At 45.4% G+C, this 1153433-nt stretch overlaps 2 protein-coding genes across 2 annotated transcripts; both read left to right on the top strand.

The window, feature by feature from the left end:
• Window positions 1-62746: 62746 nt before the first annotated feature.
• Window positions 62747-389536, top strand: LTA4H (leukotriene A4 hydrolase). The gene is made up of 19 exons (XM_069229606.1): window positions 62747-62972; window positions 149015-149145; window positions 155094-155214; window positions 182382-182450; window positions 192357-192461; window positions 198801-198853; window positions 244698-244770; window positions 247951-248091; window positions 251355-251378; window positions 263708-263778; window positions 287787-287898; window positions 302633-302777; window positions 305749-305852; window positions 323989-324059; window positions 329844-329898; window positions 365047-365142; window positions 366839-366921; window positions 376620-376724; window positions 388791-389536. Exons 1-19 carry the CDS (start codon window positions 62826-62828, stop codon window positions 388927-388929), a joined length of 1845 nt encoding a protein of 614 aa, XP_069085707.1. The 5' UTR covers window positions 62747-62825; the 3' UTR covers window positions 388930-389536.
• A 190055-nt stretch (window positions 389537-579591) lies between these two features.
• Window positions 579592-1146190, top strand: LOC138287201 (sodium-coupled monocarboxylate transporter 1-like). Its single transcript, XM_069227561.1, has 16 exons — window positions 579592-579942; window positions 781977-782042; window positions 801560-801611; window positions 826395-826462; window positions 863091-863245; window positions 867279-867419; window positions 885445-885574; window positions 898596-898684; window positions 901690-901802; window positions 964516-964583; window positions 983748-983834; window positions 988960-989189; window positions 1092618-1092721; window positions 1118205-1118610; window positions 1119839-1119968; window positions 1145993-1146190. Exons 1-16 carry the CDS (start codon window positions 579592-579594, stop codon window positions 1146188-1146190), a joined length of 2388 nt encoding a protein of 795 aa, XP_069083662.1.
• The last annotated feature ends 7243 nt before the right edge of the window (window positions 1146191-1153433 follow it).

Here is a 1153433-nt window from a genome sequence, read left to right as displayed (position 1 = left end):
ATGATGTTGTAGGCCTTGGATTGGGATGGGGGGAGGCGGACTCTTTGGGTTCTGCCGGTGAGGAAGGATGCGGTCCATTCGAGGGCCTGGTCTTGGATTCCTGCTTCGAGGAGGCGGATTTTCAGAGTGTGGTGACAGACAGTGTCAAAGGCGGCCGATAGGTCTAGGAGGATGAGGGCTGATGTTTCTCCATTGTCGAGGTGGCTTCTGATGTCGTCTGTGGCGGCGAGGAGGGCGGTCTCGGTGCTGTGGTTTCGTCTGAAGCCGGACTGGGAGGGGTCGAGGATGTTGTTGTCTTTGAGATACAGAGTAAGCTGTGTGTTGACGATTTTCTCAATGACCTTCGCCGGGAAAGGGAGCTGGGAGATGGGCCGGAAGTTCTTCAGGTCTTTGGGGTCCGCCTTTGGTTTTTTGAGAAGAGCGCTGATTTCGGCATGTTTCCATCTTTCCGGGAATCTTGCAGTTTCGAAGGAGATGTTGATTATCTTCCGTAGGTGTGGTGCGATGGCTGTGTCTGCTTTGTTGAAAATGTGGTGTGGGCAGGGGTCTGATGGTGATCCGGAGTGGATGGAATTCATGGTCTTGCGAGTTTCGTCGTCGCTGATGCTGGTCCAGGAGGTCAGACGGATGGAGCGGGTGGAGTTCGTGGAGGCATCCACTCACCCCCTCCTTGCCAGGATGAAGCACACTGGGCACAAAGCCCCCTCCAGAACCAGTGGAGAAGCCATCCGCTAGCTAGACTGTGGCTTTGCACTCCCCAGGACCAAGCAGTGGGAAAACCACCCACTAGAGAGCCTGTGGCTTTGCACTCCCCAGGACCAAGCAGTGGGCAAACCACCCACTAGAGAGACTGTGGCCTTGCACTCCCTAGGACATTGCAGAGGGCATGTAGCCCCCTCCAGGAGCAGTGGCATTTTACCATCTTCTGGTTGAGGTGCCCCCCTTTCCCTTCCCCCTGAGGTGCCTGTGTATCTTCGACCTGATGCCCCAGCAGTGTTCTCTCTGTATTGTGGCAGGACTCAAGTGTGGCCTTTGCCGATGTGTTATGGCCCTGTGGGCCACAGACATTTTGGACTGGGCATTGTCCCTCCATTTGTATATATTGTAGATACTGTTTTGTGCTTTAACCCCTAGTGCTGCTGTGCCCAGGACGTAACCATTATGTCCTGTGCACAGAGCCCAGAGGGAGCGCTCTCGCTCCCTCTGTGGGGTTCCCCCCCACCCCCCCAAGTCAGGGATGGAAGGGGAAGCCCTTCCCCTCCCCTCCCACCCCCGACCCCCCCCAACCCCCCCTGTGTCGTCAGCGCGCGAGCGCGCGCTGATTAGTCACAGGGTCTCCCCCATCACAGGTTTCAAAAGCCGGATTGCTTGCAATCCGGCTTTTGAAACCCCACTAGACACCAGAAACCTCTAGGCACCAGGGACCTTTTTTTTTTTTTTTTTTTTAGTGATGATTTCTTTTTTTTTTAGGTGGGGAGCGATCCCTTAGGCAAGGGTCGCTCCCCTACGGGGCAATATATATTTAGGCCATTTCTGCCCCCCTTGTGGGCAGATTGGCATATTTTGATGAGGCCAATCTGCCCCCAAGGGGGGCAGAAACCATTAGACACCAGGGAGTTTGTTTTTGCGCGCGAATTTCACGCAACGGGAGCGACCCCTTTGGCAAGGGTCGCTCCCAGGGGGGGCATTTTTTTGGGAAGGCCTTTTCTGCCCCCCCTGGGGACAGATCGGCCTATTATTAGGCCGATCTGCCCCCAGGGGGGGCAGAAACCTCTAGGCACCAGGGATCTTTTTTTTTTTTTTTCTTTTTGTTATGTTTTCTTTTTTTTTTAGGTGGGGAGCGACCCCTTAGGCAAGGGTCGCTCCCCTACGGGGCAATATATATTTAGGCCATTTCTGCCCCCCTTGGGGGCAGATTGGCATATTTTGATGAGGCCAATCTGCCCCCAAGGGGGGCAGAAACCATTAGACACCAGGGAGTTTGTTTTTGCGCGCGAATTTCACGCAACGGGAGCGACCCCTTTGGCAAGGGTCGCTCCCAGGGGGGCATTTTTTTGGGAAGGCCTTTTCTGCCCCCCCTGGGGACAGATCGGCCTATTATTAGGCCGATCTGCCCCCAGGGGGGGCAGAAACCTCTAGGCACCAGGGACCTTTTATTTTTATTTTATTTTTGTTATGTTTTCTTTTTTTTTTAGGTGGGGAGCGACCCCTTAGGCAAGGGTCGCTCCCCTAGGGGGCAAATCATATTTAGGCCATTTCTGCCCCCCTTGGGGGCAGATTGGCCTATTTTGATGAGGCCAATCTGCCCCCAAGGGGGGCAGAAACCATTAGACACCAGGGAGGTTTTTTTTTGCGTGAATTTCACGCAAGGGGAGCGACCCCTTAGGCAAGGGTCGCTCCCTGGGGGGGGGATTATTTTAGGCCATTTCTGCCCCCCTGGGGGGGGTAGATCAGCCTATTTTGATTCGGCTGATCTGCCCCCAAGGGGGGCAGAAACCACTAGGCACCAGGGATTTTTTTGTTTTTCTGTTTTACAGATGGGGAGCGACCCCCTTGGACAAGGGTCGCTCCCCTGGAGGGGCAAAATGTATTTAGGCCATTTCTGCCCGCTTTGGGGGCAGATCGGCCGATTTTAGGTCAATCTGCCCCCAAGGGGGGCAGAAACCACTAGGCAGCAGGGATCTTTTTTTTGCGCCGTCACACAAGGGGAGCGACCTTGTAGTCAAGGGTCGCTCCCCGGGGGGGGTGGGGGGTGGGGGGGCCAAATTATTTTAGGCCATCTCTGCCCCCCTTGGGGGCAGATCGGCCTATTGGTATTAGGCCGATCTACCCCCAGGGGGGGCCGAAACCTCTAGGCGCCAGGGCAAATGTTTTTTTTTTTTTTTTTTTTTTTTTAGAGATGGGCAGCGACCCATCAGGCAAGGGTCGCTCCCCTGGGGGGCAAATTGTATTTAGACCATTTCTGCCCCCCTTGGGGGCAGATTGGTCGATTTTAGGTCAATCTGCCCCAAGGGGTCAGAAACCACTAGGCACCGGGGATTTGTTTTTTGGCGCCAATGTCACACAAGGGGAGCGACCCCGTAGGCAAGGGTCGCTCCGGGGGGTGGGGGGGGTGGGTGTTCGGGGGCAAATTTATTTTAGGTTATTTGGCCTATTATTAGGCCGATCTGCCCCCAGGGGGGGCAGAAACCTGTAGGCGTCAGGGCAATTATTATTATTATTATATTTTAGTTTTTTTTGTTTTTTTAGAGATGGGGAGCGACCCATCAGACAAGGGTCGCTCCCCTGGGGGACAAACTGTGTTTAGACCATTTCTGCCCCACCTGGGGGCAGATTGGTCATTTTGGGTCAATCTGCCCCAAGGGGGCAGAAACCTCTAGGCACCGGGATTTGTTTTTTGGCGCCAATGTCACGCAGGGGGAGCGACCCCGTAGGCAAGGGTCGCTCCGGGGGGTGGGGGGGTGGGTGTTCGGGGGCAAATTTATTTTGGGTTATTTCTGCCCCCCCTGGGGGCAGATCGGCCTATTATTAGGCCGATCTGCCCCCAGGGGGGGCAGAAACCTGTAGGCGCCAGGGCAATTATTATTATTATTTTTTTTTTTTTTTTGTTTGTTTTTTTAGAGATGGGGAGCGACCCATCAGACAAGGGTCGCTCCCCTGGGGGGCAAACTGTGTTTAGACCATTTCTGCCCCCCTTGGGGGCAGATTGGTCGATTTTAGGTCAATCTGCCCCAAGGGGGCAGAAACCACTAGGCACCGGGATTTGTTTTTTGGCGCCAATGTCACGCAGGGGGAGCGACCCCGTAGGCAATGGTCGCTCCGGGGGGGGGGGGGGGTGAGGGTTCAGGGGGCAAATTTATTTTAGGCCATTTCTGCCCCCCCTGAGGGCAGATCGGCCTATTATTAGGCCGATCTGCCCCCAGGGGGGGCAGAAACCTCTTGTTGCCAGAGCAAATATTTTTTTTGTGTTTTTTTTTTTTTGTTTGGTTTTTTTTAGAGATGGGGAGCGACCCATCAGGCAAGGGTCGCTCCCCTGGGGGGCAAATTGTGTTTAGACCATTTCTGCCCCCCTTGGGGGCAGATTGGTCGATTTTAGGTCAATCTGCCCCAAGGGGGCAGAAGCCACTAGGCACCGGGGATTTGTTTTTTGGCGCCAATGTCACGCAGGGGGAGCGACCCCGTAGGCAAGGGTCGCTCCGGGGGGGGGAGGGAACGGGGGGGTGTTCGGGGGGCAAATTTATTTTAGGCCTTTTCTGCCCCCCCTGGGGACAGATCGGCCTATTATTAGGCCGATCTGCCCCCAGGGGGGGCAGAAACCTCTAGGCACCAGGGATCTTTTTTTTTTTTTTTCTTTTTGTTATGTTTTCTTTTTTTTTTAGGTGGGGAGCGACCCCTTAGGCAAGGGTCGCTCCCCTACGGGGCAATATATATTTAGGCCATTTCTGCCCCCCTTGGGGGCAGATTGGCATATTTTGATGAGGCCAATCTGCCCCCAAGGGGGGCAGAAACCATTAGACACCAGGGAGTTTGTTTTTGCGCGCGAATTTCACGCAACGGGAGCGACCCCTTTGGCAAGGGTCGCTCCCAGGGGGGCATTTTTTTGGGAAGGCCTTTTCTGCCCCCCCTGGGGACAGATCGGCCTATTATTAGGCCGATCTGCCCCCAGGGGGGGCAGAAACCTCTAGGCACCAGGGACCTTTTATTTTTATTTTATTTTTGTTATGTTTTCTTTTTTTTTTAGGTGGGGAGCGACCCCTTAGGCAAGGGTCGCTCCCCTAGGGGGCAAATCATATTTAGGCCATTTCTGCCCCCCTTGGGGGCAGATTGGCCTATTTTGATGAGGCCAATCTGCCCCCAAGGGGGGCAGAAACCATTAGACACCAGGGAGGTTTTTTTTTTGCGTGAATTTCACGCAAGGGGAGCGACCCCTTAGGCAAGGGTCGCTCCCTGGGGGGGGGATTATTTTAGGCCATTTCTGCCCCCCTGGGGGGGGTAGATCAGCCTATTTTGATTCGGCTGATCTGCCCCCAAGGGGGGCAGAAACCACTAGGCACCAGGGATTTTTTTGTTTTTCTGTTTTACAGATGGGGAGCGACCCCCTTGGACAAGGGTCGCTCCCCTGGAGGGGCAAAATGTATTTAGGCCATTTCTGCCCGCTTTGGGGGCAGATCGGCCGATTTTAGGTCAATCTGCCCCCAAGGGGGGCAGAAACCACTAGGCAGCAGGGATCTTTTTTTTGCGCCGTCACACAAGGGGAGCGACCTTGTAGTCAAGGGTCGCTCCCCGGGGGGGTGGGGGGTGGGGGGGCCAAATTATTTTAGGCCATCTCTGCCCCCCTTGGGGGCAGATCGGCCTATTGGTATTAGGCCGATCTACCCCCAGGGGGGGCCGAAACCTCTAGGCGCCAGGGCAAATGTTTTTTTTTTTTTTTTTTTTTTTTTTAGAGATGGGCAGCGACCCATCAGGCAAGGGTCGCTCCCCTGGGGGGCAAATTGTATTTAGACCATTTCTGCCCCCCTTGGGGGCAGATTGGTCGATTTTAGGTCAATCTGCCCCAAGGGGTCAGAAACCACTAGGCACCGGGGATTTGTTTTTTGGCGCCAATGTCACACAAGGGGAGCGACCCCGTAGGCAAGGGTCGCTCCGGGGGGTGGGGGGGGTGGGTGTTCGGGGGCAAATTTATTTTAGGTTATTTGGCCTATTATTAGGCCGATCTGCCCCCAGGGGGGGCAGAAACCTGTAGGCGCCAGGGCAATTATTATTATTATTATATTTTAGTTTTTTTTGTTTTTTTAGAGATGGGGAGCGACCCATCAGACAAGGGTCGCTCCCCTGGGGGACAAACTGTGTTTAGACCATTTCTGCCCCACCTGGGGGCAGATTGGTCATTTTGGGTCAATCTGCCCCAAGGGGGCAGAAACCTCTAGGCACCGGGATTTGTTTTTTGGCGCCAATGTCACGCAGGGGGAGCGACCCCGTAGGCAAGGGTCGCTCCGGGGGGTGGGGGGGTGGGTGTTCGGGGGCAAATTTATTTTAGGTTATTTCTGCCCCCCCTGGGGGCAGATCGGCCTATTATTAGGCCGATCTGCCCCCAGGGGGGGCAGAAACCTGTAGGCGCCAGGGCAATTATTATTATTATTATTATTTTTTTTTTGTTTATTTTTTTAGAGATGGGGAGCGACCCATCAGACAAGGGTCGCTCCCCTGGGGGGCAAACTGTGTTTAGACCATTTCTGCCCCCCTTGGGGGCAGATTGGTCGATTTTAGGTCAATCTGCCCCAAGGGGGCAGAAACCACTAGGCACCGGGATTTGTTTTTTGGCGCCAATGTCACGCAGGGGGAGCGACCCCGTAGGCAATGGTCGCTCCGGGGGGGGGGGGGGGGGGTGAGGGTTCAGGGGGCAAATTTATTTTAGGCCATTTCTGCCCCCCCTGAGGGCAGATCGGCCTATTATTAGGCCGATCTGCCCCCAGGGGGGGCAGAAACCTCTTGTTGCCAGAGCAAATATTTTTTTTGTGTTTTTTTTTTTTTGTTTGGTTTTTTTTAGAGATGGGGAGCGACCCATCAGGCAAGGGTCGCTCCCCTGGGGGGCAAATTGTGTTTAGACCATTTCTGCCCCCCTTGGGGGCAGATTGGTCGATTTTAGGTCAATCTGCCCCAAGGGGGCAGAAGCCACTAGGCACCGGGGATTTGTTTTTTGGCGCCAATGTCACGCAGGGGGAGCGACCCCGTAGGCAAGGGTCGCTCCGGGGGGGGGAGGGAACGGGGGGGTGTTCGGGGGGCAAATTTATTTTAGGCCATTTCTGCCCCCCCCTGGGGGCAGATCGGCCTATTATTAGGCGGATCTGCCCCCAGGGGGGGCAGAAACCTCTTGTTGCCAGGGCAAATTTTTTTTAGTGTTTTTTTTTTAGTTTGTTTGTTTTTTTAGAGATGGGGAGCGACCCATCAGACAAGGGTCGCTCCCCTGGGGGGCAAACTGTGTTTAGACCATTTCTGCCCCCCTTGGGGGCAGATTGGTTGATTTTAGGTCAATCTGCCCCAAGGGGGCAGAAACCACTAGGCACCGGGGATTTGTTTTTTGGCGCCAATGTCACGCAGGGGGAGCGACCCCGTAGGCAATGGTCGTTCCGGGGGGGGCTTCAGGGGGCAAATTTATTTTAGGCCATTTCTGCCCCCCCTGGGGGCAGATCGGCCTATTATTAGGCGGATCTGCCCCCAGGGGGGGCAGAAACCTCTTGTTGCCAGGGCACATTTTTTTTGTGTGTTTTTTTTTTGTTTGTTTGTTTTTTTTTAGAGATGGGGAGCGACCCATCAGGCAAGGGTCGCTCCCCTGGGGGGCAAATTGTGTTTAGACCATTTCTGCCCCCCTTGGGGGCAGATTGGTCGATTTTAGGTCAATCTGCCCCAAGGGGGCAGAAACCACTAGGCACCGGGGATTTGTTTTTTGGCGCCAATGTCACGCAGGGGGAGCGACCCCGTAGGCAAGGGTCGCTCCGGGGGGGGGGGCGGGGGGGTGTTCGGGGGCAAATTTATTTTAGGGCATTTCCCCCCCCCCTGGGGCCGGCTGAGCTAGAGGCCAAAATCCACATGTAGGCACTTTGCAAAAAACACCTCTGTTTTCTGTGAAAAAATATGTTGTGTCCACGTTGTGTTTTGGGCCATTTCCTTTCGTGGGCGCTAGGCCTACCCACACAAGTGAGGTACCATTTTTATGGAGAGACTTAGGGGAACGCTGGGTGGAAGGAAATTTGTGGCTCCTCTCAGATTCCAGAACTTTCTGTCACCGAAATGTGAGGAACATGTGTTTTTTGGCCAGATTTTGATGTTTGCAAAGGATTCTGGGTAACAGAACCTGGTCCCAGCCACACAAGTCACCCCATCTTGGATTCCCCTAGGTCTCTAGTTTTCAGAAATGCACAGGTTTGGTAGGTTTCCCTAGGTGGCGGCTGAGCTACAGGCCAAAATCCACAGGTAGGCACTTTGCTAAAAACAGGTCTATTTTCTGTGATGTGTCCACGTTGCGCTTTGGGGCGTTTCCTGTCGCGGGCGCTAGGCCTACCCACACAAGTGAGGTATCATTTTTATAGGGAGACGTGGGGGAACGCTGGGTGGAAGGAAATTTGTGGCTCCTCTCAGATTCCAGAACTTTCTGCCACAGAAATGTGAGGAACATGTGTTTTTTTAGCCACATTTTGAGGTTTGCAAAGGATTCTGGGTAACAGAACCTGGTCCCAGACACACAAGTCACCCCATCTTGGATTCCCCCAGGTCTCTAGTTTTCAGAAATGCACAGGTTTGGTAGGTTTCCCTAGGTGGCGGCTGAGCTACAGGCCAAAATCTACAGGTAGGCACTTTGCAAAAAACACCTCTGTTTTCCCTCAAAAATTTGGTTGTGTCCACGTTGCGCTTTGGGGCGTTTCCTGTCGTGGGCGCTAGGCCTACCCACACAAGTGAGGTATCATTTTTATCGGGAGACGTGGGGGAACGCTGGGTGGAAGGAAATTGGTGGCTCCTCTCAGATTCCAGAACTTTCTGCCACAGAAATGTGAGGAACATGTGTTTTTTTAGCCAAATTTTGAGGTTTGCAAAGGATTCTGGGTAACAGAACCTGGTCCCAGCCACACAAGTCACCCCATCTTGGATTCCCCTAGGTCTCTAGTTTTCAGAAATGCACAGGTTTGGTAGGTTTCCCTAGGTGGCGGCTGAGCTACAGGCCAAAATCCACAGGTAGGCACTTTGCTAAAAACAGGTCTGTTTTCTGTGATGTGTCCACGTTGCGCTTTGGGGCGTTTCCTGTCGCGGGCGATAGGCCTACCCACACAAGTGAGGTATCATTTTTATCGGGAGACGTGGGGGAACGCTGGGTGGAAGGAACTTTGTGGCTCCTCTCAGATTCCAGAACTTTCTGCCACAGAAATGTGAGGAACATGTGTTTTTTTAGCCACGATTTGAGGTTTGCAAAGGATTCTGGGTAACAGAACCTGGTCCCAGCCACACAAGTCACCCCATCTTGGATTCCCCTAGGTCTCTAGTTTTCAGAAATGCACAGGTTTGGTAGGTTTCCCTAGGTGGCGGCTGAGCTACAGGCCAAAATCTACAGGTAGGCACTTTGCAAAAACCACCTCTGTTTTCCTTCAAAAATTTGGCTGTGTCCACGTTGCGCTTTGGGGCGTTTCCTGTCGCGGGCGCTAGGCCTACCCACACAAGTGAGGTATCATTTTTATCAGGAGACGTGGGGGAACGCTGGGTGGAAGGAAATTTGTGGCTCCTCTCAGATTCCAGAACTTTCTGCCACAGAAATGTGAGGAACATGTGTTTTTTTAGCCAAATTTTGAGGTTTGCAAAGGATTCTGGGTAACAGAACCTGGTCCCAGCCACACAAGTCACCCCATCTTCGATTCCCCCAGGTCTCTAGTTTTCAAAAATGCACATGTTTGGTAGGTTTCCCTAGGTGGCGGCTGAGCTACAGGCCAAAATCTACAGGTAGGCACTTTGCAAAAAACACCTCTGTTTTCCTTCAAAAATTTGGCTGTGTCCACGTTGCGCTTTGGGGCGTTTCCTGTCGCGGGCGCTAGGCCTACCCACACAAGTGAGGTATCATTTTTATCGGGAGATGTGGGGGAACGCTGGGTGGAAGGAAATTTGTGGCTCCTCTCAGATTCTAGAACTTTCTGCCACAGAAATGTGAGGAACATGTGTTTTTTTAGCCAAATTTTGAGGTTTGCAAAGGATTCTGGGTAACAGAACCTGGTCCGAGCCACACAAGTCACCCTATCTTGGATTCCCCTAGGTCTCTAGTTTTCAGAAATGCACAGGTTTGGTAGGTTTCCCTAGGTGGCGGCTGAGCTACAGGCCAAAATCTACAGGTAGGCACTTTGCTAAAAACAGGTCTGTTTTCTGTGATGTGTCCAAGTTGCGCTTTGGGGCGTTTCCTGTCGCGGGCGCTAGGCCTACCCACACAAGTGAGGTATCATTTTTTTCAGGAGACGTGGGGGAACGCTGGGTGGAAGGAAATGTGTGGCTCCTTTCAGATTCCAGAACTTTCTGCCACAGAAATGTGAGGAACATGTGTTTTCTTAGCCAAATTTTGAGGTTTGCAAAGGATTCTGGGTAACAGAACCTGGTCCCAGCCACACAAGTCACCCCATCTTGGATTCCCCTAGGTCTCTAGTTTTCAGAAATGCACAGGTTTGGTAGGTTTCCCTAGGTGGCGGCTGAGCTACAGGCCAAAATCTACAGGTAGGCACTTTGCTAAAAACAGGTCTGTTTTCTGTGATGTGTCCACGTTGTGTTTTGGGGCGTATCCTGTCGCGGGCGCTAGGCCTACCCACACAAGTGAGGTATCATTTTTATCGGGAGACTTGGGGGAACATAGAATAGCAAAACAAGTGTTATTGACCATTGTTTTTCTCTACATTTTTCCCTTCCAAATGTAAGACAGTGTGTAAAAAAGACATCTATTTGAGAAATGCCCTGTAATTCACATGCTAGTATGGGCACCCTGGAATTCAGAGATGTGCAAATACCCACTGCTTCTCAACACCTTATCTTGTGCCCATTTTGGAAATACAAAGGTTTTCTTGATAGCTATTTTTTACTCTTTATATTTCAGCAAATGAATTGCTGTATACCCGGCATAGAATGAAAACCCACTGCAGGGTGCAGGTCATTTATTGGCTCTGGGTACCTAGAGTTCTTGATGAACCTACAAGCCCTATATATCCCCGCAACCAGAAGAGTCCAGCAGACGTAACGGTATATTGCTTTCGAAAATCTGACATTGCAGGAAAAACTTACAGAGTAAAACTTAGAGAAAAATTGATGTTTTTTTCACCTCAATTTCAATATTTTTCTTTTTCAGTTGTTATTTTCTGTAGGAAACCCTTGTAGGATCTACACAAATTACCCCTTGCTGAATTCAGAATTTTGTCTACTTTTCAGAAATGTTGCGGTTTCTGGGATCCAGCATTGGTTTCATGCCCATTTCTGTCACTGACTGGAAGGAGGCTGAAAGCACAAAAAATCGTAAAAATAGGGTATGTCCCAGTAAAATGCCAAAATTGTGTTGAAAAATTGGGTTTTCTGATTCAAGTCTGCCTGTTCCTGAAAGCTGGGAAGCTGGTGATTTTATCACCGCAAACCCTTTGTTGATGCCCTTTTCAGGGAAAAAACCACAAGCCTTCTTCTGCAGCCCATTTTTCCAATTTTTTAAAAAAAAACGAAATTTTCACTGTTTTTTGGCTAATTTCTTGGCCTCCTTCTGGGGAACCCACAAAGTCTGGGTACCTCTAGAATCCCTAGGATGTTGGAAAAAAAGGACGCAAATTTGGCGTGGGTAGCTTACGTGAACAAAAAGTTATGAGGGCCTAAGCGCGAACTGCTCCAAATAGCCAAAAAAAGGCTCGGCACAGGAGGGGGAAAAGGCCTGGCAGCGAAGGGGTTAAGGACGTATTTCTCGAAATGTATATTATTACACTAGCTTTACTCACTTCTTTTTGTCCTTGCGTTATTCCTGAGGGGTACGGGGTGGATATGTAATGTTGTTGCATATGTTTGTGTTTATGGTGTTGGGGGTGGGGGTGTTGTGTGTTGCGTGTGTGTGTCACTCTCTTTTTCCTCCCCCCCCGCTTGTGTGCTAGGTGCGGTACTCACCGTGGTCATCTTCGCCGCCGTTTGTGTTCCTGGTGTAGGAGGAGGTATACCAGCATGCGGAAGTTCTGCAGTTCGGGCTCCATGGTGTCGTGGTTCTTCCTTGAGTGTCGAGAAGTGAGTCGTTTCCCTTCTGTGTACTGTTTCCGCCATGCTTTTGATGGCGTTGGTACCACCCCGGAAAAGCTAGCGCATTTGGCTTGCTGTAATACTGTGGGCAGTACATTGTCTTCTGCCTGGCTGTTGGCGGTTACCACTGCGGTGCTTGTTGCTACCGCCCTGGCGGTCAGTGTGTTAAAGTGGCTGTCTATGTTGGCGGTTTCCGCCTTGGTCAAAATTCCATTTTTTTTACTGCCAGCCTGTTGGCGGTATTACCGCCACTTTACCGCCGACCGCCCGAGTTGTAATGAGGGCTAGAATGTCACTTCTGTTCCAAGGGACATGGTCAAAATTTCCTCCTGTAATCTCTCACATGGGTAGAATTTTCACTGGGTCCTCAATCTGCAGCTTATTTGCAGTAAGATTCGCAGTATCCCTTTTCTTCTTGTCTCTTTTCTTCCCCCATCTGCCTTACCATTTGTCTAATGCTCCCCATGTTTGGATGCTTTGTATCAATTCCCTAAGGTGAATTTTCATTCCTGGTATTTTCATGTTATCAAAATCTAATCTGTAACTCGTCTTCAAGTGCTTCGTCCTCTCAATCTCTATGTCATATTTCTCTTCTAGGTCTAATAATTTCTAATGCACTATTCCTGCTTTGCTAGTAATCAGCTTGCATAGGTAACGCAACTCGTCTTCCTTGAATGTATCAATCCTGTCTAACCACATGGTTCCTTCCATAAGGTCTTCTGCCTCTAGTCTTAGCTTGGTCAAATTCAGGGCACTTCCACTTCGTCCGCTAGGATCTCCTTGAGTACAACTCAACCTCTCTAACCATTCAGTTAACTGCTGAGCTGTCAACCCCTGTAACACAACATTGTTGTGACTCACACCTGCACTTGTTGTAATGTTAGATTTGGGGTTTCTGGTGTCACCATGCTTGGATTTTGACCTATATATGATCTCACCTCGTTATTCGGAGGAGTCCTGAAAGGACTTAAATTAATTAACAGACCTGTTGTCATTCTTGCATTCGAGTTGTATCTCTCCCTCTCTGCACTCGGATTCACAGACTTCTGCTCATTGTTCTCGTTATTGCCCTGGGCGAACAATGGTATGATTGGACCTATGATAACGTGTACTAACTGCATCTGGTCTTGGCCTGACATTAGGGTCTCTTGGGTGCACTATTCCTGTAATCTGATTTGTCAAGGTGAACATTTCTGCTATCCTGTTATGGGGGTGTCTCTTGGGACCGTCTGTGACTGTATCAGGGATATCAAATTCGGGGTTGACTCTATCTGGACCAATGTTGGCTTCTGGTAAACTTGTCCCATTGGTACTATCAAGTTTGTTGCAGTATCTATAATGGGTACATCAGGGTAAATTCTGGGAATATCCATTTGTGGCATAGGCCTTTAAACTGCCAAAGTAACTGGTGAATTGAGGCTAACCTGTATCTGGCTCTGGGTTGATTCAACTGATATTGGGGCTGTAAGATCTACACTGGTGTTTGAACTTTTCTCATGTGCTGCACATGGCGGGGACGATTTCTCAATTCCTGTAAAATGAATTCATCATCATCTGACTCTTCTTTGTGTGTCGAAGACTTCCTAGATTCTGTGGATTTCTGCTCTTTGTTATTAGAATGATACAAATCCCTCTTTCTTGTGCATTTTCTAGCTTCATTTTCATTCTCTTGTGTAATTGCAGGAAACAACTCAATTCCCTGTAAAGTCTTGGTTCTCCAAAATTTCTGATACTGTCCCATTTAGCCTCTGCTAGTGTCTTTTCATCTTTTCTCATTCTCCTCTCGAATTTCAATTGCTGTTGCTGTCTAGCCACTAGTTCCCAAATTGCTAAACCTTCGAACTGTGCTGGTCTCGGAAGAGGTTTCAAATCATATAATACTCTCCTCGAATTCTCTAGGCTCCTCAGATTAAATGTTCCATGGGCAGTGTTAGAAATGGGGTCTTTGGTTGACAGTCAGGTTACCCCCTGTTCAAGCAAGGACCCTCACTCTAGTCAGGGTAAAAGAGAATCACCCTCAGCTAACCCCTGCTTACCCCCTTGGTAGCTTGGCAGATAAGTAGGCTTAACTTCAGAGTGCTAGGTGTAAAGTATTTGTACCAACACACACAGTAACTTAATGAAAACACTACAAAATGACACAACACAGGTTTAGAAAAATAGGAAATATTTATCCAAACAAAACAAGACCAAAACGACAAAAATCCACCATACACAAGTCAGGTTATCAATAAAAATGCAAAAAGAGTCTTTAAGTAGTTTTAAACACACACTAGCGCTGCTAGAGTGAAAATGTACCCGGTGCACGTCAAAAATAACCCTGCACGGGCGGGTGTGCGTCAAAAATAACTCCGCACGGCGGTACGTGAGTCGAAAATCCAGCCGCACGATGATCCGAAAATCCCGCAGCGCAGGTTGTGATCTCCCAGCCTCCATCAGCGATGCTGCGCGTCGTTTCTCCTGCTCCGTGCGTCGATTCTTCGGTCGCGTTTCCTGCGAGCGTAGTTTCTCAGCTGTGGAGCCGGCGGTGCGTCGTTTTTTCAGCCGCAGATCAGATTTGCGTCAATCTTTTCCCCGCACGGTGCTCTGTGCGTGGATTTTCTTGTCTTTAGGCTGCCAGCTTCTCCTTTCAGGGTCCCAGGAACTGGATGGGCACCACAGGGCAGAGTAGGAGTCTCTCCAGAGACTCCAGGTGCTGGCAGAGAGAAGTCTTTGCTGTCCCTGAGACTTCATACAACAGGAGGCAAGCTCTAGATCAAGCCCTTGGAGATTTCTTCTCAAGATGGAAGGCACACAAAGTCCAGTCTTTGCCCTCTTACTCTGGCAGAAGCAGCAACTGCAGGATAGCTCCACAAAGCAGTCACAGGCAGAGCAGCTCTTCTTCCTCAGCTATTCAGCTCTTCTCCAGGCAGAGGTTCCTCTTGGTTCCAAAAGTGTTTCTAAAGTCTGTGGTTTTGGGTGCCCTTTTTATACCCAATTTCTCCTTTGAAGTAGGCCTACTTCAAAGTAAAGTCTCTTTGGAATGTGAAATCCTGCCTTGCCCAGGCCAAGCCCCAGACACTCACCAGGGGGTTGGAGACTGCATTGTGTGAGGGCAGGCACAGCCCTTTCAGGTGTGAATGACCACTCCTCCCCTCCCTCCTAGCACAGACTGCTCATCAGGATATGCAGGCTACACCCCAGCTCCCTTTGTGTCACTGTCTAGTGTGAGGTGCAACCAGCCCAACTGTCAAACTGACCCAGACAGGGAATCCACAAACAGGCAGAGTCACAGAAATGGTATAAGCAAGAAAATGCTCACTTTCTAAAAGTGGCATTTTCAAACACACAATCTTAAAATCAACTTTACTAAAAGATGTATTTGATTTACAGGCCCTGGGCACCTCTAGTGCACTGTACTAGGGACTTACTAATAAATCAAATATGCCAATCATGGATAAGCCAATTACATACACATTTTGTAAAGGAACACTTGCACTTTAGCACTGGTTAGCAGTGGTAAAGTGCCCAGAGTGACAAAAACAGTAAAATCAGAGTCCATCACACATAAACAACCTGGGGAACAGAGGCAAAAAGTTAAGGGAGACCACGCCAAGGATGAAAAGTCTAACACGTGTCCCCCCCAGCTGAAAGTGGGGAGCAACTACCCAACCTCATGGGAGTTCTCATCACTAAGGCGGAAGAACCTGGACAGACCATCAGCATTGGCGTGCTCTGTACCAGGACGGTGTTCCACTGTAAAGTCCATCCCCTGTAGGGAAATGGACCACCTCAACAGTTTTGGATTCTCACCCCTCATCTGCATTAACCATCTGAGGGGCCTGTGGTCGGTCTGAACTCGGCAGTGAGTCCCAAACAAGTAGGGTCTTAGCTTCTTCAGTGTCCAGACCACAGCAAACGCTTCACGTTCTATGGCACTCCACCTACGTTACCTGGGTAGTAACCTCCTGCTAATGAAGGCTACGGGTTGATCTAGGCCCTCTTCATTAAGCTGTGAGAGTACTGCTCCAATACCATGCTCTGGGGCGTCTGTTTGCACAACAAACTCCTTGGAGTAGTCAGGTGCCTTCAGCACAGGTGCTGTGCACATAGCAGCTTTCAGGGCATCAAAAGCGTTCTGGCAAGCCTCTGTCCAGATCACTTTCCTGGGTTGCTTCTTAGAAGTCAACTCAGTTAAGGGGGTAACAATGGTACCATATCCCTTTACAAACCTCCTGTAATATCCTGTGAGACCTAAAAAGGTTCTCACTTCAGTCTGGGTCTTGGGAGGCTCCCAAGCCAAAATCGTGTCAATCTTAGGCTGTAGGGGTGCCACCTGGCCACTCCCCACCTGGTGTCCTAAGTACACCACAGAACCCTGCCCTATTTGGCATTTGCTCGCCTTAATAGTGAGGCCTGCCTTCTGCAGGGCCTCAAACACTCTCCAGAGGTGTTGCAGGTGTTCCTCCCATGTGGAACTAAACACAGCAATGTCGTCCAGGTAGGCGGCACTGAACTCATCCAGTCCTGCCAACACTTGGTTGACCAACCTCTGAAAGGTGGCAGGGGCATTCTTCATCCCAAATGGCATCACTTTAAATTGAAAGTGTCCATCTGGTGTAGAGAATGCTGACCTCTCCTTGGCCCCCTCAGTTAAGGCAATCTGCCAGTACCCAGATGTTAAATCAAACGTACTGAGGTACTTGGCAGCTCCTAACCGGTCAATGAGCTCCTCAGCTCGGGGGATGGGGTGTGCGTCAGTCTTGCTGACCACATTGAGTCCCTGGTAGTCCACACAGAACCTGAGTTCTGGGGTGGCACCAGGTGCAGCAGCCTTGGGGACCAATACCACTGGGCTGGCCCAAGGACTGCTGGAGTGCTCAATAACCCCTAGGGTAAGCATTTTCGATACCTCATCCTTAATGCATGCCCTGTCCCTGTCAGTCACCCTGTAAACCTTCTGTTTAATAGGTGTACTGTCCCCAGTGTCCACATCATGTGTGCACAAGTGTGGGACTCCTGGGATCAGGGAAAACAGTGAGGAAAACTGTCCCAACACGTGGCGACAGTCACCTTGCTGCTCCTCAGGGGGAGAGGATCACTCCCTCCACTGACCCATCTTTTTCTCGTGCATACAGGAGGTCAGGAAGAGGCTCACTCTCCTCCTCTACCCCATCATCTGTCGCAAGGAGCATGGACAGTTCAGTCTGCTCAAAGTGAGAGGTTTGAGGCGGTTGACATGCAGGACCCTTAAAGGGTTCCTTGGAGAGCGCAATTCCACCAGGTAGGTGACTTCACTCTTGCGCTCCACCACCTCAAATGGCCCAGTCCACTTATCCTGGAGCGCCCTAGGCTCCACTGGTGCCATCACCCACACTTTTTGACCAGGTTGAAACTCGACCAGAGTGGCATTCTGGTCATACCACCGTTTCATTTCCTCCTGGCTTGCTTCCAGGTTCTCCTGAGCGAGACTCCTGAAGCGGGCAGTCTGGTTTCTCAAAGCCAGCATATAACTGAATACATCCTGGGGGGGTTTACTAGGAGCTTTCTCCAAAGCTTCCTTAACCAGACTCAAAGGTCCCCTCACAGGGTGGCCATAAATCAGCTCAAAGGGACTAAACCCAAGTCCCTTTGGAGGCACCTCCCTGTAGGCGAACAGAAGGCATGGCAAGAGGACGTCCCACTTCCGCCTCAAGGGCTCTGACAGGCCCATGATCATGCCTTTTAAGGCGCGGTTGAATCTCTCAACCAGACCGTTACTTTGGGGGTGGTAAGGGGTGGTGAACTTGTAGGTTACCCCACACTACTTCCACAGAGACTTCATATACATGGATATGAAGTTGGTACCCCTATCGGATACCATTTCCTTGGGGAACCCCATGAGGGTAAAAACCTCCATCAAAGCACGACCCACCACAGGGAAAGTGATTGATCTCAAAGGAATGGCTTCTTGGTACTGGGTGGCATGGTCCACCAAGACCAGAATAAACCTGTTGCCCATGGCTGTCTTGGGATCCAGAGGCCCCACAATGTCAATGCCTACCCTCTCAAAGGGAGTACTGACAACAGGCAATGGTTGGAGGGGAGCCTTACATTTCCTCCCACTCTTGGCACTTGCCTGACAAGTCTGACAAGACCTGCAATGTGCATCTGAGTGCCTGCGCATTAGGGGCCAGTAAAAGTGGGTGACAAGCCTCTCAAAGGTCTTGTCCTGCCCCAAATGTCCAGCTAAAGGCACATCATGAGCCAACCCCAGTAGGGAGGCCCTGAAGCACTGGGGTACCACCAGCACACAGGCTGACCCAGGCTCAGGAACCTTAGGCTCGCTATACAGGAGGTCATCCTCCCAATAAATCAGGTGTGATCCTGGCTCCTTGCCAGCCGCCTGGTCTGCAGCCTGCTGCCGCAAACCTTCCAAAGTAGGGCATGTCTTCTGTGCTGCACAGAATGCTTCCCTGGTGGGCCCCCCTTCCTGCTGCCACTGCGACAGCTCAGGGACCTCCCCCAGTTCAGCCACCTGTTCCCCTGTAGGCTCCGGGGCGTCACCCTCAGGCTCCGCCTCCTCCCGGACCGTGGGAACTTCTGGGGCCAGTTTCCCGCGCCCCCCTGCCCTTCCTCTTCTTGGCGGTCCCCTGGGCCACTGTTTCAGGCTCCAGGGGCTCTTGATTAACCTGACGGGCTGCCATTGACCGGGTGGATACGCATACCCACCCAGGCAGAGCCAACATCTCCAAGTGAGACCTGTGTTCCACCTCCTTCCAAGGGGAATCCTTCAGGTCATTGCCTAGCAAACAATCAACAGGCATGGTTGGACTCACAGCTACCTTCAAGGAACCTGAGACACCCCCCCCATTCAAAGGGAACCTGCGCCACTCTGCACAGGCGCTCTGAGTTGTCCACTGCAACTACTTGGTGAAGTAACCGGGGATCAATCTGCTCTTCAGACACCAGCTGACTCCTCACTGTAGTCACACTGGCTCCTGTGTCTCTCAGAGCCTCCACCCTCTGTCCATTAATGGTCACCCACTGCCTGTACTTCTTAGTGTTTTCAGACACTAGGGTTCTCTGGACCATCTCACTGTCCCTTAGTGAGACAAGGGTCATCTCAGCTGGTTCCCACCCACCTGAAACCAACTCCTCCCCAAGTGCTACACTGGCCAAACCCTGGGACAGTGCACCAGTGGGTGCCAGTGTACTTTTGGGGCATTTGGGGTCCCCCCTCACATGACCCACCTGGTCACATGCATAGCACTTACGTGGGGGACCACCTGCCACTGGCTTCCCTTTGGAGAACCATGGCTTCTTTTCACTAGGGGGGTTGGGAATCCTTACCCTGGGAATCAGTTTGGGTCCCTTTAGAGAACTCCCCCTGTATACCCTTACCCCCCCCCATTTCTTCCGACAGGGACCTTGCCCACCCTTGGCGTGGTCTCCCCCATAACTCTTTTGGACCCTGGTGCTCTCCCAGCGGTCCGCTTCCTGTGCAAGCTTCCTGGGGTCAGTCAGCTTGCTGTCAATCAGGTGCTGGCGCAGCTATGGAAAACATAAACTGTACAAGTGCTCCCAAGCAATCAGATTGTAAATCCCCTCATATGTAGTTACCTTACTGCCCTTCACCCAACCATCCAGTGACCTGCAATAAGAATCAACACATTCCAACCATGTTTGGGATTCCTTCTTCTTGTAGGACCTAAACTTATCCTTGTACTGCTCAGGGGTAAGACCATACCTTGTAAGCAAGGCATCCTTCATTTTAGAGTAGGTGAGATTCTGAGCATCCCCTAAGGCTGTCAGTGTATCCCTCCCCTCTGCCTCAAAGTGCTTCCACAGAGCCGCCCCCCAATGAGCTTCAGGGACCAGATTCATGTGGAGAGCAGACTCATACCCCTTGAACCACAAGTATATGTCATCCTCCCTCTTGTAATCTTTCACAAGGTCTTTAGGAATGTGAACCCTCCTCTCAGGCTGCACTGTAGGGTTGCTGCCACTATCTCTACTGGACTGGCTTCTATGATCCATCTCTTTCAAGCTAAGCTCATGAGCCATCTGTATCTTCCTCTCCTCAAGAGCTAGCCTTCTCTGCTCCAATTGGTACTCCCTTTCTGCCTGTCTGTCCTGCAACTCTTCAGGTGTCAGACCCTTGGATGAAACACTGCTACCTGCCCTGGAGACCTTCTCCCTGGACAAAACAGGCCCACCCACAATACCATTGTGTACTGAACACTCTTCATCATCCTCCTCATCTTCCTCATCCTCTGTGCGCCCTTCAGTGCTCTTGGCTGTCACCAAGGCCCTCAGTGCCTTTTGCAGCTCCTCCTTCCTGGATGAGCTCTTAATGGGACAGTCAAAACTTTTACAGAACTGCTTCAACTGAGCTTTGGTATAACTCTCCAATTTCTCAAGGTCAAAGTCAGCTCCAACTGATGCATTTCCAGGATGGGACATGATGAAGATTCAAAACAAGTGCAAAGTTCCAAAGGCAGAAAAACAAGTTCCCAAATGAAGTTCCAAAGAAAGTCAATCAAGGAATCAGCGGGGGAAAAAATGGAAGTAGAACAAAAAAAGTCCCAAAGAGAAAAAATCAAAAGATCACCAAACAAGTAGTATGTGGTCAAGTAGTGGTCTGAACTCAAACAGTAGTGTACACTTAATTACTGTATGTCAAGTACAAATACAAGTCCAAATCCCAACCGCTGATCACCAATATTAGAAATGGGGTCTTTGGTCGACAGTCAGGTTACCCCCTGTTCAAGCAAGGACCCTCACTCTAGTCAGGGTAAAAGAGAATCACCCTCAGCTAACCCCTGCTTACCCCCTTGGTAGCTTGGCAGAGCAGTAGGCTTAACTTCAGAGTGCTAGGTGTAAAGTATTTGTAACAACATACAAAGTAACTCAATGAAAACACTACAAAATGACACAACACAGGTTTAGAAAAATAGGAAATATTTATCTAAACAAAACAAGACCAAAACTAAAAAAATCCACCATACACAAGTCAAGTTATCAATAAAAATGCAAAAAGAGTCTTTAAGTAGTTTTAAACACACACTAGTGCTGCTAGAGTGAAAATGTACCTGGTGCGCGTCAAAAATAACCCCGCACAGGTGGGTGTGCATCCAAAATAACTCCGCACGGCGGTACGTGAGTCGAAAATCCAACCGCATGATGATCCGAAAATCCTGCAGCGCAGGTTGTGATCATCCAGCCTCCGTCAGCGATGTTGCGCGTCGTTTCTCCTGCTCCGTGCGTCACTTCTTCGGTCGCGTTTCCTGCGAGCGTCGTTTCTCAGCTGCGGAGCCGGCGGTGCTTCGTTTTTTCAGCCTCATATCGGATTTGTGTCAATCTTTTCCCCGCACGGCGCTCTGTGCGTAAATTTTCTTGTCTTTAGGCTGCCAGCTTCTCCTTTCAGGGTCCCAGGAACTGGATGGGCACCACAGGGCAGAGTAGGAGTCTCTCCAGGTGCTGGCAGAGAGAAGTCTTTGCTGTCCCTGAGACTTCAAACAACAGGAGGCAAGCTCTAGATCAAGCCCTTGGAGATTTCTTCTCAAGATGGAAGGCACACAAAGTCCAGTCTTTGCCCTCTTACTCTGGCAGAAGCAGCAACTGCAGGATAGCTCCACAAAGCACAGTCACAGGCAGGGCAGCTCTTCTTCCTCAGCTATTCAGCTCTTCTCCAGGCAGATGTTCCTCTTGGTTCCAGAAGTGTTTCTAAAGTCTGTGGTTTTGGGTGCCCTTTTTATACCCAATTTCTCCTTTGAAGTAGGCCTACTTCAAAGTAAAGTCTCTTTGGAATGTGAAATCCTGCCTTGCCCAGGCCAAGCCCCAGACACTCACCAGGGGATTGGAGACTGCATTGTGTGAGGGCAGACACAGCCCTTTCAGGTGTGAATGACCACTCCTCCTCTCCCTCCTAGCACAGATGGCGCATCAGGATATGAAGGCTACACCCCAGCTCCCTTTGTGTCACTGTCTAGTGTGAGGTGCAACCAGCCCAACTGTCAAACTGACTCAGACAGGGAATCCACAAACAGGCAGAGTCAAATGGTATAAACAAGAAAATGCTCACTTTCTAAAAGTGGCATTTTCAAACACACAATCTTAAAATCAACTTTACTAAAAGATGTATTTTTAAATTGTGACCTCAGAGACCCCAAACTCCACATGTCCATCCGCTCCCAAAGGGAATCTACACTTTAATCAGATTTAAAGGTAGCCCCCATGTTAACCTATGAGACGGACAGGCTTTGCAACAGTGAAAAACGAATATAGCAATATTTCACTGTCAGGACATATAAAACACATTATTATGGGGGTCATTATAACCCTGGCGGACGGTGTTAAAGCGGCGGTAAGACCGCCAACAGGCCGGTGGTAAAAAAATTGCAATTACGACCGTGGCGGAAACTGCCAACAAAGACAGCCACTTTAACACTCCGACCGCCACGGCGGTACAAACAAACAGCTTGGCGGTCACCGCCAACAGACAGGTGGGAGACAATGTACCACCCACACTATTATGACAGGCTAATCCGCCACCTTTTCTGGGGCGGATTCACCGCGGATAAAAACACGGTGGAAACAGGAATCCCGAAGGAAAAACGCTCACCTCTACACACCCCACGAGGAACGAGGACACCATGGAACCAGAACTCCAAATTCTACCTGCGATAGTCTTCCTGCTCCTCTACCAGGAGCACGAACGCCGGCGGCGAAGACCACGGTGAGTACTGCACCTACGACACAGGGGAGGGGGGAGGCAAAAAACAGGGGGACACACACACGCAACACCCCCACCCCTACCCTCACCCACTACAACACACACACTAATACATGTTGATAGATTACAGTTACACCCCCCCAAACCCCCCGGAAGATTGCAAAGATGAAAGGAAATTAGTGTAACCATTGTAATATATTAAAATCCAGGACGCAAAAATATATACAGTATACATTATAAACAAATATATACACCAATAATACAAGTCCAGGTATTGCACCATTTATAAAATTAAAATGAATACATTTGCACACGTGAAAGTGACATAAAAAAACCAATCCAGTTACAATAGTGTGTTCAGATTCTATTACATATATAGTATAGAGAAAAGAAAATACAATAGTCAAAATAATACAAACCAAACATCAATCAAAATTTATATCCCAAATGTGGGTTCCACAATAATCAATCCAAAATATATTTATTTTTTTGTCTACTCCACAGTCGACAAATAGTTATCACCAGTTCCAATTACGTATCCTCATATTGATCAATCCCAAAAATACTTATGACAACTCCACAGTCCAAAACAGTTTTCATCAATTCAAATTAAATTCCTGTGGGTAAATCCAAAGTTACCAAATCCGTCCAGCAACAATTCTCCTTTGTCCTTATTGTCTTATCCCTTAGTCCTTTGTCAACACGTGTTTCATCCGGGGAGTATCCCTAGATTTCATCAGGACTTCCTATAATAGCATTATACACATGGTATTATATAATACATATATTATATATTCTAAACATTTCCCAATTTATATTGTGAAAAAAGAAATTTTTTGACAAAAGATTTTCCACTCTGCAGTGAGAATCTATATAGGTCCCTTATCAATAATTGTGACAAGTTTGACATTTTCCATCCACATTTTAAAAATCTATGGGGGTCATTCTGACCCCGGCGGTCTAAGACCGCCGGGGCCAGGGTCGGCGGGAGCACCGCCGACAGGCCGGCGGTGCCCCGCAGGGCATTCTGACCGCGGCGGTTCGGCCGCGGTCAGAAGAGGCAAACCGGCGGTCTTCCGCCGGTTTACCGCTGCCCTTAGAATCCCCCATGGCGGCGCAGCTTGCTGCGCCGCCATGGGGGATTCTGACACCCCCTACCGCCATCCTGTTCCTGGCGGTTCGCCCGCCAGGAACAGGATGGCGGTAGGGGGTGCCGCGGGGTCCCTGGGGGCCCCTGCCGTGCCCATGCCAATGGCATGGGCACGGCAGGGGCCCCCGTAAGAGGGCCCCGCAAAGTATTTCAGTGTCTGCTAAGCAGACACTGAAATACGCGACGGGTGCAACTGCACCCGTCGCACCCCTGCAACTCCGCCGGCTCAATTCTGAGCCGGCGTCCTCGTTGCAGGGGCATTTCCTCTGGGCCGGCGGGCGCTCTTTTGGAGAGCGCCCGCCGGCCCAGAGGAAATGTCTAAATGGCCGCCGCGGTCTTTTGACCGCGGTGCGGTCATTCAGCGGCGGTACCTTGGCGGACGGCCTCCGCCGTCCGCCAGGGTCATAATCAGGCCCTATATGCCTTGTGTAAAAAACAGTTACTCGTGCATCAAAGTATACATGCAATCCTCTTACAAAATAAAAGAAGTGCACATCCCATATATAAAATACCCCATTTCTTTATATAGTGTATTCCTAGTGGATGCTCCCCCACAAAACCAAATTACATAAGCTATATTTTGGCTACTCGTACCTTCACAATATCCTTGATCATTATAAACGCTCCATATCGTCCTTTACAGCTGTTCCGTTTAATCCTTATGTCCTACTTAGACACAGGTAAAGTATTTGTTTGTAAGCAGCATCCTAGCATACTACATTATTGTGATAGACATGTGTATTGCACTTACCTAGTATATCTATATCTCCCTTGTATCTCCAATCGTTGCTCTAGTGTTCTAAATATCCCTGTAAAATCATGTCAGAAGTAAACTATTTGAGTATCCTTGTACTTACAGTATATTTATGACTTCCACCATGCGTTAATATACTGCAACTACTCATGAACCCTATGTCATGCGCTTACCTGAAAATTATCCTAATTGTACGCGAGTACGCTGCAATATTGCCGTCCTGTCCAGCTCCGATATTTTAAACCGAAGCTCCGTAGCTTCCGACTATTTGTACGTCCCCCTCTGTAATAGAAATAGAGGACGGACTACACGTATTACTGAACCGTTTCCGGAATTGTAAACACTAAAGACGGACTACATTTTTTGTTTTCCTATGCTGATCGGTACTATTTCTTAATATTATTAACTGAAGCTGTAACGTTCTCCATTATAAAAATAGATGTTTATAGTGGTTAATATCAAAGTTGCTAATTTTTTCAACAGCTTCCTCCTTTGTTCCTTTATCCTAAAATTTATATCTCACATGTTACAGTGTGCATTATATAATAAATATATTACATATATTACATCGACATAAGTGTATAACATTAACATTAACATTATGTTATGACGAATTTATATAGTCCAGTACCTGTGTGTTCCCTATAGTATACTGAACTGTATTCTTATAAGACAAATGTGATATATCTAAATTGGTGTATTATACTCTACAAGACATGTCTCAAATGGTCCTAAATAGTTCGTGAGATAGAATTTAATCACACTTTCTCCAGGACTACTTGTCCCCTAGAATATATTCCATTTCATAATCTGTGTTTAAACCCCATTCAACTGCTCCTAGTCTCATAATCCATTTCGATTCCCTCCTCCTTAACTCCAATTGTCTATTGCCCCCCGTGGGTTTATTTCACAATGATCAAAACCTATAAATGTAAACATTTTGTGAACACCCTGTACTGTAAAAACTTTCATATGGGATGCTATAGGATAACGTTCATCCCCTTGGTTAATTGCCCTCCAATGTTCCAAAATTCTGACTTTCAAAGGCCGAATCGTACTGCCAATATATATTCTATCACACACACATATGAGCATATATACAACGAATTTCGTATTACAATCGATATGCGATCTTATAAATATCTTTTCACCTCTAATGCCCTCCAGATCCTTTTTTGGTTGCCATGCCCATTTACATACTGTGCATGATCCACATTTAAAGAAGCCAAAATTCCGCTTCATAAGCCAATCTTTTGTAGTTTTATCCACCAAATAACTTGGACTAAGCATATTATTAAGGGTGTTTCCTCTTCTATATACCACTTCTGGTTTATTTCCTATAAATTTCTTGAGTATCTCATCTCGACTTAGTAAAGACCAATGCTTATTCATAATTTTTATTAGTTTTTGAGAATTTTCCGTATAATCCAATATGATTCTAATTTTGTGTTCCCTATTCCGTGCAATATCCTTCTTGCGGCTTGTGCCTAGATCCAGTGTCTGTCTACGGGGTATTTTTCGCACCTTTTGTAGAGATTTTTTTATGAGTGTTTCAGAATAACCCCTGGCTATAAATCTTTGTCCCATATTTCTAATTTGTTCTTGGAATTCTTCATTCTTACTACAGTTTCTCCTCACTCTTATCATCTCTCCTAATGGTATAGCCTCGATTTGATGTCGAGGATGGGCACTAGTGGCGTGCAGCAAAGTGTTACAAGCAGTTGGTTTGCGATATAACCTACTTTCAATTTTGTCACACTCTATGTATAATTCCACATCAAGGAATTCCAAATGAGTTTCACTGTATTTACATGTAAACTTAATATTCGCTTCATTCGTGTGTAAATACCTACAGAACTCTTGTAACATTGATTCATCACCTGTCCATAGCATAAAACAATCATCAATGTACCGTCCCCAGTATAAAATATATGTGTGCCATCTTGCTGCACCCGGGCCCCATAACCATGTTTCTTCTAACCACCCCATAAATAGGTTAGCATATGATGGGGAAAATTTGGATCCCATTGCAACTCCCTGTTTTTGTTTAAACCATTCCCTCTTAAATAGAAAGTAATTGTTATTCAATATGAAATCTATCAGATTTACAATCATCTTAGTATGTTCTAAATAGTGTGCTGCTCTTCTATTCAAAAAATGTTCTAGGGGTCATGAGTAGTTGCAGTATATTAACGCATGGTGGAAGTCATAAATATAAGTACAAGGATACTCAAATAGTTTACTTCTGACATGATTTTACAGGGATATTTAGAACACTAGAGCAACGATTGGAGATACAATGGAGATATAGATATACTAGGTAAGTGCAATACACATGTCTATCACAATAATGTAGTATGCTAGGATGCTGCTTACAAACAAATACTTTACCTGTGTCTAAGTAGGACATAAGGATTAAACGGAACAGCTGTAAAGGACGATATGGAGCGTTTATAATGATCAAGGATATTGTGAAGGTACGAGTAGCCAAAATATAGCTTATGTAATTTGGTTTTGTGGGGGAGCATCCACTAGGAATACACTATATAAAGAAATGGGGTATTTTATATATGGGATGTGCACTTCTTTTATTTTGTAAGAGGATTGCATGTATACTTTGATGCACGAGTAACTGTTTTTTACACAAGGCATATAGATTTTTTAAATGTGGATGGAAAATGTCAAACTTGTCACAATTATTGATAAGGGACCTATATAGATTCTCACTGCAGAGTGGAAAATCTTTTGTCAAAAAAATTATTTTTTCACAATATAAATTGGGAAATGTTTAGAATATATAATATATGTATTATATAATACCATGTGTATAATGCTATTATAGGAAGTCCTGATGAAATCCAGGGATACTCCCCGGATGAAACACGTGTTGACAAAGGACTAAGGGATAAGACAATAAGGACAAAGGAGAATTGTTGCTGGACGGATTTGGTAACTTTGGATTTACCCACAGGAATTTAATTTGAATTGATGAAAACTGTTTTGGACTGTGGAGCTGTCATAAGTATTTTTGGGAGTGATCAATATGAGGATACGTAATTGGAACTGGTGATAACTATTTGTCGACTGTGGAGTAGACAAAAAAATAAATATATTTTGGATTGATTATTGTGGAACCCACATTTGGGATATAAATTTTGATTGATGTTTGGTTTGTATTATTTTGACTATTGTATTTTCTTTTCTCTATACTATATATATAATAGAATCTGAACACACTATTGTAACTGGATTGGTTTTTTTATGTCACTTTCACGTGTGCAAATGTATTCATTTTCATTTTAGATAACATGCTGTTATCATTTTAGGGGGTATAGAGGGTTTGACCCCTGTCATTTGCACCGTTTGATATAGTGGAGTTGGAGTACTACGGAGTTAGAGTAGGAAGCGCCCATTACTCATCATTCACCCTCTGTATTTGATGTATTGCACCATTTATAGTCCGTGGACCACTGGGCCCAAAATGCATGGGCGAGGCCCACACTCGATACAGGATCAAAACAGAGAGAACACTGCAGGGGCATCAGATAGAAATACAACAGGCACCTCAGGGGGAAGGGAAGGGGGGGCACCTCAGCCGGATGAGTGCACAAAGCCAGATCCACGAGGAGGCTCAATGCCCACTGTTCAATCCTGGGGAGTGCAAAGCCACAGTCTCTCAAGTCTCTACAGTGGGTGGGTTGCCCACTGTTCAATCCTGGGGAGTGCAAAGCCACAGTCTCTCAAGTCTCTACAGTGGGTGGGTTGCCCACTGTTCAATCCTGGGGAGTGCAAAGCCACAGTCTCACAAGTCTCTACAGTGGGTGGGTTGCCCACTGCCATATCCTGGGGAGTGCAAAGCCACAGTCTCTCAAGTGGATAACAGTCTCCACTGGTTCTGGAGGGGGACTGGTGCCCAGAGTGCTTCATCCTGTGAAGGACAGAGGTAGTGGATGACAGTCTCCACTGGTTCTGGAGGGGGACTGGTGCCCAGAGTGCATCACTCACCCCGTGACGGACCCAGTTCCGTCAGTGCCCCTGCCGCTCATGGGCTAGCGGTGCTTGAGTTGGCGGTGCCCTGTTCAGCGGTGCTTGATTTGGCGGTGCCCTGTTCAGCGGTGCTTGATTTGGCTGTGCCCTGTTCAGCGGTGCTTGATTTGGCGGTGCCCTGTTCAGCGGTGCTTGAGTTGGCGGTGCCCGGCCCAGCGGTGCTTGTGCTGGCGGTCCTTCATGGCCCCAGCGGTGCTTGTGCTGGCAGTCCTTCATGGCCCAGCGGTGCTTGCGCTGGCGGTCCTTCATGGCCCAGCAGGGCTTGTGCTGGCGGTCCTTCATGGCCCAGCGGGGCTTGTGCTGGCGGTCCTTCATGGCCCAGCGGGGCTTGTGCTGGCAGTGGCCTCCTGGGCAGCTGGGCTGGGGCTGGCGGGGCCCTCCTGGGCAGCTGGGCTGGGGCTGGCGGGCCCTCCTGGGCAGCTGGGCTGGGGCTGGCGGCAGCCTCCTGGGCAGCGGGGATGATGGCGGTCTTCTCTGCCGTGCAGCTTTTCCCAGACTTGCCGGGTTTCTTGTGGCCCTTCCCCACCTTGGGAGGTGTAACAGCTGACTCCCACCGGGACCCCTGGGAGCGGCTTTGGTGGCTGGAGTCTTCCCCCTCTACCGCCGGGCACTGGCCAACTTCTGATGCTTCACGGGGGGACTGGCTGTGCTGTGCCTCTGTGCCACACTGCCTGTCCTGGTGACCGGTGCACTCCACATACCTGTGACAACAGGCACCACTGGTCCCGTAGATGTTGTGGCTGAGGTGCTACTTCAGGAACTATGAGATGGACGGGATGGGGGAGGTGTGGGAAAAAGGTCAAGGCTGGACAGGAAAATTCTTTTGGACACACTGGGACGGGTAGCTGGAGGGGGTTTGGGAGTGGAGGAAGAGGTGGTGGTAGTAGGAGGTGTACGTTTGGTGACTTTGGGTGCAGGTGCATGCGCTGGAGGCTGTCGTGAGGTGGATGGCTGTTGGGTGGGTGTGTGCCTGCGTTTGTGTATCTTGGGAGAGGGCGTCACAGACACACTGGGAAAGGACACAGGGGACGTGGGGGGGTGACTGCACGTGAGCGAGGTGTGCTGGTGGGTGTGCTGGTGAGGGACATAGTGGCTGTAGAGGTAGTGCATGCAGGTGTGAGTGTAGACGAGACTGGGAGGGAGACGACGAGGAGGGGGACACAGTGGAGGCAGTGGATGTTGGTGTGTCTGCATGTGTGTGTTGCTTGCGTGAGTACCTGTGGGACGTGTGGTGCTTATATTTGCCTGAGCTTCCCTTGTGTGTTGAGGTGTGTGCAGGCTGGTCTGATGGTGTGCTTGGGATAGGCAGAGGTACAGGGGATTGGGTCTGGGTGGAGGAAGTTGGAGGGGGGAGGCTACAGACGGGGACAATGGCTGCCATCAGTGCTGAGGCCAGAGTTTGAAAAGCTCGGTGAAGGGCCGCCTGACCAGAATGAATGCCCTCCAGGAATGCATTAGTTTGTTGCAAATGCCTTTCTACACTCTGGATGGCATTCAAAATGGTAGACTGCCCAACAGTGAGGGACCTGAGGAGGTCAATGGTCTCCTCACTGAGGGCAGCAGGGGTGACTGGGGCAGGGCCTGAGGTGACTGGGGCGAAGGTAATGCCCACCCTCCTGGGTGGGAGGGCAGTGCTGGTAGGGGGGTGGTGGCTGTACCTGTAGATGCAGGGGGCACAGATGTTGCCGCCACCACAAGGGAGCTCCCATTAGAGGACGAGTCCGTGTCGCTGGTGTCAGCTCCTGTCCCCGCCGTGGAGCTCCCCTCGCCCTCCGTCCCACTGGTGAATTCCGAGTCTGTAGTCTCGCCCTCCAGGGCCATGTGGGATGCAGCTCCCTCGTGCTTCGGTGCCACTGCTCCTCCGCCTGATGATGCTAATGCACACAAGAACAGGAAGACCAAAAAAAGGGGGGGAGACAGAAGAAAGACATGTTGAGTGCATGGATTACTGCTACCGTTGGCGGACAAGACAGACACAGAGGCCCCCTGCACTACGCCGCGCTCTTGGGCTCCACAGTGCAATTCCTGAGAAATGCCCTACAAGGCTATGGACGACATCTGCACACATAGATGACACAGGGGCATGAATGCCTGTACTTGGCACTCTACAGAGGTGGGGTGGGGGGCCACAGGGCCATGCCTTACGGAGGGGCCTAGCCTACGGAACTCGCCCTGGCCTATGGAAACCCACAGCCCTCCCCCCCCACCCAGACAACTCCACTGCGTGCAAAGTCAGCTGAATGAGAGTGTACTCACCCCCTTGTGTCTGGTGTGATACCCTCAAGCGCCCATCCAACTCCGGGTAGGCCACCGCCAGGATCCTGAATATCAGGGGGGTCATGGTTCGACGGGCACCCCTCCCACGTTGGGAGGCCATCCCCAGCTGAGCCTCCGCCGTCTTCTTGCTCCAGCGGCGAATGTCTTCCCATCTTTTCCGGCAGTGGGTGCTCCGTCTGTGGTAGACCCCCAGGGTCCGGACGTCCTTGGCGATGGCACGCCAAATATCTTTCTTCTGGTGGGCGCTGACCTACATGAAATATACAGGGGAAGAAGAGAAGTCATTACCAACTGCACTGTCAAAGTGAGTGGCCCCCATCCCTACCCTTGCCATGTGGTACATGCACTCACCGTCTTACATGCACGCAGCACTCTGCCCCCTTCCTTCTTACATCCAGCCATCTCCACACAGGCATAGCCCATACAACATGCTCCCTGTGTACTTACCTGTTTGTCTGGAGGACCGTAGAGTAGGGTGTACTGGGGGAGGACCCCATCAACGAGCTTCTCCAACTCCTCCGATGTGAAGGCAGGGGCCCTTTCCCCAGACGCAAAAGCCATTGTCTCTTCCAGACTGAGGTCACAGCAGCACTTGCAGTGTAGGTCCTCTCCTGTCGAAGATCAGGTATTGAGTGATTGAAGTGATAAAAAATGGCGGTCACGTCCGCGGCGGTCACGTCCGCGGCGGTGCGTACCATCACCGCCGGCGTACATCGTCATTGGCTCCTGGGACCCATAGTGTCCAATGTTAACCAATGCAGCATTGCGCTGCGGTCTCCGACCGCCTACCGCAACGGTGTACAATGCCAGCGCAGTTAGCTCACATCCCATTGTCCCACTTTAGAGGTCAGGCAGCCGCCATTTCAGGGGCCCACATGGCCTCATTTTCAACTGCATCACACATACCTAGGCCTAGTCTCAACACACATACAGGCCACCTTTTGTGTATGATTGGTGTTCTGTGTAAACTGTGGGTACGTACCTCTGAGTTGTTTGACTCTGTGCTCGCTGTTGTCCTTCATAGGCACCGTCCGCTGGGACATGTGAGGAGATGGCGGCATCCTCTGGTGTACCGACCGTTGGTGGACCTGTCCACAATGGAGGAGCGACATTTGATAATCACCTACAGGTTTGACCGTGCCACAATCCAGGAACTGTGTACCCAGTTGGAGCCAGACCTGATGTCAGCAATCCGCCATCCCACAGGAATCCCCCCTCAAGTGCAGGTGCTGTCAGTGCTCCATTTTCTTGCAAGTGGGTCATTTCAAACAACTGTGGCCATGGCATCAGGGATGTCCCAGCCTATGTTTTCCAACGTATTGTCCAGAGTGTTGTCTGCTCTTCTGAAACAAATGCGGAGCTACATCGTTTTCCCTCAGGTGGAGGATTTGCCTACAGTGAAAGGTGATTTCTATGCCCTGGGACATATCCCCAACATCATAGGTGCCATTGATGAGACCCATGTGGCTTTGGTCCCCCCCCACAGGAGTGAACAGGTGTACAGAAACCGGAAGAGTTATCATTCTATGAATGTACAGATGGTATGTTTGGTAGACCAGTACATCTCCCATGTGAATGCCATGTTCCCTGGCTCAGTGCATGACTCCTACATCCTGCGGAATAGCAGCATCCCTTATGTGATGTGTCAACTCCAGAGGCACCGTGTGTGGCTATTAGGTGAGCCCCTGGAAGCAAGACAGTGGGAATGGTTGTCTGGGGTTATCCCTACAGGCTAGTGTGTGTCTAACAGTTGTCCCTCGCCATTTGCAGGTGACTCTGGGTACCCCAATCTGTCATGGCTACTGACCCCAGTGAGGAATCCCAGGACCAGGGCAGAGGAACACTACAATGAGGCCCATGGGTGAACTAGGAGGGTGATCGAGCGGACCTTCGGCCTCCTGAAGGCCAGGTTCAGGTGCCTGCATATGACAGGTGGATCCCTATTGTACTCACCAAAGAAGGTGTGCCAGATCATCGTGGCCTGCTGTATGCTTCACAACTTGGCTTTGCGATGACAGGTGCCATTTCTGCAGGAGGATAATCCAGATGGCGGTGTTGTGGCAGCTGTGGAGCCTGTGGACAGTGATGAGGATGAAGCAGAGGAAGAAGACATGCAGAACAGGGACTCAGTGATCCAGCAATATTTCCAGTGAAACACAGGTGAGAATACAATCCTGCCTACTACATGTACTTTCACACTACTACCTCTATCCTGTCTGTCGTTTTCACCCAGTGTATGGTAACTGAGTTGTCACTTTCCCTTACGGGTTCACAGATGTGGGTCCCACTGTGTGTCATCTTCTTAAATTCCTCATGGACTTGAGCTGTGTGACATAGGTATGTTGACATTACTATTTCAAAAACATTTTGTCACTGTAATTGCAAATACACTATTTCGAAATCACAGACAGACTCCAGATCATTTTGTGCTTTAGGTGTGTTTATTTAAATGCAAAATATTGGAAGGGGAAGTTAAATGGTGAGGGGTGATGGCGGAGGAGTGTCCATGGCAGAGTCCAGTCTATTAGTCTCACAGGTGCATTGCCCATATGGGCATAGGAAGTGTAGCTGTGGCAGTTTAATTATGGATAGGGTGACAAAGTGGGACAGTAGGATGACAATCAGGGTGGTCTCATTTCTTGGCGGGGGTCTTGGCATCGTTCTCTGTCTTGTTCCTGGATCTCAGGGACCGTTTGCGGGGTGGTTCTCCGTCTGCAGGGAGTGGGGTGCTGGTGTGCTGGTCCCGTGGCGGGGCGTCTTGTCCACTAGCGCCGGCGGAGGTGGTGGGCAGTTCATCGTCCATGCTAGTGTCAGGGGCCCCTTGTAGTGCCACAGTGTCCCTCCTGGTGTTGAGTACTTCCGTCAGCACCCCTATGATGGTGCCCAGGGTTGAGCTGATGGTTCTGAGTTCCTCCCTGAAGCCCAAATACTGTTCCTCCTGCATGCGCTGGGTCTCATGAAACTTGGCCAGTACCGTTGCCATCGTCTCCTGGGAGTGGTGGTATGCTCCCATGATGGAGGAGAGGGCCTCATGGAGAGTGGGTTCCCTTGGCCTGTCCGCCCCCTGTCGCACGGCAGCCCTCCCAGTTCCCCTGTGTTCCTGGGCCTCCATCCCCTGGACCGTGTGCCCACTGCCACTCCCCCCCAGGTCCCTGTTGTTGTTGGGGTGGTGGGTTATCCTGGGTTCCCTGTAGTGGTGGACACACAGCTGATTGACGTGTCCTGGGGACGGAGGTATGGGCCCGCTGGGTGGGTGCTGTGCTGGTGTTTCCAGAGGGGGGAAGGTCTGTGGTGGCCTGTGCCTGTGTGAGGGGAACCGACTGTCCAGAGGTGTCCGATGGTCCGGGCTGGTCATCTAGATCCAGTTGGACAGAGGTGCTGTCATCACTGTGGGCCTCTTCTGTGGGTGGAGTGGACATGTCTGGACCCTCCTGTCCGGTGATGTTGGGTAGGGGTCCTGCAGGGGTGGAAAGGCATGATTATTGCATCTGTGTGTGCCATGGTGTGTAATGGGTGGGTGACCGTGTACTCCAGTGCTGGCATTCCTGTGTGGGAGCTTGTGTGATGATGGTTTAGGGGGGTGTATGGCTATGTGCAGTGTGCATGCTTTAGTGATGGGTGTCCATGCTTTGTTGTTGCATGCAGGGCTTGGTGTTGGGATGGGTGGTTTGTGATATTGGTACATTTGTGAGGAGTTGGTGTGATGGGGGTGAGGGCGAGGGTGGGGGTATGTGATAGCATGCAGGTAGGGTGGGGGATGTAATAGTAAAGTTTTGAGTTACCAGAGTCCATTCCTCCAGCTACTCCTGTGAGGCCCTCAGGATGCAGAATCGCCAAGACCTGCTCCTCCCATGTTGTTAGTTGTGGGGGAGGAGGTGGGGGTCCGCCGCCAGTCTGCTGAACCGCCAGGTGGTGTCTTGAGACCACGGAACGCACCTTCCCCCTTAGGTCGTTCCACCTTTTCCTGATGTCCTCCCGATTTCTTGGGTGTTGTCCCACTGCATTGACCCTGTCCACTATTCTTCGCCATAGCTCCATCTTCCTTGCAATTGAGGTTTGCTGCACCTGTGATCCTAATAGCTGTGGCTCTACCCGGACGATTTCCTCCACCATGACCCTGAGCTCCTCCTCCGAGAACCTGGGGTGTCTTTGCCGTGCCATGGGGTGGTGTAGGTGATTGGGTAAGTGGGTACACTTGCCAAGTCGAATTTACAGTTAAAACTGGACACACAGACACTGCATTGGCAGGTCTGAGACATGATTACAGAGCTACTTATGTGGGTGGCACAACCAGTGCTGCAGGCCCACTAGTAGCATTTGATTTACAGGCCCTGGGCACCTCTAGTGCACTGTACTAGGGACTTACTAATAAATCAAATATGCCAATCATGGATAAGCCAATTACATACACATTTTGTAAAGGAACACTTGCACTTTAGCACTGGTTAGCAGTGGTAAAGTGCCCAGAGTGACAAAAACAGTAAAATCAGAGTCCAGCACACATCAACAACCTGGGGAACAGAGGCAAAAAGTTAAGGGAGACCACGCCAAGGATGAAAAGTCGAACAGGCAGGAAACGCTAAGCTCCCATCTTACTCTGTCCCTTTGCACCACTGTTTCAGCCAAAGACCTGGTGCAGCACCCTGCTCTTCGAATACAATATAGGCAGGTGTACCTTCAGGCAGTGTAATTTCTCCTATTCTCGTTGGAATGCATGTATCTCCCCTTAGGGCACTCGTCAAAGCTTTGAAAAATTTCAGCTCCGGTTATTTTATGCTACTTTCAATCAAATCAGGAAGTGACTTTCAATCCTAAAATCCTTTTTGCTGACTTTCTCAACCAAAGACGCTTCACGGTTGTCCGCCAATCCGTGAGCTACCCTTCTCACTAACCGACTTAGCCCAGCGTGGCTCCAATGGCGTCACACTCACACATGCAGAGGCTGACAAACTCTTTTGGCTTGTCCTCCTAAACTCAGTCTCACGCAACTAAAACAAAATTATTGCAAGCACTAAACAAAATCAAAACCCAATTCGCCATTTACTACAGCTAGGGTAACACAATCGCTTCCAAAACCTTATGGATTTTTTACTGACGGCCTTTCACTCTAGCAGCTACTCTTTCTTTCTCAGTTTCCCTGATTCGCAAGCAAAATTAGACCTGCAAATTTTACATAGGACTCGTCAAGTCTCAGTCGAAAACCTTTCACTCACTTTAACACGCACGCTCAAGTTTGTCAGCCATGCCTGATTGACCTATTACACCAGACAAATTACAACAATAAACCAAGTGTCTCATATACCTTTCAATATACTCTGGAGTCTTAGACCACACAGGGTCCATATACCAACAACCACCTGGACAATTTTTGAGAACAAAGCACCACACACATGTGAAGTTTGACGACTTCCCTACTCTCGCACTTCGGAGTACGCAAACTGCTCCAACAATTTCATATGGAGTATGCAAACTCCTTAAACCCTCACAAACATCACAATTCACCGTGATTTGCATAAGCTGTGCAAGCGCAAAACCTGTTCCATTCACACTGTCACTAGAATGCCAAGAGCATACTCAAACAATCATTGTCAGGCTCCAAGGGTCTGGGAAAGTAATTTTAAGTTCTTATAGAAACATTTTCTCTCCACTTTGTATCATCGAATCTGAAAATCTTAACTTTCACCAGTTTCTCTTACCCAATCTGCGAAATACCTTCTCTCTTTAGGGGATTAACCATTACCCTACTACCATCTCTGGGGACTAGCTAGTTCTCAAGGTGAACTTTTGTGGTGGCCTCTTAAGGAGACCTAACTATCCTACTCTCTTACCTTCTCTAGAGGGCAAATGCAAATGGCTGACCTTATGATGATGATGAGCTCTTAAGGAGACAAACCATGTACCGGGCCTTTATGATGGGCTTTTAAGGAGAGAAACCATGTACCAGGCCTTTATGATGGGCTCTTAAAGAGACTAACCATCCTCTGCTACCATTTCTGTTAGCACATCACACCTTATTTGGTTTCTTATCTTTAATTCATAAGGGGACACGTTAGAGGTTCGATGGACCTTTTGACTGTGCAAAGAATAAATCCCACCACAGGACTCAATTTCAATGCAAATCATCAACAATATCAATAATCTTTGGAGTCAGTAATCTTACGCACCATGACCCCTTTGATCATGAATAACCACACCTTTCTTGTAAGAGTTAGAGTATTTATTTCCCTATATTAACAATACTAATATCACGCAACTTTGTCTCAAAATCAGATGATATACGTACATAAACAACACTGGTTGACCAAATCTTCTAAAGAATCTCAATTTAACCAAAGCATGAAGTACTACGAACTCTAGAGTCACCGTACAAATCAATAGTAGAAACAATTGTGCATAGAAATAACATACATTTAGATTCAGCAACTGAGTAACATCAATTATTTATTAATAGCAACCTACTAGCATTTAAGGACATCCGTCACTAACCTTCTGATTAGAATAGCATATTTGGACTTCATGCAAAACAATTTAGTCAACACAAATTTGGAAAAACATCTAACTATGGCTCTATCGAAATAGCAGTTGGTACCAAGGAACAAAAGACAAATTACATCAAACACAATAAAAGTTGATAATGCCTCTCTTGAGTATGGATCAGCAAGCTGCGACTGTCTTCGACAATTGGACATCAGATCGGTCAGCATAAGCAACGGGCCATGAGTGGAAATGGTTCAGAACTGGGGACTCTAAACTATCTGAACCGTTTGTAAAGCATAGTTTAAGGATCAGTTTTCAGCATCAGAACTTTAATCAATAAAGTTAAAGATAGAATTCTCTAGGTACAAGAATCAAATAGTAATGAGCACGCCTCTTCGGTGGAAAACAGAAAATGAGCGATTTTCTCTCTGTACAGACGGACTAAGTTAAAATTATCTAGAACACTTCCCACGTTGCCATTGGTCAAAGAATCGTACGTTTACATTTAGTCCAATGAAAGTAGAATTTCAAATTTAAGATATAACTAAGTTGCCTTTCACATGTCGATGAGTGGCTCCTCTTCTCCTGTTCCCATCGTCAAACTCGTCAGGTAACAATTTTGTATCTCTCTGTCCTTTAGTCAGTGCATCCATTGTTAGCTCCTGGGAACATCACTTTCTCACACACTAAACCTTACATTGTTACTTCTACTAGTAAAAGATTTTCTAACAAGCAGTTTCTCATGAGAACGTTAACCATTTGCTAGCATTTGGTCAACTCAGTGAAACAATACAAGCATTAATTTCTCTAGACAGCCATTTTATGTGAATTATTTGAACAGTGCAACTTAACATGAGGCTGTGCAACTAGGCCCCAGACATCAATAACTTAATGCCTACAATTAATAAAGCAAATACATAATACAAAATCATTAATATAACACACTACTACATTAATCGAAAGATGAGCACATCAATTCATTTTAATAAGCAATTAATAAGGACACTTTGTGAATACTGGCAGCCACTCAAGTGGGCACACTTTCCAAGCTGTGCATTATTTATCTATATTAAGTCATTCTCTATGGAGATTCAACATTCATATTATTTGAATATGTATTAGTAAAAAAAATTGTGTTCACATCTCCACAGTAAAAAGACAGCTGAAATAGAACACACATAAAAGAAGAACTATCTTTGCAAAGAGGCCTGTGCTTTGAAACATTGCTTCCTATACTGAGATCTAAAAAAGACCAATGAACAACTAAAAATGGCCTGAATCCCTTTATTTTCTCACAAAACACCAGCCTCTAATCTGCCATGGTAGAATATCCCCTTTCTTCAAAGGGACTAGGGGACTTTTTCTCAATATATGCTCATCACGCAGAACACATCAATATAACACTAAACGATCCTCTCTAGGATGTAGCACTTACCATGATACTCCTTATCAGCATTTACATGTCTTTGCCTAGAGAGCTGCGAATTGACGAGTGACCAGTGAATCATTTATCAGTACTCTTAAATCTTCATCTGAGCACAAATCTCTCAGAAGTGGCTATTAGGTAATATAAAATTTAGCATAATTTGTTGAGACTTTCACAATGTACGGAGTGGTGGGGTAGTGATCAAGCTATACAGATACTGTGGCTACATGGTTTGAAATTCTTCCAATAGAACATGGCACTATTGGAATTAAAGATGTCTTACTATTGGTTGGATTGTAAACCTAGGGGTATAGGAAGTGCAAAACTTCTTGCGGACACATCCCGGTGCTCAGACCCAGTGGTTATTTATAGACTGGTAAATGCCCAATTTAGACTGTGTATTTATGTAGACACTCTGAACAGGACGGATGGGACCTCTGCCATTTTTTCAAAATAACCTCTATTGTCTTTTCATGAAAGAACCAACACAATCAGAGACAAGAATGTACTTACAAACAAAGATTTTTATAGATATAAACAAAGACTTTAGTGACCTTAAGGGACAAAGGACGGTTAGAATATCGAAGAATGATTTAACCACAATTTGTTTCATAGCAGGGCCTAACACACATTCTCCTGATCCAACCAACATGCTTAGCCAGGTTGATGTGCAGTTGATGTGCACCAGAGCCCAGATTTACTAAAAAAATAAATCATGAAACGCAGCACATCAAGTAAAATGGCTGCATTTTGCTACGTTGCATGAACAGGAGGGAACAGAACAGCACCATATCTACTAAGATGTGGCAATGTTTTCCTCTCTGCATTGGCACACTTATGGTGCCATGCCCCAACACAGACCCCTTTATGCCATAGTGCAAAGGTGTTTGCATTGTGGTAAGCATAGTTTTTGTACTGGAAGGGGTCCCTTCTAGTAATAAAAGCTATGCATTGAGGTGTTTTCAATTTTGCAAGTGCTGTAGAATGCAGCACATATGTAAAGGGGAACAAACAAGGAGAAAGGAAGACTGCCTCAAGGTACAGCAGTCCAATACCCAGACCTAAGGGTTGGAAGTCTCAAAATGTTTAGGGGAAGAGGCGGGAAGATGTACTGTGATGGGGCGCATGGAGCCGCGCCGGACCGGACGTACCCTGGGGGCACTGTTTCGCATACCGGGGTAGAGGGGTAGAGGTGCAGGGGGCGGATCCTCAGGAACCCAGAAGACGCCAGAAAGAAGAAAAAGGACGACAGTGGGGAGATGAAGGAAGGCAGGTCGGAGGAGCCGATGAGTAGAACGAACCCAACGGAGAACAAGGAAACACCGAAGAGGACAAAGGCAGCCGACGTGAGACGACGACAACAACAGAGGAGAAGACGGAAAACAGAGGGGGGAAGCAGGGAGCACTCATGTGGACCCCGCATCCGGAAGAGTGAGATGGAGCCCACGAGAAGGAGCCGGCCACGTTCCAGGAGGAGCATGGCCCCACCAGGTACGTCCCACGAGCCGGGAGGGGGGAGAGAGGGAAAGTAAAAGAAAGCAAAAGTCACTATTGTTTATTTACTACATAGACCACTTAAAGCACTGAAAGGACATAATAAGGAAAGGCACGGGTGAAGGAAAACGGGACACTAACATAAAAGAAAGACAGGATATCACAAAAGAAGGCATGTAAGGAGCCAGGATAAACTAGAGTGAGAGGGCTACAGAGAAAGAGAATAGTAGAAGATTCACCAAGAAACTAATAAAGCACGGAAGAAAAGGGGCACAGGAAAGTACAAGAAAGAAAACAGAAAAGAGGAAAAATAGCCAGAGAGGAAAGAGCAATACATACCATAACAACAAACGTACCTTGTTAAACGGGCTTCCTATTTTCTCTCCCTCTCACGGTGAAAGAGCTTCTGGATCCCTGAAACAGAGAAGAGGAACTAAGGAACATGGAAGAAAGAAAGGAAGAATAGAGACGACAGACATACAGACAAGTAGAAAGAGAGGAAGAAAAATGAAATACAACAAGAGGGAAAAAAGGAGAGACAATTGTTAAAAAAGACAAATAAAAAGGAAAACGTAAACTTAATCTGTGTACTTACGTATCCATTTGTACTTACCTGTCACACGAACAAAATGGCAACCCTCATGATGCAAAGAACAAGACAGTTGACTGGGTCACAGAAGCTGGCTGAGTTTCAGGAGTATAGAGGAAATGATGCAAGATGGTTTAAAAACGGGCCACTCTTCAGAATATTGCTTGAATTAAATCCAGCAGCTAGTAAGTCTTTGAGATCAGTGGGTCCCTTCTAGGACAAAGAGCCTTTCCCTCGTGGGCAAGCATGAAAGAGGTTTCCTTTAAACCCTTATTCACATAGAAGACCAAAATCAGAAAAGTGTTGCAATCACTGGATTATCATAAAGTGGGTACAGGCTGAGTTTGCAGAGCATCCTGCACTGCCTCATGCACCAAGCATGGGCATTTAGAGGCGTGTCTCCCTGTCTACAAAGAACCAGAGAAGGAGACACTTTATCCTCTGGATAAATCCCTTAAAGTTCCCCATTTTCACATTTACTTATCCCCGGTTTCAGTAATTTTCAGGAGGAACAGCTAATGTGGAGGAAGGGTGGGCTACATAGCTCAAGACCATTGAGCTCAGCTGAGGGAGCATCCTTCCCTGTGGTAAAATGTGCCTTCTGGTGACGTTATAGTGGGATTGCAGATACCTGAATCAGAAACTGTTGGACTTTGTGCCTTACGCAGGGTTATCCCCAGTCTTTTTGCCTCCTTCCTCCTGGTTTTTCTGACCTCTCGCTGTTGGCTCTAGGACTCTGAGCACTTTATCACTGCTGACCAGTGCTAAAGTGCATGTGCTCTCCCATCTAAAGTTGGTATGATTGGCTTATACCTAATTGGCATATTTAATTTACCTATAAGTCCCTTGTACAGTGGTATCTCTATACCCAGGGCCTGTAAATTAAATACTACTAGTGGGCCTACAGAGCTGCTTGCGCCACCCACTGAAGTAGACTTTCAAACCTGTCTCAGGCCTGCTAGCGCAGGGCCTGTGTGCGCAGTTTTCTGCCACTGGGACCTGGCATCTAAATTTACTTGCCAGGCCAAGAACTCCCCTTTTACTACATGTAAGTCACCCATAAGGTACGCCGTAGCTAGCCCTATGGGCAGGGTGCCATGTATGTAGAAAGGCAGGACATGTGCCATATTGCATGGCCTGTCCTAGTAGTGACAAACAGCCTAACTTGGTATCTCACTGCTGTGAGGGCTGCCTTCTCATAGGATTGCATTAGAAATGCCCTGCCTTATGTGTAAGGGGTATTGTCTGATTTATGAGGGGTAGCGTAGGCGTGTTTGGTATGGTTGTGATGGTGATAATAAATGCTGCTTACTGGTGTGGGTGTATTTTTTATTACTATCACAGAAATGTCACTTCTAGAAAGTGCGCATTTATCTGTGCTTATGACTCTGGTGTTTTGCAGCTTGACTCCAATCCACGTCTGGGCAGAGTGACAGTTGGGGCTTTGTGCATACTTTTCAGACAGCCTGTACACAGGGAGGGTGGAGGTGTCACAGAGGTGCATCTGCATACTGAATAGTCTTCCTGGGCTGAGAGAAGGGAGAGGCGGGGCACACCTGCATTTGTAAAGACTGTGCCCTGGCCTCACACAATAGGGTCGTTAACCCCCCACTGATGTTTGGAGCATGTGCTGAAAGGAGAGAGGGGGCACTCCCAGAACCAGTTGTAACTGGCTGGAACCTCCCTACCATTGTAAAACACTGTAAGAACTGACTATAAGTACAGGGGAATTTTCCCCACAATTTGGAGACTCTTGGAATCATCTTGGAACTGGACACCAAAGGCTGAAAGGACTCACCAGGAACCGCCATGGACTGCTGCTGCTGTGCTGACCTGTGACCTGCCTGGTCACTGTGAAGGACTTGCCACTTGCTGCCTTTCCCTTGTGCTGGCCTGTAGCTGGGCCCTCCACCTGAGGACCTTGTCTTAAGATTCTGCTCCTCAGGGGCAGGGTGCTGTGGCCCCTGCATCCATTTCTTCACAAGGGGTGCTTCTCCGTGGTTGCGGCTGCCATAGCGCTGATTGCAGCGCGCTTATGGAGCCTTGGGAGCTCTTCGGCTCCTTGCTGCATTGTGCCCCTTTAAATAAGATCACCGCAACAGCCCGGGAAGCTGGAAGAACACTCGCGCACCGCATCCGGTGCAGGCGAGTGTCTGCTCGGGCCCCAGGAGGAGTCCGATCTTCTTGTGGCTTAACAACAGGACCAGGGGAAGGCGTGGGGAGTGTCCCCTTCCCCCTAGCCTCTGCGTTAGGAGCAGGACGCTCCTTTTCTGCTGTTAGGTAAAACGGGCATTATTGTGGGCCCCCCCCTTGGTGGAGGCCCAGAGATTGCAGGTCCCGGGAGGGGCCTGTCATTAAACCGGAAGGGGTGCGTGGTGCCCCCCTCCTGCCCTAAATTGTTTTTGCTGGCTTTGGCCCCCCCTCGTGAGGGCCGGTTGAGGACCTGGGGGCCCCCAGTAATCACGGTCCCCAGAGGGGCCTGTCTATAAAAGAGAGGAGGTGCATGTCACCCTCCTCTGACCCCAAAGTATAAGGGAGGCCCCCGTTTTGCGCACAGGAACGCCGGGGACCCCATTGTTCGCCTTATAGGCACTGGAGGTGCCTTCATCCAACCAGGTACTGTTTAAAGGACCAATATAGTTGCAATCCAAAGTTCTTTCTACAGACTTTTGTTTGATTCATATATTACCTACCTGCGTTTGATGTTTTTACATATGTGTATGCAAATGTTCCTTTTATGGACATGCTTGCTAATATGTTTTTCTAACTTGCCATATGTTTTCTAATGTTCCTACTATGGGCATTTTATGATATTCTTATGACAAGTGCTGTGATGTAATAACGTGTTTTCCTGACTACTGCTTATGTTGCAGAATACTGAGTAACCTGTGTGTTATGTGTGACTACTGCTAGGTTGCAGAGTAACTAATGTGTAACGTTCTGACAACTGCTAAGGTAGCAGGATAGTACTGATATGTGATGTTTGGTCTGATAATTGCCTTGTGTACAATACAGTATATATTTTCATATAATCTGGTGTTGTGTTTCCTTTGTGGTGGGGATATTGCGTCACGTGTGTTGTGTGTGTTGTGCAAACGCTTTACACATTGCCTCTGGGTTAAGCCTGACTGCTCGTGCCAAGCTACCAAGGGGGTGAGCAGGGGTTATCTTGGACCTGTAACTCCCTTGCCCTGACTAGAGTGGGTAAGTTCTGCCTGGCTGAGGTGCATACCCTAGCCAACCAGAAACCCCATTTCTAACAGAAACAAATCAGGACTAGGTACTCTGTCTCTATTGGCATTACAAAAGATCTGAGCTTTGTTGGTCTAAAGCTTCAGATAGGTGTTCAAACTGAATCATCTGCTCTTCTGGGCAACTGAATGCCTTTCTCCATTGTAGGTTACCTGAGTTGCATTACAGTACAAGTAGGCACTCTCTTCGGTGTGGTCTTTCCCTTGAGCTACTTCCGAAGTGTCTATTCTGAATTGAGGCTGAGATTCGACTGCCCAGTCACCCCTAAGGTTGGAGAGACTGGCATCACCAGTAGGCCATGAGTGGGGCATCATATCCTCCTTGTCTAAGGTCTGCGTAAAAGCTGCATGCTTCATTATAAGTGCCTGGCACATCGTGGATTTCCTTGGGAGGTGCAGAGAGAGCCATACAGAGATGTAACTGGCAAGGGTGACCCGTAGCTTACTCAAAAGGCAATGTATGCCTTTTGAAGTTGGATTTTGGAAGGGTATTCCATAAAATATCCTTTCCAACTTTTAAAGTTTTACTTCCAAGTTCTTCGCAGACTTATTGTGCAAAATGTACATTTAGACTCGGCATTCAATCTCAAATTTCACCTGGGAGCATTGAAGGAGACCTGCTGTCCTAAGTAGGTGATAGCTTATCCGTTAATCATTTCCACATGAGACACAGAACACAAACCTGAGTTAGCAATTCAAACTATTAACAATACCCTGATATTCATGTATGTGCCTCACACAAATTAGCCTAACGGCTGATTTTGAAATGTTTGTATCCAAAACAATAATTTATTGGAGATGTCCGAGTACTGAGATATTTAGTTGTGGACAGAGGAGAATACTACTACATGCACCAAAAGACCAATATGTTTTCCCTCAACGAGATGGCTCACCCTAGTGAGTAAGGTCCCAAAAGATCCCTATCACCTGGAAGTCTCCTGGGGTTCCATACTGTCCCCTCTCTCCATCAACCACTACCCAGAGCCACTTAATTCTCTACTAGCAGACAACTGCATCAATATTCAGAAATATGCCAATAATACACAGCTTTACTTTAAAGTCTCCTTTGTTTCAAGCATCTAAACACCACATATACAGATACATACCGACCTTCTCCCTTTGCTCAATATTTTGACAAGATCCAAGATTTAAAACTCAAAGGATGACAGGCCAGTTTATTGGCAAAACTATTAGCATACATTGTCAGGGTTGAACACGTGCATGGTTGAAAAAACAATATGGCTGATTAACTGTCAATATTAGCAGTGGAGAATATGGATGAATAAGACTTGAAATTGAAAAATGTATTGTGCAGGTACGGGGGACAGTTATGAGTGGAGAAGAGAGCATGGGTGTACATGAAGTGGAAAAGGGTCCATTGTTAAAAAATATGATGAAGTATGTCAAAAAGGGTTGGCCCAAAGACTAAAACCTGCAAGTAGAATTACAATTGTATATAAAGATGGCTGAAGAGTCGTCCCCAGACGATAACAGATTGGCACCAGGTTACACATTAATTCCCCCTTCCTCTTTTGTAAAAGGGTTGTTGAAGCTGTATATAGTGGACATTCAGGCGTTAATGGCACCATAAAAATGGTCAGAAAAGATTATAAGAGGCTTGGAATAAAGTGGAAAGGATTTTCAAAGGTTTTGGAAGGTACAGCAATAGTGTTAAGTGCTTGGTCAAAGAGGTACCTGTGGAGGGTATGGTATCATGTCCTGCCGCAGTGTGGCAAAAAATTGAGGCAGAGTTTTTGAGCAACAACCAAAGGGAGTAAAAAGGAATATTTAAAGTCTGCGTGTGAAATCTCTCTAATACACATATAACCAAAAAACAGATAGCACAGCATTCATCAAAATACAAATTGACAAGATTGTCCAAACACAGGATGTGTCCTGTAAACACCTAGAAATATAAATAATCTTCACTTTAAAGACAACACATTATAGGGGAACCAGCATAAACAAATACTTTTTTTTTATTTTGGAAAAAAGTGTATTTAACACCTGACAGAAGCAACACAAAGTCGGCCTGGTCTGAATAATCCAATTGAATTCCCATATTTATCATCATCATCAGTGTTCAAAGATATCCCTACCTGTCACCTCCTAAGTGTTGCTATACTGTCCATGAGTTCTACCTCCTGATATAGACCCTGCCTATGCAGTGCTGAGTGATGCTGCTGCCTTATGCTCAGGACCCTACCTATACCCATAACTATACTTAATGATGTGCACACTGGAGCCACTTACACTAAACAACCCTGTCTTCTACCTTAAACATGCCAGACTTATACAACCACAAAAACAATATTATTGGTGTGTCTAGATTAAGTATTAACACATTTAATGAAATCACATACCACTGTGAAGACCTTTTGGGGCTTCTTGAACTTGCCTTTATGCATGAGATATTTTATAGTGACAGTTGATCACATATTGAGGTGGGTGGAAATAAGCCTGTTGTAGAACCTGTAATGAAGAATGTTATTGAGTTATTTTAGGATATAATTCTAAAAGAAGGAATTCCAGAGGTAATTCTTTCAGATGTTGGGCTGCAATTGTCTCATCAGATGAAGAATGTTCTCTGAAAATGCTAAATTAGAAACATTAGGACAGCACACAATCACCCACTGAACAATGGAAAACTTGAACCTTTCAGTGTTTGTGGAATGCTTCCAGGGTGTATATAGTAACAATATGGATGTTTGAGGGCTTTAAAAAAGGTTGTGTTTGGTCTTACTGAGCTACTCCTCAGGTGTTCCCCGGGAAGTCTCCTTTTGAGTAATGAATAGAAAAAGAGTAGTTTCAGAGTTGTGTCCATCCTTGAATGGTAAAGGCTATGGATCAAGAGTAGAGTGCCATAGGAATGTGGAAAGGGGCTTAGCTCAGGTAAGATACTGAGTGTAGAAATAAAATATGCAAAAAGGAGAAGATAGAACATCAATGTAGATTGACGACTGATGACTGGATAAGATTCAGTAGCCCTGTTTTGGTTAAGAAAGGGATATCTACATTCTCTGATTGTGTATGGTTGCACATGTTCAGGGGAATTCTGTGAGACTGTTGGATGGAGGTTGCTGGGATGTTTTGCATGTGGCTTTAGCACTCCAAAGGGAGGCAAGGGGTGTGAGGGTACTTGCCGAGTGTGCAAGTGAAGGTGACAGGGAGAATCAATTTTAGATTGGGTCAAATGAGAACGAATCAACGAAATCCCCTACGAATATGCTGTATGGGTAGGAGTTGATAGGTGTGAAAAGGAGTCTGCGCTCCAAAAGAAGAACTTGCAAAATTAGTGGTTATGTGATAGACATTGCTGCAATGAGTTAGGGATTTCTCTTTTTTTCATTTTGCAGCTTCCTAAATGGGATGGAAGCTTTTAGACATACAGGTGTAGTGGATCCTGATCAGGTTTCTTTAGCAAAGCTAGTGAATTTGTTTCCCTCACTTTATCTGGGTATTAAGGCCTTAATAGATATTGTCTAAGGCAATATTTAATATTGAATTAAGTCATTATTAGATATTGTCAGATTTTCTGATAAAGATTCAGGGCCATATTTATACTTTTCGACGCACAACTGCGCCAACGCAGTTGTGCGTCAAAAAATCTAACGCCATTCTGAAGCGCCATGCGGGCGCCGTATTTATTCAATGACGTTAGCCGGCGTTAGCCGGCGGAGCTGCCTGGTGTGCGTCAAAAAAAATTACTTACACCAGGCAGCGCCGGCGTAGGGGAATATGGAGCTTGGGCGTCAAAAAATGGGGCAAGTCAGGCTGAGGCTAAATTTTCGCCTCAACCCGATTTGCGCCATTTGTTTTGACTCCCAACCCCCATTGAAATGACTCCTGTCTTAGCAAAGACAGGAGTCATGCCCCCTTGCCCAATGGCCATGCCCAGGGGACTCATGTCCCCTGGGCATGGTCAGTGGGCATAGTGGCATGTAGGGGGGCACAAATCAGGCCCCCCTATGCCACAAAAAAATAATAAAAAAAATACTTACCTTAAGTTCCCTGGGATGGGTCCCTCCAACCTTGGGCGTCCTCCTGGGGTGGGCAAGGGTGGCAGGGGGTGTCCCTGGGGGCATGGGAGGGCACCTCTGGGCTCCTTCCGAGCCCACAGGTCCCTTAACGCCTGCCCTGACCAGGTGCTAAAAAACGACGCAAAAGCAGCTGGACGTAATTTTTTTTGACCCGCCCACTCCCGGGCGTCATTTTTGCCCTGGAGTATAAATACGGCGCACATGCCTCAGAGTCATTTTTTAGACGGGAACGCCTACCTTGCATATCATTAACGCAAAGTAGGTGTCCACGCTAAAAAATGACGCAAACTCCATGAACTTTGGCGCTAGACGCATCTAACGCCAAAGTATAAATATGGAGTTAGTTTTGCGTCGGATTTGCGCAAAAAAAACCAACGCAATTCCGGCACAAACAGAGTATAAATATGTCCCTCAGTGCTTTCCTTAAATGATAAATAAGATAAGTGATCTACAAGTGATCCAGAAGCTTCCCTACCCTTGACACTGGTCAAAACATCTGTGTTGATTAACAATGAAAAATAATGGACACAATTGGTAGGAATAGAGAGGGCATGAAACAGAAGATGTTCATTTCTACAGCTAAATGTCTAAAGTGTTTTAAAAAACAAAGGTTAGCAGGACATTACACAACTCAACAAAGTTATAGTCCTTGATCCACTATGAGATGATCTCTTGTCAGCTCTCCGTGTAATTATTTTGATCATTTTATGCAGGTGAATTCCGGTACACCTAATGTTGCTTTTGTGCAGATAATTGATCTAGCAAGTTCTCCAGACACTCTGAAATTATACGAGGTGATTTGTATCTATTATAGTGCTCTGAAAAGATATATTTTCTAACTGCTTTGAAAACACAAACCGACACAGAGCTTGGTTTTCCCACCACTCTGGTTTAGTTGGATTAAAAATAAAGTATATTCTACAGTAAATCAGCACGTTATCAGAATGTATTGTGGATTCTAAAGTAAAAAAACAATTTACAGAAGGGGAGTGGGCCCTGGGGGGCAATTTTATTTTAGGCTATTTCTGCCCACCTTGGGGGCAGATTGGCCTATTTTTATTAGGACAATCTGTCCCCAAGGGGGCAGAAAACACTAGACACCAGGGATTTTTTTTTGTTGCATCAATTTCACACAAGAGGAGCAACCCTGGGGGGCAAATTCTTTTTAGCCGACTTAAAATGCCTATTCTAAACTATTTATTACAGAATACATTTATTAGGGGATGTTACACCACCCCTCACCAAAGCTACACCCCTGCCTGGAGGGACCGGGCTCACTTAACCCCTTGGGTGCCCAGGAGGTAATGGTTATGTCCTCTGCAGCACCTCTCGGGTGCCGAGGACGTAACAGTTACTTCCTGCACCCGGCCCAAGGGGGAGCACTAGCGCTCCCCCGTGGGCCTCCCACCCCTCTCTCCTGGGCAGGTATGGAAGGGGAATCGCTTCCCCTTCCACCCTGACCCCTCCCCAGTGACGTCTGCTTACGTCAGAGGCCACCCCCTTCATCCTGGAAGCTCAGCTTCCAGAGCTTTGGGGCAGGCAGAGGACATGAAAGGAAAGGAAAGGCCTTTCCTTTTCTTTAATGTCTGTCTGAGCATTTCTGCAGCATGATCGGGAAGCGAACAGGCTGCTGAAATGCCCACTAGACACCAGGGATTTTTGTTTTGTTTTGAAATAGACATGAGGGGTGCGACCCCTTGAGCAAGGGTCGCTCCACGGGGGACAATTTTTTTATTAGGCCTTCTCTGCCCCCCAATGGGGGCGGATAGGCCTATTATAATTAGGCCTTCTCTGCCCCCAGGGGGTGCAGAAGCCACTAGACACCAGGGATTTTTTTATGCCAGTCTCACGTTGTATTTTAGGCCACTTCTGCCCCCCTTGGGGTCAGATCGGCCTATTTTAATTAGGCCAATCTTCCCCGAAGGGGGGTAGAAACCATGAGGCACCAGGGATTTAAAAAAAAAAAAACTATTTACAGAAGGGGAGTGACCCTTTAGGCAAGGGTCGCTGCACTGGGGGTCAATTTTATTTTAGGCTATTTCTGCCCACCTTGGGGGCAGATCGATCTATTTTTATTAGGCCAATCTGTCCCCAAGGGGGCAGAAACCACTAGACACCAGGGATTTTGTTTTTGCTTCAATTTCAAGCAAGAGGAGAAACCTCTTAGACAAGGGTCGCTCCCCTGGGGGGGGCAAATTCTTTTTAGCCCATTTCTGCTCCCCTTGGGGGCAGATCGGCCTATTTTTATTAGACTAATCTTCCCCCAAATGGGCAGAAACCACTAGGAACCAGGGATTTCTTTATTTTTTTATTTTTTACAGATGGGGAGCGACCCCTTAGGCAAGGGTCGCTCCCCTGGGGGGGCAAATTTGTTTTAGGCCATTTCTGCCCCCCTTGAGGGCAGATCAGTCTATTTCTATTAGGCGCCAGGGATTGGTGTGTGTGTGTTTTGTTTGGGGGGACAGCCCCTTGGGCAAGGGTCGCTCCCCATGGGGGCACATTACTGTTGGCCATTTCTGCTCCCTTTGGGGGCAGATCGGCCTATTTTTGTAAGGCCCATCTGCCCCCAAGGGGGGCAGAAAGCCCAGCAGAGACCAGTGAAGATTTATTTTCAAAAATAGAGGGTGGAGTTCTGGCCATACCCCATCCCAAATAAATGGGGACAAAGTTGATCTGCCCACCGGTGGGCATATGGGGCAATTACCCCGATCCACTTCCCGGGGGGCAGAAAGCCCACTAGATGCCAGGGAATTGAAAAAAAAAATAGTAGTATGGTGGCTACCAACCAGTATGGGCATGGTTATGTGCCCACCCCAACTAAAGGGGGGTAACAGTCTTTCAGCTCTCCCCCTGCACACTAAAAGATCTTATCCCAACAGCAAGCAAGGGGACATTTGATTATTTTTTGGGGTTTTGGTTTTACATTTGGGCCATGAGAGCTTGTCTAACTCTCAAAATCGTCCCACTTGGAATGCTAACGGTTGCACTTTTTGGACTTTGGGACTCTGCCATGTAGAAAAATCTACGATAGCCTAGACATATCTGAAACTAAACATGTGGGAAAATTTTTATTTTTTTGCTAAATTTGAGGTTTGCTAAGGTTTCTGGGTAAGAAAATACTGGGGGATCCATGCAAGTCACACCTCCCAAGACTCCCTCGGGTGTCTAGTTTTCAGAAATGCCTGGGTTTGGTAGGTTTCCCTAGATGGCTGCTGAGCCCAGGACCAAAAACGCAAGTGCATCCCCCCGCCCCCCAAAAAAACAGGTAGGTTTGTATTTGATAATTTTGAGGTGCCAATGTAGTGTTTTGGGGCATTTCCTGTTGCGAGCACTAGGCCTACCCACATAAGTGAGGTACCATTTTTAACGGGAGACCTTGGCGAATGCTGGGTAGAAGGGAGTTTGTGGCTCTCCTCAGATTCCAGAACTTTGCAGCACTGAGTTATGAGGAAAAAGTGTTTTATTGCCAAATTTTGAGGTTTGCAAAGGATTCTGGTTAACAGAACCAGGTGAGACTCCCACAAGTCACCTCATTCTGAATTCCTCTGGGTGTCTAGTTTTTCGTAAATGCATAGGTTTGCTAGGTTTCCCTAGGTGCCAGCTGAGCTAGAGGCCAAAATCCACAGCTAAGCACTTTGCAAAAAACAGGTCAGTTTTCTTTGGGAAAATGTGATGTGTCCATGTTGTGGTTTGAGTCATTTCCTGTTGCAGGCACTAGGCCTACCCACACAAGTAAGATACCATTTTTATCGGGAGACTTGGGGGAATGCTGGGTGGAAGGAAATTTGTGGCTCCTCACAGATTCCAGAACTTTCTGTAACCGAAATATGAGGAAAAAGTGTTTTTTGGGCCTAATTTTGAGGTTTGCTAAGGATTCTGGGTAAAAGAATCTGGTGAGAGCCCCACAAGTCACCCCTTCCTGGATTCCCCTAGGGTTGTAGGTTTCCCTAGGGGCCAGCTGAGCTAGAGGCCAAACTCCACAGCTAGGCACTTTCCAAAAAACATGTCAGATTTCTATGTAAAAATGTGATGCATCAATGTTGTGTTTCCTGCTGCGGGCGTCAGGCCCACCCACACAACTGAGGTACCATTTTTATTGGGAGACTTAGGGGAACACAGAATAGAACAGGTGTTATTGCCCCTTGCTTTTCTCGACATTTTTTCTTTCCAAATGCAAGACAGTGGGTAAAAAAAGACATCTATTTAAGAAATGCCCTGTAATTCACATGCTAGTATGCGGACCCCAGAATTCAGAGGTGTGCAAATAATCACTGCTTCCCCCAACATATTATTTTGTGCCCATTTTGGAAATACAAAGGTTTTCTTTATATCTATTTTTCACTCTTTATATTTTACCGAATGAATTGCTGTATACACGGTATACAATGAAAACCCATTGCAAGGTGCAGTTCATTTATTCGCTCTAGGTACTTAGGGATCTTGATGAATCTACAAGCCCTATATAATATCTCCGCAAAGAGAAGAGTCCAGCAGACGTAACGGTATATTGCTTTAAAAAATCTGCCATAGCTTAAAAAAGTTATAGAAGAAAACGTGGACAGAAATGGCTCTTTTTTTTCTCCGCAATTTAAATATTTTTAGGGGCGAGTGCAAAGAACTCCGTCCCGTGTTGTAATCTCTCTTCGGGCTTCAACCACGCCCATGTCACGTCAGTCACTTGCATTGGTTTGTGGGCTTGCCTTTTAAAATATACTTGCTTTCATTAGTGAAAGGCATGCATAAATCATCCCTTTTCCGGTGTTTAGCCCTCCTCGAGCGCAGCAACCAAGTACTGAAAACATACGAGGTTCCACATTTTCCGTCCGGTTTCTTGACTACTTTTTCTCTTTTTTCGCAGCGTGATCTCGCTGGGCAGAAGTCGAGCGCTTTGTATGACATCGACCTTGTTACATAGTTAATTGCACTTTTGCCGGTTACGTAGATAATTGCACTTTTGCCGGTTACATAGATAATTGCACTTTTGCCGATAGGTTTCACTATGAGTGAACTTTTATTTCCCTTTGTGTGCCTGCTTTGCACTGATGGAGGCCGTCAGCTCGCTTATGTGAAACTTTTACTATGCAGTTTATATGGCAAGAAAAGTCCAGTTAGTTATGTGAAACTGTTTTATTTTCAATTTCAATTTATGCGGCAGGAAACCGGTTAGGAGTTTACAGTGCTAATTGCTCTAGCTCAAGCAAACGCAGGTCCCATTGCATTGCAAATGCTTGTTTTATTTTAGCTGTTATTTTCTGTAGGAAAACCTTGAAGGATCTACACAAATGACATCTTTCTGAATTCAGAATTTTGTCAACTTTTCAGAAATGTTTCGCTGTCTGGGATCCAACATTGGTTTCACACCCATTTCTGTCACTAACTGGAAGGAGGCTGAAAGCACAAAAAATAGTAAAAATGGGGTATGTCCCAGTAAAATGCCACAATTGTGTTGAAAAATGTGGATTTCTGATTCAAGTCTGCCTGTTCCTGAAATCTGGGAAAATGGTAATTTTTTACACCGGAAACCCCTTGTTGATGCAATTTTCAGGGGAAAAACCACAAGCTTTCTTCTGTAGCCCTTTTTGCCCATTTTAAAAAAGAAACGACATTTCCGCTATATTTTGGTTAATATTTTAGTCTCCTACAGGGGAACCCATAAACTCTGGGTACCTCTGGAATCCCTAGGATGCTGGGAAAAAAGGACGCAAATTTGGCTTGGGTAGCTTATGTGGACAAAACGTTATGAGGACCTAAGCGCGAACTGACCCAAATAGCCAAAAAAAAGGCCTGGCACCTGAGGGGGGGAGGGCCTGGCAGCGAAGGAAAAACCCTTGCACATACCCATGCCTACTTATCTTTGTATATATGGCTATGTCAAAATAAATGTGTGGATGCATTGGAATACCCATGCACCACCCATGAAACTCCTCCTTGACACATACTAATGCAAGGCAGCGCAGCGTGCTTTGTTGTGTTACTTTTTTTTTTTTAAGCCACACAAATAAATACTTGTGTCACTTTGTAAATACTAACCAAGTATTTTTTATCTGGGCTGAGTCACAAAAGTGACACAACCCCAAAGCAAATTGTTTGTAAATCATGGCCCTATTCTATACTATTATAGGAACACACAGAATAAAAGAGGCAGAACTTTTATTGCAAGTAGTGCAGCGTCGTTTTCTGCTGAGTGCAGCACTGTGTTTTCACAAACTGTTTTACTCTGCACCGCAGGTAAGCCTCTCAATTAAATAGCATTTCTCTGCTTCCACGTCAGACAAAATCGAGATTGTTGAATAACATTTTAAATAGACTCTGCTGAAGCGATAAGCTTTTCGCAGGAAATATTTGTTTTTTGTTTAGCAGTAGCTCCCGTTTTATAGTTATATATGTTAAAATGTTATCAAAGCAGCAGTAGAACCAGTGAATGTGCCGCATATTTGCCTTTCTTTGAACTTCGCCGACACTGCTGCATAGTTTGGCCCACTGCTTTAAGTGGGATGATCGGGACACACTTACAGTGACACTAATTATTAGTGTAAAAGGTCATTTATTTAGGACAGGATTTAACCAGATTACATCATTTAACTTTCAACGTATACCCCAACATTAAAGAACCCCAACTCTTTAAGATTTCCTTGCTCATCTTTCTCTCTTCCAAACCCGCGTTTCGCTTCCCCTCCCTAGACACTCCCCTATTCCTTTCATGCCCTACTTGCTTCGTGCATCCCCCCCCACTCTGAGCCTTCACCTCCTTGTTTTTCCCCTTGGAAGGGTGGTCAAGCCCGCATCTGGCTCTCCACCCTCCCCCATCTACTGCCTTACCCTATATCAACACCTGCCCTAACTGACGCTCAGCAACCCCTCCTAGCCCCCTCTCATAGCACCCCGTGTCGCCATCTCCCCTCCTACTTATTTCAAATGCCAGGTGAGTGCGTGGCCAAATTCCGCCCCGCACAAAGGTCGGCGCCGAAAGAGGCCGATCCCTCCTCCCACCCTCCCTTTTAACCCTTACAATAGACCCTAAACCCTCCCCCACTTACCTGTGGCCTATCCCGATCCGTTGCGCCACTTCCTGTCCTCCCGAACGTGCCAGCGGAGAGACTAGAGCAAGTCACTCTCTCCGCGGGCCCCTCCATCGGGACACACTTACAGTGACACCAATCATTAGTGTAAAAGGTCATTTATTTAGGACAGGATTTAACCAGATGACATCATTTAACTTTCAACGTATACCCCAACATTAAAGAACCCCAACTCTTCAAGATTTCCTTGCTCATCTTTCTCTCTTCCAAACCTGCGTTTCGCTTCCCCTCCCATAGACACTTCCCTATTCCTTTCATGCCCTACTTGCTTCGTGCATCCTCCCCCACTCTGATCCTTCACCTCCTTCTTTTACCCCTTGGAAGGGTGGTCAAGCCCGCATCTGGCTCTCCACCCTCCTCCATCTACTGCCAACCAGCAAAACCCACTTGGCGTTTTGCTGTCCCACCCTGGGAAAAACACTTTTTTTTGTTGTTGAAAAAAACACTGTAACCTCAACCCCTATGCTTGTTCCCTGAACCACAACTTCTCTCCCCATAACTCCCCTACCAACAACCTCAACTCTGTTAAATAATATGCATTTCCCACTTGAGACAAGTGCACCCCGTCCACTCTGAACAGTGCCTCATCTTGTTCCTTGATGTCTGCATGCTTCAAAACCTTAATCCCTTGCGCCCAACAAAACACCCTCATAGCCCTTTTCAATTTCTTGCGAGCCCGCTCCATGGCTCCATGTTTTACTGCCCCTCTCCAAACTCGTCTGGGCACAAACTCCGTCCATACCAAACAGGTACCGTGTAATCTCTGTTTTAGGAGTTCCAGATCTCTCTGCGTGTGTTGAATTAGTGTGAGCCCTGACAGCTTCATGAGGTCATTTTCCCCCAGATGAATCAGCAGCAAATCAGGACATCCCCATTCCAGCAAGCTAGCAGTAATAAACGGAAGCAGACTTCCCCACCTCATGCCGCTTTTGCCCCACCAGAAAACTTAATTATGTCTGCTAGGGAGTCCCATCGCCCTGCTGTAAATTTGTTTCTCAGCAGACTTCGCCGCCCAGTGAATAAAGGAATGGCCGACCAGCCATGTCACCATCTTGTCCTTCTGTGGTTCAGCCACACATCCTGCAAAGAAAAAGCACTGTAGAGGTTGTCTCAGAGCAAAAAACCCCAACCCAATGTGCATCAACCAACTAACCCTGCCTGCTCTCAGTAAAAATGCATTACGGCCTCACATAGCGCCCGCAGCATCTAGATTTCCATCTACCTATGGCCCTAATTCTAGCCCAGCCCCATCCCAAATGGGCCGCCGCTGTAGCTGCCCCAATCCTGAATGAATGCGTGCCAAAATCCATTGGTTGCCCACCTGTCCATTTCAGAGCCATCCTCAAAACCTGCTACAGCTGTTAGGCTAGTAAGCTTAGCCCCTGTCCCATGTACAAACACACCATTCTCCACTGTCAGGTGTTGCCTCTGCTTAAAACTCATCCATTCCCCCACCGGGCACGCCGACACATCCCTACCCTTGTCGAGCCATACCCATTACCCTTTCCCCAACTGGTCAGTCTTCAAACGCCTAAGCCAAATACCCACACGATCCCCATGCATACAAACTTCCTTGACCTTCACCACAACCCCTTTGCCTACCCCCAGCAATTCAGACACTCGGAATGCTCCAAAAAACATCCAAACCATACACAGGTGGAATAACGCCAATTCATACTCATCAGTGCAGCATACCGGCAGCACATGCAATAGCTCTAGAAAGTAGTTCAAAAGTGATGGGCTCTCTGGCTGACCTACCCGAACTAGCCCTAACCCTGCCCCAGCCTTTCAACATCTTACCCATCAAATCATTACGCGCTGGATCGGAACCAACAAAAAGTTTCCCGTAAAAGGAAACCCCAGCCAACTTTCCCCCGATTACCGCTGGAGATAAACCCTCCTCAATCAGAAAAAGCACAAAGCACAGCACGCGTGAATCAAGATCGTGCGGTCCTTGTGACCAAAAATTGCCCAAACACAACTCGGAAGATTGAAACTCCAACCATGCAAGCCTGTAACTCCGCCAAGTGGATACCGCTAAGGACATCCACCCAGCCCCGTGATCATCACGCCCCCCACTCCCAAATATCTGCCGGGACCGCAGTCTTGCTCTGCTCCGCTCCTGGGGCCAATTCGCGAAAACGTTGCTACTGTGAACGAGACAGGGAATCTGCAATCTTGTTGTAAACCCCAGGTATGTGTGCAGCTTTGAAAATAACATTTAAAGATAAACAACGAAGCATAAACTGGCGCAATAAGCGCAAAACTCTGAGGTCCCTTGCTAGCTGTCTTTTGACTAATGCAACGACTGTCATATTGTCCACCTGAAAAACCACTATCCTGTTAGCTAGTTCCTGCCCCCAAACTGCCAGGGCCACCAGAAGTGGAAAGAACTCAAGGAAGGCAATACTCCTCCCTTGCTGCAGCCATTGCGTGGGCCATTGTTCCGCGCACCACCTACCGTCCCTGTAAAGTCCGAAGCCAGAAGCTCCGGCTGCGTCGGAAAAAATTTGGACTTGCCACACTGTGTCAGTGTCACAGAACGACATGTATACCCCATTGAAGTCTGCCAGAAAGGCTTCCCACACCTTAATGTCTTCTCTCAGACCCATTGAGACTTGTATCCTGTGATGTAGCAGCACAGCCCCCGACATAGCTAACCCCAATCGCCTACAGAAAGTCCTTTCTCCCCTCACGACCCTGCACGCAAAATTAAGGTAGCCCAACAGCTTTTGAGCAGTTCGCAGGTCCATCTTGCAAAGCACCCGCACCATGGCCAGAAAATCCAGCATCTCTTTTACTTTCGGGGCCAGCAACCTAGCCATCAAAGTGTTCGCGTCCAATTCTATGCCCAGAAAGGTTAAGACTGACAGCGGCCCTTCCATCTTTTCTGGAGCCAAAGGCACTCCCGTCCGCTGAGCTAGTTCCTGAAAGGCTGTCAACGCCCGCCCACAGGCCCCAGAAGTGGCTGTCCCTACAAATAGAAAATCATCCAAATAGTGGGCCACCGTCCGGTGGCCACTTTGTCTGATAAAAACCCACTGTACGAAGGTACTGAAGGTTTCAAAAAGTGCGCAGGAGATTGCACAACCCATGGGCAGCACCCTGTCAACATAAATGGTGCCATCCAGTTGCATACCCAGGAGATCAAAATCCGTTGGGTGTATCGGTAGCAACCTGAAAGCAGACTGGATGTTGCATTTTGCCATCTCAGCACCTCGCCCACACCTTCTGACCAACCTGATGGCATCATCCACGGAGGCGTAGACCACTTTAGTGTCCTCTGGTGCGATAAAATCATTGACCGACGCTCCTTCTGGCCATGACAAATGATGAATCAGCCGGAACTCGCCTGGTGCCTTTTTGGGCACCACCCCCAAGGGGGATATCATCAAGTGGGCACTTGGCCAGTCGTAAAATGGCCCTGCAATTCTCCCAAGCGACACTTCTTTTGCCAATTTTGCCCGCACCACCTGTGGCTGTTCTTTGGCAGACCGCAAGTTGTCTGCCCATCTCCTACCTCGGGGACCCTGGTAGCCCACCCGGAAACCTTCTCGAAAACCCCACTCCAACTTACAAGCCTTATCGGAATCTGGATAAATGCGTAACCAAGGGAGCAGGGTCTCCAGCCTAATTGGCGTAGGACCCTTTTGGTGCATTAGCACCCTGCATGCCCCGTCCTTTGGACGCCCTCCATTGCTCTGCTGGGCTGGAGAGGGAGAAACATTGGGTGACTGGATGACGGCCCCCGCACTTGGAGCAGTCATGTTTAAACCTACAGGGCTGCCGTGAACAGAAACCTTTATTGAAGTTCCAACAAGCCCCGGTGGTGGGCACCGGGGTCTTGTTACCCACGCCCGCCCCTCCTTGGACGGGACTGAAAAGGCTTGTAGACTACAGGCAACCCACTTACAGTATGCGTGGACACAGAGGATTGAGCCAAAGCCATCCATTGCATCCATAGTTCTGGATCTACATCCCCCCATGGCTTCTCAGGATTGACGCTCACCCTAGCCGTGAACTCTTCATCATAGCTCAGCCATGCGATACCTCCAAAATGCATCTACGCCTTCCATATGATATCGGTATAATTGAAAAGCGCTATGGCCCTGTCTGGGTATTTTTCACAATAAATGCTGGCAAAGATCAAAAAGGCTGATGTCCAATTATCCATCGTGATTGGAACACTGGGCCTGCGTGCTAGTTCCCAATACTCTTCCTTGGATCCCTCCTTGGCCTGGATATCCCTATGCAGGAGCTTAAAAACATCCACATATTCGTGTTTCCAAATTCTCGCTTTGGTTTTGTCCGCACATGTGATCCCAGGGGCATGGCCAAACCCATGTAAGGGAGCCGCTTCCTATGACTTCCCCCCTCCTTGTCATCAGCCCCTGTAACCTCCCCTGCCTTCTGAGTGACCGTATCTGTAACCATTATGGAAGGGGCCTCCTTAGCCTGAGTCGTGTCTCCATCTTGCCCTATCCCAACCATGGTTGTCTCAAGCACTGAGCCGTCCCCCACACCAATGGACTTGCGCTTGCATGAACCACTGGCGACCTCCCCATCACCCCAAACCAACCACCATCTCCCCTTACCTCTACCCTGTGCCCCTAAAGGCCGTGCAACCTTCTTCAAAATCCGACCCGCGCCATCCCTTAGCGCACTCCAGTTGGCCCATCAGCTGATCCGGTGTCCTGTAAAACAAAAACAGAAGAGGTTGCGCCGCACTTGCGCCCTTGCCCCCCCCCTTTGACACCACTCACCTCCTCCTCACGAATCTCTCCTTCTTCCCATTCATCCCCTTCTTCATCATAATTGAGCTCAACCTCCTCATCAACATCCCACTCACACCTGTTCACGACATTGCCCTTCGGTTTTGCCGACATCTCATCGGTTACTTCTTGCCCCACATGGCGCAAACCATCCGTGTGATACCCACGATCCAGCGGTGTAGAGAAGGCCGCCGAAGACCCCTCTATTGCTTCAGACCAACGTGTCAGGGCCGTGTTGCGCCCTGTTGGTGTCGCCTTCCTTCTGCCAACCTCAGCTGCTGGCATTATTCTGCTTCTCCCCACGTGGCCGTGTGCGCCACTGGGGCTTCCCGCGCCGACTGGCCCTCCGGCCGCACAAGCCTCCTGACCCCTCCCTTCCTCTACCTGTGGCACCCATACCCAACTACCGGCACCTGAACCAGACGGCTGTGGCCCCCTGACGTCAGGTCCCTTCATCGCCCTCTTACTCAGCCTGCCCCGGGCCCCTGCCTCCTCCCAGTCGTTCCACAACTGGGCCCATCTTGGCTCAGTTTCTGTGACAACCCGGTGTTGTTCTCTGATCCTGGCTTCCAAGTCCCACACCTCTGCCTGGTCCCAACCTCCCTGCACCACAGTACCTGCCAGCGATGGGCCCCCAGGCCCCTCCCCCGCCCCAACCTTGGGCTTCTTGCCTTGCCTGTTCGCTGTCCTGGGTTTGGCGGCCCCCCTTTGCCCTTTGCAGTGTATTTTCCACGTTATTTGACCGGGCCCCCAATGAGGGCTGGGTCCTCCCTGGGGCACAGGACAAGTCCAAGGGGGCCCACACACTACTGGGCCCAGGCATGGGCTGACCACCTATCTCTGTGCGAGAATCAGGGCCCTCACCCCTAACCATAATCATCTGGTCCCCTGGGGACCCAACTTGCGAACGAACTGGGCCTGCCTCACCCATGGCCCCCTCTGGCTCATGGCCTGCAACCCCCACATTATGGAGCTGGGGGCTTGGGGCGCTTCGCGCTCGCCCCCCTGAAGGGTTGGATGACTCCTGGGGCCCCTACCCCTCCCTGTCCCCTTCCCTCTCCGGTGAATTACTTGCGGCAATGACTTCCGCTACCCGGCTCGACGCGGCCCTCGTCGGCCGCATCATAATAACCCAGGCCTGGTCCAGGACCCCAGGCCTGAGTAGGTCAGATCGGCCGGCTTCGCCCAAGACACAAAGCGCGGCCTTTACCGCTTCAGCGTTGTGGCTGGTTGCCATGGCGCTGAGCGGTGATAGTGGCGGAGAGCCATGTGTGCAATTTCAAACAAGGCCGTAAGCCTCGCTAACACCAGAACAAAACGTAAACCTTGCTCACTCGCCTGGATTATAACACACCCCACTGACGCCAAATTCCGCCCCGCACAAAGGTCGGTGCGGAAAGAGGCCGATCCCTCCTCCCACCTCCCCTTTTAACCCTCAGACCTTAAACCCTCCCCCACTTACCTGTGGCCTATCCCGATCCTCTACGCCACTTCCTGTCCTCCAGAACGTGCCCGCAGAGAGACTAGAGCGAGTCTCTCTCTCCGCGGCCCGCTCCAAAACGTACTAGCGAGTGCTTGCGTGCATGCGTGCATGTGTGTGTCCATAAAAGGGGCAGGGCTTTTTTAATTAAGAGTGTGTCTTACACATATAAACAAATTTGTAGAGAGTGCCACCCTACCCACACATGCATCGAATTGCAACTGCAGTGGCATACATGACCATGGCTCTGTGCGCTTTGCAGAGAGACCAAGCAATGGATGACCACGTATTCAGAGCACCTTTTCATCTCTGAGAGGCACTGAGAGAAACTCGCAACCTAGTTGTGCTCCGTTATAAACCCTTGGATGCGACTTAATTCAAACTATACACTAGACGAGAGAATTTGGTGCCTGAAAAAAACACAACATCCTGGATAAAGCACACAATAATAGGTAATACACGATTAAGTAAAGCATGTAAAACATTTGCAGGAATGACATGGATTACCTTAAAATATTTTACACTAGTAAAGAAATCGAGTGTTTTGCATGAAGAGTTAATGAAGTGCGTACAAGGCCTAAAAGGGACCCGTTTCATTGTCCGTTTTAAATTACTTCGCGGTCTAAAACTCGAGGGACCCGGCCACTTAAAAGCCCTGATTTGGTCCCCCACTGGTGTATAATTCCACTGCCCTGGTTATCGTCCATCTGTCAAAGCACTTGAATAACGAGTCTTAATATTACCCAACTCAATCTCCCACTTCCTAGACCGGGGGCTAGGGGGTGGCGCCCGCCTCACAGACAAAGGGGAAGGTTTAGAGGCCAGGCCAAACAAGTCAACATTTTGGAAGACGAAAGGGGAAGATTTAAAAAAAAAAGCACTCGGGAGATTGTGTTTTCCTTATGTATTTGTATTGAAAATTAGGCAAATTCAGGCGGGAGACAACCAAATTAAAGGCACTTGTATCCTTGAGAGTTCCCCTTCGGGATCGGGTTTATTATCATGTACACTAACTGAACCCACCAAGATGGAGATCTTTAATCTTTATGTTGGGCACATGTAGACCTCAGCAAAGCAGGCATAGCTACATTTGCTAATGAAGTTCATGTTTTCATCGCAAACACAACATTGCTAAGTTCTCTTATTTACTCGCCAACTTCTAATTATAAACATGACAACTATCATTAGTGCCGCATGAATAACGAGCGCAGACGGAAAGGTCCATGAGCTTTGTCTCTTTTCCGCCTCTGAATGGAGAAGGTTTGGGTGGAACGTCCGTACATTTCAGTCCCGTTTGATGTCCCTAACTAATTCAATGGGTCGCCAACTCCAGTGAGGCGCCGCCCTCTGGGACAGACGCTGGATCCAGTGAAGGGCCGGGGAAGGGAGGGGAGGGAAGAAGAAACGATGGGCGGAGCGGTCGTGCCGGTCACGTGCTTGTCGCGCCGCTGAAGCTCCTGCAATATATTCTGGCCGCCAGGCGAAGGAGTTGCTTTCGTTTGCGCGACACCCACAATGGCAGACCCCAGCTCCTTCTCTGATACCGAGCAGTTCATCACCAAGCATCTACACCTCCACTTCCACGTGGATTTCAGCAGCAGCGTCATACGGGGGGATGTTGCCTTGACCGTGGAATCTCAGCAGGATGGTCTCTGCACACTGGTAACGTCTGATCTGCTTTTAGCATGCGTTGCTAGCGCTCTTGCATGCCAGACACCGGTATGCAGCACAATTACGCTTCTCAGTAAGGGAGGGAACCATGGCGGGAGCAGCCAGATGGTGCTAAAGTTCTATTGATAATCCACGAAGGAGTGGGTTTTGTTTTAGAGAGAATATGGAGAAAAGTTTACATACACACCCCCCCACCCCCACTGAACCCTTTTTTTTGGCTATTTCGGACAGTTCACTTTTAGTTTGTATACATAAGGTATCCACGCCAATTTTTCATATTTTTTTCCAACAATTTAGGTATTCAAAAGTTGCCCGTGGTTCGTGGACTGAGAAAAAAGCCAAAATATAGCTGATTTAGAGCACTTTCCCCTTGTTTTTCACAAAATTCCAAGTGTCAGCCCCCCCCCCCCCATAAATGGCATCCAGAAACTGTTTGCCATACTAAAGCCACCAGCTTTTATGAACATGCAGAGCTGAATAAAAAACTGAGTTTTGTACCACAGTTTTAGCATTTTTCTAAGAGGTAGCATATATGTCCTATTTTTTATGTTGGAAAACAGCGTGAAACCCATAGGTGATGCAGAAAAGGTATACATTTCTGAAAAGTAGACACAATTCTGAATTCAGCAAGAGGGCATCAAGGTTTTCCCATGAAAACTAACTGTTGAAATAAAGAAATATTGAAAATGAGTAGGACAAAATATTCTTGTGTGACAACATTTTCATCTGTAACTTTTTGTCACAATGGCCGATTGACAAAAGCAATATGTTATTACAGCCGCTAGACCCATCTGTTTACAGGGACATATAGGGTTTGTATGTTCTCCAGGAATCCAAGGTACCCAGAGCCAACAACTGGGCCACACCGTACAATAGTTTTTCATTAAGTACCAACTATAGATCAATTGTGATAGCAAAAGAGGCAGAGTGAACAGGCATTTGCAATGCAATGTGTCTTGCGTTTGCTCGAGTTAGTTATTACAGTTGTAAATTCCTAACTGGCCTTTTCTTGCCACATAAATTGAAAATGAAAAGTAAAACAGTTGACAGAAGCAAGTCAATTCAAAGCGCCACGGCCGGCATGAGCATGAGGGCGAGTTATTGGCTCCCTAAGTGAATGTCTAGAAAGGATTGCTGCAGGGATGGAAGGCAAACTGGAGGAGGGACCATCACACTCTGTAACAGGAGGAAGCGTGACGTAGTGTGATGGCCAACAAAAATGTTCACTTAGTGAAATAGCCTGGGAGGGAACTCAGCAAAGAAAGGAGGAAGCATTTAAGACCAGCACAACAAAGAATGAATAGCAAGAGTGGTTGTGGTTAAAAGCCCACAGAGAGATTACAAAAGGCAAGAGCGCTTGTGCGCTCGACAATAAAAAAAAAATGCTTTATTTAAAAGGAATCAAAGACATGGTGGTCTGCTGGCCTCAGCAGGGCACTATCCCTGTGATATTTTGAAATTCCCAATGGGTTGCAAAGTGACACCTATCTTATGAATATTAATGAGGTAGGTCTATTTGCGACCCAATGGGAATCACAAAATGTGTCAGAGACACAATAATAAATAGGTGTTTGTGATTACCAATTAGTGAATCTCAAAATTTGCTATTTGGTAATCACAAAGCTAAACCTACATTAATCTGGCCACTTAATGCTAGGTGTCAGGCTTGCGCTATTCACATGCTTTCACTGTAAATTGAAGTGTCACAGTACAGTTTATAGTGTACTTGACACCTGTCTTGCTTTGTGCGTTCTTATGTGTTGATTCCTACCTCAAGTGGTGTTTGGTTGGTCCTTGCTTGTGTCATAAACCAGCTGAACCTGCCCCAAGTTGGGTCTCTGTCAGGAAGTCGAACATGTACAGGTCTCTTGTGCAAGAACAAGACATACCAACATATCACAGATAATGTTTCATTTATTTATTGGTACTACAGTAACATTCACTTTCACTGATCTGCACAGCCTACATCATATGTTGACTATAAAATAATTTAGTTTATATGATTTTTTACGACTTTGACAAAATTCTTAACATTCATTGTTGTCACCTGCACTCTTGCCTCTGAGAAACCTTTAATTTGATAGTCATATTTGGGAACATTTAGGTACGTATGTCATGCTGAACTATCTTCCGACTTCACTCTGATTCAATCTGTGCAATGAGAGCAACAAGATGGGTTATAAAAGTTAAATTGAAGAAATATTATTGTTGACTGTCAGGTGAATAGTATGGGTTATTTTTGCTGTACTGTCTTAATTTTGGCACAAATGTGATGATTGAAAGTACAGGACCGGAAGGGGTAATGAACATCAGAAAGCTGCACGTCTACTACAAAGCTGTGGCCATTACCTTTGTGTTAAGTAATACGGGGAGTGAGTGGACAGAACAGGTCTTGCCGAGGAGAACCGAAAATTCTTCTCGTTTCTTGAAGGGACCAGCACCACACTTGCACTTAAGCCAGCCATACGCAGGGAGGGAAGTGGGATTTAGTGAAAGAGAACCGACTTACTTTTATTTTGAGTGCCTCTACTGGGAAGGTAGATGAGCTGTCAGCAACCTGCCTTTGTAATGACTATTTTAAGGTTAAATATTAACAGACCTGTTCTAACCTTGCCCCATTTCTCTGCATGGACTTTTGCATTGCTAGCTGGTGTTTACTTCTGTTTAGCTCAAACGTTTTTCATTTTGTTAGTAAACAAAATCACAGTTGCAAATTATAAAGAGCAACATTTTCAAGTGGTACCAAAATAATACGAATGATAAGATAAACATGAAAAAAGATAAGGAGAAGGTAAAAAGGAAACCAACATTATTGCCTCACATTTAAACAAAGCTCTAATGAAGTTAGCAGAGCAGCCCAAGAAGATGTATGGTCCCCAATAAAGATAAGCAATGCCATGTGTGCGATGTCATGAGTGCTGGCAGGGATGGGCCCTGGAGAGAGAGAGCGAGAGACTTTCTGCAATGCAAGGGCATATGGTGTTTCTTTAGTAAAATAAGCTGATTTTATGAGCCCTGTATGGTGTTTCTTTAGTGAAATAAGCTTATCTTAGGAGCCATGTGAGGACAGCACTGGATAGAGCGTCAGACCCTGATGCAGAGATCTGGCCCAGGGCCAGGGTTCAATCCCCGCCTCAGCGGGTTTTGGGCTCAATTCCCTTGGACCAGATAATTCTCGCCTCAGTGCCTAATCTAATTAATGGGTCCCACTCTGTAACTCTGGGTAATAGCTTGCTTAATCTCCTCACCGGCCCTGACACAGCTTGGATGCCTGGCTTCACCTTGGGGGTTGCCCAGGAGTGGGCGCCTTACAGGGAAAAGCCAGGAGGGGTTCCACAGCGGTATGTAAATCAAATGCTACTAGTGGGCCTGCAGCACTGGTTGTGCCACCCAAATTAGTAGCCCTGTAAACATGGCTCAGACGTGTCACTGCAGTGTCTGTGTGTGCAGTTTTAAACTGCCAATTCGACTTGGCAAGTGTACCCACTTGCTAGGCCTAAACCATCCCTTTTTAAACATGTAAGGCATTCTAAGGTAGGCCCTAGGTAGCTCCATGAGCAGGGTGCAGTATATTTTACAGGGGTGTGGAATTTATTAAAATATCTACTTGTCCAGGGGACAGGTTGCTTCTCAAATCTACTTGTCCTGTAAAAAGATCTACTTGTCCCTTTGGTGCCATGTAGTGTGGCGACAAATTATGGCAGCAATTAATAGCCTCTCTGATTATGCCAGGGCTACTACCATAGTAGGGCTTGAATACTTGGAGTTTCAATCCCTACTGCAGCAATTTCCTTATTTTGCCACCTTTCTGCAGATCTGCATACTGGGGCTGGAGGAAGCAGTAAGCAATAGTTCCAGGGCTGGAATGCCTTTGAGTCTGCAAACCTACTAACCTGCATGTTTTAAAGATTTTTACCAGCTTCTCTCTAATATTTTCCCATAATAAGAAAGGTTGGACATTTACTCCTGACAATGGCAGAATTAGAACTTCTTCCAGGGTTGGGAAGAAAGTGGCTGGAGGGAAAATGAACTTGCAAATGCTCAATAGATTTTCACATGAGCAAATCTACACATCGTATTTACCCACGCTAAAATACAGTTCACAAATATTTTATAGGGGTACGACATATACCATGGGTGCACTTTTGTGACTTTCTTTAAGAATTTGGGGCCACAAGTAGGTAGGTTCAGATTTGTGACTTGCAAATTGCGAGTCGCAAATCCGAATGTAGGATGGTGTCCTTGACACCATCTGTGATTCGCAAGGGCTTCGCAAATGCCCACATCATGAATAATCATGAGGTGGGTCGCAATTTGCGACCCCCTCACGAATGGTGGCCTGCTGGAGACAGCAGACCACCATGTCTGTGACTGCTTTTCAATAAAGCAGTTTTTTTTGTAATTCCTTAAAGGAAAACGAGATGCATAACAAAAACGAAAAATGAAAAGTTTTCGTTTCATTTTTTCAGAGCAGGCAGTGGTCCACAGGACCACTGCTTGCTCTGAAAAAATGTTTACAGTGACATTCACAATGGGAAAGGGGTCCCATGGGGATCCCTTCCCTTTTGCGAAAGTGTTAGTACCCATTTGAAATGGGTGCAAACTGCGATTGGTTTGCGCCCGCGTTCGCAAAACAATCCTACATTGCACTGCGAGTTGCAATTAGGAAGGGAACACCCCTTACTAATTGCGAGTCGCAAACCTGTTTTGTGATTCGGTAACCAGGTTACTGAATCGCAAAACTGGGTTTGTGCATCGCAATGTGCTTTTTGCACGTCGCAAACAGTGAAAGTCGCTGTTTGCGACATGCAAAAAGCTACCTACATGTGGGTCTTGGTCCCTAATTAGGTCTGTTGTTAACAAAGACATTTTGTTTTTATTAAACTTCTATTTCTCTCTCTTTTGGCTGGCTTTACTGTGAGTGAACGCATTCTGCTCTTCCACAAGGAGCATATTGCCACACAAAGTAGTTTTGTTCAGTGTCAGGAACTACAGTGGCAATCAGTGACGTAACGAAACTGGAGGGTGCCCCTTTGCAAAGAACATGGAGGAGCCCCCTCTCCAGACTCACTCAGGGCAGGTGCTGTGCTGACGGGGCCTCCTGGAGGGCGGCTGCGGGGCCTTTGTTATGCTGCTGGTGGCAACGTGTGCTTTAAGAGTTCAAAAACTTTTTGGGGGGGTTTTGCCAATGTTTGTTACAATGTTGAGGGCCTGGTAGCTCCCACAACAATAAAGTGTTACAAAAGCCATGTCAAAACAAGACACGCATTGATGAAACTAAAAGACTTATAAAAATATGTCAGATCAGTTGGCTTTGTCAGTTTTTGTTTATTTTCATGCTTCCCATAATCGTGTTGAAAATGGTTACACTGATTTTCCATTAGAAATATTTTTGGGAAATACTAGCATGCATCAACACATTTTACTAAATGACACTTCATTTGCATATAATCAGAGAGCATTCTGGGAGCATTATACTTAGCCTCTTAGCCTAAACTTTTCAAACATGTGTGTACATGTTTTTTTGTTTTGTACTGGAACAACGTCAGTAGTGAAGTGTGACCTTAAAACATTTATTTACAGCACGCACCCTAATAATGAAGGCTTTCAAATAATGAACCATAAATACAAGTTCGAACAGCATTATCTTTTGGAAACACATTACCTCAACTGCAGAGAGTTCAACTCTCTGTAAACAGGCAGCCAAAGGGTTTGTGCTGCAGGGGGTTGGGCCTACTTGTCCCAAGGACAAAGTAAACATAAAAACTTGTTGCCCTTGACCCCAAAGAAGATGTCCCGGGCGTCGGGCGATAGGAATTCCACATCCCTGTTTTAAAGGTGGGACACGTACTGATATTTTACGTGTCCTGACAGTGAAATACTGCCAAATTCTGCTTTCAGTGTTGTAAGGCCTATCGCTCTCATAGGTTAACATGGGAGCTGCCTTTAAATATTATTAAAGTGCAGATTCCCTTTGGGAGCAGATAGACATGTAGAGTTTGGGGGGTCTCTGAACTCACAATTTAAAAATACATCTAGTGAAGTTGGTTTTTAGTTTGGGTGTTTGAAAATGCCACTTGTAGAAAGTAGGCATTTTCTTGCTTAAACCATTCTGTGACTCTGCTTGTTTGTGTATTCCCTGTCTGGGTCAGACTGACAGTTTGGCTGTTCGCACCTCTCCTCTAGACAGTGACACAAAGGGAGCTGGGGTGTAACCTGCATATCCTGATGGGCCGTCTGGGCTGAAGGGAGGAGTAGTCACTCACACCTGAAAGGGCTGTGCCTGCCCTTACACAATGCAGTCTCCAACCCCCTGGTGTGTGTCTGGGGCCTGGCCTGGGCAAGGCAGAATCTTGAAAACAACAGAGACTTCTCTTTGAAGTATGCCTACTTAAAAGGCAGAAAAGGGTATAAGAAGAGCACACAAAACCCCTGAAAATCAGATCACTTCTGGAACCAAGAGGAACCTCTGCCAAGGAGAAGGAGGAGTACTGCCCCTTTGCCTCTGACTGTGCTTTCTGGGTTGGCTTGCAGTAGCTGCTTCTGCCTGAGAGAGGACAGTCTTACTTTTGTGTGACTTCCCACTGGTGAAGAATCTCCAAGGGCTTGAACTGAGCTTGCCTTCTGTTATTGAAGTCTCAGGGACAACAAAGGCTTCTCTCTGCCAGCACTTGGGCTTTCTGCTGAGAGTCCTGCCTGCCAAGTGATGCCCTAACCTGTCTCTGGACCCTTGAAAGGTGCAGCTGGTGGAAAAGGACATAAATCCATGCAATGACAGCCGTGTGGGGAAACGTTTGATGCACCACCTGCCTCACAGCTGATAAATGACGTGCCGCTTGCCTCGCAGCTAAAATCAACGGTCCACCTACATTGCGGCTGAGAGATCGGCACAACGTGGGTCGAGAAACGACGTGCAACACCCGTAGCAGCTGCTGTTACAAGCCCCCACGCAGCGCGGTTTCTTGACACTGCAACCAGATTTCATTGCAACATCTCTGGGCGCGAAAAATCAGTACAAAGCCTGCCCAGACCCGAGGTAGCCATCTGGATCGACGCAAAGCTCTCTTGCAGGAGAGAAGAAACAACGTACGCCAACCCGACCAGAGGAGGAACGATGCACTGTCTCGCTTGCGAATGAGAAATCAACGCATCGCTGGCCTTTTCCGACATACACTTACCCGTGCAGCTTTATTTTGAAGCTACCCAGGTACTTTTGTGCGCTAGCAACTTTCTCACTATTTTCTAAGGATTTAAGACTTATTCTTTTTAAAATTCATATCTTGACTTGAGTATGTAGGATTTTTGTAGTTTTGGTCTTGTTTTGTTTAGATAAATATTACCTATTTGTCTAAACCTGTGTTGTCATTTTGTAGCATTTTCACTTAGTTACTGTGTTTGGTGGCACAAATACTTTATACATTGCTTCTGAAGTTAAGCCTGCCTGCTCGTGCCAAGCTACCAAGGGGGTGGGCGGGGGTTAACTGATGGTGATTCTCCTTTACCCTGACTAGAGTGAGGGTTCTTGCTTGGACAGGGGGTAACCTGACTGCCAACCAAAGACCCCATTTCTAACATTAAGTATACACCAGGTCGAACGCCAGCACCTCAAAATGGGTATCAAGAAAACGTAAGTATTTCTGAAATGGGCACAAGATATAGAGTTTAGAAGCAGTGGTTATTTGTTCATATCTGAATTTGTGGGTACCCCTACTAGCGTATGATTTTGAGGATATTTTTCAAATGTCATCTTTCATATACACTGACTTAAAATTTAAAGGCACAAATGCAGCAAAATCCAATTGGTAATAACAAATGTTCTACTATTCTATGCTCACACAAGTCTCCATATTAAAAATGGTACCTCACTTGTGTGGGCAGACCTAATGCCTGCAACAGGAAATGGCCCAGAATGCAACATGGACGCATCACATTTTTCCACCAAAAACGGACTTTTTTTTACCCCCAATGGGGGTAGCTCTAAATTTCGGACCCCAGCTTAGCCACAAGTTAGGGACACCTAGCCAGCCTGTACATTTTTTAAAACTAGACACTGCGGGGTATCCAAGGTGGGCTGACTTATGTGGGCCTCACCAGGGTATTTTTTATTGTTTTTTTTTTTTTACCCAGAATCCCTTGCAAACTGACTGAAAAACACATTTTCCTCACATTTCTGTGATGTAAAGTTCTGGAATCTGGAGGAAGTCACAAAATTCCTTCAACCCAACATTCCCTCTTCAACAGACCCTCTTTTTCCGATCTGGTTAGCTCTAGACCTTGGACTCTAGCTCAGCTGGCACCTAGGGAAATATAGCCAACCTGCAAATGTTTGGAAACTAGACACCTAGGGGTGTCCGGAGTGGGCAGACTTGCATGGGTCTCACCAGGTTGTTTTATCAGAATCCCTTGCAAACCTCAAACTTTGACTAAAAACATATTTTTCTCCCATTTCTGTGAAGGAAAGTTCTGGAATCCGGGGAATCCTTCCACCTGACATTCCTACAAGTCTCACAATAAAAATGGTACCTCACTTGTCTGGGTAGACCTAGTGCCCTTTTTCTGATGTGGATATCTCTAGATTTTATACCTTGGTGCAGCAGGCACCCAGGGAAATCTAGTCAACCCGTACATTTTTCAAAGCTAGACACCTAGGGGAATCCAGGAGGGTGTGTGATTATTGTGGATCCCTTTAGGCTTTACTACCCACAATGCCCTTCAAACCTTTCCTGAAATCACACATTATCCTTCCTTATATTTCTGTGATGGAAACTTCAGGAATCCTCAAAATTCCTACTCTTCACCATTGCCCCACCTATGCCAATAAAAAACACTGCCCCACTTGTGTGGCTGGACCAAGTGCTGTGACAGTAACAGATCAAACCAAGGACAATGGGAATGCTTAGAGGGAGACTCCCATTGACCTCGGTTGGATCCGTTCCTGTCGCTCGCACTAGACCCAGCCACACAAGTGGGGCTGAATTTGTATCGGCACAGGTGGGGCCCAATGTACCCTGATTGCTGCTGTATTTCACAGCTCAAACAGCAGCCATGGGGCCAATTTCTTTTCTTGCACTATGGCCCATGAACCAAATGGCTATGCATGTTGTACCTCTTTTGTGTTGTGAAGACCGATATTAAACTCCTCACTATAGAAAAGACAAAATGATTTGCATTGCTTGTTTGTATTAATGTGAATGAAAGAGTGAAGCCCTACAAAATAGGTTTCTTTTTGTGAAAAAGCAACTTTTAAATTGGATTAGGCGACTGTAAACATATACAACATAGCACTGTGCATGCTGGGGTTTTGAACCCAAAATGGCTGCGTTAAGACTACAAGTCCACAATGTAACCTGCTGTTGGATGAAAAGTGAGGAATGGCAGATGGTATTACGTGACGAGCTACTGGAATTACGCAGCAGTTGTTAAACTTTTGTAGCCAGGAAAGGGAATGTATTTATGTGGCGTAATACTGCACAATTTCTGACAGTATTATTCCTTTATTTTGTAACTGTAGGAAGTATTAAAGGTGTCTGGCCAACGCCATGCCACATAGGAAACATTATTTACCACTCCATCATTTCCACGCTTGCCTTTACATGCATGAATTTACCACATATAGTAAGTAGATGTAAAATAACAATTTGTAAAGGGTGGTCATTTCAGGGTTTAGAGGAGACTAGTGGTAAAGGGAGGCAAGGGTAATTTTTAGCATTTGGTGGCAAGGGTAGTTAAGGGTTTAGGAGTGGGCGGTGGTAATGGGAAGTAAAGGTAATTTTAGGATTTAGGGCTGGGTAATGATAAAGGGAGGTAACAGTAATTTTAGGATTTGGTTGGGTAGTGGTAAAGGGAGGTAACAGTCAATTTAGGATTCTGGGTGGGTATTGGTATAAGGAGCTAGGGGTAATTTTAGTGGTGGGTAGTGGTAAAGATAGGTAAGGAGTAAATTAAAAACAGGGGGAAAAATAAATGTTTTTTTACCTTACATATACTTGCTATGTGTGGCAAAAGGCATGAGGCATGTGTGGTAAAGGCGTACATTGTAATTCATACATCTGTGATGCATTTGTACCAGTTAACATCTTAATACTGCTGCCAGGAACTTAAAGGTTCAGAATTGCAAGTAGTGCTTCTTGGTTAAAACATTTGAGTTAGAAACACATTTTTTCTTTTGCAGAAATATTCAAATGATGGCGCAGATGATGCATTATGAGGCAGATGAGGAAAATGCATAATTCCAGTGGCCCTATTTGTATGATATAGTGCTATCTGACAGACTTGAAAATACAAACGAAATAGAAGTGTGTTCCTAACTTTCTGCAAGGAGCTGAATGTACTAAGTAAATTCAGTTTCCGCATTCTTTCTTTCAGACAATTGCCGGTTAAACAGCAAGCCTCCTTCTGCTAATGGGCTAACATAATAACCCCCGGGGTACACAGATTGTGTACTAAAAAGAGAGATTTACCAGAGCAATGAAAGAAGCAGCAGGAAAAGTGTCTGAGAAGAGAAAAACCCAGCAGTGCGTGCTGCCTAGAACAAGTGTAGCACAGTTGCAGGTGCTGCGCAGCGAGGACTGCCAATACTATAGACAGGGCCACTGGAATTATGTGATTCTGTGGCTGCTGCTTTTTTCACATAATTGAAGGATTTGTTGAATTTGCTATATAACCCATCATCTGACAAATAATCTGCAGATTTTAACACATTTATCGAAAGTTAGGATAAATGTGGCAATATTTTTTCACACACATTGGAAAACCAATCAATCAATCAATGAGGGATTTGTAAAGCCCTGCTACACACCCGTGAGGGTCTCAAGAAGGGGGTGGGGGCTGCTGAGGATCAGTTGAAGAGCGAGGTCCTTCCTCAACTGAGGGGGATTACCTGAGGTGGATGGGGAGGCTGTTCCAGGTCTTGGTGGCGATGTGAGAGCAGGATCTTCTTCCGGCTGTGGTTTTCTAGATGTTGGGGATATTGGCGAGGGCCTGGTCGTTGGAACGGAGTTGTCTGGCGGGAGTGTAGAAGGAGAGTCTGTGGTTGAGGTAAGCTGGTCCGGCATCATGTAGGACCTTGTAGGCGTGGATCAGGAGCTTGAAGGTGATTCTCTTGTCAATAGGCAGCCAGTGTAGGTATCTCAGAAGGGTGGAGATGTGGCTGTGTCATGGGGTGTTCTTGATGAGACGTCGGAGGCGTTCTGGATGCTGTTTTGCTTCACTAATGACTGAGCTGAAACACTCATGCACTGACAAAAATCTCTTGAATGCGCTTAGTCCAAAGAAGACATTTATTATTTCACTACTTAAGATTTCTAAAAGGAGATTAGCATGCTGAGAGCACACGTTAAAAACTGGTCACATCAATGACATGAAAGAATGTACAAATGATTCTCCACTGCAATATACACAGCAAATATATGTATCTATATTATAATGTAATGCGCAAATAATGAATTAAAAAATATGCATCACCAAGAGAAAAGTGCATCACTGCTTCATCTCCCTCCTATTCATCATCAGATCGCAAGATCCCACAATCGATAGAGGAGAGAGAGAGATTAATGATCCTAACAGGAAGGATGGCACACTCCAGCGTCCTGGATGTGCCTGAGATCTGAAAACACTCTGTCCGCGGTCCATCTGGTCTCGGCCTCTTATACTTCGAACAAACAGAGGAAAAGTCTAGAACCTCTCTCTCCCTGCAGAAGTTTATTTATTAAAAAAATGATGATTGCTCTAGGCCTGCTTTGAAAATAACACGTCGGGACTTGGCCACAATCTTAAGGTGCCAATTTAAAGCAAGTCCTTTTCCTGTCGTCTGAGTACGTTCTTATCAGCCTACGCCCTTGGTGGGGAAAAAAACACAAAGAATAAAAACGTGCACATTGTACAATGTGGAAAACTACTTGCAGCTTTTAACATAGCAGTGACTAATTCTAAAATAAAGTCAATAGGCAAAATGAAGTTGGTGGTCACTAATGTGACAGTGTACTACCAGGCCAAGTGCAACTTGAAGTCAGTGGTCAAAACCCACATATCATTACAGATGCGTTGTAGTCTTTTCCGGGTCTTGGCGGTGGTTCCGGCGTAGAGTGCATTGCCGTAGTCGAGGTGGCTGCTGACGAGGCCCTGGGTGACTGTCCTTCTAGCTTTAGTCGGGATCCAATTGTAGATTTTTCTAAGCATGCGCAGGGTGTGGAAGCAACCCGTTTGCAGACTAACTGGCCATCCTTCAGTTGCTTATTTATGTATTTTGTTGTTAACCGGTCCGTGCATCGGACGGCTGGGAGCCATCTGACACCACGGTGCCCATGTGCATAGGGCGGCTCCAGGCGGTCCACACACACAGCACTAGAAATCCCTCTGGTGAGGGCACAGGAGGGATTTCCTTTACAAAGAAGCAGCCTTGAGAGCTGGGGAAGAGGTTCCCAGCTCCTGAGGCTGTTTCTTTTTTTTCTAGGGAAATGCAGATCAGCACACGCTAACGTAATTGTCTTGAAAATGACAGTGTACTGAGCCAATCGTCTCCTTTCACTTTCTCTGTATCGGTGCTCGTGTAGCTATCTCAGCCCCCCGAACGACGGGAAAGGTATCGTTGAAAAAGGGAGAATCTCTCCTTCTCAATGGTACCTTTCCCAAGTGGATCCCTGCTTGGCGATTGCCCAAGGAAGGCAATCCCCAAGCAGGGATCCACTCCACTAGACACCAGGGAGGGGGAGCAGCCCCTTGGGCAAGGGCTTTTGCTCCCCAGTTTTATTTTACCATAATTCAGTCTTACTGCCCCCTTCCTCCCCCGAGCAGCAGATAGGGGCATTAGGCCCCAATCTGCTTCACCCCCGGCGGGCAGAAAGCCCTCTAGTACACCAGGAAATATATTTAGTGTAGGGGTGAGGGCTGCCCATGTTTGGCCTGTTAATGGTCCCATCTCCCCCCAAAAAATGGGCACAGTCTTTCTGGGCAGATGAGGGCAGAAAGCCCGCTAGCACCAGGGATTTGTTTTATTAGTGTATGGGTGGGGGCTGCCCAGTATGGGCATGACAATGACCCCTCTGCTCCCCCCCCCTTCCCAAACAAATGGGCACACTCTTTCAGCCCCACTTGGAGGAGCAGATGGGGGCAAAAGCCCCCATATGCTTCACTGTTGGGGGTGGGGCTACTAGGCACCAGGGTCTATTAGGGGTTGAGCTGCCCTGAAAGGGCACGGCAATACCTCCCCCTCAAAGTGAGAACATTCTTTCTGCCCCCCTGCTGACTAAAGTATCTAATCTCATCCCTATGGCAAGCAAAAGGAGATTGGACTCTTGGGTGGTGGTTTCACATATGGGCCAGCAGAGCTTGCTTGACTCCCAATATCGTCCCACTTGCAATGGAGAGTCTGTGAACCAGCAACTGCTGTACCAATGGAAACTAAGCCCATGACACCATGGGCAGCAGCAAGGCAACCTTGCTAAACACAAAGAATAAATAAAAGACTAACCCACTAAAGATGGATTGAGAGGAGTTAACTTCTTAAGGCTCCCATTGACCTTGGCTCCCCTGCAAGGGCTGCCATTGACCTTGGTTTGATCCCAGTACTTTTGTGGGCGGTAGGCCCAGTCACTCAAGTGGTGCAGTGTTGTTTTTGGCTCAAGGGAGGTACCGCTGGGTGATAACCATTTCGTGGATCCCTGCAGATTCTGTAAGTTTCCATCACAGACATGTAAGGAAAATGCTTGATTTCAGGCAATGTTTGAGGTTTGCAGGTTTGTGGGTAAGAAAACCTCATAAGATCCATGCAAGGCACCACACCTTGGAATCACCTGGTTGTCTAGTTTTCAAAAATGTCTGTGGTTCATAGGTTTGCATAGATATTGCCACAGCACGGCCCAAATGTGCAGCTACCCCCATTGCTCATCTATCAATGAATCACTTTAGCGCCTTTTGTGTTGTCGTTTTTTGGCTCACCCACATAAGCGGAGTACTGTTCCAAGAACGTGTGGGAACTCATGGTGGTAGCAAATATGTGGCTCTCTGCAGATTCCAGAACTTTCTGTCACAGAAACGTGCGAAAATGTGTTTTGTTTATATTTTTTTTCTTAACCAAAGTTTTGAGATTTGCAAGGGATTCTGCTTTAAAAAGCCCAGTGAGAGCCACACACAAGTCACCCAACACTGGATTACCCTAGTTTAAAAAAACAATTTGCATGTTTGCTAGGTTTCCCTATGTGCCGGGTGAGCTAAGACCCAAAATCCAAAACTTTAAAAAAAAAAAAAAAAAGGGAGGGGGGAAGAGGGGGTGGTTCAGTTTTGAGTGAAAAAGTGTGATGTATCGGGTTGCGTTTTAGGCCGTTTGCTGTGGTGGGCACTAGGTCTACCCCCCTACAAGTGAGGTACCATTTTTATCAGGTGAGTTAAGGGAATGCTGGGTGGAAGGAAGATGTCTCCCTGCAGATTCCAGAACTTTCCATCACAGAAATGTGTGTGTTTTTTTTTTTTGTTTAAATTTTTTTTTACAAAGTTTGAGGTTTGCAAAGGATTCTGAGTAAAAAATACTGGTGCAAACCACGCAAGGCATTCGACGCTGGATTCCCCCATGTGTCCACAGCTACCCACATTGTAGGGGGAAGTGTCAGTGGAAAAATGTGTTGCGTCCATATTGTGGTTAAGCACGTTTCCTATTGTGGGCACTACGCCTAGCCACACAAGCGAGGCACCATTTTTATTGGAAGACATGGGAATATACAGAAGTAGATCATTTGGTATTATTGATTGGATTTCACTGCATTTAAGACTTCCAAATGTAAGGCAATTTTTTTTTTTTTTTTTAAAGCATTTTGAAAAATACCGCCTATATATTAGTACGGATGCCCACAAATTCAGAGATATACAAATAACCACTGTTCCTGTATGTCCCTGTTTTAGAAACACATATGTTTCTCCATACCCATTTTTCACTCCAGATATTTCACCATATGATTCGGTCTAATGTCAGTACACAAACAAAAATCATTCTGCGGTGCAGCTCAGTTGTTGGCTCTGGATACCTTTTTGTTCTTGGAGAACCTACAAAAACCCTATTTATCCCCACAACAAGAATGGTTTAGCAAACATAATGGTATATTGGTTTTCTAAATTCGCCATTGTGACTAAACATAGATGAAATTATTGCCGAAAATGGCAGTTTTTTCCCTACACCTTTTCAGTATTTATTTATTTATTTATTTCAAAAATTTGTTTCTCTGAGAAAACTTTAAGGGATCTACACATATGACCCTTTGCTGAATTTGGAATTTTTGTATACTTTCCAGAAAACCGTAGCTTTCCTGGATCACCCATTGATGTCTTGCTGGTTTCCACCACAAACTGGAAGTAGATTGAGTGCACAAAAATATGAAAAATGAACTGCATCTTTGAAAAGTGTCAAAACTGTGGTAAAAAATTAAGTTCTTTTATTCCGCTCCGCATGTTCCTGAAAGCTGGGAAGATAGTGTCTTTAGCACAGCAAACTATTTGTTGATGCCATTTTTAGGGGAAAAAGCACACACTGTTATCCTGGGCACTTTTTTCCAATATTTCTGAAAAAACTAAAAAAATAAATATATGTTGCCTATTTGTTGGTACCCTTTAGGGGAATCTACAAACCATGAGTACTTTTTAGAATCCCAGGATTTTGGTTTAAAAAAAAAAAAAAAAAAGGATGAAAAGTTGGTGTGGATACTTTTCATTAGGGGGTGGTGGAAGTAAGGTTATGGAGCTCTAAGCGCAAACTACCCCAAATAGCCCAAAAAGGGTTCAGGGGTGGGGAGGTTTTGGGGGTGAAGGCCCAGCAGTTGAGAGGTTAATGCTCTGTTGTATGTTGGACGGTCAAGGAATGGACACTGCTTCTCTTTTCCATCACCATGTTTGGACAATCGAATACTATCCCTACAGCGTCAGGTGTCCCCCTCAGGACTACTGGTCTTGGTATCTGATATCAAATATTGTGAAATAATCCCTGATTCATATGGCCTGTTATGCAAGTGCAGTCTATCTATCATTTTGTTTTTCTATAATATGGGGCACCGGAGTGGAAAGAAGATAGAACAGGTGCATCTTACGCAAAAACACTGCAAGCTTTTGCCCTTCAGAGGACTGTTATAACTAGAACAGCAGCAGAGTAAGATTTTTCCTATCACCGGACATACACAAACCAGGCAGCAGCAGTGTAAGCTTTGCTTCTTCCCAAAACAGGTGTTGCGTGGCAGTAGCAAAGTAACTTCCCCCCTCATAGAAAGTCTAATCTTCTATTCTCCGCAGAACAAATTCATAAGGCCAGACGAGTACAAGGTTTCATCGCTCATAGAATATGCACAGTTAAGTCATGAGTGGCATCTAAGTTACAGATTTGAGTACTGCAAAGCTGATGCATTACTGACTCAAAAGACTTTTTACTTGGATGGTGAGTAAGTATGGGAGTTTTGCCACCATTCTCATTTAAGTGATATTCCATGTCCGCATCTTGAAAGTTTGCTGCTGTTGCTCGGAGACCTGCTGTCACTATTGTAAAACCTGACATCATATCCTGCAGTCTTGTTGCTGTCACTTCCTTTAGATCCAGCTGCTGACATTCACACGCATATTTGTCAACTGACGTTAGACCTCGACGATCTAGCCCGCACTATACCAATACAGAGACCTTCCCTTCTCATGCTGTGAAAGTGGACGCAGGGAGTAAAATATGCCCAGTATGGCCCATGTAATGACAAAAGGGCAAAAAAAAACAAAACAAAAAAAAACAAGTATATGTTGGTCTTTTGTACTCCTACACCATTTCCTCTTCCTGACTATAATCCCCTTCATTCTTTGTGATGTTTTTTTTCTTTTTCTCTTTCTGTCTAGCCTCTATCTGTAGCCATTCTCTCCATTCCTAGCTTTTCCCTCCCCTGTCCCCTTTCACTACATTTCTGGCATGTGCACCTCTTTGGTTTACATTTCTATCCTTTCTCAGTTTCTTCTCGTTTTCCCTTGCTTCATCTTCAATTATCTTTTCACCCTTTCCCCTTACCTTGAACAAACTCACATTCTTCATTCACATCTGCCCGTCTCTTGCTTTGCTCTGTTCTGTCCATTTTAATATATTATACGTTCTATTTCGCTCTATCTCTTACGCTTTCTTTCTCATTCATAGTTTTATCTACTACTTCTGTCTTCACCATCTAGGGCCAGCACAAGTATGATCACCATTCCTAGTCCCAGGTACAATTTTTTCTGTACCTCCCAGTTTAGCTGTGGTGACACAGTTACTGCTTCTTCTGGAAATATGAGTTCCCTCCGCTTGCTGGTGGTAGCCTATCCATAAACCTTGTTTTCTCTTCCTCAAAAATTGGCCCAGCTCTAATGCCTCACACTGTACTCTGTTCCACTATTTCTCGTTGTTTTATCATTCACCCCCCATTATTTTTAAACGCATGAGCCTCACACTTTTTCTTCTCAAGCCTCTACGCTCTATTCCCTATTTCACGTACCCTCCCTCACTTTTCGTTCACATATAGATTTCTGCCCATCCTCTGAAACCCTGCTCTCTCTCTTTCTCACTTCTCTCTAGCCCAGCACACCCTTGCTGAAAATCCTTTCACTATTCTCTAATACACGTCTTTCTCACATCTTGCTTTTCACATATCTTCACCTTTTAACAACATTCCTTCAAAGCTCCTCTTTTCTGACCCAAACAACCTTCTTGCAAACCCATTTAACACCCCCACCCACACGTACACCTTTTCCTCTCTATGACATGCTCCTACATGCTCCTCTCACAAACATGTGCAGACATTCAATCTTTCAAATTCTTTCCCTCGAAAACCCGACTTAGTTGCCCTTCTCATACACTCAATCTCTCAAACACGGCCTTCTCCTGCTTGTATCATTCTTTCTCAGCTATTTCTCACACGTTTTTGCTCAGTACCTTAAACAAATGCAGACACTTGACGGTGGCTGTGTTTTTGTTTCTTGCCACCAGTTTTAATATTAAATTATCATTTTTGAAAATTACACTGGTGAAAACCAATCTATATTCCATAGTTTGTCCGATTTAGAGGCCCAACTGATGAGGTGCAAAGAAAACGCCTATACGGAATTGTGGACTTTAATCAGCGCACTGATGATTTCACGAGGAAACTTGGATACTTACTTGAGGAATTTGGAGCAAGATGAAAGTTTGTGGCCATTTCCATATAATGGATTTATGTTATATCGTGTTCCACGTATTGAGAAGGAGCCATAAACTAGTAGTTCATTGTTATTTGGAGCAACCCAGCTGCAGCTTAAGTAACACAGTTCTGGACAGGCACACATTTGCCAACCTCTTCAAAAATAGTTTGACTGAACGAGCACCAGGCGCTATGCAGTTCCATCTTTTTCTCCTAAATGTTGTAGAGAGATGGACAAAGCTTTAAGAGGTATGAAAATAGTGGGTTGGGGGTCTCTAAAAGGAGCATGGCCTATGTAGTTAAGAATGTGGCTTTAACATGTGCAATACATTTCTGTGATTCTGAAAAGTGTGCCACAATTGCAACTAGAATATGTTCCAGTTGCTCTGTGATCTCATCAGAGAGGTCAATGATTGGATGAGCGTATATTTTAAACACCATTTTGACCCCCTTGCTGGCACTGTAAGAAACTCTCAAAATCTTCAGCCTCAGCTACAGACCTCAATCGTGGGCCATTATAAACACCTGGAGGTGACTCCGTTGTTTGTTGACCTATTTCTTGTGCCTCTCAGCCACCTCCTGCTGGGTTGGGACTATGTCCCCCAGCAGGCACTGTCAGAGCCAGGAGGTAGCAGGAGCCATATGCTAGAAAGCACCTTTCAAGTACAGTGGCGCTGGATACGCCTATTTGTTTGGGACCCGGTTCTTGTGCCTCTCAGCTGCCTCCTGCTGGGGTGAGACTACGTCCCCCTGCAGGCACTATCAGAGCCAGGAGAAGGGAAGAGAAGCCATGAGCTATAAAGTGCATTTCTAGTACCGCAGCATGGGATGCGCCCAGGCCAAGACCGGGCCCATCTTCGCCCAGAATAAGCTGGGCCCGGACACCCCCTTTTGATGATTTTCAAAAGGTACAACTTAATATTAAGTTTGTTGTTCATTCATTGACTAACTGAGGGTACCTGCCGGAGGATGGGGAAATATAAGGCCTGCTCACCAGCAAAGGGCGGGAATACGCCGAATACACTTGACTGCTTTATTAGGAAGGCTTTTGGAGCTATAGATAGAAACTGCACATGTAGAATGACAGCTATCAGTTGCTTCAACTTCTAGGTTATTAACCTCTTCCGATTTATTGATCCAGACTGAGACTGGAAATGTTACCAACTCCGCTTCCAACGCAGTATCTTCTGTGGGTGGACATATTGGGGATTGTTCCTCCAGATGAACCTAAGGATCACAATGTTGATTTATTGCTTGGTGATGATCTTCAAGCTAGCAATAGTGTGATAATTTCCCCTTCAGTGTCTGTGCCCGTAGCTAAAAGGAAGAGGTGTCCACGTTGGAAGAAAGGGACTCTCCAATCAGAAACCAATCCAATCATGCCACTATTAACTGTCACCTCTGCCCTACTGTGAACAAGGCCTTTTTTCACCCTGAGTTTTTGGCTTGCATGAAGGGGTTGCTGGAGAATTTGTTAGTACCCATTACTAAATGTTTGGAATCAATTGAAGATACTCCATGGACACAGCTTGTGAACCCGGGGGTAAGGGAATGGGCCCTGGAAACTTGAGTTGTATATTCTATTTCTCGGAGTCCGCCCAAAGGGATTATACTGTAACTGCTAATAATAATAATAGAGGCCAGGGCTCAGGCCACAATATGGCGCAAAGTCATAAACAGCAAGAATTTTGCCTTTCCACTCGGGCATCTGCAGTTATCAGGGCACCTGGTGTTCCTGATAGATCTGATGCAGGTCCAGCGCCAATGTTACGGAGCCATATTGTAACTAATATGCAAGGAGATGTCTGTCTTGCCTTGTGCCTTTCGACTTCAGATCAAGAGAGGAACAATGTGATCCTCGGGTGCCCAAACGATATAGCAATGAATTTACCCCCAGCCTACTGTGCGTACGTTTCGGTAATGGTGAATGTCCAGCTTCTGACCGGAACAATTGCAGAACAAAGTCCTTCACTGGCTGCATACTAATTTTATTTTCCCAGTAGTTCAAGCTAATCAAATTCTGATGACGAGACGACTGGGATGGACTGGCCCTGCAGAAAGGTTGCTTAAGGGAGACTGTATCATTATTAATTTTGAACAGCATAGTCAAGTGGGAGAGGTGTTGGCGAGAGCAGGGTCATTCACCCCTATTGGTAATAACATTGCACTTCTTCCCTTGGATTTCTTTTACAGGCACATTAATCGTGGTCCACAACATTCTGGTCTTTGTTTGCAAAGACATTATAACTCCCATTCTTCTGCTCTTATAATCTCATTATCAAATAGGCTCCATGTTTTGTGCTCTTTGCAGGAAAATGACTGATTAATTAGTCACTCAGGCTTTAGCCCCTTCTAGGTCAGCTGGTGGTGCCATGGGTCCTTATTGTTATCAGGGGATAGTCCACCAGGGGGTGGCCCTAGTAGTAGTAGGCTCTTGTTGCCAGCTGATATAGGAATATGTAATTATAGGGTAATTGGGAAGACAGTGCCTCCAGAGCCCCTGGGTGCCCCATTGATCAACAAAGTAGAGCCACACCTACCTAAAGTTCGTTAGGAGCAGGGATGTAGTGGGCAGAATATGTCTCACTTTTTTTTTCATCCTGGAATGTCTTGGGATCTGAAGTAAACGTGACTCTCCTGAATGGCTTAATATTATTTCAGGTTCCGGTATTATTTGTGTACAAGAGACTTGGTGTGTTAACCCAATTCACATAGAAGGATTTATGTTGTTTTTTTCTGTATGCCACTCCTTCCTCTGCTGGCCATGCAAAAGGGGACCTATAGATACTGGTGTCAAATTTGATTTGCTATCAGTCACAGTAAAGAAGGTGGTTCCTCTTTTATCTTATGCACTGTTTCTTTAGCTGGGTTCAAATGGGAGCCAGAACTGCTTGTGGTTAATTACTACAAAAATGATTTTGATGCTACTGGGACTAATGTAGTCCATTCATTAGATGCTGGAATTGAGGCACCACTAAAACTAGTCCATTCTAGGTATTTGATTCTGTGGGCTGGGGATTTTAATATCCACAGATGCACCCTTACTCTACTAAACGTGTGTGTGTGTGTGTGTGTGTGTTAAACGATGTTATGGGGGATGGAATTCTTCATTTTTGTCACACTGAATGTAGGTCAGCTTTGAATATATTAATACTTAAATATGATCTTATCTTATTGGGAAGTTGTGATTTAGACAGTGATTTTTATACTCATACCATGCCCATACTATTATTGCTCATGCATTGGTATCTTATTATGCAAGGAATCTGATAAGGTCTATAGATAGCATAAGAAATATAGGACGTTTTTTATTGGGTATACGTCAATTACAAATGTGATGACTTTTAGCTATATTGAAATTTTATTTAGTAGCACGTGTTCATGGGGCCAACTAATCTCAAACTTATGACTCCGGATGAAACAAATTTGTGAAGGTATCTTTAGCTTTGCACACAAAATAGGTTCCCGTCAATTCAGGGAAATGCTTGAAATCTATTAAGCAAGAGGGTTGGCTACGGTCACCTATGAAGGGGGCCTGTGGGGCTATGCACCGTGCAGTTTACTGCAGACAGAGGAAAATTCTTTCCTTAGGCGACTTTTGTGTATTCCAGCTTCTACACCCTCATTTATGGCTCATAGGGAGGATGGGCTGGGCTTTGTGAAAGAAAGATATTCTAGTAACCAAACCCATTCTCCTGTGGCATTCCATCTGGTCTAAACCAGAAACTGTTTTTACTAAATCCATCTGAGGAAGCAAATGTTTTTTTTATTATATGTCAAATGCACTTAATGAGGAATGTCAACCCTATCTGACACGGGCGGTAAATCCTCAGCATCGTTTTGTTTTAACTAGGTTATGGATGGGCACTGCGCATCACTTACTTGCCTTTCCTGATGTGAGGGAGCGATCATAAGTCTTGATCCCTTGTCCCTGCGATGGTGTATCAGCACAAAGCACATTGCACTTTATTTTGTTCTGTGGTTTCTATGAGGAATAGAGAAGGGCATTTTAAGACCTATTTTTATTGCGGAAGGTATTAGGAACTATAAGGCAGTTATTTGTTACATTCTTGCACTCGAAAATCCACTTGTTTGTATCTACCTGAATGTAAAGTGCAGTACTAAAGCAAACAAGGGAATATCTGTGACCATATAATTTATACACCAGGGGCCGGAACATGTTTTAGTTTCTTTTTAATGGACGTTTTTCTAGTAGCCAGCGTATTGTTTGGATGATGTCACCTGCCTTATTTGTTTTCTCTGTTACTTTTTTTCCACTTTTCTGGAGCAGACAAAGCCTCAGAAAATACCCCTAAATAGGTATTCAAACTCTAGCACAAAATCATTGTTGTCCAGTTGTTGTTATAACGCCTTTATTAAAACAGGTGGGCTTTCATCTTCTGCTGAAAGCACTTTAATTATTTTTACATGATCTTCCTCTGGCCAATCATTCTGTTTGATGGACATTGATCAGCCAAGGTCTGCCTCCTCCTCGGTCTTTGCTTTTTGATGAATCTTTGGTTTGCTGTGCAGGTTAAAGTCCTTGTTCGTTTCTGCTTGAGTAACACTTTTGAGGGCATTTTCCTGACGTGTCTTATGCTCGGTCGATGCTGTTTAAACATAATTATTGCAGCCAGCGATACCCTCTCTGTGATAGGTGAACTATGATGCAACCGAGGCCCCTTAACTACTGCTGCACTTTGGATCTTAAGTATCCTGGGGGGAGGCGATTACGCATAAGATTGCAGCGATCGATTCCTGAGCTGTCTTTCAACTCTGCTGGGTGTGAGGTCCTTTTCTCCCCAAGTGTCAGTGCAGTCGTTTATTTTGTCAACCTTCATATTCTAGTAGCTGGCAAAAAAACTCCACTTCTGCAAGTGAGCCACAAAGTGAAGTTGACAAGATAAGTGACACTGGTGGACTAATGCAAAAAGATCTGCTTTAGTAGTCTTCCAGTAAAGCTTACAAGCAGGTTGTCAGGAGCTTAGAATCAAGAAACAGGCAGCTAGAGGGGACATGTGAAGCCTGTATGACAAGCAGAAGCATTCTACTGGTCCATGTGGGACCTACTGTTCCATGTGGCATGCGCAGGGCAATATAGAATATGTTGCTTGGTTAACTTGAGAAGCTGGCCCCTCACTGCACTTTCGCCACAGTTATCCGCTCAACCCTTTCTGAAACAATCTACCAATAGAAGCACAACACGAAAAGACATTGTGGCAGGACACGGCAAGTGCAGGGTCCAAAGCTGCACTAAGCTTAGCTTTGAGAGCGTTGCCAAAGTACCTCCTTTGCGGGGTGCATCTGGAAAATGAGGTCTTGTGGGGGTAGTACATGCCTGAGTGGAAACACTGGAGTGCAATGGGCATATCACACACAGTGGCTGATCTCTTAAAACAGACAGCATTTAGCCAGGGCCACGGGAATTATGCAGTTCTGCGACGGTTGCATGTTCTGCATAACTATGGATTTGTCGCATTTCCCACATAATCCATAATTTTCTGCATAATCTGCAGATTTTACAAAAAACGCCTAGCTCCATCGGATCAAAAGTAAATAAAAAATGGGGTAACATGTTCCCACGGAGTGGAATGCCCTTTGCAAAAGTTGACTGGTCATCTTTCAATTAATAGTTACTGTATTAGTACTGGTACTAATGGGGTGAAATCTTTTCCTAGGCAGTGTTAGCATGTGAAGAAATAAAATAATGAAGTTGTGCTGTCACAAAATGTGCAGATTACTCTGCAAAATATGCCCTTTCCTGCTGCATAATTTAGTCAACTGTGCCACATAATATGGTCCTTCCCTGATGCATAATTCCAGTGTTATTGCCCTGGTCAAAAGGGTTAGAGGGTTTTGCCTCATTGCTTTGAAGCATAGTTCCAGTGGCCCTGCGGATATCACTACTGAAATGTCACAAATAATGAAATAACTATGAGAGGGTGTGGTATCTGCTAACATTCTTAAATTCCTCAGCACAGCAATTATTCGAAGCCTCAAATTACTAAAATGTGAAAATGGGAACCAAATATATGGTAGAGGTTTGGCAATTGTGATTCACAGTTGTTTGTTTTTCTTGTCGGCAAACATATCAGAAATGTATTTTTTTTTTCATGTCGGTAGAATTATCAGAAATGTGTGCTTGTGTGTTTTTTTTATTTTTTTTTCTGTCCCGTTAGCTTAACAGTTTTCAGCAGTTTTCAAGTGTTTCGTTTTTATCTTCAAAGTCTTACATGCAATATTCCATAAATATTGCGCTCTGGTATGTTTTCAGAGCTATATGGCAAGTCTGGCTTCACTTGGATATATTATAAGAAGGGAATTTCTTTCCGGTTTACGGTTAGAGAACATATTTCTTTAGGCATAAATGCGCCTTTGCGATTGTGACTCTTTATCAGCACCAGCAATTTTACGTCTTTGTTGTAGCCTCACAATTAAAGAAGAAAACAATAATTCTCATACTAAAGCGTTGCAAAGTTTGTCACTACACAAGGTTATGAAGCTAATAAGCTTTGAAGAAAAGTTTTTGGGTACATTTATTTTTTTGGCGAGAGAATTCTCCTGCAAAAAAGTGTATTTTGCTTTTGTTTTCTCCCTTTAAAATATTTTTTTTTCTAATGTTCATGAACTTTGTGATGTGTTCTGAGATTTAAGAGACTTAGCAAACCAGCGAAGGCCAATGTTGCGAATTCAAATATTTTTACTTAAGATCTTAAACAGCCCAAACTATCTTACATGTTGGGTTACATCCAGGCATAAATCAGTATTGAAAATCTAGAGCAGTCACAAATGCATACATGGTATGAGAGGGTGGTAAATGATTAAACTGGGACGCTCTGATACGATGCCTAGGAAATTATGGGGCAAATTTAACAACACTTTTTAGATTGTTATTGTTTGAACATGTTTTTCTTCAATATTTAAAAATATTTAGAGTTGGAGAGATGCATATCTGGTGAATATCTGAAAATAGACCTACTAGATTTACGACTATGACAGATTCAAAGGCATGCTATCTAGTGATAGGAGGGGGAGGAGTGGGCAGGGTTTGTGAAAGACAGAAAATATGAGCTGATGAGCCCCTAAGAGGAAGGGTTATCTTTACCAAAGGGATAAAGTTAGAGTAGGGCCAGCAGTCCCAAACAGACCACAGAAACCCCTGATAGCCCGTGCTTTGATTGTGCATCAATGAGCAGGGTAGCAAAATATCTGCTGAGTGGTCCGATATCATGAACGACCCCTTCACCACTCCTGTGTTTTTTTTTGTTGTTGTTGTTTTTTTTTTTAATAGGCCAGAACACTTTGCATAGGGGACTGGCATTGTAAAACCCATATATATTCAGGCAGTTTTTAAAAGTACTAGCATACAAGGTTAAGTTGGCTGAAAGGCCAGGACTGTCCAAAGGTGTAACACTTGACTTGGGTCCTCATGGCAGCTATGATCAGTCAAGGGCATTGTCTTTAGGGGGGGTCAGGGTCAGCAAAGTTGTTCGCAGACATAGCAGATCCATGTTCACAATCTAACACCAAGTGAGTCCTCACAGGCCTGAAGACAACAATTCTGAAGTTTCTCTTGGCCACCATAGACCGAGGATACAAGGTAAATAAATGCCTTGACACCATCAATTTGGCAACTATTCCGGATTTTCTCAAAGAAAACATTTAGTTATTTCAATGAATTCATACAGTTCTGCCAAAATATTACATTTTCTCTTTTTTTGTAACATCAGCATCCTTTCTCACGTTACACAGAATGAGCTAAACAATTACCACATAAGATTTATTAACGTTTCCTGTCTTGTTCGATAGCTAGAACAAATATTGTTACTTATCATTATACATGTTCTTCGTCTTCAATACATTAGGACATTCATCATCACGTCAGCCTCATAGGAAAAATTGAGGTCAGCGGAAACAGAATAAGCAAATGATTTTCCTCTATTGCTGCAAAAACGAATCTTCAGGCCTAGTCTAGCTGAGAAAGCCTTTATACACGCTAATACACTTACAAAACCTATTGCACGCCTTACAATTTCAAATCGGGTATACAAAGCAAATTATGTAATTGCAAACATCATTTACAACATACTAGAACACAATTTTAAACGAACATTTATTTTCTGCACACATGCAACTCACATTAATAATTTAATTTAAAACATTATAAGTATGATGAATTCATGTACATTTAGTACTTCTAATTTGCTTCATTTCTACTGTTTCTCTTAAAAATAATACTTTCAAAGTTAATTCATGTCAGTAATTCACTCAAATATAATTGCGCTATGTCTGCAAGTTAAAACGTGATGTCATATACAAATGGAAGACACATTGTCCACCATATTTCAAATGTGTACATTTTGCATTTCTACGTTCATTTCTCTGTTAGGCTTTTAAATGAAGATTTGTAAGTCACCTTCTAACTTCTGTGCCACTAATGTATTAGTAAAATTCGACCTCTAACAAGAACATGCAGAGAACGGTGTTGGAACATTATGTGTTGTACTTAATTACCACCTGCCTCTGCGTGTTGGTGGGTGACTGAGTATACCGCCTGTACTTCCCAATGAAACATTGACCCCTTTAGTTGTGTGCGAGTGCCAGAAAAGCAAAGCTCTCTGCCAGGCGGCACAATTATCTAGCGGAGAATGGTGTCGTACTACTCTGTCAGAGTTTGGGACTAATTTGGAATTTATTTACGTGCACTTCTCATAAGTGCGACTGTTTATCATGATGACACTTTTCATGAGCGCTACTGTGTGCCCTGCACTCTCTGACTTATTTTGCATGTTGTGCTGCTCCTCCTCTTGTGCTGCGTGTCCCTTCTGCCGCTTACGTGCCCCTGCCATTGCCCCCATTCAGTGTATGTGTGTCAAAGCGAAGGTGGCAGTAGGCCCAGCCCTTAACTAGAAGGAAACCTTAGAAGCAAGTCAAACAACTTTACCGGATGGGAGAGATTGGTGCTAAAATTGTATGCGTCGTTTATAGACTACTTGGATATGTATCTGTGGACGCTTTTTACAATCACAACTGTTTTTCAAAACAGAGCTTTTCACGAGCGCTACTGTTGCCCGCACTTTTGTACTCTTTGTGCATGCCGTGCTACTTCTCCCCTAGCTCCTCTTATGCTGCGCATCCCTTCTGCCACTTAGCGTGTCCTGTCCTTTTTTGCTTACTAGGTTGTTGGGGGTAAGAACAGGTAGCGAAGCTCACTAGTATACACTCACCTGTAGTATTGCACTTATCTCTTTAAATCTCCCTAGGCATTTCCGTACCGTAACCCCCAAATTACCATCTGGTCAGCGCAGTTCCCACAGTGTAAAAGTGACACCAAATATTGCAAACTCTCCATCATCAGCAGGATTCTGAAAACATTTAACTCTCACATACTTTCTCTAATAAGTGTTGCAGCCAGTTACCAAATTCACCTGTGTCTCGCATATTTTACATTTAAATTTATTTGAAGATTGAGAGTCTGAGGTCCACCCACATATCTCCATGTGTTTATTGCCACTGTATTTGAAAGGCACGCCCTTTTGAACCACATGCACTCGCACTGTGCCTCAAAAAAAAAACACAGGAGTGCCATATCAGCTTTTCCCTGGGCTCTCTCTGCGTCATTACAGCGCAAGCGCATAGGGCGCTCTGCAGATATTCAAAGTCTGCATGGTTGGGATTACGTTAGTTTCATCCTTCAAAATGCCCATGTAACTCAAGTTGCGAAAAAATAAAATAAAAAAAGGTTGCGAAAAATAAACGGGCTCTCGCTGTTGTACTGACTTGCTTAATTGTTCTTTTTGCATGCAACTTTTTTCCCCTTCAACAAACTGTTTGGCTAGTTTAAGAACTGGAATGTGTTGTCTTTCAACAGAGATATCAGCCATAGAAAAATGAAAATAACACAATTTTAATTGAAAGCCACTTCGCTGTTTCCATTTGGTGACAGTGGACACTTGGAAATGCAGAGCTTGGCTAGAGCAAAGAGTACTAAAAGAACTCCTATGCTGAGGCAACCCCCACATACATCCAATCCACACCACAGAATTCTACATCTTCCACAGCACGTAACTAAACTCCACCACACACCTTTTCACAACTAAAAAAAAAACAGTCCACATAATTGCAATCTGTAAGAATCAGTCCCACTCCACATGATTCCAGTAAACTCAATGACACATAGTTACTGTGCACATCTTCACTACACACCATGCCACATAATTCCACTACACAAATCCACTCCACACCACAGAATTCCACAACTAACAATTCCAATCCAACCCACATAATTCCACTACATGCCACATACATATACTCCATAGCACATGGGTTAAAGACATTGGGCCTTATTACGACCCTAGCGTTCTGAGGACTGCCAGGGTCGCCATGGTGATCAGACCGTCGCCAGTGTGGCTATCAGACCGCTACATTACAACCGTTGTGATTGCGCCACGTTCGGACCGTCAGCACCGCCAGTTTTCTTCCATAGGAGGGGCTGGCAGTCCTAATCCGCCAGGGCAGCGCTGCATGCAGCGACGCCTTGGGGATTACGACCACCTTCTCTCCCAGGGTTTACATGCTGGTAACACTGCCATGTAACTGGTGGCAGAGATGGGGTGCAGTGCAGGGGTCCCCCTGGCCAGCCCAGTTGCGATGTTCACTGTCTGCAAAGCAGACAGTGTACATTGCGACAGATGCTGGTGCACCCTACGCACAACAGCATTACCACCAGCTCTATTATGAGCCGGGGACAATGCTGTTTGGCGTTTCCTGCTGGACGAGCGGGCGGATAAATTTTTTCCGCCCACTGACCCAGCGGGAAACTCTTAATGGGCCTGCGGAAAGGCAGCCGCATTGGTGGCAACCTGCCTGTTGGGACTTCAGCAGATGGGCATTTCCATCCACCAAAGTTGTAATGACCCCCTTTGTCATTTACAACGCCAATAATGCTACCTCGAGCACATGCAAGACCTATTGCATTTCCAAGGCTTGTTTATATGTTATGTTTTACTGGCTGCACTTTTACAGTTCCTATCTCAAATGCACGACATCATAGCTACTTAATTGTCTAGGGTTGCTGCCAGTCTTTATACGCTGAGCAAAGAACAACTGACCATTCAGCTTAACGAAAAATAGCACCCATTCATACCCATAACACCTGCAAAGATTTGTTTTTGAAGGATCCAACAGATTTTACGTTAACCTTAGCCAACCCAAACCTCTGCTAAGCTAGACATTTAACAAATGCCTGTTAAGCTTAAAAAACCAATCATCCAACCATCCATACACTTCCAATCATTAGAAGTCCCAGAACTGTCTAAAAAGTCTGCTAGTGTTACGAAAGGGGTTTGGAGCCATACTTTTGTTATGAAGTGATCTACAAATATTGAAATCTAATGCACTAATATTGGCCAGCTAACACCACAGTGAAACTAATTATTTCAAAATCCATTATGAGTGTGTGATGAGCCTATTGAATGTACAATCAATTTTTGGATCCTGTATGACTGACAGTACTTTATATTTTTACTTTATTAATTTTTGCCACATTGTCCTGCAAATTAGGTGACCATGTTCTTTCACCGGGTAGACAAGTATTATTCACTCCTTTACTCAAGTACACATCTACTAACGCTGACTGTTCAGGTTCAACCTATACAGGATTTTAACCTGTGAGATTTTAGATATATTCTTTAACTTCGTTTACCTATTTTATTGAGTTTGTAAATCCTGCTCAGGGCTTTAGAAACCACAGGTATTGTCTGTTCTGTAATACTGTGACCTGTTTTCCAAAGTGCTGTGCAGGTTTCGTCTCTCGTACCTCTAAATATTTTCGCCACCAGTTTAACTATCGCATAGTTCGAGGCAGCTCATACATGATAATTCACATGAAACTACTACGGAAGTCTTGAAACAAAATCCCAAACATACGCTCTTGGACCGAAGTGCAAAAAGGAAGTTTGTATGTTCCATAATATTTAATGCCAAATGTAAGTTTAAAATAATGTAGCATTCAGAGAATCCAGATTCTGTGATGTACTTGGGCTCGAGCCTCAGCAGTGTTTGAACTCATGGGTTCATAAAAGCACCCCTAAAGCCTGGCTGTGTGAGGTAACAGGGGTGCCAACAGATGAGCTTTCTTTTCATCCTTGACATTCAGAGGCATTTGATTGCTGCTGCTGCTACATAGCATGACAACAGGAGGTTTTTGGTGCATCGTTTGTATTTTCTGAAAATTCTGGCTCTGGCACATTGTTTGTAATCTCTGCAATGATCATTGTATGTAATCTTTGCTTCCTTGGCACACCATGAAAGTACTGGAATAGTTCTTTATCACCTTTTCAGATCCTATTGCTATTAAGCATTTATGTGAAATTTATTTTCAACATTTTCTTGAGTGTCGCACCCTGAAAATTCCTGGAAGGAAGTTTGATTCAAATCCCTTGAATTCAGGCCAACAATTACACCCCACCATTGTTAAAAATCACTAGCCTCCACTCGTGAACAAATGTGGGAGGGAGCAGATAGGGCAGTTTTTGAGTGGAAAAGGGCCGGGAGCAGAGCTTTGAAAAATACATTAACAGCGTTGTCCAATCTTAAAATGGATACATTTGCAAACGTGAATAAGAGAGCCATACTCATAGTCTACCTGTAATTTGTCTCAATGTATATTCAAATTTTGGTCATGTGATCTGGGCTTTTTCAATATTTTGTGGACCTGGCTCCCATCGTAGTATTTTATCACATCACAATTGTGTGGGTAATAACACTTTGGTCATGCTCATATTTTACTGTGCTGCAAATAGTTCATGCTAATTTATTCACATACTCACATGAAAAATTAACTCTCCAAGTTAATGCACATTCAAAGGTAAATTTGCAGCAGTGCCTTGGGCACCTAGTGCAGTAACACAGTTACCAACATACATTTTTATAGTTGATTTACAGAGAAACTAACCGATGCTGACACCCTGCATCTTTACCTGCAAAGCGTGTATCTCACTTGAGGACTGAGTGTATCACAAATATTTATTACTATATATATATATATATATATATATATATATATATATATATATATATGAGAGACACATACATATATATATATAATAATCAGTGCTTGTCTTTCTAAACGTTTTAGCAGTTGTGGTTTCTAATTGAGGGCTATGGGGCTACGCCTCTCAGAAACTCCTACATCTTTTTTGCAAAAAATATTAAATACATTGATTTACTTAGAGCTATGATTTCAGATCGTATCGCTAAATAAATCCATGTATTAAAGTTTTGACTGCCTGTCCCAAGTTGCCTGCCCAGCCTCGCTCTGAAGAAGAAGCCAGGCAGTAAATCAGCTTTCTGCAATGTGACACACAAGGTAGGCCTTGCCTTTCTAGAGCCCTTCAGTAAGGGAGTCTATAGTGAGATCAGCTATAGGCCAGTGATGCTGCTGGCGTCATGGTTTCGGACGTGGCAGGCTGCATCACTGCATGCAGCCAGTAGTCGTTCACAGGCATAGATTCCACCCTTTCGGATTTGTCACTGGGTAGGAAGGGATGCAAGCGCCATGCTGTAAGCGAGATTTAGTGCCTTGTCCTTGGTAATGGTAACTGTTAATGCTAAGCTTGTGTTGGGTACATTGTGCTGAAATGTCTGGTCACGGTGACCTCTCCCACTGTGACACACCATGCTGCGGTTGTAGATTGCAGGCCCTTTTAGAACTGGAGCTTCTGTTTTGTTTCTCAGCTAAGTTGATCCAAAAGTCGTGCAGGGCTTTTGCTCCGTGGTGAAGCTGACCAAGATATTCTCATCTCTTGAGGGAGTCAAGCTCAAAGGGAGGAATATGTGCATATAGTGTCCTGATCTGTGAAATACCAGAAAAATGTAAAAATAAATAAATGGTATGGGTATGCATGCCTAAAATATGGCGCACCAACTTGATGCTGATTAGGGTCCTAATTTATTTAGGTTGATTTTCGCAGTGGTTCTAGAATGTTTTATCCCCACTGCATGTTTAGATTTTAAAGACAGTTCGACATGCTGGATGTTAGATGTGTGTGGTTGTGTATTTCTGTGGATGTGACACTGTCGTACGGCATTAAAACTAACATTGAAATGTGTCCTTATCTAACCCTGTATTCATGACCTTAACGTTAATGACCAAAATAATGATTGATTTCCAAACCGTGAATGTTAAAAACGTCAAGATAATGAATGTCGGTGATTTAGTGCCTGTTTCTATTTCATGTGTTTTACTAAATCTTGCATTCCCTAAGAGTGTTGGCTATTTCCACCACACTGTGTTTTTTTGCGCACCTTATTACTTCTGGATAGTGCATACTTTGAACTGGGCCGTTCCAGCTGTTTATGATGGGCCGTTATTGAGAGCTCTGACGCTAAGGCCGAAGGCTGTGCGAATTTTTCACAATGTCTGTCAGTGGGTTGGCCTTTCTGCAGTGCACAGAGCAATGGCCACGTATTCCAATCGAGATTGAGATTCTGTGTAAATGTGTGCAGAGAGGGTACACAGTTGTCAAAATATTAACAAGGCGAAAATAAAGGAAAATAAAGTGCTTACATGTGAGTGAGCGCAGTATATGTTTGAAGATGTTGAAGTGAAGGAGATGCGAGGAAGTGCATTCAGGATTGAGTGCAATGAGGGTGCTGAAGAAGAAAGAGGTTTAAGTTATGTAAATGGATTATATGTGGCGAGAAAAGGCCCTTGATGTCAAAGTGCACAAAACTGAAAACCAATACTCCTTCCACACACCTCACAAATATTTAATTCACAATATGACAATTTCAGAATGGAAATCTTTTCAGTATTAGCTGTTTACTACAAAATCATCGTTTTTACCCGTTTATCTTGAACTAGTAACCATTTACAAAGCTAATAGTACTGACAGGTTTTATGTGTATGTAAGTTGTGTTATATCTGGATGCAATAACTGAAAGCTGAGAGGGAAACTAAAGTACTGGTTGGTTGGGAGGTGTACTATGGGAACCACAGAATTTAGTTCACATGTTGAAGCCACGCCGCATTGAGCTAGCCACACTTTTTTCATACCACTTAAGGCTGGTGATAATTTCATTTTGAAAGCTTGCTTCCTCCTGGTCACCCCACGCGGATTTTAGATCTTTCACAGTTCCTTCTCACTCAGCTCAGTCTTTAATGTTGACGAATCAGAATGTTTTAAATAGGCCTTAGTTTGTATTTGAGGACCTGCGTTTAGTTGCTGTTGGCTGTAGCTGTTTCCTATTTTACTGTTGTTATGCAATTTGCGGTGAAAACACCAGACGTTTGGATAATGAGGTTTTTGTTGGCTACCGTCCAAAGGTGTGGTCTTGGCAAATTTCAGGCTTTTTTCCAGTAGTCCACTCACTGTGTTAACTTTTAGTTAGTTTGCAAGAAACTTGAATACGGATAAATCTTCTGTATTTTCTCTGACCGTTGCTCGTTACATTCAATGGTTGGGGTCCACTAAGAAAAAAAACCTGTGATCCTGAATGCAGCTGGGTGAGAAAGAAGTTAGTGAGTGTGGGGACGAGGCCAAAGGCATGTCTAATAAGATCAACATAATTTGTAAGTATTTTGTTGGTCTTTCACCTTCAGGTAACTGCTCACAAAATAGTTCATACCATTTAGTCAGTGGGAACCACACGATTACTCACAGGCTAAGATAGGCTGCTGCAAAATGCGCAGAAATGTTTAAGTTCACGATAAAGTATTTACAAAATACAGATTTTCTTAATACAGACTAAATGTAGTTCAGACATTTTCATAACTGAATTACAAGCTTGCACTCTACAGGTCTTCTGATGAGACCTTTAAACTACCTCTCCAAAAGAATAATTCTTTGTCATCATACATTTTCAACTGACTCCATTTAAAGCCAGTAGAGGCTTCCAACAGCCTTTTACGTTTGCAGGGAAACCAGCTGCACATTTTAAAAATTCTTTTAGGGAGTAGGAACCATGGCGAGAAAGCTTGTTTCTTGTTTAGCTATCTAGCCCTCCCTGCCCTTACAATTCAGCCGAGGCATCTCAGCTGTTATCATTAACTGTCCCGTGACGGGTGTCTTAACAAAAAGTAGGGGAAAGGTTTTTGTTAGATTGAATATAAATAAATAAATATATATATAATATAGACGTCTTGCTCCACAGATCCCTCCTACTTTGACCTCTGGTTATTGGTCAACACCGTTCCCCGTACTTTAAGTGTAATAAAAAAAAAAAGGTGTTGGAGCCCTCAATCAGATGTGGCTTGAAGAAGCCTTTACACAAGGTGTGCCCTATATAATTAATACATTTGAAATAGCATCAAGTGTTAGATAGGATTCATAAATGGGGCCTCCCTGGAAGAAGTATAATCAAAATCAGCAGGACGTTTTATACAACAACAATTTATATTTCACCTTTTTCCAGAGCCAAAAGCAATAAAAACAAGCACTGGCAAAGCCAAATGCTAGGGAGCGACAACTGTCAACCTTTTAGATTTGTACGTTTTTTTAAATATTTTTTTTATTTGGGGGGGGCTGGTGGGCTCTCGCCAATATAAACAAAAACACGTTTTAGTGAAAAATTGCACATTGCCGTAATATCCCTAGCATTAGAAGAACATACTGTTTGTGGATGTGCTCTATGTGCAATATTTTGCATAGTGGATCTTTTGCCAAGCTACGGCTATCAGAGGGTACACTCAGGATTTCATGGGTCACATTGTACCTCATTCACCATAGCTGGGTACCACATGCCGATAATCTTGCAGGTAATCTACACCTCACTCACTGCATCAAGGTACACCTCGTTGAGGTTTTCACAGGGTGCATTATACCTCACACAGTAAAGCAAGGGACCTAATGCCAAAGATTTTATAGATAACGTTAGACATCACTCGCCTTCACAGGCACTGCATGCCTAGAAACCTATTCCTCATACAGCAATAGCACACATTATTTATGTTTCCTGTAGGGGAGCTGTGAGGGTTGCAATAAATATTGCTATACCTGGTTAAAGTTTGTGCTTGATTAAGGAGAAAACATCACAGTACACCCTGGACATGCAGGATGTGGCGATTTGGGGGCGGGGACTGTAAAGAGGCAGGGCACAAGTCCATGGTACATGGAGCCAGACCGTGTCTACCCACACCGCCCTGCCAAGAAGTTGGGCTTTGGAGGGGAGGTGGGATGGGGACTGTAAAGAGGCAGGGCACAAGTCCAGGGTATATGCAGATAGACAGTGTCTACCCAGTCTTTTCACAGGGTGGACACTGTCCACCCCGCCAAGAAGTTGGGCCTGACAGAAATATGCTGAACTTGTCATGGTCTTTTCAGATACCGGAACACATTCACAGCGCCTGCTCGTTGTCTGCTTTCATTCTAAGCAGCAACATGCAAGCAAGATACCTTTTTTATTTTACATGTCAGGTGGGCCCAAAATAAAGGCCGAAGTTAAGGGACCAGCAGACCTCCTCTTTTTTTTTTTTTGGAGCATCCTCCCTGGGAGCTATCTGTAGCCTCACACCTAGAAATAAATACAGTGGAGGTGAAACAAAGGCACACAGCTTACTACTTCACAGGCACACGAAAAGGGAATGCTTTTTTCTTCAGTCCCTGCATATAAGAGATATATGTGGGTGCACTGTAAGAATGTCAGATGTGTTGGTCAGTCCCAGTATTTAAACAAATATTAATTTAAAAACCACTATTTTGTCTTTTAAAGCGCTAGCCATCCCTATCCAGGGTGTTGGAGCGCTTTACATCACACATACACGTTATACATCGAAAATAAAACTCCTGTATATTAATGTACAGGATGCGTTACATAAGACAGTATAGGTTACAAGAGTCAAAGTCACATGTCGTTCATAGCTCACTGTGCTACATTAGTATGATTACAATTTATGAACTGCAAGAAACAAAAGGACCTTTGTGTTAAAAGCAGTAACCCGCTTACCTAGCTACATAAAATAAAAATGTGTCACTGGCATGTTAAATGATATGTTTCGCAGGAGACAAATTTATTGTCTATGCTACCTTGCTTCAAAACCGTGATTGGACAAAACACAGATCTGTTCAGCAAGTCATTAACCTCCAGAGTTACCTTACTATTTTGTTATTCCTTGAGATTTACTTGCACATAAAGAGCTATGAAATAGTTAACTTATACCATAAGATATTTTACAATGCAGACTTTGCAACCAATTAAGCAGAACAGATTTACTGCCAAGTTTCTCTTTGTTGCCAATTTCTTTGTGGCAGAGATTTAAAAAAAGAATGTGTACGTTGAGTACCAGATTTTGCATCTGATAGGGTCCATTTCTTAGCACAAACTTGACACCAAATCTAATTTACCAAATATTGTAATGCACTCAGATGTACCCATGAAAGACCTGCTAAACAAATGTGCAAGGTCTTAAGATTTGATGTCCCTTCCTGAGAGGTCATGGGGTGTGATGCCGCTTCCTGTCATACCACGTGCAGTGTCACGCTCCGTGATGTCACATACCATGTGACTTGAATGCTGCCTGTCTTGGTTAGTCCCCCGCTTTTTTTTTTTTTTTTTTTTTTTTTTTAGGACTTGTACCCTGCAGGGAGTGGATGTGGCCTGACGACCAGAGCTCCAGAGTTTGGAACTAGGCAATGGGGTTTGAGTTTCTGCGTTGGCTGAGCATCCTGAGTTTTTGGACAAATCATGTTTTCTTTTCTTTGTGTGTAAAAATAAAATGAATCCCACCATGTGTAATGTTATCTGGTGCTCATGCAAAGTGCTCCCATGCCCTTGTGCCACGTTACATATATAGATATATATAAAATTTATAGCGGTGATGTTGTTTCTGCATGGGTTGACACGTACAGATCAGGTGGCACTCAAGTGAGCATTCCTTACATGCCGTTAAGTATTATAATCAAAGCTCTCTACCGCAACACATTGGCCCACAGAAGGGGGACTAGAAAGGATATGGCTATTTAAAGGAGGTATAAAATAAAAAGCTTCAGCCTTGGTGGAGGTGTCCTTGTGAGTGACGTGGTACAGCCTGAATGGCTGTTGCCAATGGAGGGCACCCTAGAAGCTACTCTGTTGAGCACATAAATAAAACTGTAGCTTTGCTGCGTGCTGGAGGAAGTTGCAGCCATGCTTCAACCTCATTGAACTGGAAATATAAGCTCTCCAGAGGACTGGTCTGCAACACGTTGGTTGTGATTGCAGAAATGGACTGTTTTCATGTCTGCATTTGCTCTTTCTTGATGTGAAACCACGCAGTAAATGCGCAGAATGCCGTTGCCCACAGTGAAGTTAGCCAGTGGCTGAAGTGGGTTGACCTCTTGCCCCATGCTGGAGTGGGCTGAAGAAATCTGTGAATGTCACAATAGCTAACCACTGAATGAACAGAGATGGCACCTAAACACAAGTACATTAGACTCCTGATTTTAGTAAAAGCCAGAAAGTCTTTGGCTAAGGCTAGACATACTGATAAGGTAAGTTTAAAAGTAAGTGGCAAGACCTTAGTTATTCATTTGAACTTCAATAATGCTTTAAGCCATGGAGCAGCAATGGTAAGCAGCAGTAGCCACTGGTCACTCAGTCTTTATGCCAGAAATCAATTTCTGGTGACATTGTGTTGCAGTACTAGCATGTCATGGGCAGGAAGGTAGAGGTTTTTTTTCTTGAGGCACTGAATGACTGACACAGGGCCAAATATGGTACCCTTATTCTATGTCCATTTTTTTAACATTGCTAAGGCCCAGCCCAGCGACCTGGCTCTAATGAAGCACAGACTGCGCCATCCGTTTAACTTACAACTGATTGTTTTTTAATTTTTTTGACCATGCTGAACTGATGTCTGATCCATGCATAGCAATGTTAAAATTATTCGGTCAGATACATTTTGTTGTCCAGCAATAAGCCAGTTCAGTAAGAAATGCATAACCTGAAAGTTTGTAGTTTGTAGTGCGCAGTAGAATTGTCACCAGTCGAGATGCCAATCACAATAACTCCTTTATAAATGTATACGTCATCTTCAGTAGACTTGCTCATCACATCACCATTGCAAACACCTTAAAGTCTGGGGAGGAATCCTGCCTCAATAATACGTTGTCTCTATAAAGACCATCCTTAAACCTCACATAAATAAACATAACCCCAAATGCACTAAGGGTCTGCCTGTCCATTCTCAACACTTGCCCTTTATGTTCGAAGATCACCTGCCTTTATCATGTTTTGTTCCCATATTCCAGCTTCCTTTCTTCTCAGACGTCTTAACATCCTTCAAAGCTCACTTCTCCTTACCAAAGCCAGCTGAGCCTGAACTGGTTGCGCATTGTAAGCTGTCCTCATGATGTTGCAATAAAAGCTTGTAGACTTGTTCTGCTGCTTGCAAAACACCTGGTACCGTAGACAAACACGACTGCTGTACATAGCAGCAGCATTTGTATTTAGTTATTTGCGCGTTCCTGCTGTGCTGTTTATTAGCTCCCCTTGTCATTTACTCTGTGTGCTTGTGACTCTTTTACTCAGTATGTGGCTTAATATGCTTGTATCCTTTTAAACCACCATCGGTTTCCATTTGCTTGTTTGTTGCCTACTCCTGCCATCCCTTGTTGTTGCTTGCCCTTCTTCTCACCCCCTCCTCTTCGCTTCTCAAGTTATTCACTTTCATCCACGTCTCAGCACATGTGTTTTGGAGCCCCCCCCCCCCCCCACCCCAGACAAGCATGACTTCTGTGCATAGCAGCAGCATTTGTATTTAGTTATTTCCGCGCACCTGCTGAGCGTGCCCAGCAGCTCCCCTAGTCATTTACTCTCCGTGCTAGTGACCATTCTTTATTTAATATGTGGCTTAAATTGCTTGTATCCCCTTGAGTCGACATTTGTCCTGTTTTTAATATTTCAAATTAATTTTGAAAATGAAATTAATGGTATTTCCTACTGTTGTAATAAAGACAAATCCAATAATCTTCAAGTGTATTTTCCTTCTCTACAGCTCGATCTTCAAACAGCCTTTCACCTCACAGCTCCAACATTCTATCACGAGCTTCTGCTCATGTTCTATTCCATTATGGAACACTTTAAGTCCTGAGAACTGGAGGGGTGGTGGAGCATACTATTGAACATATTAAGTACTCATATAAATACATAAAAATAATTACATATTAATTAGCTAATAAATTAAACAAGATTACAACACATCTTCCATCCTGATGATGACAAAGCAAATGCTTGGATGTTCAAAGGGAAGATAAGTGAAAGTGGGAACAAAGAGACATCATAGTCCTTATGCCAGATAGGAGTTCAGATAAGTCTGCTACATGTCCTTTCAAAGGTGGCCATTTCAGTACTTTGATTTGATTTCTCATTTCCACTCCTGTTGCTTTCATGGGAGATTCTTCTATCAGGATTAGTAGGGACATGTTGTAGGAAGTTGGCTCTGTATGTGCTATTTCAAAGTAAGGAATAGCATGCACAGAGTCCAAGGGTTCCCCTTAGAGGCAAAATAATGGTAAAAAGAGATAATACTAATGCTCTATTTTGTGGTAGTGTGGTCGAGCAGTAGGCTTATCAAAGGAGTAGTGTTAAGCATTTGTTGTACATACACACAGGCAATAAATGAGGAACACACACTCAGAGACAAATCCAGCCAATAGGTTTTGTTATAGAAAAATATATTTTCTTAGTTTATTTTAAGAACCACAGGTTCAAATTTTACATGTAATATCTCATTTGAAAGGTATTGCAGGTAAGTACTCTAGGAACTTTGAATCATTACTTTAGCATGTATACTTTTTACATAAAACACAATAAGCTGTTTTAAAAGTGGACACACTGCAATTTTCATAGTTCCTGGGGGAGGTAAGTTTTTGTTAGTTTTGTCAGGTAAGTAAATCACTTACAAGTCTCAGGTTTGGGTCCAAGGTAGCCCACCGTTGGGGGTTCAGAGCAACCCCAAAGTTATCACACCAGCAGCTCAGGGCCGGTCAGGTGCAAAGGTCAAAGAGGTGCCCAAAACACATAGGCGTCAATGGAGAGAAGGGGGTGCCCCGGTTCCAGTCTGCCAGCAGGTAAGTACCCGTGTCTTCGGAGGGCAGACCAGGGGGGTTTTGTAGGGCACCGGGGGGGACACGAGTCAGCACAGAAAGTACACCCTCAGCAGCGCAGGGGCTGCCGGGTGCAGTGTGCAAACACGCGTCGGGTTCACAATGGTTTTCAATGAGAGATCAAGGGATCTCTTCAGCGTCGCAGGCAGGCAAGGGGGGGGCTCCTCGGGGTAGCCACCACCTGGGCAAGGGAGAGGGCTTCCTGGGGGTCACTCCTGCACCGAAGTTCCGTTCCTTTAGGTGCTGGGGGCTGCGGGTGCAGGGTCTTTTCCAGCCGTCGTGAAATGGAGTTCAGACAGTCGCGGTCAGGGGGGGCCTGGAGATTCCCTCTGCAGGCGTCGCTGTGGGGGCTCAGGGGGGACAACTTTGGTTACTCACAGTCGTAGAGTCGCCGGAGGGTCCTCCCTGAGTTGTTTGTTCTCCACCAGTCCACCAGTCGAGTCGGGGTCGCCGGGTGCAGTGTTGCAAGTCTCACGCTTCTTGCGGGGAGTTGCAGGGGTCTTTAAATCTGCTCCTTGTAACAAAGTTGCAGTTCTTTTGGAGCAGTGCCGCTGTCCTCGGGAGTTTCTTGTCTTTTTCGAAGCAGGGCAGTCCTCAGAGGATTCAGAGGTCGCTGGTCCCTTGGAAAGCGTCGCTGGAGCAGGTTTCTTTGGAAGGCAGGAGACAGGCCGGTAAGTCTGCGGCCAAGGCAGTTGGTGTCTTCTGTTCTTCCTCTGCAGGGGTTTTTCAGCTCAGCTTCTTGTTAGTTGCAGGAATCTGTTTTTCTAGGTTCAGGGGAGCCCTTAAATACTAAATTTAAGGGCGTGTTTAGGTCTGGGGGGTTAGTAGCCAATGGCTACTAGCCCTGAGGGTGAGTACACCCTCTTTGTGCCTCCTCCCAAGGGGAGGGAGTCACATCCCTAATCCTATTGGGGGAATCCTCCATCTGCAAGATGGAGGATTTCTAAAAGTTAGTCACTTCAGCTCAGGACACCTTAGGGGCTGTCCTGACTGGCCAGTGACTCCTCCTTGTTGTTTTCTTTGTTTCCTCCAGCCTTGCCGCCAAAAGTGGGGGCCGTAGCCAGAGGGGGCGGGCTACTCCACTAAGCTGGAGTGTCCTGCGGTGCTGTGACAAAGGGGTGAGCCTTTGAGGCTCACCGCCAGGTGTTACAGCTCCTGCCTGGGGGAGGTGTTAGCATCTCCACCCAGTGCAGGCTTTGTTACTGGCCTCAGAGTGACAAAGGCACTCTCCCCATGGGGCCAGCAACATGTCTCTAGTGTGGCAGGCTGCTGGAACCAGTCAGCCTACACGGATAGTCGGTTAGGTTTCAGGGGGCACCTCTAAGGTGCCCTCTGGGGTGTATTTTACAATAAAATGTACACTGGCATCAGTGTGCATTTATTGTGCTGAGAAGTTTGATACCAAACTTCCCAGTTTTCAGTGTAGCCATTATGGTGCTGTGGAGTTCGTGTAAAACAGACTCCCAGACCATATACTCTTATGGCTACCCTGCACTTACAATGTCTAAGGTTTTGCTTAGACACTGTAGGGGCACAGTGCTCATGCACTGGTGCCCTCACCTATGGTATAGTGCACCCTGCCTTAGGGCTGTAAGGCCTGCTAGAGGGGTGTCTTACCTATACTGCATAGGTAGTGAGAGGCTGGCATGGCACCCTGAGGGGAGTGCCATGTCGACTTACTCATTTTGTTCTCACTAGCACACACAAGCTGGTAAGCAGGGTGTCTGTGCTGAGTGAGGGGTCTCTAGGGTGGCATAAGACATGCTGCAGCCCTTAGAGACCTTCCCTGGCATCAGGGCCCTTGGTACCAGAGGTACCAGTTTCAAGGGACTTATCTGGATGCCAGGGTGTGCCAATTGTGGAATCAAAAGTACAGGTTAGGGAAAGAACACTGGTGCTGGGGCCTGGTTAGCAGGCCTCAGCACACTTTCAATTCAAAACATAGCATCAGCAAAGGCAAAAAGTCAGGGGGTAACCATGCCAAGGAGGCATTTCCTTACACATGTTGTTTGACAATCCTATCCAGACTCCAACATTGGCCATTTTCTAATACTACCACATAGTGCTTGACCTTGCTGATTTGAATGGGTCCCATATATTTCGTGGCCCTTGTTCCCAACACTGGTCTTTTGACATACAACCAATCTCCCTCCTTCCATAATCGATTTTTTTTTTTGTGTGCCATGTTTGAGATCATAATGTATTTTATACTTGTTTTTGTGTAAGGAAATCTGATTTTTGTTATCAGTAAAAACACCACATTTTATCCCCGCCGCCCAACCACGTGGGAAAGAACTTTGTGCTAGGTTTCCTGCATGGGGCAATTTTTGTAATGGAGTTGAGAGTGGTGTGGTACGCCCATAGCATGTCTCTTATGGCATTTTCCACATTTAAACGATTAATGCTGGCGAGTTGGATACATTCCTTGATCATGCGGTTGATTCTTTCAACCAAGCCATTTGCACATGGGCAATACAAAGCAGTTGTAAGGTGGTTAATGTTAAGTTGCAAGGAAATCTTTCATCGTAGACGAGGTCAGTTGAACACCATTATCTGTGATGAGAGAGGCGGGGATGCCCTCAGTCGAGAACACATCCTTCAAAAATGTATTACTGAATCAGTGGTGATTTGATTGCCCATTCTTGCACAGATCCAATGAGAATGGTAATCAATAAGCACAAAGGCATACGGTTTTGGTACTCCTGACATGTTGATTGGCCCAATGATGTCTAGGGCTAATTTTTCCCAAGGTTTGCTTGGGATGGAGACAGGGGAAATAGGAGTTTTGCGAATGACTCTAGATTTATCGCTACTCGCACAGATCCTACAATCTCCTACTTCACTTTCCACCATAGAATCCATACCAGTGAACCAAAACTCTTCTTGAATGCGTGACTTGGTTAAACTTCTGCCCAAGTGACCCTTGTGGGCAAGCATAACAATCTTTTTTCTTAAAGTAGCTCGGGGAATTATTTTGTCATTTCTTAACAGGAAGTTATTGTTTTTACTAATCTCATACCTAACCTCCCAGTAGCCTTTGATAGTGTCATTGACGTCCTTTCTCGAGTTAGGCCAACCTTCTTTAATGAATTCTTTTAGCATAGATAAGGACTTAATCTTGCTGATACGCAGCAACCCATTCATCTCTGGAGATAGTGGGAATAGTGAGTAACATAACCGGGGTACTCTGGAGTTTCAAAGTCCTCTTTTATATCCAGAGGAACTCTGGATAGAAAGTCAACAGCATAGTTTTTATCACCAGGGAGAAATTCCACTTTGAAACAGAAACTTTCAAGGCCCAGGATCCATCTGTCGATCCTAGGAGTACTGTTAGTTGACCCTTTTGTGGAGAATATGTACACTAGCGGTTTATGATTTGTACGAATGGTGAACTGAATACCCCGATGGAAGAATTTAAAATGTTTGACAGCCCAGAAGCAGGCTAGGGCCTCTCTCTCTCTCTATAACAGAGTCCACCTTGTTAAGGGCCCTTGAGGCAAAGGCAACAATTCTTTCTTTGCCCTCAATAAATTGTGATAAGGTTGCACTGAAGCCTTGTTTACTAGCATCCGTAGAAAGGATAGTTTTTCTTTTCGGATCAAAGGAGCATAGATAGGGTGCTGCTTGAAAAGCATTGTCATGGCTCTCAGACCACTGATAGGGAGTCATGTGTGAGTTCAGAGAAGTTCTTAACGTATTTCGCCATGAACTCTGCTAGACCCAAAAATGACGTTAAGTTCTTCTTTATTACCGGGTGCTTTAGCTTTTTTAACTGCTTCCACTAAGCACATCTCTGGTTTGAAACCATCCTTCGAAATAGTATGCCCTAAGTAATCTACTGCATTCACACCAATTTGGCATTTCTCTTTTTTTAAAGTGAGACCAGCAACTTTCAATTTGTTGAGCACAGCTTTTAAATTAATGTTGTGTTCAACTGATTCTCCATAAATTAGGATATCATCCTGGAAGCAAAGGGTTTTTATTTGCATCGCACAGGATGTGTTGCATGATCTTCTGAAAAACTGCTGCGGCTGACGCCAACCTAAAAGGCATTCTATTGAACATAAAAGAGCCTAGAGGAGTGGTAAAAGCCGTTAACCATTTGGAATCCGGGTGTAGCTCCACCTGGTGATAAGCATTGGACAAATCCAGGACTAAGAAACATACTGCCTCACCCATGGTAGCTAACATTTCATGGATTCTGGGGAGAGGATGTCTCTCAACCCAGATGTTCTTGTTCAGGTCACGAACATCAGTACAAACTCTGATGTCATCGGTGTGATATTTTTTTTATTTTATTTTTTACATTTTTTATTGTTCTGTGATTACAATGGGGGCTAGTCATTCAGAACTATCAATGGGCTGTATTATGCTCAAGGATTCCAACCTGTTAAGCTCCCTGCAAGAGCCTCTTTAAGTAAAAATGGTATAGGTCTGGTCTTGTGTACCACAGGTTTCTAGTTAGGTGTTAGCTTTATTTTGTGCTGGAAGTCTTTAAGCAATCCCAGCTTTTCATTAAAGACTTCAGAAAATTCTTGAAAAATATGTGCAGCCCTGTTAGATTCATTAATGACCGAAACCTGCTCCGAATTGCTCGGATCCAGCTTGATTCCAAGTTCCTTTTGGCGTTGCCATCCTAATAAGTTGGATCCTTCCTGCACAACATAAATTTTCCCAACAGTGGAGCGATCTTTGAAGGAAATAAGGGCTTTGAACATACCTTTAAGTGGAATCGGGTCTTTGTTTGTAACCCCTAGGATTAACATCTGGGGTATGCAGTTTTATTGCCTGCGCACCCTCCATCTTATAAAAATCGGAAACATTTAGTAAAGTGAAAGGTGAGCATCAGTCTGCAAAAGCTTTAAACGGATTCTTATCAATGTAAATTGTGCATTCGGGGTACTGAGTGGTAACAACCTCCTCATTTTTAATTTGTAAAATAATTTTTTTGATTTCTTGGTGGTTCTCTTCTACTTTTTTATTGTCATTATGTTTGTCATTTTTAGAAAGATCTCTACATACCCTTGCAAAATGACCTTTTCTACCGCATTTCCTGCATGAGCCTGTACTGGCTTGACAAAAATAGGAGTTAGCAAGATGGTTGTTGCTTCCACAGCGATAACATTTTAGATTTATATTTGAATTGAGGCGTGATTTGTCACCACTCCTAATTTTAAGTATGGTATCATCTGTTTTGTTTTCTTTGATTTCCGAAACTTGCTTTAAAAATGTCGGGGCTTTGATTTCCTGTAAACCGATAGCTGTGTGTTCAATGGATTTATCAATTTCAATAGCTTCTTTTAAATCAGGTTGTTTTTGTAACCGCTTCTCTTGTATCTTATGATGCAACGTACTAACTGATCACGAATGAGGGAATCATTAAGAGCCCCAAAGTCGCATAATGTGCTTAAACCTCTTAATGACGCTACATAGTTATGCTTTCTTGTTTCCCTTGAGTGCGACAAAAGAATCTGTGGCGTTCTAACACTATATTTACTCTATCACCAAATTGTTTTTCTAATTTAACGTAAGTGAGTTCATATTCGTCACAGTCATCATCAAGTTCTGGTTCCGGTAGGGAATCATATATTTTCCTGCCATGAGTACCTAAATTCTGCAGTTATATGTGTTGTTTCCTGACTGCGCTAAATTTGTCACCCCCAATTGCAATTAAATAGGATTCAAAATTTTTTACCCAGTCTTTCCAAGGAATGTTAGGTTCCCCCATTTCATTCAGGAATGGAATGGGTTGAGACATGCTGGCTGCGGCCATAATGAAATTAAGAAAACACAGTAAATATGGTTAGGTTTGCACAAAAGGTCCCCTCACCGGGTACCTGTATTAATAACGGGGAAAAACTGCTACATTAAAAAAAAAAAAATTAAAGGATAGTAAATGTAACATTTAGTTGCTTAATAATTTTTAAATGAAATTCTTAGAAGTAATAGTCACAGCGTGAGTCAGATGAAATGAAAAGACAGAATTACAACATGAAAGAGGCTGCCGCAGGATATAACGAGGCTGAAGTGGTGTGTAGCTCATCAAAATGCTGAGTGAAACGATCGTCCGAAGAAATATAAAAGTCATTACCTTATACTTCCGATGGAGTAAAGGAAAGGGGTAGAGAAGGAAGTGCCCCCTGCGCACTGTAACTCGTCACCACTGTTGTAATAAAGACAAATCCAATAATCTTCAAGTGCGAGTCTTTATTTTCCTTCTCTACTGCTCCATCTTCAAACAGCCTTCCACCTCACGGCTCCAACATTCTATCATGAGCTTCTGCTCACATTCTATTCCATTATGGAACACTCTAAGTCCTGGAACTGGAGGGGAGGTGGAGCATACTATTGAACATATTAGGTACTCATATAAATACATAATAAAATACATAAAACAATTATTTATTAATTAGCTAATAAATTAAACAAGATTACAACACTACTAAATGAAATAATATGACAGATCCAATGCATTCGTTCGTAGGGACCTGGCTACAGTGTTAAAAAAAACAATCAGCTTTTCAAAACAAAGTACTTTGGCGCCATAGCAAGAGTTCTGCCAGTGATTATTCTCAATGGCTCCGCACAAGTAGATTTAGAAAACTAGAAAATAATGAAGCACTTGTACATCGAAGTAGATTCTAGTTTTGTATTAAGGGCATCTGTTTGGCAGCATGTCTACTCTCACATAGAGCAGCGACAAGGGACCCTTGTTTGAAAACCTTGTTGCCACTGGGATGGTATCTGCATTGCAGGAGGTGTTTGTATGCAGTGACTGGAAGGAAGTGTACAGCTTAAACTGGTCATGCCATGATAGCGTGCTGCTAACCATGCTCCTAATGTTATTGGGGGCGCTGAACAGAGCCTGGAATTTGTGACTCTGCAAGTGGAGATTTTAGGGCACAGGCATTTTGTGCAATAAGACGGAGACACAACTCTGTATAGCTCAAAACACCAGCTTATTAGGATAGGCTTGAAGTCATCAAATTAATTACTTATTTACAAAGGTACATCAACCAAAACATTCTCTCTAATACATAATAGTTCCCCCTCCCTTAACATCTTCCAAACTTTGTAAAAATTCCCCAGAAAAAATAAACTCTCCTTACCTCGCAGCATAATCTTTCATCTTACATTAGCAGTCTTTACCTTGCTGCATTACCTGTGTGTGTGTGTGTCACTCACTCACTCACTCTCTCACACACACACACACACACACACACACACACACCCTAACAAATGTCTTCATCCTTTTGACCTCTCTCAAAAAGGGGGTTGGTGCACCTGCACTAGGCTCTCTGTTCTTCGTACATTCCCCATAAAAAATGTTCCAACCAGGAAAACCCTGAGACGGTGATTTGCTACTCCACCCCTCAGTCCAAATACACCCACTAGAACTCCAGGTAAGGATGTCGTTGGTCTGGCGCAGGTGGGTGGGAAGAGTGTTCCACGTTTTGGCAGCGAGGTGCAAGAATGACCTACCGCCGGTTGTATTTATGTGGACACGTTGGACGGTTGCGAGGGCAAGGTCGACGGAGCAGAGATGCCAGGTTGGGGTGTAGAAGGAGAGTTGTCTGAGGTATTCGGGTCCGGTGTTGTGCAGCGCTTTGTTGAGTGTGGGTGAGGAGTTTCAAGGTGATTCTCTTGTTGGCTGGAGCCAGTGCAGTTTTTTCAGGTGGTCTGTGATGTGGCATTGGCGTGGGATGTCCAGGATGAGGTGCACAGAGGTATTCTGGATACGTGGCAGCCTCTTCTGGAGTTTGGCCATGGTTCCTGCGCAGAGGGCATTACCGTAGTCCAGCTTGCTGCTTACGAGGGCTTGGGTGACCTTTCTTCTGGTTCGATGGGTATCCATTTGTAGATCTTTCGGAGCATGCAGAGAATGTTGAAGTAGGAGGAGGAGATTGCGTTGACTTACTGGGTCATAGATAGTGAAGGGTCCAGGATCAATCCTAGGTTGCGTGAGTGGTCGGTGGGAGTCGAAGCGGTTCCGAGAATGTCAGGCCACCAGGAGTCATCTCATGCGGAGCGGATGGAGCCGAAGATGAGGACTTCTGTCTTGTTAGAATTGAGTTTGAGGCAGCTGCTCTTCATCCATTCGGCGATGGCCTTCATTCCTTCGTGGAGTTAGGTCTTGGCGGAGTCCTTGGTGAGGGAGAGGATCAGCTGGGTGTCATCGGCGTATGAGATTATGTTGAGGTTGTGGGATTGGGCGATGTTAGCGAGCGGGCCATGTAGATGTTGAAGAGGGTCGGGCTGAGGGACGAACCCTGGGGTATGCTGCAGATGATTTTGGTGGCCTTCGAGCGGAATGGGGGGGGGGAGGTGGACTCTCCCTGGTTCTACCGGTGAGAAAGGAGGTGACCCAGTCCAGGGCTCTGTAGCGGATTCCAGCATTGCTGAGGCGTGAGTGTAGGGTGTGGTGGCAGACGGTGTTGAACGTGGCCGAGAGGTCCAGGATGATGAGGGCTGCGGTTTCGTCGCTGTTCAGTATGGTTCTGATGTCATCGGTTGCGGCGATGAGGGCGGTTACCGTACTGTGGTTGCTGCGGAATCCAGATTGGGAAGGGTCCAGAGTGCGGTTCTCCTCAAGGAAGCGGGTCAGTTGTCTGTTGACAGCCTTCTTGATGACTTTTGCTGGGAAGGGGAGCAGGGAGATAGGACGGAGGTTCTTGAGGTCCTTTGGGTCCGCCTTGGTGTTTTTGCGGAAGGCGTTGATCTCTGCTTGTTTCCAGCTCTCCGGGAGGGTGGCAGACTCAAAGGAGAGGTGACGATCTTCCGTAGTTGGGGTGCGATGACAGAGCTTGGTTTGTTGAGGATGTGGTGAGGGCAGGGGTCAGATGGAGAGCCAGAGTGGATGGTGTTGATGATTTCTATGGTGGTGTTGTTGTTGAAGGGGGTGCAGGAGAGCAGAAGGCTGGTTGGAGGTGCATCTGTGGTGTTGGTGGTTGCCGGGTGGGTCTGGGTGCTGAAGCTGTCGTGGATGTCTGCAATCTTGCAGTGGAAGTAGGAGGCTTAGGAGTCGCAGAGGTCTTGGGATGTCGTTGCCGTTGGAACTGGGGTTGGAGAGTTTCTTCACAACTTTGAAGAGCTCCTTGTGGCTGTGTGCGTTGTTGTTGATTCGGTCTTTGAAGGCTGTTCTTTTGGCGGCTCGGATGAGCTGGTGGGGTCTGTGGATGGCATTTTTGAAGGCTGTGAGGTCAAGAGTCTGATCTTGGCGCCACTTTGTTTCTAGTCTCCGGCAGCTTTGCTTTAGATTTGTGGAGGCCGGCGGTAAACCAGAAGGCTTTTCTGTTGGTACATCTGTTGGAGGGATTCTTGATTGGGGTGAGAGAATTTGCACAGGTGTTGACCCATTGCATGAATTTGCGGGCAGCTGCATCAGTGTCGGTGGTGTTGATGGATGGGTTTTGGGAGAGGGTGGCGATAAGTTGGTCTTCAGTGACCTTGGTTCAACTGCGCTGGGGGATCTGTTGTTGGTTGTTTGTTTCTTGAAGGAGAAGTGGATGCAGCGGTGGTCTCTTCAGTGGAGTTCGGTGGTGTGGCTGAAAGAGACGTGATTGCTGACGGAGAAAATAGGGTCGAGTGTGTGTCCTGCGGAGTGGGTTTGTGTCGTGACCAGCTGTTTGAGGCCGAGGTTGGAGAGGTTGTCGAGCAGGCTGGCGGTGTTGTTGACGTTGGTGTTCTCGAGGTGAAAGTTTAAGTCTCAGAGGAGTATGTAGTCAGTGGATGCAAGAGCGTGTGTGCTGATGATGTCAGTAATGGAGTCGCTGAACTGCTGTTGTGGGCCGGGGGCCTGAGGCGAGGGTCCCTCAGAGGGTGGTGTTTGGGTCAGTGTGGATTTGGAAGTGCAGGTGTTCGGCATTGCTGAGGGTGTCTTTGGTGTTGGTCATGATCCTGAGGGTGTTCTTGTGGATGATGGGGATGCCTCCTCCTGGTTTGTTGGAGCGGTCCCTGCGGGTGATCTTGTAGCCGACCGAGATGGCTATGGCGATGTCAGGTGCTGAGGAGTGGTTCATCCAGGTCTCCGTCAGGAAGGTGATGTCTGGGGAGGCTGAGTTGGGTAGATTCCATAGCTCTACTGCGTGCTTGTGGATGGAGTGGGTGTTGAGGAGGATAGATCTGAGATAGTTGCGTCCTGCCTTGGTGGGTGGGTCGTTGGCGTGGAGGCTGGTGAAGGTGCAGTTCCGGCAGGAGATGGGTCCGTGGGTGGTCTGCCGGGAGGCTTGAAGGCAGGCGGGAGAGCGCCCGATGTTGAGGGCAGGGAGGGTGGCGTCGTCATAGTGAAGATGTGCGTGGTTGGGGGGGGAGCCAGGGGTTCTGGCGTTGGGTGCGGGACAGGCGCAGACGGGCTTGCCTTTGGAGAGAGCGAAAGTGAGAGAGAAATGAGGAAAAGGAGCACTAAGGGACAGTAGTGAAGCAGAGAGCAAAGCAAATCAAAAGGAGAGAGGCAGAAGGTAGCTTAGTAGGAAAGCAGAGCTCTTTCACTAGACATGAGGGATGAGGCACAGGCAGAAGCCTGCGGGTGGATGAGGGGCTTGAACTCCTTACAGGAGTCAGGAGTTCGGAGGAGCCAGGGAAAGAGCTCTACTTACTGGGTGGAGCCACAGGAGGCAGAGCAGTGCACTGACCAGGTCAGTAAGTTTCATAGCACCCCTCCAGTGCCTCTAGTACAAATTCAGTCCATACCATGCTTGTTCTAGCCCACATGTTCCTAATCAACTGTAAATCTTCCTTCATCTGCTAAATTAAAATCAAATCTGAAAGTTGAACTAAATAATTTCCCGAAGATGGATGATCAACACCATCTCCTGTAGCAAACACTACTGCCAGCAATGAGAACAAACCACCCCACCTGGTTCCACTCTTGCCTATCCAGAAAGCTGTGTCTGCTGTTTGGAAGCTGTTTTAGTAAAACAATCCATATCAAAATAACATAACAAACAATAGATACAAAAATATAGGCATGGTGCATAACTCAAGTTGTGATGTATTTCTTACAACACAGAGTTCCAACTACCTATTCTACTAATTTCTCGCCATGAAAAACTCAACCTTTCCACTTTCATTGGTGCAGTTATTCTAAAAGCGTGTGTACCACATCTCTCCTTGTCAAAACCTAAATGGTCCAAAGCCATTCTCATGACAGCCAGCAAGTTACATGCTGTCACCTGGGACCCATTTGGATTCCCGAATATCTCCTCACCATTCTTTCCTGGGTATTGCAAAAAAGCTCTTACTCAGAGTTCTGCTACCTCTCCTGCACATAGCCAAATATATCTGCCTCTCCCGTCCTGATCCATTTTTGACATTCTCAGCCAAATCCTCAATCTAGCACCCTCATAAAAAACTTCACCATGAAATATACCTGGTCAACTCTAAAGCCAAATAATTCAGAAAATCTAAATGCAATAAAAAACATTCAAATCCATTGCCAAACAAAACTGTTTGATTTCAAAAACGTCAACAGCCAAGAAACGTAATTTATAACTTTGCCAATAATTCTACTGTCACAGGTTCCCTTAAACTAGCCCTGTCACCCCTCTCTCTGCCCCAACCACCTAGAACTCTTCTAACCAGGTCATCCTCTGCAAAATGTCTGCCAATTTACTCTTGATGTTTGTGTGTGACAACCCCTTATCTATTAAACGTATCACAAACCTGATGATGCCATTTTCCTTTTCTCTGCGCACCATTTCCATTCCGTCAGGCGTAAAACACCTAAACTGTACGACCATCTGTCTAAAAAGGTAAATAAGGACCACATCTGGGCATACCCTCGTCTCAGCATACCAGACTCACTTAGGCCGACAAATGCAAAAAGAACAGATGATGGACAAAATGCTGAACAGTGTCAAACATTCACTCCCAGTCAGAGAAGTGGGCCCAAATTCTTTGTTTTTTTTGCCCACCATGCCGTATCAATTTGGACAGAGCCCAGGGTGATGAGGGTTGATACTCCAAAACCGGTCCAAGGATGCTTGTTTCCAGTCCAGGGAGGACCTGATCTGGCAGTTCTGACTGGCCTTTTTCCATGGGGAGCGGCGTCAAGACTGATTTGCCTATGGCTGGTTCCAAACTGGGGTGGCATGGTGAGAAAGAAAACTATGGATTTAACCCAGATCTGTGACTCTGGGTGAGTGTGTTACATTGCACAGCCTTGCTCCCATCATTGTTTTGTGTTGCTATAGTTGCCCTAAGTTGGAAGTGTACTCCCAGACTTGGGTCATGTACTCATTGTGCCACTGGATTCAAGCTAGCCTGGCTGCATTGCCCTCCTCCAACGAATAGCCCCAGAGAGGTGGTGGCACCCAGGGCTGGGGGTCTGTAATATTTAAATTGAGCCCCGAGGGAGGTGTTGGTCTCCAGGGCTGCAGGGTGGGAGGCATTGGAGAGAGAGAGACTGGGCGGGCCCTCACATTTTATTAAACAATGTGCCCTGGGGGGCGTTCTCTGGGGCTGCGAGGGCCCCCCCTGCATTCATGGGAGAGGAGGAATGGCGGGCACCCCCCATGCATTTTATTAAACAATGTCCCTGGGGAGGTGGCGGTCCCCAGGGCTGCGGGGGCCGGGTGGTTCTCCCATCTGCAAAATGATAATGTCCCTTGACCTGGCCCACCCAGGGCTTCACTAAAAGAAATGCAAAAGTCCACTTAAAAAAAAAAAAAAAACATCCGCTGTGTCTCCTGCCAAAAAATCCCAAATGAAAAATGTTTTTTTGCTGTCTGGGGAGAGGTCATGGGGGGAGGCGGGTTCTGTCGGAGGCCCCAACACCAGGGCCAAGGGGTCAGGGTGTCCCTACCCTGGATTCCTTTTGGCCTTTTTTTTTTCTTTCTGGGACTCTGCTGAAGCCAAGTCCGAACATGGATGCCAACACTTTCTTTTTGAAGTGTTGGCAGCCAGTCGGATCTGAGCACAAGATTGGAGGCGGTTTGCGGGGCCTTCACGTCTAATCGAAAATAATCTGCCTCACTCTAATACAGCAACCAACTCAATCTAATCCACCCCACTCCATGCCAACCCACTTAATTCCACCTCACTCCAATCCAATCCACTGTAGTCCAATCCAATCTAATCCACTCTTGTCCCATCCATTCCACCACATCAATCCAATCATTCCCCACTCCAATCCACCCCACTTGACTTCAGTCCACCCCACTCTAGTTCAATCAAATCCACCCCACATCAACCCAGTCCATCCACTGAACACCAGTCCAATCAAATCCACCCCACTCAATTCCAGTCCAGCTAGCTCTAACCCATTTCAACCCACTCTGCTTCAGCCCACCCCATTCTACTCCACTCTACTCCAGTCCACCACACTTTCCCCCAATCCACACAATCCCAGTTCAGTCCACCTGACTCCAATCCACTCCTGTCCAGTTCACCTTGAACCACCCCACTCCAATCCATTACAGTCCACCTTAATCCTTAGCCCCCCGCTGATTGGCTCTTGATCCACATATATTCCAGACCTACCATGCAGTCCGCACCAGAGCGGCCTGGCTCCGGCATGTAGGTACCCCCCCTTGGTATTCCCTTTGGAGTGGTAAGTGAGGCCCCTTTGGGGCCCGTTTCCTTTCTCTTTTTTTCTGTTTATTCCCTGTTTCCCCTCCCTTCTGCAGCCCTTCGCTCTCCCTCCACCCCCTTCTCTTTTCCCCATTTCCTGCTTCCTTGTCTCTCTTTTTCCCATGTGCTTTTCCTCTGGTTTAAGCTTGGTTCTCTTCTGTTTACTTTTTCCCTTAAGTCTTGTGCTTCCTCTTTTCATCTCATGACCCTTCACCTCTATCCTTCCTAATCCCTTTAATCTCCCCAGAGTGTGACTACAATGGAAACCCCCACCCCGGCACTAGCCAGACCAGAGGCAGATTGCCCCTTACTCTGGGGTAAGTCACCCTTGCATGTGTTTGTGAGTGCTTGGCACAATTTGTTCACATTTTTGCTGTGTGCTTTGCAGTGGTTTGCCACGGTTTTTTCACCCCATATATTTTCTGAACTATCAGTGGCTTATCTATTGATGCATTTATTTTTATCTACTACAGGCCTACCCCACCGTGAACTACTCGTTCAGGTAGGCCATACACATTTTTCACTTTTTGAGTACCCCACTTACTGTGTGTGCTCAGACCCTGACCTACCAGCACTGAGTGAGGGCAGAAACATGTTGGTCATCCACTTTTTCTTTTAGACTCCAAGAGACATTACTCTCCAACGAGCCTTTCCCCCTTAGTTTTAGCCTTACCAGCATGCACCTTTATTAAAATTAGCAGAAGCCACTGGCGACATGCTTGGTAATTTTATTATTCACCCCTTCTGGATCAATGTAACTATCCAGCCAGTTTAATTTCAGCACTCCCTCGGGTTCTTTTAACCACGAGGTCGAGTCCGCCCAAGTAGTATCATCTTACTTGGGTGGGGCTAGGTGGTCATATGATGAAGCAAGACACTATTATGTGTGTGAGACCACCTAGTCCGTAAGGGAAATCCCACTTCCCCCTGTAGGACAACACAGCACCCCCTAGCTTGGACATTCTTCCAACTATGACTTCCCGACCTGAGGATCTATAGTGACCTTATTAACACCACTGTAAAAAGACTGACCTAGTCTTATCTTCAGTTCCTACTACCCCACACCATTAGTGATGATACACCTTAATCCACCCCACTCCTGTCCAATCCACCTCACTGCAAACCACTTTAATCCAACCCACCCCACACCAATTGAATCCACCCAAACCAATCCATCCACCCCACTCCAATTCATTTTAACCCACTCCAGCCCACTACACTCCAATCCACTCCGCTCTAGTCCACCCCAATTTAATCCAGTCCAGTCTAATCCACCCCAGTCCTAACACTTCAGTCCACCCCACCCACCCCAGTCTAATCACCCCACTTGAATCCACCTCTCCTATTTCAATGCACCGTACCCTACTCGATCCACCTACCCCTCTATACTCCAGTGCAATCTGCCCCATTCTGCTCCAGTCCACCCCACTCTACACCAATCCACCCCACTCTACACCAATCCAGTCTACCCCACTCTACTCCAATCCGCCCCACTATCTCAGTCCACTCTAACCCACTCCATGCCACGACACTCTGCCACTGAACCATTGAACTCTACTCTCCTCCACTCGGCTGTACAACACTACTCCCCCTACTCCACTCTACAACACTCTTCCTCCCCCACTCCACTCTAAAACACTTCACACGACTAACATTTAGCCTTGCTGAACAGCAGCCACACTGATGAACAGCATGGCAAAAACACATTTAAAAGCCAGTAGCTCTGGTGTAGGTGAGACCTTTTGGCTTTGCCAGTGGTTTCTCATTTTTGTGAACATAGATGATTCAAAACATGTGCACTAGATTTTCAATAAAGATCACAGCCTCTGGAACTAATTCTGTAAACTGATCCTTTTGTGTACTTGTGATTAAGGTTATCCTTTATTCTTTTCCCATTTAGTTTGTATCTAGTTCCTTTCCAAGTAGAAAATACAAGGTTTCCTGCCAGATCAAGCTCCAGAAATTGTATCTGCCTAGAGTTACATACCTACTAACCTCACAGTACATTCTGGGAGCAGGCCAAGGCATGGCTTTACCATGGAAACTCTAAGCCATCCTCAGAAGTCCAGAGACATGGATACGGAGCACAAAGAGGTCATGCAGTACTTCAGCAGAAGCAGGAGGAAAAATGTTTAAGTAGCCAAACTTAGAATTGAAGCAGGGTGTGCTTCCGAGGACCCTACCTATGTGATTATTTGCATCTGTTTGATCTACCTTTTATACCACCTCCCCATCTTGTCCATTCTTGCTAGCTTCCACCAACAGTACTATAAATGTAAGATGATCGCAAGTCTGAGTGAGTGCTGAAATAAGTGTACCCAGGTCCGCTTTGGAGTTTCTTGATCATGGTTTGCAGTGCAGAGGTCCAACTCACAGTTTACTCGCGTAATGGTAAGATTCATACAAGTTGAAGAGTGCTGCCAAAGGCATAGAGTGTGCAGGGGACCTGGGTCAGGCAGCAGCTCCCTTATTAGTTCCGGCTAATCCAGGAGATTAGCAAGTAAGACCCTTAGAAACGTGAAACTTCAAGTTCCACGATACATACCTGCATTGTTCATGGAAAATGGTAGTTTATCATCCCTTCTTAATTAAACAGTCTAAACTGTATTAGGTTGCATTCCAGTTATACCACAGTACTAGGGTTCCATCAAAGTAAACATTAAAGAGTCAATGGAGACCTATTGGTCTTTTGTTTGGTTTACCGTCCACCTCATGGGGGACACGCAATTCTCAACCTCCTAATCTATTCCCTTTTAAGTTGCATCAGACAAAACCCATTTAGTGCTCCTAATCAATTTAAATTCTCATTTGGAAATAGTTCACTAGACACTTACCCAAACGTTTTGTGAGATTTTCCCATCATTTGGTTGAAAATTCTCCTCCTTTTCCCACTTACTGTTGGGTTATTCAGATACTGCATACATAACTACTCCTGTGAGACCAATCATCCCTTTTCTTTTCCTTGGACTGATCATGGAGGCATACCTTTCTCCTATAGTTTCATGCATGTGCGCAACAATACTACTTATTTTAACCTGAACAAAGAATATACTGAACATGACCTAAGAGGAAGGCATCCACTGAAGATCTTGTTTTCACGGGAGGTTTCTACCCAGACCACTTTGGAACCGGAGACCTCGCTTTTTTTTTTTTTTTTTTAAATAAATAAATAAAAAATTCACGTCTTTATGTGCATCAGAGCAGAGCAGGTGCCTCTGGTGGCGAGACTGTAATCCTGCTTGAACCAAGGATTTACAGATTGACTCATGCCTGCAAATCTTATATTAAAGAAAAAAACACAAACCGCTTTTATTTCATTTTTTTTACTCATAAGATCTTTTGGATCTCAACATCCGTACAGCTATTTTCGGTGTCATTTGTAAGCTTAAGAATCCAAGTTAGAGATTATGGTATAGGGTTTTACTAATTTGTTTTGCAAATGAAACTGCTATTTCTTTGACCCTGAAAGATCAACTGAGGGATAAGCAGTCTTTAAACAACTTTTTCCATTGTGATGAATTGTTTTCATGGTCCCTTTTTAACCACTGAAATGTTCTGTTCCATTGTTCACTCTAGTAGACCCAGGAGTTCTCCATTCAATGAGCTTTGCATAAAACTACACAAGAGCCTGTACTATGGAAGCTCTGATACATACAGCCATCATCAATACCTCCATAGCATCAGGAATCCTTCTGGGAGTCTCAAACTGGCATTAGTTGTGACAAAATATAGATTATCTGTTCTATTAGGCCATCGCAGTTTTGGGATCAACAGTTTGTTCCATCTCCCTGGGCCAAAAAATAGCTTTCTCTACAAATGTAATAAATCTTGAGGTAAAGTTAGACCCAGCTCTAAACCATGATAAACCAGGTTAATGTATAAGTAAAATCTTGCCATTTTCCAATTAGCTCATTGAAATGCATGCTGTGCCTGTTTATATTTTGGCTCAACAGAAAGTATTGATACCAGCATGTCCTCATTAGTACATCTTAGTATATCTTGGCCTTCCCACTTCATGGATTCGGAAGCCATAAAAGGTACAGAATTCTGCTCCCATATTCGGGGCCCTATCTCAAGCTTAGCGATCATACTTCTCCTTCATTGGCTTCATTATATTGCATCTCGGTATAAGACTTAATTGATTTCAAATCTATGTGTCTTCTACACAAAGCACTGTTTTCTGATCACTACTCTTCACTTAGTTCTTGTCTCAGCATCTATAAGCTGTCCCTTGTTTTAAGATTAAGACAAACTCTTGATGAAAGTTCCCAGGTTCAGTCTTAAATCCTTTTGAGGTTGTGCCTCTCCTACACAGCTGAATTCTTTCCACTGGATCTGAACCAAAAACCTGACTCACCAATGGAAGGATGCTGTCTGCTAACCATGAATAGAGACTGAATATATAAGGAGGATTTGTAAATCTGTACAGTGTACAGTGATTATAAATGTAATGTGTTTTGTCAGTGATGATCAGTACAGAGAATCCAGTGATAAGGAGAAGAGCTACCCCTTATCGATTCTTACTTGCAGGAGATATGACACTTTAGATGGACATTTGGAATCCATTTCTCAACCGCTACCAGGGCTTCACTTAGTTCCTTTTTAGGATCAGGTGTCTCTTATCAAGCTGCCTCTCTTTGAATAAGCTGGCAGTTTCTCGGCTTTCAGTAGTCATTATACACCAATAATCTTAACGGTTTAGTCCCCTGTTCCTACCGGCGCCATCTTTTCTATTCCTTGTCTCATGCCTATATTTATATTCTGTGTTGTGACGCAGTATATTTTGAATGCTCCGTGTTCTAGACCGTTGGCTCAGCCTGCCTTTTTCTGTTCCAGGGGTTCAAACATTAAGGAGTTTTCATGTACTCTCCAACATTCAACAAATTTCTCAAGGTGCCAGTCGTGCCAGTCTGCATGGAGAAGCTTTGAAGGCTGGATATTACTAAAAACGCAGGATTTTAGAGAAAACTAAAGAGAAATAGTCTGTGACTAATAAATGGGCACACTGGCCTACTAAAAGACATAGCTACAGAAACATGTTTAGTGTGCATTTTCTTTCTGCTGTTAATCTTTTACAGGTTTGTTTTGGAATGTACCATTTGCTGCATGAACTGAACGTGTTTTTAAAACAGATTACTAACACTTGCTTAATATTGAGTTTTTCACATCGAATTTAAGCGAAGCACAAGTAGAACGATGTCTTGTGCAGTAGCAAGCTTTGGCAAAGCCAAGTTCTCGGCAAACCTAAAGCTTTTGGTGTTGTCAATGTTTTAGCATTGCTGAATAGCACTTACATCTTGTCTAGCAACACTGTTCACTTTAGCACATCTTGGGCCAGATGTAGCAAATGTTTTTCTCCATTCTGTGTTTGTACATATGGCCCCTTGTGTACATCAGGATTTTGCACACAAATTTCAGATGTTCTTCAATATATTGTTGGTAATAAAAGTGCATTTCCCCTCTCATAGACTACTGATCTACATCTGTTGGTATATATAATTGCCCCATATAGTCATCATAGACATTTTTGCTTTCCTTCACTATAGTTACTAGCAGTACACCCTATTTCTAAAACAAAAATAAAATAGTTGATAGAACATGGAATTACCCTTCATCCTAGCTGACCCTTATCATACCTGCTTGAGTTTGTGCCACTGCCACTGTGGGCCCATCCAAATATGTAGACACGGAACTTAATAATGTCACCAGCCATGGTACTATACCGCTAGATGTAATGGGAACTGCAGTCTCAGCTTACATGGGACATTAAGGAATATTGAAAATGTCCCTGAAGATCGTGCCGAGTACATATTCATGAAAGTAGTTACAGTGTATAGAAAGCACATGTAAACCAACATTCAGCTTACATCAACTTTAGTTATTTTTAGCATCTAGTCTCAATGAGCATAGTGCTTGATGTAATGACGTCCCCGTGCCATAACGTTTCACCACTTAGTGAAATGGAACTTGCAGTTCCAAACATCCAAGGGCTAAAACAATGTCAAAAGTTTTTCTGTGATACTACAAAAATACTAAAAAGATCCTCAAAAAATGCATGAAATGACTGGCTGTATCAGTGAAGTTGGAGAAATGGAAATTTGTTTTGCCTCGCACTTGCACACACAAACTTCCTGCACCCCCTCAAGTGGGTGATCAGTTTAAATGGTGGAGGTATCTGGGAATCATGTACTGGAGGGCAGTTTGGAGGAAAAGAAAAATGGGAGCAGGAGGGCAGGAAGTTAAAGTAAAAAAAATAAAAAAATAAAAATACAGCAAATGGAGAACAAAGCGAGTGAAAACACAAGCTTTCGTGTGAAGTACTCAAAAGCATAGAACAAAGTAGCTCCTAAATGTGAGCAGTGGATGGATACAAGTATGATAGAAGTACTTGGTCCATGCTCTGGAGGGGGTTGAACTCAAGTCATGATGCACACATGCCATGGAGCAACAAAAATGAAGGATAAGAGAGCGACGAAGCAGCTGACAAATGGTAAGCCTATGAGTGGGCTGAAGCCCGACGAGTTGTATACAACAGTCTCTTTGAGACAGCGCATGCGCGGTGTGGTCGAGACCTAAAAATAAAGGCCCATAATCATGGTGAGTAATCAGAAAAAAATACCTCTTGTGTGACCTGTGGCTGACAGAAAGGCCTCATGGACCCTATCCGAGTCAGACTGTGTCACCGACTTTGCACACCAGCACTCACAAAATGTGTTGGCTCCATGAAAGGTTTACAGCAGTGCTTTCAGATAGCTTTTATAACAGCATGAGGTCCCAATGTAGTCTTTAAACTGAAAGGAAATTCATTCAGGCTGACCAATAGGAGCAGCATAGAAATACTCACTGTAAAAATATTTTTCTGGAAAATCATGTTTCCAGAAGGAAAGGATTTATAGTAAACCGCGACCTTCCTATGAATAACTTTTAGGACGTCTGATCTGGACAAGGTGTTGTTTATTTGGCCAGTACTGGCTTTTTTATATTTCCCCTTTGTCCCTCGCTTCTCGAACTTCGAAACCCTACTCCTCCCTGTCTCTCAACTAATGCTTTCTTGAACTTGTAGGCCCACTCTAGACAATTCAGAAACATGGAAGCCATTTTAAGTTTGAAGCTGTCAAAGTTCCAAATATGGGGCCAGATTTACTAACTCATTAAATGGTCGCAATCCTTGCAATTCAGTAAATCGTAGGATTTGCAACCAGTAAATGTGCTTTTTAAATGTACTAAACCCATTTAGTGGTTCAGTAATGAGTTACTGAATCACTAAATGGGTTTAGGAAACCATAAAAAATCATTGTATGAAAGGTGTATGTTTAGGGCAACTCATCCAAATACTTAATCCTTATGGTATGTATTATTGTTGTGTCCTAAAAAGTCTTCAAAACTACATTTCTTTTTTTTTATTGTTTACAAAAAAACAAACAATCAAAGACATGGTGATCTGATGATTTCAGACCACCGTCCCTGTGATGGCAAAAGATTGCAGTGAGTCAGAATGTATAGCCTACCACATTGAAATGCGTGAGATGGGTTGGATGCAGTCTGACTACGAATCAGATTGTTAAGAACTAACCTATTAATACATAGATCAGTTCTGAAAAATCTTTACGGGTTGTAAAAATACCAGTTGTTAAATGCGTGCAGTATTTTGTGTCCAGATCTTAATGTATATATGGCCCATGTTACATAAAAATCACAAGGTAAACTACCTCATGTGTCTACTTTTCAAATAGTATCATTCACCTACTGATAAAAGCATGAGATACTCATATTCTGTACCCCTGCTTTTTATTTATAGCTACAAATCACATACCTTCTATGTCGCTCAAAAAGAATTGACAAATTGTGATCAAGTAGAAAACATGAGGTATACAAAGAAAGTGACGGGTGGAATGTTTGAATTAATCTTAGCCACTCGAGCTGCATCCCAATTCATCATTAATTTGTACTCCATGCCACCTCAGTTTGGATTCCGCTATATGCAAATCAGTCTTGACCCAGCTCCAGCTGGAACAGTCCAGCCCGAACTGCCATGCCAGGTACTCCCTGCACCATATAGGTTCATCTGCCTGACATAGCTTGGTTCCACTGACAATGGATTGGGATGTTGCCCTGAGTAATTGCTAGAGGCTGAGATTATTTCAAGCATTCCACCCGTCACTTTCTGTATACTTTAGTATGTCGCCCTAAGTGGGACAGTATGCCCAAAAATGGGTCCTGTGCATTCTGTCACTGGAACCAACCTGCACTAGGCTGATGAGCCCATAACTAGGGACGAAACCAGTCCTGGTTTGCTTGTGTGTTCCGGTCCAGGGAGGATGTAGCTAGGCAGTTTAGGCTGAACTGTGCCCATTAAAACTTGGTCAAGCCTGATTTGCATCTCGCAGGGTCAAAACTGAGGTGACAGGATGTGCAACTATCAGTGGACTGGGATGCAGCCTCGAGTAATTACCAGTGGTTGCGATTAATTCAAGCATTCCATCCATCACTTTTTGTATACTTTAGCAAGTAAAAAACATGGCAGTGGAACTGTGCGTACGCAAAGGTTATAAGTGTGATACAAACTGATCTTTTAAGCTTCCGTAAGTCAGTACTCTTGATTCTTTTTTTAAAAAGAAAGGCTGCTGTTTCCTGCCATGGTGCTCATTTTCTTTTAAGGGAATCATCTTGTTCTAATCTAAAGCAAGGCACCCTCCATTGTGAGAGGACATCCACAGTGTCAATGGGTTATTAGTCTATGCCAACATGAAGCAGCCATATTGATACTCGTGTTTTAAGGTGCCAGACTGCAATCCAAAGTTTTAGACTTCACATACTGCTTGGCATCTGAGCAATGACACTATGTTGCTCTACCTGGAATCAGGTGGTGAAATTCGTACACCATCGTTCCGAAATTCTGCAATGAGCAATAAAGTGACACTACACTGCAACACTTCATAGCTAATGGAGTGCAGCAAAGGTCACTAGCACTAGAAATTGTGCAAAGGCTCCGACAAATAACTTTGTCTATCTTATCCCTTTCATGCTGCTGGCTCAGCAAAGAAACAAACCGTGCCAGTTCTCTCGGTTCAAAGTTCACTGGGAAAGTCAGCACACCAAGCAAGGCTGATTAAACAAAAACAGTAATCGATGAAAATAATCTTAAAATGTACTAACTTAATAACAATAAAGTGTTTCAAACCCAACAACCTGGCTTGAATGTTAACATCAAATGGTTTGTACTGTGGACTAAACAGATGCTTCAAGCATTAAATGTTATTTACTGCATAACAGTGTAAACTTAATGTTAACATACTCCCATATCGTTTCTTTCATAAGCTGGCAAATGGGCCATGAACTGAAAGGAAATCTTCAGTACAGGTGCTACCAGTCAGAGAACCTTGGCGCAAAAAAATAGGGCGTATGGGACGATATTACAGGACTCTGAACAGGCCATCTCCTTTTTAGAGGGGGAGCTGGAATTACAAGTGCAAGAAGCAGACAGGGAAGCCCTCACACAAGGTCATTTTAGCTGCCGCTGTAGAAGCAAGAGTTGAGGCTAGGTGGGAGGCAAGTAACTTAGAACACTTTGAGTACAGCGAGATTGCAGGGAAACGTTTGGCATGGAAAATTAAGACAGACTTGGATAGAAATGAGGTGGGGGAGATCAGATGTAACACAACCGGAAGAGTACTGAAGGAGATTGCAGAAATACTTTGTAGACTTTGTTGGGTCACTGTACACTGAAGATTAAGTAAAAACAGTACCTCAAAGGTTTGAATGGTTGAAAGAGTTGCAGATTAATAAACCTACAGGGTGGGAGAAGGAAGAGCTAGATGCAACAATGACATCAGAGGAGGTATTGCAGGCTATCCGTAAGGTTAAAAAAAAAAAGGAAAGGCGGCAGGACCGAATGGGTTGCCTAATGAGTTAAACCACTGTGTGAAGGAGGTGAGTAAGCTTGTTTTGACACAATTATTTGATACCTTTTTCGGAGGAGACATCTTACTTCCAAAATCATGGGATGAGGCTTTGATCACATTGATTTTTAAAACCAGGTAAAGATCCTGCAATGTGTGAATTGTACAGGCCAATCTCTCTGCTAAATAATAATTATAAGTTATTCTCCAGTATTCTAGCAAAATGACTGGGAAATATGGCCGGGAAATTGATTGTGGAAGATCAAAAGGGATTTTTAAAGGGGAGATACATGCACGATCTATCTCATGAACTAATCAGATCTATAGATCTGGCAACCGCTTACAAAACCCCTCTTGCAGTAATTACTTTAGATGCCACCAAGACTTTTTACAGGGTTAACTGGGAATACCTACACTCTGTTTTGAAGTATTACAATTTAAGTGAACACTTTTGTAGAGTTCCTAAGGATATTTATAAAACTCCTGCAAGTAGAATATTGTTACATGTGAATTTAACTACGGCTGCTAGGATCTCCAGGAGGACCAGACAGGGGTGTCCACTTTCTCCATTATTGTTTAATTTATAGATTGAGCCGCGTGCAGAAAAAATAAGGAAAGCTTGTTTATCAACCCTTTTTTTTATGCGCAGGTTGGGAAAAGAAATGTTTATTATATGCTGATGATATAATGTTCTACACAAGTAAGCTACGCCCTACCCTGGAAAGTTAAGAGAGCTTGACATCAGAGTTTGGGTAGGCTTCAGGATATGTAGTTTATATATCTAAAAAGGACATTTTCACCTGGAATATGGAGGAAACACACAGTCAAATTAAAAATAATTTTTAATATTTGGGCGTTAACATTAGTAACAATATGGAAGAAACTGCCGAGGCTAGCTTCAGTAGCGTCATGAAAGAGGTCAACAGGTTGTTTTTAAGTTGCGCTCATCTTTTGTTATCTTTGTACGGAAGACCTAATTTAATTAAAATGTCTATTCTCCCAAAATTCACTACTCTTTTTAACATGATCCCTCTATATTTTAAGAAGGTCTGGATACAAAAGTTGCAAGGGAAAATAGACTCCTTCATTTGGGCATCAAAAGGAATTAGAATTAAAAGGAAAACATTGAGAAGGAAATATGATAAGGGCGGAATAGCACTTGGGAATATCCAACTGTACCCTTGGGCCTTCCAGCTAAAAAATGCAAAGGAGCTGTTATCTGGCAACACAATGCTGAATGGCATAGTAGGAGGTGGTTTGAAATTAATGTATAAATTTGGCCACCCATGATTTTACAAAAAAGTGAGATTGAAAACCTTGCAGGCAGCTGCTCAGCTATGGGCCCAGATACGGAAAGCCACAAACCTAGGATACTATAATAAGTATGCCCCTTTGTGGGATTCCCCAGGAGCGCCAGACTTTCTAAAAGACAGGCTGGCATGTCTTTGAGGGATGCAGGTATTACAGAATGGGGTCAGTTGCTGTAAAATAGGAACATTCTTTCATGGGAGGAACTTGTGATTAAGACCCAGGGGGACCTATCAAGATTCAAATACCATCAATTGCAGAGCTGGACACAATCTTTATGAGAGGAGTGAATTGACACCAACGAATTGGAGGAGGAGCTGGCTGAAGGTCTTACTCGGAAGAAGTGGCAATTTATTATAGTTAATTTTTAGGCGCTTTAGATCAGGACAAGGATTCAGCAGTCTTCACGTGTGGGGATGTTTTCCCAAACTAAAATATCTCCCAGTTATGGCTGACATCATGGTGTTTTTTTTTTTTTTTATCCAGTGGTAAAACCAGCGCATTTAAGAAGAAAACATCTTTTTACTTTCCACAGGTTTTATTATACTCCCAAGAAATTGACAAAATTTAGAGAAAAGGACAGTCCGGTTTGCAGAAAATGTGGTCTAAGTAAGTGAGATGACGTACATATGCTCGTTTTTTGTCCCCTACGTTCAGGCTTTTTGGGTAGACGTCAGCAGAGTAATAAAGGAGATTCTTTCCTGGCAGACGGACATAGGCCCGTAACTGGTTATTTTCGGCTGGTCACTTAAAGCAACTGGCTTAAATAAGTGTAAAGAAGATTTATTGTTTTACCTGACGCTTCCGGGTAGAAGGGAAATATGTAGGCAATGGATATCTTCAAAGGCTCCTACCAAGACGGAATGGCTAAATGCAGTAGCAAGATAGATTCTTGACGCACCCACGCAAAAAAGTCTGTGATGATGTGGACCCCCCTGGTTAGAGTGGCTGGAGAGAAAGGCGGGAGACCCTTCCAACATGCTATTGCAAGACAAAATGTCTGATGATTAAAGCCGTATGGGGTTAAGATGTAACTTTCGTCTTGTACCCTCCTGGGTTCCTTACTTCTTTTTTTTTTTTTTTTTGAGAACCATGGTCCCCTCGGGCCGACTACCATACTAACAGGGAAAGATCTTGGGGATCAGTATGAAAAGCACTAAAGGCAAATGAGGACACAAAAAAAAAAAGGTTCAGACAGAACCTGAGTTCTTAAAATGTTGGCACCTCTGTACCCAAAGGACATCAGCCCTATATAGATGCTCACAACGCTGTTCTTTCATCAGCAGGCCCAACAAAATAATTCTCATGAACCTTTCCATGTCTGTATAAAAGTTGAAGACCTGAGGTATCTACATGGTAGAGAGAAATAGAATGTTCCCCATTCTGGAAGAGCAGGTAGTACGGACATGCTCGCTGCACAGTGGACACAAGTAAAAGACAGAACTTGCATTAAAAGCCAAGTAACTTCATCTTTACTAGATTATTAAAAACAAAATATCAATACTGTGAGTTCCATTTTGGGACAGTCTTCGGACTCTTCCAGATCGTATGTCCCTACATCTCTAAACATGCAGGAGGTTCAATGCAGTATCTCTTTCTACCCTCAAGCTACAAGTGGTTTTGTGTATCATTACATCTCCATCTAAATGCTTCCACTGCACTGCATGAATTATATTGTTTTCATGAGAAGCAGCTTTAGACATAGACTGTTTGGTGAATAGAGAAGCCATCTTGAAAATAATACACCCTTCACTGAACGTAATTCATTGTGCATGGTATGCCCTTAAGAGCATCTCTCAACTTAAACATATGGACCAGTTAAAGTGCACTTTAACAACCCTCATGACATTTGTGATATTCTGTCATTTTGCACATCATTGAAAAGGGGTTAATGATGTTTTACAAAATCGCATGAGAGTGCTAAAAGACGGTGTTTGGTGCCATTAAAAATATTCCGGTGAATTAAAGCATACCACTTCCCTTACCAACATTATTATAAATGTGGTTGTTTATACGCCTCAATGGTTTTCTAAGTCCTTGCCAGGACTCAAGTGCCAGTATAACCCTAAAATGGATCGCTTATTGGGACTTGCTTTAAAAACGGGGATGGCCTGACCCCAGGGTGACATCCAGAAAGCCCCAAGCGACAGCATCTTTTCTTTATCAGTCAACACCAAAAGGTGCAATCTGGTGAGACCTCGAGCAGCCATCTTGAGGCACGACTGCACCTATTACAAACTGAAAACCCATGTGTGGCCATATATCTAAAGCTCTTTACGAGCTTGAAACATTTCTCATTTATTTAATTGTGATACTGAGAAGCTATCCTTCACCATTTTTCCTGCTTTCAGTATTAATGAAGGGGTTCAGTGAGGAGGGGCATTGAGGCGTAGTCTGCTTCCACTTTTCCATCTCCTTACTTGCACCCATACTCGAAACAAATGACTAAGTTTCCATGATTAATAGAGGACCACTGCGTATGGGTCTGTGTGAACCGTTAATTGCTATCCAAATGAGGTTTAATTGCTGCTATTGGCTATAGCCGCTCGTAAGAACATGCTGTGTGAATTTCAGGTTCGAATAATTGAGGGAAACATTTTCTATCGTTATCATTATGCATACATTATTAAAACACACCTAATTTCAGACACAGTATTATTTTTCTCTGGTGTCCGTCCCTAAAGTATGTAATATACTGTGGAAAATTGGAGGCTTTGAATCTCTGTTTTGTGATATAATGACAAACTATCCTTCCCTGTTCGTCTTTGATTTTAGAATATGTTTAAGCCACACGTTTCTTAATCCATTTTAAAATGAACAGGAAAAACAAAATTCACTGTGTCTTTACCTTGGCCCGGCAGCACGTAACCTCTGATGTACCCAACATAATGTAACCAGCAGTAGCTCGTGTACGCCTTGGTGAATACCCGCAACACTTCGAGCCTCCTGCAAAAGCACCCAGTCTATGGAGTCGTTCAAGATTAAATGCTTTGTACTCGGTATTGGCAACCTAAACACTGTCAGGTGTGCTCTGTCCTGGCTGAAAACTTGTGTGGCATAAGGACAGCCCTTTTTAGGTTTTGGCTGTATAGCGCACATGCGCTGCTTGCGAAAGCTATTGTAAGTATAATATGGGCTTACAGCCCACCCCATACTTACCATTAGTTACCATTGGTTGGCTCCCACGTGCTCTCATCTCCTTGCTTCTGATTGGTTAGAGCCTCCTGCTGCTTCCACTTTCTCTTCTGTGTTTGCCTGAGGTTCGGTCATAAATGGAGCTTGGACAAAGTATAGTTTCTGGTTTCTGCTGTGAGGGTCCTTCAACTGGACAGAGCTTGTACAGGTACTTCATTTTTGTTTTTAGTTGGGCACTCCTTAAGACCTTAAGAGTGCAAGTGTTTGCAGTCTCCATCTACCCCTCTCACCTCTCCCGTCCTAGTAGTTTGCCCCATCCCTCCCAATCCCTTCCCATTCATTGTTGCCATCCATCTCGCCCCCTCCCAGACCTCACCAACATTACTACAGCAAGTACTATGACTGCCCGCAGTTGCCACACCCCAGCACTTTGTTTTATTTACTTTACGCCATCCTTAAGAACTCTGACAAAGCCTAATAGCTCATGCATAGCTAGCTATTTGTGTTTGTTAATGCTTTTTTTACAGAAGGCACAGCAGCGTGAAATTAAAACAAAGTATTTTTTAAGTCTGTCTTTTTTTCAGCATGATTTATTTGTTTATTGTTTAATACTGCACCAACTTCACCCAACATGATTTCAGTATGCTGTTTCTAACGAGGGAACGAAACACCAGCAATCTGTTCTGTTATTCGCATGATCCTTTGTACTCATTTACTGCTTACGCATGTACCACTTCTCCTGGAAGGCTGATCCCTTCATTCACCATTGTTCTGTGAACGGAGGGGCAGGGATGTGGAATTCCTACAGCCCGATGTCCAGGATTTATTGGTTAGGGTGAAGGGCAACACGTTTTCAGGGTTATTTTGTCCTTGGGACAAGTAGCCCCAACCCACTGCAGCACAACCTTTTGGATGCTTATTTACATTACCACAGTATGGGGAAGGGAATTGTCTGCAGTTTAAGCAATATTTCTGTCAATACGTTAATGCTGTCTAAACTTGTATTTATAGTTCATTAATGCAAAGCCTTTATTATTAGTGTGAGGGCTCTAAATAAATGTTGTAAGCTTGGAATGCACTACTGACAGAGGTTCCAGTAACACATGGTTGCAAAATTTAACAAAATAGAGGCTACGTATAATGCTCCCATAGTGCTCTCTGATTAGATGCAGATATTTGCAGAGGCTTGAAAGCATTACTGGTGATTCTTTGCTTTCAAAATAATGTTCACAAAAAATGCAACTAAGGAAAACTTTTCAAAGTAGTTTAGCAACTTTTAGGTGTACCATTTCTCTGAAGTATCATTTAGTAAAATGTGTTGATGGCATGCAGGTATTTCCCAAAAAATATTTGTAATGGAAAGGCGGTGTAACCAGTTTCAACAAGGTTATGAGAAACCTAAAAGTAAACAAGCATTGGCAAAACCAATTGGTCAGAGATTGCTCGTCAGGTTTCGGTTTTGTCAAAGCGTGTCTTGTTTTGACGTGGCTTTTGTAAAACTTTATTGTTGTGGGACCTGCTGGGCCCTCCCCATTAATTCACATATTCGCAAACAGCAAAAATATTTTTCGTCTCAAAAAGCACACATTGCCACAGTAGTTTCTGACACTGAACATAACACATTTGTGTGCCGGTACTCTCCTTGTGAAAGATCAGATTGCGATCATTCACAGGTAAGTCAGTCGATAGATGAATGGAGAGAGAATTTTAATAAACACAAAAGGTCTTGTTTAATGCCAGACCTAATTAGGGGCCCAATCTTTAAAGGAAGTTACATAAGTGAATCTATGGTTTAGGTCTTTGCACTTGTGCAGATTTATGTATTTTGTGAATTCACAAGAATTTAAAGAAGTAGACCAGGTAATCACTGTTAGAACTACTTGTGATCTGTATTTTAGCACAAGCAAACATGCATGTCTAGAACTGCTCATGCAAACATCAACCGAGCATTGACAAGTTCACTTTCCCTCCAACCACTTTTTCCCCAACACTGGAAGAGGTTTTACTTCTGACCATATCAAGGGTATGTTTCTAACCTTTCTCAGCATGGGTAATTATTGGAAAAATACCCTTAAATCATGCAAGTTAGTATGTTTGCACGGACTCAAAAGTAAGGCCCTGTCACTATTGCTTACAGCTACCTCCAGCCGCAGCATGTAGATTGTTGGAAAGGTGGAAAAATAGTGAAATTGCTAGTATGCAAGCTCTTCTGTGGTATTAGCTCTAGCATAATCAGAGAGGTTAATATGAGAGCTCTTATATAATGATATTGCTGCCATCATTTGTCACTGCACTTCATGGTACCAAAACGACAAGTATATTTTTCTACAGAACAATTAGATGTATAAAGCAACCTGTCCCATTGACAACTAGATATTATATTAAGTTCCACACCACTTCAAGGGGCCTCTATTGTTAAACCTCCCCCCTCCACATCCAGCCGCCGAGCACTCTCCTTTCACGGGCCCCTCGTCTGTCCTTGCAGTAAGGACCTCTCTAGGAGTGTGACTGCCTTTCCACCCCCTCCAAAGTGTGCAGGCCAGGAAGCAACAATCTGGCGCTTGGAAACCCATCAAATTAAATAAAATATAGTTTAGTCTCTGTGTATGAATTCCATGACGATGTTGGTGTGACTTTTCAGTCTAATATCCGTTTAGCATGGTACAGATGTTCTGTTTCTCTCTGGGAGTTACGGAGGAGGGTCAGGGTTAAAGAGTTTTGGCCCTTGTGGATCTTTGCACAACGTTTGTTTACATTTTCATTCATGATCCGACAATATTTCTAATTTGGCCTTCCTCCCTCCTATACCTTTTTCTTTCTTTCACTTTAACATCTCATTGGTGCACCTTAATATGCTTCTTAATGGACTTTGTTGGGATGAAAAGCGACGCTGAGAGCTCCAGGACTCAAAGCTATCTGAGGTGCTTTATGAAACCAGATGTCAGCCATAGGAATATTAGTTTGCTGAGTTACCTTGCCTATATTTCACCCTATGACTCAGTTTACGCATATGGCCACACTAGTTGCATTAACCCAGTGATTTACCTCACTAAAAATGAAAACATGTGCCCTGCGGATTACCCCCTTTTCTCTACAGCAGAAAGTTTAAATCAGTGAACTATATTCACAAATCTTCTTCAGGAGAAAATGCTCCTCGATCATTGACGTCCCTCAGTGCTGAGCCTGGCCTCTCTCTACATCAGAAGGTAGCAAGCATTTGCCTATTCCTGGTGGGGTGCTTATGGAGTTGCCTTTTTTCCCCTAAAACAAGCGTTGGCAACGTAAATTGCTTTTGCCTCCGCTAAATCTATTTATTTTTTCAATGTTTTTTTAACATGTACACAGCAGCTGTGTAACATGGCTTGAACTAGAAAAAACATAACACTATAATGCTGCTACATTGTCCACGTCAACATTGAATTACAGATAGAATTCACATAGGAGAAACCTATTGACTCTGCCAATGCTTATTTTATTAATCTGTTATTCAGGCAGTATACCAAAATCCTCCTGTTTCCATCTTCTTTTGTAGTTCAGTTACTCAAGTTCATGTACATGCTGGTCCTGTCACCTACAGTCCCACTCACAACCACCCCAGGACCCGCTATGTCAGAAAACATGACGTGTGCTTTCAGTTTGTTACAACAAAGAACTTTCATTTAGTAATCCCTTATAGTTAACTTGGTAAAGTGAATGTCAAACGTCCTCCTAATCTTACCATATATTAATCCTAAAATACAATGAAAAATTAGTTCTGCTTAACAGCATTTGTGGGAAAATGCACCGCTGCCTATGAGGAGGAGCCGCCCTTGCTCGAAGCTTAAATGCTGCTTGTGATTCTGCATGCTCAAAGAGAAACATGCTCTGCTGAGTGTCCTGAGCAATCAGGCTTGCCTTATATTACATAAACCATTCACTCGGGGAGCTTTACAAATCATGCAGCACTTTCTCAGTTTTCTACTTTCCAGTTAGACGATTCAAACATAATGAGTTTAAATGCAGAAAAATGTGCCTCCTTATAGGTGAAATAATTAAATACATCAGAGGATTATTTTTTATACATGTCACACCATGTAGGTAAATAACATTTTATTGCAAGCACTAATACACCTCTTGTAAGAAACTGGATTATTAAGTCTGGTGGGTGACTAACCACCTCAAGGAATAAGCACAACCCTTGTTAGAGTGAACACAAAGTTACTAAATTAGCCTGAGCTCAACCCCATGGTAGCTATGCACAGATCAAACATGCTTAACTTAAGGCAGTTTCTAAAGTATTAATGCAGTACCAAATCAGTAATAAAGTCAACAAAAATTAGAAACCAAATTAGAGTAACATTTATTAAACAAAATGCCACAGATTCAATAAGGGAAATGAGAGCAATATATTAGTTTACAATTCAAGTAGTAAAAGCATCAAAAAGCACAAAGGGCCAATCATAGTCACTGACTGCAGTAGACTAGGACCTCAGCATAATTTGAGGCTGACTGCGATGGAGCATAGGTCAGATACACCAACCAGGTTTGTCCTGGTCAAACGTTTTACCTTCTTACTTGGTCATTTTAGGTCCCAATCCACCACCAGAGTATACTTTTAAAGAATCCCAGGACCTCGGGGAGGCCTTTAGAGACTCACAGGGTGCCAAGCTGAGGTTAACCTCGGATCCACTCCAGATCCAGTTGCCACCGGTCACCTGGGCAGTTGCAGGAAACACGTCATGTAGCTTGTTGTATCCCTCTAACTTGTACAGGATGTCCGCCATATGACCCTTAAAATCCACTTCTTTGCCCTCTACAAGAAGAAGCAACAGGTCCAGTCCTCCAGGGCTCCTCTCAGGACACAGACATCAAGTCCAGACCTCTTCTGTTCTTCCTCAGGTCTAGTAGTGTTCTGAAGTGGCTGCATGGAGGTGCCACATTCATTCCTGACACTAGTTAGTGGATCAGAATGACTCCTGGACGCTTCCTTAGACATGGGATAAAGGTCACTGGGCCTGCTCACCCACTTTGGGCATTTTCAAGATGGCAAATGTCTTTAGCCACACTAAACTTGGGCTCAGAGGGCTTGAGGTGTTTTTGGGGAATGTACTGTGTCAGTCCTAGTCTCCTCCAAAATCTAACACTAAACTCTCGTTTGGATCTTGTTTACTGATAATAAACCACAGACAGACGTCTGGTAGGACAAAAGCAGGATTTTTCAGCAACCAGTCAGTGAATACACAAAAATTGGCATCCTGTTCCCTTCCCTTCCCTTCAAGTGTTACCCTAGTGTTACATGTGAACCCAGCAGACATGTCAAGTAAGATTTGACACTGCCAAAAAAATGCTCACTGCCCCCACGTCATTCACAACTATTCATAGGTTAATCTGTCGCATGGAGGTGGCAGAGGATTATGCTAGTTAGCCTTCTGACAGTTCAGGAAGCTGAAGGGTTACATTCTAAAATCTACCTTTCCTTATTCTCTATTAAAGATCCAACTTTACTTGAATTAGATTTTAATAATTATTACTATTAACCGTTTAATTATTTTTCTAGCTTGTCCCATTCCCGAGATACAGAATTAGGACTGTAATCTGTATTCTAGTTTTCTCTATGAGCCAGCCAGCCTTCCTACAGTGAATATAGCTTTTGGGTGCTTGTCACTGGGAGGACTTGTTAACTTTAAATGTATTCATGTGATACTTTTAAATACCATCCACCTTGCTTTGTAAGCTACAGGGCCTACGTAGAGCTAACTTCTTAATATTTAATAGGGAGGTTTTGATCTTTCAAAATGGTTTATTGCAAGAGGTCAAATTGCAGTTTTCACACTGCTACACTATTAGGCCTGAAGCCATGGTCTACACTAACTGTAGCGGATGGCACAATAGGCGCTGCAGTCCACCAGTGGCATTTAACTTACAGGCCCAGAGTACACTTTATGGCATATACCATGAACTTACAGGCAAGTTAAACATGCCAGTTAGGAGTGTAACAATGTCTTCATGTTGAAAGGAGGAGCACAGGCATTTTACCCCTGCTAGAGTCAGCAAAAATATAGAGTCCAGCAAAAGGCAAAACATTTTGGGTGACCACACAGAAAAAATTGATTTTCTATGTCACTGTTCTTCAAAACATCTAATTATATGCAACTCAATAAGTGTGCCAATCAAGACACACACTACATTGTGATGTGTGTTTTGAGGCCTGTAGATATTGTTAGAACTTTGCCTGACAATACCTTTTTCTTCCAATGCACAAGGCGATCAGATGATTTTCTTGCCACGCCAGCTTCCACCCCTTGCAGTGGGTATTGTATGCCTTGCACAGTTCAGGTGTGCTCCATAACCCAGATTTGACATTACCTTTTCTTAAATGAAACGGACCTCCAGAGACACCCACGTTTTGTTGAGTTTCTTGCATAAGAGAGGAGACCACTATCGCCATACCCAACATAGCTTGTTTCCAACTGTTTGCCAGTTTCTTCTAAATGCACACTACTCACAGGACATTTCTGACAAGTCCTTGAAGAAAAGAGATACCGTTCAGGGCTACTAGGGCAGACCACAGCAGGCAAAAGTATTTATGCAATAGAGTCAAAACTGCAGTTTGCTTGGTTGGACTAGGGCTCATTTTTCAGTTGCTTACTCTATTGATTTGGTTGTTATCTAATGCCATGTGATTTTGCTACCACACATTCGATATCAGCCTGATAACTTGTATTGCTCTTCATGAGCACTTTGCCCTGCAATTGCCTTGCAGTTTAGATTAAGTTCCAAACTGCCTTAACACAGAGAATCTTGCACGTTCCTTAATAATTGTGACACTGAACTGAAGTGAAGGTTCAACCTCTTTTCATCATTCTTATCCATATTTTCCTTACATTGTAGTAATGTTTTTCATAGGTGAATAATTACACTGAATAAATACTGATAACCATTCCCAGCGCCTGTACTAGCACTTAAAATCCCCAGATTTTGCTGGCTCTCAAAGAACCTACAAGGGCAGTCTTAGAAAGTGTTTAAAAAAAGGGACACCAAAGCTCCTTAATAAAAGTTTGCGTCTGACATTTTTCAGTCCATAAGCAGATGGCGAATGCCTACTCAAAAATATTCTTCCTTGAGGATAAGGAAACCATTTGTTGGCTCACGCAAGAAGCAAAACTTGATTCATGAGCATTTTCTGTGATCACTAGCAATGCGACTGCCAGAGAACAGCATGCCACGTGGCCAGAGAATGAGTTTTGTTTAAGTATCTGTAAATTGTGACTGTGTGTGACATTTCCTTCTGCTTTAGGACAAGTAGGAAACGGTGGGAGGAGGGTAAGGCAAAATGCCTTACGAAGCAACATTGTAACATCCCAAAATACCAGAGTATTAACTGTATCTCAGATCACTTTAAATCCGTTTATACATTGATATTTTGCTGTTCACTAAAGTGTGTATAAATGGGATAAAGAAAGACACCCACTAGTTTAGCTTGACTCCAAAATGTGGAGAAAAAAAAAATCTAATCTTGCAAATGTGGACTCAAAGGCAGGACTAGGGTTGGGAAAAGTTAGGAGGATGAGCAAGATCAGCCATATAGGTCAGTGCAGTTCTTTAAAATGTATTAGCAATCTAAAAAAATATTTTCATGTAGAGGAGCCTCGTGGTGCCCTAAAACTGTTAAGAGAAGAAAGCTTCGTATTAAAGTAATAAGCCAACCTTACAAAAAAAAAGTCGAACTAAAAGAACAGACTGTCAGAAGTACAGGTTGCCTCTCCTAAATGGTAGCGGCAGTCTGTACGGGGAGGCTGATTAGAGAAAGTGGGAGGGTGTGAGAAAGTAGATGCGGATGTGAGCATGGATTTAGGGCAAAACCGAGAAAGAGGTGGATGGGGAGGAATGAGGAACGGATATTGGGTGCTACATCGAAAGGATGATAGTTCTAAGAGTGAGTATAAGAGTTTGTGTGTTGAGTGTATGGAGCAAGAGTGCATGGGGGTAAGAGTCAACCCATGACCAGAAGAACGGAGGGAAGCAATGAAATGCAAAGAACCAGAAGGTTTGTCAGTGACTTACAGACTTTAAAGTTTATATTACAAAAACTGAGCACAGGCGGGTTTCTGTTGTTTTTCAACCCATGAAATGTGTTGCTTTTAATTGTAAAATGTATTTTTGAATTCTCATCTAATATGAAACTGGTGGTTCCTAAACATATGATTTGGGGCCATATGTACGAACACATTTTCCCATAGACACAGAATGGGTAAAACCCTTTGATACATCTGGCCCTTGGCATCCTAAAAGGTTTGCTTGGAAAAATGGAGTCTGTTATTTCCTCAAACATAAACCTCGGTAGTCTATGCCACTGAAAGTCAATCTTAGTTTTCAATCTTAGTTTTGTTAAGAAGATATGGCCAAGAGTGATCTAATAATGAGACTACATGAAACAGATTAAGAAAACCCTGATTTTGTTATAGATTTGAAGTGTTAAGAAAACATTAAAATGCCTGTGTGTTTTTTTTGTTTTTTTTTAAGATCTTGGGATCTGTTTTGATTGTCTTATTTAAAAATCGATAAACAAATTGAAAACTAAGAGCACATATTGTTTTGTTCAATGGGGAAAACAACAGTTAAATATGTATTACTTTGGCTTTTTTTAAAGTGATAAATCATAGGCTGCTTCCAAGGTGTTAGAGCTAAATAGTGCAGGTAAAAATTAATGAAATGGGCAAAGAATTCTAATTTTGGCTCCAAATTTCCCCCTCTCTTTCTCTAGCCCCTTTTTCTTTCCTTATCCAAGTAAAATTCCAAAATGACATGTGATTTTGATTTACCATCTTCCCTTGAATTACAACAACCCCTTAACATACAATATAATAGATGGGAAAATGACACATTGGGAAGTGATGTTTGGCCCACGTCACCTTAAAATTTGTTCATCTTCTATTCATCAAGTATAATAGTCTAAGAATGCAAGGAATCAAAATCTGAAAAAAACACCCATGCAAAAAGGATGTGTGTAAAAAAAACAAAAAAACAAAAAAAAAAAAACATTACAGCTTCACATACTACCTGAACTATTTGCCTTATAAAGAAAGTAACAAATAAAGTGTGGGGCTCTGTTTATAGACATAAGGAGGGTAAAAGTCTGTTGTCCTCCACCCAACTTCTAGTTGGTAAGAGAATGCAGTGAGTTGGTGCCATCTGTGTGCTCGCAACCGTTCAAGTATGGCACAAACAGTAAAGTTCCCCCATCACCACTGGCCTATTGAAGGGGTATCCGCTAGTGCAGAAGGTACTGAGGTTACCCGAGGGTGAGCAAAGGCCACTGCCTAACTCCCCCAGGTGACTTCAGGCAACTGACACAGGCCACATGACTTTGGGACAGGGGTGGGCTGGGGGACACTTAAGGGATGGGGCTTAGGATAGAAGTATATTTGTGGGGGGTTGAGGGACTATCCGACCTTCTTGTGGATTCCATTTTGTAAGTGGGAAGCAGGATAAAATTCAGTCATGTATATTAATTGAATTAATTTTGGGTGATTTTTCATGAGGCCAGTGGTAATTTTCCTAAAGCTATGGGAAGCGACACATGTGAGGTTGCTAGAGTGACCATGCGCATGCTGTGCGCATCTGGTAGGGATAATCTTCTGAGGTCCAGGATTTTGGAACAAGCCTGTGTAGGCATGGCTAGGTTGGTGAAGAGTGACATTCAATCTGCATTTCATTTACTGTTCATCCAGAAGATTTTTCATTACTAGGGATGCAGTTTGGGGGAACCATTTTCATTGACCAAGTGCTCCTAAAGGGCTGTGCCATTTCTTGTGCCCTTTAGAGATGTTTGGCATCTTTTTTGCAGTGGGCTTTTGCATGATCTAGTGGCCAGTCTTTGGGTTGTCAACTATAAGGATGGTGTTCTGTTTGTGGGCAGAAGGGAGACCAGTGAATGCCGACGGGCTCTACACTGCCTTGAGGTGTTAGCACAGTATTTGTCTTCTCAGCTGCTGGCGGAACACCAAGAGGCTCAAATTATATCTTTGACTTTTTTGGGAATTGAACTGGATACGGTGCAAATGATCACTAAGCTACCTGACAGTAAGGTGGATGAGATGCAGGTTTTCTTGGACTTGATAATTATTGAAAGGATGGTGATGTTACGTACTGCCCAGAACCTCCTTGGATACTTGAAATTTGCTTGTAAAGTGGTCAGAGCAGAATTGGCTTTCTGCAGGGGATGGGTTTTGTAATGGCGAGTGCTTCTTTGCTCCATAATAGAGTGCAGATTTCTATGGCTGTGAGGGCAAATTTGTATATTTGGAATAATTTTTTGGATGACATTAATGGAGTCTCCATTGGTTTTCTGGTGGACAAACTGTCAGGTGCAGATGTTTTAGGGTGCTGCTAGAGCAAGAGGTTTTGGAATTTTATGTGATGGTAGGTGGTGTGCCAAAGTATGAAGAAGTAGAGCCTTTTTAGAATATTTTTCCGTTATTGGGGGCTCGGAAGGTTTGCAAGCGTGACCTGGAAACCAGAACAGTGTTGTTCAATGCAGACATGACAGTTGTAAAATTAGTAAACAGACAAACGGCAAGGGATGTGAGTTTTACAGATGCTGAGGAAAGTTGTGTTACTGTGTCTGCAATCAAATATTATATTTAAAGCTAGACACGTGTTTGGAGCGAGCAATAATGTAGCAGACGCTTTGTCTCCTTCGTAGTGGCAGAGATTTTGCATGTTGGCCCAAGCAGCAGAAGAGAAAACAGATGTGAAACTGAACATCTGGGCATGGGGGGCTTGAGAATAATGGATTTGGTTTCAGCATCAACAAAAATAACTTATCTACAAGCATGGCAGAAGTTGCAATTGTAATTTATATATTGTTTACTACCCCAGACGAGGTGCTAAAGCGCTTCGTGGCAACCATCAGGCTACTCTGGAACCCAGCGCTGGATTAGTGGTGCATTAGTAGAGGGAAATATAAATTGGTATTGGGAGTAGTAGGAGTGTGGTAGACATGTGAGCCAGTTAGTTGAATGAATGGGATAAAGGATGGCAAGAGGAGGGAAGATTATAGGAAGGATTGTTTGAGTTCAAAGTAGTAAAAGAGGTTTGGGAGGAGTCAGAGAGCCTGTTAGTTTGAACAATAGGATAAAGGGTGGATAGAGATGGAAAGAGTTTGGAAAAGGTTATTTGGGAGTTGATAGTAGTAAAGAGCTTTGGGATGAGTCGGAGTGGAGGTAGGGGATGTTTTGAAAGAGAAATAGGATAAGCCATAGAGTGATGGTTTAGTAAGATCTATTTACTCCCCCTCTTCATGCAGTGGGAGGAAAATATATAAATATGTAGATACATAACCACATATAAGACGCATACATACAAAAGAAGTTTAACATGATATGCATATGGAATATTAGGATATTTAAAATTGCACTAGACAAAGTCCCATATGTACAACCATGGATAAATATTTAAAAAGTCAGGATTTACATTGTTGCTGTAAATTACGTTTATTTTTTTATTTTATTTTTATGTAATTACTTTATAAAAAATTATATTTGTCTCCCAATGTTTCACTAGTGAAATACTTACAGATCCAATTTCAGATTGGGGCAGGGCAGATTGCATTGGAGTGGGGTAGTGGAGCAGGGCAGATTGTACTGGAGTAGGGGGATTGGAGCAGGCTAGATTGTTTTGGATTGGAGTGGGGCAGGTTGTTTTGGATTGGAGTGGGGCCGATGGTTTTGGATTGGAGTGGGGCAGGTTGTTTTGGATTGGAGTGGGGCCGATGGTTTTGGATTGGAGTTGGGTTGATGGTTTTTGATTGGAGTGGGGTTGATGGTTTTCATGAGTCAAAAGTGAGAAAAGAGGACTTTATAGAATAAAATAAAAAGTTCACTATAGAAAACACAACTTCACAATTTTGTTTGTTCTGCTGGCCATGATTTTGCTAGTTGTGCACCTTTTGTTTGCAGGGCGCTAGAAGTTAAAAGAAGAAAATAGCACTTTAATCACGCCGTGAGCAGTGGATGGCACTGATTGATTCAGTTGAATTAATCAGTAAGTGTTCCCTGCTAAACAGACGGGAACGGAGATGATGATATGGCCTCCAGTGACAAATTGTGAGGCTGTAAAGAAGAGTGACAGGCAAGCCAATAAATGGTAAGCCATGGGCGGGCTCCAAGCCCTCTTCTAACTACAACGGTGTCTAACTAGAGCATGCTATCGCAGGCTCGACCCGAAAAACATTGTGGGACCGTTTGACCGAGGTCACTAAACATAACTTCCACAGAGGGAGAGGTGTTGAGCATCTCATCTGTGTTAAGCTTTATGACTCGAAACACTAACACAACTGCCACCTTCAGGTCCTGGACCAAGGGTACTAGGGTAACTTCTGCCTCAAGGCTACAAGGTGGAAAAACAACTTGAGGGAATTATTAGTTTTGAAGCACATAAAGCTTGTCTCTAATAAGCAGCAGGTATGATCTTTAGGGGTGCTTTAAAATTAGGGGCACCGCAACCTGTGTTTAAAAAAAAAAAAAAAAAAAATTGTGCAGGGGAGCCACCACGGCAGATATAAAATGATGGGGAAAAAATCCCCTGGTCTTTAATTCTTCCAAAGCTTATGCTCAGACTTGCTCAGACTATAGTTATATCCCAACATTTCCCTGCAGAACATTTATTAGGAAAAATGTTTTTCTGGAACTTTTACAAATCAAAACAAATTATGGAATGTTTCTTGTGAAATATGTTTGAGACTTGGCTTTGAATTGTTCACCGGGGAAATGAACAAACACATAATTCGATTCACAAGGTATGTTTGGAATGTTTTGGCATTAAAACGCAGAGAGAGATTCTCGTGATACTTGTTTGCCGTGTCTTGGAAAAAAGGTCGCATCTACATACAGCTCGCATGACATTGTTACATATTTATGGCAGGCAGCATTTTCCATAATTTTAAATCTCTCCATTTTAACAAATCTTAACTACTTAAATCATCACACAAAGCATGATTATACACTACTTGTTAAACAACCTATTTGGGGATGGAGGTGTGTATTTATAGCTCTGTTCTTTAAAAATGCATATTGAAGTCCAAGTTGTGCAAAAGCAGTTTTTCTTTTTTCAATTAAATATTTTCTTTTTCACAGTTGTAATTTAGGCCATCTCATGTGTTCCCATGATCCCTGGTCTCAGGTTCAGCAGGTTTTGCAGGTTTAGCAGGAGGAAAATCAACCGAAATTGAAGCTACTGTTTTTTTTAAATACTTATTTTGCTTCCTGTGGAGTACAATACTTCAGGGCGTTTCTGGGGTTTAGCGGAATCTGTTAATAACATAGTCAAATTTAGGGCATGAAATGACGAGCAACAGGTTTGTAACCCAACCTAGACAACAGAACAATGAAGCATTTTTAGCTGGCAACTGTGATTTGTGTATAGTTTCTGAATGACCTAAATGTACATATGTGGGAATCTCCTTAATTGTGAAAGTGTGTTGTTGGTGACTTGATTTGGTCAGCAGTTCCGTTTTGTTGACTGTGGGCCTTATTTAGAGTTTGGTAGATGAGATACGCTGGTCCAAACATGGTGGATGTCCTTTCAACTTTATTCTATGTGCATTCTAGCCTATGGTGTTTGTAATACAGATGGTGGACTAGCTGATAAATTTAGATGAAGTATTCCAGTGCTTTAACTGGGCAGGTACTGTCCAGTACTCAGTACATTAACTTTTTTTTAACAGGAGAGTACCTGCACTTCTTAGCACTGTTGCAATATATTTAATGGGAGAGTACTGGCCCTTTCAGGAGCCAACAGGTACTCTGAACAGTGAGTCTCTGCACTTTTATAGTTCCATTTAAAGCACTGAAGTATCCCATCCTCCAAAGTCTAAAAAATGCTCTGAAATATGAAGGTGTTAACACAAGTGTGTGTTTATGTGTGTGCATGCTTCAGACACACAGATTAAAATCCATATGTGCACAAAAACACTCTTTTGCTCGTGTCACACATGCTGCTGGTAACTTATGTTCCCTCTAGGCTGACTTCCATCGCCCAGACTTTCTCTGGGAGAGCGCTCTGCGCTCCCACGACTAAGAGACAACATAAGTAATACTTTGCCCACACATGTTTACAAAGATGCGTAGGCTTGAAAACATCCTTTTTTAGGTCGAGCTTAGGCAGCACACATGTGCTGTCTTCAAGACATGCTGTGTTCAGTCTATGGGCTTTAACCACGCCCACTGTTGCCATTTGTTCTTTGCTGCGCTTGTCTTAAATGCTTCTTTTTTATTAGTGCATTTTTGCAAATGTCCCTCTTTTGTGTGCTTAGTTCCCTCCCAGGCGATTTCACTGAGAGAACATTTTTGTTGACCGTCGCACTAAGTTCATGCGCCTCATGCTTCCTCCTGTTAGTGTGCGATGGCCCCTCCTCCCTCCTCCTTTCTGGGCATTGCAGCCTTGGTGTTCATTTGGTTGTCCATAGCAATGTATTCATAGCACACCAGTGAAAACTCCACGTTTAGAAAGGTTTAGTTTGTTCTTGTGTCTCTGCTTGGCTATACTTAATTGATGTTTCCCAAGCCACTTTTCCCTCTACTGCTGTTTTCGAGATAATTTGCTATATGTGCATGTTTTTCACTCTTCCTCATTTTAAAGTCCTCTAAACAGTGCTGGAAGCTGCTTCTCCGGACCGGTCTGCAATTACTCATTGTAAGTCCTCTAGTCAGTGCTGCTAGCTGTTTCTCTGGTCCCTTTGGTAATTCCTCATTCTACGCCCTCTTAAGCAGTGCTGCTAGCTGCTTTTCTGGTCCTGTCAGTAATTTCTCATTCTAAATCCTCTAGACAATGCTGCAAGTTGCTTCTATGGTCTCGGTGGTAAATTCTCATTCTTAGTGCTCTAGAAAGTGCTGCTAGCTTCTTCTCTGGTCTCATCGCTAATTCCTCATTCTACGTTCTCTAGAAAATGCTGCTAGCTGCTTCTCTGGACCGGTCTGTATTACTCATTCTAATTCTTCTAGGCAGTGTGGCTAACTGCTTCTCTTATCCCATTGGTAATTCCTCATTCTGAGCCATTTTAAGCAATGCTTGTAGCTGCTTCCCTGGTCCCAGTGATAGTTCCTCAGTCTTAGTCCTGTAGACAATGCTGCAGCTGCTTCTCTGGTCTCAGTGGTAATTCTTCATTCTTAGTGCTCTAGGAAGTGCTGCTTCTCTGGTCCTATTGGTAATTCCTCTAGACGATGCTGCAAAATGCTTCTCTAATCTGGTTGGTAATTCCTCAATCTTAGTCCTGTAGACAGTGCTGCAGCTGCTTCTGATTTCAGTAGTAATTTCTCATTCTAAGTCCTCTAGACAGGAGACAGTGCTGCAGCTGCTTCTCTGGTCTCAGTGGTAATTCCTCACTCTCAGTGCGCTAGGAAGTGCTGCTAGCTGCTTCTCTAGTTCCATCAGAAATTTCTCATTCAAAGTCCTCTAGGCAGTGCTGCTAGCTGCTTCTTTGGTCCCAGTGATAATTACTCTTTCAAAGTCCTCTTGACAGTGCTGGTAGCTACTGCTCTGGTCCTAGTGGTAATTCCTCATTCTTAGTCCTCTAGAAAGTGCTGATAGCTGCTTCTCTGTTCCTGTTGGTAACTCCTCCATTCTAAGTCCTCTAGGCAGTGCTGCAGCTGTGTCTCTGTTCCCACTCGTAATTCCCCATTCCTAGTCCTCTAGGCAGTGCTGCAGCTGTGTCTCTGTTCCCACTCGTAATTCCCCATTCCTAATCCTCTAGGCAGTACTGCAGCTGTGTATCTGTTTGCACATCCTATGCACTCCAAACCAAAACACATATGTAAAATACATTGTTGTATACAACGCCAATAGCTCTAACTCTCACAAATGCGAGACCTATTGCATTGGAAATGCTTTTTTTCTTTTTTGTTTGTGACCAGCGGCACTCTACGTCATCGACTAAAAACAAAGGGGCTGCTGCTTCCATTCATTTATTTAAGAATGAAGTGCTTCAAGCAGAAGGACAACTGCACTCAGTGTGAAATAAACACCTAATTGTGATTGTATTTCACACAGTTATGACATCTTGAGTATGATTAGTTTGCTCTAAGAAAACAGGAGCTGTATTCATGTGTATTTTTTCTATTTACAGGTCATATCCCCTACAAGAAATAAATGGGAACATGTTTTTCAAATGCTTAGCCAGTATCAACTTGCCAGTTGCACAGAATTCTCTTAGACCCTGTGCACCAGCAGAACAGTGAAAATAGTGTTATATAAATTATACAGCAAACATCACTTAAAATATGATCCATTCAAATTTTTAAAAAATGTATACTTCTTTAACATGTGAAAGCTTTGACATTAATATGTTCCTTTATAGCACCGTACTTAGAAGAAGGTGTTAAAAATGATAGTTTTTACACATGAACCATCAGTGAGCTAAGAGGCAAGGCAGTTATCATGTAAACCCTGTACATGGCCCAGTTTAATTTAGAGCAACATTATATAGTCTATTAAATCAGACAAAATTGTTTTTTTATATACACAACTAGTACTCTGAACGCACATATTTGAAAGTGCTTTCTTATAAGGAGTTTTTGTAAAATGAAATACTGAAGCAGGGAAGCCACAATTTATCCAGGCTTTCTGGTTTCACTTTGTACAAATGAGTCGCTAAATCATTATCTGTCTTACTTTTTTTATGTTAAGGCTTTTACCTCTGTGTATTTTTAGTGTAGCGCAAGTTCAACCAAAGAAATTGGAGCACTTTACAGGAGCACCTGTTACATTACATAAGGTCACATAAATTTTTTAGGCATGAGGAGAGTAATTGATATGGTCAGAATCATAGGCCGTTGAGCCAACACTGAGACTCTAACCTAGTTCTCCCGTTCCAAAGTTGGTAGCTCTGGCCGTAAAAAGACATCCTAATTAGAGGGAGAAGTGCAGGCAGAAGCCAGATGAAAGCCTGGCTGGTGATGAGCTTGAGGTTCTAACAAGACCTTGCGCTGAACCAGGCTTCAGGAGTGCAGATATGGGCTTGAGATATTAAGGAGGAAAAGAAAGTAGAAAAAGGAGGAACGTGGACAAGTGGATGAGACTTGGATTTGAAGTAGAGAGCATAAAGGACGAAGAGATAGCGCAAGAACATGGCGAAAGGAAAGGCAGAATGGAAAGAAAGATGGAAGAGTGGAGAAAAGATAATGCGTTATGCAAAAAAAGGTATAGGCTAAGAGAAAAAAACAAGGACACAAGTAAAAAAAGAAACATGGAGACGGAAGAGGGATATTTTGAGGGAAGGGAGAGGGAAGATTTGAGTGTAGAGAGAAAAAAGATGCATTTATGGAGAGGATGAGCTATAGAATTGAGTTAGTAAAAAAAAAAGTCAATATGCAAGAAATGGAGAGGAAGAGAAAGGGAGGGGAGTCAGTTGCAGTAAGGAGAGGAGAAAGAAGTGAAAGAAAGCAGGCAAAGATGACATGAACAACCAAAATTGAGTCTGAGGACAAAGAGATGATAAGGAGTTAGGAGACAAAGAAAGAAGCAAGATGAATGAAAGAGAAGCATAGTCCAGATAAAGATTTGATCGGGAAAGGGTGGAATGAGCAGTAAGTTGTAACCTGCTATGCCCCATGACATCAAAACTCAACCCACCTCCTATTCTCTTATAGGAAATATGTAAAAACACATCTCCTTCATTGTCTCTTGAATTACTGTCTTGTTTTTCTGCCGAAAGCTATGTACAGTCTCACTAACTGCAGATGTTTAGTCTGTTGACTGTGGTACTTTCTAAACTATTTCTCTGTAGAGTGCCTTAATGTTATGTGTTGAAGAATCACTTTATAAAACATTAATAAATACATTCATATATCAAACTTTGTGTGTTTTATTGCAGCCTCAGCATAAGTATGATGTGTTTTTTCTTTTAGGTGTTGGATACAAAGGACCTTACAATCCACAAGATTGTTGTTAATGGCCAAAATGCTAACTTCACTCTTGGAGAGATTCACAGCTTCAAAGGAACACCTCTGAAAGTCACTCTACCATTTGAACTAACACGGTATGTTTTTGATGATGTTATATTTTAGAAAGGTTATTTAATAAAGTAGGACTGTATTCATAAAGATTTGTTCAGATGTTGCAACTGATTTCTCGTGTTTGGAGTGCAATTTAAATTTAAATTGAAAAACTATGCTAATATCATAATTATTTACTACATTTGGCAAGTCTTCTTGATTCCCTTTGGTCCTCGAAAACAAAGGTAGGGATTGAACTTTTAAATTTAAAATTTATAAGAATTTATTTCGGTATCAGTGTTTGCCATCTATGTATTATTCGTAGTCTGCACTGTTACTGTGGTCCAAGCCATAGAATACTTTAATAAATTCAAAACAAATTTGAGGAAAAAGTTTGTCTATTCATGGGTTCACAAAAAAATATATATGTTTTTTTCCAATGGCCATTCCTTCCCTGGAAACAGACTGCCTTTGACAGGAGCAAATTTGCTTTTGTTGCAGGATGGGAAATAACCTGCTAGAGTATCCGACTGTTTGTAGACTGTAGGAGTTTGTGGATGTGTTTTTGTTTTTTCAGGTTCCCTCATACAAGAACACCCAAGGTGCTTGCTCCTAACCCTAAATTTGCAACTGTTTCATCTTCCTTCGTATTTTTTGCCATATGAGAAAGATGCCCGTGTTTATAAGTGCACTTCGTGAACGTAAAAGTGCACCAATCCTGGCCCTGCCTTGCGAGCTAATGTTTACAAAGCAGTCTCTTACCAAAATTTGACATGGAATTAGAAAATGTGGTAAGAATGAGCTCCTTTGAGCTTTCTCTCAAAGTCTTATATTATGTATCTTTATTGGGGTTATTTTCATAATACCTAAATTAAAAAGAAACAGCTGCTCTTTTCCAATCCCTTTTAGCACCATGCCATGCACAGACTTATCCTCTAATGTTTGCTCAATAACACAAAACAAAAGTGGCACACAGACCAACTAGATATTCAGCTAGTTACTGGAGTGATCTTTATACCTGAAGTAATGAACATAAATACAAAAAAGAAAACTAAACTGAGATAATAGATGCTTGTGGTAACTTCAGTAATGAGTACAATGTGAATGAATGACCGGGGACCCTCATCTAATATGGCAGTCAAATTGGAAAAAATGAGGAAAGACTGCCTAACACTCGGTGCCTGGCAGGGCTTGGGGAAACACGAAACCAGACAGACCCGGACAGCACACAGGAGGGGATCAGAGCGCATAAGATATAAGTGCAGTGCAAATAAACAATGTAAGCAGTTAATATTGCTTGATCTACTCAAAACCACACATGCCTTATTTAGAGAGATGAAGGTGGCTAACAAAGGTATTTTTACAAAAGTATGCCAGTTTGGAGGCTTCCTCTAGGCCCAGTCTAGGAGTTTGAACTGGGATAAATAATCTGCACAGAGTCCATTGTCTGGTAAAACGACGTAAAATGTGTACCGATGGCAGCTCGCACAAGCAGGGGATTCAAAAGCTGCTGGCAACCCATGTAATATAGAACAAAGCATACCACAGTCATTTGTTGTTTATCTCACTTGCACAGTGACATTTGGAAATTCCTAATCCTCATCTTTGAATGTACTATCTAATGGGGGGTGGTTTCTTTAAAACCTAGTTACAAGTATACCTTACAGTGAAAACATGTCAAGCACACAGTAAATCATAGTTTTATTCTGTGCATCACATGTATGACTAGTCCATGCAATACAGATATATAGCATTACACTTAAGGTGAGGTTATTTTTATTGCACAATTGTTAATTTGCTATCTTCTAAAATATTCAGAGTGCAGAATTTTAGTGCATTTTTTTATAGTAGTGCGAGCATCAGCCAAAATGTGTTTCACCCCTTCTGACGTCTGTGGCTGTTTGAAGGCTGGAAATGTGATAACATACAAAATATCATAAGGTAGTTCCAAGAATTGCAGAATAATATACATAATCCTAAAATTCCAAGCTATATAAATATTTGCAATAGTGATCACGCAAACTTGTGGCACAGCAGACTGTGAAAGCTAAAGGTTTTTAAAGGTGAAAAGAAAAATGTGACCAGAATTTGCAGTACAGTTACCTTCTGGTTCTTAGTGACGGTAATGACAGTAGGTGTGTGATTTTTGACCCTGTGAATACCATAGTCGATTGTGAAGGGGTCTTTGGGTTTGTCAGCAAACTTCAGTATCATCAGCATGAAGTTCTTATGCCAGTAACGATTGGCTGAGGAATTGTCAAGAACTGGATGCTGTGTTGGTCTGTTGTGTCACCTTTTTGTTTACCAGAGTAAAGGGTCGCTCCTCCCAGTAGGCACATAGCCTACACGTAACGAGTATATTATGTGAAAGGGGTCAAGTTGACTTCTTGAAAGGGTCTTTGATACCAGGGAATCTCTACAAAAGGGGAAAATACCCATTAGTAGTCCTGTAGCTTTTCATTGAGGATGACGATTAGAACTGAAGAATCTGCAAGGCACCAAACTCCTCCTGTCACCAGAAAGGAGAAAATAAGGAAGCAAGAATCCAGATGAAGAAATAGAGAAGACAGCCCCCTTAAAGGTAAGATCTGGGACAGAAATAGTAGCAAGGGGTTCAAAGAACATGTTGAAAAATAAGGGTCACAATACTGTGTGACACATCTTCCCCTCGTGACTGTCTCATTTATATATGATTAAACAGCATTTGACATCACAGGAAAAGAATCCAAATCCATCCAAGATTAGGAATCTCGTATAAGGTTATGTAGTCATTATCTTGAAAAAGGCTGGTTATAAGGATTTTGCACACACCTTTTCGGAAACTCATGGCATTGGTTTGAAAGTCAAAGACTGAGCCCACGTTCTACATTCTCTGTTCCACACTGTATTCCAGGACCCTACAACCACCTTTCATTCCTGTTGCTCTAGGCATCTTGTGGCGACCCCATACCTGCTGACAAAGACGAGACAGACCCTGAATCTCATCATCGCACTTTTATATTGATCATTTGGTTCTGAGCTTAGTTTTAAGTAAGAGAAAAAGTGAGGGTGGGATTGTTATAAAACGAGCTGCCAGTATGATCCTCTATTTCTTGCTGTTCACGCAGTTACCATTCTGTTTCTTTGTTGTGTTAACAATTCACATCATGTGCACTAGGACAGTATTTTAATTTTAAAAAATAAATCTTTAAAATGTTCCCATGGTTTCCTAGTATTCTTGGGTGTACTCTTCCTTAATGAAAGTTGATTTAGCCTTCTACTTACTATCTCTGATCTCTCATGATTGATTGTTACCGGAAACATCTTACTCAGACATTGCTGAGCGAGTTGTGGGGAGTCCAGCTGGTTTTCTGTTTTGGGTTGGCACATTGACCAAATCCTTAGTGACGGCGTAATCGAGAATTGTGGTCTGTGTTCTAGAGAATTTAGAAAATGTATTATTTGGTTTCCAACGTGGCACATAGATTTTTTCAGATCCTTGAGAAATTTTGGTTGGCACTTTGTAGAAATCAAATATTACAGTTATCAGAGGTGTCCATTGTAATATTGGGAACTTCCTTCAATTTATATAGAGACTTCCTATTTGCTGTAGATCTGTCATGCACTTGCCTTTAAAACGTTATTCGCTATTTTGATTTGTGGTGTTTGAATCTCATGTACATTAAATGTTCATGGTGCAAATTCCTGTTCTGTTAGGGGTACATTTTCAGGGAACCAGTCACACAACTTCTTCATGCTAGGGGGGAATCCTAACACGGGGGTTGCTGTAACAGTTTCTGCAAATGCACATGCTGCTTACCTTTTTGAAATATTTTACTCGCGGGTGGAGATTGATTTCATTTAGCCCAATACCAGGAACTTTCATAAATATAGACCTGCAGCGTTGCTATTTAATTATGAACCCTATAGTGACAGTTAGGATATCAAAAAGACCAACCATGGTTTGGTGGCCGATTATTCCATGTGGTGCAAGTCATTAGAACGGGTCCCTGAAGTAATGAAGGGGGTTTCTTGGTCCATGTTGGCTTGGTATACCCCACACGCTGACACAGTAAACTTAACACTTGTAGAAGTAAGGCAGAAAGCAAAACAGAAATCATGGACTTGTCCCCCCTCAATGCAGGAATCCAGTATGAGCAGATATCATTTGAAAGACTGTGAAAAAATCAAAAAGTCGGATCGGTCTTTGTATTCTTCCCATTCTTTTCAGGACTCTGGGGACACTGAAGAAGTGGACGGCCAAAGTATCTCAGAAAAGACTAATATATCAAGCAGAAAAGTGAATAAGTATGTGAAACAGACCTTAGTATGAAGTAGGAAGAGAAAAGTTCAGACTTAAAGACTCAATTTTAGAAAAAGAATGTGGAAGGTGTAGCAAAAAAAAGCATGCCCTGCAAACTACGGACACATTTGCAGAACGGGACTTGGGTGTTAGCAATTCTGGACAGCGAAGCAGAAAAGACATTAGCTCACCTGACTCCTAAGGAGCACCTGGTGGAAACTCCAACTAAAGGATTTATGCAAGTTTAAAGACCGCATGGACATGTAAACCCTCCATGTAGAGTTCATGACGCAGCAATACAAATTGACGGGGATATTTTTGCACAAAGATAGCCAATACATTCTGGCCTCATTTATCTGATGCCCATGACCTCATTCTTGCAGATGCTGAATTGCCTCCTAATTTTATAAATGAAGCAGCTCGAAGTGAGGAAGTGATAATACAAGCATTTTCCCCCTCAGTACCTGAGGATGTCAGGGAAAATATGCATGTGAAAGGATTTTGAAACTGGCTTCTGTGTTGTAAACAGATCAGTGGGGGGGATAGAACCAAGGATCTGTTTCACATGCAGTTCTCTTAAGGAGTGAGCCCCTGGTACATGCTCAGTATCCTTTCAAGCCATAAGCTAAGCACAATAAAAAGGCTATTTTAAATCAGCAAAAATATCAGGATATAATAGTGCCTTGTGGATCTTTATGAACACTCATTAGCATGGTGGCATGGTCCTATGCTAACGAGGGAAACAATTTGCCTCTTCCCCATGGTATGGATGCAGACGCAAAAGCAAAGAGACCCTCAAGAGGCACACGGACTGTAGGCTACAAAGATGTGGCCCACAGTCAGTGTGCCCCCTTCTACTCTCACCCTCATGGAGGACCCCTGCAGTTGGGGCAAGGGGTTCTTACAGACAACCTAGCTATCCCACCTGAGGGTGGAGGTCTGCAGGAGAATCTCTGTCCCTCCTGCAAGTGCAGGCTGGATATTGCCTGCACTGTGAAACAACAGACCAACTGCTTCAGTTAAACAGTCTATCAGAAATGCACTGTCACCAGGCACGGTCCTTATTTGCGCTCAGCACACCTAGTTAAAGGTGTGTCGCAGCTCCATTGGGTGGTGCGCCATACTCTAACAGAGCTCTGATGTGATTCAATGGAGACATAATGGAAAGCATATTTAATTACAAGTTGAAGCTTTTAAGTATGCTGTCTTAATATTGGAGTGTACCTGTTCATTTTTAAAAGTGAAAAGTTTGTTTTTTGCTCTGATTGAAGTTATTTGCATTGTCTTGCCAAAAATGGCAAGCATCTGTGTTACAGAGCTTTATAGTTTGTGTGTCATTATAGGGACCAATATTTGCGTTTTTGCTAACATTGACCAGTTACGTTTGCGATGTAACACATAGTGCTTTATTTCTTGAAATTTTGTTAGGTCCTCTTCCTAGATAGTCTCATAACATGACAACACTGAAGAAAACTGGGTATGTACATACTAATTGTTAGAGAACTTTGTGCAGCGTGTCGTACCACACTTATGCCAATCTAAGAACTGTTATAGCTAGATGCTGCCTTTACTCCAAAGTAATGGTAGTAAATTTACTTGTGACCTGTGCATCACAGCAGGTGTAGAGACCAAATCACCATTTGAATAGCTGCAATTTAATTATTTAATTTAAATACGGTGTTTTTAATTGTAGTAATGTTGTTTATACAGGGGACAAGATGCCATTGTGGAAATTTCATATGACACGTCACCCAAATCATCTGCTCTGCAGTGGCTTACTCCCGAACTCACTGCTGGAAAGAAGCACCCATATCTCTTCAGCCAGTGCCAGGTGACAAATAATTTTTCTATTCAACTACGGACTGGTAAGAAATATAAGCTCTCCATAGTTGAATTTTTGAAGTTGTTATTGGTCATGTCATCAACAGGAACATTTTCAGATGCATATGCTTAAATAAGTGTAAAACACAAGTGCTCATTATTGGATTTTGTTTTGTGGTTTAAATCTTGAGAATAACCATGTAGAGTGAAAAAGTGTTTATTTTTTTCTGCAAGAAACCTTTTCAGTTTCACCTTTTACATATTTTTAGTTTTTCTGTTGTTCCTTTTACCACTTTAATCACCTTAAGTTCCGTGTCTCTAAGCAAATAGGTAACTTTTAGCGAGACAGCTCTCTACAATTTAATCTTGCATTATTTTTTCCCCTGAAACATACAAAAAAGTGATGGGTGAAATTGATTAATCAGCTAGTGGTTATTACTCAGGCTGCATCCCAGCCCATTATTATTTTGCCCTCCATGGAAATCAGTTTTGACTGTGCTCCAATTGGAATAGTCTATCCTGAACTGGCAGATCCTCCTTCAACAGGAACACAAGCAATCCAAGAGCTGTTTTGCCCTTATTATGGCTCGCATGTCTGTACAGCTTGGATCCAGTGGCACAGTGTGCACATCAGGGCATACCTGTCTCACCTAGGAAGTCACACTAAAGTACACAGCGAAGTGATACATGGAATGCGTGAATTACTCTGTCACTGGTGATTACTCAGGGCCATATCCCAGTGTATTGTTATTTTGTACACCATGCCACCTCAGTGTGGACCCCTGCATATGCAAATTAGTCTTGATCCTGCTCCAGTAGGAGCAGTCCAGCATTAACCCACCTGTTCCCATGAGGAGCGGAGCCAATGCTAATTTGCATAAGGCTGTCATTTGTCTAGAGTGGAATGGTGGGTAAAAAAAAAAAAAAAACGGCGGACAGGAATGTAGCCCGAGCGATTGCCAGTGGCTGAGATTAATACAAGCGTTCCATCCATCACCTTGTTGTTGTTCACAACATCCAGGATATGTAATACATACCTTGAATAGTTTGTCATCCTAGACAGTCTCAGAAAGTAATTGGTTGCAGGACTGTAGAAAGAAAAAGAACAAATGTTAGAGATCGAATTGGGAGTCTAAGGCCCTTATTACGACCTTGCCAGAGGGGTTTCCTCCATCACAAATTTGGCAGCTATTCCGTCCGCCATGTTATGATCTCCATTGAACATAATGGAATCATAATACGACAGACTGGATAGCCGCCACATTTGTAATGGCTGAAACCCCTCCATCAAGGTTCTAATAAGGTCCTTAATTCCTAAAACCTGGTGTATCTTTGTTCTTAGCTTTGCTAATTTGTTTAATGTGTTGGATTACATTGTACAGAATTCCAAGCCATTGCCCCCTGCATGGTGAAATCTTCTGCACCAATATTTGCCACTGCAGAGATAGAAGAGAAGAAGGTGCTCTCCATATAGTTGTGTGTTTGTGAGGGGTGTCTGTATTCTGTTTATCTTGTAGGTGTCCTCAGTTGGTGCCATTAACAACTGTGTGGAAAAGAAAGAAATCTAATCAGAATTAAAACTTTGATTGGTGCTCCAGTGGAGCTTTTTGAGGCAGTGGGTTCTTTTGATTCATATAGTAGGATTCTTAATTCAGTGTAAGCAAAGATAAGCATAGCATTAGGTACTGCACAAGTCAATTACATATGTTTATCAGATATTACATATTTTTTGTGTCAAGGGAAGGGTTGAATTCAAGTGACCTTCTTTGTAATACTGGGGTTTACCGATTGGTTAGATGATTGTGTCGTAGTTTCGACTCTTGCTCTGGGCAAGACTGCTGGTTTAAGGATGACAGTACTTTTGTTTGTAGGCGACTGCGTCTTTCCTACAACAAGTCGCAACTGTTATCCCAACCTTACCGGCTCACTAGCAGCACCTCACCAGAAATGCAATAGTAAAAGGTGATTTATGGCAGCCGTTTACGCATGGACTCGAAAATAAGACATCTCAGGGAGTGTCGTGGTTAAACAGATATATTATGTCTCATACAAACACAGGCAATGACACAGATGCAGTAAAGTTATAATAGTTTTTTATTTAACATAACTGCAAGATGCCCTCTGGTCGGAATCCCTCTGATTATCTGTCTAAAGTGTGATGTATTTATATAGATCTACAAGGTCCCCTGAAGTAGGTGTATTCCTAAACAATAGATAACAGGCATGCTTGGGACGGCAATTAATATCAACAATCCCTCGAAAGTATAGAGAGGGAAAATCCCTAAGTGTGAATACCTACTGTTTGTTTGTCTTTGGTGCTTGATCTTGACGCCTTGGCACGGTGACACTGATAATGTAAATCATAACAAGTGGCCTAACTATAAACAAGGCAGCCATCTTAGAATAAATAAATAATTAAATGGGCTAAGACAGAGCAAGCTAAGTAGGTTAAAAGTCACTAGGTGACGGGGGCACGAGTCTACAAGCCAGAGGCTAAGCTAACTCCTGCTATCCCATTAAAACGAACTAGGATTCACTACAATTGTATGATGGCCGTGTATCTTTTGATGCTGGAGAATACCCATTTTTTGGATGGTCATATGAAAGCAAGCGAGAGGAGGATAGATGGTGGTCTTCAATGATCTGGATCTCAGTGTGGAACTTTGAAAGAAACTCAGACAGTCATGATTATTACTAAAGCACTTGGTGATGCGTTAAATGTGTGTGAATGTAATGTTGCCTATCAATTAGGACAGGACCATCTTCCACTTATAAAACAGTGTCATGTGCATATGTGGTCAGAAGGTAATAAAACGTCCTACATTGCTGAGATCAGTTTAGACAAAAGCAAGTTGAGCATCATGATGCTATTAATTTTCCCTGTGAAAGAAGGCTAGAGAAAAATACCAGTCAAGCAACGATTTTTGTTGGTGTTCTTATTTCCCTTTCGTAGTTGATGAAACTCAGCAGACCTATGAAATAACAGTTTCCTTTTCTTTTATGTTATTTTTTTTGGTTGGTTTTGGTTGGTGGGGAGTGTTATGTCATTACTGTTCTCAAACTACTTATCTAAGAAGGTGCCAAATAAGGTTTGGAATGGCATTCTTGACTCAGGTGGTTGATTCATCACTACTTTTAAACCTAATTGTTTGCCTTCAACACACTCCCATGTCACCTTATATTTTTTGTGGGAAACTGGCCTCAGGTTTTGGAGCGGTGTCCCATCAAGGGGACCTAGAGTGTCGTATAGCCATGCTAAAGGTGTTCTCAAGATAGCTGTTGTCACTCTCCTTTGGGGAGCATTCTGACGCTATACCAGCAATTCAGAGCCCATTAGCATCATCTGATAATTGTTAAAACGAGCATTTTTTCCCCAATATTTAACATCAAGCAAGTAGTCATAATGACATTGGTTGCTTGCTGATGGCATAAATTCCTGACTAATCAAAGACATCAAGCAGTATTGTACATAGATCATGACCATTGTCACAGCAGGCCTGTGCATACAGGTAATATTGAACCTATGAAAAGAGGTTAAACTTGACACTAAGCTGGTCCAAAATGTCCATTCCATGGGTCCCATACCTTGTTGAATTTCCGTAGACCTCCCCTTCTGGCATACAAAGACTTCTTGTTAGCCATCTACCAGTCTTTGTACATCAAGAATCAGTTTGGCTGTCCTGTGGTCGTGCAGTACTCTTTCTCCAAACCACTTATTCCACATCTAATAATCATGTAAGGTATTTATTAGAGGCTTGTTTTTAATTTATTCTTAGGTTAATCACTTTGGCCATTTGATCTGGTGAAATACTGGAGACCAAAATATCTAGTCTTTCATTTTATCTCAAAACTAGTGTGTACAATCTATAGTTTGTCTCTGGTTTATGCACAGTTCTGGCATTCCATATCGTAGTGGAGCACCCCAGTGTACAGGCATGATTTTCATGTGCACTAAGGTAAAAGAAAACACATAATATATGTAGATCTCAAAAAGCCATTCAAAACTTTTTCTATCCTTTTTTGACATTTTTTTCATAAATGGTTTAAATAGTGTACACTGATGTCCGATGCATAGCATCATGTGTTATACATTCATTTATTTTAACCATTTTTTTATTTTATTTTTTATAGTAAGGCAAATAATGCAAAGGTTGGATAACATCCGGACATATATGATTATCATTATCCGTGCACACAATCCTATATGGTTGGATTGCATTATACTAGAGTACGTATTGTAGTAGGAGGCATTGGTTCAACATTGCACAATCATATAGCCTTGTTATGAACATATAAAACTAACAGGTCATAACATGCATTTAGAAAGTAAGGATCTCTATATAATATCCATTGGCTATTCGGCACTCGTTGACAGGGGCGGGTTGGCAGATGGTTTTATTGGGGGTGGGTAGGAAACCACGGTCCCTCGTTCCAGCCAGGAGGGGCATTCTCCAGGGTCTTGTGATCAAGGAGGGCGGGAGAAGAGGTGTGTACGTCTGGGGGAAAGAGGGGCTTGAGGATCTTGCAAAGCCCTCTAACCTCTTCTTTCCTAAGGGCATGTGATTCTGCCTTATCCCGTTTCAGTGTTGATGCAACGCAAATTGTTATGGTTGCATGCCTTTCCACCACATAGCAATAGCTCTTCTGATCATAAGTAGGGCTAAGTCGATGAATCTATCGTTGACACTGTTCAACGTCTTACGTTAGAACAATTCTAAAAGGCCTATTTCCATTGTACAGAGATTTTCCCTACTCTTAATTGTTGTTAGTGTGTCTGTTACCGATTTCCATAGCATCTGCGCTTCTGGACATGTCCAGAGCATATGCTCCATATTGGCATTGTGAGCGTTGCATCTCCGACATTGGGATGGGCTGCCATATATTCTGTGTAAGAGTGCAGGTGTAAGATACGCCCTGTGCAGGATGTTACATTTTATGTATCGGAAGCAAGCCTTGCAGGAGTGGATACATACGTATGTGGTCTCATTCTTTTTGTGTGAAGTCATTGCCAATATCTCGTTCCCAGCATTGTCTGAGGTGTTGTAGGATGTCGTGTGGGGTTTTGGCTCATGCACGCGTGAGTTGTGTGACTAGGCGCCTTCCATTCCCCATCACGCGGAGGGCATGGTCTTGGGTGTGTGTGTCAGATTCTGTGTCAGCAATCTGCCAGTTTCTCTTTAGCTCTGCTAGTAGGGTTTGGTGAGCTAGAGACTGCCCTTTCGGTAAGTTGTGAGTGGCGCTGAGCTGGTCGAATGGAATGAGGGTAGAGTCATGAAATAGTGCACCCAGGATGTCCACTCGCTCTGTTTACCAGAGTTCCAATCCCTCTCTCCCAAGAAGTTCCCAAAGGGAATGTATCGCACTAATACTGATCTCAGAGGAGTACGGTGTTTGTGTCTGGGTGAGCATGAGGCTTCTGTTGTAACTATTGTATGCAATGATCAATAGCTGGCTGGATTGCAGTGGGAGTTTCCCTGTAGGCAACAGCAATTCGTGTACTGAGCGGCATGCAGGTGTCGGCCTGCCAGTCACTGAGAAGGCCACTGAAGCTGTGCCACCAGATAATAGTGCTTAGAATAGGAGCCCCTTGTTCACCTCTGTCCACTGGGAGTTGGAGATTACGCAAGGCAACATGGTAGCGCCCTTTATTGCAGATGAAGGTGCCAACATACTATGCAGTGTGTGAAACGTGGAACTCTGTATATGTAATGGCAAGTTGTGGAAGTAATAGAGGAGGCGATGGAGCATAACCATTTTGGATAATGCTACCCGGCCTTGTACTGTGGCAGGGTACTCCAGGATGTCAATTGTGGCCATAAGGTGGTGATAGATCAGGTGAGATTGCCATCTAGTTACTCCCTAGCGAAATGTTCACAATTCCCATTTTAGTATGTTGCGGTGAGCAGGCCGGATGAATGTGGAACAAACATGCCTTTGCCCAGTTCACTTCTAATCCAGTGGCCTGGCGAAATTCTGTCAGTATTATTTCTATGTTGCCTACCCCCTGATGGATGCCACAGATATAAAAAAAGGACCTCAGCAGCATAAAGGGAGGTGGAATACCCCAGGTTTCACCTTCCTGTTGCAAACAGTGGGCCAGGGGGTCCATTGCCAATGCAAACAGGAACAGTGACAAGAGACATTCTTGCTGTGTCCCTCTACTTATCTCTATTGGTGTAGAGATGATTTGGCCTGTCCTTATGTGGGCCGCTAGGGCATTGTAGAGTAAGCGGCTGAGACTTAATAAACGTTTCGGTCGACTGAGGCGTGAGACCACTGTGAACATCTAATTCCAATACACGTATCAAATGCGCGTTCCAGATCTATCAGCAAGCAGGCAGCGTACGGCCAGTGTGGTGGGGCTAGTTCCAATATGCGATGCAGTCTACGGCTGTTTAGGGTAGTGGCGTGGCAGGGGGTAGAACTGTTTTGGTCAGTGTGTACCAGGTGTGACATGGTCTCTGCGAGACGACCAGCTAGTGTTTTTCTACGTATTTCATAGTCTGTAACTAGCATTGATAATGGGTAATACAGAATCACCTCCAGCGGGTCTTTATTGGGTTTTAGCAGGGAAGCTATAAGGGACTCACACAATGTGGGTGGCATTCTCCCCTCTGCGAGGGCTGCTTGGCACACCCAGTTTAGGCACTAGTATGTTGTTGTAGGCTTTATCAAACTCTACTGGTAGGCCATCTAAGCCTGAAGTTCTACCCGTGGACATCATGCTGATGGATGCTGTTAGCTCCTGCTTAGTGAAGGGACAATTGCAGCTTTTTACCGGCCATTTGATCAGGTGTTGGTAACATCACACCTTCCTAAAAGGTCTGTATAACAGCAAACCGATCTTTGTGGGGTGGATCACAGAGTGTCTTGTAATAGGAGGTAAATGTGGCATGTTTATCTACCTGGATAGTGACCGGGTGGGTCGGAGTTTGGTTGATCACAGTGATTGGTGTGGTGGGGTGTGTACTTTGGAGGAGCCATGCAAGTAGGCAACCAGACTTGTCGTCCTCTGCATGCATTTTGGCTTGATAGACCCTGATATCTTAGCATCGCAGCAGAGTTATCAGCTGGGCATGGCAGTGCCAGGACATCGCGGGAGTCCGCTCCAGGTCGTCCCTTACCCCCACCACTGCGTTGATGCTTTGGCCTCTAAGGGCCACTTTTAATGCCTCCCATTCTGCAGGTCTGGACGTTGCTGTGCCCCAGTTATCTGCTATATACTGTGTCAGTGTATCTCAAACTAAGTCGCAAAATTCACTGTCTTCTAGAAGGGCCGGTTTTAGGCACCAGGTGGGAACTGGTGACCGGCAGGGGATTATGGTCGGAGAAGGTCCGGCCTAAATATTCCATGACTTCTACCAACGCATGCATGGGTAGATGGCACAATATCTGGTCCAGTCTTACATGTAAATTAGGGGGCAGGGAATAGTATGAATAATCTTTAGTGTCCAGATATAGGACACACCAGCAGTCCAGGAGTGACCAGTGGGTGAGCCATTGTGTGAGGTTCGCTGCAGTTGCTACTACGGTGGGTGTGAGCGGTCCAGGACAGGGTCGAGTACACTGTTAAAGTCCCCACCTATGATCCATGGTATATTCTCCCACTTTGTGAGGATCACCGAGATACGGGCAAAAAAGCTTTGTTGGATCATGTTAGGAGCATATATGCTGCCCCGTAGGAGCTGTTGACTGTCATGTGGACAGTCCACAAATATATATCTGCCCTCAGGATCTGCCTCCATGGCAATGGATTTGAAAGGGACTCTCTAGTACACCCATATTAGAGCCCCACGCGCAAACCCAGAGTATGTAGTGCAGCAGCATTGTCCACACCATTGTTTTTGTAGTTTTACATCTTTGCCCCCTCACTACTTGGGTTTCCTGAAGAAGGACTATCTGTGTTTTGTGTTGGTGTATGTATTGTTGTATTAAGTGTTTTAGCGCTGTCCCCATTCCCCTCAAATTCCAGGTAAGTACTTGTATTTTAGTCATGACTTGTGAGTGAAATGGAGAGGGGTATGTGCACCCGGTACCAGTAGCCTATGCAGTGTATGACCTGTAAACAAAAGAAACATTAACTCGATCCCAACTCCCCTTCCAGGGTGTGCATTGGGATGGCGATCACTCAAACAACGAGCAATAATACCCATAATATGGGAAATCTATGTGTTGAGCCTTTCACCAACAAGGGTTAATGGTCCAGGGTATGGGAGGGGGGATGTAGACAATCTCAGAAGCGTGTATTCAAGTCGTAAACGAAGCAGGTGGAGGGTTGGTAGTTCCGATGGCTCAGCTGACCCATTTTGCTTTGTAAATGGTAATTACTATAAGGTAGGCCAGTGTCAGTGAGTAGGCATGTAGCCCCCTTGGGATGGAAGGGGGTTTGATCTCGAAGCATGACTGAGGCAGTGTATGGCTTTATGGGCCTTGTTGGGGGGGCAGGAGAGGGAGAGAATGCGCTGTTGTTGGTCTTTTGCCTGAGCCAGGGAAGAAGCCCCCTCCGCTCGTGGCATGGAGTCTTCTCTGTTCCTTTGCTGTCGCTGCCATCTCTGTTTCCCTGTCCCAGTGTTCTGCACCGGAGTTGTCTGGGTGGTTGATTCATACCGGTGCTGGTGCACCTAGTCACAGGCATCAGTGGATTCTATAAAGAAGCAGTGTCTGATTAAAAATAACTTTTAGTTTTGCTGGGTGCAGTAGGGAATATGAGAGTCCCAGTTGTCACAGACGTCTTTTGACTCCCATGAAGGATGCCCCCTGCCATTGCACTTGCAAAGTGTAATCAGGGAAGAGGAGTATGTTCACATTTTCATAGCGAATGGGGCTGGAGTTACGGACTTCTCTCAGGATAGACTCTTTGTCTCTGAAATTTAGGCGACGGAGCACCACCGGTCTAGTAAGTGACCCCATCGGTATTCTTCATGCTGTTACTCTATGAACACGCTCCATTTGATAGTGTGGGGAAAGGGCGACTGGGGCTACTAACTAGGTCAGCCACTGTTCGAAGAAAGATACCGGTTCATTTTCCTCTGCCCCCTCGGGGAAGACAACAATCCAAAGTTTATTTTGACAGGATCACCCTTCGGAATCTTCTACGCGGTGCTCCAGCTCCAACAGTGAGTTGCAATATTGCATTTAACAAGTGATAAGTTTGGATTGGGAGCTCAAATGAATTGTAATTTAAAATCCTCTTTAATCGTAAAGTCGGATTTCAGATCACAATTCAGAAAATGCCACTTATAGGAAGTTTTCATTTTTTTTTTGTCCCAACCTATTGTGCCTTGTTTTGGTGTACTGGGTCTCATGACTGTGAATTGTCCTGCTGTTGAGATTTTTGTATTGTTTCCAGACAGTAACACAAAAGGGGTCTAGGTGTGAACGCAATGGGCTATCTTGTCAGGATGGCTGCGGTAGTAGCCCTATGCAGCCCCACTTACAGTTCACTGGGTTTTGCCTCCTGCACACACAAAGGAACCTGACACCAGGCCTACCCTGTCTTTTGATACCCCCAGACAATTTGGAGCCTTTCCAGAGGAAGAGGAAGAATTTTCCACAACCAGATGTTTGGGTTGGACAAGGACAACTTTAACCCTCCCCACTAACCCCAGAAAACCACCACCACACACAGACAAAGGCTGGCACCAAGTATAAATATTGGATTTACAGAGCCACTGTTTTGAATACTTATGGACCTGTTTACAGAAGAAGGGCTACCCAATTTCTGGAAAGACTTCCTTGCTGTCTGAGAAGAAATACTGGATCTGTTTGCTTCTGTCCCACTCTACAGGGACTTCAAGCATCAGTTGGCTGACCTCCTGTGTGAGCTCCAGGGGCACCACAATCTTCAGAGGTCTCCCTTTAATTGCAATTTTCCAGCCTACCTGCTGCAGATGGGCCTCCAACTGAATGTGCCTGAGCCCTGCTGGCATTAGTCCCTATTCCGCAAGAGCTGCCTCCCCAGGTCCTGGTTCATTGGCTGGCATGACCGTGAACTCCTAAAAAAAATAAAAAGGTTAAAATCCTGAAGTTTGGGCTCCTCATGACCACGAATGGGCCCGATTTGTGCCATGTCTCTGCCACCTGTGACGACTAGCAATACAAAGCTTCTTTAAGGCGTGCTCTTCATATTATAGCAACCACGAATGATGACTGTCAATGTGAGAGCCGCACTTCATGGTACAACAATGACAGCCTATAATGACATCAATGCCACAGAAACAGGCCGCAACACCCAACTCGCTCTTTGGGTTACTGCAATGACTATCAGTGACACTGTGTTCCTCACAGCCTCCTCTGATGGTAACTTATCAGAGGGACTAACTTGTTCCCTGTATCTGACATGTGTACCATCATGGTCGGCCTGAACGTTGTGACTTTCCACGCAGTATAGTGTGACCAGTGAGAGTGGCGATTTGTGCTTTTAGGCGCTATTTTACTAAAGCTTTAAAACTTAATATCTCCGATACTACTGAATGGAATTTTGTCATTCTGGCATTACTTTATTAACATGTACTCCTATTTTGTTTTATTGGTTTGGGATTTTTCTTGTGTTATGTTTTCACTGTATTACTGTTTGTGTGCTTCATAAATACTTCACACATTCCCTCTAAGTTAAGCCTGACTGCTTTTGTGCCAAGATACAAGAAGGGTAAGCACTGGTTAGTTTAATGACATTTGCGGTTCACTTTGACAAGGATTGTGGTTGATGCCACAGTGTTGCTTCCACCCACCACAACTAATAATCCAATTTCTTACAATTCCTCATTGTTGACAGTCATGATTGCCGCTATTCCCACAGAAACAAGAATCAATAACTTCTTCTAAGGCAATTCATCTGAGCTTAGTGCACCTGGTACCTCTGCTCAACCTGAAAAGGCGTCAGTAAGTTAGGTACATATATGCAAGTATTGTGGGACTTGATTATCTGTTTTAACTGTTCATATTCTTATCTGCTCAGCCAGATCGCACTCCAAGGCATCTGTTTCCCATCAGGATATCTCGGGGTTCTTTGGTTATGCCATCTGATCACTATCAAGCGTGGGCTTGAAGAGTATGACATGAAGATTGCTATCATAACTTCCTCCACTGGTTCTAGCCATTCTCCTTTTTTGTTGACGTTGCATATTTTGGAATTTACAATAACACACTTGGCATGGACACAGTTCATTCTAGAATTTGCAGAAGTTTCTTACTATTCAGGTAAGAGAGACTTGGTAATTCAGACTGCACCCAGGCCATTAGCACCCTTTACTAGTGAGGGAAAGGGCATTGACTTATCACCTTTGGGCCTTTTAGCATAGGAGGCACACAATTTTCCTGCTGACCCCCCACCAGAAACACTTTGGAGTCTTCACTGCTCCTTTATAAGAGCACTTACACTCATCCATTTCTCTAAGTTTCAGAGTCAAGTTAATGTGTAAATTTTGTGTGCATTAGCATCACACAAATATTCTGTAAGATAAATATTCTACTAACACAAAATAAACTTTAACATGTAATCTAATGGGACGGGTACAAAAATACAGATAAAAAGTTTAAAAAATAAAATAAAAAAATAAATGCCATTATCCTTGTGCTTCCCAGACAGCATCTATCATTAAATACACTTTCTAAACATGTATGCATTTGAGAACAAGTTCATCAGTAGAGACTAATGTGTTTCAGTATTGCTCTAAATTTCTTTAAATGCTGAGCATACCCATAAAAATGTTTAAAAGATTGATCACCAGGAAGCCTCCAGGGCCACTAACTCTTAAAACCAGCCCAGCTTTTGTACAGTTGTCAAGGGTCTAATGGAAACTTATACAGAAATATTCTACACGATACGCAGTTTTGAAAAGACAGTCATGCGCTGCTGCTTAGCAGATGTCAAATAACTAAAATACTGTACATGCCCTAGTTTAATTCTGGATGCACTATGGAAACCCTTAATAAAATGTAAATTTCTTTATTCTCAAGGGCAGTTTGTTATACAATTATAGTTTTTAGAAGTGGAATACTGCCAAGCCATCCCCATCTCAAATTTCTCGTTCACATTATCTATATATCTAACATGCATGTTCCGTAGGAAGACATTTTATCACAGAAAATAGGTTTTAAAGTAATTAAATCTGGTAATTGACATTGCCTAATTGAGGTGAGCTTATTATAGTAGATCTTTCTGGTAGGACAACCTCTGCCATCCGCCCCATCTAAATTCAAATGACTGCCTGCGACGTAAAATTAAAGGAATTAAAATATATCTTTAAAACATTGCCTTGGTGGTTTTCAACCTGTTGTTGAAAGTCCCTTTATGTTCTAGGGCACTATAACATAAAATGGCATTGACCTTTGTGTGGAAGAATGTAAGAATGGAGGTGGGAGATACCACCTCATGAGAAAGATAAACTCCCTTGACACCCCTCACTCTGACACCTTCACTTCAATTTTGCCTTCCACAGCAATGTATTGTTGGTTGTCACTCCCAAATAATTGTATTGTAGCACACAATCATTTTTGACCCCTCTAAAGTGGCTGCCATTTTTTTTAAATAATCTGTGCCAAATGTCACATTTTTAGTTTTACCAAGATTGAGGGTGACATAAAATGTCTTTCACAGGACCATTGCATGATTTTTAATATATATTGAAGCCCTATATGGGATATACAGCATATCATTTTACAGACCATAAAGGTGGGATATTGAGGTAAGATTTAGTTTTATCAAAAACAATGTGAGGAGTTCACATGTAAACAAATTAAGCAGAGGGTCAGGATGCACCCAGTCATACACCGTTCTCAGTTTTAATCCTATCCGAATAAGACCTGCCGCTGCTGAGCTGCATCCTGACCCAAGTGTTACAATGCAGGCTCATTGAGAAGCAAGTGAAAACCATTAGTGTTGATTTCCCACATGAGAAGGCTGTACAGTTTTGTATGACTAATTCTTCAGCCTTAAAGACTTTCTAAATCACTTCAGACAATTCCCCTTCCACTTTTTAGCTTTTGATTTGTATTAATACTTGTGGGTTCAGGCAGCTGGTTAATGTTCCACAATATATTCACAGGTATCTTCAGCCTTAGACAGTTTAATCAAGAAGTGCCATACCACTGCATGATGTTTCAATCTTGGTTTGTCAGAGACTTTTTCAAAAGGTACTTCTCCAAGTGCAACTGGCAGCAAATTCATTAGTTTGGTTACAGAGCTGGAAGGGACGGTAGCATTCTCTGCCCTTCTCTTGAGCTTGCGGTCTTGATTTGTTTGTATCCCTCTACCTCTCTTTCACATGAAGTCTTTCATGCTGTTTTTCACTAGGTTTTTCTGAGCTGTTGTAACTGATAGAGACAACTTCCTGCAGATTCCTTACCTTAAAATTCTCCCCAGGCGCCAGACTAGATCTGGAAAAAACTTTTCAGCAGTTCCTATGCACTACGGTAGAAGGTGCCATGCGACTCTGTATCGATGTTGTCCAACGGATATGACATCGACGGAGTCCATATAATCCCTTCTCCAACGCGCTGACGCCAGTCTCTTCTTTTCCGCTCTGCAAAGCGGATCTGGAGAAGCCTCTGGTCATTTAATGAGCCTCCTTTTTTACCGTTTTCTGTTCTGTTGGTTGGAACAGTGTGTATGCCTTCTGGCTTTAAACATTGTGGGTCCTTGTCAGTCACAGGGCCACCCACCTTGGCTCTGAGGATTGCGATGCCTGTCAACATCTGAAGCCGAAAGTGTTGAGGGACCGGCAGATGAATCTCCTTGCGGCACGGCTCTCGCAGTCTTCCCAGGACTCTCGGTGGAATCCTTCTGCATCCAAGGTCCATCTGTGTGAATGCTCCAGGAGCTGTTCGCATGTGGCTCCATCAACATCTCAAGGTAAGCGGCGTCCACTGTTGAAGTCGTGCCATCCTCCGACTTCAGCTCCTCCACGCGGCTCTTCTCATTCTTCTGAAGAAGAGTCCGTGCCGGAGTCCAACCCGCACCTTCCTGTTTTTCCTGGCACCGGGATGACTCTGGTCCAGATGATGGACTATTACAGATCCCTGCACACAAATTTGGGTTTACTACTTCCCCTGGAGTGCCTTCGGATCCCAATGAGGTGGAGGGTGTCCTGAGGGGATCTTCACTGGCGCGTTCGCCCTCTGTGCCCATTGGGCCACCTGACTCCACCTCCGGAGTTGTTTTGGCGCCAGTGCACAGCCTTCTACGGCTTCCACCTCCTGCGTCTGACACTTCCCTGCTGACTCCATTGTTGGTGTTGAGTTTTTCTTTGCCGACTTGGTGGTGGTAGTACAGTTGACTTCGATGGTAGTCTCACCCAAGTCAGTCGACGAACCTTCCGACATCGAGGTCTCACCCCCACAGCGTTGGTTGCTGTCGATCCTGACACCGGGAGCAGTGGAGTCGGCCATCTCTGATTCTTGCCCTATGCCTTCTGGAGCCCATCCTCTAGTTTCCCAGTCAGAGGGGCATGGTTTGGATTATCAACCTCCACTTTTCGACACTATTTCAAATACACAATCGTATCGGTTATTTGAATTGAATAGTGCTAGTGACCTGGTTCCTCCCCAGCCTCCAAACTACTGTCGCCCCCCTGGGTTGGCTTCAGAGGCAAGTTCTGCTCTTGTAGATATGTCAAAACGTGTTTCGGATGGGTTGGATTTACGATTCTACAATTGTCTACGGACCCTTTACTTGATGTCCTACATCCTGAACAGTCTTCTGTAGAGCCTGTTCTTCCTTATTGTGAGATTCTTTACAATATCCTCTTGGGGGTTTGAGCCCAGCAAGAATCTGGCCTTCCTGTGGAATGCTGTATTTCACATAGACACAGACCAGCCCCCGAGGATCCATCTTGCCTCTGTCGGCTTCCGACTACTCAAAGCTTAGTGGTGAAAGCTGCTTTAACTGCACAGTCTTACTTGCGTCCCTCCAGAGTGAGAGACCAGGCAGCTTGACGCTTCTGGTAGGCGTATTTTCGCTTCATCTAGCTCTCCCCTACATTTTGTCAACACTTGTGTCTTTGCTCGCTTCTCCCACGTCTTGTGAAACTCAGTGGAGCGTATTTTGCCTTCTCTCCTTGAGGAGGCTCGGAATATTTGGTTCCCTTAGTATGGGATGGTCAGCGAGCTGCCAAGTTTAATATCAGATGTGGTATATATACCACAGATTCTGTTGGAAGGGTTATGGCCTCTTCAATGGGTCTATGTCGGTGGGCTTGGTTGCGTCCGTCCCTGAGGCTGTGCAGGCAACTTTACTTGACATGCCTTTTGATGGCACCTCACTTTTTGGTGCGCTTGCGGACTCTGCTTTACTCCGATTTAGAGGTGCTCAAGGTAGTACACAGTTTTAACGCCTCCTGGTGGTACAGGGTCTCACTCTGTATTGGTTTCTTACCATGGTTCAGGGCAGTTTTTATTGCCCTGTTGATTTTCTGTACGCCCATAGGGGTAGTGTGCATTTTTTCCTTAAACCAGTACAACACCTCGTGTGGTGTTCCTACCCGCTGCAGGCGCTTTTTATTCTTATGTTCACACTGCCTAAAACACAAGTTGGTGTTCCTGCGTTTGCAGGTGTTGTTATTCTTTTTCCACTGTTGTGGACAGGTTCCATTAATTCTTTGTGACCCTGTTTGGGTCTGGTAACTCTTAAAGGGGGGTTTTCTGTTGTCTCTGCTAATGGGCTTGTCCCTTAAAAGATTGTACTCTCTACGGGGTTCTTCTTTGTGTGAGTCATTTGCAGTTCCCTGCTCTTTGGAGCGATAGGTGTAGGCTTTTAGCCATACTTCTATGTTTAACTGTTCCCTTCTGGGAACTTGTTAGATGCTTCTTTTGGGAGTAGTAGTTACTTTATAGTTCCTTCCATTAGTAAGGACTCCACCGGTGCATTCGATTTCCCCTCCCCCCCCATTTTTCAGGGGAACAACCTATGTTTTTAGGAATGTCCTTTTCCACTGGTGCAGTGGGAAGCACTGTTTTTGCATTCAAATCCATGTTCTAGAACCCCTGTTTTTTTTTTTTGGTACATCTTCGATTTGAAGTGTCCCTCTTTCTGTCTTTATTATGTACGACCTACTTGTTTTCGTACATTTGTGGGGCAAATTCTGTCGCCCTTGTAGTGCACTGGTATCCTCTTGGTGCACTGACACACATGCTTTTTGGCTGGCCATGTGCCACAGCCATCCTTATCTTCTTCAGGGTAGTTGTAGTCCTTTTTCTGACCTTTCTGCCTGATCCTGGATTTGGGGGGGAGGGCAGTTGTGCGTTTTTTTTTTTCTTCTTTGCTGCTTCCGTTTTTCCACAATGTCAGCGTGCGTACTTTTTCCCCCCCTGTCCTGCTCTGTGTAGGTTCAGGGCTTCAGTCCTCTGCATATGGGTTCAGTCGCTATCCCTTTAGGGTTTCTCCCTCCTTGGGATTCTTTCCTCTTATTTGAGACCTTGGTCACCTTGGAATTCGAATCCTAGCCCTTGCTGAATACTTTCTGTGACAATTCATGAAGGTAGTCATGTCTTCCCCTTCTCTCGGACATTTAATTCTTTCTAACCAAATATTGTTTTGTTCCTTCGCGCTGTGGCCCACTAGTAAAGACATTTGCATTTGTCCTTGAAGACTCCTGCAGGTGCAGTGTTCGAATCCCATTCTGGTAGTCGACGTCAACTATACCTTACATTTCAGGTTATTTTATTATTCGGTCCACATTTGGACCACTTTCTTTTATGCAGGTTTTGTCCTTCCGGGACTCTCCCCTTTTTTCCTTGTGTCCTTTCTTTAGCATTTTTTTTTCTGTCTGCAGGACGTATCATTGCCTTTATCTTGGCCTTTCTATGGTTGGTGTCTTCTCCTGTGGCGATTTTCGTCTTGATGTTAACCTTGTTTCATATACCGCAAGGTTTCTGTTGTTTTCTATCAGCAGGTTGTTCTGTCAGCCTCTTTCATGTTTTTAGTCTGCTAGCATTGTTTTTCCTGCTTTGACGGCTTTTTTTCTTCCTTGAAAGGTGCGATATTCTCTCTCCCCTCTTTTATTTTGCTACTGTGTTGCTGTTTGCTCAACCCTTTTCTTTCTATATTTTCTTTTTGTGTGTGTGTGTGTGTGTGTGTGTGTGTATATATGTGTATATATATATATATATATATATATATATATATATATAATAGGTCTACGTCTTTATAGTTATATTTACATGTGTGTCTAACTAGGTTCTATACATATCGATAGATACATTACACGAACACATCCATGTCATTACATCTATATGTTTACATGTGGGTGTTTCGGCATATATCTATTCCAATGTCCTAATTTCTCCATCACATATCGTGCATATGGCATGCCTTTTGTGTCCCCTGTCAACCCTTTCATTGTGTGTTACAGTTCTGTTACACCTCTCTACAGGTTCTCCATTTGTATTCCTGGAGGTGTGCGCTCTATCTTTCGAGTTGCTATCCCTACCAGCGTGGAGTTGTCTGCTTGTTGCTGGTTTTGCCTGCGCATCCAAGGTTGAGGCAGCATGCATGCATCGCTCATCCTTTTTTCGTGTCGTCTGTGGATCCCCTTTGTTATTTGTTCCATCCCAGTTATCTGAGTAACTGTTGCAATGGTCTTGCACCTTAGTCCTCAGCTCTTCAGTTGTACAGCTCCTACCTTCGAGCTATACATGTTTAATTTCCTATTGCTTCTTGTTTACCAACAGATTCATTTTTCATTGCCATGTGAAATGCTTCCCATGGCGTCCCATGCCTTCTGACATGTTCTGTGGGTCTTTCCACTGCTCTTCTGGTGAGATGAATGTTCTTTCTCATCTTGTCTCTGTCGTGACTGGTCTACTCCGCCTTCAGTTAGACCAGTCGCTTATATGTGAGACTTGAATAGGATATGTTCACAGACCCACCTCCTGGGCTGATATTGCTTTGTTATCTAATTCTAAGTTAAGGAATTTGCGGCAGGTGGTCTCTATCAGATGTCCTTACCTTCGGTAACAGCTTATCTAGTAGAGTCAGATTCCTTACTGACCCAACCATCCTCCCCGTTCTGCAAACTATTTTAATTTCACCTCAGTATCCCTTTCTTGGTATTATCTTACCGATTTTGTAGTTGTAATTCAAATTTAGATCTCTCTCTCGTTGTCACGCAGCGTGTCTGAGGAGGTATAATATGGACTCCGGCAACGTCATATCCAGTGGAATATGTCAATGCAGAGTCACATGGCGCCCTCTACGGCATGCAGAGGTACTGCTGAAAAGTTTTTTCTGGATCTTATGTGGCACCTGGGGAGAATTCTAAGGCAAGTATTCTGCGGCTAGTCTAGGACTCTACCAGATAAGGCATTAAGTGCCACTGTTGGCATGGTTTCCCCCCCCCCCTCCCAAATACACACACTTTTTGCCTTGTGTTGATACCAACTGTGAATGAAAGTGGGCTGGGACCCTGCTTACCAGGCCCAAGCCCCAGTGTTCTTTCCCTAAAACTGTACCTTTGTTTTCACAATTGGCACAACCCTGGCAAAAGTTAAGTCCCTTGCAAAAGGTACCCATGGTACCAAGGGCCCTGTGGCCAGGGAAGGGCTCTAAGGACATGTATTATGCCACCCTAGGGGACCCCTCATCAAGCACATACACACTGCCTTGCAGCTTGTGTGTGCTGGCGAGGAGAAAAAATACAAAGTCTACATGGCATCCCTCTCAGGGTGCCATGCCCACAAATCACTGCCTCTGGCATAGGTAAGTCACCTCTCCAGCAGGCCTTACAGCCCTAGGGCAAGGTGCACTATACCGCAGGTGAGGGCATAGCTGCATGAGCAATATGCCCCTACAGTGTCTAAGTCAATTCTTAGACATTGTAAGTGCAGTGTGGCCATATTGAGTATATGGTCTGGGAGTTTGCAATTACGAACTCCACAGCTTCATAATGGCTTTACTGAATACTGGGGAGTTTGGTACCAAACTTATCAGCACAATAAACCCACAATGATGCCAGTGTGGGGTTAATTGAAAAATGCACACACTGCTAGTGTAGGACTGCCCGGTCTGTGCCAGCCTGCAACTTTCAGACAAGTTTCTGACCACACGGGATGAGTGCCTTTGTGCACTCTCTGGTCAGAAACAAAGCCTCTCCTGTGTGGAGGTGCTTCTCACCTCCCCCCTGCCGGAACTGTAACACCTGGCGGTGAGCCTCCAAGGCTCAAGCCTCGGATTACAGTGCCCCAGGGCACTCCAGCTACTGGAGATGACCCCCCGGGACAAAGCCCCACTTTTGCAGCATGTCCGGCAGGACAATTATCAAAAACAGGGAGGAGTGACCACTCCAGCCAGGACCACCCCTAAGATGTCCAGGGCTGAGGTGAGCCCCCCTCCCTGCAGAATCCTCCATCTTGGTTTGGAGGACAGGGAACAATAGGATTAGGATTGTACCCCCCCTGGCCCCCCCAAAGGGAGTGGGCACAAGGAGGGTGTAGCCACCCTCAGAGACAGTAGCCATTGGCTACTGCTCTCTGACCCCTGAAACACCCTTAAATCTAGGATTTAAGAGCATCCCTGAACCCAGCCACCAGATTCCAGGTGACCTACAAGAAGGACTGATTAGCTAAAACCCCCAGCGCAGAAGAAGGAAGACGACAACTGCTTTGGCCCCAGCCCTACTAGCCTGTCTCCTGCTTCAAAGAACCTACAAAAGAACAGTGAAGCGTCCAGCGGGTCCAGCGACCTCTGCCAAGCTCCAGAGGACTACCCTGCACCCAAAAGGACCAAGAACTCCAGAGGAGAGCGGCCCTGTCTAAGAAAAACCAATAACCAAGGACTCCCACCTCACTCCAAATGCATGAGTCATAACCACTCTGCACCTGACACTCACATCCCATGTCTAGGTGGCCCAACCAGCTAGAGGGAATCCTCAGGCGGTGCTGAGCAAGTGCCCATCCTGGGTTGACCTTTCCACCCCTCCACGACGACGCCTGCAGAGGGAATCCCGAAGACCCCCTGACTGCAAAGCTCCGGACGAAGATATCCGATGCCTAAAGACACACTGCACCTGCAGGCCCCAGGCCTTGGAGAAACCAACACCCGGTGCAGTCACGTCCAGCAGGCGGCCCTCCTCCGTGTCTGACCGGGGGGTGTCCAAGACACCCCCATGGACCTCGCCTGCAGCCTCTTAGTGACCCCTGGGGTCTCCTCATAGACCAGCATTGAAAACCCAACGTCCTGTTTGCACCCTGCACCCAGCCGCCTCTGTGCCGCTGAGGGTGTGTGTTTGATTTCTACTTGTGGCCCCTTCAGTGCTCTTCTAATCCCCCCTAATCTGCCCTCCGAGTAGGGGTTACTTACCTGCAGGCAGACCGGATTTCGAGTACCCACCTGTCTCGATAGGAGCCCACGTTAAAATTGCTCATCTTTGACCTCTGCACCTGGCCGGCCCCATGTTGCTGGTGGGTGTTCGGGGTTAACTTGAACCCCAACCGGTGGACTTCCTAAAACCCTAAGACTGAAACTGTAAGTGTTGTACTTACCTGTAAAACTTAACATTTCTTCCCCCAGGAAAATTGCAGTGTCCATTTTTAAAACAGATTATAGCCAATAATTCAAAAACTGTATTACTTGCCAATTTATAACAAAGTACTGTTGATACCTGTATGAAACACAAATGTGTTGAAGTACTTACCTGCAACTTGAATCTTGTGGTTCTTAAAAATAAATTAAGAAAATATATTTTTGCTAGATAAAAACCATTGCTCTGGAGTTAAGCCATTGAGTGTGTGCTTCTTCTGTTGTCTGTGTGTGTGCACTACCCTCTGATAAGCCCAACTGCTCGACCACACTACCACAAAAGAGAGCATTAGTATTATCTACTTTAGCCTCTGTTAAGGCTCCGGGGAACCCCTGGACTCGGTGCACATTATATCTCACTTTGATATAGTACATCCAGAGCCAGCTTCCTACAGCGTTAACAGAGGTAAGTAACGTGTTTGTTTGGACTTTTTTACGGTCTTCAACATTCATATTGTGGTGGCCCTCTTTTGGCCCCAGTATTTTTTTCCTGGCTTGTTGACGACTTAAATATTTTTTGGCTTTCATGTTGATTTCCTGTTTCTGGTTTCCCTTCTTTACTTGCCAACCTTTACAGATGTGCGCAGTGCATTTTTTATACTGCCTAAACTAAAAAAAAAAAAATATGGTATTATGTATGGTATGACAAGTGCATGCAGTATTTGCCTTCCAGCACTGAATATGCATGTGGCGCGAATCAATAGATGTAGAGTGTAGATTGTCTGTTTATTGGCTTTTAACCATTGACATCTGATGTTAAGTCATTACGATGAAATGGGACCTCTCAGTCTTGGCTCACTTCGTGTTAAGAAACCAGAAAGATAAGTGGACACAACATTAAATAAGAAAAAATCACCCTCCGAAGACACTTTACATCTTGGCTAACCGTGCCTTCAAATGCAGTGTCTCTGAACAGAGGAACACCTTGTGAAGTTTATTTGATGTGGCACAAGAAAATGGCAATCTATATTTCGAACTTTCAAACATGTGCTTTCAAATCTCATTTATAGACCGAAGTTAGCAATTCAGACAAGTGAATGAAATGTCCACCTGCGATGGCAGTCTGCATGACAAAATGTGAAATTTCAATAAATTGTGAACTACCTAAAATTCTTGCATCTGACATTGACCATGAATACGGCAATACACACTGCCCATTGCAACACAGAAAGATGATGGATGGAGTGCTGAAACTTTTCAAACACTCACCCCCAGTCACAGATCTGGGTTCAGTCCATTGTTCTTTTGCTCACCCTGCTACCTCAGTTTGGACACAGCTATATGCAAATCCGTCTTGACCCTGCTCCCCATGGGAACAGTCCAGCCCGAACTGTCAGTCCAGGTCCTCCCTGAACCTCAAACAGGCATCCGGGGACATGGGTAGCAAAAAACGATGGATTTAGGTTCAGATCTCTGTACTGGGGGTGTACGTTTGACATTTTACAGCATTCAGTCCATCACTTTTTGAAATACACACTGCCCATACAGGATGCCACTTTCCTTTATCACATGAAGATGCATATTATTTGCATACAAGCTGAATTAGATTACATCATGATACTTTAACTGCAGGTTCTGCTAAGTCATTAATTTCTAGATGTCCTTTATCTAATGGACAGTCTGCCTGATGAATGCACAAAAGACTTTTCCACCAGTCCTTCCGGAAACTGATAAAAACCTGGCTTTTCTTAACTTGGAGCCATCTCAACCGGGATTCAGTGAGCGTTCTGATTCCAGTCCAGCTCTTGTAGTACTGTAGAGTGTAAACTTAATATGTACCTATTGGTGTGATCAGCTAGAACTACTCTGTGCAGGCCATTGCATAATGAGATGGTACAGAGTGCAGCATCAACCAATTACTTGGCCTTTTGCTCTTGGTACAGATGCCAGCTTGTGGTTATGATTTATCCAGTGGACAGTCTAAGAATTCCGTGTATTGGGGTTAGACTGTTTAACAAGATAGTACAAACCTGGGGCTGCAGCAGGTTCATTAGAACCAGTACCAGTACTTACTACAGCTTACCTTAGTCATGAATTGAGTCGTATTCCTCTAAACACTAGTTCTGATTTTGTGAAATAGCCTAGCCTAATAACCATTACTTGGGGCAGCTGAACATAAGATGAACCAAATCTGTCAATTTCCTGCTGTGAAATATTGATTCTGGTTACTCTTTTTAACCAGTAAGGGGCGATACCCTGCTAGTGATAAAACATCCCAAATTTGTAGGAAAGATCCATTCATTATAGAAGTCAACGGAATAGTGACTCTCTGCAATGCTTAATAAAAGTAGAAGGGATCTGAATAAATGCAAAGGTGGAAATGGCCATAAATGAGAACATAGATAGTGGGATGGAGTTCACAGGTTCACCTGCGGTGTGCAGGCTGGATCCTCGTGCCCTTGGAAGTCTCATGCTTCACCTGGCCATGAGGGAACTCGGAGTCTGCTAAGGGGGCCTGGGTGTGTGGCCTGGGGCCGTAAATGAGAGGGGAGGGGGGTGGGCGAAATTTGAGTTTGAATCTGAGGGCATGGCTGCAGGAGGCAAGCATGAGTGGCTCTGGGGCCCTGGATTCTGACTGCTGATGATGCATGAAGCACTGCTAAATGTCTGATATGGGGTCATTGTTGTCTGTCTTCATCCGAGCTGTAGCGGGCATTGATGTTTAGACATGTAGATGCTGGGATGAAAATTGTACGGAATGAACACTGTTTAAATCCCCCCACACAGAGCGTTAGTGTTCATTTCTACTAAAACACTGTTTTGAGGCACGGTTCATTTGGTTGTGTACGGACTAGACTCCCTGTGCGATTTATTAAAATATCAAACAAAGCTGTGCAGATTGTGCTAGTCAGAGCAGATTTTTATTTTGTGTTTGATTGTAGTAATGAGTGTCCAGAGACAGTTGAATGAGACATAAGAAGGTTTGACATGACGTTTTGAAATAGTGTAAAATCAAAAAATGAAATTCCCTGTGCAATGAAAGATTTAACATGATGGGCATGACATTTTTACCTTCTTGGCAGTTCTAGACCCTAGCTTCTTGTTTTAGCGCTAACAGTATTTTTCGGCTCGATTTTTATTTCTTGCCTCTGGTTGGTGCAAGTTGGCTGCTCAGCAGACAGGTGGGATTCTCACGAAAACTTTTAGACAGAATGTAACTAAAACATTTTTGGCATCCTAGAAAGGGTGGTCAAGAAGAGGTTCTGCAAGTTGATTGTTTAACTTTTTCAGATCTTCAAATGCAATGCTACTAGAAAGATGGACATTTGGTCTGTGAGAACAAACAAATGAAGGCAATGTGTCATTCTAACTGATAGAAGACTGAAGGAATGGAGAAACCGTAAATTTTCAGAGAAATAGGCCGATGGTGTGTACTGCCTAGAGGATCTTTGACTATCGAGGGTAGGGAACTCCAGTTAGTAACAGCTCTGCCAACTGTGCCTGAAAGGTTTGCTTGTGATTGGACTCACCAGGGGAGAATTTTGATCCCTGAAGTGGCCAGACCCCCTTATATTTTTTGACTTGTTATGGGACCTTAGCGCAGTAGATGTGGCCCGCTTTGGTTACCTCTAGCATGTACAGCTGCTGAAAGACATGTTAAATTATTCAGAGATATGGCATCATGATGTGGTATTATGTTTGTGTTTTGTATGTGTTGGCTTTGTCTTGGCTAGGCTACAACACGTTCTTTTGTCGTTCTTTTTACTAACATGGATTTGGCTCAGATGAGAGTATGAGTATGTTTTATGGATGTCTGCTCTGTGCATCTGCCCCCCTCCACCCGTATTTGCCTGACGCCTGCAATGACAGCCTCTTTTTACTTTTCCTCCATGTACTGAGTTACACCTTTGCTTTGACTTAAGTATCCGGAAATTGACTTTTAGTATTAGGGTTTAAAATCTTGAACCGTTATAAGAAATTAATTTGTGTTGTGTACTCTGATTCATGGTTAAAGTAATTCTACTGCAAATAGCGTACTCATATTTGATTTAAATTAAAATCAATTTTCGTTATGATTAAATTGCTGGACATTAAATTTAAAACAAATGAGTAATATATTTTAAAAAATGTGTTTCGGTTATCATTGGGATTAGAATCCGGTTTTATGTAGTTCAGTTAAATCTAGGGTTAGCAGAATTAATCTAATATGATTTAAGGTAATTTAATGTAAACATACTCATATGTTTAGTGCTTCATTCGGATTACAGTGGGGCTAATATTTTGTATTGTAATTAAACAGCTCAGAAATAGAGAGGGTCGGAATTTTCTAAAATAAAAATTAAATATATTGCTTTTATGGTTGGGTATAGGTAGTATTAATGCAATATAATGTAAACAGAATTCAAAATAAACTTTAGTAGTATTGCTGAGGTTTAGAGTTGGGGCTAGTTAACAAAGTGAAGACAAAGTAAAAGCTATTTCAGACTTATGGTTAGTTGGAGAAGTAGAGTTAAGGGAAGTAAAGATGGTAGTCCTAAAGGCTTACAACCTTTGTATGAATTGTATTTAATCTCCAGAATTGTGCAGTGATGTGCCATAGGAATATCCTGTATCTACTGCTTCTTTCTAAAATGGCGTGGGATTCACACCCTCTGAAAGATCTCACCATATCATCTTTGTTCATTCCGTTGTACGTTTCAGTATCTGTGTTTTTAGAAAAGGTTGAGGCCTACGTGGCCTTGCACAATGGCTTATTATATTCCATTGGCGGCTATCTGTCTTCACCTGCAGTGACCTCCATCTACTTGCCTAGTATTTTTTCTACTTAATTACGTTTCCAGGGCCTTTCCATTTTTGTGAAACTAGGAATGTTTTATGACAATCTGAGGAATGTCGGTTGCTTTCAAGTATTTTACTCGGGGCTTCGAAAGTTAATTCATAATTTTGATATGCTGAATGTTGTTTTTCAACTTCTTTCCACTGCCTCATGCCTCAATATCACAAGCATAGGGATAGCCAAAAGGTCTCACCTTTGGGACCTTATAAGTGTTTAACTATGCAGCACATTATCCTGGGTGCTGTGATGGTTGAGATTGAAGCTGTGCAGTTGCTACAAACAAAACTAAAAAAATGCCAATTGTCCTAGAGAGAGGATGTGGCATAACATTTAGACCTGCCGACTTTGGAACTGGGAAGCCAGGTTCGAGTCTCGGTGTCTGCTCTCCCGGTGTGATTTAAAAAAAAAAAAAAAAAAAATAGAAACGTAATTTTCAATTCAAAGAGCAGTTAATTGAAAATGTACAATAATATGAAACATGAAGCATGGCGTAGTTTTTGGAAAATGTACAATAATATGAAACATGAAGCATAGCACCAAGCCTCGTGGGCCCCAAAAACATATCGGGAATTAAAGTTTGTTTACAGACGCATGCATAGCTACATTCTGGTTGGCAAATGACATCAGCTCAGTGCGTTTCCCCGAACACACACCAAGTGCCCTGGCAAATGGCGTCAGCTGAGGGCGTTTCCCTGGACACAAACCAAATGCCCAGAAACTAACCATTGCGAAACGGAGCAGAACACTAGCAAGAAGCTACCAAAACAAGATGAGGCAAAAGAAAAAAGTAGTGCGCTGACACTAACCTATATGCGCTGTTGAGCAATAATCTATGTAACAGGGTCAGTCTCTAGGACGGGAACAAAACAGCCAAAAGGCAGGACAATGGTAAAGCATTTACCAAGGAAATAAAAGGAATTTTGTAAGGCAAGACAAGGAACGAATAAAAGTGATGGGCGTGGTGAAAGCCCACAGAAGTAGATTACAGCATGTCGAGAGACAATGCACGTGCGGTGCCTAGGCTCGACCTAAAATGCTAGTTGTTGGAATTTTGTTTTTGAGAGAACCCAGATCCACTAAGGACCAATAAGTCTCGTTTGAGGGAGAAGAATGTTGCTATTGTGGTTATTTTTGAGTGTTGCTCTGGTGCTTCTTTTTGACAAAGTTATAATGGAACATTTGCTAAAATGTTGCAAGCTCGCCAATCTTACTGTGTAAGGGAGTGGACTCCTGCATTCACTTGTGTAGTTGTTAACCAAATTCCAAAGGTTTGTTTTGCAAAACTCTCTCTCTTCTCTCTCCTCCTCCTCGCTCTCTCTCTCCTCACCATCTCCTCCCCTCACCATCTCCTCCCCTCTACTCACCATCTCCTCCCCTCTGTCTCTTTCCCTCTGCCCCTGCCTCTCCTTCTCTCTCCCTGTCCCTCTCCCTTTCCCTCTCTGTCTGCCTCTCCCTCTCTCTCTCTGCCTCTCCCTTTCTCTCTTCCTCTCCTCTCTCTTTCCTTTTTTTTCTCACTCTCGGTGCCCCCCAGACCCTCAACCCCCCCGCCCCCCAATGGTATTTCATGACTGGGGGTCATTCTGGTATCTTTCTTCTCAGCACACAATACAAATGCATCCCTACAGTAGGATTCCTGATGTAAGGTTGGAAGTAGGGATTGAATGAAAAACATGCATAATCTGTTCAATAAACGTGTACGTCCTATTTTATTGACATCACACTGAGAGAACAGAATTGTACAGTATTAATGAAAAGTTAACTCGCTTTGTACTTTTTTGTTTTACATTTCGTCTTTCCTCTGCCGCTTTAATTGCCATATAAATAGTTTAGTTGGTGTATTTTAAATTACATGATGCCAACGTTAAATTGGAATTTTTTGTATTCTCAGGCTACCCATTGCAGAACTATTATCCCTTGTCAAGACACACCTTCAGCAAAACTTACTTACTATGCTCAGGTAAATGATACTATGAGGTATGGGGCATTTATTTTCTATACATTTGTATTCCCAGTTAATAGCTTCACCATGCTGTACGGTATTTAAGGATGAATGTGCAAGAACTAATACAGCGTGACCTTTGCAATGAGCATAATCCGTTTCTGAGACCAAAACATTCAAAATATGTCATTATTTGCACCTTGGGTGGTCCGTTAAAGGAAGGCAGCAGTGTAAAGCCAGAGTAGATCATGATCTCAAATTTACATCCAAGTATTGAGACGTGTTATTTATACAAGACAGAAATCTGCTGTCCTGGGGCGATCTAGAAGCAGTTAAGGGAGGAAATCGGGAGGAGGTGGGGCTGTAACACTATTCTATACCAGGGTTTTCATGTAGTGCTGAATGCTCTATTTACACTGCACATGTATCTGTTTGTATTGTGGTGTTTTGTCCCACAAAGTCTTTGATTTGGTCTTTTCACCTTCACGTAAACTATTGTGTGCTTTTTTCATATCCCTCCGTCAGAGATGGAAATAAGTTCAGGGGTCTATTCATCACCAGTGAACAAGTCTTGTGGCGTGTTTATGTTTTCATGGTGCTCATGATGTCTTATGTCTTAGCTAATGAAGTCCTCAGACACTTCTCTGCCCCTGAACACTAAGGGACTCATTACGACTTTGGCGGGTGGAAAAGGCGGCTTGCCAAACTCCAGCGGTCAGGAGACCGCCAGTGCGGACTCCTTCCTGCTGGCCCGATCACAGCTTCCGACCGATAGCCCAGCGGGAAACACACAACAACATTGACACTAGCTTGTAATGCGGCCGGTGGCAATGCTGTTGTGTGTCGGGTGCACCTGCACCCGTCGCGCAAATCACTGTCTGCTAAGCAGCTGAATATCTTCTTGTTTGTCTCTAAAGCACAGACTCCTGACTTTGAGCAGTGCTAAATAGAAAGGTGAAATGAATAAATAAGTTGAAGCATGTGTGGCTGTAGATAACCATGCTTAGCATAATCCTTCCATCTAGTGTTTGGCTCAGATGTGTGCAAGTTGTTTTTCATCAAAGAAACTCTTTTGAGTCGCAAGGTAGAATGACTCCTCCCCTTGCTGGTTATGAGCATGGTCTTTGATCCCATTGTTAAATTATTTATTCTGCCGTCTGGTTTGGATGTGTGCTCTTCTGCTCTGGTTTGACACAGTCGCCGCTTACTCTTTTCCAAGCTCTACTGTCAGTATTGTTGTCGATTGCAGCATTTCTCAGTCTCCTTGTCCCTTTATTGACGTTGACTTTGTTGGGGCTACTCCACCACTGCCCCGGTAGTCCTTTACTGTACGGGGTGGATTTCATACCTTTGACATTCCCTCCACAGCATGTCCAATCAGTGGTGGAACAGGCGCACTTCTGCATCTGTCCTCGCCGCCACTCCAATTATCCACGCACCGTTCTCCACCAGGTATTTAACTTGTACCTCTCCCATAAACACATGGAGGTTACCGGCCAGGCCTGAAAGTCCTTTGGGTCGAAGAAGATGCTGCATGACTGTCGAGCTTGACTCCTCGAAGTCCCGCTGCAGCGTAAAAGCTACTCCAGACCTCTTTGGACCCAGGGACCATGAAGAGAAGGCACAGGCCCATTTGTCGGCTGCTGATTAAGGCATCTTCTCCCCCAAGGGTAGCTCTGAACTGGAGATGCAGGATCTCACACCAGGTCAAGCCGTGAGTGCTGAGTTTCCTCCACCCTGACCCCAGCAGACCACCACAAAGGGTCGCCTACCTACCTCAGACTGGTCAAAGACTATTGTTGGGTCACCACTGTTTCCGGGCCCTGGTCGGCACTGATTGGCTACATCAGACACACCTAGCCTCAACGCAGAAAAAACAGCAATGACCGCACGCTCCCAAACAGACTCCTCCTCCATCGGATTAGAGACTATATTCAGAGCCACGTTCCTCAGCCTCGAAACACTGATGCACCTCGGTGCTAAAAATTCCAGCTCTGGACCCGAAATCCTCTGCACTGAAAATACTACGCGTGGAAAACTTACTTCGATGTCCGAGCCAAATTTCTACCCCTTTGGCAAGCATGCACATGGTTCTGGGCCTGTGAAACCGGCTCTTCAACAGCTGCAAGAGGAGATAAACTCCAGACTGAAACACATCATGATACACCTTGGCACTGGTCGTATCATTAACAGACCACTTCATTCCGGTGCACAGCCAGCTAAAAGGCAATTATCATTTAAATAAGCTTTGGAAGTCCCAACACCACCAAAACAGAAAGAAGGTGAAAAAAGCTGCCATTAGCGCATGCTGTGCACCACACATAGTCGCTTCCACCTTCACCTATAGAACCCACAATATACTCTCCAGAGGGTTCCACCAACTGTTAACCAGGGGGTCAAGGGGAGGGAAGAGGTTGAGTTTTTCATCATACCACACGATGACCTGCCGGACATCTATGATCCAGACCCTCCGGACAATACAGACCCCGATCTGTATCCCACTAACCCTCTCCCCCAGACAACACTACCGCCTACGACGACCTGATAGGCAGAGCGGACTCCTCACTCAAAGTCCAGCTGCACACAGCCTTTAGAGGGCGATCTCTTATTTGAGACTCTCTCCTCCAGCCAGTGCTCTGCACAATACCTGCTGATGCTGAAAGACTTGCTGAGCCACACATATTCAACTACCCTGTTAGGTTGCAGGTCATCACACCCAGGGCTGACAAAAAATACAAAGCGTCACCCAGCAACCCCCACATACATAAAAAGGCAACTCCCATCCGAATCATTGGTCGTAACCACGGCACGCAAGATGGCTAACACAATCTTCTGTTGAGGCACCCCCACCAGATATAGAGAGCAAAAAATTTGATGCTGTGGTAAGAGGGTGGCTGCCCAGTCCGCCAACCACTGAAGGAGTGCTAAAGTCATTGGCCTCCTATCCTTCTACGGTTGGGCCCACTGCGATGAGATGGAGGAGATCGTCCAACATCTCCCAGAAGAACACAAGAGGCGGCATGCCAGATTACTTCAGAAGGTAAGTTAATTTCAAACACCACTATTCGCTGCACCCTCGATGCTCCAGCTACAGCCGCTAGAGGCATGCATTCTAGTGTCCTCCTTCAGAGACATGCCCGGCTTCGAGTATCAGGTTCTAAACCTGAGGTCCAGTAAAAGCTTTTGCTTCTTCCCTTCAACGGGAACACCTTTTTGGTCCCCAGGTGAACACCCTCCTGGAAGAAATAAAGAAAGATAATAAGACAGCCAAGGCCATGGGGGGGGTTGCAGACACCATCGCAAAGTGGCTCCTTATGCTGCTCCTCTTACTATGGAGGATCTAAAACCACCCTTCCCTGAGGCATCTACCTCTGATCAGCATCCTCGGGCACAGACCAACTCGCCCAGGAGATACATCAGACTTTATTATAAGGGCAATAATTCCAATGGTAAAGGACGGTGTCACCAACCCTCCCGCCACCACCCCCAAACCTTGACTTGCCAACCATTCCTCCTGACCTTACTACACCTGTCTGGGTCGAATACAATGGTTCTTTCCCGACTGGTGGAATATCACCTGTGACCAGTGGGTGTTGGATATTAACCAAAATGCTTATTGTCTGGAGCTCACTTCCACAATTCCAAACATTCCACCTCGCAAACACAAACTCTCATCAAAACAGTTGCTCAAGGAATAAGTTGAGGCACGCCTCAGAAAAGGGGCCATAGAACCAGTGCCAGTACACCAGCAAGGCACAGTAGTCTATTGACTTTACTTTCTTAGACCTCAGACCCCTAAATGTATACATTCTTTCAGAGCACTTTCACATAGTCACTCTTCAAGATGTCATTATGTTACTGCAATAAGACACCTTCATGGCCGCATGTGACTTGGTGGACACCTATTTCCACATTCTAATTCATTCAGCACATTTTCTGATACCTTAGGTTCATAATAAACTGGCGACATTTCCAATTCAATGTGCTCCCCTTTGGGGTCACAGCTGCCCCCAGAATCTTCACCAGATATCTTGCACTAGTAGACAAAACATACATCTTTCCATATTTAGAATATTAACTCATCAAACGTGCAACTCATCAAAAGTGCTTTTAACACACTCTGGCCACAATATGCCCTCTTCATCCACTAGGCTTTACCCTCAATTCAATAAAAACCCACCTCCAACCCCTTAGAAAAACAACTCTACCTGGGAGCAATCCTCGACTCGCAACGGGGATAGCCTACCCTAATGCTGCCCGGATTCAGTCCTTCCAGGCGCTCATTTCCCAGTTGCAATCTTATCAGGAGGTAAGTGAGGACAGTCATGCGTCGGCATAGCTGTAGTACCTCATGCCGGACTCAACATATGTCTCTTGCAAGAGTGCTTTGAGCACCAATGGACTTAAGTGGAGGGTCAGTTGGAAGATCTAGTGTTGGTTGGCTGTCAAGCTTGCCACTCTGCAGTGGTGGAACACCAACAAACTACTAAAAGGGCAGCCTTTCCTAGACACAGTTCCACAGAGAACGATAACAATGGACTCCTCCCTCACATCCAAAGATGCTGGACACTCAGCGAGAGACCTCTCCATATCAATGACCGAGAATTGCTACCTGTTAACCTGGCGCTCAAAGTTTTCCTTCCCCAACTGATTGGCAAGGTAGTCCTGATCAAAACAGACAACATGACTGCCATGTATTATCTCCAAAAGCAGTGGGGCACCAGGTCCCCTCAGCTGTTTAATCTATCCCAGGCCATTTAGAGGTGGGCTCTCCAATACAACATTGACCAGTTAGCAGACTACGTCCCGGGAGCAGACAACAGCTTTGCAGGTGACCTCAGCAGAAGTCGTTTACAAGTGGGAACTCCACCCGCAAGTCCTCCTCCCATACTTCTGGCGGGGGTCACACAGAAATTTACCTTTTTGCCACAGCAGAAAGGCCAAATACCCAACCTTCGCCTCTAGGTCCCCACAGTCCAGGAGCAACTCACTATGAATGAGTTAGTCCAGGATATTTGCTTCCCACCTCTCCCACTGCTTTAGTTTGTGGATCGCAAACTTCAGCAGAAATCTTTCACCCTCATCCTAGTGGCTCCCACATGGGCGTGGCAACCATGGTTCACCACATGACTAAAACTCTCAGTAGTTCCCCTCGAGATACTGCCCAATAGGCAGACCTTCACAGGAGAGAAATCAGATACCCAGACCCCAAGGTCCTTCAACCTTGTTATCTGGCTCCTGAAGTCCTAGAATTTGGTTATTTAAAATTCCCACAACTTTGTATGGACTTTCTTAAAGAAGCACACTGGCCCACTACTCGGGCCTGTTATGCAGTGAAGGGGAAAAGATTTGTTCACTGTTGTCATTCCTAACACATTAATCCTTTAGTAGCTGAGGTGCAAGACATTGTCTGTTACTTATTTCATTTACATACCTCTGGTTAACTTTTACATCTGGAAGTCTACACCTAATATCTACAACACACTCCCTATTCAGGATTCCTGTCATTAAAAACTTTGTGGAAGGTCCTAAGTCATTCCTCCTGGTGTGCCACAAGCTCCCACGTGGAATCTCAATATTGTATTAACAAGATTAATGGCCCTCCATTTAAGCCCCTCAGCTCCTGCCTCCTCCAGTTTTTATCCTGGAAGAGAACATTCCTGGTTGCTATCATTTCACTCAGACATGTCTGTGAGCATCAGGTATTAACTTTAGAAAAACCCTTCTCCACCTATATAGAGATAGGGTGGTACCACATGCCAGTCTTAAATTTCTTCCGAATATGGTGTCTCAGTTCAAACTTAGCTTTCAAGCTGGCAGTATTTTTCCCCAACCTGAGTCAACTAGCCATTATTTTTTATATCGATACAACCTAATCATTTGGGAAAACACAGCAATTCTTTGTCGCCTTTTCAAAACCACACGAAGGAAGGGCCATTTCTAAATCGGGCATTGCATGTCTTTCCTATCCCTCCTAGAGCTTACTCCACTCACAAAAAAACGAGCTTCAATGGCCTTCCTAGGAAATATACCTATAGCTGACAGTGGCAAAGCAGCTACTTGGTATACACCGCATACATTTACAAAAAATTACAGTGTAGATGTGCTGGCCAGTCAACAAGCCAATGTTGGCCAAGCAGTTCTGTGTATACTAGTTCAAACAACTGTAGCCCCCACAAGTTAACCTCCGCTTGTGGAGGAAGACTGATTTACGTGCTAAGCATGTGAATCTACAGCCACACATGCCTTGAACAAAAAATGTTACTTACCCAGTAAGCATTTGTTAGTGGCATGTAGTGCTGTAGATTCACATGCATGCATCCTCCTCCCCATACACCTGTGTTTTGTTACAGTTACACTTATGAGTTAGCACAAATTCCTTTAGAATGGATGTAGGAAGGTAGCCTCTTTCTAGCCTTGTTACCCCCACTTTTGGCCTGTTTGTGAGTATATGTCAGGGTGTTTTCACTGTCTCACTGGGATCCTGCTAGCCAGGGCCCAGTGTTCATAGTGAAAACCCTATGTTGTCAGTGTGTTTGTTATGTGTCACTGGGATCCTGCTAGCCAGGACCCCAGTGCTCATAAGTTTATGGCCTATATGTGTTCCCTGTGTGGTGCCTAACTGTATCACTGAGGCTCTGCTAACCAGAACCTCCGTGTTTATGCTCTCTATGCTTTCTACAATTGTCACTGCAGGCTAATGACTAATTTTACCAATTCTCATTGGCACACTGGTACACCCATATAATGCCCTTGTATATGGTACTTAGGTACCCAGGGTATTGGGGTTCCAGTAGATCCCTATGGGCTGCAGCATTTCTTTTGCCACCCATAGGGAGCTCAGGCAATTCTTACACAGGCCTGCCACTGCAGCTTGAGTGAAATAACGTACACGTTATTTCACAGCCATTTTCCACTGCACATAAGTAACTTATAAGTCACCTATATGTCTAACCCTCACTTGGTGAAGGTTGGGTGCCAAGCTACTTAGTGTGTGGTCACCCTGGCACTAGCCCAGGTGCCCCCACATTGTTCAGGGCAAATTCCCCGGACTTTGTGAGTGCGGGGACTCCATTACACGCGTGCACTATACATAGGTCACTACCTATGTATAGCGTCACAATGGTAGCTCCGAACACTGCCATGTAACATGTCTAAGATCATGAAATTGTCCCCCCAATACCCTTCTGGTATTGGGGGGACAATTCCATGATCCCCTGGGTCTCTAGCACAGAACCCGGGTACTGCCAAACTGCCTTTCCGGGGTTTCCACTGCAGCTGCTGCTGCCAACGCCTCGGACAGGATTCTGCCCTCCTGGGGTCTGGGCAGCCCCGGCCCAGGAAGGCAGAACAAAGGATTTCCTCTGAGAGAGGGTGTTACACCCTCTCCCTTTGGAAATAGGTGTGAAGGGCTGGGGAGGAGTAGCCTCCCCCAGCCTCTGGAAATGCTTTGATGGGCACAGATGGTGCCCATCTCTGCATAAGCCAGTCTACACCGGTTCAGGGATCCCCCAGCCCTGCTCTGGCGCGAAACTGGACAAAGGAAAGGGACGTGACCACTCCCCTGACCAGTACCTCCCAGGGGAGGTCCCCCGAGCTCCTCCAGTGTGTCCCAGACCTCTGCCATCTTGGAAACAGAGGTGTTGGGGCACACTGGACTGCTCTGAGTGGCCAGTGTCAGCAGGTGATGTCAGAGACCCCCTCTGATAGGCTCTTACCTCTCTTGGTAGCCAAACCTCCTTTTCTGGCTATTTAGGGTCTCTCCTCTGGGGTATTCTTCAGATAACAAATGCAAGAGCTCACCAGAGTTCCTCTGCACTTCCCTCTTTGACTTCTGCCAAGGATTGAACGCTGACTGCTCCAGGACGCCAGCAAAACCGCAACAAAGTAGCAAGACGACTACCAGCAACATTGTAGCGCCTAATCCTGCCGGCTTTCTCAACTGTTTTCTGGTGGTGCATGCTCTGGGGGGGTCATCTGCTTTCACCCTGCACTGGAAGCCAAGAAGAAATCTCCCGTGGGTCGACGGAATCTTCCCCCTGCTAACGCAGGCACCAAAAGACTACATCACCGGTTCTCTGGATCCCCTCTCATCCTGACGAGCGTGGTCCCTGGAACACAGGAACTCTATCCAAGTGACTCCCACAGTCCAGTGATCCTTCAGTCCAAGTTTGGTGGAGGTAAGTCCTTGCCTCCCCACGCTAGACTGAAAACCTGTGTAGTGCGTGATTTGCAGCTGCTCCGGCTTCTGTGCACTTCTCCAAGGATTCCTTCGTGCACAGCCTAGCCTGGGTCCCCAGCACTCCATCCTGCAGTGCTCAACCTTCTGAGTTGGACTCCGACGTCGTGGGACCCTCCTTTGTGACTCTGAGCCAGCTCTGGTTCACAAACCTTCTAAGTGCCTGCTCCGGTACTTCTGCGGGTGTTGCCTGCTTCTGTGGGGGCTCTCTGAGTTGCTGAGCGCCCCCTCTGTCTCCTCCTCCAAGGGGCGACATTCTGGTCCTTCCTGGTCCCCCCCCCCCCCAACACTATCGTGACTCTTGGACTTGGTCCCCTTGCCTTGCAGGTCCTCGGGTCCAGGAATCCATCTTCAGTGCTTTGCTGGTGTTTGTGGTTCTTGCAGAATCCCCCTATCATGATCATTGTGTCCTTTTGGGGTAGTAGGTGTACTTTACTCCTACTTTTCAGGGTCTTGGGGTGGAGTATCTTGGACACCCTGACTGTTTTCTTACAGTCCCAGCGACCCTCTACAAGCTTCCATAGGTCTGGGATCCATTTGTGATTTGCATTCCACTTTTGGAGTATATGGTTTGTGTTACCCCTAGACCTATGTTCACCTATTGCATCCTATTGTAATTCTACACTGTTTGCATTACTTTTCTTACTCTTACTTACCTGTTTTGGGTTTGTGTACATATAACTTGTGTATACTACTTACCTTCTTACTGAGGGTACTCACTGAGATACTTTTGGCATATTGTCATAAAAATAAAGTACCTTTATTTTTAGTAACTCTGTGTATTGTGTTTTCTTATGATATTGTGCTATATGATATAAGTGGTATAGTAGGCGCTTTGCATGTCTCCTAGTTCAGCCTAAGCTTTGCCATAGCTACCTTCTATCAGCCTAAGCTGCTAGAAACGCCTCTATTCTACTAATAAGGGATAACTGGACCTGGCACAGGGTGTAAGTACCACAAGGTACCCACTATAAGCCAGGCCAGCCTCCTGCAATGGACTTCTAACTATTCTTCACTATTCTTCACTCTCCAATTTCATCCACCTTGTGCGAAAACAATGTAACGATGGAGTCGATGACCATGCTCATTACCAGCAAGAGAAGGAGTCACTCTACCTTGTGGCTTTAAAGACTTTCTTTGAAGAAAAAAAACAACTTTGACACCAAGCCCAACACTAGATGGCAGGCTTATGCTAAGCATGTTAATCTACAGCACTACATGCTATGAACAGATGCTTACTGGGTAGGTAATATTTTCCATATTCCTTGCGCAGGCAACAAAGTCAGACAATCTTCATTCATTTTACTGTCTTCTCTAAGGTTGGGCTTGGCAATCTTATTCTCTGTAACACCGATGTCCCATGTTTCTGTGGTTTCAGCCACATATAGGATAAACCCAGCGTGCCTAGATAAATTGGTAATTGATAGATAAACTATCTATCCATGGATTCATGCTGGTCAGAATGTTTATAAAGTATTCTGACAGCAGTGAGCTATAAGCTACCAGCTGAGAAACGCTCTAGTATTTATTTTTATGCAGTGGACGTAAATTCAACCTTTGAAGACCTCAGAGTAACAATTGCAGATAGATGGTTACTTTAAGGAACCGGGTCATATTCAAGGAAAATGTATATGCAAATCTCCGTTTAGGATCTGTGTAGATAATCTTGTTTTTTTCTCTTTTAGGTATCTGTTCCAAAAGGGCTGGTGGCTCTTATGAGTGCTATTCAAGATGGGGCAGCAGCTGATCCAACAGACGCAAATCGGACAGTTTACCGTTTTCGACAAAATGTAAGGTTTTTGAAGTTGCTAGATCCATCACAGCAATAGTTCAACTCTAGGGCATTCGAAAAATAAAAAAATGACTTCTTAATCACCACGCTACAAGTGTAATAAAGTGGAAATCACTGTTCTCCTCTTATTAGTTTAAGACTCAAATATTGCACTTTTAAAACTTCTGAAAGTATAATTTATTTCCAGTATAGTGATGCTATCAGTAGTTGTTTGAACTAGAGAACATGTGATTTAAGTATGAAAAGGGATGTGTAATATCATTGTATAATCCCTGCAAAGAGTTGTTAAATTGAAAAACAAGCAACGCTTTTGCTAATAGTTTGAGAAAGCCTTGAGGGTAGAATAAAATATTTCACAAAAGTAAATCTTTATTTATTCAAAGATGTATTTTTTTTTTTTTTTCATCATTAACAGTTGTAAGTGGGATTTTTTTTTAACATGATCTCTTGAAAAGCAAGGACCATTTTACCAACATTGTTCCAATAATTTAAATCACTCCGATGCAGAACTATCATTCCAGAGCAAGTCTGTATTGAAATAAAATCTTAAATCTGCTACAGTTACATGAAGTATGATTTCGAATTGCATCTATTCCAGATTACATATTGTAGAGGTTGAACTCAAGCAAGAGCGTGGATTTCAAAGAAAGGTTACTGCATAGGGAAGTAGTGGCTCTTGCCCTTCGGCCCAGGTGTGTGAAACTCCTAATTAAAGTATGGGCCTCAATTTGGGGCATCAACTGAGCTATTGGTTACCTCGAACACGTGCGTTGCATGTGGCTCTTCAACAGGCATCACGGTTGTGGAAACCTAGCCAATAGATTTACATGAGCAAAGGGATGGAGCAATAGCTGGCCCTCTCACAGGCAAAGACCTCCCCCGCATCACTGTCTCCCCTGCTTATGAGCGGAGATTGCGTGGGTGTCCGTGCCATAAGCGGAGGGGAATGGACATGGACAGGGCACATTTGTTTTTTTTTTTTCATAAGTTTTTTTGCTCTCCAAACCGACGCATTGATTACAAAACCTTCCCACAATGCCAGCAGCCTTGTCTAGGCCCCCTGCTGCCCCGCTTAGTGTGGGTATTAGCACTTTACTCAGCCGTACCCACCAGGCTCTGGTAGGCCCCCCATTTGCCCCAGAATCCGTCCTATTTGTGGTGGCAACCAGTTGCAATGTAAATTGTTTTCTCCAGCTTTGCTCACCAATGCATGCCCTTGCTCCAGGCCGCCAGAGGAGGTGCAGTGGAGGCTATATCTTTTGGCTAGCAGTGTGCCCATCAAACAATCCTGTCCTAACCCCCCCACCCCCTGCATCCTCCCATGTCCTCCAGGATGCCAGGTAGTGCAAGCAAAGGGTTTGCCTCCATTTGCTGCCACACCACCACAGACAGTATTCAGAGGGCCTGTGTCCGAAAGTGCTGTATAAAAAGACAGGCCCATACCACATAATAGGTCTCCTCTGTACTCCTGGCAGCATAAGCACTCAGAAGAAGGGCACAGCGGGCCTTCCAGAGACGCTCAGGTGTGACATATGCCTGATTTAGGTGCTTAGATCAAACAAGGTGGATGTGTGCCATACAGGCATCCCGCCAGTTCCCCTCCAGTGGACCCACCCACTCTTCCCACCGTTCCCTCATTGTGTCCAACCAGATAGGGGAGTGTGCGACTAGAACTTTGTATATTTGTGAGATTCCTTCTTTTCCAGAGTGGCCCATCTGCACCCAAGCCTCGAGGAGACTATAACAGGGACCTCGCCCAGGACATCTTAATGCTCAGACAGGCCGTGCCGTAGCTGTAGGTAATGGAAAAACTGGGGTTTGTGCATTCAAAACTCAGTGTGCAGCTCTTGAAAGGAGCGAATATAGTTCGTGTCCCACACATCTCCCAGGTGCCCCGGTCCCATCCATGGAAACCCTCGAGGTTTTCCACTTGTGCCAGCCATCTCCTGTTCACGGGGGAGTTTCTAGTGTACGTTTATGGTGCCAGCCCATCCAGCGCACTGCCGCCCTCCAAGCCTGGAAGACTGTCTTGGTCAGTTCGGGTAGGTGTGTGGTGAATGGCGCTCCATATAAAATATGCATTATGTTTTCGAGCCCAATCAGTGCTATTTCCCCCCTGATACGCCGAATCCTCGGTCCCCGTGTAATCAGTTGTTTACCGTCAGGAGTTGCGCCGCCCAGTAGTATAGACGAATGTCTGTCATTGCAAGTTTGCCATCGTAAGTGGCCTTAACACATTTGTCAAGTGCAATCCTGGGGGGGCCTATTAGCCCAAAGGAATTGATTTGCCATTGATGCCAGAGTGTTACACCACAACTGCAGTACCTGGAGGGGGACGTTTCGTAGTGCATAAAGCAACCTTGGGAGTGTCATCTTAAATAGGTTAAGATGACCATAAGCTTAAGGGCAGTTTGTTCCATCGGGCCATGTTCTCCCGAGCTGTGTGCAGCACAGTGTGAAGGTTCAGGCTCCACGTTAGCTCAGGCTCCCATGCCATTTGTATACCTAGGTCTAGGAAGCTATGGCAGCAAGTAGGGATCCCAGAATGCCAGGCTTCTTCCTGCCGGCCCCCCCCCCCCTCATAGGGGAACCAAGAGGGATTGGTCCCAATGCACCCTGAGGCAGGAGGCTGAGCCAAAGGTGGTAAGGATGTGAATCAACTGGGTCCCCAGCTCAGCAGGCCGCGAGAGGTACAGAAGGATGTCTTCCTCATACAAGGCAATTCTATTGTCTGTCGCCACCCCCCTGTCAAAGCCCCACACCTGCACATCGCACCAGACCCAAGTCACTAGTGACTCGGTAGCCAGTGCAAAAAGGAGGGGTCCAGGGGCGGCCCTGCCACGTGCCCCTTTGGATAGGAAATCTGGGGGAAAATACTCCATTTACTCTCACCTGGGCCTGAGGAGCTGCATACAGCACCCTGACGTAGGCCCGCAACCGTGGACTGAACTGCATCTGGACCAGACTTTCTTCTAAGAACTACCAGTGCAGAATGTCAAACGCGTTCTCAAAGTCTATAAGCAGCAGTGCCACAGTTTTCCACCCCTCTCCCCGCCCCCCACCGCTTCCCCAGTGTTTTAGCATAGAGTCTGACCTCTGTAATAATGAGGGAGATGGAGCGGTCCGAGGGATGGCCCAGCTTAGGCAAGACCACCACTGTGGCCAAATCGATCTTCGACGGGAAGCGTCACTTAGTGACGAGAGCGCCCCTTGGTGACCTCTTCCACAAAAATGTCAGAATGGGGGGAGAAGCTGAACAGGGAGCTTTCGGTAGTAGTCCACTGAGAAGATGTCCAGCCCTGGAGTCTTGCCTGAGTTAAGATCGGAGAGCTCTTCCCCCACCTTCTTGAGAGTGAGCGTCGAGATATCAGCCACCAAGGGACTATCAGTCTCACATGCCCGGCAGGACTGCTCCGCATATAGGTTCCCATAAAAATGAGCAGAGACAGTTGCATCAGCTTGACGCCACCAGCACCCTGTTCTCATCCCGTATCCTGGGGACTGTACTGGTCTCCACATCTTTGGTGGCCAACCAGAAGAGTAGTTTGTCTGACTTTTCCCACCCATTCATACACTCCCTGGTGGAGGCCATCCAACATTTGCGGGCCTCTCGTCAGGTGGGTGGCACAAATTTATAACAGCTTTCACCTTACCCAGCTAGGGCCAGCTTTGGTGGGTATGCGATTGGTGCAGCAGCATCTGGCCCCAAGCTCGGGAGGGGTGCTGCATTTAGGTTCTGTGTGTGCCCAGTTTCAGGCAACAATAAAAATGTCAAGATCATTTTGGTGATTAATATTCCTGCTGGAGAGAGAATGGAGTTTAGTTGCACTTTCACTCATCATAAAGTAGCATAGAGGTTTAATGCCACTGCTGCAAAGAACGTGTACCTTGCTGATCACAGAACTGTATTTAATGTGGATAGCGCTGGGTTACTGCTTTTGTCCCAGTGATTCTTTCGTTACTTGCTGTTCAAAAGTTACAATCTTAGTATAGTGCAGTGTCATATGAACTGTCATCAAACAGCTGCATGCGATCTTGCAGGTATAAGTCACAACGTGATTCCTACGCCTTGTCACCTCATTGTCTTATGTAATGTTTCTTATAGACTGATTTACACATGTATAATTCATTGTCCCTGTATGATTGTGTATCAAATCAAATCAAATCATTAACATTTATAAAGCACGCTACTCACCTGTGCGGGTCTCAAGGCGCTAGGGGAAGGGGGGGGGTTACTGCTGCTCGAAAAGCCAGGTTTTTAGGAGTCTCTGGGTGTAAAGTGCTCTGACACCCACTACTGGTATGAGTAGCGTTACAAACAAAATGGAATGTTTGTAAGTTAGAGGCTATGGAGAGATGAAGGGGCTATGGAGATGAAGGGCACTTTTGGAGGGTGGTAGTGAGGGAATCTGTGGTGGAGGTCATTGTGGAGGTTGACAAAAAAAGGTTGTTGCTCCAGGCGCCACCACCGCTAGAGCCGGCCCTATACCTAACTGACCGGCTGTCCCTGCTTTTGAGCACCTGAGCCAGCTGTGTGTATGCAGGTGTTTGTTTAGGGCGGATTGGGTCTCAGGCAGGTTCACTCTGGCCGAGACCTTGTTATATTTTGGGCACCCCCCCTGCATACAGGTAACTTTCACATATTTTGTGCATTATTGATACAATTCTGGCTAATTATTATTTGTGGCTCATTCTTCACATATTGCAGACATTATTGGCAAAATTGTACTTGTTGACATAACTGTGGTGGTAAAGGTAAAAAAAAGGTGTCCATCATTGATATATTATGGTTTTTGTGTTTGTAAAAAATAAAATTCATCTACATCTAGCATTAAAGTGCCTACATTTGACATATTTTCAAAATGTGTGAAGTTTCCATCTCTGGCTTAATAGCATTCATTCCTAACGCATTGTGGGCATTTCAACATAGCTGTGGCACTCTGATGCATAATTATGCCTCGCCTTTTGCCCATTCTTGAATATGTGTATAGCTCTTTATTATATAACTTTCTCTGGTATTTTTGGTTTTAGATTTACAGTTTTATAAAGTACGCACAAGGTAAACCAGGGAGAAGAGTACTTTATTTAAACTAAACTTAGAAACTGCATTGATGAAAATTGCACAGAATCCAGAAAACAATACTCCACAAAAACACTAGGTGGCGAGCAATTTTTAGATAGAATACAGGAAAAAAAAATCAGAGCACATCTAGAGGTGAAGAAACACATTGACTAAATACGAAGGGGCTGTTTGCATGGATGTCGCATATGCACATAGTATCAGACGGTAGTTTACACTGTAGGTGTGTTAAAATGGTTTAAAGATTTCTATGCCCCATGCTTCCAAAAAAATTTTGTTGACTTGAAAGGTGGCCTGAAACCTCCCTTTAAGACTCCATGTGAAGCAACCAAACAAATTCATTGAAGATGTCTGATCCAGTCGAATCTTGAAATTTGAAAGTCTAAGTTTTAAATGGGGGTAGTCTTTTTCATACCAACTCATCATCTGGTCCCGGTGACACTCTTCTTATTTTGGGAGGCGTTGGTCCTACCTTAAGGACCTTTCAAAAATTGACCAGTTTCAGATGACCTTCTCAAAGCTAATTCAGTTGGCCTGTCTCTGCCAACGTTTCTGTAATCTGTTTAGGACAGAGAAGTGAGACCTCTTCTAGACAAGAACCCTACCATCTGTTTTTCAAAAGGCAGCAAAAGCTGTGTATAGTGGAACACACCACGTTTTGGAAATGAGTTGTATGGAAATCTGCTGTTGGAATGGGTAGGGAACTGGAACAGCAGAAAGCAGGAGTTGGTGGTAAGGCTGCCATTCCTTTACAGGGAAATTAAAATCCTGTCAATGCCATGATAAGATATTCTACAAAAGAAGGGAACAATCAAAATTGTTAAATGTGACAGTCTGGATTGTGTAAGACTAGTAGACAGGGAAGAGACTGTTTCAAAAAGCAGCCACTCATAAAGGCAGTAAGTAGGCGTTGGGAGAGACAGACTTAAGTTGGTGACTGTATAGGGTCAGAGGCAAACATGTAGAGTAGAATCAATTGTACCTAGACTGTTTCTCTGCAGCCATATTTTATAGATCTATGATCCTGCAAAGGCGCTCCTGTTAAATACTTCCCTGCACAGCACTGCCTGCTTAGTCACTGAAATAGATGTCCCTGTCTCGCAGCACAGTGTTATACACATTTTAAAGATGCAGATTATTTGGTTTAAGAACAAAGTGTTTAATAGCCAAAGTGTCCACTCAGGCATGATTTATTTTTTTTACAGTTTAATGTCCTATTCTGTTATTGAACCTTTGTGCTTATTTCTGTCTTTTTAGATCCCCATACCCTGCTACTTGATTGCTTTGGTTGTTGGGGCTTTGGAAAGCAGGTTAGTTATTTCATGCTTATTAGCATTTACCTTTCAAATTACACAATTGTCATATGTAAAAAAGTGCTGATTCCCCTCCCACTGACCGTTTTTATGCAATAACCTGTGTACTACAGATGCTTGCATTGTGGTTACAACCAAGGGTTTTACCATTAATGGTTTTGTGAATGTTAAATAGCCCTACATAATTATGTTGTATCCTGCTTTGAGTAGTATAATAGCATGATGATCTCTTCTGGTGTTGATGTCACCTATATCCCTCAGATTAATAGTGAGCAGGAGAAGACAAGCCAGTATTTCGAACATGAAATGAAGGGAATTGCTCTTTGACATCATAAATAAATTAATCTTTTAGTTTTAAATGCTAAAATATCATGTATGATTGTATAAAACTTTAAATAGATGGTTTGTCGAAATTGTTTTGTTTGCTCAATATCTTTCATTGCTTCATTAGAGAACTTGTTGATATTGTGAAATCCACACTATCCTTATTGGTAATGCTTTTTTTAATTGTCTCATGGCCCATGTAAAAAGCAGCCTGGAAGGTCTTCCACCAAACACTTCTAAATAAAAGCTCACCTTTGATCATATCATTTCACCACCTACCATCTGTTATCTAATGTTTCTTTCCTGTTGAAATTGCCAAGGTGCCCCCCACACAGTTACAGTTGTATATGACCATCATTTGGCTCTATAGATACCTGCAATCAAGCTTACATCCTGTCTGGCTCATGGACAACTGACATTTGTTGAAGTGCAAGGTAACAATATGCAGGGTTTAAGTTTGGGAGCAGCTGCACTACTCAAACGACCTGCGTTCTTTGATTCCCTTGACCTCACCAATCTGATTCAGCAAGTAGGTGGGGCCTGACAACACAACTAACTAGGTTGTTTCCTTTTTGTTAAGCTGAATGGGATGCCTAGCCATGAAGGGTTTTGAATATGAATGGATTCTGATCACTTGTGGTGTTTGTGCAACACACCTTTGTTTTAAGGTTAATGTCTAGAACAGGGGTCTCCAACCTTTTCTGTACAGAGAGCTATTGCTGATCATTGAAAAGCGTTGTGAGCTACTGAAGGCCGAGAAACTTGTGCATTGGCACCAGACACCCCCTTACCCAGCTTCCTTTACTTTAAACCTAATATCCTTGTGTTAGAAATGGGGTCTTTGGTTGACAGTCAGGTTACCCCCTGTTCAAGCAAGGACCCTCACTCTAGTTAGGATAAAAGAGAATCACCCTCAGCTAACCCCTGCTTACCCCCTTGGTAGCTTGGCAGAGCAGTAGGCTTAACCTCAGAGTGCTGGGCGTAAAGTATTTGTACCAACACACACAGTAACTTAATGAAAACACTACAAAATGACACAACACCAGTTTAGAAAAATAGGAAATATTTATCTAGACAAAACAAGACCAAAACGACAAAAATCCAACATACACAAGTCAAGTTATGATTTTTTTAAAGGTTTAAAATAAAAAGAGTCTTTAGGTAGTTGTAACACCACACTAGCGCTGCTAGCGTGAAAATGTACCTGGTTTGCGTCAAAAATAACCCCGCACGGGCGGTGTGCGTCGAAAGTAACCCTGCACGGCTGTGTGCGTCGAAAACAACTCGGCACGGCGGTGCGCGTTGAAAAAGCCAGCCACACGACGATCCGAAAGTCCCGCGGCGCAGGGTGCGATCTCTCAGCCTCCGTCAGCGATGCTGCGCGTCGTTTCTCCTGCTCCGGGCGTCGGTTTTTCGGTCGCGTTTCCTGCGGCGTCGTTTCTCAGCTGCGGAACCGGCGTCGCGTCGTTTTCTCAGCCGCGATCGGATTCGCGTCGATCTTTTCTCCGCACGGTGCTCGGTGCGTGTATTTTTGTCCTTAGGCTGCCAGCCTCTCCTTTCAGGGTCCCAGGAACTGGAAGGGCACCACAGAGCAGAGTAGGGGTCTCTCCAGAGACTCCAGGTGCTGGCAGGAAGAAGTCTTTGCTATCCCTGAGACTTCAACAACAGGAGGCAAGCTCTACATCAAGCCCTTGGAGATTTCTTCTTCAAGATGGAAGGCACACAAAGTCCAGTCTTTGCCCTCTTACTCAGGCAGAAGCAGCACTGCAGGAAAGCTCCACAAAGCACAGTCACAGGCAGGGCAGCACTTGTTCCTCAGTGATCAGCTCTTCTCCAGGCAGAGGTTCCTCTTGATTCCAGAAGTGTTTCTAAAGTTTGTAAGTTTGGGTGCCCTTCTTATATCCATTTTAGTCTTTGAAGTCACCTTCCTTCAAAGGGGACTCACACCTTCTTGTGAAATCCTGCCTTGCCCAGGCAAGGCCTCAGACACACACCAGGGGGTTGGAGACAGCATTGTCAGAGGCAGGCACAGTCCTTTCAGATGAGAGTGACCACTCCACCCCTCCCTCCTAGCAGAGATGGCTAATCAGGAAATGCAGATTACACCCCAGCTCCCTTTGTGTCACTGTCTGGTGTGAGGTGAAAAACAACCCAACTGTCAAACTGACCCAGACAGGGAATCCACAAACAAGGCAGAGTCACAGAATGGTTTAAGCAAGAAAATGCTCACTTTCTAAAAGTGGCATTTCCAAACTCACAATCTTAAAATCAACTTTACTAAAAGATGTATTTTCAAATTGTGAGTTCAGGGATCCCAAACTCCACATGTCCATCTACTCTCTAGGGGAATCTACACTTTAATCATGTTTAAAGGTAGCCCCCATATTATCCTATGAGAGAGACAGACCTTGCAACAGTGAAAACGAAATTGGCAGTATTTCACTGTCAGGACATATAAACCACATTACTATATGTCCTACCTTATCCATACACTGCACCCTGCCCTTGGGGCTACCTAGGGCCTACCTTAGGGGTGCCTTACATGTAAGGAAAGGGAAGGTTTAGGCCTGGCAAGTGGGTACACTTGCCAAGTCGAATTTACAGTGTAAAAATACACATACAGACACTGCAGTGGCAGGTCTGAGACATGATTACAGAGCTACTTATGTGGGGGGCACAACCAGTGCTGCAGGCCCACTAGTAGCATTTGATTTACAGGCCCTGGCACCTCTAGTGCACCTTACTAGGGACTTACTAGTAAATCAAATATGCCAATCATGGATAAACCACTTACATACAATTTAAACAGGAGAGCATATGCACTTTAGCGCTGATTAGCAGTGGTAAAGTGCTCAGAGTTGAAAAGCCAACAGCAACATGTCAGAAAAATATAGGAGGCAGGAGGCAAAAAAGTCTGGGGATGACCCTGCATAAGCAAAAGTCCAACACGACCCCCTACCAGCCTAAAGCCAGGGGAGAACAATCAATACCTTGATGTACTTCCCTGATTGGGGCGATAGAACAGGGACCCAGGCCCACAACAGCAGGGGCATGCTCCAGTTCTACGCCTTCCTGACTCCAGTTGGATCCCTCTGTCCATACTCTCAGGGCCCACTAAGCTAACCCATGGGGAACCCTTCTCCACATCTACAGACACCATCTGTGCAACACCTAACTTTACTTTGCTCACAGATGTATTGCAATGGGCAGATAGTACCACCAGGGCCAACACAGTGGTGTTGCCCACTCCACCCCTGGGGTGTGACTCTCGTCCTTCCCCCCCCAGGGGCAACTCTGTCCACCAGGACAGCAAGCCACAGTGGCCCCAGACAACTGTCAGGGATGAGAGCCCGACCTCAGGCCTCTCTAACCACTGTGACTGTGGAGAGTGGGGGGTGGTAGCCCCAGGTGCCTGGCACCCTTTGACCACTCTCTCTTCCACCAGGTCAGGGATGACAACCTGACCCTGGTCCTCCCCTCTGGGGCTCTGTAACCTCCCTACAGAAGCGGCACCCCCAGAGTCAAAAACTGTCAGGGTGCTTGTAGAAGCAGTCCTGCACAATTCTTCCATCAGTGCAGGGATGTTAACCTGCAACTGATCCTCCAACCTGGGGTCTGTACCTTCAGGTTGGACCAGGGCCAGGGGTGAGGCTTCCCTCCCCCTGCCCTCTCTTCTGGGGTCCTGAACCACCCAACTAGGAGTGGCCCCCCCAGAAGACAACATGGTAGGGGCACTGTTAGCAGTAGCCCCTTCCTCCAGGTCAGGGGGGACACCCTTAACCTGGCCTCCCAATCCAGGGTCTGTACCCACAGACTGGATCACTGCCTGGCAACCCAGGACTTCCTGGGGGGCATACCTACCCCCTACCAGGTCAGAGTTTACCCTCTGAACCTGGTCATCCAACCCAGGGTCACCACCCTGCGGTTGAACCACTGCCTGGCACACCAGGACTTCCTTGGGAGCACTCTTACCCCCCATCAGGTCAGAGTTTACCCCCTGAACCTGATCATTCAACCCAGAGTCACCACCCTGCGGTTGAACCATTGCCTGGCACACCAGGACTTCCAGGGGGGCACACTTACCCCCCTCAAGGGACACACTGTCCCGAAGGGCCACACAAGAGTCGGGCTGGCGCAGGTCTCCTGACCTCTGCCCATCTGACAGAGTCTGGATTCCCCCCAACCCAGAAATGGCCTCACCAAGGTCATTCATGGGGGGCTCTGCTCTCAGAGCTGACCCCTGACCCTCCAGGTTCTCCACTGGGGTCCGCAACCCCCTCTCAACCCTCTGTCTGGACTTCTGCACCCCCTCACTAGGAGTGGTACTGCCAGACACCAGAACTGGTGGGACGCTGGCTACAGCGGCCCCCCCAAGTTCTCCTGACACTGTGGGGTCTCCCTCAACAGATGGCCCTATGGTACAGGCTAGGCTCCCCTCCTGGTGTTCCCGCAGGGAACCCTCCAGGACCTGGGACCGGATCTCGGGCACCTTGGGCCTCAACCCATCCCCATTCCCTCTCCTCTGAGACTGGACATGGGGTCCCTCACCCATCCCACTACACTGGGACCTACCTGGGACACTACAATCCTTCCCTACCTCACCTGGTTGGGAACTACCTAGACCACTCCTCTCAGGAGCACCCCCAAATGCCTCTTCAGACTCTCTGGTACTCACCCAGAAGTCTGCCTCCATTGTAAGCTCCCTGGGGTCAGAGAACTCACACTCCACCTGGTGTTGGCATAGCTCTGGAAAATAAGGACTAGACATATGCTCTCCAGCAATTACATCATTCAGCCCCTCACATGAATTAACCAAAGTACCCTTCACCCAACCATCCAGTGACTCTGCTTTGACAAAGCACCCCACATCACCCTCCTGAGACTGGTGAGACAGTACCTGACTGTCCCTGACACTCAACCCACACTCTTCTGGGATGTCTTCACACTCCATAACCAGGACTTCTACCTGGGGGGAACCCCTCTCCCTGTCACTCTCACCTAGAGTCAGTAGAGTGTCCCTCCCACCAGTAGGAATATGACTCCCCATGCCAGTTCCCCAATCCACCTCAGGGACCCTGTGCATCACTGGAGCTACCTCATACCCCTGAACCTCCTGGCGTGTGTTAACTCCCTCCTTCAAGTAGGGCACCACCTCTCTGGGCATGTGCACTTCTGCAGCATCACTGGATATACAATTGTTGCTGCCACCATTCCAGCTGGACTCAGCCCTCATGACTTCCAGCTCTTTCAATTTAAGCTCGTAAGCATAAATCATTTTTTTAATCTCTAAGTTCCTCCTCCTTTCTTCCAACTCTTCCCACTTGTCATACTCCCTTTGCATCCACAACTTTTCTGCCTCCAACCGGCGAACCCTTTCTGCCTGTCTGTCCTGTAACTCTTCAGGAGTCAGACCCTTGGGTGACACCCTGATACCCCTCCTGGGGACCCTCCCCCCAGGCGTAACAGGTACCTCCACTACACCACTGTGTATCCTCTGCACTTCCCCACCCACATTCTCCTCCTCTGTGTGCCCTCCAGCCTTCTTGATTGTCACCTCGGCCCTCTGTGCCTGTTGCAGCTCCCCCTCCCTGGTGGAGCTCTCAGTGGGACAGTCAAGATCTTTAAGGAACTGTTTCAATTGAGCAACTGAGTACTCCTTCAGTTTCTCCATTTCAAACACAGCTCCAGCTGTTGCATCTCCAGATTGAGACATGATGGTCACAAGTGCAAAGTTCCAAAGGCAGAAAAAAAAGATAATTTCCCAATGAAGTAAAAAGAATCAGTCAAGGGATCAGCAAAATCATGGAAGTAGAATAAAAAGAGTCCTTAAGAGAAAAATCAAAAGATCACCAAACAAGTAGTATGTGGTCACGTAGTGGTCTGAGATCAAAACAGTAGTGTACACTCAATTACTGTATGTCAAGTACAAATACAAGTCCAATCCCGACCGCTGGTCACCAATGTTAGAAATGGGGTCTTTGGTTGACAGTCAGGTTACCCCCTGTTCAAGCAAGGACCCTCACTCTAGTTAGGATAAAAGAGAATCACCCTCAGCTAACCCCTGCTTACCCCCTTGGTAGCTTGGCAGAGCAGTAGGCTTAACCTCAGAGTGCTGGGCGTAAAGTATTTGTACCAACACACACAGTAACTTAATGAAAACACTACAAAATGACACAACACCAGTTTAGAAAAATAGGAAATATTTATCTAGACAAAACAAGACCAAAACGACAAAAATCCAACATACACAAGTCAAGTTATGATTTTTTTAAAGGTTTAAAATAAAAAGAGTCTTTAGGTAGTTGTAACACCACACTAGCGCTGCTAGCGTGAAAATGTACCTGGTTTGCGTCAAAAATAACCCCGCACGGGCGGTGTGCGTCGAAAGTAACCCTGCACGGCTGTGTGCGTCGAAAACAACTCGGCACGGCGGTGCGCGTTGAAAAAGCCAGCCACACGACGATCCGAAAGTCCCGCGGCGCAGGGTGCGATCTCTCAGCCTCCGTCAGCGATGCTGCGCGTCGTTTCTCCTGCTCCGGGCGTCGGTTTTTCGGTCGCGTTTCCTGCGGCGTCGTTTCTCAGCTGCGGAACCGGCGTCGCGTCGTTTTCTCAGCCGCGATCGGATTCGCGTCGATCTTTTCTCCGCACGGTGCTCGGTGCGTGTATTTTTGTCCTTAGGCTGCCAGCCTCTCCTTTCAGGGTCCCAGGAACTGGAAGGGCACCACAGAGCAGAGTAGGGGTCTCTCCAGAGACTCCAGGTGCTGGCAGGAAGAAGTCTTTGCTATCCCTGAGACTTCAACAACAGGAGGCAAGCTCTACATCAAGCCCTTGGAGATTTCTTCTTCAAGATGGAAGGCACACAAAGTCCAGTCTTTGCCCTCTTACTCAGGCAGAAGCAGCACTGCAGGAAAGCTCCACAAAGCACAGTCACAGGCAGGGCAGCACTTGTTCCTCAGTGATCAGCTCTTCTCCAGGCAGAGGTTCCTCTTGATTCCAGAAGTGTTTCTAAAGTTTGTAAGTTTGGGTGCCCTTCTTATATCCATTTTAGTCTTTGAAGTCACCTTCCTTCAAAGGGGACTCACACCTTCTTGTGAAATCCTGCCTTGCCCAGGCAAGGCCTCAGACACACACCAGGGGGTTGGAGACAGCATTGTCAGAGGCAGGCACAGTCCTTTCAGATGAGAGTGACCACTCCACCCCTCCCTCCTAGCAGAGATGGCTAATCAGGAAATGCAGATTACACCCCAGCTCCCTTTGTGTCACTGTCTGGTGTGAGGTGAAAAACAACCCAACTGTCAAACTGACCCAGACAGGGAATCCACAAACAAGGCAGAGTCACAGAATGGTTTAAGCAAGAAAATGCTCACTTTCTAAAAGTGGCATTTCCAAACTCACAATCTTAAAATCAACTTTACTAAAAGATGTATTTTCAAATTGTGAGTTCAGGGATCCCAAACTCCACATGTCCATCTACTCTCTAGGGGAATCTACACTTTAATCATGTTTAAAGGTAGCCCCCATATTATCCTATGAGAGAGACAGACCTTGCAACAGTGAAAACGAAATTGGCAGTATTTCACTGTCAGGACATATAAACCACATTACTATATGTCCTACCTTATCCATACACTGCACCCTGCCCTTGGGGCTACCTAGGGCCTACCTTAGGGGTGCCTTACATGTAAGGAAAGGGAAGGTTTAGGCCTGGCAAGTGGGTACACTTGCCAAGTCGAATTTACAGTGTAAAAATACACATACAGACACTGCAGTGGCAGGTCTGAGACATGATTACAGAGCTACTTATGTGGGGGGCACAACCAGTGCTGCAGGCCCACTAGTAGCATTTGATTTACAGGCCCTGGCACCTCTAGTGCACCTTACTAGGGACTTACTAGTAAATCAAATATGCCAATCATGGATAAACCACTTACATACAATTTAAACAGGAGAGCATATGCACTTTAGCGCTGATTAGCAGTGGTAAAGTGCTCAGAGTTGAAAAGCCAACAGCAACATGTCAGAAAAATATAGGAGGCAGGAGGCAAAAAAGTCTGGGGATGACCCTGCATAAGCAAAAGTCCAACACCTTGCAACCCAAAACTATGCTTTCAACAACATACTGTGACTAGGGATCCTATGACAGGGCTGCCATCTGCATCAGTGTGTAGCCTCTAGGGATGTATGAACATGTGTGTGAATGAATGGGATATATATGTATAGGTGACTGAAAGTCTGTGTCGTATGTACTTGAGGCATAGGACATAGCTCTTGCCGTAGATGGCACTGTTACATGTACAACACAAACATACAACCATATTTTATTAAATATGAGAAATTTAAAGTGCAGAAAAATGTTTGCAGTAAGGAGCAATTTTCGGCACTTTAAATTGTTTCCATTTTAAAAAATGGCCGTATTTTTCAGTTATAAATAAGGCAGCATGTCTACCACCCACTATGAGCAAAATGCCTGCTGTGTGTAAATGCCACAATTTGAAATGGGAGAAAATTCAACTGAAGAGTTCACTTTGTTTATATACATTCCATTAAACTCATTTTATTTTTGACTGACGCCAAAGTGTTGCATTTACAAACAGCAGGCATTTTGCTCCCAGTGGCCTGGAGACATGGTGCCATAGTTATTACAAAAAAAATACAGTCACTGGTTTAAATGGGAGAAATTTAAAGTGAAAAAACACGCTTCATAAAACATAAGTACGAGTTTGACGGATGGGAAAGCCTGTCCGCCAAACTCCCGTACGGTTGGCTGCCGCCTTTGTGGCAACCACTCTGCCGGACCCATTAGGAGTTTCCTGCTAGGTCGGCGGGCGGAAACCTCGATTTCTGCCTGCTGGCCTAGTGGGAAACAGGCTTCAGCATTGTCTTTGGCTCGTAATCGAGCCGGCGGCAATGCTGTAGCAAAGCAGACAGTGAACATTGCAAGGCTGCTGTCAGGAAGGGGGGGGGGGCTGCACTGCCCATGCCAAGTGCATGGGCAGTTGCAGGGCTCCCCTGAGGCCCCCTGCATCTGTTCTCCATCAGCCTTTTCATGGTGGAGAAATTACGATCTCTGCCACCGCCAGATCCGGGTGCTGGCAGTCTGACTGCCAGGGTCTTAATGTGGTGTTCTGACTGCCTCTGCAGCGGCGGTCCTGACCCCTACTGGGAGGCTGGTGGTCTGAAGACCGCCAGCCTCATAATGAGTTCCTGAGACTTATTTTGCTTAATTGAAAGTAGAGAAAAACTTTAAGCTTTAATGTTTCATAGAAACATTTTTCTCCATTTTAAATTTCCCCCTTTTAAAAAAGAGTGTTTCTCAGTTATAAATATGGCACCGTGTATACCAGCCATTGGGAGCAAGATTCCTGCTGTTTGTAATTGCCGCACTTTGAAATGGGGGAAAATTAAAATGAAGGGTTAACGCAGTAATTAACTTTTCACTATAATTTTACCTCAGTTAAAAGCATTCAGAATCATCATTTTGTTCTCACACTCCGATATTGAGTTGATGGCATTTTTTTAATTTAAGAGTTAAATACCTCTTTGCTTCAGTATCTAACCTCTGTGACCCATCAGGGTGGAGCACTGCTTATTACCAGGCTCTGCTGTCAGCTGCCTGATAATAATGTAAAATAAACACAACCTTTACTTAACTTTACAAGTCAAATGCAACACTTATTTATTGCAGTCTTTAGTTTAAAAATGAACTCAAGGCTGAGAGATACTCTGAAGGTGTGAGCTACAGGTAACTCATGATCGGCTGGTTGGGGACACCTGGTCTAGATCTACCACAAAAGTCTTAATGACTAAGACAACACTCATATTATCTGTGGGTTCATTTATGTATTGTGTGAGCCAGCTTGAGAGAAGATCTGTTTGTACTCTTTTGCATTAAATTGGTTGTTCCCAGGGCTGTGGACTGTTCAATTCCTATCTTACAGCTGGACTGTCCTACCTTTGCCAAGGAAAAAACTGTAGGAGTCATTTTAGAATCTTTCCTTTCATTAGTGGGGCACACAAATGGAACTGTTTGCTTGTGGAAATATCAAGTTGTTCAAAATGATTGGCCTCTGCCTATGTTGTAAACATTTTGCCCCAGAAACTTGTGCTATCATTGGCACCAAACGATTTCTTATTGTAATGAATTATGAATGGTTTTGCTCAAACACTTGCTGCAATGATCACATGTTGGTTCAATATTGGCTTCTAACATAGTCACTGCAGCATGACAGTTGATTCATGACACTCATTTTCCAGTATTTGCATTAACTGTATAAATACTGGCTACCTCTTTCCTTTTGAAATTGAGAGTTTCAGAACCTGCCTCTCTGAAAGAGGAACTGCAGTTGTATCATCCTTTTCGGATGCTGAGATGCAAGGAGAAGTGCCTATTATCTCCTTCATGTTTGAAATGAGTCCGAACCAGTGGAAGATCTTTTTCAAATCAGGCTGTAGAAGCCTATTTTAGCCTTCCTGATGTCATATGGAAAATGTAGATTTTTCTTCGGTTTGAAGATAATTTAAATGTATTCCTATTTAGGTCGGACGTGGCAGTGCTGTCTGCAAGACATGTTTTATTGAATATGGGCTTTTAAACACACCTACTCTTGCAATTCGTCCTTTGTTGTGATTAACTTAAATGCTTCACTTTTATTGGTGCATTGTGCTAAATGTCCCTCCTTTTGCCTGCTACAATTCCTGCCCAGGGAATTTCACTAAGAGAACCTTTTTGTTGGCCATCACACAGAGTAAAGCTTCCTCCTGTCCTCCTCCTTCCTGTGGCAGCGTGTGATGGCCCCTCCTCCCATCTGGTTTCAGTTTTGAAAGTGTATTTGAAAGTAACTTATTTTTTAATGTAAACTGCTTTTTATTGTTTTCCTAGTGTAGTTGCCTTAGTTCAAAGAAACGGGGCCACTCTTGTTCGTGCCTCATTCACATTGCAATCAGGCCGCATGATCAGGGCCCTTCATAATGAGGGCAAACTAACGACTGCTTTTTGCTGAGAGAATTAAAGGTGTCTGCAAACGGTAAAATTATTGTAAGAGCTTTTATGCAGAGGAAAGTAGTACATTCCAGCATGGCTGATGTGTAGTAGCAGCCGTTCTTCTTCGTCTTGTATTGCCTGTCTTCAAATTTAGTTTTAGCCAAGCTGTTTTTGATATTTTGACTTTCTTGTGAGCTGTATGCATTGTTAGGCTGACAATTGCTTCTGATTGGTGCTGTAGGACAGGTGTGCTTTTCTTCCTGAGGGCGCTGTTGCTTCCTGTGTGAGCCCAGCAGAGCCAAATCAGCTGAGCAACAGAATGGTAGGCGCTGTTCCGTGCCTGAGGGAGGTGATATTTCTGCGGAGAGTTTCTCTCCTACTACTTTCCAGGGGACTTGGGAGAGAATAACATACATCAGAGGTTCATTGGCCAGGCCTTGGCCTGCAAGGCTAGCATGGGCCCGGGAATCTAGTGCCCGCCACATGATCTGAGCATGCTCGTCATCGCATAACAGTTTAATGACTTCCCATTGTGCAAGGGCTCAGTCTGCTGAGAAGCGTAGGGTAGGTGTGCGCAAACGGGCACTCTCTGTTCGTTATATTGTCTGACTTTGACCCTCCCCGCAATCACACAGTATGTGCGCTGCAGGTGTTCCAGTTTCCAGGCATATAGGGAAAAAATGCAGTAGGTAGAGAGAGGCATAAAATATTGCATGAGATGATTCAACTCAACGCACAACCAAACCATCCTTATTATCAACATCTACAGACCTACAGGGGGCCAGAAGAAGAATAGTACCTATGTTGCCAGCTAAGATAATTGTAAGAGTTCTGCCCAGGAATTTTCTTACCAAATAACATGCTTGCTCAAATTACATTATACAATGCTAGCCATACAGGAAATAGAAGTTATGTATAAAAACACTAAGACCTAACGTGCAAGAACAAAAAAGTGATGGATAGAATTCTTGTATACATTTTAGCCCCTAATGATTACTATATGCCACATTCCTGTCCAGGGTATTTTCGCTCCCTCTTCCACAACAGACCGGGAACAAACCATGTGCAAATGGGTTTTGGCGCTGCTCTTGCAGTCCGTCCCAAAGTTGTTGGTCTTGCTGTGATGGCAATGGTCCAGCATAAACCGCCTGCCTAGTTACGTCCCTTTTTGAGGGGAACACAAACAAAACTCACTGAAAGATATTTACTCCTGGCTCCTCCCGGTCTGAAGTAGCATAGTGGACTAAAAATGATTGTCACTGGCTGAGACTCTATGCAAGTATTCCACCCACACCCTTCGTTTTTATGTTTTTATGTGACATCCTAAGTGCTTTGGGCACGCTATGACTTGGATATTATGCTTTCGTCCCATAGGCTCCAAGCTGCATCTCTCTGCTTTCATTATGCAGATACTGCCAGTTACCTTCGCTAACCACTTCAATTTAGAATGGAGAGTACTGTTGCGTCTCAACAGGGGTGCAATACTTTAATTGAAGATTCCTGGCAATTTTCAGCAGTAAACAGTTACTCTGGGATAGTGAGTACTGCATATTTATATTTATATGTTCGATGGCATCTGTCGCTGTAGATACGCATGTTATGCAATAGCTCGCCATCTGGTGTTGGGCCGGAGTGTTACAAGTTGTTTTTCTTCGAAGAAGTCTTTCGAGTCACGGGACCGAGTGACTCCTCCTTCTGTCTCCATTGCGCATGGGCGTCGACTCCATCCTCGATTGTTTTTTTTCCGCCATCGGGTTCGGACGTGTTTCTGTCGCTCCGTGTTTCGGAACGGAAAAATAGCTAAATTTCGGAAGATTTTCGTCGGTATTGTTGCGTTCGGGTTCGGCGTAGTTAGATTCAACACCGCGTCGAAGGATCGAAGAGCTCCGGTGCCCTTCGGGGTAGTTTTTTCGATCCCCCGTCGGGGCCTGGTCGGCCCGACCGCGTGCTGAAGAACGCCGATGGAACGGACCCCGTTCCGTTTCTGCCCCAAATGCCACAATAAATACCCCTACACAGACCAACACTTGGTCTGCAACCTGTGCCTGTCACCTGAGCACAGCGAAGACACCTGCGAGGCCTGTCGTGCGTTCCGGTCCCGAAAAACACTCCGAGACCGTCGAGCCAGAAGACTTCAGATGGCGTCCACGCCGACAGCCCAACGGGAGTTCGAGGAACAAGAAGAGGAAGGTACCTTCTCGATTCAAGACTCGGACTCCGAAGGATTCGACGATACACAAACCGTGAGTAAGACGTCGAAATCCACTCACAGGAACATTTACAAGGCCCAGGGGACGCCACTGCCACCAGGCCATGGCTCCACCCATAAATTCGGTGACCGGCCGTCGGCACCGAAAAAGGCCCAAACAGTGCCGAGATCGTCCGACTCCGGTCGAGACACCGGCACACAGCCTTCTCGGGACCGAGAAAGTGCTGGAGACAAGCGTCGACACCGAGATGCCGGTGCTGACACGGCTCGACGCCGAGACAGCGGGCCTGACGAAGATCGGCGCCGAGAGGTTTCGGCCCCGAAAAAGAAAAAAGTCACCTCGGAGCCGAAAAAGGACGCTGGCAGGGTTTCGGTACCGAAACAAGCTGCAACCGACCCAGCTTCAGGCTCTTATACAGAAGAGCACTCGCTAACCTCACAAATGCAAAAGCATAGGTTTGAGGAAGAGCTACAATCAACGGATGTGGACCATTCGCAAAAGCGTATTTTCATACAGCAGGGGACAGGAAAAATAAGCACCCTTCCCCCTATTAGAAGAAAGAGAAGGTTGGAGTTCCAGACTGAACAGACACCACAACCAAAAGTGGTGAAAAGAGTTACTCCACCACCCTCTCCACCGCCCGTGATTAACGTCTCACCAGCACAAACTCCATCACACTCCCCAGCTCACACCACCATGAGCCAGGGTGACCAAGATCAGGACGCATGGGACCTATACGACGCCCCAGTGTCAGATAACAGTCCGGAGGCATACCCTACCAAGCCATCTCCACCAGAGGACAGCACTGCGTACTCTCAAGTGGTGGCCAGAGCTGCGCAATTTCACAATGTAAGCCTCCACTCAGAACAGGTCGAGGATGATTTTTTATTCAACACACTCTCCTCCACCCACAGCTCATACCAAAGCCTACCTATGCTCCCTGGTATGCTCCGGCACGCAAAAGAAATCTTTAAGGAGCCGGTCAAAAGTAGGGCAATCACACCAAGGGTGGAAAAAAAGTATAAAGCGCCTCCTACGGACCCAGTTTTCATCACTACACAGCTGCCACCAGACTCTGTCGTTGTAGGAGCAGCTAGAAAAAGAGCCAACTCCCACACATCTGGAGATGCACCACCCCCAGATAAAGAAAGCCGCAAGTTCGACGCAGCTGGTAAAAGAGTCGCAGCACAAGCTGCAAACCAGTGGCGCATCGCAAACTCCCAGGCCCTACTTGCGCGCTATGACAGAGCCCATTGGGATGAGATGCAACATCTCATTGAACATCTGCCCAAGGATCTACAAAATAGGGCAAAACAGGTGGTTGAAGAGGGACAGACCATTTCTAACAACCAGATCCGCTCCTCCATGGACGCTGCAGATACAGCTGCACGGACAATTAATACATCTGTAACTATCAGAAGGCATGCATGGCTCAGAACGTCTGGCTTTAAACCAGAGATTCAGCAAGCAGTTCTCAATATGCCTTTTAACGAAAAGGAACTGTTCGGCCCAGAAGTGGACACAGCTATTGAGAAACTCAAAAAAGACACAGACACTGCCAAAGCCATGGGCGCACTCTACTCCCCGCAGAGCAGAGGAAATTACAGCACGTTTCGTAAAACACCCTTTAGAGGGGGGTTTCGGGGTCAGAGCACACAAGCCAGCACCTCACAGACAACACCGTCCAGTTACCAGGGACAGTATAGAGGAGGTTTTCGGGGACAATATAGAGGAGGGCAATTCCCTAGAAATAGAGGAAGATTTCAGAGCCCCAAAACCCCTACTACTAAACAGTGACTCACATGTCACTCACCCCCTCCACACAACACCAGTGGGGGGAAGAATAAGTCAGTACTACAAAGCATGGGAGAAAATCACTACAGACACTTGGGTTCTAGCAATTATCCAACATGGTTATTGCATAGAATTTCTACAATTCCCTCCAAACATACCACCAAAAGCACAGAATTTGTCAAAACATCATTCCAATTGCCTGGAGATAGAAGTGCAGGCACTATTGCAAAAGAACGCAATCGAACTAGTGCCAAACACACAAATAAACACAGGAGTTTACTCACTGTACTTTCTGATACCAAAGAAAGACAAAACACTGAGACCAATCCTAGACCTCAGAGTAGTGAATACTTTTGTCAAATCAGACCACTTTCACATGGTCACACTACAGGAAGTATTACCATTGCTAAAACTGCACGACTACATGGCAACTTTAGACCTCAAGGATGCTTATTTCCATATACCAATACACCCATCGCACAGGAAATACCTAAGGTTTGTATTCAAAGGAATACATTATCAATTCAAGGTACTGCCTTTCGGATTAACAACCGCACCAAGAGTCTTTACCAAATGTCTAGCGGTAGTCGCTGCACACATAAGAAGGCAGCAAATACATGTGTTCCCATATTTGGACGACTGGCTAATCAAAGCCCATTCGCTCATAGAGTGCTCAAATCACACAAATCAGATCATACAAACCCTCTTCAAACTCGGGTTCACCGTCAACATCACAAAATCCAACATTCTGCCGCGCAAGGTACAACAATACCTAGGAGCCATAATAGACACATCAAAGGGAGTAGCCACTCCAAGTCCACAAAGAATTCTAAATTTCAACACCATCATACAACGCATGTATCCAACACAAAGGATACAAGCAAAGATGGTGTTACAACTCCTAGGCATGATGTCTTCATGCATAGCCATTGTCCCAAACGCAAGACTGCACATGAGGCCCTTACAACAGTGCCTAGCATCACAGTGGTCTCAAGCACAGGGTCACCTTCTAGATCTGGTGTTAATAGACCGCCAAACTTACCTCTCGCTTCTGTGGTGGAACAACATAAATTTAAACAAAGGGCGGCCTTTCCAAGACCCAGTGCCACAATACGTAATAACAACAGATGCTTCCATGACAGGGTGGGGAGCACACCTCGATCAACACAGCATACAAGGACAATGGAACATACATCAAACAAAACTGCATATCAATCACCTAGAACTTCTAGCAGTTTTTCAAGCACTAAAAGCTTTCCAACCAATAATAGTTCACAAATACATTCTCGTCAAAACAGACAACATGACAACAATGTATTATTTAAACAAACAAGGGGGGACGCACTCCACGCAGTTAAGCCTGCTAGCACAAAAAATTTGGCGTTGGGCAATTCACAACCAAATTCGCCTAATAGCACAATTTATACCAGGGATCCAAAATCAACTCGCAGACAATCTCTCTCGAGATCACCAACAGGTCCACGAATGGGAAATTCACCCCCAAATTCTGAACACTTATTTCAAACTCTGGGGAACACCTCAGATAGACTTGTTTGCGACGAAGGAGAACGCAAAATGCCAAAACTTCGCATCCAGATACCCACACAAACAGTCCCAAGGCAATGCCCTATGGATGAACTGGTCAGGGATATTTGCTTACGCTTTTCCTCCTCTCCCTCTCCTTCCTTACCTGGTAAACAAACTCAGTCAAAACAAACTCAAACTCATATTAATAGCACCAACTTGGGCAAGGCAACCCTGGTACACAACGCTGCTAGACCTATCAGTAGTACCCTGCATCAAATTGCCCAACAGGCCAGATCTGCTCACACAACACAACCAAAAGATCAGACACCCAGATCCAGCATCGCTGAATCTAGCAATCTGGCTCCTGAAATCCTAGAATTCGGGCACTTACAACTTACCCAAGAATGTATGGAAGTCATAAAGCAAGCCAGAAGGCCATCCACCAGGCACTGCTATGCAAGTAAATGGAAGAGGTTTGTTTGCTACTGCCATATTAATCAAATACAACCATTACACACAACTCCAGAACATGTAGTGGGTTACTTGCTTCACTTACAGAAATCTAACCTGGCTTTCTCTTCCATTAAAATACACCTTGCAGCAATATCTGCATACCTGCAGACTACCTATTCAACTTCCCTATATAAGATACCAGTCATTAAAGCATTCATGGAGGGACTTAGGAGAATTATACCACCAAGAACACCACCTGTTCCTTCATGGAACCTAAATGTGGTCCTAACTAGACTTATGGGTCCACCTTTTGAACCCATGCACTCCTGCGAAATACAGTTCCTAACCTGGAAGGTGGCATTTCTCATCGCCATTACTTCCCTAAGAAGAGTAAGCGAGATTCAGGCGTTTACTATACAAGAACCTTTTATACAACTTCACAAAAATAAGGTCATCCTAAGGACCAATCCTAAATTTTTGCCAAAGGTTATTTCACCGTTCCATCTAAATCAAACAGTGGAACTTCCAGTGTTCTTTCCACAGCCAGATACCGTAGCTGAAAGGGCACTACATACGTTAGATGTCAAAAGAGCATTGATGTATTACATTGACAGAACAAAGAACATCAGAAAGACTAAACAACTATTTATTGCATTTCAAAAACCTCATGCAGGAAACCCAATATCAAAACAAGGTATAGCCAGATGGATAGTTAAATGCATCCAGATCTGCTACCTAAAAGCCAAACGACAGCTGCCCATTACACCAAGGGCACACTCAACCAGGAAAAAAGGTGCTACCATGGCCTTTCTAGGAAACATCCCAATGCAAGAAATATGTAAGGCAGCCACATGGTCTACGCCTCACACATTCACCAAGCACTACTGTGTAGACGTGTTATCCGCACAACAAGCCACAGTAGGTCAAGCCGTATTAAGAACATTATTTCAAACTACTTCCACTCCTACAGGCTGATCCACCGCTTTTGGGGAGATAACTGCTTACTAGTCTATGCATAACATGCGTATCTACAGCGACAGATGCCATCGAACTGAAAATGTCACTTACCCAGTGTACATCTGTTCGTGGCATCAGTCGCAGTAGATTCGCATGTGCCCACCCGCCTCCCCGGGAGCCTGTAGCAGTTTGGAAGTTACCTTCAACTATTTGTATATGTATCATCTCAACCTTAAGTAGGTACATACTTAGTCACTCCATTGCATGGGCACTTTTACTACAATACAACTCCTACCTCACCCTCTGCGGGGAAAAACAATCGAGGATGGAGTCGACGCCCATGCGCAATGGAGACAGAAGGAGGAGTCACTCGGTCCCGTGACTCGAAAGACTTCTTCGAAGAAAAACAACTTGTAACACTCCGGCCCAACACCAGATGGCGAGCTATTGCATAACATGCGAATCTACTGTGACTGATGCCACGAACAGATGTACACTGGGTAAGTGACATTTTCATTATATTTCTTGCAGTGACCAATGAGGACTAACAACGTGGCTGTATCTGGCCTTAGTTGGTTGTGTTCCCATGCAGTGGGTATATGAACTGGCAATTCCGGCTGGACTATGCCTGTTTGAGCATGGTCAAGATTGGTCATGTCTGGAGTGGCACAGTGGGCAAAAAGAAAATGTACTGGAATGTGGCCTAGCAATTGCCAATTGGCTGATATTGTTACAGCATACATTTTCGCAGTTATTATTTCTAACTATAGACTCAATTCTGATTAAACAGTTTGCTTTTATATCTCAATAAGTCATTTAATGCCCTCTGATACAACCGAAAATAAAACTTTAGTTTCTATACCAGACTTTTTATCTATGCGAAAATATATTGTTTAATGTTAATTGATATAGGATTTCCTATGTCAATCGTGCCAAAGGCTAAACCTTTTCACTTGGTTTTGATGAGTAATACTTCATTTATTCTCATCACAGAGGACAAGATGTATCTTTCATTGAGACCAACCCATTTGAAGGAATGGCATTGTGCTATAAAATAGATTTATTATCTTCAAAGGAGCACTTCTAATATGATTTTTCAAATGCGACATTCATATTTGTGAAAATGCATTAAAACTGATAGTTCAGTCGAAAATAGTAACACATGAAAAACACAGACGTATTTTGCAGAATAATATCAGTTCTAGAATTCTTGTTTTGTTTTTCAAATACATCATCCAATTGTCATCTTAAAACTTTGAATATGACTTCCTAACATTTCCCTCTGTAACTATTTAATTTTTTTTCCGAATGATTTGCTCAAGTATATTTTGTTTCTGTTGCTTTCTTTTCTTTAAACTTGGTCATTTTCACGATTATTTCAGCCGCCTTCCTTCCTTGTCTTCAGTCAGCACCTTCCTTCTACTAAGGCTGGGCATAGACTAAGTTGCTTCTCTTGGCTTCTATTAGCACGGGTGATGGAAACCTAGTTTTCGGCATTATTTGTCGAATCTTGTCCGAGTTATGTGTCACTTCTCAAAATACTGACAAACACTTGTTCTACACTGCTGGTCCCAATCTATAAAGAACATTTATGTTGGATAGTGTCACTTTTTTTTAAACCTGCAACAGTTTTTTCAGGCACAGCCAAGCTTTATAACACAGGAGCCTGAATACATTGTAAATTGTCCAGATATCTGATGCAGCATTTGTTTTCCAAATTAGTGTAGAAATAAAAAATAAAAAAAACACTTGGGCACGTTTTTTCTTTCATCACCAATAGTGGAATTAGATTAAAAAAAAAAAAAACACAGGCCCAAAGGCCAGGAGACAGCAGCTGTGTATTTGTATTTTCTTTGTCAAACATTTTTGTTTGAAGTCTGTATGTCACCTATGGTTTAAACTTTGTGAATTATGGCAAATAATCCACATGTATGATGCCACTCTCGTAGTTTATGGGTTTTAAATTTTCCTGTCTGCACAGCCAAACATAAGAATTTTATCTATTGTAGTCCTTTTCAGTGTGTTTATTTATGATACGGAACTCCCATGGAGGTCCACATAAAACATACATATAAAAAGACAGTAGAATAGGAAACCAAAACCTTCATGTACAATTTACATTCCCCATTTTTACAAAGTCATTTGATAATCAAATTAATACACACTTTAAAAACATTTTAAACATTTTTACTTTTTTTAAAGCAGAACATTTCATTTGGGGGAGCAAAGAAGGCCTGCAGAACTTCAGATAAAGTACGTAGGGAAAGTTGAAGACAAATAGGGCGTAACCACCTACGTCAAAATAACAGCAAGGCTGGACAGATGAAAACAACCTGATTCAGGTCTTGATTACCATTTTGACAGAAATTACAAATAGCTGAAGATCCATAACATTTAGCCCGTAAGGGATTGAGAGGGAGCAGCCCCTATCATAATAGGAGCCAGAATCGTATGACCCCGTGAGTGAGGGACCAGCTAAGAAAGGGCTGCATTTTCTCCAATATTGTAGTGTTAGTTAAAGATTGGAAAAGCAGCCTGTGTGCACAGGCCTTCTTATTCAGGCAAAGGCCTGCAGAACAGGTTGCTTGCCTAATGGATTTTAGCTTTAGCAGAGGAAGTGTATAAATAGAGGCAGGTTCTAACTGTAATAGATCTGTGGCATGTGTGAAATTACGGCCAATGGTGTATTTTGCCCTGCTGCCAGCTAAGATTTATTTTTTTAACAGAGACCTCAGAGAATCATTACCACTATTCATCAAACTAACCACCCAGCGTACAACCCCGGGCAGTCCTTGCACAAATGCACTTCGCAAGCCCATCTCAAGCCTTAGGGATGCTGCTGAGAGGGCCGAGTTTATGGATGTTAGGTTCCTCAGGACGTGGCCCTCTAGTTTATCTAAAAAAAAAAAAACAGTTGGAAACTCCTACATTCTAGGCCATAAAGTAAGGAGGGAGGTAACTTTGCTCGATAAACCTACAGGAGATGTTTAAAATGTCTTCTACCAGTTGCCCTGTAGAGGGCATTCAAGCCGTTAGCTTGAGAAAGAGCCTTGCGTTGGTTATGTTCTAGGTGCGCCCTGTCGCTGAGGTTCCCGCAAAAATATTTACCCAAGAAAATGAGTTTACCCTTTCAAGTTTTTGAGCTCCCAATGACCAGCAGTAATTACCATATTTGAGCTTTTTTTTACAGTGAAAACACAGAATTTTGCTTTTGGAGCAGTTTATTTTTTTTAAATGGACTGTGAATTGCCATAAGGCTTAGAGGAGATTGTTTAGCCCTTTAGGTGTATGATCCAGAATGATTATATCGTCAGCATAGAGCAAACAGGATATTGGTCTTCCTCCCAATATGGGGGCAAAACCTCGTCCCGAGTTAAGTGAGAGGGTAAATCAGAAATGTACAAGGAAAATAGCAGCAGGGCCAACATTCACCCTTGTTTTAAACCATTCTGAGTTGGGATTTTTTGGGACAAGCCTCTATCTCCCCCCAACAACTCCCTACACCAGGTGGAGGAATAGAGGGCAAGTGCCAGATCTAAAAGGATACCTGGCATGCCTAAAGTTGAGAGTTTTCTCCATAGCTTGGCCCGGTCTACTTTATCTAATGCTGTAGAGAAATCGATAAAGGCTGCATAAATTAACCCCCCACTTCTCTCAGAGACGTATTTCTTATTTATTACCTAGAGGGCTGAGATGTTATCAATTGTACAATGCTTTTTTCCGAAGCCAGATTGTTCCACAGGGATGATTTTGTTCTTCTCTGCCCAGTCACTAATCTGAGAAAGCAAATATTTAGCAAATATTTTGCCTACCGCATCGAGCAGAGCGATCTGGCGGTAGTTTACGGGACAGCTACGGTCCCCCTTCTTAAATAGAGGGACTATAATACTATAATACTACCCTTACAGGACGGGGAAATTTTTCTAGTTTCATAGTAGCACTGGAAGACCTGGTACAAGCTTTTACTCCAGGTAAGAATATCATGTTTTATTACCAGCACGGGGATTTCATCAGGACCCATTGCTGCTGAGCTGCGCATGCCTCTAGTGGCATCCTCAATTTCTTTTCTGGATGGGTGAGTATATGAGGGGTCATTACTAGCTGGCAGAAGCTCCACAGGTATAAAAGTGGACCAACTTGTTCTTGTTTTGTTGATGACCGTTGGAAGTGATCTAGCCCTCGAACCACACCCATCTGCTACCAATAACCAGAATCGCCTTGAATTGCGTTAAAAGCTGTTTCTCTTACATTAATCCAGAATCTGTCAATTGCATCTCTTTTTAGACGCGTTCTTAAACATCTCCTTTTTAATAGGCCCAGCTTAATATGCCTTTCTGAGGTGTATTTCCTGTATTGTGTGCGATAAGGGTATTGATTTCTCTGTTCAGGGAAAGGAGGGGACGGGGTTTTACTGTATGCTTGTTTTGGGCCTTCTGGTGGATGATTATAGGTAGCTGCTGCATAAAAACTCTGAGAATTTCTCCAGATCATTACCTGCCCATTTTTAGAGATTACCAGAGACAATCTTTAGAATAACTTCCATCCCCTTAATCATGTCAGGACGAATGCGTTCTACCATTTTTAATATTAAATTTTTATTTCGACCCATCTAGGTTCCAGGTACCAGCAGGGAGAACTTTCAGGTCAATAGATACTACCAGAGTATTATGATCTCTGAGTACTGTCTCTGTCATTTTTATGTCATGTACCAAGGAGAATGTCTGATAGCTGGTTACCACATAATCTAGAAGAGCTGTGTCCCCCTGTGAGTTATGCGTATAATGGGCTGGTGAATCGGAGGAAAGTCTACCATTTGCTATGATACAGTTGCTTGTTTTGAAGTGCTCAAGGAGAAGCTTCCCACGCTTATCAGTTCTTATTTTATGGGGAAAGATACAAGTGGGAATTCCGAATGCTTCCTCTTTGTCCTCATCACAGAACTGTAAAAGGGTGGGGTTAGAAATGTTTACAATTTAAGTCTCTAACCATAGCAATTCAAGTTGCAGGCTCCCTGTTGCAAAGCTCTTTAATAAATAGAAATATCTTAACCAAGAGGCTATCATTTGAGGCTCCAGGGGGGATATAGGAGTTTACCAACGCCAGGGGAGCTCCATCAGAACCCTCTTCAACACCATATAAAATTATAACCAGAAACAGATTGCTAGGATCCCTAAGAGATTCGTAACGGCAATTAAGTTTATTGGACAGCAGGCAGGCTACTCCACCCTTGTCCTGGCCTCTCTTTGAGGGGGTAGCGTTACAACAAAGAGAGTAATATTTGTCGCACAAGTACTCCCCGGTAGACCAAGACTCTTGTTAGCATTTAAATAATTCAAAAATTCAATTTTTCCCTCTTATGTTTTATACCAGCAACGTTCCAGGATACGATGGTGAGCTCATTGCTAATATGATGGTACTGTTGGATAGGACATTATGGAAGAGCTGCTTAACCCCTTCGCTGCCAGTCCTTTTCCCCCTCCTGTGCCGAGCCTTTTTTTGGCTATTTGGGGCCCTCATAACTTTTTGTTCACATAAGCTACCCACGCCAAACTTGCGTCCTTTTTTTCCAACATCCTAGGGATTCTAGAGGTACCCAGACTTTGTGGGTTCCCCAGAAGGAGGCCAAGAAATTTGCCAAAATACAGTGAAAATTTCGTTTTTTTTAAAAAAATGGGGAAATCGGGCTGCAGAAGAAGGCTTGTGTTTTTTTTCCCCTGAAAACGGCATCAACAAAGGGTTTGCGGAGCTAAAATCACCAGCTTCCCAGCTTTCAGGAACAGGTTAGACTTGAATCAGAAAACCCAATTTTTCAACACAATTTTGGCATTTTGCTGGGACGTACCCCATTTTTAAGATTTTTTGTGCTTTCAGCCTCCTTCCAGTCAGTGACATAAATGGGCGTGAAACCAATGCTGGATCCCAGAAACCGAAACATTTCTGAAAAGTAGACAAAATTCTGAATTCAGCAAGGGGTAATTTGTGTAGATCCTACAAGGGTTTCCTACAGAAAATAACAACTGAAAAAAAAAAAGATTGAAATTGAGGTGAAAAAAACTGCAATTTTTCTCTACCGTTTTACTCTAACCTTTTCCTGCAATGTCAGATTTTTGAAAGCAATATACCGTTACGTCTGCTGGACTCTTCTGGTATATATACGGCTTGTAGGTTCATCAAGAACTCTAGGTACCCAGAGCCAATAAATGAGCTGCACCCTGCAGTGGGTTTTCATTCTATACCGGGTATACAGCAATTCATTTGCTGAAATATAAAGAGTGAAAAATTGCTATCAAGAAAACCTTTGTATTTCCAAAATGGGCACAAGATAAGGTGTTGAGGAGCAGTGGTTATTTGCACATCTCTGAATTCCGGGGTGACCATACTAGCATGTGAATTACAGGGCATTTCTCAAATAGATGTCTTTTTTACACACTCTCTTATATTTGGAAGGAAACAATGTAGAGAAAGACAAGGGGCAATAACACTTGTTTTGCTAATCTATGTTCCCCCAAGTCTCCCGATAAAAATGATACCTCACTTGTGTGGGTAGGCCTAGCGCCCGCGACAGGAAATGCCCCAAAACGCAACGTGGACACATCACATTTTTTTTAAAGAAAACAGAGGTGTTTTTTGCAAAGTGCTTACCTGTAGATTTTGGCCTCTAGCTCAGCCGGCACCTGGGGAAACCTAGCAAACCAGCGCATTTTTGAAAACTAGAAACCCAGGGGAATCCAAGATGGGGTGACTTGTGGGGCTCTGATCAGGTTCTGTTACCCAGAATCCTTTGCAAACATCAAAATTTGGCCAAAAAAACACTTTTTCCTCTCATTTCGGTGACAGAAAGTTCTGGAATCTGAGAGGAGCCACAAATTTCCTTCCACCCAGCGTTCCCCCAAGTCTCTCGATAAAAATGGTACCTCACTTGTGTGGGTAGGCCTAGCGCCCACGAAAGGAAATGGCCCAAAACACAACGTGGACACATCACATTTTTTCACAGAAAACAGAGGTGTTTTTTGCAAAGTGCCTACCTGTGGATATTGGCCTCTACCTCAGCCGACCCTTCTGTAAAACAAAAAATCCCTGGTGCCTAGTGGTTTCTGCCCCCCTTGGGGGCAGATCGGCCTAATCAAAATAGGCTGATATACCCCCCAGGGGGGCAGAAATGGCCTAAAATAATTCCCCCCCTCAACCTAGGGGAGCGACCCTTGCCTAAGGGGTCGCTCCCCTTACGTGAAATTCACGTTAAAAAAAAAAAACTCCCTGGTGTCTAGTGGTTTCTGCCCCCCTTGGGGGCAGATCGGCCTAATCAAAATAGGCCAATCTGCCCCCAAGGGGGGCAGAAATCGCCTAAATATAATTTGCCCCCTCGGGGAGCGACCCTTGCCTAAGGGGTCGCTCCCCACACCTAAAACAAGAAAGTAAAAAAAAAACAAAAAAAATGATCCCTGGTGCCTAGAGGTTTCTGCCCCCACTGGGGGCAGATCGGCCTAATAATAGGCCGATCTGACCCCAGGGGGGCAGAAAAGGCCTTCCCAAAAAATGCCCCCCCTGGGAGCGACCCTTGCCCAAGGGGTCGCTTCTTATGTCCAATAAAAAAAAAAAAAAACCTTGGTGTCTAGTGGGCGTTTCAAAAGCCGGATTGCTTGACGCTTGGAGAGACTTCAAAGGGAAGGAAATACATTTCCTTCCCTTTGAAGCCTCTCCGGGCCTCCCCCACGTGATTGAAAGAGAACTGCAAAGCATTTCTCTTTCGCGCGCTGATGTCACAGGGGGTGTGGGGGGGGTCAGGGGTGGAAGGGGAAGTGCTTCCCCTTCCATCCCTGACTTGGGGGGGTGGAGGGAACCCCACAGAGGGAGCGCTAGCGCTCCCTCTGGGCTCTGTGACCAGGACTTAATGGTTACATCCTGGGCACAGCAGCACTGTGCCTCAAGACGTAACCATTACGTCCTGGGCACAGAACCGGTTAAGGCAGCAGGTAACTAATTCCAGGAAAAGGTGTTGGCACTTGAGTCTAGGGGCCTGCTTTAGCGCTGGTGGCCCCCTGTGCAACAGTCTATTTTGGCACTCCCCACCCCATGACCACCTTATCGGATTCCCTCACTACCACCCGGCAAATGTGCCTCATATCTCTTCATAGCCCCCCTTTGACATACATTCACTTGTTTTGAAGCGCTGGTAAAGGATGGCTTTACTAATCCACTCAGCTGTCCACGTAAAAATATAGAGCCAGATGTATCAAAAATCTGATTTGCATTTCTTAAATAGTGAATTTTAAGAAATCATTACTTAAGAAATGCAAAATGGGATGTATAAATTTTGCGATTCGTTAATAGCGATTTCTTAAAATTCGCAAACGCTATTACCGAATCACAAATAGAGAATGGGACTCCATTCAACCCTATGGACCTGTAGGCCCATAGGTGCGAATGTTTTTGCATTTCCCAATTTGCAAATTCCAGTTAGGAATTTGCAAATTAGTTAATGCAAACCCCAGGGTGCTGGGGCCTAAGGGCCCCTCTGATGCACCCCAAAAAATATTTGCGGAAATGTGAAGCACACACATGCCTTAGGGGCATGTGTGCGCTACACGTCAATTTTGCTAATTCATTTATAATGCATTTTTAAAATTTGCACATGCTTACCACCAAACTTTAATTTGTGGTAATTGTATTTCCTAAATGCCCAGTTCGCATTTAGGAAATGCTTGATACATGTGCTTTGGAAATCGCAAATAGGAATTCTCTATTTGCCATTTCCTATTTAGAAAATCGCAATTTGCGATTCTCTAAATGGGGTTGCAATTTTAAGGAATCGCTATTTTAGCGATTCCTTAAAATTGCACTGCGAATGCCTTTCATACATTGTGAAAGGCATGTTTGCATTCGCTAACGGCCAAATTTTGCGATGCGCACCGTTTGCGAATGCAAAAACGTTTCATACATGTGGCCCATAGTTCTGTTCTTTGCCGCAGGCATATCAACCATCTACGTTACTTTATGGTGAATCAAAGCTGCCGCTAGACAAAACTCCCATATCTCTCCCTAGCAGGAACATTAATCATAAGATGTATCTTGACATTTTAATTGTTTCCTGAAGGCTGGACGTACAAGGACCTTTTCAGCAGGTGCTTTTAAATTTCAAGTTCCTTAAGTCATTGCTAAACACAGCACCCCCCTGAGGTCATCACCCCCCCCCCCCGCAATCCAGCTCAGCACCCGGTGCAGCCGCACCGCTCGCACCACCCTAAAGCCAGCCCTGGGTAAACTCTTTGGGTGGGGTCCCTAAGTGACACCTGCCTGCCATGCTTCCCTAAAGAGATTATTAAACCCTGATGTCTAAGAGGGTAGATGTCGGGGTTACTTAGGTATGGAGGAATAAACCCGCATGGGAACACTGTGAATCCTTACCAGCGGGCATGCTCCCAGCCTCCCTCAGAACAGGAACAACATCAATACCTTTATATTGCAGCCGCTCAGAATTATTAAAAACAATTTTGACTATCAGTAAAAGAACACTCTTGTTATTGGGCCAAAACCTGAGTCCTCCATAGATACCACGTTTATGTCATTACTTTCGATTAGTCTAAGCGACTCTATCTCCGAAAAACATTTTAAAAGTAGAGATCTATTTAAATATAGGTCTGTATCAAACAGAAGCATAAAATCTAGAACCAGAGTGTCCACTGAATTGAGTCTCTTCTTCCTTCTTGTGCATGGTGACTGGTCCGGCCAGGGCTTAAGCCATGTTGGGGCCCCAAATGGTTTCGGCAGGGGTTTCAAGGGTGGCATACTTGGTTTTGATGGTGGCATGTTTTGACTCATGGTTGGGCTATTCATGCTTGCCTTCGAGGAAATTAAAGAAGAGTATCCAGTACTCTAGGTTCAGAGATCGAAGTATGGAGATGTCGAACAGGATCGTATGGGGGTAAAGGTTCTTGTGGCTGGGGAGGGGGGAATGCCTCAATGAAACGCACCTTTCTTCAACTTTTTTTTAGAATTTTTCGAGTCCGTTTTTTTAGCCCTTTCGCAGTTCTTCTTTAAACATGTAGGCTTTCGCATTGAAGAACAGATATTAGCTTTTAGGCAGACTTTAAAAATCAGGAATACTTCCTGTACTATGCTTTGGGGTTCACAATTCAGGCTTTTATTTAGAGAAACGTCACTCAACACAAATCTGATAGACTACTGGGCTGTCTGTAGAAGCTGAGTTTGTGGGTAGTACCTTAATCTGATGCTTACCGGCCTGGTAGCAAAAGTCATTCCCAATATGGGAACCCTTTGTCTTTGCAATACAAGGCCATGCTGAAACAACTCCTTTATATAATGTGATCAGTTCGTGGATACCTCCTTTGTTAGCGATTAGTTCTTTTAGTATAGTTGTAACAGTGTCAAAGATGCAGTCAGATCCCCCATCAAATTTTTCTCATAGGTTTAAAATAGATGACAGGAGTCTCTCTAGGTTAAGGAGAGAGAGGAGGAAACCTGAGTATTTTGATCCGGGGGGTTGCTTGGTAGATTAACATTTATGCTCAAATCGGGAGTCGCTGAGAGTTGGGAGCAAAGTGAAGGATGGTTAGAGGGAGTACTGCTAAAGAGCTGCAGGCCCGTGGACAACGGTAGGGGAGAAGATTGAAAACTGTTCACCCCCTATTGAGGACCATATCTTTTAAATAATTCTAAGTCCAGGTCTGGAAGCTTGAAGTCATCCAACCGATGTACCAAATCAACACTTTTGGGGGAGAGGGGTGTGGGGTGGTGGGGCCCTCCTCTACAGTACCCATGGGCAAACCCTCCCTGTTATAGTAAAGACAGACGGAGTTGCATGCAGAAGGGTGGAGGAGTCTGTGGGGTGGTGAAACTGCTTTACGCAAGCCTCAGTGTGGGAGAGGTCTACTAGGGAAACAATGGAGTTTTGAATGATCTTTTCAGAGATGATACACGGGTGCAGTGGTTCACTCAGCGGCATTAGGAGTGACTGTTGCCGGAGGGCCTAGTGTCAGAGGATTCCAATAGGACCTTCTCGTTTTCCCAGAAGGAAAAAATTTGATTTCCACATTTCAGCCCCGGGGCTACTGCTCCCTTGTTGCGGAGAGGGTTAGAATTGATTTTGGAACAAGACCTCCCGGGAGTAAGTGACCTGATCTCAATTTTTTGGCAGTCATTGTGCCTTTGCCAATGTTTATCAGTCATAGATGTTGCTTCCCTCTTTCCCTTGGCATCTGTGTGACATTCCGGGGATCAAAAGTAAGATGCATTGCTTTGAAGGATTTCAATCAAGTGTGTATTTACAGTACAGGTAGCGGCACCCTTTTTCCAAGTTAGAGTAGGCAAGGATTTGGGCGATGCAGAGGGTGAGGGGTGGAGGAAAGTAAAGAAGAAGGGCAACAAGCTGCGCCTCGAGAGACCCGTGGCCCCTTCTGTTGCCCAGACACTGCCGTCCTCTCCTGTATGTTACCACCCCTGTGTCGCAGTAGAAGCCCCTTGGACTACCCGAGGCTCCCAGCAATCTTCTACCTCTTTTTCCAGATGTACAGCACCTCTGCTGTATGCCTGAATTGTTGAATTTGCTGCAAGCGTCTTCTCTGATGGCTGGTCTCAATGGTTAGGGCTCCGCGATCACGGTTCACTTTTCCCTATAGAGGCAATCTGTAGGAACCGCCCAATTCACTGGTCCGAAGTGCAGCAACCCTCCACAGTCTCAGATTCTCTGTTGCTCTGATTGAAGCTTGTGAGCCAGTGCCTCCCAGCCTGTGACCCAAGTTGCTGCGCCTCTGAAATGCGGGCCACACTGGCAGCAGGCCAGCTGCACAGCCTGCTCAGCACCCTCAGTAGGCCGCCTGGCCCACAACTCCATGACTCCTCTGTGTGGGCAGTGCCGGCCTGTGCTGCGGGAGTGTTGGAGCGTGCCGTGGGGCAAGAGAGCATCCGTACGGCACCCACTCCTTCCGACCTCCACTTGATGCTGCCGGTGGTCTGTGAGCAGCCTCATGGCCTCCCGGCTCCTTAATCCGCAACTTCACAGGAGTGGCACAATGGCGGTGGCCGTGCATAGGAGTCCGGGAGGCTGGTGGAGCTGACGGGCGGCAGGTGAGCAGCCTCCGCGGCACAGTAGGGCAGACAGGTGGCTGACATCCAAGCCTCCCAGCCACTCAGACCATGGCACCAGGTTACCGCGGCTCTGCTCCAAGCAGCCAGTGGGCTGCCGACGATGAGCTGCCTGACACCTGCCTCACGGCTCTCGGCTCGCTGCTCACAGTCGCAGCGTCTCTGCATCACGACGTCTCGACTACGCGCCTCCAAAACAGGATCACTTCAGTCACTTTATTTCTCTGTAGCTCTTGCCAGCTATCTACTGTAGTCCTACAAGCTGTGTACTCTCTGCCCAGTTCGACCAAACATTATTTTGGATTGAGTCTGGATGTGCAAAATACACTAGAAAAGAACCCCACTAGTTTTGTTAATGTTTTGAACACTCCTCAACCTAAACTCCATTCACTTGTAGCTTTTTGAAAGCAGGTATTGAAGTTTTGATTTGTGTCCCCCGACCAGGAAAATATTGGGTTGCTTTGAAAGGTTCTTCTGATCTTGTTGTGGGTTGCCCGCACTGTCTTGCACCAAAGACTTGTGACTGTAGCTAGAGCGCTGTGTACTGATTTTGAAGCATAAAAAAAGCATGTGAGACCTGGTTCCTGGGGTTCCATGGCAGTCACTGGCTAATTTGCACCAGTTGTTGCCTGACGTTCATTACCACTGCACCCCAAATGCAAAATTGTGTTCCTTCAGCACGACGCAGTCTTTCTGACTGTCATCTCTGGGTCCCCACACTTGGTTGGGTGAGAACCCAAAATAGTAACCTCTCCCACCCTTCATTGTGTTTTTAAGCTCTCTCACAGCTGGAGCTTTTGTTTTGCAGCTGGGAATAGCTTGTATTTTAAGGGTCTTCTTTGTATAGTATTGCAGTAGACCGGCTAGGCCTCAAAATGTGTAAGGCACTACGCCCTCTAGGGGCTACATATATGGTAACGCTGCATTATTTTCTGCTACTCTGTTTTCATGTTGTGCTCTCTAGGGACTGACTATATGGTTAATAATTGATTACGTTGCTTCCAAATTCTATTTCTATTAAGGTGTCCTTAAAGGGTTGTTCTGAGCATTACAGAAAGACACTACAATATTTGCTGCTCTCGGAAACTTGCCCCGCAACGCTTTGCAGTGCATTCTTTTTACAAAACAGTTTTGCCCATTACTCACCACATGTACTCTTTCTGTCTAGGTCATCTCTAAGTCCCCACACTAGATTGGTCGGAGGGGAACCCCCAAAATAATAATATAAAACAATAAAATAAATAATGGCAATTTCTTCATTTTTGCTGCAGGTAGAGGAAGAAGGTAAATGGAAGTGCTTTAGTTATATGCAGGGCCACTAGAAGTTAGTGGCGGAGAAGAGCAAATTATGCAGCAGGGTTGACCAATATATATGGCAAGAAAAGTCCAGTTATGCATTTACGCCAATAGCCCTAACTCAAGGAAATGCAAGACCTATTGCATTGCAAATGTTTGTGTTACCTATGTCCATTGTCGTCTTCACTTTCAATCCGTTCTTGGAGGGCCTAAGCGGGTTCTTTACCTGTCAGTTCACAAATTCTAGCAGAAAACGTGCATGTTGCTTAACTATTTTCACATCAGTAAACATTTACTATCTGCCAGTTCTATGTAGTGGGCCTCAAATTAAGTGGCAAACGGTCTGGTGAGCCTTGTGAAGGGAGGGTGAAAGGCATCCTGACGCTTCTATTGTAAATTACACCATCTTTTGTTTTGGTTTCTTCTTCCTCGCTGAGAAGAATGAAAGTGAACTTTTTGTGCTGGAGTGTGCTTCTATTGTGCACGGTTTGCTACACTAGGTTCTAGCATAGATCAGGATAAGTTCATTATTTAAAGCAATGCAACTTTATGTGCAACTTTGTCATTAAAGATTAAACTTTTTCTTAAAATAGATATTTATTTAAGCATAACCCAACCGATCATCATATCTGCATAGTGTCCAATGGCATTTGCCACTGTGGTTGTAGGAGTATAACCATTAATCTGAAAAGCAATAAACAATTAAATATAAGCAGCATGAGGTGTGTGGCTCTCTGAAAAATCATCAGGAGGCGAGGGTGTGGTGGGGAGGGAGCGCGGTCAAGGGAGGGAGAAGGGGTGACCAAGCACTTTTCCTGCAATGTTGTTAATTGGGGCCGTCAGCATTAGCATTTGGGCACAGAGTAACTTCCAAGTGAATTATTATTTGCTTTGTGTGACTTATGTTGTCTATGAGGAGAAGGGGAGGGGGTACAATCGCAGTGTTTCCTGCTTCAAAGTGTCTAAGCATGCTTTCCGGACGGCCTGTCATCAGTTTTAGCTTCTATTGCCTCCAAGTATTTCTGCAAATGTGGGGGGTGAGATGGCGTTGGGCGTCCTGTCCCAGCACTTTGCAACGCCTCTTGCTCAGCACGTATGAGTGTAGATCATTTAGCCACTGTCGAATATATAAGGCCGTAGCAGGTTTCCAGCTCATGGCTATCCTGGGCTTAGCTAAAGCAAACGCTAGGTCAGTAAATTTGATGACTGGCTTACTTACTACAGAATGAGAAGTAACGCCTAGTAGGAAGTGCAGTGCGTCCTTTTGGAGTGGAGAGCTCAAGGCCTCCCATAGAATCTCCATTATTCCACCCCAGTATGACTTTAGCTGGGGACAGTTCCAGACCATGTGTATTAAGTTTGCCTTGTCGGCCCGGCAGAGCAGACAGGAGTCCAGGACCCTCGGATACATTTTCGACAATCTCTCGGGGGTAAGGTAAGTGTGATGGAAATAATTAAAGCCTGGTATTCGCTGAAATGAATCTCCGTACCATCAAACTCTGTGTCCTTTGTTTGTCTATGACCATATTATTAAGTGCTGCGTCCCAGTAATCTCAGGGACAATGGAGTGGTGTCTCTGTATCCGTACGTAGAGAGTTGTACGAGTGCATGAGTACCCGGCAACCACCCCGATGCGTAAATAGTACTTAAAGAAATAATCCGGTGTCTGGTTCATCGTGGGTTCTGTGCCAAACCCTATGTAGATGTCTTGTGAGCGTGTCATACATAAGGAATGAATAGGTGGAATGCCATAGTCATCCACCAAGCTATTAAGTATACAGAGGATCTTGTCATTAAAGAGGTCGCACCCAAGTCGTGGGACAGGCTTCCGACCATGAGTTTGCATCAGGTCTGGATGCCAGCCCATGGAAGACCGCGGTAAGGATGTCCAGAACGGGAGAGAGGATCTTGTGAGTGTCGTGCCCAAATTGCTGCAAACCAAGTCCTTATCGGAATAGGAGACTCGAATCCCCAGGTATTTTAATGAATGACAGGCCCATGGGAGCCGAGTGTTCAGTAGCACTCACCGTTGGTGTGTGGAAAGAGCCGTCAGGGGGTGCAAATGGGACTTGTCCTATTTAATCCTCAATCCGAAGGCTAGTCCAAATTGGTGCAGCAGTTCCATAAGCCTTGGGATGACTGTTCTGTGATCCCGTAGGTACACCAAGGCATCGTCTGCATACAAAGAGATTATATGCCAGCAATTTGCGTATATACCCCAATGTGAAGCCTGCCTCCGGAGTGCGCGTGCGAGTGGCTCCATAGCCAATGCAAAAGCGGAATGGGTCCGAGATTGTGTTGCTCGTTTTCACCCTAGTGAGGAGCGAGTTGTACAGTAACGCCATCCATTCAAGAAATCTGGGCCCTCCCCCGAACCTCGTAAGGACTTCCACTAAGTAATCCCACCTTAGTGTGTTGAACGCCTTTTCTGTGTCAAGCGACATGAGCAAGGGGCGGACGCCAGAAGGTTGTTCCCAGTCCGTTAACATGAAATGGTGGCGCAGATTAACAAACTTGTTTCTGCCAGGTATAAACCAGTTTTGATCATGATGTATCGCATGCTGTGCAATGGGAACATCAAAGATTAAACTTGCGGTGTCCGGCCCAGTATGGCGCCGGAAATGTTAAATCTACTGCTCCGCTCCGAGGCTTAGCAGGACCTCCCGCTGCATCCTGCGGCTGATGGACGGAGGATTCGGGTGGTTTCTGCGGTTGCAGTGCCATGTGATGCCAGGAGTATATGTTACAGTGAGTGTCATGCATTCCCAAGATAGCAACTGCAGTGTAGGCCACGTGGCTGCAGGACAATTGATGCTACAGACCTGGCCAAAGTGGCACTGAGACAGAGAGCCAGGCTCGAAACGCTGATATCAGTGAGGGGCTCTGGTCCTTGGGTTGCGGCTTGGTTAAATGGCACTAAAAGAGAGAGCCTGCAAGGCGAACGCTGAAACTGAGGGCCCAGAAGATTTCAGCATCCAGTATTACTGAGCTTGTTGGTGGGAGAGGAAGGACTATCTGGGCGTGTGAGGCTCGACATGCTAGAGTACACCAAAGATTGACATAGAGCACTTGACCCTGAAACTGTATTGACTGAGACAAAGATGAGGCCAGAGAAGAGGGACAGCGTAGTGCATAGTGTTATTTATTTCTACTATACACTATATGCCAAAAACCTGACAGCTCCCCCAAGACCGTTGGGCATATCTGTGTCTGTCATGCCTTCCAAAGATTTCACAAACGGACAAGGAGGAACGTGAAAAAGCCACTAAAAGCCAAATAAGAAATTTTGAAAGCTGTAAGTAAGCAACTTCCAAAAGTGCTGAGGCTTGATTCCTTTCTTGTGATATTTTAGAAACGTTGCAAGTCAGATGCTGCCATTGATGCACCGGGTTTACCTCAAAATCCTCGAAATGGGTCTGGCTGCCGTCTGAAATGGCCGCCTCAACGTAGAGCTCCGAGGCTGAGGGGGATTTCCCAAACAGCTGTCAAAAAGCCTCCTTGGAGTCAGAATGAAAGGAAATATACATACGATAACAGCACATAACTCTGAAGTTATTTTCAAAGTAAGAAATGCCAGTTAAAACGGAGCTACAAATCACCTGAACACAGCCCCTCAGCTGAGCAAAGACCAACACTTTCTGTCAGGACACAGAGTCAGCTGCTGAAGAGATAAGGGGCTTTCTTCATGTTTAAACTGGGAGGCTGCACCAGGGGAATTAAATTACTGTTGACCTTTGGTTGAACTCTCCACACAGCACTGGGAAGCCTCTGACAAGTCTCAACTCTGAGGTATTTTCTCTTCGCTTAACTGTTCAGACTCCATTACCTGAATGTGTGAGCACAGGATTTTCCTGTCAGCCCAGTGTGTGGAGCAAATGTAGTTCGGTAAGTGAGTGTTGTACACCATTTCTGCAGCTGAGAGAGTCTGTGAAAGTTACTCATTCTGTCAGGAAATACAGCCAGTTTCTTAACAGATAAGTGGAATTCCCTTTCTTAAAAGTTGAAAGTCTGCTGTAGGGGAAACATATGGACTTTCACTTCTGAGGTATTTCTCTTCATTTGACAGTTTAGAGTCTGCTACGCAATTAAGTAAATGCTGGAATTCCTATCAGCAGAGGGAGTAAAGCGAATTTGAACAGGCAGGCAAAACATGTGAGCTATTTCTGATGCACTGATTCTCGGGGTCACCTGTCTGAAAGCATTCAGTCATTATTTTTTTTAAATGATAGAAGTCTGTGGCAAAAACTAATTCTGTCAGGAAACACAGCCAGCTGCTGATGAGATAAGTGAAAAGGCTGCTGGAAGAGAAGCCTCTGACAACTCTCAACTCTGAGGTATTTCTCGTCACTTAACTGTTCAGGATCCATTACGTGATTATGTAAGCGCAGGAATTTCTTGTCTACAGGTGTGTGGCGTAAATACAGTTTGGCAAGTGAGTGTTGTACACCATTCCTACAGCTGAGAGAGTTTGTGAAAATGACTCATTCTATCAGGAAACACAGACAGTTTCTGAAGAGATATGTGAAATTCCTTTCCTTGAATGTCGAAAGGCAGCTGTATGAGAAGCATATAAACGTTCACTTCTGAGATATTTTTCTAAATTTGACAATTCAGACTCTACTACGAAATTACATAAACGCCGGAATTCCTATCAGCAGAGGGGGTAAAGTGAATTTGGGTAGGCAGGCGAAAACTTCACAACATTTCTGATGCACTGTTTCTCACGACACCTGCTTGAAAACATATAGCCATAATTTTAAAATCCCAGATGTCTGTCACCATTTACAGTGTTAATATCTACCTACTTTGTGAGTCAATTAGATATCATATTTGATTACTAAGCTGTACTTATTTATTGTCTTCTCTAACATTAAAATATAACAGTATGGCCAGTGGAAAATCTAATAGAAAGCCTTTGTTTACACAAATAGTAGGGAACACTGTACTTCCAGGCACGTCTACTACTGTCCCACAAGACATTGCTTCTATGGACCTTATTTTAAAAGAGATCTCTGCCGTGGGACAAAGATTGGGATCTATGGATGTAAAAATTTCAGATCTCGCAACAGAAATGAAGACAATACGGATGGATCTAAACTCTTTTCATACCAAAGTGGAAATTTTAGATCAAAGAACCACTTTTTTGGAAGATAAATTAGATAATGCAGAGTATTGGGGTCCGGATATCTGGCACCTAAAACAAAAAGTTATAGATTTGGAAGACAGGGCCCGAAGAAATAACATTCGTTTTTATGGAATTCCAGAAAAAATGGAAGTCAATGATGTGAAGAACTTGCTAGTAACTTTAATACCGCGGCTACTGAACATATCTTTTGAGCATCCCCTTGAGTTGCAGAGAGCTCACAGAATTCGATCAAGAACTTCAACTTCAATTCTTGAATCTAGACCTAGATCGATTATAGCATGCCTCTTACGTCATGAACAGGTCCGCCAAATATTAACAGCTGCTCGTAAACATGGTCCGTATGACTTGGAAGGCCATAAAGTATTTATTGCTGCAGACTTCTCCACTGAAACCAATGCCAAACGAAAAGCGTTCCTGCAACTTAGGCCAAGACTTCGCAAATGGGATATCAAATATGGTCTTTTAGAACCTGCCACAATGTGGATCACAATGGATGGGAACTCAAGGTATTACACAGAGCCTGAGGATCTGGTACGCTTCCTGGACAGTTTGGATGACCAACATATGGACTCAACGCCACTGGTCAAAACATCTATGAATAGTCCGCTTCAATTACAGAAAGATCCACAAAGCCATTGCACCGGTAGAATACATTTCCGTACCTTTAAGAAACAGTTTGACAGAGATAAAGCAGTCCACTGCGTAAAGTCACTCACACAGGAAAATCCCAGAGACAAATCGAGATCACCTCTAAAGTCACCCACGTCTTTTAACAAAGTAACTGATGCTCAACCTTCCACTATCACTTCTTCCAGCTAGATGAGTATATTTATACATGCTATGTATTAATATAATGTTATTAGTGTTTTACTACAGTTACTAATTCTGATGGATATGATTTATTTCCTATCCTCATATATTGCTGTTCAATAACCATGTACATTTCCTACTGTGTTTGTATTTGCAGATTTTCTCTTGGATAGATTTTATAACTCCATGGAGTGGTTTTTCTTATTTATTTACCATGAGTGGTTTTCCTTTCCTCCCCTCCAGAGTCTGGGTTTCGAATTGAGGCTTAGACCCACCGACGAAAGATACATATTATTTGATCTGCAGTGTTCTTTAACATTCTTGCATTTAGAACGGTGTACTTACACCATTTAGAGTTTAGTGTTAACAATATTTTATGATTATAGTTCCACATATTGGTTTCAGGTTTACTATACTCCAGATAGTTTTTTTTTTTGTTTCCCTCCAGTAAGTTCTCATTATCACATTACCATATAATTTATCTACTTCCTTTTCCCTTTTTTAGCATTTTGACTCTGTTGCACACAGTACAAATATACTCTAACATTTTTAGTCATCATCATGACAGTCCTATGCAAATTGTCTCTCTCAATGTTAATGGCTTTACTAATTACATTAAAAGGAAGAAAATTCTTTCCTATTTAGCCTCCAAACATACTGACATTGCTCTCATCCAGGAGACTCATCTATCAGATATAGAATCAGAAAAATTAAAACGAGATTGGGTAGGCCAGATTCTTTACAGCTGCAAATCCCCTTCTCACATATCAGGAGATGCTACATCCCACACTACTACTAGAAAAAGTGGTGTAGCCATTCTAATACGGAAAACACTGCAATGCCAAATACTTCAGTCATGGTCAGATGAGGATGGTAGATTTGTTTTAGCGAAGCTTAAAGTTGGTAACAATATATTAGGAGTGGGTTCCATTTATGCCCCTGTTGGGACTAAAGCCCCTTTTTTCCTTCATCTAAATAGAATTCTAACAGAAATGGGAATTTCCAGAATAGTTTTGGGAGGCGATTGGAATCTTGCGCCAGATGTGATCTTAGACAGAACAGGTCCCCTGGACACAACTCATGGTAGAGATAGAGCCATACTCGGAGATATCAGAGAAGATCATGGTTTGATCGATATCTGGCGTTTACTACATCCATCAGATAAGGGGTTTACATATCACTCGACAGTACATGATTCCCATTCTAGAATAGATTACTTCCTTATTTCATATTCTATTACACCACAAGTACTAGATTGTGATATTTTAGAAATTGCACTGTCAGATCACGCTCCTATCAGTCTCCAGCTTGATTGGGGTCTGAAACGCCCTTGTAGGAAACCATGGCGATTAAAAATATAGCGCTACAAACTACCGGCAGAAAAGTCACAATTACAATCACATTTGACTACTTATATGAAAGATAACAAAGGATCAGTTTCTTCTCCACAAATCTTATGGGCAGCCGCAAAAGCCACTATTAGGGGACAAATTATGAGGGATTCTGCCATAACAAATAAACGCAGAATAGAACAACAGGCCATTTTGGAAAATGATATCAAAACACTGACACATACTCATTTTAGTAATCCAACTGAAGCTTCCAGATGCAGATTGGAAAAAGCTAAGATGGAACTTAATACACTATATACTTCCAAAGCAGAATATATGCTATATAGACTTAAGGCTCGCAATTATGAACAAGGAGAAAAAGCAGGTCGTTTACTAGCGGCACGATTAAAACAGCGAGAAGCTATGACTGCTATTCTAGCTATATATAACCCTGAGGGTAAACTAATAACTGAGACTCAAGCAATAGCTAATACGTTTGCAGATTATTATACCAAGTTATATAGTTCAGAAGTTGATGATGACCTCCTCAAAGAACAGGAATTCTTTGATAAAATAACACTCCCCTGTCTCAATGAACAGGACCGGCTCATACTGACTGGCGAATTAACAAAGGATGAAATTGCGCAAGCAATCTCCAGTCTCCCATACAATAAAGCACCGGGAGAAGATGGTTTTCCTGGGGAATTTTACTGTTGGGTAAAACCAGAAGCAATAGATGTCCTTTATGAGGTTTATAAAGAAGCAGAGGAAACTGGTAGTCTCTCCTCACTCTCAAATAAAGCTATCATAACTGTCCTTCCCAAACTTGAGAAAGATCCATTATACTGCAGTAACTATCGTCCGATATCTCTTCTGAATACAGATTCAAAGCTATTAGCCACCATTCTTGCCAAAAGACTCAAACAAGTTATCTCTAAACTCATACATAATTCTCAAGTTGGATTCATGCCAGGCAGAAACTCTCGTAGCCATCTCCGCACTTTGGCTCACATACTTTGGTTTTCCAAGGATGCTGGAGAAGACAGAGTAGCATTATCCTTAGATGCAGAGAAGGCCTTTGACCGCATTGAATGGAGTTATATGTTCCGTACATTGCATAGGTTGGGATTAGGTGATGATTTTATCTCTAAGGTTAAATGGTTATACAAGACACCATCTGCACAAGTGAATTGTGGGGGTTTCCTTTCAAAAACCTTTTTAGTGCAAAGAGGTACCCGCCAGGGTTGCCCTTTATCGCCCCTCTTATTTCTTCTTGCACTTGAACCACTAGCTGCAGCAGTAAGACAGTGTTCACAAATAGCAGGCATTCCTACACCAGCAGGCATCTCAAAACTACTTCTATACGCGGATGACATATTACTCACACTTACAGATCTACCTACTTCACTCTCGGCACTCATGTCTACTATTTCTCACTTCTCAAACATTTCTGGATACAAAGTCAATTGGAATAAGAGTGAAGCTCTCCCATTGTCCCGGGGCACAACAAAAGCAGCTATCTTAGGCTACAATTTTCAATGGAAAGCGGATCGCCTGAAGTATCTAGGTATTTATATCAACACTGGTTTAGAACGTATGATTCAAGATAACTTAGATCCACTCATTGCTAAAACGAAGTCAGAATATGAAAAATGGTCCCATCTTAACCTGTCCTTTTGGGGTAGAGTCCAGGCAGTGAAAATGATTATAGTGCCTCGTTTCACATATGTTTTAGGTATGTTACCTTTGACAGTTAAAATATCAATACTGCGAGACATTGACAAAGGTATTAAAACCTTTATTTGGGGATCTCTGAGACCTAGACTCAAAATCTCCAAACTGATTGCTCACAGGCGATCTGGTAGCCTTAGTTTACCATGCATTGAACATTACTATACAGCCCTCCATTTATCTCAATTGGTTTATCTTTGGCCAATACAGGATGACCCCCCCACTATGGGTTCTCATTGAAAAGCAATCTTTACAGGTATCTTCAGGTTTGCAAATGTTGTATACTCATAAATCACCTGCTTTACAAAGTTCTAACCCTATTATTCAGTCTATGCTTAAGATTTGGATACACTCCCACAAACTCCTTAAGAGTAATCCAAGGCTACATAATAAGGCTCCCATATGGCATAACGCTGATATTAGAATAGGGAAACAGACAATTTCCTGGGATACATGGGAGAGAGCAGGTATTCTAATGCTGGATCATTTATTCACTTTAGAAGGCAAGCTTAAAACCTTTACGATGCTTCAGATAGAATTTCAACTCCCTAGCTCTCAAAAGGGGAAATACTTACAATTGAAACAAGCTCTACTTAGTAGACTAGGACCATTTCCGTGGATACCTGAGGATTCCCCAGTCGTACAATACTTAAAAACTTGGGGGAAATTGAAAGGAGCGGTCTCTGGATTTTATAATCTCATTGTGCATAAACTACATTCATCACCATTACTAGCACAACTCCACGTCAAATGGCAAGGATTACTTAATGTAGCGTATTCCAATGAGGACTGGACGGATGTTGTTATGAACATGGATAAAGGAATCAGAGAGGCAAGAATGAAATTTACTCTTTTCAAAATTCTTCATAATTGGTACTGGTCACCACAAAAACTCAAGGCAGCAGGTTTACTACACCATTCTACCTGTTGGAGGTGTTCTCATGAGGACTGTGATATCCTACACATTTTATTTCAATGTCCAGTTTTGACGGAATACTGGTCTTCTATAACTTCCTCTATACACAGAGCTATACATGTGCCCATTCCTTTAACAGAAAAATTAGTTATATTACATGATGTTACTGATCTCCCAAATCTAACAAACCATACAAGACGATTGATTGCTATTGCACTCACTGTAGCAAAAATTTGTATATTACGACATTGGAGAACACCACAATGTCCTACACATGATGAATGGCTTATTGAAATGTAAAACATGGCATCATATGAAAAGCTGATTTACAGATTGCAAGATAATGTTGGGATTTTCATCCAAATTTGGAAACCCTTTCTAGCTAATACATATTCTATTAATATTCACACGTAAACGTTTTCTCATTCTTTGTCTCCTATCTTTATTAAGACTTTTTTATTATTGTTTTGAGTCATGCTGTTATTAAGACAATTGACATCTCGCCCATTAACACTGTTATTTTAAGTAGGACTTACTGTTCACCAATTCAACACTGTTGAATTGGCAGGAATATCTCCATTTGAAATGTTATATATGTGGATTTGCATGATATTACTATCTCGACTGTCTTCTAACAACCTATAATATATGGTTTAATACATATTGCATAATTCTTTCTTTCCAGATTTTCTGTTATAGGTCTACTTCGAAGAGTTAATGCATAGTTGGATGCCTTATAAATAATCTCATATATTGCATTTACTGATATATGTATGTTTTTTTTTTGTTTTTTTTTGTGTTTAGAAATCTGAGAAGTTAATATTTCATAATATTTTTCATATATGGCCATCATTTGATGTATTGTTTCTCTATTTAACACAGTCTGTATATTGACATGTACTTCTCAATAAACATATAAAAGGGAAAAAAAAAAAATCCTTGAAATGAGAAAGTAACACAAATATTGCTCTAAGTCAGTGATGGCCCTAATTTTAAAGCTCGGTAAGCATGCGGTCGGTTGTACCTCATATCGACCTATTTCCTTACTAAATACTGATAAAATATTAACCAAGATGACCTCACTGCAGCTTCAGGGGATTCAAAAAATGCCGGTCTCCCTGGATGCTGAAAAAGTAGATTGGTACGCGAGTTATACCTTGAAGAGACAGAGGGAAGGCGGATAGTAGCAGGATCCTGGAAGCCCACAGCAAGAATGTGGCTAAATACCACTTTCGCCAGAGTAATCCTGATAGGAGAGCTCAGCTGGGATGTCTTCTATCACTGCATGTATTTGCCCCACCTCTAGAAAGCCTGGTACAAAGGCTTCGAAATAATATACATGAAAAGGAGGTCCAGGTTTGCTGCCGACATTTTTTTCTCCACAACAGACCCCAAAAATATGATGGAAGAACTTGAGGAAACCTAGCTAATATCAGACTTTTACGATTAACTTAAATAAAAAGCAGATTGTGGCAATCTCAGTCTTCAAAGACAATATTCAGGAGCTGGCGGTATAGACTCATTTGAAATTGGCAGAGACCTCAGTTAGATATTTGGAGATGGACTTGGCCAAAACAATAGCTGAAACCAATATACGATGATATCAATCTGTGGGGGTCTGACTAAGGCGTAGAAAGCTAAACTTGTGAGCTGGAAAAATAAGATGCTTTCTTGGCTGTTTTGAATTGCTTCACTTAAAATGCCTATATTGCTGAAACATATTGCAAACATTGGTGCTCTGTATTAAATGGACCACAAGTGAAAAGAGCTAGGCTAGTCAAAGAACACTGCAATCTCTCCGTTAAGGAAGAACGTTTGGGAAGTTTCGAAGTTGCTTCGATATTACCCTGCATCCTACCTGAGATATCCTATGGTGTGGCCAAGGAGGGAACAGGAAAAAGCCTGGTTCAGAATAGACTGTGCAGTAGACCCCAGGGACACATAGAAATCCCCTGCTGTATAGTTCACCTGTCACAAGTGCCAACCTGAGAGTTTGGGATGCAGTGTGCGCCCATTTGAGCTTGACGTCTCATCCTTCACCCAACTGTGGGGAATAAAGAGTTTGCACCAGGGACTGATAGGCGTGCTTCTGGGGCTGGCTGGAAGGGGATGCAAAACACTGCAAGATTTTCTTTTTTATTGCCAGGGTGATCAAGCTCTTGGAGCAGGCACAGGAAGAATGCAGGCTTTCGGAGTTGGAGCACTATCGGTAAACAAAAGCCCAAGACTGGTACTAAACCTTCATTTAGAGAAAGTGACATGAGCAGGGACACCCTTCTCTGTTGACGTCAGTGTTTGCCCAGTGGTTGCTGAACGGTGATCTTTCCCTCTGCCCCTTACCACTCTGCCGATGGGAATTCGCCAATCTATTTTATTTAATGAGGTGCTGCAGTTCAGGCAGCGAAATGCCCTTTGGCAAGAATGATGAGGCAACAGGCCGTTTATTGGTGTTGAGAAACATAGTATATCCCACGTTTGACATTTTAGTGTTCAGTAGGAAACCCTGAAAGCTACCACTTCAATGGCACAATATACAAATGAGGGTCACTAGTGGGGCTGCGCATGCTGCGGAATGGCAAGAAATTCTACATAAAATGTACTATCGGTTGCACTACACGTCTGATAAACTGGGGTGAATAGGGCCCCTGGGGGCAGAGGATGTAGAATATTTGGTACTCAGACATATTTAATGTGCCCCTTTTGGGAGTGCATGCTCCATGTTATCCAAGAGAGATCTGGTTCCCATATAGCAGAATGCCCAGACGTGTTACTGCTTGGAAGCCAACCCGATGAAGTATATCCTTTGTTCGCCCAGAAGAGGTAAAATTGTTGCCATCTACTGTTGTCAACTAAACAAGCAATTTTGGGGTCCTGGGGGCTGTGGTAGTGCCAGTGGATGCTATGTAGATGGCTACGGTTTGGTGGGTGTTTGCTGCGGAGAAGATGACATTGAAAGCTCGAGGGAAAGAGAAAAAGTGTTGAGAGCAATGGCGCAATATGCTGCAAAATCTGTAGAGTAACTTTAAGGAATTCCTATGCTCTGTCCTAACATGAGGCTGCTACAGATCCAGGAGGAATAAATCCAGGATTATTATCACAAGACCAGGAAAGAAATCTGTTGATCACGATACAGCACTATGCGATCACTCAGTCGGACGTCAATCTATAATCGGGTCCGCGGATCAGATGAAAAAGGTGGGGAAGGACGTCACTCTCGTATCTTGTGGCTCAAGCATGGCATCAGCTCCTGCTCTCTCGCCGCAAGATTAGGGGGTAAATCCCTTCAGGAAAGTAGTTCTTGGCTATTCGATCTGGATTTTTGAGGGGCACCACTCTGAACTGGGAGAATTGTCTCAGTTTCTTATTGTTAGAACACTCTCCCACAGTAGGTGTCGCGCTTTATAAATCGTCTGATTGATTGATTGAGATGGTGCTGGCTATGAATAGTCCTGTTCAATTTAGCGTATAGAGGAGAAGGAATGGCCGTACCATGCTGTAAGTTTCTCAATACACAGTGTGAACGATTATGAATATAATGGAAGTGGGAGACAGAGGTGACTGGAATGGGGAGGAGTGTTGATTCTTTACCATTGCTGACATATTGTCTGTGTCGTATATTACTGAAACATGCAATATGTATTTAAGAAAAAGACTACCCTCTGCCTTGGTAAACAATCACATGAAGCCCCAAGCAGGACAAGGGGACTCTGTACTTGTTAAACATACACTGCAGACTTGTACTGACAAAGCAGCTTTAAAGGAGGGTCTTTTTTTAGCGTTCATTGTTTTGTGTGTTTGCTTTAGTGTTTGGAATTAAAAAGGTGAATGGGTATTGGGGAGGATGTGCATATTCACTTTAGTATTTGTGACTTGATTCTGGGTCAAAAAACCTTGATGAAGGGCGGAGGAGAGCAGGTATACCATGGCATTGAAATGCAGTCCTCAAAGAAAGTCTTTTATCCTTCCCCAGAGAAACGGTTGGACGAAACAATTTAATTTTCTTTCTTGCAACAAAAATTCAGCATGACAAGAGATTGCACTAGGTTTTGGAATTTTTCATCTGTGGCCACTATTGCATCAAGATAGTATTTAAAATTCTGGAGACCTGTCAATACAAAACCATTTAGTAGAGCGTTTTTTGGTCTTATTATTGTTCTGGATTTGGTTATTATTTTTCTAGTTTTCTAGTGCTACATACTTTTAACTCTACAGTTTTTGCTCATGGTTGTTTGCTGTAAATCACTGTAATTTGTTACCCAACAGAAAGATCGGACCAAGGACTCTGGTGTGGTCTGAGCGAGAGCTGGTGGACGAAGCTGCCTATGAATTTGCAGAGGTTGGTCAATAAAGTAAAATTGTGTCCAATATTTGTAAGCTTCTTTGCATAGAACTGATTATTGCAACACCGTTGTTTTTCTATTTAGGACGTTATGCCCTTACAGAGTGGATCGTTTGAATGCCCTTATAGCCCGCTACAGTGGGCTATGCCAGCCTGTAAAGGCCCGCTCCCTTCTTAAAGGCCCTCCCTTTTGGCTCAGACCTTTAACCCTGGAGCAGGTGTTTAATGGCAGGTGTAGCTCGCTGCGGTGGCCTATAAGATGATATCAAACATATAGCTACATAGCTCTCATGCTAATAGACTCAATATCCATTTTACCTACGAAATGCTGTAAAGGAATGACACGATTCTGCTTTTGAAAGGTTCATGCAGTGCAATGAGTTTGTCCTCGCATATCTGTCTAAATGTGAGTTGGAATTCAGGCAGGTGTGTCAGACTCTGGTTTTAATTGCTTAAAGCTTTTGTTGTAGTTTTTCCGGCTAAGAAAAAATATTTTAAACCTGGTAATATTACTTGAGATTATGCCATTACATCGAAACCTGAACAGACAAATACATTTACAGAGACTGAATTTGTTACAATGAAAAACGTAGGTTTTGTACAAGAATGTAAAAAAAGTTAGAAATAACAAAAATAATAAACATATGCATTGAGTGCCCTGTTATGGAAAGAAAATGCCAAACAATATTTCTAGTTTATAATTAGATTATTATTTTGCGAGCATGAAGGTGTGCTTGACAGACCCCCATTTTGACTCCAAAACCTATCTCCTAGGACCTTACCTAATCCTGTTCTCATCTGTTAGGGGTATTTTAAACACCGATACCACTACATATTCCACAAGCATAGTTGACTCCCATTGAGTAACTAAAGGATTCATTGCTGGTGATGAAACGTATCACTCTTAATAGGTCCTTCACAACTGTCCTTTATCCGTTTTTGGCCTCATTACAAGTTTCCAGATAATCCTAATTCAAGCTGAAACTGGAATTTCCACCAGAGTTTGGCATAAGGTGTACTGAAAACCTGTATCTTAGAATTTTGACTCTTCCTCAAAAAAATACTCCTACTTTTGACAGGTGAAATGTGACAAAATCCACAGAAACAGTAATATCTGCAGAAATCAGTTCAAACATAGACCCCAAGTAATGTTATTTCAAGTGGTAAAACCTTTAGTGGTGTGATACCATCGAAACCCCTTTTATAGCCCACGGTAAAGGTCCTTCCGGTTTAGAGTCTGTCCGCTTTTTCATTCTCTTCCTCCGACTCACATTTTCAGGAGGAACTGATGCTCCTGCTTGAAGTAGTATCACAATCCAAAACGTAGAGGTGTTCTTTTCCTTTGTGCTTATCCACAACATGGTGGATTTTGTTTCCTTCTCTGCTCATTTAGCCCTTCTTGCACCCTCTGCTGTCTTTAATAAAACAGTCAACGCCTTTACTGCCTGTCGATCTTGTCAACCTCGTCTGAATGCTTTCTCTTTCTGGAGGCCATTTTCAGCGCCATATACAATCTTCTCCACTTAACAATAAGACTTCCATGTGAAATGTTTGCATGCGTGACCAACTAACCCGAAGGCTGTGGATGGGTATTAAGCCACTATGTCTAAGCTTTGTTCACACTCATTGTTCATGAGACTCCTGACCTTTGAGACACATGCCTCAACTTTCTTTTCCATGCTTTTCAGTCAAGGCAGCCCTCTTTTTCCTGACGTTCTAAAGTAAATCACACAAACTTTCTCTGCCATGCTCCTTTGAGAGTTCAGAAACCTTTTCCACCCATTAAACAAAGCTACCACTGAAACGAGCCTTTCAGTGGTAGAACTCGCATATAGTAGCGCTTCAGTTGATGATGGCAAGACTAACAGAAACCTTGTCTGTGATGTAAATTATCCTTTCACCTTAAAGAGCACCAGTTCTTGCAGGACACTTGCCAGTGAAGGATTCACACAGAACTAAACTCAAATGGCTGTTGTGGTTCTCATAGCCTGCAGCAACTCTCTCTGCCTTCTCTACGTGTAGAACATGTGCATTCTTCAATCACAAGACAGAAGATGGCGGCTGTGAAACATACACACATTTGTACTACCCTCCTCATTAATGTGAGATAACTGGAGGTCTTACCAGAGGCCGTTTTTCCAAAGGTACACATATTGCATTACTGGACAACCCATGCTCTGCCCAGCCAACAGACTCTAAACTTAACAGCTGAGAAACCCTAAAAAGCTGTAACACACATCCTATAAAGACTCCACCTGTAATCCTGTAGTAACTGAGGCAATATTACACAGTCAGTGTTTGAGATATTAAATCAAGTGTAGGACATAAAGAGTAACTTCCGTAAGCTCCCCCTGTACAAACCGAGCCATACAGCCTCATCAAACATTGAAAACCGAGCTCACACCGGTCACAGAACTTGCCAAAACATTCTGCTGAACAATAAGCTAAAGACTGAACCTGTAGGATCTCACTTGACAGGTGGACAGCAATCTCTGATGGAATTGCAGATGCAGTAGCAAGACGTTAGTTATAGTATATATGGGAGAAAGTACCCTGTACTATATGATCAGAATCTAGCAAGACACCAAGGAGTTCCATGACCATATGGAGGGACGAGGCCGAGTGTATTTGAGTGATAGACTTCTTTCTCTAACTTATAATAATAAAAGCTACTGTCATTTATTCTAAACTTGAGATGTCTCCCATTTACCTGATTTATTTGATTTTTTTTTTTTTTTGGGGTGGGGTGAGATTTCTTTGAAAAATTTTAGGAGTGAAATACGCTGAGTATAACTTAAAAAACAATCCCTATTTTTACAAAGTATGCAACTAAGAAGCCAAGGACTTGCCTAAGTGAATTATCTGTGGAGAAGATGTGCGGGGAGAGGGGGTGTGTGAAATGGTAATGTCATTTGACTGCTTCATTTTCCTAAATGGTGTGCTGCATTGAACTAGGGGAGAGATGGGATTTTCATTTGAGCGCTTGCTTTTCTTAAATTGCATACAGCATAGAACATGTTAACTTCATTCTGTTGTTTGAATATGAGAACTCAATGTAAATTACACAAAACCTGTCATCTTATACACTTATTTAAGTCAAACCTTTCTATTTTTAAAGTAAATAAAACGTAACAAGTTAAATGAGACGTGTATCTAATTCTAAAATACACTTTTCAGACAGAAGCTATGTTGAAAGTGGCTGAAGGATTGGCTGGACATTATGTGTGGGGGCAGTATGACCTCTTGGTCCTGCCACCTTCATTTCCTTATGGCGGTATGGAGAATCCTTGTTTAACGTTTGTCACCCCTACTCTATTGGTAAGTTATCCAATAATTATGGCACGTTCATATGTTTACACTTGGATATTTCTGTCAGATGTTTTTAAAACCTAGTAAGACAAGATGGTATTGTGAAGAAGTTAAGATGTGGAATACAACTGTAGTTTGGGTTCCTAAGAATTGCCATTCTTCTCCATATATTGTTTGGCATATACATATTTAGCTTTAACTATAAACCTTTACTGCCCAAGGTGTTTTGAGACTTGCTATTTTGCTTTTTTCCACCTGCATTTTTCTTACCATTCATTGGCGTCATTGTCGTCCTTTGCTGCCTCCTCAATGGCCATGTGTTACTTCCTTTTCTTTTTGTAGACCATGAACCAAAATTCAATTGGTTCATCTTAATTATTTTCTGTCCACCTCTTGTGCTCTGATTGAGGCACTCTTGCTTCCCCCCTCCCACCCACCCCTTCTCAGTCTTGCTCCCACCCTCCCACCCACCCCTTCTCAGTCTTGCTCCCACCCCTTCTCAGTCTTGCTTTCCCCCTCCCACCCACCCACCCCTTCTCAGTCTTGCTTTCCCCCTCCCACACACCCACCCCTTCTCAGTCTTGCTTTCCCCCTCCCACCCACCCACCCCTTCTCAGTCTTGCTTCCCCCCTCCCACCCACCCACCCCTTCTCAGTCTTGCTTCCCCCCTCCCACCCCTTCTCAGTCTTGCTTCCCCCCTCCCACCTACCCACCCCTTCTCAGTCTTGCTTCCCCCCCTCCCACCCACCCACCCCTTCTCAGTCTTGCTTCCCCCCTCCCACCCACCCACCCCTCCTCAGTCTTGCTTCCCCCCTCCCACCCACCCACCCCTCCTCAGTCTTGCTTCCCCCTCCCACCCACCCCTCCTCAGTCTTGCTTCCCCCTCCCACCCACCCCTCCTCAGTCTTGCTTCCCCCTCCCACCCACCCCTCCTCAGTCTTGCTTCCCTCCTCAGTCTTGCTTCCCCCTCCCACCCACCCCTTCTCAGTCTTGCTTCCCGCTTCCCACCCACCCCTTCTCAGTCTTGCTTCCCACCCCTTCTCAGTTCTCAGTCTTGCTTCCCCCCCCTCCCACCCACTCCTTCTCAGTTCTCAGTCGTGCTTCCCCCCCCTCCCACCCCTTCTTAGTATTGCTTCCCCCCCTCGATCCCATCTCTACTCCCCTCCCGGATATGCCACCCCACTCAGTACCACCTTGGTTTACTCCACTCAATTGTCCTTGTATTTATATAGCGCTTACTACCCTTGACAAGGTTTTAAAGCACTTTGAGGCATGCCACTCCACTCTGCTTCACATAATGGCACTCCTCTTCACTCACTGCCACTCCAAGCCACATATCACTGTACTGCACAGTGCTACTCCACACAGTGCCACCGCACTTCATGCCTTACAGTTAATTTCAATGCCACCCAGTGACTCCACTTCATGCCATACAGTGCTACTCCACTTGCCAATGCGTGTTTCTCAACTCTGATCTTCCTTCTTAACTCTTGTATAGTGTCCTCACACGTCTCGGAGTGTCCACACTTGGAATAGTCTCCATGTTTATCTCCCGTTTATTCCTAATCTCCTGCAAACGTCTCAAAACCTTGCATTTGACCGCTAACCCCTACTGCTAGTTCCTCCTTTGCAGTTGCTGATGTGCACAGCATGGTAACTCCTTCGGTAGCAGTGCGCTTTAGAAGTTTGTAATTCAATCTTCATGTATGTGCGTTGGAAAAATCCACAAATTGCCATCACTGCTGGTGGAAATTCAGTCGGAATACGTGCGAACTCCAGTGTACCTCGTTGGTAGGGGTGGATTGTCAGTACTCTTGCTTTCTATAAGACCTGGCGGTGCATTCACTGATTGGATTTCTGATGGTTCAGTTGTTTTAAAGAAATTAAGACGATAGTCTCCTATTTAGCCTCATGCTGGGAAATGAAAAGTGCCACCATTGCAGCATATGCATTAATGACCTTCATATACTGGCTGTTCCTTCGACGAGTCAGTTTACGGAGTCCCCTTATCCACTTCAAGCAGTCTTTAGCCCCGCTACCCTAAACGGTGTTTTTTTATTTTTATTTTTTAACCAGGCCTTTCTAGATCATTTGTGGCGTGGAGTAAATGTTGTTACCCAGAAGCTGCACAATGTCCCTCAGTGGTTAAATTAATCAGCAGCTGCTGTGGCACTGATGGCTACTGTTTTAGGAGTATCCACACCTACATATTGGTGTCCTTTCCTGTCCCTTAACATGGGCAATCGCCCTCATTTTGACGCCCATAAATTATCACAGAAATCTTCAGAAGTCTTGAAGTAGACATACCCTGCTCTGCCTCCTTATTCGAAGTTTTGCAGTTTCCTGCTCGTCAGTCTTGTGAATTTAAGAGACATCCCGAAGGTTTAACGAAAAAGTTACGTGTATCACAGATTTTTTTAGCACGATAGTCTTTCTCAGATTTAGGTGCATCACCCCCAAGGGGAGGAAGGAGTACTAAGCTATTTTTCTCTGCTGCGTCTGTAGCATTGAAAATAACAACAGTGGTTCTTAACCTAGGACACTTGGCGATCTGCGACTGCTTACAAAATTAAATAATAATAATAGATTAATAAAGCATATATAATTAAAGGCAAAACTGAAAATGTTAAAATTGTGTAGATGTAAAGGAATTTGAAATTTGAGACTAAAATTCAAATTTGTATCCTCTCATTGATTAGTGGGAGCAGTGCTGATGCATCGAACAGAATATAGTATGGGCTCAATTGAATTTGGAAAAGCTCCAACCTTCCTAATAAAATGAAAACGAATTTTTTATATTGGTTTGCAAATTAAAGTACACTTTTCGTCATTTGTGTTTGATATATGCTTTTTCTGTATTTTTGTGTATTTGTTTGTGGACCAAATCCTCAAAAATACCTAGGCTCGGGTCCCCGGCTTCCATTAATGACTGGGGTGGGGGAGGTAGAGAGAGGCGGAGTCTCCGGATTCCAGTAATTACTCTATAGCAGCGATTCAAGTCCTCTCTGTGGCTGAATTGTTCAGGACTGAATATTACTTAGTTTTTGCAACCAAACGACGGTCAAGAATAGAATGGTAGAAAAACTGAACCTTCATCTAAAAACCAGACAGGACATCCAGCAGCGTGAAGCGCGGTTATCCTGCTGTTACTTTACTAGACAGTCGCCTTGTATCCACTACAAAATATGTAACATTTTTGTTGACATGAGTTTGCATGAAAATAAAATTAACCAAGTCGTTCACTGATTGTTTTCTCCGTTTGTTTTTTACAGGCAGGTGACAGATCCTTATCGAATGTAAGTATGCAGTTCTGCATCGGGGGGGGGGGGGGGGTGGGGGGGGGGAGTTTTTCATGTCTATCTGCCCTTAGAACAGAATTCATTGGGTGATGGTAGATGGGAACAGCTCCTCCTACCCCCCATAAGAAAACAAGAAAAAAGGGAACTTGGCCAGACGTAATAACATTGTTAGAGAAACCATCAAGTACACTTGAAACAAAGCAGAACATGGTGGACATTTTGTGGAGATTCTCATTACTCTATTTTAATTAGATTCCTCATTGGAATATTATCACAACTGAAAATATATTCGTTATCTTATATTCTGTTGGTCACTTTTGATGTTCGCTGCTTTTTCTTCCTGTTTAAAATATCTTTTGTTACAAACCAGGCCATCAGAAGCGAGGGTGCTCTTTCGGCCTGAAGCGTTCACTGTCTCATAGAAGAGCACCTTTAATGGTCAGCAGGCACAAGCGCATTTTAATTGAGCCTCTTGGAGAATTGAGGCTTGGGAATGCGGACGAGATAGAAAATTTGGGATCTGGGTGTGAAGATCAGATCACAGGGATGGTCTACGGCCAAAGTCCACAAAGTCCGCGGAGAGCAGAAAGATCCAAGAAAAAAACCCCAGACATACAAGCAGTCTTGTCCTGAAAGAACAATGAGACGCAAATAAGTGGTGCAGAAGAAACAATCCAGTGCAGTGACTGAGAGAACTTACTTTTTCATGCTAATCACAAGCAACAAATTCAGTTGGAGGATAAACAAGGCTGGTGAAACTCCGTACCATTTCTAAATACCAGACAAAATCCCAAGTGCCCATGGTCCCCTGTTTCTGAACCAAGAAATATGTATGCTAAAAAAGGAAATTAAGTGAACAGGTCTCTTTCGCCTCAAAAGAAGCAATTACATGTAACGAATGTACAGAGCACAACTGGCAAAAGGGAAAACGTTTTATGGTGGGGGAGGATTTATGACATCCCAAAACACACCACAAGAACCACTTATGAATCTCATTGGGGTTGGCACAGATGTTTTGATCTTATCTGCATACCGCTGTGATTTGGTATTAGGAAGGGACGCCTTTGACTCGCCCCTTCCTAATACCGAATCATTATGTAGTCTCAATTAAATTGGAATTCCTACATTCCAAAATGCATTCTTGTGATCGCAAATAGCCCGTTGGGCCGTTTGGGATTGCAAAAATGCATGATGCATTTGTCCCTAAATTCCTAAAGGTAGAGAAACACTAATTAGAACAAAATGAGTGCGAGTAACAAAGAAAAGTGGCATTAGATGAAAAATTGGTTATAACGAAAGAGCTGAATACCTAGACTGAAAGAGGTGCAGCAGCGAGCTTGAGTATCATATGAAATAGTATGAATCAAACCAATGTAAAACTCCACCAATGTTGTCTAGTTGCCAACGCATACAACATTGCTTGAGCTCCTCAATCTTAACAAGGCTCGACATGTGGGCTCAACTCTGTACCAAGCATCAGGGAATGTCAAGGGTTAGTTGGACCAACTCAAAAGTAAATGAACAATGAAAAGGCATCAAACAGGTGCATCAAACCACTATTTGTGTTTAAAACCGAAGTTTTGAGAAACACAAGATTTCATTGTTTTTCCCAGAATCTACCTGATCTCAAAGTGACTACACAAAGTAAATTCATAGATGCCAAACCCAAGCCCACAATAGAGGGCAAAAGACAGAAGCCGCCTCTGCATGTTCTGAATGTTCCCAAGCATTACAAGCTGTTTGGTGACAATTGTGGATCTAGTTGTGACTCTTACTGATAAACCTAACCTGTACAAACCCAACACTTGTTTGCAGGGGGTCATAGTGACTAAAGAGAATGAAATTCAAGTGCAGGTCTGTGGATCTGGCATTTGTGGTAGTGAAAAGACGATGAATTGGAGGGCAACAATACCCCCCAGATTATTAAAATGGGCTGTTTTCACACAAAAATGGCGCATAATAAGGAATAGCAAAATAACTGTCTGGGATTCCATCTTCGCCACATTTGCAGAATTAAATGACAAGAACTCTCCTAAATTTTGATTCTAAGCAAGAAATTAACATGTAGCGACTGATGGATTAGCAGGCTTCTGCTTCTTGTCAGCACATCTATACATGTCCTTTCATCACAAAATGCAGCTCAGCCCTGGAGTCATGTAACCGCTATGAGACACTAAACCATGTGGATCAGAGAGCTGCAACCTCCTGAGGTGACATGGCTTACTACAGAACTAAAGGGACTGACAATAAAAGGGTATGCAGGCACCTACAGGGCAGAATCACCCTAACCCCCTCTCCCTGACCAAATTATTAAAGAACTTTAATAGATAATGACCTATATACGTAATTAAATATTTACAGAATGCACAATCTAAAATAAATCATGTATGTTTACATTCTTCTTAACTGTAGGTTCATAACATGCTCACTGTTAACCTCTAACAACAGGCTAATGACTTGATGGGTGCTATGAGGCTAAATCTAGTCACTTGAAACGGAAAGCAGAATCTGAGGTATCCTGTAAAAATTACCCCAAATCCTCTCGGTCTTTGGAAGATGTTAATCCACCTGCAGATCAGTCTCTCTAGGCTCCCTGGATGCCATTACCATAATTTATTTTAGATATTGCCCTAGTGTTGGTGTAGAATACGTTTTATTTGGACCCCACCTGGGCAGCGACAAACATTTTCTACAGTTAGCTGTTACAACTGAGATCTCTAAGACCCCCACAAAGTGAGGACAGTTTTGCAGATGTTGCAAGGTTGTATCCAGAAGACACCTTAAAGGAAGACCAGATACGGTTTACTGTAACGGTCCACTTTTTGGGCAGGACTAGTGTACGTATACACTGTCAGAATTTCGCTGATAGCATCTCCAGTAGATCGAATTAGAATGAAGGACAGTCAAGCAGTTGCTCCATGGACAAGTGCGGAATTTTGAAGAAACTGAATGTTCGATGGCATGTGTGGCTGTACACATGCTTTGCATAAGTTCGCCATCTAGTGTTGGGTCTGGAGTGTTACAAACTGTTTTTGTTTGAAGAATCTTTTCAAGCCACAGGATTGACTGACGCCTACTCTTGGTGATACTGCACGTGGGCATTGAGTCCTTTGTTAGATTGTTTTCTCTACTCCGTCTGGTTCGGACGTGTGTTCCGGTTTTTCCGCAGCGCAGTCTACTTCGAAATGTTCTCTTCTGTCTTTTTTTCAGCAGTGGTATTGTACTCCGATAGGGTTTCTCTATTTTGTGCAGTCAGTCTGAATTTCTGCTCCGGTAGCCGGCTCACCATCCTTCGGGGCACCCTTGCCCATCTCGGGCTCACTCCTCCAGGTGGCATTGGACTATGTAGGGCTAATGGAAGATACTTCATTTCGTTTTTTCCCTTGATACCACTTTAAATTTCCCCACACCAACCAACGTCTGGTGTGTAATTTGTGCCTCTCCCAGGACCACAGCGAACAGAATTGCGATGCCTGCCTTTACTTTCGATCCAAGAAGACGCTCCGAGACCGAAAAACTTGTTGATTGGAGATGGCATCCAAGACACCAGACGACCCGCCAGAAATCTTAGTAGAAGTGCACACGTAGGAGGAGCCAGAACAGGAGGAAGCCTTCTCTATAGAAGACTGAGTCGGACGTGCAATCTGACATTGAGAGCCAATCGGTCACCTCCTCGCAACCTGTGAGTAGAACAACCCCTACTCCCTATTCAAAGACATTAAGAAAAGCCCCAGCAGGGCTAGAAAAATCCACTCGACCACTCGCATTGGCGAGTCTTATTTGATCGGGTTGAGTTATTTTTAATACTTACTCGTCCCTTCTGACGAGTTGACCCTGAACAGGTGTTCTGTTCATTTGAAAAGTGGAGGGGCAATAAAAGATGCCTTTAAATCTTGTTCTTATGTCACATTTGCTCTGTGTTCAGACAGAGGTAAAAAGTCAGTTTTTCTTACAATTAATTTTCCTTCTGACTGCAGAGTTCCAGGACTATGTAAGGTGAAATGTGTGCTCTGCTGCTTAGAATGTAAATTAAAAAGATATAGGATGTCAGTATTTTCCTGACACACAACATTTAAATGACTAAGTCAGCAGTGCAAACACTTCAAAATATATTTCAGTACTTGTGAAGGCCCTTTTTTTATATTTCTGAATGATGAAAAATCAATTTTCACAGATTAATACACTATAGTTTTATCAATAAAGCTTCAAGTTAGTGGAGAGGTTTTTGGACATTTCTTGGAAAGTTACTGTGTGTAGATGACGATATGTTACCACATCATGGTTTAGTAATATATTTATTAAAATTGAGTGTTTAAACAAAATGAGAAACACTCCTGCCCTGATGGCAATGTTGTTAGTAACTAAGCGAAGTCCTAGGTTATGTGGGCCAGACCTCATGGGTATGTAGGCTAGATTCTTGTGATGCATGAAGCAAACGTTAGTCTTCTTAATCAAACAAAAGAGTTTTTTTTGTTCTGCAGAAATTCTGAGCTCACATATTTGAAGGTGCAATCATATGTGAGAATTAAGAAAAAGGGGACTCTGTAAACTATTTGCCTAGGATCACACAATTTAAGACCTGTTTACGGGTCAAGTACATTAGGTCAAGTAGATTATTTAAGTTACTTGACCTGCAGGTCTAGTAACATTTTTATGATTTTTCGAGCCCTGTTCAGAAGCAGGTCGCCGACCACCACTGCTTTCGGGCCATGGTCGAATTCGAAAATCTCCTTCAGATGCCCCGCCTTTCACCCCGGCGCCGAAGATAGCTAAGACCACGACGTCTTCGGCATCGACCTTCGGCTCGCCAGCATCACGTACAGCTTTGGGGTTAAGAACAGCCATCGACCCGAAAGCTTCGTCACAGAGCAAAAAAGCATCCACATCATCGTCCGAGCTGACTGCTTCGCACCGACCAAAGACTTTGATAACAAAAGACTGGTCTCATAAAGACTCTAGACGTTCTTCCAATACAACTTCACCAGTGGAGCCAATTTTAGAGATTATGGACGCTCAGTGCCAGCTTCATATTCAGAAAGGATCAGGGAGAATTATTACTTTCCCCTGTTCCAATTAAAAGGAAGTTAAACTTTGAGGAGGCTTTGGACACTGCTCCTTCCCAAAGAAGGCTTCAGAGGACAAGGCTTCAATAAGACCCCTGCCTTCTCCACCTCATTCTCCAGTTCTTCCTTCCACCCCTTCACCACCTCCTCAATCTCCTACAACACCTTTTCAACCACAGTTGTCACCACAGGGTCCACCAGCACCACTAGAGGATGATTTGGGTAACAAACCACAGGAGCTAGATCCATGGGATTCATATGACCCAGATCCTATTTTGCCAAATGACTCACATCTATAACCCTGCATGACCTTCACCACTCAAAGACACAACATCTTAGCAGTTGATGGCAAAGGCAGGAGCATTTCACAGTGTACAGCTACACGCTGAACCTACTGAACAGTATTTTCTCTTTGACACCCTTACTACAACACACAAAGAAAGTCAATTCCTCTCCATGCTACTCAGCATGCACAGACATGCTAATGACATCTTTAAAGAAACTGTAAGGCCCTGAGTTAGCACACCTAGGATAGATAAAAAAAAACACAAACCAGCACTTTCAGACCTTCTTTTTATACGGGCTCAAATCCCTCCAGACTCCGTAGTGGTGAGGACTGCACGAAAACGTGCTAATAGTCCATCTGCAGGAGAGTCGCACCCTCTCGACAAAGAGAGCAAGGAAATAGATGCAGTGGGGAAAGAGTAGCAGCACAAGGTGTCAATCATTGGTGTATCACCAGTTTGCCAGCACTATTAGCACAGTACGACAGGGCCCACTGGGACAAAATGGAGGATCTCCTTCAGTACTTCCCAGAGGAACATCGCAAAAGGACGCAAGAGATAGTATCAGGTCAAACTATCGTCAATAACTGTATTTGTTGCGCAACAGATGCGCAGATACAGTAGCACGCAGCATTAACACAAGCATCATACGCAGGCATGCTTGACTTAGGTGTTCAGGCTTCAAGCCAGAAATACAGCAGGCAGTACTCCACATGCCATTTGATAGGGAACACTTATTCGGCCAGCAAGTGGATACCACAATAGAAAAACTCCAGTCGGTTTGTTCAATTATCCAACATGGTTGTTGTCTGGAGCTCACTTCCACTCCACCAAAAATTCTCCCTCCCACTCAAATTCTCACAATAACACCTTACTCTGCTAAAAGAAAAGGTACAATCTCTTCTTTTCAAAAGGGCTATATAACCAGTCCCCTTCTCACAGCAAGGATTGTTAGAATATTCCCTATACTTCCCCATACCAAAGAAGGACGGGCCACTCAGGCCAATTCTAGATCTCAGAACATTAAATCTCTACATTCTCTCAGAGCATTTCCATATGGTCACTCACCAAGATGTGATTCCACTGTTACAGCAAGGTGACTTTGACAGTGTTGGATATAAAGGTCACTTACTTTCATATTTCCACTCACCAAGCACATCGCAAATATCTCAGATTTGTAATTGTGGGAAAACATTATCAGTTCATGGTGTTACATTTTGGGGTCACAACCTCTCCCAGTGTCTTCACAAAGTATCTAGCAGTAGTTGCTGCATATCTCAGATGTAAACACATTCATGTATTCCCTTACTTGGGCAGTTGGCTCATTAAAGCCAGTACATTACAACCCTGTCAAAGTCGCACTCAGCTGACAGTGGATCTCCTTCACACTCTGGGATACATGATCAACTTTCTCAAATCCAATCTCCAACCTTTGCAGACACAGCCTTATCTAGGAGCAGTGCTCAGTGCACAGATAGGGTTATCATATCCAAGTCCAACTTGGATTCTAACTTTTCAAACTATAATTTCCCAGTTACAACAACACCGCACTTACACAATGAAGACAGTGATGCGGCTATTAGGAATGATGGCGTCTTGCATTGTTATCGTACCTCATGCCAGACTGCACATGCGTCCCCTACAGCAGTGTCTGTCTCATCAGTGGTCTCAGTCACAGGGTCATCTTGAAGATCTAGTGTTGTTGGACTGCCAGACTCGCAACTCTCTGCCATGATGGAATTCTGCCAACCTCTCCAGGGGGCAGCCCTTTCTGGACCATATGTCTCATATCACTCTGACTACAGATGCATCACAGACAGGTTGGGGAGCTCACCTCACCAACCTCACAGTACAAGTTCTACGGGATCCCATTCAACAAACTTCACATACCAATAATGGCTTTTCTTTCACAACTCCCGCACAAAGTGGTTCTAGTCTGTACAGACAACATGACAACCATGTGATCTGCAAAAACAAGGGGGAGCACATTCTCCTCAGTTGCCACATCTTGCTCAACCAATTTGGAAATGGGCATTCACCACCTCATTCGCTTAGTGGCAGAGTATCTCACAGGCATGGCCAGCCATTTTGCAGAACTACTCAGCTCAGCAGGATGCAGCAACAAGTCCACGGATGGGAACTCCACCCACAAGTCCTACAGCAGTACTTCCTGAAGTGGGGAACACCTCAAATAGAGCTCCTCGTCGCTGCAGAAAATACAAAATGCCAAAGCTTTGTGTCCAGAAACTCACACCCTCAGTCCAGGAGGGGCAATGCTCTATGGATGAATTGGTCAGGAATATTTGCTTATGCTTTTCTGCCTTTCCCTCTCATTCCATCTCTAGGATTTGCAGGATTAGGCCCCGGCTCGGGCCCACTTCTTTTGTGCTCACCATAATGTGCCTAAATCACCACCCATGCGTCCAGTCCCAATCTGCCAGGACTTGCATCCTAACACATGCCCTCAAACAAACTTAACCACCCCATAGCTCCCTCCTCCACACACACACACCCTATCACCTCATGCTGCGGGCTCAGAACTACCTACCTCCCCAATGCCTGAGATGCCCCAATGTCATAACTATAACCAGAGGTTAGTCTCTGAAAGAGGGTGAAATGTGTCCCATAAATTGACCCCCAGTAGGTCTGCCCCAGCTGCATGTCTGACTAGGTGTGATGACTTGTCATACCAAACTAGGATCATTGTCTTCATAAGTCTGCCGTCATGGTAGTCACTTCAGGCAGGTCCTCCTCCTAGTCTCCGCTCATTTTGGAGCCTGCAGAGCTGGCCCCTGATTCTTCTGCAGACTGTACCAGTTCCACCCACCCACCTAATGCTTATGCATAGGGTGTGGTCCTACTGCAATACCGCCTTCACTGTCGCCCTGTTGGACTCTGCCTAATCTTTCCTCTGAGCTGATTTTGACATGTGGCGTGGCCCAAGCCACGACATAGGTACTCACCAGCCGTCATGTACCCGGTAGTCCTATGCATCTGGCATTTTTCAACCCCTGCCCTCCAGACATGTCCAAGTTTCAGCTGCTGTTTTGAAAAACTGGGAGCAATCCATATCTATAATCCGCAGCCTGGCTTGATAAAGGCACAATTACTTTAAGTTTAAAGTGCATAATTGCCATTTCATCGCTATCAATGACTCTTCCTGGCATTGTACTGCTTTGGTATAGTCAGGGCATATATTTACTGGTCTACCCTCCACTAGCCAGGGCCTGTGTGTGCGGGTGCATTGCATAATGTTGTAATTGTCCCGAAAATTGACCACTACTGCCCTCAAAGGGGCCCCCCGGTCGTGGTGGACCACCCAGCACCCTATGGGTTCTTTCCACCGTGAACAGCTTGGAGACCTTGCCCTCCATGACTACCTTAGCAACGAGTCCTCCATGTGCAGTTCTACACTAGGACCCTGAGGCCATTTTCTGGGTGGCCCACTACTTGCATGCTGCTGCGCTGGGAGTGTCCTTCTGCATTTTCCATTCTCTCCTGGAGGCGCACCACTGATTGCTGCAGGGATTGTATCTGTTTATTGTGGTCCCGGTCAGTGGGCTGCAGTTGTGCCACAGCGGATTCCATCTCGTCCATCCTGTTGCCCAACTTTTTGTGGTCCGCTCTGAGAATCCCCAGGTCTAGAGCGACTGAGATTTTATTTTCTAACGCACTTTGGTGTCCCCAATAGTAGCCAATGTTTCTGCTGTGAAAGTTTCCAGGCCAGAGTCTGACGGGCGTTGGTCTGTGGGGATGTCCCCTGGTCTTGTCCCACTTCAGCCAGGACCCCTGTTGTGTTGCTTTAGCGCGCACCATGTCAGGTGCCACATGGTTCAGTGCCTCCAGATCACACAGAGCTCAGGGCCCACCAGTCACTGAGGTTCACCTCCACGACCCAGCCATGTGCTGTCTTAACCCTCCTCCTTCAAGGGGCCGACTACTCGTCCCCTGGATGGAAGCTCCGAGGCCACACCGACAACCGGGCCCAGCAGGACAGCCATCCCCAGCCTGCACAAGCGCCCCTAGCTCACCTCCCTTGTACCTGGTACCTGTAGATCACTGCTGCCACCCCACTGGGCCTCCCTGCCACCTCCGTCACAGAGTTTTGGAACGTATCCTCTTTCTTGGCATGTTTACCCCCATTTTCTGCCTGTTGTCGGTGTGTTTGACTGTGTTCAGTGGGATCCTGCCAACCAGGACCCCATTGATTATGCTCTCTCCCTGTAAATTTGTTTGCTTGGACCACACACATCCCACATTTGGCATACTGGTGCCCCCTTGTAAGTCCCTAGTATACGGTACCCAGGGAATTGGGGCACCCCCATGGCCTGCAGCATGTATTATGCCACCCATGGGGAGCCCATGCAAAATGGATCTACAGGCCTGCTATTTCAGTCTGCGTGAAAGGGTGTATGCACTCTTTTCACTACAAGGTCACTACACCAGGTCACTGTAAGTCACCCCTGTGGAAGGCCCTCATAGCCCAGAAGGCGGGGTGCGAGTACCTGTGTGTGAGGACACCCCTGCATGGGCAGAGGTGCCCCCACGAACTCCAGCTCCATTTTCTTGGACTTCGTGAGTGCAGGGATGCCATTTTACGTGTGTACTGGACATAGGTCACTACCTATGTCCAGCTGCATAATGGTAACTCAGAACCTAGGCATGTTTGGTATCAAACATGTCAGAATCATACCTCAATATTGTTGCTAGTATTGGAAGTATGATTCCATGCACTCTGGGGGCTCCGTAGAGGAACCCTAACATTTCTCCTGCCAGCTTTCTGGGGTTTTCCAAGCAGCCCAAGCTGCTGCCACCCCTCAAACTGGTTTCTCTACCCCTGCTGCTTGATCATCTCAAGCCCAGAAAGGCAGAACAAAGGATTTCCTTTGGGAGAGGGGGGAAACACCCTCTCCCTTTGGAAATAGGTGTAACATGGCTTGGGAGGGGTATCCTCCCCAAGCCACTGGTATGCTTTCAAGGGCACATTGCATAAACCAGTATGCACCGCTTCAGGGACCTCCAGTCCCTGCTCTGGCGCAAAACTGGACAATGGAAAGGGGAGTGACGACTCCCCGTCCATCTCCACCCCAAGGGTGGTGTCCAGAGCGCCTCCTGGAGGTCCCTTGATTCTGCCATCTTGAATCCAAGGTGGGCAGAGGCCTCTGGGAGCAGTTGAGTGGCCAGGTCAGACAGGTGACGTCCGAGCCCCCTCCTGATAGATGGTCACCTGGCTAGGTGACCGGTCCCCCTTCCAGGGCTATTTAGGGTCTCCCTATTGGGTGGGCCCTCATATTCGGCTAGCAAGATTCCGGCAGTGCTCCTCTGCAATCTCTAATTTGACTTCTAGCCACTGGAACTGCAACTGGACCCTCCAGGAACCGACAATCTGCATCCACGACGAGGACTCTGCTTGCAACATTGTTTCCACTGCTCCTTCCAGCTTCTGCAACATTTTCCCAGTTGTGCATGCTCTGAGGGCAGCAAGTCTTCAGTCTGCACGAGAAGGAAGAAAGAATCTCCCTTGGAGTGAAGGAGTCACTCCCCTGCATCCGCAGGCACAACAGCAACAACGATGGGCTGCATGGATCTCCTCTCATCCTGAGCTGCGTGGATCCTGCATCATGGGTGGTTGTCAGGAATAGTCCTGTTGATCCTCTCTGCCAGCTGTCCAACTTTGGTGGAGGAAAGTCTTTGCCTTCCTACGCAGGACAGTACCGACGTGCACCATGTCTCTTGCAGCTACCAAGGCTTGTTGGCATCACCTCCAAGGGATCTTCAGGCTTCATGTAGCCCCAGCCTCCAGCACTCTTCTCTGTGACGCACAGCCCTCTGCGTGCTTCTGCTGAGGCTTGGGACTCTTCTTTGCTGCATGGGCTCCTCTGCGACTCTTGGTTCCTCTTCCAGTGGGTCTCCTGTAGGGGCTGCCTTTTCTTCCATGCTCTCTCTGCCTTGCTGTGGGTCCCTCTAGGACTCCCCCGTGGGTTGAGTCCTCCCGGTCCTTTCTGGTCCCCAGCAGCTCCACTTTTGCTTCTTCATGACTTCTGCCTTTGCCCAGGCTTGTTGGTGGCTTTTCCACACCGCTAACGGACTGCAATCTTCCATCCGGCGTGGGACATAGACTGCATCCTCCAGAAACTCTTCAATGACTCCAGGGCTGCATTGTTTACTGTCTTCGTCCCGCCGTCGACCAACTCCTGCAACCACATATGGGTGGGTAGTGGCCTTCTGTGACTTCTGGACTTGATCCCCTTCTTCCACAGGTCTTCCTTTTCAGGAATCTCATTTTTAATCCATTTTTTTTTTGTACACTGTTTGAGCTTCCCCTAGGGTCGCTATTGTCTATAGCTATTGCACTGTTTTCTGCTGCTATTTTTGCCTATGTCTGATTACTATTTTGTGTGTTACTTACCTCCTGTTGGGTTAATTGCCTATCTAGTATTTTTGGTAATTGTGTCACTAAAATAAAGTACCTTTTCTCTCATGTGTGTAAGTGCTGTGTGACTACAGTGGTATTGCATGAGCTTTGCATGTCTTCTAGATAAGGCTTGGCTGCTTATCCATAGCTACCACTAGAGATCCTGGCATCTAGACACTGCCTACACTACACTAATAGAGGATACCTGGTATAAGGTGTAAGTACCTAGGTACCCACCACACACCATGCCAGCTTCCTACAGAAACCCTTCTGAGAAACAAAGAATCAGAATGCAGGTGGAGTTAATGCACAGTATGGCTACGCCGTCTCATTTCCCAATAATTATTTCTTCCCGAAGAGTAGGAAACTAGGAGAAATCAGGAAGTTGTTAGTTGTTTGAAGATAGTTATGTTTCCTTAGAATGTTTCCTAGAAATAAAATTATTCTGCAAACAAACAGAACAAAAGTGAATTTATTACAGTTTTTTTGGGTCTTTCGCTTGTTTACAAAACCGCTAATTGACTTATTTTTATGTGACATTTTGTTCTTTGTTTCATACTTTAGGTAATTGCACATGAAATCGCACATAGCTGGACAGGAAACCTAGTTACAAACAAAACATGGGAACATTTTTGGTATGTTGATGTTTGAAATTTAGACATCCATGTAAAATATCTTATGCAATTCTGGATTTCTCTTTACTTTTCATTCCAAAATGTACCGAACAGTAGTAATTTTTCTTTGCAGAATCCAAGGTACAATATAATTCATTATCAATCAACAACAATTGTAATGTTTTTTTCAAGTGTTGATTAATAAACCTTCATCTTTGGTGCTGTAACTGACATGAAATGGCATGGAAATTCTATTACGTGGTCAGCGACCCATGAAGTAAACAAAACCTCTTCCACTTTGCAAGAGGTGTGAATAGTAATATTGGAGGCAGTGACTTTGAAATTCCTCCTTGTCATTACTACTGTGACTTCGGTTTAATCTGCAATCTTTAAAAACATACACAACCAACAATTTCACTCATACTACATTCGGCAAAAAGGAAATCTCTAAGCAGTGTTCCAAAACCTTTTGGTTTGTTTAATCTACTTTGCAATAATTGTTTGACTTCTTAAGGTCAGCCAGCACATGCCTTTGTTCTCCTGTCATGTCTACTTTCCGGGGAAATGGATCATCAGACAAGGTTGCAGATTTTATACCTGTACCCTGTCATTCCTTCTGTAACATCAGATATACTTAATATGAAATTTAAGGGAGGCTAAAAGCTCATTGGCCTAGAGGTCATGTAGTGAATCAGAAAAAGAGTCCGCAAATATTTTTAACTCTCTGTCCATTTGAGAAGAAAACTGGAGATGTAAATGCTTCTCTAGTTATATCCCAGCTTGTTGCCATTTCAAAAACTAAATTTTTTGCCAAGATTCAGTTGTTGGTGGGTTCTCCTCTCTCTCTCTCTCTCTCTCTTGCTCACTTTCTCTCAATCTTGAGATGGAAGAGCCAATATAACTTTGCAGTGATGTGGGTTTTCCTTTACACCATTTCTTTATAAACCAAATTGTATTGCTTTTTAAAAACAAAATAAAGACAGTGATTACCCTTACAGCGTTCCAGGTCAAGTACAGCACACTCATGAACATCATATACAATATTAGCATACAAGTCATTCCAGCCCATAATTTGGGTCCATTATTTGCCCCAGAGTTTCTTGTGCTAGTGTGGACACCCCATCGCCATATATATCTGTTCTTCCAGTTTGGTGCACCAGTCCATCGTCCTACGCCAGGCCGTTAACAGAGGAGGATTCGCCAACGCCTGGGCAATGTCTCTTTGCAATCAGTGTTCCTAGTAAAGATAGTGTGCACCACCAAGGTGAGCCACCCGCAGTGATGGGTCTGTGGTGCTCTTCAGTACCCATGGGAGGGTGTGGAAGATGGCTACTCAATATTTCGTGATTGCCCAACAGGACCATACCACATGGAAGAGGTCTCCCCCCTCTGTTCCGCATCTCAAAAAGGCAGAGGGAGGAGGGAGACATCTTGCTCTCCGCAGGCGCATCAAGATCAGATGGGTTATATGCACAAAATTAATTTGAACCAGACAAAGTCTGGAAGAGATTGCCAACTCCCTTGGCACCATCAAGACCTCCCTCCATTCACCATCTTCCAGGGAGCCCACTCACGCTTCCCACTTCATTCTCAAGGGGGCAGAGAGATCCGGCGAGCTGATGACTAAAGATTTATAAAAGTGAGATATCCCTCCCTGTCTCAGCGTGTATATCCTCAATATCATCAATTGTGCTTCCAGGGTGCTGACTCTGGGGCCACACCAATAGAGTCCTTGTAAGGTATGGCAGATCTGTAAAAATTTGTAAAATTGGGATCGGTTAAAGTTGAAGTCTGCCTAAAGTTCCTGCTAGGACCGCATGTGGGAAAAATCCCCCAGCCTAGAGACACGCATGAGATCCCACCTACTGAACGCCTCAAGTTGCACTGTCTAACCCAGCCAACTACCCTTTCAATGTGATTTTCCTGTCCCACCCAGAACCACTCTGTGCTGACCTCCACTCTTGAAATACCACTTTGGAAAGCTATGGCAGGGCACGCAAGATCAGTGCACAGTATACATGCTTGGGATATTGTCACATCCCAGAAGATCTCTTTAGTGAGGAAGGCTGGGAACTACTCAGCTCCCCTGAAGCAAGTCATTTAGAGCCACCAGTTGCGAGGCCCAGGAGTAGAACCATATGTCTACTGTCGCCATTCCCCTGTTGAATGTGGATTGAGTACCCTTACTGAATGCAATAAATGAGACCTGGTGGACTCATAGAAAGGACTGCACCCTCTCCTGGACTTCCAGAAACAACTCCAGAGAGATTGCATGTGAGACGTTTTGAAGAACATATAAAAAGCACAGCAGAACCATTGTCTTAAAAAGTGCAACTCTACCCCAGATGAGTGGGAACTATGCCTGCTTCTCCAGGTCCCTTTGCATCCTGTCAACTAGGGAGGCAAATTTAGTGGTCCATGCGAGGGGCGGCAGCAGAGTTACAATGCCTAGATATTGGAAACTCAACTAGTGTACTAAAATCTGGATCTGCCAGCTCGTTGGTCTCATAGCCTCATTCAAGGGCACCAAGAGGAACTTGATCCAATTAACCTGCAAACCGGAGGCCTGCCCAAACAACTCCAACATCTGGAGAAGAAGTGGTCCTGTGGATTCTAGAAGGGCCATAAACAGCAAAATGTCATCTGCATAAAGTGATATGCAGTCTTCCAAGCCATTCCCTCAGTAGAACCCTCACGCCTGCGCATAGCATCTCACCCACTCTGCCAGGGGCACCATTGCCAGGGCAGTTATTAAGGCAGACAATGGGCAAACCTATCTGGTGCCCTGTTGTATCTGGAAGGGCTGCGGTTTGAGGCTGGTAGAGAGGACTTGTATATAAGAGATGAATCAAGGCCCGAAACTGATATAGCCCAGCACGTCCCCCCCAAAAAATCCAATCTAGGGAGTCGGAGGTCTTTTCAGAATATATGAGCAAGAATGCCCACCTGTCTGCCATGCACCATCGATATGCTATTTCTGTGTGCACCGTACAAATACAATCCCTGGTACTGTGCTAAGGCATAAAACCACATTGGTCCGGGTGTACTAGTGCCAGTATAATCCAGAGGAGCCTTTTTGCCAACATTTTGGCGTATGATTTAACCACACTATTAATGAGGGAAGTCGGCGGTTGTAAAGAAATGGCTCCCTGTTGCAGTTACCCCCCACTTTTTGCCTGATACTGATGCTGACTTGACTGAGAAGTGTGCTGGGACCCTGCTAACCAGGCCCCAGCACCAGTGTTCTTTCACCTAAAATGTACCATTGTCTCCACAATTGGCACAACCCTGGCACCCAGGTAAGTCCCTTATAACTGGTACCCCTGGTACCAAGGGCCCTGATGCCAGGGAAGGTCTCTAAGGGCTGCAGCATGTCTTATGCCACCCCAGGGACCCCTCACTCAGCACAGACACACTGCTTGCCAGCTTGTGTGTGCTGGTGGGAAGAAAACTCCGCTCAGGGTGCCATGCCAACCTCACACTGCCTGTGGCATAGGTAAGTCACCCCTCTAGCAGGCCTTACAGCCCTAAGGCAGGGTGCACTATACCACAGGTGAGGGCATAGGTGCATGAGCACTATGCCCCTACAGTGTCTAAGCAAAACCTTAGACATTGTAAGTGCAGAGTAGCCATAAGAGCATATGGTCTGGGAGTCTGTCATGCACGAACTCCACAGCGCCATAATGGCTACACTGAAAACTGTGATGTTTGGTATCAAACTTCTCAGCACAATAAATGCACACTGATGCCAGTGTACATTTTATTGTAACATACACCCCAGAGGGCACCTTAGAGGTGCCCCCTGAAACCTTAACCGACTATCCGTGTAGGCTGACTGGTTTTAGCAGCCTGCCACACATCAGAAATGTTGCTGGCCACATGGGGAGAGTGCCTTTGTCACTCTGTGGCTAGTAACAAAGCCTGTACTGGGTGGAGATGCTTATCACCTCCGCCTGCAGGAACTGTAACACCTGGCGGTGAGCCTCAAAGGCTCACCCCCTTTGTTACAGCACCCCAGGGCACTCCAGCTAGTGGAGTTGCCCGCCCCCTCCGGCCACGGCCCCACTTTTGGCGGCAAGGCCGGAGGAGATAATGAGAAAAACAAGGAGGAGTCACTGGCCAGTCAGGACAGCCCCTAAGGTGTCCTGAGCTGAGGTGACTCTAACTTTTAGAAATCCTCCATCTTGCAGATGGAGGATTCCCCCAATAGGATTAGGGATGTGCCCCCCTCCCCTCAGGGAGGAGGCACAAAGAGGGTGTAGCCACCCTCAGGGCTAGTAGCCATTGGCTACTCACCCCCCAGACCTAAACACACCCCTAAATTCAGTATTTAGGGGCTCCCCAGAACCTAGCAACCTAAGAAGAAGAGGACTGCTGAACTGAAAAATCTGCAGAGAAGACGGAGACACCAACTGCTTTGGCCCCAGCTCTACCGGCCTGTCTCCCCACTTCTAAAGACACTGCTCCAGCGACGCTTTCCACAGGGACCAGCGACCTCTGAAGCCTCAGAGGACTGCCCTGCATCTAGAAGGACCAAGAACTCCAGAGGACAGCGGCTCTGTTCACCAAAGACTGCAACTTTGCAACAAAGAAGCAACTTTGAAACAACTTGCGTTTCCCGCCGGAAGCGTGAGACTTGGCACTCTGCAACCGACGCCCCCGGCTCGACTTGTGGAGAACAACCACTTCAGGGAGGACTCCCCGGCGATTGCGAGACTGTGAGTAGCCAGAGTTGCCCCCCTGACCCCCACAGCGACACCTGCAGAGGGAATCCCGAGGCTCCCCCTGACCGCGACTGCCTGCTTCTAAGAACCCGACGCCTGGTAGGGACACTGCACCCGCAGCCCCCAGGACCTGAAGGATCCGACCTCCAGTGCAGGAGTGACCCCCAGGTGGCCCTCTCCCTTGCCCAGGTGGTGGCTACCCCGAGGAGCCCCCCTTGCCTGCCTGCATCGCTGAAGAGACCCCTTGGTCTCCCATTGATTTCAATTACAAACCCGACGCTTGTTTGCACACTGCACCCGGCCGCCCCCGTGCCGCTGAGGGTGTACTTTCTGTGTGGACTTGTGCCCCCCCCCCCCCCCCCCAACCCCCCCGGTGCCCTACAAAACCCCTCTGGTCTGCCCTCCGAAGACGTGGGTACTTACCTGCTGGCAGACTCGAACCGGGGCACCCCCTTCTCCATTGAAGCCTATGCATTTTGGACACCACTTTGACCTCTGCACCTGACCGGCCCTGAGCTGCTGGTGTGGTAACTTTGGGGTTGCTCTGAACCCCAAACGGTGGGCTACCTTGGACCCAAACTTGAACCCTGTAGGTGGTTTACCGTACCTGCAAAAACTAACAAACTCTTACTCCCCCCAGGAACTGTTGAAAATTGCACTAAGTGTCTAGTTTTAAAATAGCTATATGTGATTTATGTGAAAACTGTATATGCTATTTGGCTAATTCAAAGTTCCTAAAGTACCTACCTGCAATACCTTTCATTTGAAGTATTACATGTAAATCTTGAACCTGTGGTTCCTAAAATAAACTAAGAAAATATATTTTTCTAAACAAAAACCTATTGGCCTGGAATTGTCTCCGAGTGTGTGTTCCTCATTTATTACTTGTGTATGTATAACAAATGCTTAACACTACTCCTTTGATAAGCCTACTGCTCGACCACACTACCACAAAATAGAGCATTAGAATTACCGCTTTTTGCCACTATCTTACCTCTAAGGGGAACCCTTGGACTCTGTGCATACTATTCCTTACTTTGAAATAGTGAATACAGAGCCAGCTTCCTACAAGGAGCCTGAAACATTGCACGGGGGCCTAGTTGGGGACAGAGAGCCTGCATCTGAAATTTCTGTTTTAGATAAACTTTTCTGAATGCCCTCTGTTTTATTTTGAAAAAAGCTAACCAGTTGAATATACCACTTTGCCGAAGGAACCTTACTCCGATGTCAGGCAGCCAGATCTGTGAAGCTTTTCACTGCTATGAAAATTTCTCATGGTTGGTTTTCTGCCCTTTCTATCCTCCCCTCATAAATTTTCCTTTCAGTGTAATTAATTAGATCTGAGTAAATCGTACAATTCGTACGCTAGATAGGTGTATTACAGAGGAGATTTGGTGCACCAAGGAAATTTCTCAACGTAATTACAAATTATCCAAATTATATGAAACGGTGCGCTACTATGGGAAACACACCCTAACCCCAGTTGCTGACTGAAATCAATCAGGCTACCTATATGCACGCTGAGGCATCCGTCGCCCTAGAGTAAGTTACCAGTTATAAAAATCACTCGTGTGTTAGTGTATTTATCCTACATGCGTAACCACTCACCTATTTAAATAATGAGAATACAAAAATATACACAATGAGCATGTCAAGTAAACCTTAAATCTTCTATTTAAATATCTAATTAATGTCCATTCCCACATTCAAAAAACTCCTTTCACAAACTAAACAAAATTAAAGTCCAATTTCATCAGTCCATCTCCTTAAGAATAAACTGGAAACATCAGGGTTGTTCCATGTGTTGCCACTGTCCATTAGATTTTTACTTCAATTGATACATTGATCCTCAAGGTTGATTAAAATAGATCAACAAGTCCAAGTTCTTTAAAACGACTACTCAGCCAACACGTGTTTCGTCATTTGACTTCCTCAGGGCTGGAATTTAGTCGCATCTCATATATTTTAAAATTCTGGAAACCAAGAGCCATTTAAAGGAAAACACAGTCTTTTAATATAATGTTATTAAAAAAATTAACCAATCCATAGTATCTTAGTGTCATCAGGCAAATTCATCTCCAAAAGAAACTACGTGAGTAAGTGTACTGAGTGACTCCGATAATTCTGAGAGTTTTCCATTCCTGATATTAACATGCACCCAATCCGTGGTTACCCTAATACATGCACTAAAAATCACCACGTTGTGAATTAGAGAAAAAACAAAATATGCATGCGCTCCAAATGTCTTAAAATATAGGAAAGAAGAAAGGGGAACCTAATACAAGGACAGAGAATTAAAGTTAGCCCTCATATGAAACTACACCTCAATTTGTTGTCACAGCACCAATAAATAGGAAGAGCCGTGCACCCTAGGTACCTGAAATGACCCCGGGAATACGAGCCCGGTCTGAAATTCCCTCAAGGTAATCCAATATACTGTCTAAGTGAAGTTACTAATCAGTAGTTCTTCCCCTGTCACCATTACTCTATAGTTGTCGTCTTCAATCTGCTCATTAATTCATCTCCAGAGATTGTTCTGTAACAAAAGATTTTATTTAGGAATTGTCTAGATATTTATAAATACTGTCACCCTCCTTATTTTGTACTAAATCCACAAATATTGTTTGTAACCACACAGACTGAGGCACCAACATTAGACTTTACAAACACGAACATAACTAATCCGATGCCTTCCCAGAAACGTTTTAACTTTCATCTCATTCTCCAATACAGATATTGATTGCACCTCCATAGTGTGCCTGTCAAATTAATGACAAAGCACGAACAACCGCCATGCCCTACATTACCCTAATTAACCAGTCTGCCTCATATCACCGCTACAACTCGGACAATTACTCTAAGATGTCCAATTCCATCAATTTTATCTGCCGCTTACCTCAGAACACTCTACAAAAATGGAACGTCGGTCAATATACCGGTATCCTTCCTCTCGTCGCCGAACGCTCATATAACCGCCGAGACCGGCGTTGCCTTCCTCCATTAATGAAGGCTCCACCTCCAACAAAATAGTAAAAGAACTAATCTTCTAGTATTCTACTAGAACTAGACAACGGACTACAGCCATTGCAATGCCTATTCACTCTCCTTCTATAATAACGATAAGGTATAAGATGAAGGATCCCCTTTTTTAAAAGTAAATAATAACACTCTCCCCTTCCTAACAGGCCAATAATTGCGCGCATATTTCTTTGTTAACTGTAACCTTAAAAATTCCTAAATATATTGCAGTATGTATAAACAATAAGACATTCAACTAAACTGTTCAAAGATATAGTCCCGCCCACCCATTGGTATTGAGACAACAAACCATTGTTACTTGAAGCTGTGAGAATTAGTTAATATAAAGTTGCCACCTAGAAAGTACACAATACGGCAGTAGAGTGTAAAAGGATGCACAGTCAAAGGAGAAAAATGTGAGAGAAAAGTAAAATATTAAAACCTGTTATATAATGTCACCACGTAGAATGTTACAAATACTGTCCAACACAGTAATAACAGATGTCACAGCGATTCACAAATCATAATACAACATTTTTTATAAACAGAACATTCAAAGAAGAGACAACATCACACAAGCTGTGTGCTTAGAAAGTTTCAAGTTGTGCCCAATAATGTGAAGACTGTCTTTTCACCCTATAATGTCACAATGACTCACAGTTCATAATTAATTCAAACCAAATCATGCCAATAGAACATCATCACATGAACTGTGTCCCAAGCAAATCACCCCACAATCAAATGCCATATTATCAACACTATTACATAAAAACTACAATCCACCCTCCTTCAAAGTAGTACATTCAGTCACCCAGGGAGTATTCTAATTCTCTATCTGTGTTCAATCCATCTTCTACTGCCCTTAATCTCATAATACACATTGCTTCCCTTCTACGTAATGTTAATTCCCTATTTCCTTAAATTTTAAGTGCTATTTTATACATGTCCCTGTCCTCAGTGTTATAGTTTTGTCGCCAAGCTCTTTCAGCCTTCATTGCAGCGTCAGTGCCCTCACTATTTGTTTAACAGCATCAAAAGACTTGCGTTCCTGTTGAAATCACCAGGTGTAATCAGGAAAGAAAAGAATTGTGGTGAATTGGAACCACACTCCAGCACCATCTTGACGTTATGGGCAGAGAGGTGCCCTGGAAGGGGGTTTCACTGTCAATAAACGGTGAGCTCGCTCAATAACAAAAGAGGACAGCAGCTTTTCCCTTGGGCCCAAGTTAAAATCCAGTCCTCCAACAAATCAATTTCCCTGGGGCTGCCCCTTCAGCTTCCTAATGGAAAGCTGTGAAGCAAAGGTTGTTCCTGTGGGCTTGATTCTTTGTGTCTCCTGCACATTCCTCCTGGATACAAGTTACATCAGTTAAGCAAACCACTTCTGCCTTAAGCACTGCTTCTTAGTCTTCTAGGTCAGAGATGCATATCCTCCACCCACATTATGCTGTCCACAAAGTTGTGAATGTCCTGCAGCAAGAACACCACATCTGTCCTAACCTCCCCAGTCTTATTCTCCAATACTGTGCGAGAAGCTTGGATGACTTGTAGGATCTAATTGACATCTGAGTCCCAACATGCTGCACTGCAGTCTCCTGTTCCCCGAGAGTGGTGAATTTGTCAGTTTTCATTTGTGCCTGGAGTGGAGGGGACATTCTTCTTCTCATGTTGCCCCTCGCTATCAGATCTTTCCTCCCCTATATCTCTGCTGGGCACTCGGAGAGACGTGGGATGTTGATATCCTGCTTGTAGCTGCCCACCTACTGGGTGTCATTCTGGACACTGGGAGGGTAGTGGCACTGACCCACTTATCCCAGAGCCAGAACTGTGGTCCGGGCAGCGTGAGAAATGGGGGAGACAGCTGAATTGTGTGGTGTGCTTTCCATTGCATTGTTCTATGGGCTCCATGATCCCAGGAGATCTGTCCCTCGGTCTCCTCTACATCTCAGCGGGTGCCAGGTTCCCACACTGTCCCCGCTGGCAGCTTTAGGGTCACCCCACGGGCTTTCATCAAGGACTGCTATCTCCATTGTTCCTTCCACTTCCAACCCTGCTAACAGCAGGACTGTGCCACACCCTGGGCTCACATTGCAGGCTCCTACTGCTGTTGCTCTATCAATGATTAGGCCAATCCTTGACTCCTGGGAGCCAGACACCGGGTGCCTCTCCTCCCTCCTGTTGGGATCTCAGGTTCTGACTCCCTCTCAGTTAAGGTGTCGCCCGCCGCTGCTCTTTTTTCAGCCACAGTGTGATGCATAGCCAAAGGCCCCAAACCACTCACGACTGTGCTACCTCCTCCATATGCATTCTCCCAGCACCACCAAAAGGGGTCTGCTGGGGTGTTCCTCCACATGTTCCATTGCTTCTAGGGGCCATAAAGCACATAGGATTCAGGCAGATTCGAGTACCAGGGGCCTGGGAGATAGCCAGAGGCCGTCTGCCATCTTGGCCACCCCCGTCACGCCTCCCTTTACGTACTTTTTAATGCTACCACTGAAAATGCAAGTTTTGGTTGGCCTTGCCTTCTGTGTTTTTTTTGTTTGGCCCAGTTCAGCACTCTAGTTGCATCATACCCTGCAGGAAGGCACTGGTGACCAGTACCTCACTCAGTTAACACATACCTTCACCTACAGACTAATCTCCTTGCTTTCCTGAGGAGCAAATAATGTATTCATATGGATCGCATTTCTGAGTCTGGGTCCCATGCTCACTATGCCACCAGATTCAAGCTAGCCGGGCTGAAGAGGGGTGATACTCCGAAACTGGTCCCAGGATGCTTATTTCTGGTCCAGGGAGGACCTGGTCTGGCAGTTCGGGCTGGGCTGTTCCCATCGGGAACAGGGTCAAGACTGATTTGCATTTGACTGGGTCCAAACTGGAATGGTATGGTGAGCAAAAAAACTGATGGATTAAACCCAGATCTGTGACTGGGGGTGAATGTTTGATTTGTTCTACATTCCGTCCATCAACTGTTCTTTTTGCGTTGGTCCACGGGTTGTGACAGCAGCTGATCAAGCCGAGGCTTCCGCTGACTGTTTGCTGGTTTCCTCTGGGTCCACTGGGGAGGGTCCTGAATCCCACAAAATCCAACCTCCACTCCCTGTGTTAGCCTATGGGATGACTGAGTGGGTAACTACATTGCACCTGATCGCTGGGAATACTTACCTTTGGTGTTTCTATCTATCCCCAGCCCCTAGCTATCACGCTTACCTTGGTTGGGTTCACTATTTCACATTCCCCTTTCTTAGTATATGGTTTGGCCCTCCCATACGGCCCTGTATATTTTATGCTATTTCTGTTGGTTATTTAGTGTATATATTGTGTGTAGATGTCTCCAAAGAGAGATATACCAATGCTAGTATAGTAGAAGTGCAGTAATAAACTTTCCTTTATTTTTGCAGCACTTGTGTGGTTCTTTCTTGTGAGTGAGTTACTGTCTGACTACTGTGGTATTGCAAGTGCTTTACATTCCTCCTGGATAAGCTTCCGGTGCTCGCCTCACATACCCCTAGAGAGCTTTTGCTATCTGGACACTACTCACTATCTCTAAAGGTTTCCTGGACTCAGCATAGGGTGCCACACTACAGGTAAACACAGTAAACTGAGCCAGCCTCCTACATATACTTTCCTCAGTCTGAGAGTCTGCCCTGTACTGCAAGTTGAGATACACTGTGAGCAGCACAGGAAATGTGCACACTCGCTTTGTTAACAGTAGCTTTGGCACATGTGTAGTATTACTGTGAGAAATTGGGTTGTTGGTTGACTGGGGTGCGAGCCCTGTTCAGGCAGCCACCACAATCCTTGTCAGATTAAGGCACAAGCAAACCCCAAATTAACCTGTGCTCAACCCTCTCGTAGCTTGGCACAGAGCAGTTAGGCTTAACTTAGAAGTATTGTGTAAGTTATTTGTGCAACATTTCAAACAGTGAAAACACCCCACAAAAAGGAGCTCTGTGTCAGTCGTCATCCATGCCAGATGAAGTTGCGGGTTCTCTATAGGCACCATCCCGGTGTGCTGATGTTAGTTCTTTTATTTCTGTGCCAGCTAGCACTGATCTAAAGAGAGCTACCCGTCAGCCACTTTTTGGCTGGCCTTTTTTCTATTTTTCTACTCTTGGTGTGTCGAGGATTTCATTGCGGAAGGCTGAGTTTAAGCCCTGTGGGTCGTGTCATCGGGTGGTGTCAGTGACGGCTGCGCACCTCGTGTGTCTTTGGTGCCTGGAGCGCGACCATGGCCCGAAGTCTTGCTCAGAGTGTTGAGCCATGGATCCAAAGGAGGGAGCGATTCCTGAAGCTGATGCTGACGCTTGATTCTGCGCAGGTCGAGGTCCCAGTTGAGAAGGTTACGGGAGTGGTCGCGGAGTCCCAGTCAGAAGAAGACAAAGCGCTCATCGACTTCTCCTTGTCCATCGACCTCTGCTGAGCCTGCATCGGGCCAAGACTGCGCCTCCCCGAGTTTCTGGGAGCCGGAGCGACGCCTGCCCAATTGAAAGAGTTCTATAAGGCCATACGCCCTGCGGAGTTGGAAGGGGCCCCTTCGGGTTCCAAGCCAGCAGCTTTGCCCTTAGCTCCGAGGGGCACCCATGGATCCATGCCTGGATCTGGACTGGCGCTGGTCGTACCACCTCTACCTTCCCCCCAATGCCTGTCTCAATGACAACATTTCTGGCGCTGCCCGAGCCTTCAAGCTCTGACATCCGCATTCTTATGCTGATTCAACACAGACCCTTGAGTGGAATCAGGGTTGGGCAGTGTACAGCCATGTCAGAGCATAGATATCTGCTTCTAAGACAGCCACCCTCTGCCTATCGTGAAGAGACGTATCACGCATGAGCTGCCCTCTAATCGTGGCCTTTGCCGCCCCCCAGAACATCTGTGCGGATTCCATCGAGCCTCTATTGTTGAGATAAGTCTGGACATGAAGGCAGAGGTGCTACATCCTCTCGGACTGCATGTAGTAAGTCGCATTAAACCACGAGGGCTTCTGAATCTGCCAGGTCAGACTCCAGTGCAGCTGAAACTGATGGGGGAATGATCAGAGAGAGCCTGCCGGGATATGAACATCTGATACCAGCGGGGTGAGGGAGTGCAAGACTAGCAAGAAGTCCAGCCTGCACTGCATACCTGGACTGTGGACAGGCAGTTATACAACTTATTGGTCGGGTGCAGAAGCTGCCAGATGTTGAGTAGACCATAGTCTTCCTGGATGTCACACAAGATGGCCCTGTCCACGTTAGCCACCCAATCATTTGGTCCGGTGCAGTCAAGGACAACATCCACAGCCAAGTTCCATTTGCTGCCCAACAGGACAAGTGCATAACCTAGTTTGGCAAGGACACGTCTCAGGCGGAGATGATGGTGTACAAGGGCGTATATCAAAGCCACACAAACAACTATCCAAGATCCTGAGGCAGGCAAAAATATACAGTTCGGTGGCATGTGTAGCTGCAGATACACATGTTGTGCATAGTCCGCCGTCTGGTGTTGGGTCGGAGTGTTACAAGTTGTATTTGTTCGAAGAAGTCTTTTCGAGTCCCGAGACCGAGGGACTCCTCCTCCTTAGTTCCATTGCGCATGGGCGTCGACTCCATGTTAGATTGTTTTTTTTCCGCCATCGGGTTCGGACGTGTTCCTTTTCGCTCCGGGTTTCGGGACGGAAAGATAGTCTTAACTTCGGAAAACTACGTCGGTATTGTTTCGCTCGGTATCGGGTAAGAATAGAATCGACACTGAATTGTGAAGAGCTCCGGTAGCCCTTCGGGGTAATTTCGATCCCCGTCGGGGCCTGGTCGGCCCGACCGCGTGTAACATCGACACTGATGGAACGGACCCGTTCCGATTCTGTCCTAAATGCCACAATAAATATCCATATACAGACCAACATTTGGTCTGTAACTTGTGCCTGTCGCCCGAGCACAAGGAAGAAACGTGTGAGGCTTGTCGTGCGTTTCGGTCCCGAAAAACGCTCCGTGACCGGCGAGCCAGAAGATTGCAGATGGCGTCCACGCCGACAGGCCACCGAGAGTTCGAGGGACAAGGAGAAGAAGAGGAAGCCTTCTCCATCCATGAATCGGACTCAGAGGAATTCGACGTCGAAGAAACCGTGAGTAAGACGTCGAAGCAAGCACCACACAAGAAAACAGACTAGGCCCAGGGGACGCCACTGCCAACAGGCCATGGCTCAACCCATAAAGTAGGTGACCGTCCATCGGCACCGAAAAAGGCCGAACTGGTGCCGAGATCGTCCGACTCGGGTCGAGACACAGGCACGCAGAAATCTCGGGACCGAGAAAGTGCTGCCGAAAAAGATCGACGCCAGCGGAACCGAAGCTGCTCGACGCAGAGACAGCGGCACCGAGGAAGATCGACGCCGAGAAAGCTCAACGCCGAAAAAGAAAAAATTCTCCTTGGAGCCGAAAACAAGCAGAGACACAGTTTCGGTGCCAAAACGACCAGCAACCGAACCAACTGCCAGCTCATATACAGAGGAACAATCACTGTCCTCTCAAATGCGCAAACACAGATTTGAAGAAGAGTTACAGACCACTGATGTAGACCACACACAAAAGCGGATCTTCATACAAAGTGGGACAGGGAAGATCAGCACTCTTCCCCCAATCAGGAGAAAAAGGAGACTCGAGTTCCAAACACAAGAACAAACACCACAAAAAATGGTGAAGAAGGTAACTCCGCCACCCTCTCCTCCACCTGTAACTCACACATCACCGGCACAGACTCTGTCACATTCACCGGCTCATACCACCATGAGCCAAGACGACCAGGACGCTTGGGACCTATACGACGCCCCAGTATCAGACAATAGTCCTGAGTCGTACCCTACCAAGCCCTCACCACCTGAGGACAGCACAGCGTGTGCACAGGTGGTAGCTAGGGCAGCAGAATTCCATAACGTGTCGTTACACGCAGAACCTGTCGAGGATGACTTCCTTTTCAACACCCTCTCCTCCACCCATAGCTCCTACCAAAGCCTACCTATGCTTCCAGGAATGCTAAGGCACGCAAAGCAGATCTTCAAAAACCTGTCAAAAGTAGAGCGATTACTCCAAGGGTGGAGAAAAAATATAAAGCACCGCCCACGGACCCTGCTTTTATCACCTCACAACTGCCACCAGATTCAGTCGTGGTAGGGGCAGCTCGCAAGAGAGCCAACTCGCACACATCAGGCGATGCACCACCTCCAGATAAAGAGAGCCGCAAGTTCGACGCAGCTGGGAAAAGGGTTGCAGTACAAGCTGCAAACCAGTGGCGCATCGCGAACTCTCAGGCGCTCCTAGCGCGATATGATAGAGCCCATTGGGACGAGATGCAGCATCTCATCGAGCATCTACCCAAAGAATTTCAAAAACGGGCAAAACAAGTGGTTGAGGAGGGACAAAACATCTCCAATAACCAAATACGCTCCTCTATCGACGCAGCGGACACAGCGGCATGAACAATAAATACCGCAGTAACCATAAGAAGGCACGCATGGTTGCGCACATCTGGCTTTAAACCGGAAATACAGCAAGTGGTGCTCAATATGCCGTTCAATGAACAACAATTGTTTGGACCCGAAGTGGACACGGCAATTGAGAAATTGAAAAAGGACACGGACACAGCCAAGGCCATGAGCGCACTCTATTCCCCGCAGGGCAGAGGCACTTTCGGCACCTTCCGCAAAACAACCTTCAGAGGGGGGTTTCGGGGTCAAGCCACACAAGCCAGCACCTCACAATCTACACCGTCTACCTACCAGGGACAGTACCAAAGGGGAGGCTTTCGGGGCCAGTATAGAGGAGGACAATTCCCTAGAAACCGGGGAAAATTTCAAAGTACAAAAACCCCTGCAACCAAACAGTGACTCACAAGTCACTCAACCCCTTCACACAACATCAGTGGGGGGAAGACTAAGTCAGTTTTACAAATCTTGGGAGGAGATAACAACAGACACTTGGGTCTTAGCAATTATCCGACATGGTTATTGCATAGAATTTCTCCAACTCCCTCCAAATGTCCCACCAAAAACACAGAATATGTCAAAACAGCATTTAGACCTTCTAGGACTAGAAGTTCAAGCATTACTGCTAAAGGACGCAATAGAATTGGTACCATGTACACAAATAAACACAGGAGTTTACTCACTGTACTTTCTAATACCAAAAAAGGACAAAACACTGAGACCAATCCTAGATCTCAGAACACTAAACACCTACATCAAATCAGAACACTTTCACATGGTCACGCTACAAGACGTGTTACCACTGCTAAAGCAACAAGACTACATGACAACCGTAGATCTAAAGGACGCATATTTCCATATACCGATACATCCCTTGCACAGGAAATACCTAAGGTTCGTATTCAAGGGAATACATTACCAATTCAAAGTGTTGCCGTTCGGTATCACAACCGCACCAAGAGTATTTACAAAATGCCTAGCAGTAGTAGCTGCACACATCAGAAGGCAGCATATACACGTATTCCCGTACCTAGACGATTGGCTAATCCAGACCAACTCCCTCACAAAGTGTTCACACCACACAGATTATGTCATACAAACCCTCTACAAACTCGGTTTCTCCATCAACTATACAAAATCTCACATTCTGCCGTGCAAAACACAGCAATACTTAGGAGCGACAATCAACACAACAAAGGGAATAGCCACTCCAAGTCCACAAAGGGTTCAAAATTTTCACAAGGTTATACAGTACAAGCCATGTATCCAACACAAAAGATACAGGCAAAGACGGTATTAAAACTCCTAGGCATGATGTCCTCATGCATAGCCATTGTCCCAAACGCAAGACTTCACATGAGGCCCTTACAACAGTGCCTAGCATCACAGTGGTCACATGCACAGGGTCACCTTCTAGATCTGGTGTTGATAGACCGCCAAACATACATCTCGCTTCTATGGTGGAACAGTATAAATTTAAACAAAGGGCGGCCTTTCCAAGACCCAGTGCCACAATACGTGATAACAACAGATGCTTCCATGACAGGGTGGGGAGCAATCAACACAGCATCCAAGGACAATGGGACGTACATCGAACAAAGCTGCATATAAATCACCTCGAATTGTTAGCAGTATTCCTAGCGTTGAAAGCATTTCAACCCATCATAACCCACAAATACATTCTTGTCAAAACAGACAACATGACAACAATGTATTATCTAAACAAACAGGGGGGAACACACTCGACACAGCTGTGCCTCCTGGCACAGAAGATATGGCAATGGGCAATTCACAACCACATTCGCCTAATAGCACAATTTATTCCAGGGATCCAAAATCAACTAGCAGACAATCTCTCTCGAAATCACCAACAGGTCCACGAATGGGAGATTCACCCCCAAATTCTAAACACTTACTTCAAAATTTGGGGGACACCTCAAATAGACCTATTTGCAACAAAGGAGAACGCAAAATGCCAAAACTTCGCATCCAGGTACCCACACAGGCAGTCTCAAGGCAATGCTCTATGGATGAACTGGTCAGGGATATTTGCGTACGCTTTTCCCCCTCTCCCTCTCCTTCCATATCTAGTAAACAAATTGAGTCAAAACAAACTCAAACTCATACTAATAGCACCAACATGGGCAAGACAACCTTGGTACACAACACTACTAGACCTGTCAGTAGTACCCCATGTCAGGTTGCCCAACAGACCAGATCTGTTAACACAACACAAACAACAGATCAGGCATCCAAACCCAGCATCGCTGAATCTAGCAATCTGGCTCCTGAGATCCTAGAATTCGGACATTTAAACCTCACCCAAGAATGTATGGAAGTCATAAAACAAGCTAGAAGACCATCCACTAGACACTGCTATGCAAGCAAATGGAAAAGATTTGTTTGCTACTGCCATAATAATCAAGTTAAACCATTACATGCATCTCCAAAGGATATAGTGGGATACTTGCTATATTTACAAAATCAAATCTAGCCTTCTCTTCCATAAAGATACACCTCGCAGCAATATCTGCATACCTGCAAATTACCCATTCAACTTCACTATTTAGGATACCTGTCATTAAAGCGTTTATGGAAGGCCTGCAAAGAATTATACCACCAAGAACACCACCTGTTCCTTCATGGAACCTCAACATCATCTTAACAAGACTCATGGGCCCACCTTTTGAACCCATGCACTCTTGCGAAATGCAATTCTTAACGTGGAAGGTTGCATTTCTCATTGCCATCACATCTCTAAGAAGAGTAAGTGAAATTCAGGCGTTTACTTTACAAGAACCTTTTATTCAAATACACAAAAATAAGGTGGTCCTAAGAACCAATCCAAAATTTTTACCAAAAGTTATTTCACCGTTCCACTTAAATCAAACGGTAGAACTACCAGTGTTCTTCCCACAGCCAGACTCAGTAGCTGAAAGGGCACTACATACATTAGACATCAGAAGAGCACTAATGTACTACATTGACAGAACAAAAGAAATTAGGAAAACAAAACAACTGTTTATTGCATTTCAAAAACCTCATACAGGAAACCCAATATCAAAACAGGGTATAGCCAGATGGATAGTTAAGTGCATCCAAACCTGCTACCTTAAAGCAAAGAGAGAACTGCCCATTACACCAAGGGCACATTCAACCAGAAAGAAAGGCGCTACCATGGCCTTCCTAGGAAACATTCCAATGAACGAGATATGTAAGGCAGCCACATGGTCTACGCCTCACCCATTTACTAAGCACTACTGTGTAGACGTGCTATCCGCACAACAAGCCACAGTAGGTCAAGCCGTACTAAGAACTTTATTTCAGACTACTTCCACTCCTACAGGCTGAGCCACCGCTTTTGGGGAGATAACTGCTTACTAGTCTATGCACAACATGTGTATCTGCAGCTACACATGCCACCGAACGGAAAATGTCACTTACCCAGTGTACATCTGTTCGTGGCATTAGTCGCTGCAGATTCACATGTGCCCACCCGCCTCCCCGGGAGCCTGTAGCCGTTTGGAAGTTATCTTCAACATTTGTACATTTGTAAATATATTACTTAAACCTTAGTTGGTACATACTTATTTATTCCATTGCATGGGCACTATTACTAACATACACAACTCCTACCTCACCCTCTGCGGGGAAAACAATCTAACATGGAGTCGACGCCCATGCGCAATGGAACAAAGGAGGAGGAGTCCCTCGGTCTCGGGACTCGAAAAGACTTCTTCGAACAAAAACAACTTGTAACACTCCGACCCAACACCAGACGGCGGACTATGCACAACATGTGAATCTGCAGCGACTAATGCCACGAACAGATGTACACTGGGTAAGTGACATTTTCCTTCCCTCCGGGTCCTTTCACGTTTTCAAGACACAGGGATGAGAGTGTCACAGCAAGACGGCCACCCTACTTTTGCTCAGTGGGAGGGGCATCCCTGGTTGGCTATCATAGGGGTAGCTGCTGTGAATGACCATTGTGCCTGAGTTTGGGCCGGTTTATCAGACTCGGCCAGTGAGATGAGTCTCCTGCATCAAGTCAGTATCAGCCTGCTGACGTTCCAGGACAGAACCGTCGGGGGCGACGCCGTGGGCTTCAGGGAATAGCAGGTTAGAGGAGAATGAGTGAACCAGACTAGTGGGAGGTCAGTGGAGCACGTAGAAGGGGCGAGGAGAGGGGGCTGCCAAGAAGGGTGATAGGGGAGGAAAAAAGATAAGAGGAGATGGAGTGGCTGGAAGTGATGAGGGAGGCGAGGAAGGGTAGATGGGGGTGGAGGTGAGAGCTAGGGAGATAGGGGTGTGGAGTCCGATAACAGGAATAGAAAAGAGGGAAGATCAGGGTGGGAAACCAAGAACACTTTAGTCGGGAGTTGAGAACATGCATAACTACTGGGTCCTGAATGCCCAACTGGGTTAGAAACAAGAACCTGACGAGTGGTATGTCCGGGGAGAGATAGGGTAATTAAAGGGAGGAGGAAAATGTAGAGATGGAAGCACCAAGCATGTTATGGCCAGTGGGAGAAGGAAGAGGAGGGCTGGTGGGAGGAGTGGCAGAGCGGAAACAACAGGGACACAGCTGGGGTAGGTGCAAAGGACCCCCTAACCTCCCTGACAAACACCATCATAAAGGTTCAAATGGCAGGCAACATCAAAAACAACATCATCAAACATTGTCATCATCAGTGAACCCCTGCCATACACCGCTGACTCCCCAATGCACTGCACCACAAAAATAAATAAACATTGCAACAATACATAGCCGGTAACCAGCAACAAACTGGGAAGAAGCATATATGTAATGATAAAGAATCCAATTATTAAAACACAACAGGATAATCTCAACTTGTCGGTATAGGTGGATGTCGAAGGGGTCGTCCGGGGGTCTTTGACTGCTTAGGAAGGGGTCTCTGGCATCTTCAGCAAGAGCAGGATTTATCTCTTCCCACCTCCTGAGTGAGTTCTTCAACTGCCCTGATGGCTGTCCTTCCTGCTGTGAAAGTGAGAATTGAGGTTCCTGGCTGGATGTTGGCCCAGCAGTGCTAGGGTAGTGTCCATGTCAGACTCCTGGAAAGAGCGAAAGAAAACTTGAAGATCTTTGGGGTCCAGGAAGCCTCAGGGTTTGCCATCCATGTTGATTCACATGTGAGCCGGTTCAAATGAGCCAAACTCGATGTCACACCTGCACACAGCCAGACGCAGGGCTAGAAAAGCACGTCTCTTATCACTGGTCTCCTGGGAAAAATTTGTGGCCATGTGTATCCTATGGCCTTAGTAGTTGTAGGGGCCATGGTCAGAATTTGCCTGGTCTCGGAGTGCTGGAGGAAGCGTGCTTTGAGAGGGTGAGGCTTGCCAGAGTCAAGAGGCCGGCGGGTCTGGATGTGATGGGCCTGCTGTATCTCAAGGGGGAGGGGTGAAGAACAGGCCCATGAGGCACAGGAGGATGTCACAGAGGTAGTGCCCCCGCAATATCCTGCTCCACCCCCTCTAGGAAGCCAAAAAAACAGTTCTCGTCCCTCCACCCCTGTCCTTGAGATCAGTGACCTTGGGGCAGAGGTTCTCAACAATCATTATGCACAACTGCAGCGCAGCAAATACGGTTCTCCACTCCATCCAGCCGATATTGGAACATCCTGATGGATTTTGTATCTGTATTGAGGTCTGCGATCTCAGCATCCATGAGTTCCAGCTTGTGCAGACTGCTATGATTTCCTGCAAATTGCGGTCCGTCCGGGTGTGTCTGTGGAGCCGGCGCGGGATGTTTTGTGTTGGGCCATGCCGGCAGTAAAAGGCAACTGGCTGGATGCCTTCGTGGAGGCCATGGGCAGCAGGAGCTGGGTGTGACACGAAGGGAAGGGGGTTTGAGGAGCCCCGTGTCAACGACCCTGCAACAGGCCAGGTGCAAAAGTACAAGGGAGAGCAGGGGCCCTATGTGGGCCAGTCAGATACAGAGCATTAGCCATCTGGGCACAGAGCGAGGGCCAGCGGGCCTACCCAGCATAGTGAGGCTGCGGGGTCCAGAAGACACGTGAGGGAGGGCCACCAGTGGGCCACAGGAGGGAGCAGAGGCAGGTTCCAGACCTTCGTACCAATCTTAGAGACCTTCCAGCATCTGAAGATGATGGGCCCACTATCACCAGGCTGAGGACAGCAGCCAACAGTCAGTAGAGGCTGAAGGGGGACAGTCTGAAAAGCGGTGGGAGGTAGACAGCCAGCCCCAGTAAACCGCACAGGGAACCCTCCGAGTGTCGGCAACTGGGCTATCCCTTGTGTCCGCCATTAGGCTCCTGCTCCACATTTCAGGAAACACAGCCCTAAAATGGCGATGGCAGAGAGGGCTGGCCCAAGGCCCTATGAAGATATTATTGCGCTCAGTGGTCACAGAGCCATTGTCCCATTGGTTGGAACCCCAGACAAAAGGGGTGGGAGGAGGGGAAGGGCCTGCAAAGTGCAGGGCAAGGAGGCCCCTGCTGTGATGTGTCTGCCTCTTGGCAGCAGTGTGCTGGATCCTCGAGATGATGCGGCTGACCCACGTCCAATGGAAAGCCACCAGGAGAAAGGCCCTCAGGATCGGGGGGGCACCAGAAAACAAAAGGGTGGCTGCGCGGATTTCAAGCGGGTGAAGCCGCATCCATGCTGGCTTCCCACTTATAAGCCCCATAGCTGATCGGGCACAGACAACCCCCCGGGGGCCTGGAAGAGGCTGCTGCAGCAGCAGACGGCATACGTAATGATGGAGGGCTGACACACAGGAAGACTGGGTCAAGTGGCCCCTGTAGGAAGTCCGCTGGCTCCAAGTAGCTAGTAGGCTGGAGCTGAGACTGGGCCGGCCCCGGGACGAGGAATACTGCCTTTGCACTGACAACCCATGTGTTGTTGGTGTGGCTGCTCAGGCCCACTGACCCTGCTAAGCAGCAAGAGGGAGGCTACTGAGGCTGCCATCCATGCCTGCGTTAGTGGGAGGCTTAGCTACTGCAAGATGCGGGCAGATGGTGTCCCCGAACTTGTGGAAAACTGCTCAGGCAGCCCGTGGCAAACAGGAGCTCCAGTGATAAGTGGCCATCATTGTTGGCGGCCAAGCTCCGCCCCCTCGGCATCCAAGCTCCACCCCCCACTACTACCATTTAATTTACGGGCCCTTGCACATATTGTGCCACTTTGCTAGGGACTTACAAGTAAATTAAATATGGCAATTGCATATAAGCTAATCTTAACAGGTTTTGAGGCAAGAGCACATACACTTTAGGACTAGTTAGCAGAAGTAAAGCGCACAGAGTGCTAAGGCCAACAAAAACGATTTCAGCAAAAACGGAAGAGTGAAGACAAAATGTCTGGGGATGACGCTGCAGAAAGGACCAAGCCCAACAATTACTTACATAATAGCATTTTTCCTGGGTGTTGTGAATGGCAAGTGCTTTTGAGATACTATTTCTTTTTCCCAAAAATAGGAGCCTGGGAGTCTTGTGTGTAGTTAAGTAGCTGGTGGTCAGTTTGTTCCTGTTACTTTTCCTTCCCTGAGAGTAATTTGATGGCTTGGCAATAGTTATGTTTGGTCTTCATTTCATAAACCCTTGACACATTTAAATAGACATAGTAGTACTGTGAATAAGAGCATGCCTTTCACTTCTGTAGGATGCAATTTGGAGGCTAGTGGCGGCCCGTCCTTTGGGGCGGAGGGGCCACGCCCCCCCACCTTTTGCCCCCCATGAAGAGTGTCTGTCAGGATGAACAAAGGTCCGCCTGACAGACACTCTTCATGTTCAGCTCAGGAAGCCAGGAGCAGACATGCGCGATTTGCGCAGACTCCTGGCTGCCTGAGCTGAACTTTGCTGGGCTGAGGAGGTCACAGCTCCTATGGCCGTGACCTCCTCGGCCCAGCAAAGGTGCCTCCAGGCCCTCCCCTGGGTGCCGAGGAAAGCGTCACCAATTGACACTCTCCCTGGGTGCTTCAGTTTAAGCCCTGAAGTGCCCAGGGCGAGTGTCAATCAGTGATACTTCTTCGTCACAGTGTGGGGTGGGGTCAGCAGTCTCACTGACCCCATCCCACTCTGTGACGAGGCTGGGACTGCTGCTTTCCCTCATTGGCTGACCTATGGTCAGCCAATGAGGGAAGGCAGGAGTCCCAACCCTCCTGGGACCTGGAGGCCGAAGGTAAGTGTGTGTGAGTGTGATGGTTCAAATTGAATGTTTGGTGTGTGCGTGCATGTTTGAATGGTATGAATGTTGTTAATGGATGTGCATGCGTGAAAGAATGAGTGTGTGTGATGTTTTAAAATGAATGTTGGGTGCGTGATTGCATGTTTGAATGGTATGAGTGTTGTTATTGGTTGTGCGTGTCGGTGTGTGAAAGAATGAGTGTGTGTGTGTGTGTGCCCCGCCCGCCCCTCTCCCTCCTAAAGCTGCCAGCCACCACTGCTAGTGGCTTTAGTTGGAGCCAACACTGCTTAGGGTGGGCTTCACAACGCAGATTTACCCTGTGTGCCCTTTCCATTTGAGCGCATTGAAAATCATCTTGTAGGGAGAAATGTCCCTGTATCTAACCACATTTTTTTTCTTTTTTATAAAACAAATCTATTTTGTGGCGGTTTGTTTTTTATAATACAAAATAAAGAGGGCAGCTGGCTGCTACATCAAGTGCCCCCGCCATTCATTCCGGACAAAGGCTTTCTTTGTGTGTTGGCAGAAGCACTTTCAGCCCAAATTAACCACCAGTGCAGAAGTAAACCCTTAGTAATAAAAGCTGGTACTGCCTACTGCACTTTTCCTTCCTACTGATTGGCAGCACAGAAGCACACATCTAATACTCCATCTCTTACCAGGTTGAATGAAGGTCACACAGTTTACCTGGAACGAAGAATTGGGGGTCGACTGTTCAGTGAAGAATTTAGAAATTTCCAAGCTGTGGGAGGCTGGAAGGAGCTTCAAAATTCAGTAAGTGTGCATGGTGTAATTGAAAAACGATTGCAATTTTTTTACATTATTATCGAAACATAGACACACCTTAGTTGGCTTTGCCTGGAAAAATCAGATACCTGAACGTCTGTGATTAATTAACTCTTAAACAGCTTTCTTTATTTTTGCCTTACTTCGTGGATTGCACTCCAACCAGTTCAAAAGATCTGTAATTTAGGCATGACCTTAAACAAAAATGTCACATTTTCTCTTCACAGAAAAGCACATTTTATCAACTATGGTCAATGCAGATTATTTTCTCTTTCCTTCAATTACCCCAATATATTTTGCTAGTCTTCACCATGGTACACTTTTAGGTTGATTTCTGCCGAAGCATTTTTACAGGTCTTGCTGAAAAACCACTAAACAAAATGAAGCAAAAATGGCTCATATGCGCTTTAAGCACCACTGCCACACCCAGATCACTACACAGGCTGCCTGTCAAAGAGCGAGCCCACTTAAAAACTAACTGGATTGTTCTCAGAGGTAACTTTCACTTGAGAGTAATTTGTGTGTAATTGACCCTTTCCCTTTTGAGTAAGCTTACTACTTTAGCTATTTACGAACACAAGGTGTAAAGTTACTCAAAAATGTAGATTTAATTTATGAGATTAAGTTATCACTGCCAAAAAGAAACAGTTGTAAGTCTAGCATCACACATAGCCAATCACTGATACTACTAAACCCTCTGATAGAAAATAGAGGCGACAGGGACAAAACATATAAGAAGTAATGTTAATTTTTTTGCGGCAGTGTGGCCAAGATGGTTGACTGAGTAAATCACAAAAACTCTGAGCTCTGCAGCCCTCAGCGCCGTGACAATAATCCTGTGTACACCGAGAGCCCCAATAGGAATGATCAAGCCCCCAAGATTACCTGGACTTGCTGAAGATGCAGAGTACCCCCTTCTCAACTCCTCCTGGCCACTGCGGTTCCAGAGTGCATGCTCTCACTGGATGGCACACATCCCCCTCCGCCTTCTCTACACTCGGACGGCGCTGATTCTGCAGGCCGCAAAACAACTTACCAGAGAACTGCGGTAGCTCCAACCCGGTTACCTTCTGCCATAGCAGAGACCAGGCGAAGTAACTTATGTGGCCGCCCGACATCCCTGAAGGCCGAAGCTACACTGGAGCTACAGGTAAGGCCTACTCTGTGCTTAACCCCGGTGGCCGACTGACAACACAATCGCGCCCTGTCCGACTTCCCTCAACCGTTGCCCCTTCAATATACCTGTATGTTGAAAGGATGACTCTCCGTCGGCAGGCGGAGCCTTCAGACCAACTGCAGACGGCAACTGCGCTTGAGGCCCGACTCCACAGGAATCCACGAGAATTGGGGACGACATACAGTAGGTCCTATTTGCTACACATCCTCAAGTGAGATATTGACTGCAATCCTCTCAGAGGAGATGCCTACTGGTTCTACGCTACCATAATTATCCAACCTACCCTGTATTAACAGTCTGAGGCCTCAAAATACATAGCGCCAACACAGAAAACAACAGGACAGAGGGGAACGTTCCTAAGGCCGAAGAGAACGAAGGAGACAGGCCTGCACTATTACCTGATCACGGTAGTAGATTATTGAGCTCTGCCTGCGAACACCAATAAAAGGCATTTAATTCCCAGCTTGATAGTGCCAAATATTTTCCAGTGGGCCTTTGAAATGCCTTAGACCGTATTGAGTGCAGATTCCTTAAACTGTTGTACCTATGCGAACAGGAACTGTTAACGCTTCCCAAAGACTATAAACCGTAGGGACTTGGGCATAGGCAGATACCGCACCACCAGGAAACAGCCCCAGTCGGGCCCCTATCAACTCGCCTGTATTTAAGTTTTGCCTCTCGCCTGGTGTAGGCGCTTCAGAGTCCTAACCACATAAATATAGACTTGATGTGCTGCCAATTCCTGTTAGCAAACCCGTATCTATTCCAATAAGGAGGACACCTAGTATCCCACTGGGGTTACCATCTGGCACTTGAATTTAAACAGCACATAGCAAAGTGTATCTCAAAATAGTACCAGGGACCAGACCCTTGACAGTTCACTTTCTGTCTGCCACCTGCACCAGCAGGCACAACGCTCAACATGGGACGCACAAGGAATGATAAGACCTCAGCGCAAACGCATGGAACTCGGGAAGACCAAATGGGGGGGTGGAGAGATGAGTACCTCGAATGAATACCTGACAAACATGTTAGCAGAACACACTCGCAAGTTTGAACTATTAATCACAGTTCTTGACATTAAATCCATGCTGGGTTCAAAGATCATCATGCTGCACATAGATATGGGGCATATGCGCGAAGACAATAAGAAATTATAAGAACAAGTGGACAATACAGAATCATTACTGGCTTCCCTCCGCCCCTCTGTTACAGATATGGAGAAACACCTACAGTCACAACAAGATGAAGTCACCTTCCTTCAGAAACGGATAGATGACCAGAAGGGTAGATCAGGGTGTAATAATGTGAGGATAGTGGGCCTGCCCGGAAAAGTTGAAGGCCCAAGCATGGAATTATACCTTGAAGACTGGTTTACCAACACCATCTGAAAGGGCAAACAGTCGGCATTCTTCTCCGTTGAGCGAGCCCACAGGATCCTAGGCAAACCCCGTCATCCGGGAGCGCCTCCCCGCCCTGTGGTAGCCCGTCTCTTTAATTACAGAGATACAGACCATATTCTGCATGTGACCATGGATGATTAACAGCTGTCAGGTAAACATCTACCCTAACTTCACTATGGAAGTACAAAGGCGCAGATCCTCCTTCTTGGCCATCAAGAAATGCCTGCGAGACAATGGTATTAAATATGCCATGCAGTTTCCTGCCACCCTCAGACTCGTGCATGATGGTACAGCTATTTTCTGTGCCATACTGGAAGATGCCTGGAACTGGCTAGAGCGCAAAGGTATCACGTCTATTCCCTGTGAAGAGAAAGATAATATCCACTAAATGAAAGTACAATGCAGCTGTAGGCTCTGTCCCATTCAACGCGTCATTGGCCCATCCAGGAAACAAGCTGCTAAAGATAGAGCCTGGGTGATTGCTGGGATGAGCAACAAGTGGCAACTCTTCCGACCAAAGAATCTGAATCGGGCAGTGTCGCTGAGGGACTTCTGTGAGCACCCGAAGCTTAGCTCTACCCACTACTGGGAGGAGGCGCAGCAGTTACCCCTTAAACAGGTGAAGACTTGGTATAAACAGTTGGGTAATACCTGAGGTTGACCCTTTTCGCCACTTCTTGTGAGTATGTTAGTGGGGGTTGACGAACAAGATCTGCAGCGTATAGAATGGCTGAGGGCTGTGGACTTGCCTACACAATGTGATAGATAGCTGCATACCTACAATGCACCCCCCTTCTAAGACGTTGCAGTGACTCTACAGTAAACTAGTGACTTCACTAAAGTTGTTTTTGCATCACAGTGCTTATGGCTGTGTGCCTGTTGGTAGACCGAACCGGAGTTGGAAGTTCTTCATACCTTTTTTTTTTTATGGTTTATTGGTATACAACAGTATTGGATGCAACAGAGGCGGGTGGGAGGGAGCGGGTTTGGGGACGCACAGGGGGGCGTTGACATATGGTTATGCAGCACACTGTAAAGTCATTGTCCACTAATAAAATAACACAAGGGGCACCAATCCTCCTTGTATCCTGGAATTAAGCAGGTTGGTCAATTGCAAGAAAAGATTCCAAGTTCATCAATACTTGCGTAGGCGCATGATCCAGATAGCGTTACTCCAAGAAACACACCTCATAGCCCCAGCATTAGAAGCCACGTGTAAACGTTGGAGGGGAACAGTAGTGGGTATGACCTACTCCAACTATGCTAGAGGAGTCATAATATGGGTGGCTCCTGGGGTACCACTAGCGATCCTACACACTATAACAGTCCCAGAAGGGAGGTATGTGATATTGGAGGGACTTCTAGATGGGACACTCTCTGACACTGATCTCCCTATGTGCCCCAATAGTAACCAAGCGCTATTGTACACTCCTTAACCCCAGCACTCCTGCAGAACGCCTTGGCCCCTGGCTATTGGGGTGGAGACTTTAATTGCTCTCCGGACTCCATCCTACACCAGTCCTGTCTGCCAATTCCAGGGACTCAATCCATCGCTCTTACACACCACTTACAGAGATGGGCCACTAACAACCAAGTTGTGGATGCTTGGCATAGACTACACTCTAGCACCAGGGAATACTCCTAATCAGGCCTACATGATCTACATACAAAAATAGATTTTTTTGTTGGACCCCTGACACACTCAAGAAGGTGGTATACCTTGGGAGAACAATATCGGACCACTGTCCTCTGCAAGTGTAGCTGTGCTGGGGACAAAAACGCCCACGTATCACGACCTGGCGCCTCCCCGTGTGTGCCTTATATGATGCATCATTTTGCACTAAGCTTGCTGACCATATAAAACAATAATTTCAAGTAAACGCGAACACATCTTCAAACATTGGTATAGAGTTGGGCGCATTCAAAGCGGTAATCAGTGGATATGCAATTAAAGCAGTATACAGGGTCAAATTAGCTCTTCGTGAAGGACTTCATACATTGGAGGCAGACATTAAGAGCTATGAAAAACTTCTACTGGTTGATCTGACAGCCGCCACCCCCTAAGGTCAGTCCAAACTTGCGTAGAAGGCATCACTGGAAAAATTTAGCTCCTTTGATTATCTGGAATACCTAGTCAAAAGCACAAGGAGGGCGATAAGGCTAGCAGACTATTGGCATGTCTCCTCCGGTTGGACTCACCCAGATCCCGGATTATGGCAATTCATGATACAACAGGACTCCTGCTCAATACACAGGAGGATGTAAATGCTGCCTTCCAGTCCTATTATTCCAAACTTTATTCAGCCCCATCACAAGGAGATCTCGGTGATAATTTCCTTACTGGAGGAATTAAATCTCCCAGAGATAAAAGCCTACCAGTGGGCAGACTTGGAGGCACCCCTTACAGAATCTTAAATAACTGAAGAGATTACACAGATGGCACGCGGTAAGGCACCTGGCGCCGACGGCTGGCCATGTGGCATTTTACTCCACCTTTCATTCTCAGCTAACCCCCACCTCCTTAAGCTCTGCACAGAGGCTTACACAGTAGGCAAGTTACCCCCCCCCCATACATTAAGAGAGGCAGTGTTGGTGGTTGGTGCTACCTAAGTCAGATGGAGAACCATTGTTGCTAAGCTCCTACCGCCCCCTTTCATTATTGAATACAGACTACAAACTCCTTGGTAAAGTGTTAGCCAACCGTCTCATTCCTGTGATAAAACATGACATACACTTCGATCAAGACAGGTTTATTTCTGGCAGGAACCTATGTCGTCTGATCTCACTAATGGATTGGGCACATGCAACAGGTACCCACCCATGGGTTGCGCCTCTTGACATAGAGAAGGCATTGGATACCCTGGAAAGGCAATAACTCAAGGAAGTTCTGTGCAGATTTGGAATCTGCCCCAGATTCCTGACATGGGTATCACTGTTCTATAATTCGCCACTAGCCCGAGTGAAAACCGGTGCAACTTTCTGACCCATTCATTATCGAATATGGCACTCAACAGGGTCGCCCCATATCACAGATTATCATAGTGCTGGCAATGGAACCCTTGGCATGTGCACTTCAGAACCAGGCACCTAACAGGGACTCTACTCAGGCGATCGCTGGCACTTAATATCAATCTATGCTGACAATGCACTAGTATACCTTCTGAATGACAGTGCAATATTCTCACACCTTATGGCATTACTAGGGCGATTTGGAGACGCCTCTGGGTTACATGTAAATTGGGATAAATCTGTTATTCCCACTGGCATCCCTAACAGTATAACAACAACAAGCCCTCCTGCACACTTAACTTCCCTTGTCTGACGACTCAATTAAATACTTGGGGGTACGGGTGTATCATGCACATAGGGATCTGGTGGAGGGCAATCTGGATAGGGTAATAACAGGGCCAAGACTCCCTACCATTCTGGATGGCCTTACCACTTTTACCCTATGGGATGTGTTGCTATCTCTAAAATGCTACTCTTCCCCAGATTACAGTATTTTTTCTCAGCCCTCCCTATTCTAGAGCCCCAAACGTTATTTAAAGACCCATTCTAACTCCTAACCTCCTTAATATGGGGTAAGGGAAGAAGACGTGTTGCGCTCGCTAAACTATATGCACCGTTGGAAAGGGGTGGTTTGGGCGCACCTAAATATGAATGCTACTACACAGCTGCTCAACTCCAGTGGCCCACTCACTGGATAGTGAACCACAATTTGACCGAATTAAGTATACAATTTGGGGAATCGCACTTGACCCGGGTACTAAGCTGGCTATGGGGATTTGACATAGGGACCACTAAGGCTGCCGAAAACATTCTAATGTGAACAGCAAAGGTGTGCTGGATCAGATACGTGGTCAAACCTTGCCGTCACCAAAATCCCCCCCCCCCTCACTACACTCTGGAATTTCCTCTATAGGTGATGTCTGATTGCGTAGACCTTAGCAGCAGGCCGGACACACACTGATGGACGGAAACTTGACTCACAACAATGGGGGACCTGTTCAGTGATAAAATACTCTGCACATTGGACAGTTTAGAGGCTGGTCATGGTATACTCTGAGGCTCCTTCTTAATCTATGCCTCATTAATGAGACATCTTTATAGAGTTTGGCACAGAACGCATGATGAACCGAACACCTTGAAGACTATCCAGGTAATGTTGACCCACTGGGCTAGCCGCCGTGCTATCACATGGTTATAGACAGCAATACGCGAAGACAGGGGTACATCACTCCTTTTGCTATGCAATTATTGGGACGAAGTGCTTGACACAACACTTACGAACAAACAATAGGCGCAGTGTCTGGCAATGCCAATATTTATCTCCATAAATGCCCTCCTTAAATACACACAGTTTACTTATTTACATCATGCGTACCTCACACCCATGAGACTGTTCCATATGTATCCAGGATCTCCATGCTCCTGCTCTGGATGCCAGGATTCTGATGCTGAGTTTGCACACAAGGTTCGGGTGTGCTCCCCGCTTACTCCCTACTGGAAAGGGGTGGCGGACCGTCTTACTGAGATCTTGGGCTGCACGCTTACGATAAATGCTCCAAATTTTCTATTGAGAGGCACACTCCGTTCAGCAGCCCGAAAATCCCTAAACACATTTTTTGATTTAGCGCAGAATAGCATGAAATGGAAATCGACCGCAGCTCCACCACCAAAATCTGAACAAGAGACTCTCAAAAATATAGACCGGGGGCCCGAGGCCCAACTAACCCCCCAAACAGTCAAAAATACTTGGAAATTGTGGAAGACAAATTTATCACTGTGCCACACTGATCATCAACCTTTGCAGAGTGTAATTAAATTAAGAGCAAAATATCTATAATTCCCCCTCCCCCTCGTGAGACTATCTCCCCCTTTGTGCTGAGCCAATACTTCATAGAACAGATATCAACCTGCCCCCGGGATAGCACAGTGGCACTACTCCCTCCACCTTCTTTCCATTGTCATGGGGGGTAATTATGCATCCACAGTATACCAGTTGGAATTGTTAATTAATATTATAATAGAACTATCTTAATTAGGGTTTGAAATGTACTTGAAATGGCTCGATGCAAAAAAGATATGGTATCTTGAATTCTCACCATACTCGTAGATACAGTGGTGCGTATAAGAAATGTACTAACACACTGACAATGATACCCAATATAAATGTTTTGCTTGCTATGTGACTCACTAATTAAATTGCTAATAAATATATATTTGAAAAAAATATTAAATTATTTGCAGCAGTTTAATATCAGTAAATATAATTTAGTGTTAAAAATGTATAAAAATACATTTTATTTTTAAATTATAAAACAGTGAATGACTTTCGTGAATTTATAAATTAGTATAACATGTTTTTTTAATTTAACTAAAAACCACTTTTAATTTTATACATCACATTTAAATGCTAATAGTGCATGATATTTTTTACTTTGAGTTTTTTTATTTAAACTTCAGAAAAATAATTCTAATTGATTTAAATTAACAATATAAGCTAAAATGAAGTTAATGTAATTTTTTCTTTACTCAACGTTTAAACTAATTAAAATGAATTTACAATAATAGTTAACATAAAATTGTTTTTGCTAATTTATTATAAAGTTTAATAAATGTTTTAAATGTTCCCTGTGATTTACCATAGGGAGATCTTAACCCTGAATGTTGATCCTTCCTATGGTAAAGTATAGGAAAAAGTAAAAAAGCTAAAAATAAACAAAAGTGCCACATAGTGACAGACCAACTGCTAAGATGAACTGATCAATTTTTAATTTATGATTGCTATTGTAAGACGTTAAAATGAAAATAATTAAATGAATCTTTGACCTAGACGGTGTTAATGTGTGTTAAAATGTCAAAATAGTGAAATAATTCAACTTCGAAATGTGCTTTATTGCGCTGCCTTTTTTACCACAGCATTATGTCACCCCTTCTGTTTCATTTGGTCCTCCATTTCCTCAAAATTCCAGTGACTTTGTATATACCAGTGATAAAAGTAGGGACGTTTTCCTTTCTTTTATTAAGGCAATAATGCATAGTGATATTGTGTTCTTTCGTCCTATTCTCCATTTCTACTCTCTCACATTACCAAACTCAAATGAGCTGTCAAATGGGATCATTGGTATTTACCCTAATGCCTCTTTCCCATTATAGCAAGGATGTTTTGAGATTGTGTTTCTCTGAACCTCCATGTAGCTACAAACAAATTAAACTACTGAAAGGATTCTTTGGTAAAAGGTGTGAGTGAAATAGTTTAAATATGTAAGCATTTTGTCCACAGTAGGGGTTTACAGTGTCATCAGATGTCTGTTCACTCCAATAGTGGTGTGTGGGAATGAGGAGAGGGGTTAGTCTAAAACAACAGTTGCAGGGGTTACCAAAAATCTGCGTGATCTGCAAATCACATGTGAAACCCAATGTAGTTCTGCACACGAATGCAAGTATCCAGATTATTGCATTTTTAAAATCTGATCATCAGACGTGGCAAATAATACTTTTTTTTTTTTTTTGGCTTCTCTGCATGATTGGGGAATTGCAACATTTGTATGTCATACAGTAGGATAGCATTGAAGGCTTTAGCTGTGTACAGTCTGCAAGAAGAAAATATTGAAGCCACAAAGCCGCTCAGTTAGCTGGCACGTTCAGAAAAGGTCTGCTTCTAACACTCATTCACTCAACTCATTTTCAAACAGTCCTATATCTCCTCCCAAAGCAATATAGAATACCTCAGAAATTAACTAAAAAAACTATATTCAAACACAAAGAGGATAGCACTCTAAAACTCTTCCTTATTAGAACAAATGCCTTATAATAGACATTCACACCACACCTATTGCTATGGTAAACACTTTTATTTGTCTTGGAAAGTACAGTCCAATGGTAAGGTGAAAAATAATATCATCTACTGAAACGTTTGCCTGCTCCATCAGAATAGCGACAACTAGAATGGCTTTACCAGCTCAAATTACTTTTAATTGTTTAAAATGGGATTTCACCAATATTGTGATGTGAACTTATTTGCAATGAGAATAAAGTCATTGCACTTTTATTTATTTTTTACTCTATTCAATATCTGTGTCAGTTTTGAGAGTGATATTAGTTTTTTAATGTAAATCCAAAGAGCTTTCGTTACTATATATATATATATATATATATATACATATATATATATATATATATATATTTTTTTTTTTTACCCAAAAAATATTGTTGCAGTCCATTAGACCTGGCGCCCTTGGCGTGATTTCCCCCCTAACCTTTTGCTTTTAACCCTCCTGTTTGCTAACTTCATTGTTATTGGCTTTAGGACTCTGCACCCTCTACTACTGCTAACTAGGGCTATAGTTCTTGTGCGGTCTCCTTAAAACATGGTAAAATTGGCTTCTCCTCAATTTACATATTTAATTTACTTGTCCATAGTAAAGTGGAACTACATGTGCCCGGGCTTGTGAATTTAATGCTTGTAGTGGGCCTGCATTGCTGATTGTGCCACCCACTTAAGTAGAACTTTAAACATGTCTCAGGCTTGCCATTGCAGCCTGTGTGCCGTTTTAAACTGCCAGTTCGACCTGGCAAAATAACCCTTTTGCCAGGCTCCAAACTTCTTTTTTAATACATATGTCACCCCTAGGTTAGGCCCTGAACAGCCCAGAGGGCAGGGTGCAGTGTGTTTGAAAGGTAGGGCATGTACTATTAAGTTTTACATGTTCTGGTAGTGAAAAGCTCTTAAATTTGTTTAATACTACAGGGCCTACTTCTCCTGTAGGATAACATTGGTGTTACCATATTACATTAAATAAGCTATAATTTTCAAATGGGAACAGGTAGTTAGATCATATTTGGGTCTTTGGAATTGTAATGAAAAATCCTAACTCATAGTGAAGTTGGATTTTAATTACAATTTTGAAAATGACACTTTTAAAAAGTTGGCATTTTCTTGCATTTGCCATTTGGTGCCTGTAGCCTGTCTCTGGGTCACATGACTGGGTTTAGTTGAAAGTTGAGCTTTGTGTATTCCCCCTAGACACTCACACAAAAGATGGCTTGGTGTACCTGGATGGGCCATCACTGGCAGGATTGAGGGGAGGACCTGGGAACAGCCGCACCTACTCTTGAATAGGATGTGTTCTGCTTCCACTCGAATGACTGCGTACCCCACGTGGATAGTCTGGACCCAGGGTGAGGAAGGCACAGCACCTGTACACTTCAAAGGCAACCGTCTAGAAGCTTATCCCACTTCCAAGGCACAACTACGTATAAATATTTGACTTTAGTACCAAACCTTCAGTACACTTCTGTACCTGTAGTTACTCTGCCAGAAAGGACTGCTGCCCTGCTGTGCTGACCTGCTACCCTCTGGTCTAGGTGAGAAGGACTGGACCTGCATCTCTTGAACACAGAACACCTTAGTGACTCCAAGGCTAGCTGGCTGACTCCAACAACCTTGACCCCAGCACTTGGATTCTACCATCTGTGAGTCTACCCTGCCAAGTGGTGCTACCCCAGTTCCGGACCCTTGGAAGTGGGCCTAAGGTCTCGGCCGGCCTCTGTGGATCCAATGGAACCGACGTATCCACTCAACTGCACGGCACAAACCTGAGCAGAACAGACGCATTGTGGTATCTGCAGGGATCTTCCCCATGCAAAGAAACGCACCACATCACAAGGTTCATTTCCCCAAGACTGACAGATTGCCAGACTTCGCATTGGAAACCCTTGTCAGCAGGATCCTTGACAACGCTGAAGGACCTCGCATCGCAGCCTCGCCGCATCTTCAAACCAATGCATCACTTGGAGTGTGAGACAGGATTTAAGATTCTTTATTTAGAGGGCCTAACTGCGTCCCTGTAGCCAACTTTGTCCCAGTCTGGCGTGACCAGATATCCATAGCTGGTGCTTTGTGATTTTTGGTGCTAGTTCAACTGAAATCTTTAAATTTACATATCTCTTGTCCTACGGATTGGATTTTTGTTGGTTTTGTTTTGTTTAATTTATTGTAAATCACTCTATTTTTCTAACCTGGTGTAGGATCCTTTTTTGTATGATGTTTTCACTTTATTACTGTTTTAAGAGGTGCATAAATACTTTACACATTAAACCTGACTTCTCTCTGCCAATCTACCAGAGTGCACAGGTTAATTTGGGGTTGGCTTATGCCTCAACCTGATGAAGTTTGTGGTTGCTTCTTGACCAGGACACCCACCTCAGTCAAGCAGTATCACAATTTCTAACAGAATGTCTTTCATATTTTACTTCTGCCTACCACAGCATGGGGCAATGGTTCAGCCCACTTCAGAAGTGGCTCCACACCCTGTGAATGAGGGCATTTAGCCTCTGCATGATGTGTGCATCTTTCTAAAAAGTAGTACCCTCCTTTGAATGGTGGTCGACCAGTTTCATTTAATTTATTTCCTATTTACCTACTTTTTTCATGTATTCACTTTTGGGAGCTGCAGGGTACTAGAAAAACATTCTACCAGATCCTTCCTGCTGCTCACAGTGTGCAATATCTGTGCGAGCACTACTGGCAGCCACCTTGAAAAAAGGCCTTGCAAAACCATTCTACAATGGCTGCCTGTGCATCTGCAAGTGCGGCATGATTGTGGATGCAGAGATGGACATATTTTAAATGTTTTTCATATACTTTAGTAAAAGCCATTCAAAGATGGACAGTGGTACACACAAACTCATGTACATGCACAGGAAGAAAATAAGAATTTGCAGAGCCATTAGTTGGGCAGCCAAATACATTCCTACTTGCTTTGCCAATACTTGTTCAATTTTCGATCAGAGCTTACTGAACACTCAAAATACAGCCACCATGGGTTTCTGAGCTTTCTATGTCTAGACCATGCTGAGTGTTTACATTATTGTCACCTGTCCCAAAGCTCTGACTTACCATGACCTTTTAGAAAGAGGAAGTGCTGATTGATAAATGCTGAATAACTAACATCTAAACCTGCAGAGGAAACTAAAATGTAGTGCTGCTCCTTTCTGGGTCCCACCTGTTGATACTGAGGATTCAAAATGTAAGCAGAAGATTAGGAGTGGTTTCTGGAAGCTTTGTTCTCCTCAACGAAATTTGAATTTCTTGGCATTGCAATGTAAATTTGGTTAATAAAACCTTTAAAGTCTTTCCAAAATATTTCGAAATTATGCCTGACTGACCTGTGTCAGAAAACGTTAGTTGAAGTAGACTCCTTCTGAGTTTACTCAATAATATTTAATATTCTGAGCTTCAGCTCATTGAATCTTTATCTCTACTCTATATGCTGGCAAATGTAATTTATTTACTTCACCAGTGCTTCATATTTCTTCACTAGTGCTATGTGCTTTGTATGAGAACATACATTTTGCTATTCTATGCCTGAGCATGATCCATCTTTTCTGAAGATTTATACTTATTTTGCAGCCACTAGCCACTTGTTTGCATGCTTGATGAGTAGAGCTTTGAGACAGAGGAAGAGGAGGGCCATGTTTTAATATATATATCTTATTGAAATTTTATCTGGTGTGCTTAAAATCCTAATCATTAGTATCAAAATGGTAAATTGACATTGGGCTGTGTTTGACAAAGTGCATTGGATCATTTCTCAATTTTGAAATCAATGTTTTGAACTCATTACCCTTCTGTAAAGCTTGGTTTCTGTACCCATGTTCCATCTAATACGGAGAAGGGCACTGCATTTTCCTTTTTAATGATCAGTGCGATTCAGGCTATTGACTTTCACCAACGTGATTGGTACCTTAACTTGTTAAAGGCACCTGTACAGGAACCCATAGATATTATAAAGAGGAACAGAAACTATAGATTGGGGAGAGGCGGGAGGTCCTCCATTGTTCTGCTCAAAATCCTTTCAGAATTTGTATCTCCATCCTCCAAATATGATGTCTAAATTGCCTATAGTGCTTTCATATTAGGTATTTCCTGAACAGGCAATGTTTGCTCTGCATGTTCTAACTGATTTTACATTGATGACCTAGATATTTAAAGAATACATGCAGTCTTGAATCTGAGCAATGATGAATATTTTAAACATGCATTCCTTCACTAATGTTCCTTGAATATTTTGGTAAGTAATTGTTGAAGTACTTTGAATTATTGGTTTACTAATTTGCAAGGAAGATGGGTGGGAACTGGTTTAAGGCAAGACCTCAAAACTAACAGTGTACATCCACTCTTTCGCAATGCCCACAGCAACTAGGCTAACTAAATAAGAAAACTTGTGGACGTACGGAAATTTTACTCCTTTCTGCTTATGGTGGCTTATGGTGCTTTACCTGAATGGGTAAACGGAACTAGTACAGTATGAATATTAGCTCTTTGAATTTTCATAACTCATACTTTTCTTCCCATGTCCTGGAACAAATCTGCAGTTTGCACCAATCACAAGTCAAAGATTTAACCCTTTAATCATGCTGACATTAAAATGTGAATAAAGCCATTTCTTATATTCTCAAAAGTGCTAATTCAGCAGCATGTTTGTGCTTAAATACATCCTGCCTTTCTTCATCACCTTCCAAGGCCTTTCATTCTTTATACTCTTTCACTAGTGAAAAGAATTGAGTAATTTCTGTTCAACAATTTTTCCTTTTGAGTGTATACTGACTCTAATGGAGAAGAACGTCTGGCCTCTTTCACTGTATAGATAACCTAAGCATTTGATATAAAATATGTCCTGCTATACTATGTTAAATGATAAACGGCATCCTTTCTGTACATTCACCAGTTGCTATTGTGTACTTGGTTTCAGCCTTGGATCCCAAGGGCAATCCTAGAGTAAAGCTGTCATATAGCCTCATGTTGATAGGTGTATCAATCATCCACTTTTGGGCTTTCAATCAAATACACCTGTCTGTGTGATAGGCTGTTGAAAATTGTATGTTTTTGTTAAGTATTTAACAAACTTATCCACAAACTGTTGTAGTGCCAGGGGCCTACCCTTTCATAAGCCGAGAAAAAACACGCTAGGCAGCTCACCAGTAACACCTTCTCTGGCTCAGTTGTCAACTTCTAACTCTAAGGAGACGAAACGGTACATATTTCTACTTTCAAATGACTAATTTGTTTTGAATTACACATGCACGCTGTGTCTTATTTCAAGGTGTGAGTTTTTATTTTCAATTTCTGTTACAGATAGATACATTTGGAGCTACCAATCCTGTTACTAATTTGATCCCTAATCTAAAGGGTGTAGACCCAGATGCTGCATATTCTTCTGTCCCATATGAGAAAGGGTTTGCTTTACTCTTCCACCTGGAACAGCTTCTTGGAGGACCGGGTAAGAACTATTCTGATTTTTTAAGTATATCTAGCTAGAAAGAACTCGCTTTAGCAATATATAACTTGCAAATTTAAGTTTCCTTTTAAAACTGGGAACTGATTATTAACTTTACATATTAAGCTAGGCTTTTCAAAAGTACCTCCTTTGTGATGGGCATAATAAAAGATAACATGCATTGATTATGCCTTTGTCTTTTCTCTCCTGAAGAGGTTACACAAATTTAGTGATCAAGCACTTGACATTCTCACGGAGGATTGATGAACATGACAGATTGTTTGATACATCCTCCATGAATGTCCTGGAGGCTACCAAAGCCAAGTTTGAAGCAGGATACAGCAAAGACTATGGCTGTCATTACGACCCTGATAGTGTACAGACTGCCAGGGCCACAGTAGTGGTCTGACCGCCTAAAAGGTGGTGGTCCGACCGCTTTGGCGGTGGTCAGACCGCCATGTTCTGACTGTGGCTGTTCGGCCACAGTGGGACAGCCAGCACCGCCAGTTTCCACCACTGGAGGGACTGGCGGTCCTAACCTGCCAGGACAGCGATGCATGCAGCGCCACCCTGGTAATTACGACCCCCCGGTCCGCCAGCTTTTACATGGCGGTTACACTGCCATGTAAAAGCTGGTGGAGGCAGGGTGCAGGGGGCCCCATGAGGGCCCCTGCATTGCCCTTGCATTTGGCATGGGCAGTGCAGGGGCCCCCATGGACAGCCATGTCTCACTTTTCACTGTCTGGTAAGCAGAAAGTGAAAAATGTGACAGGTGCTGTTGCACCCAACGCACCGCAACATTGCGTCCGCCTCCTTCATGAGCTGGCTTCAGTGTTATGGGCTGTTCCCTGCCGGGCCAGCGGGCGGAAACCCAGTGTTTGCCCGCTGACCCAGTGGGGACCTTGTAATGAGGCTCGTGGGAAGGCGGCCGTACTGGCAGCAACCTGACTGCTGGAGTCATATGTTGTGGGTGTGACGTGAATTATTCCATATCAGGTATTCATATTGACTGATGCTGTGCATTATGGGTAATGTAGTCTGTCTCTCATACCTAAGCTTTTAGTTAAAACCTCCGTTTTTTTTTCTTTAGAACCTTCCTGGACTATCAAAAATATATTTGAATAAAAAATAATTTTAAATAAGGATGGCACTTACATAATGGCAATACATACTTTCAGAGACGCCCCTTTAAGAAAAACTTTATTCACTACATACAAAGTTACAATAAAACGAAATATTATATATTTCAGCTTAATCAGACAACCCCAACAGAAGCAAAGCATGTTGATGAATCCCCTCGTCATAAGGAAGCAGAAACACAAGATTCTGTGATACCACCTCATACACAAACAGTTATCCACACATCAGCAACACCGTCCCTGTAGTAACAAAACCATCAATAACTATCACCCTGCAGTTCCATACGTCTTCCTACACCATCCTTTCTATTATTTGAAAGAGAAACCAGACCATTTAGGCATACAGTGAGGGCCAGATATAGTGAAGGCAGAGAAGTTTCTTCTCCAGCCCATTTCCATGCATTTGGAATAATCAAGACTGAGAACTCAAGGACATAGTATATGGCTACCTCAGAATTGAGTGGAAAAGAGGCAATGTTTGATGAAACAATGCCAGAACAAAATGCATGTGTAAGCGCTTACTTTCAAGAACTGACAATGGATGTAAAGTATATCTGCACACAAATGTCTGTACAGCGGCATCAGCAGAGGCACATCAACCATTGACTTTGAATGATTTGAATGCTCTGGTAATTGGTTGGCTATAGCCACTGCAACTTTGTGTTCAAAGAAATGCAAACATGCGGGTAAAGCTAGTCAGTCTGTGGCCACCCCATCTGTGACTAGATGCCTGCAGCACCCTGATGTCGCACCTGATAGCCAAAGTTACACCTGCAAGGTCCGTGAGGAACACTCATCAAACACTCAGTTTTAGTATTTAGCTTTCCAAACCCTCAGTTAACCACCTCTCACTTCTGAACCACCTATGACATAAGGTAAGGGGCCGGTTAATAAATCTGGTCTAGAGCAATAGTTCTGGACCCTTGAGGATGAGCATTGCTTCATACAGAGGTCTCTCTTGCATTCCGCATCCCAGGACGGTAGTAGTAGATCCTTCTGTCTTCAGACTTGTACCTACCAAATCCTCTTCATTAAAACTGTGCTTATCATTGTCTTTTATTCTTTTTACCCTAGACCGCCTTCAGCAGTTCCATCTACTAAAACTTTGTGCTTCAAAATTGAATTCCCATTATTTGTATTTCTGTTTAAAGGATATTACCAAATACTGTAGTAATAACTCTATTATTAATAGAAATAAAGAAAACAGTAAGTGGATGTTAGTATAGATCTAAATAAATTAAGCATTTAATGCTGCAGTGACACATGCTATTACTCAGCTCATTGGTACTCATTGTAACAGGCATTATGCAAAAATCTTTACACTACCCAAGAAGCATATTATCTTGAAAAAATGCTAAAAGAATCAAGAAATTGTGGGTTGAGAGGCAAGGGTCTCCACCGAAACACACCCTGCCAAATAACAGTAAAAGTAGCCATGGTGACCAGCATAAATTAAAGAACAAAATTGTTGTAACAAAGTGTAGGTAATTGGTTGGCTTTATTTTCCCATAGATCTGTTGTCTCATACTTAAGCGTGCAAGATTGAATGAAAAAGCAGTGACTTTAACTTATAATTGTATGGTTACAAATGATTGCTACTGAAGTATCAAACCAACTGAAATAGTAAGGCATTTTAAAATCAGGAAATAATAAAAGTAAAAATTTAGATGTGCTAACTTTTCTGTTGATAAGCATTTGGTTTGATACTGTTGATTTATGAATATGTTGAATGGATAATTCTCCGTTGGTGTTTTGCACATCTGTCGAATTTACATTTCTGATGTATTTGACTTGTAAGTACTCTTGTTTTCTGTCTTTATTGCTCTGGTTTCTAGATGTCTTTATGGGGTTTGTAAAGGCATACATTCAGAGATTTGCCTACAAGAGTGTAGTGACAGATGATTGGAAGACATTCCTGTACACTTATTTTAAAGACAAGGTAGGTCTGTTCATTTTAGATTGTTCGTCATTTTGTATAGAAAGAACATTTAAACAGTAACTTGGCCATCTCGTTCAGAAAATGTGACTACTAATCTATTAGATTACAAAACGTCTTAACATATTGATCTGCATCCCATACATCCTGCATTAAATATTGTGTTAGAGGGCAACAGTAGTGTCACATTTTGGAGCACAGGTCAACACACACATAATAAGAATACAGTCAGTAAAATACCCTATTAAAGTGTTTCCCAAAGTGTGGGTTGCGACTGACTTGTGGGTCACAAGCTGATTTTTGGTAGGTTGCGAACGTCAGCAATAAACAAAAATGCCTTTAAATGCTGTGTTTAAATGGTCACATTTGCCAGTGATTCAAAGGTAGAGATCAAATGTCAGGCTGCTTTATACTTTGAACATAGGGACTGGTGTTTACTTTTCTTTCTCTGACTGCAAAGTGAGAAGAGTTTTTAAAGTGAAATATGTCACATGTAGGATATATATATATTTTTTTGCAATACATAACATGTAAATACCTGTACATAAACTATGCATCCAGCAGTTAAGACAACAGAAATGAAGTACTTTTTGGTAATTCTGACGTGTGCTGGAAACAGGGAGATTTTAATAGGATAAAAACAACATAAATGCACTTGGTCATGCACAATGATAAATACTCACAGAAACCCAATTTTCACACATTATCAGTTGTGTGCTGTATAGTTTTATAAGTTAACTGCATGTCTGTGCCAGTTTAGTGGATATTTGAATGGAAAATGTGCTGTCTGTAAATGACAGTGTGCTAGCAGATGATACTATTAGTTACGTTCAAAAATCTCCCTGCCTCATGTCCATTAAATGTATGTGGGTCTCAAAAGGTTGTAGTTCTGAAAACTTTGGGAACCACTGTCCTATGGTATGAGAAAGGGCTACCACCTACCTTGCTGCGATAACATATATTCAAGCACAGTTCTGTAGAACAAATCTGCTTGTAGATAAAGCTACAAAGTAGCCACTTCCCAGAAATTTCTGCTTGGAACAGACTTGGAAACCTATAGCTGAAAGTGGTTCACTGACCTACATGGCCAATTTCATAAGGCACCCAAGAGCCTTGCTATGTCCTTACCTGCCCCAAAGCACCACAGTTTTCTAGCATATACTCACTTCAGAGTAGGATACATGTGCACCAAGTACAGGCCAAAAAAGTGGGTCACTAAGTTTGCAGTAGTATCTGCCTGAAATGCAACCAGTGGTGAACACCAAGAAGATTGACATAGATTTCAATCTTTGGTGACGTTTCTGAATATGACTCAGTACCTTGCAATTCCAGGTCATGCCTTTCAGGGAAATAGATGATGACTGTGACACCTCCATTTAATATTGATGCCTCTCTTTTAATGGTTCTTTAAAACAACAGGGTGCTAGACCCCTATGCCAATAACACATTTTGAAAATCCACTTATGAGGATGGAACCATTACTATAGATGCATTTACATATTGAGCAACTTCAGTCCAGTCTTTTTACTGATGTCGTCCCACGCACATGGTTTGCGGAGGTACTTGCAGAGGTACCTTTAAACTCCAATAATACATTAACTGAACTCAAAAGAGCCTTGAGAAATATACAGTTCCACCTCATTGGTGGCTTCTAGATAATTTAAGTGACCCTTGCTAACGCGGACATACTTTCCACGTATTGCTGACATAAGAAACTAGTAGTTCAGGCATACTTTACCAAGCAGAAGCCTAACACACACCCCCCTTCCTTCAACCGGGAGTCCAAATGTCTGGATGCATTTTTGCCCTAACAGCTTTGGCTTAATACTCCCTTGTGCTTTGTGCAGGAACCTTTTTAGCATTAATCAGTCATCAGCATAATCCGCATCTGCATGTGGCAATTCCTGTATCTTTTTCAAGATGGCTAAATTTACAATGCAATGCCAAGAAGTCTGGAATGAGCACCCATATAGTCTGGGTTACTCTATGTATATACCTATGATCTGCAGACACCATGCATTGATTTACTGGCTTTTCTGGGAGCATCCAGGCCAAATTGCTAGGCATGATTTTTGATGGGGAACACATCTTTGGTGAGAAAGCATTTGGAACTGTAGAGCAAATCAAGATGAGCCATCTACAGCCTCGATGAAGGGACTGGCTTCTCCAGCTACAAGATTTCACCATAGATTCAGAAGGAATGAAGATTATGCCATCAGGCCAACCAGCTGGCTAAGCCATCTTCACTGTTTAAGATGTGGCAGTGGTTCATTTAGGGATGCCAGGCTCAATGTAACTAATTTTCGGCCTCCACACCCAATATACAAAAAACACACACACAGTGTGGAATTCCTATAGCCCAATGCCCAGGACATATTGTTTGGGTTCAAGGACAACACGTTTTCATGTTTAACTCGTCCTTGGGACAAATAGGCCAAACCCCCGCAGCTCAAACCCTTTGGCTGGCATTTTACAGAGAAGGCTTTTTGCAGTTGAGGTAATATGTGTATTCATATGTTAATGCTGTTTGAACTTGTATTGATGGTTTATTATTGAAAAGCTGTTACTATGAGAGTGAATACTTAAAACAAAAATGGTGTAAGATCACACTGAACTACTGACAGTGATTCCAGTAAACAAAATGTGTGTACACATTTGAAAAGTTTAACAATCTGAGGCTGCGTATAATGCTCCCAGAATGCTCTCTGATTAGATGCAAATGTTTGCAGAAGCTTGCAAGCAAGATTGATGATTCTTTGCTTTCAAAATAAAATGTTCAGAAAAAATGCAAGTAGGTAAAAAAACTTTTGCTAAATTACTGAAATGTTATGTACTATTTCCTAGAAGTATCATTTAGTAAACTGTGTCGATGCATGCTAGTTTTTCCAAAAAATATTCATAATGGAAAATCAGTGTAACCGTTTTCAACAAGATTATGGGAAACATGAAAATAAACGAGTACTGGCAAAGCCAATCGATCCGACATTGGTGGTCAGTCTTTTGGTTTTGTCAATGCATGTCTTTTTTGACATGGCTTTTGTAAAACTTTACTATTGTGGGAGCTGCCAGGCTCTCACCATTGTATCAATCATTGTTAAAAAGCACATGTTGCCACAGTAGTTCCTGGCACTGAACAAAGCTACTTTGTGCGCCAGTATGCTCCTTGTGGAAGAGCAGAACGCTATGACTCGCAGTAAAGCCAGCCGATAGATGGCTAGAGCAAGAAATCGAATTTTAAGAAAAGCAAAATGTCTTGGTTAACACCAGACCTAATTGGGGGCCAAATTCTTAAAGAAAGTCACAGAAGTGCCCCCATTGTGTACGTCTTGGCATTGGTGGCTTTCATTAATTCACAAGAATTTACAGAAGTAGAACAGGAATTCATACCCATAGAAAATATTTTTTAACTGTATTTTAGCACAAGCAACTATGCATGTGCAGATTTGCTCATGCAAAAATCTGTTGAGTATTTACACGTTCACTTTCCCTCCCACTACTTTTTTCCCCAACCATGAAAGAACTTCTACTTCTGCTCTTGTCAGGAGAAAATGTCCAACCTTTCTCAGTATGGGAAAAGATTAGATAAGAGCAGGTGAAAATCAATAAAACATGCATTTTAGTAGATTAGCACTGACTCAAAGGCATTCCAGCCCTAGAAATATTGCTTACTGCTTCCTCCAACCCCAGTTTGTAGCTTTCCGGGAAGGTGGCAAAATAAGATAGTATTCGAGCCCTACTGTAGTATTGGAATAATCAGATAGGCTATTAGAGGTCTTCCATAATGAGATTGCAGAAATAATTTGTTGCCGCACTATATGGCACCAAAGGCACAAGTAATTTTTTTTTTTTTTACACAAGTAGATTTATGAAGCAGCTTGTTCTGTGGACAGGTACATTTCTTCCTTGCTTGGGAAAACTGCAGCCTGAAAAGCTCTTACTCACCAGAGAGGTTGGGGTAGCTAATCCAGATACTTCACTATTGCCATGAAAGGGGAAGGCTTTTGGCCCATTCTGGATCTGAGATTTCTGAAAAAAATAAAAACAAAAACAAAATCCTCAAAAAGGAGAGGTTCAAAGGTCCGCTCTGATCTCCATTGTAGGGGCTCAATAATAGCACGACTGGTTTGTTTACCTGGATCTCCAGGATTTACAATGTAATACCCATATTGAAAACAAGTATTGGCAAGTCCTTATATTTGTGGGGGTTGAGTAACACTACAAGTTTGGCATCTTGGACAAGAGTCTGTATAGTCCCAAAGTGTTCACAAAGTCAGTGGCAATGGGGATAGCTCATCTATACTTCCAGGGATCCTTATTTAAACAACTGACTGGTGAAGACATTCTGGACTTGGTGCAGCTGTCCTACACATTAATCGCCCTTGTGCAAGAGATATTTTTCTCAATCAACAGGATAAAATCATGCCTTATCTCTTAACAGATACTGCTGTTCTTTGAGGTGCTCCCACACACACATTCCATAAAGACTTTCCCCACTGCTTAACCAGTTCCAAAACCTTTGTCTTCAGCCCAAGAGGGAGCAAAGTGAAAGGAATGCAAAGAATGCAGCAATCTTAGTCTGAGTAATACATTTATTAAGGCACTTCCCAAGTTACACAAAGATAATGATGTGAGCAACACACGTGCAACTCTTAAAATAATTACACCAGTGGAGTAATAATAATCAAAGGAAATGCAATACATCAACAATATATATATATATATATATATATATGTTCGATGGCATGTGTAGCTGCAGATACACATGCTGTGCACAGTCTGCCATCTGGTGTTGGGCTCAGAGTGTTACAAGTTGTTTTTCTTCGAAGAAGTCTTTTCGAGTCACGAGACCGAGGGACTCCTCCCATTTCGACTCCATTGCGCATGGGCGTTGACTCCATCTTAGATTGTTTTTTTTCCGCCATCGGGTTCGGACGTGTTCCTTTTCGCTCCGTGTTTCGGGTCGGAAAGTTAGTTAGAATCTCGGAAAAAACGTCGGTATTGTTTGCGTTCGGTATCGGGTTAGTTACAACAGATCGACATCGAATTTAGAAGAGTTCCGGTGGCCCTTCGGGGTTCTTTTCGATCCCCCGTCTGGCCTGGTCGGCCCGGCCACGTGTGAATTCAAGGCTGATGGAACGGACCCCATTCCGCTTCTGTCCAAAATGCCATAACAAGTATCCGTATACGGATCAGCATCTGGTCTGTAACTTGTGCTTGTCCCCAGAGCACAAGGAAGATACTTGTGAGGCCTGTCGAGCGTTTCGGTCCAGAAAAACGTTAAGAGACCGAAGAGCCAGAAGACTGCAGATGGCGTCGACGCCGGCAGAACAAGAGCGTTTCGAGGAAGAAGAGGAAGCTTTCTCTATCCAAGAGTCGGACTCGGAAGAGCTCGAGGCCAAAGAAACGCCGAAAACCATGAGTAAGACGTCGAAACATAAGACTCACGAGAAGTCAACAAAAGCCCAGGGGACGCCACCGCCAACAGGCCATGGCTTAACCCAAACAAGCGGTGACCGAGCCAAGGCACCAAAAAAGGGCACGCTGGTGTCGAAGTCATCCGACTCCGGTCGAGATACCGCCACACAGCAATCTCGGACCCGAGACATCGGCTCTGAGAAATTTCGGCACCGTCACAGCGGCACCGAACAAATTCGGCATCGAGACACCACCACGCCGAAAATTACAAAGGTTTCTTCGGAGCCTAAAAAGACCTCCGAAAAAGTTTCGGTTCCGAAACATCCAGCCTCGGAGCCGAAAACAGGTTCCTATACAGAGGAACAAGGATTGGCCTCCCAAATGAAAAAACATAGATTTGGAGAGGAACTTCAAGCTGTAGAGCCAGACTATACTCAAAGGAGGCTCCACATTCATCAAGACACAGGGAAGATAACCACTCTTCCTCCAATTAAAATAAAAAGAAAACTTGCCTTTCACGAAAAGGACAACGAGCCACAGGCAAAGGTGGCAAAGAAAACAACTCCACCACCTTCTCCACCACCATCAGTGCACACATCACCAGTAGCAACTCCTCCACTGATGCACTCCCCGACTCATACTGCCATGAGTCAAGATAATTCTGATGCATGGGACCTTTACGATGCTCCAGTATCGGACAACAGCCCAGACTCGTACCCTACCAGGCCGTCCCCTCCTGAGGACAGTACATCTTACACACAAGTGATCGCAAGGGCAGCTGCTTTCCATAACGTCACCTTGCATTCAGAACCAATTGAGGATGACTTCTTGTTTAACACACTAACCTCCACTCATAGCCAGTACCAAAGACTACCTATGCTCCCAGGAATGCTAAAACATTCAAAACAAATCTTTCAGGATCCTGTTAAAGGCCGAGCCATAACTCCAAGAGTGGAGAAAAAGTACAAGCCACCGCCAACAGATCCTGTTTATATTACAACGCAGTTAACTCCAGACTCAGTAGTTGTCGGGGCAGCTCGTAAGAGAGCAAACTCTCATACCTCGGGAGATGCACCACCTCCAGACAAAGAGAGTCGCAAATTTGATGCTGCGGGCAAAAGGGTTGCAGCACAAGCAGCAAACCAGTGACGCATTGCCAATTCACAAGTGCTTTTGGCAAGATATGACAGCGCTCACTGGGATGAGATGCAACATTTGATAGAACACTTACCCAAGGAGTTCCAAAAAAGAGCACAACAAGTGGTGGAAGAAGGACAAAGTATCTCTAATAATCAGATACGGTCTTCAATGGATGCAGCAGATACGGCTGCAAGGACAGTAAATACTGCAATAACAATAAGAAGGCACGCATGGCTCCGCACGTCAGGTTTCAAGCCGGAAATTCAACAAGCCGTGCTCAATATGCCATTTAATGAACAGCAGTTGTTTGGGCCGGAAGCCGACACTGCTATTGAGAAACTCAAGAAGGACACTGATACGGCAAAAGCCATGGGCTCACTCTACTCCCCGCAGAGCAGAGGCACCTTTCGCAAAACACCTTTTAGGGGAGGGTTTCGAGGACAACCTACAGAAACCACAACATCACAAACAAGGCCCACTTACCAAAGCCAATATCAGCGGGGAAGTTTTCGGGGGCAATATAGAGGGGGACAATTCCAAAGAGGTAGAGGAAAATTCCAAAGCCCCAAAAGTCCTCAAAATAAGCAGTGACTCACAAGTCACCCATCCCCATCACATAACACCTGTGGGGGGAAGATTAAGCCAATTTTACAAACATTGGGAGGAGATAACAACAGATACTTGGGTACTAGCAATTATTCAGTATGGTTATTGCATAGAATTTCGAGAATTCCCTCCAACAGTCCCACCGAAAACACACAGTATGTCGAAACAACATATAAATCTTCTAGGATTAGAAGTTCAAGCATTGCTCCAAAAAGAGGCAATAGAATTAGTACCAAAACAAGAACTAAACACAGGAGTTTACTCACTGTACTTTCTAATACCCAAAAAAGACAAAACTCTAAGACCTATACTAGATCTCAGAATATTAAATACATACATCAAATCAGACCACTTTCACATGGTTACATTACAAGAAGTAATCCCACTGCTCAAACAGCAAGACTACATGACAACACTGGATCTAAAGGATGCATATTTCCATATACCAATACATCCTCCACACAGAAAGTACCTAAGGTTTGTATTCCAAGGGATACATTACCAATTCAAAGTGTTGCCATTCGGAATAACAACTGCGCCAAGAGTTTTTACAAAATGTCTAGCAGTAGTAGCTGCACATATCAGAAGGCAACAAATAAATGTGTTCCCGTACCTAGACGATTAGTTAATCAAAACCAACACGCAAAAACAGTGTTCACAACACACAAATTACGTCATAGAAACCCTACACAAACTTGGTTTCTCAATCAATTACTCAAAGTCACACCTTCTGCTGTGTCAAACACAGCAATACCTAGGAGCAACAATCAACACACTAAAAGGAATTGCCACTCCAAGTCCACAAAGAGTCCAAACATTCAAAAATGTAATACAAGCCATGTATCCAAACCAAAAGATACAGGTCAAATTAGTAATGAAACTCCTAGGCATGATGTCCTCATGCATAGCCATTGTCCCAAACGCAAGGTTGCACATGCGGCCCTTACAACAGTGCCTAGCATCACAGTGGTCACAAGCACAGGGTCAACTTCTAGATCTGGTGTTGATAGACCGCCAAACATACATCTCGCTTCAATGGTGGAACAGTATAAATTTAAACCAAGGGCGGCCTTTTCAAGACCCAGTGCCACAATGCGTAATAACGACAGATGCATCCATGACAGGGTGGGGAGCACACCTCAATCAGCACAGCATCCAAGGTCAATGGGACATTCAGCAAAAACAGTTTCATATAAACCACTTAGAACTGTTAGCAGTGTTTCTAGCTCTGAAAGCATTTCAACCCATAATAACCCACAAATACACTCTTGTCAAAACAGACAACATGACAACAATGTATTACCTAAACAAACAGGGAGGAACACACTCGACACAGTTGTGTCTCCTAACACAAAAAATATGGCATTGGGCGATTCATAACCACATTCGCCTAATAGCACAATTTATTCCAGGGATTCAGAATCAGTTAGCAGACAATCTCTCTCGGGATCACCAACAGATCCAAGAATGGGAAATTCGCCCCCAAATACTGAACACTTACTTCAGAATGTGGGGAACGCCACAAATAGATCTATTTGCAACAAAAGAAAACTCAAAATGCCAAAACTTCGCATCCAGGTACCCACAACATCAGTCTCAGGGCAATGCACTATGGATGAACTGGTCAGGGATATTTGCGTGCGCTTTTCCCCCTCTCCCACTTCTTCCATATCTAGTAAACAAGTTGAGTCAAAACAAACTCAAACTCATACTAATAGCACCAACATGGGCAAGGCAACCTTGGTACACAACACAACTAGACCTTTCAGTAGTACCTCATATCAAACTGCCAAACAGACCAGATCTGTTAACACAACACAAACAACAGATCAGACATCTAAATCCAGCATCGCTGAATCTAGCAATTTGGCTCCTGAAATCCTAGAATTCGGGCACTTAGACCTCACACAGGAATGTATGGAGGTCATAAAACAGGCTAGAAAACCTACCACAACATACTGTTATGCAAATAAGTGGAAAAGATTTGTTTATTACTGCCATAATAATCAAATTCAACCTTTACACGCATCTGCAAAAGAGATAGTAGGATACTTACTACATTTGCAGAAATCTAAACTAGCTTTCTCTTCCATTAAAATACATCTTACGGCAATTTCAGCTTACCTGCAAATTACGCACTCAACATCACTATTTAGGATACCAGTCATAAAAGCATTTATGGAAGGCCTAAAGAGAATTATACCACCAAGAACACCACCAGTTCCTTCATGGAACCTCAACATTGTCTTAACACGACTCATGGGTCCACCTTTTGAGCCCATGCACTCTTGTGAAATGCAATACTTAACGTGGAAAGTTGCATTTTTAATTGCCATCACATCTCTAAGAAGAGTGAGTGAGATTCAAGCATTTACCATTCAAGAACCATTTATTCAAATACACAAAAATAAAGTTGTTCTACGGACCAATCCTAAATTTTTACCAAAAGTAATCTCACCGTTCCACTTGAATCAAACGGTAGAATTACCAGTGTTCTTCCCACAGCCAGATTCTGTAGCTGAAAGAGCACTACATACATTAGACATCAAAAGGGCACTAATGTACTACATTGACAGAACGAAACTAATTCGAAAGACAAAACAACTATTTATCGCCTTTCAAAAACCTCATACAGGAAATCCTATTTCAAAACAAGGCATTGCTAGATGGATAGTTAAGTGCATTCAAACCTGCTATCTTAAAGCTAAAAGAGAACTGCCTATTACACCAAAGGCACACTCCACCAGAAAGAAAGGTGCTACCATGGCCTTTCTGGGAAATATTCCAATGAACGAAATATGTAAGGCAGCAACATGGTCTACGCCTCATACATTTACCAAGCACTACTGTGTAGATGTGTTAACTGCACAACAGGCAACAGTAGGTCAAGCTGTACTAAGAACATTATTTCAAACTGCTTCAACTCCTACAGGCTGAACCACCGCTTTTTGGGGAGATAGCTGCTTATTAGTCTATGCACAGCATGTGTATCTGCAGCTACACATGCCATCGAACGGAAAATGTCACTTACCCAGTGTACATCTGTTTGTGGCATTAGTCGCTGCAGATTCACATGTGCCCACCCGCCTCCCCGGGAGCCTGTAGCCGTTTAGAAGTAGATCTTAAACACTTGTTCATTTATAAATATATTACTTGAAACTTCATTATGTACATATGCATTCACTCCATTGCATGGGCACTATTACTAGCATATACAACTCCTACCTCACCCTCTGTGGGGAAAACAGTCTAAGATGAAACCTCTCAGTTTTCAAGCTTTCCCACCTTATATATTTTAAACAAACCTAAAAGGAAGGTTCTAAAACCCCCCCACCCCCTCCTTTTGAGTAAGTTGTGAAATTCAAGTGCTGGCAGTACCAGGTCAGTGTTGAAAAAACACAATAGAGACTGGCCATACCTCACTGAGTATTTCCAAGACCGAGCTGTACCCTACTCTACCATAAACATTCTCAGCCTGGTACATCCTTATCTGTATTGCTCCCTCATGTTCTGTTCCTTTCCTTGGTGAGAAAAAGTGAACACATGTTAGCAAGCTGTGCGCAGAAAAATACCTGTGCCACCAATGTGATGGGGTTTGAAGCTAAGCACAAATTGGAGTCAGTGGTCAAGATGAAGCCAATACAAATAGCATTACAATCCTTCTGTCAGATGTCCATTCAGTTAGCCATATCTGTTCCCCGATAGGTGAAGCTGATGGCCTCTCACATCTTTCTGGTCATTAGCCTTGATTCTGGCTGCAGCATCTGCAGTATGTCTTGAAAGAGCAGTAAAATAACTTTTTAGGCAATCTTGAGGATGACATTAATTTGCCTCTGATCGAGATAATGCCTAAGCCTCCCGAAGGAATGCTTTCAGTGAGCAGCCTTTCTTTCTGTCACAAGCAACAGTTATGACAGAAGTTACCCTGTTGGGATGGGAAGCTCACTTAGGCATCCCTGGCAACAGTGGCGTTTAGTCCCCGTTGGACTGCCAACTGCAGATCACGATGATGGAATTGAGGGCCTTATGCCTGCAAATGACAGGTTTTCGTTTCAGGCTATGTGAACAGCAAGTGTACATCTTGACAGACAAGATTGCTGCAAGGTTTTTTGTAAGGAAGTAAATGAGACATAGCATAGAAGGCAATCTGCAAAGGCATGATGCTCCTTTGAAGAGTTTGTCTAATCAAAATTGGTCTGCCAGCATTCTATACAGTAGGGACTTAGAATCTATAGTCAGTCTCCTTGAGCTGGCTATCTCCTTCAGTGATGAATGGGAGATTTTGTAGAATGTTGTTCATGCAATTTTTAGCAGTTGGGTGGCACAAGAGTTGGTTGCCTTTGCAGTGGCAGACATCAAGTTATGTTCCATTATTTGCACCCTGAAAAAGGATGCTCCCTAGCTCTCTGGACCCTCAAGCCTGGACTGGTCCTTCATATTTCAATGCACATTTGCTCTGATTCTTCTGATCCAACTAGTTTTTTGGAAGACAGTACAGCACAGGGGATGCATTATTCCATATGCCCTAAAACTTTATTTGTTGCAGTGCAGGGGCCATATGGTGGACCATACGTAGCCTCTTTATAGTTTCAGGCCTGGCCCCTGGGACTCTAGTACAGGCACTAAATCATATCCCCTCACACCAAAGGTCAGTCCTAACGCCTATAAATTTAATCAGCCACTTAAAGACTGGAGTAAATAAATGGAATGAGGTTTCTTCAGAGCACAGGACTAATCCCAATGACTAACAATAATCCCTGAAAAAATTGTTATCTTGGGTTCATAAGCAGTGTGCTGTCCGTTATAAAGCGCTTCAGTGTCTCATCAGAGGTAATAAGCAGTATATAAATGCAGTTACATTACAACATATAACCCTCCTGGCCCACACTAATCCCCTAACATTCAGCACTCAAGCAGTCGAATGTAGTTCATGTAGACTGCTTAATAATTTCCCTTTACTGCTTGCCACTCTCACACTCACATAAGTCAAAACTCCTATAAGTCATGCTCATTTTTCGCTACTGTACAAGTCAACTCCACAGCAAGAAACCACCAATCAACAACAAACAGGCATGGAATAACTGAAGGAATCTACATCTGTTGGCCAAGGGAGAGCTTTAATTAATTCCACCACTGCAGGTCCCAGCAAGCTATATACTGTAACTGCTTCTTGACATATGATGATGATAATCAGATAAGGGGATATATCATCAAAGTCCATTCCACCATATCCCTCCACCATACTTTACTCCAACCTATCCCTGCTCAGGACCATAAACTTTAAACAAAATATCTAGATTGAACAACCCACTGCATTAACCAGCTAAATGGATTCTTACCATAAAAAATACCATAAACGGACCTGCAAAGCTGCCAGCCTATTGAAACCAATTAGCTGTTCTAGCTCTGTCTCAGTTCTTCATCCATCACACTGCTAAATGCTGTGTCCTATTATAGATTAACTCAGTGGCATCATGCTTGACATGGAAACATGCTCCTTTTCATCAGAGCTGTTCTGGATGCAGTGCACTTTTGGACTTCTCCTCAAGAGCGCCGAGCGGCAAGTCCAGGATATTCAAGCTATGATACCAATGTTTCAGCCTCTCTCCTGGATTTTGGTGAGAATGACTGAGGCTGCTGGGCCTCATGGCCTCCTGAAACCTGTTGGTGAATCATACCAGATGGCAAATGTGAGCTCTGCAGTGGGACCTGAAGTTCTAGTGGGTGCAGCATTAGGGGAATCTCTCCGACATGGTATAGATCTCGGAGGAAACTGCTCGAGATCTGCAGTGGTGGCCAGTGAACCGCGATTGGGTCAAAAGCAGATCCCGCTCCCTTCTCCAACCAGAGGTGACAATAGTGACAGATGCACCACTCCTGGACTGGGGTGGCCATCTGGGACAGGCAGAGATCAGAGGCACCTAATCTCCAGTTGAGTCCGGACTCCACATCAACCTGTTGGAGCTCTGGTCGATCAGGCTAGCGTTGAAAGCATTTCTGCCCTCTCTCAAGGGAAAGGCAGAGCAGATGTGTGAGAAAACAGGGCTGATTGCAGAGGCCCCCTAACTTTTTGCCCCCATTTTCCACTTTTTGCTGGTGTTTTCCTGACTCTGATGATGCCCTGGGTACTGCTAACCAGTCCCAGGACCTGTGCTCGGTGTAAAATCAATATGCAAATTAGGCTAATTATAATTGGCTAAGTTAACCTACCTATAAGTCCCTAGTATATGGTAGGGCATGTAGGTTTAGGGACCACAGCATAGGTAGTGAGGTGCCCAGTTTCATTTTAAAGGCAGGCTTGCCTTGCTGGCTGCTTGTAAATTAAAGTTTATGCAAATTCGACTTTAGAATTAAAAGTAGTTCCAAAGTCTTAAACTACCTTATTGTTACATATAAGTCACCCCTAAGGTGTGCCCTATGTGCCCCTAGGGCTGGGTGCCATGCAACTATAAGCAGTGACCTTATAAAAATAGTTTTATAAGCCCTGGTGAGGTAAAAACAGCCAAATTCGTGTTTTCCTCATTGTAGTGAATGGCCTTCATAGGCTAGAATGGGGAGACTTTATTTTAATTTTGAAAGTCCCCTTAAATGACGGATACCAAGAGTTTGGTATCAAATTAATTGTTATAATAAATCCCACAACTTCCAGTTGTTGGATTTAATATAACTTGTTCAGGTAAAGAGTTTTAAACTTTACCTGAAAAGTTGCCAATTTCAGCCCTGCATTGTTTTTGCTGTTGTGCTCTGATTGGCCAGCCTCTAGCAGCCTGGCCAGGCTACCTTGATGAGGTGTGAAGTGGCCTGGCTTCACACAAAGGAATGTGCCTGTGGGAGGGAATCTCCCCTCAGCAGATGGTGAGGCAGGAAGGGGAAGGGCTGACAAACTGGTCTTCAAAGGCAGAGAAGGACATTTGGAGCAACCAGCAACACCCCCACATCCTGCAACCCCAGACAATTAGGTGCCCCCTTGATTAGATTAGGAGAGGGCAGGAGAGGGGTGTGTTTATGATTTTTAGCCACACCAGTGGGTGGGCTCAACCAGATGTAACCTCCAAAAATCAGATTCAGCCATGATGGATTTTTGGAGAATGTTGCCTCCTGGGGTTGATTTTTGCCACACTTCCCAGGAAGTGGTCATCACAGGGGGAAGGACCTTGTACTTGATTGGAGAACCAGGACCCCCCTGCTTTTCACCCATGAGCAAGGATAAAACTGGCAGACCTGCACCCACACCTTAGTTCCCTAACACATCCAACAAGGAAGAACTACAGAAGAAGGACTGCCCTGCTGGACCCCTGGCCTGCAGCTGGAACCTGCAATCAGAAGGACTGCACCAGCTGCACACCTGGGCTTCACCACAAGAAGGACTTTGCCTGGCTTCAACTGGTTCAAGGAGGGACTCTCTGTTTGCTACAGGTGAAAAAGTGCTAACCAGAGTCCCCTGCACCAACTCCTGAAGAAAGCGACCAGCCGACCACTGTCCAGTGGGCAAAAAGGAGTTTGCACCAGGTGCATTCTGGGAGTTGTAGTCTGCACCCCCCAAGGACCATCTCAGAACTTCTGGACCCTTGGGGTGAGCTGTGGACCTCAAAAGAACCTTAAAAGGACATCTGGGAGAAGCCCCAGAAGTTTGGAGAACTTTTGAAAAAAAGCTCCATAGAGGGACCGACCCGCCACGGCAACTCTAGCCCGCTTGCCTCAACCGCGACCCTGCCTGATTTTCTGGTTCGTCCCGGTAAAGAAAATCTCTGAAAAACAGACTAAGGCCCTCATTCTAACTCTGGCGGGCAGCGGTTGCCGCCCGCCAGACGGGAAGCGCCATTTGGCCGCCACGCGGCCAAAATACCGCTTCCCGCATTCTAACATTCCCGCTGGGCCGGCGGGCGCTAAGCAAGTTAGCGCCAGCCGGCCCAGCGGGAATGAGGGCCGCAACACAGGAGCCGGCTCCGAATGGAGCCGGCGGCGGTGCGACGGGTGCAGTTGCACCCGTCGCGCTTTTCACTGTCTGCTAAGCAGACAGTGAAAAGCCGCCCTGGGCCCTGTTAGGGGACCCCTGCACTGCCCATGCCAGTGGCATGGGCAGTGCAGGGGGCCCCAGGACACCCGTTCCCGCCAGCCTCTTCCTGGCGGTGAAAACCGCCAGAACAGGCTGGCGGGAAGGGGGTCAGAATCCCCAAGGCAGCGCTGCCCTGGCGGATTCGCCCAGCCGGGGGTAAACCGCCGGGGAAACCGCCGGCCCCGGTTTTCTGACCGCGGCTTTACTGCCGCGGTCCGAAGGTAAAAAGTTGACTGGGACCTCCCAGCCAGCGTATCCGAGGAAGGCTCCAGGGACGTCGGATCAAGATCCAGGTTTACCCCGGTCGAAGGATTTTCACCTCGAAAAAACGACTAAGTCCAAAGGTAAAAATCTCCACCGAGGATTCCCGCAACGCGTATCCGGAGAAGGGCTCCAGGAGGTCGGATTGGACTGGCAGGTTCGTCCCGCTGAAGAAAATCTTCGAAAAAGAGACTAAGTGTGAAGGTAAACTTTTAACCGAGGCCTCCTGTAGCCGAGCAGGGCTCCATCGCGGTCGGCCTGAAACTTTGACTTTGCCCCGGTCGAGGTGCAACCAGATGACCCGATTGGCGCTTTTTGTTTCTAGGTGCTAATAAAATAATAATTCTTTAAAAATTCATATCTCCGGTTCCCTTTATCCGATGTTATTCGTTTTGGTGTCATTTTAAAGATAAAAATATAATCTATTTTTATAAATTGGTTTGGGATTTTTAAACTGTTTCCTGTGTTTTATTTCAATACTGTTTTGTGATATTTGATTGCTTTACACTCGGTCTCCTAAGTTAAGCCTTGACGCTCGTTGCCAAGCTACCAAGGGTTGAGCTGGGTTTAATTTACTGAGACCTAACTGGACCTAAGTGGAGGTTAGTGGCCTATTGCTAAGTGTAGGTACCTACCTGCCCTTACCAATAACCCATTTTCCAACAAGATGTTCACGGACAACACTACTGCCATGTGATACTGAAACAAGCAAACAGTACCATTATGTAGCTGTGTCCAGTACACAGGAAAAATGGCTTCCCCGAACTTACGAAGTCCAGTGCATTGGAACTGAAGTTCGTAGGGGCACCCATGCTCATGCAGGGGTGCCCTCACACATAAGAACCTGCACCCGGCTCTCTGGGCTAGGGGGACCTACCATACGGGTGATTTACACTGACCTGGTGCAGTGACCAGCAGTGAAAGGGTGCATGCACCTTTTAGCTCAGGCTGCAATGGCAGGCCTGCAGACACAGTTTGCATGGGATCCCATGGGTGGCATAATACATGCTGCAGCTCATGGGGGACCCCTGGTGTACCAATACCCTGGGTACTTGAGTACCATATAATAGGGACTTACAAGGGTACTAATTGTGGGGGGTAAAGGTTACCATAGCAACCATATTTAGAGGACAGAACACAATTATTGGGGTCCTGGTTACTAGGATCCCAGTGAAAACAATCTAAGCACACTGATAAACAGGCAAAAAGTGGGGGTAACCATGCCAAAAAGAGTGACTTTCCTACACCTTGGAAATGGGGAGAAGGTGCTAAAGGTTTACCTTTGAAGTCCCCATGCAGCCAGCCTTCCTTTCATGGTTCCAGACTAACGCCAGGGGGTATGCAGCCCTTTGTGTGGAGGCAGGACACAACCTATTCAGGTGTAAGTGGGGCTATGCCCAGCTCCTCTCTCCCATCCTGCCAGTGATGGCTCCTCCAGCCACATTTAAACTCCCCATTGTGCATGGCTTCCTAGAAGAAATACACAAAGATCAACTGTCATCTGTACCCAGTCTTGTGACCGGAGACAGGCACCAGGCACTAATTGCCTTAGCTAGGAAAATGACAACTTCCTAAAAAAGCATTTTCAAAATCGTAATTTAAATTCAGACTTAAACATAAAGCAGGATTTTAAACTCCAGTTCCAAAGACTCCAAACACGAACTGGTCACATGTTCCCATTTGAAAATTACACATAAAATGTAATAAGGTAACTACAATGTTATCCTATTGGAGAGGTGGGCCTTGCAATAGTGAAAAAAGAATTTAGCAGTTTTTCACTAACGGGACATACAACTTAAAAATAATTGCCCTACTTTTTAAATGCATTGCATCCTGCCCTCTGGAATGTCCAGGCCCTTCTACGGGGGTGGTTGATACGTATTAATAAGGAAAGCTTGGATTTAGCAAAAAGTTTGTTTTGCCTAGTCGAAATGGCAGTTTAAACTGCATGCACAGGCTGCAATTGCAGGCCTGAGACATTTTTAAAGAGCTACTTAAGTGGGTGGCACTATCAGTGCTGCGGGCCCACTAGTAGCATGTATTTTGCTGGCCCTGGATACATCTAGTACCCCTTTACTAGGGACTTATGAGTAAATTAAATATGCCAATTGGGATGAGCCAGTGTTACATGAAGGGAGCACATGCACTTTAGCACTAGCTAGTAGTTGTACAATGTGGAGAGTCACAAGGCTAGCAAAAGCAAGATCAGCAAAAAATATGGAGGAGGAAGGGAAAAGGTTTTTAAGGGTTAGACCACCCAAAGGCAGATCTAATATGTACCAACTCGTTATAACATCGAAGGGCCACCAACTTTCCCAATGGGGCTTTTATTGTCTTTAAAATGTACTCAGAATGAGTGAAGTAGTTCCAAGTACAGTACAGAATAGAAATATCCAGAATGTACGTCCCAGAGGGCCGACTGCTTACTCTGAATGAAAGGATTCGAAATTAAGTTAATTTCCACTTTTATCCTGCTATCCACCTTTCTGTACTAATCAGTACATCTCTAGCACTTCGTACACCATAATAACCCATTGTTTGTCACAGAAAAGGCCAGATAGACTTAAAGCAGGCAGCAAAATGGTGTTTGTTGTTCTGCCTACTTGAAGTATGTTTAAAATGTCAGAGAAGTACCTTATGGTAACTGTGTTTTTTTGATAGATTGATGTCCTTGACAAAGTTGACTGGAAGGCTTGGATGCATACACCAGGAATGCCACCGGTCAAGCCCAAGTAAGTACAAAGTACAGTATCTGCTTCTTTGAAATATGCTCAGTACCTTTAATTGGCAACCATGATGAACAATTAATTGACAGAAAAATAAAAGTCCGAAAATATTCCCTATGTTAACATGTTTTTGAGGGGATTTTATAGAAGCTTACAAATTATAATCAGAACACACGAAACTAGTCACTGACAAAAGGCATGTTTTCCACAAGGCAGTTTTTCCCCTTATGCCTTCTAAACTCACTCTGAAAAAATATGTGGTTGATGACGCTTCTGGCTTCTCCCAATTTCTAGTCTTAGGTGTGTGTGTAACATTATTCAGCATAAAGGTTTTCTGCTTATTGCCCCATTAAAAGCAGTAGGGACAGCGGAGTGGAGGCACAGGCTCAGTCATACAGTGCAGTATACCTAGTCCCTTTTGCCACACCCATTCTTCCCCAATCCCCGTCCAAATACTCCCCTCATATTCTTATGGGCCACACCACTACCCAGTTTAAGAACGTCCTGTGCCATATATTTCCTTACACTCTGTCCTTTCTGCACATCTTAAACATTGAAAAAATGCAAACCTTTGGTAACCTCCTCAGCCTGCCTTCCTTGGGTGTGCCCCCTTTATGTGGCATATGGATGTCCTGTGGGGATATTTACCTTCTGACAGGAAGACTCTGTTCCCGTCATCTCTGTTGGCTTGCATCTCTCCCACAGCCCCACCCGGATTCATAAAACCAAGCACCTATTATTCAGACTGACCTTTGACCCTGGCCAAGTCAGCGGGGTGTCAGCCTGCAAGCCAGGAGTAAGTCAGCCTGTGCACTTTTTGCAGTCATGCAGGATGGAATCCAGTTGCCCTCCCAAGTTGGGCAGATAGGAAAACTTCTTGAGAGCCTTGTCTGGGAAAAACCCAAATCTTGGTTAGATTTTAAAATTAAAACAGTGCTCACAAGGAAGAAATTCATAGGAATAGGGCGCTCACAGTAAGTCCATATAGTAATAGTACAAGGTATTTGTGGCACGGTGCACTTGGCAAGAGGATCTTCCTTAATCCTCCAATGTTTCAAGGGAAACTGACAGTGACAAAACAGATGTCAGGGCACTCATGAATCCATAATTAGAAGTTAGTAATGTATCCACTCTTCATTGTATAATGACAACAATCTTATAAGTGGACTCTGAGATCTACACAAGATTGTTGTCATTATACAATGAAGAGTGGATACATTACTAACTTCTAATTATGGATTCATGAGTGCCCTGACACTTGGTTAGATTTTACTAAGAATAAACAGTGGGCATGGGCAGAAAAAAAGTTCACCCAAACCTCACTGACTCTTTATATCGGATAGCACCCAAACATCGCTAAAACAATTCAGAACGTGTCTTCAAATAAAGCTGATGAGCTTTGTATATTGCTTTCCCCATGGGAACTCACCTTGTTCAGAGGAGACTTGCTGAAACTTCCACCCATCATGCATTGAGGGAGAAGGGAATGTGTTCTGATGAGACATCTATCTGTCATCTCAGAATGCTACATAATGCTGTAGATTCACATGTCCGAAGGTCCCCGAGGAGGACTGAAATTTCCTGTGACTGCAGTGGGTCACCTGACCCTACATCTGCTAGCAACTGGGAAAATTAGTGCCTTCTAGTGTCCCCATCCAGTGTGTTTGCCATTGTTCATGTTGCCTTGCCTCCATTGCAGATTATGTGAGATTGTAAGAGCTTTCTGATTTCCCTTATACTACCAAATATGTCCTAGAGCCAACTCCTTAAATATTTCACTCACAGCGTAAATGTCATAAGCCTTGGGGAAATACTTTCTAGCCCACAGTCTTTCTGCAATAGTCCTCGTTTAAGGGGCCAGCTAGTCAACTGTGCGGGATGCTCTGTACTGATTCAAGTGATTTAATGGCTTTCTTCTGATTTTCTCTCTACAGGAAAGGGGAAAGTTTCTTGGTTTCATGCCCCCTTTGTCCCCCCCCCCCCATCCGCCCCCCCCCCCGTTTGTCTTACAAAACATTTTCATTACCACCTCCTACTTCCTCGACATCATAGGACCATGTCCACTTGCCTGGAGTACAAAAGGTGGGGTACACAAGTTCCCCGATCTTGTTTACCACATTCTCCCTGCTCCATCTGGTACCTCCCTCTAGCTTTTCCCCACTCATTCTTTGAGATTTTATTGACTGTACTGTTGGGCCCTTCCTTATAGAAATCTACAATTACAATGTTCACTCTGACACTATTAAACTTCCAGAAAAAGCTGAAGTCTCACCTGCTTGGGTAGGCAATGTTTTTAGACTAGCGACTAAACCCATGTTCAGGGTAGAAGGCTCTTTATAAATGCTGTCACTCACTACATTGAAAGTGGTTGCATGTATGCTGTACTGTCCAGGTCTGGGCTCCATGTCTGGAATGACCTCTCTTAACTATACCTTCTCTTTTCTGTGTAATTGTGGTGTTTGGTATGTTGTTGTCAGCCTCATACTCCTTGCAACTTCATTTCACCTGTGTTGTCTGCTGCCCATGCAGATTTTGTTGGAATATTCCGGTGGCCTTCCCCTAGTCCCATTCACATCCTCCTTACTGCTGCTTGTCATACTGCATAGTGTTGGCTGTCCCTGGTCACCTCCATGTCTTGCCTGTGCCGTTGCCCTGACCCCACCAACTAACCCCTGCGGCACACACTGAGTTAAAAAAGAGCTTCCACTACTATCCAAGTAATGAAGTAGCAGGTCTGCTCACCAGTGTTCCCTCGACCAGGGAGTCAGCCTTCCACACTTAGCATTCTTGAAGCCCATCTGGCACCCAGTCATTGTCCTCGCCACACCCACCAGACAGGAGCTTCCTACTAAATTGACGAACTAATGTTTTACTCCTTGTGTCTTGTGGGTCACCACATATTCCGACTGATATATTTTCTTTCTTTTCACAAACTGATTCTGCCTACTTCAGAAATCTTACCTAAAGTGTTTGCTCATTTTGCTCGTCAGTTTGGTTGACAGTTTACCCACCTGTCTGTGGTTCAGGTCACCTCACCATCAAAAACATTTTACTGCACGGTATGATGGAGGATACTGGACCCCACTGTGGCCCTGAGTACAGTTTTTTTCATTTATTTATTTACAGTATACAACTCAAAAACATTCCATTTGGAGTCCCAGTAACATCTCCGGCTGTGCCACAATCACCATTGTAACAGTTTGGGCATTAAACATATCATCACACCCTCTCATATATCACCCCCCTCCCAAGAGTCAGCAACTGTTCCCCTAAGGTTGGTAGCCACTTCCTGGAAGTACAAAATACCCCGGCCTCAATCCCAACTTCTCCACAACAGCGCATCATACCATTCCCAAACCCTGCTGTGTTAAAGCACCCTAGTGCATGAAACCCCTTTTAAAGGTAAAATAAAAAAAAAACATGAAAAGGTGCCTAAGGGGAGTCTCATGTCGTCTTTTGCCTCCAGGTTCCTGATCTATACATCCCAAGATGTAACCCCGGTCCGAAGCCCCTCTGCCAGAATATCTACCTCAGCCTTCGCTCATTTTAACAAAATGCGGAGCCAGCACTTCACTTCTGGAGCTATCAGAGACTTCCACGCCATTGAGATTGGCTGCTTATATAAGATAAACACGACGTCAAGGAACCTGGCCAGCAAACAAGATTCAAGGGTGACCACATCAATGTAGTCAACCTGGGCAAAGGTAGTCATCGCTAACTTCTCTCACGCCCACCCAATCACCAGACACTCCCACACCATATGAAGAAAACCTGCTTTAGGAAACCGCATCTAGGGCATCCTGAATTTGCGTTGGGGTACATGCATGCTATGCGATGTGCTGTGACAGATTTTTGGTGCAGGTAGTTAATTTGGGTAAAGTGAAAGCAGGAATTCCAGGAGACATCCCATAACCTCCTGCAGGGCCTGGGCCCACTGTTTGTTTGAAACTGTTTTTGAAGAGACATAGTTCAGCAGTCTCTGCTCCCAGCCTGGCATCTGTCTATGGGCCTGTAGAGCAAGATAAGGAGCTGGTATAACCTTACGTCTGTGGATTGGTAGAGCGAGATAAAGAGCCATTATAACATTACGCATGCTGCCATAGGACAACATCTTGTAGAGTGGCAGGGCATCAGGAGGCTCAGTGCGTCCTCAGTGTGAGATAACCCCATGATGTACACCATTATACATCTGGAATTGTCCCACTAGTATGCCGAATGCATCAATATGGTCCTGGAAGTACCAAAGACTACCCTCCCCATAAAGGTATCCTACATGTGAAATACCAGCCTCCCTCCAGCCCGTTATGTTGTGATGCCTAATAACCTCCTGCATAGCCTTCATGTGCCAAACAGGGATCAAGGGTAAGCATAGGGGATGTGTTTTCGTACCATGGATATATTTCTGCCATCTGTACCAGGCGATCCACATCTGACGCTTCTCACCCAGGAAGTGGGATCTGGGGATTGAGAGCCAAATGTAGATATATATCCCATCCAAGAGACGCTGGACGTCTACCTTCTCAGTGCACTCAGCCATACCGAGCCATCACAGCTGCCACAGTAACTGAATGGCCGAATAGTTCAATTCATAATTGTGCGTACCAAGGCCACCCTCATGGAGCGGTGTATACAATTTGTTGAGCAGCCTACTGCATACCCATACCCCCTCCAATGAGAGCGAGTTTGGATCAGAAAACTTGTGGTGACGGCGAGTGGGAGGGCCACAAAATAATATAACCGCTTTGGCAGTACAAGCATTTCTGATATTGTCACCCAGCCCTGCGGAGATAGTGGGAGCAACGTCCAAAACAGTATTGATCAATGCACCGAGCTCAGCGCCCTGTACACATTTCCCTACAAGAGATCACAATCCGGGTGATGAATCTGTATGCAAAGATTTTGAGCTAATGTGTCAAATTGCCACAGGATCCGCGAGTGGGCCAGTCCCCCATATCTTACGCTAACAACCCCCTCCCCCCCAACACACAGACACACACACGCTCGCACACACACACACAAACACACGTCGTGTTCAGGAATTGGGCGGAGGGAGGAACATGCAAGACTAGTCCCAATTCACCTTTAGGTCCAACTTAGAGCACAGTTCTTGTTTATCAGTATTTCCTGATCCTTGCTCCTTCCTTTGGAGTAAGGAATTAAAGTGTGTTTTCCAAGTAAATAGTTGATAACGTTTACAGACAGAAAATGCTCTGTTACTTGCACTACCTATTGCCATTAACTCACTTTGTTTCATGTTTCTGCCTGGATTGCTTGGCCCATCACCCTCATTGACAGCTTTAAGTGGGAAGTATGGATACTCACTGCCCCTACCACATCTCAAATCTGTGCTAGAAGCACGCACTTGAAAACACTGATGTTCATTCCTTACTTGACTTTCAGTTGAGACTGAAGGAAGAACAGCAAGAGAAGTATGATGTGGTCTTGTTTCAGGTATTTCATGAGCCTTGCTCTAGTGATGAGGAGTTGAAGTAGTAACCTTGTACTTTCTGCGTAGCATGACTGCAAACTAGGTACTCTGCATTGACGCTCACTCAGAGGCGCATGTGTGATACCAGCGCTTCCACCAGATCTTTAGTTCAAAAGGAACTGGCATGAGATGCCTAAGGAATCATGCGTGTGACTCAGTGGACAGTTGTGTGTATTGCAACTCAAGAAAATCTTTCAGAACTACTCAAGAACAAAAGAACATTTTAAAACCCTTCTCAGGTTAACTCATCTGTAATATGGGAACTGCAAATGAATATCCGCATCCTTTTTTGTTTCTTGCAGCTATGATATGACCATGGCAAATGCCTGTATCAAGCTGAGCCAAAGATGGAGCAAAGTAAGTTTGTAAAAAATGTTAGATTTTGATCTGCCATCTTGTTCTCTCATTATGAAAGTTGGTGAAACAGATATACAGACTGTCTTGAAGTTTATTTTTTGTATTTAATAATTTCACTTTCAAAATGAGCTGCTTCTCTTTTGCGAACACTCAAAAATTGCTGTTTATTTGGAAATTATTTTTGTCTTTTTCTCTTTAAGAGGAACACTCCTCCTGTACGCTGGCTTACCTCTGCACTTCACCTCCAGCCTTGCTCCTTTATTTTACTTCTATCTTTCTTAGCTACAACCTTAATGGCAAATTCATGAAGGTGCTTTCCTTAAAATGACTTCTGCCAAGGCAAACAACAGACCCCTGGCATTGACAGGAAAAACAAATTCACAATATTGTCTCTTTCGTGTCCCTTCAGCAAAAACGGAGTCTTTTATTTGTTATATTTTGACTTGGGATCTATCACAAAACCATGCATCAAAAGAAAGTGTACCATCCCATTCAGTTCCTCTCTTCGTTCAGTGAGGTGGCCACACTAATGTCAGCGGAGATGTGGCTGGGCCTGAGCAGATGAGAATGAGCTATTGCTTGCACTCATAGACACCAATACTGATGTGCAGAACCCAAGCAGATTTCCAAAGTTTAGGATTAGGAGGCAGGTCAGGACACTTTCTGAGCCCCCTGTGATGACTGTTTGTAGCCACTATGGCTTCTCTCTCCACTGTGTACTATGTTTGGTCTTCTCTGAGTTGTGTCTGTGCAGGAGGCACATAGTCCCTCATTTTAACTTTAGCAGTAAAAACTGCCTACCGCCGCGGCAAAGGCCACCAAAAGACCGTCGCCGCGGCTACCAACCGTCCGCCATGTTATGACCACAGCTGGATTTCCACCACAAGAATGGTGGAAATCTGGCTGTGGCCATGCCAGCAGATGGCGGTAAGGTGGCTGTGCTACCACCAGTAGCGCCACTCCAGTAGACCGCCGCCAGCCGTATTATGAAAAATAATACGGCCTGGCGGTGTTCTGCTGGCAGTAGCAGCGCCACATCCTGTCTCCTGCCAGATGACCCCCTGGATCCAGGTAAGTTGGGTCTCCGACAGGGGAGGGGGGTGGGGGCGTGTGTATGTGTGTGCGTGTATGTGGGTGTGTGTTGTGTTGAATGCGTGTGTGCATGCATGGAAGTGTGAGTGTGTGTATTTTGTGAAATGTTAATGCGTGTCTGCATGTATGATTGGAAGTGTGTGCAGATGTGTGTGTGTGTGTGCGCGGATGTATGCATGTGTGGATGAGTGTGTGCATGCGTGTGTGTGTGAATGGAGAGACGTGGATGTGGGGGGGGCAACTGGAAAGGTGGGGAAATGGGGGTAACTGGAGAGGTGGGGGGGTAACTGGAGAGGTGGGGGGGGAGACCCCTATCAATGACAGGGAAGGAATTCCCTGTCACTGATATGGCCTATCACCATGGTTTTCGTGGCGTTACGAACTCCATGAAAACCATGGCGGTAGGCAGGGTCATTATCCCGCAGGTGGAACAATGGCGGCCGCTGGGCTGGAGATGACCATCTCCAGCCCGGCGGCTGTTATCGCTGTGGCGGTCGTAGTGGTACATTGGCAGGTTGGCTTCAGACAACCCGCCAATGTCATAACGTGGCAGTAAGTACCGCCAGCCTGTTGGTGGTACTTACCGCCACATTATCGCCGACCGCCTGGGGTCGTAATGAGCCCCACAATCTTAGATCAGAATTGTCAAGGCAACGATGTGTTATAGGGAAAGTGGGTGTCTGCTGGAGATGAAAACAGTGTTGTTGTTCAGGCTAGGTTTGCTCTCACCCTTCTGTGTCTGGTATGAGCTACTTCCGACAAGTCCCATACCCCATATTAACCCCCTTAACTGATGAGGGTTTTTTACCCCAGTGCTGAGCCCTTTTTTGGCTATTTGAGGTAGGTATCCATCCTAAATGGTCGTCCTTTTATTACAACTTTAAGGTAGTCTAAAGATTCCCAGGGTTTTGTATTTCCCTGGAGGAGGACCGTGAAAATATGCAAAGTATAGCTTTATAGCATAACAGGAAAAAGTGCTCTGCAAAAAAAGTTTCTGTAGGTTTTCCTGAAAACACATTGCATCAATAGGTTTGATTTGCGACAGTCCCAGGAATTTTAAAGGTACATAGGGTTTGTGGAGAGGGAGGGAGGCTGAGAAAATTTGTCAAAATATAGATACTTTTTCTAAATATGCTCTGCCAAAAATTTATCTGTAATTTGCTGTGCTAAAATCATCATCTTCCCAGCTTTCAGGAACATTCAGAGCTGTATTAAAAACATTTTATATCACAGTTTTGTCATTTGTCTAAGAAATAGCCCATTTTTGAAAATGTTTGTGCTTTCGACCTACTTTCAGTTTTCAGTAGCAACAAGTGTGAAACCCATTGGTGATCCCGTAAAGCTATAGATTTCTGAAAAACAAAATATGAATTCATCAAAGTGTCATTTGTGTAGACTCCTCAGAGTATTCCCAAAGAAGCTCAACTATTGAAATAAAAAAAAGTTACATTGAGTAGGAAAAAACGGACAGCATTTTTATCTGCAGGTTCTTGTCACAGTAGCTGATTCACAAAAGCAATATATCATTACGTCCACTAGACCTTTCTGGTTGTAGGGATATAGGATTTTGTAAGGCATCAAAAAATCCAAGGTACCCAAGAGTCACCAACTTAAATGAAGCTTACAATCATTTTTCATTGTGTAACAAGTACACAGCGATTCATATGGTAAAGTATATAGTGTGAAAAACGGATTTCGAGGAAACCCACGTTCTTCTGAAATGTAAACCAGATATTGCGTTTAGGAGAAGTGGGTATTTGTACATCTCTGAATTTGTGGATACCCATACTCGCATGCGATTCAGAGGGCATTTTTCTAAATGTCTTTTTTACACACTGGCTTACGTTTGGAAGGCACAGATGCAGAGAAATCCAATTGGTAATAACAAATGTTCTACTATTCTGTATTCTCACATGTCTCCTGATACGACCTGTACCTCACTCGTGTGGGTAGGCATAGTGCCTGAGACAGGAAATTGCCTAAAATGACACAAAACATTTTTGCAATGTGGGTAGTTATGGATTTTAGATCCTACTTCATATGTCACCTAGGGGAAACATAGGAAACCTGCCCAGTTTTGAAAAATAGACACACGGGTCGAATCCAGGGGTGGGGTCACTTGAAAACCCCAGGTTTTATTACTCAGAAGCCCTTGAAAATCTCCTTGCTTGAGTAAAAACACATATTTTCCTCACATTTCTTTGAGGAAAGCTTATCGAATCTACTGGAAGACAAACATTTCCTACCACCCAGCATTCACCCAAGTCTCCTGATAAAAATCCTACCTCACTTGTGTGGGTAGGTCTATTGCCTGTCAAAGGAAAGGGCCCAGAACTTAACATGAACACGCTGCTGTCACCCATGGAAAGCCAACAAACGTGCAAATTTTTAAAAACTAGACAACCAGGATAGTCCAGGAGTGCATGACTTACATGGCTCTCACCAGGTAATTTTACTCAAAAGCCTATGCAAACCTCAAATTCTGATTAAAAACACTTAACTTACCTTTTCTCCATATTTCTGTGAGGAAAGCTTCTGAAATCTGTGGGCAACCACCTATTTGCCAACCACCCACCATTACACCAAGTCTCCTGATTAAAAATAGTACCCCACTTGTGTGGGTAGGCCTATTGCCCACAGGAGGAAATGGACCAAAATGCAACATACACATCACATTTTTTGACCCTTTTTTGCAGTGTTGGTAGCTGAAGGATTTTGGGCCCTAGCTCAGTCAGCACCTATGGAAGCTTAGCAAACCTGCACATTTTCAAAAACAAAAAAAGCAGGGGTGTCCGGGAATGTGTGGCTCTCACTATTTAATTTTAACCATAAGCCCCTAAAGCCCTTGCAAATCTGAAACTTTGGCTAAAAATACACATTTTTCTCACATGTCTATGACATAAAGTTCTGGAATCTTCGGGTAGCCATACATTTCCCACCACCCAGAGTTTCCACGCGTCTCTCGATGAGAACAGTATCCCACTTGCGTGGGTGGGCCATGAAAGTGCCACACAAAGGGCACTAGAGCTCTGCCTGGAGATACCAGTAATAGGGATAGCTGCAGCATTTGTGTCTGTGCTCGCTCACCACCGATGAAAACCTACCAACCCTATACAATTTTGAAAAGAAAACACCCAGGCGTTTCCATGGGGATGTGGCTTGTGTCGATCCCACAAGACTTTCCTAGCCACAGTGCCTGCAAACCTCTAAAATCACTCAGTCACAACAATCTTTATTTGGCTAGAGACAGCCATAAAAGAAAATAATCATATAAATACACATTTTAAAAATTAGCAAAGTCCCCTGTGTATCAGCAAAAGCAGATAAAATAACAATGCACGGTTAAAAACACTTTCCCGACAGCCTGTATAATAAATATCTCAAAATCGATCAATACATTTCTGATGTCAATATGAACAAAATTCAGCAGCTTTCCTTGTAATAAAATCACTACAAATAAAACCTTAAAGTTACAGTCCTGATTCATTCCTTTTCCTTATAGGAACAGCACTCTATAAAATTTAAAACAGTGGGGCAAATATCTAATGTGTCTTAACTTCTGTAAAAATATCACTACTAACTTTGTATGATCTAATGTTAGCTTGGCAAAGAATAGCAACCAAAAACGAGTATCGTGGGTTTAAATTTATTGTGCACAAGAGTATAAGTTGACAGGTTCTTTGCCTTGAGTCACTATCACAAGAGCATTATGGCAGATTCCTCAAAAAAAGGTCCCCTGGATAGTGAAGGCTGTGATAAAGTGCAATGTGCTCAACCTAAAATGAGTTAAAAGAAAGCATTGGCAGGGATTCATTGTAGGTAGTACATAGGGTTCGATCTCATGGATGTCCAAATAGCAGAATTCTGGAATATACTTGAAATAGTTGCAGCATGTTCCTACCTTAGCTCCATACAGTATTCCTGGAAACACTGCTTGATTTTAGCTTTGCAACTTCAGTCAATCTCCCTAGGGTTATTACACGTTTCTGGAGCTTTCAGTTGGTAAAACATTTTCTTGACATATACAAGCCACGGTATGCGGTGCAAGTTATCAAGTGAGACAGTATGCATGAAAATCTCTTACTAAGCCTGCTTCCTGCTTGGACCTGTAGTTTATCCATAAATTCAGCGGGGCAAGGCTAATCGCATCCTCCATGTAAATTAAGCCTAGTTCCTTGTGGCCAATCATGAATACGGTACATCTTGGGGCAGACAATCATCTGCAAATGTAACCGTTTTCTCTGTGTTGCACATATCTGCTTTGCAGTAGCCCCTAAGGCCAGCCCTATATGTCCCAACAGGTATATACCTGCTCTTGTAAATAGTAATTAATTCTTTGACTAGTTTCTGATGCAGTTTGTGTGCAATCTGAAAACTGGTTCCTTGGTTTTGCTAAAGATTTCGTACTGTTTCTTAATCTAATCATAGGTGTCCATGTCAGGGAGGAATTAAATAGAATCCCCAGGTAATTAAGATTCTTGGGTCTTCCTAGCCTGGACCCTTCCAGCCAGTGAGTAATTTTTGTCTTGGCTGTACCATGCATCATTACAAAGGATTTAGTGAAATTTACCTTTAGATCTACAGGTTTAATAAAGTTTGGCGGCCATTCGCTGTTCTTGAAATAAGGGCCGCATCATCGGCATATAGTAGAATGGGAATAAAGCGATTTTCCATCCACTGCAAATCAGTACCCTTTTCCAGTAAAAATGTGTTTACATTATTTAAATATGGCAATAAGAGAAAAGGTGCTGTGATTCATCCTTGTTGAACACCTCTATGTGTTCTAACAGATGAGGTTAACTCGCCTGTAGTGCCAAATCAAATTGAGGTTTCAGCGTGTAAACATTTTACCATTATTAACAGTTTTTTTTTGTGTGGTTTACCAAATCAAAAGCACTTGAGAAATCCATGAATTCTAAATGGAGGCCCTCCCCTCCCTTCTTTGTTAAAACATATTACCCCGCCACAAGATACAGATTTAAGCATTGTTCCGATGTATTGATCCCGTGGCGAAAACTAAACTGGGCTTCAAATAAGATCTTATTTTCTTCTGCACAGGCTTCTAGTTGTGACCAGATAAGCCGACCTAGGATCTTAGCACTTGGATCTGTTAAAGAAATTGGGTGGTAACAACTAGGCAGACTTAGTTTGCCCTTCTTAAAGATTGGTACAGTAATCACACTGTCCCAGGAATGATGTGGGAGCCAACCTATTACGGCAACTTTAAGTACTTTTCTTAAATAAAGGGGCTCATTAGGAAATATTAGATTTTAAAATATATATGGGAACTCCATTGGGCCCCAGTGCCTTTCTACCAACACTCCTTGATATTGCCTCAACCACTTCCTCAATACTTACTGTGTTACTGAGGCCTCAGGTCTATCTCAAATAAGAGCACCACATCCATTAAATCAAATTCTATCCTTTCTGTAAGAAAAGTATCAGAGTAGTACTGCACCCAGGTATCAGCAGATATTAGGGACTCCAACTTGGGGAGTTCAGGAGTCCACAAAAAAAGATTGGCTCACTACCTCCCAAAACATCATAGGATCCTTCGTCCTACTTGCTTCTGACAAATCTTCTCAGGCTTTGTCCTATCTCATTCTTACGTTCTTCTAATGCACGTTTATAAATGCGGCAAGCTTGCTTAATCTTTGAGAGACATCTGGGGTTCAAGTGAAAGGCTGATCTTAACTGTTTATGGGCAGCTGAGTAGGTGGCCTCATAGAACCTAAAATATTTTACCTCAGCTTAGACTGGTTCTGAAATTAATATTTCCAAGACAGACACATATTATTAAAACTTTGTTGGATACCATATGGATCAGACCCAGCTGAGAGGCATGTTGAAAAATCCACCTGATTTGCAACAATAAGTTTGCAGATCAATACTTCTGGAGTCACTGTGTTCCATTTTATTCTGAAGCCTTTGAATGTTGAATATTCACAGTTTGGAGACTTTCCATTTGAATCTGACTTATTCAGAATAATATCCAAAGAAGTAGTAAGAGGATTATTATCTCTACAACACATATTATTAATGTCAATTTCCTTGAAAAGGGAGCAGGGTTCAAATGAAATCATTATGAAATCAATTATACTTTCCTACGCCCACCATTATAAGTTGGCATTTTCAGAGTGTCCATCTTATTTAAGGACACAAATATTTCACTATTAGCCCACATAAGGATTCACCATGCCCGGCATGGGAGAAGTACATAATTTCATTATTTCTCTGGTCCATATACCACACACTCATTGACCACTGAACTTACAAACAAAAATGTTAAAATACCCAGCCCAAATCAACAAGGTTGTACACAATCAAAAGAGGTCTGAAGGGAAAGAAGTGTTACTAGGAAAAAGGTGAGGGCCACACTTGATTTACTTGAATCATAGTGATGGTAACAGATGAAGGGACCAGTCCTCTCTTTGCTCTACCTGGTATTGAAGGGGTGGCATGTTGAAAAAAGCCATAGAAGCCATCAGTGTAAAAATCTTCCCTCATCTGTGACGCCTGACAGCAGATAATTTCCAACTTGTTCACAGAGGATAACCAGTAGTTGATATGTCATTTAGAACAAGCTCCTGATATATTCCAGGAGATAAAAGCTAAATCCTCCTTAAACTCAGGAGACGGTTGCTTGTGGTCATCATTAACATTAGTAGCCAGATTTAATACATCATCTGCAGGGGATTCAGGTGAGGTGATTTGGGCAGGTTAAGTTGGGAAATAGTTGTCAACTATTTAGCCCTTTGAGTGGTGTAAAATTATTTGTAATGGCAACATTATAACCCCTCTCCAGGTCCTTCTCTGCTTCACTCACCCTATCTGGCAATCAGGGTCTATTCCATAGGAGTCTATAATAATACCCTAAGGGACCCACCTGAATGCCAGCCCGATCTGAGGTTAAACCATATAGTTTATGGAGCAAATGCCCCAAGACTAGAGGGTCCTTGAAATTCACTATAGCACAATCTCCTTTTGAACCCTTTTTTTTGTGGACTAATCCATCCCACCCTTCAAGCCAGTGGAATCTGGTGCTGAAGGTCACACTGTGGTCCCCACTTAGAATTTGGCCAATAAACAACTTTATGTTTTAGCGATAAGCCTTATCCTCCTTAAAATCCACTCTCTTTGCTGGTACATCTTCCAAAACGATAACATAGGTTATGCAGTCGGGTGGTAAGTGTAATATACCATTGCAGTAATATAATTTTTGAGTCTCTAAGACAGGGGCATCATGTTGTTTCTGGTTGTTCTGTCCTCCAGGGTATGAAGACACAATCATTTGTGCCCAGAAATGTGGTGTCCTTGGCTTGATTTGCAACCTCAGAGGGAGACCTTGATGAGCATGATTGTGTTTCCATATAACTGGGTCTTCTTGGGCCCTCCTTGTTGGGTGCTAATGGATATCCCCTGGCTGGTACAGTTTCAGCTATGTTCTCAGTTTACAACTAACTTACTGACAAAAATCTGCCATGATTTGCTCAACCTTTAAAAAAAAAAAAAAAAAAAAAAAACAGCACATGAGTTTATAGCTTGTTTCCAAATATCCTTCAGAGCCTCTGAGCTAATATTTCCAGAGTGGCCCGTAGCCACTCCCCCTGCTTCCATATTGGGGTTCCTTGTTGATTTCTCTGTCTAAGTTTGGAATGAGCGGTCATAGCTCAACTGTTGTCTTTTCTGGTACTTAGCCGCTCCCTCTTTGCTCTTTTTCTTTTCTAGTATGGGGTAAATAAGCTCACATTAATGCCCTCCATTTCAGTTTCTATATCGGAGTTTTATTGTGGAAGTGGGTTCTCCACTATAATAGTGCCCAATCCAGCATTACTCTCAGCTACATGGTTTTGAGTTTCTACATTTCCAATTATGACTCTTGCTTCTAAATGGAATTGTATGTGATTGTCACCTAACAGCACCTATTCTTTGTTCTAAGGATTCAGAATGCCCATAACAGAGTTCAAATAGTTTGTGATAGTAGCTCCTGTTTTTGAACCCTCTGCTAGACTGGGTTTGATTTTAGTCCTCGCAGCTTTTCTCTTCCCCGTCATAAATGAACAGAAACAAAATCAAAAGTAAGCATTATTCCTTAATTAAAGGTTTGAGGGTCCCAGGGCCAAGAGAGGTGTCCCAGTCCGGCCTCCTCCGGGAGCAGACGGTCCCGCTCTTGGCCTGGTCTTTGACCGGGTTTGTGCTGCACTCTAGGGATCCTTACTGCCCTTAATAGCACCCGCCAGTGCTTCTGTCTGTAATTTCCGCCTTCTGCTGAGCAGGGAGGTCTGGGACTTGGAGTCCCAGCCCCTCGCTGGTCGAATCTGCAGGCAAGAGCAGAATAAAAGCACCCTGTATTGCAGGGATCCTTACTGCCCTGAATTGCGCTCTCAGGTGCCTCTGTCTGTAGTCCACGCCTGTCCACTGAGCAGGGAGGCCTGAGGCTTGGGGTCCTGACCACCCAGCAATACCACACTTGTGTCAATAAAAATGCCTCCCCACTTGTGTGGCTGGACCGCAACGGGAACAAAACACGGACAGTGGAAGTCAGGGTAGTAGGACATTTGTGAATACCTGCAGATACTAGAACTTTCTGTCACAGGAATGTTAGGAAAATGTGTATCTTTATCCAAAGTTTGAGGCTTGCGTGAGCTTCTGGGTACAGTTACCTAGAGAGAGACATGAAAATCATGCACCTGTGGACACCCCTGATAGTCTAGTTTTCAAAAACCTGCAGGTTTTCCAGGTTTCCCTAGTTGACAGCTGAGCTAAGGCACAAAATCCACAGCCACCAACATTGCAAAAAAAAAAAAAGTCAGTTCTCAATGGAAAATTTTGATGTGTCCATGTTGCATTTCCAATTGTGAGCGCTAGGGTCACCCACAAAAATTGTGTTCCATTTTTATTTGGAGACACTAGGGTTATTAAGCTGAGTGGTTATCAAGTTGTGGATCTTAACCAATTCTAGAAATTTCCAACTAAAAATATTTAAAAATGAGAGATCTTTGCCATTTACGCTTTTTCAAGTATTGCAGGGCATTACGGAAAAGTGAGCGAATCAGTGCAAGTTACACCATCCTGGGCACCTCCTGATGTTTAGTGTGCAAAAAAACAAACAGGAGTTCTTACTGCAGGCCATATTTAAATTTTGTCTGACTGTGTATTCTCCGCAGCCCTGGTGGAGGACTTAACGTCCACCAGGCCGAGACTGCTCTGCCCGGCAAATTTAGAAATGACTGCTGGCAGACCACATCAATCTGTTTTTTTGGTTTTTTTTTTTTTTTTTAAGGGTTTTATGCGCAGCTCCCTCAACATGATGGAACTTATTTCCCATGGCAGGTAGTGAAGAGTATAAGAAACTGTGCTGTAACATCTTAGGCCCACGTTAAAACAATGGCGGTAAGTGCTGCCTACCGCTGCGGCGATGCCTGCCAAAAGACCGTCGCCGCGGCTAACAGCCGTCCGCCAGATTATGACCACAGCTGGATTTCCACCACAAGAAGGGCGGAAATCCGGCTGTGGCCATACTGGCGGATGGTGTTAAGGTGGCGCTGCTACCACCAGCCTCGCCACGCCAGTAGACCGCCATCAGCTGAATTATGTCAGATAATACGGCCTGGTGGTGTTCTGCTGGCGGTAGCAGCGCCCCATCCCGTCCCCTGCCGAAAGACCCACTGGATCCAGGTAAGTTGGCTGACAGGGGAGGGGGGTCGGGGGTGTTGTGTGTGGGGGGTGTATGAATGTGTGCGTGAATGCAAATGTATGTTTAGTGCTGTATGCGTGCATGTATTCATGTGTGCGAATGCGTGTAAAGATGGATATGTGAATGCGTGTCAGTGTGAATGTGGTACGGATGTGTGCATGAATAAATCAATGCATGCGTGTATGAATGCGTGTATGCCTGTGTGAGTGAGAGTGTGTATGCGTGTCTGTTTGTGTGTGTGTATATGGGGGGTGGGGAATTGGAAGGGGGGAGCATGGATGGGGAAGGGTGTGAGGGGCGTCTGGGGAGTGTTTAGGGGTAGGGGGCCTCCTGTCAGTAACAGGGAAGGACTTCCCTGTCACTGATGGGGCCTATCGCCATGGTTTTCATGGCGTTATGAACATGACGGAAACCATGGAGGTAGGCAGGGCCAAAATGCTTGAGGCAGTACAATAGCGGCCACCGGGCTGGAGATAATTATCTCCAGCCCGGCGGCTGCTCCTGCCATGGGGGTCGGAGTGGTACATTGGCGGGTTGTCTGAAGCCAACCCGCCAATGTCATAATGTGGCGGTATGTCCTGCCAGCCCTGTTGCCAGTACTTCCGCCACATTATCCCGACTGCCGGGATCAAACTGACCCCCTTAATCTTTTGATGTATGCAATTTCCCTTCATTCTTGCTCCTGTGGTTATTTTTTTACTTCATCCCAGATAGAGAGGAACTGAGCCATGAGTTATCTGTATTTTATCAGTGGGATGGCTTAACTTTTGTACATTCAATGTCAAGAAACCACTGATGACTTAGGGCATGATTTAGATCCTTGCGGTGTTACCACCAAGCCGCGTCGGAGGCGGATCTGAAAAGAGCATCTAGTTGAAGGTGTTACGGCGTCGTATTTAGATGTAATAGCTCTTCAAGTGGAGGACTGGCTAAGGATCGCTGACATGGAGGCAACAGGACCCAATAGACTTCATACAGTGGCAGGTACTGTAGGAAGTTGGCTCTGTATGCACTATTTCAAAGTAAGGAATAGTATGCACCGAGTCCAAGGGTTCCCCTTAGAGGTAAGATAGTGGCAAAAAGAGATAATACTAATGCTCTATTTTGTGGTAGTGTGGTCGAGCAGTAGGCTTATCAAAGGAGTAGTGTTAAGCATTTGTTGTACATACACACAGGCAATAAATGAGGAACACACACTCAGAGACAAAACCAGCCAATAGGTTTGGTTATAGAAAAATATCTTTTCTTAGTTTATTTTAAGAACCACAGGTTCAAATTCTACATGTAATATCTCATTTGAAAGGTATTGCAGGTAAGTACTTCAGGAACTTTAAATCATTACACTAGCATGAATACTTTTTACATAAAACACAATAAGCTGTTTTAAAAGTGGACACAGTGCAATTTTCACAGTTCCTGGGGGAGGTAAGTTTTTGTTAGTTTTCACAGGTAAGTAAGTCACTTACAGGTTTCAGTTTTTGGTCCAAGGTAGCCCACCGTTGGGGGTTCAGAGCAACCCCAAAGTTACCACACCAGCAGCTCAGGGCCGGTCAGGTGCAGAGGTCAAAGAGGTGCCCAAAACGCATAGGCTTCAATAGAGAGAAGGGGGTGCCCCGGTTCTGGTCTGCCAGCAGGTAAGTACCCGCGTCTTCGGAGGGCAGACCAGGGGGGTTTTGTAGGGCACCGGGGGGTACACAAGTTCACACAAAAAGTACACCCTCAGCGGCACTGGGGCGGCCGGGTGCAGTGTAGAAACACGCGTCGGGTTTCCAATGGTTCAATGAGAGATCAAGGGATCTCTTCAGCGTCGCAGGCAGGCAAAGGGGGGGCTCCTCGGGGTAGCCACCACCTGGGCAAGGGAGAGGGCCTCCTGGGGGTCACTCCTGCACAGGAGTTCCGTTCCTTTAGGTACTGGGGGCTGCGGGTGCAGGGTCTTTTCCAGCCGTCGGGAAATGGAGTTCAGGCAGTCGCGGTCAGGGGGAGCCTCGGGATTCCCTCTGCAGGCGTCGCTGTGGGGGCTCAGGGGGGACAACTTTGGTTACTCACGGACTCGGAGTCGCCGGAGGGTCCTCCCTGAGGTGTTGGTTCTCCACCAGTCGAGTCGGGGTCGCCGGGTGCAGTGTTGCAAGTCTCACGCTTCTTACGGGGAGTTGCAGGGGGTCTTTAAAGCTGCTCCTTGAAACAAAGTTGCAGTTCTTTTGGAGCAGTGCCACTGTCCTCTGGAGTTTCTTGGTCTCTTGGAAATAGGGCAGTCCTCTGAGGATTCAGAGGTCGCTGGTCCTGGAGAAAGCGTCGCTGGAGCAGGGTTCTTTAGAAGGCAGGAGACAGGCCGGTAGGACTGGGGCCAAAGCAGTTGGTGTCTTCTTTCTTCTTCTGCAGGGGTTTTCAGCTCAGCAGTCTTCTTCTTCGGTAAGTTGCAGGAATCTAGATTCTTAGGTTCAGGGAAGCCCTTAAATACTAAATTTAAGGGCGTGTTTAGGTCTGGGGGGTTAGTAGCCAATGGCTACTAGCCCTGAGGGTGGGTACACCCTCTTTGTGCCTCCTCCCAAGGGGAGGGGGTCACATCCCTAATCCTATTGGGGAATCCTCCATCTGCAAGATGGAGGATTTCTAAAAGTTAGAGTCACTTCAGCTCAGGACACCTTAGGGGCTGTCCTGACTGGCCAGTGACTCCTCCTTGTTATTCTCATTATTTTCTCCGGCCTTGCCGCCAAAAGTGGGGGCCGTGGCCGGAGGGGGCGGGCAACTCCACTAGCTGGAGTGTCCTGCGGTGCTGGAACAAAGGGGTGAGCCTTTGAGGCTCACCGCCAGGTGTTACAGCTCCTGCCTGGGGGAGGTGTTAGCATCTCCACCCAGTGCAGGCTTTGTTACTGGCCTCAGAGTGACAAAGGCACTCTTCCCATGGGGCCAGCAACATGTCTCGGTTGTGGCAGGCTGCTGGAACCAGTCAGCCTACACTGAACAATTGGGTAAAATACAGGGGGCATCTCTAAGATGCTCTCTGTGTGCATTTTTTAATAAATCCAACACTGGCATCAGTGTGGGTTTATTATTCTGAGAGGTTTGATACCAAACTTCCCAGTATTCAGTGTAGCCATTATGGAGCTGTGGAGTTCGTTTTTGACAGACTCCCCAGACCATATACTCTTATGGCTACCCTGCACTTACAATGTTTAAGGTTTTGCTTAGACACTGTAGGGGCATAGTGCTCATGCACCTATGCCCTCACCTGTGGTATAGTGCACCCTGCCTTAGGGCTGTAAGGCCAGCTAGAGGGGTGACTTACCTATGCCACAAGCAGTGTGAGGTTGGCATGGCACCCTGAGGGGAGTGCCATGTCGACTTAGTCATTTTCTCCCCACTAGCACACACAAGCTGGCAAGCAGTGTGTCTGTGCTGAGTGAGGGGTCCCTAGGGTGGCATAAGACATGCTGCAGCCCTTAGAGACCTTCCCTGGCATCAGGGCCCTTGGTACCAGGGGTACCAGTTACAAGGGACTTACCTGGGTGCCAGGGTTGTGCCAATTGTGGAGACAATGGTACATTTTAGGTGAAAGAACACTGGTGCTGGGGCCTGGTTAGCAGGGTCCCAGCACACTTCTCAGTCAAGTCAGCATCAGTATCAGGCAAAAAGTGGGGGGCAACTGCAACAGGGAGCCATTTCTTTACACAAGCCCCCCCCAGCCCACAGGCCAGGAGACTCAGCCAAAGCTGGGAGAGTCTTCCTAGTCTGTCAGGCGAGGAAGAGTAGAGGAAATAGGCTGGTTTGTTGCAGGGCCTACTCTGCCTTACATCCTCCTGTTCAGGTCATTCCCTCTGGGGAACTGACCCACTTCCACAGTGATAGGACCTAGTCTGAATTGCCGCTTGTCTGTGTCTTTAATGTCTCCACCCATTCTCTCTATTTTGGGGTTAGAGGTATCCACCTCTGCTAATCTTATCTTAGCCAGGGTCACCCCTAGCTTACCCAAAGAGGTTACCCAGAGCTGGAGTAACCCCACCATGACCAACAGGGTCAGGGGGCCTAACTTGCTATTTGGCATGGGGTCTGACCACCATGCCAAGGATAGTGCAGCCATAAAGGCTAACACCCAGCAGAGGCCACTGACAGCTGTCAGTGCCCAGAACCACACCTTTAGCTCTTCACCTACAAGGGAAGGGGCTAAGTTACAGGCTTCTTTGGGTTCAGGGTGCCTGTCTGCTGTATTAGAGTGGGGGCTTACCACATCTTGTAGTAAACACCCTTTTTCCACTCTTTCTTCTGTTAGCTGAGGAGCCACCCACTCAGGCTTAACAGTTGCCTGACTAGCCAGGACTTCTTGTGGGTCAGGTTGGACTTTACCAGTGCCACTTTTGGAGTTCTCCCCTACTGGAGCAGAATTTCCTTGGCTTGCTGGAACCTTGGCTAAAGGTTGCCCACCCTTCCTACACTGTTTTCTTTTCTTTTTCTTCTGGGGCCTACTTGCATTTACTGCAGAGGCAGGAACTCCAGAATCCTTGGGAGAGGATTGGCACTGGACCAGTTCCTCTCTTGGGCTCTGACTAACCTCTGGGTAGTCATTTCCAAGGAGACAATCAAGGGGGAGGTCTGTACTGACTACCACCCTTCTCCAGCTAAAAGTCCCACCCACTTCTATGGGCACAAAAGCCACAGGCCTATCAGTGACCCTGTCTGGGCTAACTCTCACTCTGGCCATCTCACCTGGGATGTACTGGTTTGAGAACACCAGCCTGTCATGCACAATAGTGTGACTGGCACAAGTGTCTCTCAGGGCAGTGGCTGGGATTCCATTCACCAGTAGGTGGTGGAAGTGTCTACTTCCCTCTGGAATCTCCAACTCACCTGTTGGGCCCTTTTTCCAGTTGAAGGCTATGAAGACCTCCTCATCTGAGGAGTCATCCCCAATGGCTACACTGGTCACCCCTGGGATTTTGCTAGGGGGGTTGTTTTTGGGACAAGAAGTGTCCTTGGTGTGGTGCCCTGTCTGTCTACAGTTATGGCACCATGCCTTAGTGGCATCCCAGTTCTTACCCTGGTACCCACCTTTGTTTTGGGTTGTGTCTCGGGGCCCACCCACCTGGTCTGGTTTTTGGGGGCCTACAGAGGACTCTTTTTCTTTGCTTCTAGTGTCACCCACTTTCTCTTGGGGAGGCTTTGTAACCCCTTTCTTTTGGTCACCCCCAGTGGAAGTTTTGGTTACCCTAGTCTTGACCCAGTGGTCCGCCTTCTTTCCCAATTCTTGGGGAGAAATTGGTCCTAGGTCTACCAGATACTGATGCAACTTTTCATTGAAGCAGTTACTTAAAATGTGTTCTTTCATAAACAAATTATAAAGCCCAACATAGTCATGCACTTCATTTCCAGTTACCCAACCATCCAGTGTTTTCACTGAGTAGTCTACAAAATCAACCCAGGTCTGGCTCGAGGATTTTTGAGCCCCCCTGAATCTAATTCTATACTCATCAGTGGAGAATCCAAAGCCCTCAATCAGGGTACCCTTCATGAGGTCATAGGATTCTACATCTTTTCCAGAGAGTGTGAGGAGTCTATCCCTACACTTTCCAGTGAACATTTCCCAAAGGAGAGCACCCCAGTGAGATTTGCTTACTTTTCTGGTTACACAAGCCCTCTCAAAAGCTGTGAACCATTTGGTGATGTCATCACCATCTTCATATTTAGTTACAATCCCTTTAGGGATTTTCAACATGTCAGGAGAATCTCTGACCCTATTTATGTTGCTGCCACCATTGATGGGTCCTAGGCCCATCTCTTGTCTTTCCCTTTCTATGGCTAGGATCTCTCTTTCCAAAGCCAATCTTTTGGCCATCCTGGCTAACTGGACGTCCTCTTCACTGGAGTTATCCTCAGTGATTTCAGAGAGGTTGGTCCCTCCTGTGAGGGAACCAGCATATCTGACTATGATTTGTGGAGTCAGGGCTTGAGAGGCCCTGTCTTCCCTAGATAGGACTGGTAGGGGGGGAATCACCCTCCAAGTCACTATCATCATCCTCTGAGTTGCCATCCTCAGAGGGGTTGGCCTTTTCAAACTCTGGCAACAGCTCCTGGAGCTGTAGTTTGGAAGGTCTGGGGCCCATTACTATTTTCTTTATTTTACAGAGTGACCTTAGCTCCCTCATCTTAAGATGGAGGTAAGGTGTGGTGTCGAGTTCCACCACATTCATCTCTGCACTAGACATTATGCTTCTAAAAGTTGGAATACTTTTTAAGAATCTTAAAATTAGTTCTAGAATCTAATTCAAACTTTTACCAAACTTTTAAACTCTAAAAGAAATGCTAAACAGGATCTAACACAAGGCCCTAGCAGGTCTTTTAAGAATTTAGAAAAATTTCAAATTGCAAAAAATCAAGTTCTAATGACAATTTTTGGAATTTGTCATGTGATCAGGTATTGGCTGAGTAGTCCAGCAAATGCAAAGTCTTGTACCCCACCGCTGATCCACCAATGTAGGAAGTTGGCTCTGTATGCACTATTTCAAAGTAAGGAATAGTATGCACAGAGTCCAAGGGTTCCCCTTAGAGGTAAGATAGTGGCAAAAAGAGATAATACTAATGCTCTATTTTGTAGTAGTGTGGTCGAGCAGTAGGCTTATCAAAGGAGTAGTGTTAAGCATTTGTTGTACATACACACAGGCAATAAATGAGGAACACACACTCAGAGACAAATCCAGCCAATAGGTTTGGTTATAGAAAAATATCTTTTCTTAGTTTATTTTAAGAACCACAGGTTCAAATTCTACATGTAATATCTCATTTGAAAGGTATTGCAGGTAAGTACTTCAGGAACTTTAAATCATTACACTAGCATGAATACGTTTTACATAAAACACAATAAGCTGTTTTAAAAGTGGACACTTAGTGCAATTTTCACAGTTCCTGGGGGAGGTAAGTTTTTGTTAGTTTTCACAGGTAAGTAAGTCACTTACAGGTTTCAGTTTTTGGTCCAGGGTAGCCCACCGTTGGGGGTTCAGAGCAACCCCAAAGTTACCACACCAGCAGCTCAGGGCCGGTCAGGTGCAGAGGTCAAAGAGGTGCCCAAAATGCATAGGCTTCAATGGAGAGAAGGGGGTGCCCCGGTTCCGGTCTGCCAGCAGGTAAGTACCCGCGTCTTCGGAGGGCAGACCAGGGGGGTTTTGTAGGGCACCGGGGGGGACACAAGTTCACACAAAAAGTACACCCTCAGCGGCACTGGGGCGGCCGGGTGCAGTGTAGAAACACGCGTCGGGTTTCCAATGGTTCAATGAGAGATCAAGGGATCTCTTCAGCGTCGCAGGCAGGCAAAGGGGGGGCTCCTCGGGGTAGCCACCACCTGGGCAAGGGAGAGGGCCTCCTGGGGGTCACTCCTGCACAGGAGTTCCGTTCCTTTAGGTGCTGGGGGCTGCGGGTGCAGGGTCTTTTCCAGCCGTCGGGAAATGGAGGGGGAGCCTCGGGATTCCCTCTGCAGGCGTCGCTGTGGGGGTTCAGGGGGGACAACTTTGGTTACTCACAGACTCGGAGTCGCCGGAGGGTCCTCCCTGAGGTGTTGGTTCTCCACAAGTCGAGTCGGGGTCGCCGGGTGCAGTGTTGCAAGTCTCACGCTTCTTGCGGGGAGTTGCAGGGGGTCTTTAAAGCTGCTCCTTGAAACAAAGTTGCAGTTCTTTTGGAGCAGTGCCGCTGTCCTCTGGAGTTTCTTGGTCTCTTGGAAGTAGGGCAGTCCTCTGAGGATTCAGAGGTCGCTGGTCCTGGAGAAAGCGTCGCTGGAGCAGGGTTCTTTAGAAGGCAGGAGACAGGCCGGTAGGACTGGGGCCAAAGCAGTTGGTGTCTTCTTTCTTCTTATGCAGGGGTTTTCAGCTCAGCAGTCTTCTTCTTCGGTAAGTTGCAGGAATCTAGATTCTTAGGTTCAGGGAAGCCCTTAAATACTAAATTTAAGGGCGTGTTTAGGTCTGGGGGGTTAGTAGCCAATGGCTACTAGCCCTGAGGGTGGGTACACCCTCTTTGTGCCTCCTCCCAAGGGGAGGGGGTCATATCCCTAATCCTATTGGGGAATCCTCCATCTGCAAGATGGAGGATTTCTAAAAGTTAGAGTCACTTCAGCTCAGGACACCTTAGGGGCTGTCCTGACTGGCCAGTGACTCCTCCTTGTTATTCTCATTATTTTCTCCGGCCTTGCCGCCAAAAGTGGGGGCCGTGGCCGGAGGGGGTGGGCAACTCCACTAGCTGGAGTGTCCTGCGGTGCTGGAACAAAGGGGTGAGCCTTTGAGGCTCACCGCCAGGTGTTACAGCTCCTGCCTGGGGGAGGTGTTAGCATCTCCACCCAGTGCAGGCTTTGTTACTGGCCTCAGAGTGACAAAGGCACTCTCCCCATGGGGCCAGCAACATGTCTCGGTTGTGGCAGGCTGCTGGAACCAGTCAGCCTACACTGAACAATTGGGTAAAATACAGGGGGCAACTCTAAGATGCTCTCTGTGTGCATTTTTTAATAAATCCAACACTGGCATCAGTGTGGGTTTATTATTCTGAGAAGTTTGATACCAAACTTCCCAGTATTCAGTGTAGCCATTATGGAGCTGTGGAGTTCGTTTTTGACAGACTCCCCAGACCATATACTCTTATGGCTACCCTGCACTTACAATGTCTAAGGTTTTGCTTAGACACTGTAGGGGCATAGTGCTCATGCACCTATGCCCTCACCTGTGGTATAGTGCACCCTGCCTTAGGGCTGTAAGGCCAGCTAGAGGGGTGACTTACCTATGCCACAAGCAGTGTGAGGTTGGCATGGCACCCTGAGGGGAGTGCCATGTCGACTTAGTCATTTTCTCCCCACTAGCACACACAAGCTGGCAAGCAGTGTGTCTGTGCTGAGTGAGGGGTCCCTAGGGTGGCATAAGACATGCTGCAGCCCTTAGAGACCTTCCCTGGCATCAGGGCCCTTGGTACCAGGGGTACCAGTTACAAGGGACTTACCTGGGTGCCAGGGTTGTGCCAATTGTGGAGACAATGGTACATTTTAGGTGAAAGAACACTGGTGCTGGGGCCTGGTTAGCAGGGTCCCAGCACACTTCTCAGTCAAGTCAGCATCAGTATCAGGCAAAAAGTGGGGGGTAACTGCAACAGGGAGCCATTTCTTTACAGGTACTATAGAGTACAGGTAAGTGACTGACACACACACACATTGTGCCTTAGCCATAAGTGTCCCCCTGCACTACACAGTACCATCATCCATTACAATTCTAACACAACCCGTACATGCCAAAAACACACATTGACATACATCCATGACGCAACACACACACAATTGGCACTGAACCCACACACAACATAATCACAACAATCAACATAATTATGCACTCAGCTACACAACACACTCACATACAAGCACAACTATGCATATAACATCAAGGTCTGCCACACAGCAACAACACTCACCTGAATGTGTCACACAGCATACACAACATCATTCTCATATGCAGGTGATGCACATACAGACACAACCACACAACTCACTTCAGCTCATTCCACCTCAGCCAGCCAATCCACATACATACACACACACACACACACACACACACACACTGACTCACATACGCAAAAGATAGCACAAACCTACCAGGACAGGCCCCCTTGCAGTGCGCACACATGGACTCTGTTGTCAAGTGCGAGTGTACTGTCATTGTGGTGCCAGCATAGATTTGTCAATGAAAGATGACACTACAAGTTATGTATGTAGGCAATATATGTTGTGCAAGTGTGTCCCAAGCACTGTGTGACCCACTCGTGTCCCCGATACATGCATGTCGCAGTGATTTAAAAAAATAAAATTACTGTGACATGTATATGCCTGCTGTTGTCCCGACCCCTTGTGCAGTGCCCACTCAACGTACCCTGGTAGTGTGGGTTTCCTACCTTTGAGTTCAGTGATGGAGGAGAGTGGGGGTTTATCAGAGCTGGGAGGGTTGTGGTTTCCCCATTGGCAGCAGTGACAGCAGGTGATATCCAGTCAAGAGTCAGGTGGAATGGAGAAAAAAGGTGAGTTTTCACCCACTTTCTCCCCCCAGTCTGCCAACTCGGAAGTGGAGGTACGACCATCACTTTTTGCTTGGTGGTAAGGCAAATGCAAACCTGCACTGAGGGAAAGGTGAATGGGGACCCGCCAGCAGCCACTTTTCCCTCTCCCGCCATCAACGCAGCCAGTGTTTCTTGGCAGAGGTGGCGGTTTGAAGGCAAGCTTACGGTTATAGGACCAACAACATCTTAATATGGCAGGCGGACTGTTTTGGCGGTGGACAGGTTTTCAGTCAAAAAAGTCAATGGTGGGACCTTCGAAGTTGAACATTCTGTCATTGTCTCTATTCACAAAAGTCTGCAACCAACAGTTGTGGCATTCTCGATTCTGGGGGTTACCATGCTCGTCACAGTAGAGTAATGATTGTAGTAAAATCAATATCAAAGGCACCTGTATCTCATTGTTAAGCCCTGTCAAAAAACTCAAAAGCTGCAACAGCTGTCAAACGTTGCCACTTCCCCATATCCAGTAGTCAGCCTTTCAACATAGGCACTCCAAGAAAATGTGCCTTGGCTACCTATTCAGTGAGCAGTGCAAGTTTGTCCACTGACTCTTTTGGTTATGCTGAACTGCGAATCTTGAAATCCAACTTTCTATATGTTCTAAATGTGGACATTGAATCATCCAGCTCATTATTATTAATTGGCTTCGCCTTACCCTTCTGCAGTAAAGCACATTTATAGTCTGAGAAAGAATGTAAATGAGTAAGGTTTATGCATTCTCTTTTGACACAAAGTAGCCAATCATTGGCTCTATTCTGAATCATCTTCCTTTATTTCGGAGCAATTATTTCTTACATGAGCAAAATGAAACCATATTGGTTAATGATCTTGTAACACTGTTGTAAAACGTTTCCTGGGGAAAGAGTAAAATGGTTATATAACCTAGCATGTTAGTGCAATGCAGACTCTTTTATAACTTTGTATCTCTTTCTCATTAGACCAAATAGCACCCCTCCCTGAAATCAACAAGACACCAGGACAAAGACTCCACCGAAAATATTTATTTTTCTTTTACTTTTTCTTGCAGATGTGCTTCTAGAGCTCTTGGACTGTAAAAGTCTAATCAATTGTCATTTGTTTCTAGTGACATGAATCCTCTTCTACTACTTTAGCAGAACCTCTACTGCCGATGCTGCTTCAAATTCGACCGGAACCACAGGGTTTCTCTTTGCACCAAGTTGCATGAGAACGACTTGAGGTTTGGTGGATGGCTGGGGGCACTATGGAGAAAACACCCTCACGATTTTGCTCCAAGTGCTACAGTAAATTCCTGTGGTCAGACCATCACCAGGTTTGCAATCTTTGCTTGCACACAGACCCCAACGAATTGAGCTGTTAACTTATCAGACCTTCAAAAACAAAACTACTGTTAGAAAGAGATGAGAGCATGTGATGGCTACTTCTAACCACAGATTTTTTGCCTTTAAAATGTTCTCAGGTTGCAGACTGGATCTGGAAAACCTCAACAAGATTGTTCCCCTGTGCCAGCATGTGGCATTGTGCTGCACCGCGTTGGCTCCATATCACATGGGAAGTAACAGAATGGAGTGGCATATAAGCACCACCCTTGTGTGTTGACATATGTTCCTTTCTATCCGTGCCTTCCGATGCAGATCCAGAGTTAGTCTCTCAACTGTTGTTGTTTCCAGATCTGTTAGAAAGGGAAACATGCCCCCTCTAAAAATGACAAACTTCAGTTAAGAGCTCTGAAGTTGGATTACCGAAGATGGCACTCACCCCTATGCCATTAGGCCCCTTGGGACCTCTTACCGGGTCCATATTGAATCCAGTACAGTCTTTAACACCAGCTCTAAGATTTACATCTGCTTTTGTCGCACTAAAGCCAATACTAACTCCACCAGCGGAAGACCCCATTACGTTAGCCATGTCAAATCCGGAAACAATATCTGAGTGAACTTGACTGATGTTGCGGTAAGAGATTACAGAAGTGCAACCTTGTATTTTACCACCTGCTAACAGGGCACCTCTACCACGATGCAGCCATGAGCAGATGCTCCACACTACTTTTGGCTCTGATTCTTACCTTATACAGAAACAAAGTGAGCCCCTCAGGAGACAGATGAGGAAGAAGGGGTGGGCTACTCCCCTCTTCGCTATACTGATGATGCTCTATACTTGACTTATACAAAATACCTGTGCACCTCCCTTGAAACAGAGCTTTACTAGCCACATGGCCAGCAATGGAGGAAAGTGCCTCTCTTTAAGTGGATATCTGGAAGGCAGCTGAGGTGTCAGATCTGCAGTTGCCCTCCATTGAGATAAAAACAGTGTCTTGAATTCACAGATGCAGCTTGTTTTTTGGGCAGTTACATAAATGCTCTATGGACATGGCCAGTGAGATCATGTCTGTGGTCCCAGAAGACCTCAGAGCTTCTTGGGCTCACACTTTATGTGGTTGGTAGGATGCAGTGAAGTATGTAATCCGTGCATGCATGGATGCCTGATTGTATTGGCACCAGGGCTATGCTTTTAAGGCATGCATGAATGAGGTCAACTGGATTTCCTGACCATGTACAAGTATCCTTAATGGATACTCCCTTTGATTGGTTCTGACTTCTGGGGGATGTGGGGTGGAGGGGGGGAGGGGGTGAGGGGTAGGGGATGGCAGGGCAGACTGTAGAGATTTAAAGACTGTGGAGCTCCTGCATGGTATTTGATGCCAGCAGGGCAATTGTCCTATGAGTTTAAAAACTCCAGGGCTGTTTCAGGGGCCTAGCCTACAAGCAGTGCCAGACGTTCCAGCCAGTGGTACAGCAGACCGCCAGACCATTTGGGGTTGTGGACATGGCACCGGCATTGCCAATTTCCCCTACCCCCTGCAACAGATACCAAGGCATTTGAGGTTGTCCTCAACGGCTCATGACCGTCTGGTGGATGGCAGTACATATGGATCTTCCATGTCATTCAAAGAGGCTATGCTCTACCCTTATTGTTCTCCCAGCCCTATTTTCCTCCCACTCAAGAATGCATTTCAGAGGCCACTTGACAGTCCTAATGCAGGAGGTAAATCTTTACTCTCCAGTGGTGCCTTTCAGTAGTTACTGGTCTTAGGGAAAGGTGAGGGATGCTATTCATGTAACTTTATCATTCTAAAACAGTATGGGGGCCTCTGGCCTAAATGAGACCTGTGTCCGGAATGACAAATTCAAAATGCTCATGCTGGCTCACAACCTCTTCATCCTAGACCCAAGAGACTGGATGGTGCCCCTGGAATTTCAGGACGCATATTTACCCATCCTACCATCCCTTAGTGGTGTTCAAGGACTTTTCTTCAACGCTGCGAGTCCGGGATATTGAGGACATGTTTCTGAAGTTTCAAAATAAGTCCTCTATCTCAGTTAGTATCGCTCTGTGGCTTTGTGCATCCTCTTCATCCACACCAGGTGGCAGATGCAAGCTCCACAACACAACCTCAGATTCTAGTGGGCTCAGTATCAGAGCTGCCTCTCTGACTCCACTGGAGTCTCAAGGGAGACAGCTCAGGCTCTGCAGTGTTGGTTGTCAATCTGACCACAGCAGGCTGATATCCCTTCTACTTTTGGAGTTCAGTTGTGACAGACTTATTGCAGTTGGGTTTGTGGGTTTGTCAACCAGGGGAGGTGGAGATCCGAGGCCTCTGGGTTCTGATGGAGAATTAGCTTGTTTGAAATTTAGCTGATCTGCTTGGTCCTCAAAGCGTTCCTGCTTTCCCTCAAAGAGGGTATGTGCATGTTCTATGGGACAACACTACCTCCAAGTGGTACTGCAACAAGCTTGGTGGAGTAGGATCTTGGGCTTTCTGCAATGAGGCTCTGCAAATTTGGAGATGAATGTAACGTCAGGACATCTTTCTGGGCCCCAACCACTTGATAGTGTCCCTGACCAGGTGTCGTCTGGCAGATCACAAGTGGTGTCTCCATCCAGAGGCCCCTTCAAACACTGGGGAGAATTGGATAGATCTATTTGGCACCTTCAAGAATGTGTCAGCAACTTTGTGGCTGGAATGAAGCAAGGGACTCTTACACACCTTCCTACCAGAACCTCTAGTATCTCGGGTTCTGAAGAAGATAATTAAAGACCGGGGCAAGTAGACTTGATTGCTTCAGACTTGGCCAGGAGAACGGGGCTTCTGAGCATTTCCACTTCAGGGGGTACCTCCTGTGTCAGCAGCAGGGCATGTGCCTGCGTCATAATCTCCACAACTTACAGCTCTCTGCTTGAAGACTGGAGTGAGAGTACTGCAGAAGAAGCTCTCCAGATCAAGTCCTGTGTTTTGAGATATTCTAAAGGTGATCAATCTGCAGTTACAGAGGATCCATCAGAAAGAATGATACAACAGGTAAGTAACTTATTCAGTGTGTGCATTATGAAATGCAGATCAAGAACCTTAGAGGGTTGCCATCATCTCCGGACCTGAGGACATTGAATGAACCTACTCTGTAACGGAACAGCAGTCTGGTATTACAGTGACTCAATTGGATTGCATTCCCGAAATGCTTTCATTAGAGGGCTCTGACTATGAGTCAGAACAGTCTTTAGGGACACTAGTCAAAACAGCAATAAATAAACCAACACCTCAGATACCATCTATGGATCGTCCCCTCAGAGCTTAACCTCAAATGAGTTTTGAAGCAAGAATAAGTGCAGGACTCTCAAGAGCTTTGCTTCAAGCCTGGATGCTCTGCCAAAGAAGCCTCAACAGTTGGCTCTGGCCACAGTCACCTTGTTTGGCACCAAGGATCACTCTGCGCCAGGTAGGCCTCAAGTCAGGGAAACTAAGCCTGTCCACAGCTTCGCAACCCAGAGTCGCTGAACTGACACCTTCAGCACTAAGAAACCCTAGCCACATCTACCAGGACAGCTAATGTCCGGCAAAGAAGAAACTACATTCACCACCCAGCCTAGGAAGATTCTGGCTTGCCAGCCACAAAACATGCCAGACCTAACATCTTTGAACAAGAGAGAGCTCACCTTTGAGGTAGTTGTTTCTGATGAACTGTACACATTCCCTCCGCCAAGTAGATAAAGACCTATACAAGAAGAAAAGAGCTGTCTACAGCGAGAGGTGAGAATTGTTGCAGAAAAGGGCAATACAGAGTACCCCTGAAAGAAATCAACCAGGGAAATTACTCCACATACTTTCTGATACCAAAACAAGACTGGTCGCTATGGCCTATAATAGATCTCCGCTTCTTAAATAAGATCATGAAGACACATGACTTCAAAATGACAATGCTGCAAGATGTCATTCCGCAGCTTCAGCAGGGAGATTATATGGCGACCATAGACCTAAAGGATGGTTATTTACTCATCCGTATGAACCACAAGCACAAAAAGTATTGCACTTTGTTATAGGCAAGATACACTGCCAATTCAGGGTGCTGCCATTCAGAATGAAATCAGCACCCAGATTGTTTACAAAATGCCTAGCAGCAGTTGCAGCACACCTGAGAAGGAAGAAATACATGTGTAGCCTTACTTAGATGACTGGCTGGTAAAGGCAAACTCCCTACACTAGTGCAGAAACGGCATAAAAACAGTGATAACTGCACTCCACAGAGAGGTTTTTAATAGACATGGAAAGATCGTCACCCATACCAGAACAAGAGAAGCTCTTCCTGGGAGCAAGTATCAACACAGTAGATGTAAAATCTTACCCTTCTGAAAAGAGGATACTGGTGATGCCAGAAGAAACTTGCCAGTACCAGAAGGGCCTGTCTGTCAGGAAGAACTGCAGGGAAAATGCTGGGAATGATGGCTTCCTGCATAACACTAATACCATATGGAAGGTTACACATAAGATCAATACAGAAATGTGTCCAGGGCCACTGGAGCTGCTACGTGGAGATGGGAAGATCTAGTGGCTGTTATGTAAACAGTGCAGGAGAAAATGTTGTGGTGGAACAAAACAAATATATCCGGAAGACCCTTCTTATCACCAACTCCAGCAGTGACCATCACTACACACCTTGCATACGGGATGGGGAGCTCATATGGGGAACCTCGAGTTTAGAGGGAAACCAGAAGAGGCAGTAGAACACAAAATTTTAATGGAGCTAAAAACAGCATTCCAGCTTTAAAAGCCTTTCAGAGCAGCTTTGGGGAAAATCAATACAAATTCAAACCTACAACACAATGACAATGTTGTACCTCATTCTTTTGAGGCTAGAACAAGGGTTCTGGTGATGGGCTATACAGAGACAAAAAACATAACAGCAATACATCTACTGGGGAAGGACAATGTAGAGGCAGACAAGCTGAGCAGACAGACATCCACCTTACATGAGTGGGAACTGAATTAAACTGTAATTCAAAAGGTGTTCAGAAGATGGGGGACACCAGAAATAGACTTTTTTGCAATACTAGAAAACGCTAAATGCTAATCCTTTGTGTTCAGACATCCGCACCAACACTCCTTGATGAAAGCACTGTCAATATACTAGTCGGGAAGATTTGCTTATGATTTCCCCCAATCCTACTTTTATTAGTAAAAAACAAATGCAGACAGTCATATATGACTTTAGCACTCGTCACCCCCACAAGGGGTCTCAGACCATATAGAGATGGCATGCAACAATGTGCTGAGACTACCAATGTTACAAGATCTGCTTTTCATGCAAGGGAGAGGAGGATTTGCCCATTTCAGAACCATACATGTAAATATACAAGGGTAGGGTAGTCATGAGAACCAGCCCACATTTCCTACCAAAGGTCATATCCGAGTTTCACATAAACCAGACAATCCAAATACTGTGTTTCTTTGGAAAACCAAAGACTGGCATAAAGAGCACTACATACACTAGATGCCCGATGGACAATAATGTATTAAATGGAGAAAACAAAGCCACACAGGAAAGATAAACAGCTCTTTGTATCATTCTTAGACAATAACAAAAGAAAAACAGTCACTAAGAACACCATTGCAAAGTGGATTACTCAAACAATCCAAATGCGCCTCAGGATCTCTGGCGTCTAATTAGAGAGCTCATTTGACACATAAGAAAGGAGCTACAGTAGTCTTCATGGCACATGTTCAATTAAATGAAATATGAATTGCAGCCACTTGGATTGTCAGTGCACACTTTCACAAAACACTACTGCAACGATGTGCAGATGAACAGGGAGGCAAAAGTGGGACAGAGAGTACTGAAACATTTGTTTAGAAGTCCCATTTTATCTCCAACTCAGCCTCCACAATAAAGAAAACTGCTACAAAATCGATGGACAGCATGTGAATCCAAAAAAGATTCATGCTGCAAAACTAAATGGTTGCTTAACTGTAGGAGTAGTTTTGCAGCTTAAAGAATTATTTGGATTTACATGCATCCCATCTGCCTCCCCTGGAAATGAGGCAAGCAGTAGTTAGCAATGGACTTAAAGAATATGCAGGCAAGAGGAAGACCATTAAGCACTGAATTAAACAGAGGGTAGCTTAAAAAAAAAAAAGAAGAACTTGTAGATGGCGGCCAAGGATGGAAACTTCCAAGGAGAGGCATTTGATGTCAGGAGGGCATGGACTAGGCACCAAATAGTAGAGACAGTCACCTTTCAAAAGACAGAAAAGGAAAGAGAAGGACTAATATACAAGAATAGAGTTCCAGGCTAAGTGATGGAATAATGCACAGAATGTGAATCTAGAAAATTCTTCAAGCTGCAAATCTACTCCTACAGATAAGTAACCTTGTGTTAAACATACCCATGTATCCAGTGTATCATATGGCCACCACTGCCATGAAGTCACTGTGCACCTAGGGAGTTCACAAAATGTCACTGCACATCAGCACAGCAAGACCATTCATGTGTTTCCATGCCTTGGCAACTGACTGATCATGAGCCACAAACAATGCCTACCATACAGACAGCCGTGTCTCCTCTTCACATGCTTGGTATCACTGTCAACATCAAAAAGTCACATCTCTGCCTGCAGCACATACAACCCTTTTTGTGGCAGTGAAAAATCTGGCAATAGGCAAAGCCTATCCCAAGTAGAAGGTATTGATGACATTTCGGAGGCTGCTCCCTATCTATTAAATGTTATGTTGTCCAGCAGTGAGAACAGTCATGAAGTTCTTGTGGGTGATGGTGACATGCATTGTGATAATGCCACAAGCTCGACTGCACATGCAACCATTGCAGGAGTGTCCGTCAGGACACTGGTCACAAGCGCAAAGTCAAGTGGAATGACGAGAATTAGTTACAGAGCACCCTATCTGTTGACCCTCGAGTACAGGTGACCATTACCATAGATTGAACACTTGCATGGTGGGGTGATCATCTAGACCACTTGATAGTTCAGGGTACCTGAATGCAGCAGTGGTAGAAAATGCAGCACTCAGCATTTTACAAGCTGATTTCAACAAGACAGGGCTAGTTCGAACAGACAACATGACTGTAGTGTATCACATCCTAAAACAAGGAGGCACTCACCCACCTCAACTTTGAGCATTGGCACAGTCAATATGGCATTGGCCAATGCTCATCACATTTTCCTCCTTCTGGATCATGTGCCTGGGGTAGACAACCACTTTGTGGGCCTGTTAAGCAGACTGCATCAACAAGTGGGATATGAAACTCAAGTACTTTTCCAGTTCCTTCGTAAGTGGCGGACACCCACAATTGATATGTTTGCCACTGCAGAAAACGCAAAATGCCCAGGTTTCACCTCCAGTTACCCTTTCCGTCATTCCATGGGCACTGTACCATTGATGAACTAGATGGAAATATTTGCCTGTGCTCCACTATGTCATCCCAAATTCAGACAAACCTCCATGGTGCTCAGTCTCATCACTCTGATGTGGGTAAGGCAGCCATGGCACTCGATGTTATGTGAAATGTCGGTCTACTCGCAAAATAATTTGCCCTTGAGAGCAGAACTGTTAGCTCAGCATCCGGGTTCAGCTGAGACATCTAAATCTCATGGAAATGAACCTTGCGATCAGACACCTGAGATCTTAAGGTTTAATTATCTGGCAAAAGGTTTCAGAATATTGCATGCTCATTTTGTGTGAAGCTTGCAGATCTACTACTCAGGTTTGCTATGTTGCAAAATGTAAATGATTGCTACGTACTTCAAGGACAGACCTATACAACGAATGCAATAATCTGTTCAGAAGATTATCTGCTGCCTGTTACACTTCCAAATGTTAGAATTGGCATACACATCTATTTGCCCTCATCTGGCAGTGAAACAGACAAAACAGGGCCTGATTTAGAGTTTGGCTGACAAGGTATTGTGTTGCAAATGTGACGGAGTGCCCTGTCTGCAAGCCCTTGATCCACCCGCCTCATCTTAGAGACAGACAGACCTTAAATATTCCTTCAATGGATCCCCCGTTGGCTTTGTTGATAGAATACTTCCTTCAACGTCCTGAAGGAGTAGGACCCTTCAAAGGAAAGACATTACACTGCTCGCTCTGTTTATGGTAGACAGGGTAATAACTTTTTTCCCTGTTCACCACTACCAGGAAAAACCTGGCCATGAGGGCCAAGAAAAAAACAATGACCACCTACACCCCGGTGAGAGAGCTCCAGAGGTGTGGGGGTCATTCGTTTTTTTTGTTTTTCAGAAACGGATTCCATTTTTAGGAGTTTGTTTCTGAAAACCAAAAAACTCCTTGCCATCTACCAAACCTTTAATACACTGAAAGGAACTGCTGTGACTGCGGTTTCTCTGCGGGTTACAGAATTTATTGCCCAGCTTGTGGTCCTCTCTAAATTTGGCAGGCGCAGTACTGCTGAGATGGTGGCGGTAATGTTCTCTTCCATTCCAACTGACACTATTCAGTCTGCCAAACGCTAAATCAGGGCTATAGATCTTTGAGATTCCAGTGCCTACAACATTAATGGAAGGACTTCAGTCATTTATCTAAGAACAACACTGGTTCCTAGGTGAAACCTTAATGTGAGCCTCAAAACACTCCGATCTTCTGCTGAGCCTTTGCATGCACTATCTCTCATCGATAGTAGCATTAATCATAGCAATCTATTCTCTGCACAGTGTTAGTGAGTTGTAGGACCTTAAAAGTGAAGTCATCTTTCATCCTATTTCATAAAGAATTTGCATTTCCTGCCAAAGGTTGTCTCTCCATTCCGTGACAATCAGACTATTGATTTACCTGCTTTCTTTCCACACACTTGCACTGTGGCAGAAAGAGCATTACACGTACTAAATGTAAAGAAGGCTCCAGTGTATTACACCAACATATTAAGTCCATTCACACAAACAGACAACTTTTTATTGCATTTGCAAAACCTCACCTAGGAAATTCAGTCTCCAAGATTTACATTCAAATGCATTGAAGTATGTTATGCTAAGGCAAAGCATACTCTTCTTAGTGTCTAGAGCACATTCTACTCATAAAAAAGGAGCCACAATGGCTTTCCTGTGAAACCTAACACTGTCAAACATATGTACAGCTGTAACATGGTCCACTATGCATATGTTCACAAAACTTTACTGTGGACTTTCATGCTTGATTAGTGGCACTGTTCGGGCAAACTGTCCTTAAAATGTTATTCCACACCCTGCCTCATCTACTCTAAAGTTGCCACTTCACAGAGAGAACACTGCTCTCCAGCCTATGCAGAGACTGTGATCCGCAGTGACATGCTACAAATGGAAAATGTTACTTATCTTCGATCTGTTTGTAGCTTGTAATGCTGTTGATTTACCTACTCCCTTCTACCTCCCAGGATGCGAGCTGATGCATTGTATGCTATACGTTACATACACTATGAGTTCTTTCACAATTCTTCTTTACACATTTACAGCCCTGTTCCACATCACTTTTACTCACATGTTGGGGGTGAAAATACAATCTCAGATGGAGTCTTTGACCTAGGACATTTTGGATTACAGGGAAGGATCATAAGTCAAGTAACCTTAAAAGCAAAACTTATACTTCAAACTAAAAAGATTTGTAACATCCACATCTAACACTGAATGGCAGAACTGTGAAGAGCATGGAATCTGGAGCACTAGATGCTACAGATAGTTACAATTGTCCTTTCAAATAGCTACACTTTTTTGTTTCCTGGTTATTTTTTTACAACAATGGTGTGCCCGCTGTCCTTTCTTCCTTCCAACATCATTTCTGATGCTACTCTTTTAATGTTTTCTATCTATTTTGGTTAACACTACCTTCATCTTCCAAGTTTTCAATCTGTTCTGCAATCTTTGAAATTCTGCCACACATTTAAGGCTTTAAATGTGTTTTTGTAGGTTATTGCTCAAGGAGAAGGGCAAATAATGGACTTTTGTCTTGTCACTTATAAGTGTGGATTATTTTGGGCTGCGTTATTTCAAGTGGGAGTTGGGTAATCACGCTGTATAGAATGTTTGCAACATGTGTAGCTTGAGATTTATGTGCATGCACTTGGGATCCAATGTTGGACTTTGAAAATTACAAACTATTTTTATTTAAATAAGTTCTTTAGGTGATTTTTCACTTTTTCTCTAAAACCCACAATACAACAGGACAGATACTCCATTTTAGAATGTGTTTTGCGTTATGAGCAAATTTAAGTAGAGGTGCAAAGCTGTATAACGTCTATGTAATGTGGTAGCACACAAATGGTATTCCAAAATATACAGCGTTATCCAAACCCACATCCAGACAGGTGGGAATGTGCGTGTGTGTCTGTATTACAAGCCACAAACAGATCGGTACAGGTTATTAACTTTCCGTTTACAGCATGTGTAGCTGCAAGTTACATATGTTGCATAGGCTGAAAAGCAGTACCCACTTTTAGGTCGAGCGTGTAAGCGCTTTGGCCTGTTGTAAGTATTGTGGGCTTTTAGCCATGCCTACTGGACGCCCATGACTTTCACTCGTTCGTGGGCTTACCTTTCACAAATCCTTTGGCATCATTTGTAAATGCTTTACGTTTGTCCCTCCTTGGGGCGGTTTTCTTTCCGCCTTGCAGTCTGCCCCTTTTACATGGATAATTGCGTGATTGCTGATACCTTTGACTGCAAGTGAACTTATTTTTCTTTTTGTGTCTCTCCTTCGTGCTCATGGCAGCCATGGCGCTTTGAATCGGTTTGCTTATATCAACTGTTTTACTTTTCATTTTCAATTTAAGTGGCAAGAAAAGTCCAGTTAGGAATTTACAACACTAAAAGCTCTAACTTGAAAACGAGACCCACTGCATTGAAAATGGTTGTTCATAGTGGTGTCCCACAAACAGAAGACTTGTAAAACAATATATTAAAAACAGTTTGACCCAATTGTGTTTTTGGCGTACCTGAATGTCCATACATATTGAGTGAATCTATGGATAGCCGACTACGTAGTGGCTTTGCAAATGGCTTGTTTCCTATGAAAGTCATAAAGGCCTCCAATATTTGGGCATGGTTCTCTACAGCAGTGTAAACTTGGCCTTAGAGGAGCAGTTGTGACAGCACTTTACAAACCACATGGCTATTCCTGATTTAGAAAATTGGGTTGCCGAAGTGTGGCTGTGATAATGCAACGGACAGTTTTGTATTCCTAATGCGTTTAGTATTATATTCATAGTACATTAGATCAATTCAAATATATCTACATCACTACTAGCTGCAAACATATTGTTACAGGTAAGTAACTTTTTTGTTTGTGATCAGTGATGGTTTAGCCCAGTGGGCCTTGTTTCAACTGGAAGTACATGTTATTTTGCTCTCGGTCGACAGAAATTGCTATATTGCATATACTTTGCTGCTGTCTTTTCTTGATTCATGTTTTAAGAGGAGCTTCGGAAACTCTCTATAATGGCTATCCATAGTAAAAGATATAATATGACATGTTACATTGTACCTAAACAGTAAAAATGTTAGTTAATGGAATGTAGAGCACTTTCTCTTACATTATCAAGTTTGCTTCCATCGTATTGAACCTTACCACACCATTGACAGGTCATCAGACTCCACACTGTAGAATGATGGCCCTACTTGTCACTATGGCACATTGTGATCTTTGATGTCATATCATCACCCTCTAACTCTAAATGGCCATTTCTAAACCTGTTGTGTGCTATGCTGTTGGGTCAAAGTGGGCAAGATCATTTTTCTAAAGTTAGGTGGATTTTTTTGTTTAGACGCCACGTTTTTCCATTAATCCTATATGTGACTAGTATTTTTGATTTAGATCTCAAACGTAGGAGATATTAGTCTCATATTAGACATTGTGGACTATTTTCTTATTACAGATGTGTTCTGATGTCAAAATGCGACTGCAGCAAGAATTATTACAAAGTGAAGAGATGTGGCACCGCATACTCATCTTGCACTACAGTCAAAACGTTTCCTGTTTGCGATTTCACTCACTGAAAGAAAGGAGTCAGTTCAATGACAATAACAGTATGACTTGCGAGGGGCCATATACTCTAGTACCATAAAATCCTGTGCGTGAGAGGGCCTGCAAGCAGCATTGCCACCTCCTGCATGCTAGTGACATGTTATGGGATAACATACTCCCAACCTGGCACATTTTAGGGGTAGAGTAGCCCGCCTTGGTGTTTTGTGGCCTGCTCTGTGACTTTTAGTATCCTTATACTGTAGAGATGTTGATATATCATCCAATATATTTACATTGTTACACTTTTTCTTAACGGAAATGTCTTATTTTTTGGGCAATCTTAAGCTGTGTTTTGCCGTTTCTCCTTTTAAAGGTTGTCCTATTAATATCTAACTGACTTTATTTAGAGACTGTGTTTGCCAGCTCCCTTTGAATAGTATTAAATTGCAGTCAGATCTTGCGGTTAAAGGCAAGCCCACTTGGACTCAACATCTTGTATCACATCTTCTATTGGTTCCCATACTGTAGTGTGTGTGCACCATGTTACATCCAAAATAATTAAATTGCGTTGTCTTAGTTGCCTGGCTTAAGTCTTAGTGAGCTCACCTTTTCAACCCTTTTTTAATGTTCCTCCTCTGTGTGGGCTACTATGATTGAAGATGTCAGGTGCCAGCTCGTTTCAAGGGATCTTAATAGTTAAACGTTTTTGCTGGGGAATAGTCTTTCTACCTGCAACCTATTTATATAGAAGTGTCCAGCTGATCACATATGAACTTAAAACCAGCATTTTGCTTCTGATTGGAAAGCCCTGGTTAAACATAGAGCACACCAAATTGCCATAAAGCAGCCTAGCATTACACGCTGCTGGTAAATACTTGAAAGGAGCTTTTCTGTTACTATTTATGTCATTAGGACTTTCTGATACTATTTGTATTCTGATGCTGTTTATATATATATTGCAAATTAAAGTTCTCCATATGCCCTATTTTGAAAACAAAACTTAGCCTTACTTTTATTTTTTAGGCCACAGAGTCTGACTTGAGTACCTTTTCTACTACCGAAATTGATGCTTTGTCTTCGCAGCAGCGCATTGAATTCCTAGCACTGCTGCTGCATGAGGTACGTTTGGTTAAATGGCTTTCAAAATACTCTAATGTGCTCATTACTTTTACTAGAAGTATTGCTTTTAGAATTTAACAAAATGGTGTAAAGATATTTGACAAATTAGGCGTGTAGACAAAAGCAGAAAGTGTTAACTGAAAGTCCGGAATGAGATGATATTTTTGAATACTGCACAGAAAGATGTTAAGTGTTGACAGAGTTTGAGGTCAGAAATCCATGGGATTCAAAGTTATGGACATTTGGAAGGAGGCACTTCTGTGAACTGAACTGTGAAAACAGTTAAGGAACCAGTATTTAGTTTTTTTAAATATGTTTTTACTGCATTTTCGTTTCTCACCATGCTTTGTGAACAATCAACAGTTACTGCATAGGCTTGGGACACAGACAAGCAACATTAACAGTCAGATACACAGTGCAAACCACAACCTCCCTCCCAAGCTTCCGTTCCTCGAGGATACTGAGATGCAGCAGCCCCTGTATCTAACCTGGGCTCTTGTTTTCAGTGGGACAGTAAATGCTTCTCAACGTAGCACACACACCCAAACTAGAACATAATTTGGTCTCGTGGAGCGACATCCCAATGAACAGCAAGTCAATATTTGCCAACATTTACACCTATGGGAGGATGGTATGGATCATTTGGGTCAGGCACCACAGCCAGCCAAGGCTGCCACTTCCCACTGCTATTCAGGGTGGGTCCTGTTAATCACGGTCGCTCATTTTATCCGCTTATATGAGCACATAGGTGTCCTCACCACCGATGCACATCTCCCGTGATGGCAACAGCCTCAGCTACTGCCATCTTGTGCACTGCTTGGATAATAACCAGCATTTATAATTGTATTTAAATAATTTTGTTTGTCTAGGGGAGGCATTTCATGTGTGCATGTGTATGTGATGTACTGAAGGATTCCTGACAGGCATAACAGTTTTTACCATTGTGTAATTCTGTATCATGGTGTGTAGAACTACTCTGTAGTAAGTACCACACTAGGAACTGGGAATCGTCAAAAGAATGTATGGTTAGCCTTGTACGTTTTTGAACGCCCATACACCAGTGACACTGTGGCCATTTACAAGCTCCAATCCAATTGTTTCCCATTGTGGAAATGGTTAGGGTTTTACTCCATGAAAGGTTTGGAGTAACTCCTCTTCTAGGGTGGGAAGGGGGAATGGAATACCTCGAACTTTGAATGGAATGTAGGGGCAGGGTGCTCTGCACAAGGAAACAGGTTTGCCTGTAGAGAGAAAACAAATACATTCCACAACCCCACCCAAACATTGTAAATTAACCTTTATGCATTATGGAAGTGGGAGCACTGGGAATGTGTCACAGTACACCTGGAATCCTGCACCTTTCACTGAGTTTTAGGTGTACTACTTTTACATTTTTGTTAAATAGGGGCTGGAGAGGGGGGTTTGGGGAGTGAAAAAGTACAGTCAGGTTGAGAAATAAATCTTCTCATACTTAAATACTTTTTTGTGACACTCATCCTGTGTGCATTGGCCACTGGGTGTACCTCCAGTGCCCATTTTCATTGCTTTTAATGGGAATCTGTGGTAGGGTGAGAATGCTAGGTATTGACTGGAACCTCTATTCTGTTTGTGGACAGCATAGGTCTGAAATATTTTTTTTTTCCTTTTAATCAATTTGTTTAATCCATTGAATATTTTTGTTTTTATCCATTGCTAGGCTCCACTTCCAGTGACTCATGTGAAGCGAATGCAAGAAGTTTATAAGTTTAATGGCGTGAAAAACTCAGAAATAAGATTCAGGTTTGTTGTATTTGTAACCACCGAACACAGATTAGTTTCATAGCCCTCTACAAATATTGTGGCTCCTTACATATGCCGTATACTGTTTGGAAATGTAATTTTAGCATTTCAATGAGATTATTTCACCTTTCATGTTACCTGTATAGTGAGTTCTCAGGGTGAAACACTCATGCATCTTATTGATGGCGCAGAACATCCAGGGCCTGATTCAGAAAGAGTTTGCTGTGAGTAGGTGTGAGTTACTCCTGGAGCACTCCAAGCCTACTCCTGTACTCCAGGAGTAAGCCATAGAGTCTAAGGCTGCAAATCTGCTCCCAGGTCTTTGTTTTGGGATAGTATGCATTCATCAGATATTCATGATTTTGGATATCTAATCAGTGAGCGTTACAATTGTTAGCATGTATCTTCTGTGACCTATAGTTGCGCCTCCCAATTTGTCAGCTTTTTGATTTTTAGTCTCTTGATATGATGTGTTGTGTTCTGCCAAGTGTGTGTTGAAAAATCATAAATGCCTGTTTTTACATCTGCATCTACAATATCTGGAAGGCTTTTCTCCCCTCCCAAAATATGTTTGCACTAGTTATTAGTGCTACAGTTTGAGAGGGTCGTACGGCATCAGCATGCTTGAATTAATCTAAGCCACTGACAATCACTCTGACTGTATTCCAGTGCATGATTGTTTGCTTACAGAAGACCTAAATAGGGTGAAACCGATCTGCAGTTGCTTGTTCTCCCATCTGAAGGGGACCTGGCCTGGTATTTCGGGCTGGAGCACTCCAATTTGAGCAGGACCAGCAATAATCTGCTTAAGGTGAGTCTTTATCTAGAATGACAGCGTCTGGAAAGCAATCAGCAGTGGCTGGGCATAATTCAAGTATTCCTTCCAGTACTCTTGATTTTGATATAGGCACCCCACATGCGGCAGGTATGCCTAGATGTTGGTCCCGTGCTCACTGTGCCATAAGACCTAACCTATACCTCACTGAGGAGTCAGAAGTAGGTCGAAAATGGTGTGGGGTTGCTTGTGTTCCCATGTAGAGGGCGCTTGGCCCGGCAGTTGAGGCTGGACTTTTCCTTTTCGTCCAGGACCAACTCTAATTTGAATAAGGCAGCTCTCTGTCTTGAATGTTACTATTGGTGAAAAACGAGTCAGGAATGCGGTCCTAAGTGATTGCCAGTGTCTGAATTTAATTCAGGCATTCGTTCCATCATTCACCCTGTTGGTTTTGCAGTGTCTCGTTTCTAAAACATTATCTATCTATAATGAAAGTATGATGATGAATGCCACAATGACAAAACATAAAATTGGTAAATGTCAATAATAACAAAATAATGGTTAAACAGCATCACACTTTTATCACAAAATCATAAAGGAAATGATCCTGCAACAGGAGTTCATTGGCAGTGTGACTATAAAGGCAATCTCTGCACAATAAGGTATCAAAGGCAACATTAGAAAAACAGGTAAACCACATCTGTTGTGGTTGAGCTGCATAAATTGTGGTTTAGGGGTAACCATAGGTTGTCAGTGAATGCAAAAACAATTTCCATTAAAGAACAAATTACTATACTACAAATCCCCTCTCTATCTGAACAAGCAAATGTTTGAAATCCGCTGATTCGCCGAGCTATTTTCTCCAAGCAGTATTATTGTCTGTTGCAAAGAGATTTAACAAGAGTGAACCTTGAACTTCAATTTAACAGTTGGATTTATTCTAGGAAATAGATAAGACAAAACACCACCTCCTCTTCTCACTCTGACTTGAAGTCCTTTTATGATTGTGCTAGGCTAGAAAACACACATTTTAACCTTATCTTGTGATTGTGAGAGATTTGGTTGTGAAGTGGGAATGGATTGAGGGTACTTCATGGAGTAGTCATAAGATCAGAAACATCTTAGACTGATTTCCATGCTGCCTCCTGTGACATGTTTGTGTATTTTCATGTATTAGTAGATTTTATTAAGCAGCTGTCATGTAAGTTCACATCCATGTTTGAATATTTAAAAATCAAAAACTATCCCGATTGATTCAGTTGGTAAGGGGCGTGGGAAGCACTGTCTGAGGTGTGTTGTATGACATTAAGGAATAAGTTGGGAAAAGGGGTTTCTAATTCTGGGTGAAATGCATCCTAAAATGAATGGCTGATATTTGTCTACTGACCACTTATTTCCTTCTTGAAGCATATTTTCCATTCAGTTCTCAGAAATGTTAATTTAAGAAGACTGTTGTAAGTCTGCCTTCGCCAGTGATATTCACAGGAACTCCGCTAGCAAGATACTGTTATCTAAATAGTGATCTAAAGTCTGTTCTTATGAAAATGTCCCCAGCTTTCTCTTTTTTATTTTTATTTTATTTATTTTTATTTTTAGAAACAATTCTGCAGTGATGCTGTAATTTGTTTGTTGTCATGACTCATTCAGATAGTCTTAAAGCTAATGGCCACCGTTAGCTTCTTTCATTCAATTTGGTCTTCTTTGCAGCAGTTATATCTCAAAGGAAGGTTAGTAACCTTGCTGTAGTCTGAGCTGTAAAACTGCATGAAACCTTTCTGAAAGATGAGGTGTATCTTTCATATATGTTAGATCAATCCCTTCCAAGGCTTCACTGGCCATAAGTAGTAATGCGCTGTATATTTTGGGAGTAAGGTGTACGTTTACGTTGTTCCTTGATATGGCTAAAGAATAGAAATCCTTTCCAGAATTGGTCTCTAGGTGCTGATTAACTAATAATTTGAAGCTTGACAAGTCAGTACTATCTTATATTGCATGGACGACGTTCCAGATTAATGCAGGTTGAATGAAGAACCCATGTATGCCCGTTGACATAGTTTTGAATGCAGGCGTAATTATAAATTAGTCTTTTGCTCTTCTAAGTAAGTGTGAGGGATGATTGTTACATATTGTTGTGAATAAGTAGGCCTTTGATAGTTTGATTAGACATCTGAAAGTCAGGCATACCATTGTTAAGGTGGCCCTTTCCTTAATGCGCTGCCAAGTTAGGGGCCTTCTGGCCTCAAAGACGTGCTGAAACATTTCTGTACTCAGGGTTATGCTTTAAACAAGGTCAATAAATCTTTTCACCCAGCATAATGGCGTGGAGACATAGGGAACAACCTTCACAATCAAATCAATTAGAGTGGCAATATGATCAGTGTGGCCACACAAGAAAAACTCCAGTCTGAAAAAGCTAAAGGGTTTAATTACAACTTTAGACTCGGTCATGTAGACCATTCTCAAGACAGAGTTATAAAAATAGAAAATCACTAAGGTTTGACCAAGCCAGCGAACAAATATTAAAACAAACTAACATCAAAAGGACTAAACATTCAACAATACTGGTGCAAAACATCAAAAGGACAATCTGTGGAACAGAAAACAAGCACTGCTCAGTTTTTAAGGATCAAAGCAATTTAAAAGTTTTCTAAGCTTAGCTAGCTACGGCAAGGGAAAACCCTACAGATCAGCAAATCAAAAGTTAACATATGCTTGGCGAGAACACATGCGGGCAAAAGGTAAAAAGAAAAAGGACAAAAAGATTTTGGGAAAATGACATCTGGGACAAAAGATAGGTAGCTAAAGTTGGCAAAAAGAAAGTAAAAAGAGAAAGCATTAGCATTTCAGAAGCTCGATCAAGAATCTTGTTATTGGGGATAGGGGAAAATGTTCTAAATGCCAGCAAAGCATGTCAAAGAAGGGGTAAGGGTAGAGAGCACTGTACCTCTGAGTCCAAGGGTTGAGCAAGCAGGACGAGAAAGATCTGACCAAAATACAATGGTTCGCCCATCCATCACTGCATATGAGGTGTAAGGTGTACCTGTCCAATCATAGGCAGTCATGCAACATAGGACTGCAACATCAATGAAGATTCCCATTATCAACATGTGAAAATATCCATCTTAGCTCATCCATGCAGGTTGAAACATTCGTATACATAGTCCATTCCACAGTTCCTGAATGTACTGGGCTCAAGGTCAGTTTCTCAGGCTCACTATGTCCAAAACAATAGAGCACGGATCATCAAGCTAGGTTCTCATGGAACGAAGTCTGAAAGAAAAGTTCCCTTTAGCGAGAATGACTAAAAATGTTTATACGCAGTCAGAAATAGGGCCTTGCAGGCCTCACTTAGGCTAAGCAAAGTGAATTTAAATGGCACATACGTTTATGGAAATAATGCACCTATGACATTTAAAATTATAAATTCAATATTAATAAGCCTTGTCAGTGTTCAATGTTACAGTAGATTTAAAATGAAATAACTCACATTGCATTGAGTGTGGGGCAGAAATACATTCTTCAACTTTTTCATGTAACCTTTAAGCCTTTTCTCTTCAGAAAACTATTATCATTTTAGTGCATACTATTAGTAAAAGCCATGAAAAAAACATAGAACTGAATTATTTGATTTACATGACGTTTAAAGACTATACCACAAAAGTTTAGTCAGTAAACTACAGTGAGTACACATTAAAACAGTCTTTCAGTACACCATTTTACAACAATTCTGTTAGTACTTTGAGTAACAAAAGGCACAGAATGTCACATATAATTGATTACTGTGATGTCTACGGTAGCTATAACATTTTTGCTACATCAGATGTGATCCCTCTTTTGGAGTCCACAGATTATTTTATGGCTGGAGTTGTGCCCACCTGGAGCCTATGCCACATTGTATTATGAATGGCAGTAAATTAGACTTTATAAAATCCTAGATAGGAGTTAATTGGTACTGATTTTTTTTAAATTACTTATTAAGTTTTACGATTCCTAAAAATAGAAACCATGCTTGTGTTGACAATATTGAGTATACAAGTTTTGTGATGTCTGTTTTAGCATTACAGAACAAAAAGAATTCTAGTTGTGGGAGGTAAAGCTTTGAGCATACTAAACAATTAAAGCATGACAAACAGCTATTGGTGTAGTTGTGGAACAGTAGGGATGGTGTTGAACTGCTGTGAATGACTAGGCCAAGAGGTGCTGACGCATGGTGAATGAGGGCTGTAGGAATGTCAAAGGATTGCTTGATGAGAGGTGTGGGGAGGTCTTGGTTTTTAATGTAGCACTGGAGAGTGCTATTGGACGCTGTATCTGTCTGGTGTGGTATGATGCAGGATTTTCACATAAAAGCTCTGCTAAAGGCCCGCAGACGGTGTAATTGGGGATGGGGTTTGATGTCAACTGGAGGATTATGGCAGTTGGTCTAGGACAGACAAATCAGCGGTGTATCTCCCTTGCTTGCCCAGATGTTGTCCCACTCACTAGCTATTGAGTGTTGTAGGGACCTTTAGTATCCCCACTGTGCAAGTGTGTTAATTTCTGCCTGGGCCCACTTCAAGTCTGTCTGATGCCAGGTTGTGAACAGGGATGGCACCGCTGCCTTCTAGCATCAAGTAATAACACACTTACCCAAGAAGAGTTCTAGGTCCACAAATCAACTTGCAGCTGAGTTAGACCCAGAGAGCAGGACTCACAAGTATCTGAGTGGGCATGCCTTTACAGGATGCCAGAATTTGTATAATATTTGGCAAAAACGTAAACAAGGATGGGAGCTCCACATCATATGATGAAAATCTGATGCTGTAGTTAAACATTGTGTACAGAAGGCTGTAGCGCTGGGAAAATCATAAGAGGTAATTTTGTATTGATTATGTCAAGAAAGTAGAGGGAGTACTATTTTCAATGGTTAAAGTCGAAGAACTTCCTTACCATCAAATTGACCTGTGCTTACATGAAACTATTGGTATCAGAAACGACACCTAGTTTTCTGGTATGATGGTAATTTGTACGTCCAGTTATGGCAGAGACAGTTCCTTCCTCACCACATGGTTTTGTGGGCTGAATTTGATTGTTTCCATCATGGCTTCATTAGGCTATCGGATGTCTTCTTACATCCATGCCTTGAGGTCCAAGCAGTAGGATTGCACATGTAAGTAATTGCGGTGGGACTGCTTTGTGATGTACAGTTGAGTGTTTTCAAAGCACGAGTGACACTGTCACATAGGTATTATTAATTATCAAATAATTTAGCCTAGAAGGTGTTAAACACTACAGGTGAAATAGTGTCCATGGATTCCAATGAGCAATATTTGCTTCTTTTGGCAAAATGGGCCTCACCTTGACTCTGTGCCCTCCATGTCAAAAGGGATATAAACTATTACTGTCTCTGTGGATATTCCTTTTAAAACAAGGACATGCTCCACTGTGTCAAATACACTGACCAAGGCATTCTCAGTCTTAACCTGAGGTCTAAACCCAGATTGTTAGGGAGAAATGTGTTGATGTTGATCAAGAATGTTCCAGAATTGACAGACCACAGTATGTTTGTGCAAGCATGACTAATATTGACAAGAGAAGTGATTGGTTGAAAATGACCAAAGACATTGGGGTGTAGGTGAGAGTGTTTGAATAGTAGGACTATTAAGTTTTTTTGCGTTTAAAGGATAAAAATACTTCAAAGATTGAAAGGTTTTGGGCAATAAGAGAGTTGTGGCTAGCGCTGGATCGAATGTTGAGTCTGTTGTCTTTAACTCAGACAGGAGACCATGTTTGAGTAAATCGTTTGCTGGACAAAGCGAAAAGATTTTTGAACATTTTACTCCTTTTTGGTGGTTGTCTGCATTGGATAGGATTCTCTCTGGGAAATATAGTTAATATGGCAGTGACTAGCATCAGTGCTTTAAAGTTTGCCTCTGAAATCTCTCTGTTGGGCACAGTCACAGACAGTATTCAAATTCATTGAACTCAGGCAAAGTCAGACTCTTTGGCAATCAAAAGTCATCTTTCAAATAGGGGATTCTGTGATGTGCCCACTTATTCAGCTCTGTGCACTTTCTGGAAACGTTAATGCTTTGGTGCCTCATACACATGTAGTGTACACGTAATACACTATTATCTATGCAGCATGTGCACATGGATTAATGTTGATGCTGCCAAGTTATCTATTTTTGGGTATGTTTTTCAGTTCTTTACGCACAAGAGACAGATGTAGTAAGCTAAAGTTACCCGTGTTTGGAGTCTTTTATTAGTATGCATACTCTCTGTCCTCAGTCGAGATAATGACTGGCTCTTGGGTGTGTGTGCACAGGCTTGAGAAGAGGCAGCAGCAGGAGAGAGCACGCAGAAAAATACCCACAATTTGCACTCTGTCTCTTTTAGTGAAGAGAAGCAGTTTTAGGTCCTAAGTCAATGTGACACTAGGTTTCTGGGCATAAAACTATGATTACCCAAGGCACAGTAACATTAAAATGTGTTGATTTCAAAGTTCCATTCTGAGATGAGACTTAAAAAAAACAAAATGACTACGTCCTATTTCAATGTATTTCTTCCAAATAGTGACAAAGTCCCATTCTGAGATGGGCCTTTGTGCCAGATATGGAAGTTAGATTTAGTCACACCTTTGCTCAAGAAAGCAAATGCCGACACTAAGATTTTGTCTAACTTCAGACCCATTTCCCTGCTTCCTGTTCTGGCCAACATTTTGGAAAAATTAGTCAACCAGAAATTCATAGACTATTTAGAATCGTCCAAACGCCATAGTTTTCAATCCGGTTTTAGACCATGACATTTCATAGAGTCTTCTCTCCTGGAAGTCTCAGAATCAATCAGGAATGTACTAGATAATGGAAACAATGTGGTGTTCATTCCCTTAGGTGTGTCAGTGCCATTCTACACGATATTGCTTGACATCTTACTACAGTGCCTGGCAGAGATTGGAATCTGTGTTGGGCCAGAGCATGGTTGACATCTTTTTTAGGAAATAGGAAACAAGTGGTAATTAAGGGTTTGTTTAGATCAAATACAAACCTACTGAAATATGGTGTTCCTCAGGGTTCGTACCTGAGCCCTACATTGTTCATCTATACATGTCTTTCCTGATTTCACTTGTGAAATCCTTTGGTATCCCTACTATGTCCTATTCCAGTGATACCCAACTGACCTTGTCGCTCAACAATAATTCCTCATTTTCTGAAGATAGTTTTAAAAACTGTCATCCCCAAGTCATCAATTGGATGAATGATATTCACTTAAAAGGTAACGTGGACAAAACAGAACTTCTATGTTTTGGTAACAAGAACCAGTGTTCTGCTTTGGCTTGGTGGCCGGATAATCTTTCAAAGCCTCCCCCTCCCGCAGAGGTACCAAAGACCCATGAAGTGAAGTTTGATAATGATCTTTCTTTCCGTCCTCATGTCAGTAGTCTCGGGGATGTGCCTCTCTTTGATTGAATCTTTAAAAATGTTCTTTTAGTTCCTTACTGTCATTTCACAGAAATCTGTGGCCCAGGCCCTGATCACGTCACGGCTCAACTATTGTAATAGTCCCTACCTGGGTATATCTAAATACATTGTCAAAAAATGGCAGCCCATCTAAGATGCTGCAGTCAGATTGGTCCTTAATTTGCCTTGACGATGTTCTACCTCAAAAGGACTAAGGGAACTCCATGGGCTGCTTGTAGAGAAGCAGATTTTGTTCAAATCTTTGACTCTAGTATACAGGGCGCTCTATAAGACTGGCCCTAAATTTCTTTCTGACCACTTCGTGCCTTATTACCCCCACAGAACTTTAAGATCAGCTCATAACAAATTGCAGAGATCCTTTTCTGTATTGAGGGCAAAGGCTTGGAACCAGCTCCCTCTTAATTTAAGACAAGTGGAAAATGATGCCATGTTTAGACAGTCTCTTAAAACTTTTCTTTTCTCAGCCCTCATTCAGGGTACCCGCTAATCGAATGTGAGATTAAACGTTTTACCTAGTTCTAGGGTTTCAGTACAGAGATGCTGTGTTTCTGGGGTGATTGCTGCGCTTTATAAATAACTAATTTAATTTCATTTTAATTCAAAGCCCACACAGAATACAGTGGTTGAGTGTACAGTTTTCGCTAAAACTGTAGTATGAACATTTATAGAAAAACAACTGATATAAACCACTTATCAAAACACCAAATAATTTCTCTTCATGAAAAAAAGAAATGAATTGAAGTATATTGTTGAAAACATTGGAAAAACCTATATAACATGAAAAAATGTTTAGTTGTTACAAACAACTTGGAGTCAAAGAAGTAGGAGGGGTAGAGGAAGGAGTAAGTGGGAGAATGAAAACTTGTAGGAAAAAGGAGAAAGATATTGGAGGGAAATATGAAATGCATTTAAAAATAGGTGAAGGCGGTTGGCAGGGGTCCACCAAAAAGTAAAATAGAGGAAGGAAGGAAGGAAGAAAATGGAGTGAGATGTAGGTATCTTGGTAGGGAGGAAATGATGTAGGGAGGCTTCACAGGATCAGAGGGGACTGGTGTATGTCCCTGGAACAGTAATTCAAAATACAAATGAAGTGTCCTTCTTGACAGGATGTCGGAAGGAAAAAATAACCCACTCAAACCTTGCAAAAATCTAATCAAGATGTCTCCATATTGATGATTGTTGACATTCACACCTTAAAGTGTGTAAAAGGCAGTGTGGCCAAAAACATAAGACATTTTATTAATAATTTTTTAAGCAAATTGTAAATTGTATTCATCCTCAAAACCTCGATAAAGAAGTTTAGATTAAATGGATTCTGAGAATTGGTATTCTCTGAATTTGTTTTTTGTTTAATCATACACTTATGGAAGTTTGTTACTTGGTACTTCACAAGTAACTTGTGTTAATTATTGTCACCATAATTGTGCTTATAGGTCAATATTTGGTTGTGTTTACATTTTCAGGTGGTTACGTCTCTGCATTAGAGCAAAGTGGGAAGAGGCAATTCCATTAGCTCTGCAAATGGCCACAGAACAAGGTAGAATGAAGTTTACTCGGCCTCTGTTTAAGTAAGTGCACGAACAATGTTAGTGTTTTAATTATTGAATCCAGGATATGCAAATGAATTGTATGTATTTTTATATACTAACAATTACATGAACGTGTTGTGACTTCTTCCTTCGGAATGTACTTCTCTCCATAAGAGGGACTGCATTGAGTGAGGTAATTTAAATGTATCTGATAGACTTTTAGTTGCAAATTCTTTACCAATGAATTTCCCCCAGGTGTCAGCTTGATCCAGAGAATTTTCTGAACAGTACCCCTGCACGCCGTTGCGTGGCGTTGATTAGCTCTGTGTCAGTTATCAGCTGCACCCGAAAAGGGCGTCACGGATCCTTAATAGGGGCTCTGACCAGTGATGTAACAACAAGTTTCATGGGGCACCCTTCAGTACAGTGCACTGTGAAAGGGTGGCAGGCCCGTGACTAAGTCTAGGGAGAGGGGTGCCCCCTCCAGGTACTTTGCAGGGGAGCCCTCTCAAGTTTCGTTGCACCACTGGCACTGACGTCCGCTCTTTTCTTTCCTTTAATTTTTTTCTTTTTACCTTTTTCAATTTTTTTTGTGTTTTCTACTCCTGGTGCGTCAAGGATTTCATTGAGTAAGGCTGGATTTAAGCCCTACGGGTCGTGTCATCGGGGGATGAACAGATCTGCACCTGTGTGTCTTTGGTGCCTGGAGCGTGACCACGACTTGAAGTTGTTCTACAAAGGCTTTGACGGAGCAGTCCCTGACTCTGATGGTGGCCTGACTCTCGACTCCACAAGTCGAGGTCCCGGTTGAGAGAATGGTCCCGGGAGCAGTCGGAGAGTCCTCTATCCCCGTCATCCCACTCCAAGTCCCCGGGATGATTGGGTAAGTTGAGGCACAAGAAGAAGAGGAAGAAGTCGAAGCATTCTTCCACTTCTCCTTGTCTATCGGCTGACGACACTCTAGGCATTGTTCTGACGGACCTGGGCAGACTCCGCGCCTCCCTGAGTTTCCGGGAGCTGAAGCGTCCCCTGCCCAACTTCGTAAATTGTACGAGGCCATGAGCCTCATTTTTGGGTAAGCCGACTCCATTGGAGCACCTTTGGGCCCCATGGAGTCAGAAGGGGCCCCTTCAGGTTCCACTCTAGTGGCTGCGGCCTCTGCACCAAGGGGAACCAAGGACCTGATTCCAGACTGGTGTCAGTCGTACCACCCTGGCCTTTCCCGAAGACCCAATGCTACTGATGCCGCCCATGCCCACGAGTGGCTCCATCCCCATTCTCATTACAGCCACCCACATGGGTGCCGTACAATGCAGAGGCCCGCAGGAGCCTTGCCCCCTGTGTGGGATCCTGAACCCCTTTCCTGTGGGATAGATTACAGGAATGGGAGGGGGTCACTGGACCCTTTCAAATACCAGCTCCAAGACCTTATGGACTGGCATACAGACTTCGGTAAGGCCAGCGGACTGGATACTTCTCCAGATACTGCCATGCTTTCTCCTCCTCCTGTGGCTACAGAGGTGGGGTCGTCCTACCCAATGGTGGCGAGAAAAGTAGTTGAGGTCCTGGACCTTGGGTTGTCTTTGGTGGCAGTCAGACCAAACCTCCTGCCAGACGTGCTTCAGCTGAGGGTTTCCTTCTCTGAACCAATGCTCCCCTTCAGTGAAGTCCTTATGGATGTTCTACTGGGTACCTGCTCCAAACCCAGCACAGAGTCTCCTGTGAACAGGAAAATTGCCTGCCATCGCCCCGTTCTGGTGGACCCAAGCTTTCTCACGCAACACCCCACCCCTGAGAGCTTGGGTATTCAAGCCTCCACTTCCCAGGGCACGTTCCCTTCCACACCCTTGGATGGGGAATCCAAAAGGTTGGATACACTTGGGAAGATTATTTTTTCTTCCTCCAGCCTAGCATTGTGAACACTGCATGCCTCTTGAGTGGTGATTCCCACATGCTTTTGGATATGATTGCACAAGTGCTGCCACAGGTCCCGGAGGAGGCTCTGGCTGTACTCTCTCAGGCAGTTGCCAATGGCCGAGACTCAGCAAGGTTAACTATCCGTTGTGGGCTGGAAGCGACTAACTCACTAGGCAGAGCGGTTAAGTTGACAGTGGCCCTGAGGCACAACACCTGGTTGAGGACATCTGGCTTTTCAAGGGATGTCCAGGCTCCCTTGAAGGACATGCCCTTTGATGGCACCCATCTCTTTGGAGACCAGGCAGACTCTGTGCTCAAGCGATTAAAGTCTTGGGCCTCATGGCAGCTCCACTACATCCCTCCCCCCAGTCTGCCTTTCACCCCTTAGAAGGCTATGGAAGAGGGGCCTCCAACCGCATTCATTCCCAGCCAGACACCATGCAGGGCATGCTGCCCGCCTCTGCATGGCCAAGAGTGTGGGATCCACCGAACTCATGGATCACAAAGCCAGTGGTCTAGCCAGTCCACTCCCCCTCCTCCTCTGCAGCACCCTCTAAGCCTTCCTAGTCTGACTCCCCACCAAGAACCAGTCGGAGACCGGATTTGCCATCACCTACTCCGCTGGCAATCCATCATGTCAGTAGGGTGGGTTTTCCAGATAGACTGAAGCGGCTACTCCATCCCCTTATAGACTACCCCTCCATCCAGGCCACCATCATACGATCGGATAATGGAGGATCACCCGTCCCTTCTCCACATGGAAGTTATGGCTCTTAGCCAAGGTAGCCATAGAGAGGGTTCCATTGACAGATGTAGGTTGTGGTTGCTATTCCTGTCACTTTCTGGTGCTCAAAAAGGACAATGGCCTCCACCCAATCCTAGACCTTCGATTCCTCAAGAAGGAGAAGTTCAAAATGCTGACTCTGGCTCAGGTTTTATCTGCCCTACACCTAGGAGACTGGACGGTAGCGTTGGACTCGCAGGACGCTTATTTTCATATTCTCGTCCTTCCTGCCCACAGATGTTACGTGAGGTTCATGGTAGGCCACAAGCATTTTCAGTTCACTGTGCTTCCTTTTGGCCTTACAAGTGCCCTTTGGGTGTTCACCAAGGCGATGGCAGTGGTCACACTCATCTGTTCAGATAAGGGGTTTCAGTCTTCACCTATCTCGACGACTGGCTGTTGAAGGCGGGCTCGCCCCAGGCTGTCGTCTCCTACCTCCAACTATGGCGACCTCCTGCATTCGCTGGGTTTCACTATAAACTTGCCAAAGTCACACTTGGCTCACTTTCAGGCGCTCCCTTTCATCAGAGCTGTTCTGGACACAGTGCAGTTTTGGGCCTTTCCTCCCGAGTGGCGGGTCCAGGATATTCAGGTTATGATACTGATGTTTCAGCCTCTTTCCTGGATTTTGGTGAGTGACTCTGAGGCTGCTGGGCCTCATGGCATATGCTCACTCTACAGTGGGGCCTGAAGTTCCAGTGGGCGCAGCATCTGGGGAATCTGTCTGACAAGGTCTAGATCTCGGAGGAAACTGCGCATGATCTGCAGTGGAGGTTAACGAACCACGATTGGGTCAGAGGCAGATCCCTCTTCCTTGCCAAACCAGATCTGACAGTAGTGACAGATGCATCACTCCTAGGATGGGGTGGCCACGTGGGGGAGGCGGAGATCAGAAGTGACTGATCTCTGGCAGGGTCCAGGCTCCACATCAGTCTTCTGGAGTTCAGGGCAATCAGGCTTGCATTGAAAGCTTTCCTTTTCTCTCTCAAAGGGAAAGTGGTGCAGGTGTTCAGACAACACCACTGCCATGTGGCACTGCAACAAGCATGGCAGGGTGGGGTCGTGGACTCTTTCTCAGGAGACTCTGCACCTCTGGACTTGGCTGGAATGTCAGGGCATATCCCTGGTGGTTCAACATCTGGTGGGCTCTCTAAACACCAAAGCAGACAAACTCGTTCAATGCATGGTCGATCACGAATGGAGGTTGGCGCAAGGTCTCTTTCAGCAATGGGGAGAGCCTTGGTTAGATCTGTTCGCCTTCTCAGAGAATGTATAATGTTAGCTGTTTTGTGCGCTGGAGTTTCCAAGGTGGCACTCACTTGGCGACGCTTTTTGTCTCGAGTGAAACTCAGGCCTCCTGTACGCCTTTCAACCAATACCACTTCTGCCTAGAGTTCCCAAGGAGATCAAGTACGACTGTGCCCAAGTAATTCTTGTGGCTCTGGACTGGGCACAACTAGTATTGTATCCTGAGCTTCTGAGCATGACCATCGATCCTCCACTCAGACTGCTTCTTCGGAAGGATCTTCTGTTGCAGCAGCAGAGGACAGTTCCCACCTGAACCTGTCCACTGTCCGCCTTCTTGCGTGGAGATTGAGTGGAGTCAGTTGACAGCTTTCGACCTTCCGCCTGAAGTCTGTAATTTTAGCTTGGCAGTCAGGCGTCCCTCCACCAAAAAGGTATACACCTGTCATTGGACAAATATGTGGCATGGTGTACCAACAAGTCTGTTAATCCCTTTTCTGCACCTCTGTCTGAGGTTCTTTTGTTCGTACTATCTTGACCAGCAGGGCTCTGCTTTGGGCACCCTTATAGGTTCTATGTCTGCTATCTCTGCTTTCCTCAGACTTCCAGATCAACCCCCCCTTGTTTAAATCTCCCATTGTTGGGAGATTCCTTATGGATCTCACCCACATGTTTCTGCCTACCCAGTTCATAATGCCCCAGTGGGATCTGAACTTGGTACTCACATTCCTTAAATGTTCTCCTTTTGAGCCCGTCATAATTGCCCTCTGTGGCTTCTCACTTTAAAAACAGCCTTTCTTGTAGCCATCACCTCTGCATGTAAAGCGAGTGAGCTGTAATCTCTTTCTTCGAAGCCACCCTTCATCTCTGTCCATCCTGACAGAGTGGTGCTTCGTACCAAGGACATATTCTAGTTGCCGATTCTTTACCACCCACCCATCCTCCCAGCTCTGCGAACTGATTTCTAGGGACAGACCTCCCTTTCAGGGCCCATAGTTTTGGTGCACCAGTCTGTGTTCTTCATGGCTCTGCACTTCTGGCGTGGAAAGTCGTGAAAAGAAACTGACGTCAGCACACCGGGGTGGCACCTATAAATGGCTGCCACGTCATCACAACACCAACAACGGACGTGGAGTCAACCAACGCCACCTGATGACCCGCAAGGGTATTGCTCGAAGAAAAATCTCTGCATCCAGTCTGACGCCTGGGGGAAATTCTAAGGCAAGGAATCTGCAACTAGAATATGTCTCTACCAGATAATTTGTTACCAAAGGTAAGTAACCTGTTTATGTGTGTATGTATTTATTTATGTGATTTGTAAGGTGCCCACACTGTTGGGCAGTTTGATTTTGGATAAAGTTAACAAAGGAGGTCTGCTAGAGCAGAAACTACAGTGAGGAGGCATATCATATTTGGGGGTGATCCAGTCACAATAAGTCTGAAGCAAGGCATACTAGTAGCTGACTTACAAGAGTAATTCCAAAGTGCATGAGGTCATCTTTTAGGGGTTGTGGACAGGCTAGCCTTGGATATGTACGGATCGACTCCTATAACGTGTCCATTTTATTATTTTACAGAATGTCAGTAGGGTCTAGGTGGATAAACTTTGGTGTTGGGCTTTTTTAGAAGGTGTGGGCATGCTAGATAAAGTAATCTGTGACAGGGAAGAAAAGAGCTCTAGCATAAGAGTCACTGCTTTTACGTCTTGATTATTAATTACTAGTTGACCATTACAAAGATCTCCTATCAGCCTGGATATGGTTAGTGCACTTCAGTTTAAAGGCTAGGCAGAGAGCGACATGTTGAGGTTTCTATAGCTCTGCCAGCGTTTTTACCGTTAATCTCTGTATATTTAGTGTTCAGTGATTTAGAAAAAATCACTATTTCAACCATTGCAGAGCTTTACTGTGTGAGAAGCAAATATAATGTTCCCTAAAGGATATTCATTCACAAGGATACGAACAAAAGATTGCCATTGAAAAAGATTTTCAAATTGTGAATCTTCGGGTTTGAGGATGGTGAGAAGATTATATGATGCAATGAGTAAAACCTGAAAACCATGGGATTTAAGGACCTGTGAGTAGGAAGAGGTCTAATTTTGGTACCCTGAGGCAACAGCAATTTGGCTGCGTCTAGTCTTGAATATGTGTTAGATTACTGCGTCATTGTCAGACTTCTGGGAGCCAATTTGAAATCTGCTCCTCGGGTTATATCCCAGGCAGGATTCGGACTCTCTCTTCATGTATGATTCCCTGCAGCAGCATCAGCATCCCATGCTCCTGGAGAAAAGGGAACTTAAGTCTGTGAAAGAGAAAATTAAAACAGTGAGTAACTTGAGCTTTCAGAGACCATTGATACGATTATGGGAGTTTCTGACACTAAGGCATAGTCTTGGTCCTTTTGTTTCAGTATTTTGTTGAATATAAAACAGCTGTCTTTTGGGAGGCATTTATCGCAGTTTTCTGGGTCTAGTCCCTTCTGGCAGACCCTTCCTGAGAGCTACACAATGTGAGATCCTAATCTTCATCTTCAACGAGGGTGTATTGTCCTTCACTGCATCAGATTAGACCATCTTCTGTCAGTTACAACAAAAAAGTAATCCTGGTGCTCTGGGAGCCCACAGTCTTGCAGTTATTTCCTGCTCGTCCTCGGTGCCAGGAAAACCTTCACTCCTTTCTAACAAATGATGAATGCGTATTAGAGTAACTGGCTCGAAAGATCCTTTAGAAGGGATAAGCTAGTATGCTAGGCAGCGTGCTCTCTCCCACTTTTGTGATTGGTTCCTTGTTGAGTTCTTAGACTGACATGTTCAATGGGAGGAACATGTGCTTTAGTAGTGGCGCAGAAATCTAAGAAGAATGTGAGCAGCATTGCCAGCACCCCAATATATATAGGGTTACTCCCTATTGAAGGCCACATATCGTAAAATGTGTCTAGCGATACACAGCACTGGCTGCACTAACAATGGTGAATACTGAAGACTCATCTAAAGTGTTATTGTGTGCTGCATTTACCACAGTGCATCTAGTCGAATTGTGTGCTACGATGCCAAGCCACGTGCTCCCTCCTGCCTTTCTGTGATTGGCTTCTTGTGGAGTTGTTTAGCTGTCGAGCTGTGGGATGCACCTGTGCTCTACGAGTGGTACAGAAACCTGAAGACTAAGCAGCATTGTCAGCATCCCAAAATTTAAATTGCTACTATACTGAAGGGCAGGTATCCTGAAAAAGGTGTCTAGAGGTACGCAACACTGGCTGCACCAACAGTGGTGAAGACTAAAGACTTTCAACTAATGTGAGTGTTTTAATGCACTACATTTACTACAGTGCATCTGGTATACCAGTCAATGTGCTCCCGCCCACTATTGTTATTCCATGCGTGTTCTTCAATCAGCCCCATCAGGAAATCAACCAATGCTGTCCATCTTGTGCAGAGCTCCTCTCTTTGGAGTTCAGGAGAGCTCGTGCACAAGTTTCATATTGGAGAATACATTCTTTGCCTCTCTTCTCTTTAGCTAACTTGGTAAAAGAAAAGCAATAAATCCAAAGGTATTTTTTGATTTGAGAAAATTCGAGAGTTGTAAAAAAAAAAAAAAATAGGTGATGACGACTAGTTCTTATTTTCCCAGCCATGAACAAAGATTGCTTGGATGCCCATCACTTAGGGGATGCAGACTTTCACAAGTTATGGAGTTATTCTTGCGGGAAATTGTTTTACTACTAGTTCTAAGCCTTGCTACTTTGTCTCAATATTTCTTCAGCGGTTTTTATCAAATGTGTCATCACGTTCCCCTTCATAATGAAAGGCTGAAGGTACATTTTATGATTTGGAGTGTGCTGCTGAAATCAGTGAGAAGGCAGTTAAGAATTTGAATGTGCTGGCCAATCTCTGTTGCTCTCAGTAAACCTGGAGAGCGCATGCGTTCTCGAAGACGTCGTCCCACAGTTCATAGCGGTAATGAATTCTCATCTGGAGGGAGCCGGCCACCACCACAGACATCCTGAAACTCGGATGTGCTAAGTGTGGGTTAAGTGCACTCAACAGTTCTGCAGATGCAAGCCCAGCGTCTGTAAGCCGAGAGAGCTGCATAAACCTACTCCAGTTCAGAAAGGACCATGGTTTAGGGATAGTTTAGAATACCCTTTGAGAAATCTACATTTCTACAAGCCTGTGAATTGGTGTAGGTTTGCGAGCTTGGGAATCTACTTTCTTGTACATCTCTGAGCCACTGACGGAATGAATGTAATGCTCCAGCAGAGCAGTGCTCAGTCACTATGCTCTGCACTTCACGGAGAAGCTGTCCTTCACCTCGAACCAGGTGCAGCTCCAAACCTTTTACTCTTAAGAGCTTTGCATTTCTCAAAGTCCATTTTGCTAATTGTGTAAAATTATTAGCACGACTGGTCCTTTAATGGCTTAACTGTTTTTCTTTTCTTCCATCAATGAGGAATTGACCATCATACAGCCCCTATAGAACCAACGAATGTTTATTACCTGGGTTGTCATTCACTCTTCCATATTATTTGGAGAGACTGTGACTCTGAGCAGTGATGTCGGTCCTCTTAAATTTTACCTGGCCCTTGCTCGAGGAACTGGAAAAGCTATTTCTGCAGTTCCTGCGTTCGAATTTGTGAATCTGAGTTTGTATTTGTTCAGGTCAGAATACCCAAAGTTAACTATAAGATCTCAAAGGCATTCCTTCTTTTCAAGGGTATTTAATATTGACAACTAAGAGCCTGATTTAGAGTTTGGTGGATGGATACTTTGTTACAAATGTGACTGATACTCTGTCCGCCTTATTACTAGTGCATTATTAGTGCATTATTTCTTCAGGTGCTTGTTTTGAGGCCGACTGGATAGCTTTCACATTTTTGATGGAATTCTATCCGCCAAACTCCAACTCAGGCACTTAAGGCCAGATGTACAACCTTTTGTTTTGTGACTTGCAATTTGCGATCCATTTGGGAATCGCGAATTGTGAGTCGCAAAACAAAATGTACAACACTGTTAAGTACACTGTTTGCGATTCCCAATGGGTCGCAAATGACCTACCTCATATATTCACGAGGTAGGTTGCAATTTACGAACCCATTGGGAATGACCGCTCTCACAAGGATGGTGGCCTGCTACGGACAGCAAACCACCATGTCTGTGAATGTTTTTTAAATAAAGCAGATTGTGTTTTTTTTAATGTATCTAATTTTCCTTAAAGAAAAATGAGCTGCATTTCAAAAAGAAAAAGGTAAAGTTTTCTTTTCATTTTTTCAGAGTAAACAATGGGTCCGTGGACCACTGCCTGCTCTGAAAAAATATTTTCGCTACTGTTCATAAAGGGGAAGGGTCTCTTGGGGACCCCTTCCCATTTGTGAATGGGTTAACACCAATGTGAAATTGGCCCTGAAAACACCCCTTCCTAATACTGAATCACAAAACCCAAACTACGATTCGGTAACAAGTTATTGAATCACAATTTGGACTTTGTAAATCCCCTCAAAAAATGTTCTAGTCGCAAATGGGCCGACTCTGTGAATCGGCTCATCGTACAGATTTTTAGTCTTTCATGAGAAACAGAAGGTATCAGAATATGAATCTTTTGGACCAGCAAATCGTTTGCTTATTTTGTGGAATTACTATGATCATTTACTTGTGGTAGAGTATTTCAAGAGACTCAGATTGTGAATGGTGTCATTATGATATTGCAATTTCATTTCAAGCTAGCTTTTCCATTCTTAGTTACTTGATTCTGGCAGCATCGGTACTATATTTGTATGGACGTAGTGTTCTGATCTTGACAGATGCTGCCAAACCAGTTCAGTAAATCGGTAAGCCAGACTGGGCCATCTGCTGAACTTTTCAATTTGGCCTTGGTCCAGCTGGGTAGGAGAGGCTGCAAACATATGTTATTTATGGTATAATACCTCGTAATGAAAGGTCTGTAATTAAATATTTACAGACTTTTGTCTGAGAAACATTTATTGTAGAATGTGGTGGACATTTTGGGCGAAGCTTGTTATGAGACTGTCAATGATGCTCCAGTGCTTGATATCACATTCTGAGAGCTCCTAAGCTGTCATTATGATTCTTTGTGTAGGAAAGTAACAAGCATTGGCAATGCCAATAGGTCTCGCCTATGCAAGAGTGATTGGTTTTGGCAATGTGTTTCAGCCATGTTGTATATCAGCGTGGCTGCTGTTCAGCATGGCTAAAAGCTAGTGGAGTGTCATGGAGTGGAGTGTCGTAGACAGGAATGGAGCGAGTGGAAAAGAGTGAAGAGGTGTAGAGTGGAGGGGCATAGAGTGTTGTGGAGTGGGATGGCATGTAGTGGTGTACAAGGGAGCAGAGTGGACTAGTGTGGCATAGGGTGAAGTGGCTTGGAGTGTCGTGGAGTGGTGTGGCATGGAGTGGCATAGAATGGAGTGTCATGGAGTAGTGTATTAAGTGGAGTGGCTTAGGTTGCGGTGACATGGATTAGAGCATCATGGAGTGTCATAAAGTGGAGGGGCATACGGTAGAATAGATTGGCATGGAGTCTCATAGAGTGTTGCAGAGTAGAGAGGTGTTGCTTTGAGTGGAGTATGCATAGTGTGGTAGCTCACTGCCATCACAGCAAACACATTTTCAGTTAAAATGACTATTACATTTGCACAGACATAGTTTTACTGATAAAAGTATACAGCACACAAACAATGATATGTGGAAATAGGCATCACCTATTTATTTGTGTTATGCTTATTAAAATATTTGTTTCCATCACTCATCAGAATTACAAAAAAGTGTGCTTCATTTGTGCTTTCTGTGGTACAAAATAATAATATCCTCCAGCCTATGACCAGCAGGATTGTTATATAAATCCTCTTACTTTGTAGTGGAGAAGGAAAAGTAAACACCAGGCTCCCTAGAAGACAAAAGTCAAACATTTAAATTTCATCTTTGAATGCACAGTGGAAGACCATATAAAAGCAAAATGTTAAAGCCTGTCAACTGCTTGTTAACCATTGAATTCCAGCATGAGTATTTTGGGGGTCTTTCAGCCCCCACACACTCCTCTACTTTCAGTGCCTATGGCGTGGGTGCAAATTTGAGGGGGGGTGTTTAATTTATGCTGTTAGTAAAAAGCACTGTCTACAAGCTTGTTAATTGTGGTCCGAGTATTGTTCCTCACAGGCATCTAGTAGTAGCAGAGATGAGTTGAATCAGTCAAGCAGAAAGTGAGCACTCGTGGAAGAATACAAGTAGCCAGTCAAAGAGGTGGTAAACAGGCTATGCTCTGTGGAAGGGTAAAGATATGCTGAACAACTTAAAACAAATAAAGCCAGCAAATAGAAAGCAATCAAATGTGAGTTACAAACCTCAAAGCCAATGGTTAGCTATGGGCAGAATGCATTCCCAGTGAAGTTTTCAGAATGTCCCCAATGAGTCTTTTGCAGGGAGCTTCTAAGCTTTGACTTAAAAACAAGTAGAGTGCCAATATGTTCACAGCTCTGGTATTCATGTGAATGGTAAAACACATTTGCATTGAGTTTTCCCTAGTATAGAGAAATGAGAACTAATCTTGTGCGTTATAATGAAACCCGTCCTATATCTTGCCCAGTTTTTGGAGGCTGCTATCTTGCCCATCAACTAATGAGCATCCTTAGGTATAAGAGGGGGTTGGTACAGTTCTCAAGTAGAGACCACCTGAGGTGAGATCAGGAAGCTGACAGTATACCAGTTTTCAGACAGGCTGCGTTTTACTTTTTATACGCTATCCTACGATTTAAGATTGGCTGCTCTTAATTCTGTATATCGTGTATAATCTTTACCTGAGTTGCCTCTGCTGATGACTGGAAGAGATAACGGGTTATTTTTGGTAAACCACAGTTATTTTTGCAAGCTCAGCCTTAATCGCCTTCATATGTAGGATCGCTTACGTGTAAACTAATGCTATTTAGTTAAAGCCGTATATTTAGGTATTTTTGTTAGCCCAGCAGTAGGTTAAACTATGAGTGGACTTTCTTTCAAATATGTTAAATTAAGTGGCCAGATACATTTCTGACCCGTTGCTGACTAGTAAATCAGATTATAACTCATTCTTCACAGCTCTTTAATGTGTTCAGTGACCATGCTGTAAATGCCGTTTTGCGTGCCATTAATATGTTCGGACGTATTTGTTTCCTTACAGGGACATCTATAACTTCGAAAAGGCCCGCACACAAGCTGTCAACGCGTATCTTAAGAACAGACCCTTCATGCACCCAGTGACGGCCATGCTTGTGGGGAAAGACTTGCAGGTGGACCCCGCACAAACAACTGCTTTTTAAGGGACAAGATGGCGCCAATAAACGAAGTTATATCATGCCAAGTGGATTTCTTACACCTGCAAAACTCATAACTGTTTAAAGCACTAACACTAATATTGTTTGTCGAATGTACAAGCTGGCATTTTGTAATGTACATTAATATCAGATTAATACAAAGATGAGAACTGTGTAACTTTGCCCTTAAGCGAGCAGACGTGAAGTGAGCTTTTGCAGTTTTTTAAAAGTATGTTATTATCCTGCATTTACTTATAATACAGCTCCAATGCACACGTATTTATACATTGCACAGCCGTAGGTTGAGTTAAAATAAGGTAGACTGACAGCACGCTGATATGAAATGCAGTAGTTGCACAAATGTATGCTTTGCCCCTGAGCTGACCTGCAGAATTGGACAACCTGTTTCAATTTCTCTGAGACAAATGGCATCCACATTATGGTTTTTATCGTGCAGTCTTAAAACGGTTGTGATATTTATCAATTTTAAGAGTCATTAATGAAGTAGCAGTTTTAATATAAACTTAAAAGACAAAAACAAAACTTCTGGTACCCTTTGTAATCAAATTCAATCCCTTCATCTCTGGATCAAATTAAACATTTTTAAAGACAATTATTTCTCTGTATGAGCGTTTATTTTTTAATATGCTATATGCAAGCATAGCTAAAAATCTAATTAGTAAATACGATTTTGGGTATGATGTACAAGATGATTTAGTTGACTGAAACCCGGAATTACAGAGTTTGCAACTGCTAAATCACCTCTTCTGATATACCAACACTTTTTGCGATTTGGAAAACTTTTTCTGAATCACAAAATGTGTTGAACCCCATACCAGCATGCAGCTTGAAAGGGGCGTGTTAAAGACGTTATTACCAAATTGTGAGTTAGTAAGGTATTAGTTGTTTGCAACGTTAATCCCAGACACAAACCATTGGCTCCCAAATTGGGGTGGTAATTGACTAGGGACTTGGATACTTTGCAGGGAGGTGGGTGGGGTGTTGGGAATGGCTAGACAGTCTAGAGGACCACTGTCTGCTTCCACTGAATTGTTTCAAAAGTGAAAACTTTTTTCTTTTTAAGGCAGGGCGGGTTTCTCTAAGGAACCTGGACTCACACCCTGCAACCCCACCCCCCCAAAAAAAAATCTTTCACATGGATGATGGTCAGTTGTCCCTTGTGGGCTACCATCCGTGTGATTGTAGCCAATCACGTAGGTTTCGAATTGCAACCTTCATAATTTTTATTAATAATCGTTTTAGAAAAAAGGGCAACCCATTAACCCCTTGGTAGCTCAAATATCAATATCTTTAAAAGTGTAAAGCAAAATCTTTGTGTGTTTATCGACTGAAATTAGTCTTAGTTGATGTGGCTCCGCTGAAGGAATATAGTGGGAAACGCAGTCGGCGGTCTACTCGTAAGTAGGTTAACTCTGAGGTAAGTTCCAGTGGATAAACACACAAAGTTTTTTCTTTATGCTAGTCGGGGTGAAATACTAAGTGACTAAGTCCACGAGTATCGAATATTTTTTGTCTTTTATTGTGGGTCATCATGAAACTCCTGTAATATCCAGTGTCTTGAAGGTGGTCTCATGTACAAATGGCACCCAAGACCGAAACGTCGACGTCTGCTCCACCTCCCATAAAATAATTCATGATCTTTGGATCAAATGAGATTGAAGGACAGGTTTTATTTTTATAGAGTGTACTTCACATACATTGATCTATGTTGTTTCAAGAAGGCTCCTTTGTTTCAATGGACATGATGTTGATGTATAGTGGGTGTGTTTATTGTATGAACCCTGTAACTAAACACAATACAATTCTTTTCTCTGAAATATATAGTTTGCGTATGCCTGAATGTACTTTTCAGATTTATATAACTATCTTTGGTTGTCTTTTGAATAATTATTTCAGACACCAATCTTCATTGATATTTATGAGTTCATAAATAATCCCCTTGTCAGCAATTTACCTTCTGAAATAATTGTATTAATAAGGAAATTTGTTCTTCGCCCCTCTGCGATATTTTTACTGACCTATTTGATCTATTTGTACACAGATTGTGTTTGCAAAAAATTGGTGAGCAATTTGCACCTACGTTTTGTAAATATGGTCTTTGTACTTCAGGCCCCAAGTTCTTTGGAGATGGCTGGAATCTTTTGACCAGTGTTTTGAAGAATCTGAATCTACACCAGCGAGTTTGCAATGATCCAGTACTGAAACAAATCGGCCTTTTGTCCTCTTTTGTATTCTGCACATGTCCTCGCCACGCTCGCCATCAGCTAGATCCACACAGCACTCGTTAAGGCATGACTTAAGCTACCTCAGCAATGCTTTGCACATCTTCAACCCAACATGCTCCTTCCTCATCAGCTGTGTCCCCATGACCTTGTACCACGCTGTGCACACAAGGGTGCACGGGTGAAGGACCACCTATATTTGGGGGAACAGAGGGAAAGTATGTCAAGCAAGTAACTGCACACACCATGGCCTGGAGGTTGAAAGTGAGGCTTGCGGGCGCTGCCTTGGAGAGCTGTTAGTTACACGGAAGGAGACTGAAATGCACATTTTGCTCTGTTTCTCATGGCGAATATCTGTAAATAGAACATGATCTCGGGAATTTTAATAGTGCCATCGTCCCCTGCTCTCAGATTTGATTGGGGTAGTATCGTAGGTATAGCTCATAATTATTCAGTCAGGCACCAGTGGCCTCAGTGTGAATCTGAAGTTACTTTAGGTCAGCCGTATCACAAGTAAAATTGAAGGAAGTTCCCCTCCAAGCTTACTACAAAGACCCGGCAAAGAGTTGAAGTTGTGAATAAGGACCTAGTGGATCAAAGCTAGTTACACACTCTTCCGATCATCATCTCAGTCACACAACGCTTGGTTAAACTAGAATTCTGGGATATGAAGTGTCTGACACTAGCGCTGTACAACAATAGAATGTATGGCTTCTGCCTTCCCGGTTTCACCCTCTCACCCAGAGTTTACTGCGCATAGGTATTGGCTTGAAATTAGATCTGCTCAAGTTCAAATGATCAGTATATCCAAAAACCAGACACTTTGACATCCAATATGGGCATAATTTGCTTGTCCAGATAAAGAAAGATGTTGGAGACTATACTTCTGCCTTCATGGTTAAACCTCTGCCTCTTTTCTTGTAAGCTGTAAAAACTGATTTTCTTATTGGCATTCATAAAAGGGGAAAATAGCTATGGGGCTGGGGCTTGGTTTCATTCAGACTAGGTGTGTCCAACCAGTTGGTGAGCTACCAGTAGCTCCGTGACCCCTTCACAGTAGCTTGCAGCCCTGAGTTCACTTTTAAATAAGCACAGGGTACAATTTCCTTTTATAGTTAAGGGGAGGCTTTGTTTATTTTACATTGTTATCAACAGTATGCAGATAGCAGGGCCTGATAATGAGCAGTGCTCAGTCAGATTTATGTCACAGGCTTGGGCTGGAACACAGAGGTGAAGAACTGAAGCACTGAGGTATTCAACCCACAAATAAAAGTCTTGTCAGCTCAATATTCGAGCCTGAGAACAAAATTATGCTTTTGAATGCTTTTAAATGGGAGAGCATTAAAATGAAAAGTTACCCTATTGATTATGTTAACTCTTCATTTAAATGTATTCCCATTTCAAAGTGTCACATTTACAAACAGCAGGCCTCTTGCTCCCAGTGGCCAGTTGACATAGTGCCATATGTATAACTAAAAATATAGTCATTTTGTTTATGGGAGAAATGTAAAGTGCAGAAAAATGTTCTAAATTATGAACATATTTTCAGGAAATAAAAAAAAAATGGTTGTAAGTTTGTATTATGCATGTAACAATACCACATATGGGAAAAAGCATGTCCTGTGCCACTAGTAAATACGACATAGGCTCTCTGTCACCCATACACATAGACAGCATTCATACGCACACATGTTCAGAATCACCCATACACATATACCACATTCAGACACACACATGTTCATACATCCCGAAAGACCGTATTCTCACGGTTGTATGGACAGAATCGCGCATGGCAAAACCATGCATGGCTTGACAACGCGGTTGGAACCACGACCGCGTTTTTACCATGCATGCCTTTACAATAAATTTCATTGTAAAAGTATGCTTAATAAAGGTACATGTGGTTGGTAGCGCCATGTGTAGTTGTGTGATACAACCTTCTCGCCCCCGCCGTAAACCCTAAAACCTGTTTTGTCCTAAACAGTACCTAACCCTGTCCTAAAAACTACCCAGGGCATTGGGTTTCCAGGAGATCCTTATGGGCTGCAGCCTTTCTTTTGCCACCCATAAGGAGCTCATACAAACCTTTCTTCAGAACTGCCACTGCAGCCTGAGTGAAATAGTGCACACACTATTTCACAGCCATTTTTCACTGCACCAGGTAACTTATGTCACCTATATGTCTAACCTTAATTTACTGAAGGCTAGGTGCAAAGTTATTGTGTGTGAGGGCACCCTTGCACTAGCAAAGGTGCCCACACGTTGTCCAGGGCCAATTCCCCGGACTTTGTGAGTGCGGGGGCACCATTATAAGCGTGCACTACATATATGTCAATACATATATGTAGCTTCACAATGTTAACTCTGAATATGGCCATGTGAGGTGTCTAAGATTATGGAAGTGAACCCTCAATCCAAATCTGGTGTTGAGGGGCCAATTCCATGCACCTTGGGGGCTCCACCATGGACCCCCAGTACTGCCAAACCAACTCTCTGAAGTTTCCACTGCAGCCCCAGCTGCTGCTACCTCACAGACAGCTTTCTGCCCTCCTGGGGATTGAGCAACTAAATCCCAGGAGCCAGTCCCCCCTCATGGCTATTTAGGGTCTCTTCTCTGGGTGTTTCCTCAGATTCGGTTTCCAAGATTCCTTCAGGACTCCTCTGCTTCAGCTTCTATCTGTCGGATTAACTGCAGACTGCTCCAGGAACCGCTGTAACTGCAACAAAGTATGCAGGAAGACTCTTGTGACCTGCAAATTCAGCTCCAGCCAGCAATTGCAACAGTTTCCAAGTTGTGCACGCTCTGAGGACTGTCTGCCTCACCCTGCACCAGCAGAACCGAAGAACCAAATGAATCTCCCATAGAGTGACAGAGTCACATCCCTGCTTCAGCAGGCACCTCTCTGCGACGACAACCGGTACTCTGGGTCTCCTCTCCTGTCGACAAGCATGATCCCTGGAACACAGGTGGTGGACCAAAGTCCCAAGGTCCAGCTTTCCAAATTTGGTGGAGGTAAGAGCTTGCGTTCCTGTGCAGCGACAGTACTAATTTGCTCCGCATCTTCTGCAGCTCCTAGGGTTTCTTTGCACTTCTTCCAAAAGTTCTTTGTGCACAGTGTAGCTCAGGTCCCCAGCACTCCATCCTGCGATGCACAGCTCTTTGAGCTGTCCTCCGGCGGCGTGGGATCCTCCAGTGTAGTGCTGCGACAACCGCACTTTGCAACTCCTTTGTCCCCGTGTTCTGGGACTCCCGTGGGCGCTGCCTGCTCTTCTGAGGTTCTCGCTAAAGTGCTGAGAGCCCCCTCTGTCTCCTCAGTCCTAGTGGAGACCCCCAGGTCCCTCCTGGGTCCAGGCAGCTCCTCTTTGACGCAAACCACGTACTTGCGTGAACCAAGGCTTGTTGGTGGAATCCAGCGACTCAGTCTGCATCCAACTCCTCGACGTGGGACATCTCTTGCACCAAGCAGGAACCCGCAGCTATCTTCTTTGGTGCAGTTCTGTACTATTCTCCAAACCTGAGAATCCACTTTTGCACCTTCTTCCAGGTGGGCAGGGGCTCCTGTTCTTCCTGGACTCTTCTTTGACTTCTGGACTTGGTCTCCTCTCCACAGGTCTTCAGGTCCAGGAATCCATCGTTGGTTGCTTGCAGTCTTGCTTGGTTCTTGCATAATTCTTCATGACAACTTGTAGTGTGTTCTGAGGAATCTTGCAGTACTTTACTCCTGCTTTCCTGGGCTCTGGGGTGGGGTACTTTACTTACCTTTGGTGTTTTCCTAGACTCCCAGCGCCCTTCCACACACTACACTTGCCTAAGGGGGAATTCAACATTTGCATTCCACTATTTTAGTATATGGTTTGTGTTGCCCCTAGGTCTGTTGTAATCTATTGTATTGCCTACTGTTGACACTATTCTATGACTGTTTACTTACCTGATTTTGGTTACTAGTGTATATATTGTGTATAATACTTACCTCCAGAGGAGTATTTCCTCTAAGATATTTTTGGCCTTGTGTCACTAAAATAAAGTACCTTTATTTTTGATAATACTGAGTATTGTCTTTTATTGTGTATAAGTAATGTGTAACTATAGTGGTACTGCAAGAGCTTTGCATGTCTCCTAGTTCAGCCTTGGCTGCTCTGCTACAGCTACCCCTAGACAGCCTGGCTTCTAGATACGGCCTACATTTCACTAATAAGGGATAACTGGACCTGGTATAAGGTGTAAGTACCTTAGGTACCCACTACAAACTAGGACGGCCTCCTATAAGTGGAGCCCTAACTCACATCCATTAGAACGAGCCACTCCTGTGTTCCAGGCACAGATTTTGCCACCTCTGAGGCCAGGGGTTGTAAAGGCAGTGCCAGGGGTTGCAAGAGGCAAGCCAATGACGATCATGTCTACGCAAGCAGTGTGTGTTTGCCCTGTGCCTGCTGAAGACTGGTGTGGCTCTTCCCTTCCTTCGTCCTGTACCTCTTTCTTGTTGGTAAGTTACTGAATTGCGGACGTTTATGCAAGTGTTATGAGGAAGAAGGAGAAATTAGACCCCATGCATGCCCTGTGTGGGTTTCTGACCGTAAAGCGCTACGGAGGAATAAGGAGAAATTGGACCTAAGTTGCTGACAGTATTGCAAACTTCTTACTCTCTGCCAGGCACCGTGTCCCACCCTCCCAAACAAGGGTCACAGGACAGGGTATGGTATTCCACATTTGCAATACAGTGCACCATAGAGGTCATTAGTACAATAGGGTCAACATTTTTGATGCTATTGTGGTACTTTGCTGTACCAGTATCACACATTTGTATGCTAATGCTGGAAAGCACAGGGAGGCCCATTGAATATAATTGGTGTGTCAATTTAATGCCTTCTTTAAGCAGGCATTAAAAATGACTGACAAAATGGCGCAATGAAACATTGTAAATTTCACTGTGCCATTTTTATTTTGTCCTCCCTGCGCTGGAAAAATCCACTTGCATACATGCCTTGTGCCCTAAGGACCTTTTAGGGGTCTTTAGCTGTTGAGTGCTAAAAATATTTAATTTACCTACCACAGCTCACCTACGATGCACACCTAGAAACCACCACACCTTTCATTTCAACTTACTGTACCATACTATACCTACTATAGCTGACCTACCATATGGAGTTACTTTACTTACCTTCCATCCCTACATACCATACCTGCCATATCTCCCTATCTAATCACACCTCACCCCCTCTACCATACCTAAGCTACCAATGGAGCTACTATATTGTACCTATCATACCCATCATTCCTAATTTATCATGCCTATCAACCTACCAAACCTACCATGCCTAACCTAGCATACCTACCATACTTAGCCTACTACCTATTACCTACCCTATTATGAGACGAGATGGATTCTGGAGGGCTTTGATGATCTTATACACATCCGTTCTGCATACCCTGGTGTCTGTTTTGTGGGGGCAAGACCCAATACCTGCCTGTAATGACTGGTGCATTAACCAACCCACATAATGAATGGGTCAGGTAAAAATGCACTGAATTAACTAATGATGGACTGCCTTGTTATAGTCATATTGGGAGTGTTTAATGTAACAGTTGTTTGTCTAGTTATTAGAAATCATAGTAGACCATACATAACTGTAACAATACTTTTTTATATAGTTATGTAGCAGGTCTACAGTGTTTTTTCCGGTTTTTCAAGTATGGATTGCATTATATACGGTTGGGGGTGGTGTGCAGAAGGGCTAAAAGTGACATAGCACATACCTTCAACAATTTTAGACTTTTAACTTTCTCAATGGTGTTGTCAAATGGCAGTTACAGGAACTAGCATGTGCTTAAATTTCACACTGCTTGTTAGTTGCTCCTAAAGGGATCTCTCAACAACTCCTGGGATAGTTTTTTGCTCCTAGACCACTATCAGGCACTTTTTATTAAAGATTAATGGTCTCTGGTAAGGCTGATACAAGCCACATACCTTCAGAGCAGAATTTGAAACTGTAGTTATGTCTCGCATTTGTGTTTTTTCAATGCAGCCCCTTTTTCCTTAAAGGTGATACTGCTATTTTAAAAAAAGTGTTTACTTATTCTTTAAAGTTTGTTTGAAATTGAGAAAGTGGCTGTGTCCCCCTACATTTTTATTTTTACTTTTAAAAATGGCAAGAGGCTCCAAAGGGGACCACTTCCCTTTTGTGAATGCATTACCACCCCATGTCAGGATTCAGTAATTTTTCAGAGGTTTGAGACAAGATTTCAGCTGCAAAATATTGATATATCACATATCATTTTTCAATTTGGAAGGGACGCCTACGAAATGCTGCTTCTAAATTGGGAATCTGTATCTATTGGCAATGCCATTTTAGGAGTCTTTAAACGTTTAGGGACTCCTAAAATGGGATTAGTACACAGTAAAAACCTAGTTTCCGAATTACAACGTTTGCAACCTCAACATAGGTTAGTATATTAGGTTCTTGGTTCTTTAAGAAGCTTTCTTTCGTTTATCTGTAAATGTTTTGTTTTGTGAAGCGTGGTGTTAGACCTGTTAGCCTTATTGTGGCCCCCATACTTTTTGCCTTCTCCCCTCCTGTTTTGCTGAATTTGCTTTTGTTGGCCTTAGGACTGGTACATTTGGCTTACACCTGATGGCAAATTTAATTTCTTTATAAGTCCCCAGTAAAGTGCTATACCATATACACAGGGCTGGTAAATTAAATGCTGGTAGGTGGGCTGTAGCACCACTTAACTAGCCCTTAAAACATGTTGTGGGCCTGCCATTGAAGCCTGTGTGCAGTTTTACACTGCTAACCCAGCTTGGCAAAAATAACCTTTTGCCAAGCCCGAAACTCCTTTTAATTCATATGTCACCCCTAGGGTAGGCCCTAAACAGAAAATAGGTTATGGGCATGTTGTGGTAGTGAAAAACGCACTAATTCATTGTTCGCTAATTCTGCCGTAGGATAACATTGGGTTTGCCATATTACATTTAATACATTATAACTTTTGTCTGGGAACAGATAGGAGTACAATGTTTGTTGTCTAGGAATTGTTTTTTAAATCCTTCTTCAATGATAAAATCAGACTTTAAGTCACAGTCCTGAAAATGCCACTTTTGGAAACATGGAATTTTCTTGCCCTGAACATTTAGTGTCTGTTTCCTGGGTCACGCGACTAGCTATATTTGGCAATTGGCCATTGTGTATTCCTCCCAGACAGTCGCACAAAAGGGGGATTGATTTTGGCAGAATGGGTCATCCTGACAGGATGAGAGAGGCAGAACTGTGCACAGCCCCACTTACACTTCAAAGAAGCTGCCTCAGCCTACACACGAAGAACTTCCCACTAGCCTTTTGTAACCACAGACACTCTGGGACCAGAGCAGAAAGGAAGGAAAATCCACCACCATCTGTTGGGGGAAAACACTAGAAGTTTCTTTCACTTCAAAGCTGGCATCAGGTATAAATATTGGACCCTCAGACTTACTCTTCAGTTCACTCTTGGACTTCATGAGGACTCTGAGACAGAAAAGGCTCCAATCATCTTAAACCCGCACCTGGCCCCTGCCTGCATGAAGTCCTGACCCACCAAGTTGTGCCCATTGAGTCCTGGACCCTTGGAAGTAGAAGCTGGAGGCCCAAATACCCAAATCCAAACCTTGGGACTTTTGCCAATTTTCTGCTAAGATGTGTGAGAACCAAGAGGAGACTAGGACCATCCTGCTCACCAATCCACCTGAGGTGTATCTCCGGTTTGCCTTACTTTACAGTAGCTCTCCCTACGTACAAATCCTCTTAAGCAGCTCTTCAATGGAAGGGTATCGAGCCTCCTGGAGCCCTCGTTGTCTACAGCTTGCAGCTGCGTCCCGCTGGAGATTTAGAACTTCCAAAAAAGCGACTAAGACCCTCATTATGAACATGGCGGTCTGGGCCGCCATATAAAGAACATGGCAGAACCGCTACTTTTGAAACGCCGCCAGGCTCCCACCACCAGGCAGCCTGGCGGTTGGCAGCGTTTCATATCCGACAGGGCAGCGTTGCAAGTAGCGCTGCCCGCCGGATAATGAGTTAGGTTCCACCAAGGCTGGTGGAATGGGTGACTCGGGGCCCCCGTGGGAGCCCCTGCACTGCCCATGCACTTGTCATGGGCAGTGCAGGGGCCTTCATGCACAGCCCCATCGCGCATTTCACTGTCCGCTGCACCCACCACACTAATACATTGCCGCCGGCTCCATTTGGAGCCGGCGGCAATGTTCAGGCCCAGCTGAATGTTCTTTATGTGGCCGGCAGGGGGTTCTGCGTGCTGGCAGTCTTCTGTTGACCATCAGCGCTGAACTCAGTGGGTTTTCCCGCCGAGTTCGTAATGAGGGCCTAAGTCCGAAAGTTGAAATCTTCATTGTAAGTTCGTCCAGCGGCTCCTCGATGACTATGCCTCCTCCTCGGGCACTGCCAGCTGCCTTGCCCAGCTAAACCTTACCTTCTTAGATAGTTTTCCTCAGAATTTTTCTAAGGTAAATGGAGACAGGGCCTAATTTACCATGTGTGTCCGAACCATGCTCCATAGCTGTTGGCCATAACTTTCCACTTTGCCCTGGTCTTGCTCGACTAGATGTTTGCGGTTGGCTCTTTGAACTTTTAGGTATTAGTTTGCACTAACATACAAGTTTTTCTCCTTCGGTAACGATGTATCTGGTAGAGACTCATTTTAGTTGCAGATTCCTTACCTTAGAAATTCCCTTAAGCGTCAGACTGTGTCCGGAGATTTTTCTCTGAGCAGTACCCCTGCGCGCCGTTTGGTGGCCTCGGTCAACTCCGCGAGTGTCGTTGTTGCTGTGATGACATTCTGGTTGTATATTGGCACCACCCGGGCACGCTGACATCAGTTTCTTTTCATGAAGAACACTGAGAATGGTGCGCCAAACGGGGGCCCTTATACAGAAGTTCCTGTCCCTAGAAATCAGTTGGCAGTGCGGGGAGGATGGGCAGGTCGGTAAGGAATCTGCAACTAGAATGTCTCTACCAAATATATTGTTACCAAAGGTAAATAACTTGTATATCTGATAGAGACTTCTAGTTGCAGATTCCTTACCTTAGAATAGATGCCTGAGCAATACCATCCCTGGTGGTGGGCTGCGATCCAAGATCACACCAAAAAGTCCTACAGGACCGAATGCCAAAGTAGCCATCTCTGCGGACTTGACTGTCCAGGCAGTAATGCTTGGTGAACATATGTAAAGACACCCACATTACTGCCTGGCAGATATCCAGGACTGGAACTCCGCTTGCTAATGCTATGGTGGCAGCAGTTGCTCTAGTTGAATGAGCGTGAAAACCCTTAGGGTGCTGCTTTTTAACCAAAGCGTAGCACATTTTGATGCAGAGGACTCCTGATCGTGAGATGGTCCTCTTGTGCACTGCCTTTCCTTTCTATGCACCCACATAACCTGCAAAGAATTGATCGTCCACCAGGAAATCTGTGGTTCGATTTAGGTAGAATGCCAATGCTCTTTTTGGTTCCAGATGGTGGAGTCTCTCCTCATGAGGGGGATGTGTGGGTGTGTAAAAGTAGGCAAGGTGGTAGATTGGCCTACATGAAAATGTGTCGCCAATTTGGGAAGAAACGAAGCCCTGGTACCCAGCACCACTTTGTCCGGATGCATTGCTAGGAATGGTGGCTTCGAAGAAAGAGCCTGAAGCTCATTCACTCTGTGAGCAGAGGTGATGGCAATCAAGAAGGCAGTTTTAAGGGCTAAGAGCCGTAGAGTACAGTTGTAGACCGGCTCGAAAGGAGCACACATGAGGTATGTAAGGGCCAGGTTCACATCTCGCTGGGGCATTAAGAATGGCACAGGAGGAAACGTGTGAGGCCTTTAAGAAACCTCCCAACAATGGGAGATTTGAATAGAGAAGGTTGATGTGGTAGCTTTAAGAAGGCTGAGAGAGCAGACAAATATCCCTTGAGGGTGCCCAGAGCAGAGCCCTCCTGGGCAAGAGAGAGAATAAAGAGGAGAAACTCAGAGAGGTGCAGAGAGGGGATCAACAGACTTGTTGATACGCAATGGCACACATTTCTTCCAGCGACAGACGTATACTGTTTTGGTGGAGGAACATTACGGACTTTGGGTGGAAGATCAAAAGCCTTCAACTGCCGCCGCTCAATCTCCACGCAATTTGACAGAGACTGGACAGGTTAGAGTGGATAACTGTCCCCTGCTGCTGCGACAGAAGATCCTCCCAAAGGGGCAGTTTGATCAGAGGATCGATGGCCATGCTCAATAGCTTGAGGTACCAGACTCTCCGTGCCCAGTCCAGAGCCACCAGGATTACTTGAGCCCGGTCTTGCTTGATCTTCATCAGAACTTTGGGCAGGAGTAGTACTGGAGGGAAGGCGTACAGGAGGCCTGAGCCCCACTCGATGACGAAAAGCATTCCGAGCGAGTGCCACCTTGGAAACTCCAACACGCAAAACAGCTGACATTGCTTGTTCTCTGCGGAGGCGAACACATCTAACCAAGGTTCTTCCTACTGCTCAAAGAGACCTTACGCCACCTCCGGATGGAGATGCCATTCGTGATCGACTATGCATCAATGGCTGAGTTTGTCTGCTCCGAAGTTCAGAGAGCCTGTCAGATGTTGAACCACCAGAGAAATGCCCTGGCATTCCAGCCATGTTCAGAGGCGCAGAGCCTCTTGACAAAGGGTCCACAACCCTACTTCGCCCTGCTTGTTGTAGTACCACATGGCAGTAGTGCTGTCAGTGAACACCTGTACCATTTTCCCTTTGAGAGAGGGAAGAAATGCTTTCAATGCAAATCAGATCACCCAGAGTTCCAAAAGGTTGATGGGGAGCCCGGACTCTGCTGGAGACCAGAGGCCTCTGATCTCCACCTCTCCCATGTGCCACCCCCATCCCAGGAGTGACGCATCTGTCACTACTGAGATCTGGTTGGGTAGGGGAGAGGCAACTGCCGTTGACCCAATCAGGATTCGACAACCACCACTGCAGGTCTTTCGCAGGTGTTTCGCAGTTCCCTCGAGATCTGAACGATGTTGGAGAGATTCGCCTGTTGCTGCACCCACTGGAATTTCAGGTCTCACTGCAGAACCTGCATATGCCATCTGGCATTTTGGACCAGCAGGAGGCCATGAGGCCCAGCAGCCTCAGTCATTCTCGCCCAATCCAGGATAGAGGCTGAAACATTGGTATATCCCGAATATCCTGGACTCGCTTTTCGGGAGGATAAGCCAGAAACTGCACTGTGTCCAGAATAGCTCCGATGAAAAAGAGCATCTGAGAGAGAGTCAGATGTGACTTAGGCACGTTTATAGTGAACCCCAGCAAATGCAAGAGGTTTGCCGTAGGTTGGAGGTGGGAAACAACTTTCTGGGGCGTGTCCGCCTTTAATAGCCAGTTGTCGAGGTAGAGGAAGACTGGAACCCCTAACCTGTGCAGATGAGCTGCAACCACTCCCATCACTTTCGTGAACAACCGAGGGGTGCTGGTAATGCCAAAGGGGAGCATGGTGAACTAAAAGTGCTCGTGATCTACCACAAATCAAATGTAACATCTGTGGGACGGCAAGAGGGGAATGTGAAAATAGGCATCCTGCAAGTCCAACGCTATTATCCAGTCTCCAGGGTTCAGGGCAGAAAGGATTAGCATTAGCTAGGGTTAGCATTTTGAACTTTTCCCTTGTGAGGAAAAGATTGAGGGACTGAAGACCTAGGATAGGGCACCAGAAAGTAGCAGGAATAACCACCAAGGCCTTCTTCTGTTGAGGGACCCTCTCTATGGCTCCCTTGGCCAAGAGAGCCTTGACCTCCTTGCGGAGAAGTGCCATATGATCCTCTGATAGATGATCGAATGATGTGGCATGGCTGGAGAAGTTTTGAAGGGGAGGGAGTAATCCCTTCAGACGATTTGCAAGACCCACCTGTCGGTGATAATGTATTCCCAGTGGGGCAGGTGATGTCAAATCCTGCCGCCAACTGGTCCCGGATGTTCGGATGTACTAGGAAGGTTTGAAGGCAGAGGAGGAGGTGAGGGTGGACTTGATGGCCCCCTGACTCCCTGATCCACGAGCTCGTGGGATCCCGTGTCCACACCTTGCAGGGGCTGTACAGCATGCACAGGTCAGTGGCCTGGTGGAAAGGAACGTAGTTGGGTGCCCCTTCCTTAGCCACAAAAGAGGCAAAAGGTGGACTGTTGGGGGTGAGGAGCAGCTGCGAGGCCAAGGGACCAAGCTGTAGCCTGGGAATCTTTGAAGCATTCAAGCGCTGAGTTCCCCTTGTCTCCGAAGGGACAGGTGCCATCAAAGGGCATGTCCATCGAGGGTTGCTGGACATTTCCAGAGAAGCCAGACATCCTCAACCAGGCGTGGGGTCTCAATGCCACCATCCATGCAACCGATCTGCCCAGTGAGTCGGTCGTATCCAGTCCACAACAAATCATGAACTTTGCTGCATCCCTCCCATCTGTAATGGCTTGGGAGAGAATGGTCCGGGCCTCCTCTGGAACTCTAGGCAGCACTTGTGCGATTGTAGCCCAGAGAGAATGGGAATAGCGGCCCAAAAGGCATGCGGTGTTCACGGATCACTGCACTAGACTGGCGGAGGAAAACATCTTCTTCCCATGGTTGCCCAGTCTTTAATTCCCTGTTGGTGGAGCGGTAGGAAATGTGCCAGAGGAGGACGAGGCCTGGATGACAAGGCTCTCAGGTGTGTGGTGCTGGGTCAGGAATTTTGGGTCAGTCAGCGCAGGCTGATGGGAGCGAGCAACCGTCCTATTCACAGGAGTCTCTGCTGGGTCTGGACCAGATACCCAGAAGGATGTCCGTAAGTGCTTAATTGAAGGGAAGGAGGGGATCTGAGTTGGAGGCCGCAGGCTGAAGCACTTTGGTCAGGAGGTTAGTCCTGACCTCCACAGAAGGAAGCTCAAGGTCCAAAACCTCAGCAGCCCTTCTCGCCACCATTGAGTAGGACGCTCCCTCCTCCCTAGCCACGGTAGGGGGAGAAAGCATGCCAGCATCAGTGGAGGTGTACAGCCCGCTGGCATCACGTAAATCCTGAACTCAGTCCATTTCAGGGTCAAGCTGGTATTCTAAAGGGTCTAGCGACCCCTCTGCACCATCCCCATATGTCTGTACCCATAGCAGTAGGTGTCAGGATCAATCCTGGGCCCAGGAGAGCCCATGCAAAATGGAATCTGTGTCGAGGGAAGCTGTTGCGGGTCATCTGGAATTAGTATAGGGTTGACGTTGATTGTGGGCCCAACTGATGCCGGGAGTGTCGACATCTGGCCCGACGCCAGGGAAGGTCACGTTGGCACTACCGGCATCGGGACGGACCTGACGCAGATCCAGAGTTGCCCTCTAGAGTCAGGCCGAAGCCAACGCATTGAAACCTTAGGGGGCCCTCACCAAATCCACTGGGCTCAAAGGTGGGTCGGTCTGCCCAAATATGAGCTGCATAGTCTCATAAAATTCCTTGAGTTGGGCAGGGGTGGTGCCGGCTCACAGAAAATCGTGGAGGCACGGAGCGGACCCAGACAGAGGCTCCAAAGACAGAGGCCTACTGTAGAGCCTTGACGCTCTTCCTGCATCGCGTCATCTGAGCGATGAGGTGAAGTCAAAGAATGTTTGGCCTTCTTCGACTTCTTGAGACCCGAGTGTCCATATGACTTTGATGACGAAGAGTGGTGATGACTCTGCAGCCGGTCTCCTGACCTTCCTCTCGAACGAGACCGGGAACAACACAGAGTCGAGTGCTGGGCTGCCATGAGCTTCAGGGACCGCTCCCATCAAAGCCTTCGGGTTCATGGCCCGACACTCGAAGCACGACTTTGGATCATGGTCGCTCTCCAGACACCAGAGGCACACGAGGTGCGGATCCGTCACCGGAATTCGGTGACAGGAGTCGCAGGGCTTGAATCCGGTCTTCCACAACATCCCTTGACTCATCCAAAACTCGTCAAAAACTAATCAACAAAAGTTTTGCAGTTAGTAAAAAAAATGATTGGGTTAGCTCTTCTCCAGATCTGCACATAGGCTGGAGCAGAAAGAAAAGAACTGATATCAGCGGGCCGAGGTGGCACCTATACACGATGGCGATGTCATCACGGCGACCACGACACCCGCGGAGTCGACAGGCGCTACCTAACGGCGTGCAGGGGTACTGCTTGAAGAAAAATCTCTGGATCCAGTCTGACACCTGGAGGAAATTCTAGTGTAAGGAATCTGCAACTAGAAGTCTTGTTCAGATATTAAAAATTCTTAACTCCGGTTCTAATAATTGGATTTTTTTCTATTTCGGTGTCACATAATTCATTACATTTTATTAGATTTTTCTTAATTGGTGTTTTTTTGTTTTTAGTTTTGTGTTTTCACTTAACTACCATTTACGTGCTACATAAATTACACACTGTCTTCAAGTTAAGGGTTGTTGCTTTTGTGCCAGGCTACCAGACGGTTAAGCACAGGTTAGTTTAGTGACTTTTTGTCGTTCATCCTGACCAGGATTGTGGCTGTTGCTTGAGTGGAGTTGCACTATCCCTCAACCAACCACACAATTTCTCACACGTGGCAGCTGGATATTCCAATTCTTTTTGAAGAATAGGCAGTCCTAAAAATATTTTATTATCAAACTACTTTCTCAAAACAAGATTACGATATGACATCTTTCATCTACAGAAGGCTTTTGTACGAACTGTTGTTCTAAATCTTGTTGTACTTATCGTTTATAGACTCTCCTGCCCAATACTAGTCTTCTCCCACTTGCTGCTTGACCTCACCTTTTTTAAATATTTACAACCAAAAAGAGTATAGCTTTTCTCTCTCACAATGTTGACTTTTGTCATTTTATTGTCCATGGTAATACTTGATAATTGGAATGCAATTCAAAAGCAGACCTAATAAAAATATAACTAAAAAATCACAGCCACAATATATGCCTTACATTCATGCATGAACATCTTCCTACACAAATTTCAGCCTATTTCCTGCCAAAGTCACTTTGAACGTTTTGTAGAGCAGAGTTAATTTACTATTCATCTGACAGTTCTAGTTTTTATGGGGCTAAGAATAATTAATACATTGAAATGTCAAAATGTTTTGAAAGGAGATATGTTTGAATGCAAACAATTTGGTAGTAGATATTTTTGAGTCTATGCTATTGTTGAATGTAATAAGTTAACTTATTCATAGTATGTCTAGATCAAGGGGACAAATGAGTAACTAGTTTGTTAAAATGTCTAAAAGTGTAATGTAAATGTTTTAATAAAGGCATTCTCCTTGTAAGGGAATTGTAGTAAAGATACTCTCTAATAATGCAGAAGCCATAATTGTTAATACTAAAATGTCACAATCTGACTGACTGCTGGACGGGCAGTATCCTTTGCAGATGCCCCTGAGGTATACCCTCCTTAATCAGTTCTTGGGTGATATTGCAGGAACATGAGCATGCCAGCTCCTCTTTTTCCTCCTGCATAGACACTGTGTGTGTGCTCATGGGACTTTCCCTGCAGCTGGAAAATGGTCTCTGCCCTCTTTCTCAGGTGTGAATTATGTTGCCTACAGTGAGAAATTGGGTTGTTGGTTGACTGGGCTGTGAGCCCTGGTGTAGGAAGCTGGCTCTATATATACACTAAATCAAATTGAGATATAGGCCCTCATTACGACCCTGGCGCCGCGGCACGCAGGAGCAACGCCGACAGGCCGGCGGTGCCCCGCGGGGCATTCTGACCGCGGCGGCTTAGCCGCGGTCAGAGAAGGGAAACCGGCGGTCTCCCGCCGGTTTCCCAAGCTGCGCCGGCTTGGGGATTCTGACTCCCCCTCCCGCCATCCAGTTCCTGGCGGGTCTCCCGCCGGGAACCGGATGGCGGGAGGGGGAGTCGCGGGGCCCCTGGGGGCCCCTGCAGTGCCCATGCCAACGGCATGGGCACTGCAGGGGCCCCCATAAGAGGGCCCCAAAATGTATTTCACTGTCTGCATAGCAGACAGTGAAATACGCGACGGGTGCAGTAGCACCCGTCGCACCTTCCCACTCCGCCGGCTCGATTACGAGCCGGCTTCATGGTGGGAAGGTCGTTTTCCCCTGGGCTGGCGGGCGGCCTTTCGGCGGAAAACTCGGAAGACCGCGGCGGAAAACTCTGAATACCCGCCGCGGTCTTCCGACCGCGGTGCGGTATTCACGACGCGCAACTTTGGCAGGCGGCCTCCGCCGCCCGCCAAAGTTGTAATGAGGGCCATAGTGTGCACAGAGTCCAGGGTTTCCACAGAGCCTTAACAGATGCTAAAGTAGATAATACTATTGTTCTCTTTTGTGGTACTGTGGTCGAGCAGTTAGGCTTATCAGAGGGTAGTGTAAAGCAATTGTCGTACACACACAGGCAATAAATGAAGCACATACTCAATGACTAACACCAGGCCAATGTTTTTTATATAGCAACAATATATTTTTGTTACTATATTTCTATAACCACAAGATTCAGTTTGCAGGTAAGTACATTTGTAAGTAAATAGCCAACATATGCATCAACACCACTAAGTTTTGATTTGGCAAATAAAACGGTTTTCAATAAAATAGCAAATATCTGTTTCAAAATTCGACAGTGCAATTCTCAGACAGTTATGGGGGGAAGAAAAGTTAGCACAGTTTCAAGGTAAGTACAAGACTTACAGTTCCAGTCTTCGTGGGTTAGGATGTCCACAGGTTGGGGTTCAAGTTAACCCCAAACCCCCATCACCAGCAACATGGGGACGGCTGGGTGCAGAGGTCAAAGTTGAGATAGATTTAACATCGGCTCCTATGGCTTATCAACTTGCTAACTTAAGGGAGCCTTCTTAAACAGGAAACAGATGGGAAGCACCCTGCCTCACACGCTAGCATGCAGTCAGCCCCATTGCGTCATTGTAAATGCAGTACAAGATTGTTTTTAATCCATGAAGTAATCTGTAGTTTTTCACCTTAGTAGGTGCAGCTACTGATGTATATCTCTGGACACGTGTTTCTGGGTTTAGCCCTTCATCAGCAGAGAGCATCTTTGTCTGTGGGGTTGCTGGAAATGGATTTTGTCTGCAGGCATTGGAGAGGAGGGTTCAACCCAGAGTGGACACTAGTTCAGAATCGCCTGAGGACCAGCTCTAGTCAGTTGGGCCACCTGGACACAGGCCAATGGTGTTGGGTGCAGAGTGGGCAGAACTCGCAGATTCGGGGTGGCTCTCAAGTCCTTTGCTGGAGTTTCTCTCTGGACAGGGGTGACATCTGTGTCCTCTGGGGTGCAGGCACTCCTCTTGAGGCTTTTAACAGGTCTCTGGTCCTGCAGGATGCGTCATCTCTTTGTAGCAGGGGCTTCAGAAGCTGGAGACAGGCCAGTACGGATGGGGTCAAAGCAGTTGGTGTCTTCAGTCTTTTTTGCTGGAGGTCAGCTTAGCAGTCCTTCGTTCTTCTTGTTGTCTTCTTGAGGTCGCCAGGAATCTGACGAGCTAGGTTTAGGGGAGCCCTCAAATCCTGGATTTAGGGACGTTTCAGGGGTCAGAGGGCAGTAGCCAATGGCAACTGTCCTGGAGGGTGGCTACACCCTTCTGGTGTCCACTCCCTTTGTGGGGGGGGTGGGGGGGGTGACACAGACCTAACCCTATTGGTCCCTGTCCTCCAAACCAAGATGGAGGATTTTTGCAAGGAGGGGGTCACTTCAGCTCTGGACACCTTTGGGGTGGTCCCAGCTCAAGTGGTCACTCCTTGATTTTCCCAACTTCCACGCTGAACTTACTGCCAAAAGTGGGGCTTTGTCCAAAGGGCAGGCATCTCCACTAGCTGGAGTGCCATGGGGCACTGTAGCAAGAGGCCTGAGCCTTTGAGACTCTTACCGCCAGGTGTTACAGTTCCTGCAGGGGGGAGGTGTGAACGCAATTGATGGGATGCATCAGTTTTCTCTACGCAACAGCGGCGATGCAGCAGTTCCAAGATGCGGTGCAAGTTTCCGATCCTTCAACGTGCAGGGGCATACAATGCAAAGGCAGGTCTTGAGGATGTGTTGGGCAGTTGAGGATATGTGTCGATTCCGATGAGCGCAGAGGTGGCGATGGTAAGTGTTGGGTTTGTTGTCGAGACTGCCATTGGTGATGTGAGGACCTTGTGCCAAGGAAAAACGCTGCAGTGTCTGCTCAGAAGACGATGCATTGGCTTTAAGATGTGAGGTGCAGCAGTGATGCGAGTCTGGTTGTACCAGTTCTGACCCACACAGTAGATATGATGCGTCCGTTTTCTCCACGCAATAGCAGCGATGCGTCTATTCTGCTTCCGCAGCAGTGGATGCATTGGTTTGGCTGGAGCAAGCATCTAAGGCCCACTTTCAAATGTCCAGGACAGGGCTGGCACCACTTGTCAGGGCAAACTCACAGATGGCAGAATACAGGTGCCGGAGCAGGGTGGTTGGAAGTCTGTTATGTCCCTGAAACTTCAGATCAGGAGGCCAGTCAACTAGCCCTTTGAGTCACTATGAGTTCTGGCTTACAGAGATTCAGGTCCAGTCCTCCTTACTCCCAGGCAAAAGGGCAGCAGGCACAGGTCAGCACAGCAAAGCAAAAGTCCAGCAAGCAGTAGTCCAACAGAGTGGCAGGCCTTCAGCAGCACAGAAGTCATTCTTCCTAGCAGAGGATCCACGGTTCTAGAAGTGTATTGAAGTGGTGGTGTATGCCTAGTGGTGCCTTTGATGTGGGGGAGACTTCAAAGACATGCCTTTGAAGTGCACAGATGTCCTGCCCTGGCTCCAGACCCACTTTGTGTGTGGACAGAACACATCCTATTCAGGGGTAATTGAGGCTGTGCCTGGCTTCTCCCTCCCAACATGCTCAGGATAGTCCATCAGAACACAGATGGCCCATCAAGTCAAAACCTAAGCTCCCTTAGTTTGTAGCTATCTAGGGGGAAATACACAGAACCCAGCTGCCCCGACCCAGACATGTGATCAGAGACAGGCAGCAGGCACCAGATAGCTAAGACAAGGAAATGCCAACTTTCTAAAAGTGGAATTTTCAGAACTGTATAATATGACTTCCAGATTGTGAATTACATTTATAAGCTGTAATAAGGTAATCCGTATTTTAGCCGATGGGTGAAATAGGCCTTGCAGTGGTGAAAAATGAATTTAAGAGTTTTTCCCCACTAGGACACGTAAAAGTAAATGTCCAACTTTTTTAATACAGTACACCCTCGCCCTGGGACTGTTTGGGCCTACCTTAGAGGTGACCTATATGATTTAAAATGAAGGTTTAGGCCTGGCAGAAGGTTGATGTTGTCAGGTCAACGTGGCAGCTTAGAACTGTACACGAAGGCTCTTCAGTGGCAGGCCTGAGACACGATTAGAAGGTTATTTAAGTGTGTGGCACAATCGGTGCTGCAGGCCCACTAGTATGTTTAATTACAGGCCAAGGGCCTGTAAAGCAGTGTACTAGGGACTTACAAGTACATTAAAAATGCCAATTGGGGATAAGCCAATGTTACCACATTTTAGGGAAAGAGCACAGGCACTTTAGCACTGGTAAGCAGTGGTAAAGTGTGCTGAATCTGAAGGTCTGCAAAAACAGGAGGTCTGAAGGCAAAACGCTGGAGGAAACCACACCAACGATGCCAGGTCTAACAACTCCTCACTATGAAACTTGTATTTATGCCTATTATCTAACAGGTAATGTCACCTCAACAAAAGTGCTGCAAGTAGGATGATTGGAGACACGGCCTGCTATGAAAACCAGGAAATGCTATCTGCTAGCCACACATTGTCACACCCAATTGAAACTCCAAGTAAAGGTCATGCCCAATCCCTATTTACTGCCTTGTCTGCAGCTTTTGAAAACGAAAAAGTGCAATAGAGTTTACAATATTATTAAGAGGTAGGAATATACCTTATGAAGCAGCGAAGTTGCCATATGTTGATAGCTAGTCATTAAGATAATTGAGCTCTCTCACAGCCAATAAGCGGAGTAGTCTGGTTCATAAGGTAGCTGACAGCCGTATTGTCATCACTGGCACCATCCCCAAAGACAACAATTAAGACAGCATTGTTGTTAGGGTGGACTTTATTTCTCATATTGTCTCATACCAAGTTGCACACAAATGGAGTGAAGGGTTGCTGTACTGCCGTTCTAATTGTTCTCAGATTTTTGCCTTATTGCATTGGTTCTGTAAGGTGTATGATAGCCAAACTACATCTGTTCTCTGCTTAGGGTGTAGTAGGAGACCACGGTGGCACTGATGTTAAAATTGAGAAGACGAATGACTAAATGCACCTTTATTGTTGCTTTTTATATCAAACCCTTGCAAGATTAAAGAAACAGGTGCTTGTTCACTCATCCATAAAGATGTAGCGTTATTATGTTTTAGCACTACAGTGAGGAACTGTCTTGCAGTTCCTTTGAGACTGTCTTACACGTCCTTCGAGACTGGTAATATAGGCCCACTTACGTACCCCCAGTTATATATTAAGGGATATGATAATTTTGAGAGACACTGTGGAATGGAAAGATTCCTTTTTTACCATCAGTCAGTCAGATAATACTTTCTCGCTGAGATTGGAATTTCCCAGATACTATGTTTGTGAAAATAGAGGATTTCAGATGAGAAAAGATAAGAATACCTATATATTCTTTGAGAGATGATATTCTGTGTCACAGAGCTTCACAATTTGAACATACTACTACCAGCAAACTGCCATCCATTAAGTCAAGCGTTAGCCGACCTCATGTATACTTTTAGTATACTTATGGCTTATAGCGATTTCATTTGTTGGTTGCAGTGTACTTTAAAGATTCTTGCTCAATAGTGGTCTGTTCTGCCTTTTTCTCCCTCCTTTTTTAGTTTCAGAGCAGTGACCAACTACTATATTATTCCACTTTGGTTTCTTTATCTGTTGCTGTGACGGATTACTTTTGTCATTTCTTTGTTGCTCACTTTTCACTGTGGGTGTTTTAGGCTGGTAGCGGCCTGCGTTTTATTGCAGCATTCTATTCCTCCCATGTTGCTGACATTTGTTTTGGCTTTATTCCAGTGCTGCACTTGTTTACCCTAGGCTTCTAAAATAAGCTTATTTTACAAAAGGAACACCCGGTGCCTAAACATTTAGCTCACTGCTCACGAAAGCCACAATATGCCCTTTCTAGTAGAAAGTAGCTAAACCGAAAGTCACAAGATGCCCTTTCTGGTAGAATGTAGCTAAACCTAGAAGCAATGATGTGAAACTTGCAGAGTCTCTCTCTTCAGCCCTCAGAGAAATCCGCACACAGGGCATTGATTATCTCCTTTATTGGGGCCATAAATCTCAGGCTGCTCTGCTATTGTTAACTTCATTAGAGCTTTGTTGAAATGTTGGCCAAAAATGCTTGCAAGACTTTTCATTCTGTTAACATACAAATAAAAATAAAAATACTTTTCCAGCCTTGTTTGAATGCATGCTAAGTGCCACTACCTGACTGTTTTATTTTCAAAAAAAGCCAAACCGCGTAGATTTGTCAGTGCTTGTTAAAAATCTAGTACTGGGGGATTTAGGAGGAATCATCTATGGGAACAAAAATTCCCACCTGAGGTGCTTTCAAATCCTCTGTTCTTTGGATATTGTAATGACATCACAGGAAGACATGCCCTAGATCAAACCGGGAATGCGAGTGCAAAGCCTTTAGAGAAGATCTTGTTCTTCCATCAATCTAGAAGCCCTTTGATTCCTCAATCAATCAATCAATGCATTTATAGAGCGCGCTACTCACCCGAGAGGGTCTCAAGGCGCTGGGGGGGGGGTTACTGCTGCTCGAAAAGCCATGTCTTGAGGCGTTTCCTGAAGGCGAGATGGTCCTGGGTAGTTCTTAGGTGTGCGGGGAGGGAGTTCCATGCTTTGGCTGCCAGGTAGGGGAAGGATTTTCCTCCTGCAGTGGTTCTGCGGATACGTGGGACGGTGGCGAGGGCGAGGCTGGCTGAGAGAAGCTGACGGGTGGGCGTGTAGAACGAGAGGCGGCTGTTGAGGTATTCGGGGCCCATGTTGTGGAGAGCTTTGTGTGCGTGGGTGAGGAGCCTGAAGGTGATCCTCTTGTTGACGGGGAGTCAGTGCAGGTGGTTCAGGTGGGCGGATATGTGCCTGTGGCGAGGGATGTCGAGGATGAAGCGTGCGGAGGCGTTCTGTATGCGTTGGAAACGTTTCTGTAGCTTTGCGGTGGTCCCTGCGTATAGGGTGTTTCCGTAGTCCAGACGGCTTGTGACGAGGGCATGGGTAACTGTCTTTCTGGTTTCGGCGGGGATCCATCGGAAGATTTTTCAGAGCATGCGTAGGGTGTTGAAGCATGATGACGAGACGGCGTTGACTTGCTTGGTCATAGTGAGGAGGGGGTCCAGGATGAATCTGAGGTTGCATGCGTGGTCTGAGGGGGTTGGTGCAGTGCCCAGAGCCGTGGGCCACCAGGAGTCGTCCCAGGCGGAAGGGGATTGTCCGAGGATGAGGACCTCCGTCTTGTCTGAGTTCAGCTTTAGGCGGCTGAGCTTCATCCATTCCGTGACGTCTTTCATTCCTTCCTGTAGGTTGATTTTGGCGGTGGTTGGGTCTTTGGTGAGGGAGGGTATCAGCTGGGTGTCGTCGGCGTAGGAGATGATGTTGATGTTGTGTTTGCGTGCGATGTCGGTGAGGGGGCTCATGTAGATATTGAAGAGGGTTGGGCTGAGCGAGGAAGCTTGGGGTACGCCGCAGATGATCTCGGTGGGTTCTGAGCGGAAGGGCGGGAGGTAGACTCTTTGGGTTCTGTCGGAGAGGAACGAGATGATCCGGTCAAGGGACTGTCCTAGGATTCCAGTGGAGCGGAGGCGGGTTGTTAGGGTGCGATGGCACACGGTGTCGAAGGCAGCCGAGAGGTCCAGGAGGATGAGGGCGGTTGTTTCTCCGTTGTCCATCAGAGTTCTGATGTCATCGGTGACTGTGATGAGGGCGGTTTCTGTGCTGTGGTTGTACCGAAATCCTGATTGGGAAGGGTCGAGCGAGTTGTTAGCTTCAAGAAAATTGGTCAGCTGCTTGTTGACGGTCTTCTCGATGACCTTGGCCGGGAAGGGGAGAAGAGAGATGGGGCGGAAGTTCTTCAGGTCATTGGGGTCAGCCGTGGGTTTTTTCAGGAGGGCGTTGACTTCCCGCGTGTTTCCAGCTCTCGCGGAAGGTGGCAGATGAGAATGAACTGTTGATGATGCTCCGGAGATAGGGGGCGATGATGGAGTCGGCTTTGTTGAAGATGGGATGGGGGCCCGGGTCTGAGGGGGAGCCGGAGTGGATGGTGTTCATGGTGATTCTGGTCTCCTCACAGCTGATGGGGGTCCAGGCGTTGACGGTAGTGGTGGGGGCTGTTGGTTCGGTGGTGGGCGGCGGGGTCTGGGGTCCGAAGCTGTTGTGTAGGTCTGCGATCTTTCGGTGGAAGAACGTAGCAAAGGAGTTGCAGAGTTCTTGTGAGGGCGTGATGAAGTTGGAGCTGGCGCTGGGGTTGGAGAGCTCTTTGACGATGTTGAAGAGTTCTTTGCTGTTGTGGGTGTTTTTGTCTAGTCGCTCTTTGAATGATGTCCTTTTGGTGGAGCGGATCAGCTGGTGGTGTTCACGGGTGGCGATCTTGAGGGCTGAAATGTTTTCTGTGGTGCGTTCTCTGCGCCAGGCTTTTTCGAGGGTACGGCAGGATTTCTTGGATTCTTTGAGGGCGTCCTTGAACCACAGGGGTTTCCTGATGCTGGTCCCGTTTGGGTGGCTTTTAAGTGGAGCGAGGTTTTCGGCACAGTTGGTGATCCACTGTGTGAGGCTGAGGGCTCCGTTGTTGGCGTCAGTGGTGATGGCTGGTGGGTTTTGGTTCAGTGTTGAGAGGAGCTGCTCTGTGGAGATTTTGCTCCAGTGTCTGCGGGGGATTTGTTGTGTGCGATGGTGGTGGGTCTCCCGTTTGAAGGTGAAGTGGACGCATCTGTGGTCTGTCCAGTGAAGTTCAGAGGAGTGGCTGAAGGATATGTGGTTGCTGGCAGAGAAGATGGGGTTGAGCGTGTGGCCTGTGGTGTGGGTGGGGGTGTTCACCAGTTGCTTGAGTCCGAGGTTGGCGAGGTTGGCGAGCAGGGTGGTGGTGTTGTTGTCGTTGTTTTTCTCCAGGTGGAAGTTCAGGTCCCCGAGGAGGATGTAGTCTGGAGAGGCTAGGGCGTGCGGGTTGATGAAATCTGTGATGGTTTCGCTGAATTGGGCGCGTGGGCCCGGGGGCCTGTAGACGAGAGTTCCTCTGAGGGTGGTTCTGGGGTTGGTGTGGATCTGGAAGTGTACGTGTTCGGCGGTGAGGGGGGTGTCTTCGGTGGTGGTCGTGATGTTGATGGAGTTCCTGTAGATGATGGCAATTCCTCCACCGGTTTGGTTGATGCGGCCCTTCCGGGCGATCTTGTAGACGTCGGGGATGGCTATGGTGATGTCAGGAGCCGAGGAGGCGTTCATCCAGGTTTCTGTGATGAAGGTGACGTCTGGTGCTGTTGTGTCCAGGAGGTCCCATAGTTCAATGGCGTGCTTGTGGACGGAGCGTGTGTTGAGGAGGATGCACATTAGGTGGTTGTTGGTGCGAGGGCCGGTGGGAGGTCTGCAGGCTCGGTGGAATGTGTACTTGCAGGCTTGACAGGTGAAGGGTCCATGAGTACGTTTAGGGCTGGCTTGGTAGCAGGTGGCTGTTCGTCCAGGGTTGAGGGTGTTGAGGGAGGCGTCGTCGTATCTTAGTCGGGTGTTTTGAGCGCGGTGGGGGCCAGGGGTTCTGGCGCTGGGCGCAGTCCAGGCGCAGACAGGCTTGCCTTTGGCGCGCCTGCAGCCGCGGAGCGGCCGCCATAAGAGGGAAGGGGGGAGGAGGGGTCAGCTGGGAGGTGGGAGGGAGGACAGCGAATGGGAGCAGGGGGGGCGGGCCGCACGGGTGGCAGCGGTGGGGAAAAGCGGGAAAAAGCGGGAAAGCGCACAGAAAAAGAAAAAGAAACAGTGGAAAGCAAAGAGCAAAAGGGAAATGGCAAGAAACAGTCGAAGGTCAAGAGAAGAACCTGAAATACCTCAACACCCTAGCAAGGCGTGGCAGGGGCCTGGGCAGGCGGAGCTGCAGTGGCGGGGAAGCGACCTACCCGAGGGTCAAGGGTCGCTCCTTCCTTGGTTGTTTATTCTTTTATAGAAAGAGGCTATGAAATGGAGAAAACAATAGGATGGGATCTGATGGTTTGAAGTGGCACCTCTATAGATTTATTCTAAGTCCCTGCCAGTCCTGTTGTGTTCTACGGTTCTTAACTGGTAAAAATAAAATGTGCGCGGGTGCCCAAAGCTCTGCTCTAAAAGGCTGGTGCTATTAATGAGCACCAAGGTTGTGTAGTCTTGACTCCGCCTCATGCCTCTTTCAGACTTTCTCTTCCTCTTTCATTCCCCTTTGTGGCCTTTTTTCATCTCTTGCACTCGGTAAATGTCCAATGAGGAAAAATAAGTGCTGGTCTCTAAAAAAGGAGTGCCAGTAGCTCCCACCGGCAACCACTGGTTCAAATTAAGCAGTGGCGCTGTTTCAACCGCAGCCCGTACGATTGCGTTCTAGAAGTGAAATTGAAGATGGGTGGAATTCCAACATGTGATCTCAGAAAGCAAAAAAGAGTGAATAAGTGCTTAGGCCTGATAATCTGCCTTCCATTTTAAATGACATAATCTAATATCACAACATAGTTCAAATATTTCAATTACAACATATCGTTTACATAGAATGTTCTCTGTTGTCTTGTTTTTAGTAGCGCACAGACCAGGCAGACTGGAATCTGATCTTCTAAGGGGGACAGGGAGTTAAGTGGTCCGTATGTCAGAGGGGATATGTGTATGTAATTTATTCTCTAGCAAACGTCCCATATTTTTCATGAACACCACGATTACTTTTAGGAAAGTTTTCTACATTTGGGTTTTCAAACGAAAATCGTGACTGTGGCATACCTTCGGAAGTGTTTCAAGGGAGTAAGATCGCCAACGTCGATCCTTTTTGAAAGTCAAGAAGAAAACACTTTTCTTGTTGACTCACAAGAAAACAGCACATCCATTGTCAGTACCAATGATACTCATGAAGTGATACTGCCAGTTCCGTGGAAAACCAGGCCAGGACACAGAAGCTTGCGCGCGGGAGCCTCGCCAGTCTAAGAGTAGGCGAAGAATAGGAAACTGCACAAGATTTAATTGATGGAATAAACTGTTTTTCCACTCATTCCTTACACACGCTGGCAACTCAGTTGGTGAGAGCTCATGTGGCTGGGATCCGTGTCCAACCTTGATGTAAAAGATTTCAGTTTGGGTCCGTGAAATGAGTATGTTTCAATGGGCCAATAACAACGCCTGTCATTTAATGTATTGTTAAGTTCTAAAACTGCGGTGGTGGGCATTACATAAAACACATAGAATTATGGACACAGTAAAAATACACTGCTCCTACCCTGAACAAACAGGTCCAGGGCCTATGCGTCTCAGGAATACCTTTAACCTGCCCACATTCCTCCTCAGCCATGTTACCTTCTTCCCTATGGTAACGGTCACGGAAAAACCTTATTGTATGATTACTTAAAACCATTACATAAATGCAAATTCAAAGGCTAAAATGCGCAGAACGAATAAGAAATATTAAAATTAATTCCTCTGCTGTTCAACTTCAGTTCCTAAAAAAACATTTGATTAAAAAATATGAATAGAAACAACCGGCTTGGTCTAAAGTTGGTCTAAAGTGCAAAGGGCCCTGGGCAGCTGTTTACCGGATGGACACGGCACTTGTTACTCAAGGAGCTACACCCTGGTGAAGTGGGGGGTGGGTCTGTATCCGAATTTCCCAGCAGGTGTGATGCGGTCCCCAGAGTAGGAGGTTTTGCGCCTCTTTAACAGTGTGGACGCCACAATGTGAAAAGACTGATCTCAGAAGCCTGCCTCAGGCATTATAAAGTGTTGTCCAAGGCATAACAAATGAGCTCCATTTTAAGTGGCACAGAGGGCGTCGTACCACGCTGGTAAGACATTTCCAGCCAACGTTCAACTCTTTGATTGGGAGTGGCACCAACCTGGCCCAAAGTATTCGTTTTAGGCAGTGTTTGCCCAATGCTACATGCAGGTATAATTTTCTGGTCTGGGTTGAGTTAAGATGTTATTAATGGAGAGTATATGCCCTTCTCCAATAGGGCTTTGATATCAATTTCTATTGAGAAATGGTTCAGTTGCTTCTTTATGGAGGCTTTAATGACAGAGTAAGGGATCCAGTCACCCTATTGGTTACATATTTCAGCATTTTCGATTAAAAGTATTCTCTCTTTATGGACATATTTTTAACATACTTGTATTTTTCCGTGAGTTAAACTATGGATGAATGGGTTACAGTTCTGCTGTTCATGCCCTTGTTTATGACATTGTATATCATTCTTTCGGATGCCCCACTATTGGGAGATATTGTGTGTAGGAAACAGCGAGCTGGCCCTTCCTGTATAGTGTTTTCAGTTTTCATGCAAGATAGTCTGACATGTCAGTGTTTCTATTAGGGGTCAGTGCATCCTTGGCACAAGCAAACTTGCCAAGCATGGAAGCCGTTGACTGATAAGAGGTGAATGTAACTTGCTGATCATGTTTTTGTCAAGATTTAAAAGCGCAGGACTGAAATTCTAGTGCATAGGGCAGAAATGGCGAATTAGGCACACGACTTTCGATTTGTCTTCTACAAATGACACAAAAGACACCCAACTAAAGGTGGATCCACATCCCACCCTCTCCCCGAGATATTTGCAAAAACTTTACTTTGCAGCTTGTCTCGTTGAGACACTTTAGGAAACTGTAGGGCGTATTCACTAAGTGATTTTAGAGCATGGAAAGTAGTACCCCTATAGCACTCTTTTACATACTCACATACATTTGTGATCTTACTTCAAAACATCTACAATGAAATAGGAATATTCAGGGAATATAATATACAAATACTGCAAATAGAAATGACAGTGCCCTCTTTACAATTACCCTAAAAGGGAGTTGAACGTTTCAGGCCAATTCAAAGGCATGTGAGACTTCATATAGTGGTACCTCTGTAGTACAACATTTGATTAGAGTTGCCCCGTCGCGTTTTTTTTTCCATCAGCCTGGCTTTTATTTTAAAGTTCTGTGTCAGTAAAAATGTTAGGAAAACCAGTGGAATTTGGTATTTTTTCCTATCTAAAACATAAACATCAAACACATAAAGAAACAATTTGAAATGTATTTGAGAACTGTCTACATCGTTTTAGAATGTGTATTGGAGCAAAAAGAGGGACACAATCGCACTTGCCATGTTACAAAAGAATTCTAACAATTAATCACGACCTATTTTTCATCTATAAGATCAAGGCTGTTCCAGATTAGGAAAACATAATCAAATGGCAAGTTTTTAATAAGAAAGATGGCAACCCTCAATACCTCCCACAATGGAAGCCCGCTGACTGACTTTGCCACCATCTCTGGACTCAGAGTTAGCCGGACCAACTCGTGTCTCTTTCCCTTTAACACACATACTTCAGACTCGCTGTAGAATGAGAACGGCATCCAACCTGCGTGGCAGCAGTCTGCGTTTTGCTATCTGGGGTATACATTTACCACACACCCCAGGACCTTCTGAAGGGTAATCTGGTTCTTGCTGTCTCTGTATTGCTGGCACAGATGTCATTTTGGCAGACGCTACCGCTGTCAGTGGCGGGAAAGGTGGCTCTGACAAAAATGGTGGCCCTGAAGATACTTTTGTATTTTGCCAACTTTCCTCTTTTTATACACCATCCCTTCTTTGTTCTTTAGACTGTAGGGTGGATGATCTAATTTGGCACAGTATGCGTCGCAGAGTAGCACTACTCAAGATTTGTCTCCCTAAGGACAGAGGCGGGCTCAGAGTTCCCAACCTCGAACATGACTATTTGACCTCCCAACTCCAATGGGTGTTGCGCTGGTTTGCACGTTGCGATCTGGCGAACACCGCAACACATCCCCCTGCCTGGGATTTGGAGCGGTTGCTTACCACATTCCATCCCCTTCCTAGGACTCCAATAGCGAATGCGCCTCTCCTCCAGGTCGCTTACCGTTGTTACTGCAGGGGCCTGTTTGGTACCCGAGCAACCAGACTATACACTCCAGAACTCCCATCACCTGGTATGCCGCGTGGACACGGATTACTTTTCTTAGATAGCGAATACTATGGCACACAGTGTGCTTGCATAGTATAGGCGACTTACACTGTGATGGAATACTCTCCATTGCGGACTTATTGGCTGGCTCCAGACTCCCAGGGGACCAGTTCTTACTACATGCTTCCTCTTTTGGTGCCCTGAGCCAGTCTTTGGGAGAGATACAACTGGAACCCACACAACATTTTGTCATTCAACACCTACATTTTCTGGGTGCAGGCCACCAGACTTGATGGTTAGCTGGAATCTGCATACAGCATTAACCTTCACCACATTGCGAAGACACTGGGACACGGATCTAGGCCTTCCTTGTACTGACAGCAAGGGGCAACTTCATATACCCTACCCTTCCTTAGTGTCCTAAAACCCCTCCTCCTCTCCATTTTTTCCACACTACACCATGCATTCATTCAAACATCTGGATCTCCCACATCACTCGACACTAATGTGGTACCCTCCAGATATGCGATCTTTCTGCTGCTTCACTCAGTCAACTTAAACGAGTGTAGTCTTTATTAAGTTCTTCAGTGTTTTCATTCACTTATTTTTATTTATCGAACTGGCGCCACGTCACTAATTGTAACTGCATTTTTGGCACTTCTGCCTTCCAAGAGACCCTGCTTCTGTGTATTTACTAATTGCAGTGTTTCTGTACCTGTGGTCTTAGCTGGCATCTGCATACAGGCACCTAACCGTAATTGATCGCAATGCCAACATTTATTGCACTGTTTACACATACTCTTCTGGACGTATGACTTTTATAAACACGCTGATTCAACGTGGAGTACACGGACCAACTTGGCTTCGCTGCGCTCCGTTTGGGCTTATCATGGCCTTCTACATTCCATCATGATTCTTTCTACTTGATGCCCTGAGTTTTTCCTGAGAAACCACGTTACAGTGATTTGCTGTTCCATTTTACTTGTGAACGCCACCTCTTCTTCGCTGGACTTTGATATTTCGGTCCTCTCACGTATGATTTCATCTTCATGCATTATACTTTGCCCTGAAAAAGTCCTTTGGACGAAAAACGTGTTGCTGTTTTGTGCATTGTTTTACTCATCGGAAATAAAGATTATTCATTGGAAGAAGAAGAAGAATTTCTTTATGGACTTTGCTATATGATTGTTTGGACTACCTTTTGGAGTGCTCTGGTATTTTTGCTTAATGACTTTTATACACACCTGTTGGTAACGTGTCCTATTATACTGAACTGGAATCTTAAAAAATGTTAATAAATGTTTAAAAAAAAAAAAAAAGCACCCCTACTTCCCATGCTCTTAAGTGAGTGAATCAGCCTCAGTGAAGTAGAGGAACTATTCTGCTGATCAGCTCAGGATGATGGCGTCCTTCTGTCCACCAGCTACGAAGCATATTTTACACTATAAGAGAATCTTGCACCGGCTATAAATCACATCATGTCCGCGCTAGGTGAAGGAAGGGGGACGCGTTTGACAGCAGTGGCGACACATCAAACTTCGACATTCATTTTAATGTTTTTGTCTCTTTTGAAAGTTCCCTAGTAGAGGTTCCAGAAAACAGGGGGAAACATAGTTTTGTTGATATAAAACATGGAACAGTGCTCCAGTTCATTTTCCACTCATAACACCTGCCTCAGAAAATAGGGGCAACCCCCATAATTAAAGAGAGAACCAGACTATCAGTTTGTCTTTGGCCCACTATTCCTACCTCAGTTGTACCGGGTGCTCACCTCACCATGACTCTTACAGCAAGCACCCACTAAGATCACAGGCAAAAACATTACCCTGTTGCTCTGAGTGAGATCTGTCAGGAACCAAAATCAGATGGATACCACCACACCTTACTTAAGCCACTTGAAGGGACGCAAAGCTTGAACTTCACCCGTGAAACTCCTACCATCTCCACACACGTTTGGCTGTTGGGTAGGGTTTTAATAGTTCTTCGAGTCCCTTTTTCCCTTTGCATTCTGAGACTTGTGCTTTTGAATAATTCTAACAAACCTCTGACCCTGCATGCAAAGTGCAGGTAGGTAAATACCAGGATTGTGAGATTGGCGGAAGTATTATACATAACCTTTGTTCACTTGGTACTTAGGCTTTAAAAACACTTTAAAAGAACTTTGATGCACATTTCTGAAACCTTTGAAAGGGGGATGCAGCAACTCAGCTTGGTAGCAACCTCTACAAAGCAACCCCTTCATCTCTGCCACGTATTACAAGCAGAGGTTGTACCAATAGTAAAAAGAATAAAATGAATACTGCAGATCATCTGCATTTTCTGCATGATCACCCCAAATTTTTCACATTGGCTGGGCCCTATTTTATTGATGGTGTTTAGACTCTGAACTCTGGGGCACTACTGTTTAGTGGCCAATGTCTGATCCCTAAAACATAGAGAGTTTGGCTAATCTCTGATTGACACATGTAACTTTTCTACAAGGCAATAGTGTACGGTGCAGAAATACACTCATGGCATGAAAAATAGTTGTCTCCTGTGGACTGCAGCACTTATTGTGCCATCCACCAGAGCAACAGAAAAAAGGCTTAAGGCCTACCCTGTGTAGCCTGACTGCTGCTGTGTAAAATTTGCTAAATGACCTGTTAACATAACCTTTTTGGCAAGTAGAAATCTCTCTTTTAAATATTAGCAACCCACCCCTTTGTACGCTTTGTACTGCACAAGGTAGAGTGCATGGTGATTAAAAGTGGGACTTGTTGAAAATGAATGTTGCCATGTCCCGACAGTGACAATGCCCCAAATGGTATTTTCACTGTGACAGGCCTAGGTGTCCTATGCGCAAAAACAGATTACAGACTAAAAGTACTAACGTCACATCTCGGGAAAGGCACCAGCTAGAATAATAATTAAAACACTATTTTTGATAGTTATTAAAATCAATTTAAATGGCAGATTTGTATTAAACATTAAGGAAAGGTAACTTCTAGAAATTTACTTTTTCCCTGCCTTAGGCTCCCGTAGCTTGCACTACTGCTGTGCTGTATATGGTGTAGGAGGGAAGCTTGCACTGTTGCCTGCACTGTATCTGTTCCTTGTGTAAGGGAAGATTGCATTGCACATTTTCTGAGAGGGAAGCTTGCACTGGTGCTGTGCTGTATCTGCTATGTGTGAGGGAAACTTGCACTGCTGCTGTGCTTTATCTGATTTGTGTGAGGGAAGCTTGAACTGCTGCTGCCTGTGCTGTATCTGCTCTGTGTGTGAGGGAAGCTTGCACTGCTGCTGTATCTGCTATGCGTGAGGGAAGCTTGCACTGCTGCTTCCTGTGCTGTATCTGCTGTGTGTGTGAAGGAAGCTTAAACTGCTGTCCTGCTATATCTGCTGATTGTGTGGGAACTTTGCACTGCTGCTGCCTGTGCTGTATCTGCTGTGTATGAGGGAGGCTTGCACTGCTGTTTGTACTGTATCTGCTTTGTGTGAGGGAAGCATGCACAGCTGCTGCCTGTACTGTATCTGCTGTATGTGAGGGAAGCTTGCATGGTACCTTCTCCATGAGGGATGCTTGCATTGTACCTTCTGTGTGAGGGATGCTCGCATTGTACCTTCTCTGTGAGGGAAGCCTGCATTGTACCTTCTCTGCAAGGGAAGCTTGCACAGCTGCTGTGCAGTTTCGGGTGTGTGTGAGGGAAGCTTACACTGCTGCTGCCTGTGCTGTATCTGCTGTGTGTGAGGGAAGCATGCACTGCTGCTGTGCTGTTGCTGCCCTGTGTGTAAGGGAAGCTTGCATTACTGCTGTGCTGTATCTGCTGTGTGTGAGGGAAGCTTGCACTGCTGCTGCCTGTGCTGTATCTGCTGCGTGTAAAGGAACCTTGCACTGCTGCTGTACTGTATCTGTGCTGTGTGTGAGGGAGGTTTGCACTGCTGCCTGTACTGTATCTACTGTGTATGAGGGAAGTTGTACTTTCTCTGCAAGGGAGCATTCACTGATGCCTGTGCTGAATCTGCTTTGTGTGAGGAAAGCATGCACTGCATGTACTGTATCCGCTGTGTGTAAGGGAAGCTTGCATGGTCAATTCTCTGCGAGGGAAGCCTGCATTGTACCTTCTCTGTGACAGAAGCTTGCATTCTATCTTCTTTGTGAAGGAAGCTTGCATCATATCTTCCGTGAGAGGGAAGCATGCGTTGGACCTTCTGTGTGAAGGAAGCTAGCTTTGTACCTTCCCTGTGAGAGAAGCTTGCATTGTACCTTCTCTGTGAGGGACACTTGCATTGTACCTTCTGTGTGAGGGAAGCTTGCATTGAACCTTCTATGGGAGGGACACTTGCATTGTACTTTCTGCGTGAGGTAAGCTTCCACAAGTTCCTAAATAAACTACATCTCCCTCTCTAACTTTCTTTCTATCTATTCTATGCAGCTCTCACTCATATATTCACCATGCTACATAATTCCACTACGCAAATACACTCTATACCACACAATTCTACAATGCACAATTACACAAGTAACAATTAAAATACACACTACAAATTTCCACTCCACACCACATATATCCCCACACACTCCAAACCAAAACAGATAAATAAAATACATTGCCATTTTCAATGCCAATAGCTCTAACTCTCGCAAATGCGAGACCTATTGCATTGCAAATGCTTGTTTTGAATGTTTCACTTCATTAAAAAATGCACTTATATTAGTAACACGTCCACATAAACACATGTAAGGACTCACTGTATACTCAGGCCCATATTTATACTTTTTGACGCCAAACTGCGCTAACGCAGTTTAGCATCAAAAAAATTAGCGCCGGCTAACGCCATTCTGAAGCGCCATGCGGGCGCCGTATTTATTGAATGACGTTAGCCGGCGTTAGCCGCCGGCGCCGTCTGGTGTGCGTTAAAAAAAACGACGTACACCAGGCAGCGCCGGCGTATGGGGATATGGGGCTTGGGCGTCAAGAAATGGGGCAAGTCAGGTTGAGGCAATTTTTTCGCCTCAACCCGATTTGCGCCATTTTTTTTCACTCCCAACCCCCATAGAAATGACTCCTGTCTTAGCAAAGACAGGAGTCATGCCCCCTTGCCCAATGGCCATGCCCAGGGGACTTCTGTCCCCTGGGCATGGTCATTGGGCATAGTGGCATGTAGGGGGGCACAAATCAGGCCCCCCTATGCCACAAAAAAATTTAAAAAAAACACTTACCTGAACTTACCTTAATGTCCCTGGGATGGGTCCCTCCAGCCTTGGGTGTCCTTCTGGGATGGGCAAGGGTGACAGGGGGTGTCCCTGGGGGCATGGGAGGGCACCTCTGGGCTCCTTCAGAGCCCACAGGTCCCTTAACGCCTGCCTTTTGCAGGCGCTAAAAAACGGCGCAAAAGCGGCCGTACGTCATTTTTTTTGACCCGCCCACTCCCGGGCGTGATTTTTGCCGGGGAGTATAAATCCGACGCACATGCCTCAGAGTCGATTTTTTAGACGGGAACGCCTACCTTGCATATAATTAACGCAAAGTAGGTGTCCACGCTAAAAAATGACGCAAACTCCATGGACTTTGGCGCTAGACGCGTCTAACGCCAAAGTATAAATATGGAGTTAGTTTTGCGTCGAAATTGCGTAAAAAAAAAACGACGCAATTCCGGCGCAAACGGAGTATAAATATGCCCCTCAATATGTATGCCTCTTTGTAGGTGTGGTACGGAACTGCAGCACCCTGCTTATCAATGAATACAAATGACGCCAGAAGGAAACATTATAGTAGCACTTCTGTCCAGAACCATACAAGGTTTGGATCTTCTCCATCGTACTTATCTTTACTAGGATATAAAACAGCAATGGGAGAAGAACTTCCTGATAAAAAAGGAGGGAAAGGGTCTTCTTAAGTGTGCTGTTTCCTGGTGCGCCATAATGCAGTCTCACCATCAAGAACCCTAGCAACATTACAGCAAGTCCTGAGTTCTTAACTAATTTTCGATAATCTCATTGCAACAGCAGTCTGTTCTTCTGCAGTCCAGATTACGTCATGCTCCGTGGGGTGCCTTTTAAGCTCTAATGCTTGTTTGATTTCCACTTGAAAAGATTATGGCCCTCATTGCAACCCTGGCGGTAAATCTGGCTTACCACCATGCTGAAGGCTGCCAAAATACCGTGGCCGCAGTGGAAATCCGCTACAGGTATTATGACCCACATCTCGTAATCCACCACAATACAGACACCCACACAAGTCCGCCACACCAAAGGTCAGTGATGAACTGGCGATAGCAAAACCCACACCGTCACGCCAACAAGAATACGCCCACACTATCACGACCCACAAATCGACGCGGCGGTCTTTCAACCACGGTAATCCATTGGCGGTACACACTGCTGCGCTCAAAATACACACACACTTACAAAACACAACCACATTGGACAATTAGAAATACACACACACGATACGCATACATACCCCACACCCACACACTCACAACACTATAAAACACACACCCACATTACCCACAACCACTTATGACGACATTTTGTGAAGAAGCAGAGAGAGAGAATAGCAAACACTACACCAGCATCCACAGGCACACAACACCATCACTCATACAACATCCACGCACCTCAAACAATACACCCCAACACAACACATCACACAGCACAACAAACATCACCTCACACATTACCTACACCACATCATGGCACCTCAAAAACACCCCAGGTTTTCTGAGGAGGAGGTCAGGGTCATGGTGGAGGAAATCATCCGGGTAGAGCCAGAGCTTTTCTGATCACAGGTGCAGCACACCTCCATTACTAGGAAGATGGAGCTATGGCGGATAATCGTCAACAGGGTCAACGCAGTGGGACAGCACCCAAGAACATGACATCAGGAAGAGGTGGAAGGTACATTCAGTGGTATCCAGAAACCAGGTAGCAGTACCGAGGACTGGCGGTGGACCCCCACCTCCTCCCCCACAACTAACAACATGGGAGGAGCAAGTCTTGGCAATACTGCATTCCGAGGGCCTCACAGGAGTAGCAGGAGGACTGGACTCTGGTAAGTCATATCTTAACTACCATATCCCCCCACCCCACCCCACCTGCATGCCATCACATACCCCCACCCTTACCCCATCACTCCAACACCTCACATATGCCCCACTATCACAACCCAATACCAAGTCCTGCATGCAACACCAAGGCATGGACACCCATTACCAAAGCATGTCCAGTACAGATACCCACACAAACCCCAAAACACTAATCACACAATGGCAAACACAACAATGCAAGCACAGGAGTAGAGGGTAACTCACCCAATGCACAAGATGGCATGCACAGATACAATAACTATGCATTTACACCCCAACAGGACCCCTACCCAACGTCACCGGACAGGAGGTGCCAGACATATCCAGTCCCCCCACAGAAGAGCCCCACAGTGACGACAGCAGCTCTGCACGTCTGTTTCAAGATGACCAGCCCGGCCCATCAGGGACCTCTTGACAGTGGTTCCCCTGCCACTGTCACAAACCACCACAGAGCCTTCACCCTCAGGAAACACTAGCACAGCACCCAACCAGTGGGCCCATACCTCTGTACCCAGGACACGTCAATCAGCAGTGTGTCCACCACTACAGGGACTCCAGGCAAACCTACCAACCCAAGACAATCAGGGACCTGGGGTCAGTGGCAGTGGGCATACGGCTCAGGGGACAGAGGCCCAGGATAACAGGGAAACTGGGAGGACTGCTGTGCGACAGGGGGAGGACAGGTTCAGGGAACCCACTCCCCACGAGGCACTCTCCAACATCATGGGAGCATACCATCATTCCCAGGAGACCATGGGCACGGTACTGGCCAAGTTTCAGGAGACCCAGTGACTTGAAGTCCATCAACACCACCCTGGTCACCATTGCAGGGGTGCTGGCAGACCTGGCCAACACCATGAGGGGCACAGTGGCACACAAACGTGCCCCTGACACTAGCCTGAATGATGAATAGCCATCCACCTCTGCCGGCGCTAGTGGACAGGAGGCCCGCCATGGGAACAACAGGCCACCAGCACCCTACCCCTTGCAGAAGGAGAACCACTCCGCAAACGGTCCCTGAGATCCAGGCAAAAGACAGAGAACATTGCCAAGACCCCGCCAGGAAATAACACCCTCCTGATTGTCACCCTTTTGCCCCACTTTGTCACCCTGACAACTTTGAACTGCCATTGCTCCACTTCCTATGCCCACTTGGACAATGCACCTGTGAGACCAAGAGACTGAACTCTACCATGGACATTCCTCCACCATCACCCCAGCACATTGCACACTCCCCTCCACTTATTAGCACAGAAATAAACACCCTTGAATCACAAATCAATCTGGAGTCAGTATGTACTTTCACAAATGTGTAATTGCAACCTCTCAGAAATATAGCAATGTCAATGTTCTTGTTCACATACCAATGTTACACAGTTGTTTGGCATCAGTAAACATAGCAGAGGGCACAAAGTGGGACCTAGATCTGTGAAATGGAAAGGCAAAGTGACATGTCAGGGTCCATACACAGAGGTAAAAAGGCAGATTCATGCAATGTCCTACAGTAGTATGATATGTGAGAAGCAGTGCCATCCTCCTACCTGTGTCTCACTGGAAGTATTGCATGATGATATTGTTTTGGTTGTCTATGTCTTCTTCTTCTGCCTCCTCTTCTTCACTGTCCACAGGCTCCACAGCTGCCACAAGATCAGCATCAGGCCCATCCTCCTGCAGAAAAGGCACCTGGCGTCGCAAAGCCAGGTTGTGCAACATACAGCATGCCACGAATATCTGGCACACCTTCTTCGGTGAGTAGTACAGGGAGCCACCTGTCACATGGAGGCACAGGAATCTGGCCTTCAGGAGGCCGAAGGTGCGCTCTATTATCCTCCTAGTTCACCCTTGTGCCTCATTGTAGCGTTCCTCTGCCCTTGTCCTGGGATTCTGCACTGGGGTCAGTAGCCATGACAGCTTGGGTGTCACCAGAGTCACCTGCAAATATCGTGGGGTATCTGTTGGACATACACCAACCCTTAGGGACTCTCCCATACCCAGACACCTATTCATACTGTGTGGGGACCTTGTTCTCGCCTATTAGCCACACACAGTGCCTCTGGAGTTGCCCCATCACATAAGGGATGCTGCTATTCCTCAAAATGTAAGCGTCATGCACAGAGCCAGGATACTTGACATTCACATGGGAGATGTACTGGTCTGCCAAACACACCTTCTGCACATTCATAGAATGGTAGCTTTTGCGGTTTCTGTACACCTGTTCATTCCTGTGGGGGGGGGGGGACAAATGCCACATGTGTACCATCAATGGCACCAATGGTGTTGGGGATATGTCCCAGGGCATAGAAGTCACCTTTCACTGTGGGCAAATCCTCCACCTGAGGGAAAACGATGTAGCTGCGCATGTGTTTCAGCAGGGCAGATAACACTCTGGACAACACGTTAGAGAATATTGGCCGTGACATCCCTGATGCCATGGCCACTGTTGTTTGAAAGGAACCACTGGCCAAGAAATGGAGTACTGACAGGACTTGCACTAGAGGGGGGATTCCTGTGGGATGGCAGATAGCTGACATCAGGTCTGGCTCCAACTGGGCACACAGTTCATGGATTGTGGCACGATCAAGTCTGTATGTGATAATGATGTGTCTGTCTTCCATTGTCGACAGGTCCACCAGGGGTTTGTACACCGTAGGATGCCGCCATCTCATCACCTGCCCCAGCAGATGTGCCCTATGGAGGAGAAGGGTGAGCAGAGGGTCATACACCACATAGGTTTCACAAGGCTGTTTAGCACAATTGTGATATAATCGGTGTGTGCCTTTGTCTGTCCGTATTCCTGGCCAAAAGTGCTGTGCCGCAGTTAGTTGGCCTGCCATGTGGCCCCCTGAAATGGCGGCTGCCTGACCTGGAAGGAGGGACAAGGGGAAATGAGGTAACTGTGCTGGCGTTGTGCAGCGTCGCGGTAGGCGGTCGAAGACCGCAGCGCAATTCAGCATTGGTTATCATTGGGCCCTATGGGTTCCAGGAGCCAATGACGATGTACGCCGGTGGTGACGGTACGCACCGCCGTGGACGTGACCGTCATTTTCTATCTGTTAACTCACTTGATACCTGACCTTCAACAGAAGAGGACCTACACCACAAGTGCTGCTGTGACCTGAGTCTGGAAGCGACAATGGCTACTGTGTCTGGGGAAAGGGCCCCTGCCTTCACTGCAGAGGAGTTGGACAAACTGGTGGATGGGGTCCTCCTCCAGTACACACTACTCTACGGTCCTCCAGACAAACAGGTGAGTAAACTGTGTGCATGGTGCATGGAGTGTCGTGGATGGAAGAGACGGCGGGGCACAAGCCAGCATATGAGGATGGTGAGTGCATGTTTTTCTGGGCCAGGTTGGGAGGTCTGTGGGCAATGAGTGAAAAGAACTGGACGGGGGAGTAACATCCATTCCTACTTCACTATTCCTCTAGGTCAGCGCCCACCAGAAGAAGGGTATTTAGCGTGCCATCGCCAAGGAAGTGCGGACCCTCGGGGTCTACCATAGACGGAGCATCCACTGCGCAAAAGATGGGAGGACCTTCGCAGCTGGACCAAGAAGACGGCGGAGGCCCAGCTGGGGTTGGCCTCCCAACGTGGAAGGGGTGCCCATCGCACCATGACCCCCCCTGATGTACCGGATCCTGGCGGTGGCTTATCCTGAGTTGGATTTAGGCTTTAGGGCATCACAGCAGCCACAAGGGGTGAGTACAGTCTCATTCAGCTGACTCTGTGCGCTTAATGAGGTGTCTGGATGAGGGAAGTGGGCTGTGGGTTCCCCTAGGCCAGGGCAAACGTGCCAGGGTAGGTCCATTGTTAGGCAGGCTCTGTGGCACTACAACCCCAACAGTGGTAGTGGCCATCTACACCTAGTCAGGATCCTGTGGGTTCCAGCTGTGCATCAAATGGGTCTAGGCAGAGTCCCCCATGGGCATGTGCTTTTCCCCTGAACTGTTAGTCCATCGCCTAGTGCATAGGGCTGCTCCCTTTGTGTTGTGTCCGCCAACGGTAGTGGTGTTGCAGGCATTGACCATGTGTCTCTTCTGTCTTCCCCCCTTTTTGTTTTGTTACCCTGTCTTTGTGTGCATTAGCATCATCTGGCAGAGGAGCATTGGCACCGGAGCTGGAGGAAGCTGCAACCCACATGGCCCAGGAGGGTGAATTTACGGAGTCTAAATGCACTGAATGCAGTGGGACGGAGGGCGAGGGGAGCTCCATGACGGGGACAGGATAACACCAGCGACAGCGACTCCTCTACTGATAGGAGCTCCCTTGCAGTGGCGGGCACCTCTGTGCCCACCGCAACAACAGGTACAGCCGCCACCCCACTACCAGCATTGCTCTCCCAGCAGCCCCTCATCGAGTTTCCTGTGCCCGCTCACCCAGGAGGGTGGGCATCTCCTTTGCCCCAGGCACCTCAGGCCCTGCCCCAGTCAGTCCTGCTGCCCTCAGTGAGGAGGCTATTACTTCCTGAGATCCTGCACTGTTGGGCAGTCAACCATTCTGAATGCCATCCAGGGTGTCGAGAGGCATTTGCAGCAAACAAATGCATACCTGGAGGGCATTCATTCTGGTGTGGCAGCCCAACAGAGAGCATTTCAGGCTCTGGCCTCAGCACAGATGGCAGCCATTGTCCCTGTGTCCAGCCTCCCCCCTCCAACTTCCACTACCCAGACCCAATCTCCTGTACCTCAGCCTATCCCAAACACACCATCAGACCAGCATGCACACTCCTCAACACACAAGAGTGGACATGGCAAACAGAAGCACCACACATCCCACAGGCACTCACACAAGCACCATACCCATGCAGACACACCAACATCCACTGCCCCCACTGTGTCCCCCTCCTCCACGTCCTCCTCCTCCCTCCCTGTCTCGTCTCCACTCACACCTGCATGCACTACATACTCATCCACTAACTCCATCACCAGCACACCCATCACCACACACCGCTCACGTGCACTCACCACCCCCACTACGATGCACACGTCCCCTGTGTCCTCTCACAGTGTGTCTGTGAGCCCTCCTCCCAAACTACACAAACGCAGGCACACACCCACCCAACAGCCATCCACCTCACAACACCCTCCGGCCCATGCACCTTCACCCAAATTCATCTAATGTACACTTCCTACAACCACTGCCTCTTCCTCCACTCCCAAACCCCCTCCATCTTCCCATCCCAGTGTGTCTAAAAAACTTTTCCTGGCTCACATTGACCTCTTCTCTACACCTGCCCCCCCATCCTTCCCCTAGGACGAGGATGTCCACGTCCCAGTCCAGCACCTTAGCCACCGAATCCTCCAGCACTGTGGTCTCAGCAAGTCCTGTAGTATCGTGGGCGGCACCCATCAGGGCTGCCAATGTGCCCCCTAACGAGGCCAAGGATCAGCCCATTCCGCCACCTGCCAAGGTGAAGAAGGGGCCCACATGCCGTACTGAAAAGCCGCACCAACCACCCAGCAAGGCCTCCTCCAAGCCAAAAGGGGACAGTGCCAAGGGCCCAGCAGAGACATCCAAGGTGAGGAAGGGACACAAGGCTAAGTTGAAGTCAGCACAGGGCTCGGAGCCTCCGGCTGAGGGACTAGTGTCACCCCTTCTGGCAAACAGAACAGCAACCTGTACGGCGGTGGACACCGCCACCTGCACGCCACCTGCACCACCACCTGCACGTCTGCTGCCTCAGCAACAGTCCCCAGCATCATCCCCAGTGGACAGCCGTCCGAGGCTGCAGAAGACCGGCACATGCACCACCGGCAGCATCTCCGCCACAGACACCTCCGCAACCACCGCCACCAGCCCCGCGACGTGCACAGACAGTGCCACCACATTCGACATGGCAAACATTCCCAGTGGACAGCCGTCCGAGGCTGCAGGAGACATCCTGGAGCCTGCACAGCGTACATGAGGCACCATAACCAGCACTGGCAGTACCAGCAGTTGGCAGGCAAAGTCGCCAAAGGGTGGAGTGTGTCTCTGAGTCCATAGAGTATCATGCTACCTGTTCCCAGGCAATCATGTGGCACACACACCCAGGTGTGGGAATTGGAAATGCCACACTGTATGTGCAGCACTCTGGGCACAAAGCCCCCTCCAGAACCAGTGGAGAAAAGCATCAACTACTCCGTCTTTGGCAGGATGAAGCATTCTGGGCACAAAGCCCACTCCAGAACCAGTGGATAAAAGCATCAACTACCCCAGTCCTTGGCAGGATGAAGCACTCTGGGCACAAAGCCCCCTCCAGAACCAGTGGAGAAAAGCATCCATTACCCCAGTCCTTGGCAGGATGAAGCACACTGGGCACAAAGCCCCCTCCAGAACCAGTGGAACATGTCACCAACTTGAGAGACTGTGGTTTTGCACTCCCCAGGACCAATCAGTGGGCAAACCACCCACTTGAGAGACTTGTGAGACTGTGGCTTTGCACTCCCCAGGAACAATCAGTGGGCAAACCACCCACTTGAGAGACTTGTGAGACTGTGGCTTTGCACTCCCCAGGACCAATCAGTGGGCAAACCACCCACTTGAGAGACTTGAGAGACTGTGGCTTTGCACTCCCCAGTACCAATCAATGGGCATGGAGCCCCCTCGTGGAGCAGTGGCGTCATCCCTTTATCCGGCTGAAGTGCCCCCCTCCCCTTCTCCCTGAGGAGCCTGTTTATTTACGAGCTGATGCCCCAGCGGTGTTCTCTCCGTTTCGAGTCAGGTATCATGTGTGGGCTTCGCCCATGCATTTTGGGACCAGTGGTCCACGGACAATGATTGAAACACTATCCGGACTTGTGGAGTTGCTGTACATATTTGTATATACTGATGATTTAAAGTTATCTTGGCCTATCTGAATTTTCGATGATTACACTCGTTACAATCATTTCATTTTGTTCTTGCGTTCTTCCATGGGGGTACGGGGTGTAAATGTAATGTTGATGCATGTTTTTTTGTGTATGTTGTTCTGGGTGAGGGTTTTGCGTGTTGCGTGTGTGTGTCACTCTCTTTATCCTCCACCCTCCCCTGTGTGCTAGGTGCAGTACTCACCGTGGTCGTCGCCGCCGTCTTTGCTGCTCCTGGTAGAAGTGGAGGTAAACCAACATTGGTAGCACCTGTAACTCTGGCTCCATGGCATTCTGGTTCCTTGTTGGGTGTCGAGAGGTGAGTGGTTTCCATTCCAAAGACTGTTTCCGCCATGCTTTTGATGGAGTTGGTACCACCCCGGAAAAGGTGGCAGATAGGCCTGTTGTAATACAGTGGGCGGTACATTGTGTTCCGCCTGTCTGTTGGCGGTTACCGCCACAGTGTTTGTTTCTTACCGCCGTGGCGGTCGGAGTGTTAAAGTGGCTGTCTGTGTTGGCGGTGTCCGCCATGGTCGTGATTCCATTTTTTTTACCGCCGGCCTGTTGACGGTATTACTGCCGCATTAACACCGACCGCCAAGGTTGTAATGACGGCCTATGTCTCTTCAAATTCTGCACTGTTAAAAATGTTTTAAATAGAAAAGATAATACAAATATCAACCGTGAAAAAATCGTGATAACACAGGATAAGAAAGAAATAGCAGCAATAGTATAATATATATTTCAGCTATTTAATATATACACATTTAAAAATATATAAATAACATCATAGTTTAAGACCAGCAACACAGAGATAAAGTTGATTATATTTAAATGAACAATATGAGTTAAAAAGAAAACGTTACATCCCATGCAGATTATACTTTAGAAGCACTTTACAATCTACGTTTCATTAAGGCACCTTGGGGCATATTTATACTCTCTCTGTGCCGAATGTGTGTCAAAAATTTTGACAGTCATTCGGCGCAAACCTTGCCCCATATTTAAACTTTGGCGCCCGAGCCTGCGGATGTCAAAATCCCACCGTGTGCGTCATTTTCTGGATGCAGGAAACAGTCTTGCAGTAATCATATGCAAAGTATGCGTTCCCGTCCAAAAAATGACTTAAACGCCCGTGCGTCATATTTATGCTTTCGGGCAAAAATCCTGCACGGCAGGGAGGCAGAGGCGGAAAATGACGCACAACCCGAATTGCGTCAAAAATTAACGCCTGGGTCAGGGCAGGTGTTAAAATGGGGCAAACACACCTGTATTTAATCAGAACACACAGAAGCAACAGCAGAGCAGCAAAAAGGGAGACATAGAGGTGCTTCTCATCCAGTGTGCACGTAGACGCAGAGCACAGCAACAACAACAGAAGCTACCACAACACCAGCAGGGACCCCAAAGGCAACACAAAAGGTAGGAGAGGATATTCCGCACCAGGACAACCCTTCATGGCCTCAGGGAACATGACATAATCCAGAGGTACAGATTGAACTGGCAAGCCATTCAGCAGCTGCTGCGCAACATTGAGCCACAATTGGCACCCAGCTTGCTGACACCCCGCACCATCCCAACAGAAGCCAAGCTGCTAGCTGTACTTCACATGTTGGCAAGTGGCTCCTTTTAAACCACTGGCGCCCTGGTTGCCGGGATATCACAGCCATCATTCTCTGCCTTCTTGCCCAAAGTGCAGGATGCCATCATCGGACTCACACCCCGCCACATCTGCTTCCCAAACACACAGTAGAAGCAGCAGGAGACCAAACAGGGGTTTTACCTCATTAATGGATTCCCACACGTCCTTGGTGCCATTGACTGCGCACATGTACGCCTTGTGCCACCGGCTGCAACTGAACACCTATACCGCAACAGGAAGCACACATACTCCATCAATGTGCAGGCCATTGTGAATCGCCAAGGATTGATCACCAATATTGTGGCTAAGTATCCTGGGAGTGTCCATGACTCATTCATCTTCCGTCACTGTACCATCAATCAACACTTCCAGGATGGACGATATGGCAATAGACTACTTGTTGGTAAGTACAGAAACCTACTTATATACACACAGCACAGCAACCCTCTAGGACACACAACACATACACCACGACAGCAACATGTGGACAGGAACCCACTGAGGTTGTGACACCGCTAGCCATGTTTGACAGGTCTGCAGTGAACCTGTCACACATCTGAAATCAGTGTACAGTCTAATGTCAATACGTGAATGATCACAACGTATGGAGAGGTTTGGCTAATTGTCCCCTTGCAAAATGTAAGCGTCTCACTGATGTTTAAATTAATCCATTGCATATGTCTAAAGGGATGGGATGTCCAGGGTACATAGATGCTAACGTGTTACCACCACTGTCAAATTGAATCTGTGTATGGAACTATCATCTCACCCCCAGTGTAGACACAGGGACACCTGTATCACAAGTCACAATGCTAAGGAGTGCACACTGTACTGCAAATCCCAAAACATACAGCTGACAACCGGTCAGCAGGCAAACACTCGTTCAGCCAAGGAAACAACCCAGTGCAGATGGTGAATCCTAGAAGCCTAGGAATCAACACAATAACACAAAAGAGCCACAGACAACACAAGACAACTACTGCCATGCAAGGTGATATGAATGGGGCAAGCTACGTCAACATGATCCCAATCATTTTCTCTTTCAGCTGATCAGGGGTATGGGATCCAGCCATGGATTATGACACCATTTGGCAACCCAAGCACTGCAGCAGAGCGTGCCTACAATGAGGCACATAGGAGGACACGCACCATAGTTGAGAGGACCCTTGGCATACTCAAGTCGAGATTCAGGTGCCTTGACATCACTGGTAGCAGCCTCCCATATTCACCAGAAATGGTCTGTAAGATCATTTTAACATGTGCCATCCTGCACAACATTTGTATTCGAAGGAACATTCCCCTATTAGAACCAGAGACACAAATGCCTGAAGAGGAGGAAGAGGAGGATGCTGGCCTGCAACATGAGGGGGCACAACAAAACACAGATGCTGGATTGCGTAGGCGCCAACATATTGTGAATAATTTCTTTTGAAACAACTCACCATCACCACTGTAGCAACATATGTAAATAAACACCGATAATAATCACCATATGATTGTGTTATGATGGCTCATCATTTTTGCTCACCTTTTTTCTCTAACTATCAGAATAAGAGTGTAGCCTCATGGAGCATTGCTGACATACTGATCACCACACAGAAAATTCCAAAGGAATTGTGATGCGTATTATACAACATTCACATACACACACACTGTAAATGACATATATCCTGTACATTTCACCTTTGAAGGGCAATAGCAGAGGACCACACCTATTTCACACATACATGTTGGCAACATGGTTCATCGCAGCATATGGCACACAACTAAGACACCATCAGTCAATAAGGGAAAAAAATGCTGCATACTTGAGGCAGTGGATGTGCATTGGTAACAGGAATGTATGACCAGACCCTTGACAGCAGTAAGTCGTACTGCACCTATCTTTGAAAGGACTATCTGTGACTAGAGTTCCATATAAGCAGAACATAGACAGCAAAAGTGCCACACCTATGACAAGCATTGCACACATGACATGCCATGTACATGTCAGCCCATGCCCTAACTCCTGACACACCCATGCTCCTGGTCTCACCCCACCTGTCTTAAGAGGTCCCTGGAATGGTAATATGTGTACCCAGATATTCCCTCCTCTACACACACACAGACTAACAATAGTAATCCAGTGTGCTTCACCCTTTTGTATGGTATGCCATAGTCCTACTACATCTGACTGCATGGACGTCAGGTCAAATAATGCACTGGCTTGTAGTTTCTAAGCCCTGTTATCAGCTGTAGATTGCTTCCCATGTGAAAGGTACTGTTGGCCATTTGAACTCAAATCTCACCTCCAGGACTTGTAAGAAACTGATGCAGCACACACCTGTGAGCACCTCCATGCAGACCACCCATTTGAACATGCACTGCCCTTGCAGATGCTTGGAACAGCATAGAAGCTGCCATTTTGTCGATTACACGGTTATGAATTGCTAGAAAAATAAGCTGTGTAACACAGCCCTTAGGTTTGTGTGTCACCTTCCAAAACACTATGTCAACTGTCTTGTTCTTCATCCGACCAGTCTTAGTCAGACCACTGAGTATGTACCTTGTGAAATTGCTGGATCCTGATTGACCCTGCATCCTGTCAGCCTGACTGGCACCTGTCTGTGTGTTACCCTAAAGGTTCCTTGTGGCTACATATGTAGCATACTTGCTTTCCCAACCCTCACATTCCCCCCGGGTATTTTGTCAGGTGCCTCCTCAATGCACACTCAAATACATTGTATAGCATAATCTGCTTTTTTATTGTAACATAATTGTGAACTTGTCTCCAAATACCCAAATCATGGCCTATCCCTTGTCTGGGTCTCATGTATGCATGAGTGACAAAGTTTGACAGTGTACCAGGGCCGAATGCAGGGATTGGGTATGGTGCCTCCAGCAGAACCAGCAACCTCTGATAATCTGCATGAAAATTCCACACGTTAGGACCCTGACAGTTCACACGCTGAATCAGATTGCTCACAACATATTGATGGCCTGTGCGTGCTGAATAGCTGCAAGATTAATCAACACAGAGGCTATGATGTTCCCAGATGCAGTGGGAACTTTACAGGCCAGCCTGTGTACAAATGTAGTAATGACACCTGCCGGAACATGACTCCTGAGATATGATCTCACTCAGCACACCAAGGTTGCCCTGCTGACAGTCTCATAACACGTCTGCAGTGACAGGGTGGGACCATCCTCATGTAGGTTCTCATGTCCTCATTGGCTTTACTTCCATTGGTCTCCGAAGGATACTCAGTAGATACAGGGATAGCCGCCACTGACTCATGATGAGACCTGGACGTAACTGTGACAACATAGACCCCTACAAATATTCAGGATCAACATTGGACCACACACATGAACCTGATACCTCTGTGCAATTGATCCATGGAAATATGTGGCCATGTGCTGCCTCGTCTGCTGGTACACCACTGCCACAGGAGAGTTGTGGCTCAGTCACATGACCACAACTGTGGCGTCATATTACATTTGTGGTTCACCTTTAGCTTTCCGTGTCAATAATTTGGTACCCACTTAGTCTGTACATGTGCCTGACTCACAATGGGTTCACCAACAAGTGCCTAGGAAGCAGTATCCAAATTTCCAGGACATGTGATGGGCAAATTTTGGACCATTGACATGAACAAGCGTCTGCCATCTATCCGATGCATGCTTTGTCATTTGTGCTGTCTACGTTACCCAAAATCTTGGAAGTGCACACAACTGATGTTGCTACATGTATGACTAACACATGTCCTCACTCATTTCCACACTGACTTGCATCTGAGGGTTGGACACATTGACTTCACATTCATACAAGCATATGTGAAATAATGCATCTTGTGATGTACACACACTGGGTCAACAACTACATTAGTAGCCAATGCACACACATTGAGCCATAGGCATTGAGGTATTGTACTTATGTGCGTCACATTGCTATCCTCTCCTGACGCCAAACATGCCCAATTTGTGCAATACATATTTGTAGGCCACACATATGGCCATCTAGTGTGTCAGCCAAGAGTGAAAAACCTGTTAATGAAGTAGTGCATCATAGTCTGCAGTAGTATGATGTCTAACATGTACCCATACACCGTCAAGACCAAAGTGGGTGCAATCAGCCTATCTCAGTTGTGTCACAAATGTTACATAACATTAAAATGGTAAAATGACCCAAACCCAGTTAATGCCCTGAAATTTTGACGCATACGTGTCAAAAAATGACACTTAGGCCCGAAAAACGACGCATAATGCCCTGAAAACACCATTGACTCTTCCACACTGTAACTCAGAATCTTCTAGACTGTGTGGCTGTGTTGAGAGTTTTGTCTGGTTAAATTGTGCTTTTGTCTCCTTGTCATTTTGTGAATAAAATATTGTTCTTGAATCCTGTCTGAGTCTTTATTGTGTACAATTGTGTTGTATTTTCTTGTCTTTCTTGTTTTTGGGAGTCTGTTGTGGGTAGTGATAGTTTAGGTCTAGTTGGGCTGTTTTAGTTGTTTCGTTTAAGTTTTTCATATTCTACTTTCCCCCTATTCTCCTTTGCTCCCCTTTATCCCATATTTCCCTTTTTCTGCTAAGATGTTGGGTAGGCCTCGTCTTGGCAAGATGGGTGAGGAAAAGCTTGGTGGTTTCATATGGCTGGTGTGCCATTTCCTCCCCCTTATGATTGAGGCAGGTGGGCGGGTAGGGTATCACACTGAGGCACGGAGGCTCCGGTGGGGAAAGGTCTTGCATCACCTGCAACACATTTATCGGACACCAAGGAATGACCACCAGCTGAAGCACCGCTGGGCTGACCTCATCTCCAGGGAGCAAGGTCTGCTGGACCACCTGGGCATTGTGATTGGTGGCCCTGTTGGTGAGTACAAATCATGTACATGTGCACGATTAAATGCTCTGTAGTGACATCAGATGATTGTACAGTGTCTGCAGGCAATGTTGTTGAGTGTGTGGAGTGCTTTGGAAACATAAAGGGTCATTTATGTACTATGTTAAGGACTGAATACTTTTGCTTAATGTAAGTTGTTGCCGCCTTTGTGTCAAGCAGCAACACAAATCAGGAGCAAATTATGTATAGATATAGGTCACATTTGCCTATGAGGTATAGATTTTCCAAATCATTACCAACATTTGTTGACGCAACAGCTAGACTGACTTTTGAAACACTACATGAGGCTGAAAATAAGTGCAGGCTTCATGTCAATTGATGACAGCAATGTGGCCCAAACATATGTCTCATGTGTGTCTGGTGAGTGTGTAAGGAAAGCGATCACGGAAATTCTAATAATCTTAGGGATTATTGTGGCCCTTCTTCATTTCGGATACATGTCAGATCTGGATTTGGAGACATAGGTAACAAGTTCAAGCTGCCCTCAGCTAACATCTTAGACTGGTATTTGGTGTTTGTTGTTCCACCTTTCGTTTACAGATGGCTGGGCAAAGGTATGCACATGGGTTCATATCTTTATGGTTGGTGCAACTCATCATAGCTGGGCCACATCAAATGAAGAAACTGTAACAACATGAGGGCTTACAACTGTCCCTGACCCTCTGTACATTGTACCTGTGTCTCATAATTTTGTCATGGGCACAATAGCTGTTTGTCTGGTAATGCACTCCTCAAGGAAAGTGGCTCTGGATGTCTCTCTTGGATACACATGATGAGACAAATACACTCCATTATTATGTCTGCTCACTAATGAAGGAGCATGTTTGCCACCACATGATAGTGAGGGCCACTGCATGTGCGCAGATATGTGTGTAAAACTCAAAGGAGACGCATGGTATATACATGTTAGCCGTGCTATATCGGATGTAGTATCATCATGTCTGAGTGCCTTTACTTACTTATGTAATCTTACACATAGTATTTGTCTTTGGAATTGTTGGACAGTGCACATAATTTGAGCACATTTCTCCTTTCCATGCCTTACAGGTGGACCCGCACCCTACACTGTTGGCAAGGTGGCTACATTCGAGGACCCAGACAACTCCAGTAAGTATTGATATGTCTGTTATGTGTTGTGTTTGCTGGTGATGTGTGATGGACTCCTGTGTGTTTAACACATAGCAAGGTGCGATGCGCTGGCCAATAATTTGTTTTGTTCCATGAGTGGGTTTTCATTTTATCACCATCTTTGAATTAGCCAATCCTTATCCTCTTGCCTTATTTAGGGATTCTAGGTCAGTCCTGTAGGCCCCGCAAAGTGAATGGGGATGAGTCATGTGGATAACACTTGTATCAGCAAGAGTCGCACTGGACCTAATCTGTGATTTAGTCAGCCTGTCAGACCCACATTCTACCAGAATGGGGCTGCTAAATGCTTACCCACAGACTTCTGCTTCCCGATTCAATAATGTACTTATTAAACTGTAGGTTGAACTTCCTAGCAGCATGTAGCTCCACATGTAGTGCTACAAGTATGTGGCACTAGAGTGCAATGGCCTAGGTGTGCATGCAACCCATGGCCAGGGGTATTCTTGCATCTCTGTGTTTGTTGTAAGTCATGGCTTACTGGAAGTATATGATGCGGACGAAGGTCTGCATTTCCAGACATGTGTGGCGCTGGGATTGGTCAAGGGTTTGCTGTCTCCTATTTGTAGATACACCTTACCTGTGGTGTGTGTATAGAGCCAAACACATGTCCAGCTTTCCTAAGCTTCCTGGGTGTCCATGTTATTTGCAATTGTTAGTTGTTAGTCCAACCCCCCACCCTCAAACACAGGCATGGGTTTGTGAATAGTGTACCTAGGACTGATGATACAAGTTTGGTACACAGACATGAAAATCAGTGGATCTTTTGTCTGAACCTAGTATACACACTCATTTTTCCCACATGAGTGCTATACTAGCAAGTCCATTTACAACTTGCAGTTCATGTGGCCCTAGGATTTCCATCCCGTACAATGACATTTGTAGCCCTGGCATTGGCGGAGGATGTGCTGCATGATTGTTAGCTGACAACTGGCAGAACTATGATGCCAAAACATGCCAGTTGTTACCCATCTTGTAGCCTTTGGATGTGCTATGTGTGATAGAAGCTTTGTAGGCTGGCCTGCCATGTACGTCCTCATGGACAATCAATGATCTGTATGATGATATGAGCTGTTACAAGTACGGTAGATGTATTGTCTGATTTACTTCTTGTGCCATTTCACACAATGCAGTTCCTAATGTTAGTTTTTCAATTTGACTTCACAGCTGTAAATATGACACCCATCCAGGTGCAGGAATTTCAAAGGCGGGCAATGAGGTATCAGCACATACTTCAGGTAGAGTCTGGGTACCGAAGAATGGCCCGCAGATACCGGCACGAACGTGCCTCTGGAGCCTGGAGGGCATTCCCACAAGGCGGCTCTTCTTTGCTCACCACAGCCACCACCAGCACCACCACCACTATCACCCAGGTGGCACCACCAACAGCTGGGACCGTAGTGGCAACCCCCTCAGCAAGTGCTCCAGGCCCTGGCACAGCACCACCGGCAGGGCAGCCCACAGCCATGGACACTACACGGCCCCACACTTCCTCAGCTGGCACCCAGACCACCCCAGCTACAGCTATTGACCCTGCTGCTTTTGGTGAGATGCTGCGTAAATTGGTCCGTGTCCTGCATAAAATGAGTCGACTGCGGCAGGAGGTGCAACATGTAAACCGGTGGGTGCGGTCAATCAAGTGGACCTTCCGGAGGGCCAACCTATAGACATGTTGACGGACATGATTCCCTCCCCTCCTTCCTCTTTCCTTATTCTTATACTTTGTGGGCTTAGTGTTAGGTTAGTATAGGCTGTTAGTTTAGTTAGTGTTAGTGGGTGGGGGGTCCTGATTATTTATACTGTTTCTTTTTAAGTGTGTGGGTGGGTGGGGGGCAATGTTGGGGTTCTTGTGTGTTTAAAAAAAATATATATATAAAAAAATACATAAAAAAAAAATATATATATATATATATTTGTTTAGTATAGGATAGTATGTGTTTAGGTTAGTATCTGTTGTCCTCCATGTGTCCCGTCTCATAAGGGGGGTGGGAGGTTGATGTCTAGACATTTCATTAAATGTGATAAATAAGTTTAGCTTAGGTTAGTTAGGGACAGTTGTGGGTAATGAGTAGTTAGGGCAGATTAGGGTAGGTAAGGCTTTTCCATGAGTTTTCTCTTCTGTTTTTACAGTTTAATAAATATGTAGTAAACCCTTTACAGTATGTGTGACATGCTTGTAGATCAGGGCCTTGGCATGAGTGTACATGATTTCTTTTGTATTACAATTTGTGTCCTATGCTACAAACAAATCCCAAATGAGCTGTAACATTGGCAGCTACCCCAAAGCAACCTTGCAAAGATTAGACCATTCATTGCAACCACCAATCACAGTTACTATGGATACCAACATGTTTTTTTTCAATAAGTATGTTTTCAATGTCACATACAGTGCTTCCAGATTTGGTATTAGGGACACTGTGTTATGTCTGACTGCAGTCTGATGTTCAAGGAAACCCTTATAAGGTGAGTGGTAGTAAGCACTCTTGTAGGATAGTGTTCATGACTCACATAGATCATTTGTTACACTGTTCAGCATGATTACTTATTTGGATGTAAACTCAGACACCTCCATTCATGCAGTTTGGTGACTGTTCGCTTAGATTTGTGGGCAATGTTATATGTGTTAGTTTTGCATGAAGGCAACATTTTGCAGGCACTATTTAATGGCTTAGATATCCCTTGAGGAAGCATTATTCTGTCCAACACAGCATTATGGTGTATAATTTCTCGATTCATCAGATATTACCCTCAGGAAGGGCAGAGTATAGTAGAATCCAGGCCACTGTGCATAGTTAGCAGACTACATTATTTCAGGACAGTTGTATTGACAAGCTATGTAATTTGACAGGAGGCAAAATTCAGTGGTCTGCTGCACGGCTGATGTGTCACATTACACAGAGACAAAGTGGTTGTGTAAGTGCTATTTATTGAAAAGTGCTGTAGTGCTATATGTACATTGTCCATGATTGTGAGTCCAATATAGTGACATCTTCCATTGTGATCCTACACAAGTGCTAAAGGACAATTCATTGGACATGCTGGGGTGATGCGGCAGACAGTGCCGAGGGATAGGATTTGCCAATGAGTAAGTGAGAGACAATCACAAGGCAGGCTGACAAGATATACAGTGGTTTGCAGAACAGTGCTTGAGTACAGTTGTTGCAAGACTGACATGTTATGAAGTGCAGGACCTTGGTAATAGGTGGCCATGTGGCAGGGACTAGTGCTTCCGGGTACTTTTGCGTGTGAAGGTGATCTGATCCATGTCTTCATCTTCTGATGTGTGTGTTGCCTCCTCTGTCCTTGGTGGTGGTGGTTGTTAAGGGGCAACACACACCTCAGTGTTTGAAGACGTGGAGTCAGACATCCCGGTAGCTGCTACCTGTGGGGGTCTTAAGGGCAGTACTGCTGCAAGGAGGATCTGCTGGTTCTTAAGAATAGCAGCCAAATCACGATGGTAGGCAGCCAGGTCGGCCCTGAGGGGGTCATGATTGCATTTGTGCATGCAGTGGAAGGTTTGGGGTGCAAGGTGTTATGGCAACTCCCTTACTGTAGTGGTGAATTCCTTTACAGTTTGTTGTAGTCCTTGCAGGATGGATGTTAGCGCTTGCATGGCTGCTGTCTGATCTGCAAATGACATCATGCACGAACGCATCCCCTCAAGGCTGGCTGCCATATTTTGCATCCCCACCCGCACCTCCTTGGCCAGCTCCTGCTGTACTCCGACTACAGTTCTCTCAAAGCTGGTGCCTGTGTCATCTGAGTCCTCAGCTGTATTGGAGCTGGCAGGTCTTACAGTTGGGGTGGTGGGTGGGTCCTCAGTGATGGCTGCTTGTTCTGTGTTCCTCCTTGTGACAGAAGGTGGGGTCTGGAGGGTTCCAAGGACATCTTGGAGGGTCTGGTGGCTGATGTTTGTCAGCTCGTCATCCATGTCATCAGGGTTGTCCTGGACAGGCATATCCGCAGGAGATCCATCATCCTCTGCAATGAAATAGGGTACAATTAGTGTGTCTGTGTTGTGGCATTAGTGATGTGGCATGCCTGCCTTGTGATGATTTCACATTGTGATCTTGGTTCCTGTTCATTGATCCAGTCTTTCAGATGGGCATTCACCCAGGCCTATGCCCCACCTGCATGTCACATGTATTGTGGTAAGTTATTAGACTTGTTGGCATCATCTCCTCTAGGTGTTGGTTTTGGCCAAATAGTGATTTGCCACCTTCTTGTCCTACTCAACCCTCTGTCTACATCCATTCTCATGGTGAGACCTTTCACTGGCTGTGGGTGCTCTGATGGCACTAGCAGCACACTTAACAATCTGGACCTGCCCCATGCTCTGATCTTTCACATCCACTTATATGTAGTTGAAATGAAGCGTATACTATGCATAACATTGTTATTGCACAATATGGATGTCAGCATTGGTAATGTGTACAGCTGATGTAGGGGAATGTGTGGTACATTGGATTGCCCTGATAGTCGTGGCAGTGTCCTATTTCCTCCTCTGAATGTGCAGGTGTATTTCAGTGACCAGTTACATGTGTCCTCCCCCTCAATGCTGTTGTCTGAGCAGTATGACATTTGGGATGTTGCATTGTGACCCAGGCACAGGATGGACCCTGACATATGCAGCATGGGTGTGACCTTAGTGCTGTGTAGCTCCTAATGTTGATGACATTGGCTGATGTTTGCGGCAACTATGGGCATTCACATTTGACAGGACTGGAACATTTGTCTTGTTTCAGGGGATTGTTAACGTTGTCATCCTAAACCCTCTAATTTAGGTGTGTATGATCCATAGGAACGTTACTGCCATTGGCTACTTGAGCTGCACACACAGCAGAGGTGGTAGTGGCAAATGTTGTCACTGTTACATTCCAGTTGTCGGTATGGCTAGAGGTTGCTAATTGGGCCCTAGTTAATGTAGGGGGTATAGTGGCTGACGTGTGACAGGATATCAGTGTGACATTGTGCTCTTCCCTCCTGGCGTGGCTTTACCTTTGCTACATCGTTGGCATGGCAGCATACCCCCATGGAACTGTTGTTGGTGTTGTGTTATGGTGTGCCCCAGCTTTTCTCTGTACAGGCCATGCCCCCATGCCGTATCCCTTTACCAATGCCACTCCATGTATATGATGACTTCCATGCATTTTGTAGTCGGTATCCCCCCCGGTTGTAGATGACATTAGTGCATTTTATTTCCCCATGCGACTTACCCTGCATGTGCGTTATCTCCTGGTAATCTGCGCTGTCCTGTCCTTGAATCCCTGTGACAATCTCCTCAGGGATGACGGCTGCCACCATCTCCTCCATGTGGTCCAGGGCCTCCTGGTGTGCTGGACTCCCACCTCCAGTCTGCAGTGCTGCCTTCCTGTTCCTGGCCATCTTTTCCTTGGTCCTGCACTTGCAGTCATGCCAGCGTTTCTTGCACTCGATGACTGTTCTGCGTACTTCTGCCCCACTGTTAATCTTGTCAACAATTTCTTGCCATATTGCCTCTCTCCTACTGATTGGCAACTTTAAGGTGAAAAACAGTTGGTGCTGGTGTTCCGTCACGTCTTTTACCAGGATTTCCTGCTCCTCTGCACTGAAGCGACACTTTCTTTTCTTCTTCTCCCTGTCCTGGGTCTTGTGTGTGTCCTCCTGGCTGGTTCCTGGTCTGTTGTCATCTTCCTGGGGTCTGTATAGGCATCTGGGATCCATTTTGGCTCTCCTCTGCTGAAATGGCTGTGTTTGCGGGGAATTTTGACACTATTGCATCAAAAAATGCTGCATATCCGGTTTGCAGTGTCGTAAATCGTCTCACAGTCATTTCCGCCGCGTTAACGTCGTTTTCCTTTACGATGTGACGCTGTGTTGTACGTCAAAAAGAAATTACTTACACCTGTGGTTTCCGCCTCCGTGCGTCAAAGTATAAATTTTACACCCGCACGGCGCAGAGTAATGGCGTTAGCCGGCGGTAATATTTTTGACGCAAAACTGCATCTGTGCCGTTTTGCGTCAAAAAGTATAAATATGGCCCTTTATTTCCATGAATCAACAGCCTGAGCTAACTTGACTTCGATAGAAGCAATTGACAGCATGAAGAGATGGGTTCCCATACCTGTCTCGATTGTCTTTCTAGACTATTTTGAATAGTGGTCATTTCCATACCATACCAATATCTACGAACTATGACCACCATTGAGAAATATTTGGTGGATCTGCCGGTAACCAAGCTTTCGGAAGACAAAGTTGGACCATTAAAATCATAAAGAAAGCTATACCTGCATAAGTGGATGGACTGCCTGCTACATAAACCGGTACCATCATCTTAGCAGTAATAGTAAATGGTGTTCTGCAGATATGGCTTATTTCTGCCAACTTAAACACAAAAGAATGTAATTGATTAAAACATGACAAAGATACAAACCATATCTGCTTTGTGAGAGGATGGTTCTGACTACCTGGTCTGCCCTGATTTTCTTTTCTTTTGGATCACCTGGTTTTTGATCTTTTACTGTGAGGGAGCCTCATAGTTTGGGACTCACCCACAGTAAACTCATGGTAAAACAGACTGCATGTGTCTACCGCTGATGCCGCCTTGTTAAGCCAAGGCTGCTGTGCTGCAGAAAGGGTAGGAGGCCCAGGGCTGGTTACATGTGATTATGTGTGCACATATGTGTGCACCCGTGTGAGGGCTGCACGGGGAGGATTCCTGTTGTGTGCAGCTCAAGATCTGCACCTAGGTAGCCTGGTGCAGAAGGGACGATGCAGAGTGGGTGGTGACCTGAAGTAGGCCTCATGAGATGGGTGAACACACATGTGAGGGATAGTCAGTGTGCTTACTGTCTTCATTGTAGTGAAACTCCATTAAATTTGAAATGGGAAAGGCTGGCCTAGGGCGCAACTTCAGTGCCCTAGGCCAGAGTCACACCAATATGCACTATAACCTGTATGAAAAGAATAATGCAGTAGGTTATAAAAGCATACCGGTACAGCTTAGGGGTCATCCAGAATTGACATCTTTCTCTGACTCAGGTCAGGCTTAGGGCCAATTATTGATCTGTCCAACTGCAGAGGCAGGGCCTTTCATCAATGAGCCAGCTCTCATTCCGTGCCAGGAACCGGGCCTGCCCCGGGCCATGCAAAATGAGCTGAAGATCATCAAGAACGCCCCCCCCCGGGCCTGAGATATATGCATCCAAATTTTGCTTACCTTTGACCCCTGCCGGGCAGGGAAGCACATGGGCCTCCACCGCTGTGCTGGAATCCTGCCCCCGGGGTGGGTTAGGGCTCAGGGCTGCCCCCAAAGAAGAATGGAACCAGGAAGCACCGTTGCACATCCCTGGCAAAGATGCAGATTTGAGGGAGCGCCATTGCGCTCCCTTGAGAAGATGAGTGGGGCCCCGGACCCTATACTGAACCCCACAAAGAAGCCAAGTCGGGGAATGCCATCATGCCCTCGTGAAGATGGTGAAAGGGGCCCCAGACCCCAATCCCAGAGCCCCACGAGGAAGCATAGTCTTGCTTCACATGATGATGGCTGCAAACTGAGGGTGGGACTGGCGGCCGAAAAGGAAGTTGGGGAGCGCCACTGCGCTCCCCATCAAGAAGGCCAGTGGGGGCCCAGAATCCCATCCCTGGGCCCAATGGTGCCAGGAAGGTGGGGGGGGGGCTGCCGCACTCCCCCCATTGCAATCCAGCCACAGCACCACATGCGTCTGCCCCAGGAGCGGGTCGGCTAAATGCAGAGCTGGCTCCTGTGGCAGCACATGAAGGTGATGGGCAGGCAGGGAGCCAGTGAGAGCAGCCGGGGTGGGAACTCCGAGCTGCTTTCCAAAAATGTGAAGGCCAGGGTGTGTCCGAGTGGGACCGGACACCCCTCAACAAAAAACAAGAAGGAAATCCCCACAGCAGCTCTCCCTAGAGCAGCGGGATATGCAAGCTCTGTGAGGGAATGCCCCGTAATGCCTTGCAAGACAGTAATGTAGAGAGGCCCAGAGGAGAGCATTTTGGCACAGTGGTGACACCTAGCTGAGCAGGGTGACCACCAAAATCATTACTACTTGCCGTGGGAGCAGCAGGAGGAGCACAGCCTTTTCCCCAGAAGTTATCAACTGTCCCCACCCTTAGTTTCAGGGAACTTTGAAATGATTACCCTCTCAAGAATTTCAATGTGTTTCAAAGCCAGACCCAGCTGGAACTTTTGTTTTAGGGTGGTGAAACTATGCCCTCTAGGGGTGAAGATCATTGCTGCAGTCCTTGCTGCCTGAATGGTGATAACAACAGATTGTTAAAGTGGTGAATGGTGATAACAACAGATTGTTATAGTGGTGAACATTCTCTAGGTGTGAACATCTGTAATTACATGTGTTGTTGCAGCAATGGAGTCCATTAGAGACTATGTTAAAATGGTTGCATTTATGCTAAATGTGATTCAGAATGTATGGCTGTGACGTTGTGGCCAGTGATATGATTTGTGTAGGGTCATATGAAAAGGCACCCTCTAGGGGTGAAAGATAGTATTAAAGATGGTGTTACATAATGATTAACAACCAAGTGATGTCCTTTAGGGACTGTGTCAACTGTGCAGCATTTTTATGTTGATTTCATGTGGAATATGATGAACCTTTGCCCAATCCCTTTCTGCGTAGATCCTGCGTAGATCATGCTGAGGGTAATCCTAACAGTGCAAACCACTCCAACCCACCTAAACATGCTCCTTTTTGATGCTTATTTGAGTAATGAGACTGACAGCCACTAGTGATCAAAATATATGCACGTTATTGCCAGTCTTAGGTGCTCTCACTCTAAGTTACAGTCAAATATTGCATTGGAATGCAAGTGAATGTTCTGCAATGTGGGATGCTGGTTTTTATCTCCCTTTGGGAGAGACAAGAATGATTATACATTGTCATCTAAAAGCAATTAGTATTTGTATTTGGTATTTATAAAGTGCATTAGGCCCAAACAGGTATCAATATTAATCAACACAAATTAGGTCAATTTGGGGGAAGTATATGCCTAAACTCCCATGGCAATTGAAAAAATATACTAAAAAATAATAATAAGACCTTAATCTTTTGAGAGAATATAAGATGACCCCAAATTAATTTTGTCACCATTTATTATTCAATCTAATAAAAAATATATCTTTTGATCATAAGGACTTCAATTTCGAATAGGTGCTCCCAAGGTTATACGACGCAGTGAAAGTGATAAAGTGATATGCGTGCCAAAGTGTTATATACAATATATACAAATGTGTCTAAAACATATAGAAAAAGAGCAAACTTCAATAAGACCCCTTCATTCCAGGTGTCTTGAAGTTGCTCATACATAATCCACATAAAATGTAGTCAACGTTTCGACCCTATATCAAGACATAAATCTTTGGCGGGTCATCCTCAGGACTGAATAATTCTTTTAGCCGGAAACATCTATTATTTTTCGCATAAGTATTGTTATGGGCGATTCATAGAATACGTCTCTTCACTTTTTTTTTATAATAACCGGTATCAAAGCGCTAAGTGCAGAAAAAAAGAAGCCAGAAGGAAGCCCTATACAGAAAAAAAAATCCCCCAGGGAAAGCAGACAGAGAGCACCCTAAGCTGCAGCAAACAGCCACATTTTGACTGCCCTGTGAAACATTATATCTGAGTTTGCCCCTCTGATGTCATTTGACAGTTATTCCAGAGCATGGCTGCTGCCACAGACAAGGCTCTTTCACCCAATCTGGCCTTCTTAAACCTTGGTACATTCATCTTCTTTTTGCTCACAGATCTCAATAGTCGATTTGGGGCTTACCAGGTGAAGGTATCCCTGAGGTATCTGGGGCCTGATTGATGAAGAGTTGTATACACTAGGCATAAAGCCTTAAAACTGACCTGTTTCCTAATCAGGAACCAGTGCAGGGCTCTCAAACCCTCCTTCACCAAATGGCTCTTGGGTAATCCTCGGACTAAGGGATGCTGCATTTTGAATTAGTTGGAGTTTATTAAGGGAGTGTTGTGTAGCATTTAAATACTGGGCATTACAGTAGTCCAGGTGTGAGGTAATAAACACCAGCTCTACAGGAATGCTGAGCTCCCCTGGAATAAAGTGGAGGACCTTTCTCAGCATCTTGAGTATGTGGCAGGAACTCACAGTCCTGCTAACCTGGCACTCAAAAGTCAAAGCATTATCAAAGAAGATTCCAAGGGCCATATTTATACTTTTCGACGCACAACTGCGCCAATGCAGTTGTGCGTCAAAAAAGTTAACGCCGGCTAACGCCATTCTGAAGCGCCATGCGGGCGCCGTATTTATTCAATGACGTTAGCCGGCGTTAGCCGGCGGAGCTGCCTGGTGTGCGTGAAAAAAATGACTTATACCAGGCAGCGCCGGCGTAGGGGAAAATGGAGCTTGGGCGTCAAAAAATGGGGCAAGTCAGGCTGAGGCAAAATTTTCGCCTCAACCCGATTTGCGCCATTTTTTTTTACTCCCAACCCCCATTGAAATGACTCCTGTCTTAGCAAAGAAGGGAGTCATGCCCCCTTGCCCAATGGCCATGCCCAGGGGACTTATGTCCCCTGGGCATGGTCATTGGGCATAGTGGCATGTAGGGGGGCACAAATCAGGCCCCCCTATGCCACAAAAAAAAAAAAAAAAATACTTACCAGCACTTAACTTAATGTCCCAGGGGTGGGTCCCTCCATCCTTGGGCGTCCTCCTGGGGTGGGCAAGGGTGGCAGGGGGTGTCCCTGGGGACATGGGAGGGCACCTCTGGGCTCCTTCCGAGCCCACAGGTCCCTTAATGCCTGCCCTGACCAGGCGCTAAAAAATGACGCAAAAGCGGCTGGACGTCATTTTTTTTGACCCGCCCACTCCCGGGCGTCATTTTTGCCCGGGAGTATAAATACGCCGCACATGCCTCGGAGTCATTTTTTAGACGGGAACGCCTACCTTGCATATCATTAACGCAAGGAAGGTGTCCACGCTAAAAAATGACGCAAACTCCATGAACTTTGGCGCTAGATGCGTCTAACGGCAAAGTATAAATATGGAGTTTGTTTTGCGTCGAATTTGAGTAAAAAAAAACGACGCAAATCCGGCGCAAACAGAGTATAAATATGGCCCCAAGTTTCTTTGCTTCCTTTACAAGGACAGGTAAAGGTCCACATATGTCCAGCCACCAGCTACTATTCCCAATGGAGCCATTGACAAAGAAAACCAAGATTTCCGTTTTTTCTCCATTCATTTTCAGTCAATCTTTTTTCATCCAGATGTTAGTCTCTGTCATGCAGGATTTAAAGCTAGTACCAACCTCTGTCTAATCCTTGCCAACCGAAATGATAATATGTCCAGCCACCAGCTACCATTCCCAATGGAGCCATTGACAAGGAAAACCAAGATTCAATTTTTTTCTCCATTCATCTTCAGTCAATTTTTCTTCATCCATCTCTGTCATGCAGGATTTAAAGCTAGTACCAACCTCTGTCTAATCTTGCCAACCGAAGTGATGATCTGTGTGTCATCAGCATAGAAGGACACTTGAAAGCCCCAGGACTGTATCAGCTGTGCCAGTGGGGTGACATAAAGATTGAACAGAGTCGGGCTGAGGAATGAGCCCTGCAGAACCCCACAGGGTAGTTGAAATGGCATGCTCTAAAATCTCCACAGCTCACTATACTTGTCCTATTCATAAGAAAGGTCTCTATCAACAGGAGAGGCTTGTCCCTCAATCCAGCCTTTCGCAGCCTACTCACCAACAGAGATGGAGAGATGATGTTGAAGACTGTAGACAGATCCAGCATTACAAGAATAGCTGCTCCGCCTTGATCCACCTCGTGCTGGATGTAGTCTGTCGCAGTATTCATGGTGGACTCAGTGCTTTGGTTGTTTCTGAAACCATGCTACGAAAGGTTAAAGCATTCATTCTCAGCAAGCAAGTGGGCAAGTTCTTTATTAAAATGTTTCTCCAATATTTTGGCTGGGACCGGCAATAATGAGATGGGGCAGAGATTCTTCAGATCATTTGCCTCTCCATTCATTTTTCTCTTGAGAGGAATAATGATAGCCTCCTTCCAACTCCGTGGGTATTCCCCTGTAGTCAACACCTGTGCATAGATATGGTGTTGGAGGACTAGCGTCATTTTTTGGAAGGGAACACCTTCCAAAAAATTACGCTAACTCAGATATTTTGATGCTAGACAGGTCTAGACTCAAAATATAAATATGGAGTTAATTTAGCACCACTTTATCGTAAAAAAGAAAATGACCAGTGCCCCCAGGACAACCCTAACAGAACCAGTGCCAGCCAGGGAGTCCCATGTAAGTGACCCCCAGTGGCACACAACAGTTAAGCGCGTGTACTTATGCAGGATGGGCTCCCTCCACTTGTAGTGTCCCTGTGGTGTGAGTGATGGTGATGCTGGGTTTGGGGTGGGCCTCTATATGTCCAAAATAGTGACACCATGGTGGACTCCATGGTGTTTTTCATAGAAATGTGCCTAACATCACTTTAACGCCTGGTCTGACCAGGCGTTAAAATTTGGTGCTAATTGGCGTTAGCGTAATTTTTTGCATTCTCCTCCTTAGTGTGCGTCGTTTTAGTTTTGGGAGGTAAATGGGGTGCTGTAGGGCTAGAGTAATTTTTTGGAAGGGAACGCCTACCTTGCATATCATTGTTGCAATATGGCGCAAGGTGGGCTGGCACTTTCCAAAAAATGATTCTAACTCAGATATTTTGACGCTAGACCGGTCTAGCATAAAAATATAAATATGGAGTTAAGTTAGCTCTGCTTTAGCGTAAAAAAAAATGACGCTAAGGCAGTGCAAACTTTCCATAAATATGGGCCCAAGTATTGCCTAGTTTGTCCTCGTTCCCTGTGATGAAGTATGAGTTGTTCCCATCAAGGCAGCCTAAAGTGCGCTAATGCAGGGAGAGAGGAAAACAGTGCCACATCTTAGGAGATATGGTGCCATTCTGCCTTCTCTATTTCTCACAATGCAGTGCAGCAGCTTTTGTTGCTGAGCCTCGTTGAGTGAAAACCTTGTTAATCTTCCCCTAAGTGTCTTGCCACACAGCTATGGTCAGTAAATATCAAACTTCAATGTGTTTCTAGATACTGAGACTCACTCATGTCAAGGGGGCAGTGGTGGTAGGGTTAGCAGGGGGAGTGATAGCTCTAGAAAGCAACAGCGAGAGTATAGAGGCATTCCATGATGCATTTGTTGAAGCCTGTGAAATATGACCCAACTTGTCTAGATTTCTTTCTTCATTATGTTGGTTTGTAGGCAGTACTTGCAGAGGGTTCAAGCTGAATATTTTCACCTGGGCTCTTTTGGTCAGTTCTTTCCTCCTGATGCCTTTTTATGGGCACCCGCATCTATATAACTCCTGCAGCCTGCTGTGCTGGCTGTACATTACCAAGTCAAATGCCAGAGCAATTTGCAGATGATACTCTTTTCTCTTTCATATCTAACAGGGAAGTGGTAAAGTACTGGCATTTCTAAAAAAATACAACAATCATCAATAAATTGAGCATTGCGCCTTAGCCTAAATTGAGTGTACAAAAAAAAATTGTACACATATTGCGACAACAGCAAAAATGGTGATTTTATATTTTTTTTATATGTCCAAACTGGGAGTGTTGCAAGATTTTCATTTTGAGACAGGTACTTCCTTTGTGGTTTTCATCTGGTCTTTTAGCAGAAATCCTAAACTTCCTGTTAGAAGGCGAATGCTTTATTGCTGTTCCGAAATTAATATGCTAGAAAAAGTATGTTACTGTACAACGATGGTTCTTAACCTGTGGTCCGGGGACCCCTGGAGATTTGCGACACTGACTCGGGGGGTGCACAACTACTTAGAAAATTAAATTATAATAACAGATTATTAAAGTATATAGAAATAAAGAAGCAAAATGTAAAATTGTCATTTTTGAAAAGTTCCATAAATCTGAAAGAATTTGAAATTCAAGGCTAAAAATGAAGGTGGTATCCTCAGTTTGATTCATGGGAGCTGTGGAAATGCATCAAACAGAATATAGTATGGACTACTGATGGCCTCAGTTGAATTTAGAAAGATTACAACACAAAAGGGAGAGTAACAGGAGTGGTTCAACCCCACACTAACTCTCAATTAGACTAGAAAGTCACAATACCACTAAAAGTGCGGGGTGTAAGACTGTAAGAAACTCGACTATGATAAGCCCAGTTCTAGAAGAGCTAGCTAAGCGCGTAGTTACCAGGTGGAGAGATACGTATCGGGTGGATGTGGTTTGGGTTGTGTCTAACAGACGGAGTTCCCTTTACGGACTAGGTGGTCTCACACACATTATAGTGTCATGCTTCATCATTTGACCACCTAGCCCCACCCAGGTAAGATGATACTACCTGGTCGGACTCAACCTCGTTGTTAAAAGAACTTGCGAGGGAGTGCTGAAATTTAAATCTGACTGGATATTTACAGGGATCCAGATAGGGTGTAGATAAAATTACCTTACAAGTCACCTAATGCGGCCAGGAATTGATTTAATGTAGGTGTATGTAGGTAAGATTAAAATCTATGTTAGGGACTTAATGAGATTAATGACTCAAGGAGTCTAAAAAATCAGGGACCAACATGTTTCTGCCCACACTAAGAGCTGGAAGGTCTGGGGCATTCGTCAGGGTCATGGATCCTCTAAAGCTGAAGGCATGAAAGCATGCTTAGCAGGAAAAGTGAAATAATGGTGGGTTCTCTGTGGGTAGGCCCTGTGCCTCAAGGCGGATTGCCTCTGGTCTGGGAGTTAACGGAGGGAGGGTTTCCCTTATAGTCACACTCACTCCAAAGGAAATACCTGGTAGGAGTACCTGTTGTCCATGTCCCGAGCAGCTATGTTCATACACCTACATTAAATCAATTCCTGACCGCATTAGGTGACTTGTAGGGTCTGGGAGCTGCTGTTCAAAAGAGCCATCGTTTGCACTTCACATCATCACCACAGCTTCCTCAGCAACCTGTTAGTTGTCGACAAATGTGACAGCGGGAAATGCCTGGTTATCAATCTCAAACACTTCAATGAGTGGGTGGTGTACCACCACTCCAAATTGGAGGGCATTCAACTCCTACATGATCTACTCCTTGCCAGTGAGTGATTGGTGCATTTGGATCCAAAGGACGCCTATCTAACGGACCTGTTTTTCCACCTCATCGTCGCGTTCTCTAATTCCAATGGCACCACGCCACTTATGCATTCATAACCTTCCCCTTCACAATCCAGTGGTGGAATGCCTCGGAGCCAGGGGCATCCATCTCATCTATTGTAACATAAGGAGAGAGTATCGGGAGTAATCTAACCCCACACTATCTCCTGTTTGAACTAGAGACTGTCAACACACCAAGTGTGTGGCGTCCATCTCATCATCTACCTGGACAATCTCCTCTTGATGTACCAAGACCAGCAGTCCCTGACGCTGCACCTTCAATGGACGGCAGCAGTCCCTGGGGTTTCAGAAGTCAGTACTGTCGCCATGCAGTCCCTCGTCATCTTAGGATTTGTGGTCAACTCAGTTCAATCCACCCTCAGTCTCTCCTCCAGAAAGGTGTCCAATATATGACATGAGCTGACTTGCGTCCTAGCCAAACTAGTAATATCTCTTCAGCAGATCCCCGGGTGTCAGTCTTCTCTAGCCCTCTTTCCAGGCCATTTTCCCTTGCCCCTTGTGTTACTGCACCCTTCATTGTATCAAGATCTCCCATCTGTGGAAGGACCAGACCTATTCGCAGTGCGAGCCTCTTTCTGACGAAGGCAGAAATCTGTTGGTGGCTAGCACACATGGAGGTGTGAAACGGTTGCTAAATCTTTGGATCCCAACCAGATCTGGTTATAGAGTCGGATGGCAGTGGAGTAGGATGGGGTGCACGTTGTAGGAAGTTTTCCACAGGTGGAAAATGGTCTGAAGAAGAGAGTTTGCTTCACATCTATTGCTTGGAGCTGATGGCCGTCTTTTTGGGTGTCAAGTGTTGGACGAAAGATTGGGTTCAGTGCAATGTCCTCCTCAAGATGGACAATGTGGCAGCAGTCCTTTACATTAACCACCTCGAGGGATGTGTCCCAAAATTCTATTTGATCTGGCCAGAAGTTTTTGGGATTGCTGTCTGGAGAACCAGATTTTGGTCACAACAGAACACCTTCTAGGCTTGGACAATCGAATGGCGGATTGGCAGTCCTCTTATCCAAGGGATCTCAGCCTTTGGAAGTTGGATTCCTCAGTCTTTCAGGTGCTGAGCTCTCAATGAGGCACTTTTCGGTAGACCTCTTTGAGTCCCTTCTGAATCATCAAATGTTGCTACAGGTACTTCAGCTGGAGACAGAACTCTTCAGCTCAAGCTACAGACACATTCCAGCAGTATTGAGAGAAACAGAAAGGTTATGCTTTTCCTCCCTTCTTGATGATAATGCGAATGCCAACCCAGGTGCGTCACCACTGGGCGGAGATCATGGTAGTCACTCCCCTTTGGAGATCTCAAGTGTGGTTTCCAGTTCTGAAGGAACTTTCATGGGATTCTCCAATCCATCTACCTGTTTCCACATCTCCTCAGGGATTTGCTCAAAAATCCTCACCATCTAGTTCTGGAGGGTTCTCTGAGCCTGAGGGCATGGAGGAGCATTGGCATGTCCCAAGCCTGTCGGTCCAGGCTGCGGGCCTCCTCTCCAAGGCATGGATAGGATACACAATTAAAAGATATCAATCAGCTTGGTCCAAATGGATGGGTTGGTGTTGTCAATGAAACGTGGATCCTGTGAGGGCTTCCACTGTCCACATCTTAAACTTTCTTGCCTCTGTAGCTGCAATGGTATGGCTTATAGAACGGTCAACACCTTTCGTTCAGCGCTATTGGCAGGACATCTCCCGATAGATGGTCACCCGGTGGGTGAGAATCCGCTGACTCAGAAATTCCTTTGTGAGTTTGACTCTCTGCTCCCCCTGCTCCACGTTATTCAGCCCTTTTGGACATGAATGCACTGCTTAACCTTTTTCTCTCTTGGCCAAGTAACAGGCATCTTTCCCAGAAGCACTTGTTGGCCAAACTAGCATCTCTCTTATGCTTAATCTCTTGTCGAAGAGTCTCCGGCGTCAGGGCGTTAGACATCACTGGCCGGGTTTTTACTCCAGAAGGAGTGACTTTTTACGTTTTTAGGAGGAATAAAACTGATTCCAAAATAATCTCCGACTCAACTTTTCCAGATTCCCTGAAATTGTCCGGTGAAATGCTTGAAATCCTACGAATCTGACTGAAGAATTCCGTCTTCCTGGGGAACGGCAGCTTGTTATTGCTCTTACACAACCTCACAGAGCCGTCTCCTCTCCCACTATCGCCAGGTGGGTGAAATGGGCCATGCAAGAGGAGTTTGGAGCCTATTCTACCAGAGGGACTATGGCCTTTAGGGCTTTATTTTTGGGAGTTCAATTAGAAGATATCATGAATGTAGCAGATTGGTCTTTAGACTCTGGCCCGTATTTATACTTTTTGACGCTAAACTGCGCTAACGCAGTTTAGCGTCAAAAAGTTTAGCGCCGGCTAACGCCATTCTGAAGCGCCATGCGGGCGCCGTATTTATTGAATGGCGTTAGCCGGCGCTAGCAGACCGGCGCTGCCTGGTGTGCGTGGAAAAAAACCACGTACACCAGGCAGCGCCGGCATTGGGGAAAATGGCGTTAGGGCATCTTAAAAATGGTGCAAGTCAGGTTGACGCTAAAAAATCGCCTCCACCCGATTTGCGCCATTTTTAACGACGCCCAGACGCCATTTACATGACTCCTGTCTTAGTAAAGACAGGAGTCATGCCCCCTTGCCCAATGGCCATGCCCAGGGGACTTATGTCCCCTGGGCATGGTCATTGGGCATTGAGGCATGTAGGGGGGCACAAATCAGGCCCCCCTATGCCAAAAAAATAAATACAAAAAAAAAAAATTATACTTACCTGAACTTACCTGAATGTCCCTGGGATGGGTCCCTCCATCCTTGGGTGTCCTCCTGGGCTGGGCAAGGGTGGCAGGGGGGGTCCCTGGGGGCATGGGAGGGCAGCTGTGGGCTCATTTTGAGCCAACAGGTCCCTTAACGCCTGCCCTGACCCAGGCGTTAAAAAGAGGCGCAAATGCGGGGTTTTTTGCCCCGCCTACTCCCGGGCGTGATTTTTGCCCGGGAGTATAAATACGACGCATTTGTGTCGCAGTCATTTTTTTGGACGGGAACGCCTACCTTGCATCTCATTAACGCAAGGAAGGCGTTCACGCAAAAAAATGACGCTCTTTCCTCATACTTTGGCGCTAGATGCGTCTAACGCCAAAGTATAAATAAAACTACGCTAATTCGGCGCAAACGGAGTATAAATATGCCCCTCTGTCTTTAATAACTTTTACTTTAAGTCTCTTCATTCTATGGCATCTTTGGTGGTGAAGAAACTTTGAACTAGCATAATCCTGGGCTCTGGGTCTGACACAGAATATAAAATTTCCTAGCCTTCATAACGGAATGTTTCTGGGGTCGTGGATCAATTATGCCCCAGATCAGAGAATGTTTCATACTGTATGTTAGCAACCCTTTTACGATTGTATTTTCTTATGATTAGAGTCAATAGTATTATTACTCCTGGTTATCTCTGTGTTGATTTACAATTGCTTTCCAACTCACATGCTTGTTGGGTTTCTTGTGGGTGGCTTATTCTTACAGTTTCCTCTTCTTTCATAGGAAATGATTTGGGCATGCAGGAATAGCAGTTTACGTCTGGCTTCTCGTCGTTCGAAGAAAGAGAAAAGGTCTGGGCTGATAAGCTCCAATTTGGACTTCGAGCATTCTGATTGGTGTATTTGTTTTGATTAAATCTATCCCTGATGTTCATGGGAATTGTTGTTTGCATTGGTTTTCATGGCTGCTATTTTAATAAAGCGACCAAAAAAAGCACAATCCTCACCTCTGTGTCCATAATAGAACTGAAACATTCTGTTATGAAAGCTAGGAAATGTTATATATTGTATTGAGGTTCAAATCATTAAAGCTGCTTGAGCCACTTCCCAGCCTTCATTATTGACTCACTGCGGGGGTCCTGGGTTCCAATAATGATTCATTTGGGTCCCCGGATTCCACTAATGATTAGGTGGGGATCTATGGATGTCAAAGGGTTATGAACCACTGCCGTAAAACACTCCTGACAAGCATATCCAGTTTTGATCAACATTTTTGACTTGTCTGCTTCAAAATCAGAGTTGTTCCCTTTTCATACATGGGGGATATTTTGATACATTTCTGCAGCAACTCATCTTGCTTTAAGAGTTTCAATTGAGTTAGAAGGCAGGATAAATTTGACTCTTCATACATTTCTGGCATGCCTAGTGAGACTCAATTTTCTCTACAATTAAACTTAAACATACTTTTTTCTTGTTATTAACATTCAGCACATTGAGAACACAAAGGCCAGGGCACACCCAACGTAAAGCTTCGTGTAGTAGATCCAAGTGGTAATTCAAGAATTGAGTCGAAGTCCAGGCAAACAGGTGATACAGGATATTTATTGTAGGTGAGAACAAGTGGTCAGAGTTCCAGTCAGATGACCAAATACAATATAAGTCCAAAACAGCAAAAACAGCCGACACGTGTTTCGTCTTCAAGACTTTGTCAAGGCTTCAGCTATGCGGACACATAAAATGAAGAGAAATGTAAAGGAGTCCCGAAAGTTTGTTTGGAAGATGTAAAGAAGAATTTCAGCTCCTGATGAACCAATCAAATGGAGTACAGGTAGCAACAAGGGCTATGATAATCCTGGAAAGTATAAGGAGTCATACCGTGCCGGTCACACCGGTATTGGTAAATTTACCAAACAAACTTGTGACTGTGAGTGGCTGAATTTCATTGAGTGAGTGAGTGTGTGAGTGGCTGTACAGGTGGGTGAGTGGGTGTGAGATTGCTTGTCTGGATAAGTGAAAGAGTGTCAGTGTATTGGTGATTGAGTTGGTGAATCAGTGACTGTATCGGTGAGTCAGTGGGTGAATGAATGGTTGTAAGTATAAGTGATTGGCTGTGTCAGTTACTGTATGGGAGAGAGAGTAGGTGTATGAGTGGCCGTGTGCTAAAGTGAGTGGGTGTGTTCGTTTTTATATGGGAGAATGAATGGATGTGTGAGTACTTGTGTTGGTGAGTGTGTGGGTGTGTGAGTGGCTACATTGGTGACTGACTGGGTGTATTAGTGCCTCTACATGTGAGTGAGTGGCTCTGTGAATGGTTGTATAGTTCAGTAGTTGGGTGCGTAAGTGACTGTATTGATGAGTGAGTGGCTGTGTCAGTGACTATATGGGTGAGCGTGTGGGTGTGTGAGTAATTTACAGGTGATTGACTGGATGTGTCAGTAGATGAGTGATCTATTAATGGGCTTTGTGAGTGGTTGTATGGGGGTATGAGTGGGTGTGTCAGTGGGTGTATGGGTGTATGGGTGTATGTGTAGGTGTGTAAGTAGCTGTCAGAGTCTGTGAATACCTCAGTTAGTACTGTATGGGTGACTCAGTGGTTGTGTCAGTGGCTGTTAGAGTGAATGAGTGTCTGTATGTCACTAGTTTTATGCATCCGTGAATAAGTATGTAAGTAGATGTATGTATGTAGCTGTACAGGAGTTTGTATGAGCAGATGAGCGTTTGTGTGGATGATGTCATCAGTGCTGTCGTCAATGATGTAATTTTAGATGTAATCAATGATGTCACTGACTGTGTTATGAATGATGTAATATGTGAGGTCATAAGCAGTGCATTACAGGAGCGAAAGTTATAGTTGGCTCAGGTAACTATAACTGCTGAATTTCTTAGGTTTTACACCAGTAAATTCAGAACATAACTATAACATCCCTGTAACCTTTGCTTTTTTCAGTGAATTTTTAAGGTTTTAATTCCATTTCCTAACTTTAATGGCCCTGTAACCTTTGTTTTCTTCAGTGAATTCCCATGTTTTTTTTTCAATTCAAATTCCTAAATATAACCTCTCTATAAGTTTTTTTTTTTTTAGTAAATGTGTTTGCTGGTGTAATGACAAATAAGGTGGTTCTTTATGTATTTATTTTTCAAGAAAGTATTTTCATTGTGTACTGATCTGACATAATATATTATGTATGAATTGGTTGGTAGAAAACAGTAATTAAGTTAGAGCAGTGGTTCCCAAACTTTTTCAACCCGCGGCTCCCTTCACCTATATTGGCCATTGCCCGCGACTCCCCATGATGTCACTTTTTTTTCGGGTAGGCGATGTAAGCCCAGCCTCAGGATTACTTCCATTTTTCTCCTGCAAATAATTGGGATGAAGGCAATGAAGGTATTATCATATTGGTAACAAAATAAAAATAGAAGTTGTTTACTTTAAGATTTTATTTTATTCAGTTAAGTCAGAAACAATACAATATTAAGGGCCAAAAATGTTTCTATGAATTAGCAACCTTTTTTGAATGTCCAAAAAATGTAGCCACATCTCCCCTCTGTGTCACACTTGCTATCCTCCATGCACATATTTTCTTCTCTGTTTACAACGTCATTACTTTGCCTTGACCACACACACCTCACACCTCACCTTTGGAGCACCCATTTTGCCTTCAATCTGGACATTTTCTCATCTAACATTACTTAACAGTACTTGATCATTCATCAGTGCTTAATTTGTGCTTGTTTCCGGTGCACAGCACCAGCACTTATTTTTTAGGGCCGGCACTTATTTTTCTGCCTCAAGCATTTACTGCGAGCAAAAGACACATATGGGAAAGACTGAGGAAGAGAAAAAGCAAAATAGTGTCACAATGGGAGAAAACAGAAAGCTGCAAGAGCGAGCTGAAGGGGCAGGGAGTGGCTTTAAAATCATTGAAGAGGCTTGAGATGGCTTCAGGATTACACTGCCTCAGTATTCCGTTTTCCCACATTTAATTGCAGCAGCCACATGTTTAAGAGGAAGGCTTTGGGCACTGGCACATTTTTATTTACAAATTAAGCACTGTCGTTCACACTCCCACTCTGCAGTTTCTAAATTATTTCAAAGCCTTCAGCTTTTGATAACTGTGCTTTCCAAGTTCCACTCGGTCTGTACCTCCCATAGCCGTTTTTCTGGCCTCCCAACGAAAATTGCCTTTCCTTGGCAGTAAGACTCAGTAAGTAATCTGATTTGGGCATGCAAGTGAGGGAGGACTGTGGGCCTGTAATTTATTTTGGACAATTTAAATAGCATTTTTTAAACACAAATGGGGAAAAAAGGAAAGGCGTGCTTTATAATGAGAAAAGGGCGTCATGACCAACCAAATTGGCCGACACTGAAATAACTAATTTCTGTTTTTTGTAGTTCAACAAAATAATTAAGGTATGGAAACAGATCATGTGCTCCAGTAGTTATACTTAAAATCAGTAAAAATAGCCCCATTACATACAATTTCATACTACTGTTTCTTTTTTGGGCGCAAACCATTCAGTAATAAAAATGTAAATATGTAAATGTGATTGTATTTAGCGGCATGCTACAAAAATTAAGAATTTTCTTTAACATCAATGGTGCATCATAAATCTCCCCTGCAAGTCCGTGGAGTGCACGCAACTTGACCCCGACTTCTCCTAGCAAATTAACTTGGTTCTTTCCAAATAAACTATTTTCCTGTTTTTCAGACGGGGCTCCCAGGGGAATGGTTTTGTGAAGCAGCAAAGGCCGTGCGCGAGGGAGCAGATAGAAACGGGATAATTGTGAATAATGCTGTCGTTTATAAGACTCTGTAAACACTGTTATCAAAGCCGCCTAGATGCAGCGCAGGATAAGAGGAGCCCCATTTAATTACCACACCGGTGCTGGTTAGGAGAATTTTCTGTGCATTCCTGAAATCTCCGGTCCTGCCATGCCCTATCTCTCATTCTAGATTCTCCAGAGTATAATAATACTTACCTGATTTTCCTAAATTCGACAAGGAACTTCAGGCAAACACGTTGGATGTGCGCACCGTCGGATGTGCACACTTCAACGAGCATGGCCTGATCACACTGCTGTCTTCGGAATTGCTGCACCCCTTGCAATGCCTAAGAAGCGAATTCTCTGATAATGTAATCATGCTGAGTGAAACCATGCTCCAGAGGCAAGACGTTGACAGGTGGGGCTTATGTAACTCCCCCACATGAAATGCCAAATGAGTTACTTGCCGCAAAATACTTTTTACCTCATCCTAAGAGATAATTTATAAACTGTGCACATAAATCTTTTAAATTGTTCCCATCATGTTTCCAAAATGCACGCGGCGCCCCCGGCAACTTCTAACGGCGCACCTGGGTGCCGCGGCGCACAGTTTGGGAACCACTGAGTTAGAGGAATTCCAAACAATATGTAAAGGGAATTAACTTTATTTGTACTAACTATTACAATAGGATAGATATTTATTCCACAGCTAATAAATTTTGTGAAAAAAATTTGGATCCATGGAATTTCCAAGGACCCGCAACCTGCCTAGTGAATGAACTCGATGGTTTTTCATCTGACCACGTGTTAGTGTGTGTGTTAGGATCTGCATATTCACCAATTTACCTAATAAATTGATTTTGCCTGTAATAGTTTGTAAATTAAAATATAGTTTAGCTTGGATGTACTGCAGACCTACTAAGAGGTTGTAGTATTTATTTATATAGAATTAAGGTACTTTGAAGATTTGTCAAATCCGCGGATTTGTCGCAACATCTGCAGAGTCGGGGAAAAAACTGAAGTCCTATCTTCCTATTGGTTCATCAGAATCACACCCAGGCTTTCAAACAAACCACACCCAACAGTCATTTTGCTGTTATCTATTCCTAAAGAAGGCTGCATTTTGTTACTTGGGAGTGCAAATGGCAGAAAGTGGAGCTATTGAGAGGTCTCCTATCAGGGAGTAAGAGGATGAACATCTACTTGAAGGACAGAAAAAAGAACATTATGTGTGGAGGTGGTGCATCATTTCTGGTTCTGAGAGGAAAGCTTGTGCCAGATACGAGAGGGAACTCTATGCAGAAAAAACCTTTCTAGAGGCACGGATGAAGTATAGTTATGGTACTTGTACTATCTGGAAACGTTTGAAAACATACCATGAGTGAACATATCTGCGCTACAGAAGAGAGAAACTTGCTGATCCTACTGCACCACGTCCATTTTCTTCTACAGGTGCTCCAGCTTTGCAAAATGTATCTATCTCATCAATTTGCAATGAGCTCAAAGAGATGGTGATCCATTGTGACAAGTGCCAAGAACTTGTTCTTAAGACAAATACTGATATCATCAGTATGCTTGAAAAGGTGAAGAGCCATCGCTGTTAATGTATTTTAGTTATTTTTCAGTTACCAAAACACGTTTTTCCAATATGCAACAGTTTTGCATACAGTTTTTTTATCATAAATGTTGGTTTGTTAACCCTTTTCTAAAAAAAAAAGCACTCCAGAAAAAAAAATTCAAAAGGAAATGTTTGGTAAAACTTAAAAAACAACAAAGGTTCTGTTTAGAACTGCCATATATTCTACAAAGAGCTGTGTCCTTGTTTTTTTTATCTAGCCTACGGAGGTTAGTGTCTCGCTGTGTAAGTTTATGTATCAGTGTGCTCATGGGTGTCTCAGTGTATGCATCACTATGTCCCTCGGTGTGTCAGTGTATACATCACTATATATGTGGATGTGTTAGAGTATCCATTAGAGTGACTCTGTATCTCTCAGCGTATGCATAAGTGTGTGATTAAGTGTGTCAGTATATGCATTGCATAAATCAGTATGTACCTTGATGTGCTAGAGTATGCATTAGTGTGTCCTTGGGTTTCCGTGTATGCATCAATGTGTGCATGGGTGTGGTAGTTTAGGCATCAGTGTGTGACTGGGGGTGTCAGTGAATACAGCAGTGTATGCCTGGCTGTGTCAGTGTATGCATCAGTGCGTGTCTGGATCTGTAAGTGCATGAATCAGTGTGTGCTTGGATCTGTCAGTATGTGCATGAGTGTGTCCCTACATGTGTCAGTGTATGCATCAGTGTGTCTCTGGATGTGGTAGTGTATGCATAAGTGTGTCTATGAAAGGGCTAGTGTAGGTTTCATTGTGTGTATGGCTGTGTCAGTGTATGTATCAGTATGTTCGTGAGTGTGTCAGTGTATGGGTCAGTGTGTGCATGGATGTATCACTGTATAAATCAGTGTCTACATGGGTGTGTTGGAGTATGCATTACTGTGTCCCTGGGTATGTGTATGTATCCAACAATGTGTGCTTGGGTGTGGTAGTGTATGCATCAGCGTGTCATTGGGTAGGTTAGTGAATGCAGCAGTGTATGCCTGGCTCTGTTAGTGTATGCATCAGTGTGTTCCTGGATCTGTAAGTGTATGCACCAATCATAAGTGTGTTGTTACATATGTTACTCTATGCATCAGTGTATGCACAAATTGATTTGTGTATGCTTTAGTGTGTCCCATAGTGTCAGCGTATGCATCAGTGGGTGCCTGGGTGGGATAGCATATGCATCAGTGTGTGCCTGGGTGTAGAAGTGTATGTATCAGTGTGTGCTTGGCTGTATCACTGTATGCATCAGTGTCTGCTTGAATGTGTTTGTGTATCCATCAGTGTGTGTATGGATGTGTTGCTGCATGTATCAGTGTGTGTCTGGGTGTGTGAGATATAATTAGTTACTTACATTAGCATAGTAAATAGATCCTATAATCTGTATAAAAAGAGAAAACATAACTAAAAGATAATTTGATATTGATAACTTATGTATAACGAAGTGGCAACCTTTAATACAAATATTGCAATATATTGCAAGAAAGAACATTTTAGATTTCTGTATAAAAATGTAAAACTTTACTTAAGCATGTCACATTCCCTTCTCCACTGTTCTCAGTTTCTATGTTTGCACTATAAATTAAGTGCATATAGATACTCATCCTTGAACAGTGGAGAGAAAAAACAGTCACATTGACTTAAAAAAAACCATAGGTATATAGCATGGTATTCAAAATTAACATTACTACGTCTGAGAAGGAAGCCTGTGCCAGACATGTGGAGTGCACTCTGTCTGAAATAACCTTTCTAGAGGCACAGAGAAAAAGTAAGTTATGGTACTTATACTATGTGAGAACAAATGACAACTTACCATGAGCGAACATATCTGCATTACATGAAGAATACAAATGCTCATCCTTCTGTGCCAGATCCATCTTTTTTGTGGGTGCTCCAGCTCAAGGAGGTGGTGATCCATTGTACCAAGGGCCAAGATCCATTGTGTTAGGGGCCAAGAACTTGTGCTTAAAAAACACAGACATAATCACTATACTTAAAAAAGTGAAGACTCGCTGCTGGCAACTTATTTGACTTATTTTTCAGTTACCAAAACACATTTTTCCAACATTAACATCACTATGTATGACACTTATTACAAATATTAACCAAACTTTTTAGGACTACTGGTCACATTTTATAAAGTATATTGTAGCTTTACAATATAATTAATGTTTATGAATCATAGTAGTACCAAAAAAGGGGCCTAAAGACATTAGCTTTGGTAGGCTATCTGATGTCATAAAGTACAGTACTCCATTGAGGAGGAGAAGAGTATATCTCTGGTGTTCTTATCTCAATTATTTTCCACCTGTTCTTGAAACAGAAGTTTGGCAGCCTTCCTTTGAACCTTTTGTAGGTGTTTGTTCTAGTTCAAAGTTTATAATCTCCATTTCCAGTTTACTACTACAACTGGGTTTCCATCCAAGATAAAGAACAGTTGAACATTTTCAATCCTTTAGAAAGCCATCACCCTTGTTAGGCCGTATGATGTCTTATTTTGTTGTATAAAAATGCCACACATGTATTATTGCATTTCTCCAGTACTAATCCTCATTAAAACTTTGATTGAAGAAACAGACGGTAAGAATTTGGTAGTTTATAGGGTAATCTCTGTTTAAATGTAAGTTTATCATTACACTCTGTCCATCCCGCTGTGTTGTTTTTATATAGATGGTATCATGTCCAGATGTAACACTTACACTGTCAGGCCTGCAAACTCGAATATGCTCCAGAACCCACATCTGTGTTTAGTAAAGTGTGCCCCTAAGCAAATCACATGCCCTTGCATGGGCCAATGATTGTTGTTGCCTTTGAGAAATGTTTACCTGAGCCAATGCTTGTTTTAGAACTCATGTAGGAATCTGGGGCACGTGTCAACTTGTTGTCTGAGCTTGTGGCATCCTCATGACTTAGTCTGGGTGTGGCCAGGTACAGCAGCCTCATGACTCAGACTGGATGTGGCCAGGTAACTCAGCCTGGGTGTGGCCAGGTGCAGCAGATATTTAAAGCAACACCAGTCTTGAGGTGATTGCTTGTTGTCAGAGGTCTTCAGATGCAGAATTGGATTCTCTGCTCCTCTGCGCTTGTTCCTGGATCGTCTATTCTACAGCCCAGCGTCACGGATGCCGATCCTAGAAAAGAAGAAATCAAGAAGATTAGCATCATAGAAGGTGGTAACACATTGAAAGGCTTCTTACTGGTTATCTTTGATAGTTGATTTCCGGATGTTCAGACGGGCACTGCGCACTAGAAGGGCATGTTATCAGTGTCCTTGGTTACTTGAATACTTGCTGTCTGCCGAATAATAATGCTCATTGTTGTTAGCTTGCAATGACAGTACAGATTTCAGCGCGTGTTGGACAATTGTTATTTTAACGATGAACTATGAACATGTTTGTTATAGTTGAGTTTTATGTAGCATTTTTGTTATACCAATCTTACCTATGATAAAGAACACTCAGTGCTTGGCACATGCTAGTTTCAAAACGTGAATCAAAGGTCTGTTATTTCCATGTTTTATTGTCACTATGAAGTAACAGTGATGACACCAATTACATACGAAAGTGAGCTTTAGTATATTAACCATATGCTCTCAGTGTGGTTAAAACACTGATCTGTGCTCTTTCTGATACTAACAAGCTGCACTGATTAATCCCTGAATATTTGAGAAATCTAAATACTTAAGAATTGATTTTCATTCTTTATCGCCTGTTATATGTCTATGATTGTGAGTGTGACTGTATTTTGGAAAGTTTCATCAAGACCCAACGAGCAAGATGTACACTGTATTTCTAGAACACTTTAGGCAGGTCTTCCAGTGGGGCCACATTGACTTGGGAACAAGGTGGGAATACATGTAGATAGTATAGAAGGCTAAACATTGTATTTGGTTGCAGGTTCCATACTGTTTCTTGAAGATCCCTAGAGAGAGAGGAGAGCCATTGTAAAGAAATGGCTCCCTGTTGCAGTTACCCCCCACTTTTTGCCTGATAATGATGCTGACTTGACTGAGAAGTGTGCTGGGACCCTGCTAACCAGGCCCCAGCACCAGTGTTCTTTCACTTAAATTGTACCATTGCCTCCACAATTGGCACAACCCTGGCACCAAGGTAAGTCCCTTGTAACTGGTACCCCTGGTACCAAGGGCCCTGATGCCAGGGAAGGTCTCTAAGGGCTGCAGCATGTCTTATGCCACCCTGGGGACCCCTCACTCAGCACAGACACACTGCTTGCCAGCTTGTGTGTGCTGGTGGGGAGAAAATGACTAAGTCGACATGGCACTCCCCTCAGGGTGCCATGCCAGCCTCACACTGCCTGTGGCATAGGTAAGTCACCCCTCTTGCAGGCCTTACAGCCCTAAGGCAGGGTGCACTATACCACAGGTGAGGGCATAGGTGCATGAGCACTATGCCCCTACAGTGTCTAAGCAAAACCTTAGACATTGTAAGTGCAGAGTAGCCATAAGAGTATATGGTCTGGGAGTCTGTCAAAAACGAACTCCACAGCTCCATAATGGCTACACTGAATACTGGGATGTTTGGCATCAAACTTCTCAGAATAATAAACCCACATTGATGCCAGTGTTGGATTTATTAAAAAGAGGGCATCTTAGAGATGCCCCCTGTATTTTACCCAATTGTTTAGTGCAGGACTGACTGGTCTCTGCCAGCCTGCTGCTGAGAGACGAGTTTCTGACCCCATGCGGTGAGAGCCTTTGTGCTCTCTGAGGACAGAAACAAAGCCTGCTCTGGGTGGAGGTGCTTCACACCTCCCCCCTGCAGGAACTGTAACACCTAGCAGTGAGCTTCAAAGGCTCAAGCTTCGTGTTACAATGCCCCAGGGCACTCCAGCTAGTGGAGATGCCCACCCCCTGGACCCAGCCGCCACTTTTGGCGGCAAGTCCAGGAGAGATAATGAGAAAAACAAGGAGGAGTCACTGGCCAGTCAGGACAGCCCCTAAGGTGTCCTGAGCTGAGGTGACTCTGACTTTTAGAAATCCTCCATCTTGCAGATGGAGGATTCCCCCAATAGGATTAGGGATGTGCCCCCCTCCCCTCAGGGAGGAGGCACAAAGAGGGTATACCTACCCTCAGAGCTAGTAGCCATTGGCTACTAACCCCCCAGACCTAAACACACCCTTAAATGTAGTATTTAAGGGCTCCCCAGAACCAAGGAACTCAGATTCCTGCAACTTACAGAAGAAGAGGACTGCTGAGCTGAAAAACCCTGCAGAGAAGAAGAAGACACCAACTGCTTTGGCCCCAGCCCTACCGGCCTGTCTCCCTCCTTCAGAAGAAACCTGCTCCAGCGACGCTTTCCCTGGGACCAGTGACCTCAGAATACTCAGAGGACTGCCCTGCTTCCAAGAGACCAAGAAACTCCAGAGAACAGCGGCTCTGTGCAACAAAGACTGCAACTTTGTTTCCAGAGGAGCAGATTTAAAGACCCCTGCAATCCCCGCAAGAAGCGTGAGACTTGCAACACTGCACCCGGCGACCCCGACTCGACTGGTGGAGAAACAACGTTACAGGGAGGACCCCCGCTGACTCCGAGACTGTGAGTAACCAAAGTTGTCCCCCCTGAGCCCCCACAGCGACGCCTGCAGAGGGAATCCCGAGGCTCCCCCTGACCGCGACTGGCTGACTCTAAAATCCCGATGCCTGGAAAAGACCCTGCACCCGCAGCCCCCAGGACCTGAAGGATCGGAACTCCAGTGCAGGAGTGACCCCCAGGAGACCCTCTCCCTTGCCCAGGTGGTGGCTACCCCGAGGAGCCCCCCCCTTGCCTGCCTGCACCGCTGAAGAGACCCCTTGGTCTCCCATTGATTCCCATTGGAAACCCAACGCTTGTTTGCACACTGCACCCTGCCGCCCCCGCGCTGCTGAGGGTGTACTTTTTGTGTGCACTTGTGTCCCCCCCGGTGCCCTACAAAACCCCTCTGGTCTGCCCTCCGAAGACGCGGGTACTTACCTGCTGGCAGACTGGAACCGGGGCACCCCCTTCTCTCCATTGAAGCCTATGTGTTTTGGGCACCACTTTGAACTCTGCACCTGACTGGCCCTGAGCTGCTGGTGTGGTGACTTTGGGGTTGCTCTGAACCCCCAACGGTGGGCTACCTTGGACCCCAATTTGAACCCCGTAGGTGGTTTACTTACCGGCAAGAACTAACATTATTTTACCTCCCCCAGGAACTGTGAAAATTGCACTGTGTCCACTTTTAAAACGGCGAAATGTGTTTCATGTAAAAAGTATATATGCTATTGTGATTATTCACGTTCCTAGAGTACCTACCTGCAATACCTTTCAAATGAGATATTACATGTAGAATTTGAACCTGTGGTTCTTAAAATAAACTAAGAAAATATATTTTTCTATAACAAAAACCTATTGGCCTGGAATTGTTTCTGAGTGTGTGTTCCTCATTTATTGCTGTGTGTATGTACAACAAATGCTTAACACTACTCCTTTGATAAGCCTACTGCTCGACCACACTACCACAAAATAGAGCGTTAGTATTATCTCTTTTTGCCACTATCTTATCTCTAAGGGGAACCCTTGGGCTCTGTGCATACTATTCCTTACTTTGAAATAGTGCATACAGAGCCAACTTCCTACAGCCATCAAAAGTGGTAACGGGGTCCCTGCCAGGGACACCTAATTTGTGGGAATTGGCAAACAGTAGTTTTAGTATATTGGTTACATGAAAAGTGTTATTTGACTAAATGTTTAATTCATCATAGGAGATACATGCTCTTCGTAGACCAACGCTAGCCATCCTGATCCTGCCAGATGATGTGCATGTTTCTATCTCTCTCATCCATCCCCTTCCCCCGGAACATTCCTGTGCCGATCACATACAAGTACGCAACGTCTAGGTGGAGTTGGGAACAAACAACTTAGGTCAGCTTTGTGTCTCCGTGGGGCAAGCAGGTTAGTGCTCAAAATACACCTTCATGGAAAATAGTAGCTGTACAAGTGTATGTTGTATTAGAAATTGAAATTTGTCCTGATTTAAAGTTTGTAATTAAAGTTTCCATCTGCATTGCATCGCTGTAGCATTAAGATGATATACATGATAGTTCTTCTTATGTTCAGGGTTGATAGCAGATCTGACTTGCATTTTGTGCAAGTATTATTCTGTGATGCATCTTTAAACACTTTGTCAAAACTGACAGTTTTAAAGGCTGGTAGAGTTAAGTAGATATTACATTTTGAATATATGTCTGTTTTAGAAGAAAAGGAACAATTTTCACAGTCAGGCTGCCATGAGTTACTTCGTCCAAATAGGTCATCAATAGGTACCATCTCTTCTTCTAAGTTATCAAATACGACCATCAAGAATTCTTGTGCATCTTCCTGAGTGTTTTGTGGGAAATGTACAGATCCACTGCACATATCAACCATATCTCCAATATGAAAATCACTAGACAAGCTTTGTAACAATATATAGAGTGCAGAGCATAATTTTTTATTCGTATTCTGTTTAATTGCATGACCCACAGAAGGTAAAGAGAACAGTGCATTGAAAGTTACATTGGCATAGCAGTTGACTCCAGATACGTTTGAAAACTGATAACCTAAATCTTCACCACCTTTCCTATTTTTTTTTTCTCCAATACTTCTTTGTTTGGTTTTTGTTTCTTTTTCTCAGAGACGTCAGTATGATCCTTCAGAATCTTTCATTCTGGTAATAATCTAGGTTTCTCATAGAGTGGGTACTCTCCTAAATGAGGTGCATATGGCTTTCTCAAATGGTTTTACCCTATCACACAACTTGAATCAGCATTCACTTTACTGTCATCAAGCTCTATTAGATATAAACCGGACAAAGTTCTAACCCGTGATAAAGCTATATACGGCATTCTTTCCTTGAATACAGTACTACCAATGTTAATAAATGCAGAGTCTACACTTAGGCCTTGAGACTTATGAATTATTACAGCATATGCTAAACAAATTGGCTCACATTTTAAACATATGAAAACATAGAAGTTCACCAGTTATAGTTACCTCAAGTAACTATAACTCACACCCCCACCATGCACAGGTATGTGATCAATAATTTTAATGCAGATTTTACAGTGACTTTATCAATGATTTTATCAAAGGTGTCAGGAGTGCCGTAATTTGTGGGATAATTAGCAGTGCATGTTGAGGGTGCGAGTTATAGTTACCTTAGGGAATGAGTTATAGGTACTTGAGGTAACTCTGACTATAACTGGTGAATTTCTATTGTTTCGTATGTTTAAAATGTGAGCCTAACAACCACCGCCACGCATGGCTAAGGGCTAAGGGCTTGGCATCTGGCCAGGCCCTGAAGTCAACCCCCTATAAGCACCCAATCTTGCACAGCCTTCACCCATGTGCAAGGGAGGTTGCCTGGAAGACCTGGCATGCAGCCAGACCCTGCGGCCAACACCCCTTAACCACCCAAACCCACGGTGTGCACAGCCCTTTAGCTGTGCACCGCGAGAGTCGGACAGGGCTTCTCTGAGTGTGAGAATAAGTCTGAGAGGGTGTATCTGGGTTGGAAGTGGCTGTCAGATTGTCTGTCTGGGTGTGAGAGTGCGTACATCAGAGTTTTAGTGGGTGCGTCAGTGTGTGCGCGGGTCTGTGACTTGGTGCATGAGGGTGTCAGTGGGTTCGTGAGTGGGTGCATGAGTGCCTGAGTGGGTCTGTGTGTGGGTGCTTACTGTCTGTGTGGGGGTGTGAGTTGGAGAAATTGACTGAAAGAGAGAAAAAGAAAGTGAGAAGGAAAGAGATATTTTTTTAGGCTTTAATATCTCATATACTTAGAATGATATAGTTGTGTTCGATTTAAAATAAAAAATGTGTTTATCATGATAAAGAATATATAATTTTTTAAAAAGGTAAATGAGTCCAGATGGACTCAAACTCCCAAAGCTCAGTCTGAAGGTGGCGATCTCTGGGACACCAGGAGGTGGCCAGGAGGACCCCCCTGCTTTTTCACAGAAAAGCCCCTGGGACTTTGACCCACCCAGGGGCATTATATTAACAACGCTTCATTTAAAAAAAAAATCTATGGTGGATCCGCAACTCCACTTGTAAAATAAAAAAAAATGCTTTTTAGCCTTTTAGCCCTGGGGGGTCCCTTTGGGATCCCACCACCAGAGCTAAGGGGTCAGGGTATCTATCTCTGGCCCCTTTTTTTTATTTTTATTTTTTACTTTTTCTTGGGACTTGGCTTTCGCCGAGTCCCTTGATGGCTGACAACACTTCAACTAAATCTGTTGTTGAAGTGTTTTCAGCAAATCAGATCTCTGCACGAGACTAGGAGGGGTTGCGGATCCTTTGTGTCCCTAGATATACAAATTTGAATTTTCTTTAATGTCTCTAAATCTACTGAATGGATTTATACCAAAACAAAAAAGGTCACTTTCTGGAACAGGAGCTACCATCCTGCTAAATTTGGTGTAATTCCGTCAAGCAGTTTTTGTGCTATTATTGTTCAAAATCCCTAATGAAAAATGAATGGGGAAAACGTGTTTTAGCACCCTCCCTTTTTATTACCCCCCCACCCCCCCCCAAGACAGATCACCCAGAAACTTTCCAGGCAGCAGCTGACGGGACTGGCACATTTTTTGGGAAAGTTTTGTGAAGATTTGTTAAGTGGCGTCAAAGATATAGGCAAGTAAAAAAACGCTTTTTATATAGAAACTACGTCCTAGCATCCTAGCATACACTAGGTTGTATATATATATATATATATATATATATATATATATCCCTACTGGCAATAGCTGCAATAGTCAGTATGTAGTTAATTCCTACAGATAAAGTGTTTTTTTGTTTTGTTAATAACTTTAGCACTGTTTGACAAATCTTCCCAAAGTTTGCAAAAGTAGGATGCTACTCACTTCAGCTGCTGTTTGGACAGTTTTCGAGTGAATTCCCAAAGCGTGTTTTCCCCATGCACTTTTCCATAGAGATTTTTCAAACGACTACAGCCCTTACCGCTGAACAGAATGACATCAAATTTGGCAGAAATCTACATCTTGGCCCAAAACGATCTCTTTGTGTGATCTGGTGTAAATCCATTCAGTAGTTTTGGAGTTATTAAAGGAAAAATAAATATTTATATTTAGGGACGTTAAGGGTGCGCGGAGCCCAGAGATCTCAAAATGAGATCTGATTGGCTGCCACCACTTCAACCAGGAAGTGGTGGCAGCCATCTTGGGACTCAGACTCAGCTGTAAAAAAATAAAAATAAATAGAAGGGGGCAGGGTAGGATTACCCTGACCCCCCTAGGCCTAGTAGTGGGGTCCATATGGACCCCGCTGGGGTCCCAAAACATTTTTTTAATTTGTTCAGTGAATTCACGGAGGATCTGCAAATCCATGGCAAAGATTTTTTTAAATGCGCCTTATTTTTTTATTTGCCCCCCGGGTGGCCTAGGTCCCGGGATTTTTTTTTTTATTATATAGGGGAAGAGGGTGCATGTGGCCTCCTAAGGCCGATCACATCTCAGCCGATCCCCCTGTGTCTAGCCGATATTAAAGAATGAGAGGGGGGCTGTGTGGCCCCCCTGGCAGGCCAATTTCAGGCCCCTCGGGATCCCCATCACTCTGGGCCCGGCCAAATGTGACAATGAGGAAGGGCACCACACGGCTCTCCTCCTGTACCGATTTCGGCTCCGGGGACCTCGTCCCCTGGGGTCTGGCCAATATAGATAACATGGAGGGGACCACATGGCTCCTCTCCCTGGGCTGTGTTCGGCCCTGGGGCCCAGCTGTGCAATAGAAAGAGAGGGGAGCTGCGCAGCCCCTCTCCCAGAGCCACTAAAGGCCCTAGGGACCCCTTCCCCCAGGGTCGCGCTCCTGCAATGTCCCGGGGTAGAGACACCCAACTCAAACTCATGCCCTAAGTTAACTATAATACGCATCCTCACCATGCACTGCTAATTACCCCACATATTACATCACTCATGACATCTTCTATGACATCATTGATAATATTACAGCAAAATTAGCAATAAAATTATTGATGAGAAAACTATTCATGACGGGGTGCAAGTTATAATTACCTTAGAGCACAAGTTATAGTTTCTTAAGATAAGTATAACTATAACTGTTGAATTTCCATGGTTTTGTGCATGTAAAATCTGAACCTAACTATAACATCCTTGTAACCTTCTATTTTTAGTGTATATTTATACCTACAGATATATAAATATATATATATCTATATATATATATATATATATATATATATATATATATATATAAATATATATATAGATATATATATATACATATCACTGGTTGCTGTCCCTAGTAACCTCTGCAAGCATGCACTATTTCAATATTTGAATCACCCATTAGTAGTACCTTCTCACTTAGCCGTCATGGAATTGAAGCACTCTGCAATAAAATATATTTTTCTTTAGTGGAAGTATGCCCAACCCATTTTAAGGACACTATAATTGCATGACTAACACACATTGTTCCAGTTTGGACAGATTTAAGCTGTAAATTGACAGCTGTTATAATTTCACTCCGTTTATTCTGGGCGTTTGAAACTCTTAAGCAGCAACCGATTATGTGTTAGTTGCAGTGGAGACCTCCGCGCATCTCAAGGGGAGGGGTGGGCGTGGAGAAACGGGGACGGGTGAAAGAAAAATAATAATAATTTTTAAAAAGTACGTGACCCAACGCGTCTGCCTGCCGCCTCACTCTTCTTCTCTTCTGGTGTCCCAGCAGTCCCTGGGGAACCCGCACAGGCTCCCCATGCAATCCTGGTGCTGCTCTCTTGTTATGCCTAGCATGAAAGCAGCGCCACGATTGGTCTGAGTGGCTTGGTCTGCCGCTCAGACACTGCATGGTGGTCTGAGCAGTTTTTCCAACCCGGCTGTGTAACACAGCCAGGTTGGAGAAACCTAAATGTACATGTGTGTTTGGCCGGCCTTGGACGGCCAGCCAAACACACATGTGCACTTAGGTGCACTCCAATCCCTCTACCCCCCTCCCATGGTCCAGCCCACCCCTCCCTGCACAGGCTGCTGGCAGAGTCGGCAGTTAAAAAATACAACGATAGTAAACTATCGTTTTATTTTTCAGATGCTGGCTTAGCCAAGGGCGTGGCGCTTCTTCGCCATTGCGAAGGAGCCGCCCCTGTAAAATGACTTTTTTTAAGCAGTAACCGCTGCGTGCACGCTCAGATGAAGGCCTGGCATATATCGTAAGTGGGTCTCCTGAAGTAAATCTTATCTGTAATGGTCCTATCTTTAACCGAGTTTAAGTTCCCCGTTTCAAACGGATTAAATGAAAACTGATTAATCAGAAAATAAATTGCTAAAACATTGCTGCAGTAACCTGAACATTTTTTAGAGTAAAAAAGTCACCCCAGTCAGAAAATGTGCAATTAAAATACAGAAAGGGGAAAACACGGCATTACTTACCTTTCTGTCAATCACTTGAAGGTGTGACACTCAGGCCTCATATATCCAAGGAACATTTTGCAAAGGTGTGCGTGCCTGTATGGTGGGAGAGCAAATAGGAAAATGAGCTGCACTGTCATTTATTACCCAATTTTCCAAGCATTCTTCTTGCTCGTCGATCGGTAATGGAAATAGTAATACAGTCATTTCTGTTGTCTTTTCAGCATGTTCTAAATCGGGGCTTTGCCCTCTTTGCCTTTATTTCCCCGACCTCATTTGGTCGTGGGTCTTTTAGGATCTCGACTGCCATTTATTTCTTATATACCGAGGATACTGGAGAATTGTATGTGCTCTAGAAATGCTTAGCAACAACATGCTAGGTATGTGTTAGGATTATCCAAGTTAGGCCCATGAGATCAACTTCCATCTATATTTTCAGGATATGGATATATACATAAGAAGATCTGAATTAATCTTAAAGGCAATCATTTACTGACACATCGATTATCCTGAAAATGTGGCATGGATCGGGCCTTCGTGACACCCCTAGTCTTTGCCAAATAACGCTTAGTTGGTGTTGCATAAAGTAACGTTCCCTTTTTATTAATAAAGCTTTTGTTCACAGATGTTTCATTGCTTTGAAAACGGCTCTAGAGATCTATTTCTTTAAGCAGCAACACTTCCTTCTACCATAATTTTGACGTGACATCACGCAGTAACAACCCCTTGGGAAAAGGAAAGGCAAGTTAAGCCTGTGAGGCAATCTATGTATCATTATTTAAAATAACACCCAGCAGGAAGGGAAAATGCTAGAAATGAAAGAAACAATCCCAGATACTAAACACAAACTGATTCAAGCCTACACAAGGAGACGTAAACATAAGAATAACACTGGTAGTGATGACGCAGAAACGAAGGTTTTACATTTATTAGCGCATAAACGTAGTGCCGCAATAATCAAGTGTGACTTTAACCCAACTAATAAAGATTGTACGGGGACAAATGTGCCCTCAGAGTAGTTCGCCAACATTTATAAGCGTGCTTTATATAACGTGATGTATTAGAATTGTACTAATCTGACATAACCGTAAACGTGTGCCATGATTTGCTTGTTTGAAATGTTTTAACTTAGCATAACTTTAGTGGAGGCTTCGGCCTAGTTGCCTTGTCTCACGGTTTAGATGCTCGTGTTTTTCTAATGTGCTAATAAAACGTGTATTCTTGCTTGAAGCTGTACTTTTCCAGTGAGATCGGTTCACATGCTTATCTTTAAGGTTTCGTGCCAGCCTGGCATCTTCTTCTTTGCTCCAAGGTCAATCTGCAGGTGCAGACAATGGAAGCTCTGAAAGTGAGTTAATTGGTAAAATATGTTGCAACTTACGTTCCCGACTCCAAGGATAATGTATGCCTAGGTAGAAGCTTGTGAATTGCTGTTTTTGATTGGACAATTTGAAGCCAACCTATGAACCCTCCAATGGAAGACCCTACTGGATTTGAACTGTTGTTTATTTAAACCTGGTGCACAAGAAGAAAGCAGCCATTAGCCATTACCCATTGCACCCATTGAGGACATTATTGCCCATTGCAGCCATTATGGCCCATCTTGCCGACCTCGTCATTTTGCCATCTTCTACGATGCCAATTGATGTTCGACGCCATTTTGAATGAGACTTTGATGCTTTCTCTAATCGAGAGAAAGAGACTTTAAGTAATTCTCGCCCTAGAGACTTTAACTTCGATTTGCCCCTTTGCATAAAGTAGTAGTTTTGTCCTTTTATCTTGCCGCTGTGAGGCAATTGCCCCGTCCACCCTGCCCCTTTGGCCCCGTCCCATGCTGATCGAAACCGGTACCTGTGAGACGAAGACTTCCTTGAATGCTGATTGAATTTGGTAAATATGAAAGGAAAATGTACAATTGCATTGTGTTTCTTTTTAGGTAACCAACTGCTGATTTTTGATAAGAGCCCTAGTTAGGAGTTTTCCAAATCAATGTTGCTAAATTGTTTTTGCATGAAATCCCACATGCAGATGCTAATTTGAGGTTAGATGAGGATTCATTTGTCGCACGATACAATTTGAGACCTTGTTATGCTGACTAATGTATGCAATTAGCCCATTACAGATTATAGTTTTGGTGGTTTGCGTTGCTATCATTGAATGCATTGTTATTCAAATGCTGCATAGATTGCATCTTTTTCGCCGTTATGGACAGCTATTAATGTTCATTTACATATATCATTTGGTGTTGAGACACATTTATATCGTGCTAGCTTTGTTAATATAGGGAAATAAATTCATTAACTTTGAATAAACTGGTGTGGTTATTCATGGCCGGAAGGTCATGGTTCGCCGAAATGTTTTCTGGATTAATTGTGAAGTGTCATGTTGATCAGGGCATTGCTTATGTTCGTTATTGATTATTGATTTGATTAAATTGACTAATCTCGGGTGAAGAGAGCCCCACTTGGTCAAAAGATTCATCGACCCAAGAGCGTCCAAATACAGGTAATTTATTAGGACGGAACGCTCTATCAGTAGTCCAATTATTTTCCACTTGATAGGGGTGAAAACTGAATCTATGCTAGTTTACATACAACATACAGGATCGTGGGAAAAGCAGAGGCCAAGGAACAGAGACTGGAGCAAACACAAAACAAACCAAACAAGCATGGACAATGCCAATAGGTCTAGCTTTGAAGGAATGTTGTATGGTAATGTGAAGCATTACAAGTAAATAGGATGGGAATGAACGTGTATTTGTGTGGAACGAAAGAACATAGAAAAATATTGATGTAGGTTAAAAGGTCCAATAACAGTTGTACTGTCGTGCCAGACCTAAAAATGTACATAAGGTAATAACTTCCCTCCTCCCATCTGTGCTGTTGTCAGAGACAAACAACATGAATTAACTAGTTACTCAAGGCTTTTTAATAACATTACAAAGTCATGTATGTGTCTCTAAAAGTTCAAGCCCATGCAGCTGTATAAATAAACATAATAATCCCAGCTATGTGCAGGGCAAGCACTAATTTGTGGAAGCACACAGCTTCTGCCCATTCAAAACATGTACTCCTTGCTCCTTTTGGTGGGTGGACCGTAGCCAAAGACCCTCTCATGGTGATTCTGGCATAATTTTCTGGTGACTGCTCAGCTATCAAGCCAAACCTTACAAAGGTGAAGGTACAACAGGTAGCTACGAAGGGGAGAGCAGCATCAAGATGACATTAAGCCAATAGCTCTAAGCTTTCCTGAATTAATACATTCACATTTAAAAAGAAACAGTACAATTGTGAGGCTCAGCATATTTAGGGGCAGATTGATGAAAAGTGGCCCTGCACCTAGTGCATCACCACTTTTCCAGTGCCCCTTACCGCCCCCTAACGCCACCATGTATGCACCGTATTTAATATACGTTGCCCCATGGCGGTAGGTAGGGAACTAGCGTAATATTTTTTATGCTAGTTCGTCACTTACTTTGCAGGATTACCATCAAAAATGTTGACGCTAATCCTGCCAAGCCCTTTGAGGCAATGATGTGCCTCCTTTTAACACCTGCTCTGAGTAAGCGTTGAAAGTGCTGAAAAAAATGATGCAAAGAAAAGATTTATTTGCGCCATTTTTTAGGCCCTCCTAACAGGGGAACACCCCCTTTGCATACATTATGCCTGGCGCAAAGGGTTACAAAGTGGCATAATGCATGCAGTGTGCCACTTTGTAAATTTGGTGCGTAGATTTTGGCCTTGTGGGCCACATTAGTGTAAAAAAAATGACACTAATGTGGCGCAAGGAGGTGCTATGGGCCTAAAGGTTGTTTATGCTTATACCACTAAATCATAACCACACAGGGTGTACCCAACGCACACTGAGAAAGATTTGGATATATCTACATATTTCATTTACCTATAGTCTAACTATAAGCATTGCAATGCACACATTCCATGTAAATGATAAATTGTGAATTGTAAATATCTTTATAGTCAAGCATGTGTTTATCTCAGAAATATCGATTTTTTTAATCAATATTATAGGATAAATACTATAAGAATAAGTACAATGTATTATCTCAAGACAGGTTTCCCCGAAGCATCATTTATTTATTCACTGCTTTCACAAACGTTCTGTACATAAGTTATACCACATGGTGAACTAGATATTATCAAATACATTATTACAACTATAGATGCATGTCTGTTAAGAAATAGGCCAGGAAATGCAAGTGGCAGACGTTGTGAAATGAAAGCCATTATGGAAGATGAACCTGGTATCTCAGTACATTTAAGGAACGATAAAGAAAGCAAAAAGGTGAGCAAGTGTTATGGAACAGAAAATGACACCCTGAAGTAAAGATAGAAGGGGGTTGAACTTTCAGTTAATTTAAAGCATGCAATTTATTGGCTTTTACAACTCTGTAGTGCATGCTCCTTCTCTTATTTTGTGATGCAGTTTGGTATTTTTTCCTTTGCTCTCAAATACATGTGCTTGCTTGAGCTTTCACCAAAACTGTTTTGTACAGAATGCAATTTGGTGTGTTCTCGATATTACACTTTTTTTTAAATTGGTGCATGCTTGTTGGACCTGGCCAATTCCGCAAGGTCATCCCGTTTTTTTGCCTTGCATTTCTGAATCCGCTTCGCTGGTTTTAAGACTGTACACACAGTGATGAAGTGTTTGTACTCTCCCCTCCAAACATGGTAAAATTGTCCTACACGTGAATGGTCCATATAATTTACTTATAGGTCCCTAGTATATTGTACTACATGTACCCAGGGCCTGTAGATTAAATGTATGGACTGCAGGACTCATTGTGCCACCCACTAAAGTAGAACTTTAAAGCATCCTTCATGCCTGCCACTGCAGCCTGTAGTGCCATTTTAAACTGGCATTTCAACATAGCAAAATAAATCCACAGAGCCCTTGGAACCGCTTGTAACTAAAGAGGGAGACCTGGCTTACCTAACAGCCCTGCTAAGTACCACACATCAAGCATTAGTCTTACTCATTTCAGCGTGGTGGTCCGCATTACCGCACTAAAATGGAAATCCTCAGCTGTCAAGTGGAGCGCTGCTATAATGCACGTGATCGACTGAGCTGCAGTGGCCGTCAGTGCGGTGTGTGCTGCTCCCAGCAGGCAGAGGCCTGGCTAAGGGGACTCACTAGATCTGCTCTCAGCTCTCCGATAGTACTCCCGCCCACTGTGCGAGCGGGCGGCATTTCAAATCATTAAGTTTTGGCTACGCTTATTAAAGTCTAAGGCCCATATTTATACTTTTTTAGCGCCGCATTTGCGCTGCTTTTTTGACGCAAAAGCGGCGCAAACTTATAAAATACAATAGTATTTTGTAAGTTTGCGCCACTTTAGTATAAATATGGGCCTAAATGTGCAGAATCTGTGGCTTTGCCGCTTGCACTGCGATGAGGGTGGAGGAGCTGAGATGATCGACCTCCAGCGCGACCCAACGCCAGCCGCAACTGACTTTTTACGTCGTCAGTGCTAGGCTCAGCTGTGCAGGGCAAGCCGGCCTGAGAGCTGGTGACACTCTTGCCACAGCTGGCAGTGAAGCTTAAACATGGATCTACTCTGGATGGCATCTCACCCGCCCAACTCGACCACAGGCAGGCCCAGAGGCTGCCTCATGAGTCACTAAGGCAGCGCCGGGGAACGCCAGTCGCCATGAGAGTAGGTGCAGCAATATAGAAGTTGCTCACCGGGCAAATGATTGACGGCACCGCAGCAGCGCTATACATCCATCGCTAGTGGGACTCCACCCAGCCCACCAGGCCGTGGTGCCGGCAGGCCGGCTCAGCTGCCCAGTGACGACCATGACGTATCACTTAGTAAGTGGCAAGTGCCTGAGAGCCGGTGATATAATTGAAAAGATGTACTTAATAATTAGTAAACACTTCTGTGACTGCCATGTATAAATTGCTGTTAGACTGAGCCATGATGATGTGCATTATGGACTCGCTCTCATGTCAGTACTTGCAGTAATGACACACTGTGCAGAGTACTGTGAAGAAGGGTCAGTGATTAATACGAGTAATGGTTTTATCTTTCTCCAAGGTATCCATTTGTCTGCCTCCCGTTGGAAGTGTACCTATACTGCCAAGCACTGCCTGTGCAAGACTTGTTTAATGTTTAATATCATGGTTACACATTTGCTTAACAGTACGACCAGGTTACAAGGCAACTAGGTTAGTGAAATGCCCTTCCGTTTCTGGTGCTTTGCAGCAGTTTTAACATCTTCTTAGAGTTTCTCGTTGCTCAAATTAGTGTAATTTCTGATATTGATACGTTTTCCTCATCTTCATTGCTTGATTTTTCTCGCAAGATAGTGTCACTCATAGTTGTTGAATTGTCACTCCTAATTACACTGAAATTATGAAAATGTCACACATAGCAATCTGAAACCTTGGCAGCTATGGCACTAGGGGCTTAAAAACAAATAGATATAGCTTGAGATCTGGGGAGCCATATAAACAGGGATAGATTAGCGCTGTGGAGAGAGGAAAATTGTGTGACTGTCAGGTTTAAGTCTGGAAAGAGGGCTGGAGGGACTGGTAGGAAAACAAATAAAGGTTAGAAATAAAACCCGTATAAAATCAAAGGTATATAAGGAGGTTAGAACTGGCTTGGAAAGTCGAAACAGGCAGCAGCAGAGGGCAAAATCTACTATTAAAAGGACCCCTGTTGCTTTGGTCTTTCTAAAAAGTGAATACTGAGTACAGGATGGAAAGAGGTAGTTTGAAGGGATCAATGAGAGACCAAGCATTAGAAAACCTGAGATAAAACACCATGGAGGTAGTTACCGGTGTTATCAGGTCAGGGAGACATGAAACAGTGAACTTGGCTATTACATCTACCCATAGGTATGAGCCCTTTGGCACTCTGGCAGCAGAGGATGCCAAGAGGTGTGACATTGAGTGGGGTGCAACATGAAGAGAGCCAGGGCTGCACTCCTCAACAGTGGATGCAGCACCTCATAAGACTGTGGGGATCAACGAGGAAGACATTATTCAGAAAATGCACATAAGTCTCTCAGCAGAAATGAAGAAGGGTTTTGAAATCTCAGAAGCAATTAAAAAAGAAATACAGAACACCTGTGCAGGGTTTGAGAAGAAGTTAGATAGTTGAGCCACATGTACTGAAATGCTAGACAAGCTAGTTCTGATGCTAAACACTCATGGCAGCAATAGTTCAGAAATTTAGCCTCTAAAACAAAAGATAATGCAAGAAGGAATAATCTAAGAATTTGTAGGGTATCGGAAGGTGGTAGAAGGTAACGACCTTAAGGACTTTCTAGTGAGTCTGCTACAATAGGCAGTGCTATGGGCAGATGCTTTGATACATTTGTATCAGGACATTCAGAGGGTACAACAAGACCCTTTTAAACCTACGCTCGGTCATAAGAGGCTTTGGAAGATTCTTGTGAACTTTCTACCATATTTGGTGAAAGAGCAGATCCTAGGCGCTGCCTTAAAGCTAAGGGTGTTACAGGCTAGAAACTTTCCTTCTGTATACGTTCAGATCTCTCGAAGGCAGCTGGGTAAGTGTGTTCATAAATCAAAGGAGCTGGAGGCTAAAGCTCAGGTAAACTTCCCCACCTTGCTCAAAGTTTTGTAGAACAATGAGATGTATAGTTTTAGGGCGCCTGAGGATGTGGATCAGTTTATTTAGAACAAAGGAAACATAATGAGAGGAAAGGGGAAGACATTACTGTGGAGAATATGAGGTTTAGGTCTCTGCAGACCAGCTCAAAACACGCCATTAGGATAATTTCAAATAGGGTGGTGGGGTCCCTGGGTGGGCGTGGGATACACGAGGTGCGGAGCATACGGGAGAAAATAGAAAAAAAAGATAGGTCCTCAAGTGTTTATTGTTTCTGCACGGCTCACTGTGTATGCTTTAACCACACTGGGCAGTAAAATGTGGCTGACTAAGGGTTAGTCCGTATCAATTTTAATGTAATTCTATACTTAAAAGATCAGAATACTCCTGTAACGATATTGCAGAAAACTTAACTTTTCAGAATGTGTAGCACTTTTTAACAAACAGAAATGGCTCCGCCAGGTAGTTTGCACAACCCAAACATCTGTACAACGGGGTGGCATTATTGGTAAGGCAACAGTTGTGTGGGGAAATTTTGGAGTCACGAGTTGATGACAAGGGTAGGTAGGTAATAATAAAGATCAGGACATTTTCAAGAAACTTTATCTGTGTTGGTTACTATGGTTCCAGTACTGATAACCCAAGCCCCATAAAAGTAAATCTTCTCTACAATTTTGGATTCCCATCATTTGATCACCATGGGCTGTGATTTGAATATTCTGTTGAATAACATACTGGATAGATCCACCTTGTAAGCAAGTGCGACATCCCAAGTCACTCACATACTTATTCTTCTTCAGAAAAGAACTGTGGCTTAGCAATGTTTCGAGGTTGAGAGCTGGGAGCACTTAAGAGTACACTTATCACTGCATGAAGTATGGTCATTACTCTTGTTTTGATTTCTTTCTAATAGGTAACAATGACGTGGACAATGTAAGCCATACTGAACATCGCCCACATTTGCCATGGTCTATATGGAACTTGATATTAAACAACAACAAGGGAAGAAATCAAGATGGGCCCTAAGAAGAAGAATTGTCAGGCCACTCACCTGGGAAACTTGCCCGCAGAGGCGATATTGGATTCTAATAAGGTGATAGGCCCCCGGCAGGTCTAATTTTGTATTTATGGTGGACTTTCGCACTGATATCTGTTCTTCACTGTTACCTTATTGGGCACCGTATAGTCTATGCAGGCGCGTAGATCACCATTCTTCTCTAGGACAAAGAAGAGGGGAAAGGAAACAGGAGAGTTGAAATGACAAATGAAGCCTAAGGCTAACAATACGTCCAGCTATTGCTTTAAATATTTGGTCTTGTTTTCTGATAGGGCATAGAAGAGACTACATGGTAAATTGGCCCCTGTGATTAGATGAATTCAACAGTAAAAACCCCTATGAAGGGGTAGTTGCGTGGCTTTCTTTTCATCAAACACATCCTGAAAATCTGAGTATTCTCTTTGAAGAAAATATGGGGAATCTGGAGCACCTACTGTGCATGTTTGGGGTGAGGTTATATCTTGTGCAGTGTTATAACCATTAGTACGACAGTATGATGACCCCAGGGTCCCCTGACATAATGCCCAGTCGATGAGGCGATAATGGAGTTGTAGCCAGGGTATCCCCAGAATGGCTCCAATGTGGGTGCATCTTTCAGATTGAAAGACAGGGTTTCAATCTGCCGATTTCAACAAACCAGGGTTATAGGAACGATTTGATAGGTAATCAATCCTGATTACAAGTCCTTGTCATCAACTGCCCTTGCTACCTCTGGTTCTTGTTATTTAACTAGAGGAATATTTAAAGAACTGGCCAAGTTTAAACCAAGAAATTCCTGGTAGGTCCAGAATCCAGGACAATAGGCAGAATCTTAAATTGTTGTGGGGGAAACATCATAGTGACTGAAATAGTTAGATTACGTGGAATTTCACCTATGGTATGAGACATGCATTGTGAGGTCAGAGTATTTGATTTTCTCAACCAGTTGAGCTCAGTGCTGATCGAGCTTGCTAGCTTTTCCTGATTATTTTCTGTGATGACTGCTATCTTTTTTTGAGCCTCTTTTGGTTTGGCGGTACAATCACGGGTGAAGTGCCCAGCTTTGCCACAATATAAGCATACATTTGGTTTTCTCTGCCATTCCTTTTCACTATTAGATAATGGTCCTCTTGTTTCCCCAATCTGCGTGGGTTCTACAGAGTCATGTGTTTTACTGTCAGTCTCCTTTCACTCAGGCCGAACCGCCAAGAAGTTTGGTCACCTTTACATTACGTAAGTCGATGATCTAACCTGACAACTACGTCAATAAATTCTGACCAATCGGTAGGGGAGGTCAACAATGTGAGTCAAGGAGTCTTTTAGTTCCTCTTCAAGTCCCCTGTAGAATAGTGAAGTTTGTTTTTCTTCGGGAAATTGTGTCTCAGGCACTAATCTACGAAAGGTTGTGATGTAAGCAAGTAGATCTTTTCCTTGCTGTAAATTTAGAAGCTCATTATCACTTGCCTGATTAAAAGTGTGCTTGGCAAATAAACGTTGCATGGTATTTCAAAACGTAGTATAGTCATGCAATAATGGGTTGTTGTTCTCGATAAGAGTTATTGCCCAGTTCATGGCATTACCCCCTAGGTAAGAGATGATAAATGCAATCTGAGCAGTATCAGAGGGGAAGGCACCAGGTTTACATAGAAATTGTAGTTGACACTGACTCCAGAATGCAGCAAATTTGTGCTATCTCCAAAAAAGCATTCTGGTGGAGCATGTGGAATGGGGGTAAGTGTGTGTACAGTAACATTAACCAGGGACATTCCTTCATTCCCCGATGACTGTATTGTTCAAGATTCCACGCTCCCACTGGGGCTTTCTTCACTACCGGAGATTTCGGGCAATGCCTGGGCTAAGTCTTGGGCGTTTAGCACCTTGAGTGAGTCCATATTGTCTAGGGGGAAAGAATTGTAGTGGTTTGGCTTTCTGTCAGGCCACTCACCGGGAGAACTTGTCTACAGAGACGATATTGGACCCTACTCTCTCTCAACACAATGCCCGACCAAGGAATGATGACCTCAAATAAGGCACTGTTCTAGAAGGGAGGGGGGTCAAGACAAAATCATAAAAGAGACAGACTCATGCCCTCTGAGTGGTGTCTAGCTCACTGTTCTTTTCAGAAATACCCCCAGTGTCCTTTCAGGGTGTGCAGAAAAGTCAACTAAAGGGAAGGAACGCACACACTATATTAGAATTGGCATGCACTAACATAATTAGTTCAAATAACATTGGAGCAATGAAAGTACATACACTCAGAGATGCTTATGACAACACACAAAATATGTACTCCTTTAGTCCTTGGGCAATAGAAATTCCCACAACTTCCATGAGCTTCGGGTAACAGTTCACATCTTCCCTGGCAGCATATTACGCTATATGCTCTTGTTATGTGGCTGTTCTTTATTTTGAATTCTCTTTTTCTCTATAAAAGTTCACAAATTGTCTTGAACTTCCAGCAGATAGCTTGGAAGTCTTATGCCTGGATTATTCACAAGCCTTGAAGTCTTTTTATTTTTGTAGAATTGTTCCGGATGAGAAACAAAGAGTAGTGAACTAACCTTGTTTTCTCTTCTTTTGCTTTGTCCTTCCTTTCATTGCAGGTCACGTCCTGACATGTTGGAATGACCAACGGGTCGTTTCCTGAATGCCTGCATCCATTAACAGAATTCCCTGCCATCGCTCACAATAGGTCTTTTTTGGAATGCGGGGATCAGAGAAGTCCGATGAGCTGCTCAGAGATGTCTGCAGGTGTGCAGATGTCACTGAGTCAGGCTAAGAAGCTTTGATCAGGGTGCAGAGGGGTGATGATCCAGGAGAGTCGAAGGGAGGATGAGGGTATTTTATCGGGAAATGAAGCCAAGGACCCGACTGGGGTTTGACTGAGTATTTATAGGTAGATAGTACTTTCTAGATGGGGGATATGAATCACTCTGGAAAGTCCCTGACTGGAAAGTCCCTGTCTGCATTCACTTTCAGACAGTGCAAATACTTAATTTAAGGTGTGTGAGATTGAGGGGCAGCTACATGATTTATTACGCGATGGGTACAGAACATAAGATACATGCCTGGGGGCAGGACTTAGTGATCTTAACAAGAATCCTACTAGAAAAAGATGGAATTCAAAAATTGAGGGAGGATACCAAGGACTTTCTTTGATCAAAATTTGGTAACTGCTGGCATTCACATTATCTGGGGTGCTTATAGATTATTCCTAAGGGGACGGGTCTTGGGGGCAGTTTCTCATCTTAATAGAATGAGGAGAAGTTGCATAGAGGCTGGAAAAACAAATAATGGGTATTCAACATAACTTGAACTAATTTACTTTGGGCGAGAAGAAGCAGACACAGTTATTGCAGGATCGTTGTATGGCACAAGATGCCTTTAAAGTCAAATGGAAGTATAGATGAAAAAAAGATGGAAGGCTAGCAAGGTCGCTCACATTGAATATGGTGAGACGTGGAAAAGTGCTGGCCTGGAAAGCATGAACCAAACGGAATAGAAGTTATATAAAAAAAGGTATAGGTGGCAGTATAAATGCCACTGTAAACACTACTCAGGAAATAGGAAAAACATTTTTTGCTTTTTTAGTTAACTTGTCTAGAGATTAATCCACCCCTGATATCTAAGAGCTAGTGAACTGGTTATGACAGAAGCACTTACATAAATTAGATCATGAACAACAGTGGGCATTGGGTCATGAAATAAGTGAAACTGAGATTATTGATGCACTAAAGATGAGTAAGAAATGGAAATCCCCAGTGCTGGATGGTATCCCAACACAGATTTATGTTAAACCAGTGGAAATAATAATCCCAGTTCTGAAGGTGCTGTTTATTAAAATCATGGTAGGAGCTAATCAAATTCTACCTTCATGGCAGGAAAGTACTAGCTCTCTAATTTGGAAACCAAACTAGCCACTCAACAAATGTGTATCTTAGAGGCCAACATCATCTTATTGCTATCCTGCTAAAGAGGCTAGCTCAACAAGTAAAATCATTAGCCAATGAGGATCAAAAAGATTTTATTCCTGGACAATATCTGCACAAGTTGACATACACCCTGAAAGGCTCTATAGCTCTGGCTACTACCCATTCTGGTGATTATGTAGTTGGGGGTACATGTGATTAAAGACTTAGGGAAACTCCAGCGACAAGTTGAAAGAAGGTGGTGAGAGAGATCAAAATGTTCTTTATCAAGTGGACAAATTTGCCACTGGTGGTACATGAACAGGCCGACCTGGTCAAGATGGTAGTCCTACCAAACACGCTTTCTGGAGGCGGCGGCGGCAGCTGACAGGGCAGGAGCCCTTTAAATTCATTCCAGCGCTCCCGCCTCGCGGGACGCGCTTTCTGGTGACGGCGGCGGCAGCTGACAGGGCAGGAGCCCTTTAAATTCATTCCAGCGCTCCCACCTCGCGGGACACTCTTTCTGGAGGTGGCGGCGGCAGCTGACATGGCAGGAGCCCTTTAAATTAATTCCAGCGCTCCCGCCTCGCGGGACGTGCTTTCTGGAGGCGGCGGCGGCAGCTGACAGGGCAGGAGCCCTTTAAATTCATTCCAGCACTCCCACCTCGCGGGACGCGCGCAGGCGGCGCCCGGGCCAAGGGCGGGCCCGTCCTTCGCCCCGTCATCGACCGGAAGAGGCTGAGCTGGGCCCCCCTCTAACATTTCTTCTTCTCGTTCTGTGGTAAATTCTCTTGGAAGTTGCAAAAGGTGCTGTGGGAGATCGCCATCTAAAATGGGGAAGAGAAAGATTAACTTGCAAATGGGGGAAGGTAAGCCCAGCTCTATCCAGTCCATCCTCTGTGATGGGGTCCATTGAATCTGAACTAGAGCAATTAGAAGAAAGGATTGGGGCTGTCCGAAACACTGTTCAGCAGCCCCGTTGGGACCTATTGTCCACATAACTACTAATTCAAATGATGGGTTACCTCCTTTGGCTTCGCCTATCAACATAACACAATCTGCTCAATGTAATATGCCCCCTCCAGTTTTTCCCAAACTCCCGGTCCAAAGTGTCAACTCGGCCCTGGAACACTCCCCGGCACTCTCTCCACCAATGAAGAAGAGGAGGGCGGGCAAAAAGGCCAGGAATACAAAAAAGACGTTAGGCTTAAAAAATCATTCACATATTTTACCGGCACTTAGTCCTAATGAATCACCTGTTTTGGTCTCAACGAACGAATATCCTAAAAAATACGAAGTTCATAGCGACCCTTTTGATGTAATAGACTCCATACTTAAATCTTTTTGCGCTACTCTAGAGGAAAAACTTACTACCATGATAACCAAAAAACTAGATTGTTTTTGTAATAGCGTTCTTAGTACCCTTACTCAGTTACCAAATTCAGAAGTACCGAGCAAGGAAACGGTACCGACCCGGGTTGTGGCAGCAAATGCAAACCAATTACCCATATTGACACCTTATGATGCCGGTATGACTAGAACTTTGGCTATATCCAGCTTAGGAAATGCTCTGACTAGTTTGCCACAAGCAACTCCTAAAGAAGCCACTTTCCCTGGCCCAAATTGTCCATTGCCGAATAATTTTACAAATCAAGTGGATGTAATGCATCTTCCTCCCGATTGTATTCCTTATGTTTTGGTGTTATCAAATGTACCTCCTCTAGATAGCAATAAAAAAGAAGACACCCAAGCGTTGATCAGGAAGTCTGCCCACTGGCTGAAATCTAAATTTAAGGCCAAATATCATCTGAATAATAAGATCCTTATGGCACTTAGAGTGAGGCAGGTGGGCTATCGAAGAAATAGGGACAATGGAGACTGTGTCGTAATTAATTTTGCCAACCTGTGCTCAGTTGATAATCTCTTGGCAAACTCAGATCGTTCTTATTTCCCAGATAAAGGGATACAAATCCACTCGTTACGCCACTTTTACGACCTTTCTCTTCTTTCCCAACGTACTAGCGCCGTCCCTAGCTCTTATAGTTTAGCCCCGTTTAGGCCATACGCGCCTGTAAATGTTCCCACCAGCAATTGTCCTCTGTCTTCTAGTTTTCTTGACGAAAATGATTCACTTAAGGTTATTAACAGTCCGGGTCACAAAAACTTGTTGAGATTCCCTAAATATTCCAACGTGTACAGGGAATGTGAAGGGGAGCATTATTGATTTTATTCTTATTGGCTCCCCAGATTATCATTTAATTCGTGATTTTAAGATAATCCCTCATTGTGCCAGTGACCACAACCCTCTGTGTATCAACCTAGACTTAATTATAGATCAGGTACCCAGGGATAAGGGCTTGAGAAAAAATATTACTTTCCATGTAAACTCCGGTTTACGCTTGAACTGGGATAGAATAAATCCAATGATTTTTAATCAAGAAATCATAAGATCTAGATTTGACTCTATTAACATATGTTTATCTCAGCAGCCTGACCATGATCTTATTGTTCAAGAATTTGAAATTCTAAGTAATGCCATTTCACACGCCCTGGTGGTGGACAGGCCTACTACGGGCTTGCCCGGCCATAAATGGTTTGACTCTGCATGTTCTATCGCCCATAAAAAATTAAAGGATACCCTTAAATCAGTTCCTTCGTCTCGTCACTTAATTAAAAATGTCAGGGCCGAGTATAAGGCCACTTTGGAAAAAAGAAAATCAGAGATAAGGTCTAAGGCATGGGAAGAGCTTCAGGCTGCGGCAAATCTGAAGGATTCCTCAAAATTCTGGAAAGTGGTCAACCATTGGTATTTTACGGATAGTAACACAAAGGTTGACTACTCTTTTATTGTTGAAGAAGTATGGTTGAACCACTTTAGGAAAGTATTCGATCCAGAAAATGATCTCCAAATTAGGGAGGATAACATCAATAACCGGACTAATACAGACCCCAATATTAATGCCTTAGATATTTCTTTTGACCTACATGAGATCCTTGGAGCCATAACCCGCTCTAAACAAGGGAAGCCCCCCGTCCCTGATGGTGTTACTGTTGACATTTTTAAATCCATGCCCAATCTCTGGGGCCCTTTAGTAACAAATGTTTTAAGAAATGTTGTCAAAACTAATATACCCTCCTCTTGGAAATTGGCAATTATTATCCCTATTTTAAAAAAAGGCAATAGGCAAGACCCTTCCTGCTACAGACCTATATCTTTGATTGACTCCACAGCTAAGATTTTGGGTAGTGTGATTTTATCTCGCCTGGAGGACTGGGTGCTACAGACACAAATTTTGTCTCCAATTCAATTTGGTTTTCGACCTGGTTTGGGAACAGTCGAGCAAGTATTAAATCTGCATCTTATACTTAACAAATATGTAACTGCCAAAAGGGAGCCAATTCACATGGCTTTTATTGATTTATCCAGCGCCTTTGATTTGGTAAACAGGGAGAAGCTGTGGCAAATCATGGAAACTCTGGGATGCGATGTATCTCTACTGGATCTTATAAAGCGCCTTCACATGGATTTAAAGATGTCAGTTCAGTATGGCCCATCGGGACAGAGAACTGCCCCCATTTCCTCTTTTAGGGGAGTGCGACAGGGATGTGGGCTTTATGATTTTTTGACAAAAAATGGGAAGGACGTGCCAAAGATGGGTCAGAGATTGCTCCCAGTTTTACTATATGCAGATGATGCTGTACTTATTGCACACACTGCAAATGGTTTAAAAGGCTTGCTGGATCTTTTTTTGGACTTCATGTTGGACTTAGATTTAAAAGTAAATTATTCTAAGATATTTGCTATGACATGTGGCCCCCGAAATACAAAATCTAAAACATTTACTATGGGGGGCAATATCATTAATAAGGTGAGGGATTTCTGTTATTTAGGCATGCATATAAGCTCTACTATGCTTTGGAACACTCACCTCAAATTTAAGACTCAGCAAATCTCAAGGAATACTGAAGCAATTTTTCGTTTTACTCGTAAACTAGGCCACAGACCGTCTTCCCAGATTATGACGCTATATAACTCAAAGTGTGTCTCAGCAGCCCTTTATGGGGCTGGAGTCTGGGGTTACATTAAAATACCCACTCTCCAATGTACTGAAAATAAATTTATGCGCAGACTATTGATGGTACCTAAGTGTATAGCAAACATCATTATCCACGAGGAAGTGGGCCAATGCTTTTTAGAGGACTCGGTTTCTATTGCCCCCCTTCTGTTGTGGATTAGATGTTGGACGAATCCAGCCGCTAGTCTTGTGCGGGAATGTATTACGGAATGCACTCAATTGGCTAACTCGAATAGGATTCCATGGCTTTCGTATTTGCGATCATCTTTTGATAAGCTGGGGCTAAGGCATATGTATGAGGAACTGCAAATGCTAACTAATACTGCAAAGCCCCTGTTGAAAGCTCGGCATTCTGAGCATACTTTGCACAAAAGACTTTATAGCTGTCTTAACTTGAATTCTTTAGATTCTTATATCCAGATTGATACGGTTTTATATATTGAACCTTATTTGACTTGGTTTTCATGCCCAAAAATATATTCTCTTCTAACCTCTTTTAGACTAAATTTGATTCATTTTAAGGTGGCCTTTTCCGAGCAATGTACCTGGCAAAAAGATTTACCACCTTGCCCTTGTGATGCCAGCTCAAAACAAAGTACTCCTCATTTTTTCTTCTTTTGTTCTCTTTACGCCTCCCCTAGAAATTCCTTCATTTTACCTATTTTACGTACTCTAAGATCAATCCATTATAAGGAAGCTTTGATACATTTTCAGAAATTACCAAATGAAAAAAATTGCTATCAGGTTTTAAACTTTATTAGATCATCTATAGTTATTAGGAACCGGTATTAACATTCTGTAATTTACCAATTTTATTCTATGCTGATTTTTAAATCTTATTTTAAATTTCAGAATTATATACTCTATATGTGTGGTTTAGCATAGTTTCTAGTTTAGTGGAAGAAATGTTTTTTTTATTTTAGGGTATTTAAACAGTTCTCTTTTAGTACTAAATTGCATGAAATTAGTAAACGTTCTGATAAGAATATTGGAATATTTATTAAGGAGGAACATGGTTAAGATTATTCTGTCATCTTTTTCTTTGACAATATATGTAAGATGTATTCTGACTGTTTGTTTTTCGGAAATTTGATTTAAATTTCTACTTTTATGGCATCTGCCGAATAAAGTTATTTGACTGACTGACTAGTCCTACCAAAGCTAACCTTCCTGTTTGATAATATATCTCTGACATTTGATCAGAATGTATTATGAAACATACAAGGGGTTATAAGCAGTTTTGCCTGGGCTTCAAGAGGGGTCAGTCAGTGTGCCATGGAAGAGGTTGAGGAGGAAATTGGCTAATGGAGGTTTGCGTTTACCAGATATTCTGCTGTATTGTTGGGCATTCTAATTAAAAAATTGCAGGATGCTCATTGGCCACCAGACATGAGTACAATTGTCAAAATGTTGCATTGTATGACAAGGTATTTCTGAAACAAGTTTCATGTATAGGTTTGGGTCAGGATGAAAATTCTACAGCCAGTATCTAGGTTATGGTTCGAAATAAGGAATATTTTAAAAATTCCATACCTTAGTACATTGCTGCCAGTCTGGGATTGTAAAGTGTAAAGAAGGAATTGGTTAAGAGATGGGGTGACCTGTGGTGCGAACGTAAACCACTAACGTAGGTACAGTGGATGGAACAAACTGACAGCTCAATTTCAGCCTTTAAGTACATATGCATAACCTTGTGTTTAAAGCAACAGGACAAGCGTAAAGCCAAGCCAAAACAGATGGAAAAGGACATGCAAAAGCTCGGGCCTAAGGAGAAAGAAGTTGCCACTTGGCATGGGTATCTGATCACAGCTTTGGCTGAGGACTCTAAGCTGATATATGCACCTTGACTTGCAGACCTGCCGCACAGAGACATTAAAGATTTATGGCAAGTATCTTTGAACTTACTGTACACTACGGTTTAGCCTGCTACCCTCAAAAAGAACCATTTTTCTACTCCACGCAGATGTTATTGGACACCTTTGGAGATGGCACGGATTATCAGAAATGAGAATAGTAGATATAAAAGGTGCGAGTTTCAGGAAGGTAAAAATATACATATGTTTTGAGACTGTAACGCCCTGGGATCCTTTTGGTGACCTGTGGGTAATGTACTAAAAAATATTGATAAGTGATAATGTCAGTTTGGGAAAGGATAAAGAAATGCTTCTTCCACTCATTTGAATTGTGATTTAAAATCCTCTATAATGGTACAGTCAGGATTTACGTTATTATTCTGAAATTGTAACTTTTAGAAAGTTGGAATTTCCTCCCTAAACCAAATGTGCTTTTCTTCCAATGTCCAGGGACATATGACTGTGAATGGCTGTCCTGTGTTGTGTCAAAGAGGTCAAAACAGGCCTGGGTGTAGTAGGGGGTAGGTCTCCCTGACAGGATTGCTGTAGAAGAGTTGTTGCCTACCCTGATTGTACTTCAGAGGACCCTGCCTGCAGCGCACACAAAGGAACGTGACACCCGGCCTGCCCTTGCCCCCCTAGCTAGGGTGGAGCCAATTCCAGGAAGGAGGGAAGAACTGGCCAGAACTATTTAGGGAGTAGGCCAGAGATTGCCCCATAGAAAGGCTGGCACTGGGTATAAAAGTGCCCCCCTCAGAACCTCTCACTAGAACAATCCTGGACCTGTAGAAGATTCAGAAGGAGCACTGCCCTTCTATCTGAAGAACAGCCTGCTTGCCTTGAACTCAGGATCCCTGGAAATGACTCAGAGAGTCAATTGGCCGACCTCCCATTTGTGCTTCAGGGACACTATAAGCTTCCAGAGGTCTTCCCTGCAACTTCCCAGCTGACCAGCACCAACTGGACCTACCTGAGCCCTGATCCTGGCCTCTGCTGGAGTGAGGCCAGATCTGCAAGAGGTGCTTCCAGGTCCTTAGCTGGCATGAGAGTGCACTTCCTCTGTTTAAAATCTACAAACTCTGCACTCCAGGTCAAAATTTGGAAGTTTAGGTCTCTTCTCAACCACAAGTGGGCTCCTCCTGACAGTATTGGCCAGTACATCTCCTGCCAATGCAAAGTTTCGACTGGGACCTGCCCTGTGTGCCAAACAGTGACCACTCATTTCTCCCATCAATGCAAAGCTCCCATGACGACTGCTCTTTGTGCTGACAATAACTTCCTTGTGGCTTCTGCCATTGTAAGGCTCCAGATGAGGCTCTTTACATGGACATGGACACTGAGAAGGTACACTGGTTCATCACCATCAGCCTGAAACTGTGACTTTGACCAGGTATATCCAAGAGTGGTCCTTTGTGCTTTCTGGTGCTATTTTCAACTGAAACTTTAAAAAATCATAACTCCAGTGCTAATTATTGTTTTCTTATCTTTTTGGTGTAATTTGTTTTTTTTTTTAAGTTACTCTATTTTCCTAAATTGGTTTGGGATTTTCCTTGTGTTGTGTTTTCACTTTATTAAGAGCAAATACTGTACACATTGCCTGTAACTTAAGCCTGACTGTTTTTGTACCACCATACGAGAGTGTTAAACACAGATTTATCATAGGTTTATTTAACAACTTTTGTGGGTCTCTCTGAAAAGGACTGTATTTTTTACGCGAGTAGGGCTCTTATACCTCTCAACAAGTAACTCAATTCTTACAGTCATGCTGCAGAGTGGGCATACGCATCTGGGCTTGCACCAATTGTGGCAGGTGCCTCTAGTGAGATAGCTGGCTGATAGCGGTGACTTCACTTCAGTTAATTTATGGGGCAGCAACACATGGACCTGCTGTTCTTATCAGCATTGTGGTGAACAGCTCTATGTACAAAGGGACGTGGGATGCAAACATCACACTGGCACAAATTTGGCAGCGTCATGAGTGTACCACCTTCAACAGTGCAGTGCAGCAGTCATAATTGGCTCAGCCCTGAAGCAAGACTCGGAGCGAAAATAGAAAAGCAAGGACAGGTACCTGGACAGGTTCTAGTGTCTGCCTGGACATCCCAAATCCATAGTGGCTTTTGCACCCAATCTTCACACAAACACGACTTCAGCTAGAAAGAGCATACCAGCATATCAGGTATTTGCAGAGGAATGAGAGAAATTGATGGCAGCCTTTCCATCTAGCTTCACGACTGCAAAATATTTATATGAGCTTGATCAATAAAAGAAAACTGGAGAAGAAATAAAAAAGCATTTTCATTTAATATCACCCACACAGGATGTTAAGATCAGATCTTTTCTGAACTGGCTGAATCCCCCTGTTGTCACACAGCCATCCAGGGGCGTTGCCAACCCCCCGCTTTAGCAGCTACATGGGGGTGAGGTTTGTGACGGGTCTCTTCTGTCTGCAACTCGGCAGACAAAGGCTCATAATGAAAGCAAAAGGTTGGGAAGGCGAGTGAGGGAAAGGATGGATGGATATGTGAGTGAAATAGTGGATGGGTGGTTGAGTGAAGGTGTGGGTGGATAGATGCATGGCTGAATGGTTGGAGGTAAAGATGATTGAGTGAAAGGGAGGAAGGATGAATGAGTGAAAGAGTGAATGGATACGTGCATGAATGATGAGAGAAAGAGTGAATAAATGAGTGCTGGATTGATGAGTGAAAGGGTAAATGGATTGATAGATGAGTGAATGGATGGATGGACTGGGTGAAAGGGTAAATGGATGAATGAGTGGGTGGATCCGTCAAAGAGTGGATGGTTGAGTAAGGATGGATGACTGAGTGAAAGGGTAAATGCATGGATGAGTGAAAGGTAGGATTGAGGATGTATGGAATGAAAGGATGGATGGATGAGTGAAATGGTAGCTGGATGAGCAAAGGGATGCATGGATGACTGAAAGGATGGATGGATCAATGGATGAAATGGGCGATGCATAAGTGAAAGGATGGATGACTGAGTGAAATGAATGATACGTTTGATGGGTAGATTTGAAGATATTTAGATGGGTTTGGATATGGATGGACGGAACGGTGACAGACAATGTTGGATGAAAGACTGAATGGAATGTGAAGGTGAAATGGTGGATATCAGCAGGTGGACAGAAGGATGAAAAAATAAATGGATATATGTGGAAGAGACAAGCAAGCTCTAATGCGGAGGGTCACGATGACTTGCTTTGCTTGCTGGCTGCCATAAGAGCTTTAGGTCAAAGTCGGGATATTTTAGTTTTCTGGCTATTCCCTTGCAGCCCCCAGTAACTCGCACAGGAATCCTCCGGTCTAAGATTCAGGATCTTTGCGTTCTGCACATGAGACACAGGTCTTCAAGCTCGTGACCGTATGACTAGGCTTCAGCATGACGTTTCTCCAGTGTGTCTCAATCTTTTTCTTGCTCCTTTTGTACCATGCAATAGAGGCTCTTAGCACACATGCTCTTTGTTTCAAGATACTATATTATTCTGTCCTGGTAGCTTGTTAGCACATTATGAGCTTTACCAACACTTGACCTTCTTAGCACCCTGGGCATCAAACACACCTGCACCAGAGAAGGAATTGTATTCTGCCTTTCTTTGGGCACAGTCAGTAATCTGGCTTCCCCAGTTTATGTTAACATTAGAAAATAATATGATGCAAGCATCCTCCTTGTGCTATTGTGATGACAATCTTATTCACCAGAATCTGCTACTGCAAGAATTGTGTGTACAACTTGGCATATTTATAGATTAAAGATTAATCTTTTTGTTGAAATTTTTAAAGCTTCAGGGCACCACACCTAGACATTTCCTAATTTTGCCAACACTCATGATTCAAATCATAGGGGAACTCTTAAGAGGCATTCCAATCGCACACTTTTTCTTTCTCAGAAAAGACTGCTGTCATCCGTGCTAATTAGAACTTTGATGGGCCTTCCTGGTTGTAACACTCCATTCAGCAAGGGTTCACGCTAGTTTAAGTAACTTTTACATGTGCCTGCCCAGCCAAAGTAGGGAACAGCCTTTACCACACAGGCATTACAACGCAATGCCTTTCCCACGCAAGGTAAGTACTGTATATGTCTGTGTATGAGGTCTTTGGTTGGCAGTCAAGTTGCCCCCTGTCCAAGGAAGGACCCTCACTTTAGTCAGGGCAAAGGAGAAACACACCCAGTTAACCCCGGCTGTAGCTTGGCACGAGCAGAAAGGCTTAACTCAGAGGCAAAGTAAAGTATTTGAACCAACATACACAGTAATACACTGAAACACTACAAAATGGACACCACACAGGTTTAGAAAAATAGTAATATTTATCTAAATAAAACAAGACCAAATGTGATAAAAATCCTCAATACACAATTAAAAATATGACTTTAGCAATTAAAAACACAAAAATAGTTCCTAGAGGCACAAATGCTGCAATCTAATAAGTAAAAGCGGTGTCGGGACAGAGTTGTTTCCCACAACACAATGCCACTTGCACCGTTTAGATAGTCACACGGATCCCCAAGTATAGTACCTTAGCAAAACATGTGGAAAACAGGCCGGTGTACGGAGTCAGGGGGCGAGGTGTCGCTGGATCCGAGGCGGCGATGGTTCCGGTGCTGCGGGGCAAAGGAGCAGAGGTGTCACGAAGAGGCATTGGGTCCTTGCTGCAGAGTGGGGAAGGTGAAGCGGCGTCAGTTGCGAGGAGTCAGTCCCTTGGCACCTCCGGTAAAGATTAAGACCGGCGACGTCACAATGCTATGGGGCAACCTCATGGGGTCGCGATCATGTCACAGGGTCACAGGCACTGCGACTGAGTCGGGTGTCATGAACGTCTGGTGTACGACACTCCAACTCATGAGTTTGTGCAGACGTCATTGGCTGAAGCGACGTTGGGCCTACGTTGACAGTGGGGTCGTCACGCCTCGGTGAGGTCCACAGATCCAGGTGTAGGCGGCGTTGGGATAGAGTAGAATAGGGTAGAACAGTTTAGGTACTGAAATGGCACCCTCTGGCAAACTAGAGTCCATAGCATGCAGACTCAGAGACTGATGGGTGAAGCCTTTGCTGTCCCTGAGGCTTCAAAAACAGGAGGCAAGCTCAGTCCAAGCCCTTGGAGATACTCTCAAGCAAGAATGCACAACAAAGTCCAGTCTTTGTCCCCTTTCACAAGCAGAAGTAGCAACTGCAGGGTAGCCCAACAAAGCACAGTCACTGGCAGGGGCAGCACTTCTCCTCAGCTCTTCAGCTCTTCTCCTGGCAGAGGGTCCTCTTGAATCCTTGAAGTAATCTAAAGTCTGAGATTTTGGGTCCAATACTAATACCCCTTTCTGCTTTGAAGTTGCCCAACTTCAAAGAAAAGTATCTGTTGATTACAGGATACTGCCTTGCCCAGGCCTAGCTTCAGACACACACCAGGCGGTTGTAGACTGCATTGTGTGAGGGCAGGCACAGCCCCTTCAGGTGTAAGTGACCACTCCTCCCTCCACTCTAGCCCAGATGGCCCATCAGGATATGCAGGTTACACCCCAGAACCCTTTGTGTCACTGTCTAGTGGAGATGCACAAACATCCCAACTGTCAGTCTGACCCATACAAGGAATCCACAAACAGGCAGAGTCACAGAATGGTTTAAGCAAGAAAATGCCTACTTTTTGAAGGCAGCATTTTCAAACTAACAAACCAAAAACCTGCTTCACTAAATGATGTATCTGCTCTCAAGGTAAACTGCACATTAAGCATATTTAAATGCAGCCCCCATGTTAACGTATGAGAGAGATAGACCTTACAACAGTGAAACCCACATTTGGCAATATTTCACTGTTGGGACATGTAAAACACACACCAGTACATGCCCTACCTTTAATATACACTGCACTCTGCCCATGGGGCTACCTTGGGCCTACCTTAGGGGTGCTTTATATGAATAAAGAGAGAAGGTTTGGGACTGGCAAGTGGGTACACGTGCCAGGTCAAATTGTCAGTTTAAAACTGCACACACAGACACTGCAGTGGCAGGTCTGTACCATGTTTACAGGGCTACTCGTGTGTGGCACAATCAGTGCTGTAGGCCCACTAGTAAACACACATAAATGATGGACAGAATGCGGAACCAGTCAAACATTCAGCCCCAGTCACAGACCTGGGTTTAATCCATCAATTCTTTTTCTCACCATGCCACCCCAGTTTGGACCCGGTCATATGCAAATCAGTCTTGATCCTGTTCCCCATCGAACAGTCCAGCCCGAACTGTCAGGCCAGGTCCTCCCTGGACCAGAAACAAGCATCCTGGGACCGGTTTCAGGGTATCACCCTTCATCAGCCAGGCTAGCTTGAATCCAGTAGCACAGTGAGCCCAGACTCACATGCAAAAAGAAGCATTGCAACTGTCTGACCTCAACCTGACTAGAAAGTTGCAACCACCATTTTATTTCACAGGACACAGTCTCAAGGGGTGAAAATTCAAATTGAAAGTGGCACATGGGGGCAGGGTGAAGGTACCCTGACCCCAGGGGAGTGCTATAGGTGTGTTTTAGGGGCAAATTATAGGTGTAATATAATTTTGCATCACGGCATGTGATATTCTTGAACATTCGTGAATTTTTATGAATTTCTACTAATTAGTTGCAAAATATCCCCAGATATGGAAAATTTTGAAAGAAAAACCACAGACTCATTCATACACAAATTCATTCACTCACACACCCACTCAGATACACATGCACCCACTCAGACTCACTCGTAGACTCACACACCCACTATCAGACCCACTCAGACACTCACACACCCACTCACACATCCACTGACAGAGGCAAGCCCTGTGCCCAAGCCCGGTGGTGCAACTGTGCATGGCGAAGACGTGAGTTATAGCTACCTTAGGGTGGGAGGTATACTTATTTGAAAGAGCTCTAACTGTAACTACCCAATTTCTATGGTTTTGTACGAGTAAATTCAGAACTTAACTATAGCTTCACTGTAACCTTTGTTTTTTTAAGTGAATACAAATATATATATATATATATATATATATACATATATATGTATATATATATATATTTTTTTTTTTTTAACAGAGTGGATGTAGCCACTTTATAGTTAGAGTTCCTGAAGTTAGGAATTCCTCAGATTTTTCATAATTAATAACTTTGTGCCTATTTCATGTAATGCCACAAACATTTTCAGGCCATTTTTTGCATTCTACAATGACTGATGTTGCAATGTTTTGCAATGATTGATCAAGAGTGTGCAAAAATAAAAGGGGGGGTCCCAAAACAAGTTTTTTCACCAATTAATTTTCCGTAGACTCTTTTTATCTAAAAATAGGGGTGGGATCCATCGATTAAAAACTATAAGTAATATATTTATATGAACATATACATATTGCAGAGTGATGGTAGCCACTCTGTAGTTATAGTTAGGGTCACCAGGGGTAGAGATTTGTTTATTTTTGTTCCTTAATAACTTTTCACCTGTTTGATGAGTGTCGGCGAGACTTTGCAGACCTGGGGTACCTGTTTCATTCTCAGAGGACTGAACTTTTTGCAGCATTTGGTGAAGGTGGTGCAAAGAAAAAAGAGGGGTCGCAAAACAGCCTTGAAGTCCAAGCATTTTCCATAGACCATTGTATTTTATGTAGCGCAAGAACTGTTAGTTGAATTTTGATGAAATTTGTCATCATTATATATTAGGGTGTACAGATGATTCTGTAGGGTAGTGCAGGTAAGTAGAGTAGGTAGTTTCTAAGTTATAAGGTATTTTAACTTAGTGTTATTTGTTGTTGTGGTAGTACTACAGTAATACATAGGAATGGTAAGGGATTATCTGATTGGCTAATATGTACTTTTCCAAAACATTAAGACAGCCTTGTTGTTTTTCACACCAGTTCGCCTGTGTTTTGTGTTACACCTTAAGAATAACTTGATAAAGTGCTTTGTCTTTTTCTTAATTATTAACAGTTTAGTATAGTGGTAATAGGTAGGGAAAAATATTTAAAAGTCAATGTATACTTTTTTAAAAGAATTTTGGAGTACCGTGGTACTACCTCAAATGTTTCTACAGATTACCACAGTACCATAAAACTAATTTAGAAAACAGAAGCCAGATAGTTTTTGACTTACAAATGTGAGGATGAGGTTGGCTCTTAAAAGACACTTTGATCAGAAGTGTTTAGATTGGATTTATATATGATTTAGCAGCAATTGTTCAATGCTATTAAGGAACACATTTTTGCTATCTGAGGTGAAATGTACACCATCTCCACAATATAGAAAAGGGCAGCATATTTACGAGAAGCTTGCGCCACCGAGAGGGTCACTTTTGTTGACCAGCCAGCGGCACTAGCCTCTCAACCATAGAGATGAAGCCTCTCAACTCCACTTTGTATGGCTTTGCATGGCCTCATAGATATAGGTTAAGACAAAGTTTTACTCTGTGCCACGGAGTTGTTCCATGGGTATTGCAGTGAGTTTTTCCACACAACACTCATGGATTTTGACACTGCCACATGTTTACTTAATCATGCAAACCTGGGCTAGTGGCCAAACCTTACGCCTCCCGAGAGCAGGAGTAACAAGGAGAAGTATTTTCATTTCTCCTCGTTTTCCCTCTTTCCATGGGTGCTGCATTCTGCAGCACACATAGAAAGAGGAAAACACCTCTATGGATTGTTTTACTGCAGGAAGTTGTACCTTTCTGCACAAAAACAATCATGCATGCAACTGAGACACCCTTGCAGCATGGTGCAAGGGTGCCTGCAGTGGTGCTAGGCTGCCAACATGGCACCATCATAGGGGAAAAGGACTGAAATGCAGTGTATTTCATAAATACAGTGCATTCCTGCCCATTCACTTTGGTGTAGGGCAGCAGAGCTAGATGACTTGTTGTGCTGCCCTAAGCCAAATTCCCATAAATATGCCACTAGGTTTGGAAAAAATGGAACACTTGCTGTGATCTCAATAAATGCAGACACTGCTTTGTTAATACGGCTGCAGTTTTTTTAATACTTTACAGCATTTGCAAATGAGTACTTCCATTTTACCATTTTGCAAATATTTACAAACACAAAATGAGTTTGAGGAAATAGAGTCATTAAAGACTGAAACCAGCATTCATGTCTATTTTGATTTGCACACTATTGAGGTGACCTATTTCATTGCCTCCACAATTAATAATTACAAACTGCAGATGCTCACAACCAGTAGGAGATGAAAGGAGAGGTAAAATGTTATTTCACCTAAAATCTCTTTCAGCCACCCATGTTCCATGAACATTTGGCAAAGCTAAATTATGGTCAACACCACACTTTTTAGCATATTCCCTAGCCCAAAAGATATAGCTCTGTCCAATTGTCCACATATAAACCATCTTAATTGAAGACTACCAAAAAGGTTGATAAAATACTACATGAATCAATGAAAGTAGCATATGTTGGTGGAACATTGTCCAATTACATCATTTTTAAGAGATGACAGTTTTGAAACAACCACTGTGACTGGTTATATGTAATATTGGGCTACTAACATAGCCCAAATAAAAGAAGCACACTGAATAACAAATAATCTAGCTTCATAATTTAATAGTATACCTACAGCTATGTGAGAGAGAATTTAAGTCACATAGCATAGAAACCAATACAGTAGACTTGTAGAAGGGAAAGCCACCATTTACATGCTATTGTTTTGGTGATTTGCTGCAAAGATGTGAAAGTGAGGACACTTTAATCACACAATGCTGAAAACTAATAGTATTGAACGTAACAAATATAATTCAGCTGTAACAAAGATTGTTATTGGATTATATTTTGTATTGGGGTACAAACCTAGCCCAATACTATCAGACTTATGTAAAGAGCACTGAGAGTAGGTGGACCGCTATAGTACAGATCAAGACCTTGGAAAAAGACCTACTTCTTTATATATATGAATGTGAAATTATTACCAACAGAATTGGTTTGTGTTGTACAGTCGTACAAGAAGGGAGAGCATTAGAAATATTATATGTAAACAGTTTAAAAATAGAGAACTTGCCAATTTGCTCCAAAATTACCCCTGTGCCAGAAACAATACTGCCAGACTAAAACATAAACAATATGTTCATCATATTGTGGAGAAATTGTTTGATGTAAGATTAAAATTATTTATTTTAACTACGAATTGCATGAAAACACTGATACGTTTAATTTTGACATATACACTATATGCTAGCGAACAAATGAACGTGTAAAACTTTTGTAACATATTTGGAGGCTGTTGAAGACACATGTCCAGTACTGAATCATGCTTTCATGAACAGGCTTGCCATCCACACACAAATTTGGTCATATCTGTAAATAATGAAGAACATTGCTATGACGTTATGCATGGATCTGTGGTAGGGTTAGAAAAAAAAGTTTAAAAAAAAGTAAAGCTCCGGCAGGGCAAGCCTCTCATAAAAATGCCCGCTTATCTATATTGTGGAGATTGGACCAGTTTAAACAGCATGTTGAGGAGAAAGCTACTAAATATCCTGTTTACCAATATAATTGTACTTATATACGTAATAGTCAAATGAAATCCATGGAAAAAATACAACGGTTAATTAACAGTTTTCAGAAAACACATCTGCAAAACAAATTAAGATTTTGCAAAAAATGGACAAATGCCCATTTACAAATATTACCCAGCAAAATAGTCAATTGTTTTAGGCTGCCTTTGAAATTAAATGTGTAATTCAACTTTCCATGACAATAAAATGCGTTTGAATCATTCAAGTATGAGACAACTTGTACACACTTTATACTTCTTTAAAGGGCCAGCCATACAATGGGAGCAAATTAATGCTCTACTACACTATAATCCACAGAAGGTTCTCTCAAACTATGTTCAATCACAATACTTGGGTGTGAAATCAAAAATTTCGGAGCGTCCCTATGTTGCAAACTCACAAATTAGTTCAGACAATCCAAGTATGGACTTCAGGGATTATGAATTTGATAGTTTGCAAAGCAATGAAAATATTTCAGAAATTCCAAATAAAGTATGAATGTGCTGTAGACAGACATATCATGCCAAAGAAACTAAATAAATTGATTTGCTGCAAGAAACAGACAGAGAAGACAGTAGCTTGGCAAAAAGTCATGATTTAGCTGATTGTTGAAAACAGATATACTTTTTGTGCTGATCAAATCATATGTTATTAGTGCCTTGGAAAACTGGACCACAAGTTTGTGCCTTCACATACAATTCACAATAATTTTGAGATTCACCCCATGCCTTCAGAATTACACAATTTAAATTAATATGAAAGTATATTAATTCAAACTCTACATCAATTTAAAACTATTATTAGAATACAACCTAAATCTGGGAAATTATAACTACAAGAATTAATATTGGTGCTAAAAGAGAAGGTTGTTTTTCTGCCATTAGATTTTACAAATAATGTTGAAACTGTAGAAGTACAGCACAAGTTAGAACAACCTTTAGAGGTTTTAGTTAATGGAGTTCCAACAAAAGATCAAATAAATTGGTAAGAATTAATAAGCATTTCCAAAGTGCAAGATGCTATTTCATATCTCTTACAAAATACCATACCCTACCAAAATATGGAAATTAATGACTTCATCAATAACCTAGGCCTAAATGCAGCTGGAAGTCCAGATGGAAGTAATTAACAGGGTGTGGCCACACCCTGAGGCCTGACAGTTCTACAGGGAGCAGGGAGAGACCCAGACACACTGTCACAGACACAAGGAAGGAGGAGAACACAACACCATGGTTGCAGAGGAGATCAAGGATGCTGGAGGCAGCAGGAAGCGAAAAATAAAATTTTCTGCGGGGTAGTTGGAGGTCGTCACTGAGAAATGTGTGGCCAACCTTGACAGGATGTTTGGAAAGGCTTCTTTTTGGTTGCTGAATCCAGAAAAACAAAGGCCCATATTTATACTGTACTTTTTTAGTGCCGCATTTGCGCCATTTTTTGATGCAAAAGCGCCGCAAACTTACAAACTACAATTGTATTTTGTAAGTTTGCACCGCTTTTGCGTCAAAAAGCGGCGCAAATGCGGCGCTAAAAAAGTATAAATATGGGCTTAAATCTGGAAGGACATTCAGGAAAAAAGGAATGCCGTGGGAGTCACACTGAGAACCATCTTGGAGCTGCGCAAGAGGTGGTACCTCCTGCGCTCCAGAGCAAAAGAGAGGCTGACCAGCAGGATGGGTGACGGGTGTGCGACAGGAGGGGGACCATTCACCCAACCGCCACCGACTGCCATGAGGGCACACTGGAACCTGCCAGTGTCTCAGAAGTTGGAGATATAGACACCTCACTCCCGGCAGCCACCAGCCAGGGTAAGCTACATACCTGTATGTTGTATGTAGACTACACTGTTAGGCAAACCACAGCAGAGAACACAAAGATTGGACTACTCCAGTCAGTTTTTTCAACCACTCATCCAATGCATTTTTGGAGCTGTAGTGCACTCCATCTTCATGCTCTATTGTATGCCAATGGCCACATGTAACAATCTGCCTTAACTCCTATAGCACAAACACACAAATCACAACTTTTTTTTGTCCAAAACAGTAATATTTATTCCTACTCAATATGTATCCAACAGATCCAAGCCCTGATACAGACACTGTAGCAGCTACAGATCAACAGATGAAGCCGACAATAACACAGTCCCCTGGCCCTCCACCTCCACACCAACAGCAGTGAGACATAAGACCACACCACTGCCCAGCTTCCATGACAGTGAAGGAGAGCACTCCTCCACAGCTGATAATGCAAGAGCTAACCAAAGTCCAGGCAGAATGGCCTCTGTGTCCACTCCGTCAGCTGCAGCAAGTACAGCCACATATGGTGGTTCGGAAAGGGCAATTATCAGAACTCAGCTCCTTCACAATAGAAAAAACAGTGGTGTGATCAGGGAGCTGCAGCACCTCACCAAAACAGTTGAGAAGGGGTAGGAGCACTGGACCAGTGCAATGGAGAGGGAGCACACGCAGCAGCGCCTGCGTCATAGACAATTAATGGCCAGATTTGATGCCCACACCAGTGCAATGAACCAGCTGGCCAATGCCACCTCCAGACTGGCCAGATGTACAATTAACATTCAGACTGAAATGTCACATTGCTGCCAGGATGTTGCCAGGGGTCTTGTGCAGGTGACAACGGCACTTGAAACTCTTCAGACCCACATTTGCACCCTGCCAGCCAACCGACCACCCCTGGGGAGAGAGGATGGGTCAAGTATAAGTGGGATGTCCATACTGGACACCTGTGCCACCATGAATGTTCCCCAACAACAACCAGAAACTGACCCTGATATGTCTGTAGCCGTGGGCTCATTGTGACTGGGAAGAGGAGTAGAGGAAGGGGACTCAAAAAATAGACAGACTTGACACATTCCATGTTGTTCACTTTTTGCATGCATGTAATTATTTTCTATGTACATATTGTTTTTGTAACAACATTGACCCCTGAATTAAAGGTAGTAATCACTTTGTACCCCAAGCACTAAGCCAAGTGTGAGTTATCTCCTTGATAAGATAACATGTCATTCTTTACCTCAGAAGTAGTTGTTGCTGATATCTGTGCATCTAGCCCATCCTTCACCTGCATGGCCGCCATCCTGTTGTGCTGGTAGAAGCTGTAGTTCATCATCTGATTCACCGGATGATTCAGGTTCAATAGTGACATCCTGTAGTCCCATTTGCATTGCTATGTTGTGCAACATTGCACAGGTTGCTATTATCTTACAGAATATTGGAGGGACAGGGAGATTACTGAATGGTCCAGTGTACAGCCTCCCTACCTTAAGTACAAATAAATAAAGTACACTGTTCCACAAAAGAGACCACAGGTCCAAAGGGCACTTCTAGAAGTAGAAGAAAAGGCCCTTACACACCCAATGAATGTCATCCTTCATCATTGGGCCTGCTCCTCGTTGGGCTGGCACTGCAATGTCCGATGGGCCCCACGAGGGGGCTCTTTGCCAGAGATCTTTTTAAATGTGTGCTGTGGTTGAGTGTAGGAGTAGATTCAGACCTCAGAGTGTGTGCTGTTCCTGTTCCTATACATATATATTCTTTGGCTGAAGGGGGGCATATGGCAATATGTGTTCCATCCACGCAGCCAATTACATTAAGGAACTGTGTCATCCTATAGAAAGTGCATTTTGTCTGCTGCAATGTTTGTGGGATATTTAGGAAGAAGATATATTGGTGCATCTTAACCACCATTATATCAAGAAATATGTGGAGGAACGTACATAATGAGCTTTGTGTCCCCCCTCCTGCCTCTGCTATAACTGACTGGTTGCTCCCTGTCGCAAGTAGTTGTAGACAACATAATACCTGCATGTGGGGAAGTATGGGGTGGCTATACATTGTAGGGGCCTAAAACTGGGACTGTATATCAGTTATCAGGTTAAGTATGACCTGGTTAGGCAATCTATATCTGTCTATTATCTCCTCATCTGTCATATTAAATAGGGTCACCCTCACCCTAAAAAACCTCTTTCATCTCCTCCTCCTGTCCCTCAGGGCCTGGTTCCTCATTCGCCTTGCTGGATGTATAATGCCACCATTCTGGATGAGCCAGATGCATTTTGGGGCTCTTTTCATAGTTTGCACATGGTTACCACATGTTTTAGTTTGATGGTAATTGCATTTCTTAAATGGGCTTTTTCAGCTCAGTGGCTAATTGCGATTTTTTAATACATTTCTTATTTTTGCGATTTCTTAAATGCGATTCCTGCAGCGTAGAAATCGCATTTAGCAAGTGGCTTTTAGGCATTTGTACATACCGAATGTGGTTTTTGCACTTCTTAACAGACCAAAATAGAGATTCGGTCCGTTAAGAAATGCAAAATCCTTTAGTACATCTGGCCCCTAGTGAATTATGTTCTTTGGATACAATGTTTGCAGATTTTGTAATCACTAATTTCAGACTAAGGGCCACATCACGAGTTTGGCAGTCGGACCACTAGACCAACATGTTGCCGATCCTGAAAAGATGGCAGTTTTAGCGGTCTTTCAGACCACCCTATTATGAGTCATACAGGCAGGACCGCCGACCACCCACCAAAAAAGGCAGACTGCCAGCGACACAGCGGCCTGGAAATAGGCAGTGTGACCTCCAGCGTCGACAACACTGCGACCAACCACTGACCTTATTACAGGCACATAGGTGCTGTGGTGGACCCCATGGTGGTCAGCCAATGGCGGTCCGCACCACAGTGGTCCGGGGTCAGCAAAGTAATGCACAACTGCACATTGGATGAATTTGGAAACAGCATAGCTGACACACATTGCCACACTGGACACACCTGCAGTGGACACTATGAAACACACCACTTCACAGGCCACAATCCTTTGCATTTCCCCTGTAAGACAACGAAGCCCGAGCACCTTTTTTGTAGCATACATAGATTAAGCATCCCTTTTACTCACCATCCCATAGAACACCCCGTACACATTTTTGCCCATTCACACCCTAGTGCAGTTACCCTGTTAAGCAAGTCCCAGTCGCCCGTTTTATTTCTTTTTTCCACAATGTCATGTTCCAAAAAATCCCAGTTTTTCTGAAGATTTGTTACAAGTCATGGTGGATTAAATCATAAAAGTATAGCCACAATTGTTTGGAGCACAAGTCCAGCATACTCATTTCAGTAGGAAAATGGAAAAATAGAAATGTGAGACAGGATCGACAGAATGAAATGTGAGACAGGATCGACAGAGTGAATGCTGTAGGCACCACCCTGATCACAAGGGAGGATATCAAGAAGAGTTGGAACAACTTCAGGGGCATGGTCCATTCCCTGGTCTCAAAGGCACCATCTGCAGGCCACGAAGACTGTTGGTGGCCCCTCCAGTGCCCCATTACATCTTGTTCCCTGGGAGGATAAGGTCTTGACAGGAATGCATGGGGGAGTGGAGTCTGGTAAGTTACAACACTAAACATGTCACCAAAATGCAATGTATTGCATGCTCATAGCTCACCTTTTGCCTCATTTGCTGTTACTTCACTCACCAACCCGGTGTTCACCTGTCCAAAGACCTCCATTGGGCAACTCACAATTGAAGTGTACTCACCTGGGGAGATGACATTTGTATAGTTTGTGTAGTAAAGGGACTGACATGACTCCAACTCCTAGTAGGCACTGTTTCACTAACTCCAAACACCAGACCAGTGGTCACTTGGCTAAAGACCCCTGTTTTATATCTATCAATTTAAGGGTACACCTGGAAGATAACATTTGTCAAGTGTGTGTGTAGTACAGGTACTAACATGACTACAACTCCCAGCAGACACTATTCCTGTAACTATAAACACTACCACAGTGGTCACATGCTACAACACATCTGTTAGTGAACTCATAATTGCAGTGTACTCATCATGGGGGAGAACATTGGTCAAGTGTGTGTAGTAGAGAATGTGACCTGACTGAAACTCACAGGAGTCATTGTTTCTCTAACTCCAACCACCAGCACAGTGGTATATGCCCCAATACATCTGTTTCACAATTATCAATTGCAGTGTACTCATCTGGGGGGATAACATTTGTATAGTGTGTGTAGTAGAGAGAGTGACATGACTGCAAATCACAGGAGGTACTGTTTATATAACCCCAATCACCAGCCCAGTGTTCCCTTGTCCAAATACCCCTGTTTGTCATCTCCCAAATAAAGGTTACTCACCCGGGGGATAACATTGATCATGTGTGTGAAGTATATGGAATTACCTGACTGCAACTAACAGGAGGCACTTTTTCTCTGACTCAAAACACCAGAACAGTGTTCACTAATTGAAAGACCCCTGTTTGGCCACTCTCAATGTTTACTCAGCAGGGAGGCTGCTATTTGTATAGTGTGTGTAGTAGAGGGAGTGACATGACTGCTAAGGCCAGGAGGCTCTGTTACTGTTACACCACTCACAAGCCTAGTGCCCTCTTTTCCAAAGACTCCTGTTTGGTAACTCGCACATGAAGTTTACTCACCAGGGGAGGAAATATTTGTATAGTGTGTGTAGTACAGGGAGTGACATGACTGCAAGTCCCAGGAGGCTCTGTTACTATCACTCCGTCCACCAGTCCAGTGTTCTCTTCTCCAAATACCCTTATTTGGTAACTCACAAACGAAGTATACTCACCTGGGGGATGACATTTTTCAAGTGTATGAAGTAAAGGGAGTGACATTCTGCTAGGGACACAAGACTGTGGTCCAGATTTAAGCTCTAGCATCACACTAGCATAATTTGTTTACTCTAATGTAATGTTCGGCTTAAAAAATCAATGCACCAGATTTACAATGCATGCATTGTGCCACTTTGTAACTCCTTGCACCACATTATGCCTGAGCTTGTTAAGGGGGATTGAAAAAATGGTGCAAAGAAATCCAAAAGATTTCTTCGCACCATTTTTTGCGGCATTTTAATGCCTGCACAGAGCAGGAGTTAAAGGGAGGTACACCGTTATTTATTATGGGCCTTCATGTGCTTTGCAGGATTAGTGACAACATTTTTTATGCTAATCTTGCAAAGTGCCAAACTAGCATCAAAAATGTTAACGCTAGTTGCCTAACCACTACCATGGTGCGCCATATCTTAAATATGGGACACACATGGTGGCATTAGGAGGGCGCAAGAAAAGTGGCGCTGCATTGGGCGCAGTGCCACTTTTCTTAAATCTGCCCCTCTGGTTCTCTAACTCCAAACACAAGCCCAGGGTTCACATGCCCAAATATCCATGTCTGTTAACTCTCAATTGAAGTGTACTCACCTCGGAGGATCCCATTTGTATAGTGGTTGGAAGTAGAGGGAGTGATTGGAATGCAAAGCCCAATAGGCCCTGTTTCTCTAACCCCAACCACTAAACCAGTGTTCACTTGCCCAAATCCATCTATTAGTGAACTCTCAAATTAAGTTTACTCACCTGGCAGGATAACATTGGGCAAGTGTGTGTAGTATAGATAGTGACATGACTGCAGCTCCCAGGAAGCACTGTTTCTCTAACTCCAAACACCAGACCAGTAGTCACTTCTCCAAATACCCTTGCTTGTTTACTCACCTGGGAGTGACCAAGATACAGATCATGTTCAACTCTGAGATGTGTCTGGCTACCTAGCTCCATCTTGACCTGCTAACCCAAGATGAAACTATTGAGGACAGGAAGGACAGTTTACCCAGTGCGCAAAACAGTGATCCCAAAGGCCTCAAGATACATACCCAGAACTGTATTGGCAGCAGACACATTCACAATGCACTGACCAATACTGCACAGAACTGTATTGGCAGCAGACACAGTCACACTGCACTGACCACATAATGATGCCTCCAGTCACAGATACAACAAACTCCTAGGTCTGCCTGCATTACAATTAACTAGGCCTCAAAATAGCCAAAGACATATCTTGCCTAGACACTGTTTTGCCTGCACTGGTGGCAAGATGGCAATCTCTGGCCATCCTCCCAAGGGCTAATGATCTGCACATTTCAGCAGCTGCTTTAGTCATAAAGATCTAGCATGCTCCACAAATGTCATGTCAATGCAACCAATACCATGTGTACAAGGTCTCTGCTTAATGTAACACTAAACTGTTGGAGGTAGATGTCACGGTACAACCAGTAACATTGCATATTTCACATCAACAAGGAGAAGAAGGAGGAAGAAGACACTCCTGGACATCTGGATGTTCTGGCTCATCTCGGCAACCTGGTCAGACACCAACAGTGAGTCTCACTGTGGCCACATCAACACTTCCCAGCCCGATTGCCTCAACATCACAGGCAGCCAAACCTGTGTACCAAGCAGGGTGTCTATCATCTCGTGCCCCCAAGTCCTGGATCCTGAGTTGCAGTGCAACACTTCAGAAAATTAGGTTCCAGGATCCAGTAGGAGAGGGCACCATGTGGCAAGGGCACAGGCCTGTGGGCATAAGGTGCATGGGAGGGATGCTGTGGGCCAGAGGGGTGAGGCCACTGGGATGCTCCTGGCCAGAAAAACATCAGCCACCTCTTGGGGGTCTATCAGGAGTCCCAAGGCGTGATGGGCCAAGTCTTGACCGAACTCCAGGAATCAAGCAGCTACAGTGAGACATCCGTAGGGACATGTGAAAACAGATGGAGGCCCACATTACCAGCATGGCCTCCTTAGCAGAGGCAATGAGGGACATATACACAGTCCTGAGCAGGGCTTTTCCAAGCTAATCTTTCTCTTCCCTTGGCTCCAGAAACATCAACATTGGTGCCAGTCACTGAGAGGGAGACCCTGCCAGGGGAGGAACCTGCCTCAGACACCACTGCCTCCGTAGCAGCCCCCCTCATACAAGCAGGGACAACCAGAAAAGAATCCAGGCAGTGCGGATGGCAAGACACCCACCACTGCCAACAAGTGTGGGTTGCCCACTGCCATATCCTGGGGAGTGCAAAGCCACAGTCTCTCAAGTGGATAACAGTCTCCACTGGTTCTGGAGGGGGCATGGTGCCCAGAGTGCTTCATCCTGCTAAGGACAGAGGTAGTGGATGTATCTCTCCACTGGTTCTGGAGGGGGCATGGTGCCCAGAGTGCTTCATCCTGCTAAGGACAGAGGTAGTGGATGTATCTCTCCACTGGTTCTGGAGGGGGCATGGTCCCCATAGTGCTTCATTCTGCCAGTGACGGACTCAGTAGCGTCAGTGCCCTTGGCGCTCATGGGCCAGCGTTGCTTGAGGCGGCGGTGCCCTGTTCAGCAGTGCTTGAGACGGCGGTGCCCTGTTCAGCGTTGCTTGAGACGGCGGTGCCCTGTTCAGCGGTGCTTGAGACGGCGGTGCCCTGTTCAGCGGTGCTTGAGATGGCGGTGCCCTATTCACCGTTGCTTGAGGCGGCGGTGCCCTGTTCAGCGGTGCTTGAGACGGCGGTGCCCTGTTCAGCAGTGCTTGAGACGGCGGTGCCCTGTTCAGCGTTGATTGAGGTGGCGGTGCCCTGTTCAGCATTGCTTGAGGAGGCGGTGCCCTGTTCAGCGGTGCTTGAGACGGCGGTGCCCTGTTCAGTGGTGCTTGAGACGGCGGTGCCCTGTTCAGCGGTGCTTGAGACGGTGGTGCCCTGTTCAGCGGTGCTTGAGATGGCGGTGCCCTGTTCAGCGGTGCTTGGAGCGGCGGGCTCCTTTGCAGTGACGCAGCTGCTGGCGGTCCTCTCTGTCCCAGCGGGGCTTGTGCTGGCGGTCCTCTCTGTCCCAGCGGGGCTTGTGCTGGCGGTCCTCTCTGTCCCAGCGGGGCTTGTGCTGGCGGTCCTCTCTTGCCCAGCGGGGCTTGTGCTGGCGGTCCTCTCTAGCCCCGCTGGGCATGCTGGCGGTCCTCTCTAGCCCCGCGGGGCTTGTGCTGGCGGTCCTCTCTGGCCCAGCGGGGATGATGGCTGTGGCCTCCTGGTCAGCGGGATGATGGCTGTGGCATCCTGGGCAGTGGGGATGATGGCGGTCTCCTCCGCCGTGCTGCTCTTCCCAGACTTTCCTGCTTTTTTTGTGGCCCTTCCCCACCTTGGAAGGTGTCGCAGCTGACTCCACACTCCCACCGGGACCCCTGTGAGCAGCTTTCGTGGCTGGAGTCTTCCCCCTCTCCCGCCGGGCACTGGCCAACTTCTGATGTTTCACAGGTGGTGGACTGTCTGTGCTGTGGCTCCGTGCCACACTGGCTGCCCTGATGGCCGGTGCACTCCATATTCTGGTGACTACAGGCACCACTGGTCCCGGAGATGTTGTGGCTGAGGTGCTAGTTCGGGACCTAGGAGACGGACGGGGTGGGGGAGGTGTGGGAAAGAGGTCAAGGTTGGACAGGAAAAGTTTTTGGGAGACACTGGGACGGGTAGCTGGAGGGGGTTTGGGAGTGGAGGAAGAGGTTGTGGTTGTAGGAGGTGTTCGTTTACTGAATTTGTGTGAAGGTGCATGCACTGTAGGCTGTCATGAGGTGGATGGCTGTTGGGTGGGTGTGTGCCTGCGTTTGTGTATCTTAGGAGGTGGCGTCACAGACACACTGGGAGAGGACACAGGGGACGTGTGAATGGTAGTGGGGGTGGTGACTGCACGTGAGCGGGGTGTGCTGGTGGGTGTGCTGGTGATGGCAGTAGTGGCTGTAGATGTAGTGCATGCAGGTGTGAGTGTAGACGAGACTGGGAGGGAGGAGGGAGACGAGGAGGAGGGGGACACAGTGGAGGCAGTGGATGTTGGTGTGTCTGCATGTGTGTGATGCTTGTGTGAGTGCCTGTGGGATGTGTGGTGCTTATGTTTGCCTGAGCTTCACTTGTGTGTTGACGTGTGTGCATGCTGGTCTAGAGGTGTGCTTGGGATAGGCTGGGGTACAGGGGATTGGGTCTGGGTGGAGGAAGTTGGAGGGGGGAGGCTAGATACAGTGACAATGGCTGCCATCAGTGCTGAGGCCAGAGTCTGAAAAGCTTGCTGAAGGGCCGCCTGACCAGAATGAATGCCCTCCAGGAATGCATTGGTTTGTTGCAACTGCCTTTCGACACCCTGGATGGCATTCAAAATGGTAGACTGCCCAACAGTGAGGGACCTGAGGAGGTCAATGGCCTCCTCACTGAGGGCAGCATGGGTGACTGGGGCAGGGCCTGAGGTGCCTGGGGCGAAGGTGATGCCCGCACTCCCGGGTGAGCGGGCACGGGGCAAAGGCTGAGGGGCTGCTCGGAGGGTGGTGCTGGTAGGGGGGTGGCAGCTGTACCTGTAGATGGGGGGGCCACAGATGTTGCCGCCACCACAAGGGAGCTCCCATCAGAGGACGAGTCCGTGTCGCTGGTCTCAGCTCCTGTCCCCGCCGTAGCGCTCCCCTCGCCTTCCGTCCCACTGGTGAAGTCCGAGTCCGTAGTGTGGCCCTCCATGGCCATGTGGGATGCAGCCCCCTTGTGCTCCGGTGCCACTGCTCCTCCGCCTGATGATGCTAATGCACACAAGAACAGGGAGACCACAAAAAGGGGGGTGGACAGAAGAAAGACATGTTGAGTGCATGCATTACCGCTACCATTGGCGGACACGACAGACACAGAAGCCCCCTGCACTACGCCGCGCTCTTGGGCTCCACTGTTCAATTCCTGGGAAATGGCCTACTAGGCTATGAACGTCTTCTGCACACATGGATGGCACAGGGGCATGACTAGGTGTACTTGGCACTCTACAGAGGTGGGGTGGGGTGCCACATGGCCTGCCTTACGGAGGGACCTTGCCTACGGAACTCGCCCTGGCCTAGGGAAACCCACAGCCCACCTCCCCCACCCAGACCCCTCCACTGCATGCAAAAACAGCAGGATGAGAGTGTACTCACCCCCTTGTGGCTGCTGTGATTGCCTCAAGCGCCCACCCAACTCCGGGTACGCCACCGCCAGGATCCAGAACATCAGGGGGGTCATGGTGCGACCGGCATCCCTCCCACGTTGGGAGGCCATCCCCAGCAGAGCCTCCGCCGTCTTCTTGCTCCAGCGGCAAGTGTCTTCCCATCTTTTCCGGCAGTGGGTGCTCCGTCTGTGGTAGACTCACAGGGTCCGGACGTCCTTGGAGATGGCATGCCAAATATATTTTTTCTGGTGGGCGCTGACCTACATGATTTGTACAGGGGGAAGAGAAACTTGTTACCAACTGCACTGTCACAGTCATTGGCCCCCATCCCTACCCTTGCCATGTGGCACATGCTCTCACCGTTGTTTCATGCACGCCGCACTCTCCCCCCTTCCTTCTTACATCCACCCCTCTCCACCCAGGCATAGCCCTAACAGCATGCTCCCAGTGTACTTGCCTGTTTGTCTGGAGGTCCATAGAGTAGCGTGTATTGGGGTAGGACCCCATCCATGAGTTTCTCCAACTCCTCTGATGTGAAGGCAGGGGCCCTTTCCCCAGACACTCGAGCCATTGTCTCTTCCAGACCGAGGTCTCAGCAGCACTTGCAGTGTAGGTCCTCTCCTGTCGAAGATCAGGTATCGAGTGATTGAACAGATAGAAAATGGCGGTCACGTCCGCGAAGGTGCATACCGTCACTGCCGGTGTACATCGTCATTGGCTCCTGGGACCCATAGGGTCCGATGTTAACCAATGCAGCATTGCGCCGCGGTCTTCGACCGCCTACCGTGACGGTGTACAACGCCAGCGCAGTTACCTCACATCCCATTGTCTCAATTTACAGGTCAGGCAGCCGTCATTTCAGGGGCCCACATGGCGTCATTTTTAACTGCGTCACACATACCTAGGCCTAGACTCAAGACACATACAGGCCACATTTTTTATTATGATTGGTGTTCTGTGTGAGCTGTGGGTACGTACCTCTGAGTTGTTTGACTCTGTGCTCGCTGTTGTCCTTCATAGGCACCGTCCGCTGGGGCATGTGAGGAGATGGCGGCATCCTCCGGTGTACCGACCGTTGGTGGACCTGTCGACAATGGAGGAAAGACATGTGATCATCACCTACAGGCTTGACCGTGCCACAATCCAGGAACTGTGTACCCAGTTGGAGCCAGACCTGATGTCAGCTTTCCGCCATCCCGCAGGAATCCCCCCTCAAGTGCAGGTGCTGTCAGTGCTCCATTTCCTTGAAAGTGGGTCATTTCAAACAACAGTGGCCATAGCATCAGGGATGTCCCAGCCTATGTTTTCCAACGTGTTGTCCAGAGTGTTGTCTGCCCTGCTGAAACACATGCGGAGCTACATCGTTTTCCCTCAGGTGGAGGATTTGCCTACAGTGAAAGGTGATTTCTATGCCCTGGGACATATCCTTAACATCATAGGTGCCATTGATGGGACACATGTGGCTTTGGCTCCTCCCCACTAGAGTGTACAGGTGTACAGAAACTGGAAGAGTTATCATTCTATGAATGTACAGATGGTATGTTTGGCCGACCAGTACATCTCCCATGTGAATGCCAAGTTCCCTGGCTCAGTGCATGACGCTTACATCCTGTGGAATAGCAGCATCCCTTATGTGATGGGTCAACTCCAGAGGCACTGTGTGTGGCTATTAGGTGAGCACCTGGAAGCAAGACAGTGGGAATGGTTGTCTGGGTCTGGGGATATCCCTACAGGTTAGTGTGTGTCTAACAGTTGTCCCTCACCATTTGCAGGTGACTCTGGTTACCCCAACCTGTCATGGCTACTGACCCCAGTGAGGAATCCCAGGACAAGGGCAGAGGAACGCTACAATGAGGCCCATGGGCGAACTAGGAGGGTGATCGAGCGGACCTTCGGCCTCCTGAAGGCCAGGTTCAGGTGCCTCCACATGACAGGTGGTTCCCTATTCTACTCACCAAAGAAGGTGTGCCAGATCATTGTGGCCTGCTGTATGCTTCACAACTTGGCTTTGCGACAACAGGTGCCTTTTCTGCAGGAGGATGGTCCAGATGACGGTGTTGTTGCAGCTGTGGAGCCTGTGGACAGTGAAGACGAGGAAGCAGAAGAAGAAGACATGGACAACAGGGACTCAGTGATCCAGCAATATTTCCAGTGAAACACAGGTAAGAATACAAACCTGCCTACTACATGTACTTTAACACTACTACCTCTCAACTGTCTGTCGTTTTCACCCAGTGTATGGTCACTGAGTTGTCACTTTCCCTTACGATTTCGCAGATGTGGGTCCCAATGTGTGACATCTGCTTTGATTCCTCATGGACTAAAGCTGTGTGACATAGGTATGTTGATATTACAAATGAAAGAGCTTTTTGTCACAGTAATTGCTAATACAGTATTCCCAAATCACAGACTGACTCCAGATTGTTGTGTGATTTATGGGTGTTTATTTTAGTGCTCAATATTGGAGGGGGTAGCAAAATGGTGAGGGGTGATGGCGGAGGAATGTCCATGGCAGAGTCCAGTCTCTTAGTCTCACAGGTGCATTGCCCTAATGGGCATAGGAAGTGGAGCTGGGGCAGTTTAAGGATGGACAGGGTGACAAAGTGGGACAGTAGGATGACATTCAGGGTGGTCTCATTTCTTGGCAGGGGTCTTGGAATCGTTCTCTGTCTTTGTCCTGGATCTCAGGGACCGTTTGCGAGGTGATTCTCCCTCTGCAGGGGGTGGGGTGCTGGTGTGGTGGTCCTGTGGCGGTGCCTCCTGTCCACAAGCGCCGGCAGAGGTGGTGGGCAGTTCATCGTCCAGGCTAGTGTCAGGGGCCACTTGTAGTGCCACAGTGTCCCTCCTGGTGTTAAGTACTTCCTTCAGCACCCCTTCGATGGTGCCCAGGGTGGAATTGATGGCTCTGAGTTCCTCCCTGAAGCCCACATACTGTTCCTCCTGCAGGCGCTGGGTCTCCTGAAACTTGTCCAGTACCGTTGCCATCGTCTCCTGGGAGTGGTGGTAGGCTCCCATGATGTTGGAGAGGGCCTCGTGGAGAGTGGGTTCCCTGGGCCTGTCCGCCCCCTGTCGCACAGCAGCCCTCCCAGTTCCCCTGTGTTCCTTGGCCTCCGTCCCCTGGACTGTGTGCCCACTGCCACTGCCCCCAGATCCCTGTTGTTGTTGTGGTGGTGGGTTAGCCTGGGTTCCCTGTAGTGGTGGACACACTGCTGATTGACGCGTCCTGGGGACGGAGGGATGGGCTTGCTGGGTGCGTGCTGTGCTGGTGTTTCCAGAGGGGGGAACCTCTGTGGTGGCCTGTGACTGGGTGAGGGGAACCGACTGTCCCGAGGTCCCCGATGGGCTGGGCTGGTCATCTAGATCCAGTTGGACAGAGGTGCTGTCGTAACTGTGGGCCTCTTCTGTTGGTGGTGTGGACATGTGTGGACCCTCCAGTCCGGTGACGTTGGGTAGGGGTCCTGCAGGGGTATAAAAAGATGTTTATTACATCTGTGTGTGCCATGGTGTGCAATGGGTGGGTGACCGTGTACCCCAGTGCTTGCATTCCTGTGTGGGTCCTTGTGTGATGCTGGTTTAGGGGGGTGTATGGGTATGTGCAGTGGGCATGCTTTAGTGATGGGTGTCCATGCTTTGTTGTTGCATGCAGGGCTTGGGTTTGGGATGTGTGGTTTGTGATGTTGGGACATTTGTGAGCAGTTAGAGTGATGGGGGTGAGGGTGGGGGTATGTGCTGGCATGCAGGTAGGGTGGGGGATGTAATAGTTAAGATTTGACTAACCGGAGTCCATTCCTCCACCTACTCCTGCGAGGCCCTCAGGATGCAGAACCGCCAAGACCTGCTCCTCCCATGTTGTTAGTTGTGGGGGAGGAGGTGGGGGTCCGCCGCCAGTCCGCTGAACGCACCTTCACCCGTAGGCCGTTCCACCTCTTCCTGATGTCCTCCCGATTTCTTGGGTGCTGTCCCACTGCGTTGACCCTGTCCACTATTCTTCGCCATAGCTCCATCTTCCTTTCAACGGAGGTGTGCTGCACCTGTGCTGTGGCTCTACGTGGACGATTTCCTCCACCATGACCCTGAGCTCCTCCTCCGAGAACCTGGGGTGTCTTTGCCGTGCCATGGGGTGGTGTAGGTGATGTGTGGGGTGGTGTGTGGGGTGATAAGTGTGCTGATATGTAGTGGTGTGTAGTGTCAGGTGCGTAGAAGTTATGTGGGTGATGGTGTTGTGTGCCTGTTGATGCTAGTATTGTTGATGGTGGTGTCTCTCTGTGGCCTTCTCTCAGTAATTGTGGTCGTAGGGGTTTGTGGGTGATGTGGGTGTGTGTTTTATATTGTATTGGGTGTGTGGGAGTGGTGTGTGTATCAGCTGTGTTTTGTATATGTGTGTGTATTTTGAGCGCGGCGGTGTGTACCGCAAATGGAATACCGCGGTTGAAAGACTGCCGCGTGGATTCGTGGGTTGTGATAGTGTGGGCGTATATTTCTGTTGGCGTGACGGTGGAGGTTTTGTTTTCGCCAGTTTATCACTGACCTTTGGTGTGGCGGACTTGTGTGGGTGTCTGAATTTTGGCGGGTTCCGTGCTGTGGGTCGTAATATCTGTGGCGGAATGCCGCGGCAGTGTGTTGGCGGTCTTCTGCACGGCGGTAAGCGGCTTTTACCGCCAATGTTGTAATGACCGCCTCTATGTCTGGACTTTTTGAAACACGAATATATGACTTATACTGAGTCAAGGTACATATTCCAAGGCACAGCCTGCCAGACCACGGAAGGAAAGGACTTGTCAGACTTTGTCCTGTAGAATAGGCAAACATTAAGGTGGATGATGTCACCAGCTTATGTCTTATCACATACCACACCAAAGTATTCCAACATCACATAATCCAAGATACAGACAGATCGCAGTACAACAGTCCCTGATCACATGCCCAACATAACCCAATTTCCCATGTATCTGGTGGTATGACACAAACATATGCCAGTGTTCTAGCACAGGCACTGTGGCCTGCAATGATGAAACACATCTACTGCTACATACAAGTCACACAAGAAGAGTGTTTAGCCAATGTGAAAGAAAAATAACTTGGTCGCAATCTATGACTACATATTTCATGCCCACATGATGACACACATGATGCAGTTGGCCCACCGTAGCACACAAAATAAGTCAATGTGCACTTTTGAACTTTCACCAAAACACTGTGAAAGCTGTCTTGGCACAGGTCTTACACACTCAAAATTTACTGGAACAATCCATAACCACTTTGTATGTAAGAACAACATCAGATACCTGCCACTGTCACAACTCGGAAATGTCCACATGAGGATGTCATGGTGAAGGTATCTGTACAAAGACAAAACAAGGAGTATAGGCTTGAAAACATACCTATTACACAAATCAAGCATCTGGAAATGAAATTGCATTGCAAGGAAAATGACACAAACAAAGCAACATCCTCAAGCTGGGGATATGTCAAAAACAAACTCATCAAGCAGCCTTTGGCTGAATGTTGCAGAGTATCAGCTCCCTAGCTGTTTCTAAAACAGGCAAATCCACACATTCTCACAACTAGAGTTCATTGTACAGCAACAGTCATTACATCACATGACATACTTACACTCATGAACAGTAGATGAGATGCTCCCGCAAGTCAGCTGCTTCCTCTTCACCACTGTCATCCTCGCTTGGCATTTTAGGAGTCTTACCCGGTGACACTGCAGGCTCCCCCTCCTCTGGGATGTACAGGATATTCCTGCGCAGGGCGATTTTGTGGAGCATGCATTATGCCACAGTGATCTGACAAACTTTCCCAGGTGAGTAGAGGAGGGCTCCACCAGTCTGGTCCAGACACCTAAATCGGGCCTTCAGGAGCCCAAAAGCTCAATCCACTACCCACCATGTTCTTCCATAGGCCTCCTTGAAGCAGGCTTCCCCTGACGTAGTTGGATTCCTTAGTAGTGTCACCAACCAAGGACGGTTTGAATATGCGGAATCTACCATTAAGGTATAGGACATAAGTGAATCAATGAGTCCCTCACTTCATGATTGTAGCACCTGACATTGAACACATTCAATCAGGACAGTTGTGACTTACCAACCAGCCAGTCCCTCTCTGGGTACAGTTGTGACATCAGCTGGGGTATGGTGCTGCTCTGCATTATGAAAGAATCATGGGCTGAGCGCTGATAATGGGCACAGACATGACATGTAAAGATAAGCCAAACAGACAACTTGTACAATGATGGAATGGAAGTTCTTTCTGTTATGATAAACCTGATCATTGGCGTACAGTGGTACCAAGTCAATATGTGTGCAATCAATGGCTCCCACCACATGTGGGAGACGGGTAAAACCCTAAAAGTCAGCCTTCACCTTGGCTAAATCCTTACTTGAGGGAAACCGGACATAGCTGTCAAAGTGTTTCAACATTGTTGAGAGGACATCCTTCAACACCAGACTGAACATTGGTTGGTACATACCAGCAGATAGGGCCTCTGTATGTTGGAAGGACCCTGTGGCTAGGAAGTGCAATACTGACATGACTTGTACAAAGGGTGGTATGTTGGTTGAATAACTATTAGCTGGCATCAGATCTGGCTCCAACTGATGACATACATCCGCTAATGTTTGCCGATCCAGACATGATAATGTGCCATTGCTCCATGGTCTGAAGTTCTGGCAGTGGATGGTAGACAGGAGGTTGTTACATCCTCCCTCTCCCACGGTACCTTTGTGTGACAAGACATGATTTCTAACATTAGTCAGTATGTCCACAGCAACATACATGACGCATGTCAATTTTATCATGTGACAAAGTATTTCTGACTGTATAGACATGGCACCCAGTACACATCACAACAGGCAACTACACAGCGTCACATGTGACCCCCATGGTTTTCAACACATGTGTCCACAACATGGATTTGGACCAAACTCAAAGATGTGCAACACATATCCCCCTCAAAATGTGACTGTATATTCAAATCGCCAAAGTGACCGTCGGCAGTGGTGGACTGTGCCCATCTGCTAAATGCCATCTGTACCCTGCAACATACTACAATGGTGGTTGAATAGACAGACCTACATGAAAAGACAGGAGAAGGATGTTTGTGAGGTAAAACACATGTTTTGTGGGTGTGACACAGTTTATAAAGCCCAATACAGCATTTCAGGTTGCCAAAATGATTGATGCCTGACCTACTCCACTGGACATTAGAAACGGCCCGCCACCGCCGGCGTATGGTGTCATGGCGGCATTCAGTTGCAACGGCGGCTGACAACGTTGTTGCTACTGGCATTCGCAGCCCAATGGCTGTATCCGCTGGTAGTGACGACTGCGTACGTAGCGGACGTGATTGCCATGTTCTACAGATTCACTCACTTGACTCCTGATACTGCTGCCAGCAACACCTCCACAACCTGAGCTACTGCGTGCCGCCTCTGGGAGCAATCACGCCATGTCCAGCAGGTGATAGGGCCCCTGCCTTCTCTGCAGAGGAGCTGGAGAGGCTTGTTGCTGAGGTCAAACTCCTGTATGGACAGCTCTATAGCTCACCAGAGGAGCAGGTAAGTACCTCATCTGCACAATGTTATGTGTACTTCACCATCCTTTTTCTCTTCACAGGCTACAATGTGCCCCTGTGTGTGCCAGTTAGACTTTTGCGTGCCTGTTGTTGCAGTCTGTGTGGCATCAGTGGGATATACAATGTGCAGGTATTGCTGGCCAGTACCGTATGTTAAGTTCAGTCACGTTGTGTTTTGTGAGGTTTGTGGGGTCCTAGACCATCCTTGTGTTGGATGCACATACCTAGGTAAAGAGACATTACTGTTATCCAATGAGATTTCTTTCTCCATGATTGTTGTAAGTGTTGGACAACATGTATGTGCATTACAGCATGAGCTGTGTATGCATCTTGCATGAGTCATTTGAGAATCATGTGAGCAATGTGTATACTGCCACAGATCTTTCATCCATCTGGCCTTGCAAAACTGTTGTATGGAAGACATATCATGACTCAGTCTGCCTTTTTTTTAAAACATATTTTATTGGCATTTCAAATACACAAAGCAAACTGAGGGTTACAGACATTTGTTATACAGTGTACACCATCCTGGTTATTATGTGTTATACGTCACATATACCCTTCTCTGTTGGAAACTAGCTAACATTGCAATATATACTCTGCACCTTGCATCTACTACTTAGTAAGCATAGTTTACCGCCCCATTTGCATATTGTGTATATTTAAGTGCTTTGCTCTAAAGGTAATGATGCTTAAGTGGTCCTAACTTCTTCAGCGTCTGTGGGTTGTGATAAGTAAGTGTCAGGGTTACTCAGATCAGGTTCTTTCAAGCAGTCAACAAGATGGTCCCAGGCCCTATCTTTATCAGTGGTGTAATGTCCTTTCACCACTTCCTCATATAACACCCTCCCTTCCAGTTCCCCCCACAGCAGCAAAGTTTTCTTACATCTGTCTATTCAAGGGCTCTTGGGAGCCTTCCACTGCACTGTGATTTCCCTTTTGGCTATTATGAAAGCCAGATCTATAAATTTAGTTGTCAGTTTGAGTGAGTTGGGGTGCAGGAAACCCCCCAGTAGGCCATTCATAGGAGTGGTCGGCATTCGTCTTTCTGTCACTTCAGATGTGCAGTGAAATACTCTCTCCCAGTAGTGTGACTGCCTTCACCTTGCCACTTATTGTACATAGGCCCTCATTACAACCCTGGCGGTCGGTGATAAAGTGGTGGTAATACGGTCAATAGGCCAGAGGTAAAAAAAATGGAATTATGACCATGTCGGAAACCACCAACACAGACAGCCACTTTAACACTCCGACCGCCACGGCGGTAGCAACAAGCACCGCAGCAGTAACCGCCAACAGCCAGGCGGAAGATAATGTACCGCCCACCGTATTACAACAGGCCAATCCGCCAGCTTTTCCGAGGTGGTACCAACGCCATCAAAAGCACTGCGGAAACAGTACACTGAAGGGAAACGACTGACCTCTCGACACTCAAGGAAGAACCACAACGCCGTGGAGCCCGAGCTGCACATTTTGCCAATGCTGGTATACCTCCTCATACACCAGGAACACGAACGCCTGCGAAGACGACCACAGTGAGTACTGCACCTAGCACACAAGGGAGAGGGGGAGGAAAAAGAGAGTGACACACTCATGCAACACCCCCACCCCTACCCTCACCCCCAACACCACACACACAAACAGATGCAACAACATTACATATACACCCCGTAACCCTCAGGAATAACGCAAGGACAAAAGAAATGGATTAAAATGAGTGGTATAGCACAAATGTTAGATAAATACGTCCTTAAATCAATAAACAGTATATACAATATATACAAAAGGAGGGACAATGCCCACTCCAAAATGTCCGTGGCCCACGGGCCATAACACATAGGCCAAGGTCACACTTGACTCCTGCCTCAATACGGAGAGAACACTGCAGGAGCATCAGGTTGAAAACACACAGGCACCTCAGGGGGACTGGGAATGGGGGGGGGCACCTCAGCCCGAAGATGGTACTACACCACTGCTCCTGGAGGGGGCTACATGCCCACGGCTTGGTCCTGAGGAGTGCATAGTCAAAGTCTCTGGAGTGGGTGGGTTGCCCACTGCTTGGTCCTGGGAAGTGCAAAGCCACAGTCTCTCTAGTCGGTGGGTTGCCCATTGCTTGGTCCTAGGGAGTGCAAAGCCACAGTCTCTCTAGTGGGTGGGTTGCCCACTGCTTGATCCTGGGGAGTGCAAAGCCACAGTCTCTCTAGTGGGTGGTTTGACCACTGCTTGGTCCTGGGGAGTGCAAAGCCACAGTCTCTCTAGTGGGTGGGTTGCACACTACTTGGTCCTGGGGAGTGCAAGGCCACAGTCTCTGGAGTGGGTGGGATCCCACTGCTTGGTCCTGGGGAGTGCAAAGCCACAGTCTCTCTAGTGGGTGGTTTACCCACTGCTTGGTCCTGGGGAGTGCAAAGCTACAGTCTCTGGAGTGGGTGGGTTGCCCACTGCTTAATCCTGGGGAGTGCAAGGCCACAGTCTCTGGAGTGTATGCCTTCTTCCACTGGTTCTGGAGGGGGCTTTGTGCCCAGTGTGCTTCATCCTGCCAAGGAGGGGGTGAGTGGATGCCTTCTTCCACTGGTTCTGGAGGGGGCATAGTGCCTAGTGTGCTTATTCCTGCCAAGGAGGGGGTGAGTGGATACCTTCTTCCACTGGTTCTGAAGGGGGCTTTGTGCCCAGTGTGCTTCATCCTGCCAAGGAGGGGGTGAGTGGATGCCTTCTTCCACTGGTTCTGGAGGGGGCTTTGTGCCCAGTGTGCTTCATCCTGCCAAGGAGGGGGTGAGTGGATGCCTTCTTCCACTGGTTCTGGAGGGGGCTTTGTGCCCAGTGTGCTTCATCCTGCCAAGGAGGGGGTGAGTGGATGCCTTCTTCCACTGGTTCTGGAGGGGGCTTTGTGCCCAGTGTGCTTCATCCTGCCAAGGAGGGGGTGAGTGGATGCCTTCTTCCACTGGTTCTAGAGGGGGCATAGTGCCCAGTGTGCGTCATCCTGCCGAGGAGGGGGTGAGTGGATGCCTTCATCCTGGATGGTGCAAGGTCACAGTCTCTCACCTGGGTGTCACACCTACAGGTGTTGCAGGGGCCGACGCACTGCAGCACATGTAGTCACGACTACACACTGCTCGCCGGCGTGATGGCTGCTCAGTGGATGGCAGTTGCGGGGCAGGCGGCGGTGCAGGTGGCAGTGCTGGCCACGGTGCAGGTGGCGGTGCTGGCCGCGGTGCAGGTGGCGGTGGTGTCAGTGGTAGGGGGAGGCTCCTGCCCTTCCCCTGCAGCCTTGGACGGCTGCAGTGCCATGGCTGGTGTTGTGTGCCCCTTCCAGCTGGTCTACCTTTCCTGCCCTTGCTGGCTGGTGGTGCCTCCTTCCCCTTGCTGGCTGGTGTCCCCTTCTTGCCCTTGCTAGGTGGCGGCCCCTTCTTGCCCTTGGCAGATGGTGCAGGCACACTGGCTGTGCTGACGGGTGCCTACTTGGAGCCTCTCACACCTGCAGTAGCTGCAGAAACCACAGTGGCCATGGACTGGGTGGCTGAGGTGCTGGGCTGGGTTCTGGCCACCCTGGCCCAAGTGAAGGACGGGAGTGGGAGGGGTACAGAATAGGTCAAGGGTGGTGAGGAAAAGCTTCTTAGAGACACTGGGGCGGGAAGAGGGTGAAGGTTTGGGAGTGGAGGAAGAGGGAGTGGTTGTAGGAGGTGTATTTCTGCTGTGTTTGGGTGCAGGTTCATGGGCTGGATGCTGTTGTGAGGTGGATGGCTGTTGGGTGTCTGATTGCGTGCGTTTGTGTACTTTGGGAGGAGGGGTCACAGACACAGTGGGCGAGGACAAAGGGGACGTGTGCATGGATGTGGGGGTGGTGACTGCCAGTGAGGGGCGTGTAGTGATAGGTGTGCTGGTGATGGAGGTAGTGGATGAGGATGTAGTGCATGCAGGTGTGAGTGGAGACGCTACTGGGAGTGAGGTGGGCGAGGAGTAGGAGGGGGACACAGTGGAGGCATTGGATGTTGGTGTGTCTGCATTTGGATGGTGCTTGTGTGAGTGCCTGTGGGATGAAGTGTGGTGCTTGTGTTTGCCTGAGCCACTTCTGTGTGTTGATTTGTGTGAATGCAGGTCTGAAGGTGTGCTTGGGATAGGCTGGGGTTGAGGGGATTGGGACTGGGTAGAGGAAGTTGGAGGGGGAGGCTGGAGACAGGGACAATGGCTGCCATCAGTGAGTTGGCCAGAGCCTGAAATGTTCTCTGTTGGGCCGCCAAACCAGAGTGAATGCCCTCCAGGTATGCATTTGTTTGTTGCAAATGCCCTGCTAGACCCTGGATGGCATTCAGTGTGGTTGACTGCCCAACAGAGAGGGATCTCAGGAGGTCAATAGCCTCCTCACTGGGGGCAGCAGGGCTGACTGGGGCAGGGCCTGAGGTGCCTGTGGCGAACGAGATGCCCACCCTCCTGGGTAAGCGGGCACTGGAAACACACTGAGGGGGCTGCTGGGAGGGCGGTGCTGGTATGGGGGTGGCGGCTGTACCTGTAGTTGGGGTGGGCACAGAGGTGTCCGCCACCGCTGGGGAACTTCCATCGGAGGAGGAGTCGCTGTCCGTACTGTCCCCTCCTGTCTCCGTCGTGGTGCTCCCCTAGCCCTCCGTCCAACTGGTGCCCTCACCATCGGTGGATTCGGCCTCCAGGCCCATGTGGGATGCAGCTCCTTCCGTCGCCGGTGCCTATGCTCCTCCGCCAGATGATGCTGATACACACAAGGACAGGGTGACAAAGCAAAAAGGGGGGGGGGGGAAGAGACAGAGGATACACTTGGTCAATGCCAGCAACAACACCACCGTTGGCATACACATCTCATAGGGAACAGCCCTGTGCACTAGGCCATGCACTACCAGTTACAATGCTAGTCACCAGCCCCTGGGGTACAATACCTAACGCCATTAGCTGCACACCTGAAACTCACAGGACCCTACCCAGTAGTAGATGCCCACTAACATTATTGGGGTTGGAGTGCATCTAAGCTTGCCCATCATGGAACCTACCCTGCCATGTTCGCCCTGGTCTAGGGGCACCCACAGCCCACATCCCCACCCAGGTAACACCTTAACGCGTGCAAAGTCATGAATCTGAATCTGTACTCACCCCCTTGTGGCTGCTGTGATGCCTTCAACTCCGGATAGGCCACCGCCAGGATGCAAAACATCAGGGGGATCAGGGTACGACTGGCACCCCTTCCTCGTTGGGAGGCCAGCCCCAGCTGGGCCTCCACCATCTTCTTTGCCCAGCCGCGCAGGTCCTCCCACCGTTTGCGGCAGTGGGTGCTCCGCCTGTCAAAGACCCCCAGGGTCTGCACCTCTTTGACGATAGCACGGCAAATACCCTTTTTCTGATGGGCGCTGACCTGCAGAAAAAAATACAGCAGAAAAGGTATCATTCATACCGTCCGGACTGTCATACTCATGTCCCAACATGTACCTCCCCTCCCCTCACGCACATACATTAACCACCATACATGCAGCACTCTGCCCAGGACCCCTCAGCACCCCCTACACGAGGCTTAAACACAGCACTCCATACATTCATGCCCCACGCATCATGCTCACAGTGTACCCACCTGCTGGTCTGGAGGACTATAAAGTAAACGGTACTGGGTAGGACCCCATCCACCAGTCTCTCCAACTCCTCTGAAGTGAAGTCAGGGGCCCTTTCCCCAGACACTCGAGCCATGGTTGCTTCCTGACACAGGTCACAGCAGCACTTGCAGTGTAGGTCCTCTCCTGTTGAAGGTCAGGTAGCAAGTGAGTGAACAGATAGAAAGTGGTGGTCACGTCCGCAGCGGTGTGTACCGTCACCGCCGGCGTACATCACCATTGGCTCGTGGAAACCGCAGGCCCCAATGATAACCGACCTCGGTCGACCTCCGCCCGCAACGGCGCACAACTCCAGTGGAATTACCTCATTTCCACTTGTCCCTCCTCACAGGTCAGGCAGCCGCCATTTCAGGGGGGCACAGGCCATGGCACCTAACTGCGTCACACCAGACATAGGCACATCAACTGACTTACAAGTTCACATACTGTTTCTGTAAAACAAAAATAGCATATTAATCTGAGTATATGTTTTAATATGACCTTCTGCTCACTGTTTTTCACCCTAGAGTTCAACCGCTGAGGATGAATAGGAGATGGAGACATACCCCCGTGTACAGACCCCTGGTGGACCTGGTGACAATGGAGGACAGGCACATTATCCTAACCTACATACTTGATAGGGCCACAATCCAAGAGCTGTGTGCCCAATTAGAGCCAGACCTGATCTCAGCTATCCTCCACCCCACTGGTATCCCACCTCTTGTGGAGGTCCTGCCAGTGCTCCATTTCTTGACAAGTGGGTCCTTCCAAGCGACAGTGGCCATGGCAGCAGGGATGTCACAGCCTATGTTCTCAAACGTGCTGACCATGGTGTTGTCTGCCCTGATGAAACACATGCGCAGCTACATCGTATTACCCCAGGTGGATGCTTTGGCCACAGTGAAGGCTGACTTCTATGCAATGGGACATATCCCCAACATCATTGGTGCCATTGATGGTACACATATTGCCTTTGTCCCCCCCCCCCGGAGAAATGAATAGGTGATCAGAAATCGAAAGAGCTTTCACTCTCTGAATGTGCAGATGGTGTGTTTGGCAGACCAGTACATCTCCCATGTCAATGCAAAGTATCCTGGGTCTGTCCATGATGCCTTTATCTTGAGGAATAGCAGCATCCCATATGTGATGTCTCAACTCCAGAGACACAGGGTGTGGCTAATAGGTGAGCCCATGGTCCCCACCCAGTTGATGTAGGTATATGGGTGTGGGGTTGGCCCTAAGGGTGAGTGTGTGGCTAACAGGTATCCCTCGATATTTACAGGTGACTCTGGTTACCCCAAACTCTCATGGCTACTGACCAAAGTGAGGAATGCCAGGACAAGGGCAGAGGAACGTTACAATGAGACAAATGGGCGAACAAGGAGGATCATTGAGCGCACCTTTGGCCTCCTGAAGGCCAGATTCCGGTTCCTCCATCTAACAGGTGGATCCCTGTACTACTCACCCAAGAAGGTGTTCCTGATCATTGTTGCATGTACCTGGCCTTGAGATGCCAGGTGCCTTTTCTGCAGGAGTATGAGCCTGGAGATGGTCGTGTGGCAGCGGTGGAGCCTGTGGACAGTGACGAAGAGGAGGCAGAGGAAGAAGACATGGACAACAGAAATACTATAATTCAACAGTACTTCCAGTGACACTCAGGTAAGACAGTGTTACTTCACCTTCCATTGCAGTTTTGTTTGGACATTGTACATGGCAGCCTGATTTACCTATTTCTATGGCCACTTACTGTACCATTTGGCATCTCTATTTTCAGATATCTGTGCCCCACTCTGGCTCATGGTGTGTTTACTGCTGCCCACTACAGGTCATACCTATGTAAATATAACTGTACATTTGAATTGCAATGTTTACAGCTTGTTAAACTACTACATATTTCAATCAATTGACCGACTCCATACTTGTATTAGTTCCAAGGGTGTTTATTTCTGTTATAATAAGTGTAGGGGGTATTGCAATGGGCTGGGTTGATGGTGGAGAAATGTCCAGGATAGAGTCCAGTCTATTGGTATCACAGATGCATTGTCCAAGGGGGCATAGGAAGTGGAGCAATATCAGTTCACGGTGGACAGGGTGACAGAGTGGGACACAAGGGTGGCATTCAGGGGAGTCTTATCTCCTGGCGGGGGTTTTGGCAATGTTCTCTGGCTTCTGTCTGGATCACAGGGACCTTTTGCGTGGTGGTTCTCCTTCTGCAGGGTCAGGGGTGCTGGTGGCCTGTTGTTCCTGTGGCAGGCCCTCCTGTCCACTAGTGTCAGTGGAGATGGAGGGCTGTTCTTTGGTGTGGCTAGTGTCAGGGGCCTGTTGGTGTGCCTCTGCCTCCCTCATGGTGTTGGCCATGTCTGCCAGCACCCCTGCAATGGTGACCAGGGTGATGTGGATGTCTCTCAGGTCCTCCCTGATCCCCAGGTACTGTTCCTCTTGCAGCCGTTGGGTCTCCTTCAGCTTGGCCAGTATCTGGCCCATGGTCTCCTGGGAATGGTGGTATGCTCCCAGGTTGTTGGTGAGTGCCTCGTGGAGAGTCGGTTCCTTGGGCCTGTCCTCCCCCTGTTGCACAGCAGTCCTCCCAGCTTCCCTGTTGTCCTGTGCCTCTGTCCCCTGAACCATGTGCCCACTGACCCCAGGTCCCTGATTGTCCTGTGTTTGTGGGGTTGCCTGGGGTCCCTGTAGTGGTGGACACACTGCTGATTGACGTGTCCTGGGGACAGAGGGATGGGCCCGCTGGGTGGGTGCTGTGGTGGTGTTTCCTGAGGGGGAGGCTCTGTGGTGGTTTGGGAATGTGGCTGGGTCACCGACTGTCCAGAGGACCCTGATGGGCCAGGTTGGTCAACCTAATCCAGGCGTGCAGAGCTGCTGTTATCACTGTGGGCCTCTTCTGGGGAGGGACTGGATGTGGCTGGCACCTTCTCTCCGGTGACATTGTGTGGGGGTCCTGTGGGGATGTAAATGCAGTGTTATTGTTTCTGCATGTGACATCTTGTGCATGGGTATGTTTCCCTCTATGGTTGTTATTAGCAAGGCAGCTTTGGTGTGATTTGTGATTTAGTTGGGTAAGTGATTGCCACTAGTGTGCATGCTGTGGTGATGGGTATCCATGCAGGTCTGTGATGGGGTCCATGCATTGGTGTAGCATGCAGGGCTTGGTAGTGGGATGGGTGGGTTGTGATGGTGGGGTATATGTGAGGTGGTGGAGTGATGGGGGTGAGGGTAGGGGTAGGAGTTTGTGACGGAATGCAGGTAGGGGGGGGGATAAAGTAGTAAAGATTTTACTTACCAGAGCCCAGTCCTCCTGCTACTCCTGCCAGGCCCTTAGGATGCAGTATTCTCAAGACTTGCTCCTCCCATGTTGTTAGTTGTGGGGGAGGAGGTGGGGGTCCACCGCAGTCCTCTGTACGCTATCTGGTGTCTTGAAACCACGGAACGCACCTTCCCCCGTAGGTCGTTCTACCTCTTCCTGATGTCATCCCTTGTTCTGGGGTGCTGTCCCACGGCGTTGACCCTGTCCACGACTCTCCGCCATAGCTCCATCTTCCTAGCAATGGTCGTCTGCTGCACCTGTGATCCGAATAGCTCTGGCTCTACCCGGATAATTTTCTCCACCATGCCCCTTAGCTCCTCCTCTTAGAACCTGGGGTGTCTTTCTGGTGCCATGGGTGTAGTGTGAGTGGTGTGTGTGTGGGTGTGTGGGGTGATGTGTTGGGGTATGTGCTGTGAGGTGCATGGATGGTGTATGGGTGATGGTGTTTTGTGGCTCTGATTCAGTGGGTGCTCCTGGCTTGTCTCTCTCTCAGTTGTCAAATTCTTTGGGTCGTAAAGGATTGTGGGTAGTGTGGGTGTGTGTTTTATATTGGTGTGGGTGTGTGTGTGTGTGTGGTGTGTGTATGTATGTCAGGTGTGTGTAGTTTGAATTGTCCAATGTGGTGGTGTTTTGTTAGTGTGTGTATATTATGATCGCAGCGGTCTGTACCACCAATGGTTTACTGCGGTTGAATGTCCGCCGCAATGATTAGTGGGTCATGATGCTATGGGTGTATTTCTGTTGGCGTAATGGTGTGGGTTTTGGTACCGCCAGTTTATCACTGACCTTTGGTGTGGCAGACTTGTGTGTGTGTCTGTATAGTGGCGGATTTCTATGTGTGGGTCATAATACGTGTAGCGGTATACCGCCGCGGTCGCGGTATGTTGGCGACAGTCAGCATGGTGGTAAGCGGCTCTTACCGCCAATGCCATAATGAAGGCCATAGTCTCTGGCAGCCCAAGTGTTGTTGGGGTTCTGTGGGTCCCTTTCCCCAATGTCGTCTAATTATGGTAACTAGTGCTCTGTACAGTAGGAATTGGACTGTGGTAGCCCATAGTCTTCTGTTAGGTCCTGAAAGGACAAGAGCTGCCGGACCTATAAAGGTCTCCCAGGATGGTAATTTTGTGTTCCGCCCATCCGGATATTCCCCTGAGGCCTGCCCCCATTGGCAAGGTTACTAGGCATCTCAGCGGAAGTTCTGGGGCGTATGGTGACGGTGTCTGAGTACGTTGCAGACTTCGCAACCAGCAGCGCCTTAATATTTGTAGTTTTGCTGAATCTTCCGGGTGGGCTTGTGTGGGTGACATTAGGATGCGAAGTAGTGCAAGGAAGGGTGGGGCATTGTGGGTAATCTTTCCATCAGGCTGAGTTTGTGCATGGAGCCATTGTGCAAACCATTGGAGTTGCCACGCTAGATAATATATTTCCATGTCTGGGGCAGGTAGTCCCCTCTCTCCAATTGGGTGCTCCAGTTTGCTCAGGGACACTCTGCACCTACCCTTTACCCATATGTGTTCAAGCATTATAGTGTTTAGTTCACGGAAGAGGGATCATGGATGAAGGATCGGCAAGGTAGTGAAAAAGTCAAGTATTTGCTGCAATACCACCATTTAAGCTACTGCTATATGGCCCGCTACTGAGAGCGGGAGTGTCCTCCAGAATGCCACACTTCCCTTAATTGCTGCAACCACATTCCCCTCCAGTAAGTCACAGGGTTCATGATAAATTTGTACTCCAATATACTAAGCCCCATGGTTCATGAGGTGGGGGTGTGTGTCGGTGCAGTAGGAAGATATGGGTGTTCTGACAGTTTCTTTGGAGGCCTGAGAGGGTCCCAAAGTGTTCAAGTAGTGTGATAGCCCCTTGTAGTTCTGAGCCATCGATGCTGGGAAAAGAATCATATCATCTGCATATAACGCTATATTATGTGGGTTCCCATGTACTACTAGCCCATTGTAGAAATCCCCAACTCTGGCTACATGTCCACCGCTACTGCAAATAAGAGGGGGAGAGAGGGCAACCTTGTCTCGAACTTCTGCCCATTACATAGGGCTCTGATATTCTCTAGCCATTTTGCTCAGGCTGTTTGCGCCGCGTACAGTAATTTGGTCCAGTTGATCAATCTCAATACCATCTTCTCCATAGCCTGATATAGGTAGTACCACCACAGGCTACCAAAAAACTTTTCTATGTCAATGGCTATTATCACTGCTTCATCCGTCCATGGCTGTTGGGGGCACAGGAGGAAATGAGCCGTCGTATGTTGATGGCTGTATTTTGGTGCGGGATGAAGCCAGTTTGAACCGGGTGGATAAATTTAAGTATATGTGGAAGGAGGCGTGTGGCCAGAATTCTACTCAGGATTTTGTCATCCATGTTCGGCATGGGTAATGGACAGTATAGACACACTTCTGTAGCTGGTTTGCCGAATTTTTAGTAATGGTATTACTAAGGCCTCATTCATCGTGGGTGGGAGACAACCTATTTCTAGTGCCTCTGTATAGAGTTTAGGGGCCAGTTCATCCCTGTACGTGGCATAGAACTCCACTGGGAGTCCATCTGCACCTGGCACTTTTCCTTTTGTCATGGTTTTGATAGCTGGTCGGACCTCAGGAATGGTTATCGGTCCCCTAGCCCCCTGCTCATTCTACTCTTGTAGTTGTGAGAGGTTCTCTATGTCTAATAGTTGCAGTTGGGAGGGAGAAAGGTTAGCCCCAGGTGATGCATATAAGGAGGTGTAGTATTCAGCAAATCTAGTATTTATATCGTCCTGGCGAGACAACTGCTCAGTGTTTGCAGCCTCTATTTCTAATATCAGGATGTTATTGGGGCAGGGTTCACCACCAGGCCAATAGGGTCCCAGCTTTGTCACTTTCAGGGTGTGCCCGCATCATATAGACTCCATGGTTAAAGCATCTCAGCTTCTTCACAGAAACTGCTACTTCCTCTTTTGCATCCATTAACTGTGGTCCAAGGGCAGGTTAATTTAGCCTTTCACTTTCCAAGGAGCAAAGGACCTCTTTGTTTTCAATATCATGTGCCAGAGTATGCCTGGCTCTCACCACCTCGGCTACGCATTTGCCTCTGATTACTGTATTAAAATTCTCCCATTCTATTGCACCAGTTTTGGTGGATGTTGCGTTAACCGTAAAGTAAGTATGGATGGATCCCCCAATGACGCTAAGTTGGTATATAAGGGTGGTCTCTTTGCCATGCAAGCATAAGCAATAGGGAATTGTGACTGGATAGTGTTCTACATAAGTACTCCGATGACTGAACAGTTCTGTGGACATCTGGAGTTGTCAGGAAGGTGTTGAGCCTAACATGAAGATCATGAAGCCCTGAGTAAAAGGAATAATCTCTCTCATCAGGGTTCATTTGTCTCCAAGAGTCTACTGGGTTCCAATTGTTTTGCCTTTCTTGGATTTGGATGCCCGTGCCACTGGGGGCTACCCAATGGGGATAGGACCTGTCAAGGCAGGTGTCGGAGATGCAGTTATAGTCTCACCCTTGGATTATTGCTCATGTCAGGAATGGGACTATAATTCCAGACAGACTAGTGAGAAAGGTTCCGTGGTCATGGTTAGGTGTCTTATGTCACCACTATTGTGAGGTCTTGGCCTACTTAACGGCCCGATACCAGGACATATTGACCGTCCGGATCAATGAATTCTCTGGTATCTTGGAAAGGGACTCGTCGGCGAATCCATATTAGAACCCCGCTAGCAAAGGCAGAATAAGTTGTGGCATATAACTGACCTCACCATTGCCTCTTGAGAGCATCGGGTTCCAGAGCAGTGAGGTGCGTCTCTTGGATCAATGCTATGTAGACCCCTCTCCTCTTCAGGTAGGAGTATATTTTGTAAAGTGTTGACATGTTGTTGAATCCCCTAACATTCCAGCAGATAAAGTTATAGGCTATTGAGGATGCCATGGGAACATTTTAATATAGAACAAGCATAAGTGAGGGTGGCGGGAGTGGGCCCTCCATCTTGGCCTTGGTGCAGGTAGGCTATGTGTGAATGGTAGTGAGTGTGCAGATGCAAGTCTAGAACAGTTCCCTAAAAACACAACTATAACATGAACTACCCAACTTCCCTTCCCCAGGACAAGGAAATGAAACTTTACCATCCAAAACCGCTTGTGAAGCAGTAGCATTCATGCACTTTTGTAAGTGCACAATTTTTAATGAGTGTGGGGCGGGAAGAGCTCAGTTCGTGCTCTCCTAGCATCACATCACATCAATTAGGCTGTTAGTGGTATTGCAGTACCCCCACCCGATACATCTTTGAAATCCCCAGGCATATTAGATGAACTGTGTGCCATAGAAGCAAATACCAACATACATGGGTTAGACCTGCAGCAATGGTCCTCTAGTGTTCTAGGTCTGGGTTGTAAGATGAGGTCCGCGCTTCTGAATTAAATGTTTACATTACACATTAGCTTCCTCATTATTTAGCAGTAGTGGCAGTGTCATATAGACTTCAGTTACTTAAATTATTTCATCTGATGTTCTGGGAGTCACCACCAGCAGTAGGTCCTTAGAGTCGATGGAGGAGATCGAGGTACAGTCAAAATTCAAAGCTTTATGTGAATTGTTGTCTATTTTCTGGGAAGGGTTCAGAGTGGCCCCTCTAAGAGCAGTCGCCACCTCCACTGCTTTCCTACGTTCTTGCAGGGCTTGGTTGTGTGAGGGGGCTGCACTACTTCTGCTCCTCGTAATTTTCCGTGCTTGTTTCTTGGCTGTCGGTTCCAGACTACTTGGTTCTCTGAGTCCAGCCAGTCTCAGAGTTGCTGGGGAAATGTAAAAAATAGTGCTCTATCCTTATGTGTCACCCGGAGATGGGTAGTAATTACAAGGCATATGGGATCCCCAAGGTCTGTCAGTTTCTTCTTTGCTTCAATGTATGAGGCTCTTTGTTTCTGGACGTCTGTGGTAAAGTCAGGGAAAATCATGATGCAATTATTTTCCACCAGGATTTCTTTCTTTTGTCTCGCCTTAACCAAGATGTAGTCTCGGTCATTAAAGTGTAGGAGCTTAGCTATGACCAGTCGGGGAGGTGTGCCTGGTGGTGGTGGTGGAGATAGTACTCAATGGGCACGTTCAAGCACGTAGTAGGGAGAAAGTCCCTCTGGTGCTACGATGTCGCGATCCACTACTCCAGAAAGTCCATCATGTCTGGTTTCATCCGATCAATCCTTTCTGGCAATCCTATTATTCTTATGTTGCTCCTCCTGGACCTGTTTTTCGAGCCTGCTGCTTGCTCCTCCAGTGTCTTCACTTTGTTCTCCATTATATTCATGCATTCTCTAAATTAGTGGATATCTGGCGGTAAATCTTCTAGGGTGCTTTCTATAGAGCCTCCTATGGTCATCACATAGTATACCCATATCCATTGCTATTGTGTCTATTTTGAGTTCTAACACCTCTCTGGATGCTGCAATAGCCTGCAATATTGTGTCTAGGGTCAACTCTGGATGGTATCCAGGGTGAGCGTAAGAGGTGGGCATTCTATCCAGAGCTGATGATGATTGTGGGCTGTTTGAGCACCCTTGCTCTGTGCTATCCTTCTTCTTTAGTGCTTTGCTCATGGTGAAGGGGTGGTGGGGCACATTGGGGCACCACTATACTAGTCTCAGTGGGTCAATGATCTCTAGAGAGGGCTTTGTTAAGTGCACCACAGATCCCACCCACCCCCGGCAGTGCTACCCTATACTGTTGCAGACTGCGTGGCCGTCCCAATGCTGAGAAACAACATGATGGTGGCAGAATAGCAGCTGATTCCGGGGTTAGTATAAGTTGTCAGGCAGGGTAGCTGTTGACACATACCTTGGGGGTGGTGATAGTTCCCCACTACGCAGGAGGCACCATCGTGACAGGGTCACTTGAGTAATTTCTGCCCCGTGTCGGGGCTGAATGTGAGGGGAGCGTCCCCCACAATACTTGAAGAGTCTGGTACAGAAGCAACGTGATTCCCTCTGGCGCACGGGCCCATGTGGTGAGCGTTCAGTCCTCTAACTGAAATCAAGAAGCACCTCTAGTGAAGGTAGCCTGGCTTTATTCGGCGCACCATGGGGAGGTAACGCAGGTGTGGGGGTGGTATCAAGAGCAGTTCCACAGGCCTCCGCAGGCCTGGTAAAGTTCACCCTCCCCACCTCCATTCAATCAGGTCTGTTCTCTGCTTGTTACTTGTAGAGTTATTCAGCACTGATCCTAGGCCCCTGCTGCCAAGTGTTGCCCAGACTCACCTCGTGCCTGCTGTCTTCCTCTGGTATATGTTCGGGCTCTGCCGAAGACTTTCCCCATCAGTATGCGAAGTCGTCAGTTCTCACAGCCATTTCCAAGTTGTCCAGGGATAGGGCTCCATGGAGGTGAGGCCCGGGCTGGAGGCACTGATCCTAGTTGTAGCCCCCTTTCTCCTTCTGTGTGCTGCTGTGATGGGGGAAATATGGCAGCTCACAGGGGCCTTCATCTGTGCTGCTCACTGTTCTCCCTCCTCTTCTGCCCCGACAGGCCCACCACTGGGAAGTCTCTTGGTGAGTGCCCCCATTTTGGAGCCTACGTCTTTGGTTGCATTGTTCACTGCAGTGGTATATTTAAGGCTACTGGGTTGGATTTGTGTCACTGCAGTGCAGGACGCCCAGGGAACACATTCAATGCCTGGGGCCCTCATCACCAGACGGGGAGCAAGGTTTGGGCAAATGGCAGAGTTCAGCTGGGAGAACCGCGAAATGCATGTTATTCTGTTTGCGTCAAGCCATGCCCCCCTGACTCACTCTGCCCTTCAGGTTGCCACGCACACCATATTCCAAACTGCTGATGGCCACATGATGTACTGTCATGCATGGAAGTGATGGGAATGGTGTAGGTTCTGTCTGCTCAGCCTGCAGAGACTGGGGCCTGTCAAATGTATCTCCCAGTGTGGGACCTAGTCCAGGCTGTGGAAGAGTCTGCATAGTAATGCAACTGTGGCACTGTGTCCACTCCCTCTAGCCCAGCAGATCCTGGCATGTGGCCAAAATGATGCTATAGTAACAAAACCTGCCCTGAATGCCTCAGTCCTTTGACTAGATTAGGAATGGGTACAGAGGTAAATCATTAAACTAGTACATATGTGCATTTTGCATCATTGTCAATGTGCATCTTTGACTCATTATAGGTCCCTTACTTCCACAGCTCTGTTATCACCTTCACATATGTCATATTTGTCCTATACAGGCTTAACCCACAAATGACAGTCCCACAGTGCAGACAGTGTGTTGATTTCTGGGAGACCATGATATGTGACTCAGTAGCGTGGTCACAAAGCAGAAACTGTATAATGCATGCCTTCGTATGTTGGATGCCATCTCTGTAGGATAGACCATATGTACAAAGGACTGTTTAGTGGCACAGGTGCATACCACAGAACCCACTCCCTGAAGTGGCATGCATTTGTTAAGCCACATGTCCACACATGGAAAAGGAGGACACTTTCTGTACTCACCATGCCAACCCCTTGATTGTTATTCAAGTGTAATCATAAGGTTTGTACTATGGCAGTTGCATGTAGTGACTGTATGCATTGAGTCAATCTCACAGAGTATGAATGTGTTGGTCCATTCGAGCTTAATGAGTTTACCCTTCAGAAGCCACATAGGTGTGTAGTGTTTCATTGTGGCTCACATCACTATGCTGGTTGCTGGAGCAGGGGCTACCTGAGGTCAGTAAGCTTGCCTAGTCATTGTAGACCATGAGCAGGATAGTGGGTAAGTCTGCAGATGGAAATACATCTGTCTCTGCACGTGTGGGCTTGTGTGTTTCACACTTGAGGAGTGTTAACAAATTAAAAAGTTCTAGCTTGGTGTTTCTGACATGTATGTGACTCAACCATTTGTGCAAAAACTTGTGATTGTAGTCACCTGATTTGTCTTTTGAATCCATGCAGGTCAACGCCCATCAAAAGAAGGATCTATGGAGTGCAGTTGCCCGGAAGGTGCGGACCCTGGGGGTCCACAGCCAGCCGAGCGCCCACTGTCGGAAGAGGTGGGAGGACCTGAGATGCTGGGCCCGAAGATTGTGGAGGACCAGCTGGGGATGTCCTCCCAATGTGGGCAGGGTACATGTCGGACCGTGACCCCCCCAATGGCCTACATATTGGCAGCTGCCTATCCAGACCATGATGGGCGTTTGAGGACAGCACAGCAGCCATAAAGTGGTGAGTACAGGGCATATTCCTGCCTGTCACACTGCCAAGTGAATATGTGAGGTTCTCATAGCTCACCCTGACAATTAGGTATGAGCCAGGTGTGACACAGTTGATGAGTGACTATTTTTGTAGATATGTCATGTGTTGCATACTGTTATGCCTTTTCTACTGGCCAGGGACCTAGGACACAACTGTGTTCAATCCACAAACATTTTGCTCTCCAGGCAAAACATATGACTGTGTACATTGATCAATCAAGAACTGTTTGTTGTTGTAGTAGGTGTAATTTCTATGCAACAGACCACTACTCCTCAGTGTTACAGGCCGAAAGAAAGGTAGTGATGGATCACTGTCCTCAGCCGTGTATTTGGTGAAAGGAGTATATTGGTCTCTGCCACCCAGAGGCTACTTGTCTTCATTGTATGACGGGTGCTGATGCCTCTCTACTGGCTGTAATATGAAGATGGCTATCATACATGTGGCACTGCATAGATTTTTTTGAGGTGCAGCTATAGATCAATACTTTCCCTTGGTAAGCGGGGAATGCCTATAAGATTTATGTGCCATCACTGTTGCCAACATTTCTTGTCCCTACATGTCAGCATGTGTCCCTTTCTCTTTTGAAAAACATTTGTAAACTGCTGTTTCATGCATGGTCTTCTTGTGTTGAGGGGATAATTTCTGTATTCCTTCACATATATGTGCATGCCAACCTGTGTGTGTAGTAGGGCATTTACAATGGGGGTACATTTTGTGTTGTGCCACATACAGGAGTGTGTCACCATTGATTATTTGCTGACACATACCCTCACTCTCCATAGCATATCATTTGGTATGTACAACTGCAGTAGCAATGAGGGGCATGATGGGTAGCCCTAGAGCTGTTACCTACAATGTGCATTTCCATGCCATTGATGTAGAATCATGTAGCAAAGTGCACTGCACATGTGTAAAGAGGAAGGTTTGTAACCTGAATGTTGGCATGCATCATGGACTGACTTGCAGTTATGTTGGAATCACATGTGTTTATGTACAAGCATTCATCCACAGACATCTGGGTTTGCGTGACCAAAATGGAGACAATGATGTAGCTTTCAATTGGGCAACATGTTGATGGCCTTCTACAAGTACTTTTTATGGTAAGGAGTGCCATTGTGTTGTGGAGTCATATCTACCTGACATTTTGCACATTGTGTCTACAGTGTACATTTCCATGACAAATGTGTGACATATCTGAGCAACATTAGCACTACCTCTGTGACTCCACTGGGTCAAATTTCACTTGGTGAGGTGTGCATTGTGGAGCTGTTTTCAGTGTGACATGATTAGTTCCATGTTACCTTTTCCAGGCTATTGTGCTGTTGTCAGCAACATGGCATGTTCTGGGAGCATCATTTCATATTGGTGTGTTATTTTGTGCGTGACAAATAGATGTCTGCATGACCTTGTGTGTGAGCTGTGGAAATGCAGTTGGCATTGACCTACTATTGTTTGACAACAGTTAACTGAGGTATGCTCCATGAGGCAAAGCATTGAAGGTGATGTGGTCTCCTACCTGTTCATTGGTTACTGTGATTGCACAACTTCAGCCATGCAAATATGGTTGTCTGTGATCCTGATTTTCCTGTGGGCAGCTGTTGGGAGTTCATGTGGAATGCATGCATATGGTATGGTACATGTATGGGCCACTTAGGTGGAGTTTGTTGCTGGGGTCTATGTGACATCATGGTAATGTTTGCCAATCACAACTGTTGTTCAAGTGTGATCATGGACCCTATTTCTCTTTGTATTTGCAGCATCAGCCCAGGAAGCGAAGGAGACAGGGCACAGCCGAGTGTGGAAGCATCGGGCCACAGGACCTCGGGTCAAGACACCACCGACACAGAGGGACCCAGTGGCTCAAAGGCTGTGGGGGGTGCCACAGGGAAGACTGGATCTACATCCTCATCATAATCAGATTCTTCCTCCAGTGGCCACTCCCTAGTGGAGGTGGACCCATCACAACATACTGCTGTGTCATCTTTGTCCACCAACCCAACTTCTATAGCCACCCTCCCTGTTGCTCCCCACCCAGTTGGCCGTGCCCGCTCACCCAAGATGATGGGCGTCTCCTTTGCCACAGGCACCTCTACCCCAGCCCCTGTTACCCCTGCTGCCCTCAGCGAGAAGGCTATTGACATCCTGAGGAGTATCTCTATGGGTCAGACAGCCATTGTAAATGCTAGCCAGGGGTTCTCCACCCAACTGCAGAAGACAAACGCATTAGTGGAGGGCATTCATAGTGCAATGTCTGGCCTACAGAGATCTTTTCAGGTGCTGGCCTCCTCAGTGACAGCAGCCAGTTACCCCCCCACCTCCTGCCCCCTCCACCTCCATTTTCCCAATCCAAATCCCCCATTCTCCTAAGTATCCCAAGCACACAGACCAATCCCCATGCATACACCTTAACACACAAGAGTAGCACACATAAACACCATCACCACAAAACACACCAGCATACAAGCACTCACCAGGCAACTATACACACAACATCAACCACCAGTTCCCATTGGAACCCCTCACCACCCCCACCATACCACACACTACATCAAGTTAACCCACAGGCACCACAACAACAGTCAATGACACACGCACCATACCCGCAGACACCACCCCACATTACCCAGCACCACCACCTCCAGCCCTCCAAGACACTCAAATGCCCACACTCACACACACAACAGACGCCACCCAAACCCAAGCATACCTCACACATGCACACACCCAAGACAACCACTCCCTCGACCTATAAATCCCTGCCCCCTTCTGCTGACCATCCCTGTGTTCCCAAGAAAGTTTTTTGTTTGAGCTTGACCTTTCCCTGACCACCCCCACCCCAAGGATGATTCCTGAGGTGCCTGCCTGCCCACTTCATGCCCCTTCCTGTGGCAGTTCCTGGCAGTAAAGGGGTGAAGTGAGAGCACAATGATATGCATGAACAATTGCATATGGACTAGCCAATGGCCTTAATTCTGAGGAATTCCCAGTTAATAAACCGAAACAGTTTTTTGGGGTACACATTTGTCCTACAATTCCATTTCTACATTTATGTTGTTCCTGAGTAACTTCTGCCTGCTGAGATGTAGTGGTTGGATCACCACAGTCACAGTGGCGGTGTGCAACCTCACAATGTGTCCGGTGGACACTGTCTCTGCCGGCCTGTTTGTGCAGCCTTGTGACCGCGGTGGTCTGTGTTGCCTGGCGGTGCCGGCAGAACCACGGCAGTCTTTGCTCCATAGGCCCACATGACTCGTAATACGGTAGTCCGACTGCCACGCCAACCCGATGGCGGTCAGACCGCCAAACTTGTAATGAGGCCCTATGCTTATTCTTAACAAATTAAACTTAACATCTCCTAGGAGAGGTTGTTGCTTTCTTTTGGATAAAAGAGTATCACGCAAAAGGTGCACCTCATATTCATATGTTCTTATGGATAAGTAATGCTCCAAAGTTTGACTATGACTCAGATGAATCTGTTCTTAATTGTATTGGCTTGTGATATTCCAAGCAAAGACAAAAATAATAAACTTTTTGAACAATTTAGAACATTTCAAAGTCATAAATGCAGGAAGTACTGCTTACAGAAATTTTAAAACAAACCTAAACAGTGCACAATATTTCCTTTTAGGCTCCTGAGACCAATTCTAAATAAAGGAAGAGTCAACAACCTTGTGTCTTGTGTTAGGCATGTTGATAAAGAAAAGTCTCCTAAAAACACATATAATTTAAAAAGGGGACATGCATCACAGTGGATCAATGATTACAGCCCTTAAGTACTAAATATATAAAATTCTAATATGGGTATACAATTTTTTGCAGATACTTCTACTGCTGTAGCTCGTTATGCATTTTCATAAATTACAAAAGCTGAAAAAACAGACAAGTATGGGAAAAGATATTTGCAGAGTAATCTTTAACTAAAAGGCTGCATCGATTTAGCCTTCAAATGCTATCTCACAGAGAGGTGAGCATTCATGAAGCATGCAACTGTTTAAGCTCTTCAAGTTTATATGCTAAATCTCACACTATTATGTGGTTTAGCTTAGGATCAGCCTCTTCTGGAAGAATGATTTTAAAAAGTTTGCCAGAAATTGAATATCTTAATTATTGATTTCACTGCTAGCCAAATTTTAATTTCTGACCCTCTTTTATTGTACTGCTATTATTTTTCATCATGGAGAAAACTGCTTCAGGACATTATGCAATACATTTAAGGAACAATATGAGATGGACTAAATGTGATTGCACTAAGTTAACCTTTAAACACAGATTGACTAAAAATTTGCACAAGAGTTCCCTGCTTATTCAACTCCAAAATTCAAATTTAAGGTACAACCCCAGACAAATCAGGAATATGAACTCAATGTAGTACATAATGGCAATCAGTAGATATGTCATTATGTGGCCTAGCATGCTTGATGACTTTGTTAGAAATCTACTGGTTTAAGTGCAAAATTGAGTAACTTTGCATTATGTGCTTTCATACTTTTAGTAAAAGTGGGAGTTGAATAAGCACACCATTTAAACTTGTTTTTTCCACAATAAATTTGATTTGTGTTTCGTCCCAGTGTTTGATGATGACCACAATATGATGCTTATCTGCTCCTTTTTAGGTGGTAAATGAAAACATATGTTGCAGCTTTATTGTTCCTACTATCTGAGAAGCACTAAATAAATGTAGGTTTCATTTATAAAATATGTTCTCAGCAAACTATTCACATTATATTTAACTAATTTAGTTCTCTTATTTAACAAAAATGTAATAGTAAAAACATTTTTTTTTAAATACACCACTACTACTCCCAGCGGAACATAACAACAACCTAAAATACTTAAAATTAAATAGTGGTACCTCTCAGGAACTTAGCCAACCTCTTAAAAAAGTACACATTTAGATGAAGTTAGTATGATTTCCAACTTAATGATGGCTTATGTTCACTTACTATGACAGAAATACTGAAAACTTCTTATGATATTCTGTTTTGAGGGAAACGTGATAGTTTTGGTGATCTACTTCACCTTATTCCTGTAAAATGGGAGCCAATTTTTAAAACATTGACAGAAAAAGAAAGTAGAAACTCATTAGGAAGTATAGGTAATGTTAATATTAGGTTTCTCATATAGTGAACTTCCACAAAATATGAGACAAGCAAATGATGAGGAAAATGGAAAAGTTGTATAGATATTAGGCTAGGCATTATATCCAAAGAGGCAAAAATATGCTTAACAGAAGAACTATACATAGTTGTGTATGTTTTGGGCCATTTGCTAGGCTGTTCGCACCATGAATGAAATGTATCTACATTGCTGGGCTGTGTCTATGGGACAATGTGTTAATTTGTAAGCTAGTGTGAGGTTTGCTAAGCATTGATTTATAGCAAGCATGTAGACTTTGGTTGATTTGAAAGCAGTGCGTGAACAGTGCTCCTACCAGGCATGTGTGAGAGTTGCACGAGCCACTTTATCTTTTTGGGATGTGCAGCAGCATGTACTATTCTAATGCAATGTATGTCTTGAGGCCAAGAACAAACACAGCTTTTTGCGTTAAAGGCAGTCAACGTGGCTTGCTCATGTGAAGCTGTCTAGTGTCAAACCTTGTTTCGAAATTCCAAGCTTTATTTTAACATAGAGGCAGTAGGATTGAATGTTGTATCGTAGCATCTTCAACATGGTGGTCCTTGGGCTGTGTCATGAATGTGTTGCATAGATTCACAATTCACAATGAATCATTTTACTTGTGTTAGCTGAAATTGCGCTCCCTTTTATTTCAAAATAAATTTGATTGTATCATGATATCACCTTTATTTGTTCCCTACAGTACTGATAAAGCTAGTGGGTGTGAAACACTTGTTGGGACTGTGAAAGCATTAAACAATCAATAATATCTTTAACTTAATAGAAGCAGACAAAAAAATGCAAACCTAGATTATCTATACAGTTGACCTTATTCCTGAAAAATGGGAGCCAATTGTTAAAACATTGACAGAAAAAGAAAGTAGAAACTCATTAGGAATTATAGGTAATGTTAATATTTGGTTTCTCATATAGTGAACTTCCACAAAATATGAGACAAGCAAATGATGAGGAATATGGAAAAGTTTTAAAGATATTAGGCTAGGAATGATATCCAAAGAGGCAAAAATATGCTTAACAGAAGAACTACACATTGTTGTGTATGTTTTGGGCCATTTGCTAGGCTGTTCACACCATGAATGAAATGTATCTATATTGCTGGGCTGTGTCTATGGGACAATGTGTTAATTTGTAAGCCAGTGTGAGGTCTGCTAAGCATTGATTTTAAGCAAGCATGTAGACTTTGGTTTATTTGAAAGCAGTGCAGGAACTGTGCTCCTACCAGGCATGTGTGAGAGTTGCACGAGCCACTTTATCTTTTTGGGATGTGCAGCAGCATGTACTATTCTAATGCAATGTATGTCTTGAGGCCAAGAACAAACACAGCTTTTTGCGTTAAAGGCAGTCAACGTGGCTTGTTCATATGATGCTGTCTAGTGTCAAACCTTGTTTCGAAATTCCAAGCTTTATTTTAACATAGAGGCAGTAGGATTGAATGTTGTATCGTAGCATCTTTAACATGGTGGTCCTTGGGCTGTGTCATGGATGTGTTGCCTAGATTCATGTGGTATCCTAGGAATCTGGGTGCGTGTGTGTCCGGCACGAGACGAAGGTGAGAATGTTGTGTTTGCTCGAGATGCGGCTTGTGGAATGTGAGAGCGACAGTTGAAGGGGAGAGAAGAGGACGTTGGTTGGTGTAGGGCTAATCGTTTGGCGTATTACTTAAATAAATCATCACCACTTCATTTAACCTTTGGTGTTGTTCGTGACTACCTCTCTGCCGCCCCTCTTACATTGGTGACGAGGTGAAAGTGGAACTGTTTGGCTTCTGTGGAGTCTGCGGAGGGGGAACGGTAGGCAGCTCTGGATTAATCTTTATTGTACTAGCGCCAAGAGCCCTGACAACACGTCTGTGGATCTTCGTGGATCACGCCCAGGTATTTCATTTCGTGCTGGCGTGTTTATTTTATTTTAATTGGCTTCAGTTACCCTTCGAGTTTCGGCGCGCGAGAGCCAAACGCGCAACCCCAGCAACAGCAGCCATAGAAATAACGCGTCTCGTGCTAGAGGTTTATACCTCGCCAGGAACTCACGCGCACCCCGACAACAGCAACTTTTGACGCTCATTGACATTTTGTGTCATCTACTGAGGCCAGTCTGCTCAGGTAACCGTAACCTACAGACAGCCTTCATCTGTTCCTGTTTATTTCTCTGCAATATAGGTAGTCACGTTTCTGCAATAGAGGGTCATCATTAATTTCGGTGCCACTTCTTAATTCAGGTTTAAACAGCTTTAATTAATTGCTTGCCCTTTTAAACTATTTAAAGTTACTTGGTCTCAACCTGTCGATTGTGGAGTTGTCTTTCACTGGTCATCATGCAGAATGTTCCTGCTGCACGTTTTTTTTTAACCTCTCCTGGTGACCCACCCATATCATGGCAAAAGTGGAAAAAGGTTTTTAACAACTATGCTAGGGTGTGTGGCACTTCATTAAGTGCTGAAAGGAAGACTTCACTTTTAATGCACTGTTTAGGCACTGAGGGCCAAGAAGTCTTTGAAAACCTTCCTGATCTTTCAGATACAGACTCTACTGGCCTCAACGAATTTTATATTTGTCTAAAGAAACTGGACCTGCATTACTTACCAAAAGTAAGTACAGTTCTTGAAAGATACCAATTTGGAAAAAGGATGCAACGCCAAGGTGAAACAATGGAACAATATATTACTGAGCTGAGAAGGCTTGCTTCTACCTGTGCTTTTGGAAATTCTTATGAGGAACGTTTGAGGGATCAATTCATGCTTGGCTGCTCCTTGGAAAAAGCAAAGGAGAGCATGTGGCAAAAGGACAACCCATCTCTAGATGAGGTTCTAGTGTTAGCTAGAACCTGTGAACACTCCAAGAAATGTGTTGAGGTACTTCGAAAAGACTCTACTGTATTTGACACAACAAGGGATGAAGGAGCGTCGGTGAAAGTAATACATTGCAATAACACTGACAGTAAAGTTGGTGGAGAATCAGTAAAGTCAAAGAAAACATTTGCTGGGAAGTGTTTTAGGTGTGGGAATGTTGGTCACATGGCCAATAACAAGGAATGTCCTGCCTGGAAAATACTCTGTAGGAACTGTGGTAGAGTTGGTCATCTTACTAGATGTTGCAGGGTGAAGAATAACACAAAGAAAATAAGAGAGGTGTGGTGTGATGGTGACACAGATGGTGCTGAAGCAGTGAATGTTGTTCAGGTTCTACAAACTAGTATTGGGTCTTTTGATGGTCCTGTAGAGTCAATCTTGGTTAATGGTAAATCCCTCAAAATTTTATTTGATTCTGGGGCAAAACTTACTTTGATACCTAAAATATTTTATGATCAGTATTTAAAGGGGACAGTCGACTTGTTAAAACCTGATGTGTTACCTAAGGGTTATGGTGGCGAGCCAATCAAGTTGTTGGGTTACTTTTGGGGAACGGTAGAGTTTAGGGAGCGTGTCATTCAAGCAAAAGTGTACGTCTCTGTAAAAGGGGACTCTTTAATTAGTTGGTTTCATCAACGTGATCTCAGAGTTTTGCTTGATCTAAATGAAGACCCACCTGTTAGGCTGAAGGATAACCACACAGTTCAGTCTGTTTCGGAAGATGTGGGGGTTTGGGTGAAGGAGTTTCCAGATGTGTTTAGCAGGAAATTAGGCTGTCTGAAAAACTATGTACACAAAATTAGGCTAAAGCCTGGTGCACAGCCGAAGGCAGCGAAAGTGAGAAATGTACCTCTGTTGGTGAGGGATAAGATGAATGCTGAGATCGATAAGCTCATCATGAATGGGATTATTCAAGAGGTTGAGGCTTCAGAATGGGTGGCACCAGTTGTTATGGCAAGGAAGTCCAACGGCGAAGCTAGGCTCTGTGTTGATCTGAGAGATCTAAACAAGTCAGTCATCATAGACCACTATCCTCTTCCAAATATTACAGAGTTGTTGTGTTCGCTGTGTGGGGCAAGTCACTTCTCAACCCTAGATTTGACCTCTGCTTACCATCAAATTAATTTGCATAATTCTTCCCAGGAACTTACTACTTTTATAACACCTTTTGGCACATTCAAGTTCTTAAGAATGCCGTTTGGGTTGATTTCTGCAGCATCTGTTTTTCAGAGGGCCATGGAAAGGATTTTGAGAGGCATGGAAGGGGTGAAAGTATTTCAAGATGACCTTTTAATCACAGGGACTAATCTAGCAGAACACAACAAGAGACTGAGGATGGTTTTAGAGAAGCTACGAGACAATGGCCTGACTCTCAAAGCTGAGAAGTGTAAGATAAATATTCCCAACATTGAGTACTTAGGTCATGAGATTTCGGTGAAAGGAATTCGCCCCAAGGAAAGTTTAGTCAATACTATAAAAAAATTACCCAGTCCACAAAATAAAGAAGAACTTGTAAAATTCCTAGGCATGGCGGAGTTTTATAATAAGTTTGTCCCACGCTTTGCTGAAAGAACTTATTACATGAGACAATTGTTAAAGAAAAAAGCAGAATTTAAGTGGGATCAGGTATGTGAAAAGGAGTATCGGGACATCAAGGTGAGCTTGGATAAGGCAGCAGATTTAGGGAACTTTGATGCACACGATGAGATTATTGTGATGACTGATGCCAGTTCTAAGGGTCTTGGGGCGGTTTTGTTACAGAAAAAACATGGTCAAATGAGGACTATTCTTTTTGCATCCAGATGTTTGAAGGGAGCTGAATTCAATTATTCGGTTGTTGAAAAAGAGGCGCTTAGTGTCTTTTGGGCAGTAAGAAAACTGAGGAAATTTTTGTGGAGACATAGATTTCAGATTGTGACTGACCACAAACCTCTGGTAGAGGTATTTACAAAAAAAAGGAATAGAGTTGATCTCACATAGAATCAGGAAGTGGGTAGTGGCATTGCAAGAATTTGTATTTGTAATCTCTTATATGCCGGGGACATTAAATGTTCAGGCTGATTGTCTGTCGAGGTTGTGTCCAGACACGGGAAAAGATGATGAGATCATTGAAAGAGGGTGTTTTGCGGACATTGTAGCTGACGAGGAGATAAAGGTCTGCGTTGTCACTGAGGGAACAATCTCAGAACCAATGTGGTTGGATGAATTGTCGAAAGCCGTCACGTTGCAGGATGTAGTGAGTAAAATTACAAATGGTTGGGGTGTCAAAGAGAAATTGTGTGAAGAATTAACAGGTTACTGGCAGGTCAGAAATGAATTGTCCGTAGTTGGTGGGTTATTGATGAGAGGCAGCAAGTTGGTTCCACCAACTAGCTTGAGAAAGAATCTTGTTAATTTTGCTCACTCAAGCCACTTGGGCATCTTGAAAACAAAGGAGAGATTAAGGAACGCCTACTGGTGGCCTGCCATGGACATCATGGTGGAAAGGGAAGTGAGGAACTGCAGTGAGTGCGCTTGTTCAGATAAGGTATTAAAGTGTAGGGTTCAGCCCATGGTCATACGTGAGGAATCTTCCGGTCCCTGGGTTGACATAGCCTTGGACATTTTAGGCCCAATTAAACTGAAGTCTGTTGACCGGTATATTTTAGTCTGCATTGACATGTTCTCCCGTTGGCCAGAAGTCAGATTTGTGAATTCGGTTGAATCAAGAGACATAATTAATTTTCTTGATGACCTGTTCGAAAGAGAGGGCTTTCCCTCTACTTTACTGACCGACAATGGGGTGCAGTTTGTTTCTGATGCAACAGAGTCCTTTTTAAGAGAAAGGAATGTGGTTCACAAAAGAACTGCTCTTTATCACCCAGAGGCTAATGGTGTTGTTGAGCGCTTTATAAAAGTGCTGAAACAATGCATGCAATTAGCACTTATTAATAATATTGAGTGGGAGGGTGAAGTAAAAAAAAAAGGTTCGGGAGTATCGTTTGACACCACATTCCACTACAGGGGTGACTCCTTTTCAGTTATTCAAAGGTAGAGTTCCTTACAGTGAGATTGAACCCAAATGGGTTAATGAGAAAAGAAAAGAGGTCAGTGATCAGGTTGATACCATTGAAGGTTGGAGAGAGAGAGAGAGAGGTGAAAGAGAGAAGAAAGTTGAGGTATGATGAGCGAAAAGCTGTTAAAAGAACTGTATTGCATGAAGGGGATTTTGTTAAGATAAGATCTCCAAGGAAGGAGGGAAAACCATCTAAGTTCAAGGGTCCATTTAACGTCATAAGACTGTTTAGGAATGCAGTGAAAACAGAAGATCATAGGATATGGAATCTGAATAGGGTGGCTAAGTGTTCGGGACCCGATGTAGAAGTTCATGACTCTCAAGGTATCTCACTGGATGTTCCTGCTCAAGATATCTGTATCACTCCAGGTGTTACTAAAATACGAGGCCCAGCTGAAACTCGACCAAAAAGGAATGTTTCAAAACCATCATGGTTCAGGGACTATGTAAAATGAACTGTGAAATGAACTGTGTTCTGTGACATCTTTATGGACTTTGTGATGCAATGTTCGTTCAATTTGTCTTAGTTTGTAAGCAATATTAATTGTTCAAGGGCCATGGGTAGTTTGTATTTAGGTATGTTAAATATATATATTTTTTTATTTTGGTTATTCTGATATGGGGAAGGTGGTGTGGTATCCTAGGAATCTGGGTGCGTGCGTGTCCGGCACGAGACGAAGGTGAGAATGTTGTGTTTGCTCGAGATGCGGCTTGTGGAATGTGAGAGCGACAGTTGAAGGGGAGAGAAGAGGACGTTGGTTGGTGTAGGGCTAATTGTTTGGCGTATTACTTAAATAAATCATCACCACTTCATTTAACCTTTGGTGTTGTTCGTGACTACCTCTCTGCCGCCCCTCTTACAATTCACAATTCACAATGAATTATTTTACTTGTGTTAGCTGAAATTGCGCTGCCTTTTATTTCAAAATAAATTTGATTGTATCATGATATCACCTTTATTTGTTCCCTACAGTACTGATAAAGCTAGTGTGTGTGAAACACTTGTTGGGACTGTGAAAGCATTAAACAATCAATAATATCTTTAACTTAATAGAAGCAGACAAAAAAATGCAAACCTAAATATCTATACAGTTGACTTGTAGTTTCATCAATATTTACAGTGATGAACAACTGGACTAGAAAATATCAGGAAAGACAGCAAAAAGCAATAAGGTTCAAAATAAAAGAACGAATGAATGTTTAACAATCTTCAAATATACTTTTAATTCGTTTGTAGAAGTTCAATTACACAATAGCCTACAGGCTGCACGGAATCCATTTGCGCCAAACTCAATATAAATGAATGTCAAGGCACGTAGAGAGAAATGCATATTTGTTTCCAAGATTGACTTGCAGTACTGTTGGCTAAATGCACAGGAAACCGTCTAATGAACGTCTAATGAAATTAGCACCATCATGTACAGACAAACAGGTCTTCCTTGTGTTAGGCCTCAGGCCTATCACTCTTGTAGCAACACTGGCAAAAGTCTGTCCGTTTACAAAGAAACACGAGGGTGAGGCACACATGCAGTCCTCAGTGAGGAAGGAATGGCGGTAGAGAAAAACAAGTTTGGGGATACCTAGCAAAAACAATCCCACTCCCAAGATCTAGCAGTTGATGACGTCAGTGATGGTGCTGTGTCCTTCTATTAACTAAACTGTTTAGGAACTTAAGGGGCATACTGAAACCTGAGGCGGCTCCTCTGCCTAGTACATGGAGGAGCCTCCACTGGCAACCAGATAGTTTCAGGGTGTGATGACAGTTGACTTAGGGTGCCTCTTAAGGACCAGGAGCCTTGGCGACTGGTCCGAGGGGCTGTGGGACCCTATGTCATGCCCTGTCCTGTACCATATCTTGCCTCCTTTCTGCTTCGAACTCCTCCAACAACTCCTGTCGGCAATTTCGTCTCTTTTCTGGCTTCAAGAGAAGGTCTACCACTGACCCACATCCTCCACCACATCAATAATGCCTCTACATCATCCTTGTTACCTGCCCATACCTCTCTAGGAAAATTTCTCTAGCTCTGCCACCCACTCTCCCTCTCCCACTTGTGACTTGTCAGAACAGATGTCCACCATCTAATCATTCTGATTGACCTCACTAGCGAGAACACAAAGAAACACCTAGGCAGGGCTACAAATACAACCGCGAAAATCATATCTAAACTATGGAAGAAAAAATACTACTCCTAGATACTAATTTAAAAAATCTAAAATCAAATTTCCTTCAACTTGAACTCTCTTTTTCACTAACTCCTCTCTCCCTGCACTCTCGTTCTTTCCTATTCTCTTGCTCTCTCTCCCTATCCTAGCTTCCTCTCCCCTTCACTCCACTTCACTCTCCGGGTGTGGGTCAGTTCAGCCTCATGATCCCGCATCTTAGCTAAACCCATAGGAGTTACGGGGCTTGTCTAGGAACCGGACTCCGACCCAAACTACTGCATCGCACAAGAAGGATTATGGACAATTGGTGTTCTTGCGAGGTTTAAGTCACACCCTTCGATCTCCAAGAACCACATGGAGCATCATAAATCTCCAAAGGATGCTTGTGGGACCATGTGGACCAACCATAAACCTCCAAGGGACGATGCGCAAGGGCAAGTGCATTGACTTTTAGGCAAGTATAAGCAGGGATGTAGCTTAAAGGGGGGTATTAGCACTGTTACACCACCCTTATAAATGCACTTTCCAGTAAAAAGTTGGTTACAGATACTTTCAGTCGGTGTGGTATGGTGTCTGTCACATTTCACAAGGAATTTTCACATAAACACAGACAAAAGTGCACACACTCTACTCTGCTTTGAACGTCTTCAAAATGTTGATTATTTTGCAAAATATTATGGCCCTCATTATGACCCTGGCGGTGAGTGATAAAGTGGTGGTAATACCGCCAACAGGCTGGCAGTAACTGCCGTCAAATTATGACCATGGAGGTGATAACTCCCATAGACAGCCAATGTACCACACTAACTGCCGGTGCGGAAACAACACTCACCACAGCGTTAGCCGCCAACAGCCAGGCGGAAGACAAAGTACCACCCACCATATTAAGACACCACAATCCACCACGTTTTCCGGGGCGGTACCAATGCCATCAAAAGCCTGGTGGAAACGCATCACAGAACAGAAAAAACTCACCATCGGAGACACAGGGAAGAACAACATCGTCATGGAACCCGAACTTCAAGTCTTTCCGATGCTCTTCTACGTTATGCTCCACCTGGAACACCAACGCCGACGATGACGGTGAGTACAGCCACCTAGCACACAAGTGAGGGAGGGAGAAAAACGAGAGTGACACACACACGCACAACACACACCCGACAAACACATACCATATGCACAACCAGCTGCACATGAAAAACAATTTGCACCCGATACACAGCAGACTAATGCCAGGAATGCATCAAGGTGAATGTATTGAGATCAACAGCTAATAAATAATCGAAGTGTCCGTGAAACAGATATGCACAAATGTACACAAAGGGACACCGCCCAGTCCAATGTTCAAAGGGCCCACATGGCCACAGGGCACAGTCCAAGACCCAACTCGAATCCTGATTTCATCCGGATAGAACTCTGCAGGGGCATCAGTTTGCAAGTGGGCAGGCACCTCACGGGGTGGGGGGTGGAAGGCACGTCAGCCGAAGTCGGGAACAAGCCCACTGGTTCTAGATGGGGCTCCATGCCCATATCTCTTTGCTGGGGAGTGAAAGGTCACAGTCTCTGGAGTAAGTGACTTTCTCACTGATTCTGGAGGGGGCTCCATGCCCATTTCTCTGTGCTGGGGTGTGCAAAGCCACAGTCTCTCAGGTGGGTGACTTTCCCACTGGTTCTGAAGGGGGCTTCATGCCCATTTCACTCTGCTGGGGAGTGCAAGGCCACAGTCTCTGGAGTGGGTGACTTTCCCACTGGTTCTGGAGGGGGCTCCATGCCTATTTCTCTGTGCTGGGGAGTTCAAGGCCACAGTTTCTCAGGTGGGCGACTTTCCCAATGGTTCTGGAGGGCACCCTCGTACAGCAGTCCCTGTAGGGTGGCCTACATGGCTTCCATTGGTGGTGATGGCTGCACATTGGTGGCAGATGGAGGTGCGTCCTGGGCAGCCTCTGCAGGTGGTGATGGCTGCACATTGGTGGCAGATGGAGGTGCCTCCAGGGCAGCCTCTGCAGGTGATGATGGCTGCACATTGGTGGCAGATGGAGGTGCCCCCTGGGCAGCCTCTGCTGGTGGTGATGGCTGCACTTCCTCAGCTGGCAGTGAGGGCCCCGTGACCACTGGTGGTGGTGGAGATGTCAACCTGACAGCCTCCGCTGGAGTAGAGGGCTTCTTCATCTCCATGACAAAGGATGTGGAATCCTTACCCTTCCTGGCAGGGGTTGAGGGCTTCTTCCCCTTCAAAGCAGGAGGTGCAGGCTCCTTCCCCTTCATGGCAGGAGGCGTGGGATCCTTCCCCTTCATGGCTGGAGGTGTGGGATCCTTCCCCTTCTTGGCTAGTGGAGTGGGATCCTTCACTGACTTTCCACCACGACTAGGTGGTGCCACCACTGTCCGCGTTGACTGTTTGGCTGAGGTGCTCGGCTGGGTCGTTGGGACCCTGCTCTTTCGGGCAGGACGGGGGGAAGGAAGAGGTCAAGTTGGGCAAGGAAAAGCTTCTTACGGACGGTGGGGTGGGAGGAGGGATGGGAGTGGAGGTTGAGGGAGTGGTTGTAGGAGGTGTATGTCTGCTGGATTTGGGTGCAGGTGTATGGGCAGTATGCTGATGTGAGATGGATGGCTGTTGGGAGTGTGAGTGCTTGCGTTTGTGTCCTCTAGGAGGGGGGACAGACAGGGTGGGAGAGGGCACAGGGGACGCATGCATGGATGTTGTGGAGGTGTCTGCTAGTGAGGTGTGTGTGCTGATGCTGGTGGTGGATGTTGGTGCAGTGCATGCAGGTGTGAGTGTGGATGTCACTGGGAGGGAGGTGGAGGAGGGGAGACAGTGGAGGTAGTGGATGTCATTGTGTTTGCAACTGTCTGGTGTTTGCATAAGTGCTTGTGGAATGACGTGTGGTGCCTGAGTTTGCCTGTGCTACTCTTGGGGTTTGTCTTGTGTGCATGCTCGTCAGTATGTGTGCATGGGATGGGTTGGGGTTGAGGAGACTGGGATTTGGAAGTGGTAGTTGGAGGGGGGACAGTAGAAACAGGGACAATGGCTGCCATCAGAGAGGAGGCCAGAGCCCAAATCGATATCTGTTGGGCCGCCAATCTACCGTGGATGCCTTCCAGGAAAGTATTGCATTGCTGCATCTGGGATGCCAGCCCCTGGATGCCATTCACAATGGTTGATTGCCCTCCAGAGATGGATCTCAGGAGGTCAATAGCCTCCTCACTCAGGGCAGCAGGGCTCACTGGGGCAGGGCCTGAGGGGCCTGGGTTGAAGGAGATGCCCACCCTCCTGGGTGAGCGGGCATGGGCAACTCGCTGAGGGGCTACTGGGCGGGTTGTGCTGGTACGAAGGGTGGCGGCGGTACCTGCAGCTGGGGTGGTCACAGAGGTGTCTGCCACCACCAGGGAGCTTCCATCGGAGGAGGTATCTGAGTCTGTGTTGTCACCTCCTGTCTCTGCCGTGGTGCTCCTGTCGCCCTCCGTCCCACTGATTCCCTTGGCGCGGTGGACTCTGCCTCCAGGGTCCTGTGGGATGCAGCTCCCTCTGTCGCCCGTGCCCCTGCTCCTCCGCCAGATGATGTTAATGCACACATGGACAGGATGACCGAACAAAAATGGGGGAGAGAGAGAAAAAGGAAATACTGGGTCAATTACTGCACCAACACCACAGTTGGCATACACAGCACTGTCACACACAGGGATCAGGCTTCAGCACTTTGCATTGCACTGCCAGTGATTTGGCTAGATGCTAAGGCAAGATAAGGGCCACACACCGCCAACTGCACCCCTCCTGGTACCCACAAAGCCCTGCCTGAAATGGAATGCTAACAAGCTAGGTTACCTGCATTTGCCATACACCCAATAACCTAGAGTTGACCCACACTGCAATGTCTGGCCTGGCCTTAGGGGCACCCACTAACTCACATCCACCACCTGAATCCCACCCCACCTGCCAAAGTTTAGAATAATACCCACTGTACTCACCTCCTTGTGGCTGCTGTGATTCCCTCAAGCGCCCATCCAGCTCTGGGTAGGCCACCGCCAGTATGCGGGCCATCAGGGGGGTCAGGTTCCGATGGGCCCCCCTTCCTCGTTGGGAGGCCATCCCCAGCTGGGCCTCCGCGGTCTTCCGTGCCCAGCGTCTCAGGTCCTCCCACCGTTTCCAACAGTGGGTACTCCCCTGCCATAGACCCTCATGGTCTGCACGTCCTTGGCGATGGCACGCCATAATCCCTTCTTTTGATGGGTGCTGTCCTGCAAAGGTAATACAAAAAGGAGAACACCATTAAACAAACAATCCAGCCTGTCACACATATGTTCCACCAATCCCGTTTCCATCACCATTGGCACACACATCGCCTGGCGCACACCATGTACACCACCACAAGACATTCCCCCCACCTCCCCGATGACACGATGCCTGCACACACATCTCCATGCATCCTTCCCACATACATCATGCCCAAAGTGTACTCACCTGTTGGTCTGGAGGCCCATACAGCAGTCCGTACTGGGGTAGGACCCCATCCACCAGTCAGTCGCTCCATCTCCTCCGAAGTGGAGGCAGGGGCCCTTTCCTCGGTCACACGGGCCATGGTGGGTTCCAGACACAGGTCACAGCAGCACACGCAATGTAGGTATTCTCCTGTTAAAGGTCAGGAAACAAGTGAGAACTCAGATATAAAATGGCGGTCACGTCCGTGGCGGTGTACACCGTCCCAGCCGGCGCAAATCCCCATTAGCCACTGTCCTCCATAGAGCCCCATATTATCCAATGAGCAACTGCACGGCGGTGCAAGACCGCCTTCCGCCACAACTGCCAAAGTCGGCGGAATCACCTCACTTCCACCTGTCCCTACATACAGGACAGGCAGTCGCCATTTCGGGGGGGGGGCAACGGTCATACCGACATTAACTGCGTCATAGCCTAGATTAGGACATACCTTGCCATTCCCACTGCCTCCTAACATAAATGCACCATGTACACTGAAGTTGTGGTTCCATTGCTCAAATTGTGACAGCCTACTCACTCTTGTGTCCCTTAGATACCTACCGCTGTGGATGAATAGGAGGTGGCGACATACCCCCGTGTACAGACCCCTTATGGACTTGGCTACACTGGAGGACAGGCACTTATTCCTCACTTATATACTGGACAGGGCCACAATCACAGAGCTGTGTGCCCAATTGGAGTCTGACCTGATATCTGCTATCCTTCATCCGACTGGGATCCTCCCTCTTGTGCAACTGCTATCAGTGCTCCATTTCTTGGCAACTGGTTCTTCCCAATGAACATTGGGCTTGGCAGCAGGAACGTCACAGCCAGTGTTCTCAATTGTGCTGGCAAGAGTGTTGTCTGCCCTGGTAAAACACATGTGCAGCTACATTTCTTTCCCCCAGGTGGAAGATTTGGCCACTGTGAAGGCCGGATTCTATGCAATGGGACATATCCCCAAATATTATTGGGGCGATTGACCGGACACATATTGCGTTAGTCCCCCCGCCAGAATGAACAGGTTTTCAGGAATTGTAAGAGATTCCACTCACTGAATGTGCAAATGGTGTGCCTGGTGGACCAGTACATCTCCCACATCAATGCTAAGTATCCTGGATCGGTGCATGATGCCTTTGTTCTGAGGAATAGCAGCATCCCAAATGCGATGGCCCAACTACAGAGGCACAGGGTGTGGCTAATAGGTGAGCCTTGGTCCCCACCCACTGCATGTTAGTGTATGCCTTCAGGTGTCATCTCCAAATCAAATCATTGTGTGAGGCTAAATGTGGTCCCTCAATATTTGCAGGTGACTCTGGCTACCCAAACCTATCGTGGCTGCTGACCCCTGTATGGAATGCCAGGACAGGGGCAGAGGAACGTTTTAATGAGGCACATGGGCGAACCAGACGGATCATAGAGAGGACCTTTGTGCTCCGGAAGGCCAGGTACAGGTGCCTCCATTTGACAGGTGGATCCCTGTGCTACTCACCCGAGAAGCTCTGCCAGATAGTAGTGGCATGCTGCATGTTGCACAACCTGGCCCTCAGACAGCATGTACCCTTTCTACAGGAGGAGGAGACTGGAGATGCCCCTGTGGCAGCGGTAGACCCTGAGGACAGTGAGGATGAAGAGGCAGAGGATGAGGACAACCGAACATCAGTTATCAGTCAATACTTCCAATGACACACAGGTGAGACAGAGCAACTGACCATTCCTATGACTATTGGTGTATTCTGTGTGACTGTAGCATGATGGCATTAACTTCCTTTGCATCTCACCTTACTGTATCCTATGGCTTGTCATTTTACAGATGTTGGTGATATGACAACGGTGTACTGATGTGCTGACTACAGACAGATACAGATCCTTATTTCTATGCTCTCATAGTGTTCAAATCATTTCCACTAGATGTGACTGTTTCCATAAATGCCCATTTTCAAAACATAAAACACTAGTAGTCAAGTTATGTTCAAGGTTGTTTATTGTAGTGCTAAGAATTTGAGGGGAAAGTGCAATGGAATGGGGTGATGATGGAAGAAAGTCTAGGGTATTGTTCCAGTCTGTTTGTAGCACAGGGCCAGTGTCCAAGTGGCCATAGGAAAGGGAGCAAAGGCATTTCACAGTGGACAAAGTGACTGTGTGGGACACAAGGGGGACAATCAGGAGAGTCTCATTTCCTGGCGGTGGTCTTGGCAATTCACCTTTTGCAGGACGAGGGGTGGTGCTGGCCTGTGGGTCCTGTGGCGGGGCCTCCTGCCCACTAACTGAGTGGAAGTGGAGGGCTGGTCAATGGACTGGCTAGTGGTAGGGACCCGCTGCTGTGCTTTTGCCTCCCTCTGTCTGTCAACACCCCTGCTATGGAGATCAGGGTGGTGTTAATGGCCTGCAAGTACTCCCTGATCCCCTGATACTGTCCCTCCTGCAGCCACCTGTTCTCCTGCACGTTGTCAGGGATCTGGCCCATCGTGTCCTGGGAATGTTGGTATGCTCCCAGGATCTCGGAGAGTGCCTCCTGGAGAGTCGGTTACCTGGTTCTGTCCTCCACCTGGTGCACAGCAGTCCTCCCAGTGTCCCTGTTGGCCTGTGCCCCTCTCCCCTGAATGGTGTGCCCACTGCCACTGATGCCAGATCCCTGATTGTCTTGGGTAAGAGGTGTGTCCTGGTGTCCCTGTACAGGTGGGCACACTGCTGATTGACGTGTCCTAGGGACAGAGGTGTGGGTACGCTGGGTGGGTGCTGTGGTGTTGGACACTGATGGGGGAGGCTCTGTGGTGGACTGTGAGTGGGCTGGGGTGACCGGCTGTCCAGTGGTCCCTGATGGGCCAGGTTGTTGATCCAGATCCTGAAGTCCAGAGTTACTGTCATCGCTGGGGGCATCTTCTGTTGGGGGACTGGTTCGTCGTGGTACCTCCTCTCTGCTGACATTGGATGGGGAACCTGTGGGGATGTAAGTGATGTATTATGTTTCATGTCTGTGACATATTGTACATCCTGGCAATGGATATCAGCTGTACCTGTGCTCCAAACAGCTGTGGCTCTACCCTGACAATTTCCTCCACCATGACCCTTAACTCCTCATCAGTGAAACGTGGGTGCCTTTGTGGGGACATGGGTGTTGTGTTGTGTGTGTTGGTGAGGTGAGAGTGTGTTGAGTAATGTGGTGGGGTGTGTGTTGAGGGGTGCGTGAGGGATGTATGGGTGTAAGTGGTGTGTGTCTAGTTGTCGCAGTGGTCTTGGTGTCAGTCTGGTGGCAATAATTTGTATTCGTAAAAGGGTTGTGGGTAATGTGGGTGTGTGTTTTATAGTGCTGTGGGTAGGTGTTTTTTTGTATTGGCAATGTAGTGTTGTTTTGTATGTGGGTGTCCATTCTGAGCCAGGCGGTATGTACCGCCAATGGTTTACCGCCGTTTAATGTTCGCTGTGGTGATTCGTGGGTCATAATGTGATGGATGTTGTATTGTTGGCATAACAGTATGGGTGTTGAGACCGCCACATTATCACTGGCGGATTTGTGTATGTGTCTGTATTCTGTCGGATTGGTGTGTGTGTCTCATAATATGGCGAACGGATATTCACCAACACAGCGGTATGATGGCGGCCATCACCGCAGTGTAAGTGGGATTTATCGCCAATTTCATAATGAGGGCCTGTGTTTTTTCTCACTTACTACCCCTACCAATCCACATTTGTCCCCAATTCCACTGTCCAAGTATCTTCTCTCATGTGCTCTGTTTGTCCTATGATTTGTACTTTAACATTATGTGCCAGCGTCATTGTTTGAAAATCTGAAGCTCACACCCTCCAGGCTTACTGACCAAGCTACGCCCGAGTCCAAGAATGTGTTACTGGGACTGCATGCCACTTTTTTGTCCCTCTCTTTTTATGGTGCAGCAACACTTGTCTCATGAGCTCTAATGAAAGTGAAATATGGCATAAAAGGTATGCTTTTTATTTTTTACCATTTTAAATTCCTTCGAACATTCTGAGTGCACAGATTTATATGAAAATAGTATTTACTTTTAATGACAATTGTGGTCAACCTCCAGCGAATTACGCAATTGTTCTTGATTTTTCTTATTGCTTTTTTCTTAAATACATTTTTATTATCTTCGAGCTTGTTAGAAATGGGGTCTTTGGTTGGCAGTCAGGTTACCCCATGTCTAAGCAAGGACCCTCCCTCTAGTCAGGCGAAGGAGAAACACACCTGGTTAAGCCCAACTAACCTCCTTGGTAGCTTGGCATGAGCAGGCAGGCTTAACTCAGAAGCAATGTGTAAAGTATTTGTACCAACACACACAGTAATACAGTGAAACCACCACAAAATGAACATCACACCAGGTTAGAAAATAGGTAATATTTATCTGAATCAAACAAGACCAAAACATCAAAAATCCAACATACACAAGTTAAAATATGAATTTTCAAAAGAATAAGAGTTTTATTCTATAGAAAACAATTGAAGCGTTGATTTGCACAAAGTACCTGGTTAGCGTCAAAAACAAAGCAGCACGGGCGAGCGTGTGTTGGAAAAGGCAGTGATGCGTTGATTCCTTCATCGCAAGGGAGGCCGTGCATTATTTCTTCTCTGGTCAGCGATGCATTGTTTTTCTCCCTTGCAAGAGAGCGATGCGTCGATTTCCGGACGGGGCTCCTCGGATCCAGGCAGAGTCGGGTTGACTTTGACGCCCAGGGACGATGCGTGGAAAATCCTGTCGCATGGTGTTAGAAAACCGCACTGCGTGGGATTTGGGTCATTATCAGCAGCCGCAAGTGGGTGTTGCGCATCATTTCTCCAGCCGCGATGCATCGATCTCCCAGCCTCTATGCAGGTGGAGCGTCGATTTTAGCCATGAAGCTGGTGGCACGGCGTTTATCTGCCGAGTTGCAGATGGTGTGTCAAAAATGTCCCTAAACAGCGTTGTGTGCGTGGATTTTCAGCTCTTGTTTGCCAACTTCACCTTTCAAGGGCCCAGAGACTGGATAAGGCACCACTTGGCAGGGCAGGAGTCTCAGCAGAGAGTCCAAATGTTAGCAGAGGAAGTCTTTGATGGCCCTGAGGCTTCAAAACAGGAGGCAAGCTCAGTTCAAGCCCTTGGAGATTCTTCACAAGCAGGAATATACCACAAAGTCCAGTCTTTGTCCCCTTTCACAGGCAGAAGCAGCAACTGCAGGATACCCCAACAAAGCACAGTCACAGGCAGGGCCAGCACTTCTCCTCAGTTCTTCTCCTTGGCAGAGGTTCCTCTTGAATCCAGAAGTGATCTTGAAAAAATCTAAAGTCTGGGGTTTTGGGTCCACTACTTATACCCCTTTCTGCCTTTTGAAGTAGACCAAATTTCAAAGGACAGTCTCTGTTGTTCACAAGATCCTGCCTTGCCCAGGCCAGGCCCCAGAGACACAACAGGGGGTTGGAGACTGCATTGTGAGAGGGCAGGCACATCCCATTCAGGTGTAAGTGACCACTCCTCCCTCCACTCTACCATAGAGGATATGCAGGCTACACACCAGCTCCATTTGTCTCACTGTCTAGAGGGGATTCACAAACAGCCCAGCTGTCAAACTAACCCAGAGAGGCAATTCACAAACAGGCAGAGTCACAGAATGGTTTAAGCAAGAAAATGCCTACTTTCTAAAAGTGGCATTTTCAAACTATCAATCTAAAAACCACCTTCACTAAAAGATGTATTTTTAAATTGTGAGTTCAGAGACCCCAAACACCTTTTTTTTCTATCTGCTCTCAAAGGGAATCTGCACTTTAAGGATATTTAAAGGCAGCCCACATGTTAAACGATGAGAGAGATAGACCTTGCAACAGTGAAAACTGAATTTAGCTGTATTTCACTGTTAGGACATGTAACACACATCAGTACATGTCCCACTTTTAACCTACACTGCACCCTGCCCATGGGGTTACCTAGGGCCTACCTTAGGGGTACCTTACATGTATAAAAAGGGAAGGTTTAGGCCTGGCAAGTGGGTACACTTGCTAAGTCGAATTGGCAGTTTAAACTGCCCACACAGACACTGCAATGGCAGGTCTGAGGCATGTTTATAGGGCTACTTATGTGGATGGCCCTAAGCACCTCTAGTGCACTTTACTAGGGACTTACTAGTAAGTCAAATATGCCAGTCATTGATAACCCAAACAAACATACAATTTACACAGACAGCATATGCACTTTAGCACTGGGTAGCAGTGGTAAAGTGTACAGAGTCCCAAAGCCAACAAAAGCAAGTCAGAAAAACTAGGAGGAAGGAGGCAAAATGTTTTAGGGATGACCCTGCAAAAAGGGCTATTTCCAACAGAGCTCATCAAGACACATCAACCAATATGCAAAATTGTACAAGTTTCGGATCAGTTAATGAGTCACTGAAACTGATGAGGAAACAAAAAAGATTACCCAATTACCTCAGTCATATCCCATACCCTCTGGTTGGGCCAGCTTTAGCGCTGGTGGCGCTCGGTGTGACAATCTTTTTTGACAACATCCCCCTCTCCAAATGACCTCCCTCCCCATTAATTACCTCACTACCACCCTCCAACAGTGTCCCACATCTCTCCGTAGCCCCTCTCTCACATGCATTTAACCAATTTTAAAGTGCATAACAGTGTAGGGTGTCAGAGCACTTTAAATCACACACAGAGTATACAGAGACAATGAATCATGATGTGTAAACCAGTGTTTAGGAAATGTTACATAATACAATGAGGATTTCAAGGTGTAGGAATCACATGCCATCCATACTAGTAGATGGTTTGTTTTAAAAGTGTTTGGTCTGGAGAAGCACAAATCAAACGTACCATGATTGGGGTTGCCATTACTAATAAGAATGTATTTCTAGCCAAAGTAAGCCTTTTTAGCAGCATTATGGTAATGAAAGACTGGGGAAAACATAAGAGTCCAAGTCTATTCCTTGCAGTTGGCAGTCCTTTGATGACGGTTTGTGAGAAACTGGCACCTTGTTGGAGTACCCCCCACACTTTTAGCCTGGTTTCTGGATGGAACTTGGACAGGAGTGCACTGTGAACCCGCTAACCAGATTCCTAGTGTTCTCTCCCTAGCAATTGCAAATGTTTTGATTCAATTGGCAACACCTTTAGCTATCACTGTAAATCCCTAGTAGGTGGTAGTTAGGTACACAGGGCATGGGGTACTAAGGGTAGGTCCTGAGGGCAGCAGCACAGATTGTGCCATCCTCTAGGGCCATGCATTCAGGTGCAATCAGCACTGCTTTGCAGGCTGAGTGTCCTTGTGCAATCTCAAAATGCAAACTCGACATGGCACACAGCCTAAGTGCCCTGTCCATTGTACACTGCATGCATTGTAGGTAAGACACCCCTCTGGCAGGCCTTCTAGCCCTAAGGCAGGGTACACTATACTGTATGTGAGGGCATAGCTGCATGAGCAATATGCCCCTACTATGTCCTTGCCAAACCTGGGACATAGTAAGTGAACAGAGCAGCCATTTTAAATGCATATGCTGGACACTGGTCAGTATGAGTTTCCCAGCTACATGATGGCTACTCTAAACCCGGTGTTGTTTGGTATCAAACAACTCAGAATGATAAATCCAAACTGGTACCAGTATTGGATTTATTACAAAATGTACCCAGGGGTCAACTGGTACCAGTATTGGATTTATAAAAAAATGTACCCAGGGGTCACCTTTGAGGTGCCCCCTGCAAACGTTAACTACCCAGGCTTGGTTTCTGGCCAGTCAAAACCAGCCTGCTACCACCAGACAAGAGTCAGAATTTAAATTTAAAAAGTACTTCCACAATTTTTATGATCTTGGTCTTAAACATTTTATAAAAATCCGAAGTATTTTTGTAAATTGGTCCTGAGTTATTCTTTTGCATGTGTGTCGTGCTTTATAGATACTGTGAGTACAATAAATGCTTTGTACTTCTCCAAGATTAGCTTAACTGCACAACCAAGCTACCATAAAAATTGGAGCATTAGGTGGTCTAGTTTTTACCCAAGTAAACCAATGTGTGGTTGCCCAGACAACCTGCACAGAGTGCCTAGCTTTTCACACTACATAAATGGACAGCCTCCTACACAGGTCATAGCTCACTGTGCTATATTAGGATTGTAACTTATTAATTGCAAGTAACAAAATGATGTCTGTGACAAAAGCAGTAACCCACTGAGCTATTTCCCATAAAATACAATTCCTTGAGCTGCATGCTACACATTCTGTGCAGCAGGCATATTAACCCTCTGCACTACTTTATGATGAGTCTGAGTTGAGATAAAACCTTCTCTCTATCCAGCAGGAACATTAATCACCAGAGTTAGCTTGACATTTTTATTGCTGCCCAAAATCTGTGGACACACAAGCAACTCTCCAGCAGGTGGTTTTAAACCCATAAGTTATTTCTACAAATAGTGCCCTGAGGTTAGCACCAGGTGCAGCTGCACCGGTCGCACTCCGCTAGAGCCGGCCTTGCCCTCTGGTAATAGCATTGTGGCACAACCGTATGCAGTAGGGCAATGCCCGTACAGATAACATGGTGATAAACCAGCTAGTACGCTAGTGCCATATTCATGTGCAATAACCAAAAGTGAGAACAAATACAATACCCAATGCCACAGTCCTCTAGACATTATCTAGTGTTTGACCTCGGATATGGTGGCTTATCATCAGCCTTGGGTGCTAGGTCACTCAACCATGAGTCACCTTCTCTGGACAAACATTTTTCATCTGGCTTATTATACTTAAACCACTGCTGTCTTTATTTTGCTCCTCTTCAGTCTATGGTAGTGTAGCTGGAACGAGATACTGCTCCACTAAAATCCACCCATAACACTGAGGCAAGTCTCAAGTTGCAGTGATAAAGATGGATATTGTGGTCCTCTAAGTACCTGGTATAAAGAGAGAGAGAGTCTTAAGCAGATGCCATTATCTTACAATGAGCAAAATAAGAGCAACAACTCTCGAAAATGTCTCCCTAGCATTTTAGATTTTATTTTCTATACTTAAGCACAATTTATTATATGGAAAGTTCAATGTTTTTATATAGCATCATATATGAGGGTGTAGCAAATATGTTTTTTGTCAAACTCTTTGCTGAATGTATTATTCCCTAATCCTTGTAGTAATTCTATTTTAATTATCCTAAACTATATTAACACACGCCTCAATATGAACGTTGTAAAAAAACAAGTTTGTTCGTCAGCTTATTGGGGAGTAGTCCTTTATTTAATATGCACTTTTTACCTCCTTTGAGCGTTGACTTAAAAACCATGGTTTACATTGCAGTTGTCAGGAGTGAGTTGAGCATATCAAGAGTAATTCGTGCAGGCCAGATCTACTTTTTATTACAACTGCGTTTTTTCCTCAGGGCCTATGCAACATTACTTTAGAATGCTATAGTTCTTCAAATCGTAGCAAAATATTGAAATAGTGGGCCATTGTAGGAGGCTGGCCTGGCTTGTAGTGGGTACCAGAGGTACTTACACCTTGTGCCAGGTCCAGTTATCCCTTATTAGTGTAGAAGAGGTGTTTCTAGCAGCTTAGGCTGATAGAAGGTAGCTATGGCAAAGCAGCTTAGGCTGAACTAGGGGACATGTAAAGCTCCTACTATACCACTGGTGTCATATGCACAATATCATAAGAAAACACAATACACAGAAGTACTAAAAATAAAGGTACTTTATTTTTATGACAATATGCCAAAAGTATCTCAGTGAGTACCCTCAGTATGAGGATAAGTCATATACACAAGATATATGTACACAAACCAAAATTATGCAGGTAATAGCAAGAAAAGTAATGCAAGCAGTGTAAAGTTACAATACATTGCAATAGGAGCACATAGGTATAGGGGCAACACAAACCATATACTCCAAAAGTGGAATGCGAACCATGAATGGACCGCAAACCTATGTGAGCTTGTAGAGGGTCGCTGGGACTGTAAGAAAACAGTGAGGGTTAGAAAAATAGCCCACCCCAAGACCCTGAAAGGTACGTGTAAAGTGCACCTACTACCCCCAGGGAGCACAGAAGTCGTGATAGGGGGATTCTGCAGGAAGAACAAACACCAGCAATGAAACAACAGTGGATTTCCGGACCTGAGTACCTGTAAAACAAGGGGACCAAGTCCAATAGTCGCGACAGTGTCGAGAGTGGGCAGGAGCCCAGGAAATGCCAGCTGAGGGTGCAAGGAAGCTGCCACCTGTTGGAAGAAGCTTGGAGTTCTGCAAGAAAGAAGAGGACTAGAAACTTCCCCTTTGGAGGATGGATGTCCCACGTCGTGAAGAAGCTTGCAGAGGTGTTCCCACACAGAAAGACCGCAAACAAGCCTTGCTAGCTGCAAGGATTGCGGTTAGGGTTTTTGGATGCTGCTGTGCCCCAGGAGGGACCAGGATGTTGCCACTTGGATGAGGAGACAGAGGGGTCACCCAGCAAGGCATGGAGCCCTCACAGAAGCAGGCATCACCCGCAGAAGTACCTAAACAGGCACTTGGAAGAAGAGTGAACCGGAGTCCACGCAAAGTCACAAAAGGGAGTCTCACGACGCCGGAGGACAACTCAGAAGGTTGTAAACTGCAGGTTAGAATGTCAGGGACCCAGGCTTGGCTGTGCATGAAGGAAATCCTGGAAGAGTGCACAGGAGCCGGAGCAGCTGCAAATCACGTGGTACCAAGCAATGCAGTCTAACGTGGGGAGGCAAGGACTTATCTCCACCAAACTTGGACTGAAGAGTCACTGGACTGTGGGAGTCACTTGGACAGAGTTGCTGAGTTCCAGGGACCACGCTCGTTGTGCTGAGAGGGGACCCAGAGGACCGGTGATGCAGTCTTTTGTTGCCTGCGGATGCAGGGGGAAGATTCCGTCGACCCACAGGAGATTTCGTCAGAGCTCCTGGTGCAGAGAGGAGGCAGGATACCCCCAGAGCATGCGCCACCTGGAAACATTCGAGAAGCTGGCAGGATGAAGCGATACAAGGTTGCTAGTAGTCGTCTTTGCTACTTTGTTGCGGTTTTGCAGGCGTCCTGAGCAGTCAGCGGTCGATCCTTTGGTAGAAGGTGAAGAGGGAGATGCAGAGGAACTCTGATGAGCTCTTGCATTCGTTATCTGGTGAGATTTCCAAAGCAGAGACCCTAAATAGCCAGGAAAGGAGGTTTGGCTAACTAGGAAGGAGGATTGGCTACCAAGAAAGGTAAGAGCCTATCAGAAGGAGCCTCTGACGTCACCTGCTGGCACTGGCCACTCAGAGCAGTCCAGTGTGCCACAGACACCTCTGTTTCCAAGATGGCAGAGGTCTAGGATACACTGGAGGAGCTCTGGGCACCTCCGCTGGGAGGTGCAGGTCAGGGGAGTGGTCACTCCCCTTTCCTTTGTCCAGTTTCGCGCCAGAGCAGGGCTGGGGGATCCCTGAACAGGTGTAGACTGGCGTATGCAGAGATGGGCACCATCTGTGCCCATCAAAGCATTTTCAGAGGCTGGGGGAGGCTACTCCTCCCCAGCCTTCACAACTATTTCCAAAGGGAGAGGATGTTACACCCTCTCTCAGAGGAAGTCCTTTGTTCTGCCTTCCTGGGCCAGGGCTGCCTGGACCCCTGGAGGGCACAAACCTGTCTGAGGGGTTGGCAGCAGTAGCAGCTGCGGTGGAGACCCCTGAAAGGCAGTTTGGCAGTACCCAGGTTCTGTGCTAGAGACCCGGGGGATCATGGAATTGTCACCCCAATGCCAGAATGGCATTGGGGTGACAATTCCATGATCTTAGACATGTTACATGGCCATGTTCGGAGTTACCATTGTGACGCTGTACATAGGTAGTGACCTATGTACAGTGCACGCGTGTAATGGTGTCCCCGCACTCACAAAGTCCGGGGAATTTGCCCTGAACGATGTGGGGGCACCTTGGCTAGTGCCAGGGTGCCCACACACTAAGTAACTTTGCACCCAACCTTCACCAGGTGAAGGTTAGACATATAGGTGACTTGTAAGTTACTTAAGTGCAGTGGTAAATGGCTGTGAAATAACGTGGACGTTATTTCACTCGGGCTGCACTGGCATGCCTGTGTAAGAATTGTCAGAGCTCCCTATGGGTGGCAAAGGAAATGCTGCAACTCATAGGGATCTCCTGGAACCCCAATACCCTGGGTACCTCAGTACCATATACTAGGGAATTATATGGGTGTACCAGTATGCCATTGTGAATTGGTAAATTTAGTCACTAGCCTGTTAGTGACAAATTTGGAAAGCAGAGAGAGCATAACCACTGAGGTTCTGATTAGCAGAGCCTCAGTGAGACAGTTAGGCATCACACAGGGAACACATACAGGGCACATACTTATGAGCACTGGGGCCCTGTCTGGCAGGGTCCCAGTGACACATAGACTAAAACAACATATATACAGTGAAATATGGGGGTAACATGCCAGGCAAGATGGTACTTTCCTACAGCCATCAAGAGGTTAAAAAAACAGAAGGAGAGACCGTCATCGTTTTTACTCCCTGGAAGTCTTGCGTTGCTCACCTTGTTCTGAAAATGGCGGTCCAGAGATTCATTGATACCTTTTCTGCATGGGACTACGTAGTTTTGGCTACAGTGCTGGTCATCTCTGCAGCTATTGGGCTATATCATGGATTTGCTCATGGTGGCCGAAGGACGACTTCACAGTTCCTGACTGGGGAAAGGGCCATGACTGCCATTCCGGTGTCCACGTCTCTCACCTCCAGTTTCATGTCCGCAGTGACCGTCCTGGGTTCGCCCGCTGACGTGTACCGATATAGAGCAATATTTGCCCTTTTTGGTATTTCCTATACTCGTTCGAGCATTATTACTGCTGAGATTTTCCTCCCTGTTTTTTACCGATTGGGAATTACTAGTACCTATGAGGTAGGAGATTGCTTAGAACATTATTAAATGTCAGTTCTCATATCATGTCTCAATAATAACTAATCTTGAATGATATACTATGTGCATCACAAAATCTAAATAAAACCTGCTTTTAGTGTACACCCAGAAATTACTAAAAACTATTGTCTTACATATTACTTACTCAGAGAGAAATCCAGTATAGCCTTTGACAAAACAATGTTGTCTACATCTTCCACTTGCTGTTTATTTTAATGAGTTTCCAATACAGGAACGTTAGAAATCATTGTTCATGGCAATATTCTAAAAGTGACCTGTATGGTGCTGTAAAACGCAAAACGCATTGGTTTTTGGTAATCATTTCATTGTGAATGTGGGTGGAGTTGTAGAGAGCTACATATAAAGGTGTAAAGGTTGTGTGCTTCACCTAAAACTGGGGTTCTCTCTCTCTCTCGTGCACGCTCTCTCTCTCTCTCTATATATATATATATATATAAATATGTATATATATATATCTATTTGTGAGACACTGGCACCTTTTTGGAGTACCCCCCACAATTTTAGCCTGGTTTCTGGATGGAACTTGGACAGGAGTGTACTGGGACCCTGCTAACCATGTCCCCAGTGACAGTGTTCTCTCCCTAGCAATCGCAAAGGTGTTGATTCAATTGGCAACACCTTTAGCTGCCACTGTAAATCCCTAGTAAGTGGTAGTTAGGTACACAGGGCATGGGGTACTAATGGTAGGCCCTGAGGGCAGCAGCACAGATTGTGCCACCCTCTAGGGCCAGCACAGATTGTGCCACCCTCTAGGGCCATGCATTCAGGTGCCCTCACTACCGCCATTGCAGGCTGAGTGTCCTGGTGCAATCCCAAAATGCAAACTCGACAAGGCACACAGCCTGTGTGCCCTGTCCACTGTACACTGCATGCATTGTAGGTAAGACACCCCTCTGGCAGGCCTTCTAGCCCTAAGGCAGGGTACACTCTACTGTATGTGAGGGCATAGCTGCATGAGAAATATGCCCCTACTATGTCCCTGCCAAACCTGGGACATAGTAAGTTAACAGAGCAGCCATTTTAAATGCACATGCTGGACACTGGTCAGTATGAGTTTCCCAGATACATGATGGCTACTCTAAACCCGGGGTTGTTGGCTATCATACAACTCAGAATGATAAATCCAAACTAGTACCAGTATTGGATTTATTACAAAATGTACCCAGGGGTCACCTTTGAGGTGCCCCCTGCAAAAGTTAACTACCCTGGCATGGTTGCTGGCCAGTCACAACCAGCCTGCTACCACCAGACAAGAGTCAGAATCCCTGGGGTGACAGATGCTGCTCTCTGGGATTCAGAACAAAGCCCTTCCTGGGTGGAGGTGGTACACCCCCTCCCTCAGGAATGTGCACTGCCCTAATAACGAGTTTCAAAGGGCTTACTGCCCTTGAAACTCAACCCCCAGGCCTGCTGCTGGCAGCAGATGGCTGCCCCCATTGCAAACCCCCACTTTTGGTGAGAGCAACGGCAGGAAATGAGACAAAGGACAGGAAGAACGGTCAGTCCTGGCTTGCACCAACCCTAAGGTGTTGCATGCGAGGTGACCTCTCCATTTCATTTTCCTCCATCTTGCATGGAAGGAAAATGGCCAGTCAGGTGTAGAAAGTGACCTCCCTTGAGAGGAAGTGGTCACTTACTGGCTGTAGCCACCCTAAGGTAGATGACCCATTGGTCACTACTAGGTTCCCCCTAATACTCCCACTAAATACAATATTTAGTGGGCATCCGTAGACTAAGAAATCGGATTCCATGGACAAAAGAAGACCATGAACAAAGAAGACCCAAGGCTCGAGAACTGAAGTTCTACTGCACCAAGAAAAGGTGTCAGACCCTGCCTGCTGCACCCAGGACTCGACAATCACCGCTGCGGGGTTGCTTGGACATCAGACAGACTCTACAAACCCCCAAAGGACTTCCGCTCTTTGAAGATCGGCAGAGATCTCCCTCCAGAGTGAAAGCATCACTCTACAACCCCAAGGAACCAAAGATCCAGTGAAGGCCACTTCACTGACTGGCTGCTGACCAAGGAACCAGACACCGCAGCAGACCAAACTTCACCCGTCGGACCAGGAGGACAAAACCAGTGTGCCAAGCTTGGTGGCACTGTGACCTCCAGTAGCCCCAGGTACTGGTCACCTCAAGTAGAACACCCAGAATGACAGTCTACTCGGGATGGAAAAAGGACAAGGAGGAATCCCTATTCGAGGGACTTCAGGAACCACCTGGACTTCCCACCAGAGTTCCCCTGCTGACCTGCCAGCAATCCTCAAAGTAACCTACCTCCTGTTTCCAAGGGCACCTTTGTGCACAGCTCCTGGCTCACTGATTCGCTCTGCACCCGGTTGTCTTGTGGCCTGCACCGAAGATCCTGCTGTGCCATAAAGGTCCCACACCTTGTGACCTCAACACCCCAAGGGGACCCGCTGGATTTAACTTTGTCTGCCTGTGCAGTGCTTTTCCAATTAGTCCCCCGCAGTGGCCTGGCACCAGCTCCATCCACTTTCTGCAGCAGCTCCCGCCAGAATCAGGAGTCGCCCAAACTTGTCCAGCTGGTCTAGGGTACCCATTGACGACCTCGTCGACCTCGACATACCTGTAAAAGGACACATTGGTAAACACATTTCCTGATTGCTTGTGAATTTTAAAAGTATTTCTCTATTGATTCCCATGGTGCGAGATTACTCACAAAGGGCCTGATTTAAGGAAAGTGGCGCTGCACTCAGTACAGCGCCACTTTCCTCGCGCCCCTTAGCTCCCTAATAATGCCACCATGCATGCGCTGTATCTAAGATAACATTTTTGACGCTAGTTCAGAGCTTTGCAGGATTAGCGTCAAAAATGTTGACGCAAATCCTGCAAAGCCCATTGAGGCCCACTGTAAACAATGGTGTGCATCCTTTTAACGCCTGCCCTGAGCAGGCGTTAAAAGTGCCGAAAAAAATGACACAGAAAAATCTCCTAGATTTCTTTATGCCATTTTTTCAGTCACCTATAACGGGAGAACGCCCCCTTTGCATACATTATGCCTGGCACAGGCATAATGTAGCACAAAGGGTTACAAAGTGGCGCAATGCATGCATTGCGCCACTTTGTAAATTTGGCACCGTGATTTTGGCCTCGTTGCGCCACATTATTGTAAAAAAAAAAAATTACACTAATGTGGTGCAAGGAGGTTCTAGGGGCTCTTAAATCTGCCCCTAAAGACTAACTTTTTTCAAACTTTAAAAATTCATAATTTAAAAAGTACTTCCACGATTTTGATGATCTTGGCCTTAAACATTTTATAAAAATCTGAAGTATTTTTGTAAATTTGTCTTGAGTTATTCTTTTGCATGTGTGTCGTGCTTTATAGATACTGTGATTACAATAAATGCTCTGTACTTCTCCAAGATTAGCTTAACTGTACGACCAAGCTACCATACAAATTGGAGCATTAGGTGGTCTAGTTTTTACCTCTGTAAACCAATGTGTGGTTGCCTAGACACCCTGCACAGAGTGCCTAGCTTTGCACACTACATAAAGGGCCAGCCTCCTACACAGGTCAAAGCTCACTGTGCTATATTAGGACTGTAACTTATGAATTGCAAGTAACAAAATGATGTCTGTGACAAAAGCAGTAACCCACTGAGCTATTTCCCATAAAATACAATTCTGTGAGCTGCATGGTACACATTCTGTGCAGCAGGCATATTGACCCTCTGCACTACTTTATGATAAGTCTGAGTTGCCACTAGATAAAACTTTCTCTCTATCCAGCAGGAACATTAATCACCAGAGTTAGCTTGACATTTTTATTGCTGCCCAAAAACTGTGGACACACAAGCAACTCTCCAGCAGGTGGTTTTAAACCCATAAGTTATTTTTACAAATAGTGATTAGCACCAGGTGCAGCTGCACCGGTCGCACTCCCCTAGAGCCGGCCTTGTCCTCTGGTAATAGCAGTGTGGCACAACCGTATGCAGTAGGGCAATGCCCATACAGATAACATGGTGATAAACCAGCTAGTACACTAGTGCCATATTAATGTGCAATAGCCAAAAGTGAGAACAAATACAATACCCAATGCCACAGTCCTCTAGACATTATCTAGTGTTTGACCTCGGATATGGTGGCTTATCATCAGTCTTGGGTGCTAGGTCACTCAACCATGAGTCACCTTCTCTGGACAAAGATTTTTCATCTGGCTTATTATACTTAAACCACTGCTGTCTTTATTTTGCTCCTCTTCAGTCTATGGTAGTGTAGCTGGAACGAGATACTGCTCCACTAACATTCACCCATAACACTGAGGCAAGTCTCAAGTTGCAGTGATAAAGATGGATATTGTGGTCCTCTAAGTACCTGGTATAAAGAGACAGATTCTTAAGCAGATGCCATTATCTTACAATGAGCAAAATAAGAGCAAAAACTCTCGAAAATGTCTCCCCAGCATTTTAGTTTTTATTTTCTATACTTAAGCACAATTTATTATATGCACAGTTCAATGTTTTTATATGGCATCATATATCAGGGTGTAGCAAATATGTTTTTTGTCAAACTCTTTGCTGAATTTATTATTCCCTAATCCTTGTAGTAATTCTATTTTAATTATCCTAAACTATATTAACACACGCCTCAATATGAATGTTGTAAAACAACAAGTTTGTTCGTCAGCTTATTGGGGAGGAGTCCTTTATTTAATATGCAATTTTTTACTCCTTTGTGTGTTGACTTAAAAGCCATGGTTTACATTGCAGTTGTCAGGAGTAAGTTGAGCATATCAAGAGTAACTCGTGCAGAACAGATCCACTTTCTATTAACAACTGCGTTTTCTCCTCAGGGCCTATGCGACATTATTTTAGAATGCTATAATTCTTCAAATCGTAGCGAAATATTGAGACAGTGCACCATAAAGAAGATTCTTCTGTGGTTGAAAAAACAGAAGGCACGAAAGTCATCGTTTTTACTCCCTGGAAGTCTTGCGTTCACCTTGTTCTGAACTGTATTGGAAAATGGCGGTCCAGAGATTCATTGATACCTTTTCTGCATGGGACTACGTAGTTTTGGCTGCAGTGCTGGTCATCTCTGCAGCTATTGGGCTATATCATGGATTTGCTCACGGTGGCCAAAGGACGACTTCACAGTTCCTGACTGGGGAAAGGGCCATGACTGCCATTCCGGTGTCCATGTCTCTCACCTCCAGTTTCATGTCCGCAGTGACCGTCCTGGGTTCGCCCGCTGACGTGTACCGATATGGAGCAATATTTGCCCTTTTTGCTATTTCCTATACTCTTGCGAGCATCATTACTGCTGAGATTTTCCTCCCTGTTTTTTACCGATTGGGAATTACTAGTACCTATGAGGTAGGAGATTGTTTAGAACATTGTTAAATGTCAGTTCTCATATCATGTCTCGATAATAACTAATCTTCTATGATATACTATGTGCATCACAAAATCTACATAAAACCTGCTTTTAGTGTACACCCAGAAATTACTAAAAACTATTGTCTTACTTATTGCTTACTCAGAGAGAAATCCAGTATAGCCTTTGACAAAACAATGCTGTCTATTTCTTCCATTTGCTGTTTATTTTAATGAGTTTCGAATACAGGAATGTTAGAAATCATTGTTCATGTCAATCTTCTAAAAGTGACCTGTGTGGTGCTGTAAGACGCAAAACGCATTGGTTTTTGGTAATCATTTCATTGTGAATGTGTGTGGTGTTGTAAAGAGCTCCATATGAAGGTGTAAAGGTCATGTGCTTCACCTAAAACTAGGGTTCTCTCTCTCGCGCATCTCACACACATTACCTGGGTAGTTATAATTAGGATTGTGTTTCCATAGGAAATTCCTTTTTGTGTTGCTGAAAACTTTGCTTTGCTACCGTTTGACGAATCTCCACAAAAAATTCCAAAAAAGGGCTACTTTTTGACTAGTTTGTGCATCAAAAGTTTCAGGGTGATCCAGCAAGTTTGTTCCAAGAAAATGAGGAGTCCCAAAACTCATTTTCCCCATTCATATTCCCATAGGATCGTAAGACAGGTACAGCCCAAACCTCTGAATAGATTTACACCATACCTTGTAGAATGCTAGATCTTGGTCCAGAAAAGTGCCTTTTGTGATTCGGTGTAAATTTGTTTAATAGTTTTTGAGCAGGTAATGCTTAAAACAGTTGCCTATATCAAGCTGTGGAAGATCTGTAGAGCCAATAGAAGCTAAAATCTGCTGCAACTATATTGGTAAGGATGTGGCGGCAGACATCTTAGGACTCAGTTCAAAGCCAGAAAAATGTTTTTTTAAAAGCCATTAAGGGGCCTGTTAGAGAGTACCCTGATGCCCTAGGCCTGGTGGTGGGGTCGTGAAGGGAATCCGCCAGGGGCCAAAAACATTTTTATTATGCTGAATTTGTGACACAATTAACCCCTTCGCTGCCAGGCCTTTTCCCCCTCCTGTGCCAGGCCTTTTTTTGCCTATTTGGGGCAGTTCGCGCTTAGGCCCTCATAACTTTTTGTCCACATAAGCTAACCAAGCCAAATTTGCGTCCTTTTTTTCCAACATCCTAGGGATTCTAGAGGTACCCAGACTTTGTGGGTTCCCCTGAAGGAGGCCAAGAAATTGGCCAAAATACAGTGAAAATTTCGTTTTTTTCAAAAAAATTTGAAAAAGTGGCTGCAGAAGAAGGCTTGTGGTTTTTCCCCTGAAAATGGCATCAACAAAGGGTTTGCGGTGCTAAACTCAGCAGCTTCCCAGCTTTCAGGAACAGGCAGACTTGAATCAGAAAACCCAATTTTTCAACACAATTTTGGCATTTTACTGGGGCATACCCCATTTGTGCAATTTTTTGTGCTTTCAGCCTCCTTCCAGTCAGTGACAGGAATAGTCATGAAACCAATGCTGGATCCCAGAAACCTAAACATTTCTGAAAAGTAGACAAAATTCTGAATTCAGCAAGGGGTCATTTGTGTAGATCCTACAAGGGTTTCCTACAGAAAATAACAGCTGAAAAAGAAAAATATTGAAATTGAGGTGAAAAAACCATCAATTTTTCTCTACGTTTTACTCTGTAACTTTTCCCTGCAATGTCAGATTATCGAAAGCAATATACCGTTACGTCTGCTGGACTCCTCTGGTTGTGGGGATATATAGGGTTTGTAGGTTCATCAAGAACCCGAGGAACCCAGAGCCAATAAATGAGCTGCACCCTGCAGTGCGTTTTCATTCTATACCGGGTATACAGCAATTCAATTGCTGAAATATAAGGAGTAAAAAATTGCAATCAAGAAAACCTTTCCATTTCCAAAAAGGGCACAAGATAAGGTGTTGAGGAGCAGTGGTTATTTGCACATCTCTGAATTCCGGGGTGACCATAGTAGCACGTGAATTACAGGGAATTTCTCAAATAGATGTCTTTTTTACACACACTCCTATATTTGGAAGGAAAAAATGTAGAGAAAGACAAGGGGCAATAGTACTTGTTTTGCTAATCTATGTTCCCCCAAGTCTCCTGATAAAAATGGTACCTCACTTGTGTGGGTAGGCCTAGCACCCGCGACAGGATATGCCCCAAAACACAACGTGGACACATCACAGAAAACAGAGCTGTTTTTAGCAAAGTGACTACCTGTAGATTTTGGCCTCTAGCTCAGCCGCCACCGAGGGAAACCTACCAAACCTGTGCATTTCTGAAAACTAGAGACCTAGGGGAATCCAAGGAGGGGTGACTTGTGTGGCTCGGACCAGGTTCTGTTACCCAGAATCCTTTGCAAACCTCAAAATTTGGCTAAAAAAACACATGTTCCTCACATTTCTGTGGCAGAAAGTTCTGGAATCTGAGAGGAGCCACAAATTTCCTTCCACCCAGCGTTCCCCCACGTCTCCCGATAAAAATGATACCTCACTTGTGTGGGTAGGCCTAGCACCCGCGACAGGATATGCCCCAAAACACAACGTGGACACATCACAGAAAACAGAGCTGTTTTTAGCAAAGTGACTACCTGTAGATTTTGGCCTCTAGCTCAGCCGCCACCTAGGGAAACCTACCAAACCTGTGCATTTCTGAAAACTAGAGACCTAGGGGAATCCAAGGAGGGGTGACTTGTGTGGCTCGGACCAGGTTCTGTTCCCCAGAATCCTTTGCAAACCTCAAAATTTGGCTAAAAAAACACATGTTCCTCACATTTCTGTGGCAGAAAGTTCTGGAATCTGAGAGGAGCCACAAATTTCCTTCCACCCAGCGTTCCCCCACGTCTCCCGATAAAAATGATACCTCACTTGTGTGGGTAGGCCTCGCGCCCGCGACAGGATATGCCCCAAAACACAACGTGGACATATCACAGAAAACAGAGCTGTTTTTAGCAAAGTGACTACCTGTAGATTTTGGCCTCTAGCTCAGCCGCCACCTAGGGAAACCTACCAAACCTGTGCATTTCTGAAAACTAGAGACCTAGGGGAATCCAAGGAGGGGTGACTTGCGGGGCTCGGACCAGGTTCTGTTACCCAGAATCCTTTGCAAACCTCAAAATTTGGCTAAAAAAACACATGTTCCTCACATTTCTGTGGCAGAAAGTTCTGGAATCTGAGAGGAGCCACAAATTTCCTTCCACCCAGCGTTCCCCCACGTCTCCCGATAAAAATGATACCTCACTTGTGTGGGTGGGCCTAGCACCCGCGACAGGATATGCCCCAAAACACAACGTGGACACATCACAGAAAACAGAGCTGTTTTTAGCAAAGTGACTACCTGTAGATTTTGGCCTCTAGCTCAGCCGCCACCTAGAGAAACCTACCAAACCTGTGCATTTCTGAAAACTAGAGACCTAGGGGAATCCAAGGAGGGGTGACTTGTGTGGCTCGGACCAGGTTCTGTTACCCAGAATCCTTTGCAAACCTCAAAATTTGGCTAAAAAAACACATGATCCTCACATTTCTGTGGCAGAAAGTTCTGGAATCTGAGAGGAGCCACAAATTTCCTTCCACCCAGCGTTCCCCCACGTCTCCCGATAAAAATGATACCTCACTTGTGTGGGTAGGCCTAGCGCCCGCGACAGGATATGCCCCAAAACACAACGTGGACATATCACAGAAAACAGAGCTGTTTTTAGCAAAGTGACTACCTGTAGATTTTGGCCTCTAGCTCAGCCGCCACCTAGGGAAACCTACCAAACCTGTGCATTTCTGAAAACTAGAGACCTAGGGAAATCCAAGGAGGGGTGACTTGCGGGGCTCGGACCAGGTTCTGTTACCCAGAATCCTTTGCAAACCTCAAAATTTGGCTAAAAAAACACATGTTCCTCACATTTCTGTGGCAGAAAGTTCTGGAATCTGAGAGGAGCCACAAATTTCCTTCCACCCAACGTTCCCCCACGTCTCCCGATAAAAATGATACCTCACTTGTGTGGGTAGGCCTCGCGCCCGCGACAGGATATGCCCCAAAACACAACGTGGACATATCACAGAAAACAGAGCTGTTTTTAGCAAAGTGACTACCTGTAGATTTTGGCCTCTAGCTCAGCCGCCACCTAGGGAAACCTACCAAACCTGTGCATTTCTGAAAACTAGAGACCTAGGGGAATCCAAGGAGGGGTGACTTGCGGGGCTCGGACCAGGTTCTGTTACCCAGAATCCTTTGCAAATCTCAAAATTTGGCTAAAAAAACACATGTTCCTCACATTTCTGTGGCAGAAAGTTCTGGAATCTGAGAGGAGCCACAAATTTCCTTCCACCCAGTGTTCCCCCACGTCTCCCGATAAAAATGATACCTCACTTGTGTGGGTAGGCCTAGCGCCCGCGACAGGATATGCCCCAAAACACAACGTGGACATATCACAGAAAACAGAGCTGTTTTTAGCAAAGTGACTACCTGTAGATTTTGGCCTCTAGCTCAGCCGCCACCTAGGGAAACCTACCAAACCTGTACATTTCTGAAAACTAGAGACCTAGGGGAATCCAAGGAGGGGTGACTTGTGTGGCTCGGACCAGGTTCTGTTACCCAGAATCCTTTGCAAACCTCAAAATTTGGCTAAAAAAACACATGTCCCTCACATTTCTGTGGCAGAAAGTTCTGGAATCTGAGAGGAGCTACAAATTTCCTTCCACCCAGCGTTCCCCCAAGTCTCCCGATAAAAATGATACCTCACTTGCGTGGGTAGGCCTAGCGCCGGCGACAGGAAACACCCCAAAGCGCAACGTGGACACATCCTAAATTTTGGAAAAAAACAGAGGTGTTTTTTGCGAAGTGCCTACCTGTAGATTTTGGCCTCTAGCTCAGCCGGCACCTAGGGAAACCTACCAAACCTGTGCATTTCTGAAAACTAGAGACCTAGGGGAATCCAAGGAGGGGTGACTTGCGGGGCTCGGACCAGGTTCTGTTACCCAGAATCCTTTGCAAACCTCAAAATTTGGCTAAAAATACACATGTTACTCACATTTCTGTGGCAGAAAGTTCTGGAATTTGAGAGGAGCCACAAATTTCCTTCTACCCAGCGTTCCCCCAAGTCTCCCGATAAAAATGATACCTCACTTGCGTGGGTAGGCCTAGCGCCGGCGACAGGAAACACCCCAAAGCGCAACGTGGACACATCCTAAATTTTGGAAAAAAACAGAGGTGTTTTTTGCGAAGTTCCTACCTGTAGATTTTGGCGTCTAGCTCAGCCGGCACCTAGGGAAACCTACCAAACCTGTGCATTTCTGAAAACTAGAGACCTAGGGGAATCCAAGGAGGGGTGACTTGCGGGGCTCGGACCAGGTTCTGTTACCCAGAATCCTTTGCAAACCTCAAAATTTGGCTAAAAATACACATGTTACTCACATTTCTGTGGCAGAAAGTTCTGGAATCTGAGAGGAGCCACAAATTTCCTTCCACCCAGCGTTCCCCCAAGTCTCCCGATAAAAATGATACCTCACTTGCGTGGGTAGGCCTAGCGCCGGCGACAGGAAACACCCCAAAGCGCAACGTGGACACATCCTAAATTTTGGAAAAAAACAGAGGTGTTTTTTGCGAAGTGCCTACCTGTAGATTTTGGCCTCTAGCTCAGCCGGCACCTAGGGAAACCTACCAAACCTGTGCATTTCTGAAAACTAGAGACCTAGGGGAATCCAAGGAGGGGTGACTTGCGGGGCTCGGACCAGGTTCTGTTACCCAGAATCCTTTGCAAACCTCAAAATTTGGCTAAAAAAACACATGTCCCTCACATTTCTGTGGCTGAAAGTTCTGGAATCTGAGAGGAGCTACAAATTTCCTTCCACCCAGCGTTCCCCCAAGTCTCCCGATAAAAATGATACCTCACTTGCGTGGGTAGGCCTAGCGCCGGCGACAGGAAACACCCCAAAGCGCAACGTGGACACATCCTAAATTTTGGAAAAAAACAGAGGTGTTTTTTGCGAAGTGCCTACCTGTAGATTTTGGCCTCTAGCTCAGCCGGCACCTAGGGAAACCTACCAAACCTGTGCATTTCTGAAAACTAGAGACCTAGGGGAATCCAAGGAGGGGTGACTTGCGGGGCTCGGACCAGGTTCTGTTACCCAGAATCCTTTGCAAACCTCAAAATTTGGCTAAAAATACACATGTTACTCACATTTCTGTGGCAGAAAGTTCTGGAATTTGAGAGGAGCCACAAATTTCCTTCTACCCAGCGTTCCCCCAAGTCTCCCGATAAAAATGATACCTCACTTGCGTGGGTAGGCCTAGCGCCGGCGACAGGAAACACCCCAAAGCGCAACGTGGACACATCCTAAATTTTGGAAAAAAACAGAGGTGTTTTTTGCGAAGTGCCTACCTGTAGATTTTGGCCTCTAGCTCAGCCGGCACCTAGGGAAACCTACCAAACCTGTGCATTTCTGAAAACTAGAGACCTAGGGGAATCCAAGGAGGGGTGACTTGCAGGGCTCGGACCAGGTTCTGTTACCCAGAATCCTTTGCAAACCTCAAAATTTGGCTAAAAAAACACATGTCCCTCACATTTCTGTGGCAGAAAGTTCTGGAATCTGAGAGGAGCTACAAATTTCCTTCCACCCAGCGTTCCCCCAAGTCTCCCGATAAAAATGATACCTCACTTGCGTGGGTAGGCCTAGCGCCGGCGACAGGAAACACCCCAAAGCGCAACGTGGACACATCCTAAATTTTGGAAAAAAACAGAGGTGTTTTTTGCGAAGTTCCTACCTGTAGATTTTGGCGTCTAGCTCAGCCGGCACCTAGGGAAACCTACCAAACCTGTTCATTTCTGAAAACTAGAGACCTAGGGGAATCCAAGGAGGGGTGACTTGCGGGGCTCGGACCAGGTTCTGTTACCCAGAATCCTTTGCAAACCTCAAAATTTGGCTAAAAATACACATGTTACTCACATTTCTGTGGCAGAAAGTTCTGGAATCTGAGAGGAGCCACAAATTTCCTTCTACCCAGCGTTCCCCCAAGTCTCCCTATAAAAATTATACCTCACTTGTGTGGGTAGGACTAGCGCCCATGAAAGGAAAGGGCCCAAAACACAACGTGGACACATCACATTTTTATATAAAAAGCAGTGCCTACCTGTGGATTTTGGCGTGTAGCTCAGCCGACAACTGAGGAAACCTAGCAAACCAGTGCATTTTTGAAAACTAGAAACCCAGGGGAATCCAAGATGGGGTGACTTGCGGGGCTCTGACCAGGTTAAGTTACCCAGAATCCTTTGCAAACATCAAAATTTGGCCCAAAAAACACTTTTTCCTCTCATTTCGGTGACAGAAAGTTCTGGAATCTGAGAGGAGCCACAAATTTCCTTCCACCCAGCGTTCCCCTAAGTCTCTCGATAAAAACGGTACATCACTTCTGTGGGTAGGCCTAGCGCCCACAAAAGGAAATGGCCCAAAACACAACGTGGACACAACATATTTTTTCACAGAAAACAGAGGTCTTTTTTGCAAGGTGCCTACCTGTGGTGTTTGGCCTGTAGCTCAGCCGGCCCCGGGGGGGGCAGAAATGGCCTAAAATAAATTTGCCCCCCCAACACCCCCCCCCCCCCCGGGAGCGACTCTTGCCTACGGGGTCGCTCCCCCTGCGTGACATTGGCGCCAAAAAACAAATCCCCGGTGCCTAGTGGTTTCTGCCCCCTTGGGGGCAGATTGACCTAAAATTGGCCAATCTGCCCCCAGGGGGGCAGAAATGGTCTAAATACAATTTGCCCCCCCAGGGGAGCGACCCTTGCCTGATGGGTCGCTCCCCATCTCTAAAAAAAGAAAAAAAACAAAAAAAAAAAACACAAAAAATAAATTGCCCTGGTGCCTAGAGTGTTCTGCCCCCCCCCCCCCCGGGGGCAGTTCGGCCTAATAATAGGCCGATCTGTCCCCCGGGGGGGCAGAAATGGCCTAAAATAAATTTGCCCCCCCAACCCCCCCCCCCCCCCCCGGGAGCGACTCTTGCCTACGGAGTCGCTCCCCATGCGTGACATTGGCGCCAAAAAACAAATCCCCGGTGCCTAGTGGTTTCTGCCCCCTTGGGGGCAGATTGACCTAAAATTGGCCAATCTGCCCCCAGGGGGGCAGAAATGGTCTAAATACAATTTGCCCCCCCAGGGGAGCGACCCTTGCCTGATGGGTCACTCCCCATCTCTAAAAAAAGAAACAACAAAAAAAAAAAAACACAAAAAAAAAATTGCCCTGGTGCCTACAGTGTTCTGCCCCCCCCCCCCCGGGGCAGTTCGGCCTAATAATAGGCCGATCTGTCCCCCGGGGGGGCAGAAATGGCCTAAAATGAATTTGCCCCCCAACCCCCACCCCCCCCCGGGAGCGACCCTTGCCTACGGGGTCGCTCCCCCTGCGTGACATTGGCGCCAAAAAACAAATCCCCGGTGCCTAGTGGTTTCTGCCCCCTTGGGGGCAGATTGACCTAAAATTGGCCAATCTGCCCCCAGGGGGGCAGAAATGGTCTAAATACAATTTGCCCCCCCAGGGGAGCGACCCTTGCCTGATGGGTCGCTCCCCATCTCTAAAAAAAGAAACAACAAAAAAAAAAAAACACAAAAAAAAAATTGCCCTGGTGCCTAGAGTGTTCTGCCCCCCCCCTGGGGGCAGTTCGGCCTAATAATAGGCCGATCTGTCCCCCGGGGGGGCAGAAATTGCCTAAAATAAATTTGCCCCCCCAACCCCCATCCCCCCCGCCGGGAGCGACCCTTGCCTACGGGGTCGCTCCCCCTGCGTGACATTGGCGCCAAAAAACAAATCCCCGGTGCCTAGTGGTTTCTGCCCCCTTGGGGGCAGATTGACCTAAAATTGGCCAATCTGCCCCCAGGGGGGCAGAAATGGTCTAAATACAATTTGCCCCCCCAGGGGAGCGACCCTTGCCTGATGGGTCGCTCCCCATCTCTAAAAAAAGAAACAAGAAAAAAAAACACACAAAAAAAAAATTGCCCTGGCGCCTAGAGTGTTCTGCCCCCCCCCGGGGGGCAGTTCGGCCTAATAATAGGCCGATCTGTCCCCCGGGGGGCAGAAATGGCCTAAAATAAATTTGCCCCCCCAACCCCCACCCCCCCCCCGGGAGCGACCCTTGCCTACGGGGTCGCTCCCCCTGCGTGACATTGGCGCCAAAAAACAAATCCCCGGTGTCTAGTGGTTTCTGCCCCCTTGGGGGCAGATTGTCCTAAAATTGGCCAATCTGACCCCAGGGGGGCAGAAATGGTCTAAATACAATTTGCCCCCCCAGGGGAGCGACCCTTGCCTGATGGGTCGCACCCCATCTCTAAAAAAAGAAACAACAAAAAAAAACACACAAAAAAAAAATTGCCCTGGCGCCTAGAGTGTTCTGCCCCCCCCCGGGGGGCAGTTCGGCCTAATAATAGGCCGATCTGTCCCCTGGGGGGGCAGAAATGGCCTAAAATAAATTTGCCCCCCAACCCCCCCCCCCCCCCCCCGGGAGCGACCCTTGCCTACGGGGTCGCTCCCCCTGCGTGACATTGGTGCCAAAAAACAAATCCCCGGTGCCTAGTGGTTTCTGCCCCCTTGGGGGCAGATTGACCTAAAATTGGCCAATCTGCCCCCAGGGGGGCAGAAATGGTCTAAATACAATTTGCCCCCCCAGGGGAGCGACCCTTGCCTGATGGGTCGCTCCCCATCTCTAAAAAAAGAAACAACAAAAAAAAAAAAACAAAAAAAAAAATTGCCCTGGCGCCTAGAGTGTTCTGCCCCCCCCGGGGGCAGTTCGGCCTAATAATAGGCCGATCTGTCCCCCGGGGGGGCAGAAATGGCCTAAAATAAATTTGCCCCCCCAACCCCCACCCCCCCCCCCGGGAGCGACCCTTGCCTACGGGGTCGCTCCCCCTGCGTGACATTGGCGCCAAAAAACAAATCCCCGGTGCCTAGTGGTTTCTGCCCCCTTGGGGGCAGATTGACCTAAAATTGGCCAATCTGCCCCCAGGGGGGCAGAAATGGTCTAAATACAATTTGCCCCCCCAGGGGAGCGACCCTTGCCTCATGGGTCGCTCCCCATCTCTAAAAAAAGAAACAACAACAAAAAAAAAACACAAAAAAAAAATTGCCCTGCCGCCTAGAGTGTTCTGCCCCCCCCCCCCCCCCCGGGGGCAGTTCGGCCTAATAATAGGCCGATCTGTCCCCCGGGGGGGCAGAAATGGCCTAAAATAAATTTGCCCCCCCAACCCCCACCCCCCCCCGGAGCGACCCTTGCCTACGGGGTCGCTCCCCCTGCGTGACATTGGCGCCAAAAAACAAATCCCCGGTGCCTAGTGGTTTCTGCCCCCTTGGGGGCAGATTGACCTAAAATTGGCCAATCTGCCCCCAGGGGGGCAGAAATGGTCTAAATACAATTTGCCCCCCCAGGGGAGCGACCCTTGCCTGATGGGTCGCTCCCCATCTCTAAAAACAAGAAACAACAAAAAAAAAAAACACAAAAAAAAAATTGCCCTGGTGCCTAGAGTGTTCTGCCCCCCCCCCCCCCCCGGGGGCAGTTCGGCCTAATAATAGGCCGATCTGTCCCCCGGGGGGGCAGAAATGGCCTAAAATAAATTTGCCCCCCCAACCCCCACCCCCCCCCACCGGGAGCGACCCTTGCCTACGGGGTCGCTCCCCCTGCGTGACATTGGCGCCAAAAAACAAATCCCCGGTGCCTAGTGGTTTCTGCCCCCTTGGGGGCAGATTGACCTAAAATCGGCCAATCTGCCCCCAGGGGGGCAGAAATGGTCTAAATACAATTTGCCCCCCAGGGGAGCGACCCTTGCCTGATGGGTCGCTCCCCATCTCTAAAAAAAAAAAAAAGAAAAAAAAAAAAAAAAAAAAAAAAAAATTTGCCCTGGCGCCTAGAGGTTTCTTCCCCCCCTGGGGGCAGATCGGCCTAATAATAGGCCGATCTGCCCCCAGGGGGGGCAGAAAAGGCCTTCCCAAAAAATTGCCCCCCCTGGGAGCGACCCTTGCCAAAGGGGTCGCTTTGTTGCGTGACATTCGCACGCGCAAAAACAAGCTCCCTGGTGTCTAATGGTTTCTGCCCCCCTTGGGGGCAGATTGGCCTTATCAAAATAGGCCAATCTGCCCCCAAGGGGGGCAGAAATGGCCTAAATATATATTGCCCCGTAGGGGAGCGACCCTTGCCTAAGGGATCGCTCCCCACCTAAAAAAAAAGAATTCATCTAAAAAAAAAAAAAAAAAAAAAAAGGTCCCTGGTGCCTAGAGGTTTCTGCCCCCCCTGGGGGCAGATCGGCCTAATAATAGGCCAATCTGCCCCCAGGGGGGGCAGAAAAGGCCTTCCTAAAAAAATGCCCCCCTGGGAGCGACCCTTGCCCAAGGGGTCGCTCCCTTTTGCCAATTTCAAGAAAAAAAAAAAAATCCCTGGTGTCTAGTGGTGTTTCAAAAGCCGGATTGCAAGCAATCCGGCTTTTGAAACCTGTGAGAGACTTCAAAGGGAAGGAAATACATTTCCTTCCCTTTGAAGCCTCTCGGGGCCTCCCCCATGGGATTGAAAAAGAAATGCAAAAGCATTTCTTTTTCAATCGCGCTGGAAGCTCTGCTTCCAGCGCGATGGGGGAGACCCTGTGACTAATCAGCGCGCGCTCGCGCGCTGACGTCACAGGGGGGGTTGGGGGGGTCGGGGTGGGAGGGGAAGGGCTTCCCCTTCCATCCCTGACTTGGGGGGGTGGGGGGGAACCCCACAGAGGGAGCGAGAGCGCTCCCTCTGGGCTCTGTGCACAGGACGTAATGGTTACGTCCTGGGCACAGCAGCACTGTGCCTCAGGACGTAACCATTACGTCCTGGGCACAGAAGGGGTTAAAAAAGAAATATGAGCTCCAGTGCTACTCTTTAAAAACCCTCCTGGGGGGGCAGCACAAATTATGTCTGTAAGGGAGTGGGACATGTGGCCCACCTACCCAAGTCTCTCTGAGGCCCCAGGGATCCCATTCTCCAGGGCTGATGAGTAAATGATGGGAGGGGGGCACAGTCTCTAAATTATAGTACCGTTTATGTCTTCTGCACACATCCCAGATCATTGGAGCGTGCAGCCCACAATATATTGTATTTGTGACCATCTAGTGTCCGGCTACCCCTAGGTCATGACTGCATATCAAGGAGCTGTCAAGAGAATCTGGTTTGTGTTCTTTCGGAGAGTCCACTAAGTTGTCCCATACCCTGGCTTTGCCTGTTGAGCAACGACCCCTCCTCACCTCCAGAAACAGGACTGCTCTCTCATATCCCAACCACAATATAAGGGCCTCTCTCTACTTGCCCACCTGATGGCCCTAAGCTTCTTTCATTGCATTGTGATCGCATGTTTTGCGAGAATCAGGGCTAGGTCCATGAGCTTAGTGGTCACTTTGTGTTTGGTTGTGGAAGCCTCCCATGCCTGCGGAGTATGGGGGATCATCTGCTCAGTAATTTAATTGATGCACTCTACTACCCCTTCCGAGAATTCAAGCAGAGATGGACTGGCCCACACCATGTGTAGCATCTCACCGCTGCTTTCTCCACATCTGGGGCAGGTTGCCAGTGGTGCTCCAAACGGCCACATGATTTTCCCCCAGGTAAGGTATGCCCCTATGTAAGTAAGAAAGGTTTATTAACTTAAATCTGGCATTGCTTGAGATTGTATGTATGTTAGATAATATCATGGTCCCGTTTGCATCTGTGATCGGTTGTGTGCAGTCCTCCCATTTTTGTTGCAACTCTACCAATGGGGTAATGATGTCTTCCCACAGTGCTTGATATAGGTTAGTGACTGCTCTAGTCTTGTCATTTGTTGTGTAAAGGACCTGACTACACTGATGAGCTTAGAGCTCTGCTGTTCCCATTCTCCAGTGGTCCTGCAGTGCCCCTACCACTGCCTAATGCACCAAAAACTGCCCTCGGGAGTTCGAACATCTCAGAAAGATCATTGAATGTCAGTAGCTCCCCATTCCTATAAAGGTCTCCAATTCAGGAAATGTGAAATGTTGACCATTCCTTCAGGTTTCACAGAGCTCCCCTCTCATCGAAGACCTCCAGTCCCCTCAACAGAATGTCAGGAGAGTATGATATGTGGGTTCTGGTGCACTACAGGCAGCGCTGCAAGCAGCGATGGTACACCTGCAATTCCTTTGGTCCCCCTGCAATGGGGCATCTGGGAGTCATGAGGATCTGAAGCAATAAATGGAGAACTGGGGCTCCTCCAGGAGCGTCTCCACCAGGTTGGAATTGCAAATGGAGCTACTGGTTGAGCCACTGGAACTGAGCCGCTAGATAATAAGCCTCAAGGTCTGGTGCTGCCATTCCCCCTTCGGACATAGGCTGGGGCAACTTGGCCATTGCAACCCTACACCTACCCATTCCCCAGGTAAGCTCGACCAGTAACAAGTTCATCTCTTTGAACATTCTACGGGGGATGGAAATCGGTAGTGTGGGATAAAAGTAAAGCATTCAGAGGAGTGCCACCATTTCCACAATGGCAGTCCGTCCCACCACATAAAAGGGGAGAGTTTTTTAAAAACCCACATTTGCACAGTGTTCTGATGGCTGCCTCAATGTTGTTGATATTTTATGCAAGTCACTTTCCAGAAAAGCCTGCGCAGGTCCCAGGATTGGGGAATGTGGCGACACAGGGGGGAACAGATGCAATGTTCGCCAAATAATGTAGAGGCCAGAGCTATCACTGAAAAACTTCTGTAGCAATATTCCCTCTTGCAGATCATCTTTTACTTTGCGGAGAAACAAAAGTATGTCATCTGCATAATGCTCGATTTGCTGGGAGATTTCCTGTTGCTCCAGACCCTGGTAGAATGCCCCCAAGCATGCCCTGCTAGCCAGTGGCTCGACTGCAATGGCAAACAATGGTGGGGAGAGGAGGCACCCCTTCCGACCATGCACAAGTAGATATTACTCTTCTGGTTCAAACCTACATTGTGGGCTCTGTGTAGAGGAGTTTCCTCGACTGAGGGAAGCCCAGTCCTACCCCCATCTTTTCATCATCTGGTATAAATAGTCCCATTGTAGGCTGTCAAATGCCTTTTCAATATCAACAGAGACTATCACTGCTCTACTCTCATCTGGGTATGTAGTCTCCATTATCAAGAGGAGTCAGCAGATATTAAGTGCCATGTTTCGTTCCAGGCTAAACCCGGATTGGGCAGCATGTATAAGCATGGGAATGTGTGGTGAGAGTCTGGTAGCTAATATGCGATTCAGGATCTTATGCCCGTGTTTAGCTTTGACAGTGGATGATATGCTGTAACATCTTGGGGTTGGGGGGATCATCCTGGTTCTAATAGGGGAATTACTAAGGCTTTGCTGGTGGTAGTTGGTAAATGTCTCACCTCTTGGGTGGCAGCAAAGAGCTCAACTAGCTTTTGTGCTAAGCCCTCCTCATAAGTGACATAAAATTCCACTGGTAATCAATCCATCCTGGGAACTTTGCCCTGGGCCATAGATTTCAAGGCAACACAGATTTCTTGTATTGTGATGGGACGTCCTAAGTCCCCAGCCTCTTCTTCCCTCAAGAGCGGTAATTATGCAGGTCTTAGTCAGCAGTGGGTTCCTGTGATGGTTAAAGGGGGTCATATAAGGTGGTATAAGATTCCTCAAACCTATGATTAATGTTGTTCTGTCTGTAAAGGCTTTCTCCTGTTGTAGCTTCCACTTCCAGTATTAGCTTGCTTCTGGATGTGGGGTTGGTGAGCCATGCTGGAAGCGTTCCTGCTCTGTCAGGCTCAGTGTGAGTATGAATCATATATTCACAGTGGTCAAAGCAGGCACAACTCTCTGTGCCAGTCGCCAGTAGCTCTTTTGTGACCAGGAGTTGTTGTTTCAGCTCTGGATTTCAGGACTTCTCCAGCTGACACAAGGTTCTCTCTTGTGTTTCTGCCTCGTGTACCAAGGTATGCTGCACCCCCACCACTTCAGCAATGCACCTGCCAGGTATCACTGATTTGAAGGCATCCCACTCAATCAAAGGAGATGTTGTTGAATGTGCATTATTCATAAAGTAGGTCAAAATGGCCTTCCAAATGGACTGGCGGAATACGGGATCCTTTAGATTTTCAACTAGCAGGCATCAGTAAGGGACTCATGGGTGCTCCCTATGCCAGACCAGTGAGAGTAATATTGGGTTGTGGTCAGAGACCATGCTGCAGAGGTATTCCGTGTGATGGACAGTCCTGTGCCCCATCAGGGAACAGAGAAATGTGTACAAATGTACGTGCAGGTCATGCATCCCTGAGTAGAATGAGTAGTCTCTAAACCAGGGGTTAAGTAGCCTCCAGGAGTCTATGAGGCCCCACCTCTGCTGCCAGTCCAAGAATGACCACACTAGTCGTATTATTGGGGAATCTCCAAACAGTATATGGGAGTGATTGAGAATCAGGTCAGCTATACATTTGTAGTCTCCACCAGGTAAGATGGACGGCATCAGGTGTGGGGCCAGGGCCCAGGACAAGTCAGTCAGGAACCCATACTGATACCTACTATGGTCAGGTCACAGCCTGCAAAGCAGCATGATACCAGGACATATCTTGCAAAAGGCTCAATTAACTCGCTAATCTTCTGGAATGGTAATCCAGGGAAGAACCACACCAGGACCCCCCTGGCAAATGCTGAATAGGTTGTGGAATACACCTGTCCCCTCCACTGCTTGCCCAGGCCAGCCCTCTCTGGACCAGTGAGGTGGGTCTACTGTAACAAAGCAAAATGGGCTCCTCATCTGTTTAAGTACGTATGAATCTTGTAGTGCTTGGCCATACTGTTTAGCCCCTGATAATTCCAGCTAATGAAATTAAGGGGCATATTTATACTCTCACAATCAGTTAGGAGCACACCTGCCTAACATCCCAGCAAATAATCTGCCCCATTGCATCATGATAAATGTAGTTTCCTCAAAAAACGAACTCAGTTACTTTTAAATATTTCACCTCTAAATAGGTGCAGCCTTTGCTGTGCATCTCTGGACACATGTGTTTCTGGGTTAATCCCTTCTTCAGCAGAGAAAAAGTTTGCGGGGTGCTGGAAATGCTGCCATTAATCATCCGGTTTCAATACCTCTTCACTGGCATGCTCCAGAGCTCGTCAGCCCAGTGGCTCAAGGGAGCCTTTTTAAAGTCACAATCAGTTAGGAGCACACCTGCCTAACATCCCAGCAAATAATCTGCCCCATTGCATCATGATAAATGTAGTTTCCTCAAAAAACGAACTCAGTTACTTTTAAATATTTCACCTCTAAATAGGTGCAGCCTTTGCTGTGCATCTCTGGACACATGTGTTTCTGGGTTAATCCCTTCTTCAGCAGAGAAAAAGTTTGCGGGGTGCTGGAAATGCTGCCATTAATCATCCGGTTTCAATACCTCTTCACTGGCATGCTCCAGAGCTCGTCAGCCCAGTGGCTCAAGGGAGCCTTTTTAAAGTCACAATCAGTTAGGAGCACACCTGCCTAACATCCCAGCAAATAATCTGCCCCATTGCATCATGATAAATGTAGTTTCCTCAAAAAACGAACTCAGTTACTTTTAAATATTTCACCTCTAAATAGGTGCAGCCTTTGCTGTGCATCTCTGGACACATGTGTTTCTGGGTTAATCCCTTCTTCAGCAGAGAAAAAGTTTGCGGGGTGCTGGAAATGCTGCCATTAATCATCCGGTTTCAATACCTCTTCACTGGCATGCTCCAGAGCTCGTCAGCCCAGTGGCTCAAGGGAGCCTTTTTAAAGTCACAATCAGTTAGGAGCACACCTGCCTAACATCCCAGCAAATAATCTGCCCCATTGCATCATGATAAATGTAGTTTCCTCAAAAAACGAACTCAGTTACTTTTAAATATTTCACCTCTAAATAGGTGCAGCCTTTGCTGTGCATCTCTGGACACATGTGTTTCTGGGTTAATCCCTTCTTCAGCAGAGAAAAAGTTTGCGGGGTGCTGGAAATGCTGCCATTAATCATCCGGTTTCAATACCTCTTCACTGGCATGCTCCAGAGCTCGTCAGCCCAGTGGCTCAAGGGAGCCTTTTTAAAGTCACAATCAGTTAGGAGCACACCTGCCTAACATCCCAGCAAATAATCTGCCCCATTGCATCATGATAAATGTAGTTTCCTCAAAAAACGAACTCAGTTACTTTTAAATATTTCACCTCTAAATAGGTGCAGCCTTTGCTGTGCATCTCTGGACACATGTGTTTCTGGGTTAATCCCTTCTTCAGCAGAGAAAAAGTTTGCGGGGTGCTGGAAATGCTGCCATTAATCATCCGGTTTCAATACCTCTTCACTGGCATGCTCCAGAGCTCGTCAGCCCAGTGGCTCAAGGGAGCCTTTTTAAAGTCACAATCAGTTAGGAGCACACCTGCCTAACATCCCAGCAAATAATCTGCCCCATTGCATCATGATAAATGTAGTTTCCTCAAAAAACGAACTCAGTTACTTTTAAATATTTCACCTCTAAATAGGTGCAGCCTTTGCTGTGCATCTCTGGACACATGTGTTTCTGGGTTAATCCCTTCTTCAGCAGAGAAAAAGTTTGCGGGGTGCTGGAAATGCTGCCATTAATCATCCGGTTTCAATACCTCTTCACTGGCATGCTCCAGAGCTCGTCAGCCCAGTGGCTCAAGGGAGCCTTTTTAAAGTCACAATCAGTTAGGAGCACACCTGCCTAACATCCCAGCAAATAATCTGCCCCATTGCATCATGATAAATGTAGTTTCCTCAAAAAATATTTATACTCTGTTTGCGCTGGAATTGCGTAGTTTTTTTTGACGCAATTCCGACGCAAAACTAACTCCATATTTATACTTTGGCGTTAGACGCGTCTAGCGCCAAAGTCCATGGAGTTTGCGTCATTTTTTAGCGTGGACACCTACTTTGCGTTAATGATATGCAAGGTAGGCGTTCCCGTCTAAAAAATTGACTCCGAGGCATGTGCGCCGTATTTACACTCCCGCATGGCCATTGGGCAAGGGGGCATGACTCCTGTCTTTGCTAAGACAGGAGTCATTTCAATGGGGGTTGGGAGTCGAAAAAAATGGCGCAAATCGGGTTGAGGCGAAAAATTTGCCTCAGCCTGACTTGCCCCATTTTTTGGCGCCCAAGCTCCATATCCCCCTACGCCGGCGCTGCCTGGTGTACGTCGTTTTTTTTCACGCACACCAGGCAGCGCCGGCGGCTAACGCCGGCTAACGTCATTGAATAAATACGGCGCCCGCATGGCGCTTCAGAATGGCGTTAGCCGTCGCTAATTTTTTTGACGCAAAACTGCGTTAGCGCAGTTTTGCGTCAAAAAGTATAAATATGGCCCTAAATGTCATGGAGGCCGCCATGTGAAAGCTTCAAAGCAGCACTCTGGGTCAGCCAGCCCAGGGCTTCAACTTTTAAAGGAGCTAGTGGTCTAATACCACTGTGCAAAGTTTGTAATGATGGAGGCAAAGGCAGTACAACAAATAGTCCCCTTAAAACAAGCAACAATTCCCCAACTACCCAACCGTGGGATAAGAAGAAAAGGCCTCCACACCTTAACCATCAGTCCGTGAACAATCAATTCTGCACTCCTCATCTGCAAAGCAGGGGGGTGCTATTGAGGAGGTACCTCCAGGATTCACTTCCCACAATCAGGAACCGGTAGGCATAATTCAGCTCAGTCCTGACCCAACAAAGCATGCCCAGCAACCTGTCACAGCTCGTTCCCTTTGTTGTTCGCACCAGCGGTGATGGACATCTCTCAGCAGCCCCAAGTCTATTACCATTGTGTCTGTTTTCAGCTCAAGCACCTCTCGTGACGCAGATATTGTAAGATAGTGTCCAGAGTCTCCACACTATGTCGCACATTTGAGGACATTTCCTCAAATGGCTTAGCCATAATTGCGAGGGTCTTTTTTCTTTGAGTACTTGCCCATCTTGTTATGATCAAAGAGGTAGCAGGCGGGGGGCCCAGCTGTACTTCCAATGTTACTGGTTTTGAGATTCAACAGGGGTTCTGCCCCACATGGTGATATGTGGAAGGTCTGGAGGCTCGGACAGCCCCGCCAGCCCACAAACTTGTAGTCGCAGCTCTGCTAACTGGTGAGTGTATGGGTGCGCTGGGAGAGCTTAACGTCAATGCAATCTGTGCAAGACTGGCTCTATGGGGGAAGGCAGTGCTTCTTCCCTCAGACCACGGGGCAGAGAAGGGCAGGTAGGCTCCCCCAACCTCTCCGGACAAGCATCCCTTCGCAGGTTGTGTCATCGCCCCAGGCCTCAAAGGCAGTCACCAGTAATAGGCTGTTGTTGTCTTTCCATCGCATGGGTCGCAGTTAAGATCCCACCCTATTTCTCTATATAATCTCAGCACTGGCAGGCCCCATCACCCTTCTTCACAGACTCCAGGGCCCAATTTGTCCTCCTATGTTGTCATGTGACAGTACCCAGCTGGGCTCTCTTGAGAAGTGCCACCCCCAGAGTTCCACTGGGTTCCTCACCACCTTGCATTGTGTGGAGCTGGTAGTAGTCCTGTACTGAAGTGCTGCCTGCAGTTCAGGAAGGAAGTTGTAACAACAAGCCAGGCAGGGCAGTGCCTGTGTTAAGAAGCCATTGGAGGCCCACTGCTCAATGCAAAGTAATCAGCTGCACTAGGGGAGGTCACCAGTGCCCCTCCTCAGGAGTGCTGTAGGAATCACAGTCTCACCCTCACTATCTTGACATTCCTTGCTGCGCCTATAAGCAAATGGGAGGGCCCTTAGGGGAGCGGCTCCTGCCTCCCACTATTGCAGTCTGAGTTGTGTGAACACAGGAGTCTCCCCAAGTCTACTACTGGCTAGTAGATCAATTGGGCTCTTATGGGGAATGTGGTTGCACTGGCCTCTTCAGTAAGCCCAGCACTCGTTCCTCAGGGCCTGATTTCGAGTTTGGGAGAGGGGTGTTACTCCGTCACAAACATGACGTATATCTCCTCCCTGTATTACAATTCTATTATAGCCTATGGAACTTGTAATATGGTGGACGAGATATCCATCACATTTGTGACAGTCACACCTCTGCCAAACTCAAAATCAGGCCCTTAGTCTACTGGGCCCCAGTGGCGGTTAACAATTGTGCCACACCTACTTCGGGTAGCCACCCAGGGATTGATCTCAGCCCTCCTGCTGTAGTGTGTCGTGTTGTGTCCTCATGGGCACTTTCCCCTCCCTGTCATGTCATGAGGGGGTGCTCAGGGGGAGCAGAAATGTCCTGACCATTTCAGCTGGCTCTGCCTCCGCACCCTCCAAGTCCCCATTCTCCCAGGTCCTACTGGTTTTTTTTGGCTGTGTGGCGCTCACAATTATGTGGATACTTACAGGGCTACAGCACAGTGCAGTAGGTGTCTGGCCTCTTCAGAAGTCCACCCACTACTCCGCTCCCAGGAACTGGCCTCAGAGGCCTCTGCAGTCTCACTACAAAATCCTCCTCGTGGCTCTATGAGGGCTGGAGCTGTGCCCCACAGGTAATTTCCAGAGCCAGTTCCACTTTCATGGGACCTTTCTCCCCTGTTTCAGGTCTGGCAGCCCTCGGCACTGGCTCACGAGCGACATTGCACCCTCTCTCATGCCACCATTTTGGAGGAAGCATCCTCACACTGTTCTGCGACGGCTTCTATGTAGCAGCTCCAGCGGGATGTCATTGTGCCCAGCTCTCAGATCCAGAGCTCAGTGGCCATTGCAGGGTTCACCCCTATAATTTAAGGAGTCGGTAGATCAGGATGGTGGAGTTGGGCCAGGAGCGCCATAACTCATGTCTTACTGCAATGGCATCAGGCCATGTCCCCTCCTGACCCACTCATGATGGTGTATTCATCCTAATACATGGTGAGATTCCCCCCTCCCAATGCAGCTCACACTGGACAGCCTGGTACGTTAGACTCATTTGGACCTTAAAGATTTGGGGATATTCGACGACCTTAAGTTACTATCAGGGACGGCCGTCTCTTTAAAAGCTTTATGTTCTCCTTTGTGTTTCTTTCTACCTCAGGCTTACTTATTTTACAAGTCCTGATGAAGATCCTCTTATCCCTTTAAGGGATCAAAACATTGTTGACTAATACCACAGACCCTTCTTTTCGATTGTATATAGAAATGGGTTGTGTGCTTACTTCATGATGCACAGCTCTTCCATCACAGATTTGTCATTTGTGTGTATCACTTCCATAAGAGCACTGAGTATGTTTCACTGCACACCCACTGTGCCTTCAATATAAAAAATTAGATTTTTTTTTTCTTATTATTTTATCATTTTGAACACTAATACAGATAACCATTTGGTACACGCATATGATTCTGATAGGTTCTTCCTTGGGACCAATTTGTAGCATATTCTTTAGCCCTGTGGATAAAGCTGTGTCCTAAAATCCAGAGTTGACCCGTGTTGCAGTATGGAGATACCAGCCACAACCGGAGTGTGCAACAGAATGAGTAATCTTCAGGAGGAACATGGAGTTAGATAAGAGGGCAAAAACGGAAGGGCGGAAAAAATAGACATGCTATTGGCAGATTGTCAGTTAAAAAATAGATTAGACTGTAAGCAACTGTTGTTTGTATGGTGTACACTTATTGGTTAAAAAGTATGATTTTTTTTAAAGGAGTATGCTATTGGGTGCAGTTTTGAAATGTATATGTATATTTGCGTATTTGCTGAGGACGGTTTTTTTGGTGGAAGATGAAAGCTGTTTTGTGTTTATGAACTTTTGACCTGGGTTTTAGTTAGCAAGCTATCACATATAGGTTACCTAGAAACTGTACTGCAGGAGTGTAAAAGGAGAGAGGGTGTACTCTGTCCTGGTAGTATAAGTTTGCCTTGGCTATAAAGTTTCTTAAATATAGATATGGTTTAAATAAGAAGAACATCTGTAGAAGTTAAATGTAGTGTGCTGCACTTGTGAAAGTTTGCATTGAAGGTGCTTTAAACATCCACAAACTGAATGTACATTGTAAAGTATAGTTTAGAAAGATGAAAAGGGGTGTTAATGTATATATTTTTAATTTTAGTGGATTGTTTTAAAATTCTTCTATGATTCCACAAGGATCTTGTGAGAGTCGGTTGCAAGCTTCTGCAACGTGAAGCTTGCTGTGCAGGCTCTGTATGATCCCGTGAGACTCCTGCGAGTCACATTGAAATTTACCAAGTGACCTTGATATGAGGACTTTTCACAATCCTGTGAGAGTCCCTCAAGATTGTTTGGACAGGACAAGGACAACGTGTGAAGCAGGGCAGTGCAACTTCCATAAAGTGTATTAAATAACCACAAAACAAAAGAAATAAAGCACAGCTTTTCCATGTTACAAATTATGTTAAACTAATAGCTTAGAAAGATTATTGCAGGGGTTTGTGGTACATGTTGTACGTGTACTGTGGAGGCAATATATTTGCTATGTCAAGTTTCCAAACTGAGCTAATATCAAGATCAGCCAATAGTTGTTATCCCCACTACATGACTGAAAAAACTACAATGTGATTGGCTGCAAGGTTTGAAGGTTCAGATGCTCACATCTCTTGCATGACGACATACAGATGAGATTGTCTTTGGTGGTGTGGAGGGGAAGCAACTGTAATCTCTTTGGCTTGCGCTCAGAAGAGGTGGTGTGATTTGGGAGCAAAAGAATTTGGTGTATTCAGCTACCCTCAAGATACAGTTTCTTTTGCAGGTACTTGAAAATATAGTGTAATTAATGTATGGAGCCTGTGACTTAATATTTAAATAATGTATATTATTTTAAGTGCAGTTTAAAATTGTGTGTGTATTAAGGGACTGATGGTTATTTATCACATTTAAAACATAATTGGCAAACATGGTAATTAGAAATCCAATAATAATGTTAAAAAATGAATGTTGAAAATAATAGCGACGTATTGGTGTTCTGGAGATAATTGTACTTTTCAATTTGTAATGTGTATTTATTTCATTGTGTTTGCTGTTGTTGACATTTCAAAATTATAGCAAAATTAAGTGCTATATACAAATGAACAGTGTTTGCTGTACAACCTTAGCTGAGCTTATGTGTAGTACATTGTTGAATTCGTAGGTGGTCATTGAGTGATTTCAGTATTGATGTCTTTCAGTAGTTGTTGATGTTTTGTGGAACGGTTTCTGGTTGGCTATGGTATGCACTTAACCCCTTCGCTGCCAGGCCTTTTCCCCCTCAGATGCCAGGCCTTTTTTGGGCTATTTGGGGCAGGGCGCGCTTAGGCCCTCATAACTTTTTGTTCACATAAGCTACCCACGCCAAATATGCGTCCTTTTTTTCCAACATCCTAGGGATTCTAGAGGTACCCAGACTTTGTGGGTTCCCCTGAAGGAGACCAAGAAATTAGCCAAAATACAGTAAAAAATTAGTTTAAAAATAAAAAAAGGGAAAAAAGGGCTGCAGAAGAAGGCTTGTTGTTTTTTCCCTGAAATTCAACAAAGAGTTTGCAGTGCTAAAATCACCAGCTTCCCAGCTTTCAGGAACAGGCAGACTTGAATCAGAAAACCCAATTTTTCAACACAATTTTGGCATTTTACTGGGACATACCCCATTTTTACGATTTTTTGTGCTTTCAGCCTCCTTCCAGTCAGTAACAGAAATGGGTGTGAAACCAATGCTGGATCCCAGAAACCTAAACATTTCTGAAAAGTAGACAGAATTCTGAAGTCAGCAATGGGTAATTTGTGTAGATCCTACAAGGGTTTCCTACAGAAAATAACAACTGAAATAAAAAAATATTGAAATTGAGGTGAAAAAGACAGCCATTTTTCTCTACAGTTTACTCTGTAACTTTTTCCTGCAATGTCAGATTTTTGAACGCAATATACGGTTACATCTGCTGGACTCTTCTGGTTGCGGGGATATATAGGGCTTGTAGGTTCATCAAGAACCCTAAGTACCCAGAGCAAATAAATGAGCTGCACATCTGTGAACTCTGGGGTGCCCATAGTAGCATGTGAATTACAGGGCATTTCTCAAATAGACGTCTTTTTTGCACACTGTCTTATATTTGGAAGGAAAAAATGTAGAGAAAGACAAGGGGCAATAACACTTGTTTTGCTATTCTATGCTCCCCCAAGTCTCCCGATAAAAATGGTACCTCACTTGTGTGGGTAGGCCTAGCGCCCGCAACAGGAAATTCCCCAAAACACAATGTGGACACATAAAATTTTCCCAAAGAAAACAGAGGTGTTTTTTGCAAAGTGCCTACCTGTGGATTTTGGCCTCTAGCTCAGCCGGCACCTAGGGAAACCTACCAAACCTGTGCATTTTTGAAAACTAGAGACCTAGGGGAATCCAAGACGGGGGGACTTGTGGGGCTCTCACCAGGTTCTGTTACCTAGAATCTTTCGCAAACCTCAAAATGTGGCTAAAAAAACACTTTTTCCTCACAGTTCGGTGACAAAAGTTCTGGAATCTGTGAGGAGCCACAAATTTCCTTCCACCCAGTGTTCCCCCAAGTCTCCGGATAAAAATGGTACCTCCCTTGTGTGGATAGGCCTTCTGCTCGCAACAGGAAATGCCCCAAAACACTATCTGGACACATCAAAATGATCAAATAGAAAGCTACCTGTTTTTGCGGGGGCACCTACGTTTTTGGTCCTGGGCTCAGCGGCCATCTAGGGAAACATACCAAACCCAGACATTTCTGAAAACTAGACACCCGAGGGATTCAAGGGAGGTGTGACTTGCGTGGATACCCCAATGTTTTCTCACCCAGAATCCTCAGCAAACCTCAAATTTAACTAAAAAATCACATTTTCCCCACATTTCTGTGTGGGATCACTGCACCAGGACAAATTTCCTACCACCCAACGTTCCCCTTAGTCTCCCGGTAAAAATGATACCTCACTTGTGTAGGTGGGCCAAGTGTTTGTGACAGGGAAGAGCCAAAAACACGTCGAAATTGAGGGGGAACCAAAGTGGGTCCAAAAGGGCAGTTTGAAACAAAACATTTTTAGGTTGACAAGTGCAGCAGAAATGTTATCGGTATACTGTAGATGAGAAAATGCTGGGTGGTAGGAATTTTGTGGATTCTTGCAGATTCCGGAAGGTTCCATCACAAAAATGTGTGCTTTCCAGCAATGTTGTAGATTTGCAGGGCATTGTGGGTAAGGAAATGGTGCGGGGTGCATCTGAAGCACACCACCCTGGAATCAATTAGATGTTTAGTTTTCAGATGTGTCTAGGTCTTGTGGATTTTTCTACATGGCAGCGTCCCAAAGTAAAAAAAAGTGTAGCCCTCACCCTTCCAAGTGGGACGATTTTGAGAGTTACCAAGCTCTCATAGCCCAAATGTAAAACAAAAAACAAAAAAATCAAATGTCCTCTTGCTTGCCATGGGATAAGATGTTTTAGTGTGTGGGGGAGAGCTGAATGACGTTAGCCCCTTCAGTTCGGGTGAGGGCATAACCAGGCCCATACTGGTTGGTAGTCACCACCCCACAATTTTTTATTTTATTTCATGGGATCTAGTAGACTTTTTGCCCCCTGGGGTGTGGATCGGGGTAATTGCCCCATCTGCCCACTGGTGGGCAGAACAACATTGGCCCCATTTATATGGGGTGGGGTATGGCCATAACCCCACCCTCTTATTTTGAAAAAAAAATCTTCCCCGGTCTCTGGTGAGCTTTCTTCCCCCCTTGGGGGCAGATGGGCCTTCCAAAAATAGGCCAATCTGCCCCCAACGGGGGCAGATATGGGCAACAGTAATGTGTCCCCATGGGGAGCGACCCTTGCCCAAGGGGCTGCCCCCCTAGACAAAACACACACATACACACACACCAATCCCTGGTGTCTAGTGGTTTCAGCCCCCCTTCGGGGCAGATTGGCCTAACAAAAATAGGCCGATCTGCCCCCAAGGGGGCAGATATGGCCTAAATACAATTTGTCCTCCAGGGGAGCGACCCTTGCCTAAGGGGTCGCTCCCCATACATAAAAACATAAAGTAAATAAAAATATATATATATGCCTGGTGTCTAGAGGTTTCTGCCCCCCGAAATGGCCTAAACACAATTTGGCCCCCCAGGGAGCGACCCTTGCCTTAGGGGTAGCTCCCTGCACATAAAAGAAAAGAAAACAAATCCCTGACTAGTGGGCATTTCTGCCCCCCCTCGGGGCAGATCGGCCTCATTATATTAGGCCGATCTGCCCCGAGGAGGGGCAGAAATGGCCTAAAAATTATTTGGCCCCCTAGGGAGCGACCCTTACCCAAGGGGCCGCTCCCCTCATGTAAAAAAAAAAAAAATGAAGTCCCTATTGTCTAGTGGCCATTTCTGCTGCCCGATCGCGAAGATGACTTCGAAAGAAAGGAAAAGCCTTTCTTTTCTTCCGATGTCTCTCCCGCCCCCTCCTCCCAAGCGGAATAGAAAAGCTAAGCATTACTCTTCCGCATTGCGCTGGAAGCATGCTTCCAGTGCGATGGGAGGCGACCTCTGATGAGGTCAGCACGCGATCGTGTGCTGATGTCATCAGACGTCACTGGGGGGGATCGGGGTGAAAGGGGAAGCGATTCCCCTTTCATCCCTGACGGGGTGTTTGGGTGGGGGGCCCACGGGGGAATGCTAGCGCTTCCCCCGTTGGCCCGGTGCAAGACGAGGTGGTCTCGTCCCAGGCACACGGGAACCGTGTGCTGGGACGAGACCACCTCGTCCAAGGCACCGTAGGGGTTAAGCCAGGCAGAACCCACCACTCTAGTCAGGGCAAGTAAGTTAGATAACCTGTGCTCACCCTATGGTAGCTCGGCGCTGAGCAGCCAGGCTTATCCTCAGAGGCAATGTGTAAAGTATTTGCGCAATAAGCTCACACGAGGAACACAATGTCTACATTACAAAAGAGACTTCACACAGGATAATATATAAAAATATTTATATTATAAACATATCACCATGTCAAAACGACATGAATCATAAATACTGTGCAAGTGATGCAAATACAGCCATACTACTCATGACCCTGAACAATGCAGGACAAGAACCCAGATTGTTACATTACTTAGGGCACGTAATGTAACAAACCATGCAGGTCAGATTATGAAATGCCACCCGATTTACACTGGATAACCACAGGGCATGATGCAGTCAAAGAAGATTCCCAAATGATAAACCTCCTCCATGTGGGATCAGAACCATGCCCCCTCAGGTCAGTCAAAAGTCATCTGAAGCCCGTGGTACAACTGTAGGAGCACACACTCAGGGGACACACTCAGGGAATTCTCAGGAGACCTTGTGTAGTTTGTCAGAGCCACCCACAAAGAAGCGCAGGACTGCTTTCCTCTTCCCCTGGGCCTGTACTCCTTGTGAGGGTTGGCGCAACCGCGGGGGGTTGCCTCCAGTCATGGGCAATCCCACTTGGTGCTAGGGAAGGCTCCGGCAGGCTCAGCTGCAAGCGCACAGCTACAGTGAATTATAGTGCCTCCTTGGGGCACAGCGGAATGATACAATGCTCCCCTCGGCTTATCAACTCCCTCGTACAGCTGTCACTTCTCCCTTGGGCCACGCTGATGGAGGATTCTGTAGGGAGGCACTGTACTCACAAAAAGAAGGAGGGCGGCTTTTCCAACTGTGCAGGCATCCGTGCGGTCTCGTGCTCACGATGTGAAGGCAGGTGTGGCTTTCCTTGCCATGTGGCCATCAGTGATGTCCAGTGATCTCGGAGGGAGAAGCGGATGAGACTTTCCTTGCCAGACCAGTGCAACTGACACAGCATGCTCCAATAGCGCTCTACAGAGTTGGTCGGGCAGGGGAAAAGACACAGAGCGCTCAGTGACTCAGCGCACACTAATTATCCAGAGCAAGTCACGGGGGAAAACAAAGGTCACAAGAAATCACCTTCAGCACTTCTATAGCCCTCAGGGGCTTGGTAGGTCTGCCCCACACTGGCCTTTGCAAATGCTCCACAGCCGGGGCAGATGGAGGAATCTTTTAATGCCCTGAGATTCCTGAAGAACAGGGGGGCAAGCAAATAAAGCCGTCCTTGGGGAACACTGGATGCGGGGCACAAAAGAGGGCAGCAGGCCATCAGGGTCCTCATAGCACAGTGGCGGTCCTTCGGTCAACACTACAAAACAAGAAGTTCCAATGGAAGTCTCTCCTGGCAGCACAGCAGCCCTCTGGCAATGTGCAGCATGTAAAGCCAGCAGCGTCTAGTTACAAGTCCCACGCAGTGTCTGAAATCATGGGATCAGAGCCCCTGTACGTATACTACAAAATGTCTTTGATATAGGGGTGACTTCAAAGGAACCCTTTCAAGCGTACAACACACCCCTTTCCAGCCAGCCCTGGCTCCAGATATCACTAAGAGGGGTAAATCTTGTGTGAGGACAGGATACAACCTATACAAATGTAGAGTGTGAACGACTTCCACCCTCTCCCAGACCACGAAGACTATCAGTATGCAGATTAATGCAGCTATATCCCCTGTCATACCCAGCCCTTCCTCTATTGTGGCTGTCTGGAAAGTATGCACCAAATGTAGCTGTCACTCAGCCCTAGGTGCAGATTGGAGTCAGGCTGCAAAGCACATTGAGTTATCAGCACAGATAAATGCTCACTTTCTAAAAGTGGCATTCTAAAATGGTATTGTAAACTCCAACTACACCAGTAAGTGGGATTTCTCACTACCATTCCAAATATACCAAACATGGCAACACTATTTCTTTTAGATCAGATTTTACCACTTAAACGTGTATAAAAGAACTCCCAATGCTTATCTATAAGAGGAGCAGCCCTCACTGTAGTGAAAAGCAAAAATAGGCTGTTTGCCACTACTAGGACACGCAAAACATAAGAGTACATGTCCTACCTTTTACTTACACAGCACCCTGCCTATGGGGCTACCTAGGGCCTAACTAAGGGGTGACTTAGGTGTAATAAAAAGGGAGTTTAGGACTTGTCAACTAATTTTAAATGCCAAGTTAAGGTGGCAGTAAACTGCACACGCAGGCCTTGCAATGGCAGGCTTGAGACAGGTTTGAAAGGCTACTTCTGTGGGTGGCACAATCAGTGCTGCAGGCCCACTAGTAGCATTTAATTTATAGACCCTGGGTATATGGCATCCAGGTAAATCAAATATGCCAAAGCCAGTCATCCCATGCTTTAGGGGAAAGAGCACATGTACTTTAGCACTGATCAGCAGTGGTAAAGTGCCCAGAGTACTAAAGCCAACAAAAAAGGTCAGAAAATAGGAGGAAGGCAAACATTTTTGGGTGACCCTGCAAAAAGGGGCAGGTCCAATAGACACTATGGGGGTCATTATGACCCCGGCGGACGGCGTTAATATGGAGGTAAGTACTGCCAACAGGCTAATGGTACTTTTCTCCAGATTAAGACATTGGCAGTTTGGCGTGGGAGCACTTGTAATAGCTTATACTATGATTAGAGTGAATAGGAGTGAGGGTGTTCCAAAAAGAAGATCAAAAACTCCTGCCACTCGGGAGAACCTTTGTTTAATACTTATTCCTGTGGTGGTATGATTAAAAGTGGGGTAAATAGAAAGGAAAAGGTTATATTATGAACCTGCCTTTCAAATTGCTGTCTACATGTTTCAAGCATACCCCTAGGCTTTTCATCAGGACCATTAGCACCTCCCTAGTGCCACTCCTTACAAATAATCTATAGTGTTAGTACACACCTAATGTGCATATAATAAAGGTATTACTACACCTATTTGTGTGCTTGATTCAGATAATTTACCTGAAATTTACAAGGAGGAGAGTTAGCCTGCCCAACGCAGTACATTGCTGTCTGCACATAAAGTTTGTGCCTTTCCAATCTTAATATCACCTTCAAATGTGAAATGCACTTGTGATGAAAAGATACATGGAGGTGATTGCACTCAGTGATAGATGACCAAAACACATAACAAACAAAACAAAATGACATTGCACACTTAAGTAGTGTGGACAGATAGGGGGTCATTACGACCTTGGTGGGCCGCCCGCCAAGATCTGACCGCCATGCGGCCGCCAATGCAGCCGCACCCCCGCCGCGGCCATTTGGAGATCCCCGCTAGGCCGGCGGGCGGAAACCTGGTTTCTGCCCGCCGGCCCAGCGGGGATCACGGCCGCAACATAGGAGCCGGCTCCAAATGGAGCCGGCGGTGTTGCGGCCGTGCGACGGGTGCAGTTTTACCCGTCGCGCTTTTCCCTGTCTGCATAGCAGACAGTGAAAAGCTGCATGGGGCCTTGTCAGGGGGCCCCTGCACTGCCCATGCCATTGGCATGGGCAGTGCAGTGGCCCCCAGGGGCCCCATGACTCCCCGTTCCGCCAGCCTTTTCCTGGCGGTGCAAACCGCCAGAAAAAGGCTGGCGGTCGGGGACTCGTGATCCCCTGGGCAGCGCTGCAAGCAGGTCGTAATATGCCTGGAAGCACCGCCAGCCTGTTGGTGGTGCTTCCGTCGTTTTAGCCCTGGCGGTCCCGAACCGCCAGGGTCAAAATGAACCCCATAATATATTCGGGTCATCATGGATACTCTGGTGGGGTGGTGGGATTGTAGTCACACTCTGTGAATGAGAACCATTAGTAATTGGCAAATGGTGGTGGTCCCACTGTGGAGTTACCTACGCTGCAGTTTGGGAAAAGTGCCCCATACTCACTACTCCAAAGCTCCTCTCCCACCTCTGATCCTACTTAGTTCCTGCCTGTGTTCAAATGTTGATATGCGGCCGGGGCGTGGTGTATTTAAACACAGAGTAAACCGCTTGTCTAGCGGCTGGGTCCTTGTTACCTCGTGTGCACAGCAACTAAACCGCCTAGTGAATACAAGATGGCGGCTAGTTTTTGGAACACACGCAGATCATTTATTAGGCCTCCTCTTGGTTTTGGGTGGTTACCCAAATGCCTGTAAAGAAAAGCCGGCAATGTATGGAAGTTGCTGCCAGGCTTCCTAGAAAGATTGCGTTCATGTGGGGACCCGGGCTAAGGTATAATTAGCCCTAAAACTGTGGGAAATGAGGAAGATGTATGTCAATGTCTAATGGCAAAAAAAATATAAAATATTATATTATAAAGCAGGGCAATGACCCTCTGATTGGTGGGGAATTATTGATGATGGGCTGAGATCAATAGTAACAAAAAACAGTTTTATACATATAGAAAACTGTTGACCTCATCTATAGTTAGTTTGAAGTGGTCACCTGTGGGACCTGTGCTTCATACAAATACAGAGTGATTGGGATCCCTATGTGTGTGGGATTTTATAATTCAACAAAAGGGTATTGTACCTAGAGGAGTTCCTAATATCCTCAATTGTTGCATGAATTTAGTTGACTCCAAGGAATATTATCATTTAACTCTTTCGTATTAGTTTCCAACTTGTAAATCCAACGTTGTTCCTTGTTGAACAACCTTGGTTCATAGTTGTGTTCTTCTTTCAGGTGTTCTAAAACCACCCACCTGTAGTCTTGTACTTCGTGCCCCTTTTCCAGGGAATGAGTTGACATTTTGATGGAGGCCTTCTTGCACATCAAGTAGCTACAGTCTCCACATATCTGTGTCCTTGTCTTGCGGGTGGTCATGCCTATATAATGAAGGTTGCATGAGCATGTTATTAAGTACACCACTCTCTGTGTGTTACAGTTAGAGAACTCCCTTAGTTCCCATGTTGTGTCATTATTGAAAGTTATTATTGATCTCCTGTAGACACAGCATTTGTTTTGAAGAGAAGGCAGTGTATTCTGATTTTAAACAGAATGAGATGTTTGGATAAACTGGTTAATTCACTTCAAAAGAAGTGTTTGCCAAAAGCTGCAAGTTAATAAAACAACTGTTTTCCAGGAAGAGTGGAAAGACACTTCAAGTACTAAGCCATTTTTAATGAGAAAAGTAAATTACAGGCAAATATTTTGGTTTTTGCTATTGATCCAAATGCACATGAAATGCATGAATAGACAAAGAAAACATAGTGCCAAGAAACATAGAAGAAGATATAACTGATGTAATCTTAGGACAAGGTCCTTGGGCACCAATTTATGAGTAGAAATGCAGGAACATTTCCAACATTAGACAACAGTCTATTGAGAAACAAATTATTCTTAAGTATGTACAGCAGAGGAACGTGGAGACAAAAGATCAAACTACTTCAATGCCTTGATCCTTGTTGAGTTAGAAGGCTGAAAAACCTTCAAAGACATTTGTTGGCTTGTTTATCAAGCAGCTTGGTGACAGCACTGTCCATCATTTACGGATGCTGTCTGTGCACCAAACAAAAATGTGCAACATAGTAAGAAGGTTGCACTTTGTTAAGAATCCAGCTCTTCACGTTCAAAAATGAAAGAACACATTATTAAGAGATAGTCATTCAGAACTGACCTCTGTTATAGATGATATTAAGCTGACATACATTGGCATTTGAAAGGCCAATTAAAGAAAATGAGGAGATTGTGGATATTAACAATAACATTTTGAATTCTAACTATGTTTTTGAAATGTTTATAATGCAAATCGTAGCATTTGCTGCAACACCTATAGAAATTCCTGATAAAGTTTGTGTCTGTTGAAGGCATACTCCTACAAAGCACAAACAAAAAATATATATTTGTGAGAAAATAAAAGACACTAATACAGTAGTTTAAACTGGCTCTTTAAAGCTGAAGATTGTTTTGACTTGTGTAAACGCAAGATGGCATGTAAATATTGTATGGACAAACTTGATGATAATAAAAAGCCTGCAAAAGGTGTTCATAATAAGTTAGAACTTTTTCCCATTCCTCCTGAGCTTCAACACCTCATCCAGACAGTGCATTCATTCCAAGCAATTGTTAGAATGCATACAAAAAAATAAGAAATTACCACCTTCTGAATTATTAAAATGTTCAAAAGAAAAGGTTGAATGTTTGCCTTTGAATATGATGGAGAACATTAAAGCTATAGGTCTAGATCAGAGGAAAAAGAACCATTAGTGGTTCAAGTAAATGGAGTGCCTAATAAAGATTTTCAAAAATGGCAGGAACTTTTATGCATTGACAGGGTTAAAAAGGTGCGTAATACTTTAAACTTGAAAATGTGTTTGTACAAAGATGTTGATGTAAAAGGACAGGTAAGATGCATCACAACAGACACCTCAAGGTTCGTCTGGTCAGCTTGAATGAGATGACTTAGGTAAAGCCGAAGACTTATGTGAACATTACTGCATTTATCCTCTAAACTTCAGAGATACGATGAGTGATGCTTCAGATTTGTACCAAATGAAGTAAGCACAAGGAGAAGTGGTGAATGTGTAGGAAAAGAGCTTAGAAGCAAGGAGTTTTCCTATTTTATTCCCATCTGGAGAAGGTGGCAGTTACTATGAACGTCCATTACAGATTGCAAGATCAGAATATAGATCAATTAGACTATATTCTGAAGATGCCCAATTAGCCAAACTATTCTGTTCATTTTCCATCTTTTGTTTGAAAGTGATATCTCAGTCCTACTTTATGCTGTAGTCCATGTTATGAAACCCTGGACTCAGTTCACAGATATAACTGCCAGAGATTTTGGTAAAAAAAAAAGAACATAGAAAAGATGGAGTTCTAGAGAGTAACCAGATAAACATCATGCCTTACCAAAGTGGTACGAATGAGCACTGGTTCTGCCACAACATTGAGTTACAGGGCATGATGGGCAATCTAGGTAAACCCATTTAGTCATTTTGAGATGTGCAGAATATGCTTGGGATGATCTTCATGACTTCCTTAGGCTAGCTAATTCAAACATTGCAGACATTAATTTTAAAATCCCTGGGGAATTGTGTTCAATTGATCTTGCAAATGTTTGTAGGCACTTAAAACATAGATTGGAAGCCATACTCTACTTTATCTATAACAAAAAGAATCCGCAACTAAGTGACATCCTGGACTTTTTCTGAAGTTAAGAAAAACAAGCTGGAGGTGGAGCACATATTCATATGTTATTGTGGGTGAATGATGCACCAAAGTCTGGACAAGATAGTGATGAATCAGTGTTATCTTTCACTGAGTAGTATGTAAGATGTGAGATACCTGAAGATTCTCAGAACAGAACTCTTAGCCAACAAGTCTTTCATATCCAATCCCATAAATGTGGGATTATTGCAGACGGATGTAAAGAGCAAAAGGGAACTATCAGACTAAGGGCCTAATTTAGGTCTTGGCGGAGGGAACTACTCTATCACAAATGTGACAGATATCCCGTCTGCCGTATTACGATCCCATTATCACCTATGGGGATCGTAATACAGCGGACACGACAGCGTCACATTTGTGATGGAGTGTTCCCTCTGCCAAGACCTAAATCAGGCCCTTAGTGTTGTTTCGGATTCCCTAGGCCTGCAACCTTAAAAAGACAAGTAAACTGTTTTATGTCAGCAAGAAGGTGCACTGCTGCTGGTAAATCACCTAAGAATGCATACATAACCAGAAGTGAGGTGTCAAAACATATTGATTTTTACAATCCTGTCACCCTGTCTATGTAAAATTCCAACATGGATATGCAGTTTGTAGAAGACAATTCAATTGCTGTTGCTCAATATGTCACTTCATGCATACAATCTGAAAAGGCAGAAATGGAGGAAAATGGGAAGAAGTAGCAGTACAGAAGTCTTTGAATAAAAAGCTTTACAGTTACCGTTTAAAGATGCTTTCTCACTGAGAAATTGGATCTTATGAAGTTTGCGATAAATTGAGTTCTGCTAGCTTATATGGCAAGTCAAAATCCATAGTTTGGGTAAGTTTAGGCCAATCATTAGGGGTGGCCAGATCTCGCAGAGTTTTACTCCACAGAATTTGTCAGCGGAATTCCTTGGAGCTACATAAAAACTAAGCAAGAGTCTGCAGAGTTCAGCCCATCCCAAAATCTTATTTTAAACCTCTACAAGTGCAGTCCTTGATTAACGTTCTTGAGTAAAAACACAACTTCTTAACCAAAGTTGAGCAGGCATCTTTGAAAATGTCCACAAGATTAAGCTATTTGTTCATGTACAAGCACAGCTAAATTATGGGCGAACAGTCTTGAATGCTTGTGGGGATAACTGTCTCAAATGGACCAGCACCACACCCGCAAAACTCGTCAGATCCCACCTGTAAGATGCTTGCTGACCCAAATACAATAATAGATTTGATTACTGGTGGCAGAGATGTGCCTTCTCCGTCACTTGACCAACTTACCCCGGGGCGATTAAAGGAGCCTGGTCAGTCCTTTTGTTTCGATGGTTTTTCTCTTTTTAACCACCAAGTTCCCACCATGAGGAACTTCGTGCTCTGTGAGACTCCCTGTGACTGTAAAGCACCAGAGGATTTCCTTTGGATCCCAATCTGGAAGTTTCAGACAAAACTGCATCTAGCCATGCAGGGTGTTTCCTCTGCACTGCGCTCTATGATCACTTGTAACCCCTCCCCTCAGGTTTCTCCAACAAAGGGATTGGGGTAGGAAGTGAAACCCAACATGGCCAATTAATCAGAGTATGAGGAAGGTCCTTTTTTCAAGCTGGCTCACTAACCTGCGAATCACAGGGAGTCCAGGCCAGTCTGCATCCCAATGGATCAGAGTGCTATGTTCATGAGTGTACTGGGCCTTGAGGCACTGTATAGGATATGACCCTCAATGCAGCTCACTGCCCCAGGCAGAGCAGTGGTGGACAGTGAGGTACATCTGAGGAGCAACTAATGATTTGAACTGATGGGGGTTCATAGATCAGGGATCAGGCACATCTCACTGAGATGCCTCATTCAGTAAACACACCTCTACTGGCAGCTGCTGAAGTCTCACTTTTCTTCAGTTCATAATTGCAGTGGTTGGTGCAGCCTCCTACAGCGGGAGTACTTCACTGCATGACTCCAGCACATCGTTGGTCTCCTGCTTTGCACTTCCCAAACTGCATTTGGGAAGATGTGAACTGCATGTACAGTGTCATCTGCAATACATCAGGCCTGGATTGTAGTCCAGTGCTGACTAATTCTGCTGGCGGGGCAGAGCTGCAGAATATATTAGTTATTCTGCATTGCAAGAGTAACACAGAATTAATAAATTCCTCTGATTCCGCACACCCCTACCTATCGCCAATAAGAAAATGTGTGTTGAAGTTATTTCCAGAGCTTGAGTATCTTGCTCAGTTTGACCAAGACAGCATTGCATAGTTACAATCGATATGACGGACATCTATTACTCTAATTAAAGTGTCAACTTAAACTCTTAGGGCCTTATTTATACATTTTGCACCAGCTTGCACCATTTTCTAGCACCAGCTGGGCACCATATTTATGGAATGGGTCAAGCAGGTGCAAAGGGTAGGCTAGCGTAAAAAAATGAAGTTAGGCAGGTTAGAGTCAAAATAAATGACTCTAAGCAGATTAGCGTCATTTTTTGACGCTAAGGGGCATATTTATACTCTGTTTGCACTGAATTAGTGTCAATTGTTTTTACTCTAATTCGGTGCAAATCTAACTCCATATTTATACTTTGGTGCTAGACCCGTCTAGCGCCAAATTTATGGAGTTAAAGTCATTTTTTGGAAGTGGAAACCTACCTTGCCTTAATGAGATGCAAGGTAGGCGTTCCCGTGCAAAAAATGACTCTATGGCCTTAACTCCATATTTAGGGGCATATTTATACTCTGAGGCATATTTATACTCTGTTTGCACTGAATTAGTGTCATTTTTTTTAACTCTAATTCAGTGCAAAACTAACTCCATATTTATACTTTGGTGCTAGACCCGTCTAGCACCAAGGCCCTGATTTATAATTTTTTTGCGCCGCATTAACTGAGGATACTGCAGTAAATAAGGACAGTAGTGAGCCAGGCCCTGCATCCAACTTCCCCTCCCCTCAAAACCCCCACCACGCATTGTGATGGGCATCTTACTTTACATTAAAAAACCCTATAAATTAATAGGAAAAAACACAGGTTACAGGGATGTTATAGTTTGGAAATAGAATTTTAAAAACCTTAGAAATGTACTAAAAAACAAAGGTTACTGGAACATTATAGTTAGGTTCAGATTTTACACACAGGACACTGTAGAAATTCAGCTGTTATAGTTAGAGTTATTTAAAGTAACTATACTCATGCCCTAAGGTAACTATCATTCGTACCCTTGCCATGCGCTGAAATAATACATCATTCATGACATCTTCATTGACATCATTGATAATATCACTGTTTCATTTGTAGTAAAATTATTGATGAGAAAACTGTGCATGGCGATGGTGCGAGTTATAATTACCTTAAGGCACGAGTTATAGTTACTTGAAATACCTCTAACTATAACAGCTGAATTTCTATGTTTTTGTGTGTGTAAAATCTGAAACTAACTATAACGTCCTTTTTTAGTGAATATATATCGCCACTAGGTAGTTATAGTTAGGACCATGTTTCCATTGACTTACCGATATCTTTGGCACTGCTTGACGAATCTTCACAAACTTTTCTCCAAAAAAGTTTCACAGTGATTCTTTTTGCACGCGGAAAGTTTTGGTGTGATCTGTCAAGCGGAGACCGAAAAAAAAGGGGATAAAAAAACATTACGTTTCCCATGGTAATTCCCATACGGCCTCTATACACATCTAGAGCCCGAACCACTGGATGGAATTACACCAAATTTGGAAGAAAGGTAGCTTTTGGAATGCAGATCATGCTTTCACTTATTTGGTGTAATTCTGTTCAGTAGTTATTGGCATATGTAAAGAAAACCAAATTTGTTTATCTCTGGCTGATTTTACTGAACTCGTGATGTAGTCACAAATACGCACAACAAAGGGAATTTTGTGATTGGCTGGCCACACCCAGACCAGAAAGTTGTGGCCACCATTTTATATACCGGGTCATGATCCCCGGGGCTGAAAAGTGGTATTAAAATACGGATAACGGGTGAGAGTGGGTTAGTCTGACCCTTGGCCATAATATACTAGTGTTTGTAGGTAAAGATAAGGTGTAAAAAGTATGTTTTTGGACACCACTCCGATATTTGCAAATACGTCGTGCCGCTCAGCGTGGCCCCCGTGTACCATTGCGATGAATTTGCAAAAACTGACGCAGCAAAAAAAAGTGGGAAAGTATCAGATCGATTATATCGTTCAGTGACACCAGTAGTGAGGCACTCATGCTTGCCCTCACAGATGTACTCAGGTACTGATCCACACAGTCAGAGACACACTGAGACCCTGAGGCACTGACTCACAGACTGAGTCAGACCCTCAAGCACTCACTCACAGACCTAATCAAACCGTTATGCAGTCACTCAGACACTCACTGACACCCTTATGCTCTCACTCATTGATGCAATTAGACTCTTCTTCACTCACACACCCACTCAGATGCTCATTCACTCACTCACAGACCCAATTAGACTTTGATGCACTTACACAGAAACCCATCCACGAGTGTCATGCACACAGTCAGATACACACCCAGACCCTTATGCATTGACTCACATACCCACTTACACCATTATGCACTCAGTGACAGTCTCACTGACACCCTTTTGCACTCACTCACAGATTCACTTACTCTCACGCACTCATTCATACACGCACTCAGACCCTTGTGCATTCACTCACAGACCCATTTAGACTGTCATGCACTCAATCACAGACCCAATGAGACTTTCATGCATTCACTCAGAAACCCACTCAGTGTCATGCGCACAGACACACTAAGATCCTGATGCACTTACTCACAGATCCACTCTGACTCTCACGCACTCACTCACACAGCCACTCAGACCCTTATGCACTCACTTACAGACCCATCTAGAGCCTTACGCACTCACTCACAGACCCAATCAGGCTGTTATGCACTCACTCACAGACTCACTGACACCCTTATGCACTCACTCACAGATGCAGTTGGACTCTCATGCACTCACTCACACACCCACTCAGACCGTCATGCACTCACTCACAGACCCACCTACACCATTACTCATTCACTCACAGACACAATCAGACTTTCATGCACTCACTCAGAAACCCACTCGGAGTGTATGCACACAGTCAAAGAAACACAGACTCTCGTACATTCACTCACAGACCCACTCATACCCTTATGCACACTGTGACAGACTCACTGACACCCTTATGTAGTCACTCATAGATCCACTTAGACTCTCCTGCACTCACTCATACACCCACACAAGCCCTCATGCACTCACTCACAGACATACTCATTTACAGACACACTCAGACCCTCAGTCACTTTATATATATACTATATAAATAGTCATTTAAACTTAGGTAAATGTAGTGGGAGATATTCATATATGTTTATGTTGAGTATCTTACAATGTTAAAATGGAGGTCTGATTTTCCAATTTTTTAAAATATAAACTTATTATTTTTGAGAGGGTTGGTGTGTATTGAAAGCCTGCTTTTGTTTTACGTTTTCACTGCATAGTCGTGACTACTGCGACATCATCGTGAATATTTTGAAAAATTGAAAAAATACATTGATTAAGAAAATTAACAAGAGTTTTGGGCAGTAGGGTGGCCCTGTCAAGAGCCTTTGAGTTTATTGTAACTATGTTATAGTCACATGTAAGCACGGATGCAGAGTTTTAAGTTGGAAAGAAAAACTCTGTTGCCTTCATCTGTAAAATGGACACAGTCACTTCTATATATACCATTTCTATCAAAGCAGATATTGTTCTTGTATATACAGCCCATGTTATGGTCTCTCAGGAATGCAGAAACAGTTTTGTTAACATGTTTTATAGCTTTGTCAGTCTGACAACTGAATTGATTTCACCACTTCTGTTTTTTCCTTCGACATATGTTGGAGTACACAAAGACAGAGTGAGGGAAAAGTCTCATCAATTGTACAAAGGTATCCTTCATTAGGATTTCCAGTCCGACACCAGTCAGTGTGCCCAGGTCATTACCCCCACAGTGCACAATCGTGAGGTCAGGGGGTTGAAAATCTGTAATGCTTTCAACCAAAGGCAGCAATTGTTTCCACTTTAACCCTCTGTGGCCAGTCCAATTAAAACCCACTTTAGTCAAACCCAGGTCCCTGTCAGTAGCACTCTTTCTAGCAGTCTCCTTAGCCCAAAACACATAGCTGTACCCAACAATTCACACTTTAAGCATTGTGAAGTGAAGCAGCAGCAGCAGTCAGGAGGAGGCTGGAGCTAAATGAGGCAGTTTTGAAAATGGGATACAGTTAAAATGGATGTGTGATTTTTTTTTAAAAAACATACTTTTGATTGTGTACTGTAAATATGCACGTAACTGAACTTAGATTGTATCGTGAAATAAAAAGTAAGTAGATTTTTCATTGGCTGTGGCAAAATGTAAATGTGCACTGCAGAGTTTGATATGCTTTGGAATCTGTACAGTAAACTACACCAGTTATAGCTCATTGTGTAAGAAAAATGTCCCTTCTAGAATGTACAGTGAACCTCTGACCTAGTAGGTCTAGTGTGTTGCTATGCAGACTGTGCTAAGGCTGTATCGGGGAAAGGGTCTTGAAGCGACAGTTGTTTCTATGAAAAAACTAAAACGGTTTCTAGCAAATATTTTATGAGAATGATTTATTTTCCTACTAAGGAATGTGTGAAAGTGTTAAATATACACTTCAAGTGATAAAACTAGCACAAATACACAAGAGAAGCCTACCATACTGAGCTTCTTTAGAAAATTACATGAAAGGGTTAACAGATAGTAGCCATTCAGAACTTGCCTTGCAAAAGAAAAAAAATAAAGGTATGCTTTTATTTGCTGTAATGTGCAATATCACACAGTGCAAAGTGCAAAAGGTTGCCATTCATGGTTGCTAAGTGTGAGAGTATTGACCCTTTCTTATGCTCAGTTTTCTCAGTTGCTGAGAGTACTGAAACTATTAGATAACAGATAAGAAGAAGAAATCTGGAATATATTATTTTTCAGGTATGTTAATTGTATTTGAATGTGACTAAAACATATTATTTTAACATTATTAAACAGAGTCTAATGAATATAGAAATTTAATTAAACTAGATAAAATGATTGATGACTAGTAGGTCTTTATGTGGTTTGATTGAGAGATATGTTCTTTAAAGTAGTAATGATTTACACGTGTAGTACTAGAGTACTGGTCCTAGTATAATATGTAGCTTATGAATCTGGGTCAGGTTTTCTAGTAGTTTCTCTGTTTATAGTATAACACTGCAAGCTTCTCATGTAATGTGCAAGCTATTTGTAAAGTACCAATCCTATGTTTTTGTACATTTTAGTGATCTCAGAGATATGCTGTATGTATGTTATAAAGGGTGGTATTTGGGTTTAAAATATGGGACATCTTTATTGGATGTGGACAATATACGTTTATTGAGCTATGTATGTTAGTACTGACAGAATGTTTTCATGTATGTAGCGGCATACTGTTTTTTGGTATGTGACAGTTACTAGTGCAGGTGTAGTGTGTGTTGTGCCACTGTGCAGGGGATTAGTCCTACAGAATGCTTTCCAAACCCAAACTTATGTTTTACTACTAATTTGTCAAGTGTTTAATATGATGTAGGTACCATTTACCATTTATTTAATTGTTATTAGCCTATCCGGCCTTAACAATAATCACACAATAGATATCAATCCATCAAACTCAATAAAAATCACATTGAATAAAACATCTCAGTAAAAAGGAAACTATGCTTGAATTTTTGATTTAACATGTACCAAAATGTGTCCAATTTACCATACATATCGTAAAACCTGATTTGACCATAATTTACATAAAAACTTAACTTATTCTAAAAAAACGTTATAAATCTAATATTTAAAATGTCTTATTCTGGAACGAATCATTTGGGACCTTGCAGTGCCTTCCAACCATTTAATAAAAGCCTGAGGCCTAACCCAGTTTTACACTACCCTGCACCGATTTCCCAAGCTACATAGCTACGGGATAACATAGGCTATTGTGCCTATGCCAACTGTGGGTGCATTGATAGACGTAATTTCCATGCTTCCAAGATATAAGTTGAAACCTTTGTCACAATGTATTTCTCATCTGAACGCATACATAGCGCTTCCGCCTCCTTGCACTTCCTAACTCCCTAAGATCTGAAAAGTGGACGAAGGTACAGTTTACGGAGTTTGAGCGTAAAGTGGCATAATAAAAGGAAGTGGGAAAGTGTTTCCGGACCACCATGAAGGCATGGACAGCATTCTAATCTACCCGGAGGAGCGGATTGCCATCTGTTGACCACCGCTGTCACTGGTAGTGTGCCCATACGGAATTTAAAGTAGAGAGCCCTTTTTTCCTCCGGATAAATACTGTCTATGAATATTGCTGGTTTAAGCTCTTGGTTAAACAAAATATACCGCTTGAATAAAGGGCTAAATGACTCGCACGTAGTCTCAGTCTTTCTCTCCCAATATGCCTTTTTTATAACAGCTAGACTAGTCCTTCCGATTTTTTCTGGATGGAGCCAAAAGTCATCCTGGCCGATAGCAGCCAGGATAGTTGAGATATGTTTGAACCAGGGCAGTTTCCGATGGTTTTGCAACTTCATGATGTCCTTAAGTACGTCTCTGAATGGTTTGAGAGCCTCTTTTGTCCAAATACGGATCCAGTATCTTACTGGAGCCAGAGCAATGTAGTCCTCAACCTTTCTCATCTGTAAATCAATTCTTATTGCATTCATTGGTGTAGCATTACCTAGACAAAGTAATTGGCGTAAGAATTTGTTCTCGGTTACTTGTATTGATGGAATCTTTCTGAATCCCCAGATCTCTGCGCTGTAAAGTGCTGCGGCTCTTGCTTTTGTTTTGTATGCAAGCAGTGCAGAGCTCACGGAGTGATTGCCTGTAGCTTTTGCAAATCTGAGTACTGCTCCGGCTTGTTGGGCCAAGGAAATTCTGCTTTTGTAGATTTGTGGTTTCCATGTCTGTTTTTCATCTAATCTGCAGCCCAGGTAATCATAGGTGGCCACTCGGGCCAAAGGCTTATTATTTGCCCTAAAAGTCGATTGCAACGTCTGTTTTTGGTTGAGAATCATAAACTTTGTTTTCCCCTCATTGATTACCATGCTCCTTGAGGTACAAAAAGATTCGAAGCCCCTAAGTAGTCCATGCATTGCTATCTCTGTTCTTGCCAGTAATACGGCGTCATCAGCAAAGAGCAAGATAGGTATACTTTCATTGGCTAGTTTTGGCACATCCAGATTTAATTCCTTCAAAACTTGACTTACTTTATTTATATAACAATTAAATAAGGTTGGGGCCAAAACGCAGCCTTGTTTTACACCTCGCTCAATTGGAATTTCGGCCGTATAATCATTTCTTGTAGTATATCTGACCCTGGCAGTGTTTCCTGTATGCAATAGAATTAGCAGCCTTAAGATTTTTCCCTGTATGCCCATGTCCGACAATAACTGCCATAATGTTTGGCGATTTACGCTGTCGAAGGCTGTTTGGAGATCCACAAAGACCAGGTATAATGGACAGTTTTTAAGGGTGGCGTATTTAGCACAGATCATGTTTAGCTTAAAAAGTTGATCTGTTGTACTTTGGCCTCTCCTAAAACCAGCTTGGTGTGTTGATATTAAATCTCCGTCCTCTAGCCATTGGTCTAGACGCGGCTGAATCAATTTGGCAAAAATCTTTCCAACACTATCAAGCAGTGAGATAGGTCTATAATTGCTCACCATGTCCTGAGGCCCTTTTTTGTGAATTGGAACAATTATTGATTCCTTCCAAGAAGGAGGGATTACCTCGTAATGCCAAACACTGTTGAATAGACGGGCTAGAGCAGGTAACCATAACGTTAGCTGGTTGCAGTAATCATCTGAAGGGATACCATCTGGGCCTGCAGCCTTATGCGGCTTTTGAAGGAGGATAACTTGTTTAATCTCTTTTTCACTGAATTCCGATATTAACTTCATTGCACGTGGAATGACTTGGGCTACTTGCGTGGAATTTGTACTGGAAAATTTGTTGGAGACTAGTACATTCTGGGTTCCGTTTACCAATCTAACAAGCCGATTTGAAGATACTGCGTGGGTCTTTTGAAGAGGAAATGCTTTACTTAATCTTTGATTTCTGCCTGCCAGCCCTTGAGTGAGGATGTTTGGGTTATTGGTCGTCCCTCGTGCTGTCTTGGCCACTTCCTGATACAAGGCAGTAAAATGCTTTACCCAAAGTTGAGGGTTGATATTCAGTTCTAGGTTTTTCGGGGGACCTTCGCATCCCCACCTGACTATCTCCCAAAACTTTTTGGAGTTCCCTGCCGTTATTGCTTGCAGTAAAGTTTTCCAAAGTTTATGTGGAAATATCTTCCTTTTGTATCTTAACAATTTTTTGTACTGTTGCCTACATCCATGAAAATGTTGCTCATTGGAATCATTCAAGTGCCGGTTCTTCAGTGCTTGTGATAAGGTCTTTTTTAGCTTTAACCCCTTCGCTGCCAGGCCTTTTCCCCCTCCTGTGCCGAGCCTTTTTTTGGCTATTTGGAGCAGTTCGCGCTTAGGCCCTCATAACTTTTTGTTCACGTAAGCTACCCATGCCAAATTTGCGTCCTTTTTTTCCAACATCCTAGGGATTCTAGAGGTACCCAGACTTTGTGGGTTCCCCAGAAGGAGGCCAAGAAATTAGCCAAAAAACAGTGAAAATTTCATTTTTTTTAAAAAATTTGGAAAAATGGGCTGCAGAAGAAGGCTTGTGGTTTTTTCCCTGAAAAGGGCATCAACAAAGGGTTTGCGGTGATAAAATCACCAGCTTCCCAGCTTTCAGGAACAGGCAGACTTGAATCAGAAAACCCAATTTTTCAACCCAATTTTGGCATTTTACTGGGACATACCCCATTTTTACGATTTTTTGTGCTTTCAGCCTCCTTCCAGTCAGTGACAGAAATGGGAATGAAACCAACGCTGGATCCCATAAACCGCAACATTTCTGAAAAGTAGACAAAATTCTGAATTCAGCAAGGGGTAATTTGTGTAGATCCTACAAGGGTTTCCTACAGAAAATAACAACTGAAAAAGAAAAATATTGAAATTGAGGTGAAAAAAACATCAATTTTTCTCTAAGTTTTACTCTGTAACTTTTTCCTGCAATGTCAGATTTTCGAAAGCAATATACCGTTACGTCTGCTGGACTCTTCTGGTTGCGGGGATATATAGGGCTTGTAGGTTCATCAAGAACTCTAGGTACCCAGAGCCAATAAATGACCTGCACCCTGCAGTGGGTTTTCATTCTATGCCGGGTATACAGCAATTCATTTGCTGAAATATAAAGAGTAAAAAATAGCTATCAAGAAAACCTTTGTATTTCCAAAATGGGCACAAGATAAGGTGTTGAGAAGCAGTGGTTATTTGCACATCTCTGAATTCCGGGGTGCCCATACTAGCATGTGAATTACAGGGCATTTCTCAAATACTGTAGACGTCTTTTTTACACACTGTCTTACATTTGGAAGGGAAAAATGTAGAGAAAGACAAGGGGCAATAACACTTGTTTTGCTATTCTATGTTCCCCCAAGTCTCCCGATAAAAATGATACCTCACTTGTGTGGGTAGGCCTAGCGCCGCGACAGGAAACGCCCCAAAGCGCAACGTGGACACATCACAGAAAACAGACCTGTTTTTAGCAAAGTGCCTACCTGTAGATTTTGGCCTCTAGCTCAGCCGCCACCTAGGGAAACCTACCAAACCTGTGCATTTCTGAAAACTAGAGACCTAGGGGAATCCAAGATGGGGTGATTTGTGTGGCTCGGACCAGGTTCTGTTACCCAGAATCCTTTGCAAACCTCAAAATTTGGCTAAAAAAACACATGTTCCTCACATTTCTGTGGCAGAAAGTTCTGGAATCTGAGAGGAGCCACAAATTTCCTTCCACCCAGCGTTCCCCCACGTCTCCCGATAAAAATGATACCTCACTTGTGTGGGTAGGCCTAGCGCCCGCGACAGGAAACGCCCCAAAGCGCAACGTGGACACATCACAGAAAACAGACCTGTTTTTAGCAAAGTGCCTACCTGTAGATTTTGGCCTCTAGCTCAGCCGCCACCTAGGGAAACCTACCAAACCTGTGCATTTCTGAAAACTAGAGACCTAGGGGAATCCAAGGAGGGGTGACTGGTGGGGCTCGGACCAGGTTCTGTTACCCAGAATCCTTTGCAAAGCTCAAAAATTGGCTAAAAAAAACACATATTCCTCACATTTCTGTGGCAGAAAGCTCTGGAATCTGGGAGGAGCCACAAATTTCCTTCCACCCAGCGTTCCCCCACGTCTCCCGATAAAAATGATACCTCACTTGTGTGGGTAGGCCTAGCGCCCGCGACAGGAAACGCCCCAAAGCGCAACGTGGACACATCACAGAAAACAGACCTGTTTTTAGCAAAGTGCCTACCTGTAGATTTTGGCCTCTAGCTCAACCGCCACCTAGGGAAACCTACCAAACCTGTGCATTTCTGAAAACTAGAGACCTAGGGGAATCCAAGGAGGGGTGACTGGCAGGGCTCGGACCAGGTTCTGTTACCCAGAATCCTTTGCAAAGCTCAAAAATTGGCTAAAAAAAACACATGTTCCTCACATTTCTGTGGCAGAAAGTTCTGGAATCTGGGAGGAGCCACAAATTTCCTTCCACCCAGCGTTCCCCCAAGTCTCCCGATAAAAATGATACCTCACTTGCGTGGGTAGGCCTAGCGCCCGCGACAGGAAACGCCCCAAAGCGCAACGTGGACACCACCAAAATTTTGGAAGAAAACAGAGGTGTTTTTTGCGAAGTGACTACCTGTAGATTTTGGCCTCTAGCTCAGCCGGCACCTAGGGAAACCTACCAAACCTGTACATTTCTGAAAACTAGAGACCTAGGGGAATCCAAGGAGGGGTGACTGGCGGGGCTCGGACCAGGTTCTGTTACCCAGAATCCTTTGCAAAGCTCAAACATTGGCTAAAAAAACACATGTTCCTCACATTTCTGTGGCAGAAAGTTCTGGAATCTGAGAGGAGCCACAAATTTCCTTCCACCCAGCGTTCCCCCACGTCTCCCGATAAAAATGATACCTCACTTGTGTGGGTAGGCCTAGCGCCCGCGACAGGAAGCGCCCCAAAGCGCAACGTGGACACATCACAGAAAACAGACCTGTTTTTAGCAAAGTGCCTACCTGTAGATTTTGGCCTCTAGCTCAGCCGCCACCTAGGGAAACCTACCAAACCTGTGCATTTCTGAAAACTAGAGACCTAGGGGAATCCAAGGAGGGGTGACTGGCGGGGCTCGGACCAGGTTCTGTTCCCCAGAATCCTTTGCAAAGCTCAAAAATTGGCTAAAAAAACCACATGTTCCTCACATTTCTGTGGCAGAAAGTTCTGGAATCTGGGAGGAGCCACAAATTTCATTCCACCCAGCGTTCCCCCAAGTCTCCCGATAAAAATGATACCTCACTTGCGTGGGTAGGCCTAGCGCCCGCGACAGGAAACGCCCCAAAGCGCAACGTGGACACCACCAAAATTTTGGAAGAAAACAGAGGTGTTTTTTGCGAAGTGACTACCTGTAGATTTTGGCCTCTAGCTCAGCCGGCACCTAGGGAAACCTACCAAACCTGTACATTTCTGAAAACTAGAGACCTAGGGGAATCCAAGGAGGGGTGACTGGCGGGGCTCGGACCAGGTTCTGTTACCCAGAATCCTTTGCAAAGCTCAAAAATTGGCTAAAAAAACACATGTTCCTCACATTTCAGTGGCAGAAAGTGCTGGAATCTGAGAGGAGCCACAAATGTCCTTCCACCCAGCGTTCCCCCATGTCTCCCGATAAAAATGATACCTCACTTGTGTGGGTAGGCCTAGCGCCCGCGACAGGAAACGCCCCAAAGCGCAACGTGGACACATCACAGAAAACAGACCTGTTTTTAGCAAAGTGCCTACCTGTAGATTTTGGCCTCTAGCTCAGCCGCCACCTAGGGAAACCTACCAAACCTGTGCATTTCTGAAAACTAGAGACCTAGGGGAATCCAAGGAGGGGTGACTGGCGGGGCTCGGACCAGGTTCTGTTACCCAGAATCCTTTGCAAAGCTCAAAAATTGGCTAAAAAAAACACATGTTCCTCACATTTCTGTGGCAGAAAGTTCTGGAATCTGGGAGGAGCCACAAATTTCCTTCCACCCAGCGTTCCCCCAAGTCTCCCGATAAAAATGATACCTCACTTGCGTGGGTAGGCCTAGCGCCCGCGACAGGAAACGCCCCAAAGCGCAACGTGGACACATCACAGAAAACAGACCTGTTTTTAGCAAAGTGCCTACCTGTAGATTTTGGCCTCTAGCTCAGCCGCCACCTAGGGAAACCTACCAAACCTGTGCATTTCTGAAAACTAGAGACCTAGGGGAATCCAAGATGGGGTGATTTGTGTGGCTCGGACCAGGTTCTGTTACCCAGAATCCTTTGCAAACCTCAAAATTTGGCTAAAAAAACACATGTTCCTCACATTTCTGTGGCAGAAAGTTCTGGAATCTGAGAGGAGCCACAAATTTCCTTCCACCCAGCGTTCCCCCACGTCTCCCGATAAAAATGATACCTCACTTGTGTGGGTAGGCCTAGCGCCCGCGACAGGAAACGCCCCAAAGCGCAACGTGGACACATCACAGAAAACAGACCTGTTTTTAGCAAAGTGCCTACCTGTAGATTTTGGCCTCTAGCTCAGCCGCCACCTAGGGAAACCTACCAAACCTGTGCATTTCTGAAAACTAGAGACCTAGGGGAATCCAAGGAGGGGTGACTGGCGGGGCTCGGACCAGGTTCTGTTACCCAGAATCCTTTGCAAAGCTCAAAAATTGGCTAAAAAAAACACATATTCCTCACATTTCTGTGGCAGAAAGCTCTGGAATCTGGGAGGAGCCACAAATTTCCTTCCACCCAGCGTTCCCCCACGTCTCCCGATAAAAATGATACCTCACTTGTGTGGGTAGGCCTAGCGCCCGCGACAGGAAACGCCCCAAAGCGCAACGTGGACACATCACAGAAAACAGACCTGTTTTTAGCAAAGTGCCTACCTGTAGATTTTGGCCTCTAGCTCAGCCGCCACCTAGGGAAACCTACCAAACCTGTGCATTTCTGAAAACTAGAGACCTAGGGGAATCCAAGGAGGGGTGACTGGCAGGGCTCGGACCAGGTTCTGTTACCCAGAATCCTTTGCAAAGCTCAAAAATTGGCTAAAAAAAACACATGTTCCTCACATTTCTGTGGCAGAAAGTTCTGGAATCTGGGAGGAGCCACAAATTTCCTTCCACCCAGCGTTCCCCCAAGTCTCCCGATAAAAATGATACCTCACTTGCGTGGGTAGGCCTAGCGCCCGCGACAGGAAACGCCCCAAAGCGCAACGTGGACACCACCAAAATTTTGGAAGAAAACAGAGGTGTTTTTTGCGAAGTGACTACCTGTAGATTTTGGCCTCTAGCTCAGCCGGCACCTAGGGAAACCTACCAAACCTGTACATTTCTGAAAACTAGAGACCTAGGGGAATCCAAGGAGGGGTGACTGGCGGGGCTCGGACCAGGTTCTGTTACCCAGAATCCTTTGCAAAGCTCAAACATTGGCTAAAAAAACACATGTTCCTCACATTTCTGTGGCAGAAAGTTCTGGAATCTGAGAGGAGCCACAAATTTCCTTCCACCCAGCGTTCCCCCACGTCTCCCGATAAAAATGATACCTCACTTGTGTGGGTAGGCCTAGCGCCCGCGACAGGAAACGCCCCAAAGCGCAACGTGGACACATCACAGAAAACAGACCTGTTTTTAGCAAAGTGCCTACCTGTAGATTTTGGCCTCTAGCTCAGCCGCCACCTAGGGAAACCTACCAAACCTGTGCATTTCTGAAAACTAGAGACCTAGGGGAATCCAAGGAGGGGTGACTGGCGGGGCTCGGACCAGGTTCTGTTCCCCAGAATCCTTTGCAAAGCTCAAAAATTGGCTAAAAAAAACACATGTTCCTCACATTTCTGTGGCAGAAAGTTCTGGAATCTGGGAGGAGCCACAAATTTCCTTCCACCCAGCGTTCCCCCAAGTCTCCCGATAAAAATGATACCTCACTTGCGTGGGTAGGGCTAGCGCCCGCGACAGGAAACGCCCCAAAGCGCAACGTGGACACCACCAAAATTTTGGAAGAAAACAGAGGTGTTTTTTGCGAAGTGACTACCTGTAGATTTTGGCCTCTAGCTCAGCCGGCACCTAGGGAAACCTACCAAACCTGTACATTTCTGAAAACTAGAGACCTAGGGGAATCCAAGGAGGGGTGACTGGCGGGGCTCGGACCAGGTTCTGTTACCCAGAATCCTTTGCAAAGCTCAAAAATTGGCTAAAAAAACACATGTTCCTCACATTTCTGTGGCAGAAAGTGCTGGAATCTGAGAGGAGCCACAAATGTCCTTCCACCCAGCGTTCCCCCATGTCTCCCGATAAAAATGATACCTCACTTGTGTGGGTAGGCCTAGCGCCCGCGACAGGAAACGCCCCAAAGCGCAACGTGGACACATCACAGAAAACAGACCTGTTTTTAGCAAAGTGCCTACCTGTAGATTTTGGCCTCTAGCTCAGCCGCCACCTAGGGAAACCTACCAAACCTGTGCATTTCTGAAAACTAGAGACCTAGGGGAATCCAAGGAGGGGTGACTGGCGGGGCTCGGACCAGGTTCTGTTACCCAGAATCCTTTGCAAAGCTCAAAAATTGGCTAAAAAAAACACATGTTCCTCACATTTCTGTGGCAGAAAGTTCTGGAATCTGGGAGGAGCCACAAATTTCCTTCCACCCAGCGTTCCCCCAAGTCTCCCGATAAAAATGATACCTCACTTGCGTGGGTAGGCCTAGCGCCCGCGACAGGAAACGCCCCAAAGCGCAACGTGGACACCACCAAAATTTTGGAAGAAAACAGAGGTGTTTTTTGCGAAGTGACTACCTGTAGATTTTGGCCTCTAGCTCAGCCGGCACCTAGGGAAACCTACCAAACCTGTACATTTCTGAAAACTAGAGACCTAGGGGAATCCAAGGAGGGGTGACTGGCGGGGCTCGGACCAGGTTCTGTTACCCAGAATCCTTTGCAAAGCTCAAAAATTGGCTAAAAAAACACATGTTCCTCACATTTCTGTGGCAGAAAGTTCTGGAATCTGAGAGGAGCCACAAATTTCCTTCCACCCAGCGTTCCCCCACGTCTCCCGATAAAAATGATACCTCACTTGTGTGGGTAGGCCTAGCGCCCGCGACAGGAAACGCCCCAAAGCGCAACGTGGACACATCACAGAAAACAGACCTGTTTTTAGCAAAGTGCCTACCTGTAGATTTTGGCCTCTAGCTCAGCCGCCACCTAGGGAAACCTACCAAACCTGTGCATTTCTGAAAACTAGAGACGTAGGGGAATCCAAGGAGGGGTGAATGGCGGGGCTCGGACCAGGTTCTGTTACCCAGAATCCTTTGCAAAGCTCAAAAATTGGCTAAAAAAAACACATGTTCCTCACATTTCTGTAGCAGAAAGTTCTGGAATCTGGGAGGAGCCAGAAATTTCCTTCCACCCAGCGTTCCCCCAAGTCTCCCGATAAAAATGATACCTCACTTGCGTGGGTAGGCCTAGCGCCCGCGACAGGAAACGCCCCAAAGCGCAACGTGGACACCACCAAAATTTTGGAAGAAAACAGAGGTGTTTTTTGCGAAGTGACTACCTGTAGAGTTTGGCCTCTAGCTCAGCCGGCACCTAGGGAAACCTACCAAACCTGTACATTTCTGAAAACTAGAGACCTAGGGGAATCCAAGGAGGGGTGACTGGCGGGGCTCGGACCAGGTTCTGTTACCCAGAATCCTTTGCAAAGCTCAAAATTTGGCTAAAAAAACACATGTTCCTCACATTTCTGTGGCAGAAAGTTCTGGAATCTGAGAGGAGCCACAAATTTCCTTCCACCCAGCGTTCCCCCATGTCTCCCGATAAAAATGATACCTCACTTGTGTGGGTAGGCCTAGCGCCCGCGACAGGAAACTCCCCAAAGCGCAACGTGGACACATCACAGAAAATAGACCTGTTTTTAGCAAAGTGCCTACCTGTAGATTTTGGCCTCTAGCTCAGCCGCCACCTAGGGAAACCTACCAAACCTGTGCATTTCTGAAAACTAGAGACCTAGGGGAATCCAAGATGGGGTGATTTGTGTGGCTCGGACCAGGTTCTGTTACCCAGAATCCTTTGCAAACCTCAAAATTTGGCTAAAAAAACACATGTTCCTCACATTTCTGTGGCAGAAAGTTCTGGAATCTGAGAGGGGCCACAAATGTCCTTCCACCCAGCGTTCCCCCACGTCTCCCGATAAAAATGATACCTCACTTGTGTGGGTAGGCCTAGCGCCCGCGACAGGAAACGCCCCAAAGCGCAGCGTGGACCCATCACATTTTTTCATTGAAAACAGTGCCTACCTGTAGTTTTTGGCCTGTAGCTCAGCCAGCACCTAGGGAAACCTACCAAACCTGTGCATTTCTGAAAACTAGAGACCTAGGGGAATCCAAGATGGGGTGACTTGAGGGGCTCTGACCAGGTTCTGTTACCCAGAATCCTTTCCAAACCTCAAATTTTGGCTAAAAAAACGCATTTTTCACACATTTCGGTGACAGAAAGTTCTGGAATCTGAGTGGAGCCACAAATTTCCTTCCACCCAGCATTCCCCCAAGTCTCCCGATAAAAATGATACCTCAGTTGTGTGGGTGGGCCAGGTGCCTCCAACAGAATAAGGCCCAAAACTTGTAGAGATACAGGGGATAGTACTGCGAGTTTATAAGGACATATTCTTTTATACATCTTTAGACTGACTCTGCTTTGGGGACCCACATACGTGAGGTGTCATTTTATTTGGGAGACTGAGGGGAACACTGGGGAGTAGGAATTTTGTGCTGGAGTGGTGATCGTACGAAGAAAAGTCAGGAAAATATGCTTTTTTTAAGCACATTTTGAGGTTTACAGAGGAGTCTGGGTAAGAAAATGTTGGGGGATCCACGCAAGCCACTCCTCCCTGGACTCCTTGGGGTGTCTAGTTTTAAAAAATGTCTGTGTTTGGTAGGTTTCCCTAGATGAAGGCCGCACACAGGACCAAAAACATAGGTGCCCCCCCCCCAAACACAGGTAGTTTTGTAATATATCGTTTTGATGTGCCCACATACGTCCGTGATGTGCCAAACACTAAAATTTGGAAAAGAAACACACTTAGGTTATGTGAAAAAGACCCCTCACCCACCAACCAAGTTGGTGGCATGCTTCATCATCGGGGTCCCACCTGAGGCACCTAGCGTGTCATAGGTGTGCTGCGACGCCTGATTACAGCGGAGCAGGTTTGGTCATTTTTACCACACATACTGGTTGGATTTGGCACGAGGGTGAGTGATGGTTCAGTGGATCAAATTTTACTAACAAGAGCTTTCACAAAAATGAAAAGCACTGTTAGTAACTGAAAGGCAAAAAACTGAACCAATGACTCACAGCTCGTGAGCTGTAAAGCCGCGACAAGGCACCAACCGCTTTACAGTCCATTCACACAACTTTCATACATGACACACACAAGGCCATTCACACCGCCAGCCACGGGCCCAGCACATTACAACACTCACATCGACAGACAGCGCCACTCAAGGGCCCATCACTTACATACGCCCACATGCCTGATACAACAATCACACCAGCTAATGGGAGTGTGTGGACTGGTGTTTGGCTGGCAGTGTGTTGCAGTAGCCAACATCAAGTCAATATGTACAGTCTCAGCCAAGCCCCACTCCACACACAATGGCATCATATATTTTTTTTTTTTTTAAACAGAGGAACCCCTAACTAAGTAGAAAGAATTACAAAACAACAAACACAAAAGCTCTAACTAAGAACATGACAGAAATGCTAACCATGAAACTAAACACATGAAAATACAAAACAGACATGAGTTTACACTCATGGTTGTTCCCAGAAATTCTTCTGGGTGTGGTAATTCTTAAAACAAGCACCGACACACAGCCCAGGCTTTGAAGGACAATCTGGGCAGTACATTCGAGACTCCCTCCGGATACCTCTTCGAAAACACACTCTACATTTCTTAGCTGGAAAGTCTTTTTTGGGTGTGGGAGGAATGTGCTCAGCAAAGTGGCGATCTTTCAATCTAGCCACATCCTCCACCACTGCTTCTCTAGGAACTCTGGCCTGTTCCACCACAATAAGGCTCTCTATCACTGACTCCTGAAATTTCACAAATGTCATCTTTGAGTCTGGAGACCTATCCCTAAACACAATAAAAGCATTGAAGGTTGCTAAGTGGAAGAGGTGAAGTGCTAACTTCTTATACCAAACATAAGACTTACGAATAGCAGTATAAGGTTCCAACCTCTGGTCAACTCTATCTACACCTCCCATGTGCTTATTATAATCTAAAATGCACACAGGTTTGCGCACTTCAGCAACCTGGCCCCAAACAGTCACAGGGGAAGTACTCTCATCATGGATGGTACTTAGCATGTAGACATCCCTCTTGTCTGAAAATTTCAAAGCTAGCAGCTCCTCGTTCCGCAAGACACAGCACTGTCCCCTCTCAAGTTTTTTACAGACAAGCTCCCTTGGATAGCCTTTCCGGTTAGAACGGATTGTGCCACAAGCAACTGTGTCCACTCTAAACAATTCCTTGAACAACTGCACACCAGTGTAAAAGTTATCTACATACAAATGGTGACCTTTGTTGAACAGTCGTCTACCAAGATCCCACACTATTTTCTCAGTAACTCCAAAAGTGGGACGACAACCAGGGGGGTCAATATTGGAATCCCTACCAGTGTACACACGGAAACTATACACATATCCTGTCCTACTTTCAGACAGCATATACAATTTAATTCCATATCGTGCCCTTTTGCTAGGAATGTACTGCCTAAAAACCAAACGACCCTTGAAGAGGACCAAAGACTCGTCCACACTTATCTCTTTGCCTGGAACATAGACCTCCGAAAACCGATCTACAAAATGATCAAGGACAGGCCTAATCTTAAAAAGACGGTCAGAATCTGGGTGATCTCGTGGCAAGGCTAATGCATTGTCAACAAAATGCAGCATCCTAAGAAGAAGCAAATACCGATTACGACTCATGGTAGCTGGAAATATAGCTGTTGCCATCAAGGGACTAGTCGACCAATAAGAAGCCAGTGACGGCTTCCTTATCAACCCCATCAAAAAAGTCAAACCCAAAAACTTTTTTATCTCCTCCAAATTTGTGGGAATCCACTGGGCAGCTCTAGAGTGTGGCCTAAGTCTAGCAGCGTTGTCCCTCAAATGCTGCTCCGCATACAAATTAGTCTGCTCAACAATCTCTTCCAAAAACACATCATCCATGAATAACTCAAAGAAATTGATAGGCATAAAGTTCTCTGTATTGGCGTTACACCCCAGGAGACCAGTAAAGGCAGGCAACTCTGGCTGCTCCATGTTTGGGGCAACCCAGACATCAGGTCTTCTAACGGGAAACCTTTCAGCCCCAGGTTGCTGCACTATTGGCACATCAATGTCCTCCTCTAAAACAGAACCTTCATCTGCACTGAGTGTGGCTTCATCATCAGAAGATTCCCCTCCAACAGAAACATCACTGCCAGAATCTCTGACTTCCTCCTCTGCCTCAGATGCAGAGTCCGTCTCATAGTCATGATCAGACTGTGACTCAAAAAGCATACCAACCACCTGCTGAGCGGTCATCCTGCGGCTAGCCATGATCTCTCCTGCTAAAATTAACTGGACAAATTCACCACCAACAACCAGCACTGTGTAAGACAAGTAACAAAGTGTAGCTTTGTTAGTAAGAGTTACAAACTCAAAAACTATACCGCTCACTTGCCTGAAAAAGCTTGATTCACCAGCAACTACACAGCAATCACCAATGATATCCCACTAAAAAGAAAGAAAGAAAGGCAAATTAGAAATAAGACAAAACAAATATCATTGTTCACAAACCTAAGGACAATTTCACACACAATCCTGCATTTAGTACACCCCCTACAAACATGTCATTCATGCATGGCAACAATACTCCTTTGGAGTAAATTGTTTTTACTTACCTAAAACATGCAACTGTGCAAACTGCAGGTCAACCACCGCCAAAACCGCAAGGAGCCACAGCAAATAAAGCAAAAGCTTTGAACTAGAACAAAAAGGAGGAAAACATTTTTTATCACAAATGCAAAGACTTCTTCAGTTGACAAACACCCCACCATCAAACATTTTAGAAATTGGTGCCTAAGTGGATTCTGCCATAGGGGCAGATGGGCCTACTAAAAAAATAGGCCTGTCTGCCCCAAGGAAGCCAAAAAATACCTTTAGTACTGTGTCCCCATGGAGAGCGACCCTTGCCAAAGGGGACAGCCCTCAAACAAAAAAAAACAAAAAAAACACACACAACACTATCCCTGGTGCCTAAGTGGCTTCTGCCCCCTTGGGGGCAGGTGGGCCTAAGAAAATAGGCCCATCTGCCCCCAGGGGGTGTAGAAATGGCCAACAGGTCAATGCCCCCCTTGGGGGGGTGCCCCGTGACCAAGGGGACGCCCCCCCACAAAAATAAACAAATAAAGAAAAATCCCTGGCGTTCTAGTGGTTTCTGCCCCCCTTGGGGGCAGATCAGCCTAAAAATAATAGGCTGATCTGTCTCCAAGGGGTGCAGAAATGGCCTGGGTACATGTGCCCCCAAAGTGGGGGGCGACCCTTGCCCAAGCCCCCCCCCCTCCACTAACACACACACACACACACACTATCCCTGGTGTCTACGTGGCTTCTGCCCCCCTTGGGGGCAGGTGGGTCTAGAAAAATAGGCCCATCTGCCCCCAGGGGGGGGGCAGAAATGGCCAACAGGTCAATGCCCCCCTTGGGAGGGCGCCCCGTGCCCAAGGGGACGCCCCCCCACAAAAATAAACACATAAAAAAAATTCCCTGGCGTTCTAGTGGTTTCTGCCCCCCTTGGGGGCAGATCAGCCTAAAAATAATAGGCTGATCTGTCTCCAAGGGGTGCAGAAATGGCCTGGGTACATGTGCCCCCAAAGTGGGGGGTGACCCTTGCCCAAGCCCCCCCCCCATCCACTAACACACACACACACACACACTATCCCTGGTGTCTACGTGGCTTCTGCCCCCCTTGGGGGCAGGTGGGTCTAGAAAAATAGGCCCATCTGCCCCCAGGGGGGGCAGAAATGGCCAACAGGTCAATGCCCCCCTTGGGAGGGTGCCCCGTGCCCAAGGGGACGCCCCCCACAAAAATAAACACATAAAAAAAATTCCCTGGCGTTCTAGTGGTTTCTGCCCCCCTTGGGGGCAGATCAGCCTAAAAATAATAGGCTGATCTGTCTCCAAGGGGTGCAGAAATGGCCTGGGTACATGTGCCCCCAAAGTGGGGGGCGACCCTTGCCCAAGCCCCCCCCCATCCACTAACACACACACACACACACACTATCCCTGGTGTCTACGTGGCTTCTGCCCCCCTTGGGGGCAGGTGGGTCTAGAAAAATAGGCCCATCTGCCCCCAGGGGGGGCAGAAATGGCCAACAGGTCAATGCCCCCATTGGGGGGGCGCCCGTGCCCAAGGGGACGCCCCCACACAAAAATAAACACATAAAAAAAAATCCCTGGCGTTCTAGTGGTTTCTGCCCCCCTTGGGGGCAGATCAGCCTAAAAATAATAGGCTGATCTGTCTCCAAGGGGTGCAGAAATGGCCTGGGTACATGTGCCCCCAAAGTGGGGGGCGACCCTTGCCCAAGCCCCCCCCCATCCACTAACACACACACACACACACACTATCCCTGGTGTCTACGTGGCTTCTGCCCCCCTTGGGGGCAGGTGGGTCTAGAAAAATAGGCCCATCTGCCCCCAGGGGGGGCAGAAATGGCCAACAGGTCAATGCCCCCCTTGGGGGGGCGCCCCGTGCCCAAGGGGACGCCCCCCCACAAAAATAAACACATAAAAAAACATCCCTGGCGTTCTAGTGGTTTCTGCCCCCCTTGGGGGCAGATCAGCCTAAAAATAATAGGCTGACCTGCCCTCAAGGGGGGCAGAAATGGCCCTAAAAGACATGCCCCCCAAAGGGGAGCGACCCTTGCCCAAGGGGGCGCCCCCCCATCCACTACACACAAAATCCCTGGTGCCTAAGTGGCTTCTGCCCCCCTTGGGGGCAGATGGACCTAAAAAAAATAGGCCGATTTGCCCCCAAGGGGGGTAGAAAAGGCCAACAGTTCTCTGCCCCCTTGGGGGGGGGCGCCCCTTGCCCAAGGGGGCACCCCCCCCCACATAAATACACATAAAAATAAAAAACCCTGGTGATCTAGTGTTTTCTGCCCCCCTTGGGGGCAGATCTGGCTAAAAAGTAGCCAATCTGCCCTCAAGGGGGGCAGAAATGGCCCTAAAGGACATGCCCCCCACAGGGGAGCGACCCTTGCCCAAGGGGGCGCCCCCCCATTCACTACACACACAATCCCTGGTGCCTAAGTGGCTTCTGCCCCCCTTGGGGGCAGATGGACCTAAAAAAAATAGGCCGATCTGCCGCCAAGGGGGGCAGAAAAGGCCAACAGTTCTCTGCCCCCTTGGGGGGGGCGCCCCTTGCCCAAGGGGGCACCCCCCCCCAACATAAATGCACAGAAAATATAAATCCCTGGTGATCCAGTGGTTTCTGCCCCCCTTGGGGGCAGATCCGCCTAAAAAGTAGGCCAATCTGCCCCCAAGGGGGGCAGAAATGGCCATAACACACATGCCCCCCAAAGGGGAGCGACCCTTGCTCAAGGGGCTGCTCCCCGACACAGAAACAAGAAAGTGAAACAAAAAAAAGAAAATCCCTGGCGTCTAGTGGGCATTCCTGCTGCCCGATCGCAATGCGATCGGGCAGCAGGAATGCTCAAAGAGACACCGGGGGAAAGGAAAAGCCTTTCCTTTCCCCCGGTGCCTCTTTAGCCCAAACCCCCCACCCACCGGGAAGAGGAACTCACCTCTTCTCCGTTCGCCGCACAGGAAGCAAATGGCTTCCTGTGCGGCGAAATCCCCATAATGAAGTCAGCGCGCGATCGCGTGCTGACGTCATTATGGGGGGGTGGGGGGGCCAGGGGTGGAAGGGGAAGGGCTTCCCCTTCCATCCCTGACTTTGGGGGGTGGGGGGAAGCACACAGAGGGAGCGAGAGCGCTCCCTCTGGGCTGTGTGCCGAGGACGTAGTGGTTACGTCCTCGGCACAGCAGCACTGTGCCGCAGGACGTAACCACTACGTCTGCGGCACAGAAGGGGTTAAACACTCTTCATCGAACCAGCCCTCCATCATTTTAGGATTGATTTGAGGATGCTTGATCTTTTCCTTTTTTGTTTGCAATAGCAAATTATTAAAGTTATGCAGGAGGGGTATAGCGTCATTAACTGATGGATTTAAGAACGTGCTAAGTGATGACAACCAGGTTTGGCTGGGTACACTCATATAAGGTTCATCCTCATTTGACCTTAATATGTTTTTCCTGTTTGGTCTCATAGTTATTGTTAGGCTATTTCCGTTAAATGGAGACTCCGCCTTCCCTGGGCTCGTGTCCGGATGGACTATCTCCATTAGCAGTGGGTCGTGATCACTCTCGATTCTGTCCCTTATTTCCATATCGATGACATAATGCCAGGCTTCGATGTTTATTGCCATATAGTCAATTATGCTTTGCCTTTTTCCAGTTCGAAAGGTAGATTTAAAGGTTTTATCTGACTTTGTTCTCCCATTTAATGTGCGGATTCCTCCTCCTATTAATGCCTCAAAGATTAATTCTCCTTTCTTGGAGTCATTACAACGTTGGACAAGAGGCGTTGGGATATTCCAGGCATAATCTTCCTCTGCTACTTGTTCATCCCAGAGAATAGAATGAGGTTTAGTGTTAAAGTCACCACATATCAATAAAAAGGTTTTACAAGGTTGGGGAGAGCGATTGTTCGTGTGACCTGGTACTGGGTTCCTCCGATCCTTGGTTCTTTTATTTAGGATATGTTCTTTAAGGAGCCGCACCCCTGGCATAACTTGAGCCCGGCTGATAGGTGGGAAGTACACATTTACTATTTCGAGTGACCATTCCTCATATTTGACTGCGAGCGTCTGGATTCCCTTGCTTTGTACAGTGTGAGTTACTACGGAGTTCCTCAGTAATGAAGTTCTGATCCAAATACTCAGACCTCCCAAGGGTCTTCCTTTTTTTTGCTTAATAGCAGGTAAGTGGAAGGTGGAGAACCCATCTAGGTCAATAGCGTGAGTAGACCAAGTTTCTTGGAAGCAGCTGATGTCTTGTTTTTTAATAAATTCAACCCAGTCTTTATCTTCCATTTTGTTTTTTAAACCTGCTATGTTCCAGCTTAGAATTTTTAATATGGGACTGATTTTATTTTTTATGTTCAAGCTATCAATTTTTTGCTACGAGCTTCTAAATGATTGCTCTTTGCAATTCTGTAACTGTGGGGGATTACCCCTACTGTTCCTAGGGGAATTAGCCAACAGGCAGAACCTCATATTACTCAAGTTTATTCGTTCAGGGAGTTGTTGTTTGGAGCTGATTGCTCCCTGAAGTATCGAACCAAAATTGCCTTTTGCCTCTTGCTACCCATCATGTTTCGGTTTGAAGCTTTTTCAAGAAGTATTGTTGGATATGGTTCTTTTTGCGGAGTAGCAATGGATATTCCCCAGGTCTTCATCGTGTTTGAGCTTTTTAAGATCTGTTCTGCTATCCAAGGTGAGGCCCAGACTGTTTCTGTTAATTCCCCGTTCTCTAATTCTTTTTTTGGTATGAATCTTACTGAAAGGAGATCTTTAGTTGTTACATTCTGTAAGGCTGGCAGGGAATTGACAAGAAATAAGATGTTAGACCTGTTCAGGATGTCGTGACTTCCTCTTGAGGAGTACTCAGGCATGAACAAGATCGTGGCTTCAGGCTTTTTAGTTGTTTCAGACCGGATCTCAGTGTGCCCGCCACCTTCCTGCGACAGTCTTCCTTGGAGTTGGGTGTTCTCGTTTTGTCTGTCTTGAGTGGTAGCTGCCCGACTAGTAGATGTTCGATTTACCTGGCCTTTTTCTTTTTCCCTCCCCGGTTGCAATTCTTTGTTCCTTTGTTCTTCGTAGGGTTGCCTTTTTGGAGGCCAATTGTCCCTTTTTCCTTTGATTTCATTGGTTTCCAGGTCCAGTGCTGGGCGCGATGGTGCAGGCGAATCAGTGATCCACCCAGGCTGGTTACTGAGATTATAATTTCCAGGGCTGCCCTGAGAACAATATTTTTTTGCCTTTGTCCGGGGTGCGGGAACTGGGGCTGTTGTGTTGTCCACGCACATGGTTGTTCTTATACTTTGTTCGCTTCGTATATACTCTGGGGTCTCTTCCCTTCTACTTTCGCCTTTGCTGTTATCTTGTTCTGCCCCCTCACTAATGGAGTTCGGAGGCTGCTGGCATTTTCCGTAGTGGTCTTCTACTGTATTTAAGTGATGTACCTGAACTAAATGTTCCGTTTTTGTAGCTGGGAAGTGCTTGTCGATACCAATGCTAGATTTGGATGTTCCTGGGCTCCAGTTGGGTTGTTCGTTGGCTGGAGGATCATTTACCTCGTTTGCCTCATTTATCCCATGATTTATTCCAGGATCTTTTCCAGACCACCTTTCTTTGTCTAAGTCATGCCCAGATGGTTGGTGTCCCCTGGGGCCAGTGGGTATACGGTTTATATGGGAATGGTGAGTGCAACTTTTGTCGCACAATAATCCAGGATTTTTATTTATAAAGTTAAATACTTTATCAGTAGGTTTCTCAAAACTCTCTGACTCAATGCTTTTATCTCTATACTGATGTTGGGCAATCTCATCACCTGTGTTCCTGATTTCTCCTATTAGGCCTATCTGTTGTAACATATTTAAAGCCTTTTCTGCTGGTGCTTTTTTTTTTTTTCCTCTAGCTTTCTTCCATGTGTTTTTCCATCTGCCTGTTAGCTGAAGCCTTTTACCCGGTGGCCTTTTTTCTACTGTGTTTGGGACTTTGATTCCAGATTCAGGACTTCCGTTGGTTCTCTCCATCTTAGGTGTCTGATTTTTTGCATCTGGATAGTTCTCTCGTCCTGGGCCAGAGTGCCTTTCTCTATTTTCTCTGTCTGTTGGCCTTTCAATTAAACTTGATTCTGTTTTCCCTAGCTCGTAATTGCACCCCTGTGTGCTTTTAAGGCTATATTTGCAGTCTTCGATTATGTCTTTGATTACTTTTGGAACTTCCAATAATTTTTCCAGCAGTGGTCCACAGACTTGTCCGTCCAACTTGTCCATTTTATCGGCCACTGCTTGATGCAACAGGTTTTCCCTGATTACGCCCTCTACTAGGGCCATCCTGTAATCTATAGACTGTATTGAAGATGTAAGTTGTTTGGTCAGTTCAAGTTGATCGTCAAATTTTTGAGACTGGGCCATAATCGTTGTTGCAATTGAGCCCAGTGTTGTACATATAACTTTCATGATGCTAAGAATTGGTTGGTCTAATGAGAGGTCATCTCTATTTCCACTTTGTTCGTTGGTTATCTGACCTTCTGGACTCTTACCTTCCTTTCCTCTGTGGCCTTTTATTATACTACCTTCCAGGAAGTTTAGATCTTCTGATGTTATGCTGTTTAGTTGAGGGTCTATGTTGCCAATAACGGAGTTGTCGAGCGAGGACAGCTCCAGACTGAAGGAACTACTATTTAGTCTGCCCAGCATTAAATTAGTTTTAACAATTTGACTTCCGCAGTGAAGCTGTGGCGCTGAGATGTTATGGGTCTGTTTAGATGGTGAGTAATCTGTTTCCAGACCCATTATATTTTGGAGTGCTGTGAATTCTGCTTGGGCACATTGTGGAGAGAGTGTTAGTGAGAGATTCCCGGAGTTTAATAGTCCCCTTTGGGGGTCAGGATAAGGTAATTCGTTGCTTTTTCTTTGCTCTCCCGAAAAGTTGCTCCACTTTGGGGAGTTATTTAACTCCACTTCACCATCCCCAAGGGGATTACTCATTGGGCAGAATAATTGCGATAAACCAACCGGTTGCTGTTGCTGCTGAAGTAGGCGAGTGTCCTGGAGCCCGGTCACTGATGGCTCCAGTTCGCCCCCCCCCACGTTGTAGCCACCCACTTCCCCCGGTGGCTGTAATCGGAGGCCACTGGCTTTAGGACTTTGCATTTGCGGCTGTTCAGAGTTCAAGTTCACTTGGTTGTAATAGTTAGTAATAGTGTTTATTTTTGATCTAGTTTTCCTTACTCCCGTGGGTCCACCCGGGCCCGGGTGCGTCGGTGTATACTTATGTCTCCTGCACAGAGGACTTACAGGGCCCCCTACAGTTTCGCCTACAGTTTCTTCTGCATTCAGTAGGGCACCCCCTATGTCATCAGAGTCAGTATGGGCTGGCAACCAAGGCAGCGTCACCACTTCTAATGACCCACCTGACACTTCTCCTGGCTCGGACTCGCTTTTGTCGGCGGGAGACCCGAATTGGACACCCTCTGCTGTGTCCTCACCTAGATTTGCGAGTCCCCCCTGGGATTGCTGGATGGTTCTGGGGTCCTGGTCCTGATCCTGATCCTGGTTCTCGTCTAACCATAGACCTTGTGAACTTTTGAGCTCCTGCTCTGATCTTTGGAATTCCGCTAGGTGAATGAGCGCCTTATTGGCCTCCCTAGCCTTCTTTGTTTTTCCTCTTGTCCCAACCATCCTCCGGTTACCGTTACCGTTCACCGCTCCCCTCCCCTTGGCTCCTTGGTTCCTTACTGGGTTCCTTCCTTGCTCGGACTTTAGGAGAGACCACCAACAACGACGACTGGTCCAAGTCCAAGGCCAAAAGGCCAAACTAGGGCTGGCTGTGGCTAGAGCTGTTGCTGTGGCTGGGTGAGGCTGGGTGAGGCTGGGTGGGGCTGGGTGAGACGACGTGGCGCGGTTAAGCACCGATTCCGGAGCTGGAACCGGGGCCGGGCCAAGGGTAGGAACAGGAGAGGGGTTCAATGGCCAGGAAGGGTTCCGTATAACAGTGTAACAGTGTACGAACAGGGCCCCCCCCCCCAGGAATGCTGCTTACCCGGTCTCTCCCGGTCTATCCTGGTCTCACCCCGGTCTGCTCTCCCGCTCAGCGTCTTTTCAGGAGGGGCCACAGGAGGCCACAGGAGGTCCACAGGGGGGATGGCAGGACTCCTTTCTGACTCCCTCTGACTCCTTCCGGCTCTGGCCTCTGACTCCTCTAGCGCCTAGGTTACGCCGTACCGTGCCGCACAGAAAATAACAACAACACAGTGGTGGAAAGTTGCAGGGAGGGGGTCGCCCACACTCCCTACCGGAATGCCAAACTACCGCCGGGGTGCACAGACTCCTCCTACTCCAAAAGCCGCGGCAACGTTGCACTCCGCGGTGAGTTCCGAGCTCCAAGCTCTGAGCTCCGAGCGTGAGCCACCCAAGAGTTCTCCTTGGCCCCCAAAAGCAGCAGTAGCGGTGGCGGTGGCGGCAGTAGCGGCAGCGGCAGCGTTCGTACTCCGTGCTGCACTCCGACGTGAGCCACCCGGCGCCTGCGTGCAGAACGCCTGCGTGCAGAACGGAAGACAGTGAATCGGTCTGCTCAGATGTCGGAAGTCTCGTGTCTTTCATCAGAGAGGAAAGGTTGGGTCACGAGCAGCCTGACACTTACCTATGATGTAGGTATTTCATAAAGTATGCTGTAATGTGGTTAACTGATTTTCAAATATATTTGTCAGATTTAGATATTTACTGTTGCACATTTGCAGCCTTTAACCAAGCACTACATAGAGTAAAAGTAGTCAGCAAGGAACTGGTATTCATGTTTCTGGGGCATGTATGCTGTGCTCCAGTCACTGACAGAGAAAAACAGACAATTTCATAGTTCCTTGCATACTCCAAAAGGACTTATACAACCAGCAATAAGAAAGGCAATTGCAGACACATGTATTCATAGAAATACTGGTTTTCTGAAGTGTGAGGTCTAGAAGTACAGAACTTCTCCGTGCTCTCTTATTGGTCACTAAAATCGGTTTCTGAAATTTTACATTAACCCTTTTGTGCAAATCTGTTATGGAAGAGGGTTGCTGAAACATGCTTAAATGATCAAGAGACATAGGCCTCCATTATGACTTTGGAGGTGGGGGAGGACGCCCGCCAAAGTCATCCCACCATCAGGCCACATGGGTGGGCTGAACCCCACCGGCCCTAATTTGAGTTCCCCGCTGGGCCGGCGGGCGGAAACAGAACCAAAACCCACCCGCACCACCCTCTAACACCACCACAGACCTGGCACCACATCTTGAACTCTTGGGTCCCCATCACCACAGAGGGAACCCAGAAACTCATGAACTCCATGCATTCAGGAACACTCTTGGATACGTGCCCACATCACATTTTCAACCTGGCCAGCGCCACCATAGCACCATAGCTCTGCCGGACTATCAACTGATCCTTTGAGACTGCCACCTTCCCATTCAACTGGAAGCACTTCGAGATCAACTCTCTATTCAAGAAACCTGCCACCGACCCAAGGGAGCTGAAGAACTACAGACCTATCTCTCTGCTCCCTTTCCCTGCCAAAGTAAACTTACTTGTCTCCACGCCGGCACTTTCGTTGGCATGTACTTCGAGAATCGAGACTTATCATGGTCTCACATAACTGCATTTTCTTCCTTGTGACTACCATGAAAGAGTTACTCATAACCATATTTCTGAAGCATATTCTATCTTCTTTCTACATACATTTGGTACTTTCTGGGCCGCGCCTTTGCTTTGAGCCTTGAGAAAATCACTTGTGACGAAACACGTGTTGGCTTGCTTATGCAAAGATGTTCATCTAACTGAGTACGATGTCTGTGGTTAAGGAACGTTGATCACTCGATGGACCTATGCTGATGCCTTCTAATAAAGGATAATTTCGCAACTGTTTTCAACTGAAAGACTGATTTGTATATAGGGACTTTCTGAGAGCGGCGGTGTCTGTTATTAAAGTAATGAAAAAGGCTGTCAACCAGAAACTCACCGAATTCCTCGAGACACTCCGGATTCAGGAGCAACCGCAGTACCAAAACAGCACTCCTAGCAGCCACCAACGACATCAAGCCCTACTAGACCACGGAGACATGACTGCATTCAACCTCCTCGACCTGTCCGCTGCATTTGACATGGTCTCCCACTCCACCCTCTGCGACAGACTCCACAACACTGGCATCTACAATGAAGCACTGAAATGGATAAGATCCTTCCTCACCGGAAGAACACAGAGTGTCAGACCACCACTATTCTCACCGGAACCCAAAGAAACATGCTGCGGAGTACCCCAAGCATCCTCACTCAGCCTGTCACTCTTCAACATTTACATGGCCTAGCTCGCCAAAATCATAAGATAACACGGTCTAAACATCGTCTCCTATTATGACAATACCCAACTGATCCTCTCCCTGACTGACAACCCAGCAAAGGTCAAGAGAAATTTCCACAACAGAATGAGACTAGTGGCCGTCTGGATGGAAGCCAGCTGCCTCAAACTCAACTCAGACAAGACAGAGATCCTCGTAATCTGCTCCACCCACTATGCCTGGAATGACTCCTTGTAGCCTACCTCACTGGGAAGCACCCCCTCTTCCACTGACCACGCACACAATCTGGGCATCATCCTAGACTCCCCTCTGTCCATGACCCGCCAAATCAATGCTGTCTCGTCATCATTCTTCCACACCCTTCGACTTCTTCTAAAGATCTTCAAGTGGATCCCCACAGAGACGAGGAGGACAGTCACTCATGCCCTTGTCAATAGCAAACTGGACTACAGCAACACACTCTTTGCCGGAATCACCAAGAAACTACAAAGAATCCAAAATGCTGCAGCCAGGCTCCTCCTGGACATCCCACGACACAGCCACATCTCCTCCCACCTCAGATACCTACACTGGTTCCCAGTCAACAAGCAAATCACCTACAAACATCTGATACACACCTACTAGGCACTACTCAACTTAGGACTGCCCTACCTCAACCACTGCCTTACCTTCTATGCACCCAACAGACAACCCTGCTCTTCCCAGCTCGTCCTTGTAGCCATTTCCAAGATCCGTAAAAACACAGTAGGAGGAAGATCCTTCTCCTTCCTCCCAGCCATGCATGGAGCACTCTATCTCTCAAACTCAGACAGACTGCATCACTGAAGCAGTTCAGGGAGGACCTCAAGACCCGGCTATTCGATTGAGCAGCACTCCCACAGAGAGATCCTTGAGACCCCATGGGTCATAAGCTGCACTATAGAAGTACTGATTGATTGATTGATTGATTGAAACAAAAGGAATGTGTCAAAGGTATAGTTGAAAAGGCTTTTGTTTTGAAGAGAAAACTGTTTATTTTAATTTTGAACAGAATGAAAACACTAGATAAAATAGTGTTGAGTATGAGGAGGAAAAGCAAAAAAAAAAGACTTAGAAACAGAACTAACTTTTGCAAAGTTTTTAGTGGGGAATGGAAGCACAATTCTAGTAGTGAACCTTTCTTTAATGAAGAAAGCTACTTGCAAGAGAATAGAATAGTGCATGCAGTTGATCAACGTGGACAATGTTATGAAGTTAAAGATAGATGTCCTATTAAGAAAAAGATAATGGTACCTAGAAATGTGGAGGAAGTTATAGCTGAAGAGGTTAGGGTAGGCAAAGACAGGCCCCTGTTTACAGGTAAAATTGCAGCAGTATTTGTAGTGTTTGACAGCAATCAATTGATATAGTGAGAATTTTTTTATGTTGTTTTCCTTGCAGAAATCTTAAACACAAAATTGCGACTTTACAAGTATTAGATCCATGTAGAGTAAGAAAATATATAAATCTACAAGGACATTCATTAGCATAGCACCTTTCATCGTTTTAGAATGTTAGTGGTGCATCCCTCATGTATGGGAACTTTAGTTAGAATACTTTCTTATGTGAAGACTTCTGCAATATGTTTAGGGGACATGAATAAAGCTTTTTTGCATGGAAGCCTAGCTGAAGTACAAACAATTTATGATGAGGTGCAATTTAGTTTTTTGGACCTTAACAGGAGTGTAGAGAAAATGTTGAGTAATAATCTGCAAATATAGCAGAAGAGGAGTTTAGTGTAGATGACTTTCATGAAGAGATTAGAAAGTTTTAAACAGTCTGTTCAGAGAAACCAGACTGCATATGTGTATGTTGCATACACACTCACTACAAAAACCAAACTTCATATGTTATTGTTTCTTCAAAAACTGAAGAAGACAATAGAGATAAGTGGTGAGATTTTGCAGCTTATCTATTTGTAGAAGAATGCTTTGATTGTTTTACACTACAAATTATATGTAAGTATTGTTATAATAAATTAGAGGATAACAAAATGCCAGCTAGAGAAGTAAATCATAATTTAGAATTAGTTTATATTCCACATGAATAGCAAGAGTTGAATGTTTATGGGTCTATACTTATACAATCTGTACATCCATTTCAAGCAATGGTCCGTATGTATCCAAAAACATGAAAGTTGCCTCGAAGTGAACTCCAAAAGGGTCTAAAAGGTAGAGTTGTTTACTTGCAATTAAATTTTAAGCACAATGTTGAAACTGTTAATGTAAAAAGAGATTGCGAAGAAGGACTTATAATTCTAGTGAATGGTGTACCTATGAAGAGTAAAAAGATTTGGCAAGATTTAGTAGAAAGTTAGAAGTTAGAAGTTAAGAAAGCAACACTATGGCGGGCATTATGAACATGGTGGTCCGGACCGCCATGCCGGCGGTGGTGGAAATTACCGCCACTGGTATGGCGGTCCGGACCGCCATATTATGTTCATGGCGAGACCGCCACAGGCGGAGCTGACGATGGCGGAGTTCCTTATCTGCCAGGACATGGGCAGTGCAGGGGCCCCTGTGCACAGCCCCGCCGCGCATGTCACTGCCCAATTTACGTGCAGTGATATGCGCGACGGGTGCTGCTGCACCCGCCACACTGCTACATTGATGACAGCACCATGTGGAGCCGTTGGCAATGTCCAGGCCAAGCATTCCGCTGGGCCAGCTGGCGGGACACTGTTTCTGCCCGCTGGCCAGCGGAATGTTGTTTATTCAGCCGGCGGGATCCTCAATGGGCTGGCGGTCTGTGTTTAAGCCGCCAGCCTGAACACAGTGGGAAATCCTGCTGTGTTCACAATGAGGGCCTATATCTGGTACACATAAGATTTATTATAAAAATTTAGACTCTCTACAAGATATTTCACATATGATGATTTTACAGTGGAATCAATAGGTCAAACAGAAAAAGTGGATTGAATAAAAACTGAACAAATTTATGAACATTACAGTATTCATCGTCTACATTCTAAAGAAATTCTGAGAGATGCTATTGACCTAGTTCAAATGAAGGAAACACAAGGAACTCCATTAAGTGTGTTGGAGAAAGGTCTAGAAGCTCGTTGTTTTCCACACCTCTTTCCTACCGGAGTAGGAGGAAGATATGATGAATGTACTCTACAAATACCAGCATCTGAGTACAGGTCAACCAAACTATATTCAGAGGATCGTATACTTCAACAGTCTATTCCTTATATATTTCATCTACTGTTTAAGAGAGATTTGTATGGATTATCCTATGCGGTAAATCACATTCTAAAAATAGGAGTTCAAGTCCAGAATCTTATAGCAAGGGAATTTGTTGATGAAGTAGAGGGAAAAGATGAACACCTTGAGATAACTTACTTAATTTGATGGCATGTCAATGTGGTATAAATTAATATTGGTATCGTCACCATGGTGACCTGAAATGCATGTTGAGAAATCTAGGAACACCTAATTGGTTTGTAACACTCAGTTGTGCAGAGTATGCATTGGATGATCTCCTTGATTTTTTTAAGAGAGGCAAACTCTAACATAAGAGATATCAATCTAAAAAAAAACAGGAGAACTGAGCTCTTTGGATCCTGCAAATGTTTGTAGATATTTTAACCAGCAATTTAAAAGCAATGATGGCTTTCATCTGCAACAAAACAAATCTGCCTCTTGGCAAAGTCACTGATTCATTTTGCCGTAAAGAGTACCAAGCTATAGGTGCTCCACATATTCACATGCAATTGTGGATAAAAGATGCCCCAAAGTTTGGAACAGATATTGATGAGCCTGGGATGTCTTTCATAGAACACTATGGGGGTCATTTTGACCTCGGCGGTCTTTTGCCAAGACCGCCGAGGGACCGCCGTGCTGAAGTCCGCCAGTGTTGGCGGTTTTACGCTCGGCGTATTATGACTGTTGGCAGCCCTCCGTCCTTTTTCGGACGGAGAGCCACCAACAGCCATACTGGCGGTCGACGGGGAAGTGGAGGTTGCTCCACCTCCACCGCCACGTCAACAGAACACCGCCCACCGAATCACGTTCTGTGATTCGGCGTGGCGGTGTTCTGTTGACGGTGTAGTGGTGGCGGAGCAGCCCCCATGGATCCCGTCCCCTCCCGGAGGATCAACGGACCTGGTAAGTTGATCGTCCGTTAGGGGAGGGGGGTGGGGGGTGTTTGTTGTGTGTTGTGTGGGTGCATGCGAGTGTGCGTGTGTGTATGTAGAGGAAGTGTGTGAGTGCGTGTATGCTTGCGGGGTGTTGTGTGTTTGGAAATGAGTGCGTGTATGCCTGTAGGTATGTCTGTTTGGATGTGTGCGTGTATGTTTGAATGTGGGTGTGCGTGTATGACTGTTTGTGTGGCTGTTGGCATGTATGTCGGTGTGTGTGCGTGTATGTGTGTTGGTGGTGCCTGTGTGCGTGTCGGGTGTGTATGTGTGTTGTGATGTTGGGTGTAGGGGTGCGGAGGGGGGTCCTGACACCTTTGGGGGGTGGCAGGGGTGGTGGGGGAGTGTAGGGGAAGGAGTCGGGGTGGGGGTGACCCCTATCAGTGCCAGGGAAGGAATTCCCTGGCACTGATAGTGCTTACCGCCATGGATTTCATGGCGGTTCAAAACCGCATGAAATCCATGGCGGTCAACCGGGTCAAAATACCGCCGGCGGTATAGTGACGACCGCCGGGCTGGAGACCCAGGTCTCCAGCCCAGCGGTCGTCTCCGCCCTGGCGGGCGGAACGGAGAAGTGGCGGATGACCATGGCGGTAACCGCCATGGTCATAATTGCAAATTTTTTAGCGCCAGCCTCTCCGCCGTCCGCCAGGGTCGTAATGACCACCTATGTCACATGCTTCATACCAAAAGAAAATTCAAATAGAGGGTTGAGACAACAAGTTCTTAGATTTCAAACTCATAGGTGTGGTAAATACTGTCAGCGAAAATTCAGATCAAAAGCAAAATGTTATACTCAATGTCATTTTGGATTCCCTCCACCTGTGATCTCAGAAGGAAGAGTGAATAGCTTTTTGTCTTCAGTGAGACACACCTTGACATGGAAATCACCCAAGAATACATACAACCTCAAAAGAACAGAAGCATCAAAATATATCATTAACTACAACCCTGTAATTCTAAAAATGTGGAACACAAATATGGACATCCAATTTGTTGCTGATAATTCCATTGCTGTAGATCGTCATGTCACTTCTTACGTAACAAAAGGAGCAAAGAATGAAATGAAAGAGATGTGGGAAGAGATTTCAGCAGAAAAGAGCATCACTATGAAATTGTACAGTTTCAGTTTAAAAATGCTTTCGCATAGGGAAATTGAATCTCCTGAATGTGCAGTCAGGTTGAGCTCTGCAAGTTTGTTCTCAAAATCTAGAGGAGTTTGGTGGATAAGCTTAGGCCTTGCTAGTACTCGTAACAGAGTATTAAAGAGTTTTCCAGAAATACAGTATCTTGCACAAGTTGAGCCTGAGAGTACAGATATTGTGAAAACTAACATGTCGGGTACATACTATTGTAGAAGAAGTGTCAATCTTGAAAACATGTGTCTGTATGAAATACTCCAACATTAAACATACAGAAGTAATGTCACTGAATACATTGAAGAAAGACGATTTACACATACTTGATGTGATGGTCGTTTGGTAAGACATAATAAGGGAAATCTAATCAATCAAAGGAAGCTTACTTGTCAAACTCCAGACAGGAAGGTATTTTTTACACTTGGCCCTTCTACAGCTGTTCAAACTATGGCAAAATGTTAAAAACTACTTGGTCAGTATGACTGTTATGAAGATTGATTCAATGCTGTAAAAGATACCATTCAGTGTTCCATATGTCCTACATATTGACAGATGTTGAAAGATGAGATTGCACAAGAAGGAACTATTGCTGCTGAAATAGCAAAGGACAGTTCACAAAGCAGCCAAAGCAGCCAAAGCTCTACACTAGGAAGTGAAGATCCTCTTAGAGAACCAGTAATTCAAAATGAAGCAGCTATAGCAGTGAATGAAGTGGAGATTGCCATGCAGCAGGAAAGAGAGGAAAATGTGGATTTAGGGCAGTTAGTGGCGTAACTGAACAATGAACAAAGAGATATTTACAATTAAGTTAAAAGTAAAATAAAACATTAATTTCTTCAGGACAAAAAACTGTGTGACTGTCCTATATATAAACCAATATTATTGTACATTAGTGGACAAGCTGGTACTGGAAAAAACATTCTAATTAAAGTTCTCATTATGTTTCTTCAAAAGACTATTGATTCAAATTTGTCATGTGTAGTAACAGCTCCAACAGGTTTATCTGCTCATAATATTAAAGGAGTTACATTACACTGACTACTTATGCTACCTGTTGCACATGACAATGAACTTGAATATCAGAAGTTATCTGAAGATGTCTGTCATGAGGTATCAAGAGTATTAAAAAGCTGAGTTTTCTCACTATTGATGAAGTCAGCATGCTATCAAACCCTATGCTTGCTTTTATACATTTAAGGATGCAGCAAGTATTAAGGATGAACTAGGATGTGCTATTTGGAGGGAAACATGTAATTGTGTTTGGAGACCTACTCCAACTCACACCTGTAAAAGGAAAACCAATTTTCAAAACACTTCTGCATAATAACACAAGGAATTCCCTTGGAAGTATTGGAAATATAAATAATTGGTTAAACTTTGCATATAAAGAAGTAGTTCAAAACATGCGGCAAGCCTCTGATATACAATATGGAGAAATATTGAAAGATATTAGAGGAGGATGTCTTACAAAAGCAGGAAACATGCTTTAGAAAGTCATCTGATCAGGAATCTGTTTCCATCTACTATAACTGCAGCAGAGCTAATGTTCAATTTCATAAAAGAAAACAAATCTATAGTTTGTTTATTACTTGTAGAGGGTGTAAAATGTAATCAAAAATTGCTGCAGCTGCAAAAATAAGACATTTTGAAAATCACAGCTATTGATCAAATGGAACACCAAGGAGTGACAATACTGCTCACAGATAAACTTCAAGCAAATTTGGATTCTTTGGAGAAATCTGTATCGAAAACAGCAGGATTAGAAAAGCGTTTCCATGTTTGTAAAAACTTTTGAATCATTTTATGCCGCAACTTAAATGTTGAAGCAGGCTTAGTCAATGGTGCAATGCGTAAAGTTGTGGAATATATTAATTTTCCAAATAGAGACGAGGTGGAATACTTAGATATAAAATTTGATCACATATCTGATGTAAAGAAGATTGACCAGTGGGTTGCCCGGTTTTTACTTGTAAAAGACTTATACATTTGAAGGCAACAGCTTCCACTGCCTTTAACATACGCAGTAACCATTCATAAATCTCAAGGCTTAAGTGTAGACAGAGTTTTGGTTAATGTTGTAATTTCTGTATTTAAAGGAGGAATGTCATATGTAGCACTGTCACGAATTGGAACTTTGTCTGGATTGTTCTTGATTGACTTTGATGATAGTAAAGTTATCGCTGACGTTAGCTGGATCAGAGAATATAATTGATTAAAATCTCTATATGCTCCTCATTTTGGGCAGTGTCCAATTTATAAAAAACAAATACTCTGCCCAAAACGAAAGATTACTAATCAATCTACAGATGTTGAAAAAAAAGAAAGAACGGAAAGACAACATAGCGGAAAGAAGAGGAAAATTGAAAATAACTGTGAAATTGCAGGTTATCATTTAGAAAACAGTTCAGATGTCAACTGCTATGCAAATGTTGTTCTCAATGCACTCTTCCATTTACCCCATTTAGTAAATGAAATTAAACAGAAAACAGATAAGTGAATTTGTTTAGCACAATATAATCTGCTGCAACGTTTAATAACTGACAGGAGTCTAGTACATTCAGCTCAAGCATCCGTGATATTTTAGATGTATGCACTGGATCTTTGATGTTTACTCTAAACAATCAACAAGAAGCACAAAATGTAATTATGGTGTTGCTTAAATTTTTGGAAGAAGAGCAAGCAAATATTGATGATATTGTTGGAGCGAGATACAAATAGAATCATTATTGTGAAGTCTGCTCTTTTACATCCAGCACTAAGATCCACTCTGAGAGAATTCTATACCTAACTAATTGAAAAACTGTAGATTTTGAGAAACTGTCCAAAAATGCTAACCAATATATGACCTGTCCAAACTGTAGGTCGGAACTTCTCTTTACACTGTTTCTGCAAACTATAGGAACATATATAATAATAATGCTACAATGGTGCAAATCAGATGGTACAAAATTAGAAACTCAAATTACAAACTTTAAAGCTGGACAAATAGCACTATCAAGAAGAACTTTTACAGCTCTTCTCATCTTCCATGAAGGAGTTTCTACCACATCTGGATGCTACACTGTATATTTAAAAAGTAGAAGTGGATGGACAGAATGCAATGATATCAACCTAATATACAAACAGAAGCTCCCCTTCAAACTACCAAACTCCTATCTTCGTTTTCTTCAACCAAAGGTCTTAGAAATATTAAGGACAAAAAATGGCATACCTAATATCTACTGCTTCCTTCATATAATGTCTAGATATTATTTGGCCTATGAAGGGTAATGTCTCTTAAATACATCATCAAAACTAAAAAGTCCTTTTGATATACTACAGGAAAGTTGATGCACAAAACATGTACAATGCTCTATAATTAAACTGTGAAACAATAAGAATGTACTGAAATTACAGTACCTTAAAGTTGGAACATCAACGTTTCTTCAACAACAGAAAGTAGTCCCCTTTTGTTTCTGTAACGTAAATTATGCATTCATATTCAAGAAAAGCCTATAGATTCAAACATGATATACATGGATTATGAACACCTTATACATCATTTGGCCTACCAGGGATTATGTTTTCTGTAAAAAAAAAAAAAACTCTAAATGTGAAAAACAATTTTTATTTATCAGTGAGATTGAAGCAGCTATAGGTGTTCAACAATAATATTAAAATCCAGTTGTTTACACTACTATAGTTAGTAAACAACAAAGCATCTAGTATAAGAAATGAGGGTAATGTTGTCTAAACACTCATAGAAGTATTAAGATAACCATGTATGCATTCACTCAGTCACTCACATATGTACTCTGTCAATGTTATATACAAAACACAAGTAGTAACTCAGAAATTGATGCAAATCCTCATATACAGTAGCAGTCATGCATGCCAACTCATCTTTTAACTTACTCATTCATTTAGCACTCATGCATTCACTCACTCATCCACACAGTCATGCACTCAGTTCATCACCTATGCACCACTTGTGCACTCACTCATTCACTCATACAGAAGCTCATGCATTCAGTCGAGCAGTTGTGCAGCATTCATACCCGCATCCATTAACAGATACACCACCCATACATCCATACATTGATGCATACAGCAGTGTTGTACTGAGTGGGTTACCCACACAGCACTCATACACCCGGTGCCTTACTCCTGCACAACTCATACACTCATTCACTCATCCATTTGTGGACTCATCCACTCACTCACACTTCTGAAAAACCACTCACACGCTCACTTGCTTAGCCATACAAGCAGGCATACACTTACATAATGACTTACATACAATTCATTAATTCAGTTATTCATCAATACAAACACTCAAGTACTTAGTTAATCACTTTCGCAACTCTCATGCACTCACTCATCCGTAAATGCACTCATACACACGAGTCACCCAGGCACCATTTGTACCCTTACCCAATCATCCATACACTGTCCATACATTCATTAACTGACACAGCACTCTTGCAGAGACTCACACAACCATATAGCACTTATGCATTCACTGTCTCACCCAGGCAGCATTCATGCAGTCACTCTTAGCCATATATGCATTTACACATTCACTCACTACTCATGCCCTACCTCAGTTATGCATACAATCACTCATACACTCAAACAATCACTGATACACTACTAATCCATTCACTCACCCATACAAACAGTGTGTGTCATTCAATCACACATGTACCACTTATGCACTCACTTGATCATTCATACTCGCCGTCAGCCACTCAGTCAATTAATCGTATCAGTTATGCACTCACTCACCTGTATATTCACTCACATACACAGTGACTCACCCATGCACCATGCATACCATCAGCCACTCACCCATACACCATCTTTGCATTTCTTTACTGCCACATACAGCAGTCTTCAACAGTCACACACTTATATAGTACTCATACACTCACTGTCTCACCTATGCAGCACTCATTCACTCAGCCATATGTGCACTCATCCACTCACTCAATCTGCAACAAAACCACTCACACACTCTCTTACTTTCACATACAAGCACTCATACACTGAAATAATCACTCATTCTCCAATTAGCCATTTACTCACTCACCCACACAAACACTCACACTGTCAGTTAATCACCCCGGCAATACTTATGCACTCACTCATTCACAAACTCATTGTTAGAAATGCGGCTTTGGTTGGCAGTCAGGTTATCACCTGTCCAAGCAAGGACCCTCACTCTAGTCAGGGTAAGTCACACACAATCCAAATTATCCTGTGCCCACCCTTTGGTAGCTTGGCACTGAGCAATCAGGCTTAACGTAGAAGGCAATGTGTAAAGTATTTGTGCAATAAATCATGCAATAACACAGTATACCACCACAAAAATACACCACACAGTGTTTAGAAAAATATAGAATATTTATCTGATTAAAGGCAGGTCAAAACGATCAAGATTTGATAAGTACACGTTGAAATATCACTTTAGAAAATAATAAAAAGAGTCTTCAGTCTGTAAAAAGCAACAAGTGTCTCTTGTAAGCACAAAGTACCTGGTTTGCATTGAAAATCTTGGCAAGGGACCGCAGAGGAGGAGATGCATGGAAAACGGGGAGGTGTGCGTCAGTTTCTCTGCGCACGCACAGATAATGCGTCAATATTTTTCACGCAGACAGGGCCTTGCGTCGATTTGAGACATGAAGCGTTGGATCCTCTTCAGGTTGCTGGGTATTTGGACGCCACGGGTACGATGCAGAGAAATCCTGGGCGTGCAGGATGAAGTCACAGGAGCTGCGTCGATCCGGTGGGCGATGCGGGGAAATTTCTGTCGCACGGCAGACGCTGCATTGATTCTTCTTGCAGGAAGTCAGGCTGCATCGTTCCGGCTCAGCTATGTGTCGATCCAGTGGGCCGTGCGTCGAAGTTCCGGTTGCAATGCTGGTGCTGCTTCGATCTCCTCTCGGGGAGCCAGGCTGTGTCGTTCCAGTTCGGCATGCAGTGATTTTCTCACTGCGATGCAGGATGTGCATCGTTTCTGGCAGGCTGTGCATCAAATTTTCACAGGACCAGGAGTTCTTTGCAGGATGAAGTCTTTTTGGCCCTGAGAATTCAAGGAACAGGAGGCAGGGTCTATCCAAGCCCTTGGAGAGCACTTCTCAGCAGAGCCAGAGGGCAGCAAGGCAGCAGGGCAACAACAGGGCAGCAGTCCTTTGCAGAAAAGCAGTCAGGTGAGTCTGTTAGGCAGCCAGGCAGTTCCTCTTGACAGGTTGCAGGTTCAGGTCCAGAAGTGTCTCTTGCAGTTTATTTCCCAAGAAGTGTCTGAGTTGGTAGGGTCAGAGGCCCTGTTTAAATACCCAAATGTGCCTCTGAAGTGGGGGAGACTTCAAAGAGTGGCTTAGAAGTGCACAAGGTCCCCTTTCAGTTCCATCCTGTCTGCCAGGGTCCCAGTAGGGGGTGTGGCAGTCCATTGTGTGAGGGCAGGCCACTGTTATTTGACATGTAAGTGTCAGGCCCTCCATCCTCCCAGCCCAGGAAGACCCATTCAGTATGCAGACGTATGCAGGTGTGACTGAGCATCCTGTGTTTGGGATTGTCTGAGTGAAATGCACAAGGGAGCTGTCTAACCTAGCCAGATGTGGATTGTAAGGCACAGAAGGATTTAAGTGCAGAGAAATGCTCACTTTCTAAAAGTGGCATTTCTAAAATAGCAATATTAATTCCAACTTCACCAGTCAGCAGGATTTTGTATTACCATTCTGGCCATACTAAATATGGCCTTGTTACTCCTTTCACATCAGAATCTACCACTCATACAGTATATGAGGGTAGCCCTAATGTTAGCCTATGAAAGGAGCAGGCCTCACAGTAGTGGAAAATGAATTTAGGAGTCTTACACTACCGGGACATATAAACTACACAGGTACATGTCCTGCCTTTTACCTACATGGCACCCTGCCCTATGGGGTACCTAGGGCCCACCTTAGGGGTGACTTATATGTAGAAAAAGGGGAGTTTAAGGCTTGCCAAGTATTATTAAATGCCAAGTCCAAGTGGCAGTGAGACTGCACACAGAGGCTTTGCAATGGCAGGCCTGAGGCATGGTTAAGGGGCTACTTATGTGGGTGGCACAATCAGTGCTGCAGGCCAACTAGTAGCATTAAATATACAGGCCATGGGCACATGTAGTGCACTTTACCGGGGACTTACAAGTAGATTAAATAGGCCAATTGAGTATGAACCAATGTCACCATGTTTTAATGGTTAGCAGTGGTAAAGTGAGCAGAGTCCTAAAACCAGCACAAACAGTGTCCAAAAAGTGGAGGGAGGTAGGCAAAAAGTTAGGGGTGACTACCCTAAGGTTGTCAGGTCTAACATGTTTCCCCCCCAGCTGAAAGTGGGGAGAGCTATCCAACCTGCTAGGAGCTCTCACAGTTAAGACAAAAGTATCTGGGGAGACCATCAGAGTTGGCGTGGTCAATCCCTGGGCAATGCTCCACGAAAAGACCATCCCCTGTAGGGAAATGGACCACCCCAAGAGTTTAGGATTCTCCCCCTCATCTGCATGAGCCATCTGAGGGGCCTGTGGTCTGTCTGAACCTGGAAGTGAGTCCCAAACAGGTATGGTCTCAGCTTCTTCAGTGCCCAGACCACAGCAAATGCTTCTCTCTCAATAGCACTCCACCGCTCTTCCCATGGTAATAGTCTTCTGCAAATAAAGACTACTGGTTGGTCTATGCCTTCCTCATTTAGCTGTGCTAGAACTGCCCCTATGCCATGCTCTGAAGTGTCCATCTGCACAATAAATTCCTGAGAGTAGTCAGGTGCCTTGAGCACGGGGGCCATGCACATGGCTTCCTTTAGGGAGTCAAAGGCTTTCTGACAAGCCTCTGTCCAATTCACCAACCCAGGTTGCTTTTTGGATGTGAGTTCAGTCAAGGGTGACACAATGGTTCCATAGCCCTTGACGAACCAATGGTAATAACCAGTGAGGCCCAAGAAGGCCCTCACATTGGTTTGGGTTCTAGGTGATTGCCAGGCCATGATAGTTTTAATCTTGGCCTGGAGGGGCTGCCCCTTACCACCACCCACTAGGTGTCCCAAGTACCCCACGGAACCCTGCCCAATATGGCACTTACTGGCCTTGATGGTCAGGCCTACCTGTTGCAAGGCCTGAAGCACCTCCTTGAGGTGGAGCAGGTGTTCCTCCCAGCTGGAACTATAGACAGCAATGTCATCTACGTAGGCCGCACAGGAGGCATCCTTCCCAGCTAGGACCCCATTAACCAACCGTTGGAAGGTAGTGGGCATTTTTCAACCCATAGGGCATCACACAGAATTGGTAATGGCCCTCAGGAGTGGAAAGTGCAGATCTCTCTTTAGCCCAAGGCGATCTGCCAGTACCCTGCTGTGAGATCAAAAGTACTGAGGAATTTGGCAGTGCCTAGCCTGTCTACGAGCTCGTCAGCTCAAGGATGGGGTGAGCGTCAGTCCGTGTGACTGAGTTGAGACCCCGGTAATACACGCAGAACCAGAGTTCTGGCTTGGCACCAGGTGCAGCAGCCTTGGGTACCAGCACAACAGGGGTGGCCCAGGGATACTGGACTTCTCAATAACCCCTAGGGCTAGCATCTTGGCTACTTCTTCCTTGATGCTGGCCTTCACCTTGTCTGACAACCTGTAAATTTTGTTCTTTAAAGGGGGACTGTCTCCTCACACAAGTGGGTGAGTCCAGGAGTGAGCGAAAACAGTGTAGAGAACTGCTTCAATAATTTATAGCATTCTCCTCTCTGATCTAGAGTCAGAGAGTCAGAGAGATCTACACCCTTCACGGACCCATCAGTTTCTTTGGCAGAGAGGAGGTCGGGGAGAGGCTCATTCTCCTCTTCCATGCCCTCATCTGTCACAAGGAGCATACTGACGTCAGACCTCTCCAAATGAGGCTTCAGTTGGTTGTGGTGGAGAACCCTCAGGGGGTTTCTAGGGGTCTTGAGATCCACTAGGTAAGTGGCCTCCGGCTTTTGCTCCTTGATTTCAAATGGACCAGTCCAGAGGTCCAGGAGATCTCTAGGCTCTACTGGCTCCATCACCCATACATTGTCTCCAGGTGAGAATTCTACCAGAGTGGCCTTCTGGTCATACCACTCCCTCATCACCTCTTGACTGGCCTTGAGGTTGCTCTTGGCCTGTTTCCAGAAACGCTGTGTCTGGTTGTGGAGGGCTAGCATGTAACTGACCACTTCCTGGGGAGGTTTCTTGGGAGCTTTCTACCATCCCTTCTTTACTGACAGGGTAACCATACAGAAGTTCAAAGGGGCCAAACCCCACTCCTTTCTAGAGCACTTCCCTATGAGCAAAGAGAATGCATAGCAAGAAGATTAAATAAGCTAATTGAGTATGAATCAATGTCACCATATTTTAAGGGAGAGAGCGTATGCACTTTAGCACTGATTAGTAGTGGAAAAGTGCGGAGAGTCCTAAAACCAGCAAAAACAGTGTCCAAAAAGTGGAGGGAGGCAGGCAAAATGTTGGGGGTGACCACCCTAAGGCTATCAGGTCTAACTCACACTCCTGCATACCACTCATACACTCACTGTCTCACCTATGCAGCACTCATGCACTCACTCACTCACGCAGCCATATTTCAACTTATCCACTCACTCACTCTAGCAACAACCACTCACACACTCTCTTACTTATATGCACAAGCACTGATACAGTGACACTATGACTCATACATCACTCATCCATTCACTCAGTTACCCATAAAGACACTGATACACTCAGTTAATCATCGATGCAATACTTATACATTCACTCATTCGCTCATTCACAAGCTCATTCACTCAATGAACCATACACCTCTCATGCACTTATTCACTCATGCGTGCGTGCACTCATACAGTGAGTAAACCATGCACCATCCCTATACTCACCTACTCACCCATACACCATCCATATATTCATTCACTGATGCATACAACACTCATGCACTCACTAACCCATAGAGACTCATGCACTCACTGTCTCAAACATGCACGAGTCATACACTAACTCTCTCCACGATGTGTGCATTCACCCATTCACTTAATCTTTCAAAAACTGCTCACACCCTATGTCTCTTTCCCATACAAGCACTCATACACTTACACCCCGACACACCACTAATCCATTCAGTCACTCACCCATATAAACAATCATGCACTCATTCAATCACATATGTACCATTTATACACTCATTCATTCACTCATACACACACTAATGCACTCAGTCAATTACATATGTACAACTCATGCACTCACGTAGTAATCCATGCCTGCACTCATCCACAATCCATGCACTCACTCATCAATAATCCTGTTATACACTTCTTTGCTCATATACACACATAAAATTTTGATTTCAGAAAAAAAGTGTTTTTGTTTTATGGAAGAAGATTTTGCATATTTTTTTGTGCTTTTTTAATGATTTGTATATATTTTGTTTTCGTTGTTAAGAAACAGGCAAAATTAAATTAAAAAAGTAAAACAAGCACCAAAAAATTTGTGAGCTGCAAAAACAAACTTCTTAATATGAAAATAATATTTGTGCTGCTTTGCTTCATGATGGAGTAGTTTAACAGACTGTTCTCCAGCAGACACAATCTTCTTACAATCTATGCAGTACATTGCCATTCAACTAAATTCTGCTGCAATGTCTTCTGCTTGAGTTTCCACTTCAGTAGAAATTGTTTCACCTGGCATAACTGTTGTTTCTTGTCCAGCTTCTCTTTGCTTTCTGGCTCTCTTCAGCTGGTTGCCATTATATGTTTTAAATGGTGTAACAATGATGTTGTACCACATTAATATTTCTTCTTGTATCCTCTTGACAACACCTTGTCACAAAAAGAGACGTGAACAAGTTTTGCCACAGTTTTAGATTCTCCACTTTTTCTGGAGACTGTTCATTTCCCATCTCTTCAACCTCTTTTTCATGCTGTAAATGTTGAGCCATATCACCATCTCTCCCTCCGCTTGCCATGTTGCAGCAAAGCTTGCAATGAAAAATGCTAAATCAAAAAATATCCCTTCTCTCTGTCCTTCTTGTTTCTCCAGGTGTGAGCTGCAGAAAGAAATTCAACCTTCTTCTAGAATTAAATGAGTCAATCAATCAAATATTTCTTAAGTTCTTAAGCGTACTACTCACCTGTACGGTCTCAAAGCGCTGGGATACAGGAGGGTGGGAGGGTGCCAATTACTGCTCAAAAAGCCATGTTTTAAGGTGCTTTCTGAAGGTTAGGAGGTCCTGGGTCTTGCGTAGGTTGGTGGAGAGGGAGTTCCAGGTCTTGGCGGCGAGGTGGGAGAAGGATCTGCCGCCGGAGTTGGTGCGTTGGATGCGGGGGATTGCAGTGAGGGCGAGGTCGGCGGAGCGGAGCTGTCGAGTTGGGATGTGGAGGTTTACTCCTTTGCTGAGGTAGGCCGGTCCAGTGTCATGGAGGGCTTTATGAGCATGGACAAGGACTTTGAAAATGATCCTTTTGTTGATGGGCAACCAGTGTAGGGATCTGAGGTGGGTGGATATGTGTTCATGGCGAGAGAAGTTGAGGATGAGACGTGCGGCTGCGTTCTGGATTCACTGGAGTTTTCTTTGAAGCTTGGCTGTGGTCCCTGCGTAGAGGGCGTTGCCGTAGTCCAGTCTGCTGCTAATGAGGGTGTGGGTGACTGTTCTTGTTTCTAAAGGAATCCATTTGAAAGTCTTGCGTTGAAGCAGGAGGATGATAAGGCGTTGATTTGCTGGGTCATGGAGAGAGATGAGTCCAGAACGATGCCTAGGTTGCGTGCATGGGTGGTGGGTGTTGGGGGTGGTCCGAAGGTGGTGGGCCACAAGGAGTCATTCCATGCTGTCTTGTTGGGGTCGAAGATGATGATTTCTGTTTTGTTTGAGTTTAATTTGAGGTGGCTTGCTGTCATCCATTTGGCGATGTCGAGGAGTCTGGCGTGCAGGTTAATCTTGGTGGTGGCTGGGTTCCTGGTGAGGGAGATGATGAGCTGGGTGTCGTCAGCGTATGAAATGATGGTGATGCCGTGGGGGCGGAGGATGTTGGCGAGAGGAGCCATGTAGATTTTGAAGAGGGTGGGGCTGAGGGAGGATCCTTGGGGGATCCCACAGATGATCTTGGTGGCTGTAGACTGGAAAGGAGGAAGGCGAGGTCTTTGGGTTCTTTCGGAGAGGAAGGAAGTGAGCCAGTCCAGGGCCTTGTGTTGAATTCAAGCATCAAAAAGGCAGGCCCGGAGGGTTTGGTGGCATACAGTGTCAAAAGCTGCAGCGAGGTCTAGGAGGATGAGGGCGACGGTCTCGCCTTTGTCCACTCTGGTCCTGATGTCATCTGTGCAGGTGATGAGGGCGGTCTCAGTGCTGTGTTCTTGCGGAATCCAGACTGGGAGGCGTCGAGTATGTTGTTTTCTTCTAAGAAGCAAGACAGTTGTGCATGTACTATCTTCTCAGTGACCTTTGCGGGGAAGGGGAGAAGAGAGATGGGTCGGTAGTTTGTGAGGGCTTCCGGGTCTGCTTTGGGTTTCTTGAGAAGGAGTTCATGGTTTTGCCGATTTCTTCGGCGTTGGTGGGGGTCCAGGTGTTCAGTAGGATGGTGCGGCAGGGTGTAGTGGTGTTAGTTGTGTTGGTGGTGGTGATGGTGGATGATGACGATGTGAAGCTGCGGTGTATGTCTGCGATCTTGCAGTGAAAATAGTTGGAGAGGGAGTTTCAGAGGTCTTGGGAGTGTGGAGGGTCGATGGTGCTGGATTTGGGCTTGGTGAGTTCTTTGACAATGGCAAAGAGTTCCTTGCTGTTGTGTGTGTTATTGTCTATGAGTTCTTTGTATGAGGACCGTTTGGTGGTCTGGATGAGTTGGTGGTGTTTGCACATGGCTGTTTTGAGGGCAGAGAAGTTGCACATTGAGGGTTCTTGGCACCAGGCTTTCTCAATTTTTTGGCATTCTCGTTTGGATGCCTGGATTTCTGTGGTGAACCAGGGGGCGGTCTTGATGGTGCGGGTGTTGTTGTTTGTTTTCAAAGGGGCGAGGGAGTCTGCGCAGGTTGCTAGCCATTGTGTGAAGTTGTGGGCGGTGGTGTTGGGGTTGTTGGTGATGGGAGGTGGAGCTTGTGTGAGGTTGGAGATCAGGTGTTCTTTGGAGATCTTGTTCCAGTTGCGGTAGGCTGTAGTGTGTTGTTGTTGGTGGGTGGTGGGTTTCATGAAGGAGAAGTGGACGCAGTGGTGGTCAATCCAGTGGAGTTTGGTTGTGTGAGTGAAGGTGATGTGGCTGCTGGAGGTGAAAATGGTGTCTAGCGTGTGTCCCGCTGAGTGGGTGGGTGAGGTGACCAGTTGCTTGAGGCCGAGGTTGCCCAGCAGGGCTGTGGAGTTGCATTCGTGGGTGCTTTCCAGGCGAAAGTTGAGGTCACCAAGTAGTATGTAGTCTGTGGAGGTGAGGGTGTGGGAGCTGATTGTATCTGCGATGGAGTCACAGAATGGGGGGGCGGGTCCTGGTGGTCTGTAGATGAGGGTTCCTCTAAGGGTGGTGTTGGCGTTGATGTGTATTTGAAAGTGTAGGTGTTCTGCGTTGTCTAGGGTGTTGTTGGTGTTGGTGGAAATTTTGATGGTGTTTTTCTGTATTATGGCGATACCTCCTCCTGGTTTGTTGATGCGGTCTCTACGGGTGATTTTGTAACCTTCTGGGATGGCTATGGCGATGTCGGGTTCTGATGAGGTGTTCATCCATGTTTCATTGAGGAAGGCGATGTCAGGAGAGTTTGTGGTGAGCAGGTCCCAAAGCTCGATGGCGTGCTTGTGGATGAAGCGGGTGTTGAGGAGGATGCAGTTAAGGTGATTGCGGGGTTTGGTGTTATTGCGGTGCTTGTTGGTGTTGCTGGTATTAGTGTGTGTGCAGGAGAAATGGCATGAGTGGCATGTGAATGGTCCGTGTGTGTATTTGGGGCTGGCTTGGGCGCAGGCGGGGTGCTGGCCTGGGTTGAGGGCATGGAGTTCGGTGTAGGAGTAGTGGTGCTTTGTTGGGTCGGAGAAACTTGGACCAGGGGGACGGGTGCTGGGCGTGGTCCAGGCGTGGATGGGCGCAGACTGGCTTGCATCTGGTGCGCCTCCGGCGTGCCAGCGGCACAGCTGCACAGTGACTGCCATTAAGAAGGGGAGATGGGAGGGAGGAGCAGCTAGGAGGCGGGAGGGGAGAGTCAAATGGGGGCACGAGGGGGGCGGGCCGCAGGGGACGCAGCGGCAGGGATTGAGGAACCGGCAAGAGTCGGTAAGAAAAACGGGCACTATTGAAAAAACGAAGTGGACCACAGAATGGGCACAGTTACGGTCAAATACAGATCTCAAAACAAAAAACTAAATTCAGTAAACGAAATACAAGCTATGGAAACTAAATACAGAGAAACGAAATACAAGCTATGGAACGAAAATACAAGACACACCTACCACTAGGCACCAGGGATGAGGCGCAGGCAGGTGCCTGCGGGTGGTGGAGGGCCTCGAACTTCTTTGCAGCGGTAAACGGCGGGGTCAGGGGCACGGAGGTAGGCCGGTGGAGCCAAAGTGTACTCCTGGCCTAAAGCAGGTCAGGGGGTCAGACTAGGCTCTGCGCAGCGACCGCCATTAAGAAGAGGAGGAGCAGCTGGGAGGCGGGAGGGGAGAGTCCGATGGGGCGCGAGGGGGGCGGGCCCGCAGGGGACGCAGCGGCAGGGATTGAGGAACCGGCGAGAGCCGGTAAGAAAAACGGGCACTATTGAGACACAAAAAACGAAGTGGAGCACATAATGGGCACAGTTACGGTCAAATACAGATCTCAAAACGAGAAACTAAATACAGTAAATAAAATACAAGCTATGGAAACTAAATACAGAGAAACAAAATACAAGCTATGGAACGAAAATACAAGACAAGACACACCTACCACTAGGCACCAAGGATGAGGCGCAGGCGGGTGCCTGCGGGTGGTGGAGGGCCTCAAACTTCTTTGCAGCGGCAAACAGTGGGGTCAGGGGCACGGAGGCAGGCTGGTGGAGGCAAAGTGCACTCCTGGCCTAAAGCAGGTCAGGGGGTCACGAGTATGATGCCTATGGAAATCATTGAAAACTCTGTTATCCAATCATAGCGCTCTATTTTAGATCACATGATAATCGTGAATATGAACTTAATTGTGATGTTCATAAAAAGAAAAAAGTTTTAGATGTAAAATAAGTTCACTTCTAGGATTTAGAAAACAATACTAGTAAACCCATGATACCAACTTGTACCTCAAATACTTCGGATACCTTTTTTACAATATTTAGGTATTGCGCAATCGTTGCAGACAATGACATCACATTGATTATCGCTTTTTATATAATCTCCAAAGAAACAGGACAAAAGTGTATTTCTATCCAACCATCAATAGAAAAAAACAACTTCAAACACTCTAAATGCTAGAACAGATTAAAAAATTCTACTTCTACCATATATGTATAATTTATATTTTTTATAACCAAGTGCTCTTCGGGATTAACAACGAAATTGAAAAAAAAAATTTTTAAATCGGACTTTGATCAGAACTATAGGTGGTTTCAATAAAGTAAACATACTTTTAGGGTAACCAGATCTTTTGAGGCAAAAACCAAAGTATTTCACAAAAGAAATAGAAGGACTACAATTTTACTTCACACAAGTGCATACAATAACATTACTCAGTAGTAAACATTTACGGACATGTGGTAAGAACATAATTAAATTGCAACTTTTAAAGGCAGTATGATGCCTGTTAATTAAACTGCTTTCTTCTAACACCTGGCGACTACCCAAGGCAAACAAAATCAGTTCCAAAAATGTACTGAGACACCAGGTAGAAACTTGCACTGTCTTACTAAATTCAGGACACCTATCCACTCTAAATATCTTTAATAACCATTTATAAGTTATCACAGAAGTATTTAGAAATATGGCCTTAAAACAAAGATATAAACACTCTGTTTTTGTAAATGTTTGCATTCTTAGTAATGTTTTGCATTTTATTTTACACAAAGAAACCGATAAACTAAGAATAGTATTACCACATTCACACCATAAACAATAAATTATATACACACTACTAGAAATGTAAAACTAAAAGAACTTCTAATTAAGCACCAAGTAACACTAAACAATGTGAGAAACACTTGTATGTATATTAAAGTGCTTCTTTGATATTTTAGTACATCTCAAATTGAGAAGTATATCAGCCTAATACTTTCAAAACAATTTTTCTAAAAAAACCTTACAAATATATGTGATGTCATAAGCTGTGCATTACAGGGGCGCAAGTTATAGTTAGCTTAGGTAACTATAACTGCTTAATTTATCTGGTTTTGTGTTAGTAAATTCGGGACCCAACTATAACGTTCTGTAACCTTCATTTTTTTCAGTGTATATGTATATATGAATATATATATAGTCACTCAAAAAAACAAAGGTTACAGGGACATTATAGTTGGGCTCACATTTTAAACATACGAACCATGGAAATTCAGCTGTTATACTTAGAGTTATCTCAAGTAACTGTAACTTGTGCTCTAAGATGACTATAATTCACACCCTCACCATACACATTTTTCTCCTCAATAACTTTACTTCAACTATTACATTGACATTTTCAATGATGTTATCAAAGATGTCAAGAGTGTTGTAACATGTGAAGTAATTAGAAATGCACGACAATGGTGTGAGTTATAGTCCTTTAGGGCATGAGTTGTAGGAACTTGAGAAAACTCTAACAGCTGAATTTTTATGGTTTTGTGCATTTAAAATGTGATCCTAACTACAGTATAACGTCCATTTCTATGTTGTTTAAATTCTATTTCCTAACTACAACGTCCCTATAACACTTGGCTTTTCCAGTGAATTTCTAAGGTTCTTTTTATTCTGTTTCTTAACTATAGCGTCCCTGTAACCTTTGTTTTTTCAGTCAATTTCTAAGGTTTTTTTTAATGCTGTTTCCTAACTATAACATCCATGTAACCTTTGGCTTTTTGAGTGAATTTCTAAGGTTCTTTGAATTTTATTTCCTAACTGTAACCACTAGCCTTTGGCAGCAAGTGTGTGAGTGCATGAATATCTCAATAGGTCTGTGAGTGGGTGTGAGAGTGCATGAGTGGGTCTATCAGTGAGTGTTTGAGTGCCTGAATAGGACTGTGAATGGGTGTGTGAGTCTCTGAGTGGTCTATGAGTTCGTGCGTGAGTGTCTAAGTGGGTCTGTGAGTTGGTGCATGAGTGTCTGAGTGGGTCTGTGAGTGGGTATGTGAGCCTGAGTGGGTCTATGAGTGGGTGCATGAATTTGTGAGTGGATCTGTGAGTGGGTACATGAGTCTCTGAGTGCATCTGTCAGTGAGTGCTGGGGTTTCTCAATGGATCTGTGAATGAGTGCATGAGTCTCTGAGTGTGTCTGTGAGTGGGTGCGTGAGCCTGAGTGGGTTTGTGAGCGGGTGCATGAATGTCTGAGAGGGTCTGTGAGTGGGTGTATGAATGTCTGAGTGGGTGCATGAGTGTCTAAGTGGTCTGTGAGTGGGTGCATGAGTGTAAGAGTGGATCTGTGAGTGAGTACATGAGACTGAGTGGGTATGTGAGTGGGTGCATGAGTATCTGAGTAAGTGTCTCAGTGTGTCTGTGAGTGGGTGTGTGAGTGTCTGTGTGGGTGTGTCATTAGCTGTGTAAGTGACTCTGCCACAAAGGACCCTCACCTGCCCTTTTATCCAACCAGAGTCCACAGTTTTGCACAAAATATCTACCCAAGTCGAGTTTTTTTCTGCCTCCTTGGGTAAATGTCCAGTACATATTCTACACTACACCTGTGTAATGGAGCACAAGGAAATGTCACCAGTGTCCTTGTGTGCATTTTGGCAATATGATTGTTCCTGCTGTACCTTTATCCAGAAATATGTGATAACATGAATCCTCCTACAGAGAAGTCAACAAGAATACAAAGAGCTAAAGCTCCCCCAAACCAGGTTCTTTCTTCTTCACTATGTAAAATAAGTGCTTTTTTGTTTCTGGAGATGTCCTCATATTCCTCGGCATCAAAACTCCTCACCAAATTTGGCGGGTAACATGCAAGGGAGGCCGCTTGTTAAGATTTCCATCATCCTGGCAAAAGGTAGGAAGACATTTTGATACTACTAGGGAGGGCAACGCCAAACAGGGAAGCATCCAAGAGATTTGCACATTTGAAATTCTCATAGCGATTTAAAGGGAGAACCATGGACTCTGCTCTTACCAGAAGACAAGAAAGAACCCACTTGTTACAGTCACATACAGATTGCGCTCCAACAGATTAAAAATGCAGTTACCTCCACAAAGGTTTTCAGGTTGTTCTTCACTATGAAATCACTGAGGAAGCACACTTGCTTTGCCTTTGCCAAGCCCAGGAGTTAGGATTATTTGTCCTTTACAGAAGTGGAGTTTTGACGGGGTACCTGCTATGTTTACATTTGCAAGTGCTTCCCGTTGAGGATTAATTACTGTGAAATGATCATCATGGCCAAAACGGGCGAGGGGGCCCCATCTCCTGGGGCCTGCCACAACTTAATGGAGATGGGGTGCCCCGAAGCACCCCTCCCCCAGGCCGATTTTCGCTCCGAGAACCCTATCCCCTGGGTCCTAGCCACGTCCCCTGAGTGCCTTGGGCACCCCTTGTGCCCAATGGGGACCACTAGGGGAGCCTCAAGTCCCCCGTGGTCCCAACCGGCTCCCCACCTCCTGCGGGAGCCAGCACTGCTATTGCACACAGGGAGCTGCCAAACATGCAACTCCCTGTGTGCAAAAGCAATCATTTCATCCCTTTTCCTGCCCGGATGTCTGTGGGCACGGAAGGAGATGAAACCTCTGCTTCCAGCGGGTGGGAGCACTTTGACAATTCCCGCCTGCTGATACTGGGGTGTTTGCTTTTACTTAGTGGGAGCTGTCAAAGCAACTGCCAAGCAAAAGCAAACAGCTATGTCCCGGGGGTAGGCACCCTGGGCATAGCAGGAGCTGACTCTGGGGGTGTTCGTCCCCAGGGCCCTTATTGGCTCCAGGAGGGGGGTTCACGTGGTCACCTCTTTACTTTTCAGGGCCGGCCCCGGGGAGGTGGTGATCTCTGGGGCCATATGTAGCCTGGGAGAGGGTCACACAGCCCCTCTCCCATGGTTTTAAAATAATTCGTCCCTGCAGAAGTCGTGGTCCCTGGGGTCAGTGGGGCCCCCCGTTAGATGCTGTTTATCCCTGGGGAGGTGATGGCCCCCAGAGCTTGGGGGGGTCTGCACGGCCCGCCTATTAGTGTTTCTTTAGCCGCAAGGAGGTGGTGGTCCCTGGGGCTTATAAAGCCTCAGGATGGAGAGCCCCAGGACCCCACCTTCTTTTATGTAAAACAAGCCCTGGGGAGGTGGTGGTTCCTGGGGCTCCAAGAGCCTCAGGAGGAGGGTCCCTGGTGCCCCCATCCATTTTTTAAACCCAGGGGCTTTTTTCAAAGCAAGCGCAGGACCCTGTACTTCGTTTTTGTCAAAACATTTGCCAGGGTCACAGATACACCCCGATTTTTGGTGAAAAGTTTTTAAAAATGCTTTTTAGGTTTCGCCTGCACTGTGCTTGTGAAATCTATTGTATTCAATATACATCCTAAAAGGGGCTTGCATCATGTCCTTGCTTTTCATTGGTTCCTGTGCTTGCCACTTACTACTTTTCCTATGTTTCTATTGGCTGTAGCATATTTCTTGCATTTACCAATGCTTGTTTCCCTTGTGTGTATCGCTTATCAGTATCCTGTGGCCCAAGGATTCATTCTCATCCGCCTTTGGTGGGTGGAACTTCTTTTATTATGTTAAGGCTGCAGCGTTTATTCATTCACCTTTAGTCCATTTTCAGTGTCTGGCTGCACACATATCGAGGGTGCTCGTGGGCTGATTTTTTTTTTTTTTTATCCAACGCCTTTCATTTAATCTCTCATGGCAGCACACATTTCGAGCGTGCGTATTTTTTAAAGCCAGGGATTTAAGTGACATTGCCCAGAATCATAGGGTGGTGAAGCAATGCTGAGAGACAACCTCTTTATTACTTTGATCTGAAATCGGCTGCACTTACGGTACCACCACATCCTTCTTCCCCCTCCCTCCTATTACTCTGCGTTTTGCTGTTCTACTCTTGTTGCATTTACCATGGTCATTTTTGCCAGTTACCAGGACAGAGTTAATAGGAGTTGATCATTTCCCCATGCCTGCTGCATACTAATGCAGAGCATGAATGTTATCTGGTAGAAAGTCTCACCCGAGCAAGATCGTACACTGAAGATGGAATATTTTCCGTGGCTCGTGGGACAGTCCTGCAGCATATAATGGTAAAAACGTGTCTGTATTTAACAACCATGATCAATAAAAAGGGCATTGTGGAATCAGTTGTGAAGGAGAAACCTTAATTCTAACATTTCTCTTGGGACCAACAGCAACAGTGCGCTAAAGGTAACCCTACAACCAGAATGACTTTTAGTTGTGTATAGACCGCAATATGGGGCAAACCGAAAAATGCATTTGAAGTTGCAAGCCGGGATAAATAGGTTTTAGGAAATCAGATTTTTTTTAAGTGCTCCACGTTTCATCTCAACCAGTTCCAATGCTGAATAACGCTGCATTAGTAAATAAAAATCTGGAGAGTGGAGAGTGGTGATGGCCAGTGCTTTAAATGGGCCGGTACTCTCCGGTACTGAGTACCGGGACTTTTTTATTTTGAAAGGGAGAGTACCGGTACATCTCAAGAAAAACGTAATACTTTTAATTGGAGAGTACCGGCACTTCTCAGAAACAAGCAGGTACTCTAGTACAGAGTACCTGCACTTCTATTTTTCCATTTAAAGCACTGGTGATGGCTAAAAAATTCAGATTTGACGTTAAATACGTTATTTTTATTTTATGGTTCCAGTTTTAATGCATCTCACCTAGGCATTGAATGTCTTCTGGATTACAATAATTATCGTGAAAGATGTTTTACAGTCTGTGGCATTGGTTGTGCTCCCTTATTGATGACTTGAGGAAATGGCATTAGCATGTTCTAGATAGGAGTCCAATCCAGATGTGCCTTTGAAAGGAAATGCAAGTACTTATCAAGAAAAAAATGTTCTTCAAAGGCTTCAATGGGACAGTGAAACTGGGGTCATAAGTTACAAACTGGTTTACTGTCTGGTGTGTGTTCATGGACGCCATTTAGGAGTCGACAGGGGTCGCACCTGCGACCCCCCAACTTGCCCCTTGCAACCTCTGGCACCGCTTTTGCGATCCCTGGCCTCAAAGGTAGCAAAATCAGTGCCAGGAGCAAAGAGGCAGCTCGTCCTTATGGACGTTGCTTTGGGCTCCATTTCCTTATTTTCAGTCAGTTTTTTATTACACTAATAGTGAATAATATGTTATTCACTATTAGAGTAAAAAAATGGAGTACAGCTAGCTGGAATATGACCCTCCTTGGTAGCTGAGGTAAGTAAAAAACACTTTTAAGTGTATGTTGTGTGCACGCTTGTAGATGAGTGTGCTTAAATAAAGAGAGCGTATGTCTGATTGAATGTATGTTGTGTAAGCATGTGTGTGTGAAAGTAAAGATGAAATTGTGTGTGATGTCACTTCCGCTACCACTGGCATTTTAGTGATTTGACGACCATGAGTCGTTCCACTAAAAATCAAAGGGCTTCACAATCTCAAAACAAATTCACCAAACCACAATTACAGAATCAGTATTCAAGATTTCAGAAACGTATTACTGATCCAGTCATAACTCTGTAAAATATATTTTACTTGTATGGTATTACTGGATTCTAAAATCCGGTTGAAAAAAATGCTGAGTTAAGACTAAGGGTCATAGTATTGTGTTACTTAGGCTAAATAAGTGATCCGGGCCTCAACTGGAGGTGGGCCATAAATATTTGCAGCTTTCTTCCGTGCCTATCTTTTGCACTCCCCTCACACACACACACACAAACCTCACTAACTGCTTCAGTGCAGAGAACACCCTGTTCATGTCCTCGCACTACAGACGCCAACACCTCATTCTCTGTACTTGAAAATAAAATATTTCAGCTGAAAACACATTATAAAATCTGAATCAGGAAATGAGGAAAGAGCTTGCCTCAAGTCTCAAATCTGATATATTTTTGTTTTTATATTTCCAGCAGCACGCACAGCATGCTGACGTCATAGCAAAACAAAAATGAAAGCAGATCACACTAGTGGCATAGTTTTCTTTCAATTTCACTCGGTGCCCGGGCATAACTTTGCCCTCTTAGAGCTGATCTCAGTGAAAGAGAAAGCGCTGTAAAGGGGACAATGTTCTTTCCCTCCTTAGTGGATCCCTGCTTGGGGATTGCACAAGCAACGAGCAGGGTTGCAACCTATTCTTTTAGGGAGCAACCCCCATGGGTAAGAGCCAGTGCCCCCCTCGATCCCACCTGTACGGTCAAAAGTCTTTCTACACCAAAGGGGTAGATAGTGGATTTTTAATACATGTTCTACTTTTAATTTTATTCGGCAACAATGTAATAAAAGTAAAAATAGTATACTGAAAAGTAAATTGCAAAGTCTATGTCAAAGATGCAAGGTGCAATAAAGCAAAGTCTCTGTCTAACAACAAGATTCTAACTTGTGCAAACCATGCACGAGTGTTAAAAGCAGACTTTAAAATTCTGAGATAAAATCAGTGAACCATATTAAAATCACGAAATTCATTGCCAATACATTATGCCGATTAGGCCCCATCAGGGTCCAGCTAAGAGACAACAGTCAGCTAATCCAGTGTCATCGTCTGAGTGTTTGATTTAAATCTAATCTGCGACCTGGAGGAATACCATGTAGGGGATAAGCTATATACATTTGTAAAACTCTACCAATATACAAAAACCTCTAATCAGGTCCGCTATGTATGCAAAAGGAATATACATCAAAGTGTTAAATCAGCGTGATGGTTGTGCTTGAGTAATAATAGTGCCTTCCTTGCCAGTGATGCATAAAAGCTTAAGCTCTTGAAATTGGATTTGAATTGTCATGCTTTTCGCCTTATAGGGCACCTCCTTCCCAAAAATGTGGCTAAAGCATAAGCAAATTGTGGACTAGGGTCTGATTTTAGTACTCTTAAGGCTACTGCGTGACTCATTGTGTCAATCTGGGAGCAAGTTGGTTTTATACAGGTCAATCTCGGATGAGTATAAGCTGGACAGACTGAAAGAAATATGAGCTAGGGTTTTATTGAGAGTGTTACAAACTGAGCAAGTTGGCGGAGATATAGGTGTAGTTAACCATCTGGCTGTAAACGTGCTGAGGAGTAGTGTTCCTAGACGAAACTGGATATATAGTTTTCAGTGTATGGGATCACTGAGAAAATCCAAGTAGAGTTCGAAGACACTGTTGGTCTTGAATTCGTTTGACAGGGTAACCTTGTTTGTAGGTTAGCATCATTCGGAGGTATCCTGGACCAAGGTAGTTCTTTTATCTTCTCTTTAGGTGTGAACACTCAGTTGTGGTGGTGACCCACATTTCGTGCAGAACCAAGGTGCTCAACGGTTTCTTAATATTGCGAAGCAACTCATTGTATGAAACCTGTCCTGCCTAATTATTTCTTGCAGGGTTTTAGCACAGGGAGCTAATTCCAGTGTAGCTCTCAACCTCCTCCAGAACAAGACAGGTCTGATTTTTGCTTTTTGTGAAATCAATTTCCTTCCCATGTCAAGTTTTAGATGGTATATCGGGGTCCTAATGGGGAGCATGACTAACTTTCTCAGAAACTTGTTTTCAGTTCAGGGAATGTCTGCTAAGTTAGTGAAGCCCCAGAGCTCTGCCCCCTAAAAGGAAGCACCAGCTGCCCTTTTGTCGTAAAGCTGGAGCAACATCTACGATTTGTTTGTGTTTAAAAGAAACTTTGTCAATGTGTGTTTTGCACAACATTTTAGATGATAGCCCAATTCCTAGGTAATTGAAAGCATCATGTTTCATACTTCAGCACCTCCAGTACCATTCTCCCTTTAAACAATTTATGTTGGTTAATAGTCATGTACTTTGCTGTATATACTACAAGGCCATGCAAATAACAGAATTCTTCAAAGCGGTTAAGTAAGCCCTGCAATCTGCTTGGGGTTTGGGACACCAATAGAATGTTATCAACAAAAAGCAGAGTCTGTATTTTGTTCTAGCCTGGAATGGAGCATTATTAGCATGCCCTGATAAAAAGTGCACTACCTTGTTCAAATTTAGGGAGAACAGGGTGCGAACCAGAACACAGCTTTGGTGAAAACCTTTGCTGACGTGTATAGGGTGTGTGACCTGTCCTGGGTCCACCCCACCTCACCCTTGCAAAATTGGCATTGTGGAGGCGAATTGTCTTTGTCGTTGATGTAAATGTCTCCTGGTATGCCATCGGGTCAACATTCTTTCCTACATGTGAAGGTATCTAAGGAAAATGTTATGTCTCTTAGATCCAATACCTAGTAGTCCTTGAACAGAGCTTCTTGCATTGACAGGGCATCACAGATGGAGGTGAGAGAGCGTAGCTTAAACATATATTTTATAGATGTGAAATGCTTACATTTGACGATGCAAATTAATAAATTGAGATGTATTAATAAACGTGAAGATTTATTCGCTTGTGAATACTAATGCTGAATAACAGAAAATAATCTTTAATTATATGTACTACCACGATTAAAACTGTTTTCATTAGAACTCATATATCTTAAGTTAACATGAGTCGCGAACTAGCTGTGTAACTCTCATTTAAAAGCGTATTTTTCTGCTTCTCCAGTGTGCGGACTTGCAAACGACCATGACCCAGCTATTGTTCTTTTCTGCATTTGTTAGACACATCGTGGAATTTTCTCATCCGCATGTTAGTAGCTTCTAATATAAAACTGTGAGGTTTGAAACAAACATGGACACTTCCAAGGACACTAAAGCGAGGAGAAGAGAACTCTTGACCCGAGACGTGTGCCAAGATGGTGAAGTAACCCCGGATATGCCACCTACGAAAAACGTCAATTATGAAGACCAATTAGGAGTTAAAGAAATATCGTGAAATGACAAATGCATTACTTAATGTATAATTTGATTGGTTACCAATAATGGGGTATTGTTACTAACCAATAGAATTTTGGGGGAATGTATCACGGAAAAGGGGATAAAAACTCATGACACGAGAGACGAGACACATTAGGCAGGGGATGATATTGATTGCATCCAGAAACTCTGTCACTCTGTTTGATGACAAGAGACTTAGAAAATAACCTTGTCCATAGATTGTCCGTTAACTTTCCCCTTAAGGGAAAGTGTTCCTTGCTTCCAACTTAGATAGACTGACGGTGACTCTACTGATGTCCTGAAGACGAAGACTGATCCTGAATGCTGACCTATCTTGAGGAGGGTAATTATTTGCTAACAGAATCTTTTGCCTTTTCTTTCTAGGTACCAACTGCTGTATGTTTAATTAGATAATAGTTAGATGTTTTCCAAATTGATATTCTAAATTGTTTCGCATGAAGCCCAACATGCTAATGCTAATTTGAGGTTAGATGAGGTGTTCATTTGACTGACGGAACTGACGTGACTGACACATAGCTACTCTGAACTGATATCTTATAAATTATCATGCACCATGATCTATTCTTTACTAACGTATCTATCTTATGATCCTGATCATCGCATTGTTGAAAGCTTATTGTAGTTGCCATTTTTGTGATTATGCTCTTATGCTTCTTGGTTTTGAAACTAATATGTTTATTATTAGATTGTAATCAATAGGGAATAAATTCACAAAATCTTCCTTCAAGGTGTGGTTATTTGAGTCTGAGAACAAATGAATGCGCCGAAGGTTTATTAACGATCTTTGAGAAATAATTCTGATACTAACTCTTATAATACTATTGATCAATGATTGGTAATCTCGTCTTACGGAGACTCACCACTGGGTCCAAAGGTTCATCGACCTAAATCGAGTCCTGGTGTGTATAAATTGACATAGACGGACGCGTTAACAGAGGCTTGGGATTCAGTGGTGTATATAGCCTTAAAATGACTAAACAAATCAAGTGCTGGAATGTGGTTTGCAAAATGTAGTGTAGCTCCTCTGCCACCCACGCCACCATGGACCAAAATTTATGGGGGGGTTTATCAGTGCATGATTTAAGTAGATCACGCCATTGCGTCTCATCCCAGCCCCTTCTGTTTTTTTGTTGTACTTGTTTGTATGCCTTCCTTATTGCTTTTATCTGCTCTCAATCTTTTGATCTAATAGCCAGAGCTAACAGCCTTCTGGGCTGCTTACATTCCTTGTTGAACCAGGTGTTATTACGAGAATTACTAGTTGTTTGTAAAGTGGAAGCTAGCTAGTGGAGATATATGGGGCCTTATTTATACTTTTCGGTGCAAAACTGCACTAACGCAGTTTTGCACCAAAAAGTTTTGCACCGGCTTGCACCATTTTTTAGTACCAGCTGGGCACCACATTTATGGAATGGTGCAAGCCGGTGCAAAGGGTAGGCTAGCATAACAAAAATGACGTTAGGCAGGTTAGAGTCAAAATAAATGACTCTGACCAGATTAGCGTCATTTTTTGACGCTAAGGGGCATATTTATACTCTGTTTGCACTGAATTAGCATCCTTTTTTTACTCTAATTCGGTGCAAAACTAACTCCATATTTATACTTTGGTGCTAGATCCGTCTAGCGCCAAATTTATGGAGTTAAAGTCATTTTTTGGAAGTGGAATCCTACCTTGCCTTAATGAGATGCAAGGTAGGCGTTCCCGTGCAAAAAATGACTCTATGGCCTTAACGTCATATTTATACTCCCATGCAAAAATGGTGCAAGGGAGGGAGGAGGGGTCTAAAAATGTTGCAAAGCTTGCTTTGCCCCATTTTTTAAAGCCTGGGTAAGGGCAGGCGTTAGGGGACCTGTGGGCCTATTTCCATGGTGGAACACCATGGAATGAGCCCACAGGTGCCCTCCCCAGGCCCCAGGGGCACCCCCACCCACACCAGAGGGACTGCGGAGGATTGGGGACCCCATCCCAGTTAAGTAAAGGTAGGATTGCATTTTGTTTTTCAAAGTGCCATAGGTGGCCCTGTGATCCTCTGTGATGGCCATTGGGGTGGTGGGCATGACTCCTGCCTTTTCTAAGGCAGGAGTCATGTGGCATGGTAAGTTTAGCACCATAAAATGACGCTAATCTGGTTAGAGTAATTTTTTTACTCTAACCTGCCTGAAGTCATTTTTTGGTGCTAAACCCTCCTCTTCTATACCGCCAGCCCCACCCGACTAAAGTCATTTTTTTTACTCTAGCCTACCCTTTGCACCGGCTTGCACCATTCCATAAATATGGTGCCCTGCTGGTGTACAGAAATGGTGCAAGCCGGTGCTAAACTTTTTGGTGCAAAACTGAGTTACTGCAGTTTTGCACCAAAAAGTATAAATCAGGGCCAATATTTTGTAAGTTTGCGCTACTTTTGCGTCAAAAAATGACATTAATGCAGCGCAAAAAAAGTGTAAATCAGGGCCTTGGTGCTAGATGGGTCTAGCACCAAAGTATAAATATGGAGTTCGTTTTGCACCGAATTAGAGTTAAAAAAATGACGCTAATTCGGTGCAAACAGAGTATAAATATGCCCCAGAGTATAAATATGTCCCTAAATATGGCGTTAAGGCCATAGAGTCATTTTTTGCATGGGAACACCTACCTTGCATTTCATTAAGGCAAGGTAGATCTCCACTTCCAAAAAATGACTTTAACTCCAAGTATAAATATGGTATGGAGTTAGTTTTGCACCGAATTAGAGTTAAAAAAATTATGCTAATTCGTTGCAAACAGAGTAAAAATATGCCCCATGGAGTCAAAAAAGTGTGAATCATACTGCGTCAAGGTTAGCTGTGTCACTTGCAGATCTAGACTAATTGCGGACAGTGCATCAGGTTGTGCGGCTAGGTGATGCCATTTAAGTGTACGCTTCTTCTGCTTTTTATTCTAGAATGATGACAAATAAAGATAGAGGGGATTGTGATCACTCTCAAGCCTCTCCTTGACAATCTTGTCCCCCACTTTGTACCATAATCTAGGATCAATCAATATGTAGTTGATGCAGCTCTCATTGTTGGGTTTGTCGTATGTAAAAGCCCCGTTTGGTCTGATTTTGTACTGTCATTCGTTGCCTAGATTCTCTGTTCTAGCAAAAGGGCCTTCAATTGGAGTACTTTGGGTCTATTTTCTTATAGGAGCTAGGTCAGGTTGGGGTACGCCCCATTTCTCATCTTCTAAGGTTAAGTCAATGGGCCTGATTACAACTTTGGCGGAGGGGGTTAATCCGTCCCAAATGTGACGGATATCCCGCCTGCCGTATTACAAGTTCCATAGGATATAATAGACTCGTAATACGGCCGATGGGATATCCGTCACATTTGGGACGGATTAATCCCCTCCGCTAAAGTTGTAATCAGGCCCAATGTCACCTAAATCCAGGGGTTCGAACATGGTATTAAAGTCCCTGGCCAGGATGACATGTTGTAAGAAAATGGGTCATTAGTTGTGTGGCCTGCTGGAGTAATGGGTCCATATTTGTCCTCCGCTGGGAACCAAACACCCCATTGCAATGCTTGACTCTTACCGGGTAGCGAAACAGAGTAGCCCAAGGCCTTCTCAAGGGAGGTGGTGTGGGCTAGCAATTCCCATTCACAGGTGCACAATAATAACAATTTTAAAAATGCTTGTCCAGTCTGTGCTTTTTCTTTTGAAAAAGGAAAAAGTTCATTTTTTTAACACACACTTCTCAATACTATGCAACAATTTACAAATATACTTAAGCTGATGGAAAGGCATCTTCCTAACCTGCGTAATCACTCTTGCGTTCCCCAAAGGAGGCCTAGATCAACCATCACATCAAAACCTTTTCTTGTATTAAAATGCCATGATGGAATATCAATTTGAAGTAACACACTTAACCGTGCCAATAAAACATGCATACTCTGGACATGAATGATTATCAGGCCCTGATTTATACTTTTTGGTGCAAAACTGCACTAATGCAGTTTTGCACCAAAACATTTAGCACCGGCTCGCCCCATTTCTGTGCACCAGCCGGGCACCATATTTATGGAATGGGGCAAGCCGGTGCAAAGGGTAGGCTAGCGTAAATAAAAATGACATTAGTCGGGTGGGGCTGGCGGTATGGACGAAGGGGGCTTTGTACCAAAAAATGACATTAGGCAGGTTAGACAAAAAAAAAATGACTCTAACCTGCCTAGAGACTTTTTCTGGCGCAAAACCATCCATACCACATGACTCCTGTCATGCCCACCACCCCAATGGCCAGCACAGGGGACCAAGGTCTCCTGGGCATGGCCATTGCACCTAGTGCCATGTAGGGGTCAATTTCAGGGCCCCCAATGGCACTTTAAAAAAATAAATACTTACCTGTATTTACCTATACTTACCTGGGATGGAGTCCCCCATCCTCTGCTGTCCCTCTGGTGTGGGTAGGTGTGTCCCTGGGGCCTGGGGAGGCACCTGTGGGCTTATTCCATGGTGTCCCACCATGGAAATAGGCCCACAGGTCCCCTAACGCTTGCCCTGACCTAGGCATTAAAAAATGGTGCAGAGCAAGATTTGCACCATTTTTTGACCCCTCCTCCCTCCCGTGCGTGAATTTAGCACAGGGGATAAATATGGTGCTAAGGCCATGGAGTCATTTTTTGCAAGGGAACACCTACTTTGCATCTCAGTGACGCAAAGTAGGTTTCCACGTCCAAAAAATGACTTTAACTCCATAAATTTGGCGCTAGACGGGTCTAGCGCCAAAGTATAAATATGGAGTTAGTTTTGCACCGAATTTGTGTAAAAACAAATGACAGAAATTCCATGCAAAACAAGTATAAATATGCCCCTCAGTGTCATAACTTCATTAAAACATTTGCAAGGGAAAAGGTTTTAAGCATGACTGGGTTAATGTTAAATGTATCATTACTTTTAAAACGAATAGCACAATCCAAATATCTAATTTATAATCACAATTTGTGCAATTATATCACTCCACCCCTAGGGGGTGTTTGTAAAATGCATTTAAAATAACCTTTAACAAAACAGAAGGCATTTCAACATACCCCTTAAAAGGCATCACATTTGTAATCACAGCCCAATGTCATTGTGCCATATTTCGCCCCAAGGGGGTGTTTGGATACATGAAACCCCCTCTTAACCATCTTCAGGCCACAAGAATTTTAGCCATAGTCTCTGCTCCTATAAGGCACAGCACTCCCAGCTGAAGAGCACACACTCCAACGTGGGAAATATATAAAATTCAAGGAAATCCAAGCTGTGGTTATCACTTTGGAGTTCTATGCAGTTTAGGGTGGGGACCCTGGTACTTCTTTTGAGGAGCGCAGTAGCTCCCTTTGGACTTGTAGACCATTTTGTTGGTAACCCCGCTCTCCCGGGGCCATCACAAAGCCAAAACAAAGGTTGTTCAGTAAAAATGTGGGTGAGGCCCCCAGGGCATTATGGGGACTCCATGTGCATCTGATGAACATGTGAGGAGCGGTTTTCCTGCTGTGCTGAGATCTGCTCTGGTTTTCCTTTTTAGTTTGTTTTAGTTTTTTCCAACGGCCTCACACGATGTTGCTTATTCTGGGGGTGCCCGGTCCCTCATGAACATGCCACATGCAGCCTCCTTTTATTGGAAGGCAGCTCAGGGAGCCCACCCCTGGCTGCACTCACCGGGTCCCCACACGGCACGCCGGCAGCACTTTTCTGGCCTTACCACTGCTATGGGCAGGCGTGCAGGTTGGTCTTTTACTCCCCTCAGACACGGGCTTAGGAGAGCGGGGTGGACGGGCCATTTAGGGAAGTGCAGCAGCACTTTCCCTTCTTCTTGGACAACACTGGGGCCCACGGATGTGGTCTGGGCCCCTCCTCACATCGTGAGGGGCACTATGGTACCCCCTCAGTAATATTCTTCATGGGGCCCAGGGATGGGGTCCTAGGCCCCTTCCTCGCATCACAAGGTGGGTGACAGTGCTCTCTCTGTAATTTTCTTCACAGGGAAAGTGCAACAGTGCTTCCCCGCATATTTCCTGCTCTGGGGGCAGCCTCCTGGCCATGACCCACCCCAGAGGCGAGTTAGTAAACTGCAGCGGCGCCCCATGTGCTTCATCGTCACTGCAGGAATAGGTCACCAATACTTTAAATGTCCATAACTCGGGCCCATTGGGATGATTTAGAAGCTCTTGGTATTGTTTTGCTCCTGTTGGGATGCTCTAGCCACCTGGAGCACTTTCTTCTAGCCTCAAAGCTGCTGGAATTTACAGGGGGCTGGCTTCACCGGCTCCCTGCACCAGTCTTTCACTTTGTTGTCTCCGTCCTTGTGCAGAAGCTAAGTCTTTCCCTGGTCCTCAGGGGATGTAAGGGGACCAGCTTCCCTGGTCCTAGGGAGTGCCCCATTGGTCCTGGGGTCAATCAGAGTCAGAGTCCTGGGGCCAGATGTCAGTCAGGAGGTTCCTCCTACCACTTTTTTCATGGTGGCTGCCTCCAGGTCCAGTGTTCCACACTAAAAGTATAACCAAGAGAGAGCTCTCTCCCCTAGGCAGGACCTTTGAAGTGGGGGCAGGAGTGTCCAGCATGGCTGCTCCTCTGGCCTATCTTGATGTGACACATCATATCTACCTCTCTGTCCCAACCTCTCTACACAGTCTTCTGGGATAGCTTAAAATGGCATCACCCAAGAGTCCCTTACCACAAGTGATCTGGGGGTCTCAGCTCCACCCCTCGCTGACATCACTGCCAGAGCCTTCCTCAGTAAATCTTCAAAGAAGCCCTCCTCCTGGGTTGGCTCCAGAGGTCTGGACTCCCTTCTTTGTTGAGTGGCCTGGGTCAGACCCTCCTCCTGGCACAGGGTGACAGCTGGCTGATTTCTACAGAGCAATTCACCCACTCTGTTCCTCCTTCGAAGCTAACTTAAGCACTGTTAATTGTTCCATTTGATAGGCGAGGCCTTTGTTCCTGCACCTGGAGAGAAAAGTAATTAGCCCAGCAGGGTCACAAGAGGCCTGGGCTTTGACCCTGAGCTGAGTCAGAGAAATGTTACATTCTTTGATTACCTATAAGGCTTACAGATATGCTTTTGGACTTTACAGAATTGTTCTTTTCACACAGGTTACAGTGTACATTGGTGCACCTCTAGAGTCTATAGGCCAATGGGAACCGGAGCTGTGCCCTCAGGCAGCCTTTCCCATAGGAGTATAATGGAGTGTCACTGCAGTCAAGCCAGTAAAGCACATTGACGTTCCCTACATGTGTACACCCACATTATAAGGCCTATTTCAGGTAATTACACAACCCTGCACAGTCCAGTCTGCACCAGGCTACCTATGCCCAGTTCCTGGGCTGCGCACAACAGGGGTCTCCCACGCGCAGCCCTAACCACTGTGTACACGCATTCACATATGTGTTCATGTGAAACCGGCCAAGTGCCTCTTACCCTTGCTGCATCACAGTGGCCTTATCTTAAAAGGTGGACACTGGCGGTAAAGATACACAGTCCATTTTACCATGAGTTTACAGTAGGTGACTCACAGGTTATGAAGCTTCCCCACAGTAAAAGGTCAAAAAACAGGTGATCAAAAAGCAAAATATCTGTGTTTATTATATGGCCAGAACTACCTTCTCACACATGGCAAAGATTTTTCCACTTCTCCCGATATCTCTCTTGTACCTGGAGCCTTTTCTGATGATTTGCCACCCTCTGGCATCAACATGGAAATGTCGACATTCAAGCTCCTGTTAATCCTGAATTGAATTCCCAGGATATAGGAGAGTCAATTTCCAAGCTCCATGATATGCAATTGAGTGAGGCTCTAGACCATATTAGCAGCCCTCTATTCAGTTGGCCACAGAAATTTGCTTTGGCCAGAATCCAATGATTGATGTAACCGGCCTTAAACACAGGCTCTATACCACAGGTTTCATGGAATATGCAAATATCAAATTTTTCAATAGTCATTCCAGTCGTGTAATTGTAGTTTGGCATTCACCCCTGCCACATTATAGGAAACCACTGTTTTTGTATCAATCACATTAATTGTAACAGTTTTACTGTGGTACAGGGGTCTATGAGTAATGCCAAAATCTTATTGAAAGCAGCATGTACCTGGGTGATTTGATGCTTGTTGTTTGTGGACTGCAAGACTCTCCTATTAAGAGTCTTAATGGCCACCTCAGACATGGACTGACGAAATGAGGGTATACCTCAATTTCCTCATTTATACCATGCTGAATAGTTGCAATAGTGGGGCTTCAGGCCAGATGACAACCAGTATTCCACTACTAAACCCAAATATTTCTGAAATGTAGGCACTCAGGGAAGTCAAAGGTAGTGTGACGTGTTAGGATCGCACTGCATTTATTTACCCAAAGGTAAACCTCAAGGTTTGGCTAATATTGAACATTTTTCTCAATTTCTGTGAGGCAAACTTTGGAGATCTGTGGCAATCCAAAAAATCACACTCAGTAAGCGTTCCCACATCTTCCAATGAAAACTGTACTCCACTTGTGTGGCTGAGCCTAGTGCCCATCAGAGGGACAGGTCAAACTAGGCACTGTGCAAAGTCACGCTCCCTGGTTCAATACATTCAGGCCCTTTAATCCTAAATATAATGGTGGTAATGTCTTGTATTTTATGAGTGGAATGCACAATTCTTATAAACCAAATTGCTAAATTTCAGCTTTTGAGTCTTTGCATAACAAAGGCATCTGTGTGAGTGAAAGAGCTGCAGCCCTTTGGCCTCCTAAAAGAAAAATAGTATGTGGCTCCTTATTCATGTTGTTGCTATACATAATATCTGTTTCGCCATATGTTCTGTTTAATCTTGGTGTATGCCCTTACCACCTTTATATTTATTTGCATGCTTTGTGTGTGGAATTATGGACCTAAACATCCATCCATGTCTTGTCTCTATTCTCAAATTTATGGGTGCAGATGTTTTAAAGGGATAGATTATGGGATTGTGAGCACTTCTATTAGTATTTGGCCTGAGTCATCTGTGTGCTCAACCCCTACACTTGTCATCTAGGTGAGGACTTAAGACTTTATTTTTGTAGACAAATATCATTGAAGGCTTTAGATATTGAACAGGTGTGGGCAAACCTTCCATTTCCTTCGTGGGAATTTTAGGTAATTTTAGTATGTTGCATTATGCTTGTTATGTGGACATTTGAAAATAATATTGTTATGCACACATTGCAAAATTACGTGCCATTCCCAGAAAAACAATTGTGTGATCTCATAGGGCCAATGAGAACAACTAGAACCGGAGCTGCTGTTGTCTGTGGCACTTGTGTTTTTGGGGCCTTTTTTAGCGTGATATGCATTTGAACATCCGGACATGTATCATTCTAAAATATAGCACAAATGTTGAGTAATAATGCGTAATTTCACATCTGGGACTGATCCTAGCTAAGCGTTTGATCGCACTCCGATAGAAATCGCCTGACCCTCTGCAATTGAAGGCCTGGATCCGTTCATTCACGAACTGGGCACAGGTCGAAAGGGTAGCACTACGCAGGAATGATGTCATAAGCTTACGTAGGCGCCCAATAGCTAGCAGTTGTGACGCTTTAATGGCAGGCCTGCACACAGATATACCTGAAGCATACACTCCACGAGACACTCAGCCGCCTTCTGCTGTCGCACTTTGTGGGAGTCCTAGCCTGTGCGTTTTTCTTTTTTGACATTGTTATCCTACACACAGGTGGAAACTGCATACCTTACACTTGACATGGTTCCTGCTATGGGGTGGTACACTGGTACAAACATATCCCTACCTTTAACAATGATGGGGGAAATGCAGCGAAGTTAGGGTCAGCATGTCAGTTACTAATGCTTCCTTCCCTTCCCGAGTTTAGATAGCCTGTTTGAAACCTTTCAGTTATACACATAGACTATGTGCACATGTGACATAGTATACTGTGCACTGTTGCTAGGAATGGATGATATACATGCATACCTACACCAGCTTCTATGTTAATACTCTCTTACTCCTAACAGTTGTTATCAAGATGGTGAAAGCTCCATAATTGCAGCGAGATGCCGTTATATGTCCCTATGGACCTTATAACTCACCTTAGCTTTTACACGCTCACCACTGTATGGTTCATTTCTGTACGGGTATACGATTCTGTTATATGACCTGAATGATGCATCTAACTTTGATGTGGTATTCAAAACAAAAAAAGCAACTATAAACAGATTTGAACAAAAGTCGTTCATAATTTCACATTTTTTTCTGAAATTACTTGTAGTTATGCAAAACTAAATTATGCAAATTTTGCACACTTTTAATACTGGATACTTAAGACATCGAGCAAAACCTATCTTTAGCTCTTGTAGACAGTCCCAAAACCACAATCCAGACATGCATCTAATTTGTGTTTAGTCTACAGTAACTTTTTGGCATTGATTTTCTAAACTATCTTTCTGCACAAACTGCAATCATTCAGAATGCTGCGACCAGAGTAATAGTTATACTTAAATGTAGCGACTTACCGAAGCTAAACAGTTGTTCAAAATCTTGATGGCTGACAGGATCCTCTCTCATATACCTTAATGAGATTCTCCCACCCCTTCTGTGGCTTTGGCTCCCTACTGGACTGGTGGTTTCTGAACAGCGTGTTTTTTCTTCTCTTGACTCCTCTCCAAGAATTGATCTTGGCTATGTAGGACCGGCTCTCTTCACATGTCAGCTTCGTCCTCTGTTCTCAGGGCACGTGCAAGGTCAGATCGGTATCTGTCCTGTGTTCCTCCCATTTCCAGTTGTTGGTACAGGAAACGACATATCTATTTGAATTGCGGCTGATTCTGTGACATATCTCTGTCTAGGGGTTTGTCAACATGCTAATTGCCATACCGCAAGGTGAATGGTAAAATAAAGTGATCAGTTGTAGGCTGAACACCACTTTCTCCATCAACACTACCGTTCCAGGCTCCAAAGACATGGATAAGCTTTAGCAAGCAAATGCCTGCAATAGCATCCCTTGGCAGCAGTGTACAATCAATAATCAGGGGCTCCAGACATTCTTTTTCTGGTCTGTGGCCTTTAGCCCACACATTTCCTTGGAAGGCCATAGAAGTGATTTGCGGCTGCTCCCAAAGAACGGGACAAATGACCACCATTAAACAGAGAAGAACCTCCTCTGTAAACTACAGAAAAAGCAAACAGAACTATGGACAAGAACCATCCTAAAATCAGAGGGTTGATATCTCTATGGGATGGTAACCAAACCGAAGAGGTGTGGTACTTGTGGATGAGGAATGGTGGACTGTGTGGGTAATAGCGTAAATAGTAAACCACCCATTTAATCACCAAGCCCTCATTCACAATGGCTGCATAGTTGATTTGATGGAGAACAAGCTTCAGACTACAGAGCAGAATAGGATGTATCCAGTTAGGGAGGTTCTGAGATAACACTGCACCCCGCCTATCTCCTAATGCATTAATCAGCAAAATAGGAGAGGTTAACGTTAAGACAGGAGCCCTGTCTCTGATGCTATTATTTGTTTCAATTGCAGAAAGATTCTTCCTGTAGAAGTACTTTTTACATGTAATCTTTTGCAGTAAGGTAGCCAAGGGATGTGCCTTTTCAGAGATGTTGGGTACCAATCTCCTCTAATATACCACACAGCCTAGTAAAGCATTGACTTTTTTCTTAGTTGTGAGTGCAAGTAATATTTTGTAGTATCTCCACCTTTTTAACCTGGGTCCCAATTCCCCCTTTATCCAGGCATTCCAGGAGCAGCTGAGCGGTCTGGCTGTTATGATGCTTTTATCAGGATTAGTCGTTAGCCCAAATTCTTTTCGAGATACTGATCCTGATTAAATCCTAGACATGGCTTCCCCAAGGGGGCTTCTTGTAGGTCAGGTTCAGATACAGTACAACTAGCTTGCTGACAGTCCTGTAGGGTCATAGTACGGTGAACTACAGATATATCCTCATCATTGCCCCCTCCAAGCCATGTTCATAACGTTTCTGGGCTGTCCCCAGAACAGATGTTCGAACGGATATAGTACATCTAAGAGTGAACAAGACAATTGGCAACAATATGTCTCGGTTTTTCCAACCTGTTTTTGTTAGCTTTCTTAATATTTGTTTGGCTGTCTTGCAGTATCTCTCTACCAGGATGACAGACCTCTATTTTGATCTGTGTAGGAAAGTACCATCTTCCTTGGCATGTTACCCCCATTTTTACCTGTATGTCAGTATGTTTTTGCCTGTCTCACTGGGATCCTGCTGGTCAGGACCCCAGTGCTCATAGTTTATGGCCTTATGTGTGTGTCTGTGTAGTGCTTAACTGTGTCACTGAGGCTCTGCTAATCAGAACCTCAGTGCTTATGCTCTCTCTGCTTTTAAATTTGTCACTGTAGGCTAGTGACTTCATTTACCATTTTCAATTGGCACACTGAACACCCCTTAGGAGTCCCTAGTATATGGTACCTAGGTACCCAGGGCATTGGGGTTCCAGATACATTTGGGCTGCAGCATTTCTTTTGCCACCCTTAGGGAGCTCAGACAAACCCTTGCACAGGCGTGCCATTGCAGCCTGAATGAAATAACACATACGTCATTTCACAGCCATTTTCACTGCACTTAAGTAACTTATAAGTCACCTAGATGTCTAACTTTCACTTGCTGAAGGTTAGGTGCAAAGTTACTAAGTGTGAGGGCACCCTTGCACCAACAAAGGTGCCCCCACATAGTTCAGGGCAATTTCCCGGGACTTTGTGAGTGCGGGGACACCATTACATGCGTGCACTACATATAGGTCAATACCTATATGTAGCTTCACAATGGTAACTCCGAATATGGCCATGTAACATGTCTAAGATCATGGAATTGTCCCCCCATTCCAAATCTGGTATTGGGGAGCCAATTCCATGCATCCTGGGAGCTCCACTATGGACCCCCAGTACTGCCAAACCAGCTCTCTGAGGTTTGCACTGCAGCTACAGCTGCTGCCACCTCACAGACAGGGTTTGCCTTCCTGGGGTCTGGGCAGCCCAGTCCCAGGAAGGCAGAACAAAGCATTTCCTATGAGAGCAGGGCGTTACACCCTCTCCCTTTGGAAATAGGTGTTACAGGCTGGGGAGGGGTACCCTCCCCCAGCCCCTGGAAATGCTTTAAAGGGCACAGATGGTGCCCTCCTTGCATAAACCAGTCTACACTGGTTCAGGGACCCCTTGTCCCCTGCTCTGGTGCGAAAGGGGACAAAGGAAAGGGGAGTGACCACTCCCCTGTCCATCACCACCCTAGGGGTGGTGCCCAGAGCTCCTCCAGTGTGTCCTAGACTTCAGCCATCTTGCTTTGCAAAGCGTGGGGGCCACTCTGGAGGCATCTGAGTGGCCAGTGCCAGCAGGTGACGTCAGAGACCCCTCTTGATAGGTCCATACCTAATAGGGTAGCCAATCCCCCTCTCAGGGCTATTTAGGGTCTCTCCTGTGGGTTCTCTTCAGATTCTGCTTGCAAGTTTCCTTCAGGAATCCTCTGCAACAACTTCAGACTCCTCTGACCTCGGATCCACCGTAGCCTGCTCCAAGAAACGCTGTAACTGCAACAAAGTGTCTACAATAGATACTTTTCTCCAGCAACTTCAGCTCCAAGTCAGCAACTGCAAGTTTCCACGGTGTGCATGCTCTGAGGACTCCCTGTCTTCATCCTGCACCAGAAGGACCAAAGAAGTCTTCTGCTCCAAGCAGGCACCTTCCAAGACGACGATCAGTACCCTTGGACTCCTCTCACAGTGACGAGCATGCTCCTAAGGACACAGAGGATGGACATCATCGACATAGACTGTCCTGAGGTCCTGCTGATGCAATTTGGATGAGGTAAGACCTTGCCTGGCCCTGGTCCCCAGCACTCCATCCTGTGACGCTCAACTCGCTGAGTTGTTCTTCGGTGCTGTGGGACCTTTCTTTGTTGTGCTGCATCAACTGTGTTTTGCACCTCCTTTGTCCCCGTGTCCTGGGACCTCTGGGGGTGCTGGCTGGCATCCTGAGGGCTCTCTAAAGTGCTGAGAGCCCCCTCTTCCTCCTCACACAGAGTTGAGGTCCTCAGGTCCCTCCTGGGTCCATCCAGCGCCATTTTGACGCTAAATGTACTTTTGTCGTAGCCAAGGCTTGTTGGCGACTTCCAACACGAAATCACATCTGCAACGATCTTCACATCGTGGGACATCCTTTGCATCATGCAGGAACCCGCTGGCATCTTCCTAGGGTGCATTTCTGCAGTCTTCGACTAACTATGGACTTTTCATTTGCACCCTCTTCTGGTTTGGCAGGGGCTCCTGTCCTTCCTGCAACTTCTTTCGACTTCTGGACTTGGTCCCCTTCTTATGTAGGTCTTCAGATCCAGGAATCCAGCAGTTGTTCTTTGCAGACTTGGTTGGCTGCTGCAAAATTCCAATCACAAGGTGTAGTGTGTCCTAAGGAAACTTGCAGTACTTTATTCCTGCTTTTCTGGGCTCTGGGGTGGGGTAATTTACTTACCTTTACTGTATCCTTATTCTCCCAGCGATTCTGCACACACTACACTTGTCTAGGGGGGAATTTGTGATTCGCATTCCACTTTCTTAGTATATGGTTTGTGTTGCCCCTAGACCTATTTTCTCCCATTGTATTCTATAGCATTTCCTATTGTTTGCATTGTTCTATGACTATTTACTTGTCTAATTTGATGTCTAGTGTATATATTGTGTATAATACTTACCTCCAGAAGGAGTATTGTCTCTAAGATATTTTTGGTACTGTGTCACCCAAATAAATACCTTTATTTTTGGTAACACTGAGTATTGTCATTACTTGTGTATAAGTACTGTGTAACTATAAGTGGTATTGCATGAGCTTTGCATGGTTCCTAGTTCAGCCTAAGCTGCTCTGCTATAGCTACCTCTATCAGCCTAAGCTGCTAGAACACTACTACATTTCACTAATAAGGGATAACTGGACCTGATATAAGGTGTAAGTACCCAAGGTACCCACTACATACCAGGCCAGCCTCCTACAATCTGTCTGACAGCTGCTAAAAGAGGATGGACATAAAGTTTGTTTTCAAACGATCAACATTTCACAAGGCAGACCCACTCTAGTGAAATAAGGTATTAGAACATCTGCACATCAGCGGTTTGAGCTATGGAGATTCTTCGGAGCGGAAAAGCACTGGGATAAGAAGTGCCATAGTCTGGTAACGCCTGAAATGCGGCGATGCCCTAGACCAGAGGGCTTGAGGGGTCCTACTATGTTCACACCAACACGCTGAAAGGACCTTTTGGAGACAGAGAAAGGATCTAAATGTGCCCTTCTTATAGCAGGGGAATTCTTGCATTGGCCTGTCAGGTACTCTTATCACTATAGTCTAGTTTGTGCGTATATTATAGACCCATAGAATTTTTGCAGCCCTATTCATACTCTAAACGTATACAGGCTCAGCAACCATTACTCTATCTTATTACAGTAACCAACAAACAACCCAGGTGTGCACATACCTAAATCAAACCCTGTTATTGAGCTAGTCTAAGCTCAATGGCTGTTCCACGACGAGAAAAGTTTACGAAGTAAAACACAAAAACTAAATAATAACTCTAATGCCATTTATTTCTACACAGACGGGTTCTCCAATAAAACTAACAATATAATTTAACAACACTTCACTAATTGCATGAAAGTATGCGTTCTTATGGGATCTACCGGTCAGTCACACCCTTTCCCCTCACACTTAGTGAGTCATCCGAGCTGACACTCCAGGATCCAGCATCTGGTTTGTCAATGAGTCAGTTCTAATGACAAAGAGAAGCAGTTTCATTCCAACCCAAGAGCAGTCCTTGCTTGAATAAGCTCAAATAAACATCTTTCATTGTCTTGCCACAGTACAAAATAATTTTGTCACAGGCACCTCCAAACATCAAATTATGTAAAGCTCTGCGCTCACTCAGAGACTAAGGGGCATATTTACAAGCCCCTGGCACCACCTAAGCATCACTTTTAGCGACGTTGTAGTACCGCTGTGCACTGCGCCATATTTACAAGGCGGCACAAAGCCACTTTTTGTGGCTTAACGGCCCCTTGTAAATACGGGTCCCTCCGAAGCAGATTTCTGCGGCAGGGGTGTGTGCAATAGGTGTTGCTGTGGGTGTTCCACGCAAAACACCAATTGCTTTTGATGCTGCCCTAGATTTACAAATCTGAGGCAGCACCAAAAACTAACGCCACCCTGGGGGTGGCGTAAGCATGGCACATGGTATTCTGCAGCACACTTAGAAAGAGCAGAAGGCCATTCACGTTTGTTTATGTGCATAAAGGTGCATTCTGCAGCACACATAGAAGTGCCAAATCGCCATTGTAAATTGTTTATGTGCAGGAAGAGACACCTTCCTGCACATAAACAATCATTCCCTTCAACGCAGATACCCTCCTGCTATGGTGCAGGGATGCCTACGTTGGCAGCTATATTTAGTGCCAGTGCTAGGGGAAACACAGGGGTGCACCTTATACATGTAAATACAGTACATTCCTTCGTTTCAGAACTGACAGAGTGCGGCGCTACCAATTTTGGCACAGGTCTGCACCAGTTCCACGTTACACAAAGGTAAATTCGGCCCAAATGTAAGTTTATAGCTGAACACACTCTTTTGTAACACCTGCCAGGATTTCACAAAGGCATTAATTACACCCATAAATACAATTAGTCCTTCTGAATGCTCTGCCATAAGTGCTGAGAATTCCACGGCAGCAAATTCCACTCAATGGAAAGTGTGGTTTGCCTTGGACATGTGGGGATGCCATCAAACGTATGTTTGTAGGAAGTCCCAAACATCTCTCCATCCTCTTCCTACAATGGAAATGGCTGGCGATTGACTCCATAAACAGGCTAGAGAAACTCCCCTTTCAGAACTGGAAAGGGAATCGATCACCCCTAGATTTACTCGAGGTCGAAGTGCATTCACCATGAGGAAAGTGTTTTCTTTGCAAACAGCCGTGCATTCGCAAAAGAGATGTCATTCCTCCTCTATGGCATTTTACGTTATGTCTACACCGTGGAAATAGGGCCCATATTTATACTTTTTGACGCAAAACTGCGCCAACGCAGTTTTGCGTCAAAAAAATTAGCGCCCGCTAACGCCATTCTGAAGCACCATGCGGGCGCCGTATTTATTGAATGACGTTAGCTGGCGTTAACCGGCGGTGCTGTCTGGTGTGCGTTAAAAAAAACGACGTACACCAGGCAGCGCCGGCGTAGGGGGAAAATGGCGTATGGGCGTCCAGAAATGGTGCAAGTCAGGCTGAGGCAAAAAAATCGCCACAACCCGATTTGCGCCATTTTTTTACGACGCCCATCCCCCATTGAAATGACTCCTGTCTTAGCAAAGACAGGAGTCATGCCCCCTTGCCCAATGGCCATGCCCTGGGGACTTCTGTCCCCTGGGCATGGCCATTGGGCATAGTGGCATGTAGGGGGGCACAAATCAGGCCCCCCTATGCCACAAAAAAAAAAAAAAAAAATACTTACCTGGACTTACCTTAATGTCCCTGGGGTGGGTCCCTCCATCCTTGGGTGTCCTCCTGGGGTGGGCAAGGGTGGCAGGGGGTGTCCCTGGGGGCAGGGGAGGGCACCTCTGGGCTCATTCTGAGCCCACAGGTCCCTTAACGCCTGCCCTGACCCAAGCGCTAAAATCCGGCGCAAATGCGGGTTTTTTAGTCCCGCCCACTCCCGGGCGTAATTTTTGCCCGGGAGTATAAATACAACGCATATGCATCGCAGTCATTTTTTAAGACGGGAACGCCTACCTTGCATATCATTAACGCAAGGAAGGTGTTCACGCAAAAAAATGACGCTAACTCCATGAACTTGGGCGCTAGACGTGTCTAACGCCAAAGTATAAATATGGAGTTAGTTTTGCGTCGAAAAAAATGACGCAAATTCGGCGCAAACAGAGTATAAATATGCCCCTAGGTGTCACATGATTTTCCCAGCAGTACTCCTACTCTTACTGTATGATACAGCTTTTAAGAGATACTTCTGGGAATGTTTAAGAATAGCCCAAGACGTTTTAGTTGATTATCTTTTCATATTTTGCATTATGTATAATTTTTATGATTTACACTATTTATATTTGCTATTGGAAATTCATATGTATAACTGGCTGTGGGCTATATGGTTTCCTAATGTTTGTTTCATACCTATTAGCGGTTAAAAGTCACGTCGTGGAATTTAATCCTTTCTATCTGCAGGTGTCCATTCAATCTTTTTTGTAGGGTAATATTTTTAATTCTAGCCATCGAGGGAAGCAGAGTGCTGCATCTAGCAAAAGGATACATAGCCAACATGTGAGGATAGAGAGACATACAGATGCATTTACAATGAAAACTAAGGACAGTAAATACACACAAGTAGAGAAGAAATACAGCATCACAGTGGGGCCAACCTGGAAGGCATAGAACTTAGAATGTCAGTAATATTTGATAGAGATGGGCTTTTAGACCTTTCCTGAATTGTACCACTGATGGAACAACTCTCAGGTGCGAAGGGAGGTAATTCCAGTCTTGTTCCATATGCCAAGATGGCCTTTAGGTGGGTGTGTTCTTGGTAAGTCCTTTTGATTTGTAGCCTGGACAGGGATGCACTCCTATTAGAGTATGCATCACAAGACATTTTCAGTTTGGAGACAAGGTAGTCAGGTTTTCTGGAGTGGAGTGCCATATAGGTCACGCAAATTTTTTTAAGTGAATCATGTCAGCCAGAAGGAACCACTCGAGTCAATCGAGGTAGAGGAGCGTTTCTTGGTTGGCGATTAGTCCATCTGCTGAGTGAATAACTGCAATGCCAGTCTCCACTGAAGACTCTGGGATTCAAGTGAGTAGTGTGTTTCCTTCATCAAGATGGGAGCATTGATTGTGACTAAATTTACTGAATGGCTTCCTTTTCTGTTCTAGGAGATGCAAGGTCTTGGCTAAGAGAATCCCAGGGGTGGGGTAGGGGGTTGTACATTTGGTGTATTACTAAGCCACCTATACCCTTTCAGACAGTGAAGGGTTTGGAAAGGTGATTGCCTTTCATGTGACATCAAAAGTCAATGGGAGAACAAGCAACCCTCATTGTTCAATTTCAGTAACGATTACACCTTTTCTGGCTGCCACTCATCTTGTCCGTTCAACTTAATCAAGATCAAATCCATCTGCATGATTACTGTACCAGAGCCACACCAGTTTTTTTGCCCACTTGCTAATTCGTTCCACCACATAGAGGTGGGGGGAAGGTAATGGAACATCCATTTCATTACAGGGCTTCTCTTTAAAAATTAAAGATATAAATGAATAAATCTTCCTACAGACAACTTTCTGTAACCTGTGTCTGCCCATTAAACTGAGTACACAGGTTTCAGGTTTGCACAGGCTGACTTGCCCATGAATTCTGCAGTTTTATATGTTATGAACAGCAAAAATGCTTGTAAGGAAGGGCAGGATCAACACATGAATAAAAGTAGTCTATGTGGCACTCCATCTTGGTCACATGTCTAAGAATTCGTTTCCAACTTATTTAATTTGTTTGGTGTGAGAAAAATCAGATTTGCTTTGTAAAACTAAATCAATTTGAACCTGGGCTTTTTGCTGATCCTAGATAGGTAGTTCAATGTGTCTGCCCATTCCTAGTCAGGCAGATCACTGGGATGGGATGCTAGTCAGATCACAGATGACAGGGATGGGATTCCATGATTCATCCATGATTCCCTGAATGGTCCCAATAACACCCCTGCCATCCCTTGCATTACTCACTAGAGTGATGGGATGGTTTTCATTGTCCCTCCCAATATAAGCAATGTGTTTAGGACTACATATGTTTTTTTTATTTTTTTCATTAGGTTTCCAGTATATAATACAATAAAAAACATTGTGCCATCAATTGTCTCATATAGAATACACAGCACAATTGTAGTACATTGATAGTGCCAATACTTTTTTGAGGTTCCCACACCATCTTACATCATCCCTACATCATGCAGTATACTGATCCGTGTCAGGATTCAAAAGTAGATAAGCTGTAAGTGGACCCCAGATGTCTCTGGGCCACGATGATATCAGCAATTCCTCTGCAAAAGTCTCTAATTGGTCTTTACAATGGGTCATGTCAAGTAGCCATTGTTTGTGTTTGGGTACAGAGCACTTGCCCCAGTGTATGGCTACCCGTCTTTAGCTAGCAATAGCACTACCGCCACAAACCTTTGGTGAGGGTTGTCGCCTCTTGACTAGGCCCAGCAAGCACATCTTGGGAGTACAGTCCACTGGCTCTAGTGTCATAGCAATAGGTCTTGTACCACATGTGTCCAGAATTGCTGGATAGGGGTGAATGCCCAAGCTAAATGTCTAAAGTCTGTATCTAATGTTCTGCAACTTATGCAGTGTGCATCTCCCCGTAGCCCATATCTATGCAATCTGGCAGGAGTATAATACTTTTACTGCAGGAAGTGAATTATTCGCAGAATGCAGTTAGGTGTGAGCTTCCCCGTCAGTGTGCAACAGAATCTCATCTCCAGTCTTCCAATGTTAATGGTGCATCAAGGTTGTTGTTCTAGCAGTCTAGTGCTGGATTTGAAGCTTGCAATTTGTCTCCCTGAATCACATTGTACAATCTGATGACTAAAGGACTGATTTAGAGTTTGGCTTATGGTTTACTCAGTCGCAAACGTGACGAATATCCTGTCCACCATATTACAATTCCCATAGGATATAAAGGGCTCGTAATACGGCAGAAAGGAAATCCTATCTGCCCAACTCTAAATCAGGCTCTATTTGTGTGGGATGAGTAAGAAGAATTTGAAGGGAGCTGATTGTAGGGGGTTCCTCCAGGAATGAGTAGTGTAGTTCTCCAACAGCAGCTCGGAGGCAATATTATGTTAGTGTCAGAAGTGGTGTCTTCTGCTGTGTGGCCATCAGGTCGGCAAGATTGAGAAATTTCCCTTCTGGATATATGTCTCTCATCATCCTCAATCATGCTGTTTTGAGAAGGGTGAATGCACCGGTCTCCTGAGTGACCGATATGGCTGGTGATGGTCTGGGGGGAGTGGGGCATATAAGGGTAGTTTTGGTCTGGCGGCCCTAGTGTCTGCCAGGCTGTTGCGGTGCAATGTATGGTGTTAATTTCTGTTCAAGGTATATATGTACACCTGCGTGGAAGGATACCCTTGGCAGTATGGGGTGTGCATCATCTACCTCAACTCTCAGATGGGGGCATGTATGCATGGGGGTTGTACCAGTGATGTGTGAAGTGTGCTTGAGCGCACAGGTACTATAAGTGCAGGTTCGGCATGCCGATTCCTCCCTACACATATTGGAAGGTCATAATTTTCCAGCTGATTCGCAGTTGCTTACTCAACCACACCAGTATTATCATGTGCATTCAAAGCACGCAAAAGAGGATGATGGCAGCACGATGGGAATATTATTAAAAAGGTGGAGAAACCGAGGGAGCTTGATCATCTTCATGATCGTCATCCTATCAGCTAGTGATAGTGGCATCTTGGACCATCTTACCTCCTGTACCTCCAGCTTTGACACTGCTCTCCCGTATTTCTCATGTATCGCCAGTTCTGGGTCTCTATGAATCCAAATCCCCAAATAGTTGAAAGGGTCTGAGCGCCATTCTAATGGATGTTATAATTTGTGCGGTTGCATGTTGTGGGTCAGGGGAAGCACAACTGATTTTGCCCAGTGTATGCTCAGGCCAGAGTAAAATTCGAAGCAGATGTATTCTCTGAGCAGAGGCGCTATGTGTAATGTGGGACTGTGGACATATAGGACCATGTCATCTGCGTAGAGAGATATACCAGTCGGTCGAAGTCAGAAAAATCAAGCAGAGCATGCATGTCCCTGGCGGATCGCACATGGTAAGGGCTCTAGAGCCAGTGTGAACAGGATTGGGGACAGGAGGCATCCCTGTCACGTGCCTCGGTGAATGGGTAATAACTCTGATGTGTTCCTGTTGATTCACGCTCTGACCACTGAGTCAGTTTAGAGCAGATGTACCCACTCCTGGAAAGCCTCAGGCATTCCCATGTGGCACAGGATGGTGAACATGAACGTCCACTCAATGGAGTCAAAGGCTTTAGTAGCATCTGTCAATACCATCGCCGCTTCTGTGTTAAGATCAAGTTGATGCAATACTGCAAATAATGTACAAATGTTGTATACAGTGGATCAAGTTGGGTTGAAACCCGATAGATCTGGACGAACCAGGCTTGTCAGTAGCAGCTGGAGTCTGAGAGCTATTACTCTTGCTAATATTTTAGTGTCTATATTTATTAATGAGAGCAGCGGTAGGATTTGCAGTACTCAGCTGCTTATCAGGTTTTAGTAGCGCAATAATTAAGGCTTCGCAAATCGTTGGGGAAAGCACCTGTTTAGCGTATGTCTCTTCATACAGTGCAAGGTGAAGGGGAAGCAGATCTTCAAATTCTTTATAAGATTCTCCAGTTAGGGCATCTAGACCTGGGGCCTTGTAATTTGGGAGCGTACAAATGGCCTCACGCAACTCCTCCACTGTTATGGGTCGTGTCAGATATTCTTGTGGTCCCAAGACAGCCAAGCTAGGACAATATCATCCAGATACTTTGCCATTTCCTCACTGTGGCCAAACACCGAGTAAAGTGGAGGTGTCTATAAAAATGGGGAACGCTGACAAAATCACTGGTGTGTCATATCTTTATGCCCCACTTTGGTCAATGGTTTTGACCATGTAGCCCTGTGCCCAGGTGGTTTTCAATGTACTGGTCAAGCTATGGCTTTAGCGCCCCCCCCCATAAGCTCTTGCCACTTGCCACTGGGGCAAGTAGCGCAGTTCCCTTTCCACAATGCCTTTCTAGTTTATAATTTATTCTCTAATCTTGGGTAGTGTGTTAAGTCAGGGTGTGTGCTCATAGTCACATTCTAGTACCCGCAGCATTGTCTCTATCTTGTATGCATATATCTTTCAGGACGCCAGCCTGTGTGCTTATACAGATTCCACATAGTGTAGCTTTGAAAGCTTCCCAAAGCTTGTCCATCCCGCTCACAGAGCCTTTTTTCCAATAATGGATGATCTCAAGCCTTCCCTGTACACTTGATCTAAGAGTTAGTTGTGGTAAATTTCCATGCATATTGTGTGGGAACATGTTTGGGGACTGATATGTCCAGCATGACTGGTTTGTGATCTGAGAGTGTTCTGACGAGATGTTGTTTGTCTAGAGTCCAGCTGCACACCTCTCTAGTTGTCATCAAATAATTAAGCTAGGACCATGAGCTGTGCACCGAGGAGGTGAAAGTGCCCTCTCATCTCTCAGGGTTTCACAGTCTCCATAGGTCCACCAGCTCATAGTTTTCCATGCCTGCCCATAAAATCCTAGCAGATTGTCTCCTGTGTCATACTGCTTGTGCCGAGCAATCCAGCATGTTCCGATCTCCACCCCATATGACCAATGACTGTGGCATGGATTGTAATTTATTCAAGGTTTGTGCGTAGAATTCTTGGTCTTTTTTATTGGGCCCATAAGTGTTCACTAGAGTGACCCGCATGCCACAGAGGATACCTTGCACGATGGCATACATGCCTTGATCATCTGTCATACTGTGGGTGATATTGAAGGGCAATCCCTTTTTGATTAGTATTAAGACCCCTCTAGAGTATTAAAAGTAAGAAAAGACCATTGCATTGCCACCGAGCGGGCGCCAGTGGCGTTTTCAGTCCAGTTTGTTAAATGTGTTTCTTGAAGGAGAGTGATCTGTATATGGTGTTTGTCCAGCTATGCTAGTACCTGGCATGTCTTGTGAGGGTTATTAAACCCCCACACATTCCATGTCACAAGGGAGCTACTTCTGGTCAGCTGGGCCATATTAGTGTTATGTGAGTGCAAGGGAGTCTGTGCAGCATGGCAGGTAGTAGATTGCAGCATGTGTAGGTGTATATTATATCATTTTTCGATGACAATAACAGTACATAACATTTCACCTTCTCCTCCTCTCACTTCAGCATCCCAATCATGTCTCCCCATAACTGAGAAAACCAAAAAAAAAACAAGAAACAAGAAGCAACATACACCAGTGTCATCCGGTAGATCATATTGAGAAACCATGTAAGGTGTACCCTCGTGGGGGCAGCCAGAGGTCCAATAACGCACCTGATGGACAGAAGCGGCTGCGAGGCACATTAAGTATTGGCTTTCTAAATTCTGATACTGGTGGGTTAGTGGGTCAAATTCGAGTAGTGTCAGGTTCAGGAAATTATGCCAGGTCAGTCTGTATCCAGCCAGACTAGGGACGGTGCAAGGAAGTTCCTCTAATCTGAGATAAAGCATATTTACTCTTCTCTGTGGTCATTCATTCCTCCATGTGCCCTCAAGTGCCCATTCAGGCTTAGGATTCAATTACCCCGCAGCTCCACGTGCCCTCAGTTGGAGACAGAGTTGGGGGCAAGTAGTCTTTGCTAGTGTCTACATTGACACGTATTCAGTTGCTCTCGTCATATTTCAGGTTCAGGGTGCTCTCGCCTGTGCGGAGAGAGTTTGTTGACGAAATCCATCGTGCCTTGGATGTTGCAAAAAAATGTTGAGGTCCCCCGTCGATCCATTCTTAGGCAGGCACAGATAGAGCACCCTAAATAGTATCTCTTCTTTCTGCAGTTTTTGTTTGATGGGCAATAATTCTTTCCAGGCAGCCTGCATTGTTCCAGTAAAATCTGAGAAAAACGCCACATTATTACCCTGGTATTGAATGCCCCTTTTCTCTTCTTCTAGTCGTAGCACTGCATTGCGGTCTCATTAATTTAGTAGTTTGGTGATGATCGGCCTTGTGGGGGCTCTCGGGATGGTCTCTCCGACAGAGACCTGTGCAACCGCTCCACCACCAGCAATTGTGATAGGTGCTCAGATCCGAAAATGTCCTTAATCATTGCTTCCACATAGAGTTCCATCTTGCCACTTTTTGTTGACTCCAGAACTCCTGTTCGCAGTTTGTTGTGTCACCAGGCAGGTCGCTCCCCCCATCTGCCACGCAGCCCCCTGTGGGTTGAACCTCCGTTGCCGCTTTTGCCGCCTGACTACTCGCTCCCTTTTTTCTGTACCCCTGCGCTTGGCTTCTGTGCCACTTCGTTTTTTCTTCTGTGCCTCTGTGTTTTGCTTTCTGTACCCCTGTGCTCTGTTGTCCCTCTCCCGCTGTATTTTCCCGCCGTTTTTTCCCCGGGTTTTTCCCTTGCTGCTGAGCCCCTGCTGCCCCGCCCCTTCACTCCCATTGGCCGCCCCGCTCCCACCTCCCAGCTGCTCCTCCCTCCCTCTGCCCTCATATGGAGGCCGCGAAGCAGTGGTGGAGGGCGACCTTTGACCCTTTCACCAGGCAGGTCTCTCCCCCCATCTGCCACGCAGCCCCCTGTGGGTTGAACCTCCGTTGCCGCTTTTGCCGCCTGACTACTCGCTCCCTTTTTTCTGTACCCCTGCGCTTGGCTTCTGTGCCACATCGTTTTTTTCATTCTGTGCCCCTGTGTTTTGCTTTCTGTACCCCTGTGCTCTGTTGTCCCTCTCCCGCCGTCTTTTCCCGCCGTTTTTTCCCTGGGTTTTTCCCCGGGTTTTTCCCCGGGTTTTCCCCCAGGTTTTTCCCTTGCTGCTGAGCCCCTGCTGCCCCGCCCCCTTCACTCCCATTGGCTGCCCCGCTCCCAATTCCCAGCTGCTCCTCCCTCCCTCTGCCCTCATATGGAGGCCGCAAAGCGGGCGCCCTGCTGGTGCGCCGAAGGCACGCCTAAGCAAGCCCGTCTGTGCCCGTCCACACCTGGACTGCACCCAGCACCAGAACCCCTGGAACCCACAACCCCTGCAACGCCAGACTGCACTACGACGCAAGCACCCTCCACGCACTCAACACCAGACGAGACCACCCCTGCTACCGGGCCACCCCAAAACGCACCCAGGGGCCTTTCACCTGCCAGAACTGCAGATTCACCAGCATCCAATCCGCCACACCACCAGCCAGAGAACCCAACCACCTCCGCTGCATCCTCCTCAACACCCGCTCCGCTCGCAAGCACGCCATCGAACTTTGGGACCTCCTAGACTCCACCGCCCCCAACGTCGCCTTCCTGGCGGAGACCTGGCTGAACGCCACCTCAGCACCAGACATCGCCATAGCCATCCCACAGGGCTATAAGATCTCCCGCAGAGACCGCACCAACGGAGTGGGAGGAGGAATCGCCATCATCCACAAAGACTCCATCAAAATCTCAACGAACACCGATGACACCCTCACCACTGCCAAGCACATGCACTTCCAGATCCACACCGACCCCAACACCACCCTCAGAGGAACTCTCATCTACAGACCTCCTGGACCCCGCCCACAGTTCAGTGACACCATCGCCGGCCTCATCAGCACCCACGCCCTCGCTTCCACGGACTACATCCTCCTCGGGGACCTGAACTTCCACCTCGAGAACAACAACGACGCCAACTCCACCGCCCTGATCGACAACCTTGCCAACCTCGGACTCAAACAGCTCGTAACAACACCCACTCACGCCGCTGGACACACGCTCGACCCCATCTTCTCCGCAAGCCCCCATGTCTCCTTCAACCACACCACTGAACAACACTGGACCGACCACAGATGCGTCCACTTCACCTTCAGAAAACCCACCACACACAACCGCACCCAACAGCTACCACGCCGCTGCTGGGGCAAGGTCACCGAGGACCAACTGACTACCGCCCTCGCCCTGAGACCACCCACCGACCCAGACACCGCCGCGACCAACCTCACACAGTGGATCAACGACTGTGCCAACACCCTCGCCCCTCTCAAGACCTTTACAACCAACCACACCAACAAGAAAGCTGCCTGGTTCACCGAGGACCTCCGGATCTCCAAGCACACCTGTCGGAAGCTGGAGAAGAAATGGCTCCACGACCGAACACCAGACAACCACACAGCCCTCAAGAGCGCCATTCGCAGACATCACCAACTCATCAGGACCACCAAGAAGACCGCCTTCAAGGACCGCCTAGACAACAACGCACACAACACCAAAGAGCTCTTCAGCATCATGAAAGAACTCTCCAACCCCAGCTCCATCACCAACGACATCCCGCGATCTCAAGACCTGTGCGACTCCCTGGCCACCTTCTTCCACCGCAAGATCACCGACATCCATGACAGCTTCAACCCGCCCCCCGCACCCACCACCGAGCCCACCACCCCTGTGACTACCACTTGCACCAGTCGCCTGACCGTCTGGTCCAGCGTCAGCGACGAAGACACCATCAAAACGATGAACTTCATCCACTCCGGATCCCCATCGGACCCCTGCCCTCACCACGTCTTCAACAAAGCCAGCGCAGCCATCGCGCCCCACCTCCAGAAAACAATCAACTGTTCCTTCGAGACAGCAGCCTTCCCAGAAAGCTGGAAGCACGCCGAGATCAATGCCCTTCTGAAGAAGCCTAAGGCGGACCCCAAGGACCTCAAGAACTTCCGGCCCATCTCCCTGCTCCCTTTCCCGGCAAAAGTGACCGAGAAGATTGTCAACAAACAGCTGACCCGCTACCTTGAAGTCAACAACATCCTGGACCCTTCCCAATCCGGTTTTCGCAGTAACCACAGCACCGAGACCGCCCTCATCGCCGCCACTGACAACATCCAGACCCTGATGGACAAAGGAGAAACAGCCGCCCTCATCCTCCTGGACCTATCAGCAGCCTTTGACACGGTCTGCCACCGCACCCTATCAGCACGCCTCCATGACGCCGGTATCCAAGAGAAGGCCCTGGCCTGGACCACATCCTTCCTCTCCGGCAGAACCCAGAGCGTCCGCCTTCCACCCTTCCGCTCTAAAACCACCGAGATCATCTGCGGCGTCCCACAGGGATCCTCCCTCAGCCCGACACTGTTCAATATCTACGTGGCCCCCCTCGCCCACGTCGCACGACAACACAACCTCAATATCATCTCCTACGCCGACGACACCCAGCTGATCATATCTCTCACTGAAGATCCCCACACCGCCAAAGCTAACCTCCACCGAGGAATGAAGGCCGTAGCGGACTGGATGAAGGACAGCAGACTGAAGCTGAACTCAGACAAGACGGAGGTCCTCATTCTCGGACCCACCCCATCAGCCTGGGATGACTCTTGGTGGCCCATGTCACTAGGCACAGCCCCGGAACCCACGGACCACACACGCAACCTGGGGGTCATCCTCGACTCCACTCTCTCCATCACCAGGCAAGTCAACGCCGTCTCTGCGTCCTGCTTCAACACCCTCCGTATGCTCCGCAGGATCTTCAAATGGATCCCCCTCGACACGAGAAAAACTGTTACCCAGGCCCTCATCACCAACAGACTCGACTACGGGAACGCCCTCTACTCAGGAATTACAAACAAGCTCCTGAGACGACTCCAACGCATCCAGAACACCTCGGCCCGACTCATCCTCGATGTCCCCTGCCGCAGCCACATCACACTCCACCTGAGAGGCCTGCACTGGCTCCCCGTCAACAAAAGGATCACCTTCAAGCTCCTGATCCACACACACAAAGCACTGCACAACACCGGACCCACCTACCTCAACAACCGACTCAGCTTCCACACCCCCACCGAAGCCTCCGCTCAGCCAACCTCACCCTCGCCGCAGTCCCCGCTTCCGAAAAACCACCGCCTGCGGCAGATCCTTCTCCTACTTCGCCGACAAGACCTGGAACACTCTCCCCACCATCCTACGACAGACCCAGGACCTGCTGGCCTTCAGAAGACTCCTCAAGTCCTGGCTCGTCGACCAGTAGCACCCCCCCTCCCCAGCGCCTTGAGACCCTCGCGGGTATGTAGTGCGCTTTACAAATGCAGTGATTGATTGATTGATTGGTTGATTGGAGTGCACCTCTAAGTCTTTATTTCTTGGCCTGTATGACCACCAGTACCTTCTCCATAATGAGATATTTCGAGTTCAGAGATTTTACATCATCTTCTGTTATGGAGATGTTGTTCCGCTCTTGTCAATTGGGCCACTTGTTTTTTCTAGTTTAATAGTCAGGTGGTTCATTCATATAGTCAAGGTGTCGATTTTCCCATCTATAGATTGCATTCTCTACTGCATTGTCAGTACGGTACTTTCTAACATTGTGGTGTCTGGGCTTGGTGTGTCAATTTCTTGTTCCGCAGGCATGTCCGGTGGGGCCTTGGTGCTTTTACGCACCTCAAAGGCTAGACGCGCTTGCGTTTTATATGTTTTCTCCATTCGAGTGTTCAATTGTTGGGGGCACTGCAGAAAATTCTCACCAGTGCGCCCAGTGCCTTGGGAACTTTCGGGTGAGAAGGAGCTATGTGTTAGCAAGTCTGGGTTATATTGTGCAGCGAAATGCCTCTGGTACTTTGGGAGTCGTTCCCTTCAGCGAGGGGGTGAATGGGATGCAGCTAGGAAAGAGCACCCTCCTCAGTGGATATGTTTCTTAGGTGACATGGTGCGCCTCTCCCAAGGTAGCGCAGATGTCTATTGCAGCAATCAGTTCTGCAACTTCAAGAGGGCCTGTGGAGAGCGTGTGACAGCATTATACAGAGGTTATTGCTATGTGCCACTGTTACACTACATAGCGATGCAGAGCTGCTAATCCCCCCAAGACAGCAGGCCCATTTCTTAGTCAGCCCGCCTCACCAGCTTCTCCTCATTCTCAGAGGCCCCACGTCTGCCGCACCGGAAGGCGCTTCTCAGGTTGCACAGGAGGTTTTTGTGCATGTGTTTACCAGCGGTCTCTTCCCTCGCAGCCGGTCATTCCACACAGCCTGCCTCCTTGCAGAGTGTGCTGCTTCACAGCAGAGGCAGATATTCTTTGCAGTTGCTCCACTTCTCTTGCTGCTTCCCCCACAGACCAGGCACATGCCACTGTTGTCACTGTCCTCGCTGCCCACTTGTCGCAGTGAGGGCCTTCCTTTGTTATGCAGCCATCAGAAATGGCATGAGCAGGTTTTTTTCATCAGAGCAACTTCAGCGCCTCGCACAGGGCTGGTGTCAGCGCTACCCACTTGTTTTTCTCTTATATTTTATGAAACGTCTCATAGGTCCACCATCTTGTTAACTGTAGCCTTCCACATGGCCTCACAGTGCCATGGCATATCTCATTCTCCTCACCATTATTCAGCTGACTTCTACTGTCTGCAGAGGGGCACTTAATGACCACCAGGGTTGCGGTAGCAGCCGGACCGCCAATGCGGCGGTCCGAGTGACATATTACGACTGCAGCGGTAGCACTGCGGTCAGACAGCCAGCACCGCCAGGCCAACGTTAAGTCATAATCTGACAGTGCTGCCGCTGGTGGTGCCCTGGAGATTACAACCCCCTTCTCCTCAGCAGTTTCATGGTGGTAACATCCCATGAAACGGCTGGCGGAGACGGGGTGCAGGGTGCCCCAGGGGGACCCCTGCACTGCCCATGCACTTGGCATGGGCAGTGGAGAGGCTACCCTGGCCAGCCCAGTCACTATGTTCACGTTCTGCTTTGCAGACAGTGAAGATTGCGATGGGTGCTGGTGCACCCTACGCACTACAGCATTGCCGCCGGCTCTATTATGAGCAGGAAACTCGTAATGGTCCTGGCAGGGAGGCTGCCACGTTGGTAGCAACCTACCTATCAGGACTTCGGCGGATGGGCTTTTCCATCCGCCGACGTCATAATAAGGCCCAATATGTCTTTCTCCAAGAGTAAAATAGTCAGATGGCAGGATAATGTTGCGATTATGCATCACAGTTGGAGAAACTGCACTAAGGTGTGGCCATCTTGCGTGGGCCCTCTAGCACCCCTCTCAGGACTACATATGTTTGTGGTTCACTAAGCTCATCTCCTCAGGTGTTCTGGACTGGTATTACTAAGGTAGCATAAGCTAAATACTGTCAGTTTGGGATTAAATATAAATGCATCAAAAGCTGAAATTTGTAAATTTTCAGAATTTCAAATACCTCACTCATATGCTACAACCTCTCTCCAGTCCATTTGTTTGTCTCCATTAATGTTATAATATTGCTGAGCATAGAGTATGACCATAAAGGTAGTTTTGGTCCATAGGTGACCCAGGCCAAAGTTTGCAAAGGCATTGTTGCCAATGATATTTCATTGTGCATATCAATTTACTGGGACAAAAGAGTTTGTCTCCTTTGCTGAACAGTACCACTTTCTGTGGTTTTCCTGGCAAGGCTACTTGTAACTATTTAGGGCCTGACTGGGAGTTCGCTGAATGGGTACTCCTTTCATCTTATTGCAAGTGCTGTAGGGTTGTAATGCACTTGTAATAACGCAGACGGAGGTATATCATGTTTGTGACAGAATAATCCATCCAACACACTCTAAATCAGGCCCTTAGACTTGTCAGTAATCAAGTCACAAAACCAGTCAGACATCCACTGCAGGTGTGATACTAGGTAGTAAAGCTCATAGTCTATGGCAGTCAGGCCCTTTCTGGTGTTGGGGTTTGGAGTTTCCTTGGCACTGCCCTAGGGCTTGTTTTGCTGAAATCAGACTAAACAGGTTCAACAAAATAACCATTTTATCAGGTCTAAAGCTTTCTTTTCAATACATACAAGTCACCCCAAAGGTAGCCCTAAAGGCTTCCCGGGCAGGGTGCATTGTATTTAAAAAGAAGGACCTTTGGATTTAAGTTTTATATGTCGTAGTAGTGAAAAACTCCTGAAGTTGTTTTTCACTATTGAAAGGCCTATCTCTCCAATAGGATAGCATTAGGTCACCTTATTACACTTAATAAGTGATAACTTAGTTTTGGGAGCAAAAAAGGATGCTTATGCCCATATGAACTGTAATTCAAAACCCTCTGTAATAGTAAAGTTGGATTTTAAGGCACAATTTTGAAAATGGCACTTTTAGAAAGTTGGCATTTTCTTGTCCAAACCCCTTGATGCTTGCTGACTGAGTTACATTACTAGGTGCATTTGAGAGCTGTTTTTTGTGTATTTCTCCCAGACAGTGACACAAAGGGGGGGTAGATGTTGGTAGGATGGGCAAGGGTGGAGCTGGTCCCTTCCTCTGTTGCGTTACCAAGGGCTTCCCCAGCACACACACAAAGGGACTTGACACCAGCCTATTGTGGCCCCAGACAACTTGGAGCCTGGAAAGGGTAAGGAATGAAGTTTCCAGAACCAGATATTGGGGTGGATAGCTGTTTCCCCCAATTAAAAAGCTGCCACCAGTTATAAATATATGCCCTCTTGAACAACTTACCCCTGGACCTGTGAAAGACTCAGAAGAAGGACTGCTCTGTTGCCCTGCTACAAGAAGCACTGCCTCCTTGAATTCAGAACTACCAGAGAGACTTGAAGAGCTAGCTGCCTAGTCTCCTATTCTAAGTTATAGAGACAGGACAGGCTCAAGACACCTGCCCTACATTTGCCTACTGGCTCAAACTCAATGGACCTGCTTGTACCCTGTTGCTGGTCTCTGCTAGAATGAGTGTTGATCTGCAAGAGGTGCCCCTCAGATCCTGGAGCCATCGCTGGCATCAGAGTGTATTCGTCTTGGCCCAACTGTGGGTGCCGTCAGACCTGATGCAGTGCAAAGCAGGCCCGCTCATCGCAGCTCCTGATCGGGGACCTCTTCTGAACAGATGTAACTTGAAACAACTCAACGCAGGACCTTATAATGCAGCAACTTGCATCTCCTGATCAGCGGCCTCATCGGAATCAATGCAGCAGGACGCATCTTGATGCAAAACTTTACATTCCAGCACCTCACAGCTCCTGACTAGTGGCCTCATCAGGACCGATGAAGTGCAATGCAGCTCAATGCAGTCCCTCACAGCTTATAATTGGTGGTCCCATCGGAACCAATACAACTCAATAAAGGACCTTGTATCTCAGCCCAAACAGAACCAGATTCAATGAACCAGGTGCGATGTCCACCGGACCGAGCACAGTCCTGTACCCGGCCTGTGCTCCATCATGATCAGCTTTAACTTGTGACTTTTTTCTGGTCCCACAAGACCAGATAACCCCAGTTGGCACTTTGTAGTATTTTGACGCAATTTTCACTGAAGACTTTGAAATTACATATCTCCATTCCGACTAGTTGGATTTTTGTCATTCTGATATCATTGTATTTATTAAAAAACAATCTATTTTTCTAGATTAGTGTGGGATTTTTCTTGTGTTGTGTTTTCACTTTATAACTGTTTGGGAGCTGCATAGATAATTTGTACATTGCCTTCAGGTTAAGCCTGACTGCTTATATTCCAAGCTACTGAGGAATGAGTGCAGGTTAATGTAGTGCCTTTTTGTGGTTCACCTGAAAAGGTTTCGCCCCCACAACCAATACCCAATTTCTCACACCATCTACAGGATATGTGTCATAATAGTTCTAAATGTCTTAGTACTTAATGAAGGATTTCTGCCATGTGATCAACATCTGTAGTAGGGCCTCACTGCTTAGAGAGGTGAGCAACTAAAGTGGAAGCAGACAAGACTTCTCTGTATATTTGCTTGCAGACCAGAACATTTTCCACATATACAAGTTCCACCTCAGCTTAGCCAACATTGGTGGGTGTGTCTTTGTGATAAGTCAGCACATCGACTACATGTAGTCAGAATGGGTTCATGAATCTTAATGTATACCCTGGGAGGCCCTTTCTCAACAAACTGTAAAGCCAGGGTTCCTTCGCTGGTGCAAGAAATAGGAGTGATAAAGTACACTCTTTCCTGGCCCCATGTGCACCATCCAGTTAGCAGAGATGGACTTCTACTTTCAACCCATGCAGTGGGTGGTCATAGAGGAGCTTGATCGATTGTATTGTTTGTTGACTGCATTTTCCTCAAAACCATAAACAGAAAATCAACAATTAAGGCACTAAAGGCTTTCTACATATCAATGGAGGCTGCTGCAGGAAATAGTGCTGACATCTCCTGATTGTTCAATAGGTGAAACAAATGTCTAATATTTAGTGAGGTGCTTGTACATGGTGTAAATCAGGATTGATTTGGATGTACTACATCCCAAAGAATTTTGGATATTCTGCTCACTAGTATTTTGTATCCTAAATTAAAGAATGGGATAAGGCAGTGTTGTCTCATATACAACCACTAAAGCCTCCCTCATTGTAGGTGGAAGGCAGCAAGCCAACTTAGGGTCTGTGTACATATCTAGCAACAGCAGCACAACAAAACTCATTGGAGCCCCCCTACAAAGTACCTGGGGAGCCTCCCCTCCAGACTCATTCAGGAGCTCTCAGGTTCTGTGCTGATGGAGGCCCCAGAGTTCTAGCGCCCCTCCGAACCGCGGGGGCTGCTGGAGCCTATCTTATGCCACTGTCTAGCAATCGAGGTGACAATGGGGGTCATTCTGACCCTGGCGGTAAAAGGCAGTTACCGCCGGTCAGAAGAACGCCATAACACCGCCGTGGCCGCGGTAACCCGCCAGGGTCATTCTGACCCACAACTGGCAAACCGCCAAAAACCCGACCTCCACTGAAGGCCGCCACATCAGCGGTCAGCAATAAACTGGAGATGACCAAACCTCCACCGTCACGCCAACAGAAATACGCCCATGCCATTACAACCCACGAATCCACGCGGCGGTCTTTCAACCGCGGTATCCCATTGGCGGTACACACCGCCGCGGTCAAAATACACACACATCTACAAAACACTGCCACATTGGACAATTACAAATACACACACCTGATACACATACAAACACCACTCCCACACAATCAATACGATATAAAACACACACCCACATCACCCACAAACCCCCACAAATCGAAATTCAGAGACAAGGCGCAATACACCGAGAGAGAGCACAGGGAATGCAAACCACAACACACACAGGAACCCAACATCATCCCCCACACTACATCTACGCACAAAACACCACACACCACTACACTCATCACCACAAACACCACCCCACACCTCATCCACACCACCCCAAGGCACCCCAAAGACACCCCAGGTTCTCGGACCAAGAACTCAGGGTCATGGTGGAGGAAATACTCATGGTAGAGCCCCAGCTCTTCGGCACACAGGTGCAGCACACCACAATAGCCAGGAAGGCGGAGCTCTGGCAAAGGATCGTCGACAGGGTCAACGCTGTGGGACAGCATCCCAGAAATCGGGAAGACATCCGAAAGCGCTGGAACGACCTACGGGGGAAGGTGCGGGCGATGGTGTCAAGACACAACATCGCTGTGCAGAAGACTGGCGGCGGACCCCCACCCACTCCACCCGAATTCACAGCATGGGAGCAAGAGGTCTTGAACATCCTGCATCCTGAGGGCCTCGCTGGAGTAGGCGGAGGAATGGACTCTGGTAAGTCTAATCTCAACTACTTCACCCCCCCCCAACCACCAGCATGCCAACCCACACCCCCACCCCCACCCTCACCCCCAACCCCCCAGCACATATCCTCCCTGCTAATGTCTCACCAGCACAACCCACCCAAACCAACACCAACCCCTGAATGCCAACACAAACCATGGACACCCATCACCTAAGCATGACCACTGCACATACCCATCCCCCCTCCCCAAACCACCCTCACAACTCCTCCCACAAGGGAATGCCAGCACTGGGGGACAAGGGCACCCACAAATCGCACGCCATGGCACACACAGAAGCAATAACCATACTCTTTTACCCCTGCAGGGCCCGAACGCCAACACACCGGCCCGGAGGGTCCAGAAATGTCCATCCCACCCCTAGAACAGGCCCCCAGTGATGACAGCAGCTCTGTCGACCTAGAACCTGATGACCAGCCCGGACCATCGGGGACCTCTAGACAGTCGGTTCCCCTCAGGCAGCCACAGGCCACAGCAGACCTACCCCCCTCTGGAAACCCCAGCACAGCACCCACCCAGCGGGCCCATGCCTCTGTCTCCAGGACAGGTCAAGCAGCGGTGTGTCCACCACTACAGGGCACCCAGGGCAACCCACCACCCCAACAACAACAGGGACCTGGGGGCAGTGGTAGTGGGCACACCGGCCAGGGGACAGAGGCCCTGGAACAAAGGGGAACTGGGAGGGCTGCTGTGCGACAGAGGGAGGACAGGCCTAGGGAACCCACTGTCCAAGAGGCCCTCACCACCATCATGGGAGCGTACCACCACTCCCAAGAGACGATGGCGACGGTCCTGGCCAGGTTCCAGGAGATCCAGGCCATGCAGGAGGGCCAGTACATGGGGTTCCGGGAAAAACTGCGCAGCATCAGTTCCGCAATGGGTACAATCGTGGTGGCATTCAACCAGATTGTCACCACATTGCGGGACCATGTGGCCCCCCAAAGGGCCCCTGCCACTAGCATGGAGGAAGAACAGCCCACCACCTCCGCCGGCGCTAGTGGTCAGGAGGCCCGACACAACAGCAACGGGCCACCCGGACCCCACCCCCTGCAGAACATGAACCACCCCGCAAGAAAGGCCTGAGACCTAGGAAGATGACAGAGTAGGATGTCAAGACCCCCGCCATGCACGGATCCCCCCCCGATGTCATCCCACTGTCCCACTTGTTCACCCTGTCCAACCTTGAACTGCCCCTGCTCCACCTTCCACAGGCATATGGACAATGCACCTGTGCGAACGAGACTCTGGACTCTGCCATGGACATGCCTCCACCATCACCCATCACCCTTTTTGAACTATACACCAATTTTTGCACTTCAATAAACATAATTATTGGACAAAAACCATCTGGAGTCTGCTATTTATTTTTTTAAACCAAATGTATTCGATATAACCAACCAAAAATGTCCAATTACATTGTGATGACAACATACCAGTGTCACACAGCGGTAGTCCATGGGGAAATAAACCAGAGGGCACTCCGTGGGGACCAGATCACTGAAATAGGAAGGCAAATTCACAACTAAGTTACCATACATTGGGGTGAAAGGTCAGATAGTAGAGAGCCAGTACTGTTACAGATATAATAAAATGCAGGAGTAGATTCTTACCCGTGTGTTACTGGAAATACTACAGTATCACTCTGTCCCTGTTGTCTGTGTCATCCTCTTCGTCTTCCTCCTCTTCACTCTCCGCAGGCTCCACAGCGGCCACAACACCACCATCTGGACCATCCTCCTGCAGGAAAGGCACCTGGCGTCGCAAAGCCAGGTTGTGAAGCATGCAGCAGGCCACGATGATATGACACACCTTCTTTGGTGAGTACATTAGGGATCCACCTGTCATATGCAGGCACCTAAACCTGGCCTTCAGGAGGCCGAAGGTCCGCTCGATCACCCTCCTAGTACACCCATGGGCCTCATTGTACCGTTCCTCTGCCCTTGTCCTGGGATTCCTCACTGGGGTCAATAGCCAAGGCAGGTTGGTATAACCAGAGTCACCAATTAGCCACACACGCTGTCTCTGTAGCTGTTCCATCACATAAGGGATGCTGCTATTTCGCATGACGTACGCGTCATGCACTGACCCTGGGAACTTGGCATTTAAATGGGAGATGTACTGGTCAGCCAAACAGACCACCTGGACATTCATCGAATGATAACTTTTTCGGTTCCTGTACACCTGCTCATTGTCTTTTGGGGGGACCAAAGCCACATGGGTACCATCAATGGCACCAATGATATTGGGAATGTGTCCAAGGGCATAGAAATCACCCTTCACTGTAGGCAAGTCACCCACCTCAGGGAATATGATGTAGCTCCGCATGTATTTCATCAGGGCAGACAACACTCTGGACAATACCTTTGAAAACATAGGCTGAGACATCCCAGATGAAATGGCCACTGTAGTTTGAAATGATCCACTAGCCAAAAAATGGAGTACTGACAGCACCTGCACTAGAGGCGGAATCCCTGTGGGTTGGCGGATGGGTGACATCAGGTCTGGCTCCAGCTGGGCACACAGTTCCTGTATGGTGGCAGTGTTGAGTCTGTAGGTGAGTATGACATGTCGTTCTTCCATTGTCGACAGGTCCACCAGCGGTCTGTACACGGGAACATTCCTCCGTCTCCTCGCAAGTCCCAGCGGACGGTGCCTAGGAAGGACAACATGGAGCACAGAGTCAATCAACCCACAGGTAAGTTCCCACAGCCTGCACAGTACACGAATCTCTCTGGATTGAATGGCTTGTATGAGTGTCGATGTAAGGCCTAGCCATGTTTGACGCAGTAGGAATTAAGCCATGTGGGCCCTTGAAATGGCGGCTGCCTGACCTGTGAAGTGTGACAATGTGAAGTGAGGTCATTGCGCTGGCGTGGCACGCCGTGGCGGTAGGCGGTCGGAGACCGCGGCGCAAAGCAGCATTGGTTAACATTGAACCCTATGGGTTTCAGGAGCCAATGACGATGTGCGCCGGCGGTACGCACCGCCGCGGTACGCACCGCCGCGGGCGTGACCGCCATTTTCTCTCTGCTTAATCACAGGAGACCTGAGCATCCACAGGAGAGGACCTATACTGCAAGTGCTGCTGTGACCTCGGTCTGGAAGTGACAATGGCTGCTGCGACTGGGGAAAGGGCCCCCGCCTTCAGTTCCGAAGAGTTGGAGAAGCTCGTGGACGGGGTCCTCCCCCAGTATGCGCTAATCTACGGTCCTCCAGACCAACAGGTGAGTACACGGGGGCCAATGCATAGTGGGCAATGCCTGTGATGAGTGGGGTGGATGTACGATGGAGGGGAGGGGAGCGAATTACGAATGCATGGCACGACAGATGAGAGCATGTGCCACATGGCAAGTTTGGGAAGGGGGGGCCAATCACATCGAGCATGCAGAAAAGTGATGATGTTTCTTTTCCCCCCCTGTACATGTCACATAGGTCAGCGCCCATCAGAAGATCGATATTTGGCGTGCCATCGCCAAGGACGTCCGGGCCCTGGGGGTCCACAACAGACGGGGCACCCACTGCCGCAAGAGGTGGGAGGACATCCGCCGCGGGAGCAGGAAGACCGCTGAGGCTCTGCTGGGGATGGCCTCCCAACCTAGGAGGGGTGCCAGTCGTACCTTGACCCCCCCGATGTCCCGGATTCTGGCGGTGGCCTACCCCGATTTAGATGGGCGCTTGAGGACATCACAGCAGACACAAGGGGGTGAGTACCAGCACATTCAGCTATATTTGCGCGCAGTGGAGGTGCCTGGGTGGGGGAGGAGGGCTGTGGGTATCCCTAGGCCAGGGCGATTTCTGTAGGCTAGGCCCCTCCGTGAGGTATGGTCCTGTGCCCCCGCCCCCCATCTCTGTAGGGTGCCTAGTAACGCTATTCATGTACCTGTGTATTCTGTGTGGGCAGTTGTCGCCCATAGGCTTGTAGGGCATGTCCCAGTGAATGAGTAGTGTACCTCAAGTGCGCAGCGTAGTGCAGGGGGCTTCTGTGTCTGTCCTCTCCGCCAACGGTGTCCCCAATGCATGCACTCAACTTGTCTTTATTTCTCCACCCCCCCCAATTTTCTTTGTTTTTCTGTGAATGTGTGCATTAGCATCATCAGGCGGAGGAGAAGTGGCATCGGCGCAAGAGGGAACTGCATCTCACATGGCCCCGGAGGGCCATGCAACGGACTCCGACATGACCAGTGAGATGGAGGGCGAGGGGGGCTCCACCACGGGGACCCGTGCAGACGTCAGTGACACCGACACGTCCTCGGATGGGAGCTCCCTTGCGGTGTCGGCAACATCCGTGCCCACCGAAACTACAGGTACAGCCGCCACCCAGCGCACCAGCTCCGCCCTCCCAGCAGCCCCTCGGCCTTCGGCCCGTGCCCGCACGGCCAGGAAGGTGGCCATCTCCTTCGCCCCAGGCACCTCAGGCCCTGCCCCAGTCACCCCTGCTGCCCTCAGTGAGGAGGTCATTGACCTCCTGAGGACCATCATTGTTGGGCAGTCTACCCTTTTGAATGCCATCCAGGGTGTGGAGAGGCAGGTGCATCAAAGCAATGCATACCTGGAGGGCCTTCATTCGGGTCAGGCTGCCCAGCAGCGATCGTTCAACGCTCTGGCCTCAGCACTGACGGCAGCGATTGTCCCTGTCTCCAGCCTCCCTCTTCTAACTCCCTCCACCCAGTCCCACTCCCCTGTTCCTCTGCCTATCCCATCCACACCTACAGACCAGCCTGCACACACCTCAACACCCAAGGGAAGCTCATCCAGACATAAGCACCACAGAACACACAAGCATTCACACAAGCAACATACAGATGCAGACATGCCAACAGCCACTACCTCCTCTGTGTCCCCCACCTCCTCGTCTCCCTCCTCCCTCCCTGTGATGTCTACACTCACACCTGCATGCACACCACCATCAGCCAGTACACCCATCACCAGCACACCCTCCAGCCCAGTCCGCACACGTGCAGTCACCACCCCCACTGCCATGTACACGTCCCCTGTGTCCTCTCCCAGTGTGTCTGTCACCCCCGCTTCCAACCCACACAAACGCAGGCAGGCACCCAACCAACAGCCATCCACCTCACGTCAGCCTCCAGCCCAAGCACCTGCACCCAAAGACACCAGACTTGACTCTCCTACAACCACATCCTCTTCCTCCACTCCCATATCCACTCCAGCTACCCTTCCCATTGCTCCTAAAAAACTATTCCTCTCTAAAGTGAACATCTTTTCCTCACCTGACCCACCCCCTCCATCTCGTAAGAGTTCCAAAAACACCTCAGCCACCACCAGCCCAGCAACTCCCAAGAACGTCGTGCCTGGTTTTTGGAGTCCGCCCTTTCCTTGGGCAGGGACATCGGCCAGCAGCAAAGGCACAGCCAGCCCCCCCCTGGGAAGAGGAGCAAAAAACTGAAGGGCAGGCGCGAGAGGCCTGATACGCCTGCCCCCAAGGAGGGTAGCCTTGCACCGTCACCTGCCACATCGGGTAAGGGAGCCAAGGGCCACAGAGAGTCTGACAAGGAGGGCAAGGGCAGCAAAGCGCCGAAGGCAGGGAGCAGCCGACCTGGCCATGAGGGCCCCACCAGCCCCATTCTGGGGGTATCGGAGGAGACCCAGGGCCCCAGGACTCCATCACAGGAGGGCCCCGCAACGGAAAGGTCCGATGCTGACTGAGCGGGAAGTATTGGCCAGGTGTGGTTCACTCGAAACACAAGACAGGCACCGCTGAACGGGCCCCGCCGTGAGAAGCACCGTTGAACAGGGTCCGCCGTGAGAAGCACCGCTGGACAGGGCCCGCCGTGAGAAGCACCGCTGAACAGGGCCCCGCCAAGACAGGCACCGCTGAACAGGGCCCTCCTGTCAAGCACCGCTCCGCTGGGCCGTCCTGTCAAGCACCGCTCTGCTGGGCCCTCATCTCAAGCACCGCTCCGCTGGGCCCTCCTGTCAAGCACCGCTCCGCTGGGCCCTCATCTCAATCACCGCTCCGCTGGGCCCTCATCTCAAGCACCGCTGGCCCATTGGCATGCCCGGTTCTGTGTCGGGCAGGGCTTCACGAGGCACTCTGCCCACCATGCCTCCTCCATGACCAGTGGACTCTGTAATCCACCTGATGGACTGTGGCTTTGCACTCCCCAGGATGGCACAGTGGGCAATCCACCCACTGTAGAGACTTGAGAGACTGTGGCTTTGCACTCCCCAGGATGGCACAGTGGGCAATCCACCCACTGTAGAGACTTGAGAGACTGTGGCTTTGCACTCCCCAGGATGGCACAGTGGGGATGGAGGCCCTTCGTGGATCTGGCGTCGTGGACTCATGTGGCTGAGGTGCCCCCCCTTCCCTTCCCCCTGAGGTGCCAGTATTTTATTATTGTGATGCCCCAGCAGTGTTCTCTCCAATGGACTCGATCTTGTGTGTGGGCTTTGCCCATGTGTTGCTGCACATTGGCCCACGGACATTTGAACTTTGCAAAACTGTGCCGGACTTTTGCTACTTGTATATATATAGTTCTAGATGTGTAATAATTTTGTATATATTGCTAAGTTCGCTATACTTCATTATTGCTATAATATAGTCCTATTTTTACAATCATTGCCTTTTGTCTTTGCATTTTTGTTTTGGGGGTTTGGGGGTGTCACTCTGACTTTTTAATCTGCATTGGTGTGTAGGTATTTCGGTGGGGGTGAGGGTGGGGGTGGGTGTGTGGCGTATGTGTGTGCCCGTAACCTTTCCTCCTCCCCCCTCCCCTATGTTGTAGGTGCAGTACTCACCGTTGTCGTCTGCTGCGACCTTCGTGATCCTGGAAGATGAGCAGGAAGGCAATGGCTGGGAGGATGTGGAGTTCCGGTTCCATGCTGTCCCGATTCCGCGTGGAGTGTGTCGAGGTGAGCGTTTTCCATTGGAAATGTCTGTTTTTATCGGCGGGGCTCCCTCCCCGGAAAAGGTGGCGGTTTGGTGAGTCGTGATAGGGTGGGCGGTACATTGTCTGCCGCCTGGCTGTTGGCGGTGACCTCTGCGCTGTTTGTTTGTGCCGCCGTGGCGGTCGGAGTGTTAAAGCGGCGGCCTGTGTTGGCGGTTCCCGCCAGGGTCAGAATTCCATTTTTTGGACCGCCAGCCTGTTGGCGGGTTGGTTGCCGCTTTAACACTGACCGCCAGGGTCAGAATGACCCCCAATATGTCTTAAAATTGCATAATATTCAGAGGGCAAGCCTTTGCTCCCCATGGACCCAATGGTCAGTAAAGGTGAGTTAGGCTTCAAGGTACTCATCCAACAGAGGGGACACTTATTCCAATCTTGTTGTTTGGATAAACTCTTCCAGTTCATGGTGAGGTCATGTCTGTGGTGGCAATAGGGTATCATTTACGTTATTTTGGTAGTACACCATATTGACCTCTCTATTGCGAAATGTTGCTGTTGCGGAACAGCAGGTATCTTCACTTGTCAACAAACTAATAGGAGGCCAGCTCTATCTCCTTCACTGTGTAGTCTCACTGTATGCTCTCATCATGTGGTCCAGAGTGTAGTCCTGAGTTCTGTCACATCTCTGCCTGTCTTCACATCACATTCTCTAGGTTTTTTAATTGTACTCACCAAAGTTGTGAGCTCCCTGTTTAGCAAAAGCTAGCACCAGTTTAACTTGGTATGTTGATCTGAGACCACCTTAAACACATCCCACTCTATTAGTATGTCACCATGAAAGCCTGTATTTTCATGGAAATACTTAGTAATGATATCTTTCAGATCTCCCCTCAGTGGACCATCTCTGAGGGACATTACCTGCATTATCCAAGATGGTCGACATGTCACGGTGCATGTATTGCTTATGGGATGCAGCATGATATTGTTTTTCATAGCTATTCTGGCTTTCAATGCACCATGCAGCATTCTAAAATTTGGTATTGAATTAATCTACTAAGCATCCTTAGGTTAACACACCCTTGATGCCACGCACATCTTCAGGTTTACTTTAAGAACAACGTTTATTACTGTTCATCCAGTCTTACTAACATTATTGAAGTTCCAGTCTTACTAACATTATTGAAGTTATCTTGCTTGCTTTGAAATCCTATTGCTGCTCTAAATCCTCATGCTTCTCCCCACCAATCCAAACTTCACTCAGGTGGCTGATGTCTGGTCCAGCTGGAATTTGACCTGACCTTTGAGAGTTTCCAAGTTATCAGATACAATCTCTATGAATGCCGAATACGTGCTTTTTAGTCTGTTGTTGCTAGTTTCTGGTTCCTTGGTGGTGGAATATTGTGTTTTGATCTCTTGGTATTCTCCTGCTAGATGATTGCTGTGACCCATGGTTCAAGGTGGGCTTACTGCAAGAGGTGGATCTCAGGAGCACTGTACTATCGCTATATTTCTACACCCCTAAAGCTAGTAACTCCTGCAGAACGTGCCAGCATAGCCCTTTCCTAAGAAGTAATCACATTTTGAGATGAGAGCTAGAGTCAGTTCCTTCTAACCTGCAGGCTACAGGTACAAGATATTATTTTATTTATTTTCTTTCTGTACATTACTCACATCACTTCACTGCCACTTCAGAATACTTCACAACTTGATGACGAGAGTATAAGAGTACAGAATAGTCAGGGCTCATGGGGCATTGGACCAGTCAAGTGATAGCAGGGGTTTGGGCACTGACACTCACTCTAACACAAATTAAGCACTTCAGATCACAAAATTGCACAGGTGGCAGGACATTTGTATACATATTCCTGGCAATTTTGCATTAATACTTGCATTAATGAGCATTAACAACTGCTCCAACTGATTAGTTTAACAATGTTATCTTCTACTTGTCTGTCAGGGCAGAACTTGTGCAAAATTCTCCTGTAGCAGAGTAAAATTGCCAGACACTAGTGCAAAATTGCTGAGCAGTTATGCAATTTTGTGATCTCACCGAGGTTATTTTTTTTACCTTCCCCTTTTGGGTATTTCAGTGTCTCTCCTATCTCATCATCCGAAATTCAGAATTTATAATGCACAGGTTGATATTTTGACACCACTCACTACAATGTGAACATTGTACATTTATTTTACTGAGCTTACTGTTTCTATTAAATCATGTGCATAATGTTTATCAACTTCTTTATGTTCATGAAACAATTAAACGAAAGACTGCGGACCAGGAGGGCGTATGCTGTACCAGATAAGGGCCTGCCGCAAATGCCTCCAGTGGGGGAGACCGGGCTAGCTGGTGGCCTGGAAGTCTGGGAAAATAAGTGGTGGTGATTGGTGGGCATCGTTTGGAGCTGTCAATCACTGTATAGTAGTCAGTGCCGGGACCAAATTAAAACAAGCATTTACAATGCAACGGATCTCGCATTTGCTCGAGTTAGAGCTATTAGCGTTGTAAACTCCTAACCAGACTTTTCTTGACACATAAATTGAAAATTGAAAGTAAAGCAGTTGCACATAAGCGAGCCGATTCACAGCTCCATGGCCGCCATGAGCATCAGCGTGAAGAGACACACAAAAGGAAAAAGAAGGTTGCTCGCAGTCAAACTTATTGGCAAAAGTGCAATTAGCCATGTAACAAACGTAAGCCATTTACCAATGTCATCAAAGGATTTTTGAAGGGAAAGCCCACGAACGAATGGTAGTGATGGGCGTGATGTGGGCGTTGTTAAAAGCCCAGATACATACCAACACGTTGGAAAAGCAGCGCATGCATGCTGCTATGCTCGACCTAAAAATGGTCTATCTCGAGGGAAAGGTACTTGATATAATTGATTGTTGTTAACAAATTGTGAACATATGGATACTGCTGTGATCGCACCTTTGCCCACCACCTGTTTGAAGGGCTCTCTTGTGGACAGTTTCTATGTTTTCCCAGCAGCCCCTAGAGCCCCCTGCGTGCAGACAGGGCACTTTCTATAGTGTGTGGTTACCTACATGCATTACAAGTGCATGCCCCATGAAAGGAGACTATACCAGGGTGCTGTTCTCGGAGACCAGACGATCTGACAAGGTTAACTATCTATGCATAGAGTCTCTTCTGGCTGGTGAGCACGATTTTGCTTTTTACAAATATTTCCCTGATTAGGGAAACACCAAAACAAGAGACCAACACAGGCAGTTGTATTTTATTTGCTGCAGGACTGCAAAAAAAGGACGTCGTTTTAGAGAACCTTCAGGAACGCATGTTTCAATTCAATGCAGCTTGCATGAATCACGTATACAGCGTAATACGTTCCTACAGTCCAACCATGGACTGGGTCCATCTGTAACCCTAGAAATCTCTTTCAATGTTAGTGCCAACTGGCCAACATATTTAACGCAAGTTTGTCAAATCGGCAAAATACTGTTTTTATTTCCAGGTGTAATTTCCGCTCCATGCCCACGCTCCTGGACCATGTCTTCCATTGGATAAATTCAGGGTGGGAGCGGCAGTGCAGACAATGCACTTAATTAAATGTTAGTTGGATGTACAGGAAAAAGCAAATGTGGCCTCAAGTTATTTCCTTATTCCGGAACAGCTGATCAGCAGACAGGAGTTGGAACTCCACTCACTGACCCCCTACTGAGATCACAAACTTTGCACATCGATTTTCCTGCATATTTGAATGGGCCTCTTCGAACATGCTCGGTGTTTATTGCAACATTGAGGTATAACAAAAAAATATTTTGTTTGCAATCAGGCACGCTTCAGCAACTGAAAAGTGAATTTAGTAATTTCCTTCCTGTTCCATCGCTTCATCCATAGTCATGATGGTCACGTGATGCCACACAAGGCAAGAGAGTTCTGGTCAATGAGGTTGGGGGCAGTGTGAGGGAGGGAGTGGGGGAGATAGAAGGGTCAGCCTGTCAAACGAAGCAAACTCAGATAGAGCAAAGATCGTGTGAACGTTTAAGAAAACTAATGAATTCGCAGTATATGGAAAAAGCGAAGACAGAAAAATATACCCAATTACTATTATGGCTTAAAAACGCACCAAGGACTTCTTTTCTAGGCATGGACAGGTTGCCAATGTTTGACCAGTATAATTTTGCGAAGATGTTTGTTTTGGAATTTGTGATTAAAACACCACGCGATAAATTCAACTAGAAAATTCTGGCATTTTTTTCTTCCTTATATTTTTTGTGGAACAACTCTGTCCAAAAATGAAGCTGGGAGAAGTAAACAAATGTTACAACTAACTTTCTGAAGTGCAAAATGTGAGTTTGACGCCGGTGAAATTATACTTTTGTCAAGCCTATGATTTTATCGCATCGAAAGAGAAGACTCTTCTAAACTTCCTTTAAAGTACAAAATAACCATTCCCCTAGTTTTGTATACGTTCATGACCATTGGCAAACTGTATGATTTATAATAAGATCATGCCGTTTCTTATCGCATTTTACAACAGCCCCAAAATGAGTTGCTAACATGTCGTCAAAGGAGTGAAGCTCATATTAACATCCACACCTATGTAATGCACTTTATACGTCAACTTAACTCCAGGCACTGATAACCTAATGCCATGGTACATGCTTTATCAACTTTAAAGGGATGACAGTCCAAGTGGATAACTAAGATTCAAACAGGTGACCCCCAGGTAAAACACGGATATCTACATTATTTAGCCACCTTAAAGGAAAGCGGCAGCCCCTTAATGCAGAATTTCTATAGAAGTGACTTGCGGGCAGTCCTGGTAATAGGAAAAACATTTGAGCACCTCCGCGGCTCCGGTGACCTCAGAATTCTTCGCTCCTCGACCAGGATCCATCGCCAGTCCTGGGGGGCAGGGCTGGCACAGCTGGATTCAATCGCGGCCTCCATGCTTTCTCACTCGAGGACAGAGTGCTGTGAACCTACTGTCAACGGTCAGTTTGTTTGGGTTTTAGAAAAAGACAGTCCAAATTGTTTACGCTGTCCAAAACTTCCAGTCAAATACAAGGGTTTCCCAATGAAAAAATTGACAAAGGTATAGGTACTTGCAGGTGCTACAGACACCCAATAATTTCCTACAATAAACACATGTATTCAATAAAACCAGAGAAATATCTGAATTAACGCAAAACATGTCACTCAAATTGCGTTCTGATAAAAATATTCAGCCCAATTCGCTGCATAACAAGCATTCAGTCAGCTGATTGGTGTTAAAAATGTTGTCTTATTTCCAAGAAAAACAAGCAAAGCGCTCGACTTCTGCCCAGCGAGATCGCGCTGCGAACAAACAATAATAAAAAGTAGTCCACAAACCGGACGGAAAACAGCGAGCCTCGCATGTTTTCAGTACTTGGTCGCTGCGCTCAAGGAGGGCTAACCACCACAAAAGGCATGACATATGTGGCCCTTCCACTAATGAAAGCAAGCCAATTTTAACAGGCAAGTCCACGAACCAATGAAAGACACTGACGTGACGTGGACGGGGCTCCGAGCCCTGTTCTAATTCCTAAAGCATCTCGCTAGCGATACGCATGCGCTAGCGCATGCAACGCAGGCTCGACCCTAAAAATGAGTGCAAGTCACCTTCCCAAACGACACTTGGACATGAGTCATAATGGGGTTGGCAGGGAAGTCCCCAGCACCGCGGTGACCTCCCCATCAGGAGTTTGGTGGGCGGATGTTTCCGTCCGCCAAACTTGTAATCAGCCACACAGTCTACTTCATTGGCTCCTACTGAATTAGCAGCAACAGGGCTGAGTAGGAGAAATTGCTTAGCCCTTTATATCACTCTCACAGACTCCAGAACACTTTGGGGGTGCCTGGCAGAAAGTCTTGTCGCAGTCTACTTAATTGCTTTATACTGAATTAGCAACAACAGGGCTGAGTAGGAGAAATTACTTTGAAAAAAACAATGTTCACAAGTTTCTGGAAAACAAGAAAACGGGGTTGCACATGAATGAATGCACAGAGGGAGTTATAATGTTTTCCTATTAATGGGAGAAGACATAGGTACCTTGTCAGGATAATTGGATTTTTAGATAGTCAACCATCCATATCACTTTTACAGACTCCAGAACACTTTGGCGGTGTCTGGTATAAAGCCTTGTCACAGTCTTCCTCATTGGTTCCTACTGAATTAGCAACAACAGGGCTGAGTAGGAGAAAAAACACAATGTTCACAAGTTTCTGCAAAACAAAAAGATGGGGTTGCATATGAATGTAGAGGGGGAGATGAAATGTTTTCATATTAATATGAGAAGACATAGGTACCTTTTCAGGGTAATTAGATTCTTAGATAGAGTCAACTACCAGGTTCAGGGGTAATGAAGAGTTTTGATAGGAGCATATTGAGTCCCATGGCTGTGGAAAGATGTAGGGACAATGCCATTAGTAGCCTTTTCGCAGATACACAGGCTTTTCAGTAATTAACGTTTGGCAGTGCTACCCAATAATGTTCGGTCAGAGGGCAGGTAAAGAAGCATGACTAGGGGGGCCAAGAAGACATGGAGCTGTGTTCTGTATCAGCTGCAGTTGGTTGTTTAAATAAGCGGAAAGACATTTTGAAGTAGAAGAAGCCCCTTATGGAGACTTTATAATCTGAGTAAATGAATAATTGACTTAAAGCCTTAGATAACGACAGAAGCAGTAGGTTTTGAGGGAAGTGGCGGGCTTAGATTGGCAGGCCACTATGAACCAGACCAGGAATCAAACCAAATGGTGGAAACCCTACCACAATGAGAACCTAGGTGCCTGTTTGCAAGACTCTAAATCAGACCCTTAAATCATTGTTAGATATGACTTAATTGTTTTAAACTATGAAATCTATTATCAACTTTTGCACAACTTCACATGTGGAAGCACAGATGGGGGCTAAATCACAAACACATTTATGACTATGGGGCACAGTTTTACAAGCTACACCCCTGTATACCCTTCTGAATAGGCCCAGAAACATTTAACTCCCTATCAGTGAAAGTGCAACGAGGGCATCGTCCTTTTGTATGTAGTAATTGTATATGAATAAACCCTGAGTATTTCCATCTTACATGTTTGGGTGCCAATTCCCCAAAATTTGTTAGAGTATGTAATTGAGTATTAAAAGAGTACATCTACTTTGTGCACTCCAAAATAACTTTGTAAATAGGCCCCATGGCTTTCAGCATGTTGTTCGAGAAGGTGGTCAAAATTTGCTAATATTTCAGGTAAAAAATTGTTTTGAGAACCATATTAGATATTCCAACAAAATATTGAAGAAACAATATTGTAATAGAAGAAGATCATGTCAAAAATGTCAATTCCAACATATCGTGGAACAGAATTAGGAAGCTAAGAAAAATAATTTTTTAGGTATAAGGTGTAAATAGTTTAAAAAAAAATATTGTATGTAATATTGTTTTCTTTAACATATTTGTATAACATATTGTACTATAGGTATTAGTGATGTGATAATATTTGTTTTGGTACAGTTTACTATTTTCAATGTAAAACTTACATTTATGTAATTTAATTAGTAAATTTTACTTTAGTAGCAGTTTGTTGGGTTTGAAGGGGATTAGGCTGGGAAGTTATCAAAAACGTGAGATTTTTTCCTTAATAATGTTTTATGTTAATTACATTATTAATTGATAATTACTTATGTAAAATATTTAAATGCTTGATATTTTATTTGTTGTTAATTTTAATTATTCGTTAAAATTAGTGTTCATTTTTATTTCATTGATAATGGTCAATCGGTTATTTCTTTATAATATTTTGGAAATGATTTACATTTATTGCTTGTCTGAATTGCAATTGTTTTATTTAATAATGATTTCATATTAATAATGTCTCATAAAGAAAATAATGGAATAGTTTATTGGTGTATTTATTTTGGCACAGTAAGGAGAGGAGTAAAGTTATTTAAATTTTTCTAAATTGTTTATATAGGTTTTATTCAATTTGTAATATCATTTTAGAATTTTTTTAATTATGTTTACCTTTAATAAATACGTGTTTTATTTTAAATATGGTTTAATATTTTCTATTTTGTTTTGTATATTTCTTTTAATGTTCAGGAGTTGGAACAATAAATCTAACCCTTCCAAAATCAAACACTTTCCCAAATATTTTTTTTGGGAGTTGCTATTGTAAATCAAATCCTTTCAAAGCTCAGTACTTTCCTTTCTGTTGCTCAGGCTGGAGTGGAAATTGGAAATCTAACTCCAATAACAGCCAACACTTTTCCTACTGTAGCTAAGGCTGGAGTAGGACTAGTAGAGCTAATCCCACCAAAGTCTAACACTTTCCCTGCTTTTGCTTACTTTCAAGTTGGAATAGTAAACGTGACCCCTCCAAAGACCAAAACTTTCCATACTGTTGCTCAGACTGGAATAGGAATACTAGATTTATGGTATTTAATAGTAGGACATGTATTTTTTATGTTTTACATATACTGTGAGTGAAAAAACCTCCAAAGTTGTATTTCACTGCTGTAATGGTAGTCCTCCCACAAGTTAACACTGGTTTACACTATTACCCTCTAATAAGTGCTCAATTCAATTTGGAAACAGCTAGACAAATAGGACTCAAGTCTGATTCTATATTACTAATTTGAAAATTGCAATTTTCCTGCCTAAAACTAAAACGCTTTCCCACTAGTGTCCAGTACTAATTGATGCTGATGGCTTCACTGTGATGAGATCTGTATTGCTACTAGACAGGGGACAAGAGGCTCTCAATGTGGGGAGGGGGTCTCTTCCCTTGATAGGGTGTCCTGGGATCTCTGCCAAGACCCTTCCTGAGCTTCAAAGGATGCCTTCCCCATCACTGACAGATTAAGCTCACACCCTAGGCCTTCCTCCCTTTTGTTTCTCTAGTCAAATTGGCTCCAAAGCTAGTGGGAGGGGAGGAACTGACCAGAAGTGGTTTTGGGGATGAATAAAGGATTGCCCTTCACCCATGGGCTGGCACTGGGCATAAATGTGGACCCCAAGGAACGCTCTGCAGAATGTTCCTGGACCTATGAAGAATCAGAAGAAGGGCTGCCCTGCTTTCTGAAGAAACCAAAGGAAGACTGAACCTGCAAGCCTTAAATCCAGGATCCCAGCAGTGACTCCAAGAATTAGATGGTTGACTATAGGGACACAACAAACTTCCAGAGGCTTCTCTCTCTCTCTGCAACTGCCCCCCTGACCAGTCCCAGCAGGACCTGCCCTGGCCCTGTTGCTTGCCTCTGATGGAGTTAGTCCTAATCCCCAAGTGGTCCTCCCCAAGATCATGCACCCTTGGCTGGTGCTAGAGTATACTCCTCTTTCCCCCCAAACTGCAGGAAGTGGGACATAGAAACGTTTTGTCAACTTTCTGCCCTGAGAACTGACTGATACTCTACAACAAGGTTTCATAGAATTAGCTATAGTGATTTGGCAGTTATTGGTTATAAACAGTAAATATGGTTTCACAGAACATAGATAGGTGAAAGGCTAGAGAAGCTTTTATACTGATTGTTTATTTTAAGAATGCTCAACAATTTTCAGATACAGGATAAAGCTGCATTATTGGATGGGGGACCTTTTATCCAGGGACTGCAAACTGAGGGTCACACAGACAAGAGGTTTAGCAGAAAACACATATAGAAAGCATATTAAGGCCTTCATTGCGAGTTTGGCAGTCCAAGTACCACCATGGCAGTGGTGGCGGTCGCACCACCGTCAGGCCAGCGGTGTAGACCGCTATATTATGACCATTTCAATCATCCCAATGGAACACAGCCAATACATCGCCAAAACTGCCAGTGCGGTAGGCATCTCGAGGATGGCAGGAACATGGTCCGAGGTATTATGAGGTTGCACACCGCCAGGATTTCAGGGGCGGTCGCACCGCCACCACAACCCTGGTGGAACCGAATGCACTAAAAGGAAACGCTCACCTTCGTGAACACAGACACGTCCTGAGCAGCAATGGAAGCAGAACTTGAAGTCTTTCCACTGCTCCTGATCGCCCTGCACCTCCAAAACCAGCAACAACGAAGACGACCGTAAGTACACCCACCTAGCACACACTGGAGGGAAAGGTATTAGAACATACGCACACACAACACGCACATTAGGGATGGCTTGCGACTGCCACACACACAGAGGCAACCACACAGCCATACCAAGACACACACACACAAAACATACACACACAGACAATACACACACCACAACTAACACACACGTGCCACACACACGTGCCACACACACCACACCCCTCACAAACATCACTGCCACAGGCCAACACACGTACACAACACCACCGACTCACACAACATTACAATCACAACTACACAAATGCATTGGCAACCCACAGAACTGCACATCGACACATGACAACACTTACTGACAACAACACGCAAAGAGTACTCCCTAGCAATCAACAACACACACCCATACAATGTACCAAATGTCACACCACACTCACCCAACATACAACACATATGACATAGCCATCACCACACACACGGACGCACACACAACAACCACACAATGGCACACAACACCACCACAACACATCACACTACGTACAATGCACAACTCTGCAACACACAAGCATGGAGCTAGACAATCATATCACAGACACAAAACATACCATTAGCACCGGGACCAATGACCCACACATGCAGCCCAGGCCTAACAGCTAGCACAACGAACACACACAACTCACACACACACACACACACACACAGAAACCAAATCCAACAAACACAACACATTCATGTCGAAGGAAAGGCAGGACAATTATGTCACCATTGATACCAACAGAAGTTTGGTCTACATGTATTATGATAAGTGCATATTTGCAAAATAACTATTTACAAAATTGGGCCATTGGCCAGTCCACAGTCAATTGTGCCCATGGCACATATGACACAACACAGTGCCCCGAATTGACTCCTGACTGCAAAGTGACCTTCAAAGTGTAGGGGCATGAAGGGGGCAGGGAGGCACCTCAGAGATGTTTGGGGTGGTGATCCTCTGGATTTGGGTTTGGGCAGGGGGCCCTGGGTTTGGGTTTGCTAGGAGGCTCCTTAGTTTTTGGCTTGGGAGGGGGGACCCTGGGTGGGGGGGGTCGACCTCTTAGCAGGGGGAGGGGCATGGGCAACACCAGGAGTGATGAGGGAGGACTGGGAGGTGGAAGGGCTGGACTTGGGGAGGGACACATGGTGCTTCGGTGAACCACGGGGTGGTGGAGGGGTAGGGGGCAGGGAAAACTCATAAAGGAATCATCTCTTAGGGACATAAGGGCAGTCTTAGGTAAAGCGTTTGGGAGTGGAGAGAGAGGAGGTGGTTGTAAGATGTGTTCTTGTCAGTGTCTTGGGTGCAGGTGCTTGCATGGATTGAATGTGTGTGCTGAGTGTCTGTTGGGTGGGTGAGTGCAGGCGTTTAGGTGTCTTGGGAGGAGGGGGGAGGAAGTGCTGGGAGATACCATGCTGGATGGGTGACTGACTGTTGGGGTGGTGTCTGCAGGTGTGGTACGTGTGCTGCATGTTGGGGTGTTTGTGGTTGTGGTGAGTGCGCATGTGGTGAATGGGGTGGATGTATTTGGGTCTGTTATTGTGCTGACTGTGTGTATGTTGGGACATGTGGCAGGATCAGGGAGTGTTGGTGTTGTGCCAGCAGGTGCGAATGGTGTAGTGTCTGTGATGCAGGGGATGGTGGGGAAGTCACTGCAGGTAGTGGATGTTGTTGTGTGTGCAGGTGGGTGTTGTCTGTGTGCATGCCGGTGGTGGGACTTGTGGTGGCTAGATTTGTCACTGCGAACTGTGTCTGTTGTGGTGGATAAATGCCTTTGTGAATGTGTGCTCTGGATGGGTGTGGGGAGAGGGGTTTGGGAATATGAAGAGGTAGGTGGAAGGGGGACGGAAGACAAAGGGACATTGGCTGCCATCAGTGAGGAGGACAGAGCCTAAATGGATCTGTGCAGGCCAGCCAGGGCATTCTGAATGCTTTGCTCTGTTGTACTTGAGCTGCCAGTCCCTGGATTGCATTCATGATGGTGGACTGACACAGAGATGGACCTCAGGAGGTCAGGAGCCTCCTCACTGAGGGTAGCAGGGCTGACTGGGGCAGGGACAGAGGTGCCTGCAGAGAAGGAGACGCCCACCCTCCTGGGTGAGCGGGCATGGGCAACTGGGTGGGGAGCTATAGGGAGGGTGGTGCTAGTAAGGGGTTGGCGCATAATGATGTTGCTGGAGTGGTCCCAGATGGGTCCGCCACAGCCAAGGAGTGTCCAGCGGAGGAAGAATCTGAAGATGATGTGGTTGATCCTGTGTCCCCCATGGCACTCCCATCGCCCTCCGTCCCATTGGGTCCCTCAACCTCTTTGGGTCCGTGGGCTGCTGCTTCCCCACTCACCTGTGCCCCTTCTCCTCTGCCTGATGATGCTGATGCACACAAAGAGAGAGGAAGAGAGGGAGGGAGAGAGAGAAGTATAGGGTGGATAAGGGTCAGTACATACCTCCCATATACACATATCAACATGAACATCTCTGACATAACACATCATGGCAGGCCATTACAATTGCACTCCAAGTCTGTTACTACCAAGGCAAGCTGTAATGGTAATTGAACAACACATGTGCACACAAGTTGACATAGTGACATGATGAAGGCTGTAACTTTGCATTGCAGCAGTGTAATTGCCAGGGGTATGTAATACATGACATGTAAACACAATGGTGACACATCAAGGACCTCCCAGGGGACGCACCACATCTAGCACCATTCCATTGTTGAAATGGCAAGTCCAGAAAATGATGTGTTAAAAAACAGGTATTGACGTGCAATGTGTCCTCATTGATTCACATGGAGCAGTATCCTATTGTTGATTGCATGCACATTTCCTACAGTCTGAATTATTTGACATGTGACTTTTATAGTCAACTATCATGGCAATACCCCTGTCCCATTGAGGCCCTTCTTGTGGTGGAATTGTGATGCCAGCCCCGCAATCAGTCAATGGCAGCTACAGTACAATATCCAGATTGTTTCAGTTATTGCAGAAGACAACTACTGGTGGGATTGCACTTACACCTCTGATACACTGATGCAGTTGGATGGAGCTGGTCAGACACAAAGCTTAGGGTGTCCAAACCCACCCAACCATGGAAAATCTGAATAGTACATCCACTGACAGCATAGTATTGTCACACATCAATGATAGTGAGCTTGCCAGGATGACTGATACCCATTGTTGATTTGGATGTACCATTGATCACATGCACATCTTGCCACTTGTAAGCCACCCAATCCCAACCAAGGCCTGTCACATGCGAGGTAACAGTCGGTACTTACCCCCTTGTGGCTGCTGTGCTGCCTTCAAGCGCCCATACACCTCAGAGTAGGCCACTGCCAAAAAGCTGCCCATTAGGGCAGGTCAGGGTCCCCCTCCCTTGTTGGGAGGACGTTCCCAGCTGGGCCTCCATGGCTTCTGACCCAGTGTCTCAGGTCCTCCCACTGCTTACAACAAGGGTGCTCCGCTGGATATGAGCCCAGGGTCTGCACTTGCTTGGCGATGGCACACCAAATCCCCTTCTTCTGATGGGAGCTGACTTGCATGGGTGACACAGACAGAAGGAGAAAGTCATGTAAAGTGGCACCACAGCAACAGCAGAGCACTACACACATCAAACACTCCACATGGCCACACAAACCTATCATCACGGTACAGACGCCTGTACTCCCTGCACCCTGCTAGTATCCACTTCCTGTCCTGTGTGACGATGTCTTTCTCCCTCACACACACCCCTACACACAGGATAATGGCATTGGGCTCACCTGCTCCTCTGGTGCCCCTTACAGCTGTCCATACAGGGGTAGGGCGCCGTCCGCAAGTTTCTCCAGCTCCTCCTGGATGAAGGCTGGGGCCCTATCACCTGCAGGATGTGGCATGGTGGCTCCCAGAAACATACACAGAAGCTCACGTTGTGGTGATCTTGCTTGCAGGAGTGTCAGGAGTCAAGTGAGATAGGTGGCAGAAAATGGCAGTCACGGCCACCGCATACATGACCGTCACCGTCAGCAGTGATCATCACTGGCCCCAGTCTCCCATAGGCAGCAATGTTATCCAATGAGGAGCTGCACTGCGGTTGCGACTTCCATGAGACATATGCCAGCAGAATTAGGTCACTTCCATCTGTCTAGTGCACCCAGGACAGGCGGCTGACATTTTAAGCACATTTGATGGATTGTAAAGGAAAAATAAGTGTGTCACGCTAAACAGATGTTCAGTATGCTGTGTAGGCCTATGTTCTGCCATCATGGCTGGGTCCATACATGTGCCATTCATGCCACAGTTGTGTTCAATGGGTGGATGTCAATTCCAGTGCATGTCCAGAGACTCGGTGCCTCATAGGCGGTGTTACCATATAGGACACTGACACGTACATGATCCGTGATGGGGCAATATGCAGCTTAAACATGGAACATCAGACATGTTATGTGTGTGACATGCTGTTGGTCAAGGCCTGCAATGGGCAGCAAGGATGGTTTACATGGCCCACCCATATGGCCAAAATGGCATGTGGCAACTGTTCGGGCAGGCATACAGTGTTTGTTGTGTGCAACTAGGATAGTGTCAACTAGCATATATAGAGTGCTCCTCAAATTGTACATTCTCTCCCCTCTATCCTAGATTCCTTAATGGGGAGAATGAGACATACACCAGTGTACCGCCACCTAGCAGACCTTGCGACCCTGGAGGAGAGACACACCATCCAGACCTATCGCCTGAATCGTCAGACCATAATGGATCTAAGTACCCAGTTGGAGCCAGATCTATTGCCTGCCATACATAATCCCTATGCCATCCCTCCCACAGTACAGGGCTTGTCTGTGCTACACTTCCTTGCCCCAGACTTATTCCAGATTACAGTGGGCATGGCTGCAGGGATGTCACAGCCCATTTTCAGTCTTGTGTTGAATGATTTACTGTCTGCTTTACTGGTACACCTTGACAGCTACATCAGGTTCCCCCAATGTGTGAATTTGCCTACTGTTAAGGCTGACTTCTATCATATTGGACACATCCCTCATGTGATTGGGGGCATAGAACCCACATTGCTTTGGTCGCTCGCAGGGCCTCTGAACAAGTCTATAGGAAAAGGCAAAACAACTACTCCCCTCAATGTACAGATGGTGTGTCTCACGGACCAGTACATCTCCTAAGTGACGGCCAAGTTTCAAGGATCTGTGCGTGACTTCATTCTGAGGCACGGCAATGTCCCCCACAGGATGGCACGACCGCAGAGAGAGAGGGCTCAGCTCATTGGTATGTATGCATAAGGATGTGTGTCACTGTAATGTCAAGTGTCATCCCATTCTGCCCTGTGCCTCTACCAGTATTGTGACAGGTCCTACTGACTGATGGGGAATACCGTTTCAATGAGGCTCACAGCAGGACAAGGCGTATTATTGAAAGAACCATTGGCCTACATTCAGGTGCCTCCACGTCTCTGGAGGTGCCCTCCTCTACACTCCACAAAAGGTGTGCCAGATCATTGTTGCCTGCTGCATGCTGCATACTATAGCCCTGAGATTTCAGATTTCATTACTGGCTGATGAGGAGGAGGCATCTGGACCAGTGGCTGATTATGGTGACATGCAAAGTGATGCGGAGGCTGGTGAGGAAGGTGCAGCTGATTATAGGACTGAGCTGATCAATCATTACTTCCAGTGACATACAGGTATGTTGTCTGTGTATTGTCAGGTCTTTTATTTCCAAATTTCCTTCTGACATTGCTCCTCCTGGTCAGGTGCATCAGTGGAGATGTTCAGTGTACATATCCCTCAGTGTGACTTGTGATGGGAGACAGATTGCCTATTAGGAGCTGTGTTAATGATGTCATCTCTCTGATATGTGTTGGCAATGCAGGTTGGTAGGTTGACATTTCATATGTTCAGGCATGTGGTGTGTCATTTGTCCTGCAATCTCATGTGCAGATGTTTTTCGAACTACATATTGTGTAGTGTGTATCACTCCCTATCCTGTTCGCTGTGGCATTCATGGACAGTGGCCTTTCGTAACAATAGTAAATGTAGTTTTTACACCATGTCAGCTGTGAGGTACTGCGTATTAGTCATGTGATTCCTGAGAATGTGAATGTGGCATTGTCTCCTGTTTCCCCCGTCTTGTTGCCAATTCACACTGGGCACGAGATCAATCTGTTGCTTATGTGCTGTGACTGCCACCATGCCTACTATCATCATGTGAATCCCTGTCTTGGTTTATTAGCAGGTTGGTCTTTTGGATCTCCTCTGGTGTGTGGCTGGACTGGTGACTCCCTTGCAACTGGATTTTGGAACAACTGATGTACTGTGTCATCTGCAGGAAAAGCCTCCCTCTGCTGTCTTGGTGAAGGGGAATACACACACATTACATTTTGTTATAAAATACATTTGTGCATGTAACAATTAAGACACCAATGCAGTTCCTATGTTCCATGGTGTTTATTGTGCACACTGTGATGAATAGTTGATGAGTGGGGTCATAGTTGGAGTAATCATCAGCGTAGGTGGCCTAGATGTAGGTAGTACATGTCTGGTATCTAAGGACCATGTGAAAATAGAGACATGACATTGAAAAGCCAACAGGGTGTCTCAGTGGCACACAAGGTAGAATGTTCAGGAGAGGGTCACTTCCTGGCAGTTGGTTTGGTCTTGGCATCTCCTCCTGCAGGATGTCTGGATGGACAACCACATTTGCGGGGGAGGGTTCCTCAGCTACAGAGGGAGGGGTGCCAGTGGTCTGTGGCTCCTCTGGCAGGGCCACCATTCCACTAGCTGAGGCTGATGTTGAGGGCTCTCTTGGTATCTGGCTAGTGAAGGAGCCTGCTGGTGGGTGGAGGAGGTACGCAGGATGGTGGTGAGCTCCTTGAGAACCCCTTCAATGGAGGCCCTGGTGGCATTGTGTGCCTGCCACCGCTGCATGGTATCCTGGTGGTATTCCCTCTGCAGCCTTTGGTTTTTCTCCAGTATGGTGAGTATTTGGCCCATCTTGCCCTGGGATTGCTGGTACGCTCCCAGGACCTGGGAGATGGTTTCTTGGCCAGTCAAGTCCCTTGGGGGGGCCCATCCCCTGGCCCACAGTTGTCCTCCCACGTACACCAGGACCTTCATTGTCTTGGGTGTGAGGGGTCGACTCAGGTCCCTGTACTGTGGGGCACACTACTGATTGAGCAATCCTTGGGACACAGGGTTGAGGACGAGGGTTTGACTGTAATGTTGATGCCACAGACTGGGGGGTTTGGATGTGGGCCGGGGGAGGCTGGGAGTGGTGGACTGACCAGGTATCCCAGATGGGGCAGCTAAGTCATAAATGTCCAGACATCCTGAGGCTTTGTCCTCACTGGAGCCTTCATCCTGTGAGGGCTGGCTGTCTCTGGCATCCTCTCCATGGTGGCATTGGCAGATGTACCTGTGAATGAAGTGGGAGAGTGTCACATGGTGGAGGTGTGAATGTTGGTCTCTTTGTCTGATGCACATAGTGGCTTGACTTGATTCCCAGTTATGGCAATGACAGATGCAGCACTGCAGACATTGTTTGTGGGTACTGGATAGTGGAATTTGTACCATGTTCCATTGTGGGTTGATGAATGAGGATTGCCGTGTATAGGTCCTCAGTTGTAGCATCCTGTTGGCTTTGCAGGTGCGATAGTTGTACATGCAGGCGTGGCACTGTGACATGGACACATCAGCTTTTCATGTGGATGCACAGGTGCATTGTGGGAGTTGTAGTGATGGATATTGGCAGCGCTATCCGTGCTCTGCACAGGGACTGTCTGGGCATTGTGGCTGGGTGGTGGTGTGGCACGCAGGGGAGGGCCTTTAGGTGATTGTGTAGGAGGTGTGGTGGAAGATAGGGTGCCTTGGAGAGTGATGGGGTGGTGGGGTACCATGCAGAACCAGAAGAATTAGCGCTAGGGGAGTGTTACTGACTTACCAGACCAGTCAGGCCATCAGGATGCAGGATGTCCAAGACCTTCTCCTCCCACGATGCGTACTCTAGGGGAGGAGGTGGGGGCCCACCGCCAGTCTTCATCACGAGAATTTGGTGCCTGGATGCCATGGAACACACCTTCCCCCATAGGTTGTTCCACCTCTTCCGGATGTCCTCCCTTGTGCATGGATGGTTGCCCACTGAGTTAACCCTTTCGACAATTCTCTGCCATAACTCAATTTTCCTGGCTGTGGATGTTTGCTGGACCTGTGCTCCAAGCAGTTGTGGCTCTACACTGTTGATTTCATCGACCATGACCCTCAACTCATCGTCCGTGAAGCATGGATGTTTTTGATGGGACATGGTGGTTGTGTTGTGTGAGGGGGATGTAGTGAGCAAGGGTGCAGTGTAGGGTGCTTGGTGATGTGGGGGTTGCTTGGTTGTGCGTGCTGGCTGTTTGTGGTGATTGTGTGCTGCGACAATGTGTAAAGTGTGTCAATGGTGCAGTTGTGTGGTGTGTGTTGAGTGTTGTGTGTGGTAGTGCATATGGTGTACAAGTGCAGTGTCTTTAGTTTGTGTGTTCCCCCTGTCAGTGATTATCGTTTTGGTTGCAAAGGGCTGTGGGTTGTGTGGGGGTGTGTTTAATAGTGGTGGTTGTAGGTGTGTCTGATGTGTGTATGTGTCGGGTGTGGGGTATTCGATTTGTCCAATGTGGTGCTGTGTTTTGGTGGAGGTGTGTTTTTGAACGTGGTGGTTCGCACTGCCAATGGATTTCCGCCATATTGTTGCCACTATGTTGCATGTTTCATAGTAACCACTATTCATATTCTATCAACTAGGATATGCATTTGATATTAATAAATCATTTTAAATTCATAGTGTTCTTGAATGTGTCTATTCATGATGAAAAACGATTTGGGTTCCACTAGCTATTCCTGTGAGCCTCACAGTACTAATTGTTACCTAATACACACCAAATTCATACGGTGCCCAGAAGCTGTGGGAGGCTACAGTCCACTGGTTTCTCTGTCTCATATAGGTACATTGATTAAGACATTTGTGTCAGAGGGTCTAGAGAACAACATTTGATAAAAAAAAGTACCATATTTGATTCATAATTGACGCTGATTCACATTCTTGTCCAATCCTTTAGCTGCCAAACATCTACTTTTGTGCTAGTGGTGTATTTTTAGTCAGTAGAACTCAACAGACTTGTACATTTATGACCATTCTTAGCACCATAGTGAAAGACTGTAAAAACGTAACCTCCACAGCGATTGAGTGACAACAGTTTGCTTATTATTTCAGGTAACCTGAATAATTTGGCAGTTATATCATGCTAGGACCTATCAGAACATTTTCTTCCATGTCTCATGTAAAAGAAACTTCTCACTCTCCCCTCGCACTTCTCTCGCTTTGTCCCCCAAAAGCAAATAGGTGAAGGGTACACTTCTCAGGCACATAAGAAAGTTTTGACCTCTGCTTGCCCTGTTCAGAATATGGAAGAAACTCTGTGGCTTTTTCTCCTCCTGCCTGGTACCAAGCTGGGCAAAACTCTCCTCCATGGAAGACTATACACCTAACTGCCTGCTTAAAATCTACCTAGGCCTTTTGCATAAAACACTGAACAACCACATGCTGAATAGACTGGCTAAACTGAGGGAAAGGTGGAGCCAGGAGGTGGGTGACTTGGAGCATGTGGATTAGGAGGCGGCCCTGATGAACCCGAGGGAGGTGGCAATAAAATCTGGCCTGCACCTGATTCAACTATAAATTCTCCATCAAGTATATTATGATAGAGACTGATTACGCTGTATGGGATGAGTGGCTTCCCTGAACTGTCTTCGGTGGTAAGGGTATGCTATATCCACACATTGTGGAGTTGTCGGATATCCAGAAATACTGGATGCAGGTGGTGAGAATGCTGGGAACGGCAATAGACGAAGCCCGTATTCTTGACCCTAAGAACCTCAGATGATGCTGTTGGGAATACAAGGTGACATTGATATTCCCAGGGCGTGGCTTCTCTTTTGTAATTTGCGACTGGTGGTGGCCAAGCGTGATGTAGCACGATATTGGGGGTGTCAGAATTCCCGCTATTGTAGGACTGGAGGAGGAGGATCGATCTCTATATGGCAGCTGAGAGAGTGATGTATAAGGTAGGAGATGCCCGTGGAAATTTTAGAAAGTCTGGGGATGGTTGGATCTAACACTACAGCTTGACTCTTCCATCAGGAACTACGACTCCAACGACATGACAGAATTGTTGTACTGTATGTGGGAACATTGCTGTAATTATCCTAGCCTTTTGCTCTTAGCTATGGAACTGTCATGCTACTGCCTGATATGCTTAAATGGGTGGGGGTGGGTGGCCATCCCTCTTAGTTCATTGTTTCCTTTTGGGTGTGCACTGGCACATTTATGCATTGTTTATTGCATTATCCATTATCCACGAAACCAGAAAACTTAATAAAGATATTTTAATGAAGATATTAAAAAAAAAACTACATTTAAATGGAGAGCAATCTCTGCACAAGGAGCCATAAAGACACCTGGGCCCATCCTGCAGAAAGTGCTGCAGTGGTGTTTTTGCACCCCTGGAGATGGTTAGTGTTAGAGAATAATAATAGGCAAGGTGGCTTTGCATGGCCTTGTAAATATGGGCTGGCACACTGCACGACCGGAGAATTTTTTAAAATGACACAGTGGTGGCACAGTTTGCCGCTAGGACCTCGTAAACGAGGCCCTGAGTTTCTTAGCATGCGTAGATGTTTCCTACCTCAACCTCTACTTGGGTCAGTGCTTAATTTGTGCTTGTTGTTTCCGGTGCTGAGCACCAGCATTTATTTTTGAGGGCCGGTGCATATTCTTCTGCCTCAAGCATTTGCTACGAGCAAAAGACACATATGGAAAGACGGAAAAAGAGAAAAACGAAAAGCCGTCACAAAGGGAGAATGTAGAAAACTGCTAGAGTTAGCTGAAGGGGCAGGGAGTGGCTGTAAATGGATAAAAGAGGCCTGAGATGGCTTCAGGATTACGACGCCTCAGTATTCCCACATTTAATTGCAGCAGCAGTGTGTTTAAGAGGAGGGTTCAGGGCACCTCCACCTTTTTATTTACAAATTAAGCACTGACTTGGGTGCAAACGAAAGCAGCCTGCAGTTCCATTTCAAAGCCTACATGTGCACATCTTGAAAAGACAACTCTCTTCTCCTCTCTGCCTCTAAAACCAAAGTCCTTAATTTTGGAAAATGTTCTTACTGGGACTATGAATGGTTGTCTAGTACAGCTGACTCTACCTTGCTGGTGTTCATTTTTTCAACATCCATATTTCGAAAGTTACTGCCACGTGCTTCATGTTCTTGATATTGTTTAATAAAATCCTGCATTTTTGAGTTTACATTTCCCAAATACAGTGGTCGAATATCTTATACTTCCAAGGCTGGACTGCTGTAATGTGTTCTTCCTCGATCTTTCCAAAACACATTTGATCCACCTTCAACTTACTCAAAATTCGGCGCCACGTCTGATCCTAGGCATCAGTAAAAACTGCAGGATATTCAATCACATCAACAACGTCTTCAACTGGCTCGCCCTAAGAAAGCGGAGTTTATTCAAACCTCTCTGCTACCAGGACATTTACCGTACAGCCACAGAAGGGTTTTACTCGGATCGCTGTTCTCTGAAACTAGCCGTTTGCTTTTCGTACCTAACATTAGACGCGCCGGGGAGTTGGCTGAGCCTTTTTGCAAACCAGAGCCACTACCTGGACGCATTGCCTCTCACTTTAAGCTCTGCCATCTCCCGAAAAGTGTTTGGCAAATTTAAGACTACTTATTGTACCAGGATTAACTACGCTGCTGTTTTCCAGCTTCGTAGAGCGATCAAATCTGACTTTGTATCTGCGGTGTAGAGATGACTGGTTGCAGGAGATGACGCAGCTCCTCTTGCTTAGGGACAGCCAAGGAAACCACACCCAGCTTTACCTAGGCTGAAGCCAATTCACACTGGGTCGGATGAGGCCGCCACACCACATCACACTCAAGCGGCATAGGCAGTAAATAAACAGCTCCCGGGATTGCACCTCATCTAATGAGTCTGGTCTGGCAATGACCCAGAGAGCAACCAAGGACATAAAAGAGAAATAGGATGACGTAAAACGGCATACAAGTGAAAAGCTGTTCCTGATATTCCTGTATTTCCACTGTGCAGAGGGGAAGATTGATGTGCAGCGCTACTCAATGACAATAAGACACTGTTGCTAAGAAACACAGGGGGTCATTCTGACCTTGGCGGTAAAAGGTGCTTACCGCCGGTCAGAAGACCGCCACAACACCGCTGCGGTCGTGGTAAACCGCCACGGTCATTCTGACCCGCAACTTGCAAACCTCCAAAAACACGACATCCACAAAAGTCCGCCACACCAAAGGTCAGCGAAAAACTGGCGATGACCAAACCTCCACCGTCACGCCAACAGAAATACGCCCATGCCATTACGACCCACGAACCCAAGCGGCGGTCTTTCAACCGCGGTATTCCATTGGCGGTACACACCGCTGCGCTCAAAATACACACACATTTACAAAACACTACCACATTGGACAATTTGAAATACACACACCTGATACACATATACACACCACTCCCACACACCCATTACAATATAAAACACACACCCACATCACCCACAAACCCCTACGACCACAATTGCGAATCAAGGACAGAGAGAGACAGCACTGCTTAGAGTAGACCATTACACAGAGGCAAATCACAACATCACCCACACAATTACCACGCACAAAACACCATACACCATCACACACATTACACTCCACAACACATACAACTTCCCTCACCTCAACCACACCACCCCATGGCACCCCAAAGACACCCCAGGTTCTCTGACACAGAACTCAGGGTCATGGTGGAGGAAATAGTTCGTGTAGAGCCCCAGCTATTCGGGGCACAGGTGCAGCACACCACAATTGCTAGGAAGATGGAGCTATGGCAAAGGATGGTGGACAGGGTCAACGGGGTGGGACAGCATCCACGCAATCGGGATGACATCAGGAAGCGATGGAACGACCTACGGGGGAAGGTGCGTTCCATGGTATCAAGGCACAACATCGCGGTGCAGAAGACTGGCGGCGGACCCCCAACTACTCCCCCAGAATTCACAGCATGGGAGGAGGAAGTCTTGCACATCCTGCATCCTGAGGGCCTCGCAGGAGTAGCTGGAGGAATGGACTCTGGTAAGTCAAATCTTAACTACTACTTCCACCCCCACCCCACCTGCATGCCAGCACATACCCCCACCCTCACCCCCACCCCATCACACCAACTCCTTGCAAATGTCTCACCATCACAACCCACCCATCCGAACACCAAGCGATGCATGCAACCACAAACCATGGACACCCATCACCAAAGCATGCCCACTGCACACACACATCACCCCCACCAGCCTCTGTCTCCAGGACACGTCAATCAGCGGTGTGTTCGCCACTACAGGGCACCCAGGTTGACCCACCACCCCAACAACAACAGGGACCTGGGGGCAGTGGTGGTGGGCACACCATCCAGGGGACAGAGGCCCAGGGAAACAGGGGAACTGGGAGGGCTGCTGTGCGACAGGGGGGGGACAGGACCAGGGAACCCTCTCTCCAAGAGTCCCTCACCACCATCATGGGAGCATACCACCACTCCCAGGAGACGATGGCGACGGTACTGACCAGGTTCCAGGAGATTCAGGCACAGCAGGAGGAACGGTACATGGGGTTCAGAGAGGAACTGAGGAACATTGGTTCCGCAATGGGGACCATCGTCCTCGCCCTCAACCAGTTAGTCACCACATTGCGGGACCATGTGGCACCCCAAAGGGACCCTGTCACTAGCCTGGACCAGGAACAGCCTACCACCTCCGCTGGCGCTAGTGGACAGGAGGCCCCCACACAACGACAGGCCACCAGAACCCCACCTCCTGCTTTAGAACCACCACCCCGCAAGTGGAACCTGAGATCTCACAAGAAGACAGAGTAGGATGCCAAGACCACTGTCAGCATAAGATACCCCCTGATGTCATCCCACTGTCCCACATTGTCACCCTGTCCAACCTTAAACTGCCCCTGCTCCCTCCTTCCACAGGCATATGGACAATGCACCTGTGAGACTGAGAACTGGACTCTGCCATGGACATTACTCCACCCCCACCCATCACCGTTTTACAATCATGTACCTATATGTAGCACTTGAAATAAATCACTAATTGCACTTAAATTAACAGGAGTCTGCTTGTATTTTACACAAATGTATGACACATAACGGTGCAATCATGTTCAGTTACATTGTGATGACAACATACCAATGTCAATAAGCTTTAGTCCATGGGCAAACAAAGCAGAAGTCATGCAGTGGGTCATATAGCTCTGAAAAGGGAAGGGTAAGTCACAATTCAGTTACAAGGAAGTGGGGGGAAACACAGACAGTAGAGACGCAGGAGGCCTTAAGTAAATGTGAAATGGCGTGGTTGATTCTTACCTGTGTGCTACTGAAAATATTGTTGTATGACTGTATCCCTGTTGTCCGTGTCGTCCCCGTCGTCTTCCTCCTCTTCACTCTCCACAGGCTCCACAGCTGCTACAACACCACCATCTGGACCATCCTCCTGCAGAAAAGGCACCTGGCGTCGCAATGCAAGATTGTGAAGCATACAGCAGGCCACGATGATCTGGCACACCTTCTTTGGTGAGTACATTAGGGATCCACCTGTCATATGCAGGCACCTAAACCTGGCTTTCAGGAGGCCGAAGGTCCTTTCTATGATCCTCCTAGTTCGCCCATGGGCCTCATTGTACCGTTCCTCTGCCCTGGTCCGGGGATTCCTCACTGGGGTCAATAGCCAGGACAGGTTGGGGTAACTAGAGTCACCTAATAACCACACACGGTGTCTCTGTAGCTGTTCCATCACATAAGGGATGCTGCTATTTCGCATAACATACGCGTCATGCACTGACCCAGGGAACTTGGCATTTACATGGGAGATGTACTGGTCAGCCAAACAGACCACCTGGACATTCATAGAATGATAACTTTTTCTGTTCCTGTACACCTGCTCACTTCCTCTGGGGGGAACCAAAGCCACATGGGTCCCATCAATGGCACCAATTATGTTGGGGATATGTCCAAGGGCATAGAAATCACCCTTCACTGTAGCTAAATCCTCCACCTCAGGGAAAACAATGTAGCTCCGCATGTATTTCATCAGGGCAGACAACACTCTGGACAAAACCTTAGAAAACATAGGCTGAGACATCCCTGATGACATGGACACTGTTGTCTGAAAAGACCCACTTGCCAAAAAATGGAGTACTGTCAGAACCTGCACCAGAGGGGGAATCCCTGTGGGTTGGCGGATGGCGGACATCAGGTCTGCCTCCAGCTGGGCACACAGTTCATGTATAGTGGCTCTGTCAAGCCTGTATCTAAGTATAATATGTCGTTCTTCCATTGTCGACAGGTCCACCAGCGGTCGGAACACGGGAGGATTCATCCTTCTCCTCGCAAGTCCCAGCGGACGGTGCCTAGGAAGGACAACATGGAGCAGAAAGTCATGCAAACCACAGGTTCGTTTATACAGCTTGCACAGTAAAAGAATCGCAATGCATTGAAAGGCTTGTATGAGTGGCAATGCACGGCCTAGGCCTGTGTGACGCAGTTGAAATTATGCCATGTGGGCCCTTTAAATGGCGGCTGCCTGACCTGTGAAGTGTGACAATGTGATGTGAGGTCATTGCGCTGGCGTGGCACACCGTGGCGGTAGGCGGTCGAAGACCGCGGTGCTAAGCCGCATTGGTTAACATTGAACCCTATGGGTCTCAGGAGCCAATGACGATGTGCGCCGGCGGTCGCGGTACGCCCCGCCGCGGTACCCACCGCCGCGGGCGTGACTGCCATTTTCTATCTGCTTAATCACTCGAGACCTGATCATCCACAGGAGAGGACCTACACTGCAAGTGCTGCTGTGACCTCGGTCTGGAAGAGACAATGGCTGCTGCGACTGGGGAAAGGGCCCCTGCCTTCACTTCAGAAGAGTTGGAGAAACTTGTTGATGGGGTCCTCCCCCAGTATGCGCTACTCTACGGTCCTCCAGACCAACAGGTTAGTACACAGGGTGCACGTTGAATGGGCTATGCCTGTGTTGAGTGGGGTGGATGTAAGATGGTGGGGAGGGGAGCGAATGAGGAGTGCAACGCACTCCTGATGAGAGCATGTGCCACATGGCAAGGTTGGGGAGGGGGAGACACTCACATCGACCATGCAGAAAAGTGATGATATTTCCTTTCCCACCCTGTACATGTCAAATAGGTCAGCGCCCATCAGATGATCGACATTTGGCGTGCCATCGCCAAGGATGTCCGGGCCCTGGGGGTCCACAACAGGCGGGGCACCCACTGCCGAAAGAGGTGGGAGGACATCCGCCGCGGGACCAGAAAGACAGCGAGTCTCTGCTGGGGATGGCCTCCCAACGTAGGAGGGGTGCCAGCCGCCAATTGACCCCCCTGATGTCCCGGATCCTGGCGGTGGCCTACCCCGATTTGGATGGGTGCATGAGGACATCACAGCAGACACAAGGGGGTGAGTATCAGCACATTCTGCTATCTTTGCGCGCAGTGGAGGTGTCTGGGTTGGGGAGGAGGGCTGTGGGTAACTCTAGGCCAGGGCGCTTTCTGTAGGCTAGTCCCCTCCGTTAGGCATGGCCCTGTGCCCCCGCCCCCCACCTCTGTAGGGTGCCAAGTACAGCTATCCATGGTCCTGCATCACCCATGTGTGCATTTGTCGTCCATAGACCAGTAGGCCTAGTCACAAGAACTGAGTAGTGTACCCCGATTGCGCGGCGTAGTGCTGGGGGCTTCTGTGTCTGTCCTCTCCGACAACGTTGTTGCCAATGCATGCACTCAACCTGTCTTCATTTCTCCCCCCACCCATTTTCTTTTTCTTCCTGTGCATGTGTGCATTAGCATCATCAGGCGGAGGAGACTTGGCATCGGCGCACGAGGGAGCTGCATCTCACATGGCCCCGGAGGGCCATGCAACAGAGTCCGAGTTAACCAGTGAGACGGAGGGCGAGGGGAGCTTCACAACGGGGACCCGTGGAGACGTCAGCGACACCGACACGTCCTCGGAAGGGAGCTCCCTTGCGGTGGCGGCAACATCCGTGCCCACCGCCACAACAGGTACAGCCGCCACCCAGCGCACCAGCCCCGCCCTCCCAGCAGCCCCTCAGCGTTCGGCCCGTGCCCGCTCGGGCAGGAAGGCGGGCATCTCCTTCGCCCCAGGCACCTCAGGCCCTGCCCCAGTTACCCCTGCTGCCCTCAGTGAGGAGGTCATTGACCTCCTCCAGACCATCATTGTTGGGCAGTCTACCCTTTTGAATGCCATCCAGGGTGTAGAAAGGGAGGTGCATCGGAGCAATGCATACCTGGAGGGCATTCATTCGGGTCAGGCTGCCCATCAGCGATCGTTCAGCGCTCTGGCCTCAGCACTGACGGCAGCCATTGTCCCTGTCTCCAGCCTCCCTCTTCTAACTGCCTCCACCCAGTCCCAGTCTCCTGTTCCTCTGCCTATCCCATCCACACCATCAGACCAGCCTGCACACACCTCAACACCCAAGGGCAGCTCATCCAGACATAAGCACCACAGATCACACAAGCATTCACCCAAGCAACATCCAGGTGCAGAGATGGCAACAGTCACTACCACCTCTGTGCCCCCCTCCTCCTCGTCTCCCTCCTCCCTCCCTGTGACGTCTCCACTCACACCTGCATGCACACCACCATCAGCCAGTACTTCCATCACCAGCACACCCTCCAGTACAGTCCGCACACGTGCAGTCACCACCCCCACTGCCATTTACACGTCCCCTGTGTCCTCTCCCACTGTGTCTGTGACCCCCTCTTCCAAACCACACAAACGCAGGCAGCCACCCACCCAACAGCCATCCACCTCACGACAGCCTCCGTCACAAGCACCTGCACCCAAAGATAGCACACTTGACTCTCCTACAACCACATCCTCTTCCTCCACTCCCATACCCACTCCACCTACCCTTCCCATTGCTCCTAAAAAACTTTTCCTATCCAAACTTAACCTCTTTGCATCACCTGACCCACCCCCTCCATCTGGTAAGAGTCCAAAGAGCACCTCAGCCACCACCAGCCCTGTATCTAGTATGACCATAGTGCAGGGCTATTGGAGTCCAGCAGCTCCTAGGGCAGGAACATCGGGCAGCAGCAAGGGGACAGCCAGCCCACCCCCTGGGAAAAGGACAAGAAAAACAAAGGGCCGGCGCGAGAAGCCTGAGACGGCTGCCACCAAGGACAGTAGCCTTGCCCCGTCACCTGCCACATCATCAAAGGGAGGCAAGGGCCAGAGAGCTTCAGCGAAGGAGGGCAAGGGCAGCAGGGCAGAGAAGTCATGCAGCAGGCGAGCTGACCAGGAGGGCCCCACCAGCCCCATTCCGGGTGTGACGGACGACACCCACGGGCCCAAGACTCCATCACAGGAGGGCCCCGCAATCGCAAGGTCGGAGAGCGACTAAGCGGGGAGTCTTGGCCATGTCTGGCTCCCTAGAAAGACAGGACAAGCACTGCTGAACAGGGCCCCGCCGTGTCAAGCACCGCTGAACAGGGCCCCGCCAAGACAGGCACCGCTGAACAGGGCCCCGCCAAGACAAGCACCGCTGAACAAGTCCCGCCGTGAGAAGCACCGCTGAACAGGGCCCCGCTGTGAGAAGCACCGCTGAACAGGGACCCGCCAAGACAGGCACCGCTGAACAGGGCCCCGCCGTGAGAAGCACCGCTGAACAGGGCCCCACCGCGAGAAGCACCGCTGAACAGGGCCCCGCCAAGACAAGCACCGCTGAACAGGGCCCCGCCATGAGAAGCACCGCTGAACAGGGCCCCGCCAAGACAGGCACCGCTGAACAGGGCCCCGCTGTGAGAAGCACCGCTGAACAGTGCCCCGCCGTGAGAAGCACCGTTGAACAGGGCCCGCCGTGACAAGCACCGCTGAACAGGGCCCCGCCAAGACAGGCACTGCTGAACAGGGCCCCGCCAAGACAAGCACCGCTGAACAGGGCCCCGCTGTGAGAAGCACCGCTGAACAGGGCCCCGCCGTGAGAAGCACCGCTGAACAGGGCCCCGCCGTGACAAGCACCGCTCCGCTGGGCCCCGCCGTCTCAAGCACCGCTCCGCTGGGCCCTTCCTGTCAAGCACCGCTCCGCTGGGCCCTTCCTGTCAAGCGCCGCTCCGCTGGGCCCTTCCTGTCAAGCACCGCTCTGCTGGGCCCCGCCGTCTCAAGCACCGCTCCGCTGGGCCCTTCCGGTCAAGCACCGCTCCGCTGGACCCTTCCTGTCAAGCACCGCTCCGCTGGGCCCTTCCTGTCAAGCACCGCTCCGCTGGGCCCTTCCTGTCAAGCACCGCTCCGCTGGGCCCTTCCTGTCAAGCACCGCGCCGCTGGGCCCCGCCATCTCAAGCACCGCTCCGCTGGGCCCTTCCTGTCAAGCACCGCTCCGCTGGGCCCCGCCATCTCAAGCATCGCTGGCCCATTGACAGTGCCGGTTCTGTGTCGAGCAGGTGTTCACGAAGCACTCTGGGCACCATGCCTTCCTCCAATACCAGTGGAGTCGGTTATCCATCTGATGGACTGTGGCTTTGCACTCCCCAGGATGGTACAGTGGGCATGGATGCCCCTCGTGGATCTGGCGTCGTGGACTCATGTGGCTGAGGTGCCACCCCTTCCCTTCCCCCTGAGGTGCCTGTAGTTTTATCATCTGATGCCCCTGCAGTGTTCTCTCCAATGGTATCCGGTCTCCTGTGTGGGCTTTGCCCATGTGTTTGTACACATTGGACCACGGACTATGGACATTTAACTGACTGTGCAGGACTTATTGCCTATGTTTACACTTTTCACTATATTCTTTATTTATTTTGTTTATTTAATATTGCATATTCACCATGACTTCAATGAACCTATTTTGTATATAAATTTTAAAGATCATTTTAATTATGTCTTTGCATTCTTCCGGGGGGTTTGGGGGGTGTCACTCTGACTTGTTGCTCGGCATTGGTGTGTAGGTATTTGGGGGGGGGGGGGTAGGGGGGTGGGTGTGTCGCGTATGTGTGTGCCCGTAACCTTTTCTCCTCCCCCCTCCGCTGTGTCGTAGGTGCAGTACTCACCGTTGTCGTCTGCGCCGGCGTTCGTACTCGTGGTAGATGAGCAGGTAGACAATGGCTGGTAGGATGTTTAATTCGGGTTCCATGCTGTCCAGATTCCTCGTGGAGTGTGTATAGGTGAGCGTTTTCCCGTTCGTAGTCTGTTTCCGCCGTGTTTTTATCGGCGGGGCTCCCGCCCCGGAAAAGGTGGCGGATTGGTGAGTTGTGATAGTGTGGGCGGTACTTTGTCTGCCGCCTGCCTGTTGGCGGTGACCGCCAACTTGTTTGTCTGTCCCGCCGTGGCGGTCGGAGTGTTGAAGTGGCTGTCTGTGTTGGCGGTTCCCGCCAGGGTCAGAATTCCATTTTTTTGACCGCCTGCCTGTTGCCGGGTTGGCCGCCGCTTTATCACCGACAGCCAGGGTTGGAATGACCCCCACAATCTGCAGTTAGTGGCATGCACAACTGCAATGAGGAAAGGATAAGTGCCACACAGGTATGTGCACGAAACAAAATTAACACCAAAAGTGTGGCAGACAGGGATTAAAACAAGGCACACGTCAGTCACAATAATACATATACACACACACGCACACACATATAAAATGTATTTGCTAAATGCATTCTTAGCTCTAGAAATAGTGGAATGAAGCAAAGGATTAGAAATACAACCAATAGATGCAGTGAGGCTTTGGCATTAAGGGGGTTATTACAACTTTGGAGGAGGTGTTAATCCGTCCCAAAAATGACGGTAAAGTGACGGATATACCACCAGCCGTATTACGAGTCCATTATATCCTATGGAACTCGTAATACGGCTGGTGGTATATCCGTCACTTTACCGTCACTTTTGGGACGGATTAAGATCTCCTCCAAAGTTGTAATAACCCCCTAAGTAGTGAATCTCTTATACAAGCACGTGGAGATTCACTCAAAACCTTAATACTGTCAGTAATGGTAGACATAATGGGTCTGGATGTAAGATTGGGCTAGAGTGTTGAGAGGACTATTTTATAAATGGGCTTTCCTCTCCGTTTCTGTCTTAAGGAAGTAAGTGACAGTGTAATGCGGAGGTAGTATGTTGGTGGAGGTCATGCTTGGGCTCCATCCTCACCCCCGGTTGCCTTGCTTGATCTCAGTGACGCTTGGCGTGAGCCTGTCAGGGAGAGGAGTATGGGAACTGGTGTGAGGGGAAGCCTACACCAGCAGGGGTATTATGGGTAGGGACTGGTGGTGTCACGTGGAAAGGGCCATTAGCCTTCAATGGCTCCTGTGGGGCAAGAAACCTTTGCCTCTGCCCTTCTAAAATCTGCCAGTTTGAGTCTTGGGAAACGCAGCCCATGTGAGAATCCCTGTGGATGTGATGGGCTCTGGGACAAAGGCTGATGGGGGTAGCATGGACGTCATTTAAGGGTCGCAGCTGTGACCCCTGACTTGCCCTTTGCGACCCCTAGAACTGACTTTGTGACCCCTGGCTTCAGAGGTGGCAAATTCAATTCCAGGAAGACAGTGGCATTTTGTCCTTATGGACGTCAGTTAGGACATCACTCTCTTTGTTTTCTGTCATTTAATATTACACTAATAGTAAATAATAACCCATTATTCAGCTATTAGTGTTATAAAAATGAGGTACAGTTAACTGAAATATAACCTTCCATGGCAGCTGAGGTAAGTAAAAATATTTTTAAATGGGTGTTGTTCATGCTTGCAGGTGACAGTGTTTTTGTGAGAGAGAGTGTGTCTGTGTAAGTGTGAATGTGTGTGTATGTGTAAGAAAGTGTGGGTGAGTGAAAGTGGAGGCCAAATGGCATGTGGTGTCACTTCCGCTACCCCTGGCAATTTGGTGAATTTACGTCCAGGGGTGGTATACCAAAATAACCCAGTAGAGTTATGGGCAATACGTACACACAGACAAAAAAAATAGTTACTCTAGCAGGATAGATACACACATTTCTTTAATCTACAACATTACTTTAATTATTATTGAAGCTAAGTATCATTTGTCAATATCTTTATCACATCTTTTCATCCATCCAGATACTCTCTCTAATGTTACTGTACCCCAATGATTTATTTAGATAGATAAGCTTATATGAAAGAATATTGCAAACAACATTTTTTAAGTATATATGCACAGGGTCCTCATGTATGCAACAATTACAAGACTGCCCAAAACACCACTCCTAATTGGGTCTGTCATGAGATAGTCCCCTTTTCATTTACTAACAGATAGACTAATATTTTCATGTCCAACATCCAATGTCATTAGGTTGTGAATGGTTGCATCAGTCTTCCTTTTGAAGTATTCTCAACGTGGACTCCTCTCAACAAATGTTGATGTGTTTCAGCCAAATGATAACCGGTCTCTTCAGGACTATACAAGGAAGGTGACTACACTTTTAGAGAAATAAAACAAAATAACCTCTAATCAATCAACCATTATCATGCATAGTAATAGAGGTGCGGATTGTGCAACAAATTAAATATCACAAACTTACAACTACATTACACTGACACAACAAACATGTCTTCTGTCCAAAGCAGTGCACCCTGACAAAAAAAAATCTTCCAGGGAAGCCCTGCAAAACATGTTAATGGATCTTTTTTAAACTACCCATTTCACAAATGTATATGAGGGCAGGTAACTAAACTAAATTGTGATGTAAGAACCTGCTGTACAATAACATGCCACTAAGTGACTAGAATGTGTGAAGCACCTCATGCCAAACCCAGGTGCATCCTACTAGATTGTAGGGAAAACCCACCCTGTCATCTCACATCACCACCGGGCTTCCAACCATTCCGCGCTCACTTTCCACATCGATTGTCATCACACGTGTTGTGCTTGTATTCAATTTTATACGTTTCTATTGTGCAAAACATGTGACTAAACACTTATGGCATTCCGCCTTCAGTCACCGGCTAAAGTGAAAGATTCTGCGCTGACAGTTATGTCTATACAGCCTGCTCTTCTCCAGAAAGTAACAAAGTAAATGCTTACTGTTACTACCAGCGATGTAGTGACTGTGCGAATGTGCCGGCATCTAGTGACTTTGCGTCTCCTGGTTGCGTCAGCCGCCAACTTCACCGCCAGAAATATGCAGCATACTTCCTTTTCTCTACCTTAACTAAAAGTAATATGCTTGTTTGCCGCTGATAGAGCGTACAGTTTAGCTCTGTTCCTCGTGCTACTAAAGTCAAGAGACTGTGACAAGTTTAAGTCACAAATGTAGAAGAGAGAAATCTAACGTAGAAAGCTGCACAGACACACATTTTAAATGTGCTATTTGCTTGTATTTCACAGTTTGACATAGGTGTATTTCTAACTTAATTACTTGCTAGGATGTTAAAGTTGATTTTAAAATTTAATTTTGACTCTGAACTAATAGCCAATGTCAAAACGAATTTAGATGAAACGTTTTACTCATACTAATGAAATATTAGCACTGAATTTATAAGTTGCATATTGTGTTTTTTATTAGCAAGTATTTTTTAAATGCATTTTATAATTTCTTGCGTTAGCATAACTGAGGGCTGCAGAGCTTGGATTCCGCATTCATATAAAAGTATTACTTTGTTTTTTTATAATGCTTGCATTCTGCATTCATGTAAAAGTATTATTTTGTTAAACCATGGAAGAACTGTATTTGTTTGGCCTAAAATTGGATATAATGCAGGAACATGGCCTGATTTGTACAAAATTGTTACAACCGTTTGATTCACACGGAAAGAGATGTTCTCATGACAAACATGGGTTAATGTTGGACTGTTGCAACCTGAAATCGGAAAATGATCTTATTTGGATGATGCCCCTTTTTCGTAATATGAATTTATCCTGGAACCCAATCTGAACATTCATGTGGATTAAAATGTTGTTGCTGATTGAACTTTGCTCTGATGTAGAGGAGAGGCAATGCAGAGCTGAAGCTGCCTTTGCATTGTCTTTGCTTGAGACAGACACTCTCCCCTCCGAGCTTGTTGATGAGATGCTTTGCTGATGTTGATTCCCTGAATGCTGTATTCATTGGAGAGATGTCTTCCTCTCTGCCATTTGCCCTTGCCCCTTGACATGCCCCTTTGAGGTTAGACTCTCCACAATGCTGACACGTATTCTTTTAATTTTCTTAGTTAGTGCCCTGTAACCCGAGTTAATCTTTTCCAAGTAATTTGTTTCCCTTTTTGTACTTTGCCCGCATGTCTTATTCACCACACATGTATGTCCCAGACTTGGTTAGCCATAGGGTTGAAATATGCTCAGCCACTGATAATTGACTTGATCGAATTTGAATTGACTTAATGATTGTGCAAACTGAGCACCCCGTGATTTCTGTGTCTCAGATATTTCTATTGATTTTCTGTATCATTCTTTTCAAATGCTTAGTTTTATTAATGTTAGTATATCTGAACTTATTTCATCACCTCGTGCAACCCTTGGTGATTATGTATCTCTATAACTTGGTATTATGCATAGTCTACAGGACTTTGAGCTTGTGCTTGTAATAAAGCTTTGAACTATATTCCAGATTGTAGTTTTCCTTCCATGGCCACATTGGTCATGGTGTCTAAATTATTTGGGTGGTGTTGATGTAATTGTTGATGGTTCACCATACATCTTACTGGGTCAAAAGATTAGTCGACTTTGTTGTGCATTTGATTCCTATGAAGGATGAAAAATGCGTTCACACCGCCATGTTGGAATACTGCTTTAATATGTGTTCCCATTGCAAATTGCTCTGAATCTCCCTCTCCACTAATTGTAAGGTTGATTCCGCTGTTTTCAATAAATCAGGACAAATATTCATCATTAACTAGATGTACTTGCTCACACTGCATTCACAGCTAAGTGAATTAAAACTAATCTGGCCTCTATGTGATTTACCAGTCCATATTTAACACAGCTTCTCTTGGTAAAGGCATCTGTTTACTCATATATCGGCTGCTTCTTGTTTAAAACTTCTCAAGTATATAATATCATACAATAATTGTACAAGACAAGTACATAAAGGGGGTGATTATGACCTTGGCGGACGGCGGAGGCCGTCCGCCAAGGTACCGCCGCCAAATGACCGCACCGCGGTCAAAAGACCGCGGCGGCCATTCAGACATTTCCTCTGGGCCGGCGGGCGCTCTCCAAAAGAGCGCCCGCCGGCCCAGAGGAAATGCCCCTGCAACGAGGACGCCGGCTCAGAATTGAGCCGGCGTAGTTGCAGGGGTGCGACGGGTGCAGTTTGCACCCGTCGCGTATTTTAGTGTCTGCATTGCAGACACTGAAATACACAGTGGGGCCCTCTTACGGGGGCCCCTGCAGTGCCCATGCCATTGGCATGGGCACTGCAGGGGCCCCCAGGGGCCCCACGGCACCCCCTACCGCCATCCTGTTCCTGGCGGGAGACCCGCCAGGAACAGGATGGCGGTAGGGGGTGTCAGAATCCCCATGGCGGCGGAGCGCGCTCCGCCGCCATGGAGGATTCCCCCGAGCAGCGGGAAGTCGTCGGGAGACCGCCGACTTTCCGCTTCTGACCGCGGCTGAACCGCCGCGGTCAGAATGCTCGTGGGAGCACCGCCAGCCTGTTGGCGGTGCTCCTGTGGTCGGTGGCCCTGGCGGCCACTGGCCGCCAGGGTCAGAATGACCCCCAAAATGCCATCTCCCAGATATATAGTAAAACTAAGATATATTAATGGAACCTTATTGATACCACTCATAGATTGAGAACATTCAAGAACATACCTTAGCTTGTGGATATAACTGCACAATATGAATCACTTTACAACTGTAAAAATTCTCACATCATCATTCTTAAACTCCTTAATGCCCACTGATCAATGACCACAACTCATCATGTTCATTAAGTTCCTCTGTAGTTGTACCAAATTTTTCAATATTTCTAGCTTCAGTTCTGAATAACAGCGGTTCAACAGACCCTCCTACCACATCTTTAGATACTACAAACAATACTGACAATCTGATTTTATCTTCTATATGGGCGATGCCTGATAATGCTGAACCAAGGAAGCCCCCTGGGTTTTACACTTGTAGCAGTAGTGTATTATATGGGATGACTAGGTAGACTTACCACGGAATACCAACACAATACCCAGTAGTGGACCTCGGATTCACTCTCAGTAAACATTAGCGATGATAGTGTGGCAAAGCGCAGTCACGCTACTTAGAGGAACATGTGTAAAGCATTTTACAATACCAACATGGACGATAAGTAAATGACACAACTCAATAGAAATCCAACACTAATTTAGAAAAATAGATATGATTTGAATCTTAATTTAGACCCCAAAACGAACTTTGTAGCTTTTGTACAACTAGAGTTGTGAATTTTTAAGTCTTTAAAAAATACAATACTGTGGAGGCTGAAAGGGCTTCCATTGAAGTCAAGGGGGAAAATAGCAGTGTGCACTCAGGCACTTGTAGGGTGAGTTCCGATGAACCCACAAGAACTTAAGGTTCTGCAGGGACCTAGACCAAGATTCAGAAGTCAGAATTTGGTTACCTTTACCTTGCTAGGTAGTCCAGTTGCAGAGGTGACTTTACTGTCCTTGGTGCTGAATGGTCCACAGTGGCTTTTGTGCTTTGCACTCTGTTGCAAACCTGGACTTGGACGTGGACGCACTCGCTACTTTTCGGATGTATAGGTCTTTGAGGGGTGAGGACCAGGAATTGATAGATGAATCTCCACTACCTCGTCAGGTGGCTCCGGGTGCAGTGGTGGCTTCCAGCTGTCAATCACAGGGCTGGTTGTGCCAAAGATGCTTTGCTTCTCCAGTTGAAGTCACTTCCTTCAAGCTGCAAACTCACAGGTGAGGGGTCGCTGGCGATGTCAGTCTCTATTCTGGCGGGTGCTTTGGAGTTGGTGAACATCATGTGCCTGTCAGTTTCCGGGCTGGCGACAGACAAGCCTGGGTAGCTGCAAGGGTGATCCACAGGCTTTCTGGTGGCTGGAGGTCGTTTGGCGGGAAGTAAAGGCTTGAAAATTGGCACAGGCCTTACTCCCACTCTTTTGATGCTGTGCACTTACTTTCTTTAGGCTCAAACGCGCAGAGCCTGTCGGGTCACAGTTCTTTAATCTCAGCCTGCTTTTACTCCTGAAAGTTACAGGGGACTGGCACCCCTAGTCAGGGGAGTTTTCCTTGGATTCTCAGTGTCCACTGGGGTACCTCTTGCTGGGACTAATGAGTCTTCACCTTGGGCACACTTCGGGCACTCGGTTCCAGTACTGGTCCAGATCCTGTTGTTGGTGCAGATGTCTCTTTGTGCTTCCTTCTTCTTTTCTAGGTAAAATCTGAGTTCTGGTGCCAGGGGAGCCCCTTAAATCCTGGTTTAGGGGGGTGTTTAAGGGTGTAACGGACAGTGGCCAATGGGCTACTAGTCCCTGTTGCTAATCTGCCCCTGAATTGATGACTTCCTGTGGGAGTGCGTCACTTTTCTACCCAGATTCCACTATTTTCATGGTCTACCAAGATGGCAGAACCCTTCCTCAGCTGTGCAGACCTCTTAGCCCACCTGAAAGGTGTGGCTAGTCTTTTGGAGGTGCACGCCTCCTGCATAGCTACTTTCCTGCCTGCCTCGCCGGGCAGGGCGAGAAGGGCTTTGTCCTCCAATGGGGGGTGGGCATCTACTTCTACATCAAAGGTGGGGGAAGCTTTTGATGCTCACCTCCCTGATGCTTTTCTCAGTAGCCAGCCTGGAAGGGAGGAGGTGTGACCTCCTTTCTGCTCAGACCCTTTGTCTTTTGTCCTGCCAAGGTGCTAACACCACCAGCAGGGGGTCAGACTCTTGTCTGTGGTGGCAGAGGCTTGGAGAGCCTGCCAAAGCAGTACAGGACTCGATAACTTGATGGGCACCCACTAAGGGTACCACCAGGGCATCTGCTTTCTAATCCTAAACATGAGCATCATGTTCAGGGTTAAAAAGCATAGTGTTTAATACCAAACACAATAGGATTTGGCTGGGCCATTGCAGAGTTGGATGTGAGCAGTTGTCTGATACCAGCCCATGTGATCCAATGGACCGCCAATTATTTGGGCCGGCATCGCGTTTTAAATGCCAGCACGAGGGCATTTGTGCTCCTGCACATACGTCCTCACTCTTGGGGCACTGCACCCTGACTCCTTGGCTAGAAGGGGCCTGCATTAGGGGTGACAAACCAGTCCATGGGCAGTAACAGGGGTTTTGCCTGCACCTGGTGTGGGAAGAGTCTCACTCAAGCAGCAGGATGCTCGTGCAGGCTGACGCAGCAGCTCTGCAGTCTCTCTTTTACTCAGGTTGCTCAGGGTGGCACAATAAGTGCTGCAGTCCTGGTGACTCCCTTTGCCATCCTTGGCCCAGGTACTTACAGGGTTGGTAGGGTCCTTGCCAATTGGCTTATGCAACTAGACATACAATGTAAGGGAAAGAGAATTGGTCCTTGAGCCTGGTTAGCAGGTCTCAGTACACTGACAGGTCAAAAACAACAGCATCTGACAACCAAGAATGGGGGCAGACCATCCAAAAAGGGGCACTTTACAACAACACTTAACTGGTGACCTGTGTTGTAGTATTCTGTTCTTCACTGGCTAAGAAGTCTGACCAATATATACTTTGCTACAAGGACCGAAAATACAGTAAACCACATTTTTGGTCTTACAGTTGGAAATTATATGTTGGTGCATTGTCTGGCTATGGATTATAACGTCCTTAGTATTATCAGCAAATGTACAGGCTGTACAGTTTCCACAATTGTAATGCCCTGTAATTGGTGGTAACCCCAACATCTGTGATAGATTTGTGACCTCTATTTTTCATACAGCTTGTTGTTGTAATTTTTTGTCCCTTTTGAATTAAAACAGGGGCTTCGGAATGTTGAAAGTGCTCAGTATTCTCCAGTTAGTTCTTATGATTTTTATGATTTTATTAGCAGTGGGGGAAAGGTTAACACACGTCAATGGTGTGTTCAGATCTGTTTCTTTAGGTGACAATACGCTCTATAGTGGTGTAAACCACACTTTTTCCAATGGATTATTCACCAGTTTCTTGGGTACCATCGATTCCTAAGTTTCTTATGATAAAATAGAATTTTGATTGTATCACCATAGGTTTTAGAAGCAACATGATAATGTCATTGATAATGCATATATTTGTGTTTTAATGGTATTAATATAAAGTGAAGTAACTAACCCATATTATTAAAGGTATATTTACTGTAGGGAAATAGAAGTTTATATTCATGTGTGATTTTAACATGATGAATTATAAGTCGAGGGCACATTTCTATTCATATAGGTCTAATAATGGTACTGTGGTACACCCACATATAGGGGGTCATTACGACCTCGGCGGTCTTGTAAAAAGACCGCCAAGGCCGCGGGAGACAGAATACTGCCATTGCTGGCGGTATTCCTGGCTCCCTATTATGACATTTCCGCTGGGCCAGCGGACGGTAACAGTGTTACCGTCCGCTGGCCCAGCGGAAATGTCACATCAACATTGCTGCCGGCTCGTAATAGAGCCGGCGGCAATGCTTATGTGCAGCGGGTGCAGTAGCACCCGCCGCGCATTTCACTGCCCGTAAATTTGGGCAGTGAAATGCGCGACGGGGCTATGCCTGGGGGCCCCTGCCCTGCCCATGCCAAGCGCCTGGGCAGTGCAGGGGCCCCCAGGGGCACCCCAAGTCCCCTTACCGCCAGCCTTTCAATGGCGGTGTGTACCGCCACGGACAGGCTGGCGGTCGGGGACTCATAATCCCCAGGGTAGTGGAGCTTGCACCCCTGCCCTGGGGATTGTGACCGCCAGGCGGAATCCTGGCGGGATATTGGAGGGGCCGGCGGTATGGCCGTGGCAATTCCGCCACGGTCATAATTGCTGGCGGTACACCGCCAGCCTGTTGGCAGTGTTACCGCCACCTTGCCGCCGGCTGCCAGGGTCGTAATGACCCCCATAGTCTGTTCCATTTATGAGTCATATATTCATTATAATTGCAAGATGCAGTTCTTCATGTATTCAAAATGTGTGTTAAGGCCATGTTAAGTTAGTATGATTAGAGGCTTGAAATGTTTAATTTCCAGTATTAACCTTCAACGCAGAGTTTTGCTTGTATCTTAATGTTCTACCATTGCAGGTGCATTCATGTGAGTCTACAGTTAATAAAAGGCATGTTGTGTGCAATAGATAGTAGGATAAGGAAGGATACTTTGGGAAGGACTAAGAGAGCGCTAACAAACTGAGAAGAAAGAACTCCTGCTGGTGTGCCCTGTAGGAGGAGACATTCAAGTCCCTCCTGATATCCAAAACGTGGGATGCGAGCAGTGAAGGGAGCTGCCAGATTCAACTTTGCAAAGATAATGGAAAACTACTGGTTTGCATGACGTAGACTTTTCAAGGGTTCTATGGGTTTAATTGGGATATACCGAGTTAGGTGAGGGCAGATTCCCTTTTGCCTTTGGAGAGTACTAATCATTTAGAGACTTGGAGGGATACAGACCTCTCTATTCTGATTTCTTTGTATGGCTTTATGCTAAACGCCACCTCTTTATCAGAGCTTTTACAGAGGTTTCTGGTATGCTGACACTTTCCTATCTACTTATTAATGCCTACGTTTCCTGAGAATCAAGTACAATTTTCACAGCTTAAGTTACGGCATTAGGTAGACTTAAGATTTAGAATGATTATGCAAGAGGATTGCGACTTATTTACTGATCACCAAATCCTGTTCCTTATCTTTTGTATTGCTTTGACTGAAATTCTTATATGCCTTATTCTAATAAGATTCAACTTTGTTAGACATTTCACCTCACCTTTGGTGATTCTGTACTTATACTTCATGTTCTTGAGATTCATTTATGTTAGTTTGGCTCTAAATTTGTAATAAACCTTTTGAATCGTATTCTCCCCCCTTAGATTTAGTGTGTGACCAAATATGTTGCACTGTTAATTGATTTAACATACTGATTTTAACTCCTTTCACCCCTCGGGACTCCTAAAAAGGTCTATAGGAAGAACAGATGGAAGAACATGGGTCCACAGCATCATTACTTACATAACAATTTTCCATTGGTAAAGAAGTCCTCTTTCTGAGAACAATTCCTAGGAATCCTTAGGAACTGACCATGAAATAAGTTCTCTTTTTGGGATCTTGGGTGACTAGTCCCAAAATGGATTAAGGTATTTCTGTCAGTGGGTTTGACGTATAGGTTTACAATCAATTTTCCTTTCTCTGCTATAATCCATACTGGATGTCATGTTGAAGAGGAGGTCTGGTGATCTTGTGTTTAACCATTCATAGAATTCAATTAGAGTGGTAGGGAACCCTCGGCAGATGAAACAGATATCATCAATGTAGCGATTCCATGATATTTTGTGACTTTGATACCTATTGGCATCTCCAAATATCCATAGATCTTTGAAATAGGCCATAAAGATATGTTCTATTTCTGGTGCGAAAGCACGACCCATGGATACTCCTTTTATTTGCAAAAGGAGTTCAACTTTGAAGGCAAAGAAGTTATTTTTCAAATGTAGAGAAGCCAATTTAACGAAGAGGTCTGTAGGGACCAAATCTGGTTGACATCTCTTGCTAAAAGTATATCTCAATACTACAAAAGCTCTGTCCTGTGGAATATTGGTATATAAGGACTCTATGTCCGAATATACCATTATTTCTTCCACAGGATCAAAGCTTTTCTCATCATATTTGGAAATAAATTCCATAGAGTTCTTGATATGGGCCTTTGTTTCCTCTACAAAGCATCTTAGGAACAAGTCAGTGCATTTAGTCACAGGCTCTAATATTGAGGAACATCCTGATATAAAAGGACGTCCAGAGGTATATTTTTGTGATTCTTTGCTAGTACATAGAATATTGGCTTCTGTGAATGATATTTGTTTAGGAATTCAGATTCTTTCTTACTGATCCATACATTTTCCAATGCTAACTTAGTCATGTTTAAAATTTGTGTTGCAGTTTTACTGTTGGATTGGTATTTAGCCTGCAGTAATGGTCCTTACTATAAAGTTGTCTCAGGACTTCATTATCTTATTTCTCAATCCTGTCATGGTTAGGTGGGCTGATCAAGAGTATGGAGGTGTAGGGTTGAGAATAGCTTGGTGTGGGGAATGAGACACTCTATGGGGCTAGAGAATGAGGGAAGGAATTGTAGGTAGTGTGTCACAGGTCTCACAGATGAGGTTGTGCACTTTAAGAGTAGGTGTTCTTTGCTGTTGTATGGTGGTATTTGACACTTCTCCTCATATTGGACACTCTATTTCATCCCTATGGATCAACTGGTTGTTAAGCAGTTTTCTCTTGAAGTCACGGCTGTTACTCTAAATATAGTTCATGGGCGGATGCAGTATGCATCCATCTACCTGCAAGGGAGAGTATGACATGTCCTCTGCTCGTTTCACAGTGTTGGACATCCTGTCCTTTCTGTGGCTTCTCTGATGTGGTGAAAAAGATGGTCACAATGCTTCCTCATTGGAGGTATGGTGGTAACTCTTGGGTTTTCCAGAGAGGTTTGGGGCACAGATGCTAAGGTTATATCCTGGATACATGGCGTTTACCATACGTCTTGTCTAGGTGGGGTTAGGTTCTTGCTGTCTTGTCCAGGTGGATTCAATTCTAGCTTTCTTCTCTGGGAGGCACAGTGGTTATTGTGCATGTCCATTGTGATAACTGTGTGTTGTGTAAAGTGCGTCACAGTTCTATAACCCAAATGGTTCATGGTGGCCGGCACTCAGTGCTTAATTTGTGCTTGTTGTTTCCGGTGCGGAATACCAGCACTTATTTTTGAGGCCCGGCGCTTAGTTTTCTGCCTCAAGCATTTAGTGCAAGCTAAAGATACATATGGGAAAGACGGAGGAACAAAAAAACTCAGAAGCTTCACAAAGGGAGAAAGCAGAAAGCTGCAAGAGTGAGCTAAAGGCGCAGAGAGTGGCTATAAATGGATTGAAGACGCCCGAGATGGCTTCAGGATTACGCTGCCTCAGTATTCCATACTCGCATATTTAATTGCAGCAGCTGCGTGTTTCAGAGGAGGGCTTAGAGCACCGGCACGTTTTTATTTATAAATTAAGCACTGCCGGCACTCTTCATCCTATTTGGGTAAAGAGGGTGCTGTGCAGCACACTCTCGAAGAGGATAAGTGAGGTCATTTGGTGGGTGTTCTGCATCTTGCAGTCTGTGAGGTTGCATGGTGTACACCCTGTGGGAACAGCGTTGTGGTCACACCACATCTCTACCTTTAGGGCTGTGATACCGTTGTATATTTTATTTTTATTTTTGAAAGTTTTATATTAGCACAAACTAGGCCCCTTAGGGTGTCAGAGCACCTCATTTGTGCATAGAATAAAATACAATATATGCAGAGAAAACGTAGAAACTAGATGTTCCTTTATGTCAGGCACATGGTGTGCTTGTATAATCAATGCATCGAGGGGTGAATATATGTACTAAGACTACCAGTTTTAGAAATATCAGCAATGCACTTCCACTTCTGGGAAAGCCACCTCACCTTGTGCACAGGGGTAGGCAAAGGGCTTCAGAAATGAACCCGCTGCCCTCCATTACTCACTTCACTTGCACATCCAATGCATGTACCATACTGGCCACATACATTCAGGCATACATTCAGAAAGTCTTCCCCCAATATACTCAGAAACCCTGCATGAAAAATTGACTTACTTCCAATGAATTCTTCACATTTCTTTCTTCAGAGTAATTCTCTCCTTCCATTCCACCTATTTCTGTGTATAGCCTTCAGTTATTCGCATGCCTGTCTGCCTTAATCTCTATTATTATACTTCTTCAAATGGCTCACACCTCATTTTATAGAGCACAAACTCTCCTTCTTTAAATCCCTATCCCTGAAACCTAACAATATCCAGTTTCTATTAGCCGATCTGTTTATCTCATTAACCATTTGCCAGAAGTTACAAAGCCCCCCCCCCCCCCCCCCACCTAATGATTACACCTAACTGGTATTAATGTTGATCTACCACAAAAAAAACTGGGAAAAATTAATGGGCTCGTTTTCTTCTTGAGAACCCACGACTACTCAAATAACCAAGAATACCACTGGTTTAACCACTAACCTTGGGTTCAGAAGTAGCATGCTAGTCACCATTAAATGCTTCAACGCCTCATCATGGATAGTAAGCACAATATAAATGTAATTAAAATATAACACAATAAATGACTGCCAATGACATCGCTGATGCAATCAAGCACAGCATTGCATATTACAGTTGTCAAATTCATAAGTGGCACACTTGTTGAAACACCAGTGACTTTTAAAATTATCATTTTCTTGATATTATGCGACTGCAGACACAGCGAGACCCGGGTTTACATTTCATTAGCTTTACATCTTAATCCACATATTAACTGACCTGTGGCATAAAGCAAAATGATAGGGCCCCTTGCAAAATGTAATGAAGGCCCCTGGATTTTCCATGTCTTACAGATATGAATTGCCTTTGGGCTGAATCGGAGTCCCCTGATAGGCTAGCGCCACCATACACGGTTGCCCCCATCTCCCCAGGCCTACCCTTCTTCTCTGTAGCATATTATCCCTGCATTCCCGGAGTAATCAGATCACGAGTCCATTATTGCCTCTCCGTCCCACATACTCATTTTCAAAGCGCCCCTTACCCTGCATTGCGACAATGTTAGCAAACAGGAAGATTACAGAAATGGACTGGGTGTGTATGTGTGTTTTTTATGCCAGGATTGGTGAGTTGCACCTCTATGCCAGGCATTTATTTCACAGTTATAACTTCTCAAAGTCCTTATAAAGTGTTACTGAGTCCTGCCTTCGGGAAAGGTAACCACACTGAGCTTTTGCACATTTCTTAATACAGCTCTCTCCCTTCCTTGTTCATTGCTGTAAATAGATCACTCTCCAGGGAAACATTGCTTATTCCAAACCAGTACTTATCAGGTCTAGACCACCTTGCACACATGCAATGGAATAAAGACTGGTGCGAAGAGGAATTGAAGTACAGGTAATAAAGACTGCTGGTATGCTTATTAAGGAATTATTACAATATCCCTCTTTCGATGTACATTTATTATAAACTGAAAATGTGCAAAGTTATATCAGGCCAAGACCTGCTAGAAACAGTAGGCACAACCAAGACACCTACATCCTGGAATACAACAACTAATCCTAAAAGGATAACCGACTGAGACACTGAAACTAGATTCGTGCTAGAAATATGATAAACAACCACTCAATCAGAAATGCTGAATAAACGTAATACGGCTAATTCAAATAGCTGCTTTAGAAATGTTTTGCTTGGGACCACCGAAGAAAGCCCAGGCTAAGGCCACACATTAGGCTGTAATAAATATCCTTCACGAGCCAGAAGCATATGTACAAACTCTTCATCAATTATTCTGGAGATTCACAAAACTCTTATTGGCTACGCATTGACTTCATGGACAATTGTAGATTTCCACGTGTACTCCTATTACCAAAGCAGAAGGATCGTCACTTATTGGGCAACGTGCAAGGGTTTCCATTTGGGTTATGGGGCAAATTTCACCTTAACTTTATTTCCATTTTTCACCCTCCACGTGGAAAATGTTTCCATTCAGACAAATCTCTTGCTCTGTGCATCCAGATAATAAGGGGTGTTTGTGGCTTTTTTGCACCCAAATTTTATATTTACTGTGGAATATACTATCACTGAAGCTGCGTGTATAGTAAGATGTGAAACCCAATTTGGACTGTTTGTGGCTCTTCTATCTGCTGTTCCAACCGCTAACCTTAAATTCACTAAAATGAAAACCCTGATAAACTGGTGGAATTTCCTAGGTCACAGGAGGACTTTAAGGTCGGAAAATTAGTCAAACCTCAATTCTGAACATGGGATTTTGGATTTCTGAAACTAAAGCTGACTTTTTGCAATCATAAGTGTGCACTGGTGAACACCACAGTTTTTAGTTGACTGGTGCCTTTAGTGGTTAAAGAGCTGGAACAGTGCTATTTCACCTTCTTAAAACCATTTACATGATTGCTTGTCACAGGACCTTTCCAGGCATGGGCTGCGTTTTGCTGGAAACATATGAGCATTTGTTGACATATCTAAAGTAAGCATTAAACATACACAATAACATACACAAAGCCACATAACACCACCATTAACCCTTTCGCTGCCAGGCCTTTCCCCCCCTCAGGTTCCAAGCCTTTTTTTGGCTATTTGGGTCAGTTCGTGCTTACGCCCTCATAACGTTTTGTCCACAGAAGCTACCCACACCAAATTTGCGTCCTTTTTTCCCAACATCCTAGGGATTCTAGAGGTACCCAGACTTTGTGGGTTCCCCTTGAGGAGACCAAGAAATTAGCCAAAATACAGCGAACATTTTGTTTCTTTCAAAAAAATGGAAAAAAGGGATTGTGGGTTTTTCCCTGAAAATTGCATCAACAAAGGGTTTGCGGTGCTAAAATCACCATCTTCCCAGTTTCCAGGAACAGGCAGACTTGAATCAGAAAACCACATTTTTCAGCACACTTTTGGCATTTTACTGGGACATACCACATTTTTACTATTTTTGTGCTTTCAGCCTCCTTCTAGTGACAGAAATGGGTGTGAAACCAATGCTAGATCACAGAAAGCTAAACATTTCTGAACAGTAGACACAATTCTGAATTCAGCAAGGGGAAATTTGTGTAGATCCTACAAGGTTTTCCTACAGAAAATAACAGCTGCAATAAAAACATATTGAAATTGAGGTGAAAAAAACAGCCATTTTACTCAATGTTTTACTCTGTAACTTTTTCCTGCGATGTCAGATTTTTTAAAGCAATATACTGTTACTTCTACTGGACTCTTCTGGTTGTGGGGATAAATAGGGCTTGTAGGTTCATTAGGAACCCTAGGTACCCAGAGCCAATAAATGAGCTGCACTTTTCAATGGGTTTTCATTCTGTACCGGGTATACAGTTGTACGTTTGCTGAAATATAAAGAGTGAAAAATAGGTATCAAGAAAACCTTTGTATTTCCAAAATGGGCGCAAGATAAGGTGTGGAGAAGCAGTGGTTTTTTGCACATCTATGAATTCTGGTGTGCCCATATTAGCATGTGAATTACAGGGCATTTCTCAAATAGATGTCTTTTTACACATTGTCTTACATTTGGAAGGAAAAAAATGTAGAGAAGGACAAGGGGCAATAACACTTGTTTTGCTAATTCTGTGTTTCCCCAAATCTCCCGATAAAATGGTACCTCACTTGTGTGGGTAGGCCTAATGCTTGCGACGGGAACCGCAACATAGACCCATCACATTTTTACATTGAAATCTGACGTGTTTTTTGCAAAGTCCCTAGCTGTAGATTTTGGTCTCCAGCTCAGCCAGCACCTAGCGAAGCCTACCAAACTTGTGCAGTTTGGTAGGTGTGCGGTGTGCCTGGTGGGGATCTCACCAGGTTCTGTTACCCAGAATCCTTTGCAAACCTCACAATTCGGAAAAAAAAAACACTTTTTCCTCACATTTTGATGACAGAAAGTTCGGGAATCTGAGAGGAGCCACAAATTTCCTTGCATCCAGCGTTCCCCCAAGTCTCCCGATAAACACGGTACCTGACTTGTGTGGGTTGGCCTAGCGCCCGCAACAGGAAATGCTCCAAAACACAACATGGACACGTCACATTTTCCCAAAGAAAACAGAGCTGTTTTTTGCAAAGTGCCTAGCTGTGGATTTTGGCCTCTAGCTCAGTTGGCACCTAGGGAAACCTACTAAACCTGTGCATTTTTTAAAAGTAGACACCTTATGGGAATCCAGGATGGGGTGACTTGTGGGGCTTTCACCAGGTTCTGTTACCCAGAACCCTTTGCAAACCTCAAAATGTGGCAAAAACACTTTTTCCTCATATTTTGGTGACAGAAAGTTCTGGAATCTGAGAGAAGCCAAAAATATCCTTCTATTCAGCGTTCCCCCAAGTCTCCCGATAAAAATGGTACCTCACTTGTGTGGGTTGGCCTAGCGCCCGTGACAGGAAATGCCCCAAAACACAACGTGGGCACATCACATTTTCCCAAAGAAAACAGAGCTGTTTTTTGCAAAGTGCCTAGCTGTGGATTTTGGCCTCTAGCTCAGCCGGCACCTAGGGAAACCTACCAAACCTGTGCATTTTTTAAAACTAGACACCTAGGGGAATCCAAGATGGGGTGAGTTGTGGGGCTCACCAGGTTCTGTTACCCAGAATCCTTTGCAAACCTCAAACTTTGGCAAAAAAAACACTTTTTCCTCACATTTCGGTGACAGAAAGTTCTGGAATCTGAAAGAAGCCACAAATTTCCTCCCACCCAGTGTTTCCCCAAGTCTCCTGATAAAAATAGTACCTCACTTTGTGTGGGTAGGCCTAGTGTCCGCAACAGGAAATGCCCCAAAACACAACGTGGGCACATCACATTTTCCCAAAGAAAACAGAGCTGTTTTTTTACAAAGTGCCTAGCTGTGGATTTTGGCCTCTAGCTCAGCCGGCACCTTGGGAAACCTACCAAACCTGTGCATTTTTTAAAAGTAGACACATAGGGGAATCCAAGATGGGGTGACTTGCGGGGCTCTCACCAGGTTCTGTTACCCAGAATCCTTTGCAAACCTCCAAATTTGGTAAAAATACACTTTTTCCTCTCATTTCGGTGACAGAAAGTTCTGGAACCTGAGAGGAGCCACAAATTTCCTTCCACCCAGCGTTCCCCAAAGTCTCCCCATAAAAATGATACCTCATTTGTGTGGGTGGCCCAGGTGCCTGCAACAGAAAAAGGCCAAAAACCTGTAGAGATTGAGGGGATAGCACAGCGAGTTGATAAGCACATATTTTTCTTTTATACATCTTTAGGCTTACTCTGTTTTGGGGACCCACACAAGTGAGGTATCATTTTACTTGGGAGACTGAGGGGAATGCTGGGTGATAGGAAATTTGTACCGGAGCGGTGATCCTACAAAGAAAAGTGAGGAAAATGTTATTTTTTCAGCACATTTTGAGGTTTGCAGAGGAGTCTGGGTAAGAAAATGTTGGGGGATTCAGGCAAGCCACACCTCCCTGGACGCCTTGGGGTGTCTAGTTTTAAAAATTGTCTGGGTTTGGTAGGTTTCCCTAGATGAAGGCCGCACCCGGGACCAAAAACATAGGTAGTTTTGCAATAGATCATTTTGATGTGTCCACATACTTCTGTGATGTTCCAAACACAAAAATTGTGAAAAGAAACGCACTTAGGTTATGTTAAAAAGACCCCTCACCCACCAACCAAGTTGGTGGCATGCTTCATCATCGGGGTCCCACCCGAGACACCTATTGTGTCATGGGTGTGCTGCGACACCTGATTACAGCGGAGCAGGTTTTGTCATTTTTACCACACATACTGATTGGATTTTGCACAAGGGTGAGTGATAGTCCAGTAGATCAAATTGTATTAATAAAAGATTTCACAGAAGTTAAATGCACTCTTAATAACTGAAAGGCCAAAACACGGAACCAGTGACTCACAGCTCGTGAGCTGTAAAGCCGTGTCAAGGCACCAACCGTTTTACAGTCCATTCACACACCTTCCATACATGACATGCACAAGACCATTCACGCCGCAGGCCCAGCACATTACAACACTCGCATCAACAGACAGCGCCATTCAAGGGCCCATCACTTTCATACGCCCACATGCTGATACAGCAATCACACCAGCTGATGGGAGTGTGTGAACTGGCATTTGGCTGGCACCGCCAGCCAAGCGCCACTACATGCACACCGCCAGCCAAGCACTACCCCACACACACCGCCAGCCAAGCGCCACCCCACACACACCACCAGCCAAGCGCCACCCCACACACACTGCCAGCCAAGCGCCACCCCATGCACACCGCCAGCCAAGAGCAACCCCACACATACTGCCAGCCAGTGCCACCCCACACACACCGCCAGCGAAGCGCCAGGCCATGCACACCGCCATCACTTTTTTTGTTGTTTTTAAACAACAAAGAAACCACTAATGATCAATAAGTACAAAACTACAAACACAAAAGCTCTAACTGAATACATAACAGTAATGCCAACCGTGAAACTGGACATATGAAAATATAAAACAGCAGTTAACGCTCACGGTATTTCCCAATAATTCTTCTGTGTGTGGTAGCTCCTGAAACAGCCACCCACACACAGCCCAGGCTTTGAAGGACAATCAGGGCAGTACATCCCAGTCTCCTTCCTGATACCTCTTCGAGCACAGACTCTACATCTCTTGGCAGGAAAGTCTGTTTTGGCCATGGGAGGAATGTGCTCAGCAAAGTGACAATCTTTCAATCCAGCTACATCCTCCAACACTGATTCTCTAGGAACTCTTGCCTGTTCCAGCACAACAAGGCTCGCTATGTTAGAATCCTTAAATTTAATAAATGTCATCCTTGACTCTGGAGAACTATCTTGTACGCAACAAAAGCATTAAAAGTTGCCAAGTGAAACAGGTGAACCGCTAATTTCTTATACCAAACATAAGCCTTACGAGCAGCACTGTAAGGTTCCAACCTCTGATATACTCTATCAACAAAACCCATGTGCTTGAAGAGAATTTTAAATTACAATTCATTTGATTGTAAACAGCATGGCTCTATCTGCTCGCACTCCAAAGGAATTCCTTATTGAATGTATTAAGCAAAACCAGTATAGTTAATAGAAGAGATAGGACTTACAAAAGTGAAAAAACACCTTATGGGTTTTCACCATCAGGACATGTAAAACGTAAGTACACATGTCCTACTTTCTGAATACAATGAACCCTGCCCTAAATGTCTTTAGACACTACCTAGAGGTGACGTGTATGTATGAAAAAGAAAGGCTTAAGCCTGGAAAAAGGTTTATTTTGCCAGGGTGAAATAGCAGTTTAAAACTGCACTACAAGCCGCACTGGCATGCCTGAGACACATTTTAAAAGGCTTCTTTAGTGTGTGGCACAAGGTGTACCGCAGCCCACTTGTAGCATTTAATTTACAAGCACTGGGTACATGTTGCACCGCTTTACTAGGGACTTATAAGTAAATTAAATGTGACAATTGGATTCAAGCCAATTTTGCCATGGTTAGCAGTGGTAAAGTGCACAGAGTCCAAAAGCCAACAAAAACGAATTGCAGGTAAGAGGAAAGGAGAAGGCAAAACAGTTTAGGGGTCACTGTGCAATGAGGGTCAAGTCCAACAGATACTGTGATGAAATAATGTCTTCTGAGATGTTCAGGCTTTACAGCAATGCATGAAGAGATTATCAAAACAATCTCTCAGCTTCTTTAACGTTCAACAGGGATAGGTTACTCACTGAAAACACCAAAGTTTGCACCATGCAGTATTCATGGCAATCTGGCAACAGTTCAACTTTAGAATAAAACAAAGAGCTTCATGACTAAAAATCTCTAAAGATCTCTTGATTACACCGTAAGCATGATGCTAATGAGCATACCTCTAACTCTAAGCTTAATATAAAGAATGCATACATGCAGCATGATGGCTGACAAGGTTAATATAGTCGGATATATCTATAAATATTCTGAAAGGATTGTTAGTAATGATATTGCAACACATGGTGTTATGTCTGCAAAGTGTGGCGTATGAGATTATTTTGTTTCTGGGGCCAGTGAGGAGCCAGGCCCACTGAATCTCAGTTACCTGAATGAATAGGTAAGAATGAAGATGTTGGTGTGGAAATGAGGAATTAAATCCTAAAATTCAGTAGTCTGTTTATATTGTTGTGATCCACGTATCCAGCCTGTGGAGCCGCGAGTTACCAAACCACTTTGCAAATGTGTGGCTTGAGGCACAGCTCCTTCTTTGGTATGGGTGCACACAGTTACTAATCACTGCGGTGCTACTCCAGGATAGAACCTAATAGTGACTTATACTCCATTCCTGCTGGGACCCTGCTCTTACGTGGGAGGAAATGCAATAGGTAGCTTCAGTGAGAGAGTCCAGCAGGATCCTAACACCACTTTTGGAGAAGCAAGTGATTCGGTCAGAATTTCCCTTACTTTATAAGTTGTAATATTCATTTGGCAATTATGTTGGATATTTAATTTTCGTTACTTGTAAAACAGTTTACAATCCACACAGTCCTTCTAGATTTCACACATGATCCCTAAGGTCAAGCATACCTGCTACCATAACGATTGAAAAGACCTTGCTAATGTTGCCAGTGTGCACCATTTAATATCACACACACTTTTGAAGCGGTATGAACCAGTGATATTAAAAAAACTGAACCTCTTGCTTGCAAGGCTTAGTTTATCTCTATTCTGATCACAGTTTGTGTCTACTTTCGAACTCTTTGGTATTGAAAGTTAAACTGGAAGTATACATATTTGGTGAATAGCTGTGATTTTAATGAAACATTATTAATACTAAAACCTGTCAAAAAGGTTTTTTATTGGCCTTCTCCTGACACTGCCGCAAGTGTTAGGCAACTTATTGAAGGGCACGAAAATCAATCATTCATCAGCACATTGATTTTCTAGCGATGTGCCCTTGTCATGTTGTGAGAGTTTCAACTGGAGGCCAGTATCAATTCTGAGCAACAAGATTAGCTGTCTCACTGTCAACTTTGCAATAAATGTGCTAATTCTTTACACAGTCCTATAACTGTAAACTATTTTTGGATAGTCCTCTGGTACGTATGTTTTGTTCGCAGGATGAATGTCTTATATTCATCCAAAGTGAGTTTATACAAAGGACACAGTCAGCAACACTGTGTATTAATGTCTTCCATTAAAGCACTTGTAAGTGGGGATTACATCATTTATTTTTCTAACTTCTGAGGTTAACAAATATAAAAACAACGTTATTTATAGTATGACAATGTTGTGGTTTGCTTGTGAGCAGAGTTTAACATACTTATGTCGCTAAAGGCTGATGTTTAGAATTGTATAGCAGAATCAGACAGTTTCAGAATGTCCTAAGATATTCACCGCAGAACACGTTCTGTGGTCATGTTCTCCACATTAATCTAATGTAAGGTCTCACATGCGTTTGGAAATGTCAATTCCAATCTATTTCTTTGACTATTTGTATTTTAGTTGTGATAGGGATGACATCGGGAGTGCATCCTCTACGCAGTCTTTTAATAACTTTAGGGGAATATATATAGTCTGTTTGCGCCGAATGTGTGTCAACATTTTTGACGCACATTCGGCGCAAACCTTGCCCCATATTTAAACTTTGACTCCCGATTCCTCAGTGTGAGTCATTTTGTGGATGCAGGAAACTGCCTTGCATTAATGACATGCAAGGTAGGCGTTCCCATCCAAAAAATGACTTTAAGGCCTGTGCGCCTTATTTATACTCCTGCGTCATTTTGACACGCAGGAGGGGGCAGGCCTTAAAAATCGGCACACAGCCTAAGGTGTGCCGTTTTTTAACGCCTGGGTCAGGGCAGGCGTTAAGAGATCTGTGGGCTCACTTCCATGGTCTCTGACTATGGAAGGAGTCCAGAGGTGCCCTTCCCTGTCCCCAGGGACAACCCCTGCCACCCTCGACCCCCCCCCCGGAGGACACCCATGGATAGGTCGCTCCCCCTGCCGCTGCAGCTCCTCCAAGTTCCCGAGTTCCTGTGTTCCTGAGACCCACCTAACTGTAAGTACCCCCCTCCTCCCAGCCCCTCGCCCTGCCCCGCGCCACTCACCTTCTCTTCTGCTCCTGCTTCTTTTCCTCCTCTCTGTCTCTTCCTCCTCGCTCCCCCTCTGCAATCTTCTTCTGTGTTCTTCTGTTCTTCCCTTCTGTTCTTCTGTTCTTCCCTTCTGTTCTTCTGTGTTCTTCCGGTCTTCTGTGTTCTTCTTCTCTGTTCTTCTCTGTGCTTCTGTGTTCTTCTTCTCGGTTCTTCTGTGTTCTTCTGTGTTCTTCTCTGTTCTTCTGTGTTCTTCTCTGTTCTTCTCTGTTCTTCTCTGTTCTTCTCTGTTCTTCTGCTCTTCCGATCTTCTGTGCTTCTGTCTTCTGTTCTTCTGTCTTCTGTTCTTCTGTCTTCTGCTCTTCCGGTCTTCTGTTCTTCTGTCTTCTGTTCTTCTGTCTTCTGTTCTCCTGTCTTCTGTTCTCCTGTCTTCGGCTCTTCTACATCCTCCGTCTTCTTCCCCCGAGCCTGCCCTCCTGCTCCTTCCTCATCCCCCTCCCTCACTCGCCTCCCCCTCTCTCACCCCTAGCTAACCCGTTCGCTATCTACCTCCCTCACTCCTCCTATCTTCCTATCTCTCTAGCTCCCTATCTCACTATCTAACTCCCCCACTCTCCACCTCCTCCTACCTACCTATCTGTCTATCTATCTATTTCCCTATCTATCGACTTCTCTATCTATTTTCTCTATCTATTTCTCTATCTCTCCCCCCCTCCCGCCACCCCCTCTACTACCTATCTCCCTATCCTCTCACTCTACCTCTCTCCCTCACCCACCTCTACAACCCCCCCTCCCCTATCTTCACAACCCTACTCCTATCTCTCTCCCTAATCTCCAAACCTCCTAACACTCACCCTCCTCCACCCTAAACCCCCTCCCCCAGCTCCTCCCACTCTACCTGTCCCCCCCCCTCCCTCGCGCTTTCCCGCCGCGACCTCCTGCACGCCCCCGGCCCCCAGCTCCCATTCGCCCCCAGCTGACCCCTCCCCCCCCCTCCTACCTCTTATGGCGGCCGCTGCGCGACAGTGGTAGCGACCCTTGACCCAAGGGTAGGTCGCTCCCCCTGCCGCTGCAGCTCCTCCAAGTTCCCGAGTTCCTGTGTTCCTGAGACCCACCTAACTGTAAGTACCCCCCTCCTCCCAGCCCCTCGCCCTGCCCCGCGCCACTCACCTTCTCTTCTGCTCCTGCTTCTTTTCCTCCTCTCTGTCTCTTCCTCCTCGCTCCCCCTCTGCAATCTTCTTCTGTGTTCTTCTGTTCTTCCCTTCTGTTCTTCTGTTCTTCCCTTCTGTTCTTCTGTGTTCTTCCGGTCTTCTGTGTTCTTCTTCTCTGTTCTTCTCTGTGCTTCTGTGTTCTTCTTCTCGGTTCTTCTGTGTTCTTCTGTGTTCTTCTGTGTTCTTCTGTGTTCTTCTGTGTTCTTCTCTGTTCTTCTGTGTTCTTCTCTGTTCTTCTGTGTTCTTCTCTGTTCTTCTCTGTTCTTCTCTGTTCTTCTCTGTTCTTCTCTGTTCTTCTGTGTTCTTCTCTGTTCTTCTGCTCTTCCGATCTTCTGTTCTTCTGTCTTCTGCTCTTCCGGTCTTCTGCTCTTCCGGTCTTCTGCTCTTCCAGTCTTCTGTTCTTCTGTCTTCTGTTCTCCTGTCTTCTGTTCTCCTGTCTTCGGCTCTTCTACATCCTCCGTCTTCTTCCCCCGAGCCTGCCCTCCTGCTCCTTCCTCATCCCCCTCCCTCACTCGCCTCCCCCTCTCTCACCCCTAGCTAACCCGTTCGCTATCTACCTCCCTCACTCCTCCTATCTTCCTATCTCTCTAGCTCCCTATCTCACTATCTAACTCCCCCACTCTCCACCTCCTCCTACCTACCTATCTGTCTATCTATCTATTTCCCTATCTATCGACTTCTCTATCTATTTTCTCTATCTATTTCTCTATCTCTCCCCCCCTCCCGCCACCCCCTCTACTACCTATCTCCCTATCCTCTCACTCTACCTCTCTCCCTCACCCACCTCTACAACCCCCCCTCCCCTATCTTCACAACCCTACTCCTATCTCTCTCCCTAATCTCCAAACCTCCTAACACTCACCCTCCTCCACCCTAAACCCCCTCCCCCAGCTCCTCTCACTCTACCTGTCCCCCCCCTCCCTCGCGCTTTCCCGCCGCGACCTCCTGCACGCCCCCGCCCCCCAGCTCCCATTCGCCCCCAGCTGACCCCTCCCCCCCCCCTCCTACCTCTTATGGCGGCCGCTGCGCGACAGTGGTAGCGACCCTTGACCCAAGGGTAGGTCGCTCCCCCTGCCGCTGCAGCTCCTCCAAGTTCCCGAGTTCCTGTGTTCCTGAGACCCACCTAACTGTAAGTACCCCCCTCCTCCCAGCCCCTCGCCCTGCCCCGCGCCACTCACCTTCTCTTCTGCTCCTGCTTCTTTTCCTCCTCTCTGTCTCTTCCTCCTCGCTCCCCCTCTGCAATCTTCTTCTGTGTTCTTCTGTTCTTCCCTTCTGTTCTTCTGTTCTTCCCTTCTGTTCTTCTGTGTTCTTCCGGTCTTCTGTGTTCTTCTTCTCTGTTCTTCTCTGTGCTTCTGTGTTCTTCTTCTCGGTTCTTCTGTGTTCTTCTGTGTTCTTCTGTGTTCTTCTGTGTTCTTCTGTGTTCTTCTGTGTTCTTCTCTGTTCTTCTGCTCTTCCGATCTTCTGTGCTTCTGTCTTCTGTTCTTCTGTCTTCTGCTCTTCCGGTCTTCTGTTCTTCTGTCTTCTGTTCTCCTGTCTTCTGTTCTCCTGTCTTCGGCTCTTCTACATCCTCCGTCTTCTTCCCCCGAGCCTGCCCTCCTGCTCCTTCCTCATCCCCCTCCCTCACTCGCCTCCCCCTCTCTCACCCCTAGCTAACCCGTTCGCTATCTACCTCCCTCACTCCTCCTATCTTCCTATCTCTCTAGCTCCCTATCTCACTATCTAACTCCCCCACTCTCCACCTCCTCCTACCTACCTATCTGTCTATCTATCTATTTCCCTATCTATCGACTTCTCTATCTATTTTCTCTATCTATTTCTCTATCTCTCCCCCCCTCCCGCCACCCCCTCTACTACCTATCTCCCTATCCTCTCACTCTACCTCTCTCCCTCACCCACCTCTACAACCCCCCCTCCCCTATCTTCACAACCCTACTCCTATCTCTCTCCCTAATCTCCAAACCTCCTAACACTCACCCTCCTCCACCCTAAACCCCCTCCCCCAGCTCCTCTCACTCTACCTGTCCCCCCCCCTCCCTCGCGCTTTCCCGCCGCGACCTCCTGCACGCCCCCGCCCCCCAGCTCCCATTCGCCCCCAGCTGACCCCTCCCCCCCCCCTCCTACCTCTTATGGCGGCCGCTGCGCGACAGTGGTAGCGACCCTTGACCCAAGGGTAGGTCGCTCCCCCTGCCGCTGCAGCTCCTCCAAGTTCCCGAGTTCCTGTGTTCCTGAGACCCACCTAACTGTAAGTACCCCCCTCCTCCCAGCCCCTCGCCCTGCCCCGCGCCACTCACCTTCTCTTCTGCTCCTGCTTCTTTTCCTCCTCTCTGTCTCTTCCTCCTCGCTCCCCCTCTGCAATCTTCTTCTGTGTTCTTCTGTTCTTCCCTTCTGTTCTTCTGTTCTTCCCTTCTGTTCTTCTGTGTTCTTCCGGTCTTCTGTGTTCTTCTTCTCTGTTCTTCTCTGTGCTTCTGTGTTCTTCTTCTCGGTTCTTCTGTGTTCTTCTGTGTTCTTCTGTGTTCTTCTGTGTTCTTCTGTGTTCTTCTGTGTTCTTCTGCTCTTCCGATCTTCTGTGCTTCTGTCTTCTGTTCTTCTGTCTTCTGTTCTTCTGTCTTCTGCTCTTCCGGTCTTCTGTTCTTCTGTCTTCTGTTCTCCTGTCTTCTGTTCTTCTGTCTTCTGTTCTCCTGTCTTCTGTTCTCCTGTCTTCGGCTCTTCTACATCCTCCGTCTTCTTCCCCCGAGCCTGCCCTCCTGCTCCTTCCTCATCCCCCTCCCTCACTCGCCTCCCCCTCTCTCACCCCTAGCTAACCCGTTCGCTATCTACCTCCCTCACTCCTCCTATCTTCCTATCTCTCTAGCTCCCTATCTCACTATCTAACTCCCCCACTCTCCACCTCCTCCTACCTACCTATCTGTCTATCTATCTATTTCCCTATCTATCGACTTCTCTATCTATTTTCTCTATCTATTTCTCTATCTCTCCCCCCCTCCCGCCACCCCCTCTACTACCTATCTCCCTATCCTCTCACTCTACCTCTCTCCCTCACCCACCTCTACAACCCCCCCTCCCCTATCTTCACAACCCTACTCCTATCTCTCTCCCTAATCTCCAAACCTCCTAACACTCACCCTCCTCCACCCTAAACCCCCTCCCCCAGCTCCTCTCACTCTACCTGTCCCCCCCCCTCCCTCGCGCTTTCCCGCCGCGACCTCCTGCACGCCCCCGCCCCCCAGCTCCCATTCGCCCCCAGCTGACCCCTCCCCCCCCTCCTACCTCTTATGGAGGCCGCTGCGCGACAGTGGTAGCGACCCTTGACCCAAGGGTAGGTCGCTCCCCCTGCCGCTGCAGCTCCTCCAAGTTCCCGAGTTCCTGTGTTCCTGAGACCCACCTAACTGTAAGTACCCCCCTCCTCCCAGCCCCTCGCCCTGCCCCGCGCCACTCACCTTCTCTTCTGCTCCTGCTTCTTTTCCTCCTCTCTGTCTCTTCCTCCTCGCTCCCCCTCTGCAATCTTCTTCTGTGTTCTTCTGTTCTTCCCTTCTGTTCTTCTGTTCTTCCCTTCTGTTCTTCTGTGTTCTTCCGGTCTTCTGTGTTCTTCTTCTCTGTTCTTCTCTGTGCTTCTGTGTTCTTCTTCTCGGTTCTTCTGTGTTCTTCTGTGTTCTTCTGTGTTCTTCTGTGTTCTTCTCTGTTCTTCTGCTCTTCCGATCTTCTGTGCTTCTGTCTTCTGTTCTTCTGTCTTCTGTTCTTCTGTCTTCTGCTCTTCCGGTCTTCTGTTCTTCCGGTCTTCTGTTCTTCTGTCTTCTGTTCTTCTGTCTTCTGTTCTCCTGTCTTCTGTTCTCCTGTCTTCGGCTCTTCTACATCCTCCGTCTTCTTCCCCCGAGCCTGCCCTCCTGCTCCTTCCTCATCCCCCTCCCTCACTCGCCTCCCCCTCTCTCACCCCTAGCTAACCCGTTCGCTATCTACCTCCCTCACTCCTCCTATCTTCCTATCTCTCTAGCTCCCTATCTCACTATCTAACTCCCCCACTCTCCACCTCCTCCTACCTACCTATCTGTCTATCTATCTATTTCCCTATCTATCGACTTCTCTATCTATTTTCTCTATCTATTTCTCTATCTCTCCCCCCCTCCCGCCACCCCCTCTACTACCTATCTCCCTATCCTCTCACTCTACCTCTCTCCCTCACCCACCTCTACAACCCCCCCTCCCCTATCTTCACAACCCTACTCCTATCTCTCTCCCTAATCTCCAAACCTCCTAACACTCACCCTCCTCCACCCTAAACCCCCTCCCCCAGCTCCTCTCACTCTACCTGTCCCCCCCCCCTCCCTCGCGCTTTCCCGCCGCGACCTCCTGCACGCCCCCGCCCCCCAGCTCCCATTCGCCCCCAGCTGACCCCTCCCCCCCCCCTCCTACCTCTTATGGCGGCCGCTGCGCGACTGCGCAGCGGGCGCGCGCAGCGGGCACGCCGCTGGCGTGCCGGAGACGCGCCAGAGGCAAGCCCGTCTGCGCCCGTCCGCGCCTGGCCCGCGCCCAGCGCCACGACCCCTGGTCCCCAGCTCCCCCAAGCCCCGCTGATCCGCTACGACCCCACCACCCTCCACGCCCTCAACCCAGGGCGCTCCAAAACCTGCTTCCTAGCTCACCCCAAACGCACCCATGGACCCTTCGCCTGCAACTCCTGCAAACGCATCTTCCACGCAACTACCACGACCACAAGCCCACGCGCCATCAACCACCTCAAGTGCATCCTGGTCAACGCTCGTTCCGTCCACAAGCACGCCGTTGAACTTTGGGACCTCCTGGACTCCACAGCCCCGGACGTCGCCTTCATCACGGAGACATGGATGAACGCCTCCTCTGCTCCAGACATCGCTACCGCCATCCCCGAAGGCTACAAGATCTCCAGAAAAGACCGCACCAACCAAGTAGGAGGAGGTGTCGCCATCATCTTCAAAGACTCCATCAGCGTCACCACCTCCACCGAAGACCCCCCCCTCGCCGCTGAACACCTGCATTTTCAGATTCGCACCGACCCAAGGACCACCCTCAGAGGATCCCTCGTCTACCGTCCTCCCGGACCTCGCGCCTCTTTCAGCGACGCCATCGCCGACTTCATCTCCCCGCACGCCCTCGCCTCACCGGACTACATCCTCCTAGGCGACCTCAACTTCCATCTGGAACAAAACAACGACCCCAACACCACCACCCTGCTCGACAACCTCGCCAACCTCGGCCTCAAACAACTGGTGAACACCGCCACCCACATCGCCGGACACACGCTCGACCCTATCTTCTCCGCCAGCAAACACGTCTTCTTCAGCCACACCTCTGCCCTGCACTGGACCGACCACAGCTGCGTCCACTTCACATTCCGACGCGAGACCTCCCACCTCCGCACTCAACCCATCCCTCGTCGACAGTGGAACAAGATCCCTGAAGAGCAACTCTTCTCCGCTCTCGCCGCCAACCAACCCACCCTCACCACCGACCCCAACGACGCAGCTCTCAACCTCACAAACTGGATCTCCAACTGCGCTGACAACCTTGCTCCCCTCAAACGCACGCATCGACAGACCAACACCAAAAAACCTCTCTGGTTCTCTGACACCCTCAAAGAATCAAAGAAAACTTGTCGTGCCCTTGAGAAGGCCTGGCGCAAGGACCACACCGCTGACAACATGACCGCCCTCAAGAACGCTACACGCGAACACCACCACCTGATCCGCACTGCCAAAAGGAACTTTTTCACCGACAGACTAGACAAAAACAGCCACAACAGCAGAGAACTCTTCAGCATCGTCAAAGAGTTCTCCAACCCCAGCGCCAGCGCCAACGCCGTCACGCCCTCACAGGATTTGTGCGAATCCCTCGCCACTTTCTTCCATCGCAAGATCAGCGACCTCCACGACAGCTTCGGACACCAGACCCAACCATACACCACTGAACCCGCTTCCCCGGACATCACCCTCAACAACTGGACCCACATCAACACGGAAGAAACCAAATCCATCATGAACTCTATCCACTCCGGCGCCCCTTCGGACCCCTGCCCGCACTTCATCTTTAACAAAGCCGACGACATCATCGCCCCGCACCTCCAGACCGTCATCAACTCTTCTTTTTCTTCTGCTACCTTCCCCGAATGCTGGAAGCACGCTGAAGTCAACGCCCTACTAAAGAAACCTACGGCTGACCCAAGCGACCTGAAAAACTTCCGCCCCATCTCTCTTCTACCTTTCCCAGCCAAGGTAATAGAAAAGACCGTCAACAAACAGCTGACCACCTTCCTGGAAGACAACAACCTGCTCGACCCTTCACAAACCGGATTCCGAACCAACCACAGCACGGAAACCGCCCTCATCTCAGTCACAGACGACATCAGAACCCTGATGGACAACGGTGAAACAGTCGCCCTCATTCTCCTCGACCTCTCGGCTGCCTTTGACACCGTCTGTCACCGCACCCTAATCACCCGCCTACGCTCCACCGGGATCCAAGGCCAGGCCCTGGACTGGATCGCCTCCTTCCTCGCTAACCGCTCCCAAAGAGTTTACCTCCCTCCGTTTCGCTCAGAACCCACCAAGATCATCTGCGGCGTACCTCAAGGCTCATCGCTCAGCCCGACACTCTTCAATGTCTACATGAGCCCCCTCGCCGACATCGTACGCAAGCACGACATCATCATCACCTCCTACGCCGACGACACCCAACTTGTACTCTCCCTCACCAAGGACCCCGCCAGCGCCAAGACCAACCTACAAGAGGGTATGAAGGACGTCGCAGATTGGATGAGGCTCAGCCGCCTAAAGCTGAACTCTGAAAAAACGGAAGTCCTCATCCTCGGCAACACCCCGTCCGCCTGGGACGACTCCTGGTGGCCCACGGCCCTCGGCACCGCACCGACCCCCGCAGACCACGCCCGCAACCTCGGCTTCATCTTGGACCCTCTTCTCACCATGACCAAGCAAGTCAACGCCGTGTCCTCCGCCTGCTTCCTCACTCTCCGCATGCTCCGCAAGATCTTCCGCTGGATCCCCGCCGACACCAGAAAAACCGTGACCCACGCCCTTGTCACGAGTCGCCTGGACTACGGCAACACCCTCTACGCCGGGACCACCGCCAAACTCCAAAACCGCCTGCAACGCATCCAAAACGCCTCGGCCCGCCTCATCCTCGACGTACCCCGCAACAGCCACATCTCCGCACACCTGAGACACCTGCATTGGCTCCCAGTCAGCAAAAGGATCACCTTCCGTCTTCTCACCCACGCACACAAAGCCCTCCACAACAAGGGACCGGAATACCTCAACAGACGCCTCAGCTTCTACGTCCCCACCCGCCCCCTCCGCTCCGCTGGCCTCGCACTTGCTGCCGTCCCTCGCACCCGCCGCTCCACGGCGGGTGGGAGATCTTTCTCCTTCCTGGCGGCCAAGACCTGGAACTCCCTCCCCACCAGCCTCAGGACCACCCAGGACCACTCCGCTTTCCGGAGACTCCTAAAGACTTGGCTGTTCGAGCAGCGATAACCCCCCCTTTCCCCCCTAGCGCCTTGAGACCCGCACGGGTGAGTAGCGCGCTTTACAAATGCTAATGATTTGATTTGATTTGATTTGATGGGGGTACCTATCCCAGGTAAGTACAGGTAAGTTGAGGTAAGTATATATTTTTATTTTTTTAAAGTGGCATAGTGGGGCCTATTTTGGACCCCCCTACATGCCACTGTGCCCAATGGTCATGCCCAGGGGACAAAAGTCACCTGAGCATGGCCATTGGGCAAGGGGGCATGACTCCTGTCTTTGCTAAGACAGGAGTCATTTCAAAGGAGTTTGTGCATCAAAAAATGGCGCAAGTCAGGTTGGAGGCATGATTTTTGCCTCAAACCTGACTTGCACCCTTTTTTGATGCACAACCCCCATTTTCCCCTATGCCGGCGCTGCCTGGTTTGAGTCATTTTTTTTACTCTGACCAGTCCGCAGCGCCGGCTAACGTCATTCCTTAAATAAGGCGCCCGCATGGCGCTGGTTTGCGTCAAAAAGTATAAATATGGGCCTTAATGTGGTGTGACATTTTTAGCACGTTTTCATATCAGTAACATTTTGACATAGTCAATATTTTAAAAGCTTGAAACAACAATCAAACTATTAGGAGAAATACGATCCACATATTTGCATTAGGCAATATTTTTCACTATTGTAAATACACGTCTTAATATTTTTATTATCTACTATTCAATGGTATTATTTCTTTTTTTCAGTATTTAGAACTTCGCTTTAACCGGGTCGTTCGTATTAGTGGGACCCTTGTTTTCATGATTGAAATGGTAAGTAAAGTACAATGAAAATATTATCTCTTTTTGGAATTTCACAAATATTTATTTTTATGGTTGAGCGCAAAGTGCTCTGTCCCTGGTGTATTCTCTCTGTGGGCTTTTAACCACACCCATGACAAGCCCAACGGTTCAGTTGTTTTGTGGGATTGCCTTTTAAAATAAGCTTGATTTAATTAGTGAAATGCATGCATACGTCATGCCTTTTCCAGTGTTTAGCCCTCATTGAACGCACCGGCCAGCTATTGAAAACATACGAGGCTCAATGTTTTCCGTATGGTTTTTGGACTGCTTTTTCTCTTTATTTCGCAGGCAGTGCAACCTTGCTGGGCAGTAGTAGAGCGCTTTGCATGAAATCGACCCTGTTACATGGATAAGTGCACTTTTGCCAGTTACATGGATAATTGCACTTTTGCTAATACATTTCACTGCAAGCAACTTCTGTTCCCTTTTGTGTGTCTGCTTTGCGTTCTTGTCGGCCGTCAGCTCGCATGTGAAACTGTTTTACTTTTCATTTTCAGTTTAAGTGGCCAGAAAAGTCCGGTTAGGAGTTTACAACGCTGATAGCATTGACTCGAGCAAACGCAAGACCCATTACATTACAAATGCTTGTTTACTTTTGTCACTAGCAAAATATTTTTCCATGTGAAATGTGTCCGTCCCTCGTGCCTGAGGTTCGCCTTCCCACCATATCAGCGCCACTTACACCTTGTTTATTCAGGTGTGGCTTATGTGTGTATGTCTTGTGCATTAAAAAGCTTTACAATTATGGTCTCAGACCTCCAGGTTCGTGATCATGTGGAACTTTGTTGATCAAACACAGTTGATAGTTTAATTCAAAACTCTTCCTTCATAATCTATGTTGCTTTGTAGGAGAATAACAGAAGACTTTCGACACAATTATCGATCTTTATAATTAATAAATGATGAAACTACTATATATAATGCGAAATCAGTTGACCGATCTCAAGGGGGTTTTGCATTTTGGATTTTATAGAAGTGAAGTGACATGTTAGCACTCCTGTACAATATGCAATCTGGACATGGCTCCAGGCACTCAGGCACTAATCACAGGTTCCAGGGTGTGGCCAAAGGACACAGCTATTAGCCAGTGCCTGCTGGGTATGGCCATATGCCATGCATATAAGTATAAGGTCCTTGGTTATGGGCCAAGGACAGGGCCAACAATAGTGCCTCTCCCTTGTGTGCATTAGGCACAGCTGTAATTGTGTCCAGCGAGTATATAACGAGTCAGTAACTGAAGCTACAACTATTTCACTCAAAATACTTGTGCATGCATTTGTACTTACTAAAACAATCTTGCAAATGTATTTCAAAAAATGTAAAGAAATCAGTGAAATGGATGAATGAAGGCCCCATTGAAAGAAATGCTAGGGTGATTGGTGATTAAGTAATAGAACATGAATAGCACAAAACTATCAACCGAATGACCTCTACGTACCACTCTGATGAGGTGAAACTCAGATTAGTGTTACTATACGAAATATCTTTAAGGTTTTTTTTAGAGGTCATGTGGTTGTGTCATATCAGTAAATAAGCATCAATGTTATTTCTCAGTTTAGATCCCCAGGACCATAACATCAAATTCTGCTATTTTGTGCAGCTTATTATTGGGTTGTGTAATTGGTTTTGGTGTCTAAAGAGTACTTCCATAGAAGTAGCAAAATCTTTTTGGGGTGGGGGAGAAGGGGGAGAATTTCCAGGAACGTAAACATACATGTGCTTGATGTGGATGTTTTAGGGGCATGGAGAGACAGAGTGAGTCCTGTAGGATAGTGAGATAGAATTGCAAGGAATGTGGTTTCGGTATTTTGAGGAGCTGCACGCATGTGGACTCACAAATTTCAGGAGTGAATGCTATGGGACACAATGGCCACTGTGGTTTGTGTCAGATGCAGGAAAGAATAGAAAATGTTTTTGGAGGATTTATCTGTAGTCATGGAATGAGCGGCTATGGCCCTCATCTAGTCATTGATCATGGCAATACAGTCCAGGACTACTTGATTTTGGTGAGTTGCTTAACTATTTGATGGATGACAATTGGGGCAGTGAGTGGGTTGTTTTAGTTGAAGATGAGGAACATTACTTAAATTTTTCTGCCCTTGAGTCTGAGTAAGCACGTGACCAAAGGACATGATTCAAAGGACATGAGTTAGTACCCGAGAATAGGGAATTAGGATGTTGATAGCAGTGATGGCTGGTGAGTTTAAAGGGTGGTGAGGTGTAAAAGTTAGGGCTGATTGTTATGTCATAAGTGAAGCAAGCGATCCAGATGGATCTGATTTTCAAAGCGTGGATTTAGTGTTTGCAAACTTGAACCACACCTACTGTACTATCAAAGTAAAATCAGGATAGAAGGATAGCATAGCACTCTGGTATTGCACCTGTCCAGTCTTGCACGCCAACCAGAGTACTATATTGCGGTCCCTGAAATCTAATAGCTATGCAATGATGGTACAAGGTGGGGTGCAGGGCGGGGGATTGCCACGGAAAAAATGACCGGTGGGCTTGTTTCACCACGAATGTGGGAATAAAGTGTTCACAACCAAAAAGTTCTGTTAGTAGGTGTTCCACAGAGAGATCCATTTTGCCAGTGTTTGTCGTCTGTGCAACTCCGATAGGCATAGGCTATTGCGGCGTGAACTTGCCTCCAAATCTTCATTTTTTATTGAAATTGATTTAAAGAGGCGCTCTAGTTTGTCTTGCCGGTTTACTGTTTGGGCCCCTCGTGGTTAGGGGTCGTGATCATCCCATCCGCCATTTCTGCCATGGTCCTAGATTTGTCAGGGTCTTTGGTACGTTCAAATCAGAGTTTTGTTTGTTTTGGGTCTCCGCACCCCATTCTGTGCCCAGTCGCAGAGGCAAGCGCCAAGCCACTCAGTGGCAGAGCAAGACCGGAACCCCGGGTGAGGACAGAAGACAGGCTGGTCAGGAGTCTGGCACGTTGCCGTTCCAGCGGCACTGGCCACAAAGCCAGTAATCATATGTTTAGCAGAGCACTCTAGCAGGGCATGCCAGGGTGGCCAATGCAGACATGAGCCAGGTATCAATCAGGTATTCAAAGGGAGGCAAGCTCCACATTAGTCTGTCCTGGCCCAACACCCAACAGCCAATCTGGGGCGGGTTCGCAGCTCAGCCTCAGCCTCAGTCCTTCAGTGAATATAAGCTGCAGCAGGTTGTCCAGGCTTGAGCCTTTATCCAGGCAATGTCCCCCACGGGGTAAACACCTTTGGTGAGAGGAAGAGCTAGCCTTGAATTGAATGGCATGGGCCAGGGAATCACTGGTGACAGTGGCCAGACACCACCCCCGTAGCAGCTGCTTATAGATGGTAGATGGGGGCTGTTAGAAATGGGGTTTTTGGTTGGCAGTCAGGTTGCCCTCTGTCCAAGCAAGAACCCTCACTCTAGTCAGGGTAAGTCACACACAATCCAAAATCAGCCTGTGCTCACCCTCCGGTAGCTTGGCACGAGCAGTCAGGCTTAACTTAGAAGGCAATGTGTAAAGCATTTGTGCAATAAATCATACAACACCATAGCATAACACCACAAAAATACACCACACAGTTTTTAGAAAAAAATATAATATTTATCTGGGTATCTTCAGGTCAAAAATGATCAAAGTTGCAATACGAATTGGTAAAGATATCACTGAAAAGTGATAGAAAGTGTCTTAAGTCTTTAGAATATAAACAAAGTCTCTTTCAAGCACACGTACCTGGTTGGGAGTGGAAAAATCTCCTCAGAGGGCCACAAGAGAAGAGGTGCGTGGGAAAAGGGTGTGTGCGTCGATTTCTCCCCAGCACACACAGACTTGCGTCGTTATTTTCCACGCGGGGAAGTCGGCGTCGTTTTCCGGCGCGTAGACAGTCTCTTTCTGTGGATCGCGGGGATTACCAGATGTCCCGGGTCTGTGCGTGGATTATCCTGCTTGTTCTCCGGCTGCGCGTCGGTCTGCGGGGCTGCGCGTCGAAATTACGACCTCACGGCAGGCGTCGCTTCGATTTCTCCTCTAGACTTCGATATGCGGGGCTGCGCGTTGAAATTACGATCTCACGGCAGGCATCGCGTCGATTTCTCCTCTAGAGGTCGGGCGGCGTTGTCCTTGCGAGGCCGTGCGTCGGATCTTCGATCGGCCCCAGAGTGTCGCGTTGATCAGCGTCGGAGTGCGGCGTTTTTCTCGCCGCGAAACAAGCTGTGCGTCGAAATTTTCGGCGCACGGAGCGTCCAAGTAAAAGAGAGAAGTCTTTTTGGCCCTGAGACTTCAAGGAACAGGAGGCAAGCTCTATCCAAGCCCTTGGAGAGCACTTTCACAGCCAGACAAGAGTTCAGCAAGGCAGCAGGGCAACAGCAAGGCAGCAGTCCTTTGTAGAAAGCAGACAGGTGAGTCCTTTGAGCAGCCAGGCAGTTCTTCTTGGCAGGATGTAGTTTCTGGTTCAGGTTTCTTCTCCAGCAAGTGTCTGATGGGGTAGGGCAGAGGCCCTGTTTTATACTAAGTTGTGCCTTTGAAGTGGGGGTGACTTCCAAGAGTCTCTAAGAAATGCACCAAGCCCCCTTTCAGCTCAATCCTGTCTGCCAGAGTCCCAGTAGGGGGTGTGGTAGTCCTTTGTGTGAGGGCAGGCCCTCCACCCTCCCAGCCCAGGAAGACCCATTCAATATGCAGATGTATGCAAGTGAGGCTGAGTACCCTGCGTTTGGGGTGTGTCTGAGTGAATGCACAAGGAGCTGTCAACTAAACCTAGCCAGACGTGGATTGAAGGGCACAACAAGATTTTAGTGCAAAGAAATGCTCACTTTCTAAAAGTGGCATTTCTAGAATAGTAATATTAAATCCGACTTCACCAGTCAGCAGGATTTTATATTACCATTCTGGCCATACTAAATATGACCTTCCTGCTCCTTTCAGATCAGCAGCTGCTACTTCAACAATGTATGAGAGCAGCCCCAATGTTAGCTTATGAAGGGAGCAGGCCTCCCAGTAGTGTGAAAACGAATTTAGGAGTTTTACACTACCAGGACATATAACCACACAAGTACATGTCCTGCCTTTTACCCACACAGCACCCTGCTCTAGGGGTTACCTAGGGCACACATTAGGGGTGACTTATGTATAGAAAAAGGGGAGTTCTAGGCTTGGCAAATACCTTTAAATGCCAAGTCGAAGTGGCAGTGAAACTGCACACACAGGCCTTGCAATGGCAGGCCTGAGACAGGGTTAAGGGGCTACTGAGGTGGGTGGCACAACCAGTGCTGCAGGCCCACTAGTAGCATTTAATCTACCTGCCCTAGGCACATGTAGTGCACTCTGCCAGGGACTTACAAGTAAATTAAATAGTCAATCATGGATAAACCAATCAGTAGTACAATTTAAACAGAGAGCATATGCACTTTAGCACTGGTTAGCAGTGGTAAAGTGCCCAGAGGTCAAAAGCCAACAACAACAGGTCAGAAAAAATAGGAGGAAGGAGGCAAAAAGTTTGGGGATGTCCCTGTCAAAAAGCCAGGTCCAACAGGGGCATTCACTGTACCATCACTAAGACATTTTAGACAGGCCACCACCGGTCGGGAGCACCCCGCACTTACTGTTGTTCCTGGGAAGCTCTCCCTGTGTCTAGGAGTCATGCATGCAGTCCCAAAGCGGTGCACAACTCTTTGTAGATTGAGGTCCTCCCTCCTGCTCCGTGGATACCCGCAAAGGCAGAAGGATGGCTGCAGAGGAGAGGCAATCATCAGAGGCAATCATCAGCGCCACCCAGCCAGGATTCACAGCGGCGCGCGGGCACCAAGGGTGGGGGTGAAACAGCAGAGACAAACCTTCCTCCGCAGCCTGATACAGCCGCTGATTTTGTTTAATAGACAGAGATCTACTCTGGTCTCACTGGATTAAAATATGAGAAAAGGCTGCCCACTATCTCCTCTGCTATTAGAGCTAATCATGGGATGATTGACGGAGACCATCCGGACCAAGGAGGGGAATGGAGAATTTCATTTGGCCCTGCGGAATTTAACATTTTCCTTTATGTGGACAATGTGCTCCTTGCCTTGGCAGACCTTGAGATCTCCCTGTCTAAATTAAATTAAATTAGTCACACAACTCAAGAAATTCAAACTGGAGACTAAAGATTAATAGAGACAAATCAGAATTTCTCAAGCTTATGCTCTCATTTAGTATTATCTAGTCATTAAAATAGAAATTCCCCTTCTACTTGGCTGCACAAATTCTTTACCTATATAAATATAATTCCTCTCCTTAATTAGAGGAAATCAGGAAGAATTTTGATTCATTGTGAAAATTGTTTTTCTCTTGTGTAGATTGTGTAAACAAGATTTAAATTAATTTTCTCTCCCGAATCCAGTCTCTTTAGACAGGGGCTTCTTCTTCTAATTGAGGCACATGATATCAAGATTTCGGGAGACTAGGCCAGACCAGATTTCCAGACATATTACATAGCAAAACAGATAAAAGTCTAAACCAAGTGACCCAAATAAAAGTATGAAAACCCTTGGGCAATCATGAACTATACCACAGTGAGATAACCCCTACGCAACTTTACATGGCTACATAAAAGTGCAAGACATCCAAATGTGCACTTCTCTACACCAGTCAGCATCCCACTTCCGGAGTGGGATGGAGTGACACAAAAAGTAGGCCTGCTTTTTTCCCCCTCCATATTCACACGTATCCATTTTAATAGAAACTTCTTGCCCCCGCCGAAGGAAGCAGGGATGTAGAATGATATCTGCACACTTCCAGAGCACTACCATAAAATTCCCTGACCAATGCACGAGAATTCTGTGTGGGATAAAATTAAAGACTATATTATGCCCAACTTAGACAATTTGCATTACAGCCACTCTTTTTATTTAGCAGCTACTAGGGAAAAACTGTTCCTGAAAAAACAATAGGAAAACTAAAGACAAGAACGGAGTGATCTATAAGCCCTGCACACTGCTCACCAAAGCTCTCTGATCTCAAGAATGATCCATTATGAAGAAGTGGGAAAAAGGCCCTGGGAAACCACATCTTCCAGCCAAGTGAGAACTTGTAGGTGGCTGGCTTAGTTTGTGGTGTACACCTATGGTGTGGCACCCTATACTGAGTCCAGGCAGCCCTTTAGTGCTACTGAATAGGTGTCCAGATCGCAGAAGCTTTCTAGGGGTAGCTGACGCAAGAAGCTAAAGCTTATCCAGGAGGAATGTAAAGTACTTGCGATACCACAGTAGTCAGAGAGTAACTTAGTCACAAGAAAGAACCACACCAGTGTTGCAAAAATAAATAATACTTTATTACAGCACTATTACTAAACTGAAATTAGTATATCTCCCTTTGGAGATATTACATACAAATGTACACATAAAATAACCAGCAAACAATTGCAGAGAAATATACAGGGCCCTAGGGGAGGGCCAAACCACATACTAAAAAAGTGGAATGTGAAAATGGAACTCCAACCACTGAAAGTAAGCGTGGTGGTTAGTTAGGGGCTGGGGCCAGTTAGAAACACCAAAGGTAAGTAAAGTAGGTGACCCCAAAAATCAGGAGTAAATCAGTGACCCACACAGTTATCCCATAGACCAACACAGAAAGCAGTGGTTGGAGATTGCAGAATTCTGGACCCTTCCCAGCGGACCCCAAGGAAACCAAGAGGATGGATGGAGAGTGCCCCTACCCCAGGATACCCAGAAGACAGAAGTACCCACATCAGGGACCCAGATGCAAAGGAGAGAAGGGACTCTCTCAGAAGACTGTGGAGGCCTCTGATCCAGCTGCTGTCACAACCTGTGGACCAGGCCGGTGGGACCCAGGGATGGATTCCAGATGTGGAGGAACTGCAAAGGAAGGGGACAGAGTCCACCACCCAAGTAGGCACCCATGGGGTGCAGGTGCTAATGCCTCCTGAAGATGACGTTCCTATAAGTCAGTGGAAGAAGATGTCCAGCTGCGGGGTCCAGGAGTTGATGAAGATCCCAGGAGTCACCTACAAGCTGTCCCTCAACAGTCACCGGATTGCAGGAGGGTCAGTGACCAGCCAGGTTACCAACAAGCACTGGAAAGTGCAAATAGAAGCAGAAAAGAAATTTGCAAAGTTGTGGGGACCAGCAAGGTCCAAGAGACTCTACCCAGGATGGAGAGATAGAGCTGGCCCTCAGCACACAGGGAGGCCAACAGAAGTCAGTGATGCCCCCACAAACGACCCACAGGCGCTGGGCACAGGAAGTCACAAGGAAGCCTTACCAGCCCAGCAAAACAGAAGTCCCACGTCTCAGGCATTGCAGGACAGGAGCTGATCTTCAGTTTGCAGAGTGCTGGGGGCTGGGGCTATTTGTAGGCTGAATCTCTCCCAGAGAAAGAGTCAGCAAGCCTTGGCAAATGCAACAGTTGTGGTGTACAGGGGAGCCAGTCCAGTGACAGGAGCAAGGGCCTACAGTATCCCAACTTGGATAAAAGACAAGCAGTACCCAAAGGAGGCCACAGACTCACCACCTATGTTGCAGGGTCTTGAGATATCCAGAGACAGCAGACCCCACCAACCAGTCAACGATGCCTTGAGGTGTCTGTGGTTGCAGGGAAGTGATTCTTTCACTCCAAAGGAGATTCCTTCTTGCTTCAGGGTGCAAACAGAGTCCTTGTGACCCTGGAGGATGCACAGCTTTGGGTGTTGCAGAGTTCTTGCAGGATCCAGAGAAACGATGTTGCAGTGCAAGCCTTTCTACCAGAAGCAGGGTTGTTCTGTTGCAGGTGAAGAACAGCAGAAGTTCCAGAGGCTAAGGGCACAAAATGTCTTGCAGAGAGTTCCTTGTAGAGTCTTGTTTGACAAATCTGAGGACCCACCCGCGAGGGAGCCCTTATATAATTCTAAAAGGGGGTTGGTCACTCTCTGCAGGGACCTAGCTATCAGAGGGGGTCAGGGACGGTCCCTGTCTGGCCTAACCAACCAGACACTCCCAGGGGCCTCGGCCCATCTTATTTTCAAGATGGCAGAGTCAAGTGGCCACCTTGCAGAGATCTGGGCACCTCCCCAGGGGAGGAGCTGGACGGGGGTGGTCACTCCCCTGTCCTTTATGTAGTTTTGCACCAGATCGGGAACTGGGGATTCCTGAACTGGTGTAAACTGGATTATGCAAGGAGCGCACCAAATGTGCCTTTCAAAAAAGGAAATTCTTTGTTCAACTACTCTGGCCTGAGCCTTGCTCATCAGCAGAAGGGCAGAACAGTGACTGGGGTCATCAGCAGCGCAGGCTTGGGGGCTGGCAGCTAGGCCCCGTAAGGCTGCATAGGCAGAACTTGAGGATCCCCTAGGGAACCCCCAGAGTACATGGAATCATGCAACTAACACTGGAATCAGTGTGGTTGCATGATTCCAACATGTGTGATGCCATACATGCCTAAATTTGCCAGTTGTGGGTGTGAAAGGTAACTACCAACTAAATTTAGGGGAGAAAGAACCATTACTGGAGTCCTGGTTAGCAGGATCTAAGTGAACTACTGTCCAAGCACACTGGCATCAGCAAAACGTGGGGGTAACCATGCCAGAAAGATGGCACTTTCCTAAAGACCAGTTGAGGAGAGACATTCATAAATGCTTCCTTAGTTTATAAAATAAAAATGTTCACTTCACAAATGGCAACACGCTACATTTAGGATACTTCATGATCCACAGCCTCGCGATCATGAAGAGCAGATGGCGATGACTTACACATATAGTGAGGATGCCCTCAAGTAGTGAAAACACTGAAGGGAGCACTTGTCTTCCCACTACCTTTTAACCTGAGGGTATTTTGGGGGGATTTTCTCAGCTCTGTTGCCTACAAGCGTGGATACCAAGTTGGCACACATCATCTTTTACAGTCTTACACTGGAGTGTTGCTGAGCAGAGAACACTTTGCTGCAGCATCGTACATTTTGTTCAAAGAACTACATTTTGGGTTTTGTGTAGAAGCTAACCACCTAAGCATGAAGTTTCTATGACTGCAAGTAAGGAACCAATATGTTAAAAGACTTTCAATTTTCTTTGCTCATTGTTCTATTTGCACCACATTTATATTTCAAGGATGTCTTTTGATTACATAGCTAATTCCACAGAAAAATGAGTCACCACTTTGGCTTACACATATGAACAAGCTTCTGAAATCTACTCATTGATTAAGGAAACTAAATTAGTGACCTTAACATCAAACATTGCAGGACAAAATATTGGACAAGTAGAATATATGATAAGAAGGAAAGTTCAACAGCTACATGCCACAACTTTCATTCAGTACCATAAGTTAAGACGGATTCCAAGACATTAAGATTTTCCCTCAAACCAACATTGTGTAAGTCGAACAAACAATTCAAAGACAGATGGTGCGCAATACTGAGCATGTGTTCTCTCAATCTAATTTTACTAATATTGAGGAATTACCAACATTTTTTAATGAATTAGAGTTTGAAATTAACACAATTAGAGAAGAATTATCGAAGTCAGTTGAACATGAGGAATTACAAATCAGTTTACAACTGTGGTTCCCAACCTTTTGACTCCTGAGTACCCCCAACTGAATCATTACTGGAAGCCAGGGACCCCAAAGCAATTTGTACGATTTAAAATTTCAAACATTAATTTGATTCACAAAAAATACACAAACAAGTACACACTAAACAAATACATGAAATACTAAAGATATGATTATTTTATATTGAAAAATATGCAAAAATCGAAAACATTTAATGGGGAGGTTGGCGCTACATCTCGGCGACTAACTTTTCAATGTTTGGTTTTACTTAGAAATGTTGAATCCTCAGGTCGGATTCTACATTTACCAAGCAATTTCTGTTTTTATCTTTTAGGTGCATAAGATCTGAGAAAACTTTTTCACATAAATATATGATTGGGAAAGGAAGTAAACCATAATGGCCTCTCTCCTCTCCATAACTTCTCTGTCACTTGTAATTAATTTGTTTTATAGCATCTCTCATACCAGTGTCGGGTGTCGGAGCACTTTACAGGGACTAGATTCACATGTCATTCACACTGGTTGGCATTTTCTAAGAGTGCTTGGTCTGTTGAAGCAAAAACTCAGGACTCAGAACAGAACACAGGGCCGTATTTATACTTTTTGACGCAAAACTGCGCTAACGCAGTTTTGCGTCAAAAAAATTAGCGCCGGCTAACGCCATTCTGAAGCGCCATGCGGGCGCCGTATTTACTGAATGGCGTTAGCCGGCGCAAGCAGACCGGCGCTGCCTGGTGTGCGCGAGAAAAACCACGTACACCAGGCAGCGCCGGCGTAGGGGGAAAATGGCGCATGGGCGTCTTAAAATGGGGCAAGTCAGGTTACGTCGAAAAAATCATCGTAACCCGACTTGCGCCATTTATTTTCATTTTAAAGATAGGAGTCATGCCCCCTTGCCCAATGGCCATGCCCAGGGGACTTCTGTCCCCTGGGCATGGTCATTGGGCATAGTGGCATGTAGGGGGGCACAAATCAGGCCCCCCTATGCCACAAAAAAAAAAAAAAAATATACTTACCTGAACTTACCTTAATGTCCATGGGATGGGTCCCTCCGTCCTTGGGTGTCCTCCTGGGGTGGGCAAGGGTGGCAGGGGGGGTCCCTGGGGGCAGGGGAGGGCACTCTGGGCTCATTTTGAGCCCACTTGTCCCTTAACGCCATCCCTGACCCAGGCGTTAAAAAGCGGCGCAAATGCCCCGTTTTTGGCCACGCCCACTCCCGGGCGTCATTTTTGCCCGGGAGTATAAATACCACGTAAAGGCCTGGGAGTCATTTTTTAAGACGGGAACGCCTACCTTGCATATCATTAACGCAAGGAAGGGGTTCACGCTAAAAAATGACGCACACTCCGGGCACTTTGGCGCCCGAAGCGTCTAACGCCATAGTATAAATATGGCGTTAGTTGGCGTTAGTTTAGCGTCGAATTTGCGTCGAAAAAAACGACGCAAATTCAGCGCAACCAGAGTATAAATACGGCCCACAGTGCTTAGCGTTGACTGTAATAAGAAGAATATATTTCTACGCAAGCAAACCTTTTTTAGCAGCATAAGGAAAATGAAATACTGGGAAAAAACATAACTTTCTAATTTGTGCCAATCAGTTTGCATGCCGCTCTGTGATGGCACTTTATAGCTCACTGTGCCAGATTAAGATGGTAATTTATGAACTGCTCAGTAACAAAAGAATCTCTGTAACAAAAGCAGTAACCCATTCTGATATACACATAAAATACTGTTCTTTGCATGATACATGTTCTTCGCAGCAGGCATTTTAACCATCTGCACTACTTTAGATGAGTCAAAACTGCCACTACACAAAACTCCCATCTCTGTCCCGCAGGTACATTAATCACCAGTTATCTCAATGCTTTTATTTTTGCCTGAACATGGCTCTGCAATGCTTTTAAAACTGCTGCACAAAGGAAGTAATAAATATAAAAACACACACTTTTCTGTAAAAGGCCCCAGCTGGAGAAGGGTCTTGCTGCCTGCCCGGCCTGCGGACCCCTTGGGAATGCGCCATGGACCTCTGGGGGGCCGAGGACCCCGATTGGGAACTGCTGGTTTAGAAGAAACCGACAAAAAATAGAATAATATGCAAAAGAAATCAATGAACTGAATATTAAATTTTTTAAAAGAGATACCATTGACTATAAGCTACAAAGTATATTCAGGGCATATTCATACATACATAAAAGACTACAGAAAAAGCTACAACATTTTCCTCAGAGAAAATCCGTTTTGGCACCGGTGAACCAGAAAAGAGTCTAAAAGAAGAATTGACGGGATTGAGGGGTCGGGCACTGACATACCACAGGCACACAGAATCTGAATAGGTGATTTTTTTGTTAACCAGCCCCACTGTCAATCATCAATCAGAGGCCTCAGGTCCATTAAAACAAGGAGGGGAAAACGAAAGTGACAAATCCACGGATGAGGAGAGACACATCTTGTGCAGCAGCACGAAAACCTAGTGATCAACATTTCAGACTATCCCCTGTCAGAACATCGTTGAGGGTATTAAATAATGCTCTGTCATTTGTCCTAACATCCAACAAATCAGCTAGAAATAGAAATTATCATTTTTACATTTATGCGAAATGGTTAAATATATTTTTTTCCACTTTACCAGACCCAAGTGTTGAAACAGAAGAAGTGAGATATAAGGAGTTCAAACCTAAAAGTACATTCATGCCTCCAATTTATCGCAAAGTGTTGGAGTCTGTTGATGTTCTGTGCACCAGGCTTTAAAGAAATTAAGGGGCAGATTTAAGAGTCCCTTGCGCCTCCTTGGGCCACATTAGCATCATTTTTTTAACGCTAATGTGGCCCAACGAGGCAAAATCGCTGTGCCAGATTTACAAAGTGATGCAATGCATGTATTGCGCCATTCTGTAACCCTTTGCGCTACATTATACCTGCTCCAAGCATAATGTATGCAAAGGGGGAGTTACCCCATTGGGGGGAGGGCAAAAAATGGTCCAAAGAAATCTACAAGATTTCTTTGCATATTTTTTTCAGCACTTTTAACACCTGCTCAGAGGAGGCACACCACTGTTTACAATAGGCCTCAATGGGCTTTGTAGGATTAGCATCAACATTTTTTACGCTAATCCTGAAAAGCTCCGAACTAGCGTCAAAACTTTTGATGCTAGTTCCCTAACTACCTCCATGTTGTGCTGTATCTGAGATACAGCGCACACATGGTGGTGTTAGGGGGGCGCTAAGGGACGCAAGAAAAATGGCGCCGCACTGGGTGCAGTGTCACTTTTCTTAAATCTGGCCCTAAGTTTTGATAAGAAACCACAATCCCACTTTTCACAGAAAGAGTGCCATCTCTTAAATCCTTGGGTGAAAAGCTAATGAAGAAGGAGGACTAGTGGTATTGAATAGAGCTTTTTATTGAAGATAAAGTATGGGGACATGTCATAAATGAAACAATGTACATAAAACTAGAGTGTGATACAACTCAGTCAATTTAGAAATCATTGGAAGTTATAAATAGAGCAGTAGAAGTGGAATGGATTTCTAAAAAAATAAAAATGTTTCTGACTACTTTTCCTCACAGACGAAATTGTATGTGCTCCCAAAAATTCATAAAGGCCTTGAATGATCCACTTTTCAGACCACTACTGTCAGCATGTGGCTCTATCCGTGAACCATTGGGAAAGTATCTTGATAGCTTTTTCCCACAGATTGCACAGTCCATGAGGTTGTATTAAAAAGATGCTACGTCTTTTTTGAATCAAGTATCTCTCATGAAATGGGAAATGGAGCATGGGATATGGTTATGTACCATTAATGTTAACGCTTATATACATTGCTCTCCTATCAGGAAGGAATAGAAGCCATAGAGTGGGCACTTCTGAGGCATGGAGATTTAGAAGCCAAAAAGGTGTTTCTTATTGAGCTTTTGCATTTTTCCTTACATCACAGTTATTTTGAATGGAGTGGCACTTTCTTTCTGCCAAAAAATGGTGCATCAATGGGATTCACAGGGGCTGTCAGCTGTGCAAACCTTTTCATGGCTATATTTGAATCAGCTCGCATTTCTAGCAACATTTCATTTAATTGTACACATTGATGACATTTTCATCATATGGGCTGGTCCACTCCATGAACTACAGGATAATATAGTTAAATTAAACATGAAGACAACCAACATTGAATTTACTAATTCAGTTGAAAAACATTACTAGTTGTTCTCGAGTTTTTATCCACCAGCATTAAAAAAACATCTTCGAGGGGGAGTGGCCACACCGGCGCTCAAGATGGCCACCAGTTTGTGAAGCTCTGGCTTGTGGATGCCCCTAATTTGTAGCATTTGGCCATTATTCTCGATCCATGGACATCGGGAACATGACAACCACTGCAAAAAAGGGTGAGGCACTCCAGAGGTGGTAAGTGAGGCTGAGGGCAAATGAGGGAGCTGTGACACACAACATAGGAGAGGACAACCGACCTAAGCCTTAGAGGCTCTGCTGTGACAGGGGCTGCAGGTGCACGTGAGGCGGGGGCTACTAAGCCCTGCTGGGTGCCCCCACCACCTCCATCTGGACCTGCCACTGCTCTCCCCAACCGGCGATCGACAGAGGGGGATCCGCTCTCTGCCGGGACCGCCTGATGGCGATGGCATGTTCAATGTGTAAATGGCCATCATCATATTTATGAAGTGGGACCCAAAACACACCTGTCTCATCTTCAAGGACACCCTTTCAAGGGCCTTGCCCACTTCAAAGAAATCAAAATTGCAAGGACCATTTTCTTCTGTGTGAGGCAGCAGTGCAGCCTGATTGATTAGCATTTACAAGTTCCAATAAGATCTTATGTAATGTGTCTGCCAGTATTTTGGAGTAAATATTAGCATCAATATTAAAGAGGGCAATAAGTCTATATGAGGCACATAACTGAGGGGTGCATCCAGGCTTATGAAGTACTCTAATGGCAGGCTTTCACATGCTGGTTGAGATAGTATTAGAAACATTACTTATAAAGCTGTCCAGTGGAGGGTTTCTTTAGTCAGAGGAGCCTCCAAAGCCTCTAAAAAGTTAGTGGGGACTTTTGGCCTAGAATAAAGTGTTTCATAACATTTTCTGAATTCTTTTAGGTCATATTTATTTATATTTTATAACGGTTTCTCCTGAAGAGTTTGTATTCATTTTAACATATTCCTTTTCCTTCTTCCTTCACCCAGTGTATTTCAATTACTCAAAAATTCATCCTTAGAGCTGACTGTAAGGTCCACTTATAGTCCATCTCACTGCTTCTACTAGTGGTTATGGTCATAGAAAGGTGATAAATTATGAACTTTCAAGCTTCCTGTAATCCCACTCTCTTTTAGATGATTCCAAATCCATATTCAGGCCTTTGTATGGCACAAAATCAGCCATCCTACCTGCGATGGATCACAATTAAGGTATTGAGGATGGTGGAAGCTCTGCAGTACTGATCCTCCTTGATCTCTGCAGTCTCCAACACTGTCTCACGTAATATTTTGTTTAAATGCCTCTACAATCTCGGGATATATAACACTGCCCTCAATTGTCCCACTTCCCAACTTTTTGACAGGACTAAAAGATTTCCTCTCTCTCTTCAAATCAACAGATCAACAACTGATACAAGGATGGACATAGGGCTCCTGCCTGAGCCATACATTAGTGGATGTTTAGATGACACCCCCTTTCTCTGTTAGTGCACATTTATGGCTTTTAATTGCTTCCAATGTGGGTGACATGCATCTTACTGTTTCCATGCTGAAAGCATCTCTTCTAAAAAAGTAAAATGTTAATCATACGCCTCATCAAAGGAACAGTGGACGCACTATGCTGCCTCAAACTAAACTCTGGCAAAACTGAGCTCTTGACTTTTGGCAGCTCAAACTCCATCTGGTCATCTCTGTTGTGGACAGATGAACCCAACCAGCTCCCTCACTCCTGCTACAACAGTGAGAAACTTGGGCAATAAACTAAATGCATACTCTTGGACCTGGCTGTCTCTGAGGGTGACCCTCAAACTTGTTGCGCTGTCCCCTCCTCTTTTCTGAACCAGTTTTGTTGGCTGTTGGGAATGTGTGCACTTTCCCACAGCTAATCAGTGCCAAAGTGCTTGTTCTCTCTCCTTTAATATATGGTACAATTGGCCTACACCCAATTGAAACATTTCATATTCTTCTAAGTCACTAGTAAAAGGATACTACATGTGCCCAGTGCCTGTAAATCAAATGGTACTAGTGGGCCTGCAGGAATTAGTGTGCCATCCACTTGAGCAGATCTGTCAAACATGTCTCAGACTGCCATTGCAGCCTGTGTGTGCAGTTTAAACTGTCATTTCAACTTGGCAAAAGGCCTAAACCTTCCCTTTTCATTGGATATGTACTTTTAAGGTTTTCATGTCCTGTTAGTGGAAAACTCTCAAATTCATTTTTTGCTATTGCAAGGCCTACTTCTCCCATAAGATAACATTGGGTTACTTTCTTACATTTAATAACTGATATCCGTTGTTTGAGAGCTGGTAGGAAAGACATGTTTATTGGCTGGGGAATTAAAAGACTCTTTAATTTTAAATTTGGATTTTAACTCACAATTCTAGCCATTTTAAGCCATACAAAAGAGGGTCTGGGCACTGGCTGGATGGGCCATTCTCACTTGATGAGGAGGGAGGAGCTGTCACCTGTAACTTGAATTCCAGACACTTCTGTAGGGGGAAGACCCCAGAAGCTTCTTCCACTTCAAAGTGGCACCAGGAATAAAAAGGGGACCTTGAGACCCACTCTTAAGTATACTCCTGGGTTATTCGATACAGGCAGAAGAAGGACTGCCCTGCTGCCAGAGGACTTTCCTGCTGCATGAGGCCTGCCCTGCTTTCTGAGAAGGAAGACTGAACCCACAACCTTCTTTCCAGTCTACCTGAGTGACTCCAGGGGCTAGTTTGCTGGCCTCCTGTTTTGATCTGCAGGGACACAACAAGCTTCAGAGGCCTCCCTCCAACTGCCCAGCTGACTTGCTGCACTGGACCTGCAACTAGACTCGGGGGGACAGAAAGTCTGAATGGTGCCCTAAAAATAATGGGAGAGCAAAAGCCTTTCCAAAGGGGCTGCTCCCCCTCCCTGGGGTCTAGTGAGTGGATCCCTGCTTGGGGATTGCCCTCCTTGGGCAGTCATCAAGCATGGATCCACTTGGGAAAGGTACCATTGGAAGGGTAGATTCTCCTCTTTCCCGTCTCGATCGGTGCTCGGGTGTTGAGATAGTCCCACGAGCACCGGTGCAGAGAAAGTGAAATGAGCCGATCAACTCTTTTCACTTCTGTTTACAGAGAAATGACATTGTGCGCTGATGTAATTTCCCTGAAAACAAAGAAGCAGCATTGGTAGGTGGGGAAACTTTTCCCACCTCCTGAGGCTGTTTCTTTTTAGAGGAAATCCCTCTGGTGCCTGCACCAGAGGGATTTCTAGTGTGGTATATGTCGGATGGCCAGGAGCCATGTGAAGCACACAGGCACAGTGGCGTCGGACAGCTCCCGGCCGTCCGACGCATGGAAGGGGTTAAGAAAACTTTGAAATTCACTGACAAAACAAAGGTTAAAGTGATATTATAGTTAGGTGAAAATGTCAGTTAACAGAAATTTAATTTTACATTAAAAAACTGAACTTCAACAGTTATAGGTTACTGATTTAGCTATAACTTGCGTCCCACTATGCACTGCTTATGACCTTGCATATTACATCACTAATTACATGTTTAATGCCTCAATTGATTATATCAATGATGATATCTCAAAGGACATCATCCACCATAACGTTGTTCAATTTACTTTACAGACCAGTACAGTCTTGGATATAAGCACTAAATGTCACAGAATCATGTAAATAACAAATTGCATACACATATGTGCTTATATGAAATAAATAGACTATAGCTGAGTGCTTCTAGACACACAAGCCCCATTAAGTGTCCAGACCTCTTCCTATGTCATTTGCAATGTACTCAGAGAGTCCACTACTTCCAGACACCCAAGTCTCTTTAGGTGCTAAATTGCCTAATACACACATCCTTCACTCTGTGCAAAACTCTATATGGAGAGTCCACTTCCTCCAAATATTCAAGCCCCATTACATGGCCAAGCCCCTACACCTTCTCACAATTATCAACTTTAATTTCATGAGAGGAAGAGGCCAAAAAGGCGGCAGGACCAGGTGCAAATAAGTTTGAGCTTGTCATTCCCCATTATAAGTGCAGAATGCTGTATCCGTTAGGAAACCCATTGCCAGCCTATTAAAATCCAATATCACAAGGATTGGGATTAATCGAGTGTAATAATTCTCACCTTTTACAAGTTTGGCCCTTTACAAATGGGGCACAGCATGCAGACTTGAGTACTTTGTTCTTCAAAATCCACATCTCCTGGTGTTTACCAGACATATCCACTCCACTGTACTTAGGAAGGTTTGAACTTAAAGTCTGCCCATCTCAGGTCTGGTATCAGGTCATTTTTAAATAAGGGCCTTAGAATGGGAAAATGGAATGGTGGATTTTACCACCTGATTTAGAAAAAATGCTAAATAAGAGGTACATCTGGCCCTATGAACCAGTCAAAGCCCACAGTAGAATGGTCTACAGTTGATGTTTTAAGTTAACAATGCAGTATCGGAATGTGGACTCCTTATAGATGACCTAATTATTAATATCAGAATGTGTCCAAATATCGCATTGACACGCTCGAAGAATCTGTACAGAGCCATTTGGCAGTGGAACCACCGAAAATCTTTTCTACGTCTTCAGGCCTGATACACTGATTTTCTAAACACACTTGGGCACATTGTCAGGGTATACGAACTACAAGAAAATACAGCCACAAAGAAAACGTTCCAATGGTGGTGTCTCATGGAATCTGCAGGTAACTAAAAGCCGGTCAAAGTGGGACTACATAATCTGCGACTAAAAAATACCGACAATAGTGTACCGTGGTCTGCAATAATTGATTTCATGCATTTCATTTTTCAGATCCTATACACTGGGATCGTCATCTACGCACCCGCTCTCGCTCTTAATCAAGGTCAGACAAGAATTAAGTTGAATTATGTATCTACACTGTGTATAACATAGCAAAGAAACAAATGAATTGCAAAATAATGACAGCAAATTCAAGCAGATTTCGTTCTGCCAGCGTCGATGCACAATGTCCTAAATGTTTATACTGAAATCTTCTTTACTGATGGTAGCAACATGTATACATGTTTATAAATGTACAGATTCGGGCCTTACGCAGAGACGTCTTAAACCCTGATGACCTTTAATAAATCCTAAACACATTCTTTTAAATGCTGTTTTCCTTTAAGTTATTTTTAAAGTGAGTGATCAGTGAGCGTGTATTACAAACATTTTGCAGAAAAATATATTTGTGTTTCATGCTACAACCATAAAATGGTTTCTGATAGATAAAAACAGGATTTCACGTTTGAGAAATCGGAGGGTGTCACAGGCAGTAATATCAGTGAGCTTCTAGTCTGTTACAATATTAAAAACACTTGTCACTGTCACTGAATATTAGATGTGAAAACATTTAGGGGCAGATTTAAGAACCTCTTGCGCCATATATCGTCACATTCGCGTAATTTGTTTATGCAAATGTGGCAATATTATGGTAAAAAAAACACAGCATAAAATTATCAAAAGTGGCACAATAAATGCATTGTGCCACTTTGTAATCCCTTTCACCACATTATGCCTGCGCCATGCATAATGTATGCAAGGGGGGCGTTCCCCCGTTAGGGGGGCTAAAAAAATGGCACAAAGAAATCTAAAAGATTTTTTTCACCATTTTTAATGCCTGCTCAGAGCAGGCGTTAAAAGGGGGCACACCACTTGTTACAATGGGCTCCTATGTACTGTTCAGGGTTAGCGCAAACATTTTGTCACTAACCATGAACAGTACATCAATAGGAAAAAAATATATATATTTTTGTTTAACACAGACACTCAGCACACCTTGTTCCTATATGCCATTCACCCTCTGGTGCTACTGACAACTAGGTGCCATGCCAGGGCACCCATGTGGGAGTAAAAGGGGGGATGGGAAGGAGAGTGTGGGAGCAGTATGGGGTGAGTTCAGGGGAGGGCAGCGCTCTGAGAATCCCTAGGCGGAAGGGCTTCATGGTCAGAGTGCTCAGGGAGGAGGGGTTGGGCAGCTTGGGATACAGGAGAGTAAAGGGAACAAGGTCCCCTTAAGTTGAGAAAATTCCGTTTTTTTTCAAGAAGTAGCATATACTAGCTTTGGTTGGAGAAGGATGATTAAAGAACTAACCAATAAGAATGGTCAAGTTTAAAGTTATTTCCTGCAATGCGAATGGCATCTCAAAAAGGAAGAAATATAAGGCAATGATAATCTTTACTTTCAAGAAACTCATCTGAAAAGTAATAGTCCCAAAATATGTATTCCAAAACAGTTCTCAGCAGCTAGTTTTGCGTCATCTAGGTTGGCAGTTAGAGGGGTGGCAATATAACTTAGTACTAGTCTAGACTGGGTAATAAAAGACGTCATTAGAGACCCCAAGGGGAGGTGGATCTGGCTCAAAGTCATACAAACAGGAGCTCAAGTTAATCTGGTTAATTACTATTGTCCAATTGTGGATGAAGTAGAGCCATTAATACAACTATATAATATAGCAATGAGTGCCTCAGGCCTTTTTATTATGGGAAGCGATTTTAATTATATTCAAGATACAACATTAGATACTTCCAACCAGGAGAAAAGGCAACTTAAACCTAAGACTAAAAGGCTTCTGAATGTAATGAAAAGGGATTTCCAGATAACAGACCCTTGGCGAGAAGGACAGCCTGTTGCCACTCAATATACCTGCTATTCACACCGTTATAAGACTGCCTCCTGGATAGATTTCTTTTTAGTATCCAGCTCGCTGAAGAAGTTAGATTCAGATATTTGGGCAAATGTTTTCTCTGATCATTCCGTGGTCATGGTGACAGTAGATTTGGACTTGCGTAACAAAGAGAGACCCAGGTGGCAGTTTGACTGAGCTTTGCTAACTAATCAGTAGTGGGTCTCAGATATGAGAAAATTCATACAGGAATTCTTCCAGTTTAATTTAAATTCTGCTTCCCTGTTTAATGTATAGGAGGCATTTAAAGCAACAGCCAGGGGCCAAAGTATTTCTATTAAAGCAGCACAGACATGTCAAAGAGAATTACAAATAAAGAAACTACGGGAGGCAATAGACAAGGCGTCAGAGGAATGCATTAGATCAGTTGGTCGTGTAGTGGCTAGGCGTAATCTTAACCAAAAGCGAGTTCATCTTAAAGAATTTTTTATTCTGGAATAAGTAGCTAGCTCAAGAGCTTATCAGCAGCAGGTTTATGAAGAAAGTGAATTGATAGGTAAGCACTTAGCTTGGGCCACCCGTATAAAACACGAAAAACAGACAATACACCAAATCCAGGTTCCTGAGAGTAGTACAATTCTCATTGAAGACAAGGATATAGCTCGAGTGTTTATATCACATTATTCTACAATATATGAGATAGATTATACAGTTTCGCTCTTGCAGCTAAATCAGTATTATAGCCCTATCATGCTACCTAAAATGTCTTTAAAGATTCAGAACGATGTAGTACAGAAGATCACGCCACTGGAGATCAAGGGAGCTATACAGAGAATACTAAAGTGCAAAGGCTTGTGGTGGCGATGGTTTTCCAATTGAATTTTATAAAACATTTTGTGAAGAGCTTACACCACTCTTGACAGAATTATGTAATGCAATACTTGAGGGAGCAGAAATACCTTTAACGTTTAAAGAAGCAATAATAGTCAGCTTTTTGAAAAAAGATAAAAATCAATTGAAACCCGATGCAAATCGCCCGATTAGTTTGCTAAATGCCGATTATAAAATCTTAACAAAGGTCTGGGCTATCAGGTTCGCACCAGTTGCACAGCAATTAATACTTATAGATCAGAACGGTTTTGTAGCCAGTAGGTCGATGACTTCCAAGACAAATTTTTTGTTACAGGCAATAGATTACTTTACAGTCTACATAACTCCTGCAGTAGTAATAATGTTGGATGCAGAGAAAGCTTTCAACCTAGTTAATTGGGAAGCCATGGTATGCAGCCTAACTAAATTTGTTTTCCCTTTGCAATCTACTACAATGATAAGGCGGTTGTATCAGGGTGCTCAGGCTAAAATTGTAACCAATTCAAAAATTAGAGGAACAATTCTGATTAAAAGAGGTACTAGACAGAGATGTCCCCTTTCCCATGCACTTTTTGCCTTTTTTATTGAGCCTCTCGTACAGATAATACGTAGTTTGAAAGAAATTACTGCATCACTACCGGAGATGCCTAAAATTAAACACTTTGCCGACTACATCATTCTATATTTAAAACCAGGGATTGATAATGTACAAAGAGTTCTTGATGAGATTAATGAGTTCACGCAAATAGGGGGATATAAGATGAATGAAAACAAAATGGAAGTTCTCCTATTTAACGCTGGAACAGAGAATCTTCCCTATGTTCTGCAACAGAAAGCTAATTCATCTCAACCTGTTAGGTATTTAGGGATTTATGTTACGAAGAATTATAGGTCCTTGTTCAATCTTAATTATGTTAGGATGCTTGCAAAAGTGCAAGTGCTTCTCGATAGATGGGTAGTTCTACAGTTGACTCTGATAGAAAGAATCTCCTTAATCAAAACGTCAATTCTCCCACTCTTTCTTTTTCTATTTAATAATGTTCCGATAAGAATAAACAGCTCCTATTGCCATGAACTAGATACCATGATACAATGTTTTATATAGAGGAAAAAAAAACAATGGTGAGACTTTCAGTTATTCAGCAAGATAGGAGCCAAGGGGGTTTGGCACTTCCTAATTTTCAAGTTTATTACCAGGCGGCATTGCAGGATATACTGGCACAACATTTAACTGTTAAAGCAGCTATGGATAATTTTCTTATCAATAGAATGATCATAGACTCAGCCATAAGTCTCCCAGCATTTCTAAAAACAATGAAACTCCCAAAAATAACTCAATATAAATACGTACATGACTTGAGTAAAAGACTTGAATTCTTACGTAAAACATATCAAATACCGTCAGGTTATATTTATCTACAATTACAGGAGTGTAAATACAGCAGCTTACACCTTCCTGGAGCAGCAATAGTCTTATGGAAAAGCAAAGGTTTTAAAGAGATAGGGGATTTTATATTGAGAAATAGTTACATCACTTGGGGAGAAATTGAAACCAGACTTGGCAATATGGTAACTAGACTCTGAGTTTTTTTCAGATCTCCCATTTTCTTAATGCTAATATGCCCAGGGTAACCACCCAAGAACATCCAATATGGAGGGCGCTAATTAGAAGTAAAGTACTTGGTACAGGTAATTGGTACAGATTGTTAGCGGAACAGTCCACTTCGGCAATAACTACAGAATTCAGGGATAATATTCTACCAACAACAATGTCTAATATCAGATGAAGAGTTGAGCATTATCTCCGAAACAAGGTATAAATCCTTAAGGGCAGCTAATTATAAAATAATGTCCTTTCTCTCTAGATGGATGGCCTACTACACTCCTGAAAACATACACAAAATGTTTCCGTCAATTCCTGACCAATGCTTCCGCTGCCACCAGTATGCAAGGGGGAATTGGCTTCATGTATTTTTTTACTTCCCCAAATTAACAACTTTTTGGTTGGGTATAGAGGAGGTAATGAACCACACTTCTACCTCTAGGATTGACCTTGATTCAAATATAGTACTGTTCTGAGTCTCTGAGAAAACATGACAGCTATCAAAGCACCAACAATACTTTATAGCAATTATTTTGACAGTAGCTCGATCATTAATACTTCAGTTATGGTGTACACAGACGATTCCCACTGTCCAAAGCTGGTGGAATAAAATACTAACAACTAAAAACTACGAGGAGGCATATTCAAAACATGTTAGAAATATGAAAAGGTTCACAGTTATATGGCAGTATTTAGAGAAGCAATAAGTCATGAATAAGGGTAGCAGACAGGTAAATGGAACTAAGGGTCGTGAATATATTATATGCAATATATAAAATTACATAAATCTCGATGTGACTATAATCGAAAAAGTGATTTGCATTGATATTTGATTGAACAAAGACCGATAGCAAGGCTGTCTTCATCACACCAGCCAAGAAAAATAGATTGTAAAGGATAGATGCTACTGTAGATTAATGTATGTTTTATTTTTCTGTAAATGTATACTTGAAATGAAAATAAAATTAAAAAAAATAATAGTAAATAAATAGCTTCAAAAACGATGATGCTATTGCTCCCTACCCTGTGCCATGGTGCGCCGTATTTTAAACATGTCACACACATGGTGGTGGTAGTGGGGTGCTAAGGGGCGCAAGCAAAGTGGCGCTCCACTGTGTGCAGCGCCACTTTTCTTAAATCTGCCCCTTAGAATTTGGATGAGTGTGCCTGTGCCAGTAACCTGACCGAAGAGAGCATGAAAGAGGTGAAATTGGATCATAAAGTCAAAGTTGTTCCAAACAGGGGCCATAAAATATATTTGGCGCAGGTCCCTCAAAATCCTTAATATGTCCCTCGCCGTATGGCCTTCCACAAAACCATGAGGCTAGTGGATTTATGTCCAGTATCTCTTTATCCGTCTATCCCAGGATCCTCATGAAATTCTCTGTGTCCTTACTTCATCTGTGTCTGTGTCTGTGTTTGTGTATAGGTAGTGTGTTTCGGTGCCAGTGTTGGTCAGTGACTCTCTGTCCTGGCTAGTGAGTACATCCTTCACTGTCCTATAGATGATATCCTTGTTTCTCTTTCCATGTAATCCTGTTTGTGATTCCCATTTTCTTCTTTTGGGGTCTCACTTTGCTTCTGAATGACTGTCCCAGTCTCCCTTCCCTTTTCCATCTAGGAGAGTCTCCATTGTTCTCATCTCTAGCGCAGTTTTGTGTGTTTATGACTCATTGTCTTGAGTTGTAGTTATGTTGTTGATGTCAATGTCTCCCTATTCTTAATGAGTAGACTTTTGTTTAAGGGTTGTAGTGGCATGAAGTATTTAGGTATGCATGTAACAATGTATGTATGTGGTATTTGTATAGCGCAAATCTAGACAAATAATCATCAGGGAACAACATCCTGCATTGTGTCCTTTCACCAACCTTGTGAAAATTAGAATACACAATTGGAGGATTTCCTACATTCACTAGCTGACACATAAGTAAATCCTTTACTTAAGAATTTTGGGCTGTGGATGATCTGAGCAAGCTGACTGGCTGGTCGTGTTGTCATTTTTTGCCGTAGCAGACATTAAGGAACATGAAGCATAGATCCCTTAATCTTTAAAGAAAAAAGAGTCAGGACACTCCTAAGGGGCAGGGGGTATTCCCTTGACCCATGGGAGAGTTCAAGGGCTTTGAGGAGAGGAAGATAAAAATATTCCTGTTTATGATGCAACGGTTGTTGGACTGGTATTTTGTATTGCATTTGTGGGTGTGGCTCCAGATACCTGGATCCTGACCTGTGGATCCTGAGTGCAGTAAATATTATAGACTCATTTGTTGGGAGCAGAGCACCGTTGGGGTTTGAGGGACAGGTGTGGAGCCTATAAACTAGAGCATGCATTCAGAGCCCGCTACACATGGTTAAAGCCATGTACAGCTGCTTTAGGTGGGAAGAAGTTGTCAACCGTTTTCATAAGATAGGGGAAATGAATCCCTACCAAGCCTGCCCTAAAAAGACATGACTTTAGCTTCCTCATATCAGCTGGTTTTCCCATTCTGAGCCTATTGTGGACAACAGTAGGAATATTCAACAGAAGCATCCGGCCTCATAAAATACCTCTCAGCTGCAGCCCTTATGCACTTCCTAGACTAACGCTGATTTTTACTTTTCTACTGTTTTTACTGGAATGGCTTTTAGATCTGACTGGAAACCTCTTTAACTGTCTGCCAAAGCTGAAGTGATCACAAAAAAGAGAAGGCAGTAAAGACTCTGACAATTTGTTGATCATCTCCCACTCGGGCATTTGATGGGCCAACAACTAAGTTAACCCACCTAGGAAGTAGTTCCCATTACCCACAGGCAATAAAGACATTGTTATTACAGACCCCTTGTAATAGGACATTGCTTAGTGAGATTCACAGACGAATACTGTAAAAGGGAGTTTTAAATTATGGATTCTCTGGCAAAAACAAAAAACTGACTTCTGATAAATGCAGTAGGGGAGGAGTTTACATTGCAAAGCCTGTAGCAAACACAATTAAAAAACATTTTATATTGTCAATTATGTGACAAATACAGCAGCGGGGGTGCTACATTGTGACCTCTGTACCAAACACCTCAGAAAAAGGGTTAAGCCTCGTTTAACACTGAGATACATTGTTGCATAGATTTCTAGTTTAGGAGGAGCTAGAGAACTCTGGTTTTCATCGTGTGCAGTTGTAATGTTATGTTTAATATTTAGTCGTGTGAGAACTAAAGTGCTGTTTCTTTTTAAAAGTACAACCATTGGTTGTCCATTTATTCATTTTTATTTAATGCTTTGCTGAGTTCCGAGCTTCTAACTCACGTCACCTGTTGTTATTATTATTATTATTATTTACACTTATAAAGCACAACTTTCACCTTAAATGTATCCCCGTGCAACCTCTCAAAAGCTTAAACAAACTGCCCAAGGAGAAATCTTTTAAACATAAAATTTTTAGGGGGTTATTCTAACTTTGGATGAGGTGTTAATCCGTCCCAAAAGTGACGGAAAAGTGACGGATTTACCACCAGCCGTATTACGAGTCCATTATATCCTATGGAACTCGTAATACGGCTGGTGGTATATCCGTCACTTTACCGTCACTTTTGGGACGGATTAACACTCCTCCAAAGTTAGAATAACCCCCTTAGTTCTGTCTTCCTACTGTACAGCGAGCTATTTAGGAAAGAGCCTGGTTTTCGAGTGCCTCCTGTTTCCTTTATTGCTGTATACATGATACACGTTGATTTAAATGTGATTCTCTCATTCATTGGGAGCCAATGGAGTTCCTTAAGTGTGCCGGAAGAGGAGGCGTGTTTAGTTTATCTAGTGCAAGGTTTGCTATTGCTGCCCTCACGCTACATGGCCTTTTGTATTAAATATTATCTGGCTCCAAGCAGCAGCGTGTTATAAGTAATAAATTCTACTTAGAACTGTACTTTGTAGCACACATTTTCTTGCTTGTTGTGACAGTAGTGGTACAATTTTCTATAAATTCTGGAGTAGTTCAGAACATGTAGCTTCTGTCTTGTTAACGAGTGTCTCTATCGAGAGCTTGTCATTGATATGTGCTCCTAAATTACGCACTGACTTGAAGTTCCTAGATTACCCGTGCAAGTCCAAGACCCCAATTATTCAGGCGAGTGTGACAATTTTTTTAGGGCGAGCAACATCAAAATTCCAGTTAAATTTTAATGAATTGATATTCAACCACTCTGCTGCATCTCTTTAACAGTTATGAAATGCATCTAATGACGTACGTCTATCTACTGAAAAAATCAGTTGCACATCTTTGGCATAGTTCACAAAATAAATGCTGTATGATTGAATCATTTTCAGCAGGGGAAGTAGATAAATATTAGAAATTTTGAGGCATCGCATGTTCACTTTTTAAAAATGTTGGTAGGAGCGGGGTAATGAGTTTGCCTGAGTCTGTTTGAACTGCCACCTCCCCAAGTAAGCCTTGGACTGCTCTGCCTTGCAACCTGAGCATTAAGTGTTAAAGGGGTGTACTCAGTGCACGTTTAGTTCAATAGTAAGGCGGCACAAGGACATAAAAGTTAAAAGATGTCACTCGTCACAACTGGAACCCAATAGCACCTGATTGCCATTGGACCCTTGAACTAGAACTAATATTTCCACATGACCTCCAGTAATAGTGTATAGTCATGGCCCACTGCCCCATATGACTCCAGCCTTGCTACTGTGATTTTCCCCCAGATCCCGCAGCTGTGTCATAGACAACTTCAAGAGCTGCAGGGCTTGTCTTTGCTGCAAGAACCAGCAATAGGGCATCATGCCATGTGTGTTATCAGCGGCACAGAAGCGCGTCAAACGATGTGTGTTAGCAGCATAAAGGAGGGTAGTATGTGCCAAGATGCACTGTGGATTCTACACTGCTAAAACTGTAGCCATATTGTATTGTATTGTATTCTAATAGTATTTATATAGCGCTTACTACCCCTGACAAGGCGTCGAAGCGCTTTTCAGCAAGTAGCACACTACTCCAGAACCCAAAAAGGAATTAGTGGCGGATTAGGATAGGGAAATAGGAGTTCAGTTTTAGTATTATGAATTAATTTAAGTCACGGATATGCAAGTTTGTTAGCTGTTAATTGAGAGTTTATGGAAATAAGATTTAGGCTGGGATGAGTAAAGGGAGGGTGGAGGAGGTAAGAGTCTGTGGAAAGGGTTACGGAGACCATAGTAGCAGGGTGAGATAAATGAGGGAGAATTTAGTAGGGTTGTTTGGGAGATCATGGTAGGAAAGTGAGTTTTGGGTGAATTAGATGTGGAAGAAGAGAGAAGAGCTGAGGCAGGGTTATTTAGGAGATGAAAGTAGTAGAATGGATTTGGGATGAGTCAGAGTGGGAATGTACGATAGATTGATAGAGACATGACATATGGTTATGGGTATACAAAGTGTGATATAAAATGAGAGCAGGGATTCATAAGTATCTAGTATAACAACGTATCTAGGAGTTATGACCTATGAACATGTTAAGCATAGAATAACACACACCTGTACATACATACATAGGCCCTCATTACGACCCTGGCGGTATAGAACCGCCAGGGCCGCGGGACGCGGTGGCACCGCCGACAGGCCGGCGGTGCCCCGCGGGGCATTCTGACCGCGGCGGCTTAGCCGCGGTCAGTAAAGGGAAACCGGCGGTCTCCCGCCGGTTTCCCGCTGCCCCCAGGAATCCTCCAAGCCGGCGCAGCTTGCTGCGCCGGCTTGGGGATTCCGACTCCCCCTCCCGCCATCCAGTTCCTGGCGGTTCTCCCGCCGGGAACCGGATGGCGGGAGGGGGAGTCTCGGGGCCCCTGGGGGCCCCTGCAGTGCCCATGCCAATGGCATGGGCACTGCAGGGGCCCCCGTAAGAGGGCCCCTACAAGTATTTCACTGTCTGCTTGGCAGACAGTGAAATACGCGACGGGTGCAAATGCACCCTTCGCACCTTCCCACTCCGCCGGCTCGATTACGAGCCGGCATCCTCATGGGAAGGTCGTTTTCCCCTGGGCTGGCGGGCGGCCTTTTGGCGGCCGCCCGCCAGCCCAGGGGAAAACTTGAAATACCCGCCGCGGTCTTTTGACCGCGGCGCGGTATTTTGGATGGCGGAATTCTGGCGGGCGGCCTCCGCCGCCCGCCAGAATCAGAATGAGGGCCATAGTCTAATCATGAGTAAATATACATTAAACAGGTTTAAAGAGTAGGTGTGTAGTTTATTGTTATGACAGTTGCGATACATATGTTCTAAAAAACAAATATATATATATAAAAACATACACATAATCAGATAGAAAATAATTAACATAGGCATATGCAGTCCATAGCTGTTTGAATATGGTGGTTGTGAAGGAAAGAGCCAACTCTTGAGTAGTTTTCAGTCAAGATAGTTATCTGTGGCTCTTATAGTTGGGGTAAGCTTGGCTGCTTGAACAGAAGGATGTACCACCAATAGCCTTTTTCTTGTATGGTGGTGTTCTAAGGCAGGGTGCCAATCTTGTGCTGAGGTTTCTTTGTTGAATGTATTTGGTTATTTGTTTTCTGATAAAAAGCGGTCCTGTTCCATGTATAGCTTCGTGGGTGATACAAAGCAGCTTGAAGGTGCATCTTCTGGCAATGGGTAACCAGTGTAGTGCTCTCAAGGCAGGGGAGATGTGGGCTTGTGGCTTTACATGTAATAGTAGCCTGGCTGCGGAGTTCTGAATACGTTGTAGTTTTTTCATAATAGATAGAGAAGATCCATGGTAGAGGCCATTGGCATAATCCAGTTTGGATAGTACAAGCGAGACAGTAGCTTGCACCTTGTGTGGAAATCCGAGGTGGGGGGAAGATGGGTCATAGAGTCTTCAAGGTGATGAAGCTTGTTTGTGCTAATTTGTCCACTTGGGCATTCATAGTTAACTTGGAGTCCATGGTGATTCCAAGGTTTTTAACTTCCTTGCATGATTGAGGAGGTGGTCTGAGATAGTCAGGCCAGGCGCACAATGGGTCATAATGTTTCCAGTCACCACATATGAGTATCTCTGTTTTGGAGGCATTTAGTTTGAGATGGCTCCATGTCATCCACTGATCAACGGCTCTGAGGGAGCAGAAGATTTGTGAGTTTTCAATGTTTTTGGGGCATTCTAATGAAATAGTATGTGTGTGTCATCTGCATAGTTGTAGCATGTGAGATGAAAATCATTGATCAGTTCTGGTAATGATATCATGTACAAGTTGGAAAGCAAAGGTGAGATGATTGATCCTTGGGGGACCCCTGCATTTGTGAGGTAGGATTTGGACTAGAAGGGGGGGGGGGCAAATAGAGGATATTAGCTTTTTTTAAGGCAGGATGTAATACAGTTGAGGGCAGTCCCTTCTATGCCGGCTTCATGGAGTCTTTGATACGGTTGACCATGACACCCTAATTCAAAGGCAGCCGAGAAGTCCAAGAGCAGTAGTGCAGCAACTCCATTGCAGTCGACGGTTTTTAAGATCATCCCAGATTGCTATGAGTGCAGATTCAGTGCCTCTTCCTGGGTGGAATCCAGTTTGGAAGTCTGAAAGTGCAGAATTGTCTTCAATGAATTGTGACATCTGGTTGAATGCTGCTCTATCAGTTTGCCCAGGAAAGGTCCAGTTGTGGATTGGTCTGTAGTTGTTGGGGGTCTAGGTTTGTTTTCTTTATTAACTGTTGTATGTATGCCTTTTTCAGGTCTATAGGAAAGTTCCTGTAGTTAAAGAGTTGTTGACGATTCTTCTTACAGGTGTGGCAGCAGAAGCAGATAAAAGAATGTTCTTGAAGATGTGGGCAAGAGTCAGAAGGGCAACCTTTGACCAAATCTGCTTGCTTTGACCAAATCCATAAATTTATCTTGTGCTATTTGTTTGAAGGACTGTAGAGGCTGGGTTGGTTTATTCTTAGAGGGTATTTTAGGAAAGGGGTTGGTGCTGATGGTTTTCTTTTGTTTTAAATAGGAGTCTAATGTGTCTGCCTTGGTTGTGTAATAAGTTACCAGTTTGTTGGTGAAATCGAGTAGTGGGATGACTTCTTTCCATACATGTATGTTTTCGAAATTCATTGAGAATTTTATAAAATTCTTTGGTTGCAGATTTAGCATTTTGAATTCTGTCTGAGTAGTACCTTTTTTTAAAATCTTTTTTGATTGATGAGTTGTATATTCTGTTAGGTTTGTGTAGCTGCAGTTTGTCTTGACTGTTTGTTTTGAGCCAGGTCCACTGCAACTTTCTGATTTGTTGCTTTATCTTTTTAAGTTCTGTGTTTCTCCAAGGTGTTGGTTTTCTTTTGTCCTGTTTAGTTTTATTAGGATATCAAAAGCTTCCTGTAGCCACTCAAAGTTTTGGAACAGAATTAATTGTATCTAGATATGTGTTGGCTGTTAGTTGTGTTTCTAAGTCATCAAAATTGAGTTTGCTCCAGGGTCGATAGGTGCATGAATGTAAGTAGTTGTGGGGTGTGTTGATTTGTGGAGTTTTATGTCAGAAAGTTATCAAATGGTGGTCTGACCAAGTAATTGGCGTGATGCTATGAACAGTAACTAGTTCAGGCTTAGCAAAAATGACATCTAGGATGTGTCCAGCGATGTGTGTGGGATTGTGTACAATCAGATGTAGGTTCAATGCGACTAGGCCATTGGTGATAGCTTTTGGATGGGGCATATTGGGTTTGTCAAACCAAATGTTTAGGTCCCCAAGAATGCATAGGTTTGAGTATAATGTAATAAGGTATGAGACTATGGGCCTCATTCTGACTTTGGCGGGCGGCTAAAGTACCGCCGTCAGAAGACCGCTGCGCGGTCAAAAGACCGCCGCGGTAATTCTGAGTTTCCCGCTGGGCGGGCGGGTGACCGCCAGAAGGCCGCCCGCCCACCCGCCCAGCGGGAAACCCCCTTCCACGAGGATGCCGGCTCCGAATGGATCCGGCGGAGTGGAAAGGGTGCGACGGGTGCAGTTGCACCCGTCGCGATTTTCAGTGTCTGCTATGCAGACACTGAAAATCTTGGTGGGGCCCTGTTAGGGGGCCCCTGCAGTGCCCATGCCATTGGCATGGGCACTGCAGGGGCCCCCAGGGGCCCCATGACACCCGTTACCGCCAACCAGGTTCTGGCGGTCAAAACCGCCAGAACCAGGCTGGCGGTAAGGGGGTCGGAATCCCCATGGCGGCGCTGCCTGCAGCGCCGCCATGGAGGATTCCTCAGGCCAGGGGAAAACCGGCGGGAAAACGCCGGTTTCCCTTTTCTGACCGCGGCTGTAAAGAAATGGCTCCCTGTTGCAGTTACCCCCCACTTTTTGCCTGATACTGATGCTGACTTGACTGAGAAGTGTGCTGGGACCCTGCTAACCAGGCCCCAGCACCAGTGTTCTTTCACCTAAAATGTACCATTGTTTCCACAATTGGCACACCCTGGCATCCAGATAAGTCCCTTGTAACTGGTACCTTTGGTACCAAGGGCCCTGATGCCAGGGAAGGTCTCTAAGGGCTGCAGCATGTATTATGCCACCCTAGAGACCCCTCACTCAGTACGGACACACTGCTTACAAGCCTGTGTGTGCTAGTGAGAACAAAATGAGTAAGTCGACATGGCACTCCCCTCAGGGTGCCATGCCAGCCTCTCACTGCCTATGCAGTATAGGTAAGACACCCCTCTAGCAGGCCTTACAGCCCTAAGGCAGGGTGCACTATACCATAGGTGAGGGTACCAGTGCATGAGCACTGTGCCCCTACAGTGTCTAAGCAAAACCTTAGACCTTGTAAGTGCAGGGTAGCCATAAGAGTATATGGTCTGGGAGTCTGTTTTACACGAACTCCACAGCACCATAATGGCTACACTGAAAACTGGGAAGTTTGGTATCAAACTTCTCAGCACAATAAATGCACACTGATGCCAGTGTACATTTTATTGTAAACTACACCACAGAGGGCACCTTAGAGGTGCCCCCTGAAACTTAACCAACTATCTGTGTAGGCTGACTGGTTCCAGCAGCCTGCCACACTAGAGACATGTTGCTGGCCCCATGGGGAGAGTGCCTTTGTCACTCTGAGGCCAGTAACAAAGCCTGCACTGGGTGGAGATGCTAACACCTCCCCCAGGCAGGAGCTGTAACACCTGGCGGTGAGCCTCAAAGGCTCACCCCTTTGTCACAGCCCAGCAGGGCACTCCAGCTTAGTGGAGTTGCCTGCCCCCTCCGGCCACGGCCCCCACTTTTGGCGGCAAGGCTGGAGGGAACAAAGAAAGCAACAAGGAGGAGTCACTGGCCAGTCAGGACAGCCCCTAAGGTGTCCTGAGCTGAGGTGACTCTAACTTTTAGAAATCCTCCATCTTGCAGATGGAGGATTCCCCCAATAGGGTTAGGATTGTGACCCCCTCCCCTTGGGAGGAGGCACAAAGAGGGTGTACCCACCCTCAGGGCTAGTAGCCATTGGCTACTAACCCCCCAGACCTAAACACGCCCTTAAATTTAGTATTTAAGGGCTACCCTGAACCCTAGAAAATTAGATTCCTGCAAACTACAAGAAGAAGGACTGCCTAGCTGAAAACTCCTGCAGAGGAAGACCAGAAGACGACAACTGCCTTGGCTCCAGAAACTCACCGGCCTGTCTCCTGCCTTCCAAAGAACTCTGCTCCAGCGACGCCTTCCAAGGGACCAGCGACCTCTGAATCCTCTGAGGACTGCCCTGCTTCGAAAAAGACAAGAAACTCCTGAGGACAGCGGACCTGCTCCAAAAAGACTGCAACTTCGTTTCAAGGAGCAGCTTTAAAGACCCCTGCAACTCCCCGCAAGAAGCGTGAGACTTGCAACACTGCACCCGGCGACCCCGACTCGGCTGGTGGAGAACCAACACCTCAGGGAGGACCCCCGGACTACTCTACGACTGTGAGTACCAAAACCTGTCCACCCTGAGCCCCCACAGCGCCGCCTGCAGAGGGAATCCCGAGGCTTCCCCTGACCGCGACTCTCTGAAACCTAAGTCCTGACGCCTGGAAAAGACCCTGCACCCGCAGCCTCCAGGACCTGAAGGACCGGACTTTCACTGGAGAAGTGACCCCCAGGAGTCCCTCTCCCTTGCCCAAGTGGAGGTTTCCCCGAGGAACCCCCCCCTTGCCTGCCTGCAGCGCTGAAGAGATCCCTGGATCTCTCATAGACTAACATTGCAAACCCGACGCTTGTTTCTACACTGCACCCGGCCGCCCCTGCGCTGCTGAGGGTGAAATTTCTGTGTGGGCTTGTGTCCCCCCCGGTGCCCTACAAAACCCCCCTGGTCTGCCCTCCGAAGACGCGGGTACTTACCTGCAAGCAGACCGGAACCGGGGCACCCCCTTCTCTTCATTCTAGCCTATGCGTTTTGGGCACCACTTTGAACTCTGCACCTGACCGGCCCTGAGCTGCTGGTGTGGTGACTTTGGGGTTGCTCTGAACCCCCAACGGTGGGCTACCTTGGACCAAGAACTGAACCCTGTAAGTGTCTTACTTACCTGGTAAAACTAACAAAAACTTACCTCCCCCAGGAACTGTGAAAATTGCACTGTGTCCACTTTTAAAGTAGCTATTTGTCAATAACTTGAAAAGTATACATGCAATTGAAATGATTCAAAGCTCCTAATGTACTTACCTGCAATACCTTTCAAACAAGATATTACATGTTAAATTTGAACCTGTGGTTCTTAAAATAAACTAAGAAAAGATATTTTTCTATAACAAAACCTATTGGCTGGATTTGTCTCTGAGTGTGTGTACCTCATTTATTGTCTATGTGTATGTACAACAAATGCTTAACACTACTCCTTGGATAACCCTACTGCTCGACCACACTATCACAAAATAGAGCATTAGTATTATCTATTTTTACCACTTATTTTACCTCTAAGGGGAACCCTTGGACTCTGTGCATGCTATTCCTTACTTTGAAATAGCACATACAGAGCCAACTTCCTACAGCGGCTTTACCGCCGTGGTCAAAATTGGCCTGGATGCACCGCCAGCCTGTTGGCGGTGCATCCGCGGTCCCCGGCCCTGGCGGTCCATGACCGCCAGGGTCGTAATGACCCCCTATATCTGGAAAAGCATCTGGGAATGTTGAGTTGTTAGGGGGAGGTCTGTAAAGGAGGAGAAAGTTACAGGAGGAAGTTGGAGTACTGTGGCACTTGGTGAGGAGGGCTTCACAACCTTGTATGGAAATGTTGCCCGTTTTACTGAGATTTATTGCTTGTTTGGAATCATAGGCAAGAGAGGAGGTGGACTAGCTATTATATTCAAAGACCTTTGATTTTGAGGTTGTGGAGATGAGCATCTCATGTGCGAATCAAATCTTTGTGAGACGGACTTGGGGAACAGGGTCTAGAAACGGCCACCCTTTGAAAGATTGGGTTTGTTCCACCACTGAAGAGTGAGAGAGGCACAGCTGTCTACCAACACAAACCCTCCAAATGACCCTATGCTTGAGACCATTGGCGTGAAACATTCCTGCAACAGACAAATGTGTAGTCATGAGTGTGGGACAATTGCGATGGAAGAAGCCATCATTCCCAGAAGTTACATAACTAACCTCACTGTAACCCGCTGATCGGGTTGAAAGTGAATAATTTGCATTTGGAAGTTCTGTATCCTTACTGCATTTGGATAAGCTACTCTATTGCGAGTATTGATAATAGCCCTGAGGTAAGGTTGAACCTATAGTGGGGTGAGCTGGGACTTCTCGAAGTGGATTGTGAACCGTAACCGAGGAAGCAGATCTAATGTGGCTTGTATCCGATTGAAACATTGTGGATGAGAGCTGTCTTTGATGAGCCAGTCATTGAGATATGGGTATACATGACCGCTTTGCGTAGATGAGCTGCCACTACCACTAGGCATTTTGTAAACACTCTTGGTGCTGTGGCGACCCCGAATGGAAGCACTTAGAACTGATAATGCTGTCCCTGGATGACAAATCTGAGGTCTTTGCGATGCGCTGGATGTATAGGAATTTGAATGTAGGCATCCTTTAGGTCTAGTGCTGAGAGAAGTTTGCTTTGTTATATTGAAGGTAGCACACCCTGTAAAGCGACCAGATGAAAATGTTCTGACGCGATGTAATGGTTTAAGGGTCTGAGATCTAATATGAGTCTTAGTGAGCCATTCTTTTTGGGGATTAGCAAAAAAAGGTGACCAAAGGTAAAGATTCAGCAGCATATGGAATCTGTTGGGGTGTGTATTGTAGTAAATAAACAAATGGCAAGCCATTGTAATGTGCTCCCTGCTTCTTTCCCATTGGTTAATGTGTTTCTAACCCCTCCTGGGCTTTCCACGAGCTGCTACACCTCCATTTCAGTGGGTAATGACATAGGAAGATGGTATCTAGGCAGTATTCTGTTGGTCATTATAGTGCGTGAGTATGTTGGCTCTTTGGTGCATGCACAAGTATAGGCACTTCTGCACACGTGTAGTAAAGTGATCCTGCCCAATGGAAATCTAGCTGCTCCCAACAAGCTCACTGTACCACCCGTTTTTCCTGCTCGTGAAAAGGCACTCTGCTGATAATGCATAGTTTGTATGCAAGGAGGATAGCTGGATTGAGTTGGTGTGCATGGACCAGCATTAGCCTTGGTGAGCAGCTGCGAGTACTAGAGTATCTGGGGAGAGGGGGCTGAGATTCACTGATCTAATTGGTGATTACTATATTTGTAAACACAGTTGTGAACATGAATGATGCTGTGGGGTTCAGTGAACTGTGCAGGGCCTTGGTAGGTGAGGTAGCATGCAAGCTATTACTGGGCAATCATGGACGCAATTTAGAGGTCACCAGAGGCCGCAGCTACGACCCCTGGCTTCCCCCACCTTCGATCCCTGGCACTGCCTTTGCGACCCCTGGCCTCAGAGGTAGGAAAATCAGTGCCTGAGACACAGGGGCAGCTCGTCCTTAGGGACATCGGTTGGAGTTTCAATCTTTGTTTTTTGACAATTTTTCTATTGCACTTATATTGAATAATAATAACAATTATTCACTACTAGTGTAGTGAATAATAATATATTTGCTTATAGTGTAATAGAAAATGAAGTACAATTAACTTAAATATGACCCTCCCTGGGAGCAGAGGTGAGTAAAAAATGCTTTTAAATGTATGTTGTATGCAAGCGTCCAGGTGAGAGTGTATTTATGCGAGATAGGGAGTGTGTGTGTGTGTGATGTGCAAGTTAACATAAAGGTCAAATGTTGTGTGATGTCACTGCCGCTACCCCTGGCCTTTTGGTTAATTGCCATTCATGTGGGCAAGGCTTCTACAAAGTCAAGAAATATCCAGACTAGGACATCAGCGCCACACCCCCTTCTCATTACTCATTAAGGAAAGCCGATCATCAAGGCTTGCAAGCAGAGGAAGAGGACTCCTCTCGCTTTGAGAGTAAGAGTCATCGATCATAAAAAAACATATTTTCAGCCAGTCACTGCCTCAATGAGAAAAACAAGGGGAACTATGAAAGCTCTTCTAGTTATGGTAACCAGACATCCCGGACTTCCCCAGACAGTCCCAGTTTTCAGTGGACTGTCCCGGTGTCCCGACGCTTTTGATCATTTTACATAAATGTCCCGGTTTTTGGGGCAAAGGTCAGTCAGGTCAACCTGCCAATGCTTTTATTATTTTGAAATAAATGTCCCGGTTTTTGGGAGGACATTTTGGGACAAAGGTCAGGTCAACCTGCCAATCAGAAGTAAAAGGTATGCCCTCCATTCACATGCACCTCTACAGTCTTAAATAATTCTGCTGCTTGCACTCTCGTGCACGCGCATGCACACACACACACACACACACACACACAGACATACACTCTTTCACAGGACAGGCCAGATGTAAAAGTGAGACTAAAGGCCTTAGTCCTACTTTTATGTCTAACCGTTCTCCTTTTTTCTTTTCAAAATCTGGTCACCATATCTTCTAGTGGATAAACACAACACTTTAAATATCCAAAGCACTCTCATACCACTCACAATCTAGATGTCCCTCACTAATGCAAGCATGCACGCGGAGTACACTATGCACACTACTAGAATCATTCTTACATCCCTCACCTACCAGCTGTCTCACACTACAAAGAACACCCTCCCAACCATCAGAGTATTGGTCACATTCTATCAGAAGCACTCACCGTTTTCACAAGCTAGTAGTCACACACTACCAACAGCAATCACAGTCCCCACGGTTTAGCAAATCTGCCAGTAGAGACTGCACTCTCACACCCCTCCCAAGCTCGCAGTCACTTACTACTGTAAGCTCTTTCACACCCTTTAAGGCTGGCAGCAGCCCAGCCCACACATCCGGCGGTAGACTAACGCATTGTATTGTGGTGGTCCACAGCACTACATTATAATGCATTAAAAACACCGTTTTTTGCTCTTGGTTAACTGACTGCGTGCTGAGGGTGAAGCAGGTAAGTGACCACGAACGCTGGAGACGGATTTATTGCAGCGCCCAAGTGCTCAGTGAGGGCTGGGGCAGCTGTTGCAGGGCTAGCACAGTTGGCTCCTGTGGCTAGGGGGCTCTGGGAACATGAAATTTGTGAGCCCTGAAGTCAGCCCCGGAGCTGCGTCCTGCTGCCCTGTCATCACGGTCTCCAGGGACGCTGGCACTTCCAACCCTCTGCCTCCTGCCCCCTCCGTCCAAGCACAGCCACCACCAGCTACCAATGAATCAGAGAATGACGGTGCAGGTCAGTGGTGGGCCAATTACGTCGATTTTTATGGGCAGAACCATGGTTTAGCGCCTATTTGACGAAAACGGAGAGAAACCTGAGTTTCTCTCACTTTCATTAAGAGCCAGATACAAACTGAAAAAAACACATTTTTATAGCAGGGTGATGCTTGGACTGTTTTTTAAAATCTGGGCTAAGGCACTGTTCTACATTTTAAAGCAACTGTTACATGGAGGAAGTAGCCGATGCACATTGTTTTTTACCCCCCAGTCTGCATGCCTGTGTGCCGGTGTCAGTTAGCAGATTAATGATAATGCACTATAACTTGCAAAGATTCAATGCACACTGCAGAAACTACAAAACTATCTAAAGTTCATAAATCATTTAATGGGTAAGGGACCTAACAGCACAGCAGAGGGAGAACCAGTTATGTTCCAGAGGGTCGCGTATGTTAGTTCTCTCTAACCAATAGCAGAGCTCATGGGGTAGTATAGCCAACCCTCCAGTAGGATTGACGTGACTTGGTCTTTCAATCACTTCAAATAGCTGTCTAATGGCTGTCCCTGTGCTTTGACTTTAGAAGCTCTTTGGTGCGAAAACGAAGGCAACTGCAATCGGGTTTTATGGGTGGTTTGTTGACAAGTGGGAGGTAAGGGCCGAACACGTGGACACTTCCTGCCTCATTGGGGAAGGCTGAAGTATTTTTGGAAATCAAACTGACAAAGGCCATAGAAAAAAGGCTAAGGGGGCCTGTATGAGTATGAATAGAAGATGTCTGCAGCCACTGAGTGTGACTCCACAGACACTTCAGCTGACACAGTGGCAGTACGAAGCAGCAGGCTTTCTTTTTCCAGCACTGGAAGACTTGGTAGGTCAAAGATAAGGCTGGTGATTAATGTTTCTGCAAGGGAGAAGTCGGAGCTCTGACTACTGACAGTTTTGACTCTCACCATAACGTAGCGCAGAGGGTTAATATGCCTGCTGCAAAGAAAGTCTACCAGCGTATTACAGAACTGTATTTTATGTGGATAGCTCAGTGGGTTGCTACTTCTGTCACAGAGATCCCATTGTTACCTGTAGTTCAGCCACCACTGGCACTGAGATTGGGGTGGAGGGTGCTGATTCTTTAGAAATAATAGGTTTACAAGCACATGCTGCAGAGTTTGGGTTCCTCGCTGCTCAGATTGGTGTAATTTCTGGTATTTGTATGTTTCCATGGACTTCATTGCATGGTTTTGGTCGCGACAAAGTTTCACTCATAGTCGTTGAAATGTCACTCATAATTACAGTGAAATTATGAAAATGTCAAACATAGCAATCTGAAACCTTAGCAGCTATGAGACAGGCACCCAATCCTGGAAGCAGTTTCACCAACTGCCAGCTACGCCAATAAGACTGGCTGAAAGTGTTTTTTCATTGATAGTGAGTTTGTGTGTGGCATTATTGATGAGCAGCTGCATAAATTCAAGAATGATTCAAATTTGGAGTAATTATGCATGGGTTGAAGGATGAATGACTACGTGCATGGATTGATTAAGCACAAGACAAACAGAGCCGGACTGGCAGTAGCGGGCATCAGTCATTTCCCTAGAAGACTGGCAGGGTGGGGCCCGGTTTTGCTGCAGTGGGGGCCGGTTTTGTTACTGGGGGCTGGATTCCATGGACTTCATTGCATGGTTTTGGTCGCGACAAAGTTTCACTCATAGTCGTTGAAATGTCACTCATAATTACAATGAAATTATGAAAATGTCAAACATAGCAATCTGAAACCTTGGCAGCTATGAGACAGGCACCCACTCCTGGAGGCAGTTTCACCAACCTTCACCAACTGGCAGCTACGCCAATAAGACTGGCTGAAAGTGTTTTTTCATTGATAGTGAGTTTGTGTGTGGCATTATTGATGAGCAGCTTCATAAATTCAAGAATGATTCAAAGGTGGAGTAATTATACATGGGTCGAAGGATGAATGGCTTCGTGCATGGATTGATTAAGCACAAGACAGACAGAGCCGGACTGGCCGTAGCGGGCATCAGTCATTTCCCTAGAAGACTGGCAGGGTGGGGGCCGGTTTTGCTGCTGTGGTGGCCGGTTTTGTTACTGGGGGCTGGTTTTGCAGCAGTTCTGCAAACTCCGCCCCCAGTAACAAAAGCAGCAGTTCTTCGCACTAGCAGCACATCCCTCCTCCCAACCCGGGGGCTGGCCTGACAAAATTGCCAGTGCTGCTTTGGATTCCCAGTCCGGCCCTGTGGACAAATGGATTAGACCGCATGGAAGGAAGCATCGAGGCACTCTCACTTATAGGGACCTGGCTTTTTACCATTATATGCTGGTTCTGCTGTAACTTTAGTTCCTTTATTACTCCCTCCAGTTTTCTCCATTTTTGTGCCGTATTACGTTTCTCTTTTTATGTTAGAATGTTTACTTCTTAACGGTATTATTTGATTTGTTTTTACACATGTACTACATACATTTCTTTGAGAAACGCACCAAAGCTTGAGCAAAAATACAAAGCATGGCCACATTATTCCTCAGAGAAACCAGTTCACAATTTACAGGGCCACATTGGTTTGACCTTGTGGTAGCTCAGATACTCCTTAGTCAAAGAATAACTTCTTATACCCATAACGTAAACAATCTTATTACCTAAAGTCTTCTTCTTAAGGCCAATATGGGACTTCTGTCACAGGATTTTGGTTGACCCTTCGTCAGACAAATTAACCATACTTGTAATGCAGAGGAAAAACAAATTAAAATAGTAACCAGGCAAATACTGGGCAACCGTATGCAATTGACTAGAACGGGGCCACTCACTATCCCCAATAATATATTTTAATAATAAATGTTGTTGGCGATTCTAGAAACATTTCCATGGAAATATTCTGAAATAAAGCGATGTCTTACGTTTGTTTCACATTATAGTTTTGTTCTTGAACATGCTAGTGTTCACCTCTATTTTTGCCCACTTGAGAGAATATTTGGCAGATATCTGATTTTTATTTTTTTAGTCGTCACTTTTTTCAGGGTAGCTTTCCAATGAACTGCCAAAAAGCGCTTTTCTTATTGTTGATGAGGTCTATCTATTTTGTTTAATGTCAACACAGCAAAAAATGAAATTGTCGTTGATTCATTCCTGTAACCTTTGAACTATTCAATTCTGAACTACAGTCTTTAGATTTTTAGTATGTTTTACTATTATCTAGTCATTGTTGGGTCTTGACCTCAAAATGCAGCCTAGAGAAGATCTCTTTCAATCTTACAACTCAAAACAGTCTTAACCTTGATTATTTCTCTGAATGCCGAAGAGCAAGGTAGAGCAAACACGCTTTTATCTGGAGAGCAGTCCGATATAAAAATGATTTTAATATTCATTCGTAAAGGTAGGAGCTCGAACAGAGCTTCTCACGTTTCTTGGATGACTCTGGACAACGAGCGGTGAGCACCTTTCACAGAAAGCCCCTGCTCAAGATGGCCACTGCGTTAAGCTTTCTGGGACATGTAGTCCCTGTTCTTTAAGCTCGTACACCGCAGGAACGCCCACGCGTTCCAGCTTGATAAACCTGAAATACGTGATTTAAAAAATATATTTTTACATTCTTTTTTAGCACATGGAGTGCTTATTATAGTATTTACTACATCTTTATTTTGGCATCTCCCCGTTTAGCTCATAAGTACTTGTTCCTGTGTTCCTAAAGGGTGAGCATGCAGATTTGCAGGTGTCTGAGTGCCGAGTGAGTGGTGTCTGAATGAGGGGGGAGTTCAGGGTGAGTGCTTGTGTGTAGGGGTGTGTGCAAGGTGAGCAGAGAGTATGCGTGATGAGCAGAGTGTGAGTGTGGAGGATGAAGTTGTGTAAGAAAGGGTGAGCAGACAGCATGAGGTGTGTTAATGTAGTGCAGAGTGAGAGGTACGCGAAGAGTATGAGTGCAGGGTGAGCAATGTAACTGCACGGTGATGGGCGGTGACTGCAGGGTGATGGGCGGTGAGTGCAGGGTGAGATGTGCGCGAGTGGTGTCCTGAGGGCAGGATGACTGGTTTCTCGAGTGCATGGTGAGCTGTGTCTTGAGTGCAGGGTAACTGGTGTGAGTGTGCAGGTTGAGCGGCGCATGAGTGCTTGGCGAGCAGTTTTAGAGTGTAGGGTGAGCTACGTGTGAGTGTGCAGGTTGAGCAGTGTGTGAGTCGTTAGTGTGAGGGTGTTTTAGTAGTGAGGGAGTGCAGATTTAGAGGTATGCGAGCAAGCAGGATGAGAGGTGGATGAGCGCCGTGAGAGAGGTGGGTGAGTAGACGGTGGGAAGTGCATGAGTAGAATTTGGGAGGTGTGAGAGTGTGCAGGGGAGTGGTGTGTGAGCCGAGAGTGAGCAATGTGTGGGGTTGCAGGGTGAGTGGTGTGCGTGGAGTGAGAAGTGTGTGGGGGTAGTTAGAGGTGTGTGTGTGGTGGGTAAGAAGTGGGTAAGTGAATGGTGAGCATTCAGCATACATGTTTTTTGAGCGGTGCAGGTGAGCAGTGTCTGGGTGCAGGGTGAGCGATGGGTGGGTGTGTGTATAGTATATTGGGTAAGAATGCAGGGTTCCTGGTTTGTGAGTACAGGGTAAGTGCAGGATGAGTGTGTATGAGTGATTGCTAGGCAGTTTGTGAGTGCAAGGTGAGCGGTATGCTTGTAGGACTGCATGTTGAGAGATGTGTCTGTATAACTCCGGGTAAGAGGTTTGTATGCTTTTGTGAATGCAAAGTGAGCGGAATCCTTTGGTGAGTGTAGGGGGCAATACATTAAAGACCTATCAGCATTTCGAAAGCTTGTTTTGTGTGGAAATACAAAAGATCTTCTAAGTGTAGTATGTTAACATATTAGGTTAGGTTAATTTAAAAAAACAAAAACTTTAATGTTTCATGTTTTCTGTTTTTACAGTGACTGGATTTAATCTTTGGGGCGCAGTGGTTTTAACCGGAGCGGTTTGCACTTTCTATTGTGCACTGGTATGTTACTAAATTACCTGAGACATAATTGAATTTTCACAGTGGGGTTTATCCGTTTTTTTAAACAAACTTAAATTATTTCCCCCATGCAATTACAAATTCATAATTATTTAAGAATCTGCATCAGCATATCCAGGATCAGCATTATTCAAGCAATTTGCCGTGGATCTGCTCTTTTGTTGTGTCACTACAGTAAGAACATGCATTGGAAAAACAAAGAAAACTTGCCAGTGACATCAGAAGTAGAAGTATTTGCTTTCTTATAGTTTCTTGAAAGTGTTTTATTTTTACCAAAACGCATCCCAAAATGAGTGCTACAATTTTCTTGAACGTGTGTGTTACCAGATAGCTTGTAGCCATCTAAAAGTGTGATTTCTTAAAAGCCAAAAAAAACACAAACAAACACAAGAAGTTTTGCTAAAAAACAAACCATAATCCTGCCCAAGAAAGTCTTGTTGCTCACTGGTAGCAATCACCTTTGAATGCTGTTTGTTTTAGTGCTAATAAAATAGACATTCCAGAGATAGCCGCTGTGCATGTGTGTATCACGGCCATTTTGTAATGGGTTTTGTTAACAATAAAACAAAAAGGCCTCTATTTATAATTTTTTAGCGCGGCATTTGTGACATTTGTTGACGCAAAATTGGTGCAAACTTACAAAATACAATTGTATTTTGTAAGTTTGCGCCGATTTTGCGTCAGAAAGTGACGCAAATGTGGCGCTGAAAAAGTATAAATATGGGCCAAAGTATTCTATGATCTGATGGTGCGTGTGCACATTTGCACATGCATGTGCACACAGAGCGGCCTTTTTAGAATGGTTTCAAAACCACTCAAAGATGGTCCCCACCAATGCTGGTGAGGTGAGTGAGAGGAACGAAGGGGCTAGATTGAGGAGTAAGTAAGCACTTGGTCTTTGGACAGGAAAAACACAAGAATCATGAAGAAAGCCATCAAATCAGAAGCACAGAACTGAGATAGACAAGACAGCCATCAAATCATGTGGAGGAGGTGAAAAAAACCAGGGTCGGCTTTAAGGCGGTGCGGCCGCACTGGGTGCTGACCTGGATTGGGGGAGGGGGGCGCTGACATCAGGGGGGTGCTGTGTTTAGCAATAACTTACAAAACTTGCGATTTAAAAGCACCTGCTGAAAATGTCCTTGTGCGTCCAGCCTTCAGGAAACAATAAAAATGTCAAGATACCTCTTGTGATTAATGTTCCTGCTAGGGAGAGATATGGGAGTTTTGTCTAGCGGCAGCTTTTGCGTCGCCATAAAGTACTGTGGAGGGTTAATATGCCTGTTGCAAAGAACAGAACTATATTTTATGTAGATAGCTGAGTGGAGTAGTAAAAACAACCTTTACATGCACTTTAAAACAAATATTTGAAAGGAGGGCTATACAGAGATGAGGGGCCCATTTGCAAGGTGGTAGTGAGTGAATCCGAGAAGGTGGTCATGGGGTTGTGGGCGTCAAAAAAGACTGTCGCACAAGGTGCCACCAGTGTTAAAGCCGGCCCTTAATACAACAGGTCTGTTTACCAGCAAACAGTTGTATGCAAGACCTAAAAATGGATCTTCTTCCACCAGTGAAAAATTTGAGACCCTTTGCAGATAAATAAAGACTCGGACATCTAAGCGAATTTGATTGTAAACGCTGGCAGGAACCTCATAGTACTCAAGATTTTCCAGTCAGAGATAGCATTCATCATGCAAAATGAAATCCAATTTTCTAGATTACATTCTCTCTGAAGCAGTGATATTGTATCTATTGAAGCCTCTGAATAACCACTTAGTCCCAGTGATTTACGGAAAGCCAATTACCAGGTAACGGTTGGTTGGCAGCACAGGTGGTTTCATCAATGATGTATACTACTCGGAGGCCTCAGTTTCCACCTAGAGGACCCTGTGGACCCCTGCTCCACAGCCCTTCTCAAAACACTGGACTCACCTGGCTCATCACAGACCCCACTCACATAGCAGGACATTCTTTGGACCCAATCGTCATCCCCAGCAACAGGGCCACCTTCATCTCCACCTCACTGTTCACATGGACCGACCACTCCATCACACACTTCCAAATTCAAATCACCACACCATAAGTCAATGCACCCACCAGCATCAACCTACCCAGCTGGAAGTGGAACAAAATAACAGAGGCTGACTGGCTCAACGCCTCAAATCGGATCAACCTAACACCACCAACAACCACAAAAAGGACATCACTACCTTCAATAAATGGATCAAGAACTGTGCAGACTCCTTTGCACCCGACTCCTTTGCACCCATCAAAAGCAACAAAGAAAAATCAACAAACAAGCCAGTTGGTATACAGATTACCTCAGTGAATCTGCAAGCAACCAAAAAGAAAATGGAGCTCCAACAATGATGCCAGCTCTGACTTCACCAAAAGAAGGGCACTAACTGAATACATAAACATGAGCTCCAACAGCTGCCAGGATATCTTCTTGGTTGTCAAAGAATTCAGCACCCCGAGGATGCAGCCAACACCATCACACCATCACACCACCACGCCATCACAGGAACTTTGTGACAAATTATCTAATTTCTTCCATAGCAAAATAGAAAAGATCTACAGCAACTTCAAACAACAACAATCAGACCCCAAAGATCTCATCACCAAACCAACCACCACCAACCAAGACAAACACCTGACTGAAAGTAAAACACTCTCCAAAGAAGACACCCCAGCAGTCATGAAAACAATAAACTCAGGATCCCCAGCAGACCCATGACCGCACCACGTTTACAACATGGGAGGCCCACCAATCAGCAACAGCCTCACTCTCATCATCAACACCTCCATCAAAAATGCCACGTTCCGAGAAGACTGGAAACATGCGGCAGTCAATGTCCTTCTCATAAACCCATCGGTCAACCCCAGCGAACAGAGTAAACTTCGATTAATCTCTCTGCTCTCATACCCCGGCCAAAGTGATGGAGAAGACCATCAACAAACAACTCACCAACCATCTCGAATGCCACAATCTACTGGATCTTTCAGGAGCAATGAAAGCAAAAAAACAGCACTCATCGCGGCCCCAGACGACATGTGCACAAAACTGGACCATGGCGAAATTGCAATCCTCATCCTACTAGACCCCTCCACCATCTTCGACCACACACTCATCAGAAGGCTGCATGACAGAGGCATCCAAGGACAACCCTCAACTTGATAAACTCTTTCCTGACAAGAAGAAAACACACAGTGAGTTAAACTACTACCCTATACACTTAAACCCAAGAATCAGATCTGCAGAGTCCCCCAGGGTTCATCGGTCAGACCAACCCGGTTCACCATCTACATGACACCGCTCACTAACATTATCAGTTCACATGGCATCTCTATCATATCCTTCGCCGATGAGACCCAGTTCATCCTTTCTCTGACTGGCAAGTCCACCACCAACGGAACAAACTTCTCCAACTGCATGATCAGTGTAGCAGATTGGATGAGATCTAAATGCCTGAATCTCAACTCCAGCAAGAATGAAGTGCTGATCTTCGGGAACAAGAACTCTCCCAGGGACTCTACCTGGTAGCCATCAGAGCTCAGACCCACTACCGCGCCAACCAACCACACCAGAAACCTGGAAATCATACTTGATGACAAGCTCAACATGATAGCACAGGTCAACATGATAGCACAGGTCAACGTGATCAGCTCTTCCTGCTTTCACATTCTCAGCATGCTACACAAAATGCTCAAATGGCTACACTGGAACACCAGATGCACAGTCACAAAAGCCTTAATCACAAGCAGATTAGAATATGGCAATGCTTGGATTTGTTGCACTAGACAAATCCACATAACTTAACAGATGTCTCACTTCTGTTAGCTTCTGGCTATATGTTAGTCTGGCCCCTTATTACCATGTTTGAAGATGGAGTCCATGAAGACACATTGCAGAACCTTTCAGATGACTTCACAAGTAAAAGTAGAATACAGGCTAATCTTTTATCTTTTAGGTAGAGCCTTTTTTATTTTGTTTACCTCAGTGCTTTAAAGTGTATAATGGAGAAAAGACCCTAGATGGTTGTGAGATCTTGGCTACCTCTCCGGAAATACTGTGGGGTTCTGTTACCTTACATATCTGGTGTTGGGTATTGAATTATCTTGCCACAGTTGTCAGAAGGATCCTGCAAACACATTATGCTTTATATTTGTACATAGACATGGGGCTAACCCTAGCCCAGTGGTTCATTACCTTTCGTCTTCTGTGGACCACCAGTTAATCTTTACTGAAATCCAGGGACCCTGTTGAATCATTATTGGAATCCAGGGACCCCCATTGAGTCATTACTGTAAGCTGGAAAGCCCATTTTAAGGAATTTCAATATACCGAAATAAGCATTCATCAAAAAAATACACAAATGTCAAAATATTTTTCTTAATTCTTAAACAAATGTAAAACATCTAAATTTTCATTTTAATTGGGAGAATGTGGCTTTTCTAAATTTAACTGAGGTCACCCATCACCCACTCTGTATTCTGTTTGATGCTTATGTACTGCTCTCATGAATCAATCTGAGGACATCAACTAAATTTTTAGTCTCCAGTTGCAAATTCCTTCACAGTTATTTAACGTTTTAAAATGTTCAAGTTTATATTTTGTTTTTTTATTTACATACACTTTATTAATTATCTATCTATCTATCTATCTATCTATCTATCTATCTATCTATCTATCTATCTATCTATCTATCTATCTATCTATCTATCGATCTATCTATCTTTCTGTTTTCCTTATCAATTCAGTTTCAATGTTTCTGTGAAAAATGACATGCATTCCTAAAAATATATTAAAAATACAATCATCACTATTATTTCATCAAATACAATTACAATTATTTCAGCAAGTATAAAAATCCTCCACAATTGTGAGGGTACTGTATAAGGTAAAATGCACTGCAAATATTTCATGAAGGGCTAGGAGAACACACACACAAATGATCGCAGTTAACTATTTTTATAATCTCACTATTTGTGGTTCCTGAAGTCAATTCTGAGGACAGGTAGATAGTCATTGCATTTTATGTATTTGACACTAATAATTAAAAAGGATGATGTATTTTGATAATGTAAAAACATAGCTGTATAGATTTATTAATTCTTCCTAAGTAAAAACAAATTCCAAATACATCATGAAAGAAATCTTAGAAAAACTGAATTTACAGTATTTACAACTTTACTGATCTCAAGTGTAAGTCAGGTTCAAACGATTTACCTTTATTTCTTCCTTCACTTGGACTTACATTTAAAATACTGTCTGCTTGCAGAACGGATAACTCACAAAGATCGTTTTGTACTCATCTTTTAGATCAGTAAGGCAAATGCCTGAGAAGACAGGAGCAAAATATGTTTTATTTTTTCATGTTATAAATCCTCAATGCTATTAACGAGCACTGCTTAATTCTCTCAAAACATTTTCATATAATTGCTCAGTTTAATGTGATATGCCTGTAACATTAGTCTTACAAGGTGGGAAAAAAGGTATAGCTATCACTTTTACACTAATTTTCTACTGTGTATAGTTATATATCGCACTGCTGCCAGTTTTATAGTACTCCATTTACCACCTCAGAAAGAGGAAAGGCTCGCTTTGCGTTGCTAAGAGTTAACCTTGTGCCCAGCACATCACTGTTGTCAACAAACGTTCCAGCTTGTGACTACTTTTGCTTTCTACAACATTTGTGTGCAGTGTGTGCTGTGGGGGCAAGCTGGAAACACCAAAATATTAAATAATGACCTTCCCTGCCAGGATGAATTGATTTAGGAACACTTGTGATAACCTTAAACATTGTGGGGGTCATTCTGACCTCGGCGGTAAAAGGCGCCTACCGCCGGTCAGAAATCCTCCATAATCCCGCCGCGGTCGCGGAAACCCGCCACGGTCATTCTGACCCGCAGAAGGCAAACCTCCGAAAATCCGACCGCCACAACAGACCGCCAGACCAGCGGTCGGCGGAAAGGTGGAGGTGACCAAACCTCCACCGCCACGCCAACAGAAATACGCCCATCCCATTACGACCCACGAATCCACGCGGCGGTCATTCAAACGCGGTATTCCATTGGCGGGACACACCGGCGCGGTCAGAATACCCACCAACGAACAAAACTCACCCACATTGGACGATTTGAATCCCACACACCTGATACACATACACACACCACTCCCACACACACAATACAATATAAAACACCCACCCACATCACCCACAAACCCCTACGCTTACAAAATCGTAAAGAAGGCAAGAGCGAGACACCAGCATCCAAAACATAACAGCCACAGCCACTCAACACCATCACCCACACACTATCCACACACAAAACAACACACACCACCACACTCAACTCACTTAAATACACATACTCCACCCCACACATCATACACACCACCCCATGGCACCCCAAAGACAACCCCGCTTCACAGACGAAGAACTCAGGGTTATGGTGGAGGAAATCGTTCGTGTAGAGCCCCAGCTGTTCGGCACACAGGTCCAATACACCAGCATTGCCCGGAGGACGGAGCTATGGCAGAGGATTGTCGACAGGGTGAACGCAGTGGGACAGCACCCCAGAAATCGGGAAGACATCAGGAAGCGATGGAACGACCTACGGGGGAAGGTGCGTTCCATGGTATCCAGGCACAACATCGCCGTGCAGAAGACTGGCGGAGGACCCCCACCTCAACCCCCACAATTCACATCATGGGAGGAGGAAGTCTTGAACATCCTGCATCCTGACGGCCTCGCAGGAGTCGGCGGAGGAATGGATACTGGTAAGTTGAAGCTTCAATACTGCTTCCCCCCCACCTGCATGCCAAATCAGACCCCAACCCTCACCCCCATCCTCGAACCCCACCCTCACCCCCACCCCCATCCTCACCCCCACCCTCACCCCCACCACCATCCTCACCCCCACCCTCACCCCCACCACCATCCTCACCCCCACCACCATCCTCACCCCCACCCCCAGCACACCTATTCCCCGCCAATGTCTCACCATCACAACCCACACATCCCAAAACCTAGGCCTGCATGCGTCCACTAAGCATGGACACCCATCACCAAAGCATGCCCAATGCATATACACATCCCCCCCACAAGCCACCCTCACCAAAGCCCCCACACACGAATGCCAGCACTTGGGGACACGGGAACCCACAGATACACCCATATGCCACACATTGAAACTATAACCATACCTCTATACCCCTGCAGGACCGACCGTCAACACACCGCGGCGGAGGGGCCAGAATTCTCCACACCCCCCACCCAAGAGGCCGTCAGCGATGACAGCAGCTCTGTCGATCTGGACACCGATGACCAGCCCGGACCATCGGGGACCTCTGGACAGTCGGTTCCCCTCACACAGGCACAGGCCACTATAGACCCTAACCCCTCTGGGAACAACAGCACAGCTCCCACCCAGCGGGCCCATGCCTCTGTCTCCAGGGCGCGTCAATCTGCGGTGTGTCTACCACTACAGGGCACCCAGGATAACCCACCACCCCAACAACAACAGGGACCTGGGGGCAGTGGTAGTGGGCACACCGGCCAGGGGGCAGAGGCCCAGGGAAACAGGGCAACTCGGCGGGCAGCTGTGCGACAGGGGGGGGAGGAGAGGCCCAGGGAACCCACTCTCCACGAGGTCCTCACCACCATCATGGGAGCATACAACCGCTCCCAGGAGACGATGGCGACGGTACTGGCCCGGTTCCAGGAGATCCAGGTGCTGCAGGAGGAACACTATCGGGGGTACAGGGAGGACATCCGAGCCATCAACACCACCCTGGTTACCATGGTAGGGCTGCTGCAGGACCTCGTAAACAGCAGGGCGGACACTGAACAACACCCAAGGGCCCCTGCCACTAGCCGGGACCAAGAACAGCCATCCACCTCCGCCGGCGCTAGTGGACAGGAGGCCCCCGCACAGCAGCAGCCCACCAGACCCCCACCTCCTGCAGGAGAAGAACCACCCCGCAAGAGGGCCCTGAGATCTCGCAAGACAGAGTAGGATGTCAAGACCCCCGCCAGCAATGGATACCACCTGATGTCATCCCACTGTCCCACATTGTCACCCTGTCCATCCTCGAACTGCCCATGCTCCATCTCTCCACAGGCCTCTGGACAATGCACCTGTGTGACTGTTACTCTGGACTCTGACATGGACATTCCTTCACCATAGCCCCCACCCACTTGAAACCACCCATCCCATTTTGAGCACTTCAATAAACACCTATTTTGCACCAAAATATCAGGAGTCTGGCTGTGATTTCAATAGATTGTAATTGACATGACAGTGCAAATATGTCCTTGTACATGGTGAAGTCAACAAACAGCTGCCACAAAGCTGTAGTCCATGGGGAAACGAAGCACAGGACTCGTAGTGGGTACCCCAGATCTGAAATAGGGAGGGAAAAGCCAAAACTCAGTCATCATACACTGGGGCAAATAGACAGGCAGCAGAGATGCTGCAGAGTAGTTAACTTTTACTAAATTATCTTTGAAATGTTACCTGTGTCCTATTGGAAGTACTGTTCAATGATTCTGTCCCTGTTGTCTGTTTCAGCCCCGTCGTCTTCCTCCTCGTCACTCTCCTCAGGTTCCACCGCTGCCACAACACCACCGTCTCGACCATCCTCCTGCAGGAAAGGCACCTGGCGGCGCAAAGCCAGGTTGTGAAGCATGCAGCAGGCCACGATGATGTGACACACCTTCTTAGGTGAGTACATTAGGGATCCACCGGTCATATGCAGGCAGCGAAACCTGGCCTTTAGGAGGCCAAAGGTGCGTTCGATCACCCTCCTAGTACGCCCATGGGCCTCATTGTACCGTTCCTCTGCCCTGGTCCGGGGATTCCTTACTGGGGTCAGTAGCCACGACAGGTTGGGGTACCCAGAGTCCCCCACTAGCCATACACGGTGTCTCTCTAGCTGTTCCATCACGTAAGGGATGCTGCTATTCCTGAGGATGTAGGCGTCATGCACTGACCCTGGGAATTTGGCATTTACATGCGAGATGTACTGGTCAGCCAAACACACCACCTGGATGTTCATTGAATGGTAACTTTTTCTGTTCCTGTACACCTGCTCCCTGTCTCTTGGGGGAACCAAAGCCACATGGGTCCCATCAATGGCACCAATTACATTGGGAATATGTCCAAGGGCGTAGAAATCACCCTTCACTGTAGCCAGTTCGCCCACCTCAGGGAAAATGATGTAGTTCCTCACGGATTTCATCAGGGCAGACAACACTCTGGATAACACCTTTGAAAACATGGGCTGAGACATCCCAGAAGCAATTCCCACGGTTGTCTGAAATGACCCACTTGCCAAGAAATGGAGTACTGACATGACCTGCACCAGAGGGGGAATCCCTGTGGGTTGGCGGATGGGGGACATCAGGTCGGGCTCCAGCCGGGCACGCAGTTCATGGAAGGAGTGGAAAGGGTGCGACGGGTGCAGTTGCACCCGTCGCGATTTTCAGTGTCTGCTATGCAGACACTGAAAATCTTGGTGGGGCCCTGTTAGGGGGCCCCTGCAGTGCCCATGCCATTGGCATGGGCACTGCAGGGGCCCCCAGGGGCCCCATGACACCCGTTACCGCCAACCAGGCTGGCGGTAAGGGGGTCGGAATCCCCATGGCGGCGCTGCCTGCAGCGCCGCCATGGAGGATTCCTCAGGCCAGGGGAAAACCGGCGGGAAAACGCCGGTTTCCCTTTTCTGACCGCGGCTGTAAAGAAATGGCTCCCTGTTGCAGTTACCCCCCACTTTTTGCCTGATACTGATGCTGACTTGACTGAGAAGTGTGCTGGGACCCTGCTAACCAGGCCCCAGCACCAGTGTTCTTTCACCTAAAATGTACCATTGTTTCCACAATTGGCACACCCTGGCATCCAGATAAGTCCCTTGTAACTGGTACCTTTGGTACCAAGGGCCCTGATGCCAGGGAAGGTCTCTAAGGGCTGCAGCATGTATTATGCCACCCTAGAGACCCCTCACTCAGTACGGACACACTGCTTACAAGCCTGTGTGTGCTAGTGAGAACAAAATGAGTAAGTCGACATGGCACTCCCCTCAGGGTGCCATGCCAGCCTCTCACTGCCTATGCAGTATAGGTAAGACACCCCTCTAGCAGGCCTTACAGCCCTAAGGCAGGGTGCACTATACCATAGGTGAGGGTACCAGTGCATGAGCACTGTGCCCCTACAGTGTCTAAGCAAAACCTTAGACCTTGTAAGTGCAGGGTAGCCATAAGAGTATATGGTCTGGGAGTCTGTTTTACACGAACTCCACAGCACCATAATGGCTACACTGAAAACTGGGAAGTTTGGTATCAAACTTCTCAGCACAATAAATGCACACTGATGCCAGTGTACATTTTATTGTAAACTACACCACAGAGGGCACCTTAGAGGTGCCCCCTGAAACTTAACCAACTATCTGTGTAGGCTGACTGGTTCCAGCAGCCTGCCACACTAGAGACATGTTGCTGGCCCCATGGGGAGAGTGCCTTTGTCACTCTGAGGCCAGTAACAAAGCCTGCACTGGGTGGAGATGCTAACACCTCCCCCAGGCAGGAGCTGTAACACCTGGCGGTGAGCCTCAAAGGCTCACCCCTTTGTCACAGCCCAGCAGGGCACTCCAGCTTAGTGGAGTTGCCTGCCCCCTCCGGCCACGGCCCCCACTTTTGGCGGCAAGGCTGGAGGGAACAAAGAAAGCAACAAGGAGGAGTCACTGGCCAGTCAGGACAGCCCCTAAGGTGTCCTGAGCTGAGGTGACTCTAACTTTTAGAAATCCTCCATCTTGCAGATGGAGGATTCCCCCAATAGGGTTAGGATTGTGACCCCCTCCCCTTGGGAGGAGGCACAAAGAGGGTGTACCCACCCTCAGGGCTAGTAGCCATTGGCTACTAACCCCCCAGACCTAAACACGCCCTTAAATTTAGTATTTAAGGGCTACCCTGAACCCTAGAAAATTAGATTCCTGCAAACTACAAGAAGAAGGACTGCCTAGCTGAAAACTCCTGCAGAGGAAGACCAGAAGACGACAACTGCCTTGGCTCCAGAAACTCACCGGCCTGTCTCCTGCCTTCCAAAGAACTCTGCTCCAGCGACGCCTTCCAAGGGACCAGCGACCTCTGAATCCTCTGAGGACTGCCCTGCTTCGAAAAAGACAAGAAACTCCTGAGGACAGCGGACCTGCTCCAAAAAGACTGCAACTTCGTTTCAAGGAGCAGCTTTAAAGACCCCTGCAACTCCCCGCAAGAAGCGTGAGACTTGCAACACTGCACCCGGCGACCCCGACTCGGCTGGTGGAGAACCAACACCTCAGGGAGGACCCCCGGACTACTCTACGACTGTGAGTACCAAAACCTGTCCACCCTGAGCCCCCACAGCGCCGCCTGCAGAGGGAATCCCGAGGCTTCCCCTGACCGCGACTCTCTGAAACCTAAGTCCTGACGCCTGGAAAAGACCCTGCACCCGCAGCCTCCAGGACCTGAAGGACCGGACTTTCACTGGAGAAGTGACCCCCAGGAGTCCCTCTCCCTTGCCCAAGTGGAGGTTTCCCCGAGGAACCCCCCCCTTGCCTGCCTGCAGCGCTGAAGAGATCCCTGGATCTCTCATAGACTAACATTGCAAACCCGACGCTTGTTTCTACACTGCACCCGGCCGCCCCTGCGCTGCTGAGGGTGAAATTTCTGTGTGGGCTTGTGTCCCCCCCGGTGCCCTACAAAACCCCCCTGGTCTGCCCTCCGAAGACGCGGGTACTTACCTGCAAGCAGACCGGAACCGGGGCACCCCCTTCTCTTCATTCTAGCCTATGCGTTTTGGGCACCACTTTGAACTCTGCACCTGACCGGCCCTGAGCTGCTGGTGTGGTGACTTTGGGGTTGCTCTGAACCCCCAACGGTGGGCTACCTTGGACCAAGAACTGAACCCTGTAAGTGTCTTACTTACCTGGTAAAACTAACAAAAACTTACCTCCCCCAGGAACTGTGAAAATTGCACTGTGTCCACTTTTAAAGTAGCTATTTGTCAATAACTTGAAAAGTATACATGCAATTGAAATGATTCAAAGCTCCTAATGTACTTACCTGCAATACCTTTCAAACAAGATATTACATGTTAAATTTGAACCTGTGGTTCTTAAAATAAACTAAGAAAAGATATTTTTCTATAACAAAACCTATTGGCTGGATTTGTCTCTGAGTGTGTGTACCTCATTTATTGTCTATGTGTATGTACAACAAATGCTTAACACTACTCCTTGGATAACCCTACTGCTCGACCACACTATCACAAAATAGAGCATTAGTATTATCTATTTTTACCACTTATTTTACCTCTAAGGGGAACCCTTGGACTCTGTGCATGCTATTCCTTACTTTGAAATAGCACATACAGAGCCAACTTCCTACAGCGGCTTTACCGCCGTGGTCAAAATTGGCCTGGATGCACCGCCAGCCTGTTGGCGGTGCATCCGCGGTCCCCGGCCCTGGCGGTCCATGACCGCCAGGGTCGTAATGACCCCCTATATCTGGAAAAGCATCTGGGAATGTTGAGTTGTTAGGGGGAGGTCTGTAAAGGAGGAGAAAGTTACAGGAGGAAGTTGGAGTACTGTGGCACTTGGTGAGGAGGGCTTCACAACCTTGTATGGAAATGTTGCCCGTTTTACTGAGATTTATTGCTTGTTTGGAATCATAGGCAAGAGAGGAGGTGGACTAGCTATTATATTCAAAGACCTTTGATTTTGAGGTTGTGGAGATGAGCATCTCATGTGCGAATCAAATCTTTGTGAGACGGACTTGGGGAACAGGGTCTAGAAACGGCCACCCTTTGAAAGATTGGGTTTGTTCCACCACTGAAGAGTGAGAGAGGCACAGCTGTCTACCAACACAAACCCTCCAAATGACCCTATGCTTGAGACCATTGGCGTGAAACATTCCTGCAACAGACAAATGTGTAGTCATGAGTGTGGGACAATTGCGATGGAAGAAGCCATCATTCCCAGAAGTTACATAACTAACCTCACTGTAACCCGCTGATCGGGTTGAAAGTGAATAATTTGCATTTGGAAGTTCTGTATCCTTACTGCATTTGGATAAGCTACTCTATTGCGAGTATTGATAATAGCCCTGAGGTAAGGTTGAACCTATAGTGGGGTGAGCTGGGACTTCTCGAAGTGGATTGTGAACCGTAACCGAGGAAGCAGATCTAATGTGGCTTGTATCCGATTGAAACATTGTGGATGAGAGCTGTCTTTGATGAGCCAGTCATTGAGATATGGGTATACATGACCGCTTTGCGTAGATGAGCTGCCACTACCACTAGGCATTTTGTAAACACTCTTGGTGCTGTGGCGACCCCGAATGGAAGCACTTAGAACTGATAATGCTGTCCCTGGATGACAAATCTGAGGTCTTTGCGATGCGCTGGATGTATAGGAATTTGAATGTAGGCATCCTTTAGGTCTAGTGCTGAGAGAAGTTTGCTTTGTTATATTGAAGGTAGCACACCCTGTAAAGCGACCAGATGAAAATGTTCTGACGCGATGTAATGGTTTAAGGGTCTGAGATCTAATATGAGTCTTAGTGAGCCATTCTTTTTGGGGATTAGCAAAAAAAGGTGACCAAAGGTAAAGATTCAGCAGCATATGGAATCTGTTGGGGTGTGTATTGTAGTAAATAAACAAATGGCAAGCCATTGTAATGTGCTCCCTGCTTCTTTCCCATTGGTTAATGTGTTTCTAACCCCTCCTGGGCTTTCCACGAGCTGCTACACCTCCATTTCAGTGGGTAATGACATAGGAAGATGGTATCTAGGCAGTATTCTGTTGGTCATTATAGTGCGTGAGTATGTTGGCTCTTTGGTGCATGCACAAGTATAGGCACTTCTGCACACGTGTAGTAAAGTGATCCTGCCCAATGGAAATCTAGCTGCTCCCAACAAGCTCACTGTACCACCCGTTTTTCCTGCTCGTGAAAAGGCACTCTGCTGATAATGCATAGTTTGTATGCAAGGAGGATAGCTGGATTGAGTTGGTGTGCATGGACCAGCATTAGCCTTGGTGAGCAGCTGCGAGTACTAGAGTATCTGGGGAGAGGGGGCTGAGATTCACTGATCTAATTGGTGATTACTATATTTGTAAACACAGTTGTGAACATGAATGATGCTGTGGGGTTCAGTGAACTGTGCAGGGCCTTGGTAGGTGAGGTAGCATGCAAGCTATTACTGGGCAATCATGGACGCAATTTAGAGGTCACCAGAGGCCGCAGCTACGACCCCTGGCTTCCCCCACCTTCGATCCCTGGCACTGCCTTTGCGACCCCTGGCCTCAGAGGTAGGAAAATCAGTGCCTGAGACACAGGGGCAGCTCGTCCTTAGGGACATCGGTTGGAGTTTCAATCTTTGTTTTTTGACAATTTTTCTATTGCACTTATATTGAATAATAATAACAATTATTCACTACTAGTGTAGTGAATAATAATATATTTGCTTATAGTGTAATAGAAAATGAAGTACAATTAACTTAAATATGACCCTCCCTGGGAGCAGAGGTGAGTAAAAAATGCTTTTAAATGTATGTTGTATGCAAGCGTCCAGGTGAGAGTGTATTTATGCGAGATAGGGAGTGTGTGTGTGTGTGATGTGCAAGTTAACATAAAGGTCAAATGTTGTGTGATGTCACTGCCGCTACCCCTGGCCTTTTGGTTAATTGCCATTCATGTGGGCAAGGCTTCTACAAAGTCAAGAAATATCCAGACTAGGACATCAGCGCCACACCCCCTTCTCATTACTCATTAAGGAAAGCCGATCATCAAGGCTTGCAAGCAGAGGAAGAGGACTCCTCTCGCTTTGAGAGTAAGAGTCATCGATCATAAAAAAACATATTTTCAGCCAGTCACTGCCTCAATGAGAAAAACAAGGGGAACTATGAAAGCTCTTCTAGTTATGGTAACCAGACATCCCGGACTTCCCCAGACAGTCCCAGTTTTCAGTGGACTGTCCCGGTGTCCCGACGCTTTTGATCATTTTACATAAATGTCCCGGTTTTTGGGGCAAAGGTCAGTCAGGTCAACCTGCCAATGCTTTTATTATTTTGAAATAAATGTCCCGGTTTTTGGGAGGACATTTTGGGACAAAGGTCAGGTCAACCTGCCAATCAGAAGTAAAAGGTATGCCCTCCATTCACATGCACCTCTACAGTCTTAAATAATTCTGCTGCTTGCACTCTCGTGCACGCGCATGCACACACACACACACACACACACAGACATACACTCTTTCACAGGACAGGCCAGATGTAAAAGTGAGACTAAAGGCCTTAGTCCTACTTTTATGTCTAACCGTTCTCCTTTTTTCTTTTCAAAATCTGGTCACCATATCTTCTAGTGGATAAACACAACACTTTAAATATCCAAAGCACTCTCATACCACTCACAATCTAGATGTCCCTCACTAATGCAAGCATGCACGCGGAGTACACTATGCACACTACTAGAATCATTCTTACATCCCTCACCTACCAGCTGTCTCACACTACAAAGAACACCCTCCCAACCATCAGAGTATTGGTCACATTCTATCAGAAGCACTCACCGTTTTCACAAGCTAGTAGTCACACACTACCAACAGCAATCACAGTCCCCACGGTTTAGCAAATCTGCCAGTAGAGACTGCACTCTCACACCCCTCCCAAGCTCGCAGTCACTTACTACTGTAAGCTCTTTCACACCCTTTAAGGCTGGCAGCAGCCCAGCCCACACATCCGGCGGTAGACTAACGCATTGTATTGTGGTGGTCCACAGCACTACATTATAATGCATTAAAAACACAGTTTTTTGCTCTTGGTTAACTGACTGCGTGCTGAGGGTGAAGCAGGTAAGTGACCACGAACGCTGGAGACGGATTTATTGCAGCGCCCAAGTGCTCAGTGAGGGCTGGGGCAGCTGTTGCAGGGCTAGCACAGTTGGCTCCTGTGGCTAGGGGGCTCTGGGAACATGAAATTTGTGAGCCCTGAAGTCAGCCCCGGAGCTGCGTCCTGCTGCCCTGTCATCACGGTCTCCAGGGACGCTGGCACTTCCAACCCTCTGCCTCCTGCCCCCTCCGTCCAAGCACAGCCACCACCAGCTACCAATGAATCAGAGAATGACGGTGCAGGTCAGTGGTGGGCCAATTACGTCGATTTTTATGGGCAGAACCATGGTTTAGCGCCTATTTGACGAAAACGGAGAGAAACCTGAGTTTCTCTCACTTTCATTAAGAGCCAGATACAAACTGAAAAAAACACATTTTTATAGCAGGGTGATGCTTGGACTGTTTTTTAAAATCTGGGCTAAGGCACTGTTCTACATTTTAAAGCAACTGTTACATGGAGGAAGTAGCCGATGCACATTGTTTTTTACCCCCCAGTCTGCATGCCTGTGTGCCGGTGTCAGTTAGCAGATTAATGATAATGCACTATAACTTGCAAAGATTCAATGCACACTGCAGAAACTACAAAACTATCTAAAGTTCATAAATCATTTAATGGGTAAGGGACCTAACAGCACAGCAGAGGGAGAACCAGTTATGTTCCAGAGGGTCGCGTATGTTAGTTCTCTCTAACCAATAGCAGAGCTCATGGGGTAGTATAGCCAACCCTCCAGTAGGATTGACGTGACTTGGTCTTTCAATCACTTCAAATAGCTGTCTAATGGCTGTCCCTGTGCTTTGACTTTAGAAGCTCTTTGGTGCGAAAACGAAGGCAACTGCAATCGGGTTTTATGGGTGGTTTGTTGACAAGTGGGAGGTAAGGGCCGAACACGTGGACACTTCCTGCCTCATTGGGGAAGGCTGAAGTATTTTTGGAAATCAAACTGACAAAGGCCATAGAAAAAAGGCTAAGGGGGCCTGTATGAGTATGAATAGAAGATGTCTGCAGCCACTGAGTGTGACTCCACAGACACTTCAGCTGACACAGTGGCAGTACGAAGCAGCAGGCTTTCTTTTTCCAGCACTGGAAGACTTGGTAGGTCAAAGATAAGGCTGGTGATTAATGTTTCTGCAAGGGAGAAGTCGGAGCTCTGACTACTGACAGTTTTGACTCTCACCATAACGTAGCGCAGAGGGTTAATATGCCTGCTGCAAAGAAAGTCTACCAGCGTATTACAGAACTGTATTTTATGTGGATAGCTCAGTGGGTTGCTACTTCTGTCACAGAGATCCCATTGTTACCTGTAGTTCAGCCACCACTGGCACTGAGATTGGGGTGGAGGGTGCTGATTCTTTAGAAATAATAGGTTTACAAGCACATGCTGCAGAGTTTGGGTTCCTCGCTGCTCAGATTGGTGTAATTTCTGGTATTTGTATGTTTCCATGGACTTCATTGCATGGTTTTGGTCGCGACAAAGTTTCACTCATAGTCGTTGAAATGTCACTCATAATTACAGTGAAATTATGAAAATGTCAAACATAGCAATCTGAAACCTTAGCAGCTATGAGACAGGCACCCAATCCTGGAAGCAGTTTCACCAACTGCCAGCTACGCCAATAAGACTGGCTGAAAGTGTTTTTTCATTGATAGTGAGTTTGTGTGTGGCATTATTGATGAGCAGCTGCATAAATTCAAGAATGATTCAAATTTGGAGTAATTATGCATGGGTCGAAGGATGAATGACTACGTGCATGGATTGATTAAGCACAAGACAAACAGAGCCGGACTGGCAGTAGCGGGCATCAGTCATTTCCCTAGAAGACTGGCAGGGTGGGGCCCGGTTTTGCTGCAGTGGGGGCCGGTTTTGTTACTGGGGGCTGGATTCCATGGACTTCATTGCATGGTTTTGGTCGCGACAAAGTTTCACTCATAGTCGTTGAAATGTCACTCATAATTACAATGAAATTATGAAAATGTCAAACATAGCAATCTGAAACCTTGGCAGCTATGAGACAGGCACCCACTCCTGGAGGCAGTTTCACCAACCTTCACCAACTGGCAGCTACGCCAATAAGACTGGCTGAAAGTGTTTTTTCATTGATAGTGAGTTTGTGTGTGGCATTATTGATGAGCAGCTTCATAAATTCAAGAATGATTCAAAGGTGGAGTAATTATACATGGGTCGAAGGATGAATGGCTTCGTGCATGGATTGATTAAGCACAAGACAGACAGAGCCGGACTGGCCGTAGCGGGCATCAGTCATTTCCCTAGAAGACTGGCAGGGTGGGGGCCGGTTTTGCTGCTGTGGTGGCCGGTTTTGTTACTGGGGGCTGGTTTTGCAGCAGTTCTGCAAACTCCGCCCCCAGTAACAAAAGCAGCAGTTCTTCGCACTAGCAGCACATCCCTCCTCCCAACCCGGGGGCTGGCCTGACAAAATTGCCAGTGCTGCTTTGGATTCCCAGTCCGGCCCTGTGGACAAATGGATTAGACCGCATGGAAGGAAGCATCGAGGCACTCTCACTTATAGGGACCTGGCTTTTTACCATTATATGCTGGTTCTGCTGTAACTTTAGTTCCTTTATTACTCCCTCCAGTTTTCTCCATTTTTGTGCCGTATTACGTTTCTCTTTTTATGTTAGAATGTTTACTTCTTAACGGTATTATTTGATTTGTTTTTACACATGTACTACATACATTTCTTTGAGAAACGCACCAAAGCTTGAGCAAAAATACAAAGCATGGCCACATTATTCCTCAGAGAAACCAGTTCACAATTTACAGGGCCACATTGGTTTGACCTTGTGGTAGCTCAGATACTCCTTAGTCAAAGAATAACTTCTTATACCCATAACGTAAACAATCTTATTACCTAAAGTCTTCTTCTTAAGGCCAATATGGGACTTCTGTCACAGGATTTTGGTTGACCCTTCGTCAGACAAATTAACCATACTTGTAATGCAGAGGAAAAACAAATTAAAATAGTAACCAGGCAAATACTGGGCAACCGTATGCAATTGACTAGAACGGGGCCACTCACTATCCCCAATAATATATTTTAATAATAAATGTTGTTGGCGATTCTAGAAACATTTCCATGGAAATATTCTGAAATAAAGCGATGTCTTACGTTTGTTTCACATTATAGTTTTGTTCTTGAACATGCTAGTGTTCACCTCTATTTTTGCCCACTTGAGAGAATATTTGGCAGATATCTGATTTTTATTTTTTTAGTCGTCACTTTTTTCAGGGTAGCTTTCCAATGAACTGCCAAAAAGCGCTTTTCTTATTGTTGATGAGGTCTATCTATTTTGTTTAATGTCAACACAGCAAAAAATGAAATTGTCGTTGATTCATTCCTGTAACCTTTGAACTATTCAATTCTGAACTACAGTCTTTAGATTTTTAGTATGTTTTACTATTATCTAGTCATTGTTGGGTCTTGACCTCAAAATGCAGCCTAGAGAAGATCTCTTTCAATCTTACAACTCAAAACAGTCTTAACCTTGATTATTTCTCTGAATGCCGAAGAGCAAGGTAGAGCAAACACGCTTTTATCTGGAGAGCAGTCCGATATAAAAATGATTTTAATATTCATTCGTAAAGGTAGGAGCTCGAACAGAGCTTCTCACGTTTCTTGGATGACTCTGGACAACGAGCGGTGAGCACCTTTCACAGAAAGCCCCTGCTCAAGATGGCCACTGCGTTAAGCTTTCTGGGACATGTAGTCCCTGTTCTTTAAGCTCGTACACCGCAGGAACGCCCACGCGTTCCAGCTTGATAAACCTGAAATACGTGATTTAAAAAATATATTTTTACATTCTTTTTTAGCACATGGAGTGCTTATTATAGTATTTACTACATCTTTATTTTGGCATCTCCCCGTTTAGCTCATAAGTACTTGTTCCTGTGTTCCTAAAGGGTGAGCATGCAGATTTGCAGGTGTCTGAGTGCCGAGTGAGTGGTGTCTGAATGAGGGGGGAGTTCAGGGTGAGTGCTTGTGTGTAGGGGTGTGTGCAAGGTGAGCAGAGAGTATGCGTGATGAGCAGAGTGTGAGTGTGGAGGATGAAGTTGTGTAAGAAAGGGTGAGCAGACAGCATGAGGTGTGTTAATGTAGTGCAGAGTGAGAGGTACGCGAAGAGTATGAGTGCAGGGTGAGCAATGTAACTGCACGGTGATGGGCGGTGACTGCAGGGTGATGGGCGGTGAGTGCAGGGTGAGATGTGCGCGAGTGGTGTCCTGAGGGCAGGATGACTGGTTTCTCGAGTGCATGGTGAGCTGTGTCTTGAGTGCAGGGTAACTGGTGTGAGTGTGCAGGTTGAGCGGCGCATGAGTGCTTGGCGAGCAGTTTTAGAGTGTAGGGTGAGCTACGTGTGAGTGTGCAGGTTGAGCAGTGTGTGAGTCGTTAGTGTGAGGGTGTTTTAGTAGTGAGGGAGTGCAGATTTAGAGGTATGCGAGCAAGCAGGATGAGAGGTGGATGAGCGCCGTGAGAGAGGTGGGTGAGTAGACGGTGGGAAGTGCATGAGTAGAATTTGGGAGGTGTGAGAGTGTGCAGGGGAGTGGTGTGTGAGCCGAGAGTGAGCAATGTGTGGGGTTGCAGGGTGAGTGGTGTGCGTGGAGTGAGAAGTGTGTGGGGGTAGTTAGAGGTGTGTGTGTGGTGGGTAAGAAGTGGGTAAGTGAATGGTGAGCATTCAGCATACATGTTTTTTGAGCGGTGCAGGTGAGCAGTGTCTGGGTGCAGGGTGAGCGATGGGTGGGTGTGTGTATAGTATATTGGGTAAGAATGCAGGGTTCCTGGTTTGTGAGTACAGGGTAAGTGCAGGATGAGTGTGTATGAGTGATTGCTAGGCAGTTTGTGAGTGCAAGGTGAGCGGTATGCTTGTAGGACTGCATGTTGAGAGATGTGTCTGTATAACTCCGGGTAAGAGGTTTGTATGCTTTTGTGAATGCAAAGTGAGCGGAATCCTTTGGTGAGTGTAGGGGGCAATACATTAAAGACCTATCAGCATTTCGAAAGCTTGTTTTGTGTGGAAATACAAAAGATCTTCTAAGTGTAGTATGTTAACATATTAGGTTAGGTTAATTTAAAAAAACAAAAACTTTAATGTTTCATGTTTTCTGTTTTTACAGTGACTGGATTTAATCTTTGGGGCGCAGTGGTTTTAACCGGAGCGGTTTGCACTTTCTATTGTGCACTGGTATGTTACTAAATTACCTGAGACATAATTGAATTTTCACAGTGGGGTTTATCCGTTTTTTTAAACAAACTTAAATTATTTCCCCCATGCAATTACAAATTCATAATTATTTAAGAATCTGCATCAGCATATCCAGGATCAGCATTATTCAAGCAATTTGCCGTGGATCTGCTCTTTTGTTGTGTCACTACAGTAAGAACATGCATTGGAAAAACAAAGAAAACTTGCCAGTGACATCAGAAGTAGAAGTATTTGCTTTCTTATAGTTTCTTGAAAGTGTTTTATTTTTACCAAAACGCATCCCAAAATGAGTGCTACAATTTTCTTGAACGTGTGTGTTACCAGATAGCTTGTAGCCATCTAAAAGTGTGATTTCTTAAAAGCCAAAAAAAACACAAACAAACACAAGAAGTTTTGCTAAAAAACAAACCATAATCCTGCCCAAGAAAGTCTTGTTGCTCACTGGTAGCAATCACCTTTGAATGCTGTTTGTTTTAGTGCTAATAAAATAGACATTCCAGAGATAGCCGCTGTGCATGTGTGTATCACGGCCATTTTGTAATGGGTTTTGTTAACAATAAAACAAAAAGGCCTCTATTTATAATTTTTTAGCGCGGCATTTGTGACATTTGTTGACGCAAAATTGGTGCAAACTTACAAAATACAATTGTATTTTGTAAGTTTGCGCCGATTTTGCGTCAGAAAGTGACGCAAATGTGGCGCTGAAAAAGTATAAATATGGGCCAAAGTATTCTATGATCTGATGGTGCGTGTGCACATTTGCACATGCATGTGCACACAGAGCGGCCTTTTTAGAATGGTTTCAAAACCACTCAAAGATGGTCCCCACCAATGCTGGTGAGGTGAGTGAGAGGAACGAAGGGGCTAGATTGAGGAGTAAGTAAGCACTTGGTCTTTGGACAGGAAAAACACAAGAATCATGAAGAAAGCCATCAAATCAGAAGCACAGAACTGAGATAGACAAGACAGCCATCAAATCATGTGGAGGAGGTGAAAAAAACCAGGGTCGGCTTTAAGGCGGTGCGGCCGCACTGGGTGCTGACCTGGATTGGGGGAGGGGGGCGCTGACATCAGGGGGGTGCTGTGTTTAGCAATAACTTACAAAACTTGCGATTTAAAAGCACCTGCTGAAAATGTCCTTGTGCGTCCAGCCTTCAGGAAACAATAAAAATGTCAAGATACCTCTTGTGATTAATGTTCCTGCTAGGGAGAGATATGGGAGTTTTGTCTAGCGGCAGCTTTTGCGTCGCCATAAAGTACTGTGGAGGGTTAATATGCCTGTTGCAAAGAACAGAACTATATTTTATGTAGATAGCTGAGTGGAGTAGTAAAAACAACCTTTACATGCACTTTAAAACAAATATTTGAAAGGAGGGCTATACAGAGATGAGGGGCCCATTTGCAAGGTGGTAGTGAGTGAATCCGAGAAGGTGGTCATGGGGTTGTGGGCGTCAAAAAAGACTGTCGCACAAGGTGCCACCAGTGTTAAAGCCGGCCCTTAATACAACAGGTCTGTTTACCAGCAAACAGTTGTATGCAAGACCTAAAAATGGATCTTCTTCCACCAGTGAAAAATTTGAGACCCTTTGCAGATAAATAAAGACTCGGACATCTAAGCGAATTTGATTGTAAACGCTGGCAGGAACCTCATAGTACTCAAGATTTTCCAGTCAGAGATAGCATTCATCATGCAAAATGAAATCCAATTTTCTAGATTACATTCTCTCTGAAGCAGTGATATTGTATCTATTGAAGCCTCTGAATAACCACTTAGTCCCAGTGATTTACGGAAAGCCAATTACCAGGTAACGGTTGGTTGGCAGCACAGGTGGTTTCATCAATGATGTATACTACTCGGAGGCCTCAGTTTCCACCTAGAGGACCCTGTGGACCCCTGCTCCACAGCCCTTCTCAAAACACTGGACTCACCTGGCTCATCACAGACCCCACTCACATAGCAGGACATTCTTTGGACCCAATCGTCATCCCCAGCAACAGGGCCACCTTCATCTCCACCTCACTGTTCACATGGACCGACCACTCCATCACACACTTCCAAATTCAAATCACCACACCATAAGTCAATGCACCCACCAGCATCAACCTACCCAGCTGGAAGTGGAACAAAATAACAGAGGCTGACTGGCTCAACGCCTCAAATCGGATCAACCTAACACCACCAACAACCACAAAAAGGACATCACTACCTTCAATAAATGGATCAAGAACTGTGCAGACTCCTTTGCACCCGACTCCTTTGCACCCATCAAAAGCAACAAAGAAAAATCAACAAACAAGCCAGTTGGTATACAGATTACCTCAGTGAATCTGCAAGCAACCAAAAAGAAAATGGAGCTCCAACAATGATGCCAGCTCTGACTTCACCAAAAGAAGGGCACTAACTGAATACATAAACATGAGCTCCAACAGCTGCCAGGATATCTTCTTGGTTGTCAAAGAATTCAGCACCCCGAGGATGCAGCCAACACCATCACACCATCACACCACCACGCCATCACAGGAACTTTGTGACAAATTATCTAATTTCTTCCATAGCAAAATAGAAAAGATCTACAGCAACTTCAAACAACAACAATCAGACCCCAAAGATCTCATCACCAAACCAACCACCACCAACCAAGACAAACACCTGACTGAAAGTAAAACACTCTCCAAAGAAGACACCCCAGCAGTCATGAAAACAATAAACTCAGGATCCCCAGCAGACCCATGACCGCACCACGTTTACAACATGGGAGGCCCACCAATCAGCAACAGCCTCACTCTCATCATCAACACCTCCATCAAAAATGCCACGTTCCGAGAAGACTGGAAACATGCGGCAGTCAATGTCCTTCTCATAAACCCATCGGTCAACCCCAGCGAACAGAGTAAACTTCGATTAATCTCTCTGCTCTCATACCCCGGCCAAAGTGATGGAGAAGACCATCAACAAACAACTCACCAACCATCTCGAATGCCACAATCTACTGGATCTTTCAGGAGCAATGAAAGCAAAAAAACAGCACTCATCGCGGCCCCAGACGACATGTGCACAAAACTGGACCATGGCGAAATTGCAATCCTCATCCTACTAGACCCCTCCACCATCTTCGACCACACACTCATCAGAAGGCTGCATGACAGAGGCATCCAAGGACAACCCTCAACTTGATAAACTCTTTCCTGACAAGAAGAAAACACACAGTGAGTTAAACTACTACCCTATACACTTAAACCCAAGAATCAGATCTGCAGAGTCCCCCAGGGTTCATCGGTCAGACCAACCCGGTTCACCATCTACATGACACCGCTCACTAACATTATCAGTTCACATGGCATCTCTATCATATCCTTCGCCGATGAGACCCAGTTCATCCTTTCTCTGACTGGCAAGTCCACCACCAACGGAACAAACTTCTCCAACTGCATGATCAGTGTAGCAGATTGGATGAGATCTAAATGCCTGAATCTCAACTCCAGCAAGAATGAAGTGCTGATCTTCGGGAACAAGAACTCTCCCAGGGACTCTACCTGGTAGCCATCAGAGCTCAGACCCACTACCGCGCCAACCAACCACACCAGAAACCTGGAAATCATACTTGATGACAAGCTCAACATGATAGCACAGGTCAACATGATAGCACAGGTCAACGTGATCAGCTCTTCCTGCTTTCACATTCTCAGCATGCTACACAAAATGCTCAAATGGCTACACTGGAACACCAGATGCACAGTCACAAAAGCCTTAATCACAAGCAGATTAGAATATGGCAATGCTTGGATTTGTTGCACTAGACAAATCCACATAACTTAACAGATGTCTCACTTCTGTTAGCTTCTGGCTATATGTTAGTCTGGCCCCTTATTACCATGTTTGAAGATGGAGTCCATGAAGACACATTGCAGAACCTTTCAGATGACTTCACAAGTAAAAGTAGAATACAGGCTAATCTTTTATCTTTTAGGTAGAGCCTTTTTTATTTTGTTTACCTCAGTGCTTTAAAGTGTATAATGGAGAAAAGACCCTAGATGGTTGTGAGATCTTGGCTACCTCTCCGGAAATACTGTGGGGTTCTGTTACCTTACATATCTGGTGTTGGGTATTGAATTATCTTGCCACAGTTGTCAGAAGGATCCTGCAAACACATTATGCTTTATATTTGTACATAGACATGGGGCTAACCCTAGCCCAGTGGTTCATTACCTTTCGTCTTCTGTGGACCACCAGTTAATCTTTACTGAAATCCAGGGACCCTGTTGAATCATTATTGGAATCCAGGGACCCCCATTGAGTCATTACTGTAAGCTGGAAAGCCCATTTTAAGGAATTTCAATATACCGAAATAAGCATTCATCAAAAAAATACACAAATGTCAAAATATTTTTCTTAATTCTTAAACAAATGTAAAACATCTAAATTTTCATTTTAATTGGGAGAATGTGGCTTTTCTAAATTTAACTGAGGTCACCCATCACCCACTCTGTATTCTGTTTGATGCTTATGTACTGCTCTCATGAATCAATCTGAGGACATCAACTCAATTTTTAGTCTCCAGTTGCAAATTCCTTCACAGTTATTTAACGTTTTAAAATGTTCAAGTTTATATTTTGTTTTTTTATTTACATACACTTTATTAATTATCTATCTATCTATCTATCTATCTATCTATCTATCTATCTATCTATCTATCTATCTATCTATCTATCTATCTATCGATCTATCTATCTTTCTGTTTTCCTTATCAATTCAGTTTCAATGTTTCTGTGAAAAATGACATGCATTCCTAAAAATATATTAAAAATACAATCATCACTATTATTTCATCAAATACAATTACAATTATTTCAGCAAGTATAAAAATCCTCCACAATTGTGAGGGTACTGTATAAGGTAAAATGCACTGCAAATATTTCATGAAGGGCTAGGAGAACACACACACAAATGATCGCAGTTAACTATTTTTATAATCTCACTATTTGTGGTTCCTGAAGTCAATTCTGAGGACAGGTAGATAGTCATTGCATTTTATGTATTTGACACTAATAATTAAAAAGGATGATGTATTTTGATAATGTAAAAACATAGCTGTATAGATTTATTAATTCTTCCTAAGTAAAAACAAATTCCAAATACATCATGAAAGAAATCTTAGAAAAACTGAATTTACAGTATTTACAACTTTACTGATCTCAAGTGTAAGTCAGGTTCAAACGATTTACCTTTATTTCTTCCTTCACTTGGACTTACATTTAAAATACTGTCTGCTTGCAGAACGGATAACTCACAAAGATCGTTTTGTACTCATCTTTTAGATCAGTAAGGCAAATGCCTGAGAAGACAGGAGCAAAATATGTTTTATTTTTTCATGTTATAAATCCTCAATGCTATTAACGAGCACTGCTTAATTCTCTCAAAACATTTTCATATAATTGCTCAGTTTAATGTGATATGCCTGTAACATTAGTCTTACAAGGTGGGAAAAAAGGTATAGCTATCACTTTTACACTAATTTTCTACTGTGTATAGTTATATATCGCACTGCTGCCAGTTTTATAGTACTCCATTTACCACCTCAGAAAGAGGAAAGGCTCGCTTTGCGTTGCTAAGAGTTAACCTTGTGCCCAGCACATCACTGTTGTCAACAAACGTTCCAGCTTGTGACTACTTTTGCTTTCTACAACATTTGTGTGCAGTGTGTGCTGTGGGGGCAAGCTGGAAACACCAAAATATTAAATAATGACCTTCCCTGCCAGGATGAATTGATTTAGGAACACTTGTGATAACCTTAAACATTGTGGGGGTCATTCTGACCTCGGCGGTAAAAGGCGCCTACCGCCGGTCAGAAATCCTCCATAATCCCGCCGCGGTCGCGGAAACCCGCCACGGTCATTCTGACCCGCAGAAGGCAAACCTCCGAAAATCCGACCGCCACAACAGACCGCCAGACCAGCGGTCGGCGGAAAGGTGGAGGTGACCAAACCTCCACCGCCACGCCAACAGAAATACGCCCATCCCATTACGACCCACGAATCCACGCGGCGGTCATTCAAACGCGGTATTCCATTGGCGGGACACACCGGCGCGGTCAGAATACCCACCAACGAACAAAACTCACCCACATTGGACGATTTGAATCCCACACACCTGATACACATACACACACCACTCCCACACACACAATACAATATAAAACACCCACCCACATCACCCACAAACCCCTACGCTTACAAAATCGTAAAGAAGGCAAGAGCGAGACACCAGCATCCAAAACATAACAGCCACAGCCACTCAACACCATCACCCACACACTATCCACACACAAAACAACACACACCACCACACTCAACTCACTTAAATACACATACTCCACCCCACACATCATACACACCACCCCATGGCACCCCAAAGACAACCCCGCTTCACAGACGAAGAACTCAGGGTTATGGTGGAGGAAATCGTTCGTGTAGAGCCCCAGCTGTTCGGCACACAGGTCCAATACACCAGCATTGCCCGGAGGACGGAGCTATGGCAGAGGATTGTCGACAGGGTGAACGCAGTGGGACAGCACCCCAGAAATCGGGAAGACATCAGGAAGCGATGGAACGACCTACGGGGGAAGGTGCGTTCCATGGTATCCAGGCACAACATCGCCGTGCAGAAGACTGGCGGAGGACCCCCACCTCAACCCCCACAATTCACATCATGGGAGGAGGAAGTCTTGAACATCCTGCATCCTGACGGCCTCGCAGGAGTCGGCGGAGGAATGGATACTGGTAAGTTGAAGCTTCAATACTGCTTCCCCCCCACCTGCATGCCAAATCAGACCCCAACCCTCACCCCCATCCTCGAACCCCACCCTCACCCCCACCCCCATCCTCACCCCCACCCTCACCCCCACCACCATCCTCACCCCCACCCTCACCCCCACCACCATCCTCACCCCCACCACCATCCTCACCCCCACCCCCAGCACACCTATTCCCCGCCAATGTCTCACCATCACAACCCACACATCCCAAAACCTAGGCCTGCATGCGTCCACTAAGCATGGACACCCATCACCAAAGCATGCCCAATGCATATACACATCCCCCCCACAAGCCACCCTCACCAAAGCCCCCACACACGAATGCCAGCACTTGGGGACACGGGAACCCACAGATACACCCATATGCCACACATTGAAACTATAACCATACCTCTATACCCCTGCAGGACCGACCGTCAACACACCGCGGCGGAGGGGCCAGAATTCTCCACACCCCCCACCCAAGAGGCCGTCAGCGATGACAGCAGCTCTGTCGATCTGGACACCGATGACCAGCCCGGACCATCGGGGACCTCTGGACAGTCGGTTCCCCTCACACAGGCACAGGCCACTATAGACCCTAACCCCTCTGGGAACAACAGCACAGCTCCCACCCAGCGGGCCCATGCCTCTGTCTCCAGGGCGCGTCAATCTGCGGTGTGTCTACCACTACAGGGCACCCAGGATAACCCACCACCCCAACAACAACAGGGACCTGGGGGCAGTGGTAGTGGGCACACCGGCCAGGGGGCAGAGGCCCAGGGAAACAGGGCAACTCGGCGGGCAGCTGTGCGACAGGGGGGGGAGGAGAGGCCCAGGGAACCCACTCTCCACGAGGTCCTCACCACCATCATGGGAGCATACAACCGCTCCCAGGAGACGATGGCGACGGTACTGGCCCGGTTCCAGGAGATCCAGGTGCTGCAGGAGGAACACTATCGGGGGTACAGGGAGGACATCCGAGCCATCAACACCACCCTGGTTACCATGGTAGGGCTGCTGCAGGACCTCGTAAACAGCAGGGCGGACACTGAACAACACCCAAGGGCCCCTGCCACTAGCCGGGACCAAGAACAGCCATCCACCTCCGCCGGCGCTAGTGGACAGGAGGCCCCCGCACAGCAGCAGCCCACCAGACCCCCACCTCCTGCAGGAGAAGAACCACCCCGCAAGAGGGCCCTGAGATCTCGCAAGACAGAGTAGGATGTCAAGACCCCCGCCAGCAATGGATACCACCTGATGTCATCCCACTGTCCCACATTGTCACCCTGTCCATCCTCGAACTGCCCATGCTCCATCTCTCCACAGGCCTCTGGACAATGCACCTGTGTGACTGTTACTCTGGACTCTGACATGGACATTCCTTCACCATAGCCCCCACCCACTTGAAACCACCCATCCCATTTTGAGCACTTCAATAAACACCTATTTTGCACCAAAATATCAGGAGTCTGGCTGTGATTTCAATAGATTGTAATTGACATGACAGTGCAAATATGTCCTTGTACATGGTGAAGTCAACAAACAGCTGCCACAAAGCTGTAGTCCATGGGGAAACGAAGCACAGGACTCGTAGTGGGTACCCCAGATCTGAAATAGGGAGGGAAAAGCCAAAACTCAGTCATCATACACTGGGGCAAATAGACAGGCAGCAGAGATGCTGCAGAGTAGTTAACTTTTACTAAATTATCTTTGAAATGTTACCTGTGTCCTATTGGAAGTACTGTTCAATGATTCTGTCCCTGTTGTCTGTTTCAGCCCCGTCGTCTTCCTCCTCGTCACTCTCCTCAGGTTCCACCGCTGCCACAACACCACCGTCTCGACCATCCTCCTGCAGGAAAGGCACCTGGCGGCGCAAAGCCAGGTTGTGAAGCATGCAGCAGGCCACGATGATGTGACACACCTTCTTAGGTGAGTACATTAGGGATCCACCGGTCATATGCAGGCAGCGAAACCTGGCCTTTAGGAGGCCAAAGGTGCGTTCGATCACCCTCCTAGTACGCCCATGGGCCTCATTGTACCGTTCCTCTGCCCTGGTCCGGGGATTCCTTACTGGGGTCAGTAGCCACGACAGGTTGGGGTACCCAGAGTCCCCCACTAGCCATACACGGTGTCTCTGTAGCTGTTCCATCACGTAAGGGATGCTGCTATTCCTGAGGATGTAGGCGTCATGCACTGACCCTGGGAATTTGGCATTTACATGCGAGATGTACTGGTCAGCCAAACACACCACCTGGATGTTCATTGAATGGTAACTTTTTCTGTTCCTGTACACCTGCTCCCTGTCTCTTGGGGGAACCAAAGCCACATGGGTCCCATCAATGGCACCAATTACGTTGGGAATATGTCCAAGGGCGTAGAAATCACCCTTCACTGTAGCCAGTTCGCCCACCTCAGGGAAAATGATGTAGTTCCTCACGGATTTCATCAGGGCAGACAACACTCTGGATAACACCTTTGAAAACATGGGCTGAGACATCCCAGAAGCAATTCCCACGGTTGTCTGAAATGACCCACTTGCCAAGAAATGGAGTACTGACATGACCTGCACCAGAGGGGGAATCCCTGTGGGTTGGCGGATGGGGGACATCAGGTCGGGCTCCAGCCGGGCACGCAGTTCATGGATAGTGGCACGGTTAAGACGGTAGGTCAGGATAATGTGGCGTTCTTCCATTGTCGACAGGTCCACCAGCGGTCGGTACACGGGAGGATTCATCCGTCTCCTCGCCCAACCCAGCGGACGGTGCCTAGGAAGGACAACATGGAGCACACAGTCAGGCAACCCACAGGTACGTACTCACAGCTAGCACAGTATACGATTCTCTATGCAGTGAATGGCGTGTATGAGTGGCTATGCAAGGCCTAGGCCTGTGTGACGCAGTTGAAATTGAGCCATGTGGGCCCTGGAAATGGCGGCTGCCTGACCTGTGAAGTGTGACAATGGGATGTGAGGTCAATGCGCTGGCGTGGCACACCGCGACGGGCGGCGGGCCAAGACCGCGGCGCGAAGCCGCATTGCTTAACATTGAAGCCTATGGGTTTCAGGAGCCAATGGCGAAGGGCGCCGGCGGTGGCGGGACACACCGCCGCGGTACGCACCGCCGCGGACGTCACCGCCATTTTCTATCTACTTATCCACTTGCGACTTGAACTTTCACAGGAGAGGACCTATACTGCAAGTGTTGCTGTGACCTCGGTCTGGAAGGGACAATGGCTGCTGCGACTGGGGAAAGGGCCCCTGCCTTCACTGGAGAGGAGTTGGAGAAACTTGTGGATGGGGTCCTCCCCCAGTATGCGCTACTCTACGGTCCTCCAGACCAACAAGTGAGTTTAATTCTATCTGGATTTGGGGCCACTGGCTGGCTTGGGGGCCTGGCGGGGATGGGGGGCATGTTGGGGCTGGCGGGGGCCTGGCGGGGATGGGGTGCATGTTGGGGCTGGCGGGGGCCTGGCGGGGATGGGGGGCATGTTGGGCATGGCGGGGGGCCTGGCGGGGGGCCTGGCGGGGATGGGGGGCATGTTGGGCATGGCGGGGGCCTGGCGGGGATGGGGTGCATGTTGGGCATGGCGGGGGGCCTGGCGGGGGGCCTGGCGGGGATGGGGGGCATGTTGGGGCTGGCGGGGGGCCTGGCGGGGATGGGGTGCATGTTGGGCATGGCGGGGGGCCTGGCGGGGGGCCTGGCGGGGATGGGGGGCATGTTGGGCATGGCGGGGGGCCTGGCGGGGGGCCTGGCGGGGATGGGGGGCATGTTGGGCATGGCGGGGGGCCTGGCGGGGGGCCTGGCGGGGGGCCTGGCAGGGATGGGGGGCATGTTGGGCATGGCGGGGGGCCTGGCGGGGGGCCTGGCGGGGATGGGGGGCGTTGGGCCACTGGAAAGGAAAATGCTGAGTAACTTGAACGTGGTATTTCTCCCTCCCTGTACGTGTCACATAGGTCCGCGCCCATGAGAAGATCGGGATTTGGCGTGCCATCGCCAAGGAAGTCCGGGGCCTGGGGGTCCACCATCGACGGGGCACCCACTGCCGCAAGAGGTGGGAGGACATCCGCCGCGGGACCAAGAAGACCGCCGAGTCTCTGCTGGGGATGGCCTCCCAACGTAGGCGGGGTGCCTGCCGTCAACTGAGCCCCCTGATGTTCCGGATCCTGGCGGTGGCCTACCCTGATTTGGATGGGCGCGTGAGGGCAGCACAGCAGACACAAGGGGGTGAGTACAAGCATCATCTACTCTGTTGTCGTGCAGTGGAGGTGTCTGGGTGGGGGAGGAGGGCTGTGGGTCCCCCTAGGCCAGGGCGATATCTGTAGGCTGGGCACCCCCGTAAGCCCCTGTGTCCCCAGCCACCACCCTCAGTAGTGTGTCAGTACAGCCATCCCTGGGCCGTGTCATCCATGGGTGCAGTTGACAACTCTAGGCGTGTAGGGCATGTTCCACGGAATGCGTAGCGGACCCCAAGTGCGCAACTTAGTGCAGGGGGCATCTGTGTCTGTCATGTCCGCTAACTGTACCGGAGATCCATGTACTCAATATCCCTTTATTTCTCTCTCCCCCCCCCTTTTTGTTTGTCTTTCTGTGCTTGTGTGCATCAGCATCATCAGGCGGAGGAGAAGTGGCATCGGGGCAGGAGGGAGCTGCATCTCACATGGCCCAGGAGGGCCATGCCACAGAGTCAGACTGGACCAGTGAGACGGAGGGCGAGGGGAGCTCCACGACGGGGACGACTGGAGCCTGCAGCGACACGGACACGTCCTCGGAAGGGGGCTCCCTTGCGGGGGTGGCACCATCCGTGCCCCCCGCCATTACAGGTACAGCCGCCACCCAGCGCACCATCTCCGCCCTCCCAGCAGCCCCTCCGCGTTCGCCCCGTGCCCGCTCTGCCAGGAAGCCGGGCATCTCCTTCGCCCCAGGCACCTCAGGCCCTGCCCCTGTTACCCCCGCTGCCCTCAGTGAGGAGGTCATTGACCTCCTCCGAACGCTCATTGTTGGGCAGACTACCCTTTTGAATGCCATCCAGGGGGTGGAGAGGGAGGTTCATCGCAGCAATGCGTACCTGGAGGGCATTCATTCGGGTCAGGCTGCCCATCAGCGATCGTTCCAGGCTCTGGCCTCAGCACTGACGGCAGCCATTGTCCCTGTCTCCTGCCTGCCTCTACTAACTCCCTCCTCCCAGTCTCCTGTTCCTCTGCCTGTCCCACCCACACCATCAGACCAGCCTGCACACACCTCAACACCCAAGAGAAGCTCATCCAAACATAAGCACCACAGATCACCCAGACATTCACACACGCAACATTCCGATGCAGACATGCCAACAGTCACTACCACCTCTGTGACCCCCACCTCCTCGTCTCCCTCCTCCCTCCCTGTGACGTCTACACTCACACCTCCATTCACCTCACCATCAGCCAGTGTTTCCATCACCAGCACACCCTCCACTCCAGTCCGCACACGTGCAGTCACCATCCCCACTGCCATTTACACGTCCCCTGTGTCCTCTCCCACTGTGTCTGTCACCCCCTCTTCCACACCACACAAACGCAGCCACCCACCCACCCAACAGCCATCCACCTCACGACAGCCTATCCCTCCTGCACCTGCACCCAAAGACAGCAAACGTGACTCACCTACAACCACATCCTCTCCCTCCACTCCCATTCCCACTGTACCTACCACTCTCCATTGTCCCAAGAAGCTCTTCCTCGCCACTACTAACTTCTTTCCTGACCCTGAGCCCCCCCCTCCTTCTCGTCGGGGTAAGAAGAGCACCTCAGCCACCACCAGCCCTGCAGCCCCCTTGACAAGGGTGCAGGGGTATTGGAGCCCGCCAGCCCGCATGTCTGGATCTTCGCCCAGCAGCAAGGGGACAGCCAGCCCACCCCCTGGGAAGAGGAGCAGAAGGCGGAAGGGGCGCCGCAGGAGCCCGCCTTCTACATCCCCCCCGGACACCACCCAGAGACAGTCACCAGCCACAGCTCCAAAGGGAGGCAAGGGCCACAGGCCGACGACTAAGGAGGGCAAGGGCAGCAAGTTGGAGAGGTCAGGCAGCAGGCCTGCTGCCCAGGAGGAGCCCACAACCCCCATAGCCGCTGCCCCGGGAGGAACCGGCACAGCTGCCCCGGGAGAGCCCACCACCCCCATAGCCGCTGCCCAGGGAGGACCCAGCCCAGCTGGCCAGGAGGGCCCCACCACCCACAGCCCAGGTGGGCAGTGAAGGAGCACCATCCCCGCTGCCCAGGAGGGCACCACCAGGCAATTAGCAGTTGGCCATAGACCGTCCGCCGTCTCAAGAACCGCTGAACTGGGCCCCGCCGTCTCAAGAACCGCTGAACTGGGCCCCGCCGTCTCAAGAACCGCTGAACTGGGCCCTTCAAGGCAAGAACCGCTGAACTGGGCCCCGCCGTCTCAAGAACCGCTGAACTGGGCCCCGCCGTCTCAAGAACCGCTGAACTGGGCCCTTCAAGGCAAGAACCGCTGAACTGGGCCCCGCCGTCTCAAGAACCGCTGAACTGGGCCCCGCCGTCTCAAGAACCGCTGAACTGGGCCCCGCCGTCTCAAGAACCGCTGAACTGGGCCCCGCCGTCTCAAGAACCGCTGAACTGGGCCCCGCCGTCTCAAGAACCGCTGAACTGGGCCCTTCAAGGCAAGAACCGCTGAACTGGGCCCCGCCGTCTCAAGAACCGCTGAACTGGGCCCCGCCGTCTCAAGAACCGCTGAACTGGGCCCTTCAAGGCAAGAACCGCTGAACTGGGCCCCGCCGTCTCAAGAACCGCTGAACTGGGCCCCGCCGTCTCAAGAACCGCTGAACTGGGCCCTTCAAGGCAAGAACCGCTGAACTGGGCCCCGCCGTCTCAAGAACCGCTGAACTGGGCCCCGCCGTCTCAAGAACCGCTGAACTGGGCCCCGCCGTCTCAAGAACCGCTGAACTGGGCCCCGCCGTCTCAAGAACCGCTGAACTGGGCCCTTCAAGGCAAGAACCGCTGAACTGGGCCCCGCCGTCTCAAGAACCGCTGAACTGGGCCCCGCCGTCTCAAGAACCGCTGAACTGGGTCCTTCAAGGCAAGAACCGCTGAACTGGGCCCCGCCGTCTCAAGAACCGCTGAACTGGGCCCTTCAAGGCAAGAACCGCTGAACTGGGCCCCGCCGTCTCAAGAACTGCTGAACTGGGCCCTTCAAGGCAAGAACCGCTGAACTGGGCCCCGCCGTCTCAAGAACCGCTGAACTGGGCCCCGCCGTCTCAAGAACCGCTGAACTGGGCCCTTCAGGGCAAGAACCGCTGAACTGGGCCCCGCCGTCTCAAGAACCGCTGAACTGGGCCCTTCAGGGCAAGAACCGCTGGCCCTTTGGCAGACGTGGCAGGGCAGGATCTATCTCGGGCAGGGCTGCAGGATGTCCTCTGGCCAACTTGCCTCCTCCAGTGGCAGTGGGGTCTGTTATGGACTGTATGAACTGTGGCTTTGCTCTCCCCAGGATGGCCCAGTGGGCAGGCCACCCACTGTATGGACTGTATGGACTGTGGCTTTGCTCTCCCCAGGATGGCCCAGTGGGCAGGCCACCCACTGTATGGACTGTATGGACTGTGGCTTTGCTCTCCCCAGGATGGCCCAGTGGGCAGGCCACCCACTGTATGGACTGTATGGACTGTGGCTTTGCTCTCCCCAGGATGGCCCAGTGGGCAGGCCACCCACTGTATGGACTGTGGCTTTGCTCTCCCCAGGATGGCCCAGTGGGCAGGCCACCCACTGTATGGACTGTATGGACTGTGGCTTTGCACTCCCCAGGATGGGCCAGTGGTCATGGAGTCCCCTCGTGGATCTGGCGTCGTGTACTCAAGTGGCTGAGGTGCCCCCCCTTCCCTTCCCCCTGAGGTGCCTGTCCTATTTTCTTTCTGATGCCCCTGCAGTGTTCTCTCCGTGGAGTTCTTGTCGTGGGACTGGGCCTTGCCCCTTTGCACAGGACCCCTGTGATCCACGGACAGTGGTTGGACTACATTTAGTAGCTGTATATATTTTGTACATAGTTTATTTATTTATTTGGATTACTGGTGTCCATATTTCAATATATCTGGCCGTTTATGATCTCTTCTTTTGGTCTTTGCATTATTTCGGAGGGGGGTGGTTTGTGGGTTGTGACAGTGATCTGTGGGAATGCATTGATGTGTGTGTTGTAGTGGGTGTGGGTGGGTGGGTGTGTGCCGGTAATCTTTTCCCTCCCCTGTGTCGTAGGTGCAGTACTCACCGATGTCTTCCGCGCCGCCGGGCGTGCTCCTGGTATATGAGGAGGAATAGGAGTGCGGGGATGACCTGTAACTCTGGCTCCATACTGCCGGAATCTCGCGTGGAGTGCGTAGAGGTGAGCGTTTTCCCGTTCGTAGTCTGTTTCCGCCGTGTTCTTATCGGCGGTGCTCCCGCCCCGGAAAAGGTGGCAGATTGGTGGGTCGTAATAGGGTGGGCGGTACTTTGTCTGCCGCCGGGCTGTTGGCGGGAACCGCCGCGCTGTTTGTTTGTACCGCTGTGGCGGTCGGAGTGTTAAGTTGGCGGGCTGTGTTGGCGGTTCCCGCCAGGGTCAGAATGCCATTTTTAATACCGCCGGTCTGTTCGCGGTCCGACCGCCGCCTCTCCGCCGACCGCCAGGGTCAGAATGAGGGCCTGTGTCTCTTATAGGGCGGCCTGAAAGCTGTGGTGTGGACTGATGTGTTTCAGATAGTAATCATGGTGGCCGGATTTGTAGCTGTTATTGCGAGGGCTGTGGTGGTTCAGGGAGGGACTCGACACATAATTGACGATTCTTACGAAGGTGGAAGATTAAACTTTTGGAAGTAAGTTTTGTTTTCTCTGAAACTAATAAATATGAGACACATTACCTGCATGTAACCAAAGAGAAGGAAATTGTTTTTCTATTTCGGCAGAGTTATGCGCATTGATATACTACAACATCCTTCAGAATGGAATGCTATTCTTTTGTTTGGTATTAGAATTGTACAGCAGGTTGCTGACACAAGTGTTGCCTGACAGACATGTTAAGTATGTTGCTTCTGGAAAACCGCTGTTTTTTGGTTTCTCTCCTGAACCCATGCCCAAAGCTCAAGAAAACTGAGGCTTTTATTACAGGCTGTATTCTTTCATTTGTAGAATTCATGCACTGGCAAGGTTTTTGCCTCAGTCAAGCATGCTGCGGCGATTCAAATCCAAATCTCTACCCAAAGCCGAAAATAATCAACCATCTTTACCTAAGTAGTCCAGGAATGTCTTTTCGGGAGGACCTTGTTGGCCTCTCTTAATATTGATTCCATATTGAAAATTTCCAGCTCGGTAGGTTAACTGCCTTCCAAGCATCTAGGAAGTGTACAGCTAATGAAAGTAGAATTTTTGCAAAAATTAATTACCTACACATGATAATGGCTGTTAAGTGATAATAGCCTGCCAGAGATAGACTCAGTTTGATCAAGGCGAGTGACTTTGAGAATCCCTGGCCAACCTGTTAGATTATATCTTAATCACTTTTTTTTAGTTATCATTCAAAAACATGACTGAGGATCCATTTCGAGCACCAAAAAGTGATCAGGTTTCCTCAGCGGAAGGATGGTGTTGTTTCTTCCCCTAAGGTGATTGCAGACAGCAGAATCATAATCGTGGACACAAGTTCAGTCCCAAACAATTTACATATTTGATTGAAGAGAGTATCTTCTCTGGGGGCCCTAGCTAATAGGAGAGATTTAATGGCTAATTACACTCCGCCCACATTGACCCCATAGTGACCTTTGTGCTTAAAGAAAGAGCATCTTCTTCTTTAATCTTATCTAGGTTGATGTTTTATAAAAACTGTAAAAACTGTACTGCTTTACAAGCTTGAGGATGGAGTGCTTGCTTATAAAATTGAAGAACGAATCACAATGTCTCCTTTCATCTGTGGAGTCGCCAGTACTTCACCAGAATCAATATCAACAATTTCCTCCTGACTTTGAGCATTACATGATTTCAGCTTCCGGTCAAGCAGCTTGCCTAACTTATCGTCCTCCTGGAATACCTTTTATAGAACCTTCTGCTGGTTAAATGTCGCCTCCTTGGTTCTTACCAGTTTAATTTATTTTTGAACACTGGTTTAAGTCTGTACATTATATTTTAAATAGTCATGCTGAGCCAATGCCAATCTAGCCTCAAGATTTTTTAGATTTCGTCAGTTCTTTCTGTTGTTTGGTAGCAGTTAAGGGAAATGATAACCCCTTTCAAATGTGCTTTATTGCACATTTCTGCTTGCATTGTTTTTTCATTCAAATTAAATAATTCATTCATAATTTACTGACATGTTTAAAGCTGGTGTAGGTCTGTCAAAAGGCAAATGCATGTTTTCCAGCATTTAAACCTATTTTGTACTTGGGGGTTATCCACTCCAATCATCTAAACGGTAGGATTTGTCCTTTTCTGTGGGGTCATCACAGATTTTTGCCTTCCTCTGTCTTCTGTCATTGAACCTGTGTTTGTTGGCTGTTAGGAACCTGTGCACTTTTTCCCCTGCGAACCAGTGATAAAGTGCTTGTGCTCTCCATCCCTTAAACATGGTACAGTTGGATTATATCTATTTGACAGATTTAAGTTACTTATAATCCTCTAGTTAGAGGTGCTACATGTATCCGGAGCCTGTAAATTGAATGCTACTAATAGGCAGCAGCACTCAGTGTACCACCTACTAAAGTGGCACTATAAAATCTGTCTCAGGCCTGCAACTGCAGCCTGAGTATGCAGTTTTAAACTGCCATTTTGACCTGGCAACATAAACCTTTTGCCAGGCCTAAACTTTCCTTTTTATTATTTATAAGTCACCCTTAAGGTATGCTCTAAAGGCTTGTAGGTCAGGGTGCATTGTATTTAAAAAGTAAGACATGTATCCTACTGTTTTAGATGTACTGGCAATCAGTTAAAAACTCCTAAAGTGGGTTTTCACTGTTGTAAGGTCTATCTCTCCCAATGACTAACACTGGCTTACCGTCTTACATTTAATAATTACTAACTTTAGATTGGAAACAGGGAGAAACATGTTGTTGACATTCAAATAGATTGTAATTTAAAACAATCTTTCACTGTGAAGTAGGATTGAAAGTTACAATTGTGAAAACACTACTTTTAGAAAGTTGGCATTTTTTTCCCCAAACAACTGTGCCTTCTTCCAATGTCCTGGGTCATATGACTGTGAATGGCTCTGCAGTTGGGGCTTGTGTATTGCTTCCAGACAGTGAGACAAGACAGGCATAGGTGTGGACAGGATGGGCCATCTTGGAAGGATGACTGAGGCGGGGCTGTACCCAGCTCCACTTACGATTCAAAGGGCTTTGCCCACAGCACACACAAAGGAATGTGGTACCCGGCCTGCCCTGCCTTTCATCACCCCCAGTTTGTAGCCTTGACCAGGAAATGGGAAAACATTTTCCAGAACCAGTGTTGGGAGTAGGTCAGGGAATTCCCCATACAAAGTCTGGCACCAGGTATAAATGTTGGACCTTCCAGGTCACTCATCAGAACACTCCTGGACCTGTGAAAGATTCAGACAGACTATAATGCTCCCAGACTCTGCCCTGCTGCTTGCAGGACTGCCTTGCTATCTGAATAAGGAAGACTGGACCAGCTTTCCTTAATCCCACGCTACTTAGAGTGACTCCAAAGGTAGGTTAGCTGACCTCCTATGTGCGCTGCAGGAACACAACAAGCTTCAGAGGCATCCCTGTAATTACCCTGCTGCAAATGGACCTGCTTAGACCTGCACACTTTCTTAGATCAATATTTGAAATGTTTTACTAAAACAACATTTGATTTGACACTTAACACCCCCCACATGCAAACTGTTAACCATCCTAACAAGCTTTTTATTTGTCATCCACATGTTTTGGTATAATGAATTAGGTGCAAATGAATTATTCCAGTGATTTAAATATTAAAATGATACAATCATGGATCCTACACACATTTTTATTTTACTATGGATTTGCAGCTTGGTCTTAATGACAGGGATGAATCCCTATGGGCCATGATGACATGTCCAAAGTCTGCTCTTTTTCAAGTGGTGTTTTAGGATTGGCTTTACAGGTTTGCTGTTTACCCAACTTATTTTTGCTGGTTCTTTAATAAATATACATAGAGCAGGCTTTGGCTACTCCCAAAGCAGTATTTTACTCACACCTAAGGCAATAGGCTGTTTGGCGTTTCATTCCACCTCCTATGGAGTGCTTGCATTGCAATGCATAAGGGACTATGTTACACCTCAAAGTGCATTGAATTGTCACACAATATATTATTTGTCATATAGATGCATTGTGTACAGAAAGCAGGTTTTTAAATTTTGTATTCCACTGCAGCAGTCTTTTTTAATGTTTAAGACAGGACTGAGAATGCAAGCGAAACCTGTTGGCTCTGTCAATGCTTACATGGACCATCTAGTGTAGAGTAATACAATAATTCAATTTAAACAGTCCTGCACTGCTAACAATCACCAACAATAGGCATTCCACAATGCTCCATTATTTGATGATACCTTTTTAGGTGCTGAGATCGATTGTGACCATATTTACTGGATGGGCCTAGGGACTGTCTGCCTTGTGCTTCATGGTAATATTTATAGGTCTGGCAGGTTGTCACTGCGTGTTTTTGTTATATTCTAAAATACATTTACAGTGTAACATTTAATCTGTAGTCATGATAGAACCAGTATATTTTTGCTTTGCTGTCCTCAAGCAGCACAATGTGGTAACATAGGATTATGTATAAACAATCCCCAGGTTACTTGCAAATTTGTATAATGCCTTTTAGCACTTTAAAAATAAACTTGCAATATTAAATTGTGTTTGTTCATCTTGCATTTAGCTTCGACCCTCACCCTTTACAGAGACACACCTTCTGGACGATTGTTATAGGTGGAACCTTTACCTGGACCAGCATATATGGAGTGAATCAAGCTCAAGTCCAGCGATACGTCTCCTGCAAAACCAGATTCCAGGCCAAAATGTAATGTGTACACATCTACTGCCATGCTTCTCTTTACTTCTTTTATGTTTTACCACTTGTGTTTGTATGAGTTTCTACATTGACAGCTACAGGGCAAACCTTGCTACAAAGCAACCACTGCACACAATGAGGGTTTTACATTGGGTAGTGCTAAGGAAGGGAAAGTGGGGAGAAGCGATGAAACAACAGCAAAGGTGGGCTTTACGACAGGCGGACAAGAGGTGGTGCTATAGCTTCTCCATCGTCTTCAGTGTCGATGACATTGATTGCATCATTTAATTCTTCTTTTGAGGCTTTGCTACCGCTGCTTCCAACGTTAATAGGGGATATAAGTTGCTGCAAATCCTTGAGGCTGAGCTTTTCAAGCTGCTGGCAAAGTTCCTCTTGCAAACCGGTAATGTCGGAACCACCATCTTTAGGGGCAGCCTACTGTGCATTCTCATCCAACACCAGAGTTGTTAGGGTCCGATAATATCTATTGATAGTGTTCTGGGCCCCCGAGGAGGCGGCTTTTCTGGTGAGCAGATTGCATCTCTTCATTTTTCCCTGACAACCTATTTCAGCAATGGTTCACGGTTTGGCATGCTGATCTAGCCGGCTCCTTATATATATTCAATAGTTCAAAAAGTGCGTACGCCTCTACAACACATAGCGGTCACATGCTCTCCTTGATGGCTCTAATACATTGAGGGGTTACACGTAAGGCTAACCATATGTCACGGCCTTTGCAGCATTTTCCCAGCTGCTCTTTCTAGATTAGACAGCAGTGTAGAGGTCTGGCCTTACAATCCCAATGCTCCGCCCTGTGAGGTGGCCCCCAAGCAGCCACTTGGTCCTGAATGTCTGGGGAGGCGTACCTGTCAAAAGTTTGATGGAGTATCCCCTTATACTACTCACTGGATACACTTATTGAACTTGTCTGGAGTTATAATAGGCAAAGCCAGTGAAGTTGGGTGTCTGTGGGGAAGAACGTGTGTGAAAGCATGGCTTCCGAGCTCTGACACCATTCCACCCACAAGGCTACTTTGAGGCCCTGTTTACAGCCCTATCACCATTACTGTTGCACATAGGTTTTGGCTCAAGGCCTAATTGCTCACCCAATTGCTCAATGTCTAAAGGAAGATGAGGCAAATAAAAGCAGCTAGAAAAAAGCTAACTTGGCAAATAAAAAGAGAGTCAGAAGAGACGTTGCAGGACAAGATTCTTTACAAAGTAAAGAATAATAACAGAGCGCAATTCTGGCACACGATCGGTACTTTACAAAAGCCCACAGTTCATGGAGTCAGCTCACATTTCACAGAAGAGACTTGGCAAGCTTTCTTTGGGATCATTGTAATAGCAACCTCAATAGCAAAGCAAACGAGGAAGCTATGTCAGTTCCAACAGATGAAGAGAGAGCTCACAATACCTGCAACAATCAGGCAACAATTACAATCACAATCTCAGCCAAAGAAATTTAAAAAAGGACAGGCAAAGGCAGAAGGGAGGGAGCACTAGATCCAAATGGGATCCCCCCAGTCTTGTTTAAACTAGGCCGTGATTAATGGGAGAAATCACTGAAACTGATCTTCAAACAAATTTTACAAACCAAGACAATCTCAGCCTCTTGGAGGGGCTCAATCATCTCCCCAATATATAAAAAGGGTGATAAAAATAAGGCAAAACATTATCGATTGGTAGCTACGAAAGATAATGACGCCAAATACTACACTAGTCTCATCCGAGAGGAACTAATATCTTGGGCAACGGAAAAGGAAATTCCTCTTAATCAAACTGGCTTCAGTAAGCTTATGGGAACTACCACCAATATTCTAACTCTCTCTCTACTGATTGATGCCACGATAGCAGCTAAACTGCCACTGTATGTATGTTTTATCGATCACATATTGGCTTTCGATCACATTGACAGAGGCAAATTGTGGCTCAAACTTGCCAAATGGAAGATTCAATCTCCCCTCCTGAAACGATACTCTTGCATACGGACACTTGGGTACAGGTGAAGCTGGGAACTGGAGGTAACCTGTCAAGAAGGATCCCAACCACAAGTGGGCTGAAACAGGCCTTTGTCTTAGCCCCGATCCTGTTCAATGTTTTTATTTCAGATTTATCATCCAGGCCGGATAAGTGCAATTCTCATGCCCTGAAGATGGGGGGCCTCCTCCTCTATAATTTACTATACGCCAACGACCTAGTACTTATCGGACGAACTCTGGTAGGCCTTCAGCATTTATTAGACAGTACACAAAGTTGAAAAAAGGCTTGAGCATAAATCTGGATAAGATCAAAGCCATGAACTTGAACTGAAGAAAGGCAAAAGAAGCACAATGCTGGTACCTGGAAAAACAACAGCTTGAAATCATCCATGAAATCAAATATCTAGGTATTATAATATATGGTAAAGGCTGATTCCCTGCCCAGAAGGTAGTGCTGAAAAGGAGAGGTATAGAAACAGCAGTGGCACTAAAAAACCTAATGAAAAAAGTCGCTGGTTCAAGTTTCTCTCCACTGGTCCAAGTTAATCAGGCGAAACTTATTCCAACAATCAGCTTTGGAAGTGAGTCAATGCGGAGGAGAGATGTGACCACTTTGGATGGTATAGTAACAGGTGCACTATGATTGATCTTTAGCCTACCTAGATACACGTCACCAGCCCAAATAAGACTAGAATTTGGTATGCTGAAGCAAGCGCTGGCTCGTAGAGGCGCCTATATCCAATGCTGGCACAAGATCAAAAGAGCAGAGCCAGGGACCCTAAATGCTCACTTATGGGCTGAACTATTGACTAAGGAGAAAAGCACAGCAAGGGCCTATAGACACCAAGACCCAATAGATCAGTTAGGCCTGCAGGGCCTCTGGGAGGCATCAGGGACACATGACAGCTTTAAACAGCTAGTTAACAAAACCATCAAACGAGTCTCCTTCGCAGAGGTCAAAGCTTTACTATCTGGGAACGCGCATGGATGGTTTATCCTGCAAAGTTACACCAAGGCAGCACCTCAGCATTAGTTAGGTACTGGGTTTATTAAAACCACTAAGGAGAAATATCTACTGTATCGTCTCTGCATCCTTCTCTCCTTGGTAACACTCTGCTGCTGTCTGTGTGAGGAGGAAGAACATATAATCCATCTGATATATATGTATATATATATATATATATATATATATATACAGTATATATATATGTATATAAATATATATATATATATATATATATATATATATATATATATATATATATACATATATATGCAAAGAACTCATGTGTGAACAAAGAGCACTGCTGCAATCTCTCTTCAGTCATAATGGTATTCAAACATGCAAGCAGGTGGTAAAAGCGTGTTTCGCCTGCAAAGATGTACTGTTAAACTAGCTCCTTGTAAGAATCCTGACCATAGCTGAAAAGAGACTAAATAGCAAGGACACATCTGAAAGGCACGGCAGGCAACTGGAGGAGGTCGGGGAAGAAGTTTAAGTTCAGGCTGCAATGATCTAATGGCACTACGGCACTTTATGCACCTCACCAGTCACCTGCCCTCTGGCAGGAAACTACCTCTGCACTTTATTTAGAAGGGGGCTGCTATGAATACGTCAGGAGTCATCAAAGTGGCTAGCTATTTAATGTTGGTTTTATTGCTCAGTGAATCACACTTCTTGCTTACTTTTATATAAGCATAATTTTCTACAGAATATGATGTGATCATATCACTGGCAAAATGGAATTCAGATTTAAGCTCTGTTGCCTATTTTGCACATTGTTGTTTTCCAATCAGTGGGGTCTACATGAAACTGCTGACAAGTATTTAAGCTACTTGCCTCCTAATATCAGTATGGTTGACTACCAACTATATTTTGCTATTGCCTAGTTGCACATTGATTGCTGTTTCCTAACCACTAAGGCCTGCCATGAGTCTTTAAGCTGCTAGCCTCCTAAAGACAGGCTTATTGTCTATCCATTCATTCAAAGCTGTTTTTTTTGTTCATTGGATCATACTTCTTTGTCAACTTTAAATAAGCATAATTTCCTAGGGAATATTATGTGATCTTATCAGTGGCTAAATGCAGCCCAGGCACAACAGCTAGCACAACACACACACATGTCTCACACACACAAACCAAAGCCCACAAACACTAAACAGCCATGTAGAAATAAAGGCCGGACAAGTATGCTTCAATTGAATCCAACACCTGGTTGGCACAGATGTATCAGTAAAGTGAAATGTAATAAAAATAAAGAACTATTTACAATCATAAGACCATTGGCCAGTCCAACGTTCATCCTTCCAAAGGCACAAATGGCACTTCACTGTGCCCCTACTTGACTCCTGACTGCAAAATGATCCCCACAGGGTAGGGGCATCAAGGGGGCAGGCAGGCACCTCAGGGTTGAGGGTGGGTGTAGGGGGAGGGTTTGGGCTTGGGAGAGGGGTCCTTGGGCTTGGGTCTGGGCTTGGGAGGGGGGTCCTTGGGCTTGGTTATGGGCTTGGGAGGAGGGTCTTTGGCCTTAGGCATGAGAGGGGAAGACTTCTTGGCAGGGGGAGGGGCATGGGCACTCCCGGGGCGGGGCAGGGGAGGACATGCAGGTGGAAGAGCTGGACTTGCGGAGGGACACAAAGTGCTTGGGGTTTTCACAGGGTGGGTGAGGGGTATGGAACAGGGAAAACTCTGCGAGGAAATGTTTCTTAGACACACAGGGCAGTCATGGCAAAAGGGTTTGGGAGTGGAGGGAGAGGTAATGGTTGTGAGATGTGTTTTGGTGGATGTCTTGGGTGCAGGTGCGTGTGTGGAATGCTTGTTGGTGCTGGTTGTCTGTTGGGTGGGTGAGTGAGGGCGCTTAGGTGTTTTGGGAGGAGTGGGGAGGAGGTGCAGGGAGATGCTGTGGTGAATGGGTGACTGTCTGTTGGGGTGGTTTCTGCAGGTATGGTACATGTGCTGCATGTGAGGGTGTCAGTGGTTATGGTGGGGGTGGATGTGGTGACTGGAGTGGATGTCTGCAGGTCTGATATTGTGCTGACTGTGGATAAGAAAGGGCTGGTGACTGGGTCCGTGAATGATGGTGTTCTGGCTACAGGTGTGTCTGGTGTAAATTCTGTGAAGGAGGGGGTGGTGGGAAGTCAGTGCAGGGAGTGGCTGTTGTTGTGTCTGCAGGTGGGTGTTGCTTGTGTGCATACCGGTGGTGGGTCTTGTGATGCTTGTGTTGGTCTGAGCTACCCTTGTCTGTTGAGGAGGATACATGCTTATGTGTACGGATGGATATGGGGAGAGGGGTGTGGTATTGGGTAGAGGTAGTTGGAGGAGGGATGGAAGACAAAGGGACACTGGCTGCCGTCAGAGTAGAGGCCAGAGCCTGAAAGGATCTCGGTAGGCCAGCCATGGCACATGAATCCCCTCCAGGAACGCATTGCTCTGATGGACTTGAGCTGCAAGTTTCTGAATAGCATTCACAATGGTCGACTGGCCCACAGAGATGGACATCAGGAGGTCAATAGCCTCCTGACTGAGGGCAGCAGGGCTGATTGGGGAAGGGGCAGAGGTGCCTGTGGCGAAAGAGATGCCCACCCTCCTGGGTGAGCGGGCACGGGCAACTGGGTGGGGAGCAACTGGGAGGACGGTGGTAGTAAGGGGAGTGGTGGACAAAGATGGTGCTGGTGTGGTCCTAGATGGGTCCGCAATCGTCAGGGAGTGTCCATCGGAGAAGGATTCCGAAGAAGAGGTGGTAGATCCAGTCTCCCCCGTGGCACTCCCTCGTCTTCCGTCCCACTGGGCCCCTTGCTCTCGCTGGTGCCAGCTTCCTGGGTCCCATGGGCTGCTGCTTCCCCACTTGCCTGTGCCCCTTCTCCTTCGACAATGCTGATGCACACAAAGAGAGAGAGAAGGAGGGAGGGGGAGAGAGATAGATAGAGGAAAAAGGGTCAACATATACCTCCCATAGACACAGCAAAACTTGTTCATTTCTGACAATACATATCATAGCTTGGCAATGGCAATTGCCATTACACTTCATCTATATCCTGTCTTTACATGTCCCTTCTACTTACATCTGTATGCCATCCCTCACACCTACATTAATACCCAAGTAGGTCACACTACTAGAGTCAACCCCACAAGGCCATCCAAAGCCCTTTTAGCTGGAACAACATGGCCTGGATGCACTATCAATAGTATGCCTGGATACACATGTTAGCTCCCCATACCCCTTTCACACATAGGATGTGCAGCTGACTAAACACAACACATCAGGCCTCTACAGTAACAACACCTGAAAAGTCCATGTCCTCTGTGACATGTCAATCACAGTGAAGACAACTCCACTCACAGACCACACTGCACCTACCTGTTATATTACATGACTGACCCCTCAGTATAGTGATGCCATAATGGACAACAACTCTCAGTTAGCCAATACAAGTCAGACACCCAAACAGTTCACATCTAATGTGTACTATGTGAATCTGTGGTTTAGCCATGTGATCAGTCAGACCCTAACACAGAGCCAGTGCAGCTGACTCCTAACACATATCACACTACTCAGCACACTGCTAAGTGCACCAACAAAGGGCCATGTACCACATATAACACATTCACTGAGTGCAGTATCACTAAAGAAGTACCACTGGAACACACATGTAACATCATGGCCCACTTCCAATGCCACCACACATGCAGGTTTATCAGTTGGACTACACACCATGACAACTCCAGTCTCACACACACCATTCCACATATGGCAAAACCTGCCACAGAGGCCAGACAACACACATCTCAGAGGGCTAAGTCTAGCATTCAATAGGCCCACATGGACAAACATCACTGGCTATACACCATTCACACATACCACTACCACCTAAGGCAGCCTGAGGAGACTGAATCCAAATTGTGAATCACATCAACAAGCCATGTGTCATGCAAACCCAAACCACTCATTATTTGCCACTACTTATTGCCCAGGTCAAGCTGTAATAGTCACAGGCCATTAGATGTGCATTCCAAATTTGCATCTTGACATGATGTATGCAGTTACTCATCATTGCAGCATAGGAATTTCTAGGGCTTGTCATTCATGTCATGTACATACCATGGTGACAAATTAGGGATCAGCCAAGGCACGTACCACCTCTAGTGCCATCCCATAAGTTTGAGGGCCGCATCCCCCCAAATATATCTCCTAGGAATCCATGATTTGTGCAATCGGGCCACATATATTCCACATATTGCAGGATCCCAGTTTGCCTACCTACACATACCCTACAGTCAGCAGATCACTCATATATGCCTAGTCATCTATCAGGCCTATACTGCTGTCCCATGATGGCCATTTCTATGGTGGAACTGTAATGGCAGCCCCACAACCTGTCAATGCCAGATACAGTACATTATGCACATAGTCCCAGTGATAAAAGGAGAGTCACAAAGTAGCATTTACAGGTTGACAACACAGATGGGAGTGGCCTGACATCTCAGAGCCACTAATGCAGATGGATGGAGCTGGTCACGCACAATGCTTAGGGTGATCCAAACACTCACATCTATTGCATGGTCAGGATGGAGTCGGACATGTGCCAATATCCTCACTGCATGTCCACATTACAGACATGGAGAGGAATGGAAATGTGAGATGTACATCCACTGACAGTACAGCATGGCAACACATATACTAATGATACTCTGCCAGGTTGCCAAATACCCATTGCCAATTGACGATGAACATGTAGCATAAACGACAATGTCAAATTGCCTGCAGTGAGGCACCCAATCCCATTTAAGGACAGCCAAGTTTCAAGAGACAGTCAGTACTCTCCTTCTTGTGGTTGCTGTGCTGCCCTCAATCGCCCATCCACCTCAGGGTAGGCCACTGCCAAAATGCGGGCCATTAGGGGAGTTGGGGTCCGACGGGCATCCCTCCCTTGTTGGAAGGACATCCCCAGCTGGGCCTCTGTGGTCTTCCGGGCCCAGCGTCTCAGGTCCTCCCACCGCTTACGAAAATCGGTGCTCTGCCGGGCATGGACCCCAGGGTTTGCCTCTGCTTGGCGATGGCAGGCCAGATCCCTTTTTTCTGATGGGCGTTTACCTGCATAGGTGACACAGACAGAAGGAGAAAGTCATGTAGACTGGCACCATACCAATAGCAGTGGACTATAAACAGCAGACTCACCAAATGCCCACACATACACATCACAGTTTGCACGCCTTAACTCCCTTCACCCTGCATGCATGTACTCCAAGACTGCCACACGTACGCCATTCACCCTCACACACACACCCCTATCACACATGACTATGACATTGGGCTCACCTGTTCCTCTGGTGTCCCATATAGCTGTCCATATAGGGGTAGAACCCCTTCCATCAGCTTCTCAAGCTCTTCTTGAGTGAAGGCTGGACCATATCACCTGCAGGACGTGGCATGATGGCTCCCAGAGACAGTACACAGCAGCAGCTCATGTTGTGGAGGTCTTTCTTGCAAGAGTTTCAGGAGTCAAATGAGCTAGCCTGCAGAAAATGGTGCTCATACAGGACCGTAACTGCCAGCGGTGATCGCCATTGGCCCCAGTCCCCCATAGGCAGCAATGTTGACCAGTGAGAAGTTGCACAGCGGTTGCGACCGCCTACTGCCATGATGACATACGCAGGCGGACTTAGATCACTTCCAACTGTCCTGTGAAGCAGGACAGGCGGCTGCCATTTTATGCAGATCTTATGCCTTGCTGCACCACTATAAGTGCGCCATACCCATTTTATGACCAGAATGCGGAAGAGACCAATGTTGTGCCATCGTGACTAGGCTGATACATGTGACAAGCATGACACAGTGACGTCATATGGCCGGTTGTCACATGACGTGATGTGTGTGATGAGGACATGTTCAACTGACACGTGTGGAGTGCTTCTCATATTGAGCATTCTGTCCTCTCTATCCTAGATGGCCTTTCAGGAGGAGATTGAGACATGCACCAGTGCATCGTCCGCTAGTCGACCATGCAACACTGAAGGAGAGGCATATGATCCAGTCCTACCATCTGAATCGTCACACCATCATGAATCTTTGTACCCAGTTGGGGCCAGAACTCTTGCTCGCCATACGTAATCCTTATGCCATTTCTTCCACAGTCCAAGTCCTGTCAGTGCTACACTTTCTTCCCACAGGCTTTTTTCAGAATATGGTAGGCTTTGCAGCAGGGATGTGACAGCCCATGTTCAGTCTTGTTTTGAAGGATGTACTTTGTGCTTTCTTGAAACACCTGGAAGGCTACATCAGGTTCCCCCAACGTGTGGATTTGGCCCATGTGAAGGCAGACATCTGTGAGATGGGACACATCCCTCATGTGATTGGGGGTCATAGATGGCACCCATATAGTTTTGGTCCCTCCCAGTGACAATGAACAGGTGTCTAGAAATAGGAAAAACTACTACTCCATCAATGTTCAGGTGGTGTGTGTGGCAGACCAGTACATCTCCCAAGTGGCAGCCACATTTCTAGGATCTGTGCATGACTCCTTCATTCTGAGGAACCGCAATGTCCCACACATGATGGCACGTCTACAGAAAGAGAGAGCTTGGCTCATCAGTATGTATGCATTTGGATGTGTGTTTCTGTTTTAGCACCTGTCATCACAATCTTCCCCATGTCTATACTTGTATTGTTACAGGTCCCACCTCTGTGCACACAGGTGACTCTGGCTATTCTAACCTTCCCTGGCTGTTGACACCAGTGAGGTACCCTGCCACAGAAGGGGTACTCTGTTTCAATGAGGCCCACGGCAGGACAAGGTGTGTAATTGAAAGGACATTTGGCCTACTGAAGGCAGGATTCAGGTGCCTGGACCTCTCTGGAGGTGCCCTCCTCTACACTCCCCAAAAGGCATGCCAGATCATAGTTGCCTGCTGCATGCTCCACAATCTAGCCCTGAGAAGTCAGAGGGGATCGACCCAGGTTCCTGTACTGTGGGGTACACTATTGATTGAACAGTCTTTGGGACACAGGTTTGGGGACGAAGGGTTGGCTGTGATGTTGGTGCCACAGGGTGGGGGGGTTGATGTGGGCAGGGTGAGGCAGGGAGTGGTAGACTGACCAGGGTTCCCAGAAGGGCCAGGTAGGTTGTCACTGTCCAGACATCCAGCGCTGTTGTCCTCACTGGGGCCTTTATCCTGAGGAGGGCTAGCAGTCTCTGGTATCCTCTCTTTAGTGGTACTAGAATGGGTACCTGTGGATGGAATGAGAGAGGGTTAAATGGTGGAGATGTGAATGGTTGTGTCTTTGTCTGATGCATACAGTGTCTTGACTTGATTCCCAGCTATGGCAATCTCAGGTGCAGCATTGCTACCACAGTTTGTGGATGTTGGATTGTGACATATGTACCATGCTCCATAGGGGTTGTTTTCGGTCATGCTTGGTAACTTGAGGTTGGAGGGTAGGTTCTGTTCCTGTGTGATGGTTTAAGTGACAGGTGTGATCTGTTAACATGTGGCAAATCAGGCTTGCTAGTTGTGAGTGGGCATGGCTGTACATTGCAGCATGGAGTCCAAGTAGTATGGGATATATATGTGTATAAAAGATTGCTTGTCCTGTCTGTGCATGTTGTACATGGTATATCCCGTCTTACGTACAAGCCCATGTTCAGTCCATTTCTGGGTTGTTGATCTGGATTAGTGGCCTTTAGGATTGGTGACAGTGCTGTGTCTGTGTTTGGCGTTGTTTGCATTGCATTGCTGTCATTGCCATAGTGCTCTTCAGTTTAAGGATCCAGTTGGTGTAGCTGGTGCAATAGTCATACACGCCAGAGATGTGATGTGAGCTGCACATTGCAGGTTTGGATGGGAATGGGCAGGTGCATTGTGGGAGTCATAGTGATTGTGAGTGCACTGCTATCCATGCACTTAGCAGGGACTGTGTGGGCATTGGGGCTGGGTGGTGGTGTGGCATGCAGGAGAGGGGCATTAGGTGATTAGGTGGGAGGTGTAGTGGAAGATAGGGTGTATTGGGGAGTGATTGGGTGGTGAGGAGGCATGCTGGACTGTACGATTTAATGCCAGGGGAGTGTTAGTTACTTACCAGAGTGCAGTCCTCTTGGTATTCCAGTCAGGCCCTCTGGATGCAGGATGTCCAAGACCTTCTCCTCCCATGATGCGAACTCTGGGGGAGGAGGCGGGGCCCAACGCCAGTCTTCAGCATGGCAATCTGGTGTCTGGATACCATGGAATGCACCTTTGCCCTGAGGCCGTTCCACCTGTTCCTGATGTCCTCCCTTGTGAGTGGATTGTTGCCCACTGAGTTGATCCTGTCGACTATTCTCTGGCATAACTCTATTTTCCTGGCAATGGATGTTTGCTGTACCTGTGTTCCAAACAGTTGTGGCTCTACCCTGACAATGCCATTGAGCATGACCCTCAACTCATCGTAAGTGAAGTGTGGGCGCTTTTGACGGGACAAGGTGGTTGTGTTGTGGGTGGGCTTAGGAACTGTGTGTGTCTGGGTGCAGTGTAGGATGCTTGGTGGGGTGGGGGTGTTTGGATGTGTGTGGTGGTTGCTTGTGGTGTTAGTGTGCAGTTGTGATGTGAGTATAGTGTTGATCATGCAGTTGTGTGGTGTGTGCTAAGTGTGAAGGTATACATACCTATGGGGTATATGTGCTAAGTAAATAGTTTGTGGGTCTTCGCTATCTGTATATGTGATGTTTGTCACAAAGGATTGTGGGTTGTGTGTGGGGGGTTATATAGTGCTGTGAGTGGGTGTGTCTGGTATGTGTATGTGTGTCAGTTGTGGGGTGTTCAACTTGCCCAATGTGGAATTGTGGTCTGTTTGAGGTGAGTTCGTGAGCGCAGCGGTTCGGACCTCCATTGGTTTTCCACCATGGAAGAACTGCTGTGGTGGTTTGTGGGTCGTAATCTGGTGGGTTGAAAGTTGTCGGGCTGGAGGTGCTGGTGGTGTAACTGCCTGTTTCCCACCCTCCAGTGTACGGGCGGTGTCAGATTTGTGGATGTTTTTTGGCAGTTTTCAATGTGTGACTCTTAATACGGCGGTCAGATGACTGCCAACATGGCAGTCTTCTGGCGGCTGCCACCGCCGCGGTATTGCGAAAAGACCACCAAAGTCATAATGAGGCCCAATGTGGTTTTACACTGGCATACAAGGAGAATGGAAATCACGTTTTAAACATTGTTAGCTGTTAAATGCTAGTTTTATCGTTTATTGAACTATCCTTTACTGCCTTAACCATACACAACTCAATCGAAAGTAATGCCTCTTTTGTAACATCGGCACATAAGGTATAAAAGAATGTGGCCCTCATTCTGACCTTGGCGGGCGGCGGAGGCCGCCCGCCAAAGTCCCGCCGTCAGGTTACCGTTCCGCGGTCGAAAGACCGCGGCGGTAATTCTGACTTTCCCGCTGGGCTGGCGGGCGGTCGCCTTCAGACCGCCAGCCAGCCCAGCGGGAAAGAGGCTTCCACGAGGAAGCCGGCTCGGAATCGAGCCGGCGGAGTGGAAGCTGTGCGACGGGTGCAGTTGCACCCGTCGCGTATTTCACTGTCTGCGCAGCAGACAGTGAAATACTTGTAGGGGCCCTCTTACGGGGGCCCCTGCAATGCCCATGCCAGTGGCATGGGCACTGCAGGGGCCCCCAGGGGCCCCGCGACCCCCCCTACCGCCATCCGGATCTCGGCGGTCCGACCGCCGGGATCTGGATGGCGGTAGGGGGGGTCGGAATCCCCGCGGCGGTGCAGCAAGCTGCGCCGCCGCGGAGGATTCAATGGGGCCGCGGTACACTGGCGGGACCCCGCCAGTGGTGCCGGTCCGACCGCGGCTTTACCGCCGCGGTCGGAATCCCCATTGGAGCACCGCCGGCCTGTCGGCGGTGCTCCCGCGGTCCTCCGCCCTGGCGGTCAAAGACCGCCAGGGTCAGAATGACCACCTGTATGTTATATGCATTGCTGCCTATTTTGCACATTTGATTATCATTTCACTTCATAATGTAAATGTTATTGCAATGGTTTTAATTAATCATGCATAAAAAGAGATTACTTACTTAATTGTGCACGCCTATGCACGTGCAAGTGATGCACAGAGCCGCATGATGGGTTGGTCCCTGTGATTTCTACAACAGAAACAGTACACCCATGATGTGATCTTTTGAATGGGCTTATAGGAGTATTTTGAACTGGGAAACATCTGCACCCACATATTTGTTGGCCTGTCATGATTCAAGTGCATCGCTTATGACATCACCACATTTTGCACGTTTGGGACAATAAACACAAAAAATGTTTGTCGTACCATAATGTGGACCACAAGCACACATTGTGCGCCCCCAATATATGTAACCATTTGTAGATGAGGTTAGCACTGCTCCACTGTGATGTGTGTGAACATTTGAGACTTTCTTTATCATTCAATGTGCATCTTACACCTGCTTCTGAATAGCAGCTCGATGTATCTTTCAAAGATGGACAGAAGAGGCTTGGTGCAATATTTAATGCTATAATGTTAGACTTGGCATCATTGGCATGGTCTCCCCTAACATTTTGCCTCTACTTCCCAGGTTGTTTCTGTGTGCTGGACTCTATTTTTGCTGTTTTGTTTGTTCTGGACACTTTACCACTGCTGACCAGTGCTAAAGTGTAAGATTTCCCCTATATAAACAGTATGTGTACATTGGCTATCCATGATTGGCATATTTGATTTACCAGTAAGTCCCTAGTAAAGTGCACTAGAGGTGGCTAGGGCATGTAAATCAAATCCTACTAGTGGGCATGCAGCACTGATTGTGCCACCCACATTAGTAGCCCTGGAAACATGGCTCAGACCTGTCACTGCAGTGTCTGTGAGGGCAGTTTTAAACTGCCAATTCGACTTGGCAAGTGTACCCACTTGCCAGACCTAAACCTTCCCTTTTATACATGTAAGGCACCCAGAAGGTAGGCCCTCGGTAGCCCCATGGGCAGGGTGCAGTGTATATTAAAGGTGGGACATGTACTTATGTGTTTTACATGTCCTGACAGTGAAATACTGCCAAATTCTTTTTTCACTGTGACAAGGCCTATCTCTTTCATAGGTTAACATGGGGGCTGACTTTAAATATAATTAAAGCACAGATACCCTTTGGGCGCAGATAGACATGTGGAGTTTGGGGTCCCTGAACTCACAATTTAAAAATACATTTTTTAGTGAAGCTGTTTTTTAGGTTGTGTATTTGAAAATGCCACTTTTAGAAAGTAGGCATTTTTTTGCTTAAACCATTCTGTGGCTCTGCTTGTTTATGGATTCCCTGTCTCGGTCAGTTTGACAGTTGGGCTGTTTGCACCTCTCCTCTAGACAGTGACACAAAGGGAGCTGGGGTGTAGCCTGCATATCGTGATGGGCCATCTGGGCTGAGGGGAGAGGAAGAGTGGTCACTTACACCTGAAAGGCTGTGCCTGCCCTCACACAACGCAGTCTCCAACCCCCTGGTGTGCGTCTGGGGCCTGGCCCGGGCAAGGCAGTATCTTGAGAACAACAGAGACTTCTCTTTGAAGTAGGCCCAAGCCCCTGCAAATCAGATTACTTCAGGAACCACGAGGAAACTCTGCCAAGGAGAAGAGCTGAAGAAGCTGTACTGACCCTTTGCCTGCCTTTGCCTGCCTTTGCCTGTGACTGTGTTTTGCTGGGTTGGCCTGCAGTAGCTGCTTCTACCTGAAAGAGGACAAAGACAGACTTTATTGTGACTTCCCACTGGTGAAGAATCTCCAAGGGCTTGAACTGAGCTTGTCTCCTGTTGTTGAAGTCTCAGGGACAGAAAAGACTTCTCTCTGCCAGCACTTGGGCTTTCTGCTGAGAGTCTTGCCTGCCAATTGCTGCCCTAACCTGTCTCTGGGCCCTTGAGAGGTGCAGCTGGTGGAAAGAGACAGAAATCCACGCAAAGACCGCCGTGCGGGGAAACTTTTGATGAACCACCCGCTTAGCTGCTGAAAAACGATGCGCTGCCGGCCTCACAGCTAAAATTGACGCTCCACCTGCATCGCTGCTGGAAGATCGACACAATGTGGCTGGAGAAATGATGTGCAACACCTGCAGTAGCTGCTGTTAACAACGCAAGCCCCCACGCAGCGCCGTTACTTGACACTGTGCGACCGGATTTCGACGCAACACCGCTGGGCACGGAAAATGAGCGCAAAACCTGCCTGGACCTGAGGTGCCCGTCTGGATTGACGCATCGCTCTCTTGCGGGAGAGAAGAAACGACGCACGCCAACCCGACTGGAGGAGGAATGATGCACGCTCTTGCTTGCGAGTGAGAAATCAACGCATCGCTGGCCTTTTTTGACACACATTCGCCCGTGCCGCTTTATTTTGATGCTACCCAGGTATTTTTGTATGCTAACAACGTTCTTACTGTTTTCTAAAGAATTTAAGACTCTTTTGCTTTTTAAATTCATAACTTGACTTGTTTATGTTGGATTTTTGTCGTTTTGGTCTTGTTTTGTTTAGATAAATATTACCTATTTTTCTAAACCTGTGTCATTTTGTAGTGTTTTCACTGAGTTACTGTGTGTGTTGGTACAAATACTTTACACCTTGCTCCTGAAGTTAAACCTGCCTGCTCGTGCCAAGCTACCAAGGGTAGTGAGCGGGGGTTAACTGAGGGTGATTCTCCTTTACCCTGACTAGAGTGAGGGTCCTTGCTTGGACAGTGGTGTAACCTGACTGCCAATCAAAAAACCAATTTCTAACGTATAGTTAGTGTAGATAGAATAGTTCTTAATAGACCCTTTACCGCACAAAAGAAAACTGATCACATACAATATGGATTGAAACTAATTTTAGTTTGATAATAAAAGGCCTCATTTACAAAGCCCTTTTGCAGTCTCAGAGACTATGGATCACAAAAGAATAGGGTTTGTAACCACAAAAGTGATTTTTACAATGTACTAAACCCCTTTTGCAATCCAAAAAATCCATTCCCAGTTGCAAGATGGGTTTTGTAACTCAATGGGAATCGCAATTAGTAGAGGGAATGAAAGGAGCATCCTTCACTATTTGTGATTCGGAATGGGCTGTATTAATGGTTTGTCATCAGATTTGTGGTCACAAACCTTTGAAAAGTTGCCAAGACTTCAAAACAGGTGGTAACTCAACCTCAAAGAGGAAGTTGCCCCTTTTGGACAACTTTCTGTTTGGGATTTGAGTCTGGTAGCCTAGGTGGAAGCAAGCAGTGGTCAGGAAGATTGCTCTCCACTGACATCTTCCGAAACATGAAATATTTTTTTTTAAAGCAACACACGTACCTTAGGGGAACATGAGTTGTTAAAAACCAAGGCCCATATTTATACCTTTTTAGCACTGCATTTGTGTCATTTTTCAAAGCAAAAGCGGCACAAACTTGCAAAATACAGTTGTATTTTGTAAGCTTGCGCCATTTTTGCGTCAAAAAGCAGCGCAAATGCGGCGCTAAAAAAGTATAAATATGGGCCCAAATGTCCCCTATTAGCAATGTGACTACAGTAATTGGAATTTACTGTCCCTTTCAGAGCACTATTCCCAGTGTTTGCACCTAATGATGGAGGGCCACAATCCAGCAAGCCTCTGAAAGTGGACATTTTGTGATGCAAACTATTAGTAAATAGATTATATCACAAAATGATGGTGGTAGCAAAAATTTGCACTCACTAGTTGCAGCCTGCTTCTGTGTTCATGAGGTGCAAACGTTACTACTCTTATTTTTTTAAAGTACTAAAGTAAATATCGATTTAATAATTGAATGTCTGTTTAAGAAAAGGCTATTTTTCATTTTTTAAATTTTTTTTTTTCACAATGGCAACTCTCTGCAAAGTAGGGCAAGCATATAGACAATGTATATTTTTTTTAAATATTTTATTTTGCAGTTATTGGTAACAAAACCCAAACAGAGCAAAGCTCTAAGGCCAACCGATACAGATGAAAGTCAGCAAAGGGAACAATTCACAACTGGTGACATAGGAACCATCAGGAGTGTACATTAAGGAGAAGGCGGCATACCGCCGAGAGGCGATGTGTAAACAAGGCTGCATCATGACAACATCCAGATGTAAACAATGTAAGGCGAAGAGAGAAATCGAGAGGAGGAAGAGCAGAGAGCAGGAGAATACAGAGGAAAAAAGAGAAAAAAGGGAAAGACGGAGGGGATAACCGAACACTGTAGCCTACAAATCACCAACTGGAATGAAAGCAGTAATTGAATGGCATGTAAGGGGAGCGCATCTATTGCACAATCAGTGGTAAGCGTTTGGCAACTGCATGTTGTTCAATACATGAGACTCCAAATAAGATCGCAGGGAGGCCCATACATCTCTCGGCCGTGAACCCTCAGGCATGAGCTCCCAGTATATCAGTAGTTGCTCCTGACACTACGCAGCATCCTGTAACCAGTCAAAGCAACGGTGGGCCCGCCATCGCCCCCAGCACATCGCGACCCTACGCGTGGAAAGCAGCAGCAGCAATCCCACCAGCCTTCGATGCGCGGGGGAAACTCACTCAACATAGCCCAGAAAAGCAAGCTTGGCGGTGTGCAGCAACAGGAGTCCCGTCATCTCCTCAGTCGCCCGCAACACCACCGTCCAGTATTCACGCAGCGCTGCACAGCTCCACACGAGATACAAGAAGCCAGCCTTAGGAGCCAGACACCTCTCACAACCCGCATCAGCTCGAATGCCCATACTTTTCAGTCTACAAGGCGTGTAGCACAGGCGGTGTAAAAAAATGAAATGAATAAGATGCAGTCTGTAGTTAGGGGACAGCTCTTGCATGTGCACGCATCAACGTCGAAGCATATAGACAATATTTGATATTGATTTTCAAGTACTGTCTTCAATGTGTTAAAATTTTCGTACATGGCTCTGAGACAATCCTTTTAGATCTTAGTAACAAACATGGAACCACGAGGGATCTGGAATCCTAGCATGGGGACACTCCGAGTGGAGTAACCATGCGCTCTACCAATAGCTAAAATTTTTTTTATATTATGTATATATAATACTAACAATATCTCTTTACTAATGTTGATCAAATATATTTTTTTTCAGGGCTCTTTATCTAAATCTTGTCGGATTGTGGGTGATTCTTGTCTGTGTAGTGTTTAGCGGATTGTGCGTTTACTCAGTCTACCGTGATTGCGACCCATGGACAGCAGAGATAGTGACAGCACCTGATCAGGTATAGTAGAAATAACTTACATTGGGTTATTTACGCTTAGACTTTGAAATGCATACCTGGCTTTGGTGCACAGTATGCACATTTGAAAATGAATCTGCTGTCATCTTTGTCACAAAAAAGGTGTCATGGCTCAATGAATCACATAAATGAGGGAAGTATACAGGGGAGGCTCCTCCGTTTGGGAGGAGGAGAGTTGCTCCCGCCAGCAGCAGCAGCTGCCACACTTCTACACTACAATGATAATAAACTATGCTTATTATCGTTGTAGTGCAGAAGGGGTGGGGCCACGTGCCATGACGAGCACAAAGGGGAATTACTTAGCACTCCCCCTCGGTACTCATGTATGTTTGGCCCACCGTCTCAGGCTGGCCAAACATACATGCGCACTAAGCTCTGTCCAACCTGGCACTGTTGCTGGGTTGGCGAGAGAGCAGGCAGACTCTCCCAGTCTGCCTAGGAGCGTCCTGGCTGGGCTCTCCGACCAGTCCGAACACTGCTGTCATGCTGGCAGCATCATGACAGCTGCGTTCAGATTGGCCACAGGGCAGGCTGGGAGCCTGTGCTTGTGGCAAAGGAAAGAGGAGCTGTGCGGTGGTTGCGGCGGGGAATTCAGGTAAGTTTTTTAAAACATTTTTAAATTATTATTTTTGCTTCAACCTCCCAACCCACCCATGAGCACGCCGCCCTGCCCCCGCCACGTGCCTCGAGCCACTACTGTCAGTATGCCCATCTAGATTGGCCCTACATAGTTTCTCAACAACTTGCAGTAACACATGAGGCTTTTTTGTATCAAGTCTGTAATTGCTTAATCTCAAACAAGTAGTTTCAGTTGCTGTATTTCATTAATGAGAATGAGATGCTTTCTCCCTACTGCCCTTCCGCTACTTCTGAAATCACAAGTAATCACGTGTACAGTACAAGATTTATGTGACAGCCTCAGTTACAACTACTGCAGCTGTAGCTGGCTTTGATCATTATATGACTCTCTTTGTTACATCATACTTACCATTACACCTACTGATGTTTATTTGTATATAATTCCACAAGCTGACCTTTTTCAAATTATGCCCATAACCCTTGAACAAGGGATCTGTAAACAACTGCAAGAATTGACTTGGTTTCTTACTGACAATCTTCATTACCCAGAGCCATAGTATTCCTCATCACAGTTGTTGGTTCCCTTCCTTCACACACTGAGGGGAAAATGAAACAAGCATTTGCAATGCAACGGGTCTCATGTTTGCTTAAGTTAGAGCTAGTCACGTTTTAAACTCTTAACCGGACATTTCTTGCCACATAAACTGAAAAGTAAAACAGTTTCACATAAGCGAGCCCACGGCCATCATGAAGCGTGACTGAGACACCCAAAAGGAAACAAAAGTTTACTTGCAGCGAAACGTATCAGCAAAAGTGCAATTCTCTCTGTAACCGGCAAAAGTGCAACTACTTATGTAACAAGGTCGAAGCCATGCAAAGCGCTCCGCTACTACCCAGCGAGATTGCACTGCCTACAAAATAAAGAGAAAAAGTAGTCCAGAAACCATACGGAAAACATGAAGCCTCGTATGTTTTAATAAGATGGCTGGTGCACTTGAGGCGCGCTAAACACCGGAAAAGGCATGACGTATGCATGACTTTCACTAATGAAATGAAGAGAATTGTAAAGGGCAAGCCCACGAACCAACCAAACTGATGGGTGTGGTTAAAAACCCATAGAGAGATTACACCAGAGGCAGAGCGCTTTGCACTCAACCCTAAAAATTGCATGGGTTATCAATCAACTAGGTATTTTAGGAAGTCCTCCAGCTCAGCCCCTCCTAACTGTGGCACAGGATGAGGCCTTCAAGTAGTGGCCACATTGGGAAGAGCAGAGATTGGTAGTTTTTTAACCTGGGTAGATGTTTTCCATGTGAGAGACTGTGAGAGACAGTGCTCTAGAGGTAAGGACTATGCCAAGGTAGGTATTGAACCTTTAAGGATTTAGCAAAACAATACAACTGATGCATTCTTTGTTTCCCGTTTGTGGTGGTAAAGGCCAGTAACAATATAAGAGGGAATCTAGATCTCATGATTAGAATCACAGTGCTAAGGCAAAGAAGGTGATTCCCTTAGTGGCTCCTAAATTGAAGCCTGGATATTATGTACAAGGTCTTGCCCACAAAAGGAATACAATGGAACTGATACACACACATATTCATGCATAGCTATGCACACATACACAAGGCAAAACACCCACACACCAATATACCCAAGAGCTCATTAAGTTATATGAATGGTTATAGAGAAAATAGTTATATGACAACAAAAATTGAATCCCCAGGTAGATAACTAAAGCCCTCTAGGCAACTGGGCTTCAGAAAAGATTGTTCCAAACTCTGCAGATGTGGAGTCCTGGCATGTTCACTCCCGGGCTCTGAACAGGCTGCATGGATTGGCTGGTGACTCCAATGGCAGCATATCCTGTCTCTGAATATCCAAGTAGAAAAAGAAGTAGCTTCAGAGAGTGACAGATGTATAAAAATTGCCCGAAGAAGCAATAGAATTGAAGAAATAGAAGAGAAGCCACCAGTCGAAGATATCTAAAATCCCCAGTCAGTGGCCATTCCAACGATGCACAGTGTTGAGGGTGCACTGATGCAAGGTCTCACTCAGTGGTTCAATGGAGCATGCCTTGTGGGAACTGCAGGATGTGCACATAAGTGCTAGTCACTAATTAAAGAAGCAGATTCCCTGTGAGAGGCCTGGAGTATGGATCTATGTGCTCTCTCATCCCTTGTGCTTCCCTTCTTATGTTTTGTTTGGAGTCACAATTATGTCTTCCTTTTACAGGGCGGTGCATTTCGCTTAAGTCCTGTTAGACCTGGCATCCTCGGCGTGGTCTCCCTTGTCTTCTTTGCCCCTGCTTCCCTTGTTTTGACTGTGTGCTGGACTCTGTTTTTGCTGGTGTTGTTACTCTGGGCACTTTACCACTGCTAAAGTGCAAGTGCTCCCTGTGTAAATTGTATGTGTAATTGGCTTTTCCATGATTGGCATATTTGATTTGCTAGTAAGTTCATAGGAACATGTACTAGAGGTGCCCAGGGCTTGTACATCAAATGCTACTAATGGGCCTGCAGCACTAATTGTGCCACCCACAGCAGTAGCCCTGTAAACATGGCTCAGACCTGCCACTGCAGTGTCTGTGTACGCGGTTTTAATCTGCCAATTCGACCTGGCACGTGCCAGGCCCAAACCTTCCCTTTTTAAACATGTAAGGCAACCCTAAGGTAGGCCCTAGCAAGCCCCATGGGCAGGGAGCAGTGTATGGTGAAGGTAGGGCATGTGCTGGTATGTTTTTACATGTCCTAACAGTGAAATTGTGCCAAATTCGTTTTTCATTGTTGCATGACCTATCTCTCTCATAGGTTAACAAGGGGTGTTAGAAATGGGGTTTCTGGTTGGCTAGGGTATGCACCTAAGCCAGGCAGAACTCACCCACTGTAGTCAGTGCAAGGGAGTTACACGTCCAAGATAACCCCTGCTCACTCCCTTGGTAGCTTGGCAATAGCAGTCAGGTCTAACCCGGAGGCAATGTGTAAAGCGTTTGCACAACACACACAACAAACGTGACGCAAATGTACACCACAAAGTAAACACAATACTGAGCTATGTAAAAATAAACTGTATTGCACAAAACATAATTAGACCAACATTACACGTAAGTAATACCCTGCTACCTTAGCAGTTGTCAGAATGTTACACAAGTTACTAATACTTCGCAAGAATACGCAGTTGTCACATTAGAACAAGTAAGTACTCAGGATTCTGCAACATAAGCAGTAGTCAGGAATTACAGTAAGAATTCTATGCACTTGTCATGAATACCTCATAAATACCCATAAAAGGAACATTAGGGAACATATCACAAGTAATAAAAAGTACATATCAGCATGTCATGCCCATAAAAGGAACATCAGCACATGTATATAATATCAGGAAAGCAGGTAGAAACATATAATCCTCCCAAGGTTCATACTAGGCTCACCGAGATAAAAACTTTCTCAAAGGTACCTGTTTTCTGAAGAAGTGGCACTCCCAGTGCTTAGAAGCGGATCATGGGGGGCTCCGGCGCTCCTGTGCGCACAACGGGGGCCACGTGGTGCTCCTGGAGGAGAGGGGTAGTCAGCACCCTCTACTCGCGATAAACAGGCCCCTCCAGGGGCCTGCAATCTTGGTGGCGGTGATCCCTTGAGAGTTGAAGGTGGCTGGTGCCCCGGGGGCACTCCAAGGAGCGGACCGTGCCCTGTGGGTGCCAACAGAAGCACGCTTGCTCCGCTTTCTGTTTTCTCCTGCCCCGGGGACACTAGGAAGTGCGTGATCCTCGCGCTTGATGTGCAGAAGACACCCGGGTTGCGGCAGTGAATCCAGGCAGTGATGCGGAGAGCTTCAGAAAGTGCGAGGGGAACACCAGTACTCCTGGGCTGCGGTGGTGATTTTCTTGGTCACAAAGAGAGCTCCAAATAGCGCTTCACAATAAAGCAGCACTCCTTGGGCCACAAATAACTTTTACAGAGGTCAGGGGCCACAGCACCCTGCCTCTGGAGACAGCCAAAATAAGGGGGCCCAGGGCTGGTGAACCCAGCTACAGGCCAGCACACAAGGGGATGCCAGCAGTGGCAGTTTCGCCTAGTGACCAAGTAGGTCACTAGTCAGCACAGCAGCAGCAGTCCAAGGTGTTCCTCGTGAGTCCTCTCAACAGCATCCTGTCCAGCTCCAGGTAAGGTTCCTGGAGTTCCCAGAATGTCCAAAATGATGTCTAAATTATGGGGAAAATTCCCCTGTACTTATACTAAGTTTAGAGTGTGTTTTACAATGGGGAGGAAAGAGGGTTCCAACCAGTTACAACTGGTTGTGGGAGTGCCCTTTCTCTCCTCCAGCACAGGCTCCAAACATCAGTGGGGGAAAACGACCCTATTGTGCGAGGCCAGGGCACAGCCTTTACAAATGCAGGCATGCCCACCTCTCCTTTCTCTCAGCCCAGGAATGCTTTACAATATGTAGATGCGCCTCTGTGACACCTCCACCCTCCCTGTGTTCATGCTGTCTGAAAGGTATGCACAAAGCTCCTACTGTCAGTCTGCCCAGACGTGGATTGGAGGCAAGCCTCAAAACACCAGAGTCATAAGCACAGATAAATGCGCACTTCCTAGAAGTGGTATTTCTGTGATAGTAATAAAAAATACATCCACATCAGTAAGCATTATTTCTCATCACCATCACAACCATACCAAACATGCCTACGCTACCCCTCATAAATCAGGCAACACTCCTTACACATAAGGCAGGGCATCTTTAATGCAATCCCATGAGAAGGCAGTACTCACAGCAGTGAGACACCAAGTTAGGCTGTTTGTGACTACCAGGACAGGCCACGCAACCTGGCACATGTCCTGCCTTCTACATACATGGCACCCTGCTCATAGGGCTAGCTAGGGCATACCTTAGGGGTGACTTAAATGTAGTAAAAGGGGAGTTCTGGGCCTGGCAAATAAATTTAGATGCCGGGTCCCTGTGCCAGAAAACTGCGCACACAGGCCCTGCACTAGCAGGCCTGAGATAGGTTTGACTGGCTACTTCAGTGGGTGGTGCAAGCAACACTGTAGGCCTACTAGTAGCATTTAATTTATAGGCCCTGGGTATAGGGATACCACTTTATAAGGGACTTATAGGTAAATTAAATATGCTGATTAGGTATAAGCCACTCATAACAATTTTACAAGGGAGAGAACATGCACTTTAACACTGGTTAGCAGGGAAAAAGTGCTCAGAGTCATAACGTCAGCCAACAAAGGTCAGAAAAATAAGGAGGCAAAAAGCAAAAAGTCTGGGGAATGGCCCTGTAAAAGGGCCAGGTCCAACATGGGGGAGCTGTCTTTAAATTACTTTTACGTGCAGTTTCCCTTTGGGAGCAGATGGAGATGTGGAGTTTGATGTCTCTGAACTCACAATTTAAAAATACAACTTTTGGTAAAGTTGTTTTTTAAATTCTCAGTTTGAAAATGCCACTTTTAGAAAGTGGGCATTTTCCTGCTGAAAGCATTCTGTGACTCTGCCTGCTTGTGTATTGTCTGGGTCAGAATGACAGTTGGGCTGTTTGTGTATCTCCACTAGATAGTGACACAAAGGGAGGTGGGGTGTAGCCTGCATATCGTGATGGGCCATCTGGGCTTGAGTGGAGGGAGGAGTGCTCAGTTACACCTGAATGGGCTGTGCCTGCCCTCACACAATGCAGTCTCCATCCCCCTGGTGTGTGTTTGGAGCCAGGCCCAGGCAAGACAACAACAAATATTTTCCTTTGAAGTTTGCCTACTTCAAAGGCAGAAAGGGGTATGAGTAGTGGACCCAAAACCCCAGATTTTTAGGAGAAGAGCTGAAGAGCTGGAGGAGGAGTACTGCCCCTTTACCTATGACTGTGCTTTTCTGGGTTGGCCTGCATTTGCTGCTTCTGCCTGAAAGAGGAAAAAGACTGGACTTTGTTGTATATTCTTGCTTGTGAAGTGTCTCCAAGGGCTTGGACAAAGCTTGCCTCCTATTTTGAAGTCTCAGGCCATCAAAGACTTCCTCTGCCAGCATCTGGACTCGCTGTTGAGACTCCTGCCCTGCCAAGTGGTGCCCTATCCAGTCCCTGGGCCCTTGAAAGGTGAAGCTGGTAGAACAAGACCTGAAATTCACGCACATAAAGCTGTGCGGGGAAACTTTTAATGCACCACCTGCAACGTTGTTGTAAAAATGATGTGCCACCCACCTTGTGGCTGAAATCGATGCACTACCTGCATCACAGCTGGGAAATCGATGCATCACATGCATTGCAGCTGGAGAAAGAACACAACACCTACTTTCAGCTGCTGAAAACTACACAAACCCCTTGCAGTGCGGTTTTTCCATCACTGTGCGGCCGGATTACGCACTTATCATTGCTGGGCATCAAAAATCAATGTGAGCATGCATGGACCTGAAGTGTCCCATCCGTAAATCAACTTATAGTTCTCTGGCAGGAGAGCATGACACATCACTGTCTTTTTCAACGCACGTTCGCCCGTTTGACGCAAACTAGGTACTTTGTGTAACAACGTTTCCATTTTTCACTATGGAGTAAAATGCTATTACCTTGAAAATTCATAACTTTACTTATGTATGTTGGATTTTTGTAATTGTGGTATTGTTTGATTTAGATAAATATTGCCTATATTTCTAAACTGGTGCGGTGTCAATTGTTTTGTGTTTTCACTGTTTTACTGTGTGTGTTGGTCAAAATAGTTTACACATTGCCTTTGAGATAAGCCTGTGGCAAGCTGCCAAGGGGGTAAGCAGAGGTTGTGTTAAGAGTGTAACTCCCTTACCCTGGCTAGAGTGAGGGTCTCTGCTTGGACTGAGTGCAAACTGACTGCCAACCAGAGATCCCATTTCTAACAAGTCCCTTAAGTATTGCTGTGCAGGCTACATCAGTGAAGCATCCCAGGGTCCAGACTGCAAGAGAAGATTGTAAAACACAGAGTGGTTTATCAAAGAAGATGCCTGCATCTTTGTTGAACTATTGCACGAGTGAAATGTTTGGCCATAGCACTGCCAGATGATTGGCATTTGCAAAAGAATAGAGTTACTCTTGAGACAATGTGTGTTAGACCTGGCATCCTTGCCGTGGTTTCCACTAACCTTTTGCCCTCTGACCTGTTATTCTGACTCATGTTTGATGGCCTTTAGAAATCTGTGCACTTTACCACTGCTGACCATTGCTAAAGTGCAGATGCTCAGTCCTCTAAAACTTGGTAACATTCGCTTCTACACAATTGGCAAATTTAATTTACGTGTAACCCCTAGTAAAGTGCATTATATCTGCTGGAGGCCAGTAAATAATATGCTACTAGTGGGCCCCCAGCACTGGTTGTGCCACCCACTACAATAGCCTTTCAAACATGTCTCAGGCTGCCACTGCAGATCCTGTGTGTGCAGTTTTAAACTGCCATTTCAGCCTTTCCAGTGCACCCACGTACCAGGCCTAAATCTTCTTTTTTATTACATGGAAGTCACCTGTAAGTTAGGGTATAGTCAGCCCCAAGGGCAAGGTGCAGTGTATTTAAAATGTTGGACATGCACTTTTAAGTTTAGCATGTCCAGATAGTGAAAAACTGTTAAACCTGTTTTTTCACTATTATAAGGACTAGGGTGGTCATTCCGACCTAGGCGGGCGGCGGTTGCCGCCCGCCCGTCGGAAGCCGCCTGAATACCGCCCCGCGGTCAATAGACCGCGAGGGGTATTCTGACTTTCCCGCTGGGCCGGCGGGCGATCTGATTCAGATCGCCCGCCGGCCCAGCGGGAAAGCACCTTCCACAAGGAAGCCGGCTCGGAATCGAGCCGGCGGAGTGGAAGGCGTGCGACGGGTGCAGCAGCACCCGTCGCGCTTTTCAGTGTCTGCATCGCAGACACTGAAAAGCCTAGTTGGGCCCTGTTAGGGGGCCCCTGCCGTGCCCATGCCATGGGCATGGCCACGGCAGGGGCCCCCAGGGGCCCCGCGACCCCCCCTACCGCCATCCTGTTCATGGCGGCTTTCCCGCCATGAACAGGATGGCGGTAGGGGGGGTCAGAATCCCCTCGGCGGCGCAGCGAGCTGCGCCGCCTTGGAGGATTCTAAGGGGCAGTGGAAAACCGGCAGGAGACCGCCGGTTTTCCCGTTCTGACCGCGGCCAAAGCGCCGCGGTCAGAATGACCAAGGGAGCACCGCCGGCCTGTCGGCGGTGCTCCCGCCCCCGTTGGCCCTGGCGGTAGAGAACCGCCAGGGTCAGAATGAGGGCCTATGTCTCTCATAGGATCGCATTGGGATCACCTTAAAAAGTCTTTTAAGTGTAATTTCCAATTGGAAAGAGATAGGCATATGGAGTTTGGGGGCCCTGGACTTGCAATGTAAAATCACAACTCACGGTGAAGTTGGATTTTAAATTGTAAGTCTGAAAATGCCCCTTTTAGAAAGTTAGCATCTTCTTACTTTAGCCATTCTGTGCCTCTGCCTGTCTCTGAATACACGTCTGGTGTAGATGACAGCTGGTCTTTGTGCATTCCCACTAGACAGTCACACACAAAGGGAACTAGGGTGTGGCATTTGCATACTGATTGCCCATCGTCAGGCTAATGAGTCTTCCTGGACTAGGTGGGAGGGATGAGCTGATACTTCTGAATAGGGCTGTGCCTCTCCGCGCACAAAAGACTGTATAAACCCCTGTAGAGTGTCTGGAGCCAGGGAAGGCAGGAAAGGGACCTTGTGGACTTCAAAAGAAGGCCTGGAAGTTGCTCTAACCTTCCAGACCCTGGGCACCAAAGTATAAACACTGGATCCCAAGCCCCACCAAATCAAACTCTACAGGGAACAAAGACACTCTGCCAGGAGGAAGGACTGCTGCCACTGTGCGACTGCATTGCTGCGTTGGCCTACTGCTGCTGTGTGCTGTGCTGTCAAAGGGACTGCCACCTTGCTGTTTGCTGTGCTGTGCTGTGCTGGCCTGCTGCCTGCCATTCCTATCTAGCCTCCTTCTCTACATTCCGGCTCCAAAGAGACTCCAAGAGCTGGTCAGCTTGCCCCCAGTTCTCCAGAGGTCCCCGGGATCTCAAAGACCTCCTGCACAACTGCCAGAGCCCAAATTCACCAACAGCAATGCAGGCCCGAGTGGGATGCTCACCAACGCCAGCTCTGTGGTGTGATTCTGTGCTTGGAAGGGTCATCGTGGGAGGACTCACCCACATTCCAGTCCCTGTGAGGCTGCTCTGGAGTCTCTCCATCCCCAGAAGCAGAACCGGCCATGGTGAGGAGTGAAAACAGTGCCCAGTACAGTAGTTCCCTTGAAGTTTGCCCCACAACTTTCTCCCCGTATGTCAACAGATCAAGGCACTGCCTGGTGTTCATTTCGAGGCACCAACTTCAATATGAGCATGACCAGTGCGGAACAAGGTAGAGACAGGTGCCCATCCCTACTTTGATGTTGTTCTCATATAAATATACTCTAGTTTTCTAACTTGGTGTTGAGGCCTTTTTGTGGGTGATGTCTTTCACTGTGTTACTGTAAATTACGTGTTGCACAAATACTTTACACATTGCCTTCTAAGTTAACCCTGACTGCTCTGTGCCAAGCTACCTAGGGGTGAGCACAGGTTCATTTAGGCAGTGTAACTGACCTCTGCCAACTAGAGACCCAATCTCTAACAATGCTCAAAAGAACAATTGAACTATTTGAAAGTACTTCCTGGCCGTAAGCTATGAAAAACATCCCACATTTGCATAAGGTTGCCAACTTTTGTCAGCTGCTTTGAGAAGTTCTATTTAGATCCAAATGCTCCATGCCTCAATGGGGTATGGTTCATATTTATCATTCAAACATTTACTTATTGAGACATGAGCGCATCACCCATCCATGTGTCAACTGACCGTTCTAACTGTTGAGTTTCATTTAACAGTGGCTGTCTGCTAGGCCCTGCATTGATACTCTTGACATCATGAAGTGTCCTAAAGAAAAGGATTTCTGAAAGATTCTAGCAAGAATAATTACAGTACAAATATTCTACCCACAAACATCACCTGTGAGATTTCATACAACAAAATGCAAGTCTGCAGGCTTTACCGCAGTGGAATAACAATCCACTGTTAAAAGCCTATTTGCATTATCATACATGTTTCATAATAATTAAATTCATCTGAACTTTTTAGAATAAAAATATCAGATGAAAGGCATATGAAATAACTTTGTTCAAAGAACCAATCAGATCCATAGGCTTGTCACCATAACTACATCAGACCTACTTTACTGACCGTACGAATTCCCACAAAGCAATTAACAGGTATTCTGTAATTAAATTACAAATCTGTCCAAAATGACAGTGGTCAAAACAATACAAACCCCTCTGAATATGCCCTAATAAAGATTATCACAGTGTAAATATTCTATCCTCAAAGTTTGTTAGAGGGGTCACCAAAACAAAAAAGTTGCAGATTACATTAATCTTTGTAGTTTCATGTAACACAATGTAATAACATTCCACTCTTAAAATGTATTGCTTTTAACATATGCTTTCACGATAAGTAGTCATAACTTACAACCACTTCTGAAGTGTGCATACGCTTGTAATCATTAAGCAGGTATATATAAAATTGCACATATGAAGAAAATTACAGTTGTCAAAACATTGCACAATCTCTCTCAAAAGGGCCTAACTTTAATTATGACTGTCAAAATCTTTTACACCCTGGGTTTGTCTGAGAAGGTGACCAGCACCAAAACTTTTGCCCATTAAGGTAATCTGTGAAACTTCATATGATAAAATACCTATTACAGCCTGTAATATGGTGTGATAACAATCCACATTTAAAGTCCTCTTGTCTTTAACAAATGTTTTTCTCCCATAATAAGCCAAGTTTGCTGCCTTTGTCTTAACTTTCCAAAACAAACAGATCAGTCCTACTTTTTCCTAGTGAATTTATCAAGCCTAATGCCTTTATCTCTGACTGGTGACTTTAACCTGTGCAGGCCTAGTGTATTGAAGATAATCCTTCACACAAGGCAACCATCAGGCATACTGTTGGAAAAGAAATGTGTTATGTCTCTTGAGAAGCCCTAAAATAATTATTACAGTGCAAATTTCCCATCACCAATTTGTTAAAGGGGGTAACCAACAGGAGAACCCTTACCTACCTACCACAGTAAATTGTAATATTCCATGTAACAAAATAACTTCCTGCAGATTAATAACTACCATCCTGAAATGCATTCCAACCTTAACATAAGCTTTTCATAATAAATAAGCCAGGTCTACTGCCTGTAATATAACTTTCCATTAAAAACTGCCTTGAACATTGGTTTCTCACTAGAACCAACTCAACCCTTCTGTATTGAGCATAAGCTTTCGCCCAAGGTATAAAAGTGCAATACAAGCACTCTATTTCAGTTAAAGCGCACAATCTCTGTTCGATTAAATGCTGTACTCAAGGGAACCAATATGTGGGTGGAGCCTAAGTCCCTCTCTCAGTAGTACTTTTGAAAGCTCTTTTTCTATTAATCACATAAGGTATGGCGACAGCTGCACTGTCAAAACACACTTTAAAAGGATTGCTTTCTGCATTCAATGCTTGTATGAGACGTAGAATTGAATATGTGCTAAGTTAATTTATCCAATGTAACCTAGTCCCTCATGCATTGCAATGGAAGTATCCCATAGAGGACATAGAAGGAGATAGGCCTATTAGCTAGTGCTGACTTTAGAACTGGGGAACTAGGCTTGATTTCTGATCGCAGTTCAGGTTTCTGCGATTCTGGGCATGGCACTTCAACTCTCTTTTCCTAAAAACAAAGAAAGAAATGTCTAATGTCTTATTCTCTTGTGAAGTTCTATAATGCTTTTTGGCCAGGTTTGTGCCATTAAAAACATGCAAGGCAGAATGATACACAAAACAGCCATTAGCATGTAATAAGAGGGAATATTCCTTTGGGTGGAGCCAAAGCCATTCTGTATACATTTTACAGACAGCAGGGATTCAAGAGGTGCTTTTTGGACAATGCGGGAACCCACAAGCATTTGAGCAGCCAATATTACTATATTTAGCCGAATTCTATCACATTTTTAGAATGACTTCTGACTATTCAAATACATCTCATAATCATTCATTACACTTAAAGTACTCTTATAACGATATCCTGGCTCAGTCTGGCTCTAGTGGATTATTGTTTGGCATTCCAGCTACTAAAAACTAATCACTGGAAGGCAAATAATAAAACGTGTTGCTGAACAATGTTTAGGGTCAAAAGGATTCCATTGCTGCGTGGATAACTAGTTGATTTAATGCTTCATAGTAATGCGTTCTGAGATGCAAGCTTCATTTAACTATCTAAAAAATATATGTTTATGTGAAAACTAGCTGGTAAAAAAAATGATTTTTTTCCAATTTATTTTCCTTGAAATGTATCTAAATTTCTAAAAAAAATATATTATTTTTTTCAATTTTAGCTTCTACCATATTTAGTAATGGACATTCTCCACAAATATCCAGGTCTTCCCGGGTTGTTTGTTTCTTGTGCTTACTGTGGAACATTAAGGTAATTTATCCAAATGTTATTATTTTTTTATTTAGAACAGACATGCAGTGTTTCAGCTACTTCAATCTAATTAGAGAGCAGGGGATTAGGGTATGAATAGACCATGTTCTTGCTGAAGAGTTCAACTGTGTCATCACAATAGGGTTCTGAGGTACTCCAATAAATCTTCAGGGTGGTCTGATATATTTGTCTATGATGTTGAGCCCTTCATCTCTGTATCAAAGGTGACTACATAATAGGCATTTCTCAGTTGTCTAGCAACCTGGAGACAACCACTGTAGCACTTAGCACTGTAGCACTTAGTAAAGGTGATGAGAGCCTTCTGTCTATGATAGTGGGGGTAATAGTCTGCTGCATCAAATTAAGAACAAAAGGAATGGACATTTGTTCAAGTTTTCCTTGAATAAGGAAATGTGTGGTTAAAATCTCAATGATGCATAACATAACATGACATGACACAACATAACATAACACAACACAGCACAAGACCAGACGAGACATCATAATTTGATGTCAACATTTGCACATCGTCAACATTTCCTAGTAGTTTTAGGATCAGGAAGCCTGAGACTGTAGATCAACCTCCTCCCTCAATACATTGAGAAGTGCTATCCAGGGGCGGCTGGTAACCTTAAAAAGTGAGTGGGCAAGTGAAAATAAGAAAAAAAGAAAATATAACACCCCCACTCCAAAAGCCCTTAATAACTCCCCCTACCTCAAAAGTCCAAGATAAAATACCACCTCTCTCCAAAAGCCCATAATAAAACAACCCCTCCCTCCAAAACACCATGTTAAATTAAAATAAACAGTACTTACTGACCGCAGAGCATCCTCCCCAGTAATCTGCAAGTCTGCTGTGGAGCTCCCTTGACCATTCTAGACACTGCTCTCATGCTGTTAACCAGCATGAGAGAAGTGCCTGGATTGGATGGAACAGGCTGGCTGGATGCTGCTTCGGGTCCTGGAGGCCTGTGCTTGGTCTCCACCCAGCTGACTTAATACAGCTAAGTGGAGAGCTTCAGAGTGCGCATGTCTCTTTGGCCGGTGCAAAAAGAGCAAAGTGACATGTACACTTTGGAGCATCCAGCCAGCCACTGCTCCAGCCACTGTGCCAATCTGCAGCAAAGGACACGCCCCATGTATTTTGCCTCAGGGCCCAGGGCAATGCAGCGCCCACATGGGGAAAAAGATAAAATGGTAATTAAGTAATTTAATTGCCATTTTATTTTGTCCCCGTGGTGCTCAGTAGGTAGGGAGGTGACGCACCACTGCCCTCAAGGAGAAACCACCACTGGTGCTCTCACCAGCGCTCCTTAGGCAGCTGTATCGGATCAATTCTTATAAATGTTGGCAATAATGACCGAAATAAGCATAGGAATGCATGGTATGAGAATTTTGTTTCTCAAGAACTGTGAATTACAGGATTTTAACTTTATATTGTTAAACCCAGGCTGGCAATGCTTCATAATCTTTCTGTCATGTGAAGTGGGGCATTACAATGAACACCTGTTCACCCAGGTGTTGGCTCTCTGCACCATCTTCTTCCTTAGTAAAACAACATTTGAAATGTGCTTGCTTACATTTCCTTATCTTCTTCTTTTGGAAATGATAAGAGTCTAACATCAAAGCATTAAATCCCCGAATGCTTGTGGGTGAACACAAGTAAATAAATAAAGCCAGAACCAGTTCTGTGTCTGATGAATTAGAGTCTAAAATAGAGTGAAAGCAGGCTGGTGCTCGGAGCTGGGAATTGCATTTAGGATTGAAAGTGCAGGGCCATCTTTTAAAATAATCTTAGTTTAGGATTCCAGTTGGACAGTAGGGTAACTGATGGGATTTTTTGCCTCCTCCATAATTGATTATCAACAAGTGACAGCCACTTGTCAATGGCGGTGATGGGGTATTAAAAAAAAAAAAAAAAAAACGTAACTTTATGTTGAGAGAGACAGTTCTGTCTCTCCTTCCTCCTCGGACTCTCGGAAGCACAAGGCTTCCAGACTCCCATCCAATCACGAAACTGCTGTCAAACGCATGACAGCAGCGTTGTAATTCGTCTGAGTGCCCTGCTTCAGCGCTCAGACAGGGAGTAGGGCCCTGTGCACTTTCTCCTCCAGGCTGTTCAGTACAGTCGGTTGGAGAAATGCAAAGTACGCATGACTGTTTGACCAGCCAAACACGGCTGGCCAAAGCGTCATGCACACTTATGTGCTCATAGCCCTCCCTCAGCCCAGCCCAGAACCCCCAACCCTGCTCCCGAGGAAAAATAAAATAAAATGGTAATAACGTTACGTTTATTTTTCCCTTTCGTACACTGCATAAAGCAGTGGGGCGACGCTCCTCCGCCTTATCGGAGGAGTCGTGTCACTATCGAAAGAGAATGACCCAAATTTGATAGAGCATTTTACAAAAACAACAAACCGTCTATAAGGCCGTTCTCAGGCTTGCAAATTGCTTTTTGCCTGCCTGTCAGGAAAATGTTCATGGGTTTGATGGAAGATGAAACAATAAAGCCTCATGAGCTGGTGCGTTGATGCAGAGCATGTCTGCACACCCCTTTTAAAAAATATTGCTGTACCTAAAAAACATATAGTTAACTCAGAAATCCTCCAAATAAACAATTAAACACCTGATATGTAGTCAGCACTGGTAGGAAAGAGGGTGAGGCAACATTTAACCCTGAGTGGTGCTGTTTGCAGTACATACACCTTCATCTTGGAGAATGCATGCCATGTGAAGGCGCTTTAGACAATACCTTAAAACAGGCACACAGCTATGGACCTGCCCAGCACACACATACATGACGGACCCTGACTCATGGCTTCGTAACTCACCTGCAATACCTTTGGCAGGTTTGGATGCCATTCATTGCTGGCAGAAGAGTACATAAGTCAGAACATGTTTTTTGAATTACATGTAAACATTTTGTAACACTATTGCTTAAAAATGTTTGTATGATCCATTTTGCTTGCGAAAACATCCCACTAATTTGAATATTTTGTCTCTAGCACTGTGTCTGCCACCATCAATGGTCTTGCTGGTGTAACAGTAGAGGATCTCATTAAACCTTGCTTCCCTTCACTCACAGAAAGGAAACTGGCGTGGCTTGCCAAAGGGGCAAGTGAGTCACAAATTACATTATTGCTACTTTTCCTTTGTGGACTACACAGTGTGTGTTAACAATGTACAATTTAGTCAATAATGTTATCCAAAATTGAGTATTTGGTAAGAATGGGAAAGTCTACATCTATGGTATAGGAGTAAATAGCATGTTCAGGCCAAGCGGAACAACCAACACACTCAGAGGTGTTGCCTTTGCCACTTACAGATTTTGCCAGCAGTTTTTGCCAATGCTCGGCAGTTTCAACAAAATGCAGAAATGCCATAAACTTGGAATGCACGCAAGAGCACATTTGTAGTATGCCGTCCTCCAGCTATGTTGTTCAGTTGGTGCGCATATGCATATCGACTTGCATACATCACCGCACATGCAGCATGACACTTTGGCTCATTGATTTGGACTTTTCTTGTCTATGTATGTATTTAGGTTTTAAAAAAACAGTAATAATATTGTGGTGCACAGTCCAAAGAAATGCGACAGAGTTCCTTTGGGCTCAATATATGATACAATATGTAAATGAGTATGTGTAACTTTGAAAATATTTTTTCAATTTTACACATTAATGTACACTGTTGATGCATAGTTTTTACTTTATTGTACATTATTGTAGACAGACGTACAATATCTCTTTATGACATGCTCTTATGCATAGTGCATAGCCACTGAATAAGGTTTTGAACACATAGGTTTCCTTATATGCCATTGATGTGTAATATATCTGTAAGGCACTGTAGATTGCCCTTGTGTCACCCTATAATGGTTTGCACAAGGATATGTTTTGTTTTTTTCATTCTGAAATAACTAGGGGCAGCTCCTCCGTAATTGTGGAGGAGCATCGCTCCCCTGCTCAGTCAGGCAGTGACAAGTTTGTTACTGCCTGACTGAGCCACCACATCCACCACCCTGCATTACCCACAACTCACTTCAAGGCCCACATCACTCCCGCTGTGCACAGCCACCCACCCCTGCACGTATCCACAATGGAATAATAACCCCCACCACAATGTAGCCCCACCACTGCCACTAAATGCAATGTCCACCTCACAAAGGCACACTGGAAGGCCACTGAAAGTCACACCAGCACAAAATTGCACAGTTCTGTACACCTCAAACCCTCATGCATATGTAACAGACATGTATATGTCCCCCAACAGGCACCACCACCCATGCAACCCTAATGGAGGGGACAAGGAGTGCCACAGCACTCCAGGGAGACAGAGGCAGATAACAAGACCTTGGCGGAGGACCCCTGGACACTGATGAGCAGGCAGGCCCCTCACACAGTCCTGGATGCTCACCATGCAGCAGCCCCACCAAGGAAAACACTGTCACCCTTAACACCCAGTCAAGACCAGCAGGCCAGGGGAGGCGTACCCACACAAGTGGACCCAGTGTACAGACAGGTGGAACACAGCTACAGAGGCCACAGTCTCCCACTCCCAACATGCAGGAAGGCCAGGGCCCCAATACTAGTGGCACGTCAAGACCTGTGCAGGGGACACAGGCACAGGGGGCCAGGGCAAGGTCAAGTGCCCAGTGGGTCAGGGGGTAGGGCACCAAATGGATGCAGCCGCCCAGGATGTCATTGCAGAGGTATTGGGGGCCTACCAACATACCCAAGACAGGTTGGCACAGATTGTGTCCACCCTGGAGCAAAGTCAGAGGATGCAGCTGGAACAGCACCAAGAGGCCATGGAGTAGTGGAAAGAACACAGTGCCACAATGGCCACCATTGCTGGAGCACTGCTGCAGTTGGTCAACAAACAGTCAGACACCCACACCAGACAAGAGGCCCCCACAACAGCCTTGGACAACCAGCAACAGATGGCCCAAGCAGCAGAAACAGCACAGGAAATATCCTCCCAGGAATCACAAGGGCCAACCATGCCACCCCAAGAAGCTCCACAGCAGGCGCCCAAACGTAGTCTCAGGCCAAGATATGGCACTGGAAACCCAGCCAAGAACAAGCCCCACTCCAACAATTGACACTGCTACTACTGCAAAGCAACCATCCCACCCATTCACCAACTACACTTAGCTGAGGGCTAAATAAAGTACTATACTACAAATAGGATCCACCTATGACACCCAACAGGGTTGCCACCAAGTCGGTTTTGAGGACACCCAACCCTTACTACTTCCATCACTGTACATAGCACATTTCACTGTATTCGATCAATAAACAACATTTCTCACCTGTAACACTGTCCCCTGTCTTCAATGTTGAACAAAGTGGAGTATGGATACAACTGGCAGGGAACAACTTTATTGTCAATTTGTGCTTGGTGGTGGTAATATGTGTTTCAAATTATGCAAGGAGGTAATGCACATATTGTCTGTCAGTACCATGCTGAAGAGGTCCATGTCTCACCTATCATGACCAATCCCCCCTATATGACATGGCACACTTATAGTATCAGTCACTAACTTCAATTACAGGCTTAAATCCCACACAGTTATTGGAGGTAGAGTTGTATCAGTTGGTTCCTGGAATTGACATCTTCCCCTTCCTCATCTTCACCATCACTCTCCTCACCTCTCTTAGGTAACTGATCAGGACCTATAGCACCCTCCACCTCCAAAAGGGGGATTGAATGTCTCACAGCCACGTTGTGCAGCAGGCCACCACTATTCTACACACCTTAAAAGGCCCAGAGGCCAGGGAACCCCCAGAGATATGTAGGCACCGGAATCTAGCCTTCAGGAGACCTATAGTATTCTCTATCACCCTCCTAGTGCATCCATGGGCCTCATTGTATTTCCTCTCTGCATCCGTCCTGGGATTCCTCACTGGTGTCAGGAGCCAACGCAAGTTTGGATAGCCAGAATCACCTAGAGAAATGGTCAATTCAGAGTCGTCATTGTAATGTCCTTAGTCAGACAGGATGGTTTTCTGCAATGTGTCAGTTAGTGACAGGCAAACTTACCTATGATCCACCCTCTGTCCTCTTGTAGTTGTTCCATCTTCTGTGGCACACTACTGTTCCTCAAAACAAATGAATCATGGACAGAACCCGGAAACATGGCATTTACATGGGAAATGTACTGGTCTGCAGTACATACCAATTGGATGTTCATGGAGTGAAAGTTCTTCCTTTTTCTGTACACCTGTTCACTCACTCTTGGGGGTATGATAGCATGTGGGTGCCATCGATGGCACCTATGACATGGGGAATGTTTGCCAAGGCATAGAAGTTAGACTTGATGGCAGGGAGGTCAGCACTTTGGAGGAATCACACATAGGACTGCAGATGTTGTACAAATGCATTCAGAAACCTTGTCAGTACCTGGCTGAACACTGGCTGTGAGAAACCAGCACCCATGCCAACTGTCACTTGAAATGAGCCTGTAGCCAGGAAATGGAGTGCGGAGAGCACCTGCACCTCAGTTGGAATGGCATGCTGATTACGATTTCCGGGAGTCAGTGCACATGTGAGTCTGTAAGTGATAATGATCTGACGCTCCACCATGGTCGCCGTATCCACAAGTGGTCTGTACACCGATGGTGCCCTTCCTCACCACAAGGGTCGGTACCTATGAGGGGTAAGAAAAAGGAGTGATGTGCACACATACATTGGCATATTTGCTAAATACATGCAGTGCATTGTTCATAGTAGTGTCTGTACAAAACTGCAACCTGACAGATGTACATGTACATCACTAGGAGGGAACACAGTAAATCATGTGTGATGATATACTCAATGGATAGAGGCCTAGGTGCTTCATATGGCTAGTAGGCCCAGCATTGTGAGTATTATGAATTTCAAAATACGTAGGTGATGGCAAAATGTCTGCCCACTGTAGTTCTGCCCCTTCGTTGTGGAAGTGACCTAATACCGCTATCGGTTGACGTCACAGCGTATGGCGGTGCTGACCGCTGTTCGCACCCTCATTGGCTAACATGGATGCCAATGGGGAATCCTGGCGTATCATGATCGCCGCCGGTGGTGACGGTGCATACCGCCGCGGAACGTACGCACGTTCATCATCGTTTGATCACTTGACTCCATGATCTTGTGTAGACAGGTACTCCACTCTGTGTACTGCTGTGGCTTGTCTCTGGCTATGGATGTTCCACGTGGTGAGGGGAAATGGACATGGCCTTCACCCTGGAAGAACTGGAAAAACTAGTGGAAGGGGTCCTGCCCCTGTACGACAGACTGTACGGCCGGCCAGAGGTACAGGTGAGTCTGGGTTTGGGGGGCACTGTGTGAGTAATGGATGGAGTGGATTGCACAAATGTGTGCTCCTGTGAGCCAGGATGGGCCTTGGTGCATGGAATGCTGCGTGTTACTGTCCTGCATGTCTGTCCTATGTTTGACAATCTGCCAGCTGTTGCCATTGTGCAGGTGCCTGACCTCTGTGTTCCATATCTGTGTCACCCTACTAGGTCAGCGCCCACCAGAAGAGGGCACATTGGCATGCCATCGCCAAGGAGGTACTGGCCCTGGGGGTCTACAACCGGCGAAGCACCCACTGTCGAAAGAGGTGGGAGGACCTGTGGCGCTGGGCGAGGAAGATCACTGAGGCCCAGCTATGGAAGTCCTCCCAACGTGGAAGGGGTGCCCGTCGGGCACTGAACCCCCTCATGCGAAGGATCCGGGCGGTGGCGTACCCAGACCTGGATGTGTGCTTGAAGGCTGCACAAAAGTCACAAGGGGGTGAGTACTCACAGACCATACTTCAGCCTGGAAGGATGAGTGTGTGTGCGATAGGGCTCATGGTGCTTAGAGCAGGGAATTTGACTGGTGTCCATCTACTGTCTGTTCCCCAAAGTGTGTAGGGGTGTCCCCGTCAGGTTTCACCTACCTCAGCTCCAATTCAATTTCAGGGGATGGGTGTAGGTCAGTATACTTCTCAGTAGTCAGGGCCATGGCCATGGGCATAGTCCACGGTGCTGCCTGTTGGGTGTGTCTGTTGGGTAGGTGTAGGTCTGGCCATTGTGTATCAGCATTCAGTTATTTACAAGTGTCTCTCCTGTTTTGTCTCCCCATCCCTGTTCTCTTGTGTTTGTTTGGTACAGCATCAACATAAGGCGAGGGAGCTGAGGCACCGGCAAGTGGGGAGGCAGTGGCCCACGGATCCTCCGAGGCAGAGACAACGGACGCCCAGGGGACCAGTGGGTGGGAGGGTGAGGGGACTTCACAAGGGAGGCTACTACCACCGGAGGTAGTGACTCCGAGACCTCCTTCGATGGGGGTCCTCCGGCGGTGGCGGACCCTAGTGGACACACCACTACCGTGAGATCTTCCGCCACCACCCATACCATTAGAGCCCTCCCCTGTGCTCCCCACCGAGTTGCCCATGCCCGCCTACCCAGAAAGGTGGGCGTCTCCTTCACCCCAGGCACCTCCTCCCCTGCCCCAGTCAGCCCTGCTACCCTCACAGAGGAGGCCATTGACCTCCTGAGAACCATCTCTGCAGGGCAGACAACCATCGTCAATGCCATCCAGGGTCTGGCTTCTGAGGTGCAGCAGATCAATGCCTAACTGGATGGCATTCACGGTGTCATGTCTGCCCTACAGAGATCTTTTCAGGCATTGGCCTCCTCTTGGATGGCAGCCAGTTTCCCTGGCCATTCTGTTCCCCCTCCAACCAACTCTACCCCTTCCAGCACCCCACTCCCTTCACCCGTCCAAAGCACACAATCCGGCCCGCTTACAGGCACATCAACACACAAGAAGCACACTTCCAAACACAAGCACCACACCTCCCACCACAAGCATTCACACAGCCAACAGACACCTGCACACACAACAACGTCCACTTCCCCCCAGTGTTCCCACCTCTTTCGCCTCCCTGTCTGTCCCCTCTACATCCACACCTTCATGCACTGCACCTTCACTCACTGATACTGCTCCTCTTCCTGCACTCACCACAATAGCAGACAGCCATACATGCACCCCATACACCACACCTGCACTCACCACCTCTACTGTAGTTGACACATGCAGCACACTCACCAGACTTGCAGACACACACCCAACATACATCCACACTAGCTGTCTGTCTGTCTTCTCCCACTGTGTCCACCCCCCTCCCAAAACACACAAACGCACCAAGACACCCAACCATCAGACATCCACCACACCACACCACAGCATACTGAGCAGTCACCTGCACCCACTACACGCACACCTACACACCATACATCAACTCCCTCTGACTCCACTCCCACGCCCTCATCCACGCCCACCCCAATTGCTCCCAAGAAACGTTTCCTCTCCCTTGCAGACCTGTTCCAACCCACTGGCCCACCCTGTCTTGTCCCGAAATGTGCCCACCTCCTTGCCCTTTCCGCTCCTTCCACATCACATCCCACCACGGTTCAGCCTTCCCATTCCTGTGCCCCTTCTCCGGTGAAGAAGAAGGCCCGCTCAGAGCCTAAGGCATCCAGCTCCACCCGAGCCAAACAGCCCCCACCCCTTCAAAGGAGAAGCCCACCCCCCCTCCAACCTCCTCACGCAAGTCTAAGTCCCACCCCGTCGGAAATCACCACCCCCACCGCCCGCCCCCTTCCGTGAGGTGCCTGGATCCCCATATGGTGCCCTGTTCAGTGGAGTACCCAGCACTTGTGGGAGGCCCTGTTGGCACTGTTTTGCTCAGTGAGGTACAAATTAAAGTTTCTGTGTGGCCTCTGTTTGGGCTGCACGCAGTTCCACCCTGGTGTTTGTTTTAATTTTTTATGGGTGTGGGGCTTTTGTATGTACTATGGTCAAGTTGCAGTGGCCTTTGGTTGGGTACGTCCCTCTTGGTGTGGGGTGTCTGACTTGTGCTGCTGGGAAGGGTTGGTGGGGCGTTGCAGAGTGGGTGGAGTGGGTGGGTATGTAACTTTGCCCTTTCCTCCCTTGTGTTGTAGGTTGCGGTACGTACCGTCGTCATCTTCGTTGGCGGTCTCGGTCGTGTAGATATATGGCAAGGAGCAAGGCTAGCATGATCAGTATCTCTCTGTCCATGGCTGCCGCTACACGTTTTGTGGAACTCTGGTGAGTCTTTCCTTCTATTTGTTTCTTTTCCGCCTGGCTTTGTGTGGCAGTGGTTCCCGCCCCGGAACTGGCAGCGGAATGGTGGTTCATAATTTGATGGGTGGGTTGGGACTTTCCGACGGCCTGTGGGTGGACTCTGCCGTTGTCAGCGGGACTCCTTTCCTGGCGGTGGGTGGTGCGCGGGATGCGTGTGTTTCATTTGGACCATTATTTGCCATTCCGGCCCGCTCCTCTGTTGGTGATTTCTACCGCCACCGCCGGCGGAGCGGAATGGACCGCCATGTTCATAATGAGGGCCTTAGTGTGTGGTAGTGAGCAATTTCTATAACTTTCTCATACCTGTGCAGGTTTTCATCTCATTTCTGCTCTCTGATCTTCCAATTCTTCTTCCTTGTTCATTGCAAATCTAAATTAACCATTATGCTAAGTACTTCTTCCTATGCTTTCAAACGTGGACTCCATTTTCTCTAAACTACAATATTTTGCTGTTTTAGTTTAGCTAATATTTTTGGTCACTCAATTCAATTTTTCAGGCCATTTTTGCTCCTGCAGCTTTTACAGAGACACCATGTCAGCTTCATGCACTTAAACTCTCATTAGGGCATGTATGTTTATAATGTCTACCACGTACCTACACCACAAACAAACAGTTCATTTCTGTGAACATTTGTAGGATGTTAATGTGTTTTAACTTCAGTCCTGACAAATGTTGCCTTTGCCATAATTTGTTTTAGTAGTAGCACTGAATAAAGTGCATATGATTTGAGATTAAGATCTACACTAAGTGGTGCTGGCACTTTTATCTCATTATCTATGTCACACAAAGCCATAGTGAGTTCTTGTCTGTAAAACCTATATATGTAAAGATACCGTCCTTTCTATACTGAATGACGTAGGCTCGGCCAAGTGATTTTTTAAATTTGCTATAGGTGACTACAAGAGGATTTATGTGTTAGTTTGTCTCAAGTTCTTACATGGCATCTTTTTTGTATAATCATCCTCTACTTGTTTCTCCTTTAGCTTTGTTTCAACAGATCTCAAAGTATTCTGGTCTTCCTTTCTGGAAAAATCTCTACAGATGTTACATATGTTTGTTACATGGAATCCTAGAGATAGTCACTGAAGGGTTTGTCAGCCTTCAAGGTTTTAAGATACAACGGACAGTTATAGTTTATTTCGTGTTGCTCTTGTGATAAATTACACTTGTGAAGCAGTGGCAGCTGGTGACATTTCAAAGTTGTGAGGCGTAAAAGTTGGGAATAAGTGTTATGTCTACTACCTCATTCTTTGCTTAGTTCCACAGGTATTTTAGGGGGAGGGCTGGGAGTAATGGATGGATCCCATTCATTAAGTAGAAATTCCTTAGTAAAGTCGCACCTCGTCTGTTTTTGTAGATGTGTTTCTTTAATAGGAGACCGACGAGGCACGGCTTTACTAAGGATTGCTTGCAGTGTTGTTGGATTGGCTTCAACTTTCTCTGAAACTTTATATATGCATCAGGTATCTTTGGCCGTTAATCTAATGCGCACACTTCTTTCCCGAAACTAACCAGGATGGATGTTGGTTGTGGGCAATGAAATGCATAAATCTGACAGTTTTTGCTCAATATTGGCTTTTCATTGTTTACGAGGAGCATTCATTTGAGGAACTGCGTGTGCTACCGCGTAAAGAGATTAATGTCCATGGCTGACTGATGTAAATACAAAAATACCGGGAAAAGTGAAAGCCAAACCAACAACACTGTAAACTTTCCTTTAAGAAAGTGGCGTCTCGCTCATCTGTCTAATATTTAAGAAAAGAAACAACAAAACATTATGACGAAAATCTTCACAGATTTTGGTCAGAATGTTTTATTATTTGTAAATAGGAGTCTAGGTGTACCCACGAAAACTGTGTCCATTTTTAAACCATTCAACAATCAGCACTAGGGCCTTGCATCTTCACGGTTACCACTAAACACATATTTAAATAAAAAGAAAAAACGTGAAATCATCCCATAATGGCGCCGGAGCATTTAAAAAATATAACTCTTGTGTCTGCTTCTACACCCTCATGCGCAAATTTGATAACCGGTTAGTAGCAGAGAATGTAAAGGCAATTAGAGTTTAGACAATGTAAGCAGCCTATCATCAGCAAATAGAAGGCATCCACCACATTATGAAGCTTTTAGAATTCTCTTTATTTGAATAGGGATCCAATCACTATGTTTAAAGATATAGATATACTCACTAACCATTGCAAGTGGGCAAACATGTATCATACATTATGGAACCATAATTTGATCTGACAGCAGCCATTTGTAATAAATCTCTATAGTGAGCCTTCATATAGTTTTTTTTATTTTACAAAAATCAGTGCTATAAGAATTTCTTTTAAATATCTCCAATACGTAAATCCAAGAAACTTTATGAAAGGATTTTCCAGTGTCCAACCCTACTGGATAATATCTATAATTAGTCCAATGCTCTATTTTCAAAACTTGTCTCATCTTCAGCCTTATCTGGCTTCAACAACAGAAACTTTTAGCTAGGGGGCCATCCTCCATAGCAGTGATTTCAGTTCATTGAGGGGCCTATTCTAACTTGGGCTGTAACTAGGGTGGGCCTTTCAACTTAAATATTTTATATTGACATGCAAACTATGTCAGTCATGAGCATGACGCATTCAGAAAAGTCCTCCACGTAGTACTGTCAGCAAAAATACTTGAGGAACTCTTGATTTGGTTGTTTTCATCTGTCTTCCCCGCACTCATATTTGCGTGCAGGTAAAACAGATAAATACTCCACTTTCTTCAAGTGAAAGTTGTTTGACAGCTCTCACTTGCAGAAATTGGACTTTGTTTGCTTTGCTTAGTGGGAGCTGTCAGCTCCCACTAAGCAAAAGCAAACAGCTACATCCCCGGGGATGGTCACCCCAGGACATAGCAGGAGCCAGCCCTGGGGGTGTTGGTCCCCAGGGCCATCATTGGCTCCTTCAAGGGGGAGGTCGTGTGGGCCCCCTCCAACTGTGAATTTAGCCCCAGGGAGGTGGTGGTCCCTGGCGCTGTGGGGGTCTGAAACGGACCCACCTTTCTTTTTTTTAATGTTTGCCCTGGGGAGGTGGTGGTACCTGGGGCTATGGAGCTGGGCACCGCCCCTCATTCTTTTGAATCATTGACCTGGGGAGGTGGCAGTCCCCATGGCTGTTGGGGTCGGAACTGGACACCCTTTCTTTTTTTTCATGTTTCCTCCAGGGAGGTGGTGGTTCCCAGGGTGCGGGAGGGCTGGGTGCCCCTTCATTCTTTTGAATCAGTGCCCCGAGAAGGTGACAGACTCCGGGGCTGTTGGTGTCCAAAACAGTCCCCCTTTCTTTTTTTTTTCATGTTTGCCCCGCGGAGGTGGTGATCCCTGGGGCTGCGGGGGGATGCGCAGCCCCCCATTAATCTTAAGTTAAAATCCCCAGGGAGGTGGCAGTCCCCAGGGTTGCGGGGAGGCCAAGCGGCCTCCCTGCAATCTTTTCAATTAGTTCCCCAGGGAGATGGCAGGCCCCGGGGCTGTGGGCGAGGGGCTACACAGCCTCCTGTGTTATTTTTATTAATTGCCCTGGGGAGGTGGCTGTCCCAGGGGCTGCATCCTACCGAACATAGAAAATTTAAATGCTCTTGGGCTTGCCCCCCGGGGGCTTAAAAAAACCTCTGCTTGTTTTTTTTACACAAATTCATTGATGCACTGCAAATTGGTGGCAAACATTTTTTTTTTAAAGTGATTTTGGGACCCCAACACCAGAGCTAAGGGGACAGGGTGTCCCTACCATGGCCCATTTCTCTTTTTTGTATTTTTTGTTGGGTCTCAGCTGAAGATGTTATAGTTAGGTTCAATCAATCAATCAATCAGTATTTGTAAAGCGCGGCTTCTTACCCATGAGGGTCTCAAGGCGCTAGGGGGAGGGAAGGAGTCTCATCCGAAGAGCCATGTCTTGAGGTTCTTCCTGAAGATGGTGAGCGGCAGGCTTTGTCTGAGGTGCAGAGGAGGTTGTTTCAGGTCTTTGCTGCAGTGTAGGTGAAATATCGTCCTCGGCAGTGGATTTGCAGATGCGAGGGATGGTGACCAGGGCCATCTGGGTGGAGCGGAAGGATCTGGTGGGGGTGTAGAAGGAGACACAGGGGTTCAGGTAGGCTGGTCCTGCATTGTGTTTGGCCTTGTACGTGTGGGTGAGAAGCTTGAAGGTGATTCGCTTCTGGACTGTTAGCCAGTGGAGGGTCCTCAGGTGTTGGGAGATGTGTTCTCGGTGAGGGAGGTCCAGAATGAGTCTGGCTGCGGCGTTCTGGATGAGTTGAAGTTTTTTGATGTTCCTAGTTGAGGTGCCGGCGTAGAGGACGTTGCCGTAGTCAAGCTTGCTTGTGACTAAGGTGTGGATGATTGTCCTGCGACAGTCTGCTGGGATCCATCTGAAGATCTTGCGAAGTTTGCAGAGTGTATGCCAGCAGGAGGAGGCGACAGAGTTTACCTAGCGGGTCATGGATAGGGAGGAGTTGAGGATGATTCCTAAGTTGTGGGCATGCTTGGTTGGTGCAGGGGGGTGCTGAGGGATGTGGGCCACCAGGAGTCGTCCCAAGCTGAGGTGGCATTTCCGAAGATGATGAGCTCCGTCTTGTCGGAGTTGAGCTTGAGGCAGCTTTCTCTCATTCAGGTGGCAACAGCTTCCATTCCTGAGTGAAAGTTCCCTTTGGCCATGTCAGGGTCTCAGGGTCTTCGGTGAGGGAAATGATGAGTTGTGTGTCATCGGCACACAATGGCAGCAAGAGGGGCCATGTATACGTTGAACAGTGTGGGACTCAGTGAGGATACTTGGGGCACTCCGCAGTTAACTCCTGTGGGTCTGGAGTGGGAGTCTGACCCCCTGCGTCTTCCCGGAGAGGAAGGAGTGGATCCATTCCAGGGCTCTTCCGTGGATTCCTATTTCGCAGAGTCTGGTGCGCAGAGTGCTGTGGGAGACCGTGTCGAAATGTTGAGAATTTACACAAACAAACGCACAGAAATTTTGCTGTTATAGTTAGAATTATTTCAAGTAACTATAACTCTGGGGGAGGATGTCACCGCCATGGCAGTGATGTCCCCCGCCCCAGAGTATTACAATGTTCCTGCTGGGCTGACTGACAAGAACATTGTAATATGCGTTCACCCCGGGCTGACCGGCAGTAATAATGTTAGGATATTGGCCTCAGCTCCCTTAAGAAAATATCCTAACATTCCAGCACTCTCAGAATGCGCACTGTATGTAAAGCAGACAGTGCACATTCCTAGGGTGCTGGGCAGGGGGGCACTGCACTGCCCATGACATGGTTGCGGGCAGTGCAGGGGCCCCCCGGTGGCTCCTGGTTCTTCCTTTCCACCAACGTTTTCATGGTGGGCTCCCAGCCATGAAAAGACTGGTGGAAAGGGGGTTTGTAATCAGCCAGGCAGAGCTGAGTTCAGCATCACCATGGCTGGTTTCAAGCCCACCACCGTCATGCCGTCGGGAACCATGTTTCCACCGGGATGGCAGTCCTTTGGAGATTCGACCACCAGAGTCATAATTTGGCAGTCAGACCACCAAAGCTGCAGCTGTCTGCCCACCACAGCATAACTCATAATGAGGCAATTCATCTTCTCATGCCTAAAACCAAAATGAATGTGTCCTTGTGTGATGCAACTGATGCTCATGTAAAGCACTCCAATGCCTTCGGGTCAAGTCTGCACTATACAAAACTTAAAAAAACAAAGATTTTAGTCTTGGCAGAGGTAATACTCCATCATAAATGTGATGGATGTCCCATCTGCCACTTTACAATCCCCATGGGACATAATGGAACTGTAATACGGTGGACGGGATATCTGTCACATTTGAGACAGAGTAATTTGCTCTGCCAAGACATAAATTGGTCCCTAAGTGTCTTGCACACTTCGGTCATTGGACTATACCAGGGCTACATTTGGGTGATAGTTGTGCTACATTTGGGCTCTTTTTCTCTGCTGGCCATCTTGGGAGAATTATTTGTTATGAAGCTCCCTAATTCCTCATTAACTGCAGTATCCTCAGTAGAAAATGCTTTCAGTTTTCAGCTTTAATTCCATCAAGATGGCGTTTAGATGTGTCACACTTTTGGCATAAATTCAGAATGTTAGTACTCTAGTTGCTCATTTGAACATTGAGGTAAAGGCGCTGATCACCCTTTATACAGTCTTCTTTTTTTGACCCTCCAAACATGCCATTCACTAGAATGCATTTCAGTCAGGTGCTATCATGTATATTGGTCCCAAGGTAGCTGCCATCACTTCCTGGTTGAAGTGCTGACAGCCAGTCAGATCTCACCATGAGATCTGTGCATAGGCTCTGCCCAGATATACACATTTCTTTTTCCTATCATATCTCAAAAACTACTGCACAGATTACACAAAAAGTATGCTTTCTGGATCAAGAGTTACCTTTCTGCCAAATTTGGTGTAATTCCGTCGAGCGTTTGGGGCTGCAGTCGTGTTCAAAATCCCTATGGGAATTAACGTGGGGAACACAATTTTTTGCCCCCCCTCTTTTTTTGGCCCCTGCTTGATGGATCACCATGCACAACAATCCCCCCAAAAAACTAGTTTTGGAAGATTTCATGATGAAAAATGCTTTTCCTATAGAAACAAGGTCCTAACTATGACTACCTACTGGGGACCACAAGCAAGTAATGTATATATAAAATGTATTTCTTTTTTGCAGGATACCCCGCACCCCACTTTTTAATTTACTCCTAGCCACCCTTCACCACTACCCACCCCTAAATCCTAATGCAGGCGCGTTTTCATCCTTTGCAGGAATCAAATGCTTCACCGAGGTCAACAGACCTTTTGACCCAGAAAGAGGTGTGGTGAACCACACACAAATGTACATCAATATCATTCTAACAATTTAGACACCATGACCAACTTGGTCACTGAAGGAAAACTCCAATCAAGAATAAAGTTCAAAACTTTACTTCACAACCACAAAGTAAGGGTCATAAAGGCAATTGCGTAAAATTAAACTATAAAGATATTTGATCACAATAGGCTGCCCAAAGCAGTGAAACAAATTGAAATGAGTTAGCATTAACACAATTAGACATTCAAGAAGAATCAGACAAATCAATAATGAAATTATCTGAGATACAGAAACATATCTCAGGTCAGATTGTATCAACATTTGTCAAGTTCAATTTAAGCAGAATATGCAAATTTAGGGCTGGCAATGGTGTTCCTTTTGGCTAGCCAAAGTAGGAAATGCATGTGTGGAGACAAGCACATGCCGGCACAAATACAAAAAGGAGACAAAAATGATTTGATAAAAATATATCTACAGAGTACTAGCTAGAAAGATAAAAAGAGTGAGTGTTGGCATGATCAATTCTGTTCTAGAAAAAGGGACATGTCGAGGGGCAATGGCAATCAGCTGAGAGAGAAATACCTCTCCAAGGGACAGCATTCAAGGATTCTTCATCAGCAAACTATCTAGATTTGAAGCAAAGTTCATTCAGAAGTGTCATCAGGAAGGTGCAGAGAGAGACTGCCAAAGGTTAAGGGGTCTGAAGATCTGCAGAAAGACTGCCTACACTTTCAAGTCCATCCCTTATATAAAACACATAAATCATATTGATTTGTCGGTTTGATGATAGGCAAACTTCAGGTTGCAACAGTCCATCATTTTCCCAGATCTAGCCTGAGATAATCTTCTTTTTCCGTGTGACTCCAAACAGTTGAAAGATTTGTATTCCTTTGCAACATTTTTTTTGGTTCCCAGGTTTTGCTATGGGACCATCTCTAAACAGTTTGAAAAAAGTATCCCAAGGCTAACTGGACACAGTTCTTCTACAGTTGAACAATAGGCTTTTACAAATGGGACTTTGTTTATCATGAGAAAGAATCTGTAAGAGAGCTTCACATTAGGAAAAATAATGATTCATCACATTTACATGACTGCAAATACGAGCTCTGCAGGCCTAAATTATGCTAATACAAGAAATTATAAAATGCATTAAAAATACTTGTTCATAAGAAACACAAAATATACAACTTATAAATTCCACATGAATAATAATCCATCAGAATAAGTAAAACGTGTCATTATAAATTGCAAAACCTTTGTTAATACATTACATTGTGTATTAGAGAGAAGTGCATTTTTCTTGTTTGCATATTTTCAAAATCATTTACCTTTCACTAAACATTAGAAATGCAAATTTGTTTTGATACTAGCAATTAGTCTAGAGTCTAAAGTACTCCTTAACATCTTTTTATTTCATTAACATGTTGTTTAAAAAGGAAGGCACAATTATGACCATCAACAAATTAAAACATAAGCACATTTAAAATACATGTCAGCGTAGCTTCTTATGTTACCATGTCAAACATGAGACATAAATTTTCACCTGCTGATGTCTGGGTAACTAAAAGCATTACTAAAATTTTACGCTCCAGCACTAACATTACCCTTACCACCCTTTCTCACTACCCACTTGTAAATCCTAAAATTATGCTTGGCACTAGCCTCTCCAAACCCTAAAATTACACTTACAAGCCCTAAACCCTAAAATTACCCTTACCACTCTTTACCACTACCCAACCCTACACCCTGAATCTACCCTCACCACCCTTTATTACTACCCATGAATAAACTCTAAAATTACCCCTACCTCCCTTTACTACTATTCACTTCTAAACACTAAAATTACCCTTACCACCCCAAACCCTAAAATTACCCTTACCACCCTTTGCCAATACCCACCCGTACACACTAAAATTACCCTTACCACCCTTTAATACTACCCACTCCTAAACCCTAAAAGTACCCTTACCACCCTTTACCACTACCCATCTGTAAACCCTAAAATTGCCCTACCCTCCCTTTACCATTACCCACACCTAAACTCTAAATTTAGACAGATAGATAGGATTTGTGTTTGTGCAGATGATTTGGCTGCTGTTAGTTCATGAGGTCAGAAATGGGTGGTTTCCTGGCATGTTGAATGTGAATATTGTGACTGAGCAAAATAATATTTGGCTTGATTCCTCCTCTTTTTAGCATCATGAGAATAGTTTTCAACATGTTCCTTCTTTAAAACCGTCATTCATGTGACTCAGTTTAAAAACTGGAGAAACTTGGTTCTTAGGCTGCCTCAGGCCAGATGTAAATTCTAGAATCCTTTGGTTGTTAAGAATGTTTTACATGCCTATATTTAAAAAAAAAATCACAGTTAAGAATATTCTCTTCCAAGTGCTCCAGGTTTTGAAATTTTCCCTGTTCAATGAGCTTTATGCTCCAGAAGTCATAGAAGGGTTCTGGTGATGCAGTTGTTTTGCATATGCCTTGCTCTATTGAGTTGCCTATGTATTACTAGATTTAATTTGTGAATATGCACTCTTTTGGTGCATACCAACCCCCTTTTTAATAAAGCTTTTCTTGCATTGCCTACCTTTATTGTCCAACCTACGGCCTGCTGCTAAAGCTATTTTATAGAAAAAAATGTAATTTGAAGTATTGGGAAGATTGTCTGCTGGTAGGTACTTCATCAAACAAAACACAATATTCTTACTTTTATAACACAGAAGATAGCTTCACAACCTCAATACTGTTCCTGTATCTAGTTCACCAGCTCCTTTTGTTCAATTCAATTTTTTTAAAAGATCAAGCAGCCAAGCTAGACTGTAACCAATTGAGACAAAAATATGAGAACCCATATTGGAAACAGGCACTTGACCCCTTGTAGGCAAGCCACCCCATCCAATTCCTCCTAGAATCAAGAAATGAAGAGCAGCACCTGAACAAAGCACATGCAATACCAACGATGTAGTAATAGCCTGCCAAGAAAGGTTGTACCCAAAACTGCTTCTACAGAGAATAGATACATTAGATTGGTTCTTAGAAAGGCCCTTAACCCCTTGTTCCAGTCTGACTTTATGAACTCGCAGAGGGATGTACGATGGGGATTCCTTTCCCTAGGTAAAGGTATTTAATTGCTAGAACTGACTTTCTGCTGGAGATTTTGTAGGTCTGCAGGGACCCAAGGTGGTATCTCTAGGGCTGCTGGGAAGGGAACCTAGGTGGCAACTCTACTGCTCCTGAAAGAGGCATGACAGCCTACGTATGCTCAACTAGCCCATTGGCACCCATAGTTCAGACATACACCTTGGAATGGAGCAATCTTTTGAAACCCGAGAATCAGGTCTTCAGGTAGAGCAGGCCTCGGATATTCCTAAACACTGACCCTCATCATCAGGGAGCTGCGTAATAGCTGTAGGTCCTGGGATGCAGGTGCTATTATCACCCCCTCCTCCGGAGTGTTCCAATGAACCCAGTAACATCCTGCAAGGACAGGGTGGACAAAGGCTGTATCCACTGCAGCAAAGGCAGTGCAATCTAAAATATTAGAACAAAGTACATATCCCAGTTAACGACTTGGCCTATCATCATTCAACAGTAAATAATATAAGTAAAACTGAAGGCCTCAATACGAGTTCCCTGGATTTCCCAATAGGGTGCATAGCAGAATTATGTGCCCCTGGGGAATTACAAAGTATGTGTAAACACCAAGCACCTGTATGGAGGTCCCAATTTATGTATTTGTAAGAAACTCCTATTATTAGTCTCCCACACTGTGTTTCCACTGCTGTAAGAAATGTTGCAATACAACCACTTTTTATAATTATTACCTGCTTTTATTGTGGCAGCCACTCCCTAAGTTTAACCCCACCTCATGATAAATGTGTGCCTTTTATTATAAACGCTTGATGCTGCAATTTTTAATTATGTACAGCCATGTACAAGTTATGTTATAATGAATAATGTTCTCAAAAATAATCCCTTGCAAATATGTAACTTCCACTTTAAATGCTAAATTTGAAAAAAGCTGTTGGTCTTCTTCACATTATGAAAGCTGCTGCTGCATTGAAAAAACAGATTAGAAGAGATTCTCCTGTCACCAGCCTCAGAGCACATTCATACATGGAGGGGAGGGCTTTTTTCCTTTCAGAAAGCTGGAGGGCATTCAGAAGAGATGCAGCAGGAGTCCAGTGGCATGCATTTGTGGCCCCTTGGTTGGAACAACTTTGAATGTATTGCCCTTTTTTGTCTCATTGAGGTCATTGTATTGGCAAAAAATACTGACAGATTTCCTAAACCTTCAGAAACGGGGGCAGACAAATACAGCTGAAAGCTCAAGCTGCCTGGTGTCTGTCAAATATTGATAAAGACATTTATTTCTGAGTCTGGATTCACATTTCTGTCTACTTGCAACAACATCATTTTGTATGGAACTCAGGCACTTATTATGACTTCGTAAGTCCTGCGTCAGGATGACCGCCTAAGGGGCCGTCTCTCTGTGGCACCTATTATGAGTTTCCCGCTGGGGTGGGCGAAAACAGCGTTATAGAGCCGGCGGCAATGTTGCGGTGTGTCAGGTGCGACAGCACCCATCGTGCTCGGACGGGCGGTCCATGGGGGCTCATGCCAAGTACATGGGTAGTGCAGAGGACCCCATGGGGCCCCCGGCACAGCTTTTCCACCAGCCTTTGCATGGCGGTCCCAAAGGCTGGGGTAAACGCGGGTCGCATTCAGGAGGGCAGTGCTGCCCTGGCAGAATGAGACCGCTGGCACCGCCATGCCAGCGGCTGGCAGCAACCTGGCAGTGCCTGCGGTTGGACGGTGGTGGATCCATCACAGTCATAATATGGCGGTCGGTCCGCCCCTGTCAGCGGCGGTCTAAGCGACACCGCGAGTCTGGCGGTCCATAAACCGCCAGGCTCATAATGAGGCGCTCAGTGTCTAACCACCTTCTTACTCCGATTGTAGGAGAAGCATGCTAAGGGTAACTTATTAGATGTTTAATGGACTACTGCATTATGTCAAAATAAGACATACACAGCTTGAAATTGTAGCTTTAGCTGCTGAATATTTATAACCACAAGTATATCCCTTGTTACTACTGGTGAAAATGAAAGTACTGCACTGAGGAGTTTCACCAGTCCATTGGTTAAAATCTCATAACTTTCTGCAAAGTCCCCTTCCCCTGCTTTGTGTCTCATCTTTTTATGTGGGCACTTCTGTGGCTAGAGAGTTACCTGTGACCCTGCTGGGTCAGAGAAATGGGGCAGGCAGGATACAGGATATGGACAGAAACATAAAGTGAATAGTAGCTAGGAGTGTGAAGTAGAGGGAGAAAGGGATAGAGAAGGAGATGTAGAAAGAGATGTGAGTTAGGAAGAAAACTTAAAGTACATAGAGAAAGTCATAAGAAAGATAAAGAGCGGTAGAAAGAGAAAGGTGTAGGTAGAGAAAGGGAGATAAAATGTGTAAAATGTTAGAATGAGGTAGGGAGGTAGAGAGAGATAGAGATAGTGAGAAGGAACTGTAGAGAAAGGCAGCAGAGTACAGTACTCCAAGGGGTGAAGGAGAGAGAGAGAGAAAATACAGAAGATTAGGTGAATCAGACAGAGATAAATGCAGCAAGAGACAGAGGTAGGCATAAAGATTAGAGTAGAAGAACAACAAAGTGATGCAAGGTAGAGAGAAAGTAAATTGAGAAGGAGAAGATGTGTAGAAAAAATGTCAGGTAAAGTCAGGTAATGTCAGGTAAAGAGCGTAAGGGGGAAGTGAAATGTAGTGTAGAGTAAAAACAGGAAGAAGGCAAACGTTAAACAGAGAAACAGAGGTGAATTTATACAGTGGTAGAGAGTTGTGGGAGGAAGAGATGGGGAGCTAGAGCAATCTATAAGATAGATAGTTGATGTGGAGGGGTGAGTTGAAATGGAGAAGGTCTAGAGATATATATGTGGTTTTGAAAGAGATAGAAAAAGTTACATAAATAGGTTGCTGTGGGCCCTAGTGCAAGCAAAGTAACGGGGCCACTAACTAGGTTGACTTCTCAGTCTGTCAGCTGCACTGAACACTCCTCAGCTTCCTTCAACATAATCTGCATCTGCCATATCAAAGGTCTGCCATTCTCATGCACACACAGTTGTATGTATACTTCCTGCACTGCAGTTCTGCAAATTAAAGCCAAACCCTAAAAAGCATTACTGAAGCCAAATGATTTGGCCCTTGAAAAGTGCATGCACACAAAGACATAATATGCAGGAACCCCACACTCTAATTGCTACCCTCACATAGGCACACCCCTCACTTTGCGCTCAGGCAGGCATATACCTTTCTCTGCACACACACAGGCACAACTTTCAGTCTGTAAACTACTTGCACTGCAGTCACAAAAGGCAATGTCAGACATGCACATACAAAAGCACACCCCTCACAGTGCACTCACAAAACATGGTGGTTGTCCTGCACTCAAAGAAGCACACTGCTTATGCAGAGGCACAATGTACATTAGGAAGGAGCAGAGTTGGGACAGATGGTGGCACAGGAGCCACAGGTTACGTATGTGGTGCATTGGCCCACTAGTGCGTGTCAGATATTTTGAAGTAAACTACACTGGAGCCTAAATATCTACTGAGGTTATCTAATCTACCATCAGCCATACTTTGACCAGCATTGCAGACTGTGAGAGTTTGAACTTTGAGGACTTTTGCAGGGAAGAGTCTTCACATCAAAAACGGGCCACTTGCCTACTAAAAAACAAGGTGGTTGACATCTTTGTGGGACAAGCATATGATAAAATGAAATAAAAAAGAAAGAATATCAATAATAGAGTATGCAAAATAGCACTTGAAGATAGTGGCATGGATTTGAAGCTTGCAGCAGAGATGCTGAGCACTCTGCATAAGAATGTGGTGGTCCAGTCGCAAAGACAGCAGAGCTGCTGGTACCTTCCTTTCTCAATTAGCACTAGTCTGCAGTTGCAGGAGAGCTGCTGGGAATGAACTAAAGGAAATATCTCCTGAGGTCTGACTCCTCTGGGTGTAGAGTAATGCAGAGTAAGTGTGAGAAAGTAGCCTCTTTCTAGCCTTGTTACCCCCACTTTAGGCCTGTTTGTGAGTGTGTGTCAGGGTGTTTTCACTGTCTCACTGGGATCCTGCCAGCCAGGGCCCAGTGCTCATAGTGAAAACCCTATGTTTTCAGTATGTTTGTTATGTGTCACTGGGACCCTGCTAGTCAGGACCCCAGTGCTCATAAGTTTGTGGCCTATATGTATGTGTTCCCTGTGTAGTGCCTAACTGTCTCACTGAGGCTCTGCTAATCAGAACCTCAGTGGTTATGCTCTCTCATTTCTTACAAATTGTCACTAACAGGATAGTGACCATTTTTTACCAATTTACATTGGCTTACTGGAACACCCTTATAATTCCCTAGTATATGGTACTGAGGTACCCAGGGTATTGGGGTTCCAGGAGATCCCTATGGGCTGCAGCATTTCTTTTGCCACCCATAGGGAGCTCTGACAATTCTTACACAGGCCTGCCACTGCAGCCTGAGTGAAATAACGTCCACGTTATTTCACAGCCATTTTACACTGCACTTAAGTAACTTATAAGTCACCTATATGTCTAACCTTTACCTGGTAAAGGTTAGGTGCAAAGTTACTTAGTGTGAGGGCACCCTGGCACTAGCCAAGGTGCCCCCACATTGTTCAGAGCCAATTCCCTGAACTTTGTGAGTGCGGGGACACCATTACACGCGTGCACTACATATAGGTCACTACCTATATGTAGCTTCACAATGGTAACTCCGAATATGGCCATGTAACATGTCTATGATCATGGAATTGTCCCCTCTATACCATCCTGGCATAGTTTGCACAATCCCATGATCCCAGTGGTCTGTAGCACAGACCCTGGTACTGCCAAACTGCCCTTCCTAGGGTTTCACTGCAGCTGCTGCTGCTGCCAACCCCTCAGACAGGCATCTGCCCTCCTGGGGTCCAGCCAGGCCTGGCCCAGGATGGCAGAACAAAGAACTTCCTCTGAGAGAGGGTGTTACACCCTCTCCCTTTGGAAAATGGTGTGAAGGCAGGGGAGGAGTAGCCTCCCCCAGCCTCTGGAAATGCTTTGTTGGGCACAGATGTGCCCAATTCTGCATAAGCCAGTCTACACCGGTTCAGGGGACCCCATAGCCCTGCTCTGGCGCGAAACTGGACAAAGGAAAGTGGAGTGACCACTCCCCTGACCTGCACCTCCCCTGGGAGGTGTCCAGAGCTCCTCCAGTGTGCTCCAGACCTCTGCCATCTTGGAAACAGAGGTGCTGCTGGCACACTGGACTGCTCTGAGTGGCCAGTGCCACCAGGTGACGTCAGAGACTCCTGCTGATAGGCTCCTTCAGGTGTTAGTAGCCTATCCTCTCTCCTAGGTAGCCAAACCCTCTTTTCTGGCTATTTAGGGTCTCTGTCTCTGGGGAAACTTTAGATAACGAATGCAAGAGCTCATCCGAGTTCCTCTGCATCTCTCTCTTCACCTTCTGCCAAGGAATCGACTGCTGACCGCGCTGGAAGCCTGCAAACCTGCAACATAGTAGCAAAGACGACTACTGCAACTCTGTAACGCTGATCCTGCCGCCTTCTCGACTGATTTCCTGCTTGTGCATGCTGTGGGGGTAGTCTGCCTCCTCTCTGCACCAGAAGCTCCAAAGAAATCTCCCGTGGGTCGACGGAATCTTCCCCCTGCAACCGCAGGCACCAAAAAGCTGCATTACCGGTCCCTTGGGTCTCCTCTCAGCATGACGAGCGAGGTCCCTCGAATCCAGCGACTCTGTCCAAGTGACCCCCACAGTCCAGTGACTCTTCAGTCCAAGTTTGGTGGAGGTAAGTCCTTGCCTCACCTCGCTGGGCTGCATTGCTGGGAACCGCGACTTTTGCAGCTACTCCGGCCCCTGTGCACTTCCAGTGGAAATCCTTTGTGCACAGCCAAGCCTGGGTCCACGGCACTCTAACCTGCATTGCACGACTTTCTAAGTTGGTCTCCGGCGACGTGGGACTCCTTTGTGCGACTTCGGGTGAGCACCGTTTCACGCATCCTTGTAGTGCCTGTTTCTGGCACTTCTCTGGGTGCTACCGGCTGCTGAGAGGGCTCCTTGTCTTGCTCGACGTCCCCTCTCTCTCCTGGTCCAATTTGCGACCTCCTGGTCCCTCCAGGGCCACAGCAGCGTCGAAAAACGCTAACCGCACGATTTGCAGCTAGCAAGGCTTGTTGGCGTTCTTTTGGCAGGAAAACACTTTTGCACGACTCTCCACGGCAAGAGGGATCCGTCCACCAAAGGGGAAGTCTCTAGCCCTTTTCGTTCCTGCAGAAACCTCAGCTTCATCTGTCCAGTAGAAGCTTCTTTGCACCCGCAGCTGGCATTTCCTGGGCGTATGCCCATCTCCGACTTGCTTGTGACTTTTGGACTTGGTCCCCTTGTTCCACAGGTACCCTAGATTGGAAATCCACAGTTGTTGCATTGTTGGTTCGTGTCTTTTCTGCATTATTCCTCTAACACGACTTCTTTGTCCTTAGGGGAACTTTAGTGCACTTTGCACTCACTTTTCAGGGTCTTGGGGAGGGTTATTTTTCTAACTCTCACTATTTTCTAATAGTCCCAGCGACCCTCTACAAGGTCACATAGGTTTGGGGTCCATTCGTGGTTCGCATTCCACTTTTGGAGTATATGGTTTGTGTTGCCCCTATCCCTATGTTTCCCCATTGCATCCTATTGTAACTATACATTGTTTGCACTGTTTTCTAAGACTATACTGCATATTTTTGCTATTGTGTATATATATCTTGTGTATATTTCCTATCCTCTCACTGAGGGTACACTCTAAGATACTTTGGCATATTGTCATAAAAATAAAGTACCTTTATTTTTAGTATAACTGTGTATTGTGTTTTCTTATGATATTGTGCATATGACACTAAGTGGTACTGTAGTAGCTTCACCCGTCTCCTAGTTCAGCCTAAGCTGCTCTGCTAAGCTACCATTATCTATCAGCCTAAGCTGCTAGACACCCTATACACTAATAAGGGATAACTGGGGTTGGTGCAAGGTGCAAGTACCGCTTGGTACTCACTACAAGCCAGTCCAGCCTCCTACATTGGTTGTGCAGCGGTGGGATAAGTGCTTTGAGACTACTTACCACTCTTGTCATTGTACTTTTCATAAGAGAAAAATATACAAAACAAGGTCAGTGTATATACACATAGCCAAAAAGTTTTGCATTTCCTCTTTTCACTCTTTTCTAAGTGCTGAAAAGTACTTCTAACTTTCTAAAAAGTTCTAAAAAGTTTTAAAAGTTTTTTTTCTGTCTTTCTAAAAAGCTCTGACAAACTTTTTTCTCTTTTTCTATCACTTTAACTCTCTCTAAAAATGTCTGGCACAGGCCAAAATGTTGATCTGTCCAAACTTGCATATGATCACCTTAGCTGGAAAGGAGCAAGGAGTCTCTGCATAGAGAGAGGTTTGAGTGTAGGGAAGAATCCTTCCTTGGAACTGTTACTTAACATGCTTAGAGAACAAGATAAGGCTAAAAGTGCCCCATCTGTTGAAAAAGTAGCTAATGGTTCTCAATCTGATCCAGGGACTCCCCCAGGAAAAGGTTCAGGAAAGAAACTTCTTAGCCTTCCCATTACAAGACAGTCTAGCATAGTTGGTACTGAGGTGGAGTCACATCATACAGATGATGTGCTCTCACATTACACTGTCAGCCAAGCTGTTAGGGTGCCCTCTGTAAGGGACAGGTCTCCTTCTGTTCATTCCCATCATACCTCTGTATCTAGAAATGCCCCTACCACCAACCCTGATGACAGATTGTTAGAAAGGGAACTCAATAAGTTGAGGGTGGAACAAACCAGACTGAAGCTTAAAAAGCAACAGCTGGATTTGGATAGACAGTCTTTAGAATTAGAGAAGGAAAGACAGAAGTTGGGTTTAGAAACCCATGGTGGCAGCAGCAGTATTCCCCATAGTCATCCTGCAAAAGAGCATGATTCCAGGAATCTGCACAAGATAGTTCCCCCTTATAAGGAGGGGGATGACATTAACAAGTGGTTTGCTGCACTTGAGAGGGCCTGTGTTGTACAGGATGTCCCTCAAAGGCAGTGGGCTGATATCCTATGGCTATCATTTAGTGGAAAAGGTAGGGATAGGCTCCTTACTGTGAAAGAAAGTGATGCCAATAATTTTACAGTTCTTAAGAATGCACTCCTGGATGGTTATGGCTTAACCACTGAACAGTACAGGATAAAGTTCAGAGAGACCAAAAAGGAGTCTTCACAAGACTGGGTTGATTTCATTGACCATTCAGTGAAGGCCTTGGAGGGGTGGTTACATGGCAGTAAAGTTACTGATTATGACAGCCTGTATAACTTGATCCTGAGAGAGCATATTCTTAATAATTGTGTGTCTGATTTGTTGCACCAGTACCTGGTAGACTCTGATCTGACCTCTCCCCAAGAATTGGGAAAGAAGGCAGACAAATGGGTCAGAACAAGGGTGAACAGAAAAGTTCATACAGGGGGTGACAAAGATGGCAATAAGAAGAAAGATGGTGAAAAATCTCAAGATAAGCATGGGGATAAGGGTAAAACCAAAGATCCCACTTCAAATCTTAAACACTCTTCAGAGGGTGGGGATAAAACTAATTCTTCCTCTTCTTCTCAACCTGCACACATTAAAAAGCCTTGGTGCTTTGTGTCTAAAAACAGAGGCCATAGGCCAGGGGATAAGTCCTGTCCAGGTTAACCCCCTGAGCCTACCACCACTAATACATCAAGCTCTAGTGCCCCTAGCAGTAGTGGTACTAGTGGTGGGACTGCTGGCAACAGTCAAGTTAAGGGTGTAGTTGGGTTCACTTATGGGTCCATAATAGAAACTGGGGTAGTCAGTCCCAAGACAGTTTCTGTCACACCTAGTGGCATTGGCCTTGCCACACTGGCTGCTTGTCCCCTTACAATGGATAAGTACAGGCAGACAGTTTCAATAAATTGTGTTGAGGCCTTGGCCTACAGGGACACAGGTGCCAGTATCACTTTGGTGACTGAAAACCTAGTGCACCCTGATCAACACATCATTGGACAACAGTATAAGATTATTGATGTCCATAACTCCACTAAGTTTCTTCCCTTAGCTATAATTCAGTTTAGTTGGGGTGGAGTTACTGGCCCTAAGCAGGTGGTGGTATCACCTAGCTTACCTGTAGATTGTCTCTTAGGTAATGACCTAGAGGCCTCAGGTTGGGCTGATGTAGAGTTTTATGCCCATGCAGCCATGCTGGGCATCCCTGAGGAATTGTTCCCTCTCATTTCTACTGAAATGAAAAAGCAAAGGAGAGAAGGCCTGAAAACTCAGGATCCCTCTCCATCAACAGGTAAAAAGGGTATCACAGTATCCCCTAACCACCCTGCCATTCAGGATACCATTCCTGTGGTGGGAGAAACCTCTCCTGGGGTGGCACCTGTTCCAAGGGAAGCATCAGCTGGCAAAGCTGTACTCCCTGAGGTTGAAGTACCTCTATGTGGGATAACTAACATTGGTGACAAAAAGAGCACCAGTTTAGTTAACATGGAGCATCCCTCCAACCCTCCCAGAGAAACTTTAGTGCAGAAACTCTGCACTGCCTCACAACACTTAGGACAGCATCCCTGCCCTAGTGTGGAGCTCATAGGACAGCATCCCTGCCCTGCTCCAACTCAAGAGAAACAGCATCCCTGTTCTCTCTTCCAGCCATATGGACAAAGTTTTTGCCCAGCTATGGCTTTTCTGAGACAGCATCCCTGTCTGGCATTTCCATCACTACAAATAGGTTCAGTGGACAATTCCCACTGCTCTAAACTAAAACTTACTGATAGAAACTCTGAAAATACATCTTCACATTGTTGCTTAGCTAAAAAACTTCAAACAGGGTGGTTTACATCCCCACAGGGAAGTAACCATATAGTGGATGATAAAGGGAGTAACCAGTCTATTGCAGAGCTACTCTCTACTTATCACCACTTAGACAATAAAGTCTCAACTGGCCAAGGTTAGCCTTATTGTCCTTCGTTTGGGGGGGGGGGGGTTGTGTGAGAAAGTAGCCTCTTTCTAGCCTTGTTACCCCCACTTTAGGCCTGTTTGTGAGTGTATGTCAGGGTGTTTTCACTGTCTCACTGGGATCCTGCCAGCCAGGGCCCAGTGCTCATAGTGAAAACCCTATGTTTTCAGTATGTTTGTTATGTGTCACTGGGACCCTGCTAGTCAGGACCCCAGTGCTCATAAGTTTGTGGCCTATATGTATGTGTTCCCTGTGTAGTGCCTAACTGTCTCACTGAGGCTCTGCTAATCAGAACCTCAGTGGTTATGCTCTCTCATTTCTTACAAATTGTCACTAACAGGCTAGTGACCATTTTTTACCAATTTACATTGGCTTACTGGAACACCCTTATAATTCCCTAGTATATGGTACTGAGGTACCCAGGGTATTGGGGTTCCAGGAGATCCCTATGGGCTGCAGCATTTCTTTTGCCACCCATAGGGAGCTCTGACAATTCTTACACAGGCCTGCCACTGCAGCCTGAGTGAAATAACGTCCACGTTATTTCACAGCCATTTTACACTGCACTTAAGTAACTTATAAGTCACCTATATGTCTAACCTTTACCTGGTAAAGGTTAGGTGCAAAGTTACTTAGTGTGAGGGCACCCTGGCACTAGCCAAGGTGCCCCCACATTGTTCAGAGCCAATTCCCTGAACTTTGTGAGTGCGGGGACACCATTACACGCGTGCACTACATATAGGTCACTACCTATATGTAGCTTCACAATGGTAACTCCGAATATGGCCATGTAACATGTCTATGATCATGGAATTGTCCCCTCTATACCATCCTGGCATAGTTGGCACAATCCCATGATCCCAGTGGTCTGTAGCACAGACCCTGGTACTGCCAAACTGCCCTTCCTGGGGTTTCACTGCAGCTGCTGCCAACCCCTCAGACAGGCATCTGCCCTCCTGGGGTCCAGCCAGGCGTGGCCCAGGATGGCAGAACAAAGAACTTCCTCTGAGAGAGGGTGTTACACCCTCTCCCTTTGGAAAATGGTGTGAAGGCAGGGGAGGAGTAGCCTCCCCCAGCCTCTGGAAATGCTTTGTTGGGCACAGATGTGCCCAATTCTGCATAAGCCAGTCTACACCGGTTCAGGGGACCCCTTAGCCCTGCTCTGGCGCGAAACTGGACAAAGGAAAGGGGAGTGACCACTCCCCTGACCTGCACCTCCCCTGGGAGGTGTCCAGAGCTCCTCCAGTGTGCTCCAGACCTCTGCCATCTTGGAAACAGAGGTGCTGCTGGCACACTGGACTGCTCTGAGTGGCCAGTGCCACCAGGTGACGTCAGAGACTCCTGCTGATAGGCTCCTTCAGGTGTTAGTAGCCTATCCTCTCTCCTAGGTAGCCAAACCCTCTTTTCTGGCTATTTAGGGTCTCTGTCTCTGGGGAAACTTTAGATAACGAATGCAAGAGCTCATCCGAGTTCCTCTGCATCTCTCTCTTCACCTTCTGCCAAGGAATCGACTGCTGACCGCGCTGGAAGCCTGCAAACCTGCAACATAGTAGCAAAGACGACTACTGCAACTCTGTAACGCTGATCCTGCCGCCTTCTCGACTGTTTTCCTGCTTGTGCATGCTGTGGGGGTAGTCTGCCTCCTCTCTGCACCAGAAGCTCCGAAGAAATCTCCCGTGGGTCGACGAAATCTTCCCCCTGCAACCGCAGGCACCAAAAAGCTGCATTACCGGTCCCTTGGGTCTCCACTCAGCACGACGAGCGAGGTCCCTCGAATCCAGCGACTCTGTCCAAGTGACTCCCACAGTCCAGTGACTCTTCAGTCCAAGTTTGGTGGAGGTAAGTCCTTGCCTCACCTCGCTGGGCTGCATTGCTGGGAACCGCGACTTTTGCAGCTACTCCGGCCCCTGTGCACTTCCGGCGGAAATCCTTTGTGCACCGCCCAGCCTGGGTCCACGGCACTCTAACCTGCATTGCACGACTTTCTAAGTTGGTCTCCGGCGACGTGGGACTCCTTTGTGCGACTTCGGGTGAGCACCGTTTCACACATCCTCGTAGTGCCTGTTTCTGGCACTTCTCCGGGTGCTACCGGCTGCTGAGAGGGCTCCTTGTCTTGCTCGACGTCCCCTCTCTCTCCTGGTCCAATTTGCGACCTCCTGGTCCCTCCAGGGCCACAGCAGCGTCCAAAAACGCTAACCGCACGATTTGCAGCTAGCAAGGCTTGTTGGCGTTCTTTCGGCGGGAAAACACTTCTGCACGACTCTCCACGGCGGGAGGGATCCGTCCACCAAAGGGGATGTCTTTAGCCTTTTTCGTTCCTGCAGAAACCTCAGCTTCTTCTGTCCAGTAGAAGCTTCTTTGCACCCGCAGCTGGCATTTCCTGGGGATATGCCCATCTCCGACTTGCTTGTGACTTTTGGACTTGGTCCCCTTGTTCCACAGGTACCCTAGATTGGAAATCCACAGTTGTTGCATTGTTGGTTCGTGTCTTTCCTGCATTATTCCTCTAACACGACTTCTTTGTCCTTAGGGGAACTTTAGTGCACTTTGCACTCACTTTTCAGGGTCTTGGGGAGGGTTATTTTTCTAACTCTCACTATTTTCTAATAGTCCCAGCGACCCTCTACAAGGTCACATAGGTTTGGGGTCCATTCGTGGTTCGCATTCCACTTTTGGAGTATATGGTTTGTGTTGCCCCTATCCCTATGTTTCCCCATTGCATCCTATTGTAACTATACATTGTTTGCACTGTTTTCTAAGACTATACTGCATATTTTTGCTATTGTGTATATATATCTTGTGTATATTTCCTATCCTCTCACTGAGGGTACACTCTAAGATACTTTGGCATATTGTCATAAAAATAAAGTACCTTTATTTTTAGTATAACTGTGTATTGTGTTTTCTTATGATATTGTGCATATGACACTAAGTGGTACTGTAGTAGCTTCACCCGTCTCCTAGTTCAGCCTAAGCTGCTCTGCTAAGCTACCATTATCTATCAGCCTAAGCTGCTAGACACCCTATACACTAATAAGGGATAACTGGGCCTGGTGCAAGGTGCAAGTACCCCTTGGTATTCACTACAAGCCAGTCCAGCCTCCTACAGTAAGCAGGGAAGATACTGTTCCTACCTGACATCCTAAAGACCAGCGATTGTTTAGTAGGCAGAGTCAAACATTGACCAGTGGCTAAAGATGGCTGATCCACTGCCCAGTTGTATGTAAGCTGTTTTGATCCACTGAACCGCTACATCAACAGAACTTTGTCTGACAAATAACTGAAGTGGGCTTACCCAAAGCCCTTTCTCTAAGCAAGATCATGCATTATTTATGGGAAAAAATAAGGCTGGTGAGACAGCTAAAACAGTCTTTTGGTCAGACCTAAAACATACTGAACTAGCTAAAGCGCATGGCGCAGTAGTACAGTGGGTCCTTGGTGCACACTCATAAGACATAGAGCAATGGACAAGAGCATCACAGTCTTCCCTGAAAGACATCGAATAAGTGTGGTACAGCAGGATGAGTGAAAGCTTACTTTGAGCTTCCTTTAAAGACATGGAACAAGTGGGGTACTGCAGAACCAGCCAGTGCAAGGTTCCTTCAAAAACATGGAACAAGTGTGGTACTGCAGGGTCACTTGCAGCTTCCTTCAAAGACATACAACAATGACACTGAGCAGCACCATGTACTGTCTCCACTTGATACAATGAAGAAGCAACCTTTCAGGTTTGGTACAAGTGTGAGGAACAGCACTGGAGTGTGTAAGTGCAGCTTGATCCACGCTTAGTAAGATTTCCACACACAAAATAGGTACCAGACTGGGCAGGAGTACACACTTCCCTAACACCTATAGAACACATGCTGATCTAGTGAGAAGCAATGCAAGCTTCTATCATATGCCCAGAACATACACATCAGTCTAGGTCTTTGTGTAAGCACGCACATATAATGTGCAGCATTTAGCAGCGGTGTAAGATGCCCTCAGACGCAGCACTGTTACAAGATAGTCAGCAGCAGTGCAAGCACAGATATCTTCACGTACAAACACGTTTCATACTGGCAGTAGCATAAAAGCTTCTTTCAGTCACAGAATACCCACTGTAAGGTATGTAGGTGGGTGTGCCACTGGAGGCTCAAGGCAGATACCAGATTCAGACTCAGCCAGAAGTCCCTTTGAGCCCTCTAGCTCTAAAAGAGTGTAATGTTCATGTGTCTTCTTCCATCTACCCACACTCTATTCTCTTGCACTTAGAATCAAAGGCAAAGCATTGAACTTTGAGGTAAAACAGGAATGAGAAAGAGATACCATTTAAGTGGGAGAATTACACAATGTGAAATCTGAAAACGTGGGATCATTCCCAGCTTGGCACTTGACCAAACTGTATGATCCAAGACAATTATTTTAAATGATTGTGCCTCTTCTTTTTTCTTTATTATTGCATATGAGAAACCCTTGAAATACACAAGGATGGGTGCAGAACAAATATTTCTCTCTTGTATTTGACTTAATGGACTATCATTTTGTTCCATTTAAAATAAGAAGGGCGCAGGTGACAATTGATTTGCCTCTTTGTTCACTAATGATATGGCCAATAGGGTGGGGGTATGAATGTTTCTATGCTCATGTTTAATCGCTTTTAATAAATGCCTCTCAATGCAGTGATATAATTGGAAGTACTAAGGTGAAACACTTGTTAAATAAATATACCTTTTTACATTTTGAAGACACTTTATCATATTTGTACTTAATGTTTGTTGCACGATTACCATACCAAATGGTCCTATGGCATGTTGTATGGTTCCTATTTTTGCAATAAGGCTGTGTGTTTTAGGGAGGTAGCACCACTGAGTGTTGGTGACTGAGTCAGTCCCACACCGCCTGGAAGCTATCGGACAGATTCCTGGCTATCCTGTAGTCCCCCACCCAACCATAGAGAGGACAGGTGATTTGGGCAACCAATATGTGACACTCTGACTCCTCATGGATGTGGTGGTGAACAGACCATATCTCTTTCACTCACTTACTCAGAGACGTACCCATGCCAAGACTGAACGTGAGATGCAAAACAGATTTTAATGCATGTATTGAAGCAATTGCATCCTATTATAAAAAACTGTGATAATTAGGTAGATGTAACATAAGACAGTGATCATTATTACAATGATTGTGAAGAAGATGAACAACCCCATGATCTTTGTATGATCCTAAAACCCTAAAGATTACTACCTTCACCCAATGTCCAAAATCTGACAGAGGCTGGCAAGGGTCTACCTGTTAAGGGGATGGCAATCCCCTGGGGTAGCTGAAGAATCAGCACCATGATCAGTGAAGCTTTCTATGGAATGATGTGCATCACAGGACCGTCATGACTGGAATAGCCTCTGCCCCACTTATGCTTATGTGGTGTGTATATAATAACTCCTGCAGTGTTCTAAGAACATGCCTGACCTGATAATATGTCTATGAATTGGGAAGTGACTCCTGAGCTCCTGGAGTGGCAATATGAGTTAGAATATAATGTACCAAACATGACAGCCCTGAATAGGGCACAAAATGAAATGTGTACAAAGGACTGATAAAATGTATAGCATGAGCGACTATGGCCCTCATTATGACCCTGGCGGTCACCAGACCACCAGGGCCACAGTCGCAGTCCTACTGCTGCCAAAGTGGCGGTCCGACCGCAAAATTACGACCGTGCCGAAAGCGACACGGTCGGACCGCCGACACTTCCAGTGGGAAGCCTGGTGGTCTCGTCGGTCTCGTCGGTTGTAACCTGCCAGGGCAGTGCTGCTGCCTTGAATGATTACAAGTCCTCTTTCCGCAAGCCTTTGCATAGCGGTAGCCCTGCCATGCAAAGGCTGGTGGAAATGGGGTGCCGGGGCCACTTGGCAAGGGCCCCCATGGACAGCCCCGCTGAACTTTCCACTGCCCAAATTACGGGCAGTGTAAAGTGTGATGGGTGCTGCTGCACCGGTCGCACCACCACCTTGGCCCTGGCTCGATTGCAAGCTGGCATTAATGGAAAGGCCCTGTTCACCTCAGGGCCGGCTCCGCAGAGAACTCCTAATAGGGCTGGTGGTGTTCAGGCCGCAAAGGCTGATAGTGGTATGAGTTTGGCAGGTGGCGGAGGCTGTTCGCCAAACTTGTAATGAGGGCCTGTGTCTTCTCAGAATGAAGCAGCTGAATAAAATATAAAAACAATCAGCTGAAGGCTGGCTGTGCTAAAAAATATGATATTTATAAAACCGTGTCTATGTGTAAAAGGCACAGGCTACAGGCCTAATGCTAAAATAAGGGTGTCCAACCCAGCCACTAAGAAGAACCCACACAAGGCTCAGCTCATGCCTGAGCCAAAATTGGCTCTTGGAGCCAACACAGACCCATGACTTGGCCCTCCCTGTTAATCTGTTGACTCACCCACCTCTACCACAGTGCTGTGTATAACAGTTACTCAAGCTCCTCCTCTCTCCGTATCTCACTTTGGGGAGCAACATCATGTTTTTCCAAGATACTGGCAGGTTTTCACAGGTCTAAGAAGGATCACTATTCCTACTTCTGGTTTTAATTTGGAAGAACTGCAGTAGCGACCCAAAAAAAATTGTTTTAAAATTAGATGTGCATTTTTTCATAGCATAAATGATACAAACAATACTCAAATAATTCATTTTCCCTTTTCCAACACTTTTTCCTAAGTAAGTCTATGTTCACATACTAACCACAATCATCTGCCCTCCACCCATCAGGTTGGATGCAGTGATTACTGTGACTGTCTTGCTTTCAGAAACCATGCAGCAGCACGGCAGTAACTTTCTATTTGACCTCTGCTGGTGTAGGCAGCTATGCATCTAACATTTACAAAAGTGAGCATGCAGATGGCTTAAACATTTGGAGCATGCACAATGAAGCCTTTGCATAGTCTGACTCCTGCAACAGACCTAACAGCAAGCTCCCACGGCTGATAGAGCTCCTGCGGTCCTAGAAAGCAGTAGTGCTAGAACAATTTGTAGACTGGGTGTGCTACCATCAACGTTACATTACTGTGTCATAGGAACTTTCAAGAATCACAAAAAGAAAAAGTGTCACAATTGAACGTCATTCAGAAAAACACTCCCACCAATGCAGGAGCACTACTCGAAGTCTCCCCCGGAGACTTATAACATGAATTCAATTCATTATCTAAAAATTTATTGGATTACATCTGTTGTGTTCCATCCATGTTGATTAGGTCATTAAAATTTTTTTCATTTTTGTTATCCCATAGGAAACGTCATGTACATCCATATGAGTTATTTCATTGGAAAATCCTTGTGTGCATTATTATTGTGTGCCCAATGCATTTCAGACTGTTGCCCTTCGTCAGGGGATGTATAATCTTATGAAGAAAACACGGATAGTAAGCAGATATGGAGTCACTAGGCACTGAAAGCAATTCAATATGTCAATTATATTTCCTCTGTATTAAATGTGTGATGTGTGCACCTTGTTCCAAAATAAAACATCATCCCGGTATGTTGCAACCAAAACCAAAAAGTCATCATGCTTAAGCCTAAAACCGTGTGTAGCGCTCCCAAACCGGTGCAAATTAAGAACAAGTGCTAGAACCGATCAAGATGGTGAATATTCTAGCAAAGGTTTCTACAAAATCATGCATTGATCAAGTTAAGTGCATGTAAATTGTACATTTTGCATACTTCCTTAGAGAACCGTGATGCCCTGCGTAAATAAGATGACAAAAATAATGTGACCTATGAACTATTTATAACAGCAGTGTTTGTGCTTGAGCGAAATAACATAAACTTGATTAGTAATGCGTGGTGCTGGTTTGTAAAAGCATAGGTTGAGCACACGCCTTAAACTTAATCTCAATCTCAATCGTAAAGTTTAAACATAGCGCCTAAACGCATGCATTAGACTTGATAAATACTCCATAATGCTAGTTGGAGAAAGCCTCATGAGGAGACTTCGGGTAATGCAAAGAGCGGACACTGCTGCTGCATTGGTGGCAGTGTTGTTCTGCATGTTCCGGTAACGCTTAGGGTCAAAGGGCGACACATGTAACTTTTAAAGAAGTCTCACCACATATTTTCTGAATAAAAAGAGTACATTGTCTATCTCAACCACAAATGACCCTCACCCATTCAGCAGTAGAGTGGTTGGGGTGTAGTATGTGGCTGGCGTTGCATTTAAAACCACACTGGCACAAATACATTACTAAAGCATGGTGTGGTAGCACACTGTCATTTACAGACAGCCGATTTCCTTTGAAATTACCACTAAATGATCACAAACTTGCATAGTCATACAGTTTTACTGATACAAATATAAAGCACACAAATGATAACGTGAAAATTGTGTTTCAGGGAAGACTTGTATGTGCATCACCAAGTACAATGTCTTGATTTGTTTTGATCTTATTAAAATCTTGGTTTCCAACCCTCTTCAGAATCAGAAAAAAAGTGCTTCAACTTTCCTGTTTATTCTGAAATACCTGTACAGTTCTAAAATATTTAAATGTATGTAAATGTGTTGTGTTTTAGAAGAAAACAGAATCCTAATGCCTTTTCATTCACAACAGCACAATTGCCCCATAGTTCACTTTTCAAAATCCTCACTCTGCAGTAAGAGAAAGAAAAGGAAACACCAGTTTCCATGTAAAAAGAAAACGCAGTATTCTGTCAAAAGATTAAACTGGCATCTGACCTCTGTCTTTGAATGCATAGCAAATGTGAGATAATACAAACAATGTTTAAAGTCATTTTTAATGCTCATTTGTGTTTGGAACTCTGGCATGGTTATTTTGGGGGCGCTGCAACATCCTCACACCCCTACTTCCAGCATCAAAACTAGTAGCTGCCCTCTCAGGATTTAAGTGTCTGTTGTAGTTGGTCTCCCTCCCACCTCTGGGCCCTGGTGCCTCGCACTGACTGCACCACTGGTAGCTACGTCCCTGGATAGAGAGACAGAGGAGTTCACGATAGAGAAAAAGGTGCAGAGGTACAGAAGCAGAGATAGTCTAAAAGGAATAAGACTCTACAGGGGTGAAGGGAAGGGAGCAAAGGCAGGACAACAGAATGTAGAGGCGGAGAGGTTAGTTAATGAGTTAAGGGTGAAGTAAATTGCGAGGTTAGTTTGTGAGAGATAAAGAGTGGTGGGATAGAAGAAGGTGAGGTAATGAAGAAGATGTGAGATGGAGAATTGAGACAGAGGAGTCGGAGTGGTGATGTAGCAAAAGGGCTGAGAGAGAGATAAGGCCTTAGAGCCACGGAGAGAGAAAAAGGTCACAATAGAAACAAGGTTGGGTGATTAATTAAGTAGTTGGAAGAGAAATACAGGGAGGTCCGATGGAAAAAATGCAATCAGCTTCAGAGAGGGGTGTGAGGTAGAGAGAGTTTAGGTAGAAAGAGGGGATCAAGACTGGTAGATACAGATGGAGGCACAGAGAGTGATAGAATTCGGGGCAAGGTCGAGAAAGAACGGTAGATAGAGGTGCATAGAGAAGTGGAGATACAGAGAAAGGTTAACAGAAAGGGATAAGGTAGAAGAGGTGAAGTAAAGTAAGGAGAGAAAAATGACAAAGAATTGCAATCAACTGCCTGGACATGCAAGGGGTGCAAGAGTTAAGGCTGGGGAGATTTATTATTAAGGGGCTGATGCATTATTTTTTAGCTCAATGTAGCTCAACAACCAAAGTTGCCAGGCAGTGCTGTGCAAGAATGAATATGCACCGCAGAGCTTTATTTATTGAAAATGGCCTGCTGCTGCTCACTCCCCTTGTAATGGTGCACAAACAGGCTGCCTAGTGCCAAGCACAACCTTTGCATCATGGTGGAGAGGTGTACGTGCGCTGCCTAGCAAAGAATTTGTACTAGAAGTGTACTGTTTCATTGCAAGATCCAATGCCTAGTAAAAATGTTAAACATTCCACACATTGCATGTGTGCTGTACAGTACAGCACATATGCAATAAGTGGAATGTACGGTGAAATGGAAACATTTCTCTATGTTAGCGCTAGGGGTGTGTGAAATTTGTGTAATTTGCTTTTGAGGAGATACGTGAAATCTCTGCAAAATTACACTAAATTAAGTGTAATTACATGAAATATAAATCTGCATCCTTGCATCAATATGTGACGCAAGGATGCATTTTAAAATACATTTTATAGCCCAAAAACACAAGTGTTGTGAGCAACATCCACTTGGGTTCTGGCTGTTCTTGTTGTTCCTAAGCATGCACTGTAGACATTTTGCCCTGAGCAGCGCACCATTACTGGATGTGGTACAAAGGCGTAATTTCGGGCATGCATTTCACGCAAAAGCCATAACATGAATTTCCCAAAAATATGCAATTTAATCCGGCATAATTTAAATTTCACCTTGGCCTAGTTATTGCCTTTTTCAAGGAGGTGTTACTTTTTGATGTAAAGCCCCGACTGGCTAACTTAGTAGATGGGGCTTTGTGTCAAAAACTATGGGTGTTTGTGCTAATCTGCCCAAGTTACTGGCAACTGACGCCCAGTTGACTCAAGCTGGCACAAAGCAGAGGAAAGCACTGTTTGCGCTGAGAAAAGAAGCACCTTTCTAGCGCAAAATATATTTTGTGCTATAAAGTAAATACCCTTGCAACAGCTTGCATCACTTTGCCCCATTGCAAATTCTAATTAATCTGACCGTAACATTCTGTTAAACATAATCTTTGCTGAAGATCTCTCAGATCAGCAGAGTTCTATGCCAGGTTCTGTCCCCACAATCCCTACTTTTCACAAGAGTTAGATATGCCCTATGGCTTTTAATGTGAACAGTCGTTGGTAGAGGGCAGTCTGGCTTGCATGAGCTGTCACATCTTTCCCTTACAGCTCACAATGAGCTTAATACATGAGAGTCAATGGTCAATCACCTATCACTGGCAGTCTGTACTCTAATCATACACCCACACTGTAAGGTATGTGACAGAAGTATCACTGTATTTTCGACAAGGAATATTTATCTATCTCCACTACTGAAAACACCATATCTTGAGATTCATCACTTTCAATGGAGTTAGATGGCTCGCCTTATTTAGAAATATTTTATACACTTTTTTGTACCATTTTTTCATCAAAGGGTAAGCATTGTAAATCAAGCTTCATGCAATGGGAGATACATTTACCAAAATGATGCAATATGCATCAAGCCTCATGCACTGGGACTACACTTTAGACAATGAGGGTGAGTCTCACCAAAAAAAGAAAGTTACATTCTCAACATTTTACATTTATTACTTCTGTGTGTCAAAGGGCACCATGCTTCTTCCTCTTCCTTTGCAACACCATACCAGTTATTGCATAGTTACATCTCTAAGGTTAAATGGTGTATGGAATGTAGATTAGTGGTAATTTATCAAGGCATTGCACTTACATCCACTGTCCTTGCCAAAGTAATTCATTTATGAAGATATAGCAAGTACTGCATCCCCCACCATTGTATGAAAGCACTCTTTTTGCATGGTTAGCCCCCATTTGTGCCTGGTTTCTGGTGTAGTTTCAACTGTTAGTCCCTAGTAAATGGTACCGCTGGTACCTAGGGCCTGGGGTACTAAAGAAGCTCCCTGAGGGCTGCAGCACCATTTGTGACCCCCCCCCCCCGGGACCCCTCACCAAACCCACCCAGTGCTGCCATTGCAGACTGCATGTGTTGGTGCAGGCTAAATTGAAAACGCAACCCGTCACACACCCATATGTGCCAGGTCTCGTATCACTGCATGCACCAGGTGTAGGTCACCCCTAAAGCAGGGGGCATCAGGCCACATGTGAGGGAATATATACATGAGCAGATATGCCCCTACTATGTGAGTGGGTGTTTGAGTGTCTGTTTAGGTGTTTGAGTGGGTGTGTGATTAGTTTTGAGGGTGAGTGAGTGGGTGTGGAGTGGTTTTGTGGGTCAGTGAATGGGTGTGTGAATGGCTGTATGGGTCTGTGAGTGGGTGTGTGTGTATCTGTGGGGGTGTGTAAGTGAGTTTGTGAGCGGCTGTATGGGTCTGCAAGTGGGTGTGTGAGTGGCTGTATGGGTCTGTGAGTGGGTGTGTGAGTGGCTGTATGAGTCTAAGTGGGTGTGTGAGTGGTTTTGTGGGTGTGTGTGTGGGTGTGTGAATAGCTGTATGGGTCTGTGAGTGGGTGTGTGAGTGACTGTATGGGTCTTTGAGTGGGTGATTGAGTAATAGTATGGGGATGTGAGAGAGTGTGTAAGTGGGTCTGTGAGTGGGTGTGTAAATGGCTGTATAGGTCTGTCACTGGGTGTGCGAGAGGTTTTGTGGGTGTGTGAGTGGGTGTTTAAGTTCCTGTGTGGGTGTATGAGTGTGTTTGGCTGTGTGAGTGGCTGTATGGGTCTGTGAGTGGATGTGTGACGTGTGTGAGTGGTTTTGTGGGTGTGTGAGTGGGTTTATGAGTGGCTGTAAGGCTCTTTGAGTGGGTGTGTGAGTGTTTTTTTGGGTGTGTGTGGGTATGTGAGTGAGCTTGTGAGTGGCTATATGGGTGTGTGAGCGAGTGTGTGAGTGTCTGTGTGAGTGGCTACATGAGTGGCTGTGTGGGTCTGTGCATGGGCATGTGAGTGGGTTTGTGGTTCTCTGAGTGGGTGTGTGAGTGGCTGTACGGGTCTGTGAGTAGGTGTGTAAGTGGCTGTATGGGCCTGTCAGTGGGTGTGTGAGTGGTTTTGTGGGTGTGTGAGTGGCTGTACGGGTCTGTGAGTGGGTGTGTGAGTGGTTATGTGGGTCTGTATAAATTAACAAACAGCACTGTCAATATAACCCTTCAGTATCTTGCACCGGGACTCCCCTCATCGCAGAGAGGAGCACTGTCAAATTCCCCATTCACAGCTGTAAAGCTACCGACCTCTCTCTTACTATAAAGAGTAGTCAAAGCAGACAACTCCATCAATATCACCCTTTACTTCCTTCACCCTGCAGAAGCTGCTCTTTCTGTATAGAGTGTTATTAGCAAACAGCGCTGTCAATGTCCCATTTCCTTCACATTGCCATTCGGCCCAGATCATTGTCTGAGCATTATTTGGAACAGCCAGACGCAGGAGAGGAATGGGAGGGGTCTGAGGACCCTTTAGAATCAGGATTGCAGCAGGACTGGTATGAGGATCTAGGGGAGGCCAGTGGACTGGACACATCTCCAGATACTGGTATGCGCTCTCTCCTCCTAATGTGGCTACGGAGGAGGGGGCTTCTTTCGCTATGGTGGTGCGTAGGGCAGCTGAGGTCTTGGACCTAGATTTGCCTACGGTGCCAGTCAGGACGAATATCCTGACGGAAGTGCTTCAGTCCCGGAAAGAGTGGTCAAAGCAGACAACTCCATCAATATCACCCTTTACTTCCTTCACCCTGCTGAAGCTGCTCTTTCTGTATAGAGTGTTATTAGCAAACAGCGCTGTCAATGTCCCATTTCCTTCACATTGCCAAAACATTGCTTTCTGTGCAGAGCGGTTCAAGCAACAGGGCTATCAATATGACACTTCACCCCGGTGACCCTTCTCTTACTGTACAGTGTGGTTTCAATGTGCCCACATGCTGCTTATCCTCACTTGGCATTATGGACTGGTTTAACCCCTTCGCTGCCAGGCCTCTTCCCCCTCAGGTGCCAAGCCTTTTTTTGGCTATTTGGTGCAGTTCGTGCTTAGGCCCTCATAACCTTTTGTCCACATAAGCTACCCATGCCAAATTTGCATCCTTTTTTTCCAACATCCTATGGATTCTAGAGATACCCAGAGTTTGTGGGTTCCCCTGGATGAGACCAATAAATTAGCCAAAATACAAAAAAAATGTCGGTTTTTTTTAAAAAAAAAGGGAAAAAAGGGCTGCAGAAGAAGGCTTGTGGTTTTCCCCCTGAAAATAGCATCAACAAAGGGTTTGTGGTGCTAAAATCGCCATCTTCCCAACTTTCAGGAACATGCATAAGAAACCACATTTTTCAACACAATTTTGGCATTTTAATGAGACATACCCCATTTTTACTATTTTCTGTGCTTTTAGCCTCCTTCCAGTTAGTGACATAAATGGGTGTGAAACCAATGCTGGATCCCGGACAGCTAAACATTTCTAAAAAGTAGACACAATTCTGAATTCAGCAAGGGGTCATTTGTGTAGATCCTACAAGGTTTTTCTACAGAAAATAACAGCTGAAATAACAAAATATTGAAATTGAGGTGAATAAAACAGCCATTTTTCTCCATGTTTTACTCTGTAACTTTTACTGCAATGTCAGGTTTTCTAAAGCAATATACCGTTCATCTGCTGGACTCTTCTGGTTGCGGGGATATATAGGACTTGTAGGTTCATCATGAACTCTACGTACCCAGAGCCAATAAAGGAGCTGTACCTTGCAATGGCTTTCATTTAATACTGGGTATACAGCAATTCTTTTGGTGAAATATAAAGAGTGAAAATAGGTATCAAGAAAATCTTTGTATTTCCAAAATGGGCACAAGATAAGGTGTTGAGAAGCAGTGGTTATTTGCACATCTCTGAATTCTGGGGTCCCCATACTAGCATGTGAATTACAGGGCATTTCTCAAATAGACGTCTTTTTCACACACTGTCTTACATTTGGAAGGAAAAAATGTAGAGAAAGACAAGGGGCAATAACACTTGTTCTGCTCTTCTGTGTTCCTCCAAGTCTCCCGATAAAAATGGTACCTCACTTGTGTGGGTAGACCTAATGCCCACAACAGGAAACACAACATGGAAACATCACATTTTTACATTGAAATCTGACGTGTTTTTTGGAAAGTGCCTAGCTGGGGATTTTGGCCTCTAGCTCAGCCGGCACATAAGGAAACCTACCAAACCTGTGCATTTTGTAAAACTAGACACCTAGGGGAATCCAGGATGGGGTGCCTTGTGGGCTATCACCAGGTTCTGTTACCCAGAATCCTTTGCAAACCTTAACATATGGCAAAAAAACACTTTTTCCTTACATTTTGGTGACAGAAAGTTCTGGAATCTGAGAGGAGCCACACATTTCCTTCCACCCAGCATTCCCCCAAGTCTCCCGATAAAAATGGTACCTCACTTGTGTGGGTATGCCTAATGCCCGCAACAGGAAACACAACATGGAAACATCACATTTTTACATTGAAATCTGATGTGTTTTTTGGAAAGGGCCTAGCTGTGCATTTTGGCCTCTAGCTCAGCCGGCACATCATGAAACCTACCAAACCTGTGCATTTTTTAAAATTAGACAACTATGGGAATCCAGGATGGGGTGAGTTGTTGGGCTTTCACAAGGTTCTGTTACCCAGAATTCTTTGCAAACCTTAACATTTGGCCAAAAAAACACTTTTTCCACACATTTCGGTGACAGAAGTTCTGGAATATGAGAGGAGCCACACATTTCCTTCCACCCAGCATTCCCCCAAGTCTCCCGATAAAAATGGTGCCTCACTTGTGTGGGTAGGCCTAGTGCCCACAACAGGAAATGCCCCAAAAACACTATGTGGACACATCAAAATGATCAAATATAAAACTACCTGTTTTTGTGTGTGTGGGAGGTGGGCACCTGCGTTTTTGATCCTGGGCTCAGCAGCCATCTAGGGAAACCTACCAAACCCAGACATCTCTGAAAACACCTGAGGGAGTCCACGGAGGTGTTACTGGTATGGATACCCCAGTGTTTTCTTACCCAGAATCCTCAGCAAACCTCAAATTTAGCTAAAAAATAAAAAATTTCCCACATTTCTGTGTTGGATGACCGCACCGGCACAAATTTTCTACCACCAAACGTTCTTCTCAGTCTCCCGATAAAAATGATACCTCACTTGTGTAGGTGGGCCAAGTGCCTGTGACAGGGAAGAGCTAAAAACATGTTGAAAAGGAGGGGAAACCAAAGCGGGTCCAAAAGGGCAGTTTGGAAAAAAGTGTTTTTAGGCTGACAAGTGCGGCAGAATTTTTATAGGGATAGATGCAATAATGCTGGGTGGTTGGAATTTTGTGGATTGCTGCAGATTCCGGAAGGTTCCATCACAAAAATGTGGGGAAAATGTGTGATTTCAAGCAAAGTTGGAGGTTTGCAGGGCATTGTGGGTATGAAAATGGTGCGAGGTGCATGTGAAGCACACCACCCTGGACTCACCCAGATGTTTAGTTTTCAGATGTGTCTGGGTCTCGTGGATTTTTCTACATGGCAACGTCCCAAAGTCCAAAAAGTGCATTCCTCACCATTCCAAGTAGGACGATTTTGAGAGTTAGACAAGCTCTCGTGGCCCAAATGTAAAACCAAAACCCCAAATAATCAAATGTCCTTTTGCTTGCCATTGGGATAAGATATTTTAGTCTGTGTGGGGGAGAGCTGAAAGACTGTTACCCCCTTTAGTTGGGGTGTGGGCATAACCATGCCCATACTGGTTGATAACCACCACCTCACTATTGTTTTTTTTTTAATTCCCTTGCATCTAGTAAGCTTCCTGGCCCCCGGGGAGTAGATTGGGGTAATCGCCCCATCTGCACACCGGTGGGCAGAACAACTTTGACCCCATTTATTGGGGGTGGGAGTATGGCCATACCCCCACCCTCTTTTTCTGAAACAAATTCTTCCCTGGTGTCTGGTAGGCTTTCTGCCCCCCTGGGGGATGGATGAGCGTTACAAAAATAGGCCGATCTGCCCCCAAAGGGGGCAGAAATGGCCTAAAATAATTTTGTCCTCCAGGGGAGCGACCCTTGCCTAAGGGGGTTGCTCCCCTTGCGTGAAATTGACGTAAAAAAAATCCATGGTGTCTTGTGGTTGGCCTAAGAAAGATAGGACGATATGCCCCCAAGATGGGCAGAAATGGCCTAAAATAACCCTTGCTTAAAGGATCGCTCCCCATCTGTAAAAAATAAACAAATACAAATACCTGGTGCCTAGTGGTTTCTGCCCCCCTGGGGGCAGATCGATCGAATTAAAATAGACCAATGTCCTAAAAACTATTTGCCTCCCCTCCCCCAGGGAAGCGACCCTTGCCTAAGGGGTCGCTCCCCTTATCACTGTAAAAAAATAAAAAATCCCTGGTGTCTAGTGGCTTCTGCCCTCCCTGGGAGCAGATTGACCTAATGAATATAGGCTGATCTGCCCCCAGGGGCGGCAGAAAAGGCCTAATAAAAAAATTGCCCCCTGGGGAGCGACCCTTGCCTAAGGGGTTGCTCCCCTTATCAATATAAATTCAAAAAACATCCCTGGTGTGTAATAGCTTCTGCCCCCCGGGGGCGGATCAGCCTAATTAATATAGGCCAATCTGCCCCTAGGGGGGGCAGTAATGGCCTCAGATAAAATGCCCCCCCCTGGGGAGTGACCCTTTCCAAAGGGGTCACTCCCCTTCTGACAATTAAAAAAAAAAAAACCAAATCGCTGGTGTCTAGTGGCATGGAATCATGCTGCAGGAATGCTCAGAGAAATATCAAAAGGGAAGGAAAATCCTTTCCTTCCCTTTTCATGCCTCTCTGACCTCCCCTGCCCCCGTACCGAGGAGAAACAAATCTGGGGGAACAGGGCCCCCCCGGGGCTGAAATAAAAGAAGATAGGGGGTCCTTTGCAGACCCCGGCCCCAGGGACCACCACCTCCGGATAGGGTCTCCTAGCCCCGCCAAAATCAGCCTGGAAGGGGCTGTGAGCCACCCCCCAAAACAAAAATGATTATAAAGCCAGGCCCCAGGGGATGTGGTCCCCGGGGCCAAAATCAGCCGGGGAGGGGGACCAACGAAGTAGCACCAACGACCAACGAACCAACGAAGTAGCACTTACTACCTGACCAGTAGAAAGTGCTCCAGTTGAATAGACATTTTGTGCAAAACTGTGAACTCTTGTTAGATAAACAAGCAGGTGAGCTTCCAATCTGGCCATGATGCTCATTACACAGATATTAAATCTCAACAGGAAGAACTTACAAATCTAAACGTAGCAGGTGCCCAGGTTGAAGCTCCACTTCTGGAAAAGACAAGTGATCCTAACTCCTGGGCTTGGTGAAGGCAAAGCAAGTGTGTTTACTCCCCGATTCCACATTGAAAAACAATCTTCAATCCTTTGTAGAGGTGAATGCGTTTTTCATCTATTGGAGCTCAATCACACACTCTCACAGCCACTCAGACCCTGTCAGATGTACTCCCACACCCAGACAGCCACTCTCACAGCCACTCACACACCCAGCGACATCCTATCACAAGTATTTTCACACTCATAGAGACAGGCCCTGTGGCCAACTCCTGCTGCGGCAAGGCCGTGTGCAGTGCGCGGTTGGTGGTCAGGGAATTGGCTGCAGGGACAGGCAGCAGGTCAGGTCTAGTGGCCAGCCCCCACTGCCATGCGTGGTTGGGTGGTTATTGGGGGTTGGTCACCAACCCTGCCGTCCCCGGAGGCTGTGCGCAGCGGTGGGTGGATTAAAGTATAGTAAAACAATGTGAATTTACTTTTAAAAAGCCATAGAAAATCACTGAAAAAACAAAGGTTACAGGGACGTTATAGTTAGGAAGTAGAAGTAAAAAAACCTTAGAAATTCATTTAAAAAACCAAAGGTTACAGGGTTGTTGTAGTTAGGTTCTGAATTTACTCGGACAAAACCAGAGAAACTCAGCAGTTATAGTTAGAGCTATTTGAAGTAACTATAACTCGCGACCTACGATAACTATACTGCTGAATTTCTCTAGTTTTGTGCAAGTAAGCATAGAACATAACTAAAACACCCTTGTATCCTTTGTTTTTTTTAAGTGAATATATATATATGTACACATACACAGCCACACACACACACACACACACACACACACACACATAAGTTACACAGCTGTACTGGGTAGTTATGGTTAGGATTGTTTTTCCTTAAGAAATGCCTATTTTGTGTTGCTTATAACATTGGCGCATTTGACGAAAATCTCCACAAAACGCACTAACAAAGTGTTCTTTTTGCCTAGTTTGTGCATGGAAACCTTTGGGTTCATTCATCAAGCAGGGGCCAGGAAAAAGTGGGTGGTCCCAAAATGCATTTTCCCTATTTATTTTTACATAGGAAATTTAGACACAGCTACAGCCCAAGTTGTTGAACAGATTTACACCACATTTAGCAGAAAGCTAGATCTTGTTCTAGAAAGAATGCTTTTTGTAATTTGGTGTAAATTTGTTCTATGGTTTTTGAGCAATCAATGTGCAAAAAAATTGTATACTTAACGCTGTGGAGAATCAACGGGCAGACAGACCTCATTGTGAGACCTGGTTAATGGCCACCACATCAACAAGGATGTGATGACAGCCACATTAACACTTGGGACTAAGAAAAATGTCAAAAAAAGACATAATGGGGCAGGCTAGGTATACACTGACCCGCTAGGCCTGGTGGGGAGAGTGGAGTCCCAAAGCCATGACAAACCTTAAAAAAGAAAAGCATGGGGTCCCGCACATCTGATAGAAATTCCTCCCAGGATGTGCCAGGGCTTGGGGCGGTGGATAACATATCTAGGGGATGTGGTGCATGCCCCCCCTCCCCAAGCCTCTGAAGACCAAGGGGACTCCAACCCTGTGGATGAAAACATTACAGAGAGGGGTGGGCGTGCAGCCCCTCCTCTGTGAACCTGAAAAGCCCTCTAGGGTCCCCTTCCCCTGGGGCTGTAGAGAAAGTAAAGGTGTGGGGGTGCATGGTACACCAATCCTTGCCAGTCCCAGGGATCCCATTCTCCAGGGTTGATTGCCACAAAAATGGGGAGGAGAACCACGTGGCCCAACATCCCGATCCTTAACAGGTCCTGGGGACCATATCTCTGGGGTCAACTGAACTTTAAAGGGTGGGTCCATGCAGCCCCCTCCAATAGCCTATACAGGCCCCAGGGACCCTATCACCTGGGTCCAGCTCAATTAATCTGCTCAAGGGAGCACGCTACAGTAGTTTCCCTGTCCGCATTAGCATTGGGTGGGATCGCCAAGGTGCAAATTCCCTCTAAAAAAAGAAAGGGCGGGGGGATGGAGTTCCCAGGGCGCAAGGAGGCTCAGAGAATGGGGCTGAGTGCCCCTTCCTCTTATTTAAAAAGAAAGACCCCAAGGGAGGAGGTCCATTGGGCCCAAGGAGGCTCAGGGAGGGGGACCCCGCACCCCACTCCCATTATTTAAAAATATAGGCTCCAAGAGATGTGGTCCTTAGGCCATTAAGTCTCGGGTGGGGGACTGCTCTAGCATGGAGTGCCCCATAATGCCTAGCAAGGGCTTTTTAGCTTAGGCATTTTTTAAGCTTGGTGGCGCCCCTAGAATATGTGGATGCATAAGCAACAAGGTTATGGATGGAGTGCTTTCATTAAATTAATCTCAGCCACTGGCAATTGCTTGGTCCGCATCCCAATCCATTGTTTTTTTCCCCATGATGCCAGCTAGGTTTGGACCCAGCCATATGCAGATCATTCTTGACCCTGCTCCTCATGGAAGCAGTCCAGCCGGAACTGTCAGGGCATGTCTTCCCTGAATCAGCGACCTAGGACTGGTTTCACCCTAATTAGGCTCTTCAGCCAGATATAGCTTGGTTTGAGTGTCACAGTGGGCCCGGGACCCATGCCTAGGTATATACACAGTACACTAAGGGCATCAAATGCAAAAACAACAAGGTGATGGATGGAATACTTGATTTAATCTGAGCCACTGGCGATCGATCAGCTCCCATTCCAATCCATCTTTTCTTTGCCCACCATGTCACCTGAGTTTGGACCCAGCCATATTGCAAATCGGTCTTGACCCTGCTCCTCATGGGAACAGTCGAGCTCGAACTGCCAGGCCAGGTCATTATGGCTCTTCAGCCAGGTATAGCTTGGTTCCAGTGGCACAGTGCACCCGGGACCAAACTGAGCTGACATGGTGTGCAAAATAACAATGAATTTGGATGTGGCCCTAAGTAGTTACCAGTGGCTGAGATTAATTCAAGCATTCCATCCATCACTTTTTTGTATTCGCTAAAATAGAGTGCAGCACCACCAAGTATTTTCAATGGCCTCCAGGAAGTGAAGCAGCCTCCCAGCAACATTTAAAAAACAGTAAGTCTCCTGGGTCATTGAAACCATGGCACAAGGAGAGCTTACAATTTTTTTAAAAGCATTCCTAGCTGGATCTCTATGCTCTTCAGCTTGAGTGCAAGGCCCTCTTGCAGATGTTTTTATGATTACATTTTGTGATCTAAAAATGTTAAAAGAAAGAGGCAAAAAAAATAATATATATTTATGTATATATATATATATATATATATATATATATATATATATATATATATATATATATATATATATATATATATATATATATATATATATAGTTGGAAATGGCCCTTTTTTGCAGGGTCATCCCCAGTCTTTTTGCTTCCTGCCTCCTATTTTTTTCCTGACCTGTTGCTGTTGTCTTTTGAACTCTGAGCACTTTACCACTGCTAACCAGTGCTAAAGTAAATATGCTCTCTGTGTACAATTGTATGTAATTGGTTTATCCATGATTGGCATATTTGAGGTACTAGTAAGTCCCTAGTAAAGTGCACCAGAGGTGCCAGGGCCTGTAAATCAAATACTACTAGTGGGCCTGCAGCACTGGTTGTGCCACCCACATAAGTAGCTATGTAATCATGTCTCAGACCTGCCACTGCAGTGTCTCTGTGTGCAGTTTTAACTGTAAATTCGACTTGGCAAGTGTACCCACTTGCCAGGCCCAAACCTTCCTTTTTCTTGCATGTAAGGCACCCCTAAGGTAGGCCCTAGGTAGCCCCAGTGGCAGGGTGCAGTGTATGGTTAAGGTAGGACATATAGGGGGTCATTCTGACCCCGGCGGTCAGAGACCGCCAGGGTCGGCGGGAGCACCGCCGACAGACCGGCGGTGCCCCGCAGGGCATTCTGACCGCGGCGGTTCGGCCGCGGTCAGATGCGGGAAACCGGCGGGAGACCCTGCAGAATCCTCTCGCTCCGCCGCCATGGGGACTCTGACACCCCCTACCGCCATCCTGTGAGACCCGCCAGGAACAAGATGGCGGTAGGGGGCGCCGCGGGGCCCCTGGGGGCCCCTGCAGTGCCCATGCCAATGGCATGGGCACTGCAGGGGCCCCCGTAAGAGGGCCCCACAAAGTATTATAGCAGACACTGAAATACGCGACGGGTGCCACTGCACCCGTCGCACCTTCCCACTATGCCGGCTCAATTCGGAGCCGGCGTCCTTGTGGGAAGGTTGATTTGCCCTGGGCTGGCGGGCGGCCTTTTGGCGGCCGCCCGCCAGCCCAGGGCAAATCCCAAAATACCCTCAGCGGTCTTTCGACCGCGGAGCGGTATTTTGGTGGGGGAACTTCGGCGGGCGGCCTCCGCCACCCGCCGAAGTTAGAATCACCCCCATAGTAATGTGGTTTATATGTCCTGACAGTGAAATATTGCTAAATTCGTTTTTCACTGTTGCAAGGCCTGTCCCTTTCATAGGTTAACATGGGGACTACCTTTGAATCTGATTAAAGTGTAGATTCCCCTTGGGGGCGGATGGACATGTGGAGTTTGGGGTCTCTGAGCTCACAATTTAAAAATACATCTTTTAGTAAAGTTGATTTTAAGATTGTGGCGGTCATTACAACATTGGCGGTAAAAGCCGCTTACCGCCGTGCAGAAGACCGCCAACACACCGCCGCGGCTGCGGAATTCCGCCACTGCTATTATGACCCACATCTCGGAACCCGCCAAAATTCAGACACCCACACAAGTCCGCCACACCAAAGGTCTCCACCGTCACGCCAACAGAAATACGCCCACACTATCACAACACACGAATCCACGCGGCGGTCTTTCAACCGCGGTATTCCATTGGCGGTACACACCGCCGCGCTCAAAATACACACACTCCTACAAAACACAGCCACATTGGACAATTCAAAATACACACACCTGACACACATACACACACCACTCCCACACACCCAATACTATATAAAACATACACCCACATCACACACAAACCCCTACTACCAAAAATTGAGAACGAAGCACAGAGAGAGACACCACCAGCAAGTACAACAGCATCCACAGGCACATAACACCATCACCCTCACAACTTCCACGCACCTCACACAACACACCACTACATATCACCACACTTATCACGACACACACCACCCCACACATCACCCACACCACCCCATGGCACGGCAAAGACACCCCAGGTTCTCGGAGGAGGAGCTGAGGGTCATGGTGGAGGAAATCGTCTGGGTAGAGCCACAGCTATTTGGATCACAGGTTCAGCACACCTCAATTGCAAGGAAGATGGAGCTATGGCGAAGAATAGTGGACAGGGTCAACACAGTGTGACAACACCCAAGAAATTGGGACGGCATCAGGAAAAGGTGGAACGACCTACGGTGGAAGGTGCGTTCCGTGGTATTAAGACACCACCTGGCGGTTCAGAGGACTGGCGGTGGACTCCCACCTCCTCCCCCACAACTAACAACATGGGAGGAGCAGGTCTTGGCGATTCTGCATCCTGAGGGCCTCGCAGGAGTTGGAGGAATGGACTCTGGTAAGTCAAATCTTAACTATTACATCCCCCACCCTACCTGCATGCTATCACATTCCCCCACCCTCGCCCTCACCCCTATCATACCAACTCCTCACAAATGTACAAATATCACAAACCACACATCCCAACACCAAGCCCTGCATGCAACAACAAAGCATGGACACCCATCACTAAAGCATGCACACTGCACATACCCATACAACCCCCTAAACCATCATCACACAAGGTCCCACACAGGAATGCAAGCACTGGGGTACACGGTCACCCACCCACTGCACACCATGACACACATAGATGCAATAATCATGCCTTTCCACCCCTGCAGGACCACTACCCAACGTCACCAGACAGGAGGGTCCAGACATGTCCACTCCACCCACAGAAGAGGCCCACAGTGATGACAGCAGCTCTGTCCAACTGGATCTAGATGACCAGCCCGGACCATCGGGGACCTCTGGACAGTCGGTTCCCCTCACACAGGCACAGGCCACCACAGACCTTCCCCCCTCTGGAAACACCAGCACAGCACCCACCCAGCGGGCCCATACCTCCGTCCCCAGGACACGTCAATCAGCTGTGTGTCCACCACTACAGGGAACCCAGGATAACCCACCACCCCAACAACAACAGGGACCTGGGGCAGTGGCAGTGGGCACACGGTCCAGGGGACGGAGGCCCAGGAACACAGGGGAACTGGGAGGGCTGCCGCGCGACAGGGGGCGGACAGGCCAAGGGAACCCACTCTCCACGAGGCCCTCTCCTCCATCATGGGAGCATACCACCACTCCCAGGAGACGATGGCAACGGTACTGGCCAAGTTTCAGGAGACCCAGCGCATGCAGGAGGAACAGTATATGGGCTTCAGGGAGGAACTCAGAACCATCAGCTCCACCCTGGGCACCGTTGTAGGGGTGCTGAAGGAACTACTTAACACCAGGAAGGACACTGTGGCACTCCAAGGGGACCCCTGACACTATGGACGATGAACTGCCTACCACCTCCGCTGGCGCTAGTGGACAGGACCCCCGCCACAGGGCCACCACACCAGCACAACACCCCCTGCAGAGGGAGAACCACCCCGCAAACGGTCCCTGAGATCCAGGAACAAGACAGAGCATGATGCCAAGACCCCCGCCAAGAAATGAGACCACCCTGATTGTCATCCCACTGTCCCACTTTGTCACCCTGTCCATAATTAAACTGCCCCATCTCCACTTCCTATGCCCATATGGGCAATGCACCTGTGAGACTAATAGACTGGACTCTGCCATGGACACTCCTCCGCCATCACCCCTCACCATTTAACTTCCCCCTCCAATATTTTCCATTTAAATAAACACACCTAAAGCACAAAATGATCTGGAGTCTGTGTGTGATTTCGAAATAGTGTATTTGCAATTACAGTGACAAAATATTCTTGAAATAGTAATGTCAACATACCTATGTCACACAGCTCTAGTCCATGAGGAATCTAAGCAGATGACACACGCTGGGACCCACGTCTGTGAAACCGTAAGGGAAAGTGACAACTCAGTGACCATACACTGGGGGAAAACGACAGAGAGTAGAGAGATAGTAGTTGAAAAGTACATGTAGTAGGCAGGAATGTATTCTCACCTGTGTTTCACTGGAAATATTGCTGGATCACTGAGCCCCTGTTCTGCATGCCTTCTTCCTCTGCTTCATCCTCATCACTGTCCACAAGCTCCACAGCTGCCACAACACCGCCATCTGGACCATCCTCCTGCAGAAAAGGCACCTGTTGTCGCAAAGCCAAAATGTGAAGCATACAGCAGGCCACGATGATCTGGCACACCTTCTTTGTTGAGTAGAATAGGGATCCACCTGTCATATGCAGGCACCTGAACCTGACCTTCAGGAGGCTGAAGGTCCGCTCGATCACCCTCCTAGTTCGCCATGGGCCTCACTGTAGCGTTCCTCCGCCCTGGTCCTGGGATTCCTCACTGGGGTCAGTAGCCATGACAGGTTGGGGTACCCAGAGTCACCTGCAAATGGCGAGGGACAACTGTTAGACACACACTAACCTGGAGGGATAACCCCAGACACCCACTCCCACTGTCTTGCTTCCAGGGGCTCACCTAATAGCCACACACGGTGCCTCTGGAGTTGACCCATCACATAAGGGATGCTGCTATTCCGCAGGATGTACGCGTCATGCCCTGAGCTAGGGAACATGGCATTCACATGGGGGATGTACTGGTCTGCCAAACATACCATCTGTACATTCATGGAATGATAACTCTTCCGGTTTCTGTACACCTGTTCACTCCTGTGGGGGGGGACCAAAGCCACATAGGTCCCATCAATGGCACCTATGATGTTGGGAATATGTCCAAGGGCATAGAAGTCACCTTTCACTGTAGGTAAATCCTCCACCTGAGGAAAAACGATGTAGCTCCGCATGTGTTTCAGCAGGGCAGACAACACTCTGGACAATACGTTGGAAAGCATAGGCTGGGACATCCCTGATGCCATGGCCACAGTTGTTTGAAAAGACCCACTTGCAAGGAAATGGAGCACTGATAGTACCTGCACTTGAGGGGGGATTCCTGTTGGACGGCGGATTGCTGACATCAGGTCTGGCTCCAACTGGGTACACAGTTCCTGGATTGTGGCACGGTCAAACCTGTATGTGATTATCAAATGTCTTTCCTCCATTGTCGACAAGTCCACCAGCGGTCGGTACACCGGAGGATTCCGCCATCTCCTCACATGTCCCAGCGGACGGTGCCTACGAAGGACAACAGCGACCACAGAGTCAAACAACTCAGAGGTACGTACCCACAGTTTACACAGAACACCAATCATACACAATAGGTGGCCTGTATGTGTGTTGAGACTAGGCCTAGGTATGTGTGACGCAGTTGGAAATTAGGCCATGTGGGCCCCTGAAATGGCGGCTGCCTGACCTCTAAAGTGGGACAATGGGATGTGAGGTAACTGCGCTGGCCTTGTACACCGTCGCGGTAGGCGGTCGGAGACCACGGCGCAATGCTGCATTGGTTAACATTGGACCCTATGGGTCCCAGGAGCCAATGACGATGTACGCCGGCGGTGATGGTACGCACCGCCGCGGATGTGACCACCGCGGACGTCACCGCCATTTTCTATCTGTTCAATCACTCGATACCTGATCTTCAACAGGAGAGGACCTACACTGCAAGTGCTGCTATGACCTCGGTCTGGAAGAGACAATGGCTCGTGCGTCTGGGGAAAGGGCCCCTGCCTTCACATCGGAGGAGTTGGAGAAGCTTGTTGATGGGGTCCTCCCCCAGTACATGCTTCTCCACGGTCCTCCAGACAAACAGGTAAGTACACAGGGAGCATGTCGTATGGGCTATGCCTGTGTGGAGAGGGCTGGATGTAAGAAGGAAGGGGGCAGAGTTCTGCGTGCATGAAAGACGGTGGGTGCATGTGCCACATGGCAAGGGTAGGGATGGGGGCCACTCACTTTGACGGTGCAGTTGGTAATGACTTCTCTTCTTCCCCTGTACATTTCATGTAGGTCAGCGCCCACCAGAAGAAAGATATTTGGCGTGCCATCGCCAAGGACGTCCGGACCCTGGGGGTCTACCACAGATGGAGCACCCACTGCCGGAAAAGATGGGAGGACATTCGCCGCTGGAGCAAGAAGACGGCAGAGGATCAGCTGGGGATGGCCTCCCAACGTGGGAGGGGTGCCCGTCGCACCATGACCCCCCTGATGTGCAGGATCCTGGCGGTGGCCTACCCGGAGTTGGATGGGCGCTTGAGGGCATCACAGCAGACACAAGGGGGTGAGTACACTCTCATTCAGCTGACTTTGCACGCAGTGGAGTTGTCTGGGTGGGGTAGGAGGGCTGTGGGTTTCCCTAGGCCAGGGTGAGTTCCGTAGGCTAGGCCCCTACGTAAGGCATGGCCCTGTGGCCCCCCACCCCACCTCTATAGAGTGCCAGGTACAGCTAATCATGCCCCTGTGTCATCTATGTGTGCAGATGTCGTCCATAGCCTTGTAGGCCATTTCCCAGGAATTGCACTGTAGAGCCCAAGAGCGCGGCGTAGTGCAGGGGGCTTCTGTGTCTGTCATGTCCGCCAACGGTAGCGGTAATCCATGCACTCAACATGTCTTTATTCTGTCCCCCCCCACCTTTTTGTGGTTTCCCTCTTCTTGTGTGCATTAGCATCATCACGCGGAGGAGCAGTGGCACCGGAGCAAGAGGGAGCTGCATCCCACATGGCCATGGAGGGCCACACTACGGACTCTGAATCCAACAGTGGGACGGAGGGCGAGGGGAGCTCCACGGCGGGGACAGGAGCTGACACCAGCGACACGGACTCGTCCTCTGATGGGAGCTCCCTTGTGGTGGCGGCAACATCTGTGCCCCCCGCATCTACAGGTACAGCCGCCACCCCCCCTACCAGCACCGCCCTCCTAGCGCCACTCAGCCTTCGCCCGGTGCCCGCTCTCCCAGGAGGGTGGGCATCACCTTCACCTCAGGCCCTGCCCCAGTCACCCCTGCTGCCCTCAGTGAGGAGGCCATTGACCTCCTCAGGTCCCTCACTTTTTGGCAGTCTACCATTTTGAATGCCATCCAGGGTGTAGAAAGGCAGTTGCAACAAATTAATGCATTCCTGGAGGGCATTCATTCTGGTCAGGCGGCCCTTCACCGAGCCTTTCAAAGTCTGGCCTCAGCACTGATGGCAGCCATTGTCCCTGTGTCTAGCCTCCCCCCTCCAACTTCCTCCATCAAGACCCAATCCCCTGTACCTCTGCCTATCCCAAGCACACCATCAGACCAGCCTGCACACACCTCACCACACAAGGGAAGCTCAGGCAAACATAAGTACCACACATCCCACAGGCACTCACGCAAGCATCAGATACATGCAGACACACCAACATCCACTGCCTCCACTGTGCCCCCCTCGTCGTCGTCTCCCTCCTCCCTCCCAGTCTCGTCTACACACACACCTGCATGCACTACCTCTACAGCCACTACGTCCCTCACCAGCACACCCACCAGCACACCCCGCTCACGTGCAGTCACCACCCTCCACTACCATTCACACGTCCCCTGTGTCCTCTCCCAGTGTGTCTGTGACGCCCCCTCCCAAGATACACAAACGCAGGCACACACCCACCCAACAGCCATCCACCTCACGACAGCCTCCAGCGCATGCACCTGCATCCAAAGTCACCAAACGTCCACCTCCTACTACCACCACCTCTTCCTCCACTCCCAAACCCCCTCCAGCTACCCGTCCCAGTGTGTCCAAAAAACCTTTCCTGTGCAGCCTTGACCTTTTTCCCACACCTCCCCCACCCCGTCCATCTCATAGGTCCCGAAGTAGCACCTCAGCCACAACATCTCCGGGACCAGTGGTGCCTGTAGTCACAGGTATGTGGAGTGCACCGGCCACCAGGACAGCCAGTGTGGCACGGAGCCACAGCACAGCCAGTCCCCCCCTGTGAAGCATCAGAAGTTGGCCAGTGCCCGGCAGGAGAGGGGGAAGACTCCAGACACCCAAGCCGCTCCCAGGGGTCCCGGTGGATGTGTGGACTCAGCTGTGACACCTCCCAAGGTGGGGAAGGGCCACAAGAAACCCGGCAAGTCTGGGAAGAGCAGCACGGCGGAGAAGACCGTCATCATCCCCGCTGCCCAGGAGGGCCCCGCCAGCCCCATCCCAGCTGCCCAGGAGGGCCCCGCCAGCCCCATCCCAGCTGCCCAGGAGGGCCCTGCCAGCCACAGCCCAGCTGCCCTGGAGGGCCCCGCCAGCCCCAGCCCAGCTGGGCCATGAAGGACCGCCAGCCCCAGCCCAGCTGGGCCATGAAGGACCGCCAGCACAAGACCCGCTGGGCCATGAAGGACCGCCAGCACAAGACCTGCTGGGCCATGAAAGACCGCCAACCCACCGCTGAACAGGGCAAGCACCGCTGAACAGGGCACTGCCAAATCAAGCACCGCTGAACAGGGCACCGCCAACTCAAGCACCGCTGAACAGGGCACAGCCAACTCAAGCACCGCTGAACAGGGCACCGCCAACTCAAGCACCGCTGAACAGGGCACCGCCAACTCAAGCACCGCTAGCCCATGAGTGGCAGGGGCACTGACGCAACTGGGACCGTCACAGGGTGAGTGATGCACTCTGGGCACCAGTCCCCCTCCAGAACCAGTGGAGACATGCATCCACTACCTCTGTTCTTCACAGGATGAAGCACTCTGGGCACCAGTCCCCCTCCAGAACCAGTGGAGACATGCATCCACTACCTCTGTCCTTCACAGGATGAAGCACTCTGGGCACCTGTCCCCCTCCAGAACCAGTGGAGACTGTTATCCACTTGAGAGACTGTGGCTTTGCACTCCCCAGGATAATGCAGTGGGCAAACCACACACTGTAGAGACTTGAGAGACTGTGGCTTTGCACTCCCCAGGATAACGCAGTGGGCAAACCACCCACTGTAGAGACTTGAGAGACTGTGGCTTTGCACTCCCCAGGATAATGCAGTGGGCAAACCACCCACTGTAGAGACTTGAGAGACTGTGGCTTTGCACTCCCCAGGATAGTGCAGTGGGCAAACCACCCACTGTAGAGACTTGAGAGACTGTGGCTTTGCACTCCCCAGGATAATGCAGTGGGCAACCCACCCACTGTAGAGACTTGAGAGACTGTGGCTTTGCACTCCCCATGATTGAACAGTGGGCATTGAGTCCCCTCGTGGATCTGGCGTCGTGCACTCATCTGGGTGAGGTGCCCCCCCTTCCCTTCCCCCTGAGGTGCCTGTTGTATTTCTATCTGATGCCCCTGCAGTGTTCTCTCTGTTTTGATCTGGTATCGAGTCTGGCCTCGCCCATGCAGTGTGGGCCCAGTGGTCCACGGACTTTAAATGGTGCAATACCTGGACTACTATTCTTGGTGTATATTTTGTTAATAGTGTATATATGTATATATTTGCCTACTGCATTTTAATATATTACAATGGTTACACTCATTTCCTTTTGTCTTTGCATTCTTCCGGGGGGGTTTGGGGGGTGTAACTATAATGTATAGATATGTATCAGTGTGTGTGTTGTAGTGGGTGAGGGTGGGGGTGTTGCATGTTGCGTGTCCCTGTTTTTTGCCTCTCCCCTCCCCTGTGTCGTAGGTGCAGTACTCACCGTGGTCTTCGCCGCCGGCGTTCGTGCTCCTGGTACAGGAGCAAGAAGACTGTCGCAGGTAGGATTTGGAGTTCCTGGTCCATGGTGTCCTCGTTCCTCGTGGAGTGTGTAGAGGTGAGTGTTTTCCCTTTGAAATTCCTGTTTCCGCCGTGTTTTTATCCTTGGTGAATCCGCCCCGGAAAAGGTGGCGGATTGGCCTGTCATAATAGTGTGGGCGGTACATTGTCTCCCGCCTGTCTGTTGGCGGTGACCGCCAAGCTGTTTGTTTGTACCGCCGTGGCGGTCTGAGTGTTAAAGTGGCTGTCTTTGTTGGCGGTTTCCTACGCGCTCGTAATTGCAAATTTTTTACCGCTGGCCTTTAACACCGTCCGCCAGGGTTGTAAAGACCACCTGTTTGTTTGAAAATGCCAATTTTAGAAAGTGAGCATTTTCTTACTTATACCATTTCTGTGACTCTGCCTGTGGATTCCCTGTCTGGCTCAGTTTGACAGTTGGGCTGGTTGCACCTTACACTATACAGTGACACAAAAGGAGCTGGGGTGTAGTCCTGATGAGCCATCTGTGCTAGGAGGGAGGGTAGGAGTTGTCACTTACACCTGAAAGGGCTGTGCCTGTCCTCACACAATGCAGTCTCCGACCCCTGGTGAGTGTCTGGGGCCTGGCCTGGGCAAGGCAGGATTTCCCATTCCAAAGAGACTTTTCTTTGAAGAAGGCCTACTTCAAAGGAGAAATTGGGTATAAGAAGGGCACCCAAAACCACAGACTTTAGAAACACGTCTGGAACCAAGAGGAACCTCTGCCTGGAGAAGAGCTGAATAGCTGAGGAAGAAGAGCTGCCCTGCCTGTGACTGTGCTTTGTGGAGCTATCCTGCAGTTGCTGCTTCTTCCAGAGTAAGAGGGCAAAGACTGGACTTTGTGTGCCTTCCATCTTGAGAAGAAATCTCCAAGGGCTTGATCTAGAGCTTGCCTCCTATTGTTTGAAGTCTCAGGGACAGCAAAGACTTCTCTCTCCCAGCACCTGGAGTCTCTGGAGAGACGCCTACTCTGCCCTGTGGTGCCCATCCAGTTCCTGGGACCCTGAAAGGAGAAGCTGGCAGCCTAAAGACAAGGAAGTCCACGCACAGAGCTCCGTGCGGGTAAAAGATTGAAGGGATGCCGGCTCCGCAGCTGAGAAAAGGACGCTCGCAGGAAACGCGACCGAAGAATTGACGCACGGAGCAGGAGAAACGACGCGCAGCTTCGCTGACGGAGGCTGGGAGATCACAACCTGCACTGCGGGGATTTCAGATCATCGTGTGGCTGGATTTCTGACTCACGTACCGCTGTGCGGAGTTATTTTTGACGCACACCCGCCCGTGCGGGTTTATTTTTGATGCGCACCAGGTACATTTTCACCATAGCAGCGCTAGTGTGTGTTTAAAACTACTTAAAGACTCTTTTTGCATTTTTATTGATGACTTGTGTATTGTGGATGTTTGTCGTTTTGGACTTGTTTTGTTTAGATAAATATTTCCTATTTCTCTAAACTGGTGTTGTGTCATTTTGTAGTGTTTTCATTAAGTTACTGTGTGTGTTGGTACAAATACTTTACACCTAGCACTCTGAAGTTAAGCCTACTGCTCTGCCAAGCTACCAAGAGGGTAAGCAGGGATTAGCTGAGGGTGATTCTCTTTTACCCTGACTAGAGTGAGGGTCCTTGCTTGAACAGGGGGTAAACTGACTGTCAACCAAAGACCCCATTTCTAACATATATATATATATATATATATATATATATATATATATATACACATATATATATATATACATACATATATATATATATATACATATATATATATATATATATATATATATATATATATATATATATATATATATATATATATACGTTTGAGTCTTTCATTTTACATTTTTTGGAGGGCTGGCCTAATGTATGGTAACAATAATTTGCACCCTCACCATGCACTGCTGATTACTCCCCATATTTCATCACTCATGGCATGATCTATGACATCAGTGATAATATCATTTGCAATAAAATTATTGATGAGAAAACTGTGCATGGTGGGGTGCGGGTTATAGTTACCTTACTTCGGGTAACTATTTCTGGTGAATTTCAGTTATTTTTTTATATTAAAATAGCATGTTTTAACTGACATTTTCATCTAAGTATAACGTCACTTTAACCTTGTTTTTTTGCAATGAATATATATATATATATATTTTTTTTTTTACCTTCCCACAAACGGCAGTGTCGGCCTGCACCAAACTACTGCTGGGGCCAATAATAGCGTGACTGCCTGCATGATTGCAAATCCTCCATTCCCCAAACGCTCCTTAGGGAGATACGGCACTCGCAGTTTGGCAATATTTATACCTTTATTTAATCCCAGGCATAACGCATAAATGCGTTTCAGTTCCACTCGGACCTTGATCACGATGACTGGTGCCATGATATCCCACAGTATTAAACATGGCATAACAGAAGAAACAAATAACAACATAAAAAATTGCATTTTAATTTTCCTAACATGGCAGACATTTTTAAACATCCTGCCCTCCCATTCTATAATACAAACCCAGGGAAATTACACAAAATAATTTTTACAATATTGCAATTCAATTGCCTTATAACCTAAAAATCATAACATGAATGCCTAACTCAATGGTGATTTATCACCTCGTACTTCAACCGAAATGGACATGCCTATATTCTCAACATAAAGAAAGGACTTTATTTAATAATAAACACAGCTATCATTTTTTCGAACATATTATTCCCTAGTGTTGTCCAATGTATGAAACTATTAATAGAAACCATTCCACACATTCTTCCACCTGGGTAGCTCATTAATACTAAACAAATTAATTAACAAGTATTAAAGCCCAATTTGGCTGCATCATGATTGCACCTTTCAAGTCCTGCATAATTGTGTTTTCCTGTGCTGGCTGTCATTTCCTCCCATTCTGAAGATGGGGTCCTAAAAATACACAAAACAAAATCCACAGTTAAAATCCCTTTACTCCTCTCACCTAGTCTCCCTGTGTGAGTAGAGCAGACCTAGATAAACACATGCAGTTCAGAATCTATATTCAAACCATTTGGTTCTTGAGCATTTAATATCAAGATGCACCTGGCCTCTAGTCTGCGGAGATGTTTCTCCCTGGTTCCCCCTCTTTAAATTCTTGGGACCATTTCAATTACTGAGAACCATATTGAATAAGTGTTACCATCAGTGTTCCAAAAATGTCTAGCTGGTGGGTAGCTGTAGTCTTTGTTCCTTATTGCCCTTAAATACTGTAAAACTCTTTTGTGTGCTTGCAGCACTGTACTTCAATACAGACTTTGTCACAGCCACATTTTAACATGTATATTACAAATTCACTTTTATATTTCAGGTGTTTCGCAATTTTGTGTTCTTGACCAAATGGTGTGGATAATTGAAGTATTTGACACCCCCGCCTGTCCCTTAATTACCTGGCTCTCCTGTAGGTGATAAGCGGCCTTTGCGGTATCTTACCTCCTATCACTGCATCACTAGTTAATAAATGCCAGTCTTTGGACCTGATTTTCTGTACTTGTTGGTGATCTTTGGTATACGTTGTTATATATTTCATCACAATATGACCTTGATTGTTTTTTAATTTTCTAGATTTTCTGAACAGCACCTCATCATGTGTGAGCCTCTGTGCCCTCTGGCAAGGTATATCCAAAGAGTGCTCGTTCAACACACTGGCCCCCACAACTCTGTAGTATACCAGATTGGTGGGGAGAGGAGCGCAATCTTTGAAACCCAAAAAACAGGCCTCCAGTTAGACCAGGCCTCAGATCATTATGACCACTGTCGTTCACCATTGCCAAAGTAGACATACAAATGCTTTAGGGCCTGGGATGCAGATGCTATTATGCGCCTCTACCCTTGTGTGTTCTAATATACCCAGAACCACCCTGCAAAGACAGGGGAAACCAGAGAAGAACACAGCCTGCACCCACTGCAGCAAAGCTGTTCTTAGGCTATATGCCACATTATCAAAACCATTCCCGCACTGGCAAAATCCTAGGCATGAGTTCCCTGGTCATGCAGAGGCACTGCTCTTCTGCTTAGTAGTTTGCAAGGGTTTGCAGAGTTTGCAAGGGAAAGCATGAATGAAATAAATCCTATGCACAAACAGAAGCAGTTCCCTGTCTTCTTGCAGCTTGGAGAAACATATCCCCCTGTCTCTGAATGAAGACAGACAAATCATGAATAATAATGGACGTTTGCTTTGTTAAGAGAAATAGTTTCTTGAGACTGAAAGTTTCGATATTGGGGAGCAAAGGAGTTGCCTGTGTCCAGGGTAAGACTGCCATAGACTAAGGACTTAATTACGAGTCTGATGGTCACTAGACTTTCAGACTCACGGTGGCGGTCTGGACTGCTGCTGCTGTGGTGGTCCGACGTTCACATCACGACCCTGGTGGTCCGACCGCCAGGGTACCGCCATCTCCGTCGGGATCGGTTATCCCGACGGGCTGACAGTGGGTGCAGGCTGCAATCAGCTAATTACAACCTGGTTCTCCACCATCCTTTTCATGGTGGCTTCACTGCCATGAAGAGACTGGTGGAGAACAGGTGCAGGTGGCCACAGGGGGGGCCCTTGCCCAGCACCCTCTCACGAGGGTTCTGGTTCCCCCTGCGGGTGGAAGCATTGCCGCCAGCTCGATTACGAGCCAGCGACAATGCTGCTGCCACTTTCCCGCTGGTCTGACAGGTGGAAACCTTTTTTTGACCAGCAGGAAAGTCATAATGGGTCTGGTCGGGAGGGCGCTGTGGTGGCGACCACACTCTCGGGAGTTTGGCAGACAGGTGTTCCTGTCTGACAAACTCGTAATTAGGCCCTAAGATCCGTGCTGAAGAAGAAGGGTGAAGTGATGAAGTGAGCCACTCCCAATACTTATTAATATAATGATGGAAAATAACTGTTTTTTTAATTACATAAACCTTTGCATTACTGTATCATAGACCTAGATGGTGTAATAATGCAAAAGGATGTACAAGATATTGTAGTTATTGCAAATTAAGTATTGCTTATTTGACTGTTCTTTCAAAGCTTTCTGGCGAGATTTAATCATGTACAATTTGTCTTAATTTAGGTGTATTCTTTGGCGCAGTTTGCATTGGTATGTCTGCAGCAGCATCACACATGGGAAGTGTGATTCAGGTTGGTCTTTTAAAACTTCGTAAAAGTATAATTTTATGGTAAAAGCATTTTTATTTTTAGAGGACCCGAGTTCTTTTTTTTACATTTTGTACGGGAGATGTCAGTAGCACGCCGTCGGAACAGCAGATGTACCATTGCGCTCACGTTTCCTGAAACCATTCACAGCGCTTATGCTCAGCCAGAATCATTCTCACTACTGCTTACACTTTCAAATGCAAACAGGTGATGTGGTTATATAGACCTTGCACACCTGATCGCTTAAAAGATACCGTCACCTACACGTCATGTGGGAAACTGAAGTTGGCGACAGCCTCCCTCTAAAATTGTGCATGACACACTGAATCATGTCTTAAGATGTACTTTCATTCACCCGACTTTAATCCTCCCAAAACTGGATTCTTTGTAGTTTACAATTTATGTATTACCATTTTATTTTTCAGCACCCTGTCTTGAACTGAGTGTCAGGACGGGGTGGGACAATTGCTGCTGAGTGGCTGCTGGGAGCTCTGCTCTTTCGTTTAGTCTTGTGACGGCCAGCCAGACATGTGCACTTTAAACTTCTCTAACCCAGCAGGGTTAGAGAAAACCAAAGCCTCCAGTGCTCTTAAGAGCTCTGGAAGAGGCCGCTCCCTCCAATCCTGACGCATCTCTCATGCTGTCTAACAGCATGAGAGCAGCACCAGGATTGGTTGGTGTAGTTTCCTGGATCCCACATTTGAGGAGTATGCTGTGAGGACACCGTGAGGTGAGGGTTTAAAAAAAAAAAAAACATTATTGTACCCCCGTCCCACCCCTGTAAATACAAGCCAGCTGCCACTGGTAGTTTAGTTCATAAATCCAGGTATTTCTCGTTTTTGGACCATGTACTGCCTCCTTCGATTTTACTTTTTCCTTCAGCGTAAATATCCATCTTAGAAAATGTGCTCAAACATTGCCATTACCCTCTGCCTTTGCTCTAGCAGGTCAAGCAGGTCATTTCATTTTCTGCACCAATTTCCTTTCTGTTGCATTCTGTGGTGATCTCTAGAATGGGTAGCAGCATTTGTCCCCTCATGACTCTACTTATTACCACTCTAGACCATTCCAATGATATGCTTAGTGCAGCTGCACAGCTCGTGGGAGTTAGTGACCAAATTAGCCCCAAAGTGTTTGCTTTCCACTGACTTTCCTTGCAGTGTTATTTTCAATTTAAATTGGCATGCATCACTTGTAATGTATAACCTGAGAAGTTCTACTGAGCTTCTTTCCTTCCATAAGCTCTTAATGACTAATCTGTTTTGCCTTCTTTTTCAGGTACTCTAGTCATCACACATACTGATAACTGTGCCATTATGTGTTGTCTACAAGAAAACACTATACTGTTACTTTTTAGGCCTGGCTTATGGTACTTTAAAATAGACAGGCCCTTAAGCCTGGTTGGAACTCACAGAGTTACATAAAAACTCAGCGAGATGCTGCGGAGTTCTGCGAGCGGGTGGAATTCGGGCATGTTGCGCTTCTTGAGCTGATTTATAGTGCCAGGAGCTTGTTCTATGCTGTGAAATCAGCATGAATGGCACCATGCTGCATGCCAGAGGGCGCAGCTTCTTTCTAACTCTATACTCGAGCAGAGACTTTCTCAGCATGAACGGTGTCACCCGCCACGATTACCCACATTTAGAAATCTCTCTGGGGGGCGTTTTAGCAACAGAAAATTGGGCTAGGTGACGCAAGTTCTTGCTTGCCAACTTAACGCTGCGCACACAAAAGATAAATCTGCCAAGCAGAACCACCCACCCCTAATTTTAAAGGGAGAGTGCTGATACACACCCTTTAGAAAAGTCTGCATATTTACAGAATGTGGTCTGTCTCAAATTCAGCTTCAGCCTCATGCAATTAAAACATCACAAATAGAACAATACATACATACATGCAAATATAGATGGGATTTAGGGTCAGCTCTCTTCGTCCATTGTTCTGTTTAACTGTCTTTTATGTTTTGCTTTTGTCAAATACAGCAGACAGGATGGGGTAGAGGGTCAGTCCTCTTGAGCCATTGTTCTCTCTTGCACTGCTGAGGGACAGCATTTTCCTTGATCAAATGTGTACATCAGGTCTACAAAGATGCACTCCTCATTACCAGAGCTGTTGGGCCAGTCCTTTACATTGCTAATGATTATTTCTTTCCACACTCTGTCCTCTTGTTTATTGTCTTAGTCAATCTTGTATTTAAATTATGTCTTCAGGTTACAGCAATTCGAAACCAATAGTACCTTTTCATTGTGCCAATTATATTAATAATTTCCTGTGATATGCATTGAAGTAATACCTGTCTTACGTACACATGCCTGCTAGATTGTGTTCATATTGTTCTACTAGAATTATACGTGATGAGTAATTTTACTTTCAGTTAAAATTGTTACGGCAATCTTATGGCAGACATGTTTAGGCAGAGGCATATTTTTACAGTTAGGGCGTATGCTTGGGGAAAAAGTAATAATAATCACTGCACTAAACTGGTAAAGCCACACATGACTGCTTTGCCATTATTTGTTCCGTTTGCTACCAGGGATCTTTCACCCACATGTACTTGTATTGTTGCTCCTAATTTTCTTGTGACCTATTTTCTCTTTCTTGTTGACTATTAATTATAACGTTTAAGAATGTGCATGAAAAAGAGAAAGTATAAGTTAATAGAAGCCAAAATGTTTTAAAAAAATCCCGTTTTCCTAGGGATGGGAAAAATTGTGAAGATTCACTATAAGTCGGTTTAAAAGAGCCTGGGCTTTAGTTAGGTTGAGTAAAGACTGTAAGCAGTCTGACAGGACTTGGAGTTATGGCCCAGTGAACAAAGTTACATACTGACTTGGTTGTTTTTATGGAGCTCAAACTTCAGTAGCTTAGAAGGTCGAAGCTACATTTATCTAGGGCCCTACAAGGAATGTGGGAGTGGCTGGGTCACCACGGTGAAGAAGATAAGATAGAAGAACAAAAAGCTCCAGGCTGTGAAGAGTGCCTCCGCTAGCTGATGCCAAAATCACTCGACCTGCTAAATGGTTTTCTTAGCAGGTTTTCTTTTGAGAAGTTTTCAGTAAGTTTTCCTTGAGGCTGTCAGCACTGGGAGGCCAAGTCTAAATAGGCTTCACTGGATGAAGGAACTCGTGGTGGAGAGATCTGCGAAGATGTAATAATCTGTGGCCAGGATGAGGTGATAGGCCAGTGCAGGAATTGAGGGGGATCCCGCTAGATCTCTGTTCCCACAGGTATTTCTGTTCCGGATCTGGGATCTGGCTGACCCACTGAAATATGCTGAATCTGTCCTGGTGTAATTGTTTGCACCCGGACACAATTCAGCAGTGTCCGCATGATGTCTTCTTTCTGTTTGGAGCAGCAACCTGCAGTCGGCGAGGGGGTTTTCATATTTTCCTCTCCAACTGTCTCTAAAACGAAGGCCCATTGTAAATGGCCACCAGCCCTTCTTTTGTATTGTCCTGGCTGGTAGCCATCTGGAGCCTAACACCAAGATGCGAATGCAATGGAAGCAAACAAAGGCACACAGCTTATCACATCACAAGTATTTTAGAAACATTAAATTATGATTTGGAGGCAGATTTTTGATTTTGTAGTCCCCCGCATTTAAGATATGTGCATGCACTGTAAGAATGCCAAATGTATCTGTGTATATGAGTAGTTAAACAAATAACGATTTAAATGCCACTACTAATTTATTTATTTTTTAATTATTTTTTATCACTACTCATCCCAGTGTCGCATGTCAGAGCGCTTTACATCACACACAGAGAGACAATAAATCATACAAGAGTGTAGAGTGTAAATTAATGTACAGGGAATGTTACATAAAACAATGAGGATTATGAGATGTTTGAGTCACAAATCATCCATGCATGTTCAGGAGAAAAACAAGCAGGATTTAAAACATAACACATAGACTGGGTTGTCTGTACTAAACAAACTTCATTACTACCCGAAGGAACCCTTTGTTGCAAACATAGAGAAAAAGATTGAGAAAAAAACAAGAAGGATCTGACCCATGACTTGCAGTTTGCTTGCAACTTCTTTTTATATTGCAATTCTTTATTTACATTTCATAAAATACAACATGCCCTGAAAGGGCCGCAGGGGTCCACATAAACAATGATCTCCAAGAAAAAGGACTATGGTAAAAGAAAAAGACAAAACAATTATGGCATTACAATTCATCTAGAACATAGAAGGCAATCAATGTAAATCCTATGATGAAACGTATCACACCCCAAAACATATGAAAACCCCCCACTCCCCAAACCAAACCCAAACGCCACGTCCTGCTCCAGTTCCACCCAGGTGGACTGATCATAGGGACTCTCAAGAGCACACCACATACAAGCGCCAAGGACCACACGGGCCTGAGGTAACCAAATAAAGTGGTAACAGCCTCCTTGGGAAAGGTGCCCTATGGGAAAGACAGGCATTGACTCAAGGGCTGGGTTGCCCTGCCTACATGTATTCCCCTGAGGTTAAAAAGTTAGTAACATCCCATATTCTTCAATGGTCTATCAGGGAGTTCCCCATGTCTCATTGTATTTGTGCATCTGACCATTGAGTTGGTATGTTAACCTTGCCTATGTGGGCATGGTGTGCATGTCTGCAAGCCATGTGGTGTTAAAATGCGATTTCTCAGTTTTCCAGTGGTGTAGTATCTTGACTTTCGCCACTGCCAGGATAGCAGAGAGCCAGCACAGTGTTTGGTGATGTAAGGATGGTAAGTCTACAGTGGCATGTAGAACCAAGCATCTTGTCAGAGCCAATGTCACGTCCAATTCATCCCAAAGTAGATTCCAGATTTGCCTCCAGAAGTAGGAGAGAGCAGTACAGTCCCATAAGATGTGCATGTTGTCACACTCTGGGGTAGAACATCTCCAGCACATGGAGTCTGGTTGCATGCACTCTCCATGAAGTTTAGCCAGTGAACAGTGCCATTGATGGAGAACCTTAAAATGACTGAAATTTAGTTGAGACTCTCGCAGTGGTTTGTCGTGGTGTTCAAGTAGATCAAATCATTCATCATCAGGAAAGGTAAGGGTCAATCTATTTTCCAACCATCTGCAAGGAGCGCAGGTGGTAGGTTGTGAAAAAAGTATGTCAGTGACTATGGTGTAGAGCCTCGACATAGCACTGTGGCACCGTTTCCACACTGATATACTGGAGGAATGGTTATTTTTTCAACCTGTAAGGCGGGTCCCCTAATAGTGGCCATAGGCTGTGTTGAAGTTGGGTATAGCCCCAATGATGTGACAATGGCAGCCCTTGTTTGAGTGCTAGTGAGTCGAAAGAGAGAAAATCACCGCTGTTCAGCAAATCCTCTACATTCCTTCTCCCTCCATACAGTGCAATAAATCTCCTTCCCTCGAATTGAAATAGACTGGTTCCACCACAATGGAACATGGTGCTGTAACACAGCTGGAAAGTGCATTAATTTATGTGATCTGTCCCACGTATACCTAACAGTATATAGTATTGGATTGCCAGAGGGATTAGTTTGGGAATGAATGGTGGAATACAGCAGTGAGTTTCCTTTTATATTCAAGAGATGTTTTTCTAGACAAACCCATGTATGTGTTTCCTGTGGGTTTTCAACATAAAGATCGTGTCAGCTAGTTGGGAAACTAGCTAATAGGTCTCCACATGTGGGAGATGCAAGCCCCATCCCCAAGGTATGGGCATGTAATTTGGACGTGGTGTGGTCTATTGGCACTCCATACAAAGGTCTGAATGAGGCAGTCAATCGCCCTCAAGGGGAGCAGTCCAAATTAAAGCGAGATGTTTTGTTCATTTTAATGATCTGTATTATACCCCATAGGAACAATCGTAATTTGGACCAAATCGCCAATTCTGAGGTAACCTCAGATTCCTCCCCACCCCCATTTTTGGGTGATCTTGTACAGTCTGCTCCGCTCTGCTGCATCATCTGGCCAGTACTTGGCCGGTGTCCAGCCTGTGGTGGCTGCACAGGGAAAGGGTCGGGCATCCAAGGAATCCAGGAATTGCTCCAGATCATCTGGTTCGGTATACTTGCTCATCCTGTCATCAACTGTTTTAAGCATTACAGTCGGTTCCAACAGACCATAGCAAATGTCATGTTTCTGAAGATGGTGTCAAAACTCTAGGAACTTTTTGCACTTGCAGGTAGAATCTTGGGAGAAGTTTGCTGATATTAAGATTTGGTGGTTCTCCCTTCGATAAGGACCGTGTTTCCTGGCTGCCAATGTAATTTGATGCGCTTGTTGCTGTAAAAGGCACGCTAGGATAGGGCAAGGGACCTGAGAGGTAGTGAGAGTGCAATACTGGACCCAGTGGGCTCTTTCCAACTGCAGGGTAAATCACAGTTCCAGCAGTCGCAGCAGGAAGGTACAGAGAAAAACTATCAGGTTGGACCCTTATAGGTTCTCCGATACTCCAATTATGTCTACATTCTCTCACCTACTTCTGTCTTCTAAGTCAATTACCTGGCATTTCAGGACCCAAATCTCTGACAAACAGTCTTGCAAGCCCTCCAGCCCACTTTCCACATCTTTCAGCCTGTGTTCATTGTCGTCCAGCCTACGGAGAACGGAGGCAATGTCAGACAGCAGTGATTGCACATCCAGTGCTGTTTTAGACACTGCTTCATTGATGGATCCCATAGAAGTTTTAATGTCAGAAAGTTCTCAGAGCAATTTCTCCATAACAGAGGACAATATGGGTGAATCAGCCTTAGGCACGTTCTCCACTGTTGATGTGGACTGTGGCTTAGACCTAGAGACAGCCTCCGAGAAGAGTAGTTGGTGTGTGACCTTCTGTTTTAAACATGTGGAAGGGGGGCTTTGGCCGTGGCTGATCACGGCAACACAGGGCGGGCAGTAAGGGCTGGAACCAAAGGCCAACTCAATGCCAAGGCAGGAAGGTGAGATGCTCTGTTTATTTCCAGTTGGCAAGAGTGGGAAGGTACCAGGGTGCCCTGAGAGCTGATCTGGGAGTGGCTCCTTATTTATAGGAAATGTCTCAGCAGCAGGCAGCTCCCAGAACAAAAGGTGCGCTCTGCAAGGCTGGGGTAAAGCAGTGGTATGATGTGCAACAGGAGTATTCAGTCTGTAACAGAATGGAGAATGAGGGATAAAGCTTTCCATGTAGTGGGCCACTAAGCAGGCATTTGCTGAAAAGCCCCCTTCCTCTCTTTATTAAGATGGGAGCGTGCAGTGCTCACAGTAAAGATGGCCACCCTAATAGTCCAAAGCAGTTCTAGCTGCACACCAAGGTTAAGTGGAGAAAGCCTCGGCCACACCAAAGATGGTAACTGTGAGACATTGGGTTGATGGTTGAGTGGGGTATGAGCCCTAGTCAGGCAGCATCTACAATTCTTGTCAGGATAAGGGGTAAACAAACCCCAAATTAACTTGTGCTCACCCTCTGGTAACTTGGCACAGAGCAGTCAGGCTTAACTTGAAGGCAATGTGTAAAGTATTTCTGCAACACTTCAAACAGTAAAACAGTAAAAACGCTACACATAGAGGATCCCACACCAGTTTAGAAAAATAAGTCGATTTCTAAAAAATAAAACACGATGAAAATGATAGAAATCCAGTCACCAGAACTCGAGTTATGAATTTTTAAACCATAAAATGTAAAATAGTGCTTAGAAGCTAAAATAAGTGTGGACATCTGGTTGCGCCGGACTGGGACAAAGTCAATAGGTCAGCCCAATCTACAATGGAGAGTGGGCCAGCTACAGGCACCCAGTTAGGCCTGCTGAACAAAGTAACTTAATTGTGGTTGCAGAGAGTTGCGTGGATCTAAGGCAAAGACGTGTTCGGCAGCCGATGGTATGTGTTGGTTCCGAGATGCGGAGAAACTGTGGTGTAAGGTCCTGTTGCATCAATGTCGACGGTGCTTGTGATGCAAAGGCTGGTGCCGGGGATGCCTTGTACAGCTAAGTCAATGTGTTGGGACCGATGAGTGGAGAAGCTGTGATGCGGAGCTTTAGCATCATCGCCGAGACTGCTGTAGATGAGAGATGCAAGGGCCTGCTCCAGGGAAACGTTGTGCAACAGCAGTTCTGAAGGTGATGCATCAAACCTGAGAGGCATGATGCAGCAGCGATGCAAGTCTGTTGCACTGGGTCCAATCCACGCAGCATTGTTTTTCTAAAAAATGTGCAGCTCAGCATAGAGGATGCATTGGTTCAGCTGTAAAGCACCTTACACCCACTTCCAAGGGTCCACACCTGGGGTAGCACCCCTTGGCAGGGTAGACACACAGATGGCAGAGTCCGGGTGCAGAAGCAGGGTGGTTGTGAGATTCCAGACCAGGAGGCCTGCCAACTAGCCCTTGTAATCACTATAGTTTCTGGATTGGGGAGATGCAGGTCTAGTCCTTTTCACTCCCAGGAAAAAGGGTAACAGGGAACAGGTCAGGACAGCAAAGCAGGAGTCCACCAGAATACAGTCCAGCAGAAGGGCAGTCCTTCAGCAGCACAGCAATCCTTCTTCCTGGCAGAGTATCCATATGTCCAGAGGTGTACTGAAGTGGTAATGTCTGAGGTCCAGTTCTTTGAAGTGCACAGATGTCCTGCCCTGGCTGCAGACTCACTAAATGGGGTTATGCATCCCTTTGTGTGTGGAAAAGACCCAGCATGTTCAGATGTAAATGTGGCTGGATCCAGCTTCTCCCTCACATCCTGCCAGGATGGCCCATCATGTCACACCTAAGCTCCTATTGTGTGAGGCTGTCTAGGGGGAACACACAAAGTCCAGCTGTCACCCACCCCAGACATATGATCAAGGACAGGCAGCAGGCACCAAATGGCTACAGTAAGAAAATGACAACTTTCTAACAGTGTCATATTTCAGAATTGCAATTTAAAATCAGACTTCAACATGTTAGGATTTTGAATTGTGATCTGAGAGACACCAAACTTATTATCATTATTATTATTATCACTCTATTATTAAGTGCACGTTCACCTCACAGGCATCATGGCACTAAGCTACTACGGTCAACACAAGGAACTAAGCCAAACCTGAATTGTTGAAGTGTACCCTTACCCTTCTATAGGGAAGAGCCAGGCCTTTAACATTCTCCTTAAACCATACAAGTTTCCCTCTTTCCTGAGGAAGAGCGGGCATTTATTCTACAGTTGAGAAGCCTTCACCTGGAAAGATCTGCCACACTACCTAACCTTCTTAAATCTAGGTACACATAACAAGTTTGCCAATGCCGACCGCAACTGTGGCTGCGGCCTATAGCTGCAAAGTATCTTCTTCATAAGCATTGAACCTATTCAAATTACAGCTTTAAAAGCAATGCACATTGCTTTTAAAACAATTCTTTATTTCACTGGTAGCCAGTTGGCTCTGTTAGGGCGCCATAGGCTGACTCAAACCTGGATCTGTTAAGTGGCAGCTTGGCAGCCACTCTTTGGACCCTGTCCAATCTTTTCAATAAATAATCTGGGACACCCAGTAAAAGTGCGCTGCAATAATCTAATCTGTTTAGCACCGCACTTTGTACTACTAGCCTCCTTGCTGGTTGGGGTAACAAGGCAATAATCTTCCTTAACGTTCTCAGTAATCCATAGCATGTTGCTGTTGTTCTGTTTACATAGGTTTCCATTGCAAGGTTTTCATCCATTAGAACTTCCAGATTACGAACATTTTGCACCGTAACCATGCTCTTTGAGGTGCTCCGAGGCATGAGAGTATTTGGAAGGGGAAAAAACATTTTTACAGCCCTACAGCGGAGGAAGTTTGTCTTGTTCACGTTAAATGTTAAATTATTCTGCTAAAGCCAACCTGCCATCTCAAACAAGCAGGTATGCAACCTTTCCAGCAGGCACGAGCTGTTATTATCCAACGATAAAACAATCTGAGTATCATCCACATAATTAACAAAGGCATTCCCTTGTGATTTAATTAGCTTCAGCAGTGGTTGCAAATATATATTAAAAAGAATAGGGCTTAGTGCTGAGCCATGTGAAACACCATGACTCATCTCTCTGAGTTTAGATTGGAAGGGGGAGTGCAATGGCTTGGTATGCATCAATCAAATATGACTCCACCCAGTCCGAAAAATTGCCTTCAATTCCATTTCCTTTCATTCAGTTCAGCAGTATTTGACAGTTGAAAGTGTTGAATGCAGCAGAAAGATCTAATAAAATTAGTACTGTCACATTGCTGCTATCAACTGCCATTTTCAATTCATCCATAGCATGAATTAGGGTGGTCTCTGTACCATGTCCAAGTCTAAAAGCCTACCTGTTCCAGGATCTTACAATATTCCAAGTAACTTGCTAACTTTCTACTGACATATTTCTCAGTGACCTTTATCTGATAAGGGAGTTGAGAAATAGGCTGGTAAATACTAGGATCATTTATGTCAGGTGATGTCTTTTTCAGCAGTAGTTAAACAAGTGCTTTTATCCAAACCGGGAGATCCTCGCCCGTGGTTAAGGATTGATTGAAAAACCCTTAATAAAGCTGGGTAGAGTTCTTCTGCCCTATCCTTCCAAATCCCATGTGGGATAGGATCTAGTGGGCAGCCCTAAGAGATGGGCGTGGCTAATTTCTTAAAGACTTCATCACTCATAGGCTCTATAATATCTAGTTTGTCACCAGGACCTTCTTCCTTGCCTCCTATATCCACCTCTGGGCTCTCCTTACACAATCTATGTTCCAACTGGGATTTACCATTATTAGTGGTGTCCGATTCGTCCCCTATACCTTTTAAAATTATTTCAGTTTTATTATGAAAAACCTCTGTCAAAATATTGCACAGTTCCTGTGACAGTATCACTATGGTTTTAGCGCATTCTGGGTCAGCCAAATCACTTACTATCTCAAACATATTTTTGCACTTATTGTTAGCCTTTATAATTGTTGTGGTATAGTATGTTTCTAATTTCAATCTTATATTTATTTCAAGCATCTTTCAGAGCCCACTTATCTCCATTGAGGTAGGTTCTACACCACTGCCTTTCCAATTTCCTGCACTTATGTTTAGATTCTTTTAAGGTTGTCGTGAACCAGGGAGCTGATTGTCTCAATTTGGTCTTTACAGATTCTAAGGGAATGATTCTATCTAACGTCTCCATAATTGTGGCCTTGAGGCGGTCATAGCTTTCCTGCACATAGTCCTCCTCCATAAAACACTTTCGTCAATCAAATATCTTAACATCCTTTAGCTTCTTTAGGTTAATCCATGCTCTACCTTGTTGATTCCTCTCACTTCCAGCATCTACTAGTCCTGATTTAGGTCTATGCAAATCAAATATCACCAAGAAGTGATCAGATCAACATAACTGACCTGCTTCCTTAACTGTGATCAGATTAAATGGCACCATTATGAGATCAAGGGTATGGCCTCCTTGATGCTTTGGGACACTAACCAGCTGCTTCAGGCCCAATAACTCAAAGGAGTCTAACAAGCCTCTACTATGAGGGCAGACTCTACTTTTTGTCTAAATATTAAAGTCTCCCAATAACCAAAAATTGGCATGAGTCAGGGCGAGATTAGTGACAATCTTCAAGAATAGTTGAATTAATCTCGGTAAGGGGCCTGGGAGTCTATAACATAGAAGGCTGGTGAATGTTGCCCTGCCATTCTCTTTTAGAACAAAACCCAGTAATTCAGCACCTTGTATTTTATCAGTTTGAAAGGAAGTTAGCTTCCATTTATCTTTAAAAATAACAGCCATCACTCCTCCCTTCCTTCCTATCCTTGACTGGTGAATTACTCTGTAGCCTAATGGACAGGTAAAGCCCAGATCTACTGCGGAATCTGATGGGATCCAGGTTTCGGTGATAAAAAGAAGGTGGCCTTCCTTTGAATCAAGTAAGAGGTTTTGCTCATCCGAGTGTTTTACTGATGAACACGCATTAATAAGACCACAACTTAATGAGATTACTCCTGGTTCAGTATTCCTACCCCCTTTCCTTCATTGAGGATCTGACTGTTCAGCCCTTTTACCTCCGAACTCTTAGTCCACTCACCAATATTCATTTGCTTAGGCCTAAGTCTATATAGCTCCTTACTTGAGTAAGTAATTATTGGAGTCTGTCTGTCCTGTTCAGAATCGAAAATGCCAGCATATCTGGCACTGGCACTTCAAGATGTTGACAGGTGCAGACGGGCTGGCGTGGTCTTGCCAGATTGCTGTTTTTATAGCCCTCCTGCTCTTAGGAAGAAACCAGCTAAACTGTTAAACCGCTCTCCTCACAAAATATGTCAGCCGTCAATACGGTGGTTGTAAAAAGTATCAAATATGCCCCTAAACAACACTTTTAAAAAACATATTACCCCCTTTTTTAAAAACAATGCCCTTTTCAATATTTGCAAGTTTGTGCCAGATTCCAAGTGCTACTGGTTGCGCAGTCATGCCAGATTGCTGTTTTATAGCCCCTCCTGCTCTCAGGAAGAACCCAGCTAGACCGCTAAAACGCTTTCCACACAAAAGATGGCAGCCATCAATGCAGTGGTTGTAAAAAGTATCAAATCTGCCCACAAACAGCACTTTTAAAACCATTTTTAAAAAACAGATTCTCCTCTGTTTAAAAAACAATGCCATTCTCAATATGTGCACGTTTGTGCAAAGTTCCAAGTGCTACTGGCTGCAAGGTTCCAAATGCTACTTGGGAGGTTACCTTTTCCCATTTGGAGCTTATGCTTATAGAATGTATAAGGCAACTCCAATGTTGTCTTATGTCGCAGGCAGGCCTTGCAGCAGTGAAAAAGGAGTTTTTCACCACCAGTACATGTAAAACTATTGAGTACATGTCCTACTTTTTAAATACACTGCATCCTGCCCTCTGGGCTGCCCAGAGCCTACCCTAGGGGTGGCATAAGAATCAAAAAGGTAGGTTTGAGCCTGGCAAAAGGGTTAATTTTCCAGGTCAACATGGCAGTTCATAACTGCACACACAGGCTCTGCAATGGCAGGCCTGAGACATGTTTAAAGAGCTACCTAAGTGGGTGGCACAATCAGTGCTGCACGCCCACTAGGAGCATCTAGTCTACAGGCCCTCTGCACATGTAGTGCACTTTACTAGGGACTAATAAGTAATATGCCAATAGGGTATATGTCAACCACATTTTTGCGAAAGAGCACAAGCACTTTAGCATTGATTAGCAATATTAAAGTGTGCAGACTTCTAAGTCCAGCAAAAACAAAGTCAGCAAAAACAGGAGGTTTGAAGGCGAAAAGTCAGGGGAAAACCAAACCAAGGATACCAGGTCTAACAGACACCCAGTGCAGAGGATGAAGTCATCTTTCTGTGGTCATACCCATTACTGTGGCCCCGCTGTCTCCAGTGCAAGGAAGCAGGTCAAGAGGAGATAGTTGGAATGCGGCAAAGGAGAGCAGTCCATGCTTCTATTGTGTGACTCACCTCTGGTCACCTCATCAACGAGATGCATGGGGGGTATTGACTGCTCCGAGCCCCCACAGTGAAAATCATGATGAGAAGCATCCAGCAAAAGGGGCTGGGGGGAGTGCTCTCACAAACCTGCCACTCATGGGGCCCTGCTCCATTGGTGTCACATGATACCACAAGGGTGCCAGGCTCTGCCCTCTCATACCATTCACTGCTTGTTGCGCCTGGTCCAGTCTGTCGTTGTCCGCAGGAGAGTCTGGGGTTGCAACAGCGAGGCCAGGGGACATGACTATGGACCCACCGGTATCAGAGCAGGGCTCCTGTTCAGTTATGTGCAGCAATGGTGCTAATAATGAAATGATCAGGGCTGAACGCTCAAGGGAGCTTAAAAAAGATGTGACTATGCTCCTTGGCGCTTGGCTCTGCCCCGATCCACATGCATCTTCTTGATGCCAGTTCATAGCTCACTGCGGTATAATAGAAGGATTGCAACTTATGAACTGGAAATAACAAAAGGATGCCTGTATCTGTCAAAAGTAGTAACCCACTTACGTATCCACATAAAATATGAATCAGTGATCTGCATGCTACACGATATGCACATAGGCACATTACATTTATTTTATGAGTCAAACCAAATGTAACACGGACTTCTTCGCAAACTGCATTAGCCACAAGAGTTATCTTACCATTGTTATAAAACCCTAAAAACTGCTGGACTTTTAAGATCTCTATATAGGGTGCTCTTGAATTTGTAAGATATTTCAAAATGCACCCTCTTTTTGACCAGTTAAGCCACAAATTTACAAATACATTTGTCCTTGTTACCAATTTCCTTGTAGCAGATTTAAAAAAAATGATTAAGTTGACAATCAGACTATCCTTTTCATGACTCCATCCGTCTAGCCTCCAAACCCTTTCCTCTGCCCCCAAATTATGGGTTCCTGGAGTCTTTTTTTTCCAATTCCCACACTGGTAGAGGTGTCTAGTGGTACTACTGGGTATCGGGAACAAGAGTATCATCATCCCTTAATATTGTGAGCAGAATATTGATGACCAAAATATCGAAAGGTAAGTGCATATGAAGGAAGTATAGATTTTCATATTTTTTTATTGCAAGTTAGCATATTGCTACTTTCCTCACGCATAACACCACTTTAAGCTTTGTTTTTTTAAGTGAATTTATATGTTTTTTTAACAACACCACAACGTAATATGTCACTAAGATACGTTTACAGCTAATCCCACCACAAATGCACTTTGGCTGTGCCTGGCACGCAACCCCGCTGGTGGCCAATACCCCCAAGAGTGGCCTCAGAGGCTGTGTCCTGCAGAAGTCTAGTGGGACCGTAACAATGCAAACATATTTTATTTTCTTTTTGGCTACTGTCGGGGTCCCTCTTGGATCTTTCCATCACCAGGGTTAAGGGGTCTGGGCATCCCTACTCTATTCCCTTCCATATGTTTTTTAAAATACTTTACAGGGCTCAGGGATCAAGTCCACAAGTCTTTAATGGCGGGTGGAAAATTTTTCTTCATTTTGGTAATGGCGGGCGCCACATTTTTCTTCATTTTGCGGCTGCCAATCCGATTGCTCGGTCCCCCAAGACTAATTAATCAGAATTCATTTTTCATAATTTTTCCAGCAGGTGACTTGCGGCAACAGATATCTATACATTTTAAAACAGAAGTTTTCTAAAATGGGCAAACAGAATTGCACCAAAACACAAAAAGGACACTTTCTGAATAGATATCTAGCTTTCTGCCAAATTTGGTGTAAGTCTGTTAAATTTGCTGTAAGTCTGTTAAACTGTTTTTTCTGTAGCGTAGTCTAATTTTTCCTATAGAAATTGCAAGGAGGATAAAGTGTTTTGAAACTACTTTTTCTGGGCCTCTTTTTGAGGGACCAGAGAGACTAACCTAAAACCTTTGAGGAAGGTGGTGATGTGAGTGAACTTGTTTATGGAACGTTTTGAGAAGATTCATCAAGCGGTGCAAAAGTCACTAGCATAACAAATAAATGCTTTTCCTATGGAAATCCTGACTCACTTCTAACAACACAATAGCTGCTACCACTGTGTATATATATATATATATATATATATATATATATATATATATATATATATATATATATATATATATGTATATGCATACATACATATATGTATATATCTATATATATACATATATACATATATCTATCTATATATATTTATTTATTTATTTAAAGTTACATGTATGTAGAGTTAGGTATAGAAAACCTGAACGTACTTGCTTTTCGATAGTTTGGTCCTCAGAATTTTGTCCATGAGATTAGAGTCCCACAATAGTTTGTATTCAATATTCAGGATTCACACCTGGTGGTGGCACTTCTATCAAGTCTTTCAATGGTTCTCTAAAAATGTCTAGGTTTTCTGCAGTGTAGGATACAATTTTCAGAAACTTTTAAGTTTTTGGACGTCCTATAGGAAGATGTTCAGAAAGATTCAAATTTAATATTAGTCAGTACCTTAGTCAAAAGCACTGTGATAGAAAGAAGGTCTGAAACTATGGCATTCTGTTATTGCCAACGGATCAATTCATAAAACCTTTCAACATAGGTGTACAACCAATGGAACTGAAGGGTTTAATGGCTGGTCCTCATTCATACAATCAATATTTGTGTAATGTATGCCTGCAGATGGAACCTATGACCTCAAAAAATCTATAAATATTGTGGATCTTCCACATTCATAGGTTTAGGGTTAAGAGCTATGGGGAAGGGAGATGACCAGCCACTGGGCTGCTGGGAAAACTCCCAAAGTCATAATCATTCTGGGTATTCATCAATATTCCCAATGCCTTGCACACCCAATTGGCAGAAATCAGTTTCAAAGAGCTTGCACTAAGTGAGCAAGTTCGGTGTGAAAATCAACCAAACACACCCACATTTCCTGGAGTGCATGTGTAAGGAATGGGTTTCGCTACTTCAGAATATGTTTTCGAATTAGTGTTGATTGTACATACAAATATTATCAATTATTGTGGATTTAGGTGATAAATGTACTGAGGTTTTTGAGACTCTAGGAAAAAGTCCTACTCTACTGACCATCATAGGACCATGGACTACCACTTATTGAGTTAACAGCTTTTGTCATCAATGTGCTGTTAGTGAATTCCTTTGGTGGAGAGATGTCCTTTCCTGTAATCTGTGGGAATATTGTCTTTTTTGCTGAGTGGCTGTTTGAAATGGGCCTCTAGTTGGCTGTCTGCTTACACCCTGTCCAAGTAGGGCCTCTCACTCTAGTCAGGGTAAGAGTGTCACATGCATAAGATAACCCCTGCTCACCTCCTTGGTAGCTTGGCACAAGCAGTAAGGCTTCTCTCAGAGGCAATGTGTTAAGTATTTATACCCACACTCAGCAACACAGTGAAAACAATACAAATGGACACCATACCAGTTTAGAGAAATAGCCAATATTTATCTAAGTAAAACAAGACCAAAAAGACAAAAATCCAACATACACAAGTAAAGATATGAATTTCAAAAGATTAAATCCCAATAAAAGCACTTACAAACACAATAGCTCCAACTGCTGTTATCACAGCGTTGTGACGTGTAGTTCTCAACAGCCCAATGCCACTCATCGGGGAGTGTGGTGCCGGTCACTGAGTCACACAGACCCAAGGTACAGTACCTTAGAAGCAAAGCAGAATCAAAGATGTGACACGAAGTTGGGGAGGTGAGGTGTCGCTGGTTTAGGCATCGGTTCCGTACTGCTACGTATGAGGTGAGGCATTGGTTCCATACTGCTATGCAGGGGAAGTGAGGCTTCGGTTCCTTACGGAGGCAGCGGAGGTGAGGCAGTGTTGGCGGCAAGGCATTGATACCTTATGAACCGGTGGGGTTGATGAACCCAGCGGGTAAAGACGCGATGAGTCGGGTGTCAAGGATGTCAGTGACACGGCACTCGGGACCAACGATGTTGTGGGACTTCAGAGATGCTGCAGAGGCGTCAGAACTGCGGTGTCGGTCCCGGTCATCGCCCTTGAGTGGAGACCACAGTTTCGGGTGCTGGCAGCTGCGCATAGTTGGGCAGCGGCACCGGTTCTGGAGTCACCTGGAGTTGGTGTGCCTGGTTCTTCTTGTTTTATGCCAGACTTCACTCCCAAGGGCCGAGGAACTGGAGAGGGCACCTCTTGGCATGTCAGGGTCCTCAGCAAAAGAACTCAGGGGCTGGCATGTGAAGTCTTTGATGTTCCTAAGACTTCTTAACAGGAGACAAGCTTTGTCCAAGCCCTAGGAGAAGCGTCACAAGAAGGATACAAAGCAAAAGTTCGGGCTTTGTCCTCTCCAAAGCAGAAGCAGCAACTGCTGGCCAATGCAGCAAATCACACACAGCAAAGGGACAGTACTTGTCCTCACAGCTCTTCAGCTCTTCTCCTTGGCAGAGTCTCCTCTTGATCCAGAAGTGTTCTAAAAGTCTGGGGTTTTGGGTCCAGTACTTATACTCATTTATGCTTTTGAAGTAGGCAAACTTCAAAGGAAAGTCTTTGTAGTGCACAAGACCTTGCCTTTCCTGCCCTGGTCCCAGGCACACTCTGGGTAGTTGGAGACTGTTGTGTAAGGGCAGACACAGCCCTATTCAGGTGCGAGTGTCAGTTCCTCCCACCACTCTAGCCCAGGAATATGCGGGGCACACCTCAGCTCCCTTTGCATGACTGTCTAGAGTGAATTCACAACCAGTCCAACTGTCATCCTGACCCAGACATGTATTCCACAGCCAGGGAGAGGCACAAAATGGTTAAGCAAGAAAATGCCCACTTTCTAAAAGTGGCATTTTCAAACATGCAATTTAAAAACCACCTTTACTAAAGGATGTATTTTTAAATTGAGACCCCAAACTCCACATCTCTATCTGCTCCCAATGGGAAATTACACTTAAAAGATATTTCAAGGCAATCCCCATGTTAACCTATGGGAGGGATAGGCCTTGCAATAGTGAAAACTGAATCTGGCAGTATTTCACTATCAGGATAAGTAAAGCACACCAGTACATGTCCTGCCTTTTAAATACTCTGCACCTTGCCCATGGGCCTACCTTGGGCTTACCTTAGGGGTGCCTTACATGTCCTAAATGGAAGGTTTGGTCTGGCAAGTGGGTGCACTTGCTAGGTCGACATGGCAGTTTAAAACTGCACACACAGACATTGCAATGGCAGGCCTGAGACATGTTTACAGGGATGCTCATGTTGGTGGGACAATCAGTGCTTCAGGCCCACTAGTAGCATTTGATTTGCAGGTCCTGGGCACAGGTCCTGGGTCTAGGGACTTACTAGTGAATCAAATATGCCAATCGTGGATAACCAATCTTAATCACAATTTATACAGAAAGCACTTGCACTTTAGCACTGATTTGAAGTGTAATGTGCCCAGGGAACCAAAACCAGCAAAAACGAAATCCAGCACACAGTCAAAAATACAGGATGCAGAGGCTAAAAGACAGGGGTAACCACACCAAGGACGCCAGGTCTAACAGTGGCATGTTATTTGTTGTAGTACTTTTTTATGAACTTAAATTCTGTTTTGCAATCACTTAAATAAACGTGATCCACATGAAAATTATTTTCATCGATGTCTGTTTTAGAGCTCTGTGCTAGTCAGGATGATATATTACAAAATAAGTTAAGTGTGCTTTTGCACTGCACCATCCTTCCTATGAAACTTGCAGATTCTTAAGAAATATTTTTTAAGATGTAGGTTTGTGTAACCTGTAACGTGTACTTTCTTTTTCTTTAGGCAGCTTTATCAATTTTTGGGATGGTTGGTGGTCCTCTACTTGGACTCTTTTGCTTAGGCATATTATTTCCCTGTGCAAATCCCTCAGTAAGTACAATTGTTGTTTCTGTGTTTGTACATGTAGTGCTCTAAGCTGTCTAGAATAATTTTAAACATTTTTTGATTTGGATGGCAAACCCTGACAATTGCACTCTGACAACCACTGCACCATGTGAGAGGTTTGTGTACTGCAAAGCATTTATTGTTGCTGAAATCCGGTGCCTGCTGTTATGAAATCAATGTCAGCATTTGTCTGTGACATGAAGTGAGGTAAAAAGCATGCATTGATTAAATTCTACTTGTGTAACTCACCACAACTGAAGAGTTTCAGTGGACTTTAGGCTTTGGATTGTAATCTTAACGTCCCTCCTTCTGAAATGTTTAGAGATATTTGTATTTTTTGCACATTGGTATATTGTTTGTTTAATTAGTGATGTCAGTGAAAAAACATAATTTAACTATAACAGCGTGGTTTCCATGAATATGAAAAATAAATACATGTGGGCACAAAACAATTGGAGGTGCCAGAGTGCAGCTAGCTAATTAGAACATTTATGGATGGTTAGAAGAGCTCGCTCCATAGAATGGGTCATTGGGAAGGCAGTGAGGGATCTGCAGTTAGACATAGTATCCACCACAAATTCTCAAAGGTAAGTAGCTTGTTCTTCTGATGAATACTTCTAACTGCAGATTCCTAACCTTTAGAATAGGTACCAAAGCAGTACCTCCCACATTGGAGGGCATATAAAGTGGGCTCAGAATAAAAAGTCCTACAGGACCGAATGTGCAAATTACCATTCCCATCAGCCCTAGCTGTCAAGACTTTGTGGACATGAACATTAATGCCCACTTCATGGTCTGACTGATGTCAAAAACAGGCATTCTATGTGCCAGTGCAGTGGTGGCAGTCTTGGCACACACCTTCAGCAGGCAGTCATCAAAGCAGGCAAAACCTGGTATCCCCCAAAATGGGCCACTGCCATCACTTTGATTAACACCCAAAGGGTGCTGGTAAAACCTAAGGGGAGAGCGGCCAACTGAAATTACTCTAAGCCAACCTTGAGCTGCTGGTTGCATCTGTGTAACTGCAGGACAGACACATGAAACACGTGTCCTCAGGTCCAAGGCTACCATCCAGCCACCTGGATTCAGAGCAGAGCAGACAGAACCTGGGCCAGTGTGAACATTTTGAATTTGTCCTTCTGCACATTGGCATTCAGAGGGCTAAGATCTAAATTAGGACAAAGGCCTCCATCGTTCTTTGGCATAAGGAAATGGAGGGAGTAACATTCCACCCATATTTCTGCATCCTAAACCCTCTCAATGTCTCCGTTGGACAATAGTGCTTATGCCTCCTGCAGTAAGTTGGATAGGTGCCCCTCTGAAAGTTGAGCTGATGTGGAAGGAAAGTGCAGTGGGTCGGAAAGGAAAAGTAGGGCATAGCCCTGCTGGACAATTTGGATGACACCTCCGGTGAATGTGATGGATTGCCACCCTAGGAGAAAATTTTGGCTCCTTGTTTCCATAGGGGAAATTGTGCACTGTTAAGGGCAAAGAAAAATGGCTTGGATGCTGATGTCACAAGGGAGAGAAATAGGAAGATCTGTGCACCTGGTGACCTGTGCATTTCCTGACTGATCCCTGTTCCCGTTCATGAAAGAACTGGCATTAATGCACTGGAGTGTGTGGGGTGGTGCTTTCACAGCCTGCACACCATCCCTCTGGCATAATCTCTAAAAAGGCTGAAATTAATGGGGGAATTGCCTGGCTAAGGCAGAGTCTGTTTTTTTGCCAAATAGCTGGAATCCGTTAAAAAGGTATATCCATAAGGGATGCCTGCATATTATCTGAAAAACCTGTGAATCACACCAATGCAATTTGACAGACCACCTCACTAGTATTGACCACTCACCCCAGCAATATGTACTATCCACACCAGCATGCATCACATTTTTAGCTGCATCCTAACCAACTTAAATGGTCAGAGCCAACGAGGCACTAAACTCTTCCAGGAAAGATCTCACTAGCGTGCCTATAAAGGCCTTATAGGCAAACTGCAGGGACTGACCTCAAGGATAAAACGACTAAAGAGAATATTTGTTTCCCGAACAACTCAGTTCTTTTGAATTCCCTGTCTGAGGAGAGAGTTAGGGTGGGTGAAAGTTATGGGAAGTAATTAGGATTGATCTTGCTGGTGGAAGCTTGGACCACCAAACTCTTAAGAGTAGGATGCTGCATAAGAAAATCATGGTCACCAGACATCAATCTGTGGTGCCTGGCCACCTGCCTATTCACAAGTTGACATGGGCAAGGCTTATGCCAGGTCCCCAAAGTATCAGTTAGGGCTTCATTGTGTAGGGATAAGGGCTCAGATGAAGCAGGCCGAAGTTGCAGGACTTCCGAAAGGATGTTTGTCTTAACTCCAACAGAGGGCGGTTTTAGATCCAGAACCTCAGAAGCAACTCTAATTACCACTACAAAGAAACTACACTATTTTGTTGGGAGACCAAGGGTGGAAAGCAACTGTATGCCAGGGAAGCATCAAGCCCACTGGTCTCCTGTAAAATCATGTATAAACTGTGAACATAATGTGGAGGTAAATCATCCCTATCATTACCACTGTCATCTCTAGGTGGTGGCAAACTCTGGTGAGAATCGTAAAACACAAACTGATGGAGCCTCTGAGATGGTACCACAGTATTTTCTGAAGGAGGCTGTACGCGAACCAGTTCTGTTGGAATGGAGTCAGAGTAAGCCCTCCATCAGGTTCGAGATGGATTCGGTTTGGGATTGAACATCAGAGGCAACACCAAAATTTCCTCCGGCGCTGGCCTTATCGGGACTGGTGTCGATGAGAGAGAAACCTGCACGACTCTTGGAGCAGGTACAGAAGTCATCATCAGAATAGGTGCGGAAACAAAGACATGCTAGGCCCCGTTAGATGTCACTAAACATGGCTGCACCTGTGGTAACCCAACTGGAAGCCGCTGTGGATCCTTGGGATCTAAAGGTGCACAAGAGGGAGTTAAAAGGTGCCAAAAATACTTAACATGGCCTCCTTAACAGGCTTGACCTGCTGCACTGTTGCCGATGACTCAGGAAACTCGGGTGCATCAGAATCAATTGAGGAATCGGCTCCTCGATTGGGAGCAAGATCGATTGGCCCCGTGATGCCCTCATGACTTCTCTTTAAATGGAGAGTGGGGGTATGGGGCAGCTTCTTAAGTTTCCTCTTTGATTTGGACTTTTTCTTACCAAATGACTTCAATCACAAACAACGCCTGTCACAGTATCGGCCTCAAGAGCAGGAGGAGGTCCAAACCCTCAACTTGGAGTGGCAGTGGGAAGTACATGCGGTTCATGACTTCTTTTTATGTTCAGTGGCATACAACTGTGCTTTGTGGTCCTGGATTGCCTTCAGGTACATGAAGGAACACTCATTGCATGCCTTGGAGTCATGCTCTGAGTCCAAACACAAAAGGAAGGCAGTGAGGAATCTGCGTTAGATAAAGTCTCCACCTGAAAGTACTTTATCGAAGGTAAGTAGCTTGTTCTTCTGAAGAATATTTCTAACTGCAGATTCCTGTCCTTTAGAATAGGTTCATAAGCAGTACCTCCGAAGCTGGCTCCCTCTGAAGATTCTCTCAGGATAACTAGCGCTCTGACACAGTTTTATCTGGTAAAGCAAATTAATAGAGGCCAGGCTTTAACTCACGTTTATGATGAAAGCTGCATCTAATTTCTCACTACATGGATTCAATCTCAACAGATCTTTCATCTGCATAGTATTTCAGTTTCATTCTTGAGAATAATACACGTTCACCATGCTAGCAATACAATATTGACTCCACAAAATGTAGGTGCTTATTTCCTCCTAACTCTGCATATGTTGTGTTTCTCGGGCCAGTCCCAAATGAAGAAATGTATGAAAACCAATTAACACATTCATTTATACTCTGATTACGCATTTATACGTAGTGTATGAATCAATCCAGACTTCTCATGTGAAATGCACTCAGAAAAGTCCTGCTCTTTTTACATTGAGGTTTCAGACATTTTGGAGAGATTAGTTTAGCTGCTTGATTTTAAATGCTGCGTGAGTATAATAGCTGAAATATGGTAGTTCACCTATTTAGCATGACAAGTACGTATTTCTTATTATTATGTAGGAAATATGTTCATGTACACCATTGTAATGCAGGTTTCAAGTTTGATGAAAAAGAGTATCGTGACTTCTCGATAGGCATTTTATTCAATGTGACAATCTAAAAAAACTCTGATCCGCAAGAGACAGGCATTTACACAGCATACATCATATAGGCATAAGCATAAAGTCTGAGCGTGTTGGGCTGAGCACAGGCAACTGCTTCCATCGCAGACACCCCTGGCACATGCTGGCATTATATAACAAGTAGAGCACCACAAGGAAGCAAGCACAGAAGTACCAGCGAAGGTAAGAGAAGTAATATCAGTGTGTACTAATGTGGAGTGCCGGGTGCACTGACACTGTAATGATATATTGGATATGCTGCTCACAAACAGTAGTCAAGAGCTAATTTCTCAGACACAGAAGTCCCAGATATGGGCCAGACTGAGCTGACCTTGACGGGCGTTCAGTCAGAGCAGCAGGGACTGGATAATAGGTAATAGCTAAACTGTCTGCGAGGAGTGGACATACCAAAAGAGTAGCAGTTGGTACTTGGGGGTCATAGGGCAGATTATGAACCCTGAAAAGAGCAAACAGCAAGGATATTCCCCCTCCCTAACACACATGAATCTACTGTGGAGTTTAGCCCAGATCATGGGGTACCTGTCGCTACTGCCATTGATTCTCTACCAAGTGTGGCCCTGTGGCAGCAGTATTTTTTAATAATGTGATGAGGACTGTCACCACTCTATACTGAGAGTGACAAGCAAGGTACACATTCTGTAACCCTCCACCAGGGGTCATATTAACACAAAAGAGTGAGCCTGTTTGAGATAAGTTGACATAAGCTGATATACCCATATTCGGGCCTCCATCCCAATGCTCCAATACATTGTTTTTGTCCGAGACACTGTTGCCACACCTGGTCGCATCCTCTTTCTGTTTTATCAACCTGTAGTGCATACATGGAGAAACTGAATGTGATTCAAATATCATCCACATTAATGTCTAACGTTCTTTCCTCAGGGTGCAATTGTGGGACTTATCACAGGACTTTGTATTTCACTATGGGTTGGAATTGGAGGGCAGCTTTATATTCCTCCGCCCGAGCGGCGTTTGCCATTGAGTCTCAGCACTGCTGGCTGTAACTTTAGCGGTTTTGACTTAAATAACAACTGGACCTCAACTAACAACTGGACATCCACAACAGCAATGCCAACATTTATGTCTTTGATGCCCAGTGAAGTCACTGAAAGGTAGGATAATGTTCTCACATGTAGACATTATGTTATCAGGTTGTTGTATAGCATTACCTGTCAGGAGTAAGCCAACTCCAGACCATTTGTTGCTGAGAATGAGGACGTTGGAATTGAAAAACTGGCAATGCTAGTGTTTACTTGAAACTTCTCTAAAAACAATAGTTTTGATATTTTCTAAAACCTTCTGAGATATAATTACATTCTTCTTATATGATTTTTAACTGCCAAAGTAGCTGCAAATCAAGGGAGTGCTCTACAAAAACACAGTGCACAACATGGTCTTAGACACAACAGAGGAAGATACTGGAGAAAAGTGGGAGTGGCGGTATATAAGAAGGAGAATGAGTTGTGTGCTTTCCAGCAATGAATAGTGGAGCATCATGATGGAGGAGTAGCGGGCTACAATAATTGATAGCCAAAGGTGAAGTCAAGGGACACTAGAGGTGAGGTCGGTGAACTGTGAGGACAATGTGCATCCAGGTCTTGGCGAAAGCAGCCAGGCTTCAGCTTTTTTCCAGAATTAGAGAATGGAGAAGACAGGCCGCATCTGGATTGGGATGGAAATCCAGAACCTTGGTACACATCAGGAGAGCGACTGACATCTTGTTCTCTCATTCCGGAACTTTCTTGTCTCAAGAATGTCTTTGCTACTTGGTTGGAGGGTTGCTCGCATCTTAATGCTGGTTGATAGGGTTGCTTGCATTGATTCTATGCTTTCAATGAGATATGTCTAGCAAAGACAGCCAACTACGTTCTCTGAAGATAAGTGGAATTCTGTCATAATTCCAAATAAATTTGATGAGGCAGCAAGAAGCATGCAGGATGCTCTTTAGAGGGCCAGGCTGGTTGTCAGTGATGTCAATTATAGAGTGTTGCCTATGCTTAGATGGAGAGGACCACTACTTCTGGAAGCATGACTAGTCACAATGGCATGACCTGCTGGGAGCTTCTGCAGAGGGTGTCAACGGTGAGAGCTGTTCCCTTCCTGCTGTTTAGTGGCCCTGGGGGGTATGAAGCCAACTGGAGGGATATGCGGTGGATGAAGCTGGCGTGAGGACGCTGAAGGGTTGAATGCTTATGATGACCTGGCGAACACTGCTACTATGTGAAATTGCATCCCACACTTAAGCTGTGGGAGTGGATGGCAGTGCTTTATGGAGGCCCTGACACTTTGGCCCACTGAACACTCTGCCAGGTCTGGTCATGGGCAGGGCTGCTCTGTGACTCTCTGTTGTGAGCCCTAGATTGTAGCAGGGACCTATGGGGTTGCCTGACTGGCCCCAGTAGTAATCGAGCTGAGTAGAGATGGGCTCTCTGTGATCTTTGCTGCAACACCCAGACTAAAATCACATCAGCTTTCTTTGTGTACTTGGCAACCTGATTGAGAGGCGTTGGCAACCATTTAGTGGACAGTTACACACCCCTTGAGTGGGGCTTGAGGCCAACATACCTTGAATGTACATCCACACAAATAGGACTGAGTGTGGGAGTTCCTCCCTCTGGCTGACTAAGACCTATGTGATGGGCTGGACATGGACTACAAGCACAGCTGCCCCATGCTGCAAGAAGCTCTAAGAAATCATGACACTGGAAGGCTTATCGAAGGACTCTGGTGCATTGTCCCAACCTACAGGTTCCAAAAACGAAACCCCAGACACACTGGATCTCATGTTAACAGAAATATGGGATTCACAGACCGCTAAGGAACTAAAAATTGATACAGTGTCTCTGGACCTTAGTGTGCTAAGATAAAACAGATGTAAGTTGCAGGAAAAGGTGCATCACAATGCATCAGCACTTAAAGATCTCACCCAGTCACTGAGGACAATACTTCTCAACTCAACTAGCTGAGTGGACTAACGGCGCACCCTCTAGAGCTGTGTGCTGAGGAGGCGAAGGGGAGATCCAAGTGAAACATTTTATGCATAATTGTTCTACCAGAGGGTTAGAATGTAACACATTTCATAGAGTCCTGGTTGCAGACGGAGTTTGCCCCAGAAGGACTATCTACAATGTACATGGTGCCCACCACGTGCAGGCCAGGTGACTGCCCCCCAGGTGCCTCTCTGGCCAATAGGGGCCAGGCTCCTGATAATCTGGGACAGAGATCACATATCGCACAAAACCAGAATAAAGGATCCGATCACAATGGACTCCTCTCGAGTAATGACCTTTCCTGATTTCACTCTTGCTGTCCAGTGGCATGGGGTGTCATTCCTTAGTGTGAAGAAAACAGTCCATGACATTCCTCTTTAATATTCGTTGCTCTTCACCTCAATGTTACACGTGGTGGAAGACAAACACTCATTTTTTAAGGACTCTAAGGATGAATGGGCCTAGCTTGTGCAATACCATGGTTAAGTCGGGTCTCCCTTACTGCAGAACTCTGTGGGACTGCTTTGCCCAGTGGGCACCCTGGCTGAAGGCGCTGGAGTTCGTGGCATGGAAAAGGACCATGATCTCTTTACTGTGCTGACTAGGCCTCCTAGGGCCACAGGGCTGCCCTGCTCTTGTCAGCCGCTTTGAGGGCTACTGGGGCAAGCCTCTCTAGTGATTCAGCTTTGGCCCCCAGGGAGATCCGTGGGTGACTCCCCAAACTGCTGTTGCCCTTCTTTGATAGTCCAGTGGGGAGCTTCCTTGAACTGGCATTTTCTAGTTCTTGACTTTAAACATAATATGTGTCTATTGGCGAGGGGCATTAACATGTAGGATTTGTATTACCCTGACAACCATATGCCCCGGGGAAGTCTCTCCTTGGTGGTGGTTTTAAATCCTACTAGCTATTTGCCGGGCTGGCCAGTTTATTATGATCATTTTGACTGTCTGGGCCCGCTACTGCCTTCCCCCCTAGCAATTGTCACACATATGCTAGAAAGTTCTAGTTTGGTTTGGTCGGATGTCCTGTTGGCCTAAATCCTTTGCATTTAAGGGGTTGGTTTATTGCTTTTAACCTCATTACTTTTCACTTATATGTAATTCTTTCTGATTTGGAGAGAGCTCACAATAGATGCATTCAAGCTACTAAAGACGCTTCGCCTTGCTTTTAATACACCACCATGAGACATTGAAAGGGACTTATAAACTCTTAACATGGAATTTTAGATGCATGGGGTCAGCAGACAAATGCTACAGGATTCATACACAGGTGAATAGAACAGGTGCCCATATAATCTATCTGCAGGAAACGCACCTCAATATCCAAGAGGGTGATAACCTCTGCTGTAGATTGTAGGGACCAATTGTTTTGCACCTCACCCTCCATGTTCTCCTGAGGTGCTGTGATCTGGATTCGTCCTGGGGTGCTCTTTGTGAGTGAGGACTCCTTAATCGACTCAGAGTGTCGTTATGTCCTGTTAAAGGGGCACTTAAATAGAATGCCATTAGTACACCAAATGTTGATTAACTACAACTTTTAGAATCCTCTCTATGAGGCGTGTTAACAGGCACGCTATCCATCGATACTAGGGGGAGACTTTAACTGCATATTAGATACCCTACTGACTCACACCTCCCACTCACAGGCACACCAGCTATCCATATTTGCAGAGACCTGATTGGCTGCAATATTGGTTTTTAGTCAATATTTAGTGAGTTAGGAATGCCCAGTTTGAAGAAAATAAACTCTGCACGGTCCAAATCCCACCATCCCGCCTAAGCCTGGACTAAATGCTCAACTAGATCAACTATTGAGCTCTGTAGATCTACTCACCTCTGTTCGGTACACGTCTTACTAAGGCAGGTCCCTGCCAGACCACAGCCTAATACAGGTTAGCATACACGGGGTGAAAATACCCACACCAACCCTGTCATTGAAGCTCCAGACCCTCTTGCTGGAGGCTGCTGCTTTCAAATCCACCATTCAGGAAATGATCACTAATTCCTCTATTGACAATGCAAACACAGGCTCAACCCGTCTTGTGGAGTGGGAAGCTTTCAAGTCTGTGAACGGGGGGGGTTATTTCAAAGCTGTCATTGGGGCCTGCCACATCCCAGATTCTCAGCTAAGAGAGATTGAGAGGTCTCTGAGGAAACTGGAGACAAAGACAAGCTTTGACATCACTTTATGCAGGAGAAATGGAAAGGGAAAGGGACCACCACATGACGCTGGGGGAACACCTGTGCTGCCTTGATTGGATACCTGAAGTGGTCAAGTCTCATCAGCAGACCAATATACTGGAGAGAGTATTAGCATGGCTTTTCAGGCTACAACATTCGGGGACAAGCATTCACATCATCAGGGACCAAGGGGGTACAGGGTAGACTATGCAGGGAGAAATCAAACCCTCCTTTTACTCTTTCTATGCTATTTATATTGTTGGACAAGGCTTCCACTGTCTGATGTACCGGTAGGACACAGGGATATACTGGGAGCCTCAATTTCAGAATAAGAAATCAACCCTAGAGGTTACTTCCCTTGGAGTGATGGCCTCTCAATAGGATTCTATGCAGTATACAAGTCTAGATTGACACCAAGACTCCTTTATTCGTTTACTAAGAACAGGGAATTGGGGGCCCTTTCACCTTCTTTGAGTCAGGCTCTGGCTGTACCAATACTGAAACTCAGGGGAGACAGTGCTTATGTTTCATCATATAGACCAATTTCCCTCTTTCCATGAATTCAAAGATCTTTAGTAAAATTATTGCTGACTATATCCTGCCTATCTTACCAGATCAGTATATGTGTCGCTTGACCTGGAACAGGTCTTCAATTTGCTAGACTGGGAGTATTTATTCACAGCCCTTCAGCAATTTGTCTCTGGTCCATAATTGCTGGGGTGGATCTGTCTGCTCTACAGTAACCCCACCACGAGAGTCAAGTCTGGGCACCACATCTCCAGATCGGATTTTGAAGGTTTTTAAAGTGGTTGAATTCATGTAAACTGGTAGTGGAGAGTGGGAGGAAGAGGGAACTAAGGTGTGGGGAAAAATTTAAATAGGTGGAAAAGTTGATGTGAACAAGAGGAAACTACGATTTATTTAGGAGAAGGAGCACTGCACTTTTGGTCAGACTGCATTTTCCTGGCCTGACCATTGGTTTTTTAAGGTCAGCCGATTAGCACATTTTATTGCAAAGTTTTTAAACATCCTTTTAAAATTGTATTGAATTTGTAATGAAGTTCGGTTTTAAGGGGCAGCCATTTTTACCACACTGTAGAGGCCCACGGAGGTCCGCCATCTTGGGGGGTTGGCGGTCTAGTTAACCGGTTCCCAGCTTTAATAAAACCGGTCCCGGCGTCCGGGCTGGAGATCGGATTTTGAAGGTTTTTAAAGTGGTTGCATTCATGTAAACTGGTAGTGTAGAGTGGGAGGAAGAGGGAACTAAGGTGTGGGGAAAAATTGAAATAGGTGGAAAAGTTGATGTGAATAAGAGGAAAATATGATTTATTTAGGAGAAGGAGCACTGCACTTTTGGTCAGACTGCATTTTCCTGGCCTGACTATTTGTTTTTTAAGGTCAGCCGATTAGCACATTTTATTGCAAAGTTTTTAAACATCTTTATAAAATTGTATTGAATTTGTAATGGAGTTCGGTTTTTAAGGGGCAGCCATTTTTACCACACTGTAAAGGCCCACAGAGGTCCGCCATCATGGGGTGTTGGCGGTCTAGTTGACTGGTTCCTAGCTTTAATAAAACCGGTCCCGGCGTCTGGGCTGGAGATTGGATTTTGAAGGTTTTTAAAGTGGTTGAATTCATGTAAACTGGTAGTGGAGAGTGGGAGGAAGAGGGAACTAAGGTGTGGGGAAAAATTTAAATAGGTGGAAAAGTTGATGTGAACAAGAGGAAAATACGATTTATTTAGGTGAAGGAGCACTGCACTTTTGGTCAGACTGCATTTTCCTGGCCTATTTGTTTTTTAAGGTCAGCCGATTAGCACATTTTATTGCAAAGTTTTTAAACATCTTTATAAAATTGTATTGAATTTGTAATGAAGTTCGGTTTTTAAGGGGCAGCCATTTTCACCACACTGTAGAGGCCCACGGAGGTCCGCCATCTTGAGGGGTTGGCGGTCTAGTTAACCGGTTCCCAGCTTCAATAAAACCGGTCCCGGCGTCCGGGCTGGAGATCGGATTTTGAAGGTTTTTAAAGTGGTTGAATTCATGTAAACTGGTAGTGGAGAGTGGGAGGAAGAGGGAACAAAGGTGTGGGGAAAAATTTAAATAGGTGGAAAAGTTGATGTGAACAAGAGGAAAATACGATTTATTTAGGTGAAGGAGCACTGCACTTTTGGTCAGACTGCATTTTCCTGGCCTGACTATTGGTTTTTTAAGGTCAGCCGATTAGCACATTTTATTGCAAAGTTTTTAAACATCTTTATAAAATTGTATTGAATTTGTAATGAAGTTCGGTTTTTAAGGGGCAGCCATTTTTACCACACTGTAGAGGCCCACGGAGGTCCGCCATCTTGCGGGGTTGGCTGTCTAGTTAACCGGTTCCCACCTTCAATAAAACCGGTCCCGCCGTCCGGGCTGGAGATCGGATTTTGAAGGTTTTTAAAGTGGTTGAATTCATGTAAACTGGTAGTGGAGAGTGGGAGGAAGAGGGAACTAAGGTGTGGGGAAAAATTGAAATAGGTGGAAAAGTTGATGTGAACAAGAGGAAACTACGATTTATTTAGGAGAAGAAGCACTGCACTTTTGGTCAGACTGCATTTTCCTGGCCTGACCATTGGTTTTTTAAGGTCAGCCGATTAGCACATTTTATTGCAAAGTTTTTAAACATCCTTTTAAAATTGTATTGAATTTGTAATGAAGTTCGGTTTTAAGGGGCAGCCATTTTTACCACACTGTAGAGGCCCCAGGAGGTCCGCCATCTTGGGGGCTTGGCGGTCTAGTTAACCGGTTCCCAGCTTTAATAAAACCGGTCCCGGCGTCCGGGCTGGAGATCGGATTTTGAAGGTTTTTAAAGTGGTTGCATTCATGTAAACTGGTAGTGGAGAGTGGGAGGAAGAGGGAACTAAGGTGTGGGGAAAAATTGAAATAGGTGGAAAAGTTGATGTGAACAAGAGGAAAATATGATTTATTTAGGAGAAGGAGCACTGCACTTTTGGTCAGACTGCATTTTCCTGGCCTGAATATTTGTTTTTTAAGGTCAGCCGATTAGCACATTTTATTGCAAAGTTTTTAAACATCTTTATAAAATTGTATTGAATTTGTAATGGAGTTCGGTTTTTAAGGGACAGCCATTTTTACCACACTGTAAAGGCCCACAGAGGTCCGCCATCATGGGGTGTTGGCGGTCTAGTTGACTGGTTCTTAGCTTTAATAAAACCGGTCCCGGCGTCTGGGCTGGAGATTGGATTTTGAAGGTTTTTAAAGTGGTTGAATTCATGTAAACTGGTAGTGGAGAGTGGGAGGAAGAGGGAACTAAGGTGTGGGGAAAAATTTAAATAGGTGGAAAAGTTGATGTGAACAAGAGGAAAATACGATTTATTTAGGAGAAGGAGCACTGCACTTTTGGTCAGACTGCATTTTCCTGGCCTGACTATTTGTTTTTTAAGGTCAGCCGATTAGCACATTTTATTGCAAAGTTTTTAAACATCTTTATAAAATTGTATTGAATTTGTAATGAAGTTCGGTTTTTAAGGGGCAGCCATTTTCACCACACTGTAGAGGCCCACGGAGGTCCGCCATCTTGAGGGGTTGGCGGTCTAGTTAACCGGTTCCCAGCTTCAATAAAACCGGTCCCGGCGTCCGGGCTGGAGATCGGATTTTGAAGGTTTTTAAAGTGGTTGAATTCATGTAAACTGGTAGTGGAGAGTGGGAGGAAGAGGGAACAAAGGTGTGGGGAAAAATTTAAATAGGTGGAAAAGTTGATGTGAACAAGAGGAAAATACAATTTATTTAGGAGAAGGAGCACTGCACTTTTGGTCAGACTGCATTTTCCTGGCCTGACTATTGGTTTTTTAAGGTCAGCCGATTAGCACATTTTATTGCAAAGTTTTTAAACATCTTTATAAAATTGTATTGAATTTGTAATGAAGTTCGGTTTTTAAGGGGCAGCCATTTTTACCACACTGTAGAGGCCCACGGAGGTCCGCCATCTTGCGGGGTTGGCTGTCTAGTTAACCGGTTCCCAGCTTCAATAAAACCAGTCCCGGCGTCCGGGCTGGAGATCGGATTTTGAAGGTTTTTAAAGTGGTTGAATTCATGTAAACTGGTAGTGGAGAGTGGGAGGAAGAGGGAACTAAGGTGTGGGGAAAAATTGAAATAGGTGGAAAAGTTGATGTGAACAAGAGGAAACTACGATTTATTTAGGAGAAGGAGCACTGCACTTTTGGTCAGACTGCATTTTCCTGGCCTGACCATTGGTTTTTTAAGGTCAGCCGATTAGCACATTTTATTGCAAAGTTTTTAAACATCCTTTTAAAATTGTATTGAATTTGTAATGAAGTTCGGTTTTAAGGGGCAGCCATTTTTACCACACTGTAGAGGCCCACGGAGGTCCGCCATCTTGGGGGGTTGGCGGTCTAGTTAACCGGTTCCCAGCTTTAATAAAACCGGTCCCGGCGTCCGGGCTGGAGATCGGATTTTGAAGGTTTTTAAAGTGGTTGCATTCATGTAAACTGGTAGTGGAGAGTGGGAGGAAGAGGGAACTAAGGTGTGGGGAAAAATTTAAATAGGTGGAAAAGTTGATGTGAACAAGAGGAAAATACGATTTATTTAGGAGAAGGAGCACTGCACTTTTGGTCAGACTGCATTTTCCCGGCCTGACTATTTGTTTTTTAAGGTCAGCCGATTAGCACATTTTATTGCAAAGTTTTTAAACATCTTTATAAAATTGTATTGAATTTGTAATGAAGTTCGGTTTTTAAGGGGCAGCCATTTTCACCACACTGTAGAGGCCCACGGAGGTCCGCCATCTTGGGGGGTTGGCGGTCTAGTTAACCGGTTCCCAGCTTCAATAAAACCGGTCCCGGCGTCCGGGCTGGAGATCGGATTTTGAAGGTTTTTAAAGTGGTTGAATTCATGTAAACTGGTAGTGGAGAGTGGGAGGAAGAGGGAACAAAGGTGTGGGGAAAAATTGAAATAGGTGGAAAAGTTGATGTGAACAAGAGGAAAATACGATTTATTTAGGAGAAGGAGCACTGCACTTTTGGTCAGATTGCATTTTCCTGGCCTGACTATTGGTTTTTTAAGGTCAGCCGATTAGCACATTTTATTGCAAAGTTTTTAAACATCTTTATAAAATTGTATTGAATTTGTAATGAAGTTCGGTTTTTAAGGGGCAGCCATTTTTACTACACTGTAGAGGCCCACGGAGGTCCGCCATCTTGGGGGGTTGGCGGTCTAGTTAACCGGTTCCCAGCTTTAATAAAACCGGTCCCGGCGTCCGGGCTGGAGATTGGACTTTGAAGGTTTTTAAAGTGGTTGAATTCATGTAAACTGGTAGTGGAGAGTGGGAGGAAGAGGGAACTAAGGTGTGGGGAAAAATTGAGATAGGTGGAAAAGTTGATGTGAACTAGAGGAAACTACGATTTATTTAGGAGAAGGAGCACTGCACTTTTGGTCAGACTGCATCTTCCTGGCCTGACTATTGGTTTTTAAAGGTCAGCCGATTAGCACGTTTTATTGCAAAGTTTTTAAACATCTTTATAAAATTGTATTGAATTTGTGATGAAGTTCGGTTTTTAAGGGGCAGCCATTTTTACCACACTGTAGAGGCCCACGGAGGTCCGCCATCTTGCGGGGTTGGCTGTCTAGTTAACCGGTTCCCAGCTTCAATAAAACCGGTCCCGGCGTCCGGGCTGGAGATCGGATTTTGAAGGTTTTTAAAGTGGTTGAATTTATGTAAACTGGTAGTGGAGAGTGGGAGGAAGAGGGAACTAAGGTGTGGGAAAAAATTGAGATAGGTGGAAAAGTTGATGTGAACAAGAGGAAACTACGATTTATTTAGGAGAAGGAGCACTGCACTTTTGGTCAGACTGCATCTTCCTGGCCTGACTATTGGTTTTTAAAGGTCAGCCGATTAGCACGTTTTATTGCAAAGTTTTTAAACATCTTTATAAAATTGTATTGAATTTGTAATGAAGTTCGGTTTTTAAGGGGCAGCCATTTTTACCACACTGTCGAGGCCCACGGAGGTCCGCCATCTTGCGGGGTTGGCTGTCTAGTTAACCGGTTCCCAGCTTCAATAAAACCGGTCTGGCGTCCGGGCTGGAGATCGGATTTTGAAGGTTTTTAAAGTGGTTGAATTTATGTAAACTGGTAGTGGAGAGTGGGAGGAAGAGGGAACTAAGGTGTGGGAAAAAATTTCAATAGGTGGAAAAGTTGATGTGAACAAGAGGAAACTACGATTTATTTAGGAGAAGGAGCACTGCACTTTTGGTCAGACTGCATTTTCCTGGCCTGACCATTGGTTTTTTAAGGTCAGCGGATTAGCACATTTTATTGCAAAGTTTTTAAACATCCTTTTAAAATTGTATTGAATTTGTAATGAAGTTCTGTTTTTAAGGGGCAGCCATTTTTACCACACTGTAGATTCCCACAGAGGTCCGCCATCTTGGGGGATTGGCGGTCTAGTTGACCGGTTCCCAGCTTTAATAAAACCGGTCCCGGCGTCCGGGCTGGAGATCAGATTTTGAAGGTTTTTAAAGTGGTTGAATTCATGTAAACTGGTAGTGGAGAGTGGGAGGAAGAGGGAACTAAGGTGTGGGGAAAAATTGAGATAGGTGGAAAAGTTGATGTGTAAAGAGGAAACTACGATTTATTTAGGAGAAGGAGCACTGCACTTTTGGTCAGGCTGCATCTTCCTGGCCTGACTATTGGTTTTTAAAGGTCAGCCGATTAGCACATTTTATTGCAAGGTTTTTAAACATCTTTATAAAATTGTATTGAATTTGTAATGAAGTTCTGTTTTTAAGGGGCAGCCATTTTTACCACACTGTAGAGGCCCACGGAGGTCCGCCATCTTGGGGGGTTGGCGGTCTAGTTAACCGGTTCCCAGCTTCAATAAAACCGGTCCCGGCATCCGGGCTGGAGCTCGGATTTAGAAGGTTTTTAAAGTGGTTGAATTCATGTAATCTGGTAGTGGAGAGTGGGAGGAAGAGGGAACTAAGGTGTGGGGAAAAATTGAAATAGGTGGAAAAGTTGATGTGAACAAGAGGAAACTACGATTTATTTAGGAGAAGGAGCACTGCACTTTTGGTCAGACTGCATTTTCCTGGCCTGACCATTGGTTTTTTAAGGTCAGCCGATTAGGACATTTTATTGCAAAGTTTTTAAACATCCTTTTAAAATTGTACTGAATTTGTAATGGAGTTTGGTTTTTAAGGGGCAGCCATTTTTACCACACTGTAAAGGCACACAGAGGTCCGCCATCATGGGGTGTTGGCGGTCTAGTTGACTGGTTCCTAGCTTTAATAAAACCGGTCCCGGCGTCTGGGCTGGAGATTGGATTTTGAAGGTTTTTAAAGTGGTTGAATTCATGTAAACTGGTAGTGGAGAGTGGGAGGAAGAGGGAACTAAGGTGTGGGGAAAAATTGAAATAGGTGGAAAAGTTGATGTGAACAAGAGGAAACTACGATTTATTTAGGAGAAGGAGCACTGCACTTTTGGTCAGACTGCATTTTCCTGGCCTGACCATTGGTTTTTTAAGGTCAGCCTATTAGCACATTTTATTGCAAAGTTTTTAAACATCCTTTTAAAATTGTATTGAATTTGTAGTGAAGTTCGGTTTTTAAGGGGCAGCCATTTTTACCACACTGTAGAGGCCCACGGAGGTCCGCCATCTTGGGGGGTTGGCGGTCTAGTTGACCGGTTCCCAGCTTTAATAAAACCGGTCCCGGCGTACGCGCAGAGGACGCGCGCAGCGGGTGCGCCGTCCGCGCGCCCTGAAGGCATGCCAAAGGCAAGCCCGTCTGGGCCCGTCCGCGCCAGGACGGGCCTAGGGGCCACCCATCCGCATCAATTAAGTATGGTAAGTCCAGATACCTTTACCTATTCGTCAGGTGCGCTAAAGGACCTTAGGAAAAGAGTAGGAGAGGGCTGCTACATTTGTCCCAGCGATGCGAGGGAGTCATGGTCCTGCCCTAGATGTGATTGGACTCTGGAAAAGCCTATGGGTCCTGACTGAGATCAGGCAGAACCATCCAAATATAATGTGAGGATTCAGCTAATAAATTGCCGCTCTCTGCCAGCACACAAACTAGACATAAATCTCTTGCTGAGCGAGGGGGCACCAGATGCCCTCTTTTTGACAGAAACGTGGCTCCATGAGGGTTCAGGGCCAGATTTAGCTCTTGCAGTACCCAAAGGGTATGTGATAGCAAGAACCGATAGAGATAAAGGGAAAGGAGGGGGAATAGCAATTATTTTTAAACAAGATTTTCTTTTTAACTATAGTCCCCTTGACCTCGCAGGGTGTGAGGGAATGATTTTTTCCATTACCTTCAATCCTACGTTTACATTTACAGGAGTACTACTCTACCGCCCCCCGGGGACTTATGATGAATTCCTGAACCTATTACCAGAGCGGATGGCAAGTCTCATTTGCAATAGGCCGAATTTTACTTTATTAGGAGATTTTAATATCCAAGTTGATAACTTAGAACTGATGGCAACTAAGCAGTTAGTGAATGATCTGGAAGCTCTGGGATTACACCAATTGATCAGAGGCCCCACACAGGAGAAAGGGCATACTTTAGACCTGGTGTTTAGTAATCTTTCATCGTTGGCCGCACTATCCCCTACCCCTGTAGCATGGTCCAATCATTTTTTAATCACCTTGAAGGCTAATGTAACTAATAGGTTTGGACACCACCACCACTCCAACAGTAAGATTAGGAAGTGGAATAAACTAAAGACAACAGAATGGGTCAATTTACTGAATAGAAATAAAAAATATTTTATGAGGGACCGGCAGATAGACCCTACCTCTTTTAATGAGTGGATCTCTGATAGTCTGGACAGAGTGCTGCCCTATACACCCCTCTCTGGGCAAAAGAAGGGAGGAAAGGCTCCCTGGTTCAATAACTACTTAATGACATTAAAGAGGAACTGTAGGAAGATTGAAAGGAAATGGAGGAAATCACTAAAGGAGGAGGACAGAGAAGACTACAGAGGTTCAATTAGGTTGTACCAGAAGGAGAGCAGATTAGCCCAAGCGACCTTTTATGGAGATAAAATTGAAAAGGCGGCAGGATCTCCTAAAGAAATTTTTGGTGTGCTCAATGAGCTATTGTATATTTCTGCATGCCCGGAAGCAATGGAAGCTTCAGAAGAACATAGTAACAATTTTGCCTCCTTCTTAAAGAAGATTGAGGACATCTATGAAAACTTCTCAGCGGAAGTAGGGGAAGTCGCAGGGCATGCGATGGAGAAGAAGGAAGGTGACAATGTTTTCTTCCCATCTCTGAGGAAGGAGCCTTGGGGCTCCTCAGTAAATTAAAATCAGGCTCTCCACTTGATCCTGCACCTCCCCATATTATTATGCAGGGAAGAGTAGCGCTTAATCCGGTAATAACCGAGCTGTTAAACAGCTCGCTACAAAGTGTGATGGTGCCGGACTCCTGGAAACATGCAGTTGTCAAGCCCCTTCTAAAGAAGCCTAATCTAAATGGAGCGGTCTTTAAAAACTACAGGCCTATTTCGCTCCTTCCCATAGTAGCAAAACCTATTGATTTTTTTTATTTTTATTTAGCTTTATTAACTTTTCACTGCATTACATCTGCAATACCATTGGTAACATCAACAGGTTTCCATTCAGTGCACATTATTGATCTTTGAAAATACAACATATTCCTGCATTCTCTAGTGCTCCCACCGCATTTCTTTTTATCCTAAGCATGTTTAGTGTCATTAAGGTTGCAGTGTGCCTAGGTTGTTTCAGTGGCTTGGGAATTCATCCCTGTCCTGTGGTCGTCTGTAACCTGGAGTACCTGTGTGTCTGCATAGCAGTCTTCTCTAAAACTACTTATTATTTTAACTTGATGGCGCTATTGCAAACAGGCGACTTTACTGCCGTGGTGGGTGTTATTCTTTGTTTCTTTGTTCTTTTATTTTTCCCCCTTTCACTCTACTGAGGCCGAGCCAGTACCTTCCTCGGATTATTATCCCTGTCTCCTCCATCTGAGATAGATGTGCTTGGGGGGTGAGATTATCCATGTGTTAACGTGGGGTTCAGCCTTCCTGTCACCTCCACTGCCCGCCCTAGGAGGTCCTCGTCTCTCCCTCCCTGCCCCTTCTCTCTTTTGTATTCTCCAGCCCGCCCCACTGCCCCGTGCCCTACACTACTAGTCACTATGGCCTTCCACAACCACTTCCCCTTCCCTGGTCAAACTGTCCCATCTCAGAAGTATTTCTTCCCATGCCGGGGCAATAGGGGTTTGGCACATGCCCCTTGCCTCCTCCCTTGTCAGCACTTGCAGTTCTGCTCGAGCCCATCTTGACACGTCCCGCCTCCATTCACTCGCTGATGGGCACCTGGGAGATTTCCAGCCCATCGTAATCCGCCTCCTATAGAGAACAAGTGCTAGATCTAGAAAGCGGCCCCTCACTCTCCCTAGAGGGATACCCGCTCTCAAACCCAGTAAGCATGTAGCTGGGGACAGACCAAACTCCACTTCCATCACTCGTGCTAAGTCAGCCAGCGCCGCAGCCCAGCCCCTCTGGAGCTCTGGACAGTTCCACACCATATGATCGAAGTCTGCGCTTACGTTTCCACACCTAGGGCATGTCTTGGGGGTTCCCCCGTATATTCGTGTCAATCTGTGTGGGGTGAGGTATGTTCTATGCATATAGTTGTACTGTATATATCTCAACCGAGTGTTTCTGGATACCGTCCGGGGATATGCTAGCGCCCTGCCCCACTCTGCATCTCTTAATTCCCTGCTCACTGTCTTTTCCCACTGTTCTCTCTGGGGCTGCAGTGCATCAAGAGATTCCTCGTTTTGGGACCTGTGGATTTTTGCAATTAAGTGAGAGTCCCCACCAGACGTTAGTAGTAAGTGTAGTACTCTATGGGTGGGAGGTTCTACATTGATCGTTCCCCAGTGTTCTCTAAGGGTGTGTGTTAGTTTCCTATACTGGAGAAACTGTCCCATTGGGACTCCCATTTCTGTTAAATCCGAAAACGACCTCAGCACCCCCTCTCGGAACAGCGCCCCAACTGTCCCCACTCCTGCTTTCTTCCAGGATCCCAGGCCCAAGCCCACCAGGTTCCTCTCATCTGTTCCTTCCCTTAGTACCGATAGCGGTAGCTCCGGGGAGTATGGCTGTCCTACCCCTACTCTTCTCATACTTTTACTCCAGCATGCTGCTGCTACGCTCGTCATCAGACTGTCCGCCTGTTTGGTCCCTTTCATATTCACCATCTGCGCAATGATTCGTTCCATTCCAATCTCTCCCTGAGCAGTGCATCTATCCAATCGTTCCTTTCCTCCCAGCCAAGCAGCAATCCACTGCAATTGTAATGCTAAATAATAAAACTCAAAGTCAGGGACTCCCAGGCCCCCCAGATGTGTCGGCCTACAAAGAGTCGAAAGTGCTGTGCGTCTACGGCCTTCGTCCCATATAAGCTCCCTGATCAGCGTTTTAAGTTCGCGGAACCACGCCGAAGTGACCAGCAGCGACAGATTCGCAAAGTAATAAAGTAACCAGGGCAGAACAATCATTTTAGACAGTGCAACTCTGGCCATTATGTTTAACCTCAAGGAGCACCAGAACTTCACTGAGGCACGTAGGGAGCGGAGTGCCCTCCCAAGATTGCCATCACGGAGGTCCCCTTCTCATGGAACACCTGTATTCCCAGGTACTTAAATGTCCTCGGCGCCCATCCTACGTCCTCGGGGCACGAGGCGGGCCGGTCGCATCCCGTCAGCATGGGGAAAACATATGTTTTGCCTCTATTGAGACGCAGTCCCGATAAGGTCCTGAAGTGCTCCAGAGCCCAGGAAAGTCCCATCTCTCCATCCCTGAGGTAGATAAGTATATCATCCGCGTAAAGGGAAATGATATGCTCCGTCTGTCCCCAGTGTATCCCTTTACCCTTGCCATCCCTTCGCAGCTGGGCTGCCAGCGGCTCTATGGCCAGTGCAAATAATAGTGGCGACAAGGGGCATCCTTGCCTATTGCCCCTGTGAATTGGGTAGGTGTTGGATACCATCCTGCCTGTCCTTACCCTGGCCAGGGGGGATGCATATAGCAAGTCCACCCATTTTACCCAACCCTCTCCCAACCCCATCTTTCCTCAAGTAGTCCCACCTAACTGAGTCGAAGGCTTTTTCGAAGTCCACGGCGAGTAGTACCCCAGTCAAAGGTTTCGCTTCCCTGGGCATATGTAGGATGGCAAATAGCCGTCTCAGGTTAAGGGATGTGCTTCGGTTCGGGAAAAACCCATTCTGATCCTCGTGTATCAGCTTGGGCATGTGGCCGAGCAACCGATTAGCCATGATTTTGCTAAGTATTTTAAAATCATTGTTCAACATTGACAAGGGGCGAAAGTTAGCAACTGATGTCTCTCTAGCTTTGGATTTGGGCAGAGCGACCACCAATGCTTCCCTCAGTGTGGCCGGTAGCTCACCCCGGCTCAATGCCTCAGAGTACACCTCCACCAGTCTGGGAGCCAGTAAGGTTTTGTATTTGTTATAGAAATCCATAGGCAGGCCGTCCGTCCCTGGTGTCTTCCCGGGTGCTAGTTGCGATATGGCATTCCGTATCTCATCTACTGTCTCTGCTGCTCCCGGCTCTTCCTGCTCCTCATTTGTCAGTGTTGACAAGGGGAGTTGTTGCAGATACGTCCCAAGGGCAGGAACGTCAAGTTCCCCAGGTTTCCTATATAAATGAGCATAGTATTCCTTGAAGGCGTCATTTATAGTGTCCGGACTATGTCTTCCCTCTCCATCCATGGTTATCACCTTGGTGAAAGGCTCTCCTTCCCCTCCTGGTCTCACCAGCCACGCCAGCATTCTGCCTGATCTCCCCTCCTCAGAATGTAATGAGGCCATGTAGTTTTGCACATTATGGCATCTAAGTTGTTCTTCAGCCTGGGAGTGGGCTCTCCGTGCCTGGAAATACCTTTCCCTTTCCTGCTCGCCTGTTCCCTGTCTCTGTTCCTCCTCGTGTATTTCCTTCTCAAGCCTGGTCAGTTCCCGTACTAGTGTTCGTCTCACCCCCGTCATCTGTCCCATACAATATCCCCTGGTTGTCACTTTAAGGGTCTCCCACTCAATGGATCTAGAGTCAGTGGATCCCTCATTAGTTTTAATATGGTCAGCCAGGAAGAGACGAAGGTCATCCCTGTATGTCTGGTCCTCTAAAGCTCCAGGGGCCAATCACCACATCGGGATGGGGGACCTAACCTCCTTCACTCTCCAAGTCAGTAGTAGAGGATTGTGGTCAGAGAGTGTGCGTCCCAAGTATTCAGAGTGGACCATCCCCTGCATCAGCGTTGCTGTACAAACCACTCTGTCAATTCTGGTGTGCACTCTGTGGAATCCTGAGTAGTATGAATAATCTTTTTCGGCAGGGTGTTGCTCACGCCATATGTCTAATAGTTCCCATGCATCTAGCCATTCTCTAAGCTTTTGGGCTACCCTACTTGTCATTGCCCCAGAAAGTGGCGGGGTTGAACGGTACAGTTCTATATCCAGCACGCTGTTAAAGTCTCCACCAATCAAGAGGCCTCCCCCCGCTGACTCGTGAGTTGACCTGACAGCCGTGTCATAAAGGGGATCTGGTCTTGGTTAGGGGAATAAATGCAACTCAGGGTGATAGGCACACCGTGTAATCTTCCGTCTAAAACCACATATCTGCCTTCGTGGTCAATATTGGTGGATTCTACTGCAAAGGGAACCCCAGCATGTACCCATATCAGCGCCCCCCTAGCGTATGCTGAATACTCCGTAGCGTACACCTGTCCCCTCTAATCTTCGCCTTATCTTGTCTGCTTCTCCTTTTGCTAAGTGGGTCTCTTGTAGGAACGCTACTTGAATACCCCTTCTTTTTAAGTAGGACAGAATTTTGTGTCTTTTGTTTGGCGTTCCCATCCCCCGCACATTCCATGTTAGCAGGTTATACTCTACCATATTGGAGAGACAATCGTACCATTTCCTTCTTAGCCCGCCCCAGTGGCCTGAGACCTTCTGCGTCTGACTGTATGTCTAACCTTAACAACCCACCTACTGTGGAGCGCCATCAGAACTAACTGTAAACCCCAACTCCCCTTCCCCAGGGCACCCTCCAAACAGAAGGCTGCCCAAAATATTGTGCAACCGTGCAACTCAGTCAAACATTCAACTCTAGTTCTCGCCAGACTGTCGGAATGGACGAGACTCTGGTGGGGGGGACCATACCCGGAGGGGCCACAAGATCGCTTTCCACCTCCACCTCAGGTTGCGTTCTCGGTTAACCAAGTTCATCCGCTGTTTAAGGGGTCACCCTTGGTGCCTGCACCGAGCAGCTCGATCCGTCCATCGAGGACATCACCGTGCCGTCCGACTCTCCGCCCGAGTCCCTGGGGGGCGACTCCTCTCTGCTCATGGAGGCAGCAGCCTTTAGTGCTGCCTTTTTCCCCATTTCCTTTTGCGTCTGGGTTGGTGCCAAGTGGGGTCGGTTCCTGTTTCGCCGTCTTCCCGAACCCCGGCGCACTCCACCGCCCCCCGGTCCCTCATTTACATGTCGTACCATTTGGGTCCCTCGGGCCTCCAGCCAATCCCATGCCTCCTCGGGGGTCTGGAAAAATGTTGTATTACCATCCATGGACACCTTTAGTTTTGCTGGGAAAAGGAGCGAGTATTGGATTCCTTCATCTCTCAAGGCCCTCTTGACTGTCAGGAATGAGGCTCGCTTGGTTTGAACGTCCAGTGTGAAGTCGGGGAATAGTGTCACCTCCCCGTTCGCAACTTTAAAAGGGCCCTTTTCTCTGGCTCTTTGTAGAAGAATATCCCTGTCTCTATAGTGCAGCAGTCTGGCAATCACCACACGCGGAGGACGACCCGGCGCCAAAGGCCTTGAGGGCACCCAGTGCGCCCATTCCAGGGTGTAGAAATGGGTCAGGCATTCCAGTGCGACGGTTGTGCGCAACCATTCCTCTAGAAACGTCATCATGTTTGCTCCCTCGGCCCCCTCCGGCAGCCCCACCACTCGCACGTTGTTTCTACGACTTCTGCCTTCTGCGTACTCTGCTCTTTGCTCTAGGCGCGCAACCCTATCTGTTAGGTACGTCACCTTGGCTTTTAGGTCTTTTTGTTGCGGTGCAATTTCAGCCAAGGCATTCTCCGTTTCTTTTACTCTATCCACTAACTTGTGGTGGTCCACCCTTAGCAGGCCGACTTCGACTGCGACCTGATTGATGTCACGTTGTAGAGTAGTTTTGGTGTCCTCTATTGCACCTAGGATCTTATCCAAGGATCTTATCCAAGGTGTCCTGTACTCTTGTTGGGGAGGGTCCAGCGGCTTTCCCTCCTTGCATTCAGCGGGTGTCATACTGTCCATTATTTTACCTTTATGGCGATTCTTGGGGGACATCCAGCACCCGGGGAGGCCCACCACCCAGATCTGGGCGATAGGCCGACTTTTACTTCAGTCACTCTCCTACCCGATTCCTCCCTTCCTGACTCCACTCAGGTTGGACCGAGCCCTTGGTTCTGCGATCTCGTTGATTTCCAGTTGGTCTCCCCCTCATCCTCTTCTTCCGGGTGACCCCCCGTGCCAGCCTACCGTTCCAATCCTGCCGGGGTCCCACGGGAGGCCGGTGCGACTTTGCTCATCCCCGTTCGAGGCCGGTAGGCCCCTCAGCCCAGGTTCTGCCGCCGCTCGCCGGGATTCTTCCCCCTCTGTTTTTATTTAAGGGCCCCCCTCAGGGCGCTGATCTTTAGGGGCGCAGGTGTGTTCCAGCGGGCCCCGCCGGTGTCCAAAGGTCCTCCAGCGCCAGGAGAGTCACGCGCAGCATTCACCCTGCTCTGGGGCGCCGATCTCGGGCCTCCGCCATTTCCTCCTGTTCCTCGGTGCAGCCCGGGGGGTTTGTGTGTGCCCAGAGGGTCGGACCCCGTGTCCTCTCTGCCCCTGCACCGGGCGTAGATGCCGGCCATCTCGGTAGTCGGGCCCACCGGCTCCACCCGCTTCCTTGCTGCTTTATTTATTTGGTGCCCGCTCTTCGGCACCAAGTCGGGTCCCGTGTGATACCTTTGGGGTATCCCTGGTGTCATATGCGGACGACACACAGCTGGTGGTTTCCTTCTCCCCCAATAAGGAGGCGGACAACTCGGCCTTGCCTGCCTGTCTCCAAGCGATTGCTGTCTGAATGACAGAAAGCAGGCTGCAACTCAACGAAGAAAAGACAGAAATTATGTTTTGCTAAAAATATAGGACCAGTAATACATTTAGATTACTTACCCCCCCCCCCCACAAAGCTCAGATTAAAGCCTTGGGAGTTTGGTTGGATCCCAAACTCACCATTGAACATCAAGCCAAGAGAACGTCAACCACCTGTTTTGGGATTCTTAAGCTACTAAGGAAGATTATTGGTCTGCTTCCGCCATTGGCCAAAAGATTGGCCGTACAAGCCCTGATTTTATCCAGATTAGATTATGGAAACAGCCTCTTTTTGGGATCTCCAGGTTATGTGGTTAACAAACTACAGGTGGTACAAAATGCTGAAGCACGTCTGCTCTTAAATCTACCTAGGACCACATCAGCTAAAAAAGCTCTGATTGAACTGCACTGGCTTCCAGTGGCAAAAAGGATAAAGTTTAAGGCTCTTTGCTTCTTCCACAGAGCTCCATATAAAAAGGATCCTCATTATCTAAAATCATTAATTTCACTATATACACCCACAAGAGTTTTGAGATCGGCCTCTAAAGCTCTGGCAGTGGTACCCAAAGTAAAGAGAACATCATGGGGAGGAAGATCCCTGAAGTACCAGGGAGCCAGACTTTGGAACTCCCTACCCACGAATATTCACATGATGAATCAGGAGACAGAATTTAGGAAGGCCATTAAAACCTGGCTATTCTAAATTCTTCTAAGTTCCCCCTCTCCAGGGAAGTTTGAGATTCCTCCAGTATGTTCTAAACTTTTCAAACTGATCATCGCTACGAGGCCTTCGGGTAGCTGGCACTATATAAGTCTCAATATCATAACATAACATACCATAACATAACATAACATAACTTAACATCTCAAATATTTATCCAGTAACTAATGGCACCTGACACTGATGTCTCTTAATTTAGGGGATTTCACCAGGTGACCAGGCCATGTAATTTCTCTACAGGCTTCTTTATATCCAAGATGTCCACGATAATCTAACCCTGCTGACATGAATACTTGAGGAATTTGTCAGACTATCTGGGCTCAAGTCAATTACAGTAAATCTTTTGCCTTTGTTACTGAGAGAATCTTACAAAGCGAGATATACTGATGGGTGACAGCACGCTTTCTTTGGCCCCCAACACGTTTAAATACTTTGGAGTTCAAATCTACCACAAAAAGGAGGATCTTCTTGAGCATAACTTGGGCAAGACCTTAAGATTACTGTGCTCTCAAGTCTCTTTTTGGAATACTCTTCCATTGTCCATGGAGGGCCGCATTGCCGCCATTACAGATACATGTCCCAATATCAGTTGGAGACAGGCTTCACATGTTCTGGGCATATAGGGAAACACATACTGATAGAAATGGGGTCTTTGGTTGGCAGCCAGGTTACCCCCTGTCCAAGCAAGGACCCTCTCTCTAGTCAGGGTAAGTCACACACAATCCAAATTATCCTGTGCCCACCCTCTGGTAGCTTGGCACTGAGCACTCAGGCTTAGCTTAGAAGGCAATGTGTAAAGTATTTGTGCAATAAATCATGCAATAACACAATATAAACACCACAAAAATACACCACACAGGTTTAGAAGAATATAGAATATTTATCTGGATAAAATAAGGTCAAAACGATCAAGATTTGATAAGTACAAGTTGAGATATCACTTTTGTAAAGAAAAATAGTGTCTTTAGTTCTTAAAAAGCAATAAGTGTCTCTTGTAAGCACAAAGTACCTGGTTTACGTCTAAATTATCCGCAAGGGACCGCAGAGGCGGAGATGCATAGAAAATTGGGAGGTATGCGTCGGTTTCTCTGGGCGCACACAGGCGATGCGGCATTGGCCTTACGTCGATTTCCGGCGCGTGGACTTGGATCCTCTTCGGGTTGCGGGGTATTTGGATGCCCCGGGGACGATGCAGAGAAATCCTGGGCATGCGGGACGAAGTCACAGGGGGCTGCGTCGATCCGGTGGGTGATGGAGGGAGATTTCTGTCTCACTGCAGGCGCTGCGTTGATTCTTCATACAGGAAGTCATGCTGCGTCGTTCCGGCTTGGCTATGCGTCAATCCTGTGGGCTGTGCGTCGAAGTTCAGGTTGCAACGCTGGTGCTGCATTGATACCCATTCGGGGAGCGGGGCTGCGTCATTCCGGTTCGGCGTGCGGTGATTTTCTCACTGAGATGCAGGCTGTGCTTCGATTCCGACAGGCTGTGCAATGATTTTTCGCCGCACATGGAGTTCTTTGCTGAGATGAAGTCTTTTTGGCCCTGATACTTCAGAAAACAGGAGGCAATCTCAATCCAAGCCCTTGGAGAGCACTTCTCAGCAGAGCCAGAGGAGAGCAAGGCTGAAGGGCAACAGCAAGGCAGCAGTCCTTTTCAACAAAGCAGTCAGGTGAGTCCTTTGGGCAGCCAGGCAGCTACTCTTGGCAGGTTGCAGGTTCTGGTTCTTCCCCAGTGGTATCTTGTCCAGAAGTGTCTGAGTTAGTAGGGTCAGAGGCCCTGTTTAAGTACCCAAATGTGCCTTTGAAGTGGGGGAGACTTCAAAGAGTGGCTTAGAAGTGCCCAAGATCCCCTTTCAGTTCCATCCTGTCTGCCAGGGTCCCACTAGGGTGTTTGGCAGTTCATTGTGTGAGGGCAGGCCACTGTCCTTTGACATGTGAGTGTCAGGCCCTCCTCCCTCCCAGCCCAGGAAGACCCATTCAGCATGCAGATGGGTGCAGGTGTGACTGAGCATCCTGTGTTTAGGGTTGTCTGAGTGAAATGCAAAAGGGGGCTGTCAACTAACCCAGCCAGACGTGTATTGTAAGGCACAGAAGGATTTAAGTGCAGAGAAATGCTCACTTTCTAGAAGTGGCATTTCTAAAATAGTAACATTAAATCCAACTTCACCAGTCAGCAGGATTAGGATTTTGTATTACCATTCTGGCCATACTAAATATGACCTGGTACTCCTTTCAGATCAGAATCTACCACTCAAATAGTATATGAGGGCAGCCCTAACGTTAGCCTATGAAAGGCGCAGTCCTCACACCAGTGTAAAACGAATTTAGGGGTTTTACACTAACAGGACATATAAACTACACATGTACAAGTCCTGCCTTTGCTGCAGACCCACTAGTAGCATTTAATCTACAGGCCCTGGACACGTAGTGGACCATTACTAGGAACTTATAAGTAAATTAAATAAGCCAATTTGGTATGAGACAATGTCACCATGTTTTAAGAGAGAGAGTATATGCACTTTAGCACTTGTTAGTAGTGGTAAAGTGCTCAGAGTACTAAAACCAGCAAAAACTGTGTCAAACAGTGGAGGGAGGCAGGCAAAAAGTTGAGGGTGACCACCCTAAGGCTGTCAGGTCTAACACATACCTTCTAGGAAACAGTTCTAGGAGATATCACACAAATCATGGATTACTTAAATCACTGTTCGAAGGTCTATATCTATACTTGAAGATTAAATGACAAGAACATTTATTGATCGAGCTTTGCTTTCAGCTACACAGGGAGTGGTGATGAAATGGCAGTCATGCACACAGACACACACACACATGTCATTTGGTCACAAAGTGTAGGACTCTCCACAGGAAGAAAAAAACGGTGCAGATATCACTTATAACGTTGTCAATGCAACGCTATTCATCTACCATGCTGCTATAACCATGCATATGCTTGTTGACAGCAGAAAGAGTGGTCTAGCTGTCCGTGCGAAAAGGCAGGAGCAGAGAGCAGAGGAGAGAGAGGTAAATGGGGCTGGACTCGGGGCTGGGTTTGGGAGGATGTTGGGGTAGTTTTTTGGACAGGGCAGGGTCAGGGTAGTTTTTAGGACAGGGCAAGGTAGGTTTTAGGGTTCAGGGCTTGTAGTTTTTAGGACAGGGTGGAGTAGGTTTTAGGGTTCAGGGCTGAGGTGGGGGTAGTTTTTAGGTGTGGGCGGGGTAGGTATTAGGGTTCAGGTGGGAGTGGGGATCAGGGTAGTTTTTAGGAGGGGGCGAGGTAGGACTTAGGGTTCAGGGCAGGAGCGGTGGGTCAAAGTATTTGTTAGGAGGGGGTAGGTTTTATGTTTCAGGGCGGGGAGGTTGGGTGGTTTTTAGGACAGTGCGGGGTAAACTTTAGGGTTCAGGGTGGGGCTGGGTGGTTAGGGTAGTGTTTAGGACAGGGGGTGGTAGGTTTTAGGATTCAGGGTGGGGGCCAGGGTTGAGGTAGTTTTTAGGACAGTGTGAGGTAGGTTTTAGGGTACAGGGTGGTTAGTGTTTAGGACCGGATGGGGTAGGTTGTAGGGTTCACAGTGGGGTCAGGGGGGTCGGGTAGTTTTTAGGACAGGGCGGGTAGGTTTTAGGTTTCAGGGTGGGGGATTGGGGTAGTGTTTAGGACAGGTTGGGGTAGGTTTTAGGGTTAATGGTGGCGGAAGGGTTCTGGGTAGTTTTTAGGACAGTGCAGGGTAGATGTTAGGGTACAGGGTGGGAAGGGGGTCAGGGTAGTTTTCAGGACAGGATGGGGTAGATTTTAGGGTTCAGGGTGGGGGATCAGGGTATTTTTTAGTACAAGGCAGAGTAGATTTTAGGGTACAGGGTGGGGATGGGGTCAAGGTAGTTTTTAGGACAGTGCTGGGTAGGTTTTAGGGTTCAGGGTGAGGGGCTGCGGAAGTTTTATGACAGTGTGGGGGAAGGTTGTAGGGTACAGGGCACGGGTGAGGGGTCAGATAGTTTTTAGGACAGGTACAGGTTTTAGGGTTAAGGGCGGGGTCGCAGTAATTTTTAGGACAGGGTGGGGTAGGTTTTAGGGTTCAGGATGGGGGTTCAGTTAGTTTTTAGGACAGAGTGGGGTAGGTTTAGGGGTCCAGGGTGGGAGTAGGGGGATCTGAGTATTTTTTAGGACAGGGCAGGGTAGGTTTAAGGGTTCAGGGTTGGTGTAGTTTTTAGGACAGTGAAGGGTAGGCTGTAGGGTACCGGGCAGGGAGGAGGGTTGGGGTAGTTTTTAGGGCAGGGTGGGGTATATTTCAGGGTTTAAGGTGGGGGGTCAGGGTTGTTTTTAGGACAGGGCAGGGTATGGTTTTAGGGTACAAGGTGGATGCGGGGGTTGGTGTAGTTTTTAGGACAGTGCAGGGTAGGCTGTAGGGTACAGGGCAGGGAGGAGGGTTGGGGTAGTTTTTAGGGCAGGGCGGGGTGTATTTCAGGGTTTAAGGTGGGGGGTCTGGGTAGTTTTTAGGACGGGACAGGGTTACTTATGCGTCTCAGGGTGGGAGGGGGTTTAGTGCTCAGTCCAGGGGGTGAAAGGGGCAGTTTTAAGGGCTTGGGCGACTGGTATCAGGTGTAAGGGTGCAGGGCAGGGTAGAATTTACCATGCATGTTCCTTTACCAAACATGCTTTCATAATGAAATTCATTGTAAAGGTATGCATGTTAATGACGCTGTCATTTGTTATGGTATGCGTGATATACGCATACATTGTTCCATCATACATCCAACAAACAGGACCTGTGAAAGCCAACTCTTGTGACTTATTGGGATACAATCCTTCAGGATTTATAAGAACATGCCAAAGAGGATGACGGACCACCCTGAAAACCTGGATCAGATTACTTACAAGTCTTTTTGGTATATTTGGGATTCTGGGAGAGAGCTTCTTTAATCCCAGCACCCACGCTATTGCTCAACTGTATGCATCTCTCTTATAGCCTCAATGTTCCTATATAGCAATGTCCTCCAACACACTAACCTGTGTAGTTTTTTTGCCCAGTATGACAAATGACTATTCAAATTAATTAGCTTCTTGTGGGTTAGCGGATGGGTTTTCAGGTTAAAAAAGTTTTCTTCTTATACAGTTTGCAATATAACTTCTATGGCACCTTAGGCTATTGAGCCAAGAGCCTCAATGACAAATTATAATAGAAGCAATGTGTGATTATCATTGATAACTATTAGGCACTGCATGATTCTGCTTGCCCAGACGTGTTGCCTTGATGGCATGTGCTTCTCTGTAATCAATGTGACTCTCATAAAATGTGCTTTTTTTGTTATCTGAAATGTTAATAAGAATGTATTTAAAAACAACAGCTTCCAGGGACTTCAGGCAGGGCAAAGATGATGTTTTAAAAGTCACATATTCAAAATGTATATTACAAATTCCACTTCACAAGTGAATTGAGCTTGCAATAAATGTTTCAACAAGTTTAAAAATTATATTTGTAGCTGTTTTCTAGGTGGAGATAACATGTAGTAAACTCAGTGGTTCCAGACTTTGATTTAGGAACCCCAGGGGGTCAGAAAAGCCTCCTCAGGGAATCGGTGACTGCTTGGAAAATTAAATAACATTAACAGATTAATGAAGTGTTTATTAATAAAGTGGCTAAATGTACAGTTAAATGTTTTAAAACATACTGTAAATGTCAAGGAATTTAAAACAGGAGGCTAAAAACTAAATTAGTGTCCTCAGATTGATTTGAGGGAGCGGTGCAGGTGCATCAAACAGAATATAGTATGGACGAAGTGTGGCTTCAATTGAATATAGACAAGCTCCAACCTTCTATTAAAATTACCATTTTTATTTTTTCGTGTGCAAATAAATAAAATGTGTTATTGTTTGTGTATGTGTTTGACGGAATGCTTGTTTCTGTTTTTCTTTTCATATTGTTTTGTGGTTCAAATCATCAACAAAATTTAGGCTGGGATCCCCAGCTTCCATTAATGACTGTGGCGGTCCCCTGATTCCAAGAATGATTCAGTTGGGGTCCCCAGGTTCCTGTAATGGTAAACTGGGGCTCCACAGAAAAATGTTGAGAACCACTGTTGTATCCCACTGCTTTCCTATGGAAACCCCAACCACTATACGGACATATTTAACATGAATCTTTATATGAATGAATGAATTAATTCTTTATTGTGTGATTAATTAAAATCTTCACAATACCATCACAAAAAAGATGACTTTCAGTTCAACCTCATTAAGTGAAAAATTGTTAAAAGAACAGCTTGTTAAAAAGAAAATCAATGAAACCAACAGCAAATTCATGTCATATGTTAATGCAAAATTAGTGCAACTATGCAGAAAAGTGCAATGTGAAGTGCAAGAGATACCTTCAAAATAGAGAACCCCAAAAGGACATTGAGCATTCTCCCAACATTGTCATTTGGGTACAACCTTATATGGTGGGAAATTGTTAAAAAGTCAGCTCATTAAAAAGAAGCTCCATGAATAAAAAGAAGCTCTCTAAAAAACAACAGAGAATTAATTTAAAATGTTGATACACAGTTAGTGCAGATATGCAGAAAAAGTACAACATGGAGTGCAAGCGAGGCCTTCAAAGTGGGGAGCCCCAACATTGTCATTTTAGGGGATGAATTCAGGGAGAAAAATGACCAATGAAACAGTTCCCTTTATGGTCAAGGATTCTCTCTGTGCTCCCTCAATAAATGCCCTGCTATTACAAAATATTTGGCAACTCTTGCTAGCTGCATTGGATCCTCACATGTGTAGACATAAGTCACTTCGTCTTTACAGGTTCTCAGGCCATGCTGCAAAAATATTGGCCTTAGTAAAAAACACTTTAGGACAACAGTGCTGGGCAACAACATAATAAGTGGTTCACAGATTTCGAAGCATATGCACAAAGTCTGCAATCCTGTTGTCCTGGCATTTTTGACCTACAGTGGGTTCTAAATTCCCATATTGGCAATGCCAGGAGTCTTATAAGTAGGATGTTCTGTAGGACTTGCCTCCCCATTGGAGTCTTCAGGTATGGCTGACAGGTGACATCCTCATGTGATATGCAGAGACCAAAAGTGCCTGGTAAATGCCTGATTAAATTCAAGTCTAGCTCTTTTTTGTCAATTGCTTTCCTTTCTTTGTTTTTTTTAAGTTACTATTTAGATGACACTACGTCGGAGCCGGTTCTTTCAAATTTTCTGGATTACGGTTTGATGTAATGGAAGCATTATGAAGATATCTTGCCCAAGGATTTCTTGCGTCATAGAAAAATGCCTGCAAAGTGCCTTTCATAGAGCCTTCCTTGTCCTTGATAACTTGATGATGATATTTTACGAGGGCCATTTTGCATTCAATGTCCATATTCTCCAACCCAAACTCCAGACGTAATAATGTCCATCTTATTGTTTTTGGGAATCCAAAAATGTTCCTGTAGGCCGCAATGTGGCATTGCTATATTGTATTTGTAAGCATTGATGGGTAGGCAAGATGCCCATGGTTTATGTTTGGTAATAGTTTGGCCCGAATTGCTATTGGTATCCCGTCTGCTGTTAGACTCTGTAGGTTATGATGATGTTTTGCTTGAACGAATGATGTCTTAGCAGCCTTTTCCTTGATCACCATTGCTTATAGAGAGGCTTTACCAGTTTCTAACATCTAGACACCAAGGTAATTGTATTTACAGGTTGTGGATATATTTAGGCCCAAACTCCATTGTTCAACTGACGTTTTTTCACTCGCTGTCCAAAGATTAAGACCTTGGTCTTTACCGCGTTTGCTTTAAAGCAATTTGTGGTGTTATAATTGTGTAATATGCCTAATGCCCTCTGCATGCCAATGTGAGTGTGGTCTAATATTAGCAAGTCGTCTGCATACTGTATGAATGGTAATCTGCGGGGCCCGACTCTGGGAGGGGAAAGATTCCTGTTTGACACCACTAGTCCTACGTTTGCAGTATACAAGTTGAACAGTATTGAAGCAATGACACATCCTTGTTTTAGACCTTTATTTGTTTTATTTTTACGCTGACATGGGTCTGGGTTGACTTAATTCAGGCCCAGGTATTTATATACAAGGCTATTATCACCACCAGTAGATTTTTTGGGATTCTTCATGTGGCAAGCTCAGCCCATAGGATTCTGCGATCAATGCCATTGAGAGCCCCACTGTAGCCTACAAAGCATGCATACAGCGAGCTTGAGCTCTTTGTTACTGCCTTATCCACCAAATATGAAAGGGCAATCACGTTATTCATTGTTGATGCCTTTGGATGAATTCCCATTTGATAATATGGGATGATGTTATTATCTGTGACCCAGGCTTCTAATTCGCGCAGCAGTACCTTAGCGAATGATTTCCCCTCCACTCCACTAAGGCAATTAATCTGCAATTCTCAGATATTGTATCATCACCTTTGTTGTGGATTGGGTGCAAAAAGCCTCTCCATGAATGTTGGATGACAGGTGGCGTTCTTGAAAGAGGATGTGCTTGTAGAGTGCCCGGAGGTGCACGTCTTCTCTGATGATGCTTCTGGGGTGGCCCGGGATCGCCTTCCTTGCGGATTGAGTGAAGTATTTTTTGTTTCATCTTCAGTTAAGTCAATTGGTTTCTGTTTATGTTCCTCTGCTGCGTCATCAGATAAATCATCCAAGATGGCCATCGATCTCTCATTGTCAACATATATGCAAGATATGTGATCTATCAATTTTTCTGCACAAACAGCATTTTCTTTGCCGGTAGTTTTGTTAATAGGGTATATATATATATATATATAAATATATATATATATATATATATATATATCAAAGCTTTACAGTTGCGTTTCGGTCTGCGCCCTACACGGCAGACTACGAATGGGTTGCGAACCATTCCAAATTCCCAAAATTGCTTCTTAACACAGAAGAAGACGTCGCAGTCACTTACTTGCTTCAATCAGGCAAATAAACAAAAATGGCGATAATTCACTCCAACGCGTTTCAGGAGACTCTGCTCTCTTGTTCACGGAGATATTCAGAGCCCTTCTTCTATTTCCTGTTATAACTCAAACCACAAACATAAACATAGAAAACGGACTACATCCCTTTCAAAATAATGGCGGCCATCTTAAAATGTGTTCCTACAACTACAAATTACTTAACTTCATATAACACAGAAAAAAGTACATATTTCTCAAATCAATTTGTACAAACTCATTTGTTGTTATCAAGAACCAAATTCCATACATGTATTCAATCCCCTAAACAAAACAATATATTGTTCTATTTTTTACTTTTTATTTTTTATTTCTATATTATAAGTTTTATCCAATATGCTCACATGCAAAATCTGCTGCTCTTCTCCTTGTAATTACTTCTTTAAGTAGTCCTGAAGTTCTCATGATATAATAGCTCGTTTGCTTTTTATTTATTTTGGCAGTCATGCCTCCTATCAACAATGGAAATGAAAAAAAGACATTTCAACGAAAAACAGACAAAAGCTTCAACAATTTCCATAAAAGTTTTAGTACATTTTAAATTCATATTTCACGACTCCTATTATTAGAATAAAAAGTTACTATTATCAATATAAATGCACGGATAATTCTTCATCCTCATTCATTCCTCCTGACTCCATTGTGATACATCTTATAATCAACCGTGACTCAAGTTTTCTTAAGTCTAATGTCCTATTACCTCCTCTTTCATTCAATTTGACCCTGTCCAGGACCATAAATTGTAGTTTATTGACATTTTTATCATGGTAGTCTTTAAAATGTCTTGCAACTGGATATGATTTATCTTCATTCTTGATTGCTCTCATATGTTCCAAAATTCGTTTTTTAGCCTTATGTATTGTGCTACCAATATAGAATTTATTGCATGGACATTTTAAAGCGTAAACACTATAATCTGATGAGCTAAATTCATGTTTCTGTATTATAAAATGTTTGTTTGTCCCTGGAAAATGTATCTCTTTGCAACTGGAACTATATCTGCAGGCTTTACACTTTCTACAAATGAAGAAACCTTGAATCGGTTTCACATTTTCAGTACTGGATAATAGACTGTAACTCAACATGTCTTTCAAGGACCGGCCCCTCCTAAAAGTGAAAGCCGGGAACTCATCCAATAATTTACCAATATTCTCATCTGTTTTAAGGGCTGGACAAAATTTTAGGAACGCTTTTTTAATTTCCTTTATCTTATCATGATATGAGGTGATAAACCTTATCTTTTTATTTTCATCTTTGGTGTCATCTATCTTCTCGACCAGAAGATCATCCCTTTTAATCTGTCTGACCCTCCTCACGGCCTTTTCAATTACAGCCTGCGAATAACCTCTTTCACTAAATCTTCTAGTCATAACTTTGACTTAATTCTCAAATGTGGCATCCAAGCTGCAATTTCTTCTAGCCCGTAAGAGCTCCCCGTAGAGAATACTATGGATCAGATTTCTTGGGTGACTACTCATCACATGAAGTAGACTATTGCCCGCAGTGTCTTTCCTATACAATTCACATTCCAATCTCTTATTAACCACCTTAATTTTTACATCTAAAAATTCATAGCTGATTCCTTATTGCCTTTCCAGATACAATTTTTTTTATCAATATACCTCACCCACAGGACTGCTCGGTCTTCAAAACCTGTGATGTGCCCGACCACCTGTTCCTCCCACCAACCCAGGTAAAGACCTGCATAGCTGGGAGCCAAACAGGTCCCCATCGCAGTCCCCTGGCGTTGACGGTATAATATATTATCAAAAATGAAAAAATTATAAGTCAGACACATCTGCACCATATCTAATAACATTTCAGCATGTAGAAGGTACGATAATGATCTTGCCCTCAGAAAGTGTCTCACTGCCTTAATGCCATTCTCATGTGGTATGCATGTGTAAAGACTATTAACATCCAAACTAAGTAGAAGGTAATCCTCCTCCCATCTTATTCCATTAATTATCCGTAAGAAATCTCTAGTGTCTATAATGTACGAGGGCAGAGCTTCCACAAAAGGACGCAAAAAATGATCGACATATTTGGAGACATTTTCCAACAGGCTCCCTATGGAAGACACAATAGGTCTCCCAGGTGGCTCCTTCGCGTTCTTATGTAACTTTGGTAGGAAATAGATTGCCGCTGTTTTCGGAAATTCTACCTTTAAAAACTGATATTCATCCCATTCAATTAGTCCTAATTCTTTCCATGCATCCAATTTATCAAACACTTATTTCTTAGCTGTTAACATTTCATTCCTATCAACAACTGAATAGCTTTCTCTATCTTGCAATTGCCTTAACCCTTCCTTTAAATAACTCTCTCTAGACAAGATTACAACATTTCCTCCTTTATCTGACTTTTTTATTGATATACTGTCGTCATTCTGTATAGATTCAATCGCTTTCCGATGTTTGATTTGTAGATTGTCATATTTCAACCTTCTGATATACCGCAAAGATTTAAAAACTCCAATCACACCCTTTTCAAGCACATTAATTGCATCACAATTCACTGGTGGTGAAAAAACTGATTTAGGTTTGAAATTACTCGGACTTCTTATATCAATTTCAATTCCTAATGAGTTAAATTCAAAATTGGATCTTGTTCAGCTACTACATTCTCATTAAGTTCACACAACGTGTGTAACAATTCAATATCTCCAATTTCTAAATTTGAAGGCCTATTAATAATATTCCTATCTTGATCCTTCACTTTTGTTTCAAACCACTTTTTCAACTTTAATTTTCTCATAAAATGAAAAAAATCAATACTACTTTGAGTATAGTTAAATCGTGTGACTTTACAGAATGATAATCCCAAAGATAACACTTCACGCTCTGTATCAGTAATATTTCTATTGAAAAGGTTAACAACTGTCATTCTTTGTGTTACTTCGTTAATAATTGACCTCTTGTCCGTTCTCCCATTGGACCTTCTTTTGGTTCCATGAAGCCTCTTTTTGATCTTTCTCCTCTTCCTCGTCCTGGCTGAACTTCTCTTCCTCTTCCCACTTGGCCCATTGATCTTCCTTCGGCTATCAAGTCGAATTCCTTTAAAACATTGACTTTTACTCCTCCACCGTCTGACTGTGAGGAGATATCGCTCTCACTTTCCTCACTTTTTAATACTTCTTTAGTCCCCTCCATTGGTATTTCTTGCATTTCTTTTCTTGGTTTCAAGTTCATGTCACTTGCAAATTTAGCAGTCAAAAAGTCTTCCTTTGACCTGTTTCTAATTGCTCCGTATTTCCTTCCAAACGTAAGAATCTGTCCTCTCTCATAATCTTTGAGATCTCTTAAAAACTTTTGCTGCTTTTTTACTTTCAACACCTCTTCAGCTTTTAGTAATTTTTCATTACATTTTTCCATTTCACTTTCAAAAATTTCCGCAGTGCAGAGTTCTTTCAAGTCTTTAGTTATTTTTTCAATTTCTCCACACAATTTTACCTGATCTTTCCATGCGTATTTGACTAATATTTTCAGCATATTCATACTACACTGATGATTATTCTCCATCCATTCCACTACCATTTCTGGATTTGGATTTTCTAAAGTTGGTACTATAAAAATCCTTAAGCCTCTAGGGATCCTTCCACTATCAATGTATTTCTGTAAAGTCACTGCCTCCCACCATTTTGATTGTTCTTTTTTGGAATTCTTCCATAATTTATTCCATAATGTTCACTGACTTTTAATTACTCCTTCATTATTGCTCCTGATATTATCTGCAGACTCCACATCCTTATTAATAACTGCTTCAAATAGTGCCTCAGCTGCTGCTTGTCGTGAAACATCTTTTTCCAATGCCATTATGTTACTGCCTGACTGTCAATTATTTATTTACTCTGTTCTGAAGCACGGCACTGTATTTTACCTCACAGTGCACTTCGTTGCTCTTATCCCAGCCCTTAAACATTCAGCTTCAACTACGTTTTTACTGTGTGTTAATTGAAGATCAGCTTACACACTAGCCAGCACACAGTCCCAGTTCACATCCGTCTTTTAACTGGTGCAGTTCAACTCGTAACCTCGAGTTCCAGCTACGTTTAGCCTCCTTCGCAGCTCACACTGTTTATCTCATCACGTGTGATCCTCAAGTTCAAAAGGACGCCGAAAGCGCTCCTTTATTTGCCGTTATTATACACACGCTGATCTATCCTCACGCGTGTGTTGCTGCAATTTCAAAGGACACCGCAAGCGCTCTGTTTACCTTAGCGCGTATCGCGTCCTTGTGCAAATCCTCAAGTTAAAAGGGACGTCAAAGGTGCTCCTTTATCTCATTCTTATACACACGCTGATTGTCCTAACGCGTGTGTTACTGCACTTTCAAAGGACGCCGAAGGCGCTCTTTTTATTTAAGCGCGTATCGCGTCCCTGTGCTGACACGTTGTAACGCGTGTAATATCTATAAAAAAACCAGCTGAAATAATTGTTGCGGCCCGGGGGAGCGGGCGCGGACTATAAATACTTAAACCAAAGCTTCACAGTCGCGTTTCGGTCTGCGCCCTACACGGCAGACTACGAAAGGGTTGCAAACCCTTCCAAATTCCCAAAATTGCTTCTTAACACAGAAGAAGACGTCGCAGTCACTTACTTGCTTCAATCAGGCAAATAAACAAAAATGGCAATAATTCACTCCAACGCGTTTCAGGAGACTCTGCTCCCTTGTTCACGGAGATATTCAGAGCCCTTCTGCTATTTCCTGTTATAACTCAAATCACAAACGTAAACAGGGAAAACGGACTACATCCCTTTCAAAATAATGGCAGCCATCTTAAAATGTGTTCCTACGACTACAAATTACTTAACTTCATATATCACAGAAAAAAGTACATATTTCCCAAATCAATTTGTATAAACTTATTTGTTGTTATCAAGAACCAAATTCCATAGATGTATTCAATCCCCTAATCAAAACAATATTGTTCTATTTTTTATTTTTTATTTCTATATTATATGTTTTATCCAATATACTCACACGGAAAATCTGCTGCCTTTCTCCTTGCAATTACTTCTTTAAGTAGCCCTGAAGTTCTCATGATATAATAGCTCCTTTGCTTTTTATTTGATTTGGCAGTCATGCCTCCTATCAACAATGGAAATGAAAAAAAGACATTTCAACGAAAAACAGACAAAAACTTCAACAATTTCCATAAAAGTTTTAGTAAATTTTAAATTCATATTTCACGACTCCTATTATTAGAATAAAAAGTTATTATTATCAATATAAATGCACAGATAATTCTTCATCCTTATTCATTCCTCCTGGCTCCATTGTGTTACATCTGATAATCAACCGTGACTCAAGTTTTCTTAAGTCTAATGTCCTATTACCTACTCTTTCATTCAATTTGACCCTGTCCAGGACCATAAATTGTAGTTTATTGACATTTTTTTCATGGTATTCTTTAAAATGTCTTGCAACTGGGTATGATTTATCTTCATTCTTGATTGCTCCCATATGTTCAAAAATTCGTTTTTTAGCCATATGTATTGTGCTACCAATATAGAATTTATTGCATGGACATTTTAAAGTGTAAACACTGTAATCTGAGGAGCAAGATACGTGTTTCCTTATTATAAAAGGTTTGTTTGTCCCTGGAAAATTTATCTCTTTGCAATTAGAACTATATCTGGAGGCTCTACACTTTCCACAAATGAAGAAACCTTGAATAGGTTTCACATTTTCAGTACTGGATAATAGACTGTAACTCAACATGTCTTTCAAGAACCGGCCCCTCCTAAAAGTGAAAGCCGGGAACTCATCCAATAATTTACCAATATTCTCATCTGAGTTATAACAGGAAATGGAAGAAGGGCTCTGAATATCTCCGTGAACAAAGGAGCAAAGTCTCCTGACACGCGTTGGAGTGAATTATTGCCATTTTTGTTTATCTGCCTGATTGAATAAACCATTGATTGAAGCAAGTAAGTGACTGTGACATATCTTTTTGCGTTTTCTCTTTGCCGCTTTTAGCTCCTTTTCAGCCAGATGTACGTTCCCTCTCTTATTGCTAATTTCAGCCTTATGGCACAACTTTTTGCTTAGTTTTAATTCTTTGTTCTTATTAAATTTTATGCAGAAATTTTGGGAGGGCAGGTGTGGTTTAGTTTCGAACTTATTGAAAGTTAGTGCTGCATGCAGATCTATCATTAAAATGCCCCATTCATCTGTTGTCAAGGTACATTTTTGATCTAATTCAAGAGGTATATGTAGTGCCTTCCATATCAAGTAGTTATATTTGCTGCCAGGCCCCAATTTTATCCTTTTCTGTAGGGGGTAGCTTCAGCAGTGAGAGGCTGGCCAGCTGGATTTGCTTGCGTGTTGATTGTGGAGCTTAAGTTGATCTTAATTACTGGGGTGATGGTCACTTTCAGCTTTATTTATGACCTTGTTTTCCGTGCATCTGGGTAACAGACAATTGCTGAAAAACACATAGTCCAGTTTAGAGATGTTTCTAAAAGTGGTCTCTGGTCTGCCCGCTATGTTTCCCTGCCAATTGCATGTACGCAGATCAAGCTCTTTGGAGCAGGCCTCTAGGCTGTTTTGATTAGCCTCCTTCTGAGCTCCACCTGTTTGATGTAAGTTTTGCGTATTAAAGTCTCCTGTCCAAATTACTTCATGACCTGGATGTTGTTAAAGGAGCGTCCAAATCTGGTTGCAGATAGCCTTCTTTCTCCCTTCTTTTTGAGGATTAATGTATATAGTTAAGAGAATGATGGATTAAGGTTGTTCATCTGATGCAAAACGTGATAGTTTAAGTGCCTGCAGATCGTGATTAGATGTTTTTATTTCTTTTATTTTTAGCTGGAGATCAGGTTTTATGAAGGTGGAGAGGTTGCCAGAGGGTATTCCAAAAAGGTTCCTCCTCTGTGCTGCCTTTTGTATTTCATAGTAGCTTAGAGTTGCTAAGGGTCCAGTAGCCCAGGTTTCCTGTAGGCACAGCAGATCCCCAGTGCTCCAGAAGTCAAGACCCTCTTTTTTCTCCAAAACAGTAGTCAGTACTTATACATTCCAACTTATTACGCTTATGCTGTGTCTGGCCTTGGTTCTAATTTGTTTTGGTGTACTAGGTGCTCAGTTGGTCCTTAGATGTTAAAGCAGCCAATAGCCATTCCCAGCTAGCTTGTTGATTGTAAGCAGCATTGACAATGGTGAGGTCCCTTTGTTTTTTTGTCACCCTGTCTATTAGTTGCACTGTTATTTTTTCCTCACACATTGGGGCCTTCATTTGCTTTGTGCCTTTTAATATACTTCTTGTGAATCCTATAACTATCCTCCCTCAGGGTAACTGTGGAGCGAGCACATTTGCGGTGCGGTTGCCACTCCACCATCTCTATTGTGTGACTCCTATGCTGTTCAGGCACACTTCTAGAATCACGTTCTGCTTCTCTTCCCATTATGATTTGGTGTGGCTCCTTGCCTTTGTCCTCCTCATTTTGTGCCATACAGTAATTGGAGCCTGAGGGATCTGGTTGATCATTTTCACCTCCTAAGGCATTGGTATTAATTTATTCAACAAACTGGGGGTATGTTAGTCCTGAGGACTATCGTGTGTATTACTCTTCTTTGCAGGCACCTTCGGGTATATATCTGTTTTTACTGGGATACTATTTTGAACATGTTCCTCAATAGTTACTATTGAGTGTGGCCCCTGGGTTGTACTACTCAGTATTTTCTGAGAACTGATTTTATGTTTATGATTTCTAGTGTTTCTTTTGATAATTTTTCGCAGCCTTATTTTCTCCCACTGATATTATGGCCTTTGCATTTTTTCTACCTCTTGGAAAGGCTCCGTGTTTGATGTTTCTAACGGTTTCTCATTCACATAATTGTTTGCTTTTGAAGTGCCTTAATAGTCCTGGGAAGGGGATTATTGTATTTTGTTTACTCTCACGATTGGCTCCCTGAGTTTCATTCTCATTATTTTTCTCTCTCAAAGGTTTCTCCTCTACCTCAACCTTTAGGCTGCTTTGCGCACTTAAACTTGGACTAATGAGGCTCCCTATTGAGTCTCTATTAGAGTCATTTTCTACCAGTTTCCAGGCACCCTCTATTGTTTAGTTACTTTGCAAGTTGGTACCCTGCCCAGGCCCTATCGATTTTAGATGGTTCACGGAAGTTGTTAAAAGATCGGGCAGAGTAGAGCGTTTACTTACCATGGCATCACAGCGATATTTGCCAGTCCTCCTTGGTTCGGTACTTGTTTCCAGTTTTTCAATATTTTCCTTTTCCTCTCCATGATGTCTGCAATGCTAAGAGCAATGTGTTTACACACACAAGTATCTAACTTCTGGTCAAGCTTATCCATTTTCTTGTCAAGCACTAACAATCTATGGACTAGCGTTTCTACAACATCCACTTGTACCTTCAATTTATGTGACTGCCATGATTAGGCTTTATAGGTTGCCAATATGGTGGAGTTTATAGTGTTGAGTATTTTATCAAGAGCGATGGTGGTTCCTTTCTGTTTACCTTTGATTGTTTGAGCCAGGCAGTCGCCTGATATACTGGTCCCCATCCCTCCTCTTGTCAAATAGATCACACCTTCTTCTCCTGTAGCATTGCTATCTTTGACTGGACACAGATTGACTAGGTCTTCTATGAGATTCTCAAAGGCCCCATGGCTTAATGAGTAAAATACCCCTTTGGGGGCCTGGTCATTAGAGTTATATGATGGCCATTGTGTTCCCTTAGAATTGCCTAGAGAAGTTGAGTTTTCAAGATTATTACTGTCCATGGCCACAAAACATGATTGCTCATTATCAGTTTGGTGGATTTGGGCTACTGTTTTCCATTGCTTCTCAGGCAGCACCATTGAGTTCATTACTTTTTTTTCTTCCTGGTAAGGTCAATTTTTAGTTTCCATTCAACCGGTATCCCCTAGAATTTGTAAAGAGAGTTCAATAATCTTGATACATTCCTGGTCAGAACCTAGTTATGGTCAAGATATTGTGTGTCTCTGACTTGAGCCTTCTAGGTTGTTCAGTGTCTCTGTGGATAAAGTTCCTTCGGATGCCTTCTAAATGTTGAAATAGGCGATTAACTATCTTGTTTTACCTGGAAAATACTGCTAGTTGATGTAGTTTGGCTACTTGCCCTCATAAAGTACTTATGTAGGGTTTTCTTTGAAGAAGTAATGGTTTGACCTTGTTTTCAATGGCTGACCAGGGACTATTTTCTCCCCCTGCCGCCTGTTCAGTCTCTTGTGTTTTAATGACTGCTGCATTGTAACTGTGTTGTGTAAAATACATTTGCCAAAATATGGGTGGAACTGGCCCTGATATCCCTTTCCTTCTTCCATGATACTTAATTTTAGCTTGCCCTGAATTCTTCGGATCATGGTGTTAAGTTTACGGGTCTCAAAGACTCTGTGGGAGATCTTCCAATTCAAGGGAAACACTGTTAGCCAATCTCACTGGTGTAACCCCTAGTGAGAGGCTATCAACTTCGCTACTACCATTGGTTCCGTTGTTATTTTTTCTAACATCTGCATGTCCAATGTGTGCTGCCTGTGAGGAAGCCTTTGCCTGGGCACTCCTTTGGATTCTACAGATTTGGTTAAATCTCTTTTCTCACCTTTCTCTTGCTTCACTTCTCCAATACATAGAAGGAAGACGAGCAGGAGCTCACTAAGAAGCACCCACAAGCTGGGCCCTGGGCTCAGACTTACAGAGGCTGAATACAGCCACCAAGTTCATCCCCTGCCTGTAGTTACAATGCCTCTGACCATGCAAGCTTCTCATTTGCACACCTCAGTCACTCAAAGAGAGAACAAGCTCCCTGCTACCCCCACTGCTCGCCAACTTACTGAGTTACTGCAAAGCTGAAGCACTAGATCAAGCTGCGGGTCCGCAAGTTGCTAGGGGTTTGGTACGTGTATGAGGATTCAGCGGGTGCTTATAATGGCGATGAAGGTTGACTCTCAGTTCCAAACAATGCTGTATGATGCAGCTGTGACCGCCTGTCCCCCAGAGCCCAGTCGGGTGCCGTCAGTGAGGCAAAGAGGGCCAAATGCTATTGCGGTGTTGAAGCACCCCTGCTGCAGGGAATCTCGCTCTCTCGGGGGCCCCATCAATCACTGGCCTGGGCTGTCCCTGGCAGCCCTGCCCCATGCAACCTGTTTTTTTCTTTCAGTGCGGGGAGTGGGGACTCATGGCATGAAGGTTGGTAGTTTTGCTGGTGTTTCAATCTTGGTGCGACTTACAGCCTTCTGAGTTTTGGTGTCACAGTCCAATGAGTGACACGCCGGGATTTGCCAGTGCCAGTGTCTGGTGTACGAAGGCAAAGTGCCCTGGGCTGGAGTGGCAAGCGGAGCAACCACAATGCCACCCCCAGGCGCAACCGCAGCTCCAGAGGCACTACAACACAGACCATAGCGGTACTTTGTCAAAAATAGGCCAGCACTACTAGAGGACCACAAACACATTACCATTGGTTAGCAGAGCCACAGTGGTCTATACCCAGCCAAGTTAGGGATCGGTTAAAAGGCAAATAAATCCAGGGTGACCATGTAGAAAGGACACATTTCCAATACTGGGCGATCCCTGGGATTCTCAAATTCCTTGCAGCACAAAGGCACTTTTAAAAAACAGTTACAAACTGGCTTTCTCATTGATATTAATGGAGTGGTAATCCCCTTACACACTTTTGAGGATACTGGGATGGAGGTCTGCATTCCACAACAGTCCTCCATCCCAGAATTTGCTTTTGCAATGTTTTTGCCTGGTGATGCATATCCCTCAATGTCACAGGGACCAGAAGTTACAGATAGTGGCACATTGTGAGTTACACATTAGGGGCTGCATGCATTTGTCGGTGGAACCACTGGTTGTTCAGCAGATTGCACATTACAAATTTGGGGTTTGCATTGCAGAGCTATTTACGCTTTCCTTGGAAATGCAAAATCTTCTGCATCTTCAGCCTCTGCTTGCTCTTTTTAAAACTTAAGGCTCTCTTGGGAAAAATTACCAAAGCAGCACCCAGGAAAGCTTAACAAAGGAGTTCAGGTTTATTAGTGTTGGATGAAGTGATGGTTCTGGCGGAGAGCTGCATTAGAGTTGTGCTTGGTCACACAAGGAACCGGTGGGAGCATGGTATATTTGACAGCAATACCCAGGCCTGGGGGATTTACTATCACACTCTCTCCTCCTAGCTCTTATACGTCTCGTTTGTGTTGTCTCTCAAGGGACAGTGAGACATTCATTCTAGCCCACTCATTAAACTCTCTGTAGACAGTTCCATCAATACAGGTGGTCTTGCACGAGACAGGATGGAAAGAGTTCTGCAAGGGTCAAAGGAAAGTGCAGTAAGCTCCGGTATGGTCCTCTTAGGGTCCCACAAGGTGTTTTCCCACTAGCACATTCAACTATATTTGTAACCATCACAGTCAGACATTCCCACAATTCGGGCTACAAACCCCTGATAGTCACACACCCCAATTTTGTATGTATATAGCCAAAAAGTCTATTTTGTCATCAATTCAATACAGAACAAAGAGTGATACCAAGATCAGGCATGGATTTTTTTCTCCCAGGCCCTCGGTTTGAGTTCTGACCTGATACACTATGTGCTCACTCCTGCTTTGCATCTGATGGTTTCCCTTCACAGCCATTGCTATGACAGGATTTAGGGTCAGAAGTACTAATGCATCAATATTTTGAAGGGGCATGTTTAGGGCATTCCTTCCAAAAAGTGATTTCTTATCGTATGTATTCATGTTTTGCGACTGAAGTGCAGTTGCAAAACATTCATATTTTACCAACACCTCAAAGGAGGTCATAACCCATTTCCGCAGGAGGAACTCTCCCATTTCTAAATAGTCCTAAAAACATTTTTTAGGAGTAGTTAGTGGTCCATGGAACTACTTACTGGCTGTTCGCTAAAAATAATTTTCTAAATTTTCTTTTGTTTCAAACACATCCGATTTTCTTTCAAGGAAAATGGACTACATTTAAAAAATAAAAGATTGCTTTATTTAAAAACATTGAGAGACATGGTGGTCTGCTGCCCCCAACAGGCCACCATCCCTATGGTGGCATCAAATCATAGTGGGTCGTAATTTACAACTTACCTCATTAATATTCATGAGGTAGGTTCAACTTCAACCCACTGACGATTCAGTATTAGGTGAAACAACCTATTAGTAAATAGGTCAGTTCGCGAAATACCATTGGATTGACTAAAAGTCTACATTCAAATTGTGACTACTTTAATAAGTCCAATGGGGCTTACATCTGCAGTTCTGTGCAATGCCGCATGCCCTGCTGTGGTCATATTGTACTCCTCCCTGAGTTCACCATCGCTGCCCTTTCTGCCACTTGATTGCTGTTGTTTTGTTATTTTTACTTTTACTCCTAGGGTCTAAATTTTAGATCCTTGTTTCTCTAGAATTCGCCTTCTTGAGGATGTGTCTTTGCTGGACAAATACTTGTTTCCTCTCCTGAAATCAGGTCTCACAAATGTCCCATTTAGGAGGCAGCAAGTTTGCAATACTGATGTCGCCTGTCAATCATTGTGCCAACTCTGAAATTTGAATTATTTTGCCTTTCTCTTTCCCCTTTCCTCATGCCATGTTTCCTGAGATAAGAACAGTGGTAACCATGACTGTGTTAACTCCTGAGTCTATTTTTTGTACCCCGCTCCACTCTAAACGTGGTGCATTATCCACTCCCACAGCTCTGTATGGAATGTGATTCATGTTGCCCAATCATAACATTTTGCATGCAACAAACTCATCTTTAGGGTTGAGCACGCAAGAGCTCTGGCCCCTGTCATAATCTCTCTGTGGGCTTTTAACTATGCCCATGTCACGCCCATCAGTTTGGTTGGTTTGATTTAATTAGTGAAAGGCATGCATACATCATGCCTTTTCTGGTGTATAGCCCTCCTCGAGAGCACCGGTAAACTACTGAAAACATATGAGGCTCTGTGTTTTCCGCTTGGCTTCTGGACTACTTTTTTTTTTATTTCCTACACAGCATGATCTCACTATGCAGTAGTGGATCGCTTTGCATGACATCGACCCTATTCCATGGATAATTGCACTTTTGCCGGTTACATGGATAATTGCACTTTTGTCAATATGAGAGCGAACTTCTGTTTCCTTTTGTGTTTCTCCTTCACGCTCATGGCGGCCGTCGGTTACCTATGTGAAACTGTTCATTTTTAGTTCATGTGGCAAGAAAAGTCTGGTTAGGAGTTTACAACGCTAATGCTTATGTTAATGTTCCGTCCTTGCTTGCCTGTGCCCTAACCCCCTCCCACTTCGCTGCAAGACCCGTCCGTTCATCTTTGATTGTTCTTTAGTGTTACACTTTACCATTGCAAAATTTCCAGAACAGGTTCCACCGAGGCGCACCTGTTTAAATGAGATGTTCTCTTTAAACAGGAAATACCTCGTCAATGGTTCGAGCCAATTAGGAAGGGAAATTCAAGTCATCTCTAAAAATGGAGGGGAAAAGGTTTGTGACCGCTCGTTGTTTTAAAAAAATGTGACGATGAAAGAATGCTATTAAGTAGGCCTTTCATGTATAATTCTGTGAACTGCATTCCTCGACCCGTTGATTCTCTTCCGTTTATTAAAAATAATGATTTACCTACATGCCATAAATAAGTTAAAAAAAATGTTTTCGAAATGGAAATAAAAGCCACTGCTTGGGTTTTGCAACCACAAGGAGCTGACTTCACGTTGGCGATCTGACCTGCTTCCTTCGGAGGGAATTAAAAATCAGCTTTGTGGGGACTTACCGAGATTTAAATCAGCAGCCCTGGGAGACATTTGACAATGTGAATAAACACCACAAAAAAAATATAATAACATTCCATTCTTTGGCCGTGACATGAAAACAGTGCCATGCGGAAGTGGTTTTGAGTCCTCTCCTGGGTTGCAGTGTGCCATCTAGCTTACAGTCTCTGCACCAGACTGGGGATGTGACTAAAACTGCCAGAAATGTGAGATGATCTGCCTGGATGTTTGAAACCTTCTTGCTCTGCTGAAAATGTATTTCTCTTACATAATATGCATTTGTAGAGCGCATATTCACCCCCAAAGAGATAGCGTGCTGCTTTTGACAGATAACACACATTTACGGATGTAACTCGTTGGTTGCTACCTCCGGAGGAAAAAGGCTGAGTGGATCCACCAGAATTAAAACGTGCGTCCATGAGGGCAACCTCAGCATGCGGATGCCGCTGCATTAGTCAACTGAAACACCATGCACAGCTCTTCAGCATGTTGGATCGAGGTTTGTTACAATGGTGCCATGAGCCATTATGTCAACAAAGGGAATGGCCCACAGTGGCTAGTAAAAGGCAATCATATTTAGGATTCATTGGGTCCTTCATATTCTGAGCTTCTGGATGCCAGTGCACTTGGTGCCCCTATGACAGCTTCACCTTAGGTTGCATCTAGAAGCTGCATGAAGTGAAAAAACATTTGGGAAAAAAGGAAACTTTTGATATTTTTACATGCAATCAGTATTTATGTACGTTTGTATTTTCTCATTTGCCATTTCATAATCAAGGGTTTATTACGACATAATACAGCTAGTTACTTATGAGGGGAGACAGATTAGCCTCATAAGTATACAATATCTCACAATCATTTTAACTGTGCAATAGAGAAAGCAGAGCAGCCCATTATCATTTTTATGACATCACATAACCAACGTTTCTAGCTATGTATGCTGTGGAAAAACTAGAGCAGATTGCTAATCTTTATGAAGTTACAATCAAGCATTCTAACCGTACAATGATTGAGCAGGGGTCCTCTTAATCATTATGACATCACATATTCAAAGATCCTAACCTCAACAGGTGGGACAGGTTAGCAAGGACCCCTTCCCCTTTGTGAATTGTCAAAAAACAATTTTTAGGTGTAGGTAGTGGTCCATTTATTTTTTTACATGCTTCCTATTTTCTTTTGAGGAGAATGAGCTGCATTAAAAAAAAAGATTACTTTATTTAAAAGCATTTACAGACATGATGGTCTGCTAACTCCAGCATGCCACCTTCCTTGTGATGGCAGCAAATCGTAATAGGTCACAATTTGCAAACTACTTCATTAATATTCATGAGGTAGTTCAAATTAAAACCCAGTACAATTCAGTAAAATTCGGTGCACAAACTGCAACTACATTTACCAAATGCTTTTCTAGTGCTTAAGGCCCTTAATGCGCAAATTCTGTATTAACAAAATGGATTAGGGTTTGAAGGTGGGGTCTAATTGGAGTACAGCTTGATCTAATGTACTGGGAAACCAATTGCAAAAGTTAATGTCCACCATCAATAGTGCTAAGCAAGCACTAACTGCCCCAAGACAGATAAAGGAAGGCACATATTACAAATATCCCCAAACAACTACTTTTTCTAATTAAGAATTATGTGTGAATGAAAGCTCTTCATCAAAGCAAACTTTAAATCTGTTGCCTTCTAAAGGTAAGACATTGAATATTATTTATCTTTCGTGACTGCATGGCAAAGAGTGTGAATACCTGTAAATTGCACCTCTCACACCTTAATATTCAGTTATTAAAGTATTTGAGCAATATCACAGTTATTTAATACACAAACTCTTTTACTAATTGACTCATGTTAAAAAATACTCTCCAAAGAGAAACTACTTGAGTTAGCTCCCTTCACACTGAGATGTTTCAATTCTAAGTTCAGACTTAGGGGCTCATTATGACTTTGGCAGTCCGAAAAACTCCGACCACAAAAGCTGTGGAGAAGGAGGCAGCCATCATACCGGTTGTATTATGATGTTCTTGTCAGGCTGACCGGCTTCAGTATTGTGCTTGGCTCCCTTAAGGGAGCGGAGGCCAGCACCCTAGCACACCAGCACCTTTGGAATGCGCACTGTCTGCAAAGCACCGAGGGTGCCGGTCAGGAGGGCTCCTGCACTGCCTGTACCATGTGCAGTGCAGGCACCCCTTGTGGTTTCCTGTCAAGTGTTTCCACCAACCTTTCAATGATGGGGTCCCAGCCATGGAAAAGCTGGCAGACACAGGAGCCGTGATCAGCACAGTGGTGCTGACTTCAGTGCCGCCATGGCTGACCACAAGCCCTCCTGCCATCAGCTTGTTGGGACCATGTTCCCAGGGGTGATGGTGGTCTGACCGCCATGGTCGTAATGTGACGGTTGGACCAACTGTCTGACCGTCATCGCAAGTCTGGCGGTCCTTGGACTGCCAGACTTACAATCAGGCCCTTAGTCAAATTTAGACTATCCGCTGGAGAAAGCCATTGTTGGATCTGCATGAAAATACACCTGCGCAATAGACAGCGTAGTCGAGGTCAATATTTCACTTAGCTTTATTATATGCATAGACTGTAAGAATTGACCAGGGAGCCAGTGCAAGGAATCTCCTACATTAAAAAAATGAAATCATCTCTCGTCTAAAGGCCTCTCATTTCCCATTAATCATCGCTGCGGACTTTAATGTCTCCTTTGATTATATTCCCCGTATCGATTCTATAATGGAATTAGAAGCTACAGCTAGAGACATCCAGAGATTGGATGCTGAGCTTTTTAAAAAATGGTCCACTGTGGCCTTTTAACTTAGGGCCTGATTTAGACTTTGCCTGACAGGTTACTCTGTCACAAATGTAACAGAGATCTCATCCTCCATATTACGATGTTCATAGGACTAAATGGAATCGTAATATGGTGAACAAGATATCCATCATGTTTATGATGAATTAACCCTATCCGTCAAACTCTAAATCAGGCCCTTAGTGCCTTAAACCTAAAATTTGGTACACATGCTTGTTACGGCTGGTCCAAATCGTACTGCCATACAGAATATACTTGAACAAGGGGAGGGACCAAAAGTAGACTACATATTTCTAGATCTAGATTTATGTCACACTTTGTCTGATTTCAATGTGTGTATTACGGAAGATAGTTCTCATTATCCCTTACGTTTGTCTATTAAGCCTACACTCCCCTTCAGTAACAATTGTATCAAAGACTGCCTCGTAAATGTATTATTACCTAGCAACAATAGGAGAACAATGAAGTGGGGAATACTTGTGAGTAACTCAGATATTATGGCTTCAACTTGTAACACCTTCAATACATTTGTTGGTACCTTGCTAGAAAATCCTGGCTGGGAGGATCAATTAATGGGGGTGTATCATAACCTGTTTAGTTCCCTACGTTTGATATGCACTACTGAAGACAAACATAATAATCTATCTACTACGAACATAACCCCTGGTACAATGCCCAGTGTAGAAAGGCCAATTCTGCATTAATAGCGGCTTTAAGATAAGGAGCTACACAGATGATTAGAGTAATGAGAAGGAGACACAAAGACATTATTATCAAAAACCAAGCAGAAATTGAAAGATGACAGTTGGGATGATCTTCTTGAAGTGTCCGGAAATAGGGATTCCAAATCTTTCTGGCACATATTTACCCGTGGTGGCTTCACAGCTATAACTCATTGAGAACATCATATATCAGCTTACAGCTGGGAAAAACATTTTGCCACACTGTTTTGTGATTCTACTCTTTCAAGGGATTTAAAAGTCCAGCACAAAGTTAGTCTAATCGCACCATTTACTGGTGATGCTGCAAATGATTCTGCATTGGCTTTTACCCTAGAAGCTACTTATAGAGCCGTTGACTGTCTTAAGCCTGGGAGAGCTCCTGCTCAGACAAAATTCCAGATCTTTATCGATCTGAGTGGAGAGTCTTTGTCCCCTATATCAATACATTGTCAAGCAAGACATGGAGAGGTGATGACATCCCTCATACATGACAAGGTGCAGAAGTTATACCTGTGTTTAAAAAAGGTGGTGGAAATAATCCAGGGAACTACCACCCTATACGCCTGATAGACAATCTTCAAAAGATATTCTGTCATTAGCTCCTGGATAAGGTAGAGCAATGGATAACTGATACCAACATATCATTCCCTTTACAAGCAGATTTCACACTAAAGATTAGTTCAGCACACCAGATATTTCAGTTAACTCTACTGTAATGGAAATATCTTCAGTTAAGCAAGGTTCATCTCTACATGGCGTTTGTTGATCTTAAAATGGCTTTTCGTTTAGTGCCCAGAATCAAACTTTGGACAGTTTTGGGCCAGCAGGAGATTTGCTGAATATAATAATAAGACTGCCCGACTCAAATTTGCTAAATTGTTATGAGGAGCAAAGGGGGAGCTAAATAATCGTATCCAAATCGAGCAGAGTTCACCAAGTTTGTGTGTTAGCATTGACCTTATTTTCACTTTATATTAACTTAAACACCAGCTAGATTGTACCCAAGACTCCTCTAGACTCTGTGGTAGCCCCATACGAGCATTTTTATTTGCTAATGATACCTTATTAATTTTGCGTAAACACTATGGGCTTCCAAAATCTGCTAAATAAATTTACATCTTTCTTTGATGAGAGAGGCCTAGAAGTTAACCAGTTAACAACTAAGGGCTTAATCATGATCTTGGCGGATGAAATACTTTATCACAAACGTGACAGATATTCTGTCTACCGTATTAACATTTCCATAGGATATAATGGAATCATAATATGGCAAACAGGATATCCGTCACGTTTGTGATGGAGTATCCATGTCCACCAAGATTAAAATCAGTCCCTAAGTATATTATACTTAAGCTTCATAAATCTTTTAGTGGTGTTTTTTTAATGAAAGGGGTTATTTTACAAAGGGAGGAAATTTTGATTATATGGGTATCACCATAGATAAATCAACTGCATGGTCAATGCATATGAACAAAGGGAGTGCTTCCTTGTTACATGGAGCATTTACTGTGCTGAGAAGATAAAAAAATAACGCCTAGACCTGTATCCCCGGCCACAGAGATCTATTGTGCAAAGGTACAGAGTGCAGCTTGGTATGGGGTTGAGATCTGGGGCTACGTGGGGAAAAAGGAGGTGGCTATTATAGAAAATATTTTTCCCAGATTTCTGCTTAAGTTGCCACAAAGCACCCTGATAAACCCCCCTTTTTTTCAAACAGGCCTTAAATGGATCAATGACATAGCAGCCTTAAGACATCTGCCATTCTGGATATGCATGTGGAAAACCCCAGATCTAGAAAATTAGAACCGCGCTAATTGAGGCATTAGACATGCCTATTTCGCTGGCTATTAAATGGTTTACCCATATAAAGTCTGCCTTTCAGGTAGTAGGCAGTAGGCATGGGTGCAATATAGAGCAATCCTTGCTCTATAACTAGCGACACAAAAACAGCAGTCAAAATAGCATTTTGGTCCTACATTGAAGAACAATATATTAGAAATAGTAGTTCCGGTTTCTCTGATGTCAAACATTTTTTTTTGTTTAAATGCAATCTGGCTTTTGAACCCTATCTTGACGACATAGCACCATTTTTAAACAATAATTTTTACATCAAGTTCAGGTTGGGTACTCTCAGATTCGGCAATACAGAAGCAGATGTAAAAAAAAAAATAGTTTCCCACTCATCTTGCATTCTTTGTGAAGCATTTTGTGACGATGTGGGACATTTTATTGTTCTTCTGCCTGTGGTATAAAAAGCCTCAAAGTAAATGACTCATACCACTCTGCCTTAACCTAGAACTCAGATACCATTTAGTTTCTTCCAGTGAATTAGGTCGAATACAGACCCACTTATAGTATTTTCTGTGAGCAGATACATGTATGCAGTCTGGTTGATAAAAAAAGACTGGGAAGTCCTGTGTAAACAACCTTTTTTAGCTAATTTTTAGATTATCTTCAATGGGAATAGTCATTTTAAGTTGTTATTTGAAGATGCATATAGTTATGACATCGCTATGTGACAGATGGCAGATTTTGTACTATTGTAAATTTAAATGAATCTATCTTTTTACTTTGTGAGCTTTTTGAATGATTTTAACTTTCAAACTGTTGTGATAGCATGCTGCACTCTGCACTTTGTATATGCAGAATGGTTATACGTGATATGCCGAACAGGAATCTATATTATGCATATTATAAGGCTTTTAACGATTTTTCTTGTTTGTGTATGCATTGTTTTTTGTGATTATGAATGTTTTGTGGGATGTTTGAATCCTGAAATAAACCTATTAGGTACATAAACTAATTTACTAATTGGCTCATGCTCAAAGATACTTTCCAAATCGACATCTTTTTGAGTTAGCTCATTTAACACTGAGACGTTTTAATTCTAAGCTTGAACTTAGCCAAATTCAGACTTTCTGCTGAAGAAAGCCATCAGTGGATCTGCATGAAAGTACATCTCGACAATAGACAGTGTAGTTGAGGTAATTATTTCACTAAGATGTGTTATATGCATTGATTGTAGAAATTTAGATCTACTTCTGTTAAAGAGACGGACATTCTAGGCCCAGTACGCATAACATATGCTTGATTCACAACATCTGAGGGAGGCATAAAAGCATGCTATGCAAAGGTTTTTACTTTATAAACGCTTGTACATTTTGCACTGGTGGTTTTTAACTGAAGTCACAGAAGTGAATGTTCTCAGGGGTGTGCGTGATTTGTTTGTCCGAGGTCAGGAAAATGTTACACAAGTATATTGAGCCCCCGTCCAGTCACAATTTAATGGTGTTTTGCAAACATTCCTAAGTGCATTTTCCACATTTTTCAGTCTATCTTGTTAATACTGGAAAAGTCGATGTTGATGCATACAATGATACATTCATATACAAGAACAATCCCATGACATCACCATTATTAGATTCCCCTGTCTTAAGCTCTCCATCAATGCCGGCATGCAGGTATGTGGTAAAGCATGCTATGAGACCAAGGCCTGAGGTTACTAACTGACAGGTCACAAGTGGAGTTGTCGCATAGGCTTTCATTATTCTGATGAGACTACTGGATTTTGAGCATCAGAATCGGCAGCGGTGTGGGAGACTAAGTCTAACCCACTGCTGGTGACACCCGTCGCTCCAATCCGGGTTTTGCTCCGGCTAACTAGCAGCGCCTCATCTCTACCCAAGGGCAGGGATGACTGGGCAGCCGAGCGCATGACATAATTGGCTTCTCAGGGAAGCCGTGGTTACTCAAGTCTCATCCGTTTCTCTCAATTACATTGGTCTCATATATACAATGGCAAACAGAGGCAGTAAATGTTTCAATAATGATTTTAATAAAACAACTGCATCTTAGGTAACAAAGCGTCAGCTGCAATAACCAGAATGACACAGCATGACAGTATTAAAATGGTGACAAGGAAAGTGAAGCATAACAATAATGCTACCATGTTGTCACTACAATTAATAGACTAATTCCTGCCTAGATCGCAAATAGAGCGCAGTGTGTTAAGCTCTAATTCTGCCCTTCAGGTCCCCCTTGAAAGACATCATCCCCCATACCTGAGCAAAGGCCTGAAGTCTGTATTAGCATCTGTAGCGAAGCATTCAGCAATCAGCATACAGTTGTGGTTCTCTGGCTGGAATCTCCCTCTTACGAGTAAGGGGCAGGGAAGTGTTTTTATAATAAAACAGCTGATGTTCTGAGAAAATGTCCCTACGTAAGGATGTGTGTTTTCTTCTTAAGTCGGAGACTAAACTTATACCACGTACCCCTGCAATGTACCTTGCTGTAGTCTTGGAAGAAGTAGAGTGAGCACAGAGTGCTGCCCTCGGCAAAACAGTTAGATAGATAGAAAATAAAACAAGACCGTAAAAGTGGCTATTGCAACAATAATAAAATGAAGGTGAGTAAAATATATCTAGGTTAGAGTGCACAGCGGCTGGCCTAGTATGCTAAAATAATGTGCATGGAGCTATAGCTAAAATGGCTACACAATACCCTCCCCTTGTCGGTTGAAGGTGGCACAAAGCCTAATTATATATAAATTGCTACTTAAAAGCTCAATCTAAGATACATATGTAAAAAATGTCAATAATGACAAGTTCAAAGGAAATATGAGCGTATAAAAGGACAATTTAAAACTGTTGACATGTAGCGTACAAGGACCACATTTCAAGAGTCAGTTATTTTTAGAATATCCAATTGATTCTGGGATCATAGAGGACAGGAAATCTTCCACTTCGGCAGGTGTTAAAGATGGAAAGGCATCGCCGAGAAGGACCAAGGAGCATTCGTGTTCCATAGCCTGGGCCTCAGCCAAGGCGGCATTCCGTGGTGTGCCCAATGATGAGTTAAGAGCCACATCCTCCAGGAAGGGCAACTCATAAGTAGCTTCCCGTAGTAAACGCACCCTCAAAGCGCATGTCTGGCAATGAGCCCTCAGCGAGAACATCAACAGATCAGCATCTGATGAAAGCGAGCGCTGCGTGGAAAGACAGACTTCCAGTGCATGTTTGAAAGAGCACCAAAGGCACCGAACACGGGCTGCACACAATACAAAACCGGTCTAAATGATAGAGACCAGTAACACTCCAATTGCTCCATGAGTGTTGCTCCAAAAAACTGCATCATGCGATCATGACACAGCTGCGCTGATGGAAGTGCTTTCGTTCCTCCTTGTTGCGGCGGGGCAGCCATTGTGCATAAAAAATAGCAGCAGCAAAATGGCAACAATTATAATCAAAGTTATTGGAAATCCGCCGAAAACACTGGAGAAAATTGAATGAATGGCTGATGGTATCAAACCGAATATGGAGGAGAAGGTGTGAACGAAACCAGAACCAACAGCCTTAAAGAAGTTTGCGATTCCAGTTGTACTGGATGCATTAAATATCCGTCCCACGAGTTCACCAAAGTGTCTTGGAAAGTTTGTACTTAAAAGGGACTGTATCTCTGCTGAGGACCTTGCCACCTGAAGTACGTAGGTCTCGCGGGCAGATGTAAGAGCCACATGTTTTTGAAATAATAACGCCTTGAGTCTGTTCAACTTGTCAAAATCCACATTAGAAGTAGCAATGTGAGGCCAGATGTCTGCTACCTCTTTTATTTTGGTGGGAGGAAAGAGTAAATTCCAGCAGCATGTGACAATCTTAGAAACCGAAACAACATAAAGTATTCCGGCTCGCATCCCACAACAGTCTTCACTATTGAGGAGAATATAGCGGCCATTTGAAAGCACCTGGAATGTAGGTCTAATCAAGGGAACCGGAACTCCCTTCAGATAACAAGCTAAATTTGCTACAGACGCGTTACATGCACCATGCAAGGACAGCTGTTTACAAATCATCGAATGGCTGACTGAAGTCTCGCATTCACTTCCGCTAAGGAAAACTTCTTTAATGCCACTGAGACATTTGTACGAGAAGGGTTGCTCCCACACCTCATGGATGTAACTATCTCCGAGCCTTTCATATCTGCCTGCCGGAATGTGTTTTAAACAGGAGGTGAATTGAAGTGTAGAAATAGGCAGATTAATGACCCCGTGTAATAGCCACTCAGCAGATGGTATTTCAGCCACAGTAAAAGGCAACTTTTCTAATTTCTCGATGTTTAGCATGACATAAGTTGCTTCTTTCTTAGCCATTAGTTGTTGTTGCGTTAAATTAAAGGAAGAAAATATTTCCCTCGTGCTGACATGTTGCCAGGGAACACGACCCGCTTTCAATGTTTGAAGTGTCCAACCCAACTGCATAATGGACCTTAGCTGACTCTGTCCATGGTATAAGGAAGACATATCGGTTTATATAATGTCTATAGCAGAGGATACAATATTATTTAAGGTGTATATCCGGTCGGACAGGGTATGAATACCATTATCTACAACAGCTAATGCCTTTTTTAGATATTCCTGGTCTATTTGCCTTAACTTCGTATTTGTCAATAATATGCGTATGCTATCAATAGGTGGCAATTTAAAATAAAACGACTTTGCATTTCTAACATCAAGCCCAGAGAAATATGTAAACTTTTCATAATACATTTTAGAACTCCCTTGCGGTGGAGTCGGACAATGTTCCAATTGTGTATAATTAAAAACAGTTTTTGGACTGCTCGCTCTGTGTATGAAATGGTGCCCGTAGTAATTATAGCAAAACATATCACCATAATTTTCTTTAGATTGATAAACATCAAATCTGCGTTTGACCTTGTCCCGCGTGCCAAGCTCTGGGAGGTGCTGAGTATCACTGGAGTTCCGGGTTCTATTATTAACATTATTAAAGATCTTTATTCTGATAATTATGCTAGAGTTCGTTGGGGTGCGGCTGGCAGCTTGTCTTCAGCTTTTCCTACAGTCTGTGGTGTGAGGCAGGGGTGTGTTCTTGCGCCTACCTTATTTTTGTTGTTTATTAATGCATGTATTCCATACCTTTTAGATTCCCACGGTGATGCTCCAAGTTTGGGTGGGCAAAAGTTCCCTTGCCTTTTGTTTGCGGATGACACCCTGCTACTCTCACAAACTGCTATGGGCCTTTCAAGATTGCTCTCTCGATTTACGGAGTTCTGCAAGGACCATGGGTTGGAAATCAACTCAGCAAAAACAAAATATATGGTCTTTGGGGACAATAGGCGCAAATTGAAGAGGCCAGTATACCTAGAAGGTGTTCCCCTGGAAAGAGTGGGCACCTTCAATTACTTGGGTATCAGATTGGAAGACTCGCATCTTTGGCATGCCCACCGCCAGAAATCTTTACTGTGCCTGAAGCTAAATGGCGGGTGGCATCGTAAGATTTGCCTCTAGATCTCCCAAATTTGCAATGTCTCCGCCCTCAAAATATACAAATCTCAAGCCGAGGGGGGGGGCCCTATATGGTGCTGAACTCTGGGGCCATTGTAATTTGGTGAACTTGGCAAGGGCAGAAAACCAATTCTTGAAAATGTTGCTAAAAGTCCCCTCCAGTACTCCATCTCCGCCCATCCAAATGGATCTAAACCATTTTTCTATTTCGCAGATTGCCGCTTTAAGGCCCTTGTTATTCTGGATCCGGCTTTGGTTAACAGACGCCCTCTCTCCATTTCGTTGCGGGCTTCTTAATTCGGTGGGCCATAACATTATCACTAAAACCAAATGGTGTGTTTATGTCGAACAGTCTTTAACTCACCTTGGTCTAGGGTCCTATTGGCTGGACCCATCTTCTATTCCTAAAAATGCTGTACAGGTACTGAAGGATGCTTTTTGGCTCAATGTCCAGACTATGCAATTTGCTAAGATTCTCCCACTGTCTATGTCTGACAGTTATTTATCAGTCAAATGTCATTATGAATTTGAGCCCTTCATGGACATCGCATTATCTCCATTTGCAGGAGCTCTTTTTGTCAGACTTAGAGTAGGGTCTCTCCCTTTATGCACTTTAACACAAATGGCCTAGTTCCACCAATAGATCCAAGTTTTGCCCGATGGGTTGTAAAAATGAAGAGTCTGTCTCACATGTTTTTTTCTATTGCCATGCATCTCACAAACAAAGAGCCCTTTGGATCACTCCGCTTTGTAAATCTATAGGTGTCGGGTCTTATCTTCATTCTGAGAGAACTTTAAAATCTGATTCATCTGTCCAGGTAGTTTTACGAATGGCAAAAGTTCTCGAAGCAATTTGGCGTTTTAGACTAGTTATTTTAAAGAATAAGATTGGGTAGTTAACTTTTAGATTTATTTATGTATATTTATTGACTCTTGATGTTTGATTCTAACACTCTTCCTTTTAGCACAAAGATATTGTCTCATCATACTATTGAGTATTTATGGACCCTGGGAATTGGTCCCTTGTTGAGGGGCCCCTTTTATTGTCAAGAGACTCACCCTTTGATATTTTGTTTGGATCTTAATCTTTTTTTACTTTTTAATCTATTACTGTGTACGCATTTTTTGTGCTTCTTAATTTTAAATGTTATTGTCTGTACTGTACTTTTATGGTATGTTTCTACTTACTGAAATAAAGTTAAATGATGATGATGATGATGATAAACATCTTTGTTTTCAAATACAGTATAATTCTGAAATTCAGTCATCATAGAATCAACTGTTTTTACATCCCAATCATCAGAAACAATGCCTGGTATTATTATATCATTCATTGAAAGTTAGAACACATATGGTATTTGAATGACCTCCGTAGGGCCGTATATATCAAATCTTACTTTATCCCAAACAATCCCATCAGGAATTGGTATAGTGGAAATGTTCACAAAGGACAAGACTCTGCGGACTTTGTTTGATGAAAAACTTTGTTTTAGTACCTCATCCACCAGTTCAACTGTTGATCTTTCAGGAAGAAAATTACAGTGTATTAATAAAAAGAAAGTGATGACAAACCCAATCCAAAGCAGGAATGCTAGTACAGTCAAAGAAACCCACAGATAGTTCCATGGAAGAATGAAGTAAGTTACTTTAAGCCAGTTCATCAGCTTACGTGTTTTCCACAGTACAGGTGCTGAAGAGGCGAATAAGTCTGAGACATCATCATTGATGTCGGTAAAATATCCAGAAGCAGTTTGTGCAAAGACTTGAGCTGTGTTAGTTGGTGGAGTTGGTGTTTCCCGAGGTAGCACAGAATAAATATGACCATCCGCCTGTTTTGGAGCTGCATCAAATCGATCAACTATTTCCGTATTATTTGTTGTTAATGGAATCAATGTAAGATCATTTTCCACCCTCCCCAAGCTCGGAGAGGTGTTGATGTTGCTGCCAACAACTTGTAGAGGAACGTCCTGACCAGTAGTGAGAGGGATTCAGAAACTACTGGTTGTTCCTCTTGGTCTGCTGTGCAGGATCAGCCACATCGTGTAGTTTGACATTGTCGATGGAGACAAAATGATTTTCCTTAGCACCTGCCAACGGTGGTAGAATGACAGTTCTGGTACCGTATATTCCCAAGACTGGGACTGGTGCACGATAAGAAAGATCAAATTCCTTTTTCACAGCAACCTTTTCACTTACTAGATCCTACACTCTGGGAATCCAGCCGGTAGGCGTTACAGGTACATCCTGAATTCCTGTTTCTGCCGCCTCCACGACAGGACCATCAAGATCTGGAACATACATTCGAGTTCCATATGAAGTACGACCCCCCGAGGGACCTTCTAGGCAGATTGTTAAGTGCTCTCTGAACTTCATATAGATGATTAAGCCAACTACAACCCGTACCTAAGACTCTGGCTGTTAAGGATTTTAAATTGTGGTTTAATCGCTCCATGACACTATTTCCCTCGGGATGAAATTGAGATGAGTACTGGAGTTGGACCCCCAACAAAGCCATGGTGTCCCTGAAAGCCCTTGAGACGAAAGTAGGGCCCTGGTCCAAGTAGAAAGCTGCAACTGCATATGTACCGATAAAGACTGGCAAATCTTTAGTAACAGTCCGAGTGTCAGCAGAGCGTTGTGGCCACACCCATAAAAATCTGGAGCAGGAGTCAACAGCAACTAGGATATATTTGTATGCACTATCTGGTGTTAGGAGACCACAATGGCCCAAGTACACACATTGTAAAGGTTTGTTTGAAATCAAGAGGGGTGTCTGAGGCAGGTGTTTTGCAGTGGAAACTTTGATTTGTTGGCAGATGTCACAACAAAGGGCATACTGCTTGGTCTCCTTGTAGAGGTCTTGCCACCAATAGCGAGCTTGTAAGATTGATATCATAGCCGCCACCCCAGTATGTGCAGATGCTACCACTTCATGTGCTGCTTTAATCAATTCTGGTCTTATATCTTTGTTGGGAATATCTTGCACTCCTGCGCCTGGTAATTTAACTTTAGCGTTTAGGCTGCCTCCCATTCCTTAGGAATATTTGGCAGGAAATGCTTTTGGGTAGGGCGTACCATCAGCCATAGCTTTTACGGCAGCCCATATGTTTTCATCTGGTTTCATACTTAAACGAGTTACTGCAGCAACAGCAGCCATAGCTACTGCTAACTTTGCGGCTTCATCAGTCAATGTATTCCAAGCAACGTGAATTCCAACTCGCTGGTGTCCTAGTGTTTGTACAACATGGACATTTGGTAGCATTTCCTTTAGATCCACTACTTTTCCCCACAGAAGTCTGTGTTTAATGGTGTTGCCTTTAGAATCTTTGAATCCATTCTAGCGCCAGTAATGCAGGTATTCATTGAAGGACTGGACACAATAGTACGACTCACAAACAATCAGTGTGTACTGTGCAGGATCCATATGTTCCAGTGCCATCACCAGAGCTTTCAGCTCTGCTAATTGTGCTGTGCAATCCCCTAGGGTTTGTGTAAAGGTATGTAGGGGCCAAAATGTATTGTTCTCCATATAGCCGCTCACGACTGCGCAAGCAGCGGAATAATGATGCTTTGTGCCAATTGCAGGTTGCGCATAGCCATCAGTGTACATGACTCTATGATATTGTTCAATAGGCAATGTATTTGCTGGAACCGGGTATTCTAGCTCGTACTGCAAAAATTCTTGAGTTTGTAACTTTGGGAAAAAAATGTAAAAAAATGTAATCTACATCAGTGGCTGTCAAAGACGTGGCCCATTGTATCCAACGTGGATGTAATGCTTTACCATTAGGAACACTTGCTTTTGTAACAGCCTCTAGGGCTGGGATTGGTGAAATGACAATTATACATTTGCCCTGGGCTAGTGGTCTTTCTTCGATGGCAGGCATCTGAAAAGCAGTGAGAATTTTCTCAGTGGGAGCAAAGCGTTGTTCTGCTACTGAGTACAAATGTGATTTGTAAGCAGTCGGGACAGTCTCACCCTCATTGAATGTTACATAAGTGAAACCAATGGCAATTACTCTGATGACCAAATGTGTCTTGTTGTCCCTCGTGTGTAGATGTTGGGCTGCAAGCATGTCTGTCTGCAGCTCTCTAAGTATGCGTGTATGTTCGACTGTCCAAAATTTACTGGAAAAGTCTGGACGTATTAGGTAATATATAGGTTTTATGTGTGATGCATAATCAGGAATGTAAGTTCTGCCAAAATTTAGAAAACCCAGTAGAGATTGGAGTTTTTTTATTGTATTTGGAGGTTACAGTTGTGCGCATTTCTCTAAGAATTGTGGCGTTAGGCTCTTTCCTTCACTCGATAGCTCATATCCCAAAACGGGACACTGAGAAAGGCTATTTTTGTTTTTTTAAAGTTGAATTTGTAGCCAAATTCAGCAAATCCCACAACAATGCGGGCTACCCGTCTTAAATGTTGTAGCAATTCATCATCCGTAAGATAGATATCATCTACATAGGACAATGCTTCAGGGTCAATGTCGTGCAAAATTGCAGTCACACGAGCTGCAAACAGTCCTGGGCTGTTCTTGTACCCCTGAGGTAAACAACCAAATTTTTTTCTGAGAGCCCAGTGCACTGAAACTTGTTAAGTCTCTACTCCCCAGCACTATATTCTGGCAGAAAAAAACATTGGAAATGTCCAGTGTTGCTTTGTATTTTTTATGCACTATGTTGTTCATGAGTGCTGTGATATGTGATTTTTGTATAGCATATGTGCATGTATGACTGTTTAAGTGTTGGTAGTCTAAGACTATTCTGTATGAATGGTCCGGTTTAGCTACTGGGATTAAGGGATTATTCATCGGGGAGACACAGGGTTCTATTACGCCCTGGTACTCTAGTTGTTTGAGGATTTCTCTAACGAGTGCTTTTGCATCATGTTTTATTGGATACTGAGGTTGAGGTTGATTTTTAATAGGTATTATGTGGTAGGGTGATTCTTTATCCCATTCTACATGGTTGCAATATAGCGCGGGTGTCTGTGCCAATGCCCAATCAATGGCGTAGGATTCAGTGAGTTCCTCCAGAACAAGGGGCGAGAAAGAAGATTTAATAACATCTTCCCCATATGGGCAGGTACGGACAAATTCAGGTGGCCAATCCTGCTCGGCCAACAAGATAGCATATCTATTTACCACGTGATCCCAAAAGATTGCGTCTATTGTGCGCTCAATGTCACCTTCTAACTGCAGCGTTACTTTATACATCCTATCTGACGTGGAGACTCGCATGTCCACAGTTTCTACTTGTAGAAAGTCATCAGTTGCTTTCACCTCCAGATGCTCTAGAGGACTCCGGCGAACTATTGTGACCTCTGCCGCGCTGTCTAGCAGTGCTAGTGCCCACTTCCTGTTCTTCAAAGGGACCCTTTTCTTGAGTGGCATGTCGTACTGCGACCACTGCCACTTTTTTCTTTTTAAATTGGAGTTTTTGTTGGGGAGGTTTCTCTTCCTTTTCAACCGAAACCTCTGATGAGCGTTGTGATTCCTGTCTCGGTTTCACATACTCTGTTCTTCGCTCTGATCACCCACCTCTCTCACTGCGTTTTTCCGATGAGTCCTGAAAGGAACGAGATTGGCGTGTATCAGCATATTGATATCTATCAGGCGTTTTTATATTATCTCTATTTCTGAGATTATATCAATTCTGTGGGGTCTCCGTACGCGGAGATTCTCCCCTTTCTTTTTTTGGAGTTTGTTGTTTTCTATCCCAGCGTTTTTTGCTACCCTCAAGAGCTTGCTTGGAAAAATCTTTACTAGATTTTCCTTGAAATTGTGGTTTAGTTGGTCTGGCCCCTAGACTATCTCGACCAATAATGGAATAGGTCTCTGCCATAATCTTTGGCAACTCATGTTCTTGATCCTGTGGAGGAACATCCTGGAGCTGCATGCGTACCGCAAGTGCGACCGCTTCCCCTTTGAGATTACTTAATATAATTGAAGATACCGTAGCAAAATTGCCGATTAGCAGCATCCCTAAATCTAGGGCCGGGGCTGCCCCATATTCATATTGAATTTGTTTTAACACTTCCGGTAAATTGGCAAGTGTCGGGGTACCATGTGCGGTAGTATAGAGCGCAGCAAATACCGTGCTCCATGTATTACACTTATCAACTGTAGGGACCATACCAAATGGCAAGCACATTGTTAGTATTCTATGTTTATCCTGAGGTCCCGTATGGGGAAATACTGCTTCCCAGTGCATTTATCATTTGAGCTAGCCGAAAAAAAAAATGTCTTCCAGTTTGGCGTGTACCTTACCCATGATCGAATGCTCAGTCGCAGGATTAATTCCTGGTGTCACTGCGTATGGTTGCGCTGGAGAAGCACATGCTGGGTTTGTTTTCAATGTTTGCATTACAAACTGTACTAATCATCTGTATGTTGCTGTCAGTTCAGTATATAGGCAACGAACCTCAGCTACTGCTAAAGTCACTACTGTAGGGTGAGGTGTATAGGTGGCCAATAAAGGCCAGGTAGGGCCATCATTACTTAGAGGACCTAACCTAATGGGTAATATTGTGTGGGGTAGGGTGACATCAAGCCAATTATTATGTTCTTGATAAGATAAATGTATTTCTAGACATGCATATGCCCTGTATTGTCCAGGGACGTTCGTAAGTGTATAGTGATGAAATGCATTTGTGTTCCCATCAACTGCTGGAAATGTGACCCAAGAATAGAAAAGTTCTGTTTTATAAGCTGTATGGGTGTCCACCACAAATGTGACGGGATCACCCTGGGCCATTAGGCCTTTTGTTAATAAATGCACAGTCAGAGGTTGTCTCATATTGACAGCTATTGCTACCTGTTGTGGATTCACCATAATAGATAGTTAATTCGTTCAGAGAAGGCACACCAAGTGGGGAATTCCCTTTTAAAGTTCAAGCTTGAACAACCTCCACCATCAGATAGGATTCCCTTCGTAGCTGAGGAGGAAATCCTCAAAACGTTCCGTATATAAGGTACTGAGGTGTCTTTGTATATAATGAGACAGAGATACTCAGGAGGACCTAAAAATTAGAGCCTGACCAAACGTTGGTGGCGCCATGTCGCGTAGGCTCTCATTATTCTAATGAGACTACTGGATTTTGAGCGTCACTGCAGGTGACACCTGCCGCTCCAATCCAGGTTTTGCTCCAGCTAACTAACAGTGCCTCATCTCTACCCAAGGGCAGGGATGACTGGGCAGCCAAGCGCATGACATAATTGATTTCTCAGGGAAGCCGTGGTCACTCAGGTCTCACTCGTTTCTCTCAATTACATTGGTCTCATATATACGATGACAAACAGGGGCAGTAAATGTTTCAATAATGATTTCAATAAAACAACTGCATCTTAGATAGGAATGTGTAAGCTGCAATTACCAGAATGACACAGCATGACAGTATTAAAATGGTGACAAGGAAAGTGAAGCATAAGAATAATGCCACCATATTGTCACTACGATTAATAGACTAATTCCTGCCTAGATTGCAAATAGTGTGTTAAGCTCTAATTCTTCCCTTCAGGATCCCCTGGGAAGACAGCATCCCCAATACCTGAGCAAAGGCCTGAAGTTTGTATTAGCATCTGTAGCAAAGCGTTCAGCAATCAGCATACAGTCGTGGTGCTCTGGCTGGAATCTCCCTCTTACGTTTAAGGGACAGGGAAGTAATTTTATAATAAAACAGCTGATGTTCTGAGAAAATGTCCCTACGTAAGGATGTATGTTTCTCCGAATGTCGGAGACTAAACTTATACCACGTTCACCGTCAATGAAACTTGCTGTAGCCTTGGAAGAAGCACAGAGTGAGGAAGAATGTCTTGTTTGAGAACAGAGTGCTGGCCTAGGCAAAACAGTTAGATAGATAGAAAATAAAGCAAGACCGTAAAAGTGGCTATTGCAACAATAATAAAATGAAGCTGAATAAAATATATCTAGGTCAGAGTGCACAGTGGCTGGCCTAGTATGCTAAAATAACGTGCATGGAGCTATAGCTAAAATGGCTACACAACAGGGTGGCGTGTAGCTGGCAGACAAGCACGCACACAGGAAACTTAGGGCCATATTTATACTTTTTGATGCAAAACTGCGCCGGCGCAGTTTTGCGTCAAAAATAATAATACCGGTTATAGCCATTTTGGTGCGCCGTGCAGGAGTCAAATTTATACTTTGACGCACGGCGGCGCAAACCACAGGTGTGTCATTTTTTTTACGCACACCGCAGCGTCAAGTCGTAAAGCAAAACGACGTTAACGCAGCGGAAATGACTGTGGATCGTTTTACAACACCGCAAACCGGATATGCTGCGTTTTTTTATGCAATAGCGTAAAAATTCCCCGCAAACACAGCCATTTCAGCAGAGGAGAGCCAAAATGGATCCCAGATGCCTCTACAGACCCCAGGAAGATGACAACAGACCAGGAACCAGCCAGGAGGACCCACACAGGAACCAGGACACTTTTAAGACGAAAAGAAAGTGTCGCTTCAGTGCAGAGGAACAGGAAATTCTGGTTAAAGAGGTGACGGAACACCAGCCCTAACTGTTTGTCACCTCAAAGTTGCCAATCAGTAGGAGAGAGGCTATATGGCAACAAATTGTTGACAAGATTAACAGTGTGGCAGAAGTACGCAGAACAGTCATCAAGTGCAAGAAATGCTGGCATGACTGCAAGCGCAGGACAAAGGAAAAGATGGCCAGGAAAAGGAAGGCAGCACTGCATACTGGAGGTGGGAGTCCAGCACATCAGGAGGCCCTGGCCCACATGGAGGAGATGGTTGCAGCCGTCATCCCTGAGGAGATCATCACAGGGATTCAAGGACAGGACAGCACAGACTACCAGGAGACAACGCACATGCAGGGTAAGTCGCATGGGGAATTAAAATGCACTAATGTCAACTGTAAGCGGGGGGGTACCGACCACAAAATGCATGGAAGTCATCATATACATGGAGTGGCATGGGTAAAGGGGTATGGCATGGGGGCATAGCCTGCACAGACAGAAGCTGGGGCACACCATTACACTACAGCAACAACAGTCCCATGGGGGCATGCTGCCATGCCAACGATGGAGCAAAGGTAAAGCCACGCCAGGAGGGAAGGGCACAATGTCAAACTGACATCCTGGCACACGTCAGCCACTGTACCCCCTACATTAACTAGGGCCCAATTAACAACCTCTAGCCATACCGACAACTGGAATGTAACATTGACAACAGTTGTCACTACCACCTCTGCTGTGTGTGCAGCTCAAGTAGCCAATGGCAGTAACTTCCCCATGGATCATATACAGAAAAATTAGAGGGTTTAGGATGACAACTCCAATAATCCCCTGAAACAAGACAAAGGCCCCAGTCCTGTCAAATGTCAATGCCCATAGTTGTCGCAAACATCAGCCAATGTCATCAACAGTAGGAGCTACACAGCACTAAGGACACACCCATGCTGCATATGTCAGGGTCCATCCTGTCCCTGGGTCACAATGTAACATCCCAAATGTCATACTGCTCAGACAACAGCATTGAGGGGGAGGACACATGTAACTGGTCACTGAAATACACCAGCACAGTCAGAGGAGGAAATAGGACACTGCTACGACTATCAGGGCAATCCAATGTACCACACATTCCCAACATCAGCTGTACACATTACCAATGCCAACATCCATATTGTGCCATAACAATGCTATGCATAGGATACGCTATATGTCAACTACATATAAGTGGATGTGAAAGATCAGAGACTCGGGCAGGTCCAGATTGTTAAGTGTGCTGCCAGTGCCATCATAGCACCCACAGCCAGTGAAAGGCCTCACCATGAGAATGGATGTAGACAGAGGGTTGAGTAGGACAAGAAGGTGGCAAATCACTATTTGGCCAGAACAAACACCTGGAGGAGATGATGCTACATGTGACATGCAGGTGTGCCATAGTCCTGGGAGAATGCCCATCTGAAAGACTGGAGAACTAAACACGAAACAAGATCACAATGTGAATTCATCACAAGGCAGGCATGTCACATCACTAATGCCACAACACAGACCCACTAATTGTACCCCATTTCATTGCAGAGGACGATGGATCTCCTGCAGATATGCCCGTCCCAGAATACCCTGATGACATGGATGACGAGCTGACAAACATTCCCCAGCAGACCATCCAAGATGTCCTTGGAACACTCCAGACCCCACCTTCAGTCACAAGGAGGAGCACAGAACAACCAGCCATCACAGAGGACCCACCCACCACCCCAATTGTAAGACCTGCCAGCTCCAATACAGCTGAGGACTCAGACGACACAGGCACCAGCTTTGAGAGAACTGTAGTTGGGGTACAGTGGGAGCTGGCCAATGAGGTGCGGGTGGGGATGCAAACCATGGCAGCCAGCCTAGAGGGGGTGCGTTCGTGCATGATGTCAACTGAGGAACAGGCAGCAGCTATGCAAGGGCGAACAACTATCTTGCAGGAAGTTGAAAAAAGGTTGAAGGAAATCAGCACAGTTGTAATACACCAAGTTGACCCAACATCTACAACAGCAATCCTGTCAACGCGTGCACGAATGCAACGTTTAACCCCTAAGGGCCGACCTGGCTGCCTACCATCGTGATGTGGCTGCTATTCTTAAGAATCAGCAGATCCTCCTTGCTGCAGTACTGCCCTTCAGACATTCACAGGTAGCAGCGACCGGGATGTCTGACTCCACGTCTTCTAACATTGAGGTGTGTGTTGCCCCTTCATAACCACCACCACCAAGGACAGAGGAGGCAACACACACATCAGAAGAAGAAGACATGGAACAGATCACATTCACACGGAAAAGTACCCGGACGCACTAGTCCGTGCCACATGGCCAAATATTACCAAGGTCCTGCATATTGAAACATGCCAGTCTTACAACAGCTCTACTCAGTGACTGTTCTGCTAACCACTGTATATCTTGTCTGCCTGCCCAATGCTTGTTTCTCTCTTACTCATTGGCAAATCCTGTACCTCTGCACTGTCTGAAACATCACCCCAGCATGTCAAATGCATTTTCCTTTTTCACTTGTGTAGGATCACAATGGAGGATGTCACTATAATGGACTCACAATCATGGACAATGTACATATAGCACTACAGCACTTTTCAATAAATAGCACTTACACAAGAAATCTGTCTCTGTGTAATGTGACACATCAACTGTGCAGTAGATAACTGAAATGTGCCTCCTGTCAAATAACGTAGCATGTCAATACAACTGTCCAGAAATTATGTAGTCAGATAAATCTGCACATTGGCCATGATTGCATCATACTCTGCCCTTCCTGAGGGTAATATCTGATGAAGTGAGAAACCATACACCATCATGCTGTGTTGCACAGAATAATGCTTCCTCAAGGGATATCTAAGTCATCAAATAGTGGCCGCAAAATGTTGTCACCATACAATACTAACACATATAACAGTGCACACAAATCTAAGCAAACACTCCAAAAACTGCATGAATTAAGGTGTCTGCGTTTATATCCAAATAGGTAATCATGCTGAACAGTGTCACAAATGATCTATGTCATGAAGACGATACTACAAGAGTGCTTACGACAACTCATCTTATAAGGGTGTCCTTGAACATCACACTGCAGTCAGATCTAAAACTGTTCCCCCAATACCAAGTCTGGAAGCACTGTTTGTGACTTAGAAAACATACTTATTGACAAAAACACATTGGTATCCATATGAACTGTGATTGGTGGTTGCAACGAATCGTGGAATCTTTGCAAGGTAGCTCTGCGGTAGCTGCCAATCTTACAGCTCAGTTGGGATTTGTTTGTAGCATAGGACACAAATGTAATAGTACAAAATTCAGGTACACTAATGCCAAGGCCATGATCAAGAAGCATTTAACACATACTGTAAAGGGTTCACTATATATGTATTAAATGGTAATCACAGAAGAGGAAACTGAGGGAAAAGTCTTACCTACCCTAATCTACCCTGACTACTCATTACCCACAACTGTCCCAAACTAACCTAACCTAAACTTACTTATCACATGTAACGAAACGTTCTAAACATCAACCCTCCACCCCCCCTTTTGAGACGGGACACATGGAGGACAACAGATACTAACCTAAACACATACCATACTATTATAAACATATATTTTTTTGAATTTTTTGATATTTGTTAAAAAAAAAATTGTTATTTTTTTTAAACACACAAGAACCACAACATAGCCAAACACCCACACACCCACACACTTAATAAGTAAAAATAGAAAGAATCAGGACCCCCACCCACTAACACTAACTAAACTAACAGCCTATACTAACCTAACACTAAGCCCTCTAGGCCCACTAAGTATGAGAACAAGGAAAGAGGAGGGAGGGGAGGGAATCATGTCCATCATCATCAAAGTCTAGAGGTTGGCCCTTCGGAGGGTCTGCTTTATGGACCGCACACACCTGTTCATATGGCGAACATCCCGGCTCAGATTACTGATTTTCCTCAACACACGGTCCATCTTACATTCCATTGCCTGGAAAGCTGCAGGGTCAACTGTTGGAGCTGGAGCAGTCTGGGTACCAGCGGAGGAGGTTTGTGGGCGTGTAGAGCCAAGGCCTGTGGGCTGCCACGAAGGTGTTGCACTGCTGGGGCCTGAAACAACAGCATACGTTGGGACAACTGTCCCAGCTGTGGGTGGTGCCACCTGGGTGGAACTGGTGGTTGTGCTGGTGGTGGCTGTGGTGGGCAAAGTAGGTCCACCCTGTGGGAAAGCCCTCCATGCTCCAGAGGCCCGTTCATTGCGGTATCTACAGGCCATCCTCCTGAACCCCGACTCTACCAGCAGGATATGTTGATATCTCATGGCCCGCCTCTGGAACACACGGACCTGGATGGGTGTCATGTTTGCAGCTGTGAAGACAAAGGCAAATAATTTACATTAGGAACTGCATTGTCTGAAATGGCACAAGAAGTAAATCAGACAATACATCTACTGTACTTGTAACAGCTCATATCACCATACAGATCATTGAATGTCCCTGAGGAAGTACATGGCAGGCCAGCCTACAAAGGTCACATCACACATAGCACATCTAAAACCTACAAGATGGGTAACAACTGGCATTGACTTGCCATCTGAGTTCTGCCAGTTATCAGCTAACAATCATGCTGCACATCCTCTGCCAATGCCTGGGCTACAGATGTCAGTGTACGGAATGAAAAACTAAAGCCGCATGGTCTGCAAGTTGCAACTGGACTTGCTAGTATAGTACTCATGTGCCATACCTGAGTGTGTATACTAGGTTCCGACAAAACAGTCACTTATTCACATGTATGTGTAACATACTGGTAGCATCAGTCCTAGGTACCCTATTCACAAACCCATGTCTGTGTTTGGGGGGGTGGAGAAGCAACAAACAATTCCAAACAACATGGACACCCAGGAGTGTATAGAAAACTCCACACGTGTTTGGCTCTACACACACACCACAGGTAAGGTCTATCAACAATTAGGAGTCTGCAAACCCTTGACCAATCATAGCGCCACACATGTCAGGAAACGCAGAGCTCGGTACACATCATATACTTCCAGTAAGGCATGACTTACACCAGACACAGAGTTGCAAGAACACCCATGATCATTATTAGCATGCACACCTAGGCGATTGCACTCAAGTTCCACATACCTGTAGCACTACATGTGGAAGTACATGCTGCTAGGAAGTTCTACCTACAGTTTAATAAGTACTTTGGTGAATAGGGAAGCAGAAGTCTGTTGGAAAGCGATTAGCAGTACCAATCTGGGAGCATGTGGGTCTGACAGGCTGACTAAATCTGAGATGAGTTCCAGTGCGACTCTTGTTGATACAAGTGTTATCCACATACCTCACCCCAATACTCATTGTGGGGCCTACAGGAATGACCTACAATCCCTAGATAAAACAATCGAATAAGCATTGGCCAACTCAAACATTTTGAGAAACTGAAATCCCACTCATGGAACAAGACAAATGATTGGCCAGCGCATCAGACTTTGCAATGTGTTCAACACACAGGAGTCCATCACACATCACCAGCAAACACAACACATAACAGACATATCAACACTTACTGGAGTGGTCGGGCTCCTCAAATGTAGCCACCTCTCCCACAGTGTAGGGTGCCTGTCCACCTGTAAGGCATGGAAGGAAGAAATGTGCTCAGAATCTGTGCACTGACCAACATTTTCAAAGACATATACAATGTGTAAGCTGAAAAAAGTAATGAAAGCCATTCAGACATGATGATACTGCATCTGATATATCACGGCGAACATGTGCATAGCATGGGCCTCCTGTGACAGTTACACACATATCTGCACACATGCAGTGGCCCTAACTATCATGTGGTGGCAAACATGCTCCGTCATTAGTGATCAGAAATAATAATGGTGTATAATCGTCTCATCATGTGCATCCAAGAGAGACATCCAAAGCCTTGTTACTTGAGGACTGCATTACCAGTCAAACAGCCTATGTGGCCATGACACATTTATTACACATAGGTACAATGTACAGAGGGGCAGGGAATTTTGTAAGCCCTCATGTTGTTACAGTTTCTTCTTTTGATGTGGCCCAGCAATGGTGATTTGCACCAAACATGGAGATGTGAACCCATGTGCATACCTTTGGACTGCCATCCCTAATTGGAATGTGGCACAACAAACTCCAAATACCATTCTAAGATGTTAGCTGGGGGCACCTTACACCTTTTCCCGATGTTTTCAAATCCATATCTGACATGTATTCAAAAAGATGAAGGACCACAATAATCCCTAACATTCTTAGAACTTCCGTGAACGCTTTCCTTCCACACTCACCAGACTCACATGAGACATATGTCTGGGCCACTTTGCTATCATCAATTGACGTGAATCCAGCACTCATTTTCTGCATCATGTAGTGTTTCTAAAGTCAGTCTAGCTATTGCGTCAACAAAGTTAGCCAATATTTTAGTACATCTATACTTCTCTGGCAAATGTGACCTATATAGACATGATTGGCTCCTATTTTGTTTGGTTGTCTGACACAAAGGCGGCACCAATTTACTTAACGGAAAAGTATCCTGTAAGTTTGCAGAGCACGTGCTTCCTGACAGCTAGCAATTGTGATCCTTCACATAGTGCATCAATTACCCTGTATGTTTCCGCAGCATTACACACAGTGAGCAACTTAGCTGGCAGATATTGTACAAATCATCTGATGTCACTACAGAGCATTTAATCGTGCACATTTACATGATTTGTACTCACCAACAGGGCCAACAATCACTATTCCCAGGTGGTCCAACAGATCTTGCCCCCTGGTGATGAGGTCAGCCCACCCGTGCTTCAGCTGGTGGTCACTCCTCTGGCTCCCATACTTGCGCTGCAGGTGATGCAGCACCTTTCCCCACCGGATTCTGCGCGCCTCAGTGTGATACCCCTGTATCACCCTGCCTCGATCATGAGTGGTAGGAAATGGCACACAATCCACATAAAGCCCCCCAACTCCTCCTCACCCATCCTACCAAGACGTGGCCTACCAGACATCTCGGCAATGAAAAGGGGAATAGGGGATAAAGAAGTAGAAAGGAGAAAAGTGGGAAAGTAGGGGTACGAAAGAAAAGTAAACTTAACCACTAAAATAGCCCAACTATCCCCAAACTAGCACTACCCACAAGAGACTCCCACAAACAACAAAAACACTAGAATACTGGACAAGTGTAAACAAGACACACTAGGACACTATACAACAACAATATTTATTTCACAAAATAACAATGAAGATAGCACATAGGACACCAAAGCACAAAATCACTGGACAACACTCTGAACAAAGCCACACAGTCTAGAGGATTCACAGACTGCAAAGTGAAAGTGAAAGTACACCCACTGTACATAATCTGTAAACAGGATATCCTATTACATCACTCCCTGCATAAAATGGCCGCAGTTTTTCTCGTTATGCATCATATTTTTTAACGCATACAGTTTGTGCGTCATATTTTTCAACGCACAGGAGTGAAAATTAGGTTGCATCCAAATAATAGTAAATAGTCTGTACAATTATTTAGATGCGGCCTAATTTTCAATCCTGTGCGTCGAAAAATATGACGCACAATCTGTATTGGTGGAAAAAAATGACGCATAACGCTAGCAACGTCAAAATTTCAGTGCATGAACTGGTTTTGGGCATTTTTTCAGTTTTTATGTTATGTTACATTTGGGACACATCAGAGATAGGCTGATTGCACCCACTATGGTGTTGATGATGTCTGTTCACATGTGGGACATCATACTGCAGCGGACCATGACCCGCGACTTCCTTAACAGGATTTTGACGGTTGGCTGACGCACTAGATGTCCATATGTGTGGCCTACATATATGTATTGCACAATTTGGGCATGTTTGGCATCAGGAGAGGATAGCAATGTGGCGCACATAAGTACAATACCTCAATGCCTATGGCACAATGTGTGTGCAGTGGCAACTAATGTAGTTGTTGACCGAGTGTGTGTGCATCACAAGATGCATTATTGAACATATGTTTGTATGAATGTGAAGTCAATGTGTCCATACCTTAGATGCAAGTCATTGTGGAAATGAGAGGGGACATGTGCTAGTCATACATGTAGCAACATCCTTTGTGTGCACTTCCAAGATTTTGGGTAACGTAGACACCACAAATGACAAAGCATGCACCAGATAGATGGCAGACGCTTGTTCATGTCTATGGTCCACAATTTCACCATCCTATGTCCTAGATTTTTGGTAACTGCTTCCTAGGCCCTTGTTGGTGAATCCCACAGTGAGTCAGGCACATACATTGACGAAGTGGGTACCATGTAATTGGCCCAGACAGCGAAAGGTGAACCACAAATGTATGATGACGACACAGTTGAGGTCATATAGCTGAGCCACAACTCTCCAGTGGCTGTGGTGGACCAGCAGACGAGGCAGCACGTGTCCACATATTTCCAGTGATCAATTGCACAGAGGTGTCGTGTTCATGTGTGTGGTCCAATGTTGATCCTGTATATTTTTAGGGGGGTATGTTGTCACAGTTACGTCCAGGTCTCATCATGAGTCAGTGGCAGCTACTCCTGTATCTACTGAGTATCCTTTGTTGATCAATGTGAGTAAAGTGGATGAGGACATGAGAACCTACATGGGGATGGTCCCACCCTGTCACTGAAAACCTGTAATGAGACTGTCAACATGGCAACCTTGGTGTGCTGAGTGAGATCAAGTCTCAGGTGTCATGTTCCGGCAGGTGTCATTACAACATTCGTACACAGGTTGGCCTCTGCAATTCCCACTGAATCTGGGAACATCATAGCCTCTGTGCTGATTATTTTCGCAGCTATTCACCACACACGGCCCATCAATGTGTTGTGAGCAATGTAATTCTGCGTGTGAACTGTCAGGGTCCTAACATGTGTGGACTTTTCATGGACATTATCAGAGGTTGCTGGTTCTGCTGAAGGCCCCGTACTCAATCCCTGCATATGGCCCTGGGACACTGTCACACTTTGTCGTTCATGCATAAATGAGACCCAGACAAGGGATGGGCCATGATTTTGGTATTCAAAGAGGATTGAACAAATATGGTACAATTAAAAGGCAGATGATGCTATACAATGTATTTGGGTATACATTGATGAAGCAAATGACAAAATACCCTCTGAGGAATGAGAGGTTTGGTAAAGCAAGTGTGGTACATATGTAGCCACAGGGAAACTTTAGGGTGACGCACAGACAGATGCCAGTCAGGCTGACAGGATGCAGGGTCAATCTGGATCCAGCAATTTCACAAGTGACATAATCAGTGGTCTGACTAAGACTGTTTGGAGGACGAACTAGACAGTTGACATGTAAAACTGTGTATGTCCTGTGTTTTTGAAGGTGACACTTGAACCCAAGGGCTGTGTTACACGGCTTAATTACTAGCAATGCTTAATGGTGTATTTAACAACATGGCAATTCCTATGCTGTTCCAGGCAACAGCAGGGGCAGTGAATGTTGAAATGGGTGGTGTGCATGGAGGTGATCACAGGTTTCTCACAAGTCCTGTAGGTGAGATTTGTATTCTAATGGCCAACAGACGTTTTCACACGGGAAGCAATCGACAGGTGATAACAGGGCTTAGAAACTACAAGCCAGTGTGTTAATTGACCTGACATCCATGCAGTCAGATGTACTATGACAATGGTATACCATAGGAAAGGGTGTAGCACACTGGATTACTATTGTTAGTCTGTATGTGTAGAGGAGGGAATATCAGGTACAAATATTACTATTCCAGGGACCTCTTCAGACAGGTGGGTTGTGACCAGGTGCATGGGTGTGTCAGGAGTTAGGAAATGGGCTGACATGTTCGTGGAATGTCATGTGCGCAATGCTTGTCACATGTGTGGCACTTGTGCTGTCTATGTTCTGATTCTAGGGAACTCTAGTCACAGATAGTCCTTGCAAAGATTGGATGCAGTTGGACTTACTGCTGTCAAGGGTCTGGTCATACATTCCTGGTACTGATGCAAAAGCACATCAACTGCCTTATGTATGAGTCTTGTTTTCCCCTTATTGAGTGATGGTGTCTTAGTTGTGTGCCATATGCTGCGATGAACCATGTTTCCAACATGTATGTGTGAAATAGGTGTGGTCCTCTGCTATTGGCCTTCAAAGGTGAAATGTACAGGATGTATGTCATTTACAGTGTGTGTGTATGTGACCGTTGTATGGTGCGCATCACAATTGCTCTGGGATTTTCAGTGTCCTAATAGGTATATCAGCAATGCTCCATGAGGCAACACTTATTCTGATAGTTAGAGATAAAGATGTGCAAAAATGATTAGCCAGACCATGATATGGTGAATATTATCGATGTTTATTTAAATTAGTTCATAAAGTGGTGATGGTGATTATATTTAAAAGAAATTGTTCACGATATGTTGCCGCCTATGCAAACCAGCAGCCGTGTTTTGTTGTTCCCCCTCATGTTGCAGGCCACCATCCTCCTCTTCCTCCTCTTCAGGCATGTGCGACTCTGGTTCCAGGAGGGGAATGTTCCTTCTTATGCAAATGTTGTGCAGGATGGCACATGTTAAAATGATCTTACAGACCATTTCAGGGGAATATAGGAGGCTACCATCAGTGATGTCGAGGCACTGGAATCTCGACTTGAGGATGCCGAAGGTCCTCTCGACTATGGTGCGTGTCCTCCTATGTGCATCATTGTAGGCACGCTCTGCTGCAGTACTCGGGTTGCCAATAGGTGTCATTATCCATGGCTGGATGCCATACCCCTGATCAGCTGAAAGAGAAAATGAATGGGATCATGTTGATGTAGCTTGCCCCATTGATATCAGCTTGCATGGCAGTAATTGTCTTGTGTTGTCAGTGATTCTTTTGTGTTATTGTGTTGCTTCCTAGGCTTGTAGGATGTACCATCTGCATTGTGTTGTTTCCTTGGCTGAACGAGTGTTTGGCTCCTGACCGGTTGTGAGCAGTATGTTTTGGGATTTGCAATACAGTGTGCCCTCCCTAGCATTGTGACTTGTGATACAGGTGTCCCTGTGTCTTCACTGGGGGTGAGATGATAGATCCATACACAGGATACATTTGACAGTGTTGTTAACACGTTCATATCAATGTACCCTGGACATCCCATACCTTTAGACGTATGCAATGGATTAATGTAAACATAATTGAGACGCTTACAATTTGCAAGGTGACATTTAGGCAACACACTCCAAACGTTGTGATCATTGACGTCTTAACATTGGGCTGTACAGTTATTTCAGATGTGTGACAGGTTCAATGGTGACTTATGAAACAGGGCTAGCGATGTCACGACCTCAGTGTGTTCCTGTCGACATGCTGCTGTTGTGGTGTATGTGTTGTGTGTCCTAGAGGGTTCCTGTGCAGTGTGTATATAAGTAGGTTTTTGTACTTACCAACAAGTAGTTCATTGCGATACCGTCCATCCTGGAAGTGTTGATTGATGGTGCTGTGACGGAAGATGAATGAGTCATGGACACTCCCAGGATATTTTGCCACGGTGTTGGTGATCAATCCTTGGTGATCGACAATGGCCTGCACATTGATGGAATGTGTGTGCTTCCTGTTGCGGTAGAGGTGTTCAGTTGCAGCAGGTGGCACAAGGCATACATGTGTGCAGTCGATTGCACCAAGGACGTGTGGGAACCACTAATGAGGTAGAACCCCTGTTTTGTTTCCTGCTGCTTCTGCAGTGTGTTAGGGAAGCAGATGTGGCGGGGTGTGAGTCCAATGATGGCATCCAGTACTTTGGGCAAAAAGGCAGAGAATGATGGCTGTAATATTCCGGCAACCAGGGCACCAGTTGTTTGAAAAGAGCCACTTGCCAGCATGTGAAGTACGGCAAGCAGCTTGGTTTCTGTTGGGATGGTGCGGGGTGTCAGCAAGGTGGGTGCCAACTGTGGCTCTATGTTTCGCAGCAGCTGCTGAATGGACTGCCAGTTCAACCTGTACCTCTGGATGATGTCATGTTCCCTGAGGCCATGAAGGGTTGTTCTGGGGCAGAATAGCCTCTCCCGCCTTCTGCGTTTTTTTTTGGCGTCCCTGCTGGTGTTGGATAGTTGCTGTTGTTGTTGCTGGGCTCTACGTCTGCGTGCACGCTGGGTGAGAAGCACCTCCATGTCTCCCTTTTGCTGCTCTGCTGTTGCTTCTGTGTGTTCTGATTAAATACAGGTGTGTTTGCCCCATGTTAACGCCTGCTCTGACCCAGGCGTTAAATTTTGACGCAAATTGGGCTGTGCGTCATTTTCCGGCTCCGCCTCCCGGCTGTGCGTCATTTTTGCCCGAAAGCATAAATACGACGCACGGCCGTTTAAGTCATTTTTTGGACAGGAACGCCTACTTTGTATATGATTAATGCAAAGCGGGTTGCCGCATCCATAAAATGACGCCCACGGCGGAATTTTGTCATCGAGGGCTCGAACGTCAAAGTTTAAATACGAGGCAAGATTTTCGCTGAATGTGCGGCAACATTTTTTACGCACATTCGGCGCAGATGGAGTATAAATATGCCCCCAAGATCAAATCCCACAGATAGGGGCAGCAACATCACAAGGGTCCTGGGAGACTGGCCCAATAAAGCACACATGGCCAGAGGGGTGCGTGCTTTCCAAAAACACCATAAAGTTAGATGCCACATGTAGTTAGGAACAATTAGCCAATCAGAAGACAACACGCACAACAGCATGCAGTGACCACGCTCCCCTCAGGCCAGACATCTGGACATCACTAGCTTGTCCACATTGTGTCAAGTCAAGGTCGAGGCCCACCTGCTTATGTTATCAGGATCTTATTTATCACCACATGATAACTGGACACATTCTTTATCCAGGAATGAATGTTGTAATTGTTTTATTATACCCCAATGTATAAAACACCACTTAGATTGATTGTACACTGAGAGACAGTCCTCAGACCGCGGTTCTGTAACTGCTTTCCTGGCCATATTGTTTAATTAAACAAACTGTTCCTGTTTTGTCGAACACCTCTTGTCTTCTGTTTTTCAAGGTAAATTCACATTTGACCAACAATCTAACATACATTTCCAGGAGTAAGTGATGCAGAAAGTGTGAGGGTAAGTAGTGAGTCCAAGTTTTGAAACCCAGAGTGGGGGATAATGTGCCGGAGTGGCACGATTCACCAAATTCTGAGGTGCTCAAAACTGCAATGTACAGTATTTGCCTGCAAGACTTGCACCAGGCTCTACAGAGTGGAGAATTGGGCTTAGCACAAGGAAAAGAATGAGAACCTAAGTAACAAGTGCAAAGCATGTGGCTGGCTTAACGGGGAGCACAGTTACAGGGAAAACATTTATTTTAAAAAAAGGAAGTGAATTGAAAGTAAAAATTGAAACATTTACACATCTACTGTTCAAAAGAATAGTTTCATGCTTATGTTTTCATGAATTACTTGATTTGCGCTGAGACATGTGTAAGTTATTCATCCACAAGTTTTTTTTTTTTTAAATCACCTCTATGAGTGTAACTTATGACCATTCTCAGCTGTAATGTATGCATGTGGTGCCAGATGTACAAAGGGTTTTAGTGTTTGTAATCCCTGTGGGGTGTCATGTACAAAGCCTTTTAACATTTGCAAATCCTCACATTTGGTACATCCAAGAGTTTGTGGCTGTTATAACACTTCTTTAAGTGTACTAAACCCATCGAACAATCTGAAAAGGTTTTCAGAACCATTAAATGTGTTTAGGAAACATTTAGGAATTGCTATTTTTACAGGGCATTTCTTCCAAATACTAATTCTTATAATATATATGTAATAATGGTGATTTTTTTTTTTTTTTTTTTAAGAATAGGCAGTGGTCCATGGGAAAAGGTTTGCAAACATTTTCATTTTCTTTACATGCATTTCCTTTTACGGAAACAGGCTGCATTTAATAAAAAAAATATTGCCTTTTTTAAAAGCAATAACAGACATGGTGGTCAGCTGACAACAATGCCCCTATGATTGTAGCCAACCAGAGTAGATCACAATTTGTGACCAATTCATTAATACTTGTGAGGTAGGTCACATTACGACCCACTACGATTCCGTATTTTGTCAACTGCAGTATTATTACATGGGGGGGGGGGTGGTGTACAAAATAAGAAAGTACTATGTAACAGTCAGTACACAAATTATGACCCCTTGTACATAATGAATAAATGTTTGCAAATGAGTCCCCGGATCTGGTAAATTAGGGAGTTACGAATGCTAAAACCGTTTTTCAGATGTAGTAAGCCCATGTAACCATTCTGAAAAGGTTTTCTGAATCATTAACTGGGTTCAGAAAACCATACCAAAACTGAAATTCAGTTGAAAAACAGTAATATTTTCCCGTTATCTCAAACGAGGCAAAAACCAATTTGCAAATGAGGAAGGGTCCCCAAAGGATCCCTCCCCCGTTGTGAATGTTGAACAAAACATTTTGTAGGTATAGCCAATGGTCCTAACCATAGACTGTGAAGCTTTTCATTTTTTATGAAACGTATCCCATTTTCCTTTAATGAAAACTAGCTGCATTAAAAAAATGTTTGCAATATTTAAAAGCAATCACAGACATAGGAGTCTGATGACCCCTGAAAACCACCATCCCTGTGAAGGCAAAAAATTGCAGTGGGGCGCAATTCGCAACCTACCTCAAACATTCATGAGCTAGGATTCAAACAGAAACCCACTACCACTCGGCATTTTTTGATTCAACCTCTTAGTGCGCATGTTGGTTCACAAAAAACACAAATGAATTTGGTAGAAAGTGGTGTGCAAATTATGATCCCTTTTATCCAATACATTCTTAGTACATGTGGGCCATCGGATGTTAACCCTGTTTTTTTGTGACTAGTTTCCAATGCTCACCTCTTTTCACAAGCCGCATTATCTCTTGCAATTGAGCATGTCGATTCCTATTTAAAGTAAATAAGGACGTTGCATGGCTTTTTCAAACAATTGTAATGTAGCCTGATAAAGCAATTGTGGGATTAAGAAACCGGTTCTCACCTCTGAAAGGAGTTTTCTCAGGACAAATTAATGAGCATTATAGAAAGTTCAAGCTCCATGCTGAGGTTTTCAAACAACAGATTCCTTTGATGCTGGGAGGAAATGCAAAACCCATGTTTATTTTTTGATGAAATATAATCAGAAACTTCCCACAGAGATTAATGAAGAGGTGCCTGGTTTGTTTTAGAATGTAATTTTACACCACATTGATAGTCATAACAGAATCTCTCACAAACAGAAATTCAGTTAGCTATACAGGCAATAGAGAAGAAAGGAATTAATAAATCCATGTCTAGGACAAGCACAAAAAAAACATGAACGGTTTACATTGGCTGTGATTTATATTAAGTAAAAAGAGCTACATGCCAAGCACAAAGCCATGTTATCAACAGGCATAAAGCAAAAAGTACAATAAGGAAAAGACAAAGGGCTCCATGTGGAAAATAAACTGGCCACACATTGGGACATATTTAAGAGCCCTTAGCGCCTTCTTGCGGCACATATTATTTTTTAATGCTAATGTGCCCCAGTGAGGCCATAATGGCTGCACCAAACTTACAAAGTGCTGCAATGCATGCATTGCACCACTTTGTAACCCCTTGTGCCACAGTATGCCTGCACCAGGCATAATGTATGCGAGGTGGGCGGTCTCCTGCTAGGGGGAGCTGACAAAATGCACAAAGAAATCTAAAACATTTCTTTGCATCACTTTTTTCAGCATTTTTAACACCTGCTCAGAACAGGCATTAAAAGGGGACATGCCATTGTTTTCAATTGGCCCCTCTGTACTCCTCAGGGTTAGCCCCAACATTTTGGTGCTAACCCTGAACAGTCCATCAACAGTGTGAGAAATTCTGACGCAGTTGCCTCCTACCCTGCGCCATGTATGCCGTATTTTAAATACAGTTCACACATGGTGGCATTAGGGGGGCACAAGTGGCCGCAGTAAAAGTGGCACTATATGAAATGTATTGCCACTTTTCTTAAATCTGTCCCATTGTTTTTGCATTGTAGAACATCTCTACTTTTGTGGTAAGAGAAATGCTCAGAGCCCCTCACAACTCATAGAGGTGGTTTACAGAAAGTCACAAACTGCCCTTTTCATTATTAAAATGATGGGGATTGACTCCAGGCTTATCGTAAATGCGGAGAGGAAGGCCTCCATGAGGCAGCAAACCTCGATCTCAGCTTTTAAAATCACAATTTTCCAACAGATGATAATGCCACAAGGGGCACCCTGAACTTCTGACCTCGGTGAACTAAAGGGCATTCATGGCCCTACTATCTATCTACTCCTACCTCGCCTGCACTACCAGAGTATAGTCTGTCACATATTTACTACTTACACTTCATAAATAGTTACTACCTGCCCTGGGAAGGTGCACACCACTATAGGGCTTGCAAAAACAGTTAGTAAGCATTGGTGTATGTCTATGGGAATATCAAGGGAGAGGGAACGCCCTTTGCAGCAATCACAGCATTTTGCGAATTTGTAATCATTTGAGAATCAGGACTCAAACCTCTTCAGCTATGCATCCCATCCCATCCAGGATATGGAAAAAACATTCAGAAAGGAATTAAAACCCATCTCTTCGTGTAGCACCACCAACTCCCGGCTCCTCAAAGAGAGCACTTTTCCTCTACCCCACCAGCATTTTGAACACTGTCATGTGTGAGTCTCACCTTCCCTACTACGCACAGCGCTCTACGATTAACAACATACATTTGTTCTGTATTAGTTATAACACATGCATACATACAATATATACATATAATAATACACAATACCTGTGGCAGGACCAGATTGTGCCCATTGAAAGGAGGAGTTGATTTCATTCTACTTTTTTCCTTTTTCTGTCCAGTTTCAAGAGCCCTTGTATACATTTTGGGAAATTATTTTACACCTTGGGTGTCACAGTTAATTGGAAATAGAGGATCTGAAAAATTGGAATTCATTTCCCAATACGATAGATAGAATGATGAGGTTTTGGTGCAGGTTATTTATGGGGTAAACCTGGTGGCTAGAGGTTGAGCAGAGGCCATGGCCAAAGATCACACTCTGTGCCCACATTGAAAAGCTGAGCACAGTTGGCCCTAAAACCAAGGAAAGGTGAGACAGGCTGACTAAAGCAGGTATTTGGGACAGAGGGCGAAGTGGGGAGCAGGTCTTGGAAGTTGTTCTTGGTATAGTACAATGACAACTTCCTGTGTCCATTGTGCACACCTAGTAACCTGCTAGAGTGGAAGGAGGACAAGTGTAAAGGCAAATGCCAGGTAGTTGCTAAAATAAAATCAGGATTATACCAAACAATTTGCAGATTATACATATATCCTTTACTTTCTGCCCAGATTATTTTCTTAGATCTCTTACCTCAAGTCATAAAGAACAGGGGAAGTGTTGTGAGGTGCGAGGAACCCCTAAATTCTTACACCCCAAATGACTCCTCAATAGCACACCAACACATGAATAGTTTAGGTATGGTGTTAAACCTCAGTTTCGTGAGGTAATGTGTCCCAAGATAACACACAACAGGACCTATCAAAAATAAAATCAATTAAGTAAGGACAGACTCTCTAAGTGAGTATCAAGGCAGACTAACTTTAAATAAATGTATTAAATATATTCAAAAATTCAAAAAGTGCAATAGAGGAATAACAGAGAGCAGATGCAGAGTCAGTGTCATGAAGGCTTTCAATAATAGGACAGTACAGAATAGTAGGCAACATCAAAAACATTCTAACTTTAAAATGAGCAGCAAAATCAGAAGAATATTACAGTATCCCCAGTAGCTTTAGAAAGACCTCTGTCTCTCCCCCCACAAACTGAGGTTTCATATGGGAGATTTTCTCATAGAACATAACTAAAAATGCAAATTCATCATTATGTGAGCAAAAGGATTACAATTTCCACAAATCATAGCACAGAACTTTTAAACATCATGTTCCCTTGCCATTTAAACACTATTCCACTACATGAATATTGATCCAATCCCATTATACTATGTCATCTGGAGATGACAGAACAAAATAGTTACAAACCAATAGTGAGCTATTGTGAATGAGTGTTGTACAGAGAGCAGATGGAAGCTACCTTGAGTGGTTGCAATATTACTGAGCGCATGCAGAAAACGTTTTCCTTGAGAACAGCAAAAACAATGTAAATTGAAAAAAACAACCATTACTTTATTGGACTGTGTGCTTCAGAAATAATAAACAGTGAATGTGCAGAGTGAGGCATCCTAGCTAGCACAAGCTATGAAAAGGCACTTTAAGATGTCCTAGTAAAATTGTTTCAAAGGCAATAGCATCAGAGAGGTGTACATATGTAAATGTAAGTGTAGATCTATATTTTGCACTTTATTAACAATGGACAGTTTTCTAAATGCGCAAAACTCTCACTGATCACTGAGATGCTTGAATCAATATGAACAACTTGCACATCAATGAAACTCGCTAAGTGTACACTTTAGAGGTTTTGTACATTCTCATTCCTTGAAGGATATTTTCCATTATTCAAATTATACCATACAAATTGCAGCTAATACTACCACCTGGTAAATGTGCTCAATAATTGTATTGATTGCGGCATCATTGTTGCTTTGGGACTCCAGTGCCAGAAATATCTGAAGCAGAGGCCACCCGTTCACAGAACAGTGTGCCAAACCTGTGCTTAAAGGAGAGGCGCTACTCCCACAGCACAGGGTGCACCTAGGACATATCCGGGTGCATGCCCGGGCAAGGACTAAGCCAAGAGCGGGCCCATCTGCACCCGTACAAGCCTGGAAGAGTCGGACTGGGTCACCCCACTGTGATCTTCAGTTTTGTGCCTGTCATGCAGTAAGTACTCCTGGCAGTCATTTCCACTGCTCTGCATTACCCCAAGCTCTGTTTTGCTTCTGCCTGCTTTTCTTTTAGCCACTCTAAAATGTGGAAGAGAAAATCAACCACTACAAGGGATAACATGCGAACAGGCACTATTGTTTCATACCTAAGAAATGCCATGGAAGTACTTGAGAAGGAGAATGGATGTGTGGAAGCGCAGCTGTGCTCAGCCATGAAATCTGTTTCTGACAAAGGGAATGGATCAGAGCTAAGTGATCAGCCAGGATCCAGCAGCAGCCTTCATACCGCCCTGCAGCAGACAGACACTATAGGGAGAAATCAGTGCGCAGAAGTTGTGACAGATGAATTAACCCTCTTTGATGCTGCACACAATGATGTTTCGGCCGTAACCAACCAACAGGACTCATACTGTTCATCACCCTTGGCCAAAAAGAAGTGCCCTCAGTGCAGAAGGGGTAAAGCCATCGCTTGCCCAGTAACCAAGGGGGGAGTGCTGACTACTACGGGCCTGGGATGTTGGCTATGGACACAGTCAGTAAAATCACCTCTGTAGAGGACAAAATAGTAAACTTGGTTACTGCCATAATAAGTAGGCTGGTCTCACTAGAGATGGATATTATGGATAAAAATCACAACGGCCAGCATCTCAGCCCCTTGCCTAAGGATGCAAGCACAGACACTAATACAGATGTGAATCATGCCACTGTCCAGGAGGATTTTCCTGTCTCCATTACTCACCCTTCACAGCCTCAAGTGCCACAACAATTTCTAGACCACGGTCCTAGCTGTGGAGGGTGTAGCAACAAGATAGCTCACAGTCAAGATAACGCCTGTGCCCAGCCTTCAAACAAGACCTTGTCATCAGAATCATCTCCTCTGGGCCCTCAAATTCTTCAGCTGCTACCCAAGGTGACATAATTTGTGCTAGTCCTCAAAGGTGTCCCTCCCGCTGCATCCAGGCACCCTTGAAAGTTATGACAAACTGCTAAACCAGGTAGTCTACTGCCTCAATAGGAAGGTGAATGGTTCAAGGCAGCTACACAACGAGATCAACAATGTCCGGGGAGTCCCCTAGGTTGGCACTCTCCTTAAAATGGACAAAAATAACTGTATTGTTGTCAACTTTAGGAGCAGAGCGATAGTCAACAAAATTCCCGGCAGACTCAGTTTCCAAGCACACAGCTACTCAGCCATTGATGTCTTGCCATTGGGCTATTTTCACAGACTAGCCAACAACTCTCTATGGCCATTACAAAGCACTAGCAATTGCACCAGCACCAGGAACCAATTCTTACCTCTAACTGTGTTGGATCAACTGGGTTGACTCAGAAATAAGCACGTTGACCCTCAGGCCGACACGGATAGAGGAGTAGCTTATGACATGCCTAAATTTCCTGGCAGGTTGCCCAGTCTTACTATCACAACCGAGGTGACCTCAGACCGCCAGACCCACAGTGGCAGTCAGACCACCACGGTTGGAAAGGCTGGCGGAATGGGGACATCGAGGGGCCCCTGGGAGACCCTGCACTTCCTATGCCCCTAAAGCTATGCCCAGGAGTCTAGAGTGGGTTAGAGTGTGCAGGAAGAAGCATCAGGTTGCTATAGCCATCCAGGGAAGGACATTAGGGGAACAGGCCTACAATGATTTGATCAAAGCTAGTGAGGTCAGAGATAGCAAGCTCTTTTGGCAATCAGTCAATCAGAATTACCTGGAGAGGGCTAGTGATACTGGGATTGACACATTGATTCCCTCTGAGGCTTGGGTAGAATATTTCTTTTTATTATATTTAGTCTCTGCCCTCACCTTAGGCAATGGTCTGAATATGGTCCAGACTCCTACACTTAAACATACTTCTGCAACCGCTCTGCACGCTTGACATTGAAGTATCTGATGTGCTGAAAGCTGCCAACTATTCCCCCACCGCAAAAGCCCCAGGCCCGGACAGGATACCTGTAGACCTTTCCAAAGCAAATCTCTCCCTCTGGGTCCCTCTCTTGACAAATGTTCTCCAGGCTGTACTATCTACCGGTCCACTCAAGGCCTGGCCTAACACAACTATTGTCCCAATCTTTACAAAGGGACCTAAGGGGGACCTTAAGTGCTATCGTTCAATTTCTCCAATAAACTCCTCTGCTAAAATGATGGGTAAGATTCTATTGGGGCGCATGCAAACATGGTCAAATGAAAACAATGTGTTATCAGATCTTCAGTTTAGGTTCCGTTCTGGCCTTGGGACTGTAGAAGAGTGCCTCAATCTCAGTCTATTAATTAACAAATATACTATAACAAAGGAAGACAAAATGTATGCAGCTTTTATGGATATGAGCTTGGCCTTCAACTCCATCAATAGATTGAAACTCTGGGCAATCATGGCGGAGCAGAGGGTCGAGCCCAGTATCATTAATTTCTCAAGAGAATTCCGTCTTGATGTAAAAGCCAGTGTCAGGTATGATCCTGCAGGGTGAATTATCAGACATTTTTACTCTGGAGTGAGTCCTCTTCTCTCTACATGTAATGGCCTGGGAAACCATCTACAGGATTTAGAGTTGATTGTTCCATGGTCAGCAATTGTAGCATCCCAGCCTTAATCAATGCTGATGACACTGTCTTATTAGAGTGAACTGCCACGGATTTGCAGTGTCTAGTGGATCAGTTCTGCATGTTTATGAGCAGCTTAGATTTAATAGTTAACTAATCGAAAACACATTAATGATTTTTGGATCTCAAACGAGGGATATTACGCCTTTCTTTGCTAACCGCACTAAAATCAGAAGGGTCCTATCTTACCCATATTTGGGAATCATACTTGATGACAAAACGGCTTGGGGTCCTTTGCAAGCATGTAGGGCAGTTCCACTAGCAAGAAGTATTGAAGCGGTTTTAGGGTTTGCAGCAAGAATATGTAGCGAGCCAATTAATGAGCCAGTAAAAATCTACAAAGCCAAGTGTTGTCCATGCTCTACATGTAGGGCTAGTGTTTGGGACTTCTTTACCAACTAGGCCTGGAAAAGGTAGAAAATGATTTTATTAAGAGGCTGCTGGCAGTCCCAAAGTCCACCAGTAACTTTATCTGCCATACGGAAGTTGGATTGGGCACATATGCAATTCACTCAGGCTCCAGCCATGCTATGGGTGAAAACCTGGTCTAAGGAAGAAACTGTATTGAACCATGCAATCTTAGGTGATTGCCTGTGAATGGAAAAGAGCTAAAAAATCCCTTTGATCACATACATACACAAGACTTGCAATTGGTTGTACTCAGACAAGTTGCTTTTGAATACTCATGCCCTTACATCCAGTTTGTCTAGACCATTGAAGAAATGATTCCTAGACAAACATGACAAGGAAAGAAGGATGAAAAATGCAGAGATGTCTACTGTAGTTGCATTTGTTTGGATCAGTACATGCTGTGGCATTCAGCCTTACTTGACCTGGGTTAGTAACTTACAAGAGGCATTTTCTTATCAGATTACGCCTGAATTTGGTGCACTTTCTTGTAGTTTACCCGTATGCTAGTATGCTTGCCACTAACTTGCCTGTCTGCCCTTCTGACGGCCAGTTCAAATAAAGCACAATAAACTTTGTACTTTTTTTGTAAGTTTTATTGCTTGTTAAGGAAAGTGCTTATTTTAACCTTTTTGAAGAAGGCGAACTATAGATAGTGTAGGGCCACCATGGAAAGTTTGCAAAGACTACCGCCAGTAGAAACTTTTTTCACGATTACAAACTATGTACACCAATCTATATGCCTGTGCTCCACAATTATTGCATGATATGCCTTTTATGTATGATGCATTTTTAACTATTACTGTCACGTTAATCAATTTTAGATGATTTTGACTTTTAATGTTTCATTTGTACCTTCGTGATTTTATTTCACTGCATATCTTATAAGGTAATTGGATGGTGGAATAAAGATTTTTCATGATGTGTATTTTGGCTGCTAATTGTAATGCGCACTGTCATTGAAATTACTTAGGCCCTCATTACGAGTTTGGCAGGCTGCGGAGGCCACCCGCCAAACTCGTACCGCCATCTGACCGCCAGTGCTGCCAAAATACTGCCGGCCCTATTACAAGTTTCCCTCTGGGCCCGCGGGCGGAAACAGTATTTCCGCCTGCCAGCCCAGCGGGAAACAGGGCCTTAACATTCATGCCAGCACGTAATCGAGCCAGCGACAATGTGGCGGTGCAACGGGTGCAGCAGCACCCGTCATGCTTTACACTGCCCGTAATTCGAGCAGTGGAAAGTGCAACAGGGCTGTCCATGGGACCCCTACACTGCCCATGTCACGTGCATGGGCAGTGCAGGGGCCCCTGACACCCTAATTCTGCCAGCCTTTCCATGAAGGACTGGGGAGTCGTAATCCCCAGGGCGGCGCTGCATGCAACCGCTGAGACGCCAGGCTGTTGACTGGCGGCAACCTGGCAGTGTCGGCGGTAGGACGTGGCGGCTTTGTCACAGTCGTAATGTGGCAGTCAGACCGCCACGACCAGGTGGTGGTCTGACCACCACCGTGAGTCTGGTGGTATTAAGACAGCCAGACTCGTAATGAGGGCCATCATAGTTACCTGTAGAACCTGTCGTGCCTTTGGTGGTGATCTTTGCTCCGGTTGTTTTTTCTCCAGTTTTATCCTTGCTTGCTCCAGTTTCTTCCAGTATTGTTTTCTTGTTGGAAGACTTACCTTTTTTGCTTATTGTTGTTCCAGGGAGTTCCTGCTATAGAGGTTTTTCCCTTTGGGGTTTTTTCCTCTGGGACTCCTTCTGGAGGGCAAGGACTGCCTTTGGCGTTCCATCATCAGCAGCACCCTATCCACCAGAAAGGGCCGCCCTTAACTTGGTCAAGGCAGAACCTACAAGGATCAAGACCACTCTGCAGTTCCAGTTGGCCAGAGTCATAAATGACAAGTAGCCCCTGACAGAACCCTAAAGTCCTTTGCTCGTGTTCTTACTAGTGTCACATTGACGTTGACCTTTGTTACTCTATTCTAAAAAGATAATTTATTGGGCCTGGATGGAAAAATAATTTGGAAAAAAAACACATTTTGTGCATTCACTAATTCACAAAAATAATTTTCATGTGCACAAAATCTGTTGCATTTTCCATGTTCTTCTTCCCCAGGTCAAAATTGATGCTTGGTGACAAGCATGATGTTTGAGATGGCACAGATTCCAGAGCCCCACTCATTCAACGTGTGAGGTTCTGAAACCTGTACCTGCCAGCAAACAGCCTTTACAATGCTGTCTTAACAACCCATGCCTTTACTATGACTCCATTACCACGCATTGCCTTTAGCATTCAAAATAGGTATATTTAAGTGGTGTGACACTGTGTGTGTGTGCATGGGTGTGTTATAAAGTTTCAGGGTGGGTACAGGTATAGTGTGGTGTTTAGTGGTGGGTAGTGATATATGTGGTAAGGGTACTTTTAGGGTTTAGGGGTGGGTAGGGGTATAGGGTGGTAATGTATTTTTAGAGTTTAGGGGTTTGCAAGGGTATAGGGTGGTACAGGTAATTATAAATAACTGCAGGTTTTGGGGTTCCCCAAGAAAGACATGTTAAATGTGCAATTAATTTTAGCAAAATTGGGGAGGTTTGGGGGTTCTACTTAAAATGACATATATATATTCAAAGGTTTTCCATATATATATATATATAATGTGTGTGTGTGTGTGTGTGTGTGTGTGTGTGTATATATATATATAAAGATGTATGCAGATTAGCGAATTATCATTACTGGTATCTGGTTAGCAAACTGAAAAGAGTATGTAAGTGTCAGAGTCACCAGATCCTCTGGGTCTGCGCACGTTCCCAACACGTCCACCACTGAACAGCTCCAAGACTCTGATAGATAAATCACAGAGGCTAAGAGAGTTCAAGAGGGGAAGAGGGAATTAGGAAGGGAAACAGCTGGGAAGGAGACCTGTAGTAAGAAAAAGGTTAGAACACACAATATGAAAATTATATCTCCTGAAATCAATACTAGACTATGCCCCTCATTCCGACCCTGGCGGTCTTGGACCGCCAGGGCCGCGGGCAACGGAAGCACCGCCAACAGGCTGGCGGTGCTTCATTGCCCATTCTGACCGCGGCGGTAAAGCCGCGGTCAGAAAAGGGGATCCGGCGGTTTCCTGCCGGAATACCCCTGGCAGGGCTGAACCTCCATGGCGGCGCTGCAAGCAGCGCCGCCATGGAGATTCCGACCCCCTTCCCGCCAGCCTGTTTCTGGCGGTTTTTCCCGCCAGGAACAGGATGGCGGGAACGGGTGTCATGGGGCCCCTGGGCAGTGCAGGGGCCCCCTAACAGGGCCCCAGTATGATTTTCACTGTCTGCTCAGCAGACAGTGAAAATCGCGACGGGTGCAACTGCACCCGTCGCACCCCTGCAACACCGCCAGCTCCATTCGGAGCCGGCTCCTGTGTTGCAGGGCCTTTCCCGCTGGGCCGGCGGGCGCTCCCTTGGTGGGCGGCCGCCGGCCCAGCGGGAAAGTCGAAATGGCCCCTGTGATCTTCTGACCGCGGAGCGGTCTTTCGATGGGGAAGTTGCCGCCCGCCAAACTTGGAATGACCCCCTATGATTCTAAGCATAGTCATTCTGAAAACATGAACAATATAAGAATTAAGTTTAAAATGACTAAGTTTCAAGATGGCTGAATACCTGTAAGGGAACCCAGATGGATTAAATGAAAACTTTCTTATTCAAGTACTTTCCTTTACATGAGAATCAGAAAAACATTCTGACTAAATTTTAAACCAGTCATATAAATCTTTTTTGGAGAATGCATACTAGGACCATACAATATTGCATCTAGAAACTCTGATCTTCTGTGTACTCTTAAAATGTTTTAACACAAATTGCGCATAATGTAGATTTATATATATATATATATATATATATATATATATATATATATATATATATAGATATAGTAAACACCATAAAAGGTTTGTGCACCATGAATAACACAATATGGATTCAGGAAAAACAAATCACATAACTTGTCAACTCGAATATTACATGATAAATATCTTAGAATAGTGGCATACAATAAACAACATGAATTAAACTTGAGGAGTGAATCGTGCGTCTTGCCGATTCAAGTGTCACCATGTAAAAAGCCAAGAAATGGTAGTACGCAATGAATATCAAAGTCAAATCATCATTAAACGAATCGCGCATCTTGCCGATTCGTAAACCACGATGTAAATGCCAATAAATAACAGCTCACAATGAATAACAAGATCAAAGTACAATGAAACGAATCGCGCGTCTTTTGCCGATTCTTAAGCTACCATGTAAATGTCAAGAAATGGTAACGCGCAATAAACAACAAAGTTAAAACACCATAAAACGAATCGCGCGTCTTGCCGATTCTTATGCCACCATGTAAATGTCAAGAAATGGTAGCGCACAATGAATAACAAAGTTAAAACACCATAAAACGAAAAGCGCGTCTTGCCGATTCTTCAGCCACCATGCAAATGTCACAAACACTCAAGCGCATATTTCACACGCGCAAAGTACTCTGTCAAATCATAAAAGAATTAGGCCCAAGAACATGAGAGTTCTCTATAACGGCGTCGGGAGGCCAGCCCAAACACCATCTTACCGCCCAGAACAAGGATCTCCAAATGGAGAATGAAAGTCAGATGTCTGGAAGATCAAATAGGCCACCGAGACAGGAGCTCAGGAAGTAGCTGCTGCTCTGCACCGGGACCTCTGAATAGTGAGCACTTGGAGCTGGGCTGGCTCCTTTTTATAGAGTCTTGGCCCAGCCCACAGCCACACCCAGGCATGTTGCAGGGAAAGTCTCTAGAAGGCCCTGGAAAGGGACCACACCCTAACACACTCTGAAAGCCTGCAGCAATACATTGCAAATGAACAGCATTTGTAAGCACATAAAAAATAAGTCTTCAGGATTGAACTCTGCAATGCAAAAGGTTAAACAACAACATATCAGCACAATGCATAAATTACGTTGTTTTGAGAGTGCTGGGTTTTTGCATTATAGTCGCCAATAGAGCACGCACTGCCCTGGTATTGACAGTAACGAGGTCCGCTTCTTATAATAATTTGGGAGTGCTGGATAAACTATAAATGAAAGTTCCTAGTATAACTTTATAATTTTTAAAGTCTGTGTAGTTTAAACTGTGTTTGTATAGGAAATGTATGTTTTCCTCACTATAAGTAAGCTTTAACCTTTGGTGTTTTCATTGAATTTCAATGTTTTTTAAAAAAAGCTTTAAGGAAAATATGTTTAAAATCCTAGAGTCCAGTGTACCACGTGGAAAGTTGTTATGTGGAGTGTCATACAGTACAGTGTAGTGTTGTATAGTTTATTGGCATAGACTGGAGAATTGTAGATTATGAATCAAGTGGAATAGAGTAGAGTGTAGAAGGGTATCATACGGTGTAGTAAAGTAATACATAGTTTAGTGGCATGGTATCTCCCATAGTGGAGTCAAGTATTGTAGATTGGAGGAGCATGTTCTACAGTAGAACAGCGTGTCGAACAGTAGAGTAGAGTAGGGTGAAGTTGAGTGTCATAGAGTGAACAACAAGTGAAGGATCATAGAGTACAGTGGAGGAGAGTGTTGTGTCAAATAGTTGAGGGGCGTATCATAGAGAGAAGTTGAATGGCATGTCTTTGAGTGTCATCCAGTGGAGTACAGTGGCATAGAGTGTAGTTCAGTGTTGTAGAGTGGAGTTACATAGAGAGGAGAACAGTGTTGGACAGAGAAGCGGCACAGATCAGAGTATAGTACAGTGACGTAGAGGAGAAAAAGTATATTAGAGTGGATTATAGTGTTGTGGAGTACACTGGAGTAGGGTAGTGTAGAGTGGAGTAAAGTGTCATAGAGCGAGGTCATATATTATGTACTATAGTGGCATGGAGTACAGCAGAGTGGAAAGGATGGCATACAGCTGAGTATTGGAGTAGCATGTTGTACAGGAGAGTGTAGTAGGGTGTCAAAACAGTATTGGAAAGTGATGACTACAGTAGAGCAGAGTGACATACAGTTGCTTTTTGTAGAGTGGAGTGGTGTACAATACAGTAATGTAAAGTGTGGTAGAGTGGACTGGCATACAGTGTGATACAATACAATGGCATAAAGTGGAGTACCGTACAGTGTAGAGTGGAGTAAAGTACGGTGCAGTGACATACAAAAAGTTGCGTACAAGGTTGTATAGTGGATTAGACTAGTAGAGTGTTATACAGTGGTATACAGTAGAGCACAGTGTTGTACTGTGGAGTGAAGAGATATAGACTGTAGTTAAGTGTTGGAGAGTGGCTTACAGTGTAGTAGAGTGGAGTTTCATAGAATACAGTAGTGTATGAAAGAATGGAGCTGCTTAGAGTGGATTGTTGCATAGTACCACAGAGTGAGGTATAGTCATATACAGTGGAGTCCAGTTGAGTTGGGTGGCTTAACATAGTGTGGAGTAAAGTACAACAGAGTGTATCAGTCTGCCATAGAGTACAGTGGCATGGAGTGGAGTGTACTGGTGTAGGTAGTAAACTGTTATAAATTGGAATGGGAGTTTCGTACAGTAGAGTTGAGTGCTGTGTCTTATAGAAAAATATTTTAAATTGAGAGTGTTGTACATTGGAGTGTAAGGGCATAAGGTTGAGTATATAGTTTGACAGTGGAGTGTACTGGTGTAGGTAGTAAACTGTTATAAATTGGAATGGGAGTTTCGTACAGTAGAGTTGAGTGCTGTGTCTTATAGAAAAATATTTTAAATTGAGAGTGTTGTACATTGGAGTGTAAGGGCATAAGGTTGAGTATATAGTTCGACAGTGGAGTGTACGGGGATAGGTTTGAGTAGAATGTTGTAGACTGCCATGAAATATGGTAGACTTTTACAGAGTGGAGTTATATGGAGTGAAGGAGAGTCTCATACAATGGAGTGGTACACACTGACAGCAGTGGCATAGAGTGGATTACTGTAAGTGGAGTAGCATGCAGTGGGATAGAGTACAATGTAATACCATAAAATTAAGTGTAGAAGAGTGGGGTGACATGGAGGGGAATAGCATAGACAGGAGTGGTGGACAGTAGAGTGGAGTAGAGTAGAGTAGGGTACAATGGATTAGCGTAGAGTCTGGTGGCATACATTGAAGTGGCAAAGTTGAGAGTCAAGAAAACTGTTATGAATTTCAGTGGCATCTCATGCAGTATAGTGGAGTGCTGTGTTGTACTGTGTTGGGAACTGTTGTAGAGCAGAGCACAGTGTTCTGCAATAGAGTGTATGGGCATAGAGTTGAGTGCAAATCTAGACTGTGAAGAGTACAGGAATAGAGTGGAGTACAGTCTAGTATAGTACATAGAGTTTTGTAGAGTGGAGTTATATAGAGCTGAGGAGGGTACGCTGGGGTGGGGTAGAGTGGTGAAGTGTGCAGTGGAGTGGCATAAACTGGAAAAGTGTAGAGTGGAGTAGCTTAGATTGGAGTGGCATACAGTGGAGTGGCATAGAGTTTAATAGCGTATAGTGTAGCAGCGTACAGTAGAGTGGCATAAAGTGTAATGGTGTACAATGTAGCAGCATACAATAGAGTGGCATACATTGAAGTGGTTTAGACTGAAGTGGTGTATTGTGGGGTAGGGTACAGTGTAAGAGCATGCAGTGGGGTAGAATGGAATATCATACAATAGAGGGGCAAAGATTAAAATTGCCTGCAGTGTAAAAGCATGGAATGGAGTGGCGTACAGTGGACTAGCGTATAGTGTAGAGTGGAGCGGAGTAGAGTAGAACAGTGGAGAGTGGAATGCCATTCCGCAGACAGAACAGCATAGAATGGAGTGGTATAGAGTGGAGTAATATAGAGTGGACTTGAGTAGAGTGAAATAGCATATAGTGGAGCGGTGTACACTGAAGTAGCGTAGAGTGGAGTAGTGTATAGTGGAGTGGTATACAGTGGAATAGCGTAGACTGGAGTGGTGTACAGTAGAGTGGCTTAGACTGGAATAGCATATAGTGGAGTACCATATAGTGCAGTGGCGTACAGTGAAGTGGTGTAGACTGGAGTGGCATACACTGGAATAGGGGCGAGAATGTAATAGCATACTACGCCTCAACACAGAGTCAGCAAAATTCCGCCAACTCTGGCGGCAGAGCAGAATTTATCACCCACGCCTAGTTTGGTCCTGGCAACAGGTTTATTTTGCCAGGTTGAAATGGCAGTTAAACTGCACACATCAGCTCTGTAATGACAAGCCTGCGACCTGTTTAAAGGGCTACTTCAGTGGGTGACTTAATCAGTGCTGCAGGTCCCCTGGTAGGCATTTGATTTACAGGTCCTGTGCACATGTAGTGCACTTTTCTAGGGTCTTACAAGTAATTTAAATATGGCTATTGTGGATAAGCCAATTATACCATGGTTTAAGGTGCAAGTGCATGCATTTTAGTACTGGTTAGCAGTGATAAGGTGCGCAGAGCCTTGAGGCCAACAGAAATAGGTCCAGAAAAAATGGAGGAGGAGAGGCAAAAAGACTGTGAGAAAACCACCCCATGCCTGACAGGTCTAACAGGTCTGGAAAGCTTTGTAGTGATTCGTCAAATGGATGGAAAGTTGTTACGAAGGTAATATCCGAGGAATTCCTGTTTTTGGGAATACTAACCATAACTACAGAGTGGCAATAAAATTTAATGTGATGTCTTTCTTTTTATGAATTTTATTTGTTATGTATTTGTTCGTTGATTTACATAATCATTTGATCATAAATGTGTCTTTTAGTTGTTTATGCAGTAATTCTGAAAATGTACATATGCAGTCTAGTTTATTTTTTGGGCTTTCTTGCTACTTCTAGTAGGATTGTTCTATATATGAAGGCCAAATTGAATGAAAGGTAATCATTGTTATTGTTATAAAAATTGAGGGCCTCATTTACAACAATATGACGCATCACCATTGATGTGTCAGATTTCTTGTGCTTCCCGCACATTCCCTAACAATACAATGGATTATTTAAAATACAGAGCTCCATGGCGCACGTTTTCAAAGATGCTTCAAAAATTCTGACACATCTGTTGGAGCTATACTACCGCATTGCTGACTGTAACAAAAGAGTGAGGAGGGTGCCACCAGCTAGTTATAGATGGGAACTAGTCTCTATATAAATAGTATTTTTTTACTTGCCTATATCTTTGGCGCTGTTTGAAGAATCGTCACAAAATTTCCCCAAAACATTTACGAGTCCCATCAGCTGCTGCCTGGAAAGTTTCGGGGGGATCCGTCCAGGGGAAGCTGAGAAAAGAGGGTGGGGGGTCCCAAAACATGTTATCCCCATTCATTTTTCCCATAGGGATTTTGAACAGCAATAATGCCAAAAACATTGACAGAATTACACCAAATGTGGCAGGAATGTAGGTCCTGGTCCAGAGAGTGCATTTTCATTTTGGTGTAATTCCATTCAGTAGTTTTAGAGAAATTAAAGAAAATCCAAATTCGTATATCTAGGGATGTGAAGGATTCGCGACCCCTCCCCGATCTCATGCAGAGATCTGATTGGCTAATAACACTTCAACAGCAGAAGTCGTTGAAGTGTTGTCAGCCATCTTGGGACTCGGCTGAAGCAGAGTCCCCCCAAAAAGTAAAAAACAAAGAAAAAGGGTCAGGGTCCGCACACCCTGACCTCTTAACTCTGGTGGTGGGGACTGAAAAGGCCCCCCCGACCCGGGCTAAAAAGCATTTTTTTACATTTTACTAGCAGAGTTGCAGTAGATCCATGACTCCACTACTAAAATAAACATTAAATAAAATGTGGTGTCCCGCGTTTCATTAATCTAACGCCCCCGGGTGGGCCAAGTCCACAGACTTTTTGAAAAAAAAGCAGGAGGGCCTCTTGGCTCTTTCCCAATGCGCCTGGGACTGCTACCTCCCAGAAGCTTCTTCTTTCATATGCCGGGGGGCCTCTGCCCTAGGGACAGCCAGCTCCCTGGGATTTTGTTTTCATAACCTGGGGGGGGGGGGGCGCTCGGCCTCCTCTCGCTGCCCCGGGGACCACCACCTCCTGGGGCATTTATGTAATATAATGCTTATATATTACCTTAAAAAACAAAATGTTACAGGGACGTTTTAGTTAGGCTCACATTTGAAACATACAAAATCATAGAAACTATGCCCTAAGGTAACTATAACTCACGCCCACACCATGCACAGTTTTTCTGTCAAAATGTTACTGCAAAAATTACATTGATATTATAAATGATGTTAACAAACATAGAGTGCCACAATTTGTGGAGTAATTAGCATTGCATGGCGAGGGCATATCGTTTTTAAGTGAATTTGTATTTCCTAACTATAACGTCACGGGGACCACCACCTTACCGGGGTGACTTTTTCTGATATATGCAGGAGGGCCTGCGCCCCCTCCCCCCTTCCTGGGGACCACCACCTTCATGGGGCTATTTGGTTCAAGTATGTGGGGGAGACCCGTTGGCCTCCCCCAGAGCCCGGGGACCACCACCTCCACATGACTTTAATTATAAGAAATGCGGGGTATGCGTGGCCCCTGAGCTCTGGTACAATGTCTAAATCTGGTGTGGGGAGGTGCGCTGCACCCCTGGTGCCCCGGGGATCACCACCTCCCCAGGGCAATGTCCAGATCTGGTTTGGGGGCCGCATGGCCCCACGGCAGCTCTGGGGATCACCACCTCCCTGGGGCAAACAATAAAAATATTGAAAGGGAGTCAGTTTCAGACCCTCAAGCCCTGGGGATCACTACTTCCCCAGGGCTATGTGCACATTGGAGTGGGGCCACTGTGGACCCCCAAACCATAGGGCTGTCTCCTGATATGTCCTTGGCTGCCCACCCATAGAACATAGCTGTTTGCTGTGGCTTGGCTTCAGCTTTGGAGCTGCAGCCAGGTCACAGTAAACACTTCGGTTTTTGACAGCAGAAGCTGACAAGCAGGTGGTTGGATTAACGTACAGTAATGAAAATTACTATACATAAAAAAAACAGAGAAATTCACTGAACAAAACAAAGGTTACAGCGACATTATGGTTAGGTTCTGAATTTACTTGTTCAAAACCATAGAAATTCAGGAGTTATAATCAGAGTACTTTCAAGTAACTATAACTCACGCCCTAAGGTAATTAGAACGTGTGCCTCTGCCCTGCACAGCTAATTACTCCACATAATATATAATTGATGAATTTTTTATGCGAGCTTTCATATTCTCACTACAACATTTGTAATAAAATTATCGATGAGACAACTGTCCCTGCGTGCGAGAGCAATTGTTTCACCTCTTTTCCTGAAAACAGATGAAAAGTCCACTCCCTGCGAGCAGGAGCAGTTTGGCTGCTCACACCAGATGGGAACAGACTTACAGTTTGCTCTCGCTTTTCCTTTAATGATTACTGTACCCTGGGGCAGTGGTGGTCCCCGGGGCAATTGAAAAAACAGGAAGGGGGTCTAGACAGCCCCTGTTAATACCAGGCCCAACCCCAGGGAGGTGTCAGTCCTCGGGGCCTTATAAGATCATTGAGGGGGTTGTGGCCCCCCTCCTCTCAATTCATGTCACAAAGCCCAGAGGAGGTGGTGGTCAAAACTGACCTTGGGCAGGGGGTTCACGTGCACTCCCTCCCCATTATTTATATTTGGGAATGCCCCTGGGGACCCGGCCCACCCAAAGGCTGAAATAGAAACAATCAGAGAAGAACACACTTGTTTTTTTTTCATTTTTCCTGCGATCCACTGATCCTCTGTGGGTCTGTGGGAACATTTTTCAAAAAATGCTTTTTAGCCCTGGCAGGGTGGCTGGGGGACCCCAGCACCAGTCCTAGGGGGTCAGTGTATTCATACCCTGACCACTTTTCTTTATTTCTAACTTTATTTTTGGGACTTCGCTGAGTATGAGTCTCAAATTGGCTGCCAACACTTCCTGGTTGAAGTGTTGGCAGCCAATTAGATATCAGCACAGAGACTGTCATATCCGTGGAGGATCTGCATCCCTAGATATATGTACCTTTTTAACTTTAGATATCCCCAAAACTACTGAACAGATGTACAGCAAATAACAAAAAGGGCGCTTTGTGGACCAAGAGCTAGCTTTCAGCTAAATTTTGTATGATTCTGTCTGGCAGTTCAGACTGTTGTCGTGGCTAAAAGTCTCACATTTTGGGACCCTCTTTTTCTTCACCCCCACTAGACTTATCTCCCCAACACTTTCCAGACAGCAGCTGAAGTGAGTGGCATACTAGTTTTGAAAGTTTTGTGAAGATTAATCCAACCGCGTCAAAGTTATTGGCAAAACAAAAAATGCTTTTCCTATAAAAACTAGGTCCTGACTATAACTATCTACTAGCAACCGCTGAAATTCACAGAAAAAACAAAGGTTAAAGTGACATTATAATTAGGTGAAGGTGTGAGTTAGAAAAATGCTGTTTTAAAAGTGCAGAGCCATTGAAATTCACCAGTTATAATTATCTCAAGTAACTATAACTTGTGCACGAAGGTAACTATAACTGGTGACCCCTCCATGTGCCGTTTTCTCATCAATAATTTTGTTACAAATGTTGCAGTGATATTAGCAATGATGTCATAAAAGATGTCGTGACTGATGTGATGCAGTAGCCACTCCCTAGTTATAGGTAATGTTCTGAGAGATACGAATTCCTCAGATTTTTGCTTGCTAACAACTTTGTCACTGTTTGATAAATCTCCAGGAAACATTGCAAATCTATTCTTTTTCCTACATAGGCTGATAATGTAAAGTTTTTAAACCAACTTTTTAAACAAACTTAGCAACAAAGAAGCTGAACATACTTGCATGAAATTTGGCAGGAATATAGATTATGGTTTGGAAAGAGTCCTTTTTCTTATTAGTTCAAAATTTGTTCATTTGTTTTTCAGTAATGGGGTCAAAAACTTAGCAATGTGTTGACAGTCGTGTACCTTCGTATCTTCGTGCTACACCGCAGTACATTGCAATCACGAAACACAATATTATTAGTTCATCAAAGCCCTTGTAAAATAAAAAGGCAGCCATATTTAAGCCACACTTTGTTTTTGTTTTATGTTTTAACATCAAATAAAGCTCTTTTTGTAATGTATAGGAAAAAGGAGGTAGTTTAGCAAAGTCTGTAGAGATAGGAAAAATTATTTTTATTGATGTATGTATTTTTTAAATGTTTACGAAGTAGCACTGTATATTCTCAAATGTATCTAGAAAGTAAAAAAAAAACAATACTACCATAAACCAAAAAGGTTTAAGAAAATAAAGTCTGCAGCACTTACATTTAAAAAAGGCATTTGAAATACACATTTCTGGTAACATATTAAGGAAAATGAATAGAAAACTAGGTGAGAAATCAAATTAGGAAATACAGCATTATGTGATGGCTTAATAACACAAAGTGGGCTATACACACAGCCCAATACTTCTAAATATCAAGAAGACCTATAGTGACCCTGCTGACTGCTGGAAAGAATAGAGTTATATTTCTTCTTCAAAGACCATAACAGAGAAATTGAAAATGATGCCTCATTACCTCAATACAGAGTTTTAACTCGCTGGCCAGACTAAATTAACTATAACTCGTCTTTGACCATGCATACTCTTCTAATAAATTATGTCATTTGAGATAACATGAGTGTTATTATGAATGCCATGATTTAACATGCTGATGTAATATGAAAGGGTATAAGCAGTGTGGTTGCCAGTAGGTAGTTATAGTTAGGACCATGTTTCGATTAAAAAAACATTTTTTGACTTGCCTATATCTTTGGCACCGTTTGACCAATCTTCATGAAATTTTCCCAACAAAGCATTACTAAGAATCTTGTTGTGCATAGAAAGTTTTGGGGTGATCTATCAAGTGAGGATCAAGAAAAAGGCGGGTAAAAAAGTGTATTTCCCATTTTAATTCCCACAGAGATTTTAGACACAACAACAGCCCAAACTGCTGGACAGAATTACACCAAATTTGGCAGGAAGGTAGCTCTTGGTCCAGAAAGAGTGCTTTGTTACTTGGTGTAAATCCATTCAGTAGTTTTTGAAATATTAAAAGAAAACCAAATTTGTATATCTGGAAGAGGGGAAGACTTTGCAAACACCCCGGATCTCGTGCAGAGATTTGATTGGCTGTAAACACTTGAGCCAGGGTGTTTTGCCAGCCATTTTGAGACTCAAATTCAAAGAAAAAAAAGAAAGGGAGGCAGCCTATGTTTACCCTAATTCCTTAGTCTTGGTTCCCCCAAAGCTGAAAAGTATGCACACCAAGGCTAAAAAGGCTTAAAAGTATCTGCAAATGTTGCTGTGATTTTAAAACACACAAGTATCTGCAGATTTTGCTGTGATTTTGCAAAAAAGGCAAGTGTGGTCTCCTGCACTTGCTATTTGTTTTTTTCTTGGGTGGGCCCAGGGTCATTGCCAAAATATAGGAGGGGACACAGGGGCCCCCTCCTAGGGCTAATGAAAGCCCTGGGGATAGCCACCTCTCTGAGGTTATGTATGTTAAAAGTATGGGAGCGGACCGTACGACCCCCGCGCCCTGGGAACCACCACCTCCCTGGTGCAAACAATGGTAAGTCTGTGTGGGGTGTGTGCGCTGCCACCCATGCTCTGAGGACCACCACCTCCCCAGGGCAATGAAGATTAAATGTATGCGGAGGGGCCCATGCGGCCCCGCTCCCCAGTGACCACCACTTCCCCGGGGCAATATATGTTAAAAATATACAGGGGGCCGCATGCACCCCCAAGTCCCGGGAACCACCTCCTCTGTGGGGCAATGCTTGTAAATGCTTGCTAAAAGCAGGGTTTTCATCTCTTTCCATGCACACTAACATGACAGAGATAAAAACATTGCTCCTGCAAGCAAGGAGCTGCTATTTAAAGCGATATATCTTTTAATTCTGTCCAGGGAGTCTATTTGTAAAATTTGAGTAGGACCCCAAGAGCTTGTTTTATTTATTCCTTTTGTGTGTTCTGCAGAGTAGATCCCCATATGTGTATTTTGTATTGTCTTTCCCCAATACCCTAGTGCTGCAGCCCTGGCATTCGTCTGCATGGGGATGTTGTAGCAAGCCCGACGATGAAGCATGCCACTACTAGTTGGTGAAGGCAATCTTTAAAGAACTTTGCATATTTCCACTGAGAGGTGCTCTGAAATTTGTCATAGCATCACATTTTCCTCCTTTTCCCAGGCTGTGTTTGTTTTCTATAGAAATAAGGGAGGACGGAAAAGGAGAAGTACCTCTCTCCCCTTCATTTTTGTGTGTCAAGAACTCCATTTAATAGCCATGACTAATTATTACCTAGTAGTGAAGCTGCAACATCCTTTTCCCCCTAGTTAATCTGGATTAGGACAATTGAGCACTAGATTGTTGTAATATAAAATGTCACCAATGTGATTATGTAATTTGTGATGCCATCTGTTATGTCATCTGTGAAGTTATGATCATTGTAATTGCTCATTGATCATTGGTTTGACAGTATAGCTAGGGCATAAAGTGGGGCGTGAAGATGGGCATGATGATGACAATGTGGGTGGGGTCAGTGCAAACAGGTTGACTTAAAAGAGCCTTGGTACTGCAAGATTACTATAACATAATAAAATCGATAAGTCCCAGAATGCATACTTTTAGCAGAAACATCAAGATTTTGTTTAAGGTGTCACACATTACATGAAGCCTTCTGGCAGTTTAAACAGTTTTTAAAATGGAGCAATAATACCCTTGAAGGAACTCAAGGCATTCAAATTGTATTCAAAGTAGTAGGGGAGACACATAGGTGGTTTTCCTAGTGCAGGTGAGCATATCAGGATGCTAACTGTTAAACCTGACGTATTTGACTTGGTATTCCTCCTGACCTTTTGCCTTCACTACCCTGTCTTTACTGAGGCTGTATTGGTCAGTATTAGGACTCTGCACACCTTACTCCTGCTAACCAGTGTGTATGTGCTCCTTCCCTTAAACATGGTAAAATTGATATACACTAAATTGGCATATTTATTATACTTATACATCCCTATTTCATGGTATTACATGTACCCAGGGCCTATAAATTAAAAGTTGCCACTGGGCTGCAGTACACATTGTGCCACCTACTAAAGATGCTCTATAAAACATGTTTTAGTCTGACCACTGCAGCTGTAGCTGTTTTAAACTGCCAATATGACCTGGCAAAATAAACCTTTAACAAGGCCTAAACATTCCTTTTTAACACTTATAAGTACCCCCTAAGGGAGACCATCATAGGGCAAGGCGCATGTTATTTAAGTGCATGTGTGCTTAGGCTTTACATGTCCTGACAGTGAAAAACTCCTAAAGTAGTTTTTCACTGAAGCAAGGCTATTTCTACCATAGACTAAAAGTGAGTTACATTTTACACTGATAACTTAAGTTTGTGAACAGATACATTTTTATTGCACTCATTTGAATTGTAATGTAATATCCTCTCTAATAGTAAAGTCAGATTTTAAGGTAATATTCTGAAACTGCCACTTTTAGAAAGTTAGCATTTTCTGCATAAACCAAACATGCCTTTCTGCCAGTGTCCAAGGTCACATGACTTGTGAATATTTCTCCTGTGGTGTTTGTGTATTGCCTCCAGACATTGGGATAAAAAGGCCTTAGTGTGAGGCAGGGTGTTCCTCTCCTGAACAGGTTGGCCTGGAGGCTTTACTCATTCATTCCTGAGCTTCAAGAGATAGCCTCTTCTAAGTCTGCCCGTCCTGCCACTGGCAAATGCAGCTCACACCTAAGCCTCCCTGCCTTTTTCCCCCTAGACAGACTGGAGCTTAAACCAGAAAAGGGCAAAGATTAGACAAAGGGAGCATCCCCTACCCATAGGCTGGCACCGAGTAAAAGAATAGCACTCTCAGAGTCTGTCACCAGAACACTCCTCCACCTGTGGAAGATTCAGAAGAAGGACTGCTCTGCTGTCTGAAGAAGAAAAGGCTGGACCTGCTTGCCTTGAACCCAGGATCCCCAGAAATTACCCCAGGGGTAAGTTGGCTGACCTCTGGTTTGAGCTACAGCGGCACATCAAGCTTCCAGAAGCCTTCCCTGCAACTTCCCAGATGACCAGCACCAACTTGTTCTGCCTGAGACCAGCTGCTGGCCTCTTCTAGAGTGAGTCCAGAGCCACAAGAGGCTCCCCCCAGATCATGGACCCTTTGCAAGCATCAGAGTCTACTCCTCTTACTTCAGATAGGTGAAGATCCAGATATTTGAGGCTCTTCGTGACTGCAAGCAGGCTCCTTGCACCAGCAACAATCACCACCTCTCCCACCAATGCGAAGTTCCAACTGTAACCAACTTTTTCAAGCTAACTAGCGACCACCACCACCACTGTGAAGCTCCAGCTGAGGCTCATTAAACAGACAAGGACTGTGATAAGGTGAACTCTTCCCCTGGACAAACCTTTTCCCTGTATCTGACCCCGCTCCATTGCAGTTGGCCTGAACTTTAAACTTTGTCCAGCTCTAGCATGACTAGATACCCGTGAGTTGCCCTTTGTGTTTTTTTGCGCTATTTTCAACTAAAACTTTCAAAATTCATAATTCTGGTTCTTCTTTTAGGATTTTTGTTGTCTTGTTATCATTATATTTATTAAAATATGCTCTTTTTTAAATTGGTTTGTGATTTTTCTTGTGTTGTATTTTTACTTTATTACTGTTTGACTGCTGAATAAATACTTTACACATTGCATCTAAGTTAGGTCTGACTGCTTTTGTACTGCGCTACCAAGGGGTTAAGCACAGGTTTATTTAGTGACTTTTGTGGTTCTTCTGATCCAAGATTTCGTTTGTTGGGTGGAACCCTCAATTAACTCAAATAACAACCCAAACTAATGGCCACACATTCACATTTTAGGAGCGGCCTCAGGGGCACTGGCCCCAGGATAAGAACACCATGCAGCCCCCACCCCACCTCAAAATGTGTCTTGAAAGAGATAATTTCCGTATATGTACCCCTTTTCCTCGCTCAGCTCTGGCTTTTAGTTCTGACCTGTTTCAAACTCCCTCTATGGGTGCCTCTGCTCTGATTTGCTCAGAGAGGAGGGAAGTGGAATCCTAGCATGTGAAATGGGCCCTGACACGATTAGTTGAGCTGTTCACAAAAGTGGTGCACATATACACCGCCCAGGATATTTTGAATCCATAGTTCCAATTTCAATGTCACTAATAAACACATGGAACACTTTGAAATGACACAAATAATCTGTACACTTGACAACTATGTGATTACCAGTTACCAGCCTTACAGATATACTCTACACAAAACATATCGGCTGCATCCCTCCTGTGAATAACTTTCTTACTCTACTCAGTTGATTAAACCTACACTTATAGGTCTGTATTTTGATATACTCTTATTTTTACCATACAAAAAGTACATTATGCCCATAAAATGAATTACCTGAAAAGGTTGAGATTGTTAGAATGATTTTGAAAAGGTTAACGATTTTTAAGTGCTCCCCTAAATTTCCTTTTGTATTTTAAAGTGATAAGGATGAAGTTCAAAAGATGTATTATTTTGAAAGACAATTAAACTATTATATGTATATGTTTTTTTTCCAGACCGGCTATTGTTGATTATTGGTATGCCATTTCATACCTTCACTACGGCACAATTGGAGTACTAGTGGTTGTTATCGTGGGTCTGGCTGTTAGCCTGGTAACAGGTGAGTGTATGTCTTAATGCATAGCTATAACTTAGGAGAAACTTGCTGCTTTGACAGAAAACACGTGGCCATCCCCCAAGTAAATCTTTCTGATTCTGCAATAGAATCGGGCAGGGCAGCGCAATGTGAAAATGTAGTCAGTGTCTGAGAAGGTTGCTAAATATGGTAACAGAAGAAGTAGTCTCTTTCATCTGGATGGAGGTACCTTCATGTTGCGACCAGCAGCAAGTTTTGGTGTTCCCGTGTTAGCTTCCTAGACATGACTAGCATGCCTGTGTATGATCTACAAGTGCTGTCTAGAATGAAGTCCCAGGCAAAGTCAAATTAGTAGCACTACTATTTTGCCACTGGCACTCCTGATATAAAAAGGGTCTTTGGGCCATTATGGGAGCTAAAAATAGAGGAGACATTGGGTCTTTGTTGCCACCGTATTCAAGCTCTGCAAACTCTCTCCTCCAGTTTCTCTTGACTATAGGTCTCTCCATGCCTCTATACCTTTCACAGAGGATTGCCACACTAGAGGCCTTTTACTGGTTGGGGTAAAGTTTATGACACATTCAGTACTGGTCTCGCTACAGAAGATAAGCCTCCTGGAGACCTCTAGGATGTACTTTTGAATGTAGCTCTATGCTTGTTGCCTTTTGTCTGGGAAATGTAGGTCTTTGTTGTTAAGTGATAATAACCTGATTGGGGAAGCGTGCTTTTGCTTCCCATGCCGGGTTGAACATTGCCTCCCTTTCTACCACTCAATACCTGTGTGAATCAGCCCTCACACACCATCTCCCCCTTCCCTATGTGAAGGTTATCCTAGTTCAAGTCAGTTGATTCCCAGTCACTGCATAGTCCCTTGATCCATCTGTTTTGCTTCCTGGTGAGCTGTCTTGTGGTCTATTCTTTCAGGCCAGCCTGTGTTCCATTGAGGCTGACCTCCACTGACTTTCCCTCGGCCAGGCGAATAGCCACTAATAACTTAAATATGGCACCTGCCAGCCCCAAGAGTTTGTCACAATCACCATAGCAGTCGATAAGCCCAGGGTATGGTCTCCAGTGGCGCTACCCTCCCAGCTGTTCACTTCAGTTGACAAAGCCCAGCATGCTCTATGACTGACCTGAGCCCACAAAATAGAGCCTGTTGGACTTGAAGGTCTGCCACTGATTTCCACCCACAAGAAGGGCTATACTTTCTGTTTCTCTGTGGCCTACAGGTATTTTGTTGCTCCTATGGCTGCCTGCCTTAATTGTCAATCAATCAATCAATCAATCAAAAAAAATTGTAGAGCGTGCTACTCACCCGTGAGGGTCTCTATCGCTGGGGGGGGAGATCAAATGGGGGGCAGGGAGGGTCACTGTTTGAACAACCATGTCTTGAGGTTCTTTCTGAAGACCAGAAGGTCTTTGGTTTTGCGAAGGACGGTGGGGAGGGAGTTCCAGGTTTTGGGGGCGAGGTAGGAGCAGGACCTGCCTCCTGTGGTGGTGCGTTGGATGCAGGGGACTGTGGCTAGGGCGAGGTCGGCTGATTGGAGGTTGCGTGTGGGAGTGTGGAAGTTCACTCTTTCGTTGAGGTAGGTTGGGCCGGTGTTGTGGAGGGATTTGTGTGCATGGATGAGGATCTTGAATGTGATTCTCTTGTCTGTGGGGAGCCAGTTAAGGGATTTGAGGTGTGGTGAGAATTGTTCGTGGCGGGGGAGGCCAAGGACGAGGCGTGCGGCTGTGTCCTGGATTCTATGGAGTTTGTGTTTGAGTTTGAGTGTGTGCCGGCGTAGAGGGCATTACCGTAGTCCAGTCTGCTGCTGATGAGTGCGTGGGTGACTGTCTTCCTGGTCTCTGGGGGAATCCATTTGAAGGATATTTTTAGAGTGCGGAGTGTGTGGAAGCAGGAGGAGGTTAGAGCATTGATTTGCTGTGTCATGGAGAGGGAGGGGTCTAGGATGATGCCAAGGTTGCGTGCGTGGTTTGCAGGAGTGGGTGCAGGGCCTAGGGTGGTGGGTCACCAGGAGTCGTCGCATGTGGTTTTGTTGGGGCCGAAGATGATGATCTCTGTTTGGTTTGAGTTGAGCTTGAGGTGGTTAGGGTCATCCAGTTGGCGGTGTCGAGGAGAGCAGCGTGTAGGTTGGTTTTGGTGGTGGTGGGGTTGTGGGTGATGGAGAGGATGAGTTGGGTGTCATCTGCATAGGAGAGGATAGTAATTCCTTGTGCTCGGAGGATGTTGGCTAGCGGGGATCATGTAGATGTTAAAGAGTGTGGGGCTGAGGGAGGACCCTTGGGGGACTCCGCAGGTGATCTTGGTAGTGTTGGAGTGGAAGGGTGGAAGGCGGACTCTCTGGGTCCGGTCGGTGAGGAAGGAGGTGAGCCAGTCTAAGGCTTTGTGGCGAATTTCTATGTTGTGGAGGCGTGTGCGAAGTGTGTGGTGGCAGACGGTGTCAAAGGCTGTGGAGAAGTCTAGAAGGATGAGTGCGACGGTCTTGCATTTGTCGATGTTGGACCTGTTGTCGTCAGTGCATGCAATGAGGGCGGTTTCCATGCTGTGGTTTTTGCGGAACCTGGATTGTGAGAGGTCAATATGTTGTTTTCTTCGAGGAAGTGGGATAGGTGGGCGTTGACTAATTTCTCTGCAACCTTGGTGGGGAAAGGGAGGAGGGAGATAGGGCGGTAGTTGGAGAGGATCTCCGGGTCTGCTTGTTTTTTTTTTAGGAGAGCAGTGATTTCCGCGTGTTTCCAGGGGTCTCAGTAGGTGGCGGAGTCGAAAGAGGAGTTGAATATGTTGTAGAGTATGGGGGCGATGGTTGGGCTGGCTTTGTTGCAGATGCGATGTGGGCAGGGGTCGGAGGGGGAACCGGAGTGGATGGAGTTCATGGTTTTTTCGGTTTCTACGTGTGTGGTGGGGGTCCAGGTGTAGAGTGTGGTGGGGGGGTCATGAGTGGGGGTTGGGTTGGGTGGGTGAGGGGTGTGTGGAGGAAGTGGTTGGAAAGGGCGTCACATAGGGGCTGTGTGTGTGGGGGGTCTATGTTGCTGGCTTTGGGTTTGTCAAGTTCATTGATGATGGCGAAGAGTTCTTTGCTGTTTTAAGAGTTGTTGTCAAGGCATGTCTTGTAGTGATTTTTTTTGGTGGTGCGTATGAGTTGGTGATGGGTGCGAATGGTGGTTTTGAGGGTGGAGAAGTTGTTTGTGGAAGGTTCTAGTCGCCATATTTTCTCAGCTTGGTGGCATTTGCGCTTGGAGTCTTGGAGCTCAGGGGTGAACCATGGGGCGTTTTTGATGTTGCAGGTGGCATTGTGTTTTCTGAGGGGGGCTAGTGTGTCTGCGCAGGTAGTGATCCATTTGGAGAGGTTGTGTGCTCCTGTGTTGGGGTCGTTGGCGTGGGAGGGTTATGGGCCAGTTGGGAGTTTAGTCGTTCTGTGGGGATCTTGTCCCACATGCGGTAGGGTGTGGTGTGTTGATGGTAGTGTGTGGGGGGTTTGGTGAAGGAGAATTAGACGCAGTGGTGGTCAGTCCAGAGGATTTCGGTGGTGTGGGTGTAGGGTATGTGTTGGCTTGCGGTGAGAATTGCGTCGAGCGTGTGTCCTGCTGAACGGGTGGGTGCGGTGACCAGTTGTTTGAGTCCGAGGTTGGTCACAATTGGACGATATAAATTATTACGAGAAGTTGAATTCGAACCCTATCTTTAGATTTAGTGGTATTATTAATGAAAAACTAGAAGCTTGGTATCAATCTGATTTACTAAATAGGGATGAATATTTGTATCTCAAGGTAATCAAGTGGAGATTTCCTTGTTTCTACATGCTGCCCAAAATTCATAAAGATTTGCCTTTTCCCCCGGGTAGACCTATCATTTCAGGTATAGGCGTTCCTACTGAAAAACTGTCTGAATATGTGCATACATATGTGGATGTATTTTTTAAACCTGTTGTGCAAAAGTTACCATCGTACATCAAGGCGCTATGCATATTTTAAGTATTCTTAATGATGTGGAATGGGAAGAAGGAATGTTAATGGTTAAACTAGACATAGGGGGTCATTCTGACCTCGGCGGTAAAAGGTTCTTACCGCCGGTCAGAAGACCGCCATTATACCGCCGCGGCCGCGGTAAACCACCACGGTCATTCTGACCCACAACTGCCAAACCGCCAAAAACCCGACATCCACATAAGGCCGCCTCATCAGCGGTCAGCGATAAACTGGAGATGACCAAACCTCCACCGTCACGCCAACACAAACACGCCCATGCCATTACGACCCACGAATCCACGCGGCGGTCTTTCAACCGCGGTATTCCATTGGCGGTACACACCGCCGCGCTCAAAATACACACACCTTTACAAAACACAGCCACATTGGACAATTCGAAATACACACACCTGATACACATACAAACAACACACCCACACACCCATCACTATATAAAACACACACCCACATCACCCTCAAACCCCCACAAATCGAAATTCAGAGACAAGGCGCAATACACAGAGAGAGAGCACAGGGAACGCAAAGCACAACACACACAGGAACCCAACACCATCACCCACACCACATCTACGCACAAAACACCACACACCACCACACTCATCACCACAAACACCACCCCACACCTCATCCACACCACCCCATGGCACCCCAAAGACACCCCAGGTTCTTGGACCAAGAACTCAGGGTCATGGTGGAGGAAATAATCAGGGTAGAGCCCCAGCTCTTCGGCACACAGGTGCAGCACACCACAATAGCCAGGAAGGCGGAGCTATGGCAAAGGATCGTCGACAGGGTCAACGCTGTGGGACAGCATCCCAGAAATCGGGAAGACATCCGAAAGCGCTGAAACGACCTACGGGGGAAGGTGCGGTCGATGGTGTCAAGACACAACATCGCTGTGCAGAAGACTGGCGGCGGACCCCCACCCACTCCACCCAAATTCACAGCATGGGAGCAAGAGGTCTTGAACATCCTGAGGGCCTCGCTGGAGTAGGCGGAGGAATGGACTCTGGTAAGTCTGATCTCAACTACTTCACCCCCCCAACCTCCAGATTTGTCCATCCCACCCCCAGAACAAGCCCCCAGTGATGACAGCAGCTCTGTCGACCTAGAACCTGATGACCAGCCCGGCCCATCGGGGACCTCTGGACAGTCGGTTACCCTCAGTCAGCCACAGGCCACAGCAGACCTACCCCCCTCTGGAAACACCAGCACAGCACCCACCCAGCGGGCCCATGCTTCTGTCTCCAGGACAGGTCAAGCAGCGGTGTGTCTACCAGTACAGGGCACCCAGGGTAACCCACAACCCCAACAAGAACAGGGACCTGGGGGCACTGGTAGTGGGCACACCGTCCAGGGGACAGAGGCCCAGGAACAAAGAGGAACTGGGAGGGCTGCTGTGCAACAGAGGGAGGACAGGCCTAGGGAACCCACTGTCCAAGAGGCCCTCACCACCATCATGGGAGCGTACCACCACTCCCAAGAGACGATGGCGACGGTCCTGGCCAGGTTGCAGGAGATACTGCTTCTGCATGAGCAACAGAATATGGGGTTCCGGAAAGAACTGCGCAGCATCAGTGCCGCAATGGGTACAATGGTGGTGGCACTCAACCAGATTGTCACCACTTTGCGGGACCATGTGGCCCCCCAAAGGGCCCCTGCCACCAGCATGGAGGAAGAACAGCCCACCACCTCCGCCGGCGCTAGTGGTCAGGAGGCCCCGACACAACAGCAACGGCCCACCCGGACCCCACCCCCTGCAGAACAAGAACCACCCCGCAAGAAAGGCCTGAGATCTAGGAAGAAGACAGAGTAGGATGTCAAGACCCCCGCCATGCACGGAACCCCCCGGATGTCATCCCACTGTCCCACTTGTTCACCCTGTCCAACCTTGAACTGCCCCTGCTCCACCTTCCACAGGCATATGGACAATGGACCTGTAGGAACGACAGTCTGGACACTGCCATGGACATGCCTCCACCATCACCCATCACCCTTTTTGAACTATACACCTATTTGAAAACTTCAATAAACACAATTATTGCACAAAAACCAACTGGATTCTGCTATCTATTTATTTAAACCAAATGTATTCGATATAACCAACAAAACATTTCTATTTACATTGTGATGACAACATACCAGTGTCACACAGCGGTAGTCCATGGGGAAAAAAAACAGAGGGCACTCCGTGGGGATCAGATCACTGAAATAGGAAGTGATATACACAACTAAGTTACCATACATTGGGGTGAAAAGTCAGACAGTAGAGAGCAACTACAGTTACAGACATAATACAATGCAGGAGTAGATTATTACCTGTGTGTCACTGGAAATACTGCAGTATCACTCTGTCCCTGTTGTCTGTGTCGTCCTCTTCGTCTTCCTCCTCTTCACTCTCCGCAGGCTCCACAGCAGCCACAACACCACCATCTGGACCATCCCCCTGCATGAAAGGCACCTGGCGTCGCAAAGCCAGGTTGTGAAGCATGCAGCAGGCCACGATGATATGACACACCTTCTTTGGTGAGTACATTAGGGATCCACCAGTCATATGCAGGCACCTAAACCTGGCCTTCAGGAGGCCGAAGGTCCGCTCAATCACCCTCCTAGTACGCCCATGGGCCTCATTGTACCGTTCCTCTGCCCTGGTCCTGGGATTCCTCACTGGGGTCAATAGCCAAGGCAGGTTGGGGTAACCAGAGTCACCAATTAGCCACACACGGTGTCTCTGTAGCTGTTCCATCACATAAGGGATGCTGCTATTTCGCATGATGTACGCGTCATGCACTGACCCTGGGAACTTGGCATTTAAATGGGAGATGTACTGGTCAGCCAAACAGACCACCTGGACATTCATCGAATGATAACTTTTTCGGTTCCTGTACACCTGTTCATTGTCTTTTGGGGGAACCAAAGCCACATGGGTCCCATCAATGGCACCAATGATATTGGGAATGTGTCCAAGGGCATAGAAATCACCCTTCACTGTAGGCAAGTCACCCACCTCAGGGAAAATGATGTAGCTCCGCATGTATTTCATCGGGGCAGACAACACTCTGGACAACACCTTTGAAAACATAGGCTGAGACATCCCAGATGAAATGGCCACTGTAGTTTGAAATGATCCACTGGCAAAAAATGCAGTACTGACAGCACCTGCACTAGAGGCGGAATCCCTGTGGGTTGGCGGATGGGTGACATCAGGTCTGGCTCCAGCTGGGCACACAGTTCCTGTATAGTGGCACGGTTGAGTCTCTAGGTGAGTATGACGTGTCTTTCTTCCATTGTCGACAGGTCCACCAGCGGTCTGTACACGGGAACATTCCTCCGTCTCCTCGCAAGTCCCAGCGGACGGTGCCTAGGAAGGACAACATGGAGCACCGAGTCAAGCAACCCACAGGTAAGTGCCCACAGCATGCACAGTACACGAATCTCTCGGGATTGAATGGCTAGTATGATTGTCGGCGCAAGGCCTAGCCATGTGTGAAGCTGTAGGAATTAAGCCATGTGGGCCCTTGAAATGGCGGCTGCCTGACCTGTGAAGTGTGACAATGTGAAGTGAGGTCATTGCGCAAGCGTGGCACACCGTGGCGGTAGGCGGTCGCAGTCCGCGGCGCAAAGCCGCATTGGACAACATTGAACCTTATGGGTTTCAGGAGCCAATGGCGGTGAGCGCCGGCGGTCGCGGTACGCACCGCCGCGGCCGTAACTGCCATTTTCTCTCTGCTTGATCACATGAGACCTGAGCATCCACAGGAGAGCACCTATACTGCAAGTGGTGCTGTGACCTTGGCCTGGAAGTGACAATGGCTGCTGCGACTGGGGAAAGGGCCCCCGCCTTCAGTTCCGAGGAGTTGGAGAAGCTCGTGGACGGGGTCCTCCCCCAGTATGCGCTACTCTACGGGCCTCCAGACCAACAGGTGAGTACACGGGGGGCAATGCATAGTGCCCAATACCTGGGTTGAGTGGGGAGGATGTACAATGGAGGGGAGGGCAGCGAATGACGAATGCATGGCACGACAGATGAGAGCATGTGCCACATGGCAAGGTTGGGGAGGGGGGGCCACTCACATCGAGCATGCAGAAAAGTGATGATGTTTCTCTTCCCCCCCGTACATGTCACATAGGTCAGCGCCCATCAGAGATCGACATTTGGCGTGCCATCGCCAAGGACGTCCGGGCCCTGGGGGTCCACAACAGAAGGGGCACCCACTGCCGCAAGAGGTGGGAGGACATCCGCCGCGGGAGCAGGAAGACGGCGGAAGCTCTGCTGGGGATGGCCTCCCAACCTAGGAGGGGTGCCAGTCGTACCTTGACCCCCCTGATGTCCCGGATCCTGGCGGTGGCCTACCCCGATTTAGATGGGCGCTTGAGGACATCACAGCAGACACAAGGGGGTGAGTACCAGCACATTCAGCTATTTTGCGCGCAGTGGAGGTGCCTGTGTGGGGGAGGAGGGCTGTGGGTATCCCTAGGCCATGGCGATTTCTGTAGGATAGGCCCGTCCGTGAGGTATGGTCCTGTGCCCCTGCCCCCCACCTCTGTAGGGTGCCTAGTAACGTGATTCATGGACCAGTGTATACTCTGTGGGCAGTTGTCACCCATAGGCTTGTAGGGCATGTCCCAGTGAATGAGTAGTGTACCCCAAGTGCGCAGCGTAGTGCAGGGGGCTTCTGTGTCTGTCCTCTCCGCCAACGGTGTCCCCAATGCATGCACTCAACTTGTCTTTATGTTTTCCACCCCCCCCAATTTTCTTTGTTTCTCTGTGAATGTGTGCATTAGCATCATCAGGCGGAGGAGAAGTGGCATCGGCGCAAGAGGGAGCTGCATCTCACATGGCCCCGGAAGGCCATGCAACGGACTCCGACATGACCAGTGAGACGGAGGGCGAGGGGGGCTCCACCACGGGGACCCGTGGAGACGTCAGCGACACCGACACATCCTCGGAAGGGAGCTCCCTTGCGGTGGCGGCAACATCCGTGCCCACCGATCCTACAGGTACAGCCGCCACCCAGCGCACCAGCTCCGCCCTCCCAGCAGCCCCTCGGCCTTCGGCCCGTGCCCGCAAGGCCAGGAAGCCGGCCATCTCCTTCGCCCCAGGCACCTCAGGCCCTGCCCCAGTCACCCCTGCTGCCCTCAGTGAGGAGGTCATTGACCTCCTGAGGACCATCATTGTTGGGCAGTCTACCCTTTTGAATGCCATCCAGGGTGTGGAGAGGGAGGTGCATCAAAGCAATGCATACCTGGAGGGCCTTCATTCGGGTCAGGCTGCCCATCAACGATCGTTCAACGCTCTGGCCTCAGCACTGACGGCAGCGATTGTCCCTGTCTCCAGCCTCCCTCTTCTGACTCCCTCCACCCAGTCCCACTCCCCTGTTCCTCTGCCTATCCCATCCACACCTACAGACCAGCCTGCACACACCTCAACACCCAAGGGCAGCTCATCCAGACATAAGCACCACAGGACACACAAGCATTCACCCAAGCAACATCCAGATGCAGACATGCCAACAGTCACTACCTCCTCTGTGTCCCCCACCTCCTCGTCTCCCTCCTCCCTCCCTGTGACGTCTCCACACACACCTGCAAGCACACCACCATCAGCCATTCCACCCATCACCAGCACACCCTCCAGACCAGTCCGCACACGTGCAGTCACCACCCCCACTGCCATGTACACGTCCCCTGTGTCCTCTCCCAGTGTGTCTGTCACCCACGCTTCCCAACCACACAAACGCAGGCAGGCACCCAAACAACAGCCATCCACCTCACGTCAGCCTCCAGCCCAAGCACCTGCACCCAAAGACAGCACACTTGACTCTCCTACAACCACATCCTCTTCCTCCACTCCCATACCCACTCCAGCTACCCTTCCCATGGCTCCAAAGAAAATTTTCCTCTCTAAACATGACCTCTTTTCCTCACCTGACCCACCCCCTCCATCCCGTAAGAGTTCCACAAACACCCAGGGCCCCAGGACTCCATCACAGGAGGGCCCCGCAACGGAAAGGTCCGATGCAGACTGAGCGGCAAGTATTGGCCAGGTGTGGTTCACTGGAAACACAAGACAGGCACCGCTGAACAGGGCCCCGCCGTGAGGAGCACCGCTGAACAGGGCCCGCCGTGAGGAGCACCGCTGAACAGGGCCCCGCCGTGAGGAGCACCGCTGAACAGGGCCCCGCCGTGAGGAGCACCACTGAACAGGGCCCCGCCAAGACAGGCACCGCTGAACAGGGCCCCGCCGTGAGGAGCACCGCTGAACAGGGCCCCGCCATGAGGAGCACCGCTGAACAGGGCCCCGCCGTGAGAAGCACCGCTGAACAGGGCCCCGCCGTGAGGAGCACCGCTGAACAGTGCCCCGCCAAGACAGGCACCGCTGAACAGGGCCCCGCCGTGAGGAGCACCGCTGAACAGGGCCCCGCCATGAGGAGCACCGCTGAACAGGGCCCCACCGTGAGAAGCACCGCTGAACAGGGCCCCGCCGTGAGGAGCACCGCTGAACAGTGCCCCGCCAAGACAGGCACCGCTGAACAGGGCCCCGCCGTGAGGCCCCGCCAAGACAGGCACCGCTGAACAGGGCCCCGCCGTGAGGAGCACCGCTGAACAGGGCCCCGCCGTGAGGAGCACCGCTGAACAGGGCCCCACCAAGACAGGCACCGCTGAACAGGGCCCCGCCATCTCAAGCACCGCTCCGCTGGGCCCTTCCTGTCAAGCACCGCTCCGCTGGGCCCCGCCGTCTCAAGCACCGCTCCGCTGGGCCCTTCCTGTCAAGCACCGCTCCGCTAGGCCCCGCCGTCTCAAGCACCGCTCCGCTGGGCCCTTCCTGTCAAGCACCGCTCCGCTGGGCCCTTCCTGTCAAGCACCGCTCCGCTGGGCCCCGCCGTCTCAAGCACCGCTCCGCTGGGCCCTTCCTGTCAAGCACCGCTCCGCTGGGCCCCGCCGTCTCAAGCACCGCTCCGCTGAACCCTTCCTGTCAAGCACCGCTCCGCTGGGCCCTTCCTGTCAAGCACCGCTGGCCCATTGGCAGTCCCGGTTCTGTGTCGGGCAGGCCTTCACGACGCACTCTGCCCACCATGCCTCCTCCATGACCAGTGGTCTCTGTAATCCACCTGATGGACTGTGGCTTTGCACTCCCCAGGATTGCACAGTGGGCAATCCACCCACTGTAGAGACTTGTGAGACTGTGGCTTTGCACTCCCCAGGATGGCACAGTGGCCAATCCACCCACTGTAGAGACTTGTGAGACTGTGGCTTTGCATTCCCCAGGATGGCACAGTGGCCATGGAGGGCCTTCGTGGATCTGGCGTCGTGGACTCATGTGGCTGAGGTGCCCCCCCTTCCTTTCCCCCTGAGGTGCCTGTTTTAACTTTTTGTGATGCCCCAGCAGTGTTCTCTCCAATTGACTCGATCTCGTGTGTGGGCTTTGCCCATGTGTTGCTGCACATTGGCCCACGGACATTTGGACTTTGAAAGACTGGGCCGGACTTTTGCTACTTGTATGGATGTGTATTAATTCTTCATATATTGCTAAGATCGCTATGCTTTATTGTTGCAATAATATAGTTCTACTTTTACATTCATTACCTTTTGTCTTTGCTTTTTTTGGGGGGGGGGTTTGGGGGTGTCACTCTGACTTTTTTATCTGCATAGGTGTGTAGGTATTTCGGTGGGGGTGAGGGTGGGGGTGGGTGTGTGGCGTCTGTGTGTGCCCGTAAACTTTCCTCCTCCCCCCTCCCCTGTGTCATAGGTGCAGTACTCACCGTTGTCGTCTGCGGCGTGGTTCGTGATCCTGGAAGAAGAGCAGGAAGGCAATAGCTGGGAGGATGTGGAGTTCTGGTTCCATGCTGTTCCGATTCCGCATGGAGTGTGTCGAGGTAAGCGTTTTCCATTGGAGATGTCTGTTTCCGCCGTGCTTTTATCGGCGGGGCTCCTGCCCCGGAAAAGGTGGCGGTTTGGTGAGTCGTGATAGGGTGGGCGGTACATTGTCTGCCGCCTGCCTGTTGGCGCTGACCGCCGCGCTGTTTGTTTGTACCGCCGTGGCGGTCGGAGTGTTAATGCGGCGGCCTGTGTTGGCGGTTCCCGCCAGGGTCAGAATTCTGTTTTTTTGGCCGCCAGCCTGTTGGCGGGTTGGCCGCCGCTTTAACACTGACCGCCAGGGTCAGAATGACCCCCATAGTTTGTTTATATACTTGTATCCAACATAGTGTGGGTCTGGAAGCTACAGAGTGGTTTTTAAACAAACAACCTGTGAATAGGTGGCAACATACGAGGATGTTATTGGAAATTATTTCAATGATTCTTGAAAATAATTATTTTATTTTTGAGCAAGATTGGTAGACAAAAACAAGGGGTGGCTATGGGCTCCAGATTCTCTCCCTCGTATGCAGGAATCTTTATGGGCCGATACAAGGAGAGGTGGGTCTGGGGTCCAGGTGCTGCCCACTGGCAAACCTTTATCCTCTATTGGGGACGTTACATTGACGATTGTACCAGGTTATGGACAGGGGGTGCGAATCAATTATTGGATTTTGTCGAATATTTGAATTCCAACTATATCAATGTTAAATTTACTTGTAAGTACAGTGCGAAATGTATAGAATTTCTGGATGCAGAACTGTACATAGAGAATGGCCGTATAGAGAGCAAACTATATAGCAAATCTACTGCCTGCAGTGCAGTATTACATGCGGCAAGTGCGCATCCCAAACACCAAATTGATTCAATTCCATATGGAGAGATGGTCAGAGCACGGAGGAACTGTAGCAATGACATGGAATTTGAGAAGTGTATCGAGGAAATGGGTAACCGCTTTAGAAGCAGAGGCTACAGCGGTAATCTAATTACCAAGGCACAGAACAGAATTAAACATGTACCAAGGCATGCAACTTTAATATCTAAAAACAGGAATGCAAGAGTGCACAAGGGCGAGAAAGTGAGACTGGTTACAGATTTTACAGGTAGTACGGGGATTTTTAAGAAGTTTATCACAAAACATTGGCATATCCTACTTTGCGATGAAACAGTGACCGAGTTTCTAACCAGTAAACCTAGTTTTACTTTCCGTAGGGGGAGGACATTACAACAAATTCTTAGCCCAAGTTTTCCTAGAATGGTTCCTAAAGCTAATTGGTTGCAAAAACAGAGGATAGGATTTTTTAGATGTGGAGACTGTGGACTCTGCAAGTGGGCCTGCCAGGGGCAGGAAGAATTCTCTAATACATTGGGTGAAACATTTCCCATTAGGACCAGTATGAATTGCAACTCTTCCTTTGTGGTTTATATATTGTTATGTAAATGCAAAAAATACTATGTCCGGAGTACTATCCGACCTCTAAAAATTAGAATTGGAGAACACGCCAGAGCGTTAGCACAGCAGGATATTAGATACCCTGTGGTAGCACATATGATTAACTGTGTGTCTCAGAATACAAGAGTTGGATTTACGTTCTTTGGTTGTGAACAGGTGTTGAAAGATCAGAGAGGTGGGAATAGGGAATTAAAGTTAAGAAGAAGAGAAGCGATTTGGATAATGCGATTAAGGGCAGTAGAAGACGGCCTAAACTCAGATAGGGAATTGGAATTCTTTCTGGGAGCATGAATTTAACAATCTATAGGAGTCTGGTTGGTAATATTGCAAGCAGCACTGTCAAGTTTATCCGAAACGATAATGTGACGTGTATATCATTGTTTAATGTGATGCTGTCTTATGCAAGACCTGTTATAAATGAACCACAAATTGTTATATGAAATCCAATATAAGTGTTACTCATGCATTATTCGTGAATAGGTGGTGGAATTTATCTGAAGGGAATATTATGGGTTAGGTTTAAATACCTTTCTGTTTCACCATTTTACTTTTTCATTTATACTTCATATTTACACTTTATACTTCTCACGTTTTAGTAATGCACCAATTATTTTTTCAATGTGTATTCTACAACTGTTTGTTGTCATGCTACAAGTGAATGGACAGGGTTTTATTATAATACTTAATGCACATTACCGTGTGGGTGAATGATTGTATTTTCCATAAGTAATATAGGTTATGGTCTTCACTGGGATGTAATTAGTTTTTTCAAGTGTTGAGTAAGAGTTTAATAAAGAAGGTATTATCATCTACTCCCACGTAATGGGGTTCGAAATACTTGTGTTTCCACTGGGTTGATCAATATTTAAACAGGCAGTCTGGTGTTTTTAGTCCTTTGTTTATGTTTAGCGTATTACCAGGAGATTAGTCTTTCGTTTGTTACAATGCCGGATAAGTCTTTAATAGAGGGAGAGGGAGAACGCCGTACACGGCGGCTCTCTATGTGAGTTTGCAACAACTCTAGAGGAGCGCGAACGGGATGTAATCGGCTCATTTGTTTTTGACGAACGTGAGTAGCGGCTAAGGATTTTGGAGGAGAGTTCCGTAGCGGGTTATGGTTCTTTGGTTCTACGTTCTGAGGAATTTTAACAAGGTACTAGTAAACGAGGAGTGGTTAGAACCTCTCGGCTAACATTAGGATAATAGGAGGTGCGTTATGAACGCGGTTATAGATTTTAGCTTAAAGCTTGATTGGGGAGCGGTGAATTGAAATATTTCTGTTTAAATAATTTCTGTTGAACTTACACGCTGGCAAAAGTACAATGAGAATGTGGAATGAAAGAAGGTATAAATATACTTTTTACATTTCAGGACGAACTCTGGTGAATTCTAATTGAGCCGAGGAAAGGAAAGGCTATAGTACAAGTGTGACAGCAGGAGTGTTAGTGAACTGGATTTTGACTTGATATAGCGTGTTTTTTGGATTATCTGAGGTAATGCGTGACCCGGCATTTCTCTCCCGGGTTACTTTAGATTATTGGTGGAGTTTGTTTGTATTTATTTGGGTTGTGACAACAAATGGGTGTTTTTCTATTATATGGTTGCTATAGTGCATGTATTTCGGACTTTATCTTTCCACTTTTTGACGGCGTGATTATTAGTGCATGATGAGGGCATTCACAGATTGGGTGTTTATATGGATTAATATTGGAATTTACTTATATTAATCTGGGTATGTGATACTAATCCAATCACGAAATTTTGGATATGGATCCTCATGTTTCTACTAGTGCTCTACAATTTTGACTAATGTGTTATTATTACTACATTAAGTATATTTAATTTTTCTACAATGACTCTTGGGTTCCAGATTTACTATTTAAATGAAGCGACTATATTCCAGCCCTGAGGAAGTCAAGTGACGAAACACATGTTGGCTGTAAGGTCGTTACAAAGAACTTGGATAATGTTTGTTTTACTATGGATTTTTACCTGAACTTAAGGTGATGATAAGGACTTTGGGAACATTTGTGTTCAAACAGAACGGATTGTGGACCTTGATGGAACGACTCTCGCATATCTAATTTATTTGGAATGAGATGGACTGATAAAATTGGATTTGTGTGATCATGATATTGACATGTAAGGGCTAATTAGTGTGGGGGAGAGAGTATTAAACCAGGTTCTCAAAATACAAAGAACACAATACTTTTTGATTAGTATGTTTTGTGTATATTAATATAACCACCATCTTGAGTAAGTAGCTGCGCTTGCATAAATAAGAGTACTGTATTTGTTAAAAAAATTTGAAGCATTACACCAGGGCATGTACTTGAGAACAACGGGTGCCACAGAATGTACATGTATAGTCTGACTGGTTGCACAGCCAACATTTGGGGTTAGGGTGTATTCCCCATAGTAGTGCACCATTGTATGTAGATTAGTTAGTGTCTAAACTTTTGAGCTAATTCCTTGGCGCACTGTATTTCCCCTCTAAATACACCTAGTAGAGTTGTGATCTGGTTGTGGGCTGGTGTGCGGCGGGGTTGGTTGGTGGGGGCCGGGCGGGAGAGTCTTGCGTTGGGGGTGTTGTGTTTGTGGAAGGTTTGGTCGCTATGGTTGGTGTTTGGTATGAGGGATGAGGAGCAGGAGAAGTGACAGGTGTGGCAGGTGAAGGAGCCATGAGTGTGTGTGGGGCTAGATGGGGTGCATGTGGGGCGGGGGCCTAAGTTGACAGAGTGGAGGGTGAGGGGGGAATAGGTGTGTCTGAGAGGGCCAGGGGGACTGGCGCTGGGCGCGGTCTAGGTGCGGACGGGCGCAGACGGGTTTGCCTTTGGTGCGGCAGCGGCGCGGCTGCTTCATGTGCCTGCTGCGCGCCAGCGGCCAGCTGCCATAAGAGGAGGGGAGGGTGGGAGTGGCAGCTGGGAGGAGGGAGGGCTTGATGAATGAGAGGGCTGGGGCCACAGGGGACGCAGCGGTGGGGAAAACAAGGAAAATAGATGGTGAGGAGGACGGGGGAGGCGGGAGGGGCCGCAGGGGACGCAGCGGCAGGGAAAACACGGAAAAAGAGACGGTCAGGAGGAGGGGGGAGGCGGGAGGGGCCGCAGGGGACGAGCAGCGGGGAAACCAAGGAAAAAGAGACGGTGAGGAGGAGGGGGGAGGCGGGAGGGGCCGCAGGAATGCAGCGGCGGGGAAAACAAGGAAAAAGAGACGGTGAGGAGGAGGGGTAGGTGGGAGGGGCCGCCGAGGATGCAGCGGCGGGGAAAACATGGAAAAAGAGACGGTGAGGAGGAGGCGGGAGGGGCCGCAGGGGACAAGCGGCAGGGAAAACAAGGAAAAAGAGACGGTGAGGAGAAGGGGGGAGGTGGGAGGGGCGGCAGGGGGTGCAGTGGTGGGGATAAAGGAGTAAAAAAGATACGGAGTGGAGGTGGCGCGGATGGTGGAGCGGAAGTGACCTGCCTGCAGAAGCGGGGTCAAAGGTTGCTCCCTGTTACTGCGCCGCGGCTGCCATAAGAGGAGGGGAGGGGGGGAATGGCAGCTGGGAGGAGGGAGGGCTTGACGAATGATTGGGCTGGGGGGGTGGGGCCACAGGGCACGCAGCGGCGGGGAAAACAAGGAAAAGAGACGGTGAGGAGGAGGCGGGAGGGGCCGCAGGGGACGCAGCGGCAGGGAAAACACAGAAAAAGAGACGGTGAGGAGGAGGGGAGAGGTGGGAGGGGCCGCAGGGTACGAGCGGCGGGGAAAACAAGGAAAAAGAGATGGTGAGGAGGAGGGGGGAGGCGGGAGGGGCCGCAGGGGACGCAGCAGCGGGGATAACAAGGAAAAAGAGACGGTAAGGAGGAGGGGTAGGTGGGAGGGGCCACAGGGGACGCAGCTGCAGGGAAAAAGGAGGAAAAAAGATACGGAGTGGAGGTGGCACGGATGGCGGAGTGGGGAGCGACCTGCCTGCAGAAGCAGGGTCAAAGGTTGCTCCCTGTTACCGCACCGCAGCTGACATAATAGGACGGGTGGGTGGGAGTGGCAGCTGGGAGGAGGGAGGGGTTGATGAATGAGAGGGCTGGGGGGTGGGGCTGCAGGGGACGCAGTGGTGGGGAAAACAAGGAAAAGAGATGGTGAGGAGGAGGGGGGAGGCGGGATGGGCCGCAGGGGACGAGCGGCAAGGAAAACAAGGAAAAAGAGACGGTGAGGAGGAGGGGGGAGGTGGGAGGAGCGGCAGGGGACGCAGTGCCGGGGAAAAAGGAGGAAAAAAGATACAGAGTGGAGGTGGCGCGGATGGCGGAGTGGTAAGTGACCTGCCTGCAGAAGCAGGGTCAAAGGTTGCTCCCTGTTACTGCGCCGCGGCTGACATAAGAGGAGGGGAGGGTAGGAGTGGCAGCTGGGAGGAGGGAGGGCTTGACGAATGAGAGGGCTGGGGGGGTGGGGCCGCGGGGGATGCAGCGGCGGGGAAAACAAGGAAAAGACTCGGTGGCGAGGAGGCGGGAGGGGACGCAGGGGACGCAGCGGCGGGGAAAACACGGAAAAAGAGACGGTGAGGAGGAGGGGGGAGGGGCCGCAGGGGATGAGCGGAGGGGAAAACAAGGAAAAAGAGGCGGTGAGGGTGAGGGGGAGGTGGGAGGGGCCGCAGGGGACGCAGCGGCGGGAAAACAAGGAAAAAGAGACCGTGAGGAGGAGGGGGAGGTGGGAGGGGCCGCAGGGGACGCAGCGGCGGGGAAAACAAGGAAAAAGAGACCTTGAGAAGGAGGCGGGAGGGTCTGCAGGGGACGCAGCGGCGGGGAAAAAGGAGGAAAAAAGATATGGCGTGGAGGTGGCGCGGATGGCGGAGCGGGGAGCGACCTGCCTGCAGAAGCAGGGTCAAAGGTTGCTCCCTGTTACCGCTCCGCGGCTGCCATAAGAGGAGGGGAGGGTGGAAATGGCAGCTGGTAGGAGGGAGGTCCTGACGAGTGAGAGGGCTGGGGGGTGGGGTGGCAGGGGACGCAGCGGCGGGAAAAACAAGGAAAAGAGATGGTGAGGAGGAGGGGGGAGGCGGGAGGGGCCGCAGAGGATGCAGCGGCGGGGAAAACACGGAAAAAGAGACGGTGAGGAGGAGGGAGGAGGCGGGAGGGGCTGCAGGTGACGAGCGGCAGGCAAAACAAGGAAAAAGAGACGGTGATGAGGAGGGGGAGGCGGGAGGTGCAGCAGGGGACGCAGCAGCGGGGTAAACAAGGGAAAAGAGACGGTAAGGAGGAGGGGGAGGCAGGAGGGGCCGCAGGGGATGCAGCAGCGGGGAAAAAGGAGGAAAAAAGATACGGAGTAGAGGTGGTGCGGATGGCGGAGCGGAGAGCGACCTGCCTGCAGAAGCAGGGTCGAAGGTTGCTCCCTGTTACCATGTCGCAGCTACCATAAGAAGAGGGGAGGGTGGGAGTGGCAGTTTGGAGGAGGGAGGGCGTGATGAATGAGAGGGCTGGGGGGGTGGGGCCGCAGGGGATGCAGCAGCGGGGAAAACAAGGAAAAGAGATGGTGAGGAGGAGGCAGGAGGGGCCGCAGGGGACGCAGCGGTGGGGAAAACACGGAAAAAGAGATGGTGAGGAGCAGTGGGGAGGCGTGAGGGGCCGCAGAGGACGAGCGGCGGGGAAAACAAGGAAAAAGAGAGTGAGGGTGAGGGGGAGGTGGGAGGGGCTGCAGGGGACGCAGCGGCGGGGAAAAAGGAGGAAAAAAGATACGGAGTGGAGGTGGCGCGGATGGCGGAGCGGGGAGCGACCTGCCTGCAGAAGCATTTTGTCAGAGCTACCTGAGTTTCGCAGATGCTTCAGCAGTGGCAGAAAAGCCCAAGCAGCAGTGGAGCCCGTTATAATTCCATGCTCGGTGAAGCTGTAGATGGCCACCCGGACTGTACTATAATTTGTTGCAGCACTTATCCTGTGGGCCGGGCTCTGCCAAAGGGTATAAATAAATGGGCGTAAGGTTGCTTGTGGCTTTCGCCGCACTATATGAGCATGTGTGGGTGTCACATTCATTTATGCACTCACCAACCAGGCCCTGCACGGCGCACACCACCGAAGCCACACACCCTTTTATATTTCAACTATTCCTGGCATTGAATTCAGTCTGAAATTACCCTTTGCTTTTCTCCGTGTCTCACTACTCGCTAACCTTGTTTTCCCCTGAAATCAGTCCATTCCAAACTCTCTGTTTTATGAATCAGCATTTCTACTGCAGAAGACTTTTATTTTTTAGGTAACAAGAATGCACTCACTGGCGTGCAGGTTACTGTCTTTATTTATAAAAATGCAGTGACTGCTCCTCCGTTTGGGCGGAGGAGCATCACACCTCCCACCAGCATGGCAAACGTATTGAACTGCATGCTTACTCTGAGGGACTTTGGGTCCGCCTTCTTCGTAAACTGGCCTTTTTGCCCTGGATACTTTCAGGCATTGTCAAACTCTTCTTTGATCAGCTAAACATGAGTAATTTACTCAGTTTCTTTGTATTGGTTATTTGGGTGTCATTCTGCCTCCAGTGGAATGCTACATGGACTATTTTGCATTACAAATCAGTAGCAGGGTGGTGCATTATTACGTGGGACCGAGAACTGATAGAACTGACAAAAGCATTTGAAAATGGACGCTACAGAACAAAAATGGTTGCTTTATGTTCTAGCATCCATATTCCAGATGTTTTTGTCAGTGCTTGAGTCACTGTGGCTGCTCCACTTACCGACAATTATGAATACGGTGGCCATCTTGGAATTGTGCTCTACACATTATACGTTTATCACTTAAAGAAGGCTGACACGTTTATAATCAGTAAGGTAGCCTGTTAACACTTTGGAGCGAGCACTGCCAAACAGATCAGAGAAATGGGTTTCTCACCAAAGATTGCAATGCTTTTTTCTGTAGCACCCATTTTTCAGATGTTCCTACCTGCCCCAGTAGAAACACGCATTGACTAACCCAAGAGCTTTGACGCAGTTTATATAGAATGTGCACGCCCTTTCCAAGCATCAAACATATTGGCTTTGCCGACGTTTGTTTTCCCTGTACGTACAGAAGTTGTGTTTTGTTGCTATTTCACAACCCGGAATCAATGTGATTAGAAGTAGCACGTACAACTGAGCTGTTGGTAGAAGTATGGAGTGTACAGAAGGATGAACAGCATGGAACAATAAACTTAGATATACGGCAGTGTTTGAATTGCAAAACAGCATTAGAACAATTTTCTGGCATTTACTAAAGCATGTATCAAAATCTATTATGAATTCGATAAGAACAATGAAGCATGCTTTTTGATTGGAACTTGTCCTAGTATGTATGAAATGTTTGGGTAGCATGAAAGAGCACATCGTTTATCCGAGTCTCTATAGAACCTTCAGTATGGCTTAATTTAGAATAAATATATGTATTATTGACGATAAAAGACTGTTACACCCTTGTCTCTGACTGTCTACCTCTATAGGATACAACCAAACGTGAGTAGAAGAATAGCAAGTGTTGCGAATGTATTCTGATTTCTTGTTTTTTGCTTTGAGTTTTTTAGGAGGAGCAAAGCAAAATATAGATCGGAAATACCTTCATTGTACGGAAGACTTCTCTTTTGACATCTTTGCATTCTTCAGACGAGACAAAGTGAGTATATTAAATATTAATAATAGCATAAAAGCGACCACAGACCATTTCATTGTCTATAAACATAAAATGTCAACATTGTTTTTGCTGCTACTAATGAACAATCACTACCACTAAAGAGATGGAAAAACAGCAGAGATTTACACTGTGCAACATTCTAAAGTTTTAGGCCCCACGAGCCATGCGTGGCAGGTTAATTCTAAATCCTAAAGTGTGGATATAGCGCCATCTGCAAGTGTGCAATGTTTGAGGTTTAAGGAGTAGAAGGCATACTTCAGTGAGCCTACATAGCATTATTTGAGTGGACAATTTTAGGATATTGTAGCATAATCGAACCAACAAGCGGTCGGTACAAGAGACGAATCACTTTGCCACTACTGAACTGCGGCTTCAGTTTGGGCAGACTCAGACCTTTAATGTAAAATTGTATCAGAGGAGCCCGACACTGGGGGACTTTGCCATCAGAGAAGTCTGACCAGGTTTGTCTGGCTATGTCATATTCTCTGGTGGCATTCAGTGGTTTTGAGAGGATGGGGAACTGGTTAGTAGGTTGAGTATAGCAGTGCACAAGCGCTGCTTTTTTACCACGTGTTGTTATCTATTTGGGTGTTAGACCTGGCATCCTTGGCGTGGTCTCCCCTGTCTTTTTTGGCTCTGCTTTCCATGTTTTGACTGTGTGCTGGACTCTGTTTTTTCTGTTTTTGGTACTCTGGGCACTTTACCAGTGCTGACCAGTGCTTAAGTGCAAGTGCTTCTCCGTAAAGTGTATGTGTAATTGGCTTTTCCATGATTGGCATATTTGAGTTACTAGTAAGTCCCTAGTAAACCGCACTAGAGGTGCCCAGGGCCTGTAAATCAAATGCTACTAGTGGGCTTGCAGCACTGGTTGTGCAACCCACATTAGTAGCCCTCTAAACATGGCTCAGACCTGCCCCTTCAGTGATTGTACCCACTTGCCAAGCCTAAACCTTCCCTTTTTATACATGTAAGGCACCCCTAAGGTAGACCCTAGGTAGCCCCATGGGCAGGGTGCAGTGAATGTTAAAGGTGGGACATGTACTGTGTGGTTTTACATGTCCTAACAGTGAAATACTGCTAAGTTTGTTTTTCACTGTTGCAAGGCCTATCTGTCTCATAGGTTAACATGAAGGCTGCCTTTAAAATAACCTTTTAAGTGCGGTGTCCGTTTGGGAGCAGATAGAAATTTGGAGTTTGGTGTCTCTGAACTCACAATTTAAAAGTACATCTTTTGATAAAGTTGGATTTTAAATTGTCAGTTTGAACATGCCACTTTCAGAGAGTGGGCATTTTCTTGCTTAAACCATTCTATGTCTCTGCCTGTTTGTGGATTCTCTGTCTGGGTCAGACTGACAGTTGAGCTGTTTGTGAATCTCCTCTAGACAGTGACACAAAGGGAGCTGGAGTGTAGCCTGCATTTCCTGATGCGCCACCTGAGCTGGAGTGGAGGGAGGAGTAGTCACTTACACCGGATTGGGCTGTGCCTGCCCTCACACAATGCAGTCTCCAACTCCCTGGTGTGTGTCTGGGGCCTGGCCTGGGCAAGGCAGGATCTTGTGAACAACAGAGACTTTCCTTTGAAGTTTGCCTACTTCAAAGGCCGAAAGGGGTATAAGTAGTGGAGCCAAAACCCCAGACTTTAGATCACTTCTAGAACCAAGAGGAGCCTCTATCAACGAGAACAGCTGAGGAGAAGTGCTGCCCCTGCCTGGGACTGTTCTTGTTGGGCTGGCATGCAGTTGCTGCTTCTGACTGTGAAAGGGGACTGTGGTAGGTTGAGCACTGGGGGTAATTCTCTGCAGGAGGTCTGATGTCACACATGATGTCAGATTAGAATGTTGGGGAAGAGAATTCTGAGAGTGGAGAAGAGCTGTTGGAGAGAAGCTGTCTTGCTGTGCTGTGGATAAGGTACTTCCAATAAAGAACCTACTTTCAAGCAACTGGAGCTATTTATCTAGGTTCAGAGTGGAGGGGAAGCCCCCCATCATGGGATATGGCCAATATGGTAATGTTTTTGAAAAAAGGGAAACCCCTCTTAAATCCGGCTTCATATCGGCCGATTACATTAATTAACAGTGATATGAAAATATATTCAAAAATATTGGCCGCCCGATTATCTTTGGTGATAAGGAAGCTAGTTTTCCCTAGGCAACATGGGTTTGTCCCAGGAAGGGATACTACCAATCATATTCAAAGAGTTCTCGCACTCTTTGATGCTACGGAAGTAGCAGAGGAACCTATGGCAGTCGCATTACTAGATGCAGAGAAGGCATTTGACCGGGTGAACTGGAATTACCTGTGGTGTGTAATGGAGCGTTATGGGTTAGGGAAGAAATTCATTGTAGCAGTAAAGGCGCTATATAGATCACCGGTAGTGAAAATACAACTAATGGGAGGACAGTCCAGGACACGCGGAGGGTGGACCATGTAGTATACTTGGGTATAAATATTACACCAAAAGTAGGAGAAATTGTTAGCTTGAATTTGGATCCCATACTTTGGAAAGCCAGAAAAGATATGTCCAGATGGAATAATTTACATCTGACTATTATGGGGAGGTGTAATATGGTGAAAATGATTTTCCTTCCAAAGATGTTGTATCTGTTTCGTGCTATACCACTGAGTTTCACAAATGTAAGATTCAAGGAGATAGATAGATTGGTTATGAGATTTATTTGGGCTTATGGTAAGTGTAGAAGAGCAAGTAAATTTATGTCTCTTCGGCAAGAAAGAGGGGGGTGGTCCTTACCGAATATAAAATTATATCAAATGGCTGCAGCTTTTCAGTATATGCACATACTATGGGGTTCTAAGAGAGAGGGGATCGCAGAAGAAGATTGCCCAAATATATACGAGTTGCAGATAGGAGCAGCAGCCAATGGGTGTTTGGTAACATTTCATGAGCCCGGATATTATAAGGAAACACGATTTAAGGTAATGGAAGTGGCCTATAAGTGTTGGCGATTATGGTATAAAAAGAAAGGACTTGGTAGATATAATTATTACACCACGATTGAGAAGAATCCACTGCTTCCCGAAATATTTAAGGACAGGTGTATGGCAAGGTGGGCCTCCTTAGGTATAGCGAGGTTAGGGAATTTTTTTGATAATTCTGGGGTCAAGTCGTTTGGGGATCTACAGGAGCAGTATGGTTTAGAGCGAAGGGACTTCTTTAAATATCTTCAGATACAAGATTTTCTTACACGGAAAACAGGGGGTGTGCAGGGATTTAGAAGTAATCAACTGTTGAATGATATCTTGGTTAACCCCAATATAGCAATTAGATCGATTTACGCGTTACTGCTGGCAGAACAGCCTGATGATTTAGAAAAAAACAAGGAGAGGTGGGGAAAGAAGTTAGTGGACGGGAGCAATATTTTTATAAGGTCATTAGAGCTGGGATATTCCATTTTACTTTTGTCGTCCCTGCAAGCACAACACTATAAAACCATATTTGGCCTGTACCATACCCCAGCCCATCTTGTCAAATGGGGGAGTTTGTCAGGAATAAACTGTCCAAGATGTGGAATGCATGGAACAGACATTGTACATATGATGGCTACATGTGGGGAGCTAATGGCTCTGAGGGAGGGTATTCAAGCCGTTTTGAAAGGGGTTCTGGGATATGATCTGGTTCTTACCCCAGAGATTATGGTTTTAGGAGTCGCTGGAGAAGTGGGTGGCCCACATAGAGCATTTATTTTTGTGGCCATGGCAGTATATCGAATATGTATATCATCTGCTTGGCTGAATGTACGACCCCCATCCTGGCAGCAATGGCTGGCTAGATTGTTGTCTGTATATTACTTGGAGATGGCACTATACGAACGTAAGGGGAAACGTGGTCGGAGGAAAGGGAAGGCAATCTGGGGGTCACTTCAGGATTAGATCCTGGCTCATAATGATCAATGTTTAAATTGAAAACCAGATTATCCTCCCCCAATTTAATTTAATTTTAATATCTGGGAAATCGCTCTCCGTCTGGATTAGTTGGGCTGATGTGCTTCTCAGTAGAGGTTTAGGTGGTGCCTCCCTTCTAAGGCTCTTTTGTTTTTCTCTTTGGTTTGGAATTCTTTTTTTTTTCTTTTTTTTTGTTTCATGCAGTGTAAAGTGATGTAAGAGTACATGTGCTGTTCCTTTCCAAAAAAAAAAAAAAAAAAAAAGGAAAGGACCCATAATGGTAACAAGGGCAATCATCCTTTGAAAACGAACCAAAAACTTTGCATTTACATAGACTACAAGATTATACACAAAAATATATATATATTTTTTTTTTTGTTAGAATTTTTTTTTTTTGATGTACACATATTTAAAAATGTCATCAAAAATGCAGAATATTTCACCACCACCTTTTTTTCTAACGGTGCAAGGGGAACCGCCTATTATGTGGTCCAAACATTCCTTCGTTACTCAAGAGTATGTGGAACAAATTTATCGAACGAAAGGAAGACAACCCTCCTTATGCATTGTTTGGGATGTGAGGGTCAGGAAATTTTTGAAACTCTTCCTGATACAGGTGATGAGGGAACTGATTTAAATGAATTTGAATTATGTTTAAAGAAATTAGAACTGCATTTTCTCCCAAAAGTCAGCACAATTTTAGAAAGATACCAATTTGGAATGAGAGAGCAAAAACCAGAAGAAACGATTGAGGAATATGTAACGGCATTAAGAAAACTAGCTTCCAAGTGCAAATTTGGAGTGACCATTCAGGAGAGTATCAGGGACCAGTTCATGTTAAAGTGCTCAAGTGATAAGGTGAGCGAAGAACTATGGAGCAAAGATGATCCACCTCTTCATGAAGTTGTCGCTTTGGCTAAAAGAGTGGAACACACTTTGGCTTGTGTGGAGGAATTAGAAAAGGGGAGAAATCTATCAATCAATAAAATTACAATGAAAAAAGAGAGTCCTAAAAAGGAAGGAGATTGTGAGAAAAGTGAAGACAAAACTCAACAAGAGCAGTGGTCCAAATACAAGGACAGGAAATGTTACCGGTGTGGCAATATAGGTCATTATGCATCTTATAAGAAATGTCCAGCCATCAACATGATTTGTAGGTTATGCAACAAAAAGGGACACTTCGCCAAATGTTGTAGGTCTTCTTAAAGTCAGATGTCGGTCAAAATGGTGGAAGATTGCATCCTGTCTATTTCTACTTGTCACTCAAAAAAAAAGTATCTGAAGGATATCATTACAATTCTGGGTGTATCTAGTGAAGTGTTATTTGACTCTGGAGCCTGGTTAACCCTGTTGTCAAGTGACATTTTAGATGAACAATTTAGTCATAAAGTACAGTTAAAATAACCTGATGTTGTTCCTGGTGCCTATGGCGGAATGAGTATTGACTTAAAAGGGTACTTTGGGTCAGAGATAACATTCAAAACTAACACCATTGTTGGGAAGATCTATGTTCCTGTCAAAGGAGATAGTGTTTTGAGCTGGCCGCATCAAAGAGACTTAAAAGTTATTTTGGATCCAAATTTGTCTACTCCAGTCATGTTGAAAGATGATTTGGTTAAGAGCCTTCAGAACGTCTGCACAGTTACAGAAAATGTTTCCGACCTCCCTTAATTTATAAAAGAATACAGTGAAGTATTCAGTGACAAACTTGGTTGTTTAAAACATTATTTTCATCGGATTAGAGTAAAAAGATGATCAATACCCATGGTGGCCAAAGTAAGACAGATTCCTATCTCAATGAAAAATGATGTCGAGCAAGAAATAAAGAGGTTGTGTAATGAGGAAATTATTGAGCCGGTTGAAGCCTCTGAATGGGTTTCTCCGATCGTAGTGGCTCGCAAACAGACGGGAGAAATCAGATTATGTGTGGATCTGAGGAATCTGAATAAATGTGTGGTCAGCGACCAGTTTCCGTTACCAAATATAACGGAGATGGATCAAATTTTTTCAGCAAGTTGGATTTGACGTCAGTCTACCATCAGATCAAATTACATAAAGACTCGAGAGACTTTACAACCTTCATCACACCCCTTGGTACCTACAGATTTAAAAAATGCCGTTAGGTCTCATATCTGCAGCAGCGGTGTTTCAGCGTGTTATGCACAATTTGTTTGGGTCAGAACCGGGAGTTAAGTTTTTCCATGATGACATTTTGATACATGGTCAAACGGAAGATGAGCATGAGTTGAGAGTCCGGAGAGTTCTCACTATATTAAGGGAACATGGTCTGACTTTGAAACGTAAAAAATTTTCTTTTTGCAGAACAGAGATCGACTATTTGGGCCACAAAATATCATCGTATGGTGTGCATCCAAAGAAGGAACTGGTGGAAAATATTCTGAAGCTGAGAGATCCAGAAAAGAAAGAAGAACTTTTGTCTTTTCTTGGGATGGTAGAGTTTCATGCCAAGTTTTTACCAAATTTGGCATCTAAAACTATGCACATGTGTAACTTACTGAAGAAGGGGTGTGAATATGTGTGGAGTGATGCTTGCAAGGAAGAATTTGAAAATCTCAAGAGAGAATTATCAAGTGCTGAGTGTTTGAAATCATTTGATCCAGGAAGAGACAGTGTTGTAATGACTGATGCTGGCATGAAATGTCTCGTTGCTGTCCTGTTGCAGGAAACAGAGGAGGGAGTGCTAGAACCCATCATATATTGTTCAAGAATATTACGAGGAGCAGAAATCAACTACTCTACAATTGAGAAGGAAGCTTTGAGTGTTCATTGGGCAATTTACAAACAAAAACATTTTGTGTGGCAAAATAATTTAAAAATTTTCACTGATCATAAACCTCTAGTAGAAGTGTTCACAAGAAAGGTCCTTCACACTGTTTGAAGCAGGCTTAGGAGGTGGGTAGTTAGTTTGCAAGAATTTGCTTTCAAGGTACATTATGTTCCGGGTTCGACTAACAGGATAGCAGATTGTTTGTCAAGGCTCAGTACAGAAACAGAAGAGTGTGAGGGAAAAGTTATGGATGATGTAGTGAGTGTATGTAGTATAAATGATGGTATTGTTGGACGTGAAGAATGGGTTAAAGCAGTTGGAGAGGATTCCATTTTACAGAGTGTGTGTTGTAGCCTAAGTGACAGTTGGAACAAGAATGCAAAGTGTAAGAGGGAGTTGGAGAGCTATTGGAAAATAAAAGAGGAACTATCAGTGGAAGATGGTGTTCTGTTGCGTGGGTCAAGTTTAGTGGTTCCAGCAAGTTTGAGGGAGAAAATAATGGAGCTGGGACATGAAGGATACCAAGGAATGAGTAAAACGAAAGTGAGAATTTGTCTCAATTATTGGTGGCCAGGAGTGGACATTATGATTGAGAGGAAAATCAGAGAGTGTATTGATTGTTGCAACAGTGACAAGATATATAAAGTCAGGGTACCACCTATGGGCATTCGGGAAGTCTCGCAGAAACCGTGCGATGTTATAGCAGTTGATGTTGTTGGACTCATTCATACAAAAGGTGGATGTAGTTATATTCTATTAGTGATAGATCAATTCTCCAGGTGGGCTGAATTGTGTGTCAGCGGTAGTATGGAGACCCGGAAAATATTAGACCTCTTGAGTGAGATCTTTGGACGTGAAGGATTTCCGAATGCCATTGTGACCAATAATGGTCCCCAATTTGTGTCAAGAGAAATGGAGAATTATCTTAACGAGAATGGAATTGAGCACAAGGAAATGGGACAATTGAAAGGTTTAACAAATGTGTTAAGGAGTGCATACAGTTAGAGGTTGCAGCAAATAGGAATTGGAAGGACGGTCTAAAAAACTTTTTACATGCATATAGGGTCACTCCCCATACTACTACAGGTAATGTTCTTTTTTAATTGTTTAGAGGACGAAAAGCCAATACGTTATTAGCACCTGGATGGGTGAGTTGGGGAAAGAATGATGGTGTAACTTGGAGGTACAAGAGGGAGAAAGAAGAACAGGAAAAGAGATGTGTTCAAAAGAGAAAAGAATACTTTGATGATAGGAAAAACACATGTGTGATTGATGTGAAAGTTGGGGATGAAATTCTGGTGAAACAACCTGTACTGTGTAAAAGTGGAAGCAGGTTTTTGGGTCCATTTGAGGTGAGAAAGTTGTTTAGGAATGCAGTGAAGGTCAAGGATGGGAGAGTATGGAATCTTAATTGTGTGGTGGTTTCAAAAAGATGTTGAAATGTGCATTCTAGTTTTTAATCTTAGTTCTAAGATTTTTTTTAAAATTTATCTAGTCACATTTAGTTATTTTTTTTGTTTTTTTGTTTTATTTGTTAAAGGGAAGGTGTGTGGTAGGTTGAGCACTGAGGGTAATTCTGTGCAGGAGGTCTGATGTCACACATGATGTCAGATTAGAGTGTTGGGGAAGAGAATTCTGAGAGTGGAGAAGAGCTGTTGGAGAGAAGCTGTCTTGCTGTGCAGTGGGTAAGGTACTTTCAATAAAGAACCTACTTTCAAGCAATTGGAGTTCATCTTTATTACAGGGACAAAGACTGGACTTTGCTGTGCATTCCTGCTTGAAGAAGAATCTTCAAGGCCTGAACGGAGTTTGCCTCCTGTTTTGAAGTCTCAGGGCCATCAAAGACTTCCTCGGCCAGCAGCTGGACTCTCTGCGTAGACTCCTGCCCTGCCAAGTGGTGCCCTATCCAGTACCTGGGCCCTTGAAAGGTGAAGTTGGCAGAACAAGAGCTAAAATCCACACACAGAACTCCATGCAGGGAAATGTTTGATGCACCATCTGCAATGGGGCTAATAAACGACACGTCACCTGCTTCGTGGCTGAAATCAACACTCCACCTGTATTGTAGCTGGGAGACTGATGCATTGCGGCTGGAGAAATAACGCAACACCCGCTTGCGGCTGCTGATAATGATGCAAAGCACACACAGCGCAGTTTTCTAACACAGTGTAACCCGATATCTAACGCATCGTCCTTGGGTGTCAAAGTCATCGTGAACCTGCATGGATCTGAGGTGCCCTGTCCATAAATTGATGCACCACCAACCCGACCGGAGAAGAAAATTACGCACAGCTTCACTTGTGAGTAAGGAATCGATGCATCGCAGACTTTTCTGACGCACACTCACCCGTTGTTTTCTTATTTTTTTGAAAATTCATATTTTGACTTGTGTATGTTGAACTTTTGTTGTTTTAGTCTTGTTTGATTTAGATAAATATTACCTATTTTTCTAAACTGGTGTGGTGTCCATTTTGTAGTGGTTTCACTGTATGACTGTGTGTGTTGGTACAAATACTTTACACATTGCTTCTAGAATAAGCCTTCCTGCTCGTGCCAAGCTACCAAGGGGGCGAGTGGGGGTTAACCAGGTGTGTTTCTCCTTGGCCCTGACTAGAGTGAGGGTCCCTGCTTGTACAGAGTGCAAACTAACTGCCAACCAGAGACCCTATTTCTAACATTGGGCTTTTAGCCATGCCCACCTCACGTCCATCACTATTGCTAGTTAATGGGCTTGCCCATCATAAATCCTTTGTTATCATTGGTAAGTGCTTTATGTTTGTCCCTCCTTGGGGCGGTTTGGTCACTGGCTTGGACATTGACCCTGTTATATTGCTACTTGCCCTTTTGCAGGTACGTTTGACTGCGAGCAAACTTCTTTTTCCTTTTGTGTGTCTCCTTCACACTTAGGGCGTGGCGCTTCGAATCGGCTTGTTTATGTGAAACTGTATTACTTTTCAGTTTCAATTTATGTGGCAAGAAAAGTCTGGTTAGGAGTTTACAACGCTAATATCTCTAACTTGAGCAAAGGTGAGACACATTGCACTGCAAATGCTTGTTGGTATTGCCACTTAAATAAAATCACATGTGCTCAGCCTCTGACTTCCTGATTTATTATTTAACATACAGTAATGGTAAAGAAGAAACATTTGATGCCTGGTGTCTTATCCAGGTGGCTGGTTGACACCTGTTCGGCATAAGTCAATAAGGACGCTCAATGAAGGACCACACGCCAATTATGAATACAATTTAGCTTTACTAGAATTTCAGGTAAATGCAGGCATTTAGCACATCAACAATAGTGGAATAAGAATAGCAATGAAAAGCATCTATTCATATCTAAGTACACTACAAAGAACATCTATGTATACGTATGAGCAAAAGGGTTCATTGACAGAATAAGAATAGCGATAAAAAAAATCATCTATTTATATATAAGTACACCACAAAGAGCATCTATGTATACATCTGAGCAAAGAGTTCATTGACAGATATAAACTTGGAATAACTGTATACCAAAATGTGATACACTATGATGTTCAGGCAGCAGATTATAAACGAGTTGAATACTTCAGATAAGCTTTGATTTACTGCACACTAAAATGCATATTTCAATTACTGTATCAGACTCACTCTACGATGTTCAGTAATAAAAAAAACTATGAACGAGCTGAATTCCTCAGATTATAAACATAGTGCAAGCATAATAATCAATCATAATAATAGAGCAGAGAAGCAAAAGCCTTTCATCCCTAGGTGATACTTAACTTAGTCCACGAAATGCTGGGAAGCCCTCTACCGCCCTCTTGGACCTCTCTCCCCCTCGAGCGTCACGGTCTTCGAACAGCAAAACAGGGAGGCAGGTCTGGATCTGAAGATGACAGTTTCGCAACTCCATCTGCGAGCTTCAATTCCCTCACCCACCTTTCAGTGTTTAAATAACCTGAAGCTTGGATTCTATCCCCTTCCAGTATTTTCTAGCGATGTTCTCAGTACATGTCTCTTGGCTGCCTTGCCATTCCCTGGCCATTGTTTTCATTCCATCTTTTACTGTGGTCTCGTTCTCAAGGTTGAGACTGAATCTCCTTCACAGCATGTTTCTCACACATGCAGCTGCGAATACGTTTATCTACGGAATGTCCAAAGAAAACAAGCTTGAAAGCTAACATCGTGAATTTCTTCCACGTTGCTCTGGCTTCGGCAGGCATCACGCTCATCTACACTGTTCAAGCTAATTAACCCTTTGCGTCACAATGTCCTCCGCATCTTTCCCTATACTGATCACCTGGCTTACCACTTTTGGTTGTTGGTGAATTTCTAGTTAAACCACCAACATGTTTTGGTGGATGTTGGCAGGCATCTCTCACTGTTTTCGATGCAAATATGTTATGAGGGCACAGAATCTGGCTTTTGCCTTATAAGCCACACAAGTTACTCATTAGATCATAAGGTAGCATAATGAAGTGAATATGCAATGCTGTAGTTTTTCCTTTTTTCACTCATGTTGTTTGCGCTACATTCACATATGGTAAATTAAAACAAAAATGTGCTGTCACTTTTTATTTTTGCCACAAAAATGACAAGTGTGGCACACAGTAATTGCGCCTGTTCCCCTCAATACTGTTGGATGTACCTATGCAGTGCTTTTTTACTGAATGAAACCTTACCTTTGCACAACCACGAGTCAGGCTATCTTAATTATGACATTGCTGTTTTCTTTATGGGCAAGTAATGCACTCCCCTGCACACCCAGGGTTGTGTCTAATTGTATATCTAGTAACTCGACATGGGAATGGGTGGTCCTTTTACACATATTAGTAAAACACTTTATTGTTGAAATTAGCTTCAGTACAAAGAATGTATAGTAAAATATCTAGAATAGAAACAATAAAAACAGTATAGCTTTCCACACTGCTTCAGTACATTTCCATTTCCATCTAGTCATCGACTCCCAGGATTTTTAGATTTTAAATGTACATTATCTGCTGCTTACATCACATCATGCTTCATATGAATCACGCATCAGCTAATCCAACGTATATGGCCTGCTTTTTCAATGATTATCAAGGCTGTATGTGTGAATGTGAGAACGCTTAGAATGATAAGTAGGTGCACGAATGGATAAATGTGTGAATGAAAGCATGGATAATGAATGTGTGAGGGAGCGCACAGATAAATGGTTGATTAAGTGAGTGTCTACATATACGGATGGCTGGATGAGTGAATAAGTGCATGGATGGATGCAGACAAGTTAGATCAATCTGATAAAACGGGGCCTCAGCAGGAATGACAATTTCAATAACATTTCATGCATCACACTAGGGATAGGACCATCAGGTCAACAATGATCATAATTTCCAAAGAATTGACACCACTATGTTAGTGCATGCATTATGCAGAAATGAGCACCATCTTTTCGTGGTCGTCATCAGTATGTCAATAATTACAGTCACTATATCATTGTGATTGTTAGCAATGTGTTACTGAAGAGCATGATCATGCCATGAGAGGACTACGTTCTGTCAAGGAATATGAACATTAAGCTAAGAATTACCACCATAATTCCAAGAACGGCATTATAAGCGCAGAAACAACTACTGCCATTATGCCAGAGTTGCTTTTGGCGACTAGTGGCCATAATCATAGATCAAGAAACGAATGTCTAATTTCCATATTACCAGTCTCATTCACTTACACGTTGATGTAAATAATGTGCATTCTATCAAACATACACTCCAAGTCCAAACCAAGATTCAAATAAATGTATATACCAAATACAGATACACGCATTGCCAACGCACCTCTTCCCTGAATACACAAAACGTTTACAAACACATATCACTTACTTGTAACAAGGAGACCTTGAATTATTATACTTAACATGGAAGGAATCCCAGCTGAAGCCAAAAACATCTCAAAAGTAGACCAGCGCAAAAATAACCACATAATGCCACAACAGCACATAAGAAAATCAATACACCACGACAACACAACAAAAACACTGCCACCACATAAAACAAGAGTTTAAAAAAAACACATCACAAAAATGCAATCTGATATACAAGAAACACACACCATGTTATGTTGTAGTTGTCCTGTTGGTACAATTATTTTGTTAGGGTATTGGTTTGTTGAGTTGTACATGCATTATGTATGTCCTGTAATTTTCTTTTTGTGTTTTTGCATAGTTATTGTTGTGTTTTTGCGTTGCTGTTGTGTTTTGTTGTATTGTGCTACTGTTTTGACTGTGTTGCTCGATATTGAATTGTTTTTGTGTTTTTTTTGTTCTTAATTGATGTGCTGTTGTGCGATGTGGGGGTGTGCTGTGTTTTTATTGTTTTAGTTTGTGTTGCTTTGTTTTGTGTTGTTTTGTGTGGTGTTCTTGTGTAAATATGTGTTGCCTTTCCTGTGCTTCTCTTTACTGTGTTTTTATTGAGTTGTTGATGGTGCATGTGCTGTTGAGTTAATGAGCTGTGGGGTGTAGTGTTATAAGTATTTTCTAACACAGGCCTAAACTATCTCCCAAATTTAAACGTGGAATACATCCCTAAGAAAACCCTTCGCTCATCTGACTTCCCGGTAACCATGGTACCTCAAATCAATAAAGTTACCTAGGCCCTAACCTCTGGAACGGCTTGCCTCTTCATCTCCGAAGGAGCGGCGAAGCAATCTTTAGAAAACACCATAAATCCTGATTATTCTAACTCTTTTACTTGGTAAGCACGTCTTCCAGGCAGGTTCCTAGTGCTGGGATGCCTTGTAGGAGGCTTTGATGCCCTTTAGAACTCTTACTAAATACAAATGTATTCAACTTGAAAATGAGTATTAATTTTTTTTTGTAAAAATTAATGTAAATCCATTTGATATATTTATTTTAATTTTAGAAACAAATACAAATGCTATAGCACTATTAACTTCATTTTGAAATAAATATTTAATTAATGGAAATATATTGAACTAAGTGACAATTAGTTTCGTGAAGTTTAAATGAAAAAAATAATTCCCACCTAAATACTTTTTTCTTTATGCTTTAAGAATTATTAAAAGTGATCTACAACATTAATTAAAATTAATGTTGTTGTATTTTAATACACATTATTGTTAAGTTAACTTGTACATTCAAAATAGGGTATCCCCATATTTTGTGACTGAATAATAAATATGTAGTGTTTGTATATTTTTACCATATATTTTTAAAACATTTTTTACTATTTAAAAAAGATAATTTATTATAACATTACTCCCTGTGGGGTTTCATTTTAATTCCCTACCCCCATTATTTTCAATGGGAAAGTTTTGCAGTACCTGTAGTTGACCAATTGTGATGCTGGACTTACTATTTCTTTTAGTAGTAACTTGCACTTGGATTTTATGAATAGGCAAAAGGGATTAGCTTTACTCAAATATGTAAATTACTCAAATGTGTAAGCTACCTATCTGACTCAGGCCCTTACTGTTAGAACTTTTAAAGACTGCAGAGGGATTTGTGAGGGTCTTAGAGCCAATGCTCAGGGCACACCCCATTTCACCTTTTAGCTACAAAACATCCTGGAAGCTGTAGTTTCACATTGAGCAGTTTAAGTAAAGACTGAAAATATCCAGAAATCTAATCATTGTTAGTGGAAAAGCTAAATAATAATCATATATTAGCACATTACTCTGCCACAATTTTTTAGGCCTGGCCTGTGGTTTATAATATGTTCAAGTAAAACATGAATGTATCAGAAATTAGATTTATCTGGCTAGATCCCAACGCTTCATATTACAGTGACTTGAGTAAATCCTTTAGTATAAGTCAAGCTATTTTCAACTGTTTTGTTTGCTTTCATACATTTCTGGCTCACCAATTATCTGTGATGCATACTGTTAGAAATTGGCTCTCTAGTTGGCAGAAGCATGCACCGCGTCCAAGTATGGACCGCAATCCTAGTCAGGGTAAGTCAGTTACAGACCATAAGAAAACACCTCAGAAAAATAGTCCACGCCAAGTTAAAAAAATAGAGCTTAACTTAATGAACAGAGCAAGAACAGTATGACAAAAATCCAATAATTAGAAGCCAAGAAATTATTTTTTAAAGAATAAACTCAGTAGTAGTGCTTAAAAGCTTAAAGCGCCCACTGGGGCTATCTGGCCATGATAGATATTGTCAAATCTGAAAAGTCAGGCTGACTGAGATTGAGCATGGGTCGGATACAGAGACCAACCTTGTCCCACTAAAATAGTATCTTGTTGCGTCATCGACTGGGCTCGATGCGTGGAGCAGAGGATGTGCTGCATTGTTGTCGATACGGCTGGTGTGTGGCTATCTGGAGGGAATGCTCAAGAGCCCTTCTGTCACCCACCCAGACGTGCATTCAGAGACAGACAGAAGGGACTAGATGGTTAACGTGAGAAAATGGCAACTTTCTAAAAGTGGCATTTTCAGAATTACAATTTAAAACCCAACTTCACTACAAGTTGGGATTTTAAATTGTGATTCCAGGGATGCCAAACTTGGGGGTCCCACCAATTGGAAATTACACTTATAAAATGTAATAAGGCAATCTCAATGTTATCCCACGGGAGAGATGGGCCTTGCAATAGTGAAATAGGATTTAAGAGTTTTTCACTACTAGGACATGTAAAACTTAAAACTGCATTTCCTAATTTTTACACTGACCCTGCCTTTGGACTCTCCACAGCATACCTTAGGGGTGACTTATATGTTTTAAAAAAGAAAGTTTGGGCCTGGCAAGACGGGTAGCTTGCAGGCCGACATGGCAGTTTAAAACTGCACACACAGGCTCTGCAATGGTAGGCCTCAGTCACGTTTAAGGGGATACTGAAGCGGATGGTACAATCATTGCCGCAGGCCCACCAGTAGCATGTAATTTAGAGCCCCTGGGCACATGTAGTTCACTTTACTAAGGACAAAGGCAGAGCGCAGAGATCGTGTAGACGGGAAAGATAAGATGAGGTTGCTCAGGATCGGGGTCCCCTGGGAGTGAAGAATCCTATGGGCAATACAGAGAGTCCTGAAGTAATGTGCTGGTTCATTGGAGCCAATGTAACCTACGAAGATGACCAGATGTTGAACAAACCTTAGGTATGGAGAATAGCAGTCAAGCTGCCGCGTTCTGGGACAACTGGAGCCTACTGGTAACCGATTTGTTGGCTCCTAAATATATGATGTTAAAATAGTGCAACGGGGACAGAATTACTGCCTGAATGAAAGATTGTTGAGTGTAAGGATCGAAAAAGCCCAAACTGGATTTAGGGCTTCTCACAAGCCCAAAACAGGTGCCTGCAACCGAATTGGCTTGGGCCTGAAAGGCCAGAGTATTATCTATCTAAACTCCCATGTTCTTGATTAAAAAGTTGGGTTGGGGGGAGGCCCGAGGGAAGAAGGCCACCAGTGGTCGCTCCAAGAGCCGGCTTGTTTGCCTAGCAGAAGTATTTCAGTTTTGTTTGCGTTGAGTCATTGCAGTTGTTGTTTATCCACTCTGTAACAGCAAGCATTCCTTTTTAAAAATTGGCCATGCCTTGCGTTGGGTTTTCCAAGAGTGAAAGCACATGCTGAGTATCATCTGCATACCATAGCAGCATCAGCCCCAAGGATCTTATTACCTAAATGTGGAGTATTATGTGAGGTAGGGGATAGTCCTCACCATTTAATACTCTCTCAGTACCCCAAAGATGGTCCTTGGATTCACACTAGAAAATCTTTAGCTCAGTCCTGGTAGTGTAGCAAAGAGCAGTCAGGCTTTACTTAGAAGAACAGGTGTTAAGCATTTCACAGCACCAACATGGACGTAATGTAAATGACATGACTCGAAAGAAATCCAACAACAATTTACGAAAACAGAGCTTATTTTTATCTTAACTTAGACACCAAAACAAACAGAATTGAATCATTATAAACGGAGTTATAGATTTTAGAAGCAATATTAAATCACAGCAGAACTGGCATTTAAATGTTGCATTGAAGTCTATGGAGAAAATATCACTAGTTGCAAAAACGTACTTAGAAGGCGAGTTGCGTGGAACCCTTTTGGGGTTTAGGTTGTGCAGCCCATAGGGCCAGAGCATGACGGTCTGTGCAGTTTTGCCTGGCCTGTGGTGTCTGGGTGCAGAGTTGTCCTCGTTGTCCATGGTGCTGAACAGGACTCTCATTGAAGTCAATGTCAGGAAGCCACTGGTGACAAACAACCACTTGGAGGTCGAGCTGTGGGGAACCCATGCTGGGTTAAGGTTGTGCCTAGACTGAGACTAGGTCACAGACATCAATTCACTTCTACCTGATCCGTGGGGTCTGGGTGCTGAGTTGACCTGGCTGTCCGTGTTGCTGAACAGGATTCACACTGGTGCTGATGCAACTGCTTACACAACAGTGCTGACAAAGGGATGCAAAATCTCAGCTAGGGCTGGGATGCAGATGTCGGATGCAGGTTGCATGCTGTGCCCTGCACCTGCAGTGTCAAGTGTGGGGATGGCAACCAACAAGCCTTGGCAGCAGTAAAGGTGCAGAAATCCTTTGGGAACTTCCTAGGGCTCAAGGGAGTGGTATAGTGGCCTGACACTTAAAGGCAGGTGGAACTACAACTCTCAGAAGACACTGGACCACCTGGCTTTTGAAGATCCCATGACAGACTTGATGCCTAGTGAAACTTCAGATCCTACGGGTGTTTTTACCTGCAGATTGCAGGGGACTTGTGCCACCAGTCCAGGGGAGTCTGTGGGTGCTTCTGGCTTCCACAAGGGTCCCTCTGGTCTGGAGTGATGAGTTTCAGCCAAGTACAAGGGTCGTTCAGGCAGTTCCTAGTCTGTTTCCTCTGAGACAGAGTATTCCCCTTTTGTCTTGGTCCTTCTTTGAAGTTAGTCAGTCAGAACTGAGGTTCTGGGGTCAGGGATGTCCCTTAATTCCTGGATTTAGGGGTGTGGAGACTAGTGGCAAATGGGCAGCCAGCTCCTACAGCTAATCCGCCCCTGAGGTGACCACATCCGGTGCGACGGGTCACCTTTAGCTACCCAGACCCCTCTATTCTGCCACTCCTAAGATGGCAGAAATGTAAATTTAGTGCACAGACTGGGCTCCTCATCCTAGAGGTGTGGTCAGCTTGCAGCGGGTATGCAGGTTTCCATGAGCACATGTGTCTGGGGTAAGGGGATGGCTGTTTCCTCCACAGTGGGACAGCACACATGGCAATCAGGGGCAGTGAAGCCTTTGGAGCTCACCACCCTGATGGTTCTATTCACAAGCCCAGCTGGGAGGCAGGAGGTGGGACCTCCTTCCTGCCTCTGCCTTTGTTCCTGATTCCTGAGAGTACCCACGCTGCCTGCCAGGAAGACAGAAACCTGTCTTGGCAGTAGCAAGCACAGGAAAAAGCATGAGCTCACTAGCCAGAGCACAAATAAGTGTGGCAAACAGGTAGGCAACCTCTAGCATGTCACCTGGGTGCATTCCAGCCATCCCTCAAGACCACATTTGTGTTAGGGGAGAGAAAGCAAGTTGTTTGACACCAAACGTAACATATCTAGGTGTTACCATAATGGAGCTAGCAGCCCGGGTCTGCCTGGCCTTACGTTCCATGTTATCCAATGGAGCGGCCTGCACTTATAGTGTACCTTAATGGAAAGGATGCTATAGAGACATATAAGCTTGTGCTTGTGTGCCTGCACCTTAAATATAATGCACCCTGCCTCCTGTGTTGCAGAGGCCTTCCTTAGGGGTGTCTGATATATATGTAAGGTAGTGCATTGGACTGTGCCACTCATGGTGCAGGCACAGTCAAACTCAAGCAGTTTGCTTCGCTCTGACAGTCTGGAATGGCAGGCCTGCCATTAGCAATTCGTATTGGTCACCCAGGGTGCCACAAACATGTGTTGCAACCCTGGGGACCCCTTTACCACCTATGCCCTGTGTACCCTGTGTGCCATTTACTAGGGGCTTATAAGGGGGTAAGGTCTTGCTAATCAGGGAATCACCATGTTGACAAATCAATTTAGGGAGAGAGCACAGGCACTGGGACCTGGTTAGCAGGCGTCCAGGGCACTAACAGAGTCATTCCCATCAGCACTTGGGGGAATTGTCAGGGGTGACCATACATTAAGGGGAACTTTCCTTCATAAATGTTAAACAAGGTAGGGCTCAGTGAAGAGTCCTGAGGATCCCCATGGTGGAGAGCGTGAGATTTGGAACTATGCTGAGAGGAAATAACCCGAATGGAATGCTCTGATAGGAAGGAGGAGAACCAGGACAAAGTGGCCCCTCCCATGCTAAAGTCCTGTAGGAGCTCCAGCAAGATTTTATGAGACACCATATCAAATGAGGCACTCAAATCGAGCAGTACCAGGGCAAAGAATCTGCCTTCATCCAAGGCACTGCAAAGTTGCTCGGAAAGCACAAGGAGTGTGGATTCCATGCCATGTGCAGGCCTAAAGCCATTTTGAGACAAGTCCAAGATATGATTGTCTTCTAAGAACTTAGGCCCATATTTATACTTTTTTAGCGCGGCGCAAACTTACAAAATACAGCTGTATTTTGTAACTTTGCGCCGCTTTTGCGTCAAAAAATGACTCAAATGCGGTGCTAAAAAAGTATAAATATGGGCCTTAATTAGAATGCTATGGATGTATTGCTCCATTACCTTAGCGAGAAAAGATAGGAGAGAAATGGGACGAACATTTTCAAGCTTAGAGGTGTCCAAAGAAGGTTTCTTGAGGAAGGGTTCCATGTGCCTGACACAGAAGCGGTGCACAAAGATTGACCAATTCAAGACAGGGAGAAAGAAGCAGGTCCTGCACTTTGTGGAAATGATCGAGTTTAAGTGGATGTTAGGGTGAACCAGATTTTGATTGACTGGTTAGAGTTTAGAAAGACATGCAGACATAGAGGAGGGCATCAAATTTAGCAGGGTCAAAGGCATGTTGTCCACTATCAGTGTTGAGTCATCAGACCTTGCACTGGAGGTGACAGGAGGAAAGTATGAATAGGAGTCCCTTATCTTGCTAGTAAAATAGTTTGACAGTTTATTGTAGTGTACACTGGAGGCTTCAATAGGGTTTGCAAAGAGCACTGGTTTTGAGAGACTGTTTAGCTAAAAATTTATTTCGCAGTGTTGTTACTGCTGCTGGTTTTGGTAGTAAAGTATTCTGCCCTGGATTTCTTGATTACCTGGTAGGATTTAATAGCTGCTTTTTATTGAATTTTAAGTAAACGCTCATACACTTTCCCATAGGAACATTCTAATACCTTACAGTGTTTTTTTAGCAAAGACAAGGGTCTCAGTAAACAAAGGGGCAGCATGTTTTTTTCCCCAAGACCTGTCTATCTGGGATGAAAGCATCTAAGGCAGAAGTAGACCAGAGTTGCAAGGTGTTATTTGCAATCTCTGCATTAGAGGCCAACTGGGGATGGCTAGTTTGAATAAACTGGCCAAATGTTTGGAGGTCAAGTTTATGCCAACGGCGTTTGAGGATCAGTTTGGAGCCAGCGTGTCCATGGGCGTATGGAGAGAGGGATCATGAAATGATTAGTCCAGTACATAGGTAAAGGTGTGGCGACCCATAAGGAACTGAGATTATTAAAACAAAAACGGGTCTCAAGGGTGGCCAGCAGAGTGGGTGGCATCCAAATGAAGAAAAAGATCCCCTAGAATATTAAAATTTGATAGCTTGATGGCCAAAGGAGCAGTAAAATTAGTTAGTGCCTCCCTGAAGGCTTTGGAAGGGCCAGGGGGAGGATAAATAAGAAGTCCTGAAAAGCTAAAGTTACTGTTCAATTAAATTTTAAAATGGGGGTTTTCACAATCTGTGATGGTGCATTGAGACAGACTGCACGTTTATGTGTCATTGTAAATGACAACAGACAATGTTGCCTCCTCTGCTTCTGGTTCTATTGAGATTTTTAGATAATATGAGGGAGTGCTAAAGTGTGTCCTGTTACCGAGAACCGGCTTTGACAAGTCTCTGTGAGCCACAGAGCATCTGGTGCATTGTGATGGATGAAATCATAAATATCGGCATGGTGTTAACCAAAGATCGAAAATTACTACTATAAAGCTTGTATCCAGTAAGCCGAAAAAGGGTGCGCAATAAAGAAGGGTAGGAATGACGACCTCCTTGGAAACTCAGCAGGACCAACCCTAAAGCTTGAGAACTTGTAGCTAAATGTTGGATCCTCTGCGGCCCTCACTAGCATGCCACAGAACCGTGGAGAGTTTCTAAGGATGCAAATTTAGAGATGGAGTAAACTAGCCTAGAGACAATAAAAGGGGCAGAGTGCCTGGCCCCTGACGCTGTGCAGGCTTGGAATGGAGCAGACAGGCTTGCCTTGCGCCGGCATTACGCCAGCTGCACGTCTGCACAGCTGCTTCCATTAAGAGTCCGGGGTTTCTGACAGGCTCCTTCCGACATGTCTCTGATTGGTTCTCCCAAGGCCAATCAGAGTGAGCAAAATTGCAAGATGGAAACACAGTGTGGTATGTATAGTAGATTAACCGTTGTATTTGAAATTTGCTTTTCATAGGGCATTTATATTAAAGATAGATGCCTCCTCCCAACCCTTAAAAATAAATAATATCCCTATTAAATGAACCAATATGGAAGATTTTTTTGTTTTTGTTTTCCTCACAAATTGTACCCACTGGCTAATCCCTATATACGTATTAGCAGCTTCAAATAATCCCATTAATGTATCCCTTGATTTCTCAATCGGTTGAGGTGTGAAATCCCCTAATATGCTATGGATTTGTTTATAGGTTATAGGTTGTTTTGGGTGTATTCTTCACATATTCCCAGGTATTATATTGTTTCCAAACAAATCATCTATTTTTCCTGTTACACTTATTCCCACCTCTTCAACTCCTTCTACAAAAGTTGAGGATTTATTAGTTTCCGCATGATATATTAGAATTTTTAAAAACTACCAAATCTGATGTTGCTGCTTATAGTAACTGCAAATTGTGTGATGGGGTACTAATTTAGGATTCCTTAGTATTCTGTAACTTTTGCTCTGTAATTATTTTTCTTTCATCATTTCCATTTAATATTCATCGAATAGCTTTAGGCTACTTAGGTTGTAAAATCTTGTATGAGTTAGCAAAATGGCTGCAAAATACTCCTTAGATGTGGAAGTGCCATTCCAACTTCTTCATTGCCCTTACAGGGAAAAAGACCTGGTAGAAATTAGAGAAATAGGCAGGCTTAATTTAAAAGGCAATGTGTAAAGGATTTGTGCAATACCTCATACAGTAACACTGCAAAAAACACTACAAAAAGTACTCTGCACCAACTTAGGAAAATAGTTCTTAATTTTTCCGGTGCGATGGAGGTGATGCATTTATTATTTCCTCGCAAGCAAGGTGATGTGTCGATATCCGGGCACGCAGCCTTGATTCCCAACTGCGGTGTGGGGTTTGATGACAAATTGATGCCTAGGGATGATGCGTGCAAAATGCAAACGTGCTGTGATGATGAAACAGGCGCTGGGTTGATTCTGTAGGTGCTGCAGCAATTTTTCAGCCCGAGACAGGTGCTGCGTCAATTCTACATGCGTTTCGTTGATTTTTACGCCCCAATGGATTTTCTCCCTTAGGGGAAGTCTTTGATGGGCCTGAGACTTCTTAACAGGAGGCCAGCTAACACCCCCTTGGAGATCACTTGTGGGCGGAAGGCAAAGTCCTTCTAGCAGAGTCAGGGAGCAGCAGGCAGCAGGGCAACAAGCAGGAGAGCAGTCCTTCCAGAAAATCAGTCCAGATGAGTCCTTTGGGCAGCACGGCAGTCCTTCTGACAGAGTCCAGTTGTCGGTCCAGAAGTGTCTGATCTTAGGAGGTCACAGGCCCAGTACATATACACCCACATATGCCTTTCAGCCCAGTCTCGTCTGCCAGGGGTTCTGTGGTGGATTATCAGTCCTTTCTGTGGGATCAGGGACTAGCCTTTGTAGTGCAAGTGAGAGCCCCTTCACCCTTCCTCCCAAGGAAGATCCATCAGTATGCAGATGAATGCAGATGCACTTCAGGGTCCTGTGTTTATGGCTGTCTGGGTGGAATGCACAAGGGGAGCTGTCAACCACCACAGACCAGACATGGATTGGAGACAGGCTGTAAGGCACAGACAGCAGTAAGTGCAGAGAAATGCCTACTTTCTAAAAGTGACATTTCGAAAATAGTAATGTTAAATTCAACTTCACCAGTAACCAAGATTGGTCACTTCCCTTCCAGCTATACCAAACATGACAATGCCACTCCTATCAGATCAGAAATGACCACTTCAAAGTATATAGGGAATTTCCAGTGCTGGCGTATGAGATGATAAGGCTTCACAACAGTGAAAAACAACTTTGGGTGTTTTTCACTACCAGGACATGTAAAACTTACAAGTACATGTCCTGCTTTTTACTTACATAAAGTAAAATGCCCTGTGGGCTACCTAGGGCCTAACTTAGGAGTGGCCTATATGTAATAAAAGGGGAATTTTAAGGTGTGGTATGTAGTTTTAAATACCAAGTCGAAGTGGCGGTGAAACTGCACACACAGGCTTTGCAATGGCAGGCCTGAGGCATGGTTAAGGGGCTACTTATGTGGGTGGCACAATCTGTGCTGCAAGCCCCCAAGTCGCATCTAATTTACAGACATGGACACATCTATTGCACTTTACTAGGGACTTATAGGTAAATTAAATATGCCAATTGGGTATGAGTCAATGTTATCATGATTAGGAGAGAGAGCACAAACACTTTAGCACTGGTCAGCAGTGTTAAGTGCGCAGAATCCTAAAATCAGGCAAAAGAAAAATAGAGGGAGGCAGGCAAAAAGTTGGGGGAAGACTATCCTAAGGCTGTCAGATCTAACAAGACCCAACAGCTATTTTCACTGTTACAAGACTGGCTGTTCCATAGGAAGACACCAGATTATGTTATTACATTTAATAATGTACATATTGATTATGTAACAGTTATGCTCTGGAAAGCAGCGTGTCTTCCTTTTCTTTTTCTATTTTGTAAATCCTGGGTGCATACTGGACACCCAGGTGCAGGCAAGTCAGTGGGGGAAGCATGGGGAGTCCACTCCCAGCTGTCCAGCAGCCCCAACCTTGCACGCCGACCTCAGCAGAGCAGGAGAACTGGCATTTCCTTTGCTGTTTTACTGGTAGAATCTGACCTTACCATTGGCAGGGGGGTCCTTTGTCTTATTCTGAGTCTTGGGAATGGGTCCCAGGACCCTGTCTTTGTCTTCGGGGACCTGGGGTGGTGTCCTGGGCCCAAAGAGAGTCTGAGGAGTAGACCCCACACATGTCCCCCTCCCTGGGCAATTTAACAAAAAGTTCATGCTGCGACATCCACCAGGGGTTTGTACCTCCCTGATGAAAATGGGAGGAGTTGCAGCAGAGCCCCAAGCCCTCCATTCGCACAAAGTGGGTCCAATATCAAATCCTTTAAACAGCCATACCTTGGCCCTGTTGGGTTGATTTTGATAATCTGTGGCTCATTTTGCTCCTGGTAGCAAGCACTAGCCTCTAAAGGAGCACACATTGCAGGCAGCCTCTTTCTGTGGCTGTCTGCACCAGTTTTCACCTTTGACTGGCTCGTTGTGCTCCTCTCTCCCTGCTGTGGCGCAGAAAGCCAGATCTTCCCCCAGCTGGTCCTCATGGGGTGTAAAGGGGCCAGCATCACTGACCCTGGAGAGACCCACTAGAACTGGGGTCAGTTACAGACAGAGTCCTCAGTCAATTAGGGCATCAGTGGACTTGTCCTTCTAGTTGTTCATTGTGTTGTTGCCATTGCAGTCAGGGCCCAGGGTCTTTCACCCCTCATGGTCTGGGGAAGCCACTTTTATGCTCAGTGCCAGCTGTGGGTGGAGGACACCCATTTGTCTAACTCTAAACCTGTTTCTGGCCAGTTCCTCCCTTTCCCCTAGGTTTGGCACTAGACTGGCCTATGAAATAAAGGCAAAGGTAGGCCTGGTGCCTGGTTTCTTTGTGTGCTGGAGTTAAGTTCCTTTGATGTGCAATCAAGGAAGGGCGTGGCTACTCTCTAGCAATCCTGTCAGTAAGACCCACTTCTCTTTAAACCCAGGGCCCTTTATCCAATGTCTGCCTACACATTTCCTAGTATGAGGCCCATCACCAGACCAGGCAGCTGGCTGCTCATAGAACGGACCCAGACACTTTAGGAAAACGGCAACTTTCATAAAGTGCCATTTCTAAAACAATGCGTTAAAATCCGATAAATTACAATTATTTTGAACTAAATAAGTATTTCTACCAAGCCAAATTTTGCATTTAATAAATGTAACAATGTGGCTTGATGATTCCCTATGGCAGCAGTCAGCCTTACTGCATTGAACATCGCTTTTGCAGATATTTCACAGTAAGGACATCTTCAACAATAATTTGTACATGCCCTATCATGCACTCTGCCTTTATGGGCAATAAGGCCTGCATATGGGTGACTTATTAATATTTGAAAGGAAGGTTTAGGCCTGTCAAAAGCGGTATTTTAACACGTCGAATTTTCCGTTCACAACTGCCACTTGCAGGTTACCTGTGTACAGCAAACAGGCTGTGCATTACTGCAGTCTCACATGCAGCCTGCACATATTGTTATATTGTTATGTTAACTCTATGTATAAAGTGCAGCAAATCATCCAAAGGGTATCCAGGGTGCACACGTATTTGCACACATGTCCACGTGTAACCAGTTTGGTGTCCCTTGCCTTAGCTGCATCGCAACAGCCTTCTATTCTATTTTTAGATACTGAAAAAGAATTGGACCTGGTAAGTGGGGAACAAGTCTGTCAAATGATAGGTTTTCCTCATCAAGTCATCAGGTTACTTGTCGGAATGTAGAAGGGGTGAATGGCATGATCTACTGTATAACAAGGGGCACCAGACAGGGCTGGCTTTTTTCACTTTATCTGCTCACATTTATCATAGAACCCTTAGCCAGTGTACTGAGAGGGAATGGATTAATTGGACCAACCTTACCTGTCACGCAGATGACATGGTATTCTTTTTGCAACATGATATCAAAGTTTTTTAACAGGTTTTTGATAGAACTGCTCTCTTCATGGCGCTCGCGGCTGTAAGGCTAACACTGATAAATCAGAGATTTTACTTTTTAATGATAATTTAGAAACCTTTTCTCAGTTATTACACCCTAACTATAACCATAAACCAATATAATATTTGAAAATAAAAATATCAGAGAATTATACAAATTAAACTACAACTCTATGCTACAGGAAATCAATTCAATGTTAAACAGATGGAAAAATCGCCCAATATTGATACTTGGTTGAGTGTCAGTTGTTTAAAAGTATATACTACCTCAGTTTAATTTTCTTTTTACCACTCTTCCATCTATCTTAAGCCAACAGTTTAAAAAAAAATGGAGGTAGTGATTACCAGGTTTTTATGGAGTAAACATCAGCCGCAGAAGTGTCTTCGAAAATTGCATCTTTTAAATGAAGAAGTTGGAATTGCACTTCCACATCTAAGGAGTATTTTGCAGCCATTTTGCTAACTCATACAAGATTTTACAACCTAAGTAGCCTAAAGCTATTCGATGAATATTAAATGGAAATGATGAAAGAAAAATAATTACAGAGCAAAAGTTACAGAATACTAAGGAATCCTAAATTAGTACCCCATCACACAATTTGCAGTTACTATAAGCAGCAACATCAGATTTGGTAGTTTTTAAAAATTCTAATATATCATGCGGAAACTAATAAGTCCTCAACTTTTGTAGAAGGAGTTGAAGAGGTGGGAATAAGTGTAACAGGAAAAATAGATGATTTGTTTGGAAACAATATAATACCTGGGAATATGTGAAGAATACACCCAAAACAACCTATAACCTATAAACAAATCCATAGCATATTAGGAGATTTCACACCTCAACCGATTGAGAAATCAAGGGATACATTAATGGGATTATTTGAAGCTGCTTATACGTATATAGGGATTAGCCAGTGGGTACAATTTGTGAGGAAAAAAAAAAAAAAAAAAATCTTCCATATTGGTTCATTTAATAGGGATATTATTTATTTTTAAGGGTTGGGAGGAGGCTTCTATCTTTAATATAAATGCCCTATGAAAAGCCAATTTCAAATACAACGGTTAATCTACTATACATACCACACTGTGTTTCCATCTTGCAATTTTGCTCACTCTGATTGGCCTTGGGAGAACCAATCACAGACATGTCGGAAGGAGCCTGTCAGAAACCCCGGACTCTTAATGGAGGCAGCTGCGCAGACGTGCAGCTGGCGTAATGCCGGCGCAAGGCAAGCCTGTCTGCGCCATTCCATTAAACTTTTACATGTCTTACTTTAAAATGCCATGCACTCTGCCTTATGGACAATAAGGCCTACATAGAGATGACGTATTCATATTTGAAAAGAATATTTACACCTGTGAAAAGGGATTATTTTGACTGGGTGAATTTGGAGTTTAAAAATGCAACAGCCAGGCAACAACAGTAGGCCTGCAGTCATGCGTGCACTGTCATTGTAGTGGGTTCGCAATGGGTGTTGCAATCCACTGATGACCACCATCTCACAGGACCTGGGTACACTTTGAACTGTAAACTTGGGAGTTGTAGGCAAGTTAAATATGCCAACAAGGGGCATGCCCAATTTCAACATGTTTTAGGGTTCAAAGCACATGCACTTTGGCACACAGTGAAAAAACAAGTAACCGAAGTCCACAAAAAATGGGGGTGGTCATGCCAAAAAGAGGCATTTATTTACAACCGCCTCCTCCTGAAATCTCAGAAAATGTTAACAGCTAACACCCAGTATCAAATCTTTCCTTTTTGGCTAAGGTCCTCAAAAGCTATGTGGAAACCCAGAAGAAACAATACATTTAAAATGATAATTTTCTTGACCTCCTACAATCAGATTTTGGAACGGGCTGTAACACCAACATGGCAATACTTCAAGTTGTTTATGATGATCTTCTTAACTGTGACTATTACCCCTTCACTCTCCTTGATCGTTCTCTGCAGCTTTGGATACCATCAGTCATCCTACCGTTCTCAAAACACTTGGGCCCGTATTTATACTTTTTTAGCGCCGCATTTGCGCCACTTTTTAACGCAAAAGCGGTGCAAACTTACAAAATACCATTGTATTGTATAAGTTTGCGCCGCTTTTGCGTCAAAAAGTGACGTAAATACGGCGCCATTAAAGTATAAATATGGGCCCTGGAGACACAAAATGGGTTTGAGAGAAGCACTGCTAAACTGGTATTCCCCATACCAGGACAAATGCCTCAAAATCATACAATTTTGACTACCGCCTCTGACCTCATTCGACTTTAACAAGGTGTCATTCAAGTATACTTCCTCTCTTCCACTCTTTCAGTCTGTACACTGGATGCCCTCCTTAACAACTCGAACATCACACACCACTTCAACGCAGACAACACCTAACTGTACTTGAAGGTTAAACCCAAAAAAAAGAGTAGTGTGTAGCCAGGAGTTCTATACACAGTACAATAAGAGCTGTTCTTATAAAGCACAACTGTATCAGAAAAGATATATTCATTTTGAAATAATCATTCAAACAAAAGATACCTTTGAGTAGTACATAATCTCAAGAATCATACAGATACGGAGATCACCACATATACTGAAGTTGCCAACACGTGTCTCAAGAGCTGTGGTTTCAAACAGCCCTTTCTATTGATTTCAAATCCTGTGAGGCTATCTGGTGAGAGGTGATAATATAAAAAAATACTTATTCTCCCGTTACGTGCAAACACATAAACATGCTAAGAATTAAATAAATCAGCAAAGTAGGCTCACCCAACGATATTGAAACAAAGATGAGGTAATCACAAAAATGACCAATTCACTCTCAAGTCCAAATCACATCATGAGAAAAATATCAAGAATTCACACAAGTATGAAAGTCCCCAGTATCAAAACAGCAGAATAGAAATCCATATCGTGTGCAAACCTGTGTAAACTCTCGTGTCATAGAGGCTGGTGCCTTGGAATATAATTAAAGAAAATAAAGAAAAAACGGCCGTATGCCCACAACAGCAAACCTAGTGGAGGCATAAAAACTCACAACAATGTTGGGCAGCATCCAGATAAATAAAAAACAATGAACAAAAACTAACAGCCCATGATACTGTAGAACTAACATTATAGCACATTATTGTTAAGTTCAAGTTATTAGAAACATTGACACATAGTTAATTCAATCCCGCACAGACAATAAAACTAAGAACAATCTTTTCAGGGCGATTTCAACCTGGCGAGAAAAATCGCAACACCGCATTACTAAACAGAGAAGGAAATCTGAGCGTGTAGGCAATACTTACTGACAAAAACTAATATCACTCATGTTTCACAAAAGTTCTGCTACAACGAACAAACACTGTTCAAAAACCTTCAAGTGTCCTAATGAATAGATGCATAAGTCAGTCACTTTCAAACCTGGATAACAATGATGAAAATGAAAAGATGCAAATGATGAAAAAATGTATTCAGATGTCAGATCCATGTACTTTGAATGTTACCTGCCTAGGAGGGCTGCACAATTACCTTAAGGGGTGAATACCCACCTTTCTTCCTTAGTTAGTGCCTTTAACCTTTGTTGAGCTTTGAGACACTATGCTGAACAGGAAGGAGCTCCTAACTCGTTCACAGCTGTAGGTTTAAGTGGCCTGAGCTTGTGGCTGTGACCAGCCAGGAACTATGGCCCCAAATATAACTTTGGTGGTAATAACCGCCTTCCGCTACAGTGACAGCCTCCAACATAGCACCGCGTCAGCGACCATCCGTCCGCCAGATTATGAGCACTGCCTGACTTCCCCCACAATAAGGGCAGAAATCTGGCAGTGTTCCTACTGGCGAACGGTGGTGACCTGGCGCTGCTAACACCAGCACCGTCCCACCATTAGAACGCTGCCAGCCATATTTTGAGCAGAAATACGGCCTGGCGGTGTTCTGCTGGTGGGGGGCTGCTGGCGGTAGCAGTGCCTCTTCCCGTTCCCTGCCGGGCGACCTTCTCGCCGGACAAGGTAAGTCGGGCGTCCGACAGGAGAGGGGAGTGGGAGGGTGGGGGGTGTTGTGTGTGTGTGTCTGAGTGTGTGAGTGCGTGTGTGAATGCATCTGTGTGTGTTGTGTTGTATGCGTGTGAGTGTGAGTGAATGCCTGTAAGAAAGGTGAAGTAAGTGTGTGCCTGCATGTCAGTGTGTCTGTGTGTGAGTAGGTCTGGATGAATGCATATGTGAATGCGTGTATGCCAGTGAATGAGTGAATGCGTTTATGCCAGTGTACGTGAATGGGTGTATGCATGGTGCGTGTGGGTGTTTGTGTGCGTGTCTGCATGTGTGTGTGTTTATGGGGGGTGAATGTGTGTATTGTAGGGGGTGGGGTGTTTGAATCGGGGTGGGGGTGCGTTTGGGTAGAGGGGAGTTGGAGGTGTCAGGTGAGTGTTGGGGGTTGGGAAAGACGCTTACTGGTGACAGGGAAGGAATTCCCTGTCATCGATAGGGCCTACCGCCATGTTTTTCATGACGGAAACCATGGCGATAGGCCGTCTCAAAGGCCCTAATTATAACTTTGGCAGTAATAACCTGCCTACCACCGCGGTGACAGCTTCCAACATACCACCGCGGCAGCGACCATCCATCCACCAGATTATGAGCACTGCCTGACTTCTGCCGCAATAAGGTGCGGACTTTCACTAAAATTCCTTCTCTATCAGTAATTACATTTCTACCACAAGTTTGTTTACAGATGATACAGTGAAGTGCACAATGAAGTTGAATTTTAGATCCAAAATGAAACGTGCTCTCCATCAGGGTAGTTAATAGTATTATAGTTAGAAGTGAACTAGAGCCTAACCAACCCATAATAAGTCTAAATTTAGATCCAGAACGTAATAGTGATTGAAATTATGGACCTTATCATGTGCATGACATCTAAAAGTGGTCTCCTGTTCTAGTAAATGGATCTCATGCCCTCTAAGCATCAACCATTAACTCAAGGATGATAGTCACCTAGATTTATCAAGAAGTGGATTTGAAAAAAGAGATCCTTAAAATCTTTCTTGAAATTGTCATATGATGTCTTGATAGCCATAGAGAGGCAATGCCATAGCTTGGGAGCAGTCCCCGTAAAGCTTGCTTCATTGTTTTTTTTCCAGAGGGGACTTTCAGGCAGAAAGATTCAGCACTTTGGAGTTAAGTGATGCCTGTTGAGATGGTTAATTTGTGGGGCATGTGGAACGCAGTACCGCTGAATAAAGCCCTGTGAATTATACAGAGCATAGCTGGCACCTTACTGTTCTGCTTTGCAAACTGTTATAGAGTGAACAGGATTGGAGTGATGTGATGTGATCTTCTTGCACTGGAAACTAGCTAGGCTGAGAAGACAACCTTCTCTCAGACAGTGCCCAGCAAAACCAACGTTTGCACACACTTTTGGTCCTCCTGGCCATCCTCTCCAGGCTGCTGCTCCTGGGCATTTACGTGGGCGGCCTCCAAACTAACTAAACCTTGTGGATAATACCTCATCAGCAGGAGATTGTTGTGAAACAGATGCCTTTTGGTGGTGCTGTTGTGTGTTTTCCTATTAAGCCTTCTGTTACTTCAGGCACTTAGGGTCAGATGTACAAAGCTTAGAAATTGAGATTTCCAAATTGTAAATCATAGAAAAAATCGCAATTAGGGAATTCAATTCCTATTGTAAGAAAACGTTGCATTATTTAATAATGATTACCAGTGGGGTCGCAAATCGACCTACCTCATGAATATTAATAAGGTAGGTTACAGTTTGTGATCCATTAGGAATTATAACCGTCGCAGGGAGGTGGCCTTCCAGGGAAAAAATGCAGTCTATTTTTCTTAAAGGAAAACAGGATGCGTTTAAAAAAAAGAAGATGACATTTTAATGTTTCATTTTCTCAGACTAGGCTGTGCTACTACCTACTCCTAAAAGTATTTTTGTTTACGTTCTCAAAGAGGAAGGGGTCCTTGGGCACCCGTTCTCGTTTGAGAATCGTTTGCGAATTCCTTCAAGGAGGTGGTAAATTATTAATGTTTTGCAACCGGAATTCGGACTCAAAACATTAATACAGACCACTGCTATTCGGTGTATGGAAGGGACACCCTAAAAACGCCTCTTCCAAATACCAAAGCACAAAACCAAACTGTGATTCAGGAGCAAATTACTGCATCGCAATTTGGCATTGCACATTCCAAAAATGCTTTTTTGTGGTCGTAAATGACCAGATTCTGCAAATCGGGCTGTTTGAGACCTCAAAAAAGTTTAGTACATCTGACCCATAATCTCTTCATTTTAAAAACTCCCATTTGTTTCTAAACCTCAGCATGCGTGGAATCTGCACTGTCTTTCTGATAATTCTATCTCTATGAAGTCTCTCCTTCACCCAAAGGGTTGGATACAACCCTCTCTTTGTTAGAACAGTGGTCTCGCTGCCTACTTCCCAATGAGCATGCCTAAATGTAGAGTAAACTTTCATTTCATAAGCACGTTAGTACAAAAAGTACCTAACCTCCACTTGCTCTGCTGTAGCCTCGTGAAGAAAGAATTGTAATAGCATGAAACATCTAAACATATTGATTTATCATGCTACTTTTATGTGTTGAGAGTGTATGCTTGTAATTTTGTTCATCAGATTTTTTCTTTCAATCACTGATTGAGACTATGTTATTTCCTTTCTAGAAAGACAAAACTGAAGATTTAGATTTGTCGCCAAATTCAGATGACAAGGAGCAGAGTGGAAGGGATAACGCAGCCTTTCAACATGATAAAATACAATTTGCAGAAAATGAAAAGAGTGACAATGTTCATGGCGATATACAAAATCATGATCACGTTATTCCTCCTTTCTCTGAAAATCTATGGGATAAAGTATCCTGATGTAGTGATGGGCTAAGTTTAGAAAAACCTATATGAATGTCGTATTTGATTTGAAATATATATGAGCAAACCATGCCATTAATTTTGAAATAGAACATAAAATAAATGTTATTGCAGAATCATTGACTTTGTACACATTTCTGTATTTAATCTATTGATTGTATTATCTTGCAATTGATTACACATGCAAAAGGTCAACCATGATGGCTGCGGATGTGAAAACATTTTGTTGCCCCTAAATCTCAAACGGGGCATCACTGAAGGATGTCACAACACATCTCAAAATCAGTGACCGTTGTTGACTTTTCAGAGTGGTGGGGTGTAAAGGTTGGGGGGTAAGTTTGACTTGGCAAGCGAACAAAGTGGTCAAACAGGACTAACATAAAGGATGTTTGTGGTGGGGGCAGATTTTGAATGTTCTGCTTTCTTCTGCAGCGCAGTGTGATCACTGCATGGGCACAAAGGTAATCTTACAACTTTTCAGCAGACTTTAGTTTCTTCCTTTTGTCTCTAGCCCAACAGGGCCAATAGTAATAGGGTTAAGGTTGCACATCGGGCTCCAGCTGTGACAATGATAACAATGCCTGCTGTGCTCAGCCACTCAAAATATATAGCTGTATAGTTTACAAACAAAGTGCCAGAGTCTCGCCAAACCTGTTCCCATGCAGTCAGCACTAAGGCACAAATGTGAAGCAGACACAGTGCCCCGTAACTGGCACTGGACAAGAAGAAACGAATATCATGTCAAGCGCAAGTGACAGGCACATAGCAAATCACTGTGTGGCTTAAAAAAACATGCTGCACCATAATTGTCTGTGTTCGGTAATCCTGTCTCGGCATCTCTCATGCGAATTGGCCCATGGAGACTTCTCCCTAGAGGCCTTGCAGCCAAACCCAGTGCTCAGTGGAAGACCAGGGGATGTGTCTGTGTTTGACTGGTTCCCTAACATAATGCAGGTAGAGCCTGCGGTGGTAAGCTGTCCATATAGGAAAGTGATAAAGACTATGGCGGTCATTATGAACATGGCGGGAAAGACCACCGACCGCTGTGTTGGCGGTGAACAAAATTCCTCCGTTGGTGGTGACTGGAAACCCACCATACAATGAAAGAAAAACTCAACCCCGCCAAAAATTCCCAGACCACCACTCCTTGCCAGGACTCTGTCGGCAGGAATCCCGGCCCACCCCACCCCGCCACCGCCAAGCACACCCACACCCCCCCTCCAAATAATGATTCACAAATCACCTCGGCGGACAGTGGAGGCCGGACGACCATTGCCGGCTGCGACCGCCACGGGCGGCAAGTGGACTCAACAGCAACATTGCACACATTTGATAGGCGTGTCACCCACACACCTGACACACATCCAGAACCCCATAAAACACCCCCAGACACACCCCACAATCCCTTGCAACGAAACCAGGACAAGAAGACGGAGAGCACCAGAGCCAGACAGCGAATGGCAGCATACAGGACACGCACATCGACCCGCAAAGGAGCACACTTACCCTGTTCCCAGTCCCGACACCATCCACCACACTCACCATGCCCCCACCAAAAAAATCCACGCTTCACCGAAAGGGAGCTAAGGACCATGTGGATGAGATCCTGAAGGTGGAGCCACAAATATTCGGGCCGAGGTGCAGCACACACCCATCACCCGGAAATTGGGGCTGTGGCAGACCATTGTCAACAGGGTGGATGCAGTGGGACACCATCCACACACCAGGGGCGACATCCAGAAGAGATGGAACGACCTGCGGGCGAAGGTCAGTGCCACGGCATCTAGGTACCACATCGCAGTGTAGAAGACTGGGGGAGGGCCGCCACCAACACCATCCGACTACACCAAGTGGGAGGGAAAGGTCCTCGCCATCCTGCACCCAGAGGGACTCACTGGACTCACTGGAGGAATGGACTCGGGTAAGTCATCTACAATTACCCCATATACACCACAGCTGCAATGCATGCCACACCCACCTGGACCTACACCCCACCCAGCCATTACCCACCACAACCACCACCCTGCATGACCTACTACCCACTAACAGGCCCACATCAATCCCGCTGTGCACAGCCACCCACCCCTGCACGTACCCACAATAGAACAATACCCCCACCACAGTGCAACCCCACCACTGGCGCTTAATGCTATGTCAACCTCACAAAGGCACCCTGGAAGGCCACTCAAATGAACACAAGCACCAAATAGCACAGTCCTATACACCTCAAGCCTACATGCATATGTAACAGACATGTGTATGTCCCCCAACAGGCACCACCACCCATGCAACCCTAACGGATGGGACAAGGAGTGGCACTGCCCTCCAGGGAGACAGAGTCACCTCACAAGACCTTTGCGAAGGATCCCTGAACACTGATGAGCAGGCAGGCCCCTCACACAGTCCTGGATTTTCACCAAGCAGAAGCCCCACCCAGGAAACCACTGTCACCCCTAACACCCAGTCAGGACCAGCAGGCCAGGGGAGGCGTACCCACACCAGTGTACCTAGGGCACAGACTAGTGGAACACAGCTAATGAGGCCACAGTCTCCCACTCCCAACATGCAGGAAGGCAAGGGCCCCAGTACAAGTGGCACGTCCAGACCTGTGCAGGGGACACAGGCACAGGGGGCTAGGGAAAGTTCAAGTGACCCAGTGGGCCAGGGGGGAGGCCACAGGATGGATGCAGCAGCCCAGGACGTTATTGCAGAGGTATTGGGGGCCTACCAACATACCCAAGACAGGTTGGCACAGATTGTGTCCACCCTGGAGCAAAGTCAGAGGATGCAGCAGCAACAACACCAACAGGCCATGGAGCAGTGGAAAGAGCACAATGCCACAATGGCCACCCTTACTGGAGCACTGCTGCATTTGGTAAAAAAAACAGTCTGACACCCACACCGGACAAGAGGCCCCGACACCAGCCCAGGACAACCAGCATCTGATGACCGAAGCACTAGAAACATCCCAGAAATGCCCAGGAAACCCAAGGGCCAACCATGCCACCTCAAGAAGCTCCACAGCAGGCGCCCAAACGTACTCTTAGGCCAAGATATGGCACTGGAAACCCAGCTAAGAACAAGGCCCCCTCCAACAATTGACTCTGCTACTAATGCAAAGCAACCATCCCACCCATTCACCAACAACACTTTGCTGAGGGCAATATGAAGTACTATTCAACAAAATGGACCCATCTAAACCATCCAACAAGGCTGCCACCAAGTTGGTATTGAGGGCACCCAACCCATACGACTCCCATCACTGTATATAGCACAATTCACTCAATTCTACCAATAAAACACATTTCACACCTGTAACACTGTCCCCTGTCTTAAATTGTGAACAAAGTGGAGTATGGATGCAACTGGCAGAGAACAAATTTATTGTCAATTTGTGCATGATAGCGGTACTGTGCGCCCAAATGGTGGCAAGGAGGGAATGCATATATTTTCTGTCAGAACCATGCAGAAGTGGTCCATGTATCGCCTATCATGACTAACCATCCCTATATGACAGAGCACACTGATTGTATTAGTCACTAACCCCAATGACAGGCTTAAGTCCCACACAGTTATTGGAAGTAAAGTTGTATCAGTTGGTTCTTGGAATGGACATCTTCCCCTTCCTCATCCTCACAATCACTCTCCTCACCTCTCTGAGATAGCTAATCAGGACCTATAGCACCCTCCTCCTCCAAGAGGGGGATAGAATGTCTCACTGACACGTTGTGCAGCATGCAGCAGGCCACCACTATTCTACACACCTTATCAGGCCCATAGGCCAGGGAACCCCCAGATATATGTAGACACCGGAATCTAGCCTTCAGGAGACCTATGGTAAACTCTATTACCCTCCCAGTACATCCATGGGCCTCATTGTATTTCCTCTCTGCATCCGTCCTGGGATTCCTCACTGGTGTCAGGAGCCAACGCAAGTTTGGATAGCCAGAATCACCTACGAAATGGTTCAATACAGACTCATCATTGTTATGTTCCTTGGTCAGACAGGCTGGGTTTCTGCAATGTGTCAGTTATTGACAGGCAAACTTACCTATGATCCACTCTCTGTCCTCTTGTAGTTGTTCCATCTTCTGTGGCACACTACTGTTCCTCAACACAAATGAATCATGGACTGAACCTGGAAACATGGCATTCACATGGGAAATGTACTGGTCTGCAGTACATACCAATTGGATGTTCATGGAGTGAAAGTTCGTCCTGTTTCTGTACACCTGTTCACTCACTCTTGGGGGGATGATGGTTATGTGTGTGCCATCGATGACACCCATGACATGGGGAATGTTTGCAAAGGCATAGAAGTCATGGCAGGGAGGTCAGTACTTTCAGGGAACCGACACAGGACTGCAGATGTTGTCAAATGCATTCAGAAATCTTGTCAGTACCTGGCTGAACATTTGTTGTGAGCTACCAGCACCTATGCCCACTGTCACTTGAAATGAGCCTGTGGCCAGGAAATGGAGTGCGGAGAGCACCTGCACCTCAGTTGGAATGGCATGCTGATTACGATTTCCCAGAGTTAGTGCAGGATCCAGTAAGACACAAAGGTCCTTAATAGTTGCACGTTTGAGCCTGTAAGTGATTGTTAGAAATGGGGTCTTTGGTTGACAGTCAGGTAACCTCTGTTCAAGCAAGGACCCTCACTCTAGTCAGGGTAAAAGAGAATCACCCTCAGCTAACCCCTACTTACCCCCTTGGTAGCTTGGCAGAGCAGTAGGCTTAACTTCAGAGTGCTAGGTGTAAAGTATTTGTACCAACACACACAGTAACTTAAGGAAAACACTACAAAATGACACCACACAGGTTTAGAAAAATAGGAAATATTTATCTAAGCAAAACAAGACCAAAACAAAAAAAATACGACATACACAAGTTAAGTTATGAATTTTTAAAGATTAAACTAAAAAATATCGCTTAGAAACACAAAATGCTTCGATGAGGTGTTAACACGGCGTTGTGACTGAGTCGTTCCCAACAAGCTGACACCAGCTGTGCTGGACATGGAGTCGCGTAGACCCCCAAGTACAGTACCTTTGGTGAGTGAAAACAAGTCGATGAGCGAAGTCGGGGATCACGGCGTCTGTGCGTAACGTTGAATCCGTGCACCTTGAGCGGCATCGGTCACGACGTGGTGTGGCGACTTCCACGGAGTCGCGGACTTCAGCTGGGCTGCAGCGGCGTCGGGCCTGCGAAGGTCGTCGCGTTCCAGCGAAGATCACGGAGTCGGTTACAGGCGTCGTCAACGGATTCAGCAGCGGCGTCGGTACGACGTCGTCCAAAGTCGATTTCCTTGGATTTCCACCAACTTTCTTTTCAAGGTCCCAGGGACTGGATAGGGCACCACTTGTCAGAGCAGGAGTCTCCCTGCGACTTCAAACAACAGGAGGCAAGCTCTAAATCAAGCCAGATTTCTTCACAAGATGGAAGGCACACAAAGTCCAGTCTTTGCCCTCTTACTCTGGCAGAAGCAGCAACTGCAGGATAGCTCCACAAAGCACAGTCACAGGCAGGGCAGCACTTCTCCTCAGCTCTTCAGCTCTTCTCCAGGCAGAGGTTCCTCTTGATGTCCAGAAGTGATCTAAAGTCTGTGGTTTTCGGTGCCCTTCTTATACCCAATTTCTCCTTTGAAGTAGGCCTACTTCAAAGTAAAGTCTCTTTTGAATGTGGAATCCTGCCTTTCCCAGGCCAGGCCCCAGACACTCACCAGGGGGTCGGAGACTGCATTGTTTGAGGACAGGCAAAGCCCTTTCAGGTGTAAGTGACCACTCCTCCCCTCCCTCCTAGCACAGATGGATCATCAGGAAATGCAGACTACACCCCAGCTCCCTTTGTGTCACTGTCTAGTGTGAGGTGCAACCAGCCCAACTGCCAAACTGACCCAGACAGGGAATCCATAAGCAGGCAGAGTCACAGAAACCGTATAAGCAAGAAAATGCTCACTTTCTAAAAGTGGCATGTTCGAACACTCAATCTTAAAATCAACTTTACTAAAAGATGAATTTTTAAATTGTGAGCTCAGAGACCCCAAACTCCACATGTCCATCCACTCCCAAAGGGAATCTACACTTTAATCAGATTTAAATGTAGCCCCTAAGTTAACCTATGAGAGGGACAGTCCTTGCAACAGTGAAAAACGAATTTAGTAATATTTCACTGTCAGGACATATAAAACACATTACTATGGGGGTCATTCTGACCCCGGCGGTCAGAGACCGCCGGGGCCAGGGTCGGCGGGAACACCGCCGACAGGCCGGCGGTGCCCCGCAGGGCATTCTGACCGCGGCGGTTCGGCCGCGGTCAGATGCGGAAAACCGGCGGTCTCCCGCCGGTTTTCCGCTGCCCTTGTGAATCCTCCATGGCGGCGGAGCGCGCTCCGCCGCCATGGGGATTCTGACACCCCCTACCGCCATCCTGTTCCTGGCGGGTCTCCCGCCAGGAACAGGATGGCGGTAGGGGGTGCCGCGGGCCCCCGTAAGAGGGCCCCACTTTGTATTTCAGTGTCTGCTATGCAGACACTGAAATACGCGACGGGTGCCACTGCACCCGTCGCACCTTCCCACTCCGCCGGCTCAATTCTGAGCCGGCGTCCTAGTGGGAAGGCCGTTTTGCACTGGGCTGGCGGGCGGCCTTTTGGCGGTCGCCCGCCAGCCCAGTGCAAAACCCAAAATACCCTCAGCGGTCTTGCGACCGCGGAGCGGTATTTTGGAGGGGGGAACTCTGGCGGGCGGCCTCCGCCGCCCGCCAGGGTGAGAATCACCCCCTATATGTCCTACCTTAACCATACACTGCACCCTGCCCTTGGGGCTATCTAGGGCCTACCTTCTGGGTGCCTTACATGTAAGAAAAGGGAAGGTTTAGGCCTGGCCAGTAGGGGCACTTTCAAAGTCGAATTTACAGTTAAAACTACACACACAGACACTGCAGTGGCAGGTCTGAGACATGATTACAGAGCTACTTATGTGGGTGGCACAACCAGTGCTGCAGGCCCACTAGTAGCAATTGATTTACAGGCCCTGGAACCTCTAGTGCACTTTACTAGGGACTTACTAGTAAATCAAATATGCCAGTCATGGATAAACCAATCACACACAACTTACACAGAGAGCATATGCACTTTAGCACTGGTTAGCAGTGGTAAAGTGCTCAGAGTTCAAAAGCCAACAACAACAGGTCAGAAAAAATAGGAGGCAGGAGGCAAAAAGATTGGGGATGACCCTGCATA

Source organism: Pleurodeles waltl, chromosome 4_1 (genome assembly GCF_031143425.1).
Source record: "Pleurodeles waltl isolate 20211129_DDA chromosome 4_1, aPleWal1.hap1.20221129, whole genome shotgun sequence".
In the NCBI taxonomy this organism is placed as follows: domain Eukaryota; kingdom Metazoa; phylum Chordata; class Amphibia; order Caudata; family Salamandridae; genus Pleurodeles; species Pleurodeles waltl.
Note: the sequence above shows the minus strand (reverse complement) of the source record. Positions and strands in the feature narration are given on the sequence as shown.

Coding starts and splice junctions, on each gene's coding strand:
- LTA4H (XM_069229606.1), top strand. CDS start 62,826: ATGGCAGACCCCAGCTCCTTCTCTGATACCGAGCAGTTCATCACCAAG. Junction 263,779..287,786: donor AAAACATGGGAACATTTTTG/GTATGTTGATGT, acceptor ATCTCTTACCAG/GTTGAATGAAGGTCACACAG. Junction 302,778..305,748: donor ACAGCTTCTTGGAGGACCGG/GTAAGAACTATT, acceptor TCTGGTTTCTAG/ATGTCTTTATGGGGTTTGTA.
- LOC138287201 (XM_069227561.1), top strand. CDS start 579,592: ATGGCGGTCCAGAGATTCATTGATACCTTTTCTGCATGGGACTACGTA. Junction 885,575..898,595: donor TAGTGACAGCACCTGATCAG/GTATAGTAGAAA, acceptor TTTCAATTTTAG/CTTCTACCATATTTAGTAAT. Junction 1,119,969..1,145,992: donor TTTTGTCTTTTCTTGGGATG/GTAGAGTTTCAT, acceptor TTTCCTTTCTAG/AAAGACAAAACTGAAGATTT.